Raw genomic sequence first — 1,153,433 nt, 5'->3', positions numbered from 1 at the left:
GGCCTTCTACCAGAGATTAGACAGTGGTTCTGTAGGCAAAGGCCTTCTCCATGGCTTCCTATGGTGGATACAGATGAAAAGAGACAGTCTGTGGTTCCAAATCATTTATTGCCATAGTGGAAAGTGGATATATAAAACCATATCCCCTTCTCAGGGTGGGTCTGAGGTTACATACCTTTTGCAGGGAGGAATGTCTGGGAAGGAAAGCTAAGCCCTCCAGACCTCTAGAATGGATATCTCGGTCTTGAGCCTACATGACTACAGGTCATGTCCTTTTCCTTTCCATGTTTGGGACATTGTCCTTACATGACTGATGACCACAAATCTATGGGGGGTGGGGGATGCCGCTAGTGACAGGGACTTGGTGCACAGGAATAGGCAAAGCTCCTACCATCCCTTTAAGGTTTCCAGGGCTTCTAGCCTTACCTTAACCGGGGTCCAGGCTACCTTTCAGGGTCCCACAACTATAGAGTCTTGTTTGATTGACAGCTCAGTTTATCAGGTGTCAGCATCAGGACCTCTGCTTCTCATCTCATGCATAATTTTGTTTTACCTTAAAGTTGATCAATTAGAAATTTGCTAATAAGCCAATCCCTGTGGCAAGATAGTAAGAGTTCATTAACATGAATGTGGAAGAAAACATATGATAGACATAAAAGAAGAAAATTATGCACATAGAAAACAAAAGTGAGAGGCAAAAAATAGAAAAATCAAACGTCAAAGGGTAAGATGTTTTCTTTACAAATATGCTTTTCTATAGCCCTAGTGCATTGTTTTGTTTATTTTGGGCTATGCATTGCTGGTTGCTTTGTTTATTTTTGCTGGTTGATGAGGTCTAACTATGAGGCCCATGTTGGCTTTAAAGTGGTGAACCTTTCCTACCAACCTCTTGAACAACGGAAGTACAGGTTTGAAGATTGCCTGGCTTTGGATGGCTTTGGTCAGTGGGTGACTTCCTTTTATGATCCCAGCTAGCCATGGATCCTGTACCATTGTTTCAAGCTATTACATGAAGTTACCAACAGTTAGTCTTGAAAACATGTACGTAAAAAGATATAAAATAACATGAAATACTAAGGATGATTTCCTATTTAAACTTTAATGTTAGTATGATTAAAAACATATATCAAGAGCTCAAAGGCAAACTTCATAATCATGGAGAAGCTTTGCTGTAATAATAAGCTTTTGTCATGTATGGCACAGATTTAATTCATTATTATTTTTTAAAGTAAAAAATGGTAGGAGAGGACTCATTTATTTTGGTGGCAAGTTGCATGTGGCACAGGGTTAATAGCCATATAAAAGTATACCATCATTTAAGAAGGCTTGGGGGAACATGAAGCCTTGACTTTTACATCATTTTCTAATAAGGTAGTTATCTGAAAGCTATTAAATTAGAATATTTGAATTTGCTGATATTAAAAAGAAATATTGGACTCATAGTTAATATTTTGTGTAGAAAAGTCCTATTACAGTATGCAGTTTTAAAAGCCAAATGAAACAGCCTATTTTTTGCTTTAGAAAATGTTGCTCTGCTCTATATGAAATAAAATAAATATAAAAATTGAACAAGGCTAATGCTTTAAGCTTATATTTTTAAACACCTTCAAGCTTTAGAAACATGCCTGCTTTAAACACTTGTTTGGGGGTGGGGAGGGTATGTTTATACTTTAGAAAACCACTCTTTCCTACTGTGGAGAGCCTACATTTGATTAATATTTTTTATACAAACATTTAATTCACAATTTTATTTTATTTTTTTTTAAGGTTTCTTTGGAGACATGGTTTCTATGTGTAGCCCTAGCTGTCCTGGAACTCACTTTGTAGACCAGGCTGGCCTTGAACTCAGAAATCCGCCTGCCTCTGCTTCCCAAGTGCTGGGATAAAAGGTGTGCACCACCACTGCCCCTCACAATTTTATTTTTTAGGTCATCAAAATATTTTATAATAATTAAATGCCTCTTAAATATACATGATATCTTCTGAAGCTAAAAGTAATATGCACTCAACCAGTTTTTAAAATCTATTTGGAGCATTAAACATGATAGAAGTAGAAAAAGATTTCCTATGAAGTCCTCTATGAAAGGAAATTGTGACAAGTTTGAAGAATAATTTATTACAACAAAAATAACATTTTTTTTCCTGTTGACTCTAGCAGGAGGATTTGTAGGTAGAGGTGGGATTCCTAGTGAATTACTCAGGAGTACATGGATGTTGAAAAAAAGAAAAGTAGTCGAGAGAAGTCCCTGGGCAGGAATCTTAGCACGTATTGTAAATCATTTAGATTACACTTATTTTAGCTAAGTCTGTACCCACATGTGAGTTCACATGTAGGTGTAGCTAGGGAAGGTCAGAGGACACCTTCGGGGAGTTGAGTTTTTCTTCCAGCATTTGTGTCCTGGGGATTAAACTCCTGTCATGTTGGACTGCAGCAAGTGCCTTTATTACTATGCCATCTGACCAGCCCTCAGTTACTTGTTATTACTGGAAATTCAAGGTCTGATCTTTTATGGTACTTTTTGTTGTTGTTGTTGTTTTGGTTTTTTTGAGACAGGGTTTCTCTGAATAGCCCTGGCTCTCCTGGAACTCACTTTGTAGACCAGGCTAGCCTCGAACTCAGAAATTTGCCTGCCTCTCTTTCCCAAGTGCTGGGATTAAAGGCGTGCACCACCATGCCCAGTTTATGGTACTTTCAAAGACATTTTTTTTTTAACTGTCTTCAGTCCTAGGAGTAGAAGCTCTCAGTGAGAATAGCCTATATCTCCTGCCAATCTGATCCTGACATTTTTTTTTTTTTGCCTTCTTTAAATCACTCAGCCTACAGTCTACAGTTTAGCATATTCTGTAGCCTCTTTCCCTTCTTGTTTTTCTTAGTACATCATTCCTTCAGCCATGACCTTCTTTAGAGAGATGGAAAACTTTGGAGATACTGATACCTCTTTTAGCTTACAACTACTAATGCACAGTAAAATTTGTCAAATCAGGAATCTACCACCCCCCCACCCCCACGCATCTTTGTGTCACTTTTGCAAAATCTAAGTTGAAAACACTCAAACTGTTATCCACAACAGAGTTGTGCTCTCTCTCTCTTCAGTTCTTCTTGGTCAGTGATCAAGCAACAGGTGCACACTGTGGTGGGTAGGGATCTCTTGCTTCATGGAAGAATGTTGTTTTTCATTCCCACTACTGGTTGGGACCCCATAACCACTCTGTTCTGAGAGCATCAGGAACCACTTCTGTTCCCATGTACTATGGACTGGAAGGATGAGGCTTGAGTTCATCATCTACTCCAAGAAGTTTCTGACAGACAATGGTTGGAAAGGAGGTATTCAGCTTCAACTTGACACAGCCAATGAGGCTCTGTGACAAAGAACTAGATTAACCTTTTAATACCCGATTTTCCTTTTATTTCCCTTTCTTTTCTTTCTTGACCTTCTGCTTCCTTATTTTTTTTTTTAAACTGAAGGTATTTTTATACAGAGTCAAGACATGGTTCCTCACTAAGGACAACATGAGGGTTTGGATGTCTATCTACTCAGTACTGCAAAATCATGACACTTATGTGTGCATGAAATGTTTATATTTATATACAATGCAAGACAAGGTTTTGTTCTTTTTTTAAAATTAGGAATTTATTTTATATACATTTCCAATGCTATACCAGAAGTCCCCAACCCGCTCCCCCACCCACTCCCCCATCCACCCACTCCCACTTCTTGGCCCTGGCCTTCCCCTGTACGGAGGCAGATAAAGTTTACACGACCAATAGGCCTCTTGCCACTGATGGCCCACTAAGCCAACTTCTGCTACATATGCAGCTAGAGACACGAGCTTTAGGGGGTACTGTTATCATATTGTTGTTCCACCTATAGGATTGTGGACCCATTTAACTCCTTGGGTACTTTCTCTAGCTCCTCCATTGGGGGCCCTGTGATCCATCCAATAGCTGACTGTGAGCATCCACTTCTGTGTTTTCTAGGCCCCGGCATAGTGTCACAAGAGAGCTATATCTGGGACCTTTCAGCAAACTCTTGCTAGTGTATGCAATGCTGTCAGCGTTTGGACGCTGATTATGGGATGGATCCCCCGGAAATGGCAGTCTCTAGATGGTCCATCCTTTCGTCTCAGCTCCAAACTGTGTCTCTATAACTCCTTCCATGGGTGTTTTGTTCCCAATTCTAAGAAAGGGCAAAGTGTCCACACTTTGGTCTTCATTCTTCTTGAGTTTCATGAGTTTCACAAATTGTATCTAATATCTTGGGAATTCTAAGTATCTGGGCTAATATCCACTTATCAGTGAGTACATATCATGTGAGTTCTTTTGTGATTGGGTTACATCACTCAGGATGATGCCCTCCAGGCCCATCCATTTGTCTAGGAATTTCATAAATTCATTCTTTTTAATAGCTGAGTAGTACTCCATTGTGTAAATGTACCACATTTTCTGTATCCATTCCTCTGTTGGGGGGCATCTGGGTACTTTCCAGCTTCTGGCTATTATAAATAAGGTTGCTATGAACATAGTGGAGCATGTGTCGTTCTTACCCATTGGAACATCTTCTGGATATATGCTCAGGAGAGGTATTGCTGGATCCTCCAGTAGTACTATGTCCGATTTTCTGAGGAACCACCAGACTGATTTCCAGAGTGTTTGAACAAGCTTGCAATCCCACCAACAATGGAGGAGTGTTCCTCTTTCTCCACATCGTTGCCAGCATCGGCTGTCACCTGAATTTTTGACCTTAGCCATTCTGACTGGTGTGAGGTGGAATCTCAGAGTTGTTTTGATTTGCATTTCCGTGATGATTAAGGATATTGAACATTTTTTCAGGTGCTTATGAGCCATTCGGTATTCTTCAGGTGAGAATTCTTTGTTTAGTTCTGAGCCCCAGTTTTAATGGGGTTACTTGATTTTCTGGAGTCCACCTTCTTGAGTTTTTTATATATATTGGATATTAGTCCCCTATCTGATTTAGGATAGGTAAAGATCCTTTCCCAATCGGTTGGTGGCCTTTTTGTCTTATTGACGGTGTCTTTTGCCTTGCAGAAGCTTTGCAATTTTATGAGGTTCCATTTGGCGATTCTCGATCTTACAGGACAAGCCATTCCTGTTCTATTCAGGAATTTTCCCCCTGTACCCATATCTTTGATGGTTTTCTCTACTTTCTCCTCTATAAGTTTCAGTGTCTCTGGTTTTATGTGGAGCTCCTTAATCCACTTAGATTTGACCTTAGTACAAGGAGATAGGAATGGATCAATTCAAATTCTTCTGCATGATAACCGCCAGTTGTGCCAGCACCATTTGTTGAAAATGCTGTCTTTTTTCCACTGGATGGTTTTAGCTCCCTTGTCAAAGATCAAGTGACCATAGGTGTGTGGGTTCATCTCTGGGTATTCAATTTTGTTCCATTGGTCTACTTGTCTGTCACTATACCAATACCATGCAGTTTTTATCACAATTGCTCTGTAGTACAGCTTTAGGTCAGGCATGGTGATTCCTCCAGAGGTTCTTTTATCCTTGAGAAGAGTTTTTGCTATCCTAGGTTTTTTGTTATTCCAGATGAATTGAGTTGGAATTTTGATGGGGATTGCATTGAATCTGCAGATTGCTTTTGGCAAGATAGCCATTTTTACTATATTGATCCTGCCAATCCATGAGCATGGGAGATCTTTCCATCTTCTGAGATCTTCTTTAATTTCTTTCTTCAGAGACTTGAAGTTCTGGTCATTCAGATCTTTCACTTCCTTAGTTAGAGTCACGCCAAGGTATTTTATATCATTTGTGAATATTGAGAAGGGTGTTGTTTCCCTAATTTCTTTCTCAGCCTGTTTATCCTTTGTGTACAGAAAGGCCATTGACTTGTTTGAGTTAATTTTATATCCACCTACTTCATTGAAGCTGTTTATCAGGCTTAGGAGTTCTCTGGTGGAATTTTTAGGGTTACTTATATATACTATCATATCATCAGCAAAAAGTGATATTTTGACTTCTTCCTTTCCAATTTGTATCCCCTTCATCTCCTTTTGTTGTCTAATTGCTCTAGCGAGGACTTCAAGTACAATGGTAAATAGATAGGGATATAGTGGACAGCCTTGTCTAGTCCCTGATTTTAGTGGGATTGCTTCCAGCTTCTCACCATTTACTTTGATGTTGGCTACTGGTTTGCTGTAGATTGCTTTTAAATTGTTTAGGTATTGGCCTCGAATTCCTGATTTTTCCAAGACTTTAATCATGTATGGCTGTTGGATTTTGTCAAATGCTTTCTCAGCATCTAATGAGATGATCACGTGGTTTTTGTCTTTGAGTTTGTTTATATACTGGATTACGTTGATGGATTTCCGTACATTAAACCATCCCTGCATCCCTGGGATGAAACCTACTTGGTCAGGATGGATGATTATTTTGATGTGTTCTTGGATTCTGATAGCGAGCAATTTATAGAGGATTTTTGCATTGATATTCATAAGGGAAATTGGTCTGAAGTTCTCTATCTTTGTTGGGTGTTTTGGTGGTTTAGTTGTCATAGTAACTGTGGCTTCATAGCATGAGTTGGGTAGAGTACCTTCTGCTTCTATTTTGTGGAATAGTTTGTGAAGAACTGGGATTAGATCTTCTTTGAAGGTCTGATAGAACTCTGCACTAAATCCATCTGGTCCTTGGATTTTTTTGGTTGGGAGACTATTAATGACTGCTTCTATTTCTTTAGGGGATATAGGACTGTTGAGATCATTAACCTGATCCTGATTTAACTTTGGTACCTGGTATCTGTCTAGAAACTTGTCCATTTCTTCCAGGTTCTCCAGTTTTGTTGAGTATAGCCTTTTGTAGAAGAATCTTATGGTGTTTTGGATTTCTTCAGGATCTGTTGTTATGTCTCCCTTTTCATTTCTAATTTTGTTAATCAGGATGCTTTCCCTGTGCCCTCTAGTGAGTCTGGCTAAGTGTTTTTCTATCTTGTTGATGTTCTCAAAGAACCAGCTCCTTGTTTGGTTGATTCTCTGAATAGTTCTTGTTTCTACTTGGTTGATTTTGCCCAAGTTTGATTATTTCCTGCCATCTACTCCTCTTGGGTGAATTTATTTCCTTTTGTTCTAGAGCTTTTAGGTGTGTTGTCAAGCTGCTAGTGTGTGCTCTCGCTAGTTTCTTTTTGGAGGCACTCAGAGCTATGAGTTTTCCTCTTAGAAATCCTTTCATTGTGTTCCATAAGTTTGGGTATGTTGTGGCTTCATTTTCATTAAACTCTAAAAAGTCTTTAATTTCTTTCTTTATTCCTTCCTTTACCAAGGTATCATTGAGAAGAGCGTTGTTCAGTTTCCACGTGAATGTTGGCTTTCTATTATTTATTTTGTTATTGAAGATCAGCCTTAATCCATGGTGACTTGATAGGTTGCATGGGACAATTTCAATATTTTTGTATTTGTTGAGGCTTGTTTTGTGTCCAATTATGTGGTCAATTTTGGAGAAGGTACCATGAGGTGCTGAGAAGAACTTATATCCTTTTGTTTTAGGATAAAATGTTCTGTAGATATCTGTTAGATCCATTTGTTTCATAACTTCTGTTAGTTTCACTGTGTCCCTGTTTTGTTTCTGTTTCCATGATTTATCCATTGGTGAAAGAGGTGTGTTGCAGTCTCCCACTATTATTGTCTGAGGTGCAATGTGTTCTTTGAGCTTTACTAATGTTGCTTTAATGAATGTGGCTTCCCTTGTATTTGGAGCATAGATATTCAGAATTGAGAGTTACTCTTGGAAGATTTTACCTTTGATGAGTATGAAGTGCCCCTCCTTGTCTTTCTTGATGACTTTGGGGTGGAAGTCGATTTTATTCGATATTAGAATGGCTACTCCAGCTTGTTTCTTCAGACCATTTGCTTGGAAAAATTTTTCCAGCCTTTCATTCTGAGGTAGTGTCTGTCTTTTTCCCTGAGATGGGTTTCCTGTAAGCAACAAAATGTTGGGTCTTGTTTGTGTAGCCAGTCTGTTAGTCTATGTCTTTTTATTGGGGAGTTGAGTCCATTGATATTAAGAGATATTAAGGAAAAGAAATTGTTGCTTCCTATTATTTTCGTTGTTAAACCTGGTATTCTGTTCTTGTGGCAGTCTTCTTTTAGGTTAATTGAAGGATTACTTTGTTGTTTTTTCCAGGATGTAGTTTCAGTCATTGTATTGTTTTTTTTCTGTTATTATCCTTTGAAGGGCTGGATTCGTGGAAAGATAATGTGTGAATTTGGTTTGGTTGTGGAATATTTTGTTTTCTCCATCTACAGTAATTGAAAGTTTTGCTGCATATAGTAGCTTGGTCTGCGTTTGTGTTCTCTTAGTGTCTGTACAACATCTGTCCAGCATCTTTTGGCTTTCATAGTCTCAGGTGAAAAATCTGGTGTAATTCTGATAGGCTTGCCTTTATATGTTACTTGACCTTTTTCCCTTACTGCTTTTAATATTCTATCTTTATTTAGTGCATGTGTTGTTCTGATTATTTTGTGTCGGGAGGAATTTCTTTTCTGGTCCAGTCTATTTGGGGTTCTGTAGGCTTCTTATATTTCATGGGCATCTCTTTCTTTAGGTTTGGGAAGTTTTCTTCTATAATTTTGTTGAAGATATTTGCTGGCCCTTTAAGTTGAAAATCTTCATTCTCATCTACTCCTATTATCCGTATGTTTGGTTTTCTTATTGTGCCCTGGATTTCCTGGATATTTTGAGTTAGGATCTTTTCCATTTTGTATTTTCTTTGATTGTTGTGCTGATGTTCTTTATGAAATCTTCTGCACCTGAGATTCTCTCTTCCATCTCTTGTATTTTGTTGCTGATGCTCGCATCTATGGTTCCAGATTTCTTTCCTAGGGTTTCTATCTCCAGCGTTGCCTCACTTTGGGTTTTCTTTATTGTGTGTACTTCCCTCTTTAGGTCTAGTATAGTTTTGTTCATTTCCATCATCTGCTTGGATGTGTTTCCTGTTTTTCTATAAGGACTTTCAACTCTTTAGCTGTGTTCTCCTGTATTTCTTTAAGTGAGTTATTAAAGACCTTCTTGATGTCTTCTACCATCATCATGAGATATGCCTTTAAATTCGGGTCTAAGTTTTAGGGTGTGTTGGGGTGCTCTGGACTGGCTGAGGTGGGAGTACTAGGTTCTGATGATGGTGAGTGGTCTTGGTGTTTGTTAGTAAGATTCTTACGTCTGCCTTTCACCATCTGGTAAGCTCTGGAGTCAGTTGTTATAGTTGTCTCTGGTTAGAGCTTGTTCCTCTCCTGATTTTGTTATTCTCTACCAGCAGACCGGGGAGACTAGCTCTCTCCTGAGTTTCAGTGGTCAGAGCACTCTCTGCAGTCAGGGTCTCCTCTTTCAGGGAAGGTGCACAGATATCCGGCGTTCAGACTTGCTTCCTGGCAGACGATGAAGGCTTGAAACAGGACCTGTCCCAGAAGCTGTTAGCTTCTGTAGTCCACGCTCTCACCTGTGCAGACTAGTCTAGGTGGAGTCTGGGAGACACGATATCTCCAGCAGATGCTCAGGCAATGTCCTCCTGGGCAGGGTGGACACCTATCCTCTGGCAGGGAAGGTGCCCTGATGTGTGGAGCCCGAAAAGGTGGCTGCCTCAGAAGCTCTGTGGCTCCCGCCTGTCCCAGAAGCTGTTAGCTTCTGTAGTCCACACACTCACCTGTGCAGAGTCAAGGTTTTGTTCTAAGAACACTGTAAATATAAATTAAAGTCTATTACTTTTTTCATTTTTCTAGCATGTGGTATAATTTGTCATTATTTGGTAAACAAATTGTTGTAAAAAACAAAGAACCCCCACTGTCACATTCTTGCCATAAACTTCACTGCTTAGATTGACTTGAGATAAATGAAATATATTTGCAAGTGTATCCCTCTTACATAGTATTCTCATGGATTTTAACTATACAACGAAACATGTACAAAGTATCAAACCAGTTGTTTTCCTGAGAAGTTAGGTGAAGATCAGCTCTCCTCTGACTAGGCATTATCATCTTAGGAATGGGGCTTAAAATTTCATTGATATAACTGTGAGATTTTAGAGGTAATTTCCCATTGTTAAAAAAAAACACATTAGAAAATGATACTTGGTGTAAGAGAGAGGTCCTACCCACATGGCTCTTCAACTGGTTTGTGCGTTTCATAATAAAGCGGAAACATAGAAATCACGAAAACACTTTCAGTGCATTTTTTCGGGCAAGGTAGAGAACAATCCTAGTGACCCAGTTTGGTGCTCTTATGTGGTTAAATCTCAGCATTGTCTGTGGCACCCCAAGGGAAGAACAGTTAATTTTTCAGCCCCACCTTGCCACAGCACCGTATTTGTCTTAAATGAGCCTCTCCCAGGGTCCTTCCTTCTGTTTTTGTCTTTTACCAGCTCCATAACAAGTCTCTAAAGAAGGAGCCCGCAGTGTCTGACTTCTTTCCTTGTATCTGCTTCACTGTCTGGTCTTTCTCTCTTCAAGCTCTATCCTTAATTCTCAAATAATCATCAGGTGTGTTTAAAAGAATTTATGATGCTTTTCCTGTTCCTCACATTGCTAAACCGTGATTTTTTTCAAGTAGAGAGAGTTTGCTCTGCTGTATAACTAACCTATCTCTCCATACCTGACATGCACCATCCTATTTCTTATCCAGAACAGATTTTTTTTTTTAAAACTAATAAGCACCGCTAATGTTCTTTTGTTTCTATTAGCCTCCTTTTAAGTGCATTTAATTTTTTCCCTATCAGGATTCATTTAAGAGTAAAACTGTTTTCAACTCTAAAATATACTTACCCATCCAAGACCCTTAATGTTTCTTTCTGCCTAAAATTGCTTTTCCCTTGACTTGACCTCTGGATCAATGGAACACTGTATTGTTTCTCAATACTAATATTTTTCCTCTTATATTTCCAAGATTCTAGCTGTTTTCTCTGGAATCTAACTTCTTGAGTCTTTCTGTATATAAAGGATATTAGCCCTCTATTGAATGTAGGATTGATAAAGATTTTTTTCCCTCAATCTGTTGGTTGTCATTTTGTCCTACTGACAGTGTCCTTTGCCTTACTGAAGCTTTGCAATTTTATGAGGACCCATTTGTCAATTCTTGATCTTAGAGCATAAGCCATTGGTGTTCTGTTCAGGAAATTTTCCCTTGTATCCATGTGTTTGAGACTTTTCTTTTTTTCTTCTTTATTTTTTTAATTAGGTATTTATTTCATTTACCCACTTTTTCCTATATTAGTTTCAGTGTATCTGGTTTTATGTAGAGGTCCTTGATCCTCTTGGACTTGAGCTTTGTACAGGGAGATAAGAATGGATCAATTTGTATTCTTCTATATGTTCAACCAGGACCATTTGTTGAAAATGCTGTCTTATTTCTAGTGGATGGTTTTAGCTTCTTTGTCAAAGATCAAGTGACCATAGATGTGTGGGTTCATTGTTGGGTCTTCAATTCTATTCCATTGATCTACCTGCCTGGCACTGTTCCAATACCATGCTTTTTTTTTTTTTTTTTTTTTATTACTATTGCTCTGTAGTACAACTTGAGGTCAGGGATGGTGATTCCCCCAGATAATCGTTTATCGTTGAGAATAGTTTTCGCTACCCTAGGTTTTTATTATTCCAGATGAATGTGCAAATTGCCCATTCTAACTCAGTGAAGAATTGAGTTGGAATTTTGAAGGGGATTGCTTTGATCTGTAGATTGCTTTCAGCAAGCACCAATTTTTACTATATTAATCCTGACAATCCATGAGCATGTGATATCTTTCTGTCTTCTGAGGTCTTCTCTGATTTTTTTCTTCAGAGACTTGAAGTTCTTGTTGTATCGATCTTTCATTTGTCTGGATAGAGTTATACCAAGATATTTTATATTGTTTGTGACTATTATGAAGGGCATCATTTCCCTAATTTCTTTCATAGCCTGTTTATCCTTTGAGTATAGGAAGGTTACTGATTTATTTAAGTTAATGTTATATCCAGCTACTTTGCTGAAGTTGTTTATCGGGTTTAGGAGTTCTCTGGTAGAATTTTTGGGGTCACTTAAATATACTATCATATCATCTGCAAATAGCAATATTTTGACTTTTTCCTTTCCAATTTGTATCCTTTGGACCTCGTTTTGTTGTCTAATTGCTCTAACTAGGACTTCGAGTACTATATTGAATAGATAGGGAGAGAGTGGGTAGCCTGGTGTAGACCATGCTTTTAGTGGGAATGCTTTAAGTTTCTTTCCATTTAGTTTGATGTTGGCTACTGGATTGTTGTTTATTGCTTTTACAATGTTTAGGTAAGTGCCTTAAATTCCTGATCATTCCATGAGTTTTATCTTGAAGAGATTTGCATTTTGTCAAATGCTTTCTCGGCATCTAATGAGATGATCATATGTTTTTCTTTTTCCTTTGAGTTTGTTTATGAAGTGGATTATGTTGATGGATTTCCATATATTCAACCATCCCTCCATCCTTGGGATGAATCCAACTTGATTGTGGTGAATGATTATTTTGATGTGTTCTTAGATTCAGTTTTCAAGAATTGTATTGAGTATTTTTGCATTAGTATTCATAAAGGAAATTGGTCTGAAGGTCTTGTTCTTTGTTGGATCTTTTGTGTGGTTTTGGTATCAGCGTAACTGTCGCTTCATAGAACAAATTGGGTAATGTTCCTTCTGTTTCTATTTTGTTGAATAGTTTGATGTGTATTGGTATTAGGTCTTTGTAGGTGTGATATAATTCTGCACTAAACCGATCTGATCCTGGACTGGTTTTGGTTGGGAGACTTTTAATGACTGCTTCTGTTTCTTTAGCATTTATGGGACTGTTTAGATGGTTTATATGATTCTCATTTAACTTGGTACTTGCTATGTACCTTTAAAATTGCACATTTCATCCAGATTTCCCTGTTTTTCTTTTCTCTTCTTTTCATTTCTCTTCTTTTCTTTTCTCTTCTTTTCATTTCTCTTCTTTTCTTTTCTTTCTCTCTTTTCTTTCTTTCGTTCTTTCTTTCTTTTTCTTTTAAGTAGGATCTGGTGATTTTTTTTAATTGCCTCTTGTTATATCTCCCTTTTCATTTCTGATTTTGTTAACTTGAAGAATGTCTCTGTGCCCTCTCGTTAGTCTGGCTAAAGGGTTATCTATCTTATTGATTTTTCTCAAAGAACCATCTTCTGGTTTTGTTTATTCTTTGTATAGTTCCTTTTGTTTCTACTTGGTTGATTTCAGCCTTGAGTTTGATTATTTCCTGCCCTGTACTCCTTTTGTGTGTCTTTGTTTCTTTTTGATCTAGAGCTTTCAGGTATCCTGTCAAGCTGCTAGCATATGCTCTCTCCAGTTTCTTTTTGGAGGCACTCAGAGCTATGATTTTTTTTTTTCTTAGCATTGCTTTCATTGTGTCCCATAAGATTTGGTATATTGTGCCTTCATTTTCATTAAATTCTCAAGTTTTTAATTTCTTTATTTTTATCTTGCCCAAGCTATCATTGAGTAGAGCATTATTCATCTTCCATGTGTATGTGAGCTTTCTGCTGTTTTTGTTGTTATTGAACACCAGCCTTAGTTCATGGTGCTCTTGTGGCCGGTCATATGTTCAATTTTGGAGAAGCTACCATGAGATGCTGTGAAGAAAATATATTCTTTTTTTTTTAACAGTAAGATTTTTATTTACCCCTATTTTGCTCCCAGGAATGCAAATTCCAGGGAGACGTACAGGTCTCAAAACAATAAAGTCTCATCCATTGATAAGTAAATGCTGGTCCAGCTTTATGAACTATGAAAATGTGCCTTATGTTGAGGACAAGAAACACATCTATGATAGAAATGATAAAAAGTGTACAGTGAAATAGGATTATGAGCTCAGATTCTTTTTTTTTTTTTTTTTTATTACATAATTTCCTCAATTACATTTCCAATACTATCCCAAAAGTCCCCCATAGCGCCCCCCACTTCCCTACCCACCCATTCCCATTCTTTTGGCCCTGGCATTCCCCTATATTGGGGCATATAAAGTTTGCAAGTCCAATGGGCCTCTCTTTCCATTGATGGCCGACTAGGCCATCTTTCGATACATATGCAGCTAGAGACAAGAGCTCCAGGGTTCCGGTTAGTACATCATGTTGTTCCAACAATAGGGTTGCAGATCCCTTTAGCTCCTTGGGTACTTTCTCTAGCTTCTCCATTGGGAGCCCTGTGATACATCCAATAGCTGACTGTGAACATCCACTCCTGTGTTTGCTAGGCCCCGGCATCGTCTCACAAGAGACAGCTATATTTGGGTCCTTTCAGCAAGATCTTGCTAGTGTATGCAATGGTGTCAGCGTTTAGAAGCTGATTATGGGACGGATCCCTGGATACAGCAGTCTCTAAATGGTCCATCCTTTCATCACAGCTACGAACTTTGTCTCTGTAGCTCCTTCCCTGGGTGTTTTGTTCCCAATTCTAAGAAGGTGCACAGTGTCCACACTTTGGTCTTCATTCTTCTTGAGTTTCATGCGTTTAGCAAATTGTATCTTATATCTTGGGTATCCTAAGTTTTGGGCTAATATCCACTTATCAATGAATACATATTGTGTGAGTTCTTTTGTGATTGTGTTACTTCACTCAAGATGATGCCCTCCAGGTCCATCCATTTGGCTAGGAATTTCATAAATTCATTCTTTTTAATAGCTGAGTAGTACTCCATTGTGTAAATGTACCATAATTTCTGTATCCATTCCTCTGTTGAGGGACATCTGGGTTCTTTCCAGCTTCTGGCTATTATAAATAGGGCTGCTATGAACATAGTGGAGCATGTGTCCTTTTTACCGGTTGGGACATCTTCTGGATATATGCCCAGGAGAGGTATTGCTGGATCCTCCGGTAGTACTATGTCCAATTTTCTGAGGAACCGCCAGACTGATTTCCAGAGTGGTTGTACAAGCTTGCAATCCCACCAACAATGGAGGAGTGTTCCTCTTTCTCCACATCCTCGCCAGCATCTGCTGTCACCTGAATTTTTGATCTTAGCCATTCTGACTGGTGTGAGGTGGAATCTCAGGGTTGTTTTGATTTGCATTTCCCTGATGATTAAGGATGTTGAACATTTTTTTCAGGTGCTTCTCTGCCATTCGGTATTCCTCAGGTGAGAATTCTTTGTTCAGTTCTGAGCCCCATTTTTTAATGGGGTTATTTGACTTTCTGGAGTCCACCTTCTTGAGTTCTTTATATATATTGGATATTAGTCCCTTATCTGATTTAGGATAGGTGAAGATCCTTTCCCAATCTGTTGGTGGTTTTTTTGTCTTATTGATGGTGTCTTTAGCCTTGCAGAAGCTTTGTAGTTTCATGAGGTCCCACTTGTCAATTCTCGATCTTACAGCACAAGCCATTACTGTTCTATTCAGGAATTTTTCCCCTGTGCCCATATCTTCAAGGCTTTTCCCCACTTTCTCCTCTATAAGTTTCAGTGTCTCTGGTTTTATGTGAAGTTCCTTGATCCACTTAGACTTGACCTTAGTACAAGGAGATAGGAATGGATCGATTCGCATTCTTCTACATGTTAACAACCAGTTGTGCCAGCACCATTTGTTGAAAATGCTGTCTTTCTTCCACTGGATGTTTTTAGCTCCCTTGTCGAAGATCAAGTGACCATAGGTGTGTGGGTTCATTTCTGGGTCTTCAATTCTATTCCATTGGTCTATTTGTCTGTCACTATACCAGTACCATGCAGTTTTTATCACAATTGCTCTGTAGTAGAGCTTTAGGTCCGGCATGGTGATTCCACCAGAGGTTCTTTTATCCTTGAGAAGAGTTTTTGCTATCCTAGGTTTTTTCTTATTCCAGATGAATTTGCAGATTGCACTTTCTAATTCGTTGAAGAATTGATTTGGAATTTTGATGGGGATTGCATTGAATCTGTAGATTGCTTTTGGCAAGATAGCCATTTTTACAATGTTGATCCTGCCAATCCATGAGCATGGGAGATCTTTCCATCTTCTGAGATCTTCTATAATTTCTTTCTTCAGAGATTTGAAGTTTTTATTATACAGATCTTTCACTTCCTTAGTTAGAGTCACGCCAAGATATTTTATATTATTTGTGACTATTGAGAAGGGTGTTGTTTCCCTAATTTCTTTCTCAGCCTGTTTATTCTTTGTGTAGAGAAAGGCCATTGATTTGTTTGAGTTAATTTTATATCCAGCTACTTCACCGAAGGTGTTTATCAGGCTTAGGAGTTCTCTGGTGGAATTTTTAGGGTCACTTATATATACTATCATATCATCTGCAAAAAGTGATATTTTGACTTCATCTTTTCCAATTTGTATCCCTTTGATCTCCTTTTGTTGTCGAATTGCTCTGGCTAGGACTTCAAGTACAATGTTGAATAGGTATGGAGAAAGTGGACAGCCTTGTCTAGTCCCTGATTTTAGAGGGATTGCTTCAAGCTTCTCACCATTTACTTTGATGTTGGCTACTGGTTTGCTGTAGATTGCTTTTATCATGTTTAGGTATGGGCCTTGAATTCCTGATCTTTCCAAGACTTTTATCATGAATGGGTGTTGGATCTTGTCAAATGCTTTTTCCGCATCTAAGGAGATGACCATGTGGTTTTTGTCTTTGAGTTTGTTTATATACTGGATTACGTTGATGGATTTCCGTATATTGAACCATCCCTGCATCCCTGGGATGAAACCTACTTGGTCAGGATGGATGATTGTTTTGATGTGTTCTTGGATTCGGTTAGCAAGAACTTTATTGAGGATTTTTGCATCAATATTCATAAGGGATATTGGTCTGAAGTTTTCTATCTTTGTTGGGTCTTTTTGTGGTTTAGGTATCAGAGTAATTGTGGCTTCATAGAATGAGTTGGGTAGAGTACCTTCTGTTTCTATTTTGTGGAATAGTTTGTGAAGAACTGGGATTAGATCTTCTTTGAAGGTCTGATAGAACTCTGCACTAAACCCATCTGGTCCTGGGCTTTTTTTAGTTGGGAGACTATTAATGACTGCTTCTATTTCTTTGGGGGATATAGGGCTGTTTAGATCATTAACCTGATCTTGATTCAACTTTGGTACCTGGTATCTGTCTAGGAACTTCTCCATTTCATCCAGGTTCTCCAGTTTTGTTGAGTATAGCCTTTGGTAGAAGGATCTGATGGTGTTTTGGATGTCTTCAGGATCTGTTGTTATGTCTCCTTTTTCATTTCTGATTTTGTTAATTAGGATGCTTTCCCTGTGCCCTCTAGTGAGTCTGGCTAAGGGTTTATCTATCTTGTTGATTTTCTCAAAGAACCAGCTCCTTGATTGGTTGATTCTTTGAATAGTTTTTCTTGTTTCCACTTGGTTGATTTCACCCCTGAGTTTGATTATTTCCTGCCGTCTACTCCTCTTGGGTGAATTTGCTTCCTTTTGTTCTAGTGCTTTTAGGTGTGTTGTCAAGCTGCTAATGTGTGCTCTCTCTAGTTTCCTTTTGGAGGCACTCAGAGCTATGAGTTTTCCTCTTAAAAATGCTTTCATTGCGTCCCATAAGTTTGGGTATGTTGTGGCTTCATTTTCATTGAACTCTAAAAAGTCCTTAATTTCTTTCTTTATTCCTTCCTTGACCAAGGTATCATTGAGAAGAGTGTTGTTCAGTTTCCACGTGAAGGTTGGCTTTCTATTATTTATTTTGTTATTGAAGATCAGCCTTAGTCCATGGTGATCTGATAGGATGCATGGGACAATTTCAATATTTTTATATCTGTTGAGGCCTGTTTTGTGACCAATTATGTGGTCAATTTTGGAGAAGGTACCATGAGGTGCTGAGAAGAAGGTATATCCTTTTGTTTTAGGATAGAATGTTCTGTAGATATCTGCCAGATCCATTTGATTCATAATTTCTCTTAGTTTCACTGTGTCCCTGTTTAGTTTCTGTTTCCATGATCTGTCCATTGGTGAAAGTGGTGTGTTGAAGTCTCCCACTATTATTGTATGAGGTGCAATGTGTGCTTTGAGATTTACTAAAGTTTCTTTAATGAATGTGGCTGCCTTTGTATTTGGAGCATAGATATTCAGGATTGATAGTTCCTCTTGGAGGATTTTACCTTTGATGAGTATGAAGTGTCCCTCCCTGTCTTTTTTAATGACTTTGGGTTGGAAGTCAATCTTATCAGATATTAGAATGGCTACTCCAGCTTGTTTCTTCATGCCATTTGCTTGGAGAATTGTTTTCCAGCCTTTCATTCTGAGGTAGTGTCTATCCTTTTCTCTGAGATGAGTTTCCTGTAAGCAGCAAAATGTTGGGTCTTGTTTGTGTAGCCAGTTTGTTAGTCTATGTCTTTTTATCGGGGAGTTGAGTCCATTGATATTAAGAGATATTAAGGAAAAGAAATTGGTGTTTCCTGTTATTTTTGATGTTAAAGTTGGCATTTTGTTCTTGTGGCTGTCTTCTTTTAGGTTTGTTGAGGGATTACCTTCTTGTTGTTTCTAGGGCGTGGTTCCTGTCCTTGTATTGGTTTTTTTCTGTTATTATCCTTTGAAGGGCTGGATTCGTGGAGAGATAATGTGTGAATTTGGTTTTGTCGTGGAATACTTTGGTTTCTCCATCTATGTTAATTGAGAGTTTGGCTGGGTATAGTAGCCTGGGCTGGAATTTGTGTTCTTTTAGTGTCTGTATAACATCTGTCCAGGATCTTCTGGCTTTCATAGTCTCTGGTGAAAAGTCTGGTGTAATTCTGATAGGCTTGCCTTTATATGTTACTTGGCCTTTTTCTCTTACTGCTTTTAGTATTCTATCTTTATTTAGAGCATTTGTTGCTCTGATTATTATGTGTCGGGAGGTATTTCTTTTCTGATCCAGTCTATTTGGAGTTCTGTAGGCTTCTTGTATGTTCATGGGCATCTCTTTCTTTAGATTTGGGAAGTTTTCTTCTATAATTTTGTTGAAGATGTTTGCTGGTCCTTTGAGTTGAAAATCTTCATTCTCATCCACTCCTATTATCCGTAGGTTTGGTCTTCTCATTATGTCCTGTATTTCTTGGATGTTTTGAGTTAGGATCTTTTTGCATTTTCCATTTTCCTTGATTGTTGTGCCGATGTTCTCTATGGAATCTTCTGCACCTGAGATTCTCTCTTCCATCTCTTGTATTCTGTTGCTGATGCTCGTATCTATGGTTCCAGATTTCTTTCCTAGGGTTTCTATCTCCAGTGTTGCCTCATTTTGGGTTTTCTTTATTGTGTCTACTTCCCTTTTTAGGTCTAGTATGGTTTTGTTCATTTCCATCATCTGTTTGGATGTGTTTTCCTGTTTTTCTGTAAGGACTTCTACCTGTTTGATTATGTTATCATGTTTTTCTTTAAGGATTTGTAACTCTTTAGCAGTGTTCTCCTGCAATTCTTTAAGGGATTTTTGTGCTTCCTCTTTATTGTCTTCTTCCTTTTTAGCAGTGTTCTCCTGCATTTCTTTAAGTGTGTTATTAACGTCCTTCTTGAAGTCCTCTATCATCATCAGGAGATATGCTTTTAAATCCGTGTCTAGCTTTTCCGGTGTGTTGGGGTGCCCTGGACTGGGTGAAGTGGGGGTGCTGGGTTCTGATGATGGTGAGTGGTCTTGGTTTCTGTTAGTAAGATTATTACGTTTACCTTTCGCCATCTGGTAATCTCTGGGGTTAGTTGTTATCGTTGTCACTATTTAAAGATTGGAGCAGAAGCTGTGTTCCACTCACCAGCAGTCTCTAAATCCTGCAGCGGGGGTCGTGGGTAGCTGACGGTACCCCGGTGCTGGTCCAGCCGGAAGAGGCCTGTGGTCCTACTCAGGCCGTTTTTCTGCTTCCCTAACTAATGCAGTCTCTGGTCCCGCGTGCAATTGGATTGGAGCAGAAGCTGTGTTCCACTCTCCAGTAGTCTTAAGATCCTGTGGTGGGTGTTGTGGGTAGCTGGTGAGTGTCAGCCGACCCTGCGCCCCAGCTGCCCCGGTGCTTTTCTGACCGGAAGAGGGTTGTGGCCCTATGTAGGCCGGATTTCTCTCTCCCCAACCAGAGCAGTCTCAGGTCCCGCGTGATTGGACTGGAGCAGAAGCTGTGTTCCACTCACCAGCAGTCCCAAAATCCTGCGGCGGGGGTCGTGGGTAGCTGGCGGGTGTCAGGCAACCCTGCGCTCCCGCTACCCTGGCGCTGATCCGGCCGGGTGAGGCCTGTGGCCCTACTCAGGCCAGTTTCTGCTTCCCTAACTAATGCAGTCTCAGGTCCCGCGCAATTGGATTGGAGCAGAAGCTGTGTTCCACTCACCAGCAGTCCCAAAATCCTGAGGCGGGGGTCGTGGGTAGCTGGCGGGTGTCAGGCAACCCTGCGCTCCCGCTACCCTGGCGCTGATCCGGCCGGGTGAGGCCTGTGGCCCTACTCAGGCCAGTTTCTGCTTCCCTAACTAATGCAGTCTCAGGTCCCGCGCAATTGGATTGGAGCAGAAGCTGTGTTCCGCTCACCAGAAGTCTTAAGATCCTGTGGCGGGTGTTGTGGGCAGTTGGCGAGTGTCAGCAGACCCTGCGCCCCAGCTGCTCAGGTGCTTTTCTGACCGGAAGAGGGTTGTGGCCCTATGTAGGCCGGATTTCTCTCTCCCCCACCAGAGCAGTCTCAGGTCCCGCGTGATTGGACTGGAGCAGAAGCTGTGTTCCACTCACCAGCAGTCCCAAAATCCTGCGGCGGGGGTCGTGGGTAGCTGGCGGGTGTCAGGCAACCCTGCGCTCCCGCTACCCTGGCGCTGATCCGGCCGGGTGAGGCCTGTGGCCCTACTCAGGCCAGTTTCTGCTTCCCTAACTAATGCAGTCTCAGGTCCCGCGCAATTGGATTGGAGCAGAAGCTGTGTTCCACTCACCAGCAGTCCCAAAATCCTGAGGCGGGGGTCGTGGGTAGCTGGCGGGTGTCAGGCAACCCTGCGCTCCCGCTACCCTGGCGCTGATCCGGCCGGGTGAGGCCTGTGGCCCTACTCAGGCCGGTTTCTGCTTCCCTAACTAATGCAGTCTCAGGTCCCGCGCAATTGGATTGGAGCAGAAGCTGTGTTCCGCTCACCAGAAGTCTTAAGATCCTGTGGCGGGTGTTGTGGGCAGTTGGCGAGTGTCCATGAGCTCAGATTCTAAAGCCAGAATCTTCAGATCTTCAGTAAAATGCAACAGTAGCAACGACTTCCTCAGGTGATCCAAGAGTACAGAATGCACAAAAGATGTCACCAAGTCTATCTACGGGCATGTGCTGGGTAGTGCTTTTATTACATTATATAAAATCTTGATTTGCCAGATCTGGATTTATCAAAAAAAGAGCAGAAAAACTAAACAAAATTAAGAATTCAATAAAAATTCCTCACTAAGTATTCCATAAAAATCATTCACCCTATCTGTTTTTTAATTAATTTTTTTAATTAGGTATTTTCCTCGTTTACATTTTCAATGCTATCCAAAAAGTCCCCCATACCCACTCCCCCCAATCCCCTACCCACCCACTCCCCCTTTTTGGCCCTGGGGTTCCCCTGTACTGGGGCATATAAAGTTTACAAGTCCAATGGGCCTCTCTTTGCAGTGATGGCCGACTAGGCCATCTTTTGATACATATGCAGCTAGAGTCATGAGCTCCGGGGTACTGGTTAGTTCATATTGTTGTTCCACCTATAGGGTTGCAGTTCCCTTTAGCTCCTAGGGTAATTTGTCTAGCTCCTCCATTGGGGGCCCTGCGATCCATCAAATAGCTGACTGTGAGCATCCACTTCTGTGTTTGCTAGGCCCCGGCATAGTCTCTCAAGAGACAGCTATATCTGGGTCCTTTCAGCAAAATCTTGCTAGTGTATGCAATGGTGTCAGCGTTGGAAGCTGATTATGGGATGGATCGCTGCATATGACAATCACTAGATGGCCCATCCTTTCGTCACAGCTCCAAATTTTGTCTCTGTAACTCTTCCATGGGTGTTTTGTTCCCATTTCTAATAAGGGACAAAGTGTCCACACTTTGGTCTTCTTTCTTCTTGAGTTTCATGCGTTTAGCAAATTGTATGTTATATCTTGGGTATCCTAAGTTTCTGGGTTAATATCCACTTATCAGTGAGTACATATTGTGCAAGTTCCTTTTTGATTGGGTTACCTCACTCAGGATGATGCCCTCCAGGTCCATCCATTTGCCTAGGAATTTTATAAATTCATTGTTTTTAATAGCTGAGTTGTACTCCATTGTGTAAATGTACCACATTTTCTGTATCCATTCCTCTGTTGAGGGGCATCTGGGTTCTTTCCAGCTTCTGACTACTATAAATAAGGTTGCTATGAACATAGTGGAGCATGTGTCCTTCTTACCAGTTGGGACATCTTCTGGGTATATGCCCAGGAGAGGTATTGCAGGGTCCTCTGGTAGTACTATGTCCAATTTTCTGAGGAACCACCAGACTGATTTCCAGAGTGGTTGTACAAGCTTGCAATCCCACCAACAAAGGAGGAGTGTTCTTCTTTCTCCACATCCTCGCCAGCATCTGCTGTCACCTGAATTTTTGATCTTAGCCATTCTGACTGGAGTGAAGTGGAATCTCAGTGTTGTTTTGATTTGCATTTCCCTGATGATTAAGGATGTTGAACAGTTTTCAGGCACTTCTCTGCCATTCGGTATTCCTCAGGTGAGAATTCTTTGTTCAGCTCTGAGCCCCATTTTTTAATGGGGTTATTTGATTTTCTGGAGTCCACCTTCTTGAGTTCTTTATATATATTGGATATTAGTCCCCTATCTGATTTGGCATAGGTAAAGATCCTTTCCCAATCTGTTGGTGGCCTTTTTGTCTTATTGACGGTGTCTTTTGCTTTGCAGAAGCTTTGCAATTTTATGAGGTCCCATTTATCGATTCTTTTTTTTTTTTTTTTTAAGTTTCTTTTTTTTTTTTTTAATTAGGTAATTTCCTCAATTACATTTCCAATGCTATCCAAAAAGTCCCCTATACACTCCACCCCCAGTCCCCCACCCACTCACCCCCACCCCTTGGCCCTGGCATTACCCTGTACTGGGGCATATAAAGTTGGCAAGTCCAATGGGCCTCTCTTTCCAGTGATGGCCGACTAGGCCATCTTTTGATACAAATGCAGCTAGAGACAAGAGCTCTGCAGTACTGGTTAGTTCATAATAATGATCCACCTATGGGGTTGCAGTTCCCTTTAGCTCCTTGGGTACTTTCTCTAGCTCCTCCATTGGGGGCCCTGTGATCCATCCAATAGCTGACTGTGAGCATCCACTCCTGTGTTTGCTAGGTCCCGGCATTGTCTCACAAGAGACAGCTATATCTGGGTCCTTTCAGCAAAATCTTGCTAGTGTATGCAATGGTGTCAGCATTTGGAAGCTGATTATGGGATGGATCCCTGGATATGGCAGTCTTTAGATGGTCCATCCTTTCTTCACAGCTCCAAACTTTATCTCTGTAACTCTTTCCATGGGTGTTTTGTTCCCAATTCCAAGAAGGGGCACAGTGTCCACACTTTGGTCTTCGTTCTTCTTGAGTTTCATGCGTTTAACAAATTGTATCTTATATCTTGGGTATCCTAAGTTTTTGGGCTAATATCCACTTATCAGTGAGTACATATTGTGTGAGTTCCTTTGTGAATATGTTACCTCACTCAGAATGATGCCCTCCAGATGCATCCATTTGCCTAGAAATTTCATAAATACATTCTTTTTAATAGCTGAGTAGTACTCCATTGTGTAAATGTACCACATTTTCTGTACCCATTCCTCTGTTGAGGGGCATCTGGGTTCTTTCCAGCTTCTGGCTATTATAAATAAGGCTGCTATGAACATAGTGGAGCATGTGTCCTTCTTACCGGTTGGAACATCTTCTGGATATATGCCCAGGAGAGGTATTGCTGGATCCTCTGGTAGTATTATGTCCAATTTTCTGAGGAACCGCCAAACTGATTTCCAGAGTGGTTGTACCAGCTTGAAATCCCACCAACAATGAAGGAGTGTTCCTCTTTCTCCACATCCTCTCCAGCATCTGCTGTCACCTGAATATTTGACCTTAGCCATTCTGACTGGTGTGAGGTGGAATCTTAGGGTTGTTTTGATTTGCATTTCCCTGATGATTAAGGATGTTGAACATTTTTTTCAGGTGCTTCTCTGCCATTCGGTATTCATCAGGTGAGAATTCTTTGTTCAGTTCTGAGCCCCATTTTTTAACGGGGTTATTTGATTTTCTGGAGTCCACCTTCTGGAGTTCCTTATATATATTGGATATTAGTCCCCTATCTGATTTAGGATAGGTAAAGATCCTTTCCCAATCTGTTGGTGGTCTTTTTGTCTTATTGACGGTGTCTTTTGCCTTGCAGAAGCTTTGCAACTTTATGAAGTCCCATTTATCGATTCTCGATCTTACAGGGCAAGCCTTTGCTGTTCTATTCAGGAATTTTTCCCCTGTACCCATATCTTCGAGGCTTTTCCCTACTTTCTCCTCTATAAGTTTCAGTGTCTCTGGTTTTATGTGGAGTTCCTTAATCCACTTAATTTTGACCTTGCTACAAGGAGATGGGACTGGATCAATTCACATTCTTCTACATGATAACTGCCAGTTGTGCCAGCACCATTTTTTGAAAATGCTGTCTTTTTTCCACTGGATGGTTTTTGCTCCCTTGTCAAAGATCAAGTGACCATAGGTATGTGGGTTGATCTCAGGGTCTTCAATTCTGTTCCATTGGTCTACTTGTCTGTCGTTATACCAGTACCATGCAGTTTTTACCACAATTGCTCTGTAGTACAGCTTTAGGTCAGGCATGGTGATTCCTCCAGAGATTCTTTTATCCTTGAGAAGAGTTTTTGCTATCCTAGGTTTTTTGTTGTTCCAGATAAATTTGCAGATTGCCCTTTCCAATTCGTTGACGAATTGAGTTGGAATTTTGATGGGGATTGCATTGAATCTGTAGATTGCTTTTGGCAAGATAGCCATTTTTTACAATGTTGATCCTGCCAATCCATGAGCATGGGAGGTTTTTCCATCTTCTGAGATCTTCTTTAATTTCTTTCTTCAGGGACTTGAAGTTCTTGTCATACAGATCTTTCACTTCCTTAGTTAGAGTCATGCCAACGTATTTTATATTGTTTGTGACTATTGAGAAGGCTGTTGTTTCCCTAATTTCCTTCTCTGCTCGTTTATCCTTTGTGTACAGAAAGGCCATTGACTTGCTTGAGTTAATTTTATATCCAGCTACTTCACCGAAGCTATTTATCAGGCTTAGGAGTTCGCTGGAGGAATTTTTAGGGTCACTTATGTATACTATCATATCACCTGCAAAAAGCGATATTTTGACTTCTTCCTTTCCGATTTGTATCCCCTAGATCTCCTTTTGTTGTCTAATTGCTCTGGCTAGGACTTCAAGTACAATGTTGAATAGGTAGGGAGAGAGTGGGCAGCCTTGTCTAGTCCCTGATTTTAGTGGGATTGCTTCCAGCTTCTCACCATTTACTTTGATGTTGACTACTGGTTTGCTGTATATTGCTTTTATCATGGTTAGGTATGGGCCTTGAATTCCTGATCTTTCCAAGACTTTTATCATGAATGGGTGTTGGATTTTGTCAAATGCTTTTCAGCATCTAACGAGATGATCATGTGGTTTTTGTCTTTGAGTTTGTTTATATAATTGATTACATTGATGGATTTTCGTATATTGAACTATCCTTGCATCCCTGGGATGAATCCTACTTGGTCAGGATGGATGATTGTTTTGATGTGTTCTTGAATTCGGTTAGCGAGAACTTTATTGAGGATTTTTGCATCAATATTCATAAGGGAAATTGGTCTGAAGTTCTCTATTTTTGTTGGGTATTTATGTGGTTTAGGTATCAGAGTAATTGTGGCTTCATAGAATGAGTTGGGTAGAGTACCTTCTGATTCTATTTTGTTGAATAGTTTGTGAAGAACTGGGATTAGTTCTTCTTTGAAGGTTTGATAGAACTCTGCACTAAACCCATCTGGTCCTGGGCTTTTTTTGGTTGGGAGACTATTAATGACTGCTTCTATTTCTTTAGGGGATATGGGACTGTTTAGATCATTAACCTGATCTTGATTTAACTTTGGTACCTTGTATCTGTCTAGAAACTTGTCCATTTCATTCAGGTCCTCCAGTTTTGTTGAGTATAGCCTTTTGTAGAAGGATCTGATGGTGTTTTGGATTTCTTCAGGATCTGTTGTTGTCTCCCTTTTCATTTCTGACTTTGTTAATTAGGGTACTTTCCCTATGTCCTCTAGTGAGTCTGGCTAAGGGTTTATCTATCTTGTTGATTTTCTCAAAGAACCAGCTCTTCGATTAGTTGATTCTTTGAGTAGTTCTTCTTGTTTCCACTTGGTTGATTTCACCCCTGAGTTTGATTATTTCCTGCTGTCTACTCCTCTTAGGTGAATTTGCTTCCTTTTGTTCTAGAGCTTTTAGGTGTGTTTTCAAGCTGCTAATGTGTGCTCTCACTAGTTTCTTTTTGGAGGCACTCAGAGCTATGAGTTTTCCTCTTAGAAATGCTTTCATTGTGTCCCATAAGTTTGGGTATGTTGTGGCTTCATTTTCATTAAACTCCAGAAAGTTCTTAATTTCTTTCTTTATTCCTTCCTTGACCAAGTTATCATTGAGAATAGTGTTTAGTTTCCACGTGTGTGTTGGCTTTCTATTATTTATTTTGATTTTGAAAATCAGCCTTAGTCCATGGTGATCTGACAGGATGCATGGGACAATTTCAATATTTTTTTATATGTTGAGGCTTGTTTTGTGACCAATTATGTGGTCAATTTTGGAGAGGGTAACATGAGGTCCTGAGAAGAAGGTATATCCTTTTGTTTTAGGATAAAATGTTCTGTAGATATCTGTCAGATCCATTTGTTTCATAATCTCTGCTAGTTTCACTGTGTCCCTGTTTAGTTTCTGCTTCCATGATCTGTCCATTGATGAAAGTGGTGTGTTGAAGTCTCCCACTATTATTGTGTGAGGTGCAATGTGTGCTTTGAGCTTTACTAAAGTATCTTTAATGAATGTGGCTGCCCTTGTATTTGGAGCATAGGTATTCAGAATTGATAGCTCCTCTTGGAGGATTTTACCTTTCATGTGTATGAAGTGCCCTTCCTTGCCTTTTTTGATGACTTTGGGTTGGAAGTTGATTTTATTAGATATTAGGATGGCTACTCCAGCTTGTTTCTTCCTACTGTTTGCTTGGAAAATTGTTTTCCAGCCTTTCATTCTGAGGTAGTGTCTATCTTTTTCTCTGAGATGAGTTTCCTGTAAGCAGCAAAATGTTGGGTCCTGTTTGTGTAGCCAGTCTGTTAGTCTATGTCTTTTTATTGGGGAGTTGAGTCCATTGATATTAAGAGATATTAGGGAGAAGTAATTGTTGCTTCCTTTTATTTTTGTTGTTAGAGTTGGCGTTCTGTTCTTGTGGCTGTCTTCCTTGTGGCTGTCTTCTTTTAGGTTTGTTGAGGGATTACCTTCTTGCTTTTTCTAGTATGTGGTTTCCATCTTTGTATTGTTTTTTTTTTTTTTTTTCTGTTATTATCCTTTGAAGGGCTGGATTCGTAGAAAGATAATGTGTGAATTTGGTTTTGTCATGGAATACTTTGGTTTCTCCATCTATGGTAATTGAGAGTTTGGCTGGGTATAGTAGCCTGGGCTGGAATTTGTGTTTTCTTAGTTTCTGTATAACATCTGTCCAGGCCCTTCTGGCTTTCATAGTCCAGGTGAAAAATCCGGTGTAATTCTGATAGGCTTGCCTTTATATGTTACTTGACCTTTTTCCCTTACTGCTTTTAGTATTCTATCTTTCTTTAGTGCATTTGTTGTTCTGATTATTAAGTGTCGGAAGAATTTCTTTTCTGGTCCAGTCTATTTGGAGTTCTGTAGGCTTCTAGTATGTTCATGGGCATCTCTTTCTTTAGATTTGGGAAGTTTTCCTCTATGATTTTGTTGAAGATATTTGCCGGTCCTTTGAGTTGAAAATCTTCATTCTCATCTACTCCCATTATCTGTAGGTTTGGTCTTCTCATTGTGTCCTGGATTTCCTGGATGTTTTGAGTTAGGATCTTTATGGATTTTGTATTTTCTTTGATTGTCGTGCTGATGTTCTCTATGGAGTCTTCTGCTCCTGAGATTCTCTCTTCCATCTCTTGTATTCTGTTGCTGATGCTCGTATCTATGGTTCCAGATTTCTTTCCTAGGGTTTCTATCTTCAGCGTTGCCTCCATTTGGGTTTTCTTTATTTTGTCTACTTCCCTCTTTAGGTCTTGGATGGCTTTATTCAATTCAATCACCTGTTTGGTCTGGTTTTCCTGCAATTCTTTAAGGTATTTTTGTGCTTTTAATGTCTTCTACCTGTTTAGCAGTGTTCTCCTGTATTTCTTTAAGTGTGTTATTAAAGTCCTTCTTGATGTCCTCTACCATCATCATGAGATATGCTTTTAGATCTGGGTCTAGCTTTTCTGGTGTGTTGGGGTGACCTGGACTGGGCGAAGTGGGAGTGCTGGGTTCTGATGATGGTGAGTGGTCTTGGTTTCTGTTAGTAAGATTATTATGTTTACCTTTTGCCATCTGGTAATCTCTGGAGTTAGTTGTTATAGTTGTCTCTGTTTAGAGATTGGAGCAGATGCTGTGATCCACTCACCAGAAGTCTTAAGATCCCGTGGTGGGTGTCGTGGGTGGCTGGCGGGTGTCAGCCGACTCTGAGCCCTAGCTACCCCGGTGCTGCTCTGACCGGAAGGGGCTTGTGCCCCTACTCAGGCCAATTTTCTGCTTCCTTAACTAATGCAGTCTCAGGTCTCGCACGATTGGATTGGAGCAGAAGCTATATTCCACTCACTAGAAGTCTTAAGATCCCGTGGTGGGTGTCCTGGGTAGCTGGCAGGTGTCAGTTGACTCTGCGCCCTTGCTACCTGGTGCTGGTCAGACCGTGTGATGGTTTGTATATCCTTGGACCAGGGAGTGGCACCATCTGAAGGTGTGGCCTTGTTGGAATAGGTGTGACCAAGTTGGAATGGGTGTGTCACTGTGGGTGTGGGTATAAGATCCTCACCCTAGTAGCCTGGAAGTCAGTCTTCCACTAGCAGCCTTTGGATGAAGACATAGAACTCTCAGCTTCTCCTGCGCCATGCCTGCCTGGATACTGCCATGCTCCCACCTTGATGATAATGGACTGAACCTCTGAACCTGTAAGCCAGCCCCAATTAAATGTTGTTTTTTTATAAGACTTGCCTTGCTCATAGTGTCTGTTCACAGCAGTAAAACCCTAACTAATACAGAAGTTGGTACCAGGAGTGGGGTATTGCTCTGATAGGCCTGACCATGCTTTTATTTGAAAGAATGTGGATTTTGGGACTTTGAATTTGGAAAGCAGTGGAATGCTTTAAATGGGGCTTAATGGGTCATCCTAGTAGGAATATGGAAGACTTTGTTGCTGGGAGTAATTTGAACTGTGTTGACCTGGCCCAAGAGATTTCAAAGGCGAAGAATTTCAGAATGTGGCATAAAGACTGGTTTTGTGGTATTTTGGTGAAGAATGTGGCTACTTTTTGCCCTTGTCTGGAAAGTCTGCCTGAGGCTAAGGTGAAGAGACTTGGATTAATTGCATTGACAAAAGAAGTTTCAAAAAAGCCCAGCAGAGACTTTGTTCTCTGGTTAAGTCTTATGAAGAAAAGTTTGAACAAGCATAGCAAGCTTAGAAAGAAAAAATATAAAATATATGGTTTGAGTATTAAAGGAGTACCAGGAAGTGAAATGGAGCAAAATCTTGTGTTCTAGGAGATAAAGATTAAGGGAGTGGGACCTTGGGGCAAGATCTACCCAGCTAAATTAGATCCAGGCATGGTGGTACACAGCTTTAATCCCATGAGACAAGTATGCTGATCTCTACATTCAAGGTCAATGTACAGAGCAAGAACCAGGATATCCAAGCTTAGGCAGTGAAGGATTTAGAAAACATAAAGCTAGTGATAATGTAATAATACAAGGGGATCATGTTCTAGTTCCTGTAAGCAGCAGAACTCGGCAGCTTCAGCCATGTACCACTGGCTCTAGAGTTAAGAATGGAAGGAACTACTGGGAAAATTGATGCTGGTTATCTGGAGCTAAGGAATTAGCGGTGATTAAGAAGAGACCAGCATCGTTGAGGTGAAATCTTCTGGAAACTGTTTTTCTGGGAGCACAAAAAGCTGTGTTCCAGAGATACCCAAGGTTGTACCTCATACTGCGGCTGGACTTGGTAATGTGTAAGAGTCACTCAGGTGGTACTGCTTGTGAAGGAATGAAGGGATCATGGAGAGAAGCTGAGGCTTAGCACTGTGAGAGGCCAGGGAAGCCCATTGGAGAAGGTGAAGCCTCAGCTGTAGTTGATGGCCCAGGATTGAAGGGGTCATGCAAAGGATTTGAGGCTTGGCACCCTGAAGAGAGTCTATGAGAGGCTATTGGTGAAGCCTAGTTGGAGTGGAACACCCCAGTGTATTGGAGATGTCAGTACCATGGGATGATCACCACGAACAGCAGCTGTAATGGAGTGGATCAACCTGAGCATAGAGTGCTACAGAGGACAGAGATGGAGAAGTGATGCCAGTCCTTAGGAGGAGTCCAAAAGATCAAGTGGAATCCCAGACACTGAAAGAAGAAGCTGTAACATTGAAATTGCCTTGGAGACTCAAAGATGTTAAAGATGCCAGAGCCATGGGATACATGCTGAGGAAAGCTGCTAACAGGGAGTGGAACCAGCCCAGGAGGAAGCAGTTTGTTGCAGTCAAAAAAGATGAAAAAGGAGTGGAGATCTGAAGACCACTTTGACATCAGCCATGGAGATGCAGAGTTTGGAGTTTGCCCAGCTGGTTTCCTGCCTTGCTTTGGGGATTACAGTTAATTAAGTTGAATGAATCTCAGAAGAGACCTTGAACTTTGGACTTTTAACATTGCTGCAACTGCTATAGACTATGAGGATTTTGAAAGTTGCACTAAATGCATTTTGCATTATGCTATGTTTAAGTATGGCCCCCATAGACTCATGTTTTTGAACAAGTCTATGGGGAACAGGGAGTGGAATGTGATGGTTTGTATATCCTTGGACCAGGGAGTGGCACCATCTGAAGGTGTGGCCTTGTTGGAATAGGTGTGACCTAGTTGGAATGGGTGTGTCACTGTGGGTGTGGGTATAAGATCCTCACCCTAGTAGCCTGGAAGTCAGTCTTCCACTAGCAGCCTTTGGATGAAGACATAGAACTCTCAGCTCCTCCTGCGCCATGCCTGCCTGGATACTGCCATGCTCCCACCTTGATGATAATGGACTGAACCTCTGAACCTGTAAGCCAGCCCCAATTAAATGTTGTTTTTTTATAAGACTTGCCTTGCTCATAGTGTCTGTTCACAGCAGTAAAACCCTAACTAATACAGACCGGAAGGGGCTCTTTTTTTTTTTTTTAACATGAAATATCCTATAGATATCTGTTAAATCCATTTGGTTCATAACCTCTGTTACTCTCACTGTGTCTCTAGTTTGTTTCCATGATCTGTCCATTGATAAAGTGGGGTGTTGAAGTCTCCCACTATTATTGTATGACGTGAAATGTGTACTTTGGGCTTCAGTGAAGTTTCTTTTATGAATGTGGGTGCCCTTGCATTTGAAGCATAGAAATTCACAATTGAGAGTTCATTTTGGTAGATTTTTCCTTTGATGAGTATGAAGTATTCTTTTTGATAACTTTCAGTTGAAAGTTGATTTTATTCGATATTAGATTGGCTACTCCAGCTTGTTTCTTGGGACCATTTGCTTGGAAAATGATTTCCAAGGAAAGAGGAAGGGAAAGCCCTTTACTCTGAGGCAGTGTCTGTATTTGTCACTGATGTTTGTTTCCTGTAGGAAGTAAGATGCTGGGTCCTGTTTACATATCCAGTCTGTTAGTCTATGTCTTTTTAATTAAGTCCCTTGATGCTAAGAGATATTAAGGAATAGTGATTGTTGCTTCCTGTTATTTTTGTTGTTAGAGTTGTAATTATGTTTGTGTAGCTATCTTCTTTTGGGTTTGTTGAAAGAAGATTACTTTCTTACTTTTTCTAGGGTGTAGTTTCCCTTCTTGTTTTTGGCATTTTCCATCCACTATCCTTTTTAGGGCTCGATTTGTGGAAAGATATTGTATAAATTTGCTTTTGTCATCTTGGGTTCTCCATCTATGGTAATTGAGAGTTTTGCTGGGTATAGTAACCTGGGCTGGCGTTTGTGTTCTCTTAGGGTCTGTATGACATCTGTCCAGGATCTTCTAGCTTTCATAGTCTCTGGTGAGAAGTCTGTTGTAATTCTGATTGGTCTGTCTTTATATGCTCCTTGACCTTTTTCCCTTACTGCTTTTAATATTCTTTCTTTCTTTTGTGCAAATTGTGTTTTGACTATTATGTGATGAGAGGAATTTCTTTTCTGGTCCAATCTATTTGGAGTTCTGTAGGCTTCTTGTATGTTTATGGGCATCTCTTTCTTTGAGTTAGGGAACTTTTCTTGTATAATTTTGTTGAAGATATAACTGGCCCTTTAAGTTGGGAATTTTCACTCTCTTCCATACTTATTATCCTTAGGTTTGGTCTTCTTATTTTTTCCTGGATTTTCTGGATGTTTTGGGCTAGGAGCTTTTTGCCTTTTGCATTTTCTTTGACTGTTGTGTCAATGTTTTCTATGGTATCTTTTGCACCAAAGATTCTCTCTTCTATCTCTTGTATTCTGTTGGTGATGCTTGCATCTATGACTCCTGATCTCTATGCTAGGTTTTCTATCTCTAGGTTTGTCTGCATTTGTGATTTCTTTATTGCTTTTGTTTCCATTTTTGGATTTTGGGAGGGTTTTGCTCAATTTCTTCACTTGTTTTGTTGTGTTTCTCTGTAACTCTTTAAGGGTGTTTCCTTTTAAGGGCATCTACTTGTTTACCTGTGTTCTGTATTTCTTTAATGGCGTTAATTATGTCCTTAAAGTCCTCTGTCATCATCATGAGATGTAATTTTAAATCAGAGTCATGCTTTTACAGAGTGCTTGGGTATCCAGGTCTTGCTGTTGTGGGAGAACTGGGTTTGGATGATGCAAATTAGCCTTGATTTCTGTTGCTTATGTTCTTGCACTTGGTTCTCACCTTCTGTTTATCTCTGGTATTAGCTCATCTTGCTGTCTCAGAATGTGGCTTGTCCATTCTGTAAGCCTGTTTTTCAGCAATTCTGGGAGATCTGTTCTCTCCACGAGATATTTGGGTATGGGGAGCTATGTCATATTGTCCGCTCCAAGATGCAGAAGGAAACTAGAATGATCCTGTCCCAATCTGTTCTTTGGTTTCTCTGTCCTGGTGGCTCTGCGTGGGCCCCTCTTGGGTCTGTAATTTGAGCAGAAGTGTTGGACTCTCCTGTGCCCTCAGGTGTGTCAGTACCTTTGGGACACCAGCTCTTTCCAAGTGGGATTTGGGTTTGGAGAGCTGTGGCACCGGGTCAGCTCCAGGCACAGATCGAAATTTTAAGGCTCCTGTTCTAAAGTGCTCCTCATTTCCTGTATTCTGAGGGGTCCGGGCATGTCCTTCTGAACAGAATGGTTGTCTTACCTGTGCTCACAGGTGTGTCAGCACTACTGGGAGACCAACTCTCTCCCAGCTGGATTTGGATATGGAGAACTGGCATAGAGTCAGCTCTGGAGCACAGACAGAAACTGGAAGATTTCATCATTCTCGGGAATATTCTTCTTTTGGTGGCAAATATTTGGTCACAGACTAAGTGTCAGGCCCTTTGGTCTGGTACAGCAGTACTCTGATATTTTTCCTGGGAAATATAGATTCAATAACTTGCTGCTAGTTGTATTTATAAAGCTTCCTATTTCTGTATTTGCAAATCATGTTCATACAGTGATGCTATACTTGTGGGATTTAAAAAGATGCCCAAGGGGGGAAAATACATATAGGTGGAACATAACAAATGATCAGAAAGTGCCTAACCTATAAAAGCAGAATTTTATAACTCCCGAAGAACATACAGGTTCTCATTAGCACAGACATTAAGACCAACAATTAGTAAATGGGACTTCATGAAACTAAAAACTGTCAAAAGCTGGCAAGGGGCACCATCATTAGCATAAAAAGGTAGCCTACATAATGGGAAAAGATTTTTAGTGATGACACACCCAATAGAAGGCTAACATCGAAAATGTAATAACTGAAAACTGAAAATATATAAATCAAGAAAACAAGTAACAGGATTAAATGATGTACAGATCTAAGCAAGAGAATTTTTAAAAGAGAAAACTGAAATAGCTGAGAAGTTCTTAAATAAATGTTCAATATCCTTATTCATTAGGGAAATGCAAATCAAAACTATTTTGAGAATTCATCTTACAGCTATCAGAATCACCAAGATCAATAAAACAAATGACAACTAAATCTGGCAAGAATATGGAATAAGGGGAACACTCAGCTAATATTAGTGAGGATAAACACTTATAAAGCCAGTATGGAAATCATTTCAGATGAAAATCAATCTATCTCAAGACCTATATATAACCAAAGGACACTTCATGCTTCATTCTCACCCTTCCCAATGCTGAGATCCTTTAATATAGTTCCTCATATTGTGGTGACCCCCAACCGTAAAGTTATTTTTGATCTACAAGTTGAGAACTACTATACTATAGAAACACTTTGTTGACCATGTTTATTGATAATAGCCAGAAATGGTAAACAGCCTAGAGTCCTTTAACAGATGAATAAATAAAGATAATGTGTTTCCTTTACACAATGGAATATTTGTTAGCTGTTAAAAAATAATGAAATTCAAAGGCAAACAGAACTAGAAAAAAATCATCCTGAGTGAAGTAAACCAGATCCAGAAAGACACCTATGGCATGCATTCATTCATATGTGGATGTTAGCTGTTAAATCAATGATAATCAACCTATAATCTGTAGAAACACAGAGATTAAGTGTAGAGCAAGGAACTACTCTTGAGGAGAGATAGATCTACCTAGGGATGCGTCATAGAGTAGATAGTTAGTTATACATGGACAAGGCAATGGTCTGAAACAGGAGGATCAACCAAGTGGAGAAAGGAAAGAAGGGAGTTAGGGAGGGATTATGGTTTTTAGCTAAAATTAAAGTACATTTGAGGGATAGTATAGAAATCTAATAATAGAGGTTTCCTAAAATATCTACACATGGGAAGGTGTTAGAAATGAAATCACCAAATAATAGGACACAGAGCCCCAACTGGATATCTCATGCCACCAAATGAAGCTCCTGGTACCTGAAATGGATCACATCTAAACAAATTATTGGCCAATGGGGTCTCATGGGAACTCCCAGAGAACCCAGATTTTGATCAAGGCTGTAGATTTGTCTTCTCAAATTTTGTAAGGATGGCTCATTCCACAATTTTATGGTTTTGGGGGACTAGCCTCCAATTTAGAAGTCTATACTTAGGGATCTGGGTTTAACATATAATCCTATTCTACTAACAAAGATTCATGAAGAACAGTTTAGGAAGCTCACCCAAGCTAGATTAATTATCTTTTTTTCGTGGAGTTTGAGTATTAAAATTGTTACGATACAGAGTGATTAGAAAAATACATAGAGCAACAGATTCTATCCATGGCGACATCACTGGGAAATCTGTTGCCTTAGTTACTTGTCTTGTTGCTGTGACAAAGTTCTTTAACAAAAAGGAAGTCAAGAAGGAAGGGTTTTCTTTGATTCAAAGTTTGAGGTTGCAGTGTGCCATGCTGGGAAAGGTAAGGTGGCAAGAGTAGGAAGCAACTGACCACACTGTCACAGTCAGGCAGCAGAGAGTCATAAATCCTTGCATTTAGCTCAGTTTCTCCTTTTTTATCAGTCTAGGACCCTGGCCTGGAAGATGGTGCTACCACATTTAGGGTGTGTCTTCCCACCCTAACTAACTTAATCTAGCAAATCCATTATAGGCTGATGTTCAGGCTCCACTTTCCTACCTGTAGCTCTGTGATCACCAGTGACCACAACTCTGGATCCTCAGTGGGGGAGCTGGGTGGGAATAGCTGGTGGTTGGGGAACCACACGTATCTGTAAGTTCTATGAGACCAGACTCTTAGGTAGCAGCTTCGGTGAGGCAGTTCATTTTAATAGGGGGAACAAAGGTATTTTGAACCTTTCTGAGGGCTGTAGGGAGTATCTGGGTGAGTGTGTATCATTGGCTGGAACTAGAGCACCTGATTAGAGATGTCTCATTTGCATAAGGAGGAATTCCAGGTGCTGCTAAATATTATAAGGGGAGAAGAAGTTTAACTTGGCAACATGACTTCCTTTGAGGGAATAAAGATGGAGGTACATGACTATGTACCCTGGGGACATGCATGTTGAGTGATCCTACTCCTGCCAATCTCACAATGATATTTCTGTGGTTTAGACACTCCTCAACTCCTCCCATGCTTCAGGCCTTCTCCCCATGGCTCAACAGCTCCATGGCTCCACAACAGACATGCTTCAAGGCTGATCTCCATTGATTCTACATTGTCAAGTTGACACTCACAATAGACTATCACATTGCAATTGGGGCTCAAAGATTGTATGAGGGAATCAATGTCCATAATCCTAAGCATCCATAAATACGATCTCCTAAAACTTTCTGTTTAAAAGGAATATAGTAAGGAATTATGTTTCTGGCATCTACATTTTCACATAAGCTTTGTCTCTTTTGCGAGTGAAGACTTGTAGCCTGAGAAAATGGCTGGCTCAATGTTTGAGCACTCATTCATTACTTTTACACTGAGTTCATTTCTCACCACCAACATCAGGTGGCCTGTAACTCCAGCATCAGGTGACTTTATACCTATGGCCTCTGTGCATGTGCACATAGTCTTTCCCATAATGAAAATTAAAATAAATGAAGACACAACTCTCCTCAAGTCTTCTTGAATATTACAATAGAATATTGTGCCACTAGGTAACCACCAAGGTACCAGACTAAATAAAGTTGGAAATATTGATGCTGACATGAAGGAACAAATGCCCAGTGACTAGACAGCAAATCCTCTTGCAGATCATGGGATTTACTGTTCATTGAATTAAATAAAACTTAGAGAATGTAATAGAATTTCTACTGATTAATCATTAAAAATAATATTTGAAGGAATACTGCTAAGTAATTTTTGTTATATACCTAATAATAAGTTCAAGGAATTGAGCAACATTGCTGAGTCTAAGCTCCCCCTGGGAACTAGTTATTAATTTATATGAGCAAGCATTCTCAGCACTTATATGTATGAAAATGAAAATAGGGATGAGATGGTTCATGAACACTATCTCAAGAATAATAACACCCATCAATGCTGATATGAACTAATAATAAAGCTTATTGAGAGATCAGAAAAACTTTATTACATTCCTATTTCATTAAGAAATGCATTGTCAATTAAAGTTTATATTTTCAGGGCTGGAAATGTATTTTATTTGTCTGTATGATACTTGGGCTTGAATCCAGGGCCGGGCACATACTAAATGAGTGGTGGAGGTACTTCTGTAGAACAAGTTGGTTAATTTTTTCATTAAATCTACAAAGTACAACTAAACAAATTATACTAATCATTTGATTCTGGGAAAAATAATTTAACACTAGAAACTTAGAATAAACTTACATAGTTTTCTAAAGAGAATTGCATTAAGAGAAAAATGGCAAAATATATTATAAAATATTTTACATTTTGTGTAAGGTTTTATGGGGGGGAAGTGATTGATGGATAAGAAAAATTTTTATTCCTAAAGGAAATTTTATTTTAAATGGAATATTGTTTCAAGTCTCTGTGGTATTCTCACTGATGTAGATATGTTTTCAAGTGACTTGACAGGTTTATTTTAAAAGTGCTATATTTATAATAAACAAAAAAGTAATCTTTTTGCAATGATTTAAATTTATAATGAAAATTTTAGTTCTCAAGAATTTTTATGGAGATACTTAAAACACCTTCAAGACGTCAGTTCTAGAGACAAGACAGAGGAATGGTAGCAGAAGTCTTCAGGGACCTTGTGGATGGGCTCATTCTCTTAAAGTGAGGTCAGTAACACATGAAACTCAAGAAGAATGAAGACCAAAGTGTGGACACTTTGCCCCTTCTTAGAATTGGGAACAAAACACCCATGGAAGGAGTTACAGAGACAAAGTTTGGAGCTGAGATGAAAGGATGGACCATCTAGAGACTGCCATATCCAGGGATCCATCCCATAATCAGCCTCCAAACGCTGACACCATTGCATACACTAGCAAGATTTAGCTGAAAGTACCCTGATATAGCTGTCTCTTGTGAGACTATGCCCGGGCCTAGCAAACACAGAAGTGGATGCTCACAGTCAGCTATTGGATGGATTACAGGGCCCCCAATGGAGGAGCTAGAGAAAGTACCCAAGGAGCTAAAGGGATCTGCAACCCTATAGGTGGAACAACAATATGAACTAACCAGTTAGCCCCCACCCCCACCCCCGAGCTCGTGTCTCTAGCTGCATATGTATCAGAAGATGGCCTAGTCGGCCATCAGTGGAAAGAGAGGCCCCTTGGTATTGCAAACTTTATATGCCTCAGTACAGGGGAACACCAGGGCCAAGAGGTGGGAGTGGGTGGGTAGGGGAGTAGGTGGGGGAGGGTATGGGGGACTTTTGGGAAAGCACTGAAAATGTAAATGAAGAAAATACCTAATTAAAAAAAATAAAAGAAGCATAAAGATGGCCTGACACCTGTAGCTCAGAGCCTAGGAAGAAAGGCTTTCAGTACAACAGTGAGGCTATTTGCTCTCAGTATAGTACTTGATTTAGGCTATGTTGATTTAAATCTCAATTTCTTCATCTGAACAATGGGAACATGGGGTACCTACTTTGAAAAGTTGTAGGAAGAATACATTAATGCAGTCTGTGACAGAAATGACAAAAACATTATATTAAAGTATAATAGAGTACACATTATAAATTTGAAGAGCAGGTAAAATACTAAGGAGCTGTAGTAATTCTTGAGTTGACTTGTATCAAGAGGAAAACCATAACAAAGCAACACTCAAAGAAGAAACTAGTGCCTAAGAAAGTTTTTGATTTTAGTTGACTTTATATCCAAGTGATACAGAAAAACATTAAGTATTTTTGAGTTTGATGGAGGATTTCTCCCTCACCTGAGGAGGGATTTAACTTAAGATTTAGGGGTGTCAGTCATTCCTGGAGAAACAAAACTTTCATTCAGTTAGTGGCCTCCAGGTTCTTGTCTTGCCAATTTGAACAATGAAACTCACAGAGGGAGAGTTTAGAAAAGAGGTTTAATATAGATTCATAGCTGAAAGCACAAGAGAAGGATTATAGAGTTCATGGACAGCAAGAATTGCCCCTGGAAGTGGGAGCTTTGAATTGTAGAACTGGGACTTTTATTATAGGACCCAAGGTAGAAACTTGGATGAGACACAGGAAGGTAAATAGAACAGTCTATCTGCCCATGCTGGTATTTCCCTCCCTCATCTTCTCCCAGATCCTCCCCACCTCCTCACTCATCACACTCCATACTTTCTTTCTCTTAAGAAAACACACAGGCAGGGCTGGAGAGATGGCTCAAAAATTAAGAGTACTGACTGCTCTTCCAGAGGTCCTGAGTTCAATTTCCAGCAACCACATGGTGGCCCACAACGATTTGTAATGGGGTCTGATGCCCTCTTCTGGCATGTCTGACATAGCTTTATGGTTAGGGATAAGAACTTATGTCTACTTCCCAATCTCACTGCTGGGAGTCTATCTGGTTTGGACCTGTGCATGCTTCCACAGTCTCCATGAGCTCACATGTTGCAGTGAAGTATTTATTAATGGGAATATTATAGAGGAAGAAAATTGACTATTTAATTTTATTTTGCTATAGACTCATATATACTTACTTTCATATAGACTTATCTCTAACTAAATATATGTATGAAGAAAAATGTCTCCAAAATGCACACACACCTAGAGCAGTGTTCAGTGGCAAATGTTCTATGCTAGATGCCTATGTGGTAACTCTCTGTATCAAAAAAGAAAACAAAATTAATAAACAAACAACCCACCTATGAATACCTCTCAGTTTGTAACAATACCTTGAAAATGTTTTTACTATTTATGATGCTAGTTTACTAAGAACACAAATTGCAAGTCAAGTCAGGAGAAATGAAATTGGCATTGGCTACTGAAATGTGCTTGCTAGCCTAGAGTTAGTCAGATGGGAGAGTGAGGAAAGGTCCAGCTCAAAGCACTTCCTTGCAGACTGCTCTGTCCTTCACATTCGAGGCAGGTCTGCCCTAGGCTGGGCCTACCATCACTTCAGCTAAGCCACCCCTGTCTCTTCTGTTGTGAGTGGCTTTAAACACTTATGTCCTTGCATGGGTCTCATTCTTTTTCTCTTGACTGACCCTAAATGGTTTAGGGACATTGATTACACAGACACTACAGTTTGTCACAAGTCTTATGGCACTTTCTGATTTATATATCTACATTTTCATTGTATAGATCAAAAATTAGCAAGATACAATCTGAGTTATATGAAATGTTTCCTTCTTTCAAGGATATGGATGAGAGGACTTTTCAAAACTTTTGATATCGGCCATTTATTCATGGATGTCTCTGTCTTTCCTGTTGCTCTGCCTTGCAGTGGGGTCACTTCTACTCTGAACCTGCCTAAAGCACTGCTTTCTGACATTTACCCAGTTTTCTTGCATATCTATCCATCATGCCAGACTTTGACATTCTCAGTATCTTTTTTTTCCTGGGTCTCCCATCATCTACCTAGTATACATGAATCTATCCACCCATCTTTTTACCTATCCACATTAATTTCTCATCTACATTTTCTGTAGCCTTTGACTTTCACATAGATATAATAAAGAAATATACCTGTGTACATGTGTTCCTATGTTTCAAAAACGCATGTGTGGGGATGTTGGAGGTCAAATGCTGGTGTGCTTCCTCATGTGCTGTCTACCTTGTTTTGTTGAGAAGGGCTCTATTACTGGATTAGAATTCCTGAATTTTCATGAAATCAATTTCTGTGATTGGACACTGGTCTTCAGAAGAGAGCTGTGAGCAAGACCATCCTTACAAGAGTTACTTATACACTGACTGCTCAGCAAGCCCTGAGTATCTCCATCTCCTAATGCTGAAATGACAGATGTGTATTTTTAACCTCACATTTCCAACAGTGAGGATTCTGGGCATCAAACCCACATCCTCGTGTGTGGGAAACATGCACTTTCATCTGAGCTCCCCCTTTTATCCTACACAAATACCATCAACACCTTTATGTGTAATTCCTCCTAAGAGAACCTAAATATAAAGAATTTGATCTTCAATGTTTTCATAAATTGATGCTAAAAATAAAATATTTATAAACACAAAAGGATTTCAGAAATTAGCTTAATTCACCTAGAATTCTTAATGTCTATCTTTAATATACAACATACTAAGTATCTTTGAATCACATAGAGCTCGAGGGGGAGTGCTTGGCCAGGCTAGGCTACTGAACAAGACCCTATCTCACAAAGAAAAAAAGGGAAAGAACAAAGAAGGACTGTCAAGTAGAAAATAAAACAAACCATTTTTATTTAGACAAATCTTTAATAAATTGATTTTCCAAGATGGATTCTTTTGCAACTATTACCTTACAAGTTTCCTTACAGCCTAGTTCTCCAATGCATAGCATTGCCTAGCTAACTCTCCTGTCTTTGTATTGAGAATGTGTGAGTGTATACTTGTATGGGGCATCATTTCATGTTATTTAGTGAGTAGGGATTGTCTACCCAGTGTTTTTTGGAGGCTTGCTATACTTACTAGCAAAAGTTGTTTCGGAAGAAAGCATAATAATGCATGCAAAAGTAACTCCTAGACTCTATGAACTTTGAAAGCTGAATTTCAAAGGGGCCATTTCAGTGTCTTATGAAATTAGTCACTGGAAGGAATTGATGCAGCTTTTAGAAGAAACAGCAGTTCCAGGAGGGTGCTAATGCTCTGCTAGAATGAGCATCAGTAGGCAGGTAAATCAGTCATACAAAATGAAATTATATATGCACCTATTAAGGATTATCTCCTTGCTAAATAAATGAAATTTTTTATGATGGACACATTGCTAGTAATTGAAAGTTCTTGATTGCATGGGGTGTAAATGACAGCAGGAACTCAAGGCAACCTGTTTGAATAAATTCGTAAAAATAGACTGAAAATGCATACTTGAAAAGGATTTTTTGCTTGCCTCTAAGTGTTGGAAGCCAGAGACATAAAAGATTTAAATAAAACTCTCAGTGCTAAATTATCTTATAGAGACAAGTCTTGTTTCTTGGTAATGTATATAATTCTTTGCTTGTACTGTTTTAAATAATTTAGCGTGTATGATCTAAATAATTTACACTTACTAGTGTGAGTAGAGACCTTAACTGGGTACTGCTTATGAGACATGAATGGGTCTACTTGACTTGATGAGGGGTTGGGTGCATTTCAGGAGGTTGGGGAGAAACTAAATGGGAAGTCTACTCTCTATCCACTAGAGGGGAATGAGTAAGTGTGGAAGGCTTGTACTGACCATTTGGATTGGTATGCTGGTACACTGTCCATGGAGAAAGCATAGGATGCCATCCGTGAAGGTGTAACCCAGGAAAAGTTTTGTTTTATGGAAACATCACAAGCAATCAAATGACGGTAGACCAGTGGTTCTCAACCCATGGGTCACAACATGTTGTGGGGGCAAAAGACCCTTTCATAGGAGTCACCTATTCAATATCCTGCATAGCACATAATTACATTATGATTTGTAACAGTAGCAAAATTAGTTATGAAGTAGTAACAAAAATAATGTAATGGTTGAAGGGCCACCACAACATGAGGAAGTACATCAAAGGGTCACAGAATTAGGAAGGTTGAGAACCTCTTCTGTAGATTAGAAACATGCAATGTGCTATGTCCTGCTGGGGGAGTCAGGATCAGTGATGGCAGAGGCTCCATTGTCTGCTGAGTTCTACCTACTACGGTGGTTGGCAATTTGGTTACCACATTTAGTTTCTGTCTCGGTCTTAATTGTCCCGTCCCATCATCCTGTACATTGATGTGTTATATTTCTTGAATAAAAGAAAATGGCAGAGCTCTTCCAATATCAAACTTGGTCTAAGCAACTCTTACAATATAACTCTGAAACCCAAAATGTAAAAGAAGAGGACTGAGTGTCAGATTTTTGTTTAGGTCTGTGCTAATACTGAGTTTCAGTCAAGAATATTAATAGGCAATGACAATAAAACATAATAGGAATGCCAGAAATTTCCTAAAATACTGCATTTTTTTCTCCTTAAAGAATTTCTCTTGAAGTATAAAAATTTCTCTGTCCCAATAGGCCCTGTTGCTTTCTTATTTTTCGCAGTTTCCTCTTGTTGAGAGATAATGGGTTCACATGGTACTGCAAGTCTCTTCTGACCCCTTGCTTTCATTTTATTTTGTCACAAGTGACAGGTGTCTAAGCAGAATGACTTTCATTTTTCTTTTTTTTCTTTTTTTTTTTTTTTTGGTTTTTCGAGACAGGGTTTCTCTGTGTAGTCGTGGCTGTCCTGGAACTCACTCTGTAGCCCAGGCTGGCCTCGAACTCAGAAATCCGCCTGCCTCTTCCTCCTGAGTCATTTTTCTTTAGGACTGACGACCTTGAGCTTGTGGAGGTGAAGACTACAACGGAAAAACCCATAAAGCAGCAAACTATTCCTTCAGGATTTTCTTGTTCTGCACAGGTAAGACTCCTGCCTTGTCTTAAGCATAACTGATCTTCAGCTGAAGGGGGAGGTCATAGCTAGGCTTAGCTTTTCCCTTAGCTTTCTCCTTGTCCATTCAAGCAAAACTTGAGCATTTCCCTCTTGCAGTATTTCTTTTTAATTTGTATCTTTGATGTCATTGAAAAGGCATTTCAGGGGTGAGGAACTGTTGCCATGTTCAAGAATCCCTTAAATTTTTTTTTATTATTTCTTAAATAATACTAACTTTTGTATCTAAAGACCATTAAGGTCAATAAAGCTAGTTTTTAGAACACTCACTGATGGAACTTCTGGAGCTGTGCATGAATTTAATTTCTGAAGAGCAACACTAGGGGTCGCCCTTCCTTATTTATTTCAGTCATTGTCCAAGTCTAATTGACATTCCATTAATCTCCAAAGAAAGTAAACACTTTTGTAAGAAAAAAAGCAAATGACTTTGGTTCTAAAAATTTTTGTATTTTTGTCCCTGTCTTACTGAGAAGACCAAATTTGTAACTGAACTTTATGAATATGAAACCACTATTGAGCATTTTGAACAAAACAGTTAGGGAATAAAAAAGAAATCTGTTTGAATCAGATCTCTTAAAACAGTAAACATTTTACTTTTTTTAAATTTGAATTTATATTATTATTATTAGGTATTTATCTCATTTACATTTCCAATGCTATCCCAAAAGTCCCCCACACCCACTCCCCCACCCACCCACTACCACCTCTTGGCCCTGGCGTTCCCCTGTACTGAGGCATATAAGGTCTGCACGACCAATGGGCCTCTCTTTGCACTGATGGCCAACCAGGTCATCTTCTGATTCATATGCAGCTAGAGACACGAGCTCTGGGGGGCAGGGGTACTGGTTAGTTCATATTGTTGTTCTACCTATAGGGTTGCAGATCCCCCCAGCTCCCTGGGTACTTTCTCTAGGTCCTCCAGTGGGGGCCCTGTGATCCATCCAATAGCTGACTGTGAGCATCCACTTCTGTGTTTGCTAGGCCCTGCCATAGTCTCACAAGAGACAGCTGTATCAGGGTCCTTTCAGCTAAATCTTGCTAGTGTATGCAATGGTGTCAGCGTTTGGAGGCTAATTATGGGATGGATCCCGGGTATGGCAGTCTCTAGATAGTCCATCCTTTCGTCTCAGCTCCAAACTCTGTCTCTGTAGCTCCTTCCATGTGTGCCTTGCTCCCAATTCCAAGAAGGGGCAAAGTATCCACACCTTGGTTTTCGTTCTTCCCAAGCTTCATGTCATTTTAGTGTTTATATAGACTTCAAATAACTAAATTTAAAACGGAGTTTTCCACATATTATTATTATTTTAGAAATGAATAAATACCTTAACAAAACAGTATTGACAAAATAATAGTTAAATAACTAATGATTACATATAACTAAGGATTTAAACATGTTGTCTAAGGATAATTTTTTTTAAAAAATTTTTAGATTTTTAGATTTTTCTTTATTTACATTTCTAATGTTATCCCCTTTCCTAGTTTCCCCTTTAAAATCCCCTATCCCCTTCCCCCTCCCCCTGCTCCCCAACCCACCCACTCCTGCTTCCTGGCCCAGGCATTCCCCTATACTGGGGCATAGAACCTTCAGAGAACCAAGGGCCTCTTCTCCCATTGATGACCAATTAGGCCATCCTCAGCTACATAGGCAGCTAGAACCATGAGTCCCACCATGTGTTTTCTTTGATTGATGGTTTAGTCTTAGGGAGCTCTGGGAATACTGGTTAGTTCATATAGTTGTTCCTCCTATGGGGCTGCAGACCCGTTCAGCTCTTTGGTTGTTTTCTCTAGCTCATTCATGGGGGATCCTGTGCTCCGTCCAATGGATGGCTGTGAGCATCCACTTCTGTCTTTGTCAGGCACTGGCAGAGCTTCTGAGGAGACAGCTATATCAGGCTCCTGTTATCAAGCTCTTTTTGGCATCCGCAGTAGTGTCTGGGCTTGGTGGTTGTTTATGGGATAGATCCCCAGGTGGGACAGTCTCTGAATGGTCATTCCTTCAGTCTCTGCTCCAAACTTTGTCTCTGTAACACCTTCCATGGGTATTTTGTTCCTTCTTGTAAGAAGGATTGGAGTATCCACACTTTGGTCTTCCTTCTTCTTGAGTTTCATGGGCTTTGCAAATTGTATCTTGGGTATTCTGAGCTTCTGAGTTAATATCCACTTATCAGTGAGTGCATATCATGTGTGTTCTTTTGTAATTCGGTTACCTCACTTAGGATGATATCCTCCAGATCCATCCATTTGTTTAAGAATTTCATAAATTCATTCTTTTTAATAGCTGAGTAGTACTCTATTGTGTAAATGTACCACATTTTCTGGATCCATTCCTCTGTTGAGGGACATTTGGGTTCTTTCCAAATAAGGCAGCTATGAACATAGTGGAACTTGTATCCGTATTAGAAATTGGATCATCTTCTGGGTATATGGCCAGGAGAGGTATTGCTGGGTCATCAGGTATTACTATGTCCAGTTTTCTGAGGAACTGCCAAACTGATTTCCAGAGTAGTTGTACCAGCTTGCAATCCCACCAGCGATGGTGGAATGTTATTCTTTCTCCACATCCTTGACAGCATCTGCTGTCACCTGAATTTTTGATCTTAGCCATTCTGACTGGTGTGAGGTGGAATCTCAGGGTTGTTTTGATTTGCATTTCCCTGATGATTAAGGATGTTGAATTTTGTTTTTTTTTTAGGTACTTCTCAGCCATTCAGTATTCCTCAGTTGAGAATTCTTTGTTTAGCTCTGTACCCCATTTTAAAAATAGGGTTATTTGGTTTTATGGAGTCTAACTTCTTGAGTTCTTTGTATATATTTGATATTAGCCCCCTAGCAGATTTAGGATTGGTAAAGATCTTTTCCCAAACTGTTGGTTGCCACGTTGTCTTATTGACAGTGTCCGTTGCCTTATAGAATCTTTGCAATTTTATGAGGTCCCATTTGTTGATTCTTGGTCTTATAGCACAAGCCATTAGTGTTCTGTTCAGGAATTTTTCCCCTGTTCCCATATCTTTGAGGCTCTTCCCCACTTTCTACTTTATAAGTTTCATTGTCCCTGGATTTATGTGGAGTTCCTTAATCCATTTAGACACCAGCTTTGTGCAAGGAGATGAGAATGGATCAATTCTCATTCTTCTACATGTCAGTTGAGCCAGCACCATGTGTTGAAAATGCTGTCTTTTTCCCACTTGATGGTTATAGCTTCTTTGTTAAAGATCAAGTGAATATAGGTGTGTAGGTTCATTTCTGGGTCTTCAGTTCTATTCCATTGATCTACCTGTCTGTCGCTGTACCAGTACCATGTAGTTTTTATTACAGTTGCTCTGTAGTACAGCTTCAGGTCAGGGATGGTGATTCCACCAGAGGTTCTTTTATTGTTGAGAATAGTTTTTTCTATCCTAGGTCTTTTGTTATTCTAGATGAATTTTCAAATTGCCCTTTCTAACCCTGTGAAGAATTGAGTTGGAATTTTGATGGGGATTGCATTGAATCTGTAGATTGCTTTTGGCAAAATAGCCATTTTTACTATATTAATTCTTCCAATTCATGAACATGGGAGATATTTCCATCTTCTGAGATTTTCTTCTATTTCTTTCTTCAGAGACTTGAAGTTCTTATTATATAGATCTTTTGCTTGCTCAAGTAGAGTTACACCAAGGTTTTTTTTTTTTTTATATTATTTGTGAGTATTGTGAAGGGTGTAGTTTCCCTAATTTCTTTCTCAGCCTGTTTATTCTTTGTGTAGAGAAAGGCCACTGATTTGTTTGAGGTAATTTTATATTCGGCTACTTCACTGAAGTTATCAGATTTAGGAGTTCTCTGGTGAAATTTTTGGAGTCACTTATGTATACTATCATATAATCTGAAAATAGTGATATTTGACTTCTTCCTTTCCAATTTAGATCCCATTGATCTTCTTTTGTTTCTAATTGCTTTGGCTAGGAGTTTAAGTTCTATGTTATATAGATAGGAAGAGAGTGGGCAGCCTTGTCTAGTCCCTGATTTTAGTGGGATTGCTTTAAGTTTCTTAAGTAGTTTAAGCTACTGATTTGCTATTACTTTTATTATCTTTATATATGGGCCTTGAATTCCTGATTTTTCCAAGTCTTTTATCATGAAAGGGTGTTGGATTTTGTCAAATGCTTTGTCAGCATCTAATGAGATTATCATGTGGTTTTTGTCTTTGAGTTTGTATATATAGTAGATTAATCAAAAGTTCAGGGTCATCTTCAGTGGTATATAGATTTCAAGGCCAGCTTGGACTACAGGAGCCCTTATCTTAAATAAGCAAACAAAACCAAAACCATATAATACTGTTCATAAGAAACCTTAAAGATTCCATTAGAAAGCTGCTAGAACTAACAACCACAATTAAGAAAGCAGTGGGATACAAAATCAACATTTGCAAACCAGAAGCTATCTTATATATAGCAAACACACTGAGAAATAAATAAAGAACAATTCCACTATCCATAGCTTAAAAACACAAAAATAAACATAGCCAAGGATGTGAGAAACCTCAAATGAATATAAAATGCTGAAAAAAATAGATTATAGATGACACTAAACATGCAAAGAGCTCTGAAATCAGACTGGCTGGATTAATACCATGAAATGGCTATATTGTCACAAGTTATCTTCAGGATCAATGCAAAGCCTTTCAAAGATCCGAGGATATTCTTTACAGGAGAAGAAAAAAAAATCCAAAAGTTAATATGTAGGGGAAAAAAGGCCCTGGATAGTCAAAGCAATCCTGAGAAAAAGAACAACATTGGAAGTATAGTTATCCTTACCCCCAAGTTATAGCACAAAGCCATAGTGACACAAACATCATGGCACAGTCATGCAAATAGCCACACAGATCAGTGGAGTAGAGTAGATGGCCCAGAAGTAAACCACACTGTCAGAGCACATGGTTTTGGGCAAAGATGCCAAAAATCTCACATTGGAGAAAAAAATCTTATCTTCAATAAGTGGCCCAGAAGAAGCTGGATATTCAAGTGTAGAAGATATTCAAGTGCCTACACTCATTCGAGTGTAGAAGATATTCAAGTGCTTACTCTCATCCTGTAGAAGAACCAATTCAACATGGAAGCGATACCTTAGTGTAAAAGATGGGACTCTAAAATGGTTAGAGGGAAAAACAAAGAAAGCAATTCAAGATATAGACATAGACCAGGGTCCTAAAAAGACTCCAGTTACCCAGAAAACAAAGCCACATGATGATAAGTGGGCTTGGATGATGCCAAATGCCTCTACACAGCAAGAGAAATAAGTGAAGAGGCAGCTATAGAATGGGGCATATATATATTAAGAAATTGAATTCCAAATGCTATACAAGCATGGGATTCAATAAGTATGTTAATTAAATGAACAGGGAGTCCTCAAAAGATATCAGAGATATACTTACATATCCATATGTGCAGGGATTTGAGATATCATTTCACTACATAGCCCTAGCAGTCCTGAAATTCACTGTGAAGATCAGGATGGTCTTGAAATTACAGTAATCTGCCAATTCTCCCTCTTGAGTGCTGGCCCTATAGAGGTATACTAAAATACCCGGTCATTCATATTTACTGTATTACTACTCACAGTAGTCAAGGCATTTGTCAGTAGCTAAATGGACAAAGAAAATGTGGTGTATACACACAATGGAGTTTTGTCCTGCCATGCAGAAGAAAGAGATTGTGCCATTTGATAATGAATGGGTACAAGTGGAGGTCAAGAGAGGAGAAAAAAGGAAACATGGAGAGTGAAATCAGGCAAAGTTTATGATATCACTGAATGAAAATATGGTGTTGAATCTCATCAGTATGTGATGAATATATGAAGATAAACGTCCTGCCCTGGCCTCTTCTGATTTTGATTTTTTTTGTTTGTTTCAAATATAATTTTGCTTAGTCTTTTGTTCACCCTAATGATAAAAGTAGAAAATTGGGTTGCTAATTCTTGTGTGTTAAGCACAGAGTATTTACAAAATTTTCATTTCATAAATGAATGAACTAAGATTGTTGTGTTTTCTTAGTGCCAGAGGCTGGATTTGAAACTATGCAAGTGAACTGAGAATCCTTGTTCCTAAGGTTTGGTCAAGTTGTTAGCCGGAAGATCACAAAAATTCATTATTAACCACATATCATACCTAGTAAGTCACCTTAAGGCAAATGTAGGCATGGGGATGGATCTTAATGTTATAAAACAATTTCTTCTGAACTGAAGCATTCTATCATAGAGGGAGGCTTCTTAAGACCCAGGAAGTAATACAGCATATAATACTCAAGAAGTCGAAATAACACTGGTGTCTGAAAGTCTCAAAAAGCATACAGGACTCACAAAGGCCTCCTGCAAGGTTAAAGAAGCAAGGTAACTTCAGGGATGCAGCTATTGTGAGTTGTCTAGGGTGTGCTTTTGTGAGTCATCCATATGCCTTCAACTATGTGCTCACTCATCCTTAAGGAACTTCCACAAGCTCACTCCTTCATTAACCTATTCTTAGGTCCACCATCAGTAGCATATCTGGTGTAAGTTAACACTTGCTTACATCTCCCTAGGAAAAGTCACACAACACTGTGGGTAGAGTGCTTGCCCAGCATGGGTTCTATTCTTAGCACTGTATAAACTTTTGTGTGCCTATAGTCCCATTTGGGAGGTGGAGGCAGAATGATCAGAAGTCCAGGTTTTTGTCAGCTATATAATGAGTTCAGTGCCAGCATTATAATTTCAAAGGAGTTGTTTACTGTTATTGTTGAGATTAGTTCTTATGTAGCCTAGCATGCTCTAAAACTTGGTGTGTAGTTGAGGATTATCTTAAATTTCTAAATACAGTGCTAGGGTTGCAGACTTGTCCATTCATTCTTAGTGTTGCATCAGCTGAGGATTGACCCAGAGCATTATGCATGTTATAAAGCACTTTGGGTCCTGAGCTATAGCCCTATCCCCAAAGAAGTATTGTTTTATGTACACACACACACACACACACACACACACACACACACACAGATATATCTCACATATTATATAATTATATTTATTAACTAGTATATATTTTATTATTTTATGCATGTATTATATAATACATTAGCTATAATCTATATCCACCATATGTCATAATATATAATATTATATTATCACGATAGTATATATATTATTTGGGGAAATATATATATAAAGTGGGATCACTAAGACAGCTACACAGCAATAGTATGGAGTCACAGAAGGTACTACATTATTTCCTGAAAGTCAACCACACTAACCTGTAGGGAAAAATCTAATTCACACAGAGCCTATTTAGAAAACTGACTGAAGAAGTTCAACAGTTCAGTAATAGTCATGTTTGTGTGTGCTTGAAAGGCAGCATGGAATCACTGGTGATTTGATGAGATTAAATTTATTTTTGAGACATTTTCTCTTCACTTATCTATTTTTCAAAATTAAGAACAATGAATTTCTCTTTTCTCTGTGATACTGTAGCAATATATACGTATATACACATACACACTCACACATATATGTATATATTCAACCCCTATTGATTATGTCCCCAGTTTCATACAAGCTCACTGAAGCTAAGACTATGAATCTTTCTCTGGCATTCCTAATAACTGTCATCATACTAAACACATAAGAAACAGAAGAGGTAGGCTATGAATGAATGTGCTCTCAGTTTTTAGGAACTCTGCCATTGAGATACTGCTCAATAGTCTTACAGGAGAAATTGGGGCCAGGTTCATGGAGATTCTGTTAGGCAAGTGTGGTCAGTTAGCGATGGAGGAGAGACAGCGATATCCCAAGGTGATTCTGCAGTGTGGAAGATGAAAAGGAAGGAAAGAGAAGGGATGGTTATAAAGAAAATAAAAGAGAAGGGAATGGAAGAGGCCAGTGAGAAGTGGAATGTTGGTTACTCATCTGACCAAGGTGGCTGCTTTTTGGTTTTGTTTTGTTATTTCTTTGGACAATTCCCAAGTGACAATGTAGACATTATTTCTGAAGAAGTCAAAATAATATTTCTCCAAACTGCATGTGTTCTGGAGAATTAAAGCTTCCTCCCTTTGTTTTCAGACTTGACAGAAACTCTGTTTGAGGGTGGAAGAACCAGCCCCCTGTATTCTAGATGTGTATTGAGGCATTTGTCTGTTGGTATCCACACATGCTGCTTTTGTTGATATTTTATTTGAATTGATAAAACAAAGCTTAAGAAATCTGCCAGTTTCTAGTGTTGGCCAATACTGTTTTTACACACTTAGTAGTTTGGGATTTCTGAAACTCTAAGAATTCAGAGGTCCTAAAAGAACGCCAGGGTCAAAAAGTGGGAATCGGTGGGTAGGGGAGTGGGGGGGGGGGAGGGTATGGGGGACTTTTGGGATAGCATTGGAAATGTAATTGAGGAAAATACGTAATAAAAATATTTAAAAAAACATAAAAATTTCCAAATGTAATATATACATTTTATTCCATTACAATTAGAATCTTCTGGAAAAAAAAAAGAGTCACACACTTACTTTTGTGTTGCCTTTATTCTGCTTTATTCACTCATTCCCTCTTTCCTCTCAAAGCATGCATATCTGGTGAGAGAATGGAGTAAAGGAGGAAGAAGTTCTTTCTGGACTAATGACTGACTGCATGGACCTTGCACTGGGATTGAATATTTCAAGTGTCTTTGTGCTCATAGATACTTCTGAAGGGTCCTTAGTAACCATCATTCCAGGCAACCCAGATGTTAACTGGTCTTTGTCTTGAGAGGGAAAACCTTTGCCCCACTTTGATATTTAGGGATATACTGTCTTGTAAATGACTTTTAAATAACATATTGTTTGGTCTCGAAAAGAAAACAGAAACAGCTTTCACCCACTTCCCTTATAATGGATGAAATGGAACATGCTTCAAACATTCTTCATTAAATTCCCTTAATTCTCTAACCTCCAGGTCAGTGAGTGCTTAGGACACTATATAACCAGGCATCACTTGCCATTCTCTGCATATCACCTTGAGAGTCTTGAACCTGATTTTGCAAGTATTCTCAACATGTCCTTCTTCCCACTCATCACCTTAGCCCAGGCATAACCTAAGCAGGCATCATCTGGGAACCCATAGGCTATCTGGCCAGAGAAACAGGAAGGCTCTAGGGTTTTCCTATTTTGCTTTCAATCAATAACCACTGAAAATAATAAATATAATATGTACTGTTTATTAAGACTAAACCAAGATATAGCTAACTGCAATTGTGTAACCACATCCTTCCTGAAAGTTTAGCATGGGCCCATCACATAAACAATTAAGGGAGGGGGCCTTGATCTGAGATAGTATGTATTAGTTTACTTATAGAGTATTCATCAATGTGTAAGTAAGAGATTAACCGTAAAGGCAAATTGGATAGGTTATATCCTATCTAAAATTGAAATATCATTTCAAATACTAATATGAAAAAGTAAAGTTTTAGAAACAAACTGAAAGCTTCCCATATGTCACAGCAGGTTAATCCTTCTCTCTGATATTTGATGGAATTTTTCTGTAATGTATGTGCATGTCTCTTTCTCTGTCTGTCTGTCTGTCTGTCTGTCTGTGTGCGTCTCTCTCTCTCTCTCTCTCTCTCTCTCTCTCTGTGTGTGTGTGTGTGATAAGAGAGCGTAACTTTCCTTAAAGCTGGCATTACAGGTGATAATCATCGTGTTTCATGGTAGCAGGGATCCAGACTCTGGTTGTCTTGACTGGGCATCAAGCTTTCCTGACTACCTAGGTATGAATCCAGTCTCATATGTCTTTTTGCCCACTTTAAAAAAAAAACTTGTTTCATGATCTTTGAACAGTTACCTTTTTTCCAAGGCTCTATGGCTAGTGTTTGGCCCAGTCTAGACCAGTTACTTCTTTACTTCCTTTGAATATAAAGAGCTGTCATTTGGTCCAAATAAGAGAAGATAATATGTAACTCTGCATGTTCATAGCAGAAACGAAGCTGCAGCTGAGTGTGAGTGGCAGAGTTATGACCATTGATTCTCTTTGCTTTAAACTGTTACTTTAGAACAGTGTAAGACAGAGGTAGCTACTTGATTGTTCTAAACATCTGATGGCCCCGTGGGAGAAACTCTGCACTAAGGGGACAAGACACTGTGTAGAAGTTTCCTGGTGTACATAAAGCTAGTGGATCCTCTCCCAGAGGGAAGGAAGAGGAAGGAAGAGAGAGGGAATTATGAGAGAATCTGAGATAATTGCCATTCTTAACTCTGGTGATGCTGTTTGAGAACTAAAATTTATTAATTATCAAAATAAATATCTTCAGCTACCCTAGAAGTTTTCTCTGTTATGAAACTGTCATTTTTATTCCTGTGAGAGGCAAAGACAAAATGATTAAAAGTTCACAGTGACTCTGAGCTATGAGCAAGTCAGTTTCTCAAAAATAAAGTGAAACAAAAGGAATACTACTCATGGTCATTTAAAAATTTCTATTAAAACTAAGAAAAACATATACAATTATAATAAAACAAAATGAGCAAACTTGTTAGGATCTAGGTAAAAATATTAGTGCCTGGGTAACAGTTATCAGGTTAGCCTCATACATTTCTGCTCTTACTAGGAAACTTCCTGATGCCAAGATTGATTGTATATTCTGTTATGTTCTGTGCCCTTGGAAACCAATCATAATAGAAGTCAGTAGAACTGTTTTATATAGTTACCAACAATAAGCTTGGATCTGAAGCAACCACCCAGCAATACTTTCTGCATGTGTTTACATGCTTTTATAGTATTTGCCTTTATAAGCTGACCCTGGGATAGACCCCAATATAAGAGAGACACCTGCACTAATATAAGAAACATTTGGAATAAGACTTCCATTTTGAGTAGTGCTCAAATAAAATTTAAGTTCTCAAGACGTCCTTGGGAACTGACATTCTACTTGGCAGACAGAGACATGTGTGTGGCTAACTGACATCCTGGTTGGCACGTTAAAAACATGAATATTAGACAAGACAAGTTCCTTCCTAACATTCAAGATAAGATATGAATATTAGACAAGGCAAGTCCCCTGCCACAGTTGAGTACCCCAACAATGGAAACAGGATAAGTGTACAACAAAGATATATTCCTAAGAAAATCTCCTATCCCTAAACCCTGTTTGATGAAGTAGCTTGGCAAACATATGTGGATTTGGGGTTTAAAAGCCCTGTAAGATCTTAACAGTTCAGTTCCTGAATTTGGACCATGGCCCTGCATATGCTCAATAAACTATGGCTGTCTAACTGAGGTCAGTTGTGTGGTTTGTGAAGCAGTTCCTGTACCCCAACATTATAAAACAGAACAAATAAAAATGGCCAGAAAACAACCTGAGAAGGAAATTTGTCCCCAAGACCAAAATATTAAGGCATATTAATGACGAATATAAGTAAAATGCTAAAAATAAAAAAAATGCATATTTAAAAATTTTTAAGTAGAAAAGGTCATTCTTTGAGAAAAAACAAACAAACAAACCTCAAAAAAAATCCCCCAAACCCTAATAACAATAAGGGAAAACTCCAGAAGTGATTATTTATGCAATTTTAAACAAAACGAGAGAAAATAAAATGAGATGCCTATTTGTGCAATTATATCTATATAATGAGGTTAAAATGAAGCAATTCGGTTTAACTGAGGGCTGGACAGTGGCAGGTAGTTAAGAGACACACTGCTTGCAGAGGGCTTGGGTTTGATTCTTGCCTTCCACATGGTAGAAGTGTCTGTATCCAGGGGATCTAACAACTCCCTCTGGCCCCCATGTACACTGCATGCATATGGTGTACAAACATGCATGCAGGCAAAATATCCATACACATAAAATATAAATAAGTGTAAATAAAAGAGTAACCTCTAAGAGTTTTTTAAAGTACATATACCAGAGGATCAAAGAATCCTACTTCTAGGTATGAACTCAAATCATCTCAACAAAGGTGGAATCCAACAGTCATATGGATTCTAAACACTGTTTAGAATAGCTAGGATAGAAGTCAGTCTTTATATCTGTCAACAGTAAAATAAATTAACTCTGTGTGTGTGTGTATGTGTGTGTGTGTGTATGTGTGAGTACATACGTATGTATGTGTATGTGATAGATATTATTTAATCTTTAAAAACAAATTTTTGTCACTTGTAAAAACTTGCATGGAATGAGAAGACATTATGTCAAGTAAGCTGAGCACATAATGACATGTCCTGACTGTTTTTACTCATATGATAAACTTTAAAGAACTGTTGGCTTGTATGTAAAGTAGTGATAGGAGAGATTGGAGATGCATAAGTGTGAATAAAGAGGGGCTGATTTTATCAATGTACTAATTAATTAATGTAACAATTCTAGTAAGAAGAAGAATAGAATAAATTTAAAAGCCTTAAAAGGTAATAAAATGAAAAATAATAAAAATAAAATTAAACTCCACTAGGTTAATTGTAATCTTTATAAGGGGATACAAAGAAAAATGAAGTACCATTTTTCAATGGCCATGATCAAATATATGATAATCTTGTCTGATATGTGTAAACAACACAGATTTTTCAATATATTGTTGGCAGAAAGGTAAACTGATATAAATCTTCTCAAGATTTGGGTGAGTTATTTCCATGTATTTACTCAAGAGTAGACACTGAGGGCTGAACCAGGCAATTCATGAACATAATAGACGTGGTAGACAGAAGTCTCTGACCTCATAGCCTTCCACTCTAGAAAACCTTAATATACAAACTCCCTAACACAATAATGTACCACTAGGAATTTATCATGTGTAAAAGTGTATTAAAGTATACTGAAGTGAACATAAATTTTTTTGTCATATCATAGTCATGGGAAAGTTTGAAACCAGAGAGAAGGTCACCAATAAATAACTGGTTGACTAAATTACATGCACTGTAAAACATTCTTGTGGCTCTGGAAAACAAGAAGTTGCAATATTTATAAATACATTTATACATCAAAACATTATATATATATATATATATATATATATATATATATATATATATATATATACACACACATATATATTTACATAGGAATATGGATACCATGCCCCAAAGAATTATTTTCTTTAAAGTTGAAATTATGACAGACTTTTATTTTTCTATGCATTTTGACATGATTTCAAGGTGTGTTCCAAAGGCATGTGTTGTTAATCCAAAGAAAAATATTGTTTAAGAAATATAAAATGTACATGATGTATTATCACTCAAAGAAATTTTAATTGAAATATCATTGTTGTCTCTCAAATTAATTTAAAAACCTACAAAGAAAAGAATAAAAAAAATAGATGAAACCAGACATCCCCACGATGCCCAACATACTCTACTCTCTCCTTCCAAGTATTGTAATTACACAGTGTAGACTAGGGTTTGGGGAGACAGCAGCTGACACAGGAGTGTTTGAATCTAGTTTCGCTACATGTCATCTTTTGGCAGGGTCAGCAGTGACTGTCAGGAAGCTGGAACTTTGGACAACAATGTTCCCTAAAGGTCTTCATTCTCTGTTACAGAACCCTTTAAATTTCCGTGGATTCAGAAATAAATGTATGGTAGCAGTCCAGTCCTAGGAGTGGACTCAACATGACTCAACGTTGTTTGGAAACCTCTCCATCCCAAGTCCAGACTCACTTACCTGACAGAGGATGGTGCTATCGATGGAGCAAACTGTGTCATCATAGGATCAATCTTCTGAGGATGAAGAAGGTCTTGAGAAAGGAAGACCTTTTTGGTTGAGGCAGGGGAGAGAAGTCAAGCTCTCAGAATTTCAGGAGTGGACAGAGGGAGGTTCTGTGTGGGAAGCTTAAGGGCTGTGGATGGAGAACTCTGCAGGATAGGCAGGCAGTACAGCAGAGACCACAGAGCTGCTATATCACCTTCTGCTCATGCAGTCCATGTCTCACAGGATAAATCTTTGAGAAAGAGACTTTAAATCCCTGCCATTAGAAGCTGGAAAGAACCCAGATGCCCCTCAACAGAGGAATGGATACAGAAAATGTGGTACATCTATACAATGGAGTACTACTCAGCTATTAAAAAGAATAAATTTATGAAATTCCTAGGCAAATGGATGGACCTGCAGGGCATCATCCTGAGTGAGGTAACACAATCACAAAGGAACTCATACAATATGTACTCACTGATAAGTGGATATGAGCCCAGAAACTTAGGATACCCAAGATATAAGATACAATTTGCTAAACGCATGAAACTCAAGAAGAACGAAGATCAAAGTGTGGACACTTTGCCCCTTCCTAGAATTGGGAACAAAACACCCATGGAAGGAGTTACAGAGACAATGTTTGGAGCTGTGATGAAAGGATGGACCATCTAGAGACTGCCATATTAGGGGATCCATCCCATAATCAGCTTCCAAACGCTGACACCATTGCACACACTAGCAAGATTTTGCTGAAAGGACCCAGATAGAGCTCTCTCTTGTGAGACTATGCCAGGGCCTAGCAAACACATAAGTGGATGCTCACAGTCAGCTATTGGATGGATCACAGGGCCCCCAATGGAGGAGCTAGAGAAAGTACCCAAGGAGCTAAAGGGATCTGCAACCCTATAGGTGGAACAACATTATGAACTAACCAGTATCCCTGAGCTCTTGACTCTAGCTGCATATGTATCAAAAGATGGCCTAGTCGGCCATCACTGGAAAGAGAGGCCCATTGGACTTACAAACTTTATATGCCCCAGTACAGGGGAATGCCAGGGCCAAAAAGTGGGAGTGGGTGGGTAGGGGAGTGGGGGGAGGGTATGGGGGACTTTTGGGATAGCATTGGAAATGTAAATGAGGAAAATGCCTAATAAAAATATTAAAAAAGAGAGACTTTAAATCAGTAATTATCTACAAGGTCATGTGATCAGCTTGTGGTTTCTTTTTTATTCAGCAGCAAAGGGAGCTAAAGACATTGTATCAGGAATCAAAAGCATATTTGTTCACTGTATAATTTTGTAAGAAGCTCATTTTAAGCAAAACACTGAATGGTCATAGATTTATGTCTGGCAATATAGCTCATTTGGTAGAGTACTTGCCCAGTATGTGTGGGTTTGTCTTCAGTATTCCATACACTGGCATGGAGGCACATACTTGCATTTATAGTTCATAGGAACAGGTTTACATACATGAGGCCAAGTCTGAAACAAATAGCAACAAAACCTGAAGATCTGTGAATTTTTGATGTCCAAAATATGCAAATATATGTCTTTAAGATTTTAAATTCCAATAAAATACCTCAAATATACAAAATAAGGTGAAAATGTGCCTTGTTGTAATTCAATCACAGAGAACATAGTAATACCATAAAACTATTTTTTTAAATAAAAGAAACTATTTCACTTTTTAAAAGGTTAAAAATAGAATGTGTTAGACTGAGACACACTCTTCTGTATAAAATAGAGCCAGCATCACTGGCTGCCTCATGGCCCCCTTTTAAAACTAAATGAAATTGATTCATGCAAAGAACCCCCAAAAGCTGCCCATGTCTGTATGTCTTGCCCATTGTCATTATTATCAAACCGGAGCTGCAGCAGGCCCATTATACCATCTTATGCTCTGTTCTCAGACCTCAGCACTGGCCATACATAGTCAGAGAGCTGTCTTCTCAGTGTAGCTCTATGACATGCACATACTAACCAGAAATATGACCACCATTCAAACAATTTCAATTCCCAGTTTTTCTTGGACAAATATCAGAGCTTATTAAACAGATATGTCAAATTTGTTGATGGCAAATAGCCATCTAGATACAATATAGTTAATTTCTTTTGGCCTTTTCATTTTTCTTCATGTTACTCAGCAATCTGTTGAGTTTTTATTATTTTATAAGCCGGCTTCTTGACATAATCTTTATTCAAATGCATTTACTAAGTACGTAATATTGTAAACAATCTGGAATTATTATACACTCTCCCCAGATTCACACTAAGGACAATATTGGTTATCAGGTAAATTATGATGAGCAAATACAAAACTGCAAATAACTGCTTCATGTTTACAGTACAGCTTCTTGCACAAACACCCATGAACAAACAGCTCACAGGAAACCTGGAATTCACCTGTTAATCATTTCACAGTAGTTTGTAATATTTCAATACTGAGGCTTTTCCAAGCCAACATCATGACAAGATACTATCCCTTCCCCTATGATGTTATACTACAAAGAAATGAATAGAAAATAAAATAGGGATCTGAGATGTGTCTTTTTGTGTTTCCCTCTGATGTCTGATGGGTAAATTAGTCTGAAGGTTGTTTTTCTTTCCCCTTTTTTGGTAGTTTTTTTCACATCAAAGATTTTCTTGGGGGCAAAGCAGATGCCATTATTGTATATAAATTATTTAAAATGCAAAGTTCCTTTCTTAAGGAATTATTAACCTATTACAACATAAGTAGAAAACATGTAATTTCAATGCAGTAAATTCCTGATTCTGAATAGTTTGTTCTGGGACCTAGAATGATGAACTTTTATAGTGTGCTATTTATCCACTGACAATATGGGCACTCATGAACATATAGTTTGTATTCAAGACATTAAAGGAGGGAAGAAGCTCAATTAATTCTAATTCTACTAAGAATTGAGATCTTCATATTTCATGATTTCCATTTAAAACGTTTTAAAATCAAAAAACGGCAGACAAATATACTCTTAGTGTGCTTGCCTCAACGTTACAGATCTGTCCTTCAATCAGACTTAGTCCTTCTCCAGAATCAATATATTCCAGCTTGCTTTCTTATTGGCTGGAGATTTAACCAATAAAGATTTCACTTGGTTAAATTTATTACAGGATTTTATTTATAAAATTAAATGCAAAATTCTATTGGGAATTAAAGAAGACTATTAAAAACTGATCTCAAGATACAATTTGCAAAACACAAGAAAATCAAGAAGAGAGAAGATCAATGGGTGGATACATCATTCCTCCTTAGAATAGGGAACAAAATACCCATGAAAGGAGTTACAGAGACAAAGTTTGGAGCTAAGATGAAAGGATGGACTATCCAGAGACTACCCCACCCAGGGATCCATCCCATAATCAGCCACCAAACTCAGACACTATTGCATATGCCAGAAAGATTTTGCTGAAGGGACCCTGTTATAGCCATCTCGTATGAGGCTATGCCAGTGCCTGGCAAACACAGAAGTGGATGCTCACAGTCATCTATAAGATGGAACACAGGGCCCCCAGTGGAGAAGGTAGAGAAAGCACCCAAGGAGCGGAAGGGTTCTGCAACCCTATAGGTGGAACCGCAATATGAACTAACCAGTACTCCTAGAGCTCCTGTCTCTAGCTGCATATGTAGCAGAAGATGGCCTAGTCGGCCATCACTGGGAAGAGAGGACCCTTGGTATTGCAAACTTTATATGCCCCAGTGCAGGGAAATGCCAGGGCCAAGAAGTGGGAGTCAGTGGGTAGGGGAGCAGGGCAGAGGGAGGGTATAGGGAACTTTCAGGATAGCATTTGAATTGTATATAAAGAAAATATCTAATAAAAAATAAATTAAAAAAACTGATGCCAACTATATTGTGTATATGTGTGACTTTTTCCAAATTGTGCCCTTGTGATTTTACTCTAGGCAATTTTGAAATCAATTCCTGCCTGAAAAAAATAAAACTTCAGATGTGTTCTCAAGACATACAAGGTTCCTGAAGTATTTCCCCCCATCTTAGAAACAAGAAATGAACAAAACAATCAGGTAAAAAAAAAAAAAAAAGCAGATTTCACTGTGGTACCCAACATACTCTACTCTCTCCATTCAAGCACTGGAATTACAGGAACGTGGCCACCACCAAGCTCAGCCTTAGCACTTTTGACTTTGTTAGGTAAGTATCTAAAGTTAGTGGGTTTAGCCTACTTGACAGATTACACACGGGCCGAATGCAATGTTCAGATAAGACAGAAGAAAATGGTAACAAAGAAAGCCAAACTCTAATCTCACAGGACAAAGGAAATTAGTGAAAGCAATAAAATAAATAAATAAACGCCACATTAAAAAAAAACCAAAACAAAAAGAACAAAAACAAACCCCCCAAAACAACAACAACAAAAAAAAAACAAGTCCCAAATAAACAAATGCCAATTTATTAAATAGATATAAATACACTGGTAATCGTAATCTGCACAACAAGTTAATCTTTCAAGTGTACAAATCCCAAAGCAAATGGGAGAATACCTGAGGAAAGAAGACTGGTCTAAAAAAATCTAATTAGGAAATTAGAAAAACAAAAAAGGAGAAAAAATATAAAGAAAAAATGGCATAAGAGAACACTGCAAATAAATCCAAATACGGCTGGAACCACCATTCATGTTTGAAGTCATCAAGTAATTTTCACAAAAGTTCCCATATTTGAAGAAAATGAAAACACCTTCTTTGGTATTACACTCTCTTACAGAGTTTTAAAGACATTAAAGTATAAGGGTATGGAAAACACTGGCCATAAAATATCAAATCAAAGACAGTTAAATTATTAACTCATAAGGTAAAGTGGAAAAACAGTAATATATAGAAAATGTTAGTAACTTTGCTACAAAAATGATTGACATCACTTAATGAATCGTCAGTTCATGTAAATTTAAAAGTGCATCGGTTCAGGAATTGATGGTTCAAAGGAATAAAAGAGTCACTATGTCTAGTATTGATACGTTTCATCAGAAAAATGGGGAAGGAAGGTAAAAGGGGTTCTCATGGGCCCTCCATGGTTAGACTCAATATTATGGTTTGCTGCTGATCCCTGTCATCTTTGTAGCCTGAAGTCCTGGATGCATATTATTTACCTATATCTGCACTCCACTAATATGAGCAAAGCTGCTGTAGGTTCCTAAAGCAAAGGTAGTGTGACTTCATTTGATTGTTCACAAAAAGATTTTTCTCTGCTAGTTCAACCATTGAAATGATTGTTTTTGTATATGAATTTTTAGAAACAAAATAAAATTTTATAAGGTATGATTTTGTCTGGAATTACTTCAAAAGTGCATTACATTGCACTTTTGTTGTAATTGAAATTTTATTTTCCATTGTGTTTAATTATGAAATATTACAGATGTATTAAAATATTACCCCTCCGTCTGCCATGAGAATGTTCACACTTTATTTATTTATTTATTTTATTTATTTATTTAATTTATTTTTGAGATATGGTTTTACCAAGTTGGCCAGGCTGACCTGAAACTCACAATCCTCCTGCCTCATGAATGCTAAGATTATAGGCATGTAAAAACTATGTCTGACTTTTACTATTTTATTACTTCTCATTCTATTCTCTATAAAGTTTTATAAAATACCATTTCAAGCTATCAGAATTTCATGCAGTTCTAGTTTCTTAGTTTTTATTTACTCATGAATGTTCTGGTTGAAAGACAGAGGGATCAGTTATAGAAAAAACTTCAGAGTACATGGCTACTTATATTTAGTCCTTAGTAGGTGAACCCAAATCTCTTTATCTCTTTTTTTTTGCATTTGTTCAATTATTTGATAGAAATTTTCTAAAAAAATTTCACCATATTAGTAGACTTCAAAATTTTCTCCTTAAAATTTAAGCAGATCGTGTATTTTGCATTTGAGTCCTGAGCTGTTAGGTGTGTAGATGTCCTTTTTTCTTTTTTCTATTTGTAAGATTGCTTCTTGGGAAATTACATGGAAACCTTATTCAATGATAATTTAAAGTAGGAATTTTTTTTCTAACAACCATGTCAACATTGCTTCAGCCTCTTCTGTTACAATTTCATGAACTATCCCTTAAACTCCTATGTTTTTAAACTTCTGCATGTTTTTGTCTGAGGTACAATGCTTACACTTGCTGACTATAATTGCCAAATTAATTTCCTTCCCAAGGGTTTTGATAGGTGAATATTCTCTTTGGTTTGCTTTACAGTTAGAAAAAATAGTAAGTAAATTTTTTTTTCATGCAAATTTGTACTTCTTAGTATTTATGTTATTAAGTAATAGTCAAGATTTTAGCATGACTCTCAATTGAGTAATCTGCGATACTCATCTTGTTATTTTAGTTGAAAAGTTGATATCTTCACTTTCATGACACACAAAGTTATTATTTGAAAAATGTATTTAATTTATTTTCTGAGGGTATTTTATCATATTCAATGGTCCCCCTTTCAATTTCTTGATCAATTTTATGGGTTAACCAGACTAGATAACACCAGATGGGTGCTGCAACATTCTTTCAGGGGATGTATGAGGATGTGGTTTCCCAGACCAGCTCTTGCATCAATGGAGTGAATAAGGAAGATCACCCATCAGTGTGGGTGGGCATCATGCAGTGTGTGGATGGTCCACTTGAGTAGGGAAAAATACAAAGAGAAATATTGACTCTCTGGAGCCTGGCCAGCATCCTCCTCAAGACACTGTAGGAACTCACATACTGGTCCCTCCTCCTCCTCTACTTTTGGTCTGGTGAAGGCTTTTGTTACCAAATCTGACAATGAGAGCTAGTTCAATCACCAGATTTCACATGATGAAAAGAACCAAAATCCCCCCCCCACACACACACACTTAAAATGTAATATAAAATGTTTTAAGGGAATGGGTTGTAGATAGATGATCTCAGATATTAGTCTGAAAGTACCTTTTTTTTGCATTTACTACTGAATAACACTTTAAGTATAAATTTTTGTTGATAGTTTTCTTGTCTTTCCCATCTGTGCTTAGACATAATTATTGAAATATGCTGTTGTAAATGAGAAGTCTAACTCCTGTCTGACTGTGAATTCTAAGTAGTTTGACTTTGTTGTTCCGACAGATTTCACGAGCGTCATTTCATCTCTGATACCAGTTCTCTGGATGCATATGTAGAAGAACTTAGCAATGAATCCTTCTGTCCTCTTGATCCATGGGTTTGACATATAGATTTAACATCTTCTTAGCTCTGCAATTGTCCTAGCCACCAGGCTACCCTATTGAAATTTCTTAATTGAGTTTTATTTTTTATGTTTTGAACTGTATTCTCAATGAGTTTGTTCTTTATCCATCTTTTTGGTCATTTTGTAGTTGTTTCCATTTTCATAACATTTTATTTAAGTGACATTCTTGTTTAGTTTGGAGAAACTTATCAGTCTTTTCTATTCTTAGATTATTAGGACAGACATTTTATCTTGAAAATTCATAACATATCTTATTTTAAAACTCTAGCTTTGTTTTTTTTCCATACAAACTGGAATTAATTACAAAGGACTCAAGTAGTAAAGTATTGATTTTCTTTGTTGTGGTTTAGAATTATATTTCTGTATATGGTTAAAATCTTCACTTCCTTCTCTTCTGCTGACTTCCACTTTTCTATACAACTTCTCCTTGTTACATTCTTTTGTGTGTGATAATGTATGTGTTGATGTGTGCACATGTATGTACATGTGATGGCCAGAGGTCAGTCAGCCACAGCATTGAGGTTTCATCCAGTCATAGACTCACAAGAGATTAGAATACACTCATGTAAAGCAAATGACCTCTGTATCCAATTATGTGGTTTTTCTATGTCATGTCCTCTGTCTATCTAAACATATAAGCCGCACATGTAGTAGAGTAAGGCATTTAGAATTGAATCACTTTTTAGTTTGAATGATGCCTGGGTTTAGATTGTTTTTCCCTCAAGTAAACTTGCTGAGTGTCATCACTTTCTGTTTTCTTTGCTTTCTGGGTATACTGAAAGATTTGAGTGCTCTTCAGAGAAGACCCATGGAGGCTGGCATGGTGGTGTGCACCTTTGATGCCAGAATTTGAAAGGTGAAAAATAGTTGTATTAGAGTTTGGTCAATTTCAGCTACATAGCAAGTTTGAGGCTAGCCTGACCTATAGAAAATTTTCTCAAAAACCAAACCAAACCAAACCAAAAATAAACAAAAAGAATAACTATTATTTTGGAAAGGCACAATTTATCTAGTAATGCCATTTAAGTTTTCCCGTGTCAATTCCCAGGTCAGTTTCTTTTGGTCTCTCTTGACTTTTTTTTTTTTTTTTTAAACAATGTAAGTTGCTGAAAGTAAAGTAGCCTGATTTCCAGTGTGATCTGTGTGAAGAGGTGATTGGGACAGATACAGGCAAAGCTTAAACTTTTCTCTTCCAAATGAATATTGCTTGTTGGCCTGGGGGATATAGAGGGAGACCCCTCTGCGTGGCTTTAGAGTTTCTAAAGAATGACAGATGATACATGGCAGGAAACTCAGTTTATGCGGATTGAATGCCATGTGCCTCCTGCTATCATTTGTCTCCCTCTTCCTTGTCTTTTTGCAAAGGGCTAAAAGAATTGAGACTGTAGACTAGTGAGTCACCTTAACTGTATTCCAGATATACAACTAAAATACAGTCCTGTAATTTATAAGTGCTCTTGTATTTCTCATTTGCTTCCATCTTCCAGACAATTTATTTATTATTATAGTGAGTGCCATAGAACCTGTGCGGGAGGTTTGCGAATTGACTGCATGGCCAGGTTCTCTCCTCCTCTCTCTCCACCCTTCCGTGGGCTCTGGAGATGGGACTCTCCGTGGAAAGCCTGGGGATAAGCACTTTCCCCCAGATGTTGCCTCACCAGCTTCCTGTTCTTATTATTCATTGTTTTTCATTTAGACTTGAGCTTTTTTTTTTACAACAAAAACTTGAGCTCTTCTGCTCAACAATTTAATTTCAACAATCAACTAGCTTAATAGATATCATTCAGAAGCAAAGACACCATGGTGCACATTTTAGAGTGTTTAAGCCCAACTCATTTTTAATCTTTCCCCTGCTGACAATAGGCAAATATTGATTCTGGGTGCTACAAGGCACATAAGGCGAAAGAGAATGATTTTCTTGGCTATTGAAACAGCTGCTGGAGTCACTTTGCAGGTTGTTGGTTCTCTTTATCTGTTTGAATTGCCTTATTGTTTCAGGCTTTGTCTCTGTTAGAGGCAATTTATCCAGAAAAAGGGGTTTTCATTTGCATAGTCGATTGCATTCAAAACATGTTTCCTTGGAAACTTCGGTTGTCTGAGATAGATAGTTACATAAACAATGTTTTCATCAAAGCTAATGCTTCCAAAGAAGGAGGATATTAATAGTTTTTCTTGAATAAACACTGAGCTAGTACTAAAATACTCTACCCTGACATCTGCTGAAACTAGCAAAATTATTTATCTTTATCAAGAATATGAAACCATTAAAAGATAATAACGCTAGGTTATATGTTCTACTATTATGAAATAATATCCCTTGTACCTGGGCCTGTCATAGTGGCCCACATTTTTAGTCCAAACAACAGGGAGGTAGAGGAAGGTAGATCTCTGTGAGTTTGAGTGGCCCATATTTTTAGTCCAAACAATAGGGAGGTAGAGGAAGGTAGATCTCTGTGAGTTTGAAGTCACAGTGAGTTCTAGGTCATCTCAACTCTCCTAGTTGAACACTTCTGTCTCAAAACACAAAATATAGTTTCCCCTATTAATTCACAACTTGAAGTGAGCTGTCAGGGCTGGGTACGTGGTTTAGTTTCATGGTTCTCAACCTTCCTAATGCTAAGAACCTTTTAATGCTGTCCCTTAGGTTGTGGTGACCCCCAACCATAAAATTATTTCTTTACTACTTCATAACTGTAATTTTGCTACTGTTATGAATCCTAATATAAATATCTGATATGCAGAATATCCAGGATACTCCAAAAGGGTCTTGACCCACAAGTTGAGATCCACTGATTCACTTGATAATATTTGCTTAGCATGCAAAGCTTTTCAGGTTCAATCCCTGGCACCACCTGAATTAGATGTGCTATATATTTGTAATCCCAGTGCTTGGAAAGTGGAGGCAGGAGGATCACTACTTCAGGACAATCCTTAGATTTTTGAGGCCAGCCTGAGATACTTGAAACCTGATCCAAACAAAATTATATAACTAAAATTTAAAAGTAAAACCAAGCTATGGGAAAGGAAGAAACAGACAAGGCATTTGCTAAAGATAGTGGGCCTAATATTACCCACAGAGGATCACTAAGAATAGAGTTCAGACAGGTCCTGCAGTTCAGGAAAGTTACTCAACTCAGATCTGGCTGTTACAAGGACACATCAAAATTTATTAAGAGGTGTTGAGGACCATGAACATTGTGACAAGAGAAAACACCTGTATCTTTGAATTCATCAGCACCTCTCCTTAGTCTTGGTTGGCGTTAGCAGATGCTCCAGTCACACAGAACTGTGCTCAGTCAGTGGCATCTGTACTCTTATGAGATCAAAGAGTGAAACTCAGGGACAATGGGGTGAGTTCAGAAGGTTTTTTTCTAGAGTCATTGAGTGGGGAGTAACCCTAAGAAGTAAAAATGGCTATCTTGCCAAAAGCAATCTACAGATTCAATGCAATCCCCATCAAAATTCCAAATCAATTCTTCAACGAATTAGAAAGTGCAATCTGCAAATTCATCTGGAATAACAAAAAACCTAGGATAGCAAAAACTCTTCTCAAGGATAAAAGAACCTCTGGTGGAATCACCATGCCAGACCTAAAGCTCTACTACAGAGCAATTGTGATAAAAACTGCATGGTACTGCTATAGTGACAGACAAATAGACCAATGGAATAGAATTGAAGACCCAGAAATGAACCCACACACCTATGGTCACTTGATCTTCGACAAGGGAGCTAAAAACATCCAGTGGAAGAAAGACAGCATTTTCAACAAATGGTGCTGGCACAACTGGTTGTTAACATGTAGAAGAATGCGAATCGATCCATTCCTATCTCCTTGTACTAAGGTCAAGTCTAAGTGGATCAAGGAACTTCACATAAAACCAGAGACACTGAAACTTATAGAGGAGAAAGTGGGGAAAAGCCTTGAAGATATGGGCACAGGGGAAAAATTCCTGAATAGAACAGTAATGGCTTGTGCTGTAAGATCGAGAATTGACAAGTGGGACCTCATGAAACTACAAAGCTTCTGCAAGGCTAAAGACACCATCAATAAGACAAAAAAACCACCAACAGATTGGGAAAGGATCTTCACCTATCCTAAATCAGATAAGGGACTAATATCCAATATATATAAAGAACTCAAGAAGGTGGACTCCAGAAAGTCAAATAACCCCATTAAAAAATGGGGCTCAGAACTGAACAAAGAATTCTCACCTGAGGAATACCGAATGGCAGAGAAGCACCTGAAAAAATGTTCAACATCCTTAATCATCAGGGAAATGCAAATCAAAACAACCCTGAGATTCCACCTCACACCAGTCAGAATGGCTAAGATCAAAAATTCAGGTGACAGCAGATGCTGGCGAGGATGTGGAGAAAGAGGAACACTCCTCCATTGTTGGTGGGATTGCAAGCTTGTACAACCACTCTGGAAATCAGTCTGGCGGTTCCTCAGAAAATTGGACATAGTACTACCGGAGGATCCAGCAATACCTCTCCTGGGCATATATCCAGAAGATGTCCCAACCGGTAAAAAGGACACATGCTCCACTATGTTCATAGCAGCCCTATTTATAATAGCCAGAAGCTGGAAAGAACCCAGATGTCCCTCAACAGAGGAATGGATACAGAAATTATGGTACATTTACACAATGGAGTACTACTCAGCTATTAAAAAGAATGAATTTATGAAATTCCTAGCCAAATGGATGGACCTGGAGGGCATCATCTTGAGTGAAGTAACACAATCACAAAAGAACTCACACAATATGTATTCATTGATAAGTGGATATTAGCCCAAAACTTAGGATACCCAAGATATAAGATACAATTTGATAAACGCATGAAACTCAAGAAGAATGAAGACCAAAGTGTGGACACTGTGCACCTTCTTAGAATTGGGAACAAAACACCCAGGGAAGGAGTTACAGAGACAAAGTTCGTAGCTGTGATGAAAGGATGGACCATTTAGAGACTGCTGTATCCAGGGATCCGTCCCATAATCAGCTTCTAAACGCTGACACCATTGCATACACTAGCAAGATTTTGCTGAAAGGACCCAAATATAGCTGTCTCTTGTGAGACGATGCCGGGGCCTAGCAAACACAGGAGTGGATGTTCACAGTCAGCTATTGGATGTATCACAGGGCTCCCAATGGAGAAGCTAGAGAAAGTACCCAAGGAGCTAAAGGGATCTGCAACCCTATTGTTGGAACAACATGATGTACTAACCAGAACCCTGGAGCTCTTGTCTCTAGCTGCATATGTATCGAAAGATGGCCTAGTCGGCCATCAATGGAAAGAGAGGCCCATTGGACTTGCAAACTTTATATGCCCCAATATAGGGGAATGCCAGGGCCAAAAGAATGGGAATGGGTGGGTAGGGAAGTGGGGGGCGCTATGGGGGACTTTTGGGATAGTATTGGAAATGTAATTGAGGAAAATATGTAATAAAAATATAAAAAAAAAATGGACCTATCTTGACTGCCCCCGAAAGACCCAACAAGCAGTTGAAAAAGTCAGATGTAGATATTTGCACCCAACCAATGGACAGAAGCAGCTGACCTCTATGTTGAATTATGGTAGGCAGAATAAAAAAAAAAAAAAAAAAAAAAAACAACCCTGAGATTCCACCTCACACCAGTCAGAATGGCTAAGATCAAAAATTCAGGTGACAGCAGATGCTGGCGAGGATGTGGAGAAAGAGGAACACTCCTCCATTGTTGGTGGGATTGCAAGCTTGTACAACCACTCTGGAAATCAGTCTGGCAGTTCCTCAGAAAATTGGACATAGTACTACCGGAGGATCCAGCAATACCTCTCCTGGGCATATATCCAGAAGATGTCCCAACCGGTAAAAAGGACACATGCTCCACTATGTTCATAGCAGCCCTATTTATAATAGCCAGAAGCTGGAAAGAACCCAGATGTCCCTCAACAGAGGAATGGATACAGAAATTATGGTACATTTACACAATGGAGTACTACTCAGCTATTAAAAAGAATGAATTTATGAAATTCCTAGCCAAATGGATGGACCTGGAGGGCATCATCTTGAGTGAAGTAACACAATCACAAAAGAACTCACACAATATGTATTCATTGATAAGTGGATATTAGCCCAAAACTTAGGATACCCAAGATATAAGATACAATTTGATAAACGCATGAAACTCAAGAAGAATGAAGACCAAAGTGTGGACACTGTGCACCTTCTTAGAATTGGGAACAAAACACCCAGGGAAGGAGTTACAGAGACAAAGTTCGTAGCTGTGATGAAAGGATGGACCATTTAGAGACTGCTGTATCCAGGGATCCGTCCCATAATCAGCTTCTAAACGCTGACACCATTGCATACACTAGCAAGATTTTGCTGAAAGGACCCAAATATAGCTGTCTCTTGTGAGACGATGCCGGGGCCTAGCAAACACAGGAGTGGATGTTCACAGTCAGCTATTGGATGTATCACAGGGCTCCCAATGGAGAAGCTAGAGAAAGTACCCAAGGAGCTAAAGGGATCTGCAACCCTATTGTTGGAACAACATGATGTACTCACCAGAACCCTGGAGCTCTTGTCTCTAGCTGCATATGTATCGAAAGATGGCCTAGTCGGCCATCAATGGAAAGAGAGGCCCATTGGACTTGCAAACTTTATATGCCCCAATATAGGGGAATGCCAGGGCCAAAAGAATGGGAATGGGTGGGTAGGGAAGTGGGGGGCGCTATGGGGGACTTTTGGGATAGTATTGGAAATGTAATTGAGGAAAATATGTAATAAAAATATAAAAAAAAAATGGACCTATCTTGACTGCCCCCGAAAGACCCAACAAGCAGTTGAAAAAGTCAGATGTAGATATTTGCACCCAACCAATGGACAGAAGCAGCTGACCTCTATGTTGAATTATGGTAGGCAGAATAAAAAAAAAAAAAAAAAAAAAAAAACAACCCTGAGATTCCACCTCACACCAGTCAGAATGGCTAAGATCAAAAATTCAGGTGACAGCAGATGCTGGCGAGGATGTGGAGAAAGAGGAACACTCCTCCATTGTTGGTGGGATTGCAAGCTTGTACAACCACTCTAGAAATCAGTCTGGCGGTTCCTCAGAAAATTGGACATAGTACTACCGGAGGATCCAGCAATACCTCTCCTGGGCATATATCCAGAAGATGTCCCAACCAGTAAAAAGGACACATGCTCCACTATGTTCATAGCAGCCCTATTTATAATAGCCAGAAGCTGGAAAGAACCCAGATGTCCCTCAACAGAGGAATGGATACAGAAATTATGGTACATTTACACAATGGAGTACTACTCAGCTATTAAAAAGAATGAATTTATGAAATTCCTAGCCAAATGGATGGACCTGGAGGGCATCATCTTGAGTGAAGTAACACAATCACAAAAGAACTCACACAATATGTATTCACTGATAAATGGATATTAGCCCAAAACTTAGGATACCCAAGATATAAGATACAATTTGCTAAACGCATGGAACTCAAGAAGAATGAAGACCAAAGTGTGGACACTGTGCACCTTCTTAGAATTGGGAACAAAACACCCAGGGAAGGAGTTACAGAGACAAAGTTCGTAGCTGTGATGAAAGGATGGACCATTTAGACTGCTGTATCCAGGGATCCATCCCATAATCAGCTTCTAAATGCTGACACCATTGCATACACTAGCATACACATTGCATACACCATTGCATACACTCTTGTGAGACGATGCCGGGGCCTAGTAAACACAGGAGTGGATGTTCACAGTCAGCTATTGGATGTATCACAGGGCTCCCAATGGAGAAGCTAGAGAAAGTACCCAAGGAGCTAAAGGGATCTGCAACCCTATTGTTGGAACAACATGATGTACTAACCAGAACCCCGGAGCTCTTGTCTCTAGCTGCATATGTATCGAAAGATGACCTAGTCGGCCATCAATGGAAAGAGAGGCCCATTGGACTTGCAAACTTTATATGCCCCAATATAGGGGAATGCCAGGGCCAAAAGAATGGGAATGGGTGGGTAGGGAAGTGGGGGGCGCTATGGGGGACTTTTTGGATAGCATTGGAAATGTAATTGAGGAAAATATGTAATAAAAATATTAAAAAAAAAAGAAAAAAAAAGAAGTTAGAACTTGGCTGGAAGATTGGGGTTCTAGGAAACTACACAAAGCTGCTAGTCTAGGGCGTTTTTCAAGATTATGAGGCAGAAACTGAGGTGGGGCATGGGGAGAGAGATGAACTGTCCAGTAAGCTGAGCCAGGGTGTACACATGGACCTCTTTACACCTAAGGTCAAAGTTTCAAGGATAGATTCCAGGAAAGGGATTCATTTAAGGGAAAAGAGAGATAAGGAAAAACCAGCTCTTGCCCCTTTTGGCATTCTGTGTTCTCTGTCAGATCAAGGACATTTAGCCTAAAATATCTCCAACATCTCTTGCCTTCAGTAAGAACAGAGCTCTCCATAGGACTAGAGATATTTCCAACTTAAGGCAAGGGAAATCTTTTTCTTATTGAAATTACTTACTCAAAATCTGCCTGACCACTTCCTGCTTCCTGTTCTCATCAATTTTATGGAAAATTCCTAAACATGGAGGGAGTGAAGGGTAATAACTTGGTGCATGGTTGCTAAGGGTCAGGGAGGTGAAGGAACTATGGGAGTCAGATGCCAGTGATAGGGACATTTGCTTAAGTAATTTAGTCAGTGGGATTCTTGTTCAAATCAAATTCTACAAGGAAAAGACTGGGTCAGTTAAGAGAAGTATTCAGGGGCAGCAATCCAAAGATTTGGCTCAAGGAAGTAATCTTTGTTAATACATGCATCAACATTTCACTTTAAGTTAAAAGCAATGAATTTGCACTCATTTGCCCAAGCTTAGATGGTGATCCAGGACCATTACTTTGATGTCTGATAAGAAAAACACTATGCTTTCTTCCTTATATAAACACAGCAACAATGAACTTTATGATTTCCAGTTTTAATTTCTTTAAATTTAGTATAGGAGTCTGTGAACATGAAAAAAAGAGATCAAGTCTAACTTCCTTCTAGATTTTACTTTCAAGACCCTTGTTTGTTTCCTTGCTTGTCACACACCAGCGAGTGTATGTTAGGCAGTCATGTTTATGGAAGTCTTCAAAGCATTTAACTTAGTTTACACAGCAAATCCACCATCAATCACTTTTCATCAATTTGCATACCATTTAATTTAATTACATAATTGTAGTAAGAAGTACAACTAGCATAAACAGTTTAGAAAATTCAGTATAATTTTGGTAGGCACACATCTCTGCTGCTAGCAACATATCTATGCACAAAAGCACCAGACCAATCTATTGAGCTCTTACATTTATCATTTAAAAATGCCTGAGACCAAGGGGACCCTGAGTACATGCTTCATTCTCATAGACCAGCTTTTTCAAAACTTAAAGTCTTTATAGATACTAGATGGAAAAAGGAAAGAATGTATCATGGAAGAAATCCCCCCAGACCACCAGCAGTGGGGTCCAAGGCAATCTATTAGGAACAAAGTAAACATTATTACGCTAAATCTTGAGAGGAATAAAAAATTGCTGCCCACAGTCATACCATCAACTTAACTACAACATCCATCCAGAGTTCCCATTCTGTAAGAGAAAATAATCTGGACTTATGGGATTCAAGAGTTGTCCTCTTTTGGTGCCAGGTAGAGTTCTTTTTGAAAGTTCACTCCTTGAATAAGTGGTGATGAGGGTTCCTTTGTGCACTTAGTTTGTAGGCGAATGTCACATCCTGCATAGATCTAGTGATACTTAAGTGGGGGCATCAAAATAATGAAGAACATACAGACACATGGATAAACTGAAAGCAGGGATTGGATGGCTAAGATAATTGATGAAGAAACTCAGTATGCTTGTTATGTAGAGTTGAACAGAGTTGTGGGATTAATGAATAGAGCTGAATAAGGAGGTAGAGTCATTACAAATATATAAACAAGGAGGTCTAACAGCAGAGAAAACCAGATAGCTAGAGGCAAGGACAAGAATATAAGCAACAAAAACCAAGGCACCTTGGCCTCATCAGAACCTGGTTCTCCCAACCACAGTAAAAACCTGGATACCCAAGCACACCAGAAAAGCAAGACTTTGACTTAAAATTACATCTCATGATGATGATAGAGGATTTTAAGAAGGACGTGACTAACTCCTTTAAAGAAATACAGAACACAGGTACACAGCTAGAAGTCCTCAAAGATGAAACACAAAAATCTCTTAAAGAATTACAGGGAAACACAACCAAATAGGTGAAGGAATTGAGCAAAACAATTCAGGATCTAAAAATTGAAATAGAAACAATAAAGAAATTACAAAGGGAGACAACCCTGGAGATAGAAAACCTAGGAAAGAGAGCAGGAGTCACAGATGCAAGGATCACCAACAGAATACAAGACATAGAAGAGAGAATCTCAGGTGCAGAAGATACCATAGAAAACATTGACACAACAGTCAAAGAAAATGCAAAATGCAAATAGCTCCTAACCCAAAACATCTAGGAAATCCAGGACACAATGAGAAGACCAAACCTAAGGAAAATAGGTACAGAAGAGAGTGAAGATTCCAAAATTAAAGGGCCAGTAAATATCTCCACCAAAATTATAGAAGAAAACTTTCCTAACTCAAAGAAAGGGATGCCCGTAAACATACAAGAAGCCTACAAAACTCCAAATGGATTGAACAAGAAAAGAAATTCCTCTTGTCATATAATAGTCAAAATGCCAAATGCACAAAAGAAAGAAAGAATATTAAAAGCAATAAGGGAAAAACGTCAAGTAACCTAAAAAGGCAGACCTATCAGAATCACACCTGACTTCTCACTAGAGACTATGAAAGCTAGAAAAATCCTGGGCAGATGTCATACAGACCCTAACTAAACATCAATGTCAGCCCAGGCTACTATACCCAGCAAAACTCTCAATTACCATAGATGGAGAAACCAAGACATTCCATGACAAAACCAAATTTACACAATATCTTTCCACAAATCTAGCCCTATGAAGGATAATAGATGGAAAATGCCAACACAAGGAGGGAAATTACTCCCAAGAAAAAGCAAGAAAGTGATCTTCTTTCAACAAACCCAAAAGAAGATAGCCACACAAACATAAAAATGACATAAAAAATAACAGGAGGCAACAATCACTATTCCTTACTTAATATCTCTTAACATCAATGGACTCAATTGCTCAATAAAAATATATAGACTAACAATCTGGATACATAAATTTGATCCAGCATTTTACTGTATGCAGGAAACACACCATGATGTCAAAGATACACACTACCTCAGAGTAAAAGGTTAGAAAACAATTTTCCAAGCAAATGATCCCAAGAAACAAGGTGGAGTGGGCCTGGGTACAAGAGTTTTTCCACGGATATCCCTGTCCAGGCCTGAAGCAAGGGTTCCAACGAAGGGAAGTGAGTGCAGGCAGGAAGATGAAGTCTCTGCCACACCTTCCAGGTTGCTGTGTAACTGGGAGCCTCTCTGAACTGAGTTGGATTGGGCTGGTCTGATGAGAAGCCGTCTATCCTGTGAGGAGTGTGGTGGGACCTCAGGTGACTCGTCAGGAGAGAGGATCTCTTCCCAAGTGTTACAGCTCTTGGAACAAAAGACTCAGAGGAAGAAGTAGTTCTTGTGCACCTTTAGTTCCCTGGATGGGATTTATATATAGTTTTGGGGGTGATTCAGGGCTCACCAGGAGGTACCTCTCATTGGCTTGGACTGAGAGTGTGCGGAAAACCTTATTTGCATGTGGGAAGTCTTGGTGCTTCTCCTAATGTGACTGATAGCCACAAACCACTCCTGTGGGGGCTGCAGGGGCAGTGACTTTGACAGGAGCCAGGGGTCCAGGAGACATGATCAAATGCCTTCTGTCCCATGTAGGTGGAAGTCATCACCCACCAGGTCCCACTAGGGTTCAAGACCTATGCTTTACTATAGACTAGGCTGTCTGTGCTCTATCCCATAGTAGAGTATCCATTCTAATATCAATATCGAATAAAAGCAAGTTTCAACCAAAAGTAATCAAAAAGGGTAAGGAAAACAACTTCCTATTCATTAATGGAAAAATCTACCAGGAAAAACTCTTATTCTGAACATTTATGCTCCAAATGCAAGGACACCGACATTTTAAAAGAAACTTTACTAAAGCTCAAAGACCACATTGCACCTCACACAATAATAGCAGGAGACTTCAACACCCCTTTCTCATCAATAGACAGATCATGGAAACAGAAACTAAATAGAGATACAGTGAAACTATCAGAAGTTATGGATAAAATCGGTTTAACAGATATCTATAGAACATTTCATCCTAAGACAAAAGAAAATACCTTCCTCTTAGCACCTCATGGTACCTTTTCCAAAACTGACCATATAATCAGTCACAAAACAGGCATCAACAGATACGGGAAGATGGACATAATCCCATGCATCCTATTAGATCACCATGGATTAAGGTTTGTCCTCAATAGCAACAAAAACAACAGAAAGTCCACATACACATGAAGCTGAACAGTTTTCTACTCAGTGATAACTTGGTCAAGGATGAAATAAAGAAAGAAATGAAAGACTTTAGAATTTAATGGAAATGAAGGCACTGTTCATACCCAAACTGGACACAATGAAAGTAGTGCTAAGAGGAAAACTCATAGCTCTGAGTAGCTCCAAAAAGAAACTGGAGAGAGCATGCACTAGCAGCTTGACAGCACACCTGAAAGCTCTAGAACCAAAAGAAGCAAATTCACCAAAGAGGAGTAGATGGCAGGAAATAATCAAACTAAGGGCTCAAATGAACCAGGTAGAAACAAAAAAGAACTATACAAAGAATCAACAAAACCAGGAGCTGGTTCTTTGATAAAACCAACCAGATAGATGACCCCTTAGCCAGACTAACCAGAGTGCACGGAGACAGTATCCAAATTAGCAAAATCAGAAATGAAAAGGGAGATATAACAACAGAAACTGAGGAAATTAAAAAAGTCATCAGATCCTACTACAAAAGCCTATACTCAACAAAACTGGAAAATGTGGATGAAATAGACAATTTTCTTGAGAGATAACAAATACCAAAGTTAAACCAGGATAAGATAAACCATCTAAATAGTCCCCAAACCCTTAAAGAAATAGAAGCAGTCATTAAAAGTCTCCCAATTCCCAAAAGCCCATGACCAGATGGGTTTAGTGCAGACTTCTATCAGTCCTTCAAAGAAGACAATATCACTACTTTTCAAATTATTCCATAAAAGAGGACCAGAAGGAACACTACCCAATTCAGACCAAGGACTTCTTTTAGTCCCTAGTAGTGAGCTTCAAGTTGAGCTCTCTCTTACAGTTGTCTCATAGAGCTTCAGACGTGGATTAAGCATACAGTTATAACTCCTTATAAATCAAGACTATGTCTGTCTTATTACTTTGGAGTAGTAACAGCACACCTATGGATTTTTAACTTAAAGGCCAACCCTTCTGAATTTTATATCTTCACAGTGCTGTTTTTCCAGTTTTAGATTTATTTATTTATTTATTTATTTATTTTATATGCACTAATGTTTTACATTTATCACATACCACATATATGATTGGTGCCAGCATATTGTAATTACATGTGGTTGTAAGTCACCATGTAAGTGCTGGGAACTGAATCTAGATTCTCAGAAAGAACAGAACATACTCTTAACTGTTGGTCTATATGTCCCTTATATTTTAAGATTTTTTTAAAAAAATTTATTTGTATGAGTGCTTTACCCCTTCATGGTTGAATAACATATGGCATATGGGTGAAGACTTGACCAGGCCTTTTGTAATAGGGATTATAGGAACTCTTAAAGTTTATTTCTTTACTTCTATCAGGCTTTACACAAGAATTTTTTCTGGCTGAAGAGTTTTTTCAATATGGCTCCCAGAGCAGGGATCTTGTGTACAGAATTCAGGATGCACTCGGCACCAGTTAGGATTTTTTTTTTAGTAGGAACAATGAGGGTAACTTACTCTGTAATGTTGTAAATCTTAGAGTGTCAGGGCCTTTCTTAGTCAATATGTGTTTCACATAGGATACAAGTATGGAACCAAAAAGTCACCAAAATCTAACCTGAGACAGTTGCTTCTATAACTCATTGTCTCAGCTTGACCTTTAAAAACATGGATGTATATACAAGTAAGCAAAGAAAAAGCAGATTAAACAAAAGAAAATTAAGGAAGAGTAAGAAATTAAAGAGTGAAGAATTCAGAAAAAAATGAGAGAAATTCCCAAGAGTGGAGCTGTCTCAAGAGAGGGGATAAACCAGCTTCCTGGCTTCTTGCTTAGGGACATTCTATAGAAATTACAGCAGAAACTAGACAAATACTGGGATCATTTCTATTGAGATTGTTCAATTTTCTCTGCAGGTTGTGGGCTGAGCCAATGGGAATAGGAAAGAGTAATACACTGCACAAATCCTCCTGGTTGAGTCACAGAGAGACCATCATATTTTGTTCATGCACACTGCTTCAAGTTAGGGAGGTGTCCTGTGTTGAAGCCCCACCTGCCACTGTCCAGTTTTCTTCCACTGACTGGTTGTTGCCAGTTATTAACATGGTGGGTATTGCTGAACTTTGAACATGAACTGTGTCTCGTTGGCTGCTCACTAAACTATGCTCTCTTTGTTTTCACATTTATGAGGTCACAACTGTAGTTTTATCATGGGCCCTTTTGCATTTACTGCCTATGGAATGCTCACTTGTGACATAGTATTTATTGGTCATTTGAGTCCATTCTTTCTAATTTATGCATGGCAATGTGATTTAGGATGAAATCTTTACAATTCAGAAAACTTAATCAGGGTTTTTCTTCCAGTTGGTCGAGTGCGACATTTCTTCTCCACATAATATAAATGCAGCTGTGTTTACTGTAAGTTGATATACTAGTAATTTATCATTTGTGTGTAAAACGTAACATTTTAATACAGTACATATTCATAGAATTTCTAATTAGTACTAAAACCCAACTTTCTAAAACTTAAATTTTCTTCCAACGACCAGCTTAATAAATCTAGTCATTGATTTTGAAGAATATTATGTCTTGACACTAGAAAAATAAGTAACAAAGAAATTCAAAGAAAGTGACTTCATTTGGCTTCTTTTACTTTATAAAGAAGATTGTGGCTCTATTCAAATAAACCCAAGAATAAACATGTCCAATACAGTAATACATTCATTACAACATCCCTTTATGCCATAATATAAAACACCATTTTATTTTCCAATTTTGCATTCTCCTATTTCTTTGCAAAAAAAGTTAATAGTGTTAGTTTTGATTGCTGTCTTTGTTACTATTGTGATCTCAAATGGAACAATTTTAGGTGGACTGGAAACATCTGTGTACATGCTAAATACATGATTGAGTGAGCTTGGATTCTAACAGAAGCACACAACGTACTTGGTGATGTCCTTTTAAAAACGAAGTTTAGTTGAAACTGCCCTTTGCTCCTTCTCTTCCTTTGGCTTTTGGACTCCTCCCTAACCCTTATGGCACAGAAGAACCCCCTTCCAGTTGCAGTAAGTTAGGGGCAAGAGGTCAAAGTCCACTGTGATCTTCCTGCCAGAGGAGCGCTTTTGGCTCATCTTCAAATTCCTTCAAAGCTGCAGTTTCTTTTCCCAAGTCTTCTCCCACAAAGAGAAGCAGCCAGAAGAGAAGCATGTCCCCCACCCACCTCACAGAAATGAAATGAAGGGATATAAGATCTCAGGTGGAAAATTGTGATACCATATTTGGGAAACTAAAGGAGAATGCCCAGTACAACACACTGATTGGTTATTTTGATGTATTTTAAGTAAGAGAATAAGGACGTGAGAGCTGATGAAATATACTGTTTCCTGTCTCTCTTCTCATCTCTTGTTTACTTCTGCTGCTTCTGCTAATCTAGCCTCTAATCTTCTATTTCCTCCTGCTTTGTCTCCCAGCACTCATCCCTGTCTTTGAAATGATCCCTCTTTCATGGAATATTCTAAATAAATCTTTTCTAAAGCTCATGTGAGTTGAACACAGAAAAGTCATACATTTATTTTAAAACAAAGCAATAATACTGATTCCTGAAGGATTTGACTTTACAAAGAGAAGGAAATAGTGTTTGGGGGATGAAGCCTCAAGCCAACTTGAAGATCATTCTATGTGAATTCCATTTCCCATAAAGTCCTTCTATATTTCTTGGACTCTTTATAGGTGGGGATATGGGATGAACTTAAAACTTAAGACTAAGCTAAAATAAATATTGTTTTTTCCAGAAAATTACTTTGTTCTTTTTTCATTGAAAGGCTAGTTTATCAGCATGTGTTATGTTATGAATCACAGTTAAAGAGGTGGCTTAGATTTTCTACTTGTATGCCATTTGCAGTAAAAGCCATACTATAGGTTAAAATTGGGTTCCACCCAGGGCTTGGGCCGCTGGGTGAGGTGGGGCGCTGGAAGTCTAAGTGTGTGTACCCCACACTGTGCTGGCTGGCCATTGGGCTGTGAGAAGCCACAGGACCCCACTTCGAAGCACAGTCTGAGGACCCCCACTGAACTACTGGATTTGGGCTTGGGGGTACCCGGGTCTTGCGCGCGTCCGACTCGACCAGCAACGCTGCAACAGGATCCTTCTGCACACGTTTATTGGGAGAGCTTGATTCTAGAGGCGAAAAGACCCTGAGCCCAGCCCTGGTGCTGCTTTATATAGGCCTAGGAGAGGCGTGTCTCACACCAGGATTGTGTTATGCTTGGTTGATGCTTACCACCTCATTTGCATTCCTACATCTGATTGGTTACTTTCTCTCTCATCTGATTGGGTAACTTCTCTCTCTTCTGATTGGTCAATTTCTCTCTCATCTGATTGGTCAATTTCTCTCTCTTCTGATTGGTCAATTTTGGTCAATTCTCAAAACCTCATCTTGGCAAAAAACTTTCCTGCCTATGTATGCGTGGTGGCCAGCAGAAGCCTGTGTCACTCTGCAACGGCACATGTAGCTTCCCACACCCGGGTCCTGCATGGAGGTCGGAGACTGCTGGTTCTCACTCTGCAGACATGGCTGGATGTCACAGAAAAGCTGAGAATGGAGTGTGGGCCAGTGGGGATGGCTCTGGTCCAGGGCAGAAGGGAAAAGGGCAGGGAGGAGAGCACTCCTGCTGGTTCTCATAGGGATGAAAATCCTTGACTTGCTCAGTCAATTGGCAGTGGCTTTGGTTGGTGGAAACTATGGCTAGGAACTCTGAGAAGTCTCCTGCAGGAGATTAGATGTGCGTAGCTCTTTAGAAGAAGACCTGCTCCATTGCTTCAGCATGGCAGATCCTGATGAGAAGAGACAGTCCATGGTTTCAAGGCATTTATTGTAGAAAGGCACAGAGATGAGAGATTAGAGTAGAGGCGGTATCAAATGGGGAAGGGACAGAGCCATTCTCCATCTTTTCTCAGCTGTCCTGATCTTAAACTAACCATCCTCAGAACTGACATGCCATTGTTATCTTTCTCTGTGTGGATAGCTTTTGCCTAGTGTTACGGATGTGAGACAGCAAAGGAGCCTGAGTGAGTGTGGAATGACAGGCTGAAAAGTAGAAGTGGAGGAGAGATGTGAGCCTAGCCGGTTAGGAGCCTCATCCAGGCTGCTATACCCAGGAGATAAAAACAATGTGTGGCTTAAGCGAGTAGAATGGGCCTAGGGTCTTACATAATAGGGTTTGGGAGAGACTTTGAAAGCAGACCCCTTACCATCTATATAACTGTATTTTTAACAAAATAATATTCTGCTTTTTGGCATAAGACAGAAATCACGTTTGAATCATATCTCTCTGGATGGATTCTCCGATTGCTTCATAACATCTCCAAATATTATTTATGAATCTTCCTCAACATTAAATTTTGTTTTGAAAAATTTTTTCTGAACTATACTCATATATATAAAAAAATCAGTTTTATGGTGAGATGATAAGAATTGATGTTTGGCTGATAATGTGTGGATTAGATTTTAGGGTGAACTTGGCTTTCTTGTGTTATGTATTTATCCAGTCTCTGGATCATAAACATGCCTTCTAATTCTATAAATTCTATAGTTTTTTTTTTTTTACCTAGTTTTACTTTTACTTTCAGACCATGTGTTTTACAGGTGATAAGTGCATGTGTACATTATTTCGAAATTAGGAATCCCCAGGCTGGTAATAGATTTATGCCTAGACTTTCATCAGAAAGTGCTTTTTGAACAGGGGACTGATATTCTGAAATAGATTTTGAAGTGTTTTACACAGTTCTTCCATTTCTTTAAGTGAAAATTCTGTCCCACAATTGGAAAACATATCAAGTACCACAACCCATTTAACACTGTTATCAAATTGCTCAGCTCCACATGTAACTGTCCTTTGGCTCTTCGCCTCTCAATGGTGACAAGTTATCTATTATTTTGTTTTTCATCCTTTCTCCCCTGTCTCTATTCGAGTAGCTTATTTTCTGTCTAAAGATGAGAAGTCAAGCCATCACTTTTTGTTTTTCCAATGACACGGAGTGATGTTTTAAAAAAGTAGCTTGTGAGAAATGATGTCATACTCAGAAGAGTCAGCCATGGGAGGGATACAAGTGAGAGTGGCAGGTCCATCTTAGGAAACCCTACTTATCACATAACACATGACATTAGAAGTTGAGGGAGAAAATATCTCTTAGTAAACATAGTAGGTTCTCTGTTTGATTCCAACTCTTGTGGTTTTTTTTTTTTTCTTCATACTTTGTGTAGATCTATTTTATTTCATCTCACACACTGATTTCATTTTACATCAGGATTGTCCCTTTGAACCTCAAACTTCAGTAGCTATGTAAGTTCATATTAGTGAATCTGAAACTGTGCTTCCAGGCTGCAGGGCTCTTGACACCTCACTCTTACCAAACGGTGTAGAGCATGTTGCAATAGTAAGCGATAGGGACAATTCTTCCGGATCCTCAGGCTCGCAGCTTGAGTTCAAGTCTTGCCCCATCTTTTCCTCTCCTATATACCATGTAGGCATTAGAAAATACTGTTTGATGTAATTGAAAGTGCAACTAGTGTCTGCTGTTTGAACCACCCGTTATAGAATTAATGCTTATTGGAGATACTGTCATGCTTCCCCTATCTGGGCTTCGCTTAAAAAACTGCTTCTGATATTAGCACAAAGGGTTTCATTAGAATAGTGTACATACATGCACATAATGAATGTTACTATATTTACCCACTATTATATTCTTTTCTCCTTCTCTCACTCCTTGGAATGTACTTTCTCTTGCAAACTCTGTGTCACACCATGACGTCAGGATTCCACACAGTTCCCTTACCCAGGCCCTTGAATTCTTTCCCTAAATTCTTCTAAAGTACTCTCTGATGAATTCTTTGGGAGGAATGGTATTGCTGTTTCCTTTGTGGTCCTTGTTACTCTTCACACTATACTCATACTTAAATATTCAAACAATTATTTGAAACATCACTCATTGTTATGTCACTTCTGTGCCCAAAACCCAGGGCTGTGGTCCAAATTTGACAAAAAAAAAAAATAAAATAAAGCTCTTAAATTGGTCTACAACTGCACATATGACCTAGCCCACTGTTATATCTTGCCTACAGGGGCATTGTTCAATATCCAGCTCTGGAGAGCTTTCTGGTAAATTCACCCTTAATGTCATGTGGCAACACTGAAGCCAGTCACCATAATCTATACTGTATTCAATTCAGTATCCCAACAGATCATGGCAGCTATAATTCTCAACTCTGCCAGCCATAGATATGGCAACAATCACAGTAAAAAGTCCATCTGGAGGAAGTCAGTATTAGAGTTAACACATTTTTTAAAATATACAATTTACTCTTTTATTACTAGGCATGTCAAGAGATGGTCAGAAAAAAAGAGGGATAATGGACAATGGAAACTGAGCTTTATGTGATCCAGTTGTTAACTGATGAAAACATTATCATAGTTAATTGAATTGAACATATGATAAAATATGAAAAGAAGAGAAGTTTAAAGAATGTTATCATAGAAGGGAACAACAGATGCATTTGTGGCTGAAATGGAGAGCTGGAAGCAGCAGAAGACAAAAATTCAACAGAAAATTTCCATTATGAATCATCAAAAGAGAAAGAATAAAATTGAAATTTGGAATATATGATTGTGATATGAAATTCCAGATTGAGGGAGAAAAATGTAACAGAGGCAACATTTGAGTCTCCTGCTTCTGTATCTTCAGCAGACCCTACTGGGCACCACCACAAACAATTGGAGATGATAGTTGAGTATAGGATCAGGAAGAATTTTATAAATGGATAGAAGATTCAACAGCACAAGTTAGACAAAGACTCTGTAGAAAATCTCTAGCAGCATAAATACAAAGAAATTATATCCAGGATTAGCCTAGAGAAAATGAAAATAAAAATCAGAAAGAAACTTTAAAACAAGAAAAACTGAAAGACTCTTCATCTTTGAAGCCTGAGAGCTAATTACTGAGCAGAAATGATGGGAGCCAGAAATCAATGGAAATACATCTTTAACATGACAGAAAAAAAAAGACCTACCTTGGTTCTATAACCAACTATATAACCATAGGAAAATACAGAAATATATTTCATGGCATTCTTAAACAAAAGGGAGAGGTCACCATGAGCAGATCTAACAGAAATTCTTAGGGAGTGGCTCTGACAGAAATAAAGTAGCCTGGAATAGAAACATGGAAACTGAGATGGCAAGGCTTATCATGCCGGTAGATCTAAACATGAATTGATCATACAAACAGCAATGATTACAGTGCCTAATAGTATTGAGGTTGAGGTATAAAATTCATGGCAACACAAAATCAGGGAGGATATAAAAGCCAACTTAAGCTGTGCACACTTTGACATTTTCTAGCTTCGTTCCTTAGCATTGCCTGGCTCTAATTTCAGTGTACAAATGGGGATTGTATCTGCTTGTAACTTTCATTGCCTGGACTTGATGACCAGCACATGGTGATGGCAGTTGACTAAGTATTTAACCATTGCATAATACAACCATCCATCTTTTCCATTTCTGCTCTCAGTTACCTCATTGTCTACTGCCTGGTTACTGAGCCAGCATGACATAGGCAAGATACTTCTTTTCTCTTTTCTTTTCCTTTCCTTTTTCTCTTTCTTTCTTCCCACCTTTATTTCATCTGTTGTAGAGTTTCTTGTAGCTTAGGATGGCCTTGAATTCATTATATAGTTGAAGATGACCTAGAACTTCAGAATCCTTTTACCTCCAGTTCCCAAACACTGAGATTACAGATGTGTACCACTACCTGGCTGAAAGACATTTCTTACATACAAAATTTTAATGTACATACTAATTTAAATTATCCTATATGATAAAATGACCAACTCAAACACAACATGAATATCTTTGACTTCTTACATATGAATGAATAATTTATACTAAAGTAATATAGTCTTGCGCAGGTTTGGTTGATATGTATCCATTCTTGTTACCAAGTCTCCAATCATGTGTTGTGTTTCCTACTAGTCTCTCTCTCTCTCTCTCTCTCTCTCTCTCTCTCTCTCTCTCTCTCTCTCTCTCTCTCTCTCTCTCTCTCTGTTGGTGTTAAATATCCTTCAGAAGAACATCTCTTAACTGCTGGGCCCCTTTCCATCCTTCAAGCTTCCATGTGCCTGGAATCAGGTGGCATATAAAGAAACAGTGTCACTAAAGTATAGATCTTGTGTCAGACTATGGTGCCATGTATCTTTTTGACCCAGATTATTTCAACATCTTTGATCAAGATAGTAGAGTGTGCATTTGTTCACTTTGATGAACAATTGGTTCTCAGCAGGAGCTGGTATATTATGGAGGGAAACCATGACTTTATGCTAGACAGTTAGCCAGTCTGGCACATGGGACACATGAATAAAAATAAAATCCCTTTGTCAAGTTTGTAATAAAAATGTACATTTACTGTCTTAGTCAGGGTTTCTATTCCTGCACAAACATCATGACCAAGAAGTAAGTTGGGGAGGAACAGGTTTATTCAGCTTACACTTCCACATTGCTGTTCATCACCAAAGGAAGTCAGGACTGGAACTCAAGCTGGTCAGGAAGCAGGAGCTGATGCAGAGGCCATGGAGGGATGTTCCCTACTGGCTTGCTTCCCCTGGCTTTCTCAACCTGCTCTCTTATAGAACCAACACTACCAGCCCAGAGATGGTCCCACCCACAAGGGGACCTCCCTCCTTGATCACTAATTGAGAAAATGCCTTACAGTTGGATTTCATGGAGGCATTTCCCCAACTGAAGCACCTTTCTCTGTGATAACTCCAGCCTATGTCAAGTTGACACAAAACTAGCCAGTAAATTTACCTTGGACTATTATGACTATTAAATAGATTTGTTGTAGTCTCCAGAGGATAGAAATGAAAATGTCATGTATTTTGGACTATATATAATAATTTTAGTTAATTTGTCAGGATTATAAGCACCACAAAATAAACATGAATTGAAAAGCATCATTTAATCACTCAATTATTTAGGATATAAGTTGAAAGGGATACTTTGCATTTTAACCTATAGCTAATGAGTTTAGCTTCATTATTTAAACACTGTAAAATAGAGTCATTTTACTTGAGTAGGGTTCATAAATGAAGATCGAAGAGAGCTTTTTCAATCAGTGCTGACTGCCACTCTCATCCTCCTGTGGATTAGTTATCTTTTCATGTGGTTGCACTGTCTACAAATGCTTTAGGTTTACTTCCAATAGCAATACAGTCCTGGAGTCACTGAGATTTTCAAGATTTACATGAGAGTTTCAAACCTCACTTCTCTTAAATGTGGAAGGTTATATATTATGTTTAATGTAGATACTTGGAGACTGTTGAAATCTTCAATTTCATAACCACTTTAGTCACTGGAAGAAACAAATGGTACTTATTGTAAAGACACACATGCACACATACATGCACATGCACATACATTTACAGCCCAGAATCTGTTTGAAAACTGCCCAGAGTTCTGTCCTGAGCTAATGCTTTCTATTTGTTTGCGGAACTTATTCAGAGTTAATGAAAACATCTCACCAGTTACCTAATTTCTGATACACTTTTTAAATTAGTCTAGAAAAGTTTTTCTTAAAGCACAGAATTCTTTGCCTTGACTTGAGCTGCTTGTTCAAGAGGCACCTTCCTGCAGAGCACAATAAGGATACTATTAAAAGTCTTAAAGATATTAAATTCTAATTAGGTCTGGTCAAACATATATTAAATTTTTATTGCAGTTCATTTTGTTCTTGATTTATTATAGAATACAGTAGTTACATTCTTCAATTTGTAGCAAATTAATTACTTTCAACTATGTAATTATTATTAAAACTGCTAAAAGACTGTTGATTTTCTTCTATTATTTTCCCCTTGATATTATGTGTGAACTATGGACCCTTCATAATAAGAGAAGTAGAGATTCAGAATATGACCTTGCAAAGCTGGTGGCAGAATAACATATTGACTGTGCACAGAGAACAGTATTTATTACCCTAACACAAGCCTGGGCCTAAGATAATTCAAGGTACTTTTATTTTGAAAATGAACTCTCCTATTTTATTTCATACTGGAGATTTTCAAACATGCAAAACAAATTGAAGCCTATGTCATATTTACTGTGATAAATTACCATGAGCAAAAGCAACTTGTGGAAGAAGGGGTATATTTTGGCTCATGGTTCCAGAGGCACGGCATCAGGAGCTAGAAGCTGTGTGGGATGGAAGAGGGGCAAGGGTCCAAACTCTTAGCAGAATCAAAGAAAATTTGAACATGTGATGATATTAAATTAGAAGGAAACAATTACATTGTAATTTACAAGAAGCTGTGTACTTAACAGTCCTTTGCTTTGTTTTTCTTGGTCCTAGGATCTAATCTAGGGCATTGCATGCATATGTGGAAGGCATTCTACCACTGCACCACACTCCTGTCAGCTAAACATATGAAAGCCTTCAAAAGTGCAAGAGGGAAGGGGGAGAGAGAGGGGGAGGTGAATGAAGGAGGGAGGAGGAGAAGGAGGTAGAGGAAGAGGAGGAAGAGGAGAAGGAAGAAAAGGAAGAGGAGGAAGAGGGTGGCTTAAAGTAGAAGCCTACACAAATTGGGAAGTGAGAAAGAGTATTCCATGCACTCTCAGGACTCCACTTATGAATATGAAGTTTTGGCTTCCTTAGTGTCTCAAATGTTTCCTGATTTTAGTTTTTTGGCATGGTATAATTTACCTTTAATTTCCCAATTATTTTGCAGTCTTCCACCCTACTATGAGTGGGATTTTAAAGAATTTCCTTTCGTTACTTTTTTTCTAATATAGACAAATAAAAGCGATTTTATATTGTCTCTGTGCACTATTTGATAGCTTGATAAGCGACTAATCAGTTTTAGTCACTTATATGATAAGTTTAACTTTTTCTGTACATGTACATGTGTACATAATTGAATAAGAGTAACAACTTCTGTGTCATTCTATGTTCTACTTTGTTTTACACATATAAATATATTTGGTTTTATCATACCTTAATTGTATTTATGAAATAATGTGATCTATAAATGAATACAGTCTAATTCTGTTTTCATATTAAAATATTTTCCATGTAGCACCTCCTATAGCATCCAATATAATTCTGGGTATAATATTGAGAGGGGGTTTCTTTCTCCATTTTATGAACTGAGTGGAAATATTTTATGTTTTTCTTCAGCAATTATCAGAGATGTTGTTTATCTGATTGAAGATTTTCAGTTTCTAATTGCAGAAAATTTCTCTTAGTAATAAATATCAAATTTTATTGGATTTTTTTCATATACTCTTGATCTTCCCACTTTCTATAATTGTCTTAATTAGGGTTTGATTGCTGTAAAGAGAACAAGGCAACTCTGATAAAGGACCACATTTAAATATAGGGCTGGGTTACAGTTTCAAAGGTTTAGCATGATATTATCATGGTAGGAAGCATGGCAGCATCCAGCCAGGCATGGTGCTGGAGGAGGAGATGGGTGTAGTGTGAGCTTCCCCCAACAAGGTCACACCTACTCCAATCCGATCACACCTCCTAATAGTGCTGCTCCCTCTGAGTCAAGCATTCAAGCACATGAGTGTATGGGGACCATTTCTATTCAAACCATCATAACAACTATGGCAAATAAGATTCTTTTGTTTGTACAGTATCCTCTATATAATGCTGTGGTAGCACTAATGGACTAAGGCAATTGCTTATTATTTCTTTTTTTATTGTACTTTTCACCAGGGTCCCATTTAATGTAAGCTGGCCTCAAATGCACTATTTAGACTAGAATAGCCTTGACCTTGTGATATCTCTTGTCATCACCCAAGATTGGTAAAAAGCATGTACCACTATGTCATATTTATTTCTATTTTAAATACTGAATGATTTCAACAATGAAGTGGTATGAGCAAGAAAATTTTCTTCTGTGGAGATATCAATAAAAATTCAATATATTTTTTATTAAATGTTTTCTTCATTTACATTTCAAATGTTATCCCCTTTCCTAATTTCCTCTCTGAAAATGCCCTATACACTTTCCCCTCCACCTGCTCCCCAATCCACCTACTTCCACTTGATGGCCCTGGCATTCCCCTATACTGGGGCCTAGACTCTTCACAAGACCAAGGGCCTCTCCCACTGATGGCCGACTAGGCCATCCTCTGCTACATATGCAGCTAGAGACATGAGCTCTGTGGGTACTGGTTAGTTCATATTGTTGTCCCTCCTATAGGGCTGCAAACCCCTTCAGCTCCTTGGGTGCTTTCTCTAGCTCCTTCATTGGGGGCCCTGTGTTTCATCCAATAGATGACTGTGAGCATCCACTTCTGCATTTGCCAGTCACTGGCATAGCCTCACAGGAGACAGCTATATCAGGGTTCTGTCAGCAAAATCTTGTTGGTATATGCAATAGCATCTGGGTTTGGTGGTGGTTTATGGAATGATCCCCAGGTAGGGCAGTCTCTGGATGGTCTTTCCTTCTGTCTCAGCTCCAAACTTTGTCTCTGTAACTCCTTCTATGGGTATTTTGTTCCCCCTTCTAAGAAGAAACAAAGTATCCACATTTTGGTCTTCCTTCTTGAGTTTCATGTGTTTTACAAATTGTATCTTAGGTATTCTAAATTTCTGGGCTAATATCCACTTATCAGTGAGTGCATATCATGTATGTTCTTTTGTGATTGGGTTACCTCACTTAGGATGATAGTCTACAGATCCATCCACTTGCCTAAGAATTTCATAAATTCATTGTTTTTAAAAGCTGAGTAGTACTCCATTGTGTAAATGTACCACATTCTCTGAATCCATTCCTCTGTTGAGGGACATCTGGGTTCTTTCCAGCTTCTGGCTATTATAAATAAGGCTGCTGTGAACATAGTGGTGCATGTGTCCTTATTACAAGTTGGAATATCTTCTGAGTTTATGCCCAGGAGAGATATTGCTGGATCTTCCAGTAATACTATGTCCAATTTTCTGAGGAACCGCCAAACTGATTTCCAGAGTGGTTGTACAAGCTTGCAATCCCACCAACAATGGAGGAGTGTTCCTCTTTCTCCACATCCTCACCAGTATCTGCTGTTACCTGAGTTTTTGATCTTAGCAATTCTGACTGGTGTGAGGTGGAATCTCAGGGTTGTTTTGATTTGCATTTCCCTGATGATTAAGGAAGTTGAATATTTTTTCAGGTGCTTCTCAGCCATTTGGTATTCCTCAGTTGAGAATTCTGTGTTTAGCTCTGTACCCCATCTTTCAATAGGGTTATTTGATATTCTGGAATCCAATTTCTTGAGTTCTTTATATAAAAAATTCAATATCTTAAATAAACATGAAGTAATTAAGACTTCTTTACTTAGGTCATTTTGGTAAAGGTAGTTTTAAAATTAATTTTGCTTTTCATTTAAGGTATTAAACTTAATGGCATTTGTTTTCAAATATCTGGCCAGTATCATAGTGAGTTCCAGGTTCAGTGAAAATCTGTTTCAAAGGAATAAATATGAATTGATAGAAGAAGGTATCTGATGGTCTCTGGTCTCTGCATGGGCATATGTACATGCTGGCACATATGTACACACATGTATGTATCCCACTGACATACACAAAAAAGACTAAAATTAAAAACAGAAGTTATTTTTCTGAACTCAGATTTGTTTTTCTCTATTGCATTTTAAAAGTAACCCTTTTCAAGTGTCTTCATTACTACTTCTATTCTAATTACTGTGTACTTCATTTTTTATCATTTTCGTAGCTTTTAAAAGTATATGCTAATATTGTTTTAAAAAGTTTATTCTTGGAAATGTAATTGAGGAAAATATGTAATAAAAATATTAAAAATTAAAAAAAGTTTATTCTTTTTTATTGTCTGCATTGAAAATTATATTTTCAGTTAATTAATACTTAGCTGTATCATGTAAATTTTGACATATTGGATTTTAATTACTATTTGGCTTGAAATAGTGTTTTTTTCTTCTGTAGTTTTATATCTACAAATTATTTATAAATTTTATTGTTATTGAGTATGAATTCAATCTAGGGTCAAATGAAAAATAGTTATTAAACGCCTTGCAATTTACTGATACTTGTTCCATGGACTAGCTCATGGTACATTACAATCAATCTTCCAGGTCCATTTGCTGAGGATATACATTTTACATTTATAGGGTGGAGGGTCCACAAATGTGAATATTTTCAAGCATGTTAATGTTGTTTAAGCATCTTTTGGTTTTGATGAAAGTTTTTTGTAATGATTGGTAACTGGGCAATATTAAAAATCTGTAGCGAGAGAGAGAAAGGAAGAGGGAGAGGGGCGGGAGAGAGATTATGCATGTCTGTAGGCTTAGATTTTTTTTAAAACCTAGTTTTAATATGGACTGAAAAAATGCTTCAATTCCTCATTCTGGCCCACTGTACAAAGGTAGGGGAGAAAAGATGTTAAATAGGAAAAGGAGATGTGGGTCTGTTTAGAAGAAGTTCCCATGGGGCTATAGTAATTTCCTTTTGCCAGGATACATGCAGTCCAGTTCAGCAGTGTCAGGATATCAAACATGAATCAGCAGCAGGGAATTGATCTTGCAGAAGCCATCAATTTCCAACCAAACTGGCTTGAGTCATCAGGAGCAACCAGGACTAGCCAAGAAGCCTGGAGAAGGTTTTGTTTTGTTTTTTTGTTTTTTTTGTTTTTTTTTTTTTGTTTTTTTGCTGTGCTTCTCTCTTTTTTTTTCTTTTTTTTTTTAATTAGGTATTTTCCTTAATTACATTTCCAATGCTATCCAAAAAGTCCCCAATACACTCCTCCCCCAGTCCCCCACCCACCCACCCCAACCCCTTGGCCCTGGCATTCCCCTGTACTGGGGCATATAAAGTTGGCAAGTTCAATGGGCCTCTCTTTCCAGTGATGGCCGACTAGGCCATCTTTTGATACAAATGCAGCTAGAGTCAAGAGCTCTGGGGTACTGGTTAGTTCATAATAATGTTCCACCTATGGGGTTGCAGTTCCCTTTAGCTCCTTGGGTACTTTCTCTAGCTCCTCCATTGGGGGCCCTGTGATCCATCCAATAGCTGACTGTGAGCATCCACTTCTGTGTTTGCTAGGCCCCAGCATTGTCTCACAAGAGACAGCTATATCTGGGTCCTTTCAGCAAAATCTTGCTAGTATATGCAATGGTGTCAGCGTTTGGAAGCTGATTATGGGATGGATCCCTGGATATGGCAGTCTTTAGATGGTCCATCCTTTCTTCACAGCTCCAAACTTCATCTCTGTAACTCTTTCCATGGGTGTTTTGTTCCCAATTCCAAGAAGGGGCACAGTGTCCACACTTTGGTCTTCGTTCTTCTTGAGTTTCATGTGTTTAAAAAATTGTATCTTATATCTTGAGTATCCTAAGTTTTTGGGCTAATATCTACTTATCAGTAAGTACATATTGTGTGAGTTCCTTTGTGAATATGTTACCTCACTCAGGATGATGCCCTCCAGATCCATCCATTTGCCTAAGAATTTCATAAATTCATTCCTTTTAATAGCTGAATAGTACTCCATTGTGTAAATGTACCACATTTTCTGTATCCATTCCTCTGTTGAGGGGCATCTGGGTTCTTTCCAGCTTCTGGCTATTATAAATGAGGCTGCTATGAACATAGTGGAGCATGTATCCTTCTTACCGGTTGGAACATTTTCTGGAGATATGCCCAGGAGAGGTATTGCTGGATCCTCTGGTAGTATTATGTCCAATTTTCTGAGGAACCGCCAAACTGATTTCCAGAGTGGTTGTACCAGCTTGAAATCCCACCAACAATGAAGGAGAGTTCCTCTTTCTCCACATCCTCTCCAGCATCTGCTATCACCTGAATTTTTTATCTTAGCCATTCTGACTGGTGTGAGGTGGAATCTCAGGGTTGTTTTGAGTTGCATTTCCCTGATGATTAAGGATGTTGAACATTTTTTCAGGTGCTTCTCTGCCATTCGGTATTCCTCAGGTGAGAATTCTTTGTTCAGTTCTGAGCCCCATTTTTTAACGGGGTTATTGGATTTTCTGGAGTCCACCTTCTTGAGTTCTTTATATATATTGGATATTAGTCCCCTATCTGATTTAGGATAGGTAAAGATCCTTTCCCAATCTGTTGGTGGTCTTTTTGTCTTATTGACGGTGTCTTTTGCCTTGCAGAAGCTTTGCAACTTTATGAGGTCCCATTTATCGATTCTCGATCTTACAGCACAAGCCTTTGTTGTTCTATTCAGGAATTTTTCCCTGTACCCATATCTTCGAGGCTTTTCCGTACTTTCTCCACTATAAGTTTCAGTGTCTCTGGTTTTATGTGGACTTCCTTAATCCACTTAGATTTGACATTAGTACAAGGAGATAGGAATGGATCAATTCGCATTCTTCTACATGATAACCGCCAGTTGTGCCAGCACCATTTGTTGAAAATGCTGTCTTTGTTTCCACTGGATGGTTTTTGATCCCTTGTCAAAGATCAAGTGACCATAGATATGTGGGTTGATCTCAGGGTCTTCAATTCTGTTCCATTGGTCTACTTGTCTGTCACTATACCAATACCATGCAGTTTTTAATCACAATTGCTCTGTAGTACAGCTTTAGGTCCGGCATGGTGATTCCACCAGAGGTTCTTTTATCCTTGAGAAGAGTTTTTGCTATCCTAGGTTTTTTGTTATTCCAGATGAATTTGCAGATTGCCCTTTCTAATTCGTTGAAGAATTGAGTTGGAATTTTGATGGGGATTGCATTGAATCTGTAGATTGCTTTTGGTAAGATAGCCATTTTTACAATGTTGATCCTGCCAATCCATGATCATGGGAGGTCTTTCCATCTTCTGAGATCTTCTTTAATTTCTTTCTTCAGGGACTTGAAGTTCTTGTCATACAGATCTTTCACTTCCTTAGTTAGAGTCACGCCAAGGTATTTTATATTGTTTGTGACTATTGAGAAGGGTGTTGTTTCCCTAATTTCCTTCTCTGCCTGTTTATCCTTTGTGTACAGAAAGGCCATTGACTTGCTTGAGTTAATTTTATATCCAGCTACTTCACCGAAGCTATTTATCAGGCTTAGGAGTTCTCTGGTGGAATTTTTAGGGTCACTTATGTATACTATCATATCATCTGTAAAAAGCGATATTTTGACTTCTTCTTTTCCGATTTGTATCCCCTTGATCTCCTTTTGTTGTCTAATTGCTCTGGCTAGGACTTCAAGTACAATGTTGAATAGGTAGGGAGAGAGTGGGCAGTCTTTTCTAGTCCCTGATTTTAGTGGGATTTCTTCCAGCTTCTCACCATTTACTTTGATGTTGGCTACTGGTTTGCTGTATATTGCTTTTATCATGGTTAGGTATGGGCCTTGAATTCCTGAACCTTCCAAGACTTTTATCATGAATGGGTGTTGGATTTTGTCAAATGCTTTTTCAGCATCTAACGAGATGATCATGTGGTTTTTGTCTTTGAGTTTGTTTATATAATGGATTACATTGATGGATTTTTGTATATTGAACCATCCTTGCATCCCTGGGATGAAACCTACTTGGTCAGGATGGATGATTGATTTGATGTCTTCTTGAATTCGGTTAGCGAGAACTCTATTGAGGATTTTTGCATCAATATTCATGAGGGAAATTGGTCTGAAATTCTCTATCTTTGTTGGGTCTTTATGTGGTTTAGGTATCAGAGTAATTGTGGCTTCATAGAATGAGTTGGGTAGAGTACCTTCTGATTCTATTTTGTGGAATAGTTTGTGAAGAACTGGGATTAGATCTTCTTTGAAAGTTTGATAGAACTCTGCACTAAACCCATCTGGTCCTGGGCTTTTTTTGGTTGGGAGACTATTATTGACTGCTTCTATTTCTTTAGGGGATATGGGACTGTTTAGATCATTAACCTGATCTTGATTTAACTTTGGTACCTGGTATCTGTCTACAAACTTGTCCATTTCATCCAGGTTCTCCAGTTTTGTTGAGTATAGCCTTTTGTAGAAGGATCTGATGGTGTTTTGGATTTCTTCAGGGTCTGTTGTTATGTCTCCCTTTTCATTTCTGATTTTGTTAATTAGAATACTTTCCCTATGCCCTCTAGTGAGTCTGGCTAAGGGTTTATCTATCTTGTTGATTTTCTCAAAGAACCAGCTCCTCGATTGGTTGATTCTTTGAATTGTTCTTCTTGTTTCCACTTGGTTGATTACACCCCTGAGTTTGATTATTTCTTGCTTTCTATTTTTCTTGGGTGAATTTGCTTCCTTTCGTTCTAGAACTTTTAGGTGTGTTGTCAAGCTGCTGATGTGTGCTCTCTCTAGTTTCTTTTTGGAGGCTCTCAGAGCTATGAGTTTTCCTCTTAGAAATGCTTTCAATGTGTCCCATAAGTTTGGGTATGTTGTGCCTTCATTTTCATTAAACTCCAGAAAGTCCTTAATTTCTTTCTTTATTCTTTCCTTGACCAAGGTATCATTGAGAAGAGTGTTGTTTAGTTTCCACGTGTGTGTTGGCTTTCTATTATTTATTTTGTTATTGAAGATCACTCTTAGTCCATGGTGATCTGATAGGATGCATGGGACAATTTCAATATTTTTTTATATGTTGAGGCTTGTTTTGTGATCAATTATGTGGTCAATTTTGGAGAAGGTACCGTGAGGTGCTGAGAAGAAGTTATATCCTTTTGTTTTAGGATAAAATGTTCTGTAGATATCTGTCAGATCCATTTGTTTCATAACCTCTGTTAGTTTCACTGTGTCCCTGTTTAGTTTCTGCTTTCATGATCTGTCTGTCCATTGGTGAAAGTGGTGTGTTGAAGTCTCCCACTATTATTGTAGGAGGTGCAATGTGTGCTTTGAGCTTTACTAAAGTATCTTTAATGAATGTGGCTGCCCTTGTATTTGGAGCATAGATATTTAGAATTGATAGTTCCTCTTGGAGGATTTTACCTTTGATGAGAATGAAGTGCCCTTCCTTGTCTTTTTTGATGACTTTGGGTTGGAAGTCAATCTTATCAGATATTAGAATGGCTACTCCAGCTTGTTTCTTCCTACCATTTGCTTGGAAAATTGTGTTCCAGCCTTTCATTCTGAGGTAGTGTCTATCTTTTTCTCTGAGATGAGTTTCCTGTAAGCAGCTAAATGTTGGTTCCTGTTTCTGTAGCCAGTCTGTTAGTCTATGTCTTTTTATTGGGGAGTTGAGTCCATTGATATTAAGAGATATTAGGGAGAAGTAATTGTTGCTTCCTTTTATTTTTGTTGTTAGCGTTGGTGTTCTGTTCTTGTGGCTGTCTTCTTTTAGGTTTGTTGAGGGATTACCTTCTTGCTTTTTCTAGGACGTGGCTTCTGTCCTTGTATTGGTTTTTTTTTTTTTTTTTTTCTGTTATTATCCTTTGAAGGGCTGGATTCGTGGAAAGATAATGTGTGAATTTGGTTTTGTCGTGGAATACTTTGGTTTCTCCATTCTATTGTGAAATTGAGAGTTTGGCTGGGTATAGTAGCCTGGGCTGGAAATTTGCTGTGCTTCTCTTAAAGTAAAGGTTAGGTAAGATCAGGACTGAACACAGGAGACCCCCAAAGCACTGCAAAACTGTGGAAGTTCTGCCCTGACCTGCATAGCAGGAGTTGCCACATCAGCTCTTTCTTCTATCACAGCAGTAGGTGGAATTTACCCTCCTGAATTGGGAGTTCCAGTTTTGGCCTGATAAGAGAGACCTGTTCTGAGAAATGGAAACCCATGCCATTGGCTACTGGCATGAGGTGATTTACGTCATCAGTTATGTATAGGAGTTGTGCTTATGATTTTTGCCTTTATAAGCCTACAGCTTTACAATAAAGTTGAGCCTTGATCAGAACTTTGCTTTGGCTCCATTCTTCACTCATCCTTGTCTTTTAATTCCCAGACTCCTAATCAAGGTACATATGTTGACTGGTGGTCACGTCTAACTACACAAAGTTAGATATGCAAACATGACATCACTGTCTATTGAGTCCTATTTTTTACTCACTACAAGTATCACATGTCCTCCCATGGGTCTTGCCTCAGCAGAACAACATGTGACTCTGTCTTAGCAAAACGCCATATGAGTCTGTATCAACTGAATATTCCAAAAACTTCCACTTCATTTGTCTATGCAAACTCCTATTTGTGGGCGAGGAACATACATGTTTGTTGCGGGGGGAGTTGCACGTGTGTATGTATATGTGCTTTTGGAAACCAGAATTTAGCTTCAGGTATCATTCCTCAGGATTGACCACTTTGTTTCTTTCAAAGGCTTGGAGAATTTACAAGGCTAGAATGGCTTGACAATGAGACCCAGGAATTGTGCTGCCTCAGCCTCTCTAGTCCTGGGTTATAACTATAGGCCACCATATCAATCCTCTTTTTTTTTTTTTTCTTCCCCTAGCTTAGTGTGGGGATTGAACTTATCCTAGCCATTTCTTCCTCAAATAATTTAACATATTAAACATTCTTAGTTCACTGCACTGCATACTAGTTTCAGAGTCTGGATTGGGGATGAGTTGAGCTTGTATTAGATTGTCCTTTTCTAAAAATACCTAACTCTGGATAGTGTTTGTGTCTCAGAGTGCTCTGGCTTCCTTCTTATCATGGAGGGCTTCTCTTTTCAACTCTAGAATGGAGGCTGCTGAGGTATTTGGGCCTGTTGTCTACCGGAGATGCTTTTCTATTGCTGTTATTAGACACCACAAGCAAAGCCACATACAAAAGAAAATGTGTTTAGAGTTTATGATTCCCGAGTGTTAGATCAGATCATCATTCTGGGGAGCTTGGTAGCAGGCAGGCAGGCAGGAAGGCAGGCAGGCAAGCAAGCAGGCAAGTAGGCAGGCATGGTGCTAGAGCAGTAGCTGAAGGCTTCCATCCTGACCCACAGGTTCAGGACTGAGAGAGGAAAGTAACTGGGAATGGCTTGGGCTTTTGGGAGCTCAAAGCCTACTCTCAGTGACACACTTCCAATAACAAGGCCATACCTCCTAATCTTTTCCAAACATTTCTACCAATTGGGGCTAAGTATTCAAATATATGAGCGTACAGGAGCCATTCTCATCCAATCCTCAACATGTTCCATTCTAGCATGGTTTTGGAGCCATTGTATCCCCTATAACATAGTGCTGCATCCTCATCCTTATAGCCCATGCTCATCCTTCACTGCCCTTCTTTGAGCAAACTTCAGAAAACCAGGGGAGAAAATGATCTGCCCAGTGTTTTCATTTTGTACTTGAGATGGTTCTAAGTTTTATTATTCTCTTTTGATCTTCATTTTTTAGAAAAAGCTGAGCTGTTTCACCTCATTCTTTCAATGTAGTGGACAATCCCCTTACTGTTCAGCCCACCCAGGCCCAGACAAAGCATATAGCCCTGGTGAACCTCTGCTTAGGAAGAGATGCATCTCTAGGTTGTCTGTGACTAGAAAACATGGAGTACGCCTTCTACCATGCAATTTCTGGGACTTAACCCAGTGCTTTGGCTTGGTGGTAGGTGCCCTTAACTGCTGAGTCAGGTATCTTTAAGTGCTGAATCAGGCACCCTTAACTGCTGTATCATTTTTCTGGCTAAGATCTTCATATCACGTTTATTCTTTAAGTTACACATATTGGGATACTTGCAAATATTGAGATAATGTCTTTCCCTGGAAACCATCAACACCTTGGTTTATTAAATGGCACTCTACATTCTCTGTTCTGTGCTCTATCCTTGATAGTCTGTTGGGATGTCCCAATTATACTATAAGTTCAAGGCTGGAGTTGTAGCTCAGTACTGGAATGTATTCTTAGTGTGTAAATAGCTCTAGTTCAATATCCAGTACTCTAAAGAGTGTAGCTTCTGTGAGGAACTGGTATTATTTTCTTATATTTTTAAATAAGTTAATTAATTAATTAATTAATCACTTTTATTTCTGCAGACAGTATCTTGCTCTGGAGCTCAGGATGTACTTAAACTGAACTCATGATTTCCCCTGTGTCAGCCTCTCAAGTGTGTGATTATAAGTGTGCATCATGAAACTCAGTTTCTAAATTTAATTTTTATTATCACATTAAAAATAGAAATAACTTAGCTCCCATTAGTCAAACTCTCACTGCTTCTCCCACTCCCCACCCTATTTGGTATCTTAATTTTTATGATACTAATTTTTTGACTTCATATATAAATGAGAACATGTAGTTTTTGTGCTTGGCTTATTTCACTTGACCCAATGAGTTCTAGTTACATTCATGTTTCTGTAAAGGACAAGATTTAGTACTTCTTGCAGACTGAAATGGTAAAAACTGGGTCCCTTGTCTTGTCTTGGATCTTAGAAAGAAAGCATTCAGCTTTTCCTTACTCAATATAATGCTGGCTGATCATAAAGGGCCTTTATTACATTGAAATATGTTCCATACATGCCTTATGTATGCAGAATTTTTACATGCAGAGATCTGAATCATAGCAAATGTTATTTCTCAAACAATTGAGGCTTTTTTTTTCATTCTGCTGACATGTAGCAATATTTACTTATTTACGTGTGCTGAATACTTATTGCATCTCTGACAGGGATCATATTTAAGTCTCTTAAGGTGTTGTTGAGTTTGGGCTCTCAGTAATGTTTTGAACATTTTGCAACTATGTTGATAAAAGATATTGGCTTGTAATTCTCTTTTGTTTGTTGTGTCTTTGATTTTCTTATATTCTTCATATTAACTTCCTAGTGTCTTCTGCAGTTCATTTCTCATACCATATACTTCACAGAGAAATTGATGTATGGAAAACATAATCACATCAATGAATTTCTAGAAAGAAAAGATAAAAATATTTCTGTGAATCCATTTAATACTGCTATGGATAAAATGACTTTCCAGATAAGCAGCCTATAATACTTCTCTCAAACAAGTTACATCAATGTTATGGTGCTTTCTTTATACATTTTTTTCATACTTGAATTAGCGATCATTCACAATCAGTGGTCTAATTTTAATTCAGAAAAATTACATCATTCTTTATGTTGTATGTCAGAAAGTGCGATTTAAAAGAAAAGATTTTTCCTGACATTCAAGTGTAACTAGATAGCCTGTATTTTAGCTGGAAACCCTATTTACCTTGTAACTATATCCCTGCTGCTGAACTTCTCAAGGTCACATTCTTTCAAGTCTGTCTCCTAACCCCAAATAGCTCTCTAAGTCTCATGTCTTGTCATGAGGAAAACTAGACGATTGTTGTTCTTGTTGCTTTTCAAGATGGCAGTTATTGCACAGGCAAAGAATCCACAAAGAAACCCACCCGATCAGGTTATGTTAATATTGTTGAGGATACTTTCCTGGTCAGTAGGAAATTTACTCTGTAGATTTTGTATTAGCATGCTCTCTGTCTCTGTCTTTATGTCTGTCTGTCTACTTCTCCCTCTCTGTCCCCTGCATACATACTTGTGTGTGTGTGTCCCCTGCATACATACTCGTGTGTGTGTGCGTGTGCGTGTGCGTGCGCGTGCGTGTGTGTGTGTGTGTGTGTGTGTGTGTGTGTGTGTGTGTTAACCCAGGCTTACTTTAGTAAATCCCTACCTCTGCTAATCATGAGGTGGGGCTGTGGGCATGACTGGTAATTTCATTTTTAATTCTAGAGATTAAACTTAGCACCATGTGTCTTCTAGGCAAGCACTCTACCCCCAAGCAAAATTCCTAGGAATATTTTTCCCCTTTTATTGCATTTTTTTAAATTTACGCTTCTAATGTTATCCCCTTTCCAGGACTCCCTATTCCCTCCTCCTTCCTCCTGGCTCTATGAGGGTGCTCACTTCTGCCTTCCTGTCCTGGCATTTCCCTACACTGGAACATCAAACATCCTCAGGCCCAAGAGTTGCTCCTCCCACTGATGTCCATCAAGGCCAAACTCTGCCACATATGTGGCTGGAGCCATGGGTCCCTCCATGAGTCCTCTTTGGTTGGTGGTCCAATCCCCAGGAGATCTGGGGGTCTGGCCAGTTGACACTGTTGCTCCCTCCATGAGATGGCAAAACCCCTCAGCTCCTTCAGTCCCTTCTCCAATTTCTCCATTGGAGTCCTCATACTGAGTCCATGCATCTGCCTTTGTATTTGTCAGGCTCTGGCAAAGCCTCTTAGGAAACAGCCATTTCAGGCTCCTGACAGCAAGCACTTCCCTGCATCTGCAATAGCGTCTGTGTTTGGCAACTCTATATGAGATGGATCCCTAGGTGGGGCAGTCTCTGGATGGTCTTTCCTCCTGTCTCTGCTCCACATTTTGTCTGCATAGTTCCTCCTGTGAGTAATTTGTTCCCCCTTCTAAGAAGCACTGAAGCATCCACACTTTGGTCGTCTTTCTTCTTGAGCTTCATATGGTCTGTGAATTGAATCTTGGGTATTCCAAACTTTAGGGCAAATATCCATTTAACAGTGAGTGCATTCCATGTATGTTCTTTTGTGATTGGGTTACCTCGCTCAGGATGCTATTTTCAGGTTTCATCCATTTGCCTGAGAATTTCATGAACCACATTTACTGTATCCATTCTCCGTTGAGAGACATCTGGGTACTTTCCAGCTTCTGGCTATTATAAATATGGCTGCTTTGAAAACAGTGGAGCATGTGTCCTTATTACATGTTGGAGCATCTTCTGAGTGTATGCCCAGAGCTAAACAGAGAATTCTCAACTGAGGAAACTAGAATGCCCGAGAAGCACCTAAAGAAATGTTCAACATCCTTAGTCATCAGGGAAATGCAAATCAAAATGACCCAGAGATTCTACCTCACACCAGTCAGAATGGCTAAGATCAAAAACTCAGGTTACAGCAGATGCAGGAGAGTATGTGGAGAAAGAGGAACTGTCCTCCATTGCTGGTGGGATTGAAAGATGATACAACCACTCTGGAAATCAATCTGGACAATTGGACAAAGTACTACCCAAGGACCCAGCTGTACCTAGGAATACTTTAAAAATTTGAATGACAATTGCAGCTTTGGGTTCTAAAGATTTGTAATATAATAGTATAATTGTAATATAATAATTGAAAACATGAGAACAGTCATAAACAGTCTTACAAATACAACATGATTATCACTAGCCATTTTCTTCAAAGATTCCTCACAGCACAGCACTACTCCTCCATCATTAAAGCAATCAGGAAATCAACTTGGAAGCAATTGGAAAGGCACAAGCAACTGCCACTGACAGCAACTGTTTAACCGCTGTTGGTTTTAATGAAAATCCACTTGTAAAATTTCACATTGAAGGTGGCTATAAAAAAGAACGTTCTTGTTTGAAAAGTCAGTAGGAAACAAACAAAATATCACTTTTTGCAGATGATATGATAGTATATATAAGTGACCCTAAAAATTCCACCAGAGAACTCCTAAGCCTGATAAACAGCTTCGGTGAAGTAGCTGGATATAAAATTAACTCAAACAAATCAATGGCCTTTCTCTACACAAAGAATAAACAGGCTGAGAAAGAAATTAGGGAAACAACACCCTTCTCAATAGTCACAAATAATATAAAATATCTTGGCATGACTCTAACTAAGGAAGTGAAAGATCTGTATAATAAAAACTTCAAGTCTCTGAAGAAAGAAATTATAGAAGATCTCAGAAGATGGAAAGCATGGGAGCATGCTCATGGATTGGCAGGATCAACATTGTAAAAATGGCTATCTTGCCAAAAGCAATCTACAGATTCAATGCAATCCCCATCAAAATTCCAAATCAATTCTTCAACGAATTAGAAAGTGCAATCTGCAAATTCATCTGGAATAAAAAAAAAACCTAGGATAGCAAAAACTCTTCTCAAGGATAAAAGAACCTCTGGTGGAATCACCATGCCGGACCTAAAGCTCTACTACAGAGCAATTGTGATAAAAACTGCATGATACTGGTATAGTGACAGACAAATAGACCAATGGAATAGAATTGAAGACCCAGAAATGAACCCACACACCTATGGTCACTTGATCTTCGACAAGGGAGCTAAAAACATCCAGTGGAAGAAAGACAGCATTTTCAACAAATGGTGCTGGCACAACTGGTTGTTAACATGTAGAAGAATGCGAATTGATCCATTCCTATCTCCTTGTACTAAGGTCAAGTCTAAGTGGATCAAGGAACTTCACATAAAACCAGAGACACTGAAACTTATAGAGGAGAAAGTGGGGAAAAGCCTTGAAGATATGGGCACAGGGGAAAAATTCCTGAATAGAACAGTAATGGCTTGTGCTGTAAGATCGAGAATTGACAAGTGGGACCTCATGAAATTACAAAGCTTCTGCAAGGCTAAAGACACCATCAATAACACAAAAAAACCACCAACAGATTGGGAAAGGATCTTCACCTATCCTAAATCAGATAAGGGACTAATATCCAATATATATAAAGAACTCAAGAAGGTGGACTCCAGAAAGTCAAATAACCCCATTAAAAAATGGGGCTCAGAACTGAACAAAGAATTCTCACCTGAGGAATACCGAATGGCAGAGAAGCACCTGAAAAAATGTTCAACATCCTTAATCATCAGGGAAATGCAAATCAAAACAACCCTGAGATTCCACCTCACACCAGTCAGAATGGCTAAGATCAAAAATTCAGGTGACAGCAGATGCTGGCGAGGATGTGGAGAAAGAAGAACACTCCTCCATTGTTGGTGGGATTGCAAGCTTGTACAACCACTCTGGAAATCAGTCTGGCGGTTCCTCAGAAAATTGGACATAGTACTACCGGAGGATCCAGCAATACCTCTCCTGGGCATATATCCAGAAGATGTCCCAACCGGTAAAAAGGACACATGCTCCACTATGTTCATAGCAGCCCTATTTATAATAGCCAGAAGCTGGAAAGAACCCAGATGTCCCTCAACAGAGGAATGGATACAGAAATTATGGTACATTTACACAATGGAGTACTACTCAGCTATTAAAAAGGATGAATTTATGAAATTCCTAGCCAAATGGATGGACCTGGAGGGCATCATCTTGAGTGAAGTAACACAATCACAAAAGAACTCACACAATATGTATTCACTGATAAGTGGATATTAGCCCAAAACTTAGGATACCCAAGATATAAGATACAATTTGCTAAACGCATGAAACTCAAGAAGAATGAAGACCAAAGTGTGGACACTGTGCACCTTCTTAGAATTGGGAACAAAACACCCAGGGAAGGAGTTACAGAGACAAAGTTCGTAGCTGTGATGAAAGGATGGACCATTTAGAGACTGCCGTATCCAGGGATCCATCCCATAAGCAGCTTCTAAACGCTGACACCATTGCATACACTAGCAAGATTTTGCTGAAAGGACCCAAATATAGCTGTCTCTTGTGAGACGATGCCGGGGCCTAGCAAACACAGGAGTGGATGTTCACAGTCAGCTATTGGATGTATCACAGGGCTCCCAATGGAGAAGCTAGAGAAAGTACCCAAGGAGCTAAAGGGATCTGCAACCCTATTGTTGGAACAACATGATGTACTAACCAGAACCCCGGAGCTCTTGTCTCTAGCTGCATATGTATCGAAAGATGGCCTAGTCGGCCATCAATGGAAAGAGAGGCCCATTGGACTTGCAAACTTTATATGCCCCAATATAGGGGAATGCCAGGGCCAAAAGAATGGGAATGGGTGGGTAGGGAAGTGGGGGGCGCTATGGGGGACTTTTGGGATAGCATTGAAAATGTAATTGAGGAAAATATGTAATAAAAATATTAAAAAAAAAGAAACCTTTCAACTAAGCTAAGAAGAATTTTATTAAACCAGAAATTGTGATTACATGGAGTTTAGGGCGACACTAGACTGTGCAACCCAAGAAGACAGTTAACAACTAGGGATAGTTCTTGACAACACTGATACATTAGTTTGAGATGGGGACTTCTTGGTGAATCTGCATGTCCCAAAGACCACTCTGTTTTTATTTCTGTGCAACAGATGAGATGTCAGAGTAGAAAGAAAGTTGTAGGTAGTAAGATATAGTCCTACAAATCATTATAATATCCTACTTTTATTTTAATGTTCACACCTAATAACTACTAGTCCTTCATATTACTTATTTTTTTGTGTGAGTATTCAACTGCATGTGTGCATGTTTGTGGGACATGGAGGGCACATGTATGTGCAGATGCATGAGTGTATATGTTTGTGGAGGTTAGTCATCATCTTTGATGCTGTTCTCAATTTTTGAGACAGACTGTGCCACTGGTCTGAAACACAAGTAAAGTAGACTGGCTGGCCACCAGCCTCAAGAATCTACTTGTCTTTGCCTCCACAACACTGGAATTACAAACTAGCACCATACTTAGAGTCTAACTTAGCTCTTTGCATTTGTGCAGCCAGCTATTAAACAAGCTTCTCATCCTCCAAGCTAATTTTTAAGTGAAGCATTTTTACGTCAATTTTGTCCAAAGTTCTCCGATATTTTGATGAAAAGAGAGAACCAAAGACTGTCTCTTATTTTAACAAACGCATCCCCAACAAATACTTGGTCCTTGACTCTGCCCCTCAAGTGCATCTCTTTCTAACACTTGGCCTTCGACTCTACCTCTCAAATGATCTTAGTGTCGGCGATGGCATATCTCTTATTTCACAAATATACAAGGCTTCTTTAACCTTGTTGTTTTTTTTTCCGTTGAAAAATTCCCTTTATTGTAAAACAGAGCATTTCTGGGAGAGAAACACTCTAATATGAGTTGGTTGACTTATTTCCAGCTTGATGCCTCCTGACAAACTCAGAGGAATCAATAGAGTTGTTCCAGACTTTACCAGATCTGCCTTCTTTATTTCTTTAGTATTTGGGATACATTGTAAGGGTGTTAATAAAGGATGAGACACACAAGAGCTCAGGCTTTAATGGCTGTTTCTGATGAATTCATTCGAGCAGTCTAGTGACATTCTGTACGGTGGTTTTGCTAACTTCCTGCATTCAGGTAGTCCTCTAACTAGGAGGATAATCTCACTGGACAGTCGAGAACAAAGTGTACAGCATTTCTGTTACCAGAGACAAGAGCAAAAAATAGCATTTCCATGCCTCTAGGATCTGTCAGTGCTGCAGGGACCCATTTAAATACCCATTATGTATTTTTAAAAAAGCATATCTATTAAGCATATGTGCCAAATGTGTCCTAGCTGTGACACAGAGCAGTGTTTGCTCTCTTGGAATTTATATTCTAGGTAAAAGAGAAATCACAGTCTTACAGCTTGGTTGGAAAATGATTTTCATATGCACTTGCACAATTTTTCATTCACACATACATGTCCACATTGAAAAAAAATAAGTTTATGTGTATGTTTGGTGATGTGTTCTATTTAAAAACCAAGTAAAAGGTGACATTTTACAGTGGGCTACTTCAGCTACCTTTTTGGTGCAGTGATATCAATGAGTAATAGAGGGTGGGGGAGGAAAGACGTGTTAACCTGTGACCCTGAAGAGAGAGCCTTTCAGGGAAAGCATTTGTGTGTTTGGAGGACAGAAAAGTGAAGAGGTTGCAGTATCAAAACAGAAAATAGAGGAGGGATAAGATCTGAGAACTTGTTAGGAACCAAATTGTAGGGATTCTGTGGGCCTACTAAGGGTAGGTATTTTATACTGCCACAATGGGCAAACACTGAATGAATATGCTAGACTGACAGGGATAATTTGGTTTCATTTTTTAAAGGTAACATGTATAGCATAAAGATCCAACTGTAGCAGAACTGACATGGTGAAGACACACTTTAGAAGCTGTCTGGAATGACATAAGAAAATACAATGGCTACATCTGGTCTTGTGTGCTACCTTTAGGGGAATGCCAGGGCCAAGAATCGGGAGTGGGTGGGTTGGGGAGCAGGACAGGGGGAGGGTATAGGGAGCTTTGGGGATAGATAGCATTTGAAATGTAAATGAGTAAAATATCTAATAAAAAAAAGAAGAGTCTGATTCTCAGTGAATTTCTTGTATAAGAAACAGGATTTGCAATGGTTTGGTATTGGGATGTAAGGAGGAGCTAATGTGACACTGTGAAGCTTGAGAAGGTAGAAGACTAGAAAGTGTGTGAAAGATAGCAGAGACCAGAAACCCCATCCCACTGGAGCTGAGGCAGGAGAATGACAGTTGGAATCCATCCTGTGCACTATAGTGAGGCACTGCCTCAAAAAGAAAAAAGGAAAGAAAAAGAGAGAGAAATGTTTCAGAGAGAAAAAGAGAGAGCGAGAAAGCAAGAGACAGAGAGACAGACATACACACACACACACACACACACACACACACACAGAGAGAAAGAGAGAGAGAGAATTATTACTGATATCCTACACCTTCTGCAATCATGTGACAGCTCTCCTTGAACATTACTAAAAACTTTTTTTTTTAAATATTGAGCTCATCCAGAATCCTTCTTGAACATTTTTCACACCTCTTAATAAATGCTCAAGTTGGCAGCAGCGAGAAAAATGATTGGTAGAGCTATTAGGGAAAGGAACCCTCACCATAGCTAACAGCCATATGGCTTGACAGGGAGAAACAATGACTCCTCAGGTGGCGTAAGAGATAGGTAGTGGTCACAAAGCACAGCTTAAATGAATGTCAGCCTGTGGACAGCCACAGCACGACCCTGACTTCACTAGATGTCTGCTATTAACAGGGTCTGGGAGGCTTCCTCCTTCCTCTCCTTTTGAAAATCAGTATTAAATGATCAAGTGCTAAAAATTAAACTGACATTTTCCCTTTTCAATTAGTAAAGTAGACAATTTATTTAGTACCTGGGATTAGAAAGGCAAATCTAATATCATGTAGTATATTGATAATTTTTGTACTTGAAGAAAAAAACAATTGTTAAACAAAGAGTATAGTAGGAAAAGATGCATATAAGAAATTTTAAAGTAGTCCTTCCAGTCGGTGCCAGCTCCGGGTCACCTTGGGTGTGAACTCAGTGGTCAGTCCCACAGTACCCAGAGGACTCTCCACGAAATGTTAGGATGACTGGTGAGTGGAACACAACATCTGTTCCAAACCAATTGTGACAGGCCTGTGACAGCAGGAGCAAGGACATGGGAGCCCTGCCTGACCAGCAGCTTGGGTTCCTTCTGATCAGTACTGGTACACCTTGGTTTCCAACACACCAGACAGCCCCATGGTCCTCAGAGGAGACACCACTTTCAGGTGCTGTAACACGCCCAGGATCTTAGGATTTCAGGATCCCAGGATAACAGGTGCTTGGTCACACCAGAATCTCAGGGTCTCAGAGGAAGCTTGACTGCCAAGAACTCTGACACACTCCAAATCTCAGGTTCACAGGAGCCCGGAATCACAGGATCACAGAGAAAGCTGGAATCTGAGGATTCCTGAATCAACCGGGATTATAGGAAGGACAGGCTTCAATCAGATATATTGAGGGCAGCAAGCACTTGAGATAATCAGATGGCAGGAGGCAAGCATAAGAACAGAAGCAACAGAACCCAAGGTTACTTGGCATCATCAGAACCAAACTCTCACACCATAGCAAGTCCTGGATACACCATCACACCAGAAAAGCAAGATTCCTAAAGGGCATAGGCATATGTTTCTAGGAAGATGGAATGGGAGGATAAGTTGATAGGAATTTCAACATGATGGAAAGAGAATAGCAAACCAGATCATCTACACTGAGTAAGAATACACAGCAGGTGACGGTGGAAACGAAGACCTGTCCATGTTCATGAATCTGGTGAGCACAGAGGAATGACAGTAGAAGGAAACTAGGCAGGCTGGCCATAGAAAAGACTGAGGCTAAAAATTGGAATGCGCAGCAAGTACTCCAGAGGTACAGATGTCCTAGGGAGTCAGGTGATGATAGACAAGATGAAGGAATCAGTCAGTTGATTGGAGACAAAGGTCCAGGAAACAGTAAACCGAATGCTTCGAATATCACCCGCAGTCGTTACAGAATGGAGACATAAATGAAATATGATTTCTTTATAAAACTCTCAATGAACCAAGACGCAAAACTGAGAATCCTGGCATAGGGTGGTATAGAGTGGTTGGAAGGGGTAGGGGTGGTGCAAGAGCAATGGTTTTTCAATGAAAGAAAAACAGTTCTCGTACCTGGTCATGTAGGACAGTGCAAACTTTGTCATCAAGAGACATCAGGGAAATGATGGGTTGAAAATTCTGTGAAAAATTATTTCAGCTATAAGTATAAAAATTGAAGCTGAGGTAAATATTCTTGTTTCTTTAATCCTGACGTGGGGGAATTGGTTTTGATGCTTATTGTCTTATAATAAAGTAGATTAGCTCTGTGATGATGGCCTTATTCTTTATAAAGTCATGCTAAACAAGACAGCACATAGGATGCAAAGATGTTACACAAAATGTTTTGTCATTCCTAGAAGAGTTTGGATTCTAGAACATTACTATACTTTTAAATTATTAGATAAGCATGCCCTTTAAAAAATTAGTTTTCCTTAACACAATTTTCCAGATAATGTAAATCCCACACAAAAAATATAATGTATCTAGTAGAAAGTAATCTATTGTATACATTTTAAGAATTATTTTTACCTGTTTTGCTGGCTATTTTTATGTCAACTGGACACAAGCTATAGTCATCTGAGAGGAAGGAACATCAACTGGGAAAATGTCTCCATACATCAGGCTATAGGCAAAACTCTAGGGCATTTTCTTAATTAGTGATTAGCAGGGAAGAATATAGCCCATTGTGGGTGATGCCATCTTGGGCTGTTGTTGGTCCTTGATTATATATGAAAACAGATTGAGTAAGCCTTGGAGAGCCAGGCAGTGAGCAGCACTCTTCCATGACCCCTGCATCAGCTCCAGCATCCAGGTTCCTGCCCTGCTTGAAGTCTTACCTTCACTGCTTTTGATGAAAGTTAGATGGAACTGTGAGTGATATAAACCCTTTCCTCCCCAGGATGCCTTTTGGTAATGGTATATCGTCACAGCAATAGTAACCCTAATTAAGAAACATGTTACTTTAATATTTCCTTTTTAAAAATGTTTTTACAATTGCATCTTTTTAATTATTAGATATTTTCTTTATTTACATTTCAACTGTTATCCCCTTTCTTAGTTTCTCCTCTGAAATCCCCTATCCCTTTCCCCCTCCCCCTGCTCCCCAACACACACATTTCCATTCCTGGTTCAGGCATTCCCCTATATTAGGGCGTAGAGCCTTCACAGGACCAAGAACCTCTCCTCCCATTGATGACCAACTAGGCCATCCTCTGCTACATATACAGGTAGAGCCACAAGTTCCACCATGTGTTTTCTTTGATTGGTGGCATAGTTCCAAGGAGCTCTGAGGGTACTGGTTAGTTCATATTGATGTTCCTTCTATGGGGCTTCAGTCCCCTTCAACTCCTTGGGTATTTCTCTGGCTCCTTCACTGGGGACCTTGTGCTCCATCCAATGGATGACTGTGAGCATCCACTTCTGCATATGCCAGACACTGGCAGAGCCTTACAGGAGACTGCAATATCAGTCTACTGTCAGCAGGCTCTTGTTGGCATCTGTCTAGTGTCTAGGTTTGGTGGTTGTTTATGGGATGGGGCAGTCTCTGGATGGTCATTTTTTCAGGCTCTGCTCCAAACTATGTCTCTGCAAGTCCTTCCAGGGGTATTTTGTTCCCCATTCTAAGAAGGAACGAAGTATCCACACTTTGGTCTTCATCCTTCTTGAGTTTCATGTGTTTTGCAAATTGTATCATGGGTATTCTAAATTTCTAAGCTAATATTCACTTATATGAGTGCATATCATGTGTGTTCTTTTGTGATTGTGTTACCTCACTCAGGATGATGCCTCCAGATCCATTCATTTGCCTAAGAATTTCATAAATTCATTCTTTTTAATAGCTGAGTAGTACTCCATTGTATAAATGTACCACATTTTCTATGTCCATTCCTCTGTTGAGGGGCATCTGGGTTCTTTCCAGCTTCTGGCTACTATAAATAAGGCTGCTATGAACATAGTGGAGCATGTGTCCTTATTACAAGTTGGAACATCTTCTGGATATATGCCCAGGAGTGGTATTGCTGGATCTTCTGGTAGTACTATGTCCAATTTTCTGAGGAACCACCAAACTGATTTCCAGAGTGGTTGTACCAGCTTGCAATCCCACCAGCAATGGAGGTGTGTTCCTCTTTCTCCACATCCTCACCAGCATCTGCTGTTACCTGAAATTTTGATCATGGCCATTCTGACTGGTGTGAGCTGGAATCTCAGGGTTGTTTTGATTTGCATTTCCCTGTTGATTAAGGATGTTGAACTTTTTTTCAGGTGCTTCTGAGCCATTCAATATTCTTCAATTGAGAATTCTTTGTTTAGCTCTGTACCCCACTTTTTAATGGAGTTATTTGATTTTCTGGAGTCCAATTTCTTGGGTTTTTCTATATACCAGATATTATTCCCCTAACAGATTTAGGATTGGCAAAAATTCTTTCCCAATCTTTTGGTGGTCTTTTTGTCGTATTGACAGTGTTCTTTGACTTACATTGCAATTTTATGAGGTCCCATTTGTCAATTCTTTCTTTTAATATTTTTATTAGGTATTTTCCTCAATTACATTTCCAATGCTATCCCAAAAGTCCCCCATACCCTCCCACCCACTCCCACTTTTTGGCCCTGGCATTCTCCTGTACTGGGGCATATAAAGTTTGCATGTCCAATGTGCCTCTGTTTCCAGTGATGGCCTATTAGGCCATCTTTTGGTACATATGCAGCTAGAGTAAAGAGCTCCAGGGTACTGGTTAGTTCATAATGTTGTTGCACCTATAGGTTTGCAGATCCCTTTACTACTTGGATACTATCTAGCTCCTCCATTGGGGGCCCTGTGATCCATCCAATAGCTGACTATGAGCATCCACTTATGTGTTTGCCAGGCCCTGGCATAGTCTCACAAGAGACAGCTATATCACTGTCCTTTTAGCAAACTCTTGCTAATGAATGAAATGGTGTCATCATTTGGAGGCTGATTATGGGATGGATCCCTGGATATCGCAGTCTCTAGATGGTCCATCCTTTTGTCTCAGCTCCAAACTTTGTCTCTGTAATGCCTTCCATGGGTGTTTTGTTCCCAATTCTAAGAAGGGGCAAAGTGTTCACACTTTGGTCTTCATTCTTCTTCGGTTTCATTTGTTTTGCAAAATGTATCTTATATCTCCTATACTAAGTTTCTGGGCTAATATCCACTTATCAGTGAGTGCATATCATTTGAGTTCTTTTGTGATTGTGTTACCTTACTAAGGATGATGCCCTCCAGGTACAACCATTTGCTTAGGAATTTAATAAACCCATTCTTTTTAATAGCTGAGTAGTACTCCATTGTGTAAATGTACCACATTTTTTGTATCCATTCCTCTGTTGAGGGGCATCTGGGTTCTTTCCAGCTTCTGGCTATTATAAATAAGGCTACTATGAACATAGTGGAGCATGTGTCCTTCTTACCAGTTGGAACATCTTCTGGATATATGCCCAGGAGAGGTATTGCTGGATCCTCCCGTAGTACAATGTCCAATTTTCTGAGGAACCACCAAACTGATTTCCAGAGTGGTTGTACCAGCTTGCAATCCCACCAGGAATGTAGGTGTGTTCCTCTTTCTCCACATCCTCACCAGCATCTGCTGTCACCTGAATTTTTGATCTTAGCCATTCTGACTGGTGTGAGATGGAATCTCAGGATAATTTTGATTTGCATTTCCTGTTGATTAAGGATGCTGAACATTTTTCAGATGCTTCTCAGCCATTCGGGATTCCTCAGATGAGAATTCTTTGTTTAGCTCTGAGCCCCATTTTTAATGGGGTTATTTGATTTTCTGGAGTCCACCTTCTTGAGTTCTTTATATATATTGGATATTAGTCTCCTATCTGCTTTAGGATATGTAAAGATACTTTCCCAATCTGTTGATGGCCTTTTTGTCTTATTGACTGTGTCTTTTGCTTTACAAAAGCTTTGCAATCTTATGAGGTCCCATTTGTCTATTCTTGATCTTACAGCACAAGTCATTGCTCTTCTATTTAGGAATTTTTTCCCTGTGCCCATATGTTTGAGGCTTTTCCCCACTTTCTACTCTATAAGTTTCACTGTCTCTGGTTCTATGTGGAGTTCCTTAATCCACTTAGATTTGACCTTAACAAGGAGGTAGGAATGGATCAATTCGCACTCTTCTACATGATAACTGTCAGTTTTGCCAGCACAATTTTTTGAAAATGCAGTTTTTTTTCCACTGGATGGTTTTTGCTCCCTTGTCAAAGACCAAGTGACCATAGGTGTGTGGGTTCATTTCTGGGTCTTCAATTCTATTCCATTGGTCTACTTGTCTGTTGCTATAACCTGTATCATGCAGTTTTTATCACTATTGCTCTGTAGAACAGCTTTAGGTCAGGCATGGTGATTCCACCAGAGGTTCTTTTATCCTGGAGAAGAGTTTTTGCTATCCTAGGTTTTTTGTTATTCCAGATGAATTTTCAGATTGCCCTTTCTAATTCACTGAAGAATTGAGTTGGAATTTCGATAGGGATTGCATTGAATCTGTAGATTGCTTTTGGCAAGATAGCCATTTTTACTATATTGATCCTGCCCATCCATGAGCATGGGAGATCTTTCCATCTTCTGAGATCTTCTTTAATTTCTTTCTTCAGAGACTTGAAGTTCTTATCATACAGATATTTCACTTCCTTAGTTAGAGTCATGCCAAGGTATTTTATATTATGTGTGACTATTGAAAAGGGTGTTGTTTTCCTAATTTTTCTCTCAGCCTGTTATCCTTTGTGTTGAGAAAGGCCATTGACTTGTTTGAGTTAATTTTATATTCATCTACTTCACTGAAGTTGTTTATCAGGTTTGGGAGTTCTCTGGTGGAATTTTTGGGTCACTTATATATACTATCATATCATCTGCAAAAAGTGATATTTTGACTTCTTCCTTTCCAATTTGTATCCTCTTGATCTCCTTTTGTTGTCGAATTGCTCTGGCTAGGACTTCAAGCACAATGTTGAATAGGTAGGGAGAAAGAGGACAGCTTTGTCTAGTCCTTGATTTTAGTGGGATTGCTTCAAGCTTCTCACCATTTACTTTGATGTTGGCTACTGGTTTGCTGTAGATTGCTTTTATCATGTTTAGGTATGGGCCTTGAATTCCTGATCTTTCCAAGACTTTTATCATGAATGAGTGTTGGATTTTGTCAAATGCTTTCTCCTCATCTAATGAGACAATCATGTGGTTTTTGTCTTTGAGTTTGTTTATATAGTGGATTACGTGATGGATTTCCATATAGTAAACCATCCCTGCATCCCTGGAATGAAACCTTCTTAGTCAGGATGGATGATTATTTTGATGTGTTCTTGAATTCGGTTAGTGAGAATTTTATTGAGTATTTTTTTATCAATATTTATAAGGGAAATTGCTCAGAAGTTCTTTAACTTTGTTTGGTCTTTCTGTAGTTTAGGTATCAGAGTAATTGTGGCTTCATAGAATGAACTGGGTAGGGTACCTTCTACTTCAATTTTGTGGAATAGTTTGTGAAGAACTGGGATTAGATCTTCTTTGAAGGTCTGATAGAACTCTGCACTAAACCCATCTGGTCCTGGGCTTTTTTTAGTTGGGAGACTATTAATGACTGCTTCTATTTCTTTAGGAGGTATAGGACTGTTTAGATCATTAACCTGATCCTAATTTAACTTTGTTACCTGGTATTTGTCTAGAAATTTGTCCATTTCATCCAGGTTTTCCAGTTTTGTTGAGTATAGCCTTTTGTAGAAGGATCTGATGGTGTTTTGGATTTCTTCAGGATCTGTTGTTATGTCTCCCTTTTCATTTCTGATTTTGTTAATTAGGATGCTGTCCCTGTGCCCTCTAGTGAGTCTGGCTAAGGGTTTATCTATCTTGTTGATTTTCTCAAAGAACCAGCTCCTTATTTGGTTGATTCTCTGAATAGTTCTCATTTCCACTTGGTTGATTTCGCCCCTGAGTTTGATTATTTCCTGCTGCCTACTCCTCTTGGGTGAATTTGCTTCCTTTTGTTCTAGAGCTTTTAGGTGTGTTGTCAAGCTGCTAGTGTGTGTTCTCTCTAGTTTCTTTTTGGAGGCACTCAGAGCTATGAGTTTCCCTCTTAGAAATGCTTTCATTATGTCCCATAAGTTTGGGTATGTTGTGGCTTCATTTTTATTAAACTCTAAAAAGTCTTTAATTTCTTTCTTTATTCCATCCTTGACCAAGGTATCATTGAGAAGAGTGTTGTTCATTTTCCACGTGAATGTTGGCTTTCCATTATTTATGTTGTTATTGAAAACTAGCCTTAGTCCATGTTGGATTGATAGGATGCATGGGACAATTTCAATAATTTTGTATCTGTTGAGGACTGTTTTGTGATGAATTATATGGTCAGTTTTGGAGAAGGTATCATGAGGTGCTGAGAAGAAGGTATATCCTTTTGTTTTAGGATAAAATATTGTGTAGATATCTGTTAACTCCATTTGTTTCATTACTTCTGTTAGTTTCATTGTGTCCCTGCTTATTTTCTGTTTCCATGATCTGTCCATTGATGAAGGGGTGTGTTGAAGTCTCCCACTATTATTGTGTGAGGTGCAATGCGTGCTTTGATCTTTACTAAAGTTTCTTTAATGAATGTGGCTGCCCTTGCATTTGGAGCATAGATATTCAGAATTGAGAGTTCCACTTGGAAGATTTTACCTTTGATGAGTATGAAGTGCCCTCCTTGTCTTTTTGATAACTTTGGGTTGGAAGTTGATTTTATTCGATATTAGAATGGCTACTCCAGCTTGTTTCTTCAGACCATTTGTTTGGAAAATTGTTTTCCAGCCTTTCACTCTGAGGTAGTGTCTTTGTTTTTCCCTCATATGGGTTCCCTGTAAGCAGCAAAATGTTGGGTCCTGTTTGTGTAGCCAGTCTGTTAGTCTATGGGTTTTTTTTTTTATTGGGGAATTGAGTCCATTGATATTAAGAGATATTAAGGAAAAGTAACTGTTGCTTCCTATTATTTTTGTTGTTAGAGTTGGCATTCTGTTCTTGTGGCTGTCTTCCTTTAGGTTTATTGAAAGATTACTTTCTTGCTTTTTTCTAGGATGTGGTATCTGTATTTGTATTGGTGGGTTTTTTTTGTTTGTTTGTTTTTGTTTTTTTCGTTATTATCCTTTGAATGGCTGGCTTCATGGAAAGATAATGTGTGAATTTGTTTTTGTCGTGGAATACTTTGGTTTCTCCATCTACATTAATTGAAAGTTTGGCTGGGTATAGTAGCCTGGACTGGCATTTGTGTTCTCTTAGTGTCTGTATAACATCTGTCCAGGATCTTCTGGCCTTCATAGTCTCTGGTGAAAAGTCTGGTGTAATTCTGATAAGCCTGCCTTTATGTGTTACTTGACATTTTTCCTTACTGCTTTTAATATTCTATCTTTATTTAGTGCATTTGTTGTTCTGATTATTATGTGTCAGGAGGAATTTCTTTTCTGGTCCAGTCTATTTGGAGTTCTGTAGGCTTCTTGTATGTTCATGGGCATCTCTTTCTTTAGGTTTGGGAAGTTTTCTCCTATAATTTTTTTGAAGATATTTGCTGGCCCTTTAAGTTGAAAATCTTCATTCTCATCAACTCCTATTATCCGTAGGTTTGGTCTTTTCATTGTGTTCTGGATTTATTGGATGTTTTGAGTTAGGCTCTTTTTGCATTTTGCATTTTCTTTGATTGTTGTGCCGATGTTCTCAATGGAATCTTCTGCACCTAGATTCCATCTTCCATCTCTTGTATTCTGTTGCTGATGCTCACATCTATAGTTCCAGATTTCTTTCCTAGGGTTTCTGTCTCCAGCATTTCCTCACTTTGGGTTTTCTTTATTGTGTCTACTTCCCTTTTTAGGTCTAGTATGATTTTGTTCATTTCCATCACCTGCTTGGTTGTGTTTTCCTGTTTTTCTTTAAGGACTTGTAACTCTTTAGCAGTGTTCTCCTTTATTTCTTTAAGTGTGTTACTAAAGTCCTTCTTGATGTCCTCTACCATCATCATGAGATATGCCTTTAAATCCGGGTCGGGTCTAGCTTTTCAGGAGTTTTGGGGTGCCCAGGTCTGGCTGAGTTGGGAGTGTTGGGTTCTAATAATGGTGAGTGGTCTTGGTTTCTGTTAGTCAAATTCTTAAGTTTGCCTTTTGCCATCTGGTAATCTCTGGAGTTAATTGTTATAGTTGTCTCTGGTTAGAGCTTGTTCCTCTCGTGATTCTGTTAGCCTCTATCAGCAGACCTGGAAGACTAGATCTCTCCTGAGTTTCAGTGGTTAGAGCACTCTCTGCAGGAAAGCTCTCCTCTTGCAGGGAAGGTGGACAGATATCTGGCATTCAGACAGCCTCCTGCAGAAGATGAAGGCCTGAAACAGGACTTGTCCCAGAATCTGTGTAGCTTCTGTAGTTAACACTCTCACCTGTGCAGACTAATTTTGGTGGAATCGGGGAACCAAGATGGCTCCCCCAGGTGCTGTGGCAAAGCCCTCCAGGGCATGGTGGACACCTCTCCTTTGGCAGGGAAGGTGCCCATATGTCTGGAGCCCGAAATGTGCTCTGCCCCAGAAACTCTGTGGCTTCTGCCTGTCCAGGAAGCTGTTAGCCTCTGTAGTCCACACTCTCACCTGTGCAGACCAGTCTTGGCATAATCCAGAACCCAAGATGGCTCCCCCAGATGCTGTGGTCTGTAGATTGCTTTTATTATGTTTAGATATGGGCCTTTAATTCCTGATCTTTCCAAGACTCTTATCATGAATGGGTGTTGGATTTTGTCAAATGCTTTCTCAGGATCTAAGGAGATTATCATGTGGTTTTTGCCGTATAGTTTGTTTATATAATGGATTCCATTGATGGATTTCAATATATTAAACCATCCCTCCATCTCTGGGATGAAGCCTACTTGATCATGATGGATGATCATTTTGATGTGTTCTTGGATTTGGTTTGTGAGAATTTTATTGAGTATTTTTTGCGTCAGTATTTATAAGGGAAAATGGGCTGAAGTTCTCTTTCCTTTTTGGGTCTCTATGGTTTAGGCCAGAGTAATTGTGGCTTCATAGAATGAATTGGGTAGAGTACCTACTGTTTCTGTTTTGTGAAATAGTTTGTGGAGAATTTGAATTAGGGCTTCTTTGAAGATGTGACAGAACTCTGCACTAAACCCATCTGGTCCTGGGCTTTTTTTTTTTTGGTTGGGAGACTATTAATAACTGTTTCTGTTTCTTTAGGGGATATGGGGCTGTTGAGATCATTAACCTGATCCTGATTTAACTTTGTTACCTGCTATCTGTTTAGAAAATTGTCCATTTTATCCAGGTTTCCAGTTTTGTTGAGTATAGTCTTTTGTAGTAGGATCTGATGATGCTTTGGATTTCCTCAGGTTCTCTTGTTATGTTTCCCTTTTCATTTCTGATTTTGTAAATTAGGATATGTCCCTGTCCCCTCTATGGAGTCTGGCTAAGGGTTTATGTATCTTGTTGATTTTCTCAAAAACAGAAAACAAAAAACAACAACAACAAAAAAACAAAAAAAAAAAACCCAGCTCCTTGTTTGGTTGATTCTTTGTATAGTTCTTTTTGTTTCTACTTGGTTGATTTCAGCCTTAGGTTTGATTATTTCCTGCCCTCTACTCCTCTAGGGTGAATTTGCTTCCTTCTGTTCTAGAGCTTCTAGGTGTGTTGTCACACTAGCTTCTAGTGTGTGCTCTCTAGTTTCTTTTTGGTGGCACTCAGAGCTACTAGTTTTCCTCTTAGGACTGCTTTCATTGTGTCCCATAAGTTTGGGTATGTTGTGGATTCATTTTCATTAAACTCTAAAAAGTCTTTAATTTCTTTCTTTCTTTCTTCCTTGACCAAGTTATCATTGAATAGAGTGTTGTTCAGCTTCCATGTGAATGTTGACTGTCTATTATTCATGTTATTATTAAAGATCAGGCTTAGGCCGTGGTGATCTGATAGGATGCATGGGATTATTTCAATTATTTTTGCATCTGTTGAGGCATGTTTTGTGACCAATTATATGGTCAGTTTTGGAGAAGGTACCATGAGGCTGAGAAGAAGGTATATCCTTTTGTTTTAGGGTAAAATGTTCTGTAGATATCTGTTAAATCCATTTGTTTCATTACTTCTCTTAGTTTCACTGTGTCTTTGTTTAGTTTCTGTTTCCAGGATCTGTCCTTTGATGAGCATGGAGTGTTAAAGTCTCCCACTATTACTGTGTGCAGTGCAATGTGTGCTTTGAGCTTTACTAAAGTTTCTTTAATGAATGTGGATGCGCTTGTATTTGGAGCATAAATGTTCAGAATTGAAAGTTCGTCTTGGTAGATTTTACCTTTGATGAGTATGAAGTGCCTCTCCTTGTCCTTTTTGATAACTTTGTGTTGGAAGTCGATTTTATTCGATATTAGAATGATTACTCCAGCTTGTTTCTTTTGACCATTTGCTTGGTAAATTGTTTTCCAGCCTTTTACTCTGAGGTAGTTTCTGTCTTTGTCCCTGAGGTGGGTTTAATGTATGCAGCAAAATATTGTTTCCTGTTTATGTAGCCAGTCTGTTAGTCTATGTCTTTTTATTGGGGAATTGAGTCCATTGATGTTAAGAGTTATTAACAAAAAGTAATGGTTACTTCCTGTTATTTTTGTTGTTAGAGCTGGGATTCTGTTCTTGTGGCTATCTTCTTTTAGGTTTATTGAAGGATTACTTTCTTGCTTTTTCTAGGGCGTCATTTTTCTCCTTGTGTTGGAGTTTTCCCTTTATTATCCTTTGTAGGGCTGGATTTGTGGAAAGATAGTGTATATTTGGTTTTGTCATATAATATCTTGATTTCACCATCTATGGTAATTGAGAGTTTTGCTAGGTATAGTAGCCTGGGCTGGCATTGATGTTCTCTTAAGGTATGTATGATATCTGTTTAGGGTCTTCTAGCTTTCATAGTCTCTGTTGAAGAGTCATGTGTAATTCTGAAATATATATATATATATATATATATATATATATATATTACTTGACCTTTTACCCCTATTGCTTTTAGTATTATTTCTTTGTTTTGTGCATTTTGGTGTTTTGACTAATCTTTGATGAGAGGAATTTCTTTTCTGGCCCAATCTATTTGGAGTTCTGTAGGCTTCTTGTATGTTTATGGGCATGTCTTTCTTTAGGTTAGGAAAGCTTTCTCCTATAATTTTGGTGAAGATATTTACTGGCTCTTTAAGTTGGGAATCTTCACTCTTTTCTGTACCTATTATCCTTAGGTTTGGTCTTCTCATTGTGTCCTGTATTTCTTGAATGTTTTAGGTTAGGAACCTTTTGCAATTTGTATTTTCTTTGACTGCTGTGTCAATGTTCTCTATGGTATCTTCTGCCCCTGAAATTCTTCTCTCTCTTGTATTCTGCTGGTGATGCTTGCATCTATGACTCCTGATCTCTTTCCCAAGTTTTTTTATTTCCAGAGCTGTCTCCCTTTGTGATTTATTTATTATTTCTTTTTCCATTTTTAGATCCTGTATGGTTTTTTTCACTTCCTTCACCTGATTAGTTGATTAGTTGTTTTTTTTCCTGTAATTCTTTAACATATATTTTGTTTCTTCTTTAAGGGATTTTATCTGTTTACCTGTGTTCTTCTGTATTTTTTGTTTTGTTTTGCTTTTTTTTTTTTTTTTTTTTTTTTTTGAGACAGGGTTTCTCTGTATAGCCCTGGCTGTCCTGGGACTTACTTTGTAGATCAGGCTGGCCTCAAACTCAGAAATCCACCTGCCACTGCCTCCCGAGTGCTGGGATTAAAGGCATGTGCTACCACGCCCAGCCTGTATTTTTTTAAGGGAGTTATTTATGTCCTTCTTAAAGTCCTCTATCATCATCATGAGATGGGATTTTAATTCAGACTTGTTCTTCTGGTGTTTTGGGGTATCCAGATCTGGCTGTGGTGGAAGAACTGGGTTCTAATGATGCCAAGTATCCTTGGTTTCTGTTGTTTATGTTCTTGCCCTTGCCTCTCACCATCTGGTTATCCCTGGTGTTAGCTGGTCTTGGTGTCTCTGACTGTGGCTTGCCTCTCCTGTAAGCTTGTGTGTCAGTACTCCTGGAAGACAAGTTTTTCTGGGATGAATTTCTGTATGAAGAGCTGTGACACAGGGTCAGCTTCGGGGTACAGAAGAAAACTGGAGGGATCCTGTCCCTGGTTGTTCCTTGTTTCCTGTGTCCTGATGGATCTAGGTAGATCCCTCTTGGGCCATGAATTTTAGCATAAATATTGGTCTTCCCTGTGCTCATAGGTTGTCTCAGCACTCCTGGTGTACTAGCTCTCTCCCAATGGTATTTGGGTATGGAGAGCTGTGTCACAGGATCAGCTCCAGGGGCAGATGGAAACCAGAGGGGTCCTTACACTTTTTAGTTTGTACTTGGAGACAGGATCTCATTAAGTTTCCTGTGCTGGCCTTGATCTTACTCTATAACCTAAGAAAGGCCTCAACTTGTCATCCCATTGCCTCAGACTTCCAAGAAGCTCTAATTACTGGTCTGTGCCTATGACCTGGCTTCTTTTCACGTTTGATGTGTCTTCAAGGAGCAGACATTGTAGATAAAAGATAGTGAATACACTCTGTCTGCCAATCTGTTTTTCTTCTGTATTGACTATTTTCAATTGAATGTACTTAGGAAAAAGCAAACTCTGTGTGTGTGTGTGTGTGTGTGTGTGTGTGTGTGTGTGTTACACACACACACACACACACACACACACACACACACACAGAGAGAGAGAGAGAGAGAGAGAGCCTTGCCTTGAGCCTTCTCAATTGTTAAAGTCAGATACCTTTTTAAAAGGAACCCAAGCATCAAAGATCCTTTCCTCAGAAGAAACTGCATTACATTTTTTATTACTTAAAATCGTTTTTAAATTTAAAGATATTTTGACTTTGATTCTACTTTTCTCCTCCAAGTCTTTCTAGTTCCTCCTCATCACTCTTCCTACCCAACTTTTAGTTCTTTCTGGAAAAAAAAAAAAAAAACAAAGAAAACATACACAAAAATTGCACAGTCCAGTATGTTGTTCATTAACATAAAGACTGTCCTGGAGTGGTTACCCAGTACATAAAAACTATCATATTTAAGTTTGCATATTCAGAAATTCCATAAAAACACTAAACTGAAGCAAAATATATATACACACAACTGTATATACCTTGCATTTGCTGCCACACTCTCTGTGAGTTCATGGGAGCTTTGCTCATTTTGATTTCAGAGGGTCTTGCTTTCTTAATGTCCTCCATTCTGTCTGGCTCTTGTACTTTTTCCACCTCCTCTTCCACAGGGTTCCTTGAGCTCTGATGGGAGGGATTTGTTGTAGACATCCCATTTAAGTCAGAATGTTTCAGCATCATGCTCTGCTTAACGTCTGACTGTCAGTCTCTATTTGTTCTTACCTACTACAGGAAGAAACTTCTCTGATGATAGCAAAGTATCAGAGTAGTAATTTTTTTTTATTATATCCCATTTCTTTCTTTTTTTTAAAATTTTTCTTTTTCTCTTTTTCCCCTGGAGATGAGGACTGATTCAGGGCCTTCTTCTTGCAAGGCAAGTGCTCTGTCACTGAGCTAAATCCCTAAGCTAACCCCCATCCTTTCTTAAAGACCAGTATTATTTGGTTCTATTCTAGGTCCATGGTCCATTTAGGCTCAGATTCTTGTTCACTCAAACAGTGTCTGGTATGGGTTCTACCTTGAGGAATGAGCTTAAGACAACTCAGTTATTGGTTGGTTACTTTTCAAGCTTTGTGCTAACATTGCCTTAGAATACTATGTAGGCAGGACACCATTGGAGATAAAGGGTTTGTGGCTGGCTTGGTGTTTACATTTCTCTTTTGATAATATGTGGAGTGCCAACAACACTGGAGTGTAGGAGTGAAGGCTTTATGGAGGCACAGGCTGGACACCTCCATATTCAATGAGCTGAGTTGTGTTGTCTTCAGCAATGGAATCTTGCTGTCAGTTTGTGGAGAGCAAACTATTGTCTTGACGACAGTCTGGGTAGTTTGGGGAGTACCCATAGGGCCTTTGTTCAACAATCCAGTAAGATGTAACTCAATTTTGGTTCTGGAAGGTTCATTTGATGACAAGACATGGCTAGATTTCATTATCTCACCTTCTTATATGTATATGGTTTAGGCACTTTCTATTGTATTAGGTTTCCACACTATACCTCAAATGCCCCCTAGTTTTATCTGTACCTCCTGTATTTTTTCTCACAACCTCCAGGACTTTTTACAACCAGGAAACTGGTTCTTCTCATAAACAAAGGCAAGTAAACTCTACATCTTCTATTCCAAGGATGATATCTCTCACTTGTTCCTTAGAGAACCTGTTCATCTAATTCTGTAATTCATTTTATGGCTCCCCCTCTAATCCTATTCAGACAATACTTGAGCTTTTTTATGACTTCCTATTTTAATATTAATTTTTGTTGGATGACATTTAAGTGTCTATTAAAATTAATAAATTCATGAGCTTCTTTTCCAATTAATATACCTATTATCAGTTTATTTCTTTATACCAGCTATCAAATCTAGTGGTGTAGAGACAAATCCAGCTTTGCAGGGTATTTCATTGGTGACATTTTTTCCTTCATCTCCTCCAGTATCACAATGATGCATTGTCAGTGTTTCTTAACAATTATAATATATTTTGAGGCTTATAAAAGTCTTGAAGAATATGGTTTATTTGTTGTGTGTGAGGGGAAAGTTTATATTTACCATATTGATATAATGATGTTCTAGTGACACTTATCAAAAAGATGAAATTTTCCTCTTAAATTATTTTAATATAATCCTATAAGTAAAGTCATCACAAATGGAGAGGCCTATGCAGTCCTTAATATCTATCCCTTATATCCATCTTTGGAGTAATTCTGTAGCTTCTAATAAGTCTGTCTTCTGTAGCTTCTAATAAGTCTGAAGATGAGGTTGTGTATGCACTTCAATTTTGTTCTTTATCAATTTTGTTCTTTATAAAGCACATTATTTTTATCCTAGATTCTTTGTGTTTTGGGTTTTTTTTTCATAATTTTAGAATCAGCCTAATTTTTAAAAAGTCTGCTTATACATTGCTTGGATTGTCCTGAAAAGATCCATCAATTGTAGGGAATTATTTTAGCAATATGTAATTTATGAATTCGCGATTAATGATTTATCTTTATTAGTTTTGGTCACTAATTAAAGTTTTGTCCAGTGTTTTTCAATCCTTATTATAAATACTTCCAATACATGAATTCTTAAAAATCTCATACTTTTATAAACTGATGCATTTAAATTTTTGTTTTTAAGTGTGGAGATACAGATACTAGTACATGGTGCCTGAGGTAGGAGGATTAATCAAAGTTTGAGGCTAACCTTGGCTACATAGTGAAATTGAGGCCTGCCTAGTTTACATGGAGAGACCCTGCCTTAAACACATACAACAACTAAAAGAACCAAAAAAAAAAAAAAAGAGAAAAAAACCATAAATAAATATTCAACAAAATACCCTTCTATTTTTGATTGCTGGTGTACAGAAGTATAATTGGCTGGAAGATGGTCTTGCATTTTTAGACATTTATATATCCTGGCCATGTCTCCTTACAATTCATCTTTAGTTATTTCCTATCTTCCCTTATATAGCAGACTTTTAAACTATAATTATTCCAGGCTTAACATTGTAAGTATGTCATGAAATAGGTAAATGAAACATATCTTTTAAGTATTATAACTTGGGAGTTGATCATGGATGATGAAATTAATATTAGAGACCTGGAATATTTGTAACATTAAACAAATTAAATGACCTAATACATATATTCAATGCTTACCTGCTCAAGCTCTTTATTACATTCTGCACAGTCAATCATATGTCTGCTTATTTCAACAACTTTAGTGTTGAGTATAGTGTATTTACTTTTTCTATGAGCTCATCACTCCCACTGGCCCTAGGACTTTCCATTTATGGCCAGATTTTACTCAATTCAAGGCCAACATATTCTCTTCACGCTGTTCCATGAAAGACCTTCTACCATTTTCACTAGCCAGCTGGCACCTCTCACAGCCTTCTCCAGGACTCATAGGCTGTCTTAGGTCCCAGATTCCATGTTTGTTTGTTTGTTTGTTTGTTTGTTTGTTTGTTTTTCATTTCACATCAGATTCTCTTGATGAGACAAAGACTATTTGTCTTGACTGGTGGCAGGCAGCCTTCCTAATCTTATTAGAAGACAGTGAGCAGAAAATGTTGAGGTGCTAAAACACGTTGGTTCTAAACAACTTTTAAAAATTAAATGCTAAAAGTAAATGGAAAATATTATTCCTATGTATCAAATAATATTTTAATATGAAACAATGGCATTTTTAGCTACTAACATAAAACTATGCTTTCAGATATGTTTTTAGTATATACATTAAAGCTGTACAACAATTTTTTTGTGTGTGACAGTGCTGAGGATTGATCTCAGGGAAAAGCACATGCAACCCCTAGAGAATAATGATACTTTTTTTTTAAAAAAGGGGATTGTATCTCATATGTCTAAATAATTCTTTTTTGGAAATAATATATTCCATGCTTTAATATATTAGAAACATTTTAATGATAGAGCGAGCTTAATATTTGAAGTAAATACCATTGATCATAAGATATTCATTAAGCACAACACTTGACTTTTTGATTGACACAACATTCAACAATAGATATGGGATGTCTGCTCCAGGTACCATGGTATGACCAGATCACAAGACAGCCAATTAATAATTCATAGCAAGCAGAACTTTTTTCTATGCAGCCTAGCCACACCATTCCCATAATTATATTTTATAATTTCAGAAACTGACATTAATTATGTTTGCCTTCCTTTTATTATTCTGTTGTTTGTAGCCATGGCACAGAATTTCTTTCTTTGTTTTGTCAGGTACTGTCATAGGAACCCCTGTGTACTTTATTTATTCACATATTTTTATGTGTAAGTAATACTGTAATAAATACAAGTTAACCTAACATCCAGTTTAGAAAATAGACATATAATTGCCTGGCTAGTCATCTTTATCTTCCACCCTTTTTCACTCTCATTCTGTCATCACTTTCTGAATCAGGAATAGGTATTGTATTGATTTTAAAAAATCAGGAATAGGTATTATATTGATTTAAAAAAGTAAGATATTGACCTCGCTGAGACCCCCCCCCCCAGAGCCCAGCAGACATAAGACCTTTCCACACTGTAGGGGGGCACATCATCTTTCCACATCCACCTGGAGGTAGATCAGGTTTTCAATCCCAGCACCCCACACAGAGACAGCTTGATTTCCAGGAGGCCCATCTTAACCAGAATCACAGGGACAGGATCCAGTCAGAAATAGCAAGGCCAGTTAACACCAGAGATAACCAGATGGCAAAAGGCAAGCACCAGAACATAAGCAACAGAAACCAATGACACTGGGGACCATCAGAACCCATTTCTCTACAATAGTAAGCCCTGGATAACCTAAGACACCTAAAAGGCAAGATTCTGATCTAAAATTCCATCTCATGAAGATGATAGAGGACCTTAAGGAGGACATAAATAACTCCCTTAAAGAAATACAGGAGAACACGGGTAGAAGAAACAGGTAGAAGTCCTTAAAGAGGAAACATAAATCCCTTAAAGAAATATAGGAAAATACAATCAAACCGGTGAACAAATTGAACAAAAACATCAAAGATCTAAATATACAATTAGAAATAATGAAGAAATCACAAAGGGAGGCAACTGTGGAGATAGAAACCCTAGGAAAGAGATCAGGAGTTACAGATGCAAACATAACCAACAGAGTACAAGAGACAGAAGAGAGAATCAAAGGTGTAGAAGATACAACAGAAGATATTGAGACAACAGTCAAAACAACAACAACAACAACAACAACAACAACAAAACAAAGTGCAAAAAGCTCCTAACCCAATATATTCAGGCAATTCAGGACTCAATGAAAAGAGCGAATCTAAGAATAACAGGAATGGAAGAGAGTAAAGATTTTTAAGGGCCAGAAAACATCTTCAACAAATTGATGGAAGAAAACTTACCTGACCTAAAGAAAGAGATGCTCATAAACATACAGGAACCAAGGAGCAGCCTGGAACAGAATCCTTTCAGTTATCTGCACCCAGAGCTGACCCTGTGCCACACCTCTCCATACCCAAATCCTGCCCAGAGAGAGCTGTTCTCCCAAGAGTGCTGACACACCTGAGAGCAAAGGAAAGACCATTACTTCTGCTCAAATACCTGGCCTAAGAGGGGCAGGCCTGGAACCCTTAGGACACAGAAACCAAGGAGCAGCCAGGGACTGGATCCTTCCAGTTTTAATCTGATCCCAGAGCAGACCCTGTGCCACAGCTCTACAAGCTCAAATCCCAACAGGAGAGAGCTGGACTCCCAGGAGGGCAGACAAACATGAGAGTACAGGTGAGACCAACAATTCTGCTCAAATTTCTGGCCCCCAAAGGACTTGCCCAGAGCCAACAGGAGACAGGATGCAAGGAACAGCCAGGGACAGGAACCTCCCTGTTTCTCCCTGCACCCCAGAACTGACCCTGTGCCATAGCTCTTCATTTCAAAATTCTTCCCAGAGAGAACTGGTCTTCCAGGAGTACTGACACAAAAGCTTACAGGAGGGACAAGCCACAGTCAGAGACACCAAGACCAGCTAACACCAGGTATAACCAGATGGTGAGAGGCAAGGGCAAGAACATAAGCAACAGAAACCAAGGATACTTGGCATCATCAGAACCCAGTTCTCCCACCACAGCCAGATCTGGATACCCCAAAACACCAGAAGAACAAGTCTGATTTAAAATCCCATCTCATGATGATGATGATAGAGGACTTTAAGAAGGACATAAATAACTCCCTTAAAGAAATACAGGAGAACACAGGTAAACAGATAGAAGCCCTTAAAAAGTACACCTATGGTCACTTAATCTTTGACAAAGAAGCCAAAACCACACAGTGAAAAAAAGAAAACATTTTCAACAAATAGTGTTGCTCTAACTAGCAGTTTGCATGAAGAAGAATACAAATTGATCCATTTTTATCTCCTTGTGCAAAGCTCAAGTCCAAGTGGATCAAGGGCCTCCACATAAAATTAGATACACTGAATCTAACAGAAGAGAAAGTGGGAAAAGGCTCCAAACTCATCAGCAGAGGGGAATATTTCCTGAATAAAACACCAAAGGCTCAGGCTCTAAAATCAACAAACTATGAATGGAACCCCATGAAATTGAAAAGTTTCTGTAAGGCTGAAGACACTGTCAATAGGACAAAATGGCAACCTACAGATTGGAAAAAGATCTTTACCAATTCCACGTCTGATAAAGAGCCAATATACAAAATATACAAAGAACTCAAGAAGTTAGAATCCAGAAAACCAAATAACCCAATTTTAAAATGGAGTATAGAGCTAAACAGAGAATTCTCAACAGAGGAATATTGAATGGCCAAGACACACCTAAAGAAATGTCAACATCCTTAGTTGTCGGTGAACTGCAAATCATCATGACCCTGATATTTCACCTTACTTCAATCAGAATGGCTAAGATTAAAAAAATAAACTCAGATGACCTCATATGCTGGTGAGGATGTGGAGAAAGAGGAACAATCCTTCATTGCTGGTGGGATTGCAAGCAGTTACAACCAGTTTGGAAATAAATCTGGTGGTTCCTCAGAAAATTAGGAATAGTTCTACCTGAAGAGCAAGCTATACCGCTACTGGGCATATACCCAAAAGATGCTTGAATGTATAACAAAGACACAGGCTCCACTATCATCATGGCAGCCTTTTTAATAAGAGCCTGAAGCTGGAAACAATGTTACGAGATGTCTCTCAATGGAAGAATGGATACAGAAAATGTGGTACATTTATAGAATGGAATACTACTCAGCTATTAAGACAAAGACTTCATGAGTTTTGTAGGCAAATGTATGGAACAAGAAAATATCATCCTGGGTGTGGGAACCTAGAACCAATATGTCATACATGGTATGTACTCAATGATGACTAGACGGTAGCCCAAAGCTTAGAATACCCACAATACAACTCACATATGAAACTTAACAAGAAGGAAGACCAAAGTGTACATGCTTCAGTCCCACTTAGAAGGGGGAACACAATGGTCTTGGGAGGTAAAATGAGAGAGGGACCTGGGCAGAAGATGGGAGGGCAAGGACAAAAGGGGTTGAGGGGGCAGTACCAGGTATGGGAAGAGACACGGGAGAAGTCCAAAGGGACAGGGGAATGAATAGAAATATGTAACAGTTGGGGAGGAGGAACCACTGGAAAGTTTCAGATGGCAGGGATGTGAGAGGCTCCCATGGCCCAATATGGATGACATTTGTCAAAATGCTGGGAGTGGGTGAATGGGTGGGGGAGCACCCTCTTAGAAGCAAAAGCAAGCAGGGATTGAGTGAGGGGTTTACAGACAGTGACCAGGAAGGGGGACAACATTTGAAATATAAATAAAATATTAATAAAAATAGGATTTTAGGATCCCAGGGAGATGAATCAGTTGGTAAGAGTATTTTCTGTGTAATCTAGAGGTCTAGAAAGGATATAAAAAGCCACTCATGGAGTTGAGGAGATTGCTTGGTGGTTAAGTGCTTGTTCTACAGGAGTTCCACATCCCCAGAATCCACATGAATGCTGGATAGGTATAGGAGTCCACCTATGAGTTCAGCCTTGGAAAATCAAGTCAGAGCAACCACAGAGCTTGCTTACTTATTGAGTCTAGCCATGTTAGTAAGTCTGGGTTTGATTGAGATACTCTTCCTCAATCAACAAGGCAGAAGAACAATGGAGGATGACTCTCAACATTAACTTTGGGCTTCCAGATACATATAAACTCACATAAATGTCCACTCACACACACACCTGTGCACACACACGTGCTCCCAAACATGTGAACATGCACACATAGGTGCATAGCACAAAAACACATGACAGTTAAAAAAAGAAAACTAGGCAAATAAAGCTGTAATGTAGCATTTAGAGGCTGAAACAGTTTGATTCCAAGTTCTATAACCAGAGTCCAAATAAAGTGGGGCATTTTAGGTTCATGATGAACCATTTCTCAAGGTAACAATTTGTAGGGCAATAGAGGAAGGCTCTCAACATTTAGTTAATTAATTAGAAGATTAATTAATGCACAAAGGTCTGCACATAAAACATAACACAGAGTGAAGAAAATATGACCTTGTTTAACTTGAAAAGTATATCATCTTAATCTTTGTGAGAACATTCCAGACAATGATTTAACTTTCCACTTAGGAAGAATTCTTGTTTCCCAAGCTGAGGAAGATTTTCCCAACATTTGAAAGGCTGTTTATACTGGATGTATAAATTAACAAAAGAAATCATCCAGTTTTACACAGTTTAAGTATTTCTTGTGTTTTGTTAAAACAAATAAATGGCCGGGCGTGGTGGCGTACGCCTTTAATCCCAGCACTCAGGAGGCAGAGGCAGGCGGATTTCTGAGTTCGAGGCCAGCCTGGTCTACAAAGTGAGCTCCAGGACAGCCAGAGCTATAAAGAGAAACCCTGTCTCGAAAAACCAAAAAAAAAAAAAAAAAAAAAAAAAAAAAAAAAAAAAACCAAATAAATGAACAAAGAAACAAGATTAGAGTTGAGAATAGGTTTGACAATTTGAAAGAAAGTTTTGCCCAAACGCCATTTTCTCTCATAATGAGTGGAAATTTGAATAAGCAATTTGGAAATTAATCAATTAGCTCTCACTCGATGTACCAGGCTGGCCTGAAACTTGCCAGGTAGCCCAGGATGTCCTGGAAATCACAGAAATTCACCTGCTTCTCGATCTACAGCACTGGGTTTAGAAAAGTGCGCTGATATGCCTGGCTTCATTGGTCTCTTAAAAACTTAATCCTTTTCTCTCAGGCCATGTTCCACATCTGTTTCATGCACACGGTAAAGTGGTGCTTGCAGTTGTTTTTTCTTTTTGTTGGTTTGTTTGGTTTTTGTTTTTGTTTGTTTGTTTGATTGGTTTTATCTTTCTGTGATCAGGCAACACTGATGTCCCTGAATGTAGTAGTATTGAAGGTAGTGAACTCTCCTTCTCTGACTTTATGCTCAGGATTCTTCCTTAAGGTTGCATTTGTAATTTATTACTTTGCCACAAGGGTGCACTAAAAAGCCCTCATAAACACAAGAATGAATTACTTAATTTTCTGGAACTCATTTACCTGGGGCAGAAATCTTTTATTGGATTCACTTGACTGTGTTCACACTTACAGAATTTTCCTAGATTGTTAGAGACAACAGACCTAAGAACGAAAATATATTTTCCTCTCAAGTCAGGTACAACTGATAGTCTCTTAAAAAAAAAAAAACTACATAGTTTATTTTAGGAATGAAAATGAATTTAGATGCAACATTTAGAAAACCCTTTTGGTAGTTAAATTTTTTTCTTTGGGAGAAATAAAGATATAATAGTCACAGATATTCTAATCATGAATTGTAAAACTTTATGTGGTAGCATTTATGACATTTTCTTTATTACTAGGATTACTAAGTTAAGTTATGTGTTGGGTTTTTAACAAGTATTATAGAATGGAGAGAAACCTCCCATACTACCTATAACAGTCCGCACTACTGAAAGTGAGTAAATTACTTTGCCCAAGACAAAACCCAATACTCACATTTAATTACCCTCATATGCTAGAAACACATCATCTCTTTAATCTTTTTGATGAAACATGACAGCCATTTTGCTTTTGGAAAGAGTTTTAGAATTTTTGGTGCAACTGCCACATCTTTTTCTTTTCCAGCGAGCGTATTTTGATCAGTTTGTCAGGTGCCACGATAGACCTGGCAAAATGAAGAGTTGCTAACAAAGAGTGGCTTTAAGCCTTCTCTCAGGATGACAGGGGAGATGGAGTTAAGGAGAAAGTTGCCTGAGGGGCAAAGTTTGCTTCAATGTTCATTAGAGACTTTCTATGTGTAGACTGACTCTATTGGTGGGAATACTACTGTGATTTCAAGTTTGTTTAAGGAGGAAACACTGGATAGGGAGGCCATCTTTTGTGTTCCGGTCTCAGCTCTATCAGCAAGGCCTCAAGGACCGCAGAAGTTCCCATTTTCTCGTTTGTCAAATAAGAGAAGAAATGTCCTTTGGGTTTGTCTTTATGCTTCATGATGTGGCTGCTACTTACATTTCTGTAGAGTGAAGAGAGTACTCCAGTGAAATGCAAAAGCAGTCGGCTACAAACCCAACATTTTTTAGCACCAGGACAAGAAATATATTGTGTGCTTTTCATTTGGAGCATAAAGGCATCATTCATGTTCACAGTTTAATTCAGCAGTGGCATCTCGCCAATATGATGGTCACAAAGTGACCCGTTCCACACAAGATCTCTGAATACCACAACATTCCACGCCACTGCTATTCATCAAAGGGAATTTCTCGGTAGAACAACTAGCTTAGAAATGGAAAACTAGGCAATAACAGTCCAAGAAATGACATTTACTATTGAAACCTAATAGTGTGAGTTTTCATTGAGCACTTCCATGTTTTCTACCATACCTCTCTTCACCTTAATTTTGTATTTAAATATCTTCTTAAAATTATGGTCAATAGCTGGTACTTAAAATACAATTGTGTAATAAATGCCCATGCATTTTTTATGTAGTGTCAACAATTATTTCTGCATAATGAATCAATACCACTAGATCCCATCTACTCGCAACATCTCAGTTGAATATGCACTCAGCTCCACCACAACCCTTGGCAATACCTCACACTTCTTCCTGCTCCCTCAGTGGCTTATGTCTGAACTCTCCCCTCCAGCAGGCTGAGGCTGTGGGGCCAGTAAAGCATGATTTGTGAGCTGGGATTCCAGAATGCCTGAGGATGTGCCTTATAAATCTGATTCATGCTTGTATAGGCTTAATCGCAAATAGACAATTTACAGTTTGTAATGGGTTGCTGTTTCCTGTGCCTGATTTTGTCACATATCAAATAAAATGGAACACAGCTTTGACATGCACCTCAGATGCATGGTTAAATATTTTCTGTTTACCAGGTCCCAGTGGCCCTACAGAAGATTATTTGCTGTTTTTGTTTTAAAATAGGCCCATAATTCATTGGTGCAGTGGTGTGATTTTGCTCTAGAATTCCAGTTACATACGTTGTAGGCTTCCTAGTAAGAATAAGAACACCATCATCCTCCATTTTTTAAATCACTGAGATTTTTATTTCATGCTATACTACATTGACTGGTGTATAAACCTAACAGCAGATAACCTATGGCCCAGTTTAAGATAGTTTTATGTCCCCTATCTATTATAACTCTTTTTTTTTAATTGGTCCTCACAGCTGGACAGTGGTGGCACATGCCTTTAATTCCAGCACTCTTTTTATTTAAAGTGTTTTAAAAGACTTATTTATTTCATTTATATGAGTAGCTGTCTTCAGACACACCAGTCTTCTGATCTGAGGGCATCAGATCCTATTACAGATGGTTGTGAGCCACCCTGTGGTTGCTGGGTATTGAACTCAGGACCTCTGGAAGAGCAAACAGCCAGTACTCTTAACTGCTGAGCCATTTCTCCAGCTGCTATGATAACTCTTATTCAAGAAAGTAGCCTTTCCTGGTACCCAATGTGAGGAGACAATATCTCAGTATTCTGACATAAGGAGCAAGATATAGTAATTTGTCTTTTAATTTGAAAGTGTGCTGCCTTGTTTTTCTCTACATATGTCCTAAAATTTTGCTGATAAAGAGGCCTTTGATTTTTATGAGTTCATATCTGTCATATTTTCTAGGAGTCTTCCCTGGACCTGGATTGTTCTGTCTTTCATTTTTCTGCTGAGCCACCTCCCAATAGATGTTCAGGCAGTTTCCTTGGAGTTCACATTTGTGTTTTTATTATGACATGGAGCAACGGTGTTGACTTACACCTGAGGCTGAACTATGATTGTGTGCTTTAAAATTTCCATGTGGGTGCAGACTCATTCTGACTGAGATTCAAACACAGATGTACAACCACATGCATGTTCATTCAATGTACTGCACAATGTTCTCTGAGCAAAAGCACCATGCTTGGCAGGTTAGCTACAGTTAGGTTTCTGCACCTTTAAGCTCATGTCAATCAAAGAGTCAGAATCTTTTTTTTTAAGATCTATCTATCGATCAATCAATTGATCTATCTATCTATCTATCTATCTATCTATCTATCTATCTATCTATCTATTATCTACCTATTCATCTGTAATCAGTCACACAGTTCATCTACGATGCGTCATGGCTTAGAAAGTCAATTAAATTGTCTATTTTCAGAGAAGGAAGAATGGATGGAGAGAGAAGAAGACAGGAGACAGAAAGAGAGAGAGAGAGAGGAGAGAGAGAGAGAGAGAGAGAGAGAGAGAGAGAGAGAGAGAGAGGAGAGAGAGAGAGAGAATCCATCTTACATATTAACTCTTCATTCAGAAACAAGGAGGTATGTCAGTATGGACTGGAAGGATGGTACAGTTGTCTTTATGTGGTCTTTATCTTTTTTCTTTTGTGAGTGATTTACTGCCTCTCCCCTATCAGTCCCTACTCCAAAATGAATCAATGATGATTTTGTGTCTTTGATGACCAAAGACAACTTAAATCCTTTTATTCATGCTCAAAATGCCTGCTTATTTCTAGAGAGCAGGAACTTGAGAGCAGAGGGTCTAGTCATAATCACCGTAATTCTTGAGAGACCAGGAGGCATTCTATTGTCTCTGGCTGCAGTGTCTTCTTGATGAATCCATTTCTGTGTATTCTCATAGATTTGGTATTGATTCCTGGAATCCAATCACTGGCTCAAATGACAAACATGTACATGATTGGCTAAATATTTTCTAACAATTTTCCAAATGTTATTACTTTCCTTTCCCACAGCAATATTTGAGAGCATTCTTTCCTATAACTTGCCAAAAGAATGTGGCTAAATATAGAATATAATAAGTGAAAATTTGGTAGGTTAAAATTTCTCAACATAATTTTAGTTTACATCTTATCAGCAGTGAGACAGGCTTGTGTCATGGTGAAGGACTATTTTCATTTATTTTTTTATTTGTTTGTTTATAATCATAGGAATTCTTTTGAGACACAGACCCATGTAATTCAGGAAATCGTTGGTGTTGCTATGCATTCAAGGATGACTTTCAACATGGAATCCTGCTGTCTTCACCTCTCCCTTATTTAGACTACTTTATAGGCACATACCACCACACCTGGCTTCCTAGCAAGTGTTTATAGACCTTTTTTATTGGCTTTCCTTCATAATTTTAGATGTACACTATGTATTTACAATGTGAACAATTTTCTGTGATAAAGATATGAGAATTTTTCCCACTTAATAATTTGTTTGCTTTTCTAATAATATTATGGGAATGTGTACTTTATATGACAAAATATATCAGTCACTGTCTTCACGGCTTCTGTAACTTGAGTCATAGCAGGGAAGAATCTTTCTCCTCAGGTAACACTGCACTTTAGCCATGGCTTAGTTTATAAACTTACTTATGTAATAATTATTTCATAAATTCATGTCTGTCAGGGCAGATGTGAGTGTTTATGTATGTGTGTATGCTCATTCAAGTGAATGTGCATGGACACGCTGGAGTAGCTTCTTCATTTATGTCTCTACCTTAGTTTTTTCACACAGCCTCTTGGTGACCTGGAAGACTTGTTTCATGCAGACTAGCTGGTGTCTGACTCCCTAAAGAGCTCCCCTGTGTCCATTCTCCAGTGCTGGGGTTCCGGCTGGGGCAAGTCTGGATTTCTGTCTTTTTTTTTTTTTACGTGGGTGCTGGAGATCTGACCTCAGGTCCTCATGCTTGCGCACTGTGTATTTTAATCATTTGTCTGTCCCCCAGCTCTTCCATCCATACATCGAGTAGATAGACCTTTAACTACGATCCACTTAGGACTGATCTGAAGAAGGCTTATGAAGAATGGACCCTGTACTGGCTGGCTTTGTATGTCAGCTTGACACATGCTACAGTCCTTAGAGAGAAAGGAGCCTCAGTTGAGGAAATGCCTCCATGAGATCCAGCTGTAAGGCATTTTCTTAGTTAATTATCCATAGTGAGGGTATAGCCACTATGAGTGGTATTGTCCCTGGGCTGGTGGTCCTGGCTTCTATAAGAAACCAGGCCGAGAAAGACATGGGAAGCAAGTCAGTAAGCAGCATCCCCTTCCCCAGAGACCTCTGCACCAGCTCCTGCTTCCAGGTTCCTACCCTGCTGGAGTTCCTGTACTAATTTTCCTTGATGAAATGTAAGCTGAATGAGCCTTTTCTTCCACAGCTTGCTTTTTGGTCATGGTGTTTCATTGGTTGAAGCAATAGCAACCCTAACTAAGACAGGGCCACTCCTATATTTCTCCTCTATAAGGTTATACTTATACCATCTTTAAAAGTTCTTGCTCTCTCCCTTCTGATAAGAACTGCTACTTACATTTCCTTGCATGTTTCTATAACAGTTACATATACACATGAATTTTAATTTCATGTCTCCGACCTATCTGCTTCTTTGAACATTATCATTTTAATTACAGAGGCTTTTTAATGTATTTTGGCAAATGGGAGTGCTAGTTCCCAGACATTAATTTTTTTGGTGCAGACCTTTATGTCTCTTTTTATTCACTTTGAAATTGTCTTTGTAGCTCAAGGAAAAATTCTGTAATGGCATTTCTATAGCATTTACCTTAAATGTATAATCAGCTAAATGAATGTTGATGTCTTTTTTGTTGTTGTTGTAATTTTTTTTTTGTTTGGGTTTTTTTTTTATTTGCTTGTTTGTTTTTGTTTTTTGACACAGGGTTTCTCTGTGTAGCCCTGGCTGTCCTGGAACTCACTCTGTAGACCAGGCTGGCCTCGAACTCAGAAATCCATCCACCTGCCTCTGTCTCCCAAGTGCTGGGATTAAAGGCATGTGCCACCACTGTCTGGCGAGTGTTGATGTCTTTCTGGCATAAAATCTTCCTCTTCAAACCTGCCCTAACATCAGAACTTCCTCTCCAAGTCTTCTCTATCCTTAAACCCCCTTCTTCAAGTCTGCCCTATCCTTAGACCCCTTCTTTAAGTCTGGCCAGTCCTCAGACCTTCCTCTGCAAGTCTGCCCTATCTTTAGACCCTTCCCCCCTCTTCAAGTCTATCCTATCCTCAGACATTCCTCTCCAAGTCTACTAAGGTATCATTAATTATTTTCATTTAGGTGTTTGTATGTTTCTTGTTACATTGACTTCTAGATATGTACATATGTGGGGAGTTAAGGAAGCCTTAAGTTAAGGTGTAAAATGGAGAAATTACACAGTGAGTGGATAATGTTTGACATGGGCATAGCCATTGTCTCAGACCATTGACAACGGCACACATATATCAGACTCAGAATTGGCAAAGCTTTCCTCTGTCCCAGTATGACTGTTGACAGTGTGTGCAAAGACTTGCTGTTGCAACTTTCTCCTCCATATGCCTACAGCCTGAAAATGCTGTCCTACATAGCCCTCTACTGAGACAATGCCATCTTCTTGGCTGTGTTGTACATAATAAACTCTCTGAGGTCCCCAGGTGTAACCATGGTTGGTGTGCTCCCTCTGAGCAAGCAAAGCCCCCAATTCTCCTCTTTTCCATACAAGTGTCTGTGTGCCTGTTCGTTTTTCATTTCCTTGCCTGACCTGGTTAGTATCCCAGGACCCAGCAGCCCTGGACATGACACACATATTTATTAACATAATCTCTTAACCTACATAAATAGGGTTTTAGGTAGTTTATGTTTGTACAAGGAAAGGCTATGTTGATCTTAACCTGCTACCCCATCAAATTATTTTATTGTCATAATTTACCTATTAATTATTTGAAATTTCCATATAAGTATGGTTATATCATTTGTAAACAGAAAATTTCTCCATTCTCTCTCAACATTTATCTTTAAATGCTTCCTTTTATCATTTGCAAATATCTCTAACAAGAAAGATATGTATAGTGGATATAAATGATATATTTTCATTTTGACAGCATCTAGTTTCTTATCCTTGGCTGCATCTCAGGCTGTACTTAACTTCGTAAAAGTCCTTCTGCCTAAGCCTTCTGAGAGCTGGACTTACAGGCACACACCATCACTATCCATCACTACCAATGCAGTTTTTGTATTATTAAGGAACTGAAATTAGCAGTGGTGCCTCTGATGCTCCGATGTTTTTCATTAGAAATGATGCTGGCTTTTTTTTTTTTTTTAATCAAGGAGGAACTGCTTTAGTAAGGAAGATTCAATCATATGTGTTTACTTATTTTCATAAGATATTGTATTACATTTGCAAAGTAACTTTTCTTCAACACTGAAAATGAGCTGGTGTTAGTATACAGTATGTAAGAATAACATGTACCTTTCTATAAAGTGGAACTTAAAGTGAGCTTCTCTCCCTCAGGTTGTATATTTACTATTGCTACTGCTGATGCTGTGTTTGAGATAGTGTCAAGCAGCCTAAGTTGTCTTCTGTCTTCAAACTTGAGATCTTTCTGCTTCTGACTTCCTACTGCTAGGGAGGTAGACCTCACCAACATGTTTGGCTCCTTCAGTTTTATTTTTTCCTGTGGGGAGCTATGTATTTGTATATCTTTCCTTAGTTTTCCTACTGTTATCTGCCTCAAATTAATAGGTATACTTTAACCTAGAATCAATTTAAAATTTTGTCTATGACTATCAAGTTTGTTACTATCAGAACCAAGGGAGAACAGTTTTATTTGGGCCTTTTTTTCTCAGAGGTTCTCCTGAGTCTACCCTGGTAGGAGTAGAGCTGAGATGCCAAAGCTTTTAAATTCAGACTCCATTTTTGAGAACCTGACCTAAGTTTGAACTCAGGTAAACTAACAGGCTGGGATCTAGCATTAGTTTCCAAGTTTCCCCCAACAAAACCTGAGTCTAACTCCAGTATCTAGGCTAATGCCCAACAAGAACAGTGTCTCCAGGTTACAACCTCAACAAGACCAGTGTGTCCAGGATATTCCCCCGCAAAACCTGCACCCAGGTTACAAGCCCACCCCTTGCACAATGACGACCAATGAAGAGGGGAACAGAAGTTATGTTTATGATATGACTTCCAGCACCAGCCAATTATGTTAAAGGCTACAGCAGCTTTCCAATTAGATGCTTGCACACATAGTTCCTGCTTGCTGCTTACTATTAAACCTTTCCCTGATAGACATTCTGAGCTCCCCCACCATCAAAACCATCCTGCGTGATAGAGGTGTATTGGCAGGGCCCGATCTAGCTCAAATAGAATAAAAGACCCTGCTGTGAGTTGCATCAGATTGGTTCCTGTCTGTTTTTTTTTTTTTGGGGGGGGGGTATCACTAACATTTCCTTGGCACAAAACAGTGAAGAGCAAAACAGTTCACTTTGTGCCAGTCTGAAAGTAGAAAATAGGCGGGAGCATATAAGAAGACTCTATGACCCAGCACTTAAAGGCATAACCCAGTGATGTACTTCCTCCAATTATGCCTGCTTCTTACAGGATAGAAACAACTACAAAAACAAACTGACCCCCCCCCACACACACACACACAATGTCTTTATGATCATCTACCATTCTGTACATCCTTTGTTTATTTTCTGCCTTTTGTTCTGGTATTGACCCTCAAAGGTGGGAAGGTGCCTGCCTGGTCACATGGGGTAACTACAGGTCTTCTTTACTCACTCCATAGATTTACATTTTATACTGTCCTGAAAACTCTTCCACACCTTTTCTTCTGATACTATGCCAGGGCCTAGCAAATACAGAAGTGGATGCTCACAGTCAGCTATTGGATGGATCACAGGGCCCCCAATGGAGGAGCTAGAGAAAGTACCCAAGGAGCTGGGGGAATCTGCAACCCTATAGGTGGAACAACAATATGAACTAACCAGTACCCCCTCCCTCCCCGAGCTGTGTCTCTAGCTGCATATGTATCAGAAGATAGCCTAGTAGGCCATCAGTGGAAAGAGAGGCCCATTGGTCGTGCAGACTTTATATGCCTCAGTACAGGGGAATGCCAGGGCCAAGAAGTGGGAGTGGGTGGGTGGAGGAGTGGGTGGGTGGAGGAGTGGGTGGGGGAGGGTGTGGGGACTTTGGGGCTAGCATTGGAAATGTAAATGAAATAAATACCTAATTAAAAAAAAAAACAAGTGATAATTCTAGGACCACTCTATACCCAAGCTAACCCAAAATTTACTATGTGATGCAGGCTGGCCTTCACCATCCTCTTATTTCAGCTTCCCACATGCTAGAGTCACAGTGAAGAGCCAGCGTCTCTCTGCCTTAGTAAAATATGCTTTACAGAGAAAATGTGTAGCTCAGTAGCAACTCCTTCATAGCAGTTTGTCTCTATCTTCCCCAGATCTGGATTCTGGCCTAAATACTTCATATATACATCAGATTTTGCATCTCTCTATAAATCCTCTCAAGCTATGATAGTGTGAGGCTGTTTATCTGTTGTCATTACAAAACAGGGAAGAGAAACAATCAATTCTAATTAAAACAAAAATATAAACAGGATAAGGTGTCTCTTGAATTTAGTGTTTAAAACTACATCTTGTATAATATATAATGTAAAAATGTGGTGGTTTGAATATGGTTGACCCAAGGAGTGGCACTATAAAGAGGTGTGGACTTATTGGAGCAAGTGTGTCACTGTGAGGGTGAGATTTGAGACCTTCCTCCTAAGCTGCTGGAAGCTAATCTTTTCCTGTCTGCCTTTGGATCAAATGTAGAACTCTCAGCTTCTCCAACAGAGTGCCTGGTTGGAGGTTGCCATGCTTCCTGTCATGATGATAATGGACTGAACCTCTGAATCTGTAAGCCAGCCCCAATTAAATGTTGTCCCATCCTGAGACTGCCCCACCTGGGGATCCATCCCATAGACAACCACCGAATCCAGACCCTTTTGCTGATACCAACAAGAGCTTGCTGGCAGGAGCCTGAGAGGATCTGCCAGTGACTGACAAAGACAGAAGTAGATGCTCTCAGCCATCCATTGGATGGAGCACAGAGTCCCCAGTGAAGGAGCTAGAGAAAGTACCCAAGGAACTGAAGGGGTTTGCAGCCCCATAGGAGGAACAACAATATGAACTAACCAGTACCTCCAGAGCGCCCTGGAACTAAGCCACCAACCAAAGAGTACACATGATGGGACCCATGGCTCTAGCTGCATATGTAGCAGATGATGGCCTAGTTGGTCATCAATGGGAGGAGAGGCCCTTGGTCCTGTGAAGGTTATGTGCCCCAGTATAGGGGACTGCCAGGGCCAGGAAGCAGGAGTGGGTGTGTTGGTGAGCAGGGGAAGAGTGAGGGCTAGGGGGGTTTTGGAGGGGAAACTAGGAAAGGGGATAACATTTGAAATGCAAATAAAGAAAATATCTAATAAGAAAAAGAAAAAGAAAAAGAAAAAAAAAAAGAATTGTTTTAGTCATGGTGTATCTTCACAGTAGTGGAAACCCTAAGATAGTATGCAATAAAATTATGTTAAATTTTATTATTTTAAGTTTTATGGTTTGAAAATAATAAAGTTATCATTAAAAACCAAGGAATAAAACTTAAAGAATAATTAAGCAGTACCCCAATAATGCTTTAAAGTGATTATAACTCATCAATTATCAAATTAACAACTTTTTAAAATTGAACCTTAACACTGACAAATAATCAGTAAATAGTAAATTAATAGTTAGGAATTGTGAACAAACTGCATTATGTAACTTTTTTTAAATTAATTTATTTATTATTATTATTATTATTTTAATTTTTAATATTTTTATTACATATTTTCCTCAATTACATTCCCAATGCTATCCCAAAAGTCCTCCATACCCCCCCCCCCGACTTCCCTACCCACCCATTCCCATTCTTTTGACCCTGGCATTCCCCTATATTGGGGCATATAAAGTTTGCAAGTCCAATGGGCCTCTCTTTCCAGTGATGGCCGACTAGGCCATCTTTCGATACATATGCAGCTAGAGACAAGAGCTCCGGGGTACTGGTTAGTTCATCATGTTGTTCCAACTATAGGGTTGCAGATCCCTTTAGCTCCTTGGGTACTTTCTCTAGCTTCTCCATTGGGAGCCCTGTGATACATCCAATAGCTGACTGTAAGCATCCACCTCTGTGTTTTCCAGGCCCCGGCATAGTCTCACAACAAACAGCTATATTTGGGTCAAAATCTTGCTAGTGTATGCAATGGTGTCAGCGTTTGGAAGCTGATTATGGGATGGATCCCTGGATATGGCAGTCTCTAGATGGTCCATCCTTTCATCACAGCTCGAAACTTTGTCTCTGTAACTACTTCCATGGGTGTTTTGTTCCCAATTCTAAGAAGGGGCATAGTGTCCACACTTAGGTCTTCATTCTTCTTGAGTTTCATGCGTTTAGCAAATTGTATCTTATATCTTGGGTATCCTAAGTTTTGGGCTAATATCCACTTATCAGTGAATACATATTGTGTGAGTTCCTTTGTGATTGTGTTACCTCACTCAAGATGATGCCCTCCAGGTCCATTTGGCTAGGAATTTCATAAATTCATTCTTTTTAATAGCTGAGTAGTACTCCATTGTGTAAATGTACCATAATTTCTGTATCCATTCCTCTGTTGAGGGGCATCTGGGTTCTTTCCAGCTTCTGGCTATTATAAATAAGGCTGCTATGAACATACTGGAGCATGTGTCCTTCTTACAGGTTGGGACATCTTCTGGATATATGCCCAGGAGAGGTATTGCTGGATCCTCCGGTAGTACTGTGTCCAATTTTCTGAGGAACCGCCAGACTGATTTCCAGAGTGGTTGTACAAGCTTGCAATCCCACCAGCAATGGAGGAGTGTTCTTCTTTCTCCACATCCTCACCAGCATCTGCTGTCACCTGAATTTTTGATCTTAGCCATTCTGACTGGTGTGAGGTGGAATCTCAGGGTTGTTTTGATTTGCATTTCCCTGATGATTAAGGATGTTGAACATTTTTTCAGGTGCTTCTCTGCCATTAGGTATTCCTCAGGAGAGAATTCTTTGTTCAGTTCTGAGCCCCATTTTTTCATGGGGTTATTTGATTTTTTGGAGTCCACCTTGTTGAGTTCTGTATATATATTGGATATTAGTCCCTTATCTGATTTAGGATAGGTAAAGATCCTTTCCCAATCTGTTGGTGGTTTTTTTGTCCTATTGATGGTGTATTTTGCCTTGCAGAAGCTTTGCAGTTTCATGAGGTCCCATTTGTCAATTCTTGATCTTACAGCACAAGCCATTGCTGTTCTATTCAAGAATTTTTCCCCTGTGCCCATATCTTCTAGGCTTTTCCCCACTTTCTCCTCTATAAGTTTCAGTGTCTCTTGTTTTATGTGAAGTTCCTTGATCCACTTAGACTTGACCTTAGTACAAGGAGATAGGAATGGATCAATTCGCATTCTTCTACATGTTAACAACCATTTGTGCCAGCACCATTTGTTGAAAATGCTGTCTTTCTTCCACTGGATGGTTTTAGCTCCCTTGTCGAAGATCAAGTGACTGTAGGAGTGTGGGTTCATTTCTGGGTCTTCAATTCTATTCCATTGGTCTACTTGTCTGTCCCTATACCAGTACCACACGGTTTTTATCACAATTGCTCTGTAGTAAAGCTTTAGGTCAGGCATGGTGATTCCACCAGAGGTTCTTTTATCCTTGAGAAGAGTTTTTGCTATCCTAGGTTTTTTGTTATTCCAGATGAATTTGCAGATTGCACTTTCTAATTAGTTGAAGAATTGAGTTGTAATTTTGATGGGGATTGCATTGAATCTGTAGATTGCTTTTGGCAAGATAGCCATTTTTACAATGTTGATCCTGCCAATCCATAAGCATGGGAGATCTTTCCATGTTCTGAGATCTTCTATAATTTCTTTCTTCAGAGACTTGAAGTTTTTATTATACAGATCTTTCACTTCCTTAGTTAGAGTCATGCCAAGATATTTTATATTATTTGTGACTATTGAGAAGGGTGTTGTTTCCCTAATTTCTTTCTCAGCCTGTTTATTCTTTGTGTAGAGAAAGGCCATTGATTTGTTTGAGTTAATTTTATATCCAGCTACTTCACCGAAGCTGTTTATCAGGCTTAGGAGTTCTCTGGTGGAATTTTTAGGGTCACTTATATATACTATCATATCATCTGCAAAGAGTGATATTTTGACTTCATCTTTTCCAATTTGTATCCCTTTGATCTCCTTTTGTTGTCGAATTGCTCTGGCTAGGACTTCAAGTACAATGTTGAATAGGTATGGAGAAAGTGGACATCCTTGTCTAGTCCCTGATTTTAGAGGGATTGCTTCAAGCTTCTCACCATTTACTTTGATGTTGGCTACTGGTTTGCTGTAGATTGCTTTTATCATGTTTAGGTATGGGCCTTGAATTCCTGATCTTTCCAAGACTTTTATCATGAATGGGTGTTGGATCTTGTCAAATGCTTTTTCCGCATCTAAGGAGATGACCATGTGGTTTTTGTCTTTGAGTTTGTTTATATACTGGATTACGTTGATGGATTTCCGTATATTGAACCATCCCTGCATCCCTGGGATGAAACCTACTTGGTCAGGATGGATGATTGTTTTGATGTGTTCTTGGATTCGGTTAGCAAGAACTTTATTGAGGATTTTTGCATCAATATTCATAAGGGATATTGGTCTGAAGTTTTGTATCTTTGTTGGGTCTTTTTGTGGTTTAGGTATCAGAGTAATTGTGGCTTCATAGAATGAGTTGGGTAGAGTACCTTCTGTTTCTATTTTGTGGAATAGTTTGTGAAGAACTGGGATTAGATCTTCTTTGAAGGTCTGATAGAACTCTGCACTAAACCCATCTGGTCCTGGGCTTTTTTTAGTTGGGAGACTATTAATGACTGCTTCTATTTCTTTGGGGGATATAGGGTTGTTTAGATCATTAACCTGATCTTGATTCAACTTTGGTACCTGGTATCTGTCTAGGAACTTCTCCATTTAATCCAGGTTCTCCAGTTTTGTTGAGTATAGCCTTTGGTAGAAGGATCTGATGGTGTTTTGGATGTCTTCAGGATCTGTTGTTATGTCTCCTTTTTAATTTCTGATTTTGTTAATTAGAATGTTTTCCCTGTGCCCTCTAGTGAGTCTGGCTAAGGGTTTATCTATCTTGTTGATTTTCTCAAAGAACCAGCTCCTTGATTGGTTGATTCTTTGAATAGTTCTTCTTGTTTCCACTTGGTTGATTTCACCCCTGAGTTTGATTATTTCCTGCTGTCTACTCCTCTTGTGTGAATTTGCTTCCTTTTGTTCTAGTGCTTTTAGGTGTGTTGTCAAGCTGCTAATGTGTGCTCTCTCTAGTTTCTTTTTGGTGGCACTCAGAGCTATGAGTTTTCCTCTTAGAAATGCTTTCATTGTGTCCCATAAATTTGGGTATGTTGTGGCTTCATTTTCATTGAACTCTAAAAAGTCCTTAATTTCTTTCTTTATTCCTTCCTTGACCAAGGTATCATTGAGAAGAGTGTTGTTCATTTTCCACGTGAATGTTGGCTTTCTATTATTTATTTTGTTATTGAAGATCAGCCTTAGTCCATGGTGATCTGATAGGATGCATGGGACAATTTCAATATTTTTGTATCTGTTGAGGCCTGTTTTGTGACCAATTATGTGGTCAATTTTGGAGAAGGTACCATGAAGTGCTGAGAAGAAGGTATATCCTTTTGTTTTAGGATAGAATGTTCTGTAGATATCTGCCAGATCCATTTGATTCATAACTTCTGTTAGTTTCAATGTGTCCCTGTTTAGTTTCTGTTTCCATGATCTGTCCATTGGTGAAAGTGGTGTGTTGAAGTCTCTCACTATTATTGTATGAGGTGCAATGTGTGCTTTGAGATTTACTAAAGTTTCTTTAACGAATGTGGCTGCCTTTGTATTTGGAGCATTGATATTCAGGATTGATAGTTCCTCTTGGAGGATTTTACCTTTGATGAGTATGAAGTGCCCCTCCCTGTCTTTTTTGATGACTTTGGGTTGGAAGTCAATCTTATCAGATATTAGAATGGCTGCTCCAACTTGTTTCTTCATACCATTTGCTTGGAAAATTGTTTTCCAGCCTTTCATTCTGAGGTAGTGTCTATCTTTTTCTCTGAGATGAGTTTCCTGTAAGCAGCAAAATGTTGGGTCTTGTTTGTGTAGCCAGTTTGTTAGTCTATGTCTTTTAATCGGGGAGTTAAGTCCATTGATATTAAGGAAAAGTAATTGTTGTTTCCTGTTATTTTTGTTGTTAAAGTTGGCATTCTGTTCTTGTGGCTGTCTTCTTTTAGGTTTGTTGAGAGATTACCTTCTTGTTGTTTCTAGGGCATGGTTCCCGTCCTTGTATTGTTTTTTTTCTGTTATTATCCTTTGAAGGGCTGGATTCGAGTTGAGATAATGTGTGAATTTCGTTTTGTCGTGGAATACTTTGGTTTCTCCATCTATGTTAATTGAGAGTTTGGCTGGGTACAGTAGCCTGGGCTGGAATTTGTGTTCTTTTAGTGTCTGTATAACATCTGTCCAGGATCTTCTGGCTTTCATAATCTCTGGTGAAAAATCTGGTGTAATTCTGATAGGCTTGCCTTTATATGTTACTTGGCCTTTTTCTCTTACTGCTTTTAGTATTCTATCTTTATTTAGTGCATTTGTTGTTCTGATTATTATGTGTCGGGAGGTATTTCTTTTCTGGTCCAGTCTATTTGGAGTTCTGTAGGCTTCTTGTATGTTCATGGGCATCTCTTTCTTTAGATTTGGGAAGTTTTCTTCTATAATTTTTTTGAAGATGTTTGCTGGTCCTTTGAGTTGAAAATCTTCATTCTCATCCACTCCTATTATCCGTAGGTTTGGTCTTCTCATTGTGTCCTGTATTTCTTGGATGTTTTGAGTTAGGATCTTTTTGCATTTTATATTTTCCTTGATTGTTGTGGTGATGTTCTCTATGGAATCTTCTGCACCTGAGATTCTCTCTTCCATCTCTTGTATTCTGTTGCTGATGCTTGCATCTATGGTTCCAGATTTCTTTCCTAGGTTTTCTATCTTCATTGTTGCCTCATTTTGCGTTTTCTTTATTGTGTCTACTTCCCTTTTTAGGTCTAGTATGGTTTTGTTCATTTCCATCATCTGTTTGGATGTGTTTTCCTGTTTTTCTTTAAGGACTTCTACCTGTTTGATTGTGTTATCCTGTTTTTCTTTAAGGACTTGTAATTCTTTAGCAATGTTCTCCTGTAATTCTTTAAGTGAGTTACTAAAGTCCTTCTTGATGTCCTCTACCATCGTCATGAGATATGCTTTTAAATCCAGGTGTAGCTTTTCATGTGTGTTGGGGTGCCCTGAACTGGGCGAAGTGGGAGTGCTGGGTTCTGATGATGGTGAGTTGTCTTGGTTTCTGTTAGTAAGATTCTTACGTTTACCTCTCGCCATCTGGCAATCTCTGGAGTTGTTATAATTGTCTCTGTTTAGAGATTGTTCTTCTGGTGATTCTGATTAAAGTCTATCAGCAGACCTGGGAAACAGGCTCTCTCCTCTGAGTTTCAGTGGTTAGAGCACTCTCTGCTGTCAAGCTCTCCATTACAGGGAAGGTGCACAGATATCTGGTGTTTGGACCTCCTCCTGGCCGAAGAAGAAGGCCCAAAACAGGACCTTTCCCAGATGCTGTGTTGCTTTGGCAGGTCACAGAAGCTGTCAGCTTCTGTGGTGCACACTCTCACCTATGCAGACTAAGTTCCTAGGTTTGGCGGAGTCCTGGATCCAAGATGGCGCTCCCTGCTCCTGAGGAGAGGGCTCCCGTGCAGGGCAGGCCACTCTCCTCCGGCTGGGAGGGTGCCAGATGTCTGCGGCCCCAAAAGGGTGCTGCCACAGCGGCTCTGTGGCTCCTGCCTGTCCCAGAAGCTGTCTGCCTCTGTGGTGCACACTCTCACCTGTGCAGACTAAGTTCCTAAGTTCGGTGGACTCCTGGATCCAAGATGGCGCTTCCGTGCAGGGCGGACCACTGTTCTCCGGCTGGGGCTTATGTAACTTTTTAAGGCATTAATTACAGAGGATTTTTATGCAGTCCTAGCTGGCCTCAAACTTTATGCAGCTGAAGTTAATCTTGAACTCACATCCCAGCTGCTAATTCTTGAATGTTGGGCTTGTCGTCACTCCATACCTCTTCTGATTTATGAACCAAGGGTTTCATGTACTCTGCCAACTGAGCAACAAGCTCACCCCCCCTGATTAGAATTCTGATTCTAGTAATAATGTGTAACATTTATCAAATCCATCCTCCCTTTGGCACCAGTCATGAGCTGGCTACACAAGTAGATAATAAAAAGCAATACAAAGCACCAGAAGCTACTATACAGGACACAACTGTTTAAAGAAACAGAAGGGAGGAATGATGCTTCCATGTATTTGTCTGTTCCCTGAGAGTACTTTCCCATTTCCTGACTCATATGGTAAACAGAGAAGAAATGAAATTTTCCAGTATTATTGGATTGGGAAGACAGAGATGAAAACACCAAGAGCATATATGTATAGCATAGGATATCTCAGCAAGAAGAGAACACGGGGAGGGACGTTCATCCCCCAATACTGCAGGCATATTTTTCAACAAGGATTTCTAGAGGAAAGCAGAAACTGAGCTATTAAGGACTTCAAGATTTGCCTCTTGTTGAACTAAATTTTCCTTCCATTGTTTCTTCCTCTTTCCTTTCCTTCTTTCTCCCATTCATCCATCCATCCATCCATCCAACCAACCATTTATCTCTCCCTTCCTTTCTTTTTAAAATGCATATGTATGCATGTATGAATGTATGTATGTGTTAGTGTATATTATTCCCATGGTGCACCTGTAAAGGTCAGAGGATAACTTTTGATGTTGGTCCTTGCCATCTAGTCTGCTTGAATCAGAGTCTGTTGTTCTTTGCTGCTGAATACACCAAGCTAGCTGGCCTATGAGATTCTGACTCTTCAGTCCCCCCATACCCTGGGAAAACTGAGATTACAGATATTCACTGCTATAGTCACCTTGTCTGTCATTTCTGGAAATGTGCATGCTGGTGGCAAGTGCTTTGTTTACTGAGCTCTTTCCCTCTCCAGCGTCTCCTCCAGATCATTATTTAGATAAGACTGTTTTTTATCTCTTCGTTGCTTAATTTGGCCTTAAATAAAAAAATTATTTTACTTCAGACTTCACAGAGCTGAATTTTAGGTATGAGTCATCATGCCCAGCTGTAATTTTTCATTTAAAAGATACTAAGTTATAGGTTCCAGAACTGTGAGACAATCAGTTTCTGTGCTTTACACTACCTAGTTTGTTTACTTTTAAAGACAGCCCTAACAAAAACTAATGCAGCCAAGAACACAGGCAGCCACACATAACGCTGATAGTAAATCATGACTAAGTGCTGTTTATCCTATGACTGCAAAAGCAAAATTGATTCAATGTTTGAAATCAGTCAATGTAATTTCAACATATTAATCAGAAAGAGTACAAAAATATGGTCACCTCAGCAGAAGAATTAGATAAAATTTAGTATCAATGTATGAATTTTCCAAAGACAATCCTTCAGCCAACTAAAACCACATGTGAGAAAGTATATTCAACCTAATTGAGGAAAACAGAGGAAAATGTTCAGTCACTCAAAGGATCCTCTCTCAAGTGGGTAGCAAGAAATCAATTGCTAAGCCGGGCGTGGTGGCACACGCCTTTAATCCCAGCACTTGGGAGGCAGAGGCAGGCGGATTTCTGAGTTCGAGGCCAGCCTGGTCTACAAAGTGAGTTCCAGGACAGCCAGAGCTACACAGAGAAACCCTGTCTCAAAAAACCAAAAAAAAAAAAAAAAAAAAAAAGAAGAAGAAATCAATTGCTACCAACACCACTACTCAATACCAAAGAGGGGAGGAGGAAGAGGAGAAGTAGGAGGAGAAGGAGGACAAAGAGGAGGAGAAGGAGGAGATGGAGGAGATGGAGGAGGAGGGGGAGGAGGAGACAAAGAGGAAGAAGAAGAAGAAGAAGAAGAAGAAGAAGAAGAAGAAGAAGAAGAAGAAGAAGAAGAACAACAACAACAACAACAACAACAACAACAACAACAACAACAACAAATCCAATATTTGTTGCCCATATACTCCCTGGAGCATGGTCAAACTCCCAAGTGGGCTATCCTTTTAAGAAAACTGAAACTTTCCTTCCCCATCTACTCTCCAGGCAGAAGCTATCGATTGTGGAGAACTATATTTCAGCATCCTTAACACATTTGCTAGAGTTCTTTACAATGGTTATCTGTCTAGGTATTGTTTTGGGAGTTGGTTGGGGTTGGGGAAGAGTGGATATCGGCGTTATCACAGTAGCCTTCTGTGTCCCTCTTCCTCAACTGTTAGTCTGGAGTTGTCAATACCACTGCAAAAGTAGCTTCCTTTTCCTTTGCCTTTAATCCCAGCACTTGCAAGTCAGAGGCAAGCAGAGCTCTGGCCAGCCTGTTGTACAGAGTTTCTTTAGAGAGCCCAGAATGTTGCTTTGTTCACTAACCATGTACTTTATTTGTTGTTGAATATATTGGGCTCAATATTAGCAGGCTTGGTTGGAGGTTCTTGACATAAACCAATAACTAAAAGTTTATGATTCTAATTGCTGTGGGCTCAGGAGGTTCTACTACTTGCTCCTCTTCCCAAACATCTGGAAATAGATATTGCAGGAAGAGATGATTTTTTTTTATTCCATTTGTACTTGGAGAAATGGAGTGAAGAGTGTCCATTTGAAGAAACACACTTCCTTTACCCTCCAGAAGGAAGGTCTTGGAGTAGGGTATAGAATGACTGGTGAGATTCATGGTTTTAGTAGAGTTCTTTGTCTCTGGGCTCCAGCAGATAACTCTTTGGAAACTAGCTACAGGCTGCTTCTCCTGTGCCCCTATGACAGACTCATTTACAACTGAAGAACAGTAAGGAAGGGAAGAAATAACATTCTAGCCTCTCCTTCTAAAAGTAGCTACTGATTAGACAGAAACGGGAAGCTGGAGGCTCATGAAGAAAGGGTCATTTCTTCCTAGTAAAACCAGTTTTCCCCATAAATTTATTTGTGTTAGCTCTGTTTTAAACTCCTCTTAATCGGCTATGCTCACAATCACTGGTCAGAAGAATGGGATCTGAATCTACTACTTCCAGAGAGATGACATTTTGAGCTGCTGTAAAGTTCAGAAAGATTACTGTCTAGCAACTGTTGACGTAGTCCTGCCTCTCTTGTAAGAGTTAATCCAGCCTCTGGTGGTGAATGCCTGTCATTTCAAGAAAGAATGAAAGACAGAAAAGAAAAATCAAGAAAAGATTCAAATGTACCTGTCAACCACTCTACAGGAAAGCAAGGTCAGGAAAACTGTCTAGTCCTGAGATAGTAAGCACAGTAGGAACCTTCCTAAACATATACACAGTGGTTTCTCTGACCATTCTCCACTCTCCCTTCTCTGCAATGGGGTCTGCCATTGCCTGACTGACCTTTGAGGATAGCTCAATTTACCTTAAACTCCACCTGTCCCCTCCACTATGCCGCTAAAAGGAGAACTACTGGAAGTTATATTCTGGCCCCTTCCTGTGTGCTGTGGCATGTGCTGCCAATAAATAAATGTAATTAAAATGGTTTAAAAAGTATGATCAGAATGTCTTCCATTTGTAGAGTATTTAATTCTAATGGACATTTAAAATTAAATTTCTTCAAACATTCATAGATAGAACTCTGTCTAACCCATAACTGCAACTAGATATCTTCTTCAGTCTTATTAAAGTGAAAATAAGAACCATACTTGTGGCTGACATGCTGATACAGGAGCTAGACACCTCAGGTTCCTTTCCCAGGTTAGCTGCTCATTAGCTTTGAAGGAAATGGGAACATGTTATTTGTACCTAAGCCTATATCTTTCTAGAGATGAGAGGCAACCAATTTCCAAGTAATTCCACAATGTTTGTTGAGATTGCCAGCCTTGCAACAATACTGAAGTGAAAACAAGATTAGGAGAGGCTTAGAGCTGCCTTCAAGGTGTGTTGGGGAAGAGTGAGCACAACATTTCCTGGCTGGCAGCAAAGGGTAGGGTTGATGAGAGCTAAGAGATGAGAGGAAAAGTTAAAAATTTGTCATGGAAAGAAACTCTATATAGGGCATGCAAGTGTGGATGAGAGCAGAGAAGACAGTGTGGGGGAGGCACATTAAGGGGAAATGGGAAGAAGATGGCAAGAATACATGTGACGTCAAAATTGAATGGGATATACTTGGAGGAGGGAGAAAACCAATAGGAGGGGAAAATGATAGGAAAAGGGAGAGCTGGAGGAGTCAACAAAGCATGTATGACAAAATGGATTTGCTAATTTAAAAATATTAAACAAAAGAAATACTATGTTGATATTCAAGATAAATACACAAAGTGCTTCAAGTGGAGAGGAACTTTGGAAGTAGGCTAGGTGTGGAGCCCATATCTGGAACACTCAAGAGAGTGAGGCAGAAAGATCACCATTTCCAGACGAGCCTGAGCTACACTGTAAGATCTTATCTCAAAAACTTCTTCAGTGATGCATTTTTTGTTAGAATTAATTACTATGTTATTGGAGTACCATTCAATATTTACAACTGAAATAGTTCTGCCAATGTTCTATCCGTGAGAGCTGAAGGTGGAATACTGTGTACATGTGTCTGTGTGTTATCACAGCTACCTGTGTGCAGGTACCTGTAGAGTCCAACAGAGGACATCAAAACATCCACAGCTGAACTTACTGGTGGTTATGAGCTACCTGGCATTGGTGTTGAGAACCAAACTCCATTCCACTAGCAGAGACACAAATGCACTTAACCATTTAATCATCTCTCCAGTGACTGACTGCAGATAGAATCTTGATGGCCAATTATTAATTCAAATTGTTAGTCTCCTGGTGTAATAGAATGTGAGCTATAGCAACTCCATGTTTACTGAAGAAGAGGTGAGATGGCCTTAATGCTACATGTTTTATGGTTTGAATTAAATGTATGAAGAGCAACCTTGGAAGCAAGGAAGTATAGAAAATCTAAACAATCCGGGGGATGGTATTTGGGATGCAGGATCATCAGCAAACAGGGCACAGTTCTTTCCTCCTCAGTGAATGCAATGAAGTTAACCTCCCACAGACATTTCCAGAGTCCTATCACCCAGGTGAGTCATCATTTTACCATGCTAATATTGAATACTAATCACCACACATTGTTAGGCATAACTGCTCTTAGGTAAATATTTCATCAGGGTTGGACTAAAAAGAAATTCTAAAGATACTTAGAAACATACAGATTTGTAGTTCACTAGAAACAACTGACATTAGTCATGTTGTCCCAGAAAACCATGCCCTAGAATTTCTGTTTTTTTGGCCCTGTGCATTTGGCTCCCACCTGTGCATGAAATAGGTGACAGGCAAAAGCTGCTATTATCGCTGTGGTACATTTTTTTGATTTAGCAGCTGAAAGCGACAGCTTAACTTTAAGAAAATTGGTAGAGGAACAATCAGGTAAGTAAAAGTCATTTTGTTTTTCTTTAGAAGTCACAGTTTAGATACTGGGAAAAAGAAGTTTGCAAAGCACAAACATTCAAGCTTCGCAGCAGCAGTACATAGGAACTTAGAAATTGACAACAGAGAGGAGAGTAAACAGAAAACATGAGCACCTTTGCTCTCTCAGGGTCATCTCCTGGTTTCAAAACAAAGGGGAGATGTACTGCAGGACAAGAGGCACAAACCTAGAAAGCATAGGTACCACAAGAAGACATCCCCTAAATGCACATTTGGACTCCTGCTGGTGATAGGACATGTGTCAGCTGTGGATCACATTTACAGAAGTGCTCTCACCTGATCATAATGGAGTAGAAATATTCTCATCCCCCCCATGACACTGTAGCCTGCAGAACATGGCAGCATGCTACTATTTATTTCAGTTTCTTCTGACATTGGGATAAATATCCACCCTGCCACCAGGGTTGCACAGAACATACAGTGCAGCACACAGAATATTTGATAAGGATAATAAACAGATATGTTCTAGGTTTATATATTTACTGGGTTTTGTTACTAAAATATTTACTAGATTATAGTCACATTGCCCCTCCTGCCCAAATCAAGACCAAATGTGATAACAGGAAATTCCAGCCAGGGACTTTTAGAGTTAATAAACTACTATGAGTTAAGGCTTCTGGCTGAGAGAACTAGATTTTCAGATTTGATATTTAAAAAAACACCCTTCTGTTCATTAAAAATTGTTTATTATAAACCTATACTCTGTTACACTGACTGAAGAATAATACTATCTCCTGACTTCCCTCTTGGACTTTATTCATAAACGCCCTAAGAACAATAGTTTATATCATATCCATATGCCATATAGTGTTGACAGACAATAGTGGCTATACTGTCTAAGTTAATATAGGCATACTCTGAGTTAAACTTACTACAAAAATTTGACTCATGATTGATTGATCAGAATCCTTTCAAGTGTTAAGTAATGTATGAATATACTTATGGAGAAATGTCCAGTCTTGAAGCCAGCTAACATGTGTTAATTAAGAAATATTTAATCAAAAGATTTAGATATATGGACTGGGGGGATGTTTCTGAGGCTAAAGTTTTTTTTTTTTCCTTCATGCTTAAGAGTAGCCCTGTTCTTATCTAGCAGAGAGTGGTCTCAAACTCACTAAGTATCTAGGGATGACTTTAAACTCCTAATCTTTTTTACTCCACTTACCAATTTCTAGGAATATGAATATGTATCACCATTCCTGATTTATAGGAATATAAATTTCACGATCAAACCCAGGGCTTCTTGGATGCTACGTAACCACTCTATAAGTACAACCCCAGCAAAAGGAAGGCTTCTTGCATGCTAAGTCAGCAGTCTGTCTATTATACCAAGAACCCAGATCAGTGCCTTTTTGAAATGTAAATGCATAGGTCACTGTGTTGTATCTATAATTACTGGGCCCAGATTTGCCCCCACATTGGATAACTATGCTTGTGTGTAACAAGATTGTCATTATCTGGAGTATCCTGGAATAATATGTAACCAAAATAATTTTTATGTAAAATAACCAGTAGGTAATCATGAAAGAAAATGGTATTCAAGATAACTTAAGCAATTAAATTATGATATGGACGTAAAATTTCTAATTTTTTTGACGACTGCTAATGCTTCTGTGATTTCTTGGCAATGTGTGTTTGTAACCCCAGCGCTGTAAGGCTCAGATAAAGAGATTCTGAGGACTCTTTGATAAGACAACCCAGTCTAGCAAGACAGAGGAGCTTTAAGTTAATGAGACACTCTGTAAAAACAACAATAACAACAACAACAAAAATAAAAACCAAAAACAACAACAAAGAAAAATAAACCAAAAACCAAAACCAAAAACCAAAAACCTCCCAAAAGATAGAAGACAATGGAGAAAGAAAACCAACAGTGATCTCCAGCCTCATGGACAAGCACACATGTACATGCATATATGCCAACACCACACATACATGCACATATGCATGTGTACACGATACAAACACACGAACATGGTGTATATAATAAGTATTTTCAACAAGAATATATCCTTAGGGGAGAAAAATATTATTTATTTCATTTTATTGGGCTTAGAGGATAGTTTTTCATTCAAATCTGGAAAATAGCAAGAAATGTTCTTTAAAGAGGTACTGTAATTATGTATATGTAAATTAATAAGAAAATTCATTCAGTATGAATAAAGTGATATTGTTTCTGCCTTGATTGTTGATGACAAGAATGATTGAAACAGTTAGCCAGGTATGGAACCTCCTGGTAAGAATTACCATGTCTGCTATTAAGTTGCTTATGGCATACAACCTACTACCCCTAATTGGAATGTGAAAGGCCAAGATGTTTCAGAATCTAAAGCTTTTGAGCATCAGCAGAGTGATACAGGTAGAAATAAAAATCCACATTTGAATTTTCCCATGATGTGTGGCTGTCAGGATACATGCACTAGATACATGCATTATGTAAATTATCATCAAATTACATGTATAATATAGCTATAAAACATATTTGAAACATTAATGAATGCCAAGTTTAGGCTTAGGTCCTATCCCTAAGATACTTTATTATCTGTATACAAATATTGCAAAATATATAAAAGTCTAGTGTTCCACTTGTGGTTTCAAGCATTTCGGCATTTCACATAAGGAATACTCAATTTCTAAGGAGGACACAGAAATGAGTCTTTCTAGAGAGGTTTCCTAACTACCCACATGAAATGCAGATGAAAGAGAATTTCTAGGTGAGACTCTCAGAATTTCCCATTTGCAGGGTGCAGTGCTTTGAATGAGAATGTCCCTCACAGATGTCAGATGTCTGGAGGAGATGGAGGACGTGTGTCACTGAGGGTGACTCTGAGGTTTCCAAACCTGCTCCATTCCCAGTGTGCATTCCTTTCTAAGTTTGTGGTTCTAGATGTGAGCCTTCAGCTTCCTGCTTCTTCTGCTCTATTTTTCCCTCTGCCATTCTGAATGCTAACCCTCCAGAAGCATATGGGGGAAAAATCCTCAGATATCACGATGGTTACCTTGGTCATTGTGATTTATCACAGCAATAAAAAAAAAAAAAGCCTCAGGGGTGTCAGTGATTGAAAATATACAGTTGTAGTTTGAATAAGACACTTAGTGCATTGCATGGACATATAAGACACACATAAACCTTTCTCTTCTTTGCCCTATATCATGAATACTTGAATCTTCCCAAGTATTGATTTGTTTCCCTTTGGTCTGAATCAGAAAGTATCGAATTTAGTGTCTGATCTGTTTTTTGTAGACAGCTGCAATTCCTTTTTGTCCTGTATTTAAAAGACTAACTCTGATTCTCTCCAGTGAAACATGTCAATCAACTCCATTGCTAACGGAGGGTTATTCGTATTGAGGTACCTAATATGAAGTGAATATTATATGCTCATTTTCTAGTCTTAAAATCACCTTTCCTTTTACCTTAAATCTCTTCCTACCCTCAGAGTTCCTCATAGCTCTTGCCTAGTCTGAAGATAAAGTTTCAGCCATGCTGAGTGGATTTAAATGACTATTGCCTTTAGATTAGTACCCCCTAATTAGGTGTTAATGATTTTATGTGTTAAAGCTAGTGTCATAGATAGATAGTAAATGTCTTGACTATTAGGCCTGTCTGAGGGTTATTTGTCTCCTTGACAGCACTGAATCCAAGGGTCAGCATGTGATAGATCCTCATTAAATGCTTGCAGACCTAAACAGAACCTACACATAAACAAAGGATTCTTAGGTCTGTGAGACAGTTCTAAATGCTCATACCAGGGCCTGTGGAGATGACTCAGTCACAAGGATAAGGATATAGTTGGGTCCCCAGCACCTATGTATAAAGCTGAGTGTTGTAGTGTATACTTCAAATCCAAGTTTAGGGGAGGTAAAGATAGGAGGATCCAATAGAGAGTCCCTGGACTAACAGTCTTGCTGAATTAGTGAGTTCTAGGGTTAGTGTCTCAAAAGATAAGTGGCTTATCATATGCACTCACATACCCATACACCCACACATCCATGTGCCCACATACAAATATATGTACCATGCATATGCCATACATACATATACCATACATTGCTTTACTCAGCTTTGGCAGCACTTCTTTACTAGGCTTCCCTGGAAGACCTCTTTACAACCTTCTTGGATTCATTTCTGTAGTGTAGTGGTTATCTTGTTCACCCCACACGGCCTTCTTCTTGACATTCTATTTTCCATCTGCCCTTAGTAATTTTCTCAGCCTGTGTCTACAGGTTCCTCCTGTCATAAAATGAGACCGAGAAGCTTTTGAAAGAATCTGCTGCAGATTGCTGATTAAGATATGTTACTCATCACCAGCTCATGCGACATGGCAACCCCACCCCACCCCCAGTCACAGGAATGTTCTAGGTCTATAACTGAACACAGCAAAAAATGGAGCAGTCACACCCTGTACTCATGACTTCACAGGCTTATTCTCAGAATTAGTGAAGTAGCGATCATAAATAACTGCTTAGGTTCTGCTGTGTTATATATAAATGTACCAACTAAGTATAGACTTTTCTCTAGCTTAGGCCTTACTTGACACTGTCTGATGGCTGATAGTTAGTTTGTATTATAAAATAACAAAATGGACTAGTGCTTGGTGGAACCTTTATGTACAATAAAGGTAGAAACAATAGGTGAATATACTGAACAAAGCATATGTTTCATAAAATTATGTACAGAATGTTAAACTATTTAGATAGATCCATCATTCTTAAAATTTTATTGAATGATTTTAAAGTTCTTTGAGATGTGTATGTGTGTGCTAGGTAATCCAAGCTAGGCTAAAGCTTGTTATGTGGCTCGTGATGGTCTGTAAAGCCTAACAATTGTCCTGACTCTACTTTCTGAGTACGGACATTAGAGGGTTGTTTCTACATGCCTATTTGCAGAAGGTTTTGCTATTCTGAGTAACAAAAAGAACCCTGTATCTGATGGATTGCAGTCTTACTGACTTTTTTCACATTTTCAGGTGGGTAGTTATAATGTCACAGAAGGTAACTTGGAACACTGTGTTTTGTACCCATCATGACAACTGTTTCTCCCTGGGTGGTGGCATGCAAGGTGAGACAGTCATTTTTTCTAGAAGAATGTCCGTGGTGGTTATTCCCATGAGACATCCCCTAAACGACCTCTCTAGTTATAAGGTTGTTCAAAGACAGAAAAACAATCTCTCAAAAGCTGTGGAGAGCTGCAAGCAAACTGAAGCGTTCCTCTTGGGCTTTCCCGTAGCTCCTCGGGTCTGAGGCTTCAGCTGTGCCCTCAACATCTTTCATCTGGTTGTCGTTTTGAAATGGCATGGGGCTAGAAATTCTTCGTGGAAGACACTAGAGATACTTGGTGAGATCAGTTTGACAACTAGTATGATCTCAAGTGCTATTTGAGGTTAATTAAATATACAGTAAGGCATACCCCTCCCCCTCCAAAACATTATGCTTATCTACAGAATCATGCATGGATATTGGTCTCGGTCATCTGGCAAAAAACAGACTCTGGGTTCCCAGTAGATTTCGATGCACTGTTGGCAGATCACTCTTCCTAGGCCCTTTTCCTAAGTGTGAGAGCTCCAGGGTGACCTAGTGCGTTCTGCCACACCCTAGTTCGTTCAGCTTTGATCTCTGGCAGGCATTCCCACCGAGTGAGGCTCGTACGATTTTACAGTCTGCTTCCCAGAGAACCCGCCTGTCAGAGCATTTTAACTGATTTGTCTGGTATGTAAAAACTGTTCTAGTTTGTAATTTAATTTCCCATTTATTCCATCAAACTCACTCTCGAAACAGAGCCAGTGCCTGGAGTTTGTGTCTAGACAGCTGATTTTGCTATGTCATCCCAAGGGACAGGAATAGGGAACTGGACAGAATGAAACATACCCCAAGGGTGGTTACTGAGCTGATCACTGTAAAATCCTAGATCAAGTTCCATTACAGACTGAGTGAGAAAGCTATTCCAACTTCCCCACCCCCATCCCTTAATGCTAACTGTCCCCTACTGCTGTTTGCTCCAGTATTTCAAAGTCTCAATGGATTGTTGCTGACAACTCAATAATGAAACAACTGAGAATCCCTTTTTAAGGAGAGAGGAGAGGAGAGGAGAGGAGAGGAGAGGAGAGGAGAGGAGAGGAGAGGAGAGGAGAGGAGAGGAGAGGAGAGGAGAGGAGAGGAGAGGAGAGGAGAGGAGAGGAGAGGAGAGGAGAGGAGAGAAGAGAAGAGAGCAATCAAGAGCAAACACACTGAAACCAGACACTGTTTTTATACCTCTGTACAGCTGGATTTAACAGTTGAAATAAAATTATGAGTCAAGAGACTGTGAAGTATGCCATTAAGAATTTACTAATTAAGTCAATTTTGAAATAAAAAAATCATAAAAAGATATAATCCAACTTGCTACAGTGAGCTAAAACAGCCATTAACATTCTATAATTCTCAGTGCTTCCTCACTCTGTTCCCTTGGAGTTTTTAAAGGAAATCTAATGAAACATTATTTTTTTACTCTTTAGAACCATGACTTGGACCAGAAAGTTGAGTAAAAGTGTTTGCCATGCAAGTCTAAAGACCAGCATTCGTTCCATGGATGCCAAAAAAGACAGGAGCTGTTGGGGGTTGAGGGTTGGGTCTGGGGTCGCTGCAGTTATCACAACTGGTAGGCAAAGGAACCAGGAAGATGGGAGAATGAAAGCTCAGTACATCAGGCCTTGCTCAGTCAGACTGAATTAAAACTCATGACTGCCAGGTGATGGGATTAGAATTATGAGCATCATGGTTTAGTGAGATAAACTATTGCAATGAAAGGAGCAGTGTCACTCATGGGCCAGTGTTACCCATGCTACACTGTATAGACAGGATCTACTGGGTTCTACACTGTTGGAAAGACTCCTTATGGAAAGGTGGCTTCCTAGGATCTATCAGAAGTAATGTCTTGACACTATTCCCAGGGTGACAGCATCCTTCTATCCCTGGAAAGAGCTCTTCTATTCCCACAAGTGCCAAGGTAGATTGCTGGTACTCAGTCAATATAATTGGATTGGATTGCAGGAAATTGTGACATCATGAACTATGTTTTGTGATGAAGTAACTGAGTCCTTGTAGGCTGGTAAGAAATTGTCAAATGGGGGGGGGGTGAAGAAATTGTCAAATAAATACTTATGTACAATGAACATAAAACTGTACAAGTAGCTTTGTAAATCACTTCTACCTCATTTATCAAAATAGTTTTAGAATAATAGAAATAACAAAAAGTTCACCTTCTTATTGACTTATTCCTAACTCCTCCTAGTTTCTCTGCTTTAAAAAAATGGTACATATTATGATTGGTCTTAAACGTTGATAAACCCTGTACTTCATTACTTCCGAAATATCATTTGATCAAGACACAAGTTAGTGTTGCTAATAATTAGATTGCTTAGTTGCAATATTTAATTCCAGTTCTTTGTCTTTTATAGCTTCAAATATTTGTATATAGTATTTTCTTTGTTTTTGTTTTGTTAAACTTTATATTTGAAAAGGAAAGAATTATGGAGTAATGAATCATGTGGACTTGAACCGGAAGCGTAGGTGTGGAGGTCTTAACCTTCTCCTGATTATTTACTTTGACCAAGGTAATAAGTTTCCACAAACTTTAATTTTTTTATTTCTAAAATGAGGAATAATAACTACTAGATTTTCATATTTATTATCAAGAATTGTGAAAAAATTGTTTTTGCTTGGCCAAAGATTTAAAAACATGAATGATAACTGTTGTTATTAGAACATATTGTGTATATATATAAATATATATACATACATATATCTATAACTAAATAATAATGGTGTTTGTAAAGATCAGACTTATCAATACTTATATATTTAAATATCATATCACATTAATAAAATGAGCACAATTCCATCCTTTAGTATATGAAATGATTGAACAAGTTATCCTTGAGAAAAATAACTGGACTGATCTGAGGCAACTCCAGTTAAAATGAGTTTGAGAACAATACTAATATGTTATTGGTTGTGGATAGGGTCCTTTAGAGATAGGATGAATGGTTAGATAGATACATAGATAGATGATAGATACATAGGTGACAGATACATAGATGATAGATATATAGGTAGGTAATAGACAGATGATAGATACATATATAATAGATATAAGATAGATGGATAGATAGATAGATAGATAGATAGAGGAATTGTCTTACATGACCATAGAGGCTATAAGTATCCTAGGTCAGCAACTGGAAAACTATAAAAAGGAGATGACCGATGCTTAATTCTAATTTAGTCTGAAGGCTCAAATACAAGATGAATAGATAGTATAATTCTAGCATCATGACTGGTAGACAGCCTGCATACCCAGTGACCCAGAAAAGGCAATGTTTTTGTTTGAGTAAAAAAATAAAAAGAAAACAGACAAATAAAAAAGAGTGTTCCTAGGGCGGAAGAGAGAACTCAGTGGTTAAGAATACTAGCTGCTCTTCCAGAGGACCTGAGTTTGATTTTCGGCACTCATAGTGCTGCTCACAGAAGTCTATGAGTACAGTCCCAAGAAATCCAGTGTCTTCTGGCATCTGTGGGTATTCCATGCGGGTGGTGCACATATATAAACATAGGGAACACACACACACACACACACACACACACACACACACACACACACGCTACACACACAATAAATAAATAAATAAATAAATAAATAAATAAATAAATAAAATAATTAAAATAAATAAACCAATGTCTTAGCTTGAAGGCATCAAAACAAGAAGAATTCTCTCTGCTTGGACACTTTCCCCATCTTTTTATGATAAGCCTACATTAGGATGTAAAATAGATGGTTTGAATAAGAATGGCCCCATAGACTCACTCAAGTGCTTGAATGTTTGGCCCAAAGGGAATTGCACTGAAAGAGTTAATGAAAGAGTGAAATTACTGGACACCTGAACTCTCCATGAACTCTTCAGCTCAGAGTTCTCTTACCCCTCCCATCCAGAGATAGTTCCCGGAGCACTCCTGAACTTTTTACCCCAAGGTACCCCCTCCCAATTGGAAACTGCTCCAGGAACATTTTTTAGATAAGGGGTCTCCTGGAAAAAACCTAGTCCTACCCCTCCCAACTGAAGACTATGCCAAGAACATTTTTGAGATAGGGGCCTCCTGGTACTGTCCCAGAATGTTCCAATAGATCGAGTACATTGCCAAAATATAGGACACGACCCCTTGGTTATGTAAAGCCCCTTGGCAGAACACCTTGGTGACGTAAAACTTGTACTTTTTACCTGGCTATTTCCTATAAAAGCTTGTGAAAAGTTTGGGCTAATTGCCGAATCTCCTCTGCACCTTGCTGGCATGAGGTTCGACCCCAGATATCTGGTATATGTGCTTTTTGTATGCTTTCTTGTCGTTGCTGTTGCTGTATTAAATCTTACTCTCTATACATCTTAAGTTCGGTCTCAGTGTCTTCTTGGGTGCGCGGCTGACCCGAGGCTTGAGTAAGTGCCTCCCTTTGGGAGTTTTGGAGTCTTTCATTTGGTGCATTGGCCGGGAATCAGCGCGTTTACCCAGAAGTCCTGGACCCGCTCAGAAGTAGGATTTACTGTTCTGCTTTGGTCTAGTGTCTGTGTTCTGTTTACTGTGGGCCTGGGAGAGGCCATCTGAATCTGTATCTGGTGCGATCGCTGTTTTGGGTTTGCGTGACGCTCTGTGCTCAGTACGAGCACCAGAGACCGTGCTCCGGGACTGTGGGCCTGGGAGAGGCCATCTGACTGGAGACCAAGCAGGTCTCAATAGAGAGCACGGGGTGGGTAGGACAGACGTGTCTGGTGCCCACCGTCCGATCGCCCTGGGGGACGCCCCAGGAAGACAAGGGGAGGGTCAAGGACGCTTGGCGGACCCCTCTGAAGGCTGAGAGACCATCACTTAGGTGGAAGGTCTAAGCCGGCCGGCCTTGGAAAGGCCATCTGAATCTGTGCCTGTGGGCGACGGGAAGTCGCCGCTGTTTTTGGTTTCTTTTTGTCTGAGTCTCGTGTCTGCTCTCGTGTCTGCTATTATTCTAGAAATGGGACAGTCTGCGGGGTGTGTAGGTGTGGAACTGCTGCATTTGTGTATTCTGAGATTGTGGGTTTATTCTGACAGTGGCTGTGAGAGGACGACTGTCTATGGCCTCACGGTCCGTACCCCAAAAGAGATGTTCCAAGGGAGACCCTGGAAGGAGTGCCCAGGGTACAGAACAGTCAAAAAGACCTGGCTGTTGCCTGGCAGAGTGAAAGAGAGAGAATGTTCTCTCTGCCAGAGCGAGAGTCAATGTGAAATCCGACCCCGTCAGAAAAAAGTGTTTGGCTGGTTGTGTAAGTCCAGGCGTGGACGAGTGTGCTTGTTTGTGGCCACATGACAAGACTGTGTGTGTGTGTGTGTGTTAACCCTTTGTCGACTGTAGACTTGGACTGACGTCAGGACAAAATTTGTCAGCAATGGTTTTAAAAAAGGAAAAAAAGAGAAAAAAGAACCATCAGGCCGGTCTTGCCCACCGCGCTCTCGGCGAGGCAGTGCCAGCGGCTCGCAGCGGGCAGGCAGCGCCGGCCAGCCTGGCTGCGGGGCCATCGTGGGGCAAGACCAGCTGCCACCGGCCGACAGGGGCAGCACACGGTCCGCACTCGGCTGGGGAGCCCCAGGCTGTTCAAAAGAGAACCTAGATGCAGAGCCGGCTTTGGCGGCGCAGTTATGCTGGTGGTGAGTGCGGCCGCCTGCCGGTCCCGGAGTGGCCGTGAAGCCTGCCACAGCTGGGGAGGGGCCGACTACAGCCGCTGTCCCTCCTTTGGCCCCCCCAGAGTCTACCCGCACTCCCTTGTGCCTGCCTGGCTGCGTGCTCCCTCCCCAAAGACAGTGCAGAGAGCACAGGGCGTCTATCAGGTAGTTAAATAGTTAAATTGCTGCCTCTGCCTGCCTGCCAGCGTTTGTTTGCCACTCCCAGGAGTTTACACCGCATTCCGGCGCGCAGCGGAGACTCCGCTCTGGGCTCTTCGCATCAAAGGGTTTGTTTTCAGCCTTTGCCTGCCTCTTGGGTGGGAGAAAGGCTCATTCTCCTGCCCCCTGTATCCTGTCTCTTGTAAACAGAAAAAATTGTGTTCATTTTGAAATATCAGTGGTCTGATGTGAAAACTGCACTCCCTTCTCTGCCCCATGTGTTTTCTCTTCTCAGGCACTGCCCTGAGCTGTGTGAGTTTGTTCTAAGCTCCGGTGAGGGAGACATACAAGGTAAGGAGCACCTGACTGCCAGGCTCTGTTGAGGGTCTCATGTCTGTGGGACTAGAAAATGTCCCATCAATCTGACCTAGGTTATGAAAAGTTACAAAAGTTAAGAGAAAGATAGAGGTCTGCAAAGAAGAATTGAGAGCAAAGCTTCAGCAGACTCAAAAGAAATAGGTTAACAGTAAAAAGAGGTAAACTATGAAAAAGTTAAGTGACAGAATATAGATGTAATAATTAGATCCATTGCAGTTAAGAAACAGGAGCAAAGAGAGATAAATGACAAAGATTAGAACTTAGCACAGTGATACTTGCTAATAATACTAGCACTTAGAGATGATCTGTAAGAAATAGGGAGCCAGAAAATTTTCAAAAAAGATAAGAGAAATGAACTGCTGGTCACAAAAGTCAGGGAGACTAGAAAACTTAGTACCTGGCAACAAAAGCAAGCCTTTGGCTAAAGATCAAAGTGTTTACTGTCCTAACAAAAAGAAGAAGAGCCCCCCCTCAAGACAAAACCCTTCATCTGTTCGTGGCTAAAAATAAAGAGATAGAAGAAGGGGTGCTAACACAGAAGCTGAGTCCTTAAAAGAGACCGGTGGTCTACCTGTTGATGCAACTAAAAAGAGACTGTGTTTTCATATTCCTCCACTAACCAATGCAAAGCAAGTTTAAAAGGTTCCTGGACACTACAGGTTCTTGCAAACTGTGGATCCCAGGTTCTGCTGAATTAAAAAGATGAACAGCCCTTCGTATAAGAAATAAAGAACAACCTTGGATGGCCTTGGATGCTATTGAGACTGCCCTAATGTTGTCCCCAACTTTGGGACTCCTAAATGTGACTGAGAACAAAAGTATTGCTAAAGAGGTTCTTACTCAGAAATTGGGACCCTAAAAGACCAGTGGCACTTGAAAAATTAGACCTGGTGACTGAGGGATGGCCTGCTTGTCTGCATATAGTGGCTTCTGGTCAGGGACACATGATTCAATTGTTTCCCTGGCTGATGGACACATTATTAGAGCTTTTTTTGACAGAACAAGTGACTTTTGCTTCCCCTGCTAACCTGCTGAGTCTTCACCTACTCATCGAAGGAACTTTGGCTCAGAAGGCTGAACTCCTGGCGCTAACCCAAGCCCTGCGGTTGGCTGAAGGCAGAGACATCAAAGACAAAGAAAAAATTCTGGCCCTCCTAGAAGCTCCTGAATGAACTGGGTGAGTTGGGATATCGGGTATCGGCTAAGAAAGCTCAGCTATGTCGTACCGAGGTGCCGACGACGGAAAGCGGTGGCTCACCGAAGCCAAGGAAAAGGCTGTGATGCTGATCCCAACCCCCACCACCCCGCGCCACGTGAGTTTCTGGGAACGGTGGGCTTTTGCAGATTCTGGACTAAAGAAAAAGTCCCATTCACCTGGACTGAGGAACACCAAAAAGCCTTTGACAGCATAAAGGCAGCCTTGCTTGCAGCCCCCGCTCTGGCTTTGCCAGATCTGACTAAGCCTTTTACCCTACACGGATGGCAGTAGCCTCATGGTTAAAGGTAAGCGGAAGGCGGGGACAGCAGTGCAGCAGTGGACAAAAAGCAGGTGATCTAGGCCAGCAGCCTCCCTAAAGAGACTTCAGCCCAAAAAGCTGAACTTGTGGTTTTGATACAAGCTTTATAAATGACACTGACAGCGGGTATGCTTTTGCCACTGTATGGAACAATATGCAGACAAAGAAAGCTGTTGACATCTGCAGAAAAAGACGTTCTCAATATGGATAAATGATACTGCTCACATAGTCATCAAGAAGACTATTAAAGAAAATTTTTTTCCAAGGTTCAGAGTGCCAAAAGCAATAGTTGCCCAGGTAAGTCAGGGTGTGGCCAAGCATTTAGAGGTCAAATAAAAATTACATTGTGTGTATAGACCTCAGAGCTCAGGATAGATAAAAATTAGTTTAAAACTCTAAGACGGACCTTGACAAAATTAATCGTGGAGACTGGCATGGACTTGGTGTTCCTTCCCTATGTCCTATCTCTTGATTCAGTTTTACTCTGTTTAAGATCCTTTATGAAACTCCTATGCCCATCATAGTCTCAAATGATGTGTTTAAACCTATGTTGTTAATAATGCTCTGTATGCTAAGTTAAAAGGGCTTGCAGGTGGTACAGAAAAAAAGTCTGGTCACAACTGGTTACAGTGAACGAGCTGGATATCCCAAGGACATCTCACCAGTTCCAGCCAGAGATCTGATCTACGTGCACCTGCGTCATGCCCAGACCCTAACTAAATTAGTTATTGAGACTGGCGGTAAAGACTGGGTGACCCTCCTTCCCTTTGTGCTTCTCAGAGTCCGAAACACACCTGGATGTTTTACTTCTTTGACTGAGTCTAGCAGGATATTGGATCCCTGTGTTGACTCTTTCTCACCCTCTGCTCTGTTTACCCATTTAAAGGCCTTGGAGGTTGTCAGAACACAGATCTGGGACCAGATCAAAGAAGCTCATGCACCTGAGACTACAGCAGTTCGGTCCTTGTCAGATGACATCGCACCGGCACTCTTGAGCCTCGGTGGAAAGGACCATATCTGATACTGTTAACAACTCCACGCCTCCCACGTCAAGAAGGCTCCTAGCCAGGGTAGAGGCAACCATGAAGACAACTAGACGGTGGCAACTACTGACAATCCTCTTAAACTTCGTTTGTGTCGTGGGGGCCACCCTAAGCCTAGGGAACGACAACCCTCTTGCCCCGATTCAACAGTCATGGGAAGTGCTTAATGGGGAGGGAAACATTGTATGGGCAATCACTGCAGCACATCCCCCTTGGACTTGGTGGCCTGATCTCACACCTGACATTTGTAAGTTAGTAGCAGGATCTCCCAATTGGGACCTCCCTGACCATACTGATCTTAGTAACCCACCCCCTGAACAGCGGTGTGTTTCAGGTGGAATAGGGAACATGTATGGGTGTTCAGGGCAGTTCTACCGGGCTAATCTTAGAGCTGCACAGTTTTATGTTTGCCCTGGTCAGGGTCAAAACAAAGAGCTTCAACAAAAATGTGGGGGGGCATCAGATTACTTCTGTGGCAAATGGACATGTGAAACGACAGGGGATGCCTACTGGAAGCCTTCCTCTGACTGGGATCTAATCACGGTAAAACGAGGTAGTGGTTATGATAAGCCATATCAAGGAGAAAGAGATCCCCATAAATATCCAAACTATGGTGACCTCCATCCAGATGAGGCCGCCATAGGAGCTTATGGGTGTGCTACTGAAAACAGCCCCCCAGGACCATGCAAAGGTAAATACTGCAACCCCCTACTTATAAAATTCACTGAAAAAGGAAAACAAAATCGTTTAAGTTGGCTTAAAGGAAATAAGTGGGGTTGGCGTGTATCCAGTCCACCGAGAGACCCTGGGTTCATTTTTACAATCAGGCTAACAGTGAGACCTTCCCTATCGACCTTAGTTTCCCCACCGCCCCTAGATACAAAAAGCCGTCTGGTCAGTCTAGTTCAAGGAGCTTTTTTAGTGTTGAATAGGACTAATCCTAATATGACTCAATCATGTTGGTTATGCTATGACTCTAGGCCCCCTTATTATGAAGGAATTGCTCAGATCAGGACTTATAATACTACTTCAGATCATTCTCAATGCCTTTGGGGAGAAAACAGAAAGCTGACTCTGGAAGCAGTTTCAGGAAGTGGACTCTGTTTAGGCCAGGCACCTCAGGATAAACGGCACCTTTGTAATCAGACCCAGAACATCCAGCCTAGCAAAAGTGGTCAGTATCTGGTGCCTCCCATAGACACAGTATGGGCTTGCAATACCGGTCTCACTCCTTGTGTATCTCTATCTGTTTTTAATAGTTCCAAAGACTTCTGCATTTTAGTTCAGCTTATTCCTAGACTCCTGTATCATGATGATAGCTCCTTTTTAGATAAGTTTGATCATCGGGTCCGTTGGAGAAGAGAGCCCATTACCTTAACCCTGGCAGTACTTTTGGGATTGGGAGTAGCAGCAGGAGTAGGTACAGGGACCGCTGCCTTAATTCAGACCCCCCAATACTATGAAGAATTACGTACAGCTATGGACATTGATATTAGAACTATAGAACAGTCTATAACTAAATTAGAAGAATCTTTAACTTCCCTGTCTGAAGTAGTGCTGCAAAACAGGAGGGGATTAGACTTATTGTTCCTTAAAGAAGGAGGACTTTGTGCTGCCCTAAAAGAAGAATGTTGTTTTTATGTTGATCATTCAGGAGTAATCAAAGACTCTATGGCCAGACTTAGAGAACGCCTAGATATGCGTAAAAGAGAGAGAGAAAGCCAACAAGGATGGTTCGAAAGCTGGTTTAATAAGTCCCCTTGGCTTACCACTCTCCTCTCCTCCATAGCAGGACCCTTAATTATACTTATGCTTTTGCTCACTCTCGGCCCCTGCATTCTTAATAAGTTAGTGGCTTTTGTCAGAGAAAGAATAAATACAGTGCAAGTTATGGTATTAAGGCAACAATATCGGGTCCTTCAGGAAGCCGGTACCCAGCTCTAAGATTAGAGCTTGTCCCTAAAAGAAGGGGGGAATGAAAGAGTTAATGAAAGAGTGAAATTACTGGACACCTGAACTCTCCATGAACTCTTCAGCTCAGAGTTCTCTTACCCCTCCCATCCAGAGATAGTTCCCGGAGCACTCCTGAACTTTTTACCCCAAGGTACCCCCTCCCAATTGGAAACTGCTCCAGGAACATTTTTTAGATAAGGGGTCTCCTGGAAAAAACCTAGTCCTACCCCTCCCAACTGAAGACTATGCCAAGAACATTTTTGAGATAGGGGCCTCCTGGTACTGTCCCAGAATGTTCCAATAGATCGAGTACATTGCCAAAATATAGGACACGACCCCTTGGTTATGTAAAGCCCCTTGGCAGAACACCTTGGTGACGTAAAACTTGTACTTTTTACCTGGCTATTTCCTATAAAAGCTTGTGAAAAGTTTGGGCTAATTGCCGAATCTCCTCTGCACCTTGCTGGCATGAGGTTCGACCCCAGATATCTGGTATATGTGCTTTTTGTATGCTTTCTTGTCGTTGCTGTTGCTGTATTAAATCTTACTCTCTATACATCTTAAGTTCGGTCTCAGTGTCTTCTTGGGTGCGCGGCTGACCCAAGGCTTGAGTAAGTGCCTCCCTTTGGGAGTTTTGGAGTCTTTCAGCACTATTCGGAGGTATGGCCTTGTTGGAGTAGGAGTGGCCTTATTGGAAGAAATGTGTCACCGTGAAGATGGTCTTTAAGGTCTTACATGATTATGTTAGGCCTAGTATGGTAGTCCCCTGCTGCCTCTAGATTAAGATCTAGAATTCTTAGCTCCTTCTCTAGTGCCATGCCTGCCTGGATGCTGTCATGCTTTCCACCATGATAATAAAGGACTAAACCTCTGAAACTGTAAGTTAACCACAATGAAATATTTTTCTTTATAAGAGTTGTTGTGGTCATGGTGTCTCCACACAGCAATAGAAACCCTAACTAAGACACTACCTATCCAAATGCTAATCTCTCTCAAAATCACCGTGATACAGAATATTTGACCTGAGTATCTCCTGGACTAAGTAAAGCTGAGATATCAAACTAGCCTCCACATTATACCAGATTAGAGTATTTCTCTTAGAAATTAATGGCTGACAGAGGCAATTCAGTTAGCAGCTGTAATGAAAAAGATAGAAAGATTTGATCCAAACCTTTTAACACTGAAGAGCTACTTTTGCCAGTTATTTATACATTTTTGTTTAAAGGTTTTAGTTACATTCATTTATTTATTTGGGGGCAGGAGGGAATATTGGTAGAGTGTGCCAGCGCATGCTTTTGAACATCAGAGGACAACTTGTGGGAGTCTGCTTTCTGCTTCCAGCATTTGGGTTCCAGGATCAAAGTTAGGTCCCCAGGCTTGGCAACAAGTACCTTTGTGTGCTGATCATATCACCCATCCTGTTTAAACAATTTTTAAACAGAAGCTGAATGTCTTGAAGATGTGGATATGTTCAAATTAAAACTCTCCAGAAAGATTGTTGTGCTAATATTCCTTACTGTAATCATCCTCATCATCATCATCAAAAAAAAAAAAAAAAAGTTCAAACAATTCAATAGCCACAGTTTGATATCTAGTATATAAAGTAGCTTACTTTTAAGTCAGGTCATGTATCAGCTGATTTATATGAAGGACGGAGGTCATGGTTGGGTGGTGTCTTAGTTAGGGTTTTACTACTGTGAACAGACACCATGACCAAGGAAAGTCTTATAAAAACAAACATTTAATTGGGGCTGGCTTACAGGTTCAGAGGTTCAGTCCATTATCATCAAGGTGGGAGCATGGCAGAATCCAGGCTGTCATGGCACAGGCAGAGTTGAGAGTTCTATGTCTTCATCCAAGGCTGCTAGTGGAAGATTGACTTCCAGGCAACTAGGGTGAGGATCTTATACCCACACCCACAGTGACACACCCATTCCAACCAGGTCACACCTATTCCAACAGGGCCACACCTTCAGATGGTGCCACTCCCTGGTCCAAGGATATACAAACCATCACAGGTGGGAAGATGAGAAAGGGCTTTAGTCTATGCACAGTTGGCCAGAAGGCTTTAATAGAGAATCTTTATAATTCTCTATGAGGGGCTGGAGAGATGGCTCAGCTTGTTAAAAGCACTTGCTACTCTTGCAGAAGATCCAGCACCAACATGGTGCTTCACAGCCATCTGTAACTCAGCTCCATGGGATACCTTCTGGCCTGATACCTTCTGGCCTCCATGGAGGTCTGGTGTTCAGGTGGTTAACATACTCACATGCAGGTAAAACACAAACATAAAATAAAAAAAAATAAGTACATCTTTAAACAAACATCTCCTAGATAAAGGAAGTTCCTACACTGCCATTTCAGAGTTCTGGTCTGAAATGAAACCAAGACAGAGAGAAGAGAATAGTGTTGTTCCTGTTTATTGTTATTTTTTTTTTCTAAACAAGACAGCATGGTACAGTCACAGTGAAGGCTGAAGGAAGTTCAGTGTTATTTTGCTCCCTAGTGAGTTTATGGCTTTGTAAGAAACAAGTGATTCTGCTGTTACTGAGGAAAAACTTTCTTCCTTTCTTTCTTTCTTTCTTTCTTTCTTTCTTTCTTTCTTTCTTTCTTTCTTTCTTTCTTTCTTTCTCTCTCTCTCTCTCTCTCTCTCTCTTTCTTTCTTTCTTTCTTTCTTTCCTTCTTACTATACTATTTTTTTACACTCCATATTCCATTACCTGCCCCATCCCCCAATCCACCCTCTGACTGTCCACATCCCACACCTCTTCCCCAACTCCCCTGCCTTCACATGGATGACCCCAACCCCACCCCACCTGACCTCTAAACTCCCTGGGGCCTCCAGTCTCTTGAGGGTTAGTGCATCATCTCTGAATAAACACAGACCCAGCAGTCCTCTACTCTATGTGTGATGGGGGTCTCATATCAGCTGGTGCATGCTGTCTGTTTGGCGGTTCAGTGTCTGAGAGATCTCAGGAGTCCAAATTAATTGATACTGCTGGCCCTCCTACAGGATTGTTCTCCTCAACTTCTTTCAGCCTTCCCTAATTCAACAACAGGGGTCAGCTGCTTCTGTCCACTGGTTGGGTGTAAATATCTGCATCTGACTCTTTCAGCTGCTTGTTGGGTCTTTCAGAGGGCAGTCATAATAGGTCCCTTTTTTGTGAATGCTCAGTCCCACTTGGGAGAGAAAAGAAAGCAATCACAAGTGGGGAGGGAGGGAGCTGGGAAGGAAAGTGGATGGGAGGGAGTTGGGGGGAGAGGGAAACTGATCTGGTATTGGGAGAGGGAAAAGGACTGAAGCCCTGAGAGCCAGCAGAAAGAATAGATACTCCAGAATGCACCAGAGACCTGGGAGGTAAGAGACTCTCAGGAATCAAAGGGAGGGACCTTAGATAAAATGCCCAATAGTAGGGAGAGGTAACTTATAGAGCCCACCTCCAGAAGGAAGACAGGGCATCAGGTGAGGAGGAATTGGGTTGCCATCCCACAGTCACATCTCTGACCCATAATTGTTCCTGTCTGAAAGAGTTATAGGGATGGAAATGGAGAGGAGCCTGCGGAAAAGAAGGTTCAGCAATAGGTCCAAAGTGGGATCCAGCTCAAGCGGTGGTCCCAATGCCCCACACTATTACTGAGGTTATGGAAAAACTATTTTCATGGTGGGCACAGAAGCATCAGCCCCAGGGGTTCTATCTTCAGAGGATCTTCATAGATTGGAAACTTCTGGAGGAGGTTGGATACAGAGCAGTGGACTGCTTCTATACTAATATGAGATAAGAGATGAGAAGCTGGGAGCAGGTTCTGAGTAATTTATTTATTTATTTTTGCTGGGTTTCAAACCCAGCGATATTTATTTGATTTATTACTACTAATAAGATTGCCTCATTGCTAAGGCATGTAGGTATCAGTCATTTTTCATGCTATGACCTTGATACTAAATCAACAATAGAAGAGGCAACTATGGATAATGCTATAGTAATGCTATGTCTTTCAAAGACAGAAAAAAATTACCTATTTCTCTATTGTCTGTTTCTGTGTCAGTGACTGTACTGGCTATTTTTGTGTCAACTTGACACAGCTGAGTTATCACAGAGAAAGGAGCTTCAGTTGAGGAAATGCCTCCATGAGATCCAACTGTAAGGCATTTTCTCAATTAGTGATCAAGGGGGAAAGGCCCCTTGTGGGTGGGACCATCCCTGGGCTGGTAGTCTTGGGTTCTATAAGAGAGTAGGCTGAGCAAGCCAGAGGAGGCAAGCCAGTAAAGAATATCCCTCCATGGCCTCTGCATCAGCTCCTGCTTTCTGACCTGCTTGAGTTCCAGTCCTGACTTCCTTTGGTGATGAACAGCAGTATGGAAGTGTAAGCCAAATAAACCCTTTCCTCCCCAACTTGCTTCTTGGTCATGATGTTTGTGCAGGAATAGAAACCCTGACTAAAACAGTGACTTTCTACTTTCAGTGGAGGAGTCATGGATGACCAAGGGTTAGTGTGTTTACCTGCAACATGCAGAATAAAATAAATCAAGTCAGACCCAGGAGTCCCTTTTCATAGCATAGGAAGCTGAAATTACTCATGAAAGCCTTGAAAGCAGCTCTCAACCTTCTTAGAGCTGTGACCCTTTACTACACTGGTGACCCCAAACTGTGAATTATTGTCATTGCTACTTCATGACGGTAGTTTTGCTACTGATAAGAACTATAACGTAAAGGTCTGATACACAGGATATCTGATACATACCTCCTGTGCGCGTCTTGACCCACAGATTGACAACCAATACTTTAGAGATGAGAAGCAGCTGAGTGTGATCATTAGATTTCAGAAAAGCTTACTGTCCTTGACCAGTCGCCACTGATGTCTTTTCTACATTGCCTCAACACTGGTGTTTTCCCCGGATCTTAAGTAGAACTTGTTTTTCAGTTAATTTACTTGTACGTATATTTTTTCAATATTTTTGGAATTTTGCCCGTATTATAAACTCTTCCACATACTAAACCAAGTACTCTGCTTGCATTTTCTACAGAGCTGCTGAGAGACACATCCAATAATCTGTTTATTTTCTATCTAGCATATGAATAGGGACTGGGGACGTGGCTATTGTAAGAACAGTGGCCTATCACAATCCATTATTGAAAAGCTTCCTCCAGGCTCTACCTCCACATCAGGGATCAAGCCTCAGTTTACCATTGGGTGGGAACAAACCGTATTTTTTGGGAGCTATTAAGACAACTCTATTGTCTTGATCTCCGAATTGGCCCTCTCCCCCCGAGAAGAAAAGGGGGTCAAAAGTGGGCCACCGACGCACCGTTCCGAGAACAACCACAGAATGTTCCAGTCCTAAGTCAGCGCCAGATGTCCTGACCACAAGATGTACCCTGATACCACAAAGTTCCTGCTTCCCCATGTAGTTGCCAAAAGAAAAATTTCCGCTGCCCCATTCCTCCTGCTGAGAAGTACTTCCCCTTTTACTTGTGCACTTAAGCCTTGCTGAATACAGAGAGACCTTGATGCTACTCAGACTGCTTCCATGTCGTTCTTGCACTTGGTTCTCGTCTCTCCCTCCCCCCCATTTGGTTCTTAGGAGAAGGTTCCCTCGAGACCCTCGAATAACTGGACCTGCTGGATGGGTCACGTATTCAAATCAGAGTAGGTGTAAACATTCTCTTCCTTTCCATTTCCCTATAATGGTTGACCTCATTCCTTCCACACTAGAGTCATGCATCAAATTCTCTTTTCTCCAAGTCTAGTCTCATTTGTGTATCTTAATGCCCATTCTACTCTTTAAGGATCATGTGCTTGGTCTTGTGATATTGCCCCAGTGGTGGTTGGGGTCTTTCTTTCTTTCTTTCTTTTTTTTTTTTTGTCAACTTGGGGTAAGCCAGAGTTATTTGGTGAAAGGGAACCTTAACTGAGAAAACATCTCCATGGTATTGGGCTGTAGTCAAGTCTGTAAGGGCATTTTTTAAATTAATGCTTTGTATGACAGCGCCCAGACACTGTGGAAGTGCATAGGGAACCAATCTGAGGGAGCCACAAAGAGTAAGCTGGTAAAGAGTATTCCTCCATGGTGACTACACGCACTGCTGCTCTGACTCCTCTCAGTGGTGAGTGTAAAATGCAAGACAATTAACCCCTTCCTTCCCAGTTGCTTTTGGTCCTTGTTTTATCACAGCAGCAGAGAGCCAGAGTAGGACAGCCTCTTTCTGGTTTCCCTTTCCTCAGTCTTCATGTGTACTTAGTCTTTCAAGGCACTCCAGGAACAGAGCTCATATGTGCAGAGTCATCAAGTCTGAACTCAGGTTCCAGATCTTAGGTCAAAACACAGTTCTATGTAACCAGCCTGACCTTGTATGTGTTGCTTAACTACTTAGACTTTCAAGTATTCTTTCTATATGTTGGAGGTAACAGTGCCTATGTTATGGGTTTTTGGTTCTGTTTTGTTTTGTTATTTGAGGCACAAGAGAGAAAACATTTATGAGCAGAAGGCACTCAATGATTGGTGAATATCATAAAGTATGGTTGTGATTAGGATATGTACAACATTCAAGTCCTGCCCCAGCAACCCACTGGGCATGTCTCTAGCCTTGTCTCTGTATGCCCTGTAAAGGATCTTTTATATTGTAAAGTATATACATTCTGAAGATGCAAGACTAAATGTTCAAACTATACATCCCCTCATTTTCTTGTCCTAGAAATGGTCTTGCTTATTGCTTGAAAAAAAAAACTATTAAAAGTTACAGCCAAGTTTGACTGGTATATATTTCTCATCACTGGAATGGGTATTGTTTCATGTAGTGGAGATTGTGGTTTTCCTCCAAACCTCCTGATTCTTTCTATTCTTTCCACATGTGGCAACTTTAACTACAATGGTACTTTTTGTTTCGTGTCAGCCCTTCAGTTTTCAATCCACATTATTACACTGCTATTGAATCCACATCACAAACTAAGAATGTTTTTAAGACCTGAAGTACAAAGGAGTCTAAAAATCATTATTAACCCAGGAGCATCCCTTAAGGACTATGGTGGTTTAAATAAAAATGTTCCCTATAGATCCATACAGCACTATTGGGAGATGTGGCTTTGTTGGAGTAGGTGTAGCTTTGTTGAAGGAAGTGGTACTAGGGGTTGGGCTTTGAGTTCTCAGAAGACCAAGTCCAGACTCAGTGGCTCATATTTCACTTCCTGCTGCCTTTGGATCAAAGTGTAGAACTCTCAGCTTCTTCTCCAGCACCTCATCTGCCTGCACACCACCATGTTTCCTGCCATGACAATAATGGAATCAACCTCTGAACTGTAAGCCAGCCGCAATGAAATGTTCTCCTTAATAAGGACTTGCTGTGGTCATGGTGTCTCTTCACAGCAATAAAAAACCCAACAAAGACAAATACTAAGAATATTGGTACACGATCAGCACTTAGAGTTCAGAAAATTATTCTTTCACCTGTCTTTCCATACTCCTTTACTCATATCCTTTCAGAGAATCATGTAGATTTTGTGTGCCTTCTGCTTCTGTGTTGTGGGATGCTCTAGCAGAGGGCCAAGCTTCATCCTTGTATTCCCATGAGCTTTGCTGGGTTATCTCAAGATAAGCCCAATAACTAGGTGGCTGAAAGAGACCAGGGTTATATGTTGTGAGATCAAACACTTCCTGGTTTTTCAGTCCCTCAAATCTTCTAACACTGTAAAGTGTTTGAGCTTGAGCTCCTAACTGTTTTTAACAGACTAGAATCTTCTCTTTGATATCCAAACTCATGGTTTTTACCTTCTAGCTGATGACTTTTTATTTCTTACTTTCCTTTTATGAAAACAAATAAAGGAGGAAATAAATTAAGAAAGGAATGAGAGGGAATATTTGAAAGGAGAAATGAAGAGGAAATTGCAAAAGAGAAGGTCCTTTTTCAATCACTAAGCAATTACAAGACAGCTCCCAGGTACCATGATCCAGAATAAGGACCATCAGAGGCATTATATTTGATAAGCATGCAAAATCCAATATACTCTGTCAATACTTTAATTTTAGTGTTTTAGTCGAGATTTCTGTCTTAGTTAGGATTTCTATTGCTATGAAAAACAAACAAACAAACAACAACAACAACCACCCACCCAAACAAACAAACAAAAAATCCACCATGACCAAAAGCAAATTGAGGAGGAAAGTGTGTATTTTGCTTACATTTCCACATTGCAGTCCATCATTCAAGGAAGCCAGGGCAGGAACTCAGGTAGAGGAGAAACCTGGAAGTAGAAGCTGATGTAGAGGCCACGGAGGGGTGCTGCTTACTGGCTTGTTCCTCATAACTTGCTAAGCCTACTTTCTTTCTACCAGCTCAGGGATGGTCCAGCCCATAATGACCTGGGCCCTTCCCCACTGATAAATAAATAAGAAAATGCCTTACAGCTGAATCTTATGAAGGCATTTTCTCAATTGAGGCTCCCTCTTCTCAGATGCCTCTGGCTTGTGCCAAGTTGACAGAAAACTAGCCAGCATATTATCTTAAAGACACATATAAATATATCTATTAACCTAAACTATGGACACACACATGGAGAAAGAGAACATTTCTTAAATCATTCAAACTGTGAAAGCAAGCATTCTTCTATAACATATAACTTCTGCCAATATCAGAAACTAGTGTTTTTCTGGTTTATTGTCCATTAAAGAGAAAAGCACCTCTGGCAATATCACTTCCTTTATTATCTTTGCAGGTGTTATCTGGAAAGCAGGATATTGAGTCATTGTCTCAGAGCAGGAAAAGAAAACCTATACCTGCAGAGGTCTGCTCAGAGGTTTACAATATATTCTAAAGGAAAGTATAATTTAATAACTAGAGCCTTTTGACCCAGTTTTGCAATTTTAGAAACTTTAGGCCTATGGCAAAGTCACAATTTATGATTTAATGATTTAGGTTTAAATTCAATAACAGTTTCACATTCTTCTCCATTCACAGGGTATATTTTCAGTTCTTCCCAAACTTTTCCCAAAGGATAAAAATGCTCTTTTATGTCAAAACTACATTGTACATTGGATCCAGTGAGCAATTAATTATGCAATTATAAACGAAGGTCATAGTGATGGGGGATGGTATGTGACAGGGCTTTGGTGAAATAATGATTCTCCTGTTTCTTATTAGTTGCGACCTCAGAGAAGTTAGTTAACCTCATTAAACATTAGCTTCTGTGCCAGAAATTGGGAAGATGGAGGGATGGAAGAGCCTAATGAGTTAACTAATTGAAAGTTCATAAAGCAGGGCTTGGCAGTGACAGGAACTTGATGAATGCTAATAATTTCTATTGAATAGTGTCCTCGTGATTGCTTATTCAGCCTGTGGGCCATTTTCTCATATGTCCAGAATTCTTGCAGTAGGGTGTCCTGGTTAGGGTTTCTCTTTCCATGATAAAAACTCCATGACTGAAAAGTAGGGTAGAGTAGGATTTATTTCATAAATCAGTGTAGGAGCTCAGGGCAAGATCTAGTGGTAGTAACTGATGAAAAGGTTGTGGAGAAACACCATTTCTTGGCTTGCTCCTCATAGCATCCCTATGATAACCTGCCCAGACTGGCACATCCCGTTCCCACACCATGGCGTGGACTTTTCTACATTGACCATTAATCAAGATAATGTCGAACAGTCCAATAGTAGAGAGACATCTTCTAAATTACGATTCTCTTCTCAGAAATGTCTAGCTAGTGCTAAGTTGGGGAAAAAAAAAAAAAAAACCAGTACAGAGAAGGCATCAGTCTACCTAGGTAGAAACTTATTGGCAGGTGATTAGGGTCCTCATCTGTCCAGATTACCTCGATGTAGACTTAAACACCTTACTTTAGAATGAGTGAGATCCTGCTGCAGCAAAGCTTACTCAAGTAAATATGCCTGGTAGAAAGCAAAAGCAACTATAACCATGGCCGTGAACTTAAAGGGTCAGCATTAGCAGGAGACCAGCAGTGCTATTCATGTTGTTAGACATCTTTCTATGGCTTTTAATCAGTTTCATCAGTGACTACAGTGGCCACTGAGTGTGCCAAGTTCATACTTACAGTATGATTTTGGCTTCTCTCATGGCTATAAGTATATAATTATAGAAAACTGATTCTCCAACCTCATTGGAATTTCCTTCCAAACATTTTTTTTTAATTTTTAAATCTTGAGCCACACAGTGATAGCATTTATTGCTTTCAGTGCAGAACTCAGATTGATATAGAATTGGAGTCAGAACATGTTTGTAAGTGATAAGCCTAAGGGAAACTAGAGGGAGAGGGTACATGAGGGCTGAGGAGCCTGGAGGCAAAGAGATTCTAGTGAATAGTAAAGACTTTTAGCAGTCAATGCATGTGGTACTTGAGCCACTAATTAAATTATTCCCTGTGGTCATCTACAGTGAAAACATCCATTCAGTGCAAGGCTGTTGACAGACCAGTGGCTGTTATACAGTAGCATGAAAGGTTTTCAATGGGTAGAACAGACTTTTTTTTTTTCAAATTTATGGGCATATTCAAAAGAGAGGACAGTGTGCTCAATTCTAAAATTCTTAGCTTAGGGCAGAGACTGAAAATAACAAAAATTTTATGGCCAGATTAAAGGGAGTAGAGGTGCAGAATCTTATCCTCTGTTGCTGCATAGAGACAGGATACTGAAAATAAGATAAACACAAAAAGGTTGTGTTCCTGAATCTTATCGAGTGAATTTGTTACCTTCCTGACTTTTAATTTGCTATTGAGTGATTGATTGATTGGTTGGTTGGTTGATTGATTTATGTTTGTGGGCAAAGTGCATGTTTGTACATTGGAGTGTGTGTGTGTGTGTGTGTGTGTGTGTGTGTGTGTGTGTGTGCTTATGTATTTGTATGCACACACCAGAAACCAACCTTGGATGTTGTTCTAGAAGCACTATCTACCCATTATTTGTTGGTTTGTTTGTTTAAAGGCTCTTTCCCTGGCATCTATGTCAGCCTGTAGGCTAGGTTGGCTGGCCAGTGGTCCTCATAGCTCCCTATGCCTCTGTTTTCTTCATGTTGTGACTACAAACCTGTACCACTATACCTGGCTTTTAAAGCCTGGGACCTGGAGAACAAACCCGGCTTTATGCTTCCATAGCAAGTACTTCACTGAATTATTCCTGCAGTTCTTCCTTTTCCTTTTAACCTTCAAATTTTTACTCAAAACATCATTAGTTTGCATTTTTTTATTAATACTTGGGTTGCAAGTGAAAATGTCATTCAGTTTTGAAGATAGTTTCTGATTTTCAATGCAAAGAGACATGTTGACTTAGCATACTTATTTAATCATCCAGACCAACTTACATGTGCCTATGAAGATGCTATCTCCTTGTCAGTGATACAAATCCAACGAATGTGGCAAGCAATCCATATGACATCTGAAAGTGATGAACATGTTCAACATATCTCCATTGTCTCCAGCGTCTTTGTCATTGCTTCATGTCAAAGTTGGCCACTGTAACTCTTCCCTCGATATTCATATTCAAGGTAGGGTCAAGGTTGTGGGAAAATGCTAACTCTAATCCCAGGAGGTGAATTCTTCCTCGGAAATGCCACATAATGTCTGTTAAGGTACTCTTGTTATTTAGTTGACCTGTGTGTGTTTACCCTATAATAGAAAGTGTAGGTGAGAGCTAGAAGGTGTGTCATGGTATGTTCTGCTGGCTGCTCATTGTAGCAAAGATGAGGTAGAGATAGGAGTATTTCTGTCAGCTAATAAGGTCTGCTCAATTGTGAGTCCTTACTTTTGGCATTTGTGCTGTGTGGGCTGGAGTTCGTACGTTTAGTAACTAGAACACTCATTTACCTGTCTGAGTCATGAGACAGAATTACTGTGGTAAGGAGAGGCAAATAGGTTCCATGGAGTTTTGCTCTCTTATCAAGATAATACACTGAAGCCAATATATGATCTTGGAGAAACTATTCATCTGTAAAGACTCAAAAGAAGGCAGCCCAGACCTCCTATCATGCATTTCACTTTCCTTTTTGTGTTAATAAGTGTGCAGCATAGTGGCTTACCCCATACTTTAGAAGAGTTATGTGAGGGATAAGGGAGATCCCCGCATTTCCTACATCTTCTCACTTTAATAGTTCATCTACTTGATCAGAACTTCCTTCCAATGTAGCTGCTCTCCAGTGCTTATCCATCTCCTTTTAGGATGGTGGCATTAATGTTTTAGGGAATGGCATGTTGCATATATATGCAAGTGCACATGTGCATTGATAATTTTATCACAGAAATAGATTTGTTGCTTATAATTCTTGTAGCTGGCTACTTGGGGGTTAAATTATTATCCCTTAAGTAAAATATGTCATTAATTATCTTGATCACTAGGCTAGACCTAACCCCATATGACTCTAAATTTGGTAGAGTGTGATTGTGCTAATGTAAATTTTAAGTTCTTTGGAAAAGATTACATGGAAGACAATGGGAGACAAAAGTGAAAGTGTGCTTCTGCCTTGACTGTAGGAAAAATGAATAAACAATGAAACAAATAGTAACAACTAAAGCTAACAACTGATGCCAAATCGCCATCTTCCATCCCACTTAGTGATTTTTCCCTGCACATTTACTTCTGAAGATTTGCTTGACACCGTGTTATTAAATTATATCCCTACCAAACTTGATTTCAATTGATCTCTAGTTCAATGCTACCCAGATTTCTTTGTTTTCAGTACTGCTGTTGCATGTAGATTTGAGAATGCTCTAAATTTAGGTTGATGGGCAATGCTGGTAGTGTTGTCCTTAGGACTATTTCCAAGCTTGGTTCGTTAAGGCTCTTCTGCTCCCTAAAGCTTCATCTTTCCTCCATTTGAAATGTGTAGAAGAGTTAAAGGCTTTAATGGTCTTCTTAAGGTTCCTTTTGTGGCACAGGCTGGCTGAGGATGATAAAAGTGCATTACATTGTGAGATTATCCAAGTTAGCTCTTACTGCACTGCACTGTCTTCTTATTAAGCAGATGTTGCTATTCGAGAACATCCAGTTCCAATCAAAGATGCACAGGGACTGTATGAGTGAATACTGAGGACCAGAAAGAGGAGAGGTGGGGCAGAAGAGAGGACTAAGAAATGGATGGGAGCCAACTCTGCTATCTTACACCCCTTCCCTCCTCCATCCCAACACAGCAGTTACCGGCTATGTGTAATCAAGTTTCCATCAAATTTTCTTTGAGGAGAAGGTCCTGCTGCTTAAATTGTTTGAGGATTCTTAGGTAAGAGCACATTTAATACTCATTTCAAATCTGAAACTAGTGGCCTGACAATTGCACTCTCACCATTTCTAAAAACAGTTCTAACTTTGAGAAAATATGAGATAGCTCAATCATGTTTAAAAAATCTTTGATGGATTTGTGACATTAAACAAAATGTATCTTTATGTTGGGTTATTTATTTAAAATTCCAAAGTTAATATTAGATAAATAAATCAAATACTAGGGTAAAATACAGAAAATCTCCCTTCTCCCTTGTGCCCAAGACATGGCATTTTCAAAGAGCAATGATGCCCTAGTCTAACATTTCCAAGCAACGTGAACTGGAAAATTGTCTTAAGCTCTTTATCCTTCAAATTCCTCATCTGTAAAATGAAGATGATAATAGGATCTATTCAGTGTAATGAAAAAATTGTAAGACATTTTCAAGGTTTAGGAACATGATGAGAACCCAGTAGGCATTCCATATAAATTAAAATTATGTTATTGCTTATTTTTATTGATTAAATTGGTATTACATGTGTGACCACTGAATAGCTGAATAACTAATTTTTGCCATTGCATAAAAAGAAATGGGACATCTAGAATAGCTTGAAGTAGAAAAACAAAAATGGGAAACAGATGGGTAATACCCAGAAAGAAAATTTTCTCAGTATTGCCCATCTGCTTCTCTGCCTGAAAGCTTTGCAGTAAAATAAATTTTCAAACAGCCAAGCAATAGAATCCTCAATCCAGTTTAATTTGTGTTTGCACTTCATTGGCCACTGGCGAGGAATGGCTAGATTTAGATTTGACAATTATGCCATGTAGTCTTCATACTTAGCCCATGAGAGGCAAAGCTGTATGAAAGATTGAAATTAGCGGGAGGCAATTACTCTTATTAATCAGTTCTGGACACATTTGGCAGCATTCTCTTGTGACAGAAGTACTATTCAAAGAAAGGTGTAGAGACTCTTTTCAAAAGTGGTATTTTAGTTGAAAGCATGAAGCTCTTGTGAGGAGGCCATACCCTTCTCTGCCTAAGAATATGTTAAGATTAGTGTTTTTCATTTGAAAATTACATGGTTTTCTAAAAGCACCACCGTTATTCATTTTCCTATTAATTTAAGTCTCTTACTCACAGAAAAATAAATAGAACCTTATTTGATTCTGGAATTACAGGCCGCTGCATTTTCCTGTTAATGGAAGGAAAGTTGGCATTATTTTGATTTCTTTTAATAAATGGCTGTGCCTGTAGATGCAGATCAGAGAGCAAATGATAGATGCTCTTTTTAAAAGACAAGACTAAAATGTAGCTTCTGAGTTCATTAAGCAGTTTCTATTTTCCTTCTCAGAAATAAAGGGGATTAGTTATCAAGTCTGTAGGTCACTCGAGTGGATGATCACTTTCCTGTTTTAGCAAATCAACTCGTGTAGGCATGAAGAAATCAAACCTAAAAGAGTATTTTTTTGTTGTTGCTTATTTTTAATCCAGAAAAGGAAATTGGGCTAAAGGCCTATTCTTTCCTTCTCCCTGGACAGTTCCTGTTTGGAAAGCGTCTCTGGGAGTCCAGAAGGGGCACCAATTGAAAGTTTTAGACTGGCTAATGCTTGTGTTTCAGTTACATGCAATATTGCTAAAAGTGGCAGAGGACTTAGGCCAGTGATATTGCCTTTTTGAGATTACTGAAGTCTCAAAACATAGTGAGAGTGACATACAAAAGTGATAGAGGTCACATTTCCCCATTTGATAAGGCCAGGCACATAGCAAGATGAGTTGGACATAGTGGGAACTCAGTATTTTCATTAGTGGGACTCGGGGGGATCTTCCAGGCCTCATCACAAACAGCTGAGTAAAAGTCTTATCCAAAGCCCTGAAGTGCTGATCATAGCTATGCCAGGTTGTTCATTCCTCTAGGGAAAATGGAAAATGATCAAAGAAAAAGTTTAAGCCTGGCTTGCTTGTGTACTCCTTTAATCTCAGCCCTCGGCAGGCTCTGACAGGAGTTGGAGGACAGCTAGGGGCTATAAAAGAAGACCCTGTGTCAAAACCAGAAAACAAAACAAGAATAAACAAAAGCCCCAGACCATAGACAATAGGCCCACCAACAAAATGACAGTAAACATAAGGTCAATTTGACCTTTTATTCTCTGGCCATTTCTAAATCTCTGTCATTAAGAGTGTTTGAGATGTTCTGACTGGGTTTTTGAACATTGTGAGGGTAATTTGTTCATTCACTTAAAATTAGGAGATACTATCAGGTTTTTTGTGAATAAATCATCTGATGTAAATGTACTTGCACTGCAGTGTTACAACAAGGCTATAAGGACTTTGATATTCTTTCTGTATTCTTTTGTTAGAACTCTTGCTTCCACACAGATCAAGGATATGTTTTAATATTATAATTGTATTATATTCTGTCCCACGACAGAAGAATGGATACAGAAAATGTGGTTCATTTACACAATGGAATACTACTAAGCTATTAAGAACGAGGATATCCTGAGTTTTGCAGGCAAATGGATGGAAATAGAAAATATCATCCTGCATGAGGTAACTCAGACTCAAAAGGACATGCATGGTATGTACTCACTAATAAGTGGATATTAGCCAAAAAACAAACAAAACAAAACAAAACACATAGAATACCCAAGATACCATAGAACTAAAAAAAACTCTACAAGCTGAAGTGCCCAAGTGAGGACACCTCAGTCTTACTTGGGAGAGAGAAGAAAGCAATCACAAGTGGGGAGAGAGAAAGGCACCTGGGAGGGAAAGTGAATGGGGTGGGGGAGGAGTAGGGGGTGAGTGGGGAAACTGATCAGGTATTGGGTAAGGGAAAAGGACTGAAGTCCGGAGGGCCAGCAGAAAGAATGTAAACAGGCAACCTCAGGAAACAGGAGGTTGCCCTCCCCCCCAGAATGGGAGGTGAGAGACTCCCAGGACTCAAAGGGAGGGACCTTATTTGAAAGGTGGGACAGTAGGGAGAGGGAACTTATAGAGTCCACCTCCAGCAGGAAGACAGGACATCAAGTAAGGGATGGGGTTGCCACATCTCTGACTCATAATTGTTCCTGTCTTAAAGAATTACAGGGATGGAAATGGAGAGGAGCCTGAGGAAAAGAAGGTCCAGCAACAGGTTCAAAATGGGATCCAGCTCAAGGGGAGGTCCCAAGGCCTAACTCTATTACTGAGGCTATGGAGCACTCACAAAAAGGGATCTATCATGACTGCCCTCTGAAAGACCCAATTTGCAGCTGAAAGAGTCAGATGCAGATATTTGTGCCCAACCAATGGACAGAAGCAGCTGACCCCTGCTGTTGAATTAGGGAAGGCTGAAAGAAACTCAAGAGAGGGGTAATCCTGTAGGAGGGCCATCAGTCTCAATTAATCTGGACCCCTGATATCTCTCAAACACTGAACTACCAAACAGAGAGCATACACCAGCTAATATGAGGCCCCCAACACACATACAGTAGAGGACTTCCAGGTCTATGATCATCTAGAGATGATGCACCTAACCCTCAAGAGACTGGAGGCCCCAGGGAGTTTAGAGGACAGGTAGGGTGGGGGCATTCACATGAAGATTGGGTGGGGTGGGGTGGGGTGGGATGGGGAGGAGGTGTGGGACATGGAGCAGTCAGAAAGTGTATGTGGGGGGGGGGGAAGGGAATAGAATATGGAGTGCAAAAAATAAATTAAAAATAAAATAAAAATTTAAAAAATACATCATTTCCCCCTCCTTTACCTTCTTAATAAATCTACCTTGATACTTCTTGCTCTCTTTTACTTTCATGCTCCTTGCCTCATTTATTGTTATTGTTATTACATGCATAAACACACACACACACACCACTCCTAAATACATTAATAAGACCCGTATAATAATATAATAAGTCTGTATAATGTTACTTGCATGTATGTTTTCTGGGATGATCATTTGCTATTGGATAACAAATTGGTGTGTTTTTCCCTAGGGAAGACTGTTTCTCTGAGTCTCAGCCTCCCTTAGTTGTTGGAGTTCTTTGTGTAGGGCTGAGATCTTATGAGCTTCTCTCATCCACATTAGCACTGTCATCCCTGTTCATATTATGTTTAGGAAGTCATGAGAATTTGTGTTGTATCTTCTAACCTTTCTAGGAGACACAAGCTCACAGAAAACTGTTCCTTACAGCATTTCTGTCCCCTGTTTTTGCAATGATTTCTGAGCTCTAGGTGCAGGAGTTTTGCTGTACGTTTATCAGTTGGAACTGGGCTCAAGAACTCTGTATTGATATGGTTTTTGTGAAACAGTCTCTATTGCAAAAATAAGTTTTTTAAATGAGTGTCAAGGACTACACTTATTTGTGGACATAAGGACAAATATTTAGAGTGTAGCTAGGGTTATTCTGGATCAATAAGATGTTGGTTGGTTGTAGATTCTTTAAGATCCATGCTTTCACTAGCATTGGGTATTCGGCTAGGTTTCCAGTACCAGACTTGATTTTTCCTCTTGTTAAATGGGTCTTAAATTCAATTAGAAAGCTGTTGGTTACCGCCCAGGTATGTGTGCTATTAGTGCACTCTCAGGGTTACCTTTCTCTGCTGGTCATTGTAATAAGAAGCAACTTAGCTGGTTGGGGATGTGGTTTTGGGGAGCCTATAGGGTGTCCTCCAGTACAATGAAAGCTAGTTATTATGGCTGGGGTATTCAGGTTATTGCCAGCTCAGGGACCTCTGGGTCTTATTTCCAAAATACATGGTGTCTTCAGCAATAGGGATTTTCCTTCTGCCTCTTGTGGTAAACCAAGAGCAATATCAATATCCTAAAATGTTTTGGGAATCTCTTGGATAACCCTGACCAAAAAGTCAAGAAAGCTTCTCATGTCATTTTTTTTTCATATAATTTTCAAGACTATGTTCATGTTTTCATTTTACTTATACATTTTGAATCCTACTAATGAAGACTATCTCTTTTTATATCTAGTTTTCTTTATTTTTAGTTTTGGGTATTTTCTGGGAAATTTTAGATTTTAATTTAGAAGATATTTTAAATTTTCTGACATAAATACATGAATGTTGTTTTAGAGGTCTTAAATTTCACAGAACTATGTTTCATTGACTAAATTTCATTGGTAACATTTCCATTCCCATACGTAAATATAATTAGGTTATAAATAATTAGGTATATCTAAATATAATTATGTAGTTCTCCTTTTAAATGTAAAACCACACATTGTTTAGTAAATTGTAAAGAAAATAGAATATTTTTATAAAATCCACATGTTTATAAATATCCTTTTTATGATGGCTTAGCATCCTATGGAAAGAAGAGATTATAATTTATTGAATCATTTCCTACTGACACATCCTATTCTCTTGGCTCTCTACTATTGTTTACACTCCTGCAATCATCATCCTTATACCCACAGAACATTTTTGCACATTTTTACAAATATAGGCTTTCTTCTTTATTGTTTACACCCCTGCAATCATCATCCTTATACCCACAGTACATTTTTGCACATTTTTACAAATATAGGTTTTCTTCTTTGAACTCTTAAAAAATAGGAATCATGTTCTTCAAAATAGTTTAATTACAATGAAAGAAAATAAAGTATAACAGCAAAACATTGCCAAACCTGAGAGCCTCAGAAATCAAAACCACAGAATCAGAAACTGGTACTCAAGATAATGTGTGCTATGCAGGCTAGAGAACTCAGTGCTGGAGGCCATCACAGCAGATGTTAAAAAATGGATGAAATCACTAAGGGGAAGTGCTGATAAGAGCAGAGCTGATGAAGGTGAAAACTGGGCTGCTGGATCAGAGCTGTGAGCTGGGAGAATGCCATGGTGGGTGCAGGAAACAGTAAGAATTGCCATAAGATGAGACCTAATAAGGCTGAGGGAGAGCAATCACAGAAGAAGTCGGGTGCAGGCACAGATTCTCTTCCTTTTGATTGACACATAATATCTGCATATATCTCAGTATTATATGAAGTTTTGATGCATGTATGCATTGAGAATGCACTGATTCATAATGGAATTCTACTTCTGTGTGAGCTAGGTTGTGAGCTTTTCTGCTCACTGCTCATCCTGTCTTTGCTGTTTTCCTGGAGTAGAGGGGTGCTGAACCCATGCAAGTATTTTGTGATGTTTTACATCCATGACCTATATATGAGTCAAATGTGGACAATTCACATCAGGTAAATATGAGCTGGGATGAAACAGACTATGTTGATGAAGCAAATGATTCTATAAGTAGAATAATTGTAGGCTCTATGTGCTTTAAATATTGCATGTATGAATCAGATTTACATGTAGAATCTTTACAAGTGTTCTCCCAAATGGAATTTATGTACAGATTTTGAGAATATCATTCTACATTTTTTACCTGTAGCAATGTGGTTAACTCTTAAATATTTGATCAATTTATTTTATTCATTATAGTGGAGATGAATACTTCATTACTATTTTCATTAATATTTCAGCAGAAGAAAAATATGTATCTTTGATCTTATGATCCACCTGTTAATCTTTGCTTTTTCTTTAGTTGTTATGATCTGACCCATTCGATTAGGTTTTTTTTTTTCTAACAAAGGCAAACTGATTTCCCCCTCCTTTGGCTGCCATTGAGTGTCTGTAATTCTTTATCTAGAGGGATGGTCTTATGAAATATTCTTCCATCCATGTCCACATGTCAGTTGACACAGCTTTTGCAGGTCTTGTGCAGGTAAACATTTGGTTCAGCATTTAGGAAAGCAACACCCTGACTGATCCAGAAGAAATAATCATATAATAGTTGTCTCAGTTCTCAGGCTCTTGCAACAATTGTACATTTCTTTTCCCTGCAATGTTCCTTGAGCCTTAGTTGTAGCGGTTGTATTGTAAATTTTCCATATGGGGCTATACATGGTGCAGTCATTTATTCTCTGCATTTTGAAGGGTTTTTGGTCTCTACTAGTCACTTCTGCCACAAAAAAAGGAGCAACTTTGATATGTGAGATCTGTGTTTATTGTTGGGTACAATTATAAATATTTGGAAGGCAACTAGAAACTACATTACATTAGTAATATGATAGTAGTATCTTTTCTCTGGGATCTATGTAGTTATGAGTTCTTGGCTAGGCTTACACTATCAGGCAAGAGTTCCCTCCAATAAGCTAGATTTAGGTGTAATTAGACAGCTATTGGTTGCCTGCAAGATATAAACACTGTGATTGTTCTATTAGGGATTTCTTGTCAATCCCATCATTGTTTCAGTTCACAGGACTTATAACTCTATAGGACTATTAATTACTTGTCTTCCTTGGCAGCTTGGATATCATTTCCTGGCACAATGAGAGCAAAGTTTCTAGAAGGAGGCTTCCAGCTTAGTACCAATATGATTTCTTTAAGTCCTATAGCAAAGTGTACAGTGTCTTCAGCAATAGGGACTTGATGTCAAGTTCTGGCAGGAAATTAAAAGTAATGGTAATATCTTATATTGTTTAGGGGGTTTTGTGGACTTCCCTTGACCAACAACTTTGGTATTTTGCCTGGCACTTGAAGTTTTGCCAGGTAGTCTATGGATCCTGGGATGAGTATTATTACACATGTAGGGTAACTGTATTTGAAATATATATAAAACACATGTTTCTTAAGTCATTTTATAGAATAGGTTTCTCTAGGGCTTTTTAAAACTTCCTTAGTGTTATTTATTTCACTTCCTCCTCTTTCCTGATACAATTATCCTTTTTCCCCTTCCCCTAAGTTACATTCCTCCATTTTTTTCCCTTTCCTCATTAATAGCACCTGCATCCTGCTTACTTCTGTAGGGCTCCTTCTCCCCTCTTTCAGTGGTCCCTTCTGCATTCCATAGTTAGTCCAGGTTGTACCTCAAACCTACAGATTTGGATCTGGAATCCACAAATGAGAGAGGTACGTGAGCTCATAGAGACTGAATCAGCAAACATGGGCCTGCATGGGTCTGCACCAGAGTCTCTGTGAATATCTGGCTCTTCTCTTGGTGTTAAGGTGGGACTCCTAACAATGGCAACACATGTGTCTCTGATTCTTTTGCTTTCTCTTTGGCCTCCTTTCTTCCTTTTCGGTTGCTCTGCCAGTCTCATTGTATCTTGTTTAGTCATGTTTGGTTGTTGTCTCTTGGAGTCCTGTTCTTTGGGAAACAGTAGAGAGTAGATATGGGGAAGAGACAAGGAGGAAAGATGAAAGAAGTGGAGGGAGGGAAAATTGTGGTTGGTATGTATTGTGTAAGAGATGTGTTTTTAGTAATAATAATTTAAAGCTGTAGGAAGGCAATGACTGTGATATGGTCACTTACAGTTTAAATAGGGTCTGTCCTTAGCTACTGTTATTTTTCCCTTTACCCTCTGTCTCTTATTACTGTATCCCCTCCTTTATCTATACTCTAGTCTTCAAATTCCAATCATCACCCATCCATGCTCATGCCTTGTTCTATTCCTATAATAGCCCTAGGACAGCTTGCTTCATTCCGTCAAGGCTAGAGGCAGGTTGAAGTTATGGCTATAACTTGCTCTCACTTGCTGCTTTGTTTATCTGGTGCCAGGGACAGAATCTAGGGCTTCCTACATTCTAGATAAGCATTGAATGACAGAGCTTGCTGCTTTGGCGACTTTTGATTGATGGGCCCACTCTGGGTCTGTTCCTAGTTCCTCTTTAAAGCATGATTGTAATCTCTATCTCACTCTATACTTTAACATTCCTGTGTTACCACTGAGTTTTAAATCATAGGCTTAATTTTGGGTTTTTCTAAGGACCTGGACCTGTGCAAACTGAAGAGTGGGACCTGTTTTCTAATTGATGATTTGAGACTACAGGTGAACTGGAGTCAGTTCATTTATTTTGTTCTTCTTGTTCCATGTAGAGGGAGAGTAGTTTGTGTCATTTTTCTGAAAACATGTTGGGTGGTCACACAATCAGTTTGGCATGAATCTATCTATCATTTCAATAATGTTTTCCTTTATTTCTTCTATCCCATGCCCTGTCTTACATCACCGTTCCAACATTCCAGATATTCTGTGATTTCACATCCTAATAAAATGTTACCGCATATGTGGTTTTTTACTCTAGGGATTATTTTCTATGGTACCAGAAGTACAAGTTTTTTTTTTTTCATATGTTACATTTTAATGATATCTTATTCTAGGTACCTACTTCCCAACCCCACCTCACAGTTACTACAGTGAATTTGTATGCATTTGCCTTAGTTCATCTATAACTTTTAAAATACATTATTCTTACATTTCATCATAGCATTATTTGGAATTATATATGTGAAATATTGAGTTGACATTTCCACAATTGCTCAGCCAGTTGCTTAAACCTTTACAGTTGGTATTTTTCCTTATTTATATTAATTCATGCTGCAAATGAGCATCTGTTAAATTATTTTGCTTCTAGGTGTGTTATGTTTTCTAATTATTCCCTCCATGCCTATTATTTTACTTTATAGAAAAATCTGTTCCCTTGCCTTGTGCTCTATTCATGAAACGACTATGAGATTCTTTCATCAGAACTAAAAATAACCATCCAGAGACCTCCAGCGTCAAGTACCTCAGCATATTGAGCTCACACCTGGCAGTCAGCCTGTGTTTGCTATCACAGATATTCTCACTGCCAGACAGCCAGTTGCTCCAGGCAGAAACTTTAGAAGGATCCTAAAATCCTCATGTCCGGTTGATTCACAAGACTTGTGAATTCACTGTCCTGATGATCTCCAAACTATTCTCTCCTCTTGACTGGCTCTGAATTCACAGGAATCCTGTCCCCTGTCAGATCTCAGCTTAAATGTCACCTCCTCAGAGAGCATTTCCTGACACACTATTCAGGAAGCATCCTTTTATATTTACCACTAAGCTTCTTCCTTTCCTTTATAGCCACTGAAACCATTTCCCACTTTTTACCAATGCACTGTCTGTTTTTCCACTTGCGTGTAAGTTCTGCAATAGCTGGGCTTTATCCAATGTGTCTGATAACTACTGTGCCAGTTCCTAACTCATTGCAGTCACTTGGTAGTAAAAATGAATGAATGACTGAATAAAAGTATCACGTGCTGCCCTGACTACTAGGTCCATTGGCTTCTGTTTCCCTTCCTTGTGGCCTAACAAACACTGGCGGCGCAGATACACCACTTATCAAGCAGAGAGATCTAACCATGGTACTTCCCAGATTACAAACCATTCCCTCCTCAATGCAAAACAGACATCAGTTTCTTTAGCACACAAAAAGCAGCAGAACTACTTTGAATCCACTTTAGGTTTGAGTAGAATCAAATATACCATACTTACTATGCAAAAAATCTTAGAATTGATATTGGGTCTTAAGTTCACAAAGAACATAGCAAAACCAAAATCCTCCCCGGATAATAGAGTTTCAGGGTAAAGAGGAAAGATTTATAAGTTCTTCATCTATAGCAATGGTTCTCAACCTGGTGGTTGTAACTCATTTTGGGGTCACATATCAGATATCCTGCATATCATGTCTTTACATTATGATTCATAACAGTAGCAAATTACAGTTATTAAGTACCAATAAAGTAAATGTATGGTTGGGGGGTCACCACAACATGAAGTACTCTTTTAAAGTGTCACAGGATTAAGATGGTTGAGAACCACTGATATAAAGTATATTTATTACCACAACTTTTTGTTAAGTATATAAAATTCTATCATTTACATTTTTCAAGGACATCTTTTACTTTTATACTTTGTTTGTATTAATATTTTTGTGAATTTTATAAGATTTCTAGTTAAATATTATCCTTTCCTGGGCACACAAATAGAAATTGTACAGAAGAGAAAGGTATTTTGTGAAGACAGCATAGGGTTTGATTTCATTCCTGCTGTGTTCTCTCCTACATATCATGAATCAGATGTGCATGTTGACCTTCCAATGACAAGGCCAGCGTCTCCATTCACACAGCATGTCATCTACATGTGCAGGTTGGACACTTCGACAGTGGCTGATGAAATGAAAAGCTGATTGATTACTTTTATTTATTTCAGTTTAAATAATCAGTTATAACTGTGGTTGCTGCATTGCAAAGTTAAAATGCCAATACCTGAATAACCCGGCAGAAAATGCAATAGTCAATTAACTATTGACTATAAGAGACAAAGGTGGACTATGGGAAGTCCGGAAACCAAATAGGAATGCCATAATCAGTGGACTTTAGCAACAAAGACATTTCCAGAGGTATTCTCAGGTTTCATTGTGATAGAGTATTATCTCATCCAAGGGTGACAGGACACTTTGTGCACATGTGCTTGTATGTATGTGTATATATAATAATTTTACATTTTGAAAGTTTGGAGGGTATAGAAATTACAATATAGTATCATATTGAACACAAAAATACCACACATTTGTATATCTAAATCAGAAACATAAAGGGACAAATTGTGATCACTTGGAGTTTATATACACAATATTGGATTTAATAGGAAAAATATGTCAATGTAACTCACAGTGTAGACCATTGGGAAAAGTTGTGTTAACATAGATTGTAGTGACAATTTTGGAATTGTGATTTCTTTAAAATTTGCAGAAATATACGAATGTGGTTTCATTTTAATCCCAGGTATGGAAACATGGTGCTGCTTTGAATTGTCAGAAACAGCTGAATATGATTTGCCTTGTGCTCTAGCAGAAGTGTGATTTTGACAGTTGTGGACAGTTTCTATGATTGTGTGACATTAGGAATTCTGGGAACTTTTTAGAGGTACATAAATGCTAGAGACACACGAGGTGTGCTCCGTGGTTGCTAGTCATTCGGGGGGGAGGGTGGTTGCAGTTTGTTAGTAGTCATGTTCAAAGAAGAAACAAAAGCAAAGAAAGTAGATTCAGAGATCTCCCACTGTCCCTTTCCCTGTGCCTCCCCCTCTCTCCCTCTTCCTCTGTTCTTCTTTCTCTCATATCTAGTGTTAGGGACTGAACCCAGGGCCATAAATGGTGGGAAAAAGAAGAACCCACAAAATAGCAAGACCGACTATAATAGATGCAGGGAAGATTTTTTTTTTTGGTATTGCTGGGCTTCATTTATTTCTATTTTAATGTCAAATTTTAATATTCTTGTCACAAAAGTCTCATCCAGGAAGAAAACATTACGTTACGGTGGGTTCCTGTTGAAAACTTAGAGCCATTATCATATGATGGGTGTTAATAGAATGGCTGGCTACTTCACATTCTGATCAGAAACAAGGTAGATGTGTCAGTTCCCAGCCCTTGAATTTAACTTGGGATCATTGTCAGACCCACAAGGCCAGAAAATATATAAAGGATACAGATCAAAGGAGCAGTAGTAAATTGCTTAACATTTTGTATAGCGCAATTCTGTAAATAAGGATTCAATGCATGTTGACCAAATTAGTTGCATTCGTATCAGTATAGATATTTGAAAACTGAATATTAGAATTCCATTAAACCATGAAACATTTAAATTTTTGAAAGTATATTCGAGACGTGTGTTGAAATCTTTAAAGCATGTCTTAGGATGTTTAAAAATGTAAATTTACGTGGGGGATGGAAGTTGCTGAATTGCTTAGATGTCAACTTTCCTCCATTTAATTTATAGACTCAATTGCTGTCAAAGTTTCTATTACCTCTCTTATATAAGTAGAAATTGATGAGTTAGTGCTGTTGGAGTTCATAAAATCGAACATACTCTTGTGATCTAATGCAAATACCTGTGCATAGGTATTTATAACAACTATTAGTACTTATTCAGGCTTGGATGTAGTAAGGAGGCTTTAAAAACTCAGTGATTGTCTAAGCTTGGTGGGTCAAAAGATGAAAAGGAAGATGAAGTGGCAAATTAGGGAGTAATTTTAGGGTAGTAAGATGATCCAGCATGACATACTTATTCAAATCCACATTCATCTGAGGCAACAGCTTAATATGTGCTGTGCAGACAGGGTGATGATTGTGACGGCAGAGTCCCCACTTGTAACAAGTGCACCTTGATGAGGGAGCTGGGAACAGAGGACACTCACACACACACACACACAGACACAGACACCACACACACATACACACAGACACACATGCACACATATACATACACATAAACCACACATACACAACACACACACACTCCTTTTAATTTATGCTCTATTGATCTCAATCTAAAACAGTTCTAAAACAATAACGTAAAAATGTTCACCTTTATTAATGGAATCATTTTCTCTAAACAGCAGTAAAATTCAAAAGCTCAAGAATAGTTAAGAATTTTGTTTTTTTAAACTAGTACAGGGTTCTAAGGCTGTAATAGACAAACTGTGACAGAGATAAATATATATGTATATATCCCACAGGATGAACACATTTTGGGAAGAACAAAAGAAGTGAAAGTCATAATATGAAGAAATGATACTATTTGTATCAAATGTTGCCTCTATATGAGAGAGAGAGAGACAGAGAGAGCACCAGAGCCCTTATCTAAGTCTGTTTTTCAGACAGCACACATAGATGTACAGAAGCCATAGATCTAAAGTAGAAGCTTACACATGCCTTTAGGAGGGTTCCTGATGACGAGTAGATGTTAGCTGTGGATTCTCATCAGCTCTTTAAGAGAGTTACTGTCTATTACTATGAAATGAAAATATTGTAGCTTCTATGTGGCATCTTAAAAATGGATACATCTTAACTATAAACTAAAAAGAAAACATAGCCATTCATATAACAACCATATGCACTGCAGTATGGAAATAGATGTATAAATGACTTAGTAGTCCAATGACGTACAGAATTTCACTCAGTGGTAAGGGTCTGAAATGTTATATACATTTTGGTGAACTGGAAACCCACAAAACATTATCTCAGTTGGCTTAATTGGTGCATCCTGTAAAATTAGTAAATACAATTTTTTATTTGCAAGCAAACTGTCAGATTTCAATTTTAAAGCTTTTTTTTTTTTCTTAAAAATATTTACATGAGTTTCCCAAGGCTTTAATCCCAGCACTTGACAGACAGGGGCAGGTGCATCTCTGAATCTGAGACCATAGTGAGATCCTATTTCAAACTGACTACACACACACACACACACACACACACACAGAGTCATACACACTCACACATGCGGTAGCCCATTCAGAAGTTCAAAATGGAATCCTTTATGGTGTAGGCTTGCTCTTTCCTTGAGTGCATCATGATGCCAGGCTACACTAATACAAAGGGTATCCTGGGTGCCACCTAAAACCTGTGAAGTTGTTATTCCATGCCCTACTCAGAACCAGTGGCCTTGTCAATAACAACCTGTTATGGAGTGGCCATGTGAAGCCCTGTGACAGAGGGTAGAACATTGTTTTGTTGAGTTAAAAGGAAGAAGCCACCATGACTGATAAGCAGAAATCCTTGCAGACATTCCATTCCCTTTTAATAATGTCCCTTGGTTATAGGGACAGCTTCCAACCAGTGGAGTGATTTCAGAAACATTTCAGTAGAATTGGGACAGCTTTAGTCTATCATCCCCTGCTGCCTGCACAGCTGCCTTCCGGGAAGTTCCTTCCTAATGTGCAAGCCAGCGTGAGGTTCCCCTTGGGCAACTTCAGTTCCCTATAGTAGTTAGCACCATGACCTTGGGACAGTCTGGGATCACCTGGACCGAGGGCAGCTGCATATAATTTTGCCAGGACCTTCTGAGGAGTCAAAGTTTCTAGCTGTATGGCTTTCTTGGCGATAATGTTTTCCATCTGGAGGGATTTCACAGACCCCAGACTGCCTTGGTATCAATTACTCCCTTAACGCTAAAGAAGTTTGGATAACTCCTGCTAGAGGCCCTATTCCCTTGACAGAGGAAACACAGAGCACAGGTTCTTCCAATCAAGGACCCTTTAAAGGCCCAGGCCTGGGAAGGGGTGGGGACTGCCCTTTCTCACCCACCCTTGGGCGGTGGCAGGGCAGAGCTGGGGAGAACTGTCTCCTCCTCTTTCCCCCGCAGCTGCTCATTTCAGCTGGGTGGACCCGAGGCTGCAACTCCGTGGGCTCCCGCAGGAGTGGATCTGCTCCGGCCAGGATGCCTGCGGCGGCCGCCGGGATCCTCTTGGTCCTGCTCTTGGGGACGCTTGAAGGCTCCCAGACTCAGCGGCGACAGTCCCAAGCGCATCAACAGAGAGGTACAGTCCAGGGCGCCCTTTCCCTGGAGCCCTGCTCCTAACTGGCTTCAGCTAGAGAGAAAGAATTGCTGGTTGGGGACCACTTTCTCGCTTTACTTTAGGGCGTGCTCTTCCAGGCGCAAGGGACTGAACTCTTGCAAATTAAGAGTAAGACCCCCTGAGAGAGCTGTGCAGGGCACAAGGAACATCAAACTGCTCACTAAATCCTGGAAACTGGTCTACGGAAAACTAGTTCTAAAGTTCCCAAGGCAGACTTTTTTGTCTTTTCTTTTTTCCAATTGAGAGAAAAACGTTTCATCAAATTAGATTCCGTTCCTGCAGAGGAAAGCTCCCATCCCCACCCCCACCCCTGGCTAGCAGCTGTAGTTGAGTTTAGTAACTTTGAGTTAAGTAATTGTTTTCTTTTAACTTTAAGGATCCTGTTTCCAATTATTTACATAAAATAGTTAAGTATGTGGCTAACACCTCCACTCTCACATTTGTGAAACCTCCTCTCACTCAAAATAGACTAGACTTCTGTGTATTCTCAGACTCCAGTGGTCACCAACGCATCTCAGGGGCTTTGAGGGACAACTGTATTCAATGTAGCTAAATTATTCTTATCAGAGCATTCTATTGTTTTTGTGCATACATTTCTGAAAAGCTTAGGAGTCTTTAAAGAGTTAGCAGAGATTTTTACAAGATGCATGCACAACACCAAGAAACATAATTTGTAACACGTTCTTCCAGCAAGCATTTTCCAAAGATGAAAAACCTGAATCAGAATAAAAACATTTCAGAAATATGTTAACTTTGTTTCAACGGATTTATCCTCAAAAGTGCAAAATCTAGAAGAAAAAGCTTTAGAAAGTTGGATGAGGGTGAATCTGGTAATTTTTCTTGTTTAAAATTAACTGAAACTATGTTAGTAGTTCTCATGTTTGTTCTTGATTTAGACCAGCCCTTCACACAGGACTGTTTAAGAGGATATAACAGATAGCATAATCCCCTCACCATAATCTTTGATTATACTTCCTAGAATAAAAATGACTCCCACTTTCTCCAGATAACCTTCTATTTTTGCAGAGGTGAAATCGGGTCAGTGTGGTGCAAATAATAGAATTACTGAGACTGTGCTTTGGGGAACTATCCTTGACCCGTTAGTTTGAAAACAGAAAGTGCCACATTTAATGTTTGTCCTTTCTTCTATTGTGATTAACCATAGGTGGTTCTTTAATTCTACTGGGTAGCTGGGAGAGATAGGCTAGGTCTTTCTTTGCACTGCTCTCCACTTTCAATATGGCCAAAGCTTGCATTCTAGAGTATAGTCCTATACTGAGTTACTGAGAATTCTCTTTCATGTGTGTGTTCTTCCCCTGTGCTCTCTTTTTACATTTATTTATTTATTTGTAGTGGGGGATATACAAATGATGTGGTGAATGTGTGTGGTCAGAGATCAGTTTGGAAAAGTCAGAACTCCTTTCGCCCTCTGAGTTCTAGATATAAAAACATGGCATTATGCTTGGGCAAACACCCTTAGTCAAGGAGCCATCTCCTCTCTCCCCTGGGCTCTGTGACTGTCTTTGTTATAGCCATTTGCAGTGTGTTTAGAGAGTAGGTCTAGGATAAGAGATTTAAATTTATTAATAATAAAAAGTATATTTAAAATACATTTATGATGGCTTAAATTAGTGTAGTACCTTATAATTTAATGTACTTATACAGAAGCCATATACCCTTGGACCAGAAGATCTATTTTCATCTCTGTTGTTATTATTCCCACAGGGCTAATTTAAAACCTAAGGCTTGGAGTACTAGCCATGGAAGTTCACATAAGTAATGAGAATATTATTTTCAGAAACTAAAAGTATACCAAGTATAGTTCATGTTCACATTCACTTTTCTTGGGGCTATGGTCTCTTTCTTTTCCTTTTAGAAGGTTGTTTCAACTTTGATATTGCTTATCAGTAATAGTCACTGAATGTGGTTTGACGAAAAAAAATGTTTTTTTTTTTTTTTTTTTTTGTTGGCTAACATCAACTTCTCTGGTTTTGATTGTGTATACCAGCAGTGCCCTTCACGTCCTGGCACTAACTGAAGAATTCCTGTCTTCCCTTATAGACCAGTGTCAATCAACTAAGGATGTTGACATGTCCTGTAACACAGTGGTTCTCAACCTGTATATTGTGACTCCTTTAGAGAGGCAAACAACCCTTTCACAGGAGTCACCTAAGACCAGTAAAAAACAGATCTTTACATTATCATTCATAACAGTAGCACAATTATAATTTTGAAGTAACATCAAAAATAATTTTATGGTTGAGGGTCACTATAACATGAGGATCTATATTAGAGGGTCACAGAATCAAGAAGGCTGAGAGCTATTGCTGTAAACAGAATTAGAAACAATAAATTTTATTTATTTGCCTCTCATTTTTTCTTAAAAATATTGTATAGTTTCTATAGAATACTGAGTTGTAGTGCAAATATAATCGATTCAATAAGTTTGAATTTATAAAGAATAAGTTTCACTCTCCTATTTATAGCATCTAAATAGAGTGATTGAGTCAAAGTGAATTTACCTTTTAGCACAGAAGAAAATAAAATGCTGTGTGATATTCATGTGATTAATACCTAGAAGGGAAAATATAATATTATATGATCTGCAATTGAGGGAAAACAGTTTCACAAGAATATTGTATAGTGAGTGAGGTCCATCTGGCAGTGGGATAGCTTTCTTCTGCTCTTCTGTCTTGATATGTTGTTTAAGTTAACAGAAAGCCAGTTAGTTTGAAGTTGGTGAATAACAGGTTCAGAAATTTCAGAGGTCTCCACTTTCTAGAATCTGTATGAAATTCCTTTATTATTCATATCCAGATGCTAAATGATAAATTCTCTTCTGGAAATGTACTATCCCCATTATCTCTACAGGAATGAGGATGAAAATACCAGTGTGAATCACAGAAGTTTCAGTGTAAATATATAGTCTGGAACTGTGGCAGACAAGTCAACTTAGGAGCAGACAAGGTTAGCTCAGTGGAGTCCCTGACAGACAAATCCACAGGCAGGGAAACAATAGTTAAGGATGTGAAAGATGTTCACAGTAGGAACAGCCTAAGGGAAGACTTTATTGAAGAAGAAGGAGAAGAAGAAGAGGAGGGGATGGGGAGAAAAGAGAAGGAAGGAGAAGAAGGGATGGAAGGGGAGTGGGAAAAAGGGGAAGGAGGAGGGAAGGGAAGGAAAAGGGGCATGGGGAAGAGGAAGAACAAGAAGAAAAAAAGAAAAAAAGAGGGAAAGGAGGAAGAGGGAAATGAAGAGGAGGAAAAGGAGAAGGAGAAAGGGAAGAGGATATAAAAAATGTCTTCAGACATTAAGAAATTGACACATGAAAAGGAATGACAGAGCGTTTCTGAATTGGGTCCACAGAAGAATATGAGAAGTTGATAGGCTACACTCTAAACTGGGAATTCTCTTCCATTTGCCATGTTGCCCTTACCAAACATACTAAATAGTTGAGCAACAGCTGGGTACACCTTGCTTCTGACAATGTCCACATGGTGTTAAGGTGCCCAGCATGCCAAGTGTGCCCTAGGGCATCATGCTATATGGAGAGGAAGTTACAGCATGTGTTTCCTAGGGTATCATGTTATGTGGAGAAGAAGTTACAGCCCTTGCTGTGCTGTCTCCAGTCCTGTTTCAGTTCCAATGTTCGGGAATTACCATCTATTGTTTTTGGAGTGAACACTCATATTCCAATATCTGGGTTCTTAAAAATGTCAACAAAATGTTAAGTGTGTTTAAAAGTGTATTTAGATGCTTTCTGGAATTTAAAATAAAAACATGTTTTGGACAAACCTTTCTCATTTTTGGCAAAAATCCTTAAACATTTATTAAGGAATTTCGACATCACTAACAATTGCCTGATTTTAAAACATCATGTGTTATAAAGTGCAAGAACAGTTTATAAATGACCTAAGAGATTGTCATGAGGCTTATTCTGGTCAAAAATGCAAAGTTTTTTTTTTAACCTTTGTTTTACTACATTTATGATTTGATAGCTTATTTACTGTACACTGACCTAATAGTTTTATAAACCTTCTTTATAACATATAAAATTGAGAATAAGAACATATTCAAAATCATCTATTTATATAGAAGAGCTAATAAGGTTGATACAAATACTTTAAATTACATATATTCATATATGGAGATTTCTGTGTGGAGTCTTAAGGTTTTTTATATCCAGGGATATCGTGTAAAGTACTTAATTGCGTCTATTTCAAGGATGTTGGTCATTAAGAAGTAAAGATTGGACATGCTTTTATAGTTCTGTTTCAGCTGACTTCCTTAAATATAATTCAGCTTTACCTATGGTTATTATAAAGCTTAATTAGGTAATGCAAACATTCTACCCATGAGCGGCTGCTTTGGGGAAAGTGATGTCATCATTTTTGGGAGGGATTAAGCAAAAGGAATTTCAGAACAGAAGACTGGGGAGATGCCTCTGGGAGGGGAGCATTACACGCACAGCGTGCGGATACAAGTTCAGATCACCACTACCCTCGAGAAAGCCAGGAGTTGTAGTCATTGTCTACAACCATGGTTCAAGGTGCTGGAGAAATGAAGTTGTTCTCCAGGTTTATGGGGAATGTTTTCTCAGAAGTAAGATGAAAACCAGTGAAGGAAGACACTGATATTGATCTCTGGTTACCACATGAGCACACATTAATTGTATCATACATATATTAAATACAGTGCTCCAACCCCCATATTTTTCCAGATAGTTTCTACTATCCTACAATAGATATAAATAAAGTTTGCTTGATGGTACATTTCCCAATTCAGGGACTTCAGTTTTATTCATCAGAGCAGAGCAGAGCATTGGTACTTAATAGATCATTCATACATCTAATAAACACCAAATCATCTTTGACAGTCAATGTGCTTCACTCCTCCAATTAAAACACTACTTCTTTGGGTTCAAATAGATGTAATAGTACCTACTGTACACAGGTAAACTGTATAACATATCTCATACCTTTCTTCATACTATATGTCAAGATCAGAGGATCACACATCTGTCCCCAATGAAAGTAGCATACTTAGAAAGGGCCAAAGAATGGCAGAAACCTTAATCTGGACCATACACTGCAATTTCAGTGAGGTAGCTAGCTGTTACAGAAGACAAAGGATGCACAACATTGTGCTTACAGTCTCCAGAGATCTACTTTGCTTTTGAGCCAGGCTAGAGAGATTTCCAAATAGAGAGGAGTTGTTGATGTTGTTATTGTCATCATCCCAAGTCACTTGCCAAGCTTGCAGGTCTTAGTTTAGAGGTTTAGAGGCTAACAATTTTGCTATTGCTCACAGATATTACTATCCTTTTAACCCAAGAGATGGAAGATTAGGATTTGAGTATACTTAAAATATTTAGATTTGGTAGAAAGGAGATGGCTTGGTCAGAAGCCCAGGTTTGGTGAATAAAAAAATACAGGATGAAAATTAGTGGAAAACCAAAAACTGGCTAGTGCAAGATTCTTGTCAAGGTTGTATATCAAAAAGACACAAGACACAAGTCCTCATGCCTGTAGTCCTTATATTAGTTGGGATAGACATGGGGTGACAGGAATATGGTGAATATATAATGAAGTAACAAAGTCACACATAAAAGCAGAATGATAATACAGTTGATGATAAACACCCTGACAAGCATACAAGAGAGATAAGGCCCTGGAAGAGCAGGGAGATTGACTGCTAGTGCAAATGGATTGGGAAGAGTTGACCTCATGAAGGAGGTCAACTTGAGCAAATGCTGGTAGGTAGAGTGGAATGTCACTGCAGAGATCGGGTAGAAGCAGACTCACCACGCAGTAAGCAGAGTTGACTGAGCCACATTAGAGAGTGTTCAGAGAAATACTAGATGACACAGTATCAGTAGATCATTGTAAGTATCCAGTTTTATAGTCTATAAGTACATGAACTAGATTACACAACATAGGCCATTGTAAATATCCAGCTTTATAGTCTAAGTGAGATAGAAACAGTACAGGTTTTCATCATATTTAATAAAGGAAGAAAATCATACATCTTTTCTCATGTAGACACAGATCACTGGGGCTAAACCCAATGTCTAAGAATGAGATTATTTTCCATTCATTCCTTGTCCTGCATGTTCTGTGTGTGGTAGATATTAAGTGATTCCATATTGTAGAACATTCTACCTCAAAATGCTTCTTGCTATGAAACTCAGACTCCTGATCTGACATTTTCTTCCTTTAGTCATCAATACTGTCCCAAAATTCGAAGTGTGTCAGTACCGGTCTTCATAAATGCTTTTATGCAAGTGATATCCACAGCTATCTTTACATTCTGCCACTGTTCTCAGAAATACACTGTAATCTCCTAAGGGTAATTTTCACTTGTATGCACTTTACAACAAAAGTAAGGTACTTTCAGTCCCACATCTAGTCATCTGTAGTCTGGAGTTCCCTTTGCTATTATTATCCATTCCAATATCAAAGCTAACCTTTCGATATCATTGTGAAAGTGACAGAAAGATACATTGGTCTGTTGACCTCTTTTATGAAATGGACTTTGAAACATTGCCTATCTTATGAGCAGAAGTTTATTCTCTGTTCGGTTTCGATTTTTATAACTACTTTAAGAATCACTGTAAATCTTACAGTGACCTTTGGGCCAAAGTGATGCGATTTGGGCATGATTTAATTCTGTCATTGGAGACAAAAGTTACATGAAGATCGTGTAGTTTTTACCTTGCGGCTTTCCCTCCCTCCCTCCCTCCCTCCCTACCTCCCTCCCTCCCCCCCTCTTTCTTTCTTTCTCTCTCTCTTTCTCTATTTCCCTCTTTCTCTCTTTCTTCTTTTTCATTCTCTTTTAGCATCCTGCTTGAGAATAAAATATGGTAGTTGAAAGAGATGAAGAAGACATAGGTGGAAAATTTCACTTACCCTTCTCCTATTAAAGAGCACTGATATTTACTTTCTAAGCTGCTTCTGAGACAATCTGGATTTACACAGTCAATTAAAACTAAAGGTTTGTCAAAGATACATAATAACATAGATTAATTTTTCCCTTTGAATCCTCTTTCTTACTGTTTTTTGTTCTTTTGATATGAGGCTTCATGAACCCCAAGTTGTCTTAAAAATTCTATATAACCAAAATTGGCCTTGCACTCCTTGTGCTCCGCCTCCACAGCCCAGGTGAAGGGCTTACACGCTGGTGCTACCGCACACCTCTTTGCATTATCTTGAATGAAATCCAAGGCTGTACCCATCAGGGCCTCATATGTGTTAACAAGGGCCTTGATGCTGAGTTATACTCCAGCCTTTGAATATAGACTTTAATATTTGGAGACATGCCATGTAGTAAAGGATCAGGAAGTTAATTCTATGTGTGGGTCATTCCTCAGCACACTGTAAGAAGCATAATCTATCTCCAAGAGCAGGCTAATCATGTGAAGTCTGAATCATGAACACTGTGGGAGTGTTGTGGTGCCTGGCACTTAGGAATGGAACCTTGTGCAATGCTGCTATGTTTCCCCATATTTGTCCCCTAGGCTGACTCTGAGCTGCATGTCTCCCCAAAGCTCTCCATTTAACTGCTCTTGGATGCCAGATGGCTTAAATTGCTATACTAGTATCTAGTAGATTTTGTGAATTAGCATATTACTTACACAGTGTGGGTGTTTAGTGAGTTAATACAATTATTTTCATCTTGTAAAAGGGAAGGGATCTTGTCCTCCAGTCTGTCAAGGACAAAGAGCAATCCTAGTGTAGTTTTAGAAGTTCAGTTTTGTTCTTCCGATTTTATGAATTCTAAGTCCTCATCCCTTTATAAGTTTTAGATTTTTGTGTTTTATAAGATACATTAAAATCATTTCTTCCTGTATGAATTACATTATTCTAATTAGAAAACAGAGTCATTAGACTATACTCTTTATTGGTTATCTTTGTGTAAACTACATATGAAAATACAAACATATACTAAATAAATCTATGTAACAATGTAATGATCTATTAAATTTGAATCCCTAAATCTCTCCGGCTTGGATCGTGCTACTATAAGAAAGTATTAATTGGTTCTTTATTGGCTTTTCTGGAATTACTTCTGCAGGTTTCAAGCAATAGTATTCACTATGAAATGAATTTAAACATTCCACTTGATTTGTAAATGCTAGTGAATGAAAGAACAAGAGTAAGAACATATCCACTTAAGAATCAGAGATGGTTAGGCTAAAGCTTTCCACTAAAGAGAAGGAAAAATTGCTAACTTCATAACAATATTCAGACTGCCCTTTCAAAATAACCTAGTGAAAACAATATGTCAGTTGGTTATATTTCTGCTGCATGGGCATGCATCCCTATCTAGAGCTGCGTGGGCATGTGCACATATATCGAGAGCAATGAGCATGCATACATATCTTGATCTACATGGGCATACACATATCATAAGTGTCACTATCTGGACTTTTCTGTGATAAAAGTCTTTCATTAGTACATTTAGTATATTTAATTATTATTGATTAATTTATTGTCTCTTAATGTATTATAGTTTTCTAATTTATTTTAAAAAACATTATGTCTTTATAGAGTGTGCATTTTTGTGTCTTTACCCCAATTCCTTATAAGTGTCACAACTCCCAGACTCGTTGCTTGGTGTTCCTTTTGCAGTGATTAAGTTAAGACATAACTTATGAAGGAAAACACAAATTAATACGTTTTATCATGATGGGGAGACCTTGTCTCAGTTACCTGTCAGGAGGTTTTGTGAAACACTAAGCATATATCAACTTCTAGTAGTTCCTCAGTAATATGAATTAGTCTAAAGGCTGATATGGTGCCAAGAAATTCTCTGGCTCAACAAAATGCTTTTTCTCAACACTGGCTGACCAAATTTACCAAAGACAATTTGTGAAAGAATTTCTGTACTTGAGGAAAAAAATGCATGAATTCAAATATAATTAGAATTTCTACTGTTGTAGTCTGAACGTTGTATCTCAGCTTGTAATAACTACTTAGTACTGTTTGTCTCCTGAAACTTTCAATTTTCACACTCATTCCTCTGTTCTAGAAATAACTCTGGGAGAAGCAGCATGGAATTAGAAGATGACAATAATTAAATTGATAGAAAAGTCACGACTTAACTAACACCAAAATTTTGATAGATGAAGTTTGTCCTATTAGTATTTTAATCACGCTAGAAAATGCATGTGAAAGTGATTGGTAGTGGATCAGTGATTATTCTTCCTTTTTCTATTCTGCTTAACAATAATGATTTTAGCACACATGAGTATAATTTAGCTTATGAATGCAAAACACTCTAATTTTTTTTTTTTGAGACAGAGTTTCTCTGTGGAGCTCTGGCTGTCCTGGAACTCACTCTGTAGACCAGGATGGTCTCAAACTCAGAAATCTGCCTGCCTCTGCCTCCCAAGTGCTGGGATTAAAGGTGTACGCCACCACTGCCCAGCTCTAAAATATTTCTTGTGTATGCTCAAAACTATCTCACTGTAGAGGTGTTGAAAAATTCTGTCAGGATTACCCTGGTCAGCATGTGAGATAACAGGAAACACAAGCATCTGTAATTAACTAATCTTTATGTTACTAATTCGGCCTGAGAAGTGATTTGAAAAGGACAACACCATGTAGATATTTTGAATACTTTTTTGACACTGTATTTTCTTCAGTTAATTGGTGACTGTTGGTTTTCAGTATTTCTTAGTTTTAGATACTTGTTAATTATTAATAAAGCCTTAAGTGCATTTAGAAAATGACATCACAAAGTATATATCCTTGCTTGACATGTTTTGGTGAGGTGTAGTAAATATATATCGTAGAAAATATCTCCCTGCAGTCTGTTTATATTTTTATCAAAGAGAAATACTTGTCTTGAAAGACAGTTTCAATGCTAACTTGGAGAGGGAGATTTAAAAATATTGATTATATTATATATTAAATATAAATATTATTTGTACAAAATAATAATTTTAATTATGATCTTTTTATAAATGTATATATTGTTTATTGATTATATTCATTCTTCTAATCATCTCCTATTTCTCTTCCACTTCCTCCTTCCTATCCTCAAATAGTTTCTTTCTCTTTTCACATCTTTTCAAAAAATCTATATTATTCCATTTTCTTGGGCCATATACTAATAACACAAAAGGTAAATTGATATGAGAGGAAAACTTTAAATGTAGCTATCCCATTTTATTACTTTTGTGAAACATTCTAGACACATTTTATGCATAGGTAATGATATGTTTTATAATCCTTTTCCCCCTTTCCGTCATGTAGCCTTTGTTATGTTGATATATAGTCTTTGCATTCTTAATTTTCTTCAGAACTTCGCTTTAAATTGAAAATAGTATTTTTCATACAATAGGTTCTGACTATTGTTTCCACTCCCTTCAACTCCTCCCAGATCATCCCCATATCCTCACCCGTCCAAATTCACACCTTTTCTTGCTTTTAATAATTAAAAAATAGAGATCTTAATAATAATCATAATCATAATCATAAATTAGATGAAATAATAATGGAGAAACCATAATAATATAGAACAAACAGGAGAAAAGAACCAAAGAAAATCACAAGAAATTAGTACAGATTCAGAGACACATATATTCACATACACAGAAAACCTATAAAAACAAAATTGAAAACCATAATTAATAAGCAAAAAAAACCTGTAAGGCATACAAAACCCAAAACCAACCAACCAAAAGACAAAAGCCATACATACTTTGAGACTAAAAAAGCAAAACAAAAATTAAAAAGGGTGTGTGTGTGTTTTGTGTGTGTGTGTGTCTGTGTGTGTGTGAGAGAGAGAGAGAGAGAGAGAGAGAGAGAGTGAGTTTGCTATACAATCCTTGACATGGGGTCTGCCATTAGCAATGTAGTTTGTAGATACAAGTGTGGTTTGTATATACAGTAAGACTCCATTAGAGAAACCAATTTTTCCTCATGAGCAGTTACCATCAAAAGACAGCTTTTGGTTTAGGGATTAAGGCTTGTGTTCATTTCTTCGCTCAGTACTGGGGTCTCATCTGACTTAGATCTGTGCAGGCCCTGTGTATACTGTCACAGTCTCTGTGAGTTCATAGATATATATGTCCTGTTGTCTCCATAAAGCTTTGTTTCTTTGCCTTCTCATCCTATCTGTCTGTTCCAATGTCTCTGCCTTCTCTTCCTGAGCTCTCTGAGCCCTGAGGGGGCAGATTTGATAGAAACATCCCATTTAGGAATGAATTTGCTCTATCCTGATGTACTGTATCCAGATGTAGGTCTCTGTATTTGTTCCCATCTGGACAGGAAGAGGTTTCTCTGAAGATGGTTGAGTAAGACACTGACCTATGAGAATAGTAGAATGTTGTTATGAGTCATTTTATTGCTGTGTTTCTTTAGCAAATAGTCGTTGGTTTTCCCTAGGTCCATAGCCTATCAAGTTCATGGCAGCCTGAGCAGGTCTAGCATGAGTTCTATCTCATGGATTGGTTGGTTACTACCACAATGTCTGTGCCACTATTGCATCAGCATATCTTGCAGTCAGGACATCATTGTAGATAGAAGGATCTGTAACTGACTTGGTGTTTACCTTTCTCTTCTGGTAGCATATAGACTACTTTCTAGTACCATGAATAGCAGTCAGTAGGCAAAGGCTCTATGTAGGCACTGGCTTGGCTTATCTGTCTTCAGTGAAGTAGGTAAGTATTGTCTTCAGCAATGGTAACTTAACACCAATTTGTGGAGACAAGCCAACAGTCTTCACCATAATTTGGATCACTATGGGGTTTTTTACAAGGACTCCTGGGCCATCAACTTGATTATATATAAGCCATTTCAGATATTGGAGATTTCATTTGGTGATAAGAGATATCTTGCTGGCGGTTTGTCTCCACTGTTATTTGGTGATTTCACTTAGATTTCTTTCATATATGTATGGATTTTAAGAAGATCTACTATATTAATTTTCCTTATGGCCACCTCAAATGGTTTCTAGTTTTGGATGTTCCTTGCTCTATTTCCTCCTACACCCATCCTTCCCCTCCCCTTCACTCTTTGATCTTCCAGTTCCAGAAACCCCCCTTTAACCCTAACTATTCTAATGTTCCTTCTTAGGGAGATCCTTCGATTCATCCTAGGCTATACAAATCTGTGGTTATAGGGGTTATAGCTTGCTTACTGAAGACAACAGCTAACATCCACTTAATAAACCAATACATACCACATTTGTCTTTTTGTAGCTGGATTACCTCAGTCAGGATGATTTTCTTATACTTCCATTTACTTGTCTACAAAGTTCTGAGTAATATTCCATTGTACCACAATGTACCACAAAGTACCACAATGTACCACAAAGTGTACCACAATTTCTCTATCTGTTGATCAAACATTCTTTTTCATTTCTTTTTATTTTCCTCCTTAACCTTATGGAGAATGTTTTCTGATCGACTTTGCATGATTGATTTTATACACTGTGGGTTTTTTTTTTATTAGATATAGTCTTCATTTACATTTCAAATGAAAATGAAACTATCCTAGTTTCCTCTCCAAAAATCCCCTATTCCCCCCATCCCCCTGCTCCCCAACACACCCACCTCCTGCTTCCTGGCCCTGGCATTCCCCTATACTGGGGCATATAATCTTCACAAGACCAAGGGCCTCTCCTCCCATTTATGGCCAACTAGGGCATCTTCTGCTACTTATGCAACTAGAAACACAAGCTCTGGGGCTAATGATTAGTTCATATTGTTGTTCCTCCTACAGGACTGCAGACCCCTTCAGCTCCTTGGGTACTTTCTCTAGCTCCTCCATTGGGGGCCCTGTGTTCCATCCAATAGATAATGGTGATAGCCAATTTTACTATATTAATCCTGCCAATTCATGAGCATGGGATATCTTTTCATCTTCTGAGGTCTTCTTTTATTTCTTTCTTAAGAGACTTGAAGTTTTTAACACACAGATCTTTTACTTCCTTAGTTAGAGTCACACCAATGTATTTTATATTATTTATGACTATTGTGAAGGGTGCTGTTTCCATAATTTCTTTCTCAGCCTGTTTATCCTTTGTGTACAGAAAAGCCACTGAATCGTTTGAGTTAATTTTATACCCAGCTAATTCACTGAAGTTGTTTTTCAAGTTTAGGAGTTCTCTGGTGGAATTTTTGGGGTCAGTTATATATACTATCATATCATCTGCAAAAAGTGATATTTTGACTTCTTTTCCAATTTGTTTCCCTTTGATCTCCTTTTGTTGTCTAATTGCTTTGGCTAAGACTTCAAGCACTATATTGAATAGATAGGGAGAAAGTGGGCAGCCTTGTCTAGTCCCTGATTTTAGTGGGATTGCTTCAGGTTTCTCTCCATTTAGTTTGATGTTTGCTACTGGTTTGCTGTATATTGCTTTTATTATGTTTAGGTATGGGCCTTGAATTCCTTATCTTTCCAAAACTTTTATCATGAGTGGATGTTGGATGTTGTCAAATGCTTTCTCAGCATCTAATGAGATTATCATGTGGTTTTTGTCTTTGAGTTTGTTTATATAGTGGATTACATTGATGGATTTCCTTATATTAAACCATCCCTGCATCCCTGGGATGAAGCCTACTTGATCATGGTAGATAATTATTTTGATGTGTTCTTGGATTCAGTTAGCGAGAATTTTATAGATTATTTTTGCATCAATATTCATAAGGGAAATTGAAATTCTCTTTGATGGGTCTTTGTGTGGTTTAGGTATCAGAGCAATCGTGGTTTCATAGAATGAATTGGGTAGAGTACCTTCTGATTCTATTTTATGGAATAGTTTGAGGAGAATTAGAATTAGGTCTTCTTTGAAGGTCTGATAGAACTCTGCACTAAACTCATCTGGTCCTGGGCTTTTTTTGGTTGGGAGACTATTAATGACTGCTTCTATTTCTTTAGGGGATATGGGACTGTTTATATTTTTAATTTGATCCTGATTTAACTTTGGTACCTGGTATCTGTCTAGGAAATTGTCCATTTCATTCAGGTTTTCCAATTTTGTTGAGTATATCCCTTTGTAGTAGAATCTGATGATGTTTTGGATTTCCTCAGATTCTGTTGTTATGTCTCCCTTTTCATTTCTGATTTTGTTAATTAAGATAGTGTTTCTGTGCCATCTAGTCTGGCTAAGGATTTATATATCTTGTTGATTTTTCTCAAAAAACAGCTCCGTTTGTTTCCACTTGTTTGATTTCAGCCCTGAGTTAGATTATTTCCTGCTGTCTACTCCTCTTGGGTGAATTTGCTTCTTTTTGTTCTAGAGCTTTAAGGTGTGCTATTAAGCTCCTAGTGTATGCTCTCTCTAGTTTCTTTTTGGCAGCACTCAGAGCTATGAGTTTTCCTCGTAGGACTGCTTTCATTGTGTCCCATAAGTTTGGGTATGTTGTGGCTTCATTTTCATTAAACTCTAAAGAGTCTTTAATTTCTTTCTTTATTTATCCTTGACCAAGGTATCATTGAGTAGAGTGTTGTTCAGCTTCCACGTGAATGTTGGCTTTCTATTATTTATGTTGTTGTTGAAGATCAGCCTTAGTCCATGGTGATCTGGTAGGATGCATGGGATTATTTCAATATTTTTCTATTTGTTGACGCCAGCTTTGTGACTGATTATAAGGTCAATTTTTGAGAGGGTAGCATGAGGTTCTGAGAAGAAGGTATAACCTTTTGTATTAGGATAAAATGTTCAGTAGATATCTGTAAAATCTATTTGTTTCATAACATCTGTTTGTATCACTGTGTCTCTGTTTAGGTTTTGTTTCCAGGATCTTTCTATTGCTGAAAGTGGAGTGTTGAAGTCTCCCACTATTATTGTGTGCTGTGCAATCAATGTGTGCTTTGAGCTTTACTAAAGTTTCTTTAATGAATGTTGATGCCCTTGCCTTTGTAGCATAGATGTTCAGAATTGAAAGTTCATCTTGGTAGATTTTACCTTTGATGAGTATGAAGTGCCCCTCCTTGTCTCTTTTCATAACATTGTGTTAGAATTCGATTTTATTCGATATTAGAATGGCTACTCCAGCCTGTTTCTTCAGACCTTTTGCTTGCAAAATTGTTTTCCAGCCTTTCATTTTGAGGTAGTGTCTGTCTTTATCCCTGAGATGGGTTTCCTGTATGCAGGAAAATGTTTACTTAGGGTCCTGTTTACTTAGCCAGTCTGTTAGTCTATGTCTTTAATTGGGCAATTGAGTCCATTGATATTAAAAGATATTAAGGAAAAGTAATTGTTGCTTCCTGTTATTTTTGTCGTTAAAGTTGGTATTCTGTTCTTGTAGCTATCTTTTTTTAGGTTTGTTGAAGGATTACTTTCTTGCTTTTCTAGGGTGTAGTTTCCCTCCTTGTGTTAGAGTTTTCCCTTTATTTTCCTTTGAAGGACTGGATTCATGGAAAGATATTGTGTGAATTTGGTTTTGTCATGGAATAATTTGGTTTCTCCATCTATGGTAATTGAGAGTTTTGCTGGGTATAGTAGCCTGGGCTGGCATTTGTATTCTCTTAGGGTCTGTATAACATCTGTCCAGGATCTTCTGCTTTTCATAGTCTCAGTTGCGAAGTCTAGTATAATTCAAATATGTCTGCTTTAATATGTTACTTGACCTTTTTCCCTTACTGCTTTTAATGCATTTGTTGTTCTGATTATTATGTGTCGGGATGCATTTCTTTTCTTGTCCAGTCTATTTGGAGTTCTGTAGGCTTCTTGTATGTTCCTGGGCATCTCTTTCTTTAGGTATGGGATGTTTTCTTCTATAATTTTGTTGAAGATATTTCTGGCCCTTTAAGTTAAAAATCTTCATTCTTATCTACTCCTATTATCCTTAGGTTTAGTCTTCTCATTGTGTTCTGGATTTTCTGGATGTTTTGAGTTAGGAGCTTTTTGCATTTTGCATTTTGATTGTTGTGTCCATGTTTTCTATGGAATCTTCGCACCCGAGATTCCATCTTCTATCTCTTGTATTTTGTTGCTGATGCTCACATCTATGGTTCCTGATTTCTTTCCTAGGGTTTCTATCTCCAGATTTGTCTCCCTTTGGGTTTTTGTTATTGTTTTTACTTCCATATTTAGATCTTGGATGGTTTTATTCAATTCCTTTACCTGTTTTTTTTTTTTTTTTTTTTTTTTTTGTGTGTGTGTGTGTGTGTGTTTTCCTGTAATTCTTTAAGGGATTTTTTTGTGTTTCTTTTTTTAAGGACTTCTACCTGTTTAGCAATTTTCTCATGCGTTTCTTTAAGTGAGTTATTAATGTCCTTCTTAAAATCCTCTACCAGCATCATGTGATACAATTTTAAATCTGAATTTTGCTTTTCTGGTGTGTCGGGGTATCCAGGACTCACTGTGGTTGGATTACTGGGTTCTGATAATGCTGAGTGGTCTTGGTTTCTGTTAGTAAGATTCTTAAGTTTCCCTTTTGCCATCTGGCAATCTCTGGTGTTAGATGTTCTAGCAGTCTCTGACTGGAGCTTGTTCCTCTTGTGAGTCTATTAGCTTTTGTCACCACTCCTGGGAGACTACCTCTCTCCTCAGTCCTGGGGGGTCAGAGCCCTCCCTGGAGGCAAAACCTCCTCTGGAGGGGAAGGTGCACAGAGGTCTGGGGATAAGCTCTGCCTCCTGACTTTGGAGGAAGGCTGGAAGAGACCCTGTCCAATAAGCTTGTTGCTTCTACAGCACGTGTGCTCTCCTGCAGGGACCATCTCCTACACTGAGTTTCTTACATTGTATTATCTGAGACATATTGACAACAGAATTCCAAAGCCACTTCAAGTTGGCAAAATGTTATATTCACGTATTAATTCCTTTGGAGACAACCTTTTTCTTTCCTCTTTTCTGAAGTGTCTGCTGTGATGTTAATGTTCACTTAATTGTGAGTTAATTTCTGCTCACCTTTCCTTAGGGTTCTAGGATTTATTATGCCTTAAGATATGCTTGCTAAGAAAAATTTAGGAACATAAAATCTTTTTTACCTTAGTGGATTATTAACAAAATAATAGGTTACAAAGTTGCATGGAGGTCGGGATGTGGGGTGGAACTAGGAAGATTTAAAGTGAGGAGCAAGGATGAATGCAATGAAAATACACTCAGCTGTATGAAATTCTAAAAGAATTAATAAAAATACATTTAAAAAGAGAAAACAACAGCCAGTTTTGAAGAGAGTAGAAAAATACTAGGTAATATATATAAAGCATTTAGAAGCAAGCTATAAAGCATGCTGTTTCCTTTGTTTTAGTTATTTTTAATCTAATTTTTAGGTAAAAACTATATTATTGTGCATGCATACAATAAAACTCACATCTCCCCTCCTTTCATTTTCTCCCTAAAAGCCTCTACCACTCTTCCTTCTCAACTTAATATGCAAAAATCTTACAAAATTCACTCAGTGTGCATGTGTTTAGGACAGTCAACTGGAGAATGAGCAGCCTCTCAGGACCAACATCCCTGAAGAAAATTGCCTCTTCTTCACCCAAGCCACCATGCCAAATCTCTTCAGTGAGTGGTGGAATTTCATGAATCCCTCCAAAGCCAATGGTGGAGTGTTGACTGGATTGAATTTACACAGGTCTTGTACATGAAGTCATAGCTGCTATGAATGCTGACATGGTTTTTAAAAGTGTTTATTGACAATGATTTTCTTCAGATTTACTTGTCCTGGAGTGTTATTCATAAATAATTTCACTATGTAAAATCTTTTCATAATGTTGACAAATATCTTGTTATAGAATGTGCTTTTCATAACACGTTGGGGAAAAGGGTATCATCCAATTGGCCCTTTTATGATACTGTTTGAGCTTAAATTCTAATAGTGAGGTTCCTAATGGATAGAATCTTTAGTTCAAGAACTATAATTTTGCATTGGAAATCCAGCTCATGTGAGTGTTAAACATGCACATCTTGAAATTAGATTTTTCTGGAAGCTAAGCTCTAGAATCATACCTTGTTCAGAGAATAATGTTGGGTGAATTATTCTGCTTCTTTCAAGCATTCTTTTGTCTCAGCTCCAAACTTTGTCTCTGTAACTCCTACCATGGGTGTTTTGTTCCCAATTCTAAGAAGGGGCAAAGTGTCCACACTTTGGTCTTCATTCTTCTTCAGTTTCATGTGTTTTGCAAATTGTATCTTATATCTTGGGTATTTTAAGTTTCTGGGCTAATATCCACTTATCAGTGAGTACATATCATTTGAGTTCTTTTGTGATTGGGTTACCTCACTCAGAATGATGCCCTTCAGGTCCAACCATTTGCCTAGGAATTTCATAAATTCATTCTTTTTAATAGCTGAGTAGTACTCCATTGTGTAAATGTACCACATTTTTTTGTATCCATTCCTCTGTTGAGGGGCATCTGGGTTCTTTCCAGCTTCTGGCTATTATAAATAAGGCTGCTACGAACATAGTGGAGCATGTGTCTTTCTTACTAGTTGGAACATCTGGATATATGCCCAGGAGAGGTATTGCTGGATCCTCCGATAGCACTATGTCCAAGACTTAGAATTGATATGATACATGTTACTTTTTTTCTGTTCAATTGTCAGTTAATATAACATACAGGTAGAGTTTGCTGTAGTTTGGATAGGTATCTCAAATATCCATTTATAAGCATAGGTCTCTAGTATGGCAGGATGGAGGGGCATTATGGCCCATTCAGAGGCTGGTGGGGCATTGTTGAATCATGGGTGGCATGACACCAAAGTGGACTATGGAATCTCTCCTTGTATACTCTCAGCCTCTTGACCTTAGATATATGTACTTCAGGGAAAGCATCTGGCCTAGTCATACTAGTCAAAAACCCAAGCCAATGGGACTGCTCAGCCTTGAATTTGCACACCCAACACTCTAAGATAAAATAAACTTTGCCTTGATTACTAACACAGATTCTACAAATTAAATGTCTAATCTCAAGTAACTATGAAACATATCATAGTTGAATAAATACCATAAAGCCATGACTGATTGATTATGTTTGTTATAGTTGCCTTTTCTATCATGTTGCTATCATATTCTCTACATCTGTGGAGCATATGGCATCATGAGTGTAGCATTTGCATCTTCAATCTATGATGGATATTACAGTATAAACAGTAGCTGGAGATGCAGGGGATCAATGTTAAGAGTGGATGGCAGACCAATCATGATAAGGGGACAAAACTCCATATATTTTACATCTTAAAATGGATTCAGATTCTTCATAAATTGTACATTTTTCACTCAGCACTGAAAGAAACATTTGAAGTCTGAGAAATTTAACATGAAAATTATATCATCATAACAATATTTATACATGATAGTATTTGGATTTATTTAGAATATACCTATAAAAAACTTAAAATACATGTTTTAAAGAATGTAGTAATATATATTGATTTCTCATGCTCTCAAATGAAACATATATCCATTTTACCATGTGATTAAGATAACTGTCCCTTATCCACATCTATGATTTATTTTTACAGTCCATTCATAAATAGTTAGAAATAACTTAGAATCCATACTTTCTTATTTCTTATTAACATATTTTGTCCTTTCATGATAGGTTTGTGTATGGTTTTCTACACTAGGATGTTGAATTTGTTATAATTCACTCTGTAAATTATGGGTGTTCAAATCTAACATGTGTTTGAACAATACCAGAATCTCACAGTGAAATTATTTCACTGAATTTTTTTTTTTTGTAAACCATTCATTGGAATTGTATTTTGTGCACCACATTCCTTTGACGTCATGAAGCCTTTCATTCTGTTTCATTATAAAAGGAATTTCAAATATTTTACTCAACAATAAGAGAATTCCAGAACCATTGACATTTATATAATTTTAGACCTTAAAGTCTTTGTTGAGCACTAGCATGCATTATGTGCACTTTCAATTCAGTTTTGAAGAAATGACCATTGATTTACATAGTCATTACATAGAAGAGTTCTGTTTAAATGTCATAGCGTGATTTCAGGGTGAATTGTGCTCCTTTCTGAAATAAATTGAAAATATTTTGTAATGTAGTTGCAGTTATAAGATAAAACAATTATTGGGTAAAATGAGATGAATTATGGATTATAAACTTTCTTAAAGCCTTTGTAGATCATAAGGTATAATTGTAGTTTTTCTCCACAATATCCCTTTATTCTATACTTTTTTTAAAAATCAAGATTTGTGCACAATTATTATAGGCTTGAGATGTAGCTCATTTGGCAGAATAATTGATTAGCATCCCCAGAGCCCTGTGTTTGACCCCTAGCAATATATAAAATGTATTGTGATATATGCCTGCTATTCCATTCTAGTAGTTCAAAACCAGCGGTTATATGACACCATGTTTTATAAAGCACAAAGTATTTTGCTTGCAACATCTATCATCTATCTTATATCATCTATCTTTCTAGCTACCTATCATCTATCAATATATCATCTATCTATATCATCTATCAATCTATCATCTATATCATCTCTCTATATCTCTATCGCCTATATATTCAATCTATCATCTGTGTTTCTATCTATCTATCTATCTATCTATCTATCATTAATATATCCATCCATCCATTCGCCTATTCATTTATCCATCTATCATCTATCAATTTCATTTCCCAAACTTAAGGGACAGATCTTACTGTGAATACCATCTTCCACTAGATGACAAATTTCAAGTCTGTGTTGGTTAAAATGTTGCAGTCTGGGCTAAGAGGGAGATATCTTCATTGAAGGAGGAAACAAAAGCAAAGATAAATGAAATGCCCTTGGGTTGAAATGTTGGTGCTAGCAACTCGTCTGTCCCCACAAGTCTCATACTTGCCAACAGTCCTTTTTATTTATTTAATTAATTTATTTGGCTTGAAAGAGCTTTACAGTGCTGAACCAGCAAGGAAATTCGTCTTGTAATCAGGTTAACACTATCAGTTCTGGAACCATTTCTTCATGGACCTGAGATCAGAGACCAAAGCCCAAGACACATCTACTGCAGTCACTGTGATGGGAGGAACTCTGTAAACTCCTCCAGGGTGATATCACTTGATATCACTCTCAGCACCCAATGTCAAAACAGTACTACAGCCCTCCTCCTCCTTGTCCTGGTCAGGAGAGGAAAGGGTCCCCAACTTAGTAGCACCCTCAAACAGTAGTTTTCTTTCTCATCAGTGTGCTAACCACAGTCTCAATTCCTCAGCTTGTTTTGAGGGAATCTTCATACAGCAACAGATCAGGCTCAGAAATGCCCTTGATGCAGGCTGTAATAAGCTCTTAATTTCCAACAACACAGTTTTTCTTTTCTCCTCTTTTCCTAGCTCGCAATATGTGGGAGTAGAGTTTCCTGCTGAGTTTTTTAGTGTTATTGTCAGGTCAGAAACCTAGCATAGTAACAGGAAGTATGCTATACTGCATCTAGAAGCCAGAGCATAATAAGCATTGTTAATTTAGTTAAAAGAGAGACAGCTGCTTACGATTACTCTTCTTGTGTATGTGTGGGAGTTAACAGAATAATGTCTCTTTTCCAAATTATGCATGGTTTTCATTTGCTTATATGTGAAATTTAATTGAAGGAATTAAGAAGCTGAATGAAATAATGAGCTGTTTGGAAGGGAATCAAGCTATTGCTGCTCACTTAACTGCATGTTTGTATAGAGTCTTAGAAACCAGATAATCCTCAAATCTTTCTTTACTGCATGTTATATCCTGGGTTATTGTTTCCAGTGAAATATGTAGAATGCCATTTTACTTTTGAAATCAACCTTTCTGGTAACTATTACTCAGAGCCCTGGTCTAACTAATGGCTTACAGTTGGACCACTCTTGTTTTCAGATATGTGATTTGAAGTGTTTAGATTTTATACATATATGCAGACATGTATAAAGAGCTTCTTTGCAAAATACACTTTGTATATTGAGTTTATACCTTCCATCTTCATTTGGCTTTTAAAACCCTTGAGTATTTTTTCTTCTTTCTAAGGGGTCATACCAATTACGTGCAAGACAACCTATTCATGTAGGCTCAACTATACTTGAGATTCACTGAGGATACAGAATATTGCAATTATGACTTTACAGCAGAGTAGGAAGCTGCTCTGAATTGTGGGATTGTCAGAAATATCACAAAGGCATGATTTATGCTTTAACTTAACTCTTTGAGGGATAGTTCATATCTAATACAGCATGGGTAAAAATGTAAAGATATATGTTTTTTTGTTTTTGTTTTTGTTTTTTTGACAGGGTACTCACTCATATAAGCACCACCCCAGTCAGGAAGTAGGACATTTCCCTTTTTCGGGGTGTCCTCCTAGGCCCTCCCGGGGAGGGCGCCATATCCCCCCACACGATTCAAAGTCTCGTCAGCTTAGTTGCTTTCCTTGTAGAATTTGTCCTGGAAATTTCCAAACCTAAGCAATCCAGTTCTCTTCTCCTTAGGTCACTCCTTCTGCCTAACTTGATCATTTTGTTTAAAAGGTCACGCTTTATGTCCATTGCTATTTGTCCTCCAAGCTGCCAGGATTTTCCATGTACAACTGCACCTTCATTTCAAACTTCTTGTTAATGACATATATACAGGCTGGCTGTATTTTTTAACTGCTGTGAATAAGACCGACATTCACAATTATTTTGTAAATTATGTTTTCATTTCTCATATTTAGAAGTGAAATATATGAATTTTGTGTTAAATATTGTTTAATCTTACTACAAAGGAGAAAATTGATTTTCAAAACCACAGCATGGTAAAAGGGGACTGTTGTGTTGCTATATATAGCAACATATATGGTTGGGAGCTAACAGTCTGGGTTGTGAATGAAACCATAATTAATATTTTCTTCTACAGTTTGGCCCCTTTCATATAATTTTAAAGTATAAAGGTAAAAAAGCTTGTTATAAGGAAAGATGTTTTTATCTTTATAAAAGACTGACAACGCTAATATTTCAGAATATTTCTGCTAAGGTACATGCCACAAAATAAATATATAGTAACTTTAGAAATATTTGTGTTTGTGCTTATGCAAATGTGTGTCCATGTGTGCGTGTATGCATGTGTGTATGTATGTGTGCATGTGTGTATGTTGCATGTGTGTGCATGCATGTATTTATTTGTATGCATCTCACAGTGTTCTTGTGGACGGCATAGGACAACATGCAAGTCTTGGTTCTCTTTTTCCATCATTTGGTTGTGAGAAGCAAAGCAACCTTATCTGCTGAGCCACCTCACTGGTCCAAATCAATACATGTTGTTTAATTTCTTCTCATCTGCTTTCCCTGCAGTATCCTTACAGATTAAGCAACGGGATGATGGTGTAAAGGATGAAAAAAAAGCTCTATTATAGGAATGCTTAGAACCAGGTGCTTCAAGTGAGAAAAAAAAAACTTGCAATGTAGACACAAATATGACAAAAGTATAATTTTCTCCCTCTAGAATTACATGAGTAGAAAAAATAATGTATCTATATAATGAGGTAAACATAGGCACAGTGTATATGGAGGGGTTTTAATAAGGTTATTAAAGTGTTCTTAGATTCTAAGGGAAAAGAATTTCCATTTCATAGGAATAGGGCCAGTATTACAAAGAAGATGTTATTTGTGCTGAGTCCACCAGACGAGAGAACTTTTGATGGGCAGATCGGAACAAAGCAACTCAGGGAGAGGGAATGGTAGGCTGCAGTGTGAATTCATTATTCACAGACAGACGCAGAAATTAGTTGAGGCTTACAACCAGGGAGACAGAATTATCAGTATTGAAAACCATTTGAATGTAAGCTTGTTACTATTCTAGCTTATAATAAAATCTATCATGAAAGAAGAAAAACTCTAAGTAATTTAAAAGTTTATTTTATATTTAATTATGTGTGTGTGTATGTGTAAGTATGTGTATGGTACAGACCCTAGAAAACTAGAAAACTATGTTGTATCCCCTACATGTATAAAGGTTGCATGAAATAGTGCGATGTATGACCTCAATGCTGGAAATTCATAATTCATTCTTCACTGCTGCACTGTCTTTCCAGCTCCCAACATCATTTAAAAACATTTGATTAGTGTATATTGACTGTATACATTAATGAGCTTCAGTGTGACTTTTCAATATATTCAAAAAGTGTGAGCCAATCAGATCCTGCCTCCTTTTATCTATCCCATCCCATGTGACCCCTCTTCCCAAGCCTGATTGTCACTCTTCCACATGTAGGTCAGCTTCCTGTTTTCTTCCACATTCGAAGGCAAACACGGAGAATTCCTTCTGAGTCTGCAGTACTTGAGTAGAAAGCTTGTGAAAGGTGACATGGGGTCTAGTTATATTAGTTATATTTTTTAACTTGACATTCAGACTTAGTTCCTGGATTTTTAAGAATGTCTGGGAACCATGAGAAGGATAATCACTGCACTAGTAATTGTAGCAGATGATGATTTCTTTCATTTTCTCTTTTACCGGATATTTTCCTTATTTACATTTCAAATGTTATCCCCTTTCCAGGTCTCCCCTCAGGAAACTCCTTATCTCATACCCCATCCCCCTGCCTCTATGAGGGGTCTCCCCTATGCCCCCTCCCCCTCCCACCTTCATGCCCTGGCATTCCCCTACACTGGGGCATCGAACCTTCTCAGTCTCAAGGGCCATTCCTCCCACTGATGTCTAACAAGGGCATCTTCTCCCACGTATGAGGCCAGAGCTATGGGTCCTTCCATGTGTATTCTTTGGTTGGGAGCTGGGAGTCCCAGGGAACTCGGGGGCGGGTGGGAGCGCATCTGGCCTGTTGACACTGTTGCACCCTCCGTGGGGCTGTAAATCCCCTCAGCTCCTTCAGTCTCTTCTTCAACTCCTCCATCAGGGACCCTGCACTCAGTCCAATGGTTGGATGTGAGCATCTGCCTCTGTATTTTTAAGGTTCTAGCAGGGCCTCTTAGGAGACAGTCATATCATGCTCCTGTCAGCAAGCACTTCCTCGCATCCACAATAGCATCTTGGTTTGGGGACTGTATTGTATGTTACTTTTGTCTTTTAAAGATTTATTTTATTTTTAATTGTGTATATGTGTATTTGTGCATGTGTGGGTGTTTGTTAGTCATCCAGTTTGTTTGCTGAGATGCTAACTCAGCTCCTTTCTAAGAACCATAAATGTTCATAATCTTAGCCATCTCTTTAGCTCATCAAGAACTTTTCAAAGTTGATAGATTTAGCCAAAGTGTTTAATTATTATAATGATTTCTTTTTACATATATCCATGAAAAATAAATAATTGTATTAGCTACATTTTTTTCTTCATACATCTTTCCTTCTAAAATAAGTGTCCACATGAATGTGAGCTGTACTTTTTCATGATCATAATTTGGGTTTAGTGACTATTAACTGGAGATTCTTTTAAAAACTCTGTACTTGTAACTTATCGCACTACAATGGGCAAGGCTCCTGTATTTTCACTTCTGGAATAGATTTATGACATCCTCTCCATGAGAAACCATCTGAAGTAGCCAAGCAATCAGTGTTAAGCTCTCAAAGCCAATTATATAGTGCATATTAACAATAAAATATAGTCATAATACACTCGGCACAAACATACCTTATGTTATGTAATTACCTCAGCTCATAGCTAATCTAAATTAAACAAGATTTTAATTGAGGTTTGTTTGCAAGGAAATAGAAAAGTCAAGTGTTATATAGAATATATATATATATATATATATATATATATGCACACATATATACATATATATATATGCAATTTAAATCTGTTGCACAGACCATATATATGTAATGTATTATCACAGCCAAAATCATTAGTATCTTTTGAGAATATGTGTGGGTCCTATAAACACAGCTGATGTCTTACACTGTGAGCATGGAAATAAATCTAGACAAAACATCAAAAACAGCAAACAAGGATTGTAGAGCTTTAGAAACTGGAAGAGCAAAGCTAATTCTCTCATCTATTTTCCTCCAAGATTATTAGCTGATATAATTTCTCAAGTAGCTGTGGACTGAGGAAGATTTTTTGCTTTTATTTTTTAGATATGTTTTATATGGCTGGAGGGATGCTTCTGTGTTACTATTAGAAATTGAAAAGAGAAAACACAAAAGCGAAAAACACCAAGGTTTGGAGATAGTCTTTTAGCAGTGATACTCAAATTATAGTATAGACTTGATAGACAAAAAAAAAAATAGACACTCTTTCAATAGTATTTAGGTGTATTTTATTTTCCACTTTGGAAAAAAATATGTGCATTTATTTGCAATGTGAAAGATGAAACCAGCAAGCCAAATGTAAACGTATAATGAGCAACAAAGAAACTACCCTGTGTAATTTAGGTATGTAATCCTCTGTAATGCATGCATGCAATACTTCCTTCAAGTTAGCACATTCCTGGGCTCAGTACTCCCCAGTGGCATCTCAAGCATATCTAAGTTAAAGTAATTATTTCATGAGGAGAGTTTGCCACAGTTGTGTTTTATTTTGTGGGCTGTAGTTTTAAATGATGGTTCAGAGGGAAAGAGCACCAGCTTTCAAGGATACCTGTGCTAGATCTGTGTGAGGTAAGTGGCCCAACTATATGTCATACAGATAATTCTTTTATTTGAGTCTAATGATGAAGGTTATGATATGCTAAAACACATGTATAATTGAACCAGGGTTAGTCATCCTTGAGATCACTAGGACAGGATCTATATCTACTTTAATTAATATTATCTAAATCCTGAGGTAAACTCACTATGCCACTCATTTATATTTTCACAAACTTTATTTTATAGAAAACAACAGAAATAAAACTACTTTATCAACATCTTTTTTGTTTGTTTGTTTTTTGGTGTTTGTTTGTTTGTTTGTTTGTTTTGAGACAGGGTTTCTCTGTGTAGCCATGGCTATCCTGGAACTCACTTTGTAGACCAGGCTGGCCTCCACCTTAGAAATCTGCCTGCCTCTGCCTCCCAAGTGCTGGGATTAAAGGCATACGCCAACACACCTGGCTTCCTTACCAACATCTTATCTGCTTGTCCTGTTTGGGTTGTTTATTTGTTTTTGTTTGTTTTGGTTTTCGTTGTTGGCTTGATTTTTAGCATGACATAAACTAGAATTATTTGGGAAGAAGAACCTCAATTGAAAAAAATGCTTACAGATTACCTATATGCAAATATGCAGTGCATTTTTCAAAAATTGTTTGTTGCTGTGTGTAGCTCCAGCCAAGGATGCAGGAAGGGACTAGCGATGTCCTGGGTACTAGTTATAATAGGAAGCAGCATAAACATGATGCCATGTGGATCAAGACAATAAACGGTGTTCCTCCATAGCCCCTGCATTACTTCCTACTTCAATGTTCATGTCTTAAGTTTCTATCCTGAGTTCCCTGGATGATGGATTACAAGCCATATGATGGCATGAACTCTTTCCTTCCCAAGTTATCTTTGGTCAAGACATGTTAGCACAGGACTAGAAACGCTAAGACATTATTACTATAGACATTTTTAAGCAGAATTCAGAATATTGGACACTATGAATAACAGGCCAAGAAAATTATTCATCAGGCAAAAGTGTTTATTGGGCAAGCTTCACTTCTTTGGTTCAAATCCCCAGAACTCAAGTAAAAATCAGATGTAGTAGCCCAGGTCTATAATCTCAGCACTCTTGGTGAAATGGGAGCTGCAGACAGACTGAACCATCTGCTCTGTAGAAGCTCATGAGATGGCTAGGCTGAAGTCTACAGAGCAGTGGCCTTCACACAAATACATAGCATACCACACACACACACAAATAACAATAACAAACTAATCCAAGAACAGCTCTGCCCTTAGACTTTATTATTTTTGTTTCTAGAATCTGTTTAATGAAAGAGGTAAGGGTAAGATAGGAAACTATTTGCTTCAGTTTCAGACACTGGTTTCATATGGACCCTGGCCTAAATGCTACTGCTATTATCTATATGTGGCCAAGTGTTGGAAATTAACTACTTTTGCCTCCGTGCAAACATATACAGCAATGAATATGTCAGACATCATACATCTTGTCTTTTTAAAAAGAAGAAAAGAGAACAGAGAAGAACATTATGTAAAAATTCTTCTTAGACATCAAACAAGACAGAAAAACTAATGAAAAAAAACCACAAAACAAAAAGAAAACCTCATTACCTTTCTTGAAATGTGCACACATACATAAACTATTTTTCTTCCTTTAACTGCTACTGTGCTTTGTGGATTTGTCCATTTTTTTTTTGTTTGTTTTTTGTTTTCCTAGCTTCAGGGAGTATAGGGAAAGATATGAGAAAGGAATTTTTCCCAGAGCACTTTTGATTCTCTTCATTCTCTTCAGAACAGCATGAAAACTGTCTTCCAATTGTGTAGGGTAAGTACAGTCCCTGAATGTGCTCAATAGCAGTTTACCACAAGCCAGTTATAATGTCAGAAATGCCGGAACCTTTTCTTCTCTTCTATATTTGAATAATGATAAATGCCATCATGCTGTGTGAGAACCATTGCAGTGTGTTTCCCTGCAGGTAAAGTTGATAGTGTCTTACATAACTCTACTCGAAGGAAGTATTACTTAAGCAGTGTGAAATACATTGTCTGACATGACTTGTATTACAATTTGGAATGATGTTTATGCAAGTAGATAGTCTACCAGCTATTTTATAGTTTAGAAATGGACATCTGAGGCCACAGAAGAAAAAATAATCCAACAAGTATCTATTTGGATGTTTGTAGTGAAAGCTGTAATTGTTCCTTGTGGGAGAACAATAAACTAAGGAATGAGACTGTGAATAAATTCAACAATTTGGCCCTACTCCATCATGTATGTTTGATGAGAGATAATATGCTTGCTCTACAATTCCAAAATAAGATGAATAATTTAGCTAAGACATTAGTGAAAAATTTCTAAATATGATTTTCAATGAAGTTGAGATATGTAAGATTGTGTGTGTCTGGTAGCTAGCTGCTCTCTACTCATTGTGATGTTGCTCTTCAGAGCTGTTGAATTTTCTCCACTTGCCTCTCTTGGTGACAGTTTTCTTAATTCATCTCAAGTATCAGTCCTGGGTTCCTGGTCCTAAGTGGGCAGCATATCAGCCCTGAGACTGAAACATCCCTCTGGGTAATGCTGAATGAGAATGGAGACCAGGCATGTTGGTCACCAGCCAATTTCCGTGTTTCTATTTATTGAATTCAGAGGCACTCAAAAAAAAAAAAACTGCTATCTGCAAATAGCAAGTTTTGCTTATTCAGCTTGCATGGAATGCTTGGGTTTCCTGTTCTTGGATACCTGACTTGAGACATGTTGGTAGTATCACTGTTATCAAGATGCTATTTGAAATCTGCCTTTATGAAATAACTTGGATTACAAGTCCTACTCTCAGAATTTGCCATTGTAGCCTAGAAGTTGGTTTCAGTGGTAGCTACTGGGTGCTTCAAATTCTGAAGTCCTTGTTAAAGGACAGTGCTTTTGAATAACATCAACCTGGGAAAAACTGGGCTTGACCAGAGCATTGAGAACCTTCTGGTGTCATGACAGTAGTAGATCTGAAGTCAGCCCATCACCAGAGAGATAGAGGTGAGCCAAAGCCTTGGCACTCAGTTTGCCTTTGGTTGGAACAGTCAAGGGTCTTTTCTCCTCCTTAATGTTTCAGGGTACATAGAAGACTGGGACCTATGAGGCAGCATGGAGGAAAGCATTAGCTTGGGGATTGGTAATTTTTAGAGTACTCTTTCACTTAGAAATGATTTCTCAGCTTAATCTAATGAAGTTTGGAATTTCTCTCACCTTCCATTTTGAAAGCATTGGAGTACTCATGGGCCTGGTTTACACAGAGTTGTCTCTCTGCTTACGTGTAGGAACCATAACTAATCAAGCATTCTCCTAGTATCCCAGAACAGCAATCTTCAGTGTTCCATGTTTTGAATTTTGATGTATACTTTATGTCAGTCAGTCTAATAATGATAATGCTCTCATTTCTTTTTATCATTTTAGTGTCATTGTTGTGCCCTCATGTAAGCAATTATATGTTTAACATTTGTGACCAGCCAAGACTATTTTCTTAAAATCCTTGAGGGGGGAGTCTTATAAAGTTGACATGCTCTAGGTCAAGAAATTTCAGCAATTTCATGTAAGTCAACCTAATAGTCCCTTATCCGTTTCCTTAGAGCTTACCCAACCTTTACAGCAGATCAGGCTACCATTATCTCAGTAGCCAGAAGTCATTGGAATGGTCTTTGAATGGATCTTCTTGCTTCCAATTTAGTCTTCTCCCATTTGTTTCCTGTACTTCAGCAAGAGGCAATTTTCTGGAAACAAAATAAAACCCAAATAAAATCTTCTCCATAAAATGCTGTGGTTTATCTGGTTGACATTAGTACAAAGTCCAAGCTCTGCTAACTTGAGACTTGCTAGCGCACTGACAGCAATGGTGTACAGCCTCTGTCCCAGCTTGATTAATAACAGTGCCCCCATTTAGTCTCAACAGTGACCTGGACTGAATGATCAATTATATGGCTACCTTATATTTACAAAGTTTGCTGTGATGTGCCCTTTGCATTTCCCCCAACCTTCAGCCACTGTGATTCCTTTGACTATATGGTTATGTCATGTGCTCTCATTTCTGTACTGCAGCCTACCAAGGACCTTCCTTAGGCCTGAAGCATCCTTCTTTTGATGAGAGGAAAGCATGACAGCTGCCATGCTTGCATTTATGTCACTCTTTCAAGAAACAGGTTCTCACCTTTTAAGGACTTTGAATTCTCAGCCTCTGTCTCTCACCTTACCTCCCTCCCCTACCTATCTCTGTCTTTATCTTAGAGCCCAAGGTTACCTTGAGCTTGCTGTATAGCTGAGATTTCTCTTAAGTTTTTTTTTCCTTCTATTGAATATTTTCTTTATTTTCATTTCAAATGTTATCCCCTTTCCAGGTTTCCCCTCTGGACATTCCCTATCCCATCTCCCCTCCCCCTGCCTCTATGAGGGTGCTCCCCCTACCCAACTTCCCACCCTGGCATTCCCCTACACTGGGGCATCAAACCACCTCAGGCCCAAGGGCCACTCCTTCCACTGATGTCCGACAAGGCCATCCTTTTTCACATATGTGGTTGGAGCCATGGGTCAGTCCATGTGCATTCTTTGGTTGGTGGTCCAGTCCCTGGGAGCTGTGGGGGAGTCTGGCCTGTTGACACTGTTGCTCCCTCCATGGGGCTGCAGACCCCTTCAGCTCCTTCATCCCTTCTCCAACTCCCCATCAGGGATTGTTGTGCTCAGTCCAGTGGTTGACTGCAAGCATCTGCCTCTGCATTTGTCAGGCTCTGGCAGAGCCTTTCATGAGACAGCAATATTAGGCTCCCATTTGCAAGCACTTCCTGGCATCTACAATAGCGACTGGGTTTGGTGACTGTAAATGGGATGGATCCCCAGGTGGGGCAGTGTCTGGATGGCCTTTCTTCCAGGCTCTGCTCCATACTTTGTCACCATAGTTTCTCCTATGAGTATTTTGTTCCCTCTTCTAAGAAGCAATGAAGCATCCATACTTAGGTCTTCCTTCTTCTTGAGCTTCATATGGTCTATGAATTGTCTCTGGCCTCTACTGAGTATGGGGATCACAGGCTTGAATTTCTCTATTTTCCAGTTTCCGCATACTACCCAATCAGATCTTTCCGCAGTTAACTATGACCACCTACTGACTTCTGTGTTACTGTTTGAAGTGTGAATTGTGGTAAAATAGTGCTTTCTCATTTTCCACAAGACTTTATAAATGTTCGTAATTTAGGTGCTAATAATGTGTGTCCATTTCTATGCTTATATGTCTACACCATAGTAACAAAGGCAAGAGAAGAAAGTACAGGGCTATGTCTAAATATCAAGAAAGGAAAACATGGGGAAAATACCTGAGATTTGAATTGATCATTTGGATGGACAACTGTATTCGATTTTTTCTCATTTGAATTGCTTACACTTATCAAAGGCATGTGAAGAAGCAAAGAAGAAGAGGAGAGGAGGAGACCCAGGAAGAGGAGGAGGAGGAGGAGGAGGAGACCCAGGAAGAGGAAGAGGAAGAGGAGGAGGAGGAGGAGGAGAAGGAGTAGAAGGAGGAGGAGGAGAAGGAACAAAAAGGAAATAAACCAGAACCTGAAGTCTACTATATTTTTCCTACAGTGTTCGGTCTTTTCAGAGCATCTTACATATAACATAATTTTAGCAAGTGCAGAGAAATTTTGTTTGAATTTGAGAAAGTATTGGACAAAGATGAACTCTCCTTTTAAAGTTGGTAATAGGTTAAGCCAAAGAAAAACACTTTTTGAAATGGTGACTAAAGTAAGGGTTGTTTAAATCTAATTTATAGCCTTTACTTCCAGAAGATGAAAGCAGGGAGCTGAAGTGGGCACTGTTTGTGAGCTGTTTGTGTGGATTGGACTGTGTCTCTCAAAGAGCAATTTTGAACTTCCATCTCTCAGTGTTTGTGACTGTGACCTTTTCCACAAACAGAAACTTTGTAAGTGTAATTCACTTAAGAGGAAGTCATATTGTGATAGGATGATTTTGAGCCATATGATGGAAGAAGATACAGGAAAAAGGAAAGCTGGCAGAGATTTGGGTAATGGTCCCACAAATCATACAACCCTAGGGATCTCTGTGTCTAATCAGAAAGGACAAAAGAACAGATTTTATTTCTCATGGAGTCTACAGGAACTAAGTCTGCAGACACTTTGATTAAGAGCTTCAACTATCCAGAAATGAGAAAAAGTAAATATCTGTCTTTACAAGCCACCTGGTATGGTATAATTTGTTACGGCATCCGGAGGCAGCCAGTTTAATTGTTTTAAAGGGGAAAAATAAACCAATGAATTCCAATGAAAAATATGGAAAGGAATGGCAGAACATGCACTGAGGAGTAACTTTAGGTATTATGAGGTCTGGGTTTTGTTGTTGTTTATCCTCTGCCATTGCCTTTTCCCATACCCCTGGATCATTTTTCTGGTCCCTTCCTTCTGGTTCTTTCCCCTTACATGTATTGATTTCTCTTTTTCATCTCTTCCCTGTCTCAAAATGGCTTTCCCCCTTTGTTTTTTTTTTTTATTTTTTTTGAAAGTGTGTGTACATATGCACACATGGATGCTGAAGCCCATGGAAGCTGGAGGTGTAAAATCTGGAGCATGAGTTATAGGCTGCTGTACGCTGACTGATCAGGGCTCTTTGAGTAAAACTTGGGTCTTCTGCAAAGCAGTACATCTATTAAACAGTTAACCTGTCTGACCCACCCCTTTATATGCCCTTTAATTGTATGGTCTATTTCATTTTATATGCCACATGCTCCCCAATATATGTTATTTTCTCCACATTACTGTTGATTCACTTGAATATTAGTATACTGTAGTCATATTATTGGGCTTAACCTTAGCTCAAAATTCTTAACATTTCCAATGATTATTTCTTCAATTGGAAAATAATGCATTTTTTCTTTACATCAGTGATGCAATGCTGTATGGTTCACTTGAGATACCTGGAGTTGTCAGATTTCAGGAGACAAAATAGACTGTTAGTTGCAGGAAGCTGAGGAGAGAGGGGAGTGTAAATTAGTGCATCAAAAGTACAGAGTTTAGATTTCAAAAGATGCAGAGTGTTTTGGAGATGGACAGTGTTGATGGGTGCAGAGAATTGTCACGGTCACTAATAGTGCCAGACTGAGACCTCGAGATGGTTAGGATGGCACACTTATTGCACGTACTTTCCTACAATTTAAGAAAACATCAAAAATTACTTTACCACAAGTGTTTATCCACAGAAAAACCTGTTGTTTTCTTCTTCACATTCTAACTTACTTATGTGCTGGTTAGCTTTGTTGTTTACACAGATGTATCACATGCACACAATTCTTCAAGTTCCATGATGTCCAGCTATGAAAGAATAGGCATAAGAACTTCATGGCCCAAATGGAGTTGGTGTTATGTCACTTTCCCGATATGTTCTGTGGTCTTTTCAGCATAATACTGATGTTCTCTCTTGGTTTGTTACAAATGAGCCATTCTGAGAGAACTTTTCTAGTGTTTTACATCTATCATTTATACCACTTTTCCCATTTCTGGCTTGATTTACCTAAAGTATAACTATTTTGCATGAATCCAGTGTGTGTGTGTGTCTGTGTGTGTGTGATGCATATGGTTGGGGGTTGAGTATTGTTCTCCAAAGTTAAATTTGCATGTATGCATAACTCCAAGTTTCCTTAATTTTGAGTCTCCCAAGTTGTGGTGGGAACAGAGTTTGGAAGGACAAATTTCAGCTGTTATTTACAACTGCTTCATTTAGACATAAGCCATGGACAGTTTCAAGGATGGAAACACATTACCAAAATTTATATTCCATAGAGCTTACTCATAAATTGTTATCCTTTACTAATCTCATTTTTTGCAATATTTAGGCTATACCCCAAATAAAGAATAAGGTTCTCAAAGAAGCTTTTCTAGGCTTTATTGACACCCCCCCCAAGACTTCTTTCTTTTTCCAACACAGAGAAACTTGGTGTTTCATCATTATCTAATATCAGTATGGTGTCATGTTTCTAAATAATATTAGGAGTCATATTTAGAAAATCGATGCCTGCCTTTAACATTGGTGAACCCTCAGCAGTGTTAAATTCTGGAAATCCAGGCCTCTTCCGGTGCCCTTCCCTCTCTTTGAAATAGATAAGACCTCTTGTCAATTAGAAAGATTTAGTGTGGTGCTGATGCTCTGAGCTGGAAGGTGTTTTTGTATTCATCAGTGACAACACTGTCGTATTATTGCTAAGACCGTGAAACAAATCCCAGTACACTCAATCTCAGTTAACAAAGACAACATGGAGAATTAAGTGGGTATATGATGGATATGATTAAAGGTGATAACCAGTTTGAATACTTTCATCCTCTATGGTGTAGTTTGGGGAATAAATCACTCATCAAGTACAGGACAGCGATGTTGAGAGCAGTTAAGTCAGTCAGTGCTGAGGTACTATAACACGGTACCTGACAAATGCTACTTATAAAGTAAAAGAGCCTTTTGTTCATTGTTTTGGAGGCTGGGAGTAAAGCACAAGCTCATGTGTATCTCTTTATGATCTATCTCTCTCTCTCTCTCTTTCTTCTTCTTCTTCTTCTTCTTCTTCTTCTTCTTCTTCTTCTTCTTCTTCTTCTTCTTCTTCTTCTTCTTCTTCTTCTTCTTCCCTCTCCCTCCTTCCCTCTCCCTTCTCCTCTCTTCTTCCCTCCCCCACTACATTCAATCATGGAGACATTAGTTCTAATGCCCTAATCTAGCCTTCTCTCAGAAATCCAGAGTCAGACAAATTATGTTTTTAAAATGCCATTAATTAATAAATGGGGAACTAAAATTCTATACAAATTTACAAAGACTATTTAAAACATGATGGGAACAAAGACTTGGGAATGATCTATGGATGCTGAGCTGAAATTGAGGATAGACTTGGATCTGTGGTATATATTCTAATGAAATTCCTACAGTGTTCATTGTTCAGTGGTTTAGTAGGTTTTCTGTTGCTTGACTTTTCTTGAATAGTAACCTTCAAATTAGTTTCTTAGTCACAAAACGTTTAAGTTTTGACCATTTATCTCCATAACACACACACACACACAACAATAAATAAATAAATAATAAACAAATAAATAATGACATTGCTTGTTTTGGGAAATATTAAAACTGACTGGTCATTGTGTTCTAGTTCAGTTCCTATTCTATTTTATTTGTCGATACTGGTTCTGAACCACTAAACTGATTTCAAAATCCACAAACATTGATGCCAATAGTTTGAAAAAAAAATCCTTGGACAGTTTCATTTCATGTTTGACTTTATTATGGGACTACATGAATGTTCTGAGTAGTGAGTGTTTTCAAATATACCTGCCCAGAGAGTGGGCATATTTCTCTGAGCTACCATCTCTGCTCAGGAAATTTTTAAAAAATTCTCATAAGGATTTCCCTTATCAGTTTTTTAAAATTTATTTAAAGTTCATGTCTGTACATACTAAGGCTAAGGGAAAGAAAGCTCTTCAAAAAAAAAATCACAAGACTATTATAGCACCCTTACAAGGATCATAGTTAAGCATGAACTTTTTAATTATCTCAAGGGATATCAGCTATCTTCCTTCTATTTACACTGCGACCTTCTAGGAGCGAGATGCAAAAGCTGCAAGACTGTTAATAAACAAAGGGCTCCTGAAGGACTCAAAATTCCACCACTGATTTCAACCCTTAAAATAGCAGTGCTCCAGAAAAATATTCCAGAGTCTTCTCTATATTATTATTGCCATTGTCACCCCAACCCCTGGAATATTTCTGTGGTATAAAGCCACAGAAATAAGATGAGTTTTCTCTTGTTTCAAGAATGTGATTAAGTCACTTGGCTGATGCTAAATTCACATAGTTTTAAGAATTACTTTTATGTCAGTGATTCCAGAATGTTTGTTTCCTCTTCTGTGAACTGTCTTAATTTTCATCTGTATTCTGGATCCCCTTATTCTTGGATTTCTCTAGGAGTTACAGCATCCTACTTTGGAACTCTCTTGTTCTGCCCACAGGTGCTCTTTATTTTTTATTACTTCTTTCTTCTCTGGTTTTGAAAAGCCTATAAGAGATACTACCAGTCTTACAGCAGTAAATCCCCCACACTAGATCCTTTTCTGTCCTCTCATATTATATTTATCAAGAAGGTCTCAATGTCATTTCTAGATTACTTCTCATTCTTACCAAGCTCTTTCTGTTTCTGCAGCCTTACTTACATCACTTATTGAAGCAGGTGCTGGTTCCTTCCCTTCCCTTCCCTTCCCTTCCCTTCCCTTCCCTTCCCTTCCCTTCCCTTCCCTTCCCTTCCCTTCCCTTCCCTTCCCTTCCCTTCCCTTCCCTTCCCTTCCCTTCCCTTCCCTTCCCTTCCCTTCCCTTCCCTTCCCTTCCCTTCCCTTCCCTTCCCTTCCCTTCCCTTCCCTTCCCTTCCCTTCCCTTCCCTTCCCTTCCCTTCCCTTTCTCTCTCTCTCTCTCTCTCTCTCTCTCTCTCTCTCTCTCTCTAGCTATCTCTAGTTTCTCTCCTTTCAGGCACATGGAGATCATATAAAGTTAGACATAGGTCAAGGTCATATGAGCAGGGACAACATTAAATACTCTTAGGCTGAACCATTTAACAACCAGAGCAGTGCTCACCACACTACAAATGACATTTCAGATGGCTACTTCAAAAAATGGGATTAACTCCACCCACCCATGGACACAAAATTCACATGAGGAAGAAGCAGAATATAAGCTATGTTATGTTGCTTGGTTCTGTTTCCTGAGATTTCAGTTCATAGTTACACAACATCCTAGAATCCTAGCAGCATCCCTCTTATGATTTCAATCTCTTCCTTCTCCAGTGGAAGGAATTTAGTGGATTGCTCTATCGTAATAATCTTATGAAGAATAAGTTTCCAATATCTCCTTATATTTCCAATATTTCCTTTTCCGATATTTCCTTATATTTCCAATATTTTCTTTTTGAAATGCCACTCTTTCACATTCTTATACATAGAGAAAAGTACCTTAAGTTAAGGAATAAATGAATTTTAATTTTCTTTTTTGTCATGTTTTTCTTTTGAAGCCTTGGGAGAGTTAACAGTAATGAGATAGGCATTGCCAGAAAAATTGTATCAAAAATGCAAATATCATGATGATCATTTCCTTTAAGAAATGTTTACTTTTTCATTTTACTTATTTATTTTTCATGAGATGGGGGCCTTGTCCTGTAGGAAAACCTGCCTTGAACCTACTGTGCCGCCCACACTGGCCTCAGACATATTGTAACCCCTTGTGTCTGCCACCCAGGTGCTCTGCTTTCAGCGCATGCCGCTCTGCCTAGCTCATGTGTTCTTACAAATTATTTTGTCCGACATACGTTTTGAGTTTTCCTTTAGTTTCCAACTTACTTGATTTTCAGGTACTTCTTTGTGACTTCTGTTTATATTTTAAACATTAAAGTTTTATTAGATAACTTGAACACTTTCACATGTCAGCTGCTATTGTAGAAAGATGTTCATCATCTTTTCCTTTTAAATCAGTTTTCCTAAAAATAGTTATTCATTATAGTTTTCCTCACTGCTATGAGTGCACTAACTATTCTTTCATGAATAATATAGGCAGTCAGGTAAATGAATATTCTACATCCTCTTAACTTTGATTATTAAAATGAAGGAAAAAAATTAAAACTGTCTCTCATTCATAGTCATGTTTAATGGGTTTCTACTTTTAAATTTATTCTTTTATAATTACACACAAACATATGTATATATATTTAACTGAAAATAGAATCTTTTCTCATACAATACATCCCAATCACAGTTTCTCTTCCCTCTATTCCTCCTAGCTCCTCCTCACCTCTTCTCTCTCTCTCAAACCATTCCTTCTTTGTTTCCTTTTCAGAACAAAAAAACAAATAAAACAAAAAAACAAAAACAAACAAAACTCAGGCCTCCAAAAGAAATATGGTCAGGCAAGATAAGACAAGGCAAAAATCCCTTATGTGCAGACTGGACAAGAATCCCAAGAGCAGGCAAAGGAGTCAGAGGCACACCCACTACCACTGTTAGGAACTCCACAAGACCACCATGATAGCAGCCATACACATATACAGAGAACCTGGTGCAGACACAGGTAATCCCTGCCCTTGCTGCTTCAGTCTCTGTGAGCCCATATGAGCTCTGCGTAGTTGATTCAGTGGGCTGTGTTCTATTGGTGTCCTCCAACCCCCTGACTCCTACAGTCTTAGTCTTTCTTCTTGTCTTCTATAAAGGCAGCCATCTCAGAAATAGCAACAAGAACAAGAGTAGATATGGCAGTATTCTCACAAGTGGTGCTCTCTGTCACAGCTTCACTTTTGCTAACTAGGTATCCTCAGGAGGAATGACTGTGTCTTCTGTAAATCTATCCAATTAAGTTTCTTTCATTAATGATGCATTGGGCCCTGTAACTCCATCAATACCACTGTAGCTTACTATACTCATGCCTTCAGCTCTTACCAAATACTAAAAAATGACATATAATCTCACACCAAGAGCTTATGTTCTTTTTCAAAAAAGATTTACTTTATTTTATTTATATGAGTACACTGTAGCTGTCTTCAGACACACCAGAAGAGGGTAGCAGATCCCATTACAGATGGTTGTGAGCCACCATGTGGTTGCTGGGAATTGAACTCAGGACCTCTGGAAGAGCAGTCAGTGCTCTTAACCGCTGAGCCATCTCTCCAGCCCAAGAGCTTATGCTTAAGACAAGACTTACATACATGATAGACAGAGACAAAGTTCGTAGCTGTGATGAAAGGATGGACCATTTAGAGACTGCCGTATCCAGGGATCCATCCCATAATCAGCTTCTAAACGCTGACACCATTGCATACACTAGCAAGATTTTGCTGAAAGGACCCAAATATAGCTGTCTCTTGTGAGACGATGCCGGGGCCTAGCAAACACAGGAGTGGATGTTCACAGTCAGCTATTGGATGTATCACAGGGCTCCCAATGGAGAAGCTAGAGAAAGTACCCAAGGAGCTAAAGGGATCTGCAACCCTATTGTTGGAACAACATGATGTACTAACCAGAACCCCGGAGCTCTTGTCTCTAGCTGCATATGTATGGAAAGATGGCCTAGTCGGCCATCAATGGAAAGAGAGGCCCATTGGACTTGCAAACTTTATATGCCCCAATATAGGGGAATGCCAGGGCCAAAAGAATGGGAATGGGTGGGTAGGGAAGTGGGGGGCGCTATGGGGGACTTTTGGGATAGCATTGGAAATGTAATTGAGGAAAATATGTAATAAAAATATTAAAAAAAGTATTAAATATAAATATTAACATACTACAATGCTACTTATAAGTCAAAGCTTCATATAAGTCTGATATTCTAAGGCAATGTAAATAAGTGACTGTAATTTCATAGTTAGGTTATCATTCTTCAGCTTCATCTCTTCCTCCGATAAAATCTCCTCCATTGTTTTGTACTATGTCATAAAGCTGAATGATTTATTTGTGGTTTTTTTTAATCTGTGTCTTGTTTCATAAAAAATGATGTTTAACCTAAAAATAAATTAAAAAAAAAGAAAAATGCATGTGAGGGAATGATTCATTTTGAAGTTTATAGCAAAATCTCTGAGTAGGAGAATTGAGAAGCGGAAGCAATCTACATAAGGACAACACTAAGGGTCAGACAGTGAGCTTTGAGTAATAATTTGTGGAATTAGACAAAAAAGGACTTGGTCCTAGAATTTTTAATCTCTAGGCTTTAAAAATATAATTTACAAAGAGAAGTAATACACACTGCATCACCATATTTAAATAGGTATATTAACATTGTAAAATGGTTACCATGGTTAAGTATATCATCTCACAGGGTTAATGTGTGTGCGTGCGCATGTGTGACTTTGACTTGTCCTGGGGAGATATGAACAAATGTTATTTATAAGAGATAGATCACTATTACAATTAGGAGATTTAACTATCAATTTGCCACAATTGAGTGTAGGCTTAAAAATTTCAAAACCTATTTTTATTTTCTTTCTTTATTATTTTTTAAAACCAATTTTTAATAAGGGTTCTTAAATGCTTTAATCTCCCTTCTAGCCCACCATCCACCAGAGATAGTAGGAAAGAAATGTTATTAGGATACAGGGGAAGTAGAGCAAATTCAATGTGTTGTCAGCAGTTCAGTTCACATGAATCAGCAGTGGCAGCTCAATCCACTCACAAACGCCATTAAATCAGCAATGGCAAGTTGATCCAGAAGGAGCTGCAGGTTCTGTTGTATACAGTTTAGAAGTAGTTCTTTCCTTCGGGCAATTTCAATCTCCAATTTTCAGGATACAAGCAGTCCAGTTCAGTAGTGTCAGGATAGAAAACCTGAATTGGCAGCAATGGCACAACCCAACAGAAACAACTAGGCCTCTGCTTGGTTGGCACAAGTCAGCAGGAGTGACTAGGACCAGCAGAGATGCCAGGAGAAGTCCTCTGCTATGTATCTCTCATGAAGTGAAATGAATTCTTTGGTTGGAGGTATTGCTCTGTGGATTATCCATCCATCTTCTCTCCCTCTCGATGTTATGTAACCTGTAAGATGAAATAAACCCTCCCCAGCCCAAGTTACTTTTGATCATGGTGTTCCCTCAGAATCAGAGTAGGCAACTAGAATATCATCCCCTTTCCATTCACAGGCCAGTCCATGGTGACAACCATCTATTTCCCACTTCTATGGATTCAGCTCTCAGTATTTCTCAAACAGGAGGGAATATGTTTTAAAATTTGTTTGATTACTGTTTTGTGCCTGATTTATTTCACTTAATAAAATATATACTGAGTTTCTCTGTGTGATTGTAGCTGACAAATGTCTTTATTTCATATGTGTGTGTGTGTGTGTTTGTATTTTACTATAGTGTGTGGTATACACGTGTGTGCATCTGGACACCAGAGCATAGCCTGAGGCATTACTGTGTACTCAGATAATGTACACATTGATGATGTAGGTGATTATGGTATAGAACCCACCAAGTAGACTAGTTGGACTGCTCAGTAAGCTTTGGGAGATGCCTTTCTTTGCCCCTCCAGCACTGAGAATTCAAGTAGCCATTATTGAGACTGGCTTTTTTTTAATAGGGTCCAGGTTTTCAAGACAAACATTTTACCGACTAAACTGTCAGTCTGCTCATCTTCCTTCTCAGCTAAATAATTTTCCAACACATACACATTTTGACTTTTTCCTTTCATTTACTGATAGACACAAGAACTGATTCTGTATTTTGAGTATAGTGAGTAATGTTGCAGTTGCAATGGGGATATAGATACCTCTCTGAAATCTTGTTTTTATTTCCTTTGACTGTACATCCAGAAATAGATTGTAGTGCCATGTGGTGTTACTGTCTTATTTTTCAAAACAGCCTTTGCTGTTTTCTATAGCAGCAATACCAGTTTACATTCTCACCAGCAGAGCACAGAAAGGGTCCCTTGCCCCACACCTTTCCAAATATCTGTTACGTCTTGTCTTTTTGTTAATAACCACCCTAACAAATATGAAGTTATACTGTTGTTATTATTAGCATTTCCCTGATGATTACAGATCTTTGTTCTTTTCATATGCCTGTGGGCCATTTATATGTTTTAGGGAAAGTATTTCTCTACACCGCTTTGGATGTTTGCGTATTTTTAATAATGAGTAGGTTGCTTTTGATGTGACTGACTTAAATGATCTGTTCGTGAATTCTTTTATTACTCCTCATCTGATATGTGGTTTGCAAATACTTTATATGATTTCAGAGTTGCCTGTTGCTTTTTGATGTCATTTCCTTTGTTGTGGAAACCTTTTTGGTTTTGATCTTGGTGTGTCTCGTTGTTTTTTTCTTTGGTTGCCTATGCTTATGCTTTCAGACCCAAAAAGTATTTGCCAAGAAAATACTAAGGAGCTTTCCTGTGTTTTGTTTTTGTCTTAATTATAAATTGACCCTATGAAAAGGAAAAAACATAGAGTGCATATCAAGATGCAGAAAACTTTTGAAAGATTGCTGTAGGTTATGAAGGAAGGTTTTGAGTGAATAGGTAAATGAGTAAGTAAATTAATCAAGTAAATAAAATTGTATTTTCAGAGACTGTTTATTAAATATCCTCAGTTAGATATGTTTCCTCAGTTGTGAAATTTGAGTTTTGTTTTACAAATTCATCGGATCCTTTATTTTAAAAACACTATTTCTATTAACTCTGAGAATTTCACATAACATACTTGAATCATAATACCCCCAGTTCCTCTCAAAATCACCTGCCCTCCCTATCCACTTGCCCTCCCTATCCACCAAACTTTGTGTTTGTTTTTCTTCCCCATGAAGTTCAGTTTGTGTTGCCAAAGTACTTTTAGATGTGGGGCCTGCCCTGGAGTGTGGTCAGCCAACTGGTGTTCACACCATATTAGAAAACTCTTGTGAGACTAGACCGGGGCCTAGCAAACACATAAGTGGATGCTCACAGTCAGCTATTGGATGGATCACAGGGCCCCCAATGGAGGAGCTAGAGAAAGTACCCAAGGAGCTAAAGAGATCTGCAACCCTGTAGGTGCAACAACATTATGAATTAACCAGTACCCCGGAGCTCTTGACTCTAGCTGCATATGTATGAAAAGATGGCCTAGTAGGCCATCACTGGAAAGAAAGGCCCATTGGACACGCAAACTTTATATGCCCCAGTACAGGGGAATGCCAGGGCCAAAAAGTGGGAATGGGTGGGTAGGGGAGTAGGGGGGAGGGTATGGGGGACGTTTGGGATAGCATTGGAAATGTAATTGAAGAAAATACGTAATAAAAAATATATTTTTTTTAAAAAAAAGAAAACTATCTTCTAGTCTTCTAGCCACCATTAAAGGCCAATAGATACCTAGATAGGTGTAGGATTTTGTGTCCACCTCTCCACCTTTGGCTGGGCTTTTAGCTGACTTGAGCTTGCCAATGCTCAAGTACATATAGTGATGATCACTAGAGTTCATATATGCAACTTCCCTGCTGTTCTTGGAAAACAGCATTCACTGGATGTCATCTACCACCTCTGGCTCTCATCATATCTTCTCTTCCAAGAAAATCCTTAACCTTGTGGTGACAGGTGTGATATAGACATCCATTTAGGGCTAAGTAATCCACTGGCACTTATTCTTGCATATCAACCAACTGGGGGTGTCTCTGTTAACTGCCATCTGTTGCAAGAAATTTCTGTGATAAGGGTTAAAGAATGTACTGATCAACAAGTTTAACAATAAAACATTAGGAGTTATTTTAATACAATGTCCATTCATCGGAAGTCAGAATGTAAGTTTTTCAAATAAAGTAAACAGTGTGCTATTAATAAAAAAGGGGGGCATATACTTAAACACTTTGAGAGATGGTAAAAGTACAAGTGAGAAGATGATAACGAGTTTCATTAACAGGACAGCATTCCCATGTGGTCGATGGCAGTTTTATTCTCTATGGCCAGTGTGACATTATCTCCTCCTGACAGTGATTTTTCAAGGGGCTATCAAGAACCCACCCAAGCCTCTGCTCGTGAGAAAGAAGTTGAGCAGCACATGACAAAGGGGAGTGGTGCTGGCCTTCACTAATCTTACTTTGATGTTTTTTTTTTTTTATTTTTTAAAATTAGGTATTTTTTTATTTACATTTGAAATGCTATCCCTGGTCCTGTTTTCCCTTCTAAAAAAAAAAAAAAACCTTATTTCCCCCACATCCCCTGCTCACCAACACACCCACTCCCACTTCCTGGCCCTGGCATTCTCCTACACTGGGACATAGAACCTTCACAGGACTAAGGGCCTCTCCTCCACTGATGATTGACTAGGCCATCCTCTGCTAAATATGCAGCTGGAGCCATGAGTCCCACCATGTGTACTCTTTGGTTGGTGATTTAGTCCCTGGGAGCTCTGGGGGTACTGGTTAGTTTATATTGTTGTTCCTCCTATGGGACTGCAAACCCCTTCACCTCCGTTCTCTAGCTCCTCCTTTGGGGACCCTGTGCTCCGTCCAATGGATGGATGTGAACATTCACTTCTGTATTTGTAGGGCACTGGCAGAGCCTTTCAGGAGACAGCTAAATCAGCCTCCCATCAGCAAGCACTTGTTGGCATCCACATTAGTGTCTGGGTTTGGTGATCGTCTATGTGATGGATCCCCAGGTGGGGCAGTCTCTAGATGGCCATTCCTTCAGTCTCTGCTCTGAACTTTGTCTCTGTAACTTCTTCCATGGGTATTTTGTTCCCCCTTTTGAGAAGGATCAAAGTATCAACACTTTGGTCTTCCTTCTTGAGTTTCATGTGGTTTGTGAATTATATCTTGGGTATTCCAAACTTCCGGGCTAATATCCACTTATCAGTGAGTGCATACCATGTATGTTCCTTTGTGATTGGGTTACCTCACTCAGGATGAAAGTTTGTAGCTCCACCCATTTGCCCAAGGATTTCATAAATTCATTGTTTTTAATAGCTAAGTAGTACACCATTGTGTAAATGTACCACATTTTCTGTTTCCATTCCTCTGTCGAGGACATCTGGGTTCTTTCTAGCTTCTGGCTATTATAAATAAGGCTTCTATGAACATAGTGGAGCATGTGTCCTTATTACACGTTACAGCATCTTCTTGGTATATGCCTAGGAATGGTACTAGTAGGTCCTTAGATAGTACTATGTTCAATTTTCTGAAAAACCACCAAACTAATTTCCATAGTGGTTGTACCAGCCTGCAATCCCACCAGCAATGAAGGAGTGTTCCTCTTTCTCCACAACCTCTCCGGCAACTGCTGTCACCTGAGTTTTTCATCTTAGCCATTCTGATTCATATAAGGTGGAATCTCAGTGTTGTTTCAATTTGTATTTCACTGATGATTAAGAATATTGAACATTTCTTTTGGTACTTATAAGGCATTTGGTATTCCTCAGTTGGGAATTCTTTGTTTAGGTCTGTACCCCATTTTAAAAATAGGGTTATTTGGTCTAACTTCTTGAGTTTTCTGTATATATTAGATATTAACTCTCTATCAGATTTAGGATTGATAAAGATCTTTTCCCAATCTGTTGGTTGCTATTCTGTAATTGACAGTGTCCTTAGCCTTACAGAAGCTTTGCAATATTATAAGGTCCCATTTGTTGATTCTTGATCTTAGAACATAAGCCATTGGTGCAGGAATTTTTCTCCTGTGCCCATGTGTTTGAGGCTTTTCCCACCTTTCTCTTCTATTAGTTTCACTGTATCTGGTTTTATGTGGAGATCCTTGATCCACTTGGACTTGAGCTTTGTACAAGAAGATAAGAATGGATTTATTTGCATTCTTCTATGTGCTAACTGCCCGTTGAGCCAGAACCATTTGTTGAAAATGCTGTTTTTTCCACTGGATGGTTTTAGCTCCTTTGTCAAAGGTCAAGTGACCATAGGTGATTCCATCAGAAGTTCTTTAATTATTGAGAAGAGTTTTCGCTATCCTAGGTTTTTTTGTTATTCCAGATGAATTTGCAAATTGCTCTTTCCAACTCTATGTAGATTAGATTTGGAATTTTGATGGGGATTTTATTGAATCTGTAGATTGCTTTCAGCAAGATGGCCATTTTTCTATATTAATCCAGTCAATCCATGAGCATGGAAGATCTTTCTGTCTTCTGTGATCTTCTTAGATTTCTTTCCTGAGAGACTTGAAGTTCTTATTATACAGACCTTTCACTTGTTTAGTTAGAGTCACCCCAAGGTATTTTATAGTGACTATTGTGAAGGGTGTTGTTTTCCTAATTTCTTTCTCACCCTGTTTATCCTTTGTGTAGAAGAAGGTCACTGATTTGTTTGAGTTAATTTTATATACAGCTACTTTGCTGAAGTTGTTTATCAGAGTTAGGAGTTATTTGGTGGAATTTGGGGGTCACTTAAGTATACTATCATCTCATCTGCAAATAGTGATATTTTGACTTCTTCTTTTCCAATTTTCATCCCTTTGATCTCCTTTTGTTGTTGAATTGCTTTGGCTAGGACTTCAAGTACTATATTGATCAAGTAGGGAGAGAGTGGGCAGCCTTGTCTAGTCCCTGATTTTAGTGTGCTTGCTTCAAGCTTCTCTCCATTTAGCTTGATGTTGGCTACTGGTTTGCAGTATATTGCCTTTACTATGTTTAGATATGGGCCTTGAATTCCTGATCTTTCCAAGACTTTTATTATGAAGGGGTGTTGAATTTTGTCAAATGCTTTCTCAGCATCTAATGAGATGATCACATGGTTTTTTTTTTCTTTGAGTTTGTTGGATTACATTGATGGATTTCTGTATATTGAACCATCCCTGCATCCCTGGGATAAAGCCTACTTGATCATGATGGATGATCGTTTTGATGTGTTCTTAGATTCAGTTTATTGATTATTTTTGTATTGATAGGCATAGGAAAATTGGTTTGATGTTCTCTGTCTCTGTACCTTCTGTTTCTATTACGTGGGATAGTTTGAAGAGTATTGGTATGATTGAACTCTGCACTAAACCCATCTGGTCCTGGGCTTTTTTTGGTTGGGAGACTATTAATGACTGTTTCTATTTCATTAGGGGATATGGGACTGTTTAGATTGTTTATCTTATCCTGATTTAACTTTGGTACCTGGTATTTGTCTAGAAAATTGTCCATTTCATCCAGAATTTCCAAATAGTTGAGTATAGGCTTTTGTAACAGGATCTGATGATTTTCTGGATTTCCTTGGTTTCTGTTATTATGTCTCCCTTTTCATTTCTGATTTTTTTTAAAATTTGGATACTGTCTCTGTGCCTCTACTTAGTCTGGCTAAGGGTTTATCTATTTTGTTGATTTTCTTAAAGAGCAAGCTCCTGGTTTGGTTGAGTCTTTGTATAGTTCTTTTTTCTTTCCACTTGGTTGATTTTAGCCCTGATTTTGATTATCTCCCGCTGTTTACTCCTCTTGGGAAAATTTGCCTCATTTTGTTTTAGAACTTTCAGATGTGCTGTCAAGCTGCTAGTGTATGCTCTCTCCAGGTTTTGTTTTTTTTTGTTTTTGTTTTTTTTTTTTTTTTTTTTTTGAGGCACTCAGAGATGTGAGTTTTCCTCTTAGGACTGCTTTCATTGTGTCCCATAACTTTGGGTATGTTGTGGCTTCATTTTTTTTTTTTTTTTTTTTGGTTTTTCGAGACAGGGTTTCTCTGTGTAGCCCTGGCTGTCCTGGAACTCACTTTGTAGACCAGGCTGGCCTCGAACTCAGAAATCCACCTGCCTCTGCCTCCCAAGTGGTGGGATTAAAGGCGTGCGCCACCACCGCCCGGCGTGGCTTCATTTTCATTAAACTCTAATACGTCTTTAATTTCTTTATATCTTCCTTGACCAAGTTACCATTGAGTAGAGTGTTGTTCAGCTTCCACATGTATGTGGGCTTAAGTTTATGTTGTTATTGAAGACCTGCCTTAGACTGTGGTGATCTGATAGGATGCATGGGAATATTTCAATGTTTTTGTATCTGTTGATGCCTGTTTTGTGACTGATTATATGGTCAATTTGGAGAAGGTACCATGAGGTGCTGAGAAGGTATAACCTTTTGTTTTAGGATAAAATGTTCTATAGATATCTGTTAAATCCATTTGCTTCATAACTTCTGTTAGTTTCACTGTCTCTCTATTTAGTTTCTGTTTCCATAATCTGTCCATTGCTGAGAGTGTGGTGATGAAGTCTCCCACTAATACTGCTTGTGGTACAATGTGTGCTTTGAGCTTTAGTAAAGTTTCTTTTATGAATGTGGGTGCCCTTGCATAGGAGCATAGATATTCAGAATAGACTTCTTGGTAGACTTTTCCTTTGATGAGTATGAAGTGTCCTTCCTTATCTTTTCTGATTACTTTAGGTTGAAAGTTGATTTTATTCTATATTAGATTGGCTACTCCAGCTTGTTTCTTGGGGCCATTTGCTCTGAGAATTGCTTGTCCTTAGGTGGGTTTCCTGTATGCAGCAAAATGTTGAGTCCTGCTTACATATCCAGTCTGTTAGTCTATGTCTTTTTTATTGGGGAACTGAGTCCATTGATATTAAGAGATATTATGAAAAAAAGATTTTTGCTTCCTGTTATTTTTGTTGTTAGAGGTAAAATTATTTTTTTGGTTTGTTAAAAGATTATTTTCTTGCTTTTTCCAGGGTGTAGTTTCCCTCCTCATGTTGGAGTTTTCCATTTATTATTACTTGAAAGGCTGGATTTATGGAGAGATATTTTGTAAATTTCTTTTTGTCATGGAATATCTTGTTTTCTCCATCTAGGGTTATTTAGAGTTTTGCTTGGTATAGTAGCCTGGGCTGGCATTTGTGTTCTCTTAGGGTCTGTATGATGTCTGCCCAGGATCTTCTGGCTTTTATTGTTTCTGGTGTAATTCTAATAGGTCTGCCTTTATATGTTACTTGACCTTTTTCCCTTACTGCTTTTAATATTCTATCTTTATTTAGTGCATTTGTTGTTCTGATTATTATGTGTCAGGAGGAATTTCTTTTATGATCCAATCTGTTTGGTGTTCTATAGTCTTCTTGTATGTTCATGGGCATCTCTTTAAGTTAGGGAAGTTTTCTTCTATAATTTTGTTGAAGATATTTACTGGCCCTTTAAATTAGTAATCTTACCTCTCTTTTATACCTATTATCCTTAGGTTTCGTCTTCTCATTGTGTCTTGAATTTCCTGGATGTTTTGAGTTAGGATCTTTCTGCATTTTGCATTTTTTTATTGTTATGTCAATGTTTTCTATAGTATCTTTTTTGCCTAAGATTCTCCCTTTTATTTCTTTAATTCTGTTGGTGATGCTTTCATCTATGGCTTCTGATCTCTTTTCTAGGTACCTTTGTGATTTCTTTATTGTTTCTACTTCCAGTTTTAGATCCTGGACAGTTTTGTTCAATTCCCTCACCTGTTTGCTTGGGTTTTCCTGTAATTCTTTAATGGCTTCTACCTGGTTACCTCTGTTCTCCTGTATTTCTTTAAGGGAGTTATTTATGTCCTTCTAAGAAATCCTCTGTCAGTATCATGAGATATTGTTTTAAATCCACATCTTTCATTTTTGCTGTGTTGGGGACTCCAGGACTTGCTGTGTTGGGAGAACTGAGTTCTGATGGTGCTAAGTAGTCTTGGTTTCTTTTGATAAGATTATTGCATTTGCCTTTTGCCATCTGGTTATCTCCGGTGTTAGCTGTTCTTGCTGTCTCTGGCTAGAGCTTGTTCCTCCTATGGGTCCGTTAGCCTGTGTCAGCACTCCTGGTAGAGCAGCTCTCTCCTGGCAGAACTTGTGTACAGAGGAGTCTGGAACAGCCCAAGTTCTGGGTGGATATGGTGTCTGGAAATACCCTGTTCTAACTGCTCCATCATTCTTATGCCCAGTGTGCTCCTTGCTGCCCAGATCCAGATAGTTATTGGAGAGAAAGTGGCTATCTCACCTCCAAACCCAGCAGTGAAAACACTCCTGGGAGAACAGACCTCTTGTGGCAGGACCCGTGCACAGTGGGCTGTGGAACAGCTTTAGCTTTTGGATCTAATCTTAGTTTGAAAAGAGCATCTCTGGAGGACGTTCGCTAAATTAGCAATGCCCAAAGTTATACACCACTTAAGAGCAGCAGAAAACTATTTCATTAAGACAAGCTCAGGAAACAATTCCAAGATACATGATTAAAAAAGAAAACCAAATACCTACAACTGAAGTACAGATGGTGGTAACCTCTCATGACATTTATTTTCTCACCTCTCTGCCTGTTCAAGTCCTGTTTAGGATATTAAGTTTTGTTCACAGCAATAACTTCTGTGGGTACTCACCTATACAATCTACTATTATTTTTCTGGTTTTGATCAAGTTCAATGTAGGTTGGTTTTTGTCAACTTGACACTAACTAGACTCACCTGCAAAGAGGACTAGTCCTCATTTGATTACCTTGTGAGCATATCTGTAGCTCATTTTCTTGAACTACAGATCAATTCATTCATGAGTGATATGGGAGGACATTATGCCTGAGGAACTAGTCCTAATTTAATAAGAAAGCAAGCTGAGCAAGTCATGGAAACTGAGCCAGTGAGCAACATTTCTCCATGGCCTCTGCATCAATTCCAACCTCTAGAATTCTGTCTTGATTTTCTGCACTGATATCCTTTAGTTCAAAGCCTGTAAGCTACAAAAGTCCTTCTCTTTCTCAGTTGTTTTTGCTCAATGTTTTGTCCTATGAATATAAATGTGAATAGAACAAATTCTTTTAGGAAAACCTTGAAAAAAATCTGTATAAGTCAAAAGTTTTCACCCAAACTCTTTTATAGCAAATCTAGAGTCGCTCTCTTTTTAAGTATCTGATCTTTTGTGCCATAAGTTACTGTACTGAAATCTCATTGAGAGCTAAAAAGAACTTTTTACCTTTCAGTTCAGATTGCACAAAAGGAATAACCAGACATGCTGAATAAATTAATACTTTTAATTTGATTTTTAAAACTGTATTGACTTATTTAAATGAGTTCTAAAAGATATAACTTTCTGTGAGTCTGAATACTGTTGTCATGGAGAATAAAACATTTTTCGTTTTAGTTTTTCATATTGAAGATGGCAGATTTCTTCAATTGATTGTTCTGTTTTTAAAAAGTGAGACATAGCTGTACATATTCATGGAATAATGACAATTATCAATCCAAATGGAGGCTTCTTTGGGCCTAGTTACGACAGAGTCCTACCAAAAGAACTGATTATCAGTAAGGTCCACAGGTCTGGGAGTTGAGGGCTTACTATTGAGGCCATGGACAGGACTTTCTTAAACTACGCTGCTTGAGAGCAGCAGAATCCCTGGAAGATTTCATTCCTATGTTCTAGAAGATTCTGTCACATGTGTTGTACAGAATTCACACTGTCATGCCCTCTCACGCATTAATGCCGTTTCTTATATCGTTTTATGTCATTATTGTTATTAATTCAAGGTTTTTTGTTTGTTTTTGCAATAGGTTCTAATGTAGCCTTATTATGTAGTTAAAGATGACCTTAAATTTCTGATGTTTCTACCTTTACCTTCTGAGTCTGGGATTACAGCTGTATACTGCCAGGCCTTGATTATGCAGCACTGAGGCTCAAGCCAAGGGAGGGTTTTACACATGCTAAGAAAACACTCTACCAATTTAGCTACATTGTTAGCCTCCTGTCTTTTTCTTTTTAAGATGAATTAATTTTTGAAGTATACAGATTTGTTCCTATGAAATTAAAACTGTACATGAAGTCTGGCTTGGTGGGGGTGGGGAATGGCTAGGGAGCATGCAGGTATGCCCACTTTCTCTCTTGGTTTTGGAACCCATCTGGCCAGTCCATATCCCGTGCATACTGCAGTCTCTGTGAGTTTATATGTGCACCAGTCCTGCTGTGTCTAGAAGGCCTTATTTCCTTGGTGTCATCCATCCTCACTGGCTCTTAAAATATTTCTGCCTTCTCTTCTGCGAACATTGCTGAGTCCTGAAAGAATGAATTTAATGGACTCCCATTTTGGACACAAACTCTGTACATTGTCCAGTGTGGACCTCTGTATTTGTTCCTACCTATTATAGGAAGAGGATTCTCTAATGGTAGTTGGACATGACAGTGTTCTATGAGTATAGCAAAATGTAATTAGGAAAAATTTTGTTGTTACATTCTTTTAGCCGAACAGTAGTATTTGTTTTTTTCTCAGGTTCGTGACTATGTGAGCAGGGTCAGGCATGAGCTCCATCTCCTGGAGTCGGCCTTAAATTCAATCAGATAATGGTTGGTCTCAATCACAACTTTTATGCCACTATTGCACCAGATTTTCATGTTGGTGTTTGACCTGTTTTCTCTTTGCTAACCAAAACACGGCAAGACAAATCTCAAGTTGCCACACTTCAGAAGGTTACAATGACAGTAAATGTTTACCATATCACCTTTGATGGAGCATATTGTATCTGATATAAAAGCAAGCTTAGAAAACACATTTTCTTTGCCTATAAATATTTGAGAGACTATCATTAGGAAGTATATTCCTTTGTGTGCCTTTTTTGTTAAGCAGTTATGATTGAACATTTCCATTGATAAATTAAAATATAACTTTTATTCAGTCACCACCTGTTAGAATTTTTAAAACTTCTATCTATGATAAAAAATGATGTATTTATTATCAGTTATGACACCTTTGTCCTACTGAGCTCAGATCTGGATTTTTTTTTAAAGCATCATAATTGCCATCAAACTGACCAACCAGCTTACAATGTCACAATGATACTGTAAGGAGCAAAGAACGAATCCAGGTCTCCTCTCCTTCTCATTCTGCCTGTCATGACATCCAGGGGCTAATAACTGGAGGCCAGCATTTTACTAAAATAGTACCAATAGCTTAATCTTAAACCAGAACCCATTTTCTATGAAATGAAGCTTAGATTAAATATTAATAAGAGGTCATAAATAAAATAGTGATAGGCCGGGCAGTGGTGGTGCACGCCTTTAATCCCACCACTTGGGAGGCAGAGGCAGGCAGATTTCTGAGTTCGAGGCTAGTCTTGTCTACAAAGTGAGTCCCAGAACAGCCAGGGCTATACAGAGAAACCCTGTCTTGAAAAAACAAACAAACAAACAATAAAATAATAATGAGTTTAATTCTGCTTGTTTTTAAAATAACTGTTCTTTACCAGTATTTCAACATTATAGTCTTAAAATACAATGTAGTACTATATGTACTCAGATGTTCTATGTCATCATAAACATAAACAACATTGTCATAAAACAGCTTTTCCAATCTCAAGCTTGTTATGTTAACCTACTGGTTTATCAGTCTTTGATCAGATATTTCCTCTTGTCCTCACAATATGCTCTGTTCCTCAGTTTTGAGAACATGGATAATCCAAAATTTATAATTCTACTCTTAGTTTCTGTAACTGAGTATTCTCAAACAAAAGGCAGTTGGGATTAGCTTAATTGAAAGTAATAAGTTTTATTTTGGGGATTATACATTTCTTAAACCGACATATATTTAATCATGCATTACTTTTGTGACCATAAACCAGACACACAGAAACATACACACACACACACACACACACACACACACACACACAAAGAGTGCTTTAGGCAAGTAAGACAGTAATTATTTGGTTTTGTTTGTTATTATTTTCTTTTTCATTGTCAGCATTGTTGGATCCTATCTTAGGTATAAGAGGAAATGAGAGGATGCAGATATAGAAATTATGGACAACAGAGGAGCTGTAAGACTGGAAAAAATTAAAATATGGGGAAATGGTTAGGTTTTGTCAATTTCATCCAAAGTAGGGTCACATGAGAAGAATGGCCCTCACTTGAGGAATTGCCTTCTTCAGACTGTGGGCATATGTGTGGTGATGTTTTTCTTGGTAATGACTATGAATTGGTATGAGAGGGCCCAGCCTATTATGAGTGGCACCAGAGCTGGGAAGGTAGTCTTGGTTGTAGAAGAAGGCAAGCTCCGGAATCCATGCAGTACAACACAATAAACAGCTGTCCTCTGTAGTCTGTCTTGGTTCCTGCCTCTTGGTTCTTGATTGAGTTTCTGCCCCAAATTTGCTCAGTGATGTACAGTAATGTGTAAGTACAAGCCAATCAAACCACTGTTATTTTCCTCTTTAGTTAGTTTTGGTCAATGTTTAGTCACAGCAGCATCGAAGGAATTGAGAACATATGAAGAGTGAAGATTAAATGTCATCACAATCTGGGCAAAGGCAAAAAGAAAACCTCAAAAAGACTTGCAGAAAAACAGAGATGATGTAGGTTTGAGATGTCAGTGACAAGGTTGGCCTGAAGATGGAGAATGGGAACCTTACATTGCAAGAAAAGAAGTGAGAGTTGAGGAGACTGTGTAAAACAAAGAGAAGAAATGTGCCATGTGCACAGCTGAAACTGAATTAAGCCAGCTCATTAGCTGAGATTAAGTTAAATAAGTGTGTGTGTGTGTGTGGGGGGGGTCCCGAGGAACTAAAGGCTGAAAACATACAAAATAAAGCAACAGAGAGACCTGAGTACATTCCAGACTAGTACGTAGATTGCCAGGTACATCTAACAGCCACCCCTGTGGTACCCTGACCTTAGAGCAGAAACTCTACAGGAACCAATTCTGTCTGTGCTAACATTGTGTTTGGCTTTTGTAAGTTTATATACTTGCAGATAACATCCTAAATCATAGAATTCTTCTGATACTAGACTGCCTGCTCTTATTCCAAGGTAGATCACTGCTGTCTCTAAACAACCTTTCAGCCTGCACACACACATGCTTGAGTTATTTAAAATTATAGAAGTTCTTTGGAAAATTAGTGTGAAAGTTAGACCTGGGGACATTAATTTTGTGTGTGTGTGTGTGCTCATGTTATGTTGTGGTGGTGGTGAAGGAGTCAGGACAATACAGATACCCCACTGGGAAGCATCTAACACAAAGGGCAAAGTTAGGAGATTTTTAACTTCTAGGAAAAGCATAAAAGAAAGAGAAGAAAAAAATAGAAAGGACAGCAGATGGGAGGGGAAGCAAATATGAACTTGCAAAGTGTGATTCTTCGTAACTGCCTGCAGGTGAGTTTTACGTATATTGACTCAAAATAAACTAAAGTCAAGAAAATAATCTAAACACTGAGTAATTCAGCAATGGAGATCAATTGATCATATCTAGTTTGTTGGGTTTTTTTCTCACACAACACATGTCTTAAATGTTTAATTTTCTCTAAAGTCATGTTTTCAACCCTGGGGTTTATATCTTATGTGACAACTAGACACTTACCCCCCCCCCACACACACACACCCAATGTTAAAGATAAACTCAATTTGAATTTAGCTAGAATATTAATGATTTCTTTTGATGTATTTAAGAAGTTTAGACTATAAAAATATAACAAAATATCATGTATATTTTATTATACTTAAAGGACGTTGAACTTAAAGAAACACACACTCATTACAGGTAATTTAGGGAGTTAAAATATGAAATAAAATATGGTCTACATAAATAACATAGGGCACCATTGTTAAATAAATGCCAGAAAACAGTCAAGTAGGTATAACATTGATGTTTATTTGACTGGTCTTCACTAATGTGTTCCATAGAGAGGATGCTCAAGACTATGGCTGGAGGTGGAGCCTTTTGTTTTGACCATCTAGGAAGCTTATGATACTTTGAGAAGAATGAGTACTCTGGATGGGTACATGGGGTGGGGGTGGTATATGTCAGCATTTCAGATGAAATTTGCCTAAAAGGAACCAGGAAAAGGAAAGCCTAAATGGTAGTAGAGAAGATGGGTAAGGAGCTTGTCTGCTTACTTAAATGCACTTTTTAACATGATACTTTTCTGACTGTTCTTTTCATGAAGCCAGTACATGGCATCTACTTTGGAATTATATGGATTCAAATTTGAATTGCACTCCTCTCAAATAGCTATTTGGCCTTGTACAGATACTTTCAATGTAGACTAATCCAGCTATTCTAAATCTGGGGGTCACGAATCCCTAAAAACCATCAGAAAACACAGACATTTATATTTTGCTGTGTAACAGTTGCAAACTTACAGTAATGAAGTAGCAACAAAGATAATTTTATGAGGAACTATATTAAAGGGTCATAGCATTAGGAAGGTTGAGGAGCACTGCTCTAAACAAAACCTATAATGTGAGGTCTTGTTACTTTGTAAGGTTTGTACAAAGGACTAAATGTGACAACTGGTAGCAGCAACTGGCAAACATTTGGCCCAAGGAAATCTTTACATATAGGAAGCTATTAGAAGAAAGATGGTATGCTTCTAGATAAAAATATAGGTTTCATACGGGGTGTTTTCCTGTTTTAAATGAGTGATGTTAAATAAAGGAGACACTATAAATCATATTATAAATGTACCAACACACTCACTGAGCTACATATACCTTGAAGTCTATTAGAGTGATGACTAGAGGCTCTATTCATCTCCGTCTGTGTTCTTCAGGCCAGCTCTCCTTTATCATAGAAAAAGCTTCTGGTTCATTCCCAAAGCTGGTGGTAACAAACTTGGTTCAGCAGACCTCACCCCTAAATGCAGCTTCTCTAGTTTTGCTCTCACATATATTTAAAATATAATAAATATTATTATATTTTCAACCTCTTTTTATTTATTTTACAAGTTTCTGTAGTTCACAACTTACACCAATTCGCAAAATTCAAAAGCACTTTGAGTTCTCATAGTTCCATTTTCTAAATGTGAAGAAAAAAATTCATCTTTACATATGTGGAAGAGCAACTGACTTTCTAATTATGCATTCTAAATTTAAGGTTACTGGGGATTTGTTTAAGTAGTTGAGCGCTTCTTACTAATCTGAACATTTCTTTTTTTTGGATTTTTTTAATTAGATATTTATTTCATTATTTCATTTACATTTCCAATACTATCCCAAAAGTCCCCCCACCCTCCCCCACCCACTCCCCCACCCATCCACTCCCACTTCTTGGCCCTGGTGTTCCCCTGTACTGGGGCATATAAAGTTTGCCGACCAATGGGCCTCTCTTTCCATTGATGGCCGACTAGGCCATCTTCTGATACATATGCAGCTAGAGACACGAGCTCTGGGGGGTACTGATTAGTTCATATTGTTGTTCCACCTATAGGGTTGCAGATCCCTTTAGCTAGTTGGTTATTTTCTCTAGCTCCTCCACTGGGGGCCCTGTGATCCATCCAATAGCTGACTGTGAGCATTGACTTCTGTGTTTTCTCGGCCCTGGCATAGTCTCATAAGAGACAGCTATATCTGGGTCCTTTCAGCAAAATCTTGCTGAGTGTATGCAATAGTGTCAGCGTTTGGAGGCTGATTATGGGATGGATCCCCGGATATGGCAGTCTCTAGATGGTCCATCCTTTTGTCTCAGCTCCAAACAGTGTCTCTGTAACTCCTTCCATGGGTGTTTTGTTCCCAATTCCAAGAAGGGGCAAAGTGTCCACACTTTGGTCTTTGTTCTTCTTGAGTTTCATATGTTTCGCAAATTGTATCTTATATCTTGGGTATTCTACGTTTCTGGGCTAATATCCACTTAACAGTGAGTACATATCATTTGAGTTCTTTTGTGATTGGGTTACCTCACTCAGGATGATGCCCTCCAGGTCCATCCATTTGCCTAGGAATTTCATAAATTCATTATTTTTAATAGCTGAGTAGTACTCCATTGTATAAATGTACCACATTTTCTGTATCCATTCCTCTGTTGAACATTTCTCAATAAAAGTAGGAATCAGTGCCATGTGACATCACTGACACATGATTTGTGAGAATTTACATTAAGCAAGGCATTGCCTTAATATTCTGGGATCTAGATACCATCTAGATACAATACAATGGAAACTCTTAAGGTTCAACTCTTAAGGTGCTCAGAAAAATGGATGTGATGTTGATCATTGTTGACTTTAACAAAATTAGAGTATTGCCTATATTGAGGAATTTGAATATGTTTGTAGGCATGGAATTTTACACTGTAAACTTGGACATGCCTTCTGGATAGGAAACAGAGCTGTGCTTTCATTAACACAGTAATGTCAAACATTGTTGAATACCTTTTATGTACTATCCTGGATACTTTATGCCTAGGTGGATATAAGATTGTCTTATGTTCGTCTTCAGTGGTAGGTGATAGAAACACCAATTCACAGGCAGGCATCAGCTTTAGTGACTGTCCTCACTCCAATTGTTGCAGGACCATATGTGGAGGGCCAAGTTCAGCCACTAAATGATCTTTCGTTGGTGGTTCAGCCTCTGAGAGCCCCCAATGGTGCAGTTTAGTTGACTCTGTTGGTCTTACTGCAGAGTTCCTATCCTCTTCATGGCCCTCAATTCTTCATACAATTCTTCCATAAGACACCCTTCAATGGTAGAGGATATATCTACCCCTGCAAAGACTTTAGGTGCCAGGGCCCAGGAATACCCAGGTAGTCTCTGCCCTCTCAGAGCAGAAGTAGTGGGATGGAAGGAGAGACTGTATGAGGGGAGAACCAGGAGAGGTGGCAGTGATCAGGATATAAAGTGAATAAATAAAATTAATTAATGGGAAAAAAGGAAAAAAATAAAGTGAAGAAGAAGAAGAAGAAGAAGAAGAAGAAGAAGAAGAAGAAGAAGAAGAAGAAGAAGAAGAAGAAGAAGAAGAAGAAGAAGAAGAAATACAAGTTCATCTGTGTAGGGAGGAGCCAGTCTTGATTCCACAGTCCATTTACCTGAGACACTTTTACCTTTTGCTCTATATTGCCTTACCATCTCCTTTTCTTCCTCCCTCTCTCCTTCTCATTTCTCTTGTCACCAAGACTGCCCTCAGTCTTGATCCTTCTGCTTCTGCCTCCCTCCTTTTTCTAGCATGCACCACAGCACTTAGCCTTGTTTGTCCCTACTTGCATTAGGGCTCTCTCCACAAGGAGCCACTAATAGTTATGAGGTCAGTCCCCTTAAACCACAATAGGACAAATAGTGCCTGTTCTAAAATCTGTACTCTCTGATGACTTTATATGTGCTATCTTCCAAACCATAGAGGATACATCTCCTCACGAGGGGCATGGTACCTTGATGAGTTTAGAGAAAACACCATTGAGTTTCACGGAGAGAAAACTGAGTGGTGTGATTGTTGCTTCCCCAAGGAAATTCGGTCTGTAATCAGAATCCATGCTCCTTCCATATCATCTCCCAGCATCCACTGCAAGTACTTTTCAGTCAAGACTGCCTCCTGTCTTGTTGTATTAATTGTATGCAAAAACTTGTAAATTGCAAGTAAAAATGAGATACAAGTTCCTTTCATATTTTCCTTCTCTGAAAAACCACATTTTTTAATATAAGAGATTTCCTTAATAACTCTAGTGTTTAAGAAAGGAAAGAACTTATAAAGCACTGGGATTCTGACAAACACAACATGGATTCTAACAGGTGACAAACTGTGACTCACTGCCACCATCTGCATATAGCCAGTGCTTACAGAACCTGCATTTAGTTTGTGTGTATATGTTCACAAAGAGGTACATGTATGAGTTTGCATGTATATCTATACATGTAGTATTTGAGTGAGAGGCAAGGAGAAGCCTGTGGTTTTAGGTAATCAATGTACTATTATGATTGACATTAAATGGTCCCATTTCTTTTCCAAAGAAATAAAAGGATACTTTTGTGTGTGCACTCTACACAGGGGGCAGACTTTTTCTTCTTCTAATGAGAACATTTTTCAAATAAGCCCAGTTATCAGCTGTTTCTAGTCAAAAGCCAACAATGCAAAGTACATTTGTATTATTTTATGTATTGACAGTGTGCTTTAAATGTTAAAGTTCAGTTGATGTCTCTTGACTAAAACTTCCAGGGAGCAAATTATTCAGAATTTTCTTGTTCTGTTAAATTTGATCACATCTCTTCTGCCTAAATTCTGCAGGGAAAGATGGGAGACTGCATCCCAAAGTTTGTCTGCTTCACCAGTGTGTTTATTTCCTTTTTGGAAAAGGAGTGTGTGTTTTGCGGAAGGTATTAGTAGCAGAGCATATCTTTTCAAGGAAAAAAGAAAAACTTGGCAACTCAACAGTACACCCTGATAGTACCTTTGAAGATGGCTATCATTTTAGCTTTTTTACAGCAGGGAGAAGCACCGTAGGACATTAAAATACAATATCTATACTCACATTGCAATGACATTAAATAAAGTGAAGGCATGAATATTTAAATTAGATTTTGTTTTTCATACTTTATTATGTCAGGAAGAAATTGCAAGCTCTGGAAATCCTTTGCGTCTCATTGAGAGAAAAGTCTTGTTTTTATGATCCCTCTAAAGAAACATCTGCATCAGCAGAAGGTTGCTAGCAGTCATCATATTTGATTTTATTTAACATTTCTTAAACACAGAGTTGTTTCTATGCGTATGTGGTGTGTTGGCATTTTTACATTATCAGCTCCTTGATTTAATTTTTATTCTTGGTGCTGACCTGTCATAGGGGATAAATCTATTCAACAGGAACACTCAGTTGTGCTTAAACGCACAGGCAAAGGCAAGTCGTTTGAGTGAAGTCATTCTAAGTCACAGAAAGAGGCCTATTTATGAATTTTTAAAACCATCCTTTCTTGTCAGTTAGAAAGGTACATTATCTTCAGACTCTAGTTTGTATAAGATGATCCTGTATGTTCCAACTCAAGTTACAATTATTATTACTGTTATTATTACTATTTTTATTTTCTATTATTATCATCATCAATATCATTGCTCTTGTGCTACCAAAATTGAAGTCATGGTCTTGCCCATGCTAAGGCAATGGCTTACCACTGAGCTATACTTCCAGTGCTTCATTTAATTTTATCTTTCTAAGAACTTTGTATATAAATCTAAATCCCCTCAGTACTAATGAATGTCCTTCAGTTTGTCAGGAACAGAAGACTGCAATTTAACAGCTTTGACAGGCCCGATGATAACACAGAAGAGCTCGCTGAGCAGTAAGAATAAGAATGCTGAGGCCATTCTTGCTGTGAAACCTCAGTTAAAGGAGCCTCCAGCTTTACAACAGGCCCAATGCAACAGTCATTGTAGTTGCTCTGTGAAATCTGACACCTCAGAGATCCACCTTGCTCCCTAAGATTCTTCAGATAAACAAAGTGACATCTTGTATGGTGATCATTCTGGGCTCACAGATGCTCAGAAGCTTGATGCATAGTTTTCTCGCTCGCTCTCAAAAACCCTGAGATGGGAACTACTGCTACACCCATTTCACAGACACAGAGCTTAGGAATTAAGTCATTTTCCAGAGGCCACATGGCAGGTTTGAGGAAAGTTCATATGTGGGCACATAGGAAAGGGCCCTAAAATCCATGCTTTAATCCCTAGTAGTATGGCTATAGTAGGTTATATAGACAGGACAAATTGAAGCTATGTTTTCTAAATTTGAAAAGGAAACATCATAATATGTGGAAACACCCCAAATTGTAAATATTCAGTGTGTTTATATGTGCATATGCATGTAAGCATGTGTGCATGTATGTGGAGTTCAGAAAATCACCTTCAAACTTGTAAGGTGAGTATTTTAGCAAGTAACCTATTTCCTCGGCTCTGTCAGTGTGTTTTAATAGAAAATTCACATCTAATAGTTTTACTCTTATTACTTTCATGATGGGAATTTAGATACAGTTTGAACTTCTAAGGCTGCTCCTTCTTAAATACTTTCTTGTTGCATTTATTTGGTTATTTAAACTCCATTAACTCATCATTGCAGACATGCTTTAAATGACCATATCTTTTAAATGAGAGCTATAAATGGCAGCAGATGTGCAAATAAATAGGGTATATGTAAATACACTACACTGTTCTGTAAAGATGTTCTTTTTGAGCAAAAGGCTAAAATAAAATCATTTCATCAAAACACGTGTGTTTTTATGACTTCTTATACTACCATAAACTTTACTAGCCCTTTTACAGAAAAAATAAACCCTCATAAGTCTCAGTTTGAGGAAAAATTATCATCGGAGACATAGAATGCCCCTGAGTGGTTTGAAGATGGAGGTTTGTATTAGGTCATCAATTTTGTTCAAAGGTAAATTTAAGTAACATTTTAATAGTTAAAAAAAAATTCTTGTAGAAGAATAACATATTTGCATTTTTAAAATATCCTGCCTAACTCTTAAAGCAATTTCACAGTCATGGCTCTTATGTTAGAAGTTGGAGCTATGCCACGAGCCCTCAGGGTATAGCTATTTATTCTTCTTTGCCTTAGGGAAATTAAAAAAAAAACATTCTAGACGTTCTGAGATACTGTAGCTTTCCATATTTTTTTTCTCTCTGTAGATTGGTAGTAAGTTTTGACACATGATATGACTCCAAAAATGAAGATGAAACAGAGATATTTTTAAAAGTCTCACTATGTATTGGTCTGTTAATCCAAAAGGACAGATAGATTGATAATAGTCTTCCCAAGGAGCAGAAGGGGTTTGCAGCCCCAGTATAGGGCAATGCCAGGGCCAGGAATGGCAGTGGGTCCATTGCTGTGCAGGGGGAGAAGGGAGGGGATAGGGGATTTTCTGAGGGGAAACTAGGAAAGGGAATAACATTTGAAATGTAAATAAAGAAAATATCTAATAGAAATATATAAAAAATAGTCTTGCTTATGAAAGAGAACGAAGACTATTAATATATAAGGAACAAAAAATAGAGTTAGTGGAATTTTTCAGAGAGTAGCAATACTGAGTGATATGTATCTAGTAATGCTCTCCCTTGACAATTACTACACTTTGTGGGTTTTTAGTGTTGTTCTCTGTAAAGACACACCGCTACCTCTACTGATCACAATCAATCACCTGCTTCCGTTTTATTTGTCATGTCATACAAATTCATGTTTCATTCTCTAGTAATGCAGTTCTCATAGGTCACAAAGAAGGCGAATGAAAAAAGAATCTAGCTCTAGAATTGAATGACAGCGTGAATGGATTTTATGTGTGAATGACTTGTGTGATGAGAAATTCAAAATAACGCTCCAAGACACAGTACATGGCAATCTCAAAGCAAGGCATTTCTTCCACAAATTAAGTTTATTCTCAGGTTAGCATTTGGTCCATGCAGAGCATTATGCTATTATAAGAACAACAGTTCCTTAGGTTACTTATCTGATTTTCACTTGACAACAAAGCATGGGGAAGGGGCTTCGTGATGTCAATATGATCAGGCCAGGGATAGTTTCCCAAGTTACACTGTCTTGTTAAGTGTTTTTATTTTTAAATGAGTATTCATTGTGAGCAATGTATCAGCTAATTTCTAGGTGAATATTAGGAAATTTGGACTCCAGTACTGGTCTTTAAGCTAACTGTAATTTTTACTTTAGATCAATTTATTTAAAAAAGAAAACACCGTCAGTATAATAACCAGTATGCTCCAGCTGCATGTTGTATACAAAACATTTACCTTGCCTACGGACATAAAGGGGTAGGAAAGAGGTATTGTGCTGGGAGCAACCCACAGAAAGCAAGAGTAGCCTTCGTTTTGTTTATTTTTCTACTTACTGAAAATAGGTTTTTTGTTGTTGTTGTTGTTATATAATGTATCCTGATTACAATTACACTTCCCTGTTCCATTTTGGCCCCACCTCTCCTCCCGTCAGGATCCACCCTACTTTGGTCTTTTGTTAGAAAGCAAGCTGGCTTCAACAGGGTAATAGTAAAATTAAATAGAATATGACAAAACAAACAGAAGGAAAAGGTCCCAAGAGGAGGCATAAGAAGCAGGGAGCCATTTATTTGCATACTTGAGTCTCTCATAAAAATACTAACTGGAAGCCACAGTATATGTCCAAAGGCTTCATAGGGTAAAAAGAGATGATACGTTATGAGATAAGGAACCTCTAAAGACACTGTAGACTTTGTTTTTTGTTGCTACTGCTGGGCATGCAGCCTATGTATGCTTAAGAGTACTTTGTTTTTTCAGGGAGATTCTCTTGGTGAAAACTACGTTCTCATTTGCAAGTGGTAATCAGTTGAAGATTATTTCTGGGCTAGGAATGAGGGCATATGTCCATTTCTCCATTTAGCTCCAGGATCCTGTCTGGTGCAGACCTGAGCAGGCTCTGTTCACACTGCCTCAGTGTCTATGAGTTCATATGACCATCATCTTGTTGTAACCCATAATTAGATCCTATAGGTTTGATATTTGTGCCTCCTTTTGTCTTCATTTCTTTACTCCTGTGTCTTATGGATATTAGAGTGAATCTTCTTGTTGCTCTGGGAAAACTGACAAAAAGCAATTCAAGGGAAGAAGGGCTTATTCTGGCTTATGATTCCAGCAAATCTTTTCATCATGGTGGCAAGGTATAGCATCCTGGGAGAAAAGAGGTCAGGCAGTCACATTGTATGCACACACTCAGGAGGAATAGAAAACACAGGAAGTGGAGACAGGCTATAAATTCTACAGGCTGGCCACAGTCATCCTCATTCTCTAGCAAGTCTCTGCCTCCTGAAGTTTTCAAAACAGCCCTATAACTCTGTATCAAATGTTCAAATACCCAAGCCCATTGGGAACATTGCACATTCAAAATAAAGAAAGAGAGCTATTGCCTTGGCTCTGCCAGAGTTTGATGTATTTTCAGTTTTCAAAGTTCATGTCTGTAGATTTCAAAGGCGTTTCTCTTTGGGTCTGTCTGACTTGACTTTTCTCTTCTTTTCTTTTCTTTTCTTTCCTTTTCTTTTCTTTTCTTTTCTTTTCTTTTTTCTTTTCTCTTTTCTTTTCTCGTCTTGTCTCTTCTCTTTTCTTCCTCTTCTCTTTTCTTCTCTTTTTTCTCCCCTCCCTCCTTCCTTTCCTCTTTCTTTCTTTCTTTCTTTCTTTCTTTCTTTCTTTCTTTCTTTCTTTCTCTTCATTTTCTTCATTTTCCCAGGCTGACATAGATTTGGCTCTCCTATCCACAGGTCCAGCACCTACTGACACAACCAACTACCAGTGGAAAAATTACTGGGCAAAATTGTATGTGTACTGAACATGCAGAGATTTCTTGTCATTACTTCATAAACAGCAAAGTATAACACAAACTCTCTCTCTCTCTCTCTCTTTCACACACACACACAAACATACACACACACACACATGAGTATTTACTTTGTATTAGATATTACAAGCAATGAAGAGGTTAGATAGGAAAATGTGTAAAGGTTATATGAAAATGCCACACCACCTTATATAGGAAGTTTGGTGACAAATTTTAGTATCTCCTATCTACGATGTGTATGGGTGTGGTGTGGTGTGGTGGACAGAACAAATTCTATAAGTACGGAAGAGTGACTATGCCTTTTAAGGTCTGTGTTATGAAAGCTTCATTCTTCTCTGTGCTCTATCAGACCTTGTAGGCATGTTTCCATAGGAGTGTATGTGTGTGTGAGTGGGTGGGGAAGTGTTCCACTATTTTAGAGCCCAGTGATGAGAAATAATTTTATTGATCCTGCTGGCTGTTTCACTGTCCAGGATCTGTTGTCTTTGAAGAGTACTTTACACCAAATGACAACAGGTTCTTGAGATCTCAGAGCTTGTCATCGACAAGTGTAACTTAAAGTGTTTTTGTCTGTGTAATACTTCAGGCCCATTTTCTGCTTCTTGCTTGAGAGCTGTCACTTAAATGTGGTTCTTTCTGTGAATCTCACACTCACAGATATATGTCATTTTCCAATTTGAGGTCTCCCTTGAAAATCCTGAGCTATCAAAGTAAAGAATGCACCTTGGTAAAGTTCCATATACTGATTCTGCTCTCCAATTCCAGTCTCTTGTCATGTATGCTGTTTCCTAGTCCTAGAATACTACATACTGATATTAAAATATGGAAATCTCATACAAGTAGAAATAACCACATCAGTCAAAAATAATGCTTGTTAACATTTAACATATGTTGTAGGATTTTGATTAGGAAATATACAGTTTTCCTGAACTTGGAATCATTAACATTTTACAAATGCATTTCTCTATTCTTAATATCTCCTGTCCCTTCTTGTATCATTTAAGATTAATTTTGTATCAAGACATTATCCTCTAACATTAATATTTTTCTCAGTTACCCTTTTTTGTTCTGTGGAATGTTTTTCTATGACTTCCAAATGATGCCATTAAAGTCTGAGTTTCTTTGAGAAGAAAATTTCAAAGTATCATTTATATATTTAATGCATTTTAAACTCTCAAAGTATCATTTATTTATTTAATGCATTTTATCTTTCTTACTTTATTTTAAAGTCAGAAAAATAAGACTCAATAATTATAGTTTTTATCATGTTATTAAGCAATAAAATTATATATACATATATATCTATATATATGCATATTTTGACTTACCTTGACAACCTACCCTTGTCCTTCATCAGGAACAATAACTTGTCATGTTATTTCATGTAAATATATACAGATGTAAATCATCACATATTATTTTAACCCATTGATATGGCCACTGCCTGGAATTATTTCTCCCAATAAGTCTTCATGTCTTTCTTCCTTATCTTATTGAAAACTAGTAACATGGACCATTCCCACTAAGCCTCCTTGTACCTCTTCATGTTTCAGATTGACCCTGACTTACCAATCTTGGTTTCTTGAGCTTTGCCTCAATTTATTTTCATTTCTTATCTTTAAATACACTATACAGCCAACTTTTGAATTAGGTGAACCTTATTGTGTATGACTGTACCACTCACAATACTTCATGCTCTGTGAGAAAAGTGAAAATATGATAAAGGGTAGATATTAAGTTTTTTAAAAATTTAAACTATATTTATTTAATTGTGTCTATGAGTTTGTAGGGAACACTATTTATCCAAGTGTGGAGATCATATAAAACTTGGGGAACTCGGTTCTCTTCTTCTATTATGTGTGCTCTGGATATAAAAGTCAGGTCCTTGGGCTTATCTTCAGGTACCTCTACCTACTGTGTCTTCTCAATGGCCTCTGACTTTTTTTTTCTTTTTTTAAAAATTGACATATCCAAATCTACCATACATATCACTACACATCTACAAAAGTGCCCAGAAGGCTTGGAAAATGCCTTGATGGGAAAAAGCTTGCTTGGAATGTGTAAGGACCTATGATCGATTGCCTGCCATGTTTAAGGTCTTGTGTTGGATTGAGTAAAGTATGTACAGGCTTGTGCTGAATTGCCAGTACTGGAACAAACAGGAAAAGAGATTAGAGGATAGAAAATACTCATTTAATTATTTTATAATTTCTCCTGTCACAGTTGAGAAGTCTCACAGTTGTCCTCACCCTACCCCCACACACACCTTAGGTACAGTCTCCTCAGCTTCACATCACTATATCTTTGGAGTCATGTCTTGATCTACAATATTCTGTAATTAATAATGAATACCTGATGCTATGAATTTCTCTTAACATTGAAGCACATGGATCTTATTTAAGTGTTGATTATTTAATGGATTGTCATATGACTATATATGATTTTAGCCCATTATTATGGGCTACTGCCTAGAATTTTCTATCTCTATAACTCTTAGTTATATGTTTTGCCATTTCTCGACTGCTTGATTTCATTTTTTTATATTCTCATTTTTCCCCTCTTGGAAGGCCCAATCTTGATAATTATTTTATACTTGGAATACCCATTAAAAGAGTATTTAAATTATTCTTATGTGATTCATTTTTCATGTACATCATAGGTTTTGTTTTTTCTCTGTGAGTTTTGAGTGTGGGAGGTTGCTGTAGCTTCCTTAAGTAGCTCATTTTTATTTTTTCTGTTCTACTTTCCACCTTCCTTGCTATATGTAAAAGTTACAAATACATTTGACTGTCTAATTTTGTTTAATTGGGGACATCAAAATTTGAAATGAATGGATGTCAGAAAAGTATATTAACTCAAGTATTATTACCTCTAAGTGCAAATTGTTTTTCTGTACAGATATTTTTCAGTCTTCTGTTAGTTACCATTTCTATTAGAGATAGTAAGGTAAGAGATTAGAATATTTAGCATTCTTCAGTATAAGGAATTTACTTTTTTGTTTTCTATATGGAATATTCCCTTAGTCTTCTTATCTACTTCATGAATACTAAAGATCACTCTTTAGTCAAAGTCTCTAGAGCAGCGGTTCTCAACCTGTGGGTCTCAACCCTTTGCCTCCAAAACTAATTGCAAATGATTCAACATTGTGTACATTAGAAGTGAAATTACAATTACAGATCAGCAACCAAAAATTCTATGGTTGGGCTCACCACAATAGAAGGAACTGTATTAAAGGATCACAGCGTTAGGAAGGTTGAGAACTATCACTTTAAAGAATACATCCTCCATGACACCTGTTAGAGTGAGTTTAGTAGCTAGGTTTTATGGGGCTGGAAGAGGGACATGAGTACTTCCTGTACCCTTATTCATTATTTGGTTCCTCACATTTCAGAAACATTCAGGGATGTAGCAACACCACTACTGTGGCTTGCTCCTCCATATTGAAAAGCCTTTCATATCACTCTGTGTTCGCTACCCTGAGCCACCTCTACTCCCTCCCTCTTGTTTTCTTTCTATCTTCTCTCGTATATTCCTCGTTTTTATTTGCTGTCTTCTTCTTGGTTATCTAATGCCTATGAATCCTTTTAATTCCTTCAGCCAGCCCTATTTCAGCAAGTTTTGTATTAAGATCATTTAATGTATGTGTATTTATGGCCCTGTTTATCCCACATTCTAAGAATGGCCACTTTATTGTGAAGCAAAGATATGATACCTTCTCAATCCTCCTGCCTTTGAGAGGTAAGCCCCATTTATATTATGATCACATCAAGAGTAACACCATGAAGCTCTGTGTGTGTGTTCCATCCATGCATATATGGGTATACATGAATGTGTCTGTGTGCATGTGAAGGCCCTGAGGTCAGCAGTGGGTGTCATGTCACTCTCCAGGAGCTGTTTCCTGTTTATCTTTTTTTTTTTTTTTTTTTGTCTATTTTCTTTCTTTTTACAAGATTTTTCACTGCCTTGCTTAGAGCTTGTTGTTAGGCGGTGTGGCTGACCAGTAAAGCCCAGGAATCAGTTTATCTCTACCTTCCCAGTTCTGGGATTACAAATAGAGACATAAAGCCTTATGTGGATTCTGGGGATCAAACTCAGTCTCTCATGCTTGTGTGTCAGGCACTTTACTAGCTGCCCCGCCCTGAATTTGGCTCTTTTATGTGTGTTATATTATTACACAGAAGAAGGTGGTGGCCTCACAGTTTTTCAGCTGCAAGGTTTTTGTGAAGAAACTTTTCCCTCTTAAGAAAAAAGACAATGAAACTTTAGTTTAACTACATTCAATGTTGTCAGATATCTGGCACTAGTTTTAAATTACAAAATATTAAAGTAACAACATTTCCTCTTTATTTATGATCTTATAAATACAATGAATCTTGAACGGTTTAACCCAAGGTCTTCCCATGAATGTGGCATGGACTGGGGCTAGTGAAGTGGTTGATAAATCCAGTTGTAGAGATGGAGAGATGGTTCAGTGTTTAAGAGTACACACTGCTGTTGCAGAGGACTGGAATTTGACTTTCAGCACTTACGTTGGGCAGAACTCTAGTACCTCCAGCTGCAGGGGCACCTACACACACAGACACACAGAAACACAGTCATAGACCCACAGTCATAGACACACACAGACTCACAAACACAGATATTTTAAAATATAAGCCTCTTCTCCCTCAATATGGATTGACTTCTGTGTGTAGAAACTCCTAGGATGGTATGGAGTATTTTGGTAAATCTGATTTGTTTCTTAGTACACAGTACTTCTGGCCTTAGAAATGCATTCAAGACTTGTCTCATGTGAAGTGATTCCATCTGGCTATCTGCAGGACTCATCTTCAGTAAAACCCACTGTGTGCTTTCTTTACATATCAGGAAATTTAAATCAACATGTTACATCAATGGAGACCTTGCTTCAAAAAGTCTCAGTAAAACCTTCAAGAAGCCGGATATTCCCATTGCACATTTACATTGTCAGCAAAGCCAGCCCTGTTCCAGTGTTTGAACTAACTGGGCTTATCATTTTGTCCCATTTGTATCTGTTTTTTTCCCCATAGTTAAAAATGTCTGCAGCTGTTGCTGACAAAGGTTACAAGCAAGCAGGCTTCTGCAATTTTAGCGGACGAAAACATTTGCTGAAATGGTGTCTGTGTGAGGTACAGAAATTCATCACTCAAATAGTCTAAATGATGGTACAAGAAGCATGTTACCTGTTCGCGATATGAACCTTTAGCGTCCTTCTAGATTAATTTACCCCAGCATGCTGGTTTTTTCTGTGCTTCTGAACTATCTCCAGATTTTGTATTTCTTTGGAGCTATGAATGTCTGACTGCCTTTAATAAACAGTGGCTTCTAGTGCACTTGGGGAAGAATATCATTTTCTTTGGAGGTAAGTGGAGGGGAAGAGGAATCGTTAAAGTCTGGAGTGTGGAATTGTTGCAATTCAAAGAATATCAAGTGTGTTGAATGTCCTGTATTTTAAAAGTAAGGGTGATCTTTAGTATTGCTTTTTAAAAGGCTGCCTTTCCATGATACCTGCCATGGGATGTGGATGCCTGATGAGTAAGCAATGATGTTGAACTTGCATTTTCCAGCTGACTTGCTCTTCTCCTGAAAGCAGCATTTTAGTGAAATTGTGTTTGTTTTTCTTTCTGATAGGTTCTAATTGAAGTTTGAAGGTTCATTACACAGTGCTTGGGAATATGTTGTCAAATACAATTCACCTCTCCCATCGTGAATGCTGGCATAATTTCACAGGGCAGGGTACTCCAGAGCTCTCAGTTGTCACAATATTTGGCTCCAATTTCATACAGCACAGACAAAATATTCACAATTATTTGAATTTCTACTTCCAGATGTCTGTTTAGGCAAGCAATAATAGACAATATGTTTGAATGTATGCAGATGAACTTTGGGGTCTGTAGCAATAGCTCAATCTATAAAGGACTAGCTGTGAAATCATAAGGACTAAACTTAATCCCCGGGACACACATTAAAAAGCAGAACAAGATGATCCACTTCTATAATCTCAGCATTAGGGTAACAAAGACAGGGAGGTCTTTGGGGCTAACCATCCTCGGCTAATCAGCAAATTCCAGGATATTAAGAAAATGCTTAAAAAAAAAAAAAAGATGGTAGGCTCCATTTGAGAAATGACACCCAAGGTTGACTTTAAGTGTAAAGCCACTCTGGCTTTTAAGCGTATCTGCATAGAAAGGCACATACACAAAAGAGATGGGCTTTGACATTCAAGCAGCATTTTCTAGGCAAACCACGGTCTCCTTCAATTACATTGCAATATTGCAAACTTGCATGTTTTAACAAATACATCTCTCAAAACAGAAACCACTTTATCAATCAAATCAGTAACCTGCATTTAAGGTTTACATATGAAAAGTGAAGGCTAAAATCCTAAAATTCTTGTCCTTATTATGTACATACTTCCTCAAATAGAAGGGCAACTCTGATTGTATCTGGAAAAATTGAATATATGTCCCACAGGTATGGCTGCTGAGTAAATGAGGAGTGTTTCTATTAACAGATTTTATAAACTGGCTTGGGTAGCTTCCAGTTCTGTGGCAAGAACAATCTATCACCATAAACCTGTAACATAAATGTACAGGCTGCATTCTTGTTTCTGGAGTCTGTAAGAGGAGTCCCCCTCATGAACAATTTATATGAGAGGCTTATAAAATGAAGCCCAGTGATATCCCAGCAACGCAGGGAGCAGTGTGCTGTTGAGACACTTTAAATCATGAGAAAAGACACTTCTAAGCACTTATTAATCTTGCCCCAAATATATATCATTGGCAAATAGCAATTGGAGGGAGGGATTTATACTTTTGAGGAGAACTAAGCTCATCACTATGTGGGAGAACTGAAATATGCCATAATACATGTTTCTGAGCAGAATATTTTGATGTTGCTGTTTGATGTCTGGGGCCACCAAGGCTGAGCAGTGGGATTTCATCTTTTTCTAGTTCAAGTTGAACAAGACTGTTTGGGTGTAAAGGCATCATGGCAAGCAGAAACTCTGTTAGGCTATATGAGTACAGAAACAGGTCCGAGGATAGCGAGCAGTTTTTTATAACATGCTCCAAAAAAAAACTATCCTATTTATCTATTTATTTCATTATTCTAAAACAGGCAACACAGCTGGCATTGTGAACTTTTAAAATTGATTCTCATTGGCTATCATTTACTGGAATCATACTTTTTATTCTTTGATTATGTTCAGTAGAGGGTGGAGGAGTAACCAGAATTTCAAAAGAAAATTGGAAAAAAATAAATAAAAACAAAAGGATTTTGAGTGTAAGTCTTTAGAAACAGCAAGCAATTTTAAATGATATTATTAGATTTGGCATATGAAACTTTATTTAAACAGCTAATGTATCGTTTTTGAGTTTCATTTGTTTTATAATTTTCATAAATTATTCTGCAAAATGCTGCCCATTATTATCCATCTTTCAGAGAGAAATATTTAAGTCATACTTTAAAAAAATTATACATTATTTATTATTTTGTGTGTATGTGCATATGTAAAACACACACATGCACACACACATGTAAGCATGTGTGCACATACGCACGTGCACGTTCTCTCTCTCTCTCTCTCCAGGGATAGCATGTAGAGGTGAGGGGACAGCCTGCAGGAATCGGGCCTCTCCTTCCCCATGTGTTTTGCAGACCCAACAGAGGTCAGTAGTTATGATGCATGTGCTTCTACCTACCATCCTTGAATCATTCTTAATTCAAATTCCATTCTAATTTCTTCTTTTGTGAGTCTAGAATCAAAGTATTAAAATGCACTGGAAAAAAACTCCCATTATCTACATGTGCACCACCCCCCCCCATTGATATACCATAACTCTTCTAAAGATTAGCATGGAAACTGTGTGTTTTTGTACGTTTAAACCAATTTGAGATATCTAGGATATTGTTAATTGCCAAAAGGGAATACTGATACCACAGAGAAATTTACAAGAAACATAAACTCCTTTTAAAGGATTCTGCCTACAATGCCAACACTGGGGAGATCAAGGCAGGACTGCCACAGCTTTGAGGCCAGCCTGGTCTACCTTCCCTTTCCAGCTTATAGTAAGAATAGGAAGAAATGATAATTTTGAATAATAGATCTTTAAATCTGTGGAATTTCACCTTGACTTTGGCCTGTCTCTGAAATGCAGAACTCCTGATTTTCTTTTCTTCTCTTTTCTTTTTCTTTTCTTCTTAGAAATTGATCATGAATTTTAAAATGTGCTGGTTTTTCAAATGTTTGCTATTTATGTTAATTTAGAAAATAAGCCCCTTTTCAAGTTCTTGACTTTTGGCACTAAATAACTTTCAGGAAATGCATGTATTTCTATAATTTATAATTTCTGTGAATAATTTATTGAAGTCTCTTCTGCCATTATTGGTTAGTACATAGACCCTTTAACTAAAAATAAAATAAAATGGTATATATGGACAAAGACAAGAGACAAAAAAAAAATAATAATTTCAACTCCCAAGATTTCCCTGAGCCTGGCGTTAGCATGCCGACTCTTCCTAGGAAAGGCATTGTGCCTGTAGCTGAATAGTTTGAAAAGTCCATATTGTTTTGATAAATGATTCTATTGTCTTCTCAATGCTAAATATTCATAAAAAGTATCTATTCATTCATGTAATCCTTTTTAAAGTGATGTACTCTTTAAATGAAAAAAGTAGGTCAGTGTGATTAGAAATGAGTTTTTTCTTTATCAAATGGTTAATTTTGTACTCTTTACAAGAGCAAAGATCAGCCCAGGAAATAAGGTACTTGTAATAATGAAAATCCTCCACACAGAAAAATGGTCTTTTTGTTTTTAATCTAAAAGTGATTAATTAAACTTCATTGTTCACACATTGCATAAAAACATTTCAAGAAGACAATTCTTCCTCGTTATGCAACCAGTGAAGGTCCAGATTTCATGGAGTGACTTACGCTGGATGAAAAAGTGTTCTCAAGTCCGGTGTAACTTGCCAGAGATTCTTGCTTCAGATACTTGTGAATATAGACTAGGAATATGTCTGCAAATGAACTGGTACCATGCATTCTCACTGCTGTGACGCCTTAGGCATAGGCTTCAGCAGAGATGAGAGGCACCCACAGCACACATCAACCATGCAGATAAATTATGTACACTCAGTACTCAGGGATCTAACAGAGTCAAGATTCCACTATTTCCAAAGACATGGAAAATTAGTCAGTCATTAAAAGAGAGAGGATACAATATATTTTAGAAAAGAAATAACACAATTATTTTGTAACCAGGCAGCAAAGAAAGAAAATTTCAATAATTTCATCAAATATTTATTTAATAAAATATTTGTGTGCCCAACACTGTAAGATTGTCTCTGTGTGCATTGTACCAGCAGCACACATAACATGGCGAGCTCAAAATATACTCCTGGCCACCTTAATGATAGATGTGATGTTCGCCTTATATTGTGCTCAGGATTTGACCAGAATGTGTGCCAAATAGTACTTGATGAGTAACTTTGCCAAACACTTAAAGACGATTCTTGAATGACTTTTCTTGGGAAATATGAACATATTTTCATCCTGGATCAGGGCACTAGTAACAATTCCACCCAAATCTAGCTTAGTGAGTCGGTGAATTTACTTAGGTTTCTTAGAGGAATGTGGCTGATGGCAACGCAGCTGCATCACCTAGAACTCATCCCAGCTTGGATGACAGCTAACAAAAGACATTTCTCTTTGAGTACCCTGAGTTTTGGGAAGCTTCTGTATCATTGAACAAGAATCTCAGGAATCTGTTGAGTTTCATGGATTTCCTGAGACTTGGGAGGGTTGTTGTATATCTTGAGTCTTGAGGACCCTTTCCTCCAGCAGGAACTGTTTCAACTATCAGGATATAACTAAGTAAATACTACCATCACTGAAAGTGTAAAGAAAGATCTGTAAATCAAGGGTCTAAGCCTTGGATGAGCTTCAGGAGGAAGGAAATGAGGGAGAGCAGTGTTTAGAACTAGTATCCCCAGGAAAGATTCCTTTTTCTCCCCAGTGAACCACAGGCTCTACTGTTCAGTGTATGAAGTGAATGTGAGATGTAACTTAATATTTTGGGTCATTCCCAATTTACTAGCTCTCTAAGGATCATGGAAGTCTTAGCACTATATATATATAGGAAGGCCTATATATATCTCAAGGAAAACAAGTACCGATTTGTTGAGCAAATAATTTTGAGCTCCTACTATTTCCTACACAATGGGAAAACCAGGAAGGGACACATTTATATTCTTAGGGTTTACTCATTTTAGAGGGTGTCATGACCAAGGAAAAAGAAAATCACATGACAGCTCATAACTCTCTGTTCCAGGATGTCCAATGCTCTCTTCTGGCCTCTGGGAGTGCACACATGGTGCACAAGCTTACATGCAGGCAGACCACTTACACATATCAAGATAAAACTAAAAAAAGAATGTGATTACTCAGCAGGAAAAAGCAGAGTTAAATATATTAATTTAAATTAGGAATTTATCTCTCAGGAGGAAAATTTAAGTTTACCTGTTTACGTGTAGCTTTAAGAAATAACTATAAATTTCTAACAGTCATATTTTAAAAGCAATCAATTTTAACCCTCATAAAAACTGAGATTCTTACAATATGTAATGTCATAATCATGGGTGTTATTATTAATTTAATCATCAATCTGTGAAGGAATGCAAACTTAAAATGATTTTAGGCAAGCGTCTGTGTCCAGGAGTCTCATGCTTTCCTGACTAAGCCAGCTGGGCACAAGAAACTATGGTTAGAAAGGTGTTTGAGCATCTTATGGGTACATGCCCAGGAGTGGTATTGTTGGATCTTTCCATAGAACTCTGTCCAATTTTCTGAGGAACTGCCAAACTGATATCCAGAGTGGTTGTACAAACTTGCAATCCCACCAACAATAGAGGAGTGTTCCTCTTTCTCCACATCCTCACCACCATCCGCTGTCACCTGAGTTTTTGATCTTAGCCATTTTGACTGGTGTGAGGTGGAATCTCAGAGTTGTCTTGATTTGCATTTACCTGCTGATTAAGGATGTTGAACATTTCTTTAGATGCTTCTCAACCATTTGAGATTCCTCAGTTGAGAATTCTTTGTTTAGCTCTGTACCCCATTTTTAATAGGGTCATTTGGTTTTCTGGAACTTCTTGAGTTCTTTATATATATTGGATATTAGCCCCCTATCAGATTTAGGATTGGTAAAGATCTTTTCCCAATCTGTTGATTTCCTTTTGGTCTTATTAGCAGTATCCTTTGCCTTACAGAAGCTTTGCAATTTTATGAGGTCCCATTTGTCGATTCTAGATCTTACAGCACAAGCCATTGCTGTTCTGTTCAGGAATCTTTCCCCTGTGCCCATATCTTCAAAGCTCTTCCCTACTTTCTTCTCTATAAGTTTCAATGTATCTGGTATTATGTGGAGTTCTTTGATCCACTTAGACTTGAGTTTTGTAAAAGGACATTAAGGATGGATCAATTTGCATTCTTCTACATGCTGACTGCCAGTTGAACCAACACCATTTGTGAAGATGCTGTCTTCTTTCCACTGGATGGTTTTAGCTCTTTTGTCAAAAATCAAGTGACCAGTTGGTGTGTGGGTAATAGGAACACATGCTCCACTATGTTCATAGCAGCCTTATTTATAATAACAAGACACTGGAAAGAAACCAGATATCCTTTAACATAGGAATGGATACAGAGAATGGGGTACATTTACACAGTGGAGTACTATGTAGCTATTAAAAACAATGAATTTATGAAATTCCTAGACAAATGGATGAATCTGGAGGATATCATCCTAAGTGAGGTAACCCAATCACAAAAGAACACGCATGATATGCATTCACTGAGAAGTGGATATTAGCCCAGAAACTCAGAATCCTTCTTTGAAGGGGGAACAAAATACCCATGGAAGGAGTTACAGAGACAAAGTTTGGATCAGAGACTGAAGGAATGATCATCTAGAGACTGCCCCACCTGGGGATCCATCCCATAAACAACCACCAAACCCAGACAGTATGGCAGATGCTAACAAGAGCTTGTGGACAGGAGCCTGATATAGCTGTCTCCTGAGGGGCTCTGCTAGTGCCTGGCAAATACAGAAGTGGATGCTCACAATCATCCATTGGACAGAGCACAAGGTCCCCAATGAAGAAGCTAGAGAACATACCCAAGGAGCAGAAGGGGTTTGAAACCCCATAGGAAGAATATCAATATGAACTAACCAGTACCCCCCCCCAGAGCTTCTTGGAACTAAACCACCAATAAAAAACAAACAAACAAACAATCAAAAAACAAAAACAAAAAAACCAAACCACATAGTGGAACTTGTGGCTCTAGCTGTATATGTAGCAGAGGATGGCCTAAGTCAGTCATCAATGGGAGGAGAGGCCCTTGGTTCTGGAGGGAAAACCAGGAAAGGGGATAACATTTGAAATGTAAATAAAGAAAATATCTAAAAAAAAAAAAAAAAGAAAAAGTGAATGAAAACTACTAGTTCAAATTCAAAGTACAGCAGAGCAGCATCAGTTAAAATATGAAGAGACTTTAATCAGTTTTTTTTATTTTATTTTAAATCATTTAATCATTTAATTATCTTTAATCATTTTCTCTGTAGAATGTTGCCAGCTAATGGTGTCTGAAAGTTTTCTCTAGGTCCTGTAAAGGTTCTATGCCCCAGTAGAGGGGAAGGCCAGGACTGGGAATGGGATTGGGTGGGTTGGGGAGCAGGGGAAGAGGGTGAGTAGATAGGGTTTTTTTCAGAGGGGAAACTAGGAAAGGGCATAACATTTGAAATGTAAATAAAAAAATATCTAATAAAAATTTTTTCCAATATCTCGTGAGTATAGGTAGTGAAAATGACTTATCTGGGTCTATATAACTTAAAGTGAGTAAATTCAGAAGTTTAATAGATTTAAGAATAGCTCCATTTAATATATACATAATATATATGTTAATATATATTCCTTAATCACCTTTTCTTTAAAACATATTCCTGAATAATCACAAATACATTTCTGTTACAAAAGGAAGACAGTCAATTGTTGGAAATACTGTCCCATCCTATTGTGACTTGCTTATTTTAAGTGTGTAGGTACCTTCTTCCTAAAGGCTTTTATGATTTGGCTTTTCATGACCATTGCTAAATCAATCACTGATGCCTTGGAATCTTTACATTAGGTTGTAATATGGGATGGGGATAACATACAACTATGAGAATTAAAAGCAATATGTATCACTGGTAAGAGGTAGTAGCTTTCATTTGCACATCTTATAGAACCAAGCTTATTTAGAATATAGCTGTTTTTATTAGTGGTCATGTGGGAAAAAGAGCCAAAGCCATTATTTTTTTGTAGCTATCACGTGAAACCCTTCTTTCTTTCTCTGTGACAGTCTGCCATTTGGATCAGAAGGATTTGTCCCCATAGTTTGATAGCCAAGAAGAATCAGCTGTCTTTATCTCCTCCTGTGTCCAATACCACAGAGACAGTGCAGACTGAAATTTTAAAAAAGGCATTAACAAATATACAAATAAAAAAATGACCCAAACTAATATTTGCACAGTGAACATATTTTAAAAACATTTTGTTAATCATATTCAAAAACATAATACTTATTTTGATCTTTTAAGATGAATCTGCACTGTTTGAAGCAAGCAATGATTAGTGGCCTTAACTCTTAGTGTCATCATAGATAGAAATGGAGTAAAAAATATTACTTTTAACAAAGTCCATTACGTAACTATGGGTAGAGATAAGAAATGAGCATTTTCATGGAAAAACACGTAAAATGCTGTCATGGAAGACATGGGCATGTAAGCAATGTGTGAATGTTGAGGAGTCTTTGAATAGCTGAGAACTGAGTAATCAAAGAGAGACATGGCAATGTAGGTGGGGCTTCTACTGTAATCATTTTGGGATTGAATAGGGCAGAGGTTAGCAAGAAGACAATGTAACAGGCAGAGGGTCTAAAAGCAGAGCCTGCAGCAAGCATTTAGGATAAGTGATTAGTAGAGACTGAGCAGAGGGAGGGGATGGGAGCACATGGGACTTTGGTGGGAGCCCAGCCCCATCTGCCGTATTCAGAGTGTGGATCTGGAGATCCTTGCCTCAGAAGAGCAGGACTGGGAATTTTATAGTTCATTAGTTAGTTACTGGGTGAGATGAAAGAATATCTGTGCAAGATTATTCAGTAGGTGATTCAAGGTAAGGATTCTGTCACTCACAAGCCAGGCTCTGCAATGACTCAGAGATAAACCATTGGCAACCAATTCTTGCTGGTTGGAAATAGAAACTCAGGCCTGGAGAAGAACTCTGGAGGAGGCATTAATCATGTCCACAGAGGAAACGTGGGATAGGTCCACTGAAGGCTGTACATGCTAGTAGTCCATCTCAATGGAAATACTAATTGCAGATTGGTTATGACCTCCAATTGGATTTATTTCTTCAACCAATGGGAAATTTTGCTCATTAACAACACTGGATTTTGAGTAAGAAAGACCTTCTCTTAACTATGACTTTGTGATTTGTTTCACAAGTAGGGTTGTCATGTTTGTTACTGGAACGTACTGATCCTCCAATACGGATGTGTCATAGGGAGATGAAAACAATCTACTCTGTTAGACTGTGAGTGTGAAATGCATAAAGTTGGAGAATTTAACACTGCTCATGATGAACAGTCCCTTTTCTTTGGATGTTGTATGTTAGTTTACTCTAAATAAGCAAAGCTTTTATGATCTCTGTGAGACATTCGGTGGCATTGGTGAGTTCTGGGGATCACTGACTTTGGATGTAAGGTCTAGGAGGGAGCCACCTTGGCATTTGCATGTGTACGTTTTTGGCATGAGTGCCTCCTCACAGTTTGTTTCTTTACAGCTCCATGCTTGCTTCATCATGGATAAGAAACTACTCAATTAGAAATAATGAACCATTAGAAAGGACAGATTATAAGAATCTTAGAGGCCCAGAAAATATATGACAAGGAAAAGTCATTTTATTGAAGTGATTTTGGTAACACCTTAAAGATAATTCCAAGTGGTCTTTGTATCTTATAAAATGCTTTCACATTCTTCTTTGAAAACATACCAACATCCTCTTAGCTCTGTGCTATGGTTTTTTATTTGTCTAAATATTCTTTCAATATTGAAATAGGAAATTTTAATAGAATACCAACTGAGTTTGTTGAAAATACACAAAAAAATTACAAGTTAATCATCATATCTCAAATGTAAAACTATTTACTAGCAAGTTATTATATTGGAATGAGAAAGAGAAAAGGCTTTCCAACATTGGTGACTCCACAGTGTTACCCTAGTAGCTGAAGCCATTGCTACAAGAAGTGGTGCTGAATCAAAGCCATGTAGCATACTCGACTTTTTACTAGTTTGGCACCAGTGCTAATGAGCTGAAAACAGAAGATCTCCCTGCAGAGTGGAACTCTGATTTCTTTATGGTGTGGTACTCCTGCCTCTGGGTTTGGCTCAAAGACACAGCTACGTGCAAAAGAGGATACTAATAATAACAGAATTTGACACGCCTTAATTTTTTTCTTCTTCCAGGATCACATTATAACACTCAAAAGGAATGAGGACAGGATGTTACTTAAAACAAAACATACTAGCAATAAACCAGAAACATTATTAAAACTGCACTTTCACTTTAGGCATTACTTTGCTCAAAATAGCTTTAGAAACTTTACTAGTATGATGCAAAGATAGTTCTCCAGTTAAAAAGACACAGTGCTCATGCTAAGGACCTATGTTCAGTATCCATAATTGCATGGCTCAAAACTGCCTATAACTCCAGCTTCAGGAGATCTAACGGGTATCTAGGTACACATGCAAGCACACACACACACACACACACACACACACACTCACACAAGTAAAATTTAAAAATGTCCATTGGCAGTTAAGCCGTTAGTAGTCTAACTCATCATGACACACTCTGAAATTACATATAATATATAATATATAACTATGTAATTACCTATCTATATGGCTTAAGATTTTCTTGTACTCAATCATTATTCATTATGATTGTTCTTGTTTTTCATGAGAATTTGAAAACAAAGGATGAGGAAGTATAGAGGCAGAAAAACGAAAAGGTTTTCAGTATCTCAGTGCGACAATGAAGTGCTAGGAGGGCTGAAAGTTAATGTCACAGAGACAAGGGCACAGAGGTAACTCCATTGTTTTCTTGTGCCAATGAATTGATAATTAAGGCTATTCACAATGATAGCTACCCACCTTGGGAATGGAAGGCGTGCCTGCTTTTCAGGGACAATGTCACCATGCATTGGGAATCCTGGCACAAATGCTGACCAGTGTTTCAAATTAATTCATCGTCTTCAAATGCTTTTTAAGCGTTTTACATTAAAAGAAACCTACTACACCATGTAAAAGTCCTATTATGTCGCTCACTAACTAATCTAATCAAAGTATGAAGCTAGATACCAGTATGCTCTACATAGGATGTTAATTGCCTTTTTTTTAAATCACCTTAGGTTACTTTTTTCCTGCTTTTCCTCTTTTCCAGGTTTGAGCAAAAGGACAAAATATATCTCTGAATCCTACCAAAAGAATGGATTGAAATTAGAGTACAATGCTAGTACTTTTCTAATGTTGACTTTCCACTAAAAGTAACGACTCTGTGACTTGTGAGCTCAGTCAAGAAGGCTGACCAAACTCTTAAGCTCAAAAACAAATGAATACTTGCTATCACTATGCCAAGAGATACAGAGTATCTGAGTTTGGTTGCTAGCACCCACGTTAGATGGTTCACAACTGACTGTAGTTCTAGCTATAGGGGACCTGACACCTTCTTGGAGCTTCTCTAGCAATCTGCATGCATGTGCTCATAAAATCATGCAGACACATAAAGGCATAAATAAAATTTACAAAATAAAAACAAAAATGTGGATGGGATATAGAATAAAAACCCTGTTTATGTTGCAATCCATCCAATCCTGTCAGATGATGGAATGGAGAGTGCCTGTATAGTTTCAGATACCCCTGGCAGTATATTTCCTGGAATAATAACTCACATTTTTCTAATAATGGGCCAGTAGTAGTAATGCTATTCAAAGTTTGAACAGTGTGTCCTAAACTTGTACTGGTTTTCTGAAAGATATATTTAGAGATATCTGAAAGATAAAGATATATATCTTTAGTCACTCTGGTGATGGACAATTTTGATCTAGTCACTGTGGAAAAAAAATCAAGCAGGCTTTGAGTCTTCTTTAGGACACAATTGAATGAGAAAATGTTTGAAAGCAAGGTAAATGACACATAATGAAATAAGTACAACAAATTCCTACTGACATGCTGTAGGACCAGAGGGCAGATGATGAGTTGAATCTTAGATGATTTCTTAGGGTATTACTGCTGTGAACATACACCATGACCAATGAAACTCTTATAAGGACAATGTTTAATTGGGGCTGGCTTATGGGTTCAGAAGTTGAGTTTATTATCATAAAGGTGAGAGCATAGCAGTATCCAGGCAGGCTTGGTGCAGTAAGAGCTGAGAGTTCTACATCTTCATCAGAAGGTTGCTAAGAGAAGACTGGCTCCCATCCAGCTAGGATGAGGGTCTTACAGCCCACACTCACAATGACACACTTCCTCCAATAAGGCCACACCTCCTAATAATGTCACACCCTGGGCCAAGCATATATAAACAGTCACAGAGGAGTTAAGGGAGTCTGAAAATGTTAAGACAAGCAAGAGAAGTTCAGAGAAACAGAGTCTATAGTTGGGAAAAGTGTAGGGAGTTTATGAAATTTTCAGGGAAATAATATAGGATATGTTATTGGGAGAACCCAAGCAAGCAGATAAAATGATCTATTTATTACCAGTCATTGAAAGAGGGTTAGAATATTTGACCTTCTACAGAGAGTTTAGAGAATAAGGGATCAGGAAGAGGAAGCAAAGGTCAAAGGGAAAGATTCTGAGGAGGTAATGTTAAGCAGATCATGGACCACACTATGAGCCTTGCTAGAGTGTCCAAGAGATTTCTTACTGCAGGTTGGAAATAAGCTGGAGGGACCACAGAATCTAAATCTATTAATAGTCTACTGAAACAGGACTGGACAGGTGACTCTGCAGTTAGGAACAAAGACTGCTTTTGCCTCTGCAAAAAGTTTGACTCTCAACATGTACCTTAGGAAGCTCACAATCACCAGTAATTCCAACTCCTGGGGCCTGTGTGGGAATCAGACACCTCTAGTCTCTACAGATACCTGAAGATATATGTACATATTCACTCACAGACACATACTTATAAAAATCACTTCTTTCATTATTTTCAGATTATAGTATAATTATAATGTTTTCCCTTTCGCTTTTCACCCTCCAAAGCTTTCCATATACACCTTGCTCTCTTTCAAATCAATGGCCTTGACATTGTATTTCTAAATACTAAACTACAACCTTCTCAGAATATATAATGTTACTTATATGTATACATTTTTACTGGTTGGCTAGTTGGTATTTGATAACCAACTAGTGTCCCTTCTCTAAGGAAGACTTCCTCTCTTAGCATTCTTTAGTTTCCTGTTTTTGTTTGTTCTGTCTTTGTGTGTGTGTGTGTGTGTGTTTGTAGGGTTGAGGCCTTGTGATCTTTCTCCCAACCTCTTTGGCATATCTCTTCTTGATGTCCTTGCTCTGCTTATGTTTAGCCAGTTCCATTGGAGAATATATGGGGGTAGCCTCTAACATTCCTTGGAGATCTCACAGCAAAGATGCTTGTTCATAATGTTCTTACATTCTTCCCACCATCTCTTCTATAATGATATATGCATTAAGTCTGGGATCATCTGATGTGTAGATGTATCAATTGGGACTAAACTTAAGCTTTACAATTCTGCATTTTGATGGTTGTGATATTCTGTAATGGATGCAAAAAGACCTTACTTTGGTGAGATGTGAGGACTATACTTACCAGTGAGTATAATCACAAATATTTAGAATATTTCTATAATCTAAATGCAATATAGATAAATGGTTAAGTAAGGTAGCAATGTGGGCTCTCCTCTAAGACTCATGGCTTTCATAGCCTTGCATAGTTGGGGAGGGTTCCAATACCAGGTATGATTTCTTCCTGTTGAGCGGGTTGTGAGTCCAATTAGAGAGCTATTAGTCACCACCACCAAAGTATATGTGCCACTCCAGTACCTGTCAAGGTTATCAAGGCATGTTGGTGGTCGTTGTGGTTCATGGACAACCTAGCTAGATAAGGGCTATTGCTTGCCCCTTTCCTTTGGAGGCTTTCATAACACTTTATGTTACCATGAAAGCTAGTCCTCAGTGAGGAAGGTTTCAGGTCAGGCTCAGTTCAGGTGCCTCTGGGCCCTGTGGCAGAAACATAAATTAAAATATAAAATTTGAAATAATAAAAAGAATCTGTTTAAGTAATTGAAGGAATTGTCAATGCTCGAAATAGCATGCTTAATGAGGGAATAGACTGGAAATAAACCAACCAATTGTTGTAGCATTTTGACTCTACAAGACTTAGTAATTGGTTACATATAGAATATATGATAGAAGAAGGGATAAGATGGAACACACAGATTTCTGATGTGGTTTAAGGAAAATCAAGTTTTTTTTTAATTTATTTTTTATTAGGTATTTTCCTCGTTTACATTTTCAATGCTATCCCAAAAGTACCCCATACCCATCCCCCCAATCCCCTAACCACCCATTCCCCCTTTTTGGCCCTGGGGTTCCCCTGTACTGGGGCATATAAATTTTGCAAGTCCAATGGGCCTCTCTTTGCAGTGATGGCTGACTAGGCCATCTTTTGATATATATGCAGCTAGAGACAAGAGCTTCGGGGTACTGGTTAGTTCATATTGTTGTTCCACCTATAGGGATGCAGTTCCCTTTAGCTCCTTGGGTAATTTCTCTAGCTCCTCCATTGGGGGCCGTGTGATCCATCTAATAGCTGACTGTGATCATCCATTTCTGTGTTTGCTAGGCCCCGGCATAGTCTCACAAGAGACAGCTATATCTGGGTCCTTTCAGCAAAATCTTGCTAGTGTATGCAATGGTGTCAGCGTTTGGAAGCTGATTATGGGATGGATCCCTGCATATGGCAATCACTAGATGGTCCATCCTTTCGTCACAGCTCCAAATTTTGTCTCTGTAACTCCTTCCATGGGTGTTTTGTTCCCATTTCTAAGAAGGGGCAAAGTGTCCACACTTTGGTCTTCGTTCTTCTTGAATTTCATGCGTTTAGCAAATTGAATCTTATATGTTGGGTATCCTAAGTTTCTGGGCTAATATCTACTTATCAGTGAGTACATATTGTGCGAGTTCCTTTGTGATTGGGTTACCTCACTCAGAATGATGCCCTCCAGATCCATCCATTTGGCTAGGAATTTCATAAATTCATTCTTTTTAATAGCTGAGTAGTACACCATTGTGTAAATGTACCACATTTTCTGTATCCATTCCTCTGTTGAGGGGTATCTGGGTTCTTTCCAGCTTCTGGCTATTATAAATAAGGCTGCTATGAACATAGTGGAGCATGTGTCCTTCTTACCGGTTGGGACATCTTCTGGATATATGCCCAGGAGAGGTATTGCGGGATCCTCCGGTAGTACTATGTCCAATTTTCTGAGGAACCGCTAGACTGGTTTCCAGAGTGGTTGTACCAGCTTGCAATCCCACCAACAATGGAGGAGTGTTTCTCTTTGTCCACATCCTTGCCAGCATCTGCTGTCACCTGAATTTTTGACCTTAGCCATTCTGACTGGAGTGAAGTGGAATCTCAGGGTTGTTTTGATTTGCATTTCCCTGATGATTAAGGATGTTGAACATTTTTTCAGGTGCTTCTCAGCCATTCGGTATTCCTCGGGTGAGAATTCTTTGTTCGGCTCTGAGCCCAATTTTTAACGGGGTTATTTGATTTTCTGGAGTCCACCTTCTTGAGTTCTTTATATATATTGGATATTAGTCCCCTATCTGATTTAGGATAGGTAAAGACCCTTTCCCAATCTGTTGGTGGCCTTTTTGTCTTATTGACGGTGTCTTTTGCTTTGCAGAAGCTTTGCAATTTTATGAGGTCCCATTTATCGATTCTCGATCTTACAGCACAAGCCATTGCTGTTCTATTCAAGAATTTTTCCTCTGTTCCCATATCTTCGAGGCTTTTCCCTACTTTCTCCTCTATAAGTTTCAGTGTCTCTGGTTTTATGTGGTGTTCCTTAATCCACTTAGATTTGACGTTAGTACAAGGAGATAGAAATGGATCAATTCGCATTTTTCTACATGGGAAAATCAAGTTTTGAAAGGAAATAAGAATACCTATTTTGATTTAGTTTCTAATTTCTGGTACTTTATAAACATCCAATTCCAGCTGAGGGTTGAGACTCAGACCTCAGTGTAGTTGGCCTTCATAGAACTAACTATAGCACTTCAGTGTGCAAGTTCCGCTGGTGTCCAGGGTATCCACAGTTACTGCTGGTTCAGGCTTTCAGAGTCTAAGGCATGTGCTTGGTACATGAGAAAAGCAAAGGCCTGGAGAAGAAGAGAAACTTGCCCCAGCATGTACTCTGTACTCACGTTTTTCTCTTACGAAGAGCATGAACAGAGAAACAAAAAAGAACCTCTTGTCTTTCAGACCATTTTTAAATCAGTGTCTCATTAACAAAGAGTGCAGCATGAAGGATGTTGGCTTGCACTGTGGACAGACTCTTGGGATCTTCAAATCTCTGTCATTTTAGTGCAAACAAATCCAAACAAATTGTGTGATGTTTAGGTTTCTGTTCCATGTACAAGAGACTTTCCAAATGTAGAAAATAATATCACCCAGGTATAGAAGCCCTGGGCAAGATCTGGAGTAAGGTTCCTTTCCCTTCCAAAGTGGGCTTCCTGCATCACAGAGCAGACCCATCATATGCTTCCAAATAGTTGTCAAAACAATATTTAACTTTGCTTTTTCTTTGATTTGGCTTATAAATGCAGCCTCTTTTCTCTTTCATCTTTACAGATGAAATGGTTGTTCTTATTAAGCGATAGTTGTCAGAGATCAAAAACATATTTATACAAGGCACATAGTAAATACTGCAGATGATTTAAGGTCTCTGTTATGATTCAGCCTTAGTGTTGGAAGGAGAAGATAGCCATATACAACACTTATAAAAATGAATGTTACTGTGTTTCAATAAAACTTTATTGGTGAAATAAGTGACAGCACTTTGCATATTCCCTGTTTAAGTAAAATTTAAAGCTATTGTCTTATTTCCAAATGCCTCTGCTGGTACTAATATAAGTATATTTAGAGGGCTGTGATTATACATACTCAGCAAGCATCAATGAAATTTATACATTGAAAATTAGGTTAAGAAAAAAATTGAAGTCCTTTGATTTCCCTTTGATGGATTGTCACAAAAAGAAAGCAGCAACTTGGATCATGTACCAAGAGGAATAACATGAAAGACAAATGAAATGCCAGAAACTGGATACTAGAGGGAATGGAAGCTAAGAAAATGTTTAAAAGGGTTCTTGAAAAATCAAAGATCACTTGGGAGGTGAACCTGCTCAAAGGAGGCATTTAAACTCCTCTTCCAAGAACAAAAGATCTTCTGAGACTCCACTCAATCTCCTCTGATTCATAGTACCCACTGTCTCTGTAGACAAAGGGTTCTGCGCATGCTCAGCATGGGGTTAGTACTCAAGCTGGAAAAAAATGAAGAGCTATCATCAAAGGATGAAGATGAACTCTGGGGAAACCCAGATTAAAGACTAATCACACCACTCAGTTCTCTTGATTTTAATTTAATAATCTATTTAATTAATGTGTTTTTAATCTGTGTGCATGGTGTGTGTTTGGGCACATGTATGAAGATCAGACAGCATGTTGTTGGAGTTGGTTCTTTCTTTTTACCATGTGGGTCCGAAAGATTGAATCCAGGTTATAAGGCTTAGTGGTTTGCACTTTTTCCCATGGAGCCATTTTGCTAGCTCATGGAACTCATTTATTTGAATAATTTCATAGAAATGTTTTATGCTTTTATGCTGTTTTTTTTTTTATCTTGACCTGATCACTGTAAAACTTTTGTCAAATGTCACTTGGTGACTTAAGAGAGTTTGGGGATTAAGACACTAAGCACAAAGGAAGAAAACATAGTCAGGACGACTATGCCACCTGTCATGATTTTAGGAGCCACCACTAACAAACACATTCACCCCTCACAGTACACACTAGGAGGTGTCAGCAGGCATCTGTTAGTGGCCACTGAGATTACTAGCTAGCTAGAGCAGTCATGTTTTTGCCAGTACTGGGAGTCATACTAGATGGAAAGCATCATGTGAGCTGTTAAATGCTTGTCTTCCAGTAACTTTTTTTTTATGATTTGAACCTGAAGGAGTTAGTTGTCCTCCTCACTCATATTAATCCAGGATATTCAAGGGCTGAGCGAGCCTAAATCTATGTGCCTAAATGTAAAAGTCCCAGGAGGTGACACAGAACATTAAGAAGTACAGCTCAGACTTGTGAATACTTGTATTTATTTTCCTGATGGATTAGAAATTCTTTCATCGTGGTGAAGAACCGCATGCAATAAGACTATTATGTTTCCCTCAGTGTATCCTTCAGGCTCATGTAAAACAGTGTCTCTCACAATGAGAACCACCATGTATGTGTTCAGGCTGAGATGATGATTCTCTCTGTGATGTAAGATCATGCGAGATAAAGTGTCATGTCTTGTTCCTGAGATCCTCTGGAGTAGAATTTCTCTCTGTAATTCCTGAAGCAGATGGACAACTATTAGAAGTTAGATGAAAATGAGCATTTACTTAGCTAAACATTTTTCACTTTAGCCCCAGAGACCACAGAGATGTGATACTGTTACCTCAGGCCTTTACCCTACTGGTTTATATTAGCCAAGATAGTCTTGATAAAATAAATAAACCCACACATCTTGGCTGCTTCAAACAACAGAGTTTGTCTAATTTCAGTTCACTCTATAACTCAGTTATCAGGGATGTGGAGAAAACATCACTGTTTTATAGGATAGAAATGACTATGTTGGCCAGGCAGTGGTGGCATATGCCTGTAATCCCAGCACTTGGGAGGCAGAGGCAAGCAGATTTCTGAGTTAGAGGCCAGCCTGGTCTACAAAGTGAGTTCCAGGACAGCCAGAGCTATACAGAGAAACCCTGTCTCGAAAAACCAAAAGCCAAAACCAAACAAACAAAACAAAATGACCATGCTGTGCTCTCTGGAAAACTGGTGATCAACTTTACTGAGGCAGACAGCATAAGGTCCAATTCTACTCTTCATGCCTTCACATGGGAAGTGATAAACACCAGCCAATGGTAGAACACATTACATGTTCTCACATTCACTAATCGAAATATCATGGATTAATACCAGCAGTATTTTCTAATATTAAATATAACAATGCAAAAGGAAAAGATATATTGTTCTATACCAAAATCACACACACACACACACACACACACACATGCGCATTAATAATGAATGTACATTTTAAAATATTTTGCTTTTTCTTATAAAAATTGCCTTTCTGCATGGAGCTTTTGAAATAATAGTAAACCCTGAGTATGGACAGTTTGAATAGAGAGCATTAGCTTTTGGTCTTCTATACTGACTGCAGTTGGCATACTAGGTAGACTACAGTTTTGTACTTTATACACATTAACATCTACTGAAAGCCAATGAGGAAATCAAGCATTTCTCTTAGGGATTTAATTTCTGTGTGTGAAACAACACTCTCAATCTTTTGTTTGTGAATGACTTCTCATGGAATATTGGGTCATAGTAGGTTAGGGTTAGGAAACTGATGTTTATTGAGATGTTTACATAACTAACAAAGGAAATCCACATCTATAAATAAATAAGCTTATTTTTCCATGGTGTCAGGGAGAGAATAGGACTTTTTATACAAAAATCTTTTTACCAGCTGACATATCGTGACCATTGGCTAATGCTTCCTCCACATTTGCTTAGTAACCACATGTATGCTTTGTTTTCTTCAAGTCACAGTGAATATTACATGGTTTTTTTTCTTGGTTCTTAACAGTTCCCTTCAATAATAAAGGCAGATTTTTCCATCCATGTATATATCTTGTGATGTGTTTCAAGCAATATTAATGCCATGAACAAAGACCTAGAATACCAATCCACAGACAAAGGGTTTGCTTTAGATTATACCTAACACAATGTGTCATTGTATTTAGTTTCACTATTTATTCTCCTGTCTTCAGCAGTAATTGTTCCCAGCTTAAAACCAGGTGTATTGAGACTAAAAAGATATTTCCTTTTTAAATTTTTGACATGGGGAAGAATAGTCTCCCTGAATAGTTAGCTTGCCATGATGTGAACTGTCCTGCTCCTCGTACTTCCCACCACAGTTGCCAAAGACCAATGAAACCATAAGACAAAAGACATCACTTTTCCCTTTATTTCCTCAAATATTTGGTTATGGAAAAAAATTCTTCAACCATTCCACCTTTCTCCACCCATAGCAGTCTGTGCTTTCAATTGAGTTGCTCACACAGAGTAGAGAGTTTCAGTTGTTTGAGGCCATTATTGTACTGTTCTTTGGTAGTACCAACCATGCCTTGATTGTTATACTGTCTTAGTCAGGGGTTCTATTCCTGCACAAACATCATGACCAAGAAGCAAGTTGGGGAGGAAAGGGTTTATTTAGCTTACACTTTCCACATTGCTGTTGATTACCAAAGGATGTCAGGACTGGAACTCAAGCAGGTCAGGAAGCAGTAGCTGATGCAGAGGCTATGGAGGGATGTTACTTACTGGCTTGCTTCCCATGGCTTGCTCAGCCTGCTCTCTTATAGAACCAAGACTACCAGCCCAGAGATGGTCCCACCCACTTGGTCACTAATTGAGAAAATACCTTATAGTTGGATCTCATGGAGGCATTTCCTCAACTGAAGCTCCTTTCTCTGTGATAACTCTAGCTGTGTCAAGTTGACACAAAACTAGCCAGTACATATACTAAAACTGAATTTGTCAGGAAATGATAAAATATAGCTTTACAATTCTGTTTCTTACAAATTTCAACCTTTGACATATTGTGATCTTTTCTTAGTAAATGATAAATATTGCATGACATGATTTGGCCTCAATTCTTCCTTCATTTTTTATTAGATATTTTCTTTATTTACTTTTCAAATTTCATCCCCTTTCCCCATTTCCACTCAGAACACCCCCTATTCCATTGCCCCTCCCCCTGATCACTAACTCACTCACTTCTGCTCCCCATTCCCAGCACTACACTGGGGCATCAAGCCTTAATATGACCAAGGGCCTCTTCTCTCATTGATGTTCCACAAGGCCATCCTCTGCTACACATGCAACTGTAGCCATGAGTCCCTACTTGTGTACTCTTTGGTTGGTGGTTTAGTCCCTGGGAGCTCTGGGGATACTGGTTGGTTCATATTGTTGTTCCTCCTATGGAGTTGCAAACCTCTTGAGCTCCTTGGGTCTTTTCTCTAGATCCTTCATTGGGGACCCTGTGCTCCATCCAATAGCTGACTGTGAGCATCCACTTCTGTATCTCTCAGGCTCTGGCAGAGCCTCTCAGGAGACAACTACATCAGACTCCTGTCAACAAGAACTTGTTGGCACCCACAATAACGCCTGGGTTTGGTAACTGTATATGGGATGGATCCCCAGGTGGGACAGTCACTGGATGGCATTCCTTCAGTTTCTGCCCCCAAATTTGTCTCTGTATCTCCTCCCATGGGTATTTTGATTCCCCTTCTAAGAAGGACCAAAGTATCCACACTTTGGCCTTTCTTCTTCTTGAATTTCCTGTGGTCTGTGAATTGTATCTTGGGTATTCCAAACTTCTGGGCTAATATCCACTTATCAGTGAGTGCATACCATGCATGTTATTTTGTGATTGGGTTAACTCACTCAGGATGCTATTCTCTAGTTCCGTCCATTTGCCTACAAACTTCATGAACTCATCATTTTTAATAGTTAAGTAGTATTCCATTGTGTAGATGTACAACATTTTCTGTATCTATTTCTCTGTTGAAGGTCATCTGAGTTCTTTCCAGCTTCTGGCTATTATAAATAAGGCTGCTATGAACATAGTAGAGGATGTGGCCTTATTACGTTTTGGAACATCTTCTGGGTATATCCCAGGACTGGTATAGCTGGGTCCTCAGGTAGTACTATGTCCAATTTTCTGAGGAAACGCCAAACTGATTTCCAGAGTTGCTGTACCAGCTTGCAACCTGCTAGCAATGGAGGAGTGTTCCTCTTTCTCCACATCCTTGCCAGCATCTGCTGTCACCTCAGTTTTTTATCTTAGCCATTCTGAACAGTGTGAAGGGGAATTTCTGGGTTGTTTTGATTTGCATTTCCCTGATGACTATGGATGTTGAACGTTTCTTTCAGTGCTTTTCAGCCAATCAATATTCCTAAACTGAGAATTCCTTTTTTTTTTTTTTTTTTAGCTCTATACCCCACTTTTTAATATGATTATTTGGTTCTCTGTAGTCTAACTTCATGAGTTCTTTGTATATATTGGACATTAGTCCTCTATCAGATACAGGGTTAGTAAAGATCTTTTCACAATCTGTTGGTTGCTGTTTTGTCCTCTTGACAGTGTCCTTCGCCTTAAAGAAGCTTTGCAATTTTATGAGGGCACATTTGATGATTCTTGAACTTAGAGCATAAGCAATTGGCGTTCTGTTCAGGAAGTTTTCCCTTATACCCATGTGCTCGAGGCTCTTCCCCATTTTCTCCTCTACAAGTTTCAGTGTCTCTAGTTTTATGTGAATTCCTTGATACACTTAGACTTGAGCTTTTTACAAGGAGATAAATATGGATCTATTTGCATTCTTCTACTTGCTAACTGCCAGTTGAACCAGCACCATTTGTTGAAAATGCTGTGGTTTTTCCACTGGACGGCTTTAGCTCCTTTGTCAAAGATCAAGTGACCATAGGTGTGTGGGTTCATTTCTGGGTCTTCAATTCTTTTCCATTGATCTACCTGTCTGTTGCTGTACCAGTACCATGCAGGTTTTTTTTTTTTTTTTTCCACAATTGCTCTGTAGTACAGCTTGAGGTCAGGCATGGTGATTCCACCAGAGGTACTTTTATTATTGAGAATAGTTTTTTTTTTTTTTCCCCTGGGTATTTTGTTATTCCAGATGAACTAAGAAATTGCTCTTTCTAACCCTATGAAGAATTGATTTGGAGTTTTGATGAGGATTGCATAGAATCTGTAGATTGCTTTTGGCAAGATGGCCATTTTTACTATATTAATCCAACAAATTCATAAGCATGAGAGATCTTTCCATCTTCTGAGATCTTTTCTTTCTTCAGAGACTTTAAGTTCTTCTCATATAGATCTTTGACTTCCTTAGTTAGACTCACACCAAGGTATTTTATATTATTTGTGACTATTGTGAAGGGTGCCATTTTTCTAATTTCTTTCTCAGCCTGTTTATCCTTTGTGTAGAAGAAGGCCACTGATTTTTTTTGAGTTAATTTTATATCCAGCTACTGCACTGGAGCTGTTTATCAGTTTTAGGAGTTCTCTGGTGGAATTTTTTGGGTCCCTTAGGTATACTATCATATCATCTGTAAATAGTGATATTTTGAATTTTTCCTTTCCAATTTGTATTCCCTTGACCTCCTTTTGTTGTCTAATTTCTCTAGCTAGGACTTCAAGTATTATATTGAACAGGTAGGGAGAGAGTGGGCAGCCTTGTCTAGTCCCTGATTTTCATGGGATTGCTTCAAGTTTCTCTCCATTTAGTTTGATGTTTGCTGTGCTTTTTACTCAGTTTAGGTATGAGCCTTGAATTCCTGAACTTTCCAAGACTTTGATCATGTAGGGGTATTGAATTTTGTCAAATGCCTTCTCAACATCTTATGAAATGATCATGTGTTTTTTTTTTCCTTTGAATTTGTTTATGTAGTGGATTACATTGATGGATTTTCATATATTAAACCATCCCTGCATCCCTGGGATGAAGCCTCCTTGATCATGATAGATGATCATTTTGATGTGCTTTTGGTTTCAGTTTGTGAGAATTTTATTGAATATTTTTGCATCTATGTTCATAAGAAAAATTGGTCTGAAGTTCTCTTTCTTTTTTGGGTCTTTGTGTGTATTAGACATCTTCATAAACTGAATTGGGTAGTGTTTTTTCTGTTTCTATTTTGTTGAATAATTTGAAGAGTAATCATATTAGACCTTCTTTGAAGATCTGATAGAACTCTGCACTAAACCCATCTGACCCTGGGTTTTAATGCCATCATAGGACTCTTGCTTTAATTTCCATTAAAAGCACTATGTTATATAAATATATATTTATCCATAGCTCAGGTGCTATGTATCTGTCGTATTTACTTTCTTGTTTTCTAATTTTAGAAATGGTGTAATACTTTTCATATTAAAATTCTTATATATTTACTTAAAAATTATGCTGCTGTGTATGACCATCAAAAATTTAATTTTAGATAAGTATGCAAAAAGATATGCTGCTATGTAAATTAATTTTTCTCAACTCTTTGAGGGAAATTGGTGTATCATCTGTGCTTTTACTAATAAGATTAAAGCCTTTTTCCCTTGGGCTTTGATATTCTAGAACTGAAGTGTTAATGATTTCATTTTTTTTCTAGAGAATGAGCCTTAATACGCAGAAGCTTGAGGAGATGGGAACATTCTAGATACATGAGCAGGTGGTGGTGAATAGGTTAGTATTTATAGAGTGAGATTGGTCAAGGAGGAGAGAAAGGAAGATGGGAAATAAAATGGGAGAAAGTTTAGGCTTTATCTTCTAGATGGAACTTCACTGATGGGGTCTAACAGGGTACCATCTCCATCAGTGACTCATTTTTAAGATAAGTGCGTGAAAGATGCTTTGGAGGTTAAGGGATTAGGGAGGGCACAATGTGGACATGAAAATCAATTTAGAAAACTATTGCTGTAGAGCAGACAAGAAATGCTAATGGCCTGAAGTGAGAAAAGAGAAGTGCAGCAATGGAAAATTCACTGTAATTACAATGCATCTGATGAATTGAATTTCAGTGATTTGAACTGAATTGCAAGAACAGTATAAATGTTAATGATATTTCTTTAACTTATACCACTAATACTATTATTTTCTTTACTAATCTTAATATGTAACCAATCAAACCCCATTAAGCATTGCCCAGTGTTTTCCACTGTATCAGCAGCATAGTAAATAAAAGTACACAACGAATAAACAGAACAGCTACCTAGCAACAGTACCTGCACTTGATAGTGTGGCAGTTTCTTAAAAATTCTACTCTTTTCATTCCAGTCTCAGTCACTCATACTTTCCCATGTTCTACATAGAATTCAGGCCCCATATTCTCATATTTATCTCCTGCTGTGATGCTGGTACAATTCAGAAGTGCTAGCAAATCCCTTATGTAACCCAATGTCATCTTTTGTTGCTTATGTCCTATTCTTGTCCTTGATGTGTGAGAGTTCCTATGTAAAGCTCATTTGATAACACCTCCTCACTATAGACAGTGTTTAAGGACTGACCCTTCTTTTGAGTGACTCCTTCATACCACTCAAAGAGGAAGGTCTGTAGTGCCAAGCATACAGCTTAGATGCCTTATTTACTTCTCTAGACTTACAGATCTGTCTATTTAAAACACCATGCCCTTTCAACTTCATCTAAAGAAAATTGATACCTTGTACCTTCCAAATTCTTGTAAGAGTGAATGATGAGGTTCTCATAGAGACCTTTTTTCTGTGAGCTTTCTCTGTGTAGGTGAGAATTTAAGTAAATTTGTTTTGCTTTTTCTTGAAACCTTTAAGGGAGTATCTCTTATCAATAGCATCATTTCCCCAATTCCCAGGATTGCTTATAGCCTGTTGCACAGTCCCAAATATAGCATAGTTAAATTTCTAATTTTCCTTAGGGTGAATGTGTATACCTCTGGGTAAAAAAATAAAGACTCATGAATATTTTGTAGATTGCTAAAAAATGATCATTGTCTTGGTATTTTATATAGAATTGAAAAATTAAAGGAGTTATTGGACCCAAGATATGTATTTTTCCTGCATTTTATATTAGTTTCAAGTCTTTCCACATAGGGGTCACAATATAGTACCTTCCAAGTATTATGTTTTATAATCTCCTTTCTTAGCTTTCCTCATTCCTGTTAGGTTTATACCCATGATATGTGTGGTCTTGAATATGGAATGGGTGTCTGTGAAGAAAAGTGGGTCATATGGCTGTCTGCGGAGATTGGGGGTAAAAAATCAATAGCTTCCTGGATCTTTTGAAGGATGCTGTTTTAAAATAAGGATTAGTCAAGGTTAACAGTTCTGTTACCAGACTGGATACTGCAAGATACCATGAAATTTGAAACTATTCAGTGCTCATGGCAAAATTCTGGTCTTTTGATGTTGGAACAGGAGCATACATTTCATTGGAAAGTGAGGGAAAAAAATAGAGATTAAAATGTTGGAAGATTGGGAGGGCAAGGAAGACTGACTTTACTTTAATAATTTTTTTTTTCACCTTCAAGATGTAGAAAAACCAATGAAGAGACAAAAGCATTGCCAAGCTGAACAGAATATCCGTGGAGCACCTACTTAAAAATCTGATAGCCTAAGGTTTCAAATATTTTGTTGTAGAAATTTTAACAAATGAAGAGTGGGGATAGCATGTGAGGAGGCTTCAGCCTGCTCCATGATGGCGGTGGTCAGCACACATCATCTTTGCCCTTTTTGACACTCCCTTATCCTGTCTGACTTCTTTTAAATCAATGATTCCATGTCATATAGTCTGCAATCTGCATATCTTCAGTCATGCGTCTTTAAAAATCAACAGTTCTATAAAGAGATGTTATTTACAAGGATTATTTTAGAGTATCTCTGAAATCATGGGTTTGTAATGCATTTGATGTGTCTCAATCTATTGTAGCTAATACTTCTCTCATGCTCAAATGGACCGATCTCTCTTTGGCTAGGGGAGGTTCTTTAGTGTGCCTTCTTAGACCATTCAAGCCAACTACCCTTCCACAAACTTTTTCCATAGCTATATTCATTTTGAATTTTTAATTTTTGTTCTTATTTGATATACATTTTTCAATAGGTTTAGAGTCAAATTTATGGATTGAGATACACAAACTGGACTTCACCTCTGTCCTTATCTTTTTCCTATTCCTCCTCTCTCTTCCCAATGAGTGCACATTCTCTTTAGTTTTCAATACAATCTTATATAACAATTATGTTTTCATAAAATCTACCTAAGACTTTTTCCTTTACCATTTGCTACTATAAATAATCTTGCAACAATCATTCTCTTCTTGTGTCTTTCTTTGAGGAGGGTGGTAATTATTGATCAGAGGACATAACTTTGTTTCCTGGAAGTACTACCATTTTCTACTACTAAGATTGGTGTGTGCCAGGTTAATCTTTCCAACACATTCTTCAGCTAATTATGTTGTTAACATTTATACTTCAGGGCTTTGGTAACAATAATCTTGAGTAGTAATTTGTTTTGGGAGGAAAGAGTAAAACAAAACTTGAAGCTAGGATTCTTGGACTTAAAATGTAAGGATTCAGGTTTAATTCAAAGACCTGGGTTTAATTCTTGACGAGCCCATGAGTACTGTTTTACTGTTGGGATTCTGACTAGCTAACTTCTTTCATCTGTTCCATAGCTCTATGGTAAAGATAGAATCAGGGGACATCTATGAATGAGATGACAGACACCTATCCACAGTAGTTACTAGGCACATAATTTTAAAATCCTAAGATGATAATTATTGGTAAATACTTTGAGATTCTTTTTGTCCTTTGATTAGAACAGGCAGTAGGATATTTCTGTCTGGTGATTTTAAGACTCCTGGTACCATGAGGAACTCTGGAGCATCTCATGAGGCCAAAGGCTACATGTGAAATAAGTCATAATGATAATGTTTAATGCATTTACCTTGACATGCTAAGTACTTAACTGCATTAATAATTATTCAATTATTTTCAGAAGATTTCATAATGAAGGGGCCACTTTTCTTTCTTGACAAATGAGTAAGTGAGATTAAGAAAGGGTTAATGATTGTTCAGGGTTAAGGTTATGTAGCCATGGATCTCAATATTTTTGATATACTGAGACAGTCATATATAATTATAACGTTACTGTCTGTGTATGCATTGTATAGGTGTGAACAGTTTCAGATATTTTATTTGTGTGTATGGGTGTGCATCAAGTCAAAGTACAGCCTAGGTGATAAAGAGGACTTCACTTGGATGAGAATATAGTCTCATTTGCTATTTGGTGTTTAAAAGACAAATCAAGGTCAGGGAAAATGAACTGTTGACTGAAGTTCCTGATTGATTTTATTTCTTTTATCATCTTATTTGTGGCAGCCCTCAAGCTATTTAGATCTCATTATCCTTAGACAGTAGTTATGGAAAAAGAAGTAAAAGAATTTTAGTAGTGGCTATGGTCAGGAAAAGTTCAACAATGGTAATAGTATCCAATAGGTATTGGTGTGAAAGACCTGAAAATGTAAAACTAAATATAGGCTCAGATTATACGACCCTGGATGAGTATATGAAATTTTCTCCTTATATAGGCAAAAATTAGAATCAACAAGATTAACAAGTTTAGTAAACTTTGTTTGCTAGGGCCACTTTAGGTATTGTATATCATACAAAACCTTCTATCCCAAGATCTGAAGAAGGAAACAAGAATAACATCATCAGCTGAGGAGAGCTCCAGACAACAGGCTGTGACACTGTGTAGGTATTGCTAAGTGTTGGCCAAGTGTTGGATTCTTCCAACTTCTTAGAATTTTGAGTAAGTTATTATTATTTTTAAATTTAAGTCTTTGATATCGTATGACTCAGAGGACTTTTGTTCACTTTTACTCTCTATGCAGGATAGAGATTAAACTCATCAGAGTTAAGCCAAATAAATTAAAATTGAAGCATTTAATTTAGAAAATGCAGAAATTTCTTCAGGCTGAAATTGCTAATTTAAACAAGTCTATTAGATTTTGTTGGAATTAATAGGATACTGAATAAAACTGAAATTATCCTTTGAGGGGCAATTAAATAAAAGAAAACAACCCTCATGATTTCACAGGTATAGATGTATATGAATACACACACACACACACACACAGTCCAGAAGAGTAAAGAATTCTCTACCAAAAGTGCAGAGTTTGGTAATGATGGTGATCTATGTATATGAGATGCTTCAAATAAAGAGAAGGTGTTATGGTTATATCGGAAGCTAGCTTCTCTTCTGTTGGATTCACACAGTAATTCTTTAATTACATTTTAAAAGTGGCTTAAAATGGTCTCTGTGTTCTTCTAAGTTCTCACAATGGCATCGGTGGTACCTAACATACACATAAATCACTCATTCTCAAAAGTTGGCAAGTCACATACGGAATGTGAAAGCCAATAAGTGATGCAGAGTCGGGGACTGCAAAGGGGATAAATCTGAAGGGGAGTGAGCTTTCATCTCCTTTGAGACATGGAAGTCATTGATGCTTCTCACAGGTGATCAGCTTTCAAAATCTCAATTTGGCATGCATGTGTAAGGGTTAAGTAACAGAAGGTTGGTAGTTCTAGGCCAAGGTGTGCTGCAAATATGTCATACAACAAATCTAAGATAAGAGTTTTATTGGGTGAGTGGGGAATGAAAGGCATTCTTAGAATGGGGGCATAAGAGAGAGTAGAGACAGAGAGAATGGAGGCCAGAGCATGGTGCCGAGATAAACCGTTTAAATGGTGTCCATCACATAGAAAAATATCTAAGAATTGTAAACCTTCAGATTAGTCTTGAAGTTCCCAGAGACATTTCTATTGGGCTACCAAGCCCCTTTCCTCAGGGCCTATTCTTCACAACTGTTCAGGGCATAAAATCTGTCTTCCACAAGTGTCGTAAAGATTAGAGACAATCCCAGAGGGTCTGTTGTGAAATAGGTACATATACATTTCATCGTGGTTTTCTACTTTGCGTCAGTGCTGGTTGATATTTTCAAGTCAATTTAGTACAGACGTTGATAAATAGAATTGTTATAGTGACTCTATCGTGAACTAGTGGGCTTACTAGGAACACAAATTTATTTCTTAAGGCTCTCAAGGTTGGGATAAAGAAAAAAATCTTCACAGGATCTTCACAGGATGTCTGGCAGGGTCTTATTAGAAGGTTTCTGAAGCTACACTGGTAAGAGAGAGTAAGACACTTCTTTCAGTAAGGGCACTGGATCCTATTCATAAGGGTTTCACCAGCCAGATCTCAGCATCTTTCAGAGAAAACATCCTTACTCTGAGGAGATTTCAACATGTTAGTTTTAATGGGGGAGTAGGGAAGCAGAACACTGCTTCAAAAAAAGTATTCAATTATATATATATATATATATTCAGTTATGTATATAATACTATTTTAAAGGACTTTCTGATTGTTGTCATCATTGTTCAAACAAAATCAGGCATGAAACTGTAATATCAGTCAGGATATTTTAAATAGGTTTGTTTAAAGTGAATATTTATTAGCTTCCTTACATATAATATGGTATTAAGGGTTTCTGTGTTTCAAGTGTGTGTTTCCTGTGCTATATAAGGAAAAAATATTATTCTCTTCTTAATTTCTTATTTGTTCTTGAAAGAAGCAATTATTTTAATTATTGATTATTTATGGTTTAAGGGAGATTGTTTTATTCTGGCCCACGGGAATAAAATAGCAATAAATGAAAAGCATGTGATGCAGCTTATAAATGCACATCTAGGTAGGAAAACATGTATCCTCGGGTAGGAATGAATGTGCATGTAGTGTGGCATCCTGCAAAGTACCCACCACAACACACTGTGTTGTTCTTCGGTTTGCCATTACAGTGGATCTTGTAGCTGGGTTTTCACTTAGAGTAGTTCGAACTCTACAGAGTCTTGAGACTGGAAAACAGTCATTTCTTTGTGGCTAGTCAATATAACATTTATCAGTTTGTCTCACGGCAACCACATGGTTAAAGAAGAGCTCCCACTTTTGTTTGGATTTCAAGTAGATTCCTTTGACTCTTCTTATCTGCCCTCATCATAGAGTTCATTGTTTGTTACAAAACGTTCATATGGAGTACTTTTACTGTGTGTATGTGTGCCACTTTAAAAAATGAGCAAACAGTGGTTTTAATTGAACTGTAAGCACATGACTTGAAAGAACATCAATCACATGGTATCCTTAATCTGTGTCCTTGTATTTATAAGAATCCCCTTGTAGTAGGTTTCCTCTCAAAAATACAGGCATTTAAATTTGTTTCTAATTAGAAGGAGAGCGATTTCATTGTTCTTCCTTAGAGTAGATGGCACACTGTGATCAAATAACTTAAATAACTGTAAACAGAGGGGTGATTGTGTAAACTGGATTGTGATGTGAGTGCAAATTTTTGGGACTTTGGGGCGCTATTCTTAAAGGTGGAAAAGATCTTTTTGGTGTGTTTGATTTTATTTCACTCACTCCCAGTACAGCCTCCTACTGCAAAGTATTTTATTCCCCTAGATTGATTCTTCCTTTCCTCTTCTGTGTGTGATGACTTCTTTACAAATAGAAATTTCTATCAACACACAGAGTTCTTCCTTCTACTGGCTTCTACTGGCAATCTCCAAACAGTTCTTCAGTCCTGAAACATGAAATGCTGCTGTTTATATTAACCAGTGAAGTAAAAACCATGGCTTTAAAGAACTGTTTGGTTAGGGAGAAAGGAGTTCCTGCTCTGCTAACTGCTTAAACTTAAACTGCTTAAACCTTGTAGAGCAAACTTATAAGTATCCTGCAAAATCTATTCTAGGACAAAATAAGAATACCATAATTATGTGACTAATTGATATGTTTAGACATTCAATTTTTAATTTCAGAAATAATTCCTATGTTTTTTCTTTTGGTTTTATGGTTCTTTAAAATAACTTATTTTTTCATAATCTTATACATGTGCTTAATGCCATTATCCATTCTGAGCATATACCTCCCTCAAATCTGGGACCTTATTCTAATTCCAGCCAACCCTTCCTCTCTTATTTTCCCATCTTTTTGGTTGCTTTTGTTGCTACATTTTACCCACAGAGTTTAAGCAGAGCTGCCTGGGTGGGCATGGAAATGGATGGAGAGGTAGTTACAGGATCATGGGACAGCTGTACCATTGAAGATAATTGTTCATGCTCACCCAGAAGCCATCCCATGCCCATACCTCCCCAGAAAAGGTATATCCTGATCCCATGGTTTAATGTTAACAGTTTCAGTTTCATGCAGGGACTGTGCAGGAAAATGTAGCAGCTGTGACTATGAATTCATATGTAGAAGGGTCATGTGATGTCCACAGGACAGCATCTTTCCTGCCATCTGCTCATGAATTCCTTTCAAGTTTTTATTATTATTATTATTATTATTATTATTGTTACTACTACTACTACTACTGTTGGATTGTATGTGTGAGATGGTGTGTGTGTGTGTGTGTGTAGGTACCTCTTGGGAATCTATTCTCTCCCTCCACTGTGGGTCCCAAAGATTGAACTCAGGTCAGAGATTGTCAGGACTGTGCTCTTTTCCTGCTGGGCCATCTTGTCCTCTCCTGCTCTTATAGACTTCATGTACATCTTATGTGATATCCCTGGAGCACTGGAAGGTGATACAGATGTCTTGTTTAGACTTGAGCATTCAACAGTCCTTCTATGTACTCTTGACATTTCTATATACATTTAATTGAAATGAAACATTCTGTAAGAAGTCTCATCTGAGAATGAATGGAAGCGATATAGTCACAGTCTAAAACATGCTTTTATGTCCATGTTAATTTAAACTGTAATAGATTTTTAACCAGTATTTATGGATAGAATTTATTTATACAAAAATTTCTTAATTGATTTTACCATATATAATGTATCAGGGCAATTGATATCACCCACTCTTATATTTTTTTTGTAATCCTGTGAGTAGTCCCTGGCATTTAAATATTTAAACTCTCATAGTTTGAGATAATTGTACAAAACCTTAAGCATTAATTTGGCCTCAAATTTGTAATTATAGATATCTGTGATTTAATTTCAGCCACAGGTGGCCAAGGAGCAAACCTAGCTAAAGGCCAGTACTAACAACATAGTTCAAACAAAATGTATGTAACCTGTGCTGTGACATTTTGGTTTTCCACATGGCTTTGCTCATTCTATCATCACTGTGTATGATGGTTTTGCTTCAGAGCCTTCTCTTGATCTTGCTGAACAGTGGTTCTCAACCTACCTAATACTGTAACCCTTTCATACAATTCCACATGTTGTGGTAATTCCCCAAAGCATAAAATTATTTTGTTGCTACCTCATGACTAATTTTGCTACTGCTATGAATTATAATGTAAATATCTGATATGCAGGACATCTGGTGGGACCCCAAAGAGGTCACAACCCATAGGTTGAGAACCTCTGTCAGGAGGAAGGGGGAGCTGTAGTCCAGGCCTATGCAAAGGAAGAATATGATGTGATAATGAATCTTTTAAGTAAGGGCTATCATATGACAAACCCAACATTGGTACTATTTAATTTCTCTCACTTCCAGTGAAAACCATTCCTGAGATATATTGAAAAACCTTCCTGTGGATGAAATCAGTTCACCACAGCAGTCCTGCCAATTATTTATCTTAAATAACCACAGCTCAAAGCCTAATATATCTATTCATATGTTATATATATAATACTCAAATTATTCTAACTAAAAAACACAAAAGAAAATAATAAGGTGCCCTTTCCATATAATGATACTGTTGACCAATGGGAACTGGGGAAAAATCCAGTAAGAATATGCATACAATATGCATAGATTCTAACAGAACAATGGGTGAACAGTTACTTCTTACAAATCTCAGCAATGCTGTCTTGACAGTGGCTCATGGTGCCTCTGTTGCTAGGCAACCTAAGAGGAGCTGGAGATTTAACTCAAATTTACTTATATATGTTAGATTTATACATATTTTATTAAGAGTGTATTGCATACAGCAAGACAATCTAGTTGTACATGTCTATTCTTGTCCTTGTGTGAGCTTTTCATTATCTTAATAGAAAAAACATATTGCCTGCATCCTTACTCTCTCCAGGTTTTTAATATTAATGTAGTTCTATAAGGTGGGCCTTACTATGACTCATTGTTGCAGCAACATGAGGGAAAATACGCAATCTTTACTGATGCAGAAAGAGTAGGCTTGATGAGGCTTACAAAATGTGGGGAGGGAGGGAGAGGGAGAGGGAGAGGGAGAGGGAGAGGGAGAGGGAGAGAAAGAGAGAGAGAGAGAGAGGATTCAGAGGGATTTCTGAAATAAGTTAGGGATTTCTAAAATAAGTTGTCTATGAAAGAAAGAAATAGACCCTCAGTTCCACCTGGCTGTTCTTATAAAATTGCTATAATTAACAGATACAGAAGTAAAGTCAATAGGGTTCTTAAATACACGGGGATATTACATGTAAAATATTGATATTTGAATTAAAGTCTAATCATATCAATAATATACTATGATATGCAAGAAACTGGTAGTATGTTAGTTTCAAGTTAGAATTTTAATATTTGATACTGAGGTAGTTTGTGAATCAAATTTGAAGAGTCAAAGACTATGTCAATGCCACAGTTTAAAGAATTAGTTATTAATAAAGAGGAAGTTGGTGAAACTAAATGTAATAGATTGCAAATGTTGAAGGTTCTCAAATTGATAATTTGAATCAAAGAAGATAGATAAGCAGCTTTGAAGGAGGCAGTGCTAAGGAAATAGGCCAGCAGTAAAGTGCTTGCCTTGTAAGCCTGAAGACAGAATTGTGCCCCAGAAGAACTGTGCATTTCCATCTAGAGTTCAGGTACTGGTCCACAGGCACTGGCCCAAAAATCAAGGATGCTGCAGTCTGCCTCCTATGCATTCCTACTAGCCAGGGATTGAATTAGAAGGCTCCCTTCTGTTCTTTGTTTTCTGCTCCAATCCTCACTGAGAGGAATCTCTCTCTGCACTTAGTTTTGTGAGGCTGCTGGGAAGGCGGTAGTAGGAATGGGTTGGTCACCAGGCTATCAGAGTTTCGAAAGATCTGGCCATAGACACCAGCCTGGAAATAGTGGCCATGAGCCTCCACCCAATTACCCAATCCTGTTTCACTGTGGTAGGTCTAGGACAAAGTCCCAAGTCTAAAGCCTGGACTTTATTTTTATTCCCTTTCCCCTTGTGGTAGGTAAGTATCTTTCTCCTGTCTTGCTGGGAGTTAGGAGGGGGGTACCATGTACATCTCTCTCCCAATCTCCCTTCCTTTTTAAATATATCTATCTTCTCTTGTTATGCTAAAACCACATCTTGGATTCCGTACCTTTTACAAAGAGTTTCACAGAAAAATGTCTTCTCAAATGCATGATTCTGTAGAAAAAAATTGAGTGGAGGTCCTAGACCTTCACTTTCTGGCTTCACCTCTAAAGCAAAGATATAGCAGTCTAATATAATCAAGTTTACATCAATGTCTTGGTCAGAGGTTTACAGCATGATGAGATACCATGATAAAGGCAATTCTCACACACAAAAAAGCATTTAATTGAAGGGTTGCCTATAGTTTCAGAGGTTTAGTCCATTATCATCATGGCAGGAAGCATGGCAGCACACAGGCATGAATGATGCTGGAGAATTAGCTGAGAGCTACATTCTAATCCCTTATCTGAGAGAGACTATGGACTTGGCATGGGCTTTTGAAACTTCAAAGCCCACCCACAGTGACACACTTCCTTCAATACAGCCACACCTCCTAATCTTTTAAATAGTACCACACCCTAGTAACCAAACATTCAAATCTATGAACCTATGGGGCCATTTTTATTTAAACCACCACAATCAGGCAAACAATAATAATAAACTTCTAAGATTCTGCAGTTTCTATCACTGTCACTAGTAGTTTATTCTAAGTGTTCAATAGCTTTTCAATAACTCTGTACTTGAATAAACAGTAAATTCAGGCACTAAAACAAGGAACAACTTGGTAGCATAAACCCCTATAAGTGTGCTTGAGAACAAGCCCCATTTTACTTGGCATCTGTAAACATCTACAGGAATTAATAATGGTTAAACATTTTAAGGTTTGGTCATTGAGTTTAATATCTTGTAACTTGTGTTAAAGTAACTGTTTCAGTAGAAAACATAAGACATGCAGGGGCTGAGAACTCTATCTCAGTTGGCAGAGTGCTTACTTAGCATGCACAAACCACTGGGTACTATTGACCTCATCAGTGCATAAAATGGGGCATACTGGAGCACACCTGTAGGCCCAGCACTGTGGAGGTAGAGGCAGAAAAGGCTGATCAGAAGTTTACCATCATGTTGAACTACACAGTGAACCTGGAACCAATCCTTTCCTTATGAGACCTCATCTCAGAAAATAAATTAAAGATGAAAAGGATGAGCAATATCCTTAACATTATTTTTACTGACTAATTGTGTCTGCCTCAATGTTAGCAGCTGTTGAATGGAAGGATTTGTTTCTCTCTGATTTTAGTTCACTTGTTCATCCATCCTTACTGCAAAGGCCTACACTGACTGCCATTGACTCAGGAACCAAGTTCTGTAGATACTGCCTCTTGAGGTCCTGTCTGAAATCCACCTCCTACTTTTCTGTCCTGCAGTCAGAATTTTATTCCTTCTGTTCTCAAATGCCTCTTGAGTTCTCATAGGTAGTCATCCCCTAGAATACCCACTTTCAATTCCATATCATTCCTGATGAATGTTCTCTTTGGAGTCCTATGATCTCTGTTTTATTTTCGATTCTATTATTGTGATAAAACCCTAGGACCGAAATTGACTGGGAGTGTTGGGGGGGAGGGGGTTATTTCAGCTTATAACTCTCAGGTCACACTCCATGCTGATCCAAAATCAGAGTAGGCAGGGTCCTAGAGGCAGAAGTTGATACAAAAGTCAAAGAGTAGCTCTCCTTACTGGTTTGATCATTCTGACTTGCTCAGCCTGCTTACTTATAGCACCTAGGACCATTGACACAGGGATGCCACCACACAAAGTGAGCTAGGCTCTCCCACATCATTGATCACTTATCTCTTTTCATCTATCAATAAATGAAACATTCTACAGACTTGCCTACAGGCCAGGCCAGCGGGACCACTTTCTCAGATGAATTTTTTCTCTTCCCAAATGGCTCACCTTATGTCAAGTTGACATAAAAATAGCCAGCAAGGTCTTCAAGATAAATTTAAGTAACAGCTTAAAATAAGGTACATATCTTCCATATAATCTGGTCCTTGCTCACCAGGTATAGCCAAACTTTTATAACTCTCTTACCTGTACAGTATACCTATCAGGCTACATTTTGTCTTTCCTGAAAAACTGTGTATGCATAGTGCCTCACAGGTGGATATTTGTAAAAGTAATACTCCATCACATTTAAAAATTTCTTGAAACTGTTTGTACATTCATACATCCATACTTTTTCTTTCAAAGGTCTTAATACTTATATCTTTTATCCAACAATATGACCCTTAACTGTCCCCATCCTGACAAGCTGGCAAAGACAAAATTAATGGAAGAAATCTGGAAACAGGTGTTTTTTTGTTTGTTTGTTTGTTTTGTCTCACAAAACAGTTTAACAAAGATGATGTTCAGTTTAACAAAGATGATGTTCAGTGAAGATGGGTGTAGGGAAACTTAAGAAGATTATTGGAGGGAGGGGAAATAAGAACTCCCAAGAATCCTTTGTCATATCTGCCGCTGGTTCCTTCAATGAGCACCTAGAATATAGGGACTATCCCTGCCATCTATCTATATGTCCCTATGGCATATCTATATGCCATCTACATATATATGTCTAGATATCTATTTGTCAAATAGATTATGTGAATTATACTTAGTAGGCCCTTAATAAACACAGTTGAGTCAAGAATTGCAGGTGCCATTATTAAACTCCTAGTAAGTCATTTTTGAAAGGCAATGTAAAATACACTTAATAGACTTTTTCTTTGAAATGCAGTATGAGTTGGTGAAGATGTGTGGGATCTAAAGATATTAAACTAAAACATCAGCATCTGTATATAAATATTGCATGACCATCTAGTCTAACTCCATCCACTGATGGTGACTATGAAATGGAACTTCTCTGTCAAGTGCCTTCTGATGCAGGAATAAGTCAGGAATACTAAAGCCTACTTGCCCTTATTTCAGGTTGCCATTATTCCCCTAAGAGTTGTTCTACATCAGCCGTACTCAACTTTGAAATAGGAAAACATAGTTTATTGGCAGTACAATTATTATTTATTGATTGTATTTGTCTTTGGAGTACATTTGAATCATCAGATTATGGCAGTGAGGTGGGGGAGGAGTCCAAAGCTGCTTCCTGATACCTTGTTACCTGCTAGAGTTAGTGTGTTGTGTATTCACTAATTGTTGTATTTTATGGAAAATTTCGTCCTAATGAGATACATCCTTGAGAAACTTCCATCTGGTAGCAATGTAGTTTGAGAAATAAAAGAGAATGAATTTAATGCACCTAGGGACAGCTTGGGGTTAAAATCATGGAAGACCGGACACAAGGCTTATTCAGATTTCACACCTGTTGTCAGGGAGGGCACAGTGGATTGGTGATGTCACCCCAGATCATGGTACTGATCTTTGCTCCAAAGCTTGCAGAAACCGTGGTATGCTCACTGGTTCAAACACTGCTGTCCATCTTCTGTATGTTATGGTGATACGAGGTTGCTGAATCTCCTTATAAAGGTTGAAAATGAGTGTAAGTAAGATAAGTTCACTTTTAGCATTGAAAGGTGAGAGGAAAAAGCACATGAAATTCATAAAAGTCTTACCACTATAAAGTAATTTACATACATCATCTAATTTATTTGCAACCCCAGAAGACTGGAAATGTTATTATCTTTATTACACCAGCAAGATACTAAATTGTATGGTGGTATTTGATCCTCGGATGATATAACCAGGATTTGTATTCTAATTAGCTATTGAAGATGATCAAAGCAGTCATTATTTTATTAAAATTTTTTTAAATTTTAAATTATGTTTATGTATGTGTAGGGTGGGCTGAGGTGGGGATTATATACCTGAATGAAGTTCTCAGGGAGTCCAAAGATCAAGGTTGCATCCCATGGAGCTGGAGATACAAAGAGCTGTGAGTCCATGTAAAAAATGCAGGTGCCAGGAACAAAACTCTTGTCCTCTGTAAGAGCAGTATGCACTTTTAATTTCTGAACCATATTTTGCTCCTTATTATACCTAGTTGTGAAAAATAATATTTCTCAAAGTAATGTAATGTTGATGGAAATTTATGTTTAATAATATCTATTTCACTTTTTAAAAACCCTTTAAACTTTCCTTGAGCTGACTGATCAATTCAGGATCTACATGCTGTCAGGAACTTTGGCAAGGAGGGAAGATTATGTTTTGGATAGGATCATTTGGAGGAATTTTTCAGAGGATTCATACAGAATTAACTGCATAACTTGATAAACAATTAGGGGATAACAAACACATTGTTCCCAGGATTCAACATGCTTACTGCAGTGTGGTCTGTGAGTTTTCCATCTATATGCATAATCCAGAGGCTTATATTGAGATCAATGGCTTTAGCAGTTCTAACTACAAAGCAAACAGTTTCTTTAAAATGTCTTCACGATGTTAATCATACTAGAATCTCTAATAAGCATAATTAATGAGCAGGTCCCCACTGAAGCCTCCTCTGGAGGTCATGGGGAAAATCCTTCCTCATGGGTCTTTGGAGAATATACTACAGATATTAACTTTTTAGTTAAATTAAGGCTCATTTGGAGAATAAAATGGTATATAGTACAACTGAAGTAAGTTAGCTTCATTTCAAGCCAGATCAAAATCAGTCATATGAGTACAAATGAATTCTTTTTTTCTTCTAAGCACTGAGAATTGTGGATCATATCCTGTAAAAATCAGATGTTATGACTAGTTTTATTTTTAAGCTAAAACATTGATGAAAACTCCACATTTTCTTGTAATTAGGAGAATCATTTTAAAAAGTCACAACATGCTTAATCCAAAAATTCAGGTTGAGAAATAGAAATTAAATGTAAAAGAAGTAGAAATTGAAATATAGTCTTTAAAAAATGAAAGAGATGGGCGTGGTGGCACACGCCTTTGATCCTAGCACTCGGGAGGCAGAGGCAGGAGGATTTCTGAGTTCGAGGCCAGCCTGGTCTACGAAGTGAGTTCCAGGACAGCCAGGGCTATACAGAGAAACCCTGTCTCAAAAAAACAACAACAACAAAACAAAACAAAACAAAAAAATTGAAAGAATCTTTTTTTTAATTTTTAATTTTTAATTTTAAACTCTAGATTTTATTCCCCTCCTAGTCCACCCTCCTACTGTTCCACATCCCATTCCTTCTCCTCACACCCCTGCCTTCATGAGGATGTCCCCATCTCCCACCCCACCAGACCTCTAAACTCCCTGGAGCCTCCAGTCTCTTGGGAATTAGATTCATCTTCTCTCACTAAACCTAGACCTAGCATCCTCTGCTGTATATGTGTTGAGGGCCTCACATTAGCTGGTGTAAGCTACCTGGTTTGGTGTTCCAGTATCTGAGAGATTTCTTGGGTCCAGGTTAATTGAGACTGCTGTTCCTCCTACAGAGTCGTCCTCCTCTTTAGCTTCTTCCAGTTTTCCCCTAATTCAACCACAGGGGTCAGCAGCTTTTGTCCATTGATTGGGTGCAAATGTCTGCATCTGACTCTTTCAGCTGCTTGTTGGGTCTTTCAGAGGGCAGTCATGATAGGTCCCTTTTTGTGTGCACTCCATAGCCTCAGTAATAATGTCAGGTCTTGGGGCCTCCCCTTAAGCTGAATCCCACTTTGGGCCTGTTGCTGGACCTTGTTTTCCTCAGGCACCTCTCCATTTCCACCCCTGCAGTTCTTTTAGTCAGAAACAATTATGTATCAGAGTCTTGACTGTGGGATGGCAACCCCATCCCTCATTTGATGCTCTGTCTTTCTGCTGGAGGTGGGCTCTACAAGTTCCCTCTCCCCAATATAGGGCATTTCATTTAAGGTCCCTCTCTTTGAGTTCTGAGATTCTCTCCCCTCCCAGGTCTCTGGTACATTCTGGAGGGTTCCTCCAACCTCCTATCTCTTGAGGTTGCATGTTTCCACTCTTTCTGCTTGGTTCAATATACAAAAATCCATTAACATAATCCACTATATAAGCAAACCAAAAGAAAAAAATTCACATGATCATCTCCTTAGATGGAGAAAAAGCATTTGACAAAATACAACATCCCTTCATGTTAAAAGTATTGGCGAGATCAGGAGTTCAAGGTCCATACCTAAACATAATAAAAGCAATATACAGCAAACCAATAGCCAATATCAAATTAAATGCAGAGATACTTGAAGCAATCCCACTAAAATGGGAACAAGACAAGGATGCCCACTCTCCCTATATCTGTTCAAAATAGTACTTGAAGTGCTAGCTAGAACAATAAGATAACAAAAAGAAATCAAGGGGATACAAATTGGCAAAGAAGAAATAAAGGTATCACTATTTGCAGATAATATGATGATGATATAATAGTATACGTAAGAAACCCCCAAAACTCTACCAGAGAACTTCTCTAGCTGGTAAACAACTTCAGCAAAGTGGCCGGATATAAAACTAACTCAAATAAGTCAGTAGCCTTCCTTTATACAAATGATAACAGGCTGGGGGAGAAATTAGGAAACAAGTCCCTTCACAATAGCCACAAATAATACAAAATGTCTTGGCATAACTCTAACTGAACAAGTGAAAGATCTGTATGACAGCAACTCCAAGTCTCTCAAGAAAAAAGTCAAAGAACACCTCAGAAAATGGAGAGATCTCCCATGCTCATAGAAAGAATCTTTTTATAAAATGAAAAAAGTTTGAAGTCAATAAAATATTTGACCATTTTTGTGGCTTTTCAAAGGACCACTTTCTAAAAGTGAGAAGCCATTACGAAGAAAGACTAAATGTAGACTCTGGGTCAGAAGACAAAAACTATTTTAAATTCCTCAATATAAATTCCAAGATGGCAAATGAATATTTGAAACCTGGAATACAACATCTCAGCCTCAGAGAATCATATAGTGATTCTCCCTGCCTACCGGCAGTGTTCAGATCCCAGAATATGACCTTCCTCATAAGTTTTATATCAAAGTCATAAAATGAGAGGCTCAGGAGAGCAATTATCATGACGGCAAGTGTATTTTCTTGATGATACAGTGGGGTCCTGTTTTCTACCTCTGTTTCTGAAAGATATTAAAGCAAAGATTAAAAATGCTCTAGCTGTAACAGGAAAGAAGACCAAATTGATTCTGGCTCATGGCTCAATGTGTCTGTGTTCTTGGCAGCACCTGTTAGTGGGCAGCTGCTGCTGATTATTGCAGGGTTATTTGTCAGGCGTAGTGTGGCAACAATAATAAATCAGACTTCAACTGGATGCTGAAGGGTTTGTTTGAAAGACTTAAAAGTCTCTTTGTATAAAGATGCTGGTTTTAATCGGCAAATTGGCATGATGCTACATATATGTTGTGACCAGCAAATTTTCCATACTTGGAAACTGATAATTCATATTCTGAGACCAGGATAGCCTTCTCTCAGGAATATCCCATACTGGAAGATTCTATATCAAACATCTTGGAAGGCAAAAGGGAAGCCAGTGGTAATTTTGTAGTTTTTCCAATCTGTGGTTTCAGTGCATTGGAGGATACTATTAATTAGAATTTTGCATGGAAGATGCTCATAGACATTGTAACTTGATGGAAGTAATTTTGACTGTTCTAGAAAATCCTCTCCTTAACAGAAAGGGATTTAAAAACCTTTTCATGATTATTTTTAATGCAACATATCTTCTTCCTACTTTGAATAAGGTAATGGGAACTCATAAGGTTAAAATTTAAAACTGTCTTTATCTTCCTAGTCTACATCATTGCGTATAGAGTACTCCACAGGGAAAGCATCTCAGGTGATGGGAAAGCATTTTTTTATTATTTATTATAGTAATAATAGTTTTTGCAACATGTTATTCTACCTGAAATGTTTACTTTCTATAAAAGAAACTCTCAATAAACTCAGAAGTAAATGATCCAAACTGAAACAAATGACCGAGGACTCACATTTCCTATCTACTGCTTTATATATTTAGACATGGATATCAACAACCAGACATATTCCAGGGTCCTTTTTTCATATTCAAATATCATTCATAAGAAAGGCAGATTTAGTCTTAATCCTGATTATCCCTGCATATTCCCTGTCTGCAATTTACTTTCTCAGGCTACTCTCTTAGAACTTCTCACCATACTTCTTCTTTTATTCTTTTACTAATAAAGCCTTCACCTAACAAAACCTTCAGCTACAGGAGTACTTTACCCACGTAGATCATTTTGGTAGCAAATGTTACATCCACCATGTATTTATAGTGCTAGGTCCTTGCTGTCTGTGAATCACTGGGCTAAAAATCCCTATACTGCACAAGCTCCCAGTGTGGAAAAGAGACCTATACTGACTGTTTTCTTATTTGGAAACCATAGGCCCAGTCCTGTGCCCTTGGCACATTTGTGAAATTGCTGCTATTTGTCCTCTATGTCTTTTCAAGCATTCATGTAATTAGGTTAGGCTCTGCCTAATGGAAGAGAATTGTTCTACTGTGCACAGGTGGCTGGTCCTTCGCAGGCTTTTCAAACATCCAAGGCAGCATTAATGCACTAGGCATCAAGGTTGAGCAAAGAAAAAACCTTCCTGGAGATGACTGTGACAGTCTCCCATTCTGAGCACACGTTTCTCTTAGTGCTGTTTCCCTTAGTACTTTGGGACTTTCAGGGTCAGTGGAAAAGCTTTGCAATGAATTTCACTTTTTCGAAGCCATTTTTGCTAGTTTTGTTATATATACCTGGTAATTCATCTTAAGTGGTAAAGAGATGGAGATAAAGGGTAGACAGAAATCTGAATGTTTTTAGGCTTTTAAAAATTGTTACAATTTCAAGGAAATTTCATCTGTAAATAAAACAGGTTTAACATTGTCAAATATGAAACACTGATTAAAGGAGAATGGCAAATATGGTCCTGGGATATTTTTTCACTCATATACTTTATCCTTTTTTGCTCATCTACTTCAGAATCAATTGAAGGAATTTGAGATTTATTATTATTATTATTATTAAGCAGAATTCCACACTATATTTTATTTTTCTGCGAAGTAAAAAAGAATTGGCAGTTCAAATCTCATTCATCTACAAACCACAGGAAATATATTCTTCAGCAGAAATATGTTTTGAATTTAGCTTTATTTTGCGTTCACATATGTTATTAAAATAATCAGTAGGTGATCAAGTTACACTATTTTTATAGCTTTATTTCTCATTTGAATATGGTCATGATGCTATGCCTTGTTGACTCATTTAGGTAACATTTAGTTAATGCATTTCTGCTACATACAAACACTAACTCTTGACCTGTTGTCAACCTTAGGTTTTGTCTTCAAACTTGGTACAATCTCAGAATCAACATGCACATTGCATCAAGGTTGAGCAAAGACAAGACCCTTTTGTAGTTATTTATGAAGGAAGGTAAAATATACCTTCATTCCATATGCATATTTTAGTTTTCTTTAGGATACTTATTCCCCGCTGAGCATTTGTTGCAAACTAGTAATTTTTACATGTCTTTCAGAGTTATTTTGGCCTCATTAATATAATTTTTTGAGACTAGTTGGTTGTTTTTGTTTCCATTCCAGAAGGAAAGGTGGTCTACCAATATTTATTCCCCAAAGGCCAAATATATGCCATGCTCTTTGTTTCTATTGCTTCATCAGAGTGATAATTCGTAGAGAATATATAAATATTCCATTGAGAATGCTAGTTATGTTCTTTAGTTTATTAAGAGAAAAGCATTTGGAACTTTCTGTGCTTGGCTTTCATTAATCATGCCTTTCCCTCTGTGACTTAGGTTTTTGAGAGTATAATTTAGACTTAGTAAAGTACTTTTGACTAAAACTATTATGAATTGTTCATTTTAAATAGGAAAAACCACCATGTTCTCACACACACATCCACATAATATTGCATACATCCTTAAATGGCTAATTAAATTTTGATTTGCATCCTGAAACATTATTACTTGTAGACATGGTATAAACACCACATTCGAAGACAAAGCAAATATGGCCAAATGTCACCAAATTATTGAGTGTGGGCAGATGGTATTTAGTTGTTATTTGAACTAGTCTTTCAACATTTCTACATGACTGACATTTTTATTAAAATGTTTTTTGAGTAAAGAGAATAGTACACTAGATATTGACCAGACAACTACTAGACTCAAGGGACTGTTAAACAATAAACATATCCACTGATAGGAGACAGAACATGATTGGTGTGGCTAAAGCATAGAAGATGTGTGTCAAGAATTTAAATATCTCTATAATATAGGCAAATACCAGAGATGGATGGAGACCAGAATGTGAAACACTTGAAACAAGGGATTTTTTAAATTTTATGTAGATTTTAAAGTATAATATGACTTGGGTTTTTTTTTCCTGATTTCTGAAAATGGTAGCCAGACTTCCATAAAGATAATATATTGTTGAGGCATAGAATACTATATATGGTGATAAGTTAGAGAGATGTAGGAAGCCAGGAGTAACAGTGGCTTAGATGGGATGGATTTCATGGAAACTGGCAAAACCAAGTGTGTATGGATACTTTGTCAGGTGGAAGCAATACTACATACTAACAGACGGATTGCTGTAAGGAAATAAGAAACTGAGGGAAAAATTTTAATCACCATGATTAGATAGGAAGCGTGAAATGTGCTTTTTTTTTTTTTAATCTTGAGCATTTGCATAGATGCTGACAAAATAGATCAGATAGGGTAACAAAGTTTTTCAGGAAGGGAAGGCCACGGAATAAAGCATTCTGCTTAAGCCATATTGGATTTGAGATACCTTTTAGACATCTGAATAGACATGCTTTCTTGGTATTTGAATAAAGTATGATTTTCTAAGAAAACTATTAACCAGCATATGCAATAGTGGAAATCTGTGGATTATAGATATTATTTAAAGCCATAGAACTGAGATTAAGAAAAGTCACAGAATAAGGTTGAATAGGTGGTTAAAGAATGGCTCCACTTCCCAAGCTTTGTGGCACTTCTGAAAAGGTTGCAAAACAGTAGACAAGATGGTGAGGTTATGGCTACTTTGACAGAAGAGAGACTGATGGATGCAATTCGGTTAGGCTATGAAGAGAAACATTATCCAATGTGACTTAACTCCACAACTCTGCATTTTGTATGGTGGTGGTTTTCTGTAGTTGTCTTGGGCTGTTGCAAAGATCATGTTGATGAAAGGTGAAGACTATTCCTAAGACTAATAAAGTATGTTTCCTAGATTGTTGTTAGGGGTTATTCTGAGTTAGTAAGTAAACAGTTAAAAGATTTTCCTCTAATTACCATGATCTCACGAGTGCTGATTGGTTAGCTAGTTTTTGGTTTTGTTTGTTTGGTTTTTTTTGTTTGTTTTTTTGGGTTTTTTTTTTTTGGTTTTTGTTTTGTTTTTTCATAACAAAACTTTCCCAAACCTAGGCTCAGGGACAATTGTTGAAGATGGGGAGGAAAGATTGTAAAAGCTAGAGGGTCAGGAATTTTGTTTCAAGACTGTGTCTCCTTGTGATATCAGAAGCTACACCATAATGTCTCACCATCATGTGTTCCTAAATGTGAGCTGACCAAGGAAGACACATGAACATGGCAAATTGGTTGGGGAGATCTCCATGAGTCCTCAACCCTACGCAAAGATCTAGAGGTGACCCAGTAAACCGGAGAGTGAGAGAGGTGATCCTCCCCAAAGAAGAACATACTTTGATCACCCAGGACCCAATGATCCCCCTAAAGCATGCATAAAAAAACATCATATGGACTCAACAGGTTGTATATATAAATACATATGTGTATGATATAACAATTGATGAAAAAAAGAGGCCATGGATTTGAAGGACAGTATGAAGGATAAATGAGAAGGTTTGGTGAGGGGAAAGGGAAGGGAGGAATTTTGTATTTAAAATACAATCTCTAAATAAAGAAATAAAAAAGGAAGAGAAATTATACAGGGACACACACTCAGTATTGTCAAATGTTATATGAGATTCAAGTCAACTAACAAATAGTAATTATCAAACAGCTGGAGATTACTTCATGGGAAGAACATTTTCTGTGATGTTGTGTGGTCTAGATGGGAGTGAGACTATGACTAGCTAGTTTCTTCAGTGCAATTTTCTCTGAGAGATAAGAGAGAAAAGGCAAGAAAGAAGGGAAGAGAGGAGCAGAGGAATACACCCACATGTCTATCTCCTTTGACGTTAAATATTGTGTATGATAGACTGATTTGAATGATCAGAAAGATTGATGGTTTAGGACTGGAAGGAAACTAATAATAGGAACAAGGCCTTTGACAAATGCTTACCACATCAGAGAGTGTAGATTTAAATGAGCAGAATTGCATTTCATTGGAGAGAAAGGAGAAAACCCAGAGCATGGCATCTTTGCAACAGTAATGCTAGAGAAAGGGCACTTTGCCTTTTGGTCAGTCAGAGGAAGGTGTAGATACTTCATCTGCACTTCCCCTTCTCTGGTTATTTTGTATTTGTTCTTTTATGCCAGATCTTCCAGTAGCTAATTGTTAGTCCATGATTGAATTGTTTAACCTATGATTTTTAAAACAAGAAACTGAAACTCCAATAGTGCTGATAATATTATTATAGCAAAGGAAGGTTATACAGGTTTGAAATATTAATAGTTCAATATTATCATTAGCAGCTAATAGAGCATGACTGTACCAAGTATTATATTCTGGCAGGAGAAATAGCTAGCCTTAGTGTTTTGAACTATAACTTAGAAGTTTATTCATAAGGTTTTAAATGCAGTTTTTTGTAAAGTAACCAATTAAGGCTTTTCTTTATTAATTAAGAATGCTTTGTCTGAAACTGAACTTAATACAGATTGTTTATCAGTTAAACACCTTAGTTAAAGGATACAAGCATCTGATTCCAGAAATGAGGTAATCTGTGTGGAGCCTAAACCAAAAATATGTGTAATAAAAGGTTCATAATCATATCTAGTCTCCAGGGTTCTCCACCCTAAATCACATATGGAACAAATTTGGGATCACCAGGATCATCTATGTCCTTGATCTGAGAGCATGAAAGCCATGAATCAAATCTAAGACATATTGATGAGTCAGAGAATGGTGATTGGACCAGAATAAGAAGCACTGCTCAGAGACTCAGGGATCTAGCTTCTCAACCAGCCTTTGCGGCCCTCTAGAGTTGATTTGGATTATGAATTACAGGAGTTCTTGAAATGTGAGAGTAATGCCATTCATGTATTTATCATTAAGACCACTAAACATTTTGATTATGGTAGATGAAATCTACACTTTTAAAAACTCAATTCTCCTCTTATTAGGACGTTTAATGTCCAAGATACTCTAGAGTTTTGAATTTGTGCTGTTTTATTTGGGAAATAAAGGCAGGTATTATTTAAAGAATTAGGGTGTTCCTTATCACTTCTCATTAAAGAATTCCTTTTGCTGTAGCCTGATTGTGCTATGCATGAAGCATGGGCTTGCTAAGCGGCTTGACTGCTTATGCAGCTTGCTTGCTTATCTTTGCAAATGTTTGCATTTACAATCGCCAGTGCTATCTCAAGTCCTTCTGTCTTTTGACAGCAGTGGAATCTTTACTTGAAGACAGTGGCAGCTGTGGAGTATAGTGTACTTACTTCCAGCTGAGAAAATCCACCACTCTTGTGTGCACTTCAGCCAGCAGGAGATCCTCTTTTGGTTTGTTTAGTACTAAGACCTGTCCTCCGCACACTGTATTTGACAGAGAAAATGTTTTCTCTTGCTTTTTGTGTCTTAAGTAGTGAATGCTACAGAATTTTCTGTCTAGCTGAAGAGCAGTTTAAGGTGTCAGGTACAACAGTGTTAAAAATAAAACTAAGCTGCATTTTATATCATTATGTGTAATAGGGCAAGGCCTATTATCTGAGGAACCAAACAGCCAAATAATTCTCTATGATTCAGATTACACATAAAATATTTTAAAAACAAGCATGTGGCATAAACCACTTTGGAAAGCTGTTTGACATTAACTGATATACTTAAGATATATGTGCTCTGTGACACTGCAAGCCAGCTGGTAATCACAGACAGGAGAGAAATGTGAATGTTGTGCACAAAAGCACGTACTGAAGAATGCATTCAGTGGTGTGGTTAGGAATGCATAGCTGAGCATAATGACATTATATTAACATGGATAAATATTTGATGGTGTATTGATAAAAAGGAGTACTACAAAGCAGCAAAAGTCATGTCTACCAGCACAGGTGAGCCCTTAAGAGTGATATTTAGAAGAAGATGGCAGATATAGAGAATAGATACAGCCTGATTTCATATATATAACTATCAAGTATAGATACAGCTTGGGTTTCACATTAGGTAGAAGATAGTACTCATCTTGGGGAGAGCAGAGCTTAGGTTAAAGTGGGAAACAGTGCACACACACACACCCACACACACATACACACATACACACATACACACACACACACAGTATTTATTATCCATTTTAAAATGTCTTAGGAATAGAAAGAAGAAAATTTAAGTAACTAAGAAAGTCTCTATTCCTCTACAAGGCATGCCACTCAGCCACAGCAGTGTCCTTTGTGGACTGTCTATGTTAGAATCTGCCAAGTAAGCCATTCTGCATCTGTATTCTGCATCTGCAGAACAGGTTTAAATTTATCTGATTTAGCCACTTCAAGAATTTAAATGAGGCCTTTTCTTGAAATAAACTTCAAGTGTATTGACCATAAACAGGTTTAATAGGAGTCAAGTGTTTTAAAGCCCAGCCTGTTGGCTGTATCTAATGTTTTATCTAGTTCAACAATTCATTTCAGTTTTCTTTATTAAATAAACTTATTTTGCTTTTGTTCTTTGGAAGGCATTGTCTAATTTTTATACATGTATCTCAGACACATAGACATTCTCATTCAAATTTGTTGATAAAGATACTATTGATTTCAGTAAGGTCCACACATACATACATACATACATACACCCTCTCACACACAAATGCAAACATTCACACTTATTAATTATGTACATGCAGCTCAAAAAGTATATCAAGTAAACTAAGGACTTTGGTCAATTTACCTGATATTGGCAACTGAATTTTGGCAACAGAAATTGTAGGAAATGTTTACTGTACAATTATTGTGTTAACTTCTGCAACTTCTGACTTGTTTTTTTAATCTATTGGGAAGTGTTTTCCAAAATAATACTAAAGGCAACACTAATAGCCATCTTTTACCAGACATATAATGTGTCAAACAACTTGTGTAAAATGTTAGCATCAAGGAGCTGGGAAGCTGGGGTAATGGATAAGGTGCATGATCTCATCTGCTTACAAGCCAGATGTGTATAGCAGTTTGCCTCTGTCATTGTTTGTATATGCTCAGCCCTGGGAGTGGCACTATTGGAAGGTATGGTCTGTTGGAGTAGGTGTGTCACTGTGGGTATGAGCTTTGAGACCCTCATACTAGCTTGTTGGAAGCCAGTATTCTGCTGGCAGCCTTCAGATGAAGACATAAAACTCTCAGCTCCATAAAACTCCTGCACTATGCCTGCCTGGATGCTGTCATGCTCCCACCTTGATGACACTAGACTGAATCTCTGAATCTCTGAACTGGTAAGCTGTCCCCAACTAAATGATGTTTTTATAAGAGTTGCCTTGGTCATGGGGTATATTCACATCAGTAAAACCCTAAGACAGAAGTTGGCACCAGGAGTGGGGTATTGCTGTGCTAGGCCTGCTCATGCTTTTGCTTGTAACAATGTGGATTTGGGGACTTTGGATTTGGAAAGCAGTGGAATGCTTTAAATGAGGCTTAATGGCTCATCCTAGGAGGAATAAGGAAGACTTGGTACTAAGAGTGATTGAATTGTGTGGACCTGGCCCAAGAAGTTTCAGTGGAGATGTTCAATGTATGACTTAGAGACTGATTTTGTATGCTTGTGGTGAAGAAAGTGGCTACTTTTTGCTCTTGTCTGAAGAGTCTGCCTGAGGCTAAGGTGCAGAGACTCAGATTAATTACATTGACAAAGGATGTCTCAGAAATGCCTATCATAGACTTTGTTCTCTTGTTAAGTCTCATGAAGAACATTTTGAATAAGCACAGCAAGCTTGGAAAGGAAAAATATAAAATATATAGTTTGAGTATTAAAGGGGTACCAGGAAGTGAAATGGAGCTGAATTCTGTGTTCAAGGATATTAAGTTGAATTAAGGGAGTGATGAGCTTGTGGCAAGATCCTATCCAGCTAAATTTAGATCCAGGCATGGTGCAGGGGGAGCTGAGAGGTTTACATATTCACCTGAAGGCTGCTAGCAGAATACTGGCTTCCAGGGAGCTAGGAGGAGGGTCTCAAAGCCTATACCCTTAGTGACACACCTACTTCAACAGGGCTATACCTCCAAATAGTGCCATCCCCTGGGTCGAGCGTATGAAAGTCATCATATTCCAATCCCTAGCCCTGATAGGCTACTCAAATATATGAGACTATGGGACCCATACCTAAACATAGCATAATGCAAAATACAATTAGTCCAACTTCCAAAGTCCCCATAGTCTATAGCAGTCTCGACAATGTCAAAAATCCAAAGTTCAAAGTCTCTTTTCATATTCATCCAATCACTTAGCTGTAATTCCCAAAGCAAGCCAGTAAGTAACATCCCTCTATGGTGTCTGCATCAGCTCCTGCTTCCTGCCCTGTGTCAATTCCTGTCCTGACTTCCTTTGGTGATGAACTGCAATGTGAAAGTATAAGCTAAATAAACCCTTTCTTCCCCGACTTGCTTTTTTTTGCTTGTTTGTGTAGGAATAGAAACCCTGACTAAGACAGTCTCTAATCCCAGTTCTTCGGGAGGTGGTAGTTGGTCTCTTGGGAGCAAGCTGACTAGCTAGTCTGGCCAAACCTGTATGCTCTAGGTTCAATTGAGAGGTACTATCTCAATTTAGATGGTGGGAAACAGGGAAGGAACAGCATTGGGTCAGCCATTGACCTTTACATACATGTACACATTCATAAATACACACATGAAAACATGCATGCACATGCAAATACACACATGAACACATGCATGCACATGTGTATGCAAAAAATAAAACTATATCATGGAGGATGGAGGCAAATACAGTTGTTTCGGGTTAGATCCTGTATGACTATGTAGTCACAGGGACACTGATATCCTGATTTCAGTAGCTTTATCTCTATTGTTGTCTTATTCCCATTGTGCTCTAATTTAGAGGGAATTTCCTGTCTACTTTCTATGAACAACATAAAAAGGAGATTAAAAGTAATTCTTTGACAAATTTTCTTTCTTTAAAATAAAAATCAAAGAGGTGTATTAGAAAACCTCACTTAATTTTTTTAATTCACATTTTTCTTTATTAAAAAAAATCAAGTCAATTTCTTATCCCCCTGTTTTATTTCTTCACTCACTCTTCCCACCATGGCCAACCCCAACTTGATATGTTCTTCCTCTCCGCACTCCCGAGCCCAGTAAACTCATTGATTACTTTCAGGAGACACAATATCTTAAGGGAGGTTGGAAAATGAATCTAAATCAGTCAACTCAGAATAAACCAGAAGTCTCAGCATTGACTGGTGGAGCGAGAGAGATGCTGGTCACTTAAGACAGCATACTATTCTTGTAGAGGCCCTGGGTTTTGTTTCCCAGCACTGTTACTGGGCCACTCCCAATTGCCTATATACTACTGTAGCTCCAAGAGGAGCTGATTAAGGTCTTTTGGAAAGGGGAGGAAGGATTTGTCAGGGGTGATAAGTGATACATAAATCAAAGGGAAATTTAGTGAGAGAAGACAGTTTTGTATATTTTCATTCTTCAGATTAAAAGAGATACCTCTCCCTTCCCCTACTTTTAACCTTCATCTTCTCAGTTCCATATCATTAACATTTCTTGGCTTTTGAAATAATTTCTTATACCTCATCTTCCGATCTTCTGTATTGATCCTTATGTTAGAATTAGTCTGCTCACAGCTTCAACCATATGAAAACTGTCCTCTCCTGCAATGGTCCCATAAACACACATCTCAGTTTGAGTGGTTTGGTCATCTCCTTTTTCCTGGAGTTCCTGTCTTCCTTGTCCTTACTTCTATATGTTTTACATCGTCACATACATCTCAAGGCACTACTTTCCTAACCTCCTGCTATTATTTGCTTCAAGCACATCGTCAGATTTGTCACTTCCATCTTCTGACATGTTAGCCCTTTCTTTTTCCAGTATTTGCAGAACCTTAGCAATCTTTTAAAGATACCATGGACTATCACGTCATAAGTGAGTCTACTCAGAACATTTCATGTTTCTCTTTGTCTAAACCAAAAGGCTAATTGACAGCACTTTATGATAGGACAGGACAGCTGGTTATCAGTTAGAAAGTCCCAGTTTACATTGGGCAACATCAGCAAGAATCTGTAGGGATTTTTCCTCTGGACTGTGTCTCTCTACAGAGCTGACCTCCACACTTACTCTTAGGAGATGGGCTCCTAAGTAACAAGTGCTCTGGGATCACAGCTTTTTTTGTGTACAAGTGTAAGAACTATTTTCCTGTACAAAGAGTTCTATTACTTTGTACATATTACATTTCTGTTTTTCTTTTTCACTAAGCACTGTTATTTTACAAGGTGCCATTACATAAGGATATCTTCATGTAAGTGTACATTATCCATTGAACAAATCATCCCATAGCTTTCTTATCCCCACCTCACCTTTCCTGCTCCTGTTAGCACCCCATTTCCCCTAGGCAGCTCCATGTACTCTTAGGGAATATAAATGTTTATGATGTCATGTATCTATATAAAATAGAAAGCACAAGAAGAAAAAAAAAACATCCTGTTTGTAGTATAATCAGATCGCTCAGCCTTATTCCACATAACAGAACAAAAGCAACTGAACAAACAAGACCTCTCAGCTTTAATTCTCCAGTAACTCATCCAAAGAGTTTACATTTTGGATTTCCATTTAAATATTTATTAATCTTAAATATTGGCGTTGAAGAAAATTGTAACTTTGATTCACAATCCAGTCAATTTTGTTCACAATTTCTGGGAAATAATTAATACAAAAACATTGGCCAACATGTTGGTGAGCTGCTTTGAATGTTATATAGCTTATCCAGTCTAAAATATTTCATTTAGAGACTACTACTCTTTCAAATAAGCTTTTCTTTATATAAAAGTTAAGATAATTTTGAAAAATAAAGCAAATTATTCTGAAGCTGAAATTAGATTTTCATTGATTTCAAGTAGACTGTAGGTGGAATTATATGTATGATGTGTATAATATAGCTCATTTCTTGAAATTACCTAGAGTGCACGTAATTCTGGAAATGAAAATGTTAAGCACTAAGAAGGTTTCTCCTGTTATTTGTCTTCCATTTGCTACAAGCGTCTTATGGTGTGGCTGCTTTTCTAACAACAAAAATTAGTGTCAGCTTTGGAGAGGAAGGGTAGAGGAAGCATGCCCAGAGCATCCCTTTGAATGGCTCAAGCAAGAACAGGTGCTATTATCCCGGGAGGAACCTGTAAGTGACTTCTGTGTAATTGGAAGTGTGTCCTACCCAGATAAGAACTTGTGAGCAAAGTAGCAAGAGACTAGAAAATAGCCAAAGAGAAAAAAGCCAGGACAGCATGCTGTGCACCTCCTCTTAAATCTATGTCATTTCTTCAGGGTCTGAAGGTTTCAAAAAGAGAAGAGGACTAATTTGGAAATGCTACTTGCCTCTGTTTCCAAAGGAAAGTCTCTACAACATGTCTTTAAGTAGGTCACCGGACAAAAATAGCCCATAAGGCATGCCAGGAAGCTGCTTGGAGAAGCTTCATCCATTTGAGTTTCCCAGCTCTTTCAACAGTTTTAGAAGGAAAGAGAAGGAAACCATACTATGGGATTTGTCTCCTGCAAGGAATGATTGGGTGGCAGAGCCTAAGAATATGGCCGTTCATGTTGTGATTGTTCAGTTGGCATGGTGGATCTGGATATTTGTTAATTTGTTAATTTCTTTGCTTATTGATTTTTAGCATGCACATAAAGTTCCTTGGGCAACATCATACATTTTTTTAAGGTTTCTAAGGGCAAGTTTCTATTTTGTTATACTTAAATGGAATGTTATGGGGCTACAGATTTTTGCTTATCCTCCATTGTTGTTTATTCATGAAGCATGGAAAAAATGCTATCCATTGACAAGCTCCCATTGTGTATTCATCGCAATGCCAAATCCCCATTTACTCTAAAATTTAGTGTTCAATGATATGCAGGTTATAAATTCCTTCTCAGTTGCAAAAAAATTTTGGTGCTTAAGAAATTGTACTTTAATTACATTTAGCCACAAAATTTAGCAAAAGAAAAATAGTCCCTTGACATGCAGTGTCAGCCTTTTGCTAGATTTTGATAAATGTGAACAAAAATCAATAGAGAGACGAATGTGAAGAGCCTGAATAAGATCATCGCACCTCAAATGTGTTTCCCAGTGTAGCTCAGAGGGTAAATTTTCCTTTCAGCAATAAGAACACTTAATATAACAAAAAATTGCCCTCTCAACTTCCTACTTGAAGAAGCCTTCTTTATAGACGATAGACTAACACTCAACAAACAGAGCAGAGCATCTAACTTGAATATATCATTGTACACAAAAATAATTTGTACTCAGAAATGATGGTTTCCAGTTTAGATATTTATTAACGAAGTCTGTATCTACATTCCAATGTAGATTATCTTTATCCACCTCATTGTCATGGTTTCACATTGTTATGTTGCTTTCATAGTTATATTTTATATGTTACTCTGTGGCTATACATAAACCATAATATAGCCAACAGCTTGATGAATGTCTGGTTTCTAGAAAATTTACCTTGCCTAATCCTTTCAATATTTCACTTGTATAGTTTCTTTTATTGTAAAGAGAAAACAAGCTAGAATATATGTTGTTACATCCGTGATCTTCCCTGTTGCCTTATATCCATTTATGTAACTGGTAATCAGCACAGAACAGAAACCTGGATAGTCCTTCAATCATGCTATGTTTTATCCTTACATTAATGGACCCACAATGTCACTGCTTGTACCTTGTAAATGTCTCTTGATTTGATTCTCCTTCTCTATGCCCAATGCCATCCAGCCATGTTTGAATCACACCCAAGATATTAATTTACTACACATGCTGATCGTCTGCTTTTGGTGTGGCAAACCCTGCTTAGACAGTTGTTCAGATCTCTCTCAAATTTGCACCTTGTATCAGTATGCACCACATCTGATTTTACTTAAGATGTATGAGTCAGATTTCATTAGCTTTATGAGAAATCAGGTAATATCATTACCTGATTTTTATCATTAATATGTTTGTCTTTTCCATTCATTCCATGCAATAGTATTTGTTGGGTGTGTCTGAAAATATTATGTAGAAGTGAACACATAGATGAAAAATACATACTCATTGACTCTAAACTAAATGATAATAACCACAAAAATGTGGAGTGAGGCTGACCTGCTGGTCATATTGAAAGACATTTTTAAAAGCTGCATAAACAAGAGCATTGTAGTTCTTTCTTACATTTGTTACAGTTGTGCAAGATAATTCATAATTTCAAATATGTCTAAAGAATTTAAAAAAATGTGTGCATTCAAGTGTACATGTGTGGGCTTTTGCACATTTCCCCACTACACTCAGAAGCTTGAAGAGAACATCAAATTCCCTGGAGCTGGAGTTATTATATATGGGTGGGAGTCTCAGACATGTTTGCTAGGTATTGAACAGGGTTCTCTGTAAGAGTATTACAAGCTCTACCCAACTGAACTATCTCTCTAGTACCCAGAATTTTTACATAGACCCTATGTTCACCCTTATTATTGAAATTATTTAAGCTCCATGGTACATACATATAAGATAATTATACCAAACCATGTGGGAAAATGTAGGAAGTATGACAAAATCACTTTCTAATTTCTAGAGGAAATATACATCAAATAAAAATATGTAGCCCATTTAGCAAGTACCCAAAGATATGTCTAAATAAGCTTACATGGTTTATAATGTAAATGTATCTTTCCATTTTTTGATAAAGCAACAGTGTAGTAAAATCAGAATAAAAACACAAGGTCTTAAGAATTTCATTTAAAAATTAGTCTATTGCTAAATAGTTTCAGTGTCCATAGTGTTTATAAATGAATTTTGCAAGAGTGAATGTTCTCTATTAAACATTATAGGTGTCTGTATTGAGAACTTAACCGAGTGTCTATGTACTGGCTGGTTTTGTGTCAACTTGCCACGGGCTGAAGTTATCACAGAGAAAGGAGCTTCAGTTGAGAAAATGCCTCCATGACATCCAGCTGCAAGGCATTTTCTCAATTAGTAATCAAGGAGGGAGGGCCCCTTGTGGGAGGTTCAATCCCTGGTCTGGGAGTCTTGGGTTCTATAAGAAAGCAATTTGAGCAAGCCAGAGGAAGCAGGTCAGTAAATAACATCTATCCATGGCCTCTGCATCAGCTCCTGCTGCCTAACCTGCTTGCGTCCCAGTTCTGACTTCCTTTGGTGATGAACAGTTTCCACTGAATAAACCCTCTCATTCCCAACTTGTTTCTTGGTCATGATGTTTGTGCAGGAATAGAAACCCTGACTAAAAAATTTAGTTCCAATCATTGAGGAAAGAGATCATTGAGATGTAGAAAATTATATGAAATATGTTCTATTTTTATATAAAGGAGACTTTTCACTTTCAATTACAAAAATGCAAATTTTTTTCTCAGTTTCCCCTTCCCCTACTCTAAGCTTGCATGAATTTCTAAAAAAGAACTGGTGTACATTTTAATAGAAGGGATGGTATTTGGGTACATGCTATTCTTTAAACAAACTCACAAGCTCAAATCACAAATGTTTCTGAAGGATATTTTAAAATCAGGGTTAGAGAATGATTACTTTATCCTCATGGATGAGGATCTTAGCTCTTTCTTCAGTGTGGCTGCCGTCACATTATTCATCAATGTCATTACAACTGAGTCCAGGAGGAATCCTACGTAAACTGAGGGGTTCTCAGAGAGAAGAGATTAACCATATCAGAAGTCAAAATAAATAAATAAATAAAGACCTAAGAATATTTAAATCATGGAAACCACTTTTGCTTCTTTCAGTAGTATGGGCAAATTCATACACTTTTAATAGGAAATTGACCAGCCACTGAACAACAGAGATGAGAGCTCCGTGGTCACAATCTACCTATGGATGCTACTGCTCATTTAAGTAAATGCCATTTGCATTGAGGAGCAACAGGAACATTCACAGTGATTTCTTTTTGGTGGGTCAAAGTATTTGCTCTTGCATCCCAACTTTCAGACTAGGTCCCCAATCTTTCTACACTTAAAATATTGAACACCTCTAAACACACTCATATATGCAATGTTATATGATATATTCCTTTACTGAATCAAACTCAGGTATCAACTGCAATTTGTGTTCTTCTCTGTATTCTAGTATACTTCCTCAATAATAAACATTTTTCTTTGAGGATTTTTCCTGTAATATCTGTTAGTAATTTCATGTTTAATATAATCTAGCATAAAAGAGTCTACCACATAAAATCATAATGGCAATTAACTTTTTGTTGTATAGAATAAAAAAATATGTTTTGACCCAACAGAAAAAAATGCCTATGGTAGTTATATTCACTATATAGCAACCCAATTTGTAGAATGTATATTTTCCTATTAAGTTATGTAACAATTTAATTAAAGCAGATTGTTGAATTTCCAGCAATATGGCAGTAAAATATTTTGCATAAATGTACACAAAGTTGAACCTAACTGCAGAGAGGAATGTAGTAGCTACACTCTTAGGAAACAATAAGAATAAAGCTATTTGTGAACAGTTAGTGTTTATGTGATCCCATAGGGGAAAGAGTTTATTCTAAGTGAAACACATTAACTCTTTCTGGTTTCCAACCATCTCCATTCATGTAAGTGACATGCCTTATTGTGGGAGTCATGTTTCCACATCCAGCTGTTTTTAATGTTGGAAAGTAAAATGTAGAAGCTTGGAATGGTTCTGGGGACAATTTTTTTTTCCTGTTAGGGATTCTAACAGATGCTGATATACTTTAATATCAGTGGAAGACAGGGCAAATATAGAATTGCATCAAATTGATTTTGCAGAGCTTCCAAGCCAGATGGCCATTGGCATTTACATGGAAGAAGTCTATACTGTGCACTAAGTTGCATATTTTTGTGTGCAAGTTCTCAGCCATGGTGTGCAGTCATTGGTGTTTTGACAGCCATCTGCTCAGACCTAACTTTCTCTATTCATGTGTAACTAAAACTGAACATTTTTAAAACTGGAAAATTCCAGCTAGTTTTGATTTTTAGACAGTAAAAAAATGTCAACTGTTGGGCATGAAAACTTAAAAGAAATGTCCCTGATTGAAAGAGAAGATCTTAGTGCTGTTAAAAGAAAAAGAAAATGAGTTGAAAAAAGAAAAAAAATAGAGGAATCTCTCCATGAATAAAAGGCCTTTAGCTTATTATCAACACATTCTATCTTTTCCATATACAAGGCTTTCTCAGCCAAATCATGAAGTTAGATAAATTAACAACCATGCAGTCTCATATATTTATAGCAAGCACTGTAAATGTTTGTTGAAAGAATAAATGACTCACACATAATAATTTGCCTATATATACATACTTTTAGCAAATTGATTGGCAGGTTTTTATATGTGGATATGAGTCCACATACATTTTTTACAGGAAATTTTATATTATTATGTTGTAAGTGAATGGAGTTGTACTTATTAGGAACTTTTGTGTGTTTATAATACACCTACAGATATGCTAGGCATTGTGGAAATTCAAGCTGGTAGAAACATGGCTTCTTATGCCACAAGTCCATCTGCATTAAAAAAAAAAATAAAAGGAGGATTTTAAAGTAAAATGTCATATCCTGTAAAGTCATTGCTGAAGGAGAAGAAGGAATGAAGATTTATTTTTAGCCCAAAGAGATGAATTTAAGCAGATTTTGAAGAAAACCCTTCTAGAATTTATGAGGGATAATTCATGTGCAGGCATGAGCAGCAGCTAGAGAAGGTAGGAAGTTGGGTGGTGCATTCAGACAGAAGATGGAACTCTTTTAACTACAAAATGGCACTTTAATTGAGAACTAAATAGGAAAAAATTAGAATACATTTTGATAGATATTGTAGATTGTGGTGATAATGTAAAGGAGCTCGATTACTTAGAGGAAATCATCATATTTCATCTCAGAGTTAACTGAAAATTATTTATGATTCTAGAGATCTGTGGTAATAAAGAAAGTAGACTTCTGTGAGCTTTAATTTACATCAATGCATAGGAAACTAGTTATGTTAATCTCTTTTAATATAAATGAAGACTACTATAGTCATGGAGAATAATCAGAATTTAAAAGGACAATAAAAATAACATCTGCAGATTATAAAGAAGGAAATGCTGCTTCAGTTGGATTCCAAATCCTGTGAGCATATATCTACAATCAGGCTTTGAATTATAAACCACTTGTAGCACTCTTTGCAATGCTCATGTCTATGAATGATGCTAGCATTTGCCTCATATTGTATTTGTGTTCTGGTTAATTTATTTGTCAAGTATTTGAGCATTTTATTGGATCTGGAATTATGTTGAGCAGATAAAATATTTGACAGTGTTTTCAATTTGGTTTAGTGAGAGATAATCAATAAATATTCTTTTCATTTATAATTTTGAGGCTCCAAACCTACCTATTTCTTTCAGAAACATGATTTCCAAATCTGACAAAGTAGGCAATATTTATGTTATTAAAAAATAATGTTTTCTGGGCATGTTTGTTGTTGTCAAGCAAATATCTAGCATTTTCAAAATGGTGCTTATATTCCTTGTTTCAACATGCTTGGGACAAGTTAATATTTACATTTTTGTGAGTGAAGAAAGTCATACACTGAAAACACATCATTTGATAAGTTAACCTTGAGATTTGAATGGATTTAGAGCCCAAACAAATGGGGTCTCTTGCTTAATCATATAGATATATTCTTGTTTAAGTACATAGCATATTTTCAACTTGTAATTATTATTATTATTTTGATTAAATGAACCATATTTTGGAATATTTTACTCTAAACTGTGAATTCTAAGTTCCAAAGTCCCTGCTGGTGGCAATAATGATATCCTATAATAATAAGGAAAAAATGCCCAGCCATTGGTTATAATACCGGATCCAAATCCCCAAATGTTTTCCCCTCTAAAGCAATTTCAGAATATAATCCCAGCTTATGAGTTCAGATGACACAATATAGTTCTAAATTAGCCAGTGGTCCAAGAGTAGACAGAACATTAATCAAGAATCAGGAAGAGAACAATAAACTCATGGATTTTGTAGACATAAATCAGATGTTTCACGCAGGAAACAAAAAAGCAATTTACTGGGAAAGCAAAAAAATCTTATGGCACTAAAACAGGGTGATGAAGAAATTACTTGATGTGCTAGCATGAGGGAAAATAGCTAGAGTGAACAGAGATTGCATTAGGCATCTGCAATGGAGGCTCTAATGATCATGCAACTACATACCAGAGAGTATAAATAAGAGTGTGCCATGTATGGCTGAACATAAAACCTCAAAAGCACATAGAATTTTATGCAGTCATATTGTTGGAGTCAGAGATGCAAACTGATAGGAATATTTAATTAGAGGACAGTTGCATGAACACTTCTGTATCAGATTTCAGATAAAATTTCCCATGTTGGGTATCTTTCTTGTAGGAAGAGACATTCCCAATTCTTACCTTCCTTGGACACATGAAAGAGAGGTTTCCCTTTGTCCTAAATAGGATAGCATTTTGAGGCAACAGAGGCCTCAAAATGAGTGCCAAGCTGATTGGGAAACAGTCAGCTTTAGTGTAAGAAGCCCTTTCTTTTTTCATATTATAGAAAATAATTCCCACTGTCCCTGCAACATTTCTCTGTTTAGAACTTGGGTCACGATCTACCCTACCACATTGGCTTTACATGGGTTTTGGGGAGCCAAGCACAATTCCTCATTAGAGTTCAAGTACTTCACCCACTGGGCCATCTTCCAGCCCCTTGGTGTCCACGTCCCTTCAAAGACCTTAGGGTGACCAGTTGTAAATATCTTTGTGAAGCCCCAGCTGTCCTGGCACTCACTTTGTAGACCAGGCTGGCCTCGAACTCAGAAATATGCCTGCCTCTGCCTCCCGAGTGCTGGGATTAAAGGCGTGAGCCACCACGCCCGGCTCAGTTGTAAATATCTTATGTGTAGTTACAAAGCTATAGTTGCTTGCATATTAAAGGGTCCTCTGAGTCTCGGCTGGAATGCAGTGCTGTTTCCTTGGGAAGCTGCTGGCTGAGAGACAGATAACTGGCTCCAGGTCTGAGTTCACTTTGTCTTCTCCAAATCTGTGTCCTGATCCCTGCCTAGGAATGTAAATACCAGATGGGGCTTGTTTCCCTGGAATTCTGTCTACTGTTATCATTGCTCACCTTCTGACTGACCTCAAGCCAGACTCCATTTCCTTAATTTTGAGCCTCTTTAACTGTCAACTCCACTCAGATCCTTTTTGTTCTTAATATGGCAGTACACTTTATGACATTTATTTGGAAACTATGTTACATAACTGTGTTGCACTGCTCTGTAGCTCTGTGGAGACAAAGGACTTGGTTTGTGCCCATCCCTTTGTGATGTTATGTCTCAGTTGAATAACTGCTGGAGAAATTCAATGAACATATGTCGGATACTTTCAGAAGAACCTTCATTGGCTAGAAAAGCGCGTCTCATATTTAGAAAGCCATCTTTCATTGCTCTTATTCCTTGATTTGCTTTTTACAATTGAGTTAACAGTGCTCACCCAGTATATGTAAGAGATTTATATGTTAGAGTGAAGAAGGGAGTGAAGGAGGGATAAAAGGAGAGGAGAAAGGAGGAGGGGAGAAATGGAGTGAGAGAGAGAGTGGGGGAACTCAATCCAGAGAAAAGTAAAAATACTTATGTAAATTTGAGGGTTCCATATGTATTATCTACAATGGCTCAAAGGTTCGTGGTTCATGCACCTGACTGACAGGTGCATGAATGATTTTTATTTTGTTTTTGGCTTTATTAGATCAGGTACAGTATAATGAATGTACTCCATGTAGAATTTCTTAAAGGTCATAATCTTAGGTGACTCACTCATTTTGAGGGATCTTTAATGAGTTTTTGTTGTTGTTGATGATTTTATGTGTGTGCTTAAAGACTAGTATCTGAGAATGAAAAGATTAAGACACCACAGCCCCAGCCTTCAAGGAACTGAAAGTCAACTGTTCACAGAAGGGTGTTAAAAGACAAAAATAAAATTCTGACAGAAAACTCATTATGTGTGAGAGTTTATGTATACTTGGTAAATGAAAAGCAAAAAGCATTATTAGCAAAACTGTGCCCAGTGACTGTAAAATGCTGAGTTTTAAGTAGTTACAAGAAGCAGCAGAATATTTGTGTTTTCCTGCATTTTTATGTGTGTGTTCAAACAGCTGCTAGAGAACAAAGTGTTTTCCTATAAACACTGTCAGATTTCACTTTAAAGGGAATTTGCTATAAAACAAGTATTTCCATAAATGGACCAAGAGTGCATAGAATTTGCCTTGATAGCACAAAACTGAATTAGATGCATATGTCAGCTATAAAGCCCCCACTCGCCTCCTGGCCCCACCCATCCCGTATTCTAACTCCTCAGCCTACCTCTTAGAGTGAGGCCTGGTGCAGTGTGAAATGCATTGGGAAAGTTCTAGAAGCCATACTGTAGTTAATGATACTGAGAAATGTATTCACTTGAGTCTTTTAATCTGTGTAAGGGACATAGACTGAGGTATGTGAACAAATTAAAAACAACTCATTAAAACCACACAAAATATGAAAAGCTTTGTTTATGTTCCAACACAGAAAATGTTAAATCTACCCAGAAGAAAATAATAGGGTTTTAAGAAAACAATTAACTAAGTAAATAGGAAACACTGGTTTTAAATATTTTCTATTCTGCCTGTCACTAGAACAATGAAAGTAATATCTCATTGTATCTTGTGTATCTTGTTTTTATAGCATTGGTTCTGTGCTTCCTTGATTTTAATTTTGTGAGTAGTGTATGTAAAGGTGTGCTGGGTCTTCAGAACCCTCCAAAACTTCATACTGAATTCTGAGACAGTTTCAAATGGGAGACTATTTCCCTGCATCTCATGTGTATAGCTCCCTGGGTTCTGAGAATTTGATAATCAGCACCAACAGAAAGCAAAACATGTATTATTTCTTCTATCACAGAATTCATATTTCACACATTTAAAAAAAATCACACATGGTATTTAGCTCTTTACAAAAAAAAGATAGACTCAGGCCTTATAACAGAAGATGCTATCTGGTGCTTTAGACCTATGACTATAGTTACTCGGTAGGCTGAGGGAGAAGGATGACAAGATCAAGGTGAACCTAGATAAGCAAATAACCATGTATTGAAATAAAAAAAAAAATCAAGTCAGGTGTGGTGGCACATGCCTTCAATCACAGCACTTGGGAGACAGAGGCAGGTGGATTGCCATGAGTTCCAGGCCATAAAGCAAGTTCTACAAGGTTTAAAAACTAAGTTCCAGGACATTAGCCAGGTTAGTCTACAGAGGAATCCTATCTTATGGGGTGGGGAAGAAATGAAAAAAAAATAATGTTTGGTATATAAGTCAGTGGTAGAATGGTATATAGTATGTACAAAGCCCTTAGTGTTCTCTCTCTCTCTCTCTCTCCTTCTCTTCCTCTGTTTCTCTCTCCCTCTCTCTCTCCCTCTGTTTCTGTCTCCCCTCTCCCCTCTCTCTTCTGTCTCTGTCTCTCAGTCTCTGTCTGTCTGTCTGCTCTCTCTCTCTCTCTCTCTCTCTCTCTCACACACACACACACACACACACACACACACCTCTTGAGAAAACAGCAAAGACAAAATCGAGGGCAGAAACCTGACCTATGCACAGTAAAGACTCTTCTAGAGTCACAAGGAAGAAAAACCAAAATATTGCCTTTTCCTAAAGTCCAACCTACTAAGGATGGGAGTCTAGAGAGTGTGATCAGAAGACCTTGTCGGTCACGGTAATATTATGTTTATATGCACATACAGTCTGTTGAAAAAAGTCTTTTAAAAAAGAGTGACTTAATCAGATTTGCATCTTACAGAGGATTCATTTTATGTTTAAAAAAAATGTTGAAAGAAAAGCAAAATGCCATCAGGAGTCTGCCAACAGGTGACTGCAGAAGTTCTGATGTTACAAAGGCTGGTGACTTGTCTCCCCAGGTTGGCAGAGGTGATGAAAACACAGGTGGACTTAAAATTGGTTTATATTTAGAGTAGTGTGTAGTGGTGAAATGATGTGAATATTTATTGATTGCCAGTTTTCATCATGATGCCCTTGGTTGTCTGAGTAGCATACTTTGAACTAGAGAAACGCAGGAGTCATGAATTCAGAGAGGGTGTTGGGTAAGGTTTAGAAGAAATCCCCATCTTCCCTTTGAGTAGAGTTTTGATGCATCTTGAATATATGAGAGGACTTGCCAGGCAAAATGAGGATAAGCAGGTCTAAAGCTCAGAAACATTTCTTTCCTGGAGCTACAGTGAAGAGTTATTGACTCCATAGATGACTTGGAAGTATATGAAATTATTGGGAGGGAAGAATGACATAAGAGTTTCCAATGAACTCCGCTACTCAGAAACAAAGTATGACATAAATGAAAGTGTCTTATTTTCACTCCTGTAGGTGTTTTAAGATTGGGGTAAACAGAAGGCATAGCCAGATTTTCATGTGGGTTTCATCAATAGGAATAAAGATAAAGGAGCAGACACCAAAGATCATATAATACCACCTCTCCTGAGGGAGTTGTGTTCATCAGAGCGTGAGTGAGTGAGTCCCATCTGATAGTTTTGCTTGAAGGCTATAACTGCAAGCATGTCCTGATATAGCATGTGGTATATAGAGGTTTTCCAGTTTTCATTTTGTCATTATTAACAGCAGAAATAGGCATAAAGTTTTTCCATTTATTTTTCTGTATTACAAAGACCTTTCCTGTGCTATTGCCAGCTTGAGTCTGTCAATTTCAGCCTTAGGGAGTTAAAGACCTGCCAGTGAGACATAGGATTTCAAGGGTTGATTTTGGAGTAGGCAGACAAGAGAAGGTACTGAGCAAGTAAGTGTTCTGCTGATACTGATGAAGTAGAGCTGAAAGGAGCCTGGATGAAGTTGATTCACCTGACTGCCACCTCTTCAATATATACCTGGGTACCCTTCTGCTAGAACATTCCAAATAGCAGTCTCAACAAAGATAATTATTTTTTTACATACTCATTTTGAACACAATCTGGATGCTTATTCTGGATTCTCCTACAGGAAGCACATAATCAAACCCAAACAAAACGGTGGATGAATTCCAGTTTTGCCAGGTGGCAGGTAGGATCCATGCCTTTTGTAGGGACTAGAAATGCAAGCAGAGCAATGTTTGCAAGACAACAGGATTTTTGGTAAGGGAAGGGAGCAGAGTATGGAAGGGACCTGTTTCTAGGGCAGTTCAGCTTGAGATGAAAATGTGTTTAATGTAGTCACAAAGATATCTTGCTAAATTTGATTTTTTTTAACTTTAAGAAGTATGTTATAGTAAGTGCTTTGCCAAGCATAGCATAGTTAAAATTAATTTCACAAAGTATGTTGAGAAACTAGGAGAGATTGATATACAAAAATCACCCTGTGGAAGCACTGTTTTTAAACTAATATGATTTTCTGGATTTGGATTGCAATGATTGTTATTTTCTTGGGTATGTCTAAATTATAGGCCACAGCAAATTGATAAAATAATTCTGCTTTGATTTAAAACACTGGTGTCCTTTGTACTAATGTCTTCTAAACTGAACCACGTAAGTGAGAAGCCAATTTTGTGTTTATAATACCTACCCAATTGTGGTATCTATTATTTAGAGTTAACACAGATAGGTCTCAGCTGATCAATGGCAGTTCACATGATCATGTTTGGTTTATTTCCCTTTTGATGATGAAAGGAGAAAAAGCCTACTTTTCATCTTTGTCTATTCAAAGTAAAAAAAAAAAAAAAACCCAACAGACTAAGACTTAGCATGACTTTTAAAATTAATTCTGGCCCGGCGTGGTGGCGCACGCCTTTAATCCCAGCACTCGGGAGGCAGAGGCAGTCGGATTTTTGAGTTCGAGGCCAGCCTGGTCTACAAAGTGAGTTCCAGGACAGCCAGAGCTACACAGAGAAACCCTGTCTCGAAAAAAACAACAACAACAAAAAAACAAAAACAAAAAAAATAAAATTAATTCTGCAGAGGAACATGAACTACTTTTTGTTTGTTTGTTTCTGGCGATTAAAAGAAAACAAAACAACACAACAACAACAAAACAAGAATGAAGACCAAAGTAAGGCAGAGACCTTTGGAAATGTTCTTTTATTTTGGAAGGCCAGAGTTAAGTCACAGATTTGCAAGCCATGGAAACAGAAGTGGAATACATTGTCTCCTGGCTTCTTTGCTTCTGGCCAACTAGATTTGACATTATTTTTCTCCTTGCTTGCAAGTGCTGTGTGTCTGGACGGCTATTAGTTCAAATTGAGCTGATTTTTTTCAGTTCTATAAAACTCTTCATCTGCATTGTGGATGGAGAGCATTAAGCTACTTCCTGTGGTGCACAGCTGGAAGCCATTCTCTGCAACATTTTGTTTTCTTCCAATTTTGTTTTATACTAGTGTATTCCTACACACCCACATAGCTAGGATTTCAACAGACAAGTGTCTCTTTTACTTCCTTGACACATCTTAGAACATTTGCAATTGGCATGTTCTCTTTTCGTCTTTTAAATAGCGAATCACTTGGAAACAGCCCTGTTTACACACATGAATATATTTAAAATGCTCTACAGACCCAGAAACTGAAATGAAAAATTAGAAACATTCAAACAGTCCCACTCTACACACTAGTTTTTTTTCTCTTGGAAGGTGATAGGTGCTTGGCAACAACTCAGAGAAGAAATACTGGATAACCAGACTACTATGACAAGAAGGGAGGAAATGACAGGAAAGAAGGAAGAGATCTGTCATGTGTTATTAATAATACACGACTGAACTTTGCAACTAAAATAAATCTATTGAAAACAGTTGTTTCAGTGACTCAAGGATTTTTCCCAGCAAGCTACCAAATATCACTTGTGTGTATTAATGTGAATATTTCAAGATGTATTATGAATACTAGCCAGACACATTCTTTGAAAAGTAAGTGCATATATATGCCTACAAATACATACATGTATATGTCCATATAGGTGCTTTTGGCTGTTAATTGAGAAGTACAATATTGTGCTAATCATAAGTAATGAAGACAGTACTCCAAAATATTTATTTAGTCCATTAACCTGGGAACAAAGACAAAATATCTCTGTAAGTATTAATACCACATAGTATTAAATTGTTTTGAATATATACACTAGATATAGTGGACATTTTATAAATGACATTTAAAAAGAAGTTTGTTCATATTTATACAAAGATAACACAGGTAAAAAATTCAATGGCTGAAAAGGAAAGAAATAAGTTTTTCACTTTAAAATCCAATTGTAAAATAACCTGTGACTATGGATGATCATTGTATTATTGTTGTATCTTTTTGAAAATAATTGTGATTGGTGGTTGGTCTCGGACTGCAAATGTTCAGGTTACCAAGAAATCAGGCTGTTATGCTATAGGCAACAGGAAACTTACAGTTTTGTTTTATTTTGTTTTTTTCCTATAAATATCTAAATGAAGCACCTATCCATTTTTTTCATTTGTAATAGAATAGAAAGAAAAAATAGAAAGAATAGAAACAAAGAAAATAGATATGGAACAGGCAGGGATGGAGGACAGCAAACTACAATAAAAGTTTTCTTTATTTTTCAATTAGTGAACGTCTCCTTCAGTTTTCTGCCATTTTGGCTAAATATCAAAACAATTCTATATTTTATCATAACAAGACTCCAGTAAACGTATGGGCTTTGTGGGTATGAGTCCTCTCCGGAACGTTTATTCAATGCATGTTTTTATTCTCATCCAATATATTTTCATTTCAGTGGTATTAATGTTAGATAGTGTTATTGATATACTCAGTCATGTTATAGACTAGACATCCATGGTACAGGATTAAAACATTATGAGGTTTGTAATAAAATGTGCTAAGCTATGCCAAGAAGGAAAGAAATTCAGTGTAGCAAAATCAGGAAACACATCCTCAGAGTGAGGGAGATTTGATCTAGGTCACAAGAGTTGAGTAGATGAGCATCTTACACAGACCTGTAGAAAGGACAAGATGCTGTCCCCCAAAGTGGTTTTTAAAGCACTTGGCTATATCTGTAAACAGGAGCATGTCAGCCAACTTGCATCCATGAAGGTATACAGTCTGGTATTAATACGTAACCAACCATAAAACTATGGCCACTATGCTGTATGTAGCAGTTAATCCACAAGTACCTTAAAGCAAGAAAGCAACAGGATTTTTTAGAAAGGTCACTTCAGTGACAATGGCAAAGTCACACAGAACAGCTAGTTAGTCTGAATGTTACATAAGGATACAATGTACATAAGCTAGCAGAGAAGTGGCCCATGACCCTGACTGCATGCGGTCAGGAAGTGGTAGCAGAATAGTCACGACTCCGCAGGGAAGGAGCAGAGAAGGACACCACTCACATAGATGAACAGGGATGAGATGGCAGGGCTTTGGAAGTAAAATGAAATTTCAGGGATAAGAGACCATTCAGTCAGTTCAAAACTTATTGATCAAATAAAAGGTCCTAAAGTTGGATCCCCACCATCTACATCCATGTCACATAGAGCATGTGTTGAAATCCAAGTGCTGGGAGGAGTTCTCTGGCCAACCAGTAGGGAGAAGTCAGTGAGCTGTAGATTTAGTTTGAGATCCTCTTCTTACAGGCAGCATATCAAGAGACTTGATGTTGACTTCTGACCTCCACATGCACACATGCATATGTCCACAAGCACATGCACATGCAGGCACCACATACACATGCATACATTGACTTTGAAACCTCCTCATTTTTTATATGTTTCATCTCAATTTGGAGTTTGAAGTAGCCCTTTCATAACTGAGAAGAAATTCAGTGTCATATTCATCATTAACAGGAGTTGAGGATTGCTATACTTCTTAAATAACCCACAACAAAGGCATAAGCCTTTCCTGAACATACTGGTTATTCACACCAGGTAACAGTAAGCTTTCACAGATACATATGCTTGTATAACACAAAGTATTGGCAGGCTTGTATAATACAAAACATTGAACATATTGCTATGGTCAGAGTTTTCCTTAAGCATCTTCCTAGTTAACCTGTGCCTCTAAAAGCAGCAATAATTTTCCCATTAGATTTTCCCCAGAGATTCAGTATGACTGTTTATATTAATGATCTGTTAATTTAATTTTTATATATTAATTTTTTACTTAAAGTTTCTACTTTTTTCTGTTATGCCACTTTTTATAAATTTTATATTTATTAATTAGTTAATTAATTCTATTAATATGTGATTGATTTAAACGTTTCAGCTAATTGAATTATGTGTTTTTTATTTCAACTTTGATAACAATAATCGTAAACTTCTTGCCATTGTAAGCATTATGCATTTGTGTGTCCATGAGACTATATCAATTAATATAGCTTAAATCAAGCTCTACATGCTCATTCCAGTATCTGTTTGATCTCAGCAGTGGTCCCTATGGAGATTTATTTGAGTTAAATTTTAGCATTTCTTTGTCTAGAATTTTTTTGTTTTGGTGCTCATTGGATTTTGTGAAAGATTCATGGTAGAAACTCAGGATTCTGTTATGTTCTTGTAAAGAATAAGCACCTATTTTCAGCGTTGGTAGTTGTTTAACTGCATTCACATATCTAAATCAAATCTGTACCCTCTGTGCAGTCCAACTAACCCCTGTTAGGGTGATATTCTTGGCATCTAACATTTGAGGAGTGTGTGACAGGTTTAGGGACATTTTCCTGCACTCCTCACTGTTCCAGGATTTTCCTGCATCACAAGCACTGTTATGGCTCCTCAGCTTTGCTCTTTGATCCTCCTAGGGAAGGACACTGTGGGTTTTGGGAAATGATCCCATGTCATTTTCTCCTTTTGTGCACACACACACAAAGTCCTCTGCCTTTAATATTCACAGTTCTTCAGATTTGACAGCAGCTCACATGTCAACACACTGTCAAGTATTTAGGGAATTTACAGCTTTTATCTGTGGAAGCGCTAGTACATAGTTCACACATATAAGGACGTGCCATGTTATAAACAAGCAAACAATGTAAATATACCCACAAAACCAGTGACCTCGTAGTGAATATTCTAAATATTTGCCATATGAAAGCAAAATTTTTATTTGTTCACTTACTTTTCCAAGTTGTCTACTTAATATATATATATATATATACATATATATTTATATATATATGAAAACCAAATAAATTACTTTGTAAGTAGTATGCACATTATAATATTTCATACAAATGATATATAAAAGGTAAATATTCATTTGGTTTACATAAGACTTGGGATTTTATGACAGTAAATCTAACTAAATTTATGTAGTTTAAAGTCTACTCAGAAAAATATCCATCATAGTTATATGAAATAATAACCACTGAGTTTTATGTTGTTAAAATTACAATATCTCAAATTGAATTTAACAACTCTATGTAAATACTCTTAGAATGTTCATCAGCTATTTGTAGTTCACTTATATTCCTAGTGGTTACACAATCTTAGCAAGTGACCCATATTCAATATGACAATAAATATCACCCTGATGCTTTTGAGTGAGAATGAATGGGAATAGCCTAATAGGTTTAGTATATAATGAAAACACATTTTAATCCATAATACGACATGCCAAGAATTCAATAAAAGCTCAAATATCGACCAATTATTTGAATTTGTCATTACCAACTAATTGAGGGCCTTCCAGGACCAATACCCTAACTGATTAAAAAAAGACAAAAACAAAAACAAAACAGAAAAATGTGATAAAATTTGATAAAGCAGCTGCTCCCTGACCTTGAAGCAAAGCAATTATATTGTAAAGAGGTTAATTTTGAGTATATAATCAATAACTATGGTAGAAATAAATCAATGGAAAAGAAGTGAAAGAGGCTAAATGTTAATTGTATTAATATCTTCAGTATAATGTCTAAATACCCTATGAAGCAATAGTGGAGTGATATCTAAGTTATATATTTTGTGAAGTATTTAAATTGTTAGGATTTTCAGAGGATCAGTGTCTGAGACTTCTTCAAGCAAAATGAGCTTTCAAGAGCTAGGTTCAAATTACATTATCTGTCTTAACTTTTTGTTACTCATCTTTAAACTGCACGTCTTTGTAAAAGTGCAATTACACAGTAGATGATTGGAAATTCACATTATAAGAAACAGATTATAGTTTCTGGATCAATGTCACTTAGGTGTCTATAATCCTCTATGGCTCCAACTTTCTCATTCATTTTATCCATATATCCCTGTGGGGGAAATCCCATGGAATTCAATTTTCTGTATTATAAACCTAGAATACACACTAGTTAATGTGATGCTTCCTCTCTATTTCTGGTCCTTCTTTTATGATAGTTTTGGCCTTTGATAGCACAGGCCTAGTCACAAATTGAGTCCTATAGCATTGTACCACTTGAGAGAAAATGTCTGTCAATATTAGCAAGACAAGACCGATGAGATATGAAGTTCAAAACTTATCTGAGGAGACATATAGTTAAGGAAGAGAAAGAAATGACAGAATCAAATTCACAATGTTCTGAGGAAGTTTTAGACATGTGGCAGCAGGCCAGAGGTTCTATAAACAAACAAAACAAAACAAGCAAATAAAAAAACAAACTGGCTTTCCAGGGAAATGTTAGCAGAACTTATCTACCTATCCTCATGTTATTACTCAGAAAGATCTAGCTCTCTCCCAAACAGAAAACCAAACATATGTTTTTTTTTTCCTCTTATACTATCATTTAATACTTTAAATCTTTGAAGAAGAGGGGAATAAGAAAAACAAGTTGTCAGCAATGACAGCCATGTAATGATCTGCCTTGAAGAACCACTGTGTGTATTTTATTTGTATCTGTGTATCAATGTCTATGTCACATACCTATCCAAAGACATTCTCTTATGTGCTAGGACAAAGACTGGTTCAAATACTCTGATGGTTTCCCAAAGACCAAAAGATTGGCAAGAGTCCAGCTCAGATACCATTTCCTCTGGCTGGCGCACTTGTTCTTTCCTGTAAGCTTCAGTTTCTCCCAAGAGTTCATTTACACTTCCTTGCCTCATAAATCTCATTCTAGTAGTTCTCAAGGATTTGGATATATGGCTTAGCGCATGCTCAAAATATCTCTGAAAGAGTAATAGGACAATACCAAAAAGTAGTTCAGAATGGCAGAGGAGAAAGACACCTAGATGAACCTTCATTATTTCATCATATATAATTTACTAAACGAGGGAGTAAAATGTCAAAGATGTAGAATTAGTACCCTGGAGACAAATTATTTAAAACTTGCAACTTCATAACTTCACAAAATGGTAAGACTTATTTCTAACTTGTTTCATTTATTTGGTATGAAGAAAAGACAAGATGAAAAATGTGTACCTGATGTATTGGCTATTTGCTTTTTATAAAACATTCTCTATTTTTTCATGAAGCAAATATAATATCCTTGTAACTGGCAAATATTTCTCTGAACAGTGGTCATAATAAACTGCCCATGTCACATGGATAGAATGGTTCATTGTGTGAGAACCAGAAGATGTTGAAATGAGCAACTTCAACAGAAAGAATGGTTGAGTTACTGAGTAGAAGTGCATAAAAGAAGTTAATTTTAAATACTAGAAAATGAGGGAAAGTTGTAAATGTCAGCTCACTGTTAGCTGAAAGGAAGATTAAGACAAGAATATTAAGGAGGGCAGTTTATTGGAGGATGGGAGACAGGGGCATTTAGAGACTGGAGAGTGTGGGAACAGAAAGGAGTTAGGATATTGCTTACATATAACAATTTGTGAGTGATATTTGAAAGCTGAAATATCACTTGGGTTGTACTAATTTACATTTTCATGTTTTGAGACTACTTTCAGTAAAGATTATAATACTTAAAACTGTTTTCTGTTTTACGTTATTCTGATCTAAAGGAAAATTCAATAATTAAATAAAAACCCTTATGAGTACAATGAAATGTTCTCAGTACTCTTTCTGATTTTTCTCTTTAAAAAATTCTCTCAGTGCAATTCTAAGGTGAACTAAGGCTATAAATGAACACAAAATGGCAAAGCCTACATTTTACATCGCACTGTGGGTAGTGTTAATAGGCTAGACTCTGGGGTCAGGCTCCTGGGATGGGAAGCCTGTCACTTGCTAGCTGTCACCCAGGCAAGTTGTTTAGCAGCTTAATAGAGAGAAGATAAATCAGCATGCAGATCACATCGCTGTTTTGCAGCACAAATTAGTCCACAAAGATGAAAAACACAAGAACAATGGTAGATGTGGACAGAGTTGTGTCTGGCATGTTGTGGCTATTAACGTAGTTCAGACTAATGTTTGAGCCAAGATATCATCTCTCCATCTTGCACAATCACTGAGTCTCAACTATGTCTTCACCATGTGTCAATGCCTGAAACTGAAGCAAAAAGCATTCATAAGCTAATGAATCCAAGGGTCTCGTTAAAACACCGTGCATAAAATACAAAGGACTTTTTGTCAACAGTCAAAATGATAGAGACTTAGCTGGTACATTTACAGAGCCAAGAAAGCTTGAGTGATTAGAATGTTCTGTGTACAACTCAAGTTTTTGACATCTCAAATATGTCTCTTCCATGATGAGGTTTCAGCTAAAGAAGGGATTTTTGATGATTGACTTTATTGCATTAATATTGAAAGAAGGATCATAGAGTGCGAATTGTAGAGAGCAGAAAAGGCATCACCTATGAGGAAGTGAAGAACCTCCACTAGGCTCTCAGTGCAAACAGGAGACCGCTCCACCTTGCATTGAGATGGGCTACATATATCAAATCTTTACATTAGATCCAAAGCAGCAATTTCTGGCCTATGACCACTAAGTACGACGATAAAGTTTGATCAAATAGAAACCAAGAACAAGTAGTTTTCTCCAGTCGACATATGAAGGTGTTGTAGCAGCAATCTATACTATGTGGTAAGTGTGACATATTTGGACCATGAAAAAGATAGGTACATAGTTGTCTAGAAGCTACACATGTCATAGGTTAATGCTAGGTATTTGGTGACATGGCATACAGAAGATTCTGATAGAATAATGCCATCATATTAGATATATAATGCCTGGTTTGAATAACTATTTAAATTACATACTAGAGGCTAAATGTTAAGAGGACATCTTAAAATCCAGGAAGTATATTTAAAAGGTTATTTGGTACTTTTGATGATACAGTGTACTGACTTACCTTGAGTATTTCGTGACTGATGATTTCCATTTGGATTGATTTAATTCCCAGAAAAATGTCAGTTACATTGTACTTTAAAATATAGCAAAAAATGGTCTGACCTACCTTTGTCACCTTTCTCAGGTTTATTTCCTGCTGTCCTGAATCTTGCTTCGAATGCACTCATCACAACCAATGCTACATGTGGGGAAAAAGGACCCGAGATGTACTGCAAGTTGGTGGAACATGTCCCCGGGCAGCCTGTGAGGAACCCTCAGTGCCGAATCTGCAATCAGAACAGCAGCAATCTATACCGTATGTATTATATATGCTTTTGTATGGCACTGGATGGAATCAATAACAAGAAAGGGGGAAAAGACATTGAGGCTAAATTGCATTAAGTTCAAAGGACTCATGAGCCTAAAAATTCCAGAATTTTTTTCCTGTAAGCATTTTATGAATCCTCTTGTCATTTTATAAACATTTAGCATTAGTGTCCCATATATATCCAAAGTTCAGTAATAGAAGAGAACTCACTTGTTGAAGTTCCAAGTCAGGTATTAGACACCCTGGCCACAGAATGCTGTCTGGGAATTTGGTGATTCATGTGAGACTTGACTGTTCATTGGTTAATTATTTTCTAGGTACCATTTTTCATACCCAATTAAAAAACTGTATGTTCCAGCCTTTAACTAGTAAGCCAAGGGTTAATCAACACAGGTCCTGAAATGAGAGAAGAGGGTCATAAATTCAGGGTCAATGTAAGAGATCTCTTGCTGATAAAACCATTATGAAGTAGAAACTTAGGTCAAGAATGAATTAAAGAGTTTAATAATTACAAAGAAGAGGAGAAGAGAGAGGTGAGAAGTAAAAAAATCAGAATAAGACAGAAAAGCTTCCTTGTTTGAAAGATGTATAAGGTGTTAAGAATGATAAGATTTGAAACTTTCAGAGGGCAGAGTCTTGACATGTGTGGAGTGAAGAAACTGGAAACAGTTCAGAAAGTATCTCCAAACCAATGGACGTGTAACTGAGAACAGGAACTCACCAAGCTGTTTGACCTCTGAGAATCAGATATCTATTTCACAGAATAAGAACATGTACTATGATCAATACCAAAGCATAAAGTAATATCATAAATATTCTTTGTCATAGAGAAATTGAGGAAATGAGGGAAAGACAAAAAGTAAGTCAAGCACTAAGAAAAGGCCAACAAGACCTCCATTCATGTGTAGACAGAGAGTCATGTGTAGACAGAGGCTGTGCTAGTTAGTAAGACTAATTTGATTATCAAAACAAGTGACATGCAAACCTAGAGGATATTATACAACATAGCAAAAAAATGGAATTGATCTAATAATTTTAGAGATGGAGTCTGACTTAGAGATATGGTTTAGAAAATATGTCTGCCTCTATATTGATTATCTAGAAAAGAGGTTAATAGAGTAAATACTGTGTTTGGGGTCTTTTGCATTTCAGGGTAAGATGCTTATGTTTTGTTGAGGGCATACCAAGTTTTTCACGTCAAAGCCAGAACTGATTCTTTCAGTGAAGCAAGGTGCATGGGAGGAGTGCTGCCGGCTTCTCTGCTTGCTCATCTGACATTTAAAGAGTTGTCACAGATTGGATTCACTTGGTGTTACTTTTCAGTGTGGGCAGCTTCCTTGCATTTCAAAATCAATTTTGATATAGTAAACTCAGAAAGAATAAGCTCTGACAGGAATAAAAAAAATTGGCAATAAAGTATGTGAATATGCTTGAGTAAAAGTTGTAGTAACAGATGATAAATTTCCACAAATTCAAGGACCTTCTAGAATGAATCTGCAATGCCCACATTGATCATATGAAGAAAGTGAAAGGTGAACTCTCTGGCTGCTAGTAGTGTGTGCTTCTTAATTAAAACACAAACAACTTGAGAATACTGCCTTATGACACCACAGACAATTTTCAGATGTAGTTGCCTCTTGCTTTGACTTGTACAGTTTATTCTGTTTGAGGCTAATGATGTTTCTATCTTTTTTAAATAAGGAAACTCTGCCAAGAATTAATCAGTACATGCAAATTATAATTATTAAAGTGAGAGCTATGGTTAATTGTTGATAAGTATTCCCATCTTTTTCCTGGCTATCATATCAGTTTGACCTGAGGTAGCAGATATCAGGAGTCCCATTTAAATGGCTTTGCTGCAAACATATGAATTCTGTGTGGAAATGTATTTGTATGTGTACTTTACTTCCACACATGAGAACAGCAATGACCAAAACCCAAAACCAAAACCAAAACTGAACCAAAACAAAAACTCAAAAAACAAAAACAGGCAGGAAAATGTTCTGGAAAATTATCTATCTATATCTATCTATCTATCTATCTATCTATCTATCTATCTATCTATCTATCTATCTATCTATCTGTCTATCTTCTATATATTTAGCTATCTGTAAGGACAAGTCCAATAAACTTCATGAATTGCTCCCAATGTGCTGATTTTTTTCATTCACTCACACTACCAGAGACATTTTTTGATATTCAGTTATGTTCCTGGTATTTGTCCTTCTTATAAAGGGATGTTATACCTGGCTTCACTAGAATCCAAATGAAACTGACTATTAAATCATTAATCAGATTTCTTTTTATTAATGAGATAGGATGCCTCATCACATTGGCTTGTTGATGTGATAAGACTTGGTACAAAATCAAGTTCATGGAACATGGTAGTTCTATTGAAAATTACCAGGGGCAATGTTATATTTCTATTTTGTCTTATATTAACATAGCCAGATTAAAACATTTGCATCAGACTTTGCCTAAGTTTATGTTTGTAGCTGAAGATTATAAAGAAATCTAAAAAAAAAAAAGCCAACATTAAAATTTTCACTAGTTAAAAATGGCAAGTTTAATCAACATTCTTTCATGTATGTGTTCATGTGTATCAGTGCACAGATGTGTGCTGTGTGTGTCCTGTTTCATGTGTAATGGACAGAGGATACCTGGAATCTGCTCACCTTTGATATTAAGGTACAGTCTATCAATTTTTTTTTCCTGGAGCCTGCCAAATAAGCTATGTTGGCGGCTGAGGAAACCCCAAAGATTCTATAGGAAAAAGTTCCAACAGTCCAAATCTAACAGGGTTCTGAGATGTGGAGATAAACCTTTCACAGCTCTGAGAACACACACACACACACACATACATACAAACACACACACACAATTCTGCTTTTTTGGGATTACCCTATTCACAAAATAAGCACTTCATTGACTAAACTATCTTTCTTTCTTTTTTTTTTTTTTTGGTTTTTGTTTTTGTTTTTGTTTTTGTTTTTCAAGACAGGGTTTCTCTGTGTAACCCTGGCTGTCCTGGAACTTTCTGTGTAGACCAGGCTGGCCTTGATCTCAGAAATCCGCCTGCCTCTGCCTCCCAAGTTCTGGGACTAAAGGCGTGCGCCACTACTGCCTGGCTATTTCTTTCTTTTAAAGATAAGTTTTATATTACTATCAAATTTTTATGTGTGAAGACGATAGTTTTCATTTTTATCTTCAATTTTATTAAGTAGAACATGTTTGTAAGATTCATAAGAATATGAATCTCAACAGGCTTATAATTTATTTTAGTATTATATAAACATGTTCCTCATGGGATAGCCTCTGAAGAAAGGAATTCCACTCAAACGCTTTAATTGATCAGTGGCTAATAAGGTCAATAAATGAGCATTCCATCATCTTCATAAAAGTACCAAGGATAATTTTGGCTAAATTTTTCTTAATTTGATATTACTTTTGAAGCTAATCATAGGATTCTTAATGTCAATTTATGAATGAATGATGAATTCATGGTTATATATATCAGATGAAGATTAATCAGACTCAAGATTACTGTTACATATAAAATTCTGAGGGTAGAATATTAATCTCATATAAATCTCATATGTGCATATTGGTTTTTCTATTTTAATTTTCTCCTGGAAGTCGAGGATCCGGAAAATGCAGCCGTGAGTGAAGCATTGCCATCTCCATTTTAGGGATAAAATGGAATTTAAGTGATTAGTCCATGGCCAGTTAAGTGCTAAATGGGTGGCCAAGAAACAGCTAGGTTCTGACATGCTTGCTCTTTGTACCCCAAGTCTTGTGGTCTTTCATTTCATATCATTAGACAAAATATATGTCCTGCCTCCGGTATTATATTGGCAAATTGAAGGGTAGGATAAGGATAAATTTCCTCATGGTGACAAAAATTATGTCAGGGTTCTCTATAACAGGTCTAGTAAAATGAATATATATTAAAGCAACATTTCTTGTATAATATGGTCTAGATAGGTCAACAATGGCTGTTTTCACAAGGGAGAAGGTGAGAACCCAGTAGCTGCTCAGTTAATCATCCCAGCCTGCTGCTGAAGTTCTGGCAAGTTCTTGAAGAGCCATTGATCTTGAGTGCATGTGGAAAGTCCAAAGAATCTGGATTCTGTTATCAGCAAACAAATGTAACACCAGTAGCATCAGAGGCATCAACAGAGTAGCAAAGCTTGCTAGTGAGATGCAAAAGCAACAAGGCAGAAAGCATAAACCTTTTTCCTTGGACCTCATTTCAGTTGGTCTGCCACTGGAAGGTATGTCCATATTTCTGCCTAGGTATGTCAGCAGCTTGCAAATTGATCCCAGATACAATTAGATTGAGAATCAAAATCAACCATCATACCATACCTCTGAATATTGTTTGAGACAATTAATTTGTACAAGTTCCCAAGGCTGGTACTGCTAAACACACTTCTATCCAAAGGAAGAGGGGGTTGACGTACTAGCAAAGACTCTCATGACACTTGAAGGACATTTCAGCAAGCAAATTTGCTAGCTTCCATGTGAAGTCTGAGGGACTTGAGGAATGCCAACAGCCACTGCTCTGGGCATTCTCAACCAGGTGTGGCCCATGTATACTTAGATGAGGAGAAAAGACCCAGAACCTGTGAAATAGGAGAAAAGGTTCTAACACTGCCCAAAATATAACAAGGCTTTGGGACATGAAGATAATTCAGCTCTATGATATGTGATCTGAATTTGAAGACAGGCAAATCTCGGAGCTCTGGGCTTGTAAGAAAGAAGAGAAATATACTAAAAGTCAGTCATGGATGAAGGAGTTTCTCAGCATCCTTCCTGAACCCAGGCTCCCTTTGAATCCCAAAATAGACTTTCTTCAAATCTGTCTGGATTTGGTTTGTGTGAGAAAGCTTGTGCTTGGTTGTTACATTGGAGTTTCATGTGCCAGTCTCCTGGCTAATAAATGTTGACTAGATTGGTGTTCGGGAATTAGTGATACTCAGCCAAGCAAATACTGCATAAGGGACTTGGGGAATTGCCCAATATAGTTTTATATCATGATAGAAAGGTAACCAGTTAAAGATTTGTTAGAAAAAACCTCATAGACAGAAAATGGTATCATTTTATAGTAAAATCACATATATACTGGAATGCCCAAGCCTCTGCAATGAAGAAAATATATGAATAAACCATATTCAAGCACCTTTCCAACAGGAGAGTTATTCCTTATCAGATGATCATTATGCTATTTGGATTTCTGTACTATTCCTTTGCACTTAGTTTCTGGAGGTATGTCTAAGGCTGGTGGTCAGTGTTTAGTACCTTTTTTGTAGCCCAGTCATGATGATGTCATTTCCTGCATGTTGTGTAGAACATGAAAACAGAGGTGGTTTGATGTCTAATACTTGTTATCCACAGGCTTGTGATACATCATTTTGTTTTGCCATTTCTTTGAAGAGACAGGTATAAACTCACCATCTGATCTTTTCTCCTCCTTCTCATGCTGCTGCCAATTCCATAGAGAGGCACCCGATCACAAATGCTATTGATGGCAAGAACACTTGGTGGCAGAGTCCCAGTATCAAGAATGGAGTGGAATACCATTATGTGACAATTACTCTGGATTTACAGCAGGTAAAGTATACCTCCTGTCACTTTCCACTTCTGAAATTCTACCTTACATCTGCTATTTGTCTAGTTAGCAATTTTTAGATGAAGGGTGAATCATAATGATTCTTATCACTATTATTTTCTTGATATTGTGACAAAAGGTCCTGTCTGTTTCACAGATAACCATTTATTGATGTTTGGCACTTATTTCTAAAGCCCAACTCAAATTGACCTATGTGGGTGGTTCAGAAATGAATTAGAAGCTAAGTGTGAGTTACAAAGTTGGGAGTGATGCTGAAAATATGGATCAACAAAATTTTATGGGAAGGGAACACAACAGCACAGTTTAAAACTTGTAAAACAAAACTTTGATACCATTCTGCTGATAGTGTGGCTCTTAAAAGCCACTTGGATAGCAAGGCTCTTGAGCAAATTGTTTCTTGTTCCTGAGTGTTGAGCAAGCTGTGACAGTTGATTTTCAAATTAAGCTTGGACCACTAAATATGTAAAATTTTTGTTAGAAGTCAAAGATTGTTTTGCATAAACTTGCATGCCTTCTCTTCTTAACTTTTTCATTTTTATTCACAATATTCACATCAGGCTAAGTTCAAAAACCAGGACTCATCCTCATTCCCAAATTATTTAGGGTTACATATGGATTTGTGATGTAATTTGGAAAGACATTTATATATTTTTCCTCAGAATATAAGATAGTGTCATGGACCAGAGGTAATGACAAGAAATATTGAACTTTGATAGTTTATTAATATGTCTATTTTACTTTCATACTTTTGTATCGTTAGAGAAAAAAATCATCCAGCTGCCCCTCCTATATGAGGGTGGAGATAAACTAATCAGAAAATAAGGGGACACTGAAGATGTTCTCTAACAGACTACACAATAAGGTCATAGTTATCATAGGATGCCACGGGGTGAGAAAATAACAGCTAACAGAATAGATAGAAACTAGACCCAAGAATTAAGCATCCCTTCTATAGGATCTTGATCCATCTTGGTAATGGCAGCAGCACACATTTCTAAGTTACAAATGGCTGCTCTCCGAATGAGGAAGTTGGTAGGTCTCAAAGAAGAGCCTCCTTTATCCCTCCATGGACTCCTTGGCACCTAAGCAACTGGGTAGCAGCAGGATGCAAATGCTACTGCTAAATGACCAGCTAACCTGGGTTTATTCCTATTAGCAGGGTGTCAGCCTTGAGTTTAATTCTTAATTCCTAGGAAGTCTCAGATCATTGTCTGGTCATGAAGTGGCAAATGCCATCCTTGTAGTATAATTATTCTTTAGATTAGATAATCTGTAAAAATGAGATTCCAGAGGATCTTACCTTCAAAATGGACTTTCTTTTCTTTTTTTCTTTCTTTTTTTTCCCCCCTGGGTAAAGACGGCTTGGCCCTTTATTGATTTCAGCAGCCATGTGACCATTAAAAATCAGCCTTTCCCATCAAGAGTGAGGCTGCAGTCCATTGACTCAGGTCATTGCTGGTGATAGGGAATCAATAGACAGTGAAGGTTTACTGATCTTATTTACTCTCCACTTATTCCTTTAGATTGCACATGGATCAAGGAAGTCAATTATTAATACCATTTGCAGATTACTTAAACTCTCCTTTGAACACAACAATATCATTTCTCCATTATCAAGTGAAACATCATTTCCCCTCCAATTTACAATCATATTATAAAATCACAGATTTTATCTTAATCCTGTATAGTTAACTAGTCTGTCATTAACTTAGCAAGTCATAGTTCAACTGAAAGCCATGTTTCTTCAGGGAAGGCAGGGATGTCTTCCTAATTATGTTTTGTGTGTTGATTTCCACATGACCACATGATGTCTTCTTCAGAAGTAGGTGGTATTTTCTGTGTTTGTGCCTCCTTCCATGGAATAACCTTAAGATGAGCCAACATTCTGAAGGGTATTCATAACAAGTGAAAAAGTTATGTTTATGATAAAGGTCAGCACAATTCCAAAGTCTGAATTCATCAAATATAATTGGTTCAGAAGGTATGGGGTCAAATAGTCTGGTAGTCTGATGCACTTCCACTTTGATGTTTATATTTACTTTCTTTTACTTTCTAAAAGCTAGCCTATTAAATCCATTTAAGTGAAGAAATATGCATATAACCTATATTATGAAGTAAGTGCCTATTTCTACTTGACCCTAAATTTTAGTTTAATCAATTACTAATGATATAAGATAATTAAATATGTTTTATAACCAGGGTTCTATAATAGAATTCCTTAGACCAAGAAGGAATTTCACATTTTCATGTATACTCAGACTGTGGAATAGTAAATTGGGAACATTTTCTGGTGCTTACTTAGCTGCAGGGCAGAGATGTTGGACGGTGTTTTTGAACGCAGTGGTAACCAAGGACATGTAGACACGTCTCTACTATCTCACCTACTTCATACAACAGCTCCTCCAGGCAGCTGGTGCTGCTACTCCTATTTAATAGTTTTTGGAGGCTTTAAACTCTAAGACATTACTTTTCCAAATCATTATCTTCTTAGAACTGTATCTTCTTAGAAAATTAACACTATTGAGAGATTTGGCCTTGTTTGAAGAACTTCAGTCATTTGGCCAGAATGCAAACGCTCCCATTTAATAGTTGAAAAGCACAAAGACTTAGAAGAGTGAGTTAGATGTTTTTACAAAGCTCCTCACAGGCAATGTTGTGGTTCACACCTGAAGAATTCAAATGCAAAATTAGAATGATCTCAGTCCATCTAATATGATTCTGCAGAACCAGTACCACAGAGCTCACTAGAGTTGTTGCTATTTTCCATATATTTCAGTACATAGCTTATGCTCAAGGAGTAATAACCTACTGTCCTCTTGGCTTTTATCAGGAGAATTTTACTAATGTCTGCTATGAAAGACAGCTAGTTAGAGCTCTCATTATTTGACCCATACCAGTATATATCTAGAATGGCATAACTTTTGTCTTTTTACACATACCCCAAAAGGATACCTAGTCATCGAGTGTCATACTAGCTATTGTCTACTGAGAGTCAAAGCAATGACGTCACAAGGAATAGGCAAACATCATCACTGACTTTCATTAACTCAGTCAAATGTTCATTATTATTTATTTATTTATTTATTTTTAGTTTTTTGAGACGGGGTTTCTCTGTGCAGTCCTGGCTGTCCTGGAACTCACTCTGTAGACTAGGCTGGACTTGAACTCCAAAATCCACCTGACTCTGCTTCAGAAGTGCTGGGATTAAAGGCATGCGCCACCACTGCCCAGCCTTATTTTTTATTCTTATGTATAAAATCTTGGCAAGTACTAGTGCTTTTTGTTTACATATTCTTAACTCTTCTGTGAGATGTTTTAATGAATTACTGTTTTAAATATAAGGAACAGTCATTGGAGTGGCTTGATCAAATCGTTACCAATTGCACTTAGAAGATTCTTTAATGTTTTAGCATTTGAGATAAGCACTGGAAAAATAAAGACAATTTATTTAGGAACAAGAAGCTCCTTATTTTATAAACAGATTGTTTTCAGATATTTATTACTAAGAGATGGTAACATTTCCCAGCTCTATTTACTCACAGCCTTTCTTGAGCAAATGATTTAATCACACTGTGCTTCACCACCGAGATTAGCAGAATAAATATTACATTGTGGCAAGAATATGGAATAGTGATTATAGCAGTATAACAACTAAATTCCATCTGGCAAGCAGAGCTATTATTAGGATGTCGAATCTGCATAAACTCAAGTGGAAACTGAACTGTTCCGTTAGAGTATGCAGAAAATCATACAGCAAGTTAGAAGAACACAATGAACACTCAAAACATTCTCTTTACTCCACTTCACGATGCCATGTGACTATGTCATGATGATTTTTTAAATCTCATTTTGTTATTTGTAATCTGGTCACTTCATTTTTTGTCACCCTTAGGGAAGAAGCTGATTAGTAACACACCGAGAAGCAAATTTGTAGAAGAAATTTTTGTTTATCTTAAAATTCTTTACTATATGGGGGCTAGATAAATGTCTTGGTGGATAAGAGTACTTAATGCTCTTGAAAAGGATTGAAGTTTTATCCCCAGCATCCATGTTGGGTGGCTTACAATTGTTCATAACTTTAGTTTAAGAGAATCTGGTACCCACTTCCAGCCTCAGTGAGGACTTGTACACATATGCACATACTTCTTCCACACCGACATATACCCAGGAATAAAAATTACAGTAAGTGTTTTTAGAATTAATTACTTTACATTGAATTATTTGTTAATACTATTTTGGATTCCCATGGCTCAAAGAAAAAAAAATTTTTTTTTTTTTTTGGTTTTTCGAGACAGGGTTTCTCTGTATAACCCTGGCTGTCCTGGAACTCACTCTGTAGACCAGGCTGGCCTCGAACTCAGAAATCCGCCTGCCTCTGCCTCCCGAGTGCTGGGATTAAAGGTGTGCGCCACCACGTCCGGCGAAAAATTTTTTAAATGTAAAAATATTCAAAAATTAAGCAAACCTCTTCCAAATAAGTAACAATTTGAAAGGATAGAAAAAAAACAAAACAAAAAAAATATTAAAACTTAAGGAACAAAGCAAAAGCAGTTTTAGGAGCAACGTGAATACATACTCTGAAATGAAACAGAATCTCTATCTGCCTACTGCTGTTCTGCAAGGAATAAATAAACAAAAACCAAATCAATCTCAATTTAACAGAATTTGGGAAATTAAAAAGATCAGAGCAGAAATAATGAAATTGAAGTGATCAATAAAACTAGAATTAAAAACAAATATGAACAATGTTGGCAGAACAAAACAAGAGTACTAGAAAAAAGAAAAGATTGAAATGAGATCAGACAAAAGACGACAGACTGCAAAAGATAGCATAGGTACTAGGGAGGTCCAAGCTTATTGTGGACAATTATCTATATACCAATAAATTTAAAAAATTTGGGAGATATTAATGGATTCTTAGACAGAGATAATCTCCCAAGGCTAAGTCATAAAGAAATAGAAAACCCAAATAGTCCAAAAGAATAAGGAAACTACCTACTAATAAAGATGCTCATGAAGGACCTAGATGGATTAGTGGACAAAGTTGTGTGCTATGAAGGTCAATTAATCCTTAGCACTCACAAAGGCAACAGAGGGAACTGAGCCTCACAAACTGTCCTCTGATCTTCACAGTTGCGCTTGGGTACACAAATGTGAATGTGTGCACACACACACACATATATGTACATGCACACACACACGCACATGCACACACCCATTTTTAAAGTCTTCCTTTGAAGAAAAGCCCAGTACCTGATGGGTTGCTGAACTCTACCACACATTTAAACAAATGATGGTAATCTTTCTCAAACCCTTTCCTAACATAAAAACCGTTTGTAGCACTCTGGAATGCTTTTGTATTAGCATAATATACAGGATTGTATTGATATTAAAACTAGACCAAGACACTGAGGAAAAATTATAAAAGTCAACATCATTGATGAATCTAAAATTTTAAAAAAGCTAGAAAGTTAGCTCAGTATCATTTTCAAAGAAAGAGTCATTCAGAATAACCACATGGAGTTAATACTTATTAAATAAGAACAGCTCACTCAAGTGCAAGTCCATCCTTGTGATATTACTTACTAACAGAAAAAGGATAGAAATTGTATGATTATCTCAATGGTATAGAAAATAAATTGACAAAATCCAACCATTTTATGCTAAAATACTCTTAAAAGTGGCTATCATAGACATGAATGTCAACACAGTAAATTCCATATAAGACATACCCATGATTAACATTAACATTAACATTAAAGAAAGCAGATGAAGGAATTTTATACAAAGCAAAAAAAAAAAAAAAAAAAAAGTGTTATCACTTCTCTTCAGTATGAATTCAAAAGCCAGAGCAATTAGGCAAGAAAATTAAATACATCCAAATTTTTTTAAAAATGTAAATTTTCTTAGTTTACAAATTACTACTTCTTATATTCAGAAAACTGAAAGAACCCGCCAAAATAGTTAGAACTAGGAAAAAAAATCAATAAAATCACAAGTTAGTCTGCAGTGTCAATAAACTCTCTAAAACAAAATTTTGAGAATACTACTTCATTGAATAAACAATGTAAAATGAAATATTTAGAGATACACATGAGGAAGGAAGTGAACTTCTACTGTAAAGTCTATAAAACATGGATACAAGAAATTGAAGAAGATGAAAACAAACACCATCAAACTCTGGTAGCTTTATGTGGCAGAAGAAACAGTTACATCCACTGGCATCTTTTCTATAAGGCTGCTAACAAGGGCTTCATCCTTATGATGTTCTTTGGCTTCAGCAGTTCCTGAAGAGTTTACCTTGCACATTAGAAGAACACAAATATTTAGTTCCCAGAAACCATAAAATAAATGGTCTTTTTCCAAACATATTCCAAATGTCTGTGATTCCAAATGTCCATGTGATTCTATCATATTACAGCATTGTTTGAGAAAGTCTCCAATGATTGTAACCCTCCTTCTGTAATGAAGTTGGGAAACACAGGCTATATTTACTAGTTTATTTGAATGTGTTTTGTTGTGGATTGACATTTTGTTTTTCCAAGTGGTAAAAACATCAGGAGAAATACAGAGCCAAGAAAGACTGACATAAAGCTGCTGCAATACCATTGAAACACGGGTAGACATATTAACTTGTTTATTTAATTAGCAACACAGATAGACTCAAGTCTAGCTCCATCATGTAAACACTACATATTTGTAGATGTATACCTTATTGCAGCAAAGCTAACTGCCAGCTGAGGAAAAGTCTCTTGGAGTCACTGTTTAAATTAGATTACTAAATAAAAAATAGGAACAAAAGAACTTAGAGAAACAAGTTGTTTTTTAAAGGCTGTGGGAAAGATCTGTTAACATTTTAAATCATACCAAAATTATGATGAGAAGCCTGAATAAGACATCCCAAAATAGATGAGAGCAGTTTTCACAGCTGTCTGATGGCTCACACACACAAAACATCTTTATTTCATCATTTTACTGGCATCTTGTGTGTTCCCTCATTTTATTCTTAGAATTTATCTATCTACTTGTTACATCTTACTATACTTATACACACATGTCCTGGACTTGAAAATTTATATCATTATACATATATTGATTATAATAGCAAAATATATTTATGGATAAGTATACTTTCATCAGTATAGCTACACGTTTTAGTTACAAGATGGAATATATGTTTTATTTTATAAATGGGACATGATTTAATGTTATCTTTCTTATAAATATATAAGGGAAAAAAAGCCAAGGAAGATCAAAAGAAGGCTAGAGAAACATTAGGAGCTCTATGCTCCTACTTATCTGTCACTTCTCCACTAGTTGCTTCATCTTCTTGGGATTCTCCCTTTTGTTTTCCTCTTGGGTGACCTGAGAAATGGGTCTAACAATGTCAGTACCTTATTGGTCTAAGGAATAGCTAATAATATATAGGCAGCTGTCTCATATCTTGATGCATGCCTACTTGATATTCAGTAAATAATACTTCTTGGTCTTCTATATTGAAAATTTGTTGAGCAAAGAACAATTGGGCTAGTTGTGATGGGTATAATATAGAGAAGCCATACAAGAACTAGAATAAGTTCAGAAACAGTTTAATCTCTGCTGTTTATGATATTTTGTTATATCCACCAGATTATTTGATTATAATCAAGAAGTAGCCTCATTAATTACTGCTTTGTCTTTATATAAACACTTTATATAACTGATCTTACTTTGCCTTATTCTGTTATCACTTACATGTTCATTTTCTATTCCTTTATTAATTTAAACATTTTGCCACTTTTTGTTTTATCTGATAACAGTATATAATTCAGTTTCTAGGTTTTATTTTCTCTGAATGTATGCTTTTTAATAAAAACGTGTATTTCAAATGTATACATATATATGAATAAAATGTATACATATATATATATATATATATATATATGAATAAAATAATACAATGTCTTTACCATAAAAACCCAGAAATGTTATAATGTAATAAAAAGGTGGTGAACATTTGCTAGATGTACAATTAGCCATGATGGATATTAAAATACTCTGCAACTTATATACCCTCCCTGCTCTACCTGCCTCTTTACATCGTTTATTAGATACTTACTTTTTTATTGCTATGATGAGATGCTGTGGCCAAGGCAATTTATAGAATATTTAACTAAGGTCTAGCAGTTCCAAGGAGTTAGAGTCCTTGATAGTAAATCAGAAATGGCAGGTAGCTAAAGCAGCATTTGAGAGCTCACATTTGGAACTGCAAACAAGAAGACAAGAAAGTCCACTGGAATTGAGTGTAGTTTTTTGGTACCGCAAAGCTCATCCCCAATGGCAAACTTTTTCCTGCAGTGTTACATCTACTAAGCGTTCCCAAAACATATCTACCAACTAAGAACTAAACATTCAAATTCTCAAGAATATGGCACCATTTCATTAGATAGAACCACCACATTTACTCCTAGCCACTCAAACTTTTATGGCCACATCATAATGCAAACTACCCTTAGTATAACTTCAGAAGTCTCAAGAGTCTTTCATATTTTCATTAAAAATACAGAGAGTATTTTTAAGACTCAAAGCAACAAAGTAAAGTAAAGTAAAGTAAAGTCAAATGTAAATTATGTATTTCCAACATTCAATAGAACAGAATATACATATCCATTAAATAAGGTAAGATTGGAGTATAGTGAGAAGCAGTGAACTAATGTAAGACAGACACTAAGCAGAGTAAACTTCAAATCTTGTAGTTCTGTCTCCAGTGTCATAAGCCTGAGTTCTTAGTGGAGAGGCAGTACAGTACAGTAGAGTTCATGGTAGTTCAGTTTGTGGAGTTTAGAGGCAGGTTGCAGAGAAAGCAAATTAGATACAGGTGAAGACAGAGTGAGGAGCCAGAAGATTATAACAGATTGCCAGAGTTAGTTTGAGGCTAAGCAGAGCAATTCGGTAAGAAGCTGAGAGAAGCCAGTTTGAATTAGTCAGCTCAGAGAGGAGTTTGAGCCAGAACAACTGAGTTGAACTAGCCAGAAAGATGTTCAGAAAGAGCTAGACAGGATGAGCTTATTCAGCACCAAGTTTTCAAAATGACAATTATATCAGGTGAATAAAAGTTACTTTTACTGTGATTACTAACATCACCAAGACAGAGTCAATATTAGGCTTTCTTGAAATCACCTCAGCCCAAGAAATTGGCTCATTACTTTAAAATTTAGCCTTAGACAGGTTCTTAGGAAAAGGGCTGGAAGCAACTCTAGTCAAAATATCACAAGAACAAATGGTCTCTACTCCAGTTGCTAACACTGTTCATCTCTGAAACTTCTTGAACCTGGCTTTCACAGCCCTCATAATTCCTAGATCCTCCCAGGATGTCTCCATAAGTTCCACTTATAGCCTTTGACAGCTTTTCTAAGATAAATTTATATTTCTAAACACACACACACACACACATGCTCATATCTGTTACAACAATTAAAGATGTGTATCCATTGAATTAAAAATATAGCCACAGAGAAAATACGTAATCAAACTGCTTCACTGATGAAGAGACATGAGCACATTAGTGGTTGTTTGGAAAAAAAAAAGAGTATGTTTGTTTAAATGAGATATTCCTCATATTCTAGGAAATTTGAGTACTTGGTCTCCAGTTAGGCCGCTTTGGGTGGCTTAGTATGTGTAGACCAGCTGGGAAAAGCATGTGGAAGATATGTGGAAGAAGGCCACTGGGGAAGGATAGAAAACCCAACTGCATTTTGAGTTGAGGCTTAGCATCCTGTTTATGATTCAAGATGTGAGCTCTCAGCCATTGCTTCAGCTACCAGCTTCCCACTTAATCACCAATGGACTCTGGATTTGTAAACTCAAACCAGATTTTTCCAGAAGTTGTCTTGGTCATATATTATCACAGAAATAAAAAATAACAAAAAGTTAGAACTATTTTTATATAAATTTAGCAACTCAGCCTTTTTGAAACATTTCCCCTTACAAATACAAATACATTGATATATAATTGTGTTTCATATACTACTTTTATTTTTCTGCATATAAAGGTTTTAAAATAATTTCCCTGCCCATTACAGTATTGTAACATGGGTAACTCTTTAATTGAGAACATTGCTAATATGGATTATCTCATCAGTCTTTTCAAATAACTGTTTGGTTGGTTGATTTTACTCTATTATCAAGTCATTATGTTATGTTGAATTTTTCTCTTAAATGAAATAGATAGGTTACTTATATTTCAGTCTCTCTTGTTTCCTGGCATATTTATATAAGGTGACATATTTGCCTGTACACAGCTTTAACTGTTCAATAATTCTGACATTGAATTTTTTACTATCATTAATTTGAAAACATTTTAAAGTTTATATTGTAATTTTTCTGTTTTGATGACTTTTTTTGAAGAGTTTTATTTTTTATACTTTTTATTGGTTATTTTATTTATTTGCATTTCAAATATTGTCCCCCTTCCTGATTTCCCCAATGCACTCCCATCCCATCTCCCCTCCCTTTGCCTCTTTGAGGGTGCTCTGTCACCCACCTGCCCACTTCTGCCTCACCTGGCTAGCATTCCCTTATGCTGAGGCATCAAACCTCCATAGGACCAAAGGCCTCCTCTTCCACTGATACCAAATAAGTCCATTCTCTGCTACATATGAAGCTGGAGCCATGGTTCGCTCTCTGCGTACTCTTTGGTTGGTGGTTCTGTCCCTGGAAGTTCTGAGTGGTCTGGTTAGTTTATATTGTTGTTCTTCCTATGGGGTTGAAAACCACTTCATCTCCTTTAGACCCTCCCTTAACTCTTCCATTGCAGTCCCGTGCTCAGTCTGATGATTGGCTGTGAGTATCTGCATCTGTATTGGTCAGGTGCCAGCAGAGCCTCTCAGAGGACAGCTATACCAGGATCATGTCAGGAAGCGCTTCTTGGCATCAGCAATAGTGTCTGAGTTTGGTGTCTGCAGATGGGATGGATCCCTAGGTGGGGCAGTCTCTGGCTACCCTTTACTTAAGTCTGCTCCATTTTTTTTGGTCTGTGCATTTGCTTTAGAAAGGAACAATTCTGGGTTAAAATTTTTGAGATGGGTGGGTGGCTTTATATCTAAATTACAGAATGTTTTCTTTTTTTTTTTTTTCTCACTTGCTTCCACTGTAGTCAGTATACTTTTGATTCTTTGAGGCCCAGCTCTTTTGAAATTTGTTTCTTTCAACTGTCATTGCCATTTGTACTATAGGGCTGCAGATTCAGCATCTGTTGGCAGCAATATTACATATACATCAGTGAACTGTGTATGTTCTTATTTCTATTTGAAAACAATAATAGCAAAGACATTCAGACTGAGACTGTAGCTTTATCAGCACATTCTAGCATCACTATTAGCAATACTTCCCTGACTTGTCTTTAACTGCAGTCACCAGCTTCTTTTCTGTAACTGTTTGTATTGTATAGATTCTCTTAGTCTCTCTGGTGTCTTTGTGTATTATAGATGTGTATTCTGTAAGCATTATATGTTTGACTTGATTCCGAATTATACAATTCTGAAAATCCTTCCCTTAAACCAGACATTTATTTCATTTATACTGAATGTTACAGCAGACATTCAGATTCATATTGCTATAGTCTCGTCTATATTCTGTTCATGTTATTTCATGCTAATGTTTCATTTAGGGCTTTCCTTCTTTGGGAAAATGTAAAAAATTTTCTTTGTTCAATCAAACAAAGTATCCTTTTGTATTCCCAGTATCATTGTTTCTCTGCTTCCCTTGCACTGGGGAAGAGGTTTGTACCATGACGTCACATGTGCTAGTTGTCTGAATTCAGGTTTCCATACTTGCATCACAGATCCATTATCTACTGGGCCATCCCTCCAGCTCCTCATTCTTTTCTTTTACTAAGGAAAGTATACTCGCAAGAAAATTCTGTGATTTCACTATTTTTCTGTCTTTGATGTGTTTATTTATGATGATGTCTTCCCATTAAATACAGAATTTTGGGTGGGAAGTTATTTTTTTCTAGCATCTTGAAAATGCCATAGTATTATTGCCTGACTTTCAGGATTTCTGTTCTGAATTCAGAAACAGATACTACGGTTGCTTCCTTTGAAATACTCTAGTTCCCTTGTTGTTTTATTGCTACTACATTATCTGCAGTATTCATAGGATTCTTTTTATGTACCTAGGAGTGATCTTTAAATTTGAGTTATTTCGTCTCTGATATACATTTGTGCATCATATGTGTTCAGATGTGCATTTGAGCAAATGAGCAAAGATCAGAGGATACCTTCGTGGAGTCCCCGCTTTTCTTCTAACTTTGTGTAGGCTCTGAGGGTTGAACTTAGATTGCCAGACTTACACTTTAAATGCCTCTAGTCACTGAATCAACATGTTCAATTGCCCAGGATGCTTTTGATTTTGTTGTATGATTTTGTTTTTTTTTTTAAATCCTGAAATTCAAAAAGTTCTGGAATGTTAGGTAATATTTTTCATTAATTTTGGAAAATTCCAAGAGATTACTTTCTCCAATATAATTTCTCTCTCTTCTCAGTGACATGCCAGTTATATATCCATTAGGGTGATGATGGAATTCGTTGTACATGATATTATATTATTTTCTTACAATTTTTTTTATTTTGGGCTATCCTCTTTCTGCACATTTTCTAGTGACCTGTGTTTCTAATAATATCTCTCTCATCCTCATTATTTTTTAGTCTTCTATAAAATATACTCAATTCATTACATTCATTTTGTTTTTCCTATTCTTAAGCATCCATTTGATACTTTAAAAAAAAACAAATTTTGGGCAATTTTGTCCTGTCACAATCTGTTGAATGTTATGTATTTCTCACTATATACTTAATGACTGAAACACTTGAAGTACCTGAACTCTATGTTAATCTTCTTTCCCCCATTTTCCCAGATTGCTCATTAGTGACATGTATGATGGATTTGAACTCCGTGTCTGAGAATTCATATGAAGTCTGGACAATGTTGTTTTCCCTTGAGAGGATTTATTTGCATCTTCACAAGAGCTAGAGAGGGATCAGGTGGCTTTAATTTGAGGCATAGTTTAGATCCTCCATAGTCTGTGCAGGCAGGAACTCTAGTGACTTGTTCTAGTTGTCACTGGTTCTAGAAGCAGAACTGAGAGCTTAGCTTTTAGCCAGTGCCTTTCCTCGTTGACTATCCAAGTTCAGATTCCTTTAGTTATCTAAGTTTCTAATAGCTTAGCTCTTTGCCAACCAGGGGTCACATTTTGCATATTCTTTGTCTCCTGGCCCTTTACCTCTTATCAAATTTCTCAAATTTAAAGCTGAAATGAGACCTTCACCCCATTTCTCTATGAATCACCATCTCTCAAGCCTTATCTGGTATTGTATCCCTGAAATACAGGGTAAAGCTTCATGCTTGTGTGCCTGTGGCTTATTCCAGGGAGGAGGTTTTCTGAACCCCCTGATCACCTTTGCATAAATCACTAAAGATGACAAGAGGAACTAGTTCTTTTGGGTCTGCTGCCCTTGGTTCAGGACTGGAATTTTCAGTAATTTCTTGACACCACCAAGCAGCTGCTCTTTGTACCTTATTCAGTAGATGTTTGTTGTCTTTGGGGAAGTAAAAAAAAAACAATAAAATATATGTATGCATTTATGACATAGCTTCAAAAACAAATATCAGAACACAGAATGTGATAAAATTTGTGCATATGAATCTAAGGAATATTTTAATATCTGTCACGATAATGAAGCATGCTAATTATTAGATTATTTTGAGAAAATAAGGGAGAGTATTTAAAATTATGATCACCCAGGAAATGTGGAAAAGATAAAATATTTTTATTGAGTGCTGTAAGTAGAAGCTGTGCTCGAGAGAAATGATATATCATGACCTGTTGGTGTCTTCTCCAAGTAGTGCTTAAAGAAAATAATTAAGCTGATCCCTGATCTATCTATAATCCTAGTACCTAGGAGGTTGAAGGAGGCTGATTATGCATTTGCAGTTAGGTTGGGTTATAAATGAGTATGAGGGCAGTATAGGTTACAAACTATCATCCTATCTCAAAAAAAAATTATCAATAACATTCCTGAAAGTTCTATACTGTGGAGTTAATGGTTGGTGTTAGTGGTCCACATGGAAGGTTTGGGCATGAAGGAGACAGGGCTTTTTGCTTTCCATAATTTTACAGTCACTGTTACAGGATGGAAAATTAATAAACATTTAGAACAGTGATAATGCCAAGTACAAAAGTAAATAAAGCATTAGGACCTTATAAGGTCTTACAGGGAATACCTTCATTTGTACACTCTATGTATGCAATCTGGATTTAGTAACAGGAAGTACTAACTCTCAAAAAGTCTGAGTACATTTGTCTCCAACAAAAAGAAATAGTAAGATGGCCAATGTTCTTGAAACACAGAGATCAAAAGAGAAGGTGATGTGAGGTGATGTTGAGGAAATAGCTCTTTCTGCTTAGCCACTGCAGGGAGCAATCAGTCACCAGAAGGACTTTAGATTTATCTCTGAGAATAATGAGCCACCTACCATTGATATTTGAACAGGAAATAACTCGGTTTCCTTTATTTTGTTAGCATCACTGTGGGAAAGGGAATGGCCAACTGAAAGGCAGTTAGACCATGCTGTTTCCTGGTGATGAGCTGACTTCAGGGAGAGGACAGTGGCAGAGCAGAAGAGTACTGGTCTGGAATTCATGATGGAAGTTGATGTGACTAGATTTAATGGTGGAAGAATCCAGGAGGGAGGCAAGAATGTTGACCCTGCAGGTTCTGGCCCAAGGTGTGCATCTTTCTATAATAATGTTACAGACAGGGAATTGAGATTTATTAGATATTTGTGGTAATTAAAATTCAAAGTTAACTTGTTATATTTGAAACATACGTCCATGACAGATATGGAAATGTGAGAGAACTGGATTGAGGAGCCTCAATACTGGACACAGTGAAGTGACATTGTAAGCTCGAAGATCATGGGTCTGGGAATGCTTCTCACACATTCTCTACTATCACCTAGAAGGGAAGTGGAGAGTTAAAAGGAAGGTCAGATTAAACTCTGGGCATCCCAGAATTATAGGTGACAGGTAACTAGGTTAAGAGGGAACTGAAGTGTTGAGAAAGATGAGCCAACTACTTGGGTACCAGAAATACCAGAGTGTGGGGGGTGGGGGGTGGGGGGAGTGTATAGCAACCCCATTCCAATAATAACATATCTAGGTTCTTTTTGTTGTGGATTTTATTTTAAGAATCTTTAATAAATGTCAACTGGCAACAAACAGTGAGATGTAATTTGGAACCTTTCACAACACAGTACAATCTACCAGTGACTAGTTTAATTATTGGAATACACAAATGTTTACACTGTGATTTTTCAATTAAGGAAATAGCCAATGAAGTCATTCAGAATAGAGGTGATAATATCTCTGTTTATTAGCCAGGTTGTATCTAAATAATCAAAATAATATAGTACTTTGTCAAAATATCTCACTTTTGTTTGTTTTTACAAATATTTTAATGCAGCTTTCCTGCCAAGTTGATTGCGGGAAGCTGATTTTAGATAAATTTCAAATTAATGGAAACGATGAACATGAATTAAGGAAATTTGGCACCAGTCAGGAAATGAGCACAAACCTTACAGAGTCTCAAGCTTCTTCATAGTGAGTCCTCATTATTCTGATACAAAAAGTCAGATTCAGGGACTAGAGAAGGCTTGGGAGGCGAGGTGCTTGGTTTGACTTATGAGTTTTCTCCTAAGCACATCCAGAAGGCTTCTGTCTGTAATCTATGCACAGGGAGGTGGAAACATGGAGATTCTGAAGATTTCAGCAAACAGAGGGTTCAGTGAGAGACCCTGTCTTAAAAACAAGATGAAGAGAGACTAGGAAAAATACCAGATGTGGATCCCTGGTCTCCACAAGCATGCACACAAATGCATATATGTCCTCACACACACTTTTACACATACAAACATACACATGTCAATAGTATACATACAGAGACATGCACACTTATATACAGCCACATACACGCAAATATACATACACAGACATGCACAGACACACACAGGCAGACATATACCACACACAGACAAACTCATTCACACAGACATATATATAGACACACAGATACACACACATACCACACATATCCATACACCGACATATTTATTCACAACACACAAAGACACTAATATATACATACACACACACACACATACCCACAGACATGCACACACACAGACATACATGCATATTCACAGAGACTCACAGACACATGCAGACACAAAGATTCATATGCATTCCACAAACACACACACACAAAGTCAGGTTCAACATAGAGGCCAGTAGGAATACTCCTCAACACACAGCTAAATTATTTGTGAAACTGTCTGTGTTCCTAGTATCTATTCATCCCAGGTTAAAACCTTTCAGTAATGAGTTCAAATGTAAGATTTTTTGAGTAAAATACTAAATTCAAATTTCAAACTTTACCTTATGGTCATCTTTAATGATACTCCTTTTAAGAAACTCAAATGACAAATATTTACACACATATATACATATATATATATATATATATATATGAAAATTAGTATATTAACATATTAACTTAGGGATTCTGGGAGAAGTACTTATAAAGCAAAGCACAGAAATTAAGATATGGAATATGAAAATGATTGTTACTTCCCCAATAAGTTTAGATTCTGCTTAAGAAAATTAAGATAGTGACAACATATTTCAGTCAGTTCTTAAAACAATAAGTTAGTTAATTTTAATATAGTTCACATAATTAGATTTTACATTTCAAAGTAGATTATATCTTGACATTATTATTAATGTAAAACTTCCAGGCCACTTTGCTACCATTTTGCATATGTGTCTATACACCTATACACAAATGAACATATGTTGAGATAGAACATGAGCTATGAAGCAATTGTCCTCTATTTGTCTTTATAGTAGAAAATACTGCATGACACATATTACCTTTTCTAATTTCCATCGTGTTGTTGTGATAAAATAGCTTGACAAAAAAGCAATTTAAGAAAGAAAAGGTGTGTGTGGTTTACACCCTAGATTGTAAAAATTCATAGCCAAAAGTATATATATATGAATGAATACATACAGGTCTGTTTGCTTGCTTTCTTTATTTTATAAAGTCAAGGACTTCAGACTAGCAAGCGGTGACACTCACTATGTGATGGGTCCTCTCTTATCTATTAATACTAATAATCACAACAGTCTGCCACAGCTATGCCCATAGATGAACCACATGTATACAGTTGCTCATTATGATTCTCTTCCTGATTCTAGGTCACATTGACAAGTAAAGCTCGCTAATCATATAAAACCATATAAAATTTTCTTATATAGGAGACTCATGGAACTTGGGAACACACCAATGACACAGCACCTATTTCTTACGTGCCTGTTGATATTTCACATTCAGGAGATTATTTCACCAAGATAAAAGCATTAATAACATGAAAATCATCTTTAAATTGTGTTTTAAAAAGAAATCAGTGTTTGAAGAATGTAAGGACAAATAGGCAAAGCACAAGGTTTCTAAATAGTGAACACTATCTATATTATATACGAATATGTCATTGCACAGAATGGACCGTGATAAAACCTATGAATGTAGGATGACTATGATGGTTACACTGTGTTACTCCTGAGGGATATTCATTATGTAGCAGGTCCTCTAATTACGAGGTCAAACATGTTTGAAAAAATATTCTTACTGTCTCTTCAGTTTTGATGTGAACTTAACAATTTGCCCTTGTTTATTTGGTCAATCAGCTCCTTCCAAATACAGGAAAATGGTCCATGTCTCTCAATAACAGTTTTGTTTGAGGTTACCATTTTCAATTTAGAAAGCATTTAACATTTTGAGTGATCTTTTCACTTACAATTGGCTTCTCAGAGTGAGGTGTTGTGTTTCTCTTGGTAGACCATTAGAGTCAACAACAAGGAGACGATAAAATATTTATACCATGAACTTGGTAATCATAACTACTGTATCTGTAAGTTCAATGACATTTAAGACATTGATGTTGCTGTTGGAGCCACAATACCATCTGTCAAGAGATCCCTCTGCATCTTGCAAAAACTTGAACATAGAACTCATTAAATGAAAATCCTCAATTTCACTCCAGACTCTATGAAGCAATATTTTCCATGCATTAGAATGGATGTGATTACAGTAGGTACCATGTACAGGTTGAATTATCCAGTAAATACTACTTACTGAATGTGTACATCTTCTACCCCCCACTTTGATGATGGATCATTGGGTTATGGTCATGATTTTTGATAATGTCATTTACAATGAATATCTGTTCAAGTTCCAGTTTTCTTCCCTTTCTTTCTACTTTATGCATATTAATGTACTTATTCATTTGCCTTGTGTTTGTGCACTTGCAGGTAGACTTCCTAGTACAAAAGATACCTTGAGTTTTAAAAAAGTTCTTTTTGTAAGGTACATACTATTTCCAAAGTGCTACACCATTTGACTTTTCTACCACCAGGATACTTGGGGCTGAAGGTCCTCACACACTTCCTGTTTTCTGTTCTCTTCCTACACTTTTCCAAATTGGTTTAAGAAGATAATGGTGCATATTTTCAACCAGAGTTCTGTAATATTTCTTGAGGTCTTTTTGACACATCCTGAGAGATACATAATGATTTTTAAACTACCTGCTGTTGAAAAGAATAGCAATGAGGAGTACCCTGTAAAATTTGAAAGTCCTGAATCATGATAGAAACAACCTTGCTCTAAAGGAAATTAAATCCTGCTCAATTTTGTTCAGCCTGCTGAAATATGTCATCAGTTAAATGCTCACAATGAGTCAAAAAGAGTCAGGTAGTAAATGAGCTATTTTATTATTTGCATAAATTATAGTTTTATCATACAAATATAACGTGTGCGTGTACTCATGTCTAGAATTACAAGAGGTCTTTATGTCATTAGGGAGTTGCTGCAAGCACTACTTGAAAATCTGTTTTGTCTTGGACAGTGGACAAAATGTTTTACATGAATCCATGAATCACCATTTGGGCTTTTTTCAACTTTTGAAGAAAGATAATATTATAAAGGAGAACATTTGCATTACAGAGATTAAGCATCTTGCTGAACATTTAACAATTGGAAGCAGTAGACCCTGAGTCCAGCATAATGTTATCCTCCATGCTGGTTTCATAGCTTGCCCTCCAGGTTCCAAACAAATATTTTTTTTTCAATTTCAAATGCAAACCTTAGAATTTAAGAGTTTCAAGATATTCTCTGTTGTTCACAGAACTGTACTGACCATTTTTTATAGCTCCACTAAAAACTTAATTAAAGTAAAATAATATTAAAATTATATGTCTAAGTGAAACTTTGGGTTTATCAAAAGCATTGTTATCCTATAACATACATTTATAGATAGAACATCACCTCCTTTACTGACTGCTTAAATGTCTGTCTGTGTCGGTGTCTCTCTGAGAATAATTTGGATGGTGTTACTGCAGTGGTGTGTTTGTGGATCCCTGTAATCACACATAAGAGCCATATAAATTTGGAAACCTGATAAGAAAGCTCAGAGAAACTAATTGTAGCAAAATGAACACTAAAAAGACAGAACTGAGCTATTATTATCAATCCCATTAGTCCAGATGATTTACAGAAAATTAAATCTCCCTTTCTTCACTTTCAGTGTGATTTGTGGATTATGCTGAGAAAAAACATTTAGCTTCTCTGTAATAATCGCACTGAAGACATGGATGTTTCCATGGCAACATAGCGTTTAATGTTCTTATTGTTTCAGTACATTATGTGCAATTCTAAACTCAATATTTTACAGTGGACTTTCCAAAAATATAGTAACCAAATTAAATGAAGCTTACACAATATCCTGGAAAAAACCCGATTTATCATAAACTTATAAAAACTATATACCCAAACAGCTGCGGTTTAAGAAATACATCAGTATCAAAATATCCCTAAGCCGGGCGTGGTGGCGCATGCCTTTAATCCCCAGCACTTGGGAGGCAGAGGCAGGTGGATTTCTGAGTTCAAGGCCAGCCTGGTCTACAGAGTGAGTTCCAGGACAGCCAGAGCTACACAGAGAAACCCTGTCTCGAAAAACCTAAAAAAAAAAAAAAAAAAAAAAAAATCCCTAAAAACCCAATAAGAACTTTAATGTAGCAATATTTTATATATGAAAGGAAACAGCTACTAGATGATTAGGCTAAGAGATAATAAAAATTATACCAATCCGTACATGTGAAAATATATAAGTACATTTGATAATACTTTTTCATGTCTCACTTATTTTTCCAGTATCTGTCGGATTTTGGAAACTGACATAACGTTGTTTAACCATTGTAGAACAGGTCTGGTTTGTTATTTATCTGAAATGAAAGGACCGTGTAACTGAAGTTGAATTAATTCAGCTTAAGGAAACTCTGCTCATCTATGGTGTCTACTCCTTTCATGGGGATCATCAACATGAACTTTCTAATAAGTATACCTGTCCATAAATAAACACATTTAACATTCATTCTACCATTGTACTTATAACATATTTTCTTTATTACCCATTTAGTACCATAGTTTTTTGAAAAGTCCAACAAAATTAACTGTAACTATAATGACTATTGGTGCATAAATTAAAATTACAGATGGAGCTCCAGATGTAGACAAAGTTCATCTCAAATTAATAAGTACTTACCACAATTCTAATTTCTTTCTCAGTTTTAAAAAAATATTTTCAATGTGGATCATTTCCAACTTGTTATAAAACTTCCCTTTAATGATTATGTAAAAATATAACTTTAATCCAATATATCAATTAGGAGATAAAGTACTCACTGATTGTAACAGCTAATTTCCAGCGAGGATTGCTATAGGTAAGCCTTCTTTAGGCACATCAAATGTGTCCCAGAGTCTATTCTTCAGAGCTACATAAAGGAATTATTGTTATTTCCATTGCTGAGATGGAGAAGAGATTCTCAATGAATTGAAAGTTTAAAAACTTTGCCTATGGGACAAAACCCATTTAATACATATTGCATCCATTTCCCAACAGGCAGCATCACATTAAATGTCTCATCTATACCCCAGTTTGTCCCAGGTTCATTCCTCAATACTTTCCATAAAGCCTCAGACTCTGGACATAACCACCAAGCATCCTGCTTCTCATACAGATCCTTCAAAAACTACTACTTATCACAACATGAATGCATCCAACACTATCTACACCACCCCTTCCTAATCTAAACCACATTCCCTTCTCACCGGAGCAGGTAGAAGAGCTTTAGGTCTAACTCATTTCCATATCCCAGTCTGCCTCCAGTTTGCCCTTCAGTAATCAGAATAGTCGATTAAAATATAATTGGATTCTGTTATCCTCTGTTGAATGCCCCCTTGTAGCATCTCAATCTGTGTAGACCCAGATTCCCATACTTATCTTTTGTGTGTCCCTGTGACCTGGTCCTGAGGCTCTTCAACAGCATTTCTGACTACAAACTCTTTTTGCCTATTTTATTCAGATCACACTGGATTTCCTGGGATAAAATACATTTATCCCTACATCAAGCCTTCCATTCCTGCTGCGACCTTGTCCTCAAAAGCTATTCTCTAAGATATAACATAGTTTTGTCCCTTGTGTCATTAAGGTCTTTACTTGAATGCCATCTTCTTAGAAAAATCTGTTGTGACTATTTTATAGAAAACTCTACCTAAAATTCCTTTACTTGCTCACTTGTCTTGTTTATCATTACAGTACCATATTGGCAAGTGCTTAGCAACTGGCTCTCCAGGAGATAGCAAAGCCCTGAGTTAAACTGTTAGCCATTTTCCATGAGGAAAGCATTCCTACAGTGGCTGATTGCACATTACCTCATGAAATGTCATTGGGAACAGTGTTGATGAGTGGTGCTCACCTTGGCTTCTGAAAATCATATGAATTGGTTCTACCATAGCTCTGGCAAGCTGCTTGTTTTTCTGGAACATAACTCCACTGAGAGAAGGATTTTGAATTCACCTCTGTATTTCAACACCTACATTATAGGCTGCCACAGTAAATGATGTGTTACTCAATAATTGCGAGACAAATGGATTAGTGAGCTAATTAAAACCCCATTCTGTGGGTCTTTAATATACATATGGACATTCTATAATTAGTACCTTGGAAAGCAAAAATGAGCCTAGTAATCTCCAAGTAGATTTTATCCCAGATACAACTATCTTTCCTACCCTCTTATTTTGGGAGTCACCCTAATCTTTATTTTAATGTCCTCTTATTTACCAAGAATAGGAGCATCCCCATGTACCCTGCTCATTTTTAAGTAATTACATTTATGTTCAGCAGGGAAAGCCTGATCTGAAGTTATCTCACTAGCTGTATATACCTTAGGTACATAATTCATTACTAAAATGCCCACATCAGTCACATCTGCCATTGAAATTATGACCCCTTCCCCCTCTTACCTTCAAACATCAGAGTTTCCTATCCAGATGTTAAGAGGATCACTTTGGAGAATTCTGGAGAATTTTGGTAGCCATGTGGCTTTCCTTCTTCCCGTGTGATACTGGCAATGCCGGATGCTTAATGGGGAAGGCTAGAGACATCTACTCCCTATAACATGCGTGTAAAATGAGTTCCAGCAACGATCCATGTTTGTAGCATAAACTCAATACCCATCCTACAGTTACTGATGGCATAGAGGCAGGTCTTCTGGATACTAATTCTCCACCATTCTTCCTTCTTACAGATCTTCACTGATAATTGTGGTCACTTCTTAGCTGTCTGCTATGTGGTCTCATTGTAGAATCTCGTTTCATATCATGAGACACACAACAAGACTTGCTGTGTTTTATTTCCACTAGTGGTTTTCTCTGCATATGTATTTATCTGCTCTACTGTTGCTTTGCTGGCCAGAGAGTGGTCTCACAACTTTGGCATCTGGTGTGAGCCAGATCACTTAGGAACCTCCTGGATTATGATTCCTGCCTGATTTTCCACATATGAAACAAAGCTTGATTCAAAACCAACAGAAATACTGCCCCAGAGGGTATAGGGGACTTTCGGGATAGGATTTGAAATAAAAATGAAGAAAATATCTAATAAAAAATTATTTAAAATTTTTAAAAAAAGATCTGCTTCTAAATGTTTGACTCAATTTTGGGGATGGGGTGGCTAGTAATTTCAGAACCAAAACTTAACTATAATAACTTGTACTATTTTAGAAGAAATTGAGAATAGAATTTTTCCAGAGATGCCTTTTCAAACAAACACTGTTAAGGAATGGGTTAAGGCTATCAGAAGAAGAACACTTGGAACTGCAATTTCCTAAGTGTTAAGATTGCAAGTATGAGCCACCATGCCTAGAAATTAAATCCCCCCCCCTTTTTTTTCTAAAGGGGAAGATTCAGAAAGTTGAAGGAGAGAGAAGCATAATGAAAATCTGTAGGTATTTCAAAGAAGATGAAGTTAGAGAAAAGTAATATAAAATTTCCAATAAGGTCACTGGTTCTGGAGTTGTTATATTCGCGCAGTGGTGTTGTGATTCGGAATCTGAAGACAGTTAAATATGCACAATGTTTACTTTTCAAAGTCCATTAAGAGAGACATGACAGTGGAGAAACAGACAAACATGAAAAAGGCTGGTGCTATTTCATTTGTAGTAGGTAAAATGGATATTTCTCTAGGGTAGATAATTTTTCTACCAGGTTTTAAAATGTCACAGTTTTGATTGTCTGTGATTCACACCAATATTGCACTCTCTGACAGCTGTGCTGTGAGGACTGGTATGCTCTGTGTAGGACTCAGCCCACCTGCTCTTTTTTTTTACCAGTAGCTGATGTGAAAGGCATGCAAGGCCAACGACTTCCTCACAGGAGGCAGGTCAACCTTTTGAAACCATAGATTGCCTCAAATGAGAAAGAAGCTTTGTGAAGAGAGGAGATGTCAAGGGCAGTGCTAAACACAAGAAAAAATGCTTGCCTGGGTTTCCCCTGCAGCTAACATTGTTAAAAACAATAGCAATTTAACAAAGCATGGATGACTAGATGTGTTAATAAGCAGAGGAAAGGCTGTGCTCATTCCAATTTGGAGTCTACTTCCTCTTGCTATAGTTTTAGTAAGTCTGGGCTAAAATAGTGAGACCTTATGGCCAACGGTACCATTGGCGTTGATAATTATTAAAACACATTTCTTGGTCTCTAAATGGAATATAGTCGCAGAAAGTGCCTAGCTATTTATCAAGGTAATTAAGAAAATGTATTAAACATTAGCACTGTAGGAACAAGCACTAAATTACTGCCAGTAGTAATACTGTTGTGTAAAAGAGAAATATTTGTTTATTAAAATGAGATATATTAATGAGCCTTTTATTCTAGTCGTGAAAAGAATTCAAATATACACAAAAGCTTAGAGAATACCATGAGTGTGGATGGACTCAATGCTCACCCATTTATAAGAATTAACTCCTGGCTTCCTTCATGTCGTGTCTATGTTTATTTTTATTTCTCTCTCTCTCTCTCTCTCTCTCTCTCTCTCTCTCTCTCTCTCTCTCTCTCTCTCTCTCTCTCTCTCTCTGTGTGTGTGTGTGTGTGTGTGTGTATGTTTTAGTGTGTGTATGTAGAGGACAGACAGAAGAGACCTGGTGGTTGTTTTCCTCCGCCTGCTTCCCATATTTCCTTGAGGTAGGGTTTTTTCAGGGAACTTATCGTGTCAGCTAGGTCGATTAGCCAGGGAATCACTTCCTCTTGAGAACATGCCAGGCTTTTATGAGGGTGCTAGGGATTTGAACTCATGCCCACAGACTTGCACAGCAAGCATATTGATATGGTAAGCCACCTTGTCAACACCCCAGTCCTTGTTGGTTCTAAACAAAACCACACCATACACTGACTGAGCCCTAAGGTTATTTGGAAGCAACGTCTGATACATCTCTTTCTAGGTGATTGCTTCCCTTGGTAAATAAAACCAAGATCTTGCCTACAGATTACTATTTGGTTAATATTAACACATATCTTCATATCTTTGTGATGAGTAAAACTCATTGTGCTTGCCTACTGGTTTTTTGTTTTGGTTTGTTTTTTTTAGTTTTGTTTTGAATGGCTGACTAGTTTCACCACAATGCATATGAGAACATATATTGCATTTATTTTGCTAAATCTTTGAACTCCCTCTTGATCTATAAACTATTTTTTTTAGCTTACTTAAAGTTCCTTTATCTATTTGAGGATTATAGTTATTTGTCTAATGGAGGTCCTAACATTTGCCAACTGTCTCCTGTAGTAATCTTTGCATACCACTGCAGGTCCTGACCAAAACCCTAGCTTAAACTTCCTCTAATTGAATTCCCTGTTTTGGCATGACAGTTTTATTGTTGGCAAGCGATGATTTTAACATATTGTAAGAATATCTGGGTGTCTCCATTTTGGGGATGTCATTGGCCATCAATGAGCACATGTAAACATAGAGCCCTTGATTAAAGTAGATTCTCCTTCACAATAAAAAGCAGCAAGCATGTACTGTGGTGACGCATTCCATGTAGCCAATTGTCATCTCAAGGTGTATCCCTCTACTGGGGTACTTCAATTTTGGTGTGTTCTTGGTTATTCTGGTTTTAATGTTTTAGAAGTTGACTTTATTTTAAGCTTGTCCTTCTCTAGAAGATATCTATCTAGTATTTCTAGTGAAATCAATAGAACTGCATATCATTCTATGCAATTGTATGTTGATTGTATATTAATGGAGAAAAAGGAAAAGTTACTTACGTCTTGAGCCAGAGGTAAAGACTTTCCTTCTTGTAGAATGTGACACAGAAAGTCCTTCCAGACTGTTGAAAAGTTAGCCATTGTTTTAAACCCTTGATTAAAAAAAAAATCCAATTTCAACAAATAATTGCAAATTTTCTCTTCACAGGATTATTATTAGTCATCCAGTCAGATTATTGTTTCTTAAGAAAACCTTAGGTGCTGGAAATACTCATTTTCAAACATATTAATTCCATGGGTGTAATGTGAACATTTCAGAAATCTGTTCTAATTGGGAGCAAAGTGTCTCTGTTCCTCTTGTAGCCTGGCAGAGCATCTTACCCAGGGGCAGACTGGCTCATCTGCTTCCCTGCAACTTCCACCAATCCATACTCAGCAATGCTAATGTATTTGCAGGAGGGGGTGGGCTAGGATAAAGTGGCCTAGCTCAGTATAACTGAATGACAGTTACAAATCATTTTAGTACGTGGAATTATTTGAAATGAATCTGCTTAAAGACTGAAAGTATGGGCCAGTATATATTTCTGAAACCCTCTGCTATTATTCTGGCTTTCCTGGCTGAAATAAATGGATAAATAGACATACAACTCACCTAGAATGTAATGACTGTGGATGTTTTAAGGTTAATTTTTTTAAGTTTAAAGCCTCATTTAAAACCTTTTGAACTTGATGTCTGACTTAAATTATAATTTAGCATTGCCATTATCAGCACATACATATTAATCTCTCTTTTTAGAGAAATGTGGTATAATTTTTCTTAAATAACGAAGACATGTATAAAATAAGAACCTTTTTATACGTGCTATAGGTGGGATAAAATTATTATGAACATCTTCCTTGAACAAAAACACGCAAGGAGTTGCATCCCTTCAGCTCACGCTATGCTCCACCTTCTGTCAGTGCTTTGTGTACAAGGCTCTGGACTGTCACTACAGCCACAGCCAGACTGAGTTCACTGAGCGGTAACCTCTGCTTTCCTTCAGCAATATTTATGAGTCTTCCAGAAAAAGACCAAGTTCTCCTCATTCACTTCTCTTTGCTGTTATTGGAATTTTGTTTTATTTCTTAGCTGTTCTTTAACGGTTGTGAAAGAAAACAACTAATAGTCACATGAACTGTGCCCCTCAACTCGAGCAAAGAAAATAGATATTGCTGTGAACATCTCAAATTCTTCCCTAAGCTTGAACATTCATACTTTGGATAATCCTTTCTGATTTGGATATTAGATCACTCTCATCACTTTCAAACAAGATGGACAAATGACACAATTTGCATCATGGGCCATTTCAAAGCAAAGAATACAAATGGACTTTCAAAATATAGTTTTTGTACTGGTGAGATTATGTCACAGCTGTGAAAAATGTTAAAATTCATAGCATGGACAAATGCAGATCTTAGAATACTGTGGGGATTACAGCTAACAACTACTGGCTACAGTTCTGAATAGCAGTGCAGGGAAGGAGGTAGTATACAAAATAGGACAGAAATTAGATGGCCAACTGCTAGCCTCATAAGCAACAAGGGAAGACAACTCTAAAGAGAGGGAGTTGGGTCAAGTCCTGCCTGAGGACACTGCTTCTTAGAGCCACTGGCCTTCAACAATTTGTGTGCCCCTTGAGAAGAGTTTAAAAAGAAGGCTTTGTTTCATTTGTAAGGAATAATATTCATCCTGTTTCTTTTTAGAAAAAAAAAAAACATAACATACTTATACAGTTGCTTCTGTGTGTGTTCATGTGTGCACATGTGTGCTCATGTGTGTGTGTTTGTGTGCATTCTTGTATGTGCATTTGTGTGTGTGGACAAGTACATGTGTGCATGAATGCACTGGGCATCTGTATGTGTGTGTTCATGCATGTTCCTATACATGTGTGTGCCTATGTGTGAATGTGTGTGTTTGTGTGTGTGTGTATGTGTATGTATGTTTGTCTGCACACATGTGTATGTGTGTGTATGAATATAAGTGTATGCATGTGTGTGTGTGTGTATGTGTTGCAGTGTGTGGGTTCATGTATATGGAAGCCAGAAGAGGGGGTCAAAGCTCTTCATACAGCATTTGCTTGATACCTGGGTTATTTTGTGAGACTAGAATGAGAATGCTGGCCCTGATTACACAATAGGCACTATTAACTGTCAAGACATCTTTACATTCCTTGCCCTTACCTTCTAATTGTATACCAGTGTCACTCAAAATCTCCAAAATATTCAAACACAATGCATTTTGGTACCATCCTTCTGAAGATCAAGGTACCTGGAGAATGGAAAACCTTAAACGTTCTAGAAACCGATGTTAGAACACTCAGCAACAATTGTATTAGAGTTGGTCCTAAATACCACCCAGACATTATAGTTTGTGAGAGCTCAGAAAACCCTCACTGCAGCAGGACCTGAAGTACTGTAAGCTCCCAGGTTGCTTACATGAGGCATTGTTATACAATATTGCATTATTTTAGCCATGGCGTGGAAAAATATCTTTCTTGGAAAGATCCTTTAGCAGAACCCCTTTCTTCAATTTCATGCTAAATGAATACTCCATTTTCAATATCTCAATTAGATCAATAATTGGAGATGAAACTTCTAATTCAACATTGCAACAGTTGAGGTAACTGCAGGATTGCTTATATGTGAAGGAGCAGTAAGCATAGTAAAAGCTAGAAAGCTCCCTTTGCTCAGGAAAATTCAAGTTATTTGTCATTTTAAAATTGATTTTAAATATTTTTACAGGCACTAAGTTTTTAAAAAATATCTTCCCACCAAAAGAGCAAGTGAAACAAAAACAAGAACAAGCAAAATAGCCAATCAACAAATAAAAATCATTTGCATATCATATTAGTATATGGTCATTGAAACCTGGTGGGATTAGTAGGTCTTGCAGTGAGATGTTTGCTCTCCTTACTGCAGCTTTATACTGTAACAGATTGTGCCTATATTTATTATGAATAAGGTCTTAATGCTCTTGATTTTAAGGAGTCCAAATATGTAAAACAGAAGAGACAGTTAATAAAAATAGCATAGACAACATTAAAGAATTATTGTGTTTGAGGCATTGAAAATGTGTAGTGCTTAGAAAAATCTCTTAAAAAATTTCACATCCATTCTCTGAAGCCTTCAAAGAATGCATCCATTCATTGTGGTTTTCAATAATGCTATTTACAACACTTTAAGAAGTTTATTCATAATAATACATGCCAACAAACTTAATTAATGCTGCATGGGCTATAGAAGGATCCATAGAAAACAAATGAAAGAAGGTTATTGTTTTGAAATGGCGCTCTTTTGATATTGTAAAATGCAGGGGCGGCTTTTTCATGGCACTTAATGCTGGCTGTTATATTGAATTGTAGACTGAAGCTCTGAGTTACTTTGTTAAAAAAGAGTTTTCATCTATTATTGCAGAGCCAACACAGATGCTCTGGAATCATAAATCTATATCACATTCCCAAGAGAAGTTGGCCTATCCCTCTATCTGCTTTCTGGGCTGCTTGCTAAACAAACTTCCTTATCTATAACCCCAGTGTGTCCTTATTTTTCTTATGGACTAACTGTGTTATCTAACATGTTTGGTTATCTTTTATTTTTGTATATCTTTAAAAAAAAAAAATCTCAGCACATTTTTTTCCTAGAAGGAAAGATACCAACTCAAATATACCTGCAGCACTCTATTCTAAAAAGTAGCCAGAAAGCTGGGGTCATTATCTCACGATCTCTTCCTTGGGTCATCTTTGGAAAAGAAATACTACGATGTGGAATGTTAAAGGGTTTACTTACTTCTCCTAGGCCAGCAAGGTTGAATAAGTTGAGCAGGAGAAAAATGGATGCCTTGCTTCCAACCAAGTCATGTATGCCCTTGCAAACAGAAATAGCCACAGATAAACTAAAAGAAGAACCATAGATGCTACAGTGATTTTGATCATTCATATAATAAATGCTGAATACACACTATCTCAAAATATTGTAGTAAAAAGTACACCATTTTTAAAGCTAGAACCCAGTCCTCTGGGTACTCACAGTGTAGGTGCTCTCTTTTCATATTGTTTTAAGGTCTACCAGGGTTGCCTTGGGAAGACAGACAGCTACAAGGAGACTACTTCATAACTGAGTGGTGCAGTCCAGTTTCCCTTTACCTTCCTCATGAGGGATCAGTTGATACATTCTTCAACAAATTTCCTCACAAGGAATCCATGTGACAGGTTATTCACTAGGATCTACTTAAATGGAGATAATTCCTTGAGAACAATGCCTAAAATTTCAGAAACAGCAAATACTATGGATAATGGGGTATGATCCACTGGATGAAGCCAGTGTAAGTATAGTCCCTACACTGAAGTTGAGGTAGAAAAATCACAAGTTCTAGGCAAGCCAGGCAAAGTTAGAACAAATGGAACTAAGGCTAGAGACTCAGCCACATGATAGTGTGTTCTCCTAGTGTGTGAGAGACTCTGCATCTAAGTTGTGCCATAAAATAGTAATAACAATAACTTTGTTGGTAAGAAAGATGCATGTGTTAATACTAGTAACATAACAGGATACAGGGATGAAGAAACAGTCCTAATGTTCTACCTCTCTTCCATTTCTCATGATCATGCATATCATGTCTCAAACATGTAAATATTTTCAAATATTTACATGTCCATACATAGATGTGTGTATCTCTGATGTTGCAGTTCAACCTGGGTGGGTATTGTAGTCTGTTTATAATTCCAGAATTTTGAAGGAGATACAGTACAAAGTGATTCCTCCAGATTAGCCATATTGGCAAGCTCTGGGTTCAGTGAAACCTTCTGTTTTAATGAATTGGGAAGAGAATAGTCAAGGAAGTTTCCAGAATCATTGTTGGGCATGCACACATTCATACACACATACACAGTCACACACACACACACACACACACACACACACATGGGAGGGGGCGGGAGAGAGAGAGAGAGAGACTCGTGAATACATTTATGTGTTCTCATTAGAACAGAATGACACAAGCCCTTTCTGAACAGAGGATATGTTTTAGCTATTTCTGATCTTTCTGGGTTTAGTCTGATGTCCTCAAAAAAAGAAAGCTTTAAATGGCTGAGCAACTGTGATTTACCAGCAGAATGAATTCAGCATTTTAGCAGGCAGCTTTCCCACAACTTTGCATAACCAGTAAATCCTAGATCTAATGTCAATCATTTAAGGGATTGTTTTCATCTCACAATAGATGATGTCTTCACTTTCAAGGAAACATCTTCCAGAAACAGCTGTGTCCCATATTGCCCCTTATATAAAGTATAAAATTTTTATATTTCAAAATTATCCATAAGTATTATGCATATACTGCACATTAATTCATTGAATTCTAATGGTGAAGACAGTTTCTCTAGAATATTCCTTTCAGGGTTCCTATGACACAGTAGGGCTTTTAATCACAGTGTTGGTAGAATCATCACTTGGATTATCTCCATTAGTGACTGTATCATCCAGACCTTTAAGCTGTCAAGATCCCTATATGGTACAGGATTTACCAATCTATACATTATCTTATAGCTTTATTGTTACTTTTCATGGCCTATAATTTCCATTCTAGGGGGATGCTACATTTTCTTAACCTAAGTTGTATCTATATTTCTGCCTAAAATACTACACAAAATGTCACTTTATAATATTTGGACATTATTATTTTAGACTTTCAGATTGCATTGCAAGCATATCTACATCATAACATATAATTAGATCTCTCTCTCTTTCTCTTTCTCTCCCTCTCTTCACTAAATTGCATGCAGATTTGAAGGTAGGTCACTGCTTTCACTGCCCTCTGTTTGCTGAGTTTACTCTCTCAAATTATAGCAATAATGTCACTTCCTTCCTTCCGTGACTTTATGGGTTTGCTTCTTATAAAGAGAAAGCACAGAAATGCCCATTTAATATGTTATAGTTTCAATCACTTGTCTACATAACATTGGAATTTAAACTTTGTATTTTCTATGTGGGGATGCAGAGGATCCCACATTTATTGGATATCTCTTGTCAAGTGCTTTTTTTTCCTGGTATTTTTTGTGTAATATTCCATTTAATACAGTAGTGTCAATAGTGTCATACTGTAGTGTCAGTAGTAACATGGTACTTATTCTTGATGTTAATTCTGGTAGGAAAAAATAATCTTCCTAGGTTTGCACTAATGCTGAACCCATGATTTGAGCACAGGAATGTGCCTCTGACGTATTATGCTCTTTTAGGTATTGTACATGTGTTCTCCATGTTTGAGGATGAAGTGTGTTTAAATAAGCGTGTTCTAGTTTTAGCACATTTTTTCTTAACTATGAGGTAGAAAAATTGGTATTCAGTGTTTTGCTTGCTGATGCCATAGAGACCTTTAATAACTGGGTGAAACAGTGCTACTGAGTTGTTGGAGGACTCAAGCCTACTCTTATCTCATTGCTTTCGGTCACAGTTCTCAAAATGAAACAGCTTGTCTCAGCAAAACGTGAATGTGCAATACTAAAATCATTTTTGCAGAACATAACTGAGTAATAAACTACTAAATGAAGTCTTAGACAGTAGCCATCTTTCTATTTGTAATGACTGAGAGAGTGCATGTTGGAACTCAGAGTGATGCTGCTGTCACCCATCATCAGGTGTTCCAGATTGCCTACGTAATTGTGAAGGCAGCCAATTCCCCTCGGCCTGGAAACTGGATTTTGGAACGTTCCCTGGATGACGTGGAGTACAAACCATGGCAGTATCATGCGGTGACAGACACGGAGTGCCTGACCCTCTACAATATCTATCCCCGCACTGGACCACCATCCTATGCCAAAGATGATGAGGTCATCTGCACTTCATTCTATTCCAAGATCCACCCTTTAGAAAATGGAGAGGTAAGATCAAAAAGGTGCATTGAGTACTGTAAAATAGCTCTGTCATAAAGACATGAATGTGTCAGCAACTAATGTCAGTGCAGTTTTAACAGAAGTCAATTTAAATGTGTTATTAGATAAAAAAGAAAACCTTAGGTGATTAGAATGTTAAACGTCTTCATGTGTCTCCTCTCTCCAAGATCAGAGATGAGGAAATGGGTTTAGCTTTGAAGCCATAGACTAATTTCACTGCCAAAGAGACTTTCCAATAATGACAGCTTCTAGAGGCCAGAGACCTAATGAAAGTTGTACAGTATGCACACACAATCTCAGGATACAGACAAAGAAAGGGTTTGTAAATAAAAAGGAAAACAACCAACTAAGCAACAACAACACTAAACCCCAAACAAAGCAAAAACATAAACCATATAAGAAATCATGTCAGGTTTTGTATGCATTTCTGCTTTCACCATGGAGGGCGACAGAATGCTATGATCTCTTTGCTGAAGGCTTCCTGGATGATCAGGTACAGGTGCATAAGTCCTTAATTTTATGCATGCATACATAATTCTTTAATTATATGCATGCATACATAATTCCTTAATTATATGCATGCATACATAATTCCTTAATTATATGCATGCATACATAATTCAGAAGTGTTTGGTTGCTCTTTAGTTTTTGTTTGTTTGTTTGTTTGTTTTTGTTTTGTTCTGCTTTGGTTTTGGTCCTGGAGATAATATTCTAATTTTTATTCCTTAGTTTTAGCCTGTGATCCAAGTTAAGACTTGATGCTAGTTGTGTGTCCTTAGTCCATGTACTTAAATTCTTTGGGCCTTAGTCCATAAATTAGGAACCCTAGAGATAGTTCATGTATTTGATTTTGACCAAATGAACATGTGAGCATGAGCAACCAATGTATTGCACTTCAAGGATCCATCAAAGATAAAAATTTTATTAAGTGTCGAATGAACTTAGTGGACCTACCTACCAGACATCATAGTTTTCTGTAACCTACCTTACATGTGCTCAGAATAATTCCACCAGTCTGGCTTGAGCAAATATATTTAATTCCATTTTAAAACATAATGTTGAGTAGCTCCTGCAATTTGATGAAGACTCCATCAAAACTAAAACAGTGTGGATGTGTGACAGCCGGAGACACAGGTGAGTGACTCAAACACATGAGATGTGGAAGTACAGTCTTCCACAACCAACCCACAGTGCACTTGCACATCCAACAATGCAGCCTGCTGCAGAGTGCTCATTGGTTCTCATTGGGACCTGAGCTGACAGAGCGCTGAAGCTAGGGCTACTGGCTTCACAGGGAGGAAGCATCCTACACAGCACTAGCCTGAGAAAAGATCCAAATTGAACATATCTTTCTATTGAATGCATATCATTTTTTTCAGAATCACAAGTTCAAAACAGAAATACTTCTTGGTGGAAGACAGTCTGTTCCCACTTTCCGATATTCTCTCCCCAGTCCAGTAACCAAGGATCATATCTTCTTGTATACACATGTCCTAGAATTTCTCATCATATTTCCTTTGTGGAATATGCTACTTTCTAGAAATAAAGAAAGATCTGTTACTAGAAAGAAGCCTGGTTCTGACACCTCTTAGTCTGAAACACAACCAAAGAACCAAATGTTCTTATTAGAGGCCAGATCTTTATAGGGCCTTGAATAAATCAATTCATCTTGAAGGCATTGAATTGTTTTGATTGATTTGTTTTATTCAAGATTTCCAAGCATATTTGTATTTAAATGCAACATAATTTTGATTTTCTAAATTAACATACAAAATAAGTTTCACTATGACATTTTCATAAACATATATCCATAGTCCCTACCTCCCACTACTGGCCCATGTTTCTTTTCCTCTCATGTATTATATAACATTTCAGGATATTCTAAAATTTTTAGACAATGCCCACCCTAATTCCATGTCTAGTGACTATGAGGAACCTTTGTCTTTTGTATTAGCTTTTAGTTATAAAATGGTTCACTTTTGTATAAACTGTAAAATGTAATTTTAGATGTTTGTGTTTAAAATACCAATAGAAGTGACAGTTCAGTAAGAGAGGAAATACATTAACTGGTAAATAAATACAATGATAAAAGGGCCACAAGGGAAATAGGCAGAGTGGGTGGTCCACTGCTACTCACAGAGGAGTTGGAAAAGTACTTTGAGAAGATAATTTTACATTTCAAGACAAACATATTAGTTCATCTACATGAGATTTCTGTGTTAAACAAATACCTGATAGAAATTATTATGGGATATGCTATTACAGAGAAGATCTTAAGAATGTAACCATTAGTCTTTTTATATTTTATTATTTTCTGAGTTCTGTTGTTTCTGTAGAGAACAGAGCTACCCAAAGTGTGTCCCTCAAGGTGTCTTTTCTTTGATTTCCTTGAAGGTATTTATATTCTCATTTGCATTACAGTAGTATGGTTATGATGCTCCGACTTCATGCTTCAAAAGGCAATAGCCATTTAAAGTTGTTTAAATCAATCTATGCTTTTTCAAGTTGTATTAGAATTTGGTTAGTCAGTTGCACTACTCACATCCTGAGTGTCCAGAAGGTATGGATGACAAGTCACTACCACATTGGTGTCCACCAACTAGGGCACCTTTGACCTTGCATAGCTCTTTTGGGCAGTGCTGCACTAGGTTATAGCAATTCCTTTTTGAGATTCCAATATCATTTTGTGTTACACTTCTACAAAATGATGTCTTTAGTCAGTTCAAGTAATAGGTCAGTAGTGCATAGTTCCACAAGTATTGTTTCTTTCAGTCTTTCTCCTGTAATCCCAATAAAAAATACATTAGAACGTTTGTCACTATGCATTTTCCACTTGTGTCTCTCATTTGTGTACTTTTGTCCATTTTTTCCTTTAGTATATTTGAATAATTTATTATAGCCTATTTTTAGTGCATGAAATTCTTCCCAGAGCTATGTAAAATCCATTGAAACTGTTTACAGAACAATAATTGTGTTTACAATTATTTATAATTTCCAGAATTTCTCTGGTTCATTTTCAAGTAGAAGTTTAGGATTCTAGTTTTCCATTGGAATTTTATATTTATTAAACATTCATTTTATGATGCTGGTGTGATGGGTCAGTGGCTAAGAGAACAGAATGTTCTTAAACAGGAGTTAAATTCAACTCCCAGCACCTGGGATAGCTCATAGCTTCCTGTAACTCCAGCATCAACAGAGCTGATGTCCTCTGTGTTCTATTAAGACTCATGTAGATATATGAAACTCAGATTTAAAAATAAATAAAATATTAATTTAATAATATAATTTGTGTGGAATATGTTGCCTTTCAGCATTGTGTTTTTATTTCAGTACAAAGTTATAATTTCTTGAAATTTTGTTTAAAAACTAATTGACCAACATTTATGGAAATATTTTGTTGACCAATTACTAGTTGATGCTATTTTATGCTGTATATCCGCATATTCCTGATTACTTTGAATACCAAATTTGTATTTGAACAGTGTGAAATAATTGAAGAACTGGGATATGATCATCTTGTGGGAATTTTCTGATGTTTCTGCAATGCCATAGCAATTTGGGTTTTTTAAAAACAATTTACAGATATGAATTCTTGGGACATTCAGAGTAAAGCTCCGAGGAACCTGATACAGTTGTGTTAATCCCAACTATACTCCTTAATTTCCTGTCTTTGGGGTTCAAACCAATATACATGGAATTTGCTAAACCCTAATCCCTTCAAATTTCAGAATCTAACCCTAATTTTGCCCTCTTAATACAGCATGGTTGTCTAAAGCATTTTTTTAGTTTTCCCAGTCATGTCTTTGGGACAGGAACACACCACAGGGTTAAATCTGTCACAGTGCACCAAGGCCTCTCTAGACATTAATTTCTGTCCTCTTATAGCTCTTAAATGGCTTTAAATGAATATTCTTCTGTATTCTGTCATTTGATTGGTATTTGTCATTGGAAGTGTTTGTTCTGGTCATTAAACTTTCTAGAAACAGAATCAAAGTCATATATGTAGTTTTACATTTTAAAATTGTGTTAAATTTACATAATTATAAGATGCAGAGACTCATGAGATATTTTCACACTGCTATTGCTACAGACAATGCCTTACACATTGTTACATGATTATGAACCAAAGTAGTGGCTTTATTCAGATATTGTTAAATTTTCCATTAGTGTCTGTATTTCTCTTCTTGAATCCAGTTTTGGAGAAAACATTAAATCTATAATTGTGTTTCTTTTATAATCTCTAATCTGTGAAAAATTTAAGAGTTATTTTAAGACCTATTGAAAAAATATTTTGTAGACAATTATTCCCTTTGGACTTGCCTAATGTCTAAAAATTAAATTGACCTGGTTTGGAGGAAGATTATTGTGGAAGAAACAGCTTTCTTTTGCTCCTCATATTTAATTCAATGTGTACTTTTATACACGTTTTATTTATTCATAAAATTATTCTTCTAGATAACTTTTTATTTAGGGCAGCAGTGTCTAAATATTCACCACAATCTGAAGTACACATTTTTGCCTAAGCATGGAATGTTCATCTTAGTCAGACCATCATAATATCCTTTAAGTATAAAATTAAGTTGTAACTAGGGAAAAATAGATTATTTTAAAGCACACCAATGAAAAGAAGACCGGATGAAATAAGAACATCTTAATCATAATGCACCAATATAACTGTTTTTAGGTTTAAAAGTAGAATATAAATAGAAAATCATCTTCTCATGACCAGTGGCCCAATTCAATGAGTGTAGGTTTATGTCCCTGTCCCTTTTTGTAGACATTTAAAGACACACCAAAACCATCAAGATATTCTAAAATGTTGTTTCAGGTACATAACCCACCATTACCAGTTTAAAAGATAACTAGGTCTATTCAGCATTGATCTTGTAAAGACTAGATCTTTAGTTTGGCCTCTATGCATACAGAATGTGTACTGGCTACTGCCTCTGTTGGAATCATGACTGCAGAATTCTTTTTCTGACATCTTTTCTGTTGGCTGCATCATTCCCACTGTTTTCTTGGACTTTGTTGCTTCAGCACCCGACTTGCTACCTTCTCTGAATTTTCTCAGCACACTCTACATGAGTTTCAAGAGATCAAAAATCCTTACCATGTGGCTTCACTGTGACGGAACTTCAGGGTTGTACTAAGTTCCCAAGATAACAAGGTTCAACTACTGCCAAGAAAGAGATTAGTTCTTCATGCTGGGTATGAATCCCAAGGGAGCAGAGTAGCTCACTGTGAGCTGTGATAACACTGGCACATCAAGTATTAGGGCTTGGCATGGAGGGAGAGGGATGACCATGGGGAGATAACCAGTGTGTTGTTATCCCGGCTGAAAACCATGGGAGGCTTTGAGGAAAAAGCCTTTGGAGTTTAATTTTAGAAAAAGGTAATTTTGTATCATCAGTGCTGAGAGGACTCAGCAGGAATTTGCTTTCCTTGAGTCAGAGAGAATGATCTGGAATTCAGTAATAGAAGTTGTAGGCTATAAGGCAGCAGGCCACAGGGAGCCTCCATTAAGTTGTGAGTCCAGCCACAGGAGAAAGCTCTAATGGGCACCCATATGCAGACATGCCTCCCCAGCAGGCTGCAGAGCAGTCACACTCCTACAATGAGTGTTGCATCTGCAGAAAATAGGTGCTGCTACAAGTTCCTGAGAACTCCTCACAGGGGCTGTCAATGGAAATATCACTGAGAAGTCAGATTCACTTGTAAACCTCATAAATCACTTCCTGAAGCATTTTTTGGGGAATGATAGCCTCTCACTTATTTTAATACATATGACAAGGACATGGGAAGCATGTTTTAAATATGTGTTCCAGGTGCCTCTGGTTGTGAACTCTCTCGTTCCTGGCTTTCTTTCCAGACAATCCCAGCTTCCTCAACCCCTGAGGAGGAACAGAGTAATGGGTCACTTAAGGAAAGAGTGTTGGGAATTTATAGCTGAAGAAAGATAATAAGCAGGAAACCTAGTAAGATTCAGGGAATGGAGTCTCTGGGTGGTTTAAAGCTGAATACCAACCTCGACCTTACTCAGTTATTGATGGTTGAAGAGGCACATGAGACAGGAATTACACTGACAGGGTTGAGAAGCATGCCTGTGTGGATGGTAATGCTTTAGCAATTCTAAAATCAAAATTGTAATCAATGTTTATTTGTTATATGAAATGTTCTTGCCCTGTGGCTAGGATTATTACTTTTAATGTATTTAGATAGATACTAGACCAAATAACTGAATATGCATGGTTTCCATGGTGATGTTGCATCAACTTCCTCATACAGAGACCTTAAGTTATTTACAAGTGATATTCTTTGCTTATTAATACAACCTTTCCCACCCCACAGGAGTACATCTCAATGGAATTTAGATTCCCTTTGAGTTTACTTTTGAAATGTGGCAATCTGATATAAAAAATCCCTACAGACACCATCATTAATTCTTGAAGATACTTCTTTTAGAAAGCCATATTTATAGCTTTGATATTATTTTGATTTTTCATATGACAGAATTTTATATAGTAAGACAGAATATTTTTCATTTTCTTTTCATCACCTGATACTATGATGATCCTTAGAACTGAAAATTACAAGGGAGAGAAGACACAAACACAGCATGTTAAAAAAGTCTCAGAGTTTCTTCTTTGATGTGGTGTTGTTACAGCATAGTGTGATTTCATATGAACTCCATTAAAATGAGCAAATGATAATGAGGAATTTTTCCCTTCTATGTGAACCTTGGAATTGCTCCCTCAGGGAAAAGCAGGAGGGCACTAAAAATTTCTGTTAGAAACAGTCATTGAAGTAAATAATTGCTTGGAGTTTCTATATATCTTTCCCCATACATAATCATTACAATAACCAGCATCAGGCAGGTCAACTGCATACAACATGGAACCTTGCCCTGAAGATTATCAAACCCTATGAGAAACACAGAGAGTACTTGAAATATTTTCTTTCTAAAGCGTTACACACATAGATATATTTCATTCATTTAAGATATTTTTATTTATTGTGCTACAAAATATACCTTTTTGATAAAAATAAAGTTAGGAAGACTGGGTTCTTTCCTTTGCTAGTCCATTGATTTTTAATGTATACACATTAGATATAGTATACATAGAAAATAGCAACAGGTGCTCTTAAATTCATGCAGTATCTTTGAAAATAAAAATGGAGAAACTGGCTGACAAGGGTCAAATCTTGTAGAGATAATAGTAATATCCAAGGAAGCAGTTATGGAGGTGAACTGTGAGCATCCACTGGTAACAAACAAACAAACAAACAAGCAAAAAAGAAAAAAAAAACGGTGATCCATGATATGTTACAGCCTGTACAGGGAGGAATGTGGTAGACCTAAGGCACAGTGGCACTGACTGCATGCTCTCACTTCAGCTGATGTGGCAGATGTAGTTCTGTCAGCAAGTAACAATGGAAAGTGCCGAGATAAGTAACAATAGATGTCCAGCTGTTCTCATGCTAGAGTAGAGGTCTAGTTTATTGCAATGCATGTTATCCATATACCCTGTATAACATGACAGAAGATTCTCTCAGTTCCTTTGTTACTATAGCCCACCCCTCATCTTAGAAAGACTGTCCTAGATGAAGATCAGGAAGCATTCCAGAAGCAGGACCACGTAGGACTGTTCTGCAGAGTAATTGTGACGGCAGTCACAGACTGTAAAACATTATGGAAGGAATAAGCGAAGCAAACAACTTTATTTCCATGAAGGATGAACTACCAAAAAGAAGAGAAGGGGATCTCCAGGGCTGATGTGAAGTTAGTGCAGGGCCAGAGAGATATTTATAGTGCTAGTAATTATAGCATATGACTTGTATCACAAACGTTATCTAGGGGATTTGTAAATACAAACTCATATGTAGCAGCCTCATGCAGTGTGCTTGTCTGCAAGAGGGCCAGGATCAGCTCAGTACTCCCACTGGATGTGGGAAACCATAAATAGTACTGAAACCATATGCACATTATGGTTTTCATTATAGGCACATGCCTATGATAAAGTGTATCAATAGGCAGTGTAAGATCAACACCATTAAACAATAAAATAGATCACTTCTAACAGAGTGTTGTACTAGAACCATCAACACCATGGCTCTTGTGTCCTGAGTCATTATTTATTTACATTAAGGACTTACTTACTATTTTTGAAAGAGATGTTTATTCAATGACCAGTGGGCAGGAACACAGTGAGACACCAGCATGAAGCAGCATAGTATTACATCTTATCACATCAGTAATAACTAATATCAATATACGATTTGAAACTTAGGGATTACTTTTGAGATTTTTTTATGTAAAATTTGGGGGTTATTGTCTCAATTACTTGTGGAAATCAAAAACATCCATAAAAAGAATCATCTTAATTTACCCCCGAGCAAAAAGCGACATAGAGAAGATGTCTAACTTTTCCAGGGTTCGTAGCGCTCATGTAACATTTGGATCTGATTTTAATGCTCATACTATGTTTTTGGAGAACTAGAAATCTCCCTGTGTATATGGCGTATATCTGGAATATCTGCTGGGAGTGCCCATTCCTTGCCAGCATACATTTCTCTGTCTATGACCACAAGTTTCAGGTCTGGCTTTCAACCGCTGAACATTTTTGCTTCTGAGTACTCACCCATCTTGTAACATTTAAAATCAATTTTCTTTTTTTTTAATTTATTTTTATTTTTTATTAGGTATTTTCTTTATTTACATTTCAAATGCTATCCCCAAAATCCCCCAGCCCACCCCCATTCCCCTACCCACCCACTCCCACTTCTTGGCCCTGGCGTTCCCCCCGTACAGAGGCATATAAAGTTTGCAAGACCAAGGGACCTCTCTTCCCAATGATGGCCGATTATGCCATCTTCTGATACATATGCAGCTAGAGACATGAGCTTTGGGGGTACTGGTTAGTTCCTATTGTTGTTCCACCTATAGGGTTAAAGACCCCTTTAGCTCCTTGGGTACTTTCTCTAGCGCCTCCATTGGGGGCCTTGTGTTCCATCCAATAGCTGACTGTGAGCATCCACTTCTGTGTTTGCCAGGCCCCTGCATAACCTCACAAGATAAAATCAATTTTCAATTGCTGAGCAAGCAAGCTACTGCTGGAATGACTGACAGGTTATACAGGCTTTGTTAAGTCGTTTCATCAACTCTATTCAACATTACCAAAAGGCTCCCAGTTAAAATATGACTCCTAAGAAACAAAGGAAGAAAGTTGGTAGATGGTTATTATCCTTGTCATCAGTAATGTGAATGTCCATTAATCAGTCTTACACAGGAAAGATAATCTTTATTGCCCAAGCATGCTTGAAAATGCAACAAAGGATCATGAAATGATTCAAATAAGCTCTGCTCCATTGGGAAACTTTCAACACTCAAGCTGTTATCAAAAGTCCCCCAGACAAGTAACCCAGGAGCAGAATGGCTATGATCACTCTTTATGAGCTAGCATAGGAAGATACCAGGAGCAACGTCACCAGGCACCCTGCTGAGAGTTGAGCAGTGTAGAAAAACCTGCTGCTGAAGACTCTGGCCTGAGGACGTGTATTTTTGCACCATAGCAGACTGACTGCAACCAAATATTTTCACTGGAAATACATAAATTTATAACTGCTAAATTTTGCTAACAGTGGAGTACATAAGACACAGAGTTTACCATCCACTCCCCTGATGGGATGTTTTGTGAGAAGGAGAATCCTGGCAAACCTGGCAAGACTGCAACTTTCAGGAAACCACATTTCCTTTAGTAATGTTGCTTTTAGCTTCATCCAGCAGGAATTGGGTATCTTTCCATTGAAATGTGCCTTTTAAACCCAGCCCCACTGTTCTGTGCAGCCATAGGAGATTGCCAATAGGAGACTGTTTTTAGTCTATAAAATGCAGTTTCATATGGTTTGCAGTAATGCATGCAAAAAGCCTGAATAGAAATATTTGTAGAAAGGTAAAGATCCTAGATATAGCTTTAGTGAGTTGTAGACAATGTTTCCACTTGCATCATTGTAAGGGAACCAACTGAACACTCTGCTGAAACAATCATGTGTAGTATGGTTTTATGAAGGTCTTTCTATGGCTGAAGTAGTGGCATAGTGATTACTAAGCTCACAACAGTTATATCAAGTCTGATTTTTTAATTCATGGGGTGCTGAGGAGATCAGAAATGGTACTTTCATAGGACTAACTAGGTTCCTTAAGATGCTGTGGGGAGCATGTGGATGTTGACAGAATATCAGTTACAGTTAATGAGTCTGGACCTGTGTTTTGCTTCATAGACTATAAAACATGAATTTGCATATCTGTACCTCCAGGGGCTCATTGCAGTTCCCCTACATGTGTAACACGATCACACATGTAGACATTCACTGTATCAGGATTGATAGCTGCCGTATTTAAATCAACATTTTACGTATTTTTAAACCTGATATCCCCTTAGAGTGACACTCCAGTACTTTTAAGATGTATTATCATATTGTAAAATTATTCGTAATAACTCTCAGAGATTATGTCAAGAAAAGGATCTTTGTATTTTAGAAAAGAGAATCAGAGCAGTGGTTTAATTTTTCCATCTTGCTTATCAGCATATTTTTCTGTGGATGAAAAGCGGGTGCTTTCCATTCTCACAATTTGTTATGTTGTGCTCAGTTATCTCATAACAAGATAAAGTTTCATGTTGAATTAACTGCAGGAGAGCAGCTTACATTTTTATCACTTCTAAGCAAATGTTTTACTCAAAAGATAGGGGCACCAAAATATGACTTGATACAGTGTCAGTACATCTGACAAATGGATTGCTATTGTTAAAAAACAATCATGAGAAGATATAGTGTGATACAGGTTTATCTTTTATTTTCCATTTAACAAATACTGAGAACCCTCTGTATAACAAGCATTGTCTTGGGTACAGAGATTAAAGTGTGTTATTTTTAGAGGCTTAGTATAAGTCAGGAAATGCAGCAGAGAAAACATCTCAGAGTTTTGGAGGTGATAACGAGTTCTCAGGTACTGAACAGACATGATGGAGGGAGGGATGGAGAGAGGGGGCAGAAAGAATGAATGAGTGAATATGTATGCTAGGGACCTGTTTGAGGAACTGCATGGTTGAGTGGGAGGCAGGTGGACTGTGTTGTTAGCAATTGCTTTCACTCAACATGATTTCTTTACTACATAAGTTGAATAAAGATGCTCTCTGTACTAACCTGTAAGGGAATTTGAGAATGATAGAATTCCATTTTTAAAGTTAAATTTTTGTGAAAGAAAAAAATAGGAGACAAAAGAAACTCATGTTGGTGAAACCTAGACAAATTTGGGGAGAATTCTTTCCTCATGCAATGGTCTCAGTGAAGATGTTGAAATAGAAGTGGGTGGTCTTTATGACTCCAAGGGACAAAGCGTTTGAAGTTTTACTCTGAGTCACAAGCTGACTCTTACTGTGCTTTTGTTTTCATGTGATGCTCACATAATGAGGGGCTTGTTCTTCATGGTGATGGACTCCATCACTAGATGTCCAATTCTTCAGAATTCTCCCTCTTCCTCAGTGGATTGATGGATAGCCACTGAATAATTCACTGAACAAGCCTAGTGTGGACTTGACTCCCACATTATAGACAAACCTGCTCTATCCAGAGCTATGAGATTTCCTATGAGATTTTCTCCTCAGAGATTCTATTCAACACACTGAACAAATCCCAGATCTTTATGTGAGACATTTAAATGCCATCATACCTATAGAGTGATGTTGCAGCCAATCACAGCATAAATCAATTGATCTAGAAAAATACTGTAGATCTGAAATGTTCCTAATGTCTAGTGGCTTTTTGGTTGCCATAACACCTTTGCATGGCACATTTCTCATGTTTCTGGTAATGTGGTATAAATAGACAGACTGTGCTGTCCATTGTACAAACACATAGTATGTTCAGTTGCACACATCACAATGCACTTAGTGGTAAGAGTAAGTGAAGACTTGTGTCTGAATGCTTTTCAAGCCCTTCTGCACTATTTTAATGTACAGTTTTTTCAAGTTATTAAAAAGCAGTTATCTGCACAAAAATGCCCCACATTTCATGGAATCTGTGCTTTCTGTTTCTCTCAACTATGTTTGATTGAGTCTGAAGAAATATGTCAAATATGTTGGTTCATTATTCATGGACTTAGAATCAGCAAGCTATCACATACACAAATGTGCATACACACACACACAGAGAGAGAGAGAGAGAGAGAGAGAGATAGAGAGAGAGAGAGAGAGACTTCTTATACACACAGCCTCATATACACAAATACCAGCTATACACATACAAATACTCCACATATCATCTGTATGAAGTGGATATTCCATGCAGATATGCAACAGTCAATGTCTATAATGGTCGTACGGCTATAACACCATTTACAAATGTGTTTCCTCTTGCATGCCTCTGTATTAAGTACAAATGCTTGCATAATCAAACAACAAGAATACAATCAAATAAGCAGGGGGAAACATTACCTGTACCAACATGGAGGTTTCTTGAATTTTTTTTCCTACAGAGCCTCCGCTATAAAGCTTGCCAGGGCTCTCTGGTGTCTCTGTGGGACCACCTAGGAGGAGCCAAGAAGGTCAGCTCTCCTTTGGCTGAAGGCACACATTCAGGCATGAGAAAGAGATGGTTTTGGACATTTTAAAAATAGAATGGGTAATTTTCAGACAGATGATATCTCTATCAGCAAAAGAAACAAAGGCTGAATGAGAAGAGGGATCTGGTGCTGCTGTGAACCAATGTTTGTTTTCACAGAAAGGAAGCGATGTCTCTGTGTCTTTTAAAAGTAAAAAAATTGAAAGTATATCAAATCTGGATAAGTAGGATATTTTTATTTTCTAAATTAAAGGACTTATTATATAATAGGATAGATGTAAGCTAGTGTTAGATAGATTTAAAGTATGACATATGCCAAACCAAACAGCATACAGATATTCTGGTCTGGAAGAGGAATGGTAAGTAATTTTGAAAATCAAGGTCTGTACAACTGTGTCCAAAACTCACAGCTGCAGAGAGGGAAGTAAACAAGTCCTGTGAGAAGGCTGCATGATTAAGGACAGCCAAAGACTCAAAACTATTGAAATTCCTGCTTCTATTGGTGTGTTTATAACTCATACAAGTCCCCTAGGAGAAAGTATGAAAGGACGTTTGCGGAAATAGGAACAAAAGTCATCTTTTCTTGTTTGTTCATTAGGTTATATCAGACAGTGAATCAACTTTTGTGTTTGCTTTATAAAGGTATCTCTAAAGTCTCTATATAGGCATTGTCTTTCCATGGAACATTAGGTATTTTACAGTCATCTCCGTGTAAGAATCACATTGACAGCTGCTAAGTTCCATGAACAGGGGAACCATGGTTCATGCATGCATTCACTTCTCCCTATTTATATTGTTACATAGTTGTGTGTAGGGACTCTCATGCAGACTACCATCTCTGTTATGTCACTCATAGAAAGAGAAGGTGGAGCCAGTTAGACAGTCATGAAGCAGCTAGCTTTTCAGTTTCTATTAAGACAGCAACAGGGAGAGAACCCTGGTCTTTTGCAGTATTTGTGTGTGCCATTCACTCACTCACTTGTTAATGTCCCACAAAAACCCAGCAGAGTCTGTGGTAAAGGGGTAAGCTTTCCTTCTGGACACGAATCTGGGCAGCATATAAGAATATTCATAGGCACAAATTATCTGCACAATATTTTTATATACATCTCAGGTACCTAAGAGGAGTTCTCTTAAAATAAACAAACAAAAAAAACACACTACAGTAAAATGTGCTTTGGTGGATCCTGATCATTGTCCTCGAAAGGTCATTATTTTTTTCCACATAGGAAACAACATAGGAATACTCTCAGGTCCTTTTAGAGATCTGTCTGTACACGTGCACTAAAACAGCCGAGTAATAATCACCCTTCTGCAACCGAGCAGCCCCTCGCCCCAATCACCAAATTGCTGTCTCTATTTTTATTTCTCTTTGGAAATTATTCCTCAGTTTGGTTTTCTTTTGTCACTGGCCTTCTGGATGATCATTTTGTAACATCTGGATACTTTCATATGAACATCTGGCGTGGAAATTTTTTTTAACTCTCTGATACATACAAACTACTTCTTGAAGAAATCTATTTTCCCAAATGTTATTAAGACATGGTTAAGCAAATGTAACAGCGTATAAAATTCCATAGGAAGCACAAACCATATTTAATCTGAAATCACATGAGTGATTTTCTTGCCCGTTATCTTTTGGCCTGGAATAAATAGTTAAAATATGTACATCAGGGACAATTGAGGTGTCACAGGTCGTGTCCTTAAGTTAGGAGCCTTTGAGATCAGGCTTCTTTGGATTCTGGGTCTGGCAGTCAATAACTCTATAACCTTGAGCAACTCTCTAAAGGTCAGCTAACTTACTTCAAGATTTGAAGTAAGAATAAGTCTTCCAGGCCAGTTGTATTAAATGAGATGATTTAAACAATGTGTCTGGCTCAAAGTGCAGATTTGATAAACAACAACTGGCATGAGTGTTTGTCACAATATGCTACAGAATACGATTTAAGAGTTCTTCTTTTCTTGACCTCCAGTGAATTCTATGCATATACTTAGTAGTTTGGTCTTTGCATAAAGTTTTCCAAGGAATGCATGTCTTGAGAGTTGCAATAGAATCTTGTCTGATTCTCTATTGCTCTTTAAGCGGGCGAGAAGGAAGGAATGTAGCAGCTGTCTTTATTTGTTATAGGGAAGTTAGGGAGTGCCTGTATCCCAAGCTCTTGGGGGACAGACTAAGACATGTATGTACAGTGAGGAGTGAAGCTGGATGTCGTCTCATTCTTAGCCAAATGATGAGTTATTGGAAATTGACATCTACTTGGAGAAAGAGAGGCAGTTTTCTGTAAGAGTGTAGCCCCTGTTAGGTCAATCAAGCTCCAATGTGAATCTGCACATTCACGGATAGATGCTATTACTATTTGGCTTCAAAGGAAGAAAAGTCATGGAGTTGTGTGGATAATGAGGGAACATATCTGGGAATTGGGAAAACAGAGGGTAAATGTGAGTAAAATCAACTGTACAAAATTCTCATACAACTAATTAAAACACTCTCAATAAAAAGTGAACATGCTTATTCTGTATTTTCAGACCAAAAAGTAATTCCCACCACCACGCCCAGATCCCGAGTTAACAGAGTTTAGGAAAATGATCTATATGCTTTCAATTTCATATGTGTATTATGAAACAGAATGTTATTCTCTAAAAATTTTGATTATTCTCCTTTAAGGAAAATCAGCATTTGAGCATTCTTAATTTTTCATTCTTTTTCTGATGACGAGAAGAATCTTCTCTCAAGTCAGGAGGACAAGATAATAAGGAGAGCGCAAAAATCAATCACAGTGTGAGAACAAAGCACTTGATATATATCAACATATGGGAAAAAATGGAGTGCCATAAAGCAAAGTATAGTTTCAGTACAATTAAACAATGAAAACATATCAAGATTATTTAAGATAGAGGTTGTTGCTCATCTCAGGTGAATTGGCTACTTCAGTGGAACATACAGAGTTTTCATACAAAAAAAAAAGAAAGGAAAATGTTGTTATATTATTTCCTTGCATGATAACATAAGAAATTGCCCAAACTTCCAAGATAAGTACTTTCCTGGGAATGCATTCTCAGAGCAAATTTCAATGAAGTCCTTCCATGAAATAGCCAAAGGTACAAGGCTGTCAGCACAATACAAAAGCAAAAAAAAAAAAACCAACCAAACAAACAAACAAACAAACAAAAACAAAAACAAAAAAAAAACCACCTAACTGTTTATTTCTCCCACACTAGAAACCTGGAAAGACAAAATCATGTTTTACATAGTTGTGGTTCCCATGACTTTGGAAAACCTGATAATGAGTCCATTTCATTTTCTGATATTCCATAATAACTTTACCTCCAGAGAGCCCTAGTGATGATGGGGACTGGGTGCATGTTGTTGCAACTCTCAAATGTAAAGTGTACAGGTAAATTCTCATGGTAGAACTATTCAACAGGACCTTAACATCAGCCTTCCTCATTAGGGTAGTCTTTAGCATGAGTACATACAGAATGAATTCATACTTACATGGATAACATGCTGGTTGCCACATGCAAATATATTTTAAGATTGCTTGTCATCAGAACATCATGATAGAAACAGACATTGATATCTTCCCACTGTTACCTTGAGCAAATGTAGCTAATATCTGTCATTTATTCATCACTTTCTGGGCTCTTCTGTAAGGTGTTTAGTAATGGTACCTAATGAAGTGAACACTGTTCCCTTTATGGATAAGGAAATTGATTAGAACTATGCACTTTCTGAAGATTATGCATCTTACTTGTAAGGAGCTAAGATATGAGCCCAGACTGAAGCAATATTAATGTTGTTGGTAGTCAGTCATGAGAATACCTTCAAGTAGTCTACAAATTTGCATATGCCCATAGACACCAAAAGAGATACTATTGAGTCACACATGTAAGAGGCAATGGAGAGAGGACATAAAATGAACATTAATAAAGGAAACACTAACTAAAGTTTATTGACTTAGGCAGGAAAGACCACTAATGTGATTCTTGCCCAAGTGTCTTAAAATGACCAGAATTGCATTAAAGTCACCAAGAAAATTGGAAACATAGTATAAAATAGCAGAACAAATAAATAAATAGGATACTTAGCACGAAGGTAAAATTAAATGTTTATCTTTTGAAAGTGATTATGGTCTAATTCAAGTGTACTGAGTTTTGAGAAGAAGAAAAAAAATAGTCACAGGATTTGGTCCCTTTGATCCCCAATTTGTTTTCCATTTATTTGGGGTATGGAATTGGAGAGCATGTCTATGCCATTAGGGTCCATATGGAAATTATAGGATCACTCATAGAAATTGTTTTCTTTCTTCTATCTGTGGGTTCGGTACCCAGGTCTGAAGAATTGGTGGCAAGCACCTTTCTCTAATTAACCATCTTACCTACCTTATTTGCAAATTTTAGTACTTAGTATCTGCAACTAATATTCAGCTTTTATGGGACCGCAGGTGAATTAATAGGCCTGGTATTTTATTTATATTTAAGATTCCTTCTCTTTCTACCTTGTTGTGATAGGAAATCATACCCCCCCACACACAAACACACACATATACACATGAACACATACATTTTAGAGGATTATCAGGGATTATCTATTCCTATTGCTCTGATTCTGCCTGTCAAGAAATGCAACTAGACTGTGACATAACACTAAGGGTATATAGATGTCTTATCTTGAAACACAAAAAAAGGTCTTTAGGATCCCTGTGAAAGCAAGAATGATGTGTGATTGTATTTTTAGATGTTGCTCTAAAGAGTGCAAGAAGTGCAACTCTCAAGAGGAGATGCGGGGAATTGTTGCTCCTCATGTCAAAATCATAACTAGAGTAAAATCCCTAAGGGAACAAGAAGAAATTGTGTAGTATATACTTAATCACTGGTAAAATTATTTAGCAATATAAGAGCAAACTAAGTTGTGTCATACAGAGCATACATATGTGGAGCAGACAGTTGGATCAGTGGTAGGAAAGGAAAGCCCACCACTTTTGCATGTTCAGTCCACTGTTCATAGCAGTGTTAAAACAAAAATTCATAGCTCGAAGTGTCTCCAAAAAGAAAATGGAGAGAGCATACACTAGCAGCTTGACAGCACACCTGAAAGTTCTAGAACAAAAAGAAGCAAATATACACAAGAGAGTAGATGGGAGAAGATAATCAAACTCAGGGCTGAAATCAACTGAGTAGAGACAAAAAGAACTATATAAAGAATCAACAAAACTAGGAACTAGCTCTTTGAGAAAAGCAACAAGATAGATAAACCAGTCAGGCTAATCAGAGGGTACAGAGACAGGATCCAAATTAATAAAATCAAAAATGAAAATGGAGACATAACAATTAAAACTGAGGAAAATAAAAAAAATCATCAGATCCTACTATGAAAGACTATACTCAACCAAATTGGGAAATCTGGATGAAATGGACAATTTTCTTGACAGATACCAGGAGCAAAAGTAAAATCAGGATCAGATAAATGATCTAAACATTCCCATAACCCCTAAAGAAATAGAAGCAGTCATTAAAATTCTCTCAACCAAAGAAAGCCCAGGACCAGATGGGTTTAGCGCAGAATTCTATCAAACCTTCAAAGAAGACATAATACCAATACTCTTCAAATTATTCTACAAAACAGCAACAGAAAGAAAATTACCCAATTTGTTCTATAAAGCCACCATTATGCTTATACCTAAACCACAGAAAAACCCAACAAAGAAAGAGAAATTCAGAACAGTTTCATTGACCCCAAAAATTCCACCACAAAACTCATACAGCTACTAAAAACTTCAGCATAGAGGCTGGATATAAAATTAACTCAAGCAAATCATTCCTATATCCAGAGGATAAACAGGTTGAGAAGGAAATTAGGGAATCAACACCCTTCACAATAGTCCCAAATAATATAAAATACCTTGGTGTGACTCTGACTAAGCAAATGAAAAATCTGTATGACAGGAACTTCAAGTCTCTAAAGAAAGAAATCAAAGAAGATCTCAGAAGATGGAATGATCTCTCATGCTCATGGATTGGCAAGAATAATATAGTAAAAATGGCCACATTTCCAAAAGCAATCTACAGATTTAATGCAATCCCAATCAAAATTCCACCTCAATTCTTCATAGAATTAGAAAGGGCAATTTGCAAATTCATTTGGAATAACAAAAAAACCCAAGATAGCAAAAGCTGTACTCAACAATAAAAGAACTTCTGGGGGAATCACTATCCTGACCTCAAGCTGTACTACAGAGCAATAGTGATAAAAAGTGTATTGTACTGGTACAGATATAGGCAGGAAGATTAATGGAGTAGAATTGAAGATCCAGAAATGAACCAACACACCTATGGTCACTTGATCTTTGACAAAGGAGCTAAAGCCATCCAATGGGAAAAAGACAGAATTTTCAACAAATGGTGCTGACTCAACTGGAGGTCAGCATTAAGAAGAATGGAAATGGGCACTTTCTTATATTTCTGTACAAACCTCAAGTCCAAGTGGTTCAAGAAACTCCACATAACACCAGAGACACTGAAACTTATAGAGAAGAAAGTGGGTAAGAGCCTCGAACATATGGGTACAGGGGGAATTTTCCAAAACAGAACACCAATGGCTTATGCTCTAAGATAAAGAATTGACAAATGGAACCACATAAAATTGCAAAGCTTCTGTAAGGCAAAGGACACTGTCAATAGGACAAAATGGCAACGATCAGATTGGAAAAAGACCTTTACCAATGCTATATCCAATAGAGGGCTAACAAACAATATATACAAAGAACTCAAGAAGTTAGACCCCAGAGAATCAAATAACCTTATTAAAAATGAGGTACAAAACTAAACAAAGAATTTTCAACTGAGGAATACTGAATGGCTGAGAAATACCTAAAGAAATGTTCAACACCCTTAGGCATCAAGGAAATGCAAACCGAAACAACCCTTAGAATCCATCTCACACTAGTCAGAATGGCTAAGTTCAAAAACTCAGGTGACAGCAGATGCTGGCGTGGATATGGAAAAAGAGAACTACTCCTCCATTGTTGGTGAGATTTCAAGCTAGTACAACCACTCTGGAAATTAGTGTGGCAGTTCCTCAGAAAATTGGGCATAGCATTACCTGAGGACCCAGATTAACCATTCCTGAGACTATACCCAAAAGATTCTCCAACATTTAACAAGTACACATGCTCCATTATGTTTATAGCAGCCTTATCTATAATAGCGAGAGCTGGAGAGAACACAGATATCCTTCAACAGAGGAATAGATAAAAAATGTGGTATATTTACACAGGAGTTAGTACTACTAGCTATTAAAATAATGAATTCATGAATTTCTTAGGCTAATCGATGGAACTAGAAAAGATCATCCTGAGTGAGGTAAGGTAACCCAATCACAAAAGAATACACATATAATGTACTCACTGATAAGTGGATATTAGCTCAAAAGCTCAGAAAACCCAAGATACAATTCACAGTCCACATGAAGCTCAAGAAGGATGTACAAAGTGTGGGTGCTTTGGCCCTTCTTAGAAAGTGGAAAAAACTAGTAATGGGACCAAATACGGTGACTAAGTGTGGAGCAGAGACCGAAGGAAAGGCCATCCAGAAACTGCCCACCCTGGGGATTCATCTCTTATATAGTTACCAAACTCAGACACTATTGTGGATGCCAAGAAGTGCTTGCTGACAGGAGCCTGAAATAGTCTCCTATTAGTATCCTGTCTTCTGAGAGGCTCTACCAGAGCCTGACAGATACAGAGATGGATGCTCGAAGCATCCATCGAAGCATTGGACTGAGCACAGGGTCCCCAATGGAGGAATTAAAGAAAGGACCGAAGGAGCTGAAGCGGTTTGCAACCCTATAGGAAGAACAACAATGTCAACCATCTAGACTCCCTATATGTCTTAGTCAGGGTTTTACTGCTGTGAACAGACACCATGACCAAGGCAAGTCTTATAAAAAAACAACATTTAATTGGGGCTGGCTTATAGGTTCAGAGGTTCAGTCCATTATCATCAAGGTGGGAGCATTTCAGTATCCAGGCAGGCATGGTGCAGAAGGAGCTGAGAGTTCTATGTCTTCATCCAAAGGTTGCTAGTGGAAAACTGACTTCCAGGCAACTAGGGTGTGGACCCATATCCACAGTGACACACCCATCCCAACCAGGTCACACCTATTCCAACAAGGCCACACCTTCAGATGGTGCCATTCCCTGGTCCAAGGATATACAAATCATCACACTATAGCTCTCAGGGACTGAACAACCAACAAAGGAGAATACTTGGAGGGACTCATGGCTCCAGCTGCATATGTAGCAGAGGATGGCATTGTTGGGCACCAATGTGAAGTGAGGCCCTTGGTCCTGTGAAGGCTTGGTCTTCCAGTGTAGGGGAATTCAAGGGCAGGGAGGCAGAAGGGGGTAGGTGGGTGGGGGAACACCCTTATAGAAGCAGGGGTAGAGGGGTGGGATAGGGGGGTTTGGGGGCGTGGTGCTGGGAAAGGGATAACATTTGAAATGTAAATAAAGAAAATATCCAGTAAAAAAGAGAAAGGAAAATATCCAGTAAAAAGTAATAAAAAAGAGCATATCTTAAAAATAAATAAGATAGGAAGAGCAGTACTTTTTTTTTTTTTTTTTTTTTGGTTTTTCGAGACAGGGTTTCTCTGTGTAGTCGTGGCTGTCCTGGAACTCACTCTGTAGCCCAGGCTGGCCTCGAACTCAGAAATCCGCCTGCCTCTGCCTCCCGAGTGCTGGGATTAAAGGCGTGTGCCACCACGCCCGGCAGATACAATTTGATAAACGCATGAAACTCAAGAAGAATGAAGACCAAAGTGTGGACACTGTGCACCTTCTTAGAATTGGGAACAAAACACCCAGGGAAGGAGTTACAGAGACAAAGTTCGTAGCTGTGATGAAAGGATGGACCATTTAGAGACTGCTGTATCCAGGGATCCGTCCCATAATCAGCTTCTAAACGCTGACACCATTGCATACACTAGCAAGATTTTGCTGAAAGGACCCAAATATAGCTGTCTCTTGTGAGACGATGCCGGGGCCTAGCAAACACAGGAGTGGATGTTCACAGTCAGCTATTGGATGTATCACAGGGCTCCCAATGGAGAAGCTAGAGAAAGTACCCAAGGAGCTAAAGGGATCTGCAACCCTATTGTTGGAACAACATGATGTACTAACCAGAACCCTGGAGCTCTTGTCTCTAGCTGCATATGTATCGAAAGATGGCCTAGTAGGCCATCAATGGAAAGAGAGGCCCATTGGACTTGCAAACTTTATATGCCCCAATATAGGGGAATGCCAGGGCCAAAAGAATGGGAATGGGTGGGTAGGGAAGTGGGGGGGTGCTATGGGGGACTTTTGGGATAGTATTGGAAATGTAATTGAGGAAAATATGTAATAAAAATATAAAAAAAAAGAAAAAGAAAATACAGAACATAAAATAAAACATCTGAGATTAAATGGGAAAAAAAATAAATAAATAAGATAAATAAATAAAATAAATTTTAAAACAAAGAAATTATATAGAATATTTTATTTTTTATGCACACTGGCACATGATATAGTCAGAACAATAGTTATATGTGCTTTGACACATATAAGTTTTCATAGATTAATTAGTAGAAGTCATTTATACAGGTCCTAGCTATATCTGTGTTGTCAAGTCAAAAGGCTTGAAGCATACTTTCTAATATCCATCCACCAGTGTCAGAAAGAAAAATTCTATTTATAGGCAGAAATTGTCAACATTATATAGGGAATACATCAAGAACATTTTGAAGTTGCTATTTCAACTTTACAAAATTTCAATACTTCAATATCAGTGCTATTTTAACATTTCAAGTTATTTCAACCTGAGACATTCAGATGGATATTTGAATGTTTGGGTTCATATTCCACTGCCCCACAAAAGGTCAACAATAAAAGTTGTCCAAGCATCTAAAATGCCATCTGGGTTAGAATCACCATTGTAATAAGCCTACATGGAAAATGGACATTTAAATGTTTAGGGATTTTTGAAAACAGTGAAAGATTTATAATGAAATATTTGTGTCATTTTAAAGTTTATCATCTATTAGAAAATGAAAGTCAAACATAATGAGATCAAACAAGAGTTTTGTTCTGCCAGTATCTGATTATTCTGCTGGATGTCAGGTCACTCATGAAAATTTTGGCTAGTCACATAAGTTGTCCCATTTGCTGGCTGTCAAACAAAACCTTGAATTTGGTCAGTCTTCTGAAGATCAGACTGAGTAGAAATGTATACTTATCTTATGAATTGAAAGAGAAATCAGATTTTAGGATTAAAAAAATAAAGTGGAACTGTCCCATGAACTATTTTAAAGGAGCATGTTTAGTGCGGTGGAAACATCTGGCCTCCAATGTGATCCCCTGGCCTGAGAGCCAGCCCCCTTCTCGTTCATGACTTGGCTATTGTTTCTGGTCCTGCTCTGTTCAAAGTCTCATTTACCCTCTTTCACGCAATCTCACTGTGAATCTTCAGTCTGTCTGTCTGTCTGTTCATGGTAGCTTGTAAAATCTTCCAACACACTGTCCCCGCAGATCTGGGCAGTCCTTTGCCTTTGAGGCAAAAGAAGGAAATGTTGGATGGTGTCTGTGAAATATCCAAAAGCATCTAATGCCTAGTCTTGAAACTCCTTTGGTGCCTTTAATAATAATAAAAAAAATCACTCATGAATGGAAAAAATATTTTTAACCCACATGAATCAGTGTGCTTTGTAAGGCAGCACTGTCAATCCTGGAAGGAAATAACAGTATCTGAAGTTAAATTGCCCAGAGCCCTGTGGTGTGGTCACAGTGGGTGGGAGTGTGTATTAGCCTAGAGGCCCCTGCTGAGAAGTCAGAGACCTCCCAATTGTCCCTCACTGATGGTGGGCTTGGGATGTACTTACAGAAATAATTATTTACAGAAACTTGTAAGAGCAAATGAATCACCCTCATTATTGTACTTGCCCTGCTTTGAGATGTTTGTCTACTTGGCTTTCTAAAATTGGAAGATTTCAAAGTTCAACGAGAAACACATTTTTAAAATTGTTTTTTGAGGATACCAGCGTCTTTAGTAAGTATACTTTCTGTTTTTACTGTGAGTCCTCTGGTGGGATTTACCACTGCGTTTTTGTTTGACCTGTATATTTTAATTTAGGATGAGTCATTCTTATGCATGTACAGTTTTCAATAGTAGCATCATTTCATCTCTGTGTTTTTAGTGAGGTTTCTGTTGTCACAAAGATCTCCCTAAACTTCACACATGGAACCTGGCAGAGCCCCACCTCCACCCCCAACACCTGGAGTGAGCAATTTCCAGAGAGATTAGCAGAACTAGATACTGTCCATTTTGGAAAAGTTCAATTGTTTTGTTACCAAGATTCTAGTTTGGACATTCTCAGCCCCACACAAGTGAGTTTTTGTTGTACGGTTTTCTTTTCTTTTTTTTTTTTTTTTTTTTTTTTGGTAGATTTTTTCTTTTCCAAGTTTTCTCTCAAGTATATAACCTATATTTAGCATTTTCACCTGCATCCTGTTCCCTTTTTCATTCCCCACTTTAGTCCTTTTGTTCTCCTAAACAACTGAAGTTCTGCTTTCTTGTCATATATACACACAGGTTTTTTTGAAGAGATTAATCATAATAACAGACTCTTTAACAGTCTGGAAAAAGCTGCAATACAACTCAATTAAAAAGCAGTGGCAAATTGGAAACAGCATGTTTTGAAATTTAAACTAGTCATAGTCATTTATAAGACACTGGGGTATTGAGGGTCTAAAAATGGCCTAACCCCTCAGCTACTTCCTAGGGTGGTCACTTCAGCTGAAGGATGCAGAAGGAATCCTGTTTGATGTGAACAGCTGTGTTGGTGACTGCTAGTCGTTATCAGGATATCTATTGCAGAGTTATATGGGGAGAGACCACTCCCTCCTTAAAATGTAGAATCAGACTCAGACATTACTCAATGTGGTCAGTTTCTATGTATGTAAATGTCCTGTGAAATAGTTCAGTTAATCTCTATGGAAAACATTCATACTGGGAGCTAGTAATATAGAAATGAACAAATATCAGAGGCAATAGATATTTTCTACATTTGTGACTCAGTTTTAAAAAAAATCTTAGTAATTAAAAAAAAAAATCTTATTCCTTACAGAACATGATTTCCAGGTGGGCGAGCACCTGCACAGGTTGCTTTCCTGTCTGTGCACCTGGGTATAAATGAAATTTACAAAGGTAATATTCATCATACTGTGATCAAAATAAATATCAGTGCAAGGTGACTGAGGAAGGGTTAGTGGTTTTCTGTATTTTCCAGCTATTTAAGTCTATGTGAGGCCCTCTGATCCTAGACAGCACAACAGAAATAAAGATGACACATAAAGTTTAGCACCTTAGCTATAATGCTTAAACAATGTTAAGACTTGTGCATTAGTGAAACCAAGCCATTCTCAGGTTGCTGGACTGGGACTTTGGAGGAGTTGGCCCGCCCACTGCATTCACCATGTTCCCTTTGTTCATCATGGCCTATACCAGCTCACCAGCTCTTAGAATTGAGTCTCATTTACCAATTTTTCAACTTTGTGTTCTTGGCTAAATTCTTTAATATCTTGTAACCTTTTCTGACCTGCAAAAATAGAGACCATAAGTAATACCATTATATCCACAAGAATTAACTAATGAGGATTGAAGTTATAGGCAGCACACAGGGTAGAACATTTAATAATAAAAGCACTATCTATTCTCCTTTTGAGGCATTCAAATTAGCATTTCATTGTGACAGCTAGACCCTAGCATTCTTCGTAGAATTCATCATAATAGCAAAGACATAGAAGCAAAGCAAAGGGTTGTGTGTGGACAAATAGGGAAATGTGGTGCGTACCTCTTCTAGTAGAATATTGTACAGTCTTTAAAGAAAGAAATACAATGAAACACAAAGTGTTTGAAACTAGAAGGCATGTAAATGAAATGAGCCAGACACAGCAGAAGTATTGTAGGTTTCCCCTATACATGGCACATAATAGTCAAAATCCATAGAAGTAGAGAGGAGATTTGTATTTACCAGGGACTGTGGAAGAAGGGTCATGTTAAAGATTGTTAAGGGGAAGAAAGGTTCAGTGAAGCAAGGAGGATACAGAGATCTGCTCAGCATAGGGTGCTTGTAGTTAACTATTTCCATGAATATCACAACATTCCTAGTGCAGTAGATCTCATGTCTCATGTTTGTATCATAAACTGTAACTTTGCAAGGTGAGAAGATGGTTTGGGTGCCTCGGCCATGTTTGTGATGCAAATGATTCTGGTGTAGCTTCAGTAAGTAACACTCTACTGGTGGAGTTGTATTCACTACAGCTTTTATGTTCATTAACAAACCACAAAGTGTTTTATAAAAATGGCTAATATGAATGCCTGCTTTTCAGAAATACCGCACGAAGCCATGTGAGTCACATCATGTGTCCCTCTGTGAAACAAAGTGTTTCAGCTAATAGTTAAAATCTGGGTGGGTAGGGGAGTGGGGGGGGGTGGGTATGGGGGACTTTTGGGATAGCATTGGAAATGTAAATGAGGAAAATACCTAATTAAAAAAAAACACAGACAGAATGAAGCTATGAGAGTTTTAGACACTTACAAAATTAAGTATGAGTTAATCAACATAGCTGTCAGTGCCAAAGTACTGGAAGAAATGTGTATTAAGGTTGCCTCTCCCAAGGCTAATCCACCTCAGATATTCAATGGGCAAGAATATTGTGGTGTAAGCATAACTGTTCTTCTTAATTGTATTTCATAACTTAAAGTCATATATGTGGGAAAAAAATCTGAAAGCTAAGGCTCAAACTCAGAAACCTTGGCAAACCAGTTGTGGGCTTTGAAAACAGATTGAATCATCTGTGGTCCAATCTTTTGGAAGTTGTTTACAGGACAGCAGTCTTTCAAGCATAAGTGGTTTCTCTTGGAGGCCAAGGGCAGATAAAATTTGGAAGAATGGGTGAGTTCTACATCCAGAGGAAGGGCTAAGCACCTGTCAGCACATACCAGATAAAAATGCTGCTCCTAGATTTGGGATTCATCATCCACTGCTCACAGCTCGCTCAGACATAACTGTCCCTGCCTTGCTCCAGTATGTGCAGCCATGGGAACTAGCACCATATGTACTCCTCTGCAACCTGCAATTGAGTATGAGTGATCTACCTTCATTTATGGCCTGCACATGTCCTTCCAGACTCGATAAAACAGTATCTTCTAACTTAAGTTTTGTAAATAGGATGAAATCTCAGAGCCCTAACAGTCTTTTAAATATTTTTTAAAAGGCTTCTGAGGATGTCCATTCCCAAACATCTCACCAGTTCTGACAGGAGCAGGCTAGCCACAGGTAGAATAAAAACAGCTTTGCAACCGGCACCACCATCCAAACTCGAGTCATGCCCAGCACTCCTCAAAGCAACTTTCAGTAAATAAACTGCTGTTCTCCACACCCTCTCTGCCCCACTTCTTGCTCCAGCTGTTCTGGGTTAAGGTTGGAGCCATGAAGGATTGCTGGAAGCAGCAAAGCAGGTAGGAGACTGGCAACAGTTCAGAGGATAGATCATAGTAGCTTAGAGAGCAGCAAAGGCAGTGAATTGTGTAAGGAATGGCTGAAAGAACAGACACCTTGCAATAGCAGCCAGTAGGATTTCCTGACTAACTGGGTATGCCAAGAGGATGTATTAATGACTTTTCCATGGGGTGTAAGGGGATGAGAGGTTCAAAAGATGAGTCCCTGGTCAAGGTTTCTATTCCTGCACAAATATCATGACCAAGAAGCAAGCTGGGGAGGAAAGGGTTTATTCAGCTTACACTTCTACATTGCTGTTCATCACCAAAGGAAGTCAGGACTGGAACTCAAGCAGGTCAGGAAGCAGGAGCTGCAACAGAGGTCATGGAGGGATGTTCTTTACTGACTTGCTTCCTCTGGCTTGCTCAGCTTGCTTTTTTATAAAACTCAGGACTACCAGCCCAGGGATAGCATCACCCACAGTGGGCCCTCTCACCTGTGATCACTCATTGAGAAAATGCTGAATCTCATGGAGGCATTTCCTAAAGGGAGACTCCTTACTCTGTGATAACTCCAGTTTGTATCAAGGTGACACACAAAACCAGTCAGTACACCTGGGTTGAAGCCACTGCATAGATGGTGTTGCTCTCAACTGAGTTGAGGATGAATCCGGGGAATTTTGATAGGGAAGTGCAGAAATCCATTCTGAGATTTATGAAACATAAAGGATCTATTCAGGATTGTGTGGAGAATGTATGTACACTGTACAGTAGTCTGGACTCTACATAAGAAATGGCACTTGGCAATAAAATTCAAGGAGATTATAAAACAGGACACTGATGTTGTCTAAGATGTCTGTAAAGATGGTGCTCCATGCCTGAGAAGTGGCTTCATCTTTCACAAGTCACAGAACAGCCTTTAAAATGCAAAGTCCAGTGTTCAAGGTAAATTTTCCCACAATAACATTGCATATGCTCTAGAGCCTCTTGGTTGACAAGAGAAGGGAGCTCTAGATCTAGCAGGAAAGCTGTGGTCAGCCTCTAAACTTTACTACCATATGCTACTTAACCTTCAGGATTCATAGTCTATGCTATCTGTCAGAACTTACTGCTGTGCACTGAAAAATATATCGCAGTAGCATGGAATATTTGAAGAATAAACTCATTTTAAGTGTGAAAAATGTTTGACTAATAGACCTGTTCACTAATGGACAGTCTTGTTTAACACTAGATATTAATATATAACTTTCAATTTTGGCTTTTTTTATACATGCAAACATTGAGAGATTGTTGTTTTCAAGTTAATTTGTTTATGGTATTTTGAAAGCCTTTCAAGTAGAATTGTATATACTGAGAAAATGAAGTATTTATTACTTTGAAATTTTTCTCTCTTGATGAGCCAGACTCAAGAAACACTTAATGTTTGTGTTCAACAAAACTAGTGTCATGTATGATGCCAAACACATGGCTGAAACTGGCTGATGTTACCAGTCATCCATGGGTAACCAGTGTCATGGAAAATGAAAAATACAATGAACGTTTCAACTTGTCAGATAAATGTTTTTCTGAAAACAAACATCAGCCCTTTTATGATCTTAGATTCTCAGAGTTAAAGGAAACACAATTTATGAACATAATCTAGTGAACCATGTATAAAATATGGCTTTTTACTTTATAGAAATGAGAACTTACATTAAAAGATTATATATAAAAATGTGAATGAACCTCTTAGGTTTTTATGATACTACTGGCTTAAAGGAGAAGTAGGCAGAATTATGAATTTAAAAAGAATGTATAACCTGAAACATAATTCTAACATAATATGTAGAGCTGGAGAGAGTACTCTGAGGTTTAGAGCATTTATTGCTCCTGCAAGGGGTGTGAATTCAGTTCCTGGCCCCCAACTCATAACCACTTCTAAGTTTATCTCCAGAGAATTTGGCACCTTCTTCTAACCTCTTCAGTAATCTGCACTCACCTTCTACACAGAATTTTTTAAAGATAATTTGCAATATAGGTTTAAATTTAAGGTAAATCACATTGCATATTTTAACCAATGTTTTTAAATTCTAAATTATCTTTTCTAACATGTGACATGAATGCATTGACCTGATTTTTGAGGTGAGTGATGTTCAGTCTTAAGTAGAATGTATGTATGTAAGAGATTAATGATAATAATTAACTCAGCAATAATAGCAATGTACTCTAATTATGGGTATGTGTTCTGTCTTGAGAGAAGCAATAGAAACATAGTATATGGAGACCATGGGTGACCACAAGTCGTTGAGACTAAGCAAGGTTAAAGAGAACGGTGGCCTTTTGGGGCCGCAGACATCCAGCACCCTCCCAGCCTGAGGACAGTGGTCCGCCCTGCAGGGAGCGCCATCTTGGCTCAGACTCCGCCGAACTTAGTCTGCACAGGTGAGAGTGAGGACCACAGAGGCAGACAGCTTCTGGGACAGGCAGGAGCCACAGAGCCGCTGAGAAAGCACCCTTTTGGGGCCGCAGACATCCGGCACCCTCCCAGCCGGAAGACAGTGGTCTGCCCTGCACAGGAGCCCTCTGCCTCAGGAGCAGGGAGCGCCATCTTGGATCCAGGACTCCACCGAACTTAGGAACTTAGTCTGCACAGGTGAGAGTGTGCACCACAGAAGCTGACAGCTTCTGTGACCTGCCAAAGCAACACAGCATCTGGGAAAGGTCCTGTTTTGGGCCTTCTTCTTCGGCCAGGAGGAGGTCCAAACACCAGATATCTGTACACCTTCCCTTTAAGAGGAAAGCTTGTCAGCAGAGAGTGCTCTAACCACTGAAACTCAGAGGAGAGAGCCTGTCTCCCAGGTCTGCTGATAGACGGTACTCAGAATCACCAGAAGAACAACCTCTAAACAGAGACAACTATAACAACTCCAGAGATTACCAGATGGCGAGAGGTAAATGTAATAATCTTACTAACAGAAACCAAGACCACTCACCATCATCAGAACCCAGCACTCCCACTTCTCCCAGTCCAGGGCACCCCAACACACCTGAAAAGCTAGACCTGGATTTAAAAGCATATCTCATGATGATGGTAGAGGACATCAAGAAGGACTTTAATAACTCACTTAAAGAACTACAGGAGAACATGGCTAAAGAGTTACAAGTCCTTAAAGAAAAACAGGATAACACAATCAAACAGGTAGAAGTCCTTAAAGAAAAACAGGAAAACACATCCAAACAAATGATAGAAATGAACAAAACTATACTAGACCTAAAAAGGGAAGTAGACACAATAAAGAAAACCCAAAATGAGGCAACACTGGAGATAGAAACCCAAGGAAAGAAATCTGGAACCATAGATGCGAGCATCAGCAACAGAATACAAGAGATGGAAGAGAGAATCTCAGGTGCAGAAGATTCCATAGAGAACATCGGCACAACAATCAAGGAAAATGGAAAATGCAAAAAGATCCTAACTCAAAACATCCAGGAAATACAGGACACAATGAGAAGACCAAACCTACGGATAATAGGAGTGGATGAGAATGAAGATTTTCAACTCAAAGGACCAGCAAACATCTTCAACAAAATTATAGAAGAAAACTTCCCAAATCTAAAGAAAGAGATGCCCATGAACATACAAGAAGCCTACAGAACTGCAAATAGACTGGACCAGAAAAGAAATACCTCCCGACACATAATAATCAGAACAACAAATACACTAAATAAAGATAGAATACTAAAAGCAGTAAGAGAAAAAGGCCAAGTAACATATAAAGGCAAGCCTATCAGAATTACACCAGATTTTTCACCAGAGACTATGAAAGCCAGAAGATCCTGGACAGATGTTATACAGACACTAAAAGAACACAAATTCCAGCCCAGGCTACTATACCCAGCCAAACTCTCAATTAACATAGATGGAGAAACCAAAGTATTCCACGACAAAACCAAATTCACACATTATCTCTCCACGAATCCAGCCTTTCAAAGGATAATAACAGAAAAAAACCAATACAAGGACGGGAACCATGCCCTAGAAACAACAAGAAGGTAATCCCTCAACAAACCTAAAAGAAGACAGCCACAAGAACAGAATGCCAACTTTAACAACAAAAATAACAGGAAACAACAAATACTTTTCCTTAATATCTGTTAATATCAATGGACTCAACTCCCCGATAAAAAGACATAAACTAACAAACTGGCTACACAAACAAGACCCAACATTTTGCTACTTACAGGAAACTCATCTCAGAGAAAAAGATAGACACTACCTCAGAATGAAAGGCTGGAAAACAATTTTCCAAGCAAATGGTATGAAGAAACAAGCTGGAGTAGCCATTCTAATATCTGATAAGATTGACTTCCAACCCAAAGTCATCAAAAAAGACAGGGAGGGGCACTTCATACTCATCAAAGGTAAAATCCTCCAAGAGGAACTATCAATCCTGAATATCTATGCTCCAAATACAAAGGCAGCCTCATTCATTAAAGAAACTTTAGTAAATCTCAAAGCACACATTGCACCTTATACAATAATAGTGGGAGACCTCAACACACCACTTTCACCAATGGACAGATCATGGAAACAGAAACTTAACAGGGACACAGTGAAACTAACAGAAGTTATGAATCAAATGGATCTGGCAGATATCTACAGAAGATTCTATCTTTAAACAAAAGGATATACCTTCTTCTCAGCACCTCATGGTACCTTCTCCAAAATTGACCACACAATTGGTCACAAAATAAGCCTTAACTGATAAAAAAAAATGTTGAAATTGTCCCATGCATCCTATCAGATCACCATGGACTAAGGCTGATCTTCCATAACAAAATAAATAATAGAAAGCCAACCTTCACGTGGAAACTGAACAACACTCTTCTCAATGATACCTTGGTCAAGGAAGGAATAAAGAAAGAAATTAAGAACTTTCTGGAGTTTAATGAAAATGAAGCCACAACATACCCAAACTTATGGGACGCAATGAAAGCATTTCTAAGAGGAAAACTCATAGCTTTGAGTGCCTCCAAAAAGAAACTAGAGAGAGCACACATTAGCAGCTTGACAACACACCTAAAAGCACTAGAACAAAAGGAAGCAAATTCACCCAAGAGGAGTAGACGGCAGGAAATAATCAAACTCAGGGGCGAAATCAACCAAGTGGAAACAAGAAAAACTATTCAAAGAATCAACCAATCAAAGAGCTGGTTCTTTGAGAAAATCAACAAGATAGATAAACCCTTAGCCAGACTCACTAGAGGGCACAGGGAAAGCATCCTAATTAACAAAATCAGAAATGAAAAAGGAGACATAACAACAGATCCTGAAGACATCCAAAACACCATCAGATCCTTCTACCAAAGGCTATACTCAACAAAACTGGAGAACCTGGATGAAATGGAGAAGTTCCTAGACAGATACCAGGTACCAAAGTTGAATCAAGATCAGGTTAATGATCTAAACAGCCCTATATCCCCCAAAGAAATAGAAGCAGTCATTAATAGTCTCCCAACTAAAAAAAGCCCAGGACCAGATGGGTTTAGTGCAGAGTTCTATCAGACCTTCAAAGAAGATCTAATCCCAGTTCTTCACAAACTATTCCACAAAATAGAAACAGAAGGTACTCTACCCAACTCATTCTATGAAGCCACAATTACTCTGATACCTAAACCACAAAAAGACCCAACAAAGATAGAAAACTTCAGACCAATATCCCTTATGAATATTGATGCAAAAATCCTCAATAAAGTTCTTGCTAACCGAATCCAAGAACACATCAAAACAATCATCCATCCTGACCAAGTAGGTTTCATCCCAGGGATGCAGGGATGGTTCAATATACGGAAATCCATCAACGTAATCCAGTATATAAACAAACTCTAAGACAAAAACCACATGGTCATCTCGGTAGATGCGGAGAAACATTTGACAAGATCCAACACCCATTCATGATAAAAGTCTTGGAAAGATCAGGAATTCAAGGCCCATACCTAAACATGTTAAAAGCAATCTACAGCAAACCAGTAGCCAACATCAAAGTAAATGGTGAGACGCTTGAAGCAATCCCTCTAAAATCAGGGACTAGACAAGGCTGTCCACTTTCTCCATACCTATTCAACATTGTACTTGAAGTCCTAGCCAGAGCAATTCGACAACAAAAGGAGATCAAAGGGATACAAATTGGAAAAGATGAAGTCAAAAATATCACTTTTTGCAGATGATATGATAGTATATATAAGTGACCCTAAAAATTCCACCAGAGAACTCCTAAACCTGATAAACAGCTTCGGTGAAGTAGCTGGATATAAAATTAACTCAAACAAATCAATGGCCTTTCTCTACACAAAGAATAAACAGGCTGAGAAAGAAATTAGGGAAACAACACCCTTCTCAATAGTCACAAATAATATAAAATATCTTGGTGTTACTCTAACTAAGGAAGTGAAAGATCTGTATAATAAAAACTTCAAGTCTCTGAAGAAAGAAATTATAGAAGATCTCAGAAGATGGAAAGATCTCCCATGCTCATGGATTGGCAGGATCAACATTGTAAAAATGGCTATCTTGCCAAAAGCAATCTACAGATTCAATGAAATCCCCATCAAAATTCCAACTCAATTCTTCAACGAATTGGAAAGTGCAATCTGCAAATTCATCTGGAATAATAAAAAACCTAGGATAGCAAAAACTCAAGGATAAAAGAACCTCTGGTGGAATCACCATGCTGGACCTAAAGCTTTACTACAGAGCAATTGTGATAAAAACTGCATGGTACTGGTATAGTGACAGATATGTAGACCAATGGAATAGTATTGAAGACCCAGAAATGAACCCACACACCTATGGTCACTTAATCTTCGACAAGGGAGCTAAAACCATCCAGTGGAAGAAAGACAGCATTTTCAACAAATGGTGCTGGCACAACTGGTTGTTTACATGTAGAAGAATGCAAATCGACCCATTCCTATCTCCTTGTACTAAGGTCAAGTCTAAGTGGATCAAGGAACTTCAAATAAAACCAGAGACACTGAAACTTATAGAGGAGAAAGTGGGGAAAAGCCTAGAAGATATGGGCACAGGGGAAAAATTCTTGAATAGAACAGCAATGGCTTGTGCTGTAAGATTGAGAATTGACAAGTGGGACCTCATGAAACTGCAAAGCTTCTGCAAGGCAAAAGACACCATCAATAAGACAAAAAAACACCAACAGATTGGGAAAGGATCTTTACCTATCCTAAATCAGATAAGGGACTAATATCCAATATATATAAAGAACTCAAGAAGGTGGACTCCAGAAAATCAAATAACCCCATGAAAAAATGGGGCTCAGAACTGAACAAAGAATTCTCACCTGAGGAATACCGCATGGCAGAGAAGCACCTGAAAAAATGTTCAACATCCTTAATCATCAGGGAAATGCAAATCAAAACAACCCTGAGATTCCACCTCACACCAGTCAGAATGGCTAAGATCAAAAATTCAGGTGACAGTAGATGCTGGCGAGGATGTGGAGAAAGAGGAACACTCCTCCATTGTTGGTGGGATTGCAAGCTTGTACAACCACTCTGGAAATCAGTCTGGCGGTTCCTCAGAAAATTGGACATAGTACTACTGGAGGATCCAGCAATACCTATCCTGGGCATATATCCAGAAGATATCCCAACTGGTAAAAAGGACACATGCTCCACTATGTTCATAGCAGCCTTATTTATAATAGCCAGAAGCTGGAAAGAACCCAGATGTCCCTCAACAGAGGAATGGATACAGAAATTATGGTACATTTACACAATGGAGTACTACTCAGCTATTAAAAAGAATGAATTTATGAAATTCCTAGCCAAATGGATGGACCTGGAGGGCATCATCTTGAGTGAGGTAACACAATCACAAAGGAACTCACACAATATGTATTCACTGATAAGTGGATATTAGCCCAAAACTTAGGATACCCAAGATATAAGATACAATTTGCTAAATGCATGAAACTCAAGAAGAATTAAGACCAAAGTGTGGACACTATGCCCCTTCTTAGAATTGGGAACAAAACACCCATGGAAGGAGTTACAGAGACAAAGCTTCAAGCTGTGATGGAAGGATGGACCATCTAGAGACTGCCATACTCAGGGATCCATCCCATAATCAGCTTCCAAACTCTGACACCATTGCATACACTAGCAAGATTTTGCTGAAAGGACCCAAATATAGCTGTCTCTTGTGAGACTATGCTGGGGCCTAGCAAACACAGAAGTGGATGCTCACAGTCAGCTATTGGATGCATCACAGGGCTCCCAATGGAGAAGCTAGAGAAAGTACCCAAGGAGCTAAAGGGATCTGCAACCCTATAGTTGGAACAACATGATGAACTAACCAGTACCCCAGAGCTCTTGTCTCTAGCTGCATATGTATCGAAAGATGGCCAGTCGGCCATCACTGGAAAGAGAGGCCCATTGGACTTGCAAACTTTATATGCCCCAATATAGGGGAATGCCAGGGCCAAAAGAATGGGAATGGGTGGGTAGGGAAGTGGGGGGGGGGGTATGGGGGACTTTTGGGATAGCATTGGAAATGTAATTGAGGAAAATATGTAATAAAAAATAATAAAAAAAAAAAGATGGAGAACGGTGGCTGCTAAAAGGCAACAGTGTATTGAGAGGTTTTTGGTTACCAAGCCTTCCCTTAAACCTTCAGTGTTTCCCATCAGCTGTCTGCTGTGATCTTGAAGGATTCTAAAACTCCTGGACTTGTGGGTAATTCTGAAGTTCAACTGGCCCCTGGAATTGTGGGTAACAAGGCCACTGCTGTAGTGCTGCTCCATAAAGCTTGAGATTAAATATGTCTACTTTACATTGAAATCAAACCCAATGTCAGCTTCTGTTTGAGTCTGACCTTTTATATTTATGTTCTATTTTATTTCCTCAAATATTACTTGTCCTGGAAGTATTCTCCCTTCTGTCACTAGAAGACTAAAAAATATATATATATTTGGATTAAACAATGTATTGATACAAATCAGTATTCTTTGAAATCACTTCAAATAATAATTTGAAATCAACAATGTTCCTTAGCAGCTCTAGAGTTCTTATTTTAGAATTGTTTTTTAATTTGTTGACACAAACAAAAAGTGTATGTGTGTGTGCTCGTGTGTGTGTGTGTGTGTGTGTGTTCTTACCACTGGGAAAAATGGGATTTGGGGTGGTTTGTCTGTAGTTCTCTACAAACCGTGTGCATCATTGATGGCATCTGCCACCTAAAAGTCACCCTTCCCTTAGCATTGATTTCAACGTGTCATTTCACATTTTTCAAAGAAAGGAATGCAGAAATATGGAGGAAGTTGCCTGAGTAAATTTCATAACATGGCTTCCCTTAGAAGTAAGAATAAGTTACATTTTATTTTTAAAGTTGGCTACTTTAGAGATAAAGTGAGGGGACCTGAAACATGCATAAAGACAGCATTTAGGTCAGAGGGCTACTTCAGCCAAACAAAGTATGTCAACAGAGAGTGGAGGATCATGTGATACTATAATCAAAGGGATTAATTATGGCTACAAATGCAAATGGAAATGACTTTTCATGAATGAAATCAAAGAAGTTACTGTTGATCAGATTATCAAAAATCTTGCATAGAAAATCCAGCCAATACTGCCACTACTGGAGGCCTGAGGTATTTAAAGCTACCTCCTGAGGGGTACATCCAGGTTCACTGTGGATAAAGACAGGAAGGATAGCATGACCCCTGTGATGTCTGGACCTATAGAATGTAGTGAAATGTTTACTTTAGAACAAAAGGAAACAAGACATTGGGTCTCCATGGGAGTACAGGCCACTGTCTGCTTTAAACAGGGTTTCAGAATTGCAGGCTTAGCCATCCAACAGTAATGGCTCCTCTTGACAAGGAATATGTGTCTGTCTTTGAGCCCTTGAGTGCACCTGAGTCTGTCCAAGAATCACTATGATGATGATTGTCAGGGGCATGACAACCCAGGCAGGCACTCCTGGGAGCTGGAGGTGATATCTAGGCATTGTAGTATTGCATTCAGGTAGTAAATGTGATCATTTTAGGAGCAAGTTCACAAGTGATCAAATGGCAAGAGCCACATCCTGTGTAACTCTGACATAGCCTTTTTAGCTTTTTAATGTGTTGTTATGATAACCTTCCTTGATGAAGAGTCATAAAACCTAAGTTTGAATCAACAACAACAACAACAACAACAACAACAACAACAAAGCAAGAAAAGAGTCCTATCCCTGCTTTCATTGCAGCCAGTTTAAAATAAAAACAAACATAACACCTTCCAAGACCAACAGCCACATCCATAGCAATTTCCTAACTTATCTGCCTTGCTTTGGGCTGAGGAGGAACAGTTGTGTTTTGGTCATTAATAGAAAAGGGAACAGTGCCTAAAAAACCTATTATGAATTCTTCTGGGAAAACATATTACAAATAATTGGAAACAAACCTGAGTTTATATACTTGGCAGCAAATGTATAAGAGAGAAGGCAATTCTGCCTTGGCCCCTGGATGATTGATTAAATCTTTTATTCTCCCTACCTTTCATTCACACTGTGTTTATCAAGAGGAAAGAGAAAAGAAATGTTGTGTAACAATGTCTTCTTTAGATGAATTACTTACCAAAAAAAAAAAAAAATGATCAATGACCTCCAATCAGCAGCTTATTCATTTTTTCTCAAATTTTAATGTCTCAGACATATTTGTAATTCTGCTCATGTCCTTGTAGAAAATAAGGTCCCAAGTTTCAGCCTATTCTGCCCCCTCACATCCCCCCCATAGCTAAGCAACAACATGCACTGTTTCTGAGCTGCTTTGAGGGCACGGCCCAGCAGCTTCCTGTGGTCAATTATTAGCTGGATGCTAGAAAAAGAACAAGAACACTGTGTACTTGGGAAATCTGCAGAAAACTTCGTCTTCTGCTTGTGTGGGAGGCAACGTCCCTATGAGCACTCTATTCCTTTGAAAGGACCCAAGATCTGCTAGAGCTCTACAGATGTTTGACTGTAGCCAGCCAAGAGTCTACAAACTTAGTAAATAAATTATCAGGATCTACACTGTACAGAGTAAGAGGAGGAACTACAATTTGGAATACCAGCAACAGCAACTGGCAATAGTTGTTGACATCCATTCTATGAAGCACACTAAATGATAATCCAACCTCTTTGTGAGACATTTCCTTTAAATTTCATTTATTTGGAATATGTAGCCCTCTGTGCACATCACAGTGATGAGCCACACATACAGCAGTGACCCCAGCCACCTTCCAAGGGTGAAGCCAGATCTGTGGGGGGTCCCTTGTTACATCACCACCTTTTTTTGTTTGATCTTTCTCCTCTTACAAGTTCCTGCCCAGATGTTAGTAATTCTGTAGCCTCTTCTTCCTGAAGCTTTTGCGTTGGTACTCGGTCATATCCTCTGATCTCAGTTCTTGAAACCATCATGTCAAAGGGATGAGAACACAGACCATCTCCAGGGCAACAGCTTCAACACAGACATAGATGTCTTGAACTTGGAACTTTTCTGTTATTTTCTCCCTTAATTGCTTTTGTAGAAGTCACATATGAATAAGAAAAGAAGACCCAAGAATATGATCTGGTGGGGTTCATGTACAGTCTTCCTTTTACACTCATGTACTTTAATACCTCATAGTGGTAGGGCAGAATCTCCATGGTGAGTGGAAACTTTCTTGCTATCCCTCCTGTCTCAGGCAGGACAGCTTGGCAATAGATAATTGGCATAAATGGGAAGCATAAATGATCATATAAATGAGATACATAGTAATTTCATGATTTTTTCTTACTCAATAATAACATAATAATTCCCCTTTGAGCAATACACTATTCTAATAACTTCACATGAATTTCTTTTAATTCACAAAATAGAAGATTAAGTTAATCTTATTGCTTGCTTTATACAAAAAAAAAACAGACATAGATGATTCAAATAATCATCAGATTAATAAGTAGCAAAAACATCATGGAACACATAAATTGGTGGGATTTTAAAAACAAAACTCATTGAACATGTGCATACAACTAGAAAGAGCCTTACTGCACAGAGAATCCCATGTTAGGGTCTGATTCACAAACCCACTAAAATAAAGTACTCAACCGTTCTGGGAATACAAATTTTGTTTTCAAAAAAAAAAAAGTTTTATGAAAAGTTTTCTTACGCAATGAAAAATATGAAACATAAGGAATAAAATTAGTATTTTCTTATTCAAAGATAGTTGGGTCCATGTACAGAGATATGGAATGTGTGACTACACTTAAAAGCATAGAAACTTAACAAATCATGGATAGTTTTTCTCTTATAATGAGAATGTAGGCAGGACAAGTGTTGTATTTCACTCTTCCTGGGGAGATGCAAATATGTATCTACTAACTCCACATAGGAAAGCAAAACCAAAACAATGCAAAGAAACTACCAAAGCACAGCTTGGTGAAACAATGAGTTTTATAGGGGTTACTTAGAGGAAAACAGGTGGAGGGCTACTCAAAGTAGAAATGGCTCAAACACATCTACAAAAGTCTATCTAAGAACAGGTGATACCTCATGCAAACTGGAAATCTCGAGGATACTGGGTAGCCTGAAGGTGCTCAACAGGGTGGAAGGGTGTTCTTTCCAAGCAACTCAGTTGGTTTGAGTCTCTTCAGGCACCTGAGCTACTCTCTGCTCCTTGCAGGTAATGTGGCTCATCTCTACTTATTATTCCATGCTACTCCACTGTTCTGAGCATCTCTGTACTTCAGATTGTCTGAGAGTGTCTTTCTGCAGATTGTATAACTATGCATGCTTCTAGGATTGAATCTGACCAGTTTCAGAGACTTCCTGAAGTTAACTGAATTGTTTACTTCCAGAGTTTAATGAGCTTCCCTGCAGGCTGGAATGTTTTACATCCTCTTAGAGCAGTGGTTCTCAACCTTCTGAATACTGGAACTTTTTGATACAGTTACTCGTGTTGTGGTGACGACAAACTATAAAATTATTTTGGTTGCTCTTTTTTAGCTGTAATTTTGTACTGTTATGAATCATACTGTAAGCATCTGATAAGTAGGTCATCTAATATGCAACCCCTGTGTATGGGTCAGCCAACCTCAAAGGGGGTTGTTACTCAGACTGACTTAGAGCATCCCTTTGTTTCACCTCTTTTAACATGCCTTCCTTCAAGATGAAGGGCTTATCTAGAGGAAATTGCTAAACAACAGTTAGATTAAATAATAAATAAGATACAGAAAGTACTACACAAAGTTTATAATGTGAAAATAGTATAAGAGGAGAAAAGTGGTCAAACCAGGGATGAGCAAAAACGTCAGGGTGCAATGGTGAATCCTAGTTTGCAGACACACAATACCAGAGTCATCAGTAGAGTGAGCCAAAGGAGCATGCTCTGATTTGTAGAGCCATATCCCAACTTGTCTCTAAATATCAGTATCTTTTTATATTATGATTTAGTCTCTTATGTCTTGCTATTTTAGAGGGATCTTTTTGTGTGTCTACAATGGCAGACTCTAAATTAGTTGAGTCTATCAGTGGTCATCACAAAATGCTACATCAAAACAACATATTAATATAAATTTTAATTTGCACGCTTTTGAGGTCCAAACATACTTTCTGAGGAGGCTTTGAGTCAGAGAACAAGGCTGAGGGAGACTGGTTTTCTCCTTTAGACACACATGCAGGCTTTATTCCAACAGAATGACACAGAATCTGGCTCACTATCTGCACCGCCTGCTCCAAGATTTTAATTTTAAACAACTGTGCCCACACAGGGACTGAAAACAAAACAGAAAAATGATGCATTGGACTTCCTTTGTGCTGTTATATGGCTTTTAAGGGTATGAATTGTTCTGTGCTAGCAATGTAGGTCACGGAACACTCCCTGTATTCAGGACTTCCTCTAATTTACATCTTCATATTTTAGAAAACCATATTAATTTCACAGCTGTTTGAGTATGAACATTTTTTAATCTCCCTATAGCTCAAAGTTTTAGTACTTTAACCCTGTAGAGCTTTCAAAAAGTGTCAATTGCTTTGCATACCACTGTTCTCACTTAATAAAATACTTACATAACAAAACTTTCCTCACAAATTTTGTTTATGCTAAAATTAATAAAAAATTGAAAAAACTTGAAATTAATACAAAAGGTAGAATTGGTATAATTACTGGATAATAATGATTCCTTCATCTACTCCAAGAAATAGTTATGGTTCCAATTTTCTCAAAATCTTGCTTCTATATACTACAAGAGTCTGTATTGTGTTAGATGGACTACCGAGTATGGAACTTTCCCATGACTTGGTGATCTTCCTTAGTCTATTCTGCCTTAAGCCTGTCCCCTTTCAGGAAATCTGTTCTCAGTCTTCTCCAGTGATGTCTGAGTAAGACAGGAGCATAATAATAATTTCATACATAAAACTGGAGGGGCAAGTCCTATTATGGGAATCAAGAACCATAGAAAGAATCTGAAGTATCATGGGTGAGGCACAAAAAGGGAATGGAAATAATACATTGTCTTAGTCACACTTGATGGAAGCACGTCTTATGACAAAACGGGGAACAGATGCATGCAAGAGACTCATCAGCAGTAGCTTTCTGCCACTATAAGTCTTCCCGTTGTATCTACATGACCAGATGTTATTTATTGAAGGGATGCTTATTGAACCAGTGATTTGTTTGATAGTGTAATAGGCTGATAAGTGAGTCAGAATAGAAATAGGAAGCGCCTCAGCTATAATTGGACATAATTGCCTAAAATCCAGTGTTTTTATTCCTTTTCACATTCGTATTGGTAATTTCATTTATTTACATTTAAAATGTTATCCAACTTACCAGTTTCCCCTCCACAACACCCCTACCCTTTTCCCCAGCCTGGGCCATTGAACCTCCACAGGACCAAGGGCCTCCCCTCCCATTTATGCCAGATAAAGCAATCTTCTGCTATATGTCTAGCTGGAGCCATTTGCTTCCCCATGTGTACTCTGTGGTTGGTCGTTTAGTCCCTGGGAATGTTGGGGGGTCTAGTTGGTTGATATTGTTCTTCCTATGAGGTTGCAAACCCCTTCAACTCCTACAGTCCTTGCCCTAACTCCTCCACTGGGGTCCCTGTGTTGTCTGATATGATGTTTGGCTGTGTGCATCAGCATCTATATTGATCAAGTTCTGGCAGAGCCTCTGGGGAGATAGCTATACCAGACTCCTGTCAGCAAGCTCTTCTTGGAATCAGCAATAGTGCTTCTATTCTTTAAGAAAGAGTAATATCGCTCAAGAAGCATTAGAAGAATTAAGGTGGCATCCATCAGTACACACTGATCACGCTGTCTGACATCTACTAACTGAGTAACAATAACCAATACCGTGCCCACATGTAAGTTCCTACTGAAATGCATAAGGGAGTGGAATAGATGCTTAGTGATTCTATTTTCTTAAGCTATCTCTAGTTGGGTCACACCCAAATCAAAATTTGGAGCAATGCAAATATCTGAGGAGAGTGAGAGAGCTTCCTGCTGGTATTTTCCCTTATGGATTGCTCTGGAGCTGCTCCCTTTGGATTCCTTCCTGGCTGTGAAGATCACGTGATGACTGCATCCCTGTATAGTATTGGCTTGACAGCACAAAGATTTAGCAATGACATTTGCATTTGATAAAATATAAATGAGAAGCTCTCCAAAGAGACTGAGAAAACCTATTTTGACAAGTCTTTTTTTATCCATGCAAATATTACAGAACTGTGTAAAGAAAAACACAATGGTCAATAAAATATTTTCTCCTTAGGTTATTGTTTTATTACTTTAAAAGTACTGAGAATACAGTATGTAAAAGAAACTTGTATATCTCAGACCTTTCAGAGTTAGAAATCAAAGGAAATGGTGTGGTGCACATTAACTAATTATTTTACTACTTTTGAACATTTCTGGCACTTAGTGGTCAGCATCCTTCTTATGCATCAAGACCAGTAGGAGTCATATGCTCTTTTATTTAATTATGATGGATTACAGGTTACCTATCAGGGCATGTTTAGATGAAAGTTAATAAAGCACACGTTTAACAGAGGACTTAGAAATAAAGCTTTACTGGATTGCTTTGAGTTGTTGAAACCAAGAAGACCACAAGACAGACTCTGAAAACCAGAAAAATCTCAGCCTCGAGACTTTCAAAAAACTAAAACCCCGAAGGCAGCTGAGACTTTAAGTCTGCCCATGGGCTATCTTAAAATTTAGGATTTCTGTGTGCTCTTTAGTTCTATGGAACATAGAAGTCACTGCCCCATGAAATATATTTTTGTATGGAGAGAAAATAACAGAGTCTCATTTTAGTCTATTTCAAAATGAGAGGCAAAGAATATTTCTTTAAGCAGCTGATGATAAATCATGTAAACCTTTAGACCCAGGATTTTGATTTTCACTAGGTGAATAGAGAAGTAAGAATAAGAGATGATTATGACAAATATCCCCTGCAGATATCTAGTTTTCTTATTATGTTTCAACTTATTAATGATAATCTATTCAACAGTGAAGAATTTGTTTAAATTCCTATGGCAGGCAAAGCTTTCATCCAGGAAAGACAAATGCTCCAATTGTCACTCAAAAGAACAAGAGAAAAACAATATCAGTTTTAGGGCAATTGAAACAAAGTATATGTTCAGAATAAAATACCTGGTATGGGACAGCAAAGAAGTGTTGTGAGGAAGCTGAAGCATGTAGTTGTCTATGGTGTAGTCATATGTGATAAACAGTTCACTAGGCTAACATCTTTCTGCAGTTTGGGAATAGGGTGTGTGTGAAGAAATCAGGTCCACACAGTCTTTGGCATGCCATCTTTAAAGTATCACTCTCTAATCAACTCTGAAATCATCAACCAGGCAGGAGTATTTATCCCTGTTGGGCTTCTGAATGAATGAAGTGGCATGGTTATCAAAAGTTCTCTAGATTAAGTGAGTATGCTATATGCTATAAAGGAAATATTTCTAATTCTGCTTAAAAGAAGTATTAAGACTCAAGGAGGAACATATGCAATTTTATAAGCAGATCTTAATATTTTTCTCAACAGAAAATTGCTCCTTTGTGATGACACATTTAATAATTTCTCAACTCACTAGAGGGCACAGGGAAAGCATCCTAATTAACAAAATCAGAAATGAAAAAGGAGACATAACAACAGATCCTGAAGACATCCAAAACACCATCAGATCCTTCTACCAAAGGCTATACTCAACAAAACTGGAGAACCTGGATGAAATGGAGAAGTTCCTAGACAGATACCAGGTACCAAAGTTGAATCAAGATCAGGTTAATGATCTAAACAGCCCTATATCCCCCAAAGAAATAGAAGCAGTCATTAATAGTCTCCCAACCAAAAAAAGCCCAGGACCAGATGGGTTTAGTGCAGAGTTCTATCAGACCTTCAAAGAAGATCTAATCCCAGTTCTTCACAAACTATTCCACAAAATAGAAACAGAAGGTACTCTACCCAACTCATTCTATGAAGCCACAATTACTCTGATACCTAAACCACAAAAAGACCCAACAAAGATAGAAAACTTCAGACCAATATCCCTTATGAATATTGATGCAAAAATCCTCAATAAAATTCTTGCTAACCGAATCCAAGAACACATCAAAACAATCATCCATCCTGACCAAGTAGGTTTCATCCCAGGGATGCAGGGATGGTTCAATATACGGAAATCCATCAACGTAATCCAGTATATAAACAAACTCAAAGACAAAAACCACATGGTCATCTCGTTAGATGCGGAAAAAGCATTTGACAAGATCCAACACCCATTCATGATAAAAGTCTTGGAGAGATCAGGAATTCAAGGCCCATACCTAAACATGATAAAAGCAATCTACAGCAAACCAGTAGCCAACATCAAAGTAAATGGTGAGAAGCTTGAAGCAATCCCTCTAAAATCAGGGACTAGACAAGGCTGTCCACTTTCTCCATACCTATTCAACATTGTACTTGAAGTCCTAGCCAGAGCAATTCGACAACAAAAGGAGATCAAAGGGATACAAATTGGAAAAGATGAAGTCAAAATATCACTCTTTGCAGATGATATGATAGTATATATAATTGACCCTAAAAATTCCACCAGAGAACTCCTAAGCCTGATAAACAGCTTCGGTGAAGTAGCTGGATATAAAATTAACTCAAACAAATCAATGGCCTTTCTCTACACAAAGAATAAACAGGCTGAGAAAGAAATTAGGGAAACAACACCCTTCTCAATAGTCACAAATAATATAAAATATCTTGGCGTGACTCTAACTAAGGAAGTGAAAGATCTGTATGATAAAAACTTCAAGTCTCTGAAGAAAGAAATTATAGAAGATCTCAGAAGATGGAAAGATCTCCCATGCTCATGGATTGGCAGGATCAACATTGTAAAAATGGCTATCTTGCCAAAAGCAATCTACAGATTCAATGCAATCCCCATCAAAATTCCAAATCAATTCTTCAACGAATTAGAAAGTGCAATCTGCAAATTCATCTGGAATAACAAAAAACCTAGGATAGCAAAAACTCTTCTCAAGGATAAAAGAACCTCTGGTGGAATCACCATGCCGGACCTAAAGCTCTACTACAGAGCAATTGTGATAAAAACTGCATGGTACTGGTATAGTGACAGACAAATAGACCAATGGAATAGAATTGAAGACCCAGAAATGAACCCACACACCTATGGTCACTTGATCTTCGACAAGGGAGCTAAAAACATCCAGTGGAAGAAAGACAGCATTTTCAACAAATGGTGCTGGCACAACTGGTTGTTAACATGTAGAAGAATGCGAATCGATCCATTCCTATCTCCTTGTACTAAGGTCAAGTCTAAGTGGATCAAGGAACTTCACATAAAACCAGAGACACTGAAACTTATAGAGGAGAAAGTGGGGAAAAGCCTTGAAGATATGGGCACAGGGGAAAAATTCCTGAATAGAACAGTAATGGCTTGTGCTGTAAGATCGAGAATTGACAAGTGGGACCTCATGAAACTACAAAGCTTCTGCAAGGCTAAAGACACCATCAATAAGACAAAAAAACCACCAACAGATTGGGAAAGGATCTTCACCTATCCTAAATCAGATAAGGGACTAATATCCAATATATATAAAGAACTCAAGAAGGTGGACTCCAGAAAGTCAAATAACCCCATTAAAAAATGGGGCTCAGAACTGAACAAAGAATTCTCACCTGAGGAATACCGAATGGCAGAGAAGCACCTGAAAAAATGTTCAACATCCTTAATCATCAGGGAAATGCAAATCAAAACAACCCTGAGATTCCACCTCACACCAGTCAGAATGGCTAAGATCAAAAATTCATGTGACAGCAGTTGCTGGCGAGGATGTGGAGAAAGAGGAACACTCCTCCATTGTTGGTGGGATTGCAAGCTTGTAGAACCACTCTGGAAATCAGTCTGGCGGTTCCTCAGAAAATTGGACATAGTACTACCGGAGGATCCAGCAATACCTCTCCTGGGCATATATCCAGAAGATGTCCCAACCGGTAAAAAGGACACATGTTCCACTATGTTCATAGCAGCCCTATTTATAATAGCCAGAAGCTGGAAAGAACCCAGATGTCCCTCAACAGAGGAATGGATACAGAAATTATGGTACATTTACACAATGGAGTACTACTCAGCTATTAAAAAGAATGAATTTATGAAATTCCTAGCCAAATGGATGGACCTGGAGGGCATCATCTTGAGTGAAGTAACACAATCACAAAAGAACTCACACAATATGTATTCACTGATAAGTGGATATTAGCCCAAAACTTAGGATACCCAAGATTTAAGATACAATTTGCTAAACGCATGAAACTCAAGAAGAATGAAGACCAAAGTGTGGACACTGTGCACTTTCTTAGAATTGGGAACAAAACACCCAGGGAAGGAGTTACAGAGACAAAGTTCGTAGCGGTGATGAAAGGATGGACCATTTAGAGACTGCCGTATCCAGGGATCCATCCCATAATCAACTTCTAAACGCTGACACCATTGCATACACTAGCAAGATTTTGCTGAAAGGACCCAAATATAACTGTCTCTTGTGAGACGATGCTGGGGCCTAGCAAACACAGGAGTGGATGTTCACAGTCAGCTATTGGATGTATCACAGGGCTCCCAATGGAGAAGCTAGAGAAAGTACCCAAGGAGCTAAAGGGATCTGCAACCCTATTGTTGGAACAACATGATGTACTAACCAGAACCCCGGAGCTCTTGTCTCTAGCTGCATATGTATCGAAAGATGGCCTAGTCAGCCATCAATGGAAAGAGAGGCCCATTGGACTCGCAAACTTTATATGCCCCAATATAGGGGAATGCCAGGGCCAAAAGAATGGGAATGGGTGGGTAGGGAAGTGGGGGGCGCTATGGGGGACTTTTGGGATAGCATTGGAAACGTAATTGAGGAAAATATGTAATAAAAATATTAAAAAAATAAATAAATAAAAAAAAGTTAAAAAAAATAATAATAATTTCTCAATGATTTATTAACAAAATGGGATTACCCATGGACAAGATCTTTTCAGGTTGAGTAAGTCAAGGTGAATAGTTCCTATATTCAAATACAATATCATGTTTTTCTAAAATCACATTTATGTGTTAGTCTCCAATGATAAAATGGTATATCAAAAAGAAACTAAAGTGTAATAAAATTTACTTATATTGAAGTCATGTTAACATGATTCACAAACTAAGATGAAAGGGAATAATAGGTAAGAATTAATATATAAGGTTTATTTAAATCAACTTAACATAAGATACTCAGAAATAAAAGGATATGAAAGGTTATTAAACTTAATTTGATTTTTGTGAAAACAGTATACTTTATATTAATTGAAAAATATCTCATCAACAAACCTAAAAAGTTTCTTTTTAGATAGAAAATTAGTTGAATTTACTAAGTATTTGGAACTCTCATTAACTTTATTCATCCAGAAATTATAAATCAACCCTTATTTTATTTTTTTCCAGCAACTAGGCACTATACTTTGTATTACATTACTTTAAAGATAAACTCCAGAGCTTTCTTATGACTTGGGATTAACACTGTAGAGGACATAGAACTCCGCAGTAATGCCTCAAGTTTAGAGGAGGACTGATAATGAGAATGTGGTCCATGATGGTTCCAATCAAGTGATGGATAGCAGTTGGCAATTGCATATATTTAAAATTAAGCCAATGATATTTCCAGATAAATTTGACCCAGGATGAAAGAAAAAGAGGAGGTCTCTAATGATTCTATATTGTCGGTGGGAAGTACCTGAAGGGGTGATTATTTAGTGAAACTGAGCTGGGCATGAAAAGCAGGTAGTCCAGTGAATCCTACAAGCCAGCGATGTAAACTAAGAAGACAGCTTTGCTGCCTTTCATAGAAGTCATGCTTGTCATCTGAGTCTATCAATAGTGTAATTATTTCATTTCCTAGTAGTAGGTCAGATGTGGTGCAGACTGAGAACCAGTCATTTTAGCTCACTAGGCAAAGGCTGTTAGTGACTTTTGGGAGAGCAGATACCATGGAATGGAAGGAGCTTTGGAGCACTAAGGGTACACGGGAAGCATAAATCAGAAAAGGGCCAATTACCATTGAGGGCCAAACCCTCGTTTTAGTAGCAGTGAAGCAAATACCCCACTCCCTCTTTTTCCTAAGCCTCATGTCCCTCCTGTCCATTCTACAAATTGTTTTTGTTCACACCCTAAAATGAAATATTTAGGCTAATTTTTCAAAGTAATTTTTTTAGAATATAACTCTCACAGATGTGATTATATTTATGTTTTGCCAACAGCTTATATTCTACCATGAATAAAGCCTTTGCAGTACTTCTGATTAGGTAATTTCACTCTATACTTATGCCCTTATTATTTGAAGCCCTAGGGTCTGTTTCATTGTGCTGTGCTGATTTCACTGACACACTCTTAGAGATTGCTGATACAAAGTGGATTTAAAAATATTGTAAGGGGACATACTACTTGAACTTCATTCCTCCTGCTACTCAATGCAGAGTTTCTGATATGTTATCAATAACCTCCAAACCTTCTTTTTATTGTCCACCCAATATCACAGCAATGTCACTAAGAGAATTAATAAAACTACAGGCATTTCCAACCATTTAAAGCAGATATACTCACATATTAAGGAACAATTCTCCTGAATAGAAACATGATTATTTGTTGGCTAAAATAATTTAAAATTGCATTTTAAAGTAAAATAAAATAAACATAGAGAATTCTTAGTCATATGCAAAGATAAACATGCCATACAGTATATTTTAATTAATGACAACTAGTCAACTGGTGAGCAGAAGTTACTATTGAGGCAGCCATTTGGCAATGAAAAGAAACATCCTGATAAACTTTCCCCATTTATTTATCTGTGAAAATGCATTTCTGAGAAAAATCATTTCAAAACCTGAAGGGCCAATTGATAGTCATAGTCAAATATTTTTTAGCAGGAATGATTTCCTGGGCCAGCACAGATGTCTATCAACCAGTATTATCTGTAATAGAAAACATTACAGAAGACACTAGACTTTCAGAGCTTCCCAGAGACTCACAGCAAGACCGAGGTGGTCTTGAAGCACTCTAGTTTCATCAAAGATAGACACCCTCTAGTTGTCAGTCCTTAGAAAGTCAGAAGTATGCTAAACAGTCCTGAAAACTTGAAGTGAGTACTGTGGCAGAGAAAATATTTTATTCCATGTTGTGATTTAATACACATGAAGGTAGTAAAGAAAGGAAGGAAGAGAGAGAGAGAGAGAGAGTCAGTCCAAGGAAGCAGCCCACACCACGAGCAAACAGCTGGCTGATTCTTTATCCCAGAAACCACTTGGAACTAACTATACTCACAAGATCTCTTGGCAGAGTGTCTTGCTGAACATACCAAAGCTGTGAGGACAAGTGTTCTCTTGCTGAATACTTCATGCATGGTACTATCCTGGGGCTGACTAACCTAAATGAGCCATGTACATCTTTAAAAAAAAATGTTTGTGGAAGTGTGAAATTCACTGACTCCACACATAGCCCAACGTGGTTCCCGGTACCGTCTACATTAAGGAACCATCAAGAACACTCAGAAACCAGAGTCCAACATATTCAGTAGGTTCCTCTTTCACTTTAAATTGTTTGCATATGGGCAATCAAGAGAAGACAGGAAAGAAATTCAAGCACACATTCAAGAACAGAGTAACCTTTAGAGGGTGCTAAATTTAACCCTTAAGAGGAGTTTTAACAGCTTTCTGGATCATTTACTCTTTCTTTAAACATTAATTGATCCCTCCTTACACAGAAGAAACAATGTAATTTAAAACACATTTTTTTTTTAGCTCATTGGCTAGATGCTGGAACCATGATATATTAGAGAATGCATGTAACTCTGAAAATCTCCAGCAGCAGAAGATACTCAATGTTGTGAAATTCAGCATTTTTGTAGTGCATTCAATCTCCCTCCAATGTGTCAATTCAATGAATCGATTCAACACTAAATATCAAGAGATCGATTCAATTCACTGGAGTGTTTCAAATTTTTACTCATGACCCATTTCAGCCTAGTCGCGCTCTCTCTCTCTCTCTCTCTCTCTCTCTCTCTCTCTCTCTCTCTCTCTCTCTCTCTCTCTCTCTGTATGTGTGTGTGTGTGTGTGTGTTATCAGAATCAGTTTCTCCTCTCAATGTTTACTGTATTTTTTCAGTGCCTGAAGTAGTTTATTGGCAGTCAGTTGGTAAAATGCTCTCTGGGGTTATCTAAAAGTAGAATTCTGGGATGAAAATGCATATCATCGACTTGCCTGTCAAAAAATGTAATTAACATAGATGATATACTGTCTTCCAAAGTAGATGAGGATTCTAGACTGACCTGAGTCAAGACTGCAGTGTTTTTACTGAGTTTTCCTCCACTGGGGCTCAAACACTCAACTCTCAATTATCCAGTCATGTTCACATATGCTTCTGTGTGCGTATGCGTGCATGCCTCCATTTTTATGTGGTGTGTTCAAAGAAAGCTACCCAATAAATATATTTTACAATTTTGATTTAATTGAACTATGTATAAATAATAGGACATCTATACAGGATGCAAAATGAACTATTACAAGTATTTTTAATTGTTCTCTATATTGTAGTTATACAGATATGTGATTCATGGAAACACGTGAACACTGACAAGTTGTTTCTTTTCTCTTACTATGTTTCAAAAAGGTCAAGAAGAATATATCCATGTACATTCAAGCTGGTAGATTTCCCGGTGCATGGCTTTTAAACTGGAGTACTAGATTTCTCCTATCTCCAGAAGCTTAAAGTCAGAGGTCAGCATGGTGCTCATTAATTACTATGAGACCTCTCGTTCTGGATTGCATACTCTGGTCTTGTGTTCTTTCTTGGTGCAAAAGGAGCTAACATTCTGGAATCTTCTCATTAAGACACTGATCCCCCCCCCCCCTCAGGATGACACCATCCTTATGGTCTAATTACCCTAAAGGGTCTCCCCACTTCTATGTATCAATACACCAAATAAAGTTCAGCACATGCATCTGGGACAATGGGAACTTTTAATCTATTGCATATATTCAGTTCATATATATTACAATATTTGTATTTTGTACAAAGAGAAATTGCAAACCAATAACCTGACATGTTCTCATTGTAAAATTCACTGCCCAATCCATGCTTGAGATGTTTGTGTCAGTTAGCTTTCTACTCATAAAAATAAGACATGTCACCATACAAAACTAGCCTTGTCTTCAAAGAGTGTTTTCTTTCTTTCTTTTTTTAATATTCTTTTTTTTATTAGATATTTTATTTAAATTTCAAATGTTATCCCCTTTCCTAGTTTCCCCTCTGAAAATCCCCTATCCTCTCGCACCTCCCCCTTTCCCTCAACCCATCCACTCCCTTTCACAGTCCTGGTGTTTCCCTATACTGGGGCATAGAGCCTTCACAGGACCAAGGACCTCTTTTCTATTGATGACTAACTAGGCCATTCTCTGATACATATACAGCTAGAGCCACAAGTTCCATCATGTGTTTTCTTTGATTGGTGGTTTTGTTCAAGGAGCTCTGGGGGGGTACTGGTTAGTTCATCTTGATGTTCCTCCTATGAGACTTTAGACCCCTTCAGATCCTTGGGTACATTCTCTAGCTCCTTCATTGGGGACACTGTGCTCTGTCCAATGGATGATTGTGAGCATCCACTTCTATATTTGCCAGGCACTGGCAGAGACCCTCAGGAAACAGCTTATCAGGCTTTTGTCAGCGGGCTCAGTTGGCATCTGCCATAGTGTCTGGGTTTGGTGGTTGTTTATGGGATTGATCCCTAAGTGGGGCAGTCACTGGATGGCCGTTCCTTCAGTGTCTGCCCCGAACATTGTCTCTGTAACTCCTTCCATGGGTATTTTGTTCACCCTTCTAAGAAGGAGTCTAAGATTCAGGGCTAATATCCACTTATCATTGAGTACATATAGTGTGTGTTCTTTTGTGATTGGGTTACCACACTCAGGATCATATCTTCCAGATCCGTCCATTTGTCTAAGAATTTCATAAAATCATTGTTTTTAATAGCTGAGTAGTACTCCATTATATAAATGTACCACATTTTCTGTATCTATGCCTCTGTTGAGGAACATCCGAGTTCTTTCTAGCTTCTGGCTATTATAAATAAGACTGCTATGAACATAGTAAAACATGTGTCTTTATTACATGTTGGAGCATATTCTGGGCATATGCTCAGGAGTGGTATTGCTGGATCTTCCTGTAGAACTATGTCCAAATTTCCGAGGAACTGTCAAACTGATTTCCAGAGTAATTGAACCAGTTTTCAGTCCTACCAGCAATGGAGGAGTGTTCTTCTTTCTCCATATTCTTGCCAGCATCTGCTGTCACCTGTGTTTTTGATGTTAGCCATTCTGACTGGTATGAGGTGGAATCTCATGGTTGTTTTGATTTGCATTTCCCTGATGACTAAAGATGTTGAACTTTTTTTAGGTGCTTCTCAGCCATTTGGTATTCCTTAGTTCAGAATTCTTTGTTTAGCTCTGTACCCCATGTTTTAATAAGGTGGTTTGGTTTCCTGGAGTCCAATTTCTTGAGTTCTTTATATATATTGCATATTAGCCTCCTATCAGATTTAGGATTGCTAAAGATCTTTTCCCAATCTGTTGGTTACCTTTTGGTCTTATTGACAGTGTCCTCTGCCTTATAATTTTATGAGGTGCCTTTGCAATTTTATGAGGTCCCATTTGTCGATTCTTGATATTACAGCACAAGCCATTGGTGTTCTGTTAAGGAATTTTTTCCCTGTGCCCATATCTTCAAGGCTCTTCCCCACTTTCTTCTCTATAAGTTTCAGTGTCTCTGGTTTTATGCGGAGTTCTTTGATCCACTTAGACTTGAGCTTTGTTCATGGGGATAAAAATGGATCAGTTCTCATTCTTCTACATGCTAAACACAGTTGAGCCAGCACCATTTGTTGAAGATGCTGTTTTCTTTTCACTGGATGATTTTACCTCCTTTGTCAAAGATCAAGTGACCATAGGTGTGTGGGTTCATTTCTGGGTCTTCAATTCTGTTTCATTGATCTACATGTCTGTCATTGTACCAGTACCATGCAGTTTTTATCACAATTGCTCTGTAGTACATCTTGAGGTCATCAAGAGGTACTTCTATTGTTGAGAATAGTTTTTGCTAGCCTAGGTATATTGTTACTCCAGATGAATTTGCAAATTGCCCTTTCTAACTCTGTGAAGAATTGAGTGGGAATCTTGATAGGGATTGCATTGAATCTGTAGATTGCTTTCAGTAAGATAGCCATTTTGACTATATTAATCTTGCCAATCCATGAACATGGGAGAGCTTTCCATCTTCTGAGATGTTTGATTTCTTTCTTCAGAGACATGAAGTTCTTATCATATATATTTTTCACTTCCTTAGTTAGAGTCACACCAAGGAATTTCGTATTATTTGTAACTATTGTGAAGGGTGTTGTTTCCCTAATTTCTGATTATCATTTGTGTAGAGAAAGGCCACTAATTTGTTTGAGTTAATATTATATCCAACTACTCCACTGAAGTTGTTTATTAGGTTTAGGAGTTCTCAGGTGGAATGTTTCCAGTCACTTATATATTCTATAATATCATCTGCAAATAGTGATATTTTGACTTCTTCCTTTTCAATTTGTATCCCCTTGATCTCCTTTTGTTGTCGAATTGCTCTGGCTAGGACTTCAAGTACTATATTGAATAGGTAGGGAGAGAGTGGGCAGCCTTATCTAGTCCCTGATTTTAGTGGGATTGCTTCCAGTTTCTCACCATTTAGTTTGATGTTGGCTACTGGTTTGCTGTATATTGCTTTTATTATTTTTAGGTATGGGCCTTGAATTCCTGATCTTCCCAAGACTTTTATCACGAAGGGGTGTTGTCCTTTGTTGAATGCTTTCTCAGCATCTAATGAGATGATTAGTAATTAATAATTAGACTTAGAGTTTGTTTAAATAGTGGATTATATTGAAAGATTTCCATATATTGAACCACCCTGCATCTCTGGGATGAAGCCTACTTGATCATAATGGATGATCATCTTGATGTGTTCTTGGATTCGGTTTGTGAGATTTTTTTGAGTATTTTTGCATCAATAATCATAAGGAAAATTGGTCAGAAGTTCTCTTTCTTTTTTGGGTCTTTGTGTGGTTTAGGTTTCAGAGTAATTGTGGCTTCATAGAATGAATTATGTAGAGTACCTTCTGTTTCTTTTTTGTGGAATAGTCTGAAGAATATTAGAATTAGGTCTTCTTTGAAGGTCTGATAGAACTCTGCACAAAACCCATCTGGTCCTGGGCTTTTTTGGTTGGGAGACTATTGATGACTGTTTCTATCTCTTTAGGGGATATGGGACTGTTTAGATCATTAGTCTGATCCTGATTTAACTTTGGTTCCTGGTATATGTCTAGAAATTTGTCCATTTCATCCAGGTTTTCCAGTTTTGTTGAGTATAGGCTTTTGTAGTAGGATCTGGAGATTTTTGTTGGATTTCTTCAGATTCTGTTGTTATGTCTCTATTTTCATTTCTGATTTTGTTAATTAGGATACTGTCCTTGTGCCCTCCAGTTAGTCTGGCTAGTGGTTATCTAGTTTGCTGATTTTCTCAAAGAACCAGCACTTGGTTTGGTTGATTATTTGTATAGTTCTTTTTGTATCTACTTGGTTGATTTCAGCCCTGAATTTGATTATTTCCTGCTGTCCTCCTCTTTTGTGAATTTGCTTACTTGTGTTCTAGAGCCTTTAGGTGTGCTGTCAAGCTGCTAGTGTATGCTCACTCCACCTTCTTTTTGGAGGCACTGAGAGCTATGAGTTTTCCTATTAGGACTGCTTTCATTGTGTGCAATAAGTTTGTGTATGTTGTGGCTTAATTTTCAATAAACCCTAAAAAGTCTTTAATTTGTATCTTTATTTCTTCCTTGACTGAGTTATCATTTAGTAGTGTGTTGTTCAGCTTCCATGTATATGTGGGTTTTCTATTATTTATGTTGTTATTGATGATCAGCCTTAGTCCTTGGTGATCTGATAGGATGCATGGGATTATTTCAGTATTTTTGTATCTGCTGATACCTGTTTGGTGACCAATTATATAGTCAATTTTGGAAAAGGTACCATGAGCTGTTGAGAAGAAGGTATATCCTTTTGTTTTAGGATGAAGTGTTCTGTAGATATCTGTTAAATCCATTGGTTTCATAACTTCTGTTAGATTCACTGTGTCTGTGTTTAGTTTCTGTTTCCAGGATCTGTCCATTGATGAGGGTGGGGTGTTGAAGTCTCCCACTATTATTGTGTGAGGTCTAATGTGTGCTTTGAGTTATAGTAAAGTTTCTTTAATAAATGTGGATGCCCTGGCATTTGGAGCAAAGATATTCAGAATTGAGAGTTCATCTTGGTAAATTTTATCTTTGATCATAAAGAAGTGTCCCTCCTTATCTTTTTTGAGAACTTTGGGTTGAAAGTCAATTTTATGTGATATTAGAACGCTTGTTTCCTGCTTGTTTCTTGGGAATATTTGCTTAGAAAATTGTTTTCCATCTTTTTACTCTAAGGTAGTGTCTATCTTTGTCCCTGAGGTTGGTTTCCTGTATGCTGAAAAAACTTGGGTCCTGTTTAATGTAACCAGTCTGTTAGTCTATGTCTTTTTATTGGGGAATTAAGTCCATTGATATTAAGAGATATTAAGGAAATGTCATTGTTGCTTCCTGTTACTTTTGTTGTTAGAGTTAGAATTCTGTTCATGTGGCTATCTTCTTTAGGTTTGTTGAAAGATTACTCTCTTGCTTTTTATTAAGCTTAGTTTCCCTCTTTCTGTTGAAATTTTCCCTTTATTATCCTTTGAAGGGCTGGATTTGTGGAAAGATATTATATAAATTTGGTTTTGTCATGGAATACCTTGGTTTCTCCATGTATGATAATTTAGAGTTTTGCTTGGTATAGTAGCCTGGGCTGGCATTTCTGTTCCCTAAGGGTCTGTGTGACATCTTCCCAGTATCTTCTGGCTTTCATAGTCTCTGGGGAGAAGTCAGGTGTAATTCTGATAGGTCTGCCTTTATATGTTACTTGACCTTTTTCCCTTACTGCTTTGAATATTCTTTCTTTCTTTTGTGCATTTGGTGTTTTGATTACTGTGTCACAGGAGGGATTTTTTTTTTTTCTGATCCAACCTATTTGGAGTTCTTAAGGCTTCTGTTATGTTCATGGACATCTCTTTCTTTAGGTTGCAGAAGTTTTCTTCTATAATTTTGTTGAAGATATTTACTGGCTCTTTAAGTTGGAAATCTTCCTTGTCATCTATACATATTATCCTTAGGTTTGGTCTTCTCATTGTGTCCTGGATTTCCTGGATATTTTGGGTTAGTATCTTTTTGCACTTCACATTTTCTTTGATTGTTGTATCAATGTTTTCTATGGTATCTTCTGCACCTGACATTCTCTCTTCTATCTCTTGTTTTCTGTTGTTTATGCTTACATCAATGGCTCCTGACTTCTTTCCTAGATTTTCTATTTTCAGAGTGGGCTCCCTTTGTGATTGCTTTATTGTTTCAACTTCCATTTTTAGATCCTAGATGGTTTTGTTCAATTCTTTCACCTGATTGAATGTGCTCTCCTGTATTCCTTTAAGGGAGTTATTTATTTCCTTCTTATAGTCCTCTATCATCATCATGAGAAGTGACTTTAGATCCATATTTTGCTTTTCTGGTGTGATGGTGTATCCAGGTCTTGATATGGTGAAAGAGTTTGGTTCTCATGATGCCAAGTAATCTTGGTTTGTGTTGCTTTTGTTCTTATGACTGCCTCCTGCCATCTGATTATCTCAAGTGCTTGCTGCACTCAATATGTCTGTTTGGACTCTGTCCTTCTGTATTCTCAGTTGATTCAGAACTCCTCAGAGTCCACCTTTCTTTTTGATCCTGTGATTCTGTGATCCTGTGAACCTGAGATTCTGAGTGTGTCAGAGTTCTTGGCAGTCAAGCTTCCTCTGAGACTCTGAGATTCTGGTGTGACCAAGCTCATGGGTTCCTGGTATCCTGGATTCCTAAGATTCTGGGAGTGTTATAGTGCCTGGAAGAGTACCTTCTCTGGGGACCATGGGCTTGTCCGCTGTGTTTGAAACAAAGGTAGACCAGCACCGATGAGAAGGAACCTGAGCCAATGGTCAGGCATGGCTCCTGTGTCCTTGCTCCTGCTGTCACAGGCCCCTTATGATTGTTTTGGAACAGATGTTGCATTCGACTCACCAGTGATCCTAAGATCCTGGGCATGCTAGGGTGCCTGGAGCATGGAAAGTCTTCTGGGGACCGTGGGACCATCCACTGTGTTGGCTCCCAAGGTGGACCGGGTCTGTGTTTTTTCAGTATTAGGGATTTGTCAGATTAAAAACTGTTAAAAAAGAGTTTATCAGTGCAATTTCAGTTAACATCATATTATAAATGATAGAAATTTTGATTTCTCATTCTATGTCAATTTGTGCTTTGTCTACATGCATGTCTGTGTGAAGGTGTCAGAAGCCCTGGAGCTGAAGCTAGAGTTGCAGATTGTGTGAGCTGGTATTTTGGTGCTGGGAACAGAATTTAGGTCTTCTGGGAGATCAGAGAGTGCTCTAAACTGCTGAACCATTTCTCTAGCCTCATAAATGATAGGGTGTTATCAGTTGTTGAAAAGGCAGTTATATTTGTGTATTTTGATAATGCTTTTATCGCTTTTTGTCCAGATTTACTGTAAATTGTTGAGCTTTCTTTCCCTTATTGATTTAAAAACATTCTTAAAGGTACCAAGGACCCTACTTCCTTTGTTTGTGGTTGTTCTTTTTATTTGAGCCAACAATTTATCTATCCTTCTCTGATAGGGTTGTCTTTTCTTTTATGGGTAATTGATAGGCTTCTGGAAGAGCAAGAGACATGTTCTTTGAGGGGTATAGTCTCTAGTGTATAGAGCATGCTTCATAGAAGGCCTGACATGCAAGAGTTAATGACCATCACACACTGTACTTGATAGACTTAAGCACACACACACACACACACACACACACACGGGTGGAAAAGAGTAGAGATCTGAAAAGAATGAGAAAAGGGAACCAATATGATTGAAATATATTGTATGAAATTCCCAGACAACTAATAAAAATAAGGAAATGAAAAGAATTATCTGCTCTTGAGGTAGTCCTGTGAAAGTACACCAGCTTCGTGTGCATTTTGGCAAAGTTCCATTTGTACCTGGAAAATGGGCTGATCAAATTGTATTTCTTCTGGTGTCAATTGTGTTACGTTATTTTTGTTTACAATGTATTACTATTATAACTAGGTTCAATACATTTTCAGACAATCTATTTTTCTTACAGCATGTAATAGCCTGTGTAAATTTTTGTCTTCTTGGTCTACCAATTACTAAAAAAATAAATAAATCATAACAGAAACAAATCTATTGAAATGTCTGGGAGCAAAGATTTATCTAGTTTCCATCAAAATTTGTCATTTTTTTCTCCATATATCATCTCTGAAATGTATTTCTCCATTTGCCATGGGAAGATTTCAAAATCGAATTATTTGTAATGCACTGTGGGGGCTCCTTGGTTTTTCAAATACAATCTAGTACTTTCTTACCATGTGGTTTTTTTAAAACTATATAACAGATTCGTAAATAATTGAGAACCCAATTTGTAGAGAACATTATACTTGATTTAATACTTAATTTCTGGAAATGCTCTGAGAGGCATGATGATAAAATGGTTTAGAAGACTCAATTACAAATAAGTGCAGCATGTAAGTATATGGAACATGTAAGGAATGAGCTAACTGTTACATGCGCATGTATTGAAAGGCTCAATTACTTTACCACACTCAGATGTGTGAGCACAAGCCTGCATCTCCAATGTGGCAAAATCAGGAGGAAAACTAAGTCGGTAAACCTTTTTCTGCTTCATGTAGATTCACATTTCTTTGATCAATGGGAGACCAAGTGCTGACGATCCCTCCCCTGAACTCCTGGAATTCACCTCTGCTCGCTACATTCGCCTGAGATTTCAGAGGATCCGCACCTTGAATGCAGACTTGATGATGTTTGCTCACAAAGACCCCAGAGAAATCGATCCCATTGTCACACGAAGAGTAAGTGCTGAGAATCACATCGGAGCCTGAGACTCACATCGGAGCCTGACTCACATATTGGGCCCAGCTTTTTAGCAGTCTGTCAAGGATAGAGAGAGAAATTGGTCTGCGATTTGGACCATTTATCGTTAGCACTTTTAGAACCCAGCAGGCCCTCCTTTGTACAAATCCAAGTTCTGAGATTAATTACATGGAATTTATCAAGCCCTCCAACATTTTTCAACTTTAGTTTCCTCTTTTGTAAAATGAGCGTTATAGTATCTCATTCATAATCATCTTAAGGAACTACATTAGTTTCTGTCACTTTAGGTGATCTGTATTTTTACAGCTGGCTCCAAGCAGCTACATGTTTAAATACAGGGCATTTGACATACTTTTGAACATAACCCACGTGATGAAATACATTTTATATATTTAATGTACACACAGCTGTTGTCCTTGTGGAAACTACATTCTAATTCAGTAGGTATAGAGCAGGATTGAGGTTGACTATTCTAGAAAGTTCCAGAGATGTCAATATTGGTGGTTCAAAGGCCAGGCTAACAAATGAAATATTAAGGAGCCCAATAATTATGAACCATACATGTGTGCACGTGCACACACACACACACACACACACACACACACACACACACACATGCAGACATGCACATATGCAAGCAAACATACACACATGTGCACACACACACCTTTGCCATGGGAAAACTGATAAAAATGATTGTGTGAGTTTTTTCATTAATACACTTAACAGAAGCAAATGAAAGTTTAAAGCACCCTTTCAACAGGTGTTTGACACAGAGCGACACAGAGAGAGAAAGAGAGAGACAGAGAGAGACACACAGAGAGAGAGACAGAGAGAGAGACAGAGAGAGAGACAGAGAGAGAGACAGAGATCTCTCTGTTCGATCTAAAGGCGTGCTTTATTTCAGTAACAAACCAACAGAAATGTGTGAACTTATTATGGGAAGGATGACGAGTCCAGCTTGCCATTCCTAATTTCGATTCTGCCCAATTTCTCTTTATTTACTCCACACTCTAAACAAGAGGTGTGTGGGATCTGGTCCCATATAAGCAAGCTATTACAGTTGCTCAAGTCAATCCTAAGGCACAGTTAAGCTAAGTAACTGGTGTACTCTACAACTGGAGACCGTAGACTGCAAATCATAGAGTAAGACAAATCACAGCTAGGTGAAAATAAACCTGTAGGTAAAGCTCTTAGATCTGGCTCATATGATAAAGCTCTTAGATCTGGCTCATAGGAAGAGCAGGATTTTGTGACCAGAGAACCTGCTGATGGTACAGCAAACCAAGTGTGAGTTTCCTGTCCTTTTCACCTGCTCTCTCTACTCACTGCTTAACATACCCATGCTTAAGCTCTCCATTATCATAGAATAACTACTACTAGAGCTTTAATTATCTCCACGCAACATATGGGAGATATTGTAGTACCTTTTATTTTCCAAACTTGAAGCAAATTTACTTTGTATTATATTTCACCAGAATGTCAACTGCCTTATGCAGAAGCAATCATTATTTCACAATTCTGTTTGGATTCTTCACAGATTGAGAGAAAAAAAAAAACTTTAATTTTATTTTTAGTGTGAAGAAATCTGAACAATATTGCTGTGAAATTTCTCCTTCTTTGACAAGTACATCAGGGAAAATTGATGAAAAAATTATTGTTCCTTTTTATCATCTTTTGCAGGGCTGAGTGGGGTTGTGTTGAACATTTATTATTTATAATAACATTGGACATGAGCAGTTGAGTCAACATATGTATATGTTTCCCAAAAGTCCACAAGTTCAATGAACACTACATGCAAATTAAAAAATGTGAAAATAGAATATTACATTTTATTTTGTTATACTCGAAAGTAATGTATGTTTACATTTAAAATACTTTTTTTCTAATTTTAAAAGCATTTGCAATAATACGCTTGAGAAAATTTGTGCCTACATTATAAAGTACATGAAATTAAGTAAAGAGAGGATTTTTTAAGTTACCCAAAATTCTCAGCATGCTCCATTAGTTCAAAACTTAGGCATAGCAAATAAACTAAGCTAGAAAAAAAACAATTTTACAAGATACTATATGCATATAACAAAACAAATGGGGGATTGGAAAATAAACATATAGAATACTAAATGATTTCAGTTAGGAAACTCAGATATGTGTTTATTCTTCTTACTAAAGCTGCCTTATCTTCCTGTATATTTTTGTACCAACAGAGCTTCCTTGAATCGAGAAGGTTATTTAGATACTAAGTGAGAAAGTAAAAAACTCTGGTGCTTATACAATGTTATATACATGAATTAAAATTTAAATGTAACCCAGCTCTATAATTATGAATTATATTTTAAAGTAGCTGATAGCTCAAAATAACTATGACTGTAGCTTTGTGTTAATTTCAGATAGAAAAGTGGTGGTAAGACATTTGAAGATAACAAAAAAAGCAAGTACGTTCCTAGTACATGAAATTTTCACATTACCCTTTTTTTTATTCTTCCAAATTTCTTGTGAATCTGGATAAGAATGACAGGGTGAGCACCACCATTTCCCTTAAAGGTATTGTTCCATTTCAAATGTATCAAGTGAAATAGGACATTCTGACTCATACTCATGATCACAACTAAAGAGGCTGATTTTTTTTTATGAAAAATTGTATAAAACAACTTTATGAAGAATTACCATCTACAGCCCTAAGGTGAAAGTTGTTGTAGCTGTCGGTACTCTAGCCTGGACATTCTAGTGCCCATTGAGGGAAATTATGAGGTGGGCATGTAGCATACATTGACAGTCTTCTTTCCTGGGGCTGTTATTGGATAGGTAGGAGTTGCTTAACCTCAGGAAACACAGAATGCTTTTTAAGGAAGTCTGAAGGCAAAATGTGACACTTTAACTGACTGTTCTGCTTCCTCTTCCTGTTAGCAATGCTAACAATATTTCTTTCTGGCTTTTTTTTCCCCTAGTATTACTATTCTGTCAAGGATATTTCGGTTGGCGGGATGTGCATCTGTTATGGTCATGCCCGGGCTTGTCCACTTGACCCTGCAACAAATGTATGTATATTTATAGGATGCTTAGGAAAATGAAATGCCACACTGTAAAATACTTCAAGAGAGGCTTTACTGAAAGAAAATGCTGTGAATGGGTGTCAGGTCGCCACTTAGATGCTTTATCAGGAAGCCTTACCAGGGTGAAATAGAACTGGCAGTTAAGATGATAGACTTTGAATCCAACCGTCACTACATCAGGAAACAGATTAGTTTTCTTTTCCCATAAAGGTTCCAAAGTGGTAGCTATTTTGAAGTCTTCTAGCAATGACAGCCTAATGCATGATTTAGCTTTTGGAGAATGGCTGCCATCAATCTACCTGTCCAGTCCTTTAAAATTTTTTAATCAAAAAAAAAATCATGCAAAGAAATGAAAATCGTGTGTGGAGGTAAGCATATAGGTGTCCCAGTGACAGCAGGCTGATGTGAGAAGGGACAATAAGAAACCAGGTGGAGAATATTTAAGCACTGAGCTGTCAAGCTAGAGCAAGCCTGAAAGCGTTCCCATAGAATTTTTCATTAATGACAATGAATGTATTGAGTGAACATAACTTCAAGGAGACGGATGAGCATTTGTTTTTCTCCTGTCATAAACAAACTGGTGAAATTCAAAATCATCAACTGTGTGGCATATGGAAGAGAGATTGAATTGGAAAATAAGTAGATGTCTATAAGGCCTTGCAGCCTTCTTCCCATCTATTAAACTATACTACAAGTAACATTATACTCAAAGCTAGTTTTCTGATTAATGGCGTGTATGCTGTTATCTCTTGGGAAGAGGGAAGACTCTGCCGATTTTCCTGCACTAGGTTGCAGTGTAGCTTGCTCCATGGAACCTTTGTTATCTATCAGCGTCACTGGTGAACAGTGTTTTTGAAGTATTGAGAGCACACGAAGCAGCTTTAGAAGGGCTGTGAATAGATGCTAGAACACACGGCACACACATTCCATAAGGACAGTGATCCTAAACTCTCACTTTTCCTAAATACCTAGATGAACAATGGAGAAGAAACTTGATGTTTTGTCACTTCTGAGACTGTCAATGGAACTTGAAGAAAGTCTTACAGTAGAGATGTGCTCCAGAGTATAAAGGGTCAGAGAATGAGAAGTCAGACTACACCTGGGCTCCCTGCTCCTTTTAAAACATAAACTCAGTGATTCCAGCTATGGCACTGACCAGCCCACCTGTTGCAGAACAAATGTAGTCATACAAGTACAGATGGCTCAGCGAGTAAGAGCACTGACTGCTCTTCCAGAAGTCCTGAGTTCAATTCCCAGCAACCACATGGTGGCTCACAACCATCCTCTGCTACCAGATGTGGGGCAGTGGGCATGGGGGAATAAAAGGAGTGGGAGAAAACCCGAGTCTGCCAGGGTTCCAGTGCTCTAGGCGGGTAGACACAGAGGACTGTTGCATGCTTTCCACATAGCCCTGGGTGGGTATTTGCCTTTGGAAAGCTATGGACCCAGCCCACAAGGGGTGGACAAGGGGCAGTCCAAGGTCTCTGGTCCTCACTGAGGCCAGAGATAACAGGTTCTCAGTCTCGGGTGTCCAAGACACTGCTGGACACTGTGGAAGACCTAAGAACAAAATAGGGGTCTGGGCAGCTCGGTCAGCCTCGGGCCAAAGGGAGGAGAGGGCAGGGACAGAGGGGCTACTGGGTGGTTCCCATACGGGTAAGACTGTTTGGTCTGGTCTGTGGCTATGGTGCAGGAAGGCCTTCTGTCAGAAGGTTAGATGTGGCTTTTTAGGACAAAGCCTATCCCGTCGTTCAAGCCTAGCCTTGATGAACAGAGACAGTCTATGGTTTTAGAGCTTTATTGTAGAAAGGCAGGAAGAAAGAGAAGGTAGAGAAGCCACATGGAGAGAGGAGGGAAGAAAGAGAGAGAGAGAGAGAGAGAGAGAGAGAGAGAGAGAGAGAGAGAGAGAGAGAGAGAGAGAGAGAGAGAGGAGAGAGAGAGGCTAGAAATGAGAGTAAGAAAGGTGGGAGCATAAAGAGAAAGAGGAGGGGCCAAGCAGCCCCTTTTATAGTGGGCTAGCTACCTTGCTGTTGCCAGGTAACAGTGGGGAGGAGCATACCTGGCTATAGTCAGGTAACTGTGGGGGTGGAGTCTAGCCAAAATGCAGAAGCTTGGGATGTTATCTGTGTGACTTATAGTCAGAGAATTTTATGGAGTAGGGGGCTCTGTAGTGTTAGGCACCTGTCTCTGGGAATGTGGCTCACTGTTCCATCCCTTTTACAGTTTTCTACTGGGTCACTGGAACAAGCCTCATTCAAGCAAAATAGGCTGCCTTTCATAGCCCCACAACTGTCTCCTGCACGTGCTGACCACAATTTCACATTTTAGTGTATAATCTAGACTTTTCGAATGCAACTGTCAAGTTCTACACCCACCTTTCAGGGACAGGGCCTCTTCTGTGGTTCTATACAACACTCAAAACCTATCTCTCTCCCTTTGTGACTAGAAATCACGCTGTGAGTGTGAACATAACACCTGTGGGGAAAGCTGTGACAGGTGCTGTCCAGGATTCCATCAGAAGCCTTGGAGAGCTGGAACCTTCCTCACCAAGTCTGAATGTGAAGGTATGTTCCTGACCTGAGAGGACAGCCCTATAGTTGTGCTTGGCTAGGGACACTAGGGCCATCACTGTGAGCTACTGTTGACTAGGCAATCTTCTATTTCATTTATATGTTTTAGCCAAGCCCAAAGCTAGTAAATTCATTACCTAAGTCTTAATTCTCTCAGTTTTCTTGGTTTTTTTTATCTTAATTTGTTAAATATATGTCCAATGCATATTAATTACCATAAATATAAGGGTTATTGGAAATACAAGAAAAAACTTATATGTTTTTTGTTATAAGAAAGCACCCAGTACCTATAAGACACTGGCATGAACATACAAACATATGTAGACACAAAAGCACATAATCACATCCAAAAAGGTACAATAACATACAATGAACACACATCAAAAACAAATATGCATACAAACATACACACAAACATGAAAATGTACAAAGTTATACAATCATATACATAAACATATAAAAACTCAACACATATAAGCACAGTAAACACACAGAAACACAAATACAAAGAAACACATAAACACAAAGACATACACATGAATATATACAACCACTCACAAGTACATATAGAATTACATACAAAGACACAAACACAAAAGCATGCAAACACACACATAGACAGGAATACAAAAAGAAGCAGACATGCAAACATACTCATAGAGACAAAAGAGACAACAGAAACACAAACATCCAACACCCATATAGGTACATAGAAATGGAAATGAGTAGTCTGTGAAACCTAGAGTCTGTATTTGCTTTCTAAGCACAGATACTTGTGAAATGGTCTTCAATCTGTATTAGCTTTCTAGGTCCAAATAATCACTTATAGCCAACAAAATAGCCTTTAAACACTCATCAGCTAATATGAGAGTACAGTCAAAGGTGAGGGATTATCTTCATGCTAGAGCCAGGCTATTAACCAAAAATGAAAAGATTCATTAATCACACTTAGAATGTGCAGTGCTGATGAACAGTGGCTGGGAAAGATAATGGGAGGTGACAAGGATGTCAAGACATGCAGCTTTGTGAACACGAGTATCCCTCTTTAAATTGGAATTTTAAATTATATGGATTTATGGCGTCCCATGTGTTAGCTATATATACATTTTTGCATAATGCTAAAACCTTAATTCACTATCATATCTTATTGGTAATACTATCTAAACCCTTTCCCCTGAGAATTAGGCAGCATAATAATTATCATTTTGTATAGTACATTATACCACTGTAAATGAGACAACAAAAGCTATTTTATTTAACTTACTAGATTAGTAAGCAGTAAACTAAACAAATTAGTAAACTGGCAACAACCTTTGCCTTTCTCCCCCCCTTTTCTCAGTGCTGTTAACCAACACTCTCAAAAATAATGAGCCGATGTTTATTAGACTAAATATGTAAGTGAGGCCATGTTGTATTTCTTGTCTTTTGGGGCCTGGTTTATTATACTTAACATGCTATAATCCAGTTCTTTTCATTTGATGGCAAATGGAATATTCCTTCTTTTGTCTTAATAATATTCCATTTTGCATTTACTCCACATTTGTTTTCTTCAATAAATAGACATTGTCAGCACACAGCTGGAAGTGGAGTCATGTGAAAATTCTGAGGCTTGTGAGAAAACTCTTAAGAACACAAGAAAAGAGCCTTGTAGCCTCAGTTTCTTCAAAACACAGAATTGCTCTTCAACTATGTTTTCATGCTTCTCCTGGGTGTAGTGGATAGGAGTGATTTTATTTCATCTGTTGTTATTCATGTGTCTCTATGGAAGAACAAGTTTTTGCCATCTGAGAGTTATCTTTTGTTACCATGTGACTGTTCTTTTTATCAGAGTATAAAATATCTGGTGTGCTGAGTAGGTTAGCTATTACATAAGACTTTAATTAGGCACCATTCTCCCAGTTTCCCACTTCCAGCTAGAGTGATTAATAGTCATTAGATTGATTCCATATAGTGTCTGCCCTGAAGTGTGCTTTGATAAATGTGGGAGGGGAAATATGTCTTTGGCAAACTGATTATCAATAGCTAAAAAGCCCTTAAATATGGATTCTTCATAACAACACCAATATAGAACTACTCACAATGAAGCGATACCTGTGGTAATTATTAACAAAATTTATGCTGTAACATTTGATGGACAATGGGCACTAAAAGATAAGACAGAAATGATAAATAGTGAATTACATGCCAACCAGAGTTCATACTTTAAATCATCACCTTGGAGATAAAATGATGTGTCTGTCTTCTTCTGAGGGAACTGACAAAAACTGGCATCACCTGTGTTCATGTCCTAGTTTGATTAAGTAGCCCACCTTGGCAACCGGAACTATAGAGAGTTCTGTATCTTTAGATTTTCTTAGGCCAAGAAAATACCCAAACATGGACCAGTTGAATTCAGTATTAATATTTCAGTGAGTTAGCCCAAACCATATATTTTAAGTTCAAGAAGTATGGCAGGCTTACTATCAAGTGAGAAACCTAAGCCCTACATGTCATGTACAAACACTGAATATAAACTAATTCAGCTTGTGGTTATCGTGGATCATATATTGGACATGATGAGATTTTGAGACAGTTGAATAGAATATTTTCCAACCGTCAATCACACCTCTTTTGAGATTTTGGATGCTACATGTGTTATCTGTATTTTTGAGTACTTTTCCTTTCTTCCCTTATACTGTTTGTTCTTTGATATACTTCTACCTGTTTCCACCTGTTTCTATCATTACTGGACACATGCATAGGATTAGCTGCTATTGAAAGCTCAAACACCACTGCAGGGCTACTCTTTGCTCTCAGTCACCCTCAATCTAGCAGGATCCATCTGTTCTTATATAATTTTGAAATATTAGAGATTTTAAGTCCTTTACTTGTAGGGTAGAGGGGGACAGAACATTTCCACAGTCTAAAGACTAAAGATTTTCAAAAGCCAGAAATTAATGGTAAATATCTTAACCATAAGACTAGCTAAACATCACACCATAGGCAATGTATCCATTTCTATTTTCTGTGGGGAGAAGGTTGCTGAAGACAGAGTAGAAAATGGCTCACTACAGGGTCTCCAATGGAGAAGCTAGAGAAAGAACTGAAGGAGATAAAGGAGTTTGCAGCCCCATAGGAGAAACTACAATATGAACCAACCAGTATCCCCTAGAGCCCAGGGACTAAACCATCAACCAAAGAATACAAATGGAGGGACCCATGGCTCCAGCTGCATATGTAGCAGAGGATGGCCTTGTCGGACATGAATGGAAGTAGAGTCCTGTGAAAGCTCAATGCCTTAGTGTAGGTGAATATCAGGGCCAGGAAGAGTGGGTGGGTTGGTGAGCAGGGGAAGGGGGAAGGGGATAGGGGGTTTCAGAGAGGAAACCAGGAAAGGGGATACATTTGAAATGTAAAAAAGAAAATATCAAAGAAAGAAAGAGAGAGAGAAAGGAAAGGAAAGGAAAGGGGAAAGGGGAAAGGAGAAAGAAGGGGAAAAAGGGGAAAAAGGGGAAAAAGGGGAAAAGGGGGGAAAAGGGGGGAAAAGGGGGGAAAAGGGGAAAAAGGGGGGAAAAGGGGAAAAAGGGGAAAAAGGGGAAAAAGGGGAAAAAGGGGGAAAAGGGGGAAAAGGGGGGAAAAGGGGGGAAAAGGGGGGAAAAGGGGGGAAAAGGGGGGAAAAGGGGGAAAAGGGGGAAAAGGGGGAAAAGGGGGAAAAGGGGAAAGGGAAGGAAGGGAAGGTAGGAAAAGAAGCTCACTGAGAGCCTACACCAGCCCTGTCCTCTGAAGCCATGGTGCCATTGGTGCTGATACAGACAGAGGGTCCTGGTTACAAGGTGAGGACGGCCACTCAAAGATTAAACATTATCTCCCAGGCTACAACTCAGCAACATTCATTCTAATTATTGGGTTGATAATAATTCAGTATTGTATTATACTTTCATCTACACTGGCAGCAGAAATGTTCACTTATAAAAATATGATAAAATAATAAAAATGTTCACTTTAAATGTTTCTTACAATATATATTTAAAAGATGATGCTTAAATATTTGGGTGAATTTTCCTAAACCTATTAAGTCATTTTAAGGCACACAGATTCATGTTTATATCTGTGAATGCCCTAAAATAAAGCATGAAACAGTACAAATATAATGAAATTATTATAGTCTAAATTGAAAGTCATCAGGCTGGAAAATTTTTTTCAACAACCATGACAAGGAGATATCATCCTTGTTATATTGGAAAATCTTCCATGGCTGTATGAAAAACAATAATGCTGTTATGAGCAAAGACCAAAACAGTTTTATATCTTTAAAAATTATAAATGGCATTCATATTTCAGACAAAAAGTGATGACCCATACATCAATTAAGATGATGGAAATAGTGTTTGATTTATCAGTGTATGTATTCATCCTCCTAACTAATATGTGTATGCTTACTGTGTCTAATAATGCTACTAAAAGCATGATAAAATACAGTGTTGGTGATGTCATAGGGCATGAATTTTACCCCATGACTATGGGTAGAGTTAATATCACATTTTAGGATGATCACTTTTCAGTCTATTAAAATTCAAGTTGACATAACTTTAGTCTAAAAAAAAATTACACTTTCACTTTCAATAATTTAACCCAATGTGGTATCATATAGGTGAACAGGCCACATTTTAATACACTTTGTATTACTTCTTATTGCTTTTACTAATATATTTCTTAAAGAATATCACTCCAGACTGCTTTTTAAATATTTTGCATTTACAAAACAAATGAAAGAAGTCATCAAATGACACCAGAATTTGAAATTACTCCTCAAAACCTCTCCTTAACACAGGAAAGAGTTTAGTTTCATAGACCAGATTCTAACTCTCAGCCTTACTCCTGACTCCAGTATGTATGCACTGTTGCTTAAGGACAAAGCTCATGACAACCTGTGGCTGTCCATTAGCAAGGTACACTGATACTTACCTCCTATGCACTCTAGAAGTACTCTTTGTAGACTTAGGTGAGACCCATGTGATTAGTAAGGTCAGTCAGTTCAGAAGAATATAAACACATAAACCAGCTGTGTACATACATGCACAGCATGTGTGTACGTGCACAAGTGCACACCTTCTCATACACAAATATAAATGAAAGAACAGAAAACCAAATGTTTTGGAGACTTTACAGTGTCTTTCCCTGATTCTTACCCTCATAAAAATTCCACATTATTTCAAAGCTTTCCACAGCCTTTTCTAGGAAAAGTTACCCACCTCTCCTGCCTCACACTATCTAAAATTCCTGTAATACAATAACAAAAAAAAAAAAAAAAAAAAAGACAAAGAGGGCGACGATCAGGACAAGTCAATCATAGCATTTAAAAGGCATTCTGGTGCTGGTGTTACAGGGATTGGTGGGGGTGTTACAATGGTGGTGTTATGATGGTGGTTTTACAGTGATGGTGTTATGGTGGTGGTGTAATGGTGGTGAGGGTGTAATAGTAATGGTGTATATGCATCACCTCATCTGATGCTTTTAGACACCCCCATCTGCTAATGACTACTGACTGCCTCATGCCTTATAAGGAAAAATCATACATGAGGACATTACTCATCACATGATTGCTAACCCAGGGCAAGTTCATCTGATCCACACTGCCTCAGAATCTCATTCTGTCCTGATTTCTTGACATTTACTGTAACAGAATTTTCTACCTGTGCCCAATTCCCATATAAAAATTCTGAGACTTATCTATTTATGAATAAATACCTAGGCTATAAGTGTTGGCTCCATCACTAACTAGCTCATAACTTATATAATCCATTTATTCTATTCTATGTATGCCATATGGATAGTTAACTCTCCTCAATCTAATGTGTTTGTCTCCGTCAGAGTCTGGGTGAATCTCCCACTCTTGATTCTTTCCTACCATTCTTATCTCTCTATTGAAGCTCCCACCTATGGCTTCCTCCCTTTTCCAAATTTGAAATCAGCTTTTTATTGACAGATGATAGTTCCATAGAGTGCACAACAGATTCTCTCTACAACCTACCATATATCTGTCTCATTGTCTGGGAAGGGTCTGAGAGAACTGTAGCAGTGTTTCAAATGCAGATTCCTAAATCTAATTCCAAAACAGTGTCCGATAGTGAGAAGGGTACCTTGTATGTGAAACCACCTGTCTGTGGCTTGGTTTAGTGATGTATGAAGAGAGTTGCATTGTAACTGAAATCAATAATAGCAAATATAGAATGACTATCAGAGAACCTGGCCTATTGAAGAGTTTTGCTTTTTATTAATGATGACAAAAAGGACATATTAACTCCTCCCTGTACATTTACCCACAGGATTAGTACACAGGGTCACCTATGGGTACTATCTATCATAGATTATGTGACTGTTAATCATTCAGTGGTTTGTTCAATAATTTATCTGTCATAATATATTGTAGTTTAAATTCTATGGAATTGTAATTATATTTGAAAGACCAGTGAACTATTGACATTTCACTACTCAGTAGAATTTATAGATTTTAATTATTTCAAATCCCATTATAAGAATGTATTTATTGATTATATATATACATATATATGTGTATATGTAATAAGTATAAATGCCTTTTTAATAGATTCACATTTCTATGATATATGGATAATAAAACAGTTTTAAATGTATTTAAAGCCTGAAATTAGTACTTACTGCTTTTTATTTTGACTGTAGCATGCAATTGTCATGGAAAAGCTGAGGAATGCTATTATGATGAAACTGTTGCTAGCAGAAATCTAAGTTTAAATATACATGGGAAGTACATCGGAGGGGGTGTGTGCATCAACTGCACACATAACACGGCTGGGATAAATTGTGAGACGTGTGTTGATGGATTCTTCAGACCAAAAGGGGTAAGGAACACCTTTTTTCATAAACTTTTATTTTTGATTTCCTTCCAAAAGCATGTATCCCAAACTAACAAGATCTGTAAAACACTGAACTTCGTGCTTTAAAAGGTGACTGAGAACTTTTCTTATCTCTAAGTGTCACAACTCCTTAAGGATGTGATATGTGAAATTTCACTTCTGAAATGTCTATTTTGTCTTTTTTCCAATTGGACTTGATTCCTGAAAAACTGTCTTCTGATCTGAGAGTATTAATTAGGTTTATCTTTCAGTAAACATAAAACAAAACAACAAACAAAAGCACTAGAATCATACAGTACTTGTTCATTTGTGTTTTCATTTCCCACATCATAACATTTCATGCTTTATTTATTCATGTTATATGCACCAATAATTGCTCATTAAAGAACTGATAATATTCTTTTGCATGAGTACATAAAGTCCCTCAATCCATTCTCTCCTCGATAGATATTCAGGTGATTTCTTGATTCTGATTGGCTTCTATAAGCAAGTCTATGTACGTCATGTTATAGTCATTTTCATTTAGCTTCAGGACGTACTTAAGAATAAAATAATTACTTCCTTATTTTTATTAGATATTTTCTTTATTTACATTTCAAATGTCATCCCCTTTCCTAGTTTCCCCTCCAAATATCCTCTCCTTCTCCCCCTGCTCCCCACCCCACCCACTCCTTCTTCCTGACCCTAACATTCCCCTATACTGGGGCATAGAACCTTCACAGGACCTAGGGCCTCTCCTCCCATTGATGACTGACTAGGCCATCCTCTGCTACATGTGTAGCTAGAGCCATGAGTCCCACCATTATTTTCTTTGATTGGTGGTTTAGTCCCAGGGAAGAGCATTTGACTGCAATTACTTCCTTATTTCATAGGACATATTTAAACTTATAAGAAATTACCACTTGTTATCAAATTGTTAATGACATTTACACATTGCCCCAAAATATTTGATGATAATGAGTTCTTTGATTCCACTGCTGTTTATGCTTGACATTGTTTTTGAATCTTAGTCTTTGTAATGGTTTGAAAGTCTCTCATATATTTGGCTTTTATCTCACATGCCTGCTGGTCATTTGTGTCTCATCTATCTTGAAGCATATGTTCAAGTAAAGATATTTTCCTTTTCTGATTTATAAAATTTAATTTTTAATTTTTAGTCAACATTTTGACAAAATTTTTGTATTTAGCATGAAATAATGATTTAGACTTCCTACCAGTTCGTTGAAAATACATGATGTGGCCATAGGGAACCAATTTGTACAGACACATTCCCTGAGCACTAATCTCAGTACAATTGGCATCGAGTAATGCAGGTTCACTTATTTCATATGACATTTGAAAACAAGACTCTCTTTTCAGTAGATTCTTTAAATTTACATTATTTTAAAATTATTTTGTTTACTTTTTGAGATTATAATTATTATATCATTTCTCTCATCCTGGTATTTCCTCTAAATTCTCCCATATACCCTCTACCCACCCTTTCAGATTTTTTTAAATTTGTGGCCTCTTTTTTCATTATTTGGTATTATATACATGGGGGGTCTCTGTATAATGTTACTTGTATGTTTTCAGACTTGCCAAGTGAACACCAGTTGGTTACTCTTAGAATTTTACAATCAAAATTTCAAATAAAGATAATATTGCTTGGTATTTGCTTACAATATACATAAATAGGGAAAGAAGGAATATCATATTTAATTTGAGTCATTTTATGAACACATTATTTCCTTTCAGAATTTATTTGTAACGGTAATTTTGGAATAGAGACCTTGCATATCCTTAGTTAAGTCTAAATGGGCCTTTTGTTTGTGTGTGTGTGCGCGCATGCGCGCGTGTGTGTGCCTAAAATAATGATTTATGGTTAGGTAAAACCTTTTCCCCCAATTCTTTCATGCTATTATTAAGAAAAAATTATACTGAATCTATCATCTGCATTGATTGAAAATGCATTTGATTGTTCTAGCAATCTTAAGGCATTCTTTAGAACCACACTTAGACTCTTGTCTACAAATAATGCCAGGCTCACTTTTTACTTTGCAATATTTATGTTGATGTTAAATAGAAATGGTGAGAGCTGACATTTTTATTTTGTTCTCCCTTTAAATATGAACATAATAATTCACTATTGAGCGTGATGTGAGTTATGGGATTTTTATGGATGCCGTTTATCAGATTCAGCAACTTCTCTGCTCTTCCAGGTAGCTGAGCACTTTTATAATAAAAAAAAATGCTGAAGCATTTTGTCAAATGCTTTTCTGCATCTATTAAAATAAATATAAGTATTTCACTTCCTCTGCTAGTTTGGTCATTTGTATTCATTTGCAAGATAGAAAAACAATTTTTCACTTCTGTATCAAGTATGATTATTTTATAAAATAATATAATTTTCATACTTGGGGTGATTTTATTTAGTTAAGGATTTTGTCCTGCTGTATTGAGGATGTGGAATTTTAATTTTCTGTTTTTATAATTTTCTGTCATTCGTTTGTAGTAGGTTTTTCTAGCCTCAAACACAAGAGCTGGGAAATGCTCCTTTTTCTTAAGATTTTAAAAACAAAACAAAACAAAACATTTGTGTAGTATGGAAATCAAACCTGCTCCAAACATTAAGTACATTTAGACTAGAATTCCCAAGTGAGGTACCTGAGCTGGGATTCCTCCCTTTTCATGACTACTTAGAATGAAAGTTGATATTAATTAATATTTAAATTTAGATAAATGGCTAAACCATTTGTCTAAGGTTTTATATTTTTGTTTCTTGTGTGTATGGCAAGGCCTCATAATGTGGGTGTTATCAAATTGAAATCTCCTAGCCAGGGGAGAAAGATTGAGGAACTAGGAGGGGTCAGGGACCTCACAGAAAGACTAATAGAGTCAACTAACCTGAACCCTTGGAGGCTTCAAGAGACCAAACCACCAACCAAAGTGCACCCACGGGCTGGGTGTAGCCCCCTGCACGTAAGTATGAAATTTGTACCTACTTAGCAAAATTGGATTTTAGAAGTCCACCAATCCAGGTCAAAGATAAATACTTAAAATTTTATCAAAATGATTTGCAATATATTTTTAAAATCAATTTTCCTGAATTGTTTGCTTACTGGAAAATATTGGCATTTTTATTATGCTTGATTCAAACCATATCAAATTATTTTTCAGGTGTCACCAAATTATCCAAGACCATGCCAGCCATGTCACTGTGATTCAACTGGCTCCCTTAGTGAAGTCTGTGTCAAAGATGAGAAATACGCCCAGCGAGGTGAGGCACAGGGGAGAACTGTCGCTCTGATGAAAAGATCACCAAATGACAAACATCCCTTTTCTTGCAGAGAATTTTTCAGTAATTCCATTCATATAGTCAGAATTTTAACATCCAATGGTGGGCCCTATAGGACTCCATTTTTTTTTACCATAATAACTTATTTTATGCTGAATTGTATTGTTTGAAAAGCAAACAAAAATATCGATCTGTCTTGATGTATGTGTTTAGCAATGTGTCATTTTATTATAGGATAAATTCTTAGAAATTTGTCATTAAGTGCATTAATTGTAGAAATGTCACAGTGAGCTTCATACAAACCATGATGTCACCAGGCAACACAATCTTATTGGCTCACTGTCATCTATGTGATATTTCCTTGTTAAAATCGATATTATATGACAATTGTGTGTGCTATGTGTGGTAGAGGAATATAAGAAGAGAAGATATTTATGTATAAAGCACACATATTACATATACAATGTTTTGGATGCTGTTACTTAGACTGCTGTAATGTTACAGGTTCCAGTGTAAGCTGACAGCATTGTGAGATGTGTGGGCAGTAATGCGAGTGAATGGAAATTGCACTGTGGGTTCTAGGTGACACCACATGTGGGGGAAGGATCACAGATGGCAGTTCTATGAAGTGAAAACAAATACTTTGAAGATTAAAATTCATGATAAACTCTCAACATCAAAGAATCAAGTTTGGCAACATAATAAAATTAATATTTGGGATCTGCTTTCAGGCTAGTTGCCCTGGATGAGTAGCTATTGAAATGAGCAAAAGGAAAAGACTGTGTGAACTTTTGCCCTAATAACCTTAAATTTAAAGCCTGTTTTCATAATTTTTTTTCTTTTTTAAAATGACAAATAAATGCTAATATTGTTATGAATGATATTAAGCTCCACACTAAAATAAAAGTACATTGTTTAAAAAAAATCTATAGAAATAGAAAATTAGGAAATTACATGCATAATAAAATGGTAGTTTAGAAGCAATAATAATAAAATTTTATAAAGAGAAACAATTTAATACTGTCCTTTTCTTATTTCACTTTTTTCCTTTATTGGGTCCATAAGGGGAACTGGGTGTACTGATAATTTTGAGTTGCCATGTGGGAGGTGGGACTTGAACCAGGGTTCTCTGGAAGAGCAGCAAGTACTCTTAGCCATCTTCAACAATATAAACTCATAGCTCCAATTAGTATTTATGCAGCTATTTTTACTTTTCCTCACACTTTCCGGACATATACTCATGCTCTCTGTGTTTATTTCCAGCTATTTTCAAGACTCCTGTGCACATTACGCAAGCATATTCTTCACAGTAGTTGAATGTGTATTTGACTTATTCATGTTTCCTGTTCCTTTTTTTCCATGTTTTCATACACTGTATTGTTGCATTTCCTTATGCTTTGTCTTTGCTTGATGGAGTTCACAGTTTTTTAATGGGCATGGATGTTCTCTCTGCATGTGTATATGTACACCATATGAGTGTCTGGCAACAGAGAGCTGGTTGAATCCCCTGGAACAGGAGTTTTCGATGATTGGGAGCATCATATTGGTGCTTGGAACCAAGCCTGCTCCTCTGTAAGATGTGCAGGTGCTGTTAACTGCATAACTATCTCTGTAGCCACTTATTTTTAATATGTTTTACAGACACATAGAACTGCTGTGTTTGCACAACCACTGACATTTTTATTAAGCTCCTAAAGACCCTTTAGTTACAGCTTTAATGGCATATACAAGAAAAGAAGGTCATTTAAACCAACATGAGAGAGGTTCATGTGAACTCACAGAGACTGAAACAGAATGCACAGGACCTGCACCAGGTCCTCTTTGTGTATATTATAACTTCCAATGTAGTGTTTTTATATAACTCCTGGGTAAACAAGCTAGTGAATCTCTAATTCTTGTTCCTTCTCTTGGGTCTCTTTTCCTTCTATTGGTTTATCTCTTCCATCTTTGATGTGATAGTTTTCATTTTATCTTTAAAACATGGCAATCCTCATGTTTAGAAGTAGCTGACTAACATATAGTGTACTCCATAGTTTTTGTGTATACTTTTATTTGGTTGTAGTTTGGTGTGTGTGTGTGTTCTTTTATTTATTTTGGTGTTGTATTCTGTTTTTCTAACCTTTGCTGTTGTGTTAGGTTTTTATTTTTGAGAAAGAATTTAAAGTTGAATTAGTAGGGATCAGGGAGAATATGGAAAGACTTAGGGGTGGGGAAGAAAATGAATAAAATATATTTAAATTTAGAATTGCTTTAGATTTATAAATAATAGAAAAAATTTTAAAAATGTAAATTTGTGATCAGAATCCAATTTAACAGTTACTGTAACTAAAACCTGAGGAATTAAATCTATTTTCCTTTGAATGTGTTGATATAAAATGCTTTTTCCCCTTAGGGTTGAAACCTGGATCCTGTCACTGCAAAACTGGCTTTGGAGGCATGAACTGTGATCGCTGTGTCAGGGGTTACCGTGGTTACCCAGACTGCCAACCCTGCAACTGTAGTGGCTTGGGGAGCACAAATGAGGACCCTTGCCTTGGGCCCTGTAGCTGTAAGGTACGTTGGCTAATTTGATTATGTTCCACTGTTGAGACATAGGGCAGCTTCTCTGTTATGTCTGCTGTTACTCGGCATTTGTAAAGCTTTTTCCTGTGCATATGACTATCTGTTGTATGACTACTACTTTATGTGTCATTAAATGCTGAGCAGGCTCACTGCCATATCTGCTATTAGTGATCTATGTCATTTTATTAAAAAAAATCATTTTTCTCCCATTGTACAAAAATGTATGTATGTATGTATGAATCACTTGAAAAGGTAGTTGTTTCAAATTATAACTATATACCTTTGTATTTGTTTCCTAGAAGAATCCTGTTGTGGATTTAATTTTGGATTATAAAAAATAATTCCATAAAATCTGAGTAGAGATAAGTCTTCAAAATTTTCACCATATTTAAATCTTCTGTCTCCTTATCAAAGTGAGAAAAGGCCTAGTGGAATTGGGTAAAGATTTGAGATGTTCTCCCATGAGTACTTTCAGGAAGGCAATTTTATTTCTTGTACAGCATCAGCTAATAGCTCATCATGTTGACACTAAGGGGCATATTACACCTGCAGCCTCCACGCACATAGGAAGCAGACGCATGCACAAGTCCAGAATGGTAGCACTGATTTGCTTCAGCTACAGAAGTCTGTTCATGGTGTTTTGATAGTAACTGTGTTTTCTGAGTGAATGAGCAATCTTTTTCAAATAGTCGCATGCACATTATTATGAACATGAAAGACAGTTGAATTAAAACTTTTCTTTGCTAATTTATTACACTTATTTAGGTACATATGGTAATAGTTGGCACACATATATTTTGGTGTATGCAAATATTGTAGCATAGTAAAATATTTTTAATATTAAGTATGTACTAGGAAAAACATTCCTAAAATGCTATATAGTATATTATTCGTATATTTTATGTATACTTACGTACATACTTATAATAATAACTATGTAAATCAATTGTTTATGTAGTATACATGTATTATATTAGAGACTATTTAAGCACCGATATTGGTCTTTTGAAATTGGATCACTTTTTGCCTATATAGTGACTAAAAAGCCATTATGAAAGCTCTCATGTGTTGAAATATAATAAACTTTCTAGATTTAGTGCATTGCATTCCAGTAGTATCTGAAATGAAAAATTGTTTTCTAAGAGCAGTACTGAACTCCTGTTACTGAGTGATGGCTTGGTTCAGGACCACACCCCTGCACTGAATCCTGCAGAGGACACCCTACAGCCTCCAGTTCTTCTCCTCTAATAAACACTGGGGAAAACATTGTGCATGCTTCCTTGCCTTCCCAGAATGCTGCAGCCATCTCTCATTTTGTCATTTTCTTCAGTGCAGGACAGGTAAGGCTAAGCTGAAAGTGGGAGAGGAACTTTGCAAGTTTGTAGAATATAGAACTCAAGCAGGGGAAAAGAGTCACTTTTAGATATACACCTTCTAAAAAAGTCTGGGCGTCTACTCTGTTTAAGGAATGAATAATAGAAGAGTTAGGCAAGCCTCATCTCATTCAGCTTCTTTTGGAGGCAGTGCCCCAAAGGCTAGAGCAGGAGAGCTATGGAGATTAGCTATGCTCACAGGGACAGCTCTGCAAACTTGTCAAGTCTTCTAAAGAGTGGTTCTAACCTTGAAGAGAAAAATGCCTCCATGAAGATACTTGAAACCCTAAACACACAATTAAAATACTCCAACAACCCATAATTAAGAAATTGTAAAAGTGACTTAAAATTAACTAAATGACATCATTAAAAGCAATGTCTTTGAACAGTGTGGTATTTTAAATATAAAAAAAAATCAGCTCTTAAGAAGTCATATGATGAAATTTTGCAAAAAGCTAGGTGAAGAAGATGTCAACAAACCCTTAATATACAAAAAATATACACACATAGTGATTGAGCTAGTTATATCACAAAACTATGTCACAACATAATTATGTCATGGTGTCTTATAATGAACTATGTCACAATGTACAGGCAACACCACTGTGATGAATTGCCCATCATTTCTTGTCTACAAGAATGATAAATTGCTAAGTATTTTAAACAGCCATGCATATAATTTACTGAAAAGAACACCTAGTAGTGCAGAAAGGAATAAAATATTTTCTTCTTTTTTCAAAGTATGATTTGAAACAATTGTGCATTGTTTACAAGTATGCATTGTAAAATACATAATAATAATTTACATACATATTTCTTATATTTTTCCATAAGAATTTTTCTTAACTGTCCTTTTAAAATGCTTTTTAATTTTCAAACTTTTAAATTACATCTATTGGTTTATTGTGTGTATGTATATATATATATATATATATATATATATATATACATACACACACACACACACACACACTTTCACAGCACTTCTGTAAACATCAAGAAGAACCTGTAGGAGATTGTTCTTTCAGTATTCCTTGTGAAGCATGAGAATTGAACTTTGGTTGTCAGTTCGGCAAGCAGCACCTTATGTGATGAGTTGTCTGGCTGGCCTGGCTCTCTTTTCGTGGTCTTCTTGAGTAAGAGCTATCCATTGGGTATGAAAACAATTTAAAGAACTTCGTTAGGGAAACTGGGGCCTATTTTTTTTCTTTTGTGAATTGTAAGTGACTAAGATTCTAAATGCTGTTCTGAACTTACTGAGATAGTAAAAACGTTTCCAGCTTCTATTATTTCAGACATATAAATTGGATGGATAAAGACAGCTAGTATACTTAAAAACATTTAGATTCAAGAAATATATGGGAGTTACTAGGTTTCAGACCAAAGCCAAAATTTGTTAGACCTAAGCTCAAGTCAATTTGAGTAACAAGATTTGTGAAGTATAGGTAGAAGGTGAATCTTGGTTTTAACATGAAGTTCATTATTTGGGAGGTTAATACTCTTGAACTGGCTCACATAGATAAACTGGCATTGAACTGCTGAACTGATTATTTCAGAGAATGGAAAATGTTTTCCAAATGTGGGGAGGAGAATAGAGCTCTCCTAAATTTGTAGATGCAGCTAAATAGCTTTCTGATCTCTCTGGAGTTTTAGAAGAAGAGACATTAATGGCTAATGAGCAATCAAATCCTGGAACCTGTGTGTTATGGGAGAGTAGGATTCTTCCATTATAACATGCAAAAATAAAACATTTCAAACACTAATATTCTAGTATGTACCTTCTGAAAGAGACAGACAGACAGACCGAAAGGAAGACAGACACAGAGAGACTGAAAGGCAGAAAGACAGAGACAGAAAGACACACGGAGAGATTGATTCTCTATCAATTGTTATTGGGCTAATTAGCATCACTAACATCCTGGAGATTGCTGTACCCTGTCCTCTAGATATTTCACATCTAAAGATTTATCCTAAATAAGTTAGCAATTCATGTAGGGAAGGAAACAGGGGTTAGGATCAAGAGTGTGGAGGGGCAGGGATGGGAAAGGGAGTAGAAGTCACTAGGGGGAGCAACTCTAGGGCAGGGGAGCCTCTCAGGAGTCTTTGACACTGGTTGGGATTCCTCAAAGTGGGGGATACAGTGCTTGAAGAGGCCACTTCCTAAAACCAGGTGAACTTCCTGTAGAGGGAGGGGGGGCTCTATCCACAAAACTTTCCATCCAAAATTTGTCCTCTCTATGAGAACTACAGGGATAAAGTTGGAGCAGAGACTGAGGGAATGGTAAAGCAATGACTGTACTAACTCTAGAGCTATCCCATAGGAAATATCCAACCCCTGACACTATTAGCCTAGCATTACTGTCTTCTGAGAGGCTCTTTTCAGCAGTTTATGGGCAGAGATACAAAGACACACCACCAAACAAAGATGATCTTGGGCAGTCTCGTGGAAGAGTAGGGAGAAGAAAGGAGGGAGTTGGAATTGGAAAGGACTCCTCAAATAGACCTACAGAATAAACTATCCTGTGCCCATGGGGGCTCACAGAGACAGAACCACCAACTAGAGAGTATGCACTGGTTGGACATAGGGCCCCTACTCATTTGTAGCTGAACCTTCACCAATGACCTTTCACAGTGCCAAGCCTCAGCTGCTCTTCATAATTCCCACTTCATACCTTCAAAACAAGTGCCACCTGGGTGATTCTTACACATTGCCAAGTCTGGCTACAGCATGAGGTACAATCTTGTCTATATCTGAAACACGGCTTCTTTGTGCTCTCAGAAAACACTTCCCAGATTTCTCTCCCATGATGCTTGTCTCGTCTCAATCATAGTTAGTTTCTTAGTTCCATAAGTCAGCATCAACTATCTCAGTAGTCCCTTCTATTTTTGACTCTAAAGCCAGAGCTATATGGCAAAGTTCTGCTGCTTTCTGGGGTTGGAACATGTCCTGCTCCTTATTCTATTTACTAGCTTTCTGTTTTCCAACTCCCTCACTGCCTAAGCTTGGCTGTCCTGGAACTTGCTCTGTAGATTGACCTTGAACTAAGAGATCTGCATGGCTCTGTCTCCTGAATGCTGGGATTAAAGGCCTGTACCACCACACCTGGACTTAAGCTTTTCTTCACCTAGAACTTGCTCTGTCCCAGGCTGGCTTTGAACTTTGTCTTCTGGAATTAAAAGTGTGTACCATACTGCCTGGGCCTCAGCTTTTCATGGCTACTCTTCCTCAAGATACAGATCAAAAGTCTGTGTCTTCCAGCCTCAAGAACTGCATCACAAGTATGCCCTCCATTTCTGGACTGTAATTCATTCCAGATTAAAACTATTCTTTGTTCAGCTACAAACACAAACAGTAAGCTAAGGTGGGTGTGATCTTGCCCTGGGATCACCACTTCCTTAATCTATCTTCTTGAAGACAGAATTCATTTCCACTTCCTGATGCTTCTTCATTACTTGAGACATACATATTATATTTTTTCCTTTCTAAGCTTGCTACGCTTGTTCAGAAAGCTCTCTGTGAGACTTAACCAGAGAACAAAGTCTCTGTTGGGCTCTTGTGAAACTTTCTTTGTCAATGCAATTAATATAAATCTCTCTACCTTACTTTTAGGTAGAATCTACAGACAAGGGCAAAATATCACAAAACAGTCTCTCAGCCACATATTAATTTTTTTCCTCTGAAACCTCTAGAATGAGGCTTCCACAGTTCAAATCACTCTAAGCGACAAAGTCTTCCATGTTCCTACTAGGATGTCCCAGTAATCCCCTCTTAAAGCATTCCACTGATTCCCAAATCCAAAGTCCTTAAATCTACTTTCTTCTAAACAAAACCAGATCAGATCTACTCCTAGTGCCAACTTCTATCTTATTTAGGGTTTTGTTGCTGTGAACAGACATTATGACCTAGGCAACTCTTATAAAGACATTTATTTGGAGCTGGCTTGTAGGATCCAATGTTCAGTACATTATAATCAAAGTGGGCAAATAGTGACATCTAGGCAGACATGGGGCTGGAGAAACTGAGAGTTCCACCTCTTGTCCTAAAAGCAGCTAGGGGAAGACTGGCCTCCAGCCAGCTAGAATGAGGATCTTAAAGATCACTCAACACAGTGACAGACTTCCTGTCACAAGGACACACCTACTCAAACAAAGCCATACCTCCAAACACTGCCACTCCCTGGGCCAAGCATATTCAAACCACCATAATGTTCATAAGGGAAATTGGTCTCAAATTCTTTTGTTGTTGTTGTTGTTGTTGTTGAGTCTTTGTGTAGTTTAGGTATCTGAGTGGCTGTCAAGTCTGACCTTAGTAGGGGTGGAATGACAGGGTTCGCATCCCTGGAACAAGGCCAACAGGGCATGAACCTTCAGAACTGTTGATGGCTGCTGTGGGCATAAGGCTTGTTTGTATAATTATGTACATATTTCCATGTTCTGCCTTTGAGGAATGTCCTTTCTGTTAAGGTTAATGACTCCAGGATAATTAGAAACAGCAGGAGTCCAGAAGTCAAGGGTGTGTGCATGTCTTTAGGAAAATGGTAAATGCTAGGAACTTTAGGATAGCCTGTGGTAAAGGCTGTGGTAAAGAACTCTAAAGACATGAGTTCAAAAATATAATTTTTCAACTATGCAAAAATATAAAGATACAATATGAGTTGTCTAAGGAGCTTCACAGATCTAGAGAAACAGTTGCAGCTACACTATGAGCCAGCTTGTCACAAAAATACAAAGACATGCAGATACAAATTCAGGAAGATTCCCGAGTTCCAGGTCAGCCTGAGACAAAGCAAATTTAGATGCAAGAATGATCAGCATGGTAATTCTACAGCACAGTCTCACCCAGCTATCTTCCTATCTGTGCTTATGCTGGCTGTCTCTTCCTAAGAGTCAAGGAGCTGAGGCAAGAGATGCTGATTCATAGAACAATCAGACTGGAGCTTGGAATAAATGACTCAATTGATCTGTAAAATAAAAGACTGGGCTTAATAATGGGCAAGGGATGAGCTATCCAGAGAATTTTTTAGAATAGCAAGAGGGAATTTCTTAGAGAACTGTCTGTAGCAAAGAATAGCAAGAAAAAGCTGTCTAGAGAGAAAACTATCTAGAGATCTCCAGAGAAAGCAGAATACAGAGAGAAAGCCACCTGGAAAACCATCTCAAGTAGAACATAGGGCACCAGCTCAGAACCATGATTTAACTTCCAGTTGTTTATTTTCACCATTGCCAGATACCCCTTCTCTTAGAATCCCTCTCTAAGTTGAGGCTGGTTCTTAGCAGGTGACTATGGCCTCATTGAATGAATGTGGCAGTGTTCCTTCTGTTTCTACTTTGTGGAATAGATTGAGGAATACTGGTATTAATATGGCAGAATTCTGAGCTAAAACCATCTGGCCCTGGTATGTCTATCTGTCTGTCTGTCTGTCTGTCGGTTGGTTGGTTGGAAGATTTTGATGACTGCATCTACTTCCTCAGGAGTCATAGGACTATTTATATTGTTACCTGATCTTGATTTAACTTTGGTAAGTGGATTCTATCAAGAAATCATCCATTTCATTTAGACAATTTTATGTAATATAGTCTTTTGAAGTAAGACTCAATGATTTTTTCAGTTTCCTCAGTGTCTGTTGTAAAATCCCCCTTTTTATTTCTGACTTTGTTAGTTTGGATACAGTATCTCTGCCTTTCAGTTAGTTTGGCTAAGGGTTTGTCTATTTTGTTGATTTTCTCAGAGTCAGCTTTTGGTTCTGTTTATTCTTTGTATTGTTCCCTTTGTTTCAAGTTTATTAATTTCTGCCTTGAGTTTGAACTCCTCTTGGGCACGTATGCTTCTTTTTATTCTAGAACTTTCAAGTGTGCTTTTAAATTGCTTGTAGAGATCTCTCCAATTCTTTTATGAAGGCACTTAGCACTATGAACGTTTCTCTTAGCACTGCTTTCATTGTGTCCCCATAATTTTGGGTGTGTTGTGCCTTTATTTTCATTGAATTTGAGGATTTATTTATTTATTTATTCCCTGACTCAGTGGTTCTTGAATGAAGAGGGGTTCAGTTTCCATGAGTTTGTAGGCTCTCTTATTTCTGTTGTTGTTGAAGTCCAGCTTTAATCCACGGCAGTCTGGTAAGATAAAAGGACTTATTTCGATTTTCTCATATCTGTTGAGGCGTGATTTGTGGTCATTGTTTTAGAAGGTCCTATGAGGTGTTAAGAAAGGGTATATTCTTTTGTGTTTGGGTGAAATGTTCTGTAGATCTCTGTTAGGTCCATTAGATGTATAACTTGGTTAATTTCATTATTTCTCTGTTTAGTTTCTGTTTTGATATCCAGTATGTTGTTGAAGTTGGAGTATTAAAGTCTCCCACGTTTAATGTGTGGGATTCTAGGTGTGCTTTAAACTTGAGTAATGTTCTTTTACTAATATGGTTACCCTTGCATTTGGGGCATATATGTTCAGAATTGAGACATCATCCCAGTGGATTCTTCCTTTGAGGAGAATAAAATGGCATTCCCATTTATTTTGATTAATTTTAGTTAAAATTCTATTTTATTACATATTAGAATTGCTACTCCAGCTTGCTTCTTGGGTCCATTTGTTTGGGAAATATTTTTGAGCCCTTTACTCTGAGGTAATGTGTATTTTTATTACTGAGGTGTGTTTCTTGTATGCAGCAGAATGATCAATCTTGTTTTCACATCCATTCTGTTAGCCTGAGTATTTTTATTGGGGACTTGAGTCCATTAATGTTTATAAATTTTTTTATTAGGTATTTTCTTCATTTATATTTCCAGTGCTATCCCAAAAGTCGCCCATACCCTCCTCCCCCATTCCCCTACCCACCCACTCCCACTTCTTGGCCCTGGCATTCCCCTAAATTTTAATGACTAATGATTGCTAATTCATGCTATTTTGTTATTGTTGTGTGTGTGTGTGTTGGTGTGTGTTTGTGTTTCCTTTCCTTTGGTTTTGCAGGTGTGGGGTTATTTGTTTCCTGTGTTTTCTTGTTTTCTTTGGGGTAGCTAAGTTCCTTTCCTTGGAGCTTTTTGTTTGTTTGGTTTTGGTTTTGTTTTGTTTTGTTCTGTTGTTTTGCTGTTTTTTGATTTTTTTTTCATGGAATATCTTGCTTTCTCCATTTATGGTGATTAAGAGTCTTGTTGGGTACAATACCTGGGCTGACATATGTGGTCTCTCAGAAACCATAAGACATCTTCCCAAGCCCTCTGTTGAGAAGTCTGGTATCATTCAGACAGTTCTGCTTTTATGTGTTACTTGGCCTTTCTCCCTTAAGGCTTTTAGTATTTTTTTCTTTGTTCTGTATATTCAGTGTTTTGATTATTATGTGGCAGGTGGAGTTTTCTTTTCTGATCCATTCTATTTAGTGTTCTCTAAGCTTCTTATATTTTTATAAGATTTTCTTCCTTTAGATTAGGGAAATTTTCTTTTATGATTTTATTGAAAATATGTTCTGGTCCTTTGAACTGGGAATCTTCTTCTATTCCTATTATTACTAGGTTTAGTCTTTTCATAGTATCCCAATTTTCCTGGATGTTTGCATTAGAAACTTTTTAGACTTATCATTTTCTTTAATCGATGGATCAATTTCTTCTATCATATATTCTCTGACTGAGATTCTCTCTTTCATCTCTCTAGTTCCTGTTCTCTTACCTACATTTTCCACTAAGGGTTTCCTTAGTTTGTGTTATCTTTATTGCTTATATTTTTCAAGTCCTGACCAGTTTTATTCGTTTCCTACAGCTGTTTGATTGTGTTTTTCTCTATTTCTTTAAGGGATTTATTCATTTCCTCTTTAAAGAACCTATAATCATCATAAGATGAAATTTAGAGTTATTTTCTTGTGCCTCAGCTCTGTTAGGATATCCAGTATTTGATATAGTAAGGTAGCCAGGTTCTGGTAGTGCCTGACTCTTGTAGATTGTGTTCTTATGCTGGCCTTTAGCTATCTGTTTGTTCTTGGTGTTGGAAGGCCTGGCAATCACTGCTGTCCACAGGCCTCTGGTAGTCACAGATGGCAGCAGGCCTCTGGGAATACAGAAAGAGCTATAGCCCAGGCAATGGAAGGCACAGAGAACCTTGGATGTTATTTGAATTGTTGCTGGGTAAAATCTGTTTGTTTGTTTGTTTGTTTGACTACTTTAGTATATAGGAAGTCTTATAAATAACATTAAATAAAATTTAGCTTGTGAGAAGTGAAAACACTCATTTCTTTTCATCTTTTCCTAGACCACAACTTATTATGTAACTTAAGATCTGTGTGTTTAAAGAGTATGCACTCAGAAAACACTACTAATTAAATATCCTCCCATGTGTTGATATATTGTAATACTAAGGCTCATTAAAACACATGGCTTCATGAAAAAAAAATCTATAATTGACTACATAGGCCTCAAAACCTAAACGTGCCTACAAAATTGTTGAAGCAATGATCATTTAAAAAAAAATAACTTAAATGTCACCATAGATGTTCTCAGCAACTTTGTCAATAGAACTCCCAGTTGACTAACAATTGCAGTTAAAAACAAAGTGCTGAAGTTGTACCTAATTTATAAGGAGGCAGCTTCGTGAGAATGAGACAGGAAAGCTATTGTGACTCCATTTCTCCAGAGAGAGGCTGTACTGAGGAAGCTATTGCAAAAAGAAAATTGATGTCAGCCCAGCGGCCTCTGATCTGAAGAAATCAGAAAACAAATAAAGAAGGGAAGCTACCTAATAAGGCTTTGCAAATTGTGGTGAAAATTTGTGGAAAAATAGCACTGAAGAAATAAACAGCAGCCACTAGAAGAGTTTTGTAGGCTAGACCACAGTGTTGTTTAATTAAGCATTTGACTATGTACAGTCAATCGAAATATTTGACCAAACAAATATTTCCAGGAGATAGGTTTTAGTTCTGGAAGGAGAAAACCATCAATTTTACATGTCAAATCAGTGTGTTTCTACAGTCTGTGTATATATACAGTCTATCTGAAGGTTTATAATTAGGATTATAAGGGTACTGTGACCAAGCAGGCCCTTGAGGGTCATGATAATGCAAAATAGTTTGTATATATTGAGAACATGAGCCTCAAGCAAAGTGACTTTTTAATATCACAATATGGAAGAATGTATTATTTAGATTATTTACAATGGGAAAATAATAGCCTATGATTGGTTAACATTTAAAGTATACAATTAGAATAACAGAAATGTACAGTAAAAATGTATTAGGAACTTCTATAACGAAAATATTAAATCTCTAAATTGTGCCATTTCATCATCTTCAGTGTGAGAACTGTCGTTACATATATAAATTGGGGAAATCAGTAATGGACTGTAAACACTTAAAATATTCAAGTGAACTGACAAGAGCTTTCCATTGGAAATGCTAAGGGTTTTAACACAATACACCCTGATGAAGATGAAATTAAGAGGCATTTAATATTTTTAAAACATCAAATTATGTTAGAAACTTTTAAAAAGGTAACAGCCCAAAGAAGCAATAGAACAAAAAGAAGGAGAAATATCACAGTAATTAAAATAGTAGTTGTCATAGTCCTCTGATGTGCAGTTTTCTATTCTCTAACTTGCTTGCACCAGAGAAGCTCAGCTGTGACTCAATGAATGAGTTATAGAAAGTAATGCTGTGCAGGACATTTATGAACAATTTAGTATTTGTAGCAAAAGAAATTAAGTTACACAAAGATCTCACCTGTAGAACAGAACCTGTAGAACAGGTTCATTTTCTTTCTAGGAGTCAAAACATGCAAGTTCCAGATCTCCAGTATCAGAGAAGATCTTTCTGTGTTAACTGGCAATATGATAAGGGGGATAATGAGACTCAGAGACAGAATGTTGACTCACAGGCTTAAAACAAAACCACAAGCTTAATGCCCTAAACCTGCAGAAAGAGTGAGACACAGGCCTCCAAGATCATATTTTAGTATGAAGGTACTAATTATATAGATGATTATATAGCATACACTGTAGAAATTGGAGATCATTTTGCATTGTTAAGGCACACATAAAGTTTCCAGAATCTACTTCTGTATTTGAATTACGTTATTCTCTATGTCATGGAACGCATATGTCATACCACAATGTTCTTTAGTAATCACTTCAAAACCAATATTTTTAAAGAAACATTTTTTGACACAATGTCATACATACTTCTTTCTGAGGGGATTTGGTAAAGGGAAGAGAGCCTACCTAATAAACCTAGAAAGTATAGAGTTGTAATAAACAAAACAGAATTTCTCTGATTCACCTTTTATTCCAAATTTAAAAGGCCCTGTAAGTAGGAGTATTAGATACTTTTCTGGCTACCATGACCAAATAAGCAATATGAAGCAACTGGAGGGAGTGATGGAGGGAGGGAGGGAGGGAGGGAGGGAGGGAGGGAGGGAGGGAGGGAGGGAGGGAGGGAGGGTGAGCTTACTGTGACTTAACAAGTCTACAAGTTCAAGGAGAGACAGTCCTTCATGGTGTGGGTATAACAGGAGGATAAGGTGACTATAATCAGGGAAAATAGGATGAACAGGAAGAGGACTACATAATCAGACCTCAGAGTCTGATCCTGGTGATTCATTAATTCTAGCAGGCTCTATCTCCCAATGGTTCTACAAGCTTCTAGAATAGTACTTTCCTATAAAAAAGCAAGAGTTAAGTGACTGAATCTATAGGTGCATTTCACATTCAAGGTAGCCAGAAGGATCAAACATGAGTAGGTCCTATGTTTTATATCCGATTTAGCCGTGTGGTAATGTGTCTCAGGTAGAACCTGATGGCAAGATGTGCTTCAGAACATTAACATGAAATCTACTTGTAAAGATGGCTTTATGAATCAGGTCAGGTTTAGATTAGAATTACTGAAGACAGAAGTGCACAGTACATGAAAAACAAAGTATAGGATATTACCTATCCTCTTTCAGCAGAAGCTTGCAAAATGCTAACTCTCCTACCATTTGGAGCAAGGAGGCAGGGTTGCCAACTAAGAGGGTCATTCAAGTCCTATGTTCAGGGACTTGTCAAAGAGATCGTTCCCATTTGGAAAACATTTACTTGGTCAGTAGTATTCGCAAAGTCTCACTGACACAGCATGGCTCTGAAGTCTCCAAATGAGCAAGGTAAGACATTCACTAGAGTGTTAATACAAAATAGGTAATGGGAATGTATGCCCCACATATACAAAGTCAGTCTATCCGGCTCTTTTACTGATCTTTTGGTTTATTCCCTGTAACACAGCAATTGTCACCCTGTGGGTTTCTACCCAGTTGGCAAACTCCTCTCCCCTAAAATATTTACATTTTGTTTCATGACACTAGCAAAATTATACGTATGAAATAGGTACAAAATAGTTTTATGGTAAAGGGGTCATGATATCACAAGGGACTGTATTAAAGAGTACAGCATTAGAAAGCTGAGAACCACTGGTCTAACATACATTCATTATTAGACGATGGGTGTGAGCATCCATAGCTGTTGAGTTAACCCATTTCTCTGCTATGTAGTGGTGAAAGATCTCTGTGTCCCACTCTCCCACTTCTTGTAGGCATTTACCTGCCTTTGTCAATTCAAGTGCCTCAATTGTAGTTCTGAGCTTTGTCTCCTGCTTGTCACTCATTGATTATCTTCCATTGCCTACGAGAAGAGGTCCTGTCTCTTAGGACAGCCTTAAATGTCCCTTATTTAAGAGTAGGGCCTTTGGTTTTTCATGTCAAATGAAATTCCTAGCACATAGGCGGTTTTTATTATGTTTATTTTGGAAGGGTAAGTGACAAATGAAGCTTGCCTCATATTAAATATTTTCCCTATCTTTGCTAACATGCATGTCTTTCTATCTTACTGATCAAGTAGAATTTTTTAAAACTATGCCTCAAGGTTTATTTGAAACCCCTTTCCATCCTAAAGACTCATAAAACCTGCACAGGAAGGACCTGTACCTCATTATGTGTGTTCTCATACATTAATTTGCTTCTGAGATACACTATTTTCCACCTTCAGTAAAGTTGATTTCAGGCATATCCTTTTATCTAGACAGACACTGGCTTTTAAGAACAGAGACCTTGACTCTATCCTCATCTTTACAGTACCCCTTATTCCCAGTTTAATGTGCTGCTTCAGGTTATAAGATTAAATTGAATATGCAGTAATTTGTTCATAATTTTTCTCAAGGTCACCTAGCAAGGTAAGCTGGAGCAAAGGAATATGTAGCTAATGTCTAAAATGGTCTAATTGTTTATCTCAGTCTGGATCTCAGGAAAGTGGCATTATTTGCTTTCAAATTAGAGTAAATGAAAAGTAGACTGGACTGAGCACAGAAGAACATGGTGTTCAGAACAGCTGTACTGTGTCCTCAATGGAAAATTCTAAATTATAATTATCAAAGTGTTTCATCTTTTCTGCCTGTGTACGCTTTTGAAGATGCTCTTCACTTCACTGCTTTGGAGATTTTTTTGTCCCAGTGGGTCTGAGAGTGGATTGATTACTCTGGCTGACATCTACTGTCTCAATGTATTTGGAATCAGCCTAGAAATGTTAAAACTGGTGAAACTTTTAGTAATCACACTTCATTACTATACATATCAAGATACTAAAAATTATAATATGAAGTAACACTGTAAGCATGCCACCTGGTTGAGGCTCCCAGATATGCACAATGAGTTGGAATTTTAAATGGGTCCCAGACATGAAGAAACAAAAATTGAAGTTTAAGTAAACTTTTTTCAAATCTAAGGAGAACATCTTTTTTGGTTCTTGCAAGTTTCTCCTTATTGGGAACCATTTTCTGTCTTCTGTTTTTCTCTATTTTACCAACCCATCTTTCAATCTTGGCTTGCTCAAGTACATTTGTGTATGTGTATGAATATTTGTCTGTGTGTACATTTGTGTGGAAGCTGGACAAGGCCATGCTGCATATGTTTCTCTACCACACTCCACCTTCATATTTTGAGACAGGCTCTTTCACTGAATTTGGAGCTTGCTAATTTAGCTTGGGTTGGATAGACAGGAAGCTCTGGGACTTCCTGACTATGGCTCCTCAGAGTTGGGATTACCATATTATGCACCCAGAATCCTACTGCTTTGCTTGTTCTTTTGTTATTGTTGTTTCTTTGTTTATTAACTTGGATGTTGGTGCTAAAACTCCTATATGTCTTCATGCTTAGGAATCAAGCATTTTGTCGCTGGATCATATCCTTACCCCTTCAAATGTTTTAAATAAGTCTCTACTGTGTGCATATAATACTTTGGTATGATAAAAACACTACCATGAAACATTTTTTTAATCTTAATAAAATCGTATAAAGCCAGTACTCAACATTGTCTAGGAACCTGCTATTTTTCTGGGAATATATGCACACAAGGGTTTCTACCTCTGACTAAATATTACATGTGTTAGGAGAGAATAATCTTTGTATGCCAGGATATAGTTTTGAGCTTATAATAAAGGAATGCTTTTAAAGCTATAGAAAGAGCTGGGGGAAAAGTTAGCTCCTGAAAGAACGGGAATGATGCACAATGAGGTAGAAGAAGAATGCAAGGAAGAGGATATGAGTAATCACACATGCCTAGGATGCTAGACATGTATTTTCTGTAGAAAGAAGCCTTAATCTGGAAGTCTTGGTCAGGATTAACCACTTCTTGGAGAGATTACACCCTGTCCAGACTTTGATTTATAGTCAGCTTTCATTCCTCTGAGCACACATTATAGCTTCACCTATCAGCAAATATGTTTTCCATGTACTGGGATGAGGTTTAATGAAACTAATCTGGAGAACAGGCACCAAACAAGAATATTTTTCCATAATATTACTATATTAATAACTTACTAGGCAAGTGTGCAAATGAAAGCATTGTAAAAAATATTAAGCTGGAAGAAAGTTTCCCTCTTTTCTATTTATTAAGACCAGGAAAATGCTGTACATATTTGCCCTGAATTCTCCACATCTCAATTTTGTATGCGTGGCCTCAAATCCATGTATTTTAACCTGTACTATTTTGTATAATATAAATGTTTTAAGCTTGTTACATGTTTGAAGATGAAGTTGCTTCCTAACACAGATTTCTTAGGCTAATACTGGCCCCACTTTCAATAGATGAACACTATTTTTGATTTATGATAATTTTTAATCTATGCTGTTAATACAGATCAAAATAATAAGTTTGAGTACTTTTTTAGCACTCAGTAAACCCCACAATACACATAGGCTGTGATGTTAGAACAATAGATCATAACAGGAAATCTTAGAGCTGCTATCTATAATTACACACAATGGATGGAAATGTAAAGTTATACTTTCTTTATGCAGGCACAGATATCACTCTTCCTTTGAAGGATGCCTCTGTTGCTAACACAGCTCTCTACATTTTCAGGAGAATGTTGAAGGTGAAGACTGTAGCCGTTGCAAATCTGGTTTCTTCAACTTGCAAGAAGATAATCAGAAAGGCTGTGAGGAGTGTTTCTGTTCAGGGGTATCAAACAGATGTCAGAGTTCCTACTGGACCTACGGGAATGTAAGGATTCTCATTGCCCCTACACCCTGCCCCATGTGCCTCCCTTTCTCTGTTACTCTTGTTCTGTTGTAGAAAATTGAAAAAACAAACAAACAAACAAACAAAACCAACAGAACAACTCTAGTTACAACTTAAACTTGAATAACATGAAAGTGCATGGAATTTCATTCAAATACTATTTCTGTATTTTTGGCTCAAAGCCTTTCATATTTTTTATATGTAGCCTAGAGAGATGACTTAGTGCTTACTGCTCTTGAAGAGGACTAGAATTTGCTTCCCTTTTCCCACAACAGATGGCTCACAGTTACATGTAACTCTGACTCCAGGGGATCTTACGCCCTCTTTTGGCTTCCCATACTTATATACATTTACCTTACCCACATGTGTGTGTGTGTGTGTGTGTGTGTGCCTGCAAGTGTACACACACACAGAACTAAAATAATCTTTATTAAAATACTGTTTGAAATGTATAGATGGATTCCTCTCTGAAGTTGATATAGCTGTTGTCAAGTCCCAAGAGTGAAATATAATAAAAATTGTGGTGCTTTCCTCCTAAGCACAAGAGGTATGAGAAGAAATGTAAGAGCACCATAGTAAATATTGCAATTCCATTCATCAACACATTCCATGTGTCACTTAAGAAAAACCTGACTTATTACTTCTTCAGCAATAACTTAGAGTATCTTTCTCCAAATAAACTTGTTTTATATCGTTACCCACATTGCCCACTGTGCTTCCCACTGCCTGTCTGTGGAGAGCCATTTCTTCCCCAGTAGAAAACATGAATAGTAAACAAGGTCTGGGAATTGCTACATTTACATTGGCTGGGCTTTGAGTGCAGAGCATAGAGGGTTCAGGCTGGAAAGAAACCTTCAGGGTGGGTGAAGAAGGAAACTTCAAGAAAAAGGCCTCTGAGATACTTGGTGTTCCACCTGGATAGCTATTAATAGATTGTGAACTGCAGAGTAGCATACAGTCATGTTCTACAGACTGCTACTCTGAAACACTACTTCCTAAACACTTCTTTCTCCCAGCTTTGATCTGCCAACAAATCCAAAACACAATCATCTAATATTGATCTGTTTATATTGCTTGTAAGTCAAGTTTGAAATAAGTAGTTTCTGAATGCACTCATATAGCTAAGTGTGCATAACTTTATACTTATCCAATGTATTGATTTCAAGGCAAACCTCAAGGAAATAATAACAAATGGACTCAAATTCTAATTTTACAGAATCATGCATAACATCTCTGATAATGCCACCAATAGATTTAAGTTTCATGGCTTCTCATGGACAGGGGTTAGGTAGAAAGTCTTCGTCTTCAGAACCTAGGTATACACTCCTACCCAGATGTCTCAGAACACCTAAAGACAGCTAAAGTCTAAAAGGGAACCAAAGGTCAGAATTTACTATTGGCTACCTAGCCAATGGCCTTTAACATTTTCTTTTGACTAAAGCAGTCTTCACTATCCAAAAACTTTTAAAATGATCAAAAACTAATCAGTCTCTACATAAAAGGAAAATTAAAATTATATGTGTTATATACATTGTTAGTCTTATTACTGTGATTGCTATTGCTTGTAACATAAATTATCTCTTAGGCAGTAAAATTCTGAAACTGGCTGACTCTGTGGTGAATAACCAAGGTTATCAGCTTGTAGTCTGAGGAGAGGGTTCCTCTCAATCTATGCAAAGACATCTGGGTCAGAAGGACTCTCATTTAATCAATGGTTTATTCTATTCATGGAAGAAAATTTTGAATAGACTATTGGGAGACGGTAGGAATACTGGATGTTGGGCCTGTTCAGAGGGAGTAAGGCATGGTGGGGCAAGTTTGGGGAGCAAACATGATGCCATGAATTCTTCATCTTTATGCCCTGCCCACTGGCTGTCGTGAGTTAAATGGTTCTTCTCTACTACTATCTGCCCACTGTGATAGACAAATCTGGAAAATGGGAAAAAAATAAAGTCTTTCCCTCTGAAGTTGTTGATGTTGGGTATTTGATCACAGAGATGATAAAACTAATGCAAGCCTGGAATCTCCTAGCCTTCCAGTTCAGCCAACAGTTTTGTCTATACAAGATGGTTTCAGTTGGAAGTGGGAGTGTATACTTGACCTTGACTGAGGTATAATAATGTAAAGCAAATCATTACTCATCTTTTATTCCTCCTTTAAAATGATTTCTTTCTGGGCCAAGCTATGAGTCCCCAGAGTACTTCTGATCTTATGGTTAAGAATATATGCAGTTTGGGGAGATGTTGTCATAGCAACATTACTGTGGATTCAAATGACCTGGAGCCTCAAAACAGAAAATTTATAAAATAGGAAGACAGGAAATATTGAATGAAAGGAACCTTTTAGGTCCTGCATGTATGATTTCCTTTGTCTTCTGCCTTATAAATGCATATACAACACTTGTGAAATATTAGGTTTAGTAAGACAGTAAGAAATACTACTGAAGTGAAAAATGTAAAATTCTAAGTCAAATTATTTGATATATTATATAACATTATAACACCTGATATAAATTAGAATGGATTTCTATTTTTGGTTCAGTTAGCAAAGGGGCCCGAGTTTAAACTGCTAGTGCTCACATAAATTGCTAGTGCAATGGGACATCAATAATCCCAGTGGCAGGAGACAGAGAGGGGGAGGATCCCTGTGCTTGAATGCAGTCTCATTACATCAGCACCAGGGTAAGCAAGAGATCATATCCAAACACTAAAAGGTTTGAGGAACACACACACACTCACACTCGCACTCACGCACACACAAATAGTACTTGGAATCACAGTTTAAGGAAACAGTAAACTGATCATGACATAGTTCTATCAGATTCTCAAAAACTTCAAGTCAAAAATAAACAATGGTTTCTATGTGAGTGTATATGGTAATATTGATGATATACATAATATATATATATATGTATATATGCAATATATATATATATATGTATATATATAATGTTTACAGTGTCTGTAGCTTTTCCCTACTTATACTCAAAAACCCCAGTCAATATGCCAGAGGGACATGCTGCTGCTGTTTCTTGTTTGTGTGTTTATTTGTGTTTTTTAACTGATGAATTTATATTTTCTTTAAGATTCAAGACATGCATGGTTGGTATCTCACAGACCTCCCTGGCCGCATTCGGATGGTTCCCCAGCTTGATAACCCTGACTCACCTCAGCAGATCAGCATCAGTAACTCTGAGGCCCGGAAATCCCTGCCAGATGGTTACTACTGGAGTGCACCACCTCCATATCTGGGAAACAGAGTAAGTCCATTTTTGACATTCTTCTTACAACTGTATTTTAGCTGACCTATCTAGAAAGTGAGTTGATTTAATAAATTTAAATGAAATCATACACACACTGTATTACATTTATAGAAGTAACTAAAGGAGATAAAATTGGGCATTCTGTATGTGGCATGCCTGATGTAATAGGAGATATCAAAGGCCTGTGGTACCCTTAGATTTTCATTTAAGTTCCAGGTAAATTTTTGAAAAACATATTTTAGACATTGGAGGAAGCTATGGTATGTTTATTTAAATATAACTGCTTTTTACAGTAGTCTGGGGTGGTTTTTTTCTTTTTTTACAAAGTTTTCTTTGTCTCAATTTTATCTTAAAACTGATAGGCAAAGTAGTTGCCTTTACCCTGCTATCTAATATTCATGTTAACTGGAAAAACTGATTTATTATGTATCTATTTTAATACTTGCTATGAGGCACATGAAAACTACATGTTTTATAGAAGTTGGAGATAGAAATATCTATCTATAAGAAGATAGAACTTGCCATATTAAAAGCACATGTTGTCTTCAAGCAGACATAAATAAAATACATAGAGAGATAAACAAGGAGACTGGCCTTGAAAATTCACGATGTGTGTGTGTGTGTATGTGTAAAGCTTTTTCTATTGTACATTAATTCTCTCTAGATGTATTTCTTGATGTTTAGAATTCTGTTTTCTTTTGCCAAACCATTTGTTAAAAACTAAATTTAAGAATTTTGTGAATATTTTTCTTGTAATGAAAATTAATATCTTGTCATGGATTAAGTTACCTCATTAATTACACCAGAAGATGGTGATGGGGTAACATTATCACCTGTCCTTTCTAATCATATATTGTCAATACCCCCCAAAAAAGCAAACCTTCATTGGTTAAGTAAACAAAAGTATATTTACAATTATTGACTGTATTGCCTAATATGTGAGCAATAGTAATAGAAATAATAGTAACTCATATATTAAGTGAATGGGAATTGGTAATTTAGTTGATTGAAACATTTCTTCTCATAGCCAGGTTCTTATTTTTAACAGGCTTCTAAATACTACTATGAAAAATGTGTAAATGAATAAAGTAGGTTTTCAATGAGTATGTATTTTAAAAGAGACAGCATATGTTGCATAAAATTCAATAGCTGTGATAAAATATAATTAAACTTTTATTTGCTAGGCCTTTTATGACTTGAAGTCATTTGATCCTATTTAGAAATCTCCTATATTCCTGACAAGAACAAAACAGCATGCAGCTTGAATTTCTCCTGCTTAGCATTGCCAAAAAGTAAAAATAAAAATAAACTTCTTTTTACTCCCAAAAGGAGCTTCAGGAAGAAATTTGGGTCAAAATCTGAGGAGTTTCAGATCTATCCTTCCTTCCTTCCTTCCTTCCTTCCTTCCTTCCTTCCTTCCTTCCTTCCTTCCTTCTTTCCTTCCTTTCTTCCTTCCTTCCTCTCTTCCTCCCCCCATTGTATATTAAAATTTATTTAATTAAAGGCAGCTACGAATAGAAATTACCATTATCATATTTTCCATTATTTCTTTTTTGGTCATATGCCTTTTCTTTCTGTTGGCTGAAAATCAAACCAACAGAAGAAAAGCAAGCAAATGGGATATTAAATAACAGCAGAGCAAAGAACGTGGACATCCTGTTCATAGTGGTTGGATCCCAAAGATAACTTCGCTCCTCTGGCTGAACTCTTTTTTCTAACCACCCACAATGAAACACTTCATATTCCACAGCAGATCTTTCTTACTCCACAAAGCCCTGCCTACTTCTGTCCCAAATTCCATTCAGTGAGCAAAACGATGGTAACGGAGTGTGCAAATTGGTTGACTATTGAAGGCATTTTCTAGTGTACCGTGAAAGCCCTCAGTGGATTGCTGTCAGCTTCCTCAGTATGAATGAAACAATTTGCCTTAATAACTGAACCATATAAATTTTTGATACTACAATAATACTGCCAGCTCTCAGAAATTACCACAGTACATCTTAACTGTCATGTCACATCATGTAAATTATAGTCATGATGACACACTTAGCTTGCTTGATTTAATATCTTGCTAAGGAAATGGAAAATTGTACCTCCTTGTTTGTAAATTCAATAAAGTCACTTTTCTAAATAGTTAAGGCTAAATTTTTTTCTTCCAGTAATTGCCATTTGAATAAGAGCTACTGCCAGAATCTGATAAGAATAGTGCATCGTGATTTTCTTTTACATCTGCTTAATCACTGAGTTTTATTGATAGGCATGGTTTGTAGGCTGTGAGTATACTCCCCTCTACTGTTTTTAGGGTTAATTCATAAGGTAAAAATTTATGAGATGTAATCACATTTTCTTAAATGTAGATGGAACAGATTCAGGAATGTTTTCTTATCTGTGTAGTTACACAGCTGCTTGCAATAGAAGAGAGGGAAACTGGGCAACTGCTCCCATAATAATGACAGCTCTTCTCTCGCCTCTTAGGATCATAACCACATAAAATACACGAGCCCCTTCCTGGGACACACTGTGATAGGACACAGGTCATCCCGCTTGTCATTAAACTCCAGAGCACAAGACAATTTAATGAAGAATACACTTTATCCTGTGAAACAATACTACTCTGTGGAAAGTAAGCCATACATAAGGGGCTGGAGGACTATGTAAGGTAGTGGATGAAGCTCAGAAGAGTACAACCCATTGATGTGTCCACCAATAAAATGTGACCATCTCAACTATGAACTAATTCCTCAATAGTAATTATAACATGATTTTTTTTCTCCTTAATGAGCAGATAGCAGGCGCCACTTGTGGGTTTTGTTTGTCTGTTTTGTTTTGTTTTAGTGTAATTTCCCCATCTAATTCTCCAGTGTTAAGTCAGCTACCCATGGGTTGCAGTGGATACTGTTTTTATTTTCATATCCTGGGCAAACGTCCCTGCTTGGTTTTAGGATATTTGTGGAAGAGGAGATGGAAACAGGCTGGGGAGGAAGGAGTCAGAAATCAGAGAACCGTTATAGCAGCTGCTGTTCAGAAATAGTTTGGGAATTTTAAAGTTGGCCTAATTTACTGCTTTGTTAAACTCAGCATGGCTGGACCACTGATGACATCATTTGCTTAGGGTTCCCCCTAAAAGACTGAAATAGTTGTTTGTAGCATCCAAAAGTGGTTCTCTTAGTCCATGGAATTCTCTGAGAACCAGCTTCAGTAACATGCCTAGTTTTATTCATACTCTGCTGTTAAGGTTTGAAGTTATGTCTCTGAACATTATTGAATTAAACTTATGTGATTTTGTTTTTACAAAAATAATTCTTCTTTTCCTATATCATCTATTTCTGTGGCTAGCATAGAGAAACATTTCAGTTCTTTCTGATGCTCATAATGCATGCAGTTAGGCAATAAGACCCTCTTGATGAAAGCCATTCCATGGAGGAACTTCTGTACATGGAAAAGTTCCTTTGTTGACTTTCTTTGGAGAGACCACATCATGTCTGTATCAGAAGAAAGTAGATGTTGAATCACTCAGAGAGCAATAATCTTATTACATAAAAAGGCCCTAGAAAACACCTGGATTTATGGTACATGCTTAAACAAGAATCAAAACAAAATTATTTTGATTAGTCTATTGACCTCCAAGTGAGAGTTTGTAAGGGAGTTGAAAGCCATTTTTAGGGTTATATATCTAAAAAAAGATAAAATGACAACATTCATAATTCTACATTTCTCAATAAGCAATGATTTAGAAATAAAGTGAGACCCAGGAACTATTTTCTGCCTGGAATAACATATAGAAACTCTTATGGATAAGTGAGAGAATTAATGTTCAAACCTAAAAAAGATAAAAAAAAAATTCATTGACTATTTTTCCTATGTAATCTGCTATGCAAAAGTACCTACGGCAAAGATCAGTTCAATGTCACAAGGAATAGTCTCACAGTAAAGATATGTCATTCCTGTAATAGTACTTTGATATTTACCTTAATTATCCTAGGAAATTAGTATAAAAAGAACATTTTATACTAATAATAGCTAATAATAAATGTTTATGTGCATTTTATTTTACTTAGTTTATAATTAAGTGAAACAGGCACAAAGATCTTTTTAATTAAATGAGTAAGTTAAGTTAGATAAGGGAATCTTTCTAAATATTTACCACCCTTCACAGTTAGGCATTGTTTAGAGATTTACTTACTTACTTACTATTTACTTCTTTGAGTCATTGGCTTTCAATCAAAGTACCAATGCAACCTATCCAACAGAAAGCAAATGAGTAGAAATAATAAAGGGATTGTGAAGCCTTAAACCTATACTCTATGTTCTTGGGAGACTGAGGCAGGAGGTTTGAGTTTAATTCAGCATGGGCTATAGGACTCTATCACAAGCAAAGATAAAACAGAGGTATTAATATATTTGAATATAAATAAAAAGAGTGGAATGCAAATGGCAACAGGTGAAATACAGACCCAAACTTGATAATAGAAGGAATAGATCAAGGGACATAGGAACCCCACTCAGGCCAAGGCAAGGGTTCCTTCTGGCTTGTAACTGTGCCATGAGCAAACCCAGCACTCTGGCACCCCATGCAGCCCTGCAAAACCCAAAGAAGGATTGACTCCCAGGAGCTCTGACACAACAGGATATCAGGAGCTTGGTCACACTAGGATTTCAGGATCCAAGAGGTATCTTAAATCCCAGGCGATCTGACACACTCAGGATCTCAGAATCATAGGATACCAGAATCACAGGATCACAGAAACAGCTGGACTCTGAGGAGTTCTGACATAATCAGGATCACAGGAAGGACAGATTCCAGTAAGAGATAGCAAGGGCAGGTAGCACTAGAGATAACCGGATGGTAAGAGGAAAGGACAAGAACATAAGCAACAGAAAGCAAGGCTACTTGTCATCATCAGAACCCAGTTCTCTCACTACTATGATACCTCAAACCACCAGAAAAGCAAGACTCTGATAAAAAAAAAAATCACATGCCATGATAATGAAAAAAAACTTTAAGAAGGACATAAATAACTTCCTTAAAGAAACACAGGAGAACATAGGTAAAGCAAACAGCTGAAGAAATTGAACAAAAGCATCCAGGATCTAAAAATTGAAATTGAAAAAGAAAAATGACCCTGTAGATAGAAAACCTAGTAAAGAGACCAAGAGTCATATATAAAAGAGATAAAAGAGAGAATCTCAGGGGCAAAAGATACCACAGATAACATTGAAACAGTAGTCAAAGAAAACTCAAAATGCAAAAAGATCCTAACTCAAAACATCCAGGAAATGCAGAACACAATGAGAACACCAAATCTAAGGATAATAGATATAGAAGAGAGTGAAGATTCCCAACTTAAAGAGCCAGTAAAATCTTCAACAAAATCTTTTATTATAGAATAAAACTTTGCTAACCTAAAGAAAGAGATGTCCATAAACATACAAGAAGCCTACAGAACTCCAAATGGACTGGACAGGAAAAGAAACTCCTTCCATCACATAAGAGTCAAAACACAAAATGCAGAAAACAAAGAGAGAATACTAAAAGCAGTAAGGAAAAAAGGTCAAGTAACATATAAAGACAGACCTATCAGAGTTACACCAGATTTTTCACCAGAGACTCTAAAAGCCAGAAGATCCTGGGCAGATGTCATACAGAACCTAAGAGAAAACAAATGCCTGCCTAGGCTATTATACCTAGCAAAACTCTCAATTACCATAGATGGAAAAAAACAAAATAATACAAGAAAAACAAAATTTACACAATCCTGTACAAAGGATAATAGATGGAAAACTCCAACTCAAGGAGTGAAACTACATCCTAGAAAAAGCAAGAAAGTGATCTTCTTTCAACAAACCCAAAAAAAGATGGCCACACAAACATAATTTCATCACTAAAACAAAAATAACACAGGAAGCAACAATCATTTTCCTTAATATCTCTTAATGTCAATGAACTCAATTCCCCAATAAAAAGACATAGACTCACAGACTAGATACATTAAACAGGAACTATCATTTTGTTCCATATAGGAAATTCACTTCAGTGACAAAGACAGATGCTACTTCAGAATAAAAGGTTGGAAAAAAATTCCAAGAAAATGGTCCCAAGAAAAAAGCTTGAGTAGCCATTCTAATATCGAATAAAGTTGACTTTCAACCAAAAGTTATCAAAAAAGATAAATAAGGATACTTCATGCTCATCAAAGGAAAAACTACCAAGATGAATTCTCAGTCCTGAAATTTTATGCTGAAAGATCAAGGGTACCCACATTCATAAAAGAAAATTTACTAAAGCTCAAAACAGACATCGTACTGCACATAGTAATAGTTGGAGACTTCAACACCCCACTCTAATCAATGGACAGATCAAGGAAACAGAAACTAAACAGACACAGAGTGAAACTAACAGAAGTTATGGACCAAATGGATTTAACAGATATCTATAGAACATTTCATACTAAAACAAAAGAATATACCTTCTTCTCGGCACCTCATGGTACCTTCTCCAAAACTGACCATATAATCGGTTACAAGAATGGCTCAACAGATACAAGAAGATTGAAATAATCCCATGCATCTTATCAGATCACCAAGGACTAAGGCTGGTCTTCAAAAACAACAAAAAGAACAGAAATCCCACATACACCTGAAAGCTGAACAAGATTCTACTCAATAAAAACTTTGTCAAAGAAGGAAGAAAGAATTTAAAGACTTTTTAGAATTTAATGAAAATTAAGACAAAACATAAGCAAACTTATAGGACACCATGAAAGCAGTGCTAAGAGGAAAACTCATAGCTCTGGGTGCCTCCAAAAAGAAACTGGAGAGAGCGTACACTAGCAGGTCAACAGCACACATAAAAGCTCTAGAACAAAAGGAAGCAAATACAGGCAAGAGGAGTAAATGGAAGGAAATAATCAACCTCAGGGCTGAAATCAACCAAGTAGAAACCAGAACTATACAAAGAATAAGCCAAACCAGGAACTGGTTCTTTGAGAAAATCAACAAGACAAATAAACACTTAGCCAGACTAACCAGAGGGCACAAAGACAGAATTCAAATTAACAAAATCAGAAATGAAAAGGGAAACATAACAACAGAAACCAAGGAATTTCAAAAAAATCACCAGATCCTACTACAAAAGTCTATACTCAACCAAATTGGAAAATCTTGATGAAATGGACAAATTTGTAGGCAGATACCAGGTACTAAGTTTAAATCAGGACCTGATAAACCATCTAAACATTCCCATAACACCTAAGATATAGAAGCAGTCATTAAAATTCTCACAACCTAAAACTGTCCAGGATCAGAGGAGTTTAGGGCAGAATTCTATCAGACCTTCAAAGACGACCTACTACCAATACTTTTCAAACTATTCCACAAAATAGAAACAGAAGGAACACTACCCAACTTGTTCTATGATGTTGCAATTATGTTCATATTGAAATTTCATAGAACCAACAAAGAAAGAGAACTTCAGACCAATTTTTCTTATGAATATTGATGCAAAAATACTCACTAAAATACTCATACACCAAATCCAAGAATACATCAAAATGATCATTTAATTAGATGCTGAAAAAGCAGTTGAGAAAATTCAACACCCCTTCATAGTAAAAGTCTTGGAAAGGTCAGGAATTCAAGGCTCATACCTAAATATAGTAAAAATAATATATAGCAAACCAGTAGCCAACATCAAACTAAATGGAGAAAAATTTAAAGAAATCCTACTAAAATCAGGAACTAGACAAGGCTGCCTACTCTCTCCCTGCCTATTCAATATAGTACTCGAACTCCTTGCCAGAGCAACTAGACAACAAAAGGAGGTCAAAGGGATACAAATCAGAAAGGAAGTCAAAATATCACTATTTGTAGATGACATGATAGTATACTTAAGTGATCCCAAAAATTTCCAGTTTAGAGAACTCCTAAAGCTGATAAACATCATCAGCAAAGTGACTGGCTAAAATATTAACTCAAACAAATCAGTAGATTTCCTCTAGTCAAAGAACAGGCTGAGAAATAAATTAAGAAAACAACACCCTTCACAATAGTCACAAACAATATACACTACCTTGGTGTGACTCCACCCAAACAAGTGAAAGATCAGTAAGACAAGAACCTCAAGTTTCTGAAGAAAGACATTGAAGATCTCAGAAGATGGAAAGTTCACACATGCTCATGGATTGGCAGAATTAATATAGTACAAATGACTATCTTGCCAATAACAGTCTACAGATTCAATGCAATCCCCATCAAAATTCCAACTCAATTCTTTATAGAGTTAGAAAGAGCAATTTTCAAATTCACTTGGAATAATAAAAAACCCAGGATAGTGAAAAAAATTCTGAACAATAAAGGAACTTCTTGGGGAATCAGCACCCATGACCTCAAGTTTTATTTCTCAGCAATAGTGATAAAAAAAATTAAAAACAAAACAAAACAAAACTGCATGATGTTGTTACAGAGACAAGCAAGTAGATCAATGGAATAGAATTGAAATCCCAGACATGGACCCACACACCTATGGTCAATTGATCTTTGACAAAGAAGCTAAATCCATTGTACAAAGCTTAAGTATAAGTCATCAATGACTTATACTGAAAACCAGATACACTGAAAATAATAGAAGAGAAAGTAAGTAAGATCCTCAAACACATAAGCAAAGGGCAATAGATTGCCATTTTGTCCTATTGATAGTGTCTTTTGACTTACAGAAGCTTTGCAATTTTATGAGGTCTCATTTGTAGATTGTTGATTTTAGAAAATAAGGCACTGGTGTCCTGTTCATGTAAATTTCCCTTGTCATCCTGAGTGAGTTAACCCAATCACAAAAGAACACACACAGTATGTACTCACTGATAAGTGGATGTTAGCCCAAAAAGCTCGGAATATGCAAGATTGTATCTTCAGACCACATGAAGCTGAAGAAGGAAAACCAAAGTGTGGATATGTCAGTTCTTCTTGGAAAGAGGAAAAATACTCATAGCAGCAAATAAGGAAAGAAAGTGTGGAGCAGAGACTGAAGGAAAAGCCATCCACAGACTGCCCCACCTGGGGATCCATCCCATATACAGTCACCAAACCCAGACACTATTGTGAATGCCAAAACATGCTTGCTGACAGGAATCTGATATACCTGTCTTCTGAGAGGCTCTGCCAGAGCCTTACATATACAGAGGTGGTTGCTAACAGCCAACCATTAGACTGAGCATGGTGTCTGCAATGGAGGAGCTGGAGTGAATACTGAAGGAGCTAAAGGGTTTTGCAGCCTCATCTGAATAACAACCATATCAATCAACCAGATCCCCCAGAGCTCTGAGTGACTAAACCACCAACAAAAAGTACACATAGAGTGTCCCATGGCTCCAGCTGCATAAGTAGCAGGGGATGGCCTTGTTGGGCATCAATGGGAGGAGTTTGTCCTACTAATGCTTCATGCCCCAATGCAGGAGAATGCCAGAGCAGGGAGGCAGAAGTAAGTGATGGGTGGGTGGGGTGCCCTCATAGATGTTAGGTGATGGTGGATAGGATAGGAGCTTTTGGAAGGGGAGACCAGAAAGAAAATAATATTTAAAATGCAAATACAGAAAATATCCAATAAAATATTTTTTAAAAAAGGAATAGAATGAAAAAAATTAAGCAAAAGAGGGACGTGACAATGGTAGAAATGTAAAGAAGGAAGTTTATGGTGATTGTATAATCAGTAAAGTGTGTGCTGCACAGGGTTCAAATCTCCAGCCTCCAAATAAAGGCCATGTGTAGCAGTTCTTGACACTAAACCCAGTAAGTAGGAGGCAAAGATAGGTCTCTGTACCTCACTCAACAGTTCATCTATCTAAGTTGGCATATTCCAAGTTCAATAAGGGACCTAGTCTCAAATATATAAAGGTAAAAGCCAACTGAAGAATACATCTGACATGAACTCAGGCCTCAACATGCACAAACACAAATGTGTACATGCAAATGCCTTCATGAGCACACATGCGCTCACACACACATACACACACAAGAAATAATTAAAATGACTTCAAAATCAAAGAGAAAAAAATTGAATTGAATAAAGTCGAAACATCGAAATTTACATATTAAGTTTGAATACCTTGAAAAATAGCTAAATGCAATACTGTGAAGTGACTTAGGTATAAAACCCCTTCAGTACTTTCAGTCTAATGAAAGTCATGCAATTTCTTTGTGGTTTGATATCTTTGATCTAAATAAAAGCTTGACCAAGAATATAAGAACATGAAACTCATCATCTAAAGTCATACATGGAAACAGGCAAGTGCCCTTTAGCAGTCATTGATGTAAAAGTTTTAAAAGATAATAAACTAAAAGATTAGTCCATAAATGCCCCCCACACACACACACACAAAAGTACTTGATTTTTAGCCAGATTTCAAATGAATGACAGTAGGATAGACTGTGGCTCTGGAGCCAAGATTTATCTACAGGGGAAAATGAAAGTCTTAACTTTCATCATTCATTAAAATGAACTTCAGTCAGAAACAAAGATTAAAACTTCATAATCATATTACATACGCTCTAGAAAAATAATGCATTGGGATTTCTGCTTTTGACCATGATTAACTAACAGAATCTAGATTTACTTCCTTAGTTTAAGTAACTTGACCAAAATTGAGCCTAAACACTTCATAGTACTGAGCATTGGTTGCTAAGGTAATGCAGTCATTGAGAAAGGCAGGTCAAAGAATTCAGGGTTTCCCCAGATTAGTGTCTGGGCCATAGTTTCTAGCGATCAAAGCAAAATCTCACTAGAGCATGAACATGACAAGCAGAAAGGCTGGAGGCCAACTTAGCAAGAGTCTGCTTAGCAGAGTCAAAGCAAGCTGCTGAAGGTAGAGTTGAGCTTGAGATCTGCATGTACGCAAGGAAGGTCCCAACCGCTAAGTGGCAAATGCATGAGGAAAACTAGCTAAACCTGCTGCAAGAGTCACCAAAAGTTAGTGGTTGGGGAATAATGCCAGGAACAAAGCTTTTTCCCTAGAGTTTACTTGTTGATCTAACCTAGAATGCCAACAAAGTGTCAAGGACATCAGGTAAAGAGTCAAAGAATGTTTTCTTAGTAGAGGAACAAAATTAACTTCAGACCACAGTTAATCTTCACTTATGCTAACAATTCCCAAAAGGCAAGTCTAGAGAGTATCACCTGAAAAGGGTTATTATTTTTCCAAAAAAAAAATTAACTGCATACCAAAACCAAGTCCAATTCTATTAAAATACAATAAAGTTGAAGACTAGGGAGTCTAAAATTCACTATGTCTGGTATCACACGAGATATTATGAAGAATGTGAAGAAATGGACCAGATGAATCAACCCCAGGAGTAAAATCAGGTCAGGAAAAAAAGAGATCCTTAAATAACAAGAAGACCATAATAAGTGATAGAATCAGATAATTTTTTTAAGTGTGTTAGGGTTTTATTGTTGTGAAGAGGCACCATACCCAAGGCAACTTTTACAAAGATAACACTTAATTTGGGTTTGCTTACAGTTTCAGAGTTTTAGTCCATTATCATCATTGTGGACAGCATGGCAGTGTGTAGACAGACATGGTACTAGAGTCTACATCTTAATTGACAGGCAGCAGAATGGGACTGTCTTCCACAGGCAGCCTGGATGAAGCTCTTATTCTATACTGGGTAGAGCTGGAGCATAGGAGACCTCAATTCCAATCTATAAAGTGAAGCACTTTCTCCAACTAAGCCACGTGTACTCCAATAAGGCCACACCTCCTAGACATTGAAATATATGAATCTATGGGGGACAAACTATTCAAAGCACCACAGGGGGAGATCAGATAAGAAGCAGAAGCTGGCATGTAAGGAGTAACAAAACATGCAGAGAAGAAAAAGACAAGAGACAGCACAGATTCATATCTGGGCTGGTCATTTGTCAAGTTGATAGAATAAAGGGTCATCTGGGAGGTGCCCATCTGGCAATGACTCTGGGGATTAGCTTGTTTGTGTCAATTATAGAAGTGAAGAGACCTTCCCACTTTCTGAGCAGCACCATTATCTAGCTAGGATCCCAGATTCACTGATGCAGAAAGAGAACCAAGCAACAACATCCATCTCTCTTTGATTCCTGATGATGGATGCTTCAAACTTGGGTAACCATGACTTCTCACACATGATAGACTGTAGCTTTGACCTGTGAACCAAATAAACTCTTTTCCCCTAAAGATATTTTTGTCAGAGTACTTCTTGACTCTAAGAGGAGAAGAAACTAAGAAATTGTCAGTTTGTAGGAAGATTGGGGTGTTGGTGCCAAACCTCATGTGAGAGTCCTAAGAGATTGGCCTTTAGGAAGTGAAAATAGATCATTTTTCCTACAATATGCTCTGGTTATGGTTTCCCTTCCCTCTCCTCCTCCCAGTTTCTCCCCACTATCTCACTCATCTGAATCTACTCCCTTTTTTCCCAGTTTCTCCCCACTATCTCACTCATCTGAATCTACTCCCTTTTTTCCCAGTTTCTCCCCACTATCTCACTCATCTGAATCTACTCCCTTTTTTCCCAGTTTCTCCCCACTATCTCACTCATCTGAATCTACTCCCTTTTTTCCCAGTTTCTCCCCACTATCTCACTCATCTGAATCTACTCCCTTTTTTCCCAGTTTCTCCCCACTATCTCACTCATCTGAATCTACTCCCTTTTTTCCCAGTTTCTCCCCACTATCTCACTCATCTGAATCTACTCCCTTTTTGTTTCTTGCTTTAAAATAACAGGTTTCTAATGGATAACAGTATAATATAATTAATATAGTACAATAATAAGGTAAGGTAGAACAAAAACACATCAGAATAGACAAAACAGATGGAAAAGAGCTCAAGAAAAGGCATAAGAAACAGATATAGACACAGAGACCTACTAATTTCCATACTCAGGAATCCAATAAAACACAAAACTAGAAGCCATAATACATAACAGAGAAGCCTTCATCAGACATTGAATCTACTGATGATTCGATGTTAGACTATTCTCCAAACTGTGAATAGTCAATTCCTGTTGTTTGTGAGCAACTCCATATATGGTATTTTCTTAGAGCAGTTATAGTCTAAGGTTTTGCAAACTAAAATATAATACAAAGATATTTTAAAGTTTTCTCTCTTATTTTGAGAAATGAAAGGCAACAGAAATAAGTAAGCAAGCAAGCAAGTATTCTCAGTATAATTTTTTTTTTACCAGACCAAAATATCTTTGAAAAATAAAGACAAAGATTTCTTTCAGAGAAATAAATCACAGAGAGAGCTGCATTAGAGGAGATGGAGAAAGTTCTTCAGGCAAGAGCACAGCCATATCAGATGGAATTTTAGCCCTGTACGACAGATTATACATATTAAAAAACAAACAAAATAGTCTCTTTTTTTTCTTCCCTCGCACTGCTAGTCGAAACAAGACCTCTGGCTAGCTACCTTTTAAGCCCTCAGGTCAAACACAGTGTTTATTGAATTAATGACCAAAGGCAGCAGCTTAAAGTAGAACTTCAGGTAGCTCTTGTGTAAAACTGCTCTCTGAACTTAGAAAGCAGGAGCTGCAGCATAGCAAATGTATTTCCAAAAAGTGCTGCATGCCCTTTACCACTCCTTATCTCAAAACTAAAAAGAACACACCAGCTTTCATTTCAAAAGCACACTTTCTATCTCTTCATGTAAAGGGCCCATCTTTCTTCTGTATTACAATCAACAACGTTTTACACTTATGTTCCTTGTGCAGACTAGTAGGGGACTAGAGGAGCCAATGGTAAGATGGTTCTGACAAACTAATCAGTTCTATATAGAATAAGCCTTCCAGAAGCCAAGCTGACACTGGGGAAATAGTTAACCTTAAGTACAGTTTGTTATGCTGTTTCTGATCCTGTCATGGAGAGGGTTTTCTTGACATTCTGTTTTACTTGTTGGTGCATTGTAGTCAACAACATAGATGCTGTGGTCTGTAGAAGGAAATGGTGTGAAGTCACAGAGAGGAAATGGCTATTAACAAGCCAAAGAGAGGAACCTGAAGACTTCCTTAGACTGCCCAGAAGATAATATCCTTGCCAACAGCTTGCTTGCAGGCCAATTTCCCTCTTTTTAATTAATTTATTTTTGCATTCCATGTTCCATTCCCTACCTCTCCATCTACCCTCCAACTGCTCCACATCCCACACCCCCCCCCCAATCTCCACGTGGATGCTGCCATTCCCACTCCACCTGACCTCTAAACTCCCTGGAGGGTTAGGTGCATCATCTATGAATTAACACAGACCTAAGATCTCTCAAACAGTGGACCACCAAAAAAGACAGCATACACCAGCTGATATGAGGCTCCCAACACACATACAGTGTGTGTTGCTTGCAGACCAATTTCTAATTCATTTTCATGAGAACTCCCTGAAAACTCCTAAGTATGTAAAAAAAAAAAAGACCTATTTCAGTAATATTTGTGGTGACACTGGTTAATGTTTTATTCTATGTATCTTACTCAGACATGAGTTAGACAATGGATGTTCAATAGTCCTACAATCTACTCAAGCTTGGCTTCCAGGATTTGCAAAATAAGAGTTAGAACACTGCTTCAGAATTACAGAAAGCTCTCTGAAAAATGTCCTAGGTACACAGAAGGTCTTCAGCAAAAGATAATTTGCTTTGCAATTTTTCTGTAGCTGTCTGCTCTGATCATTTACATCAGATGCAATCTTTATATCAGAAAAGGTTTTTGTTAAAGAGCACTTCTTTGCATGCCTGTTTGTTGCTGGCATGATATCTGATGGTAGTGCTAGTATTACAAATGAAGATGGACAGTCTGAACATTGATTTTTTCTCAGTAATATATTTATTCATTTTTACATCCCGATTGCTGTTCTATCTCCTGGTGGACCCCTCACACAAGCCCTTTTTCCTCTGAGGGAGTGTGGTCCCCAGATGTGCAGCTCAGTCTTCATGTGGGTTCCCCAACAACTGGAACAGAGGCTGTCCTTAAATCTGAACATTGATTTTAACAAGTCAAAAGATTATGTAACTTAAATAGCAGCTTTGTAACAAAGAGAAATGGTAGATCTTTGAAATACCTGCAGAACACTTTGCACTTTATCTTGAATGTCTCAGAAAAGAGCAAAGACATAAGAACAAATATTATGTGACGTCATAACCACACCACTGTTCTTTTCTTCTCTGAAGACTTGGCAGTAAAAGGATTTGAGTATCTTATGCTCATCATTCCTGGAACCAAGAAGTAAGCTTCAATACCTCATGATGATGATAATAATAAGACAAATGAAAATGAAACAATTAAGATGGACCCTAACACAATATTTCTGGGGTTCTTACATGAGAGGAAGTTTAGGGACAGGCACAGGAACAATAGCATCTGAACATGAAAATAGCTGTCTTCAGGCCAAGGAGAGCTATCTAGATCAGACTTGTCCTTCTCAGCAGCACCAGCCTCTCACATGTTTTTCTATTATTTTAACAGCCCAGTCTATGGCATTTGTGATGGCAGCCTTACAAACCAGCTAATAAAATATTAGTTCTTTTTAAAACCCAATAGCAGCCATTCTTGATATAATATTTGGCAAAACAATAGGCAACCTGTCAATTCTGTAAAGAAAACATAGAAATAGATAAGAGTGAGGCCTATAGTCAAATAGAAAAAAAAACAGTCAACAGATATGAATAAATGGTTCCTTGGAGAAGAAAGAAAATGGTTCTGAAATATGAGGAAGTATGTTCACTTGTTTTGTATTCTGATGATTATATTGAGCAGTCACTTGCCCTATGCCACATGAGAAAGGTAAGACAATAGATAGCATGGTCATTAGTGAGGCCTTGAAGAAATAGATCCTCATCAGTTGAGTGTTGGAGCATACATTGGTGCCATCCAAGAAACCAACTTTAGAAACTGTCACTGAAGTTTCAAATGCATACATTCCTACAAAATTCCCTTCTAGGCACTTAGCCTAGAAGTCCATATAACTGTATGAAGAGTCACCAAGGCACCTTAGCCACTAAAATGTCCATCAATCAATGACTGACACCATAAAGGTTGTTATAGCCATACAAACAAACAGCATACAGCAATAAATAAATTAGAATTTCATTGCATAATAGCTGTGAAATAATACGGAGTAATACTGAAATACACAGAGTATATCTTTAAATACACAGAGTATGTCCATAAGTATATATGCAAAGCATTCATCTTCAAGTGGAGTAAAAAGAATATATATCCTTATATGATGGCTTAGTTATCGAGAGTCACATCTAGCATTTGCATTGAGATGAACTTATGTCAAAGATTGTTCTATTGAACTTCTCAGGAAAAAAAATATTGTCAAACTTGTGAAATGATACACGTTAACTAAAACAACTCTGATTTATAGTTTGGTCTGCTACAAGCTGTTATTTCTCTTTCTACACTTTGCTGTAAAATATGTTCCTTAAATGTAATCTTTTAATATGTTATTAAGGGTTCAGTCCTATCTGCTAAAAAGTGGTTAGCACGCTTAATTTATCTCAGAGATTCAAACAGCAGTACTTGTATCTTTCCAGATCCTTCAGTAAATCCTGGCTTTTTCATCAGGGCCCGTTTCGGAAGCACACAATTTACAGTGTTATTTTTTGGGTCTTCCTGTCACTTCCAGTGACAGCAACTGCTTTAAGAACAGGTGCTCTCTTTTGCAACTCATTCTAAAGCTCTGCCTCTGTGACCTAGTCTGGGCTGCTGAGCGACCCATATCTAACATTTGTCACATCGAAGAGGAGAGCTGGACAATAGGACCCCAATCTGAAATGTGATGAATTGCTAAACAGGTAGTTTTGTGGGTGATTGAAAATTACCTGCAAAAGAGTGCTTATCTCCTTGAGGCACATCGAGAGCTAGCAGAATTGAGCCAATTAGACTATCTGTCTCTTCGATGAGTTGTGACCTATCGGTGGTAATGGCTTATTATGATGATGAATGAAGCCATCGGTCAAACTGAAGCCTCTGCACACAGTCCAGCAGTTCCCTTGAATCATGAGGCCATTACCTCTCAGCCTCAGATCGACAGCAATGACAGCCACAGAGGCAGAAAGCACACATGACTAGACACAGATGATTGTTTCATGACAGTGAATATATTTACAGTGATTCCCAAAGAAATGGGCTTTCTTGTGCGTTATGTATTGACACGTGAAAGATTTACAGTACTGGCTTCCTCAATTAGGAAACAGGCTTCCTCTGGAATAGTGTTCTGAGATTTTTAGACTGGAGATTTTCTTTTGTTAAGTTTTTGGTTGTTTACAGTGTTTGAATATTTCATATTTGTTGGTCTCTTGATTGTGTAAAAGTTCCAAAGAAAAATACTTTCATTCACTGAAGATACATGAATGTATAAATAATTCTCTGAAATGAAGAACTTCACCTATTAAATGTCATAGTTTATTTTTCATGGGGTAGGGGGAGCTTTTTGAGCCTTCTTTTTATTTATAGAGAAGTTTTATAGCAGACAGTAGCTTAAAAATCTCTCAAGTGTAAATGCTTTGATTTGGAACCCTAATGAAATGTCAAAAATTCTGTTGGAATTTATTGAAGTTGGATAGTTTTCATATGCTACTATAGCTGACATTTTGGCCTTAAGAGAACTTCAAATATAGTTTCAAAGTAAAGAATATAGTCTTTTGTTTCCTCTAAAGTATTAGAAAAAAATGGCTTCTAAATTCTGGAAATTATGAAAAATACCTGCTATTTTTTCAAAGCTTTGAGGAGAGACAACATATTGAGTGACTAGAAATAGCAGCTCAGGAGTGTGGGGGTGATGCTTATAGGCTTTAGGGAGGAACAAGTGTTTTGATGGACTTCTTGCATGACCTCTCTAAGACTGTGTAGAACACATTTTATAAAACCTTTGCATTTGTCAACAGGATGGGACAAAGATCTTGAATCACACATTGAAGAACCTGATTTAAATCCATAAATATGCTAGCTTAGATGGAATTTAGTTGAGGAATAAAATTATCTCGACACTTACTCAAATATTCATTTACATAGGGATTAGAACTTACTCAGTCCCAATATTGTTTAACAAGTAAACAAGGAATTCTGTTGGCCTTTTTTTTTTTTTTACAGAGAGCAGCTTTATGAATACTGTATAGTAAATTTGTTTCATTGTATCCAGTTTTCTTCAAGTGAAAAATAGATTAATATTAATATTTGATTCATATAGCGATTGGGAGGATTAAGTCAATTAAACATCCATCAACATTGAGAATAAGATAACTGAGAGCTCTTCCAGGAGCTATTATTGTTACCTCTGATTGTGATTTTATTCTGCTGAAGCTTTGTTACCTTCCCCAAGACAGGAAAAACAAAAACAAGGAAAAAAAAAAGAGGGGTCAAGGGAAAGAGAGAAATAAGGTAGGGAGAGGAGGGAGAGGGAGAAAGGAGGAGGCAGGAGGGAAGAAAAAGGAGATAGAAAAATGAAAAAATAGAGCACAAAAGAAAATGGTTAGGAAGAGCCCACTGATGTAAACTTAATTTTAGAGTACTTTGATTATCAAGTGACTATCAGAATATTTTTATCCTGTTTAAAAAGTGATGTTGATTTGTCTCTCTGATTTTCATCTGCAGCTGGATTTGAAGGGCTCATCATCTTTGTCTTTCTAAAAAACGTCCTCCTTAGAGAAATAGAGTGTAAACAACTGATAGGCAAAAAAGTTTCTGGGCTGTGGAGGGTCCTCTAGGTCCTTAACTGCCTTCTTTCTACTTGCCTCACAGCAGAAAAAGATGACTCATGTGTTGTTGTTGTTGTTGCTGTTGTGATATCCAATAATTAAAAATTTTGATGCAATAGTATTGTTTAAAGATTAAAGTACTCTATTTGGCTTTTTCTTCCAATCAAATAAGTATAGAGATAAAATTTCCATAGGATAACACCTAATCTTAATTACTTTCTTGATCAGAAATCTTGTAACTTTAAAGTATAGTAATTCAGTGTATCTCATGTCTGGCAGATATATGGAAGATGATGATTAGGATACTGGTTTGAAAGTAAATCATTGCTGTTGTGCCAAGCTCTTGATCTTCATGTCAGTAAAGATATATAGGCTGGGAAGCATGTTAACTATGCTGGGAATGAAGCCCACAACAGCTTGATTCCTTAAGCACAGCTGGTCAGGGTTTAACTCCATCTTCCTGACTCACACAGTGAATATTTTTACTAAAATGAGACAGACCAGAGTAGGGGGTTGAGAAAATACTTAAATCCAAATGTGTTTTTGAAAGTGAGTTCTATTGACAGCCCTGGCAACCTCTGAAGGGTCTCTCCATCCCTGGAGTATCAGTCATACCGAGTCTTCATTAAGCAACAACACTGCTAACCTGCATCCCAGAAGACTTGAACAAATAGAATCTATGCTTTTGTCAAAATTCTCTGTCTCTGTCTGCCTACCTGCATGCCTGTCTGTCTCTGTCTATCTGTCTATCCATCTGTCTACTTTTCTTTCTCCCTTTTAAAGAAAAGTGTGTGTGTGTGTGTGTGTGTGTGTGTGTGGATAATTTTGAATCTATAGGTCAGAAGATACCTTCTAGTGTTGGTCCTAGCCTTCTACCTTCTTTGAGACAGTCATTTTGTTTTTCACAGCTGTGTGTGTGCTAGGTTGTTTGGCCTGCCAGTTTCCAGGGAATTTCTTCTCTCTGCTTCCCATCTTGTTATAGGAATGCTGAACTGCTGCTGTGCCCCACTTTTATATACTCTATAAGACTAGATGACTCTGAAGTCAGGTCATCCATCACATGTGTGAAATCATCTCAGTCAATGAACCATTTCTATAGGTTAGCAATCTTCCCAACGGACTCTTCACTTTTTTTAGGATGACTTCTAAAACTACTTATGCATAGTTATCTGCTAGTGGTTCTACAAGTTTAGGCTTTCCAGGGCTTAAGACAATTTACTATGTAGAGGCTGGCTTTATTATCTAATAGTTTAGTATGTACAAAAAAAAAAAAACCTGTAAAATAATTCTCTTTTACCTACCACTAAAAATTATGCAAATCTAAATGTATTGTAGATTCATTATAAACAGAATAGGCACACACATTGATGTAGGGAGAAAAATTAATCTTAGCGAACAGCTGTTTTATTTCAGGATAGGAAGTCTAATACACACATCCATTAATTTTGGAATGAGGAAGAAATGGGACTTGGTGGGAACAGAATGTTTTGAGGAGGTTAGGAACAGTTTCAGATCCTACATGGGCTTCAACTTTCTCTCTGAAAGTCTGTTCAGGGTGCTGCCATCTGGATACCACTAGTTCCAGGACAAACATAGGTAAACCCTTTACCTTACTCGTACAGCTTCAATTCCTCACAAACTCATAGGTTACAATTTCTCATCAAAAGACCTAGTTTACAAACAAAACAATTATTACTTTGTGCATGTGTGTGCATGTGTGTGTGTCTGTGTGTGTGTGTGTGTGAGTGCAGCCATGCCATGGAGTGAATGCTTAGAGCAAACCCTCTGGAGTAGCTTCATGGAATCTGGAATTCAAGTTCAGGTCATTTGGCCTGTGTGTAGGTGCCTCTTAAACAAGCAGGCTCTTAAAAACAACAACAATAACAAAAACCCAAAAGCAAGCAAACAAAAGCAAAAAAAAAAAAAACCCTCTTAATTAGAACATTCAAAGTTTGATAAGTAGGAGACATGTATGAGGAGATAGTAGAGGGATGGGATAGCCTAGATTAGTTGGAGGTAGGGGTGGCTCTGTCCACAGAGGGAGGTAGATGTCACTCTGGATAGAGAAGATAAGAGTGGTTCTTGCTCTCAGAGGGAGACATCAGTGTTGCTCTAGTTTCACTGGAAAGAAGAAGGATACTGGTTAGAGGAGGGTGAGACTGGCATTTGTTTGAGTGGCAATCAATGCTGAGGAGAAGAACAGGGTACTGGTCACTGGTCAAGGCAGGGTTGGGGAGTGAAAATAATTCTGATTGCAGAGGATGGAGATAGTACTGCATACAGGGCTTCAGGACAGGACCTAATTATAACATCTTACCTGGTGGGTTTTAAGGTGGGAGACTGGGATAGTGACTGAGACAATAGCCAGTGGGGTTGGTGGTAGATATGGAGGTAATACAGGCAGACACTCTGCTTACATTTATACCTCTAGTTCTCATCTGATTTTCCCTTAGAAAATGCTAGTTTTGGAGCCACATGTTGTGAAAACAAATAGATGAAGTGACTTAGAAGTCATTCTGACTTAAAACCTTGAATCTAACATGATATAATCATTCACTCAGTTGACTATGAGTCAGGAAATAATAACTTGACAAACTATGGTAAAGGTACCATCAAACCACAGATGAAAAGAGAAAATTTTTACCTGCTGGACTATTGTCTACATTCAGATGTGCTGAAGAAACATAAGCCAAGCCATTGCAATGGGGAAATTGTCAAGCAAAGTCATTAATATGATTCAAGACCTGAAATAACCAGTGTTCAGGACACCTCACCTCTGCCTAGATTACAGAAAAAGCCATTGACATTTCTTTTCAACTTTACCTCTTAGGATCTAAAATGCTATTCACATAGCTGATGGAGAAAGGCTGAAGTAACCTTAAATTGATTAGCTATGTCTCCTTTAAGAAGTCAAACACTGGAAAAGTAAAATGAAAACCCATAGCACCTTCTATACTGTTAAGCCCTTGGAGCTTAAGAAGCCAGCCATCCACCTCTAAGTGTCTATAAATATCTCCTGTCTTCTCAGTTTCTCCGTGTCAGCATTTCATCCACAGTTTTCCTGCTTGATTAGCTTCTGTTCATCCTGACTGATGAAGATCTGGTTAGCTCAATAGGAATGACCTTGAACAGCTCTGAGTCTGGTCTTCTCCTGGGTCCCCCTAGACACAAATACATTTTCTTTTGACTCTCTACACATTTGTTAGTTTCCCAACTCTTACAACTGGGTTCTGTACTCCTAGAAGTACACAGATTGCTTCAGATGGCTCCACAATTTCTATGATAATAGTCATTATTTCTATTTCCCTAGAAGATAGGGAATGGAAAATATAGGTTGAATTATCTTAAATGAAAAAAATTGAAACTTCAGTAAAACTTCTTGGTTAGAATTTTCTAAGAAATATCTAAGTAGATCATACATATCTAACTAGATCAAATATATGTTATATATTTGTTATATTTAAATATAACAAAATATGTCTAGGGTCATTTAGGTTCATATCTGTTCAGAACCAACAGGAAGGCCTAAATAGTCTTCTAAAATCTTTTCTAACCTTCTAGTTTTATGAACCTGTAGAGCACTCTGTGGGTACTAGTCTTTTCCTCTTTGTTGTGGAGGAATTTAAGATACAGCAGTTTCAGGAGTAAAAAGACTGAGTTTTCCTCTTCTTACTGGATTCTAAACCCTGCTGCATTTTTGAGTTGTGATGTGGCTTCTCTGTGTTCTCTGATGTCATCCATTCCATGCCAGGAGAGAGTAGGGATCAACCAGGATTCTGTTTCCTCTTAAGTCAAGGTTCCTTTGGTTTAATGTTTGTTTTTGTTTTCTGTTACCTGTTCTACATTTGGACAACACCTGGAATGGAATGTGGAAGGTGCAAAGCCAAGAGAGTCAGTCAAATTTGAACAAATGACTTTCCTAGACCAAGCTCACACAAATTTATGACTTTTTGAGATCCTCTAAGACCTCTTTCTATTTTCCAATGCAAGATGTAAAAAACAAAACAAAAACTAAAGCAAAAATATAGTAGGTCCCTTTATCAGCAAGATAGGTAAAAATCAAGCAATATATTTTAAACATCAATTTCAAGTTTATGCCATCAGATTTAAGAATTTGACTAAAATCAATTTAATCTGTTTAGATTTAGGAAGCAGCTATACTTTCATATTTTTACCAACATGAAACTCTCTTTTGTTTTCAATCTTTACTGACACTCTATTATCATTATTTTGCACTTATGCTATTATAATAGGTGAGTAGTGATATCCCATTGTTTTGACTTATGATTTTATAATGACTTGGTACTGAGCACATTTTCACGTGGTTAATTCATGCATGTGTAATTTTTCACAAGCAGTCTTCAGTTTTGAATTACTATATTCATTTTCTTTTCTTTTCTCTCATCTTTTCTTCCTTTCGTTCTTTTTTCTTTCTTTTTCTGTCTTTCTTTCTTTCTTTCTTTCTTTCTTTCTTTTTTTGAGACATAATCTCAAATAACCCAAGCTGACTTCAAATTTGATGTAGTTGGGGAGCCTTCTAACTATATTGCTTCCATGCCAGGGTTATAAACATACACTACCATGTCTAATTTTATATGATGCTGGATCAAACAGCAGAGACTCACTCATATTAGTCAAAGAATCTGCCATTCTGAACTTCATTCCCAGCTTTTGCTTCTCTCTCTGGAAGTGGGAGGTCTGGTCACTCAGTCTGTATGACTGAAAATAAGTCAGAAATGGCCACACTAGAGAAACATTTTCTTTTTCTCTTTCAAGTTTTAAATCTTTATTTAACCAGCATTATTTCCCAGAGAGTGTATACCACTCCTGCAGCTAGTGCAATGCTAGGTTGATGCATGGAGTAGCCGGAGCATGCTCCTATTCCAATTCCTATTTCTGTCTGTTGATATTGAAGTGGTTATTAAATATTGTAAAAAGTTTTTAATCAGATACAGTCTTTTGTAAATATATCCTGTTGGTAGCTTATTTTCTCATTATTATAACAGCTTTTTGCTGAGTATATGATTTTTGCTTTTCATAAAGTAAAACTGTAACCTATACTTCTCGAGGTTATGGATAAAATGATGATTCAGTGTAAATATGAACAATAATGGTTGAAAAAAAAACCAAAAAGACAAACAGTTCATAATGTGATAAAACCTCCAATGAGATAGAAAATTTTATTTTTGAAATGATAGCCAACCCAAGGAACAAATGAAAAATATAAAATCTGGTTTACCATTCTGATAACCTGCAGCAACTTTCTGCAGAGTAAATACCAGTGTGGAGATAGCAGTTCCATCATTTATATTTTATGAAATAGTCTTCCTTGTTTTCTTGTCAGTTTGAGGGTATAAGAACATCCTTGAGGGCAAACCATGCCTTTCATTGCTTTCAGCTGCCAAAAGCATATTCTGGTATGTTATAGAAATAATAAGTAATCTCTGTAATTAAAATGATATTCTTCAGAACAAAGATGGGGACACATGGTTATCTGAATAGCCTTGAGCTACTGTTACAATAAGTAGATTTTACTTTTTTAGAATATGTAATGAATCATGCTGTGTTACCAGAAATAATTAATTAATGGTTTAAATACAAAGTACATTTTCTTGTGGGTATAAGATAATCTACTTTGTGACTAAAGTATTTATCATGAAGTTGCAAGCTACCATTGAGTTCTTAAGAACTGTATGATATCTATTTTCATTCTTAAATAAAACTGTTTTTTTTGTTACTAACATAGTAAATGTTAATAAATAATAAAATAAAACTAGTAAAGTAAAAATTTTAATATTTATGATACAGATTTTTTGATCCAGAACTTGAAAATATTTTGGTTATATAGAATATTATTAGGTAGTAAAGTTATCAAGAACTCATATTACTCATAAAGTTATGTTAAGATTTTTCATTGAAAATTAGATTTGGGGAAAGAAAGTAATCTATATAATTCTATTCTTAAAATACTAGGTAAATTAGAACTGCATTTAGAACACAAAACAGTTTTAGAATTATTAGCCTCTACTATACTTCTTTTTGTATGCAAGTCCAAACAACAGTTACCTACAGTTTGCCCATGTCTAAATTTTTACAATTATATTAAGTGTATAAATACACCAGTACAGACATGATTTGGACAGTCTTTCAATTACTGTTAGCAAGTAGAGTCCTAGCTGGCTTTCTCTTTAATTCAGAACAACAAGTATCAACCGACTACTGTCAGCAATGCTACCCAAGACAGTGCATTGCTCTATGCAGAGTTCTCTCCCATGCACATCCTCATGGTTCTTTGCAAGGACATGCTCTGTTATCAAATCGCAAGGAAATCCAAACCTTTAATTCTGTTCATATTACAAGAACTGCTCCTTCCTTTGAAATGATAATAGAGGATCTGGTTGTTGCTTCTTCAGCATTTTTATTGAAAATAAAAATAAAAAAGAAAGAAAGAAAGAAATTAAAGGTGCTCGGAAACCCCAGTGTGTAATGTGTTTCAGACTTATTCAGAGTGGACAGTTTCCTATTTATAGGCTAGGGTATAGTCGGCCACTGTGATTTGAAATAAGTCTAAAGCTCAGATACAAATGAGAAAGTTCCCCCAACATGCTTGTCATTGTCATTTGAGAACAATACATTTGGGGCAATGGCATACAGTTTATATCTAGCAGATCCCTAGGAACCAAGTAGAGTCAAAGAAGGGCCTTTCTCCCTTTGTCGCAAAGAGGTGAAAAAAGAGTGAAGTTGTGACCATGTGTGATCCTCTTAGATCTATTCAAAAGTCAAAAGTGTTTACTTCACAGCACTTGAATTTTCCAGAATTTTATTTTAAATTTAATTTATTTATTTGTTTTATATCCTAGTATCAGACCCCCTCTGCTCCGAGTACCCCTTCATAAAGATTATCCTTGCATTCCCTCCCTTTCTCCTCTAAGAATGAAGTATACCTCCTCCCACTCCCCCTCCCCACCACACACACTCATCAAGTCACTGCAGGACTAGGTACATCCTCTCCCACTGAGGCCAGACAAGGTGGCCCAACTAGTGGAATGGGGTCTGCAGGCAGGCAGGCAGGCAACAGATTTAGGGACTGACCCCACTCTATTTGCTGGGAACCTGCATGAAGACCAAGCCGCACATCTGTTACATATGTCCCAGGGCATAGATCCAACCTATGTTCACTCTCTGGTTGGAGGTTCAGACTCTGGGAGACCCCAATAGTTCAGGTTAGTTGACTCTGTTCGTCTTCCCGTGAAGTCTTTGTGATTTGCTGGAATTTATTGAATTCTTTTTCAAATACAGAAACATCAACCTTTCATCGTGAGTTCGGTCATTTTAATGCAAGAACAGAAAATGAGAGTAATGAATCAGAGCTTAAAGGCTTGAAATTTGAACTAGATTAATACACATAATGTGCCCAAATCCATTATTTCAGAAGACATTAAGAGCAGATTCACATTACTCCAGATGGTATCCCAATTAACTCCTAATATATCAAAAACAAGATTATTTGTAGTAATATAATGATATTTGAACTGAACTATCTTACTCTGTTGTGAAAAAGTTCAGTGCCTCTTCTCTGAACTCAACACAGCTTAACCTAAGGAACAATGTTTTGATGACCTTATCATGACCTTAAATACTCTCATGTCCTTACACACAATAGCTGCCTTACTGTATCTAGTAACATTGACTAAATCTTAATTTAAAAACCTTTGTATCCATTCAATGTAGTTGTGAAAACTATAAAGCCTCTTATGAAAAGCAGGAAAGATATTTGGTTGTGAAAACCTATATTTGCAATATAAAAATATCTTTGCAATATAAAACAGTAATAGGACCTAAATTGAAATAATGATTTTTTTTATATTTTTCAATAACATTCATTAAATGCCTAATACTATCCAGCACTTTCTGAAACTTGATATAATGAAGACACTGTGGTTATTATAACATTGCCATATATAGTCAGAGGTAAAATAAATAGGATTATGCTGATCTAGGTATAGAAAATATTATAATTGGAGACAAGATGAAATTGTGTTTTGTTTTGTTTTGTTTTGTTTTGTTTTGTTTTTTTACTTCAGAAACAATGGTAACTCATTCGCTGGGCACAACAACTAGACTCCTAATCTTGTAAGCCATATTAAATCTAAATCCTCTGGTGGCAAATCCTGGCAGATTCGCCATAGAAACAGGGAGACACTAGGAGCTACATCTTGCCCTCTTGCTAGCCCCTCCAATAGCTCCTATCATTTTCCTGCTTACTGTCTTCCCATGTCCAACCTGGAAGTCCTGCCTACTCGCCCAGTGATTGGTTCCTTTATTCATTAGGGAACGGTTCACAAGTACACCTGAGTATGTTACTCATTCCTCATTCCAGACACCCTCTCCTGGGATCCATCATAAACTGATCTGAGATGTTTAAGCCAGTGAGTTAAGGACCAAACAGGAAACTCACGCTTTGCTTCTGCGCCTTTCTCTCTGGAACCCAGTTGAGCTGCCTTGTGAAGGAAAACACCACACAAACTTAGTTCAGAAACAATGGTAACTCAATCGCTGGGCGCAGCAACTAGAATCCTAATCTTGTAAACCGTATTAAATCTAAATCCTCTAGTGGTAAATCCTGGCGGATTCGGCATCTAACCCAGGATATAGTAGCAGCTACATCTTGTCCTCTCGCTATCCCCATCCAAAAAGCCCCTATCTGGCTCCTGCTTCCTCTCTTCCTTCCTACAACCCAAAAGTCCCACATACTCGCAGTGATTGGTTCCTTTATTCTTTCAGAAAAGGTTCACAAGAAGCCACCTGAGTATGTGACTCATTCCTTGGTTCAGATAGCCCCTCCTAGGAAAGCAGAGTTAACATCAAAATATAGACAGTACCAGGGCCATCCACAACTTTCCCCTTTCTGTCCACTTAAAAGACACTCTTTTTATCTCAGATGCAAATTGAGCACAACTATTACCATTTTGTAATTTATAAAGTACAAGAGAGACCCGACACCCAGGCCATCATTTTTGTCAATAAAATAGAGCACTCTGTCATCTGTCCTAACTTAAAAGACATAATTCTACACCTGACCTACGTCCTGGCATTAGATTGCTTGCCATCTGGAACTGATCCTCTCAAATCTGTTCTCTCAATGTAAATAGCTATGAGACGATAAGTAGTCTTTCAACCCTGTCAGAAATCCAAGAGTGACCAACATTATCTGAAAATATGGGAAGCCTAACACTGCTTCCAGAACTGAGACAAATTGTACAGACAGCTGCTTACCTATACAGCCCCAGTAGGTCAAGAAATTGTAACATCAGTCTTCAGCCTAGGATATTCTGACAGACCTTGAAAAACAGAAATTATTAAGGTCTAGCTTATTCTGTCTCAGCAGAATTAAGCTATCCTAACCTGTGACGTGTGTTCACTCAAGGACAGTACAGGTCACAGGAGAGATGGGCCATTTCTGCCCAGTGGCCACTTAGCCATAAAGTGCTACCTTGCCTGGGGGAATAAATGCTCAGCTGCTTCTTTGAATCCATGGATGGGAAGCTGTTAGGAGCAGATTTGTCTCAACAACAAGTGAATAAAAAACATTAAGTGTCACATTCTGTAGATTTCTTATGGTTTTGAAAGCCAAGTATCTATGTAAAGTAATCTGGACTGTTGTCTGTTAGTTACCGTCAGCTATTTCTAATAAAATATCTTAAAACACCCTAACAGTAAACTCAGAGCCAGTCCTTAATTCACAGAATTAAACATCTCAGATCAGTTTATAATGGAATTTATAGAAGGACTGGTTCCAAGCCTTGTACTTTTAAATTTTTTATATCAATAGAAGGAATGTATACCAATGAAAACCTTGTTTTTGCATCAAAATAAATTCTGTACCAAAATAGGAAATTATGACTTCAACTTAGAAACAATTATAAAGAATTTTACCAAATGAGATTATGGCTATACAATCAATTTTAGCTATTTCCTCCCTGTTCCATTTATGACCATTTCTAAATTTCCCAGAAAGACAACCTTAGAATAACCACCTCCAGACCCCCAAATCCAAGGAACTGGGGCAACAACTCTTCATAATTTCTTCAAGCTGAACATGGGCATTGAGATATCTTGAAGTGGGAGGAGGGAGGGAAAATGGGTGAGTTGTTTGGCCTTTAGAAGGCCACACCAAAGTCTCTGAGGTCTGTGTTCTGACTGGATCTGCCTGAGAGTCCAAGACATTAGGAGTTCAAGCAGGTCAGTTCAGCACGTCTGATGATGAGATTCCCCAAGGCTGTATATTCTGTAATAGACAAATCTCAAAACAAAATTTTAGTATCATCAAGATAGTTTTTTTTGTTTGATTCTCTGGAATCTAGTTCTTCAGGGAGTCTCCTTCATCAGATCCATATTACCCTGGAAGGTGTATAGACACTAATCACCTTTTGTAAAACTGCAAAGGCAAATCAGCAGATCCTTGAGCCAGTAACCAGGAAAACCTTTATATTGACCTCTCTCTCTCTCAGAGGAATAATATAACCACAGAACTCAAAAGCACACCCTATTTGAAAATTGAAACAATCCAAAACAAATGAAGTAAACTGAAATACTATATGTGCCTATTCTTAGGCTTTTTCTATTTTTGCCATGTAGGATAATAACTCAAAATTCCCATGGAGCCCATGTTAGAGAATATGAATTAGCTATCCTGCAGACCTTTTTATACTATCTTTAAAACAATTGATTCACACTTCTGTTTATTCCTGCTTATAAGCAGGCAGCTGGACAAATCAGGATTTAAACCCAGAATTCCCTTGGAGCCCATGTTAGACAGAATTTGAGTATCCTGTAAGACCTATTAGAGAAATATATATCTATACCATCTTTAAAGCAATTAATTCAAACTTTCACTAATATCTGCCTATAGGAAGCAGGTAGTTTTTACTTGTTAAGTTCTCTGCCTAGAGCAGCCATCCTGTTATAGCAACTGTTGAGCTCTCTACTGGAGCTACAGACATTTGTTAATTAATATCTGCTCATAGCAGGTAATTATCACTGCCCTCTCTACTTGGAGTCAGTGACTAATTTTCCCGATCCTAGTTCTGGACCATGGGTAAAATTCCCCACATGATTTGGACAAAAATCTGTACATGAATCTATCCTAAAAGCCAATAATTCCAGTTTTATAAATTCACAGTTAAATCAGTATCTGCCCCAAGATTGTAGGCAACTTCCATTTATAACTCTCTGACTTAGGGCAGCTATTTTGTCTCTTTCCACATCAGGGGACCTTGGGGCCCCCTTTTGTTTCAAAGTTCCCATGTTTGAGTCCAAGTGACTCATCCCAGTGTCACCTCTTCTCACTTAGAAAATAAAACTCAGGCTAATAATCTTAAATTTCTAGTGGATCCTTGCCTAACATGTTGGTTTACCACCTGTTGCAGGAAATAATATAAAAGAATCCACGCTATTGTAGGCTTGGCACCGAACAGGCTGGCTGGCAATGGCCTGCCTGTTCTCATCTCTTGGAACCTCTCTGACTCAGGGCTCCAAAATCTTTTCACCCAGCTCACTAAGTTCCCTCTATCGGGTTGCTACCATGCTGGCCCCATGCTTCAAAACTCCAACCAAGGCCTTTTGTGGTGCACATCTGACATACCAACACTTTGCCACTGTACCTTTCTCTCTGAAACCCAGTTGAACTGCCACATTCAAACTTAGTTCAGAAATAATGGTAACCCAATGTTAGGTGCAACAACTAGAATCCGTATCTTGTAAGCCATATTAAATCTGAATCTTCAGGTGGCGAATCCGCTAGGATTCTCCACAGAAACCAGGAGACACTAGTAGCTCTATCTTGTCCTCTCATTATCCCAGTCCAAAGCTCCTATCTCTCTCCTGCCTACTCTCTTCCCCTCAATGAAATTATATTTTTAAGACAGGCAGTATTGCTTGTTTCCATATTATATATCTAATACAGATACAGATAATACATACAGATAATATTTTCATTTGTAAGAGCTTAGATTTAGATGTATGTTCATTTTGTTTATTAAATGTATTTCTGAATGATAAGTGAAATTTTTCAAATATCTGTACATAAGATGCTATGCTGCTCCAGCCTGACCATTCACCCCTCATTTAAGAGAATCTTTATGGCACCTTTGGCCTCTGTTATGATAGGTGTCTCTCTCCTCCTCCTCCTCCTCCTCCTCCTCCTCCTCCTCCTCCTCCTCCTCCTCCTCTTCAGGGGGCCATTGTGTAGTGACTGGGGGTCCCGTGATAACCGACTGCTCCCAGAATCGACCCAGAGAGAGGCGGAAGGTGTCTAGGTGTCCATTGGATAGGTCAAGGCCAGCAGGTGATGGTTGAGAGCAATGGATGAGGTGGTGGTTGAGGGCAGTGGGTAGTGAGGTGGCTCATCATCTTGTGGCACCCTTGGATGCACACCTCTAGGCAGTTCTAACCCTTGAGATGGCGCTGCAGGTGGTTCTCCTTGGCCCTCATAGGTCCCCAGTGTACAGGTGCGTGTGATTCTTGAGGTTGTAGCTGGGCAGGATGGGCACAAGGAGGGACATTCTTTTCTATGCTTCTGCATGTGAATCTTTAACTTGGAGCCTTTCCTCAGACCTTGCCTGGCACTCTTAGGACTGAGTCCATCCCCATTCTGTACATAGCCTCTTTTGATGGTCTTATTGAAATCCAATTTCATATTTTTAACTATTAACTTTCCTGGGGTAGGGAAGAATCTTCACCACACCCCTTCCTTGCTGGGTGCTGGATCCCCATTGTGGCCTGGGCTCTGCCTTGCACTATGTAGACCTTTGGCCTGGTAGCCCTTCCCCATCCTGGAAAAGAGTAGGTTCAGGTGCTCTTCTCTCCCAATGAACCTCCATGCTCATTTGCACAGCTGCTCAGGTAGCCCCAACTGTGGGGAGGGGTCTCACAGGGAGTGATGGCAGGACCAGTCCCTGTATCTATTTACAAATTGATGATGTAATTAATATATTAGGAGGGGGGAGTCAGGTGTCCTCCTAATCTGAAATCTTAAGAGCATTTCAGGTGAGAGGGGATCCCAGGGCTGGAGAAACCTGGGCTTAGTCCCAGAGACTGGGGACAGTGGCTCCCCCCCTCTCTCCTTGTGGCTCTCCCACTGAGTGCCTGAGTGGGGGAAAGCATTCCCCCTCCTATTCCCATTATCTACTCCTGCTCTCTGCCTTGGCTGTGATATGAAGAAATAATAATAATTTAAGATGCAAAAACAAAAGATCCTATGCTCATACAGTTAGGGTAATAAAACAGCAGCAGTAACAGAGGATAGGTAAAGTGTCTCTGATAATTTTTTAGGTACATCTCATGGTGTAGCCCAGGTTAGTTAGAAAGTAGAAATCCTCAGCTCTTCTTCAGAGGGTGGATAGTAAGTCTAGCACCACCACATCGAACTTAAATAAATGCTTTGCAAGTGACTAATGTGTGATCAACATTAGATTGTTCACGTGGTAGGTCTCATGTTCCAGCTGTTCTGATAGAAACGTTAACAATAGCAAATTGGAGTATGTTTGATATTTGTCTCACTTGTTGATTGATTTGAACATATGAAATATTGTACTTGATTGTTTTCAAATAAGCTGATTAATAAACTTTATCTCCTAGAATTTTAAGCCAATGAAGCCTCGCCAAAATATATGTAAGCTACTAAAAAACAAATTTATAATATAGGTAGTATTTTAAATTTTTTTTATTTAATCTTTTTCTACACTCCAGATTTTATCTCCCAACTGGTCCATCCTCTGACTGTTCCACATCCCATATCTCCTCCACTTTTCTGCATGAGGATGTCCCCACTTCCCCACCCCTCACCACATCAGTCTTCTCTGCTCCCTAGGGATTCTAATCTCTTTGGCGCTAGGAGCATCTTCTCTAAACTAAACCCAGGCCTTGTGTCCCTCTACTGTATATGTGTTGGGGACCTCATATCAGCTGGTGTACACTACCTGGTTGGTGCCCCATTGTCTGAGAGATCTCAGGAGTACAGGCTAGTTGAGAATGCCAGTCTTCCTACAGGGTCACCCTCCTCTTCAACTTCTTCCAGCTTTTCCCTAATTCAACCACAGGGGTCAGCAGCTTCTGTCCATTGGTTGGGTGCAAATATCTGCATCTGATTCTTTTAGCTGCTTGTTGGGTCTTTCAGAAGACAGTCATGATAGATCCCTCTTTTGTGAGCACTCCATAGCCCCAGTGATAGCGTCAGGCCCTGGGGGCCTCCCCTTGAGCTGGATCCCACTTTGGATCTGTCGCCGGACCTCCTTTTTCTCAGGCTCTTCTCCATTTTTGTCCCTGCAGTTCTTTCAGACAGGAACATTTTTGGGTCAGGGTTTTGACTACAGAATGGCAACCTCATATCTCACTTCATACCCTGTCTTTCTGCTGGAGGTGAGCTCTTAAAGTTCCCTCTCCCCACTGTAGGGCATTTCATCTAAGTTACTTCCCTTTGAATCCTGAGAGTCTCTCACCTCCCAGGTGTATGGTACATTCTGGAGGATCCCTACCACCACCTACCTCCTGAGCTTGCCTGTTTCCATTCTTTCTGCTGGCCCTCAGGGCTTCAGTCCTTTTCTCCCACCAAATACCTGATCATGTTCCCTTCTTCCCCCAGGTCACTCCCTCCCTTCCCCCTCCTATGATTGCTTTCTTCTCCCTCCCAAGTGGGATTGAGATTTCCTCACTTGGGCCCTCAATATATATATTGGCTAATACTCACTCATATATATATATATATATATATATATATATATATATATATATATATATTGGCTAATATCCACTTATTAGTGAGTACATACCATGCATGTACTTTTGAGTCTGAGTTACCTCACTCAGGAGGATATTTTCTAGTTCCATCCATTTGCCTGCAAAAGTCAGGATGTCTTCATTCTAAATAGCTGAGTATTATTCCAGTGTGTAAATATGCCACATTTTCTGTATCTATTCATACTTTATGCAGCCATCTGGATTATTCCCAGCTTCTGGCTATCACAAACAAGGCCTCTATGAACATAGTGGAACCTGAGCTCCTGTGGCCTGGTGGGGCACCCTTTGGGTATACTCCCAAGAGTGGTAAGGCTGGGTCTTCAGGTAGATCTAGTTCCAATTTTCTGAGGAACCTCCAGATTAATTTTCAGAGTGGTTGTGCCAGCTTGCAATCCCACCAGCAATGGAGGAGTGTTCCTCTTTCTCTACATCCTTACCCACATGTGCTGCCACCTGAGTTTTGATCTTAGCCATTCTGACAGGTAGGAAGGAGAATCTCAGGATCATTTTGATTTGCATTTCCCTGATGACTAAGGACTTTGAACATTTCTTTAAGTGCTTCTCAGCCATTCAAGATTCCTCTGTTGTGAATTCTCTGTTTAGTTCTATACCCCATTTTTGATTGGGTTGTTTGTGTTTTGGTGGTTAGCTTTTTGAGTTCTTTTTTTTAAACTTTAAACAAAATGTTATTGCACAAAGGTTGTCACATAATTGGATACTTCTCTACTTTGTACACAATCATCCCCACCCTTCACAGAAGGCTGCTTCTGAACTTTTCATGTGATGACACAGTGCTACAGTCCTGATGCTAACAGAACATCAGTAGAGATGCCTCAGTGATTGAAGTTGAAAGCAGGGCACTAGTATAATGGCTCTTGCCCCCAGCATCGGGAATGTACAAATGTCTTTATTCAAAAGTACAAAATAAATTATCTGTAGGTATGGGCAATGACATCAGTAAACCATTCTATTTTGTCAAAGGAAACCAGTAACTGATGGTTGCAGTCATCAGCTTTTGATCATTTTCTCCAGATGACTTCTCTGAAGTTACTGGTGAGGAACCTGCCTTGAGTTATTTATATATTTTGGATATTAGCCCTCTGTCAGATGTGGTGTTGGTAAAGATTTATTTTCCCAATTATCTGTAGGTTTCTGATTTCTCCTATTAACTATGTCCTTTGCCTTACAGAAGCTTTCCAGCTTCATGAGGCCCCATTTATCAATAATTGATTTTAGAGTATTGGATTCCACAATGGATTTCAGTGTGAACATGAGCAGAGAGTAAGAGGGCTAAGAAAGTACCGGTGACTACCTCTCTGCTTGTAACACACACACACACACACACACACACACACACACACACACACAAGTTACAAGGATAAACAATTACGTCTTCAGAAGTCAGGCAATGGGGAGTTAACAGCATTGACAGTATTTAGCATAAAGAGGCCAATTTAAAGGCTTAAAAGCTTCTAGTATTGGGGGTGGGAGAGATGATTTAGTGACTAAGTGCCTTGGCTTTTCTTCCAGAAAACCTAGGGCTAACTCCCAGAATCCAGAGAGCAACTAATGACCATTTCAGTTGCAGGGAATTCTGTACCATATTCTGACCTCTATGGGCACCAGGGATACAACTAGTGCACAAACACAGAGGTAAAACACCTACACATATAAATTATTTTTAAAATTTTGTATCATGTGAACTTATAGCTCAAATTGGCTTGTCAACCACAAATGTACCTTTTGCAGTTTGAACAAAATGTATGATGATATAGCTTATTTTGAAATGTTCTAAACAGAAAATCTCAGTAAGCTTTGATCCTTTCTTTAAATATTTTAAAATGATGCACTGCCATTGTATTTTTAAACTACTATAAATTAACAGTAAGGTACATATTAGTTGAATTTCTACTGGATCCTAAAATAATTAGGCATAAAAAGAAGGGGAACATACTTTAGTATGCTCAGTGTAGCTATAATTCTTATACTAGGGTATATAATTTTGTATCATTTATATACAAAATCATGAACCCTGACTATTGAAATGAATAAACAAAACAGATTTTCAAATGTCTGTATCCACAGACAATTTTTTAAAAGAAAAAATGTAAAAGCACGTTTTATTACTTTGCTCCTCCTATAAAGTAGTGTGTCATTCTTTTGAGTAAAAAAACCAATGAATTTTAACTCAGCAAATTACTACTTTAAACTAGTGCTTATCTTATTCCTTTTTTAAAATGTTTTCTATTTTTAATAAAAACACAGCTATATCATGGCATATATATTTATGTAGAATACACACAACCATACACCTATGAACTTATATTGGATACTCTTCTTAATTTGAAATGAAATAATAGCAGGAAGCAACTTAAGAAAGAAAAACAATTTATTTTGGCTCTCATTTCGCAGGAACCATAGTAGAATGCTATCCCAGGAGAGGTGTGAGGTAGCTGCTCACTCCGAGTGTACCAACAGAAAGTAGTGAGAGATTAGTGCGAGTGCCAAGCTGATGGCTGATTGTCCCCCTAACTTTCAGCCATCACATCACAACTCATATGATGTTGCAGCTCACATTCAGGGTGGGTCTTCCTTCTGCCACCAAAACTGTTCTTAAGCAAAGAAGAATATCAGCGCAAAGAGTATAATACGTCAATGTTCCTGCATGCTTAAAGAAGATGTGAGGAGAGTGACAGGAAACAAATGGGGACTCTTGCCGTTATATTTGTTGTTGTTGTTTTTTCCAAGAATTGGGGAACCAGAACTTTGCACACATTATTATATTCCTCTGACTTATTTTAACAGTCAAATATTTATCATGCTTGAGAGAATCTGAAATAGAACAGGAGCCACAAGAGGACTTGCAGCTCTCCTTAAGAATATCCATAATTTTCCAATCACTAGTTAAGCAGGTTTGGTCCAGAATGGGAGTAACAGACTTGACAGTACTAGATACATTTTGAAGATAAAGCTGAGTACGATGAGTAATTTCTTCTTGTTGCAACAATAAGGCTGCAACCTAAAAAAGAAAAGGTTTATTTTAGTTCACCATGCAAAGGTGCCATGCGGTTGGGGAAGGCTTGGTAGAGGAGTGCAAGGCAGCTAAGTACATAAGGTCTGTAGTTAGGAAGCAAAAGTAATAAGTTTGTTTTCTCAGCTTGTTTTCTCTCTTCCTTTTCATGTGGTGTAGGGGGCCATGGCATGGGATGGCGCCAACAATATTCAGGGTGGCTTTTCCTTGCTTTGTTAACGTCCTTGAAACCTTTTCATGGACAAAACCAGAGGTATTTGTTCACACAGAGATTCTAAATCCCATCAGGTTAATAGGAAGAATATCCATCACAAACATGTTTGACAGTTTGTCTGTGAGATATATAAAAGAATATTCTAGACCACTCTAAGAAATAACCAAATGGAAATATTAAAAATGATAATATACAGGTCTGGTGTTCAGTTGAAAAATCTGAATTGGAGATTAAAAGAATATTTGGGCCATCAAGACTGATGCATTTAAGTCAGCGGAGATGTTTATTCCCTGTCCATAAAAAAAAATACTATACTTGGGGGTGGGGAGGTGACTCAGTTGTTAAGAGGGCTAGCTACTATTGGAAAGGACCCAGGTTTGATGCCCAGAACCCACAAGGCAGATCACAGAAGTCTGCATTAAACTCCAATTCCAGGAGACCCAATGTCTTCTTCTCCCCTCTGCTGGCAGCAGGTATACAGAACATACACAGACATACATGCAGGTAAAACACCCATTGGCCTGGTGGTCTGTACCTTTAATTCAAGCATTCTGGAAACAAATATATGTGGTTCTCTGGGAGTTTGAAGCCAGCCTGGTCTAATAAAGAGAATTATGGGCCTCTGAGAGCTACATAGTATAGCACTGTCTCAAAAAAACTAAAATAAAACACACAAAAACAACATGCTGTCTTGAGCAATGGATGTTGGGTAAGTCTTGGTTTTCTGTCCATTCAAGGCAGTGTAGGGTATTCAGTGGCCTTTTCTTACTTCATTTCAACTTTGGTGAGTGATATGTAATCTTTGGCATGATTTTAAACATATTGTAATTCCTTCTCCATTGAAATGGAGATTTTATAGTTCTCCCTAAAGCCAAATGACTTAATATAACATGACAATGCTTTGCAGACTCAAAAAAATCATCACAACCACCTGCCTGTTCTATCAAAAAATAAAATATTGCAACAAGGCAAGGCCAGATCAACACTGAGAAATTGTACTAGTCTTCATGCAGAACCATTTTAACTAGTGTTTTACATAGTTACTTTATTTTTTTGTACAACAACAATAGCAACAACAATAACAACAACAATAATCTAAGTGTATTGAGCATGAACAGGTATGTGTGTGTGTGTGTCATATGTTAAGTGTTTTATGTAATTTGCACAGTGCTAATTCTTTAACATGCATTGTCTAATTTGGTCTTTGCATATTTCTCTGGTATGTTACTATTTCCTTCATTATACTGCTCATGGTATAAAGTGTGCTCATTCCTCATTAAAGAGGAGTGCTTCATGATGCTCCAGTGTGGGTATTCATCTTTCATCCACACAGGATGCTGCTTTGGATGTTTTCAATCTAGGATAGCAACACTAGAAAATACCCTTTCCTCACAAGGCCTGAACACATTTTATGTTTCTGTCCTTTAGGCCCTCAAATTGTTCACATACTTTCTTCTTCCTCTCTTTTCATACTGATGACTAAGATTGAGAGTTTAAGACTGTTTTTATTTCTTTGCTTGCTTATAATGTATTTGGGTTTGGTTTGTTGAAGAAAATACAAGCCAGTGATGTATGGGCTCTCTAAAGTTGTGCCTAGAACATTTCAAATATCAAATGATTTAACACCTTGAAGGAAAATGTCATTTTCTGAAACATCATACCATTAGACATTAGAGATATTTGCTATAAGTGCATAGTTGTATTTTGATTGTGTACAGTTAGTTTTTAAGTACCCACAGAACACCGTAGAGTTCCACAGAGAAATCCCCAAATGAGTGTAAATGTAAAAGTGGCCACCTATTTCACCTTGGTTAAAGCTGCATTTTGTCATGTTCTTTCTTTTCAGGCCATAATCTGAAACCATGCTTTTTGTTTGGCAGAATAATGTTATCACAAAGCAGTCATACAATATGGCCCTAATTTTTGTCAATGCATGCTGGGCTTAGCAAAGTCATTTTAAACTTTAAGGAATCTATTTTGGTGTTTAACTCTTACTCTTGACATAATTTATATTCTGAGTTGATCTGGGGGTCTTCCTGCTTGAAACTCAGCAGAATGACATTAGCTGGAAAGGTTCCTATTATAAGCAGTGTCTGCCTGGGCTGCAGACCTGTTGCGAGAAGCCTGTCAGAATTTTCAGTGATTCTTCCTTTTCTGGATATTGTGATTTCATCTGCTAAATTCGATTACTCCCTGAGAGTTGTGCAGCCATCTAATGTCTTATAACAAGGCCTCTCCCGGTCTTCATCCTGTGAAGGTTCTATGCCCCAGTATAGGGGAATGCCAGGGCCAGGAAGTAGGAGTGGGTGGGTTGGTGAGCAGGGAGAGGGGGAGGGGATAGGGGATTTTCATAGTGGAAACTAGGAAACAGTATGACATTTGAAATGTAATAAAGAAAATATCTAATTAAAAAGAAACCTACAAAAATATATCAAAAATAATTTATAGTAAAAAAAAGAAAAAAAATAATGGTAAGTGTGTTTGTATCTCGAGAGTTATGCTGTGGCTTACCTTACAAAGGCATCATCCCATGGCCCAAGTTCTTCTTCATGGCACAAGTTGCTGTTACACGGACCATAAAGCTTCGGGAGCTTTGAATTAGGGAAGTGTTTGCTGCTGTCATGTTCTTTGCCAATGCAAGCATGTGAAGTGCTGGACGTGTAATTGGAAATGTTTTATATTAGTTGTTAGCAGCCCTGGAAGCTTTCTCACTGATAACACCAGGCCCGTGCATTTTCACATTCCACGATCTAAATGGAGCTCAATGAGGGACATAAATGACAAGCCTGACATTTAATGAGACATAAAAGCTTTTGACTGTGACCTTGAGATGTGATTTGGTAGTTATGATGTGAAATGACTTCCTTTCTTCCAAGTGGAGAAACATCTGGTCTGTGTGGAAGGGGTTTTCAGTAAGAAACAAAAAACAAACAAACAAGCAAACAAAAACAGCAACCGTACATGAAATCAAGTATATGCTACAAAATCTAAAGCAGTAGGTGAAAGTTCATAGGACACCTGAAAGTGTCCCCTCCCTCCACTAAGTATGCATTTATTGTGCTGAGGTGAAAGAGCATGAAATGAGCAAGTCTCCCAAGCTGCACAAACATCTGCAGCCCCACGAGAGTGTGAGAAAGTGTGTTTCATGTAGTGATTGATAGCGAGGGTTTCCTGGCCCACTTTGAACTCCTAGCAGGGACCATGGGGTGCCCTGAGGGTCTGTCTGCTTTTGTGTGTCAGGAACTCTGTTTTGTTAGAAAATAGTAAAGAACTCTATTTGTATTCCCTTTGTTCTTGAAGGATATCTATAGTCTATGGGAATTAAGCAATGTAGGAATATGTCCCAAACTTATTTGTACATCTTAGAGCAAATGATCAGCTTCACTTAGAAACTGGGCATGACTCTTACTTTTCTTCATGTTCGTTCTCTTTTTTTCTACATTAGTTTTCATCTCTCCTATCCTTCTTGGGGTTAGGAATGACGTAGTCTGAACTACTTAATAATATGTACATGATTAAATATGGAGATCCTGAAGAGACTGGTTTTTGCTTGGTTGGTTGGTTCATGTTTTTGAGACCAGGTCTCAATAAGTAGCCATAGCTGACCTTGAACTCACAGAAATCTACCTGCCTCTTCCTTCCCAAGGCTGCTCCCCAAAAGCCTTTTATTCTAATAAGTTAGTTAGAGAAAATAAAAGGAAATTAAATGAAGACAAGTCTGAATGCGCTATGTAATGCACTCACTGGAAGGCAGTGAGTTCTGCATGATTAAGATTTTTTATCAGTTAAACAAGAAAGAGGTCTTGAGAACTCCACTTAAGTTGTATGATCTAAGGATCATGAGTATTGTATTTACAAAAACTTAAATTCCATGTCAGATAGGTAAAGTATAATTAATGGTGTCAAACAATGAAATTGTTAAAAGATCAGGCCAGCTGAAATCCCAGCATGGATGGGATAGTTATTAAGCCCTGCCCCTTCTAGAAGGGCTATTGGGAATTGGAGGTTTGGGGGTGATGGGTCAGTTTCTTCAGTGGTCACTGGCAGGCTTCTCATGCTCCAGATGACCCTACAGCCATCCACATACCATCAGCACTAAGGAGAATTAGTGAGTTCCAAAAGAAAACAGTGCATGAAAATGGGGAGGTAGTGGATAAGAGAAGTGATAGGGTAGACATGCTCAAAGTATGTTATATGCAAAGGTAAGATTTTTCAAATATTAAAAGTAGCTCTTCTTTAAAATAAGCACAGGTGTACTTCCTAAATATATTGAACAGATCTCAAAGCAAATGGGACAGATGTTGAAATTTACTCATCAAAGATGATGATTTTAAAGCTCACTGCAGTTTAACTAATGAATTAATGAATTAATTAATTAATATTGTTCCAAGTCATAACTCCAAGAAATATTCAGAGTAGGCATCATATCTGCTCTTTTTGTATCCATATTCCATATTATGGGTTGGTTTTTTCCCAGTGTGTATGTGTGTTTGTTCAGAAGTGATTTATCTTTCAAATGACACTGCTAACTGAGAACTGCTCCTCTGAGGCACGCCTTCCCGATGTTGTCTATGACAGCCAAAGGAAAACTCTTTCAGAATTCCTGAAGGTATTTTCAAGGTACTCTTCATAAAAGCCAAGTTCTGATTTGAAAACAATGCCATTCTGCAGGTAGTGAAGATTCATAATTATTTTATTTCATTCACATATTCTAGATAAGAATGCTCATTTTTTTCTTAACACTTTTAGAGAGAGTTATTTCATCTGATAAGAGGAATTAAAGCATAAATCATTTCAAAATAATCATATAAATTGGGGTTAGTTTCAGATTTATATTTTTGTACATAACTTCATTTACATACACACATTCATACATATTATTTATATGTATACATACATACATATACATACACAAATTTAAATATATATTCATTGCTTTAAAAATAAGCCTAAAACTTAAAGATAAGAATTCCTATCCTTTAGATACAAACTTTTTTTTTACTTCAGAATTAAACTACCTTTTCCCAAAGTCATGCAGTAAATACATAAAAAAATATTCCTTCACAATAATTATCAAATGCCATGCATGTTTTAGTATAATGTTGTAGTTTATTTTTATTTGATATGACATGAAAACTGCTTCATCAGTTGAATCAATAGCCTCACATTGACTTAGCACTCAGAATAAATGTTCATCATTGATTCTTGAGCTAGTTTTGGGAGTGCTAATCCTGGTTCCACCACCCACTGTGACATCATGTCCTTGAACATATGGTATCATCATTCCAAATTTCCCAAGGGTTAAAGTGAAACAATGTCCACAATAATATTCTTGTCTTCCAAGGACATGTATATCATATTTTCTTTTGACAATAGGTTAATTTTTGCAAAACCACAGCCCAGAGTGCCACCCAGCACTGTGTTACTGAAGCCTGGTGTACACTCAAATAATTTCTTTGTCAGTGACACATCCATATTGATAGACATGAGGGTACTTCCAAAGGTTTATTTTTTTATTATAAAGGTTACTCCCCAGTTGATCCTCTATATTGTATACATGCTTCACCCAATATACTTGTTCCCTCCAAACTCACTAATAGAGCATATTATTAGAATTTTAATCTTTATCAGTCTGATATGTGAATGATGCTACCTTAGCAGTCTCTTTACAATGGAAACTAAGTTGCAATGTTAAAAATAATAATTTTGTTTGTATACACTTTTAATTCACAAACTTACTTTAATTGAATTCTCAGTACAAACAAAAAAACAAGAGAGGTGTTTAAATAATTTCTAGGTCTTGTACAGAAGATAAAGAATATGTTTTATACACATGTTCCTGTCATAGATTCCTTGCTTTAAAAAGATCCTAGAACTTGTGTAAAAATATCCTTATGCTTTAGATTCAAACTTCTTTTTTTGTTGATTTTGCCTCCCCCCCCCCATTTTTTACTTCAGAGTTAACTTTTCCCAAAGTCAAAAAGTAAATATATGAGCTACATTTAGAGAGGTAGTAATTTTTTTACATTTTTGCATATTTAATTTATTCATTTGTATATATTGATTCTCTACCCTGGATATGGTTTAGCTCTAAAATATCAATGCAGATATGAATAAAGCTAATTCATATTCTACTGCCTCACATTAAACTTTACAAAGCATTTCTTCTAACATTTATCATCCTCATATCTTTATCAAGTTTTGGGGGGGGGGGTTGTTTGTTTTTGGTTTTTTTTAAACTAAGCAGGCATTTTGGACAGCACATTTCTGGCAATAGAACCTGGACAACATTTATCAAACACAGTGGGGAAAGTTCTCACTTAGCCTTATCAGAAAGACAGCTAAATATCAGCGGTTACAGAAATAAAGTAACAGAATATTTCAATTTTTTTCTATTTTTTAATTTCTTTTTCTTTTTTATTTATTTATTAGGTATTTTCTTCATTTACATTTCCAGTGCTATCCCAAAAGTCCCCCATACCCTCCCCACCACTCCCTTTCCCTCCAACTCCCACTTCTTGGTCCAGTTCCCCTGTACTGAGGCAGATAAAGTTTGCAAGACAAAGGGGACTCTCTTTCCAATGATAGCCAACTAGGCCATCTTCTGATACATATGCAGATAAAGTCAAGAGCTCCGGGTTATGGTTAGTTCATAATGTTGTTCTACCTATAGGGTTGCAGATCCCTTTAGCTCCTTGGGTACTCAAACTTTTTAAGCCAGGTTTTAAAGAGATTTCCTCCCTGCTACAGATTTGAATGGCCAACTGCTCAGCTATGCAGAAATAATTCTTCACAAAATTAATGAACTTGACTTCCACTTTGGGAAGAAAACTACCTTTTCACATATTTGCTTGCTTTTTTTTTTGCCTTATTGCCTTAAACAGAACTAGGTCCTTTGGATGTTTAAGGAGATTTTTCCTGGTTTTTTTTGTTTTTTTTTTTGTTTGTTTGTTTGTTTGTTTTTAAGGATTCCTTCCTGTCCCTTTGATCTTGGTGTTGATAGTTGTGAATCTTTTCCATTTTGTTTTGATTTTTGTGTTTTTGTTGGCTGGAGTATCTCATACAGATCTCTTCACTGGAACTTTTTCTTCAGTTTCCTCCTGCTCTTCCTCCTTTTCCTCATCTTCCACCTCTTCCTCCTCTTCCTCCTCTTATTCATCTTCATCATCCTCATATCTTTATCAAGTTTTACTTTTTCTGTAGAACCTTGTTATCTCCAGGAGTAGATCAATTTCCAGACATACTTAAGACTTTTACATCATCCTCATCCTCGTCTTCATCTACTGACTCTATGTCTTCCTCTACAGCTTCGAGGTGTTGTCCACTAATGTCCACAGACCCTGAACCACACTTCAACCTTAATACTACAGCTGGTATAACCACAAAGCCCCCATGGGAAGCTGTGGGTTGTACAGACTTTTTCAGCGTTGCTAGTTTTACTTTAATTGGACTGTCTTTATGGTTCATTGCTTCTGTCTCTATAATGTATAATTCCCCTTTTACCCCTGACCCTCAACTGACCATTCTTAATGATAGCTGGTGCTCATCTTCATCATTATCCACTTTAAAGTGATAATCTTTGTCAGCCTTTAGTTCACAACTGAAAAGGTAGTTCTGAAGCCTAAGAGGGTTTATACCATGTCCAGCAAGTCTCCACATGAGGTAGAGGTGTGCTCTTCAGTGTGAGGGAAGCCAGATGGAAAAACCTGCCTACTGCTCCTCCCTGCTCCTCTGAACAGATATGCAGGACAGAATCATGCCAAGTACTTGCTGCTTCTTTTTAATTCAAGGGTTCTATGGTTTGCCAACAGATAACAACGGACTGCAGACATATTTACAACTTAGAAAATATGTATTAGCTGCTGAGATTTATATTATTATCCTACCATATAGAAGTTAACAAACCAGAATAGCATAAAGTTGATTTATATGTGTGAATGTCTGGTTGACTTAAATATCGATTTTTTTTTCCTCTTTGCTGATCAAACTGTCTAAATGGTAAAATTTCCTTCCTTTAAAATTAATGCATTTATCGTTTGCCAGAAAGCAATAGAGTGGGCATAAGTGAACTCAAATCACTGAAATGTTAAGGTGGATGCATTTGCTTTGGTTTGTTTTTGACTAATAAAGATAACAACAGAGAAACCAAGAGGCACATGTTTTAAAGACAAATGTAGACTACCTCTGGGATAACCCAACTTTATCTTGCTTTTATGCTCTCTCCATATATAATACATAGAAATTATAGACGGTTCTGAGCACTGTTAAAATTCACCAAATATTTATGCAGGGTCTGTTCTCTGTGAAATGCTTTTGCCAAGTACCACAGGGAAACATTAAGACATCTGTAAGAGCTGAGTCTTTCATCACTATGATCTTCCCAAAATCTTAAAATAAAAAAAATCTTTTTTTTTTTTGGAATCATGGAATAAATATCCTTACCATTAGGGCTTAAGTGAGGGCTCTTTGAAGAATTTTAATTTGAAAAATGACACTTACTAAAATGGCATTACCCAAAACATTCATTTCCCAGGTAGATGGTGCCAAGTGAAGGACTCCATGTGTAATTTCTTATTTTATTACCAAAATGAACTTTTAAAGAAGGAACAATTCAGGTCATATTAATGAAAAGTAACTGCACCTCTGAAAGTATAAATAAATTCCCCAAGAGCTACCCACTACAAAAAGGCAATGTCTGAATCTCAAACTACTATGATAAAGCTCTAGGAATGAGCTTCATCTCTATGTGATTCATATAAGACCCTAATATTAATAGAAGCATCAGATCACAGACACAAGCTTGGCCATTTATTCTGGAAGAGGACACTTGAATGTCTTTTATTGGCCTGTTGATTCTTCTCTGGAGTCTGGCAGAGTATCCTCTGAACTTCTAGAATTCTTATCTTCTGAAATTCACAGCTAGCTCCTACTCTCCCTAATAAGAATCACCCGCAGAGAACAAGGGAGGAGAGGAAATGAAATAGTCGTGGAACAGTAACGTTTAGAATCAAATCAACATACTGCCGGCTTTGCAGAAAATATTAAATGCTCCTTCAACACACTCTTCATCTGAATAATATAAACTGAATTGAACCGAACAGGCAGCATGGTAGACTGTGCTCAGATTCTAAAGGTGCAAATACTGAGGACTCCCTGAAGGAGAAAACAAACAAACAAACAAACAAACACCCTCTGTTTTCTTCACTTTTGTTTCTTTTGGTAATAAAGCAAGGGAGAACTGGACAATAGCGACATACAAACAAAGGTGATAAATATCTTTAAGACATAAAACAATTCCCTAAACAGTGAAAGAGAGAGGTGATAATTCTCCTTTGAAAGGAGAATACCAATATTCTCTCCATTGTTCCCATAACATTTAAAAAGATTGTTGATCTTGATATTATACATCTGCCATTTATGTTATCACAATAAGACTATTTATTTTAACTTAAGGTAACTTGGATTAAAATATACTCTGTTGTTTTTAACTAGCATCAATATTGTGTCTCATAAGCATGAAGATGCAATTTTCTTGGCAGAGATCTTTAAAAAATTTAAGCCCTAGACAGAAAAAAAATAACATGCCTATATAATGCATATATATATATATATATAACTATATTTTATGGTTTATTTGATTAGATCCATGTTTAATTGTGTATCACATGTATTTTGTACAGGAGCTTTGCACATAAGTTAATCTAGCTCATAACAAGAGTGCCAGTGGAATGTTCCATCCAAACATAAGTAAGTGGAAAGTGAACGTCTGTTGCAAAGGTCTTGTTTTTACATTAGAGCCTGAGAACACAGACTAGTTTCTGCTAAGCTTGCATCTGTTGAGATTCTACTCTTTCAGCCCAATATCTTATCAGTGTGTCACAAAAGAGCAATAGCTCTCCGAGTCAGGCAACTTTCAGGGAACAGCAAGTGTTAATTTACTATACAGGATTTTTTTTTCTTATTCTTTTCTTATTGTTCATCTTCTATGAAGTGTTCAGGGAATATGTTTGCTGGTCATGGATGCTTTCTAGATTCCACAATTAAATCTATAAATGAGGTAAAGAAACATTAACCTGGCTGCTACACCCTAAAATGTGTCCACAGGTTTCTTCAGATAGAGAACCACCATAGTGTGGTGTTCAATTAGCCAAAAGTATTTTGACCTAGAAAAAGTTTTATAATCCTAGTGTAATTGACTATAGATGAGTATATGGACCATGTAATTTGGTCTTGATCTATAACATGCAACAGAAAATATATGCAGAATGTGTCCATAGGATCATAAATTCACCAGCATATGCATAAGACTCACACAGGCCTCTCAGTCCCTCTTTATGTAGCTCTGACAATTATTTTTTGTATTGCAAATTAAACATTACATTACTTTTTATCTTTTAATTGTCAACAAGAAACATTAAATAAAGTATAATTAGTGAAAGTCTGGTGAAATATGGTGAATTGCAAGCAGAATAAACTTAGTGAGGTGACCCTGTATGCTTCAGGGATCTGGTGATGGCACTAAGATCATCAAGCCAAGATCAGTTGTAAGTGTAGTCACATATAAAATTTTTACCACTACTTTGTATTTTCAAAATTTAGATTCCAGCACATATTGAGGAATCTAAAATGATCAGATTGTATTGATTGTAGTGATAATGTTGAAAGGGAAGGTCCAGAAGTTAGTTTTTGCCTCTGTCAGTTCTAATGAATGAAAAGAAAAGAGATTTTATGAAAGAAAAAAATTGTTAGAGTTCTGTATGAATTATGAAAAAGAAAAGAAATGAAGAAAGTTATAGATGACATGGGTCAAAGGAATAAAGAAAAGAAATATGTAGGAGAGAAAGCAGGCAGGTTGGAAACAGGAAAGAAGAAATCCTCTACTGCAGTCATGAAGAGTAATACTGTCTCCAACTTCCTCTTTCAAATAATACTTGATTCTTTTTTAAAAAGTATTCAATGTGTTTGGATTGTGTTCATACTCTAATACTTCAGAAGATACCCCCACTTCCCTAACCACAATCTTGTGCTGAGAGAGACAGAGGGAGAGAGAGGGGGGAGGAGAAAGAGAGAGGGAGGGAGGGAGGGAGGGAGGGAGGGAGGGAGAGAGAGAGAGAGAGAGAGAGAGAGAGAGAGAGAGAGAGAGAGAGAGAGAGAGAGAGAGAGAGAGAGAGAGAGCACTGAATCCAGTTTCTGTTTCTCAAACACTCCAGGTTTATTGGGACTGTCCTAGAATGTTGTCAAATGTTACTGATCTGTGGCACCCTTAAAGAAAACCAAACACACCTTTGCCTGCAGCTGTTAATTCCCCAAAGTTCCTTATCTGGACAAAGGACTTGGTCTCACCTCACCCCACCTCATATCATCTCCCCTCACCTCACGTCTTCATGCTGAGATTTTTACCTGGCTTGATTTTGCACAGGTGTCATGCATGCTCCAACATATGAATTCATATGTGCAACTGCCCTGTTCTTTCTAAAAACACTGTTACCTTGATGCCATCTACCACCTCTGGGGAATAAGATGTCTGTGCCTCCTTGGCCAAAACGATCCCCAGGTTTGGCCAGAGAGACCATAATATAAATATCCCAATTATGGCTCAACATTTCATCTTTTCAGTCTGTATGTTGACTAGTTGGGTACTCTGTGTTCCATCTACCTGGAGAAACAAAGCTAACATTCTAACTTATAGGTATAGAGATAAGTCATTGGAAATTTTTTTCAGGTTCTTTTTTTTTTAATTACAAATTTTTTCCATTATTTTTAAAATTTGGATATTTTGTGTATTTATATTTCAAATGTTATCCCCTGTTCATGTTTCCCATCTGGATGTCCCCTCTCGTATGACCCCTCCCCCTGCTTCTATAATGATGCTTTCCATCACACCCACCCACTACCACCTCATCACCCTGGCATTCCCCTATACTAGGGAATCTAGCCTTAACAGGACGAAGGGCTTCTCCTCCTATTGATACCAGAAAGTGTCATCCTTTGCTACGTAAGTGGCTGGACCCATGGTTCCCTCCATGTGTACTCTGGTTGGTGGCTTAGTCACTGGGAGCTCGGGGGGTGGGTACTGGTTGGTTGATATTGTTGTTTCTCCTATGGGGCTGAAAACCCCAACAACTCCTTCAGTCCTTTCTCTTAAGTCCTCCATTGAGGACCCAATGCTAAATCCAAAGGTTGGCTGAGAGCATCCGCCTCTGTATTTGAGAAGGTCTGGCAGAGCCTCTCAGGAAACAGCTATAACAGGCTCCTGTCAGCAAGAAATTCTTGGCATATGGGAGATTTTTCTATCTTCTGAGATCCACTTCGAGGTCTTTCTTCAGAGACTTGAAGTTCTTGTCATACAGATCTTTCACTTGCTTGGTTAGTGTCACACCAAGGTATATTATATTATTTCTCATTATTGTGAAGGATGTTGTTTTCCTAATTTCTTTCTCAGCCTATTTATCCTTTAAGTAGAGGACAGCTATTGATTTGAGTTAATTTTATATCCAGCCACTTTGCTGAAGTTGTTTATCAGCTTTAGGAGTTCTCTGGTGGAATTTTTGGGGTCACTTAAGTGTACTATGATATCACCTGCAAATAGTGATGTTTTGACTTCTTCCTTTCCAGTTTTTATCCCTTTGACCTCCTTTTGTTGTCTAATTGCTCTGGCAAGGACTTTGAGTACTGGATCGAATAGGTAGGGAGAGAGTAGACAGCCTTGTCTAGTCACTGATTTTAGTAGGATTGCTTCAAGTTTCTCTCCTTTTAGTTTGATGTTGGCTACTGGTTTGCTGTATATTGCTTTTACTATGTATAGGTATGGGCCTTGAATTCCTGATGTTTCCAAGACTTTTACCATGAAGGGGTAATGAATTTTGTCAAAAGCTTTCTCGGTATCTAATGAGATGATCATGTTTTTTTTTTCCTTTGAGTTTGTTATTATAGTAGATTACATTGATGGATTTCCATATACTGAACCATCCCAGTGTCCCTGGGATGAAGCCTACTTGATGGTGGTGAATGATCATTTTGCTGTGTTCTTGGATTTGGTTTGCAAGAATTGTATTGAGTATTTTGGCATTGATATTCATAAGGGAAATTGGTCTAAAGCTCTCTTTCTTCATAGGGTCTTTGTGTGGTTTATGTATCAGTGTAATTGTGGCTTCAAAGAAAGAATTGGGTAGTGTTCCTTCTGTTTTTATTTTGTGGAATAGTTTGAAGAGTATTGGTATTAGGTCTTCTTTGACAGTCTGATTAATTTCTTTACTAAACACATCTGGTCTTTGGCTTTTTTTTGGTTGGGAGACTTTTAACAAGTGCTTCTATTTTTTTAGGTGTTATGGGGTTGTTTATATTGTTTATTTGATCCTGATTTAACTTTGGTACCTGGTATCTGTCTGTAAAGTTGTCCAATTCATCTAGATTTTCCAGTTTTTTGTTTTGGTTTTGGTTTTGGGGTTTTTTGTTTTGGTTTTTTGTTTGTTTGTTTGTTTGTTTTTTGTAAGTACAAGCTTTTATAGTAGGATCTGATGATTTCTTAAAAATTTCCTCAGTTTCTGTTGTTATTTCTCTCTTCTCATTTATGATTTTGTTAATTTGGATACTGTCTCTGTGGGCTCTGGTTAGTCTGGCTAAGGCTTTATCTATCTTGTTGATTTTCTCAAAAACCCAGCTCTTGGTTTTGTTGAATCTTTGTATAGTTCTTTTTGTTTCTACTAGGTTGATTTCAGCACTGAATTTGAGTATTTCCTGCCATCTACTCCTCTTGGGTGTATTTGCTTCTTTTTGTTCAAGAGCTTTCAGTTGTGCTGTTAAGCTGCTAGTGTATGCTTTCTCCAAGAGAGCAATGTGTTTTTCTCTTACACTGCTTTCATTGTGTCTCATAAGTTTGGGTATATTGTGCCTTTATTTTCATTAAATTTTAAAATGTCTTTAATTCCTTTCTTTATTTCTTCCTTGACCAAGTTATCATTGAGTAGGGTATTGTTCAGCTTCCATGTGTATGTGGGCTTTCTGTCATTTTTGTTGTTATTGAAGACCAGTCTTAGTCTGTGGTGATTTCATAGGATTACTTCAATCTTCTTGTATTTGTTGAGACCTTTTTAGTGACCTATTAAATGTTTAATTTTGGAGACGGTACCATGAGGTGCTGAGAAGAACGTAGTATATCTGGTTTTAGGATGAAATGTTCTATAGATATCTGTTAAACCCATTTGGTCTATAACTTCTGTTAGTTTCACTGCTTCTCTGTTTAGTTTATGTTTCCATGATCTGTCCATTGATGAGAGTGAGGTGTTAAAGTCCCACACTGTTATTGTGTGGGGTGCAATGTTTGCTTTGAGCTTTAGTAAAGCTTCTTTTATAAATATGGGTGTCCTTGCATTTGAAACATAGATAGTCAGAATTGAGAGTTCATCTTGGTAGATTTTTTTTCCTTTGATGAGAAAGAAGTCTCCTTTCTTATATTTTTTGATAACTTTTGGTTGAAAGTCGATTTCATTTGATATTAGAATGGCTACTCCAGCTTGTTTCTTGGGACCATTTGCTTCAAAAATTGTTTCCCAGCCTTTTAACTCTGAGGTAGTGTCTGTTTTGTCACTGGGGTGCATTTCCTGTATGAAGCAAAATGCTGATCCTGTTTACATATCCACTCTGTTATTTTATGTCTTCTTATTGGGAAATTGAGTCCATTGATGTTGAGTTATTAAGGAATAGTCATTGTTGCTTCCTGTTATTTTTGTTGTTAGAGGTGGAATTTTGGGTTTGTTGAAAGAAAATTACTCTCTTCCTTTTTCTAGGGTGTAGTTTCCCTCCTTGTGTTGGAGATTTCCATCTATTATCTTTTGTAGGACTGGATTTGCAGGAAGATATTGTGTAAATTTGGCTTTGTCATGGAATATCTTGTTTTTTTCACACCTATTGTAATTGAGAGTTTTGCTGGATATAGTAGCTTGGGCTGGCATCTGGGTTCTCTTAGGGTCTCTATGACATCTGCCCAGGATCTTCTGTCTTTCATAGTCTCTGTTGAGAAGTCAGGTGTAATTCTGATAGGTCTGCTTTTATATGTTACTTGGTGTTTTTCCCTTACTGCTTTTAATATTCTTTCTTTGATTCTCTGCATTTGGTGGTTTGACTATTATATGATGGGAGGGATTTCTTTTCTGGTCCAATTTATTTGGAGTTCTGTAGGCTTCTTGTATGTTTATGGCCATCTTTCTTTTGGTTAGGAAAGTTTTCTTCTATAAGTTTATTGAAGATCTTTACTGGCCCTTTAAGTTGAGAATCTTCATTCTTTACCTATTATCCTTAGCTTTGGTCTTTTCATTGTGTCCTGGATTTCCTGGATGTTTTGTGTTAGGAGGGTTTTTCATTTTGCATTTTTTTTGACTGTTGTGTCAATGTTATCGATGGTATCTTCTGCACCTGAGATTCTCTCTTCTATCTCTTGTATTCTATTGGTGATACTTGTATCTATGACTCCTGATTTCTTTCCTAGGTTTTCTATCTCCAGGGTTGTCTCCCTTTGTGATGTCTTTATTGATTTTATTTCCATTTTTAGATCCTGAATGCTTTTGTTCAATTCCTTTACCTATTTGGTTGTATTTTGCTATAACTCTTTAAGGGAATTTTCTGTTTCCTCTTTAAGGGCTTCTACTTGTTTACCTGTGCTCTCCTGTATTTCTTCAAGGGAGTTATTTATGTCCTTCTTAAAGTCCTCTATCATTATCATGAAATGTGATTTTTAAATCCAAATCTTGCTTTTCTGGTGTTTTGGGGTATTCAATACTTGCTGTGGTATGAGAATTAGTTTCTGATGTTGCCAAGTAATGTTGGTTTCTGCTGCTTATATTCTTGAGCTTGCCTCCTGCCTTCTGGTTATCTCTGGTGTTAGTAGGTCTTGCTGTCTCTGACTGGAGCTTATTCCTCCCATGGGCCTGTGAGCCTGTGTTTTTAGGTGTGTCAGCACTCCTGGGGAGACCAGCTCTCTCTGGGTGGGATTTGGCTACAGAGGGTGTGGGATAGCCTTAGCTCCAGGGCACAGATAGAGACTGAAAGTAACCTGTCCCTGGCTTCTCTGCAATTCCTTTTCCCTGTGTTTTCCTGTCAGGTCCCTCTTTGGACAGTTACTGGAACAAATGTAGTGGTCTCACCTGTGGGCTTAGGAGTGAGAACACTCCTGGGAGACCATCTCTTGAGGCAGGATTTGGGTATGCAGGGCTGTGGGATAGCTTTAGCTCCATGTCGCATATGGAGACTGCAAGTGGACTTGTTTTAATACTATGCCCATTTAGTGAAACAATACTAGTAGGTTCTGCCATACAACCTATGCCCTACCTAGTCTTATTTTCTTAACCCAGGTAATCATGCCAGTAATGGGATCTGTCTCACTAAACAGGCCTTAAATACAACCAGAAAGTTATTCTCATAGCTATACACCTGGCACATGGTTACTATCTAGAACATACAGACAACTCAAAAGTCTACAGCTCCTGAAAGCAAGCATCTCAATTAAACACTGGGCCAAGGAACCAAAATACAAAGTTCTCAATAAACAAAATGCAAATATCTGGGAAAAATACTTAAGAATTTTTAGCATTTCTTTTTATGTAGGTGGGTGTTTTAAGAAACTGTAATACTGTCAAAGTTTTTAGCATCTATTATCCTATTGTTCCTCCTTACCTGTTCTTCCACCTCACACCCCATTTCATTTGTCCTTCCATTTAGGTTAATCCCCTTTTATAACACTCCATTCCATTTCCTCCCCTTGCAAGCCCACTGTTCACTCCATAGCCTCTTACTATTTTCATAATCTCTGTGGGTATTCTAAATGAGTAACACATATCTGATTCAAAGCTAATTTCCACATATGGAAGAAAACAGATGATATTTGTTTTTCTGTGAATGAGCTTCATCACTCAGAATGCTCGTTTTTAAATTTCATCCACTTACTTATGAGTTTTATGATTTTGTTTTTCATAAGAGCTGAAAATAATTCATTGTGTAAATACACATATTTATTATATGTATATTATATATTCACATATATAGACTATTTTCTGTTTTGTGGATATTGGAAATAGAGCAGCACTGAGCATGGATAAGCCCTTTACCTCTGCAGTATGAAGCAGAGTGTTCTGGGTATACGCCCAGGAGCAGTATAGCTACATCATGTGCGTTCTTAAAAACCTATAGACATGTCTTAAAATATGTACACACATACACATAAAAAAATTTAAATGGAGTTACCCTGTAATATGGTAACAGTGCTCCTATAAGACTCTATTCATTAGAAAATAAAATCTCCAGCACTGAGGTGTCTTTCTGAGTTGATGACCAGTGGGATTTGGCGGAGATACCACTAAGCACAGTAAGCTGTTGCCCTTTCTCTCAGTAATCCTTCTGAACCTGGAGCTAAGATTCTGTTGCTGAACTCACCACATACTTGAATCATAAACTAGAGAAATGAAGCTGGTACTGATTTGGATAATGTTCAGGGACTAGCATTTATAGTTTAGAAAGGTGTTATGTAGGCTATCAGAGAAAAGTAGCCTTACTTAGCTTCAATTGATGTGAATGGCATCAATGCCTGTAAATGGTCACTGATACAATAGCAGCATGAATTCTATGGAAATATCCAGCTTTCCTCCTATAGAAACTATACTGTGAAGTGTCTTGCCTCCTAAAGCAAAGTTTCTAGAGTATATCATCTCGTTTTTGCAACCTCCGCATCTATGTTGCTATATGCTAATTATCCATTTGCTGTAAATATAACAAAATCTTAAATCTCTTTTGTTGATTTTGCTTCTTCTATAACCTGATACCCTATGCCTTGTTTTATTCTAATAATCTCTGGGGAAAACAAAACTGTGTTTCTATTTCAGTGTGATGAATGTATAGACAACCAGAACAGGACTTTGAAATTCAGTGAGTAGATTAAACATTGAACCCATACATACTGTAAATACTTATATAGGAAGAAGGGATAATGTTCCAAAATTTTATTCTCTTAAGTCTTCAGAATCCAGAAAGATGAATCACTTGTCCTGTCTGTTATACTAAACAGAAACAGAGAACTATGTTTAATTTATCTGTCTCAGTATTACAGAGCCTTTTAGCCATTTCATTTCATTATATTCCTCTTGAAATATTTGCTCTGGTAAGAAGAAGCAAATATTGGGTTTTACAGTCCATTTACTGTGATAACAGTGATGATAATCTAACATCACAGAACTGAAGCCTATTCCCTGAGAAGAATTTCCTCTCCAGGTACAATGGCCTCAAGAGTGTGCCTCATCTCATACTCCATCAATTTATATTTCTTGAAACTTAGTGGAATAAACACAAATACAACCCCAGACCCAGTACTTTGGTAAAGCTACTTTTTATGAATTAGCTTAAGTCATTTATACTCACTACTGAAAAACTTTCTTGATTGATTCAATCTTTAATGCAAAGCGTGCCATGTATACCATGTTGCTATGCTACACAGGTGTCCCATTTTGCATGGAAACAACAATGTTATGGACAAACTATTTCTTTCCAATGAAGGGAGAATTAAAGCAGATACTCATAGGAAGGAGGTATCTGTAATGTTCTGTTCTTAATGGAGTACTGGAGAGTGTAGAATTTAGCCCTAAACTACATCCTAGAATAGAAGGTTGATTGTCTTTCCAGTGAGAAATTACTTCTTCGCTTTTTTTATTAGATGTTTTCTTTATTTGCATTTCAAATTTTATCCCCTTTCCTCATTTCCCCTATGAAAATCCCCCTATCCCATTCCCCCTCCCCCTGCTCACTATCCCACCCACTCCTGATTTTCTGTCCTGGCGTTCCCCTACAATGGGGCATTGAGCCTTCACAAGGTCAAGGGCCTCTCGTCTCACTGATGTCCCACAAGGCCATCCTCTGCTACATATGTGGCTGAAGCCTTGAGTCCCTCTTTGTGTACTCTTTGACTGGTGGTTTCGTCCCTGGGAGCTGGGAGGTAGTGGTTGGTTCATATTGTTGTTCTTCCTATGAAGCTTAAAAACCCTTCAGCTCCTTGGGTCCTTTCTCTGGCTCCTACATTGGGGACCCTGTCTGTGCTCAGTCCTATGGATAGCTGTGAGCTTCCACTTCTGTATTTGTCAGGCACTGGTAGAGCCTCTCAGAAGACAGCTATATCAGGCTCCTGTCAGCAAGTACTTGTTGGGATCCACAATAGTGTCTGGGTTTGTTAAATATATATGGGATGGATCCCCAGTGGGACAGTCACTTGATGTCCTTTCCTTCAGTTTCTGCTCCAAACTTTGTCTCTGTATCTCCTCCCATGGATATTTTGATCCCCCTTCTAAGAAGGACCAAAGTATCCACACTGTGGTCTTCCTTCTTGAGCTTCATGTGATCTGTGAATGGTATCTTGGTTATTCTGAACTTCTGGGCTAATATCTACTCATCAGTGAGTGTGTATTCTCAATAAATTTACTTTTCTTAGTATTTAAAAGGTTTACAGCATTAATATCTTATGGGGATAGTCTAATCAACCCAGTAAATACAATAACCACATGGAAGTGACCTGAACTGCCCTACTTCTATCTGTGCAAAGCCCCATTTCTCTAGCTCATGGAGAGATAGCAAGAAAGCTTTCCTACAGCATGGGAGTACATTAGCTGCTCTATTGATGTACTACAACATTTAATAAAATCATGAAAATGAACTAATTTGGAAGCCCCAATGATAGGATTTATAAACGGATTATAGAAAGCCCCAAAATAATGGCAAATTAACTACATGTAGTACACATTTTCCACAGACATCATGTTTTGATGTAATATTCAATGAATGCTATTGAGCATATCTGTATCCCTTCTAGAACCCTTCAGCTCGAATACTCATGATGTTTTATAATAATTCCTTACTATACTTCAGAAGGATTAAAAAATGTTTTTCCTTATAGTTTGGCTGTTAAGACATTAACCAGGCAAACAGAAAAGTATTTGAGCTTCTAAAAACCTACAGGGATTCTAGAAGAAATTCTCTAGCAAGAACATTCTAATTTGAAAATTATTTAATAATGTAAGAACAATTGGGTTGCATACAAAGTTACTAAATTAAAATGCACCATTTGCCTTGGTCCAGTAATGGAAGTTTAAAAAACGATCAACTTAACTCCTAGAAAGATTCAGGAAATGAAGGTAAAGGTGGGTATATTGAATAATTGAGATATTAGACAATCATTTAATATACAACTCTGAGTTCAGTTATGTCACCAAAAATTTATATGCCACAGTCCCCGTTACCTCAGACAAGATTAAGATTCCAAGTTGGAATCTTTAATGTCTACCTCCTGCTGCATCTGTTTATTAATTTAGAAAACACTAAATAATTCAGATTTCTTTGAGATATTAATAAAATCAGTGCAGACTTTTTAGCCTCTCACTGATATGTCTTTGGTTGGAACAAACTGGCTATGTGAAATGTTAGATGCTTATCTTAACAGAGCTAAAACCTTGGTATACAGATTCATCTCCCATCACTTATAATAATTCCAACTGCCATTGTCTAGGCAGACATTTATCATTTTATGTATGAAAAGACATTAGAGTAGCACATTTCTCCATGGAGTGGGGGAATCTTTTCTGAATTTCGGTCCCTCTAGAGTACGATATAATGAGCTCTTCTAAGCCAATGCTGAGCTGCAATGTAAAATCCTGTGTAATGAGCCATACCAAACACTGTGTGGCCCCTTATGAGACAACTCAAGAGATCAGAATTCCTCCTCCATCCACTGCCACTCCAGGCAGTGCCTTCTGGTCAGGGTCTGCCAGGAAAGGACAAGTAGAGCCCATGTCCACAAAGCTGCCACTCTGCGTATCAGCACAAAGCAAGCAGCAGAATACAAATCATCAGCTTTGCTCCAGGAATGTCTTTGTTTACAGTGCCAGGGAAGAATTCTTAAAAGCTTGCCACATTTGCATTGAGTCTATCACTCACAGATCTAACTTTGATTCCTACCCTGTAAAATGATCTTGTGTTCCATTGAAAAATATATTTGTACAAGGTTAATATCAGTGTCAGAAAATGCAGGCATCGAGCAGACCTTAGAAGGAATGAAGTTTGCTTAATGAAAGGGGGGGGGAGGGAATAGCATTCATTCAAAGTAGCTTATTTGATAACATAGGCAAGTGTAGAACTTCTCAGACAACTCTGATTGAATTTGCATGTAAATTTTGTAGCTAAACTTTAATTTTCTTTGACCAATAATGTTTTTCAACTTAGCTCATTTTCTATGTAAAGTGTCTTTCAAGTGGAAGAATGTCTTTGTTGAGTGCCTTCAGAGTCACAGAATGTAATGTAACCATAGGGATGCAAGGAAAACTGTCCACTGACCCTTCTCTGGTTGGGGATGCTGAGACTAGAACTTAAGAGTAAGAAGATAACAGAGGAGTCTGTGATTAGAACCTACCTTCTTTCATCAAGCCTTCATTACTGGGAAAATCGTACATGGATTTATATTTATGTCAAGCTTGCTGTTGATGAGCAAAGGGTCACATGAAGGTTATTCCTACAGAAATGTCTGTCGTCTTCACTTTGAACTCTGGTGATTGCTGCTTGTCCAAGTATTTCCCTCCACAATAATAAAATGATTTTAATGTAATATATAAAATATTATTAAAAAAAAACCTCCTTTGCTGAAATTATCATGCATCTCTTCTCTTCCAGCTTGCAGCTGTTGGAGGACACTTGTCATTTACCATCTCATATGGCCTCGAAGAAGAGGAAGATGATACAGAAAAAATCCTTCAGCTGATGATTATCTTTGAGGTAGGAAAATAAAAGTATCACGTTCCAAACATATGCTATCTCTATTTACCTTAGGTCATTCACACTGCTTGTAATACAAGTTAGCTGACATATATTTACACACTATGAAAGAAAATACACCTTAGCAGGTTCATGCCATGCACATGTTTTAATCTGAAACCTATCAAGAAATATAAATAAATGAGTTCTGATGAAAAAGGAGAATATTCAGAAATACTTTGAAACTGGAAGTTAAAACATGATCATATTTCCATGCTGATAAGTTGTATGATTCATGTGTTTAGGTCAGTACAGATTTATATAACACGTTATATTGTAGGTTCTATTGTTTGCTTTTTGCTTTGGTATTCAAAAGGAAAGAGGGAAGGTAACTTAGTTGTTAAGCTGTTGGTAACTCCTGACTTCAAAATCTTACTTTAAGAAGAAAAGATACAAGATAAGCTGCATTTGAGAACTAGAAGGACCTTCATGGTTCCAAATGCTATTATAGTCACCTGTTTAGAACTCTTACTTCCTCACATTGTGGTGATAAATTCTTCAGTCATGTATGTACCCATGGGCACACACATGCATGTGGGTTAGTGGTTCCAAATGAAAGGTGCTGACTAAGCTTCAGGCTCTGTTTTTGCCAAGAGATTTCATTGCTTTTGGGTCAGTGTCAAAAATTACAAATTACCCTCTTAGAGTGAATTTCTTTCTGAATAGAATGAAGTAATTTAGGATTCATATGAACATAGAACCACATGTGTAATAAAAGTTCTCTTATGCATAAAGATTAAGAGATGATGTATTGCCAGACAGTGGTGGCACATGCCTTTAATCCTAGCACTTGGAAGGTAGAGGCAGACAGATTTCTGAGTTTGAGGCCAGCCTGGTGTATAGAATGAGTTCTAGGACAGCCAGGGATACACAGAGAAACCCTGGGGGTGGGGGAAGAGAGAGAGAGAGAGAGAGAGAGAGAGAGAGAGAGCATGAGCATGAATGTATCTCTAAAATGTTACATGAAAATAGTTACTTGAATGCCCTCATTAAATGTAAATGATTCTTATCATGAGGCCACTGTCTTAATTTGAACATTGGAGTGCAGATCTTTCCTTTTGTAGAAATCTAAAATCTTTTTATATACATGTTAGTGAAAGTTCCCTCCCTAATTTCTCTAATTCTTATCTCTGCCATAAATATATGATACTTTCATGCTTCCACGAAGCAAAACTGTTTGTAATGACATATGCATATGAGATGTATATTACTTCAATTAATAGAGAATGCAAGCATATACAAAATTATAATGGTAGACTTTGTAATGGAGTAGATGAAGAGTGACCCTCATGTTGCTTAGTCTTTGCTTCATGTGCCCCAGAAATATGCTAAATGATGGAGAATAACTGACCTTAAGTTAGAGCCCTCATGAGGATAATCTTGAGTAGAGAAACAAAATTCAGAGGACCATTCTAGGTTTTGTACCTTTCTTGCAATTTTATCTACATATACTTTCTTTTTCCTCCTTTAGGGAAATAACTTAAGAATCAGCACAGCGTATAAGGAGGTGTACTTAGAGCCATCTGAAGAACACGTTGAGGAGGTGCCACTCAAAGAAGAGGCCTTTACCATACATGGAACAAATTTGCCAGTCACTAGAAAAGATTTCATGATTGTTCTCACAAATTTGGAGAGAGTCCTTATGCAAATCACATACAACTTAGGGATGGACGCCATCTTCAGGTAAGACCTAGAACTCCACCTCCCAGAGTTGTATGTGTATCTGAGGCACATTTTAAAAGGTCTAGGTTTGTGGCTTTAAGTAAAAAGAAAAAAATAATAAGCATAAGTTCTGGTTTCTATGAGGTAATTATATACAACCTTTAGATTTTAAATGTTGAGAACAATGTATTAGACTTCTAATACTGATAAATCCTCTACAATTTTAATGACCCACTATTGACAAACAAAAGGACAGTTTCTTTTATGGCATCTCAGATTGTGAAATACTGAAGATATATGATTGCAAGGTGCTCATATTCAGAAAGTGGGTTGTAAAATATTTTTTCTATTAAGCAATTAACTAGTTTCTAATAGTATATAGATTGTAATAAGAAATAGAGGCCTCTTCACTTACATAATTACACATTTCTTTATAAAACACTATGGTACTATGATAGGAAAGAGTAGGAGATTTTGAAAATTAAATAAATTCTATAGATCTTGGCAATTTATTGGTATTTGTGGAACCTCAATTTTAAGTTCAATAAAGCCCATAACAATACCTATCTTATCCCTTAGGGGTATGGTTAAATGATACTTAATTTGGACATTTTAAAAAGCTAGTTCCTTTTTAGTATCCATATATTTGACTATAAAGAAAGAACCATGACTTGAGCCAAACTGATTTCCAAAGTCTGACTAAAATCTCCTATGTTTCTAATCTGTCGGATAAAAATTTCGTTTCATACATATTGGAATATGATTTTCCTACTTTTTAAAAATCTAGTTAGTAAGGCAAAATATCATTGCACCTTCACTCTCAATCAGATTAAGTTGGAAGACTAAGTTAGATGCCACATGGACAACTGATATACCTTTATTCAGAGCCATAGTTCTTACTCTGGAATTTTCAGTAGCAGATTCTACCATAATTATTTGCTAGTGCTGCCGAGCTGTCTTCCACTTGTAATATTTTAGCAAATTCCAATCATCATTATCATTTCCCAAAGGAGGGAGCTGCAGATTCATAAACAAAATCATTGCCAAACAATGTACCTCTTTTGCATAGGCAATTCTGCTAGAAGCTGGGCTAACGTGCTATAAAGATGAGAGGCAGTACTTAGGAATTAATTATGTTTTTCCTGTTTAGTAAATAGAGATTGTCATGATGTTTAAACAGTATAAAGAAATGAGTCCTCAGCTTTCAAAGTGAATGACAATCAAATTGACCAAAAGTGGCTGGAGAGCTTATTTCTTGTTGTTGCATTGTTTCTCAGGCAATTTAATTCAAAGACACTTCCTCCTGATTTATGTCAGACAATTTCAAAGTCTACCCATGTTAAAAGCATTGGTTTCATTTAAATCCTTCTGGGGTTCTCTCTGAACTTATGAATGTGGTCATGGAGTGTGGCTATGTGGACAGACTTAGCAGCTTTTCAAGCAGGTGACTGCTTTTTGCCACCCTTATTTCTGAAGTGCTGCTGTCCAAGAAGTGGAGATAGGGTCAGATTGAAGCCCCAGCTCATTCTAGGAGAGCTGAAAGTCAGCATGAATCCTGAATCAGTAAGCTTGCCATATTTTATTTATCTCTGATCTACCAATAAATTGAGTCATATTTGTAAAACACTGCTTGAACTGATTTCAACTTGTGTTGCACAGTAGGCTTCTGAGTTGGTATGTTTTTATGTAAGCACAAGGAAATTGAAGCTATTGCAACAACAATTCATATTTAGCCCTACTGAAGGGTAGTTATCTCAGCAAAATGGGCTTAGGTTTGCCCAGTTACACGGTTAGGTGGAATTGGATAGGAAACTGAGCTGTGGGTCAAGGATTTTGACTCCTGTTTCCGACACAGCTACTTAATAGTTGTAAACATGAATATGGCTTTGACCTCTTTGTGCTCCACTCACTTCATTTCTGAAACAAGAAAGACAATTGCCTCACCAACTTCAGAAGGTCACTTTGGGAATGGAATTAGAGAATTGCTAAAATACTTTTCTAACAGAAAATCTGCTAACACATATGAAGTATTTATATCTGACCAATCTCATTATAGGCGAATATGCTTTCTATAAATATCATGTAGGCTTGAAGATATTCAGCATATGAAATATCCTGCCATATCCACAAATGATTGTTTACTGCCATGCTTATCCAGAATGCTGAAAGATTCACTCAGTATGGCTAATTGATGTCCTGTTTATGATCTAATTTAGTAAGGTGAATAGAAAACATAAATATACACTATTTTTTCAGAAGGTGAGGTGAAGGCATGTAACAGTGGCTTAGCACACAAGCCATCAGTACCATTTTGGATACCTAGCTTCCTCATAAATCTCCGATGAGGATGAAGACTTGCCTGGAATCTTATTACTTAAGAAGTAGAGACGGGATTGTTCCCTAAAGCAAGCTAGGCTAGAAAATTTGATAAACTTCAGGCTTAAGTGAAAGACATGTCTCAGAATGTGAAGTGGATATCTATCCAAAAAGACATCCAGTATGAACCTCTGGCTCTAAGTATATACTCATTCGTACATATATTCATGTATAAGCACACATACACAGACACATATAAAAATAAACAAATGTAAGATAAATCAAGTGCTTGCATGTATTTCTCCTTAAAGTTATCCAACTCTTGGCTTTAGTAATATCCTTGACAATTAACTTAAGCAAAATATTTCCCAAGTCCCTACAAGACACACAACTCTTCTCAAACTGTCTTCCTTCTGCCCCTACAATCGACATTATTGTAGTTCACTACAATTTACTCCTTTGGATATTATTGCATTTCCCTTAACTCCTGAGAGCAGAAGATATGATTTGCAATGCAATAGGCCAAAATAGGAACCCATGTGATTTGCACCTTCCCTGAACAGGACCATTGAACTGCCAGTGGTAAGACTTCCTAGGGTTTATTCACCAACCAGAAAATAAACAACCTTAAATTCCAACAGGACATGGAGGTCAGCACCCTGACTTTTTCGTCTTCTAATTACTGAAGAAAGGTTAACTTTTAGAAATCCTTCTACAGGCCTGGATCAGCTATCAGAATTTGAAGTAGCTACCATGATAGAATCAATTCCATTGAGACTTTCTCAAGAGAATATTTCAAATGCATTCACTGAATGCAAACAAATACAGAATATTTAAAAATACACATTTAAAATATTTATTATCCTATTTCTTTGCCCCTCTGTATCTTGACGTACCATAGGAACAGCTGGTGCTGTAGGATCCAGAAGAGGGCGTAGTTCACCTGGAGCTGGGGTTCTAGGCAGGTGTGAGCTGCTTTGTAGGTGCTAGGAATCAAGCCTGGGTTCTCTGGCACAGCGCCTCTTAACTGATGAGCCATGTTTCCAGTTCCACTTGAAAATGTTATTATTTGACATATAGCACTTATACATATTCATGAGTTTCATAAATAATTTTATTCAGATATATTGTGCCTTTTCAACTCACCCTCATACAGATCCTTTTAAAGCCAAGATATTTTTATGTGAATTTCGTAGTGAATTTAGGAGTTTTGTATTGAATAGAATCTGATAGAGTTTGTATTATAAATTATCTAGGAAAAGCCTTAAGAGCAAAATCATCTGATAATCAGAGACATGAAGTTGATGGGTACATACTTTGTCCACATTTGAAATGAACCATCCAGGTGTCCATATTTTAAAGAAATATGTTGAGAACGAGCACCAGGACTTTTAAAGAACATACTTCTCATCCTGCTGTTGATGAGAGGTAGAGCCAAGGCTTAAGCCCACAAGCATTTCATCCAGAGTCTTTAACGCGTGTCTGTAAATATTTGACTCATTCAGTCTGCAAACACATATTGAGCATCTGCCTAAACGTGTTCATCTGCCTAAATCTCAGTGCTCAGCCTTGTAAACTGGTGGAAGCAATATCTGAATTTCTGGACTAAAGATGAGGGGAGAGACCAATGCCTGTATAACATCTGATTTAGCAGCATACATTGGGATGCAATGTGGAGCAATGAACTCAAAGAAAGGGTTACCCAGAATAGACGCAAGATGCATATATTTATAATTATATAATGTACACCGCAATATGAGTAAACACTTTGTGTATTTGAATGGCTAAGGAAAAGGAGGTGAAATCTTACACTAGAATTTCATGTTTTTAGAAATGCTTGTAGTAGCATCAGAATCTATCATTTATTTCTTCTACTTGACATAGATCAAAATGTTTGGAGAAGAACTGAGGAGATGAAATTGCTTAGTAAATGCACTGCTTGGCTCACAAGCATGAGGACTAGAATTTAGAGCCCTAGCAGCAATTCTCAACTATAATCCCAACACCCTGGAGGTGGAGATAATTAGTACCTATGAGGCAGTGGACAGTCAATCTAGCACTACAGGTATAGAGAGTGAGAAATCACCTTTTTAAAAATGAGGTGAGGAAATATTGCTAAAGATATCCAACACTGACCTCGTGCATGCTCACATGCATGCTTTTGGCACACACAAGCAGATTATATACACAAACATTACATGCACCATACACAAACATGTATCTCCCCCACATATGCACAAACATACCGTACACACCCAAATACACAGATACTGTAGACATACAACACACACATAACTGCTATACATATAACACACACAGACCTCTTCCACATATATACACACAATGTACACACATGTCACGCATGCACACACCTGACACACACATAGCACACATCACAAACACAATTTTATCTTTATATGTATATATATTTTTTCAAATCATAATAACAAAAGTCAGTTAAAGCACTTGATAACACACACACACACACAGGACATACACATATCTCATACCACAAACATACCACATACACCTCCTATAACACATGCACACCCCCCCACACACACACATATACAATTGAGGTTGAGTAATTCTGTTCTCCCAGAAGCTCCTTTTGACCACTAAGTCATTCTGTTGCCTCTATAGAAGAAATGAGGTAGAAATGACCAGTCACCTCTAATGAGAGTGACTTTGTAAAAATCCCCAAAGAGTAGTAGCCAGACCTGCTTGTGGTATTAGTTAAACTCAGACTCACCCATGTTCATCCAGCCTTTCAATGCTGAGCTAAAACCCCAGCTCTCTTCTTGTTCTGTATTTGAAGCATAGTTTTGCTGAGATGTCTTGGATGACTCTGCAGCCCCAACTCTTTGTAGCACAAGCAAGCCTTGAACTGTCCTTGTTCTTACCTTAGTATTCCTCCTTGATTCCAAGTGCTGGTATCAAAAGCCTATATAGCAAGGCTCAGTTTTGAGGCTCATGCTGAATCACTGCTTTGGGTTTTGACAAATGTAAACAGAATAAAGTACTTTACTAGCAATAAAATCTTTCTATGTTGATTAGTCCCAAGTTAAATGTTTTAAGCTCAATAAAATGAAAGTCTCTGACTAAGTAAAATGTGTGTAGAAAAGTAAAGGCAAGTGATACCAGTGCTTCATCTTGTTTTGGTGGTTTTAGTTTTACCATGACTTAGTCAACTTTGTTGAGAAGTTTAATCAAACAAAAACTTATTAACAGGACAGTGTCTGATGTGACTCATGTATTTTCCACAATGACTTGTAGTCATGTCTTCTCTCTCCATCCATCATCTTGTCTGTATTTTCAAGTCATTGTAAGGAGAATCAGTTCAGGCACTTGACATCTTTGATAATGCTTTGAGAGTTCATGCATTTTCAATGTTCAATACTTTATTGCTGCCAACACTTTGTGTTTAAATGAATGCAGCCTGGTATCAAGAACAGCAAATGACCATATTGAGGAGGAAAGAAATAAGCTGCAGTCTCCTTCCTGGGTAACACTTAAAACTGTTAGATGCATTAAAACCCCATTTAACAAACAGCAGAACTTAATGAACATTGGGACTGCTCAGTGAATACTAATGTGGAATATTACAAGGAAAGATGGTTTAGTGTTGAAATTTCTCACAGCTCAAAATGGTTGCACAGATTAAGGAGACAAACATCTGCTGTTTAAAAGACAAAGGAGACTTGACAGTTCACTGAAAATATTTTTTGTTTTGTATCTTCATTTTAAAATTATTCCTTAAAGAACTCAAATGATCATTCTACATTTCCTTTCTTTTGGTTTTCCATGTCAATTTTATAATGAAATCCTGAAAAATATCTGCCTTTATAAATCAAACTGCTAGTTAGTAAGCTCTTTTATACAGTAATCAACTAATTTATCAACAGTGAAACCATTTGCTTCTTAATGATCAGAATTATAGGCTTAATATTTGAAAGTACATTAATTTTAGGCACCTACACACCATGATGTATTAAGGACATTTCTGGCTTCTGGTTATAAACCCAAACTTACCTTTTCCCATTTTTTTTTCTGTAGCAGATCAAATATATAATTTAACTTTTACTTATGGCTTTTTATTATTTTTTTTGAAACATGGATGGACCTGTTGACATTGGCTATTTTAGACATCACATGTAATGTGACTGTATTCTATTCACCTAACTTATGTGTATTTTAATTAATCCTCAATATGTCTACCATTTATCCAAGCATCCATTTATTTCTTAATACATTTAACTATCCATCCATGTATTTATCCAAAGTTCATAAGATTCACCTAAGACCACCTGCATTTCAGATATTTACGTTACTATTCATAAAAGTAGCAAAACTAGAGTCATGATGTAGCAACTAAAATAATTTTATGGTTGAGGTCACCAGAACATAAAGAACCAACTGTATTAAAGGGCTACAGAATTTAAAAGGTTGAAAAACACAAATCTAGATAGAAGTGGCTGCTATATGATATTGTGAATATCCTAAATGATATAATTGCACCCTTTAAAATGAAAGATGAGCTCGTGAAGTTCTACCCTTAACTGTGGAATTATTGACAATTCATAGAGGAATGAAAGGAAGAAGGAAAGGATGGAGAGATGGAAAGAGATAGAGCTTTTCTTCAGGAATAGAGCCCTATAGAACTCTATTCTATAGCCCTATACACATGTGCTGGTGGATACCCCTACACCTGAGCATGTAGAGGAAGCAGTAAGAGAACTCACACTCATTTTGTTTTTTTTGTTTTTTTTTTCAATTTGTTTGTTTTATAGAACGGAAAAGGGATTGGGGAAATAGAGGAGGAGCTGAAGAGGAAGGGATGGGGAATGTATTTGATCAAAATATATGTGGGTATGGAATTCTCAACTAATAAAAAACTTACTAATTTTATTTTGGGGATGTAATTTTATTTAAATACTTATTTATTTAAATATTTATTTATTTATTTAATTTTACACTCTAGACTCCATTCCACTCCCAGTCCACCCTCCAACCGTTCAACATCCCATACCTCCACCCCACCCCCCATCTCCACAAGGATATCCCCATTCCCCTAACCCCACCACACCAGACCTTCAAACTCCCCAAGGCCTCCAGTTTCCTGAGGGCCAGATGCACCCTCTCCAACTGAACCCAGACTAAAACAGTAAGAGATAAATAAGGAAATGTCCATGAAAGTATATCTTTCATGTATAGGGTTATCTTATGTGCAAAAACTCCACTTTGTGATTTATTTTTAAGTAAACCCTGTGTAGAAACACCATAAAGACTGCCTGTTAATAAGACCTTTCACCAAGATGTTCAATGAAAGCACTCAAAAATCGTGCTTACTGTGTGGATATACATTTAAAGATTTCAGATGTCACTAAGTTCCCAGAAGATGCCATCTACCTATTTAAAAGACTCAATTGAATTTCCCTTTCTGCTTCAAGGATTATATAGAAATTAATACATATTCCAATGGTCTATCCAGATATCAGGAAGGGAAAAAATGAACAGCAACAAAAGAAAAGAAATAAAAGAATGTAACTTTCAACAAATAAACACACCAATGATCTGAACACTTAGTTCTCCAAAGAAGAAATACAAATAGCCAATAGATAAAGCAGACATTAAAACTGCTTTAGATTCCAACTCATTCCACTGAGATGTTTAACATCAAGAAAACAAATGACGGCAAATATGAGTGACAAATTGAGAATGAGGAGTCTTTATAGTTAGTGGGAAGGTAAGCTGGTATAGCCACTGTAGAAATCAGTGTAGGGCTTTTAAAAACACTAGAAACAGCATGACCACATGATCCAGCTACCACTCCGTATGATCCATGACCGTACTACTCCTCAACCGCCACTTAACCAAAATATTCTTCATCTTGCCCCAGAGGTACTTGCATATCGATGTTTACAGCTGCTCTATTCATAACAGCAAGTAAAGGATTCACAGCATACCTCTAGCTTGTACCTTCTTTCTGCCCTCTCTTTCACAAAGTTCCCAAGCCTGGGAGAGAGTGGTGCCTATATAGGTAGACTCCACTGTTGCTAAATCTCATCAGTTTTAATGGTTTTGAGACTCTGCATTGACCAATGTCCACTGCAAAAAGAAACATCTTTGATGAAAGTTGAGAAAAAGACCAATCTGTGGGTATAAATATCAAAACTTAGAAGGCAAATTGGCACCATGACCATTTAGCAAGACAGTAGTAATAAGTTCAGCCCTAGGGTGTATGTTCTCCCAGTCATGACATTTTGGACATAATCCAATTAGAATGAGTTTAATTACTGGTTATCCCCGTAACAACATGTCACTATTTTCTCCAGCTAAGTTATTACTGTACCTCATGGGGTTCACAGATTACTAGGACCATTGGTGGCTTTTTCTTTCGAAGAACTTGAATAGCAGTGTTCAGTGCTCTTAAACAAGTCAGAAGGGAAATTTCAGCTCAGACCCAATCTTATTCCTCAATATCCTACAACCCAAGTGTTTGGTGTCCTTTTGTTTGTTTGTTTGTTTTGTTTTTTGTTTTTCTGAGACAGGGTTTCTCTGTGTAGCCCTGGCTCTCCTGGAACTCACTCTGTAGACCAGGCTGGCCTCGAACACAGAAATCTGCCTGCCTCTGCCTCCCAAGTGCTGGGATTAAAGGTGTGCACCACCAAGCAATATGGTTTTATGTTCTAATTCTGGTGGGCAATAGAAGACATTAACAGTAGCCTGTATTGTTTGACATACCCTGAGCTTCTTTGAACAAATAGCTTATAGAGAGTTATTCCATATGTGATACTGGGATTGTTATTTGATGATCTGATCATTTACCAATGTCTTATTTAAACAGAATTTTTTTTGAGACATGATTTTTCTGTGTAACTTATACCAACCTGGAGTTTCTTTCACTAGTTTCATGATTTCTTACATTTATGACTTTGATCAATTTTGCCTTTTTTCCCCTTTGGTCATTAATATTTTTTGGTTTTTGCTGTTTGTTTTTTGTTTAGTTATGTGTAGAGAGGGAGATAAAGTTCAGGTTTGGTCATCTGCATACAGATCTCTCTGCACTGTTGAAGGTGTTGTCATTTTTATATTTTTTATTTTAACTTTTTTTTATTCTTTGTGAGTTTTACTTCATGCACCCCACTCCCACTCATCTCTCACCTCTTCAAATCTGCCCTGTGTCCTTGCTACATTCCCTAACAAAAATCAAAAACAAAAACTGAAAACAATCCACAAAGCATCAAAATTATCTCATATTAGAAGCTATAGTGTGTCACGTTATGTTCCACAGCATACCCTTTTGTCCACACATCTTTGCAAATGTTCATTGCAATGAGTCACTGGTCTGGTTCAAGGCCTTGTGCCTTCTGTTACACCATCAATACTAGATTCTCACCAAGACTCCACTTGGTTATCCTGATGTTGCCTCCTGTTTTGGAGATCCTGAAGGTTTAGATCTGTAGGACAGGCCCTTTAACACATTCCAACAGTTCATAGATGGAGTAGATGTTGGCGTGGGTCAACTCAGATCTGGGCCTGGCTAGAAGCTGAGTTGGTTAGCCTGACAACTCTCCTATACCACACAACCAGGGCAGGCTCTCCAGCACTGTGCCTGCCAGCTCACCCAATGCTCCAGCCAGCAAGGGGAAGGGCCAGCTCTTCTGCTCTAACGTATGTTTTTGATACCTTTTAAAAAATGCATTGTGTATGTGTTTTTGTACTCTCTTTTCTTATTCCATTGGCCGTATAGTTATTTATTTATTTATTTATTTATTTATTTATTTATTTATTTATTTATTGTCAGTGTTCTGATCATCAGGTCACTATGGCTCCACAGAATATTTTGAAATCTGCTACTGTGTTTCATCCAGAGTTGCTGAAGTCTCTGTGTTACAGGGCGCTAATATTTCCTTTTAAATTATAGAATTGTTAATTCTCTTTTGGTTTTTAGCTCCATAAAGAATGATATTAATATTTTAATGAAGTTGCATTGAACATATATATGTATTAGACTTTGCAGTAATACTGGATAATAAAGTCATTGAACTCTAGATAGCGTTGTTGTTTCCTCTTCCATTTCTGTCACTGTTTTTCTAATTTTCATTCTAGAAGAACTTATTTCCTGCATTAATTTATTACATGATACTTTTAGAATTAAATTGATTTTCTAATTTCTTTCTCAGGATTGTTGTTGATAGTGTGCAAAAATACTCCTATATTTTAAATGCTGATTTTTTTATATTATTCTAGCCATTGTTTTTCTTGATAAATAACTATACAGTTATACATATACATGGTATATATAGAAGGTGACATGTAGACTTCAAGTAGAGTAATTTGACTTCTTTATTAACCATTTGAATAATTTCTGTTTCTTTGCCTTGGAAATTTTTTCTAAATACATATTTTGATTACACTGTGACAAGTTAAAGCGAGTTAAAAAGCTTCCTTATCACTGTGAAAGGATTCCTGACGGCAACAACTGAAGAGAGGAGAAGCATATTTTGGCTCATAATTGAGATTGATGGAAACAACAACTTAAGAACAAGTATATTATGTCTCCATAGACTAAGATGCAGAAAAAGTTTGGCTAGAAGCACAGATGAACTATAATCCTCAAAACATGCATGTATAGTTTTCTGCCAGTTACCCAATATCCACAGATTCTATACTCTTTAAAAACAATACCATCATCTAAAGGGTATGTTCAAACACATAAATGTTTTGAAGACATTTTCATATAGTATAGTTTGTTGAATCCCAGTGGGTTGGGAAGCAGAAATATCATAAGGCAGAAATAGAGTTGAACTATAATCTTCAAGAACAAAATCTGTGGCTCCACATCTGTTAACTCCTGCTATGTGGGAGACTGCACAGTCATCCCAAAACACCACCACTGGTGGGTGATCAACTATTCAAGACTCCATGTGAAGCTATATAGGATACTTTAAATGTAAATCATAGTCATAAATTATTGCTACATTATATATAATACCTAATATATAAGATTAGTGTTATATAAATAGATTTTTATGCATTATTTAGAAAATAATGATAAAGAGTATTTTAAAATATTAAAGATAATTTAAAAAGAAAAGAAAGCTTGCATAATTTGACAAAAAAAAAAAAGTCTGTAGATGCTCGTACAAATACAAGTGTTTTTCTCAGTATTTTCAGTCCACACTGGTTAAATTCATGGATGCAGAGTCCATTGGTAGTCAATATTGAGTCTATAATAAAAGATGGAACAATCAAGTTATAGAAGCATTATTTCAACATAATAACTCCTTCATATTTACATTGTTACAGCTATTTGCATATCACCATCCATCTGGCTTCAAAATACTTCATAGTTTCTATACTTACTATGTCATTCCTCTCTTCCCAGACTGAGTTCTGTCAATCTTGAATCTGCTGTCCCTTATCCTACTGATAGACGTATCGCAACTGATGTGGAAGTTTGCCAGTGTCCACCCGGGTACAGTGGCAGCTCTTGTGAAGTAAGTCTGTAAAAATCAATCCTTCAGACAGTGTGACTAATGAACTGCTCTAAAATGGATGCTTTGACAATGTCGGCCTGTGACTGCCTAGACAAGTTATATACTTATATAAAATTGTAATCCTTTGATAATTTCATAGATGATTTTGATGAAATGTGATGATATCTAGCCTTCCTTCCCTCCAACAGGTCACTGGGACCTCCCAATGAGTTCTTTTTTCTAATTTGTGTGTACTTTCTGATTGCTGATTGTAATTTTCTAATTCCAATGAGTGTCACACATATGTGTGTGGATGTGAACCATCTTATACAACATGAACAGCCTAGTCCAGAGTAGCCATAACCTCAGAAAAGAATGATTCTCCCTCTCCTAGCAGCTATCAATTGCCAATAGCTTCTCAGTTAGGTATAGGGCCTAGGGAACCCCTCCTTCATCCATGCTAAATTAATGGAGTAATTAGAATGTCTACCTAGAGGTCATGGCTTTTAAATAGATTATAACCATGTATTTTCAAAGCTAAAGAGCCCTTTGAAGTATTTTATCCTACTGTAACTGTGATTTCTGTGTTTCTTCCCTTTTTAGCCAGCAAGGTGTTAATGGTAGCAAAAAAATATTCCAAATATTTTTAGTTTATTTCTACTAAGACATGGACATATGTTTATTTCTACTGTCTCTCCCCCTTTTATACCCTATTATCCTTCCCTTCTCTTTTTTTCTGAAGAAAGTATTCAAGGCCCAGTCTTCTAAAGCACTCAATCCTTAAAGCTTCCAGAGTAGAGTGTGTGGGAGAAATAACAGCTCCTGAAAACTTTTTTCCACTCCTGGGGACCTGAAGCTTGAAAAAAAATTTAATAGTATGGAATAGAGTTTATTTAGGGCATTGGTAGGGGAGTTGAGGGAGTAGTAGAGACAGAGAAAGGGGGAGAGGGAGAGACAGAGACAAACAGAGACAGACAGAGAGAGTAGAGGAGTAGAGGGTAGAGGAATAGTGGCTGACCAGAAAAGTGCAGAGAGAGACAGGGAGGGTAATGGGGAGAGAAGTGATGGAGGGGGAAGAGGGTATGGAAGTAAAAGAGCATGAGAAAAAGAGTGAAGCTTAAGATCTTGTTGTATTATTGTTCTAGAATTCTAATTTTAAAAAGCAATGTTTCTTAATAACTTGGTATATCATTTTAGAATAATTTTAAAGAGATTAATTCTGTTTTAGGTAGTTTGAAACTTGATTTATTTGAAATCTCTCTCTCTCTCTCTCTCTCTCTCTGTGTGTGTGTGTGTGTGTGTGTGTGTGTGTGTGTGTGTGTGTGTGTGATTTTTCTAGGTGGAAGGAATGGCTTGTAGATAAATAAGAGTTTAAGTTTCATTAAGATGGTATCTTGAAGGAATCATTTGAGTGCTCTGAGATATTCCCCTCTACAATACTACTTATGCCATTTGTAGAAACACTCGAGGCATAACTTTGCTGGTTCTCATGTGCTTTAAAGTAATGCAAGCTTCCAGAGACTACACAGAGCTTAAAGCCATGTTCGTGACTAATGTGTTTTCTTTTAACCTGGGTACAGATTTGCCCAGCTAGAAATGAAACTAACTGGAATTCATTGAAGTACTTGCTTTTGCAAAATTTATAGAGATAAGAGAAAAATTGTCATGGATATGAATTAGTTTTGTCAACTCAAATTTGATTTTACATATAAAACACATGCTGTACTTGATAAGATATTCCTTTATTACAAGCCTTCCAGTTTTAATTTCAAACGAAGCAGCTCCCTTTGAAGCTTTAAACTCCTGTTTCAGTTGGAATAATAAATGTTCTTCTTCTCCTTTTGCTTTTAATATAGTCCCACTTTACTCTCATCTCTTCCTATAAACATTTTTGCTAAATGTCCATTGAGTATAAAATCATTTGAATATTTTAGACTCATTCAATTATAAGCTTTCTTTCCTTTTTCCTTTAGAAATATTTTTATAAGTTATATATTTAGTACATTTTATGAATTCATATACATACATATATATATATATATATATAACAACAATAAGTATACAGTGCAATCTCTGTCCTTAAAGATCTAGTGATCTGTGTATCTAGACAAAACAAATACCACTAGGAAATTGAATCACAGCACTCCTGTAATTAAAGGAGCAGTAAGTAAGAGGTGCATATCGTAATGGCAATAATTATTCAAAGCCTGAGCTGTTCAGTGTACGAAGATGTCTGGGAAAGTATCATGGACAACTTAAGAAGCAATAGAGTGGAAGAAAGAAGCATGCAAACATGGAAATAATGAAAAAATAGAGAAGGGAAAGCAAAAGCTTCAACTTCTTGTAGTATAATAATTGATAATTATTTGAAATGGCTAAAAGGACTTAGTTGGGTCAGGGCAATGAATGTTTAAACTCTGGACATCCTTGTCTTTATTTAACCACTGTAAACCCCTGAAGATTTTATCAAATTTTTCTTCTGCAGAGGAAGTATTCTCCATCTCTAACCTTGACTGGTTTTGTTTGCCTTGATCATTGAGCTGAGTTCTTAGGGCCAATCACTCTCATTTTGTTATCACTAATATTCTGGGATATGGTTGAGTAAACTACTAATTTGATAAGTCAACAGTTTATACAGTCAACATCCCATCATATGACCCTATTACTAAGTCAGTCTCTTTTATTTAAGGTGGGGGTCACAATGTGGATTCTGAATGATAGTTGATGGATTATTTTTTATTATCAAATTTTACTTCAAACTGCTATAGTAGCAAAGTATTAGTGGCAATTCTTTCTTTTTTTCTTTGAGACAGGGTTTCTCTGTGTAGCCCTGGATGTCCTGGAACTCACTTTGTAGACCAGGATAGCCTTGAACTCAGAAATCTGCCTGCCTCTGCCTCCCAAGTGTTGGGATTAAAGACGTGCGTCACCACTGCCCGGCTAGTGGCAATTCTTCATGAAGAATAGCAACCTTTTAAATAAACAAGATCATAAACTAGTATTACAACAGTACTTTGGGCTTTAGAGGATTTTATATGATTATTTTAGTAAGTCTTATAATAATATAGGTTGTATGCTATCCATACCTAATAACAAAAATATTCCTCTTGCTCTAATGACTCATGGCAGATACATTTCTACTCTATGTTGAACACTGACTTCTGAATGTTTTTCTATTATTTTTTGTCTTTCATTGTATTTTATACCATATGAATTTCTATGGCTAGTTTCTAACATTTCATACCTAACATTTTATAATTTGCTTTTCTGATAGATGTAGAAGTGAAAATGAAATAGGCTAGTAATAAAAGTTTTAGGCTGACTGCTTTCTTTTCTATAAAATTGAATTAATACTAACTACATTCCAGATGTATTTATATTTTCATTTAACTGACAATTTTTGATGAGGATATATATTTGAGACAATTAAGGTCTTAGACACAAATGTTTTAAGTATTACAGATGTTGAGTATAAAAATGTCACTGAAGGTGAAAAGACGGATCTGCAATTAAGAGTACTGGCTTTTCTTCCAGGTGATGCTGATTATGTTCTCAGCTCCCATATGGTGGCTCATAAACATCTGTAACTCAAGTCCCAGAGAATACAGTGCCCTCTCCTAGCTTGCTGAGGCACCAGACACACATATGAGTAACAGACATACAAGCAGAATATAAAATAAATAAATACAATTTAAGTAGCTGAAATAAAGGTGATGTGAATGAATGTATGAGTGTACATATACAAAAACTGGAGGAGCTAGTTATAAAAAGTCAGTATAGGCTTTCTGTGGTGATGTCAAACTGAATGGTGAAGAACCAAAGCACAGCTGTTATATAAAGAGACCGTGAAGTGGTGATATTAAGCTATGAGTGGGCAAATGTAGCCAAAGCTTAATACACAGGGGAAAGGGTAACCCATGGTATGATTTGAGAAGCCTGGAATTGCCTAATAAGAATTTGAGATTTAATTTATTTATTTATTTTTTTCCTGGTGCTGGTATTTTATTTCTTTGTGTACAATTAGGCCATGAATTCGTATGGAATGGGCTCCAACAGCTCAGGCTCTTTTCCGTTAGTCCTCACAAAGTGTGCTTCTCTGGGTGGTGCAGGCTGGCGCTTCAGCTGCACCCAGGTGCCCTTCTCTTTGGCTTCCTTTTTCTTCTGGTCGTTCTCCTTCACCCGCTTCAGGAAGCTGTCCCTGCTCTTTGAGTGCTTGATGTGCTCAATCCGCACATTGATCCTCTTGGCTAGAATTTTGCCCTTAACCTGCTTGTTGACAATGATGCCCACGGCATGCTGGGTGACATTGTAGACTCTTCCGGTTTTGCCGTGGTAGCACTTATGGGGCATTCCTTTTTGAACAGTGCCCATTCCCTTGATGTCTACAATATCACCCTTCTTGTAGATTCGCATGTATGTGGCCAAAGGAACAACGCCATGTTTCCTAAAAGGCCTAGAGAACATATACCGGGTGCCTCTCCTCTTTCCCTTTGTGTTCGTCATTTTGGCGAGTTACTGGAAGATGGCTGTGGCGGCCGTTGAGATTTAATTTAAATGTCATGAAAAAAAATGAGAGGCTGTGATTTGACAAGTGACAAAATGTGATGCCATCAGCTGAAATGGAGAAGATTTGGAAAGGGATATTTTGATTGGTGAAAGAGAAAAATTAAGAGTCACTTTGAGAAATAAGTCTCTTTGGACAGTCTCTGAGGCCCATGTCAGTGTCTAATTAGAATGAGCACATTTCTATGGATTGCTGAGTGTTTGGAGCCAAGTCACCAAATAAATTATTCAAGAAAGAACATGAAGATTAAGATAAAGCGTAATGTGCAGAGGTCTTATGATAACAATCCATTGAATCCTAGTAGGAAGAATGACAGAGAGAAAGGATAGAACTTTGTGAGAGTGTGATGGCTTAGAGTTGGAGAAAGAAGCAATTGAGGAAGAGAGGACTCACCTGGTTACATGACAACGATGATGGCTGAAATAGAATAGAGTTGTAGGATTTTAATTGGCTACCTTGAACTTTTAGGCAAGAGCAAAATCAATTTTGCTTGAGTAGATGTAAAAATGGAGTGAAGTGTGCAAGATCATTGAGGCGAAAAGGGTATTCAGTTTTACTAGAAACAAGTCAGTTGCACATTATGAGGGTGATTTTGCTATTTCTGTCTTATGTGATAATTTTACCTGGAGACAATAGACCATATTTTCACAAGGATAGTAATTATTCAATTAAAAAAAACTTGAGGAAAAGGCTGTTGTAAAAATATAAACTGGGTCTAGATTCTGAGTGAAATAATACTCTTTTAGAATACTTTGCTCTCCCAATTCCTATTATTTCAGAGGGGGCATAGGCAGAGAGGTGTGGCTATATATTTTGGTGTTAGTTGGTTTATAGGTAGAAAGATGAGTATAATGGCTTTAATTTTTCTGTGAGTAGTAATATAAATTCCATGGCTAAGGAAAGGGTACATCAGTTTCTTTTCTGTTGCTGTACAAAGATACAATGTACAAAAGAACGTACAGAAGAAAGCATCCCACTAACAGTTTCAGAGGGTTATAGGCTATGATAGAAACGCCAACATGTTGGTAGGAACAGCTCAGAGCTCACATCTTGATTTGCAAACAGGAAATAGAGGTCATGTTGTGAATTGATCATAGTCTTGTGATATGCCAAAGCCGACTCTCCTCAGTAGCTTACCTCCTCAAGGAAAGCCACACCTCTGAATCCTCCCTAAATAGGTCCACAAAACAGAAACAGCATACTCAAGTGTATGAGCATATATTCATTCAAGCCACTGGAAAGAATAAGTATCTGGAATGGTTTTAGAAAGAGGACTGATTCAAGTACATTTCAGTACTATGTTTTTAAAACGTGTTAAAGAACAGACCCTGAGGACCTGATTTGACAAAAATAAATCACATCTCTTTGTCAACATCTTTACCTCCATCTGAATAGTGTCGGCTTAAAGGTCTTGAAAAAATATGTTAGAGAAAGAATCATTTGTATTGAAACAGAGAAAAATGTACTGAAAAGAGAAAAGAAATTAGAACCATTGTGTCTGTACCGCTCAAATTAAGAGGAAAAAAGATTTATTTTCTTCTCAGATAAGAAATATCAGTCTATCTTTTTCATATGTTTGTTATTGTTGTTCAAATAGAAGAAGGCTCCTCACATCCTGAGGTAAAAGAATCATTTTCAACATGACACAGCATAGTTCTATATAGTTTATTACTTCAGTGGTTTTCTCTAGTTTCCATTTCCTTCCAACAACAGGATCTGTTTTGACATATAATGGTATACTCAACTGTCCAGAAACAGAAAATAACTTACAAGATGCAATTTCAAACTCAGGGTAGCATAAATATCCAGAGGGCAGCAATATTTGCACATTTTTTACATCTTCTCTCGTCAATGGAAGTCCACACTCTAAGGCAATATAAAGAACAAGGAGAGAAGCTATGGGGTGCTTATCCAAAAGTAAAACCTGCCATGCAAATATCCCACTGTAATTGGTTTTATGTTTCCAAATAATTTTGCTTCAAATTAAAAAGTACCAGTGGTGAATATAAGCATACTTACAGTCAAATAACATAAATGAAATAGCAAGGCAATGTATGCTAAATCAGTCATAGTCTATTTTATATAAATTTGAGAAAGCATAACATACAGGTGAAATCAAAGATGGAATATATGAATTCTGAACATGTACAAGTCACTGGGTATGTTTTCAAGTGAAACATGGGGAGACGGATATGTCTTCCAAATGATTCCAAAGATTTTATGTAAGTATCAGCATTAGGGGCAGTCAGTATGGGTTGGGGGGGGGGGGAGGTAGCCTGTGCCAAGAACCACTCTGTGTTGACATTGTGTACTTTGTTGGCCTAAGATTCTCTATGGCTCCTTTCATGCTGGCTGCTTTTCTCAGGACCCTTCCTTCTGTTTTCTTGTTTGTGCTTTTTTTCTTTGAGACTGTCATATTTCAATTCTTTAGATCTGTGCCTTATTTTACCATTTCAGAAGAGACACCAAGCTAATGCTTCCTCTAATCCCATACCCGCCAATAACAGTCAGGTCAGTACAATCCCCGGTGTCAGGGGTAATAGGAGGGTAGTAATGTTTCAATAATAGATCCACTTTGACAAGCACATTTGCTGAGTTCACTACCTGAGTTATTTTCTATTATCATGAAAAAGGAAACTACCTTTATTTTTAATACTGAAAGGTGACTGAAACCTTATCTTTTTTTTAGACATGTTGGCCTAGGTACCGAAGAGTTAACGGCACTATTTTTGGTGGCATTTGTGAACCATGTCAGTGCTTTGCTCATGCAGAAGCATGTGATGACATCACAGGAGAATGTCTGGTAAGTCTTTCTCTGTTGAAGATACTGAGTGACAAGGCTGAAATTCACTCAGCAAACCCTGGAATTTGATTGCTACCTTTGCAACATTGAGCATGTGGGTCAAGAAGTGATGTGTCAAAACATCTTTATCCAGAAGTGAGTTAGAAACTAAGAATTCTGTTTCATATGTGATCTCCCTAGCAACTATGAAAAAAGTGATTTTTTTCATATTGTCTAACAACTTAATTGGGATCAAATACATCATTATAAACTGTAACTAATTACTCAGATACACATCTACTCTTAATATATATGCATTCTACCTCTTCTATAAATCTTTTTAAAGTGGACTGTTCTAAAACATAAAATGATTTATATCCCTATAACATGAAAAACATAAAATGCAACCATTAAGATAAAACAATTTACATTGTTACACTTTAGAGGTTTCTTTCACATTAGAATTTGTGTATATTGAATATTTTTACTTGAACTCTTGAGCATTGAGATCAGCTTAGATGCTGTACATGGATTTTAAAATATTAAACACATATAATGCCTCTTCAGCAGATTGTTCCTTCTTGTACAGTTGGCTGGTTATTGTTAACCAGACAATAGACTGTACAAAGTGGTGAGTTCTGTCCTTGCTGCTAAGAAGTTTGAGGCCTGGAGAGTTTCTCAGAACAGACATCCAGGGTAACTCCAGGGCACGTTAGCTTAATATTGTCTGACACGGCAGGAAGCCTAAAACTATACCTCTCATGGTATTAGTCTCACAGACGCACAATTTGAAACGATGCCAATTTGGAAGGATATTATATTCTCTTCTCTCTGAAGAAGCTCAGACAGATTCTGTTGTCTATAATTCTTATGTGGTATTCCTTTTTTCCCATTTCTCTGCTTTTTCCTGTCCTTGAATGCTGCTGGGAAAAATCCAAAGTAAAAAATCAGGGCTTTTGTTCCACTGTAATTTGGCATTTCACTTTATTGATGCATTTTGTTTTCTCTGTATAAGATCATATTCAATTGCATAGCAGCATAAAGCATGATAGCCCTAATTTCTGGATCAGTCAATTTTTCAAATGATGATTTTACAAATAAAAATACTGAGCAATTTCCATTTTAATTATACTACAGTTTTTAAAAATGACTTGGGGGGAAATATTGAATTACCTTTAAGACACTTTATTGACGTGCAATAAAATATATCCAATTCCAAGCTAACATTAATTTGCCTTACTTACCCTGAAAGGACAAAAATAAATGTCACAATACAACCCTCATAATGTCCCCCTAACGTGTTTTATGAAGTTGGGTTCATTAAGATTAATCATACCCTGACATTGGTCCATTTGATGATATAATTTGCAGAAGAGAAAACATTTGTTTCAGAGCAAAATCACTCTTGTTCAGAGTGCTGAGAGTGGGAACAGGGAAGGGACTGGTCGCCAGAGCAAGCTAGGTAATCAACAGTGTGAGGGTCAGGAAGAGAGCAGTCTTCCTTTAAATGAAGGACGGGTCACGGGGAAGCCATGTGCATCCTGGTCACTGAGACTTGATCTCTTCTTCCTGGGTTTCCTGCGTGAGCGATCATGGAGGCCCCTCTGGAGATGTTAAAGTGCCACTTCTCTGTAATGGGACAAACTGTGATGAGTTCCCATTTTGAATGTATCAGTTTTGATACCATCTACACAGAGGAATATTAGAATATTTTATATGAAAGGAATTTTTACTGCTCAATCAAGTTTTCATTTTATCTTTTTATTTTTCAGGGAGAGATTTTTTTTTAGCTAGTCATGAACATAGCATCAAGGTAGTTATTGAGTGTGGCTTCCCTTTGATATGTGATTATAAATGAGCATGTTGGGCTTCAAAACGGGATCCAGACTTCTGCCCTAGAGTGGATCTGTATGGCAAGGTCATCTTGACTCTAGTGCATTGGAGAAAACCCAGGGAGCATTTCAAGCTAAGGAGGTGTCTGGGTCTCGGTGCTATCATGATATGAATTGCAAGCAATGCTTAAAAGTCACTTTGATAGAAAAGCTACCTATGAAAACAGGCAGCTCATCAGAGAAAACATCTCTCTTTCCCAGTTTTGATTTCCATTGTGTTGCTTTCCTGGTGCTGGCTCATTTTTGATTACAAACGTACTTGAGTTTTAAGATTACTCTTATTTCAGTCGAATGAAAGGTAAAAATAGACAGTATAAGGAACACACTGCATTTGTTTCTCTTTCGAATCTGTAGTTGAAGACATGCAAATTATCTGAGATTTTCAGCTGAATTTCAAAAATTCTCATTTTGGCCTGGTGACAGTGTAATCAGTTTAAGGATCCTGTTTTAAAAACCCAAAAGATTTTATAGATCTGATTTTCATCATGTCACCTTGAAAATATATAAAAGACATTTTTTTTTCAAAGAAGAAGCAACTTCTTAGGTTTTAAAAAAGAGGTGATTTAAAGTAAATTTGGAAAGTGAAATGAAGTATCAGGAAGAGCCAATTAAAGGGAAGCCATGGTCTGCAAATGGACGCCTAGGTATTGCATGATAACTGTTAACAGTGAGACTAATATCTGTCCTCTTTTAAAAATGCGTTTGCTAAACAATTTAAAAGGGAATTTTAAATAAAGAGATGCTAATTTTAAAATATACCACTTAATGTAAAAAATATCTATTTATTTGTAGTTAATAAACATCAGTTACTTTACCTCACAGAATTAAATGGGAGGTTCAAAGTTAATCTAATATATTATATTTTGGATTTCTTTCAATAAATAAGTCTGACCTTTCCAAGGAATTTTAATAAGTTATTCTCAAATTTGTATCTTTACTTATTTATTCTTATCTTCCTGTTGAGTTCATTTACTAAATGTAATTGAAATCACTCTTATTTTAAAACATCAAAATAAATAATATTCAGAATGTCATTAACTTAGTCTATTCCAGTGGTCATGAAGGTTAATAACTTTATACATTCAGTTTAAGGTTAATTTATATTTTAGCTATTTCTCTTACAAAATTTGTCTACTGATCATAAAATAAAGGCTGCATACTCCTGGAGTTTATGAATTCTTTTGCAGTGTGCAGGAAAATTATTAATTGTATATACCTATTAAACTGAAATATATTTCAGTAATAATGAGTGCATTTTGATAGGTAGTAAACACACATATTTGATCACTGGAGACTAATGATGTTGAGCTCTTGGAACCCTCAGAGACAATTCTATTACTTGGCAGCTGAATTATTCACCTGAATCTCAGGCTTGGTGACTTTTATAAATGTGTCTCAACTCAAGGAAGAAACCTAGTTAATAAGACGAGATAAAAAAAATATTATGTTTTTGAAAAAAAAACATACTTTCCAAAACAAATAGCAAGAAAATGTAGTCTCTGTTCTTTTTATTTCTAAAGGCAATAGTTACATATTTTATAGTATAACTATATATTGTAATTACATAATGGTACATATATGATTATGTGTAACACAATAAATATCTTTGTATGTATTTATATTTTACATGTTTAAATTATTTGTTTTTTAACATTTAATTGTGGACCAAGCAGTGCCCTCATAAATGTCATATGGGAATTCATTGTCTCATCCTTCAGAGTCCACTAAGTCCCAGATTATTGTCTGAGCTAAGAAAACAATTCAAAAGAGATTTATAAATTGTGCTGTCTTATAAAAATAGCATTTTAATGTCATTAGAGATTTATGACTACACACACACACAATATACATTGACTTATGGAAAAAAACAAAATGCAGTTTCCATCTTGAGAATTTTTCTTTATGAATTTGATCATTTTTTAAAAACTATGTTATACCAAAACTAGAGGGAAGATATAAGGCAAATATTAACTATGTGTTACTTAACCCCCAATGCTATTTTCCTGCTGTAAAATTTAACATTTAATGTGGGCAATTGCTCTCCCCAATGGAAACACACTAATAACTCTGCAGAACATTTTGTGGTCACATGCTTGTGTTTGAGATGAAAGCAAAGAATTGGTGTGCACTTCTTTCATAGAACTGTAAGGATCACACAGGTGGGCCATACTGCAATGAATGTCTCCCTGGTTACTATGGTGACCCTACTCGAGGAACCCCTGAAGACTGTCAGCCCTGTGCCTGTCCACTCAATATCCCATCAAATAAGTGAGTACTAGATTTCCTTTACTACAGAGCTTTCCTTCCACTGCTGTGGATGCTCTTCTAATTATCAGGACAAATCGTGTGGATTTCTCAAGAGGATAACGTAAGTTTTGAAAGGTGAAGTATTTAAAATTATTACCATTTCCAAAAACTTTGCTATTTCGGTTATAGATCTGATTTAGAATCTAAGAGATAAAGCTAAAATTAAATTTCTAAATTAATTCCAAAGAACAAACCCATTTTGTACCAAATATAAACTTTATTAATAATCATTTATTGTAATATATTTATGTTATATATGCCTTACTAAACTTGTTTCATGACATATATTGTATCATAAATGAGCATTGAACTCTGAGTGATGATTTTTATATTAACTTACATAATGTAGATTTTTGAAAAAGTATAATGTAAGCTTTATAATCAATCTCTTTAATTTGTGCATTTACAGAATTAGTCTACCAGAGCAGATATTTTAAAAAGAAAAAAACAAAATACCTTGACTGAGCCTAAACTTTATGAGATAGAGAATAATCTATTTTAGTTTTTAAGATGGCACGTTCCTAAAGCCCAGGTATATCTAAATAAATGGCCCTGTAACAAACAAACAAACAAACACTATTCTTAGGCACACTACATTGAACATAAATTAGTATTTGTTTAATAAATACTTACAAATATGTGCCATTTTATTTCTTATTGTTGTCGTTCATAATGCTGGAAACTAAACACAGAGCCTTAGCATGCTAACTGAGCACATATTCTACCACTGAGCTCAGTCACTAATTGCACTCAAAGAAGAGAAGCCCTCTTGGAAGAGGCCTATTGAAGGCAAAGTTGGTGCTTAGTAAACCGCTTGCTGTAATATATTCCTTCAGCTCTTTCCAGATGCTGTGATAATACTATAAAGCAGAAGTTTAAATGTTAAGGAAAATATGTCAGCTGTAGCCTTTTCACCTGAGAATTTGATCAAGTAAGGTAAACTCTAAGGTCATATCCAAGAAGGGCCTGTGCTATATGGTCATCTGTTAGATTCAGTGGATAAGATTCCAAGCAAAAGACTTGGGAAATAATTCTGCCATTCCTTAAGTCCTATTGAGAACTGAGGTTTCTGCTATTCAGAACCTCTGAAACCTTCACCTTCCCTCCAACTGCTCTCTTCTGAATTTAGTGTGACAAAGGGAAGAACACGTGTTTAGTGAGGGCAGACTGCCAGAGCCAGGCACAGGCTGGAACACTATGTTTGGATGTTTCAGCTCCAAAAATAACCCAGGAAGGTCGATACTATTTTTTTCCATTTTTGTAGATGAATAAATGAAGTTTCTGAGAAGAAGCTAGCATTTTGATGTCCTATCTAGAGCTAGAATTCCTTGGTTTCATGCTAACTCCACACTTCAAGATGCAAAACTTGAGCAGGTTACCAAAATGCCACTCCATTCACCAAGTTAACCCCATTTGGAGCTGTGTGAGAATTACACAATTCAAATGTATAAAGCAATTAAAATAGTGGATGGCACGGAGAGCTAAGAACAGATTTAAAAGAACTTGTTCAGAGACATGATCTCAAATGTCCCATTGATATGTGAAGTTATTTAATCTCATTATTTTCATTCCTCTGCAGTACATATTAATTTTTTTTGAAAAATAAAATGCATATTTTGAGTGAGAATACTAAAAATAATTCATGGATCTGCCTGGTAAGTGAGAGTTCCTAGAGAGAATGAGAGGCTGAAAAGAAAAGAGACCCTGGTTTAATATATTTTGATGATCATACATTTATTTCTAGCATCCAGGGAATGAGTCTAAACAGACTTAGGACCAAAGAACTTTAAATCAATAACGATGTCAGAGAGAAGAAAGAAGGAAATTGGACAGCAAAGATTGTAAGGGAACAAATGAAGGAAATTCCTCCCCAAATATTGTTTAGAGGCCTGTGCTGGACATGATATAATAAGATTGCAGATGGCTGCTCATTTGAAGAGTCCCTCCCGCGCCCTCCCCCCACCCCAGCCTGCCATAAGACAAGACCTCTGTGTTCACTGTGGCTGAATGGTATTGTCCAAACCATCTACCGATCCATAAAAATCACAGTTCTACACTAATCTATACAGAGAAAAACAGACAGGTGGTACCCGGGATTTTCCCACAGCACATCTTCCCAGCCAAAACACTGCTATTATTAGCACACTATTAGTTCAGTAATGCTGACCACTCACTGCATCCTGTGAATCCCACCCTTGTTTACTTAAAAGCATAGAAATGATTGAACATATACACATAATGGATTTCTTCTCAAATCTGACCAATGTTGTACATGAGAAAAGAGTCCTTTGGAAGAGAAGTTACTTGGATAATCAATGGTAATCATGAACCATATTTCCTCTAGGTTTGTTGTGTGTCTCATTGTGTAATAGTTCTAATTATTTCTTCCCAAGACAACACCCTCAGCAAACATTAAAACTCCATCAATCCTGCCAAAAGAATCGGAATCCCAATGTCTAATGATGGTATTTCCTAAAACAAGTGCATTCCAGCTTGTTTTAATTATGTTGATTATACATATATATATATATATATATATATATATATATATATATTTATGTATATGTATATATATATTAGCATTAGTAACAAAGGGCAGAATTAATTGAATTTTAAGATAATTTTATCAACAGTAAATATTTAAATGTGCCATAGTCTTTCTAATCTTTGATAGATTTGTGAGAGGAATGATTGCCTATTTTAAATTACAGATTTAATTGCAGTATTTTGTAAACAAAAAATAATAAAATGTATTCCACATAGTTTATAACTTATACATAGTTATAAGCTATATGTTTGTAAGTTTTGTGACTAGAGTTATCAAATCTATTAAATTGAAAACAATTTACAAAATTATTGTAATGTAGCTTTACAACAGCAATAGGTAAAGTTTATCTTTATCTAATAATCTAAATATTTTCAGTGAAATATTAAAAGCTACTCAATATATATAGCTACCTACTGGTAAAGGAAACCATCTTTATAATTGAAAAACTCCTTTAAAAATGTTTCTGTTATATAATCTTTCTAGGTACTCCGAGATATAGTTGAATATCCACAGTTAATTTATAAAATGAGATTTGAATTTTCACAGGTTATTCAAAAGTAATAAAAAAGAGCTAAAGGTTGCTGCAACCTCCATTTGAAGTGCAGGCTTAGTGATAACTTTATCTTAGTGATTTATCTCTTAATTCCTGGTCATAAATCTTAGAAATTGCAAGCATTTGGCTCCAAATTTCTTAGATAATATTGTTAAATGAATCAAATGTGAGGGAAATAAAGATAGATAGGTATGATTCCTAAGATATATGGATATAGATGAGCATATGATATATAAATTATAAATATATATCACTTTCATCAGGTACTTCCACTGTGTAGTTTGTCCTTTTCATCTTAGTGATGTATATATTTTAACTAGAGATAGTAACTGAAGTAATGAAATTTACTTCTGGAGGAGAAATAAGCAAAGTATAAACATTTCATTTTATATTCATTAAGTTTTAGTCACAAAGCTCATAGTTTAAAGACAAAAATCCATGAATATCATTGCTCAAACACTTAGTTTGTACAAAAATAGATACTATCATTGAAGTCTTCTGAAGTATCTTCAGTTATACAATGCCTTTAGAGGGATTGTTGTCACAATGTGGACATGAGGTGGGGTCTTGACAAGTCGTATGTACTACTGCCATACTAAGCATGGGCATCAACAATACTATGAGCTATAACTATAAAACAGCAAAGCATTTCGAGAGCTGATTCTAGGATTTACATATAAGATTACATTGGCTTGGGACGGTCGCTCAGTGGATAAAGTATTTGCCATACAGGTATGATGACTGATGTTTAAATTCACAGCATCTATGTATAAGCTAACCAGACATGGTGGAGACCTATGGTATCAGCAATCAGGAAAATAAAGACAAGAGATCTGGAGAGCAAGCAAGTTACCTAGCTGGACTAGGCAAATTTGGTAGGAAGAGAGAAAGAGAGAGAGAGAGAGAGAGAGAGAGAGAAACCAACCGACCCTGCCTTAATAATTAAAGTACATAATAATCAAGTAAGATAACCAGCATTCAGTTTCAGGCCTCTACAAGCCTGGGCAATCACATGCATGTGCAGCCTCATACACATGTGTATATATGCATATGTACATACACATGTAAACTATACATATGGACACATCTACACATGTAGTCATTTTGAATTATCAAATTTAGTACTTATAATTGGAAAGTATGTTTCAGGATAAGCTATAGCAATATGTTCCATGACAATTTAATATTGTTTTAAAACAAAGCTAATTATGCCTCTACATGTGAATTCATATTTACATACAGATTCACACACAGTCATGTACAACTGTAATTATAAGTATGTATATATATTATATATATACATAGTTATAAATAAGTCCTTGTATATATATTCCATGACAATTTAATGTTATTTTAAGACAAAGCTAGTTATAGCTGTACATGTGAATTCATATTTCATATGGACTCACACATAGTCATGTATGACTAATTATAAATATATATACATACATATAAATAAGTCCTTGCACATATAATATATGCTTCGCTATTGAGAAAGGCTCTACAGTTCATTCCAACAACAGCTTGCCTTTCTTCCCATCTTTGCCCTTAGCTCAGCTAATGTTTGTTGTCATGGGCTGGAAAATCTATGAAACAGAATCTTTTTGTCTGTTAGTGATACATGAGCCAACCAGCATTCACTGGCATAAGGTTAGAATCACTTGAACTCAGTGATGACCTTCCCATTCTCTTCTTGTGTCTCACAGCAATCAGCTCCACATGTGGGCCAGAGTCTGTGTGGAGGCTACCACTCTGCCTGTGAAGACTCCCAGGGCATCATTACTGTCCACATTTGTTTCTTGTTCTAATTTTCTTTATATCATTGCTTGTCATCTTCTCTTGTGACTGTGACTATAATTACTCTAGGAAAGAAACATTGCCCACTTAGCATTGTTTAAGGAGTGTGGCGTGCATAAGGGGGATATTTTAAGAAGAGATTTTATGTGAATACACCATGACAAGTAAGCATGGGAGCTTAAACTCATGGAATTCTCATCAGCAAGGTTGAATGACAGGTAGATATAGCTGAGGAGAGGATCAAATGAAGACCCTGAAGCTATGGATCTCCTGTAAATTCCCCTGGAAAGTAGTGTGCGACCTTGAGGAAGTAAAATTGTGAGTGTCTCAACCAGCACATAGGATTCTGATAAAATTCAGTACAATTATGATAAACAGTACTCTGGAAGGTAAGAGTCAGTCAAATAGAATATATTGTTACTGCTTAATATCTTTCCTGAAAAAGTATTGCTCTCTGTCAGGAAGCACATTTGACTTTACTGCTGTTAGCTTAACTGACAAGAGAGTATTTTTTTAAAAAGAATTTGACATTTATTTTAGAAATGGTTTTAAGGTGTCAGAAGTCTTGTCAGTCACCATTGCCATGTCTTGATGATAAACTGATTTAGAATTTTTAGGAAAATAATTCATTCATTTTCATGCACTGTGTGTAGTCCCACAAGGTTGAAACCCTCACCTTTCTCCATGGAGGTCCCTCTTTCCATAAACATGAGGCAGTTAGAAAGTGCCAAGTGTGGAAGAACACGTGTACATGCTAGGGAGTTGTCAGAATCCAGCTCCTTCTGTCAACTTTGCAAACAATAACAAGCCACAAGTAAGTAATGGGAGGAATCAGATTTCTGTTTGTTTGCTTTAATATATACAAGACACCACACATGTGAACCCTTTTGTCGTAAGCTCTTCTTTCACAAGAGATTCCTCCTTAGCCCATGAGCTGGGTTTCCACAGCACCCATCAGAACCTCTCTTGCTCGGATAAATTTTATAAATTCAAGGGTTTTTCTGGCCACTTTCTTTCTGACCCCACAGATTCATTTAGATTTTGAAATGAGCTGAAATAGCCACTATGATGTGTCTAATGGATCCTAATAACTTGGAACTATAGAGAAATGAGAATTATTGAAGCATTGCAGGTCTACTCAGAGTTAAGCCAGAGATGGGTTACTTTTAAGAGGTAGTCATGATTGGCAGTAAAGATAGAAAAATATTCCAGATTCTCACCAACTATCAGAAGCAGAACCAGACAAGGTCTAACATTTTTAATTTATTGTGATGTAATTATTTCATTTTAAGCAGTTGCTTTGAATTGTAAAATAGAAAATATCACAGGGAAGACATAATTGGAGTAAGATTAATTGAGGGCAATTGCCTTTAAAATGGTGGTGTAGAGTCTAGAAAAGTTGATTGTGTAGAGATCTTTCTTATGAGAAGAGGCTGAGAGAGCAATGGAAGCAGGGGGTGGGAAAGGCTGATCAAGCATATGAAGTTATAATTAACTGAGACCAAGAATTTCTCACATAGTGTTATACAATAATGGGTATGTAGGTTAAAAAAAAGCATATATAGTTCAGAAATATGCAGCACGTGATTTTGAAAATTATTATTATAAAGAAATAAAAGATGTTTTAAGAGATATACTTAACATGATTACTATATGGATAACATATACCATGAAAATTAATATATATGTGTATATATGTGTGTGTATGTGTGTATGTACATGTAATATGTATGTGCATATACACAAATATATTCATACTATTATATAAATTTTAAATTAGATTATATGTAATTTGTATATGAGATAAAAATAAAAAATTCAAAAGAACAATGTAACCCAAAACTCAGAGCCAATGATGGCTCATGGAAAAACCAGAAAACAGTTAACACTGGATAAGGTGTTGCATGGAAGATGTTTCTTACCAGGCAAAGTAGTGAAACTAACACTGAATAGGAAAACAGAGGCTGATGCTACCATATAGTGGTGCTGGGTTGGTCTTGATGTCACACTCTGTTACTTCTGAAATTGCGCTTAAAGACAGGTACATATGGGAACAGGCTGGGAGATATGAAGTGGCAAAGCTGGTTTTGTTTGATTTGTTTGATTATAAATGAAGTAGAATGTATGCATTAGGTCTTTGCTGAAAGCTTTTCTAGGGATTCCATTTGTGTGGCATCATGCCTGTGGGTCCACATCTGCCAGCACACAGGCCCCATGGCTCCTGGTCTGGATATAGACCTCATACATCTACCATGGCTCCACTGCTAGAGCTCTATTGTGTCTCAGATTTCTCCAAGCTGCTTCTAGTTCTGAGGTATATGCTTGTAAAGGGGGAATTTGAAAGTAAGTTTTTTCCAAACCTGGGGAGAATTTGCAAGGCTGCTATGTGTCCACTCTCTTTGCTGGTGATCTCAGAGCCAGAACAGTCAAAAGTCAATAACATGACATAGGGTTCCTGCTCTCAACTTGGAATAGATTCATGTCTGTTAAAATAGCAATGCCATTTCATCCTCCATTAGCCAGACTCTATTCTGTCTGGGAGATGAGAGTGGCCAGCCTGCCTGCTTTGGGCACAGCAGTGGTAGAGAAAGATATATGAGGATGTACTGCTAATGATCTCATGTATATGCTTCCTCTTTGTCTCCTGAACATTGTCACCACAGCTTTAGTCCAACATGCCATTTAGACCGGAGTCTGGGATTGATCTGTGATGAGTGTCCTATTGGGTACACAGGACCACGCTGTGAGAGGTAAGCATATGTCACATTGCCTTGCAAAATGATTTCTACCTTGAGAGTTATAAAACCACAGGCGCGATCTTCCCTTGCTCCAGTAAAGCTGCACCACTCGATGGGGTGAAATAAACTTTCTTATCACACTTGGCACACAGATGCACTCTATTTTTATAGTTTATTTATCCTCTGCAAATTGGTCTATAAATCTCCATTCACTCTAAGGATATCTGATTAATGTTTTAATCTTAAAGGTCAAGCATTAACCTACACTCTTTCTTTAAGAAGTGTTGCTCAAGTGGAAAGCTATCATTTTAAGATTTATCTTACTGTCTACCCTTAGCACTATTTATTTTTCATAATTAGCTTTTTGTCCTTAAAATGTGGCTTAAATTCATAGTTCATAGTTCAGCAAGTGGCCTATAAGTTACTGTAAATATACTTGGAACAAAGCAAAACATAATTTATTATCATAATTTATATCCCCTTCTAATCATTCTTAAACTGGTATCTTAATTCCTGTTAAGTTTCTGGGGAACAGAACGACAGATATTATTTCAGTTTCCATAATCATATTTTTTCTCCTTAAATATATTCGGAGAAACTTTTCTTGTGTGTATTCACTCCCAATTTGAAAAGGGATGCAAATTTCTTCCTTGTGGATATGGACAAATAGATATGTTTTTGACTTTGAAAAGAAGTATCCTCAGCGACTATTGGTGGGGATATGGGTAAGACGGAGGAAGAAAAGCCAGGCCACTGCCATGGCCTGCCTTCTCTTCTCCTCAAGGAGTGCTGATTCTACCCATCCTTTTTTTACCTTCTTGGCAGCCATCACTGTTAAACTTTCACCCAGGGAGAACTTGGCCAGCAGCTAGTAGTCTGTGCATAGCCTGTCAGTAGCAGTTCCCGGCAGTAATAAATCCTGTTTGTGACTGTGTCAGCCTCAGTAAATGAGATAGGGAAGAACAGACCTGAAATAAAGGGGGATTTATTTGCAGTTAAGAAACTGGAGATCTTTAATTGTGTATCTTCCAAATAAAGGCATGTGTATATGACATTCTAATAGGACTCCATAGCACTGCCAGGACAGATTTCTGTTGATGTCTCATAACAGCACCCCCCCTCCCCAGCTTACTACAGGGAACCTTTTTTTAGCAACTGGAAAATGACAGCTGCTCTGTCATACAAGGCTATTAAATCTGCTTATCTGGATGAGCCTGGTCTCTGATGTATTCATATTGTGTTGCTTCGTGCTCTGTCCTTTCTGCACATTACACAGTTTCTGAGCCATCTGCAATTTAACAGGCACATTTTATTTAACAAATATTTATTTACGAACTACCATATGTTAGGTACAAGGTAAGAAACTGAATGTAAGCAGATGCATTTTTTTCCACCTTTGTCTTCAAGCAACTCACTACCTTCTTGAATGTGGGTGGGAATAGTCACATGTGTTCTAGGGAGAATTCTAATTGAATAATACAAATCTGCAAAGAAAGAAGTGGCTGACAGAAAGCATGATGCCCTGTCTAAAATGTATATTAATCAGATTCAGAAGATGGCAAGATGCATAGACTATGTAGAAAATGGTACATCTTACTTGCAATTTAAGTTTTCCAGCCCAAAAGAATCTTCTAGTATTATTAGAGAGGTAATGACAAACTGTATTTCCTTAGCCAGAATTTAGGTTAAGATTTTCCTTATATACTTAAGATTTTCCATTTCAGATCATTTTTATGAGTCAAAAACCCCACCAGATGGATCAGAAATACTAATAGAAATATTTTTAAATGCATTTGTGGGCATTGATGGGGGAAAAAACCCCACAAAACAAAAAACAAAGTCAGCACCACCAAACCCAACATTCTGTAGCTAACAAGGTGTCATCCATGATGTTACCATTTCTGTAGTAAGGACTTCCATGATCAATTATGTTTAGGAGAGATCCACAGACAACTTAACATGTCTAACATTCCTTGTAGTGGATACTGAGATAACTCAGTCAACTTGGTTGGCTCATCATATATGAAAATTCAAATCTAGTGCTCTTATTTTATGATATGAGTGTGTCAAGAAGACATGATACAACTTTATATTCTCTATATCAACTAATTTCCTTTCTGAGATGCCAGTCTTCTAGGGGAGTAGTGATGCATGGACAGTATGAGTAGATTTTTTTTTTTTTTTTGCTTTCTCTTTTGTAAGCCATCATGAATTGAAGTTCTAAACAGTTGATGGAGTACAAGGTTTCTGTGTGCATGTGTGTGTGCAGTAGATAAGTGTTTGTGTTTATGAGTGTTTCAAAAAAATTTGACACACAGTGTGGCTGACCAGTCCTGAATGATTTATACAAGTATGTTTCAGCTGACCTCTTCCTTCCCCTGGTCCTCACCATTAGCTTTCCCTTTCCATATTTTAGCTAACTCCCTCCCCTTTCTATCACTCTTAGGGAAACAATTGTTCAAGAACCATTTAGGCCGGGCGTGGTGGCGCACGCCTTTAATCCCAGCACTCGGGAGGCAGAGGCAGGCGGATTTCTGAGTTCGAGGCCAGCCTGGTCTACAAAGTGAGTTCCAGGACAGCCAGGGCTATACAGAGAAACCCTGTCTCGAAAAACCCAAAAAAAAAAAAAAAAAAAAAAAAAAAAGAACCATTTAGCTTCTTTGAGACTAACACTGGGAACTAACAGATTCTATATCTTTATTTCTATGTCTCTTTCTGACTCCATCGTCAACTCATTTTTTGTTTTGTTTTGTTTTGTTTTTTTGAAATGGGAATTTCTCTGTGTAGCAGTGGCTGTCCTGGAACTCACTCTGTAGATCAGGCTGGCCTGGAACTCAGATTTGCCTGCCTCTGCCTCCCAAGTGCTGAGATGAAAGGCATACACCACCATGTATCAACTCATTTTTTTAAAACAATGCATTTGTTTATTCTCTGTAATTTTATGAAACATATTTTACTCATATTCATGTCTCTCCTTCAGCTCCTTCCAGATCCTCTTCTACCTCCATTCTAGCCCAATTTCTTCTTCCCCCTTTAAAACACATACACACATGTACACGGACATGCACACACACCAAACAAACAAACAAACAACCACACAAACAAAATCCTTCAAATGCATGGATCCACTTTGTTGTGTGACAGCTTCAGAGTGTGGTTGATAGACAAGGTGTCATTTCATTTCACTTAAGAAGGCTGGCTTTTCCTCTTCCAGTGGCATCCAAAAGCCAATAGATCTGTAAATAGGACAGGACATGAACTTCGTGCCCATCTCCTCTATACCCTGATGAAGAATCACCCTACTTTTGTTTTTCGGGCAAGACTTACAAGAGGGGAGAGACACAAGAAACCACAACCCAAAGTCCAGAAATTCCCTATATTCCACTTTTCCTGTCTTTCCTACCAGTATATAATATAAAACGGATTTGTTTCTTGAACTGAGGAATTGAAACATTTAAGCAACACAACCAACCAACAAAGGTAATATGTGACAACAAAGTATCAAATTATTGATGATATTCCTTAAGATTTCAAGTGTTAGCTATAGCTTGGAAAGTCGTGTAGCTTCTTCACTGAGTATAGTTTTACAAAGAAAATAAAGTTAGGATACTGAGAGGAAGGAAGACACATTTATCATGATTCTTTGTTAAAATTCTAGGCTTTTATTATTTAGAAAAGCAGAAAGAAATAGCATGAAGGGTTTCAGTGAGCATAAAATAAAGACCAGAAAGCTAATCAAGTGTCAATGACAATCAGGTATTAAGTGGCTTTCAGTATCTGTTGCTGAGACAAACAAAAATCTATGGCATAATAACTATAGGAAAATATAAAACAATGTGATGTTCACATTCCTTAAACCCCATCTTCTCCCCAAATGACAAATACTGAGAGCTCACTAGTTGAAGAGAGAGAAGCCCATAGAATACTTACAAATACCCCTGAAAATGTGGAAGGTAATCGACTCCAAAGGCTTAATATTTTAAAAGTTCACCTATAATTTTAACCAAAAGATTCATTTTAGATATAAATGGAGGTTATTTATTCATTTAAAATCAAAAACATCATTTATATATTCTCTAATTCAGAAAGATATTAATCTAGATGAATTCCACTCACCCTAAAGTACAATGCTGCAAACATTTCCTGTCCAAGACTTGATCATTAGTCCCTGGGTTTGGGCTGCAGAGAGACTCATTCCTCTTTCTTCACACTGTTACCAGAATTGTAACAGCTGGAGGCTGTTCACAAGTGATCATGCACTGTGAGGAGGAAGCAATTGGCTTTTGGATCTAGCATCATATTTTGTGCCCAAGAACTGTTTCTTGACAGTGCAACTTCTGGGCTGTGGTCAGGTGTCCAGTTCAGCCCACTGCCTCACCAGTACCTTCAGGTTTTAGCACAGGCACTTTGTGAGCAAGCCAGCATTTAGCTGAATGGGACCCAGTGAGACCATAGCACATATCTCAGGCAACCCGGTTAGACTTCAGGTTCCTCCTGTGCTGATGTAGTTCTCTCTAAAAGGCTGCCATCGTTCCAGTCTTGAACCAGGTACTATCACTTCTTCAGCTACCAGCGTTCAGCTCCACCAGAGTGAAAAGACTTTGATTCTAACTCTTGTCTGTCTCTAGTTGTTCTGTGGATAGATGTGTAAATATATAGTTCTTGGGCCTAGACCATAGAATAATACAATTCCTTGTTTCTAATAATGTCATATAAAATGGTTCTGTTGCTTTTTCTGTTCTTCTTTTTAAGTATTTAAGAAGAGGGGGCATGGGAATGTATGTCTCAGATGATAACAGAAAATTCATTAAGGAATGATGGAACAGAATGAGATAGGCAGAGGACCATCGATCCTATTCCATAGGAATGATGGGACAGAATGAGGCAGAGGTCTATTGGTCCTATTCCATTGATTTTTCCTATTCTCCTTGTTTTCTTCAACTAACATTCATTTTCCTTGGTTTTTTCCCTTCCTATAATAAATAATATTGTTCCTAAACAAGCAGCAGCAGCAACTCAGCTATGGAACTGTTGTGTGATCTGAATTCACGTTTACATTTAAAGGTTATTTTGTGAAAATGCCATGATTTGACTTGAAAAATTAATGAATAGGAAAAAGTATAGTCAGGATGTCCATATTTTTTATACTCATGTAAATTATTTTTTATTAGATATTTTCTTTGTTTTCATTTCAAATGTTATCCCCTTTCCTACTTTCCTCTCTGAAAATTCCCTATTCCCTCCCCTCTTCCCCTGCTCTCAACCCATCCACTCATGCTTCCTGGCCCTGGCATTCCCCTATACTGGGGCATAGAACCTTCACAAGACCAAGGGCTTCTCTTCCCATTGATCACTGACTAGGCCATCCTCTGCTATATATGCAGCTAGAGACACAAGTCCCACCATGTATATTCTTTTATTTGTGGCTTAGTCCCAGGGAGCTCTGGAGATACTGGTTAGTTCATATTGTTGTTCCTCCTATAGGGCTGCAAACCCCTTCAGCTCCTTGGGTTCTTTCTCCAGCTCATTCATTGGGGACCCTGTGCTCCATCCAATGGATGACTGTGAGCATCCACTTCTGTATTTCTTAGGCAATGGCAGAGCCTCTCAGGAGACAGCTATATCAAGGTTCTATCAGCAAGCTCTTGTTGGCATTTGCAATAATGTCTAAGTTTGGTGGTTGTTTATGGGATGGATCCCCAGGTGGGGCAGTCTCTGGTTGGTCATTCCTTCAGTCTCTGCTCTAAACTTTGTCTCTGTAACTCCTTCCATGGGTATTTTGTTCCCTGTTCTAAGAAGGATTGAAGTATCCACGCTATGGTCTTCCTTCTCCTTAAGTTACATGTGTTTTGCAAATTGTATCTTGGGAATTCTGAGTTTCTTAACTAATATCCACTTATCAATGAGTCCATATCATGTGTGTTCTTTTGTGACTAGGTTACCTCACTCAGGATGATATCCTACAGATCCATCCATTTGCCTAAGAATTTCATAAATTCATTGTTTTTAATAGCTGCATAGTACTCCATTGTTTAAATGTACCACATTTTCTGTATCCATTCTTCTGTTGAGGGGCATCTGGGTTCTTTCCAGCTTCTGGCTATTATGAATAAGGCTGCTATGAACAGAGTAGGGCATGTGTCCTTCTTACAAGTTGGAACATCTTCTGGGTATATGGCCAGGAGAGGTATTGCTGGATCTTGCAGTAGTACTATGTCCAATTTTCTGAGGAACCACCAGACTGATTTCCAGAGTGGTTATACCAGCTTGCAATCCCACCAGCAATGGAGGAGTGTTCCTCTTTCTCCACATCCTCGCCAGCATCTGCTGTCACCTGTGTTCTTGATCTTAGCCATTCTGACTGGTGTGAGGTGGAATCTCAGGGTTGTTTTGATTTGCATTTCCCTGATGATTAAGGATGCTGAACATTTTTTAGGTACTTCTCAGCCAGTCGGTATTCCTCAGTTGAGAATTCTTTGTATACCTCTGTACCCCATTTTTAATAGAGTTATTTGGTTTTCTGGAGTCCAACTTCTTGAGTTCTTTGTATATATTGGATATTAGCCCCCTATCAGATTTAGGTTGGTGAAGATCCTTTACCAATCTGTTGGTGGCCTTTTTGTCTTATTGAAAGTGTCTTTTTCTTATAGAAGCTTTCCAATTTTATGATGTCCTATTTATCAATTCTTGATCTTACATCACAAGCCATTGCTGTTCTATTCAGGAATTTTTCCCCTGTGCCCATATCTTTGAGGTTCTTTCCTACTTTCTCCTCTATAAGTTTCAGTGTCTCTGGTTTTATGTGGAGTTTCTTGATCCACTTAGACTTGAGCTTTGTACAAGGAGATAAGAATGGATCAATTTGCACTCTTCTACATGCTAACTACCAGTTTAGCCAGCACCATTTGTTGAAAATGCTGTCTTTTTTACCCTGGATGGTTTTAGCTCCTTTGTCAAAGAACAAGTGACCATAGGTGCGTGGGTTCATTTCTGGGTCTTCAATTTGATTCCATTGATCTACCTGTCTGTTGCTGTTCCAGTACCATGCAGGTTTTTTTTTTTTTTATCACAATTGCTTTGTAGTAAAGCTTGAGTTCAGGGATGGTGATTCTATTAGAGGTTAATTTATTGTTGAGAATAGTGTTTTCTATCCTAGAATTTTTGTTAATCCTGATGAATTCGCAAATTGCCCTTTCTAACTCTGTGAAGAATTGAGTTGGAATTTTGATGGGGATTGCATTGAATCTGTTTATTGATTTCAGCAGGATGGCCATTTTGACTATATTAATTCTTCCAATCCATGAGTATGGGAGATCTTTCCATCTTCTGAGATGTTCTTTGATTTCTTTCTTCAGAGACTTGAAGTTCTTATCATATAGTTCTTTCACTTCCTTAGTTAGAGTCACACCAAGGTATTTTATGTTCTCTGTTACTATTTGAAGGGTGGTGTTTCCCTAATTTCTTTCTCAGGCTATTTATCCTTTGTGTTGAGAAAAGCCACTGATTTGTTTGAGTTAATTTTTATACCCAGCTACTTCACTGAAGCTGTTTATCAGGTTTAGGAGTTCTCTGGTTGAATTTTTGGGGGTCACTTAAGTATACTATCATATCATCTGAAAATTTAACAAGAAATCCTACAAATTGTTTTTTACAGTCTTCACACTGCATTGCTGGTAAACATGAGAGGGTCAGAGATTCCATATTCGAATCAGTGTGCTGATAAGAAAATCTGAGAGTCTGGAAAGACCTATGGGACTATGATATTTAGTAATTTTAATTAGATGACACAAAAGTAATAACAATAATTCTTATGATTAATTGACATGCAGAATAACATTCTCTATGATTGGGATTACTTTTTAATCAGCAATGGAACCTTTCTACCTCTTACCTTTTATTATTAGTTATTTTATTTATTTATATTTCAAATGTTGTCCTCCTTCCCAGTCTCCCCTCCACAAATCCCCATCCCATGCCCCCTCCCTTTACCTCTATGAGGGTGCTCCCCTATCCACCCATTCAATTCTACCTTACCCCTCTAGCATCCCTCCTATGCTAGGGTATCAGGCCTCCACAGGATCAAGCGCCCCCCATTGATGCCAGATATGACAATCCTCTGGTACATATGTAGCTGGGGCTATGGACCCACTCATGTGTACTCTTTGATTGGTGGTTTAGTCCCTGGGAGCTCTGGAGAATCCAGTTAGTTGATATTGTTGTTCTTTATATGGGTTTGCAATCTCCTCAGCTCTTTCAGTCTTTCCCCTGACTCTCCCTTTGGAGTTCCCAGGCTCAGTCCGATGGCTGGCTGTATTAGTAGGAATATTAGTAGGAATATTCTTCTAATCTCTGAATATACAGCTTCCATAATTTTTCTGGTGGGAGGAGTATCTGCTTCTGTCTTAGTCAAATGCTGGCAAAGCCTCTCAGAGAACCAACATATGAAGCTCCTGTCTGGGAGCACTTCTTGGCATCAAAAATAGTGTCAGGGTTTGGTGTCTGAAGATGGGATGGATCCCAAGGTGGGTCAGTCTTTGCATGGCCTTTTCTTCAGTCTCTGCTCCATTTTTTGAACCTGTGTTTCCATTAAATAGGAACAATTTGGGGTTGAAAATTTTGAGATGGGTGGGTGGCCCCATCCCTCAATTTTTTACCTCTTTTTAAAATCTAGTCTGTACACACACACACTCACAATCGCATGTATACAGACATATATGCATGCACACACACCAGTAATAAAAACCAAATAATTAAATATTTAAGAAGTTGCTCACATGTTACTATGCACTTGGAGGAAGAAAATAGTTTTACTTTACTCAAGACAACTCATGACAACTCATGAGTTGTCATGGATGTTCACACATTTTCCATATATTTATATATACATATACACATATAATTTTAATTTCAGGATATATATATATATATATATATATATATATATATCCTGAAATTGAAATGGAAGATGCTTGTTTAGTTGTTCATTTTAATTTTCTGCATATATTTTCAATTCCAGGAGAATTTGGACTTATTATTGGTATCTTTGTTAAAAAATGTCTAATATTTTATTAAATAGTTCCATCTTTCTTGGAGTCAGTAAGACATTTTGCAGGAAGCAAGATTAAAGTAATAGGCTTCTGTTTTGTTTGGTGATATCTGGTGTAGAACCCATTCTAACTGGCCAAAGGCACTCTTAGGATAAGCAAATGAAATGTGAATATATGTAGATATTATCACTATATCTAAAGATCTAATAAGGTAAAAATCAGATTAATAGTCAAAAATATATCCTTAATAATTTATTTTTAAAATACTCCAGAAGTAATTGTGAGGAAATTTTATGCACTACAGTGTCATTTCATTGTCTATATTGTAAGTAATAATTGATGATAATAATTAGTAGGAATATTCTTCTAATCTCTGAATATACAGCTTCCATAATTTTTCTGGTGGGAGGAGGTTTTCGAAACAGGGTTTCTCTGTATAGCCCTGGCTGTCCTGGAACTCACTCTGGCCTCGAACTCAGAAATCCACCTGCCTCTGCCTCCCAAGTGCGCCACCACCACCTGGCAGCTTTCATAATTTTATAAACTATTTTGTGAATATAATTTAAAATTTTTAAAAGATGGTGATAAAACCTCAAATCTGTTTCACTATATTGCCACTTAAAAAGCTTCAATAAACTTAGAATGATAAATGTATCTGTATCAATTAACAACGTTGACCTAATAATATTATTAATGCTTTCCCTCCTACCCCATATTGGAGTTCAAACACTTGTGTTTCAAATGATAGCCTCTTTCTAGTATATTTCTGCATCTTAGCAGAACATAAGCATTATATACCATGAAGTTAATGATATTCTCGTACAGAGCTCCTGTTCCCTCTCACTCTCCATCCTTGCTGCAGAGTACTTTATTTTGTAAGATGCCACAGATAACAGAGGTAAACTGTCCATGGCCTTCTAACACTGTTTCACTTCCTCTTTGAGGAGTGTGGCTTTTTTTTCCCACTTTTTTTTAGATATTTTTTTCATTTACATTTCAAATATAGGGGACTATCCCAAAAATCCCCTATACCCTGTCCCTGCCCTGCTCCCCTACCCACCCACTCACTCACTCCTACTTCTTATCCCTGGTGTTCCTCTGTACTGGGGCATATAAACTTTGCTAGACCAAAAGGCCTCTCTTCCCAATGATGGCCGAGTAGGCCATCTTCTGCTACATATGCTGCTAGAGACACAAGCTCTGGGGGTAATGATTAGTTCATATTGTTGTTCCACCTATAGGGTTGCAGATCCCTTCAGCTCTTGGGTACTTTCTCTAGCTCCTATATTGGGGGCCCTGTGTTCCATCCTATAGATGACTGTGAGCATCCACTTCTGTATTTGCCAGGCACTGCCAAAGCCTCACAGGAGACAGCTATATCAGGGTCCTTTCAGCAAAATCTTTCTGGCATATGCAATAGTGTCTGGGTTTGGTGGCTGATTATGGGATGGACTCCCAGGTGGGGCAGTCTCTGGATGGTCCATCCTTTCGTCTTACTTCCAAACTTTGTCTCTGCAACTCCTTCCATGGATATTTTATTCCATATTCTAGGGAGGAATGAAGTATCCACATGTTTGTCTTCCTTCTTGATTTTCTTGTGTTTTGGAAGTTGTATCTTGGGTATTCTAGGTTTCTGGGCTAATATCCACTTGTCAGTGAGTGCATATCAAGTGACTTCTTTTGTGATTGGATTACCTCACTCAGGATGATATCCTCTAGATACATCCATTTGCCTAAGAATTTCATAAATTCATTGTTATTAATAGCTGAGTAGTACTCCATTGTGTAAATGTACCACATTTTCTGTATCCATTCCTCTGTTGAGGGACATCTGAGTTCTTTCCAGCTTCTGGCTATTATAAATAGGGCTGCTTTGTACATAATGGAGCATGTGTCCTTATTACCAGTTGGAACATCTTCTGGGTATATGCCCAGGAAAGGTATTGCTGGATCTAGCGGTAGTACTATGTCCAGTTTTCTGAGGAACTGCCAGACTGATTTCCAGAGTGGTTGTACCAGTTTGCAATCCCACCAACAATGGAGGAGTGTTCCTCTTTCTCCACATCCTCTCCAGCATCTGCTGTCACCTGAATTTTTGATCCTAGCCATTCTGACTGGTGTGGGGTGGAATCTCAGGGTTATTTTGATTTGCATTTCCCTGATGATTAAGGATGTTGAACATTTTTTTCAAGTTCTCAGCCCTTTGTTATTCCTCAGTTGAGAATTCTTTGTTTAGCTCTGTTCTTATCTAAGTACACTGTAGCTGCCTTCAGACCCACCAGTAGAGGATGTCAGATCTCATTAGGGATGGTTGTGAGCCACCATGTGGTTGCTGAAATTTGAACTCAGGACCTTTGAAAGAGCAGTCAGTGCTCTTAACTGCTGAGCCATCTCTCCAGCCACCAAGGCGTGTGGCTTAATACAAAGCATGAGACCATGTAACTGAGAGGACCAAGCTGAATAGAAATGAGATCTTGGTAAATGTGAATCTGAGCATCAGTACCATTGAGCAGCATTTTAAAACATGTACATCAGGGACAAATAGATAGGATAAGTCATAAATAGTTTCCCTGCCACAGTTTATAAATGATAAACCTATGTGGGATTTTTTTTCAAATAAATATAGTTGGCGTGATTTTTATTTTTATGAAGACCTAGAATTTTCTGGTGTGAATTTAGGTAACCTCTCAGCTTTGCCCTTTTGTTCATTATCATAACAGGCAGACATTCCAAAGTAGACTCCTCCTGAATAAGGACTCCATTGAAAACAACCATCTTAATCTATTTGCAAATGTATACAAACTTGTTATTAATTCAGAGATTCCCAGAGCTCCTAGCCAAGTGACATTATTTTCTGAGTCACAATTTCTATTTGATAAATGTTGAATTTGAGTTTGTTTCCTTAAAACAAGTTCTTGCTATAAGAACAACAGCAACAAGCATATGAACCTTATATATGTGGAAAGAGAACAACCAACTGGAGCTGGAAACATATGATGTGTTATATTATAAAGACTCTCTAGTGTGAACCTAGATTCCTTCAGAGTGTCAGCCACAAATGCATGCTATGCTTTGGTCCCGTCTTCAATGTCAGTGACAGGTGTGTGTGTGTGTGTGTGTGTGTGTGTGTGTGTGTGTGTGTGTGGCCGAAATCTAATTATAAGTGAAACGGGAAGCTTAAATCTTGTATCTATACTGCAGTTATAACAAAGGCAATTTTAAAGATCACTCTGCACCTGAGAAAGGGAGCGCTTAAGAGGAAAAGACATTATCCTGACAGAAGAATATGAAAGCAATGTAAACATTGCTCTGTGTGGCATTCTTGGGTTCCCCTCCCCTCCCCCACTCCCCTGTCCTTACCCACTAAAATCTCACTGTTGGAAAATTATCACCTTAGGTGTGCAGAAGGCTATTTTGGACAACCTTCCGTACCTGGAGGATCATGTCAGCCATGCCAATGCAATGACAACCTTGACTACTCCATCCCTGGCAGCTGTGACAGCCTGTCTGGCTCCTGTCTGATTTGTAAGCCGGGTACAACAGGCCGGTACTGTGAGCTCTGTGCTGATGGGTATTTTGGAGACGCGGTTAATGCAAAGAACTGTCAACGTAAGTCCTGAACTATTGATGTCCCTGACAGAATTGATGTATGATACCTCAAGGGAGATGATGAGCTCTCGCTCAAGTGGGGATTGGAGACTAGGAAATTATCTGTAATACGTGGAGGATGGATGCCCATGAAGATACAAAGTCTGCATGCTCCAAAATACTTCCTTATAGTAATGAATAAGCATAAATCCTTTAAAACTTGTCATATTGCTGAATATTGGTTTTCTTGGGATGCACATATTTACACTTATGTCTACAAAGAAATTTTGTTTTAATTGAACTGAAATCTGTAACAAAAATGTTTAGAAATGATAACAGCTTGTTTGGACTTTTTCATTAGTATCCACTTAATTGTTTGATTGAAATAAGTCATTTCTCTATTTATTGCATAATATCTATCAGCAGGTGTTAGCTGGTTTTGCTTTCATATGAAGACTTGGCACGTTTTTGTTTCTTTTTAGTTTATAAGGGTAAAAACATGGCAATACTTTTACAGAATGGCACCTGTTGTTTGAGTTGCTTAACTCACAGTCTTGAATTGTTTGTAGAATGCTTCTCAGAGGTTTGAGGCCTTTTGCAACAACATACTCCTCTTCTGATCTTTTCCTCCTTAGGTAGAGAATTCAGTGATACTCAGATATTGCAGTTGTTTTATAATAATACAATATGCAAAAGAAAACAAGTCCAAAAGTATGAATCCACATCAGGGTTCTGATGGTTTACTCAACAGTCATCTACAGTGATGATTGACCTCACTGTTATAATCCTTAGGAAGAGAGCTATGAGGCCAACAATAGTTTATTTCTGTGGAATTAATGCTGTAATAAGAGACTTGATGCTGAGGTGCGTCCAGGAGCTATGGAATTGCAGCAAGCAAAGGAAACTCAGCCTGTTTTCTCTGCTGTAAGCAGCACAGACCCATCATGAAAGGAGAGATGTTTCTCTCTGAAATTGAGATGCTGAGTGTTAGCTTTTTGCCCTTTCAGAACGATAATTTGTTAAGTCAAAACAAGTCATTCTCTGGAATAATTGGCATTTTTTTAAAATCACAAATTGACTTTTAAAATAAAATTTCCCACAAGGCTAGAGTGACTTTAAACACTGTGGAAACACAGCATTTCTGGGGAACAGCAGGGAACTCAAGAATGTCTTCTGTTCATGCTGCATACCAGGGAGTTTTAGTCTCTAGCTGTCTGACTCTAGGAATGGTCCCCCCATATGCAAAGGGCCTTGCGTTTTCTGTGGGAGTTAATGGATGTAACACCTACAGGGGATGTATAAGATATTGATCCTGGAGATTCCTTCCATTGTCAGTCTTTAGAAGTAGTCCCCATGTAGTCATAAATATTGGAGCCTCACTAATTCTAGGTCTAGTTAACCCATTTCATGACTTTTTTTTTATGCCTTCTAATAACTCCCTCCACAAAGCTAAGGACATTCCACTCATTTTATTACGATCCATGGCATGAAGTTCTGTGAGATCATGACAGAAAAATTGGAGAACAGCAACAACTAAACATAGGAATCATCAACAGCTTGCCATGAAATATAGGTCTGCTTGTGACTTTTAACGCTCTTCAGCATATAAATTGATTTAAAGCCTATAAAATATTTTACTGAATATTTTTATAATTTTCAGGGGTATAATATCTCCTCTATGCATAGAGAGTAAGCCTTCATTCATATTAACTTCACAACTCATGGTGCTAAATACTGTAATCACAACATTCAGGAAGCTGTAACAGAAAGATCACCAAGTCCTAGGCCAGCCTGGGCTACAAAATGGGACCATCTTAAAGCAGGTGCATGTGTGTATACACACACGTGCACGTGTGCATGCCCACACACACACACACACACACACACACACACACACACACACACTGACTAAAACAGAACTTTATTTTTGTCAAGATAAATATCATGGATTTCTCACTAGTATTCAGAACTATGTTATGTGCCCTATTTGTTATATTTTCATGGATACTTATAAACTCTAATATTGCTTTTGTTATTTTTAGATGACATTGATCAGTTACCACCATCTTTATGGTAAATTTACTTTTGTAGTTCCTACTTTTAAGGAGTAAAGTTAGTGATTCTAAATAACTTGAAATTTGCAAAGCTTATGTATAATATACATAAGAAATTCATCTAAAGTTATAATATGCAGAACAATTTTCATGTCCACAGGAAAGTGAATTTTCAATGAAGATTTATTTTCTCATCCTGCTCTTACACTCCACCTGTAGACTATCCAGGATCAATCTCCAGGGCTCTTGACTGAAAAAAAGGAATGGTGAATTAACTGGGCCAAATTCTCTGTTGCTTCAAATTGGCAGTCACTGAGAAGGCCAAGTGTTGATGGAAGAGGGATACATTAAAAAAAATGAAAACAAAAAAACAATTTAGAGTGATAGAACTTGGAACCAAATCAACAGAGTAATGTCAGAAGATGGCACTGTGTCTATTTACAATGAATTCATAAACTGTGATATTGTACACACTTATGTGCCATCTCCTCTGCCACTTTATTCTGTTATCAGTGCAAATTATGTATACCATTAAAAACAGAATAAGTCATTAATTACTACTTCTATCTGAGAACTAAATCAGATTTTAGATTTATATAGTATATGTTTTAGAATATCCTTATAAAACTTTTCTAAAGCAAAAAATGATAAAAGTAACTGAAGTTAAGTATGTTTCCTACCTTTGGAAACAGAATAAAAGTTGTAAAATAAAAGTGAATTTTTTTAGCAATTATATATGCATATATGTTTCATTTTTAATAGATTATGTTCTCTTAAATGCTTTTATAGTATACAAGGGATAAATATTCATTTAAATTTATTCTTATTGGAGATGAGAAAAAAACTGGCACTAATAATATCATATTGAAAATGTTTTATTAAAAATGACATCAATGCTGTGTCAAGAGGATTATCGATACTGATAATTTCTAAAAATTGCTTCAAGGGTATATTTTATATATAATGAGAATATGAGATTTAGATATCACCCCAATGTGTCTAAGAAAAGGTAAAAACATTGAACCTGGAAGGGATTATCGATACTGATAATTTCTAAAAATTGCTTCAAGGGTATATTTTATATATAATGAGAATATGAGAATTAGATATCACCCCAATGTGTCTAAGAAAAGGTAAAAACATTGAACCTGGAAATGGGGAACTTATAGCTCAAACAGATTCTGGGACCTGCTATAACAGTTACCACACATGTGATATTGGATATCATTGCTGCTTTGTGTTCCATTGTCTTTATTCTCAAGCTCATAATACTAATTGTATTTATATGTAAGTAGAATGATATGCTGAGCATGTCTACAATATGTAGAGATATTGCAGGGATTAAATAATTGAATGCCTGAAAGAGTACCCAGTGCATTAGAAGATATTCTAATACTGAACCCAGCTGTTGATATTTCCATGGCTACAGTTATCTTTAACAACTGTCATACGGATTTTCAGCACTTCAAATCTTGTATTATTACATTAGGAATGTTCAACCAGAGAAGCCTACACATATATTTCAAACTTAATATAAGTTTCAAATCTGAGCTGCTTCTAGTCACAGGCATTTCAGATGGGGGCTACCTGATCCATATTTGCCATCTGTAAGATTTTATTTTCACTGCCTGTGTATCTTGTTTTTGCAGCATGCCGTTGTAACATCAATGGCTCCTTCTCAGAGATTTGTCACACTAGAACTGGGCAATGTGAGTGCAGACCCAATGTGCAGGGGCGGCACTGTGACGAGTGTAAGGTAAGGTTCACCCGCACCTCCTTTCAATGATGGATTTTATACTCATATTGAACAAAGGGTCCAGAATTATTTACTTCTGAAGATGAAATATTTGTACTCACTGAAACCTTTTCTCAAACAGAAAACTCAACGTTGCAGTTGACCTATGTTCCTATCTTCGAATTTATATAGTGATTGCTATAATTTAAGTATTTCTTCAACAAATAACATAGGTTTAATTCTACTTTATGCAAGGTAAAATAATTGACCTTGGGGGAGTTTAAAATCTGCAACTCCTTTTGAAGTTAGTGAGTGAACACCACCCCTTCAAGTTCTGTCATTTAAAAAGTTAGTTTCAGTGAGTAAACATTCTATTTAGTGAAAATTTTCAAGATGATTTTAGATGTATCCGCTGGATAAAAATGAAGTATCCCATTAATTGGAATATTGTTCTCCGTATCTTCCTACAATGATGGCCCTACCCTGCCTAAGGCAGGTGCATTAGGCCTGTGGATTTTAGCTCCTGTTCCCTAGATACATTTTATTATTCACACCAACCAAGTAATTTTCAGGCTTTAGGCTGGGCTTTAGTAGAAAGTATCAAGATATACCTGCCTCTGTCTTTTGAATAATACCATATGGTCATTCTGCTTTGTTTCCTTGTTTTCCCTTCCGTTGGGTTTTCAAGCTCAGTACCTGGTGGGACCCAGCGAAGCGATTCTGTGAGTCTTGTGACTGCAGTCCCCTGGGCTCTGTGTCACCGCAGTGTGATGTGATGGGAAGATGTATCTGTAAATCAGGCTTTGTAGGAAAACAGTGCAGCCTCAGCAGGCAGGTGCACCATCAAGAGGCACAGAGAGCACAGCAGGTGCTGGGGTCTCCTCCTCGGAGGTGGGGTTTCAGCAGCTCCAGCGGGTGCCCTCGGGGAGCTTATCCAGCCCCTGTGCCGGTAGGCACTGCTTGACTGTATGAGCATGCTGTGTTCCTGGGCTGCAGATGAATTGTGTTGGAGATCTTTTATCAAATAATTGTGATCGCTAAGTGTGCAAACTGGTCACTAAGTGTGTAAACTGCTAATGTAAGAATTAGACAATGCCTGACTAAAGCCTTGACTTTTAAAAATGGGTGTTTTTAAGCTTTTAAAACTTCGAGTGTGTAACTTTTCAGTGAGTTGTGGTGACTGGGGAGAGGGCTCAGCAGTTAAGAGCATTGACTGCTCTTCCAGAGGACCCAGGTTTGATTCCTAGTACCTAACTCACAGTCTTCTGTAAATCTCATTCCTGATTCCTGAGAATCCAACACCACCAACATCTGGCCTCCGCAGTACCAGGCACCACTGTTGTGCACACACATACATGCAGGCAAAATACTTGTACACATAAAGTAAACTATTTTCAAAAGCATGTCTATGGACAAACCAAATATAAATTTAGTTGAAGGGAACTTAAGGTATCAAAAGTGATGTTTTCTAAGGAACTAAGAGCTAATGCAATTAGTTAATGAAGATGCTAACTTAATGTTAAGTAACATGAGCCTGACATTTCATTTTAACTAAAAATTTGCTCATTTCTACCTGATGAGTTTGCTCATGTGCACACCAAACACAAGAAACACATTCTCACTTTTACTGACACAAAAGTACAAAATCTTTCCACTTTCAAAAGTTTCCTCCCCATTGGGTGGCTCACAGCCAGCTATATTCCAGAGATTCCAGCATCCTCTTTTGTAATTTCCACCATCTGTACTCAAGTGCTCATGCATGCCAGTGTTTGTATATGTGTCTCTGGGTATGTGGGGAGATGTGAGTGCATGCATGTGTGTATCTGTGCATGCATCTTATTGTGTGTCTGTGTTTCATGTTTCTGGATGTATATGTCTGTATAACTGTGTGTTTGTGGTTGTGTGAGTGTGATTGCACATTATATAGTTGAAATTATAGTCTAGATATAAAGTATGCTGCTTTTTAGAATTTTTACTTGGCATTGGGTCACAAATATATTCTTATCATTAAAACTGCTTCAAAAGAGATTTTACTTAATTGCTTCTCATTTTGTAACATTAGTATATTAAAATATAATTTATGTAGTGTGTCTCTAACAGTGAAGATTTGAGTGTTGCCACAACTACATGCTATGGTAAAATGTATAATGAGCTTGCTTGTTATTTACTCATTGTTCTGATAGCTGATAATTTCTCTAAGGTTAAAGGTTTTACATTGAAATGATTTTTATGAATAAAAAGTTTTATGTTTTTATAGATAAATTTAATCTCAAAAATATTCATTATTGTTACTGCTATATAATTTCAGTTTAATATGATAAATTTGAATTATAACTAGAACTTAAAATAAAGCCAGCAGTAAAAATTAACATGATTATCACATTCAATCAACTCATTGTACATTTTAAACAATGCAACTATTCTTAGCTAGTCATATTAAGTCTAATTCTCAGTGTAATTTTAATTTTTTAAATTTCTAACACTGCTGACAATAATATTAAAAATCTAACAAAGCTTATCCATTTCTCTTTGGGTGATTCCCAATAAATTGCAAGATTAATTTTTACCAAGAAGTAATTATGAAGTTTAATTTTCCAAAATACAAATTATTTTGACAAAGAAGTAATTACTGAGAGTAATTTTCCAGATTAAAATGCCATAATAATGTGACATACTTTATATTTATAAAAAAATGTAGTGTGCTTTAAGTAGGAAATATGCTCTTCATTTTCCTAGTACTAGTGATGATCCCTGGATCCGCCAGTCTTTTCAGTCAGAGTTATCCTGGGCCTGATAACATATATTCCAAGAATGTCATATATTCTAAGAATGAATTCCCACCCATAGTGGGAAGGTGATGTGGTACCAGTAGATGTGAGATCTACAGCTTCAAACTTGGATATAAAAAATATGGCTTTGCCTTTCTAATATAATGAATTGATTTTTTTTCACAAACTGGTTTTGATGTCTAGAGTACTGAATATTAAAAAAAAAATTTAAATAAGTTCACAAAATTTAGAAGTAATTCAGTTTAGTATATAAACAGTAAAGTGAGTAAAAACTTTAATTTAAAACCAGAAATATGACCTGTAATCCATTTCATAATGTGTTGGAACCAAGGAAGACCATAATGGCTGCTAAGACTAAGATTAAAAACACACTGCCTGTTTTGATACAATTTTGATAACATTTCCAAGTAGCTATGCTTTTCACATTGTCAAAATAAAGGAATAGGAATCTATTGAGTAATAGATGGTTGTCAATGCCACACAAGCCTGGTGGACCAAGGGTTCTTCACGACTGCCCCGTCTAGATTTGGGCTATCAGCTAGCTTGCTGAGATTCAACTGCTTTCTTTTCTCTTCCATACCAGCCTGAAACCTTTGGCCTGCAACTGGGAAGGGGTTGTCTGCCCTGCAACTGCAATTCTTTTGGGTCGAAGTCGTTTGACTGTGAAGCGAGTGGGCAGTGCTGGTGCCAGCCTGGAGTAGCAGGGAAGAAATGTGACCGTTGTGCCCATGGCTACTTCAACTTCCAAGAAGGAGGCTGCATAGGTCTGTGAATGAAACTAATGTCCTGTATATCCATTCTTGGATTTTATAGTCCTAGTTCTCCTAATGATTTGATATGTTAAAGAAAATGCGTGTGGAAAACAAACATGCAATGCAGCATATTTAAAATAACCAATACATTAAATTTTAATACATAACAGAACACAGTGCAGTTGGCAACACTGCGTGTAACCAGGCTTGTAAGTACTGAACAGCCATCAGCAGATCCCGATCCAGATGTGCCCTATTGTCTGTGCCCTCTGTCCCCATGACTGGTGTAGCTTTAAATTCAAATGTTCAGGGTACTCTATGCCAGTGTCATCTTAGCTTACTCTCCTTTTTAAACCAAGACATCTCTTCTCCTACCACAAAATAGGACCAAGAAGTTTGTTCTTGGGTTGTTTGTTTCTTTGTTTGTTTGTTTGCTTTTCTAGTACAAAAATCATACTTGTATGAAAGTTGCCTCAGAAATCTTGACATTCTACAAGAGAAACAGGTTGTATCTTGGTATTTAATTCATGAGGAAATGCAGATAGGAGTTTCTAACATGATGGCCTGAAAGGGTGTTTGTCCTATGTTGAGCCAGATCTTTCATAAAAATCATGAACTAAACACACACACACACAAGCACACACACACACACACACATTAGCACACTAGGTGAGAAAGTAGATTGAAATAAGCTTTGATTTATATATCACTAATTTAGAACTGATGCTATTACAACAACCACAAAAAGGAGTTGCACCTCTGTTTGCTAAGTTCATTGACTGACAGCTGTTGCCTTTATACTTTCTTGACAGCCCCAGTGCTACATTTTAAGATGTTTCATTGACCATTATTGCAAATTTAGGTTAGAATCAAAATAACACTTTAAAGGATTTAAAGAACCACTATCTTTCAGATTATCTTCCAAATTTTAGGCATATGGCTTTTATCAGAAAGCCATTTTAAGTCATGTTTGACGTGTTAAAGATCTTCTAATAACTGTGTGTGATCTCTAGGCTAATATCTACAAGCCCTAAAAATTATCAAGAACAACTTAAAAATATTCTGCTCTTTAAGCACAATTCTCAGTAATATTTTAACATAATATGAATTAATACTGAGCTATCTAATTTAGGAATTCCATTGCTGTGTTACTACACCATGACCAAAAGCAACTTGTAGAACAAAGGGTTTATTTCAGCTTATAATCACTAGAAACTCCCTAGTAGACACTCCCAGAAAGGCATGGTGATTCCAGATCCATGGGAGTCCTTACAAAAGGAGAGTATTACTCATACCAAATATCCTGTGTAGAATATGTATCTGGTGGCCCACTTAGGAAAGAATTTTATGATCTTTGCAATGTAATTTGATTATGCTTTCCCACTGCAAAATTCAGCTTTTACGTATATTTATATTTTACTATATAAAAAGTATCTATATCAAGAGGATTCATAGGAATTCACTGAGTTAATGATGGATTTAGAATGATGAGAGATGATGGCTATAAGTATATTTCCTGTCATTATCTTTATTAATAGTTTTAATTGTAGTACACATTATGCTTTGGCAGAGAAAACTAATTCATTGCTCAGATCTTTCTATGATTACACCAAAATTCTACATAGCAAATTTCTATTTTCAAATAATGATTCAGATGTACCACCATGTTTCTTAGCACATAAATTTAAACATAATGCTATTTTTCTTTTTAATGAATGTCATGTATAAATAAATCTATCAGCTTATCATTAGCAAAACAGTATCAATAACCACTGGCATTTATTTGACATTATTCTATGTCAAGCACTGTGCTAAGCATTCACAGCTGGTATAAAACAATTTGAGTAATAATAAATATGACACTTTAGATTTTAAATTAATCAAATACCTCAATTGACTCAGTTAAAATAGGTTAGCCATCAACTAACCAGTAAAAAGCTATCCTATAACACTGATCTTCAGTTTGAATTTGAGTATTATTGTTTCTTGTCTTATAATATTTTGTTAAGTACTGTGCCTAACTGTATTCTTAGCAGTTGGATTGAGTTGACCCAGTAAATGGTGTGCATCATTTCTCATGGTAGGCTTTGAAGATCTTCTCAAATTTAATTCTTACCTTCTTTGAGAATATAAAAGAAGTAGGAAATTCATAATACTATAATTCGTTTATGGTAAGAAAAAACTTGGGAATTAAATAACTAAATAGGGTAGTAAGACAATTTAGAAATAATTTACTTTAAAAATTTTACAATGGAATTATTTTTAAATATATATAAAACTGAAATACACTATGTTATTTACAATTATATGCACAATGCACTAGACTTAAGTACCACATTTGTTTGCTTTAATGAAATCTGATGTTATATGGAAGAAAAGATTAATTTTTATAGCAAAAAAAAGTAGAAATAAACTTGGAATAAACACATAAAATCAACCACCCTTTCCTCCAATAGACCATGGGACAGACCCTAAAAACCTGACTCTGCCCTATCAGCAAGAAACAGCCTGAAGCCTCCCTTTCCCTTTTCATTCTCTTGGGGTACAGAATAAAGGGCTGACGACCCAAAAGCTTCATGTGAGCCAAGAAATGGAACAGAAAAGTTGATTTTTTTACTAACACCTTTATGTAGTTAGGGATCTCCTGACAATAAGGCCAACATATTCAGATCCTTCAGGATTTACAGCTGTGAGGCTCTAGGGAACCAGACCTTAGATGGAATCTTTCACCCAAGCTTCCCCATTCTGCCCCATAAAGCCCTAAGGTCCCTGGACCACAAGGTACAAGTATCCATTCCCTTAGAGAGACTGAAACCTCTCATTGTTTGTCAAGAGCCATCATAGGACAAGCTAATAACTAGCAGGTGATCTTCCTGAGATGGTCTGCTTCAGATTATGATCTGCGACAGATTTACTCTATAGACAAGGCCCAAGAGAATTCATTTTAGAAAAGATCCTGCTATTAATATGCTTTTCCTGTTATTATTAAATATATATAACAATCATTAGGTATTAGCCCACCCCTTTTGAGCAGATCTCTGCATATCTACAATGATGTACTGTCTTGTAGTGATGCTATATAAATAAATAGATGACTTCTTAATTCTCAATGATAATCCTATAAGAATTCCTAAAATTATATCAATGATTAAGCTCTTTTATAGTGGGACTGCTATTAGGTCCTTGTCTGATAGTCAAAACTGCAATGAGAAATCTGTTAATCTCTCATATGTCAGCAGTTATTTGCTCTTAGATAGTAACCAGGGCACATTTCAAGAGGTTGTTAAACAATGAACCAAAGTCATAAAAAGGGGTCTAATGATTTATTATAAGTGTTAGGACAGAAGATAAATATTGATTGAGTTTATACAAAATTTCACTAATAACTTAATTTTGGTTCTTAACTCCTAGTGAACCTGTGGAGCTGTGACAGGTGATGAATGTTTAGCCAGGTATATATGTCTAGTGGATATGCATATAAACATTCTCTGTTGTAAACTTCTATTTCAACTTATGATTTGATTTTTATGTGTGAACTTGTGATGAACTTTGACCACGTGATCATATATTCTGAAAAATGTTTAAGTGCTGAGGACAAAGAGAAGAGTGGGAGGAACTGAGCTAAAGAGAATACTTTTGGACAGAGCACTTCTTAGACAAAGAGGAGACAAAAAGGAATTTTTCCCTTGCCCCGCTTAGGATATTTCTACTTTCCCCTGTTTCTTAAATAGCTTTCCCAAAAAACTTTTTACAGCATTTAGTAATAAATGCTGTAATCTCTTTTCAGAGTGTCCCTTTTATTTCCTGCAACTTCCAGACTAGCAGGCTGAAAGAGCTGTACAGTTCTACTGAGATAGAACAAAGGCTACATTATTTAATCCCCCACTGTTAGGCTACAGGTGTCAATCGCCTAAGTGAGCTTTTTACCCTTAGAAAGAGCAAGAACAGTTTTTTTTTAGTACTTTTCAGAAGTCATCATCAGCACTTCAGTATAGTTAGAGAGCTAGAATGTCCTGAGACCCTGAGAATTTAAAGCCACACCAGAGTCCTACACTGTCCCCAAACCACTACCCTCTCCAGGCTGAGAGGCTCCCGGCAGTTGTTCTAATTAAAGAACTATCAGCTTCTACAAATCAATAAACCTGTGATAAAGAACATTATATTTCATAGTATCTACATAAAAGATGGATAAGAGGGAATTTGGTAACATCGCTTACTTTATAGAGAAATTGAAAGTGCTAAAAGTTTGAAATTACAAAACGAAATGGAACATTTATTGATGGGACACTTTTGTGAAACATACTATACCATGGTATGAATAACAATGTAGGCACCTCACATACCCATGGATCCTTAGACATGGTATTAAAAATAGGAAGAAGCAAATCAATGCAATAAGAATTTGGCATTTTATATCAAATTTTGCCTTTGATTCATCTTTGCTTTCCCTCTTTTTTCTTGTGAAGCTTGTGACTGTTCTCATCTGGGCAACAACTGTGACCCAAAAACTGGTCAATGCATTTGCCCACCCAATACCACTGGAGAAAAGTGTTCTGAGTGTCTTCCCAACACCTGGGGCCACAGCATTGTCACCGGCTGTAAGGTAAGTGGGTCATTATCTTCTGAACATTTTCTTATAGTTTTCATTCAGCTGAGGTCTGTAACTGTGTATTTCAAACCAATAACACCTCACAAAATAACAGAATTATCAAAGACTATTTTAAAGACACAGGTCATTATTTTTTTTATTTTACTATGACAGAGACATTTACTCATTGAATTTATGATACTTAGAAAAATAGAAGGAAAAGGACAAATAAATCTATAATAAAACCCCAAACAAACTTTCTCATTCTTTGACATAATAAAATATAACTGTAAAATAAAAGAGACTAAAACATTAATATCCAAAAACGCTATAAAAATTGTACCAAATTAACTTGGTTCTAATGTTCAAGAAGTGATTAAAAGGAATCTGAAGAGCCAAATAAGCTACCTTGAGCTTGCAAATATCCTCACTTTCCCCTATGGATAGACTATAGAAAGTGTTATAACTAGATCCTTGCTTAGTGTCAATAGGGAAGAATCAGCCATAAGACATCTATTGAAATATTCTAAGATGCCCTAGAAGGACCCTGTGGCTTCAATGAGGTTGTAGTGTGGGGTTCAGTATAGACATCTTAAGCTTACCTGAACCCTTTTCTTTAGAGGCAATAGGGAGAAGGCTTAAGGATGGCTTCTTGGCGCTAGTCTGGACAGGCTAGGAGAGGACACACATATCCCATAGGAGTCATGGGGAAAGGACAACTTCAGGAAGCTAATGCATTTAGGGCTTATTTGGTTATTTGCTGTTTACAACTCATTTGTGAAATGCTCATTAAATGAGATTAAACTCATCTAGTTACAGTGTGATGAGTCTTTACCAACAATTGCAATCCCTGCTGCCACTTGCTTGAAAATCAGCTGGCCTTCACACCTCCTGGTACCACTGCATTGTTTTAATAGTGTGGCTTGCAGATTTTCTCACCTCTATGAAAATGGAATAATATTCTATATTTTGCTTTGTCTTACCTTGAAGAGAATGTGATTTGTCTTCTCACTCTTATTGTTTTGCATTTGTAGTTTATCCATCCTATTGCATATACCCAAAGTTTGTTCAATTTAGTTGCTTAATAATAACAATACATTATATATTCTACTGGATCCTGTTAATTTGTTTATACTGATAGGCAGTTTGGAGCATCCATTAGTAACTTTGCTAGGAACATTAGTGTGGGAGTTAGCAGTATATTCATAAAACCTAAATTCTAATTTCTCTTAAGAATACCCCATATCTTTGCCAACACAGACAATTCTATTTTAATATTAATTATTTAGTTTGTTATGTATCTCTGCTTCTCTCTTTTGCAATTCTTTATGCGTAACAATGGTAGGCATTGGGTTGCTTATTTAATCAACTGTTTGACATTTATATGCATTCTGTTAAGGAGTTGTTACAAATCTGCTGCTCACTTTCCTTCTGAGAATGTGTTCCATGAAAATTAATTATAAAAGCTTTGTGTATTGTAAATATATGTTCTTTAACACACACATACACACACGACATACACACACACATAAGCCGAGAATATAGCTAGCTCTGTACTTAGTATCTTCATCTAATTTTTGGATTTCTGAACAAGTGTATCATTCTTTTCTAGATCCAGTTTCTTATACTTTTCTTTGGAACAATTTGTTTGCCTAAATGTATAGATTTCCCTTTTTTTGTTTGTTTTCTTTGCAAAGATTTATAATTTTATCTTACCTCTTAAATTTAGATCCAACATATTACATTTACTATCAATTTTTATCTAGTGTGAGGAAATTAAATTTGCTTTTTTAATGTCTAATTTTTCCAACAGTATTTATTGAAAGGACTCCCTTCCTATCGAATTAGCTTAATTCCTTTTTTAGAGTAGCTGGTCTCATGTTCATGGTTTTTGGACTTTTCTATTTCCTTATTTAATTTTCTGAATATTTCAGTGTCTTAATTACTATAGTTTTATAGCAAGGACTGGATCTTATTATAAACCCTCCAGCTGTATTTCTCATTCCCAGCATTTTCTGGGTATTTAGATATAGTTAATTGTAGGTTTTGTTGTATTGTTTTTAAAGAGTGTTGGGATTTACCCAGCATTGTTTATTCACTGACCATTTTGACCTTTATGAGTCTTGCTTATGTATTTTCTTGTGGATGGTGCTACAAAACCTTAAGCCTAGGATGAATCAGCCTCCCTCCAATGCTTCTGATAAGCCAAAAGCCTTGTTGAGTTTCAAGTTCTAGTCAGAGCGATTAAACAGTTTAAGGTTTCTGTGAGGTCTAAAAGTGTTTCCTCCTAGATGTCTTCAGTGATGCACTTTCCCAGCATGATTTGATTTCTTTCCTGTGCACATCCCCTATCAACACCAGCTTCACACATTCTTCTGCACAGCTCTAGAGTTCACAATGTAGAATTCCCATTCTCAGCACATTATGCTTGCTCCTGCAAATGTTAGCTTCTTTGGATGTTCAAAACCAGTGCCATTTGTACAGACAGGGTGTCTGCTGGGCCTTTGCTTGGTCAGCTTTCTCTCTAGTGGTACAGCCTAGAAGCTGCAGCTACTCCCAGCGTTGTTTCTTCTCTTTTCTCAGAAATAACAGTTCGTTGCTTTATTATTCAGTGCCTAAATGCATTTTTCTTGTGTTTGGCTGTTAGGGTTTAATGACTTAAACACAGAACTAGTTCTAAAAATAAGTAGGGAAGTTGATGTGTGTGTGTGTGTGTATGTATGTGTGTGTGTATGAAATATAACAGATTCAGGTAAGATCTAAACTGTATCTCCTGGGTTTGAAGCATCAAATAAAGACATTTTAAAGGGTGATAAGATTGTTCCAATCAGTCACACTGAGTTTAGGGATAAAGAAATGAGACAGACAACAAACTATGGTGACATTGTCTAGCACTGTGACATTGTCCTCTAGACCGGTAGACTATATTCTTGATGGAGTGGATATAAAGCATCTTTACATGATAAAAGGAAAGAGTTCCTGAACCCCCACCTCTACGGGAGGAGGTATAGGCACTCAGTGGCTTCTTGGTGAGGAAGGGTCAGCTTTATTAAGGTCCGACTGCTCATACGCTGTCCATGCTCTGGAGGCTGACCCACAACAAAAGCATATTATCACCACAAATTAGAGCTGATTGGTTATTTAAAAAATAAAAAACTAAAAAGAAAATGCACCATAAAGAGTAGGTGTGGGAAGAGTTAGCAGACAGGGGGTTGAGACTGAATATGATAAAAATACACTTTTTTTCAAAACTCTCAAAGAATTCGTAAAAATTTAACATTAACTAGCCTAGAATACCCTGACCTCAAAAAGAATTAAAGTACTGCTAAGTGTTTCAGCAAGTTAAGACATCTGGCTTCAATATGTGACTGGGAATCACAAACAGTAGACAGGACGCTCATTTCCTTACTTCTCGTGGTATTATTTTGTTTGAAATTCTATAGTGCTGCATTTTGAAAAGTGAAAGATTTTGTTGAGTGTGAACAGCAGTCTAAGTTTCTAAGTGACTTTTTTTAAGTCAAACCCAAGTATCTACTCTGTTACTTGGAATTAAAAAAAAAATAAAAACTCACGGGAATGCACATGAGTTTGCTCTCCACACTTATACTAAAATTCTTGAAATTAAAGCTTATTCTTCATAGGCAGTATATAAATCAAGCAGAGATATGCCTGCATGTCTATAAAAGTTATTTGGGGGTATCCTTTAGTGAATAAATACTGAATAAACATTATATTGATTGAAGGTGCATTTGAATCTTATTATGTTGAATTATTGCTTTAAAAAAATCTAAATTTCTGAGTAAGTGCACATTTTTCTATTAGGAGGATTTATAAAAATCCATGTAGCTATTAGAAATTATTTATGAGCATACATTCAACTTGGGTGACTATTATGTAAAAAAAAAAAAAACATTAATTTGGGAATTAGAGACTCTTGTTCTTTTTGCCATGGAGAACTGCTCTGTGAAGAGATATGAGCGGGCCGGGCGTGGTGGCGCACACCTTTAATCCCAGCACTCGAGAGGCAGAGGCAGGCGGATTTCTGAGTTCGAGGCCAGCCTGGGCTACAGAGTGAGTTCCAGGACAGCCACGACTACACAGAGAAACCCTGTCTCGAAAAGCCAAAAAAAAAAAAAAAAAAGAAGAGATATGAGCAACCATGTCATTTGAGCTGCCTATGTAGGAGATTATCAAGCCTGCAACCATTCACTCATAGAGGAAAAAAGAATCAATCCTCTTTTGCTAATTAAACATTGTATTTGATTTTAATTTAAGTTTGACATTGGGTATAGTGCTATCTAAACATACAGTTAATGGTCTCAGTTATTCCCACAGTAACTTCTCAAATAAACTCCTCGATTGGACCCATCCCAAGGTCTATTTGGACTGTAAGCAACATTTCAAGAACTTGTTACTTGATTGTATACAACAAATTGGTTAGAAGACATTTCATATATTTGTTATCTAAAAATAGGGATGTTCTATGGAACTTTTAAAAATCTACTATATGATTATAGTTTCCATACCATATCATTATTTTCTTTCTGGTTATTTTAAGCAAGTCTACACATACTAAGTGAAATTGGTTAAAAAAAAAAAAAAAGGATGTGTGTGTGTGAGTAACTAAATCATCCTAATTTTGAAAGCTCATTCTACATCTGATATTCTTTAACAGTTAGTTATGTGAAAGTCATTGTATTAATCAGGGTTCTCCAACAGGATAAAACTTGTAGGGTAAATATGAATACATATTTATATTAAAAGGGTATTTATTAGGTTGGCTTATAGGATTTGGTCCAGGTAATCCAAGCAATAGCTGCATCACAAGAAAAACAGAGAATCCTATAGTTGCTCTGTCCATGAGGCCGCTGACTCAACAGCTCACACTGGTCCTGGAGTCCTGGCCAGTTCCCGGAGAGCTGTTCAACTTCAGTCTACATTAGAATGCAAACAAATCTAGTTTTAATACCAGCAAGGAAACGAGTCAACAACAGGAGAGTTGAGCTTGCGAGAATGAGAGAGTTGCAAACAGGCAAAAAGCAAGGCTTCCTTCTTCCATGTCCTTTTAGGCAGGCTGCCACAATGCACAGCCCAAATTGAAGGTAGGTCTTCTCGTTTTAAATAATCTAATAGATCCCCTCACAGGAGAGCCCAGAGCTTGGGTTTTATTTGATTCAAGATGTAATGTAGTTGACAACCAAGATTAGTCACCACAGCAAGACAGTGGTTTATTCTGTGTGTTAGAAACTATGTTCCTTCTCGCCTCATCTCTCCCTCCAGGAACAATGCACTATGTTGAGTTGGAAGCCCACGCCTAGCTTTACTATTGGGCAGTCTTGAGTATCCCTACATCCCACTTCTAAATTAGGGAAAGATACATCTGGCTTCCTCTTTTAGTTTCTTACTATTCTGTACCCTCCTGAAGAACAGGCCTATCCAGATCTCTATCCTGCCACTTAGCTGCGATTGGGCAAGTGTGAGAATCTCTTACAACTTCTTTTTCATTACTTGTGAACTATAACAAAAATGACTTCCTTTGATAGTCAAGACATCCTCACAGCATTCCTATGAGTTGGCCACTGTATCATTTCTTCAGCATAGGAAGATCTGACGCATGAGGAGATGAGTTAACCTGTCTTAGGCTCTATGCCTAATAAGTGATTGGTATAAGTGAAGCCTAGGTCTCGACACATCATTTTGCTACTATAAAAGTGTTAGCTATCACATGACTAAATTTGCTTTTTTACTGAATTTGTGTGGAATTAAAATGAAATGTCTGTGAGTGGGTTTGAGGGTGTGAAAATGTTCATATAGTTCCAGGCACATAATCAATTCTCAAATTCTCGATAGCTTATTTATATTTCAATTTTAATTAAATTTAATTACTAAAGTTAATTCCGCCTATATTCAGAAGGAAGGAATACAATATAGAAAGGGGTTGTTTGTTTTTGGATTTGGTTGAACTTTTTTTTTTTTTTTTTTGATCCATGCAATACCTTTTGTTCTTGTTTTAATGTTGTACCTAGTGTAATTCAACAAAGGGAAAGACATCCTCCTCCACCCCACAAAGAGAGAGAGGGAGGGAGGGAGGGAGGGGGAGGGGAGGAGAGAGAAAGAGAGAGAGAGAGAGAGAGAGAGAGAGAGGAAGAAGAAGAAGAAGAAGAAGAAGAAGAAGAAGAAGAAGAAGAAGAAGAAGAAGAAGAAAGCATACATATTTGTAATATAATAATAACCACAGTGCATATTGCTAGTATAAAATAACTTTTTAAGGATTGTTTTTAAGTGTGTGTGTGTACACATGTGCACACACACAGGCACACATTTGTCACAGCATGAGCATGGCCTCAGCTCTCTCTTCACACCTTGTAGGATTAGGTCCTTAGGCCTGTATGCTAGCACTGCTCTCTGCCCACTGAGCCATCTCATTAGCCCTAAGAACTCTCCAGGGCAATTCCTGTTCCAGCCTCTTCACTTCATAGCAATGAAAGGACAGGAAAATAGTTTATGATCAGAGCTGAGGAGACGATTAGTAAGTATGGCGCTTGCCACACAAGCATGAGGCCCTGCCCTTGACCCCTAGAACCCACAGAGAGAGCTTGGCTGGTGACACCCAAGCTCCTGTAATAGACAGTGTCTCAGAAAATAAGATGGATAAAACGTAAAGAAGGACACTTGAGGGTGACCTCTGCCATATGCGCCTACAGGAACATGTACAAACTCTCAAGCACTCAGGCACACATACATATTCACACATTGGTGCACACCCTAAATAAGCAATGCAACTTAAAATAGAATAAAACAAGACAACAAATCAAAGCCTGCATTTTCTTTCTTATCACATGGCACTGTCATTTCTACATTTTTCTACATTATCATCCATTTTTCTACATGCAGTAAGCTTTTTAATGCTATGTTCACTAATGTGTCCCAAAGTCCTAAATTTCAACATTATAAAGGATACAATAGATATGTTCCTCATTATGTACATAGTGGAATAGAAATGTTAGGATTAAGGTTTTAAAATGTTTTCTATTCGGTTGCCTCAGCACTTACTTCTTTTCTCCTTTCCACAGGTTTGTAACTGCAGCACTGTGGGGTCCTTGGCTTCTCAGTGCAATGTAAACACGGGCCAGTGCAGCTGTCATCCAAAATTCTCTGGTATGAAATGCTCAGAGTGCAGCCGAGGTCACTGGAACTATCCTCTCTGCACTCTATGTGACTGCTTCCTTCCAGGGACAGATGCCACGACTTGTGATTCAGAGACTAGGAAATGCTCCTGTAGTGATCAAACTGGACAGTGCAGCTGTAAGGTATGGATGTCTGGGCTGCTCCACATAAAGTCCCCATCACCGGACACCCCATCACTCAGTTTTACTTTTATTCACTGTTTTCTATTCTTGCCTCATTAAGCAATGCAAGCAAACGTTCATGGCTAGACACAGGTTTTCTTGATGTACGCTCATTGTCATACAGATGCCACTTTTTAAGAACTACATTTAACTCAAACACAACCCTGTTTCTAGTCAGTACATAGGGTATAGGTTCCACTGTGACTGAAGTTGTTTTTCTTCTGTGTTCTTCTTGCTTAAAGAAGTGTCTGCACAGTGGGCAGTGGGGTGTTTCAGGCACAGTCAGAGAAAAGCCACAGCTGATAACCAAGCTTATCATAAACCCTTTCTCCTGCGGTTAATCAGCAGCCACAGCACACTAAAGCATATTTATTCCTATGTAAATTCAGTAAAATTTCATCACATGTGAACACTGACATTACAAACAGTGGATAACTATGTGAAAATTTCAGCCCTCATTAAAACTGTGAAATAGCGTAGAAAAGCAGCCAATTAAAATGGGTAAGAGGGATGTTTTTGTCCTCTATATATTCCTGGAAAAAAATCAATCCCAGGATAAATGTGGTTAAAACAGCATCACAGATAGCTTTTCAAGACAAAGTCTATGCCAAAAATGCCATAGAAACCTGGGCAGTAAACAAGCCCTAGTTAACATGACCTTGAATTTAAAAATAATAGCCTCAATGTAGAAGACCCTAATTAAGGAGATTATTATGCTCCATACATACACACTCTATTACGGCCATATGTTATATTTCCCTCATGTTGCATATGCATTAGAGCAATTGTGTACTAGTAGAGCAAATATATAAACATTGAATTTCAGGGGTTTTTTTGTACGTAGGAATCATAGGTTTCATTTGCTTTTGAAAATTGTATTGCTCACAACAAAGTTGTAGGAAATTCCACAACTTAACCCTCACAAACAGAATACAATACCCTCAGAAACAGATGCATTTAGGAATCAGGTACCTTCTAAACTCCCAGGAGATCCTGACAGGGCTGTGAACTCAAAATACCATTTGAGATATACATAAGTAGCACATTCTTCATTCATCTGTTCAGTTTTCATTAATGAAAAAGAAATGTGTTTCTGTTCCCTGTTCTTAAGTTGATTTCTCCTATAACAATTACAGTGAACCCTGAAGGGCACTCTTCTTTCTTCAGGTGAATGTGGAAGGCGTCCACTGTGACAGGTGCCGGCCTGGCAAATTTGGACTAGATGCCAAGAATCCACTTGGCTGCAGCAGCTGCTACTGCTTTGGAGTTACTAGTCAATGCTCTGAAGCAAAAGGACTGATTCGTACGTGGGTGAGTAAGAAGCCACCGAGCCATGTAATAGTGTGATGCTCCTTCCTTCAGGAATCATTTAGTCTGGCCCTGAGGGGTAGTAGCAAACGGCAAAACATTTAAGTAACCCTGTCTCCTGTGTGCACTCAGAAATGGTAAAGGTTCTATGTGTGCCATTAGGCAGTTGGCATAAATGCCTCTTGAAAATTCTTTCTAGAAAATTGTTCAGTTGCTTCTGATAAGAAAATTGCAAATGGCAGCTAGGAGGAAGCATTGTGGTAGCTGGAAGCTATTACATCCTGAGTGAAGAGGCACAGACAGGTGACTGCTGGCATCCACTGCAGCCCTGTAAACCAGAACCTGTTGCTCGTCTTCCAACCAGCCATAGGACTCGCTGTACATGGTTTGGATGGCATCCTGCTTATTTTGACTTTAATTTCCCTTTGTTTTCCCAGAATTTAATTTTAACTTTTGTTAGTGAAAAAGCATTGCGTTTTTCAGAGATTATGAGTTTCATTGTGCAACTCATTTTAAAGCATTTACTTCCTACTGATCTTGCCAACCATGTCTCAGTTCATTTTCTGGGACAACCTACCAAATTAGGGACAGAAAGTCAGATAGGCATGTACTCCATACCCACCTTTAAAAGAAGGAGCCAAAGACTTACATTCCACTCCTACTGAAATTTAACCTTGTGCAGGTGACTTTGAGTGATGAGCAGACCATTCTACCTCTGGTGGATGAGGCCCTGCAGCACACGACTACCAAAGGCATTGCTTTCCAGAAACCAGAGATTGTTGCAAAGATGGATGAAGTCAGGCAAGATCTCCATTTGGAACCTTTTTACTGGAAACTCCCACAACAATTTGAAGGGAAAAAGGTAAAAATAACCCTGAATTCACAAGTGAACCAAAGAAAACATGATTTAGGAGTCAGGTCCTTAGAAGTTTACCTCATCATCTCTATTCTATTTTTTTCTTTTCAGTTGATGGCTTATGGGGGCAAACTCAAGTATGCCATCTATTTTGAGGCTCGGGATGAGACAGGCTTTGCCACATATAAACCTCAAGTTATCATTCGAGGTGGAACTCCTACTCATGCTAGAATTATTACCAGATACATGGCTGCCCCTCTCATTGGCCAGTTGACACGGCATGAAATAGAAATGACAGAGGTAAAGTTGGTAGTTGTTTGGTGCAAAGATATACTAATGGTTTTTCATTCAGTTCTGTCACCATGGTGGTTTTGGTTCTCATTTACAGAAAGAATGGAAATATTATGGTGATGATCCGCGAATCAGTAGAACTGTGACCCGTGAAGACTTCTTGGATATACTATATGATATTCACTATATCCTTATCAAGGCTACTTATGGAAATGTTGTGAGACAAAGCCGGTAAAGTATAATGGAAAATACTCACATTGTTATTCTAGGGTCTATAGGGCTAGTCAAGAAGACACTAGAGAAGAAATCAACAACTGGTTGATTTGTGAGAGAAGACAAGTCAAAGAAGGCTTCCACTCACTTGATAGAAGATCATTGTTTACCCTCAAAATAAATGACATAAGAACAATATTCTTACTTAATTAGTCATGGTGAGTTAGATGCACCAGGAAAAGTTCAGGATAGCACATAACTATAGACTACAGATAGGTAACTGTAATGTAAGTCTGCTATAACATTGTTGAGAAAATGTCCTTGAAGCATGAAGGGGAATGGAGAAGGTCAAGTTAGTCCAGTCTCCTCCATCCTTGATCATGCTCATGGGTCCATGCCACTGAAACATGTATGTGTATTTACCCTGGAGATCATCATGCACATGGATTCAAAATCATAGTGAATAAAACCAAGCGCAGATGAGACAATGGAACATATGTGACATCAAAGGAAACTGGGAATATTAAAAAAAAGTAATTAGAGAGGTTAATTAATACATGGGTCATTGACAACGGCACATGGGGCCACACTGGTACCATTTTCAACATCAATATTCACCAAGGGCTTTAGTCAGAAATAGTCTCAAGTTTTTAAAGAATGAATGAGAAAAAAATGTAATATTGAAAATATGAAGACTGTTTCCCAAGACTCTGGCCACACAATGATGGGAAGACCCAGTGATAAAATCAAGGGATGTTTGTCTCCCTGGAATACGATGTGAGCATGTTTATAGATTATGGTAAAGGTGGTAATTAGAGAAAATAGAATAAAATACATAGAATAGAGAGAATAATGGAGGCTCCAGGAGATTCTTCCCAAGCAGAAGACATCATACAAAGAGATGAAAGGAGAACTGACACGGATCTAAGTAAGTTTCTTACTGCAGAGGCCAAATGTGTTCATTTACTCACTAATTCAATGTCTCTTTTACGTCTTATATCCTTTTGTGTTCAGGAAAAACATGGAGTCCATATATGTTTGTAAAATAGTCTTATGACAAATGAATAAACCAACCTAGATTAAAGATTAAGATTAATTAAAGATTAAGCCTCTCATAGTCAAATTAATGAATCTAAAAATTTCTTTACATCAGATATTCATACTGTGCTAAGCATACACACAATCTTACATAGAACTCATTGTTGTCTAATAGAAGATTCATGTTGCTCACTAGATAGATAAAGAGGGTTTCAGTGAAAGAGTTAATCATGAGCTAGAACTCACCTTCTCATTTATATATCTTTGGGTTCTTTATCATGTTTTTCAGTACAGAAAAACATGTACTAAAACAAAACAAAAAACAAGCAAACAAAAAACCACTGTCACCTATATTGCTAATTATTTTAGAAAAGCAAAATACATTTGTAATAGAAACCAAAGCTGGCCTACATATTAGGTATGCAAGTGGACTACTTTGCAAGTTCTTACAGACTACCCTAAGAATTTGATAGCTCACAGAACATGTCATTAGTGTCACTTCTGGGGCAACTCTTCACTATACATCAATTTTTCTAAGCCCTATCAAAACTCAAGTTTTATGTTCACCAGGAAAGCAAGTAAGGCAGATACATCACCAGCACTTGAATATTTAAGACAGGGAAAACATGACAAAAGTTAAAATAACCCCCAGTCAGACATAGCCCAACCTCTTTATTGTTACATAAACCACAGCAGTATCAGAAAGAGAGTTTAAGTTTGAGTTATGTATGTAGTAACTTCTAGTGTTTTGTATTCATTTAAATGGAGGCCATATCCAGAAACAAGCAAAGTCATCGCTTGCATTTCCATCCTTATGCCTCTCTACCCTTTCATCTACATGTGAGCCCCTCTCACCACCTGAGAAGCATTATTCACAGCAGAGGATCTATTGTTGCCACTGTTTAAGGGTCTCTTGAGGTTTTTAAACCCCACTCTCTCATATGATTGTATGTACAAGAGAAAGAAGGCAAAATGATGCTTGTATCTTCTCACAGTAGCTTTGGGTCCTTCCCGAGGTTTCAGTGGAGAGAAGACTGGGCAAATGAGCAGGAGTCTTCCCTCTTGCATCACAGTCCACAGAGAGCAGAAGAGTGGAGGTGTTCTTATCAGAGAGGAGCTGCTGCTTAAAGCTCTATGCGACCCTCACTACCACTCTGCTGCTCTAAGGAGAGGAAAGAAAAACCTGCGTTTTAGCCCCAGATTGGTTTTGTAAGGGCTCCCAAGCGTGCATCACAATGTTGTGAAATCAGCATGTGAATTCATAATTTAATAAAACGTACCTACACTTGTTATAAAGTTTATGATTCAACCTCCTTAAGCTATTGGAGGTGCCTTTTATGGAAGCAAAATTATTCAGTTTCTCACTTAAAAGTTTATTTGCAGAACATTCTCATGTGGCACTTAGTCAGTCATGAAATAGTCTGGGTTTATGGACTGCATATATTTTAATGCATAATTTCAAATTAATGAAAAAGGTATCAGACGGTTCACTGGGACTAGATTTTTTTTCTGACCATAAGGGCTTTCCCACCAATACGAAGTCACTTGAAGGATTTATTTAATAAAGCTAATAAAATATTAATTTGGAAGGCTCTTTATTCTTTTAAAGATCAGTGTAGATCATGCCTGGCATTGTTTTCTAGGAGGCTTTCCCAAGTTCTAGAAAGGACATTCAGAGGCTCCATAGAAAGACAGTAGGAAATTAAAAGAAATTTCACTTGTGAGGACAGGATACATTCTAAAAGAGAGTCACCTTGTGTTGCCTGTTTGAAGGAATATAAATGTCTAATTGATTGGCCATGTCTGCATGAAGCTACTTACCTTTTGAAAACTGGGAGGGGGTAAAAAATCTTTATAATAACTTCTCAACAGGACAGCAGACATCCAATTTAGTAAACTCCTTAGGATTTATGTGGATATTTTCCTAATAGATAACCTTAGTCTGAGAGGGGAAAAAAAAACGCAGTAATCACATGAGGCAACTGAGCACCTGGAATTTAAGCAGCTTCAAAACAGCATAGTTATTAGGGTGATGGCCCCCTTTCTACAATATGTAATTTCATGTTACCTAGATAAACAGATGTATTTTGGTTCATTGAAAACAAGCAAACAAAAGAATTTACCTCCGACTGGCAGAAATCTGAGGGGGTTTTCCTTAAGCCTTGAGTGGTTCTTGGAGGCTGTATCTGCTCGTGTGTTCATTAACTCTGCTTGTATTCTTTGTAGCATTTCTGAAATCTCCATGGAAGTAGCCGAACCAGGACATGTATTAGCAGCGAGCCCGCCAGCACACTTGATAGAAAGATGCGACTGCCCTCCTGGCTATTCTGGCTTGTCTTGTGAGGTAAACTAGCTGCTACGAAGTCACTTGTGCTCAGCTCCCTTCCAGAGCCACATGGAAGTCCTTCTCAAACTTCCTAGGCCCTTGATTTCCATGTGTACTCTCAGTCTATTTAATGTTCAGTCATGCATATTAGCCATATGTTATTGTCATTGTTAGTTTGTAAAGAACCTTAAATACTTAATTAAAAGATTTGTAAAGATATGTCATAGCCATGGGTGAGCATGTCTCAAATGGCTGGTCTGTAAACCCCATCTATCTTTTTGGCACCATTTCTGAGCAGTTAAGGCATTTAAACTGTAGCAATTATGACATATCATTTTGTCTGGTTTGAGCCTGATTTTTATATAGAAAAGACAAAATGTGTCCACTAAAAATAGCAGACTGTTTCATTCAACATAGTCTTCCCAAAAGGACACGAAATTGTTTCCACATTGCTACCATTATTCAGTCATCACAATTTTAAAATCATTTTTTCACTCCTAGGGTATTCCTCTGAATACCTTCTGGTAGTCTAATCAATGTCTACAAATACTAATTTGTAAAAGTAATAATGCAATATTGGGAAGTTGGGAGAGATAAGGAACTGGGTTGAATTTGAACCTCAACTTCATCAATTACTAGGGCTACTTGTTTTCAGTGCTAGGGCTAATACCCTGAATAGATTTCTAAACCTCTAGAAGTTAGACATGATAAACACTCAAGCCTGAGTAGCTAGTGGTATTCCATAACCTGCCATTCTACAAATTCCTAACTTTAAAGATTTTTCTGGGATCTACTGTATCCCAACTTCTGTCTCACTGGTCACTAATTGGTGCCCTTTGCATGAGGTTGGATGTTACTGATGTCTCCTCCTACTACAGGTTAAGACTCTTATAATGATTATATAAGCTGTGAACCTAACATACATGCCACTAGTTTGTAGTCTCTGTCACTTGTTAGATGATACTATTACTCATGCACTAATTATAGGTTCATGTGCTATTTTTAATATAGTTTAATCTGACAACTTTGTAATTGGGATTTTGGAAGTTTTCGCGAGAACGGCATGCATGGCTTCAGGCCAAAGCTAAAGCGTACCCTGAAAATTGAATTGGGGCTGGTGAAATGGCTCTGTGGGCAAAAGCCCTTGCTGCCAAGCCTTGCACCCTTGACTTGCTGAAATTTCCAAGACCCACATGGTGGAAGGAGAGAACAAACTCCCACAAGTTTCCCTCTGATCTCCACATACTTATTGTGGCATGCATATACCAAAGCATATACATATAAATTAAATAAATAAATAAAGTTGTGAGTCCTATCTCACTCAACCACTTCAGACACTTTTGCTGACTTATCGCTGAGCCCCAGGTTTTTAATCTATTGAATCACCTCAAGGATGAATATAAATGAGAATGCATGGAAGATAATTGTACTGCAAACGCACTGCTGCTAGCTCAGCGACCACTGTATGGCTCCACAATATTCAAAGGACAACTTCATGGGGTGACTGAAATGTCTTCAAACATCTCCATTGCCTGTTCAAAAGGAGATATTCATTGTAATATGCACACTTGAGCCTCATAAACAATCAAATAACCCATCTCTTTATTAAGTAATAGTTCCCTCGTGCAAGCATTTTTACACAATACAAACATTATGCTTATATATGCCTTTCAAACATCCTCAGTATGAGGCTGGAAATGAGGCAATGCACACATACAAATGGGCTAACATTTCACACGCATGAGAGCCAGAAGCAGAGAGGACAAACTCCTTTTAGAGAAAAGGAAATTTGTTTCATTGTCTGGTTACACTGTTGGAAAAACTGTTTGAACTTAGCCAAATCCTTCAACTGCCACGGGTCTCATTATTTTATAAATAGTTATTGTTATGTAGTTATCTGAACTATAAGAGGGATGTTCTGAAATTTCTGACTTCATAACGTAATTTTCCTATAGAAAATATTCAGAGTCGACATTAACCTTAATGTAGCTTGAGAAGAAAGATATTACATCTACATTTCTCTCCTCCTATTTAATAAAACTCTGTATTTCAACAAAATATTGGAAAATTATGAAATTATTTTAGTACAATCTGCATTTCTCCACAAATTTCATATTATGTGTTTGTTTTGTTATTTATAGGATTTTAAATAAGACTAAAACATTCTTTTTTTGATATATTTCTTTTTATTAATATTTTTATTACATATTTTCCTCAATTACATTTCCAATGCTATCCCAAAAGGCCCCCATACCTTCCCCCCCACTTCCATACCCACCCATTCCCATTTTTTAGCCCTGGAATTCCCCTGTACTGGGGGATATAAAGTTTGCATGTCCAATGGGCCTCTCTATCCAGTGATGGCCAACTATGCCATCATTTGATACATATGCAGCTAGAGTCAAGAGCTCCAGGGTACTGGTTAGTTCATAATGTTGTTGCACCTACAGGGTTGCAGATCTCTTTAGCTCCTTGGATACTTTCTCTAGCTCCTCATTGGGGGCCCTGTGATCCATCCAATAGCTGACTGGGAGCATCCACTTCTGTGTTTGCTAGGTCCCGGCCTAGTCTCACAAGAGACAGCGATATCAGGGTCCTTTAGCAAAATCTTGCTAGTGTACGCAATGGTGTCATCATTTGGAGGCTAATTATGGGATGGATCCCTGGATATGGTAGTCTCTAGATGGTCCATCCGTTTGTCTCAGCTCCAAACTTTGTCTCTGTAACTCCTTCCATGGGTGTTTGTTTCCAATTCTAAGAAGGGGCAAAGTGTCCACATTTTGGTCTTCGTTCTTCTTCAGTTTCATGTGTTTTGCAAATTGTATCTTACATCTCACTATACTAAGTTTCTGGGCTAATATCCACTTATCAGTGAGTAAATATCATTTGAGTTCTTTTGTGATTGTGATACCTCACTCAGGATGATGCCTTCCAGGTCCAACCATTTGCCTAGGAATTTCATAAATTCATTCTTTTTAATAGCTGAGTAGTACTCCATTGTGTAAATGTACCACAATTTTTGTATCCATTCCTCTGTTGAAGAGCATCTGGGTTCTTTCCAACTTCTGGCTATTATAAATAAGGCTGCTATGAACATAGTCAAGCATGTGTCCATCTTACCGGTTGGGACATCTTCTGGATATATGCCCAGGAGAGGTATTGCAGGATCATCCGGCAGTACTATGTCCAATTTTCTGAGGAACCGCCAGACTGATTTCCAGAGTGGTTGTACAAGCTTGCAATCCCACCAACAATGGAGGAGTATTCCTCTTTCTCCACATCCTTGCCAGCATCTGCTGTCACCTGAATATTTGATCTTACCCATTCTGACTGGTTTGAGATGGAATCTCAGGATTGTTTTGATTTACATTTCTCTGATGAATAAGGATGTTGAACATTTTTTCAGGTGCTTCTCAACCATTTGGTATTCCTCAGGTGAGAATTCTTTGTTTAGCTCTGAGCCCCATTTTTAATGGGGTTATTTGATTTTCTAGAGTCCACCCTCTTGAGTTCTTTATATATACTGGATATTAGTACCCTATCTGATTTAAGATAAGTAAAAATCCTTTCCCAATCTGTTGGTGACCTTTTTGTCTTATTGACAGTATCTTTTGCCTTGCAGAAGCTTTGCAGTTTCATGAGGTCCCATTTGTCAATCCTTGTTCTTACAGCACAAGCCATTGCTGTTCCATTCAGGAATTTTTCCCCTGTGCCCATATCTTCAAGGATTTCCCCCACTTTCTCCTCTATAAGTTTCAGTGTCTCTGGTTTTATTTGAAGTTCCTTGATCCGCTTAGATTTGACCTTAGTACAAGGAGATAGGAATGGATCAATTAGCATTCATCTACATGATAACAACCAGTTGTGCCAGCACCATTTGTTGAAAATGCTGTCTTTCTTCCACTGGATGGTTTTAGCTCCCTTGTCGAAGTTCAAGTTACCATAGGTGTGTGGGTTCATTTCTGGGTCTTCAATTCTATTCCATTGGTATACTTGTCTGTCACTATACCAGTACCATGCAGTTTTTATCACAATTGCTCTGTAGTAAAGCTTTAGGTCCGGCATGGTGATTCCAACAGAGGTACTTTTATCCTTGAGAAGAGATTTTGCTATCCTAGTTTTTTTGTTATTCCAGATGAATTTGCAGATTGCTCTTTCTAATTCTTTGAAGAATTGAGTTGGAATTTTGATGGGGATTGCATTGAATCTGTAGATTGCTTTTGGCAAGATAGCCATTTTTAAAATGTTGATCCTGCCAATCCATGAGCATGGGAGATCTTTCCATCTTCTGAGATCTTCTTTAATTTTTTTCTTCAGAGACTTGAAGTTTTTATCATAAAGATCTTTCACTTCATTACTTAGAGTCACACCATGATATTTTATATTATTTGTGACTATTGAGAAGGGTGTTGTTTCCCTAATTTCTTTCTCAGCATGTTTATTCTTTGTGTAGAGAAAGGCCATTCACTTGTTTGAGTTAATTTTATATCCAGCTACTTCACCGAAGCCGTTTATCAGGTTTAGGAGTTCTCTGGTGGAATTTTTAGGGTCACTTATATATACTATCATATCATCTGCAAAAAATGATATTTTCACTTCATCTTTTACAATTTGTATGCCCTTGATCTCCTTTTGTTGTCGAATTGCTGTGGCTAGGACTTCAAGTACAATGTTGAATAGGTATGGGGAGAGTGGACAGCCTTGTCTAGTCCCTGATTTTAGTGGGATTGCTTCAAGCTTCTCACCATTTATTTTTATGTTGGCTACTGGTTTGCTGTAGATTGCTTTTATCATGTTTAGGTATGGGCCTTGAATTCCAGACCTTTCCAAGACTTTTATCATGAATGGGTGTTGGATCTTGTCGAATGCTTTTTCTGCATCTAACGAGCAGATCATGTGTTTTATTTTCTTTGAGTTTGTTTATATAATGGATTACGTTGATGGATTTCTGTATATGAAACCATCCCTGCATCCCTGGAATAAAACCTACTTGGTCAGGATGGATGATTGCTTTAATGTGTTCTTGGATTCGGTTAGCGAGAACTTTATTGAGTATTTTTGCATCTATATTCATAAGGGAAATTGGTCTGAAGTTCTCTATCTTTGTTGGGTCTTTTTGTGGTTTAGGTATCAGAGTAATCGTGGCTTCATAGAATGAGTTGGGTAGAGTACCTTCTGTTTCTATTTTGTGGAATAGTTTGTGAAGAACTGGGATTAGATCTTCTTTGAAGGTCTGATAGAACTCTGCACTAAACCCATCTGGTCCTGGGCTTTTTTTGGTTGGGAGACTATTAATGACTGCTTCTATTTCTTTGGGGGATATAGGGCTGTTTAGATCCTTAACCTGATCTTGATTTAACTTTGGTACCTGGTATCTGTCTAGAAACTTGTCCATTTCATCCAGGTTCTCCAGTTTTGTTGAGTATAGCCTTTTGTAGAAGGATCTGATGGTGTTTTGGATTTCTTCAGGATCTGTTGTTATGTCTCCCTTTTCATTTCTGATTTTGTTAATTAGGATATTGTCCCTGTGCCCTTTAGTGAGTCTAGCTAAGGGTTTATCTATCTTGTTGATTTTCTCAAAGAACCAACTCCTCATTTGTTTAATTCTTTGAATTGTTCTTCTTGTTTCCACTTGATTGATTTCACCCCTGAATTTGATTATTTCCTGCCATCTACTCCTCTTGGGTGAATTTTCTTCCTTTTTTTCTAGAGCTTTTAGATGTGTTGTCAAGCTGCTAGTGTGTGCTCTCTCTAGTTTCTTTTTGGAGGCACTCAGAGCTATGATTTTCCCTCTTAGAAATGCTTTCATTGTATCCCATAGGTTTGGGTATGTTGTGGCTTCATTTTCATTAAACTTTAAAAAGTTTTTAATTTCTTTCTTTATTCCTTCCTTGACCAAGGTATCATTGAGAAGAGTGTTGTTCAGTTTCCATGTGAATGTTGGCTTTCTATTATTTATTTTGTTATTGAAGACCAGCCTTATTCCATGGTGATCTGATAGGATGCATGGGAAAATTTCAATATTTTTGTATCTGTTGGGGCCTGTTTTGTAACCAATTATATGGTCAATTTTGGAGAAGGTCCCGTGAGGTGCTGAGAAGAAGGTATATCCTTTTGTTTTAGGATAAAATGTTCTGTAGATATCTGTTAAGTCCATTTGTTTCATAACTTCTGTTAGTTTCACTGTGTCCCTGTTTAGTTTCTGTTTTCACCATCTGTCCATTGATGAAAGTGATGTGTTGAAGTCTCGCACTATTATTGTGTGAGGTGCAATGTGTGCTTTGAGCTTTACTAAAGTGTCTTTAATGAATGTGGCTGCCCTTACATTTGGAGCATAGATATTCAGAATTGAGAGTTCCTCTTGGAGAATTTTAACTTTGATGAGTATGAAGTGTCCCTCCTTGTCTTTTTTTTTTGATAACTTTGGGTTGGAAGTCAATTTTATTTGATATTAGAATGGCTACTCCACCTGGTTTCTTCAGACCATTTACTTGGAAAATTTTTTTCCAGCCTTTTACTCTGAAGTTGTGTCTGTCTTTTCCCCTGAGATGGGTTTCCTGTAAGCAGCAGAATGTTGGGTCCTGTTTGTGTAGCCAGTCTGTTAGTCTATGTCTTTTTATTGGGGAATTGAGTCCATTGATTTTAGAGATACTAAGGAAAAGTAATTGTTGCTTACTTTTATTTTTGTTGTTAGAGTTGGCATTCTGTTCTTGTGGCTGTCTTCTTTTTGGTTTGTTGAGGGATTACTTTTTGCTTTTTCTAGGGCGTGACTTCCGTCCTTGTATTGGTTTTTTTCTGTTATTATCCTTTGAAGGGCTGGATTGGTGGAAAGATAATGTGTGAATTTGGTTTTGTCGTGGAATACTTTGGTTCCTCCATCTATGGTAATTGAGAGTTTGGCCGGGTATAATAGCCTGGGCTGGCATTTGTGTTCTCTTAGTGTCTATATAATATCTGTCCAGGCTCTTCTGGCTTTCATATTCTCTGGTGAATAGTCTGGTGTAGTTCTGATAGGCCTGCCTTTATATGTTACTTGACCTTTCTCCCTTACTGCTTTTAATATTCTATCTTTATTTAGTGCAATTGTTGTTCTGATTATTATGTGTCGGGAGGAATTTCTTTTCTGGTCCAGTCTATTTGGAGTTCTGTAGGCTTCTTGAATGATCATGGGCATGTCTTTCTTTAGGTTTGGGAAGTTTTCTTCTATAATTTTGTTGAAGATATTTGCTGGCCCTTTAAGTTGATAATCTTCATTCTTATCAACTCCTATTATCCGTAAGTTTGGTCTTCTCATTGTGTCCTGGATTTCCTGGATGTTTTGAGTTAGAATCCTTTTGTGTTTTGTATTTTCTTTGATTTTTGTGCAGATGTTCTCTATGGAATCTTCTGCACCTGAGATTCTCTCTTCCATCTCGTGTATTCTGTTGCTGATGCTCGCATCTATGGTTCCACGTTTCTTTTCTAGGGTTTCTATCTCCAGCGTTGCCTCATTTTGGGTTTTCTTTATTGTGTCTTCTTCCCTTTTTAGGTCTAGTATGGTTTTGTTCATTTCCATCACCTATTTGGATGTGTTTTCCTGTTTTTCTTTAAGGACTTCTACCTGTTTAGTTGTGTTTTCCTGTTTTTCTTTAAGGACTTGTAACTCTTTAGCAGTGTTCTCCTGTATTTCTTTAAGTGAGTTATTAAAGTCCTTCTTGATGTCCTCTACCATCATCATGAGATATACTTTTAAATACAGGTCTAGCTTTTCGGTTGTGTGGGGTGCCCAGGACGAGGTGGGGTGGAAGTGTTGTGTTCTGATGATGGTGAGTGGTCTTGATTTCTGTTAATACTATTCTTACGTTTGCCTTTCACCATCTGGTAATCTCTGGAGCTAGTTCTTATAGTTGTCTCTGGTTAGAGCTTGTTCCTCAGGTGATTATGTTAGCCTCTATCAGCAGACATGGGAGACTAGCTCTCTCCTTAGTTTTAGTGATCAGATTACTCTCTGCAGGCAAGCTGTCCTCTTGCAGGGAAGGTGCCCAGATATCTGGTGTTTGAACATTACTCCTGGCAGAAGTTGTGTTCCACTCATCAGAGTTCTTAAGATCCCATGGAGGGTCCTGTGAGGACCTGGGGGGTGTCCAGAAACTCCTAGCACAAGGAACCCCGGTGCTGGAGTGGACTGGAAGGGACTTGTGCCCCTGATCATGCCGGGTTATATGTTTCCTTAATTAATGCAGTCTCAGGTCCTGCGAGATTGGATTGGAGCAGACCAGACTAAAACATTCTTTAGCATTGATTTTTATGACTTACCATTATCTGAAAATATGAGTTAGCACAAATTAAACAAATGTGAATGAAGGTTAATGGGAAATACCTAGAATGTGCCCCCGTAAGTGTGAGAATTAACAGCTTTGTCTCTGTCATGTGAGTTCTTCTCATGCTCCTGTTTACAGACACCTATCACAGCGAGGACTTAGTAGAGAGATTATGGAGATAGAAGCTGATCTCTCATAATAAGACACCTGACATGTTTTCCACACTCTGCTGCCTCTAATCCATTGTACATCTTATTTATAATTCATTTTGATTCTAAAGGGTAATTACCCAAGCATAAAATCTAAGCATCAAAGCAAGAGCTAAGGACAGTTTTGAAATAATCCACCCTGTTCCAGTAACATATGCTTTGGGTTATGAATACATAAAGGTTCCTTTACAGCATCTTTACCAAGTGTGCCGAATCCTACAGATATTTACATTTGGTAAGCTAATCACTTCATATTTCTAGACAAAATGAGATTTCAGGAAGACAGGAGTATTACCATTTAAAATGTAGCCTTTTACAAGGATACTACACTCTTGCCTAACACTCCTGTTAGAGGGGCACTATTGCTTGAAATGGCAAAGTTTCCTGTCCTTGAAATAACTAGTTACTATGATTTGTGATCACAATAATTTGAAATGGAAACTACATTTCTTTTAGAAGTCAAATGAAAGGCTCTCTCTGCATCATACTTGTTTACAGAAGCCCCCTACTTAGCCAGTTTTCCAGAGTAGCTTAGGATACAATTATTACCTAAACCTATAATCAGTTTCAGTTACACACAGACACGGTTATTTATGACTTTTCATCAGTGTGTATATTGCACCTGCAATGATATCACAAATGAGAAGTTTAATAATGATGCCTAGTTGATATTTTGAGAGTTCTAGTCTCTCAAAACCTCTTCCCAGGTTCTATTTGCTTGAATTGGAGTTGAACTGGAATCTATTGGGTCAATCAAAATCTCTCAGTGTGAGCAAAGTAAATTTTAAGTCCCCAATATTTACTTACTAGATAGTCAGAAGACTCAAAATTCTTAATGTGGGAAGAGTGGGCCCCTTCCACATTCGTACTTCCCTCCACAAATCCTTTATCACTTCGGTGGCATGACATGTGGGAGGCCCAAGGGTTGCCCTCATGCAGTATGTCCTCCTTAATGGTGGGAACATAACATGAGAGCTGTGCCACTAGGAAATTGCACCCTATGTAAACATTGTGGCATTGTTTTGTGACGTTATGGACAGATGGTGTGTGCTGTCATTTTCTTTCCTGAGAACGTTAGAAAAACCCTTGCTGCCTTTATTTTTAATTTATTCTCAGCAGCTACATCTAAATCTCATCTGGTACAGGGCATTTACTTTAATTTGTGGAAAGCATTAAATATGTGGATTAATTCTCACAACATTCCTATACAAGAACAAAATCTGTTGTATGTGTACTGTATCCTGTACAATCTCAAACACATCTTATAGCAGACTTATATTGTCAGACTTATACTACAGAATATTATTTATAATTTTCATGTTCCCACTGAGGAAAATGAGGTCCAGGCAGGTAAAAGAACTTGCCCACCATTACACAGCTATGCTATAGCAAAGCTGTGATTTAATCTGAGATGCATTTGTTTCTAAAGATGTTAACTTACATTCAAATACTATGATGCAAAAGATTCATGTGTTTCAGGTCAGGAAACCAAGACCTGCAGAACTCAAAACCTACGTGCAGTGGTGTGTAGTAAATATCAGAAGAAAAGCTAAAGTCATGTTGGCCTGGGTGCAGAGCCCATGCAGAAATCCCAGGCAGAGTGTGTTCACTGATACCCTCAGCTGTCAGCTTCCATTGCCTCTGAGGAGAGGATGATGTGGAGCACTTGAGAGATGCTGGCTCACAACTCTTCTTTAATTCTATTGCCTTTACTGCCCAGATCTTTTAAAGTTTTTAAGAGATGCCATATTGTGAAAGGAAAAATGAAAAGAGAACAGAAGAAAATTGAGTTGTGCCTAATTTCAGGACATGAGAATAGAATTTTGGAAAAGTTGGAACTACAGACAGGAGAAAAATCTAACAAAATAAAGTTTAAAGAAATTTTTGTTTTTCTTAAATTCTTCATTGGGTACCAAAATAATATTTTAGAGAACATTTAAAAGTAGCTCCTTTTCTTATGTTGTTGAATTTGCCCCCTCCACACACACTTTTTTTTTTCAATGAGGACAGAAAGATTTGATATTTTAACAAACACCTCCAATTGATTTTTAATAAAAATAATAAATAATAAATACATAGTGATTCAGGAAAGGAGAGGATTAAAAAGAGATAAATGTGGCATATCATTTTAAATATTCTGACAAGACTAATTCTTACATTGAAAAGCTGTCACTTTTTCTTTGTTTAGAAATACAGTCCACCAAAACACAATATTAAACTGTTAAGAAGAAAGTTTAGCTATCAGCTCAGCTAATGCACCTGCTGATTTGTAGAATAAGGAAGTCATGTCCTAAAGACAATAACTGGCCCACACAGTTCACGTAGACTAACTTTGAAACCACAGCTCCCATATCCATTAGGGTGAAGTCTCAAGGAAGTCCAAATGCCCCTTTCAAACACACCTTAAAAACATGGGATGATGAGTGTGCCTGTGGCCCTCAGGGGCCCTCAGCCATGAGCACTACTGACACCTTCTCAGGAGTCTAAACTCACATCTTGCCCTTCACTTTACCAAATCAATGTTAGTCTTTAGGGCTGAAGTCAAGCATCTGAATATTTCAAAATTCCCCAAATAACTGAAAAGCAAAAGGAAAGGCCTAGAACTCTCTTCACAGAACTCAGCATGGAACACCTGATCGAGTACAGTACAAATCTTGGAGTTCTCAGTACATTTTAGCCCAAGATACTGAACTTGCCTGCTAAATGAAATGTTTTCTTATTTACTTTGTTCTTCTCAGGTTTAGTTTGTTGGTTGGTTTCTTTGAGATACAAAAAAAAAACCAAAAACATCTTGGAAATTCCTCCCAATTTGTGTGGTTTTCACACATATACAAAACATGGAGACAGACACACCCTATAACAATATTTAGAAAAATAATTGTGTGAGATCCATGTAAGTAAAATGCAAATGCTCAAGTCAACATGGTAATAATTTGCAGCAGTCTACACAGTATATAGCTTTTGGGGTAGGAAGTAGAGGGGTGTGTGTATGTGTGTTTCAGTGTGCATATTCTCATATGTATGAGCACATAAGTGTTCAGAGGTTTGGAATTAATTGGATTTCCTGGACCACGCTCCATCTTATGAATTGAAGCAGGGTCTCCCGCTGACTCAAGACTCACAGCTTTGTCTGGACTTAAAGGGGTTGCCAGGCCCATTATGTTTCCATGAGTTCTACTGGTCCAAAGCCCTTCCTCTTAAGCTGTCAGTGATTTGCCCATGATGATAGCTTCACAGACCCTATGTGTGCCACCTCCACAGCCCCTGTGTACCACCTCCACAGCCTGTGTGTCACCTCCATAGCCACTGTGTGCCACCTCCACAGCCTGTGTGCCACCTCCACAGCCCCTATGTGCCACCTCCATAGTCACTGTATGTCACCTCCATAGCCACTGTGTACCACCTCCACAGCCTGTATGTCACCTCCATAGCCACTGTGTACCACCTCCACAGCCTATGTGTCACCTCCACAGCCCCTGTGTGTCACCTCCACAGCCCCTGTGTGTCACCTTCACAGCCTGTGTGTGCCACCTCCACAACCTCTGTGTCACCTCCACAGCCACTGTGTGCCACCTCTCTATTCTAAATGCACCTGGGATTGCTCTTTCAGTTATATTTAAAATAAATTCTTCAGCTGTAATTTCTACACTTTTTCTGTAACAATGAGGAAAATTAACCTCAATTATCAATAGCATGATTGATTGCATGTTATTGTATGTATATATACATGTACATGTACCCAAAGGTACAATATATATTTGAATGTACCATGAGATGCAAAGTTTCTGTTTGTTTGTTTTGTTGTTGTCGTTTTTTTTACTAATGGATTCAGCCTTTCTTTAGTTTGCTCAAATTCAGAAAGGAATTAAATCTCATTAGAATTTCTTATAGGCTGATAAAAGCCAAGAGACTCTTAATTAAGTGCTTAATTGAGGTACACATTAAACAAATCAAAATAAACTCAAGGAGAGCACTGAGCATTGATTTTTTTCTCTATCTCTCTCTCTTTCTGGGGGACTTCTGTATATTTTATTCTGAGCTGGTTAGGCAAGATCAAAAGCATGTACACGCATTAGGAAGCTCTTGGTAAAACATGTTTGGCTACTTAGCTAGCTGTCATTCTCTTGTCAACAGGGGAGAGTTTTAAAAGAAGAAAGAGGATCCTACTTAGCCAAGGTGTTTAAACAGCCTCTTTACAATCCTCAGAGCCATCCAGGAACTGCCTCTTATCTCTTAATCAGAAACCAAACACTGTCTGATGAGAGACAGCATTGAGCCTGGGATCCAAGTGAGCCCACCTCATGCTGAGGACCTCTTCACAGAAATCCAGTTCAATGCTTGATACAGACATATGAAAAAACTTTCATGAAGATAAAACTTTTGGTTTTGCATATGTCAGGTTTGCCAGCAATTTTCAGTTGGCTTTGATTTCATTGCAAACTGGAAAACTATAACTCAGAAAAGGATAAATTTTATGAATTCCTAGTAGTTTAAGAAACAGGGATTTCATTATTTTGCTTTTTTTCTTTTTAAGAAGCTTTAGATCATATTGATATAAATAATGCACCTATAGGGTTTTTTATTTTGCTTTACTGAGTTTTTTTTTTTTTTGGACATTTGCTAGTTATCCATCAAGCACAGAGAAGCATATTTTCAGCTGTCAAGGACATTGGACTAGCATCTTGTTAGTCCATATGACAATGTTAGTTAAAAATAAACCACTCAAGAAAAAGACACTCTCAGGCTTTCTCAAGCAAAAAGCAGTAGATGCAAATGAAAGCTTTCCTCCGTTAAAATCTGATTACATGAGGCTGGCAGTGCTGGGGAACAGAAGAAGGGCATAACATAAATATATCAAAATAGGCATTTATGCTTACAAGTCAGACTCCGTAAATTCACATACATACATAGAGGGCATAGACCAAGGTCATCTTTAAAACCACTGGAGAACTGAATTTGCTAACCTGTGTGCCCTAATTGCCTTTTTTCTTCTTCTAGACGTGTGCACCAGGATTTTATCGACTGCGTTCTGAACCAGGTGGCCGCACTCCTGGACCAACCTTAGGAACCTGTGTTCCCTGTCAATGTAATGAACACAGCAGCCAGTGTGATCCTGAGACCTCAGTATGCCAGGTAGGCACCTGCAGCTTCATGGACAAGACCTGTGCACTCATTTCTCTTCCCAGATATGCAGTCGTCCTTACAGAGGCAGATTCATCTTCAGGGAGCATAACTGTGTGCTTGAAATGAAAAATGCAAGGAGGAAGGACAGTTGCCATGTTCTTCATTTTAAGATTTAATGAAAAATTATGATGGGGGTTAAAAAAAACCCTCATTTCCTCTCGAAAAGTGAATAATAGCAGCTTAGAGCATAGGCAAACACACTGGTCAAAAATTATGTGATGTGCTATTTTCTAATTAGAAGCAAAGGTGGGTTTTTATGAAATCTGGAAATTATAACAAAATGTTTAAAGTGTGAGGGTGGTAGAGAGCTTGTAGCCTGTGGGAGGTCTCAATTTTGATTTCCAGCTTTTCAAATTAAAAAAGAAAATAAAGGAAATGGGGAATGGTGGAGAAAGGAAGATCAAAAGAAAGGGAAAAGTTGTTACAGAAAACTTTTCCCCAATACAACCTAGGACAACATATTAGTATTTTTAATATTCCCCACTGGTTTTGCCTATGTTCAGGGTGTGCAGAACTATTAGCGTGTCTTATTGTGCCTTTTATATGTGCCTATCATGAGCATCTTTAAATACATTGATTGTATATACTGATAGAGTTATGTGTTGCATCGCCCAGGTGACAAGCAGAACCCTGAACCACCATTTGCTTTTGAACCATCTAGGCTCTCTGCTCTCTCACCCTTGGTATTTCAAAATCCCCTGTCATTGCTGATCCCCTAAAGTTGAATCACTTTATGGTTCTGAGCATCCATTTCTCCCATCTTCTTCCTCTAGTCTTCTGAAATCCTTCCACTGAACCCTGAAGAAGTCACTGTAAAACATCAATAAAATCTCATGTGTGGAATTCTCCTCTTCCCCTAGCTTTCTCTTCATGGCATCCTGTCTCTCTTCTCACCGGCTACCAGCCCTGTGGCCCTCCTAAGTAGTAGTCATTGCTTTCTCCTGTTTTTCACATTCCTGACCCTGAAGAGAGGGTGGGTGTTCCTGTCCCTCACTGCCAGTCTCAGCCTTCCGCACTTTCTCCTCTGTAGCACCAGACAGCTTTAGATCATTCCCACCTCTGTCTCTGCTTGTTTAGTTAACCACTCACCCCCGAGCAGACCCCTGACTCCATAATGGTTTTCTATTGTGTCATTTCCATTATCTAACAAAAGTGCTGATGAAATCCTTCTTGATCTTAATATTCATAAAAGTCAATGCTCCATTCTTTGCCTTCTCAGTTTTTTTCTGCCTTTGCTTCTCCATTTTGAATATCTTCTGGTTTGAGCCTCTGTCTGTTTCTTTCCTGTTCAGCCCTTAGCATCTCAACATCTTAATCTTATCATCAAGACTTACACTATATTTCTCATGCCCTCATTTTGAAAAGCAGATGACTTCACGAGCTTTCATATCACTCTTCATCCTCCATCCCCCTTGGTTTTCTTTCTCTTTCTTCTTCTCTTTCTCTTTGTTTTTTGAGACAGTGCCATGGCATTTGCCAAGTCACTCATGGTGGCAGGCCAGAGAGTGCTGTCCCATGGTGCTAGGATTACAAAGACATAACACATTTCTAGCCTCTTGTATGAGTCCTGGAACTCAAACCCAGATCCTCATGGGTGTGTATGTCTTTCTGACTTAGACATCTCTTCAGCCCTCAGTGTCACTTTCTATGAAACCATTGTCAAGCAGAAGAAAGAAAACCATAGCTCACATGACCTCAGCAACCCTTGATCACTTTTTGTCTCTATTACCTCTTACTCTGACTCTTTCCCTTACATTGGAAGAATCATTCTGGAAAAGACAGACTGTTAGGCTAGAAATACGACTTATAGTGGAGCACTTATGTAGCATGTATAAGGGCCTGTGTTCAGAGTCTAGAGAATGGTTAATGAGAGATGAAGTTTGGGAGGGACAGACCAAGGCTTTACTGTGTATGTCTGATCTTCGCACTTTCTGCCATTTCAGGATACTATTCTCTTAATCTCCCATCCCATCTGCACCATTTAAAAGAGAACAGAAGTCTTTTGGCTCTACCTCCTTCTAACTACCTCTCCCTCCATCATCAAAGAGTTTTCAGTACTCCATTTACAGTTCCTCAGTCTATGTGGACTCCAGTTTAACTTCCAGGACTGTGATAGAGCCTGTGACTCACTCAGCCCCAGGATTTATCCTTCTTGACATATCAACAGAATTTGTCACCATGAGTCTCCACATTCTTTTTGGAAGTCTATGTTTGGTTGATTTTCCAGCCACACTACTGTGAACGTTTCAAATCTCTGCCCCCAGCTCCTCCCTTCATCCTCTTTTCTTTTCTCATTATCCTGATATCAGTACATTGCATTCCCAGAATTCAATGCCTTTTGCTTCTCTAAATACACGTTTCCATAGTGATCTTATACAGGCACATAACTATAAGCACCTAGACTGTGATCCCACAGTGCATATAACTATAAGCACCTAGACTGTGATTCCACAGTATTTACATGGTTCCTACCACTTAATTTTAATTCTTCTTTAGTAATTCTAAAAGTTTTTGTGGCATGTGAAAGTTATGTATTTTTCCTTCAAAGATATTATTGAGAAGACACAATTTATTGATTAATATCACTACTTTTTTATAACTAATGATTTCTAAATATGCATTATCTTTTTCCATATTAAAATCTGCTTAAGGGTCATATCGTCTGTTCTATTTGCCTTCTTGCTTTTACTATAATGCGTTTTTCCCTTCTTTTAGAATGTATTATATAGTAAATACAGATTTTATCACCCTTAATTCTTTAATTTCCTTAACTAGATTCCATATATTCATTCCAGTGACATTTTTGGTCACTATTTTCATCCATTTTCTAAGTTATATTTAACTGAGTTTTATATATAACTAGGATTTTGATTGTAATTGAAGTAAACTGTTCTTTAAGGAATTACTGCATTTATACAGGTCAGGTTTTTTTTTCTTTTACCTGGGAATGTTATTGTCTTCCTCTTCAAACACTTTGTATCTTATGGTTGAACTATTATAAAAGAGAGGTTATATATTTTGTACATTAAAATTAGATATATTATACATCTTAATTTCAGTAGTTAAGATTGAAGTATCTGTGTTAGCAAGTTACTAACTAGTCTTTATCATAAAATTTTTCATGTGTTTGATATCATACCATTTTTACTTACAACCTATCACTGTTCAGTTATTTATATTTTTATAGTTATAAATTATTGTTTTAAAATATATTTTTAACTTCTTGTCATATACCATATCTGTAATAATTATTTTATAAATTTTATTGATGAGGAGTAACATAAAATGTTAAGTAGATAAATAATCAACAACCTTTCTAATTCATGATTTTAATATTAGAGTCTCATCCTTCTTTAATAAAGCTTGGTAGCAGTAGTTCATTTAAAAAAATCATTCTTAGGCTGAGAGGTGGCTCAAAACTTAATGAGTTTAAGAGCTTTTGCAGAGGGCTCAGGTTCAATTCAACTTACAACTGTTTGTAACTCTAGCTCCAGGCGATCAGGCACTCTCATACAGACAGATCTACAGGGGAAATACCAATGCACATAAAACAAAATAAACTATATTCTTTATATTAATGTATTTATATTATAATAAAAGAAGATAGTTTTTAACAAAGAGAATAATTTTGTCATATTAAGAAATATCTTCTTATTCCTATATTCTCAGAAATTCTTTCAATAAGATGAAGCTGTTACAATACAGCCCATACTCAATTGTCGAGGATGAAGTCAGAGTAAAGTCAGATTCAAGACTTCTTTCCATAGTGTTTCCAATTAAAGATGAGTAGTGAGAGGAAATTAGTAAGTAATATAGATTTTCCTTGAATTCCCAAAATAATTAGTATTTGCTTTTGATGTCATAGTCTTATTTCCTGCTTGTCTGTAAATTTCAACAGATAATTTGGGGGAAGGACTCAACTCACAAGTTAAATGCACTATTCTTATGTAATTTTAAAGGATTAAATTTGCTTCAAATGATTGATCTAAACACACTCATAAATGAGAGTTTAATTTCACTTTTACTAGACAAAAGTTACTGTCCTTGCCCTGGTTTTTTTGCGGTTGCTGTTCACATGGAGAATAGTTTTCTGCCTTAAGAATCCTCAGTAAGAGTCTATTTTCTGATGGCCTAGTCGGCCATCAATGGAAAGAGAGGCCCATTGGACTTGCAAACTTTATATGCCCCAATATAGGGGAATGCCAGGGCCAAAAGAATGGGAATGGGTGGGTAGGGAAGTGGGGGGCGCTATGGGGGACTTTTGGGATAGTATTGGAAATGTAATTGAGGAAAATATGTAATAAAAATATATATATTAAAAAAAAAAAAAGAAAAAAAAAAAGAGTCTATTTTCTAAGAATCCTAAGATGAAGTAAGAAACAAATAAATACTTCCATCAAACACAGAGTTATATATAAATTGTTATGCCTTGAATTTTTATATTGTCCTTAGGGGAACTTTTGAAGTTAGACAACTTTATCTTAGAAGTGAGCTTCTGAGGCAAACAGGAAACAACTATTATTATAACCTCATGGTGCAATCAAGGAGGCAGAAGCATACTGATTTCTCTTCTGCTGGACTCCAGCTGTCTTAGTTAAGGTTTCTATTGCTGTTGAAGAAACACCATGACCAAGGCATGTCTTATAAAGGCAAACATTTAGTCAGGGTTGACTTACAATGTGAGAGATGCAGTCCATTATCATCTCAGCAGGAAGAATGCCAGTGTCCAGGCAGACATTGTGCCTGCTGCTGGAGAAGGAGCTAAGAGATCTGCATCTTGGATCTAACTGCAGCCAAGAAAGGGCTGTCTTCCAAGCACCTAGGAGAAGGATCTCAAAGCCCACCACCACAATGGCTTTGTGCTTCCTCCAACAAGGCCACTCCTGCTCCAACAAGGCCACACTTCCTAACAGTAACACTCCCTGGGCAAGCATGTTCAAACCACTACACCAACTTTAAGTTATATCTGTTACACTTTTCAATGTCCTTAGTTTTGGTGAAGTGACAAGCTTTGGCTCCACTATCTTGACTCAAATTTTGACTTCAACTCTCAGCTGACTGGATGAGCCTACTCAGTTTCTTTAACTTTTGTGGTGCCTGAGGTTGTACATTTATCAATTTATAGCAATAATAGTTATACCTCTCAGAGAGTTTTTATTCAGACTCAATAAAATTCAATGAACAGCTTAAAACATGATTTAGCTAGTAGTTGACTTCATAAAAGCAGTTAAATGGGGCTCAGTGGTTAAGAAAATTTGCTGCTTTTCCAGAGGATCCAAGTTCAGGCCACAGCACTCAAAAGGCAGCTAACAGCTACGTGTAATCCCAGTTCCAGAGGATCTAACACATTCTTAAGGACTCCAAGAGTCCACATACCCCTGATACTTCATGAGTATCACATGGATGCACATACATACATATATATATACATACATACATACAAGCAAAACGCTCACATAAAATAAGGCTAAATAAAATGTTTATAAATAAAATTCGGAACCATTTTAAGTAGCATTGATAATTACCATATTATCCTTCACTGTAGTCTTAAAACTAACCAACTATTAATTAATAAACAATCACAATCAAATGATCATTATTGTGTCTAGCACTATGCAAAATTTTCTATCTTAATTTATTGGAGCTACTACAAGAAAACACCATACAACAAGCTCATTGGCTTATAAACAACAAAAATTTACTTTTTATAGTTCTAAAATCTGGACTGTTCATCAAGATATCAGAAACTTTTGTGTCTGGTGTGGACATTTCCAGGTCACAAAGAACACTATTTTTCAGTGTTTTCACATGGTAGAAGGAACTCTAATGATAGCTCCCTGCAGTGAACTTTCGAAAGAGCACAATTTCTAACCAGGAGGGTTCAACCCTAACCATCTATCACATCTCAAAGGGCTACTTCCCAAGACCCTCACATTAGGAGTTAGGATTTCAACAAAGGACCACAATGGCATAGACATTCAACAAACAAATACCAGGCTAAACCCCTTGAGGAGATGAACACTCATTTATTCTTTTTACTATATTCACTTTTACTGTCCTTTATAAACAATAGAAAAAATGCATATAGTTATAGAGAAATATATGGTTAAATAATTCTCCCAACAAACACTACTGTGTGGCTACGTTCTTCATAATTCCACATGGCATTTTCAAGAGAGTAGCATCCTCATCCTCAGTTTGAATGAGTTCTAAACCTTCTGCACTATTTCTTACTTCAAATACCTCAGTGGGTGTCATTGACCTTGATAGAACTTGGTTGGCTATAAATGAAAGATTAAAACTTATAAGATGTTACACTCCAAGAAGGGGAGGTAGTGTGCTAACTACACATGGGTAGAGAGGCATATATAGGGAATCATATGGATAAATGGACAGGTAGGTAGAGGGATACACAGTAGACATTCTCACTTAATAATCACTATAACCTGTCTGTTTTATCTGTCCTATTTTCCACAATATTGAAGGTTTATCTAACTTATCTTTTAAAGATGTAGTTTGTAAACATATTTATTGTGTTAGAATTATAATTTTAAAAGAAAATGAAAAGTACAAATCCTCTTCACTATTGTCTGACACAACATCAATATCTGTAATTCAACTATAATTTTTTTCTTCAGGAACTAGACATTAATTGGAGTCCATGGTATTTTAAAAATATTGTGAACTTTCCTTAATATAGCTAGCAACCTTGCCAAAATAAGGATATTCATATTTTAAAATAACTTTGAATATTAATGCTTAAAATTTAGGTAGCTTTTAAAATCTTTGGCTTAAAAGTATGAAAATCGAGCTTTAATCTTACTATAAAATGCTGCTTAAAGACTGAGATGGAGGAAACACATGCTTACTTGATTAAATATTTGATTTTTGAAAGCTCTGATGAATTCTCTTCTAGAGACTAGGCAGTATCTACAAAGGTGATTAAGAGGCCCATATGAAAAATACTCAAGAAATTATGAAAATGTAAAATTTGTACCAGGGTAAAAAGCAGTTTTAAGTGCCCAAGTTTTATTTTTAAAGGGGGGTAGGAGGATCTCAGGAAAGAGATTATTTTTGATACCTCACTGTGGTTTGTTTAACCAGCTTTCATAAACTGGAGAAAAATAAAGATTGCTCTCTGGAGATGAAAAATGGTTCTTTGAGCATAGTGAATATCAAGCCAGTTGGTAGACTAAACTATGCATACAATTTGTGAGGCTTACTACACATACAGTATGTGAGGCTTCAGATTCTTGTTCTGTAGTACATTTCATAATCCTAGACAGGATGACGAGTTATATCTTAAATTCTTTTTAAAAAATGTTAGCTGATTGTGCACAACTATGTGTATACATCAGGACTAGAAATATACAGTAATATATTGGTAATATACTGGTAAAAATACAGGCCACTATACATAGATTTTTCCCATTTATTCTTATAATACATTTATGAGATAAACAGTATCATTTCTCCTTTTGTAATAGATTAAGTGACATGAGAGAATTAATAATTTGCTTAAGTCAAAAACATTGAGAATGAGATTTGTTGGTCAAGTACTGGATTATTTAAATAAGCAACTGATTCATGTTTTCTGATATCCCACAAAAAAAGCTATAAATAAATCTGCGTGGTCACAGCCAAGAGATTAATGGGACAGGTATTAATAATTTTAAGCATTAATATTCGAAGCTATTACAAAATAGGAATATCCATATTTTGGCAAGGTTGCTACCTATATTAAGGAAAGTTTACAATATTTTTAAATGGCTACAAAGGATGGACCACAGTAAACTCCAGAGACATCACTAAATATGCGATATACCCTCTGTAGTACAAGCTTAAAATGTTCCCCGGTGATATTACAGTACATAAAGCTGAAATGGTTCCTAAATTTGGATGATAGAAAACAAGCTAACAGGTGACCTATTGACTCTCAATTACTAATATGAAATTAACAGAAAAAATTAATTTAGCTCACCTGTCCATTTATTCTTGTGGCTTTCATTACAAGTATTTTCAATAAGTCTACCTTGTGCTAGGTGCTGGGATATGAAGATGAGGACAATAGCAGCATATCATATTATTCCATACGATGGAGATGAGATCATTTCGTTGCAGACTTACTAGGTACCCATGTAGGACACTGATGTGTCTACAAGCTCCAGAAATCAAGGATGAAAGGAGTCTTAATGTGTATGCAAATCTTGGCAGCACACAAGTAATCTCCCCATGCTTTAAAAGAAACTCCTCTGAGTAACTAGTGTTGTTAACTGCTCTGCTTGTAACAAGAGATCTGGGAAGCAACGTTAGATAGTTGAGCACCTCCCTGGGTAAAGAGAATTGGACTTCATCTGCCACACTTTAGAAGGCAGAACTCAGAATTCAGATTGTGGCCTTAAGATGAGAATGAAGCAAATGAAATGTTCACATGGCACAAGGAAGATTTTATTGGTTACAGTCGTGTAAGCTGGAGAGGCCTGCCTTACAAGAACTGTGTCTTTTGTGATGCCTGAACGAAATGTTAAAAAATGTCCCTGCAGTGTAAGATTAAGTTCAGTTACTCTGAAATGCTACAACATTAGGTTATATTCATTGGGTAGTATAGAAGACATACGAAATACCCATAATCCAGGGCACAAGGCAAGCAAGCAAATTTCACATATTCTAATGTACTAATGAAAAAAGACTAATGTGTAACTTCTGTGGATGTGTTTAAACTTATTAGACATCTACAGTATATAAATTTCCTTATGGGAAATTATCTATGTAAGCAAAAATACTAAGTATCCTGTTTCAAAGCATATTGGCTAGTCATATGAAACTTTGTGTGGCAAAGTTTCCAAAATAGCCTTACAATTTATATGCTTTGTTTATGGAATTTTTATTTCCATATTTTATAGAAATATGGATATCCATAATTTATGGACATTTTATTCACTTAACCAAGTATAGCATGTTAGTGTATCTGTGAAAATTCAATAATTCAGAAAAAGTTTAAATATGTTTGTTTTTTGGTAAGCAAATAATGAAAATTTCAGATTGAATAAAATTAAAAACACAGTTTAGGGGCCTTTGTATTTTTAGCACTGTTCATTATATGTAAGCAACTGATTTCAGTTGTTAGTGTTATATCTACATTATATATAAAAACATATTTTTTTGCAAAGGCCAAAATGCTGAAGACTGTTATTGAATAATTTGTCTTTGGGGCATTATTATTTCTGTAATTAGAAAATGTGATCTTCATGCCTTCCCTGGGAAATGCATTCCTTTAATAGCTTGTTAGACAATTTGAGACAAAAAAAAACCCATATGCAGTTATCTTATTTTGGAATCATTGTCTCAGAGTGCTACCATGAAGAGTGGAATGGCTTTGACTGCTAAGATATGTAGATTCCTCCAGATAGTCAAGAGAAGGAGAGTTGTTGTGTTTAACTCCATATCGTAATGCATCAAGTCATTTTGTCCTGCTAACCACTTTTCTGCATTTATGAGATATGGTCCCTGTCCTTTTTCATATTAAAAATCTTGACCCATTTCATCCATGTTGCCTAGAACATGAGCTTGTTGGTTCAGACATTTAGGATAATTGCATGCTGGTGGTGTTTCATTTACTGTATTGGGTTAGGTAGGAGTAGCTGTTAAGCCATGTTTTAGGACACCAGGGAATGTGGTAGAGAGAAAAGGACATTTGATATGGGCTCAAATGAGCTGTGCAAGAAAGACAATGAAATGAGATTGACTGAACACAGGATTTACAAATGAAAAGTCCCAAAATGAACACAGGATTTACAAATGAAAAGGGACATTCAGATGCTCTCTGGAGGTTAGCTCAAGGGACATAGGCAGCACTGGCTGGAGGTAAGCTGGAGAGGGAGCATACATTTACATCTATCTTGTCACTGCAGTGTTTCAGAATTTCTTTTAGCATATTAAGGAGTAAGTCATTGCTCTCACTTCTATAAATCCTGCCTTATAAAACCAACCTGAATTCTCACTCTAAATTCCCTGTATCCCTTTTGCCCCCTCTTACTCTCAATACTGTATCATAATTTTGCTAAACAATATTTGTGGTTGATTTTTGTTGTTGTGATTCCTAATTGTTTTCAAACTCTTAAAGTGGATAAAAACTCATCAAGGTCGGATATTATTTTATACTTCTCCTCACTTGAGTACCTCATGGGCACTTTCTTTTATATTCATACTGATTGCTTTTTGTGAAGTATGATTCTACTTGATGTGAATTTTTATACCGAAACTGTGTCTTACTCTACAATGTATCTCATTTCTTCATGAAAATGCCTCCAAACATATTAATGGGATACCTTTCATTAAACAAAAAGGAAATTTTGACAAAAGGATAAAACGTCTGATTGACTCCTCTATAATGGTGAAGAACCACTGACATCTCTCAAGAAACAGATAAATGACTTTCACGATGTAATAAGAAGGCTGGCTGACCATTTCTATGTGTGTCATCTCTCAATATATCTATACTTTCTGCTTTAGGTTTACTTTGGCATCCCCCAAAAGACATGCACCAGAGCCCTGGCTTTATAGCATTTCCCCAAGCTCCCCATAGAACTAAAGTTTGAGATATTCTTGAATTTCTATTTGCTAATTTTGAATAAAAGAACAAGGTTCACAGAAATTAATTTATATGAAACAGAAGCTCTTATTGATAATGTAGCTTCTACTCGTGCATCAGCTTCTTAAATAAAAATGCATCTCTAAGAAATATTTGCCTAAAGAATCAATCATTGTAATCTCTGTGTGTGTGTGTGTGTGTGTGTGTGTGTGTGTGTGTGTGTGTGTGTGTGTGTGTTGTGTGCAACAGACAGGAGTCTGTATGATACATTATAACTCCACTTACATTGACAGCATCTCTTTGTTTTCTTTTACAGAATTGTCAGCATCACACTGCTGGTGACTTCTGTGAGCGCTGTGCCCTTGGCTACTATGGAATTGTCAAGGGATTGCCAAATGACTGTCAACCATGCGCTTGTCCTCTGATTTCGCCCAGCAACAAGTAAGATTGATGTGCATAGTTGATGTGCATTTTTCCATGAGTAACCCCATCACCCTGGTGCATGGACTCTGTGATTTGCCAATAATTTTGAATAGACAAAAAAAAAAAAAACCCTCAAGCCTCAGATGTTTTTAAAATGAGATAAAAACACAAGTCAAGTCAGTGTGTATGTGTGTATATACTGTATGATTCATTTCTCTTCTAAAACTCTCTTTTAAGTAAATAATACTAATATAAATGTAACTACCAATATTGATGTTCCGTTTGTTGCTCAGACAAATGATGTACATGCAGGAACACATGGTTTTATGAGTGCACATGTCTTATGTGAGCTTTTCACTTTATCTGTGATTCAGTTGTGATGTCTGAGTGTATACCAAACCATGTTTGTGGCTGTTTCCTCTCATCTTATGTGTTGGATTCAATATTGGGAAATAATTATCAAATAAGCAATTGAAAAATAGCATGACAAAATCAGGGTAACTTGTTGTTAAGTGCTTTTTAAGAAGTTGATATTGGCTAAGAGCACAGACCCCTTCTCGTTTCAGATGGTTTGAGCATGATACCATGGAAACACTACCACAGGGAAAGAAATGGTGAAATATCTCATTTACATGCTGTCTGCACCTTCTGTCTTGGTTTATATCTATTATTGCAAACCCCTCAATATTTTCATTTACCTTCTTCCTAAGACTATCTGTACTTTCTGTTGGGTAATTTATCTACTTCCATCTCCACATGATAAAGTCATTTCCCTCTAAGAAATGCTTTTGAAAGGATGGTATGACAGATTATCTAGCATTAGAATTCTGGACACCCTAGGAATAAAAGAGCCACAAAACCAAGAGGATGGCATGAGCTTCCACCGCTGTACACTCATTCTGCATCCTCATCATTATCTTTGTATGCATTCTGAAAAAAGTTGCATCCAAATCACTTCCATTTCTTTTTCAAAAGTACAATTCTTTCCAGAGTGTCAAACATCGATTGTTAGGTACAGTGCCTATTGATGAAGATTAAAAAAAGTGATTTTATTGCTCAAGTACAAAATTATAGTTGTATGAAATAGAATATTATTTTTTCCATTTCCCTTTCCTAGCTCTCCCTGCGATGCTCATGCTTAAACAAAAGAATGCCATTCATTTCATTGTTTATTAAAATGTGAATCATTTAGATTTAAAACAAAATCAGTAATAATTTCCCATTGAGTATACTATAGTACCCACAGCTACAGAGTGCAAAATACTGCCACTTCTTAGAGATGCTTCTTATAAAAGTTTGACATTAAAAGAAATGGTCACAGAATTCAAAGTCATGAATACTGTTCTTTTTAAAAAATGTATCCATGTACTTATTTTATTAATATGAGTTTTCTAGTTGCATGTATACATGCATAGTGGTTGTGAGCCACCATTAGGTTACTGGGAATTGAACTCAGGACCTCTGGGATAGCATACAGTGCTCTTAACTGCTGAGCCCTCTCTCCAGCCCCCAAATATCATCCTTAATTGTAGAATAGTCAAGAACATATTGAAAGAAGTACTGTTATATATAATATATTACCAAGAGTAGATTAGGGATTTTTACAGATTTGGGTGGTAAGAAATTATATGCGCAAGCATGCTTAAAAGCTAGGTAGCAAAAGGGTTTGGAGTGTAGGGTATATACAGGACTCTGTAATTATTGAAGGTGATGGCTTGACAAGGAACATGGAGACTATATTGGAGGAATATTTAAGTACCAAATCCATGAAATTACTATTTAACTTTCTATGATAGTTTAAAACATGCAGGCTTACTTTCTTTTCAAAACAGTTAATATGGTCAGAAACACATTTTAGAAAGCCTGTCATGAGAGAGCTGGATAGAAAGAAATGAAACAAGCAAAGAAAAAAAGAAATGAGACCAATTAAAAGGCAAGAGATTTACATATCCAGTGCTATCCCAAAAGTCCCCTATACCCTCCCCCCTCCCCTACCCACCCACTCCCACATCTTGGCCCTGGCGTTCCCCTGTACTGAGGCTTATAAAGTTTGCATGACCAATGGGCCTCTCTTTCTACTGATGGCTGACTAGGCCATCTTCTGATACATATGCAACTAGATAAATAAAAAAATAAATAAAATAAAATAAAATAAAACAAAATTATTTTGTTATACTTATTGTCCTATAAGGTCATTTTTCCTAAGAACTCTTCTCAATATTATATTATTTTCTATACCTGACAGGATTTATTGAATGGATAGAGCACCATTTAATAAATAAATAAATAAATAAATGGCAAGAGATAATGAGAGCTCAAATCTAGGTAATAACCACAAGAGGGCAGCGCTGGGATGAGTGGGAGGGACTTTTTATGTGTCTCACTACACAACTGGTGACTAGGTGTGAGAATGAGATGGGCAGGAGTTGAAGGCTGATGAGTTTAGACAGCTCACCCCCCCCCACACACACACACACATACACACACACACACACACACAAATAGCAGCACTATGAACTCACACAGGGACTCAGGAAAGAGCTGCTGCTAAGGATAGGTAATTTATGGTTTAAATGGTTTCAAATTGATGTGAAAGGTCTGTCTGAATGGAAATATGCAAATAGCTGCATGGAATGGAAATCTGAAAATTGCAGGAGCAGACGAAGGAAGAAATATGTTAATAAATGAATTAAAGTCAGATTGGATTTCCCAGGCAGATGTTCCCCAAGGGGAGCACATAGAATGAAGGCAAAATGGAACTTTAGTTGAGAAGTTTCCATCCCTAAAAAATGAAGAGCAAATGCAGGAGAAGCCAGAGAGACCAAACCTCGGGCAGCGTTGCCACTGGTACCAAGAGAGGAGCAAGGGTTAGCAAGCATCCATCATTGCTCTTTCAGGGTAGGCTGTGCAAACACAGAAGCTTGTAACTCCAAGGGTTACTGCAGAAGGTTGGCAATAGTGGAAGTCAACTTTAAATAAAAAGAGTCTTAAGCGTAACTGCCCGTTTTAGGAAGTTGAAAATATGCCATTCCAGTTTGGTTGGTTAGCAGCATCAATAAAACACCTCATTCACATTTTTAATTTCATAATTTGATTTGTTTTATTTGAGTATAAATTTTATTCCAAGGAGTCTGAAAAACTTAAAACATCATAGTTATATCCTCAATGCGACTTGGACTTTTATCAACCACAACTACAACTAGTCCTTTTAAAATATCATAACCCAGTGTTCAAAAGCCAATATGTATACACACCCAAATATATGTGATTGTATCTTACCATTTATTCAATTTCCTTATCGTACATTTTAGAGAAATACTAGTCAAAAAGATTAAGCTGATTTCATGGCCCACTAATCTCACCAGCTGTAGCTTGGAACATATTAACCTAATTAACAAAAAAGATCCATGGATGGTGAGAAAGATTAAGAGGCAAAGTAGAAAAATAAGTCAGGGCAAAGAGAGGCACGTTCTTCCCGGTTTGTAAAAATAGATTCTGAGCTACAGACAGATGGGAGAGGTGGAATGTCTTATTTACATGATCCTTGAGAGAGAAAAGGCAAGGAAGACACTGTGATGAGTGGTTCAGGGCCGCAGCGTTAGCTTCCTTATCTCATATCAAATAGCACAAACCTCCAGCCGTGTGGCCCCGCAACACCATTTACACACCCTTGCCTTTCTGACTGTGTACACCCAAGGAAAGGACAGACGTCTTTATGGTAGCACCAGGAACCCATGCCAGTCTGCCTTTGAAAGCCATGGCTCACAGTACCTTTCTCAGTGAGGCTGAGTTTAGAGTTGCCAGCTCATTTCCAAACAAACTTAGACATCTTTCTTCTCACTGAGGTCTGAGAAAATTCATATAAAGTCCAGTCCAGTTGAGGTATGAATGAACCGGTAGAATAAGCCTATGGAACAACCGCAGGATTAGTCCGGCTGAGGGTAAACAGTGTACTGACTCTTCAGTAAAGCCTCTGCCAGGCCCACAGCTGGCAGAGACCAGGTTAATACAGCCGAAGTAGACTGATTTGGAAGAGGTAGCATTTTCATGGAGGTCACGGCACACAGTACAGGGTGATGAGATGAGCTACTGAGAGCGGCTCCCGTGACACTTAGACATCAAACAACAGTTTGATGGACTGTAAAAGAGGGAACAGCATTGCCTCTGTGCATCCAGCAAAGGACATAGAAGCATAACCGCTAACTACGCTGAGAAAAATCAAGTGCGTTTTCTCCAGAGGAGTGGAAAATCAGCTTTAGATGTTAGAGTCAGCACAGTATTTAAAGCCCCTAGGATGAAGGCAGTGACTTAGAGGAGAAATCGGAACCCGAGCTCAAAATCATGTTAACAGATGAAGAACACAACACAGATTTGGGAAAAAAAAAAAAAATGCAGCCTGAGAGCAGGGATCAAAACCGGAAGTGGTTTCCAGGCGACCAGTCAGCTCTGTGATCCATAGTGGGTCTCAGAGAGAACAGACCCTGTAAGTTTTACAAACTGCAGTGATGTGTTTGAAACTAGTCTTCACAAGAAAATAGAAACAGGTGGTCCCTAAGCAAGATGAACAAGGATTTCCAAGTGCTCCTGCAAATGAGATACGAGCTGGGGATGGAGAGGAGCTATGAAGTGGAACACTGAACACTACTATAGAGAAGATGCCATCCCTCTATGCTCCTTCGAAAGCCCCTTTAACGCTTGAAGGAAAAAAGTCAAACTCTGCAACAAAACATGTAATTCAGCAGTCTGTATTCAACTCATCTAGAATTGCTACATTCATTTATTGAGGAGTTTTATTATTTTATAGACATTGATTGTAGTTTTTTTTCTATAGGCCAGTGTAGGTTATACGTAAAATGTCGCGTCTGTTTCCCAGGGCTTATGTATGAATATTAATCAATGGGATGTGCGTGAACATGCAGCCAAACACATGTTTTCAGTATCAAATTTGAAGTTAAAGAACTGAACACTTGGTAGATTTGTCAGTTACAGGTTTGGGGGTCCAAGGTCCAGGGAGGACAAAAAAAAAAAAAAATGGTCAGATAAGGAGGCCATAATTAAGTAGTACATTTATTTGTTCAAACACTTTGCAAAAGTTAAAATTTGGCAGCCATTCACAAACCATGAATTTGATGCATGAGTGGCTGTAATAAGACACAAGCCGGGCTGGTGAGATGGTTCAGTGGGTAAGAGCACCCGACTGCTCTTCCGAAGGTCCAGAGTTCAAATCCCAGCAACCACATGGTGGCTCACAAACATCCCTAACGAGATCTGGCGCCCTCTTCTGGAGTGTCTGAAGACAGCTACAGTGTACTTACATATAATAAATAAATAAATCTTTAAAAAAAAAAAACACAACATGTGTGCGTACACATACAAATAAATGTAATGAATGAATGAATTAATTAACAAAATAAACTGAATAGATATTAAAAAAAAAAAAAAAGACACAAGCCTAATGATGCCCAAACCAAAGAGTATGGTGTTAACATGTGTTACTGTTTGGGTCTTGGCCTGAAAAACAATACTTCCTATTGCTTCTTTGTGTGGAATGATGTGAAGGACGTCAAACAATGAAGTCGGTTATCTGAAGAGTCACTGCTTTAAGTCAGGGTGGAAGTTTTCTCTTCCTGATTCTCAGTGCTCTTCTGTCTGCTGGGAAGGAAGCTCTGGTGTGAGCTCTGGTCTGCCTGTGGTACGCACATGTGATAGTGAAGTCGATTACAGAGCCATTAGTTAAAAGCACAGAAAATAGCGAGCACATTTTGTTCATTTTGGTTTAGAAAGCTATGTCTCCTTGCCACACACTAAATCAAATTACTTCGTGTACTTTATTCGAGTGTTGGAGTCTGGTAGGTTGGGAAAGGCCTTGTTGTATTCTGAGTGAAACATCCATTCACACTCCATATATTGAACTTCCACTTGCAAGTTGGACTAAGATTTCAAAAAACAAAAAAACAAAAAACCAAAATACATGATTTTCATATCCTCTTTTTGGTTTGGTTTTTTTCACCTGGAGGGTATTCAGTGATACCTGACCCACTATAGGGCCTGTACACACACATTCCCATCAAATTCTTTGAATTAATAAAAATTGTGATTAATTGTGTTGACATACAATATTTATATACATTTCAGAAAATTATTTAAACTTTGAAAACTGATATTTTTAGTGTGGTACCTTATTAATTCATCAAAAACTAACCAATTTTGTTATCTATTATCAGAAGTATTTAATTGTCTTGCCATAAATAAAAACTTTATCAATACTTATAAATATATTTATTATACACACCCAATAAAATATTCCAGTGACCTTGGTAATGGGTAGAAATACTGATTTTTATCAAATAAGCAAGTAACATTTTCTGTGTTGTTTTCTGGTTCAGTTTCAGCCCCTCTTGTGTATTGGAAGGTCTGGAAGATTACCGTTGCACAGCCTGCCCAAGGGGATATGAAGGACAGTACTGTGAAAGGTACTGACAGTCTCACGTGGTGATCATAAAGGGTCATGATACTATTAATTGCTTCTGTGATTTTATCATTTATATTTGAGTAATTGATGCTTCACAACTATTTTTATAGCTTTAAAAGTGCTCCTTTAAAAATTTGTTTGTTCTAATTTCATGCTGAGATCTTAGTGATCCCAAATAATTTCATAATTATTTAATTTATGTCTTAATACAAACAGTCGGGTGTAATTTTATAAGAACAAATGTCAGGGTTTTTCCAATGTTTTTAGGTAGCTATGGAAATTGAGATACTGCCCACATTGTTCTCAGTTAGTTCACTGACTAATAGTATCCAGCAATAACTTAAAACATGGTACTTTTCTTAGCATTTTGACTGTGTATGTGTGGGTCTTTGTGTATCCTAGAATTACATGGGGATGAGGGTAATTAGTCCTATCCAGAAAATAAAGAATTTGTTATTGAGCCCCCTTTTTGGTAGGCAATCAGTATTCTTCAAAGAAATCAGAAAACATAAAATCTGGGAAAGCACCATTAAGCTGAATTTAGGGTTCAGCTAAGGAACACAGCCCCAGACTGACTGTTTCTCAGGAAGTAAATTCACATCTTCCAGATACACATTTACATGACCAGGAAGCTAGACGCTCAAATGGTTACCAGCACTAGTGTTTAAGATACTGCTGGGTAACTAATTCTAACTATTATTATGATATACATGCTCTGTGATCTTAAGTATAATTGATAGCAATATAGTAGTTTCATAACAATTCACAGGCTTAGCTTAGTTCCAGCAACCTATCTAGGTCCCATTTTTCTTCCTACTTAACATAGTTTTCCTGGTCATCAGATGTGTAAGGGATGCTGTTGGTATCCTGCCCTGGTTCTCTCACACGAAAAGGTATAATTAGCCTGAGAACTTACCCCTGTCTCTCTCTGGTGGCTCATTGTCAGTGGTTAACACGAGAGAATGGATTTTAAAAATCTCTATCTTCTGCCTCAAAGCAGAACAAATTTTGAGACTTTGTTTAAATTCTAAAATTTTCTGTGTAAGAAAGCTAAGATTGCAAATTACCTGAAATCTCACTTACCTCACAGATTTCCTTCCCATAGCCTGTTTGTTCACCTCATTAGAGATTCCTAGGAGCTCCTGAAATTGTTAGCCATATTTTAAAACTAGTATTTGTTTATTTTAAAAGTATTTGTTATTATTCCCTTTCAACTATCTATGAGTCTTTTATACAACCAGCAATGGTGATATGGACAATGGCAATAGAAATGAATGGAGAAGCTAGATGTAGGTTTTATGAATTCCAATAAAATGTGTGTTTTATAAGATACATTTTCAAAGACCTGTATATGATAACTAAACATCATACCCAGCACTTTCATACGGGTACAGAATGCTGTGCTTGTACTGTCCCATAGCGCTGTGAATTAGCAGAAATTCAACAGTGTATAATATAAATACCCAAAACCACTTTCAGTTATGTGGAAGATGCATACATCATTTGGAGGTAGATTACAGATGATAAGGGTAGGTCTTCACTCTGCCTGTCATGTCCTTTGTGATTATGTTGAAGTGAATATTCATTTAATGCCCTTGTAAACACCAGTACCATCGTGACTGAAAGCAACCTGGGGTAACAATGAGATCATCTCTAGCAGTTTATAACACGAATATTATATGCCACAGATAACTTTATAAATTGACATTATCACTATCTACCAAAGCAGCTGTGTAGAAAAGACTAGAAGAATGTATAATAAGATCACAGTTGCTGTCTGAAAGCAGAGTGATCACAGAAATCCATCATTTTAATATGCATTAATGGAGAAGCAGTAGGAGTTGGCAGCTCATGCAGTTTATGGATGAACAGGGTCATATACTAGCAAACGTGAATGGTTTGAATTGTTTTTGCAATTCTCAAATGTTGTTATAGCTTTGAATTTATCATCTCTAACATATAAGCAATCAGGTTATAGTTCCCTAAAAAATTGCTCCCATTCAGTTAAATTAAACCAAAGGTCTTGGTTAAATTTTTATTGTAACCTTCCAGATTAAAATGTGTACGACTGATGAGAGCTCCTTAAACCTTTTAAATCACCTTATGACCTGCCCAGGTACAGTCAGGATCTAAAACTGCTTATGGTTCTTGATTGTCCTATAATGTAGAAGCCCCTCCTTATACTTTATCTTCATTGGTATAATATACTGAACCTTATAATGAACCCTTGGAAGATTTAATCAATTTGAACCTACTTAGAATACATTCATTTTGTGTGCACATGTTAAGAAACAATTCCAGTGGCTTTATTTCAGTAGTACTTTTATCAAACACTTGTTATCTTAGATTGGAATGACAGTGATGAAGCCAAGCCAATTCTCAGCTACTCAGGAGGCTGAGGCAGGAGGATGGCATGTTCAAACTACTACAAACTGAGTTTAAGACCAGTCTGACCAACTGGATGCAAAAGCAAATAAAAATGAACAGAGATCCAGAGTGTATGTTTTCACACGCAAGACCTGAGGCGCAATCCCTAGTAATACATGCGCACATACATTCGTATGCACACCTGCAGACTTAAAATTAAGACTTTCATTAATCTCTATTCTTTTGTCCTATTCCAACCTAGGTGTGCCCCAGGCTACAGTGGCAGCCCAAGCAGCCCCGGAGGCTCCTGCCAAGAATGTGAGTGTGACCCTTATGGCTCCCTACCGGTTCCCTGTGACCGGGTCACGGGACTCTGCACGTGCCGCCCTGGAGCCACAGGAAGGAAGTGTGATGGCTGCGAGCACTGGCATGCACGCGAGGGTGCAGAGTGTGTCTGTACGTATACTAACTTAGCTGCTAGTTCTATGGGCCTGGCTTCCATGTCTGTCTCAGTTCCTACAATCTCCGCATTTCCTTGTTTGCAGTAGCCGGTGCTACTCTGCATCCTTTCCGAAGCCTTCTTCCCACCTTCTGCTGCTGGCATGCTGTTTTTGTTTCCTTCCCGCTAAGCAAAGAGCTGTGGAAAAAATTCTCAGCATGCTTTAGTCAATTCATAGACCTACTACAAAGCTCCTCTAGGCAAGTCTTATTTTTGCCCATCTCAGGATTTGCCATTTTGACCAAAGTTGACCCTGCCTTTGTGACAGATTAAAGATCCCTACATATTAAATTTTTAGAATCCTCCTGAATTTGTAATTGGCTGGATAGGCATTTTAAGCCTTGGATTACAACTGGTTTCTTTCTCCAGCGTATACATAATGCTTCTCGGTTTCTTCTTGAACTACAAACATTGGATGTGGTTACAATACATTCAAGTTTTTAAGTATTTTTACTTACTGAGTAAACAGTGGAGGATGGATTGTAGTCGCCCCCCCCCCTTTCTCTCCCTTTCCCCTCAGCCCTCCCCCAATCTGTCTGTCTCTCATGTCTCCTGATTCTGGATGCAGTATTGAAAATATATTGGATTCAGTAGTTTAAATATGTAACACTGAATATTACTTACATCAATTCAAATCTAGAATAAGTTATTTATAAAGTTAAAGGAAGAATATTGGGCAATGCTAAACTTTTCTTAAAGAAATTTACTTCACCACATTTTACTGTGATATTTACATATTTCAATGGGTCTGTGAATGCTAGTGTTCCCTGTTTTAAGGTCTTACTGTGTCTAATTCTCAGTTGCATTTTAAGAACCTAGATTGTGCTTTATAAAAAAGTTGCCTCAAAAGCTAAAGGTAGGATTAAAACTCCATCAAAACATTAGGACTGGGCCATTTGGAAAGATACATTTTTTTAAAGGAAGGCTAGGAACTGAAGAGATGGCTCAGAGACTGAATATTGTTGCTCTCTCAGGGGATCCAAGTTCAATGCCAAGCACCCATGTCAGGAGGGTCAGAATTGCCTGTACTTCTAACTCCAGGGGAGCCAAAGGGCTCTTCTGACCTCCATCGGCACCTACACTCACGTGCACATTCCCACACAGAAACACACTACATAGCCAGAAGTAAAATTATTTTTAAACCCTAAAGCAGGGTTATCTTTAATGAAAATATGTAATGCTTGAAGTAAATAAGAAGGCCTATGAATATGATTCAGTGTTGGAGTACTTAGGCCACCTGCACAGAGCCTCCCTCGTGACCTTTCTACCATGATAGGGGATAATAGGTAAAACTAAAAGTGAGGATTGGCATGAGGAAAGGCTATAAGATACCAAAACGTTAGTTTATAGTACTGTTATTACACACACACACACACACAGAGACACACACACACGCACTCACACTTGTAATAATTTTAAAGGTAATTTTGAAAGTAGACCTAGGCCAACAGCAGAATTCCACAGGCTTTTTGCCACCAAGCCTCACAATATCAGGTCAGTCCCTGTGATCCACATGGAAGGAGGGGAGTAGCTTCCACAAGTTGTCTTCTGACCTACATGCATGTACTACAGCACACACACACACAAATAAATAAATAAATATGTGGTTTTTAGTGGTCTGCCAAATATCCTACAGCACTGCTTCATTATGGACATGGATATATAACTAGCTAAGAATCATATAAACAGATCTAAATAATCATTGAACTATGAATAACTGATTTAATAATTATACAGATGTCAACCTGGAAAAAGTAACATGTTTAATAAGGTATGTAAATGTTAAACAGTAGCACATTAAAGCAACAAAAGATGAAATAAAAGGACTACTTTTCTAAATATTTGTTTTAAAAAAGATATGTGATTTTCCCAGCCAGATTAGCTTCCTGTTCTTTTTCTGGTGATTATTTATTTACATATTGAGTAAATGTATCATAAGAAAACCTAACTCATCCCTGCCATGTATCTCTGTTTCCCACATGTTCCATCTCATATTCATTTAAAATGCACTGAGCACATGGTGACAGTCATTCAACCATTTTCTGTCTACTTGCATTATTCTTGTCAAGCCATGCATTTGCACCTGCTGAACACAGGGCTCGCTCCCAGTTCTGTGACCTGGAGAACTTCATTTCCTTCTAGAATATTATAGTGACTCTTATCTCATAATAAAGTGTTAAATTGTGGAACTTTCTTTGCCATCTATACCTCTATCCCGCATTATTTATAGCTATGTTGTATAAGTAGCCATTCCTTTTACAGTCTTCCTCCAGGCTGAATGGTTCCCTCTTGCTTCTGCACCTATCTCTCACCCTTCTTTATGTTGACCCTAAAAACCATTACATAGAACAACTCTGGACTTTTCTTCCTTTCTCATCTTTGACAGTTTCTGCAGTTTCATACAAACATGCTGTGGTTTCTTTGTTCCCCTCCCTGAGCCCACATCTCCCAATTTCTACTTCCTACCGCTGCTTTTAAAATATCTTAAGAAAACAAGAAATCAGTGAGGACATAGCTTTAGCTCATACCCAATTCTCTTTGTAAGAGACTTCTCTATCCCCAAGCTAAATTAGATCAAGGGACCAAAGAACAGACTGACCTCCTGTGTCTTATCTTTGGTTGGGGCCTGCTTCATCACGTGGGATCACAGTGGGCTTTTACACTGCCCCAGGGTGTAAGTTGGAAGAGGACCTCAGTGCGGAGACAGAATATGAGAAGGAGTAAAAAGACTAAAAGTCCATGCTGCTCTCAGTAAGTGGGTTGTTGACTTCGAGAACAGTATGTCTAGGCTTAATAGAAACCAGATATAGTTCTGATACTGGCTTCTCTGTATGAATTAAATTGGTTCTCTTTCGTTAATTCTTTAAGAAACACAATTGAAATCGACTCATATCATATATTTAAATGTTTTCTTTTTATCCTTAGTTTTCTTTTTTACATATCTAAAGTATTTTTCATTGAGTATAGTCATTGAACATGGTTCTGTGTTACACAGGACATTTGCATACAACAATAAGGCCTAAGATCCAGAGACCCACTATTTTCTTAATAAAAGATACAGATTTATGCTATATAGTTTGGACAACACAGAACAAATCCTGAGATGCCCTCTCACACCTAAATTTCTGTAAATGTCTGTTAGTTGTTTATGGGCATCATTGGCCAATAAGGCAAGCGAAGACTTTACTATATTTAATAGAGACTTTCTTCAGTCTGGTGTGGTGGTAAATGCTTGTAACCCAACACTTGGTGAATGAAAGTAAGAGACAAGACAATCAGCAGTTCAAGGTCATCCTTGGCCACTTCACAAGTTTGAGGACAGCCTGAGCTTCATGAGACCCTATCTGAAAAAGAAGTCAATTGGGAGGGGGTTGGAGAATTTTTCTGCCGGATGCAATCCTTGTATATACTATGTTTCAATGATAATAATAATTTATACAATAATCTTTTTATTAGGAACTATGGAGACCCCAGATTTTCTCAATAAGCTGATTTTAGCCCCATCACAGTGATAAATTCACTCCACCAAGGCAGGAAAAGGCATCTCCTAGCACCTTCAGATTCCAAGTTCAGGTGTCAGGCATTCCCTAAAGCACTCCTTTCACCACAAACAAATTCACCATCATAGCAATGCTTAGAGGCTCACCTTGCAGGGGCACTTCCCATTTTTTAGGTTCAGTGTTCAAACACTATACATTCCTAGTCTTTTTTGCAACATATCTGTACATATAACTGAGAGCTCGTCTTGGCTTTACCTCAGCTCCCTGGTGATCATAATCCAGAGGATTCACCTGAAACCTGTAGACAATAGTGTAGAAGACACATAAGATTTTGTAATATGAAACATGCCAGGACAAGAAGGAGCATAATCAGAGAGACCCACTATTTTAACCAGCATATTCAGTATTTAAATTTTTCTATTTATTTAGGTCATGTATTGGTGAGTATGTGTGTGAGTATGGATGTATGTGTGTGTACCTGTGTACATGTCTAGGTAAATAAAGATATGCATACAGAGGTCAGAGAACAACTTTCAGAAATTGTTTTCTGTCTTTTCACCTTGTGTTCAGATGACCAAACTCATGTGGTCAGGTTTGGGAGCAAGTCCCTTTGCCTGTTGAGATGTCTTATCAACTCAAGGTCATCTGTTTTCCTTTTAGAGGCCATTTTTAAGTTTTAAAGACCATATATCTAGTTAATGTCGATATATATTCATCAGACATTGTCTAAAGAGGCTACATTTCACTGTAATACAAAAGGTACATTAGCTTGGTGCTCAGTTTAATTTCATAACTTTTTCTTTTTTCTTATTTCTAAGCATCAAACTCAGAGGTGTTTTTGTTTGGCTGCTTTAGTTTTTTTGCTTGTTTGGTTGGTTTTTTGTTTGTTTGGTTAGATGTTTATTTGTCTGTTTTTACATGCTATCTGGGCAGTCTACTACCAAACTACATCCCAGTCCAAATTTCACAGGTTAAAACAAAAGGAATTACTTAGGATAGCTGGACAACGTTTACCCCTTAGATGTATTCGTGTTTCTGAATATTTTATTGTGATTCTTACAACAGGGTTTCTATTTCATAAGTTGAGTTACACAAATCTATCCTCTCGTATTCATAACTGACATGTCATTTCATAAAATGAGAATACCCAACTACCCTGAAATTTGAGAACAAATGAGAAAGCCATTGTGTATTCAATGCAGAAAAAAAAATCCTGAAACCCAAAAGTTGATTTGTTCATGTCCTATTTTCTTAAAATGTATAGTTAACAGACTAACTCATCCAATGTTTAAAATAGACCATGAGTGGCAGAGTCAAATATAGAACACTCCTGGGAAACAGCAATTAAAATTAGCAACTTTGACAAAATGTTACTCCATAGAATGAACCCAAAATACCATCTCATATCTTATAAATATAAAATTCGTGCTTATGGTTCTAGCCACTGCATAAGAGGTATTTGTGACGTATCTGTTTTGTTATTTATATCACAATTTACTTAAAATATAGGATATAAGAAGGTGTTTCTCTTGTCAGTATTGCAGTAGCAATAATAAATGTTCTTGCTTCTGCAGTTCTACAGAGACACAATGAGTATTCTTTGTATCTAGTTCCACATTTAATTCTTTATTGATGAGGGACCCATCTGGAGGACGGAGGACAACCTGAGGAAGTTTATTCTCTTCTTACACTGTGTAAGGTGAGGGAATCAAAATCAAATCACTGAGTTTGGCAGCAATCACCCTTTATCACCAAGCCCAACATTCTTGTTCTTAATGTCTAGCTACCAGTGAGCATCTCACTATCATAAGACATGTCCTTGCCATTGCTAGAATACTGGTGATCCATTCTCATCAAAGAAGATTAATAATGATACTTACTCTTTCCTATATATAGGAGTAGGAACACATAGTAGAATGTTGTCATTTTATAAATACACAATGCTTACTACTTCAAAAGATGATTTTAAAAGGTCTCCAGAAGTGGTCTATTAATCTATGACATTAAATGTGATCACTCTGTATTCTTATCCCTAAATGTCTATCACCACTTAGTTTTCAAGGGGGCTACTTTGCAAAGGCCAATATGTTTGCCATAGCTTTGTAGAACTTTAAGCCATGCTGTGATGTTTAGATTCAAGTGCAGAGAGGTGTACTAAGGCAGCTTATGAGTCTTCCTCTACTTATCTCTTCTATTAGTAGTTCACACTTATTTTTGTTGTTATCGGTCTACTCTCTCATTCTGTACTACTGTTGTGTAAAACAGCATTTGCAAAGCTGATTCTGGATGACTCTAAGTTCTCTTCATGCTACATTGACATTCCTGTGCCTTAGTAAATTAAGACCCTGTTGACTTATGGAGACTGCTGGTCACTGTTGCTTTATTTTAATCAGGCATTTATTTAAGAGTAAACTAAACTCTATTTCAATTTTTCACTCTGATGAGCTCAAAGGTTTATTGACCCCTTTGCCCCAAAGAAGGGTAGATTCACATATTGGTTAAAATGAAATAGTTTTTCTAGTCATTATTTCATAATCTCTTGAATAGAAATGCTACATACTGGAAGTACCTTTATAAAAATGACCTGTGCTTGTTAGTTTTCTTGTCAACTTGAAACAAGCTTGGGTCATTTGGGAAGAGGGATTTACAAGTAAGAAAATGTCTCCATCTCCAAATCTTTGGCCTACAGGAAAGACTTGGGAAAGATTGTTGGTTGTCGTTTTGGTTGATTTGTTTTGTTGTTTGCTTGTTTGTTTGTTTTTATTATTAAAGACTGGTATGGGAGGGCCTAGGCTACCATGTGTGGTGTAATTCTTGGCCAGGTGGGTCTGGCATGTATAAGAAAACAAACTGAGCAAGCTATGAAGAGCAAGACGGTCAGTAAATAGCATTCTTCCATGGCTTCTGCTTCCCTTTCTGCCTCCAGGTACCTGTCTTGACTTCCCATCATGGTGGATTATAAACTGTGAGATGACATTAACCCATTTCTCCCCAAGTTGCTTTTGATCATTATGCTTAGCTTCTCAAAAGAAAGCATGCCAGGACAGAACCTGATTGCTCCTTTTAATGCTTTGGTTATTTTTTAAAGCAAAGTACTTTGAACATCTCATCAGTTTTGGATAAAATATTTCCTTGGCTTAGTCTGAATCATACTTTTCATAATTATCTCTAATTAGCTATATTCCATGTCACTGGCAACCATTCTTAGGCTCTCTCTACATTCCTCTTTCCTTTATGTTTCTTCACTTGTTTTTTTCTACATTCCTAACCACTGGCCGTGACTCTAAATTGCTGTGTGCATCATATGAGATAGTGCTGACAAAGTACTTGTGCACTATGATGTAACTGTTACATAGACAAAAGCTATATTCCTCTTATATTCCTCTGGTGTTTATATGCTTTTATAATTCCATTTTGCTTTTGAAAAACTGTATCATCCTTGAACTGCAATAGGTTTGTCTTTTCTGTTTTATCTTTCTCCATTGAATTTTACACCGTGTGTGTGTGTGTGTGTGTGTGTGTGTGTGTGTGTGTGTGTGTGTGCTCTGTATTTTGCTGGTATGATTACAACTGTGTGTACATGTATGTGGAAGACAGAGAACAACTTCAGATGTTATTTTCCCCCAAGTTCTATGCACCTTGTTTTTGAGACACGCTCTCTCGATGATCCAAGACTCACTGACTATTCTGGATTGGTTGGTCACTAAACCCAGTGCATCTACCTGTCTCTGACTCCCCAACATACCTGGGTTATTAAATATGTCCTGAGGATCAAATCCAGGTCCTCATGTTTGTGTGGCTAGCACTGTATTGTCTGAGTTCTTTCCAAATCTTGCTTTTCCTACCTTACATAATTTGATTTTGTTTAAATGGTGCACACACTTGTATTTCACAAGTTCTATATGTACAAATTTCTGAATCTCTACCTAAATTCACATTACTAAAAATTTGGGAGATTGTTTTTGTTGTTATCTGAAGTTACCAGAGAAATCAGTGTCCCCTCTTAGAATTCTTAGGATAAGAACAAAGTTAAACAGAAGGCCTAGGATGGTTTTATAAGAAAGAAAGAAAGAAAGAAAGAAAGAAAGAAAGAAAGAAAGAAAGAAAGAAAGAAAGAAAGAAAGAAAGAGAGAGAGAGAGAGAGAAAGAAAGAAAAGGATGAGGAAGAAGAGAAGGAGAGGAGAAGAAAACTTTGAGGTTGGCAAGCTGTGAATTTCATCAGCATCCCAGAGGATGAGAATATAAAAGAGAAAAAAACAAAGCAGTGCTACTCAGCTCAAGACAGCATGGATGAGATGCTAGCCACAAGGTAAATAGGCAGCCACACAGCAGGGAGGTAGGCTTTGGAGAAAGAGTAAAACCTACAGTATGAGCAAAAGCAGAGTAAAGCTCTGCTGGGCTTTCGGAAAAAAAAGACAGATGAGAAAGACAAAGAACAGTTAGTGCTGTCTAAGTCAGGATTCAGAAAGGCCGTCACGGTGCCTCATAAGGACTGTCCAAGATGGCAGGAATTCTGGGAGAATAAAGTAGACCCTCTCCTTAGGAAGAGTTTTTCTGCTTCTTTAATTGGCTTACGGTGAACCTGCCTCCCTTAGCTAGGTCATTTAATCTGACCAAATGGATTAACTCTAAACAAGGAGACAATACCTGTGTCTCCCTGGAAGTGGAGATTAGGAGGTGTCATGGTCTCTCTTAAGGGGCCTTCCCATGCTATTCTAACAATTACTAAACACTTTTTCCTCCAAATGAAAGAAATAATAGGTAAATAAACCTTTTGAATATGTCTAAAATCCAATCTTATTACACACTCTGACTTATAATGATGAAATATTACACTGAATCTGTTTTTAATGAGCCAAAAAATTAGGTAATAAAAAGTTGTCTTGTTTCTTAAGACAGGGATTTCACCTTAGGTTGGCCTCTCATTCTCCTTGTATCCCAGGCTAGCTTTGAACTCTTGATTCTCCTGCCTTTTTCTCTAGAATACCATGGTTGCAAATGTGAACTATCTGTCCTGCTTGAAGGTTCCTTTTTCAAGCTACTAAGGGAAAAAATACAGACACACAAACACATGTACACACAAAACCAGATCAGTAGAAGATATATCAATGTTTTTCGGTTTTCCTAATTAATTTAACATATACATATTATGGCATAAATTTTATCTCTTATTAAAAATGTGAATTTATATTCATTTATCCCTAGTTGATCTCAGCAGACAATTTATGTATCTCTATCTAAAATTAGTTAAAGAGTTTGGCCTTTTCTAAGCAATCAGTGTGCTCATTTTTGCTTCAGCTTCTTTGTTTTAAATGTGGTTTGTGAATTTTTTGTGATAGTAAGCCAGTAATTACTATGCATGGGGGACTCTGGTAGAAATGCAATATTTTGAACTAATTGCTAACAGAAAGATATGTAATATCGGCTGCACGATTTGCCCCTTCAGTGTGCCCAGCTATAATGATCTGGATTTAGTACTGCATTTGTTAATATTAGACACAAATTTATCCTGACACTTTTATAGGCAAAGACTCGGAAACATTTAGTCATGTAAAATCTAATCATAGTCTTGAAATATTTGCTTTTACTCTCATGCATTCTCAGCAAGCTCTAGCTTTATAAGCTTATCTGTATTATTGAATTAGGAGAATGGTTTAGAGAGACTTGGAAGGTGTCCTGATTATGAGATGGGTATTAATTTACCCAGCAGTCTTGTTGGAGAGCTGCTCTTTATTGAGTGCGAATACCCATGCCACTATACATTCCGATCTTCCTATTGTAGTAAGTTCAATTTGTTTTTCATTTGCATACCTGTTGCCATATACTTCATATGCTTTAAGGTCAAATAAAAGTAGTTTGTGGGATAAGTAGAATGTTTTGTGTCAGAATAAAATGACAAGCCATTATGTAAACAGTAACCTCACCAATGTATACACCTTAAAACTCCATGATTGAGTTGGGTAGAAGCTTTGAAAAGTCCCATTCTGGCTGTTCCATTCATAAGTCTTTTTGAACCATCCAGACAGATGTGAGTATAATACCTTGCATTTACTATAAAACTTACCTTTCACTTATGGAAATTTGCTTTACTTTGTTCCTTAAAAAGCAGATACAGTGACCATAACATAGGAACGAATAGTAGACCCTCGGATCCAGAGACATAAAATGACATCGAAGAGCTCTTGGAAAAGCAATTGAGTGAGTTTCCTTCCAATAACTGGAGAGGAACCAAAACTGACTGGGAGATGGGTATAGAATAAACAGTGGAAGCCCAGTCTTCATTGTGCTTCTTGGCTCAGCAATGTGTCTGTGGTATGTCCCAGAACATCAGACCAATTTCTATATTCTAATCCTCAGGTTGTTCTTGTATGAAATAAGTGGGGGAAGGAAAAACTGTGGATCCTTTTCTGGAAAATTTCAGGAACACCCCAGTAAGGATCCTTTGGCAATATTATAAGAAACAATCTAGTCCAATTCACTCTTGGAAATAAATAAAGTATACCAAATAAAATAAGTTATAGAAAGGACAATCAAAAGATCCCTGATGAATAAACAACCCTAAAAAGCATAGTGAGACCCTGTGCTAAATACCTTCTGGTACAAAAAAAAAAAAAAAAGTCAAATTACTATGAGTTCTAAGAATTCGAAAATAAAGTGTTTGAATCCTTGAGACCTAGACCTAAAATACAGTCGATTGTCACATTCGGTGGATTAGAATATATTGCAAAGCCAGTCCAAAATTGAAAGATAGACTTGCCTCTCAATGGTAGTAAAAGCAATGAAATTGTTGCTCAGTTCAATCCACTGAGAAGCACACATCTTGGTCCACCACCTGTGTTCCTTCCTAGTCAGCCTTCCCTGCTGCTTTCCACAGACCTGTCTCCATGACAGAATCTTTTTCTGGGTCACCAGTAAATAACAATACATCCATATACTCACTGGGACAGCTACCGTTAAGAGTTCATTTTATTTTTTACGCTTCCTCCTTCCTCAGTGTCCCTTTGTGGATTTTAGACTTTTAGCTTTGTTTTGTTTTTAAGCCATTTAAGCAAACCAGGAATGCCTATGTGACCATTGAGTTGGGACTGTCCTTTGGGGCCTGGTCGGATCACCAGTGGATATACGCCTGAAAGTAATCATTCCCCCTTTTCTGAATGTATCGGTAGGAAATAATTCAGCAATGTAGGGCAGGGCCCTTTGAGTCCCTCCTTCATCATGCCTGGCTGTTGTGGAGTAGTTGCTGTTGATCCAGTACAGACAGCCACATGTTTTGAGAGTCTGTGTTTACAGTGGTTGAATGGCCATGTGTAGCCCTTCTTGTCTCCTGGCTCTTGCATTCCCTAAGCTCCTCTTCCCCGTGTTCTCTAACCAGTGGAGAGGAGGCCATATGTTGTCTTATTTAGATCTGAACATGCATTTCTTCTCAGCATCTTTTACAGCCAAGACTCTTATAACCATAGTTCTCTGGAATCAGAGGCTTCTCTAACTATGGTTAAGAATGGTGTCTATGGGTATGAACAAATACATTTTGAAGCTAGTTCAATGCTATGTCAGTTTAGTTAAACAACATGTTTTTGTTCCCCCCTTAGGGGCTATGACCTCTCCCACCCTGGGCTTTTGAGTAGGTTTTAACAACAGATATGGATTCTCTCCTGTGGATTGGACCTTCAAAATGGCATAACACTGCCAATGCCTTCTTTTCCCCACTGCCTGCCTTGTACCTTCCAGCACAGTGGATGCTACTCCAGCCAGGAGAGAGTACATAGCCATGTCTCTAGGACTAGACTATTATCATCTAGTTCTGGAGTGTGACCGAGAAGAATGACCAGAGTCTACGTTACTTTAGAGAACTCTATTCTTCTTCTTCTTCTTTTTTTTTTTTTTTTTTTTTTGTAGGACAGGGCCTTTATTTCACAAAGTTATGACAACAATTTATTACAAACTGACATGGAAGTGAGTGAATGAGTAATTTATGAGTAACTTTATGGGTAGTTAGCTACAAACAGTATTCAAGATAAAGAAAGAACTGATATAAGAGTCTACAATGTTATCATGGTTTGGATCTTCACAAAAACACAAACCTCCCCAAAGTCAATGTGCTTAAGCCGGGTTTATATCATTTCTGGGAGGCAGTAGAATATGACTGAAGAATGTCAGGTCTTCTTTCTTTATTCTTGGTTACCACAGGGGAACAGGTTTCCTCTACCATATACTTTGTTTTTAACAATATACTTTTTTTTTTTTAATTTTGCTGTAACTTGTTTTTTCCTTTTTTTTAATTAGGTATTTTCCTTAATTACATTTCCAATGCTATCCAAAAAGTCCCAATACACTCCCCCCCCCCACTCCCCTACCCACCCACTCCCACTTTTTGGCCCTGGTGTTCCGCTGTACTGGGGCATATAAAGTTTGCAAGTCCACTGGGCCTCTCTTTCCAGTGATGGCCAACTAACTGATACATATGCAGCTAGAGTCAAGAGCTCTGGGGTACTGGTTAGTTCATAATGTTGTTCCACCTATAGGGTTGCAGATCCCTTTAGCTCCTTGGGTACTTTCTCTAGCTCCTCCATTGGGGGACCTGTGATCCATCTAATAGCTGACTATGAGCATCCACTTCTGTGTTTGCTAGGCCCCTGCATTGTCTCACAAGAGACAGCTATATGTGGGTCCTTTCAGCAAAATCTTGCTAGTGTATGCAATGGTGTCAGTGTTTGGAAGCTGATTATGGGATGAATCCCTGGATATGGCAGTCTTTAGATGGTCCATCCTTTCATCACAGCTCCAAACTTTATCTCTGTAACTCTTTCCATGGGTGTTTGGTTCCCAATTCTAAGAAGGGGCACAGTGTCCACACTTTAGTCTTCATTCGTCTTGAGTTTCATGCATTTAACAAATTGTATCTTATATCTTGGGTATCCTAAATAAAGATCCTTTCCCAATCTGTTGGTGGTCTTTTTGCCTTATTGACGGTGTCTTTTGCCTTGCAGAAGCTTTGCAACTTTATGAGGTGCCATTTATCGATTCTGGATCTTACAGCACAAGCCATTGCTGTTCTATTCAGGAATTTTTCCCCTGTACCCATATCTTCGAGGCTTTTCCCTACTTTCTCCTCTATAAGTTTCAGTGTCTCTGATTTTATGTGGAGTTCCTTAATCCACTTAGATTTGACCTTAGTACAAGGAGATAGGAATGGATCAATTCGCATTCTTCTACATGATAACCACCAGTTGTGCCAGCACCATTTGTTGAAAATGCTGTCTTTTTTCCACTGGATGGTTTTTGCTCCTTTGTCAAATATCAAGTAACCATAGGTGTGTGGGTTCATCTCAGGGTCTTCAATTCTGTTACATTGGTCTACTTGTCTGTCGTTATACCAGTACCATGCAGTTTTTATCACAATTGCTCTGTAGTAAAGCTTTAGTTCAGGCATGGTGATACCACCAGAGGTTCTTTTATCCTTGAGAAGGGTTTTTGCTATCCTAGGTTTTTTGTTGTTCCAGATGAATTTGCAGATTGCCCTTTCTAATTCGTTGAAGAATTGAGTTGGAATTTTGATGGGGATTGCATTGAATCTGTAGATTGCTTTTGGCAAGATAGCCATTTTTATAATGTTGATCCTGCCAATCCATGAGCATGGGAGATATTTCCATCTTCTGAGATCTTCTTTAATTTCTTTCTTCAGAAACTTGAAGTTCTTATCATACAGATCTTTCACTTCCTTAGTTAGAGTCACACCAAGGTATTTTTATATTGTTTGTGACTATTGAGAAGGGTGTTGTTTCCCTAATTTCTTTCTCAGCCTGTTGTTTATCCTTTGTGTACAGAAAGGCCATTGACTTGCTTGAGTTAATTTTATATCCAGCTACTTCATTGAAGCTGTTAATCAGGCTTAGGAGTTCCCTGGTGGAATTTTTAGGGTCACTTATATATGCTATCATATCATCTGCAAAGAGTGATATTTTGACTTCTTTTCCAATTTGTATCCCCTTGATCTCCTTTTGTTGTCTAATTGCTCTGGCTAGGACTTCAAGTACAATGTTGAATAGGTAGGGAGAGAGTGGACAGCCTTGTCTAGTCCCTGATTTTAGTGGTATTTCTTCCAGCTTCTCACCATTTACTTTGATGTTGGCTACTTGATTGCTGTAGATTGCTTTTATCATGGTTACGTATGGGCCTTGACTTCCTGATCTTTCCAAGACTTTTATCATGAATGGGTGTTGGATTTTTGTCAAAGGCTTTCTCAGCATCTAACGAGATGATCATGTGGTTTTTGTTTTTGAGTTTGTTTATATACTGGATTACATTAAGAGATTTCCATATATTGAACCATCCATGCATCCCTGGGATGAAACCTACTTGGTCAGGATGGATGATTGTTTTGATGTGTTCTTGGATTCAGGTAGAGAGAACTTTATTGAGGATTTTTGCATCTATATTCATAAGGGAAATTGGTCTGAAGTTCTCTATCTTTGTTGGGTCTTTTTGTGGTTTAGGTATCAGAGTAATTGTGGCTTCATAGAATGAGTTGGGTAGAGTACCTTCTGTTTCTATTTTGTGGAATAGTTTGTGAAGAACTGGGATTAGATCTTCTGTGAAGTTCTGATAGAACTCTGCACTAAACCCATCTGGTCCTGGGTTTTTTTGGTTGGGAGACTATTAATGACTGCTTCTATTTCTTTAGGGGATATGGGACTGTTTAGATCATTAACCTGATCTTGATTTAACTTAGGTACCTGGTATCTGTCTAGAAATTTGTCCATTTCATCCAGGTTCTCCAGTTTGTTTGTTTTTTATAAACTTCTCAACATCTGCCTTTTTTCTTTTAAAGATTTATTTATTTATTATATGTAAGTACACTGTAGCTGTCTTCAGACACACCAGAAGAGAGTGTCAGACCTCATTTCAGGTGGTTGTGAGCTACCATGTGGTTGCTGGGATTTGAACTCTGGACCTTCGGAAGAGCAGTCGGGTACTCTTACCCACTGAGCCATCTCACCAGCCCCCAGGTTCTCCAGTTTTGTTGAGTATAGCCTTTTGTAGAAGGATCTGATGGTGTTTTGGATTTCTTCAGGATCTGTTGTTATGTCTCCCTTTTCATTTCTGATTTTGCTAATTAGAATACTTTCCCTGTGCCCTCTAATGAGTCTGGCTAAGGGTTTATCTATCCTGTTGATTTTTCTCAAAGAACCACCTCCTCGATTGGTTGATTCTTTGAATAGTTCTTCTTGTTTCCACTTGGTTGATTTCACCCCTGAGTTTGATTATTTCCTGCAGTCTACTCCTCTTGGGTGAATTTGCTTCCTTTCATTCTAGAGCTTTTAGGTGTGTTGTCAAGTTGCTAATGTGTGCTCTCTCTAGTTTCTTTTTGGAGGCACTCAGAGCTATGAGTTTTTCTCTTAGAAATGCTTTCATTGTGTCCCATAAGTTTGGGTGTGTTGTGGCTTCATTTTCATTAAACTCCAAAAAGTCCTTAATTTCTTTCTTTATTCCTTCCTTGACCAAAGTATCATTGAGAAGAGTGTTGTTTAGTTTCCATGTGTGTGTTGGCTTTCTATTATTTATTTGTTATTGAAGATCAGCCTTAGTCCATGGTGATCTGATAGGATTCATGGGACAATTTCAATATTTTTGTATATGTTGAGGCTTGTTTTGTGACCAATTATGTGGTCAATTTTGGAGAAGGTACCGTGAGGTGCTGAGAAGAAGGTATATCCTTTTGTTTTAGGATAAAATGTTCTGTAGATATCTGTCAGATCCATTTGTTTCATAACCTCTGTTAGTTTCACTGTGTCCCTGTTTAGTTTCTGTTTCCACGATCTGTCCATTGATAATAGTGGTGTGTTGAATTCTCCTACTATTATTGTGTGAGGTGCAATGTGTACTTTGTACTTTACTAAAGTATCTTTAATGAATGTGGCTGCCCTTGTATTTGGAGCATAGATATTCAGAATTGATAGTTCCTCTTAGAGGATTTTACCTTTGATGAGTATAAAGTGCTCTTCCTTGCCTTTTTTGATGACTTTGGGTTGGAAGTCGATTTTATTAGATATTAGGATGGCTACTCCAGCTTGTTTCTTCCTGCCATTTGTTGGAAAATTGTTTTCCAGCCTTTCATTCTGAGGTAGTGTCTATCTTTTTCTCTGATATGAGTTTCCTGTAAGCAGCAAAATGTTGGGTCCTGTTTGTGTAGCCAGTCTGTTAGTCTATGTCTTTTTATTGGGGAGTTGAGTCCATTGATATTAAGAGATATTAAGGAAAAGTAATTGTTGCTTCCTTTTATTTTTGTTGTTAGAGGTGGCATTCTGTTCTTGTGGCTGTCTTCTTTTAGGTTTGTTGAGGGATTACTTTCTTGCTTTTTCTATGACGTGGTTTCCGTCCTTGTATTGGTTTTTTTCTGTTATTATCCTTTGAAGGGCTGGAATCATGGAAAGATAATGTGTGAATTTGGTTTTGTCATGGAATAATTTGGTTTCTCCATCTATGGTAATTGAGAGTTTGGCCGGGTATAGTAGCCTGGGCTGGAATTTGTGTTCTCTTAGTTTCTGTATAACATCTGTCCAGGCACTTCTGGCTTTCATAGTCTCTGGTGAAAAATCTGGTGTAATTCTGATAGGCTTGCCTTTATATGTTACTTGACCTTTTTCCCTTACTGCTTTTAGTATTCTATCTTTATTTAGTGCATTTGTTGTTCTAATTATTATGTGTCGGGAGGAATTTCTTTTCTCGTCCAGTCTATTTGGAGTTCTGTAGGCTTCTTGTATGTTCATGGGCATCTCTTTCTTTAGGTTTGGGAAGTTTTCTTCTATAATTTTGTTGAAGATATTTTCCGGTCCTTTGAGTTGAAAATCTTCATTCTCATCTACTCCTATTATCTGTAGGTTTGGTCTTTTCATTGTGTCCTGGATTTCCTGGATGTTTTGAGTTAGGATCTTTTTGCATTTTGTATTTTCTTTGATTGTTGTGCCGATGTTCTCTATGGAGTCTTCTGCACTTCTGGAGGGCCCTGAGATTCTCTCTTCCATCTCTTGTATTCTGTTGCTGATGCTCGCATCTATGGTTCCAGATTTCTTTCCTAGGGTTTCTATCTCCAGTGTTGCCTCAATTTGGGTTTTCTTTATTGTGTCTACTTCCCTTTTTAGATCTTGGATGGTTTTATTCAATTCCATCACCTGTTTGGTCTAGTTTTCCTGCAATTCTTTAAGGGATTTTTGTGCTTCCACTTTAATGTCTTATACCTGTTTAGCAGTGTTCTCCTGTATTTCCGTAAGTGTGTTATTAAAGTCCTTCTTGATGTCCTCTACCATCATCATGAGATATGCTTTTAGATCTGGGTCTAGCTTTTCCGGTGTGTTTGGGTGCCCTGGAGTGGGCGAATTGGGAGTGCTGGGTTCTGATGATGGTGAGTGGTCTTGGTTTCTGTTAGTAAGATTATTACGTTTATCTTTCGCCATCTGGTAATCTCTGGAGTTAGTTGTTATAGTTGTCTCTGTTTAGAGATTGTTCTTCTGGTGATTCTGTTAGCCTCTATCAGCAGACCTGGGAGACAGGCTCTCTCCTCTGAGTTTCAGTGGTCAGAGCACTCTCTGCAGGCAAGCTCTCCTCTTACAGGGAAGGTGCACAGATATCTGGTGTTTGGACCTCCTCCTGGCCGAAGATGAAGGCCCAAAACAGGACCTTTCCCAGAAGCTGTGTTGCTTTGGCAGGTCACCGAAGCTGTCAGCTTGTGTGGTACACACTCTCACCTGTGCAGACTATGTTCGGTGGAGTCCCGGAACCAAGATGGCTACCACCAATCTAGAGGCAAAGCCTCCTGGGCCGGCTGGACACCTGTCCTCTGGCCTGGAGGGTGGCCGAATGTCTAGGGCCCAAAAAGGGCACTGCCTCAAAGGCTCTGTGGCTCCTGCCTGTCCCACAAGCTGTCAGCTTCTGTGGTGTACACTCTCACCTGTGCAGACTAAGTTCCTAAGTTTGGTGGAGTCCCGGAACCAAGATGGCTCCCACAGATCCTGAGGCAAAGGGCTCCCAGGCCGGGTGGACACCTGTCCTCTAGCCTGGAGGGTGGCCGGATGTCTGGGGCCCAAAACAGGTGCTGCCTCAGAGGCTCTGTGGCTCCCGCCTGTCTCAGAAGCTGTCAGCTTCTGTGGTGCACACTCTCACCTGTGCAGACTAGGTTCAGCGGAGTCCCAGAACCAAGATGACTCCCGCTGATCCTGAGGCAAAGGGCTCCCTGGCCAGGCGGAGACCTGTCCTCTGGCCGGAAGGGTGGCCAGATCACCTGAAGTCTTAAAATCCTGTGGCTGGTGTTGTGAGTAGCTGGCAGGTGTCAGCCGACTCTGCGCCCTATTTACTCCGGTGCTGGTCATACCGGATGGGGCTTGTGCCCCTACTCAGGCCGGGTTTTCTGCTTCCCTAACTCGAGAACTCTATTCTTTGAAGTTCTCTAGAATCTAAAGTCTCCTTAACCAAATACTCATAAGGAAATATCCCACATCTGGCATTGCGATTTTGTGTAACAACCCATAGCTTCTACTTTCCCAGTGTGAAGGAATCTCCTTTCTAACAGTTTTAAAATGAGCTGTGTTGGTTTAGTTTGATTACAGGATAGAAGACTTTCATCAACTTTTTTATATTTCTTTTTGGTTAACCCTCCCTTTACCCCCTTGTCATATTCTCTCACGCCATCCCTGTTTAACCTTTCTATTCCCAGAATTCCCTTCACTACTTCATGTTACCTATACTATATTATCTCCCCTCCCTCAAGATTTATGGTCTATACAGGAAGTAGAAATTAGAGATTTGCAGCTGGGATCCACAGATGACAGTGAAACAAGGTGTTTGTTTTTCCTTGTGTACGCCACCTCATTTATTATAATGTTTTTCTACTTCCACCCACTTACCTTCAAATTCCATAATGTCATTTTAATGTGTACCTGAATGCAATTCTGTTGTGTGGTTTTGCACATTTTCATTATTCACTCACCAATTGATTGACAGCTAAGCTGATTCCATCTCTTAGCTATTCTGAGTGGAGAAGCAATAAACACAGATAAGCAAATCTTTCAGTGGTGGGGTATAAGTCTCTAGGTATGTTGCCAGGAGTATATATAATAATAACAACCATCCATCTTGATTTTACATAGCCTCTGTAGTCACCAGGCTACCATATTTTCCTCCAACTGTTGTTCTTATCTTATTTGTATTCGTTATACGTCTATGTTGCTCTTTGCCATCAAACATATCATTCTCACATTCAAACATTTCCTATGTAACCAACACCTTTCCCCCTCTGATCCCAAACTCCCACCTCTCTGTTTTTCATTCCTTTTCATGAATGTGCATAATTATGCTATATAGACACCTGTTACTGTTGTCTAAAATGTTTTCTTATTTTTCTTTAACAAAGATAATAATGTGCAAACATTCATTGAATTTTTACTGTGTACAATGTCCAAGACACTGTGGCAAAGATTGTTAAGGTAAATGTTTAATTTCATATCTGCTTTATCTATCTTGCCTCTAATCATTCAGTTTCCGGACAAAAGACACAAAACTTTTATTATTATAATAAGTCTTAATTAGCACTAGAGCTAGGCAGATATCTACCTTCTAAGCTACTAGAATTTATTTTTCTGTATGGGAGAAATGTCTCAGCAGTTAAGAGCACTGACTACTCTTCCAGAGGAATTGAGTTCAATTCCCAGAAACCACATGGTGACTCATAACCATCTGTAATAGGATCCAAAGCCTTCTTCTGGTGTGCCTGAAGACAGTGACAGTGTACTCACATATATACAACCAATATATTTTCCTATCAATAATCCTAAATTATTGCTTACTAGGTTTTATCTGGACCACACTTTACTCCAGTTGGCCAACCCTCACAGACATGCTCCTATAACCCATGGTGTCTTTCTTCTCTCCATCTTTATTCTCCCTTGTGGTCTCCTCAGACCCCAAGAAATCCAAAAACCCTGCCTAACTCTCTTCTGCCCTGTTATTGGCTGTAGACATCTTTATTTACCAATCAGGGATAACTTGGGGGAACAAGGTTATAGAGAGTCATTTGGGTACACACAAACTCTCATTCCTGGGGGCATCCGGGCCTTGGGTTGCCAGTATTTAGCATTACAATACAAGCAAAAGACCAAACCTCAGCAAAAGATGCTTAAAGTCTGTTCTGAAGTCAAGGAGAAACAAGTTATAAATATGTAAACAATAAAATACAATAGCTAGTACACGCACAAGGGTTAAATTGTTAAAAGAGAAGAATACAAAAGTGAGTTATGACTTAGTTCACTTAACAATAACTTTACTAGTCAGGTCTCCTTTCTCAGAAAATTACACATTTGATCTGAAGGCTTATGAACTAGGTCGTTGAAGATGAAATTCCCAGACAGAGGAGACAGCCAGCAAAATAATGTCCTCCCTTGGGAATTGTGCATCCCCTCATTTCCTATGGCACACTCTTTCAAAAACCCTTGCTTCCAGAATCAACTGGAAATCTTTTAGGAATACTGATGGCTTCCAGAATCAACTGGAAATCTTTTAGGAATACTGATGGCTGAAATATTAAACCCAAATCTTAGGAAATGGAAAGGGGAAGGCCCAGGTCAGAGCACACTGTGAATCCCTGCTATTCTGCTGTGCATCCCAAGTTGAGAACCACTGGTCTCCAGCAGACTGTCCAGTCTTTCCTATGTGGGTTACATGGAATTTTTCTTCCTCAAATGCAGCCTGTGACTTGTAGGATCTGGCATAGATCAAGGCTCTGCTTGTCTATTAAGCTCCCAGGTGATGCCAAGACTCCTGGTCTACCTGTTACCTCAGTGCTGCTCCCAAACCAGCAGTATAAATGTCTCTTTTGAGCATGTCAAGCAAGTACATTCTCAACATAAGTATCAGAGAGCATGGCATCCTATCACCTCCAGAATCAGAAACCCAAAATGTTGCCATGTCCCTGAAGTTCTAAAAGCCCTTCCAGTGGTTCAGACGCCACATGAAGTCTGAGAACCACACTGGGAATCTTTACATCTTTATACTGGCCAGCATTTCATCATACCTTGAGATATGTTTTCTACAATAGCCAAATGCTGACATTTGGTCTCCTAAAGCTCACACTGCCCAAGGATGTGTAGAAGTCACTGCTCTTTCTTCCTTTTACTTTGTTTCTCTGATGCAAAACTTCTCTTTCCTTCTAGCAGGGACAGTAAGAAGCATGGTTCTAGCTCTAGACTTCTGCCCCTGCCTCCTGAGACTTGTTCACTCACTTGTAAAATGTCAGGAATTTGCAGAGTAACTCAGATGACAAGCTACACTCGTACTGGCCACCCGCAGGAGCTGATTTATTAAAAGCCGTGCTGGGACTGTTAGATCCCTGTGAAGGGATATGGCAGCTTACCATTAACTGCTTGTCCTATCAAAAAAAAAAAAAATCCCTCTCTGCACTTCTTTCCCTTTGTTTACAAGCGTCTCTTAATGGTTTCCCCTCCATTAAGTGCTCAGGGGAGTGCTGTTTAGAGAACTAATTGAATTCTTGCCAGTCTGGGGCACGAACCAATCCTGCTCCAGAACTCAGTGTTTGCTATGTTACATATATATTTTCTCTCTTCTAACATGGATGTGGTTTTGATCCATCAACAGACTGGAAGACAGAGTTTGTATCTGTATATGTAGATTAATGTATACAGCATGATTATGGCTTCTTGGTGTAAAGATACATGCCTTACTCTGCCATGTCAAACTTAACAGTGAAAAGTTTGGGGATAGAGATGTAGCTTAGTGGCCAGAGTATTTGCATAGCACTCACAGAACCCTGGGTTCCTGTACTATATAAACAAGGCATAGCAGCTCATGCCTGTAATTTCAATACTCAGAAGGTAGAATCCAGATCAGAATTTTAAGGTCATCCTCAACTGCATAGCACATTCACTGCTAACTAAAATCCATTTCTTTTTTATTTATTTATTTATTTATTTTTTTATTTGCCAACTCTACCACCACCCTCTCCACCTCTGTGAAGTTCAAATAGTTTCTCTTTCTGATCATTAAAGATAATATGAATGATACTAGCAAAGTCAATTATGTAAACATTAGACCTTGCTCTACCTTTGGAAGCTGCTTGTTTGCAAGACTGGATAAAGTTAATCATTTGGGCAGAGATTCCTGGAACTGCAGCTCATTGACAGAGAGAAAATGCTTAGGGAAGGAGGAGATGCTGTCCAAAATGCTAAACATCAAAACAAGGGGGAAAAAAGTAGTCACAAAAAGGTTCTTTCTTTTGGATTTAAAAATTCTGTCAGAGGATGAGGAGAGGTCTCAGTTAGGAAAGTGTTTTCCATATAAACAGAAGGGCCTAAGTTCATGTTCCTAGCATCCTTGTAAAAAGTTGGGTGTGACTGCATGCTCCTGTAATCCCATCTTTGGGGAGGTAGATAAATGAGCATCTCTAACGTTTGCTGACCATTGATCCTAGCCCAAATCATAAACCCTAGACCAGTGAGAGTACCTAACATTGACCTCTGTCCTCCACAAGCACACAGAATACCCACATGTGCACCTGTACCTGTATATACATTCACCCACATTCAAACACATGCAAAATCTTTTTATTGTATATCTAGATAGTACTTACATACCTGTTTTTCATAGTACATGAAGCCTTTGCAGGATAAATTGCTACAGATGCCATGCAGTGCATGGCATATTTGGGTACATAGAACATTCCAATGCAATGTTCTCATAGATTTACTTTCTGTGTCTTTTCTTTCCTTTACTGGTTCTGCAATATGCTTCCCCCTCCCCTATACAAACTCCATTTGCTCTTCTTTGGTCCCTCTGTCTTTTAGGTTCTAGGAAACAGATATAACTTACTCCTTTGTTGTTACATTCTTCTTCAGCTGTGGACAGTGTGATAACATTAATTATCTGAGATGCTGCATCTCATCATCATTCATAGAATTATGCTCAGACCATAAATTGTTATATAGCTGGAATCTTTGAACATCTGGCTGGAGTGTTCAGCATGAGCAAATTTTCTTTGTTCTTCCCCTTTCACAGTTTGTGGAGACGAGTGTACAGGACTTCTTCTTGGTGACCTGGCTCGTCTAGAGCAGATGACCTTGAACATCAACCTCACGGGCCCACTGCCTGCTCCATATAAAATTCTGTATGGTCTTGAAAATACAACTCAGGAACTCAAGGTAGGTGCAAGCACTACCAGCAGCAGGCAGGGGCTGAGATGAACGAGGCAGCCCAAATGAACTGCCATTACTAGTCCATGTTTCCTTTACTTCCCCAAACCAGAAAAGCAAATGCAGGAAAGTAATAACTAAACTGGTGTTTCAAACCGGAGAACTGTACTACGCAAAGTGCCATTGAAGTCAATACTGTTCTATCCCCCTCCATTTGGCATTAATCAGTTTTATTATGTGACTTAAATATGTGCAAACATAAAATCAGGTATGTACCCCTTATACTTAGAGCTCCATAAAGTCAAAACAAATTAATCCTTACAAGAGTCTGCAAAGCAAATAAAATTCCAATTAAAAGCATTAATCTAAATTAATATGAATTTGGCTGAAAGTAAATTGCTTCTAGCAAGGAGATTATGCTATTGACTACATCCCTACTGCTTCTTACCTCTGCAGGTGGCAGGGAGGTTACTCAGTTCCACATTTCTGCAGTGGTACTGAAGAGTCCCTTTCAAGGGGTCATGAAATGACAAGCATACATGACTTATGCACTCCAATTGACCTTTGACCCATGCAAAGGCAGGTCCTAAAATTAAGGGCTGGCACCTATCTCCTAGTTCCATACCTTGGGGTTCAGGAAAGCTCTTACTAGTCTTCAATATTCCTGAAAAAAAAAAAAACTAGTTAAAATGTTGTACAACTTTGAAAGTCATTCTGAAGGTACCAATTCAAGGCATTCTAAATTATCCTAAAGCTTTCAATCTATAAAAGGCTACTGAGTAACATTTAGAAATTAGCATGGTTTACATGGGCTAAGAAGTTGTTACTCAGATGTTTTCAGCCAGTTTTCAAGTACTTAAGAAGGCATAGGATACCCACAGGGTCATACCTCCCAATCAGTTCCCCATGCAAGTCTTAGATGGTCGGATTTTCCCATACATTCAGGAAGCTTACATGGATTCTTTGCTGTTCTAAAAAAACAAACAAGCCGGGCGTTGGTGGCGCACGCCTTTAATCCCAGCACTTGGGAGGCAGAGGCAGGCGGATTTCTGAGTTCGAGGCCAGCCTGGTCTACAGAGTGAGTTCCAGGACAGCCAGGGCTACACAGAGAAACCCTGTCTTGAAAAACCAAAAAAAACAACAACAACAACAACAACAACAACAACAACAACAAAAAACAAAAACAAAAACAAAAAAACACAAACAAACAACAACAAAAAAATTGTTAAACAGCTTGGGGTGGAGTGGATGAATTTTGGTGTACACCTTTAGTCCCAGTATTTGGGAGGCAGTGTCAGGCAAATCTCTGAGTTCAAGGTCAGCCTGGTTCACAGAACAAGTTCCATGATTGTCAAGGCCACACAGAGAGTCCCTGTCTAAAAAGAAAAAACAAGAGAGGAGGGGGAAGGAGAGAGAGAAATAGAGAGAGAGGAGAAGGAGGAGGAGGAAGAGGAGAAAAATAGGGAAAAAGAAAAAAAAGAAAAGAACTAAACAAATAAAAAATAAAATAAAAATAGTTGAATAATAATTAAGCCATTAACAAAAATACATGGTTACCGTGTACCTTCTAAAATTTTGATATATATATATATATATATATATATATATATATATATATATAAAGGAAAACCTAGTGAGCGCACAGGTTTGCTAGGACAAATGACAGAGGCAGTTTTAATAGGATGAGAAGTGGGAAGTGCTGGTGAGGAAAGGGGAATCATTGTTACTTCATTCACTGGCTGGTGATCTTGCTTTTCTAGGGAATATATTCTTTAATATTTTTTAATCATCACCATTGCCAATGGCAGTAAAAATAACATTGGTTGAAAGGTATGTAATTAAGATTGTTTCATGAAAAATGTACATAATGCAAAAAGAAAAATATTAAATATCTTTGTATAGTATGAATAATATGAATAGTATAAATAAGGTAATATTGCTATTTGATTCATATTTTCTAGATATAATCATGTTACACAAATATCTATAAATTCTTTCTATGAAACAGAATGCCTGTTTTTCCTTTTGTTTTATAATCTGAAGACTGCATGATGAAGCGCTTCTACATTAAAGTACCTTTGACCAATGTCCTCTGGGGAAAAAATAATTGTAAATGTATTATGATATATAACAACAAAACCCAAGAAGCAGAAATGGACTTTTGATGAACTATGTATGCCCCCTAAGCTTCTATATTGAAACTGTATCTCCGTCTATTTGATTCCCTTAACAAAATGCCATAATTTGCTAGCTTATAAACAGTATGAGTGCTAGTTTTAACAGTTCTGTTGACAGGAAAGCCCAGGTTGACGGCAGACTCGTTTATGGTAAGGGCTTATTCCTTGTATATGTATCACTGCTTTTTGTGGCCTATCCACTAGAAAGGAATAGTGAGCTCTATGGGTATATTTCAAAAGGTACAATCCCAAGCAGAATAGGGCTCCCTCATCACCTAATCACTTTCAAAAGCTCACTTGCTAAAACCTTATAGGCTAGCATCTCAACACATCAGTTTATGAACTCTTTCCTATCACGATGGTATTTTGAAATGGAATCTTTGGGAGGCGATCACTGTTAAATTGTAGACGGAGGATGAAGCCCTCATGATTCACTATGATCCTTGTAAGAATGGGAAGAGGAGCTTTCTTTTCACCAGCCATTTCAGAACATAGGGAGATGATAACCATGTCCAGGTCCTCACCAGCAACCCAGTTAGTTGGCACCATAGGCTGTTCAGCTTTGAGAATTGTCCATTTTGTTCAGTCCACCTAGTCTATGGAGATTTTGATTGCAATTGTCTGGAAAAGCTAAAATAAAAGAACTGTATTAAATACTTTTAAGTAGGGAAACTGAGGCATAGTGAAGTTTTGATTGAAGTACAACTACATGGCTAATAAATATTGAGGTGAGATTTGAATACAGGCAGCAGGACTTTAGGGCTTTGAGACTGAACATCGTTTCCAACCTTAAAGAGTCAAAAATAACTCATGTGAGAAAATCTAGTTGGTCGTACTGAGGCCTCCCTGGCCCCAGGCCAGGCTCTTCTCACTGGTTCTTGCCTAGGAGAGTCACCTGCATGAGGCACAGATATGCACTGGACCTGTCAGCAGACATTAGAAGTCAGGCCTGCTTGGGAGAGATAAGGCTGAGACTCTAGAGGACAGGGCAATATAAAGAACAACCTTGACAGCTAGGCTACAGACCTACTTACCTCATGTCTTACATTCAGACATAAATACTTCATGGAAAGGAGGCTAACCAGTGACTTTCCACACACATAGAAAGAATACAGGCTAGGAAATGAATTAGAAAATCAAATATTTCAGTTGGACATAAACATTCTTTTAAAATAACATATAGTCAGCGGACAATGAGTTTCCTGGCAGCACTCCCTGAGAGGATCTACCCGTGAGCATCATTAGTAGCAAAGGCTTCTGTCATTCTCTTCCTTATGTCCTAGAGTTTATGAAAATGACAGTGATAGTTCTGAAATTCCAGTCTTTTCTTCATTTTTATCTATATTCTTTTTTCATAATTTATCTAGTATTTGAAAGCTTAAGATCCTATCTTGATAATTTACAGTGTTTGAAAAACTATATCTTATAGTGTTATGATTCTCAAGTTCTTGCCAAATGCTACCAAGACAATACACATGATGATCAAAGCTTGACCTATTAACTCATCATTGTCATTAAGCCACATGGGGGAATGGAGAAATATCTCCATGAGTGGGCATAAAGAATGACAGACGATCTTTAGACTTGTACTTGGTCTCCATGATGGACTGAGTTCCTGGATGTAGGATATGGTAGTCAATTGAGCCATTAGAAAGTGGGAGTAAAGCCCTAACTGTAAATTCTAGTGAATCTTACCTAAAAAAATAAAAGCAGGGTACTAAAGTTATGATCAATGAGGAACAGTGGCACTCGTATTTTGTCATGAAATGGGTGGGGTATTTTTTGATATGTACAAGGATGTGGAGCTTGCAGAGTGCCTAATTTTCATTATATTTATTACTATAACAGCGACCCTGCCTAAAAATAGTATCCCATAGATTGTGGTGGAATCTGGCCCAGCTGTGTGTATAAATCCAGCTCCTACCAACCTTAACAATGGGACCAGCCTAGCAAGAAAGGTCCTTATAGCAGCGGCTGCTCTCTTTCTTGTTTGTTAACTACAGCTACGATGAGTGAAATGGGAGCCTCAATAAATGCAAAGATCCTTTTAAACTCAACTCAGTGCCAGCTTACGAGCTTTTGTTAAAAACTCTCTGCGTCAACATTTGCTCATTCAGAGTTTTTATAAGACATTGATGGGGGGAAAGGATAAACAAATCAAAACTTTAGTGCATACTAATTTCTCAATAAAGTACAGCAAATCTTAATATTTACCTACATATCTGGCTTGGTAGTCAGTGAGTTAACGGCCCACTTATAGTAGTTTCTGTGGTATTGAGGATAGAACTGCTAAGTATGTGGTATATACAAGAACAAAAATGTGCTCTGTCTGACCCTAGGATGACTGCTAAACCATTTACTAAGATGTACATGGTCTGAAATCTTTTACAGCACCTGCTATCACCGCAACAGGCACCAGAGAGGCTCATTCAGTTGGCAGAGGGCAATGTGAACACACTTGTGATGGAAACGAATGAGCTTCTAAACAGAGTGAGTTGGAAAATCTGTGACTGTCCCTAAAGCACACACATTAGGGAACTGGTTGCCTTCAAGTTAAAGCAAACAACACTCATGTTCTGAAATCTTCTTTCTGATTCACAACTTTTTTCATGAATTCCAGGAATAACTGTTGGCTAATTCTTCTCCAAAGGAATTTTTTATTTTCCTGTGGTCTTCTCCAAATGCACAAACAATAAATCAAGAAACAGGGTTGACATACTTGACACTGGTCAGGAGAAAAGGTTAAGGTTAGCTATATACTTTGAGGACCCTATCTAGTAGACTCCACTGTGAAAGATGTTTTTTTTTTCTTTTAATCAGTTCTAAGTATCAAAAACTCTGTCCTTGATTGTGTAAAGGAAAAGAAAAACAGAAAAATCCTTGTCCTGTCTTTAATCCTCATGGAGTTTCTACATTTTTACAGAAATACAGTCACAAGCAGTACTCCTACTTAGAAAATGAAATCTTTACTGTCAAAATCTGGAGCATTTAAGACACCATTTAGAGTCAGGATGTAAAAATCCACGCTGCTTCTAGCAGACTTTTCCTAGCAATTGGTTGGGCTAAATTGTCAAAACTGCAAGAAGGTCCTTTTACCACTGGAGGCAGAGGAAAACAGCATAAAGTCTGCCATCTTGTGGATAGAAAATGCATGAACATGGAGACTGGCCTGCAAACTAGGATCCAGGGGACTTAAATGACAAAGAACATTGGCGGGTAGAACAGCCTTGGAGAGTACCTAATCTATTTAAAGAAAGGCTTAACAGGGAATAAATTAACAATGGCTTTACAACTTGCTAAAAGTCTGGGAGTCCTGAGCAGCACCCAGCCCCAGATTGGCTCTAGTCCTGTACTTTCCACAAAATCTGCTACTGGATCAGGAAACTTCCACAGGAAAATTAAATGGCTTCTCAGCACATATTGATGAACAACAGTCCTAAGGTTTTAAACCACACTGGAAATCCCTTTTCAGAGACTCAGCTTACCCATGTAAAACATGAAGATAGAGCAAAGTCTCTTCCTGATGTTAGTAAACTTACACTGGTTTAACTAGTAATTTTTGACTTGTTGCATGGATGAGAGAGTTTAGTGAAGTTTTGCTAAAGTCAATTCAGCTCAACTTATTTCCTTCTGATTGTCCACTCCATCCAAAGCCTAGGTTAAGGGCTGGCAGATCAAAAATATTATCGCGGCTCCAGCCACCCTCCCAGAGCTTTCAGTCATGTGTGTGTGTGTGTGTGTGTGTGTGTGTGTGTGTGTGTGTGTGTGTGTGTGTAGGGGGCACGAGTGTGTGTATATATGTTTAGGTGTATGCAGAATGGTGTAACTGCATGCAAATACATAATAAGCATGAAATAAATGAACAAAAGCATACATGAGAAATGCCCAAAACTACAACAGTTTAATGTGGTCTAGAACAATTAAAAGAAAAGTTCATGAAACACAGCATGTCACTTACCCAACAGTTGACTACTGGGTGTCACCCTTGCAAGTTCTATGGCAGACCCACAGATAAACCTGCAAGTGAAGCTGCCAAGGTTCCGGTTCCTGCCCTCCCTGAACCTGTGTAGCCTAATGATCTCAGTCTAGAAACACAGGACTATTTTACTACAAATGTCAGATCTCTTTTGTGTCTCAGCCCACATCCCTTTTTTTTTTTTCTTCTGTAGACTAAATTTGTATATTTCAGAAGCCTTTTAAGAACAGTTAAAGTCTCAGAGCAAACTTGAACGGAAAGTGCAGAGAGTCTATACACACCTTCGACCCTGCCCTCCTCCCCCCTCCCACCACTCATAACTACTCCACCGTTTACTTGCCCAGCTAGAATGAGATATTTGCCATTGTCAGTGAACCTACAGTGCTTCGTAATGATTCTTGAAGGTCTGTCACCTGTTTTTCTGTTCACTCTTGCCATTGCACACAACCAAAAAACCCTCAATATCCAGCATGATCATGTACTAAAGAATCGTTTCTCTACCTAGCTTCTCTCTGTCATGTTGTCTTAGCCAGGATGTCATGGAAACACAAAATGCAGCATTTTCAGACGGACTTTTTCCCCTGAATTATTCACACCTCCATCCTTCCATGGCTTAATAGGTCATTACTTTTTGGTTTTGAGTACTCCCTTCACACACCATAGTTGATTTATCCATGTTTAATGAAGGATGCCTTGGTTGCTCCCAAGTTTTAGCATTGTAAATAAACTCATTATAAATATCTCTGTATGGAATTTTGTGTAGAGATGATCCTCATTTGAGTAAGCATCAATCAACCAAGTTGCTGGAGTGTTTTTTCTACAAGTATGTTTAGTATCATAAGAAAGTTCTCATGTCTTCTGAAGTAGGTATAACATTTTGAATTCCCAGCACTGAGTGGTAGTTTCTGTCATTCTATCTCCCTAGTGGATTTTGGCATTGTTAGATTTGGAGATTTGGGACATTACAGAGGCAGAATGTTATGCTCAGCTTTTGAGCTGTGTGCTGAGGATCCAAACTCAGCTCTTCATGACTGTGAAGCAGGCTCCTCACCCACTTAGCCATCTCTCCAACCTGTCTCTGTTAAATTTTAAAATTTCTTGTAATTGTTTTCTATTGGATAATTGTTTTGTGTTCTATGGTTTATTTTCTCATTTTTGTAAAGATACAGGAGTTCCTCATTCTAATGTAGTCTAGTGTATCAGTTTGACTTTGTTCCCCATGAGTCTATATTTGGCATTTTAGCCCATAACTCATTGCCATCACCCAAGGATGTCTGGGTTTCTTGTTGTTGCTGCTGCTGCTTTCTTCTTGTCTTACCTTTTGGTAACTTTATAGTTTTTCATTTTACACTTAAGTCTATGGTTCACTTGTACTTAACTCCAATGTTAATTTTTAAAATCGATCTTATATTTTATATACGTTTTTAAAAGATTTTTCAGAAGTTAGAAAAGTAGTACAGAGAATTTCTCCAATGGGCTGTTTGAATGAAATGTAACTTTATTCCATATTCTTTAGTTCCTATTTAGTGTTTTACCCTTCCAGGACCACTTCTGCAGCACCCTGCTTCATGTGGGAATCACACGTCCTTAGTTATTGTTGCTAACAACAGTCTGCAGGTGCTGGAAAGTAGAAACATGAAGCCATAAGCGGAGGGGTAGAGGACTCGAGTATTTAATAGTAAGCTATACAGAGAGTGGATAAGCAAGAATTCCTGTGATTTGACCAGAGCCAGACTCATGCAATAGCCACAACTTCCTGTTCTCCAATACATACTGTCTTGGACTAGAGGTTCATTGTAGACTTTACCTGGGTCAGAGCCCAGGCCCTCAGGAATCATGATGCTAGGATTTTCTTGAATGTGTCAGATGATTCTGATATCAGGTAATGTTGATATTGACTGGTCTCCCAAAGTTGTCTCACAGCTAAAGCTTTCATTCCTCTGATAGTCATATATTGTTTAAGATGCATGTGCATTCACTCTGCATAGCTGTTGTAACCTGCCTTTTCACCTTGAAGACTTACATATTTGGCGCTCATTTTAAAAAGAGAAATCTATTTCCATACTATTCTGGCTAAAAAAGATTAGCATCAGAATAGGTACAAGAAATGTAGACAAACCCAAAATCAGCACTGACTTTGAATTTCTTTAAAACTGTATTAAAATTAGGCAGCACTTATAACAAGTTAGATAGGTTCTTTGAAAGTTGCTTCCTTCATGCTTTATAGTCTATGAAAAGACAGTGCTATAAACAGCCTGAATATCACAATTTAGCTTCATTACATTGTCTACTGTCTATTGGAACTCAAGCTTAATGAAGATGAAGCACTTGCAAAGTAACAAAAACTAGTTTTTCAATTTTTAAGTACCAGTAATATCATGTTTGTGACACTTTATTTCCAGTTTTGGAAAGTTAACGTTCAAGTTGCTGGCATTGGTTGCCCTTTATTTTTCCTCCTGTATTTTAAAAACGGTGTGGGATATGTCGCACATCATGTTGCGTTGGTTTGCACCTTTGAAAATTGACTGGACATATTTAGAAAGGCATTCCTTTAGAAATGTTTCCCTGTCATTCCACAGGGCCAGGTACCAGCTTCCCATCTCTTTCCCTGCGTGTTGTTGGTCCAACAGCTTGCCTGGGGAGTCAGCCACTATCACTTAGATACACCGCACAGGTAGTGTCTAAAAGATGACCCTTAGAAATATCATGTAAATGATTACATCTGAAATTTAATTATAGCAAGAACCCATATGAGTCTGCAGATTCAAAAGCGGGAGGCATTTAGGCAATGCTGTCTATTCAATAGTTAGATTAGCTCTATTAGGTTCTTATTTTAACATAGAGGAGCCTGCAATGTAAGACGCTAGTAATATCCAACCAAGAAAATGATGTGCAGATTTTAAGAGACATGGTGAGCCCTGCTTGAGCTACCACAGGGAAGTAAAAGCTACACTATTCAGAAGCAAATTAATGCCAGCATGGTGGTCAGGCATGCTGTTTGTATCTAAATACTCTGAAATAAATTGACAAAAACTAAAAACCAGGGGAAAAATAATCCAGTCCAGTGAGCATAATATTTTCAAAAGATAATCAAAGGTAAAGAAGTGTTTTGTGCATAAAGCATTTCTATATAGGGACACTGGAAAGATACAAGCAGGGGATATAGAAGTAAGAGAATCAAAGATGGTAAAAGATGTCTGGATAAGTTAAAGATATTGACCATAGTGAAGAGGGAGGGTGGTTCAGAGATAGGAATGGCAATTTTCTAAAACAAAAGAACACCCAGACTTTTAGGCAGCTCCTATCAGCTGATATTTAGATCTCGTCAGTAGTATTACCAACAACCTCTCCTGGGTGAATGTGTTCTTTGTGTACACCCTGCCATTTGTCAGGAATGATGACATCTAGTAGGAAGGATGGTGCCTGGTAATCTTAGGAATAAAGATGGACCCTAAGTGGATCCTCTACCAATGCCCACTGTCCTAAGCAACAGAGCATTTGTAGGAGACCTCCTTCATGAGTTTCTTTTTTTTTTTTCCCCATGGGACCCTTTTGATCAGATGATGACCTAGCTACAATATAATGAAATAAGATGATTTGAAATATCTATACCCAAGGGATGTTTTGGTATGGACTGTGAAGTGTGCTCATTTATCAAATGATTTTAAGTATACTTCATGTCAACCATGACCTTGTCCCACTTCAGATTTTCTGTCTCGCTGTATATCTTCCTCATATGCCTGGATATTGGCTAGATATGCAATATCACTTGGAGTAAAAAATATGCATGGACTAAGATAAAAGCCAATAAATCTGTGGGTTCCCCAGCTCTGTATCTATGATTCTAAGTAGAGCATTTAAGCTTTCCATACTTTCACTTGCATCCTGTAGGAATTGGGTCCAGGTTCTGCGATATCTCTCAAGGAAAAAAGGTTGCTGGGATGAAAAGTGTTATAAGCCCTTGAAAATCTGTAATGAAGGCAGAGTCCAGCCGAGTGTGACTATATAATCTGTCCTTTAACATGTTAATACTCCCAAGCCAGTGTCAAGAAGCCAGAGAGAGGAAGTTATTATGTGTGCCAGAGACACTCACCCTGAGTAAGCCTTGAACAGGATTTGAGGAGGATACCACCTCTGCGGAACCTCTACCCCTCCTTCCCCATCCTGGAGTCTCATGTATCATCAGAACTTGAAGTTACCAAGAGGTTATGAGACAGAATGTGGTGCCTCTGCAAATGGAGGGCCTCTTGCCTGGCTCTCCTCCCAAGTCCTCAGCTGCAGAGCACAAGTAGCAGCTTCATGTGAGCATTGAGAAATGCCCAGAAACCTGTTCCTCTGTCCACATTCCCTGGCAAGCATCACAGCAGGCATATGGTCAGTCTGAATGGCACTGGATCCTTCCAGCAGGCTTTAGCACTTCAGAAGAGTGGCTGGTTTGATTATTTTTATACCGGCCGCCATCCAACATTTTAGCCACCCTGGAGTTTGCCACAGACTATGACTGATTTGCTCAAGAATAAAGAATAGTGAAACAGAATCCCTAGCACCTGACAGTGGATACTACACAGACACAGCAAATTATCTAACAACTCTGATGATTTTTGTGAGGAAAATTGTTTAGAGGCCCATTTAACTGGATGCAGGGACTATTTTAAGATAGGCACCATACCAAGAGAGAAATACAGAAAGATGAATACAGCAGGCCACAACCTGCCCTAAGCTGTTTATGTTTTAGAGGTGAGGGGAAGTCATGAAGTAGGTAAGTTGGCTATGTATTCACTATACTAATGTGGTTCTAAAATATGCTGTGCTATGGAGGAGGCACTTGTCTGCAGTGAATGTGGAGACCTGGTTAAGAGCCCTGATAATGGCCATGCTTAAAAAAGAAAACTGGAGGGCTGGTGAGATGGCTCAGTGGGTAAGAGCACCCGACTGCTCTTCCGAAGGTCCAGAGTTCAAATCCCAGCAACCACATAGTGGCTCACAACCATCCGTAACGAGATCTGGCGCCCTCTTCTGGAGTGTCTGAAGACAGCTACAGTGTACTTACATAAAATAAATAAATAAATCTTTAAAAAAAAAAAAAGAAAACTGGAAAGGGGTCAGATGAATGAAGCAAAGTCTCTGAAAATTATTGGAGAAACTCATTCTGGGTAGAGACAATAAGAAACAAGAGAGTACAAAGAAGGGGAATGCTTAGCTTATGTGACATGCCTAAGGGGAGTCGGGGAGTTTCGCTAGCTGTTACCTTTTTAAACATGCTTCTTACCAAGATGACACTGGAGTGCTGGCATGATGTGAACCTAAAGTGGTTGCTAATGAAGTTGCTTACACAATACTCCATAAATGCAATAACTCAAGAGAGAAACACATGGATATGTTCTTGGCCATCTAAATATAAGAGAGGGCACACTGATAAACACTTTAAAGAATTAAAGGTATTAAATTCTTAAGGATTAGTGAACCTGATAAAGAAACTATACTGGTAATATGGAAAAGATATTGTTAAGGCAAAAGTTAAACTTTAGTCAAAAAGTATATATTTTTGTGTAGTAAGATATAGTGGTGCTGGTGGATACATTTATTCATAAGATGTTTGAAGATGACCATATGGTAAACCAATTCCATTATGGTGATCAGTGACATATTAACATAGGAGGGGTCATGGAAGGAAGAATCAGCACACAGTTTACACTACAGAAACCTCTAAGATATTTCAGGTTGTCAATCTGAAATTGTATTCAGATTGTAAAATATTCTTGAATATTTTAGCTTAGTTAGAATAAAAAGTAACATTGAAGAAGTGTGTGTGTGTATGTGGGTATATGTATGTGTAAAATTATTTGACCCATCTAAGCCTCATATGAGTATGAATAGCTAGAGAATACTGATCTGAAAGAAATTACTGGGACTCCTTGTAACAATTACCATGAAAGCAGGTAATTGAGATACTTAGAAATTATGTGCATAGTTTATTTCTAAAAAGAATTGTCAAAAATCTGAAGGAAAAATCATCCTATTATTAGTATTTCAGAAGAATAAGTCAGAGCATCAAGTGCTTGATTAGTATCCTCTAAGTCATTGCTGCCTGCTGCAAACAAGAGTTTTAAATGGTTCCAATGGATTCTTACCATTTCATCATTGCAATGTTAATACTTGAAAGTTTAAAAACTGAGTAACAATAGTTGGAATTCAGGTTCTACCATGAATTCATCCTATTACTGTCCCCTCCTGCAATGGGGCTGGAGTGAATAGGGTAGAAAAAAAAAAAAAAGCAGATCAATTCAATTCCTGTGTTATCACCAGTCATGTTTTGTGCTGGCCAGATGAACATTTGTTATTTAAAGCCCACTTGTATATTTATTAAAAAAAAAAAAACATTAATTCTCTCATCATTCCTAGAATGAAAACATTCTGACACAAGACTGTGTAATGGTTCTCAACTTTCCCGATGTTGTGACCCTTTAATACAGTTCCTCTTGTTGTGGTGACCCCCAAGCATAAAATTACTTTTGTTGCTACTTTATAACTGTAATTTTACTACTATTATGAATCCTAATATAAATGTGTGACATGCAGGATGATCTTAGGTGACCCTTGTGAAAAAAAATCATTTGACCCCCCAAAAGGATTGTTTGGCCCACCCCCCAAAGACAGGTTGAGAACCACTGCTGTAGTTTCATGAGGTCCCATTTGTCAATTCTTGATCTTACAGCACAAGCCATTGCTGTTCTATTCAGGAATCTTTCCCCTGTGCCCATATCTTCAAGGTTTTTCCCCACTTTCTCCTCTATAAGTTTCAGTGTCTCTGGTTTTATGTGAAGTTCCTTGATCCACTTAGATTTGACCTTAGTACAAGGAGATAGGAATGGATTGATTCACATTCTTCTACATGATGACAACCAGTTGTGCCAGCACAATTTGTTGAAAATGCTGTCTTTTTTCCACTGGATGGTTTTAGCTCCCTTGTCGAAGATCAAGTGACCATAGGTGTGTGGGTTCATCTCTGGGTCTTCAATTTTGTTCCAATGGTCTACTTGTCTGTCACTATACCAGTACCATGCAGTTTTTATCACAATTGCTCTGTAGTAAAGCTTTAAGTCAGGCATGGTGATTCCAACAAAGGTACTTTTATCCTTGAGAAGAGATTTTGCTATCCTAGGTTTTTTGTTGTTCCAGATGAATTTGCAGATTGCTCTTTATAATTCGTTGAAGAACTGAGTTGTAATTTTGATGGGGATTGCATTGAATCTGTAGATTGCTTTTGGCAAGATAGCCATTTTTACAATGTTGATCCTGCCAATCCATGAGCATGGGAGATCTTTCCATTTTCTGAGATCTTCTTTAATTTCTTTCTTCAGAGACTTGAAGTTCTTATCATAGAGATCTTTCACTTCCTTAGTTAGAGTCACGCCAAGATATTTTATATTATTTGTGACTATTGAGAAGGGTGTTGTTTCCCTAATTTCTTTCTCAGCCTGTTTATTCTTTGTGTAGAGAAAGGCCATTGACTTGTTTGAGTTAATTTTATATCCAAAAAAAAAGAAAAGAAACACTGCTGTAGAGTGTTGCAACTATGCAAACCCAAACATCATGGAACATCATGCCAAGGCGCCTTTTTTATTCTTTGATTCAGTAACAAGATTCGCAGCATCTTTTGAACAAAAGAAAAGTCATATTGCATAGAGAAACAAAGCTTAAGTCCATGCTTTTGTCATTGAAACCTTGTGGTTTTTTTTTTTAAAGAAATACTTAACATCATCCATTCTGTTTGTATTTGACTATGTTATACCTGCATTGAACATAAATCCATCCCATTGCATCCAGGGAGTAACCAATGTGAGCACAAATGAGTACGTCTTAGGCTATGCATTGGAAGGGAGAGCTGTCTGAGGGCTTCTGTTTCCTTTTGTTGACCATGATGTATGATTCTGTGATAACTTCTTGTGATGTCATATGGGAAAGCAAGTATTAATTCTGCCTGAATATTTTACTGGCATCGTTGGAGTGTTATAAAGTAGCATTTACTACTGAGATGCTAAGTACTCCCTGCCCCCTGTGCTTTTTAATTAACATATTGCTCTAAACCGAATCCATAGAATCAAGCTTATTGAGACAGATGTCCAGTTCCTCCCTCAAGAGGTCAGTGCTGCATACCACATAGTTTCAGAAAATAAAAGCCAGACAAAACTGCCATGTGTGGAGGCTGAGGATTCCATTAAAGACACTGGCATTGGAACCTTGAAGATATACTTCTAAATAGCTATGTATTAACACTTCTGTGCTACCACCTATAAAAGGAACTTTAACAGGACCAAATACAGCTTTCTGATTTTCATTTAATGGAAACAGTCATAAAGTTTAATTGTATACTTGAGCACAGGGTGTCATTGCCAGTACATCTGATCAATAATTCATCGATTGCATTTGGCTCAAAGTAAAATTTGAAAGAAAATGTAGCCAGAGGGAGCTTATCTTGCTCTAACTTTATCATCTCTATTAATTATGCGTTTCCTAAATATGGATCATTAGGCAACCAAAGTGACAGCAGATGGTGAGCAAACAGGACAAGATGCTGAGAGGACCAACTCCAGAGCAGAATCCTTGGAAGAATTCATTAAAGGGCTTGTCCAGGATGCTGAAGGTATCAAAAAAATCATATTTTAACTTTTTTCTCTTACATAAAAATTAAAAGAAGGGATTAAAGGGGATTTGAATAGGCCCTACAAGGAGGTGTCATTTATAAATTCAAGTTGTAGGTGTAAAATGCATTTTGTTTGACATATTCAGGGTCATGATTAGCAGAAATCTATAGCCTATTGCATTAAGTGAGCAATGACAGTTGATGAAATAATGATTATGGGTGTAGAATAGGAATGAATTCTAGGATGTTTAAATAAGTCATTGAAAACATATGGCTTTGCTATTTTTCTGACCAGAGCTATTGAAAATTTATTCATCTTTTCTTTTTAAAAGTACCATTCTATTTGGTACACAAACACTGCTCTTTCATTTCTTAAAATGGTTCTTTAAGTACTTAGTATGAGTTGCAAGAGAACATCTGGTGCTTGGATTTGGCTACCCGAGTTCACCAGAGGCTCCCTGGCATTTTGTCCGTAGTTCGCTAGGAATTATTTCTTGGCATCTCCCAATGTGGCTGAGAACTGAAATGTAAGTCACTTCTTTGGGCAAAAGCCCAGACTAAGAAGCCCTCAGCTCTCCCGTCTCTTGAAATAAATGTTAAATATGCATACATGTTCAGAAGTTTCAAAAAGTGGCTTTTCTGTGTCTCTAAACATCTTTTAAAATGTGTGAAGTTAAACATCTTTATTATTCTACTTTATTGTTCTAGATGTTTGCTATTTCTTTTGGTAATATGGAAAAATAGACGGGCTATGAACTAGACTTCACAGTAGAGTCTAACTGATGGTCTATCATTGGTAATGACTGACTCCCCACTGTATGGAGTAGTAGTGTTTTCAGATAAGGTTGTTCTTTTTTAACATACCAAGTTAGTTCATCTAGAAAAGCATCTCAGTTAATCTGACAATGATGCATAACTCTGATCCATGAAACCGCTGTGTGTTCCCTGGCATTATTTTCCACTGATGCTATTTGAAAATGCCCCCAGGCAACAAATGTATGACAGAGAGTTGTTTCCCTGCTAGTAGATCTCTGGAAGTAACTTTTCTCATCTTCTTTCTGAAGTCTCAACACTCAACACCCTCCTGGAGATTAACTTTAAAATCAGTTCAGCTTTGATCTGAAGGCCAGTGATTAAAAGTACTTGCTCTTCTTGAAGAAGACTCAGATTTGATTCCCAGCACTGACATCACACAGCTGAAAGGCCTCCTATAAAGGCCTCTGCATGCATGAGGTATACACATAAACACTCAAGGTACATGCACACACAAATAAATAAAATTATACACACACACACATACATATACATAATCAACTTGTTCATAAACATAACTGCTAGTGGACATCAGCTTCCTTTTTTCATTGCAATAAGTCGTTCACCCTCTTCCCACAGAGAGACAGAGACATAGCTGGTGGTTTGATCAACATGGGCTTTTTTTGTTTGTTTTTCTGGGTATCATCTTACAGTTTGTAAACTGGCAGTAAGTCACCATTAGGGGCTATGTAAGATGATACTCAACCAGAGATGTGGGTCTATAAACCTGATGAAGAAGCATTGCCAATCAGCAGAGAGATCACTCATTTTCTACATTATGCTTTGGTCAGATGATCTGAATGCATCTATGGTGCTATTGCATCATCTTCTCACGCAGGTACAGTGTCACGTGGGATATTTGTATATGAGGAATGAGGAACATGGTTCATTTCTGCCAGGAGACACTATTTGGTAGAATTAATAGAGTTTTTACAATTAAAGTTCAAATTTCCATACACTGTATCAGAAATATGGTAAATTCTAGCTGAGATGTTCTACAAGATAAGCTACAAATGGCTTAACGGTTTGGGGAAGAGGAGCGAGGAGAAAAGGTGATGAGGAGGAAGGCAGTAAAGAGGAAGGAAGTCAAGAAGGAACAGGAATTGCCTAAATATTAACTACATTATACCATCCTTCTTGTTCCTTCACCTATACCTCATTGATGGGGGTAATCAGGAGCACTTTTCTATTTTGTTAGTGGCACTAAGCTGCTGTGGAAAGTGAGTGATTCTCCCTGGCATTTAAATAGATGGCATGTTCACCTCACATAGTGTCTTCCATCATGAGTGATGGCTTCTATGGATAATCAACTTCTATTCAACTGCCATGTACTTTTATGTCAACTGTAATTTTATATCTAGTATGCCCTGACTCTTGATCAGATCATGAGTGAATTATATTTTATCTTCTGGGTTAGAATTAGTGAGGAACAGAGATCAACCCCATTATGATTTAGATCTGACTTATTGCAGGACTTAATTAATACTAGTCATCTTCCTTGGCTGTTTCTCAGGACAGACTAACAAATTCTATTCCTGATAGACTTAACTCATCAGAGGGTTTTTCAGATTTAATATGAAGAGTATATTTGTTTCCTCCAAGGAACCTCGTTGTTTTACGGGTGATGCCCACTTCTCTAAAGAAGGCCACATCTATTCTCTGATGCACATCTGCAGCTGCCATGATTTCAAGCTGATTTATGTTATTTCAGGAAAAAAAAACAGTATGGCATGCCTTTCTATCTAGAAATATTTTCTTCATTTTCATTTCTCCTTTCCTCTTATTTACCTTTATGTTGATTTTTTATCTTGTCTTTAAAAAGGTTTAATTAGCATAAAACCCTCTTCTGAAATAAGATTGGAATAAGTAAAATCAATTCATGTGATATATTTTACAATTATTTTTCAACTCTATAGGAAAGATATTGAAAGGGACACTATATACTTTGAAATAGGATTTAATACCACATTAATCTTTGATTTATAATCTCATCCCACCTATAGAAGCAGTAGAGGGATCAAACCTTGTCTGTTCAACTTTCTGTTCAGTGCTGGGGGTTAAGTGTATGCTGAGCAACATTCTACCACTGACCTCTGACCCTTGGGCTTCTTATATAAAAATGATGTTCTCTTTCTTAATGCAGCATCATTTTCTTAAACACACTATGATTTTTCTGTAACCCATTAATTTCCTTAGTTCTTCACATGTCACCTCAGTTGAAGAGAAGTGACATATGCATTCCAGCGTATGCACCTGAGGGCTGGGGTCCTTATCCTTCCTCTGTTCATTCTTTTCCTACCAAACTCTTCTCTGCAGAGATTTATCTTTAAGAACGGATATAAAAGACACCCTAAGGTGTTCTTTATACTCAGTAAGCATCAAAGAGAACTTGGCCAAACACCAGAATGTAGGTCCCTGACGCCCAGAAGTTTTGTTTCAGATGACCTGTGGTGGGACCCAGGAATCTGCATTTCTTAAAAAAAAAAAAATGCTCCAAGATGCTCCCGCTGTCTTTGGATGGTGTGCGGCATTTCAGAGCCACCTACTCAAAGCCCACCCCGGTGCTGGGTAAACCTGACTTATGAGCTCTGCCCAGTGCAAATCTGAAAAATTTCTCCAATAAGGAAAGCTCAAGATTTATTACATTTTAAAGAGGTCCTCAGATCTACCTTTAAATGTTTGAAGATCACTCTTAGGCCAGACTCTTCACTCTGAGGATTTTCATGGGTAATATTGTAGAAATATATATTCAACAGACAAAGAGCCTGGGAAAATATGTCCCTTCAACTCACCAAATTAATGTCCCATAGAACATTCTACTGAGAGCATGAGGCTAAAATGAATGATAGTGCTATGCAACCGTTTCAATTCACCAAGTTTTTAAACTTTTATTTGACAGAGAATTCTTTTTCCAGATGAAATCTCACACAGAACACCAACCTATCATGCAGTTTCTTGGCAGAGCAGACATAATTTGTAGAGTACTCAATACACCTGCAGAATCCTAATATTCCAAAGAGCACAGCTAGAAACCCTGTTTACTGCATTGTACACACAGACTCCTGTGATGGCCTTTATTGCTGAAGGCATCTTTCTAGCCTAATTTCCCTAGACCGATGAACGTTTCCTCCTTTAAAACCTGGACATGGCAAGGCTGTAGCAGGTCCATTTTCAGTGAGCTCACAGCCTAGAGTATTTCCGTTCTCAGATTCTAAAGCTGATAGATATGACTGGTCAGCAAGGCAAAGGAACTTACATGTTCAGCGACATGATGTTGAATCATGTATCTCCTACTTTTTCCTCTTACCTGAAGAGAGATTGAGTCTGTTCATTGTTTATGTGCTCTCCATTATACACAATACCTTAATTACTATGTTCTCAAAAGGAGTTTAGCCTGGAGAACAATGACAATTTTTCCTCTTCATTGCTGACTGCCCTGGCACCTGCCTCTGGTTCTCAGAAGGAGCAACCTGGGCAAGATGAGAAGATCAAGTTTTGAATACCAGTTTTGCGTGTGACATTCTTGTTACTTAATTGACAAAATTTCCCTTATCTCCTCCCCATAGCCATAAATGAAAAAGCTGTAAAACTAAATGAAACCTTAGGAAATCAAGATAAGACAGCAGAGAGAAACTTGCAAGAGCTTCAGAAGGAGATCGACCGGATGCTGAAGGAACTGAGAAGTAAAGATCTTCAAACACAGAAGGAAGTTGCTGAGGATGAGCTCGTGTGAGTAGACATTCTGGGGGCTTTTCACTTGACAAGTGAACAGCATTATCATGTCTCCTAAGTTCTGTCCCACAGGTGAGCGGAGCACAGTTTTTCATGTCTTCAATTACCCCTACATACTTTGCTTTAAAATCAACTGAAATCATGTTTGCCTATATATAAAATATAAGTAACTGAACATTGGAGTGTTATTTTTTATAACTAGGCTGATGGGCTTGCTTTGCCTGTTATTGGTGTTCGAAATGTTTGAACCATCAATAAGCTCAGAAGACTGGAGATATGACTTGCTTCTTAGTGGTGGCTTGCTTTATATGCAGAATATCTGATTTTGATCCCCAACACTATGTAAAGTGGACAGGATGACACACCTACAAACCCTACACTTTTAAGATAAAGGCAGGAAAATCCAAAGTTCAGGATCATCCTTGGCCACAGAACAAGTCCAAGGACAACTTAATATATATTAAACATTGTCTCATTGGAGAAGGAGGGGGAGGAGGAGGAGGAGGAGGAGGAGGAGGAGGAGGAGGAGGAGGAGGAGGAGGAGGAGGAGAAGGAGAAGGAGAAGAAGAAGAAGAAGAAGAAGAAGAAGAAGAAGAAGAAGAAGAAGAAGAAGAAGAAGAAGAAGAAGAAGAAGAAGAAGAAGAAAAGAAGAGGAGGGGAGGAGGAGGAGGGGAGGAGGAGGAGGAGGAGAAGGAAGTAACAGAAGAAGAAAAGAGGAAAAGAGACAGGAAATAGGAGGGAGAGGAGGAGGATGAAGGAGGGAAAGAGGAGGAGGACATGACCACCTACTTTAATAAATGACAAATAAAATTCACATTCAATGCCATCATTATTTACCATTGTAGAAAATAAGTTAAGTCAAGGACTTTTCAGACTGCTGAATTGCAAGAAAAAGTAGAGAAGATCAAAATTATGGCATTAGGCTAGGATGACAAAAACATGATAGTTCTATCTTAGAGTTACTAAGCAATCATGTCAACAGTCCCATATTGGCTAAGGAAGTATATCATTGTGATGGGACAGCCAGTGTCTTGATCTCTTTACTTTTGCATATACAGCGAGACGTAAATTTTTCCTTTATTAGTCATAGTGTGACCATGGCAAAAGCCCCCCAAACAATTTTAAAAAATGTAAGTTTACTAATAAACTGAACAAGTATCTTTCAATTTTAATAAAAATTCCTGCCACAATTAGATATCAATTCACCTTGACAAGCATTGTAAATCTGTTGGCATGTATTCCTATATTTTTAACTTTTTAATGTTAGCATCTCCTTGTAACTTAGCTTAATATTTTAAAAAAAGTCTTAAGATGAGCAGTGACATTATTTTGTACTCTTGGGATGGGGGTATTTGCAGGGCAGCAGAAGGCCTTCTGAAGAGAGTAAACAAGCTGTTTGGAGAGCCTAGAGCCCAGAATGAAGAAATGGAAAAGGATCTCCAGCAGAAACTGGCAGAGTACAAGAACAAACTTGATGATGCTTGGGATCTATTGAGAGAAGCCACTGATAAAACTCGTGATGCTAATCGCTTGTCTGCTGGCAATCAAAAAAACATGACCATATTGGAGGTGAGAGCTAGGGTTCTTCTCATCACTGTCTTGGATTGGGGAGCAGGTTGAACATGTCTGGAACAGTGAAGTTGATATATGTTTCAAAGGACAAAACTATGATCAGGTTGAACATGTCTGGAACAATGAAGTTGATATATGTTTCAAAGGACAAAACTATGACTCTGTAAGGTCTTCTAAGAAACAAAACTGTATCTCTCTCTCTCTCTCTCTCTCTCTCTCTCTCTCTCTCTCTCTCTCTCTCTCTCTCTCTCTCTGTGTGTGTGTGTGTGTGTGTGTGTGTGTGTGTGTGTGTGTGTGTATGTGTCTGTGTGTCTGCCTGCCTGCCTGCCTATCTGTCTGTCTTTCCATGTGTCTATGTGTCCTTAATGGCCATCTCCTACTGAGTCAATTACACGTAGATCACTCAGAGTATGGAAAGTTTCTTTTAACAACTGGCATGGAAAAAGCTCATCTCTGAGAGATGGGGAATCTCATGTCAGTGCCACCTAGAAACCCAGATGGGGTCAATCCATTCCCCAGTCTACAGTGAGTCATTATAACGGAACTTGCACAAAGGATGACTCAATCCCAGTGCCATACAGTTTTGTGATTTACTTTCCGATTCCACAAGCTGAGTACAGAGACCTGGTTGCCAGGAACCAGTGCAGTTCCCTTTGCATATAAGGAAGATGACGTTATGAGAACCCAGAGAGACCGGACCTAGGGGACCTTCCTTACCTTCTTCTCTGGAAGGAGTTTATGGATGAGACATTTTCAAAAGGACAAATGTGGCCAAGTCTGGTTTATTTCCTCTTCTTTTCTTCACAGAGAGCAGTCACAATTTCTCAGAGTGCTGCTGAGCTTAAAATAAAAATAGGTTATTCTCACCACCTCTCCCTCCCTCTCTCCCTCCTTTCCTTCCTCCATCTCTTCCTCCCTCCTTTCCCCCTCCATTTCTTTCTCCTCTCTCTTATTGTTTTCAGTCTGTTCCATGATCATAACATAGTTAATGCTTAGGTTCTCTGAAACTGTATTTAGTGTACACAATTGTATTTGGCATTTAAACACCTTCCTCTCCATCTACAGCCCACCTCTTTCTGTTGACTTCTGTGGAAACTCACAGATCTACTAATGTAGAATTTCACAATAATTCAATAGCCCAGAATTGCACAAGTTCTCTAAATGTTTTTTGAATGTCACTTACAGAGAACTAAATAACCACACATTTTAGTTTTTGCTCTTTTATTTGATCTGTTTTCATTTAGGTCTAAGGACAATCAATTAAGAGGAAATTGGAGAAGACATTCTCTGATCTGGGATTTAGCCTTATCACAGTGGTAGAAAGCTGAGGTAGAGGGCTTTCTCTCTAAGTCATAACCAATCTTAACCAATCTGGGACCACTGACACACTAGCTATAGTCAAGAGAAAACACTGTCTGGAGAGGCAGGAAGTGCGAAGGCTGTGCTACCACAGGCTGTGTCATGACACTCTCAGACCTGTGATACCCCAGTGCAGTAACATATACAGAATTAGCTCTCCACTTTATGGCAACAGTTTAAGAAATTATAATTCCCTGTGTGGAAAGCAGACTAGGTAATTGGGAATTATTTTGAGAGGAGTTATAGTGGCCCGCTGAGTGGGAATGTCAGCTGCTCCTCATATCAGCGATGAGTAAAATCCAGAACTGTACTTCTCAGACACTATGGGAGAGGCTTGGACCCTATGTAGTCAGCCCTGGAGTTCCAAGTCCTCATTTTAGTATTTTTATCTCAGATGCTGTGCTTAACTAAAGGCTTATTTAAATACTTGCTGGATAAAAGAAGTAAATCATGTAAATTATCACAAATAAATTATGTGTAATTTAGGCTGGCAGGGCTACTAAGATTGATGCTAGACTAGCCTTTAAAAATTGTTACCTTGGGCCATTTGAGATTGGTCAGTGGGAAAGAGCCCTTATACCCAAGCCTGATAAACTGAGTTTAATTTCTAGAGCTCTTGTGGTAGAAGTAGAGGACTGACTCTATGCCCTTTGACCTTTCCATGCATATTTACATACGTATGCATACATACATACAAAAAGACACACACATAAACACAAACTCATACACACACAGACACACACACACACGCACACACTGTATAACAAAAGTGTTCACTATACAGAGTATATACATAGTCTTTGGACTCCACTGTAGAATATGCACAGGCTTTTCTAGGATGTTACCAGGTAGCCATAGCCTAAGATTCCTTGGATTCATTTACTAGCCACACAGATTTGAAAACAGTGGCTTTGTATATTATACATAGTGGGTTTAATAACGATGTGGCTTTAAACATCCATTAAAGTGATATTAAGATCCAGATCAAATGGATAGTTATTTATTTTTTTAAGGTGGTCAGCTAGTAGCCTTGTTTTTAAAAATATCCTCTAAATCTGGGAGTGGAGGCACACACCGGTGATTTCTGAACCTGAGTGGCAGAAGCAGAGGATAAGTTCCAAACTATACTGGATAATGCATATTAAGACCCTATCAAGACAGACAGACAAAACAAAACAAATTCTTCAGTCATTCAGATACAACCTTAAGTCTAAGAAATACTGATATAAAACTGGTGGTTTTAATAACCTGAGTCTACTTGGAGGTAAACACAGGCAAACAAACAAACCACTCTGTACACGTAAGTAATTATCACAGAAGTAATAAAAGTGGCTAGGGGAAGCTTCTGCACCTTCATAGAGAGTCTGACATTTGTTATATGATTGCCACTCAATAGAAGCAGGGGTGGGGAACACTTTGGAAGCATGGCATGAAAAGAAATAAAGGAGATAACATCTGATAGAGAATTCATGGTTGGTACAATTGGAATAGAGTACATATGGATGGCTGGTGACTTAGCCAGCTGGAATAAGCAGACCCCAAACTTTGCATTACAAGAATGTTGGCTTATGTGACTAAAGAGTTTTGTTTGTAGCTTAAACACTATAGGAAGCAACCAAAATGCAGAGTCATATATTAAAATTACATGTTGCAGTGTTTGTTAAGAGCACATGTGTAAACTGAAAATTCAGCTGTGTATTATTAAATAATGTGATTTTAGGCCAAGAAAGTTCATGGATATAACATTTAAATGTTTATCTACCTGTTGTTGGTAACCCACTCAGTTTGGGTTGACTGTGAATAATTACTGGCTGCATCAAACTTATAATATGAAAAAATCTAGATAGTTTATTGTTTCCTATTCTTAATATTGTAATTTATATTGGTTAGGAGGGTCAAAAATTTGTAAGAATAATCTCACATTTAGTTACATCAAACATTGTGAAAAATTTAAGGAAACGAAAGAACAATATGCACTCAAATATGATACTGTGAAGGTATAAGGTGATTGTGAGAAATGTCAGGTAGTGCGGGCCAGCTCACTCATAACCTTCATAAATGTCTCCTGGAATGAGATGATAGAAGATTTTGCACACCAAGTACTGGTCGTAGTTGAGTTAGAAAGACATTTGAAGGAGTGGACAGGAATGAGGGTAGAGAATGGGTACTGATGAGCAGAAAGACATCGTATAAGCAATTCAGGAAGCACAGGATGCACTTTGAGTACTTTGCCTACATGACTGAAGAAGAGAAGGCCTGAACAAAAACATAAAGGCACATAAGGACATGGTGTTTGCCGATCTGTAAGCTATGGTAAAGAGCAGCAGGAGGGAACGGCAGCATTTATCTAGCAAGTCTCTGAATGGATTAATCTAATCAATTAGAAGGCAAAGATGGAAGTATAATCAACCTTGATATCTGAAAAAATGAATTAACTATTATGCTCATGGCATACTTTTTATTGTTTTATTGTTTCAAGTATGCCTGTAATATGTTTGGTCAAATTCATCATCCAGTTCTCTCCCATTCATGCCTACTTTTCCATCCCAACTTCGTGTGTCTGTTTTTTTGTTTTGTTTTAACTGACTGTGTCCATTTAGAGCTACAAATATATATAGGCCTATATTTTCCACAGCCCACTTTAATAAGGTTCAACCTCCTCTCTAGCCCACTGCCCACCAGAGGTAGTAGAAAAGAAAAGTTAATAAAATATGGGGGGAGTGGATCTGTTTAGAAATAGTTCTTTGTGGCAATTCCAATCTTGGTTTTTCTTAGTCCAGTCTATTAGCAAACACCAAACATGAATTAGCAGCTGCAGTTCAGTCCACTTGGCAGACACCACAAATCAATAAGGGCAGTTCAATCCAATTGAAACCGTGAGGCTAGACAACTGGCTTGAGTCTGCGGAAGCTGCAAGAAGTTACAGGAACCTTTGGCAACTTTCTGTTTATGAAGTCACCACAAGCAAATCTCAGCAATGCAATGTAAGGTGAACTACTTCATTCATGTCTTCAGTGAAGACTAGCGAGCTGGAGCAAGGCAAATCAGTGTTTGAGCTCTCACTGTCTGTGGAGTCATATTTATATTTCTTCTAAATATCATGCATCCTTTCACTCATTTGATATAGCAAAACATCCTTTCACCTGGGTCTACTTCAGTAAAATGTTCTTTCACCTGTCTGTCCCAACAAAACATAATTTATAATCTACCCAAGTCTCCAAAGAAACCAGAAATTTCCACTTTAAATATATCCATTGTTCTGGGGTCATCACCTGGAGCTATGGTAACCTACCAGGGGCTTCATTCCTAAAGAAAACTGATTTTTTCCCTCTCACAGCAGCCAGTGGTTGCCAGTAACTCCTTAGGAGTATGACTTCATGAGTTCTTTTGCATTGCTGGCTTAATTTTAAAGCATTCTATCTCTATTTATCTCTATATATGAGCCTTCCTCTTTGGTCTCTTAGACATTCTGAATTCTCTGTTTTGGGTATTCTGTAACTTCCATCAATCTTTATCCATTCCATTTTATTTATCTTTATAACACTAATCTCATGATGACCTAAGATGACACACTTATTTACTACTGTGCATTCTCCCTCCTGTATTAGGTATCTCTCAATTGCTGCAACAGAACAAATACAAAATAAAAAATTGATGAGGAAAAGTTTATTTAGTTTCCTACTGACAGTGGTCTTGGTCCATGGCCACTTGCTTCACTATATGTAGTCTATGGCAGGGCAGAGCAACATGGCAGGGAAATCACACTAGAGAAAAGATGGTAATCATATGATGGCCAGGAAGGAAGGAAGAAGAAAGAGGGAAGAGAGAAGGGGGAACTCATCTGCTAAATGTTTCACTTTTGTGCATTAGTCGTACATGTGGCCTTTGCTGCACATTTAAGATCCATACCATAATAATGTTCCAGAGGAGTCATGAGAAGTTTACATTTATTCTAATTTTATCCCCAGTATCCCAAATGGTGTTCAGCACTAACACAACAACATATTTTCATAAATCAATAAGAAGAAAGGCATAAAGCAAAGAGAGATCAACATTTTCCCTGATTTCTCCTTAAGTCCAAATCTCCATACCTCCTTGTTTCAAAGATAGACTATATCATCTAGTCTGAAAAATTAGGTCCCTTTAAAAGTTCTTTACTGTCTAGATCATCATTTGCTTTAGTGTGATAAAGAACACAGTGACCTAATATTGAAGTTGGCTTTCTAAATCGACCCAGTTAAAACTATAAACACATAGTCTCCAGTTTATTGAAAAATAAGCTTAGCTCTTTGCTTAACACATTCATGGAAATAGCTCTTACTCCATCTGGTGTATTATTTTAAATGGCTTTAGTGCATTAATACAAAGAAGCCACAATCAAAACAGCACTTTTGAGCTTCTGTGTACAATATACCATTATATAAATTTATACATGAGTGAAGGTCTGAATGGCTATTATGTAAAGAATTTCAGACTCTTGGAAGCAAAGATGTGGTCAGAAATCAGGGACACTGAAACTTCTTCTGCATTTGTTGTCAAAGAAGAGTCATGGACACACCAAATACTCCACTGGAACTTTCAGAGTATCTCATCAGCTGCATGAAAACACAACTTCCTTTTCATTACTCATTCAAAACCATTCATTGAGGAAGTTCTCAGAGGTACTAGAGAGACAGCAATAGAGAAGACTGTCTCTGTAGAATCCACACTGTCCTTAAGAATGTATTCATGATACCAATTAGAATTTTGAGTTTGTTGAAAGAATGTACTCATGCACCCAGAGCTGATCCTATGCCACAGTGCTCCATACACAAATACTGCCAGGAAAAAGCTGGACTTGCAGGAGTGCAGGCACACTTGTGAGCATAGATAACACCACCACTTCTGCTCTGAGGGACCAATCTTGAGACCTCTGGACACAGGAACCAAGGAGCAGCCTGGGACAGGATCCTTCCGGTTTCCATCTGCTCCTGGAGTTGAAGCTGTGCCACAGCTCTCCAAATACCACCAGGAGAGAGCTGGTCTTCCAGGAGTACTAAACACAGGCTCCAGCTAACAGCAGAGATATCAAGATGGCAAGAGGGAAGGGCAATAATATAAGCAACAGAAACCAAGGCTACTTGGCATCTGTAGAACCCAGTTCTCCCAACAAAGCAAGCCCTGGATACCCAAGCACACCAGACGCAAGCAAGACTCTGATTTAAAGTCACATCTCATGAGGATGATAGAGGACTTTATGAAGGACATAAATAACTCCCTTAAAGAAATACAGAAGAGCACAGGTAAACAGATAGAAGCCCTTAAAGTGGAAACACAAAAATTCCCTAAAGAATTACAGGAAATCACAACCAAACAGATAAAGGAACAAAACCATCCAGGAACTAAAAATGGAAATAGAATCAATAAAGATATCACAAAAGGAGACAACCCTAGAGATAGAAAACTTAGGAAAGAGATCAGGAGTCATAGATGCAAGCATCACCAACAGAATGCAAGAGATAGAAGAGAGAATCTCAGGTGCAGAAGATACCATAGAAAACATTGACACAACAGTCAAAGAAAACACAAAATGCAAAAAACTCCTGACCCAAACCACCCAGGAAATTCATGACACAATGAGAAGACCAAACCTAAGGATAATAGGTATATAAGAGAGCTAAGATTCCCAACTTAAAGGGCCAGTAAGTATCTTCAACAAAATTTTAGAAGAAAATTTGCCTAACCTAAAGAAGAGATGTCCATAAATATGGAAGAATCCTAGAGAACTACAAATAGACTAGACCAGAAAAGAAATTCCTCCCATCACATATTAGTAAAACCACCAAATGCACAAAACAAAGAATATTAAAAGCAGTAAGGAAAAATGGTCAAGTAACATATAAAGGCAGACCTATCAGACTTCTCAACCAGAGGCTATGAAAGCTAGAAGATCCTAGGAAGATGTCATACAGACCCTAAGAGGACACAAATGCCACCCCAGGCTATCCCCAGCAAAACTCTCAACTACCATAGATGGAGAAACCAAGATATTTCATGACAAAAGCAAATTAACACTATATCTTTCCACAAATCCAACACTACAAAGAATAATAGATGGAAAATCCTAACACAAGGAGGGAAACTACACCCTAGAAAAAACAAGAAAGTAATCTTTCAACAAACCCAAAAGAAGATAGCCATACAAACATAATTCCACCTCTAACAACAAAAATAATGGGAAGTAACAATCACTTTTCCTTAATATCTCAATACCAATGGACTCAACCTGCCCCCCCCCAAAAGACATAGACTAACAGACTGGATATGTAACCAGGACCCAGTGTTTTTCTGCATACAGGAAATGCATCTCAGTGTCAAAGACAGACACTACCTCAGAGTAAAGGACTGGAAAACAATTTTCCAAGCAAATGGTCCCAAGAAACAAGCTGGCATAGCCATTCTAATATCGAAGAAAATCAAGTGTCAACCAAAAATTATCAAAAACGTAAGGACACTTCATACTCATCAAAGGGAAAAACTACCAAGATGAACTCTCAATTCTGAACATCTATGCTCCATATGCAAGGGCAACCACATTCATAAAAAAACTACTAAAGCTCAAAGCACACATTGCACCACACACAATAACAGTGGGAGACTTCAACACCCCACTCTCAGCAATGGACAGATCATGGAAACAAACTAAACAGAGACACAGTGAAACTAACAGAAGTTATGGACCAAATGGATTTAACAGATATCTATAGTACATTTCATCCTAAAACAAAAGAATATACCTTCTTCATAGTACCTCATGATACCTTCTCCAAAATTGACCATATAATTGGTCACAAAACAAACCCCAACAGATACAGGAAGATTAAAATAATCCTATGCATTCTATCAAATAACCATGGACTAAGGCTGGTCTTAAATAACAAAGAAAGCCCACACACACATGGAAGTTGAATAACACCCTACTCAATGATAACTTCATCAAGGAAGAAATATAGAAAGAAATTAAACACTTTAGAATTTAATGAAAACGAAGGCACAACATACCTAAACGTATGGGACACAATGAAAGCAGTGCTAAGAGAAAAACTCATAGTTCTGAGTGCCTCAAGAAAGAACCTGGAGAGCGCATACACTAGCAGTTTAACAGCACACCTGGAAGCTGTAGAGCAAAAAGAAGCAAATACACCCAAGAGGAATAGATGGTAGGAAATATTCAAACTTGAGGTGGAAATCAACCAAGTAGAAACAAAAAGAACTATACAAAAAAATCAACAAAACAAGGAGCGTGTTCTTTGAGAAAATCTTTTTTTTTTCTTTCCTTTCTTTCTTTTGTTTTTTGTTCTTTCTTTCTTTCTTCCTTTTGTTCTTTCTTTCTTTCTTTCTTTTGTTCTTTCTCTTTTTCTTTTGTTCTTTTTTTGGTTTTTATCAAATATAGTCTAACAGGAGTCAAACTGAAAAATGAAACTTCAGTTAAGAAAATGTTTCCATCAGATTGTGTAGTAGGCAAAAGATCATTGAGTGTTTTCTTGACTGATGATTTACTATTGCAAGTGCCGTCCCTGAACAGCTGGAATAAGAAATCAGGCTGCACAAGATATTAATTCTATTCCTCATAACCTCTTTTTCACTGCCTGCCTTCAAGTTAGTGTTTTATTTCCTGTCCTGACTACCATTCATAATGTACATATAAAATGAAATAAACTATTTCCTCTCCAAGAAAAAGAATACTCCTTCTTTCCTTTTCTTTATTTCTTTCATTATTTTGTTCTTTCCTCCCTGTTTTTCTTTTCTACTTACTTCTTCCTGGAATAGATCAAATACATGGACTGTTTTGTGAGGAGAGATTATCTACCCTCTAACTAATGCTAGAGAGGAGTAGGCAGGACTCTCTTGCCACCAAAGAGTAGCAAAGAACAAAAATGAACAACTCTTGCTCTGCCTTAGGGTGTCTGTTATCTGGTGTTAGTTTTTGTCATGAAAGCCATATGTATATGTAATTCCATATAATACATTTCAAAAGATGGAAAAAAAAGAAAGTTTGAAAGCTTACTGATATACAAAGTTTCAAAGAAAGAAAGGAAAGAAAGAAAGAAAGAAAGAAAGAAAGAAAGAAAGAAAGAAAGGAAGGAGGGAAGGAAGGAAGAAAGGAAGGAAGAAAGGATATGAAATGCTTGGAAGCCTGGATATGTGAGATAATGTATACTTTCATAGTTTATGGTATATGCATAAGCTGCAATCTCTATTAAGATTTTTCATGATATGTTCTATGTGTTATCCATTACTATGTACACAGTCCATTAACTAACCTGTATTTTTTAGAACAATCCCCCCCATTAAAACTATAAAGATATACCAATCTATATAAAAAAGTAGCAGCCATTTGCATTTTTATGTTTGGTGAAATATACCCAATATTCTATTGGGTAATAGAATAAAATTCAAAATCACTTAGAATGGGACTTAGAATTGACAAAGTGCCTCCAACATAAGCCCAAGGAGCTGAGTTTAGATCTTTTATATAGCAGCCTGTGCCTATAGCTCCAGAGACTGGGTGCAGAGACAGGCAGATCCCTGCATCACCTCAGGTAGTCAGCAAGATGCATCCTTGAGTTCTCTGTGCTAGAGCTTACAGTGACGGACCCTGTGTCAAACATAAAATGGAGAGAGTCTCAGGAGGACATTTGTTGCCAACACATGCACAAGTACATGTGTATATACACATCTACTTGCAGATATGCCCTTACCCACATAGATATGTACATAGATACAACACACATAAGAGCAAACACTCACACTGTTTCATTGCAATCTCTATTAAGATGTTTCATTGACACACTCACACTCTCATACTCACACATACACACATACACACACATTCACACACACTCACATACATATTCACAACACTCATATATACTCATACACACACAATCACACATACACTCATACTTTCACACACTTACACACATACACTCATACACTCACACATATACACACATATTCACACCACACACTCACACATTTACACTCTTACACCTACATACATATTTACAAAACTCAGACCCACTCACATACATCTTCACTCCACTTACCCTCAGACACAATCATAATACACTCACATTTTTACACACCTATACACAACTACATACATATTCATACTGTTCCCACACATACATATTCACACCACTCACATACACTCACACACATACTCACAGTCACATGTTTACTCACATACTCATACACAGATACATATATAATCACAACACTCTCATACACTTAACACACATTGACACACACACACACACACACACACACAATAATTCAGATAAGAGAAAACTAAGAACAAAATCATCAACATAGTGGTTAACAATCACACAGGATTTCCATGTGCCCGGGGGCAGTTAAAAGCCAAGTCTTTTCTATCTGATTTCACAGAAGCCCAAGTTCTTGTTACAATGTTGATTCTTAGTACCTCTGGTGGCCCACGCCTCTAATCCCAGCAGAGGCGGGTGGATTCCTGAGTTCGAGGCCAGCCTGGTCTACAAAGTGAGTTCCAGGACAGCCAGGGCTATACAGAGAAACCCTGTCTCGAAAAACAAAAACAAAACAAAACAAAACAAAACAAAAAACAAAAAAAAAACCAAACAAACAAAAAAAAGAGATGATGCATTCCAAACAAACTTCTTGTTGAGGCCAAGGCTGCTGCTCATGACCCTCCCTTTGAGTAGTGAGAAACTGCAATTTGGAAAAGGCCAGATTGCTTGCCCAGAAGTCTGTAGCTGGGATTTATTTCACGTACGCTGTTGCTGGTGTTCAGCTGTATTACCTAATATGTGCATCATGGTTGGGATGAACATAGGTGTTGTTTCAGGTAGATAGGCAGGAAACTGGCCGTGAGCATATAGAGGAACAGAGCCAACGAGCTGAGGAACATGTGGCAGAGGGAACTGAAAAGGCAGGTATAGTGGGAGCATGGTAAAGGGGTAGGCGGTAAGATTAGGAAAATAAGATATGAACTTAGCACTCACCCCGGGCAATTAAGAACCATGGTTTCTGTAATCAACGACACAGTCCTGTCACAGCCCAACCTGTTAGGTATATCAGAGTTACACTTTAAAATTTGTGTTTATTTTATATGTGTGTATGTATGTATTTGCATATATGTATGTGTACCACATACATTCCTGAGCCCAGGGAGGTCATAAGAGGTATTAGATATCATGGAATTGTAGTTTCGGATGGTTTCAAGCCACCATGCTGTTGCTGGAAATGGAAATGGAGTCATCTGCAAGACCAATAAATGCTCTTAATTGCTGAGGAATCCCTTCAGTCCAACTTTCAACTACACTATGCTGTCTATGGTTCCTTGAGTAGGCAAGTTAATGTCTTACTCCAGTCTGGCTGCTATCAGAAAAATCACCAGGGCTCTCTAGCTTAAAATTGAAATAAATGTATAGCATACAGTCTAGGGGGACAGAGAGTAGACAATCCAATATCAAGGTGCTAGAGAATTGATGACTGGTAAAGGCATGTTTGCTGGCTCACAAACTTATCTCTTTGCCTTGTCTCTTTCATAGGGGCACTGGCCACATTTATGAGGTTTTTATTGCAGGCTCTCATCACCTCCCAAAGGACTTACCTCCAAATATTAACACATTGAAGTATTTTTATCCACTTTCTTTCAAATTTTTATTAGATATTTTCTTCATTTACGTTTCAAATGCTTTCCCAAAAGTCCCCTATACTCTCCTCCCCCACCCCTGCTTCCCTACCCACCCACTCCCACTTCTTGGCCCTGGCATTCCCCTGTACTGGAGCATATAAAGTTTGCAAGACCAAGGGGCCTCTCTTTCCAATGATGGCCAACTAGGCCATCTTGGGCTACATATGCAGCTAGAGACACAAGCTCTGGGGCTACTGGTTAGTTCATATTGTTGTTCCACCTATATAGGCTTGCACACCCCTTCAGCTCCTTGGATACTTTCTCTAGCTCCTCCATTAGGGGACCTGTGTTCCATCCAATAGATGACTGTGAGCATCCACTTCTGTATTTGCCAGGCACTGGCATAGCCTCACACATTGAAGTATTGAACCTGGACTTGTGAGCACTTGGAAACACAAGTGCTAAGACCACAGCACTGTGCTGACTCTGACTCCTGCGCATTTCATTGATGAACATGAAACCCATGGAATCAAAGGGCAAAGACTTACAGTCTGCTCTGCACATCTTGGAAAACCTCGTGAATATAAACTATTATTAGTATTCATTCGAAGAACAGATAAAGGCCAGAAACCAACACTGTAATTGTTTCCATCAACATGTAGGGATAAGGAGGATTGGAAGGATATGAATGATTTTGAAGTAAAAACAAAATAATAGGCAAAGGTAAACTCCATACGAAGGCGCTGGCAGTGACGATTTTCCTCATCTAGGCTAGAAATGAGTTTCACATAGCTTTGAGACAAGCTGTAAGTTCCACAGAGAAGTTATTCTGTTCCCACCTTATGAAATAGTCCACTAGGTTCCTTCTTTCAGGTGATAATTTATTATCTTCCTTCACTACCTCCTCCTCCTCCTTGAAAAGTGTTTTCTCTAAATTCCCCTAAAAATCCTACCTTTTGAAGCCTACATTTCTGCCTCCCTAAAGAATGTTTATGCTCACAACATAGCTATTTCTATATACTCCAAATATACTTCTAGTTTATTCTGGCACATTAGATGACAATAGCACACATCCTACACAAGCATTGTCCTGAAGATGGATATCCCACTTTGCTTTAGCAGTTCTTTTAATTCTGTAGCAACTATCACGTTGCTTTTCTTTGCCTGGATGACTCTCTCAAATGGGAAGGAAAATGACCTACATGTGCTCTATATTGAAGAATTTTTAAGAGTTGACCAGGTAAATTAGATTGTTGTCTAGCTGAACTGTCAGTATCATATACTGTGTTTGTGAGCCATTTGTTCAGACAGCTCAGAAGAAATAAGAATACACAGTAGAGAAGGATTTTACCCAGACACTGTTGTAATCTTTTTCTTCACATTCCACAGACAAAGAAGGAGGCTCTTGAAGGTAGCAAACGGCAAATAGAGAACACTTTAAAGGAGGGCAATGACATCCTTGATGAAGCCAATCGACTCTTAGGCGAAATCAACTCAGTCATAGATGTAAGTATTCAATCGGGTCGGAATTAAGAGAAAGAAGATAATGACAGAGTTCCCTCATATGCTGGCAACAAACTCAACAACAGAAACAAGAGCCTTGATTTGTTTTTGTGTGAGCATATATTATTGAAGTTAATGTTGTGGACATACCTATCTATTGGCAACAGTTCTCTTACTAGAACTGGCCTTTGGGATACTTGGGGTTTTTTTTTGTTTGGTTGGTTGGTTTTTTTGTTTTTGTTTTGTTTTTTGTTTTTTGTTTTTTGTTTTTTTACTGTGGTGACCAGGTCATTCTTTGTTCCTAGCTTAATTCTCACCATCTGTCATTACCTCCTTTAACAGTAGTTAAAAGAGAAATAAAAATCTGTAAATAAACCTTTGATGTTGTGTCTCATGCATGGTGATGTGCAAGAATAGGGACACAAATAATCTAAAAGGTCCTAATGATCATCACTTCTTCATTCATTGCTATTTGAAGTAACCTTACAAAAAATAATAGACATTTCAGTGTAATTTAGCTCCATGCAATTCTGTTTTTCTAGTAAATAACAGCTTTTATTCTCTATTGTCTTTGCTGGTAGATTAAAAGTTTTCTAAAGACCCGGGCGTGGTGGCACACGCCTTTAATCCCAGCACTTGGGAGGCAGAGGCAGGTGGATTTCTGAGTTTGAGGCCAGTCTGGTCTACAAAGTGAGTTCCAGGTCAGCCAGGGCTATACAGAGAAACCCTGTCTCGAAAAACCAAAAAAAAAAAAAAAAAAAAAAAAAAAAAAGAAAGTTTTCTAAAGGCAAAACTCTAGCCATATGTGAATGTATTTCCTAGAGAAATTAACAAGTTTAAGGACCCTGGATTGCTCTTGATGCTCTCTCTTCTCTCTCCATATCAGTATGTCGATGACATTAAAACTAAGTTGCCACCAATGTCTGAGGAGCTGAGTGACAAAATAGATGACCTCGCCCAGGAAATAAAGGACAGAAGGCTTGCTGAGAAGGTGTTCCAGGCTGAGAGCCACGCTGCTCAGCTGAATGACTCGTCTGCTGTGCTTGATGGGTATGGCATTTGTTGTTGGAAATGTCTGCCTAGCTTGACACTCATCCAAAAGCTTAGACAAGCAGAAAGGGTGGAAAATCACTTTCAAGTCTTGATTTCTGTAATTATGAACAAAAGAGCCGCATGGCTTTTCTGTGGAAGATCCTAATTAGGAGAATATAGGCAAAGAACTCTGAAAAATCATCACAAGTCCTAGTTAAAAGTGAACTCAACTATGCCTGCTAGGAAATGAACACAGCCTCAGGCTACCCATAGAACACTGTGTTCTTTTCTCTATTAGAAAGCACAGGGGTTGTCCTATTATCATTTTAAATAATACACCAACTCATTCTGCTGCAAATTTTAATTTTATATTTCTAACAGAACCTAATCGTTTCATTGTTTAAAAGTGCCTCTGACTGTATAGCCTTATGCATACCCTTTCAGTCTCATTGCTCCAGTAAGAAACTACATACACTTATCTGAAATGACTATTTAGAGCTGACGGTGCACACCTGTGCACTTGGAAAATGATCACAGGGAGACACAAGTTCAAGATCAGCCTCAACTACAGAGTACTTACAGCCACAGCCAACCTGGGCTATAAGAAACCCCATCAAAAAAAAAAAAAAAAAGAAATGAAGTAAATAACAGTTCACTATAGTTGGGATTACCCCCTTGGGTCAGAGAAAGGAAGCTGGAGAACAGGGTTGTTCATTAAACAATGTTCTAGCTATGATTCACTTCCCCCAGTTTAGGGGGTTCTCAACCTTCCCAATGCTGTGACCCATATTGTGGTGACCACTGACCATAAAATTACTTCATTGCTACTTCATAACTATAATTTTGCTACTCTTACAAACCATAGTATAAATATCTGGAATGCAGGATTTATCTTCTTCCATGTGACTCCTGAGAAAGGACTATTTGACACCCCTGCCCAAAAGGGTCATGACCCATAGACTGAGAACCACTGTTTTATGCTTTTGTGACTGGCACAAAAAACAAAACAAACAAAAACAACAACAACAACAAAAACAGCAACAACAGCAAGACAAACACAACAAAAGCAAAAACAAAACCACAAAAACTATTCATCCTAGGAATAATTTTCCAAAATAAATCTATTTAATATGCATTACATGCAAGTCTGTGTTCTCATCTTTGATAATCATTGATGTAGAAAGAAAGAATTACTGTTTGAAAACTTGGCAACCCAGGCACAATTAGGTTTTCTTTTCTACAAACATTTCCCAATCTAGAGCAAAGAGTAATAGATGAACCAGTGGTCAGTAATCAGCAGACCCAGGTTCCAAATATTCCATGAGGGATGTGTTAGTCATGATTTGATTTTTTTCTGTGATCTCTTTATGCTTTCTGGGAAGTCTGCCTACTCTGAGAAGACATTGTAAAATTCATATGATTAATGGGATACAAGTGCTCACAAGTAACAGGAAGTACTGTTGTCCTGCACACACTTGCTTGGTCACATGATTACATGGGCTTTTACAGGCTATCAAGATATTTAAGATATATTGGTGGGGGCTACGAAGGTGGCTTGGTGCCGGAAGATGCTTGCCACCGAGCCTGAATTCAATCTCTAATAATATGAGTTCAGTCCATAAAACCCACAAGGTAGGAGATAACTGACTCTATCAAGCTGTGCACATGTGCATGTCTGTGTTTGTATACACACACACACACATGCATGAAGAGAGAAGGAGGAGGATGAGAAGAAGAAAGAGAAACTAAATAGATGTAAAAAAAAATTTAAAGACATGTTGGCTATACTTCACAGCATGCCTTGAGGAATATAAGTTTCAATGGAAAACATACAGTTCAATACAATCAGTAGACACCTCACTAGGGTTCGGAATTATTCTCGTTATATTGGCCATAAGCCCTTTGAAGCTGGATTTATGACTTGACTGTTCTTTATTTGAGTGTTAATTCCTCTAACGTTCTTTTCTCGATTTAATCTGACAGAATCCTGGATGAAGCTAAGAACATCTCTTTCAATGCCACGGCAGCCTTCAGAGCTTACAGTAATATTAAAGACTATATTGATGAAGCTGAGAAAGTGGCCAGAGAAGCCAAAGAGCTTGCCCAAGGGGCTACAAAACTGGTAAGAAACATGGAAGCATGTACTAACAGTGAAAGCTGAATCATTTTTTTTCACTGTACACTGAACATGTCACCCATTCCCATCCCTCCTACTTCACATCCCTCCCCTCTCCCATTGTCTTCTTTGTTCCCAGATAATCGCAATTCAACTTTAACTTCATATGTATATATAGGATTTATATATCACTATAAAAAACCTAGATGCTGAGAATCATGGAAACATACATTTGTCTTTCTTGCACTGGCTTGATTCACTTACTGTCTTTCTATTTTCTCACTGACATCTTAGCTTCATTCTTCTTTGTGTCTGAAAATTTTCTCTGTGTACAAGCCCACATTTCTTTATCAGTTCTTCTGGTGAGCTCTTTGGTTGGCTCTAAGTTGATAGCTTTTTAAATTGCAATTTTCAAACTTAAATGAGATATGAAAAACATAGTAAACTAGAATAATTGTCTTGAATCATTATTGAAAATTTCATAAAGTTTCAGCCAAGTTATTCTCTCTCTATAGCCACGGCAGTCATGTACTACTTAATATTGTCCAACTTCAGACATCACTGCTCACTCTCAAGTAGATTTTTGTTGCAGCTCACAAAATTAGAGTAAGCAAATAGAAGGCTCAAGTCCACACGGAATTGACTCTGAAATGTATCCTGAAAAGAACACTTCTTTCAGTCACCATTGTTTTGATTTATATGAAGTTCAATTGTCAAGTGCACCTTTTTTTTTTCTTTTAGAGTTTTCTTTTATTTTTTTTCTTTTATTAGATATTCTCATTATTTACATTTAAAATGTTATCCCCTTTCCAGGTAACCCCTCCATAAGCCCCTATCCCATTGACCCTCCTCCTGTCTCTATGAGTGTACTACATCACTCACCCACCCAGTCCTGCCTTCCTGCCCTGGCATTCCCCTACACTGGGGCATCAAATACCCTCAGGCCCAAGGACCACTCCTTCCACTGATGTCCAACAGGGCCATCCTCTGCCACATATGCAACCAGAGCCATGGGTCCCTCCATGTGTACTCTTTGGTTGGTGATCCAGTCGAGGGGAGCTCCGGGGTTCTGGCCAGTTGACACTGTTGCTCTCCCCCATTGGGCTACAAACCCCCTGAGCTCCTTCAGTCCCTTCTCCAACTCCTCCATTGAGGACCCCATATTCAGTACAATGGTTGGCTGCAAGCATCTACCTCTGTATTTTTTTAATATCTGGCAGAGCCTCTCAGGAAACAGCCATTTCAGACTCATGTCAGCAAGCACTTCCCAGCATCTGCAATAATATCTGGGTTTGACAACTGTATATGGGATGGATCCCCAGGTGGGGCAGTCTCTGGCTGGCCTTTCCTTCTGTTTCTGCTCTTTACTTTGTCTCCATATTTCCTCCTTCTAAGTAATTTGTTCCCCCTTCTAAGAAGCACTGAAGTGTTCACACTTTGGTCTTCCTTCTTCTCGAGATTCATATGGTCTGTAAATGTTATCTTGGATATGTCAAACTTTTGGGCTAATATCCACTTGTCAGTGAGTGCATATCATGAGTATTCTTTTGTGACTGTTTTGCCTCACTCAGGATGATATTTTCTAGATCCATCCATTTGCCTGCAAATTTCATGAAGCCATTGTTTTTAATAGCTGAGTAGTACTCCATTGTGTAAATGTACCACATTTTCTGTATCCATTCCTCTGTTGAGGGACATCTGGTTGTTTCTAGCTTCTGACTATTATAAATAAGGCTGCCATGAACATAGTGGACCATGTATCCATAGTACATGTTGGAGCAACTTTTATATTAATCCTGCCAATCCACAAGCATGGGAGATCTTTCCATCTTCTGAGGTCTTCTTTGATTTCTTTCTTCAAAGACTTGAAGTCTTGTAGTACAGATCTTTCACTTGTTTGCTTAGGGTCACACCAAGGTATTTTATATTATTTGTGACTATTGTGAAGGGTGTTGTTTCCCTAATTTCTTTCTCAGTCTGTTTATCCTTTGAATAGAGGAAGGCCATTGATTTGTTTGAGTTAAGTTTATTATCCAGCTATTTTGTTGAAGTTTGTATCAGGTTTAGGAGTTCTCTGGTATAATTTTGGTAGTCACTTAAGTATACTATCATATCATCTGCAAATAGTGATATTTTGACTTTTTCCGTTTGAATATATAACCCTTTGACTTCCTTTTTATCTAATTGCTCTAGCTAGAACTTCAAGTGCTATATTGAATAGATAGGGAGAGGGTGGGCAGCCTTGTCTAGTCCCTGATTTAAGAGGAATTGTTTCAAGTTTTTCTCCATTTAGTTTGATGTTGGCTACTTGTTTGCTATATATTGCTTTTGCTGTATTTAACTATAGACCTTGAATTCCTCATCTTTCCAAGACTTTAACGTGAAAGAATATTGAATTTTTTCAAATGCTTTCTCAGCATCTAATGAAATGATCATGAGGTTTTTTTTTTCCTTTGAGTTTGTTTATGTAGTTGATTACATTGATGGATTTCCCTATATTGAACTATCTCTGCATCCCTGGGATAATCATTTTGATATATTCTTGGATTCGGTTTGTGAGAATTTTATTGAGTATTTTTGCGTCGATATTCAAATGGGAAATTGGTCTGAAATTCTCTTTCTTTGTTGGTTCTTTGTGTGGTTTTGGTATTCACAAAATTGTGGCTTCATACAATGAATTGGGTATTGTTTCTTCTGTTTCTATATTGTAGAATAATTTGAAGACTATTGGTATTAAGTCTTCATTGACAGTCTAATAAAATTCTGCACTAAACTCATCTGGTCCTGTACTTTTTTGGTTGGGAGACATTTAATGACTATTTCTATTTCTTTAGGGGTTATAGGACTGTTTAGATGGTTTATCTGAAGCTGATTTAATTTGGTACCTGGTATCTGTCTAGTAAGTTGTCCATATCATACTGATTTTCCAGGGTTTTTTTTTTTCTATAGGCTTTTTTTGTTTGTTTGGTTGGTTGGTTGTTTTTTGAGACAGGGTTTCTCTGTGTAGCTCTGACTGTCCTGGAACTCACTTTGTAGACCAGGCTGGCCTGGAACTCAGAAATCCGCCTGCCTCTGCCTCCCAAGTGCTGGGATTAAAGGCATGTGATTAAAGGTGTGTGCCACCACCGCCCGGTGACTACAGGCTTTTGTGCTAGGATCTGATGATTTTTTTTAATTTACTCAGTTTCTGTTGTTATACCTCCATTTTTATTTCTAATTTTGTTAATTTGGATACCATCTATGTGTCCTCTGGTTAGTCTGGCTAAGGGTTTATCTATCTTGTTGATTTTGTCAAAGAACCAGCTCCTGGTTTTATTGATTTTGGGTTTTTGTTTTTTTTTTTTTTTTTTTTTTTTGTATACTTCTTTTTGTTTCTAGTTGGTTTCTAGAACAGCCATGAGTTTTTTTTTTTTTTTTTTTTTTTTCCTACCATCTACTCCTCTTAGGTGTATTTGCTTCTTTTTGTTCTAGAGCATTCAGGTATGCTGTTAAACTACTAGTATATGCTCTCTTCAGTTTCTTTTTGGAGGCACTCAGAGCTATGAGTTTTCCTCCCAGCACTGCTTTCATTTGTGTCCCGTAAGTTTGAGTATGTTGTACCTTAATTTTCATTAAATTCTAAAAAGTGTTTAATTTCTTTCTTAATTTCTTCCTTGACCAAATTATCGTTGAGTGGGGCATTGTTTGGCTTCCATGTGTATGTGGGCTTTCTGTTTTTGTTGTTATTGAAGACCAGCCTTAGTCCATGGTGATCTGATAGAATGCATGGGATAATTTCAATCTTCTTGTCTCTGTTGAAGATTGTTTTGTAAATGATTATATGGTCAGTTTTAGAGAAAGTTCTGAGAAGAAGGTATATTGTATTGCTTTAGGATGAAATGTTTTATAAATATCTGTTAAGTCCATTTGGCTCATAACTTCTGTTAGTTCCAGTGTGTCTCTATTTAGTTTCTGTTTCCATGATCTGTTCATTGATGAGAGTGGGGTATTGAAATCTCCCACTATTATTGTGTGGGATGCAATGTGTGCTTTGCACTTTAATAAAGTTTCTTTTATGAATGAGGTTGTCCTTGCATTTGGAGCATAGATGTTCAGAATTGAGTGTTCATCTTGGAAGATTTTTCCTTTGATGAGCATGAAGTGTTCTTCCTACTTTTTTTGCGATAACTTCAGTTGAAAGTTGATTCTTTTTTTAATATTAGAATGGCTACTCCAGTTTCTTTCTTGGGACCATATGCTTGGAAATTTTTTTCCAACCTTTTACTCTGAGGTAGTGTCAGTCTTTGTCACTGAGGTGTGTTTCCTGAATGCAGCAAAATTCTGGGTACTATTTAAATATCCAGTCTGTTAGTCTATGTCTTTAGGGGAGGAGGGTTGAGTCCATTGATGTTAAAAGATATTAAGGAAAAGTGATTGTTACTTCCCATTATTTTTGTTGTTAGAGGTGGAACTATGTTTGTGTGGCTATCTTCTTTTGGGGTTGTTGAAAGATTACTTTCTTACTTTTTCTAGAGTATAGTTTCCCTCCTTGTGGTAGTGTTTTCCATCTAAATCCTTTGTAGGACTGAAGTTATGGAGAGATATTGTGTAACTTTGGTTTTGTCATGGAATGTCTTGGTTTCTCTATCTATGGTAATTGAGAGTTTTGCTGAGTATAGTAGCCTGGGCTCTCATTTGGTGTTTTGATTATTATATGACAGGAGGAATTTCTTTTCTGGTCCAGTCTATTTGTAGTTCTGTAGGCTTTTTGTATGTTCATGGGCATCTCTTTCTTTAGGTTAGGGAAGTTTTCTTCCATAATTTTGTTGAAGATGTTTTCTGGCCCTTTAAGTTGGGAATCTTCGACCTTTTCTATACCTGTTATCCTTCAGTTTTGTCTTCTCATTATGTCCTGGATTTCCCAGATATTTAGGGTTAGGACCTTTTTGCATTTTGCATTTTCTTTGACTTTATGTCAATGTTTTCTATGGTATCTTCTGCACCTGAGATTCTCTCTTCTAGTTCTTGTATTCTGTTGATGATGCTTGTATATATGACTCCTGATGTCTTTCCTATGTTTTCTAACTCCAGAGTTGTCTCCCTGTGTGATTTCTTTATTGTTTCTATTTCCATTTTTAGATCTTAGTTGGTTTTGTTCAATTCCTTCACTGGTTTGATTGTGTTTTCCTGTAATTTTTTAAAGGGTTTTTTTATTTCCTCTTTAAGGGCTTCTAGTAGTTTACCTATGTTCTCCTATATTTCTTTAATGTAGTTATTTATGTCGTTCTTAAAGTCCTCTATTATCATTATGAGAAGTGATTTTAGATTTGAATCTTACTTTTCCAATGTGATGGTGTATCCAGGACTTGTTATGGTGGGAGAATTGGGTTCTGATGATGGGTTACTACCTTAGTTTCTGTTGCTTGTGTTATTTCCCTTGCCTCCCGCCATCTGATTATCTCCAGTGCTACCTGCCCTCGATATATCTAACTGGAACATGTCCTTCCTATGATCCTGGTTGTGTCAGAACTTCTCAGAGTTCAGCTGACTCTGGGATTCTGGGATTCTGGGATCATGTGATCCTGAAATCCTGGGTGTGTCAGAGCTGCTGGGAGTCAAGCTGCCTCTGAGACACTGAGATCCTGGTTTGATCATGCTCCTGGGATCCTGGAATCTTGGGATCCTGTGGTACTGGACATGATAGAGTGCCTGGGAATGGAGCTTCTACTGGATGCTGTGGGACTGGCTGTGGAGTTAGTGCCCAAGGTCTTCTCAGGGTGCCTCTGATCCTGTTGTCCTGGGCATGTTAGAGTACCTGGGAGTGGAGCCTCCTCTGGGTGTTATGGGACTGGCTGTGGAGTTCACTCCCAAAGTCTCCTTACGGCACTGGTACAGATTGAAAGGGATTTCCAACATTTTTTCAGACATAGTATTTTGATTTTGTAATTGGCAATGCTATCTATGAACATTATTTCACATAAGCATGCTCTCAATATGACAAAAATATGTATAGTAACCTGTAAGATTTATTGAAAATTCTGCCCTAGTCCTAAACAAAATTTTGTATAATGATGTTTTATGCAAATAAAGTTAACAATTCAAGCAGCATATTTTAAAGCTAAGCTCTCTAACATAATAAAAGCATAATAATGTGATACAATCATGCTGAAGACAGTAGGAAAATATTTCTTTTCTCTAATTAAACTATTTTGTTTCTATAAGAGCAGAAAACACATACATAATCAAATCATTGCAATTTGTAACATACAACAGTCTTACATCTGAGTGGTGATGTTCAACTGGTGTTGTGTCTTTTATCAGAATCTACAATGCAAAGTGCAGATTTCGTGTGTCAAGGCTGCAGCAATGATGTGCAGAGTGCAAGTGATGCCAGGCACACCTGGGATTCACATTTACACAGTCAGTGCACCTTCAGAAACATTTTAATGCTCTCCCATTTCTAGTGGCCCTCACATTCTATAAATCACAGTTTGTGAAGCAGAAAGAAAGTATAGTTTTGAATAAGAACCTGGGACCATAGCCTAGCCATATTGACAACCAGAATAGCCATCACAATGTGATCAGATGGAAAATCTTCAATCTATGCCACAAAAGGCAAGACAGACAGGAATGGAAACCATTACATTCATGTGAACATATGTCTATATGTGCATATGTCTATATGTGATGAAAATATGATAGAATTTAGTTAGTTCGAGTACATAAGTCAGAACAGCTTTCACTTGTTGTCATCAATAATTCTAGAAATTTCAAAGCCTGGATTCATGTTAGTTCTGTGTCTTACATCCACTGTGCCAGGGTCAGTCTTTGTCTTCCTTACAGCTAACACCATACTTCACAGAATGAAGAGCTGTCCTGTCAGAGAGGGAGAATAACATTCCAGCTCTCCTCTCACCATAGGATGAATGACCTGAGCACATGTGGAGTAGAGAAAGCACTGACCAGAATTGGATAGCACTCCAATCTAGCCATAAGGAAGACTGGGAATAAAGAACGCACAAAAAAACTGTCAAGAACAAACAGGCTATAACACAAGTTGTCCTTATAATTAAGTGCAAAGTGAATAAAATGTTCAGCCAGGTTAGAATGATTTTCATATTGGATTAAAAATGTAAGAACTTACACAAAATACCACTGACCTGTGAGGATATGGAAACATTGGAAATGAAAGATCAGATAAATCTGGGAAACTGATTTTTAAAAATGTAGGAACAGACTGTTCATAGCAACAATCACAGTTAGCATAGAGTCTTCTGGATTCTGCCTGTGCCCTGGAGCTGACCTTACAAAGCTCTCCATACCCAAATCCCACTGGGAGAGAGCTAGTTTCCCAGGAGTTCTGACACATCTTTTGAGCACAGGTAAGACCACTTCTGCTCAAATTCCTAGCCCAAGAGGGACCAGCCCAAAGTCATCAGCACACAGGAACCAAGAAACAGCCAATGACAGGATCCTTCTGGAGTCCATCTGCTTCCAGAGCTGACCCTGTGCCATAGCTCTCCATACCCAAATTCTGCCAGAACAGAGCTGATCTCCCAGGAGTGCTGACACATGGGCTTACAGGACAGACAAGCCACAGTCAAAGACAGCAAGACCAGCTAACACCACAGATAACTGAATGGAGAGGCAAGTACAAGAACATAAGCAACAGAAACCAAGGCTACTTGGCATCATCAAAACTCAGTTCTCCCACCACTCCATGGATACCCCCAACGCACTGGAAAAGCAAGACTCTGATTTAAAGTCCTATCTCCTGAAGATGATAAAGGACTCTAAGAAAAACAGGAGAACACTGGTAAACAGGTAGAAGCCCTTAAAGAGGAAACAGAAAAATTCCTTGAAGAATTGCAGGAAAACACAACCAAACAGGAAAAGGAGTTGAACAAGACCATCCACAAAAATGGAAATAGAAGCAATAAAGAAATCACACAGAGAGACAACCCTGGAGTTAGAAAACCAAGGAAAGACATCAGAAGTCATAGAATCAGTCCTCTCCAACAGAATACAAGAGCTAGAAGAGAAAATCTCGGTGCAGAAAATACCATTAGAAAACATTGACATAACAGTCAAAGAAAATGCAAAATGCAAAAATCTCCTAACCCAAAACATCCAGGAAATTCAGGACACAATGAGAAGACCAAACCCAAAGATAATAGGTATAGAAGAGAGTGAAGATTCCCAACTTAAAGAGCCAGTAAATATCTTCAACAAAATGATAGAAGAAAACTTCCCTAACCTAAAGAAAGAGATGTCCAAGAAACCTACATGGGAAAAAGAGGGAAAGAATCAGGTATGGGAGCAGATGGAAGAGATGTACAGAGGGTCAGAAAATTGAACAGAGATTATAACAATGAGGCATGGGGAACTGGGTTAGCAACCAGAAAGTCCCTGATGCCAGGAAAGCAAGAACCACCCAGAACCCCACGGTGATGACCTTAGCTGAAATATCCCACAAAAGGAAGGGAGAACCTGTTGAGACCATATCCAGAGGTTAGACATGGCGCCCCGGTTAAGGAATGGGGCCAACCACCCACCTCCAAAACTTCAACCCAGAATTGCTCCTGTATAAAGGAAATGCAGGGACAAAGAGTGGAACAGAGACTGAAGGAAAGGCCATCCAGAGACTGCCCCACCTGGGGATCCATCCCACATGCAGACACCAAACCCAGACACTATTGCTGATGCCAAGAAATGCTTGCTGATAGGAACTTGATACAGCTCTCTCCTGAAAGGCTCTGCCTGATCCTGACCATTACAGATGTGGATGCTCACAGCCAACCATCAGACTGAGCACATGGACCCCAATGGAGGAGTTAGGGACTGAAGGACCTGATGCCATTATCTGGCATCAATGAGAGGGTAGGGCCTTGGTTCAGTGAAGGCTTGATCCCCAGAGTAGAGGAATGCTAGGGCAATGGGGCAGGAGTTGGTAGGTGGGTAGGGTGTACCCTGATAGAAGCAGGGTAAGGGATAGGGGGTTTGCAGAGGGGAACTGGGAAAGGGGATAACATTTGAAATGTAAACAAATAAAATATACTTTTTTTAAAAGAAGTACCTTAGATAGGATGAATAAATGCCCTCTTGGAACCTTGTAACAATCAGAGAATGAATTGATGCCTTATTAATTAAAATCCTCACAGAACCTAACCACAACAACAAAAGGACCATGAAGCAGAGCATGAAGAATGTACCAGAAGAACATGATGACCTGAAGACATCTAGGCTGTAGAATATCATCATGGACTATAAAAATAGGAACAGACAAAAATGTCATATAACTGTCCACGGACAAGCTCAACAGGAGATGGTTCAGAACACTGGCTGCCCCTGCACCCACATGGTAGATCACAACTGCCTAGAACTCCAGGCCCAGATGATCTTAGGGCTACTTCTGGCCTCCATAGGTACAAGGCACACACAGGATGTCCACATGAACATTTACGCATATAAGAGACAAGTGAATATAAGTTCAAAATTTAAAACACACTTAAAAATATTTTAAGAGTCAAAGGATATAGAATAATTGAAAACCACCAAATACTTAGCCCAGAAAGAGTAACTTAATTATGGAGTGAAAATAAACTGGTAATTACTGAAAGATGTGAAAAGATCGAAATGAAAACTAATTAAATCTAAGGTTCCTTTCATTCAAGGCACTTAAAAAGCAAAAGAAGAAATAAAAACAAAAACTGAAATTAATGGCATAGAAAAAAACATTAGAATTAACAAAATAGAAAGCTGATTCTCAGACAAATGGGCAGCACATCAACAGAGAAGGCAGAGCGTGTTAGGCAAACACAGGAGCAGGATTGGGAATAAAAAGCCCATAGCTACTAGAGACCGTGCACATTCACAACAGAATGTGAATACACTAGCATCCCATGGCAGCTATAGTCTTTAAATCCTCAAATGAAGTGGAAAGTAAGTCTAGAGCAAAATTATCTCTAAAGTAAAATCGTCAACTTCCAAAGAATTTCATCAAGTGAAGTAATTCAGTGGTTCACAATTTATCTCCAGCCAAATGTTAAAGTCTACCATTAATTCAAGGACCCCACAAATAAAACTTCCCAAAGCACAGGAAAAGAAGGCAAGGGTCCCCAGCTTATTCTATAAAACTGAAAAAAAAAAAAAAGTCTTGAGTGCAAAACTCAAGGGCTAACAATAATGTCTATTGTTGTTTTTAAGGTTTATTTTCAAGTTTCTGTTGTGCACGTGCATGCATCCCTGTGAAGAGTGCTGTATATGTGCAGGTGCCTACAGAAGCCATAAAGGGGTGTTCTGGAGCTGCAGTTGCAAGGAGCTTGCCAGCTGCCTAGCTATGGGTGCTGGGAACCAAACACCAGGCCTCTGCAAGAGCAGAGTGTATTGACATTTCAGCCACTTTTCCAACTTTTCTAAGAGTGCCTGCCTGCCTGCCTCCCTGCCTGCCTGCCTCCCTGCCCCCTGTCTCCTCCCATCCCTTTTTTGCATATAGGACAATCCTTTTGATAGACATGAGGAAGTTTATATAAAACATTATCAAATGGTTTGAACCAGTGAGGACTTAGGACTCTGGAAGTTCCTGTTTCTGATATGAAGACCCAAAGTGCAGATGCCTACATTTCTCTTCTCTTCTGTATGCTTGAAAAATCATCTAGTTAAATGTTTTAATTAAAATGAAAATGAGGAGGAAAATATTAAGACATGCCTATAAGATTGGTTTTTCATTTTTTTGTTTGTTTTTGTTTTGTTTTGTTCTTTTCTCTTATTTTGGATTTGGAAAGTAAGACTAAAATGGGTCTGAAAGCAGTTTCTCCACTTCCTGTAGGCTCATGATACATGCATGTTTGGATGTCTGTGCCTTTTAAACGGGGGACTGATGATTTCATGTTACAATCCCCAGAATTCAGACTCCTCACTCTGAGATCACACCCTGAAGAACAATGACTTCTAGATCTTGTAAAAATGTTTCTTCATTTATCCTGCAGATGTAGGTTTCATTCATGCTTGCATGGGTGTCATAGGTTTAATTCCTACTGTGATGAGTGAGTTATGCTTCACTTACTGTACATGGTTCCCCAGGTTTTTATTACCCAAGGTTGGAGCATACACTGTCTGTATCCTTTGCCATATGATGTTTCAGTGATGCAGTCATCCTAACAGCTTGTTCACTTCGAGGAACATGGCAGTGGATCCTACTTGTGTAGGGTGATGTGAGATGGTATAGATCTCTACCCACAATTGTTCTAAGTAGGAAGGAATATTTTCTTACCATCCCGTTTGCTTTCCTTAAAGGACATCCTCTGTTCTTCCTCCAGAGGGTAGGGGGGGCACTCTGCAGGAAGTGATGATAGACAGCAGAGAGGTATCTTTCTGTAATCATGGCAGACTCTGAACCTTGACCTCCCTGCTTATTCCTAGGTGCCTTTGTGTTCCAGATTCTGTGGATTTATACCCTGCTTCATTCTCCTCTGTATGTGAAGTATAAGAAATAACTGTAGAAAATGAAGGAAAAAATACCCATAGAGCCATATTAGTAAAGGTAGAGAAAGGTGTCCATCATGTAGGTGAAAATTTTCTCTACTGAGATGGTGGCCTCTCTGATCTTCTCCACAGATCTCCATCCTACTTCTAATTCCCCAGTGACTTGGCCTCCAGTCTCAGTACTATCTTATAAAGAATGACTAGTCCTTTGGTGAATATTCAAATTTTGCTTGAGTAACATATATATAAAATATATACTTCTTACTCTATATTTTACTTTAGCCATTGGAAAAATATTTGGTGGCCTCCAACAGTTTATTAGTTATGGTCTGAAGTAGGAAAAACACCCTGCTTAACTATATACACGTGACTTTTTTCTTGGCCTAGGATGGAAGCTTCCAGTGCTATCCCAGCATCTACATTTCCCAGGTAGATCTGGAGAGGTCTAAGATTCTCTCTTCTCCTTGTTGTAAAGCACCTACTTGGTGGCTTCTCCCTCTGCATTTTATGCCTGATAAAGACAAATGTTTAATTTCTACTTTTCTTTCCCCAGAACACAATGTCTCCAGATTTAAAATTAAAGCTGTCATCAAGCTCCCTTAGTGAACAGAAACTTGAATAACCAAAAATTACCCTGAGTCTTTTCTTTATTCTACGCAGTATTCTCCGATGTTCATATAAGTGGTACCTTGTATATAGTTAATGACTATTAAAGACCAGTTGTCCCTCCTATGCCTTGTATACAATTAGTGCCTACTAAACACTGGATACCCTTTCCATGTCCAGACAAAGACAAGAGAACTAGAAACCTACAGTAATTATGATACAGACATTAAGAATTAATAAAACATTATATTGACACAGATATAGGGAAGTTGAACAGAGAAGACAACTAACTCTCTAACTCTCTCTCTCTCTCTCTCTCTCTCTCTCTCTCTCTCTCTCTCTCTCTCTCTCTCTCTCTCTCTCTCTCCCCTGTAGGTTAAGGTCCCATTTAAATATCTGTGTGAACATAAATGTTTTGTAGGATGTTTATTAATTAGGTTCAAATGGTATGCTTGAAACTTACATTAGAAGAAAACATTATTGGGTAAGATTTTACGAATTAGATTTCTGTCTTTTGTTATCCAGGCAGTAATCTGTCACTAGGATTTTCTTTCCCAGAACATGGTTCAGTTTGGGTTGTCCTTTGCCTGTCAAAGTTTTTATAGCACATGCAGTTATTAGAACATATGACTTAGCTTGTAAGTTTCTTTATTTTTAATTGGCACACTCAAACTTGTTAACATAACAAACATTTTTCGTACAATTCTAGTAAATGTGAAGTAATAGTTTGTGGCCTTGTTTTGCATTTCTATGGTGGTTAATGATATTGTGAATGCTTTATATTAAAATCCATTATCCTTCCTCCTCTTCAGAGTCACTCCTCACTTCTTTGTTTGTTTTTATTTGTATTTTCTCATTATTTGGATTTCTGAGCTCCTTTATTCAGGAGTTAGTGTATGGCTTATAAATATTTCTTCCCATTCAATAAGCAATTCTGTTAATTTCTTCCTTTTCTACACAGAAGATTTGTAGTTTCATGTACTCTCCATTGTCTATCTTATTTTTTTTTGACAATTGTGTTTTTTCTGACATATCTTAAAAAGAGAAACACATGACCATGTGTGTGGCATTCTTCCTTTGTTTCCTGTAGTTGTTTTATAACTCATTCATCTCTGTTTAAATTTATAATCTCCAATTAGTTCATTCTCTGTTAGTGAAATGAAGTAGCCAAGGCTAAGGAATATATAAAGAAATGAGTTTTATTTGGTTCACAACTTTGGAGGCCGAAATTCGAGCATTAGATGGTAACATTAGTACAATGTTCTAAAGCGCAGTGAACGGATGGCATCTCAGGGAGAGCAAGCGTAAGAGAATGAAACCATGTGATAAAGACAAAGGAAAGTGAGGACTGAGGAGGTTTATTCTCTTACATCAATCAGCCTCTAGTGAGAACTTGCTGAATCCCACAATTAAATGCCAGCTCTTTCTGAAGCAGCATTTTGATAACTGTTCAATTCTTTCTTTTTATATTTTACTGTTAATTTGTTAACAATTTCAAACATGCATATTATGCATGGGGTCCTCATCTCCTACTTGTCTGACTTAATCTTAATACTGCTATATAGAACAGCCTTCCCAGGCCTGAGTCCCTGCCAGGCACACCATATAAGATCCTTTGTGAATCTACTCTGCATTGACTTTTCTGCATGAGGTGAGGTAGGGCCTACTCTCACTGTTTGCATATGGATATCTAGTTATCGCAAGTTTATTCTTGCAGATATTTGTATGGGCTCATTTCTGAGACTACAATACTCTATTGATGTATGTTTAAATTTTCACTCTGGGATCTTGCTACTTTGACTACTATTGCTTTGAATATATTTTGAAGTCAAGGAATGTGATGACTTCAAGTTTATTTTTTGTTCAGGATTTTTTTAAGTTATTTAAGGGGATCAATCATATCCATGAAAAACTCTGGTATTATTTTCTATACCTGTGAAAAATGTCATTGGAAATATAGAATGATATTCAAAGTGTATATCAGCCTTGGCAATATGGTTTTTCATTCTCCTAGCCTAAGACAGCAGGATATCTCCTGCTAACTTTATATTTTTAATTTTGTTTTATCAATATTTTATGGCTTTTAGTATATAGATCTTTCACTTTTGTATTAGTCAGGTTTCTCTAGAGTTACAGAACTTATAGAATGTCTCTCTATATTGAGGGAATTTATCGTGATGACTTACAGTCTGTAGTTCAACTAACCCAACAATGAGCATCTGCAGATGGGAAGTCCAAAAATCTAGTTGTTGCTCAGTCCCACAAGGCTAGTTGTTTCAGCTGGTCTTCTGCAGAAGTGGGTTCTAACAGATGTGCTGGCAAGTAAGGGCAGTCAAAGAAGAGTCGTTATGTAGGCCTCCAGTAGAAGGTGTGGCCCAGATTAAAGGTGTGTACCACCATGCCTGGATCTGGGACTCAGAGGGCTCAGAGATCTCCTTACCTTAGTCTCCTAGGATTAAAGGCGTGTACTACTTTACCTGTTTTTAAGATTTTCATGGTCACTGTGCCTCAAGATATCCATGCCAAGATCCAGGCAAAAACTTGTGTCTTCCAGCCTCAAGATCTGGATCATAGGTGAACCCTCCAATTCTGGATTGTAGTTCATTTCAGATAGAGTCAAGTTGACAACCAGGAATAGCCATTACAACTTGGCTAAATTTATTCCTAAGGATTTATTTCATTTTCCTCCTATTTTATTTCTTTATGTCTTAGTAAGTAGAATTGGTTTGGGATTTTGATTTCTTCATTTGTTCATTTTGTTTTCTTTTTATTGCCTTTTCAGATAGGTTATTATGACAGATAGGTTATTATCGAGAAGTGCCCTGATTTTGAAAAATGTTTTAATTCACCTACATTTTATCATATGAAGCATGATGTTTGGAAGTTCGTATGCATTGTTGAATGACAAAATCTAGGTAAAAATAAAAGCTTTACCTCACAGTGTTACTGCCTTGTGGTAAAAGCAGCTAATGTCAATTCTTTGCACAGTATCTCAAGAGGGTAAAGCAGGCTACCTTCAACTACAGTTCCCTGTGGACAGTGGAGGTCTCATCCCTGCTGTGGGATGTAATTGTATCCTTTAACCTACATCTTCTCACTGGTCTTTAACCACAGCTCTAATAATAACCAATCTACCTCTGTGAGGCCAACACTAGATGTCACACAGTGGTGAGATCATGTGGATTTTGTCTTTTTGCACCTGGCTGATCTCTCTAAGGCAGTAACCAATATGTTCACTCATTCTGTCATTCCTTAGTTTTTAATGGGTGTGTAGCATTCCATTGGACACAAAACATACCGGTTTCCTTGGGTAGATTTAGTGCCTTTCACTTTAGATCTTAATTTTTAGTAGACTTAATGTTTACTCTGTAATTATAGATGATCATTCATTCCCAGTATCAAGGAAGTTATGGTATGTATAATAGATTCATTTATAAAGTACTTGTTTATTTGACATATTAATCATGTTTATATTTTCATTGTTTTAGTAATATTAAATTTATTTTTGTTGAGAATCTACTAAAATTAATGAATAAATAGTACTATTAAACATATAGGATATATAAAGTGAATGAAATTCTTCTCTGTGATCAAATCAGGAATAAACATTTTTTATTACTTGTCTTGCTAATAAAAAAATAATGGTTTCCTGAATATTCCCTATAGAATCTCATTTCCTTTATTTTATTCTGTTCCTCCTGGTGTTATTTTCTCATGTGTTATTTTCTTTCATGTTACTCCTATCCCTAATAATTTATCTTCTACTTTATACATCTCTGGGATCCAGGGTGGCAGGAATCTTTTGATTCACTATAAGACATTGAATCAATGTGAGTCATGCAGTTATGTGATTAAACATTAAAGCCTGGCTAATGAGTATTTGTTTAGAAATATGGGCACATTATGTTCAATATTTAAATTTTCTTTTTATAACTGGGTAAAATTACACAACTCAAAAACATCAGGAAGGTGACTCTAGAGTATTTTCTACAGAAATAATATTGTAAGTCCAAATACTGTATGACTTCGGCCATGATGTGTATACTATTCATTAGGCACTTCTTCTTGTTTTTATTTTCCATCTTTATTCCCTAAAAAGTAACATAACAGTCCCTCAAATAGTAATTGGGTATTTATAAATTTACGAATTAATATTTATGACCATGTAATGTTGGTGAGAAAATCATGGGAACCTACACTTGATGTTACAGTTCAATATGACATCGAAACTGGTGACCAGCACGTTGTTCCTCTTCATTGCTGAGTTCACATCATAACTGAGAACTCAACATTTCCCATATCAGCAACTACAAAAAAATGTTAGAGAGGATCTAAGATGCACAGTTATACTGAGTCTGCATGTGAAAACCATCTTCATTATACCACCAGGATCTCACTCATTTTCTTCATACACAATATACACACTTAAGTCAATGACTAAATAATTATCTATTGGAAGCAGAAAAGCCAGTGATTTTTCATGACCCGACACTGGGTGTATTTAAAAAGTGATAGCATCAAATGCTGCCAAGGTCCAGCCAGCCTAGTGCCTGTCCTGTGACAGTAAACCTCTGCCACTCAGAGGCCCTAAATTGATCATGGCTATCACAGTGGGATCAAAGAAAAACAATTCTTATGTATTTTCATGTTTTTATATTTTTGGACATTTGACAAAATATTTATCAGATTCTTTCATATTTTAAGTGCCCTCTGGTTGTCTTTGTGTTCTCAGCAAGCTAAAAAGTCAACCATGAACTTAGATTCCCAGAAGCAAGCCTTGGGACTTTCTGCTGACTCTGCATGCTTTCAGTCTTCCACAAGGACTCACTCAGTCCCTGTATCATTCTAGAATGTACGATTGGTGCCTTAATCAGCTACTGATCAACTTGATCTACTTGATCTACTTCCTTTTTAGATACTAGTAATTTAGAAATCTATAATTGGGGCCAGTGAGATGGTTCAGAAGGCAAAAGTGCTTGCTATGGCTGGTTGAGAACCTGAATTCACTTCCTGGGCCCTACAGTGGAAGGAGACTACTGAATCAATGTATCCTCTAACATCCACTTGTGTGCAAAGACATGTTTGCACCTGCAGCCACACATGTGTCAAATGCACACATATGCTAATTATGCTAAAGTTTAAAAAAACACAAGGTTAGTTTTTTAAAAAACTATATTTAAATTTATAAATAGTGATTTCCTTATTTTCAAATGCATGTGATCTTTATGACATTAATATAAAAACAACTTATGTCTGTTATTTAAAATACAAAATATGGGCCAGGAAGAGGGAAGAGAATAAAATTGTGCAGCATCCATCTAACTACAAATGTTTGTTTATAATATTATGGTCTATCTGTCCCATATTTCTTCTTATGCTAATAATTTTTCCACAACTGTGTCTTTTCAATGTAACTGATTTGTAACTTCATATGGCAACTGACTTCAAAAACACATTTTTTAACATTACTCTCCAAAGTTGTGTCTTTTAAAGTCTATATAGCAATAGATTCCCTCATTTCTCTGATAATTCGTTATAATCAGTACTTCATTCTTCATCTCCACAGTAGTCTAACACCACAACACGTATAATTTCATCTTTACAAATTTTATGTAAACATAATGTACTGAATTACCAACATTACATATGACTTTTACATTTTAAATAGTTTTCTTTGTTGAAAAGATTTTAAATTTAAAATCACGTAAGCTGGCATATTATCTCGGCACATTCCCCCTTCTGGAAGTGTGTAATTTGTCTTCTGAAACGAGTTATTTCATAAACAGAATGGCACTGCCAGTTACTACTTCAAAAAAAAAATACAAATGAATATTCCACATGTATTCAAATAGTCAACTCAACAAACTCAGGAAATTGATCTGTGATACATTTATTTGAGGGACATTATAAAGTCTAATAGAGAAAGAAAGATGAACAGCTTTTAAGGTTTTAAAAAATAAGTCACAAAGGCGTAGTTTATCTAGTTGATGAAACATAGCTGACCTTCCGGCTTCCCCTCACACTCTGTCCCTCTCACTCCTTCTCTGGTAACCCAACTCCTGGTGTCATACTTCTGATCCCTAGTGGAAAGACTATTTGTTCCTCAACAGTGATTTATTTTTACATATTTTAAATTTTTATTTGGAAAAATTTAAAGCATACTGCCAAATAGAGATCTTCATATACAAGTTAATTTTACATGTAACATTTTAAATTTTTATTTATTTATTTATTTACACAGTCCAGATTTTATCTGCCCGTCCACCCTCTGACTCTTACATATCCCATACCTCATCCCCACCCCCAGTCTCCAAGAGGATATTCCTGCCTCCCACCACCACCACCTGACCTCTAAACTCCCTGCGATCTCCAGTCTCTTGAGGGTTAGGTGCATCTTCTCTGACTAAAACCAGACCTGTCAGGCCTCTGCTGTTTGTGTTGGGGGCCTGATATCAGCTGGTGTATGCTGCCTGTTTAATGATCCAGTGTTTGACAGATCTCGGGGGTCCAGTTTAGTTGAGACTGCTGATCCTCCTACAGGGTCGTCCTTCTCCTCAGCTTCTTTCTGCCTTTCCCTAATTCAACCACAGGGGTCAGCAGCTTCTGTCCATTGGCTGGGTGCAAATATCTGCTTCTGACTCTTTCAGCTGCTTGTTGGGTCTTCCGGAGTGCTGTCATGATAGGTCCCTTTTTGTGAGCACTCCATAGCCTTAGTAATAGTGTCAGGACCTCCCCTTGAGCTGGATCCCATTTTGGCCCTATCACTGGACCTTTGTTTCCTCAGGCTCCTCTCCATTTCCATCCCTGTAATTCTTTCAGACAGAAACAATTATGGGTCAGACTTTTGACTGTGGGATGGTAACCCCTTCCCTCATTTGATATCCTATCTTCCTGCTGGAGGTGGCGCTATAAATTCCTTCTCCCTACTGTCTGGCATTTCTTCTAATGTCCCTTGCTTTGAGTCCTGAGAGTCTCTCACCTTCCAGGTCTCTGGTGTATTCTGGAGGGAATCCCCCAACCTCTTACCTTCCAAAGTTGCCTATTTGAGTTCCTTTTGCTGGCCCTCAGGGCTTTAGACCTTTTCCTTCACCCAATACCAGATCAGGTCACCCTATCCTGCCCCACCCCTACCCACTTTCCCTTCCCATTCCCTCCCTTGCTCCTGACTTGAGATTGCTTTCTTCTTCCTACAAAGTGGGACTGTGGAGTCCTCACTTAGGACCTTCAGAGTGTTGACCTTTTTGAGTTTGGTGGACTGTATCTTGGATATTCTATACTTTTTTTTTTTTGCTATTATGCACTTAGTGAATATATACCATGCATGTCCTTTTGGATCTGAGTTACCTCACTCAGGATGATATTTTCTAGTTCCATCCATTTGCCTGCAAAACTCTTAATAGCTGAGCAGTATTACATTGTGTAAATGAACCACATTTTCTGTATCTATTCTTCTATCGTGGACATCTAACTTGTTTCCAGCTCCTGGCTATCATAAATAAGGCCGCTATGAACATAGTGGAACTCGTGCCCCTGTGGCATGGTTGGGAATCTTTTGGGTATTTTCCCAAGAGTGGTATTGCTGGATCCTCAGGTAGATCTATTTCCAATTTTCTGAGGAACCTCTAGATTGATTTCTAGAGTGTTTGTACCAGTTTGCAATCCCACCAGCAATGGAGGAGTGTTCCTCTTTCTCCACATCCTTTCCAACATGTGCTGTCACCTGAGGTTTTGATCTTACCCATTCTGACTGGTGTAAGGTGGAATCTCAGGGTTGTTTTGATTTTCATTTCTCTGATCAATAAGGACTTTGAACATCTCTTTAGGTACTTCTCAGCCATTCAAAATTCCTCTGTTGTGAATTCTCGGTTTAGTTCTATACCGAATTTTTTTTCTTTTTTTTTTCCAATTTTTAATTAGGTATTTTCTTCATTTACATTTCAAATGCTATCCCAAAAGTCCCCCATACCCTCCCTCTGCCCTGCTCTCCTACCCACCCACTCCCACTTCTTGGCCCTAGTGTTCCCCTGTACTGGGACATATAAAGTTTGCAAGACCAAGGGACCTCTCTTCCCAATGATGGCCAACTAGGCTATCTTCTGCTACATATGCAGCTAGAGACTGGAGCTCTGGGGGTACTGGTTAGTTCATATTGGTGTTCCACTTACAGGGTTGGAGACCCCTTTAGCTCCTTGGGTACTTTCTCTAGCTCCTCCATAGGGAGCCCTGTGTTCCATCCATTACCTGACTGTGAGCATCCACTTCTGTGTTTGCCAGGCACCTGCATAGCCTCACAAGAGACAGCTATATCAGGGTCCTTTCAGCAAAATCTTGCTGGTATATCACATTTTATGATTGGGTTGTTTGGTTTTCTGGTCGTTAGGTTCTTGAGTTCTTTATATATTTTGGATATTAGCCCTTTATCAGATGTGTGATTAATGAAGATTTTTTTCCTAATCTGTAGGTTGCTGATTTGTCTTATTGACTATATCCTTTGCCTTACAGAATCTTTCCAATTTCATGAGGTCCCACTTATCAATTCTTTTTTTTTCTAATTTATTCCTCCTCTGTTATCTTTTCTATCTTAGATATTTTCTTCATTTACATTTCAAATGCTATCCCAATAGTTCCCTATACCCTCCCCCCACCCTGCTTCCCTACCCACCCTCTCCCACTTCTTGGCCCTGGCATTCCCCTGTATTGGGGCATATAAAGTTTGCTAGACCAAGGGGCCTCTCTTTCCAATTATGGCTGACTAGGCCATCTTCTGCTATATATGCAGCTAGAGACTGGAGCTCTGGGGGTACTGGTTAGTTCATATTGTTGTTCCACTTATAGGGTTGCAGACCCCTTTAGCTCCTTGGGTACTTTATTAGCTCCTTCATTGGGGGCCCTGTGTTTCATCCTATAGATGACTATGAGCATCCACTTTTGTATTTGCTAGGCACTGGTATAGCCTCACAAGAGACAGCTATATCAGGGTCCTTTCAGCAAAATCTTTCTGTCATATGCAATAGTGTCTGGGTTTGGTGGCTGATTATGGAATGGACCCCTGGGTGGGGCAGTCTCTGGATGGTCCATCCTTTTGTCTTAGCTCCAAACTTTGTCTCTGCAACTCCTTCAATGGGTATTTTATTCCCTATTCTAGGGAGGAATGAAGTATCCACACATTGGTCTTCCTTCTTGATTTTCTTGTGGTTTGGAAATTATATCTTGGGTATTCTAGGTTTCTAGGCTAATATCCACTTATCAGTGAGTGCAAATCAAGTGATTTCTTTTGTGATTGGGTTACCTCACTAAGGATGTTATCCTCCAAATACATTCACTATGTTCATAGCAGTCCTAATATCCTCCAAATACATTCACTATGTTCATAGCAGTCCTATTTATAATAGCCAGAAGCTGGAAAGAACCCAGATTTCCCTCAACAGAGGAATGGATACAGAAAATGTGGTACATTTACACAATTGAGTACTTCTCAGCTATTAAGAGCAATGAATTTATGAAAATTTTGGGCACTTATCAATTCTTGATCTTAGAGTATGAGCCATTGGAGTTCTGTTTAGGAAATTTTCCCCTGTGCCAATAAGTTCAAGGATCTTTCCCACTTTCTCTTCTATTAGATTCCGTGTATCTGGTATTATGTTGAGGTCCTTGATCCACTCAGACTGAACTTTGTGCAAGGTGACAAATATGGCTCTATTTTCATTTGTCTACATACAGACAGCCTGTTAGACCAGCACCATTTATTAAAGATGCTTTCTTTTTTCCTTTGTATATTTTTGGCATCTTTGTCAAAATTCAAGTGTCTGTAATTGTGTGGCTTTATTTCTGGGTCTTCAATTCTTTTTTTTTTTTTTTTTTTTTTTTTGGTTTTTCGAGACAGGGTTTCTCTGTGTAGCCCTGGCACTCACTTTGTAGACCAGGCTGGTCTCGAACTCAGAAATCCGCCTGCCTCTGCCTCCCGAGTGCTGGGATTAAAGGCGTGCGCCACCACGCCCGGCTGGGTCTTCAATTCTACTCCATTGATCAATATTTCTATCTCTGTACCAATACCATGCAGTTTTTATCACTATTGCTCTGTAGTAAAGCTTGAGGACAGGGATGGTGATTCCCCAAGATGTTCTTTTATTGTTAAGAATTATTTTTGCTATTCTGGGATTTTTGCCTTTCCAGATAAATTTGAGAATTGCTTTCTCTATATCCTTGAATAATTGTGTTGGGATTCTGATGGGTATTGGGTTGAGTCTGTAGGTTGCCTTTGATAGGGTGAACATTTTTGTTTGATAGTGATCTTTGAACTTCCTCAGTAAGAACTGCTGTCTTCCCATTTGGAAATCCAGGACTGACCATTGTGCTCAAAACCAAATACATTTGTCAGACAAATTAATAAATTCATTTTGTATTATTAACATTTTGTTTTAATATGAGCTACTTTGGGTTTTAACAAAGAATAAAATTAACATGAAAATGCAGTAAAATGTTAATCCCTTGGTTAAATCTTTGTGAAGTGTATAATTGTGTGTGTGTGTTTGTGTGTGTGTGTAAATATATATATATATAAACGTATATATTTTTACTATTTTATCTTAACCTCTTTCATATCATATTAACTATGAATGAATAATTCATACAGAAACTTATATAAAATAAATTATATTTTAAATAACAGTAAATTTGTATAATTATATATCCACTTATACATACACATACAACACATATAAAAGCATATGCTCAGAACAGAAGAGATATTTATAAAAATACAATCTTTAACAACAAAAAACTTAATATCCTGTGGCTCTGAGACTCTCATTTGTATTTCACATATGTTGTAGACACAGCTCAGAAACTCAGATGTGATGCTTATGAATATGAATGAGGTGTAATTAGCTTAGAGAATGTTGCTTTATCACCTGTCTTGATTCTGCTGCCGTGCTTCAGTAACTTACTGAGAAATGTTGGAAGGGTCTCTCCAAATTGCAATGAGTGGAAACAGTTCTGTTTATCCATAAGATGTTAGTGCTCGCTATTCCCTTATCATCAGAGAGCCTGCCTTCCAAACCTGGGTATTGCCAGATTGCTTATAACTGACAGTTGCATGCCATCAGCTGTTTAATATTTTGAAGATTGTCTGAAAACATTAAGGCGTTTTTAAACAATATTGATTTAGTTATTTTATGTACGAGAGTACACTCTAGCTGTCTCCAGACACACCTGAATATCAGGGCATCAGAGCCCATTACAATCCCATGGTTGTGAGTACCATATGGTGATATGGTTGCTGGGAATTGAACTCAGGACCTCTGGAAGAACAGTCAGCACTCTTAACTGCTGAACCATCTCTCTAGCCCTGACTTATTTTTAAATTCATTTACATTTTGTACATTCAAACCTTTCGATTCCACAGGCCAATTGCAAGGGCCAGCTGAGGGCCCCTTTCTTCCTATAACTGCTTACTCCAGTGTCTCTCGTTAATGGCTCCAATTGCTCATGTCTCAATACCCCTAATCTGATTTCAAATGTTGTGGAAAGGTCACATCTAACAGTTTTATTTCAACGTAAGTCTGGAGACTCTGCAAGCCTACAGTACAGAAGTACTTGGATGCTTGTCCTTGCATCAAAATCGCCTGCCCCCTGCCTTTCCCAACACTGTTTTCATTCTCTCCCTCTCTGCCTTCATACATCACTTATCTCCTTATAAGACAGAGAGTAATAGAAACCTATAGCTCTACAGAAATTCACAGCTTTCTAAAGTTTATGGAAAATAAGATTATTGGATGAAAAGGTATACTATATTTTAAAAAGCAAATGTGAAGGAAGAAACAAAATGTGATCGGGGGCAGTAATAAAAACAGCCAGGAAGAATGCAGGCTTGTGATAGAGAAAGAATGGATGATTGGAAGGTAATAACTAGCCAGCCAGATTGATAATCTCCACAGCTAGCAATAAAAGATGTGATGTCACTCTACCTTATGCAGAAAGGAAAAGAAATTCAGAATACATTTAAGTAATGTTGTGCCAATACAGCAATCTTATTGAAATAGATACCCTCCCCCCTTTTTTTTTTACAAATATCAAACTGTTAAAATTTACCAACACATAAATGAATAATTCAAATAGCTTTGATAGAACTTGAGAGGTGTCTCAGAGCTTAAGAGCACTGACTGTTCTAGAGAATCCAAGTTCAATTCCCAGCACCCACATGGCAGCTCACAGCTGTCTATAACTCTAGTTCCAGGGGATCTGATACCTTTACACAGATATGTGCAGGCAAAACACCATTGCTTATGAAATGAAAATAAAGTTAAAAAACTCAAACATTTCTAAAAATATAAATAAAAAATATATAATTTTGTGTTCATGAGAGAATCATTTTTAAGTGAAAACTACACACACTCACCCACACATATATGTATGTGCATACATACATGCACACACATGTATACATACATGCACACACACACACACACACACATATACACACTCCATTTCATCAGCCCACTATTGCTCTTAAACAAATACCTGGCAAAGTCAGTGATTAACAACAAAGGTACACACTAATTTTCTTCATGAAATCATATGTAAAAATTGACAAAATTATAACACATCAAATCTAACTATTCATTAAAAAGATTATATAGTATTTCTAAGTAAGGTTAATTAAAGGAATGAAGTAGATATAATACTTGAAAATCAATGTTTTATAATATTAAAGAAATCATATCAGTTATGTCTGTGGCTGTAGGCAATGTAGCAGAACCTAAGATCATTTCTTAAAAATATCCTAAGCATACTGTGACTAAGAGAACTTCTCGCATATTAGCTATGAGGCCTGTTACATAGAGGAACCATCATACTTCAGAGCAAAATGCTTCAAAGTTTTCTTCTTAATTCAGAAAAAAATGAAAGGATGTCTACACTTATCACTATTTTGTTTGTTTAAAAATTGGGTATTTTCTTTATTTACATTTCAAATGTTAGCCCCTTTCCCGGTTTCCCCTCTGCAAACTACCTATCCCATTCCCCCTTACCCTGCTTCTATGAGGGTGCTCCCCCACCCACCTACTCACTCCTGCCTCACCTCCCTAGCATTCCTCTACACTGAGGCATCAAACCTTCACAGAACCAAAGGCCTCCCCTCCAATTGATGTCAGATAAGGGCCCTTAAGCTCTTTCAGTCCTTCCCCTAACTCCTCCATTGGGGTCCCTCTGCTCAGTCCAATGGTTGGCTGTGAGCATCTGCATCTGTATTGTTCAGAATCAGGCAGAACCTCTCAGGAGACAGCTGTATCAGGCTCCTGTCAGCAAGCACTTCTTGGCATCAGCAATAATGTCTGTGTTTGGTGTCTGCATGTGGGATTGATCCTCAGGTGGGGAAATCTCTGGATCATCTTTCCTTCAATCTCTGTTCCACTGTTTGTCCCTGTATTTCCTTTAGACAGGAGCAATTCTGGGTTAAAATTTTGAAGATGGGTGGGTGGCCCGATCCCTCAACCAGGGGGTGAGTGTCATTCCTAACTTCTGGATATGGTCTTGACAGGTTTGCTTATCACTTTTATTCAGTGTTCTTCCTTAGAAGGTGGCCAGGCTTGTAGGGAGGTGAATGGAAACAGAAGTAACCCACACTAAACAAATGTACTCACTATTCATTCTGAAGCACCATGCTGTCTAAGAGGGGTTGCCATTGTCATGTATTAAAATAATGTTACTAAAACTGATAAACAGATTGATCATAGTTAAGGAGCATGACAGAAATACACAAAATTAATCATTTGTAGATTCTATTAGAAAAGAATTAGAAGTTGAGGTTTCAAATGGGCAATAGCATCATTAATCAAGATAGAAACAAATTTTGTAAGAGCTCATAATACTCAGAAACTGAACACTCCTGAAATAAATAAAGTCAAGTAATCCAAATACAGACTATGTCTATGGGTCAAAAACTCCAATATTCTTATGCAGACAATGTTAAACACATTGGAATATACACTGAAAGAAATCCTGGTAAAAGATGGCTAGCACTTATTCCTTATAAAATGACACCAATGTTGAATTCATTGGGAATAAACACAATAACACAGTTGCTCTATTGGACTTCAATGCTTTCTATAAGTTTAAAATGTGTAGACAATGTAGCATTGGTCAATATTAACAAGTAGCTCCTTAAATCAGAAAAGTCCAGAGGGATATTAAGACTATATGGTCCAAAGACCCTGATGCTTATAAAACCAATTCATATCAAGTGAATAAATACATAAATAGGAATTGGATATTTTGTACAAAAATATCTTAGTCCATATTCCAAAAGTACTCATAAAATATTACAGACCTATGGATAAAGTGCAAAAATATGGAACACTTAAAATATGAAAGAAATATATTTGATCTTAGGTAAAGATTTTTAGTGTACAACACTGTAAGCCTGATACTTTACATGACAGAAAATTATAAACAGATTTCATCAAAATCTGGAGATGATGCCTTTAACAAATTAATTTTAATAAAATAAAATGTAAATCCCAATATAGTAAAATCAATTACAAAATTATGTATCTGATCAATGACTCATACCAAGAACATGTTAATATCCTTCAAAACTTAATAAGAACAAATAACTTAATAAAAAATGAAACAAAGGACTTAAACTTCAAGCATATCTTGTGATCCCAGGACTTGAAGAAAACAAAAAAGGAAGATATGGAGTTAACCTCAGCTGTATAGTGACTTCTAGGACATCCTAGGCTACATGGGACCTTGCCTCCAAAGCAAACAACAAAAGCTTTAAACAGGTTCTCCACTTGTTGTCATCTCCACCAAGGAAGATGGTAGGTAAATACACTAAAAGATGCTTAGCGTGGTGAGTCAGTAGGAAAACTAAAACTGAAAGCAAAATGCTAACGTTAGAACATTAACCTTTTCAAAATAGTGAGGTCATGTTGGAAAGAATGTGCAGAAATAAAACACTCTATTGTTGAGAGTTTAAAACAGTTTAAATACTTTATCCACCTGCTGGTGATTTCTTAAAATCTCAAACTTATACCTATATGTGATCCAGTCTTTCTATTACAGGGAATTTATTTCTGGGGAAATAAAAACATATTAATAGAAACATTGCACAGGAATGGTCAAGGACGCTCTATTTAGGATTCCCAGGGATGAAAACAAAACATGCAGCCATTGGGTGATGAATGAATAAATGAATAAAGGGTTTTAGGCATATCTGTGTAGTGAAACTGTGTACCGGTTGCAACCAAGTATTGATACACAACTCAGACTAATATCCGAATGTGTTCAAATGTTAGAAGCTGGATAAAAGAAGGCTATGCGGAATTATTAAATTTCTAGAAGACTGTATAAAATGCAAACATGATATTGGAAATCAGATGAAATGGAAAGAAGAAATGGGTCGAGGGAGAAGGAAAAGAATACAAAGAAACTTTAGTTTCTTTGCTTTTGTTGTCATGGTATCAAGGTTGTGTTATGTCACAATGTTAGGCTTACCTTGGTCCAAATGGAAGGACCTAAGGTCGATCCCTAGGGTGCAAATTAAAAAACATAATGAAGCATAGTTGCTTGTATTTCCAAGGCTGAGGAATCAGAGACAGACAGATTCTCAACCCTACCAGGGAGTTCTTGGTCAGTGGGAGACTGTATGTCAAAGGAAAATGGTAGCAGCACTTAGGAATGACACCTATAACACAGGAAGTTGTACTTCAGCCTCCAATATGAGCTCTCTCTCTCTCTCTCTCTCTCTCTCTCTCTCTCTCTCAGACACACACACACACACACACACACACACACACACCTCTTAGGGATAAAGATAAAAGTTCTTATTTTTCTCTGTGATGCTTTTTCAGTTCTATTATCTTTCCGTCCCTCTGTTCATGTCTAAGCCTGACATAAAATGTCTTTGTGAGAGATCCTTGTGGTTCTAAGAATTTCATTTAGAAGTCCATGCATTGCAGTGGAACCTGGGGATACGTTTGGGAAGAGATTGGTGTTTATCTCCATTTCCACACTGAGAATGTAGGAAGGGCTTTCTGGTCACCCTGTAACAACAAAAGATGTTGAGGGGGAAAGTCAGTCAGTGGGTTTAGGTATTAATTTGTTTTACTTCTGTAGCCCTTAATACTGACAGATGATATCCAATAACTCTTGAAGCTTTCATTCATGGGGTCAAAATTCTACTTTGTGTCATTAATTTTATAGTAACACATTATCCTAGTTTCTTCTTTTCTTTTTTTTTTATTTCATTTTATATTTTATTAATCAGTTGTTTTAGAAATTTGTAGTTTCTTCTTTTCATCTCTAGTATGCCAAGGAACTCCCCAGCCCCACTTTTTCTACTTGCCTTAAACAGGAATGTCCAAAGGATTCTGCTCCAAACCATCTCAAGCCATAAGAAACAGTTTCCAGTCATCAAATATATATTGAAAACCTGCAATGCTAAATCCATAGTTCTTAAAGTAAACTCTGTTTATGCATTGCCTTCTATGGTTCACTACCCATAAGTTTAGTATGTGTCACCTTTCTTCTGTCTACAGGCAACAAGTCCTCAGGGCTTATTAAAAGAAGATGCCAAAGGCTCCCTTCAGAAAAGCTTCAGGATCCTCAATGAAGCCAAGAAGCTAGCAAATGATGTGAAAGGTTAGTATGGCTGATGTTTCTATAATGATAAGGTTAATAGCATTATGTTGGGATAATTGCCACACCATTAAAAGAAATGAAATTGTGAGCCATGACATATATATAATACAAGTGACTTTTCTCACAAGCCTCATAACATTTAATCTTCAAGTTTCACCAGACAACATTTTATAAGTTTAATTTTTTTCTACAGCATTGTTCCATCTATTTAAAACAGAAATTTTTAGTGTAATAAATCGTTACGCTGTCAAACTCCATTTGATATGGTTTTAGAAATAAATTTCAGATTTAAAAAAAAATGAGGTAGGAAGATGTGGCAGAAAAGTGTTCCTGAAATCTTCAGTTTTACAAATAGGTTCTAAAGTCTATAAATATTTACATAATAGTCTTGTATTATCTTCTTAATTTAAAACATAAAAGTGCATAAAGTAATTTCTACTCTGATATATTATTGATGTTTGTAAACATGGTGGCTGTCAATATAAACTATTGCCATTTAATTCAAGTGTCACCTGTTTCTTATTACTTTGTCCAGTTTCTCTTGTCTCATGCCTTAGTGTTGTCTGGCTTGGATCTTCCTCCCAATTGTTGCTACACATGGACCCACACACATGCTGTCATTCCAAGGTGCCATATGTTCATAGTTGGATTCTTGTCTCCTTAAATTTGCTCATTCTCCTAAACTTTCTTCATCTACACATCTTCTCACAGAGCATCCCATTATAGGTTAACAGCATTGTGGATGCTGGAGGTAGAATGGGCAAGAGAAGAGCAAGTTCAAGATCAGACCAGCCCTTGTGCTGGGACAAGAATCTCTGGTAGAGGACTCACCTACTGCACACAGGATCCTAGGCTCCATCCTAGAGCTTCACTCGCTCACTCACTCACTCACTCACTCACTCAATAGTTAAATGACTGTGAGGCAATCTTTGCTGAGATATCTTCTCTAACAAACAACAGAATATTTGATTCACACTCCACCTGTCTGTGCAATCTTTTCCATAGTCCTGTCAAATTACATCTGTTATGGGCTTTATACTCTTCAGGAAAGACATACGGTCTTTTTGCCATTGAATTCATAATGTATAACATACTGCCTAGTTCAAATTATAAAATAATTACTGATTTCAAATAAATAATAAATTACATGTGAGTGACAACAGATTTTTAAATTGTTTTACTTGACTTACAAAACACAAAGTTTGAAACAGTTTAGATTTGGCATGCTTTAAAGTTAAACAGCTTGGAGTCCCTTAGCAACTGATATGGAATTACAAGAGCCACCTCTAATATAACTATTGCTATGATGCCCAAATGGTTTGGACTGTGCCTTACACAAGTTCCTAGTTACATAATTCTGTGGATCTTATATGTCCACTGTGGCCAGAAGGACAATAAAGAGCCATGGTCTGTTTTCTATATTTTTTGAATAGATATTTTCTTTATTTACATTTCAAATTTTATCCCCTTTCCTGGTTTCCCCCCTCCCCAAGACCCCCTATCCTATCTTCCCTCCCCCTGCTTCTTTGAGGGTGTTCCTCCACCCACCCATCTACTTCCACCTCCCTGCCCTCAGTTCCCCTACACTGGGGCATCTATCAAGCCTTTATAGGACCAAGGACCTCTCCTCCCATTGAGATGGGACAAGGCCATCTTCTGCAACATAGACAACTGGAGCCCTGTGTACTCCTTTGTTGATGGCTTAATCCCTGGGAGCTCTTGGAGGACTAGTTGATTGATACTGTTGTTCTTCCTGTGGGGTTGCAATCCCCTTCAACTCCTTCGATCCTTTCTCTAACTCCTCATTGGGGTCCCCACATTCAGTCCAATGGTTGGCTGTGAGCATCCATCTCTGCATATGTAAGGCTCTGGCAGGGCCTCTCAGGAGACAGCTGTATCAGGCTCCTGTCAGCAAGTACTTGTTGGCATCCACAATAGTGTCTGGGTTTGGGAACTGTATATAGGATGGATCCCCAGATGGGACAGTCTCTGTATGACCTTCTCTTCAGTCTCTGCTGTACAGTTTATCTCCATATTTGTTCCTGTGAGTATTTTGTTCTCCTCTAACAGGGACTTAAGCACTCACACTTTGGTCTTCCTTCTTCTTGAGCTTCATGTGTTCTGTGAATTGTATCTTGGTTATTTGGAGCTTTGGGACAGTAAAGAGCCATGGTCTGTTTTCTAATTTTTTTTTTAATTGAACAAGTAGAGTTGCTCCAAATCCTTGGTAGCTCTTTCCTATGTAGAAAGACCATGCTGGAGCCTGCAGTTTACTCAGGGGCCTTAACTTAGTAGAGTTAAGGGTACTGTGCCCATACAGAGTCAGACTGTTATTATTCAAACATTTGTCATATTATTCTTCATGAATCTTCTCTGCATTAATTCTGAGGTTAAAAGTGGAGGTGACTAGGGATGTAGCTAAGTGGGTGGAGTGCTTGCCTAGTGTGCATGAATCTCTGGTTCAGTTCCTAGAACTTCATACACTTGAGTGTGGCTGTGTGTACTTGCCATCTCAGCACTGGAGAGGTAGGGGCAGGAGGATCAGAAGTTCAACATCATCTTTCATTACATAGTAAGCTTGAGGCCAGTCTGGGCTCACTTAATGTGAGACCCTGTCTCAAAAAAAAATAACAATCTATGAAAATGCTTGTGTTTTGAGTATTGAGTTTGGGGGTGTTCATTCAGATCTCATTCTTGGAGTGGCATTTTGCCTTGAATACCTGACCAAAAAAAAGCCCAACCCTGTTCTTGACTTTGTTTCCCCCAAAATCCTAATGTTCTATATTAATAGATGTAATTCCACTTTGTTTCTTTTGAAAATCTGTGAAGACTGGGTGGTAGAAAGGGTTAGGAGACAGAAGTGTTCATTAGTTTAAATGTCTTTTTTTGTACTTCAGGTAGTACATTATTTAAAGTAATGAAAACCTACAAACTACTCAAGTAATAATTCCCCCAGAAAACCAAGCCAAGGCCATGATGGAGATGGGAATGTTTTCTTGCTACGTTATGACATTCTCCTGATTTGTGGCCAATTACACAGGTTATAAAACGGCTGTTAATCAGGGAAATGCCATATATTACCATGAGGAACTGCTGAAATAGGCCCTGCAGAGCAAAACTCCTGACAGCAGCTATTAAAATAGAGATTTAGTCATTTCTCTCTCTGTGGCGCCTGGAGTTAGAGAGAATAAAAATGGTGGGCAAGCATGCCCTCCATATTTCTAATTTGTTGCTCATTCAAGTCAGCACAGCTCAGTTTGTTCCTGTACTCTAGTCACAAATGACTTACTGCTGCTCTCTGCCATTTTTATGCTGTCCTTGCCTTGAGGGAGTCTGAACTTGCCAGAAGCGATTTGTTTTCCATTTTCATTTTTGAATATACATCTGTTAAAAGTAAATTTGCCCTTGCACATGTTTGAGCTTTGAAGGTAGTCTCTCCAATGCACAGTTGAAAGTCAGAGGAGATAAAAATCATTTTGGAGATGGATTTGAGATGAGGGACAATGCTGAGGACTGAAAGGGTCAGAAGATGAGTTACGGCCACCAGGTGAATACCACCTCACAGAGGAACGACAAGTTCTGTCAACAAAGTTGTCTGTTGGGGATCTCACAGAATATGGATGCACAGGGCCAAGAGCAAAGTAGTTCACAGTGTGGAAACTGGATGAATTCTACGTGCTTCATCTTATTGGAGTCACTTTCAATTTTATTCACTTCCTGGTTTAACTGTTTAATTGTTAGCTTTGCCTAAGGAAAGTGAAATTAGTTAATTACTTAGGAAAATAAGTCACCTTTCTATAAACTGCGGATTGCTGACACGAAATAGAAAGATTGTTATAAGCTTAAGAATAATTGATATACTAATCATCAACTTGAGGATTACTAGATGTACAGTACCATGCAAATACATAATTGGAAAAAGCAATGTTTCCATAATTTTATATTTATTGCACCAGTCAATACCTCTGTTCTGTACTATGGTGCACCATGTACTCAGGGTCCATACAACTGTGTCAGAAAAATGTTGAGGCAATAAAGATGGTGCATTTGCAATGCTTATGGTTAAGGTTCCATTCTTATATTAGGAAAAGACTTTATTTTATTATATATGTTATACCCATGTTAATAAATAGGAATACTAAGGCACTGTTAAATATGACATAGAAGAAATAGCAAAATAGGAGCAACATCAAGGCATTAGCACTAGGAACAATGTTCACTGAGAGGGAGACTTGCCTGTTCAGCATCTGCCTCTTTTTGTCAGAAAACCTTCAGGAAATTCACTAGTGCTATCTTAGCCAGAGACAGTGTTCTACACAATACAAACAGGTACCCCACCTGCAAGTTACCTAGGTTTTGTTCTGCGTTCAGAACCAGAATCTAGGGCTTTAGGAGGTGGAAGGGTATTTCCCAGTCAGTTTAGACATGGTGGAGATAAATACAAATATCTTCAACTTCCTTATAACTCAAAGGATGGTGGTGCTTGAATGAAAGCAGAGAGACCTATCCTATTTAGCTGGTTTCGAGTTCAAGTACCTTGTTGGTTAAGACAAAAGAAGTCTACAGGCTCTCAGGAAGGAATAGGATGTAGAAGTCAAGTATTGTCATTCAGTTTTTTTAATTGAGGTGTGGAAAGAACTACCTTTCTACACATCTTAAACATTTAGAGACCCTGGCTCAAGACATGTGCCCCGCACCCCTGTCAGAAGGGGTCTGCTATGATTGCCTAGTGGGAGAAAGACCACAGCAGTTGTAGCATCTATTAGGGCCCTGTCATTCACTCACTGTACCCATTCCTAGAAGACCTAATTTGAATACTTTCTGCTTCATCAATGAGTTCTTTGTAAATGATATAAAATGCACAAGTATTGATGTGTGTGTGTGTGTATGTATGTATGTGTATGCACTTCCAAATCTATAGGAGATCAAAATAGCATAAGAAACTGCAATGAAAGCCTTATATTTAAAAGACATATTTTCATCTTGGGGAAAAAATGAGTAACCCACAAATTAAACTAAGGTTGTAATATGATTCATTTGATGTTCTATGCTTGGATCGGGAAGAATTATGGTCCAGGGATATTCTACCATGCAGACAATATGATTTCAGCTTTGTCTCTGATTTATCATGACAATTGATTGACAGCACAAATATACATCTTAAAGGTCCCATATATCTGAGGAATTATAAAACTATAAAACTGTAGACACTCATATATTCATTTGATATATATATATGTTTTATATTTAATGCATAAATCATAAGTTAATATATAATTTAGTGCATTTTATGTATATAAATGAACCTGGTTGGTATCAACTCCGGAAAAATAGAATTTCTTCTGCTAAGACCAATGTGGCTAATATACCCTTCTCTTTTAAAAATTATTTTCTATATAGGTAAAGAAAGAAGATTTTGAAATGTTGGAGAAAAGAATTCATTAATAGAATTAAAATAAGCTAAATCTTTGTAGGTAGTGTCAAATCTTTAAAGGAAGAACAGACTATTAAGGGTTTGTGATAGGTTCTCCAGTTGACATTTCAATTTTGAAGTTTACATTATTAATAGCCATGTTATATAATATATATAATAGCCTTCCTGCCTGTGTGACAAGGTGTTGCTTAGTGTGCATGAGACTTTCAACACAGCAAAATAAACAATACAAATAATAAACAAATAAAGTCAATGATCCAGAATAATGTAAAATGTTTTATTGATTTAACAAAGAATTGGATGTTCTAAAAGAAGGAATATGTGTACATATTTAAGCAAGGAAGACCTTACAAAACAATGAAAACAAGCAAAAATTATCTATACATTGGAAATCAAAATAAATAATTATATAGTTACATTTGGTTATAAAAAGAAAAATACATACCAGCAGGAACAGCCACAAAGGCTTTGAAGAAAATGACTTCAGGAGAAAGCGAAGCCATCAGGTTTCTACACTTACTCAAAGTCTTTTGATGTTATTCAGTTTTGAAGCCTAATTCACTGTTTTGCAAAACAACACTGAAGATTTGAAATAAATAAGAAGAAAGCAACCTGATCTGACGATCCTATCACTTCTCTTGTTTTAGTCACTGTGTCTAGATAATTAAGCAATGAACACAAATCTGTTTTTACATGGAAGTGGTTCCCTAACTCTTGGCCCAAACAAGTTGAGCTCTCTCCTAAATAATTCCTATGTCAGATACTTCCCCATACTCTCTATGCACCTTACCTCAGAGAATAGCAAAATGAAATTCTGGGAACCTGAAACTATCTTTAGCCCTAGCGTGGGTGTAGAGGACTCATGGCACTGTCCCAGGAACATGCAAAACCTGAGAAAGCACTGATAACTCTAGATGTGGTTTCCAACCCTGTCCAGGGAGCTGCTTTGGCTAGGACTTTCTGGTGTGGTTATGAATCACTGCAACAAGGGCAGATTTGCTGGCAGGCACATTCTCACTCTCCGCTCTGGAGTGCTTCAGCATTCCTCACTTTATGAGCTCCGTCTTTATCCTGCTCATGCCTGAAACATGATCTTCTATGAAAAAGTGGAGAAAGAAGGAGGGGAGGGAAGAGAGGGGGAGAGGGAAGGGGAAAGGGAGGGAGGAAGGGAGGTAGGGAGAGGCAGAGAGGGAGAGAGAGAGAGCTAGACAGACAGAGGGGAGAGAGAGAGAGAGAGAGAGAGAGAGAGAGAGAGAGAGAGAGAGAGAGAGAGAGAGAGAGAGAGAGAGAGAGAGACGAGCCCTAGAGAGCCAGAGCCAGAGAGAGGAGAGGGACCTTGAGGTTTGGTAGATGCAACTCTCAGAAAGAAGACAGAGAGAATGATGTGGCTACTGTTACTGGATGTTGCTTTTCTGCAGAAAGGAAAAGGCACAGATTTACACTCAGGTTGTGGAGAACAAGAGTTCTCCGAAAGGTAGAAGACTTAGATACGGTGATTACCATAGATAACTGTTTCCTCAGCTGTGTTATAATTCAGGCTGGACCGCATGCATTCTTTGTCACATCGTGGCTGTGGTTCCATTAGGCCTCACGGAGCTGTAGAACTCACCTTTCTTCTTTCTGCAGTTCTTGCGTCTGCTTCCACCTCAGAATCTGTGCTTCACCATGTCCACAGTTGCTTACCTGCCCTGTTTACAATGCCATAGGATGTTACCCTTGCTTCACGATGTTCCAGAAACTTCTGAGTAAACATTGTCAGGATGGATAATTAAGGAGAAGCCAGAGTCAAAGAGCTAAAACACAAAAATCTGAATCCTCAGAATATGTGCGTTAATTTTGAATTTTATATACATTTTTTATTTTCTAGTACAGAAAACAAAGGGTTAATAAACAATAATAATATTGAAATACAATTTGAAGGGTATCAGCCAAAATATTCCTCATTTATTTTTAAATATTTTTTATCCTCAATATTTTTCCACTGAGAATGCAGAAAATCGTATAAGCCCAGTGATATCCTCATAATTAATGGCTTTTTTAAAAAAGCCTGAATCTCTTGCTTGCTATAGAATTTGAATATTTTATTGATTATTGAAAAACTTAAACTCAGTAAAGAAGGTAAGAGATGAAATATATTGTTTTATTTCTTTTACCAAGGATGACCTCCAGGTTCTCAGTGACACTGTAATGCCTTAATCCTGGGAATCTACAGAGATGCTGTCCCTGCCGTTAGACCAGCTCCATTCCCCAAAGAAGGCTTTGGTAACCCACTCGATCACTTTATTTTAGAATCAGCAGTGAAGGCAGAAGTTAAAGGAAAGATGAGCTGTGATTGGCAAAAGATTCAGTGACTATATTTGGAAACTATATTTGAAAGGCTAGAGTCAAAAATAGTAATATATTAGTGATATAAATGGGCAGAGTGATATTTTAGAGATATGCTTTGCTGGCCTAATTTATGTTTTGTTTTCTGTACAGTTGGATCTTTGGCGTGCGTCAGCCAAAGTCAAGGACTTTAAACAAGATAATGTCATTGTATTAGTATAATATATACTATAGGCATGGCTGCGTGTGGATTATGACAGAGGTTTAATTGGACTGCCTATAAATGTCTTTATGAGTAGATCATTAGACAACAAGATGATGATTCTTCAGCTGCTTGCTGTTGATGCAGGTCCTACAACAGCCCTATGCTTAGCAATGAGATGGGCAGGCACAGTTAGGTTAAAGAAATATGGCTCTTTTCTGAGGAGCATATTCTCCCCTGGCCTGCTCCCTCTGGGTACCTGTACCAGTAAAAATAACAATCCTAGTGTTGGCAAGTAATACCAAGATGCAACTCATTCTAGGATTTAAATATACTTTTTTTAAAACTTAAGGAACAGCAGTTGTATGCACAGAGAAAAAATTAACTTGTATAACCAGATATAAAATAAGAACTTTTAGTTTCCTGGTTTTTGAAGTTGCCAATTACTTCCCCATTAACTTCTAGTTTCTGTCATAAGTGTAGCAACATTTTCTAGTACATTCTTTCCTACCTAGTTCCCAACCTCTGCCCTGTCAAATTATTGAATGTATATCATCATATGCATGGTATATAACTTTGTTAGTTTTCTGTTGATGTGATAAGACACGAAGGCAATGTATAGAAGAAATAGTTTGGCACTTAGAGTCTCAGAGGGTTAGAGTCCCTGATCTAAATGGGGAGCACATTAGCCAACAGCCGCAATGCCGGAGCAGTAGCAGAGAGCTCACAACATGAGACACAGCTACTAAGCAGAGAGTGGGAGACACTAGGGATGGCTTTTAAGACCTCAAAGCTCACCCCCCAGTGATGCACATCTTTCTCAAACAGTTCCACCAAATGAGGAATAAGCACTCAAATGTATGATGCTATCGGGACCATTCTCATCCAAACCACTACATTGCTTCTTACTTATTCATGAAAATGCTTTAAGGATCATTATATACCCACATAGTTTCTTATAATTCCTTTTAAAGGCTGCATCGTTCATACCATTGTATGAACATGCTATATTGATGTAAAAATATGCTTAAGTTAATTACCTAACAGTTTCTCTTTTTTTCTATGTTGAAGATCTAATGTGTATCCTGGATGATATATATTAGCAAACTCTTAAAATTTTTGTTGTAGATCTTACACCAGCTTACCTATAATTGTTCTCCCTCTACCTCATAAGTGCTGAGGTTTCAGGCTTGTGCCACATGTGTAATAATGGGGTATGTTTTATAGTAGCCCTGGGCCTGGGGACAAAGGTCAGTGGCAAAGCATTTGTTTAGAATGTGTGCATCCTGAATTTAATCCCAAGTACTGAAAAAAATTGCCAAACCAAATTCATGTCCATTTAAAATTCTAATACATTTAAGTGCTCTTAGAAAAGCAGAGTTGTCATTTTTGACTTCCAACACTCCTGTGAGCACTTGATATTACCAGACTTTCCTCCTCATTTTTATTATTTTCTTGAGAATTTCATACATGTTTTTATCATATCTACCCTCTCCCTAAACTCCACTCTAATCCATACCCTACTTCTTTACCCACTCAATTTCATGTCCTCTTATTTTTAAAACCTATCAAATTTAGTTTGCCCTGGACATTTTCTCTTGGGTATGTGGGCATCCAGTGGAGCATGAATGCCCTGCCAGGTTCCTTAACAAAAATTGTCTTTCCATCTTCTAAAGTTATCAGCCACTCCTCAACTATGGGTGAGACTTTGTGCATATCTCCTTTCCATGCTGGAACTTTATCTAGCTGAAGCTTATGCAGTTCTGGTGCATGCTGCCACAACCACTGTGAGCTCAACTTTCTTCTTGTGTGTAGGAAACTCTGTTTCCTGTTGGTCATACCCTCACCACCTTTAGCTCGTCATCTTTTGTACTCCTTCCTCAGTGAACCTTGAGCTTTGGGAAGAGGGATATGATATAGATGCCCCTGCTTTCTGCAGATTCTTAGTCTCTGTACCTTGACCAATTATGTGTCTCTGCCTTAATTACTATCCATTGCGAAAAGAAACTAGAGGAACTTCTAATGAGGGTTGAAAGATACACTAATCTATGGATATAGCAATTATGTCATGAGTACCCTGTTTAATACTATTTCAATTTAGTAGAATAATAATAGTAACTTCTCTCCTAGAGCCTATGATGTATCTAGCCAAAGCTTCTTGGCTACAATAATGGCAACCAGGTATGGATTTCATATTGTAGAGTAAAGTGGGTATTAAATCCAAGCAGATAGTACTTGGTTACTACCATGACCTTTGTGCCACTATTGCACTGTGCGCTGTCTTGGCAGGCAAGCTGTCATTATAGCTCATGGTGTTCACTTGAGGTTAGAACTGTTGATTAGATATGTGTGTTTTATTTCAAATATCATAGAAGTCAGGAAATTAGTAAGAAGTCATGAGGGTGCTTTTAAATGGAAGAAAGATGTAATTTAGTGGTTTAAGTGGGTAAACAAGACTAATAAGACAGGAAGAGTTATGTGGAATGGGGAGGGTGGGATAGAGGAGGAAATACATGGAGAAATAACTAAAGACCTTTTGCAGAAGTCATGTGAAAACTTACTACTGTAGAGGCTTCATAACACACATGTATATGTAAACACCTATATATGTATACACACACATATATAGATATACATATATATATAAATATATATTTGGTTCTTCTACTTTATATTTTTTATGATAGTGTTGACTATTTTATTTTAATTTTATAACTGGTTCTTTTTGTTTTAATTTATTGTAATCAACCTTTCTGGATTTTTTCCATTATCTTCAGTGCCTAAGACAGGGCATATTAGCCTATCCTTCTTGCGCATAGAGTGCACTCATGAGACTCTCCTCTCCTTTCTGAAACTGTAACAACAAAGGAGAAATGAGCTGGAGTTACTTAGATGGAGAAGTGTGCAGAAAGGTTGGGTATTTGAGTGGAGGTGGGAAGACCATTACCGCCTGAGGCCCTCATTTGTTGATGCTGCTCCTGAAATCATACTGTGAGGAAAGAGGGAAGGGGGTTGCTAGAGCTGTCAGACATTGCATGTGGTATGAATCACACACTCACTGGCAGCCAGATACCCATCACTACTACTAAATGCTGTCCAATGCGTCCCAAAAGACAAAAGAACCCTCTCTTGTCTGTCCTTTTTCAATGTACCTCCTTACCTGGAGAGTTTGCCTTTTTATTTCTCCATTTTGTATTCCATTAGGCTATCTTTTAAAAAATATCAGTGTTCATATTCCAAAGGAAATTAATGTTATGGTATAATAATCTATCAAAAACATATTCAAGGGGCTGAAGTAGTGGCTCAGTGGATGAAGAATAAGCATAAAAATCTGAGTTGGGATCCCTAGCATCTGGTGGGGAGGTTGAGATAAGAGGATTTGCCAAGTGTACTGGACAGCTAATCAAACCAAAATGGCAAGCTCTGTGTTCACTGAGAGATTCTGTCTCAAGAATTAAGATATTGAGAGAAAAAAAGAGACACAATATTGACATCTAGCTTCTACAGAGATATGTACATGCACACACAGGTGTGTATGATACACTTGCACTGCACAGGTACATCATATACACACATATACATACACATACACACATACACACACACACACACCCTTTTTTTTCTCAGAAATCGCCCACTTTATTCAGTCAGAAGTAGCAAATGCTATTCAGTGAAGCTAATTTTATGTAATTTGCTCTTTCAAGTTCAACTGCTCATTTGCACATGATGAAAGAAAAGAGGACTCATGACGAACTCCTTCACTATTCAGATTTTGTATTAGTGGCTTTTGTTGCTAGGATTTACTATGACTCTCTGACCTAAAGCCACTAATGGAAGAGAAAGTTTATTTGGCTTACAATTGGGAGGGGTGTCCATAATACTGGAAAGGCATGGATGTAGCCAAGCAGATGGAGCAGGAAACCAAGAGATCTCCTTCTCATCCACACCCAGGAAGTAGAGAGTGAACTTGAAATTTGGCAAAGTTAAAAGCCCTCAAAGTCTTCCAGTGACGAGCGTCTTTCAGCAAGGTCTGGCTGCTTCTCAAATGCTTTCGTAACTTCACTAAACATTACCAGCTACTGGGACCAAATGTTCAAATACCTCACACTACTGTAGAGGGGGAGTCACAGGGAGCAATTCTTACTCAAACCACCATATAGTCCTTAAATTAATCTTTGTTTTACCCCAAGAGATTTCAAAGTTCTTGACATTGCTAAAATATAAACCATATAGTTCTTATTACTATAAAAACTAACCTAAAGTTTAAATTTTAATACAAATACTACGATAAGATAAAGAAGCTAATATGGACGCATTTAATATTAAATCATCACTTGAAAGTACTGGTTTTGAGTACAAGATAACATAAAGCAAGACAAAAAAAAGCTTTATTGAAGTCTTTTGGGGGGATTTTGTAAAAAAATGTTGCTTTCTCTGTGAAAAATGGCAGGTTTATTTGGGTTGTATTGCTTTTCCTTTGCTTTAGTTTTTATTTCTGTTCCAAATAATGCTGTGCTGCTTACCGAAATAGGATATTATTATCTATGATTATATATGAGATTTTGAACACCTAATACAATGTTCCCTTTTGATAATAAAATTTGAATATGTAAAAATCAATTGGAGCGAGATCAAGAGAGTAACAAAAATGTGAGTAAACTAATCTTTTAGAGACTTCTAACCCATAGGAAATCATCAAATTAAGTCATGGAGAACAGAAAAGAAGAGAAAAATGGCATGACTAAACATTCTCTAATGCCAAATGGTCATAGATCCATGTATTTAATGCAGAGATGTGTGAATGGATAGAAGATAATAAGTAAATTATATCCTTCTTCTTGGCTTTTTGTTAATTGAATTTGCACATCCAAGAATACTATAAACTGTTTCATCTCTTTTTGGCTTATGTTCACAGGAAATCACAATGACCTAAATGACCTGAAAACCAGGTTAGAAACTGCTGACCTTAGAAACAGTGGACTCCTAGGAGCTCTAAATGACACCATGGACAAGTTATCAGCCATTACAAATGGTAAGCCTCGGGGTCCCTGCATTCTACAACAGCTTATCTGAAACATGGAAGAGTCTTGGTAGCTTTTACCATTTTCCTTAACATTACATTTCCATTAGAGGCAGGCTTTCTTAATTCTACATTATTCTTTTGAGAATCAGAACCTCATTTAACAATGTGACTATGTTTTTTCTTTGTTGCCCTTAGCTGACATGCATATGAATATGTTATGTAAAGGAAAATATAGATGTCATATTATTATGTTGTCATCCATATTTTGTCCTAAGAAGTCTAGAAGCAGTGGGAAAGAAAAAAAATCATACTGTACTGTTCTCTACTAAAATGAAGACAAATTATTAGAGTATATACAGCGACAGACAAGAGCCTATAGCAATTCTAAGTCCTGCTTGGCTAAATTGAACTCCTCAAACAATCCAGATTTCCAAAATATTACTGGTCATCCCATTTCTGTAATATCGTCCAACCTATTAAAACTATTTATAATTATTATTTAATATTAGTTTCTGACAGTGAAAATTCTTTTAGGAATCTTACTTTTATACTTTACCAGCAGACTACAGTGAATTATAACTACTTATTAATCAATATGCTTTAGTAAGCATATGTAATCTCTCATGCTAATTCTACGAGGTGGATACAATTGTGATTCTTATGGGATACTAAAGGCCATTGTTTACAGTGATGTGTATAACATTTGAGCTTTGCAAGTTACCTTTAAAGCCTGTGTTCTTAGCCACCTATACATCCACACAAGCATGGATATGTTTGTACAATTGTTTTAGTGATTTTATATATATGAAATATATTTTAAAAAACAACCCACAAATATAAACAGGTTAAAGAAACAGATTGAATTTAGCTCATGGTTTCATTGTATGGCCCACTGATTCCCCAGCAGGCTTTGTAGTGAGACAGATCATTGTGGTGCAAACATGTCATGAAGGAGAAGCCACTTACCTCACAGTGGCCAAAAAACAGAGAGGTCCAGAGGAAGAAGGCTGGGAATTAAACCCTTCAAAAACATACCTCAGTCTCTTACTTCCTCTGGTCAGGCCCCACAATCTTTCACAGTTCCTACCACCCTAATAATGCAATGAAAGTATGATGTGATCAGTGAATTAATCCGTAGATGAAAGAGATGCTCATCGTTCAAACAGTTCCTAAACTCCTAACTCTGGCAACAAGTCCTTTAACACAGGAACCCACAAAAGTCATTTTATATCCAGACCACAAGAACTATGCTTTATATATATAAGTTATGATCCAGAAATAAGGCCTTACATACAACAAAGGAAATACTAAAAAATTAGATTCTACTCTATTGAGTAACTCTTTATGGAAACTCTTGACCATTTGGAACCTGGCAAAGTACCCATGCAGAAAACAAATAGAAATACCTAATCACAGGCTCTAGCATTCCCAAAAAGTCTACCTTGAAATGAAAGCATAATCTTATTCCTCCCGTGGACATACAGGTTAAATCTTAACTCTAGTTTTGATGTAGTTAAATGAACCATATGTATGTATTCCACCCTTTAAGATGTGCAACAGGAAATCTCAATATATATCCTCTAAACTGCAAATTTAGAAAATAATCACTTTGCTGTCCTAAAAACTAATTGGACACTTATAATAAAGCTCCCTGAGAAAACTTAATTTAGCTAAAAAAAAAAAATCCAAAAAACAATTGCTTTATTTGCTACAGCTGATTGAAACACAGTTCTGCCTTTGCCCATTGTGAATGCATCTCTAAGGTCAGCCAGTCGCAAGCATGGATCAACCTTTTTTCTTTGTTTTCTTTCTCATGCCCACTTGTGCCAATAGACACGGCTGCTAAACTGCAGGCTGTCAAAGAGAAAGCCAGAGAAGCCAATGACACAGCAAAAGCTGTCCTGGCCCAGGTTAAGGACTTGCATCAGAACCTAGATGGCCTGAAGCAAAACTACAATAAACTAGCAGACAGCGTGGCCAAAACGAACACTGTGGTGAAAGATCCTTCCAAAAACAGTAAGAGCTCCTTTCTCACTGTGACAATATCATCTATTTCTTCATGCTGTGAAGGTAGCCTAGACTCACAGGCAGTAGAGCTTGAAACCCTTGAATTTGTGTGCTATCACATGGGTGTGAGAATTGCAGATCCCACTCTGCCAGCACTGACATCTCCCAGCAATGCCTGGGAGCCTTCTTCATTTAATTTTATCCAATAAAGGGGAGGATGGGAATACTCAAAGTTTATAGGCTATTTGGTATGCTGATGTCAAAACTTTTTAATCCATTAGTGTAATTGAAAATACGTTTATAGGCAGGTGATTGTAATGCTTAAGATTGGAGCTGCATGGAGCACAGAGTTTAAGGGATGCACTTACTAGCAGTCGTATTAGAGCAAGATACCTCTTTAAAATGAATTAATGTTAGAAGATTTTGTTAGAGTATTTGTTATTTAGAGTCCAATTAATATCTCTAGGAAATAAAGCATTTATCTACTTTGTAACTACCACTCTCATTGACTTAATTAGAACTTATTGAGAAATCTGAAAGAATTTCGTGGAATGATTTATATTTGTATATAAATGTAGTTCACAAACATTGGTATTTCTTACAATACTTTCCTTCATTGTTACGTGATAAGATAGTGTCTTGGCATATGATTTCCATAAAGGGAATGCCTAAGTTCTTTTTACTTTTTGCTTCTAAGAAACTAGACTATCTACTAGAATTTTTATAAAGTATAAGAACATTTATAGACTGGGACAGCGGGAGACTTAGTTATGGTGGTCATTCACGAAGATGCTCATGTCAGCTTCCTGGGCAAGGAAAAATTATGTACTTCCAATCTGGGAGGAAGAAAGAAAGACCTACTTCTTACCTCCTTAACATTCTTCAAAGAAGAAAGGGGATAAAGATAAATGTTATTATTTTTTACCTAGACCCAGAAATAATTCCAGATTTTTAGTCAGCCCACTGGAGTTATTCCTTCTGACATGCCACAACATGTCTGCAAGTCAGGAGAAAACATATTTAAAAGTAAATTTGCCATTTTATTTCTCTCTCTCTCTTATATGTAAGCTATCATTTTGTTCTGGTTCAGGATAAATCTCAGCTGATGATTCCATTGTCATTACTATTGTTTATTGTATAACTGTACCCTCCAAAAAAGAAACATCTACTGCAAAATATTAATCCAATATTATCTTTTTATCTTAGCAACATTTCCTTCAGTGTAAACACTCTGCTAAAGGGCTTTTTTTTTTCTTTTTTCTTTTTTTTTTTTTTTTTTTTTTTTTAAAGATTTATTTATTTATTATATGTAAGTACACTGTAGCTGTCTTCAGACATTCCAGAAGAGGGCGCCAGATCTCGTTGCGGATGGCTGTGAGCCACCATGTGGTTGCTGGGATTTGAACTCTGGACCTTTGGAAGAGCAGTCGGGTGCTCTTACCCACTGAGCCATCTCACCAGCCTTTTTCTTTTTTCTTAATTAAAATGTTTTTCATGCAATGTTAGTTGATCATATTTTGTGTGCTTTTATCTGAAATACTTATGTGAATTAAAATGAAGTGTATTTGTAAAGAGTATCTATTCAAAAGTATCACTTTTATGATACTTTATAATACCTGTAGAAAATATTTTCCTCATGAATTTTCTAATTTCTTTTTGTTTTACTTCCATATGAAATTACCTGCAGAAATCAGTATGTATACCTTCATCTGTATGCTTTTCAGTAACTTCTGTTATCTTCTGCTTATTGCAAAAACAGCTTCAGTTTTGCATGTGACCATATATTGGGACTGCTTTAAGTACTGCATAGCTACTCTTTACATGATCACCAATTAATATATGTAAAAAGAATCTTTTGCCAATATGACTATTCTGTGGGTGTATTCAGTATAAAATGTTTTAATAGTGCTAGGGAAACCTAGTATAATATTTAATCTTATGCACATAAAAGTGTAAAACTGACTTTTTCACCAGATTGAGATAAATTATCATGTCCATGATAGGAGAAATTCAGCCAAGGGGCATGAATGACTTCCCCGCACATGAGTTAAAGTAGCTTAAATAGATCATGTCATCATCACCCCAAAAGTTTACTCTTCCTCCCTCAAAGTAATCATTCTCGTAATTAAACCGGTTCTAAACAACTCTCCTTGAAATAAAATCCGTCCTAAATAAATGAGTAACTTATCTAACTATAAAAATATTGTCTCTTAAACATTTCATACTTTGACGTGAACTTCACAGTACTACAAACAAGTAGGAAGAATGATAATAAAAAAAAAAAAAGAAAATCAAACACATCAAACTCTAATGAACATGGTTGAGGCTGGCCTTGGTGGAAAATATTACAGAATAATTACATGACTATAGACGCACTGAAGAACACAGCCTTAAGACACTGGAGAGTGCAAGAAAAATAAAACTGACATGAACAAGCTGAGCAACTAACAAGTTAGAATTCAGGAAAACAGATACTTGGAGGGTTAATCAAGAAAACGAAAGCACAACAGGGTGGTTCCTAAAGGTGATAGAACTATATAAAGGAGAAAATATAACAGAGAAGAGAGTCCTTAGGAAAAGTGTATGCTAGTACATTCTAAAGCTTACAACATACAGGTGATAATATTCCAGAAGAAACCTCCATTTATCAAACTCTAGCTGGAGAAGCTATTTTAAAGTCTACTCAGTCATACAATTAGGGAGCAAAAATGAGAACACTTTCAAATACTACTCTATGAGAAGCCTCAAACCCAGGATCACAGATGACTCAGGTCTCAGAGTCACAGAAAGATGATTTCCACAGGGTTTAAATGGCTATGGACAGTAGGGGCGAAGGACAGAGGGCAAACCTTCATTTATTTCCATTTTGAAGCAATTGAAAAGGCTTCCAGGAGATTTAGGAGAAGTGGGTCTAATATTTACCATAGCCTTAGTAATCTTGGTTTAACTCCTCATTTTCTTTGTATGAATCTATCTATAGAACTCCATTAATTCTAGAATAACTTGTAGAATAATAACACCAGAGGGTTAGAAGAAAGAGAACACTGGACAAGTACAGAAAACAAGAGGTACCAATGACATGCTCCCTATACAGCTAGAGCCTTGATCTAGTAACTCTGCAACTATTAGCAGTAGTTGTACATTCTTTTTAAATTCCACCAAAAATACAATCCACATTAATGAGCATAGATCCAAGCTACCTATCTCACAGTATAGTTTAAAGATGCTGGTGTTTAAGACCCATGACTGAGCTCAGTAGTCAAGCTCTTCTCTGTCAAGCACTGGGTCCTGGGTTCTGCCCTAGCTCAGATAAAACCAAAATGAAACAGAAGAATAGTTCATGTCCAGGTGAACATATTGAATTCAGTCCTAAAGATTATTTCTCAGCATCCCAACATCAGCCAAGCAGGAGATTAATCATTGTCTAACTGAGCAAGTAGCTTTGGACCTTATAGAATTTTTTTAGAGTCACAATTATAGAAAGCTGAACAATACAAACAGTTAGATAACCAATGTCATGGTTTGGATAGGATGGCCAGCATCCTAGAAATCCAATAATTGGCTTCCCACCCCTTATACACCCCTCCACAGTGTCTCCCACAGATATGTGACCACATGCTAGAGGTCCTTGGATCAGATAATCTTTAACTATTTTTAGATTAAAGCTTTTAAAATTACCAATTTTCAACCTTTTTGTAACCAACAAAAAGAGCAGTTTAATATGAACACAACCAATACACCAATACAGTATTGAATTGAAATTTGAAAGATTTAATTAAAGTATAACAAAGGACTTCAGATTCTGTGTTGTTCAACATGATAATGTTCTTCAAGCCATGTCTCCATAGCTTCCCTCGCAAACATGTGCAAAGAAAGACAAAAAAAAAAAGAAAAGAAAACGATTTTGCATGCATGAGAACCTTAATTTTAATGTGGATTGTGTGTGGACAGACTAGGTGATATTTTAAAGACACCCCATTTTCATTTTTTCTGTGACTAAAGCTCTATCCTGTAAAGGTCAGCTTTGGAATGAAAAAGTCAGCTCTAATTAAGCTTTTCATATCTTCTGCCTTTAATGCCAAATTTCATCTTAATCACAAAGCCAAAGACTTTCTCTAACATCCCTGGCCTGCTCTAATCTTAACAAAACTATTCACAGTTGGCCTCATGGTATCATCTTTTAGCCATCAATCACGCTCTGGCTTTTGTCACACTGGTAAAATGGAATTAATTAATTAAGTTTCCTGCTGGTCTGTCTCCTATGTCTGTGGTGGTGGTAGCTGGTTGAGGTGGGAGTTGGTGCATGCACGCCCAGTCACACGGAGGCTAATTTTGTTCTGTGCAGTTGCAGATGCAGGTACTTCTGTGAGAAATCTAGAACAGGAAGCTGACCGGCTAATCGACAAACTCAAGCCCATCAAGGAACTTGAGGACAACCTAAAGAAAAACATTTCTGAAATAAAGGAACTGATCAACCAAGCTCGGAAACAAGCTAATTCTGTAAGATCTTAATTTCAGAATTAAGAAATACTAATAAGTGTTCCTGTAGTTCCCAGAGAGAGTTTGCCTCAATGGGACCTGATCAATGAGTAATCTATTACCTTATAAATTTAAGGCTATGTTGGGTAGGTAGGAAGAAGTAGCACTTTTCCCCCCTGTAGATTTCAAAACCGTCTCATGAAGATAATAAACCATACCTACTGCTTGAGAATTAGGAAGTCTAGTATATTTTGATTCTTTAATATACTAAATCAAACAACAAAAGGGCACTTATTTTTTTGCATGCTGGAAGGCATATAGGTATCTTACTCATGAAAGACGTAAAAAGTCCAATGAGTGAGGTTACAACCTGAGTTCACAAGCAAGCATAGGAGAAATAGAATCACTATTTTAGTTGTTATATAGCTTTTGCTTATTTTTATAAACACACACACACAAACAACTTACTTTTTGCAGATTTGTTTTTTATATTTGTGGAGTAAAAATAGGAAATATCTCACTTGGAATTTTGCTATGTATTTATTCAGTTAGAAGAGTATTCAGATGAACAGAACTCTGTAACATGCTAAGGTTGTCTACATTTTTATGGTATTTACTTCTTTTGTCTGTGCCACAGTGTGTGTGTATAGGTCACATGACAGTGTGTTGGAGTCTGTTATCTGCTTCCACCCTTTAGGTCCTAGAGATTGAGCTCTGTCAGGATGGAAGCAAGGATTCTCACTCACCATCCCTGAACTGGGATACTTAAATGCCATTGTAAAGCTTTAGATATGCAAACTTAAACCATGATAACTTTAGAAATGATAGATTTTTATTAAGATAGTTCTCAGTATTGTTGATTTTAACTTCAAATTTCATAAATAAAACTCAGTAGCTAGGATGATCAGAAAGAAGTTATCATTAATTCATCGTTTATTTTTAGTAGTGGCCAAGAATATGCCTGAATGATACCACATATTTGTTCTTTCTTATGTGTATCTAAGACATCTAAACAAGGCCATGGCAAGTTCCAGAAGAACATTGAAAAGAACCTTATATTTATTAAAAAAAAAAAAAACCTCAGTGAGAAAACATATTAGAGAAAATGGATAATACAAGGCAAAATGAAGCAATAATGATATCAGTGAAGATGCCTATTCAATTATAATATGAAAATGTGTGGTATGATTGACAGGTAATCATCATTGTGTGCTTTCTGTACAAAGTAAAATAAAGCCCAGTGTTACAAGCTTACTCAGAGACATACACGATGAAAAACTCTATCTCTTATACTCCACGCATTTTCCTGTGAAGTATACAAAGATGAATTAGTCAGGCGTTGTACTCAGAGGGTTGATAACGGAGTAGATGGAAATCGGCATTAATATTAGCTTTCTGTCTTCTCACTGCAAAAGAGCAGCTCAAGGAAGGGTGGGTTTACTTGGCTCATGCTTCCCAGGGATCTTCATGGCAGAGAAGATGGGGCAACAGGAGCAGGAAGCAGTTGGTCACATTAGGTCTGTAGTCAAAAACCAGTGTGATCAATGCTTGTGCTCAACTTGCCTTCTCCTTTTGGTTCAGTTCAGAATCCCAGCTCATGGAAAGGTACTGTCCACACTTAGGATGGGTCTTTTTCATTTAATCTAATCTAAATGACAAGCTGGACACTTTCTCTTCAGTGAGTATGGATCGTTTCAAGTTGAAAATCAGTGTCAGTCAGTACAACTCTGCTCTCTGAGAACTTGACACCCACATACATCACTTGTCTGACCACTTCGCCTGTTAAGCTCTGTCTTCTCAGTGCAAAGTGTATTCAGTCCAAACTCAAATATCCCCATATTCTCTGGCAGTTTCAGTTCAATTAGACTTTTTCTGGAACACAAGACTATTTCTGAACTGGGAGCCCCAATCAAAAAAAGAAATAATAATGCATATTTCTAATAAATATTGACACAGAATAAGCCTTTCCATTCTGAGGGGAAAGAAGGAAAGGTTAGTTGGACAGAAACACAACAGGGGAAAATAAACCCTGGAGCTCCATGTCCAGCATCCAGCGTTCATGACAGAATGTTCTAGGATATAAAAGGTGTGGATAATCTCCCTCCTCCCTCAGTTCTGCCCCCACCATATAGTGCTCACAGCTTTTCCCTTTAGCTCTTCTCCATTCCAGTAGTTTCCCTTGTTGGACATCTCATGAGTCTGGCTTGTAAAAATTACCTAAGGTCTCCACTGCAACTTAGGGTTTACCTTTACCAATTCAGGCAGTAGCCCCTTATAACATCCTTGCCAAATTCCAGTCCTACCATACTTTTCCAAGTCTCAGCAGCTTTCCGGAGATGTGGTCCAAGACTTGTCCTGTCAATCAAAATTGGGTTATGAGGTGTGGCAACAAACACCTTTACCTACTGATCTATTTTGCTAGCCCAGTTAAGACATTTCCTAATCAAAGAATTAAATGCATTTCTTTAAAAGTGGTTATTTCAGCTTGCCAATTGTATAATTGTATAACTTATACTGTCTTTAAATGAATGGCCTAATTGCCAGCTGAAAAAATGCAGTATGCAGGACATTGGGATACCCAGCAAAATTTAATTGTGTTTATGGTGTTTAGCAGGTGAATAATACTGTGCCAGAACCACCTTAGCAACATCAACATCTTTGCAGTAACTTTATAAGCCTCACCATGAAGTTGCATTACAATGTAGTGATCAGTAGAAATGAACATCCCAACAGGATATTTGTGTTTCAGAAATTTCACACCTCTTGCAAGAGGGGTATATCTGAGAGGTTTCTCTTCAAGAATTGTGTAAATGCTCTGTTGTGATTTAGCTATTTTAAGTTGTTCATATGCAGTCAAACGCTCTACCACTGCCTATACACCCACTGGAAGTCAGAACATATGGCACTTACAAGAATAAATGTGTAGTTATGATCGAGTTGTAAACAGTTGGACTGCCTGAATATTCCAGGTATTCAGGGTATATTAGAAAAACAAAACACAGCAAGTCCAAAGGGTTTTATATGAATGGGTAAGGACAAAGCAGCAGGTGGCTCTGCAGAATTGTCCTGGCATATCGGGTTAATACTGTCCTTTTCCTCAGAGAATCAGACCTTATGGATATGAAAAGTGTATGACAGAGTATCGTAGTTGCAAATCTTAGTAAAATGAAGTATGCCTGGTGTTTAAATGGTCACATACATGGACTGGGCTCCCAAGCTGAGCTTTATCATTTCACTTGCATGCTGTCTTCCCATTTAACACCCCTTTTCTGGTGCAACAATTGGGTGATCTATTACTTCTACCTCAGTTTGGAGACAAGGTCTGAACCTTATCCTATGACCCTGCATTTCCTATACTCCTTCCTTCCCTATACCAGAATTATTTAATTGGGCTTTTTAAAGAAACATGGCTTGTTTATGATTCAACCAGTGATACTGTGGCATTAGAGCTAAGCCTATAAACCATTTATGAATAAAGATAAAACAAACTACACACAGTTACTTTTCTTCGTGAATCAAGACCTTTTGTGATTCTGAAAATGGCCCTGTCAGGGATGGCTGCATCTACTATTGAATTGTATTCATAAATTGCAGTCAAATCTTTTATTTCATATTCTCTTCGATCCTCTTATGATATCCATGGCACATATAACCTGCCTCAGATACTAAATTTGCTCAGTGACATGTTTTTTTGTTTTGTTTTTGTTTTTGTTTTTTTCAGGAAGCTTTTTGTTCACACACTGTAAACTCCTAAAAGTACATCGAATAGCTTACCTTTGTTTGAACATTAAAAATTATCTGACAGCTGCATTTTTGTCTAACTACTCACTATTACAGGGTCTTTCTGTTGCTTTATCCTTTTAATCTCTGACTCTCAGATAACTCTTTGTACAGTGCTATTCTGCTGCCTGACTCTTACCCACACAGCCTCTTCATTGTCCCAACACCCAGGAAAATCTATACTTTCCTGTGATCCATTCTGCTTTGACTACTCTCTGCACTCCATAGAGCAAGGCAAGTCTATCCTAGGGAGATAACCATGGGCAGCTTATAGGAAGAACACAAAGCAAACATGAGGTCGACGGTGACCCCTAGGATTCAACCATCCATTGGCTAGTTAGATCACACCTTTACAAAGGACAAAGACACACACCAAAATCTAAGTTGACTCTCTAGATCTACAAGTACAGACCACCATACACAGCCTGGTTCTTTGCAGAACATTTCTCTGTATACAGACATTGGCTTAGTGACCACATATAGAAACCGTTGTCAAGAACAGGCCACTGTAGGGTCAACAGCTGAATCAGCAGACTTGTTCTTTTTTCCAGAATCTTTCTGTCTTTCAGAGCCAAACAGCTCTCCTTGATTTTCATTTCTGAACATAAAACATTTTACATCTAGAACCTCCCTCAGCTTGTTTTCCTCTTCCATAGACAAGATCCACAATGCCCCTTACCCTAACCAAAGTGAGACAAGTCCTGCAGATACCTGCTGTATATGCCATGTTACAGAAAGTTGTCTGGTAACCTACTCAATCTTAGAGTCTGCACAAGTTTTTCATTGGAATAACAATAATATTAGTTGTTTTTTCTCAAATGTGAAAGCTATATGAGTAGCAAAAAGTAAAAGAAGTCATGAAAAAAATGGGAAATTGCAACCAGGTTAAGTCTAGTGGGTATCCAAGACTAGACATTTGAACAAGTTGCAAATCGGTTTCACATCTTCTCTTCTCCTTGCCATCACTATCAGCCAGCAGAGCAGCAATCACGGATGGTGATTTTGCACCTGACCCAAAAGAAATTAAATCCAGTAATCAAATAGTGCTATTTGTGACTGAACGAAGCCTCCTTTCAAAGAAGTAAAATTTGGCATGAGCAGTGCCCTTCTATTCACATAAGAATTCCATTCTTAGCAATTTATAGTAATTTTTGAAGTACTTTTCAAAAGAAAAGGGAGCTGTTACATGTATTAGTAGTGATAGACATTTGGAAATTATTTCCATCTCATTTCCTGGTAACCTAATAAGAAGTGTAATTTATTCTGAAATATATATTCAGAGAGGAATGATTAATAATCGTATTGTTAGAAGATCTAGAACAAACTCTGCCTGGCCTCCTCTAATTGTAAGTGCATGGCCGGGCTGGCAATACCCTCTTGAAAACTAAGCAAAAACTGGATTCCTCTGAAAATGATACCCAAATCACTGGAAATTGAATTAAAACTTTTTTTTTAACAAATAATCTCAGTGAAGACCATTTCCATTTGTTTTTGTGTAAAATCCCATTTAGAAAGTTTGTCTTCAAAGGATAATGTGAAGGTGTGTTAGCTATATGGTTTATAAACAATGGCAGGCTAATAAGCCAGAGGAAGAATTACAAGAACATCAAGTGTAAAATGCTAGTAGAAAACTAGTCTTCTGTGCACTCCCCAGTCAACACAATATTGTCTGCTTATGGATATCTAATGATACTACTTGGTGACTGAAAAAATTACTTCAAATAAAAGAGTGAGGATGACTGTCTGCTAGTTCGGAATATACTTCAAACCTACATACAGATTTAGTCATAGAGACTCATAGGGTTTTGTATCTTGTTTTCTTTGAAGATCAAAGTATCTGTTTCTTCGGGAGGTGACTGTGTTCGAACATACAGGCCAGAAATCAAGAAAGGAAGCTACAATAACATCGTTGTCCATGTCAAGACCGCTGTTGCCGACAACCTCCTTTTTTACCTTGGAAGTGCCAAATTTGTAAGTCTAATATACAACTTTTTAAAAGCTACTGGGTATGTGTAGCGGTCAAAGGTTAATCAGTTAGAAAACTATATAGACTATAGTAACAGCTCCAAAAAAAAATATCTGAAGTAGCTTTTCATGGATGAAATCTCATAATCTTAGCTGTGGAATGTTTGCAGTTCTAGTTAAGTTATAAGTATAAACAGGTAACAATTCTTTCCTGTATCCAGGCATATCTCTTTTTGTCAGTGTGCTGATATTTGTTTTGCATTATGCTTGGTCAGATCTAGCTGTTTAAAAAGAAAATCAAATAAGAATTATTTTTTTTGTTCTCAAATTCAATAGTAATAGCCTTCCATGTTAATGAAGTGAAAATAACAAATTGTGTATGAGTTCTAACCAAGGCAAACTCTTGCAGTTTGTTAAATTTATGACTCAAACAGAAATTACACAAGTTCTATCTGCAAACTCTAGCACAGTAGAATTAATGTGACTTGTTGTATATGGGTGATTCTTAAGGTGAATAAGGTGTTAAACAGACTGGCTCTGACAAAAGTCAGCATTTGCTATTCATTTGAGGAAGCCTGTCTCACTTGTGTTAAAAATTACCACAGATTCCTCTGATATAAGATGTGTATCTTGGTTATAACTATGAAGAATTGTCAATCCAATTAAGTTACATGTCATTGAAAAATACTCTCCAAAGCTCCACTTTCAGAGTGCTTTGTCCTGAAGCATGGTATTTTTTTTTTCCTGTTTCTTCAAACCAGATTGACTTTCTTGCTATAGAAATGCGTAAAGGCAAAGTCAGCTTCCTCTGGGATGTTGGCTCTGGAGTTGGCCGAGTAGAGTATCCAGACTTGACCATCGATGACTCCTATTGGTACCGTATTGAAGCATCAAGGTAACTTCTCAGCAAAGAGTAAGATAACTGGGTGGCATGAGAAAAAAAATCCATTGCCATTTCAACAATGTAGCTGCATATGCATGTCCATGTGTGCAGAGATAATATGCTTTGTATATAAATGTATGAAAGTGCATTTGTTTTGCCTGTTAGAAAAGGACATGCATTCAAGGTATAAAGCCAGAGAAGCTATTCCAATCCTAACTTCTTAATCTTATGTTTTTGGTTATGAACCAAGGCGTTAATGGCTGTGCCATTTCTCCAGCCCCTGCCTTCTTAATCTGTTTTCTGATAAGAGTTAGAGTCAGAGAAAAGCTGATTCTTTCACATCTTCATCTATAGATACAAGAGAAAAAAAAATGCTGTTACCTGTTATTAAACAGACATGAGGACATAAGAATTGTCATTATTATCTTCATTCACTTCTAGTCTATATAGCACCTATAATCCCAGACCTATTCTATCTGAAAATACTGGGTCCCATATCTAACACATAAGATCTACCCATAGTATTTTAAATGGAAAGTATGGAGCTGAATCAACCCTGTTCTCTCCAAAACTCTAATTTGGTTTTCGACATCTAAGAACATGTAGGCTAAACATGGGACCATATTAATCCTACTACTTCTCCTTAGCATATCTTCTTTTTCCAGTTCATAATTCACCATTGAACCCAGATGAGCCAGTAGTTAGGAAGAGCTGTTGAAGATGCCAGGCTGGTGTTAAAGCTCATCAGAGAAAGATAAAGGCTAGGGGAACGATTTTTTGTTGGCTCTACGTGAGGGATCCAAACAGTTTAATTCAGTTCAAATGGGATTAACTTTTCTACAATAAAACATTTGAAAGGAGGGCTGGGGAGATGGCTCAGTAGATAAAGTGCTTGTGCTGCAAGCATAAGGTCAGAGTTCAGACCTCCAAGACCCATGTAAATGCCAGACAGGTGTGGTGACTCTCCAGTAATTCTAACACCCAGAGAGCAGTGAGGAGAATCACTAGAGTGAATTGCCTAATTTTCCTAGTCATATTAGTGAACTCTGATCTCAACCGCCAGATTGTCCCTCAAAGAATAAGATGAAAAAAAAATGATTGAGGAAGACTCTCTTCAGCTGTGGACATTCCCATGCATGTGCAGACAATGCACATGCAGTCTCACACACTTGTCCACCCATACACTTGAATTATTCATATACAAGCATACCAGTGCACACATGCACACAAATGTTTCCATGTTAACATGATCAAAAGCAATAACTTTAGTTCCTTTTAAGATATGTACATGAGAGAGAGGAGAAAGAGTCAGAGAGGTGGGAAGGGGAAAAGGATAAAGTTCAGATCACCCCCTTGTTGGTATCAGAAGGACTGAGTACTTTACTCTGTTTCTGGACGTTTGTGCTCACATAGTACAGTTATATCTGAAGAGATTCACCCTATTCAAGAGGCCTTGTTGATAAATTCATTCTCTTGTTTCACAGATTTCACTTAGCACTGCCTCCACAAAAATAGAGTTTACTGAAATGAAACAGCAGAGAGAAGGCTATGATTAGGAAGGTTTGTTATGACTGCTTGTCTCTGAAGAGACCAGATTTTCATATTTAACAACTTATGGAAATCAATCATTTAAAAAAAGAAAATGAAATGAAATGATAACAGCTTTCAGGGTTTTTTTTTTCCTATAACTGAATTTAAAAGAGTACTTCTACAAATCTGTATACAGAACTCTACAGATGAACAACTATGTTCTATACGTTAAGATGACAAGACAAACAATGAGGCCTGCAATTCTAGGGAGACTGCTCCAGCAAATTAAGATCCATTAGAGAGAATTTTAGGCAAAATTGTGCAGCTTATGCTGCAGAAGCATGGCTCATTTGGACTCTACTTGCCAACTTAAATTTGACAAAATAATAAATGAAGTCATAAAATTTGTTTATGTTTCATGTCATATAAAGCAGTAAATTATTACGTAAAGCAAGAGGAAAACTCTTTCCTTTTGATCTATAATTGTTCCATCAGCTAACTTCGGCTGTCCTTTCATATCAACATTCATACACAGAATCAGCTTTGTTGTTCTTTCCCTATTTGTATGTTATGATAAATACTTAGCAAATGTCAGATCTTTGTGTTGGCTTGAAAAGCACTGACTTAGTGCTTAGCCCTAAACACAGTTCACTGAAGTTACCTGAGATGAGTATCTCTACTTTATGGCTGTGAGACCTGAGGTTGATCAAATGCGATGCAAATTTCATTTTTTGTATTTTCTTCCCTTCCTCACTTCCACACACATGTATGCCTGAAGAACGGGAAGAAATGGATCTATTTCTGTGAGAGCTTTAGATGGACCCAAAGCCAGTATGTTACCCAGCACCTACCATTCAGTGTCTCCTCCCGGGTATACTATCCTAGATGTGGACGCAAATGCAATGCTGTTTGTTGGTGGCCTGACCGGAAAAATAAAGGTAAGGAGTTGTTTCCATCCCTTTTTCCTCTTATAGACAACGAAGAGAAGGTGTGGAGAGTGCTATAAACACCTGTCCGTGTTTTCTTAACTGGTGTTTGTGAATCCATCAATTTAAGGAATGTTCTTCTTTGGTGGTTTGTTTCTCTTTGCTCTAAGTTATTTTTTGAGACGTGGTCTTACTGTGTCTAGCTAGGCCTGCTTGGAACATGTAATCACCCTGTCTCAGCCTCTCAACTGTTATAATGACAGGCATGTGTCATGACGCCCAACAGAACCTCCATCTTTGAGTTGTGAACAACCCAATCTGGAGGCACCATATTTCTAAGATTTCGATAGTACTTTATTTCTTAACTGTGACATGTTTTTTTATTTTTTTCTTGGCATTTTTTTTCAGTCACTTCAAAAGCAAAGTGTTTCTTAGCTATGCATCATTTTTGCAATTACTTTATGATTTATAAAAGTGAAGTGCTATGAAGTTCAAACATCTAATTAAAAGATTTACAAATCTTCAAGAAATATCATAGGGGCCATACACTTCCAAATCATGATCTGCTTTAAAAAGTTTTTGAGTTGCTCTTCTCTTCTTGTTTATGGAGCAATATACTTAATATTCATAATAGCTTTGTGGCAGGTCCTTGTGCATTTCAATTGCAGAGTGCTTGCATTTGAGAGAAGCTTATGCCGATTAGATGGAATTAGGTGTTGAAAAAACGACCCATGGGTGAGATGTAAGAACACATCTGAATATAATGGGTAATCCTGGACTTGTCACAATCACCCTGAGATGAGATTAGTCAGAGAATGTGACAAGCCAGGATGACCCCACATTCGTGAGAACTGACTTTCTCAGAGTGTGAAGCTGATTTCTTTGCTCTGTGCAAAAAATGCGACTCTGAAATATGAGAGCTGATTCCACAGCTGCACAGTAAAACCATCCTCTTCCATAAAACTGCATATAAATATATACAGTGCATAGTAATATACAGTCATATTGACAACTTTCTCTGCTCTCCTAATGAAAATTAGGGCAACACAGAGTAATACAAGGTCATGAATTTTGAATTCATACCCAGGTTAGATTTGTATCTTCCTATTACTTAAAAAAATGTGGCCTCAAATAAGATATTTAACCCCTGGTGCTCAGTGTTCTGTAGTACAAGAAAGCAGTACGAACACATCCCTTGCTTTTGGGTTAAAAGAAACAATGATAAATGTCTATAATATTTTATAATCCTCATTATGTGTTAAATTGCATTCTAAGCAATTTACATAATTCAATCAATATTCAGCACGAAACAAAGTGTCTTAATGTATTTTGGCTACTCAATTTGTAAGCACTAAACAAAATTTCATTGTTCTAGAACTGAGTGGTCCAGGATCAAGGTACCAACAGGCTGGTTTGTAATGAGAGCCCTTTCTACATGGAAGGCTCTATCTTGCTATGTGCTCCCATATGAGAAAGGGTGTGTGAATTTCTTTGGGCCTTTTGTGTACTAATCCCATTCATGAAGGCTTGACTCTCCTAAACTCCCACATAACCTGAAACTTACTGTGTAAACTAGGCTGGCTGGAACTCCCAGAGATCCACCTGTCTGCTTCCCAAGCACTGGGATAACAGGTATGTTCCACCACGCAGAGGTTTTGAGGGAAAGATTTTCAATGTAAGAATTTATGGAGGTTGTGGATATTCAGACCATAGCAGGATAGATTTTGCAATCTCCCTTGTTTCCTAATTAAGGAACTGAAGAAGGGGGAATTTGAATGTTCTGACCATGTTACGTAGTCGTTAGTGGAAGGGCTTGGACTTGAGCTTAGGGTAGGAGGTCGTTGCTTTTAATATCCTTGCCTCAGTCCCACCTCTAGTCCCACCTTTAAAAAGCATATGTTTAAAATATGTGAGAAATTCCTAGAGTGTGGTTTTTATACCATAAATAATTTTTAAAATTTTTGTGTTTGTATATTTGTGTGTTTTTGTGTTTACATGTGCATGGAAGTAAGCATGCATATGTTCATATATGTATATCAACCAAACGTGATGGTTGGGTATCTTCCAGTATGGCTTTCATCTACCTCTTTCCCAACTCTCATGAGGGGATTTGCTGTCCACTCCAGTGTCTGAGCTATAGTATGCTTCCAAGCCTGGATTTTGTATATATGCTGTAGATCCAACCTCAGGTCCTCATGCTTATGCAGCTGGAACATAACTCAAATATGTATCATCATCATCATCATGATCATCATCATCATGCAGGTGTCACTAGTGCAAAGCAATTCTAAAATTGTCTAAGGATAACGAGAGTACAGAAACAAAGGAAATCTGTAGAAACCCTTAAGATACTGCTTGGACCAAGAGTTCCCAGGCTCCTGATACACAAACAATAAACCAAAACCTACCAGCATGCACTTAATCAACTTACTGCTTGAAATGTAAATGAGCAGGAAGATTTCTCAAGCGTGGCATCTCAGGATGCAGGAAGATTGGAAAAGTAAGTAAAAGCCACAACAGGACGGTCCGTCTCAAGTCAAGAGACACCAGCTGTTGACAGCATTCCAGAGTCCTGTCTCAAATAACAACAGTGACTCTTGACCCCAGCTCCTCTGCATGTCCACAGGACTGGGAAGAGGTGCATATTGTTATGTTAGAACTAAAGCTATAACCCGAATATTTTACCTTCTCATGACCATCTCATTTATTTTCTAAAACATCTCAATCTATTCTTTTTATCTCCAAATAATTCAGGTAGACTTGCAGGCCCATTACTCTTCTGGTTGCTGTGACATGACAAGAGAAAATTAAGAAAGGAAGGGTTTGTTATGGCTCCTAGTCCATCACTGAGGGGACAGAAAGGCATGGGAGGAGGAATGGAAGGTAGTTTCTCACACTGAATTCATAGTCAGCAAACAGAGAGAGGGGGATATTGGGGGGTCTTGATTTGTATTTGTCATTATGTTTAATCTTGGACCACGCTTACTTAGTTTGCTTCCTGATGCTGCGTCAAAGATCATAACCAAAAGTAACTTGGGGGAAGGAGGTATTTGGCTTACATATACTGATCACAGTCTATCACTGAGGGAAGCAACAGTTTTAGATAGTGTTTCTATTGTTGAAAAAAAAAAACAACAACAACAACAAAAACAAAACCATGACCATAAAGCAAGTTGTGGAAGAAAGGGTTTATTTGGCTTATATTTCCACACTGTCGTCAATCATTTAAGGAAGTCAGAACAGGTCAAACAAAGCTGGGTCCTGAAAGCAGGAGCTGATGCAGAAACCATGGTGGGGTGCTGCTTACTGGCTTGCTTCCCCCTTCACTTACTCAGCCTGCTTTCTTATAAAACCCAGAACCACTAGCCAAGAGATGAAAACACCCACCATGAGCTGAGCCCTCCCCCATCAATCACTAATTGAAAAAAATGCTTTACAGCTGGATCTCATGGAGACATTTCCTCACCTGAGACTCCTCCTCCTCTGATGGCTTTAGCTTGTGTCAAGTTGACACAAAACCAGCCAGTACAGCAACCATCACAGCTGGGTTTGGTGTGGTTTCTGATATAGGTAGCAGAATATGCCACTTATTTATAGTAAGTTTGGGCTGAAACAGGAGCTGTTTAAACAGGTTCTCCTGCCTGGACTTTTTCTTTTCCCTCTGTTGTGACTGTAGTGTTCACGGAGCTGATGACCTGTCTTTATGGTAGTAACATCAGAATTGACATTCAAAGGATAATTAAATGGAGCCTTCCTTAGATCCTGGACCATGTGCTAGGGATAGCAGCAAACAAACCTGAGCATGGATGTATATGATCCTCTCTTACAAAATTGCTGTTTTCCCTCATTCTCTTGAGCTGGTGGCCTAACTGTCTGGGAATGGAAACTTGAGATCAGTAGTTCTCATCCTGTGGGTCATGACCCCTTTGGCAGGGTCATGCTTCCCTTTCACAGGAGTCACCCAAGACCATTGGACAACACAAACATTTACAATTCAATGCATAGCAAAATTACAATTCATACAATTCATAGCAAAATTTGTAGCAAAATTACAGTTATAAAATATCAATAAAAATAATTTTATGGTTAAATGTAACTGCAATATAAGGATTTAATATGCTGTATTAAAGGGCCACAGCATTAGGGAAGTTGAGAACCCCTATCTGAGATGAACACTGTTACAGCTTAATTTATTCCTGTGTTCTCCCCTTTATCACTGAGACTCCAATGTGAATTCATTCATGACCTCAAGGGAAAGACATCTTACTGTGTTGTGAGTCAGATTTACACAAAATAAACAGGATCTCAATATATACTTGTCTATAGTAGGCATTGGATTTAGGACCAGAAAATCTCTCTCATAATAATCCCATGTCACAGCCATCTAGAGAAGTTCAATAACTAGCCTAAGGTTGGAAGTCAGAAATAATTTATTTCTGCCACAAGTATACATGGGCTTTCTATCCTCAGACTCAACAAATGAAGAATGGAAAGTATTTGAAATACAAAATTGCACCTATATCAAAAACGTACAGATGTTCTCTTACTGTTTTTTTAAATAATATAGTATGACAGCTACTCACATAGAATTTATATTATATTGCTTTAGGTCTCTTGTGTAATTCAGAGATCATTTGAAGTATATGGGAGGATGGATGGAGGGATGTTATATACAAATACTATACAGTTTTATGAAAGAGGCTTTAGAATCTGAGAACTGTATACTTTGGAGGTGTTTGAACAAATCACTGGAGGTTATGAAGGAAGAATTGCTTCTACTGATGAAGATAATACGTGTAAATGGAGGTCGATTTTAGGTAGTATATAAAGTAGGAGCCACTGATGACATATTTGAGCTTTTCCTTTTTTGACCTTCTTGTTGTTGCTGTGAGGACATAATACAGCCAGAAGACGATGCTAAGATTGTCCTATGCAACAGATAAGAACTATCTGCCTTCTGTTGCTAATAATTCATAAACACTGCAATTCATGAAATCCTCAAATCCCACAAATCCCATGTCTCTCTGCAGAAGGCTGATGCTGTACGGGTGACTACCTTCACCGGCTGTATGGGAGAAACATACTTTGACAACAAACCTATAGGTTTATGGAATTTCCGGGAGAGAGAAGGCGACTGTAAAGGATGTACTGTCAGGTGAGTTGAGATGAAAAGGCCTGTTCTGTGCAACACACAGTTTGGATTTTACTGGATCTCCATCTATCATGACGTAGAATAGGTTTGATTGTACTTCTGGTGGATTTATCAAGTAGGTGAAACTTCAGCTCCCTTCCCAACTGTGAAGATATTTTCCAAGGATCTTGAAAAGTGCCCTTCAATACATTTACATCGCTATGTGTTTTTATAAAATCTTCACAGATGAGAGATTTGAAGCACAGTCAATTAACACTAGTCTCTTCCTCTGTGAGTGCCTCTTCATTGCCACGTGAGTTTGGTTATCTATTAATGACTTCTGGTCATAATTATTATTTTATAAGGAGAGTTACCCCCACAAGCTGATTAAGTATACATATAGAAACCTAGCTTATATCACTTTTCCTGTAGGACTTTTCAAATTGACATGTGAATTCCTGCAAATGCTTACAGGGATAACTGCAGAGAACTTTGAGATGCTGCTTAAGATGGGAGAGATAACAGGTACCCAGTCAATCCTGGAAGAAGTATCATAATATATAGCATCAAATGTAAGAATGAGTTGAGAACAAACACGATTTTAAAGTATATACAACATACAATGCAAATGCAGGAAATAGTTTTATATAAACCTGAATAGATAGTATACAAATAATAAACTAAGAGTAGGGGATTTCTCAACATAAAAATACAGAGCCTCCCCCCACCCAGGCATTTGAGCCTAAAAATAATATGATTATAGTAAAACACTGCAGTATATATTAAATACCTAGAGGATTAAAGTGCTATATACAAGAATTCAGAATTACTAAGGCATTTGGTTTTTTTTTAATTCTAATTTAATGAGTGCATGAGCATTTCAAAATCCCAATCCCCATCAACACAACAGAGAAGATTTTACAATTTCTTCTAAACATCTCTACCTTACCATAAAGGAAGAATCTCCAAGACATCTGTGAAAGTTTTGATGTCCAAGTCCTTTTGGTATCACAACTTATCAACATGGCAGAAGAGGCTGACATATTTAAGATCGTTTTATCCAGAACATATTGACACAGGATATGGAAAGCTGTCTATCAGGTAGTTTCAATTCAACCAAAACCATGAATTACAATGTCAAGGCTATCTTGGTATACATGTAGGCCAGGGAACACAGGCTCAATGTGCCTGATGATTCAAAAACTTCAAACGGTCATTCTGTCATGCACAGATTCTAAGACTATCACATCATTAACATTTAACCTTCTGATACTAAGAAGGATTCAATTCATTCTCACTCATCAAAAGATGTATGACCAGGAAAGGAGGGAAGATGGGCAAAATAGTTAAAAATATAAAGCACGATAAAAATCCCTTTGAAGGGGTATACAGTGCCCCTTTGGAAATATGCTTTGTGGACAAGGTAACATCTGAGGTGATCCTCAAGGATATGTGAAAGTCCAGTAAATGTTTACCAAGTTGAATGTGGAGAGTCCAGAAAGTCAGTGTCCACTGCACATTTCTCTGCCACAATACATTAATGCCATGACTAAAAGCAAGCTGGGGAGGAGAGGGTTTGTCTCAGCTTATGTGATCACAGTCCCAGTCATGGCAACCCCTCAAGCAGAGTAGGAACCTAGAGGTAGGCACTGGAGCAGAAGCCACTGAAGAATGCTTACTGGGTTGCTCCCTACGGCTTCCTCAGCCTTCTTTCTTCTGCGACCCAGAATCAGCAGCCCAGTGGAGAAAAAGTTCACAATGGACTCTGTCCTCCACATCAACGATTAACCAAGAAAATATCCTACAGGCTTGCACATAGAAAATCTTGCTCATAGATTCTCGATAATGTACCTTCTTCCGAAATGACTCTAGCTTATGTCAAGGACAAAAATTACTCAGGAGTCCTTCGTTATGTTTCTTGCTTCAAAATCACACTTATCTTTGATTGTGATTGAGGAAGTTTCATTGTAGACATGAATGATAGAACAGCCCGAGGCATCTGGAAGAGTTCAGAGTGAACCAGGCCAGCAGACTGAACTGGATCACAAGAATAGAGAGATGTGGAACAAGAGAGGAAGGGAAGAAAGGGAAAGGAAGAAGAGCATTATGGGAACCAAGAAAGAAGTGCCAGGAATAGCTTTCTTTTTTTAAAGTAAAGTTCTATGTTTATATAAAAAATTTTATATTGGAAGATTTTTAAAAGTATCTTTTTGCTTTATAGAATTATTTTATAGGGTTGCTATTGTTCTTTTATATGACTTGATTCTATAGTTGCATAGGTTTTGATGGTCATCTCCAGCGCTGTTGACCCATGTGGCCTTGCATTTGTGACAGTTGTGTCTATAGAACTCTATGTACTGTTGCTTTTGGTTTCTTTCCGTGAAGCTTTGTCACATTTTTACATAAATAACAATCATTCGATTTAAAGGAGAAAGTTGATTTTGTGAGAAAGATAAAATACAAACCTATGGGAGGTAAGCTGGGAATATTTTGGGGAGGCCTCAGAATGTTAGCTTTGGAAAGCTGCATTTTAGGTAAATAAATAAATAAATAAAGGGTGTAGTTATTCTGATACTAAGAATATTAGATAAGGAATAACTTACTTTTCTAAAATATGAAAAGTCACATTAAGATTCAATTACAAAAAATGTGCCAGAAATAAAATGCTGTTAGCTGAACCTGAAAATTACACTGAGATTTTAAGTGCTTAGACACACTGTACATCCTTGCTGTACTGGCAAGCAGGCACAGAACGCGGCTGCTCCAGAATAGCAAAGTTGTTCTCTGTGCTTGCTCAAGCAGACTTTAGCACAGAAATAAAATAATAGAAAATACAGGACTATAAGTTTGTAATGTATAAAATTGTTGTTACATTTCCTTTAAAACTATGATCAAAATGTACATGAAAATCTAATATAATGTTGCATGTTGGAATACTATAGTATATAAATGAGCTAACTTTTCTTAACTCAAAGTTACTCATTCAAAGTGGGAGTTTGCTTTTCCTTTTTTACTAAGCTCTGCAGTGAATTGAGTGAAGGCAGCTGTTCTACCCCAGTGTGCTTGCTCACTGCCCACCCAAAACTCTTTCCCATAAATTGTCTTTTGCTTTTGGTGAGATAATGTCAAATGTTGGAGTTGGGAGAGACTTTAGAAATCTAAAAGTGATTGAAACTTTCATGTCACGCTTGGGAAATTCCAACATGAATCGCTAAATGACTTTTGTGAGATTCTCCAGCAGTCCCAGGAGTACCTGATATCTAATCCACATTGAGAAGTAGATAGATTTGGGACACAAGGATGTCAGGGTTTAACTTCCCTATGTTTATATCAGAGAATATACTGACATGTCTCCTTTGAGTCTATAGTTGTGTAGTGATTTTTTTTTTTTTTTTTTGGTGTTTGGGTAATTTAAGTAGCAATGTCTAAGAACAAAGCACATAGAAAGCAAATAGGGAGGATGCTTCCAACCCTTATCTGGGATTTTCTTAGTACCAGGGTGGTTTGATATGCCAGGCTCTGACAAGTGAGAACTACAAGAAATATGTAAAAGTCTCTTGTACCATCTTCCCCCTCCTAGTGCACTGCTTCAGAGGTTAGTGTATTATGATGAAAGGCTAAATAATAGCCAAGTGGCTCACTAGAAAGTATGGGATTAATAAGCTAATTTAGTTCTCCAGGTTAAGATATTATATGAATACACACACAGCATCTTTTATATTACATTTAGTGTTCGAATCCTCTCTAACAAGGAACCAAGAGTAAGTCAACTTGGACAAGTGTGAAGCTGCTTTTCAAACATAGCATATTCAATTTTGTACTCTATAATTTGTATCTCACTGGCCATGATTTTATTGAAATATCATTTTATGGTTCTTGTTTTATATCATACTTCTCTTTAGCCCCTCTACCCTTAAAACAGTACAATGCTCCAGTTTCAAAGCTTACATGAATAGTAATATGCAGCTATTAAACGTTTGAAGACTCTCCCCACAGTGAGACTTGTTCTGAAAGAACAAGTTCTGAATAAACAACCAGTACATAATGATGTGGGGGGAGGGTAGATAGATAGCTGGGTGAATGGATGCATGGTTAGATACTTTAATGCCCAGATACATAGATGGATGAGATAAACTCACACTTGAATAACAAATACTTTTCAAATATTTTATTTATAAGATTTTTCTCAATCACTAATTATTAAATGAATATTGGAAATATATTCTCTGTGAATCCTTTTGCTACATGAAAATCTCCTTTACCCCATAAATGTTTAGTGTAATCTATTAGATGGGCTAGCCTAGACCCTGAGTTTATACCTGCTATAGGTAGGGACCCATAATATCCAAACAGTTTCTTAGAGTCATTTACAAATTAAAATAAACACAAGTTAAAAAGACAGAGTGAAAACACAGATCTCTTTCATTGTCTGAATTTAATTTACCCAAGGAGGACTTGTTGGACAGGGATTATCTTGAGTTTGAGGGCTCATGTTCTTCCATGCTTTGTAGATGGGAAGTGTCTTAGTAGATTCAGCACATCCCAAATTTTAACAGTAAACATAAATATCACTAAGAAGGACTTAAATATTATGTACTTTTCTACTAAGTACTTGCCTTAAAATAACTATGAAAGTGGATATTAGCCCAGAAACTTAGAATACCCAAGATATAAGATACAATTTGCGAAACACAGGAAGCTCGGGAAGAACGAAGACCAAGATGTGGATACTTTGCCCCTTCTTGGAACTGGGAGCAAGGCACCCATGGAAGGAGCTACAGAGACAGAGTTTGGAGCTGAGACGAAAGGATGGAACATCTAGAGGCTGCCATATCCAGGGATCCATCCCATAATCAGCCTACAAACGCTGACACATTGCATACACTAGCAAGATTTTGCTGAAAGGACCCTGATATAGCTATCTCTTGTGAGACTATGCCGGGGCCTAGCAAACACAGAAGTGGATGCTCACAGCCAGCTATTGGATGGACCACAGGGCCCCCAATGGAGGAGCTGGAGGAAGTACCCAGGGAGCTGGGGGAATCTGCAACCCTATAGGTGGAACAACAATATGAACTAACCAGTACCCCACCAGAGCTCGTGTCTCTAGCTACATATGTATCAGAAGATGGCCTGGTTGGCCATCATTGGAAAGAGAGGCCCATTGGTAGTGCAGACTTTATATGCCTCAATACAGGGGAACTCCAGAGCCAAGATGTGGGAGTGGGTGGGTAGGGGAGTGGGTGTGGGAGGGTGTGGGGGACTTTTGGGATAGCATTGGAAATGTAAATGAAATAAATACCCAATAATAAAAAAAAAAGAAAGTCCAGGAAAGAGATTATGGTTTGAGGGCTAAGGCTGTGGCCAGTGGAGGTAGGGGTAAGAGGAATCCGTGTCATGTTTGAGATAGTTTGTATCCCACAACAGCTTGCCATTCAGTCCTGGCAAACTGTTATCCTTCATGGAAGGATAACAAACCAAAGAGGTCTAACTGGTATGAAATGTCTCTTTTCAGCCCACAAGTGGAAGACAGTGAGGGGACTATTCAGTTTGATGGTGAAGGCTACGCATTAGTGAGCCGCCCCATCCGCTGGTACCCCAACATCTCCACAGTCATGTTCAAGTTCCGGACATTTTCATCAAGTGCTCTCCTGATGTATCTTGCCACACGAGACCTGGTAACATGGAGAATGGGAAATGTGTTTGCTTCTTCTTTTTTGTAGAATACCAATATAATGATTAGTTATTGATAAAATTATCAGTTAAACATAAAGGAGGTTTATAATAGCTGTGGGGTAGCCAAGAATGATACAGCAAATGCTTACATATTTTCAGTGATAATTTAATCACAATAGAATGTAGTGGTTTTGTTTTGTTTTTTCAGTATCACATCCCAGATAACTCTTTATGGGAACCACACAGTGATCATTTGCCCAGGATGGAATTATGTGGGACAAATATAGTTCTCTCTTCCTATTTGAGAGACTTCAGCTGAAAGATATTTTGAAATACTTCTTGGCCTCAGTTTTTCTCAGATCCGTGTTTCTTTAGTAAATTCTTTTGGGGATCTTATAGCTTGAGTTGCCTAATGGGTTTTCAAAGGAATCCACTTTGCACTACTGTCATAAGAGAACATGTCCCAGTGAATTGACTGTGACCATCTGTACTATAACATCACACTCACAATCCAAGAAACATTACAAAGTGTAACACTGGTTCTGTTTCAGAAATGTACTCCTATCACAGGTGACATGCACAGCAATCTAGTCATGAGGCCCCTTTATAAACCCCATAAAAAGTGAATACCCATATATTTCTCTGTGTATCTAATCACTTGTGTGTTTTTACTCTATTACTAGAAAGATTTCATGAGTGTAGAGCTCAGTGATGGACATGTGAAAGTCAGCTATGACCTGGGCTCAGGAATGACTTCCGTTGTCAGCAATCAAAACCATAATGATGGGAAATGGAAAGCATTCACGCTGTCGCGGATTCAGAAACAAGGTGAGTTGTAAAAGTCAGAATGCAGCATGTACCTAAGCCATGCCACCCAAAGTACCCGTGAACATCATCAGGAGAAGGGCCTTGCCTGTAATTTCAGTTACTTGCAAGTTCTGTGAAAAAATGATACAGTCATTTCTTTGGCTTACATTATAGGTGGTTTAGACAAGACTGATTGAAGAGCCAAATGGTTCTCTGTCATTTTCTTTTTTGAAACTGAGAGCTTAATTTGGACGCATGAAAGTGTCTTAAAGCCTGTGAAATTATATCCTATAACAGGTTTGGAAATGGTTATGTGCTTTTCTGTTTTGTCGAGAAGTTCCTTTACTTTAAAACCTATAGGGTGGTATGGTACAACTATAGGTTCTGTTCTCTTCCAAAATGCCAACAAAACTGTAAATATGTTCCTGTAATTAACTGAGAAATTGGCATGACATTTGTTATGGTTCTGAGACTTATTAAAAGTAATCATTATTTCATTTGATTATATCGAGAGGTATTTTGATCTGTTGTTAGAGAATGGAAAATGTACCTGTAAACTTAAGTATGCTGGCGAACATATGTGGGTGTATACATGCACGTTATTCATATACATCATAAATTCATATGCTGTGTGTATATATATTGTGTATATGTACATACATGTGTGTGTGTGAGAGAGAAAGAGAGAGAGAGAGAGAGAGCGCTAATCTTGGCTGATAGCTCAAGTCAGATGTGACCTCACATCCAGAACTGCCTCTATCAGATGTATCTGTTGCTGCACAAGGAATAATTGGGAAGCATTTTTTTTCATTTCCAATTAAAGTAGAGTGGCCCAGCCGTGTCCATCCAAAGGCAGGTGGACATGGGCTGTATAAAAAGGGTAGCTAAATGTAAAGCTCGAGGGAAGCCAGTGAATAGCACACTGACAGCTTCTGCTTCAAATTGGTCTTAAGTTCCCACCTTGGCTTTTCTTGATAACGAACTGTAACCTCTAAGTTGAATAAACCCTTTGCTCCTCAGAATTGTTTTTGGTCAGAATGTTTGATCACAGCAACAGAAAGTGAATTAAAGCAAGGTGTTTAATCATAACCAAGATGGAAGGCCATATCTCTTAGTAGTTAGAATGGTATAATGATCCAAATGTTATTTGGATAGAATCTTATTATTCTCTTTACTATGGCATTACCAATATCTGAAATCCAAACTTTGATACTTGTACAAATAGATATAGACTTAATTAATATTTAGGAGGCCAATGTGATATTTTAAGAAAGTTTAGATTTAATGGTGTGCCACCTTACCTCACAGCCTCTATTTAATAATGTTTTGTGAATCATCTACTAAGCACTGTGCAAGAACTAAAGGAAATCTGAAGCAAATTTTGCCTTCAAGAAACTTATGGTCAGATGATTGTTACTAGATGGGAGAGTTGTGTATAGTAAGCTAGGTGTCTTCCACTGTAAGAGTTTCTATTGCCGTGATCAAACACCATGACCAAAAGCAATTGGGGAAGGAAAGGATTTATTTACCTTACTCTTCCATATCATTGCTAAAGGCACTCAGGACAGGAATTCAGGAAAGCCAGGAACTGATACAGAGGACATGGAAGAGTGACGCTTACAGGCTTGCTTTTTGTTGTGTGTTCACCTAACTTTCTTATAGCTCTCATAATCACCAGCCCCAGGGTGGCACTACCCACAATAAGCTGGGCCTTCCTATATCAATCACTAAATAAGAAAATTACCTACAGGTTTGCCAACAGAAAAATCTAACAGAGGCATTCTTCTCAATTGGGGTATCTTCCTCTCAGATTAAGCTAGCTTGTGTCAAGTTGATATAAAACTAGCTGGTACCTAGTCTTAGAAGGAAGCTATTTGAGTGGTAAGGAGAAATCAGAACCAGGAAGTACCCCTGAGACATGAACAAGGGCAGGAGAGTGGCACCTGCAGAGTTCTCAAAGGAAAGTTGCACAAAATCTGAGGCCACCTGAGAACATGACAACCACCTTAAAGCTGCATCTCCTCAGAGAAACTCCGTAGAGAACAAAAAAGCTGATGTTACCATTGTGTAAACTGGTGTGCTGCGTCCTTTGTCCTCATGTAAAAGAGACACAGAGCTCCCAGGTGATAAGAATTCTGTGCAGTTCAGGAAGGACACTTAATTAGATGTTTCTCAAAGTCCTTTAATCACATAAACCCTTCTACTACTGCAACAGCAATGTTCTGCCAGACACGTGTTAGCAACCACACTGATCACTATCAGTAAATGTGTAACCTAAGTAGATGGATGATGTTAAAAAAAATCACTGGATGATGCTTGGATAGCAGGGTGAGTTTGTGCAGATCCTTGTGAGCTAATAAAATGATGTTAGCCATAGGGGATCTTAACTCTACCAAGATTGTGGTACTATTAGATTTGGGCTTCAGTGAAATTTCTTTCAGAGTAGCTTGGTCAGTATCATTGTTACCTCCTGAAATCTTGAGAGAACCAGTAAATAGGAAAAAAAAAAAAAACCTAAAATCAGTAATGAGAATGGAGAGAGAAGGAGGGTTGAGTGATCTCAAATATTATATACTCAATAAGCTTCAAGGAGCAAGATCTGGAAGAATCCTTTTTTCTTAGATAACAAGATTATGGCAGTACTATTGAAGGAGTTGCTAACTAAACTGAGAGAAAATATAAGGAGTTTTGTTTTGTTTTGAAAAAGTCAGTTCTATGTGGGACATGTTGTATTCAGGGTAGCTTTATTATTATTAGTGGCCTAAGTGAGACTGTGTGCTAAGCAGGCAATTAGATGGAGTGAGGATAATGGAAATCTAGAGAGGAGGTGGAGGAGTTGGAACCATCCTCATGCTTGCAATGGTCAGAGATAAGCTTAGGGTGAGAACAGCGAGTAGAATATCAGATCAAGCAGGCCCACAGCCTGAAAGCCCACAAATATTGAAAGAGTAATTAAATGAAGACCCTATAAGGGGGCAATAAGAAAATAATCATAGAAAGCTAAAGCGAGTCTTTGTGAAAGCCTGACATTAAAGTAGGAAAAGAACACATTTCTTCAAAGAATAAGGAACTGGACACGGTGACACATGCCTTGAATCCCAGCTCTGGGGAAGTAGAGGCAAAAGGATTAAGAATTAAAGGTCATCCTTTAATTAAATTATATGAACAACACAAACTCATCTATAGTCACATAAAGCATATGAGCGCTATGGATGTCAAGACGGCAGAAGTGTAGGGTATGGAGGTAGAACTGCAAAGACTCACAAGGAAACTTTTGGAGGGATAGACACACTCATTTTCTTGAAAGAAGTAATGAGTTCCATTGATGTATGGATACTACAAATTTTGTTAGCATGTGCCTATTAAACACTGGTGAAGTTTAATATACCAGCTAATCCAATAATGCATCACTAAAGCTATTTTAAATATCATAATTAGTATACATACATAGAATAACTGTACGTGAGGACATTGATTTTATTGGATATGAAATGTCAGAGGGATGCCTTTAAGTTTAAAAGACTGATTGGGAGTAACCAATAAAATAATTCATCTATGCTTGAGAGTACAGAGTTCCCCACTTTGGTTCAGAATATGTTTCTCATTAAGAGAAAATGCCAGTAATGGTGTCTTCCTTGCCAGCTGTGAATTTTCAGATAAGTTCATGCTCAGACGTGAATATTTGGGGGAGCTGTTATCATATCATACATAAAATGAACTTGAGTTTACTATATTGACTAAAACTAAGAGGTGAGCAAGAAAAAGAACATTAGGACAGATCAATATATCCTAAGTATTTAAAGATATACGGGAAGGGATAGTGAGATGACACAGCAGCTAAAGGTGCCTGCTACCAATGCTGACCTCCTCAGTTTGACCTGTGGAACCAGCATGGTCAAACAAGAGAACTATCTCCTGAAAGTTACCCTTGCCCTCCACACATATGTGTGCATGTGTACACACACATAGGCACATACACATGTTTAATAAATGTAATTAAAACCTTTCTTAGGGGTAAATGGGAAGAGACTGAAAATTAAAAGTTAGAAAAACTAAAAAGGTTGATACATTGGAAGGCAAAAGAAAAAAAAATCCTACAATTAAAGAAATACTAACAACATCAAATATCTCATTAAAACTATGATAAGGACTTAAGGTGCTCAGGATTTGAAGGCTTTAAGATAGGAGTGCACCAAGCACTGAGTTGAGATAGAGTAAGACTGCAGCAATGTAGGTGATTGCATTTGATCAATGACCATATTCGTTGCTTTGTACAGAGTATTGTTTGTAAAACCACTGCTATCTTGAAATTCAGAATCATTCCATGAGGGTGTTTGCACCTTCCTTCACTCTGGAGTGAAACCACAGCAACTAATATATTAGACAGCATAATCCCCAGAGTGCACAGAATGGGTCCAAAGCTGAAAATAACTAGGTTTTTGTTTAATTTAGAGAAGAAAAGGATTACCAAGGTAGAAATGGTGTATAACAACCTGAGATGATTACAAAATTATATAAAAAGTCCCCATGCTCTGCTTACTAAGGAATAACACCAATTTTCCCCCATGGTTACTCATAAAATGGATCGCTAAACCCACCAAATCTAAATGTGTATAGGGGTAGCTTCTCTGATAGTCTACAAATAAAACAAATAATGAGGACTAAGACTTCCTATTCAAAGCTTCCTCATCCCTGGCACTCTCAAAGGCTGCAGGGAAGCCTTCATTAGAGTTAGCTGTGGGGCTGAGTCATCAGAATCAGCTGTGGGGCTGAGTTCCATTTGAGTTCTGCCAATGCTCTTTGGTCCTGAAATGGCTTCCAGAACTACAGATATCCTCTCATGGATACAGAGGGAAAGTATATCCAATCACTAGCTTGCTGGTGACAGAAGCAGAATCCCATTCATACACAGTACTGAACTATTCCCCAAGTCTTCAGAGAGACAAGTTTCATGTTCCCATGAACGGAGCCATATAAAGCTTCTCTGTGATAGGGATTTAAAAAATAGACTATGTATAAAAGTCTTAAAAAACAGCTCCGTAAATCTAATTTTCCTTCATTTTCAATCTGATCTAAGAGGTATGTGTATAGAAAGCTAATTATATGTGTAATGGTAATTAAATATATGTATAAAACTAATTAAAATTTTTAACATTGTTTTGTTAAATACATCTTAATGGGACAACTATTCCTTTATGGTAATCTTCACACTATCTAGTTTGGTTTTTTTACTTTTTACAAAACTGGACTTTTGCCAGGTTTAGTGGGGCATTTAGAATACCTTTAATTCTGACACTCAGGAGGCAGAGGCAAATGGATCCTTGAAGTAGAAGTCCACTCTGGTCTTCTGTTCAAACAAATTTGAGTATTGCCTCATCTGCGCCCCTCTGTTGGAACACCACAGAGTACACTGGCATGCTGAAAGGTCTGGGCAGCCAAGCATTACTATATATGTTCAACATTGATCCAGCATATACCATATGCATTTGAACCAGGGACATGGAAGAAACTAACGCTGCAAACAGTGACTATTTAGAGATTCCCTTATGGCTCCAATGCCCATGTCCAAATCCACCCTAATTCTCATCTTCTACCAGGCCAAGATCCAGAAGCAAAACCTGTAAGATTAATAAGCTGATGCCTCAATATCCATCAAGGGCCTAAAACAAGTAATGTGCTTGAAGGTTAGGTCTAGTAGGTAACATGCTGAGGAGGCATGTAATTCAGAAGGAGCCAAGCCTGACCTTTAGAAATGAGTGAGAAAATGGATGATATAAAGAATTCCCATTTGCTTTCTAAACAAAGCAGTCTCAGGAGAGATATAACTCCTCCTTCTCCCTTCCCTATGTCTATATTCTGATCCCCTCCACATGAGAAAACCCTTTAAGATCTAAGAAAAGCAGTAAGTCATGAGGACAGTACATCACTCACAACACAGCCTCCCGGTCTACCGTATGTTTTACAGTAGATATGGATCTCGGCACCTCATGGGACCAATTATCCACATCTCTCTACTTGTATGTGCTATGATTTTATTCAAGTAAAACTTTGCAAATGAACAGAAACCTCAGTCATTCTGAGTATGCTGAAATTCACAAATTTGTAGAAGCAACGGGTTGAAACAGTTCTAATTATCCAATTTCTAGTTAGGCAGTTGTGGTAACAGAATACTCTTTTTCTTTAGTGTAAGAAATGATATCAAGTGGTTCTCTGATAGCCATATAAACTTCCCTCCTTTGTCTGCTGATGTGCCTTCATTGTGTGGAAGCCATTATTTTCCTGCTCTGGTGTGAATCTATCCATAATGTACTGAATTAATGCTATTGTTGCACATTAAATGGTTACATATGTAATACACATGCTGAGAGAACACCAGTGTCTATTTGAAATGTCGACAATGTATCTCCAGTTGTCAGCAGGAACATAGCTGTGGTGAGCCTTGTGCTAATTAAATAGAATATTCCTTTCTCCATTACAGCCAACATATCCATTGTAGACATCGATTCTAACCAGGAGGAGAATGTAGCTACTTCATCTTCTGGAAACAACTTTGGTCTTGACTTGAAAGCAGATGACAAAATATATTTTGGTGGCCTGCCAACTCTGAGAAACTTGAGGTAATCTAGTGAATACTTAAAGTGAAAGTTTTAATTAAATGGTCACTAGCATTGTGAAGTTTAATTACAATAGCAATGTCATATAACCTTTAGCTACAGAAAGGACTAATCAAATAATAATAATAATAATAATGTCGCATGTAAGAACAACACTAGGATGTAGAAACTGGGGATTAATTTGACATCTTTGTTGAAGAGATAAATTTGAATTGCTATTTCTCTTATATACACTTGCTGAAAAGAATTATGAAAGTAATTAAAGATGGAAGCTGAAGTTGACTGTGGGTTTTGTAATTGCTGTTCTCTGCACACAGTCACCAGAGAGAATGGCATTTGACATTGTGCAGGCTTCTGAAAATTAGTCAGTGTTCAGGATGCTGTGAGTGTAATCTATGTTATTGTGAGTCATTAGCATCATAATAGCATAGGGGAGCTTTCTGAAATACCTAATACTAAATGACATTTGTTATTCACATGCCTGTTCTAGCATAGCTTGGAAATTTCCCATATACTCTGTAGTTTGCAGGATAGGGAGACATCTTTAGCTCACATTTCAGATGGAATGAAAGATCTCAGAGAAGTACCAAGTTTTGAAGTTTTCATTTTTGGTTTTTGGCTTTTTATTGGTGGTTTATCTAGGGTGATAAAATTCTATGCTACATCTGGAGAATTTTTAAAATACTATAGTTGGAAATCATGGAGGAGACTTACTCCCTATATATCACTTTCATATCAACTGAGGGTGTTTTCCTCAGAGTTTATTTATACACCAGGCAATTAATTGTCGAATTGACAATCTTTCATAGGTGTCTATTGATAAGCTTCATGCTACAGGTCATATATGCATATTCATACACATATTATATATATATATATATACATATATTACCATATTTGTTAGTCATATAATTCTGAAGTATCAAGTTATAAAAAAATCACTGCACATCAAAGTGACTTGAAGAGTGACGTGGTTATCAATTAATAGTTTCTTTGCTAAACATACATTCAACACATGATTTCTAAATATCTACTGTGTACCAGGTAGCATACCAAATGCCGGAAATCCAGTATTCATTTAAATCCAAGATTTATCTTACAAAATCATTAACTATATTCAGAATGAATTACATGTAGTAAAATAAGACTACCTATAAATATTTCATTTAATCTAGTCATGGTTTTTATTTTCAGAAAGTAAGTTTGTAAAACACAAATACATCATGAATTAATTGAGAATGGTTTGTATCTTGGGTGTATTTTTAGAAATTATGTTTCCAAACATAATTTATTACTGAAATTACATAATTTATTTACTTTCTCCATTCGGCAATTTAAATTATAATCCTGCTGTAGTATGGCCGTCTATTACAAAATCATCTTAACATGCATATTTGTGGTTGGCAAAGCAGTCATGCGTTTATCTATTGTTTTTCACAGTCAAAATCTCTACATTATGTGCTAAACACAAATTATTTTCATATGTATTGTTAAACTTGATTGTTTTGAGAGGCAATATTTACAAGCTATTCATAAATACCATGTTGGTGCACTTTCCCATATATCATGCCAATAAAAATAAGAGCTCTAAATTTATATTCCAAAATAAAAATGTGTAAGAGGTATAGTTTGGGGAATCTTTGATTTCTGGTTTTATTTCTATGGAGGACATTTATCTATTCAGTGTCCTGTCCTTTTTAAAATATTTCCTTCTATAAGATGAGCTTATAACAAAATTTGTTATTAAAGTTTGTTGTTTTGTTAAATGGAAATGCAATTGAAAGTAAATTGTTTTTTTTTTTTCTTTTCCTTTGGGCTTAGTATGAAAGCAAGGTAAAATTTAAATTTGTGCATGCCTTCTCCAAGTGCATGGCTGGGCAGATGCAGCTTTGTGGGGGCAGCAGCAGTGCAGAGTCACAGCAACACAGATGTAGTTGCTTCTACTGTAGATTTCAGGAGCAAATGATGCATACTGCAGGAGTCCTCACGCTTTCCAGCACTTCAGAAGAGCCTGTGCTTGCCCACCATCAATTGGGTTACAATGTCTGTTGTTTCGCCAGCTCTAAGGGAATTTCACAGCTTACTTGTGCAAACACCTGCCACAGGACCTCCCAGTGGCCAGCAGGATATGCCCAAAGGGCAGCTGCTCAGTCAAGCTTAAGGATATACTCTAATTCTGCGGAGCTATAGTAAGATGGCTTCCAGAGCAGAACCTTAAACTCTGGCCTCCTTAATACTGTGCTTTTTGCGCAGCAAGCCACCCGTGCTACAAAATGCCTAGCACTGCCTTCTCGCTTATTGCAGACCTGCAAATGTGCATTTACATGGCCATTGTACCTCTTGTCAACGCTGCTTGTTTATTGTCATATGGAAAATTATCTATGGAGATATATGAAAAGATCCTCTGCACATACCACATTTCAAGTAATTATTTGAGTTAAGAGTGGAGAGATTTAAAGACAGTCTCTCCATACCCATTCAGAAACCTTGACATTCTTCCCTGCTGGCAGGTATTAGTAAGAATTACCAGCCTTGGAAGTGGCTGATCAAATCCTGGAGATGGCTGGCTGACCCTGGCCAAAGCCAAAAGTGTTTTGGCATTTCAAGAGCCTAATTTTGCCATATTTCTGAACAAAAGATAATGAAGCCAAAATGATCCAGGAAATGTTTGAAGCAGAGACCACATTTTAATATTGAAACTAGAAAACACTAGAAAATGTAGGGAAAATAATAAGTCATTTTTTTCATTACATCATTCTGACACTAATCATGCCCTGTTTGCAGAGACGGGTAAAACGCAAAGAGTGGACATTCAGTGGATATACATACCGATAAATAAAACTTCAGGTTACCACTGGGTAGCCTTGTAGTGTTTGTGAATGAGTGGTGAACCTCAATAAAGAGACCGTAGGAAGCAAACGGCTGGACCATGTCTCCTGGGGCTTTCCCAGTGTTCACTTTGCCAAACCATTACATTTCAAAAAGGATCTTAGTATTTCCATGGAACAATAAATTTGGTGCAATTTATTTTATTGACGATATTTCCTTCCCCCCTGAAATTGCCATAGATCTTCTCTCCTTTAATAGACAATTCAGAGGCAAGTGAGCACAGGAAATGAAGTCCACCATCCTTTTTGTTTTTCCATGATGATAAGCAAGTACCCTTCCCACCAGCTGCCCATGTTCTTCATAATTACTGACTGAAGGGATGGAAGGAGAAGACCTTGGGAACCAGCGATGGTGATCAAAGGAAATAAAGAAGCTCCAGGAAAACTGGGGTGGACGTGGAGAACAGAACAAATACTTGACAAGAAATAAATCACCTGGTATAGGTGCCAGGCTCTAATTTGCTCTCCCACCTGTTTTCCCTTATGACATGTGCTTTTTATAAAGATGAAAACAAGAAAATTGGCATCAAGGGATACAGAGAGGAGAATTAATCATTATCCTATCAAGTACAATATTGGTGTCGATTGGACACTTTCCAGATGCTCATTAACAATACATAATGAAAAATTACAATTTTTACCCTTATATTTCGACAACAGTTCAATGTAGTAGCTACTAACTACTGAGGGCATTTAACTTTAAAATACACACTATCAACAATACTCGGCTTCTCCTTTGCACGGAATACATTGCAAGTCCCAATAGCCACATATGTCTGGGAACTAGTAAACTGTGAACTGGACAGTATAGAGCAGAACATGTCTATCACCACAGAGTTCTGCTGTCATAGACTTGAGCAATGTCATAGCCATTCACATCCTGTCTGTAAGTGTCAACTGCACATCTAGATGTCCTGTGCTCAGCAGTGTATCCAGACTTTGCTCACAGACACTACTGTCATTATGTCTACTTATACATACAAAGATGGAGTCCTAGATAAATCAGATCACTTGGTCAATATCAAATAATCTGAGCAACATTTTAGAGTTTAAGGCAAGGAATTAATTTCTAACTGACATAATTTTTGGCATGCTTGCTGTGTCTTTGAATGTAGTGAGCAGAAAGCAAGCATTCAAGTGTAGTTTGAGTGGAGAAGATATTAACCATATTAAAAAGAACTATTATGTATTAGGTTGCCTTATATTGTAATGGCACACATATATATATACACACATTTACATACACATACTTTCTCACACACTCACACATATGCACATGTACATACATATGTACACTCTCACATACTCACATATGCAAACAGATCCCCATGTGCACGTGTATGTGTGTGTGTGTGCACACGTGCGCACACACACATAAACACAAAACACCCTCTAGAGCTTCAGGAAGATTTCAAACAAACATTTCCAAATATTCTTCCTAAATTTCAAACAAGACTTTTAAGAGCTTTTTGTAAATAATTGAATTATTTCACCCACGCAATCATCTGCTCTTTGGTGGAAACGAGAAGCAAGAAGCACTTATTTCATTATGCTTGTGAAGCATTAATAAGTGAGTTGATTTCTGGGCTGCATACTGAAATTCCATGAGGGAAGTTTCTCTTAGAGAGAAGAACAGTACCAGAATTCTTGGTGAAGAGTGATGTCAACTTGCTCTCAATCACATATCAGCAACCAGGGCTTGCTGAGTGCACGTGTATGCGTGTGCACCTTGATAGACATGCTTTTGCCTGTGTGTGTATGTGTTTGCTCTACATGGCTCCTTCTAGGGCTCAGAGTCTACACAGCCATCCATCTAATGGAATTGCTTTTGTTCTCCATTTGACCACTCAATAGGCCAGAAGTCAATGTGAAGAAATACTCAGGCTGCCTCAAAGATATTGAAATTTCAAGAACACCTTACAATATACTCAGCAGCCCTGATTACGTTGGTGTGACCAAAGGCTGTTCACTGGAGGTTGGTCTGTTTCTAAAGGTTCTGTAACATATTTATATCATACTTCATTTACTTAACATGACATGTGCTTTTGCTAGAACTGTTCCCTTGTTAATGTGTTTAGACTTATACTGTTCCTTTCTTAGCCATGCAGATACGAGAGAGTAAAACAGAAGCATTCTACCAATGTATTATGAAGAGCCAAAATTATGTGCCACTTTCCAAATCATATACTACTTAAATGTAAAGCAAGTAACTTTAGTACAACTAGCACTTCCGTTTGGGTCTCTCTCCCTTTCCAATAATACTATTTCTCAGTTTCGTCATCTTTCTTAAATCCATTTCCTCTTTCCATGTGATACAGCTCTTGATTATCTGTTTTCCGAGGATGTATTAGTAGTTCACACAAACAGTGGGTATCATCACCCACTCTCCCACCAGTGTGTGGCATCTTTCCCACAGCTTGGAAGTTGCATCTCATTCAACTCTGCAAAGACCCGTGGGATAGGTGCAAAATTTCCTGAATCTCAGAAACTTCTTTGTTGCTAACACAGCCTAGTGATGGCTATTCAGTAGTGACTCTTCAATTCTGGCCAATCGGTATGAGAAAACACACAGAGCATCACTTTTATCTCTAAAAATATCTATGGTAAAACTAAAGGTGACCAGAAAATACTAGCAAGAACTTTATGGAAAGTTTATATTGATGAGATTTTAAAATAAGAAAATGTTGACCCTACTAAAAATATATATATATATTTTTTTTTGGTTCACCTACTATGATAAAACTGCTCCTTTTGGTATATTCCTCCAGTGTAGGTCATTATGAGTCACTCCAGAAGAAAGGACAGTAACCAGAAAAAGTAGATTTGCCTTCTAGCTGGGTGGTGGTGGCGCGCACCTTTAATTCCAGCACTTGGGAGGCAGAGGCTGGTGGATTTCTAAGTTCAAGTCCAGCCTGGTCTACAATGTGAGTTCCAGAACAGCCAGGGCTACACAGAGAAACCCTGTCTCAAAACAAACAAACAAACAAAACAAAATAAAACAAAAAAGAAAAGAAAATGAAAAAAAAACCAGTAGATTTGATCACTGAGCAGTGGGATTTTAAGATTGGAACAGACCTGTCTGGGTCTTCATAGCAGCTACAGACTTTGTGTGAAATGGCCACAGACTTCCAGGCCAAACTTCATGAGAAAGGAGGAAATACAGAAGGATCTAAAACTCAAATGGTCCATACTGTCATCTTGAGGAAAAAAATTCTGAGACTTTATGTCTTCTATGTCTACCTCTTATCTGCAGTCAAAAGATATATCACTACAGTAGAAGTCTGTCCAGAGCAATGAACTTGACAGGCTGTGTGCACAACACCCATGTCTATATAAAGGCATTCCAGAATTGAGAACTTATGGCTAAAATAGGAGACAGAAATTTAATATATATTGCAAAGTCTATGCAGTGGTCTTGTCTGAACCATCTAAAACTGAGAAATTAGAAAATCAGAATAGAAAGTAGATTTTATCAACTCCTTTTTACCTACTTCTGTGCCATTTAGCTGAGCTTGGAACCCTATCAGTGGAAGGGAGCTGGGATAGCCCACGCGAAAGGATTTTATGCTTTTACTACAAACAAAAACAAAAACCTGAGACTTATAAAAATGAGTATTTTAGGTCACTGAAATGTCCAATGACATGGTCTTTCTGAAATAAACACCAACACTTTTAGAATGTAGAACTCCTCCAGATATTACAAGTGATGATAAAAAAATCTTTACTGGCAGAAAAATTCTCTAATTAAAATGAGATGTTGCAGGACCAGGGAGATAGATCAGGAGTTAAAGGTCTGTTCTACTCTTGAAGAGGAATTACCTGTGGTTACCACAGAAGATAACTCACAACTTCCTGTAACTCCACTGCAAGGTACATCTAGAGTCCTCTTCTGACCTATATGGTCATTGCATTCACATGCACAACCCACCCACACACACACACACAACTTAGATTTAAATACAACCTATGTAAAAGAGATGACTCAGTCTAAATATAAAAGGATAGAAGGGAGGAAGAGGAGGGCAAGGTTGTGAAAGGTAACATTTATGAACAGATGAGATCTGTGTAAGGCTACATGCTTCTTCATGGCTTTGGGAAGTAGGTAACTTTCTCCTCTGTGTACAACAAAAACATGGTATTATTTTTATTTTGAAAAAAAGCAGACATGAAATATTTGGCTTATTTATTTTTAATAATTAGGTTGTATCTCTAGAAATTATTGTAAAGAATATTTTTGTACTCCTGATATGAATGAACATTTTTCCATGGGTTCTTCATAATGAAGAATGTAGATATAAGCCATGATCTATCTATCTCTCTCTCTCTCCCTCCCTCCCTTCCTTCCTTCCTCCCTCCCTCCCTCTCCTTCTCTCTCTCCCTCCCTCTCTCTCTCTCTCTCTCTCTCTCTCTCTCTCTCTCTCTCTCACACACACACACACACACACATACACACACATAAGCATCTTTTAAACATAAAAAAAACATTGTTACTACATAGTCAAGAGATTTAAGAAAGACAGCAAGATAGATTTAAACCAAAAGAAAATTTCACCTACCAATAATCTTCCACAGTTGATGTAAATAGCTCTATAATTAAAACAGAGGCCATAATTTTTTAAATTTTAAACTGAACTGTTCCAAAGATTCACTGTTTGAAACAATATTTCTTTAACTTCAGCTGTTCTTAAGCTTTCAAAGAGACTATAGATTTTCATGCTCCCTAAAATTATATTACTTTTGTAATCTTGTTGAATTTTCTGAGGAAGGGGGTGGTATGGAGAATTTAGCCCCTCATTTCTAACAATCCCTTCTCTTTTTTTTTTTCCCAACAGAATGTTTATACAGTTAGTTTCCCCAAGCCTGGTTTTGTGGAGCTTGCCGCTGTGTCTCTTGATGTTGGAACAGAAATCAATCTGTCCTTTAGTACCAGGAACGAGTCTGGGATCATTCTCTTAGGAAGTGGAGGAACACTCACACCACCCAGGAGAAAACGGAGACAAACCACACAGGTACCTTCACAGCCCAGTCCTAAGACATTTCCCCCTCACTTTTAAACAGCACCTTTAGACGGTAGGGAGAGTCTCAGTTGGTGAAATGTGTACCTCAAATAGCACCATTTAATTGGTTTTATAGTTTAGCCTTGAATCATTTATTTTGGCTATCATCTTGGTTGACTGGGGACTGATTATTCTCAGCGAGAAGCTGTTACCAAGTAAGGTATGGTCAGATGAATAAACAAATGGCTTTACAAATACAACTTTGAATATGGAAACACCTTTACAAATGAGATGGTGTCATTTTTTATTAGATGTCAGTATATGTATATGTGTTTGTAGAGAATGATATGTGTATGTTTGTGAACAGGTGTATGTCATTTGCATAATTTTGTCTAAGTGTGAAGGTCAAAGTGCAGCAGTTGTCAATCTTTATTTTTGAAACACAGTCTCATGCTGGTCTAGATCTCACCAACTAGGCTAAGCTGTCTGGCCAGCATGCCCTATAAATCTGCTTATATCCATTGCCTCAGTGCTAGAATTACAGACATGTCCCAGTACACCTGGATTTTTTTTTTTTTTGAAAACATGGATTCTGGAATTGAACTGAAGTTCTCCTGATGCTTGCAAAGCAAGTACATTACCAGCTGAGTTATCTCCCAGGTCTTGATTGGAGACCTTTTAAGTTGTAAGATTTTAATATTGGATATCCATTAGTAGTTAATAAAGTTTTCATTTCTTTCTCTAAAACACAATTGTCCCTACAATAAAGATTAATCAAGAGGAACAAACACTGTATAACCATGCGAATCTCAAGAATGCAGTTCTAGAGGCGATTGAGCTAGTCTGGTAGGGTAAGGTCTTTGCAGGCTGATGTATTGACTGAGTTTGATCCCTAGGACCTACATGGTGAAAGTAGAATGGGCTCCCACAAGTATTCCTCTCACACTAACATTTCTACCTTGTACCATGCATGGCCCCAAGTGCCCCATGCACATTCACACATACATTCACAAAATGTGTATGTATATATATATATTTAATGAAATTATAATCTAATATTTTAAAATTAAAAATCATACAACCATCAAGAGATTGAAGAAAAACATTAGGTGAGATTTAACAATATTCATGATTAAAAAAAAAAACCAAACACATAGTAAGCTAAGAGGAAGAATCATTCTATCTATGAAAAGCTGATGGCCACTGGTCCTGATAGAAGAGCTTCATAGAAGTGTGACATGCTATAAAATAAGACCTAAGAAAGGATGGTGATTTCATATGCATCAATTTCTCTGCGGCTGCTGCAGCAACAACACCAAAAACACGTAGCTAGATAGCAAAAGAAACTGTATGTTGTAAAACTAAACACAACAAGTTGGATATTGATAGAAAAACTGTAAAGTGTTATTAAAAGCCATTAAAGTCCTCCTCAATGAATGCACATATTCATCTTTTTTAACTATTCTTTTTAAGATTTTTATTTATTTATTATATGTAAATACATTGTAGCTGTCTTCAGACACTCCAAAAGAGGGCATCAGATCTAGTTGTGAACCACTATGTGGTTGCTGGAATTTGAACTCAGGACCTTCAGAAGAGCAGTCAGTGCTCGTAACCGCTGAGCCATCTCTCTCTTCAGCCCCCATATTCATCTTTTTAACAAAGAAAAACTCATTATTAAAAATATGTCAATTCTTCCTAATATGATGTACAGATTTAATTTCAGTAAGTGTATCATCTTGTCTTTCTTGCCAAGTATAGCATGTTAGATTGTTTTAAATTTATATTCAAAATTAAAATCCACCAAAATTCTTGAAATAGAAGAATATGATGGTATGGCTGCTGTATCAGATGTTAGCTCCTTTTAAACTAGAGATTTAAACTGTGGTAATATGCTCATTCCTGAGAAATTCTGTCCTAGTGATACAGAATAGGGCCAAAAGGTGGTGACCAAGCCAGCTTAGTCAGTCAACAGGGTCTCAAGGGAGGGAGTGAAGACTGAAAAGAAAAGACAATTAGACAACACTATGACATAACTCCAGCCAGTACTGAGGCTAAAGCAGATGTACTTTTCCCCAGCCAGCTTTTATACCATTCTTGATACTTTCTGAGAATAGGATCAGTTCTTACATCAAAGACAAAGTAATCAAACAAGGTAATCAATAGAGATCAAACAAGGCAATAAACCAAGCCCCCTGGTCACTGTTCCTAGGGGCTTGCCAGGATGACCAAGATAAAAGGAATGCCACACATTCCTAGACTGAGATTTCCTTGAGCTTTGTATCAGCCCAAATGTGAATATTCTTATCTGACCCAACTTCCTTGAGCCCAGTGACAAGTCCTTGCCTAATTTTTAGAAGCAGCCCCTAAAGCTGTCCACAAGGTGGCAGCCCAGATCATTAAGAAAACAATAATTACAGAGCCATTGGTTTCTATACAGGAAATAATGGAGCAATTTCTACTTTGTATCAAAAATAAGTTTTCAGAAAATTAAAAATATGGAAGTAAGTGTAAGTTTAAAATTTTAGAAGAAAATAGTCCAGCATGGTGGCACACTCCTTTGATTCTTGTATTCAGGAGGCAGAAGCAGGCATATCTGTCTGAGTTTAGAGTTAACCTGGTCTACAGAATGACTGTCAGTACATCCAGTGCTCTATAGAAAGAAAAAATGTGAAAGGAAAATTAAAAAAAAAAATCATCATATCCTACTTAAAAAGACCATAGTCAATGCAAAAATAATTCAACACAATTCTTGCCAAGTGAATACAAGAACACATCAAAATGATCATTCACCACAATCAAGTAAGCTTCATCCCTGAGATGCAGGGATGGTTCAGTATACAGAAATCCATCAATGTATCTACTACATAAACTCAAAGAAAAAAACACAGGATTATTTCATTAGATGCTGAAAAAGTATTTGACAAAATTCATCATCCCTTCATGTTAAAAGTCTTGGAAAGGTCAGGAATTCAAGGCCCATACCAAAAGCGATATACAGCAAACCAGCAGCCAACATTAAACTAAATGGAGAGAAACTTGAAGCAATCCTACTAAAATCAGGGACTAGACAAGGCTGACCTCTCTCCCCCTATCTATTCAATATAGTACTTGATGTTGTAGCTAGAGTAATTAGACAACAAAAGGAAGTCAAAGGGATACAAATTGGAAAGGAAGAAGTCAAAATATCACTATTTTCAGATGATATGATAATATAGTTAAGTGACCCCAAAAACTCCACCAGAGAACTCCTACACTTGATAAACAACTTCAGCAAAGTGGACAGATATAAAATTAACTCAAACAAATCAGTAGCCTTTCTATACTCTAAGGATAAAAGCTCTGAGAAAGAAATTAGAGAAATGAGACCTTTCACAATAGTCACAAACAATATAAAGTACCTTGGCTGGATGGTTTTAGCTCCTTTGTCAAAAATCAAGTGGCCATAGGTGTGTGGGTTCATTTCTGGGTCTTCAATTCTATTCCATTGGTCCACCTGCCTGTTCCTGTACCAATATCATGCAGTTTTTATCATTATTGCTCTGTTGTACAGCTTGATGTCTAGGATGCTGATTCCCCCAGAAGTTCTTTTATTGTTGAGAATAGTTTTCACTATCCTAAGTTTTTTGTTACTCTACATGAATTTGAGAATTGCTCTTTCTAACTCTATGAAGAATTGAGTGGTAATTTTGATGGAGGTTGCATTGAATCTCTAGACTGCTTTTGGCAAAATGGCTATTTTTACTATATTAATCCTGCCAATCCACAAGCATGGGAGATCTTTCCATCTTCTGAGGTCTTCTTCGATTTTTTTCTTCAGAGACTTGAAGTTTTTGTCATACAGATCTTTCACTTGTTTGGTTAGAGTCACGCCAAGGTACTTTATATTGTTTGTGACAGCATTTTCAACGAATGGTGCTGGTTCAACTGGCAGTTAGCATGCAGAAGAATGCAAATCGGTCCATTCTTATCTCCCTGTACAAAGCTCAAGTCCAAGTGCATCAAGGACCTCCACATAAAACCAGATACACTGAAACTAACAGAAGAGAAAGTGGGGAAGAGCCTCGAGCACATGGGAACAGGGGAAATTTTCCTGAACAGAACATGAATAGCTTATGCTCTAAGATCAAGAATGATCAAATGGGACCTCATAAAATTACAAAACTTCTGTAAAGCAAAGGACACTGTCAATAGGACAAAATGGCAACTAACAAACTGGGGAAAGATCTTTACCAACCCTACATCCAATAGAGGGCTAATATTCAATATATACAAAGAACTGAAGAAGTTAGACTCCAGAGAACCAAATAACCCTACTAAAAATGAAGTACAGAGCTAAACAAAGAATTCTCAACTGAGAAATACCAAATGGCTGAGAAGCACCTAAAGAAATGTTCAACACCCTTAATCATCAGAGAAATGCAGAAATGGAAATCAGTTTGGCAATTCCTCAAATATTGGACATAGTACTACCAGAGGGCCTAGCTCTACCACTCCTGGGCATATACCCAGAAGATTCTCCAAGACATGTAATGAGGACGCATGATCCACTACATTCATAGCAGTTTTATTTATAATAGCCAGATGCTGGAAAGAACACAGATGCCCCTCAACAGGAATGGATACAGAAAATGTGGTACATTTACACAATGGAGTAAGACTCAGCTATTAAAAACAATGACTTCATGAAATTCTTAGGCAACTGGGTGTATCTAGAAAATATCATCCTGAGTGAGATAACCCAGTCACAAAAGAATACTCATGGTATGTACTCACTGACAAGTAGATATTAGCCCAGAAGCTTGGAATACCCAAAATACAATTTACAGACCAAATGAAGTTCAAGAAGAAGGAAGACCAAAGTACAGATACTTTGGTCCTTCTTAGAAGTGGGAACCAAATAAACATGGGAGGAGATACATAGACAAAGTGTGGAGTAGAGGCTGAAGGAAAGACCATCCAGAGACTGCCCTACGGGGGATCCATCCCATATAGAGTTACCAAACCCAGACACTATTGTGGATGCCAACAATTACTTGCTTACAGGAGCCTGATGTAGCTATCTCCTAAGAGGCTCTGCCAGTACCTGACAAATATAGAGGTGGATGCTCTAAGCCAAACATTTGACTGAGCACAGGATCCCCAATGAAAGAGCTAGAGAAAGGACTGAAGGAGCTGAAGGGTTTTGCAGCCCCAAAGGAGGAACAACAATATGAACCAACCAGTACCCCCAGAGCACCCAGGGACTAAACCACCAACCAAAGAGTACACATGGAGGGATCCATGTTTTCAGCTGCATAAGTAGCAGAGGATGGCCTTGTTGGTCATCATTGGGAGGAGAGGTCCTTGTTCCTGAGAAGGCTCGATTCCCCAGTTTAGGGGAATGCCTGGACTGGGAAGTGACTGTGAGTGGGTTGGTGAGCGGGGGAGAGGGGGAGGGGTAGGTTTTTGAGGGGAAACCAGAAAAAGAGATAACATTTGAAATGTAAATAAAGAAGATATCTTATTTAAAAAAAATGCTGTCTTTCCCCTCTATTATATTATAAATGATAGATAGATAGATAAACAGATAGATAGACAGATAGACAGATAGTTTTGATCTCTTGGAAGAGATTTAGTAAACAAAACAAGAGTGTAAGTATAGCCACATAATATTGAACCTCTGTATTCATCAAAAAGCACAAAATATAAGCATCTGCTTGAAAAGACATTGTTTATATAACCTTCAAAACACCTAGTAACCACAATGTGAAAAAGCCTCGTAGAAACCAAGATGCAACTGAAACACATGCAGTAATAAACAGATCTGATCAGACATTTCACAAAATAGCATGATGAATGCAAAATTATTGTTAAAACATTCAATGTTGAAATAACAGAGGAATGCATTTTCAATCCACACAAGATTCTATATCCACTGGAATGATAGAATAATATGAAATACAATAATGCCAAGTGCTGGCAAGGCTTTGTTAAAGGTGGACATAGGAAAGTGATACAGTTGCTCTGGTGACTGGATTGGTTCCCTTCTATAAGATGACATGTGTACTCTACAAGGCAGCAATGGTGTACAGATCCAAACACTGGCATGGGAACGCAATGAGACAGGTACAAACATGCCCCCACAGAACAGTTCTTATTTATAGCAGGTAAGTTAAAAAGTGCCCAAATGTTCATCAGCTGGAGAAAAGAGCAGTAAACTAGTATTTTGGTTTAATGGTGTAGAAAGTAGTAGTAGCAAGGGATGAATTACAATGTAACAAACAAGACAACAGGGATGAATTGGATGAATGAGGACAAAGTAGCAACAGAGACACAATTAAGTCACTTGTCTAGGTGTATGTCAGAAGAACCACTTGCGTATATTATTTACAGATACATATGTGAATCCTCAAAAATAACTTTTAAAATCCTGGCATAATACATCCTATATTAGTGACACCTCTGAGGTGGGGGAGTAGAAAAGGGGTATCAAGAAGAAGCTCATGGAATATATAATGCTAAGTTCTTAAATTGCATGGCAGATTACCACAGACTTGACTAGCACACAAATATGTCTTCAGCATTTACATAAATGCATCATATCGACCAGGTCAGTCAGGATGAAACATTCTCAAAGGGCTGGAGAGATGGCTTGAGTTCTTGCAGAGGAGCCCAGTGATGGTTCCCAACCATTTGTAACTCCTACTTCAGAGGTTCTGATGACATCAGACAGGCACCTGAACTCATATATACATACTCATACACAAGTGCACACATGTGAGTGCACACACGTGCAGGAACACACACACACATATATACATATATGTATATATAAAATTTTTAAGTCTTTTAACTTTTTCTTGATATATGGAGGAAGAAAAGTAATATTGAACTTACCATTGAATAGATATAAAAAGGAGTGCTACCAAATCCTCCATCTTCTAATCCTGTAAACTAAAAATCTTTTCTCACTTTTGCAATTGATACTTGGATTATATTGAGATTGAAGACAAAACCAAACATTCTTAACTTTCAGCATAGGACATTTGTCACCTTGGTCATTACCAATAATTAAATTCCTATCAGCTACAAATGTCTTAGCACTAAAGAAATGGGTTGTCGCCAATTTTCAGGTAAATTCTTAAAAGAGAATGTGTTTCTGTTAAGACAATTAACAAAAATATAAGTAATTCTGAAATACAAATCCATTAAAGATAAAAACGTAATGTCCCAAATGTTTAATAATAATAAATGTCTAGCTTTTAAAAATCATGTAATAGCTTTATCTTCAAAAGAAAACAGTGTTTAAATTGTTCAAGTTTGTTGTGACTCAGTGTTGCGTAAATGAATATATTTTATTTGTGAAAGCTAACAGTTGGCATTCACAAAATGTTATTTGTGACTGTGTTGCCTTACATATGTTTGTGATATCAAACAATTAACTAAAATAATTTTTGAAGTAGGTAGCTAGTGGGATGGTGAGGGGTAATCCTGAGCATAATGTGTCCTGGGCACATAGCTACATAGATAATCTTGTGAATTAGTGAAGGGATATATTACTGATGGAAAAGATCTTATTCACTCATAGAGAACAGAATAGTCAAGATGTCCCAGGACTACATAGGAATGAGAGAGTATATAACAGCAGCACTGGATACAAGGATTGCACCCAAGCTCCCAGGAGTTCATAATCCGGTATAAAAACTGTACTGGTTGCTATGGTAACAGTGACAAGAAGAAAGCAGGGATGCTTGTAGATGGAAAATTGCCTTCCTTTTTTCAAACTGTGGGAGACAAGTTATATGTCTGTGGCAGTGAGCTATTCCACCAGCTTGGAGACAAATTAATGTCTGAGCACTTAAATGCCATGAGATTGAGTCAAACCAAATTTCTAGAAACTTGTCGCCCACTCATGAGTGTAAAGGAGAATGAGTTTATTGACACCCTTTGTTTCCTGTAAGTTAGAGGACAGGGATAAGCAGAGTTATTATGTTGAACATTAGAAACTTGTCAAAGAACTGATATTAGTATATCCACCTACCCCTTTATATGGTAATGGGAAAATGGTAATGGATTTAAAAACCACATTCCTGCCTTCTCATTAACTCTATTTAAGTAGATATTGAGAGGCTCGGGGGTAGGTTAATGGGTAAGGACCCCTGCAGAAGACCTGAGTTCAAATCCCTAGGATGTACGTGAATTTCCAGATGTGGCAGTATGAGAACCTATAACCCAGAACTATGGGAGCCAGAAGCAGGATTGTTGCTGGGGGCTTAACGGATGCCAGCTCAGTTAAAGGTTCAGTAAGAGGACCTGTGCAAAGTAAGACCGAATGTTAGAGCAGATATCAGAATAGCATCATCACAGCTAAGCCACATAAACAATGACATATACAATGCCTGTTTGGTCTTCAATACCTTTTCTGTTTTGCTGCAGGCTTATTATGCCATATTCCTCAACAAGGGCCGCCTGGAAGTGCATCTCTCCTCGGGGACACGGACAATGAGGAAAATTGTCATCAAACCGGAGCCAAATTTGTTTCATGATGGGAGAGAACATTCTGTCCATGTAGAAAGAACCAGAGGGTAATTTGAAACAAAGCAATTGCTGCTACTCTAACTAATGTGAACCCCCTTTGCCAGCACAGCTCTCTGACCAAACCATACTGTATGGACAGACCACATACGCCAAGTTGTGACCATTCCCTGGTGTTCTTTTCCTTATATTTTGTGTTTGGGAACCTCAGGAGTTTGAGGAGTTCTATTATTCATGTTGCACTTCTGCATGGTTTCTTCTCACCACCTTGCATCTCACTCACCACTGCATCTTCTCAAGCTAGAAAGAAAAACCCCTCCTCCTGTACTTCACCAACACTCTCTTCCCTAATAAGATAACCAGAACAGCTCAGATCCAGCCAGCAACCTCTGACTGCTGCCCCCTAGTTCATTCAGGTTCCAAGACAGTGATAGCAGTTGTTTAGAAACTTGCCACCAATATGGTGGAGCAAGACAGTAGTATAAGACCTACTGAGCCTCTTAGGGGGCATGCTTCATCCCTGTGTGTTCCCTAAGGTGTTCAAGGTCCTGTAGTGGCTTTCTGGGAGAAATGGGACAAAGCAGAAAAAGAAGAATGGTGGCCATCTGTAATCATTTATAGTGGCCACTTCTCTACAAATCTGCAGGGATACATGTCCTGATTCTTGAACAAGGGAATCTTCCTTGGGCATATAAACTGGACCCTCATTTCTGCAGAATACTTTGTGCTTACTCTATTGGGCATGTCATCTGTGTTCCTCATCAAAGTACTGTGGAACAATGCAGAGAGGTAATTAATTCAGAAGGACAGTGAGAGAAAAAACAGAAGCCTAGGAACTTGAAGCCTCAGACCTCCAGACCAGAACCCACTTATTAAACCAGAGGCAGAGAAAGGACCGGAAACCTAATCTGATGAAAGTTCAAAGCACAGAGAACACCTGGGAGAGCAGCTGGGTGTGGATACAGAGTGATAGTCCAAAACACATGCTAGCATGCATCTAAGGTCTAGATTGTTTAAGTATCCTCTTGTATAGGTATGAGTTTAGATAAGTAATAAGGACATCTTGTTTTCTACGTAAATAATAAAGCCTTCTTTAGTTTGCTTTGTTGTTATAATACGGGAGATTTACTTGTGGGTTGAATGAATACTAAGCATTTGTGCTGTGTCTAGACTGACAGGTTTTAAAACTATGATTAAGCAATGAATGACCAATATTCAGACAACTGAGAACTTTTACTGATTTAATTGCAAGGTATCACAGCCAGGGTGTCTGGTGGGGATGGGAGCAACCAGCTTTTCTCACTTAACTCTTACTGAGAACTTTAGAATTCCAAGTTTGCTTGTCTTCTCGTCTAGATTTTAGGCTCCTTGCCAAACATTAACTCTTCTCTCTGTGGGAAGGACATTTTGAGTCTTTAAATCTGAAATCATTTCAACAAACAAATGCAGATTTTAGAAACATAGGTGACCAACATTCACCAAGAGTGGGTAATTTTCAAGAGAAACAATTTAGAAATTCCAAAACGCATCACCATGGCGTGTTAAGTTGTCCTTTTAACAGGTGTTACTTCAAGAAGGACATTTTATTATGCCAAACTCACAGCTGTTTGCCATCAATCCAACCTTCATTTGATTAAACTCTGTATGTAATACGTCTCTGAAAACTGGTCACTCGGTTAATTAGCCATATAAACAAACAGGTTTGCCATTCATTGTTAATTGCAAAATGATGTGTTAGACATATGACTGTGTAGTTAATCTCATTTCTGTGCCAAAAGAGAAACCTGCTTGCTACTGTGGCCTCCTTGACACCCCAAGGTCAAAATACAGTCATTGTCTACTCTAAAAGCAAACACATGAAGTTGGTTAAGCAAACATCACTAACAACACTGCAAACAGTAACTACAAACTACCCTCAGAAACAGTGTACTGCTTCCTACAGCAATTCTAAGGAATCCACTGTGCTACATTATTCTAGGTCGGGATTGTCATTTAACCATTCTAAATTGTGTGTGAGAAGTGTATTAATGTCCTTTCATCCCAAATGAGAAAACATTATATAATTTGCCTCGAGTTGCGTAGTAGAAACAAGAGCCAGGTTTAAAACAAATTATAACCGGCCTAAGTGCTTCATCTGGGCTTGGCCTGCTATTTGTTCTTACCCATTGGGGACTTTAAAGATTTATGTTCCTAGGCATTGAGTATGATATGCTATTACTAATTTGAAAATGCTTGCTTCCTCCCAATGCTTTTCATAAGCTAAAGGTCAATCATTTCTTTTCCTAGATTTCAGAATAGTGTAGTAACTGTAGAAGCGTTCTTAAAATGTTTGGATTTTTACCAAATCATGAGACAAAGTGCTCAAGGCTGACCTTCTCTCCTCTGTTGCTCCTTTTTAACCCCTACCACATCAGCTCCTCTCTACCGCTTCCTTTGGGGGAAAGAGGCTCAGTCATTGTCTTCTCCAATTTCCTGATACCCAGCAATCCGTGCCTTTTGTGACTGCCTTGGTTTTGATCTTTCCCCTGGCTTCTACCCCAGTGGACATCAGTTCTAATTGGATAAAAACTTTGAAACCCTAAAGGGTTGAAGTAGCCACTTGGGTGACAAGAATAAAGGACTGGGTTGAGTCTGTCCTTTCTCTGTAAAAGCATTCAGTACACACTTGCAGAATACAGCTAAAGAACAAGAGGGTAGATTTTCAAATGTGAGGACTTCCGGAGGTCATGATTCAGATGCAACAATGCAAACATTGTCTCCCTTAGCATTCAGTATATGTCGATTAAAAAATCATTTTATTTTCCATGTAAATTACAGATACTCCTTTTAATATCTTCCTTCACATACACAGTTGCCTAAGATTTGAGAATTATTGGATCCATTTTGCAATACGTAAGGAAAAAAGTATAAGAAGTATAAGAAACAAAATACCTATGAAACTGTGTGAATCAACCACTGAACTTATAAAATAGTTAGCTATGTATTCACAATACTAAGAGGTAGAAGAGTGTTTAGGATAGGATTTTACATAAAGTAGCCTATCAGTTCAAAGTTAGAAATGAGGGGCTGCAGAGATAGCTCAGTGGTTAAGAGCACATACTATTCTTGGGGAGGGCCAAAGTTTGGTTCCCAACACCCATATCCCATGACTTACAACCACCTGGAATGCCAGCGCCAGGGCATCCAGTGCCATGTTTCCCAGTGCAGAGGCCTCACACACTCACATATGCCTACACAGAGACAAACATATATAACATAATTAAAGATACAATGACTCTCTAAAAATAGCATAACTAAAACAGATTATCACACCAGAATGGATGCATTGTTAACATCCTTATCTAAAAAAGAACTGAATCAGTTATTTATATTTAATGTTTCTTGAATGTGAAATGTGAGGAAAACTCAACTATTGCCTTCTAGCAATGCCCCTATTATCTATCACAGCCTTGGGGCAAACTCTTAATTAATGTATTCCACTGTTTGAAGTAAGCATTTTTAATCTCCATTTTATAAATGAATAAAATGAAACTAAGCATAATTAAATAACTTGCCCAAGGTCACGCTGCTAGGAAGACTCCACATTAATATTGAATTCCAATCCGGCTTCCTAGAGGCTCAGGTTGCTTCTGCATTACAGCTTGGTAAGGCCTGTTGTCGCACTGACTGGATTGAACAGGACTGTTGGTGAATCTACTTTATAAAGAGACTGGGCCTTATTCCTTAACACTCTAATCAAGATGAGAAGCTCTCAGGAGGGTAATTAGCATTCCTTAGCAGTGGGTCCAATCTGCAGTTAAATCCTCAGGAGCTCCGTTCTGTGTGTTAGGAAAACACTGCTTCAGCAGGAGAAGAAGCTGGGGAAATAAACTTCATAGCAAGTCCCTCCTGCCTGGAAGCGATGGCCCGCTCAGTCCCACCAACCACCAACATCCCAGGCATGGAAGTTGCATCTCCAGTTTTTGCCAGCATATTCCTCCAGTCCTTTCTTTAAAAACAAACAAACAAACAAAAAGTTCTCCCTAGTTTTGAAACAAAGTCTTTACTGTGCCTCTATACTCCCTTAATTGTGCCATTTCAAGTCATGACTAAGTTTATTTTATTCTATATTCTTATGTTGGAATTAAACCAAGTCCTAACATGTCTTCATTTATCTCCAGCTTGATCACCTTGATATCCTTCTCCTCCTCTCTCCTTCCCACTCCCTCCCCCCCCCATTGTTAACAAAAATCAATTAATTTGGCATTCACTTAGGTGTCATCTTAAGATTAAGACTAAATTCTTGGCAATCCATTTATAATCTGTCCACAATGGCAATCAGATTTGTAGTCACTGTTGGGAGCAAGCTCAAAACCTGCCAGTACAAAGAAAAAAAAAGAAAATGCCTTTGGTCATTTTCATCATTAGAACTCCATTTCTTGGTTCTTTGCCTTTGGATCCAAGGATTGTTGTGAATAAGTAGTATGCAGTTCTCAATTAGTAGTGTGTGCGTAATCACTCATAAGCAAATTAGGGAAATTAATGAAACAGTCACTGAGGAAAATCACTGCAAGGAACAATTAGCTTAGTATTCTGGCCTGCCTCTTCTATTCAAAAGCCAGCAGCTACATTCTTTATAAAATGTACTGTAAGTGTTTGCTGTTGAATTCCTGCAATCTAAGTTCTCAGGAGGATAGTTTGTCCCCTAGCAAGAAGATAATAGCTAGCACAAACCAAGACATAAAGAGCCAAACTAAAAGCAACCCATACTGTGCCAAACTCACAGATCCTTATCCGATTAGCCATTGCTATATAGCCCTGCAGCCTCTCCTCTTGCAGAATGTGTGTAGAGCTGCACACCTGTTTTGCCACCTGCATCTGAGACACATGACACAGCTGTGCAATTGCTGAGTTTCAATAAACTTTCCATCCAAGTTAATGAGCAAAGCTTTGTGTCAAGGTCCTAAGCATGCAATCTGGGCCATCTCAGAAGCTATGGGAGGTCAGAGTGCCATAGGACAGACATGGCATTAAAATTCTGGCTGTTGATGAGCTTAGAAATCATGAGTTCAAAGCCAGGTTAAGTTATGTATCTAGACCTGTTCTCAACAATAGTAATAATGATGCCATAATAGAAAAATAAATTCCTGGGAACAGAGAGTGTGGGTTGTAGGAAAGATGTTTCTAATGGTATTGGGTATCTGTTGTCTTTAAATGTTTTATCAGCATCTTCACTGTTCAAATTGATGAAGACAGAAGACATATGCAAAACCTGACAGAGGAACAGCCCATCGAAGTGAAAAAGCTCTTTGTCGGGGGTGCTCCTCCTGAATTTCAGCCCTCCCAACTCAGGAATATTCCGGCCTTTCAAGGCTGTGTGTGGAACCTTGTTATTAACTCCATGTAAGTGACTCGTATTTCTGCTGCCCTTTTGCTTTATAATTTAGTAGGAAGGTCCCTGTGGCATCCACATTATCTAAAACTATGATAGGAAAAAAAGCTACGAATACCTTTAACTTTGACCTGGAATTCTACCCTGGCCATTTCAAGGCAGGGTTGGGGACTAATTTAAATGTGAAGGAAAAAAAGCAATGAATAAAATAAGATAAACTTTCATTTTGATTGTATTTTATTAGCCCCATGGACTTTGCGCAGCCTATAGCCTTCAAAAATGCCGACATTGGCCGCTGTGCCTATCAAAAGCCCCGGGAAGATGAGAGTGAAGCGGTTCCAGCTGAAGTTATTGTCGAGCCTCAGCCCGTGCCTACCCCTGCCTTCCCTTTCCCGGCCCCCACCGTGGTGCATGTAAGTGTACACTTAGACTCTGCTTTGGAACCTTCTAGTTTGAGCCATTTGCAGAAGGAAAGTTGTTCAAGATATCTAGTAGATTCTGCCGTTATCACTGGAGGACCAGACACCTATCTATAAAAACCCAACCTCCTCGTGTCTTCTTTGGTTGCTTTTATTTTCATATCTATCTTTTTAATTTTGATGTTCATAAACTAGAACTGATTCCCATTGAAAAGCTGAAGAGGACAGAGATTTTCAGAATCTAGATTCAAAGCCATTTATACCACCAATTCCCAGGGATAGTTATGTCAATGTTTGGTCCCTTTGAATTTTATAGATACACCTCATATAATCTGGGCCCTTAAGTTTTAAAAATGGTCATTGGTAATCACAACTGTCTATATCACTTAAATGTATGTCTGTGTCTAACATAATTTTCTATTACTCATACACACAGAGGGGGTCACACAAAATACACCACAGTACAAGAGGTAGAATATCCTTGCTGAAAACGTCAGATCTAGTCACCCAGCACATGTCCTAATCCCAGCTCTCCTACCTACTACCTAATGAATGTGAGAAAGAAAGCTACTTAGCCAAGCAAGGCCCCAGGTACCTAACTTATAAAGTAAGGATATGAACAGGCCAGTTGTCAAACTTCATCAGAATTTTAGAAGATAGTTTCTAAATGCCTGAAGTAAACTAAGGGTATACTAATGGTTGGTATTCGCTGTTTTCAAGACTTACCTACCATGTTCCTACCTCTAACTAAAGCTCTACCCAATGTGATGTGTAGCTCTCATAACAGCTCTGTGAAATATGAATTGGCATCTCACTTTCAGAAGGTTGGGTGAGAATTTGCCATCTGAAGATAATCCACAAGTTCACTCAAACACTTGTCATAATGGTGGTTTTAATCCAGTAGGTCAGAGTTTAAAAGCTAGCCTTTATAAGTCTTTGTTCTTGGACAGCCCTTTGAGGGCTACTGCGTAGATTTCTAGCTTTCACTATTAGAAGCTGTAAGGAACCAGGTTCATCTGAGAACTAAAGTCCTTCATCACAGCTCATTATTTTATTAGATTTCCAGAAGGAAATCATGAAGCCAAGAGACAGGTGAGATAAGGGTCTCAGCTGTGTCCGAATTGTTTTTTCCAGATGTTACTGCAGCTTACAGGTTCACCATAACATCAGATATGGTCTATCTCACTGCATCAGAGATGGTCTATCTCACTGCATTTAAGAGCATATGTATCAATTGCAGTTCTGATCCATGGCTAATAATGGTTGAAGCATGCATAGTCTTAAGATTTTTGAAAACACTTGGATACAGCATCCTTTGGCTTATTCACTCAAGATACTTATTACACGACGAGCCAAATAGATATTCAGAAAAACTGATTATTTAATGAATCAGCATTTAAGCCTCTGAAAAATGAGTCTTCCGGCACTAGAATTTTTATCATGAAATTTTAATAATGACTATATTGTAATCAATGTTCTTATGATAATCTAAATTTCAACGAGTGTGGCATTGAAACTTTGAAAAGTGGTACTTTATTTTTATGATATTTATCTTCACTTATGTATATTATTAGGAACATTTTTATCCCTGTCTTTACAAAAAGAAGTGCATAGAGTCACCAATTAACAACTGGAAGGCTGTGGTCAAGTTGGGTGATTTCCCCCTGGGGTACTGCTGAGATCTGCCACATAGGCACTTCCAACAAATAGTTAACTCCTAATTAGTAATCATGTTTGGTCAAGCAAAACCTCTTGGACCTTCTCATCAGTAGTTCTCAATCTTTGTGTGTTTGTTTGCTTGAGATGGGATAGAGAAAGCCATTAGTGGCCTTTATTGAACACTTCATTTTTCCCTGTGAAATGAATAACTCAATTTACGCCTACTACATTGTTAGCCATCCAAAGTTAGACAGCGCTTCCCACATGTTATCTTATCTGACAGTGCCAGAACCTAGCTAGCATCCCCCTTGTGCTTCTCTCTTATGATACAACTCATTTGTGTCTAGGATATGCCTGTATCTTCTAAACAATTTTCTCTAAGGGGCCCCTCAAGCATATCACTGAAGCTTCTGAAGAGCATATTTTCTCAAAAATATGGAGACTTTTACAAATGAGTTTTCTTGGAACCTCGTATTCTAATTCTGGTTTTCATTTTCTCTTAGCAAGATGATTTGTTTTCAAAAACACAACATTCCACTTAGTAGATAAGCCAAGGGCTTGAGGAGAAGCTTAACCTGTTGATCAGGAAGAACCACATCGCTGGCAGAAGAGATCTTGGACATCCTAGCTCCTCTTTGCTTATGGTTTAATGTCTATGAATATTTGCTTGCATGTATGTATGTATGTGTACCACATGACACATGCAACATTCAAAAAAAGGTACTAGATCCGTTAGAACTGGAGGTAAGGACAGTTGTAAGTCATCGTATGGATGCTGGAAATTGAACACAGGGTCCTCTGCAAGAAGGATAATGTTGTTCTAATCCATCTCTCCAGCACATAAGTGACCGCATAAGAGAAATTACAAAACGGTCTTGGATAATACACACAAATAATAGAGCACCAAGCCACACCTGAAATTTCTTCCCCTGCACACTGAATTAATTGAAGACTGTAGGGTCAGAATCATAGTTTTAGAACTTTCAACTTCATGAAATTGTTTAAGACAGAGTCTTACTGTGTAGACCACGCTGGTCTGAGACTCATAGGAGATTCACTAGCCTCTGCCTCTCAAGTGTTGAAGTTAAAGGCCTGTGCTACCATACCAAGCAGAATTTTAAAGATTCAGCTCCTATTTCATAATGATACATATTATCCATTTTAATTTGATTTACGTTTTCTCTTTGGGGGAAAAAAAGGAGCCTTCTTTCTAAATGTGAATAAAAGTTAAGACAAAAAGTTAACTTAGTATTTTATTTTATAAAATATAATCACTGAGTGTGGAATATATGTAAGATTGATATCTTCATGGCAAACTAGGAAGGAACAGAGAGGGTAGAAGAGACCACCTGCCATTGATAGATGAGCTATGTAGGTGATATCCTGCTCCTGAAGTGATCCAACTAGCTTTGATGATCTTTAGGTGAGAAATTACATACTGTCCATAAAACAGCTAGAAGCGTGTCTAGCCTGTGGTGACACCCATCATGTTATCTCCTTTTGTGAGAACCAGGTGATGGAGACTTTCACACTTTCAGGGTAAACATAAGGTACTGGGGAGCAGGGTGGGGGGGCAGGTACTGGAATGTGTTCTCTTTGTAAGCAATTTCAAACTCGGGCATGAAATGCTTCTTAGATCTTGTTTTCAACATTTCAAATTGGAAATTTTAAAATCATCACAGGTTCATCATGGTGCTGGTAACTTCTACCTACAAGCCCCATATTTCCTGACTGACAGGAATTGTCCTTCTTGCCTACTTGTTCCTTCCTCACACTCTTCACCCCTAGCTTTGCCAGCAGCTTATAATGTAAAGAAAGCATTCACTATGCTTCAGGCTAATTGAAAAGTATCCTGGGAAAAGGCCTGCCCTGTGAAATGGATATGTCAATTCTGTGGTTATATGTGGTCTACCATCCTAGATTAGACTGTATTTCCTCCATGTTATCTTATCTCACAGAACTGGAGTCTAGCAGTCCCTTGTACTATCTCCCTGATTATTTAGCCGATTACTATCTGGGGACAAAGACATCCCTGCATATTATGTTTGTGGATATTACTCATCTACAATGATGGGGATGGAGTTGATAAGCATCTGGGCTTATCGATGCAGAAATGTATCAATATGTTCAAATGGGACGAGTGGCTGCAGCATTGACTCCAAGCCTTTTTTTGACAAGCACAGTCCACAGGGATTGGCATACGACAAGTTGGTTGCATTTCTTTTATGTGAATCTTGCTGGAAAGTTGAATGTGGCCCTTTCAGATTCTGGTAGAAATGAAGAGTTCAGATAAGGTTCTTAGGAAATTGAAGAGATGTGAGCTGAGAAGGAAAAAAAGCAAAGCAAGAGAGAATGGTTCCTGCAGCAACGGGAGTGCCAGTATGCTAAAAGCTATAGATAGTCGAAGCCATAGGATAAGTCAGCCTTGGGCACTGGCATGTGTTTAAAGGGAAAACATATTCTCCACACCCCAAGTGGGGTCGTCTTATGGCAAATCCCTGTGAATGACCAGTTCCACCAAAGAGCTCACATCCAAGGAGTTCACATGATTCATTGTCTCAGCAAACACAGCAGCAGGCATTGTATGCATCAGGACATCAAAGTCAGTGCTGAAAAAGTACCTACTTAGTATTCACCCACAAAGATCACCGAAGGCAAGCATCAGATGGGACTTTAGCCCACACTTATTAGCGGGATCATTGACTCATGAAGGAAGGAAATTGCACAATTTTTAGCATGACTCATCACTTGCTGCTCGTTTTGATAAATGCCGTTGGAATCTCTGCTTTACAGCTATCTAAACTCAAAGTCCACTTACCAAGAAATCATACATTGCCTTGAATTTGGTAATGTATTTACAAGTGTCAGCACTGTACCAGAATTAGAAATGACCACTGACCTGAACTTTTAACAGAGTGGGAAGGTTTACTAGGACAACTGACCCCTCTCCTTGTGACTGTGACTCCAGGGAGCATGGCTTCCTTTCAAGCTACTTCAGTGACAAATACACTACTCCAGTAGGCTCCCCATATCCCTGTGTGCCTCAGAATTGTCACCTGCAAAGCAGAAACAAACCATCCTGTCCTTTATCCCCTTTCCCCTGTGTGCTACATGTATTATGAAGCATCACCACCAGATGGCAGAAGTGTAACATGTTGAGATTGATTGAGGCTGGGTTTTTTTTTTTTTTAATTACTATTATTGCTGCTGATACTATTATTGCTGTTTTAGCATTTTTCAGAGATTATTGTTTCCAGAACATAGGAAAAGCGTGTCCTTGGGCCCAGAAGTGTCGCGTATCCCTTACACCATGTTCCTCTTCCGTATATACGATTATGCTATATATTGACATTGGAGTCGAAGGACCTATGCTAAATCCTCTCTCTTCCAACTGAATGTGTTTATGAAATGACTGTCTAGAAAATCTGATAATATGTTCCAGGTGCGGGGGAATGCTGCTCAGCTGTGGCTCTGTTCAATACCTCTCCAGCTTACCAATAGTCATGGTGTTCAGCTCTCACATGACATTCCACAATACAGCGCCAATTAAATGCCCGTTATTCACAACTGCCATCTGTCCATTCTAGTATCCATATTAAAATACGGCTTATATTAGCATATTATCTTAGCATATTATTTGGTGAATGACGAAGTGGCTGTGGCAGCACTAACAGCAGCATTACCCACAGGTAGATTTCTTCAGCCTGCACATTATTGTTCCCTAAGTCCATGGCATTCATTGATGTTTTTAGTGTCTGTTTTCAGAGGTAAACATTTAGAGATGTTTTGGTGAAATTCTGTCCACAAGAACTCACAACATATAGAATCCTCTTGGAGAATTCTAAGGAAGACTGCATACTACAGTATTTGCTAAGAATGATTCTTGTTCTATTAATAGCCTCTGCGGGCCAGGACATTAAGTCACCATTTGGGCTTCTTTTGTTGGCCATGTAATAGCAAAGACATTACTGTGTGTTGTGAATAGATTATCCTGCCCTGCCCACTGGGCTTTTACATAGATGTATGAATTTCAGCCAGTCTTCTTTTTATAACTGACCATCTCCTAGGAGGCAAAAAAGGAACTACCTCCATAAAGACCAATTTTATAGCTTTCCTGAAACACTTTTAAGCCCTTTTGCCTGCTGTGGCATAATATAGGTCGCTTTTGACCAAGCTCAAGAGAAAAGAGAATGAGGCTTTTTCTCACATAAAGATGTCCTGAGTGCTGATAAGTCATGTCTGGGGCAGTCTGTTGGAGAACACGCCTCACAAAAGCTTGCCCTAGGCTGTTTGAGAGAACCTACCTAGTCAGCACTGGCTGGGTCTGCCTCCCTCTCGAAGCCATTAAACTCAGATCTGAAAAGCAGATGAGTTCGTGCAAGGGTGCATGTTATTGTTATGAATTCTCACACACTCCAGGCCCTAAACAACTTCATCAGCCACCTGTACATCAAGCTAGCCTGTGAAAACAGAGAGTGTGGAGAAGGCTTGCGGCTTTGTCATTTGAAGAACCTTATTTCCTGAGCCATGCATTATAATCCAAGTCGCCAGGATTGGTTATGTGATTGGTGAGGCCACGTGCAAAGGGAAAATGCAGGGCCACTTCATCAAACATTATTATGAATTTCCAGGTGGTGACAACATAGCATTAGAGCGAGTGACTGCACATCTGTGTACCTAGCTGTCTCGCTCAAGCACCCTAGGAAGCTGATCTTTGAACAGAAGCAGGGGAAATGGTGTATGGTGGGTTGTATTAAAAAAAAAAAAAAACCCACACGTGCTGGTTGCCTAGCAACTAGCTAAGGCCCTGAGTGGGCTGACTTGCAGGTTTCAAGATACGCCATCTTGAAATTCTGAATTTACAGCAACCTTCTAGTGGACTGATAATTTCCAAGGGAAAATACTATAGTGGGAAATGGAAATGGGGAGATGAGGGGGAACACATTTTTCTATTCTTATAATCCAAGTAGCTAGCCCATAGTTCTCCCTGGTCCATCTTCTAAGAAGAAAACTCCTTATCACTGAAATAAATGTGGAAAAGGAATTGCAGCTTCCCCAGAAATATAAGCAATGTTTTCCCTAGAGAGTAAGGAAAATATAAATGTATCCATACATTTTTTAACACATTCCTTTAGCAATCCCAAGGCATTACTAAGGAAACCTAGTTTGAATTCACTGAGCATTTCATAAGCACCTGTCCTGAATATTACAGAAATAAATAAGAGGTGGGTTTTAGTGTAGGGAATTCTGCATTGTTCAAGGTCAGGAAGGGAATACATTAAATACACTCCAACAGCAACATTGTCCGTGTATCTGGCCGTGATCTCATCTCCTGTCCTTGGTATTTCTCAGGGCCCTTGTGTTGCAGAATCAGAACCAGCTCTTCTGACAGGGAGCAAGCAGTTTGGGCTTTCCAGAAACAGCCATATTGCTATTGCTTTTGATGACACCAAAGTTAAAAACCGGTATGTATTATTCTGCAACACGGCACAAGAGCTGCTGAATATTCACATTTAATCAAGTCTCATCAATTATGTGTAAAATTCCTAGTATTAGAGATTTGTGTTTTAATTCTCTGAGTAAAGTAAAAAAAAAAAAATAGAATTCTGCCTGCCTTGAACTCAAGTATAGAAGATTCATAACTCTAGACATCCCTCTGGTTCAGATTGTCTATCCTCCTTATGTATCCTTGTAGAAACCACTTTGTTTTAGCCTAACGAGACTCTTGGTCTTCTGTTTTCTTTCCACATTTGTATTTTGCAGCCTCACCATTGAGCTGGAGGTACGAACTGAAGCTGAATCAGGCTTGCTCTTCTACATGGCTCGGATCAATCATGCTGATTTTGCTACTGTTCAGCTGAGGAATGGCTTCCCCTACTTCAGTTATGATTTGGGGAGTGGGGACACAAACACCATGATCCCCACAAAAATCAACGATGGTCAGTGGCACAAGGTAACAGTCCCAGAATGCAGGTAGTCTTCTAAGAAGAGTCCTGGGGACGGCCATAGACTGTCCTCTGCCAGAACTGTTGCGCTAATGCAGATCCTAACTCTAGAGTCACAGAACTATGGCAGAGACCAGACAAATGGCCAGAGGTGTGTACATAGGCCACAGCTTGAGAACATGTCTTGATGTGAGTAGCTTTCTGATTCATCACTTATGGGCTTATTGTCACTTATACTTATACTATACTATACTTTATCACTTATACTACAGAGTCCTGCCCTTGGTAATGGAACTGTGTTTCCAAGCAACTGTCAGAAAACCAGGCTCAGGCCATAGCAGATGGTTACATCGGTTTAATCAGGAATGAGAAGACAACAGAGTGCTTTCATCATGAGGCTTCTGTATATACTCAGATTAGAGAAACAGTGTTTTTTCCAAGACTATACATTCCTCTCTACTAAGAAAACAATACATGACCAAAGTATAAGCTGGAAACATTAAGATGGGCTCTAAGACTTAGTCCTCACCCAAGCACACACTGATCTGAAAATCAAAAGACTGAACATCTCCCCAAGACCAAGCATAGTGGCCTCAAGGCACCATTTCCATCCAAAGCCATTGGCAACAACTTTAAACGTTGGCCTTACATCCAGACCTGGTGCTATTGTGGGCACAGAAGGCTCATTTGCCAACTTACTCCTCTTTGGCATGACTGCAGGTAGATAAATATGTGCCCTGATTAAAATAAACTCTTGAAATTTGCCTCTGCACCTGTGATAGCCTATTAAGTAAAGTTTCCCTAGGTAGACCAATAAAAAGTTTAATTTTCAGAGTACAATATTAGTAGATGTTGGATTTGATATATTAACCTGCTTTGGCTTGTCATGTTAGAGAGAGAGCCAACAAATGGAAGGAAACAGAATTACAATATAAACCTCAAGCCAATCAATTTGTTACCCTGGAAATAAGAAGTGAGACCTTTTTGACTTGGGAAAAACTGTTGCAAATGAGGCTCCTGGTCAGAGAGATTTTGTCAGTTTCTTCTGTTCTTCGACTAACAGAAGAGTAAATACAACACTTGAGGGGAAAAAACAGACATATTGATGGACTGCCAAGTTGAGATGAGGAAAAATTTATGTAGGATAATTAGCCTTAATAGTAAGGCAGATTTCATTTGTAAAAGTAAAAAAAAGTAAACAAACAAAAAACAAAACCATAAAAAAACAAAACAAAACAAAAAAACCTACTTCCTAAATCAAAATAGATAGGTTTAAAATGTCGTGCTATATTATTCTAATCCTGCTATAACTTGTTTTTCCAGCACTCGTATGCCCCAGCACTTAAAGGTCTACATCATCCGGTGACCATCAAGCCTCACATTTCTTCCCTCTCTCATACAGTTCTGTCATGAGTTCACAGGTCTTAGGTTTATATCTTCCACCCTGACTTCAGACCAGTCATCTGCCCCAGGAGTAGCCTTTCTCCTCCCCTGCCCTGATCTTCCTACCTGTAATGTTGCACAAAAAGGAATACTATGTATAAGTGAAGATATATTAGGAGCCCAGTTTTTACTCATCCAAATTAATACAGTACTAATGGTAAAGCTGGAAACCTAGCTCTGTGATGTATAGTTATACTAGTGCTGAAGACACTGCGGTGATAGGGTCTTGAGTTCAGAGCCAACCTAGACTATATAATAAACCTTGTTTCAATAACCATGATTATGCTTGAGAGATGGCTCAGCAGTTAAGAGCAATGACTGCTCTTCCAGAGATCCTGAGTTCAATTCCCAGCAACCATATGGTGACCCATAACCATCTGTAATGGGATCCGATGCCCTCTTCTGGTGTGTCTGAAGTCAGCTACAGTGTACTCATATAAATAAAAGTGATAATCATTTTTTCTTGGAACTACCAGGAAAATTCTTTGCCTTCTGGCTTTGTTCAAGATTAGCATTGATGATGCCTCCTCCTTTTTGTAGATTAAGATTGTGAGAGTGAAGCAGGAGGGAATTCTTTATGTGGATGATGCCTCCAGCCAAACCATCAGTCCCAAGAAAGCCGACATCCTGGATGTGGTGGGGATTCTGTATGTCGGTGGATTGCCGATCAACTATACCACACGCAGAATTGGTCCAGTGAGTGTCTGATTCCTTGTTGGTTATTTGATAGAGTTAGTGACTTGTGCATAAGTGTGTGTGTGTGTGTGTGTGTGTGTGTGTGTGTGTGTACAGCCTTTATATTGTGATAGTGTTTAAACAGTGGGCCACTTCTATTAACCTCCATGCCAGTTAATCCACCTCCTGCCAATAAATAAAATAGTAGTAATTATTTAGTAAATTCTATATTCTACTTTGGCTGCCCTGGACCCTGTTGGGCAGCCCTCAGGGCGGTCCTCTCCTAGATCCCCACATAGTAGCTATGTCTCTCAGCCATCCACTCTTCTCAGGCATGGTGTCTCTCCTTTCCTCTACCTCTCCCAGCATGGTGGGTCTTCTTCTTCTTCAATCCCTGTCCCAAGCCCCAGAAATTCTCAAAACCCACCTCTGTCTGTCCTCCCATTTATTGGCTGTTGGCATTTTTATTTATCAATTAGAAACAACTGGAGGCAGGTTCCAAGAAGCTATGTGCAGACACTTTTGTAAGCAGTTTTGGAGGAAAATGTAATTAGCATCCATAATACAAGCAGCTACACTTCTCTACTTGCTTAGCAAATGTCATTGGAGAGCTCTCTCTCTCTCTCTCTCTCTCCCCCTCGTGTGTGTATGAATAATACAAATCACCCTCTGCATAACTATGGGATATGTTGCCTATCTATCAAAAGAGTCTGGGTTGATAGTAGCAAAAATGATCAACTTGAATTTCTAAAGCCAATGGACTATAGTGGATCAGAGAGCATAGGGTTAAGTTGGTTCTAAATTCCATCATCCCTAAAATATCTTATACAAAATTTACATGTATTTTCTTAGGGAAAGGACCATTAGGTTTTCGTTCCAAAGACAGTAGAACTGATTCAAATTTAATTGTCTTATTTTAGTGGAAATTGAAACAGATCACATCTGAATTCATTGATAGTTAACAAATTATTCATAGAAATATGAAGTCAGGGAATATAAGAGGAGATGAGTCCAAAGTTACCATCCTTAGATAGAAGCTCACAGCTCTGGCACGTCAATAAGCACATGCTGTAACCAGGTCCTCAGAATATCAGGTCATAGTGGTCACAGTTAGATGCATCCCGGTAGACAAACTTGATGTTGGATTTCTGTCCCCTGTGCTGTGAAGTCTGGTCTACAGAGGTCCAGGGCCAGGCAGATTTTAGGTATGTTCTAGAACAACTAGCTAATGACTGTGTACAGTGTACCCCACAGGTGGTTATACTATACATAGAAGCACAACATTGCTAATCTTGGCATCTGTCCCTTCTGACCTGAATGCTCAGGTGACATACAGCCTGGATGGCTGTATTAGGAATCTTCAGATGGAACAAGCCCCTGTTAATCTGGACCAGCCTACCTCCAGTTTTCACATTGGGACATGCTTTGCAAATGCAGAGAGCGGGACTTACTTTGATGGAACCGGTTTTGCTAAAGCAGGTAAGCTACTTCTGCTTCCTTTCTGCTAAATATTCATGACATATAAATGCTGAATTCTTGCCTGGGTCAAAAAAATGATAGTTCCACAGGGTCCTGAGCTAGTATTCTTCATTTAATACAAATATTAGTTTCTATGACTAACAAAAACGACCTCTAAAACATTCACATATGGTTAATGGGGCAGGGGCTATAGTTCAATGGTAAAGCACATGGCTAGTGTGATTGAGGTCTTAAGTTCCGTCTTTAAGAGCCAAAGCAAGCCAACACCTACAACAAAGAATTCACGTGAGTGATTCTGATAAAAGCTTTAAGAAAAGACATTAAGTACTAGAAAGAAAGGTTATTTGGAGAGTCTGTGTTATTTCCTTCCCTGGAGAACAACGGCAGCAAATGAACCCAACTACACAAGAAGGAAGTGGAATGTTTTCCTTTCCAGTGCTCTCTGTCTAACTTTCGGGAGATGAGATACCATCTTTCATTCTTCCTTTAAAAGTCCTCTCCGGGGTTCCATTTCATCATACACACACACACACACACACACACACACACACAGGCGCATGCACCCATGCAAACCTACATGCACACAGGCACAGTGGTACCCATTTGTTGTTGATAGTGACAAAAGATACCATTATGCTTGGCATTAAGTATCACTTTCCAATATACGTCTGCAGCATTGAAATTGAACATCACATTGGAAAGAAAAATAAGAAGTAATCTCTGTTCACATAAAATCCTTTGCATTAGCCACTACAAGAGAATATTCAGGACCATGAGTCCCACATGTTTGTTCATGAGGAAAAAAAAAATAAGGAACAGATAGTGTTACTGCTAGTTATAGGAAATGGGAAAATAAGATGTAATTTCTGCCTTTAGAAGTATATTATCAATAATAAAAATTAAATTTTAGGAGAAATCACAAAAAAAGAAAAGTAATTTTTAAATACTGCAAAATATGCACTATATTCTACAGATTTAAAGGAAGATGAATTTTGTTTGGAAGTCAGAAAAGGGTTTATGGAGAAGCAGATATTTGAGCAAAGCTTTGTTAGATAAGTTTAATACTTCTATGCAGAGTTGTGGAGTATACATTAGAATCCTCTAACACAGGCTAGGGTAGAACCCCACCTCTGCAGAGGCAGAATTTTGCAAAACAGGGATGTGTCTAATGTGGAAACACTGGAGGCTATGATGTCACCCAAAAGTCATGTCATGTGTTGTGAAAGTCAAAAAGTTCTCCGAGATTTCTGCAAATCCACAAAGTGGCTATGATGCTGTTCTCTAAACCAGGCTTAATGCCAGGCTTCAGCTTCTGTGGCTGATAGGTCCACTTGTTCCTTGCCTACTCTTGGTATTAGACCAACAACAGGAACAACAATGACAACAATCATGTCTCCAATTTCCAAGAGCAATTCCCATCCCTTCAACTCACAGTGAAATACAATTTACATAAGACTTATGGGTGGTCAGAGCTGCAGCTTACTTTGGTGGAAACTGTACATGTTCAGTGTAAGAGGGTCAATATCTCTGTTCTTAAAAGCCATCCAGCCACCCAATTGCAGGATATCATCTCACCTCATCACTGTTTCTTCAGCTGAAACACCTTATGCCATTCCTTTCTCCTCTTTACCTCTCGCTTGCCATTTTATTTTCCAGAACAGTTCATTCCTTCTACCCTTTAAATTTTTGCTTTAAATCTATCCAACCTTTTCCATGCAAACTCATCAAGATTCATGGGAGAACAAAAAGTCTAGCACATCATAAGTACCACCCTTCTCAGGACAGTAGTGGTCATATGTGGCATTTATGGCCTACCTGGTAAGCATGGATAGAATTTTCTTGAGTGCTTTCCAATATTCTGTGGAGTTCATGTGATCTTGGCTATTCTTAGGAAATCATTTTATTACTAAATGAAATATATTAACATCTTATGTAAGGCCTAAATCTATGAGTCAAATATTAAAATGTCTAACGAAAAAATTATCTGAATTAAATAGAAAAGATTATGTCCTAGAATCTTTCCATAAAAAAATTACATTTGCAACCTTTCATTTAATAAAATATTTAGGATTGTCTGAACTCACTCCAATCACTGTAGTGCCATTTAGAGTGTCTGAATAAAATTTTACTGTATATTCATTGAAATGCTCTCCTTAGTCCAGCAGACTTTGGAAATTCTCATACCTGGCTTCGAGAGCCCTTGATTCAGTCCTAGTGTGTGCTCATTCATTTGGTTATCTAATGATTAAAGCTCCACTGTGTGCCAGACTCCTAGGTAGTACCAAGAGTAAAACTATGAGCAGTCTGAAGTCCTAGTCTCTTGCATTAGCAACCAAGAATGTAAAGTACACAGCTGGGGAAGCCACAGATTGAAATTAATTTGCCCCAAACTCTAATCAATATTTGTTTCCCCAGTTGGTGGGTTCAAAGTTGGATTGGACCTTCTTGTGGAATTTGAATTCCGTACCACAAGACCCACTGGAGTCCTCCTGGGAGTCAGCAGTCAGAAGATGGATGGAATGGGTATTGAAATGATCGACGAGAAGGTGAGTAAATGTCTGAGTGTTCTCTTCTGACATTGGCGTCCCCACTCAAAGCTCTGGTTTGAGGTTTCTTCACTGCAAGAGAGCTGGGTTCCATTTTCTCATCCTTTTGGGCCATCACAATCTGTGTTCGCTTCTATCACACCCATCCTGGGCACCGACTGGCCATACTTTAAATGTGTCAATCCTACTGCACCACAGCTGTGTTGATCAACTGTGGACCAAGTAGTTTTGGATGCCCAGCTCTCAGTGCGATGTTCCAAGGACATGTCCATCTATGCATCTAGTGCACAAAATTACTGGTGCAGTGGGAAAGGAGGTGGTTCAGATAATCTGAAACAAGTCTACCTCTTACATCAACTCTACATCACTGAGACCAGCAACATACCAGTTTCTGATTTTCACTTACAAGCACTCAGAGACTTTCCCCCCAAAAAAGCAAAGATAGGCAAATGTATAACCAATAACCTAGTCATAAATACCTCCTTATCCATGAACAGAAAACTGCAGGGAGATGAGCTGGTTGTGTTCTGCAATGTAGAAAGCAGTTTAAAAGAGGAGAATAAGCAAGAAATGTCACAGATTTTCTAACTGGCTTGCTCATGAAGATTGTGCTTCCAATATGTTTATATTTCCCACCTTGGGGTGTTGGTGCTGCTCAGGAAACATGATTTAAAACATACCTCCCTTAACATTCTTGCCTTGTTGCTCAAACCATCCCATAAACAACAGAAAAAAAAAAACATCCAGGTGTTTATAGGTAAAAAAGGATGAAAAAATGAACAGATAGATAAAATTGCCTAGTTTTGTTCCAATTTCAAAGCCAACATTCCTTGCATCTCTTTCAAGTTTCCTTGCTTACATGTAATGTTTTACCATTTACATGTTACTCTGTCATGTGATTTCCCATCAGGCTCTTTGTAGAATGAAATGTCATTTTTACAAACTCCACTCTGTGTTCCAAACACTAATATTTACAATACTATATATTTTGCAAATGCCTCCTAGACCTATTAATCTTTTTTAAACAAAACATTTATTTTGTCCACCTTGTCAAGTACCCTGCCTGGCTGACTAATGTTTTTAATATTTCAACATGTTCCTTTTCTTCATCAGCTTCAAAAGGGTTCTGATGTCTCAAATTTCAGGGATCTTGCCATGTTACTAAAACCAGATTTTTCTCATTTAAACAAGAACTTTTAATCATTTTTTTTGGCTTGTTGGGAATTTAACTGGCCTTCTGGCTCGAGTCTTTGGCACCTGTGACATGAAACCTACCCCAAAAAGTAATTTATGTGACTCTCAACCTTGTTTATAAAATGAAAACCATTCAGGAGAAAGAAAAACATAATTAAAGCATCAAAAGCTTACATTTAAAACAATACTTTAAAATACATTTGAAAGTTCTTTAATGAGTTGCTTGAAGCAGCATGTCCTAAGAAGGTTTTGTGAGGTTCTCACCAAGAACCCTCATACTCCAAAAAGATGGATAGCTGGAAAGCTTTGTGTGGATTAGTTCTGTTTTGGTGCAGGACTAGAGTGTTTTTTCTGAAACACCACCACACACCCTGACAACTAACACAGACAGTGATAAGTTTGTGTGTATGTGTGTGTACCTATATGCACATGTGCACCTGCACACAGGTATACACACACATATTGAAGGCCAGAAGAGAGTGTGTAGTACTGTTCTTGAAGAGCTAGCCACCTTACAGCTTGAGATACTATCTGTTGCTGGTTTGAAGTACAGTAAGTCATGTACGCAGGATGGCCAGGGAACCCCAGTTTACTTCCCTGATGCTGAGATTCTGAATCCATGATTGCCACATCCAGGTTTTTCACCTTGGATCTGGGGACCAAATGTACTTCAACTGTGCCCATAATTTCCATCCTGTGAGGCTGACATTTCCCACAAAGTAATGATAATCTAAAGTGTACCTTCCATGCCTCCCTCTACTTCCCTTATTCCTCAAACGTTCCCATAAACAATAGAGTAAAACATCCAAGAACTCAGAGGCAAGGATGAACACAGGAATAGATAAGCAGAATTGAATACTTAAATAAAGTAGCTGGTTTAAAGTGTGTAGTGGCTTGTGTTCTCTGCATGTCAGGCAAATTACTAGTTGAGCTCTTTCTGAGAGCAAACTTTTTCCAATGTTCGAGAAGGTTAAGTAAGGCCCCAGTTGTGTTCATTTCAGCCTCTGATTTTCATTGTGTGGGCTGTGGAGATTTCCTCAACTGAAGTCACCTATGACAGCTCATTTTCCTACTTTCCAGCTTTTGTTCCATGTGGATAACGGCGCTGGCCGATTCACTGCAGTCTATGATGCTGGGATCCCAGGCCACATGTGCAATGGACAGTGGCATAAAGTCACCGCCAAGAAGATCAAAAACCGTCTTGAGCTGGTGGTAGATGGGAACCAGGTGAATGCCCAGAGCCCAAACTCAGCATCAACATCAGCTGATACGAACGACCCTGTTTTTGTTGGCGGTTTCCCAGGTGAGTGCTGGTTACTCCAGCAAACATGTCATTGTTCCTTATGTTCGTGGTTTTAAGCATTTATATTTGTATAAGCATGTCTAAGATTGTGTTCTTAAGGCCACTTGCTTCTAAGTTTTAGAATCTCCTTCCATAAATAATACTTGGCCTAAAGTTTCCAGTGTGTAAAATGAGAAGACCATTTATTTAAACCACATGGGACTGAAATTTTCATAATCACCCCCCCAAAGTTTTATCCAAGGGGAGGCTCAAGCTAAAGGAAATGAATTTGCCTTATAAAAGATATAAAGCAGTTGAAGCCAAGATTGTGATGGTTTTTTTCCTGGTTTTAAAATGAATGTATTGGAGGAATCATAAAATGCCGTCCAACTTATTTCCTCTGGTTCTGGAATTTTCCAGGTTAAATGTAGCTAATTTCCCACATACATTATATCCATATTATAAGGGAACCTAAGCAATAAATCTGCATTAAAAAAACAACCCTTTGGTACATTAAATTCAACATATGAACTCCAGAGTTACCTAAGAAGCCAGGAGCAGGAGCTGCTGAGCAATGAGGCTACTTTCATCATGAACACGGGAGTGACAGACTCCTGGAATAAGATTTCAGCATTTTGGAAGAAAAGCTTATTATTGCTTCCTAGGCAGAAGGACTCTGTGTAGGAAAAGAGAGTATGCAGTAGTCAGCATAGGGTTGGCAGGACAAAAGATATTAGAGGAGATGGATGGTCTCCTTCCAGAGTTACTTTTGGCTTTTCCATTTTAAAAGTTGGATTATGTGCACGGGTGTTTTGTCTGTGCCCAGTGTGCTTGGCTGCTTCCTGGGAAAGGTAGAAAAGGGCATTGGGTTTCTTGGGACTGGAATTAGAGAGGGAAGCATCATTGTGGGTGCTGGGAATTGAACACTGGTCCTCTGGAAAAGCAGCTAGTGCTCTTAATCACAGAGCCATCCCTCCAGATCCTGCTTTTGGTTTTGTTTTTTAAACATTAATAAAATTTTGAGCTATATAAATAAATACTTCTATTGGGAATAAACTCATAATATTTTGAGGGAGACAGTGTACCTTTCTGCCAACAGGCTATGAAGCAAGATCCTCCCAAGGACCTAGCAAGCATGAGGAGAGAAATTTCTGTTTACTGCTCTAGTTGGGGACATTAACATGGGAAAGCAGGGCTGAAAAATGAGGCAGAGTAAACAATAATGCAATAGTCAGTTTTATTCAAAGAATCAAGCAATTTATACTCTGACAGTCAAGAAACATCACATGAGTAAGGTATTCAACCACAGGGATCCATATGAAGGCCAGCTTACCCTTTAACTGCATAACAAACAGCAGCAGGTAACAAAGAGTAGTCTGAAATCAACTCACCCCTACCTATCCTCTACACCTGGGAGGAGCTCAGACACACTCCAAGAACAATTCCGTGTTTTGAAAAAACCAAGGACACAAGACTCTTCTTGTTTTCATAGAGAGTTCTTCCTAGCACTCAGAATTCTCTTCACACAGTTTCATCCCTGAATTGTGTTGCAACAAGTAAGCCTTGTTAATTAAAAAAGAATTCCATAAGCTTCCAACCAACAGAACATTTTGGGGTTTTATTACTTCGGTGTTAGAACATCCCATGCCCTAATTTAATATTAGAAGTATTTTATTAATTTCTTTGCATCATTAAACACAACTGTATAAAATTTATTAGGAGGGTTCTTGTTGTTTATTTGTATCTTAGTTAGGGTCTCATTGCTATGAGGAGACTCCATGACCAAGGCATCTCTTCTAATGGAAAACACTTAATTGTGGGTGGCTTACCAGTTCAGAGATTCAGTCCATTATCATCATAGTGGGAAGCATGATAACATCCAGGCAGAAACGATGCTATAAGGAAGAGCTCTACATTTTGATCAGAAGGCAGCCAGGAGGAAGGAGACTGTCTTCTGCAGCCAGCCAGGAGGAAATTCCTTCCTCATTGGGCAGAGCTTGAGTCCTAGTAAACCTCAAAGCCCACCTACAAAATGACACACTTATTTAAACAAGGTCACAAATCCTAATAGTGCCACTTCCCATGAGCCAAGAATATTCAAACCACCACAACTTATTTCCTTATTTATTATTTTTCTGAAGCAGGCTTTTACTGTATAGCCCAGGCTACCCTAGACCTTGGGTTTTCCTTTTCAACCTGTGTGCTGGTGCTATAGGAATGCACCATCAGGGTTGGCTATAATTGTGTATAACTTTAAATCTGTTTCTACCAAATCAAATTGTTTGAAGTTTCTATACTTTATAATGTAACTCTTAAGAAGTTAAGAATTCTCTACAGGTAAGTTAGCAAGTCTACAAGCAAAATCACCCAGTGTATAATAGACAGTGTTCCAAGTTAATCTCAAGCTAGAGATTTGACTTGGAAATGTGATTGTAAGCATTTGATATAGTCATGTTTCAAAAGTAGGGCTGAGGAAACAATGGTCGACCTGGTGGTAGAGTTCTTGTGCAGCATTCACAAGGCTTCTGGGCTGGATCTCCAGCATTTGTAAGGATAAGAAACAAAAGTAAATCTTCTTATGTCTTTTCAGGTGGCCTCAATCAGTTTGGCCTGACCACCAACATTAGGTTCCGAGGCTGCATCCGATCTCTGAAGCTCACCAAAGGCACTGGCAAACCGCTGGAGGTTAATTTTGCCAAGGCCCTGGAACTGAGGGGTGTTCAACCTGTATCATGCCCGACTACCTAATAAAGATAGTTCAACCCTGAGAAGAATTCATCAAAACAAGTATATCAAGTTAAACAATATACACTCCTACCATATTAATAAAACTAATGTGCATTACATAAAATTCTTTCTGCACTGTGTCAGATGGTGATTTTTCATACCACACACTGAATTTTAATTCAAGTTCTTTTTCAAGATTACGATTATTAAACCAATTATTTCATTCTAAATAAGTGCATGTTTTGTATGATTTTAAAGATGAAAGGTAACTGAGCATGAAATGAATTTGAAACATGACTTGAAGTCATCATTTGAAAACAAATTTTTTTAAAAGCTCATATAATTTATGGATGCAACTTTAAAAAGTGACACCTATGAATACCTCTGCCATCCTCTTCCAAGTATGTTCCCTGTCACCTTTGGCCTTGTGTTCCAGCTGCTGAGATGGAGTGGGTTTTGTGATTGAGAGGCAAACAGGACCTCCGGTCTCTGTATGTGCAAAAGCATTTGCCTAATCCAAGTTCATTATTAGAGCATTTCACTAGTGTACGAGTCAGATATCTTTTCACGCTGGAAGTTAATCCTATATATCAGACTCAGGCCAGCAAGCTTGATTACTTGATTTTCTTGTTTGATAATGATTTATAGGCTTTGAGAGGAAGCCAGAGCCAGGCTGCAAAATGACAATGAGGCTTACAGCTCCTGCTACTGTATTGAGATCAATCGTGAACTCTAGGTTCATAAGAGGGTGTCACAACCCACACTCAGATGGAGAGAAAGCATGCTGAAGGGCATTTATATTTATCAGTAGACAACCCACCAAAAACTTCAAAGACATTCTCCTTGAATCTTTCTGAGATGTAGTCTGACCTCATAAATTCATCTCCTACCAAAAATATTTGGGGTGTGTATGTGTGTGTGTGTGTGTGTGCAAGAGAGTTCAGTCATCTTCAAATGGGGGTGGGAACCAAGACTAGCCAGGATTTCATTCATCAAGTTTAAAAGGAAATATTTCAATTACCACTGTCCTAATGCTGTAACCCCTTAATACAGTTCTCATATTATGGTGACTCCCCCACCATGAAATTATTTTCATTGCTATTTCATAATTGCAACATTGCTACTGTTATGAATCATAATATGAATATTTGATGTGCAGAATATCTGCTATGCCACCTCTTTGAATTGGTTCTTTGATCCCCAGAGGGGTTACGACCCACAGATTGATATAAAGGACCAGGAAACTTGACTCATTGTAGAACTTTGAGCTCCAGGAGCATAAACTCCTCTATTGGTGTTATCCACCAGGGCAATGAAGGCGCTATTTTCTTAACTGTAGTGGTAAGTACATACCACACATTTCCAGTTGTTCTGTAAGATTTGTCCACATGTCTTCATTCCATTGAAAATGATTCTCAACCTAAGCCCAGGTTTAAAAGCTATTTCCTTGGAGAGTTAAAAGAAAAAAGAAGAAGAAGAAAAAAAAAAACTTGTCAGATACTTTATTTGGTATCAAACAAGAGGGTTTTAAGATTCCTTCCCAGGAAGAAAATCATTACTATTAAGGAAAAAAATCATGAACTATGCCGAGTTTTATACTCATTTGAAAGTCCTACTTGGTTATTTTCAAACTCATAAAAAATTATATTGTCTAGTGGCTTCTTAATCAGCCTTTAAGCCATTAAACTATTTGAAATTCAATATGTCTTGAAAAGGCAACCCATTACTTTTTCAGTGAATCTTGGCATAAATTATTGGGTTTATTCTGGATAATTAGTTAGATAAAAACAAAGATGCCTTCCTTAAAAAACAAAACAAAAAACAAACAAACAAACAAACAAACAAAAAACCGATAGATCAGAGGTGAGGAGGACACACATTTGCCCCAACACCTGAAGTTACTGGCACCAGAGGGACCAAGCACCCAGCAACTTCACACAATTGGTGGCATGGGTTCCTTCCTGTCTGGGTGTATACTCTGAACAGAACTTGGGCACTAACTCCACAATCAGTCCCACAACACCCAGAAGAAGCTCCACCCCCATGAGCTCTAATATGTCCCAGGAACACAGGATCCCAGGATCCTAGGATCCCAAGAACTTGGTCACACCAGGATCACAGGGTCCCAGAGGCAGTTTGACTCCCAGGAGCTATGACACACCCAGGATCTCAGGATACCAGGATCCCGGAATCAAAGGATCACAGAGACAGCTGAACTCTGAGGAGTTCTGACACAACCAGATTCACAGGAAGGGCAGGTTTCAGTCAGATATAGTGAAGGCAGGTAGCACTAGAGATAATCAGATGGGGGTGGGGGGGGGTAAGTGTAAGAACATAAGCAACAGAAAACAAAATTACTTGGCATCACCAGAACCCAATTCTCCCACCATAGGAAGTCCTGGATACACCATCACACTGGAAAAGCAAGATCCAGATCTAAAATCACTTCCTGTAAGGATAATAGAGGATGTTAAGAAGGACATAATCAGCTTTCTTAAAGAAATACAGGAGAACGTAGGTAAACAGAAGCCCTTAAAGAGAAAACACAAAAATCCCTTAAAAAATTGCAGGAAAACACAATCAAACAGGCAAAAGAAATGAACAAAACCATCCAAGATCTAAAAATGGAAATAGAAACAATAAAGAAATCACAAAGAGAGACAACCCTGAAGTTAGAAAACCTAAGAAAGAGATCAGGAGTCATAGATGCAAGCATCACCAGCAGAATACAAGAGATAAAGAATCTCAGATGCAGAAGATACCATAGAAAACATTGACACAACAGTCAAAGAAAACATAAAAAGCAAAAAGCTCCTAACCCAAAACATCCAGGAAATCCAGGATACAATGAGAAGACCAAACCTAAGGATAATAGGGATAGACGAGGGTGAAGATTCCCAACTTAAAGGGCCAGTAAATATCTTCAACAAAATTATAGAAGAAAACTTCCCTAACCTAAAAAAAGAGATGCCCATGTCCATACAACAAGCCTATAGAACTCCAAATACACTGGAACAGAAAAGAAATTCCTCCTGTCACATAATAATCAGAACACCAAATGTACTAAACAAAGGATATTAAAAGCTGTAAGGGGAAAAGGTCAAGTAACATATACAGTCAGACCTATCAGAATTACATCAGATTTCTCAACAGAGAGCATGAAAGATAGAATACCTTGGGTAGATATCATACAGACCCTAAGAGAACACAAATGCCAGCCCATCATATATATCCAGAAGATGTTCCAACTTGTAATAAGGACACATGCTCCACTATGTTCATAGCAGCCTTATTCATAATAGCCAGAAGCTGGAAAAAAACCCAGATGTTTCTCAACAGAGGAATGGATACAGAAAATGTGGTACATTTGCACAATGGAGTACTACTCAGCTATTAAAGACAATGAATTTATAAAATTCTTAGGCAAATGGATGGATCTGGAGGATATCATCCTGAGTGAGGTAACCCAATCCCAATAGAACACACATGATATGCACTCACTGATAAGTAGATATTAGCCCAGAAACTTAGAATACCCAAGATACAATTTGCAAAACACATGAGACTCAAGAAGAAGGAAGACCAAATGTGGATATTTAGTTCCTTCTTAGAATGGAAGGAATTACAGAGACAAAGTTCGGATCTGAGACAGAAGGAAGGACAATCCAGAGACTGCCCCACCTGGGCATCCATCACATAGACATCCACCAAACCCAGACACTATTGCATATGCCAACAGGACCCTGATATCTCTTCTGAGGCTATGCCAGTGCCTGACAAATACAGAATACAGGGGCCCCAATGAAGGAGCTAGAGAAAGTACCCAAGAAGCTGAAGGGGTCTGAAATCCTATACGAGGAACAACAATAGGAACTATCCAGTACCCACAGAGCTTGTGTCTCTAGCTGCATATGTAGCAGAGGATGGCCTTGTCTGCCATCAATAAGAGGAGAGGCCCTTGGTCTTATGAAGATTATATGCCCCAGTATAGGGAAATGTCAGGGACAGGAAGTGGGAGTGGGTGAGTTGGGGAGCAGGGTGGGGGGAAGGTATAGGGGACTTTTGGAGAAGAAACTAGGAAAGGGGATAGGATTTGAAATGTAAATGAAGAAAATATCTAATAAATAAAAAAGAAAACAAATGCCAGCCCAGATTACTATACCTAAAAAATTTCTCAATTACCATAGACAAAGAAACCAAGATATTTCATGACAAAACCAAATTTATCCAATATCTTTCCATAAATCAAGCCCTATAAAGGATAATAGATGGAAAACACCAACACATCTACACCTTAGAAAAAGCAAGAAAGTAATCTTTCAACAAACCTAAAAGAAGATAGACACACAAGCACAATTCCACCTCTAACAACAAACATAACAGGAAGTAACAATAACATTTCCTTAATATCAATGGACTCAATTCCCCAATAAAAAGACCTAGACTAACAGGCTGGATATGTAACAGGACCCAGCATTTTGCTGCATACAAGAGTGCACCTCAGTAACAAAGACAGACACTACCTCAGAGTAAAATGTTGGAAAACAGTTTTCCAAGAAAATGGTCCCAAGAAACAAGCTGGAGTAGCCATTCTAATATCAAATAAAATCAACTTTCAACCAAAAGTTACCAAAAAGGATAAGGAAGGACACTTCATACTGGTCAAAGGAAAAATCTACCAAGATGAACTCTCAATTCTGAACATCTCTGCTCCAAATGCAAGGGCACCCACATTCATAAAAGAAACTTTACTAAAGCTCGAAGCACACATTGCACACCACACATTAATAGTGGGGAGACTTCACCACCCCACTCTCAGCAATGGACAGATCATGGAAATGGAAACTAATCAGAGACAGAGACACAGTGAAACTAACAGAAGTTATGAACCAAATCGTTCTAACAGATATCTATAGAACATTTCATCCTAATAACCCACTTTGAACATTGAACTTTAAGATTTTAAAACAAAACTTCTAAGATTGAATGATTTATTTAGGTGAGTGAGTCAGGTTTGACCTGGTAACCTTTAAAATTTCATGGAAATGTTTATTATTACAGTCATGCTACTGAGGCATGCGCTGATCTCTTCTATTTGACATGTTTGCTTAAGTCCTTGTAGACTTTTTACTTTGATTGCTCCCAGGGCAAGCACACCTGTGTGCACAGTCTTTTATATTTGGGAGCACCTAGTTTCAGAACATGTTTCCTCTGTAAAGAAATTGGTTTATCTTATTTTTTAGTTATGGTATCTTGAGACTCACTTTAGAAAAAAAGCAATTTTATTATTATTTTGTTCCAAATTTGAAGCAAGCTTTATTAAATAAAAATTCTGATCAAGAAAAAAAAAAAAGACATCATAAGACCACCATGATAACTTTTGCTCATGCCTAAAAAGCTACCACGTGGCAAAGATGTGCAATTTTCTTTCTTCTTTGCAATAAACCAGAACTCAGACTAACTGCTGAAGTTTACAAGACTTTGAATCAGTCAGGAATAAACTTGAAAAGAAACTTGTCTGAAATGGAGCTCACTGGCAGCTATCTTCTACCTTCATATCTGTCTTCTCACTCAGAAACCATAAGCTGATCTCTCAGTATAGGTCAAAACACATTTTTACATTAACCAAATAGTAGGCTATAATGATTTGAAGTATTCTACCCAATCCTAGTGTTTGTTTTTCAAACAATATAAAATCATCTTTAAAATTTTCACCACTATTCTTTACTTTCCATCAAATACAAGACATTTTGACACTTGCAAAAAAGCCCCTTTCCCTCAAGTTCTGCTCAGAATGATAAATAAATTTGAAAGCCAAGGAGCAGGATTGACACTTCTATCATAGGTAAGTACAAATGACTGAAGTCAATTCTAGATGAGTGCCCAGGAAGGGAAGGTTCTAGATAACCTCAGAGATTAATGTAGTGCTCCCCAATTCCAGCCAGACATCAAACAAACATTATATGTAGATTTTTGCCTGCACTGATTAAGCAATTATCCTTAGGCCTCTCCCACCTATGCACCCAAGTCTACGGCTGAGTCTAATGGCTGAGACTGAACGCTCAAGTCTCTTGCTGCCTCCATATTTCACTGGGTGAGACGCAAGGGTAGCCTGAAGTGTGACAATAAGGTACAAGTTCCATGTTAGTACAATTTTCCAAGGTGGTCCCAGAAAAGTAGCTGTGAGGGCAGAATTCGGTCTATCAGTCTTTGGCTAGATTTCTATCATCAGAAGATTATACTGAAGGGTTAGACCCATGACTTTGCCTGAATAGAGCTTATCAAGATTTTAAGATCAAAATAAATCTTATAAACAGCAGAAGTTTCTCCAATATACATAGTTGCCAACCTCAAACATTAACTTTTATCCCATAATAAGTTACATTTTTTTTTTTTTTTGTCAGCCCTTCTCCGTGATTTCCCCGCCTCCTGTCACTGCAGCAGTCGTAGACAAAGCTTTTCATTTCATTTCCAAATACTCATTCCTACTGGGTTGTTAGCCTTCCTTTTTAACTTTTTAAAAATATTGTGAGAGTGTTTTATGGAAGTTACCATGGTAATTGTCACCAAGAATGGAAAATAAAGAAGAGAGCAGACAGATCTCAGCCCAAGTCACCAGAACAGTGAGAAACCCTTCAATTAACAGTTGTGAAAATCCTAAGTATGCTCTCCTTCCATTTAGCTTATTGTCTCTGGCTACAAAACTCTTCTAGATTTCCTACTTCACAAAAGACAATTTTAACAAATTGAAATCTTCTGATTTTATGGCAAATGTACTGGATTTGTGTATAAAATTGATAAATATTATTAACACAAATTCGAAACTGTGATGGGCCCTGCTAATATCACACTCCTAGTAAAACTTTCTTATCTTTGTCTGATTATTTTTTTCTGTTTAGTCAGTAGAGATATTCACATGTACCAAAATAAAGTTTTGCCTCAGTGAAATTAGGGCAGATATCAGGCCCCAAAGGTACCTGGAGAGAATGGCTGCTTGGCCTGAATGCTGAACGCGTGTCATTTTTTACTCTGGATAATAGTACACTTCTCATTATTTGAACCATTTACTTAAGTGGGTGTGATCTCTGTGCCCATCACTGATAGGAGAATCTTAGCAGTGGGCGTGTCCTCATAAAATCCATTTGCAGTCCTAACCTCCAGCTCTGAATATTTGAGATGGAACCTTCAACAAGGTAATTAAAACAATGTTAGGACATAAAAATAATCCAATTACCAATGAGACATTAAGAGACCAGAGAGAAGACAGTCACTTACAAAGTAAAGAAGACTTGAGTAGAAACCCCACCCCCACCCCGTGCTCTGACACCTTGAACTTGGACATTCAGTATATAGAAATGTGAGAAAATAATTTTATGTTGATTATAGTATGCAGTCTGTTATGTTTTGTTGCACTGTTGTAAGCAATCTGTCTTAGGGTTTTATTGCTGTGAAGAGACACTATGACCACAGCAATTCATAAGGAAAACATTTATTTGGGACTTGCTTGCAGGTTCAGAGGTTTAGTCCATTATCACCATGGTGGGACATATGGCAACATGAATCGTGCTGGAGAAGGAGCTGAGAGGTTCTCCATCTTGATCTACAAGCAACAGAAGGGAACTGTGAACCACACGAAGCATGGCTTGAATATAGGAGAACTTAAAGTCTGCCTCCACAGTGGCATACTTCCTCCGCAAGGCCACACCTACTCCAACGAGGCCACACCTCCTAATGTACCACTCCCTGTTGGCCAAGTATTCACACACAGGAATCTACTGGGGTCATTCCTATTCAAACCACCACACAAACTAACACAAAGAATTCCTTAATTGATGTATAAATAATATGTCTTTAACTTAAGACTCAAGCATCAATGCATTTCAGTTTCCTGAATGACAGGTGCGTTAAAGAAATCATTTTGAATTTTACGATTGCCCTTTGTGTTATAATTAGAAAAAGTTTAATAATTTTTAAAAGTAAAAGTGTTGGTTCTTTACCTAAACAATTAAAATAGATCCATATGTGTGGTGAAAATAGATCACCCTGCACAAAACTTAAGTCAAACTGGATCAAAAACCTTAAAGCTTAGAAACACTAAAACAGATATGAGAAAATAAATCTGCATATAGGCATAGGCAAGAAAACTCTGAATAGACCTTTAGAACAAATAAATAGCTACAAGAATTGACAAATTGCATTACATGGAATTGAAAAACTTCTACACAGAAAAAAATAAAATAAAAACAAATAGCAGAGTTAACAGATTCACTACAAAATGTAAGGAAACCTTTTCCATCTATGCTTCAGATAAAAGGTTCATATTTAGACTATATAAAGAACTATGAAAATTAAACACTAAAACAATACAAAATGTCCAATTAATAAGTAACCCAATTAACTGAACAGAAAGTTTTCAAAAGAAGAAAAGGCCAGAAAATATTTTGAAAAATATTCAATATCTTTAGCTATCAGAGAAATGTAAATTAAAACTACTTTGAAATTTCATCTCACCCCAGTTAGAATGACTATCATCAAGAAAATGAATGAGCCTTTCTCCTACCATTTCAACGCCTTAGTCCTATCCTATCTGCAGTCCTGTAACAGTGTGCTTGCTGTGGCCTCCCCTTTCTCTCTGAAGCAATTCCCAGCAGATCACTCAGATCTTCTCCTATACTCTTCCTCTACCACTCCATTCCCTCATCTCAGTGCCAACTGGAACCCCACTGGCCATGTTGGCCAGGGAATCAGGTAGGAGGTCTTCACTCTCCCTCCTGTCCTCCAACTCCAATTCCCCAGTCTTTTCCCAGCTCTGTAGCAGGCCACCTGGTGTAGTCTCTGATTCCTCTCTGCTGACATTCCCAGGGGACTACACAGATCTTGGTGACATAACCTGTTTTCCTCCCTCCTGTGCACCCTCTGAGATACCATCTTCTAACTCATACCCATTGGGGTCAACTCCCAATACCTAAAAACATGTTCTACCTGGGACCTTCAATGGCCACAACTGGAAGGATGTCAGAAGCATTCCGTACCAGGCAACACACTCTCCTAGGAACCAGAGAGGGCAATAGAAACCAGGAATGGAACACCCATAAAAGAAATGAAGACCAGATACCACCACCTAGAATTAAAATCAACCAAACAGAAAATCCATAGATGCTAACATAACTACACAATAACAGACAGGACAATATGTCTCCACTAGAGGCAAGCTACTATAGTAGGCCCTAAGAAATATGATATAGCTGAAGCACAAGAGAAAGACTTCAAAATAGGTATTGTGAATATGCTCAAGGACCTTAAAGAAAATATGAATAACTCCATTAATGAAAACACAGTGAAATGAAATGAAGGGAACAATTTAAAGCATGAAAATAGAAGCATAACTACTAAAGATAACACAAACTGAAGGAAAATCAAAATGAAAATCATAGCAATTCAAATAAACTCAAAGACAAACCTAAGCTGTAGAATATGAAAATGGAAGAAAGAATCGTAATGTTAGAGACAAAATAGAAAGAAGAAATAGACAAAAAACCAAACAAACAAACAAAAAACTACAAACCATCTAGGAAATCTGGGACAATATGAAAAGAACAAATCTAATAAAATTGAAACTACTAGAAAAAGAAACCTAGGTCAGAAGAAAAAAGAAACAGACAAAAATACAAGCATACAGAATAAGAAATAGACTAGACCAGAAAATAAATTTCCCACAGAACATAATAGTCAAAACATTAAATACACACTGTTAAAATAAATGATATTAAGCCGGGCGTGGTGGTGCACACCTTTAATCCCAGCACTTGGGAGGCAGAGGCAGGCGGATTTCTGAGTTCGAGGCCAGCCTGGTCTACAGAGTGAGTTCCAGGACAGCCAGGGCAACACAGAGAAACCCTGTCTTGAAAATACCAAAACAAAACAAAAAACAAAATAACAAAAAACAAACAAACAAACAAAAACCAAACCAAAAAAAAAAAGATATTAACAGCTGCAAGAGAAAAAGACAAAATAACATAAAAAGGTAGATTTGGATAACATGATAACATGTGATTTCTCAGTGTAGACTGTAAAAGCCAGCAAGGCCTGAATGATTGTTCTACAAATTAAGACACCACAGAGGTCAGCCCAGACTACTATATCCAGCAATCCTTTTAATCACAGCAGATTTAAAAAATAAGATAATCCATTATAAAAACCAAGTTAAAGCAGTATCTTTTTATAAGTCTAGCCCCAAAGAAGGAACTAGAGGGAAAACATCAACTTGGAGCGGTTAACGATGAAGACACAAGAAATAAATATTCTCAGAAGAACAAATCAAGGGGGGGGGGGAAACAACCCACACCCCAACAATAAAATAACAAATCAGCAAACACTGCTCATTTGGAATGCTCAACACCAATGATCTCAATTCCACCATGAAGACACAGACTAACAGAATGCATGCATAACAGAATCCATCCTTCTACTGACTCAAAGAAACACATTTTAACATTAAGGATAAACATTGTTTCAAGGTAAAAGGATGGAAAAAGATATTCCAATCAAATGAACCTAAGAAACAAGCTCTTGTAGCCTTTGTAGTAGCTACAAAAATACACTTCTAACCAAAATTAATCAGAAGAGATGGAGGAGGACACTACATACTCATCAATTGAAAAATCTCCCAAGAGGGCATTACAATTCTTAACAACTATGCACCAAACATAAGAGCACCCAAGTTTGTAAAAGAAACACTGCTATAGCTTACATCACATACTGACCCTCACACGGTGATGGTGGGAGACTTCAATAGCAAATATACCATTCTCACCAACAAATAGGTCATCAAGACAAAGACCAAACATAGAAGTGTTAGAGCTAAATGATGTCACAAATCAAATGAGCCAAACAGATACTTACAGAACATTTTACCCAAATACAAAAGAATATACCTTCTTAGCGACTCATGGAATGTTCCACATAATTAATTATATACTTTGACACAAAGCAAGTCTCAACAGACACAAGAAAATTGATGTTAAAATGATTACATCCTACCTAAACATCATTGGATTAAAACCAGTTATCAACAACAACAGAAACAACAAAAAGTTTACAAACTCAGGGAATTTCAACAACTCACTACTGAATAAAAATGGGTCAAGAAAAAAAATTGAAGAAATTAAAAGACTTTCTAGAATTGAATGAAAATGAATACATGGTATAGTTAAACTTATGAGACACAATGAAGATAGTTCTAAGAGGGAAGTTAATAGTTCTAAGTGTCTACATTAAAAAAAGTAAAGAGATCTAGCATTAGTAATTCAATTTCACACCTGAAATCTCTAAAAAAAAAAAAAAGTACTAATTACACACAAAAGGAGTAAACTGAACAAATAATAAACTATACAAAAAATAAACAATAAAAGTATCAAAGAAACAAAGAGTTGGTTCTTTGAGAAAATCAGTAAGATTGACAAAACTTTAGCCAAATAACAAGAAGGGTGGAAGGAAGACAATAGATGGAGAGAGTGAGAGAGAGAGAGAGAGAGAGAGAGAGACAGAGAGAGAGAGACAGAGACAGAGACAGAGAGACAGAGAGAGAGAAAATGAAAATGAATCTGAATTCACAAATAAAGACAAAATTGGGGGAATAATAACAATCAGATAATCATAAGGACGTAATTTAAAATCCTATACTGCACCTAATTGAAAAATCTAAAGGAAATTCATAATTTTCTCAATATATATCATATACCAAAGTAAAAAACAAGATCAGATGTGCAATTTAAATAGACCAATAACCCCTAGTAAATAGTAAAACTAATTAAAAGTCTACCAACCAAAACCAAGACCAAAACAAACAAACAAAAGCAAACACCCAGGGCCAGATAGTTTTAGTGCAAAATTCTACCACATATTAATGCCAATACTCCTCAAATTATTCCACAACATAGAAACAGAAACATTGCTCAATAGTTTTGAGGCCTAAACCACATAAAGAACCTACATACACAAAACAATAAAACACTTGCAAAACAAATCCAAGAACACAACAAAAAGACCATTCACCATCATATAGGGGCTTCACCCTAGAAATGCAGGGATGTCCAACCTAGGTAAATTAGTGAATGGAATCTATCATGAAAGCAGACTGAAAGCCAAAAAGCACATGATCCTGTCATTAGATGAAGAAAAGGTATTTGGCAAAATCTAACACCCCTTAATATGAAAGTCCTGGAGAGACTAGGGATTCAAGGAATATACCTCACAGTAATAGTGATTTACTATCTTTATATAAAATATCTGTCATGCTCATGGATCAGGAGGATTAATGTAGTGACAATGTCCATCTTACCAAAAGCAATCTATAAATTCAATATGATTCGCATCAAAATCCAAATATAATTCTTCTTCACAGAACTGGAAAGGAAAATTTTCAGCTTCATATTGAAACACACACACACATACACACAAAGACATGGACACACAAATGAATCATCTAAAACGTATCAGTTTTTATCACCCTTGAACTAAAATTGTACTTTAGAGTTAGAGTAAGAAGAATAATATAGTATTGGCATGAAAACAGACATATTGGTCAATGAAAAAGAACTGAAACCTATAAATAAGTCCTCACCCCCGTGGACAAGTGATTTTTCTTTTATAAAGAAAAACCCACGGGGTGGGAGGACAACTAAAGACCTTTTGACAAACGATATTGTTCAAACTAGATCACTGGATGTAGAAGAATTAAAATAGACACATACTTGTTCACACTGCACAAAACTCAACTTCTAATGAATCAAAGACCTCAACATAGGCCAGATATAATGAATCCAACAGAGAAGAAAGTGTGGTGAATAGCCTAAACTCATTGACACAAGAAAAGATTTTCTTTTTTTTAAATTATTACTATTAAATATTTCATTTACATATCAATTTTTCCCTTTCCTCATTTCCCCCTCTGAAAACTGTTGGGAGCTATTAAGACAAACTCTTGATCTCTAAATTGGGCCCCTTCCCCCGAGAAGAAAAAGGGGTCAAAAGCAGGCCACCCATACATGGATTCCGAGAACAACCATGGGATGTTCCAGCCCTAAGTCATGTCCTGACCACACCCTGATACCACCAAGTTCCTGCTTCCCCATGTAGCTGCCAAAAGAAAGAATTTCTATTGCCCCCCCTCCCATAAGTACTTCTCCTTTTGCTTGTATTGCCCTACCCCTCCCACTGATAAGTATCTGTACTTCCCCTTTTGCTTGTGCATTTAAACCTCAAGCCTGACTAATACATTTGGGGCTTTGATGCATTCCAGAACGGTTTCCGTGTCATTATTCGCACAAAGCCCTCGTCTCTCTCTACCCCCCATTTGGGTCTTAGGAGGAGGTCCCCTCGAGATCCTCGAATAACTGGACCTGCTGGACGGGTCAGAAAACCCCCTATTCCAACCTCCATCTTCCTGCTCACTAACCCACCCACACCCGCTTCCCTGTCCTGGCATTCTCCTACACTGGGGCATTGAGCCTTCACGAGTCCAAGGGCCTCTCCTCTCATTGATGTCTCACAAGGCCATCCTCTGCTACATATGTGGCTGGAGCCTTGAGTCCCTCCATGTGTACTCCATTGTGGATGCCAATAAGTGCTTGCTGACAGGAGCCTGATACAGCTGTCTCTTGAGAGACTCTGCCAGTGTCTGACAAATACAGAAGTGGAGGCACACAGCCAACCATTGGACTGAGCACAGGGTCCCCAATGGATGAACTAGAGAAAGGACCCAAGGAGCTCAAGGGATTTGCAGTCCCATAGGAGGAACAACAATATAAACCAACCAGACCCCCCAGAGCTCCCAGGGACTAAACCACCAACCAAAGAAAAACACTTTCTTAACAGAGCACCATTAACATAGGCACTAGAAACAACAGTTAGTAAATAGAACCTCAGGAAATTTAAAAGCTTCAGTATGGCAAAGACATCATCATTAAAGTGACAGGTTACAGACTGGGAAAATGGACTTTAACAACTACACATCCAATAGAATATCCATTTATAAACAATGCAAAAAAAAAAAAAACTGGATGTTAAGAAAATACATAACCCAGTTTAAAATGGAGTTAAACAGATCTAAGCAGAATATTAAGGAATTGAAATCTCAAAAAGCTGAGAAAAACTAAATGTTCAGCACTCTTAGTCATCAGGAAAATGTAATCAAAATTACTTTGAGATATCATCTTACACCTGTCAGAATAGCCAAGCTCAGTAAAACAAATGACAGCTCATATTGGGGAAGACAAGGAGTGAGGAGAACACTCATTCGTTGCTGATGGGATTGAAGACTTGTACAGCCACTTTGGAAACCATTGTGACAGTTCCAAAAGAATATGGGAATAAATTTACCTCAAGATCCAGCTATATTACTCCTGGATATGTAGTCAAAAGTTGTTTCATCATTACAATCTTTCCCAAATAGTTCCACTAGCTGGGGACCAAACATTCAAACATATAAGCCTAAAGAGTCCAGTCTCATGCAAACAACTATACTACTCCCTGGCCCCTGCAGGCTTGTACCCATACCATAATGCAAAATCCATTCAGTCCAACTTCAAAAGTTCCCATACTCTTTCGCAGTCTCAACAGTGTTTAAAGGTCCAAAGTCTCTTCTGAGCCTCAAGGTAGTTTCTTAATTGAAATCCCTTGTGCAAGCTTGCAATCCCACCAACAGTGGAGGAGTGTTCCTCTTTCTCCATATCCTCGCCAGCATCTGCTGTCACCTGAATTTTTAATCTTAGCCATTCTGACTGGTGTGAGGTGGAATCTCAGGCGGTTCCTCAGAAAATTGGACATAGTACTACCGGAGGATCCAGCAATACCTCTCCTGGGCATATAGCCAGAAGATGTCCCAACTGGTAAGAAGGACACATGCTCCACTATGTTCATAGCAGCCTTATTTATAATAGCCAGAAGCTGGAAAGAACCCAGATGCCCCTCAACAGAGGAATGGATACAGAAATTATGGTACATTTACACAATGGAGTACTATTCAGCTATTAAAAAGAATGAATTTAAGAAATTCCTAGCCAAATGGATGGACCTGGAGGGCATCATCTTGAGTGAGGTAACACAATCACAAAGGAACTCACACAATATGTATTCACTGATAACTGGATATTAGCCCAAAACTTAGGATACCCAAGATATAAGATACAATTTGCTAAATGCATGAAACTCAAGAAGAATGAAGACTGAAGTGTGGACACTATGCCCCTCCTTAGAATTGGGAACAAAACACCCATGGAAGGAGTTACAGAGACAAAGTTTCGAGCTGTGATGAAAGGATGGACCATCTAGAGACTGCCATATCCAGGGATCCATCCCATAATCAGCTTCCAAACGCTGACACCATTGCATACACTAGCAAGATTTTGCTGAAAGGACCCAAATATAGCTGTCTCTTGTGAGACTATGCCGGGGCCTAGCAAACACAGAAGTGGATGCTCATAGTCAGCTATTGGATGTATCACAGGGCTCCCAATGGAGAAGCTAGAGAAAGTACCCAAGGAGCTAAAGGGATCTGCAACTCTATAGTTGGAACAACATGATGAACTAACCAGTACCCCGGAGCTCTTGTCTCTAGCTGCATATGTATCGAAAGATGGCCTAGTCGGCCATCACTGGAAAGAGAGGCCCATTGGACTTGCAAACTTTATATGCCCCAATATAGGGGAATGCCAGGGCCAAAAGAATGGGAATGGGTGGGTAGGGAAGTGGGGGGGGGTATGGGGGACTTTTGGGATAGCATTGGAAATGTAATTGAGGAAAATATGTAATAAAAAAAAGAATATGAAATCTCCAGGTGAAATTTCCTTTCAACCTATATTCCTCAACAATTTGCATTCTAAAACTGTAACACAAATTAAAATGTTATTAAATAAATAAGCCTAAAATGAAAAAAAAAAAAAAAAGAAATCCCTTGTGAAATGAAACCCAAGAATCAGATCGCATATGTCTGACATACAAGGCACAGAATATACACTACCATTGAAAAAAGAAGGAAGCGAAGAACAGTGAGGTAATATTGGGAAAAACAAGGTGGTAACTTAGCAGGAAAAATTGCAAAGTCTACAACTCTATATCGAATGTCCAAGGTCTTAAATATTATCTATATCTCCCACTCCCTCTAGCTTTGTTGACTGTAGTACGCTTCTCCTGGCTTTGTTCAGCACCCTCTATAGCTCTCCTTGATAAGTATCACATAGCTTTGTCATTCCCAATACCTGGAGTTCTCCAAAGTTTTCCAAGCTTCACATTCACAACTTCACACAATGGCTTCTTTAGACCTCCATGCAGGGATTCCCTTGTCATATACTTGGCCTTGGCCAATTTCTTTAACCTCAGAAGAATATATGACAACCCCTTTCTTGTGTTCTCCTTGACGCTAAATCCAGAACCACTAAGCTAACAACTTGTGTTTCCTGGATCTGGAACCTGGTCCCTCCTTAAATTACATCTTTTGGTTGTTGATGGTTCCTAGGCTGCCTAAATTTCCCTTTAATTGATTTATTTTCACAAGTTGGAAGCTTAGCTGGGTGGGGGTCTTGAAAAAACTATACCATGCCCTTTATTCCATTTAGCATCAGATCTTTCTTTAAACTTACCTCCTTGAGCACAAGACTTGGCTCCAAAATTACATATCCTAGTGTTCTTTTATCTTTCTCGTCTCACTTGCACCTTTTTTCCTTTCCTTTCCTTTCCTTTCCTTTCCTTTCCTTTCCTTTCCTTTCCTTTCCTTTCCTTTCCTTTCCTTTCCTTTCCTTTCCTTTCCTTTCCTTTCCTTTCCTTTCCTTTCCTTTCTCCTTTTCTTTCTCTTTCTTTCTTTCTTTCTTTCTTTCTTTCTTTCTTTCTTTCTTTCTTTCTTTCTTTCTTTCTTTTTCCTTCTTTTTAAAAATTATTTTGAGAAACAGAAAACCTCATAGGAAGGAGGAAAGAAGCAAAAACCACAACTCATCCAGGCAACATTTTACCTCATGTGCTCGTCACCCCCTCACTTGTTCACTCGGCCCATGATGAGAAAGGCCTCAACCACCCACCATAATGTTATTAATAGGCATATGGATCCGTTTCACAAAGAAGCCAATGAATCCCATGATAGCAAATCCTATCGCTCTGGCCATGGCAATCTTCTGGAATTCTTTTCTGTCAGGTTTGGTGCATCTTTTAACCAGACAAATTGAGTCTTTTACAAACTGCCAACTTCGCTCTACAAACTGCATTACCTGGTCCATGTTTGTAGGATGGCGGTTTGAGAGTGTAGAGACATGTAGCTTAGGAGCTCACTTGCACCCTTTTGTTGTAAGTCTGCATAAGAGTGATCTCTAATAACCACATGAGTATATCTCCAGATATACTAGGCTGCCTTGGACAAATGACTTGCAACATTTGCCTAGCAGATGCAAGTAGGTAAACCAGATAACCAGAAGGTCACAACAGCCTGTATTTTACTGAATAACTTTGTTCTCACATTTCATCACAAAATTAAATGCATGTACATGGACATCTTACCAAGCTCTGAGACCTTTAAAAATTACTGTTTTCTTCATTAGTTAATGAGTTAAAAAAATCACTGGTCATTTTTATGTTCTATTTTTCTGACAGTCATAAAAGTTCATCTTTGCAAACCACACTTTAACAGAGAAGGGAAAGAAAATGACAGACTGAATTTGCTCAGGTTAATTCAAAATAAACAACAGTTCACACAATTTACTTATGTATGATTGAATTTTCTGGACCCCTCTATAACCTTTTGTTTCCATTGCTGAATTCCTTGTGAAGTAAATATTATTTTTAGAAGTTGCTTTAATGTATTTTTTTAAGCTCAGAGAAAGACTTATAGCTCATTATATTCTCTCTCACATTTTTGCCTTTAACTTTTACAGAAAGAGAATGGGAGAGAGGGAGAGAGAATTAAGATCTAGCCTTAATCTCTTATCTCTTAATATAATTGGAGACAGAAAACAATTACTGTAGCAAAATCGGGTTTTTTTCTTTTTCTGTTTTCTTCCTTTCTTCCTTTTTTCCTTTCTTCCTTTCTTCCTTTCTCCCTTTTTCTTTCTCCCTTTCTCCCTTCTTTCTCCCTTTCTCCCTTCTTTCTCCCTTTCTCCCTTTCTCCCTTTCTCCCTTTTCCTCTTTCTTTCTTTTTTCCTTCCTTTCTTTCTTTCTTTCTTTCTTTTTTCCTTCCTTTCTTTCTTTCTTTCTTTCTTTCTTTCTTTTCTTTTCTTTTCTTTCTTCCTTTTCTTTCTTTCTCTCTCTCTTTCCAGATAGGATTTCCTGTAGTTCAGGCTCCATTCTGGCTTGTGACATAGTCAAGGATGACCTGGAAATTCTGATCCCTTATGTTCTATGTAAAGAGAGCTAGGACCAGAGACATGAGCTCCACTCAGTTTTTGTAGTGTGGGGCAGTGAACCCAGGACTTTGTGCATACCAGGCAAGCAAGCTATCTAAGAATTCATCTGCCCCTCCTTACCCAACATTTATGTTTCTTTACAAAAGTTAGACCTTAAGGTATTCAAACTCTTGGATAATACACAATCCCCCAAACATAGAATTGTCTAAAGGCATTTTGTAGCTTTGCATTATAGAGAACAATGATTTTTAAGTATAAGAATTAGATAATTACAAAACAGGTTGTTGCCAAATTTGAAAGGACAGTTTTAAATTTACCAAGTTAAAACCCAGCAATCCAGTAGGAGTTAGAAGGGTCAAGGATACCACAAGAAAACCCAGAGAATTACCAAACCTGAACCCATAGGGGCTCACTCAGTCTGCCTATCAGGGAACCTACATAGGTCTAACCTAGGCCCTCTGCACATATATTATAGTTGCATAGTGTAGTGTTTTAGTGGGGCTCTTGACAAGAGAGAGCAGAGGCTGTTTCTGAAGCTTTTGTCTGCTTTTGGGAATCCAGTAGGAGAAAGACAGTCCACACATACCAAGACATGGTGAACAGGACAAAGGGGGCACTATCAATAAATTCCACCCTCCAAATGAGGCTGGGGAACCTCCAGGGATCATTTAAATAAATAAATAAATAAATAAATAAATAAATAAATAAATAGCAGCTCATATGTATTTCAGAAGATGTAGCACATGAAATAGAGAAACAGGGAAAGAAGGAGGAAGGAAAGGAGGAAGGGGGAAGGAAAGAGGGAAAGGAGGAAGGAAGGCAGGGGAGGAGGGAGGGACAAAGGAAGAAAAGGAGGGAGGGAGGGATAAAGGGAGCAAATGAAGGACAAAAGGAAGAAGGCAGAGGGAGGGGAGATGGGAGGGAAGGAGGGAGGAGAAAATGATGAAAAGGAGGAAAAAAGGGATGATGGGAGGGATGAGGGAAAGGAAAATATAGACTTAATTATAAGGTCAATGTTCACTTTAAAATGTAAATAAGACCCAGTTTACTGAACAATGCTTATGGTTTCATCTTAATATGGTAAATCAGCATTAATCTTTAATAATTCAAGGCCATTGTGCTGAATAAAAGTGGGCCAAAGAAACTTTATGATCTAATGTTTACCATTCTTAAATTTTTATACTTTAAAATATCAATTGATTCATTTTGATACTTTTGGGGGCTTCTTTATGACAAATAAAAGGGTAAGTTTTGTATCACTACACGTAAGACCATCTCAAAAGGAGCATCTTGTTGTGAATAGTTTGGTTCCAGCTAGTGGAAACTTAATTCTTGTTTCTTTCTCCTTGCCACAGTTTTTTAATGTATTACATGGTCCAATTCAGAATCTAAATTATGGCTCTCAGGAGCCAAATGTGGGATTTTTCATGATATTTACAGCAAGGTTTCCAGCATCATATGTGCATAATACTATGTGACTATGTCGTGTTGCTCTTAATCTGTTTCACATTAGTTGTTTTACATAAATCAGTGTTCTCTAGAGGGAAATACTGAGAGAATGAGTATATTTTAAAAAGGGGGCTACTAGATTGGCTAACACGATAGGAACCGAGTAGTCTAACACAGGCCACTGGTAACCATGAGGGGCTTGAGCATCCTATAGCTGCTAAGTCCCTGAGGCTAGAGCTCTCATCAGTCTAGCACTGAAGACCTGGAGGACAATTGCAGAGCCATTGGTCTGCCATCCATGCTGAAAGGCTGAAAAGACTGGACTCCAGTGGCAATGAAGGCTAGTGGTGGGAGTGGTGGCAGCAGAGGAGACGTGTTCACCAGTACAAAGTGAAAGCAGGCAGGCACAAAGCAAAAGTCTTTCCTCAAGCCTTCTTATACCTGGGTCATGTTGAAGGCCCTGTCCATTCTGAAGGAGAATCTTTCAGTCTCAGTTAATCCTTCCAGTAGTTGCCTTATAGATTCACCTAGATCCATGTCTTTGGTTATTCCAGGTCTAATCAGCTTGACAAGATTAACACCATAACAAGTATTCATACTTGGTGTGCCCCACTGTTTTCTCAATTGTGTATGGCTAGGAGAACAATTTCATATTACTCTAAATTACTTAATACTTTTAAAAAGAGAAACACAATTATTTTCCACCTTTGTATTTCAAAAACAAGAACTCCCTTTAGCACACATAACTATTCATGAGAATGTGTTGCGTTAGTGAGATTATTCAAATTGTATTGCTGAGACACACCGGTGGGTCATCACATGAAATTACAGGATATTAAATGAGTGATTTATATAAGAATGTTGAATGAAAGACGAAAACAAGAGTAAGCCAAAGTTCATCATACAGAGTGACGATGACATACAGAGTGACAATGACATGAACTTGGTTTGATAAACAAGAATTATTTATGAGTATGCATTTTAAATACAAACATCAATATATTTAAAATACATGCTAATGACTTTACCTCTGTGTATTATAATTTTAAAAGGATGAAGGAAATATTACCAAAATATTATGATAGCAAAAAGAAAGGAAGCAGTAGAAATGCCCCCCATTGGTGTATTTAACACTTGAACCCCAGTAGGTGGTGCTGCAACCTTTAGGAGGTAGAGATATCCTGTAGGAAGTATGTCACTATTTGCTTATAGCCTTGACAGACTTCCTGTTCAATCTCTCTGCTTCTTGTGTGTGGATAAAAATGTGTTCAGACAGCCTCCTGTTCCCACAGCTCTGCTTCCTGACTGCTGCCAAACCTTCTCCACCATGATGAACTCTGTCAAAATGGACCTTCTTCCCCAAGTTGCTTTTGACTTTGGTATTTTATTATATGAATAAAGGTAACTAATACACATGACTTTTTATTTTATAAAAATTAAGAATATCAATGATAAAATAATTTTTATTATTATACTAAGAAGTATAATAATAAAAGTACAATTTATCTACTAACCCAAATAATATGTTTGCCTAGACATTGTATGCCATTAAACTAATTTCCTAGAATTATTTCATTTAAAAGTATGACTTAGCTAGGCTTAGTGGTTCAGGCTTATTTTCTCAGACTGAACAATAGGGGGCTGAAGATTTGTCATAAGTTCCATGGCAGCCTGGACATTTAGACCCAATATCTAAACCCAAAAACATGTAAATTATAATCAATAGCTTCTGTGATAGTAATTGCTTTGATTCCAGCTAATACCAAGTGTTCTGTCATAACCTGAAGCTCATCTCTAAAAGGATGAAGAATCCTGAGAACAGACTCTGTGGCCATGGAACTGAAGACAGAGTTAGCCCAATAGTGTTCATAATTCTGCCTTTGAATCAAAACATTGCGGAACCATCTCTTTGCTTTTGCAGACTCTAAAGGGAAGATCTCCAAAAGAGGGACGAGGAGTCACATAAAATACAAAGATCAGCTTCAGCAAATCAAATTTCAATGATGAATCATGTACTTCTCAGGACCTATTTCTAATAAAACCACTGCATCAAGATATACCTAATAAAGCTTATGCATAGCTAATGTATAGTAACATTTTACAGAAAATAATAATCTCCATTTTGTATGGAAAGTTATAAAATCTTTGTCCTAGGCAATGGAATAGTATACTCTTTGCAATTAGGGAATGAGAGGAGACCTCTCCCACTCATCCTTTCCCCCTGGAGATCTGTCCAGCCCATAAATTGTTTTCCGGAAATGTGAAAACTCAACAAGTGATCTTTATTCCATCCTCCCACCCTTGGGATAACAAAGCCATGGCACTTCCAGTGAAGCCTCTTGGAAGCTACACCCTCATCCCTAAGAGATTGGGGAAGTAAGATGTGATGGTTGGAAGGGTAGCCCCCATGTGAGGAGACCCGGGGATACAGGACCAAGGGATGAATGGAAACAGAGTGAAAGCAAAACACTACATTCTGGAATCTTCTGTCATTCTGGCCTTTTCTGCTTTGCAAACATCATGGTTCTTGTGCTACGAGTGGGATTACCTCATGCTTGCCACATGGAATCTGAATCGTTGGCCATACGAAGGTCATGGAAATCTTTGTCCAGGGCAACGTGGCCTGTGGGCCAGATTTCCTAGCTGATTTTCACAACAGTCCTTGATAGTGGTACTATCATCTCATCTGCCTTTTAGATATGAAACAAGATAGGTTTAAACTGTTTATGTGGTCATCCCAATGTCACCAAGCTGGGAGGTTCCCAAACCAGAAATTTAGCACATTCTTACCTCATCAGATTTAATACTCTCTGAAAGTAAAACTGGCTTTTCCCCTTACTTTACACTTCAAACAATTTAAAAGTGAAACTTGGAAGAGTAAATAAAGCAGAAGGGAGTTGAAAGTTCTGACCATTCTTCCCTCCTATTATTTCGGTCCTAACATATTCAGTCACTGTGGCGATAATACACGTATAATCTTAGTTATGTTTCCTTAGTTTGTAAGTAAAAATGTTAAACCAGCCAAAGGACAAGAAGAATATTTACTAGCAGAGATCAGGAATTGTGTTAGAACTTAAAGACAGAACAGCTCACGAGGGCCACAGTTAAGGGCTTCTGCCTCCTGTAACCGCTCTGTGCATCCATTATGGCTTCCCACTGTATGTATGCTTCTCTTTTTCTTTTTTTTTTTTTCTCCTTCTGGATAGTTTCACAACATTAACTGATGGGAATACGCAACCTCCACTCATATCAGTGCTTTTTAAAGGGGCCCATGGAGAAGCTCTAGCTGCACCCAACCGCAATTATAAATCCCCTAACACCACAGCAAGTTTGGGTGAGCACGAATCAATTTTTGCTACCAGCAGTGCAATCAGCATGGTCACTGGAGGGTCAAGTGATGCAGACCTAGGTGTATAAAACAAGCCCTTGTACCCGAGAGGTGACTGGACATCCTAAAGGGTCAGAATATTGGCTACAATACAATACACAGTAAAGTTGAGTTCGTGGTGTATGCAAGTTCAGAGGAAGTTTTGAGTCCTGATGACTCAAGAAGATACAGAAAGGGAAAGCCTCACTTCAGACCCCACAGAAAGCTGACTAATGGATGTATCAGGATTGTTTTTAATATGCAATAGTAGAAACAGATACTTTAAAATGATGAACTGATGTTTTGAAAGCAGAGTTTTTGATAGCCCAAAAGAGGCTGTAAGATGGGGTCACTTCAAATTCTTCCAAAGACAAGATGATAAGTGAATTTCTCAGCTATGTGTTTTCTCAAATGAAAGCCATAGTGGCACACCACAACTAAGAAATATTCAACTGTTAATTAAATTATATTGACTTCTTAAAGTCTGTATTCTTCCTCCTGGTTTTTCTAAGCAACCCATCTACCTGATAAATCAATCTAAATTGCTCCATAATTTAAAGGCCTGGTTGTCTATCAAAATATTTTGTTTGCATGTTTATTGTACTCCACATAGTACAAATATGCAAACAAAAAACCTAATTTTGTTAATGGAAGATCGGTAATTGACTTATTCTAATGGATTTATGCATGATTAATATGGCAACTTGTCTTTGTGGTTGTAAGACAGACATTCAAATAAAAACCCTTAACCCAACAGCAAGTGCAATGTTCTTTCTCTCACCAGCAAACACTTTGTGAAGACATTCGGAGCAGCATGGCTATTGGATTCATGGTCTTCTCTTCCAAAGTGAATAGGTTGTTTCTCACTTTAATGGTATCAAATGTGTAAAGCTAAACTAATAAATGACCTATAGAACTTTCTAAATCAAGCACTATGGCTTTTAGAAGTGACTTTTCCCATCAATGCTAATTGGAGGAGCTGATCTTTGTATTTTGAAAAATTATAAAACATCTCTTCTGTTCTTTGCCTGTTGCCATCTCCTCTTTTGTAAGGTGCCATTTTAATATTAAGAAGTAAAAATATCCTTATGTGTATTCATGTCAAGTTGAGACACATCCTAGTACTAACCAAAGTTAAGAGAGCCTTTGGGGATGGAGGACACCAAGAAAACAGTACCTTCTAAACACAGCAATGCACACGTGACCTCACAGAAACGGAGGCAGCATGCACTGGTCTTACACAGGTCCAAGCCAAATGGAGTCTCAGTGCTCAGGCAGGAAGTAAGCACAAGCCACCATCCCTAAGCCAGAAGCTGTCTCCCTCTGACACCTGCTCACAAAGGAAAACAGTAATTTTGGAGTTGTTTATGTTTTTGTTTATCTTATTTTGTGCTTTTTCAGTTTTTTGTTCGTTTTTGTTTCGTTTTTGTTTTTGTTTTTTCTCTCACAATGCTTTGGCCATTTTATTTTACAGACGTATTTTACTTATGTATCATAGTTTCCAGTTTTGCTTTGGTGGGTTTTCTGTGTATCTGTGTATGTTTCAGTATCTGTGGTTTTTTCCGGGGGAGGTACTTTTTCTTTGGCTCCTTTTGTTTTCTCTTTGTTTTGTCTTATTCTGTTTGTTTTTTATTTCATACAACTGTTTATTTATTTAATCTTATTTTATTTTAGATGCCTGTTTGTATACTAATGAGTGAAAGGGTATGGTTTGGGGTGGAGGGAGCAGTGGGGAGAAGCTGAAGAAGGCAAAATCATAATCAGAATATGTTGTATGAAAAAAATTCTGTTTTCAATTTTAAAAAAATAAGAAAAAGAAAATTCACTTGACACCTGTGAGTTCTTTCTGTGGTGATGAACTGGCGGGGTGCTAGAGACAACAAAAATGAATGAAATCCCATCTACCTTTCCTTTCCCCTTAAATAAAAATGAAACAAAACCTTGTAATAATTGCCAGGAAAGAAACAAAATAAGGAGACACAAGACTGGGTGTAGGTCTCGGTGGTAGAAGTCATGGCTAATACAGACAAGGCTCTGCCCAGCACTGCAGAAACAAACAAACAAACAAACAAAACAGAGGAGACCACTTTGGGGACTTAGTCTTCAATGGTTTTCTGAACAGGTGATCCTTAAGCTTATAGTCCAATTATGTTATAAATGTGTTCAAGTGTGGATGTGGCAGAGGGGTGCTTAGGACAGACATCAATCAAAAGGCAAGAATATGCAGACTGAGGCAGGGTACAACAGACCTTTCTAAGAAGAAGAGGTCACCTGTGTGGCTAGAGGCTAGCAAACCAGAGAAGGTTGTTATGGACTCAATCTGACAGAACAGTAAGGCCATTTTTAAATGGTTTGCTAGCCTCTTTGCTAATGGGAGAAACCCTCTCTTCATGCTCTTACTATTGCTTGGCTCTGCTCTTACCCATTGATCCACCAGAGCCTGGGTGGGACTGGCTGTAGTGACTGGCTACGCTCACTCCTTTGATTGAAGTCCTTCATTGGATAATTAGGATTCAGCAGACTTGGGTTAAAATGGTTATTCAGCAAAGATGTCTGTCCATGTATAACAGAATATATCCCAAATTCATTCTCTATACTGGATTGCTGATATAATCAATGATCACTTATACCAACGACGTTGGAAGCAAGGATATAGTTAGATTGACAGTTCAGCCTTAAAAAATTACTGAAGAATGACTTCTGACCCTTTGTCTCATCAAGGTTCATAGTCCTTGAGGTTGTAGGAAACCACATAAGCAAGGAGTTACATATGAGGTAACCAAGAAAACCTGAAACTATACCTTAGCTGTGTCTTGTAAGCAAAGAATCAGATAAAAAGGAATCTCGGCATCTGTGTCTGTGTCTTGGTAGCCTCGTCTCTTGATGGCTAGTTTGGTGGTTTGAATGAGAATGGGCCCCATCAGCTCATGTGTTTGAATGAGTTGTCCCTTGCTGGTGGACTTTAGGGGGAAAGATTAGGAGGCGTGGCCTTGTTGGAGGAAGTATGTCAAAAGATTTTAAACACACATGTCATCTCCAGTTAGTTCTCTCTCTGCCCCATGCTTGTGGATCAGATGTGAGCTCTCAGCTCCTGCTCCTGCTCCTGCTCCAGCCCCGTGCATGCCTACCTTCTGCTATGCTCCCTGCCATGTTTGGAACTCACTCTCCCTCCCTCTCCCTCCCTCTCCCTCCCTCTCCCTCCCTCTCCCTCCCTCTCTCTCCCTCTCTCTCCCTCTCTCTCCCTCTCCCTCCCTCTCCCTCCCTCTCCCTCCCTCTCCCTCTCCCTCTCCCTCTCCCTCTCCCTCTCCCTCTCTCTCTCCCTCTCTCTCTCTCTCTCTCTCTCTCTCTCTCTCTCTCTCTCTCTCTCTCTCTCTCTCTCCCTCTCCCTCTCTCTCTCTCCCTCTCTCTCCCTTTCCCTCTCTCGGTGTTTCTGTCTATCTCTCTGTCACTCTGTCTCAGTCTCTGTGTTTCTGGCTCTGACTCTCTCTGTGTTTCTGTCTCTGTCTCTCTCTGTCTCTCTCTTGCTGTCTGAAACTGTAAGCCCCCAAACTGAAGGACTTCTTTTATAAGTTGATTTGATCATGGTGTCCCTTCACAGCAACAGAAAAGTAACTTAAGACAGAATGAATATTCCTTTATGAATAAGCACCCTTGAAGCTGTTGTTCCATATTGTAAACTCAGGCACCATTGCAACTTCTTAATTACCACACAGGAACAATGATGAAGGATCTGCATACTCAAAATACCAGGGCTTCATAATATCATTAACCATGAGGTTGTGTCTGCTCTATTGTAGGCTTTTCAGGAGGGTTATGGGGAAAGATCTGGATTATCACAACTTGACAGAGAAAAGATGAATTATTTTGTCTCTATGTATATACCATCCACCTTATATATTTATTAAAAATTCACTACCCAGGACACCAGGGGCTGCTAACCTCCTATTGCAACCTCTACTTGTTGAGTACTATCTGCTCTGTACTGCATATATACTTTCACTAAGTTCACTGTGTTTCTTGGCTGATTTCCTTCCAAAGCAAGAACCCAGAAGAAATTTTCATCTGCTAATATACAAAGCATTAGGAGCCATGTGGGTGGATGCAACTATTGATTTTTCAGAGCACTAAAAAGCTACTGTTTCGGGGTTTTAATTGCAAAGCTTCTGTAAGGCAAAGGGCACTGTCAATAGGACAAAACAGCAACTTACAGATTGAGAAAAGATCTTCACTAACCCTACATCTGACAGAGGGATAATATCCAAGATATATAAAGAACTCAAGAAGTAGACTCCAGAGAAACAACCTTATTTTTAAAAATAGGGTACAGGGCTAAACAGAGAAAAATTCTAAACTGAAGTATCTCCAATGGCGGAGAAGCACTTAAAGAAATGTTCAACATCCTTAGTCTACAGGGAAATGCAAATTGAAAGGACCTGAGATTCCACCTAACACCAATCAGAATGGCTAAGTTCAAAAACTCAGGTGACAGCAGATGCTGGCAAGGATGTGGAGAAAGAGGAGAAATCCCTTGCTGGTAGAATTGCAAGCTGGTAAAACTACTTTCGAAATCAATCTGGTAGTTCCTCAGAAAATTGAAAATAATTCTACCTGAAGACCCAGCTATACCACTTTTGGGCATATACCGAAAAGATACCAGACCATACCACAAGAACACATACATGCTCTTCTATGTTCATAGCAGCCTTATTTGTAATAGCCAGATGCTGGAAAACAAGCCAGATGTCCTTCAACCAAAGAATGGATACAGAATATGTGGTTCATTTACACAATGGAATACTACCTAGCTACTAAAATGAGGACATCATGAATTTTGCAGGCAAATATCATCCTGAGTGAGGTAACCCAGACCCAAAATGACATGCATGGAAATGCAGAACAAAACTGGAGCAGAGATTAAAGGGAAGGCCATCCAGTGACGAGCCCAACTTTGTAGCCATCCCAGGCGCAGGCACCAAACCCTGGCACTATTACTGACACATGTTGTGCTTGCAGACAGGAGCCTAGCATGGCTGTCTTCTGTGAGCGTCTACCAGCAGCTGACTGAGACAGATGCAGATACTTACAGCTAACCATTGGACTCAAGTGTGGGGAGGGGTGGGAGAGGCTATGGAAGAGTTAGGGGGGAGAACTGAAGGAGTTGAAGGGCATTGCAACCCTATAGGGAAAACAACAGTGTCAACTTGCCCAGTATCAAACTAACAGTATCAGCGAACTCAGAGCTCCTAGATACTAAGCCACCAACCAAAGAGCATACATGGGCTGATCCGTGGCCTCCAGTTCATATATAGCAGAGGACTGCCTTGCCTGGCCTCAGTGACAGAGGATAAGTTTAATCCTGTAGAAACTTGATGCTCCAGGGAAGGAGGATGCTGGTGGCAGGGGTAAGGGGGAGGCGGGGGGATGGGTAAAGAGTGGGAGAGCACCCTCTCCGAAGCAAAGGGAGAGTATGGGGTGAAGAATTCAGGCAGGGAAGACCCAAAAGGGGAGCAACATTTAGGAAGTAAATAAATAAAATAAAAAATAAAAGTAAACAAAAAATAATTATCTACCAACATTCATGCATCAATTTTAACAACGGATCATGCCAACAAAACATGTAGTTAATGAAGAAAGCTGCATATATTATTTGTCATTACTAAACTTAAGGGTTTTTTCTCTACCAACAAGTAGGATAAATTGAGCTGTGTTGTTGGCTAATAGTGTTCATGATAGGTGAGCAAATGAAGTGTCATTTCTTCTCTAAAGCTTCATGTGACCATATCCAACAGGCAGACAGGCCCCTGAGTTTGACTCAAAGGAAAAAAAAAATAGGTAAAGAGATTCCACTTTTACAGGCAGAGATTCAAGAGTCTGTGGAAACTGTTACATTCTCCTCGGGAAACATAAAGAACCTCCATATGTAAATGTTGCGTTTTAAAAAGATGGGAATAAAGAAAAATGAGAAAGAAAAGGTGGAAATATTTCAAAATAGTGTTCCAAGATGAGTAGTGGGACTTTACCTCTTAGTGATACATTGGTGAATCACATTCATTCCCCTAACAGGAATTTTCTATAGTGCACAAATATCCCACTATACCCCAGAGCCACACCCAGTTAGTGCTTGTTAAATAACATGTATGAAACCTAGAAGTAATGGATTTAAGCCCTCTTAAATAATGAAAACTCTATTGTAAAAAAACTTGCAAGCAAAAAGTCACAAGGTAATTTTGGTCAGACCCAGAGTGTAAACATTTCAAACTTCTGCACAGTTAGAATAGCCATGCTGAAGCCGTGGGGCTTCATGCTACATTTTACAATCTAGCGGTTATGCTTTATGCACTATCAATTATATTTTTATGTACTCACTGACCATAGGGGAAAAGAAAAGAATCCACAAGAGAGTTAAAAGTAGAGAAACAACTAGCTTCCTATGCGCTTGCATGATTTATGTCTCTATTACCAGCATTAAATCCTTACTCCCAACCTAATCCTCTTTCTTGTTCATACTTCTACATATTACATTATAACCACATGTACATATGTCATCATACATATATAACATGCTAGGATTCACATATGAGAGAATATATAATTTTTCTTTCTGAAATTACAAGATCTTGGTTAACATTATGTGTTCTAAGACCATAATTTTTCTATACGTTTTATGATTTCAGTTTTCTTTAGAGCTTGGATGGAATTATTTTATATATGTGTATGGTTTATGTTATCATTCATTAGTTGATTGACAGGTAGGTTGATCAACTCCTTGATATGGTGAATAAAGCAGCAATCACAAGGGGGAACACATATCTGTGATAAGCTATGGAGTTCTCTGGGTGTATGCTTGGGAGTGAAATGCCTGGATCATGTGGTAGTTCTATTTTTCGGTTGTAATTTTTTTTTCTTTTGAGGAGTCCACTTCCCACAATGCCTGCATTTATTTTTACCTTCCCCAGCAGTAAAGTCAGGTTCCTCTTTCTTCACATCTCTCCAATATTCACTGTCATATTTCTTCATAAACATTCCAATTCGGTGGAATAAAGTGATGTCTCAAAGTATATTTAATCTACATTGCCATTGTGGGCAGAGACATTTAACACACGTTAAAGTAGTTATTAGCTATTTCTGTTTGATTTTGTTATTCAAGTTTTTATTCATTCCGTTAGCCCATTTGCTGACTAGCACTTTAATTTTTTCGATATTTAATTTCTACAATTCTTCCTGAATTCAGGACACTACTCCCTTGTCTTCAGTACACATGATAAAGATTTTCTCCCTTCTGCAACTCTGATGATACTTTCCTTTGCTGTGCAGAGACACCTTTTCTTCTATACAGTCCCATCTGTTAGGCCAGTTTCTATGTTGTTACAGTTCTTTTCAGAAAGATCTGGCTGCCTTGATGTCTAGAAGCATGTTTCCAGTGGTTCGTTGGTTGGTTTTCAGTAGCTTCAGCATTTTTGAGTCTTACATTAAGGTCCTTGATCCACTTTGAATTGGTTTTGGACAATGTGAAAAATATTGATCTAATTTCACTCTGCAAGTGGATTTTCATTGTGCAAGGTTTGCCAGCATAATTTGTTGCACGAACCTTTTTTCCTTTTTTTTCTTCTCTGAGAAAAATTAAGTGGGTATAGCTTTGTGGGATTTTCCCCTCCTGGGTCCGCTTTTCTGTTCCACCAGTCTAGTTGTGTGCCATTTTAAGCATATTTAAAAAGAAAGATAAGTAAGAGTAATGTTGGATTCAGCGAGTGTGCAGCATAAAGCAGAAGGCTCTTTCTGGATAGAACTTAACCTTGACAAGAGCAGTTCTGTAAAGACTTGAGCCCTGAATGGTAAACAGGAATAAAAGAGGGCACTTGTAGATGAGGAAATTTTTTTTTGTAAAGGGATTATTTTGTTGTCAGCCCATGCCTTACATATAAATCTCTGTTTCTCACCAATGAATAAAATTCAATGGGAACATTGAATTACTTGAACATGTGTGTATCCACATGACTCTGATAAAAGATGCTGGCCCATTGGACAAGCTAATCCAGTTTTACAGAGAACCCTGCCTCTCAGCAGGATGTAGCTCCTGTAACTGACAAATCATCAACTAGGCAGTTACATCTGCCTGCTCACCCAAACCCTCCTAGACAGGTATTTTTATTTAGAGTTGAAGAAAGGTAGGGTCTTTCTAGATTTCTATGCCTTAAATAATTTACTTAAATAAATCACTCAGTTCATCAATAACTAATAAAGCCTTATCTGCCTGACAGAGTAGACTAAAACAAGAGAAAATGTCAAAAGAGAAATGCCATCTACTAGACAGCAGTAACAAAAAGATGGCAGCCCTATATAACAAGGCTTAGAGGTGCTAGGCACAAGCACCTCCACCCTCTTGCTGTTACCCAGGCAAACACACACACACACACAAACACACACACACACACACACACACACACACGCAGCTCAGGAGGTGTTAGCTGCTGAGTCTGAGGCACACTGTAGACTCTGTTCTGATCCATCTTCAAAAGACACCAGATAATTAGTTCTAGAACTAGGCTCCATTCTTAATATACACGACCAAGAAATCCAACAAAATTTCTGTGGATTAACCTTAAAAATTAGCACAATAAATTTGAGTGTAGCTTGGCATTACTATAAGTTTGTTGTTTTACTTCAAAGTCAAAGTATTGTAATAAAGTTAGGCTGTGAGAATAGTTATGTCAATCAATTTGGCGCAGTTAACATGCAGAATTTGAGAAACTGTCAACAATAATTAATGAAACTATGATTAGATGATTGTACAGGTAAAATATTTGCATGGTAACATCAGCAGTGGGGGCTAGTGTAGATGCATTCAAATAAAAACAGATCTAAGACAATACAGAGGTGGAATTCCTCTTAAGAGTGAGTGGGGAATTGTGGTTCAATAACAGAAAATAATCTACTTCTAAGACCAAAGCTCAGAGATTATTTATACCACCTAGGTAATTGACTATAGCTAAAATGCTTATAGTCAGATAGCTAAATAGTAATATTTGAACCCCATATGTAGGCCAAAATACCTCCTTCTCTGCCTGAACGGGAACAAGGGATATGAGAATGACTTCCCCCAGGGAGATGAAAACAGCATTTACCCAGTGCTGATTATCCAATGACCCGTCCAGCAGGTCCAGTTATTCGAGGGTCACGAGGGGACCTCCTCCTAAAAACCAAATGGGGGGTAGAGGGGGACAAGGGCCTTGTACGAATAATGACACGGAAACCATTCTGGAATGTATTAAGGCCCCGAATCTATTGAAAAAGGACCAAGGCTTAAATGCACAAGCAAAAGGGGAAGTACAGATACTTATCAGTGGGAGGGGTAGGGCAAAACAAGCAAAAGGAGAAGTACTTATGGGAGGGGGGCAATAGAAATTCTTTCTTTTGGCAGCTACACAGGGAAGCAGGAACTTGGTGGTATCAGGGTGTGGTCAGGACATGGCTTAGGGCTGGAACATTCTCGGAATCGGTGTGTTGGTGGCCCGCTTTTGACCCCCTTTTCTTCTCGGGGGGAGAGGCCCAATTCAGAGATCAAGAGTTGTCTTAATAGCTCCCAACAATCCAACACAAATCAAAGGATGATTCCATCAAAGTTTACCCTGGGGAACCAATGATTTCATTGGGTCTACATACAGAGTGTGTATGTGTGTGTGGGGGGGGGCGGGGGGTATTTATAGGAGCATGAGAGATCGTAACTGGAAAGGTTTCTTTCAACATTGATGGTGGATTCCCTGTGCCTGAGTAGATGGAGCCCTGCCGCAATTAACCTTCCTTAGCCTATGTCTTGGTCAGTGTTCTATGCTGTGAAGAGACTCAATGACCACAGCAACTCTTAAAAGAAAACATTTAATTGGGTCTGGCTTACAGTTTCAGATTTTCAGTCTATTATCATGACAGAATCAAGGTGGCCTGGAGGAAGAAGCAGTTGCCAGTTCTACATCTGAATACTTAAGCAGCAGGAAGAAAAGAATCCTCTTGAGAGCCCACCAACAGTGACACACTTCCTTCAACAAGGCCAGACCTCCTATTCCTTCTCAAGTATTGCCACTCCCTGATGACTAAGCATTCAAATGTGTATGTGTATGCCTATAGGGGCCATTCTTATTCAAACCACGATAGTCTCTGCACTCCAGCACCTACAGAGGCTCTAGGCCATGCAATTAGTGCAGAATTGCACTGAAATGTCTGGGAGGGGTTCATGGATACGCCCATGGTATCAGTAAAGCTTCATTAACCTCCCAACTCATCTTTCAATGAAGGAATGACAATAGTTCACACGCCACTTAGTAATGAACTCTTGGAAATAGGCACAGCTAGTCTCTTGAACAAGGCAGCCATTTTCCCTCCAGGGATGACATTCTACAACAGAATCCAGTTTTATGCTTTTCTTTTCAAATTTGAATAATATAACTCTTCCTCCCTTAAAAATAAAAATATCTACTGATTTTGGAGTTTGTCTCTTCACTTTTTTTTTTTAATTTTAATTTATGGGTAATCCTTAAAGTCTAATTTTGATTTGGTTAAAAAAACTGGAATAGCTTCGTGTGTGTGTGTGTGTGTGTGTGTGTGTGTGTGTGTTCTACTGTATTGGTGGAATTAAATTTTCCATACTTGGTTACTACTGATTTTTTGTCTGCTTTTAGATAATATGTGTTGGGATTTAACAACATTATGGTTTGTTATCACACTTCCTCAATTTTCCCCCTTTCCTCTGGATTCTTTTTCTCTATTGCTAAAAACTATAAAAGTAGCTCCTTTTGTGGCACTAAGCCTCTTGATGTTAAATCTCTGGAAAAGTGTTTGTCTAGCTTTTAATCTTAATAGGTTGAGGGACTGAATTCTCAAAAAATATCTTTGGTCAGTGCTCTGAAGACTGGAGTCCACTGTCTTCGGTGTTATTATTAAAGATGTCTAACAAATCCTGTTTTCACTTTCTTCTCCATATTTAAAGGTTTTTCTTAGTCTGTAGTCACTGGCTTTTTGACTATAATGCATCAGGTAAAGGTTTGCTTGGATTTGTGCTATTCAGATTTCAATGTACATTTTTCAACTTAAGACTTGAATATCCTTCAAGGGTCTTCTTGAGCAGGTCTGTTTACACATTGTCTCTTCCAAATTTCCTTTTCTCTTCATTTGACTCTTAATTAAAGTGTAGCTTTTCATTTTGGTCTTCTGTGTACCAATCTGTCTTTCATACTTCCAGGGACAGATCCAGGATTTTTGGAGTCTGCACTTTACACAATCTGGGACTCATTTAGGGGGTGATATCAAGAGGTGAATATAAAATGAAATACAAAAGCAGAATGTCTTTAGAACATGAGGGGAAAAAAATCACTCGTGTTATAAATTATAAACAAAGCAAATACACAGGAGCTGGAGAATGCTCAGTGGTTACAAGTTATACTGCTCTAGGCCTGGCTTCTAAGACCCCACATTGAGGCAGCTCACAGCTTACTGTCAATCCAACTCTGAGTGTCTTTGGGGGTCGTTCTAGTGCCTTCTTCTGGCCGCTGCAAGTAGTGCACGCACTAGTACAAATCCACACACAAACCTATACATATAATTTAAAAATAAAAGCTTAAAAAGTAATGTACCAATACAATTCCTATAAGTGCTGTAATATGTATATTCTCTTCTATACTGACTCCATAATTTCTTTTCCTCCTTTATATTTGGGTCCTACATGTTTCTGTGATAATGGTATGAAGTCTTTTTTAGTTGAGAAATGTATTTCAGTGTCTCTTCTAATGGGCTTCTATCAGAGCCTCTTTTAAAACTTCCTTTAATCTCACAGCACCTCATTTGTATATATAAATGTTGTCTTTTGTTTGGTTTTTAATTATTGTACATTATGAAGAAAAAAAACCTCATTTTTGTTTATATAAATCTTAGTTTCTCTTCCTCCTGCTATGGCTACATAGTCTGGCAAAAACAATTCTAGGGTTTAAAGGTTGACTTTTAGCTCAGTCCAATGGAACAGTCTACCATACCAGGGAACTTAAGGCATCTAGAAGCAGCTGGCCACACCCCACCCACTGTCAGGAAACTAAGAGGATAGGATCGTGCTTGGCTTGCTTCTCCATGTTATACAGTCCAGGATCCCTACACTGATGAACCTAATCAAGATAATCCCTCACATGTGTGCCCAGAGCCCCACCCCCCACCCCAGGGTGGTTCTAGATTGTGTCAAATTCACAATTAACACTTTATCATTCCAAAATGTAAATAAGATGACTTTCTGACTCCATACATCTCAAACCTAGCTCATTCTTTATTCTCCTTACTGTCTCAATGCCAGGTACCATGAAGTATTTTCCTATTATAAAGTGTTCTTAGACCTTCAAGCCTAAATGTCTGTCATTTAAAGCATTGTGGCCAAGTAACTATTCCTAGAACCCTTTCCTAGGTAAGGATGCCCACAGTAACAAATATACAAAGAAATTAATAGAACTACAAATTCACCTATTCAAACACAAGCTGAATAGCCTCAAGTCTACATAAAATGTACAAACGTGTGAACGAAGCTGTATAAAAGTTTTAATAGTTGTAATCAATTGCAGTTCAAAACCTCACTTTTGCACACTGTAGAATCATAAAATATGAACACATTGCCGAAGAGATTCTATAGCTGGGTGGGACCCATTTAGCAACTAAAGCTTAAAGCTTGTTTCATTAAGCAGATTTTAGATCTGCCTCTGGATATGTCACACGGGTTTCTGTTGTGTTGAGATGTCTTCACTTCTATTTCTCTGTTAGCTCTTCACCATAGTCTACCAGTTAGCCTATCTGTTGACTATTTCACTGTAATGATTATAATTTGTGATTTTATTATTTCATACATAACTATATGCCTTGCTTAGAATGCCTCCTTGCTTTCTTGTAAAGTTTCTTATGAAGATTCTTATGAATCATCATTGGTCATAATATACCAGTAAATGTTTTAAATTCTTATATCCCTATTTATCTAAGTTGCTTTCTAACCTATTATTCTTTTAGCGGTAATGCTTGCTATTATTTTGCCTGATACCTGTATCAGAATAAGAGTGTCTTGTGCATTTTTAAATTTAGGAGAGTATGTTTATCACGAGAGTCTTCTATGCACCCCGCTTAAGGATTACCTCCTACATGGCATTTTATTTTTACTTTCATGAACAGACTGCAGATTTTGTGTTCAGTTACCTGAGGGTTTTGGTGCTGATGCCACTGATGTTAAAATTCTAATCGATGCTGCAGACAGATGTCAGGTAATTTGGCCATTTATCAAGCAGCAGACTGAGAAGTAAATATTATGGTAACACTCAGAAGCACAAACACTTAGATACCGCACATAGTTAGCCTCAGCAGCAGATGGTACATGAAAAAGAAATAACCCGATAGGGCCACAAGCCTCTTCCGGTCAGAAAAGCACCGGGGCAGCTAGGGCGCAGGGTCGGCTGACACTCGCCAGCTACCCACAATACCCGCCACAGGATCTTAAGACTTCTGGTGAGTGGAACACAGCTTCTGCTCCAATCCAATTGCACGCGGGACCAGAGACTGCATTAGTTAGGGAAGCAGAAAACCGGCCTGAGTAGGACCACACGCCTCTTCCGGCTGGACCAGCACCGGGGTACCGCCAGCTACCCACGACCCCCGCCACAGGATCTTGAGACTGCTGGTGAGTGGAACACAGCTTCTGCTCCAATCTTTAAACAGTGACAACGATAACAACTAACCCCAGAGATTACCAGATGGCAAAAGGTAAACATAATAATCTTACTAACAGAAACCAAGACCACTCACCATCATCAGAACCCAGCACCCCCACTTTGCCCAGTCCAGGGCACCCCAACACACCGGAAAAGATAGACACGGATCTAAAAGCATATCTCATGATGATGGTAGAGGACATCAAGAAGGACTTTAATAACTCACTTAAAGAATTACAGGAGAACATGGCTAAAGAGTTACAAGTCCTTAAAGAAAAACAGGATAACACAATCAAACAGGTAGAAGTCCTTAAAGAAAAACAGGATAACACAATCAAACAGGTAGAAGTCCTTAAAGAAAAACAGGAAAACACATCCAAACAGATGATGGAAATGAACAAAACCATACTAGACCTAAAAAGGGAAGTAGACACAATAAAGAAAACCCAAAATGAGGCAACACTGGAGATAGAAACCCTAGGAAAGAAATCTGGAACCATAGATACCAGCATAAGCAACAGAATACAAGAGATGGAAGAGAGAATCTCAGGTGCAGAAGATTCCATAGAGAACATCGGCACAACAATCAAGGAAAATGTAAAATGCAAAAAGATCCTAACTCAAAACATCCAAGAAATACAGGACACAATGAGAAGACCAAACCTACGGATAATAGGAGTGGATGAGAATGAAGATTTTCAACTCAAAGGACCAGCAAACATCTTCAACAAAATTATAGAAGAAAACTTCCCAAATCTAAAGAAAGAGATGCCCATGAACATACAGAGAAGCCTACAGAACTCCAAATAGACTGGACCAGAAAAGAAATACCTCCCGACACATAATAATCAGAACAACAAATGCACTAAATAAAGATAGAATACTAAAAGCAGTAAGAGAAAAAGGCCAAGTAACATATAAAGGCAAGCCTATCAGAATTACACCAGATTTTTCACCAGAGACTATGAAAGCCAGAAGATCCTGGACAGATGTTATACAGACACTAAAAGAACACAAATTCCAGCCCAGGCTACTATACCCAGCCAAACTCTCAATTAACATAGATGGAGAAACCAAAGTATTCCACGACAAAACCAAATTCACACATTATCTCTCCACGAATCCAGCCCTTCAAAGGATAATAACAGAAAAAAAACAATACAAGGACAGGAACCACGCCCTAGAAACAACAAGAAGGTAATCCCTCAACAAACCTAAAAGAAGACAGCCACAAGAACAGAATGCCAACTTTAACAACAAAAATAACAGGAAACAACAATTACTTTTCCTTAATATCTCTTAATATCAATGGACTCAACTACCCGATAAAAAGACATAGACTAACAAACTGGCTACACAAACAAGACCCAACATTTTGCTGCTTACAGGAAACTCATCTCAGAGAAAAAGATAGACACTACCTCAGAATGAAAGGCTGGAAAACAATTTTCCAAGCAAATGGTATGAAGAAACAAGCTGGAGTACCCATTTTAATATCTGATAAGATTGACTTCCAACCCAAAGTCATTAAAAAAGACAGGGAGGGACACTTCATACTCATCAAAGGTAAAATCCTCCAAGAGGAACTATCAATCCTGAATATCTATGCTCCAAATACAAAGGCAGCCACATTCATTAAAGAAACTTTAGTAAATTTCAAAGCACACATTGTACCTCATACAATAATAGTGGGAGACTTCAACACACCACTTTCACCAATGGACAGATCATGGAAACAGAAACTAAACAGGGACACAGAGAAACTAAGAGAAATTATGAATCAAATGGATCTGGCAGATATCTACAGAATATTCTATCCTAAAACAAAAGGATATACCTTCTTCTCAGCAACTCATGGCACCTTCTCCAAAATTGACCACATAATTGGTCACAAAACAGGCCTCAACAGATACAAAAATATTGAAATTGTCCCATGCATCCTATCAGATCACCACGGACTAAAGCTGATCTTCAATAACAAAATAAATAATAGAAAGCCAACCTTCACGTGGAAACTGAACAACACTCTTCTCAATGATACCTTGGTCAAGGAAGGAATAAAGAAAGAAATTAAGGACTTTTTAGAGTTCAATGAAAATGAAGCCACAACATACCCAAACTTATGGGACGCAATGAAAGCATTTCTAAGAGGAAAACTCATAGCTCTGAGTGCCTCCAAAAGGAAACTAGAGAGAGCACACATTAGCAGCTTGACAACACACCTAAAAGCACTAGAACAAAAGGAAGCAAATTCACCCAAGAGAAGTAGACAGCAGGAAATAATCAAACTCAGGGGTGAAATCAACCAAGTGGAAACAAGAAAAACTATTCAAAGAATCAACCAATCAAGGAGCTGGTTCTTTGAGAAAATCAACAAGATAGATAAACCCTTAGCCAGACTCACTAGAGGGCACAGGGAAAGCATCCTAATTAACAAAATCAGAAATGAAAAAGGAGACATAACAACAGATCTTGAAGACATCCAAAACACCATCAGATCCTTCTACCAAAGGCTATACTCAACAAAACTGGAGAACCTGGATGAAATGGAGAAGTTCCTAGACAGATACCAGGTACCAAAGTTGAATCAAGATCAGGTTAATGATCTAAACAGCCCTATATCCCCCAAAGAAATAGAAGCAGTCATTAATAGTCTCCCAACTAAAAAAAGCCCAGGACCAGATGGGTTTAGTGCAGAGTTCTATCAGACCTTCAAAGAAGATCTAATCCCAGTTCTTCACAAACTATTCCACAAAATAGAAACAGAAGGTACTCTACCCATCTCATTCTATGAAGCCACAATTACTCTGATACCTAAACCACAAAAAGACCCAACAAAGATAGAAAACTTCAGACCAATATCCCTTATGAATATTGATGCAAAAATCCTCAATAAAGTTCTTGCTAACCGAATCCAAGAACACATCAAAACAATCATCCATCCTGACCAAGTAGGTTTCATCCCAGGGATGCAGGGATGGTTCAATATACGGAAATCCATCAACGTAATCCAGTATATAAACAAACTCAAAGACAAAAACCACATGGTCATCTCGTTAGATGCGGAAAAAGCATTTGACAAGATCCAACACCCATTCATGATAAAAGTCTTGGAAAGATCAGGAATTCAAGGCCCATACCTAAACATGATAAAAGCAATCTACAGCAAACCAGTAGCCAACATCAAAGTAAATGGTGAGAAGCTTGAAGCAATCCCTCTAAAATCAGGGACTAGACAAGGCTGTCCACTTTCTCCATACCTATTCAACATTGTACTTGAAGTCCTAGCCAGAGCAATTCGACAACAAAAGGAGATCAAAGGGATACAAATTGGAAAAGATGAAGTCAAAATATCACTTTTTGCAGATGATATGATAGTATACATAAGTGACCCTAAAAATTCCACCAGAGAACTCCTAAGCCTGATAAACAGCTTCGGTGAAGTAGCTGGATATAAAATTAACTCAAACAAATCAATGGCCTTTCTCTACACAAAGAATAAACAGGCTGAGAAAGAAATTAGGGAAACAACACCCTTCTCAATAGTCACAAATAATATAAAATATCTTGGCGTGACTCTAACTAAGGAAGTGAAAGATCTGTATGATAAAAACTTCAAGTCTCTGAAGAAAGAAATTATAGAAGATCTCAGAAGATGGAAAGATCTCCCATGCTCATGGATTGGCAGGATCAACATTGTAAAAATGGCTATCTTGCCAAAAGCAATCTACAGATTCAATGCAATCCCCATCAAAATTCCAAATCAATTCTTCAACGAATTAGAAAGTGCAATCTGCAAATTCATCTGGAATAACAAAAAACCTAGGATAGCAAAAACTCTTCTCAAGGATAAAAGAACCTCTGGTGGAATCACCATGCCGAACCTAAAGCTCTACTACAGAGCAATTGTGATAAAAACTGCATGGTACTGGTATAGTGACAGACAAATAGACCAATGGAATAGAATTGAAGACCCAGAAATGAACCCACACACCTACGGTCACTTGATCTTCAACAGGGGAGCTAAAAACATCCAGTGGAAGAAAGACAGCATTTTCAACAAATGGTGCTGGCACAACTGGTTGTTAACATGTAGAAGAATGCGAATCGATCCATTCCTATCTCCTTTGTACTAAGGTCAAGTCTAAGTGGATCAAGGAACTTCACATAAAACCAGAGACACTGAAACTTATAGAGGAGAAAGTGGGGAAAAGCCTTGAAGATATGGGCACAGGGGAAAAATTCCTGAATAGAACAGTAATGGCTTGTGCTGTAAGATCGAGAATTGACAAGTGGGACCTCATGAAACTACAAAGCTTCTGCAAGGCTAAAGACACCATCAATAAGACAAAAAAACCACCAACAGATTGGGAAAGGATCTTCACCTATCCTAAATCAGATAAGGGACTAATATCCAATATATATAAAGAACTCAAGAAGGTGGACTCCAGAAAGTCAAATAACCCCATTAAAAAATGGGGCTCAGAACTGAACAAAGAATTCTCACCTGAGGAATACCGAATGGCAGAGAAGCACCGGAAAAAATGTTCAACATCCTTAATCATCAGGGAAATGCAAATCAAAACAACCCTGAGATTCCACCTCACACCAGTCAGAATGGCTAAGATCAAAAATTCAGGTGACAGCAGATGCTGGCGAGGATGTGGAGAAAGAGGAACACTCCTCCATTGTTGGTGGGATTGCAAGCTAGTACAACCACTCTGGAAATCAGTCTGGCGGTTCCTCAGAAAATTGGACATAGTACTACCGGAGGATCCAGCAATACCTCTCCTGGGCATATATCCAGAAGATGTCCCAACCGGTAAAAAGGACACATGCTCCACTATGTTCATAGCAGCCCTATTTATAATAGCCAGAAGCTGGAAAGAACCCAGATGTCCCTCAACAGAGGAATGGATACAGAAATTATGGTACATTTACACAATGGAGTACTACTCAGCTATTAAAAAGAATGAATTTATGAAATTCCTAGCCAAATGGATGGACCTGGAGGGCATCATCTTGAGTGAAGTAACACAATCACAAAAGAACTCACACAATATGTATTCACTGATAAGTGGATATTAGCCCAAAACTTAGGATACCCAAGATATAAGATACAATTTGCTAAACGCATGAAACTCAAGAAGAATGAAGACCAAAGTGTGGACACTGTGCACCTTCTTAGAATTGGGAACAAAACACCCAGGGAAGGAGTTACAGAGACAAAGTTCGTAGCTGTGATGAAAGGATGGACCATTTAGAGACTGCCGTATCCAGGGATCCATCCCATAATCAGCTTCTAAACACTGACACCATTGCATACACTAGCAAGATTTTGCTGAAAGGACCCAAATATAGCTGTCTCTTGTGAGACGAAGCCGGGGCCTAGCAAACACAGGAGTGGATGTTCACAGTCAGCTATTGGATGTATCACAGGGCTCCCAATGGAGAAGCTAGAGAAAGTACCCAAGGAGCTAAAGGGATCTGCAACCCTATTGTTGGAACAACATGATGTACTAACCAGAACCCTGGAGCTCTTGTCTCTAGCTGCATATGTATCGAAAGATGGCCTAGTCGGCCATCAATGGAAAGAGAGGCCCATTGGACTTGCAAACTTTATATGCCCCAATATAGGGGAATGCCAGGGCCAAAAGAATGGGAATGGGTGGGTAGGGAAGTGGGGGGCGCTATGGGGGACTTTTGGGATAGCATTGGAAATGTAATTGAGGAAAATATGTAATAAAAATATTAAAAATCAAAAAAAAAAAAAAAGACTGGAAGTGAGCAGGTTGGTAGGTTAGGAAAGTGAATCAAACCTCTACCACTTCCAAGAATCAATTCTCTACCACTTCCAAGAGCTTTTGACTATTCTGAGCTTACCTAGGGCTACTAAAATCCAGGTCAGTGGGATTATGATATATCTGGCTTTCTGCCAGGTAGGACAGTTCAATGTGGGTCATATGTGATTCTGCTTCATTCATTTACAAGTCAAAGACTACCCTTCTCCTGTTTCCCTGAGGCACTCAAGGTAGAGTATGGAATTCTATATTCCTGGAGGAGCTGACTGTAGCAGTAAAAATCAAGGCTCAGCTATACACAGTGTGGGCTCTGAGTGATCTCAGCCCTCCTACTTAGGCCTCTTCACTCTTAGCCCTGCCATTCCATTTCCAAACTAGAGACCTTAATTCAGGTTTTTCTTAGAGTTTGGGTTTTGGCTATACAGAGAGATACACAACGTATTTGTATGTTTTCACATTAACTTTTAATTTTAGAGTAAATTTTAGATTTAGAAAAGTTGTTAAAACTTTTGCAGAGTTCCTGTGTAGCTATTATCTAATTTTCTGTCTAGGAATATTTGGCACTGCTATAGTATGTTTGCCTAAAAAAAAAAAAAGAAAATATCTAATTAAAAAAATAATTCCATGAATTAAAAGCCCAAGGACAGAAGGCCGTCCTCCTTCTATAGTTCCAAACTATAGGTAGCCTGGGTGAGAATAGACAGTACTGTCACTCTCTGGCTCTCTAGCACAACTATAGTTACAGAGCTTTCCTGCAGTTCTTAGAGTTTTACACTTTATACTTTCATAGTATTTCAAAGCAAGCATTTATCTTAAATAGGACTTATTTCACCAGAAACAAAAAAGTTTCCACCATCATTCCATCTATCACGACCCCCTCTAGTGAATGTTTTCATTGTTGCTCTTATTCCCCATATAACTGAAAAGATGGGTCAGTCACCAGCAGACTCCAGAATTAGACTCCAGCAGCCCTTTCACTAGAGTGGGGAATAGAATGAATATCTACCCTCCATTTTCAATGTGAACACTGGTATTTTGAGACAAAGTGACATAATGTGAGTTAGATATCATCAGGGAAAACGTGTCCATTATGCTGTTAAAATAGATTTCTGATTGTTAAAGACAAAACACTTTTGTCAGAGATGTATGTTTTAATCACCTGCTATATTTACAAACACATACAAATTCTCAGCATGGAGATTCTGCATTCTGTAATTGCTGGGTTCCTTTTTACGCTAGATTTGGGGGAGGGGGGTATAGGTATGTGATGCTCAGTCAACCTTACATAATATCTAAAATTTTATTTATGGTATTGATATCTAGGTGAATGGCTGAATGAGGAGGTAGGTGGATGGATGGATGGATAGATGGATGGACAAACACTAACATTTCTAGGTCATGTTTTAGAGTCAGCTGTGCTTTCCCCAAACTGTTTCAAGTTCTGCATCTGGCGTCTATTATCTCCAAAGCATTTCTCCATTCCCCAGTCTTTTGGATACTACAAGCAGTCAGTCACTACTAGCAACCAAGAAAATTGCAATGGAAGAGAGAATCTTATCATGAAGAAATAGTAATTTGCAAAGTAGTACCCCTGTGGCCTGCATTATTAGAGTCTCCCAGTGAGCATAAGTCCCCTTGGGGGAGCAATTTGTATGACAGGAGAAGCTGATTCAACACATTTCTGAATCCATGTCCTCTCCTGATACTGGCTGTGCTATAACCAACTCTGCTAAGTGAACAAGTTTCATGGCACATGTAATCATAACACAGCAGGACTTCAGTAACCAACAGAAATTAGAGGTAGCAAGGGAGAACAAACAATTATGGAAGAGAAAAGTTAAGGATTGGAGAGAGGCGGCTCCAAAGGCAGAAAACTCCCCCTCGCTCAGCCTTGAGTGCAGGGGAACATAAATCCAATAGTGGATTGCACAATTATCCAACAGTAATGGGCTTGGGTCACTACCAGCCTGGGAATGGTCAGCCAGGCAATCTTCAAAACATGCTGGTCAGTTATGAGCCCCCAAAGCCCTGTTGCCATTCTACTCTAAACAACAGTGGTAGTAACAATGATAATTCTAAAAGTCTTACAGATAATGAGTCTTTAAGGCTCAGCTTGCTGTAATTTTGAACAGATAAAGATTGACATGGCACGTGACCACACATTCCCCAAAAGCTTTGGGGGCAAAGTGTTATCGGGTATCTGTTTGTAACTGGAGGTTTTACTAAATGAGATCACCCCAGGGACAGGTTTAATGGTACAAAAGAGGTGACCTATTCAATATTTTTTTTTCTTTTGTGAATTTTAAGATCCCTTGTGTGTGTATTTAAAACTTGGAATTGGTTTTATTTCCTTTTCTAAAATTGCTCTAAAGATTTCTGAGTTCAAGGCCAGCCTGGTCTACAAAGTGAGTTCCAGGACAGCCAGGGCTATACAGAGAAACCCTGTCTCGAAAAAAAAAAAAAAGAAAAAAGAAAAGAAAAGTACACCTAAAAACTCAGTGACACTTCTCTATCTCCCATTGCTACTCTTGTTGATATCCTGGTGCAACCCCAGAGCCTCCCTTATTTCAAACTTCCCTTCCAGTCAATCTTTACATTATTCTTATTCACACAAGGAAAAGATTTTTGTTTTCTTTTAGGAATTTACTTATAGTTTTAATAAGTAAGCATTTGAAATGAGAAAAGATAGTACTACAGAATTTAAAATGCTAACTCCACCACAATGTCTGTCTTAGTCAGGGTGTCTATTCCTGCACAAACATCATGACCAAGAAGCAAGTTGGGGAGGAAAGGGATTATTCAGCTTACACTTCCATACTGCTGTTCATCACCAAAGGAAGTCAGGACTGGAACTCAAGCAGGTCAGGAATCAGGAGCTGATGCAGAGGCCATGGAGGGTTGTTCATTACTGGCTTGCTTCCCCTGGCTTGCTCAGCCTGCTCTCTTATAGAACCCAAGATTACCAGTCCAGAGATGGTCCCACCCACAAGGGGCCTCTCTCCCTTGATCACTAATTGAGAAAATGCCTTACAGTTGGATCTCATGGAGGCATTTCCTCAACTGAAGCTCCTTTCTCTGTGATAACTCCAGCTGTGTCAAGTTGACACAAAACTAGCCAGTACAATGTCCAAATAGAATAACATCACTATGATCTCCATAAGGTAAAATATACACAGCAAATAGCTTACCTTGTTCTGTGTGCCAGAGACTCCTGCTTACAGTTTACTATGTGCTGATTATTTTGAAAAGCTCCCTCTTGGGTTCATATTGGAAGATGCTAGCCCAAATCCTTACTAGCTAAAGAAGAAAATCTGCTTCCATCTTGACCTGGATTATTGGCTCCATCTGCTTTGAGAAAAAAAAAAAAAAGAGGCAGGAAGCAATCAGTCTCTGAAGTACCAGAGCCAACACATGCATACCTTCCCACCTCAAGCTCATGCACAGGCTTCTCCAGGTGTTTTCTGGGGCTTAACTGAGCCAAATGCTCCCCTCCCCATCCTCCAACCCCCCTACCTCACCCCCACCATTCATCCCCCTAGCCCCCGACCCATGCTGAGCCAACATCAGCACATGGACTCTCCCATCAGAATTGCTACTCTCAGTATGTGGCTATGCTAAACCAGGACAGAGATAGGGCGAAACCTTTCTTTAGAAAATGACATAGTGGCTTATCTACCAAAGACATAAGCTCTTCCCGGAGTGCCTAGGAAAATGCAGATTCTGCTGTAATTCCAAGTGGCTGCTCTCTGAACAGCACGCTTTCAGTTTTGTATGTTCAGACCCAGTGTTTGCTCTTATGTCGCTTGCAAAGGAATAGTTGCAGAAAATAAATACATAGGAAAACTCCACTGACCTAAATAACTATTTGCCTTGTCTGCCCCAGACTTAACTCAAAAGAGCTGATAAGAAAGTAGGGGTTCCTTAGAGGCCTCAGGATAATTGCGAAAGAAACAATCCAGAAAACTGTAGTGGTGGATATATTTAAGGTAATTCCCAGCGACCAGACTCCGGCCATGACCATCTGTTTCATTATTGCTTCCCTGAGTTGCTTTCTCGCGTTTCTCTACCAGAGCCTCAGATCGATCTGTAAATACTGTTGTGAGGGCTTGCAGAGCTGTAATCGTTTTTTTTGTGGAGGGGCATGTTCCACTCTGCACTAAGTCCCTTTCTTCATTAAGAGACTGAATCTCATAATGGGTTTTAAGTAACCAGAAGAGGGCACCTGACAGTAAATACTTCCATTTAAATCAAATTTCTCCAGGGAGCTAGGAACAACGTGTCACCAGCATTCAGGAAAAGGGAGATGAGGAGCCCACATCAAAACTGCAGAGGGAGCTTTCCACATAGAGCTCTTCTTTTCCAGAGAGTGTAAATGAACTCCATCCTTGCCAGCTGACCCCCTCTAGCTGTGGAGAGAGGAAACAAGCCAGCTCCTCCTCCATGGTGATCACCTCGTTGGCTTTCCACAGTGTGGACGGATAATCTCTTCAACATGCCTGGGAGCCAGCCACAAGTGGCCGGTTCTGAGGCAGCTTTCCCAGGACCATCCTATCGAGGGACCTCACACTGTTCGCGGTGGTAGAGTGCCCTGCTGTAAAGCAGCTTCCCAGTAAACTATCCCCACTCAGTTTCCGGGGGAAGGGTTACTCGGAGCAGCTTTCCACCCTGGCCCCAAGAGTCTTCCTCACTGAGGGTGAGACTGGTTCCTTCCCTGCTTCCCCAGCTTCTCACAGTTGTGTAAGTAAGGTATAGCAACTGAAGTCAGTCTTCTCCAAGGATGCCAGAAGATAGACTCCCCATGACCACAACGAACTTGGCATACCAGCGCACATGACAGTGCTCTCTGAGGTTAGCACAGCCTTTGCTTGGTTGCTTCGTCTCAAGCTCAGTAATGATGTGTCTGTTCTGTATACCTGCAATGTCAATATGTGTTAGCACCCTCTAGTCTTATGCTAGATAGCCAAGGCCTCACTATGAACATCAGCTGATAGCAACGTTGTTTTAAGTGTGATCTCATTCTGTAGCCCAGACTTCTTACATCAAAGCAATTCTGACCCAGCTTCCCAAGTGCTAGGATAATAGATGAAAGCCAATATTCTTGGCTAATTCCTTATAATTAACTTTCTTTATACAATTTCTTTTGTGGTACTGGGTTTCAGATCTTGCTCATGCTGCACAAAAATTGTTCTGCCGATGAGTCATTTCTCCTTTATTTTCTGTCTTCTGCTGGACCATAAGTGATAATCGCTCAGAAAAGAGGAGGGATTTACTCTCAAGGCTGCATATACGGAAGCACGCCCTGGCATTTAATAACTTCTGACCTATTCACCATCCTTAAAAGACCATTGCACGCTAACTGCACACGGTCAGCATGAACTTGCCCCACTGGACCCCTGCTCCACAAAGGCGCCTATCTTCATCATGCCAAGATTGTCCCTAAACCTTTGCCCATATTAGACACCGCTTTAGGGATGAGGCAAATAACAAGAGGCTGCCAGATTTCTACACAAAATAATCTGGGGTACACTTACACCTTGACCTTTACAAAAACAAAACAAAAAAACAAAAAAACAAAAAACAACAACAACAAAAAAAAAACCAACTCAATGTCCTATTTTGTAAAAGTGAGTTGGCCAGAACTCAGAATTGATCACAATCCTGAATTGCAAAGTTACTGAATGTCCCTAAAATCATGCTGAGAAACAGTCTACATATGTCTCAATGTGAAGGTCAGCCGGGATTTCTGAATTGCACTGGACAGTATCAGAGTCAGGCAGCCTGGTTTTGACAGTTGAAAAAACCCCTGTAGATAACCAACATTCATTATGTAACCTAGTGCATAACCACTGGAGGGTCAAACTGACTTCTGTGGTGATTAGAAAGAAAAGAAAAGCTCGAGGAGACTCACTTCTTGCCATTTTGGATAAAAGCCCATAGTTAAAGTTGAAATTTTTTTAATTTTTCATCTGATTCTTCTACTGGTTTTTATCTTCTCAGTCCAGGCAGAAATATATTTAGTCCCAGTTAGATATGAGAATTTTAATCTCAGCTTGAAAAATACATGACTTCCGAAAGAATTAAAATCTAAGCATAAAATACAATGTAACCAATGGACTTTTATTCAGTGTCAGAAACACACAGCAGGTTGTTCTGTTTCTCAAGCAAGCTCTGAAATGTCCAGCACTGTTGGTTTAATGTTTGAAATTAAGTCACAAAGGTTTGTGTCATAACCACCAGAAAGGTGTCTGCACAAACATACCAGTCTAGATCATGCTTGGAAATACAAGCTTCATTTTTACATTCGATATCTGCTTGGTTTTTTTTGTTTGTTTCTTTGTTTTTTTGTTTGTTTTTTGAGACCGAGTCTTACTATGTAGCCCTGAAGGCTTGGAACACAGTGTGTAGGTTATCCCAGCTGGCATCCACCTAACTGAGATCTGCCTCTCTGTGTCTGAGCATCTCTGCCCCTCTGCCTCTCTGCCCTTTTACCCCCTTTGCCCCTCTTTGCCCCTCTCTGCCCCTCTCTACCCCTCTCTGCCCCTCTCTGCTCTCTGGCTCTGCCAGGATTAAAGGCATGTACTTCTACCTAGCTTTTGATTGCATTCTTCTTGACTCCTTTCAATAGCTTTGTAGGCTGAAGACTTAGGGGAATTTTGCATTGGGAACACTGAAAGACTTTGGGAAGTGAAAGAATGAGAAAGAAATGAAGTTGAAGCCAGATAAGGGAATGCTACAGAGCCCTGTAGGGATCAGAGTACTGGAGATAAAGATGACCTTAAACTGGAGCCGCTCTCGTAGTGTGTACTAGGCCGATCCAATCATTCTGTTTCGTTATTTTGAGACAGAGTCTCCCTATGAAGCTCTAGCTGGCCTGGAACTTGCTAGGTAGACCAGGTTGGCCTCAAATTCAGAAAGAGCTGCCTGCCTCTGCCTTCCAAGTACTGGAATTAAAAGCATGGACCATCATACCTAGCTGATAGAGAGCATTTTAAAGAATAGTCAGTGTGCCATGTTGGTTACAGTCATCTACACCCCACCAACATTGTGTAAGACCTCTTTTTCCTACTGACTCTCATTAGCTTTTGTAATTAGAGCATGGAACTTTATTTGTATCTCCATGATGACTAATGATATGGAACACGTCCTTTCGTTATTGATATTCTTTTAAAAAATATATTATTTAGATCATTTGCCTATTTTAAGTAAGTTGTTTATTTTGGGATTTTGGGTTTTGGTTTTGGGTTTTTTTGGGTTTTTTTGTTTTTTGTTTTTCTGTTTTTTTAGTTCTTTTTATATTGTGGAGTTAAGCTTATCCAATAAGTACTTGATAACTATTTTCTCCATTCTGTAAGTCATCTCTTTATCCCACTGATAGTTGTGTTGTTTTCCAGAGCCATTTCAGTTAATATCATCCCACTTACCAATTTTTTATTTTGTTTTCTATGCTTTTAGATTAGCAGAACATTGATAGAACCACTGTATCATATATTTTCCCTGTATTTCTCCTATAGTTTTAGAGTTTCTGATCTTACAAACTTGTATTTACTTGCTCTGCTCTTTCTTTCCTGATGAACCTTGATGAAAGTCTATCAATTTTGTTTATAATCTCAAAAGAACCAGCTCATTGTTTGAACACATTTTCATATTCTTTACTCTCTGCTTATTTCTGTTATGATATTTGTTATTTCTTTTCTTCTACAAATTTGGGTTTTCTTTGCCTTCTATATATTTGACATGAATATTTAGAACCGCTGCATTTGTCTCAACATAGTTTCTAAGGTTTTTCTGTGTTGACTTCCACTGTTATTCTTTTGTGATCAGAAGAGGTACAGGGTATAGTTTCCATTTTCAGAATGAGGTAAGATTGGTTTGTGTTGTGAGCTGGCCCAGTGACTAAAGAGTTCACTGTGCAGGCTGGTGATACAGGATGGCCCACCTGAACACCCATTAATTAGAAGGCAGACACAACAGATCCCTGTACAAGTGGGTGGACAAACAGGCTAGCTGAATTGCAAGCTCTAGCCTCAAATAATAAGACACAGAATGACTAAGGAAGATATTAACATCAATCTTGAGCCTCTACATGAACATACACACACATGTATTAAACACACATGCAAGCAACAATATCCACACAAATACAACACAAACACAGAGTCACATGCAAAAATAAAAGGCTTGGTTTATGGTCCCATGTATGTTTGTTGTGGAGAAAGTTCCAGAGGTTTCTGAGAAGAATGTGTACTCAGTAGATGTTAGATATGATATTCTTTAAATGTCTATTAAGTCTATTTGATATCTACATAGCTATGGTGGTCCTGGAACTCTCATATCAATAAAGATGATCTCATAGAGATCGGCCTGCTTTAAAATTATGCATCATCATGCCCAGTACACACACACACACACACACACACACACACACACACACACACGCCAATAACACCAAGTCCAATTTGTGCTGCACATATGGTCATGAGACCAACCACTGGAGCACTGACAATACCTTTAAAGAGCAGGGGACACACATAAGAGCTATCAACTGTCAATAGGTCCTCAGCTAGGAGAAGGGGCTAGTCAGCCTCTCCTCCTCCCTACAAGCTAGAATATTGACTGGCTTGATCCTTTATAGGTCTTGTGCAGGCCACCAAAGGTGGTGTAACACTGTGAGAACAGCCACTATACTGTGTGCAGAAGACACTGCTTCATTCCAGTCTCACTCTTCTCTGATTCTTACCATCTTCTCATCATCTCTTTATGGCTGGTCTCAGAGCCCAGGAAAGAAGTGTAGTGTTATATAGGTGTCACATTTGTGCTGAGCACTTCACCAATTCTTACTCTCTACACTTGGATCAGTTATGAGTTTCTGGGTTAACCCATCCACTGTACAAAGAGACACTTATGATGAGTATGGAGGAGTTTACTAATCTATGAATGCAGAAATATGGACTTATGGTAAAGTTTGATACAATGCCATTTTAGTATAATAATATTGTGTCTACCCTCGGATGTTTCTTCACTGGTGAGGTAAGTATATTTTGCTGGTTCTCTCTCACAATTTGAGAATTTCATATGTGAATACTGTACTTATATAATTTCTACTCCACACTTCCCCCCTGCAGCTCCTACTATGTCCTCTCCTACTCCCTTTCAACTTTACGACATCTCTACTGTTACATGCATAAATACACATACACACATTTTTTTGGTTTAAATAAACATAAAACAATAGTAGCCTCTTCTCATGAGCGTCTCCTCCCTCCATGCTAGAGTATCAACTGGCTTGATACTTTATAAATCATGTGCAGGCCATAATCAGTTTACTTATATATTTTCAATCATCCTTTATCTTTTTTTCTTCATTCTTTATCTTTGCTTGCTCTCTTTGGTTAGTACTGCCCTCCATAGACTGACCCAACATAAAGGCACCCATTGATTACACTGGGTTGTTAATTAGTTCAGTCAGTCTGCATCTTCTCTGTCAACATGTATGTGTATATGTCTATAAATATGTATGCATATGTGGCCATATATATGTGCATATGTGTGAAGACCCCAGCCTGAAGTCAGGTGTTTTTCTCTATTGCTCTCTATTTTATTTTGACATAGAATCTCTCACCGACTTGGAGCTCACATATTCTGCTAGGCTAGCTAGCCAAAAATTTCCAAAAACCTTTGTGTCCCTGCCTCCCCCACAGATAAAACCATCCAGTGGAAGAAAGATACCATTTTCAACAAATGGTGCTGGCTCAACTGGCGGTCAGCATGTAGAAGAATACAAATTGACTCATTCTTTTTTTTTTTTAGGTATTTTCTTCATTTACATTTCCAATGCTATCACAAAAGTCCCCCATACCCTCCCAGCCACTCCCCTACCCATCCACTCCCACTTCTTGGCCCTGGTATCTCCCTGTACAAAGCTCAAGTCCAAGTGGATCAAGGACCTCCACATAAAACAAGATACACTGAAACTAATAGAAGAGAAAGTGGGGAAGAGCCTTGAGCACATGGGCACAGGGGAAATTTTCCTTAACAGAAAACCAAAAGCTTAAGCTCTAAGCTCTAAGATCAAGAATTGACAAATGGTACTAGAGGATCCTTCAATACCTCTACTGGGCATATATCCAGATGTTCCAACTGGTAAGAAGGACATGTGCTCCACTATGTTCATAGCAGCCTTATTTATAATAGCCAGAAGCTGGAAAGAACCCAGATGTTCCTCAACAGAGGAATGGATACAGAAAATGTGGTACATTGACACAATGGAGTACTACTCAGCTATTAAAAAATAAATAAATTTATGAAATTCCTAGGCAAATGGATGGACCTGGAGGGCATCATCCTGAGTGAGGTAACCCAATCACAAAAGAACTCACATGATATGTACTCACTGATAAGTGGATATTAGCCCAGAAACTTAGAATACCCAAGATACAAGATACAATTTGCAAAACACATGAAACTCAAGAAGAAGGAAGACCAAAGTGTGGACACTTTGCCCCTTCTTAGAATTGGGAACAAAACACCCATGGAAGGAGTTACAGAGACAAAGTTTGGAGCTGAGACAAAAGGATGAACCATCTAGAGACTGCCATACCTGGGGATTCATCCCATAATCAGCCTCCAAATGCTGACACCATTGCATACACTAGCAAGATTTTGCTGAAAGGACCCAGATATAGCTGTCTCTTGTGAGGCTATGCGGGGCCTAGCAAACACAGAAGTGGATGTTCACAGTCAGCTATTGGATGGATCACAGGGTCCCCAATGGAGGAGCTAGAGAAAGTACCCAAGGAGCTAAAGGGGTCTGCAACCCTATAGGTGCAACAACAATATGAACTAACCAGGACCCCCCAGAGCTCATGTCTCTAGCTGCATACATATCAGAAGAGGGCCTAGTCAGCCATCAGTGGAAAGAGAGGCCCATTGGTCGTGCAAACTTTATATGCCTCAGTACAGGGGAACTCCAGGGCCAAAAAGTGGGAGTGGCTGGGTGGGGAGTTGGGGGTAGGGTATGGGGGACTTTTGGGATAGCATTGGAAATGTAAATGAAGAAAATACCTAATTTAAAAAAAAAGAATGACAAATGGGACTTCATAAAATTACAAAGCTTCTGTAAGGCAAAGGACACTGTCAATAGGACAAAACAATAACCAACACATTGGGAAAAGATCTTTACCAATCCTACATCTGATAGAGGCCTAATATCCATTATATACAAAGGACTCAAAAAGTTATAGATTCCAGAGAACCAAATAACCCTATTAAAAATCGGGTACAGAGCTAAACAAAGAATTCTCAACTGAGGAATATCAAATGGCTGAGAAGGACCTAAAGAAATGTTCAACATTCTTAGAAATCAGGGAAATATGAATCAAAACAACCCTGAGGTTACACCTCATACCAGTCAGAATAGCTAAAATGAAAAATCCAGGTGACAGCAAATGTGGAGAAAAGAGGAGCACGCCTCCGTTGTTGGTGGGATTTCAACCACTCTGGAAATCAGTCCCGAGGTTTCTCAGAAAATTGGATATAGTATTACCTATAGACCCAGCTATACCACCCCTGGGCATATACCCAAAAGGTGCTCCAATATATAATATGGATACATGCTCTGCTATGTTCATAGTAGCCTTATTTATAATAGCCAGAAGCTGGAAAGAACCTAGATGTCCTTCAACAGAGAAATGGATACAGAAAATATGGTACATTTACACAATGGAGTACTAGTCACCTATTAAAAACAATAACTTCATGACATTGGTAGGCAAGTGGATGGAACTAGTAAATATCATCCTGAGTGAGCTAACCCAATCACAAAAGAACACACATGGTATACACTCAAGGATAAGTGGATATTAGCCCAAAAGCTCAGAATACCCAAGATACAATTCACAGACCCTATGAAGCTCAAGATGAAGGAAAACCAAACTGTGGATGCTTCAGTCCTTCTTAGAAGGGGGATTTAAATACTCATGGGAAGTAGAGGGTGGGAGAGACTTGGGAAGAAGAGAGGAGAGGGGGGATAAGGTGGGTCAGCATCAGGTTGGGAGGAGATAGAGATGATATACAGAGGGTCAGGAAATTGATCAGAGGTGTTTAGCAATGGGAGATGGGGGACTGGACGTAGCCACCAGCAAGTCCCAGATGCCCAGAAAGCAAGAGGCTCCCAGGACTCATTGAGTATGAGATTAGCTTAAATACCCAACAAAGAGGAGAGAGAGTCTGTAGAGACCATATTCAAATGGTAGGCGAGGCCCCCAGTTGGCCCCCTACTCATCTCCAAATTTTTAACTCAGAATAACTCCTGTCTAAAGGGAATACAAGGACAAGGAGTGGAGCAGAAATTGAAGGAAAGGCCATCCAGAGACTATCCCACCTGGGGATCCATCCTATATATAGTCACCAAATCAGACACTATTGCTGATGCCAAGAAGTGCTTGCTGACTGGAGCCCATTATAGCTGTCTCCTGAGAGGTTCTGCCAGAGCCTGATAAATACAGAGCAGGATGCTCTCGGCCATCCCTTGGACTGAGCTTGGGGACCCCAATGGAGGAGTTAAAGAAATGACTGCAGGAGCTAAAAGGGTTTGCAGCCCCATAGGAAGAACAACAATATCAACCAACCAGACCCCCCAAAGCTTTCAGGGACTAAACCACCAACCAAAGAGTACACATGGAGGGAACCATGGCTCCAGCCGCATATGTAGCAGAGGATGTCATTATCTGGAATCCGTGGGAGAAGAGGCCTCCTGTGAAGGCTTAATTTCCTAGTGTAAGGGAATGCTAGAGCAGTGAGGTAGGAGTGGATGGGAAGGGGACACCCTCATAAAAGGAGCAGGAAGGAGGGGATCGATCGGATAGGGGGTTCCCATATGGGAAACCAGAAAAGAGGATAACTTTTGAAATGTAAATACATAAAATATCCAACAAAAATAATGATACTACTACTACTAAGAAAAATAGAGAACCAAGAGAAAATAATCCTGAGATATTAATAGTACACATTAGTCAAGACAACTGGTATGTTAAATACCAGCTGTATCTCAAAATATGTGTTCCTGTGACTCCTTGACCCCACTTCCTGTGTAGCTTCTTCTTAGATCATTGTACTTACTAATGCTGTCCCTTCCTTGGGTCAGATGCAAGTATAGTAGGCTGTGGAGTCACAGCCCACAAATAGTCCCAGAAAGGGTAACTGCAGGGCCATGGAGAAACACGGGGCTCCTCTTCTGTGCAATTCAGCTTAGGTGAGATAAAAAAGAGTAACAGGGAATTCTAAAAGGCACTGATCTTCTCCTTGATCTGGAAGTAAAACTAAATGCACACACTTGCTTCTTTATTCATCTCAAAGGCAGTAGAAGGTATAGGGGTTGAAGGTTCCTATTACCAGAAATGTAACCAAAAAGGTATGAATGAGTGTAATGCCCAGGTTCACTGATGCAGTTCAGAGTTGTAAAGTATCCATGAGCTGAAAGCTCTACTGACCGAACAGTAGTCAGGGTATGGGGACACTAAAATGTGCAGTTTTTAGGTAGGATTAATCCATTTGTTGTGCTGCCTCCTTCCTCCCAGTATTTTGTCCCCGAAGTCTCTTCCTCATAAAGAATGCACTTGAACCTGTGAACTGTGTGACAGTGATGTAAATGCCTTTGTTACAGACTGCATCCAGCAAACTGCCTGCCTGATTCTCTGTCACATGTCCTCAGGGAAAAAAATGTTCAGCTATCATAAAGGACCAAGTCTTTAGGTTTTCCCCGATGTGATCCAGGACATGACATTTAAGTGAATTTAGTGATTTAGACTATCAATAGATCCTTCCACTGTGCTCAAAGCCTTATGATAGTCTCAAAAGTTCAAAGCAGTAAACACTTCTCCAAACTCACTTCCATTGTGCCTACCAGTGTGTTGTCTGCCATCTAAGCCCCATTCCCTTTTATTCCCATTGCTTCTCTTCACAGGTTTCATCAATCATTGCCAATTCCCTTTCTAGCCTGGTTATCCTGAGTATTCTTGATTTTGACTATAAGTAAACCCTAGTGATCCTGCCATGTCAAAGTCCTACACCAGGAATGTTCATTCAGATTACCCCCTATACGTTTTCCCCAACACCAAGCAAACTCTTTAAGGCTCTACCTGCTCTCGTATCCTGAGTTGAACTCTGTGACACTGTGAATATTGGCAACTATCCTGTTTCCAATTTTCCATCTGTTAGATATAGGCAGCACCACTGACCTTGTGCGGTCACTGTAGTACTAAATGAGATAACTCTTAAGAACAGTGGTGGAAGCAGGGCCAGTTCTTCTCATTAATAAAAACAATACAAACAAACAAACAAACAAACAAACAAATTCCTTTGTCCAATCACACCACTCCAAAACTTCCCCTTCATCAAGCAACATAAAATACACATACCGTTGAGTGGTCCATTTACTTTTATTAAAATAAACCACTTTGGGTATTTATGAGTTCCATATATATATATATATATATATATATATATATATATATAGAGAGAGAGAGAGAGAGAGAGAGAGAGAGAGAATAAAACCACTAGTTCATTGTTAATGACTTCTGTGTGTGGTTTGCATTCCCCCTTCATAGTTATTTTACAGTAGATCACAGAGTGTTGCTGATAGTATTTATCTCACTGTGCTATAGAAAAAAGGATCCTTCCATCTCCTCAGTTTTATTTCTATAACTTCTAATTCTGTGATTGGTTGTTATAGTCTCTAGTGACCAGCCACATTTTCAATCATTCTATACGACTGACTTCTTAGAACATGTGACATTTTTCCTTCTGTGCCTGGCTTATTACACTTAACATAGTGACCTGGTCCATCTCTTTCCATGTTGCCGTAAAGGCAGAATTTATTCTGTTTTTCAGGCTGAGTAATATTCCGCTGTGAATCTATACCATATGCTCTTTATACGCTCATCCATCATTGGAAACTTTAGGTGATTCTCTAGAATAGGAACTATGTATATCTATAGTGAACACTGTCGTATGGCATATCATTTTTCTTTAATTGTAATTATGAGTTTAATGGCACATATATCTCTATACATTTTCTCACAGGAGCTACACCAAAGAAGCAAGAGTTCTCCTTTCTCTTCCTTCTTAATAGCATTTTGTTTCTTTACTAACAGACATTCCAACTAGGCAGGGTAAGATGATGTCTCATTGTTTTTATTTTATTTACTCGGATGATGCTCCTACTAATGATACTGATCCTTTCCCCTTTTAGAGTTACTGGTCTCATCACTGTGGCAAAGTACCTGACAGAAAACAACTTAAAGAAATGAAGGGTTTATATTTGCTTGCAGTTTGAGAATACAGGGCATCACTGCACTCAGAGCTTGAGGTGGCTCCCATACTGTATCCACAGTCACAAATCAGATGGGAATGAACAATTGTGCTCAGCCCACTTTCTATCTATCAGGTCAGGACTCTAGCCTGAGGAATGGTGCTACCCACTGTGGACCATCCCATCTATGTCACTTGACTCTTAACTGGTATTTTTGGTATTTTCCAACAACACCCTCCCCACCTCCATGAATTGTGGTTTCTTCCTTTAAATACCCCCTTACTCAGCTACTCAGGGCGCCATGGTCCTCTACCCCTGCGTGGTGTATGACCATGGGCCCGAGAACGCTCTCGAATAAAAATCCTCTTGCAAGCTGCAGCAAGACCGTTTCTTGTGGGTGATTTTGGGGTGTCACCTCTCCTGAGTCAGAACGTGAGGGAGTCCTCACGTTGTGGGTCTTTCACACTCAATCTAAGCTCTACAAACAAGCCCACAGGCGTGTCTCCTAGGTGATTCTAGGTCCTGTCAGGTTGACAGCATTAGCCACCAAACATTCTATACTTACTGGTCATTTGTGTGCCTCATTTTGAGAGTCTACTTAGATCCTAAGCCCATCTTTAATAATGAAGTATTTTCTCCTGTTCTTTAGGCTGGCTTTTCACTCTGCTGATTATTTGCCTTGCCATATTTAACTCATTTCCATGTAGTACCATTTTTCTGCTTTTGTGTCCAGTGTTTCGAGGATCCTACACAACAGCAACAACCATTCACTTAAATCAATTCCTTTAAGTATTTTCTTCTGTGTTTTCCAGAAGTCACTTTAGTTTATGGTATATATATAGATCTCTGATCCATTTTTAGCTACTTGATCTGTTTTTCTCCTTTGTGCATGTACATCTAGTGGCCCAGTACCATTTGAAGATACTGTCATTTCTGCCATGTATATTCTTAACACTTTTGTCAAAACTCACTTGGCTGTGTGCTCATGGATTAATACCTACATTCCCTACTCTGTCCTTGTAAACTGTCAATTTGTCTTCCAATTTGATGTTTTTTTGATTGCTGGAGATTTGAAGTCTGCCTTGAAATAGGAAGTTATTTCAATGTCTCCTACTTTTCTTTTTTTTTTTTAAGGTCCCTTTTTAATAATCTGAGTCTTATAAGATTCTATATTAATTTCATTTCTGTAAAGAATATTGTTTGTATTCAATGGACACTGAATTGAATCAAAAAAAACCACATTGGAGTGTATGGTCATTTTAACATACTGATGAATCTAATATATGAACGCAGGCTCTCCCTCCTCCTCCTCTTCCTCTCCCTCCTCCCCCTCCTCCCTCTCCTTCCCCTCCTCCCCTTCCTTCTATTCCTTCTCCTCTCTCTCTCTGTCACCTTCTTGCTCATTGCTTCTACGTGTCCTTTCCAAGGTTTTTCACCAGTATTTTATAATATTATCTCTTCTTTCATTAAATTGGTTTCTAATTTTTACAAGCCATTGCAAATGGAATTATTTCTTGGTTTTGGGGAAGTTTGCTATTGATATATAAAACTGCAACTACTTTTTTTTTATGTTGATTATGTGTAGTGAAACTTTAACAATTTTCTGGGTTTTAACAGTTCTTTGATGAAGTTAAATTTTTATGTATAAAATCATGCTATCAGCAAACACCTAATTTATCATCTTTTCCAATTCTGATGCCTTTTATTTCTTTGTCTTGTCTAATTACTCTTATTAAGACTTGTAAAATGAGATTTAAGAAAAGTGGTCAAATTGGGCATTCTTGTCTTGTTCTGGATGCTGAGAAACTTCCAGTGTGCTGTTGTTTGTGGGCTCTGGGCTAGTCATATAAAGACTTTACTATTTGGAGTTATGCTCCATCTACATCTAATTTATTCAGCTCTATCAGTTATGATATTGATTATTATCAAATGCTTTTGTGCTTACTCAGATGATCATACAGTTTTTGTCTTTATTATATTGATGCTACCTTTTGCATTTATTTATTGGTAAGTGTTTAATCACCCTTAAGTCTCTAGGGGAGAATTCCCATTTATCATTTTTTATGTAATTTTGAATATGGTTTGCTTGTATCCTGGTGCGAACTTTCACATCAATTATCAGGGATATGGGTCTTTAGTTTTATGTGTTTGGTTTGATATTGGCATAATGCTGGACCATAAAATTAATTTAGTGGTGGTCATTCATTTTTCAGTTTTGGTATAATTTGAGAATAATTAGAATAAATGCTTAAATTATCTTATAAAAATAAGGTGTAAACCTCTTGGTTATTGGAGTTTTGTTTGATGTTAAATAGTGAAATAGTCACTATTTCAATTTTGTTACTGTCCATCTCTTTATAATTTGTATGCCTTACTGATGCTCTCTTGGTAGATTGTAGATGGCCATGAATTTGTCCATTCGCTGAAGGTTTTTCTGTTAATAAGGGATTGTTCACACTAGTTTATGATCCATTGTGTTTCATAGTATCTCTTATAAATTCTCCCTTTTTAATGTTTGATATTTAGGGTCTCTTTTTTTTTTTTTTAATTTGGTTAGTTGATCTAAAAGCTTTTAAAGTCTTTTTCAAAGAACCAATTCTGTTTACTTGCTTTTGTTTGTTTTGATTACAATTTCATTTACTTTCCATCTTAGTGTTTCATTGCTATGAATATATGTCATGACCTTGGCAACTCTTATAAAGGCAAGCATTTAACTGGGGCTGGCTTACATCAGGGTTTAGTCCATTATCATCATGGCAGGAAGCATGGAGGCATGCAGGCAGACATGATGCTGGAGGAGTTCTAAAGCAGCAGCAACATGGAGCCAGGAGCAACCAATTTAGATCTGCAGGGAGCAGGAAGAGGGAGTGAGCCAGTGGACCTCACCCCCGTGACACAATACCTCCAACAAGGCCACACCCACTCCAACTAGGCCACACCAACTCCAACAGGGCTGGACTTACTAATAGTGCCACTCCCTATGGGTCTGCGGGGCAGGGCAATTTCATGGAAACCATCACATTTCCACCACAAAATTTTTTTTTTTCTAAGTCTGTAAAACACATCATCAATTATTTACAACATTTCTCTTTTATATATGCATGTATTACTATAATCTTTTCTTATCATACTGCTTTTGGTATATCTGCATATAACACAGTTTATGTTATATTTATTTCAATTCAGGAAATGCTGGCTACTTAGAAGCAAGATGCTCATTTTTCATTTATTTATGTATTTTCTAATTTATTTCTAGTCCTAATTTATTGTGGTAGGAGAAGACATAACATCTGATGTGGGATTCTAGAGAGTTGCAGGCAACAACAGCACAGGACATAGGACAGTCAGGAAATGTGGGGAAGGTGTTGTGGGTTACGGAAACATACCTGGTAAATGTGTGTAAAGTAAGTATGGGGATAGTGTTGACAGACTTCCGAGGAAGTGCCATGGGAAGTTCTCCCTCCATCAGAAGACCTGGGACTGTGTGGGTGGTGAGGTGGGCCTGGGAATTCACCAGGGAAAGCTGGTAGTTGAGTTGTACCTCCAGAATCCAGGCCTGTAGGTTTTTTTTTTTTTTTTTCCTATTGATTCACTAATATCTATCTTTGAAATCATGATGATTATATTTCTGTGAATAAAAATTACCTTTCTTTATTCATTGCATAGGTAACTCCCTAACCATATAATTAATAGTTCCATAAAAACTATATTTGTAGTTAGATTTTGTTCTAAACATTTTAGAAATCATTTTTAACATCTGGAACACACACTACTCCTCTCTTTGAATGTCTGCATTTTTAAACCTGAGATGATAAGACACCAACTCTGCAGTGAAATAACAGAATAACTCTAGGCAGTCTGTCCACACACTTCAGTGATCAAAATTTCAGTATCACTTTTATGTACACAAGCATATTTGAACATTTTTAAATAGACCAGTTTAAATATCATTTGACTTACTTGGGGAAAGGTGATTTAGGCCATGCTCAGGTTGAAAGGAAATTGAAAAATATCTCATGTTGCTACCAATTACTACTATCTAGTAAGAATACCCTGAAGTGGGAGAGATGCCTCAGTGTTTATCAGTCTTTAAAAGTACTTACTGTATTACAGAGGACTCAGGCTCAATTTCCAACTGGTAGTCAACAGCCATCTTTAACTCAAGTTCCATCAGATTTCATGCCCTCTTCCTGTCTCCCCAGTCTCCTGAATGCACATGGTGGACATAAATTTTATGCAGTCACACACAAATACACACATACATTTTAACCCTCCTTTTAGAAAGTTACAGACGTGGTTTTCAAGATCAGACATCATACTTTCTAAGGAAGCTTTCTGATGTTTCTATGCAGCACCACCATAATTATGGACTGAGTGGCTTAAATAACAAAATTATGGGAAATAGGAAGCCCATGACCAAAAGGTGTTAGATAATTCAGTCCTGGATCAAACTCTCTTCTGACCAAAGGAAACCACTCTCTCCTACTCTGTAGATAATCTTTCCTTGGTGCATTCACATGGAGAGACTATTCCTTTGTCACGTGACAAGCACACAAATCCCACAGTGTTCCTAAGCATATCTAACCATCTTTACCACTCAAAGAAGTTCCCATTTCCAAAAACCATAATTCTGGATATTTGTTCTTTAAAAAATACATTTGGGGAGATCATATTCATTTCTTAAGATTTTCATTAAATAAGTAATTTTCACTTAAAAAATGCCTCCAGCATTTTTCAAAATAAAATTTTAGAGAAAAAGAAAATGAACTTTTTAAAGTCCAATCAGAGGAAATATTATGCACTAGTAATTGTGATGGTGTTGACAATGGAAATTCATTGAGTCATGTGATTGCTAGGTCTATATTCTGTCACACTTATATTCACTAAATGTACAGACAGGATAAATGTAAATGTCCTAAATATAATTTTTGTGCTTCTCCATTAGTAACATATAATGGATATAAAGATAATATTTTAAAAGATATATATATATATATATATATATATATATATATATGCTCTATTTACATGTACACATGCTTGCCAGAAGAAGGCATCAGATCACATTATAGATGGTTGTGAGCCACCATGTAGTTGCTGATAATTGAAAACAGGACCTCTGGAAGAGCTGTCAGTGCTCTCAATTGCTAAGCTATCTGTCTAGCTAATATCTTTTATGAATATACTATAATAAACATCTGAGATGTGATTAGCTTAAGTATATATAAAATGTAACTTAAAACAGCAAAATATCATTTCTTTAACCATGAAATTAATGCATATAAAAAAATGGAGAAATTTAGATCTCACTAAACCACTCTTTTTTTTTTAAAGATTTATTTATTTATTTATTATATGTGTGTACACTGTAGCTGTCTTCAGACACTCCAGAAGAGGGCATCAGATTTTTGTTACGGATGGTTGTGAGCCACCATGTGGTTGCTGGGATTTGAACTCAGGACCTTTGGAAGAGCAGTTGGTGCTCTTAACTGCTGAGCCATCTCACCAGCCCCCTCACTCAACCACTCTTAATGGAAATATTAATTAATATTTTGACAATATATGCAACAAGACCTTGAAATATTTTCCTCTTCCTGCAGTCATCACTGTATAGTATACACCTTAGAAACTGGAAAAAATGTGAAGTCTGCCTGTCGAGGTCAAAAGGCCTGGAGGCAGTCATGAGGCAAAGAGTTTCAAGGAAACTCAGCCTCCTGGAACCTTGGCATTCTCATAACCTGTATACTCATACCCTATCCCCAAGTTAGTGTGGTGTATGCTCTCTTTCAGTATTGTTTTATTATAAGTGCCTTTAAAGATTGAATTTTAACATAGGTGAGCCCCCACCAGTGTTTCAACATCCTAGAAAATCTTTGAAACCGATGAGCTTGGAATTCAGTAGGAATTCAGTGAGAAGGTTACCTATTCAGTAACATTTAAATTTACTTCTAGCAGAGGCTGTGAAACTAATTAGGCATTACAAAGAACGGAGCTAGAATAGCTCAGGGCTAGTCTACAGAGTGATTACTTAGGACAGTAGCCAGTCTCACCCAAACAAGGGAATTGGCCTAGCGAATAGGTGGGTTTACCATGAAAGAGTTAGGGAATCCCCCTGAGACAGGTTTCTTCACTAGGCCCAAAGGAACTGCATAATCAGTTTACTAAGAACCCCTGGTGGTGGGCTTAACAATAGACAAGCATTACACCTGGCTCCCTTCTAAGTGGAAACAAGGCCTGGTCCCTGCCATCTTTTGATGTATGCATTCCTTTTGATTTGAGTCACTGTAACTTAGCAGATGTGTTCACCTGGTTTCTTGTTATTCTTCTGTATAAGAAGTTTAATGCTTGATTTGACAAATTACACTTAGATTCAACATGCTTTCTTGTGTAGTCTTTGTCCTTCGCCAACTCCTGCAACCAGAGACCCGTTCAGCACAGATAGGAGACCCAAAAAAGGGGATAGTCTGTGGCACATGATCATAACATCCAAATAGCAAAGCATTCCAAAATTCAGATTGTTTAAAACTATACAATCTCAAAAACTAGTAGATCATTATAAATAACTGTCATCAAATCACCATGACCTCTGTCACATAATGAATATTTAAAGGATTGAAAAAAAATACATGCTGCTACTGTAACTATAGTATTTTATTCCAATTTATATTCATACATAAAATGCCTTCTGTGTGTTTATATATATGTTGATATATATATATATATGTGAATAAAATAATATTGGATTTATTAAAACTAAATGATGTCTACCCAGTGGCAATTAGAGGAAAATATACCTAAACTATTCAGTAAGAACCTGTTTGTGATAAAATTTAAATTTTGAATATTAAAATTTGACATATTTTTGCTTCATTGATATCAACAAGTATTTTGAATAGAGAGAAGCATAACTTTTTCATACAGTGGAATGCATTACTTTTGGATGACCTTCTAAGGAGGTGGAAGTGTGAAACCCCAAGTGAAAGAATTATGCAAGCATTCTTATTAATTAGATTTCAACCATTTAAAACCATTTTATCAAATCACTGTGGTGGATTTATTCTCCTTGAAATATATTAAAGTCTTAGTTTTAGAAGGGCATCCTAAGAATGAAATGTTTGGTGATCTTTGAAAAGTTTGTAAGGTGACTGTGATGAGTATGTCTAGGCTTTCAACTGAACTACCCCTGAAATGAACTAAAACCCAAAAATGTCTAGGCACACCTGTGAGGGATTTTTGCTTAATAATTTGATGTGGAAAGATCCACTTCTAATCTGCATCTTTGAGGTGAAAAGACACATGTTTAATCCAGATCTTTTGAGCTGAGAAGACACATCTCTAGCGTGGGCTCCTTTTTCTGCTGGAAGCCTACATAAAGGAGATGGAAGACATAAGCTCTTCTTCTTGGCCCCCTCACTAGCTCTACATTCCTTTACTGGCATTAAAACCTACTTCTTCAGGATTCAGGCTTAAAGTGAGGGGTGTGCAAGAGACAACTAAGTACTATCTTGGAACCATAATAATATGAGAGGAGTAAATTCAGAGATGCCAAGGATAATAGTTTAAACAAAGGAATCGACAGGTAATTAGGAAAACAGTAAGACAAGAATTAAACTGGAAGTATGAATTCAGGGTGAACCTTCTACAGTAGGCCTAGGGTACTTGGGACTGATGGGAAAGGCTCCATCAAGATCAACTGAGACATCCAATCTTGTAGCAAGAAAAACTATTAGATTTCTTGGACCTTCCATTCAGAGGTAGCCACTGTTGGATTAGTTGAACCATAGCCTGTAAGTCATTCTAATAAACCAGATCTATCTATATCATCTATATCTATATCTATCTATATCTATATCTGCATCTGTATCTATAGCTAAATACATATAGAGATAAATTAGATAGATAGATAGATAGATAGATAGATAGATAGATAGATAGATAGATAGACAGATGAGATAGATTCATTCTATAAGTTCTGTTACTTTAGAAAACCCTGATTAATACAGTGACATTGCTTAGGTGGAGGTTAAGTGGAAACATTTGAAGAGCAGAATTATGGAGCATCCAGTAAATTGTTTACATTTCAACAATTAAACATGGGAACCAAAGCTTTGTAGAGCACTTGTTTTCATACTTGTTTGGAGTGGCATCAGAATTTACCTAGTGTGTGTTCCCTAGGCTTTACTAAATAAACTAACATGTACCAAGAAACAACCCTTAGTACAATATAGGGACACTGAAGACATTGAGAATAGAACCTCCAATGAGGGGTTTTTTTTAATTTAATTTTTTTTTGTTATTTTTAATTTGCTTACAGAGTATGATGTTTCCCTGTGGATTTTCATACATATTTCATTTGGGATAATCTCTTTCCTTTGCCTTCTCATCCCTCTGGCCTCTTCTCCATTTTGCTATTTGCCTCCAGAATAAAGAGTTACTAACATGAAATATGGCTTTAGTGCATCTGCGTGATCCACCCTTACTAAAGACCAACTTCCAAATAAGCACATTTTTAGAACCATTTAATTTAAACTTGGAAAGCCACTTAAACATAAAATGTCATGAAACTAAAATGTAAATGAGTGATCTCTTAAGATTTGGTAAAATCTTGGAGAAAATTCTCATATTTGTCACAGTCAATTTTCTTCAAAAGTTAATTATTTGGTTGTATGGAGTAGTTTAGTTGGGAGAGTGCTTATGTAGCATGAGCAAAGCCTTGCTTCACCAGCACCACATGAACCTGGCATGGTGGTCCACACTTAGACTCACAGGCCTTAGGAGGTAGAGATAAGAGGTTTTGAGATTCAAGGTCATCCTCTGCTATATAGTTAGTACTATAAGAGACATCATCTTTTTTAAAAAATTACTTTAAGTACTACTTTGGAGAGGAGGCCTTCATTAGAAAAATTGAATTAACTAAATGCAGAGATACAGCCCATTCAAATGTTAAAAAGTCTACATAAAAACTATTTTCATATGATATGCAAAATATCAAAGGATTCTCCCCAAAAAGAGCCTTGTTTCCACTATGCTGCATCCAGCAATCACACCTAAGTTCCTACCTTCCAGTCCTGCTTGCATCTTGCTCTATAGTAAGACATGAGTTCCCATCAGTCCCAAGTACCCTAGGCCCACTGTAGAAGGTTCACCCTGAATTCTAGCTTTCATACTTTCAGTTTAATTCTTGTCTTACTGTTTTCCTAATTATCTGGCACAGCCAGTCGATTCCTTTGTTGAAACTATTATCCTTGGCATCTCTGAATTTACTCCTCTCATATTATTACGGTTCCAAGATAGTACTTAGCTGTCTCTTGCACACCCCTCACTTTTATTACTGTACCCAACAAGTATTATCTATGTCTTTCAAAAAATACTTCTTAAAAGATATCACCTATTTCAGCCTTTGCCCACCCCTTACATCAAGCTTCACACGTTATTTTCTCTCTCTGCATCTTTTATCTCTATTTTCTCCTTTCTTCCTCCCTCCCACCTTCCCTCCATCTTTTAACCCTTTCATCTCCAATCTGTGTCTCACTCTAGGCTGAGATTGGTTGAAAAGCAACATCCTTCATTCTCAGGGTCATGTGAATTTTTTTTTTTTTTTTGCTTATTATTTTGTAATGTTATACCCTCCCTGTCTCTCTTGAAGTCTGTGGAATCCTCCAGACTCTTTATTCTAACCATATAGATCATCCTTCCTAATTCTATCTACTGCACCAGGTCTAATTCCGAGCCTCATTCTTTTGGACCTAATCTAATCTTTCACATTATAAATGGTTTGGCAGCTTATACACTCCTGTCCCTGCTATCTGCCTTCATCAAAGCAGAGTCTATTTGTAAAGAATGCATTCACCATGGCTCCAATCCACAAGTGTAAATGTAATATTCCTGTGGAAATGCATCATGCAATTGCTTTTTACATTACCACAATATGACCACAGTATAATATATAGTAAACATCAATGTATGGAGGAAGAAAAGAATGGCAGAAGGGAAAACATGACAGCCATATTTTTTTCTTAACCAGTAACAATGTTTGTAATACCATCTAAAGAACTCAGTACCTTAAGGCATTATCTAGTTTACCTAATAATTCCTTAATTCTTTAAGCTTCAGAATCCAACATGTTGCTTTTGAGAGGTTGAGACAGAAAAATCCTGAGTTCAAAACAGCATGGGATTCATAATATAACCTTCATCTCAAATAAATAAATAAGATCATAAAACATGCTAGGCATGTTTCTTAGCAGTATAGTGTAACATGCAAAATGCCCTGAGTTCAATTCTAGGGACCAAAGTAAATAAGCAAATGAAATAAAGCATGATAGTTTCCTCCCTCTCATCATAAAGACAAGTAAAAAATGAAGCGTGACCTACATACAACATGTTTCAAGACTCTTGTACCAATGGAAATGTACTGTGTCTGACTCATGTTCTTGGACTTCTTTGCCAAACTACATGATACAAGCAGGCAAAGGTAAGATACCCAAGATTCCCCCATGTACCCCACACCTTTTTGTACCTCTAGCATGGCTATAGGAAGGTGAGAGCAAAGTAAATATTAACTGCAGAACTTCTAAGAATTATGCCAGGCTCATTCTCCTTATGAACCTCTCTATAAGGGAGGTGCCTTATTCTCAGTGGCTGCTGGTTGGAGGGGAAGATGACCTAAGCAGAGAAGACATGAAAGCTCTCATTTTATAAGGGTTATAGGAGATGCAAGAAGACACAGAGCTGAATAGCTAAGTGGTGGTGGGGGCTAGACATCAAAAGCAGGATAAACAGGGGTAGAGGCTCTCCCTGAAGTATGTCTGAGCTGCTTTAGTTGAGAAATAGAGACTTAAAAGCTCAAGATGAAAGCCTTGCTAAACAAAGCCAGTGTCTTGGCTTCAGGTTCAAGCACCTCAAGGGTCTTTCCTGGCAGTCATTTGCTTTACTCATACTAGGTGCAGATGTATTTGAAAATAACCCAAGTCTCTTCGAAGAAACCTTGAAGAGTTAAGGAAATGGTCACAACGGGAAAAGGGTTCTCTCATTTCCTCTGATACCCCCTTCTGATCAGAGGTAGGCTTTTTCACACAATTCACTTGTGGTCACAGTGAAAAGAGAAAGTGATGCTAAGTCCAGATTACAGGTTGAGGGGCCAGAAGAAGTGGAAGGGAAATGATGTCTACTGTGTACTAAGTATGGAATTTGAGAGGCCATTGGCCCACGAAAGCCAGGAGAATAAATTCGGATCTTGGTCAATGGGAGAGCTGACACAAGATGCCCAGTGTCCTCCTCAGCATAGAAAGTACAAAATAAATAAATAAATAAATAAATAAATAAATAAATAAATAAAACAAAATAAATAAGATATAGGTTTGCTTTATCCCTGTGCTTTCAAGTCTGACATGACGAAAGAGAACTCTGCCCCTCTGGCAATCTTCATTATAAATGGAACAAACCACCTTCAGTGTTCGGCTGAGCTCATGTGAAGTGGAGAAAAGATGATGTACTATTCTGCTGACAATGGCACCAATCTTCAAAGGAAGATGTGGTACCTACAGCCAGTGAAATTGTTTGGCCTTTGGCCTTGAGCAAGATGAAGGGGAGGAGCGTAGCTCTTAAATATCTAGGTAAGACGTGATTCCTAATATGGAGAACGCAATATTTGTAAGAGATACTGTGAGAATTACCTAACAGGAGTACCATACTCTTCTCAATATAGTTGCTACCCCAATCCCTGATTTCCTTGTTTATTCTAATCTGGTGTTAATAAGTCTATTATACATGTGCTCTATGTCAAGGGGAAACAAAGATCACTAGCATGATATTGTGAGAATTCTCACAATACAGTTCTGATAGCTATCATAATAACCACTAATAAAAATACTGCCATTTATTGACTGTATGTTTTTATCGGGTAAGTATGCTACCAAGTTCTTGGCACAGACATATTCTAATAAGCTACCAAAAATTGAATAATCCCATTAACTACACAAAACAAAAAATGAAGCTCAGGTAAGAAATGCGCCCAAAGTCACACTAAAATAGTTCATATTGTCTCCCGCACCTATGATAGCTTTCCTCAACAGTAAATAAACTTCAAAACTTCAACTAGATCAGAATGCTTCCCCCTGAAGTTAGTCCCACTCATAGGTTTCTGTATGCTACAGTAGAACACCGTAGGGGAACTTAGCCCTGCTATAATCACTCCTAATATTTTCAAATACTCGTCCACATCAACAGAAGCAAATCTCATACTCTATCAATCCTAACTCATTTGAGCTACAAGGCAGATCTGATATGACTTTGGTGCCTTTCTGTGACTTCTCATACACTATAATCTCTTACTTGAGAGGGCTTTTCTTTCTGGTACATTTTTGCTTCATTTATTTCTAAGACTTCAACACCAGGAAGTTCTAGGGCCCCATTTCCTGTTTTCTCTGTAAAAATCCACATTCCCTCCCTTGACCTTAGCTAAGAGCACATTTAATCCAGACTCCACCCTACAAAGAGCCAAGCAAAAATCTTGAGATTGGACATTCTTTTCTCCTGCTAGAGAGCCCGAAGGCTCTGCCTTCACTGTACAGAGTGAACACGAGGCATCATTTCTTCACAGCTATAGCTTTTGCCAATAGTGTGTTCTTACTGACTGTTCTAACACAAGCAATGAATTACCACCCTCCTAATCCAAGACTCATGATCTCAGACCTGCCTTTGCATTTTCCTCTCTGACCTTTGCTTTCCTTCTCTGGCCCTGAGTACGCTCCAGCAACACTGTTGACAAAGCACATTCCTATGGTGGACCTTGGTCCTAAATGTTCCCTTTGTTTAAAGTGTCATTCTAAATATTCACCAGAAAAATCTCCTCTCTGTCCAAGTCTTTGTTCTGTTGTAACTATTCAAGGAGACTATTCATTTTATGTCTTCATATGCAGCGTTGTCCTACTGGCCCCTTCGCCTCTTTATATCCGTCATGTCCTCAGCACCTTTCCTTATACTCTGTAGCTCTGTTCACTTACTTTGTTTAATTCATTACTTGTCTTCATTATTAAAATGTGCCTCCAATAGGATCAATGCCTGTGATTATTTTGTCTACTGAGGAACTCAAGTACACAGCCTACTTCATATATATATATATATATATATATATATATATATATATATATATGAGAGTGAGAGAGAGAGAATGAATCTCTAATAATCATTTGTTGAATGAAGAAACATGATGTATATACTAAGATACATGGAAACAAAACTGTCCTATTTCTGAACTTCTTACCCATATCCTTCTGGTTTACCTCATAACATTTTTGCTTAAACAAGACATTACTGAAAGTTTAATTCTGGGTCTGATTATATCTGTCACATATTCATTCAATAGATTAAGGACTAAAAGCAGACAAATTCATTAAACACAGACACACACATACACCTCTGATGTTAATTATTTTCTCAATTTCGGAATGAGTAACTCAAACAGAACCCCACAGTGTTATCTAACTGCTCTAGGTGCCTGGCACCGAGTCGTAGTAACATATGTATGAACGCCTGTTCATGTCTAAAACGTCTTTCTTTGGACTCAAAGGAATCTCTGCCCAATACTGCCACCTACTGACAAGCAGGTGGGAAGTCAGGACAACCACAAAGTGTACACCAGCTCTACAAACTTGAGAAAACAATGGACTTTTCCCAGAAATGGTCAACAAGGAATTTATATCAACTCCCATAACTACACTAAGTCAAAGTTGTACAAGTGAAAGAAAATGACAAGGACTAGAATTACCTTGAAGGGTTATGCCAGTGAGTGAGGTGGCCAAGCAGGAAAGCAAGAAAAGGGCAGTGGGAACAGGAAGTTCAACTGATAGGTGGCAGGGTAAACACTGACTTTCAGAGTTTTTCATCAGCAACAAGAGCTCAAAGATTTGAGACTCAAAGCAAATGTGTCTGTTTTCACAGTACTGTTCCTTCCTTAACCAAACAGATATTCACTGAAAATTAAAACTTAATACATATATATATATATATATATATATATATATATATATATGTATATATATCACAAAACTCACAGTAAAATCATTTGCATTAATGGTAGGACATGTACCAAGTAGAAGCAAATGTATGCATGTATGTATATATATATATATATATATATATATATGAAGTAGATGTGTATGTATATATATATACATATATATGTATATATATAGTATATGTGATATGTATATATATATGTATGTTGTTTATATATGCTGTTCAGTACGAGTGAATTTAGACCATGAGGCCTAGGAATGGCTGAAAATAAAACAGCCTTTCTATTTTTCCCAACAAAGCCTGGGAACTCCTCTTCCAGTCCACCCGGGCTGGCAGGCAGTGTGCTAACAATCATTTGACACATGTTCTAGAAACAGTTCTTTATATCACTATCCTGACTCTTGGTCTTTTGTTGCCTCTGAAAAGCCCTAACTGTTTCAAGCACATATTTTTTCTTCAGAATTGTTTATTGTTTGCATTAAATCATCAATAAAAATTTTGTTAAACAGGAAATAAATATATTCTTATAATTTAAAAATGTGTTTTGAAAGTCCTAAAAAATAGATATTTGTGTAAGGGGGTGCGGGAGAAGAAACCTAAAAAAAAAAAAAAAAAATTAAGGTTTTCTCAAATGCCTTCTGAATTTAAAATCTATACAGGAACATAATAGAACCAATAAAGAGTAGTAGTAAATAGAACTTAATTACATTGAAAATAGACTGTTAATTAAAATAATTTAAAAAGACAAACATAGACTCGTGAACATACCCCTGTAATGTAATAATTCCAAGAGATGATTGTTTAGAAAAATTCATTTAATTATAACATTTCTTTAAATACAAAAAGCAATGGCACGAATGAATTCCCATGGCATAACCACAGCACCCATTCCTAGTGCTACCAAAGCACCCATCCACAGGCTGCTCTCGTCATTGTATGCTCAACACTTCCCTGTTCTCATGAACAGCACTTTCTTTCCTGGAGTGGCATCAAGAGCTTCTGAGGATGTGTGTTTGGCTTCCCCTAAAGAACTATGAACAGTGTCATCATATGTCGGTGGCTCATCCACACATGCCACCTTTCGTCAGTGACACTCTACCCTTATGAAATAGTGAACAGTGCTCTTATTTCATTTCTCTTATTTACAGCAGAGGTCCGTGTTCTATCACAGTGTGGTCTGTGCACAAAAAGCCCTGGGGATAATACTTTGCACAGCATCTTAACAAACTGACTCAGATTCTTTAAAATACACACACCGACAAAAGCTTGTTCACATAAATGATTGTCATACCCTGAAGACTCACTCTGAAAGGAGGGAAAGTGGCATTTTACAATGTATTCTCCAATTGTTCCAGGTTGTACTATTATGGTGTGTATAATGTTGCCAAGTAACTTGATATGGGACTTTTCAGATTCTATCTGAAAGAGTGTTGTACACACAAAGTGATCTGGCTTTTCCCATTGTGGTCATAGATGACTCAGTCTGTGTGGCTCCATATTATTTCTCCTGAGTGTTTAAACATTTAATGCTTTGGTGATAATTAAAAGGTCCTGGCAGTCTGGGTCTTGACAATGGGTACAGCTTTGTGCACATTAGTCCAATAAACTCAAGAAGCAACTGCCTACGTTGTTTAGACAGATGATTCAAAGCCATGAGTACTAACATTTTGTGGTAACAAGAATACTGCTGAGTTATCTTTGCCTTCATGGCTTTTTATACCTGCTATTAACTATCTCTTTCTAGTTAAAAAGCAAATTTTATTAAGGGAAGATAAATAGGGAGGGGTAAGGAAGGGGAGACAATATTCTTAAAGTGTAACTAGCACAAAACTCTGTTAGTAAGTCTATTATTAGTAAAGAGTATTTAATCTGCTGGGGATATCACTAGGTGCCTTAAAACATTTGCCCACTATGAGCAAAGTTCTTCTTCAATACCTAGTACCAAAGGGGGGGGGGGGGAAAGCGGTAAAGAAGTTATCTCATACAAGAGATAGCTGTCACATATGAACACATTTTAAATTGTGTATATATAAACAGCCCACAAGCTAATTAAGCCCCTTTTTTCTTACTCCAACAATATTTATTTTCTAACAATAATAACAACAATTGTGCAAGCCACAAAAAAAAAAATCTATAATTTTAAGGCTCGAGGGTATCAATTTGTAATAATTGGGTACAGCTGAACAGTTAAGAAACCTGCTACTTTTATTTATACTCTTGACCCAGCAAGAATGATGACACGTCCTCGGGGTTGTCCTCTACACTGGCTTGGATTTTATGACCCACTCGGCATTCGGGTTCAGTTGGTACAAGTCCTTCATGTGTGTATTGTCATCGAGGCAACGTTCCCCTGTGAACGAGATGTGGTGTCAGTCAACACGGCAAGCTAAATCATAAAACTATACTATGGCTTAAGAGCTTAGATTTCAAAGTCTTTATTGCTCACTCGTCCTGGTTTCTCATGACCACATTCAAAGGACTAGCCTGGGCGTTGAAACAGTCAATCTGGTAGTCTAGTCATTCTCTAAATGTCAGAATCTAATTAAGATGTGGAAAATGCTTTGTGTGATGGACTTTAAATGCTTCATTAAAACCTCCCCGCCTTTATTAAACATCAAATCATTTTTAATCCAGTCAAGAAACCGCACTAATTTCCAAGACTTAACAGTGAAAGGAACGGTCAACTGTGCAAAGGTAAATTTAAACGACTATGTAAACAGAAAGAGCTCAAAAAGAGTCCCCAGGAAGAACAGTCAGCCTGCTCAACAAATCCATACCAACCAGCAACCATCTACGGCTTGCTATGATTGCTTTCGAATACAGCAATGTTTTTATTCCACAGGTATAAATATCAACCATTGGCAACCTCACCACATAGAATGAAACTGTGCTTACCAATATTTCCTCCAATCTCATACAGGAAAACTTCTCCTTTCTTGAGTGTCTGGGCAACCCCACTATCAGGGACAAAACAAACTGATTAGTTGCATCCTTAAACATCTTGCAGATAAATCCACTTAACAGGCTGGGGAATTCTAGCCAGCATAGGAATTCATAACTCAGATCTACTAAACTTATACACTTTTGTATTTTTCTCCTTTGTTAAATGTTCCCAACAGATAATAAAAGTGTCACACGTGGAAATGAAATAAATAGAATCAGATATCTAAAGGCAAAGGAATAAATCACTATCAAAATTTGAAAACACCAAAAACCCAAGTTAATTCAACATTGGTATTGCATGATTATTAATATGATTATCTGTTCCTATATAGGCCAAGGATCTGACTCAGTTTTCTTACTGTGCTTAGTATTCATCATGAGACTGTATAAGAGGACAGTCATGGTGTACAAGATGACCACAATAAATTAAGAACTGCCCCATAGGCTGGCTGTTCAAATGGGGAAGGTGAGCTCACCCATACAGTGCAGAAATAAGCACTCTGGACTTGACTCCACTCAGTGTGCTATTTATACATTTATATTCTTCAAAGAATAGATTTTCTCAGGCCGGGCGTGGTGGCGCACGCCTTTAATCCCAGCACTCGGGAGGCAGAGGCAGGCGGATTTCTGAGTTTGAGGCCAGCCTGGTCTACAAAGTGAGTTCCAGGACAGCCAGGGCTGTACAGAGAAACCCTGTCTCGAAAAACAAAACAAAACAAAACAAAAAAAAAACCAAAACAACAACAAAAAAAGAATAGATTTTCTCAACCTGCCATAAAAAGCTGATGTAGCTTAAGCCCATAGATACACTCCGCCATGTTTTGACTTTACATAGTATGTCCATTAATGGGAACCTCTCGCTGTTCCATAACTGTATATGGTTTTGATTTTACATAACAGTTACAAAAGTAAACATTTCTAAAATATCAAATGCACACATATACAAAAATCTTCCAACTCAGCAATTTTTCTAAGTAATTCTATAAAAGAATAACTTCACAAACCTGATAAGACTTTAGAGTCAAGGTTCATATTTCTAGGAGGAAGCTCTCTTATATAATATTCCTTTGATTTTTTTAAGAACTTAGTCCAATATTGCTCTCAGAGCAAGTCTCAAGTGTCTACACAGTTCTTTCATTTTCCAGAAAGCTTAAACAAATTTTCTGGCACCTGATAGCTTGTATATAAGATTAACAAATTCATAACAAATGAGAGGTATCAATATTTTACCAAAGACTGATGGGTAAATGGCCAATTTTTTATAGTTTTTGGTCTGATGTATACTCATTGGCTTGGGCTAAGATAGACAGACAAGGAATGCTGAGGGAAAGTGAGCCAGCTTCCCTAGTGTTCCAATCAGGTGGGATATAAGTGAGGAAAAGTACAGAGTAGAGGAAAAAGACAGTACAGACGCTTACTGAGGGCTGCTTAAGTCATGACTAATGCATAACATGGTGTCTTAGTTAGGGTTTTACTCCTGTGAACAGACACCATGACCAAGACAAGTCTTACAAAGAACAACATTTAATTAGGGCTGGCTTAAAGTTTCAAAGATTCAGTCCATTATCATCAAGGCAGGAACATGGCAGCATCTAGGCAGGCATGGGGAAGGAAGAACTGAGAGTTCTACATCTTCATCTGAAGGCTGCTAGGAGAACACTGGCTTACAGGCAGCTAGGATGAGGATCTAATAGCTCACACCCACAGTGACACACCTATTCCAACAGTGCCACTCCCTGGGCCAAGCATATGTAAACCATGACAGCATGCATTTGAATATATGAACTAATGTTTCTGGTTGTACCAAAAGTATTAAAGTTGAACACATTGTACAACTTCATAAGGAGTTACAATTGGAACATTAGGGAAGATGAGCAGAAGTCCTTGGAGCTTGTAGGAGGCTCCTGTCACAAGTCATCAAGATCTCCACTCTGGGAGGGAAGGGAACAAGCCCATGGAGGAAAGAAAGGTCAAAGGTGGCATCTACGGGTCAAAGGTGGAGACAAGAGAGGGAGCTAGCTGTCTTTATTGTAGCAGAGACACTCAAGGGAGAAAAGTTCAATCTGAGAAATTCCAAATGTATCCAGCCCCTAATTCTGAGGTATTCAACTCAAGACGTTAATGCCAGAGTGACTCCCAGAGACTGGTGTGGGATGAGTTTAGGGGCTGCCTCTGTGGACAAAATATAGGTTCATGTGTGATCTGGGGCAAATACATTCCCTGGCTGAGCTCCCATCAGTGAAACAGAAGGAATGATGGTATTTGCTGCAGGCTTCCACTTCCATTCTCGGAAGTTATACAATGGGGAATGGACTTAAGCTTTCTTCCTCTCCTTTTAACACCTAGCAGAGTCAAAGAGGACAAATATGAACATAAAGTTGATCCTACAGAGGCATCAGCACACAACCTGACTGAAACTCTCCATTGATAGAATGACATAAACCTCAAAGAAAGACTATGTGTATTAGTACATATACTGAGATGCTAACACTCTGGATTTAACTGTGGCCACTGTGCTCCTTCTTAGAATTGGGAACAAAGCACCCATGGAAGGAGTTACAGAGACAAAGTTTGGAGCTGAGACGAAAGGATGGACCATCTAGAGACTGCCATATCCAGGGATCCATCCCATAATAAGCCTCCAAACCATGACACCATTGCATTCACTAGCAAGAGTTTGCTGAAAGGACCCTGATATAGCTGTCGCTTGTGAGACTATGTCAGGGCCTAACAAACACGGAAGTGGATGCTCACAGTCAGCTATTGGATGGATCACAGGGTCCCCAATGGAGGAGCTAGAGAAAGTACCCAAGGAGCTAAAGGGGTCTTCAACCCTATAGGTGGAACAACAATATGAACTAACCAGTACCCCAGAACTCTTGACTCTAGCTGCATATGTAGCAGAATATGGCCTAGTCGGCCATCATTGGAAAGAGAGGCCCCCTGGTTTTGCAAACTTTTTATGCCTCAGTACAGGGGAACTCCAGGGCCAAGAAGTGGGAGTGGGTGGGTAGAGGAGTGGAGGGGGGGGGTATGGAGATAGCATTGGAAATGTAAATGAAGAAAATACCTAATTAAAAAAAAATTCTTGGTTGGTAAGATGGCTCGGTGGGTAAAGGAGTTTCTTGCACAAGCCTTGTGACCTGAGTTTAGCCCTTAGGATCCATATCAGTGTAGAAAGAGAGAAAGGGCTTCACAAATTTGTACACACATATACACACAGGCACACACGCATGCACACATGCACACACACATACTTTTTTAAAATAGAATTTTAATTTCATAGCATAAATAGGAATGTCACTAAAGGTGACTTACACCCAAAATAAGATATTTAGATATTTAAATGGGAAAGGCTATAGGACCCCTCAAATTTGACACAGGTTGAATGGAAACCACACAGTCTATAATGCATACAATGATGGTAAGGAGCTTTCTAAGGACTGTAAGGTATCTGCCCCAGTGCAAAGAAGGACATGATCCTCCCTAGTGAGAACAGCTTGTTCTCTTCTCCTTACTTAGACCTCAGGGGACTGACTGTCCTTTGCAATCACCCAAGCTTTCAGTTTTCAGATTGGAACATTTCTTTCTTATTCATTAAATTTCATAGAGAAAGTTACATCTTCATTTTAATCCTGCTGCATCCTAATTAGCAATCTTTGTAACAGCCTACAAACAGTAATTAACCTCCAACCAAGTGCTCTGGAATTACCGTTGTGTAGTTTCACTTGCCAAGCTCATTGTAGGCAAATGGTGAAGGGCTGCTCACATAGGCTGCATAAAACAACTTCAACTTGCACACAGTCTACCTCTGACTATTCTTTCCAAGGGTCTAATTGTCAACTCTGCTCTGCTGTTCATATGGTAAGACACACACACACACACACACACACTGAGCTGGAAGGAGAAGGAGAGGAGGGGGAGGGAGGAGAGGAGGGGGAGGGAGGGAAAGAGAGAAACAGAAAGAGATACAGAGAGGAGGGGAGAGGGGAGAAGAGAGGGGGAGAGGGGGGATGAGAGAGAGAATATAAATATAAAAATGAGTTATCCCACAGAATAATTAAAACAGACCTCTACCTTTCTTGGCTGAGAAACCTGGCAAGCACATCGCTGGCTTTTAGTTCTTCAGTTAGCTGTATTGCCATGGAAACTTTTGAAAGATGGGGAGCTTGCACTCGAATCACTCCCTGAGGAACATCAGCCTGCAAAGCAATAATGACACTGGAACAGAGCTGACAGCAGCTGGAACATGGAACTCCGTACAATGCACTGTATGGCAAGAGTGCTTAACTACCACTCAGTTAACTCCACTGCATAAAACCTTAACTACTGTATAATGTAATTTGCTAAATTACATCAAACCTCAAATATCCTCTTAATGGTGATAGGGGAACTTTATAATGCCTGTGCAGTAATGCTTAATTATTTTTAAAGATGTAAAGAATGACAGCAATAACCATTACTGCCATATTAAGTGCTGATTTCTGAGGGTTGTCTACCGGAGAGCGCTTCCTCATGCAGCAATTTATGAAATTGAATCAGAAAGAAGCCACTCGGTGCTATGCCTATGTGTGCTTTAACAAAACCTTCCCGCCCAGTAGCAACATCTCCTCTACTTTTCTACATCCCTGGGTGGGAAAAAGAAATAGACTTTCCTGATGCATTTGTACCACATTTGCTTCCCACTTGGTTAATAAGCTTATTGTACTTTACTTAAGAGAACCAATTCTAAGCCCTCTGTCTTTGGATGTACTGGACATTTTATGGATTTAGAGATACCAGTGAAACATTTTGAGGTTTGTAATATTAGAACATCAGCTACAGCATTCAAAATAATAGGCTTAATTAATTCCTAAATGGTTTTTGCTAAAATAAATACTAATTTATTATTTATAACCATATGTCTTAAACAGATTTGAGAACAGCATGCTCAAATTATGTTTAGATATGATTCCTTAAATATTACACATATCCTACTTAATTCAGGCAAAGTTTACAAGCATCTCCTGAGTACTATGCTAGGTCTACTTACCTGCCAGATAGGAAAGATACACATCCTTTAGCACACATTACTTCTGTGTCCCTATTAAATGGATATGGTCTTGCGTTCCTTTTAGTTTTAATCATAAAGCATGAACAAATTGCAGATGCTGTGAATGTCTTTGGAAACTAAATGGAAGTATTCTTTTAGAACTAGTCAGGGAAAAAAAAGCATATGCCCCCAAACCATTTAAAAATGATTCTCACTAACGGGAGAGATTTCATATTGGAATGGCAGAACAAAGCAAAGTGCTGCAGAAGAAGCTTGGGCACCAAGCACCAGGTCCAACCACACGGAGTCTCAATGCCCTTCCATCTGGCAAGTGTTGATCTTGATCTCTCCTACCTGGTATGTAATCTGTCCCAAATGGTGTACTCTGACCTTGCCATGACCCTGACCCTTCCTGAAAGCCCACTTTACAATGTAACAAGGAGGCAGACTTCTTTCATCTGTAACATACTAGAAAATGACCTACTTTCAATAGTAGATGGAACATTTCCTGTGGTGTGGTGTGGGGTGGGGTGAGGTGGGGCAGAGGTATATGTTACTTTCTGAGCAGGTATTAATGATGAAGCACAACTCAGACTGCAGGACTTTCTCCCCTAAGATTAATTACTCTCTAGCTTCTTCCCTAATCTGAACATTACCCATGATGGCTGAGTCACAGTTATCTGTTTCCATCATGGGAAACAGAAGACAATAAGCTGATACCAACAACTGGAATGCTGGTGTGAAAACTGTAATTGAGACACTTGAAATACTGAGGCTATATTCATAACCTCTGTTCATCTTGTCCACACAGTGATGGAAACAAACAGTGTTACTTTGAATTAACATACTCTATCCTCACTATTACTTTGCACATGGCCCTAGCTGGAAAACCAGGGTTTGAATATAACTATGTACTTATGATGTTAAAATTAGGAAATCCTGCTTAATTTACAGTACCAACTATATTTGAATTTGCTTAATAAAACTAACAACAAAGTTCTTTCCATAGTCACCTTTTACCCCACCCTAGGGAATGAAAATGTATTGTGCATGGCGAAATTAAAATGCAAACACAGTAATGGCTTGTACTGTAAGATCGAGAATTGACAAGTGGGACCTCATGAAACTGCAAAGCTTCTGCAACGCTAAAGACACCATCAATAAGACAAAAAAACCACCAACAGATTGGGAAAGGATCTTCACCTATCCTAAATCAGATAAGGGACTAATATCCAATATATATAAAGAACTCAAGAAGGTGGACTCCAGAAAGTCAAATAACCCCATTAAAAAATGGGGCTCAGAACTGAACAAAGAATTCTCACCTGAGGAATACCGAATGGCAGAGAAGCACCGGAAAAAATGTTCAACATCCTTAATCATCAGGGAAATGCAAATCAAAACAACCCTGAGATTCCACCTCACACCAGTCAGAATGGCTAAGATCAAAAATTCAGGTGACAGCAGATGCTGGCGAGGATGTGGAGAAAGAGGAACACTCCTCCATTGTTGGTGGGATTGCAAGCTTGTACAACCACTCTGGAAATCAGTCTGGCGGTTCCTCAGGAAATTGGACATAGTACTACCGGAGGATCCAGCAATACCTCTCCTGGGCATATATCCAGAAGATGTCCCAACCGGTAAAAAGGACACATGCTCCACTATGTTCATAGCAGCCCTATTTATAATAGCCAGAAGCTGGAAAGAACCCAGATGTCCCTCAACAGAGGAATGGATACAGAAATTATGGTACATTTACACAATGGAGTACTACTCAGCTATTAAAAAGAATGAATTTATGAAATTCCTAGCCAAATGGATGGACCTGGAGGGCATCATCTTGAGTGAAGTAACACAATCACAAAAGAACTCACACAATATGTATTCACTGATAAGTGGATATTAACCCAAAACTTAGGATACCCAAGATATAAGATACAATTTGCTAAACGCATGAAACTCAAGAAGAATGAAGACCAAAGTGTGGACACTGTGCCCCTTCTTAGAATTGGGAACAAAACACCCAGGGAAGGAGTTACAGAGACAAAGTTCGTAGCTGTGATGAAAGGATGGACCATTTAGAGACTGCCGTGTCCAGGGATCCGTCCCATAAGCAGCTTCTAAACGCTGACACCATTGCATACACTAGCAAGATTTTGCTGAAAGGACCCAAATATAGCTGTCTCTTGTGAGACGATGCTGGGGCCTAGCAAACACAGGAGTGGATGTTCACAGTCAGCTATTGGATGTATCACAGGGCTTCCAATGGAGAAGCTAGAGAAAGTACCCAAGGAGCTAAAGGGATCTGCAACCCTATTGTTGGAACAACATGATGTACTAACCAGAACCCTAGAGCTCTTGTCTCTAGCTGCATATGTATCGAAAGATGGCCTAGTCGGCCATCAATGGAAAGAGAGGCCCATTGGACTTGCAAACTTTATATGCCCCAATATAGGGGAATGCCAGGGCCAAAAGAATGGGAAAGGGTGGGTAGGGAAGTGGGGGGTGCTATGGGGGACTTTTGGGATAGCATTGGAAATGTAATTGAGGAAAATATGTAATAAAAATATTAAAAATTTAAAAAAAACTGAAAAAAATAAATAAATAAAATGCAAACACTTGAGATGATAAGATACACTTCCATATTCAGAAGAACTAATGAACCCTTTTCAGATGAAAATGAACTAGAAAAATAATATATTGTCACAAAGAGCTCAACAGTCCAGGCCCTCAGCAACTACTCTCCTTTCTCCTGTTATCCTGGTGGTTTATTTTCCTGTTGGCGAAAAAATAAAAAATCTAGCCTGTATGGTAGGTCCTAAGCCCTGCGGGTATATATCAACCAAATCTGTCCCAAGGCTCATTTAAAACACTTCAGACTCCATAGAAACTACCTACTCCACCATGATTCACAGACTCAAAGGAAAAAAAAAAACTTAACAATATTTTCATCAAACACAATAGAATAATGACAGTAACATTTTCTATACTAAGATATATATGAGTATGCATTTTCTTTTTTTCATTTTTATTGGTTATTTTATTTATTTACATTTCAAAAGCTCTCCCCCTTCCTAGTTTCCCTTCCACAAACCCCCTATCCCATCCCCCTCCCACCTGCTTCTATGAAGGTGCTCCCACCCACCCACCCACCCACATCCGCCTCACTGCCCTAGCATTCCCCCATGCTGGGGTATTGAGACTGCACAAGACCAAGGCCATCCTCTGCTACATATGCAGCTGGAGCCATGGAACCCTCCACATGTACTCTTTGGTTGGGGGTTTAGTCCCTGGGAGCTTTGCGGGGATTCTGGTTTGTTGATATTGTTCTTCCTCTGAGGTTACAAACCCCTTCAGCTCCTTCAGTCTTTATCCTAACTTCTTCATTGGGGTCCCCATGCTCAGTCCAATGTTTAGTTAAGTGCACTGTATTGGTCAGGCTCTGGCAGAGCCTCTCACCGGACAATTTTAACAGGCTCCTGTCAGCACGAGCCTCTTGGCATTAGCAATAGTGTCTGGGTTTGGTGTTTACAGATGGGATGGATCCCTAGGTGGGGCAGTCTCTGGATGGCCTTTCCTTCAGTCTCTGCTCCACTCCTTGTCCCTGAATTTCCTTTTGACAGGAGGAATTCTGATTTATTATTTTTTGAGGTGGGTGGGTGGTCCCATCGCTCAACTGGGGGCCATGCCTATCCACTGGATATGGTCTCTACAGGCTCTAGCTTCCTTTGTTGGGTAGTTTGGCTAATGTCATCCCTGTTGGGTCCTGGGAACCTCTTGGGTCCCTGGCATCTGGGACTTTCTAGTGGCTACTCTCAGTTCCCCTTCCCCCACTGCTACACACCTACTTTCAAATTCCTGACCATCTATACTTCCACCCCTCATCTTCTAGATATCTGTTAAGTCCATTTGGTTCATAATTGTCACTGTGTCTCTGTTTAGTTTCTGTTTCAATAATCTATCAATTGGTGAGAGAGTATGTAGTATTCTTCCCCATCTTTTTTGATAACTTTTGGTTGAAAGTCTTTATTGGATAGTAGAATTGCTATTCCAGCTTGGTTTTTTTCCCCAGCTTTTTACTCTGAGGTAGTATCTATCTTTGACACTGAAATGTATTTCCTGTATGCAGCAAACTGCTGGGTCCTGTTTACATATTCAGTCTGTTAGTCTATATCTTTTTATTGGGGAATTAAGTCCATTGATGTTGAGAAATATTAAGGGCCAGTGATTGTTGCTTCCTGTTATTTTTGTTGTTAGAGGTGGAATTATGCTTGTGTGGTTCTCTTCTTTTGAGTTTGTGAAATTAGCTTCATGCTTTTTCTTGGGTGTAGTTTCCCTCCTTGTGTTGAAGTTTTCCATCTATTATCTTCTGTAGGGCTGGATTGCTGGAAAGGTACTGATTAAATTTGGTTTGTCATGGAATATCTTGGTTTCTCTCTCTATGGTAATTGAGAGTTATGCTGGGGGTAGTAGCCTGGGATGGCATTTTTGTTCTCTTAGGGTCTGTATGACATCTGCCCAAGATCTTCTGGCTTTTAGAGTCTCCTGAGAAGTTTGGTGTAATTCTGATGGGTCTCCCTTTATATGTTACTTTACCTTTTTCCCTTACCGCTTTCAAATTCTTTCTTTGTTCTGTGCATTTATTGTTTTGACGAATTACGGGATGGGAGGAATTTCTTTTCTGGTCCAGTCTATTTGGAGTTCTGTAGGCTTGTTGGATATTCATGGACATCTTTTTCTTTAGGTTAGGGAAGCTTTCCTCTATAATTTTGTTGAAGATATTTGCTAGCCTTTTGAGTTGGGAATCTTCATTGTCCTCCATACATATAATTTCCTAGGTTCAGGGTTTTCATTGTGTCCTGGATTTCTTAAATGTTTTGAGTTAGGAGCTTTTTGGCTTTTGTATTTTCTTTAACTGTTGTGTCAATGTTTTCTATGGTATCTTCTACACTTGAGATTCTCTCTTCTATCTCTTATAATCTGTTGGTGATGCTTGCATTTGTGACTCTGGATCTCTTTCATAGGTTTTCCATCTCCAGGGTTGTCTCCATTTGTGCTTTAATGTTTCTATTTCCATCTTTAGATCCTGGATGGTTTTGTTCATTTCCTTTACCTGTTTGTGTTTTCCTGTAAGAGATTCATGTGTCTCCTCATTTATTTGTTTCTAGGGCTTCTATGTGTTTACCTGTGTTCTCCCGTATTTCCTTAAGGGAGTTATTTATGTCCTTTTTAAAGTCCTTTATCATATTCATTAGAAGAGATTTTAGATCTGAATTTTGCTTTTCAGGTGTGTTTGAGTATCCAGGGCTTGGTGTAGTGGGAAAACTGTGTTCTGATGTTGTAAAGTAGCATTGGTTTCTGTTGCTTATGGTCTTCATTGTGTCACTGTCCTTGCTGTCTCTGGCTGGAGCCTGTCCCTCTTATGAGCCTGGTTTTATCAGAATTCCTGGGAGTCCAGTTGTCTCTGGGTGTTGTAGGAGTGGGTGAGGAGACAGTGCCCTGAGTCCACTTGGGCAGGAGTGCAAACTGGGAGGAATCCCTGCCTCAGCTGGGCTGGGGGTGGGGGGCAGATTTCATGAGTCCCTAGATCTCAAGGGTCACAGTTATGCCGGATGTTGGGGCAGATGTTGTGTGATCCTGGGTGTCTCTATGAATTTGTTTTTAATGCTTAAAAAATAATGTAAGCACTTTGTCGAAGATTAATACACCCAATTGCCCCCTGTTGCTTTGTACTTCTCCCTACACTCTGCAAAGACAAGAAGAGACAAAATTGCTGAAATGAAAATAAAGAATGCTATAAGAGGTAAATTCAGTCACTTCTGCAGGAAGTCCAAGATGCTCACTCGGCAGCAGCCTGTGTTTGCTTGATGAATAGCCGCTCTTTTCCTAAGATATTCCTACAAAAACTGAATATCTATACTAATAATGTGGCCCATATCCTACACTCTCAAAATGCGCTCAGGCCTTGGAGAAAGCAATGGAATTTCTCAAGAAATAGTGAGTTTCAGTGAGGTATCAGAACTTCTAAGAGTGCACCACCTCTCACACAGTTTCAAAACCCTGCTTCTGAGGGTATGCCATAATTTTCAAGTATACGTGTAATGTAAGCAAATTGTCATATTACAGATATATGGTACCAGAGTTGGCTTTTACTAAATTGGGGTGGGTCACATGGACATTCTATCACAGGCTCCTTATGATTGTGGAAATTACCATCTCCTATATTTCTCACTCTCTACAAAAGGAGTAAGTTAGGCACTTTAGTGATAACCCTTCCTAAACTATGCACTGTAGAAAGGTTTTCTTATCACAATTAGTGAATTCTTCAATGCCCAAGCCACTAGGGGCAAATGGCACTTTCTCTGGTTATCTTTTGACATTTCTGGCAACTAGGGAACTTGCCACGAAACAGGATGTGTTCTATCTAAGACAGAAGCAAGCCTCTACTTATTTAAGGCATTGCAACTAACTGTTCCACTTCCCCTCACAATACAGCAACTGAGAGTGACTCAGTGTGAGGCTGCTCTTGCAGAAATGTAAAGATGGAAATCACTAAGATGTTTTCAAAAAGGTTTTGCTGAGTATATTATCAAGGGATGGCAAGTGATATTTATATATAGATGATAAGCAATAAATGATACCAATGATCTCGTTTAAATGGTATATGGCAGACTCAATTAAACTCCAGACTCACACTGTATCCAATGCAAATGATATTAGTATACTAATTACATTGAGCTGCCAAGCTTGGAAAAGACACTGTACCTGATCTGCAAGCCAAACAATATAATAGTAGCTCACATATGAAATAATAGTGGATGAAGCTATACACAGAATAATCTTTGTGACCTTCATATTTCATGGCTGTAATGGATATTCTTGGTTGACAACTCAACTATATCTGGAATTAACTAAAATCCAAGTAGTTGGGTATAGCTCTGAGGGATTTTTTTTTTATCGTAACTAAATTGTTTGAAGTGGGAAGACTCATCTTTTAATCTTCATCTTTTGAGGGAGAAGGATTCATGTTTTATCTGGTTCACACCTTCTACTGGCAGCCTACATTAAAAAATATGGATAAAAGTGGCATGTTCTATTTGTCTGCTCATCCTTGTTCCTATTGTAAAGTCCATTCCTTCACTGGTAATTAAAGCCTACTTCTTCAGGATTCTGGCATATACTGAAGACCAGCTAAGAAAGCCAAACTGGTGAACTGAACAACTACTGTATTCTTAGGCCTTCTGTTGGTAGACAGCCATTGTTGGACTAGCTAACCATATCCTGAAAAGCATTCAAATAAATCCCCTTTATACACAGACAGACAGACAGATATAAATTCTGTTCCTCTAGAGAACCCTTGTTAATACAGATTTTGGAGCCAGAAGTGATTCTAGAGCAACAAAAGTATAAGGATGATTGTTTATGTGTCTGGAATAGACTTTCCAATTTGCTAACACCTATGGCTACTGAAAGCCTCTCCTAGAAGCTTAGATAATTCTAAGAGCCCACGGTGTGAACTATTTTTCAAACTTAAGACAAATGTCATGTGATTATCCTGATTCACCAACTGTTAGAGGCAATAGATTTGGTGACCATATACAATACTTTTGACAGTTTCTAGGGAAACAAGGAAACATGAGATGATAGATTGTTGCTTCTAGCATCATTGGATGAACTGACAAAGACTGAGCTCTGTGATAAAATTAGCCCACTTCTAGAATCTCAGAATATGGTGAAGGACAATAAATTCGGCAACAAAACTGATCATCTCTCTAGATGCATATAAATGGTGTAAAGGTTTCTAATGTGCCCTAGAAGAGAATCTTTTCTCCAGCAACCACAGAGCTAATTTTAGCAGAAAAATCATACTGAAGCTCTCCTTATAATGTTGGCTGAATTACAGTGAAAATTCAAGTCCCAGGCTCAGAGTGTGCCAGCAGTTAAAGTGAGAACATTAATTGCCAAAGAATGGGATTCTGTGACTAGGGATGAAGATGTGTAGGAAGACCCTATTGAAGCTGAGAACTTTGAATCCTCAGATTCTCAATGGATTATCTCACTGGTGGAAATAGTCTCTCTACCCTCAGCAGATACATTCTTACCTCAACCCATTGAAATATTGCCTTTTCCACTTTTGACAGAGGAAATTCACCCTTAATTTTTTGCTAAATCAGCAGTGACTTTCTCAGAAGGAGATGTGGGGCAAGACAATACTGACGTCCCTTGGGGCCCATCAATAGTTGCTTTAGGACCTATAACTAGACTTAAGGCTGAACAGGTTCCTAGAGGGGAGATAAAAAGTGTAGTCTGTGAGGAAATGCACTATCCTTCTAAAGAGCTCAATCGAGCAGAAATCTGAGAAATAATGTACAGGAATGGATTTTATGGGCGTGGGATAACAGTAGGAGGTAACGGATAAGGCTGAGTTTGTTGATACAGGTACACAGACTAGAGATTCTATATTCAATACAGAAGCTTACACACTTAAAAATGGGTCAAAAGTTTGAGTGGTTGGCTGAAACATTTGTCAAAAGATGGTCTACTAAAAAGGATGAAGGGATTTGAAGGCTCAGAGTAGATGTAACACCTAATCCTCCACAATGGAAAGGCCCAGAAGACATGTTCTTTGCTAATCCTATAAGAAGCAAAATGGTGAAAGGGTCATTAACACAGTTGAAGAAGTATTTTGTGCCCCTTCTCTATGTGCCAGACCTTAGGGTTGGAGAAATGGCTGCTCAGATGGATGAATTAAATGCAATGGCCTTAATTGGGCTCTGAAGTAGCAGGAACCAGATGGCAGCACTGAATTACCAAAGCCAAGGTGATAGTGGTCATTGTCATGGGCAGTATAGATAAAGCAATGTCCATGGTGGCCTCACCCATAATGGTCAGCATAAGCAAGGTGAGTTTTTCGGTATCATAACTCATATGGACCTTTGGTACCTGCTAATCACTCATGGTGCTTCTAGGCATGCCATAGATAAGTAATCTATTGCATCTTCACTTGATTTGTATAAGCAGAAAAATTCTCAAACAAATGAAAGTATGTCTCCTTTGTATCACAACAAAAAGGAACCTTGGCCCATAAACCAATTTTCAGACTTGAGCTGGTTTGAAAATTCTAATGGAGGTGTGGTTAGCTTCCCCTGCGGAAGGATATTGATAATATACCTAAAAGTTTTAGTGTTAGCCTTCCATCCCTTCCCCAGGGAGACTTATAGCCTTTTACAAGGGTAATTGTACACTAGGGAAAAGGAAAGAATCAGACTTTCTGGGGTCTCTTGGATACTGGTCCTGAATTAATACTAATGCCAGGAGACTCTGAGAAACATCGAGGCCTTCTGTTTAAAGTAGCAGCTTAGGGAATTCAGGTGATTAATGAGGTTTTGGCTGAAATCCAACTCACAGTAGGTCCAGTGGGTCACCAAACTAATCCTGTAATTATTTCCCTGGTCCTACCATGTATAATTGGGATAGAAGTTGGCAAATTTCTCACACTGGTTCCCTGACCTGTGGACTGAGAGCTGTTGTGGTTGTTATCTCTGCCAGGGAAAATAGTGAATCAAAACCAGTATCACATCCCTAGAGGAATTGCAGAAATTAATGTCATCAGCAAAGACTTGAAAACTGCAGAAGTCGTGGTTTCCACCACATCTCTCACCACCCCTTTAACTCACCTATCTGACCACTGCAAGGACAGATGGATCATGGAGAATGACAGCTGACTATTGAAAACTAAATCAAGTAGTGACTCCAATCACAACTGCTGTACCAGATGGGGTGCCCTTACATGAGCATATAAACACATCTCCTGGTACATAGTATGCACCTATTAACCTAGGAAATGACCTTTTCTTGGTTCTTGTCCATAGGACCACCAGAACCAATTTGCTTTCAGTTAACAAAGCCAGGAGTACACCTTACAGTTTTACCTCAAGGATATATTAAGTTTCAAGCCCATAGTCATAACTTAGAAGGGATCTTGATCATCTGTCTCTTCCACAAAACATCATATTGGTGCATTGTATTGATGACATTATACTAATTAAGCCACTTGAGCAGGAGGTAGCAACATCTTTGAACTCATACCAGAGAATGAGAAATCCAACAATAAGTTCAATGGTCTTCTACCATAGTGAAATTTGTAGGAGTCCAATGGTGTGGAATATGGAGAGACATTCCTTCTAAGGTAAATAATAAGTTATTATACCTGACATCTCCCCCCCCACCAAGAAAGAAGCACATTTAGTGATCTATTTGGAGTCTGGAGACAGCACATTCTTCACTTGGGTGTGTTACTCCTGCCCATATACCAAGTAACTAAAAAAGCTGCTAGCTTTGTGTGGGACCTGGAACAGGAGAAGGCTCTTCAATGGGTCCATGCTACTATGCAATCTGCTCTACCTTTTGGACCATATGACCCAGAAGTCCCAATGGTACTTGAGGTGTCAGTAGCAGATAGAGATGCTGTTTGGTGGCTTTGGCAGTCCGCTATAGATGAATCATAGAAGAAACCTTTGGGATTTTGAATCAAGGCCATCATCTATAGACAACTATTTTCCCTTTGAAAAATAGCCCTTGGGGCTTAGAGGAAACTACACATTTGACAATGGGCCATAAAGTTACAATGCAACCTGAGCTAACCAACATGATCTGGGAGTAATTTCTGACTCATCAAGTCATAAAGTAGGAAATGCACAGCAGCTCTCTCTCTCTCTCTCTCTCTCTCTCTATATATATATATATATATATATATATATATACACACACACACACATATATATATATATACACATACATATATACATATATATGTGTGTGCATGTGTATAATATATTATAGATATATATGCAATATATTAGCAAAATACATATTTTAGCAATTATATATATATCATAGATATATATCTTCCATTTGATACATAGATAGATATAGAGAGACAGACAGACAGACAGACAGAACCAAACACATACACACACACATACACACACAGTGATTGGACCTGAGCTGATCCTGAAAAATTACAGGCAAGTTACAGGAAGAAGTCGCACAAGTGCCTATGATCTCTACTTCCATTACACTGCTAACTGTGGCTAGGCATGTACCTATAGCCTCATAAGGTGTACCGTATGATTGGTTGACTGAGGAAGGGAAGACTATGGCCTGGTTTACTGATGATTCTACACATTATGCAGGCACCATCCAAAAGCAGACAGCTGCAGCATTACAACCAATTTCTGGGACAACCAGGAAAGACACCATCAAGAGAAAAACTTCACTATAACGATAACTTTTGGCAGTACACATGGTCATACATTTTGCTTGGAAGCAGAAACTGCCAGATGTGATTCTTTAGTGAGTCATAGGTTGTAGCTAATGAACTTGCTACATGGTCAGGGACTTGGAAAGCACATGATAGAAAAATTAGTGAGAAAGACATATGGGGAAGAAGAATGTGGATAGATCTCTCCAAATGGGCAAAGGATGTGAAGGTACATATAAAAGTGAACGAAAAACAAAAGATGACCTCAGCAGAAGAGGAGTTCAGTAATCTAGTAGATAGACTGACCCCTTTTCTGGATAGTCAGCCTCTTTTCCCAGCCACCCCTGCTGCCATTGATCAATGGACCCATGAACAAAATGCCTATGGTGGCAGAGATGTAAACTATTCATGGACTCAACAACATGGACTTTCCTCATCAAGGCTGACTGGGCTACAGTTACTGTTAAGTGCCAGACCTGTCAACAACAGAGACCAACACTGAGCCACAGATATAACTCAGGCACCATTTTGGCACCTAAAGGTAACAAGTATGACATTTCTGCCCAGGGTGAACAGCCAGTGACCTTGTGGAATGTTGCCTATGTTGGACCATTTTACTCCATGGAAAGGGCAACACGTGTCCTCACTGGGCTTATTCTTTTCATGGATTTGCCTTTCCTGCATTTAATGTTTCTGCAAAAACCACCATCACTGGATTTACAGAATGCCTTAATCACCATCAAGATATTCCACACAGTATTGCTTCTGACCAGAAACTCACATCACAGCCAGAGAAATGAGAGTGGGCCCACAATCATGGAATTTACTAGTCTTGCCCTGTTCCCCACCATCCTGAAGCATCTGGCCTGATAGGATGATGGAATAGCCTTCTGAAAACACAGTTACAGCACCAATTAGGTTGCAGCAGCAATGGAGGGGTGGGGCAGGGTTCTTCAGAAGGCAGTACATGTTTTGAATCAGTCTCTAATATATGGTGTGGTTTCTCCCATAGCCAAGATCCATAGGTCCAAGAATCAAGGGGGTGGAAACTGGAATAGTTCCACTCACTGTTATCCCTAGTGATGTTGTAGGGAAAGCATGACTTTCTGTTGCCATAACCTTAAGTTCTGCTGGCCTAGAAATTTTTGTTCCAGAACAAGAAGTGCTTCTGCCAGGAGATATAATATTTCATTGTCTTGAAAACTAACTTTCCTTTGGCCACTTTGGGCTTCTGATATCCTTAAGCCAATAAGCTAACAGTGTTAGGAGGATTGAACTAGATTACCATGGGGATATTGGATTGTTTCTCCACAATGGAGATAAGAAGGATTATGTCTGGAGTGCAGGAGATCCTTAGGGCATCTTTTGGTGCTACCATGGCCTATGATTAAAATCTAAGCAGTGTGTCAAAGGGCTCAGTCCCTTCAGGAATGAATGTATGGGTCACTCCTCCTAGAAAGTGTCAGGGCTATACAGAGAAACCCTGTCTCGAAAAAAAATAATAATAATAAATGATTGTACGAGGGATAGTTGTATTACATTAGGTGTAATTATGATCTGATTAAATATATAATGTGTTAAAAATTTTACATAGAATAGTTAAAGAATTTAGGACATAATTATAACCTGGTTATTATTTTCATTTAGAAATTAAGCATGACATAAGGAGATACGATTGTGCGCTAAGTTAACAGGGGATGGATGTGTGATGGCTAGTTTTGATTGTAAACTTGACTATATCTGAAATTAACTAAAAACCCAAATGGCTGGGCACACTTGTGAGGGATTTTGTTTTTCTTACTTAAATCATTTGAAGTGGGAAGACCCATTTTTAATAGTGATCTTTTGACGTGGGAAGATCCACTTTTAAGCTGAGCCACACCTGCAGGTAGCTACCTATATAAAGGATATGGAAGAAGGAAGCTCCCCCTTTGCCTGCTTGGTCTCTCTGACCAGTCTATTCCTTCACATTAGAGTCTACTTCTTCGGTATTCTGACAAACACTGAAGAACAGCTGAGACATCCAGCCCTGTGGGCTACTGCACAAGTCCTGGATTCTTCTGTTGGCAGACAGTCATTGTTGGACTAGCTGGACCACAGCCTGTAAGCTACTCTAGTAAACCCACTTTATACATATTCATTCTATAAGTTCTGCTCCCCTAGAGAACCCTGATTGATATGCTGACTAGCAACAGTAACATCATCCATGACTTTGGGGAGCAGTCTGCCTGGGAACGGAAGCTCTCTGACATACAGCGGGTCTGCCGTAGATGAAGACTAATGTGCCCTTCTAGCTCAGTTCTCAGTGAGTTTACAATGGAAAGAATGTTAATTTCCTCTGTACACCAAGACTACTGTTAACAGGGAAAAAAATGCTCTCAAATGGTCCTCACACATGTTATATATTGAGCTAAGGTGTGCTTAGAGAAATCTGATTGTAGTTCTGATCTGGTTAAATAAACCATGATCTTTCCTGCCTTTTCTATCAGGTGTAAACATTACATTCCTTATAGTTTTGCCCTCCAAAAATGTACTGTACAGTCATAAGACATTCTTCTTTTTCCTTAAAACCCATTTGAATGGAAAGCTGACACTTTTAGTGCTACAGAAAACCCTTTATCATCAAAAGAGAAAATTAGAAATAAGGATTTCTTAAAAAGGTCAGATGTAATGTATACTTTAGAAAATTAAGTGAGGACATGTTAGCAAAGTATCTTAAGCAAAATGACATGTAGATCACCCTAGAGTGAACTTCCAATACCAGGAAGGTGGTGGTGGTGATTGATATAAAGAGATCTTCTGCCTTAAACAGTGTGCCAAATGTGGTCTTTGTTATCAGAATGCCTTTAACTTTAACCTGATTCAGATTCAGAAAACATCTAGGGCCCTAATAGTTTACGGAAGTTGATCAGCATTTAATTCACAGTGAAATAAGTCCTATTTTTTTATTTTTTTACATGATATTTGTATTTTCTATTTCAGATGGATTGTGTCATAAAAATAAGAGTGTGACGTTTGATTTGATTTTCCACATGAGTCTCCAAGTTAAGTCAGACACTGTTGTCCTGATCTAAAAAGTAGGTGCTAGAACTGGTGATCACTACCTGTCACAATGATCAATACCCTTGACGACCTTCTCAATGAAACCCCAGGTGAATGCCTAGGAGAGCTGTGGCTAATGGGTAAGCCACCAGAGCCTGCATGCTATTCAGCTGACTCCAGCGTCCTCCAGCCCAAGTCCCTAAACCTGAAACTCTTACAAGATGATCTGGGGCTTTTGGAAAGTTCATAAACATTTCAAAACTGGAGCTCTGCTTTAGTGTCTGACACCAGGTCATCCAGAGTGAACGTCGAAGTTAAGGACACCATGAGAAGTTTGGTTTCCTGAGCCCATGAGACCAGAAGTGGGAGATAACATCGGATATATCGGACTCCTATAGCCCAAGCTTGTAAAAGTCTAGCTTCTCTCCAGGAGGTGAGCTGGGGCAGCCATGGAAGGATCATGTAAATCAAAGACTAGGCTGGAAATGAAGCCTGGGAGCTTCAGCAATTTGTCACTAAGTGATCATCAAAGCTGCCCGTGCATGCTTATTAGACAGAGGCCATCTGAGGAATTACAGGTGCAAGGAAGGGATGTCTGTGATTAGCATAAGAAGACTAAAGTGGGAAAAAGTGTGCCGAACAGGTAGGAGGAAGAACAACATTCACAAAGGGACTTCATGCTGGGGCTCAGATGCTATTGTTTCTACTTTTTCAGTATCAGAGAAGATACATGTTTTAGAGTACAGTTCAGTGGGACTCTGTGTGCCTAAATAGAGGGTTCCATCCTTCGTTCCCTCCCCACCAAAATACAACTAAATATATAGGTTTACATATACCAAAACTGGGTATATAGAGAGAACAAGATCCCAGTAAGTTAATTGCTAACAGAAAATAACTATTTCTAATGGTCTATAATTTTGTGATTGTATCTTCCTATCATAATGGACAAAACTTAATTGTATTTGAGAACACTCATGTTCGTATCAATTAATACATTGTAGTCATGAAAATATTTGTCTTATTAGGTAAATTAAGTATTAAACTTGGCTCAAAGTACTCATTTATCTAGTCAAGCTTATCTTAATAGCATGAATGTCCAGTTGTATATACTTAGCTTTAATAGCACACATAGTATCTTTAAAATCACCATCCCAATCCCTAACTACCTGGCTTTGTTATCCAGGTCTGACAATACTCCAGAGTGACTCACTATGTAAATACGAGCATGCCTTGGGTCTGTCTTGCTGTTTTCTCACCCTTGAATCATCCTGGAGTTACACAGCATTCTGTGCCCTCGAGTATAATTTCTAGGTTAACTTCAAAGATGTATCTGAAGCTCTGAGTGACCCAGGAACTGCAACCCACCCCTAAGTAGGCAAGTCTCACAAACAGAATTCAGTCTCACATACTCCTAATATACGACCAGTAGCCACATTTCCCTACTCTTGCTAGCTCTTGCTCTAAATTTCTTTTTCAACTGGCCCTTTCCCCCTACTCAGGTTTATTTTAAAAGCTACCTGCATGTCATTTCATACCAGCAGCAGCACATAATCAGAACCAACACAATGAACTCAAAGATTTGGAATAGATTCTTCCTAGAGGCTACAATTTGATGCTATTTGAGAAAATCAGTAAGAACTGGTAGGTTTTAAAGATAGTTGGTCTTGAATGCCAACTCTTTTCTCTCTACAGAAGATTAAAATTGTTGTTTAAAATATTCTTTCCTTATCTGAAATAAGCCAATATACCCTAACTAGGGAAACAGGATTTAAAAATAAGATAATGTTTACAAAATTGTTAGCAATGTGTCTTACACCAGGTAAATGTTTACAAAGTTTGGGAGTTGGAGAACTTAGCTCAGGGATACAGTAGTCAGTGCTGGGTTCTTTCCCTGAAAATAGAAAAAAAAAAAAAAAAGCCCTAATTCTCACCCGTCACAAGTCTTGTTTTCTACTCTTCACTGGTGTCGCTTTTATTTTTATTTTATTTACTTTTCTGTGTACTTCATGATATAAAAATTTTATATCATGTATATTTTTATGTGGTGTGATATAAATATACCATGCTGTATCTAATTAGACACCTCTTTATGATTAGACTATTTTCAAACGTGGCAAGAGAAAATGTCAATGAAAGTGAAAAAATAGAGGAGCGTGATGAGGAGCACTTAGTGCTCCTCTGGCGTCCTGGAGCTCAGGTCCCAGCACCTACATAGATAGGGAGGTTTACCACCACCTGCAGCTGCAGCTCCAGCTCCAGGAGACCTAACCCCCTCTTCTGACCTACACAGACACTTACACACACATGCTCTCACACACAAACATACACAGACATGCACAAACACATGCTCTCACACATAAACATACACAGACACTTACACACACATGCTCTCACACACAAACATGCACACACATGCTCTCACACACAAACATACACAGACATGCACAAACACATGCTCTCACACATAAACATACACAGACACTTACACACACATGCTCTCACACACAAACATACACAGACATGCACACACATGCTCTCACACACAAACATACACAGACATGCACCCACACATGCTCTCACACATAAACATACACAGACACTTACACACACACATGTTCTCACACACAAACATACACAGACATGCACACACATGCTCTCACACACAAACATACACAGACATGCACCCACACATGCTCTCACACACAAACATACACAGACATGCACACACATGCTCTCACACACAAACATACACAGACATGCACCCACACATGCTCTCACACATAAACATACACAGACACTTACACACACATGCTCTCACACACAAACATACACAGACATGCACACACACATGCTCTCACACACAAACATACACAGACATGCACACACACATGCTCTCACACACAAACATACACAGACATGCACACACATGCTCTCACACACAAACATACACACAATTAAAAACTTGTTTGTTTCAAAAATCCAATAAGCAGCATAACTTTCAGATGGTTGCCACGTCTCAGCAAATGTTCTTTAAATAGCATGTTCCAATACTTTCATCACTTGTGTCTTACCCTGTGTCTCTTACCAAACCTCATTGTACTCCCTAGACTGTCCCTCACAAGGACTGCCTTAATAAAAATACAAATTGAGTACACTAGAGCCTCAAGCTTGTAGTAAAATTCCCATTGAAATAAGGAATCAAAGCATGGCTCTGCCTGGACCCAGTTTCTGCTTTCCCACTGGCAGTGGCAAGTCGTAGACCTCTCTGGCTGCCCTGGGTCTTGATTGGTCTTCCAAGTCACTTAAACGTCTATCATTAGCTTTAGACGTCTATCTGACTTCTCATACGCAACAGATCCCATATTGAAATTAAGATCTTTCCAGTCATCCTAATTCCTCATATCACAAATTTCGAATTTTGGGTCAGCGATTTTCTTTTAGACAGTTGATCTGCGTAGTCCTGGCTGTCCAGGAACTCACTCAATTCTTAGTTCCCTACTCCTATTTACTTTTGTAGCATTAGAAAATCGAAATGGTTATTTTTGATAAATGATAATCAGTATAAATGGATTTCCTAGGTACCATGGATTGGAGAGAATTTAGAGGTAAGATGAAATTATGATAAACTCAATGATATAAACACTTTGTTTGCTATATTCACAATATTTTGTACTAACACCAAAGGGAGTTGCTGGTGATCCAGCTCAGTGGATAGTGTGCTTAGCATGAACAAATTCACTGGGCACTGCATAGAAGCTAGACATGGTAGTATTTATCTGCAATATAGCTCTCTGGGATTGAGACAGGATGGTCAGAAGTTCTGATTCTCTTTTGCTATTTGTGAGTTTCAGTCCATCCTGGACCACAGTTGGGTCTCCTACATGATCACATATTCTCTCTCTTCCTACCATGATCACATATCCTCTCTCTTCCTACCTCCTCCATTCCGTCCTCCCTGCCCGGCATCCCTCCCATATACACACACACACTCACACACATACACTCACACACACACACATACATACACTCACACACACACACTCACACACACATACACTCTCACACACACACACACACACACACACACACTCACACACACACAAACACACTCACACACACACTCACACACACACACACAAAGCATGGCCTACAACACAGTAAAATACTATACGATCTGTTTATACTTATATTTACTTATTTTATATTTACTTTGCTTAAAAATGTTTATTTCCATGGTTAATAGAGATGGTCTATTTTGTCCAGTAATGTCTGTCTGTCTGTCTTTCTTTCTTTCTTTCTTTCTTTCTTTCTTTCTTTCTTTCTTTCTTTCTTTCTTTCTTTCTTTCTTTCTTTCTTTTCTGTTTGTTTATTTATTTGTTTGTTTGTTTGTTTTTGAGATAGGGTTTCTCTGTATAGCCCTGGCTGTCCTGGAACTTACTTTGTGGACCAGGCTGGCCTCGAACTCAGAAATCCATCTGCCTCTGCCTCCCGAGTGCTTTGATTAAAGGCATGCGTCACCACCGTCCGGCTTTTTTCTTTTTTCTTTTTTTTTCAGTAATGTCTTTCAAATACCCAAATACAGTGTAAGTGATAACATGAATAATTGCTTGACAAATGAAGACTGCATTTCAGGCAGTATCCAGCCATACCATGTAGGGCCTGGGCTGAACATTAAGACGATTTAGCTGAAGAATCAAGGAAGAAAAGTGATAAAATACAAGGCAGTGGGGGTGAGGTGGCTTTCACTGCACTCAAAGAGATCGGCTGCAGGGCCAGCCATTTGCTGGACAGTAGCAACCTCCTACTGGTCACAAAACCTAGCCTAAAACTTCCAGTTTTGATTTTTCAGTTCTAGCACTAGAGGATGCATGGATGGATGGATGGATGCTTTCACAAAAAAAAAAAAAATCAACCATACACAAGTAAATTTCATTTTGTGCATTTGTTTGCTTATTTATAATTTTTTCCTATGTATATGATTCTAAGATACCAACTTGATTCTTTGATGCCAATTGAAAGGTAAATTTCTGGAATTGAATTTAAAAATTTCATTCTAAAAGATAGTCCAAACCGGCCCCAAGTGTGGGGCTGGGACCCTAGGAATACCCTCTGCAGTCCACACTTCTTTCTTCTAGCAGAGATGACTTGTTTTCACAAATAAGCTTGAGCCCCTCTGAAGCCTCCTGATGCCTGCTTCCTAGTATGCAGTACCTGGTGCAGGCTTCCTACACATACACACACACACACACACACACACACACACACAAGTTAGTCTGAGCTGCCTACTTCTGTATAGGGTGGGAAAGCAAGGATCCAGCTTTGGGCCTCTTTGAATAAGCTAATGGGTGATTAAGTCTTGGTATCTTGGATCAACAGAATTTTGCTAAATATCTGAAATTTTTTTAGAAAAGGAAAGGGCACTTAATTGGGCTTCAATTTGAACAGCCAGGACTACAATGCCAGTCCCCTCTTTATACTGTATCTGAGGTATCGGAGCATTCCAAAGTGAGAGAAAAATTACCTGTAACAAATCCTTTCTAACCCTATTTTAAAATTAAGTTCTAAAACAACTATAAACAACATTGAAAATTTCCCTTACTTCTATTTTGTATCTTTTAGAGATATTTACAATTGACTTTTAAAACATTTTTACATCTCTAAGAAATTATTTTTAAGAGAGAGCTACAAATGGGTTCGGGATATATATATATATACACACACACACATATAAATTATATATATATAAATATATATACATATATATACATATAAATATATATATACATAATATATATACATATATATAATATATATACACTATATATATGTATATATATAATTTATATGTATATATATAATTTAGAGATCTCCTTAACCCCCCAACCATAGCAGACCATAGGAGAAAAATTGGTCAAAGGCTGACAACTGCACTTTCATAGTTTTCCACAAGATGGCAGCATGCAACTGAGCAACTCCCGTTGGGGTGAGGGGTGTTTTCCCTTAAGCAGAACAATAGAAGGCCTCTCCCTCATTCTGAGAGCTGCCACCGGAGCTTGGTTAACTCAATTCATAAATATATTTTCATACATATTTCATTCTCGTAAACATGGTTCTTAATATATCCATCCCTACACTAGTTTGTAAATCTAGATCTTTTGTCTTAATTTTCTTCTCTATGATGTAAGTTAAAATTCTTCCGATCAAATTACAAAGCTTAAATACTTTTCATGGATCTAGAATTGACCTTCTGCCTCAAGATACCGCCAATCCAGTCAAGTCTCTGTATGAATTCTTATGGATGAAGCTTAGTGGAGTGCAGAGGAATTTCACTCAGTAGTGGGCATCTGAACTATACAAAAGGAGTGTGTGTGTGTGTGTGTGTGTGTGTATGTGTGTGTTTCCCTGAAGGGGAAAATTGAGGGTAGTCTTCTCTTGACATTATTTCTTTGTTCACCATTACTAAACTCCACACTGAGTGCTAACACCTGACCGACTTTCAATATTGGTCATTAGAAGAAGAGAAACTGGTCTCCTTCATTTATATTCCTAGTGAGGCACAGTAAACAGGAGAACATTGCAATGGAAGGACTTAAATCACAATAATTATGAACCCTCAGGATTTGCTTACACCATTTGCAGTTTTATCTTGCTTTTCATGTTTTTCTCGGTCATAAGCCATTTTCTTCAGCAATTTCTTCATGGCTTTCCTTTCCTTCTTTTGATTCTCAATATTCTGCTTCCTCACTTGGTTTACAATAAATTTAGGGATCTGTAAAAAAAGAAAAAAAGAAAAAAGAAAAAAAGAAACTTCAACTGGAGGAAGAAAAATACACACAACCATTTTAAACTAAATACTTTAATCTTTTTTTTTTCTTGCTTTTAATTTCAAGAGGATTAAAAGTTCTGTTGCTCCTGGCTAAGCCATTTAAATGTACCGTTCATTAACTCTATGAAAAGAAATGAACCATGAACTCTCTTAGACCAGGAACAGGGCATCCACTTGGGGTAATTTACCACCCACTGTGGAAGGTTCCGAAAGAGACTTTGTGAAGTTCAAGGACATACTGGCCTCCCCAGGCCATGGATGTCAACACTGGAGGAGATTCCCTGAGGAGACCTTTTGGAGGCCAGCACCTCCCCAGTCGTTCCTTAGCAACTACCTCTCTCCAGCTCCCATAAGCTAACCTACAAGTCCCTTCCAACAAACCAGATGGCCTCTGCTGTTGGAGAATAAAGAAGTTTACCGATCAACAAAAGCCAAAAATTTGTTAGTGGTACTCCTAAAGACACACTATCCTTCTAAAGATAAGGAAAAACTTATTCTTAGAAATTCTATTAATAACCAAATGTTTTGGGTCATTAAAATGTAGCTGTAAAATAATGTTGTTCTTAAAAGAGGAAGACATGTTAACTGAGCATTACTTTAAATATCTTTAAATACCTGTATCATTTGCCTTTTGATAGAATATAAGAAGCCTTGAGAATCTAGGGAGCATCATTTTATATTTTTTAAAAATATTGAGATTAGTAGAAGCTCACATTAAAGATTAAAATTGTTAATATAATTTGGCTTGGGATTTTTTTTACTTCATTTTTCTAAATGTTTATAAGAAGGACTCTCTTTCTCTGCAAAAAAAAATATACATATATACATAAATTTAACTGAAAAAGGAGACTGTAATCAACCAAATCTCTCATCAATACACATGTTGATTATCTGTCAAAGCTTAAGATCAACCTAAGAGTAAGGCAGGAAACCGAGTTCAAGACCTCAGCAATCAGGGTGCAGAATGAATGTGTATGGCCCCTTAAATAACTGTTCTCTGGATAATAGGGTAATGAGGAGAAGCAAAGACAGTGTGAATACTTTCAAACATGACAGCCTGAATTCCAGGCCAAGGGGAAGTGGTTGGCAGAATTATGGAAGAAAGGCTGTGTGCGAGGCACTCTTTCTTGACCTAATTTTATGATTTTAAACTAGAAATTCACAAGGCCTTCCTTACCTCTGTACTCACAATTGTACGTGTGGTGTATTTTTAAGCCATTAAGACAAAAGAGCATATTGCTTTTTAATGTCACCTTCACAAAGTTATTTTCATGATTACTATGAACAATTATACTAGGAAATTACATGACCATTATTGTAATTTTAAAACAAATACCACATATTTTTCTTATAGGAAGCACCTAGATCTAAAGTGTTGTGTATATACAATTGTGTGTGTGTATGTATGTGTGTATATGTGTGTGTCTGTGTGTGTGTATGTGTGGTGTGTGTGTGTGTGTGTATGTGTGTCTGTGTGTCTTAGGAAAGGAATGTTGGAAGAAGAGGAAGAGATCCTAAAACTGATGAGAAAGAGGGTTATGGAAAACATATAATAAAAAGACATAAAGAGAGTATCACCTGGAGGGGAGGAAGAGAACTTGCCAGAAGGAATGCAGGCAGTAAGGGAAAAAAAGTCTAATAACACATATGCATTAAGCTGTCACTATGACACCCAATACTTTGTACACTGATGTAAAAAATTAAGTTAAAAACATTACTTACTGTCCATAGTATTTTCTGGTACCTAATCAATAAGTGCATGACATTTGCTGTCCCAACTGCCATTTCAAATTCTCTCTGATCACTGGACTTCAAGCCCAGTGTGTGGCACATGAAGAGATTTGGGGCCATAACCATTGCTACATTCCCAGCTGTCATCTTGTTCTTCTCTTTGTTATCTATGACTCTTTGGAGAAATTCAAGCAAGGCCTAAAACAAAGATGACCAAGATTTCTGTCATACATGGAGCTCAGAGATTAAGATGCTGTATCATAAAGGATTTTTAAGTCACTTGAAATTGAGCATATTTAACTCTAAAAGGCCTTCTGAAAAAGTCATATGGAAACCACCTATTATATAAGCTTCTTAAAATATATTCCTGACATACAGAGTTTAAATGGAATTACCTGGAAGGGGACAGCGCCCCTACTAACACCACAGGCTACCAAACGAGAAGCCCAGGGCCAGGAATGAGCTACCTCTTTGGCCAATGGTTATTTCCTTTGTTCTTGATCTTCGGGATTTTACAGTATGAAGGCTCTGCTGAAGACACCACATACTTGAGAAATCACACATGGTGTCACTTGAGACACCACACATGGAGACATCAAGATAGTAGTGACCTCAAAGCTTCATCCCCACCTGCTAGATTTCATGGTGCTGTAAGGTGCTATATGTGCAACTAGAAAAGAAAGGTATGAACTTTATCAATCTTATTCAGCTATAAACTCTGTGAACTACAATGATGACTAGCCTGGCCAGATGTGCCCACTGGAGTCGTTAGTGGCACAAAGGCCATGGCAGTAACTAACCGCTTTCTGATTAGATTAAGGCCTAGTCACAAGAAGGAAGCTATACTTGTCACCATTATCTGGGCCAACACCCTGTGTCTACACAGATCATAGACCCCAGTGAAGAACCTTCTACTATTATTGTGCTAAATAAAAAGCATATTAATCCAAATCTTTATGATTTACTGCTATTTCCGTAGACTAGCACCATTCTTAAGCCTCATCAGAAAAGCTTATTCTTGAGATTGGCAATTAAAAGAGAGACCTGTAACTGGCTAAGTTGTGCAGCATAGGAGATTACAGAATGCTGAGCCCTAAACTGTGTATCTATATCACAGGCTTTCCCCTCAAGGGTGAGGGACAGAGAGACTGTAAAAGCCAGGTGACAGATGACTACAATAACATAGTGTCTACCAGCCCCAGCAATAGAGCTGCACATATGAACTCACAGTCCTTGCGACGCAGTGAGACCTCAACAAGCACAAGCCAGTCAAGCCTCCCTCGTGGAGGGAGAAGAGGAGGATAATGTCACATGCCTAACAAAGCAGCAACTGGCATTTGATAGCTCCTGAGAGGAGATCCAAAACTGGCCCCGTGCCAGGAGTACTTGGGCTACACAAACCAGATTCAGGGGTCTTAAAGTTGGGAAAAAGGACATGACATCAGGTGGGTAGGGAGGTGAAGGTGGATCTGGGAAAGCTGAGGAATTGAAATTTAAAAAAATACATAGAAAATGTATGGAATTATAAAAGTATTAATAAAATAGTTAATTATCTTAATTATCAAAGAATCAAAGAGAATCAAGAGAATAATCAAGGGGTTGTTTAAAATAAAAATAGTAAGGAGAGAACAATTGTACAGGGCATCTGACTTGTGTTATACCTTATAAGGTAAGAAGACTTGCCTTCAAGCCTGTCGACCTGGCAGCCATCAGAACCCACATGGAGAAGGAGACAACCAACTCATAGAAGCTGTTGTGTAAACTTCACATATTGCCAACACAAAGCACCCACGCATATGAATACATAAATAAATGCAAAAATTGAAAAATAAGCTGGAAGGGCTAAGGAGGGCTTAGATGGTAACATGACAGCTATGCAAGCATGCAGACCCGAGTGAGGTTCCAGAACCCATGAGAAAAGTTGGGTTAGTCAGTGTGTTTGAGGGGGGGCAGAAAGAGGCTTACTCACCAACCTGCCTAGCTTAATCCAGTGTTCTTTAGACGTCAGTGAGGGGCCATCTCTCAAAAAACAAGGTAGTCAGCTCCTTAGAATGACACACAAGATTGACCTCTGGCCTACACAAGCACCCACACACACACACACACAGAGTCTGGGGCTCATGCATGCACACAAGTGCTTGCCCTGTGCACACGAGTTATGCCTAACTACAATCCTCTATCTATATCCAACAGACTGCCCGCAAAGCTCCTCAGACAAAGCCCAACATAGTGTATCCTGCTCAAGAAACCACGGCATTGGGCAGTAAGGCATAGAGTGTGTCTGACATGGCAAACAGGCCCTCTGAGCCTATAGAAGATGCAGAGCACTGAAAAATAGTTTCAAATATCATCTAAACATCCCCATGTTTCAGAAAGGGGTAATTAGTTCAACTCAAGGAAAGAGGGGGGAGGAAGGGAGAAAGGAAGGGGGGAGGGAGGAACGGGGGAGGGAAAGAGAGAGAAGGTAAAAGGAGAGGAGAAGGGGTAGGGAGAGAGGGAGGAGAGCAAAGAAAGGGAAGGAAATGAAAATAAAGGAAAAAGAAAGAAGAGAGCATTTCCAAGCAAGTGTCCTCTGGCTCAGTTTCATTCGCAGTAGGGGACTCCAGTGCCTGCTGGCACAATACCTAAAGAAAATGAGCTTTGTGATTGGGAAGAAAAAGCACAGAGGTTTTTACAAACTGAGGGGCTGGATGAAATGGAATTCTGTGGACTAGTTAGACCTCACTCAGCATCGAGTTCTTACTCCCATGTCCTCCATACTCTCCGAGCTATCTGCCTCCACAGCCACCAGCCGCTGAGTCACCCTTCTCTGCCAAGGCTGGAGGCTCTCTTTGCCTTTTCTTTTGAATTGATTCTCTGGAGAGTAACATTAGCTGCACATGCATTGCGGCTCTCAGTGACTGCAGCAGCCTACTAGGTATGTGTTAGAGATCATCATTTTGATCCTTACAAGTCAGGGGCACTATGGCCAGCCCAGGGTGCACATGAGAAAATTCTCTGTTTAAAAAAAAGTATTACTAAAGGGTACATGAACAGGAAAAGCTGCAGGAGGAACTTAATTACAGGCCAGTGTGGCTTTTGTTTCTGAACTCTTAACTATGCACATAACCACTCGTTGATAGCTAGCCTAAATAGGCCATACCAACATGGAAGGGGTGAAGCCGGATGATACTGCCCTTTTTACAAGATTTCAGGACAGACACAAAAATAACAAACAATAAAACAAACAAAACAAAACAAAAAGGGAAAAAAATCAAAGACTAGATTTTAGTGCTAAGAGGGTGACCTGCATGCGTCAGGTTTAGCTGCAGTATAGACCTCAGACATTTGAATAAGCTAAAGGCAAAAGCTTAAGATCTAACAGCAAAATTTATGTGTCTAATATCTGCTATAGTGCTTGGAAAGCTAAACTGTGATCCAAGCACCGTGTTGTATTGAAGCAACATGTTCACAAATGAGGACAAAAGATTAATTGAAGTTTAGGAAAAAAAAAAAATTTAATTCTGTACCACAGAGACTAGAATGGTTTCTCAGGGACCAAGTGTATCTCTTTCTTTATGAGCATAAATTACAAAGATTAGATAATTATTTTAATTGTGGTGTGCATATGCAATAAGAGTGTTCAAAATCTTACTAGAGGAATGCTGGAGAGAGGGAGGGGAGGAAAGAGAAGGTTGGTTAGTTAGTAAGATGGTGGCTCAGCCGTTCAAATAGTGAGTGTGGTTGCATCTATACTGAGCAGTGCAGTGTTTTCAGCAGTTATAAACAACACTGAGATCTGGGTGCGAGGTCTGACTCCCTGTAAACCTACGCTTGAGGCCCAAGACCAAGGACAGTAGCTACTCCTTAGCTGTCAGTGCTTACTGGTTTTTGTTTTCAATACCTCCTTAGCAGTTTGGTCCTGTGTAAAATAGGAACACTGTTTTTCTAGTCTTCAAGGAGTGTGGCAACATAGATAATCAAGTCTTAAAATGAAATAAAATCCATTTCAGAAGGAGGAGGCAGAGAGATGGCTAGGCAGCTAAGAAATGTGTTCTTACAGAGGGGCCAGAGTTAAGAGTCCCCACACCCGGGTGGAATTGCTCACAGCAACTTGTAACTCGAGCCCTCTTCTGGACTCTGCAGATACTCATACTATGCCCCCTCATAAATAAATAAAATTAAAACTTTTGACAGGGGGCTGGGGAGGCTGGGCAGTTGGCTCTGTGTTTCAGAGCAGTACCTCTTCTTGCAAACCTAAGTTCAGTTCCTAGTACCACTGTTGAAAGCTCATAGCTGCCTGGAACTCTGTTCTGCACTCCAAAAGTACAACATATGTGCACCTATGCATACACATGTGTGTGAACACACACACACTTTAAAAATAAAAATTAATTTAAAAAACCCTTAAAACTATGCAATGTATAACTATGGGTAACTAGATTAATATAGACCCTTTCTTGATACACAGAAATAAGTCTTCCCTATTTTTCTAAGTCAAAGATAGGTACAGCTTATTGAACCAATGGGTGGTAACCCAAGAGAAAAGCAATGTTGGAGTAGTTTTCCCAACGGCTTCTATTACTGTCCATCTGCACTAGCCTGACCTAACCCCTCAGCTTTACCCTGGGCTTGTTTTCACACATAGCTCCTGGGGTTCTTCCTCTTCCAGATGACAACCTAAGGACTGGGGCAAGGAGCTGATAAGGAGAAGGAGCTTACATTCAGCTTCCCCAAGTTACACCTCAATGGAGTTTCTCTTCTCCTTTTTTGGATATAATTCATGGTTTGTAAATGTACTACAGTTTGGCTTGTACTTTAATCATGCTTCTATTAATAGACTTGTTTGAAAGTCTCATCAAAGCCAATTAAATAAGTAAAATTACTTGACTATATCTCAGAATTTCACCAAATAGCATGTTCACTTTTAATCATAAACTTACCCTTTCACCCAAATTACACAAAAATATTTAGCTATCCATATATGTACATCCATATAGAAGCAGAAAAATAAAAGAATATGCCTGGACTTGGAAGTCCAATCCGAAGAAAGGCTCTAGAGCCACCTTGCTCACTAGCGACCACAATGGAATGTCCTTCCTCTAATTGGTCTTAAGAGGTATAGGTCTACTTGAACCAATGGATCTTTCAGGTTCCCTTACAGAGCTCATTCTCATGGGCTTGTCACAGAAGCATGCACTTCACATGTGAGAAAACGATGTTCCTCCCCTTTCTGTGTTGGAGACTCTATGTGTCAAAAACGTGGTCAGCCCAACTTTATCCTAGACCACACTTAGCCACAGTCTGTATACTCCTACACAGCGGTTTCATTCCTACCAGATTTGAAATAAATTGCTCCAGGGTTGGCCTAATTCAAAACCAAATCCAAAGCTGCCTCCTGAAATTTTACTGACAATCTGAAATAGGAATTTGCCTCTGAGTGAAGGAGCAAGCCTTTGGAAGTTCTCCTGTGGTGGACATTCTATGTTTTCAGTTGTGCTCACAAAGAGCCTCATCAAGGCAAGTTGAAGAAGAAGGAATTCATCTTGTAACTGTCAATAACTGTCACTCAAGCCAAAGTGCCAGGTTTGTTGTTTTTCTCTTTGGAGACAGGAGATCATGTTTTCTGGGCTAACCTCAAACTTGCTATGTAGCTAAGGTTGACCTTACAGCTTGGGACCCTCCTGATATTGAGTACAGAGATTATAGATATGTGCGCTTGGTGTATGAAGGACCCTGTATACACTTGCCATATAAGGCTATATGCTAAGTAAGCACTCTATTGACCATGCCACATCCCCAACCATTGAGGAATTTTAACAAGTTGCAGTGAAAAAAGTTCCAAGACTTAACTTCTGGGTTGTTTCCTTAAAATAAAATTTGTTCATGTGAGAGTTCATTTTAAGCAGAAAGAAATGTGGAAGATAAAAAGGCAAAGTTAACACACACACACACACAAAATACCACATCCCACCATGCAAACACAGTCAATGTAGTTACAAAACCAGTTCAACATTGCTTCTGAACTTTTTACTTTTTTTTTTTAGTTTATAATTAACCCCTTATCACTACATGATAAACTTTTGCTTTAATTCTGCGATCAGGGCCTTACTATGTATATGTGCCAAGGCTGTCCTCAAACTTGCCACCTTCGTTTCTTAGCTTCCTGTGTGCTGGGATTAAAAAAAAATTACAAATGCTGAAAAACAAAGTAACCTGTGTGCTGGAGAGGTGGCTAAGTGGCAAAAAAGAAAAAAAAAAAACAAAAAAAAAAACAAAACAAAAAAAACACTTCTTGTTGCAGGGGATCAACATTCCATCCCAGTGTCCACATGGGAAGTCTCAAGAGCACATATCCCTCCCAGTCCAAGAGATCTTATGCCTTCTTCTGGATACATGGGCACCTACACATACACAGAAGCAGACAGACAGACAAACAGACAGACACACGCACACATGAGCGTGCATGCATGCACACACACAAATAAACCCTCTTAAAACGCTCAGAAACATGGATAGAATTAGCAACCTAGCAAACTAACTCAGAGTGAAAGGCTACCTCTCAGGGTCTGCCCTTAAAAACACGCTTTTCCATTTCAGGTGAACATTGTTGTTTCCAAAATAAGCACTGTATTGGTTTTCAACAAATAAATGAAAAATTGCTATGCATAGTTCAAAGGGATATTTAGTGTAAATTAAGCAGCTGACCTTCAGCGTGTCTCTGTTTGCGTCAGGTAGAAGAATGACAAGGAGGTTCAAAGCCTGCAACTGTTCCTTTCTGGTTGGAAGATCTGCAGATAGATCAAAGAAATATAGAAACTTTAGGGAGCACTTTCCTTTCTTTTTTCCATTTTTAAAGGAAAAAAAAAAGTTATTTGGTGTAAACATTCCAGTGAAATGCCAGACATGAAGACTGAGCAGCCAGCCTCACCAGGAGTGTTTGCTGGAGATCAGAGCAAGCAGCTGCTCAGAGCACCCTCAGTCCTAGGATGCTAGCTTCCAACTGTGATTCCATGACGAGCAGCCGTATGTTTGCAGACACACAGCAGTGATTTGGAAATAATTCTAACTTCCATGTGGTAATTACTCTCTGATGGAAACAGAGAGAAGATCAGACTGCCCATGAGTTGCTACCCACGGGGCTTCCTGAGCACTGGGGGTCGTTTCTTCTAAACATCAAGGGAACAAAACACAAGAGGAGAGTCTATCCGTTCTGATACACATAGGCAAAACAGGGCATGGGACATAGTAGGTGCCCAATAAAAGCTTATGGGATGAATGAGAAACCAAACAGCAAGTGAAGCATCCAGGAAGTATATGCCATTATCTTCTGTACCTAATATCCAGAGATTTTAAAATCTCATCAGGATCACTTTGTCAGCAAGCAACAATTCGGTCTATATCCAGGAAATACATTCAAAATTAATGGAGTTTAATCATTAAAAAAGGGTTTTTTTTTTTTGTTTTATTTTTGTTTTTTGTTTTATTTTTGTTTTGGTGTTAAAAAGAAATTAAATACTTTAAATAGCAGTGTTCTTATCTTCTTTAGACATTTTGAGGGGAAAAGTTATGATATAAGATAATTTAGATACTCACCCCAAAATTGCACACCTAAAAAAATAGTATGTGATGGTGCTAGTGGGCACTATATCTCTCTGCCATTATTAATAACAACCTCATCCACTCACAAAGTGTTCTGGTTTGGAAGTTAAAGATAAGATTACTTGAACATCATTAGAGTACCATTTCCTGTCCTGGTGGCCCCCAGGAGTAAATGAGAAAACCATAGCACTATATAAACCTTGAAAGATCTTCATACTTCCTCCCTGGAAAGGTACCAAGACAGATTACTTATTTTAATTTGGAGTTTTCCAGGACCAGAAATTGGACGAACACCAGAATTTTGCAGCCCTCTACCAATGAAGCAACAAAGCACTAGGGTCCCATCCTCCTACACAGTTCCAGACTTGTGCTTTCAGGAAATGGCCATAGATACTATATCTCTTTGTGTTTTTATAGTAAGTGCTAATCCACACTTTCTCCATTCTGTGTTCCTTTCAACACTTGGCAAGAAAACCACAACAGAGATCTATGTGACTCGTGCTATTAAGAGAGAAACTCAAAGTTTCCAGGTCTTAACACTAGATGTATTGTGTTTTTAAAAGGCCATGCAACTTATCTGCACCTGAAGAGAATATTCTGTTATGGTTACTTAGACATTATATGAATGAAAGGGAAGTGGTATGCAGCATCTGATAACTCTTGATATCCGTGAATCAACCTATCTAAGGAAACACGTCTGGTAACGTGGTGCCTTATGATGACAGTTGTCACTGAGACAGTTAACATGGGTGGAACTCACTCCCAGGCTACTTCCAGGTAGAAAACACTTACTCTGGACAGCTTGGAAGGCTTTGAGATACTCCATGCTCAGCAGTGGCTGGGGCAATTCTCTCAGAAAGAGCTTCAGCAGGCTGGCCGCATCGTGCTGTTTGACACTTTCCCAATTGAAAGTCCCCTCGTAAAACTTCGCTTCTAGTTCTTGGCAAAGATTCTAAATGGCACAAGAGGAGACAGAAATTAGCAGTGAGCACGTTTGTTCCCTATTGAGAGTGTGATCTGTTTTTCATCTTATAAGATTTCTAATCTATAAAGAAATATCTGAATAGCAAAAGTCAATGTGTTTCTGTTACACAGAAAAATGTCGTTCCCAACTTTGATTGTCCTTTAAGTGAAGAAATTATACCCAAGGTTAAGAAAAAAGTTTAAACATTTTCACACACTTTAATTAGCAAAGATTTAATTAAAAGATCAGTTAAAATCACTTTCTACTTGGCATGTAACCCAAACACTACCATTAGTTATTTAACAAACAAACAAAAAATTACAATTCAAGACAATGTTTTTAAAGCTATTTAGAGGCATATTACATAACAAAATGAACAAATCCAAATCTTACACAGATGTTACTTCAATTTTGTTACCTTTGAGAAGTGTAAAGGTAGATAAGGAGTCATAAAAATATGGAAAGAGGGCTGGTGAGATGGCTCAACGGGTAAGAGCACCCGACTGCTCTTCTGAAGGTCCTGAGTTCAAGTCCCAGCAACCACATGGTGGCTCACAACCATCCGTAAGATCTGACTCACTCTTCTGGTGTGTCTGAAGACAGCTACAGTGTACTTACATATAATAAATAAATAAATCTTTAAAAAAAAATGGAAAGATACTTGCCTTCACTGTCCCACCATTCTGATGTCAGCCCAAGTTAATTTAGTGAGTCCGTGCAGAATGAGGAAGCTGCCTTCACTTCAAGCACTCTCTGAGACGTGCCAAGCCATCTACTACTGCTACTAAATCAACTTAGTTTGTGAGGACTATTTTTCAAGATTCATTTTTAATGTGGCATAAGACCTATTGTGTCAAAAATCTTTCCAAGTTTCTATTACTGGAGCCACTTTCTCAAAGGACAGGTTGTAGGTTTTGTTGGTTTTGTTTCACTGGGGAGGGACCCCTATACCTCTGTGTGCTAGGAAAGGGTTCCAGTATTGAGCTGCAGCCTCTGTTATAGAGTAACATACTGAGGTTCATCCTCTCCCGATAGAGTAACCTTACCACATTTTCTCCAAACCAAATCCTAGCCAATTTTTTTGCCTAATTGTTTTTGTAATTGGTGAGAAGCATGGCCGATACCTCAAAAACTGGGGGTGGTGTCAAAGAGCAGTGAGGGAGGAAAGAGAGGAGCAGGGAGGAGAAAAGAAGGAGAGAGAAGAAACGAAGAGGGAAATTAACACTAAATGGGGGAAAGAGGCAAGAAGGAGTACAGAAGGTTCACTGGAGTAGGGAGACCAACCATTAGCTCATCATCTGTAAATAAATCCTTTACAAGGGGCTGGCTATGCCATGATCTGGCCTATGACAACAGGCTGGGTGGACCAGTTAACACAGTTGAATCCACTTAACTGCCCTTCTTAGAAATTACCCAAAGCTGTTCCTTCTGTCAAAGCCACCAACTGTACGGCTCCTGTCAAGAGCCTTCATCTGCTCCCACCTCGAGTGTTATGTTCCCTCTCCTTTTAAAATCAAAACTCCATTGCCATTACTCATCCTGACTCTTGTTTCTCACCCAGCTCCCTACTACCTTCTGAGTCATGATGTTCTCATTCTCAAGGGATTATAATAGGTGACGTGGGGATCTGGAAAAATACAACCTTATAGCAAACCAGAAGGAGTGTGTAGAGAAAATGATAAAGTGGAAGTTCAGACATTTATTGTTTTATTTTATCGCCTCTGCTAACAAGAATAAGGATGGGGAGGCTAAGTTGGCCTTCAAAATTCACAAGCAAAATTAAGCAACAAAATTGCTCATTAACAGAACTGAAGCATTTTAGTCACCTTGATTCTCATGGCTGCTCCTGGAATCCGTAGGAGGCCCTCGGTTTCCAGACTGCCTTCTTCAATTCGAGAAATCAGCTGCAGATAAGCCAAGAAACATTTTGATCTTAGTCTTTGCTAACAGGTACAGCTCAACATCGGTCCCCCAGTGCAATAAGTGAAAGCTGATTCTGATGGCATGCAAATCGGACTTGATGAGATTCTGAGTGCTGTGGGACCGGCATCTTCAAAACTATACATACAAAAACCTGAGTGGAAATTTGAAAAGGTTTGTCTTTTTCTCCTTTGTAAAAGGAATGTATAATTTCACACAACAGCTGGGACTCTCCACAGGATCAGAGAAAAGATGTTCACTGTGTAAAAGCAACGCAGAGCACTATTTTGCTTCTCCAGCAACGTGCATTGTGCAATCAAATAAATGTTATGCAATTCCAGTATTTGCACATTTATATACTGTATTTAATTTGTTTCAGGAAACAATATTTTTATAGGAAAAAAAACTGTTGCTAATATTCGTTTTAAGGTTCTGGTGGCAAACTTAAAAAAATGCTTTCAAACAGCGCTTCTAAGTAATACTAACACTCAAGGAATGGGCACAAATCTAGCTCAAGGATGCCACTAAAATAAATTAAAATGAAAATGTAGTAGCCATGGGGCTGGAGAAATGGCTCGGAGGTTATGTACTGCTCTTTCAGAGGACTCAAGTTCAGATCGTGGCTACTGTTTAGGTGGCTCACAATTGCCTGTAACTCCAGGTGGGCGGGGGTGGGGGGGAATCAGCAGGATCTCTTTGTCCTTTGTGGACACCTGCATTCACATGCAAGTGCCCACATGCAAAGGCACATAATTTTAAAACTGAGTAAATATTAAAAACTATATAAAATCAGTCAAATGGGGAATATTACAGAGGTAAATTGTTAAAAAGCTGTGAAGAAACTCAGAGTGGTATGTCCCCATCAGGAAGCTTCCAGCTGCAAAACCTGGGTCTCACATCCCTTGGGCAGTACAGGGTGGAGCTTACCGAGGACAGAGCATCCTCTATGATGGATGCATAGGAAAATCAGGTTCCACCGCCTCCTCATAAGTACAAGGTAGCTCCGAACACTACGTGCTTCTGTCCTGTAGCCCATCCCCCTTCTTAAAAATCTTCTGCTTTACAAAACCCAGACATGGCTTCCCTGCATCTCCAAACTTAGTTAAAAGTTCTCTGTGCAACCTGGGGCATGAAATCCCCCAGGGTGCAAAAGAATATTTGAAAGTGAATGTTTTCTCCAGGGAACCCTCTGTTAATGGTTTATCACACTCCATAGACCATATAGAGCGCACTGTTGCCCATTTCACATAAAAGTGTCTGTTAGGGACAAGGCCTTGGTAGGATTATGGATCTCTGCCCTATAGATTCCAAATTCAGCAGTGGATCCTCAAGTGTTGGTGACTTTTCCCTAATCACCTATTTTTCCCTATCCAGGGAATTGGTTTTAACCAGGAAACCCTCTGATATAAAGAGATTCAAAAATCTCAAATTCTCCTAAGAATACATTATTATTAGGTGAGGCATCACTGACCAAAGAAGTACATCAATTTTTAAAATTCAAATTTTCCTAGACCACATTTTTTAAGTACCACTGCAGAGGAACTCAAAGTAAAAATAATTATGAATTATTTGAAATTAGAAGGACATCATTCAATAAAGTATTTCACACCAGCTATTAAAATGTTTCATGTACGGCCAATTTTCATTTTATTTCACCTTATAAAATATTTGCATGCTTTATTAAAACATCCAGTTGAAAGCAGGTTGCTCAAGTCAATTAGTTTTTAGCCATCTACACCTTTTACTTTTATTAAATACAGAAGAAAATTATGGCTTCGAAACAGCTAATTGAGATTCATTTCTGAATTTTGTGTTTGAATCTTTTCCTAGCGGTCTCTAGTGCTGGATCACAGCATCGAGTTATAGAAGTATACTGTCGGGGCTGGTGAGATGGCTCAGTGGGTAAGAGCACCTGACTGCTCTTCCAAAGGTCCAGAGTTCAAATCCCAGCAACCACATGGTGGCTCACAACCATCTGTAAGGATATCTGACTCCCTCTTCTGGAGTGTCTGAGGACAGCTATAGTGTACTTACATATAATAAAAATAAATAAATAAAAAAAAAAAAAAAAAGAAGTATACTGTCTGAAACAATACCATGTGTTATCTCCTATGTCTCACTTTGAAAATCACATATTTTAGTTACATTATTAATTAGTTATATTATTAGCTTTTATATTAACAGGAAATATATTCCAGCTTTCTTTTAATTTTTAAGACCTAAAATAGTCAAAAAAAAAAAAAACTATACATAATTGTGCTATTTGGTGAAACTTCAGTGTTTGATATTTTAATGGTGCTCCTACACACACACACACACACACACATATACATATATATATATATATACACACACACACATATATATATATACTTATATGTGTATGTGTGTGTGTGAACACTGAATTATAAAGTAGAAATAAAATCAGTCTCTTTTGGCACAACACTGACTTGGGGGATCATTGGGACAACAGCAACATTGGATTTGAAAATTTGATCAGAAAATGCACTTTCTAAATAAAGTGAACATTTTTCTTCTGAAAACTATACCATTACAATGAACCACTATTCACAGTGAACACAAACCACTGCTTGCCTTTAAGGGGTTAGGAGAAAAGGCAAGGCAAAGCAAGGGCAGTAAAAGCTGAAGTTAACTAGTATGAGATAAGCTTTGCTTAGTGTCGCCCGTTGAAAATTGGTCTTTCAAAGTTCAAGATGAACACTCTGGAGTCTGGGAGTGAATGTGTCTGAAAAGCAGGTGTTTCCTCCTCTCCACCCCATTTTACCAAGTTCAAGGGCAGAAGACTCAAATGATGCTTCTCCTCACACATCTCTCTGGCTTCGTTATTAAGACACAAGGCAAATGCAAACTGAGGAAAGCTAACTACAAGTCAACCCTTTAGTCATCTCTTTATGAGATATGCCTGCCTGGTTAGCACTGTAGTGCACAGAGGTTCAGGCAAACACTAGTCTAGAGGCTTTAGTGACAGCATCTTTTTAGAAGTGACCAATATATGAACTGCAGAGTTTAAGGCATGCAGGTCACCCTCTGTGGGATGATGCGCCTCCTCCCATCAGGTGAAGGTGCAAAAGCAAAGTCAGAGATTTGCAAAGAAACTTTCTTCCTCGGGACTGCAGCATCAACTCTTGTTCAAGTAGCTCTCCTGGTGTCTTGTTCCACATATAGCAGATTTGATGGATCCCATTAACTGCATGAACAAAATCATTAAAAGAAACCTTTCCACATAGATTTAGGTATAAGCATAGACAGGGACATGGGTATAGGTGTAAATAGAGCTAGAGAGAGAGATATAGGTTCTATTGATTCTAGAGGACTTGACCTAAGGAAGATGCTACTGAGATATAGCTTTAGAGTCTATCTTAGTATTGTAACTCCATTTTTCAATATATATAAAAGAACAATGGAATGTATAGTCTCTATTCTTTATCTTATCTGAATAACTATGATGAACTATTAATACAGATGCAGGTTCAACCGGCCATGATAGAACAACTCTAGAACATACTCATCAAAAGATATGCTAGATACAAGTTTAGATGCAGTGACATCTTATAGGCATAGATAGATAGAGACATAGACATAGACTCTACTGATTCTGCAGGATTTGACCTAAGGCAGCTACTGTAGAGATACTGCTTTAGAGTCTATCTTTGTGCAGTAACTCCATCCGTTCAGCATAAGAAAAACAATGGATAATGGGCAAGAGAAGTGGGATAGCAAGTGGCTAGCATGGGTAACTGAACAGTGTGCACCAAATAGACCAAGCCTTATGATTGGCTGAGTCACCCAACTCAAAACCCATCTCTACTGTCCCTAGAAATTACAAAAACCTATACACTGAGGCTAGTGCAAAGAATCTAGATCTTGGGTGGTCCATGGCTGTTTGGCTTTCCTTCCTTCCTGTGTTTTCTTAGATGTTATCAAATGCAATCTGTTCTGCACAATGATGGCTCAGAGGTTGAGCTGAAATTCTTTTTATTGCTACAGAAAATCCTTTTATGAATAACTGAGTGGTGACTCCAGGAATGGCTTGATAGTTTAGCAATCATTTTCTAATTCTACTTTATGCTTTCTTTGCCTACTCTGCACGTAGGCGCTGGTAAATTAAGTTGGACATCCCTACTGCACATCGGAAAGCTTGAGAAATGCATACACGCATGAAATATTCATGAGGATTCAATTCCTGAAGAATTTATACACAGTTTCTTGCTCCTATGTATTATAGATCTGAAATCTCAATTACACAAAGGCAGCTAATATAGGACAGGAAAATGATGCCAGGTAATCATTGTTACAGTGATATAACAGAAAGCATCACCATGAGATAAAAGTTATGAGTCCTTGAAACAAATTTGCTTCCTGAATAGAAATCAAAGTACAAAATAAACCAGCATACCAATTGGAAAACTGTATTATAGAAGCCTGAGTGTAAAAATGCCACTGTTAGCCGAAGAACGTTCATGTAGCCCTGGCCAGTTCAGGCCTACTTACTTTTTGAAAGATCAAGGGTATTCTTGTTCCAGGCACTTTTCTTTGATCTTGTTCTAACAATATTGTTAAAGGAATACCAAAAAGACCAGAGTCTGCAACAAGAAAACAAAAGCTCTTCATTTCCATCAACCAGTATTAAAGACTGAAAATGTGAGATTTCTTTTTTTTTAAGATTTATTTATTATTATACATAGATACACTGTAGCTGGCTTCAGAAACACCAGAAGAGGGTATTAGATCTCATTACCGTTGGTTATGAGCCACCATGTGGTTGCTGGGATTTGAACTCAGGACCTTCAGAAGAGCAGCCAGTGTTCTTACCCACTGAACCATCTCCCCACACTGCCCCCCTTTCTGAGATTTCTTACATTGTCATTTAGTGATCATATTATTATACTAAGGGGTGATACCATGAAGCCACTGGGTAGACACAGGCCAAAACAATCAAATCATGGCTCTGTTCTCTAAAACAATTCAAAAGGGATAGGTATCTGAACAAATGATTGCAAATCTTCACTGAAATAATTAGAACAAACTGATGCATAAGACAAATATACTACTGTCAGGACATGTAAACTATTTGAACAGTTGACAAGGTGCAGTCAAATGAAAACTTCTGTCTTAGACTCAAACACCAGTCATCAACACACCTCCCCCCCCTTTTAATGAATGGACAGTCAACACTCCCCAATAAAGTTACATATAATTATTTGTTTTTTTGAGAATTCAGCTAATTTTACAACCCTGTTCTATAAATGTGACTTCCAAAAAATGTAGTAGGTATCTAGCATTGTTAACATTTAAATTCTTTGAGCACACACTAAGTGTCTGTCTATCTCTTCTCTCTCTCTCTCTCTCTCTCTCTCTGTGTGTGTGTGTGTGTGTGTATGTGTGTGTGAAGATGGATAATATTTAAATGAACATAACTCCTACCTACAACCTTCTTCTGGGCCGAGGGTTACCACAGATGTAAGAGCTCTGTCCTTTAGAAATATAGTATTCAATCAAGAAGTAATATTCATCTATGGACAAGAAGAAGGGGAGTAGGGGCTTACCTGTGGTGTGAGGGCAGACACTAGACATGGAGAAGCCATTTGAAAAATAATAGATTGCCTTTTGGTCTGATCATCAAGCAAAGAACTATTTTCAAGGAATCAAAGCACCCAGAGTATAAGTATCTTAGATAAGTATTATATGTATTTTTAAAAACTACATGTTTCCTGGGTTTTCATTTAAAGGGTGTCAATTTTTTAAGAACATTTTAATATTCCTCTCTCCAACATAGAAGAAAACACAAATGTATAAAAAAATTAAATAAACAAATAAACAAACAGGCAAAACCCTCCGTAAGCCCCTTTAAGATCTTGGGCATGCGGTCATAGCTATTCAAACTGTATTCCTACTTTATAATTGGAGAGAGTGTCATAATGAGTTTTGACAGAAGCATTTAAAGTCTTCATTCTTCACTCGGACTTGGGGAAAACCAGAAATGCCACTGAACTTAGAAATTCACCACTGCAAGCCTTAAGCTAAAATACTCTGGAGAACTGAGCAGAGAACAGACCCTTTATGGTCTACCTTGACAAAGACACACAGGAAAGACAGGAAAGGTATACTTCTTCCCTTCAGAGAAACTGTCTCTACAACTTAAAGCAGGTATGTACTTGTCTTGGCTCGTGTTACCATAGCAACTCAATAATCCTCATTCCCAGTGCCTCTTTAGGAGACACCTCTAAGGTTAAACAAGAGAGCAGAGATTCTTAAACAGGAAAAGCTTTGTCAGTAGAAAATTACCTGGATTCCCAGACCAAGAGAAACAAAGAAAAAGGGGTGTATTCTTTATCATGTTATCAGAATTAGTCTGTGGCTATATTAGATTAAGAAAGCTGCTTGCAATATTGAGATGGCACATGGAGAATGAAACAATGTACTGCACTGCATCTTACACAGTGTTGCTTTCTCTAGAGAAAAGAAAAGGTCAAATACCTTAAACAACAGAGAGTAGGGTCAATGCTCACCAGGTCAAAGGGCTTGCTGTGTAATCCAGGAACCCAGAGTTCAATCCCTGGGACCCATAGTGGAAGGAGAGCAGACTCACAAGAATTATTCTGACCTCCAGATGCACAGTGTAGGGTATGCATGCCCACGTGCACATTATAAGCACAGAAAAACAAGAAGCTAAACTTATTAAAAAATATAATGTGAGTGAAGACAGGGGCAGATTGTTAACTATCTCATATTTTATCATGGAATAACAAAAGTAACCATTCAACAGCAAACCCTTGAACGCCACTTTCTAAGATCTGGTTTTGAAAACTGACAGGTTTACCAAAGGCTTCTCTTCAAACATACAGTTTTCTAAAGAGGAAACCATGAGCATGATAATTTCTTGAATTTCAATTCACTTTTCTGGGAAGTAAATATTTCGGTTCTATGTTTTCTGGCTATTGGTTTGTAAAAAAGTAGTTGAGAATTTGGACTCCAGATATACTCAAGTCTCAAATTTATTTGGTTTGTGTTCCATTGGACCACAAAGAATAGCACCCAAGACTCAAATCCATTTTGGCTACATGGGAAGCAACTCTAACTTTACCTCTGGTTTTGATTTTCACAGCTTTCTGTTGTTTGAATTCCAAGCCCAACACATCATACAGGGCAGTGAGCTCAATCAGGGACAGAGAGCAAACTTTCTTCATGTCTTGGGGTGCCAAGTCTCCAATCCTTGTCGTACCTGTTTTATCTTTTGGCAGTCTGAAACTCTTAATAAAAAAAAAAAAGGAATTAATTAATTAATTAATTAAAAAAATAAAGGGTGTCAGTATCTATCTCTTCTTGTCCCTTTTGTAACGAAAGGAGAAAGCATTCTAACTATGGCAAGAAATGATACTCGGGTGTCAGGCAGGGAACAAAGAGAGGATGCACAAAGAGGAAGAGAGGTGAGATCACCTGCCAAAAATAAATAGGAGGAAGAGAAAGAGGAGTTGTGTCCGTGAGGGTGGACTTAGGATGTTCCAGGTACCCTCCACATTCAGGATGTGCTCTAAATTGTCATTAAGAACCAGTAAGCTCGACAAAGAAAAGCTAGCCACCATTAGAGTGAGAGAAGCTAGACTTTAGAGCCAGAGGGTTATCAGTTATCCAGCTACTGACTAGCTATGGAATTGGGCAACTGAGGAACCATTCTTTCTGTCAATTGGGATGAGAAAGAGAAAGAGGGAAGGGAGAAAGAGGAAAGGGAGAACAAGAAGGTCCCCACACTCAGGGCACTGTGAGGTTTTAACTGTCAATACAACTAAATTACTATTGTGTCTGCTGCTATCACAGCTGTGCTGTTGGACATGCACAGGCCCAGATGCTACCCAGGATGACAGGTCTATAAGTGGTGAATTTACTGTTTGGTGGACCTTCCTCAAAGCTTATCTCCTCATGACGCAGCCTCCTTTATCATTAAACAATTAAATATAAGAAAACAAAACACAAAATAAGCAATATTTAATACAAATTACAGACCCACCATGTTTACTGAATAAAACAATGATCATTTTCCAGTTGTTTAATTAAAAAATCATGACATCAAGAGTGTTTTTTGATTACCCTGAATTCCTTCATTGAGTCGCTAAGGACAGTCAATACATTCCACTTGAAACATCCGTTCTCTAAGTGTGGATGAAGGAATCATGTGGGTACCTTAGTCCAAGCGGCCAAGCTTATGAGCCCCAAATTAATCTTAATAATATAGTAAGACATATTTTCTTTCTTTGCCACACCAATTCTCTCCTGGGTGTACAGAGTTTTCCAGAAATAACTGACATGTATACTCTAACATACAAAATGCAAAAACAGCTGTTTCTGTTTTTAAAAAGGTATTCATGTCAATAATAGTTAACAATAATGTATTACTGGGATATAGTTTCACAGTCAAATTTTAATTTCTGATATAATAAATATCTAAAGAGTGCCAGACATGGTAGCACACATTTTTAATCCTAGGATTCAGAATGCTGAGGCCAGAGGATTTCTGTGAGTTTCGAGCCAACATGGGTTACATAATGATTTCAGGGCTGCCTATATCCATAGGTTAATTAATGCATACAAAAGTTTTTGATGTCTTAAATAATCTGGAGACCAAAATGGAATTATGAGATGATAAATATCTGAGCAAACATTTTCTAGTCGAACATAAAGCAATTGTTAACATCAGCAACTTTTGGAGATTGGGTAGCTGTTCTAGTACACTTAACTCCAGAGGGTTGAGTGTCTACCAAAAAAGAAATTGTGTCTTTCTGACCTCCTCTCAGTACATTCTTTTCCTCTGAGAATATTAAACAGAACAGTAAGGGCCATTAGAGAAGATAGAGTCTAAGGACATTTTAAGCATTCATACATATGACCTCAGTACACAGTGGGGACTGTCTCTTCCCTACTGGCTGGGTTAGGGTTTCATCTCTGTGGCAAATTGTTTGCAAAATCTTACTTAAGGGAGAACATATACTTTGTTATGGGCTTATGGTTTCAGTCCACAGCAGTAGAGAGGAAAAGCATGGTGGACAAACTCATCTCCTAGTGCCCAGGAAATAGACAGAGGGGAGAAAGGAGGGAAAGGAGGGACAGACAGATGGAAGGGAAGTGGATATACTGGGGGTAGATGAGGGGGAGAGAGAAAGAGAGAGAGAGAAAACACATATAAATATAATGCCATTGTCTATTCCTTATTCCTTCATTTGTAAAATGTAGAAATACCACAGATCCTTCCACCAAGCCTCACAGGTTCAGTGATGCATGTAAGCATTCAGAAAGTATTAAGTGCACATGTATGCACACACACACACACACACAGAGAGAGAGAGAGAGAGAGAGAGAGAGAGAGAGAGAGAGACATACATACATACACATACACCCCATATATTTACACCAAATATATGGGATTTTTGAGACATGGTCTCTTGTATAGCCAAAGCTTGTCTTCAAATCTCCCGTAGAGCCAAGACTGCCTTTAACTTCTGATTCCCATGGCCTTCTCCATCAAAGTGTTGAGATGCAGACCTGTGCCCCCATGCCTAATCTATTACTCTGGTTGTTTTTTTCTTTTTTTCAGTGAATTTTAAAAATAATTTTAAAATGGTTTTTGTTTGTTTTTCCATGCATGGTATGGCCCAGGAAGAAAAAAATTAGAGAAATATTTATATTTGTTAGATGGTATCTCACTATATTCTGCAAAAAGTTCTACTGGAGTAAGAATGGGGCATATTCTAAGTGGGGAAACAGGCTTTTAGGAAGTTTTGAGCATGGCCATGTGGATGACATCATCATCTGACTGCCCTATTAGGCAGCATTGCTGTTCTGTTCCACTTCCTCACCCACCAGGCAGGTAGAGATGGTCTAAGATGATGGAGTGAGCCACTCGGAGCAGGGCAACATCCTGATCACCTCTCCAGTCCCAATGTCTTTGCCTTAGCATGCTTAAGGTGCTTTGCTGTAGTCTAGTGAAGGAATGCCGCCACACCTGACACAGTCAGGATGACTTCACCAGTAGTGTCCTTCTGTTGGTTTGGGTTTGGGTTTGTTTTGTTTTTGTGTGTATCCCTGACAGGATACACATTCAAAATCCTCCTGCCTCCACTAAGGCATTCCTTTTAGCCGTGTGCCCCTCTACCCTGCATTCTCAACTCTCATGTTCTACATTCCCTGATGATCTGTCACATTTCCTAAGCTTTCCTTTGTTAAAAGCAACGTTGGGCCTTGCACATGCTGGGCAAGCACCTGTCCCTAAGCCACATCAGCACCCACAAAAAACACACCTCATTTTTCTCACAAAGTTCTGTGCTTCTATTAATGGCTTTGATTTCAGACCAGCTGAACCAACTCTATCTACCCATTTACACATTTAAAAAACAACAGTTCAAGTGTTTCATTAAATTCACTTGCTTTGGGTCTAATAAGCCATGTAATATAATTACATAAAAGTATTATCCAAGGTAAATGTTTAAAGAAACCTGAAATGTTATTAGTACAAACATTTCATTTACCTAGCAATATATGTCACGGGCTTGCTTATTTATTTATTTAAACATTGTGCTTAATAAAGGAGTTGGCTCTTTATCCCAATGTTTAATTCATAGTGGCTGTTTTAAATATTTATGAAGTTTTCTGTCATTTTATTTGTGTGTGTGTGTGTGTTTAGTAGACTGAAAGATTCAGAGTTCCTTTGTTACGAGGAAACAGTGAAGTTTCAGTAAGAGTAAAGTGCCTTACCTCTGGAATAATGTATTTTTTAATAATGTCTTTTTTAAAAACGAAATAGAAGAAAACATTTCCAGAATGCATACATTTGTCAGGGCTTCTGGACAACATCAATTGATGAGGGAGTTCTCCCCAACTGGACCCTTCTCTTGCAGGCTGTGCAGCATGGCAGGTGATAGCAATGCCTTACTTAGACTTTAACAGTAACATTGAACTTGATTCTTTTTTGAATCAACCACTCCCACTCCAGCTTCAAGTTGGAAAAGCAGTGCTTGCTCACAAAGCCAGGCTCCAGCATGCCTCATCATCTAACTTACTTGCGCATTTAAAAACTAGTATCTACCTCACAAGGGTCACTCTAGGAATGAGCGACAGGTATCATTGCTGGACACGTAGCTGAGTTTGCAAATGGCTGCACCCTGACATTAAACATGATCTCCAAGTGTAAGAGAAGAAACGTGAGTCCACTGTGAGCCTATAAAGAATTTACAAAGGCTGCCTAGTGTTACCCGAAAAGGGAAGAGGGTGAGAAATGAGGTCACCAGAGAGCAGCTCATTTTGTATAGCATGTTTACTTACAGGGGAAGAGAAGTGTAGTGACAAATTGGAACTTAAGGTTCTATCTGTTTAGACTCATGCTTAGTGTGGCACCAGCTAATAGTCACTTCACCAACCATGATAAGGACTTGCGGGACCTATACTGCATGCCCACACATAGAAGGCATTTCTGAACCATGCTTACAGAGAACAGGTGCATGCAGGTGAAAACCAAATGCAGAGATGGTTGACGGTCACCACAAGTATGGTACTGATCAACGAAAAGGCACTTTCAAGTATCTGATGGACCGAGTTCAGAGTCCAGCAAAACTGAGATGAAAGCTGAGCTCTCTTGAGACAGATGAGGGTTCCCCAGGTAAGCATGAAACAACACCAGGTGGATAAGGAAGAGGTGTTTCATAGCTTGGCACAACAGGCACACATCAAGAAGGGAGTCAAACACAAATTAAGTGGGTAGAAAAAAATAAATGGGAGATGGGGCTTTATTTCTAAAACCCTCACACGAAGATTAATCATAGTTTATTTCATTGTTCAGGGTGGCAACGGAAAAACCGTTAACACCTTTATTTTGTTTAGTTAGATTCTCCCCTCTGGTAGCTCAGGGCTTTCCCTCCTCTATGATAAGGACTCTGCCACACTGACCGTTCTGCTCTTTTTAGGGAGCATCAGGGGTGGGGATCATTACTTTATGCAAACATTTTAAAAACTCCTCTACTTTCCCCACTAAGCCCTGAAAACTGATCCCTTTAAATTTATGAGAAAGTTTGTAAATAACCAGATGCCTGTCACTAAGAACTGCTTCAAGAAACCATGATTCAGCCTCACAGTAGAGAAGAGAACATGCAGAAAAAGAAATGGAAAGGATGCCTTTGCATTATCATGTTAGGAGCCCTGACAATGTTAAGATAATAAAATAAAATAAAATAAAAATAAAATGAAATAGAACCAAGACAGAGAAAAGCATGAGCAGTGAGCAAATGTTTGTAGGAAACCAGATAAAACAGAACAGTAAAATAAAAAGAGCTCTGGGGCGAGGGAAATGGCTCTGGTTAAGAGGACTTGGTATCTCTGCAATGGATGCAGATTTGGTTTTCAGCATCCACATGGTGGCTCATACTCATCTGTAACTCCAGCTCCAGGGGATCTGACACCCTCTTCTGACCTGTGTGGGCACCAGACATACACATGGTGCGCACATACATGCATGCAAACAAAACACTCATCACATAAAAGTATAAATAATTATTTTAAAATAAATAAATCCAAAGAGTTCTATATAAAAAAAAAAAAAGAGGGCCTAAACAGGGTGGTCAGTCAAAGATTGAAGCTACAATTAATTTCCTTTGATTTATATTTGCCTTTTGGGTCATACAACTATTTCATACTCTTAGAAAATAATGTTTGGAAAAAAAAAAAGCAAACTTTAAATATTGAGAATAAACCAAAGCAAATTAACCCAATCGTGCAGAGAATAATCTCCCTTAAAAAGCTACAGTTCAGAGCTTTACTGAATCAAGTCCCCTTTGGGACATATACAAGGCCACATATGGCTGGAGGAATGGAAGTTTAAAGCATTCTGAAGCACTCACACAGAGTACGGCCAGCTCTGGCATTCTCATAATGTCTCATATTAATGCATAATAAACAAGCAAGGGTGTTTGTGACAGTACACACACTGTCAGCTGCCATTTTCTAAGAGCTATGCTTCTCAGCATTGAAGAAAAGAAGATAGAAACCTACATCTCCATGGAATGGGTTTCCCAAGTGAAAACCAGCCCAGAGACCTGAACACTCACAGTATCGTGGCCAAGGCAGAGGTGTCAACTTCTACTTCACAGGACTAGGGATGCTTGCTAATGGAGATACTTTTAAGTCTTGAGCAAAAACTACATTAGATAAGTCCAGAGATATTTTCCCATGGTATCATTAAACATGTATGAATTTATGGGTTAAGAGACTGTTTTTATAAACACACACAGACATGAATTGGTCACTGGTAACAGAAGCCAAAGAAGCAAAAATAAAAATTGAAAACGTACATAAATAGAAAAACAAACCATCTTGATAATTGAGTTCTTAAAGGAAACATCCAGATAATAAATGAAAAAGAAGAAAATATTAGAACATCATCTTTTTGGATCATTAATAAATTAATGGAGTCAGGGATGGCTCTGAACCAAAGCTTTAATTACACAAAAAAGATAAACAGATACTTGCTGATAGAGAGCATGTGACCACATATATAACGTATCTAGATCAAATCAAACCCAGGAACCCAAATCTAGTATAACTCATATCAACTAGTTTATAAACACATAGAAGATATGAAACTATACTGTGGGGACAAAAGGAGTCAGAGGGTGAAACTCACCTGAATTTAACAAGGTTCCTTCAATAAACACTGACTGACAGGGCTGGGACATGGCACAGGAGGGAAAGCGCTTTCTAAACAAGAAAGGGGACCAGAAAATCTAGGGAGCAGGTATGAGGCCTTTCTTAAAATCCAAGCCCCTGAAGACTGAGACAGGTGATCTTTCCAGCAAGATGGGTAACCAGATTAGCTGCTTCAGCTGGGGCTTGTCTTAAACATCCTTTACAAGCAAAAACTAAGGTCAAAGAGAGATTTAAAGACTTCTAATGGGCAGTGGTAGCTCATGCATTTAATCCCAGAACTGTGTAGGGCAGGGGCAGATGAATCTCTGATTTTGAAGTCCGCCTGGTCTACACAATGAGTTCCAGGATAGGCAGGGCTACACAGAGAAACCTTGTCTAGAAAAAACAAAAACAACAACAAAACAACAACGCTCTTCCGGTCAGAAAAGCACCGGGGCAGCTGGGACGCAGGGTCTGCTGACACTCGCCAGCTACCCACAACACCCGCCACAGGATCTTAAGACTTCTGGTGAGTGGAGCACAGCTTCTGCTCCAATCCAATTGCGCGGGACCTGAGACTGCATTAGTTAGGGAAGCAGAAACCGGCCTGAGTAGGACCACAGGCCTCATCCGGCTGGATCAGCGCCGGGGTAGCGGGAGCGCAGGGTTGCCTGACACCCACCAGCTACCCACGACCCCCGCCGCAGGATTTTGGGACTGCTGGTGAGTGGAACACAGCTTCTGCTCCAATCCAATTGCGCGGGACCTGAGACTGCATTAGTTAGGGAAGCAGAAACCGGCCTGAGTAGGGCCACAGGCCTCACCCGGCCGGATCAGCGCCAGGGTAGCGGGAGCACAGGGTTGCCTGACACCCGCCAGCTACCCACGACCCCCGCCTCAGGATTTTGGGACTGCTGGTGAGTGGAACACAGCTTCTGCTCCAATCCAATTGCGCGGGACCTGAGACTGCTCTGGTTGGGGAGAGAGAAATCCGGCCTACATAGGGCCACAACCCTCTTCCGGTCAGAAAAGCACCGGGGCAGCTGGGACGCAGGGTCTGCTGACACTCGCCAGCTACCCACGACCCCCGCCGCAGGATTTTGGGACTGCTGGTGAATGGAACACAGCTTCTGCTCCAATCCAATTGCGCGGGACCTGAGACTGCATTAGTTAGGGAAGCAGAAACCGGCCTGAGTAGGGCCACAGGCCTCACCTGGCCGGATCAGCGCCAGGGTAGCGGGAGCGCAGGGTTGCCTGACACCCGCCAGCTACCCACGACCCCCGCCGCAGGATTTTGGGACTGCTGGTGAGTGGAACACAGCTTCTGCTCCAATCCAATTGCGCGGGACCTGAGACTGCATTAGTTAGGGAAGCAGAAACCGGCCTGAGTAGGGCCACAGGCCTCACCCGGCCGGATCAGCGCCAGGGTAGCGGGAGCGCAGGGTTGCCTGACACCCGCCAGCTACCCACGACCCCCGCCGCAGGATTTTGGGACTGCTGGTGAGTGGAACACAGCTTCTGCTCCAGTCCAATCACGCGGGACCTGAGACTGCTCTGGTTGGGGAGAGAGAAATCCGGCCTACATAGGGCCACAACCCTCTTCCGGTCAGAAAAGCACCGGGGCAGCTGGGACGCAGGGTCTGCTGACACTCGCCAGCTACCCACAACACCCGCCACAGGATCTTAAGACTTCTGGTGAGTGGAGCACAGCTTCTGCTCCAAACCAATTGCGCGGGACCTGAGACTGCATTAGTTAGGGAAGCAGAAACCGGCCTGAGTAGGACCACAGGCCTCATCCGGCTGGATCAGCGCCGGGGTAGCGGGAGCGCAGGGTTGCCTGACACCCACCAGCTACCCACGACCCCCGCCGTAGGATTTTGGGACTGCTGGTGAGTGGAACACAGCTTCTGCTCCAATCCAATTGCGCGGGACCTGAGACTGCATTAGTTAGGGAAGCAGAAACCGGCCTGAGTAGGGCCACAGGCCTCACCCGGCCGGATCAGCGCCAGGGTAGCGGGAGCGCAGGGTTGCCTGACACCCGCCAGCTACCCAAGACCCCCGCCGCAGGATTTTGGGACTGCTGGTGAGTGGAACACAGCTTCTGCTCCAGTCCAATCACGCGGGACCTGAGACTGCTTTGGTTGGGGAGAGAGAAATCCGGCCTACATAGGGCCACAACCCTCTTCCGGTCAGAAAAGCACCTGGGCAGCTGGGGCGCAGGGTCAGCTGACACTCACCAGCTACCCACAACACCCACCACAGGATCTTAAGACTTCTGGAGAGTGGAACACAGCTTCTGCTCCAATCTTTAAATAGTGACAACGATAACAACTAACCCCAGAGATTACCAGATGGCGAAAGGTAAACGTAATAATCTTACTAACAGGAACCAAGACCACTCACCATCATCAGAACCCAGCACCCCCACTTCGCCCAGTCCAGGGCACCCCAACACACCGGAAAAGCTAGACACGGATTTAAAAGCATATCTCCTGATGATGATAGAGGACTTCAAGAAGGACTTTAATAACACACTTAAAGAAATGCAGGAGAACACTGATAAAAAGGCAGAAGACAATAAAGAGGAAGCACAAAAATCCCTTAAAGAATTGCAGGAGAACACTGCTAAAGAGTTACAAATCCTTAAAGAAAAACATGATAACATAATCAAACAGGTAGAAGTCCTTACAGAAAAACAGGAAAACACATCCAAACAGATGATGGAAATGAACAAAACCATACTAGACCTAAAAAGGGAAGTAGACACAATAAAGAAAACCCAAAATGAGGCAACACTGGAGATAGAAACCCTAGGAAAGAAATCTGGAACCATAGATACCAGCATCAGCAACAGAATACAAGAGATGGAAGAGAGAATCTCAGGTGCAGAAGATTCCATAGAGAACATTGGCACAACAATCAAGGAAAATGTAAAATGCAAAAAGATCCTAACTCAAAACATCCAAGAAATACAGGACATAATGAGAAGACCAAACCTACGGATAATAGGAGTGGATGAGAATGAAGATTTTCAACTCAAAGGACCAGCAAACATCTTCAACAAAATTATAGAAGAAAACTTCCCAAACCTAAAGAAAGAGATGCCCATGAACATACAAGAAGCCTACAGAACTCCAAATAGACTGGACCAGAAAAGAAATACCTCCCGACACATAATAATCAGAGCAACAAATGCTCTAAATAAAGATAGAATACTAAAAGCAGTAAGAGAAAAAGGCCAAGTAACATATAAAGGCAAGCCTATCAGAATTACACCAGACTTTTCACCAGAGACTATGAAAGCCAGAAGATCCTGGACAGATGTTATACAGACACTAAAAGAACACAAATTCCAGCCCAGGCTACTATACCCAGCCAAACTCTCAATTAACATAGATGGAGAAACCAAAGTATTCCACGACAAAACCAAATTCACACATTATCTCTCCACGAATCCAGCCCTTCAAAGGATAATAACAGAAAAAAACCAATACAAGGACAGGAACCACGCCCTAGAAACAACAAGAAGGTAATCCCTCAACAAACCTAAAAGAAGACAGCCACAAGAACAAAATGCCAACTTTAACATCAAAAATAACAGGAAACAACAATTACTTTTCCTTAATATCTCTTAATATCAATGGACTCAACTCCCCGATAAAAAGACATAGACTAACAAACTGGCTACACAAACAAGACCCAACATTTTGCTGCTTACAGGAAACTCATCTCAGAGAAAAGGATAGACACTACCTCAGAATGAAAGGCTGGAAAACAATTTTCCAAGCAAATGGCATGAAGAAACAAGCTGGAGTAGCCATTCTAATATCTGATAAGATTGACTTCCAACCCAAAGTCATTAAAAAAGACAGGGAGGGACACTTCATACTCATCAAAGGTAAAATCCTCCAAGAGGAACTATCAATCCTGAATATCTATGCTCCAAATACAAAGGCAGCCACATTCATTAAAGAAACTTTAGTAAAGCTCAAAGCACACATTGCACCTCATACAATAATAGTGGGAGACTTCAACACACCACTTTCACCAATGGACAGATCATGGAAACAGAAACTAAACAGGGACACAGTGAAACTAACAGAAATTATGAATCAAATGGATCTGGCAGATATCTACAGAACATTCTATCCTAAAACAAAAGGATATACCTTCTTCTCAGCACCTCATGGTACCTTCTCCAAAATTGACCACATAATTGGTCACAAAACAGGCCTCAACAGATATAAAAATATTGAAATTGTCCCATGCATCCTATCAGATCACCATGGACTAAGGCTGATCTTCAATAACAAAATAAATAATAGAAAGCCAACCTTCACGTGGAAACTGAACAACACTCTTCTCAATGATACCTTGGTCAAGGAAGGAATAAAGAAAGAAATTAAGGACTTTTTAGAGTTCAATGAAAATGAAGCCACAACATACCCAAACTTATGGGACGCAATGAAAGCATTTCTAAGAGGAAAACTCATAGCTCTGAGTGCCTCCAAAAGGAAACTAGAGAGAGCACACATTAGCAGCTTGACAACACACCTAAAAGCACTAGAACAAAAGGAAGCAAATTCACCCAAGAGGAGTAGACGGCAGGAAATAATCAAACTCAGGGGTGAAATCAACCAAGTGGAAACAAGAAAAACTATTCAAAGAATCAACCAATCAAGGAGCTGGTTCTTTGAGAAAATCAACAAGATAGATAAACCCTTAGCCAGACTCACTAGAGGGCACAGGGAAAGCATCCTAATTCACAAAATCAGAAATGAAAAAGGAGACATAACAACAGATCCTGAAGACATCCAAAACACCATCAGATCCTTCTACCAAAGGCTATACTCAACAAAACTGGAGAACCTGGATGAAATGGACAAGTTCCTAGACAGATACCAGGTACCAAAGCTGAATCAAGATCAGGTTAATGATCTAAACAGCCCTATATCCCCCAAAGAAATAGAAGCAGTCATTAATAGTCTCCCAACTAAAAAAAGCCCAGGACCAGATGGGTTTAGTGCAGAGTTCTATCAGACCTTCAAAGAAGATCTAATCCCAGTTCTTCACAAACTATTCCACAAAATAGAAACAGAAGGTACTCTACCCAACTCATTCTATGAAGCCACAATTACTCTGATACCTAAACCACAAAAAGACCCAACAAAGATAGAAAACTTCAGACCAATATCCCTTATGAATATTGATGCAAAAATCCTCAATAAAGTTCTTGCTAACCGAATCCAAGAACACATCAAAACAATCATCCATCCTGACCAAGTAGGTTTCATCCCAGGGATGCAGGGATGGTTCAATATACGGAAATCCATCAACGTAATCCAGTATATAAACAAACTCAAAGACAAAAACCACATGGTCATCTCCTTAGATGCGGAAAAAGCATTTGACAAGATCCAACACCCATTCATGATAAAAGTCTTGGAAAGATCAGGAATTCAAGGCCCATACCTAAACATGATAAAAGCAATCTACAGCAAACCAGTAGCCAACATCAAAGTAAATGGTGAGAAGCTTGAAGCAATCCCTCTAAAATCAGGGACTAGACAAGGCTGTCCACTTTCTCCATACCTATTCAACATTGTACTTGAAGTCCTAGCCAGAGCAATTCGACAACAAAAGGAGATCAAAGGGATACAAATTGGAAAAGATGAAGTCAAAATATCACTTTTTGCAGATGATATGATAGTATATATAAGTGACCCTAAAAATTCCACCAGAGAACTCCTAAGCCTGATAAACAGCTTCGGTGAAGTAGCTGGATATAAAATTAACTCAAACAAATCAATGGCCTTTCTCTACACAAAGAATAAACAGGCTGAGAAAGAAATTAGGGAAACAACACCCTTCTCAATAGTCACAAATAATATAAAATATCTTGGCGTGACTCTAACTAAGGAAGTGAAAGATCTGTATAATAAAAACTTCAAGTCTCTGAAGAAAGAAATTATAGAAGATCTCAGAAGATGGAAAGATCTCCCATGCTCATGGATTGGCAGGATCAACATTGTAAAAATGGCTATCTTGCCAAAAGCAATCTACAGATTCAATGCAATCCCCATCAAAATTCCAAATCAATTCTTCAACGAATTAGAAAGTGCAATCTGCAAATTCATCTGGAATAACAAAAAACCTAGGATAGCAAAAACTCTCCTCAAGGATAAAAGAACCTCTGGTGGAATCACCATGCCGGACCTAAAGCTCTACTACAGAGCAATTGTGATAAAAACTGCATGGTACTGGTATAGTGACAGACAAATAGACCAATGGAATAGAATTGAAGACCCAGAAATGAATCCACACACCTATGGTCACTTGATCTTCGACAAGGGAGCTAAAAACATCCAGTGGAAGAAAGACAGCATTTTCAACAAATGGTGCTGGCACAACTGGTTGTTAACATGTAGAAGAATGCGAATCGATCCATTCCTATCTCCTTGTACTAAGGTCAAGTCTAAGTGGATCAAGGAACTTCACATAAAACCAGAGACACTGAAACTTATAGAGGAGAAAGTGGGGAAAAGCCTTGAAGATATGGGCACAGGGGAAAAATTCCTGAATAGAACAGTAATGGCTTGTGCTGTAAGATCGAGAATTGACAAGTGGGACCTCATGAAACTACAAAGCTTCTGCAAGGCTAAAGACACCATCAATAAGACAAAAAAACCACCAACAGATTGGGAAAGGATCTTCACCTATCCTAAATCAGATAAGGGACTAATATCCAATATATATAAAGAACTCAAGAAGGTGGACTCCAGAAAGTCAAATAACCCCATTAAAAAATGGGGCTCAGAACTGAACAAAGAATTCTCACCTGAGGAATACCGAATGGCAGAGAAGCACCTGAAAAAATGTTCAACATCCTTAATCATCAGGGAAATGCAAATCAAAACAACCCTGAGATTCCACCTCACACCAGTCAGAATGGCTAAGATCAAAAATTCAGGTGACAGCAGATGCTGGCGAGGATGTGGAGAAAGTGGAACACTCCTCCATTGTTTGTGGGGTTGCAAGCTTGTACAACCACTCTGGAAATCAGTCTGGCGGTTCCTCAGAAAATTGGACATAGTACTACCGGAGGATCCAGCAATACCTCTCCTGGGCATATATCCAGAAGATGTCCCAACCGGTAAAAAGGACACATGCTCCACTATGTTCATAGCAGCCCTATTTATAATAGCCAGAAGCTGGAAAGAACCCAGATGTCCCTCAACAGAGGAATGGATACAGAAATTATGGTACATTTACACAATGGAGTACTACTCAGCTATTAAAAAGAATGAATTTATGAAATTCCTAGCCAAATGGATGGACCTGGAGGGCATCATCTTGAGTGAAGTAACACAATCACAAAAGAACTCACACAATATGTATTCATTGATAAGTGGATATTAGCCCAAAACTTAGGATACCCAAGATATATGATACAATTTGATAAACGCATGAAACTCAAGAAGAATGAAGACCAAAGTGTGGACATTGTGCACCTTCTTAGAATTGGGAACAAAACACCCAGGGAAGGAGTTACAGAGACAAAGTTCGTAGCTGTGATGAAAGGATGGACCATTTAGAGACTGCTGTATCCAGGGATCTGTCCCATAATCAGCTTCTGAACGCTGGCACCATTGCATACACTAGTAAGATCTTGCTGAAAGGACCCAAATATAGCTGTCTCTTGTGAGACGATGCCGGGGCCTAGCAAACACAGGAGTGGATGTTCACAGTCAGCTATTGGATGTATCACAGGGCTCCCAATGGAGAAGCTAGAGAAAGTACCCAAGGAGCTAAAGGGATCTGCAACCCTATTGTTGGAACAACATGATGTACTGACCAGAACCCTGGAGCTCTTGTCTCTAGCTGCATATGTATCGAAAGATGGCCTAGTCGGCCATCAATGGAAAGAGAGGCCCATTGGACTTGCAAACTTTATATGCCCCAATATAGGGGAATGCCAGGGCCAAAAGAATGGGAATGGGTGGGTAGGGAAGTGGGGGGCGCTATGGGGGACTTTTGGGATAGTATTGGAAATGTAATTGAGGAAAATATGTAATAAAAATATTAAAAAAAAAAAAAAAAACAAAACAACAACAACAAATATATTCAGGCCTCTACACACGCACATGCACACACCTGTACACATATGCATATACCTACACACACATGGGCATGCACAGACATGTGCAATATGCATTTGCATGTGACAAGAAAAAACAGAAAGTTTAAAGAAGTGAGGGAGCCTAGAACAACAAAAGACAGGCAAGAAGAAAATGAATAAGTAGTAAAATGAGAGAGACAGAGACAGGCATAGACACAGACACAGAGAGGAAAGAGAGACAGAATGGGAAAGCAGAAGAGGACATAGAGGAACAGAAGGATAGGGGAACATGAAGAAAGTCAGACACTCTAAATGGCATATCAACCAAACCCAGTAGGTTTCTTTTGGAGCCTGGCTCTCAAACTGCAGAAACTCACGATAACTGAGATAAAATTTGAAATTTGAAAGCTTGGGTATCTGAGATTAAAACTTGAGATTAACATTTTAGAGGTATAGCAATGACAACACAGTGTGCAGTTTTTTAAAACCTCTGATTCTCTTTTGTTGTTTTGATTTGTTTTGAGCAATACAAACCTTTACAGGTGATAAACAAAATTCAGACACGTGTTTCAAAATAACACAGAAAAGGGAAGTGGACAGAGTTACAGAGGTGGCCATGTTAGTGACGATGAGGCTGTTTGGTAAGTATTTAGAACTTTCTTATATTACTCTGTTTTGTTTTGTTTTTTGCCTTTGCTTTAAAGTATAGGAACAAAATTTGCATAGAGAACACTCTGCCCAGAAGGTGCAGGTCCTAAATACCATTCCCTAAAAGGAATCCGTTTCTTTGAAATCCAGCTGCTTTCACATCTAAGAGGTAGAAAGTGACAAACTGATCCTGGAGCATGCTACACCAGGAAATTAAGAAGGGATGGAATGAGGAGCACACCATGAAACAGCAGAGGAACCAGCAGCAGGGCCCCACTGCGCAAGGTGGCCATCAAAGACAAATTCTAGCACCTATACAATGCTTAATGGAGAAAGTCAGCAGGTAGAGGTATGGAAAGCTGAAAGGAGAAGGAGGGCTGCCAATTAACTTCGGAGGGACAACAGGATTAGCCTGTATCTCAAAGCTCAGCTTAATTATTGTTCCAGAAAAGGGTAATGTGGACATCAAACTATTGCATAGTGAGTTATAAGATAGGATGGCCCCATTTCAAGGACTAATCTAGCATATATTGTAGAGAAGGAAGGTGTCTTCACAACATGAGAAGAGGGGGGGCATCTTGGTTAGCCAATGTATTGACAAAGCCTCGAAACCAAAGAGAGGCCTGTATCCCTCCAGACACATAGCAGTTTTGGCTTAATGTTTAGCCTGTACCTAATCATGATGAAATGACCAGACAATTTTCCTAGTGTTAGGAACTCTTTTAAAAAATGTTAAAAAAAGGAAAATCTCAATTTAAGGAACCAAGAAATATAAGAAAACTAATGCAATGTATACTCCCTGTTCATATCTTAATGGGGTGTGCAGAAATAAGAAGCTCATATCCAAATTGCCAGTTTTCCTGTCTGTTAAATATTAACTACAACTTTAGTATCTAACTTCTTCCATCTCAACACTTTAACCTTTACTCATTTATTTAATATTTATTTTTTATGTGTCTAAGGGTGTTTTGGCTGCATGTATGTCTGTGCATCTCTCTATGTGTATGCCTGGTGCCACAGAAGACAAAAGAGGGCATTTAATTCCTTGAAACTAGCCCTGACTGTGAGCCTCCATGTGAGTACTGGGAATCAAATGAAGATCCTCAAAGAACCACCACTGTTCTTAATCACTGAGCCATCTCTCCATCTCCAACTCTATTTCAAATTGCCTTGAAAAAATCTCAAAATACAAATGAATGTATATCTATTAAATAGTGTGTAAACAGATAGATGTAGAAGGAAAGGTTAGAAAAACATTAATAACTGTTCAATCAGCTGTTGATGGCAATGTTATGACAGCAACTTTTCTGTGGGTTGTAAATTTTAAAACTACAAAGTTTGCTGAAAAGAAATTCTTGCCGGGTGTGGTGGCGCATGCCTTGAATCCCAGCACTCGGGAGGCAGAGGCAGGCGGATTTCTGAGTTCGACGCCAGCCTGGTCTACAAAGTGAGTTCCAGGACAGCCAGGGCTATACAGAGAAAAAACAAAAAAGAAATTCTTTTAGAGCCATCTGAATGTGCACTACATACGGGCAAAGAGTCATTGCCGCTGATCTTCTGCGTCCTCTCCTTACTGAACTCTTTCTGATTGACAGCTTGCTCCGCAAATGACACCTCCAGATTGATGTCTGTTTCAGAGGCAGGTGTGTCCTCAGGCACCCGTGAGATCTGCTCCTTGCTATCGACAGCCCCACTAGATGGCTGATCTAGGAGAAAAAAAGACAATTCAACTGCATGCCTTTTATTTTTAAAACTTTCAATATATTAAACAGAACTTTGGGAAGAATATTCATTTCTCTAGGCAACAATTTACTGTCATTTTGATAACAAAATGTTTACTCAAGGGATTTTAACACTGGCTCATGGAGTAAAAGCTGAGAGAAGTGATTGATAAACCAGGGTCCAACTGGGAATTCTTTGTGGTCACAGTTTTTAGACTGGGTATAAATTCAAAAGACTACCAGAAGACATCAAACTCAATGGGAAGTCTCATAAAGTTTAGTAGATGCAGTCACTGCTTTATTCTGAACTGAGGAGCTAAAAGCAAGAGAGAGAGAGAGGCACTACATTGTATCTCTGCCTTGTGCCTTTCCTAAACCTTCTTCAGAGTGGAATACATCTCAGAGCAGGCCTCCTCCATGCCCTGGAATGTTCTGGAATGTTACCTATGAAGCATGGTAAAAATTCCAAAACAACAGCTGATGCCAACAACTCATCACTCCGAAAGTGGGATCTGGAGGTGCCTGGTACAAGAACCAACAGGTTTTGTACCTGATTTTATTAAAGAGCATAGAAGCCTCTTCCAGAGTGAGTCAAAGAAGCTGTGGGTATTTGCCATCAGCAGTTTCAAAATTTTATTTGGTCTTTTTTATTTTGTTTGCTGCTGATCCTCTAGGAAGTAATTAATGTTGAAATTTTTTCTTTGATAAAAACAACAGCTACTGGGAAGGAAAAACACACTTCCAAATTGCCTTGGTAAATTTTTCTCTTTTCTTACAACTCACTTTAGAAAACTGCTAACATGAACACTGGTATTACTTTCCACTACCAAACACTGATTTATAATAATTTATAATAAGATGCCATGGACTGAAAAGAGAGAGCCTGTCATGGTGGCCTATCCCTGTGACTCCAGCACTGAGGAGGGAAGCTAAGAAATCAAGAGTTCAAGGTCATCTTCAACTACATGGTGACTCTGAGGCCACAGGGGCTAGGACAATCTGTCTCCAAAAACAAAAGTAGGGCTAGCCAGGTGGCTTAGAGAGCAAAGGCGTTGCCATGCAAGCCTCATAAGCAAAGTTCCTTCCCTGGATCATACAGGAGAGAACTATGTCAGGAAAGTTGTTCTCTGACCTCCACATGTGGACGATAGCATTTGCATGTCTACACAGACATACACAAACACACACACACACACACACACACACACACACATCATACATGTTCACAAGAGTAAATAACTCAAGAAAGTTGTTTTCTGACCTCCACATGTGCACGACAGCATGTACATTTACACACACACACACATGCACCATACATATACACAATAATAGTAAGCATACTGATACACAGTACGTAATTCACAATCGTGAACAAACTTAAAATTAATAAACCCCAAATAAATAAGTAAACTCACACCTGAGAATGATTTGTTCTTGCTTCTAATCCAAACAGTGATTTACTTTGCTGGCTGAGCAAAACGAAAACCTTGTCTCAAACAAACCAAACCAAAACAAAACCAAAACCAAATCCAAAACCAAAACCAAACCCAGTGCTTTGTTTGTTTGCCTACTAATATTGCACACTGTAAGACAAAGAGATACAAGACGCAATTAGTTTTAAAAATGTAATAAATACATATCAGAAATCCAGGGGTATATCATTTAAAGGCCACTGCTCAGAACAATTTTTGTCAATGCTAAATAAAACATTAAAAAAAGATCCTTTTGTTTCAATCAAAATAGAATTAAGAATTAGATATGAATCCCATTTTGTTCATCCCGACTATGGAGTAGAGCCAGCTTCATGACTGTGCTGCAGCACAGCCACATGGGGCTCAGTAAGGGCTTGCCTTTGTTTAAATGCCTCTCTATAGCAAAGGTGAAACCTACAGAAAGCCTAGATTTTCAGTGTGAGCCAGCTTAGCTGGCTTTCAGGCAAGCTTTTAGTTAGGCGAGCAAGCAAACATGTGCCCACGTCAAATAGAAAACTCAGTGATGGTGTTATCTGCTCCCATCTATTTTTTTTTCAATAGTCTGTGACAATTTTAAGTAGAATACTTAATAACTTTTATGATTAATTTTTAAAGTATCGTAAATGTCAAAACAAATACTAATTTTATTTTCCCATTAGTTTATATGGTTATATGTTTTGCTGTGAATACATTATTGGTTTCCTAGGAAACCATTCAATGAAAAAAAAATGATTAGCCATTTTTGTAAATTAGAAGCTACTTTCAGCTGCTGGATGTCAGTGGACAAGAATTTAGAAATGATTCTCTTCAATGCTTCGATGTCAGTTACAATAATCATATCCTCCTTGTGCAAACCAAAATAAACATGCTGTGCTGAATCCAAACTGGAGTCATGCAGAACACACTTAAAACAAATTGATTTCCTCCAGAAAACAGGGCAACAAGAACAAAAAGCACAAACTGTGCAAACCGCAGTTCAAATGCGAAACCAAGTTCAGGGAGGGGACAGAGAAAATAACTGGGTGACAGTGGTCGCTGCTAGAGATAGACAGCGATGTGGCTAAGACAAATGATGGATCCATCATGCCCATACGGAGAAGTTAAAGGATGAATTCCTTGCCTGTTAAGCCCACAAGTGTAGATAATATAATTTCTTTACTCTAGTATCCTCGTGTGTGTGTGTGTGTGTGTGTGTATGCTCGAATACAGGGGTTAGCATGAGTAGACTCACAGATGTGTGCACATGTACGTGGAGGTTAGAGGAAAACCTGAATGTCATTCATTCACCCCTGTCTGCTTTACTCTTGAGACAAGTGTTCTGGGGCCATTGACCTAGAGTTTAACAAATAGCCGGTAGCAAACCTAGGGACCCACACGTCTAGACCTTCCCAGTGCATATAATTTCTATAATCCAATTTCCTCTTTTCTATGTTTATGTGTGTCCATTCATTTGTGCACATGGACTCACACATGTGTACACATGTATGTGGAGCATTATGTATATCTGGCTTTTCTATATAGGCTGTGGGAACCTTACACAAGTACTCATTTGCTTGTAAGACTAGCATTTTACTTGCAAGTTCTTTAGTGATTGAAACCACCCCCCCCCCCAGTCCTTTCTGATTTTGAGGAAGGCGACAAGTCTAAGTTATATAATTCCTTTTAAAAAAATTTGTCCAGTTATCCAAAATAATAGAAATATCTATTTTTAAAAAAAATACTTTACTTCTCTCATAGAAATACAAATTAAAAGTATATAGATCACTGTGAAAAAATGGTAAGTATTAATTTATTAATATATATAAATAAGTACAAGTAATGGGCCTTGCATAGAGGTATGTAATTTTATGAAAAGTGAAGAATGTAGATTAATGTGAAATGTGACAGTACTTGCAGCATTCAAAGTCTACTAGTTTTTAATTTGAAATTCTTTTTAAAGGTCTATTTTAATTTTATTTGTATTGGTGTTTTGTGTATGTTTGCCTGTGCACCACATGTATGCAGTGCACTGAAGAGACCAGACGATTCCATGGAACTGTTGTTACAGATGGTTGTGGGTCCAGTCAATGGAACCAAGGTGCTCTTAACTGCTGAGCCACCTCTCCAGCCCCCAGACAGGTACTTCTGGATGAATAAAAAGTCAAGCGTAGATAAAACATTTAGATTAGACACTGGTGTTTTCAGATTTAACCAGAACCAGCCTTACTTTACAATCTCCGGATAATGTTTCCTTGCCTATAGGTGATGGCTAACCTTAATTGTCAACTTGGGAAGAGGAAACCTGAATTGAGGAATTGCCTCTATCAGGTTGGCCTGTGGAGCATTTCCTTGACTGCTAATGGATGTGGGGGATCCAGCCTACTGTTGACAGTACAATCCCTTGGTGGGTGTCCCCAACTTGAATAAGAAACATAGCTTCTTCTGAACCTGGGAGGAAGACAAAAAACACACCATCCCCCTCTGGTCTCTGCTTGTGTTCCTGCCTTGGCTTCCCTGGATGATGGACTGTCACATGCAAGCCAAATAAACGCTTCCTTCCCTTGAGCTGCTTTTGAATAGTTTTATCACAACAACAAAGACTGACATAAATCTAGGACAATTTCTTTCTGAACTTTCCACAGTGTTTGAAACACCATTAGTTCATGGTAAGCAAAGGAGTGGGCCCTGTCCCAAACTGATGTAGCAATAGCTACCTGGTGACTTGGCTGGCAGCTTGCTTCCTACTGTTTACCCTTCCAGCAGAAACAGATATAAATCGGGCTACAAGTTGTCACATCTCTCTTGCCCACTGCAATCTCAGCCTGAAAGCGCTCATATAACAGACTTGTCTCTCAGAACCTTTGTTGCTATAGCCTACATTATGATGTCTGGCAAGAGATGAAAACATGAAGAAAGGACAATGTTCTCCTCAATATCTGTTAAGCAACTGGCAGTCACTCTTCTCCAAAGCATATTGACACTGGCACAAAAGATCTGTCTGTGTCTCTGAGGACCCAGCTCTCCAGCAGGCTAAGTCTGGCGCTGCCAGCCTGCGTGCCACTTCAGTGTCTGCTGGCACACAGACAGGGGGAAATACTCAATGGTTCATTCTGATACAGCACATGTTGCTACAGAGGGCTCCACAGAAGAGACAGAAAAGAGTGTTTTCATAGGGGTGAGTGTGGTGTGTGTGTGTGTGTACTCAGAAATGTGATGCTCATATATGTATGTGTGCTCACACTCATGATGTGTATATTGTATACCCTTATTTTTTATGTGGTGATACAGGAGAGAAGTACTGAGAAAATTCTAAATAAACAAAGATGTTATACATGTTCTCAGATTTCTAAACCTCCTCATACAACTCTGTCCTAAAGAGGGATTTCTAGAGAAAGGTTCGGGATGCTCTTAGGGCCTCTAGTTTATCTGACAGCCATTCCTTCACCCTGCTACTTCAAAGCCCAAGGCCATACAGTGATGTACAAATACCTCAGATACTAAGTTGAGAACGTAAATACACAGTTCATCTGTGTCAGTGTTTAAGTAGCTAGTAGACTCATGTTTTAAGCCTGAATGCTTTCCCTTCTTATAAACACTAGAACTGTAAACTTTTTCGCCATGGTACTTAATAGAATCTTTGTATTCACTTTAATTTATAATTCATCTCTGAAATAAATGTTTAATGTGAAATGCATGAAAAGGAGAATTGTAATTCATTTTTTAAAAGATAATCTCTTTTTCTTATATGTTTCTCTAAAATTTCTGAAAACAAAACCATTTATGAACTTAGAGCTTATTCATGAACAGGGCACTAACTCCACAGTCCAGAGGCATGGTGTGGGAAGCATGGCTTTCCAAGTCAGGTCTTTCATCTGTAAAATGTACCAAGAGCAGTGATTAGCCAGGAATAATTCTTGAGTATGCTGAATGAAGCAAAAAGCTCTGCAGCCACTGTGGATATGATAAGCATTCATGAAGATGTATATGTACATTGAGATCAGATGGGAAAAATGATAAAGGGCCAACTCTATTCAAAATCATGCATTACATTAGTACTTTCATAGAAGTTTCTCAGTAGAATTGAAGGGAATATGTTAGAGTTATAAGTATTTATTACAGTAATTAAAAAGACAACCAGGAGTACAAGTCCAACATACCATCTTTTCCTTGGCCTTTGTCTTCGTTTGTTCTGACTGACCGCAAGTCTGAGTCATCTGGAGACTGAACAGAGAAAAGGAGCCACTTAGTCATTGAGAGAACTCACAAATAGAGAAAACAGTATTGTAAATAATCCCATTATAACCTTCAGAGAACAAGAAATGAACTCAAACTTATACAAGTCACAGGCAGCGAACAGAGTGACACAGTGACCAATAGCCAATCGTCCAACAAGTGTATGATTACTCATGGCTGTGGGACACACACCAAACACAACTGGGAACCGGACAGAGGTCAAGAGTGTCCCTGTTATCTGAAACACCACTATTTAGATGAAATATTAGCAACATCCAGCTGTGAGTAGATATATGTGGTTTACTCAAACCATGACATAGTATTTAGCAACAATAACAAAAATAAAGTTCAAAAAACATGCTTCACCAAAAGCCATGCATATTATGATTTCATTTATCTGAAAAGTCCAGAACAGGTAAATCACACAGACCCAAAGATCCACGTTTGCCTGAGTATTCAGGACAGTATAGGAAGTAGTTGCTGATTGGTATGTGCATTCCTTGCAGGACATGTAATAAAAATGTGTCCTAGTTGACTGTGATGATGGCAGAAATCACTGGATTATACACCTCTTTTTTATTAGTTTTAAAATATTTACTTTTAATAAATTTACACATGCATATATTCTAATCATATTCAACAATCCTTAATACTTTCTCCTAATGTCCCTTGCTCTCATGGAACACTTTTTTGTTCCCTCTTCATGTCTACTTTTGGGGAGAGGAATGGCCTACAAGTTTAATTGGGGTCCTTTGCATAAGAATGGGTGGGGAGTTATTATGGAACCTGGGTGGCTAAACAGTTACTGCACTCATGAAGAAAATGACATCAATTTTTTTGTTGTTCTTGTTGTTGATACAGTTTTTTACCCTGTCATCTAGCCCACATCTTGCAGGCAATCATTCCCATATTGAGTTCTATGCTTTATTGGGTGATCATATGATATGTGGATTTTAGCTTACCAATTCTATTATCAAACAAAAGTACTAGATAATACATTAGAATTTAAATGAAAATCTTTAAAAAAAAAAAGAGTGACCAACCAAATATGGTGGTTCCTGTCTGCATTCCCAGAATTCTGGAGACTGAGGCCGTAGGATTCTCATGAGTTTAAAACCAGTCTTGGTGATATAATGGGTTCAAAGCTAGAATGGGTTACATGGAGAAACTGTGTTTCTAATAAACAAACAAATAACTGGCAATCTTAAATATGAGATAGGTCAAAGAGTAAAGTGCTTGCTATACAAACACAAACATGAACATTCAAAGCTGAAACCCAGCATGCATGTAGACACCTGAGCTACATATGAGGACCCAAGTTCAAACCTGGCATGCAGGGTAAACACCTGGCCTATAGAACCACAAACATGAAGACCCATCTTCAAACCCAGCAGACATGAAAACACCTGGGCAGGGAAGTATGCATCTGGTAGACACAGGTAGATTCTTCAAGCTTTCGGCCATCCATTCTAGCCAAATTGGATAGCTTTGGCTTCAGTGAAAAAGATTCTATCTCCAAAAATAAGATGGAGAGTGATTGTGAAAGACACTCAGTGTTGGCATCTGGCCTCCAAATGTGTGTACACACCCATATATACAAGTATGCACACACAAAATAGGTTGTTTAAAGAAGAAATGTGAGATAAGTTAAAAGCAATTGGCAATAAGCAGTGATATATTGAAAGTAATCCTTTTCTTTCTCTAAAGGAATTGTTGCCATGAGCCATGACACCTTAGACATGGCCCTTCAAGGGTTATAAACATGGTGAGTTAGAACTGGCTCCAGATGGGGCTCTATAAGAGTTTATGAGGGGTCAGAAAAGTAGCCTGGGCCAATCATACAACAAGGTCTATTTGAATGGATTACTTTTAATAACAACTCTACTGGATTCCATCTATACATTCAAAAACTAGCCCGTCTAGTGTCCTCACAAAGCAACCTCAGATATATAACTATATGTATACCCTATATGTATATATGTATGTGTGTGTGTGTGCATGTGTCAGTGTGTTATCCACAAAGGACTCTCCTCTCTCACTTACAGTTTTACAAAAAGCACCAGGACTGGCATTAATATGTCATTAACATATGAGTTAGAGACTTATAGTACTCAAGACAATATCAAGTCACTGAAGTGACACATTGTATGGTCAAAGGTGCACCTCAGTTGGTTACAATAGGACATTCTCCTTCCCTCCGCCTATAAGTCTGTAGAAGGTTGGCTTTCCATGCACAGTGAACACAACCAAGAATTCTAATCTTATACATAGATATATATTTGGCGTATGTGGTCAGACTGTTTTTGTTAGTAACTGAAGATAGGTATCCATATGGATACATTTAGGAATTAAATTTCCTGGTGTCAGCACAGGCTTTGTGCTTAAGTTTGGACACTGGAAAAGCTGAATGCACATTTATCCCAGAACAGAATAACCACAAGCAAGATGGATGTTTAAGTGGTGGGGCATGGAAAGTCATCTTCTAAAGAACAGTGGTATTCCAACTAAAGGTATCCAGCAAAAGACAACATTGTCTTAATCTGCTTGTGTTACTTCTCTCTTAATGACACCAACTGATCATAAAAGCCACCAATGATCTTAGATTCTAAACTATGTGGGTTAGACTTTTCTAGGAATTTGCTGGGAAAGTAAAATTTTTCTTCTAGCACCAAGTAGCAACATTGTCCTCAAGACTAGCAGGGATCCCACACCATAGATTTTGCTAAGTCTGCCATTCTTGCTGTCACTTCCTCTGAGCTTTCTTAGTGGCCAGGGCTGGTCAGGAGGCAATGTTCTTTAATTTGGAAGGGATGTCTTATTGTTTATCCTTACTATTGCTTTTTCTATCATTGCAAACCTACTTCCATCCTTCAGCACTGGTAGATGTCCCAAACAACCACTGGATAGCAAACAAGGATGTAACTTATACAAGTGCCTGGAGCAATCTAGTGACCCAGGAATTTCCCGTAAGTGGGTTGAATTTGATCTGCAGTTGGCCATGCAAGCAAAGTAACAGCCTGCAACTGAAAGGATTTTTGCAGAAAAGCAAAGTAATCACAAAAAGTAAAGGCTCTCTACATAACATTATCAACAACAACAAAGTGACTTCTATATAAGCACCTCCATTCTGCTTTTTATGAAAAACCATAAAATTTTTACTGCCCTTTGCTTATACTGTAAATTGATTCTCAAGTTCAAACTGCTTACTATCAGAGTCATGTTTGAAAGTGGAAATGCTGCAGAAGAGAAAATGCTTTAGAGTCAGACAAAATTGGGTTTAGCATCTACAGGACATCGAGCAAGTTACTTAAAGTCTATGAACCTCAACCTTAGGATGGACATGATAGCACCTCACTCAGAAGATAGCTGTGGGTATTCAATTAACTCAAACAGGTAGAGCAGTTAGCTCAGTAGCCATGGTAGCAATTGCTTCTGTTAATGTTGTCATTATTGAACCATTATTAAAGAATCCTTTCCAATGCTTCTACTGAATTTTCTAAACCAGAGCTGAGGGGGGCAGTAAGCAAAATCATCTGTGCTCTTAAAAATATCATTTAGTTCAGTGGATTTGTTCTTGTTGGTAGCAAAACCTGTTCGACAAAAGTTCCATATGATTATTTCAATCCAATGCAAGCTCCTTATTTCCTTATAGATAAGCTCTGGGTGCTCTATCAACGGACTATGTGCACAGCACTGTTCAGGGCCTCACAGTTCTAGTACTTCTACTATCTCCTAAAGTCTCTTCATTTAACACTCTTCGATTTCCATCAGAATCAGCATCTTCCATGAAAACACTAACCATTTGGCTTGATCTTAATTCAGATCTATATGCCAAATTCAGATCTATATGCCATGTAAGTTTCAGGGGGCTAGACACAAAGAGGATAATCCTTCACATCTCAAGGGCCCAGCTCCTGGGTTGCTATCACTTCCCTGATACTCCACTTCTACCCAGCTTTCAGTGAATTGGAAATTCAATGATTTCCTCAAGCAATAACTGATAAGGACTAACTGCCCTGGATCCTGCTTTTCTATCAGAAACAACTGGCACCAAGCTGTGTAGAAGGTCTTCTTCACTATTCTCTCCCACTCACTAGTGTGACAGGTACATCTACTCCAAAGACCCCATGCTTCCTAGTACAGAATTATTGCTAGGAATTTGAACTTGCTTAGGTGTTTGTCTCTCTGGGGTAACTTTTAAAAGGGTGAAACTCAAAAACACTGGTTCACTGCCAACACAGTAACACTGGGTAGAGAACAGGTGCTCATAAAGTTTGTAATGAATTGAATTAAACTGGACTGGTCCAAGTGACTCTAAGCATTTCATCATTTGCTTTCATATCAGAAAAGAATCTTACTTTTTCTTGTGCCTCTCTCTGTTGAGCAAATATGTCTCTGACGTCACGAATGTGGTGCTGTTTGTTTTTCTTCCTCAAGGTCTGGGAGACCGTTTCCACCCGTTTCTGAACAGCTGCTGCCTGAGTCCGGGTCAGTGTAGATAAAAACAGAATGCTTTCCTGCGGGTCATCAATAGACTCTCCAAAAAGATTGGATAGACCTGCCTCTTTGAGCCATTCTTCTTCCAGTTCTCCCTCTAAAATAGTTTTAAAAAAAATAAGAAAGAAATGGTTTTGAAATCACAAAGAATAAAAACGTTCATATTTTTAGACTATCAGAAATCCTGACTGAATTGCTTCTGTTATAACTAAGCCACGGACAGAACTGAGAATTATTATTTGAAACTTGGACAACTGCCATTCTCTCTGGCCATAGTGATAGCAAATTTTGGGTCAATTTCATATATACTTAATTAAAAATTTTAAAATTGTTTCACATGTAATTAACCTCTACAAGTTCCTGCATATTAACTAGGGAAGGCTGCCCCGTCGTCCTCCTAGAGGTGAGCAAACATGGAGAAATAACGCATCCCAGCGGGGGACGCAGAGGTTGGTGTTGCAAGCCTGCGTGGAGGCATGGTTTCTTGGCTTGAGTTCAAGGCTATCTTGGAGCCCAACACCTATTTCCAGAAGGGTTTGTTTTCTCAGTTCCATGTAGCTAATGAGGCCTATGGCAAGGTAGTGAAAAAAAAAAGTAACAGGGAATTTCAAATTAAAGTTTCTATTTTTTTCTCAAATGAGTGCATCAGATAATATAGATATTCAAGAAGTTTTAAAGCACATTATTTTCAATGAAAAAAAAAAGAGAGAGATTGCCTGAAAGCTAAATAAATAACGGAATCAAGTGAAAACAAAAAAAGTAGGAATTCAATTATAAATTATAGTTGCCTTCCATGTCTGAGGTCTCCACATATGAAGATTCAACTAACCTAGATTTGATGTGCTGCTAAAAGTAGTGCCTGATCTGAACATAGGTATCAACTATTTGTCCAATCCTTCCTTCTTCCTCTTTCTTTCTTTCTTTCTTTCTTTCTTTCTTTCTTTCTTTCTTTCTTTCTTTCTTTCTTTCTTTTTCTTTCTTTCTTTCTTTCTTTCTTCCTTCCTTCCTTCCTTCCTTCCTTCCTTCCTTTCTCTTTCTTTCTCTTTTACTCTTCCTTCCTTCCTTCCTTTCTTTCTTTCTTTCTTTTTTTTTTGTTTGTTTGTTTGTTTGTTTTGTTTTGTTTTTTGGTTTTTTCGAGACAGGGTTTCTCTGTATAGCCCGGCTGTCCTGGAACTCACTTTGTAGACCAGGCTGGCCTCGAACTCAGAAATCCGCCTGCCTCTGCCTCCCGAGTGCTGGGATTAAAGGCGTGCGCCACCACGCCCGGCTTCTTTCTTTCCTTCTTTCTTTCTTTCTATTTAGACAGAGTCTCGCTATGTAGCTCAGGAAGAACTCTACATTTTGGAGCACCCTGTAACAGACTCCTTCATGACCTACCTAAACACAACATCATAACTATCTATATAGTACTTTGTGCATTGCACCACACATTCTAAAGGATAATGTGATGGTTTCAAAATATAGGAGTACATAAATAGGTTGATGCAAATTCATACAACACATTTTAGTATCTATCTGTTGATTTGGATTCTCTAGGCTCTAGAGGTCCTGGAACCAATCATTTCCTGTATATCAAGGGATTCTACATTATCTAAGATCTAATGAAGCTTATAGAAAAACAGATGGAAAACTAGAATAGAGTCACCTCAAGTACCATGTTTAGAAAGAAATAAAAAAGGACAGGTAACAAAGGACACAAAAATGTCTATACCCCATTTCAGAACTGTCACCAAATATAATTCTGCCTTTTCTTGTATAAACTAAATGAGAGCTATCAGAGCTACTTCCTGACCAAATATCATGATATTTTGCAAATGTTCTCATCTGTGTCACTCATGACTGCTCTCTGTCCTTCTGCACTTGAGTAACTCCTTGAATGTAGAAATCAAGCATCAATAGCCTGGGCCTCAAAGAAAACAGCTGGGCATTGTGATTATTGATGAATAGACAGGTTAAACAATACTCCAGATGTGCCAACTCAGAGTGATGGAGAGGAAGGAGTTTGACATTGTCAGCACAAGGAAAACAAGATTGTTATGCCCACTTAGTATGTTAAAAACAGAAGGAAAACTCAAACTATTTAAAATTTAGGAAGAGGTGGGCACTGTGGCTCCTGCCTTTAATCCCAGCACAGGAGGTAAGGGCCCATATATCTCTATAAGTGGGAGGCCAGTCTAAGCTATATAGTGAGTTCCAGGAGATCATCTCAAAGAAGGAGGGGGAAGGAGGGGGAGAAGGAGGAAGAGGAGGAGGAAGGGAAGGAAAAGAAGAAGAAGAAGAAGAAGAAGAAGAAGAAGAAGAAGAAGAAGAAGAAGAAGAAGAAGAAGAAGAAGAAGAAGAAAGATGAAGAAGATGAAGAAGCAGCAGCAGCAGGAGGAGGAGAAGGAGCAGAAAGAGGAGGAGGAGGAGCAAAAATATGAGTATACAGAGTTATGTCCATTGGTATTTATCATCTGTTAATTCAACTTAAGTTTGGAGAATTATCAAACAGCCAAAGCTTAAGTGTGGTTTTCCCTAACATATTGTTTCCTACTGACCAAGTGGCAAGTTACTTCTGTCTTGAAACACAGACTGAAAGATGATAGTAATTATAACAAATAAGATAAGTTTTACTTATAATGTATTTAGAAAAGTAAAGGAGAAAATAGATGAGACATCAAATTAGCAGAATATGGTTTTCTTTTATCAGTCTGAGAAATATTGAATTGAGAAAAATATTCAAGCCTGGTATGGTGACAAACACCTAAAATCCCAGCTCTTTGAAGAATGAAGCAGGAGGATTAAAAAAATTAAAATAATTGTATTCTACATAGTGAGACTCTGTTGAACAAGAGCACAGAAGCCAGGCTCCAGATCAATATTGGCAGATTTTTAAAGCAATATCATAGAAAAGAAGAAAATACTATTTATAGTGATACTTAACTCAGACACTGAGGTCAGAGTTAAGGGTATCTATTCTAATGGATCACAGAACTGATAATGATTTTATTTCATTTCCTTTTGGCATTTATGTAACTTACTGGGACACGAAAATGTACATAAATATTTATGAATAGCCCAGAAAGAAAGCCACAATTTTAAGGACAAATCAGGCTTCATGAATATGGTGTCGTCATGAATTTAAAAGATTAAAGAAATAGTACAAAACTTAAGAAAAATATTAAAAAGTGAAGTACTGCATGTTAACTTTAGAATACCAAATATAATAATAAAGTGTATATAGAAGACTGTTAGGAGGAAAAGTAAGAAAAACGATGCACTAACCACCAGAAGCAGCAGCTAAGGGAGCACTGGAACTAAGGGAACTGAAAATGCTTATGTCTTTTATCATCCAAAGCTGTACCTCTCCATTGGCAAAGCAGACTGTCTGGATACTGTGCTGAACAAGAGAGGACCAGATCTAGCAGAGGTCAAGAAAACCACACACACAGGTTGCTCATACCCATCTAGAAATGTATTGGCTAGAAACAAGAGGAGCACCCTCGAATGTTGAAAAGGCTACCATATATGGAAAAGTAGAATAAACTTATTTGCTCTTCCTTAAAGGAGAAAGATTACAGCAACACACTCGGAGATAGAAGAAAACAGACTTCAAAAACAACATAGTTATAACAAATCAAGCTACTTGACAAGTGGAAAAACTGAATCACTGCGAAGTTGGAAGCTTACCATCACCCATTCACACTTCCTGGAGATGAGATAGCCTTGAGGCTAATATATTATGGAAGCAGTTAAGTCAGTGTAGATGATTTGTAAGCTGCAAGTCTAACTCACTGAATCTCTAATAAAATGGATATGCTTGTACCAGGTACAACACTTGTACCTGGTATTTGGACTCTTTTATCTGCTATTATCCAGTAACCTTTAAGTTCAAAGGCAACCAGCAGTGTTACTTGGGGTCTGTTCCCTTCCTTTCTGGACATCCATTTCTACTGATAGACATCTCTTATTCACGTAGACATTACCATCAGGTTCTTTGACAACTATGGCCTCTTGACCTTCTTGGCGATTTTCATTCGACCTCTTGATGTTTTCTAGTTCTGTCCAATAGGCTTCCATTGATACTTCATCCAAAGAGTCCTGAGAACTCGATCGATCAAATGGAGGTCTCTCGGAAACTTTGCTGGAGCTTTCTTGGTTTAGGGTGTGTTGGCCATATCTGCGACTAGAAACACAAAACAAAATGTGGTTCATTTCAGATGAAAAACTGGCACCATTGCCAAAACATCATAGCACAGAGCTGCAGAGTCTAGAAACTCCTTCAGTTCACACTTGTTTTGTTAATTGCGAGATATCATGGTCACTAACACTCAAAGGAAACAGCTTAATGATTCACTTAGGTTGCATGCTTTGCTGAAAAGAACGACAAGAAAGAAAGAATGACAACTAACATGCCCTTTCTCTTAGACACACTTAAATATGACATGTAAATAAAATTCTAATATTGTGTTTGGAAAGCAGTAGAGTGAGATGTGATTATTTGCTATTCACAAAGAAATGGGGAGTAAATTTTATAGAGTGCATAATTTTTTTTAATCAAAATATTTTTTGCAGTTTTTGTTTTAGATAATTTTTTTTAATTAGGTATTTTCCTCATTTACATTTCCAATGCTATCCCAAAAGTCCCCCATAGAGTGCATAACTTTTATCAATTATATTTATATACCAAACTCAACCAATTTATAGGCAATTGCTGCCACCAGTGAATCTTATTTTCCAAAGTGAAATATACAGAAGCTAATTTATGAAATTTCCTTTACAGTCTACTGAAGGAAGGACTTTAAAAACTTATAAATGCACTCATAACTTGTACATATAAATAGTTTCTAACATGTCTAAATACACATTTGCTGGAAATTCTTGATAACTTGAAATTGCCTCAGACATTTCCTGTTATTTATGAAAAAAATAAATTGAATGAGATTTACTTTCACTTCGAGTATTTATTGTGGGTAGGAGAGGGTGCACAAATCATGGAGTATGTGTGGAAGTCAAGGCACAACTCAGTAGACTCAGTTCTCTCATGCTATTTTGTAGGTCCCCGGCACTCAACTATAGTCACCAGACTTGGCAGCAAGTAATGCCTTGGCAGAGAACCTGCTGTCTGTCTCAGCAGCTCTTGAATGAGATCTTTATGACACCAACTAAACTACTTTTCCTTAGACTTAATACAACCTACTTCTAACATTGAATTATGAGAATCTACAATAAAAACCAATACAGAATAGAAAATAATTTTTATTTCTTATTATTTACAGATAGAAAGAAAACGTCACGTAAGCACTTCAAAGAAACTGCACTTTCATCTCTGGTGTTTTTTTCTTGACATAAAATGTTTTTTTTTTTATTTAAAAATTATTGTTTGAGTGGTATAATAGTTGGTGGAAAGTGTTTTATTATTCTAATTTCAAAGTGTATTTTATCTCCCAAGAAGGGTAGCTAAGAAGCAATAATTGCTAGACTGGTTTTATTTCCTGTACATATTGACAAAAAAGAGAAACACAATAAGATAAAATTTATTATTCATCCATGAATGATATCCTCACATCTAAACTGCTCCTTCCAACAATTATTTAAAGAGTAGGCTCTAAATGCTGTGTGAGAGCGCAAGTCCTTAGACTCAGACAAATCTATCCAGTTGAATGTCAAATAGTTTGTTAAAAAGAAAAACATGTCAAGAAAAACTTCCAAAGAAATGGGCCATAACTGGAGACGGAGCTGCGATGCGCTGGTAGGCAAGGTTTACTTGCTAAGGCTGGCTCTGTGGATCTTAAGTATTTCATTATTGCTGCTCATGAGAATGAAAGGAAGGATCTCTGCAGTCTCACCTGGAGTAGGGTGTGGAACCCACCCTAGCAACCTCAACACTCAGCCAACTAAGCCAGCACCATTTCAAATGTCAGGTCACCCTGGGCTATGGAGTGAGACACCCACCCCCATAAATATTACCTCTTTCCCTAACAGCAACCTTGAAGTGGATTTCAGGGAACAGGGTTAATGGAGAAATGGAGGGAAGTCTGGGAATCTCTTTCATCCAGTCTCCATTGTCCACTGTGGGCCCCCTCCATCTTTAACTCAAAGGCGATATCTATCCTCCCTCCTAGCCCACTCATCCAGGTTATGTCACAGGAATGTTGCTCCCGAGCTGGGCGACTAATGACACTTAACACTGTGGACTGTCAGTATAGAGTATTCAGTCTTGGTTGAAAATCACTCATAAAAAGTCACCCTGTCTCATACAATGTTGACACTTCCAGAATCCGCAGCCCCGTTCACGTGTGTGTGGTTCACGTCCTCAATCAGGACACCTGTCAGAATACATAAAGCCGATTCACAGATGTGCCCATTCATTTTTGCTGTTGTTTTATTTCATGTTAACTGTGCGATCATCATGTCTTTGCTTTTGTTTTCTCTCTCACTGAAGTATAAAATTGACTGCCATCTTCTTATTCCATACTTCTAGCTCTTCTGGTTCCTGTTAGAGACTAAGATGAGTCCTGTGAACTGGGAGAAGTATAAGAATTAATACCAAATAATTTGGTTTATCTGCTCACAGGAAAGAGGTGCGGCTGAATAGAAGAAAATCAAGTCTTTCATTCCTGAAGGAAATGTGTTTATTCTGGCAAGAAATTTCTGGTAAATTTCCATTAAGATAGCATGTGTAGAAAAATTCCAGGGCACTGAATTACAGCTTTGTTACCTAGCTTCACTGTCAAGCCCTGCTTTGAAAACATTCACAGAGCACCAATCTTATACCTCAGTGCTGAAGAAATGACTCAATACTGGGACTTGGTTAGATTTAGGTGCTTAATTGAAAAAAAAAAAATCACGAAATCATGGACCCTTTTTGTTTTTATTTTTTAATTTCCTTTTGTACTACTGGTAAATATTCTTGGACTACATTTTTCCATTTTAAGAATTAGGATAATAAATAATGGGATTCAGCAAGTGTTCAATAATTTCCCATCCTTTGCTAGGTTCTGTCAATCTAATTTTTAATTTTTTCTCTTAATACAAACTTGCTTCCAGGTGTGGCCAGTTCACATATTGTATCCCTTTTTTCTTTTGAAAACATACTAAACTTTTATCCTATGGACAGACAAGAGCTAAAAGTTAGGAACCTTCTTAAAACTATCCTAGTAAATGGTCAATTACCGTATTTTCTCTTTTTTGTTTTAAGGACTAGGTCTTTTATATTAATGCTCATTCCAAAATGAGTTGAAAACCATAAAGCACCATCTGCTAGGTGTAATAAAAGGTGAACAGGAGGAGATTTTATTTTCACATGATCTCAGCCAGCACATGGTGCTAAAAGCATTTCCTTGTGTATTTTTTATCTACTATTATTACAGCATTAGATATTGAAGCTGAAAAAATTAAGCACTATTCATTTGCTAAGAACGTAATGTTTGGGTCAGGCGTGGTGGCGCACGCCTTTAATTCCAGCACTCGGGAGGCAGAGGCAGGCGGATTTCTGAGTTTGAGGCCAGCCTGATCTACAGAGTGAGTTCCAGGACAGCCAGGGCTACGCAGAGAAACCCTGTCTCAGAAAACCAAAAAAAAAAAAAAAAAGATTGTAATGTTTTTGGAAGAACAAGAACACAAAGAAAAGGAAGGAGACAATGACAACGAAGACAAGAAAAAAATGACAAAGGAAGAAAAAACAGCAAGCAAGAATAAGGAAGAAGGAAGGAGGAGGAAGAAGAAGAAGGAAAAAGGAGGAAGGAGGAGGGAGAAGGAGGAGGAAAGAGAAGGGAGAAGGAGGAGGAAGAAGGAGGGAAAGGGAGAAAGGAGGAAGAAAGGAGAAAAAAGGAGGAGGAAGGAGAAGAAGAAAGGAGGAAGACAGGAGGAAGGAGAAAGGAGGAAGACAGGAGGGAAGAGGAGGAAGAGGAAGGAAGAATAGGAAGGAAAAGGAAGAAGGAGGAGGAAAAGGAGGGAGGAAGACAGGAGGAAGGAGGAGAAAGAGGAAGTGGCAGGAAGAGGAAGAAGGAGGAGAAGAAAGAGAAAGAAGGAGGAGAAAAAGGAGGAGGAGTAGGAGGAGGAGGAAGAGAAAGAGGCAGTAAAAAAAAAAAAAACAAACAAATGAACGAGAAGGGAGATAGAGGAGCAGCCCTGTTGTTTGTGGAACTACCTTTAAAATCCAGCTTCACAGAGGCCATCTGGATGCTCATAGCTGCTCCTACACTCAGTCTCTGGCTATCTCCCACATGCCCTGAGGTATGTCACTATGTTCTCACAACAGAATGAGAACCAAAAAAAAAAAAAAAAAGCAAATGGCACAGTGACCCTGTGAAGACAGCTTAGATTTTGAGTCCACTGAAAGGAGTTTTACACTCCCCCCAGCCCCCACCACATTTTGAAAACCACTAATCTTCCACTTCTCAAAAGCACCAATGGTCTGAAAAGGAACAACTTAGCTGTATGGGGGAAGCTCTAGACAACCCCACCGAGAAAAGCGGGGATGCCTTCCTAGTGCCTCTTGACCTACTTCTTTGTTTTCATTTAGTTTTGCAGACTTCCACTTTAAATAAAAAAATGGGATTTATTCCAATAGTATCTTCATATTTAGAGCATGATGACAAAGAATTAAAATGTCATTTCAAAAGCCCCACCTTGTCAATGTCCTTCATCATTCACTGACATCTATTCCTAAAAATTAAGAGAGCAACTTCCCATTTGACAGGGTATTTGATGGTACATATTTCTTCTGTGCCTTTGGGTCATCCATGGTCTCTTTCCTATAGTCACCAAAAGGCAGATTTATTTGTAACTAGAGGATATGAACTGGAATCCATATTTAGCAATCTGGTCCAATTTTTATTTTCTGTACCCTAACTCCTTAAGGCTTAAAAAAACAATATTTCATAGTATGGTTTTGGCGTGCTTTCGAATTAAAAAGAAAGTGGAAGGCCTTAGGACTATTCTCTGAAACAAGGACTATCTAATTTTCTCTTCCTTCTTCTTCCCCAAAGCATGTAAGGACTCTCTCACATCTTCTTATCTGAAGAAGTAAACTTCTCAAGGAAATACAACCTTCTTAAGTACCCTCCCCTAGGAACCTTGCCAAGTAACCAGGATACCTCAACCACTGGAGAGAAAGGCATAAACAACCCTCATATACTCAAATGGACGCCGTATTTCTAGAGAAACTCAGTCTGCAGAAGATAAGATTTGCATTGATATCCTGTTTCCTTAACTTGTGGCTCCCATGTCCAGAGATGAGAGCAACCTGGTTAAAGTCTGTGGTCTGCTCCTTGGGGTTCATTCCTTTCTACTAAAAATCATTTACTATAGCCCAGAAGGTGTCAACGGCTCCCTGGCTCTCCCTGGCTCGATATCTCATCCCCCTATAGAGAGTATTTGTACTTCATTCATCTGACCCTCTTTGAGTTGCATATCTTGAGGGCCTCTGATGCACACAGCATGTAAAACACATGCATAAGCCTTTTCTCCTGGCAATTTGTCCACTGTCAGTGTATGTCAGAGGACCTGTGGTATTCTAACCCCTTGGTAGCCTGGGATGTTCCCCTCCTTGGCCCCACACTAGCCATTGGAGCTTTGCTTCTCTTGGCACCCTGTCTCATTCAGTTTCTAAAGTAGCAGATGAGTAGCATTGCAAAATATCACTACCAATCAGGTCTTGCTTCAGTATCAAACTGTTCCCGACATAACAGTTATTCTGTTGACACCTCTCCCTTATAAAAAGAAAAAGGGACAAGTGGGCTATGCACAGACAGCCTGGTCTGCAGTTGACCAGTTGACCTTTGGGTCTGGAACCCCGGGGACCCGATGGGTGAAGATTTCCACCTACATGGGACGGAAGGTGTTCGATCATGTCTCCTGGACCCCTGGCTCCTGTCAAAGTAATCGCCCCCTCAGCCCCCGCAGAAGAGGTGTGTGGCTATCAGTCACAGAGGAGCTGCACCAAGCCTTCCCACATGCAAATAAGGTTTACCCTAAGCTCTCAGTCCAAGCCAATGAGAGGTACCTGCTGTTGAACCCTGTGTCACCCCCAAAACTGTATATAAATCCTACCCTGGTATTGCCCGCGCTTTTGTTCCCCCTGGTAAGAACACGCTCAGGGCAACCGGAATCTTCTGCAGCACAAGCTTTATTGCTTACCCCTTCAGGAGCCAGTGGCGAAGAGAGCGCCAGAGAGAGATAGAGAGAATCCCTGAATGGCGAAAACCCGTCCCTTTTATGGAGGACTGTCCTCCGCCTCGGACGTGTCGCTCCCTGATTGACTGCAGCCCATCAGCCGGAGTTGTCGTCACGGGGAAGGCAGAGCACATGGGGTGGGAAACTACCCCAGCGCATGTGCAGATGGTTTGTTTACACAGGTGCCAGTGCCATCAGCGCCATCTTGTAATGGCCAATGTGAGGGCGGCTCCTTACACCCAGGGAATTAAAGGTGTGTGAGAACTACTCTGTCATCTGAGTCTTTTGTTCTGAGAGCTGAAACACTTGGGAAGAGACCTGCTCTCCCAAAGCGCTGCCTGAGCTTCTGCCGCACTCCTCACTGGATAGTCGGCTTCATAGGTCCAGCCCAGCCCAACTCAGTGCAGAGCCTCTTGGAGTGACCAGAGTGACCGGGAAGGCACGACAGAGACTTCACGCCTCCCTGCCCACACTCGCTTCCTTTCACCAGAATCCTTGCACCAGGCCTGGCCAGAGATCTCCATAGAAAAACCTCTGGTACTCAGGCCCACAATTTGTCTCAAATCTAGTTCAAACTAATGGTAACTAGACATGGTATCTACCTACCTTGTAAGTGACCTTTGACCTAACCTAGCAAGACATCTTTATCATTATAATAGTTTGCTGTACTCTTAAAGTAGAATCTGAATTTGGCCTTTAGCATATACATAAGCACTTAATTTAGACACAGCCTGGCCCAACTCCACTGGAGTTAGTAGCTGACACACAATCATGCTGCAAGCAGGTAGTGGTAGAAAAGATGATAGGGGAACAATCTGTCAAGAACTGCCTCTTAGTAGGAATAAAAAAGGGCTATAATCAAACCTGTTAGCTCATAACTGTAAGAGACAACACAAGGACTTTCAGAACAGCCTTCTGATAAAGGACCAATCTGATTAGACACTCCCTTATGTCTATTCATGTCTTTAACTGCTGACAGTCAAGCTACAAGGCCTACTTCAGGCCCTTCAGGCCCTGTGCTCTTGTAGTTCTCCTTTTCCCTTTCTGGCAAGGGTAGGTAAAACACATGCTTTAACACACACTTTTGGAAACTAATGAAGAACCAAGAATCTTTTTCTCACCTTTTGAAATGTTACCATATGGTTTTACAAGCTTAGTTCGTTACTCTCCCTCCCTTGTTATCCTAAAAGACCCAGCTCTGAGGAAAAGCTTCTAGACCCATTCTGAAGCCATTGCTCAACCAGCATCATTACTCAGGTCAAGTCATGCCTTGCAGTAGCATCAATAGAGTGCCCGGCTTTCACCCCTTACTGCAGCACTGCTGGGGAGCCCGGCTTTTCACCCCTTACTGCAGCACTGCTGGGGTGCCCGGCTTTCACCCCTTACTGCAGCACTGCTGGGGAGCCCGGCTTTCACCCCTTACTGCAGCACTGCTGGGGTGCCTGGCTTTCACCCCTTACCACAGCATCTCTGGCCTGCTATGCTAAGCCTAGGATTTCTTCTCATTGTTGAAATCAGTGTTCACATATGTTTCACCTGTCTTCCTGAAATCACCTTGAGGTATCCCTTTTATCCAACATGGCTTTTGTTGTTATCTTCCTAATTCCAACTCCGGAACCATGCAGACACTTGTCCCATTACCCTTTCCAAAGCCTCAACAAACAGGATGAGTCAGTCTTCACAGAGAAATGCAGATTTGGCCTGCCCTAACACCCAGTTAAATTGACAGCATCTATCCCCAGGCACTCCATTTATGGGTTGTTATCTTATCTCCAATCATTAGCAATAGACCCTTCCTGGCTTCTCCAACATGCTGTTCCAGCCTTTCATTTCCTGCTCTTCTAAGGCCCTTCGCCAGGTCACACCACCAGCCAGCCCCCCCACCCCCCATACAACTGCTCAGTTCCCACATAACTCCAAAAGAAAAATATTCATGCTTTGTTAGTGATTTCACACTGCTAATCTGTCAGGGAATGAAATATAAGAGGCCTAAAACAAAGCTAAATTCCCACACACTAAGAGCTAGGCCACTACTCCTTGGGAATAGATTCCAATGACTGACTTCAAGTGTCACATACAGACATCTGCAGCCTGTGTTCTAAAGATCCTGTGGCACCTGAAACTGTCTCAAGAAAAGTAATCTGCAGTAAAATATATTATCTCAACAAGATAGTGAGTTGTTCTAAAACATAACTGCCATCATCATCTTCAAGTATGACTTCAAATATAACACATTAAAAACAAACCAAACTTTGTTCTACAAATGTTTTTTAAAGATTTCAAGGTTTGCTCTTCTTCATTCACATCATCTCCCTGATGCATATAAGAAGTGTGCTTCTAGCCAGTGGTTTCCTCTCATTACAGCAGAGAGAGTAAGGAAGCCATCCATACCACAGGGAATGAGAAAGCTGTTAATACCCTGTAATGGCCCATCAGAAGCTGCTCAGTTAGCATGACTGGGAAGAGCTGTAGCCTATGAATGACCCAAGTCATTTGCTTTCCTTTGGAAGTGAATGCTGGCAATGATCTAGCTGAAAGATGTAATTATTAGGAGTGGCTCTGACACCCAGGAACAAAGAATCTTAACTGAGAGAAACTGATTAGCAAACTACACTACAGTGCCCCTCCTACCACCCAAAGGTCAACATTCCAGGGAAATATCTCTCCCTCTCCTCCTCCCTCTCCTCCTCCCTCTCCTCCTCCCTCTCCTCCTCCCTCTCCTCCTCCCTCTCCTCCTCCCTCTCCTCCTCCCTCTCCTCCCCCTTTTCCTCCTCCTCCTCCTCCTCCTCCTCTTCTTCTTCTTCTTCTTCTTCTTCTTCTTCTTCTTCTTCTTCTTCTTCTTCTTCTTCTTCTTCTTCTTCTTCTTCTTCTTCTTCTTCTTCTTCTTCTTCTTCTTCTCCTCCTCCTCCTCCTCCTCCTCCTCCTCCTCCTCCTCCTTCTTCTTCTCTCTCTCTCTCTCTCTCTCTCTCTCTCTCTCTCTCTCTCTCTCTCTCTCCCCCTCTCTCCCTCTCTCCCTCTCTCTCTCCCTCTCTCCTTCTCTCCCTCTCTCCCTCTCCAGCTTAATTGCTATCCTTTTAAGGACTAAGTTATTTTTCTCTTTTTATGTAAGCTGCCATCTTCCATAATTTTTGTAAAGGACAAAGAATAAAATTAATTTCTTTCAGAGTTTCCTTTAAAGGATAAGTCCCTGAACATCCTATGGGGCATGCAGCAAAGCAACAGGAAATGAAAGTGTTCTGGGGGTGAATGAAGAGAGTCTCCAGGCTATCCTAGAATGCAGAACCATTCTACCCCAGCCCACTGGGGACTACAGGTGAACTTTACCGCACCTGACTTTACACAGAAAAGCAGTGAGTGAGTGAATAAATTGTCATCTAAAGAAAAGTATACTGGCAAAGTTCAGATGCAGTTCTGAATACTAGGCTCCATCACTTCCACTAAATATATATAAAATAAACTCATGCATCTTTGGGATTTTTAATTGTTGTTCCTTTTCTTTTGCCTTAAAAGCTTTTTATCCTGTGTCAAAATTACTACAAGAGTAAGTAGACAGCAGATACTACCATGAGGTTTATTAAGAAGTTAAGAGAAGGCACAAAGAGGACTTGGAGAGATGGCAACAGACTGTAGTCATCCAATCCACTCTTAGGAACAGAGGTAGGATCCATGAAACAGTGGTCACAGACACAGCTCCTGTTTAGAGCATTGGTTCCTGGTAGACTTGATTCCTGCTTATTCCTCAGTTCCCCAAAGTCTCCCTAAAGCTAGTAGTTCCTCCTAACTTACAGACATAACTCAACAACTAGCCAAATGGAAACAAGGAGTTCTTAATTTTCAAAGTTATCTTCCAAGATTGAAGATATGTATAATGGGACCTGAAAATCCCAAGATCATTGAGACACTGGTTCAAAGTCTATCAAGTGGATTTGAGTATCTGCTCCCTCCTTGTGTCACCAGGACTCCAATCTACTGACACCAGGACTTACAAATAGTTCCTTCTCCAGGATTTCTCCCTTCCTCTTTTGGTCCTGGCAGCTGTTCAGCCACCTGGACAATAAACAGCAGCATCTACTTTGAATTCTGTGCAAAACTCTGTAGTGTACTGTGGTCTCCAGCTGTCATGACTCAACTTCATTTCTTGGTCTATTTTTTTCCCAGTGGAAGCTGGTATCATCTTGCCCATACAGCCTCAGACAACCCTTAACCAGAGCCTGCACTCTAATGGCCTACTCATTCTTGTGTCTTCACATCTTGACCATGTGTCTTGGTACAAGTCTCCATTGTTGCTTTTCATCATAGTCTCCCTAGGTTCAAACACTATTTGCCATCACAGATACTTGTGGGCTTTTGGTTATTAATGATGAAATTGAGCCTGCTTCTGAAATTTCAGCCCCCGTTTAATTTCTGAAGTATTTTTATTTACTTGTATCCAGCTGAGAAATGTGAAAAACCCTAACACTGACTAAAGCATTGCTTGATGCCTCTGTGACTCTTGCCTCAAATGTTCAATTAGAGGTACACTTCCCAAAGGGGGCAGAAACAGTCAAGGAGGAACTGATGTGATGCTTTTTGAGCTAACATTATGGTGCAGGGGAAAGAAAATTGGGCTGTAGTTTGCAAAATATGCATGCCACTGTTCTGTTCTGATACCTTAGTCTCTTATAATAAGAAACTCTTCATTGACTATATTCCTCTGAGCTGAGCACCTTATCAGAGATGTCCATTGAATAAAACCCAGTTCTCTTCCTTTGAGATACATGATGAAAGAAACCCACACCAACACGTATGTAGAATATTCCAGCTCTTCCTGAATAACAATGGTCTGACAACTGTCTAGTGTAAGCGTCCCAGTTACTGAGCATCATCATCCCCTGGATACTGAAGTCCTAACACAGACTCAAGCTCTGTGGTGGCTAGCTGCCTCACCTTCCACAGCGGGAATTTTTCCCTTCCTCTCTCTCATGTTACTGTCACTGTTAAAAACTCATTCTCAATGGATGCCATGCTCGGACATTCCCCCAGATTTGCACCAATTATCTGAGGTTGCCTACATAGCTCCTGGTCTGAATAGATGTTTAACCCCCAAATTCATCCATCAACTTCCTAATGGAAGCTGGGGCCTCAGAAAAATGAAGCAATATCCTTGTAAGGGAGCTCAAGGCAGCTGCATTGCCTCCTCCTCCTCCTCTTCTCGATGAGGAAACAACGAGAAGGCATTCTTTCCCCCTTCCCCCATATTATGACATTGTCTTACCATATAGTCTAGTCTGGCCTGGAACCCAGGACTTTTCTGCCTTACCTTGGATCACAGGTATGTATGTATATGCCACCATGCTTGGCCCTGACAGTATCTTGACCTTGGAGTTTTCAATATTCAGAACTGTAAGAAAATTCTGTTTTGTTTTGGTTTTTTTTTTGGGGGGGGGGTTGTTTCTTTTTATAAGCCACCCAAGTTAAGGAATTTTGTTTTAACAATACCAGTTGATTAAAAACACCTTCCTGGAACCCCTCCCTCCCTAGGTCTCATTCTCCCAGTCTCCCTGGGTTTGCCTGAAACTTTCCTTTTCTGAGCTGGAACCTGGCTTCCTCACAATAATCAAGTGTATAGTTCTCTTCTTTATACCTGTCCCACGGCTTTAAAGATGGCGGTCAATATTCGAAGCTTTAATCAACCTTTCCTCCATTTATTTTCACTACACTTGGAAAACACAAGTTTCTCCGCTTTAGTTTTCAAAGGTCTGCTGCTGCTTTCCTCCCAAGGAGACCATCAGTTATCAAAACATTTTCAGAGGCAACTGAAAGAGGAGACTCACTAGCAAAGACCAAAGGCCATTCCATCTCCTGACATTCCCAGAGTCAACATCTAACATCCCCTCTCATGGCTTCTATTAGTTCTCAAAACACCCTTTAAACAGGGATTAGCTCAAACAGGTCCATGAACACTGGTGTGAAAAGTTCCCTCAAGACATTGCAATAGGGGACAGAAGATGCAGTTCTGTTGGCAGAATGCTCACCTGCCATGAACGCACAAAGTCTTGGGTTTGGTCCTCAATATCAACTAAAACCAGGTGTGATTGATGGTGAATGCCTGTAACCTCAATGCACAGTAAGTAAAGAAAGGAGGAGCCGATGCTGTTCATGATCACCCTGTGCTATATTCAGTGAGGCCAGTATGCAGCATATTGAGATTTTGTATTTAAAACCTACAAGATCTGAGATCTAGAAAATATACATGGGTTGTTGGCCAGGAATTTCTGTGTGCTGAGGAACAGCAGATCTACACATTCTTTCAAGGTTCTCATTCATACCCTCATATTTATTCTCACTCATTTTCTTTTTCTCCTCTCCCTTCCCCTCAACTCGTCTCTCTCTCTTTTTCCCCTCTCTCACCTCTCTCTTTGTGTTTCCCCCTTTCAAGATGTCTCTTGCTAGATCTCTTGCCCCTTCCCCCTCCCTTTCTACCAAGGATCAAACTCTAGCCTTTTGCATGCCATCCTAGACCAGCCCTCCATCACTGACTACCTAGAATCCCAGCCCTAAGTTACAATATTCTGATATCTCAGAAGTTTATAAAGAAGGTTGCTACTGACTTTCAACATCTTAAATGCTAACAAAATACTTGTAAGAAAAAACAAAATTTCAAACAATATCTTTAAATTTAATATTAAAATGGTACTAAAGGCAATAATACTAAATTATGGGCAATGTCTCACCCTTCATTGGCATCAACTTTCATATGCACTTCTAAAACATGAATATATAAAAGGCAAAATCTTCTGATAATAATTAAAGTTAAGCACACAGGCATGTTTTTAGTTCACCCGTCTTAGTTCTTGCTAATTCCAATAAATTAGAAAAGTCATCCTGACCCTTGGGACCCTTGTAGGGCTACATCACCAAGCTTCTAATAGCTAGACAAACACAGGGAGGAAACATAAAAAGTGAAAGGGTATCCGTGTTTGTGTTGGAATATAAGAAAAAAAAAAGACTGTGTATAGAGTAAAGTTGTCCCATGGTAAACTGGATAATTCACAAAGTCAGCAATGCTGTGGCCAATGACACATTACAAAGAAAGCAGTCTGCATCCAGTAGGCTGCAAACCATAAGGACCTTCAAACATCATAAAATGCCAAAGGTCGGGAAGTCAAGTGCTAAAGTTAGCTCTACTTGGAAATAGAGAGGATTGCGAAATAACTTCCAGCTTAAAAAAAAAAAAAAAAACAAGGGCTGGAGAGATAGCTCAGCAGTTAAGAACACTGACTGCTCTACCAGAGGTCCTAAGTTCAATTCCCAGCAACCACACGGTGGCTCACAACCATCTGTAGTGGGATCTGATGCCCTTTTCTGGTGTGTCTGAAGACAGCAACAGTGTACTCACATATATAAAATAAATAAATCTTTTAAAAATCAAAAACAAAAACAAAACAGATAACCTTAAATACAATCCACCTGTATTTCCTTCAAAGTTTTTTCAGCGCTCAGTCACAAGGTATGTGTTGTGCTACTTCAAGGAGATGTTTTTCTTTTAATTGAGATAGATAAGAAAAAAAGTTTAGATGCCTTGAATTTAATCACAAAACTAAAGGGTAGAAAGGAGCTTAGGGAAGATATCAGAACAACTGTAGCTGAGAGACAGATTCTTACACATTTATAAATCCAGATTAAGACTCTTATGCCAGTCCATCGAGAACCACCACGTACCGCCCCCTTCTGGCTGCAACTTCTGACAATCTGGAAGCAATGGGTACATCTGCTTATGAACTGCCTGCCTGCCTTAAGGCTTCTCCACTTCCTTATCCAGCCCCTCAAACCTCTACCTAATGTCGCTTCAATAAAATCAACTTATACTCTCCGTCTCCAATTTTGCTGTATACAAATACTCCTAGTTTTAGGTTCAGGGAACATCTCTTTCCACTTGCTACTACATAACCTTGTTAGTTGAAGGTAAACTATCCCACCTGAGGACTTGGTCCTTTCTCAGGCTAGGATCTATAACTGTTTAATAGACCTTTGTATTGAAAGGGTCTCTCAATCTTGAAACTTTAGTTTAATAAAATTATATATGACCATTTTTTATTTTCTAAACATGTTTTAGATCCTGAGCTGGTCCAAACATGGGAAGACAGGCAGCCCATAGCATAGGGAATGAAGACAATTTCCAATTGAAAAATACAGTATGAAAACAGGTTGGGGGGTGGGGTGGGACAGGACTTACTTTAACATTTAAAGAATAATAACAATTAAATGATCACAAAAAGAAAAAGGCAGTAAGCTTTGTTTAGAAGGTAACTAGGGACTTCATGAAATTCTTAGGCATGTGGATAGAACTAGAAATTATCATCCTGAGTGAGATAACCCAATCACAAAAGAACACACATGCTATGCACTCACTGATGAGTGGATATTCCCCAAAAGCTCGGAATACCCAGAATACAATTCACAGATTACATGAAGCTCAAGAGAATAAGGAAGACCAAAGTGTGGATGCTTCGGTCCTTCTTAGAAGGGGGAACAAAATCCTCACGAGAGCAAATACGAAGACAAAGTGTGGAGCAGAGACTGAAGCAAATGTCATCCAGAGATTGCCCCACCTGGAGATCCATACCACATACAGTCACCAAACCCAGTCACTATTGTGGATGCCAAGAAGAACAAGTTGAAAGGAGCCTGATATAGCTGTCTCCTGAGAGGCTCTGCCAGAACCTGACAAATACAGAGGCAGATGCTCACAGCCAACCATTGGACTGAAGGCAGGGTCCCCAATGGAGTAGTTAGAGAAAGGACTGAAGGATTTGAAGGGGTTTGCAACCCCATAGGAAGAACAACAATATCAACCAACCAGAACTCCCAGAGCTCCCAGGGACTAAACCACCAACCAAGAGCAACTCATGGCTCCAGAATCATGTGTAGCAGAGGATGGCCTTGTCTGGCATCAATGGGAGGAGAGGCCCTTGGTCCTGTGAAGGCTCTATGCCCCAGTGTAGGGGAATGCCAGGGCTGGGAGGCAGGAGGCAGGAGGTGGGAGTGGGTGAGTGGGGGAACACCCTCATAGAAGCAGGGGAAAGGGGAATGGGATAGGTGTTTTCCAGAGGGGAAACTGGGAAAGGGAATAACATTTGAAATGTAACTAAAAACAATATCCAATAATTAAAAAAAATTAAGAAAAAGGTAACCAGGGTTGTCTGTCTCTAGCAGTGAGAGGGGTACCACTAGCAGGGAGGCCTAAATGCCTGAATCAGGAGAAGAAGAAATATAGCTGAAGGTAGCTGAAACAAGTCTCTAGCACAATTGATGTTACTCCTGGACAGCATGCTCACAGCTTCTGAGACTGTAGGTCACGTGAGATCTGATCTCCTGTAATTGGCTCTTGTGAGCCCCCCCCCCTCTCTGTGTGTGTGTGTGTGTGTGTGTGTGTGTGTGTGTGTGTGTAGGGGGAGGGGGGTCAATGCCTTTGGTACAATAAAGGCTTACATAATGAAGAACTGTAGTGTTTTCACTGTACAAAAAACATGATAGTTTAATAAGTAAACATGGGAAATGAGGATCTATAATATTTTTCTTCCACCATTTCTCAGCATGCAAATATCCAATTAGTATATCTTGGGAATGGATTGTGTTGGAATGCTTTGAATTTTCAAGTTGCTGTTTGAGTAACTGGCTTGAACTTCATTTTAAAAATCCATTATATGGACTGTGGCTTAGGACTAAGTATTGGGACAGAATTCCCCACTGAAGGACTTCCATCTCCAATCTTCTGTATTTTCCCCTAAGATCTGTAATTGCTCCAGGCAGATTCCCTTGTAGCTAAGTCTCTGTAAAGAAACAATCCAGAATAACTGATATTTATTTCCTCACAAGGTGACAACTTCCAGGCCAAGCTTCCTAAGGCCCCAATTTGACACTGGCCAAGGTTTCTAAGACCCATAACTCATCTATGCTCCAAGTTCACCAAGAAAGACATAGAAGAGAAATCTGTGCCTCAGAAAACCATCAGTTTACAAGACATTAGTCAGTATGCTACTGAAGAGAGAGCAGAGACTCCTACAAACTAGAATATACTGAATAGGTTTCAAAAGAGGATGGAGTGCCCACTAGAACACAGTACATTCATGTAGAAGGAACGTAGATGTCAATGGAGATGATGACATCGAAGAAAGAACTGCCTTTGCTCTTCCAATGGATATGTCTATAGCAAGGTGAGTTGCCTGATAGGCTAAGTCAGTGGTTCTCACCCTTCCTTATGCTGCAAGTCTTTAATACAGTTCCTCATGGTGTGGTATCATTAGGACTTCATAATCAGTTTTGCTATTGGTATGTATCATAGTGTAAATATTTGATATGCAACCACTGTGAAAGGGTCATTGGACCCCAAAGGGGTCATGACCCACTGGTTGAGAACCACTGTGCTAAGGTGTAGATTCAATACTTTAAATGCCTGCCTGCCTCTCTCTCTCTCTCTCTCTCTCTCTCTCTCTCTCTAGTCACGTGCTTGAGTATAGGCTGCTAAGGGTTCCCACCTCATCAATAAATCTAACTATTTCCCAAAGCAGGTTCTGTAGCATAAAAGGCCTGGCCTTTATATGAAAAATGTTTGTGAGCCTTGTCAGGTCTCAGACCCAGGACAAATAGTTGAAGTTTCTATAACCCTGCCCTCTACCTCAAACTCTCCAGCCCAGAAGCTGGGTTGGTCATCTTTCAGCTGCTCATCCCTATGTAATCGAGCCATGTTGGCTATCCCTGCCCCCTTTTTGCCTTTTGGTCTTCATGTCTCTTGGTCTCCACTCTCCTGTCTAGAGCATGGTCCAGCTGAGGACTGTGACTATTCTGGACCCTGGCAAATGCCTCTGGCTATACTCTCCCCCACATCCTTAACAAAACCTCTCCTGCACTATACCTAGAAGCAGTCATGTACTCCTTTTTTTTTTTTTCCACTCAAGCCCCTAAACATACTTGCACATGCAAACTCATCTTACACAGGAAAAGTTGGTGTACCTGGTTGTAAGTGTGTGGGGTTCAGGAAGAGTATTCACATGGGTACATGCATGTACTAGAAGATGCAAGTATGTGTGGAAAACAGAGGTTAACACTGGCTGTCTCTCATTGACCTGCAACTCACCAAATAGGCTAGGTTAGGCTTGCTGTGCAGCTATCTGCCTAGCTCTACCTTCTCTGCTCTGGGATTCCATGAGTGCACAACTAAACCCAGCTTATTTACTTGGACTTAAGGGTTGAACTTAGGTGCTAATGCTTGTGTGAAAAAATACTTTATTCACTGAGCTATCTGCCTAGACCAGGATAGATCATTTTCAGCCTAATTACTTCATCAATACAATTTCACTAAACAATGACTACATTTATTCATTATCCCACCTTTATTAATTTGAATGCTACATTTAAGCAATATTTTAAAATAATTATTATTTAAGGTGAAGTTAATATTTATTTATAGTGTGTGTGTGTGTGTGTGTGTTTGCTGGCGATCAATTCCATAGCAGTGATTCTTAGCCTGTAGGTCTCAACCCCTTTGAAATTATATATTAGATTATATTAAATTATATAATATATTATATATTATTATATTAATATATATATACTGCATATCAGATATTGATATAATTTCATAACAGTAGCAAAATTACACTTATGAAGTAGCAACAAAAATAATTTTATGGTTGGGGGGCTCACCACAACATGAGGACCTGTACTAATAGGTTGCAATATTAGAAAAGTTGAGAACTACAGATCTTATGTATGCTAAGTACATGCTCTACCACTAAGGTACATTTCTATTCCATATTTTTCCACTTTATGTAATGAATATTACAAAGAACGCTGCCATTTGAATGGTGGCAACACGTGGACGTTTCAGTAGTAATGTCACAGAGCCCTGGCTCGTGCTTGTTAATAATGAATAGATGTGTCAACTGTGACTCACCGGACATTCATTCAACAAATCCTGACTGCAAGTTAGACGCAGAGTACTCTACAGGATGTTGTCCAAAGTCTAAAGAGGCTTTGGATTTCACCTCTGACCAGAGTCTGCATTGTTTACAGAGGTCAGGAAAAGAACAATGCAGGGCAGGGGAGGGGAAGGGCTGTAGTGTATGTTCTATAATTATAGATACACTAGGTGTTGCAGCTGGGCAAGGGCAAGATGCCAGAAAGTAGAAAAACAAAACAAAACAAAAGCTGCAGTCTATGGAGGAGGTAAGAAGGAAATTCCAGATTCTTCCTATACCTTGTTCTAATTTTAAAAATCCCTTTGCGACCAACAGTGTCTTCCTGTTGTTTAATTCAACCTCACTTCCCTTAACTTCAAGCCCATTTCCTCTAAGCAAATAAAGAATTACTCATTGTCTTCTTCATAGAAACCCCTTTGCTGGGCCTCAGTCCTATGCCACGTGGAGCTGCCACTAAGTATCACTTCTTTATTGTTTTTTCCCCCTTTAAGAAGTGGTGACTTCAAAACGCAACCTATATGACAGGCTATTGCCATTGCTACTGCTGTTTTGAGACCAGGCCTTGTGATGAAGCCCAGGGGCCTTGAAAGCAGCATCCATCTGAAGCAACCTCCCATACACAGAGATGTGCCACACATTATCATGGTCCCCTACAGAACTGCTTACAGGTAACAGCAATCCATCTTTGTCCTGAGATGCTTCTATTGAATTGTCTGCTGCTCTATGAGGGGAAGAGCTAAACCGATGTTGATTTCGATCTGGGTACCTCTTTAGGCCCAAGCAGAAGGTCTATATATGATAATGCAGTTAAAGATCTAATCATAAATGTTTTTTTTTCCTTCCTCGCTGAGGAAATAAGCTGTTATTAATTGCTTTCCTTGACTCCTCTCTTTTCTCAAAAGAGAGAGAGAGAGAAACCCTTACTGATCATTTGCATTAATATTATGCTAATAAAAGTAAGGGCATGCTAACTAATTCCATCTCTTCAAGTAGTAACTAAGAATCAGGGAGAGAGGTAATTTGCATGTTTTCTTGATTGGAGTGAATTGGCATTTAAATGTTCATTGTCACCACTTTTGAAAATAATAATAATGCATGTTGAGCCAGGCGGGCAGATTCTAGTGGAACCATCTTAAAAGCAGGTATTTCCATTTTGCTTCTATAAATCTCACATGATAAGGATGCACATTCAAACCCAGACCAGTCATCTGCATCACAAATAGCTCTCAGTTCCTCCCTGCAGAAGGAATTCATGTGCTGTGGAAGGCCATTCACTTCTACTTCTGAGTGCTTATTCCTCAAAACGCTTCCCTCTTCTTCCCAGTACAGTGGGAATGAGGATTAAAGGAGGGTCTTTCCATCTGGGCTGCATTAGGCTGCAAGACAGCCCCTTCTGCAGATGCAGTTTTTGCATAATTCATTGGGCCATTTTAAACCCTAATCAGTGCATTGCAGTAAGCGATGGAGTGCACTGGAGAGAAGAGAAATTATCAGCGACCTCCGGAGCATCCAGCTAATTCTCCCTTGGGGCTGCTGCGCCATGAATCACAGAGCTGCACCCACATCTTATCTCCAGTGCCTTCTCACACCTGAAGGGCCCTCATCCTTCTCAGTCCACACTAATAGCCCGAGACAGTCTATTTTTTAAGTTATTATCACAGGGTAGTTTGGTAAAGAAGATTCTACTCGAAGAAGAGAAAACTTGGCCTGCTTTTAGCTTTTCTATTATTTGTATGGGCAAGACGGGCATATTTGTCCTATAAAAGCAAGAACAGTGCCTCAGGTCACATCCCATTCTATGTGTGGTATCACTTTCCTTTGTCAATACTGCCTTTAAAATAGACACACCTTAATGCAGCCTACCATGTCCCCTCCAGCTGTGTGTGTGTGTGTTTTTTAAGACCAGGTGGCAGGGAAGGGCATCTATGGGTCCCAACCAATCCCCAACTATCTCTCAATCTTAGCATTATGTTTTAATCAATTTGCTATTAGAGACCTATTTTAGGATGCACTGCAAAAGGACTACATGACTATAGAAATTTTAAAAAAAATGCTACCCTAAAAATTGTAAATTTGAAAAAGCCAGAGGGAGAAATCTAAAGTGCTAAAATCCTTAAGTTTTAAACCCTGAAGACTTGATGAAGCAGAACGTATCCATAATAATATCCTAAGCCTTCTGAATTTTGAGCAGCCAAGAGACTGTGCAGACAATATGGCTGGGGTATGAACTGGTAACCTGACACTAAAATTTCGTAAGCTGAAGAAATGTCTCAGTGGTTAAAACCACTTTCTCTGTAATCATGAGTCCCTGAATTAAAAATTCCTGAGTTAAAAACTCCATGTAAATGAGCCAGGCATGGTCTCATCTGTCTGTTAACCCAGCATTGGAGGACAGTTTAGGATCTTGCTGGCCAGCCAGGCTAGTTCAAATATATAGCTACAATTCAATGATATCCCATCTCAAAGCAATCAGGTTAAATGTAATAAAGTCCTTTTCTGATCTCCCAAAACCCAAGTGTAGGCACTTATACTCCTGCCTATTATACACATAAACACACATCGCATACACATAAAATGCACTTTTAAATTTAAATGACATTTCTCATTTTGTCTGACTTATTTATTCCTAGACAGCATTTCACTATGCAGCCTAGACTGGCTTTGAATTCCTTATACCCTTGCCTCAACCCCCCCCCTAGGTGCTAGGAATATATGTCCACTGCTACATCGAACTGCATTTTCTTATTCATATCATTCTCTAGATCATGGTAAAAAGCCATGTTTATAACTAACATCAACTTCTCATATACAGTAATGACAAAGGTCATCTTAAAGATCCAACTGGAAGAGCTTGGCTCCATGTGGTATCTTCGCATATATTTAAGTCAATAACTCTCCAAGACTGCAAACATCTAAGAAGCAAATGCCCCAAATCTAAGAAGCACAGCCGGGGGTGGTAGAAAAACTGGACACATTATGAGTGAATGGAACAGGGAAAATTCACATTTAATGTCAAAATATAGTTTAACCCAATACAACCTGTTATCACCACAACATATAATTAATAGGCAAATATGCAAACTGCTTAAGCCTTTCATGTAATTCTAAGACCTTAAAATTTCTTCTGTAATTTTAACTTTTAGCAGTCAGTTTGGAATAACACCTTTTACACGCTCAGTCACCAAAGATGGCTGGTAACTTCCATACTGAGGGACGCAGAGGAAAGCGGCTCCACAGTGAGTGAGTAAGGCTGCAAGTAGGTTCTCCTTCAGCAGCTCAACACATGCAATTGTGACATTTCCTTTTGCTTGTAACATATGAACTGTTTATCCAGAGAATGTTTGGTTTCCCATTGAGTTGAGATTTACTGAAAACCTCCTTAACATTACCTGAAATAATGATAAGGAGATGCATTTTCCGTAAAGTAGGCCGAATATTCAGTAAGCAAGACATGCACAACTCCAACATAAGATGCTAAGCAGCGGCTGCCATGGAAACAGACCACAGGAGTCACCCATTCTAGCAAGGATGCCTGTTAAAGATTTCGCCGGGGGCTGGGGAAATGGCTCAGTGAGTTAAAAGCACTTGCCATACAGAAACAAGGACATGAGGTGGAGTTTTCAGAAACCGTGGAAAAAATATGCAGACCTGACCACTCCTACCTATAACCAAAGCAAGCATTGGGAAGTAGAGAGGTTGATCCTGGGGGCCTGTTGGCCACACAGGACCCATAGTTGAGCCACACGGTGAGCGACTCTGACAGATCTTGCTCAAGAGAATAAAGCTGAGTGACTAGAGAAGAAAACCATCTCCTTTTGGTCAAAAGACTAAAATCTCTAGCTGGTGTAGAAACTAGTTGAGCGTGTTCAGGCTCACCCTGAGTCATGCGACAGAGAGGGGTAAAATAGTTACTCCTTTAATGAGATAGCATAATTTTTCCTTCCCAGAATCCCTGTTGCTGGCGAAGTAGTTACTGGACAATATACGCAGTGCTGTGTATTTGCCTGCTTTTCTGAAACGTACTCTTTTCTTCTTTCCGTCTCTTTATACTTTGGGTTTCCCTGACACTTTGGGCCCCCTAACCTTTGCTCTAAAGTGTTCTTTCCTTGCAACATGGCTGCTTAGCTGTCAAGCCGGCGGGATTCTTTTCCTTCCCTCTTCTACTTCCCTCCTCTGGGCAGCCACTGAAGTTTACAGCTTTGCCTGCCCTGAGATTTTTTTTTTTCTATTAGCCTCTAAAAATTGTCCTTGACCTTGGTGAGGGAGTTGCAAGTGGTCTGCTACCTCGAATCCTAAAATTAGGCTCATCCTAAAATTCTTTACTGTGGCTCCATACAAGATACTGACTTCTCCCTGTAATCCATGACCTGTGCACATGAGGTCGTGTTTTGTTTTTTTTTAATACTTCTTTTGTAGTTTAGTTTTTTCTAATATCTCTTGGTTTTTGTTTGTTTGTTGTTGTTGTTGTTTATGTAACTAAATAGTCTCCAACTCAAAACAAGTTTCCTGCTTCAGGCTCCTGAGTTCTGAGACTTCAGATGTACACCACCATGCTAGGTGCTTTGGGGCTTTTAAATCTCATTAGGCTGTTGCTACTTAGGTTCCTATGGTGCCCTGTGTACATAAATAGATCCTTAGACCTTTCCTTTGGTTAATCCGTCCATTGTTGAGCATTTCAGCTGAATTAATGAACCTTCAAAGAGGAAGAAAGGGAAGTGTGCTTCTTTGTCTCTACAGTCCAGCTACACCAGGATCTCAGCCTACTTCTCCCACTTGCTCAATCTCCATCCCCCATGTCACATCCTCAGGTAACTCCAGAGTCCAAGCAACCAACAACAGTTGCTCCAGACATCTGGAGAGGGACCTCAGGGGTTCAGGAAAGAGTTACTGGCTAGAGGATAATTTTAGAATCATTAGCATATACGTAAGAGTTAAAACTATAGGCCTGACTCTATGCCCCAGTGTAGGGGAATGGAAGGGCCAGGAAGCAGGAGTGGGTGGGTTGGTGAGCAGAGAGATGGGAGAAGGGGAAAGGGTTTTCAGAGGAGAAACCAGGCCAGGGGATAACATTCGAAATGTAGATAGAGAAAATATCCAATTTTTAAAAAGTTACTGAAAACAAAACAAACAAACAAAAACTATAGGCCTGGAAGGAAAAAAAAAAAAAGCTTAGACACAGAAAACAAATTTATACAGGATAAAAGAATATGGTATGGAAGAGGCTGCATGTGTAGAATGGAAATAAAGCATCATCAAGTTAAACATCAGCTCACTTGTTACATGCACTAAATAAACACAAACAAGAAGAAAGCAAGGAAAGGGGGGTGACTCCATATTAAAGCTTTAATGAACATCTACGAGTCAAACATGGTGGCAAAGACCTCTGATGCCTGCTACTCAGAAGACTGAGGCAGGAGGATTGCATGTCTGAGTTCAGCTTGCACTAGAGAATAAATTTGGGCAACTGAGCAACTTTTGGGTTCAGAAGTGGGAGCAGGGTGGTGGCAGCACACCATTTGAGACTCACCATCTTGAGACTCAGCAAGCAGAGGCATGCAAATCTCTGAGCTCAGGGCCAGCCTGGTCTACAGAGTGAGTTCTAGAACAGTCAGGGCTACACAGAGAAATCCTATCTTGAAAAACAAAACAAAGCCAAAACCAACAACAAAGAAGTAGAGGCAAGGGCATTTGGATAGCTGGGATTGTAGCTCAATACTGGAGCCTAGCATGTAGGAGGACATGGGTCCAATCTCCCATCCTACAAAATAACCTAGCACCCTTACTTATGACTAAATCAAACTCACTCAACATTTACGGTACTAGACATCAAAAACAAATTCAAGATGAGGAATTAATAATGATGAGCTTTTCCATTTATGCAGGACATTGTTTATTCTGTACTTTGTCTAGCACTCCCAATAATCTCCCAATTTTATTGACATATAGCACTGTTTTCCTTTAAATGAAACCATTTTACAAGGCCATTGCAAAAGTAAGTAGACAGTCAAGAGTCTGTGGTCTGGATTTCGAGCTAGCTTCCCCAGTACTGCCTGTCCTTAGGCCCTCACCGCTCTACACACCAGGGTCCCCTCATCTGGATAATGAGAACCTTGGAAACAAAATGTTCTCTTCTGCAAAGGTTCCCAGCTGTGACTATCTGTGCTCCAAGTTGGCAACAAAATGGGATGCAATTCTATTCCAAAGACTCCTTTGAGGATAACCTGGAGAATATATGCAGCGACTGTCCACTCTCCACTCTCAGAACACCCCAAACTCCTCAGTCCATCAGCTCACCAGGGTGAAAAATGTTCCCGGAGACCTCTTCAGAAAGCAGTAGTTGTGTAGAGCAGGTTTCGAGTCCACCAAGCAATTGTCTATGTTCTGTTTCCCAGGTGACATTGTCATAGTTGCCTGCTGTTGCCAGCACCAACACACACACACACACACACACACACACACACACACACACGGTCTCTCTTTCTCTCTCTCTCTCTCTCTCTCTCTCTCTCTCTCTCTCTCTCTCTCTCTCTCCTCTCTTTGCAATGAATGCCCTTGAAACACAGTCCCTAGCAAGGCCCCTGCAAGGCCCCTTCAAGCTGCTGCTCCCTGAAGCGTTAAGAGCCTCTGAATGCTTCTTGCTGTAGGCCAAATGATTAAAAACCACCATGCATACATTACTAACTATTCCATGTAAAAGCCTTAAAATATATATTTTTTTAAAGGTTTTACTACAGGTCACAGAAGCAAAGACAGTAATAGCAAGCTGTGCTCTTTATGTGAGGACTGGCGCACATGAATACAGATATGGCAGAAGATGGGGATGAGCAGACAAGGACAGGCTGCTCTTTTGGCAGCAATGGCAGCCCCGTGTGAAAGGCACGTTTCCTACTTATGAGCCCTTTGGAACAAATACCCAGGGTGTTCCCACTCTCTCCTTCTGAAATGGATGCAGTTTGTCCATTCAGCCCCTTGCCTTAATGTCCAGCGTGGCTCTGGAGAGAGATTTTCTCTCTTCCCATGCAGACATCCTTCCACCTAGCCCATGAAAACTATAAGAGTGTCTTCCCACACACTAAACACTTCCTCATAGCAAAGTTGCTATCAGATAGTCTCCTTTATGTGACATCAAATCTCCACATGAATGTCCACTCTTTGAATCACTGCATGAGACTTCTTGCCCATGTTTGATTAACCTATTCCTCAGCATCAGGAAGGAAAATTCATGCGGCCCTTGACTTAGTGAATTGGAGCTGTTCAGTTACAGAGCCAGTCATGACTGCTGTCATTCCAACACTACTTCGGATGGTGACTTTGAAACCAATCTGTGCTATGCATAGTCAGACCCCACCTCAAAAGAAAAACAAATAAATAACACACAGAGGTGCTCTAGGTTAAACGAGGTGTGTAAGCAACCACATGATTACGACTATCAGCTTTTAATTCAAACACATCTCTGTTATTAATAAGAAATTTATTGGCAGAAAATCTTCTGGGAAAGAGGGAGGCTTCTGCCATTCAGCATCTGAAATGTAAATGTTAATTCAGTTTTTAGTATTTCTGCCACTCAGTGGCTCTGTTATCAGAAAGGGAGCAGTTGGTGGTTTGCCAAAAACAATGGGCACATATTATTGTATTATCTAAGAGGCACTTCCCATTTTTGAACCTGAATTTTAAAGATGAGAAACTGAGATTTGGAGAAATAAACCCTGCTAGACTAGAACAGGCAGACTATGACCCACACCAAGTGGCCTGGGACCCATACTTTTTACCTCTGTAGAACACTGGACTCTGCACACCTAGTCCTACTGTGACTTGATCTGCCTAGGAGAGGGTTGGGGAGGAGGTGATAGCGTATGAGGGGATGAGGAGAGAGGAATGAAGGGAGAATCTGCATGAGGGGACACTGGGAGGAAGGGGTAATACTGGGATGTAAAGTGAACAAAGAATTTATTGAAGGAAAAAAAAAGGATACTAGTCCTCAGAAAGAGATTTAAGTTAAAATAACCTGAAAGACCACTAACCTGCTCATATGTACATCACAGCTAGCTATAGAGATGGTACAGCAAACATGGTCTGATTATCAGTGTGTCCAAGGTACGTAAATAGTAAATACAACTGGTCTCACTTCTGACGACAGAGATGAAGGTAACAAAACCGATGAAAATATTGCATCAAATCTGCTGAATCCTTTCTTGCCTTGGCCTCAGAGTCAAGCCCTGAACCCTATTGCACTGTTCATCTGACAGAGCAGAAATCCTGACTAAAGCTCCTAGGAGCACCCAGGTGTTTGATATCCATGATGTGGCCAAGTACCCTCCATTAGGAGACATGGCATTAGGGCAGAGAAAACACATCACTCTTCACCCTTATCAACAGGGTCATAAAGATGGGCAATAAACACTCTCCTACTGATCATTATTTTCCTTTGTGAACTTTGACAACCTGGCCCCCTGATGCTTGGGCTAGTCCAAAGAACAATTAACCAGTGAAACTACAGTACTCTGAAACCAAGTCCCACATACCTAGGCCCTTCATGTTTGAAAAACAGAAAAGAACTGAGAATGCACAGGAAAATCCCAAACCTAGGAACCTGCAATGGAGATCTGGCAGCCAGAGCAGTTTTCTTAGCTAGAGTGGACATTAGGTCTTTTTTAGTAGCATATCATCTTTTTCTCTTGTAGCATGATTCTTGGATCAAGAGTGGATATTAAGTGGACTAGTCTGTCTGTCTTTATACAAGAAAGGAACTTCTAGCTTCTGCCTATTATAAATAAGGCTGCTATGAACATAGTGGAGCATGTGTTCTTATTACATGTTGGAGCATCTTCTGGGTATATGCCCAGGAGTGTTATTGCTGGGTCTTCAGGTAGTACTATGTCCAATTTTCTGAGGAACCGCCAAACTGATTTCCAGAGTGGTTGTATCAGCTTGCAATCCCACCAGCAATGGAGGAGTGCTCCTTTTTCTCCATAACCTCACCAGCATCTGCTGTCACCTAAGTTTTTGATCTTACCATTCTGACTGGTGTGAGGTGGAATCTCAGGGTCGTTTTTACTTGCACTTCCCTGACGACTAAGGATGTTGAACATTTCTTTAGGTGCTTCTCAGCCATTCTGTATTCCTCAGTTGAGAATTCTTTGTTTAGCTCTGTACCCCATTTTAAAATAGGATTATTTGGTTCTCTGGAGTCTTAACTTCTTCAGTTCTTTGTATATATTGGATACTATCCCTCTATCAGATGTAGGATTGGTAAAGATCTTTTCTCAATCTGTTGGTTGTCGTTTTCTCCTATTGACAGTGTCCTTTGCCTTACAGAAAGCTTTGCAATGTTATCAGTTCCCATTTGCCAATTTTTGATTTGAGAGCATAAGCTATTGGTATTCTCTGTTTGGGAAAATTTCCCCTGTGCCCTTGTGCTCGAGGCTCTTCCCTACTTTCTCTTCTATTAGTTTCAGTGTATCTGGTTTTATGTGGAGGTCCTTGATCCACTTGGACTTGAGCTTTGCACAAGGAGATAAGAATAGATCGATTTGCATTCTTCTACATGCTGACCACCAGTTGAGCCAGCACCATTTCTTGAAAATGCTGTCTTTTTCCCACTGGATGGTTTTAGCTCCTTTGTCAAAGATCAAGTGACCATAGGTGTGTGGATTCATTTCTGGGTCTTCAACTCTATTCCACTGATCTACTTGCCTGTCACTGTACCAATACCATGCAGTTTTTTTTTTTTATCACAATTGCTCTTTAGCCAGAAGCTAGAAAGAACCCAGATGTCCCTCAACAGAGGAATGGATATACAGAAAATGTGGTACATTTACACAATTGAGTACTACTCAGCTATTAAAAGCAATGAAGTTATGAAATTCTTAGGCAAATGGATGGACCTGGAGGATATCATCCTGAGTGAGGCAACCCTAATCACAAAAGAACACACATGATATGCACTCACTGATAAATGCATATTACCCCCGAAGCTCAAAGTACCCAAGATACAATTCATAAACCACATGAAACTCAGAAAGAAGGAAGACTAAAGAGTGGATACTTCAATCCTTCTTAGAAGGGGGAACAAAATACCCATGGAAGGAGTTACAGAGACAAAGTGTGGAGCAGAGACTAAAGTAATGACCATCCAGAGATTGCCATACATGGGGATCCATCCCATATACAATCACCAAACCCAATCACTGTTGTGGATGCCAACAAGTGCTTGCTGACAGGAGACTGATATAGCTGTCTTCTGAGAGTCTCTGTCAGTGCCTGACAAATACAGAAGTGGACACTCACAGCCATCCATTGGACTGAGCACAGGGTCCCCAATAAAGGAGCTAGAGAAAGGACCAAGGAGCTGAAGGAGTTTGCAACCCCATAGGAGGAACAAGAATATGAACTAACCAGTAACCCCAGAGCTCCCAGAGACTAAACCACCAGGCAAAGAGCACATATGGTGGCACTCATGGCTCCAGCTGCATATGCAGCAGAGGATGGCCAAGTTGGTCATCAGTGGGAGGAGAGGCCCTTGGTCCTGTGAAGACTCTATGATCCAGTGTAGGAGAATGCCAGGGCCAGGAAGCAGGAGTGTTGGTGCACGGGGGGAGCAGGGAAAGGATAGGGGATTTTCAGAGGGGAAACCATAATTGAAGGGCAGCCTCTGTTGAAGTAGATTCATGTTATGGCATTAAAATACAAATCCTCTATTCCAAACCCAACACCAGTGAGCTAAGATACCTCTGCAGCAAAGTAGGGCTTGCTGTGACAAGAAGAAAGGGAAGACAGCAAAGCAGATGGCTCAAGACTCAACTCTGGCCCTTCCTCCTTCATAATGCTGGTGTTGCTTTGATTGGGTTATATGCACTAGATGGATCATGATGAAATTCTCACATACAAAAGGGAAAACTTGGACTGGTTTTTATGAATTTTCCCTGTATTTCCAAATCTAGATATACATCTTATAAGAATTATGGAAAGCAGACTTTTCACAGAGGGACATTCACATAGGAGAAAATTGCTGGAGACAGGATGTAATCATAAGAACTCTCATATAAAAAAGAATCTAAAACATGATTGCATCATTTTTCCTGAGGACACAGGAAAATTATCCAAAACTCGTCTCAGTTTCTTCAATTCCACCATCTACTCAGAAAGATCAACTGGACATTTCCCGAGGAACAAGTCTATCCAAAACACTTGGATTTGGCAGTGAATCAAAGTCTCTGCACTGTGAGTGTCAAGGAGATAGAAAACAAAGGGATTTATGGCTTGACAGGTGGAGAGAGTGCTCTAAAAACAAATGATGTAGGCTAAGGAAACAGGGTGAAGTGACTGCAGAGCAGAAGTCCTCTTGAACAGGCAAGATGACATAAGAACACATTTAGTAAGGAAGGAGGGGGAAGGTTATCTACACAGAAATCTACAGTGCAGCCTTTTTCATTGAGTGCATGGGATCATAACTGCCATTTCCGTCAATGCTCAGTTCCATGCTAGAGCAGCCATGCTGAAGAAATCCTTCCAAGCCAACTCCAGGGCCTCCTTCTCCACTTCCCTAGCTAATTCTCTTACATGGCACCCTATTACAACTGACTGATACCCTAACTATACATAGACACCAACTCATTTGTGAATACACACTGGAAATAGAAAACAAAGAATTCAGTTCTAAGTAACACCGGCGTGCTCACTAATTCCACATGTGTTGACCTCATCCTCCATATGAGGTCATAAGTCTTGCTGACAGGGGATGCAATTCTTTGCCCCTGTACTACTCAACAGCCTATTTCCTGCTCTCTGCCCGTGTTTAACTCTCCTCCTCTTATCTCCAGAATGAAGGTATATTGGACAAAGTCATGCAACAAAACTGTTTTATTAAAAACTTCAAACTCTTTGTATAGAATAGAGAAACCAGTCAGCATATAAATTTCCCAATATGAAGATATACAAATTATTTTTGAAATTTTTAATTTATTTTTGTGGGAGAGGATGCAAATGATATGCCCACATATGGGAGTCAGAGGACAATTCATCAGGTTGTCAGACTTGGCACCGAGCACCTACCGACTGAGCCAACTCACAATCCATCCATTTATTTGTTTTTCCCTCCTTATTTTCTAAAAAAGAAAAAGAAAAGAAAAGAAAAAGTCCTCTTATGACTTGGGAAAGTTGGTAAGTCTACCCTTTCTACCTTCTCTTGAAATAAAAGGAGTACCCATTCAGTAGACCAACAGCTCCAGCTGACAAGCAGCATCATTTCAAACAGTGACATGGCTTTACCGTTTTCACAAACTGACAGAACTGAATCAGACGCAGTGTTTGTCCCAGAAGTCAGAAGTCTCCTGGGGTGGTTGTCTGCCCTCTGGAGATGCGGTTTCCTATGTATCCCTGATTGGACTGGTCTTCACTATACAGCACGGTCCAACCTCCAACCTTAACCACCACCACCACCACCCCCAAGTACTGCCATTATAGATGTGTATGACCATCCACTACTTAATCTTTAACCAATGTCTTTTGTACAAAATGCTTTTCAAAAAATAAATGAAGACATAATAAGGCATTTTTTTTCTTTCCAGGTACTCAACGGGAAGATTCTTTAAGAAAGGGTTCTCTTCCTCACACATAGTAAGCTCCTTAAGGAAACGTTCATCAAAACCCTAGCTGTCTTGTGGGGTCCTGGCTATTCTCAGACCAAGATCCACCAGGCAATGGCAATCGGTGCATGGGGGACAAAAGAAATTGACGGGAACCTCAGGGGTTCCCAGCAGAGTACCAGTCTAGTAATATCTACCATGCTTTTAGCCAAAAAAATGGAAGGTGAATGGGCAGTCAAACACCTGCCTGGATAAAAGAACTGTAAAAGGGGTAGGAGGAAGATGGCAATGAGAGAGAGAACACTGGAAAAGCCGGAGGAAGTGTCAGCAGTGGCGCCCCGTCTACCGCTTACCAAAGAGAATGAAATTGGCTGCAATCCCAGCATGTGGGAGGCTAAAGGAGGAACACGGTGAGTTTTAAACTAAGTGAGGCCAGCTTGGATTATATACAGCAACCCTGCCCCAGCTAGATGGTAAATAATATAGATAGATACATACATATGATACACACATTAAAAATGGAGAGTAAGGCTAGGCCCTTAGTTACCTCCTCCTCTGTACCGCAAACACCCTTGATAATTTAAGTCACTGTACATTTAACGTTCTCTGGTCATCTCGTGCACTTCTTGGAACTAACGTATCACAGGCCAATTTACAGTCCCTGGCCCCATTCTAAAGACACAGAAAGGCTTATTATACAAACCAACCCTTGTTGCAAGCCATCTCCTTTAGCAGTAATCTATCTTAGGGTAATCTTTTTCCTGAACAACATGTAGTGCAAAAATGGGGTGCCTTCAACTATCAGTTCCCAAATATCAGCTTACCCGCATATTCAGCAGAGAGCACCTAGAACATGGACTCATTCACTGTTTTCGCAGTCTCTTTTAAGATCCTACGCCATAGGTGCACTAAGTGCGGAGCAGCGAGGTTCCTCAGGTTCCCAGGCTCTTCGGTCTGGCACTCTAGACCCCCGTGAGCTCTGGCCCCATTTCTCTTATCCACTGGCTCAGGTTCATCTCCTCCTTTTTTTTTCTTAAGCACCCCACTCTGGTGCAAGAGAACTGTGTGACTCTGCAGACAGAACTAATGTCACCCAGGATCACAACTTCTCTCTTTCCCTAATCCCCTCACCACAAAAACGTCCATCATTCTGCCCTGCAAACTTCTACCATTGTCCAAGCTCACTCACAGAACAACCCTAAGAGGGCCTGAGCTTCCTGTAATGAATGGATAGAAAGTTGCGCTGTGAATCACTGGGGCCCAATAACTCCGCAGTTTACTAAATGCAAAACTCAGAGAATTCTTTGAATATCTACCATTCCCTTGTTTGTGAAATGAACCAGCAGTGCCTATCTTGCAAGTTGTTAAGAGAACTAGAAAATAATTTACACCATAGGCCAAATACAGGTTGAGCACAGCTAAATCAAATATCCAAAAATCTGAAACACATGTGTTACCAACGTCTCACTTTGGGGAGCACTCTATACTTGATTAGTGATGACCAACCTGAAAGATCTATGCAACCCTTCCCAAACTTAAAATTTTTCTACTCCCAGCCTCAAATCTGGAATACATCTAGTCCAAAAGAAACCTCAGATAAAGGAAAGCAACCTGGATTATCTCATAATAGTCAATAAAGTAAGCCAGGCATAGCAGCACGCGTCTTTAATCCCAGCACATGGAAGCAGATGCAGGTGGCTATCTGTGAATTGGGAATCCAGCCTGGCTTACAGAGGGAGTTCCAGGATAATCAGAGCTACCTAGTAAGACCCTGTCTCAGAATATAAAATAAGTTAAAATATGAAAACAAATAAAGTAAAACAAAGGTCATGATTCAAACATGAACACCAAACCAAACCAAACCCAGCAATGTAATTGCTTGGAGGCCAGGGAGGAGAAGGAGCCTCACACTGTGGGTCAAGAGCATGTATTTCCTCATTGTCCTCTGGGTATGCGTTACCTGAGCCTCTCTCTGTGCCAACCGTGAACAACTGCTTTACAGAGCAAACAGAAAAAAATATTTAAAATTATTTGCATCAAGATGTTCACAAAACCAGCTTTAAAGTCAATGGCTTTGTAAGCAGCTGTAACTTTAATGCCTTGGTTCTCCACAGCGCACAGGGTTATTAAAGTTAGGCAAGATGCGTTTCAATAACTCTGGGTCCCTGTTACACATAAATGAAACAACATGGTTTTTTGTTGTTTGCTTCCTGTTTCTTTATGCCACGCATTTCCTTAGTAAATTGTTTTGATTTTCTCCTCAGATTTTTTTCTCTCCACTTTTCCTAGGCTGAAGTGAAGGACCATTTGACTTGGGATTTACCTTAAACCTAAGTCAAGAACAATTTTACCTGGGACCCTCAAGAGCTTTAATCAGAACATCGAGTTTCAAGGGCTTCTCCCCCTTCATCTAAAATCACCCTTGTACAGATGAAATAAATGTTAAAAAGTCTACGTTATAGCTTTTTTTGGATGTTTCATTATTTTGGTATTTCTATTTCCTCTAGACAGGTGTTGGCAGGTGCTCATGATCGTAGTATATATTAGAGAATTTTGAAGCTACCATGGGAGCTTACAGATGAGAAACAAGTCCTCTAGCTCAAGGCTAACCGGACACCTATTCAAATAAGGGGGCAGTCCCATCTTGGGGGACAAGTGCTTTCCTTCATTTCATGGCCCAGCATTTTATAGTTAAAAGAGAGGCGAGCTATCTGGAGAGGGTGCGGCTTGCCCTCTGCTCTCTGGCTAAAATCAGCCACAGAGGGGATTTATAGATGCCTTAGTTATTTGAAAAATATTTTATGCTACATACTTCACATTTTGTTTGATAATTTTTTTTTCCAGAGCTGAGGACCGAACCCAGGGCCTTGCGCTTGCTAGGCACGTGCTCTACCACTGAGCTAAATTCCCAGCCCCCATACTTCACATTTTAAAAAGATGATCCAAATTCAGGTAAAGAAATGTGGGCTTTCCCCTGGCAATCCCGTTTTACCAGAGATAGTTTATCTAAACCTATATATACATGTATACCTGGGTATGAAAATCAATATTTAATGATAACAAATTGTTTATTTTAACAGTCCTTTGCATTTATTAAATAAAATACAGTTCGCATGCCAGTTAGATAATATGCCTGTTCATTTTTAGAGAAAGAATTACATAGAGGCTAAATATTTGATACTGGGGGATACAGAGCATGAGAGCTCTTGGTCATTTCTATTTTATATTCATTATTGAAATAGTTACTTCATACACATGGGAAATAACACAAGCATGCTTAGGACTATTTCAGAAACTATTGAAAATTATATCCTAATCCCCAGATAAAATGCATTTAATAATTTTATGAAACTCAAATTAACTAACAATGCAAACAGTCATTTTAATTTTTAAAATTTTTTACATTATAGCTTAATAACATCAGGCTCTTCCCTTTCCTCCCCATTCAATTCCAGGCCTATTTTTTCACTAATTGTTAATGTGCACACGCATGTATGTGTGAGTGTGTGTGAGTGCGTGTGCATACATGTTTCTAACTGTAATCTGCTTAGTATGTACAGTGTTACATGTTTGTTTGAATTCAGGACTTTCCTTGTGGAAAACCAACCAGTAAGCTCTTCCCTGGGAACGGCACCCCTCCCAATCTCAGCTTCCCTCCACTGCTTGCTGTCCCTTGTGTGAGATTGAGGACTTGTGGGCTCATGATCCAGTTTGGCATTTTTGTTGCTGTTGTACCTTTCTTGTTTTATTTTTGTTTGTTTTGTTTTGAGTCACAACTAACTCTGGCTGTCTTGGAACTCATTCTGCAAACCAGGCTGACCTTGAACTCAAGAGTCTCTGCCACCTGGCTATTGTTTTGTTTCTTTTTTTAAGTAAACACTTTAACACAACATGACCCAAAGATATATTAATTTGATACAAACATGCTAAAAAAATGATGGCAAGAAAATATATAAGTATTTTCCCCACAATCAAACCATGAAGTTTTTATAAGTATAGAAATCTTTATGCTATCTCAAAGCCAGGGTGAAGTGTCCAGGCAGTATTGGTTGCCGTTCCATAGCATGATGATATATACATAAAGCAAAATGTGTGTTTTGCATACACAAAGTCAAAGCTGCAGCAAAGCCACACAGACAATCACTGTCAGAAACCACTAGGGCTCAGTGCATGTTTAATTCTGAATTCTTGGCCATTCTGCAGTCAAAACCCCTTACTGTTGCCAAATCTTTCCCAACCCTGCCATAGGTTAATAAGCTAGGAGCTAGACAACCCCTCCCTCTCTATCACCATAGCTACCCACCCATCATAACCCCTCTCCAACAGACAGGTCTTACCGGTAATTGCTGGTTCCCACCCGTTTCCTGAGCTCATATGGTCAGGATTTTCAACCCTCAGGATATAAAATCCACCTCTTAGCATCATAACATTCACAGAACTGTGTTGTTTTGAGATGTCTGGTGTTGAATGGAAGCTTGGAATCATTGAAAAAAGGACTCTGAGCTTTAACACACAAACCCATAGCAAAACACTCACCTCCCTTCACCTTTACCATTCTAGAGGGAAACTCAGACGATTTATCTACATATACTTGTGTGAGTATATAGACATTACCTTTCTCATTTTATATAGAAGAGAAATGATATAAACTATATATTTCAGTGAGTGCTTGCATTTCAAACAACTTAAAACAGACTGGTGAACTTTTCATATCTGATGATAATTAGCTTAGGTTGGCAGAAAATGTATCTCTTCTTTGAGTTTATCTGCCAGTGAGGTCCCTGACTACACAATCAGGGGCTGGTGAGGTAGCTCAGAGTTTGATCACAGGAACACATACATACAGAGAAAGGAAAAAGACAAGTCTCAAAGCTGTCTGCTGACCTCCATATGCACTCTGTGCATATGCCTGCCCACACACACATGCTCGAGCACACACACACACACACACACACACACACGTAATTCACTCTTTCCCTTCTTGAACAATGACTGCCCTTCCTCCCTTGACAGCATCAAGTTTCCAAAGAGTCTGGCTTGTCAGTTCATCCTCACATCAACTCTCTAGGAAAGCAGGGTGAAGAAATGAACATGGTGTGCATCCTGAATCTTGGCTAGTGCCCCCACTGTTACCTTTCCCTTCGTCCTTGCTTGGTCTGGGCTGCTTCCTAAACTTAGCTACAATATAGATCTCCCCAGTGTAGTTGTAGCTGTCTGAAAGCTCCTTTAATGACTATTCTTATTCTGCTGAGCCAATCCCCTATTCAGTCTCCAATAATAAACAATTTTGCTTTCATAATAATGAACCAATGGGACACTAAAGAGTGAAATGCCCCCTTTAGATCTGACTTGTCCATGCCCTATGTCTTCCATTCACAGGAGAATGTGCTGTTCCTAAAATATCAAATTTTGTACTTCACTTAAAATCTGGCTCCTATTAACGTCCTCAATGAAACTTTCAGGCTCTTGCCCAAACTGGTCCCCGATTTCTCGGATTATTACCAACAATGACTTGCAGATATGAGAGGGGCCTTTAGATCATACAGGTCAGGTCATTTTATGTTACAGACCAAGGATGGTCCTAGGCCTGTGAGGGGTGAGTGAGCAGCATCTGGTCACATGACCGGATGCCATCGCTTCCCTCCCTGGCCAGGTCACATGACTGCCTATTTGCACAAAGGCTGCAATGTGGATCTCTATCCTCCCTGGCCAGTGACACTAGTGAGTCGTTTTTTCATAATATTTACATACCCTGAAAAATATCCAAATACTTTTCTTTAAAAACTAAGCTTTTGTATAAATTTTGGAAAGCTCAAATTACTATGCTTCAGGATTACCATCCATGAGTACTTTACCATGGAAATGGTTCCCTTTGTTACATTATTTTTATCCTGCATGGAAATTTAATGCAAATGTATGGTTCCTATTTTCCTTGTTAAATCTGCTCCCCTTCCCCCAACTCAAAACCATCTCCAGGTTGTGACTGTTCAAAATAGTATGATCTCTCAAAAGAAATCTTTAATATTTTCAACTTCTTATTTTACAACTTCTTGGATGAAGTCTTACTACATTGTCAAAGCCCATCTTAAATGCAAGAAATCAAGTGACTCTACTGTTTTTGCCTGCCAAGTGGGGACTTCAGGCATGTGCCACCAAAGTCATCTCACAAAAAGAGGAAGGAAGGAAGGAAGGAAGGAAGGAAGGAAGGAAGGAAGGAAGGAAGGAGAAAGAGATTCTTGTTTAAGATTTAGTTATTTCTGTGCAACTGCTTACAGAAGTCAAAAGAGGGCACCACATCCCCTAGAGCTAGAATTAGCATGTGGTTGTGAAAACAACTGACTTGGGTCATCTGGAAAAGCAGTCTTTGCTCTTCACTGCTGAGGCATCTCTGCAGACCCTCTTCACAAGTCTTAAATGAGGTACCAAATTAACATCTTCAATGAAGGTGTTTAAATATGTGGTCCTTTTAAAAAATTTTATTTATATATGTATAGTGTGTTATTCCATATGCTATTTAAAATTCAACCAAATGCAGAAATGGGGAGTGTGTATAGGATATAAGACTTTATTTGAGGAAAATACAAGAAAAAGCTTCAAAGATACTGGCTTAAATTTCATTTTGAGAATTGTTAGAAGCACAAAAATCAACCAATCTCTCTCCCTCCCTTGTTCTATCCTCCCCCCACTTCTGCTCTTACCCACTTCCCCCTCCCTCCCTCTCTCCCTCCCTCTCTCCCTCCCTCCCTCCCTCTGTCCCCTCCTCACACTCTTCACTTTGCAATGATGGCAATGACCACTCTGTTTTGAGCTTCACTGCAGCTCTGCTAGCGTTTAATCTCTCCATCATTAAGGAACTATATTTTATAGCAATAGTTTACAACCTGTCTAAAACTTTCGATGTTTTATCCACATGAACACTACTTGCTGGAATCCTCATTATTACAATCTATTAGAATTGAAGCAAACTACTGTATGAGGATGGCCAGACAGATTTACACAAAGATTTATAAGACATGTCTATGAGGTAAAGGAAGAGGGCCTGGGCTGCCTGCCTGGCTGCCATTTACTGCTTCATTTGGGACATGTCACTAAACCTCTCTGGCCTACTTCCTTCCTCGCCAATCAAGTGTAGAGAATGTAAGCATCGCTATCTAAGTGCACGTCAGCACTCTGTGGTCCTGGGAAATTATAATACATGTACTGAACTATTTTTCCATAAAATGACTTGTTCCTTGACAAACAAATGTCTTGAATTAGCTACAAATCCCTAGTGCTCTTACATAAACTCATTAAATATGTGTGGCCAATTCTATCAGTAATTCACATGTTTTATTTTTATAATCACTCAGGAAATTTTTGTTTTGTATTTTTTTGTGTGCAGGGTGGGAACGAGCCACAGTGTGCATGGGGAAGTTAGGGGATAGCTTGAAAAAGTTGCTTTTCTCCTTCTGCCATGGGAGTTTCAGGGACCAAACTCAGGTCCCGAAAGGTCCTTAGTAGAAAACTATTTCTTTGCTCCTATTTAAAATAAAAATTGACATTCGAGGCTATTGCTGTTGTTCGTTGCTACTCTCTAGAATTTCATGGTAACAGCTTATTGCTAAAGGTACCACCCAGTGTAGTCACAGAACATGGAGAAATCAAGCTGTTGCTTTATCACTATGAGTTTGCTCTTACAGTGCTGGAAGCTTCTATATACCACTTTCAATATATACTTTCTCCGTGGGAGAAGGGTCACCAGTGGTATTACCCAGTTGTGAATCATTTAAGCTACAGCAATAGCTGGCATTGAAAGATATACCCATGGGTACAATTCTGGCATAGATGTTATAGAAGTAACCAGTCACTCTTTGCTCGAAATTAAAGCCTACTCCAAAGGACAAAACTCATTCTTGGAGGTGTTAACTGAGCCAAAACTGCCTAGCTGGCTAGGTCATTATCCTAAGGTGGCCATTATCAATCAACACATGGGTCAAGACCCCTTGGAGGGTCAGATGACACTTTAAGGATCCCAGGACACATATCCTGCATATTTATATTATGATTCATAACAGTAGCAAAATTACAGTTATGAAGTAGCAATGAAAATATTTTATGGTTGGGGTCACCACAACATGAAGAACTATATTAAAAGGTCACAGCACTAGGAAGTTTGTACCACTCAGTGTACTATCCTAGGCGGAAAATCTAGTATCAGTCTTCTGATAAGTGGACATAGTAATAAACTCTAAGTCATAAAATAAAATTTAAATTGATGTACAGAAGAAACAGAAGACCTGAATTTCTTTGCCATTTATTCCTTGGGAACCTATGTTTTTAAAAGTCTACCTCCTCTGCCTATCAAATAACTCCAAATCACCTCCTACTGAGTTTAGCAAAGAGCCTTCTCCATCCACCACTCCTCCAAAGTCTGCTCCACAACTGAAGGAACAACTCAACCATATGCCAGAAATGACCCATAAGTAGCCAGGCGACTGTATGGCAAGGCTGGAGGAGGAGCCTACATTAAGACAACTCCCCCCCCCCCCCATACAGCCTTGGCTGGCCTCAAACTCTCTGTAGAGAACAGGCTGGTCCCTAATGTGTAGTCCTCTCCCCTCTTCTCTATGGGAGGCATCACTTATCAGTTACTTGATTTAGTATAGTTGCTGTCAGACTCTAATTTTTTTGCCCCGATATTCCAGAAAAGATTGTTGGAAGGGAAGCAAAGTGGGAACTCCTCTTACATACATGGCCAAGGCTCCTGTGGGCAGTGTCTATAAGCACTGAAATAGGAAGCACTTCTTCCCCTGTCCCCATGAACAGTAGCAGGGAAACAGGGCAGACTTCAAGCAGACCCACAACATAAAGTGATCCACTAACAGTGCTTCAGGTGCTAAGCCATTAAATGTTCAGAAGCATTTTCAATAAAGGATCAAACTATCCCAACTAAAACAGACTCCCCAAGACAGCCATGCCCACCCTGTGTCCTGCATGTCTTGACACTGTGGCTGGTTTGTAAGCCATAGGGCCTTTGGCATATCCCAATGCTTGTTCAAAAAGCATTCCCTTTTGATTCTTCACCTTGGAGGCGAATACAAAAGCCCAGTTGTTTGTTTTTTTTTTTTTTAATATTTTTATTAGGTATTTTCCTCATTTACATATCCAATGCTATCCCAAAAGTCCCCCATACCCTCCTACCCACTCACCTACCCACCCACTCCAACTTTTTGGCCCTGGCATTCTCCTGTACTGGGGCATATAAAGTTTGCAAGTCCAATGGGCCTCTCTTTCCAGTGATGGCTGATTAGGCCATCTTCTGATACATATGCAGCTAGAATCAAGAGCTCCAGGGTACTGGTTAGTTCATAATGTTGTTCCACCTATAGGGCTGCAGATCCCTTTAGCTCCTTGGGTACTTTCTCTAGCTCCTCCATTGGGGGCCTTGATATCCATCCAATAGCTGACTGTGAGCATCCACTTTTGTGTTTGCTAGGCCCCGGCCTAGTCTCACAAGAGAGAGCTATATCTGGGTCCTTTCAGCAAAATCTTGCTAGTGTGTGCAATGGTGTCAGTGTTTGGAAGCTGATTATGGGATGGATCCCCGGATATGGCAGTCTCTAGATGGTATATCCTTTTGTCACAGCTCCAAACTTTGTCTCTGTAACTCCTTCCATGGGTGTTTTGTTCCCAATTCTAAGAAGGGACCAAAGTGTCCATACTTTGGTCTTCGTTCTTCTTGAGTTTCATGCGTTTAGCAAATTGTATCTTATATCTTGGGTATCCTAAGTTTCTGGGCTAATATCCACTTATCAGTGAGTACATATTGTATGAGTTCCTTTGTGATTGGTTTACCTCACTCAGGATGATGCCCTCCAGGTCCATCCATTTGCCTAGGAATTTCATAAATTCATTCTTTTTAATAGCTGAGTAGTACTCCATTGTGGAAAAGCCCAGTTTTAAACGTTGTTTCAACCATACTCTTTAGAACTTTGGGAAGACAAACTGCATTTTTAAAAGGAAGAAAAATAGAAAACAATATTCAAAATGTAGAGGAAAATCTCTTGTGTAGTATACAGATGCAACAGCTGCCAATTAAAGATGATTGGCCTATAGGCAGGAAAAAGAAAAGGGAACATCTGATAGGCAGCAGGGATTCTGGGATAGAGTGAGACCAGAGAGGATTTGGTGCTGGGAAACAGGAAGGAGGACAGGGATGGAACCTGCTACGTGTCAGAATTTACATCAGAATAAATGGGATATTAACTTATGAGATGGTCGGGGAACAGACAAGATTATGGCCTAAGTATTAATAAATATAATTTGATTCTCAGGGTCACTATTCAGGAAGCCTAGGGCTAGGAAGAAAAAACTCAGATTTTTACACAGCAACACTAAATTTTGCATTGCTAAACTAAGATTAAAATAAACCATAAGGCCAGATTTAAAGTAAGAATCCTATACTAAAGATGATGTCTAAAGAATAAGTTGCCTTCACTGACTCTTCTCATCTCCATGGAAATCATACATTTTTATGGTGATGGGTACCTAGTTAACTAATGTGGTGAGTGCTTGCTTTTGCTAGGCACACCAACTTAACAATTCCACTTCTAAAAGATTCCTCTAAAATGCAAAGGACTCCATCTCTTGTTCAGAATTAGGTGTGCTACTAGAAAATCACCAAAGCTCTTCTAAAATTGAATGTTGATGTTTACAGAGTACTCAACCATAGAAACATTAACAATGAACGAATTTTTTTCTCAAAATTCTGTTATCAATAAGAAAGACTCCAGCTCTTTTCCCAGACACACCCCTCCAGTCCTGTTGTTTGGCACCCTTCCCAAAGTCACCTCTTTCTATCATCATTAATCCATAGATTTGCAGATATATTTGCTCCCCAAATTCAGTAATCCCATCACCAAATGGCATTTGAATTTCTATAAGAACATAATACTGCTCTCGATTCTTCAAGTTTAATGTGCAAAGTGCAAAGAATACAAAAGATAACAACAACTAAAAGGTAACAAATATCCAGAATGGCGGTTCATTCCTGTAATTCCAGCACTTAAGGAACCGAGGCAGGAGGACCACAAGGAGTTAAGCCAGTGAGTTATAATATAGCCTGGGCTATACTATACTATACTGAGCAACGGACACCTATCTCAAAAAATATTAAAATGAGCTATGAAATATAAAATGGATGAGTATCGTTCATGTTAAAAAGAAAACTATGCCTTCTATTTCTGCCAAGGTACAATGCAACCTGATGTTACAAGACGAAAGACGTCTCTGTGGCAGAACTATTAGATCTCTCAAAAGAAGCCACAACATTCTAGCTGGATTTTTTTCAAGCTGAACCCAGCTGATCCCTAGGGTTCCATGTACTTGAACACTTGAGCCTCCTCAAGTCTTCGAGCAATATTTATACAAAACATGAAATAAAACTCACCTTACATCAGTGCATATATATTTGAGCCCAAATGCATTATTAATCACAGAGCCCAAATGCGTTATTCTCCATTGATCTCTCTCTCTCTCTTTTTTTTTTAATCCAGAAGTGATCCAACTACTTGCTCAAGAAAACTGTGTGGCTGTTCTTTATGTATTCTACAGTAGCTCAAGAGACGATTGCTTAACAGATGTATGGCAAGGCGCCAACACCACTGAGGAAATTCACACAATCACAGTTATCCATCACTCTTTGTCAGTCTCCTGAGTAAACACTGGAGATACAACAGTGTATACAAAATACAAAAATCTGGAAAGGCAGCAACAAAATATTGTAGTTTCTAACAAAAATTAGCTGTAAAGGCCATCTGGGAGTCCAGGTTGAGGACATAGACCAGTTAGTAGAGGGCTTGCTAGCCATTCAAGAAGCCCAGGGTTTGAACCTCAGCATCATACCTATTATTCCAGGAATCAGGAGGTAGAGGTAGGAAGATCAAGTGTTCAAGGCCATTCTCTGTTACACATCAAGTTTGAGTTCAAGCCCTAATACATGAAACCCTGTCTCCAAAAAGGGGGGAGGGGGGAACCATGATATAGATTGGATAATAGAACAAAACCATGGTTCTTAAGTTTGTCTGCATTCCCACCATGCCACTCTGGGTGTCACCGAAACAAAGGAGTAAAAACCTGACACCCAGGGACTGAGATTCATTCTCTTGAATGTTGTTTGAGCTTTGAAATTTCTAATTTTCCTCAATTGAAAACTTTGAATTTGGATGTTAAATGAATCTGTATTCACTACCTGCTGTGAAAACATTTCCAAGTGCTTGAATTTTGCACAAAAAGGGTCGAGGAAACATACTCTTGCACTAATTATCCTAGACAAGATAATGGCTCTAGCCTAAAGATCAGCACCTTACGGTCAGGTGGTAAGAACTGCTAAGAAGTCACCAAATAGCTTCCTATACTAAAACAATTTTACTTTTAATATTTTCTAGTATGTTTTAAAAACCCTGTCATGCAGTGTCTGACAGTGTGACTATCACAATCATGGAGAAACCTACAGGTATTGAATGCATTTGAGTTTGATCTGTACTGACCCTAAAAATACACTTCAAAGTACATTCCTTACTAAATCCTCAAAGCACACTGATTTGTCCTAATTTGCCTCTTGTTCTCTAAGAGAAGTAACAAAAAATGTTTCAATTAATATTTATTATCCAATCAGTCTATTCTGGTGCCATCTGTCATCTGGACAGTTATTATTCAAAGGAGAAATTGTAGTTGTTATTCATTATTTAAGTCTTACCAACTTGGTTCCCTCCTGGCAAGAATATGAAAAAAAAAAAAAAATGTGAGGGAAAATAGTTGGAATGGCAGATTGAAGCCAATTAGGAAAGTACTCAGACTTTGAAATGTGCTCATTTGGAAAATATTTACTGAGAACCTACTGTGTGCCAGAAAATGTGGATATAATTATAAGCAGGCCCAATAGAATGTCAGATTTACAGTCAAATTGGAGCTTTGTGCAATTACTCATGACCCAGTTAGAGGGTTGTTTTGGGGCAGTTGACCTGATCATCAGAGTCACCCCGAACTAGGCTCCTCTATCCTTCAGAATACACAATGACACGGTGACTAAAAGAGGATTCTTCTATCAAAGGTTGGGGCCAGAGGCACCCTGATCAAATGCCTTCCCACTTCAACTTCACTTTCCTCCCCCACCTTAGTGCATGCGGTATCACAAGCGACCACAAACGTGGTGGCTGAAGTCAACAGGAACTTGTCATCTCAGGTTGGAGATGTGAAATCCAAAACAAGATCCCTGGGCCTGAGATAAAAATGTGAGTAGAGTTGAGCTCCCTCCATGGTACCAAGAGTGTCATCTGGTCTCTCACAGTATCTGAGCAGGCTGGTATTCCTTTATGTAAATGATTCCTCTGACTTCTGCCTCCAGTGTCAGTCTCCTCCTCCATGGGAGCCAAAACTCCCTCTGCCTCACAGAAGGATTTGTGTAATTTACTCAGAGAACAAATGGATAACCACAATAATTCCTTCCCAAGAGAGCCTTAGTCACATCTACAAAGATCCCACTTTTCTAAATGAACTATTATTCATGGATTCTAGTACTGAGACTTGTTAACTGCCATTATCTAATTCACCACCACACCTGCAAAGTAACAAAACAAAACAAAACCTGGGCATGAAAAGGATAATGGGTGGAAAATCCAAGCTGACTAACCCCCTGTTTATAGTTCTCCTCAAAATATATTTGAAGAGTTCATCAACATTTGAAAGACCCCAAATGTTTACTCCTAGGTTCTTTCATTCATAAAGTATGTGGAGAACTAATTACAGAGACCCGAGAAGCATCACCCAATTCAAACTAATGTTAAACACAATTAAAAACCTTCTTGTTCCCCTCTTTCTCCTCAAGCATAGCTTCACATATCCTTGCAAATAGTGGCCATGGCTCTCACTCTTCCACTCCTTTCACTACCCTACTGCCTTGACTGACAAGCACTGGGAGAAAAAGCCCTACAGCCATGGCAAGGAGCCCACAAGTGCCACCTCTCAGGTGTGCTATAACACAAGAGAACATGGACACACACAAAGCCTGGCATGGTAAAATCCTATAGCTAGGTCCCTTCCAGTCTCCAGAACTGGAAGAAGGGTATGGTATTCATTATAATCACAATAGCTTCCCACTGACCAAAAAAAAGGAAATCTTGGCTATGAAGTCCAAGACCATTCTCATATGTGTAATAGAATAGAATGAAGAAACTGAGATTCCAGTCAAAATTTGACATGTGTGAGCATGCCAGTTAGCCTGTGATCCCAGAACATGGAGGGGTGGTGGTGGGTGCAGGAAGTCATTCGTAGCTACATAGCAAGTCTGAGACCTGGACAGATCTATATCCTCCCTGCCTCTCTCTCTTCAGAAATTATGATACTGTAAGCTTGGTCAGGCTTTCCTGGCCAAAAAATTCAATAGAAACAATGTTAGCCTGACTCACCTTCTGCCCAGGTGAATGTTTGTTGAAACTGTTGTACAGGTGGTTGCTACCTCATCTTCAAATATTAAGCCCACATTGGGCTGCATGTGGGCCATGAGCCATTAGAATGATTTTTATTCAGAACTATTTCTTAATAGTGTTAACTACCTAAAGGTTTTCTCCAAAACGAGAAATATCCTAACATAGAAATTAGATTAAGAAAGGGTGACTCAGCAGGAGCTTGTATCCATAAATATCTGCTTTCTTCCCAACACTTGCCATTCTAGATCTGTGCTACTACCATTCACTGGTCACTTTAGTCCTTAGCTTCTCCAGTGAAAATACAACTGTCACCTCAGACAGCAAGACTGCAGTGGAAAAGCATTTCTACTTGTCAGGGCCATTTATGTCCTTTTAGTTAAAAATAAATAAATAAAAAGCATAAATATTCATATTCCACTTGACATTAGTTAAGTATCCCTGCTGTAGGGCAAACACTTTTGAGGCAGTTCAAAGTCATTAAACATCGAAATCTACCTAGTTCTCAAAGATGAGGAGCAAGCTTATGTATTAGGAAGACCACCATCTCCTCTTCCTTCCTCGGAGCCTTACCTTAGGGAACAGAAGTGCTCGGCAGCCGTAGGAAAAGCCCATCATCTCCTTTCCACTGTATCTCACCACATAAGGTCCTTCCAGCCCAGTAAAAAAGCTACTACATGTGTCTGACTAAGTTCATTTTAACTTATCAGATTGAAATCTCACACTGTTGGGGATGAAGGAATTGCTCAGGAGGTGATGGAAGGGTGAGGAAAGATGAGCTCAGATTCCTGGAATCCACATAAATAGATGCCAGGTGAGTGGACAGGCTCACATATAATCCCAGTGCTTAGAGATGGGACAGAGGATCCGGGAAGAGCGCTGTGCTGGCAAGTCAGACAAGCCAAGTCAAGTAAGTTCTGGGTTCAAGTAAGCAATTCTGCTTCAATACATAATGTGGAGAGCAATAGAAGACATCCAATATCAACCTCTGTGGTCTACATATGCATGCATACATACCCACATACATACATATGTCCACACATGTTTACATGTATATAAATACCACACACATGAAAATAAAACAAAAACAGACCACACTGAAATTACAGAATCACAGAACTTTTTTAAAAGGAATTGTTGATAATCTAGTACATCCAAAACAACAACAACAAAATAAATAAAATCATTTTCAGACTTTTCCATAGTTTTCTGAACAAAAGACTTTTCCCCATCTCTTCCAATCCTTGAGATTCCACCCAACCAAAGAAATACTAATACAGGTAGCTGTCACTGTGAAGGCATCCAACAGGGCACAAAAGAGATAACCATAGCTTTGGAATTTAAAACAACCTATACTGTCCATTCCTAGCTAAGCTAGGGTCCTAACTTGACCATACAACCATGCTTGCCTCCTTCCATGTGGCTTTCCGCTAGCATCCTGATTTAACAGAACCCAGAAAAACAAAAAGCCAAAAAAGGGAGAGAGAAAGACAGACAGACTGAACCAAACCAAGGAACACACAGTCTGAACCTAGGCCTCCAGCACATATGTAGCAAATGTACAGCTTGGTCTTCACACATGTGTTCCTAACAACTAGAGTGGGGGCTGTCCCAAAAGCTATTGCCTGTATGGGGATATGGGATATGTTCTTCAACCTGGGCTGCCTTGTTTGGCTATAGTAGGAAAGGATGGGCCTAGACTCACAAACACTTGAAGTGCTGAAGGGGACTAGATACCAGGAGGGGATATACCTGCTCAGAGAAGGGGATGTGGGAGCGGGAAAAGACTGTGGGAGGGTGTGACTGGGAGGGGGCAGTGAGTGGGATAAAATGGATAAAAATAAAAAAATAAGAAAAGAATGACATTAAAAAAAAAAAAAAAGAATGTCAGAGCGACAGAGGAAACAAAAGACCCTCCTGATGGATTCCTGGTGTGGTCAAGTGTATAGAGTGATGGAAACATGGATTTCTGACACCTGGGATATAGGATAAAATTCTTAAGGCCTGTTACTAAAATCAACCCAAACTCAGCATAGTGTGGTATTCCAATGACAACCTGACCACGTTTTGGGGAGAACTGTGGAAGGACTTTGGAACTTTGGGCTAGAAGATCCATTCAGTGCTTAGAGCTCTGTGGGATGTGGTGTAGAAGCTTGGGAGATGAGTACAAGGAAAACTATTCCAAAGGATGAGGAAAATTATCCCAGAGCATCGCCTCACACACGGATGTCTGCACATACATGTGTGCTTGCGTGTGCACACACACACACACACACACACAGAGAGAAAACAACCTGCTCAAAGATTCTATGAGTTTATATTCTAGAACAGATATAATACTGCTCACATGTAGCTGAAAAGAAGTAAGGAGACTAAATGGGACACACACACAAACCAACTCTGACTATCAAAGAACATTCCCAAAGAAGTACATTGTCTTCAAAGGACGTTCTTAGATAATACAATCTCACAGAGAGCTCTATTTCTCTCCTTCTGCCCGTCTTTCATTTTTATGCTATACTTTTCTCAGACTTACATACTTCAAGAAAATTATATTACTATAGTGCTTGAGATTAAACCGCAGACTTTATACATCAAAACATAAACCACACCTCAGTTGTAGATCCACCCAGAAAAGTGTTCTTCCTCTGGACTGTGGACTAAAGGTAACAAACACAGCATTGCAAACTATTTAACTGACCAAATAAAGCCCCTCTGGAAGAAATTAAGGAAAACAAACCTGCTCTTTTCATTAATCCCATTTCCTTAAAATTTCTGGTCTGAAATAATTTGTGCCGGGTGCTATCACGTAAGTGTGTAATCACGGTACTCCAGAGGCAGACAGAGTACAAATCTGAGATTAACCTGGGCTACAAAGTGAGACCCGTCTAAAGGAGGAAGAGGAGAGAGAAGAAACTATTAATTAACAAATTACCTCAAGCATAAACCAGTATGATGTCTTTCATATTTTTATTAGTGTGAATTATAGAGCAATATGATAGGTAGGAAGAGAGAAAGCCCTAATGGGTCATAAAGTCATAAAGGATAGAGGCTGGAAATGTCAGAGGCTCTCCTACGTCACAGTACTCCATTTACCTCTATCAACCCAGTAAGGAAGAAGCGCACGGTGAACATGGTAAACGAGAACACCACGAGGGAATCACAACGGAAGGAAAGAAAGCTGGCCAAGAGTGCAGGGCCGCTCTCACTGGAGACTGTCACACCAACAAACACTGAGAAACCAGCAATGATGACAACTTTCTGTCCTTGGGGTGCTGAAGACGGAAGCCAGGCCTCTGCGCATGCGCAGCAAGCAGGCCTCCACAGCGTGAGATTGAGTGCACGAAGGTCAAGCTGTGGTGCAGTGCTTGAAAACAAAGGAAGGCTGGGCAGGAAAAAAAAAATCAAAAAAACAAAGCCAAGAAGAAAAAAACTACCTAGCTCAGTAACAGCCCCCTGGAGCAGGCCTGAGACACAAGTCCGGGATGACTCAGATGCCATGAGTGACAAGCCAGCAATGGGACTGCTGGGGTCAAGGGGAAGTAGGAAAGGAAATGATGTTGTGGTGGCTTAGCAACATACACATCCTGACATATCTGTGGTTTCCCTAGCAGAAAATGCCTGCTGAGACATTCTGCATTCTGCAGCTGGGTTAAAATTTAACTGCAAGTGTAACAACAGTAGATAAGCTATAGAAACGTCAATGTTAAGATAGCATGTCTAAGAACGTGTGTGTCGAATAAAAACTAAAAATCAAGACAGAAAAGTACAAACCCCAAAGGAAAAATACCAAGGTTAGCTCTGAAGTTGTGCTGTAAATGACCTGTGCTTCCTCTTCGGGCTGTTTTCAAATTTTTGATAATGAGAAGATCACCCAATACCACTGCTGAGGATGAGTGCCATGGGGTATCTTACTAGTTTCACAGAGGCGAACGAACACAAAGACACACACACACACACACTCACTTACTAGCTTCACAGAGGCACACACTCAGACACACACTCACTGGCTTCATGCTCACACTGGAGTGAGTTCGCTGAGTCTTCACAGCATTTGACACTCTTGGGGCCGTCAAAGTCATGGTACTTTGCCACTTGATGAGTCGCAATATTACTCACAGGTCAGACAGATTGACCGTACTATAGCCAAGCCACAAAGGTCATAAAGCTCTCGCTCAAAACACAAGTTATAACCTGAAGCTTGACCCCACCCTTTCCTAGTGAAATTTTCCCTATCATCTGTGACAAGTCCTCTTAAATTACAGAAGCTATCAGTACTGAAATGTCTACCGTACTAAATATAGCTCTTCATGGTCATAAACGTGCACTGTAGACAAAGTAAGCTGGGAGCTGCTTGTCTCTGCACAGGTTTATGACCCTTCCACCTGGAGGCTGAAACAGGGTGATCTCAAGTTTAAGCCTAACCTTGTACCAAGTCAAAAAGAGTTAATAAACTCTTGTATCCAAAACAAAACAACGTACCCTGGGTGTGTTGCTTACTTTTTTTTCTCTTTCTAATCACTGTAACAAAATATCTGAAGGAAAAGCCATAAAGGGGGAGGGGTTGATGTGGGCCTGTGCTTTCAGAGAGAATTCAGTCTGTCTTGGTGGGGAAGGTCTGGTGGCTGGAAGACCTTTCTCCACAGGCAAAAGTAAGCAGTAGCAGTTTTATACAAGGTGACAGAAGGATAATCAGGTCCCTATTCAAGAGGTGGTTTAGTGGTTAAGAGCACTGGCTGCTGCTCATTTAGAGGTCCTGGGTTGGAGTCCTAACACGTACACACACACACACACACACACACACACACACACACACCACACACACACCACACACACACACACACAACCATATATAACTCTAGTTCCAAGGGATCCAATACTCACTCTGACCTGTGCTAAAAAGATACCAATAAAATTAAAAAGCAGGTTCTTGATGTAACAGTCGAACCGTGGCTATGTCCAACATCCTCTAGTATGGCCTCACCTCCTAACTTAGTGTGACCTCACCTTTATAACTTCCTAAAACCGTGCCCCAAGTTAGCAACCAAGTCTTTACACACGTGAGCCTCTGTGGGCCATTTCAGGTTTAAATCATGGCCTAATGGGCAAGGTCACTGATATACAGAACAGGACCAGCTGTTCCTCAAGCTCAGGCTATAGACAGAGGACATAGAACGGTTAAGTGAAACTAGGGTTTGAAATTCAGCTTTACTACCCTGACCTGTCACCTTGAGTTGAGTTCCTTAAGTCTTGTGCCTTGGTTTCACAAGCCGTAAAATAAAAGCTGTGATTATGGTATTATATGGTTACAAACCTGAAGGTTCTGGAAGCTGTCAGCCCATAATTCCTCTAAAAACTACAGGCAGGTGACAGAACCATGAGGAAATTAGCATTGTCTAAAAGTGAAGGGGATTCTGGGAAAACCTCTAACAGGTGCCAGTGTAATTTAGTAGGGAACTTCCAGCCTGGCATTTTCCTGGCGCTGTGATGTTGCTATCGTTATGGTGTACGAAGCACATATCAAGCAGCGTGCACATACAGACCACTGCAGAGCACACAAGACAGTGGCAGGCAAACAGAAGTTGCTGGGTGAAGATCGGTAATTAGATACTTTCCAAAGACCAAATAAGCACCGTCTTCTAAAATGCCCACTCAAATGTGACCAGGAACTGTACGAACTGTTAGAGATCACTTGAGAGCCTCTTCCAAACTCAGCATAGACAAGATCACTTGTTGCTTTCCAACTTCCTCTATTCCTTCACCCTTGACGAATGAAGATTAGTGCAGATAATTCTAGTTTCTCAACATTACACCGTCCCAGGAGTAAGAGGTCTAGCTAGGTTTCTACTTTTTGTTCCTCCATTTTGTCCCTGTGTCACATTCTTCTCACCACTAGAAAAGGAAGAACATTTCTGTATTCATAATCCTCGTGAGCTACAAACCATCTTAAAGTCCCTAATATAAGAAGAAATGTCTGCTCTGGGTGCATGTGTCTCCATTGGTATTTTATGAAGCTCATGATAACTAGATTTCTTTCAAGGCCACCTGACTGTGTCCTCAAGTCACCTCTCTGGATAACAGGGCTATTCACTATGCAATAAGTACTAACAGTGCTGTACTGCAGATGGCCTACCATTCCATCTCCCTTGGACATATGCTCATATCTAACTGAGCTTTCATCTTAGCCTTTCCACAAAGCTCCTGTGCACACACATGTAATCATAAGAGGGGCCTGGAGATGCAACCCCCAACCTCAACTCTGCCAAATAAGAGTAGCTTCCAGCCGGGCATGGTGGCGCACGCCTTTAATCCCAGCACTCGGGAGGCAGAGGCAGGCGGATTTCTGAGTTCGAGGCCAGCCTGGTCTACAGAGTGAGTTCCAGGACAGCCAGGGCTATACAGAGAAACCCTGTCTCAAAAAAACAAAAAACAAAAAACAAAAAAAAGAGTAGTTTCCAGGCAACCAAGCCACCAGGAAAAGGCCAGGCTTACAGTTCCCTACATAATTAAACTGACACCGGCTAGAGGCTTTCCCAGAATCCCCTTGTCTCCCAAGAGGATGCTAATTTCTTCAAGGTTCTGTGACTTGCCCGTACGTTTGGGAGAATTATGGGCTGAGCGTTCCAGAATCTTCAGGTTTGTAACCACAGAAGCATTGGTGCAGAGTTCTGGACTTTTTCCAGATTTTTCTTTCAGTAGTTAATGAAGCCACCTCAGCATCCTTCATTAAAAAGCTGTTCTTCATTTGTACAGCCTCACCACTTGGGCACAACAATTAGCTGCAGATGGTGAGCAGGCGTTCTGGTTACAGGCCAAAATGCAGCTTCTCCTCCACACCACACCCTCAGGACCTTTCACTCTGGTTCATAGGTCATGGGGCAGTTGGGAATCATCCACAGCTGCCCTTCCACATCAAAATGAACAGTAGAAGCTGCATCTCTGAACTCGGAAAATGCAGAAGGTCTGAGGGCTCGTTGACAACCTGTTGCTGACATATGACTATCAGCATTTCAAAGTGTTTCCTGTCTGGCTGGGCCCGGTACAGAAAGTCATAGAAGCCTCCCTTGAATTGAGTACCAAACAGGACCTGTCCAGATACCTTAATTCAGGCTCACAGCTACCACAGAAGGCCTGACATCGAGATGCACAGTCTCTTACAAAGAAAGCAAGCCCATTGACCCACTTGCTCTGGCAAGATGCAGCTCATAACAAAACAAAAGTAAGTTGTCCTAATGGACCCTCCTCTTCACCTTTTTTGGCCCTTCTCTCTTTCCTTACGGCACTCTCTGAAGTCACCTCCTGACAGGATGGTAGAGGAAAATTTCAGGTGGCAGAAGTTCATTAAGGACCAAGAGTATTTCTTTTTTACTTGTTTGTAGTGTGCTCTCATGAACCCCATTTCTTACTTCACTTAGCCTTTACAGCGTCTCTAAGGTACAGAGAGGTTTAGAGGCTTGACCAAGGTCAGGTTACCAGTGATTGACGGACTAAAGTCACAGCACAATGTCACCTCATAATCCAGGAGATAATCCATTCTCCCCTTTCATTACAATGCAGTTCAGTACAGAAATCCCAGTTCAATAGATTCCAGGATCTATGATACAGCACTTTAGTATTTCTTAAAATGGGGGCGGATCACCGTGTGGAGAAACCCCACTGTTCTTTCAAGCTGGCATAAATTGACCTCAACTTCCAAATCTTGCCTTCCTCCTATCCCAAGGGGATATCTAAGTTAACACCCTCATCATATTCCCCCAACTCAGAACTCCTCTCCTTAGAATGCAGCTAGCCCTCCCCCTAAAGGTTTAGCACGCCCAGGCAAACTGACAGGTCACACATATAAGCTTTCCTGACCCTTAGGTGATGGATGATGTCTTACATCTGTAAATACCCACAGCATGTTTGAGCTGATCCTCTGCTATGTAAAAGTAACCTCCTGCTCTGGAACACAGAGAGATGACAGAGTTCGTCATCCTTGGTAGAAATTGCAAAACTACTTCCAGAACCTTATTCCTGGGAAGTGTAATGTGCCTGGCCTGGAACAGTGAATGATATACCTACCCAACAAACCCCAAGGACTTAGAAGAAAAAGTCTCATCACTGACAGCTGCTATCCTAAGTAGTGAAAACTAAACTAAGCTGCTACCAGTGAAGACAAATACATCTTTTGGGACTTAGACCTATCACCTATAGTATTACTGCCTAATAGACAAAAAGGTGTTTTTGTTTTGTTTTGTTTTTGTTGTGTAGCCCTGGCTGTCCTGAAACTCACTTTGTAAACCAGGCTGGCCTCGAACTCAGAAATCCACCTGCTTCTGCCTCCCAAGTGCTGGGATTAAAGATGTGCACCACCACTGCCCAGCAGGTGTTTTTCTCTCTGGTTTTTTCAGCATCTAAGTGTACACATGACCTTGAAGGCATGTGCACGTGTGACCACTGAGCAATCTCCTTGGCCCTCTAAATCATTTGTTAATATATAAGTCTCCATCTTCTATAAGATACAATTTGCTAAACGCATGAAACTCAAGAAGAATGAAGACCAAAATGTGGACACTGTGCCCCTTCTTAGAATTGGGAACAAAACACCCAGGGAAGGAGTTACAGAGACAAAGTTCGGAGCTGTGATGAAAGGATGGACCATCTAGAGACTGCCGTATCCAGGGATCCATCCCATAATCAGCTTCTAAACGCTGACACCATTGCATACACTAGCAAGATTTTGCTGAAAGGACCCAAAGATAGCTGTCTCTTGTGAGACTATGCAGGGGCCTAGCAAACACAGGAGTGGATGCTCACAGTCAGCTATTGGATGGATCACAGGGCTCCCAATGGAGAAGCTAGAGAAAGTACCCAAGGAGCTAAAGGGATCTGCAACCCTATAGTTGGAACAACATGATGAACTAACCAGTACCCCGGAGCTCTTGTCTCTAGCTGCATATGTATCGAAAGATGGCCTAGTCGGCCATCACTGGAAAGAGAGGCCCATTGGACTTGCAAACTTTATATGCCCCAATATAGGGGAATGCCAGGGCCAAAAGAATGGGAATGGGAGGGTAGGGAAGTGGGGGGCGGTATGGGGGACTTTTGGGATAGCATTGGAAATGTAATTGAGGAAAATATGTAATAAAAAAAAACAGTGAAAAAAAAAAATAAGTCTCCATCTTCTTCATGTTCTTCTTCCTCTTTGGACTTTATTGAGTGAGCTGAACCAACAGGATAATCTTCAGTTAAGAAACAAAAGGCTGCTAACAAGAAGAATCATGCCTGAGTATTCTTCTGCAGCCTGTGCAAAAGCAGTTCTCTTAGAGAAACCGGATTATCCTTCAAGATGGAGATGTGCGCATGTGCTGTGGTTGCCTTTGCAGACATCAGCATGGTACTTCCCTTGGGATACAGGCATGAAGATCTACTCACAAGCTACAGCTTCTCACTAAACATTCTCCTGGTTAAAATTCAGAAGTGCAAGGTTTGTATAGACGGTCACCTGATACAATAGAAACACCTCCATTTTCTCCCTTCACAGAAATCACACATGTGTTTTTCATAAGGACCCAGAAAAAAAAAAAAAAAAACTCTTTCTATATTACCCCAGCTCAGGTTTGCTGAATCTTACAACTATAAAGAAGATAGCATATGCAGCTTTTAAAAGAGGCAGGTTTGTTCCTGTTTTAACTAGTCACATGAATTTAAATTGAGTCTAATGTCAATAATGAAAAGAAATGCAAGTGCTTACACTACAATACTGTGTCCATTACAAAGTCAACAGAAGTATTCTCTGGTCAAGTAAACACACACATATGGTTGGCATGGAATTTATAAAAATGCTCCTGTTGTTTATTCAGAACACTATCATCTTCATATATATCCTGGGCCTAAAGAGGGCCAGCCCATGAAAATCAACACCTCAGCCGCTAAACTAGCTATACGCTTATCACATATATGCCTACGAATGTTATACCTTAAGGAACACTTCAGCGAGTGATAAGGTTGAAACAGTGTGGGACATATTACCCTGATCTCAAACCATTAAGCACTATGTGCTACATGTGACTCTTCAAAAGGCAAAATGATTGGCACGCCCAGCCCAACAGAACAAGCTGACCCACGCACGTAGTAAAGACGCAGCCTACTGTGTAACTCACAGGCACAGCATTAGCATCGATAGATCAGGCTTACTTTCAAACAAATAATTTTTTCCTGATTTACATTTTCCCAAAATATAATACAAATATCCAGAGGTATAAATATTCACTTTGAAAATATTCATACACTGAGGATACATATCAAAAACACACCATTGTAAAGATTTGTGGCATTTCATATTTCTTTCAAAAGGAAGATGAATGTGTGATATGTGTGATACTACAATTTCATGAGCCTAACAACATATGTCACAATCTAAAAGATTCATGGAGAAGGAAATAAATTACATATGCTTGCATAGTATTTGGAAGTTTTCTTTAAATTACTGAAATTGTAAATTCAATGCTACTGACTTTTACTCAACAAAAATGACTTCTGAGTTTTGTTTTTTGTTCTTTTTTACAAGTCTGGTTATGTGCAAAATCACCATGAAACAAAGGCTCTCACTCATTTACACATGGGGTTCATTTAAGGCAGCCATTTGATATTCTAGCTAATAATAATGTATGCTATGCTACTGTACAGAGACATTACATTCTAACTGCTTACTCAATCGTGTACATTTTTTTTTTCTGGTAATGAGGAGGGTTTGTAGGAGGGAAGGACACGACTGATTCACAGTCTGTCACCTCTACTATAAACACAGAACATACTTTCTGTAGTCTTGGTCCTCGATAAAAGGCTGTGCAGACTTTGGTCCCAACTCTTTTTTTTTTTTTTTTTTTTTTTTAAGATTTATTTATTTTTTACATGTAATACACTGTAGCTGTCTTCAGATGCACCAGAAGAGGGCATCAAATCTCATTACGGGTGGTTGTGAACCACCATGTGGTTGCTGGGATTTGAACTTCGGACCTTCAGAAGAGCAGTCGGGTGCTCTTACCCACTGAGCCATCTCACCAGCCCTGGTCCCAACTCTTATCAGGATGGGGCCCTCAGAAGATGAAGAACTCCCACTTAATGATCAAGGAAATAGGAAAGAGTGGAAGAAGAAGCCGGGCGTGGTGGCGCACGCCTTTGATCCCAGCACTCGGGAGGCAGAGGCAGGTGGATTTCTGAGTTCGAGGCCAGCCTGGTCTACAGGGTAAGTTCCAGGACAGCCAGGGCCACGCAGAGAAACCCTGTCTCGAAAAACCAAAAAAAAAAAAAAAAAAAAAAAAAAAAAAAGAGTGGAAGACGATTATTCAAGCAGCCTGGTATCGTTGCTCTTCCCATGGAAAGACCTATCTTGACCTTAGAGGAATTCTGTTACTCTTGACAGTTTTCAAAGCTGAATTTTCTTTCTTTCTTTCTTTCTTTCTTTCTTTCTTTCTTTCTTTCTTTCTTTCTTTCTTTCGGTTTTTCGAAACAGGGTTTCTCTGTATAGCCCTGGCTGTCCTAGAACTCACTTTGTAGAGCAGGCTGGCCTCGAACTCAGAAATCCACCTGCCTCTGCCTCCCGAGTGCTGGGATCAAAGGCGTGCGCCACCACTCCTGGCTGAATTTTCTTAATAAGAAAATTGATAGTGCACTATTTTGATCACATTTCATTGTGCATCAGTTATAACAATTTCAGGTGAAAACCTGAAAAGCAATGATCTTCAAGCATTAAAACGTAATGGTCAAAGGGTCACAAGAAAAAGTTTTAGACAAGCCATATTGAAGGCCAGTAATAGTAAGTAAAGCTATAATATAATTAACATAATAAAAAGTGTAACAAAGCACATTCAAAGTGATGCTTCCCAGGCAATAGATCTAGGAAACACAGGGGGCCTTGAATGTGAACTACCCACATGCAATATTTGGTAGGTGTCTGGCTGATACTTCTCCATGTAAAATTACATTATCCTCCCAGTTACAGTCAGCTTGAAGTTCTCAGAAGGTTGCTGAGGGGCAACATATACCCAATGCTGTAGTCCACAGTCGTCCTCTTCTACCCCACAGACTAGTGTTTCATTCTTGACCCTAAAGCCCAGAAATCCTATCCTCCCTTAAACTGAGGTCTCTGGGCAAGGCTTAGGACTTGGCAGTCTCGGCATTTCTGTTGGCCTTATTTTTACATTGTGAAACGTTTACAAAATGCATGCTTCCTTCCTTTCTTCTCCCAAGGAAGACAGGCTCTCTCAGGGGACACTGAGGTCTCACTCAGCAGACCCATTTTCAAAATGAGTACACTAAAATTGAGTTCCGTAAAACATACAGGTCATTTTCTTCTCTGACCCTCCTGTCCTGACCACACTGGGTCTACAGACTTCCCTTTTGAACAGTCTTTCAAAACAAACTATTTTCCTACGTATGAAGGAATGATGTAAAGCCAAGGACCCTAAGCAGTGCTAAATTTTAGCCTAATTTGAAAAATTGCTGACATCTCTCAGAGAACTTTCCCCAGCAATGGTAGTCTATAATGGAACAGTCTGGACTGACAAAAAAAAAAAAAAAAAAAAAAAACTCTATTATGGCTAGAATTTGCAGTTTGTGGCAGCAGGAACTTTTTAGAAGCATGTCACACAGGGACACCTTGGCCTGGAAATCAACTATTTATACACAGGTCTAGCTTTGGGACCAAGAATAAGCCAGTTCACTTACCTTCAGTTTGCTTGCTGACAAATTTCAAATTACTTAGCCTAAAAATGGAGATGCCTCTGAAAGAGATGCAGTGTGCCCATTAACCTGGTTAACATTTGTAAAGCTGGAGTCTAAATACTGAGAGACCAGAGGCTGAGTGAGGCTGAGTGACTAGTAGCTGTCCATGTGCCCCAGCTAGCCCTCACTTGCCACTGTCTTAAACACCTTCAGTGATTTATTCCAAAGAACCCACCAAGTAGATGATTTTATTTTGAGATCTCTGGGTCTGGGGTAGGGTATGACTTTCATGCCCTTACAGCCTCATCCCACCCCCACCCCAAGAACTTAAAGGACTTAATCAGTTTACAAGGAGCCTCTGGGAGAACTCCAGGTTCACAGATAAAGAGTGCCCATTCAACCATCAGTATAGAACTCTTACTCAGTGTCAGGGCACTGAAGCAACCTGGGTTGTTGGGGATGATAGGGAGATACTGGGGAATCACTGTAGTCTTACACTCTTTCTCCTAAGGCTTAAGGAAAATCTGCTTATTTGTCTTTAAAGCAAAGTACAACTATTAATAATGGCAATGGCGGTGATGTAAAGGCATTTCATTACAGTGTCCTTGTCAACCTTGGAAGAATTTCCATTTCACAAAGGCTACAGATGGAGAGGGCCCCGGTAGGGTTGTCTCCTTTGCTCCATCTAGAGAAGACGGGATTTCCTCCTGTGTTTCGGCAACCCCCACCACAGATCTTTATCTCAAGACTGCTGCTGGACAACCCACATCACATCTGCCACAGTCAATGTCTTCCTCAAAAGCTGAGGCCCTGGTGCCATTTGGACGCAACACATGACAGTGTCACTTATTCTATGTCCAGTCTACATGACCAGACTTCAAACCAGAGCTTATTTACAACCACCAGTTGTTCACTTGTTTGGTAAGAGTGCTAATTATAGGGATTAAAGAAAGTCCATTTTAACATTTGCAGGAACACAGAACATGCTCAACAAATACCTGCTTTGCCTATCCTTTACAATACAATTCACTCCAGTTACATGAACAACCAGCCACAAAATACCAGGGAACACCTTAAGGCTGCATAAATTACTTATTAAATGGCAGACTTGGGAAAAAAAAAATCACTACTCGTTGGGTTAAATAACATCTTGGTGTCTGAGAGTTTCTGAAATAATTTCCCCAAGTGTGTACTTTGCCATCAGCAAGTCCCAGATCCAGATTAGCAATCCTTCCTCTAAATACTAAAAGCAACAATGCAGAGCTTTTATTGTAAGGAGGAACATAAATCAGCCAGAATTCAAACATTTCACTGGTCTTAAACTCGTGCTGTGTATGCTTCCAACATCGCACTTGCAGTTTACGAAGGTTGGAAGTAAAAGTATTGTTCTGAATAGCAGTGGTGAAGAACCTGACAGTTTCCCAGGACCTACTGGGACAATACAACCTCAGGCAGGTGGGAGGCTTGACTTAGGTGAACTGCTGTGTCTTCATCATATTCAACGAGGGAAGGCAGCTGCGATCTTTATGAAGATCGGTGGTCTAGAGGGCAGGGCAGTGACTATGACTGTCAAATTCTTCCAAGGAAGAAAACACAAGCATGCATATCCAAGAGACAAATGAGTTTTCCTAAAGCAAAACATGCAACCAATGTCCAATGCAGTGGACAAACCACCATGCTTGAATGGAGAACTGTTAACAACTCTACTAAGTGAAAACCAATCAGTAAGGCCAGATGCTATATTTGTGTATGGCCAGGCCGGAGCTCCTCCTCACAGCAACACTACAACTGACCTTGGGTACTTCTCCCCATAGATGTGTAAAAGTATTTTATATCTTCAGCTTGGGACTGCCATGGTGGGGCTTAGTGCATATATTTAATCACTTATCTATAGAAATAATAGTGTACTTTGTCAGATCATATAATTTAGAGAAATAATTTCCTAAACAGCTTTCTTACTTCTCATATTAGGTTTGGGGATATACATGCACATTTTGCCTATAAAAATACTAGGTAGGTCATTTTGTTTTATTTGCTGAAAGATATATACTAAGGGAACTTGTTCCTTTGGGGGAGGCTGGATGGGGGGTGTCTTGTCCTAGCTATCAGACTATGTCAAGTGAACCCTCAAACCCCACTGCTTCCACTGCTCAGATGTCAGAGGTCAAGGGTGCAGTAACAGACAGAACTGAGATGAAAACATCTTTAACATGAAGGCACACCAGGGAAACAGAATCAGGCTACAGAGTGAGTTTCCAGCCCAGCCATGGCTGCATAAGAAGACACAGTCTCCAAGTTGGGGTTGGGGGGTGGGACGGGGGGGGGGGGGGGGGAAGACTCTCTTATGCTGGGAACAAGCTTGCCAAGAACCAGTTCTGTGGGCATGAATGCATAGTGGACATCAGAAGAAGGAAAACTGAACACTTCTGTTTAGTGAACTATAAGCGTACCCATAGGAGCTCTGATTCCAAGGATACGATATTTAACACTTTCCTGCACATAAGCTGAAAACAGTATTTTTCGTTCTTACAGCTTACGCTCCCCAGAATGTTAGCATCAAGTGCTTCACAGAACAGGGGCTCCTTTGTCACATTCAGGATGTGCTACTTGGTCCAATTTTTCTTCTATCTTTTTGAGGCTTAAAATATGACCTGGACAATATTTGCTACAAGAAGGCAACAGACAAGTGTTGCTTACACCCAGAAATCAGATCACAAAATCCTAATAGAAGGTTTATGAACAGTGTTCCATATGCAATTTGAGAAATAAGCACCTAACACTAATTCATGCAAGAAATGAAACAGTGTTTTTCTCCCCTGAAAAGTACTTAGCAATTGAGTTGATCTTTTGTTAGAGGCTGCATGCTTGGGCTTCGTCCTTACACTTTAGTCTTCAAACTAATCTTAAACATGGGGTACTGGCCTGGTGGGATGCTTCAGCAGGCAGATCACTTATAGGGCATGCCTGATGAGCTGTGGACAGTCCTCAGAACTCATGGGACAAGAGTGGAAGTGAAGAAAGAACTCCACAATGCTATTCTCTAACCCCAACACGGGCACACATGGGCACTGTGAGCCACAGGGGCCGGCAAACACAATGATAATAACAACAGCAATAAAAACGTTTGAAATCATTAAAAGAATTAGCCTCTTCCCATTCCTACAACATGGAGGTCCCAGGAATTCCTAATCCATAGAGTAAGAAATAAAAGAAACTGTTTAAAAATTGTAGGATCTAACAAAATACACTGTCGCTTCTATAGACAAGTGATTTAAATGTATGCACTAAGTCCCACCCTAAACAATGGCAATCCTAAACTGAAGATAAAAAGTAATTTTAAAGAAATATAAATATCTTTTATCTTTTCTTAACGTACTTGGGTTTTTTTGTTTTAATTCTTAGTAGGGAGGTGGTAGTATACACCTTTAATCCCAGCACTTAGGAGGCAGACAGGCAGATCTCAGAGTTCCAAGACAGCCAGAACTACTCAGAAAAACCCTGCCTTGAAAAACAAACAAACAAACAAACAAAGACACAAAGGAAACAAAACAAAAAATTTTCCTTATTTAGATAAAAACTCTCAACCCAGGTTGAAAGTGTCTTTTTCATTGGATGTTATTTTTCTTCCCTTCACACAAAGTATGGCTTCCAAGGATAGACATAGTATGGAATTGTAAGCTAAGCAGATAAAAGAGAAATTCGAACATGAGTGTTAAGTGAGGAGGGGAGGGAAGAATAGAGCATGGCACATAGGGACAACCAGCATTGAAAGCCTTTTGAAAAGCCATATTGAAACCTCATATTGTAGATGCTTCCTAAGATATATACATATATACAAGGAAATTAAATGGACTTACCATACAGTGAAGGAGACTATACCTCAACTGGACATTTTTATTTTACCAAATAAAACTCCCAGGTCAAGAATGGATTACATTTAAGTCTTTAGACAAGGTATCTTTTTAGACATACATACCAAAGTTACTGACAATTGCCAGTGCTACTACACAACTCAGTAGTAAGATTCTGTTGCTAAAGATGATATGATATGCTTATTTATGACAAAAAGCATGAAGCAGTCTAGCTGACACTCAACCTGAAGCATCAACCCTACTGGCTAGTGCTGAAAATGAGCTACATGCCACTAGATGAGCGAAGACAATCATCCATCTTATGTGGTTATGAACTTGATTGTCAGGTTAGGCCCCGCCCAGTACTACCTCCCAGCCCCAGGTTCTGTGAAATAAGACCCAAAATAGGTTTACAAATACCTTGGCCATAGAGCTAGGCTCTACTCTAACTAGATCAGAACTGAAAGATAACCCGTTTATTTTAGTCTGCATGTTGCCATGTGGCTGGTTACCGATGCTCAGGTACCATTTGTCTATCCCTCATATCTTTTCCAGCTCCTCCCTCTGCCTCCTCCTCTCCCAGAATTCCTTCTTCTTCCAATGTCCCACCTCTATTTCCTGCCTAAGTCATAGGCTTTTAAGTTGACAGGTGAGGCTTCCATACAATAAATACACACGATGATCTCTCTATACTTTATGAGCTACAGTAAATCTACCTACAAGACACGCCCACTGGTGCAATAATGGTGTAATAATAATGAACATTGGGGGAGTAACCAGAAAGTTTTAAAAACTGGACTTAAGGCCCACACTCCACAAGATTGAACCAATACCTGACAATGTCAAATGGGTCAAGAAATTGAGACTATATAGGTAATGATGCCAACGATTAACAACCTACTAAATAAACACAGCAATAAAACAACTCCTAATGACATACTGCTATTCCCCCTAGGCCAGTGCACTTCTCAAGCCATATCAAAGAGGCCTCTTCCAGTATACAGGAATTAACACATAGACTGACAATTGAATAGCATGCCGTTATCACCACCCATCTTCAAGGATCTACATAAAAGGTGGGTAAAGAAAGATTGGAAGAGCAGTAATGGGTGAATTCAAGGATGTGGTAGTTTCTCGACATGATAGGGCAGATGCATCTAGGAACTCAGAGACTGTGAAAGCGTGCACAAGGTCAGCACAAGTTTAAGCCAGACAAGATCACAGCATGGAGGAGGGGACATGGGCACAGTGCTCCAGCCCTAAAGGAGAAGCTCTTCCAAATCGAAAGCTGCTGGGAGAGGGAAAGTCAGTCTTCCTCAATGAAGTGACACATATGGAATCTATGGACACATATATGGAATGGGTATACCAAGCATATGCCAGGGCAGGCCCCGTGCTCAGGAGTAGACTGCCAATACAAATCAGACACCACGGGGTGTTTGTTTGTTTATTCTGCCTTGGTTTTGGTTTTCTTTCTTTCAAAAAAATAATTTAAGACAGAAAGACTATGAAGTTTTTCGGGGTGGGGAATCTGGAGTAGTTGGGGGACGGGAAGAATAGAATTATATATGATCAAAATCTATTGTATGAAATTTTCAAAGAGTTAAGTAAAAATTGAACAATAAGTAAAGGAAATATGGTGGAAAGAAGCATAACTTAATAATAGACACATAAAGGAAAAAATCTTATAGATCTGGTGTTTACGTATGTATTGGTTAAGTGGTCACAGTCTCTGTTGATGCCTAGAGATACTCATGAACCCAAAGCACTGGGAGTTCCTGGGGCACACGTAACTCAAACACTATAAGTTTGTTCTCTATAATCTCTTGGATGTTTTCATATGTACTATATGATCTCAAAACTACCTCGTACTACCAAATGCTACTCTTTGTCCCACAACCCCTCAGAATGAATTTTACTGGATATAAACTGTGGGGAGTGGGTGTGGCAGCAGTCCCAAGATGGTGCCCGGGACTGCAGCTAAGTCTTATGACTTGCACCTGACTTCCTCATACACCTGAAAATAAGCCACGACCATCGTGAGAGCTGCACAGGTGCACCATGATGCTGGCAGTGTAAACAAGTCCATATTTGGTGGAGACATGCCCCTGCCACCCTGATTGGCTGAAGCTGCGTGCCTGGTGAGGTGACGTGGCCTGCTGTGAGTGGATGGGGGCTGAGAGTATATAAGCAGACCTCCCTGGGTTCCCTGGGTGCCCGGGGGTCCCCGTAGCAGCATTGAGGCGTTCCTGCAATAAAGGCTGTTGAGAAGAATCCGACTGTGTTGTGTCTTCCTTGCCGGCCGAGGTGGGCACAACAATAAACAAACAAGGTTCTTAGCTGCCAGCAAATGGAAGCAGGAACTAATTACAACACTCAGGGTAATAGTTAGCTAACATTTTATGAGAACTTCCTGTAGAGTAGCCTCTCTTCCCACCGTTCCTCCATGCCCTTGAATCTGAGCTGCCCTATGATTTATCTGGCACATAGCATACAGCTAAGCTCACTTCTGACTGACTCCTAAAGTCCAGGTAGGGCCTTCTATTCTCCATTTCTTAGGACATTCATTGCGAAGAGAGCTAGTAACAGTGTAAGAGTGACAACCTGTTACATGGTCATGTTCTAAGGAAGCCCCGCCTAATCAAGCAGAGAAGCTACAGGAGGCAAAAGCACTGACTCCCAGCCAGCGAGCCAAATGTGCATATATGAAGTCACTGATGATGGCCTAGGTCAGCCATTTCAGTGCCATGCCTCCATATTGGTGACCTTTTTGCCCATAGCTGTGACAAAGCATCTAATAGAGGAACAAGAGTAAGGTTTATTGTGGGTCATGTCCTAGAAAGTGTGGCAGAGATGCCATGATGGGAGCCTGCATCAATGGTTGTTCATGTCTCAATTGATGCAGGAAGTAGGCTAGGACTGGAGCCAACCTAGCTTACAACCTTCTAGCTTTCCTGCTGTAGACCACATCAGAAGGGTTCATAACAGCCAAAAACATTGCCACTAGCCTGAAACTGAAAGAGTTAATTACTGGACACCTGAACTCTCCATGAACTCTTCAGCTCAGAGTTCTCTTACCCCTCCCATCCAGAGATAGTTCCCGGAGCACTCCTGAACTTTTTACCCCAAGGTACCCCCTCCCAATTGGAAACTGCTCCAGGAACATTTTTTAGATAAGGGGTCTCCTGGAAAAAACCTAGTCCTACCCCTCCCAACTGAAGACTATGCCAAGAACATTTTTGAGATAGGGGCCTCCTGGTACTGTCCCAGAATGTTCCAATAGATCGAGTACATTGCCAAAATATAGGACACGACCCCTTGGTTATGTAAAGCCCCTTGGCAGAACACCTTGGTGACGTAAAACTTGTACTTTTTACCTGGCTATTTCCTATAAAAGCTTGTGAAAAGTTTGGGCTAATTGCCGAATCTCCTCTGCGAGTTTCGACCCCAGATATCTGGTATATGTGCTTTTTATGTTCTTTCTTGTCATTGCTGTAGTATTAAATCTTGCTCTCTATACATCTTAAGTTCGGTCTCAGTGTCTTCTTGGGTGCGCGGCTGACCCGAGGCTTGAGTAAGTGCCTCCCTTTGGGAGTTTTGGAGTCTTTCATTTGGTGCGTTGGCCGGGAATCAGCGCGTTTACCCAGAAGTCCTGGACCCGCTCAGAAGTAAGATTTACTGTTCTGCTTTGGTCTAGTGTCTGTGTTCTGTTTACTGTGGGCCTGGGAGAGGCCATCTGAATCTGTATCTGGTGCGATCGCTGTTTTGGGTTTGCGTGACGCTCTGTGCTCAGTACGAGCACCAGAGACCGTGCTCCGGGACTGTGGGCCTGGGAGAGGCCATCTGACTGGAGACCAAGCAGGTCTCAATAGAGAGCACGGGGTGAGTAGAGACAGACGTGTCTGGTGCTCACCGTCCGATCGCCCTGGGGGACGCCCCAGGAAGACAAGGGGAGGGTCAAGGACGCTTGGCGGACCCCTCTGAAGGCCGAGAGACCATCACTTAGGTGGAAGGTCTAAGCCGGCCGGCCTTGGAAAGGCCATCTGAATCTGTGCCTGTGGGCGACGGGAAGTCGCCGCTGTTTTTGGTTTCTTTTTGTCTGAGTCTCGTGTCTGCTCTCGTGTCTGCTATTAATCTAGAAATGGGACAATCTGCTGGGTGTGTAGGTGTGGAACTGCTGCATTTGTGTATTCTGAGATTGTGGGTTTATTCTGGCAGCTGCCACTGTGGACCGTGAGGACCCCAGTGGCTGTGAGAGGACGACTGTCTATGGCCTCACGGTCCGCACCCCAAAAGAGATGTTCCAAGGGAGACCCTGGAAGGAGTGCCCAGGGTACAGAACAGTCAAAAAGACCTGGCTGTTGCCTGGCAGAGTGAAGGAGAGAGAGAGTGTACTCTCTGCCAGAGCGGGAGTGGATGTGGAATCCCACCCCTATCAGGAAAAAGAGTCAATGTGGAATCCGACCCCGTCAGAAAGTGGCGTTTGGCTGGTTGTGTTTTGGTCACATGACAAGACTGTGTGTGTGTGTGTGTGTGTGTGTGTGTGTGTGTGTGTGTTAACCCTTTGTCGACTGTAGACTTGGACTGACGTCAGGACAGAATTTGTCAGCAATGGTTTTAAAAAGAAAAAAAAAAGAGAGAAAAAAGAACCATCAGGCCGGTCTTGCCCACCGCGCTCTCGGCGAGGCAGTGCCAGCGGCTCACAGCGGGCAGGCAGCGCCGGCCAGCCTGGCTGCGGGGCCATCGTGGGGCAAGACCAGCTGCCACCGGCCGACAGGGGCAGCACACGGTCCGCACTCGGCTGGGGAGCCCCAGGCTGTTCAAAAGAGAACCTAGATGCAGAGCCGGCTTTGGCGGCGCAGTTATGCTGGTGGTGAGTGCGGCCGCCTGCCGGTCCCGGAGTGGCCGTGAAGCCTGCCACAACTGGGGAGGGGCCGACTACAGCCGCCGTCCCTCCTTTGGCCCCCCCAGAGTCTGCCCGCACTCCCTTGTGCCTGCCTGGCTGCGTGCTCCCTCCCCAAAGACAGTGCAGAGAGCACAGGGCGTTTATCAGGTAGTTAAATAGTTAAATTGCCCCTCATTGGCTCCTCCCGGAGTCTGCGCACAGGTGCCCGCCCACACTCCCTCCCTTGTGTCCGCCGCCCGAGCCGCCGCCGCTGCTGCCCCCACCGCAGCCGCTGCCGCCCCGACCGGCGGCGGGGCCGTTTCGCAGGAGGAGGCTGCTGTCTGTGCTCCGCCAGGCCCGCCGCCGCCTCCAGGCCATACGGGAGTGCAGTGCAGAAATAGTTAAATTGCTGCCTCTGCCTGCCAGTGTTTGTTTGCCACTCCCACATTTCCGCCGCGGCGCGCGGCGGAGACGACTCGGCGCTTGGCTCTTCCCTGTCCATTCGCCGTTACTGAGAAAATCCTGGTTAGTTTCTTTCCCTCCGCTGACTAGTATGCTCGAGTTCAGCGGGTTGCCGCGTCTGATCTGAGGACGCCACAAGGTTCCCTGGTTGCTTCTCATTTCCCTGTCCCCTGTATCCTGTCTCTTGTTAACTGTTAACAGAAAAAATTGTGTTCATTTTGAAATATCAGTGGTCTGATGTGAAAACTGCACTCCCTTCTCTGCCCCATGTGTTTTCTCTTCTCAGGCACTGCCCTGAGTTGCTGGCAGTGAATCTGTTTTAAGCTCCGGTGAGGGAGACATACAAGGTAAGGAGCACCTGACTGCCAGGCTCTGTTGAGGGTCTCGTCTCTGTGGGACTAGTGCCCCGACAATCTGACCTAACAGTAAAAAGAGGTAAACTATGAAAAAGTTAAGTGACAGAATATAGATGTAATAATTAGATCCATTGCAGTTAAGAAACAGGAGCAAAGAGAGATAAATGACAAAGACTAGAACCTAGCAAAGTGACACTTGCTAATAATACTAGCACTTAGAGATGATCTGTAAGAAATAGGGAGCCAGAAAATTTTCAAAAAAGATAAGAGAAATGAATTGCTGGTCACAAAAGTCAGGGAGACTAGAAAACTTAGTACCTGGCAACAAAAGCAAGCCTTTGGCTAAAGATCAAAGTGTTTACTGTCCTAACAAAAAGAAGAAGAGCCCCCCCTCAAGACAAAACCCTTTACCTGTTCGTGGCTAAAAATAAAGAGATAGCAGAAGGGGTGCTAACACAGAAGCTGAGTCCTTAAAAAAGAGACTGTGTTTTCATATTCCTCCACTAACCAATGCAAAGCAAGTTTAAAAGGTTCCTGGACACTACAGGTCCTTGCAGACTGTGGATTCCAGGTTTTGCTGAATTAAAAAGATGAACAGCCCTTCGTATAAGAAATAAAGAACAACCTTGGATGGCCTTGGATGCTATTGAGACTGCCCTAATGTTGTCCCCAACTTTGGGACTCCTAAATGTGACTGAGAACAAAAGTATTGCCAAAGAGGTTCTTACTCAGAAATTGGGACCCTAAAAGACCAGTGGCACTTGAAAAATTAGACCTGGTGACTGAGGGATGGCCTGCTTGTCTACATATAGTGGCTTCTGGTCAGGGACACATGATTCAATTGTTTCCCTGGCTGATGGACACATTATTAGAGCTTTTTTTGACAGAACAAGTGACTTTTGCTTCCCCTGCTAACCTGCTGAGTCTTCACCTACTCATCGAAGGAACTTTGGCTCAGAAGGCTGAACTCCTGGCGCTAACCCAAGCCCTGCGGTTGGCTGAAGGCAGAGACATCAAAGACAAGGAAAAAATTCTGGCCCTCCTAGAAGCTCCTGAATGAACTGGGTGAGTTGGGATATCGGGTATCGGCTAGAGAAAGCTCACGTCGTACCGAGGTGCCGACGACGGAAAGCGGTGGCTCACCGAAGCCAAGGAAAAGGCTGTGATGCTGATCCCAACCCCCACCACCCCGCGCCACGTGAGTTTCTGGGAACGGTGGGCTTTTGCAGATTCTGGACTAAAGAAAAAGTCCCATTCACCTGGACTGAGGAACACCAAAAAGCCTTTGACAGCATAAAGGCAGCCTTGCTTGCAGCCCCCGCTCTGGCTTTGCCAGATCTGACTAAGCCTTTTACCCTACACGGATGGCAGTAGCCTCATGGTTAAAGGTAAGCGGAAGGCGGGGACAGCAGTGCAGCAGTGGACAAAAAGCAGGTGATCTAGGCCAGCAGCTTCCCTAAAGAGACTTCAGCCCAAAAAGCTGAACTTGTGGTTTTAATACAAGCTTTATAAATGACACTGACAGCGGGTATGCTTTTGCCACTGTATGGAACAATATGCAGACAAAGAAAGCTGTTGACATCTGCAGAAAAAGACGTTCTCAATATGGATAAATGATACTGCTCACATAGTCATCAAGAAGACTATTAAAGAAAATTTTTTTCCAAGGTTCAGAGTGCCAAAAGCAATAGTTGCCCAGGTAAGTCAGGGTGTGGCCAAGCATTTAGAGGTCAAATAAAAATTACATTGTGTGTATAGACCTCAGAGCTCAGGATAGATAAAAATTAGTTTAAAACTCTAAGACAGACCTTGACAAAATTAATCGTGGAGACTGGCATGGACTTGGTGTTCCTTCCCTATGTCCTATCTCTTGATTCAGTTTTACTCTGTTTAAGATCCTTTATGAAACTCCTATGCCCATCATAGTCTCAAATGATGTGTTTAAACCTATGTTGTTAATAATGCTCTGTATGCTAAGTTAAAAGGGCTTGCAGGTGATACAGAAAAAGTCTGGTCACAACTGGTTACAGTGAACGAGCTGGATATCCCAAGGACATCTCACCAGTTCCAGCCAGAGATCTGATCTACGTGCACCTGCGTCATGCCCAGACCCTAACTAAATTAGTTATTGAGACTGGCGGTAAAGACTGGGTGACCCTCCTTCCCTTTGTGCTTCTCAGAGTCCGAAACACACCTGGACGTTTTACTTCTTTGACTGAGTCTAGCAGGATATTGGATCCCTGTGTTGACTCTTTCTCACCCTCTGCTCTGTTTACCCATTTAAAGGCCTTGGAGGTTGTCAGAACACAGATCTGGGACCAGATCAAAGAAGCTCATGCACCTGAGACTACAGCAGTTCGGTCCTTGTCAGATGACATCGCACCGGCACTCTTGAGCCTCGGTGGAAAGGACCATATCTGATACTGTTAACAACTCCACGCCTCCCACGTCAAGAAGGCTCCTAGCCAGGGTAGAGGCAACCATGAAGACAACTGGACGGTGGCAACTACTGACAATCCTCTTAAACTTCGTTTGTGTCGTGGGGGCCACCCTAAGCCTAGGGAACGACAACCCTCTTGCCCCGATTCAACAGTCATGGGAAGTGCTTAATGGGGAGGGAAACATTGTATGGGCAATCACTGCAGCACATCCCCCTTGGACTTGGTGGCCTGATCTCACACCTGACATTTGTAAGTTAGTAGCAGGATCTCCCAATTGGGACCTCCCTGACCATACTGATCTTAGTAACCCACCCCCTGAACAGCGGTGTGTTTCAGGTGGAATAGGGAACATGTATGGGTGTTCAGGGCAGTTCTACCGAGCTAATCTTAGAGCTGCACAGTTTTATGTTTGCCCTGGTCAGGGTCAAAACAAAGAGCTTCAACAAAAATGTGGGGGGGCATCAGATTACTTCTGTGGCAAATGGACATGTGAAACGACAGGGGATGCCTACTGGAAGCCTTCCTCTGACTGGGATCTAATCACGGTAAAACGAGGTAGTGGTTATGATAAGCCATATCAAGGAGAAAGAGATCCCCATAAATACCCAAACTATGGCAACCTCCATCCAAATGAGGCCGCCATAGGAGCTTATGGGTGTGCTACTGAAAACAGCCCCCCAGGACCATGCAAAGGTAAATACTGCAACCCCCTACTTATAAAATTCACTGAAAAAGGAAAACAAAATCGTTTAAGTTGGCTTAAAGGAAATAAGTGGGGTTGGCGTGTATCCAGTCCACCGAGAGACCCTGGGTTCATTTTTACAATCAGGCTAACAGTGAGACCTTCCCTATCGACCTTAGTTTCCCCACCGCCCCTAGATACAAAAAGCCGTCTGGTCAGTCTAGTTCAAGGAGCTTTTTTAGTGTTGAATAGGACTAATCCTAATATGACTCAATCATGTTGGTTATGCTATGACTCTAGGCCCCCTTATTATGAAGGAATTGCTCAGATCAGGACTTATAATACTACTTCAGATCATTCTCAATGCCTTTGGGGAGAAAACAGAAAGCTGACTCTGGAAGCAGTTTCAGGAAGTGGACTCTGTTTAGGCCAGGCACCTCAGGATAAACGGCACCTTTGTAATCAGACCCAGAACATCCAGCCTAGCAAAAGTGGTCAGTATCTGGTGCCTCCCATAGACACAGTATGGGCTTGCAATACCGGTCTCACTCCTTGTGTATCTATATCTGTTTTTAATAGTTCCAAAGACTTCTGCATTTTAGTTCAGCTTATTCCTAGACTCCTGTATCATGATGATAGCTCCTTTTTAAATAAGTTTGATCATCGGGTCCGTTGGAGAAGAGAGCCCATTACCTTAACCCTGGCAGTACTTTTGGGATTGGGAGTAGCAGCAGGAGTAGGTACAGGGACCGCTGCCTTAATTCAGACCCCCCAATACTATGAAGAATTACGTACAGCTATGGACATTGATATTAGAACTATAGAACAGTCTATAACTAAATTAGAAGAATCTTTAACTTCCCTGTCTGAAGTAGTGCTGCAAAATAGGAGGGGATTAGACTTATTGTTCCTTAAAGAAGGAGGACTTTGTGCTGCCCTAAAAGAAGAATGTTGTTTTTATGTTGATCATTCAGGAGTAATCAAAGACTCTATGGCCAGACTTAGAGAACGCCTAGATATGCGTAAAAGAGAGAGAGAAAGCCAACAAGGATGGTTCGAAAGCTGGTTTAATAAGTCCCCTTGGCTTACCACTCTCCTCTCCTCCATAGCAGGACCCTTAATTATACTTATGCTTTTGCTCACTCTCGGCCCCTGCATTATTAATAAGTTAGTGGCTTTTGTCAGAGAAAGAATAAATGCAGTGCAGGTTATGATATTAAGGCAACAATATCGGGTCTTTCAGGAAGCCGGTACCCAGCTCTAAGATTAGAGCTTGTCCCTAAAAGAAGGGGGGAATGAAAGAGTTAATTACTGGACACCTGAACTCTCCATGAACTCTTCAGCTCAGAGTTCTCTTACCCCTCCCATCCAGAGATAGTTCCCGGAGCACTCCTGAACTTTTTACCCCAAGGTACCCCCTCCCAATTGGAAACTGCTCCAGGAACATTTTTTAGATAAGGGGTCTCCTGGAAAAAACCTAGTCCTACCCCTCCCAACTGAAGACTATGCCAAGAACATTTTTGAGATAGGGGCCTCCTGGTACTGTCCCAGAATGTTCCAATAGATCGAGTACATTGCCAAAATATAGGACACGACCCCTTGGTTATGTAAAGCCCCTTGGCAGAACACCTTGGTGACGTAAAACTTGTACTTTTTACCTGGCTATTTCCTATAAAAGCTTGTGAAAAGTTTGGGCTAATTGCCGAATCTCCTCTGCGAGTTTCGACCCCAGATATCTGGTATATGTGCTTTTTATGTTCTTTCTTGTCATTGCTGTAGTATTAAATCTTGCTCTCTATACATCTTAAGTTCGGTCTCAGTGTCTTCTTGGGTGCGCGGCTGACCCGAGGCTTGAGTAAGTGCCTCCCTTTGGGAGTTTTGGAGTCTTTCAAAACAAGGTGTTCAAGTGCCAATGGGAGGGCATTTCACTTGCAAGTCATATATACAGTGTCCCCACATTTTCACTTTAGAGATTTTACTGAAACCCAAAATTGACATCAACATTCTTTTTATAGTGTATTGTGTCATTCACAGGCTGTTATCTGCCAGACTTCTATTGATTCTTTTGAGACAGGGTTTCTCTGTGTAACACAGGGTGGCCTGTAATTTGCTATGGAATGGAGGCTTCCCTCAAACCACATCTAAATATACAACTATCCACCTCCACTACAATACAGAGTAATTCAGAATGCTATAATTCAAACCAATTTAGAAATGTGAGTGTGCCTGTGTTGTTCAAGGCTAAAATTAACAATGAAAATGAGTCTAAAAAAATAAAATACTATATCCACTTACGTCTACCTTCACTCAAATCGTATTTACTGGCTGACACATGACACCTTTTGACTATATTATTTGAACAGAGAGAAATCAACAGGCACACACAAGTAACCCTAGTGAAGCATTAATTATAAAACATGTTAATCAAGTTACATGTTTCTAGACCACCTATAAATAGCCTGTTCTTTTCAACTTCCTGCAGCCAATTTGGTTTTTCTTAGCCAAGTTTAATTTCACTTACTCAGCCAAAGTTCTTTGAAAATTCAATACTTTAAAAGAGCTACTCTAAAAAAAGTGGGTCTAGAATATTTCTGAATTTCATTCCAATCTTGTTTAAAGCAGGAATTCTTATATTTATTTTCCTATAGTTCTCAACCTGTAGATTACCACTTGGGGTTGTACATCAGATACCCTGCATATCAGATATTTCCATAGCATGCATAACAATAGCAAAATAAACCGGGCATAATGGCACACGCCTTTAATCCCAGCAGAGGCAGGCGGATTTCTGAGTTCAAGGCCAGCCTGGTCTACAAGGTGAGTTCCAGGACAGCCAGAGCTATACAGAGAAACCCTGTCTCAAAAAACCAAAAAAAAAAGCAAAATAACAGTTATGAAACAGCAACAAAATGATTTTATGATTGGAGTCACCACAACATAAGAAACTATATTAAAGGAGCATAGCATTAAGAATATTGAGAATCAATATTATAGACTCATCATTTTTAGACACTAAAGATTTCTATAGACGTTTAATTACTTTTTAAATTTTAAATAAGATTTAAGATATTCTTTTTTGAAGATGTATTTATTTTATTTATATGAATACACTGTGGATGTCTTCATGCACAACAGAAGAGGGCATCAGATCCCATTACAGATGGTTGTAAGCCATCATGTGGTTGCTGTAACTCAGGACCTCTGAAAGAGCACTCTGCTCTTAACTGCTAAGCCATCTTTCCAGCCTGACTTAAGATAGTCTATACTTATATGTCTTTAAGGAATTTTGGGGGATTGCAAGCTTGTACAACCACTCTGGAAATCAGTCTGGGGGTTCCTCAGAAAATTTGACATAGTACTACCGGAGGATCCCTCAATACCTCTCCTGGGCATATATCCAGAAGATGTTCCAACTAGTAAGAAAGACACATGCTCCACTATGTTCATAGCAGCCTTATTTATAATAGCCAGAAACTGGAAAGAACCCAGATGCCCCTCAACAGAGGAATGGATACCAAAAATGTGGTACATTTACACAATGGAGTACTACTCAGCTATTAAAAAGAATGAATTTATGAAATTCACAGCCAAATGGATGGACCTGGAGGACATCATCCTTAGTGAGGTAACACAATCACAAAGGAACTCACACATATGTACTCACTGATAAGTGGATATTAGCCCAAAACTTAGGATACTGAAGATATAAGATACAGTTTGCTAAACACATGAAACTCAAGAAGAATGAAGACTGAAGTGTGGACACTATGCCCCTCCTTAGAATTGGGAACAGAACACCCATGGAAGGAGTTACAGAGACAAAGTTTGGGGCTGTTACGAAAAAATGGACCATCTAGAGACTGCCATATCCAGAGATCCCTCCCATGATCAGCATCCAAACGCTGACACCATTGCATACGCTAGCAAGATTTTGCTGCAAGGACCCTGATATAGCTGTCTCTTGTGAGACTAGGCTGGGGCCTAGCAAACACAGAAATGGATGCTCACAGTCAGCTATTGGATGGATCACAGGGCCCACAATGGAGGAGCTAGAGAAAGTACCCAAGGAGCTAAAGGGATCTGCAACCCTATAGGTGGAACAACAATATGAACTAACCAGTACCCTGGAGCTCTTGACTCTAGCTGCATATGTATCAAAAGATGGCCTAGTCAGCCATCACTGGAAAGAGAGGCCCATTGGTCATGCAAACTTTATATGCCCCAGTACAGGGGAACGCCAGGGCCAAAAAGTGGGAGTGAGTGGGTAGGGGAGTTGAGGGGAGGGTATGGGGGACTTTTTGGATAGCATTGGAAGTGTAAATGAGGAAAATACCTAATAAAAAAATTAAAAAAAAAAAAAGAATTTGGGGGCTGGGCAATGGTGGCACACCCCTTTGATCCCCGCACTTAGGAGGCAGAGGCAGGTAGATTTCTGAGTTCAAGGCCAGCCTGGTCTACAGAGTGAGCTCCAGGACAGTCAGTGCTACACAGAGAAACCCTGTCTTGGAAAAAAGAAGGGCTGGCGAGATGGTTCAGCTGGTAAGACCATTGATTACATTTCCAAAGGTCCCGAGTTCAAATCCCCAGCAACCACATAGTGGCTCAAAACCACCTGTAATGAGATCTGACACCCTCTTCTAATGTGTCTGAAGTCAGCTACAGTATACTTATGTATAATAAGAAATAAATCTTTAGGATGGAGGGGTGGGGAAGGGGCCAACAGGTATGAACAGGGCCTACCGGAGCAAGCAGGGTTGACTGGAGCGAGCAGAGGTCCTAAAAATTCAATTCCCAACAACCACATGAAGGCTCATAACCATCTGTACAGCTACAGTGTACTCATGTACATAAAATAAATAAATAAATCTAGAAAAAAATTAAAAATATATATAAAATGCTTCTGCCATGAGAGTCGTATGCCTAAAGAAATAAAATCTACTTTAAACAAACAAACAAACAGACAAACAAAAGAATTTCTGAGTTGTTGAAACCTTATCCCAGATAAACCCAAATTTTATCCTGTTCACCAATATATAATACCTACTTTCCTCAAATATGTGCGTGGTGTATGATGTCATTGGCTTTCAGAGAAGATATATTACCTCTACAATGCTAAACTTGGCAAATTTCAAAATTCTTATTAATATAAGTCCAAAGATTATCTTAGAGTTGCAGATTAGTATAGGTATGGGAGTGACTTTGTTTATCTTCACGTGTGAGTGTGGGTCCATGTATGCCCAGTACACATGTAGGTCTTGAACGGTCCCCTGGTGTGTATAGTGCACTAGCTGCCTGTAACCTGGGTTTGCCTCATTTCCATCTCCCATCTCATTGGGATGCTCTATCCCAGGCTTTATGTGAGCTCTGTGAATACAAACTCAGGCCCATGCTTACACAGCAAGTCTTTACCCACTGAGCTGACTCCACAGCCCTACCCTTCTAGTTGTTTAGCAGCTTGTACGTAAAGTACTCAATAATTATGCCATATTGGTTCAAAACTGATTCAACTAAGATCACAAGAACATATCTTAATCTCCACCTTTCTGACTCTTCCAAAATAAATGACAAGAGTCAGCAAGACGACTCAACTTGCTACCACGGCTGACATGGTAAGTCTCATTCCAAGTACCAGCTGGGTAGAAAAACAATGAATTTACTCAGAAAACTCATCCTCTGCCCTCCACGAGCAAAGAATGGCGCACATGCACATTCACACACAGATATTCAGATGATGGATGAATGGATGGATGGATGGACAGACAGACGAATGGACAGACAGAGACAGAGAGAAAGAAAGAGAAAAGAGAAAGAGAAAGAGAAAGAGAAAGAGAAAGAGAAAGAGAAAGAGAAAGAGAAAGAGAAAGAGAAAGAAAGAGAGAAAGAGAAAGGGAAAGGGAAAGCGAAAGCCGGAGAGAATTGAAGTTTTAAAAGGTAGGCCAGGCATATAACCACACGCATTTAATTCCAGTACTAGGGACGCAGAAAGCAGGGAAGAGTTCAAGACTAATCTGGCCTACATAGTGAGTTACAGGCCACAAGGCTACATAGTGAGAACCTGTCTTTAAAAAAAAAAAAAACAAAAAAACAAATGTTTTTTTATGAAAGTGGCAAACATAAAGAAGAAAATGACCCCTAAAGGAAAACAGGTACATGCATAGGGGACCTGGGAAGACACAGTTATTGGAGTTATGCTAAGGTCCCTTATGCTTTGAAAAGGATATTATATTTAGAAAAACTAAACATACACATACAAAGATAAGGAAAAAAAAATTTACTTCTCACTATACAAAAGGCCAGAAAGCCGAGAATAGCTAAGTAAATATACCCTGAACAGTAACCACCAAGTAGAGTTGATGATTTTATTTGGGTTCAGAAAGTTGATTTCCAAATTCGATAGGAAATTAGTCCTGTTCCACCTAGTAGCAGTGCTATAGCTAAGTGTCATTTTTTTAAATAGGAACCTATTAGCCATGGGGCAGAACTGGGTGACTTCAGGATCCACAGAACATCAATAAGGCATGTGCTTTCTTTTTCCCTATGGAAAATGGCCTTTGCATTTTTAAGTGGCTCATGGCTCTGACCTCCATCTGTGTGAGTTCACTTCTTCCTGCCAGTTACGAGCACTATTCCCACTGTGATGGAAGCAAAGCCTGCTCTCGTGGACATTCTATAAGCAGGAGCTTGCACATCGCATAAAGTTCAGGCACGGAGACACATGAGAGCAGGCTAGGAAGACACTTTCCAAATCTACAGCCTAGTGTTGAAGAAAATACACGCGGAGAAATGGAAACCCTTTTACAGACTCCACACTGGAAGGTCAGAGGACGTGAGTCAGTTTTCTCCTTCCATCATGTGGGCAGGGTCCCAGGAATTTAGGGTCCCAGGAATTTCACTCAGTTCATCAGCTAGACAGCAGTTAGATTGATAGTGAATGCCTTTATCCCCTGGGCCATCTCTCCAAACCATGTTTTCAAACATTTTTGCTAAAAGGGCATATCTGTGGATATCTGATCCAGGAAGCATTAATTACTTCCTGTTTCTGAGTTTAACAGCTGTTCATTAAATATATACTTATATTTTAAGGGCAAAAACGGAAGTACAAAAATTATCCGTTTCTTAAGTACAGTAACTCCATAGTGCTGTACCCATAAGGGCTCGGGTAGCCCACAGTCACTCTTTCCCTGGAGCTCATGAACAACAGCTTTCCTAGCTGACCGAGATAACTTCCTAGTTTACTTCAGGTGACTCATGATTTATGAGTTTGCATGCTCCAACAGTAAACAGAAGCAAAATCAGCTCAAAGCACCTAACTCAGATTAACTTCTGATACTGTGAAGCCCCCCTTGAGACACTTTTTGTGCACTCTTTATAGTTCTTAAAACAGGTTATCTGACTTATTCCAAAATGCTTTTTAAGATAAAAATGTTATCCTGTAAATGGGTGAAAGCAAACATTCATTTCTGAAACTATTAACACATTAATCTCTCAAAAGTGCTTTTCAATAATTTTGCAAGTGTGTTCACTGACAGGCATCAGGCTCCCACATCTTAGAAAAGATGCCAGATCGTTCCTCTGGGAACCTGGTCTATTCACAGGCCTTCTCTCTAAAAAGACCCAGAATGACCAAGTAGTCCACTGCCTGGGGATTGGCTCTGGCCTATTAGTAGGATTAAATGGGTACAAGAGCTTGCTGTAAGACCTGAGTTTGAATTCCAGCACTATGAACAAACTGCTATAACTCACACGGCTATAACTCTCACCCACATGCCTTTAATTCCAGACCTGGGCTTGATAAAGACAGAAAGGTCACCCAGGTCTAAGTTAAATGAGAGACTCTGTCCCAAAGGAATATGGGCAGAGAGGATAATGCAGGACACACCTAACGTCCCCTTCTGGCTTCCCTACTCACATCTCCCTGTACACACACATTGTACATTCAACTCTCTGTGTCTGTCTCTTTGTGTCTCTCTGTGTCTCTGTCTCTCTGTGTCTCTGTCTCTTTCTCTCTCTCACACACACACACATACACACACACACTCCACATATATGTATAAAAATTGGATGAGTTGGGCAAATATAAACCTAACTTAAATGTTTAGTAAAAAGATGGTTCAGTTAGCTCTAAAACACAAAGATGGTAGAAAGACACCCCTGAAGAGCCACTGGGATCATGGGGAATGGTCTTAAAGAGAAAACAAGCCTGTCACAAGTGATACCACATGACCAGTCACTGAACAAAAAAAAGAGATTGAATCGTTGCCCTGTGACCAAGATCCCTGGTGTATGATAACCCCACTTCCCTTATAGAAATATATTCTTCTCAATCCAAAAGCAACTCTAAAATACAATTGCAAGACATGAGATTTTCCATTCTTTCTACACATATAGTTCAGTGGAGTTGGTATTGAAAGGACTCCCCAGATGTTGGGAGTACCTGGCTAGCTCAAAGTGACAGATGCAATATCATTGAAGCAAATAAATCTACAGAAGGAGCTAGACATGAGTTCTGCTCCTCTTGCCTGAACTCACTCCAGACATTGCGATGCGTTCTTTTTCTCTTCTCATAATGACCTTCTAATGCTCCATCTCCTCTTACTGGAAGAAAAGGCTCAGGACCCATCAAACGAAACAAAACAGCACACCTCCAAGCGCATGTTTGCAACAGAAGATTTGGACCAGGAGAATAAACATCTGATGAAGAAATTCAAGGGAGGCTTGTCACCACACCATCTAAGTTCTCCTAACTCCTCTCAAATAAGCAGGGCAAGTCCCATGAGCTTGCATTTCCAGAGCTCTAAGAATACATAGTGACACCCCAAAGATAGCAGAGAAAGCTTCCTCTGGACCCTAAGTAGAGCTGAATCAGTAAGTGGAGAGATGGCCACAGATGTAAGGAACTCTCATTCACTCAGGAATAGGAAACACAGAAAGAACTCCCAGCAGGGTAGCCTTGGCCTCGAGGGTGCGAGGGGTTTGTCCTAACATGTGAGACTAATGTTTGCAGCTTGCAAGTGAGAACTAAGAGACAGATCATTTGCTCTGGTCGCATTGATTATTAAAAGTGACATAAATCCAGATTTCATGCAGCTGATCCTTAAGCCTATGTAACAATTGCCTAAAGAACCAACTGCTGAGTCCATTTTGAAAATAACTTTAAATTATTCCCCATACCCCCTCAATTAAATGCGCATGCACGCACTCACACACATGCACACCTCGATCATCATTTAAAGATGTAGACAATGAAAAGGCAATGAATGCTTCACTGTGTAAATGAAGGTATAATCTGCCCGATCAAGAGTATATATGCATCTTAACAATTCAAGAGGGGATGAAGGGTAGGAATTCTGCACTACTGACCAAAGGCATTTGGTGGTTAAAAAAAAAAGTCCTTGTGTCATTGAAAACAATCAGCCACATTGATGGGCACAAAAATTGCATTTCCTAACTAGATCCTACAAATGTGGGATCAGAAAACATCCTTTAACTTGCTGCAATTTAAAAAAAAAAAAAAAAAAGGAAGAAAGAAAAGAAAAAAACTTATTAACAAATATCCTTCTCACAAAATAATAAAAAGCTTCAGAAAATATGCAAATTTGCAAGGAATTAGTAGTGGCATAGTACATAGGATTTTAAAATACCATGGGGAGTCACATAAAAATGCTGGCCCTGAACTGGATACATAGCTCAGTGGTAGAGCTCTTGTCTGGCAAGCACAGGTCCAGAGTTTAATCCCCAGCACTAAGAGAGCCGGTCAAAAATGCTGACCTCCTCAAGGAAAGCAAATCATGTCTTTTTCTTAATACTTCGGGCGTCACCGGGCGTGGTGGCGCACGCCTTTAATCACAGTACTTGGGAGGCAGAGGCAGACGAATTTCTGAGTTCAAGGCCAGCCTGGTCTTCAGAGTGAGTTCCAGGACAGCCAGGACTATACAGAGAAACCCTGTCTTGAAAAAAAAAAAAAAAAAACCAACAACAAACAAAAAAAAAAAGAGACTTATATTCAAAAGACCAACTTCCATATCCCCCCAACACATCCTCCTTACACACTACAGGAAGTTTCCCTATCTACATCAGTAACAAGGTAACAAGAATCTCCTTATAAGAACATAGCTCGAAATTCCTGCAACCTTTATCTGAGTTTGCTCAAGCATCAGGCATCAGGAAATCCGGCAGACTCTATCTCCAAGAGTTCGTGACCCATTCCCTCCTTTGCTGCAATGACTAAGACCTTGGCCCAGGCACTGTCAGCTCCCCTCCAATGTGTGGCTATTTCTCCATTTATATAATCAACCCCTATGACTTCTCCTTGCTTTCTCAAAATCTTCTTCCCTCCATGTAATCCTATCTCTTTTAAAAATCTAATATAAAAGTCCAACCAACTCACACAACCCTTGGTTGTCCCCTAGCTTCCTTCTCCCCACCCCTCTGGCTATGCAGAGCTCTCTGCTTCTCTTACCAGAGCTCCAGGGCTTCCTCTAGGCCACTGGCTCTTCTGCGTTTTAACCTCTCTGCCTTTACAACCCTTGTTCTCATATACCTGCTAGTCTTGACCAGCTGCAGCTCCCGGGTTATTTTCAACTCCACGACACCTCTCCCTACACCAACACATACTTTTCGATAAGTTTTAAATATGAAATGTTTTCCGTGAGCTCATGTGTTGAATCCCTGGTCCCAGCTGGTGGCTATACTGGAATGGGGATAATAAAGTACTTCTGAAAGTAAGGGCAGGTAGGAAGAAATAAACCTCATGAGGTGTGTCTTTGACAGCCTGGCCCCTATCAACCCAGACCCATAGTCTCTCTGCTTGTTGGCTGACTCCTCCACAGCATACTCCTCTTGCCATGTTGCCTAGCCTTGACTCAAGCCTAAAACAATTTGGGCCCATAGGCTGAGGGCTCTAACTGGAGTCAAGGTAGGTGCTTGCTCTCTTGCTTTTCTCCAGTACTTGTCACAGTGAAGAAAAGCGACAGGCACAATCTCCATTAAACACCAGCACAGGGACAATTGCCTGATTCTCAGTGACAACTCAGAGTCAGTATTTGGAGTAACTGAGTGACTTACAGACCTTACAGAACAAAGCAATGCGTGAGACTTGAACATATTTAGAGCTGAACTATGGTTATGAAAGTGACAGCACTTCCCACTTGGCCTTGCTGCTGGGCAAAGTTCCTTAAGGTGGAGGAGGGAAGTACAAAGAAGACAGGAGGGAGTCTAGCTGCCAAAAAATGACCCACCCACATTCCATTGAGGTTCACGGACTTCAAGGCACAACTTGCATGTACAGCTGTCCCCAGTCCAACTGAAGAACTGCTGCGGAAGAAAAGGCATTTCCAAGGTCTTTCAGATTTCAAAAGACTAAAATTTTATACTCGTCTTCATTTTCCAGTGTCTTGTTTCTTCCTTTCTTTCTTTCTTTCTTTCTTTCTTTCTTTCTTTCTTTCTTTCTTTCTTTCTTTCTTCCTTCCTTCCTTCCTTCTTTCCTTCTTTCTTTCTTTCCTTCCTTTCTTTCTTTCTTTCCTTCTTTCTTTCCTTCTTTCTTATTTTTTTGGTTTTTTGAGACAGAGTTTTTCTGTATAGCCCTGGCTGTCCTGGAACTCACTCTGTAGACCAGGCTGGCCTTGAACTCAGAAATCCGCCTGCCTCTGCCTCCCAAATGCTGGGATTAAAGGCATGCACCACCACGCCCGGCAAGTGTCTTGTTTCTTTACCTGGGGTGGGGAGTGAATGAGAATTGGAGGGTCTTAGAGATAAGATTCAAATTCACTACGTATCTGAAGATAACTTTGAAATCCTCATCTTCCTCATTCCTCCTGTATGCTGAAATTATAGGTATACACCAGCACACCCAATTTCCCATAAGCCTTTTTATTGATTTATTATTCATTTATTCATTCCGTTGTTGTGCTGGAAGATACTTTTTGTTTGAAGCATGGTCTCAGATAGTTCAGGTTGACCTTCAACTTTCTGTAGATAGGCAACGCTAGGCTTAAATTCTAGATCCTCCTTCACTCCCAAATCAAGATTGTATATAATCCAAGTGGGATTAGAGATGGTATGCACCGCCACATCTCGCTTCCAAAATCATTCTTAACTAAGTATGGTGACCTTCTATATCTTAACCCTTGACAAAATGAGATTCCCAAACAACACAAACTGAAGACTACCCAATGTGGCTTAAAGTATTAGGGGAACCTGCCTGGAGACAGACTCTACTCCACAAGCTTTGCCTGGAAGACCTCCCAGCAAGGGGAAGACTACATTCAAGTCCAACTTACAGCAGAAAATTAATGTCTATGGTACACACTGCGAATGACTAGGAGAGCAAGAATGGAGCCATGTTGGACTTCCAACCTTGGGTTTCAGGGTTCCAATAACCCTTATACAATGAAAACCATGTTTGTTCAAGCAAGGCACCAAAGATCTCATTGTCCAATCTATTTTAAACTATTAAAAATTTTAAAAAAGAGTTAAGAGTTTTCAGTAAAACAGAAAATATCACTAGAAATTAATATTAAAATAAAACATACAGTTTTCCCCTTAAGATGATGCTAAAGTCAAAATAACAGTGATATAGTTATTTTTTGAAAAATTGTTTTTCCTAAAGCAAATACTGAGATGCCTGCCTAAATACACAAGTAAGTAAATAAAGTCTTATAAATATAGCTGTCCATAAAAAGTGGTTTCCTTTGGAATCATTTGTATACAGTCAGCCAGAAAACTAATGTTAACATCTTCTTTCAAGTCCCTGTAGTTTAAGGAAAAACACTGCAAAAAGAAAACATAAATCAGGATTCTCCAACTGGGAGGCCCCAACCAGGAGTGAGAGGAATTCTTCAATCTGGGATGGGGGAGTGAATTCTAATTGAGGTAATGTAATATAAGAAGTTCTATATCAGGCTGCTCACCAAAATATTAACTTCTCACCATCCTGAAAGGATGATTTGGCAAGAGAAAGTTAAAAATCAAAACATTTTCTATAACCATCTGAAATCATAAATATAACCCTTTATATTTTGCTGTTATATATAAAATATGTGTATATGCATATAACATGTATATGTATATACATGCTATATATTATATACACATATGATTTAGAATAAATGAAATTCTTTGATAAACAAGGTCAGAATTTTGAGCTACCTCCAGCTACTTTTAAATACATATGAGGACATGCAGGATCTAATTAGCCTCTTTATATGAGTTTCACTTCAGTTTTGTTTACAAAATAGGCATCAACAATCACTGAAATCTTGGAGCAACTTCGTAAAGCTTAAACTACCAGCCAGCCAATCCACCCATAGCCCCATCCATTCTGACCATCCTTAGGAGGTCACTACTAGCCCTATCTGTTCCACTGCTCAAATCCACCCTCACTCCAGGAAGCCTTACTCCATGCCAACTCCAGTATCTTAACCCCTTCCAGGCTAAACAAGGAACCTCCCAAAGTAACATTGTGCTTAGCTGATATGTTACTAAGCTTCAGGGTAAAAATTAATGAAGACTGCTTCCCCCTCCCCTCCTGCCTCAAACCAGTCTTTGATCTTCTCCCCACACCCCAGCATCACTACCTATCCCTCATGAAAAGGCAGTCCCAGAAAAGGGTTGGTGAGCATTATGGCGGCTAGCTGAAAGGCCTTTTACAGCCCATCTAGAGATGTGGCCCGACACATAACAACAAGGCCTACTGGTCACCCTGTTTTCTCTGCCCACCTTGGCTCTGCTTCTGCAATAGCTGGAAACAACACAATACATACATTTGTTCCACCTGCTTAAGTCTAAACCTCCCACAACAAACTACAAACTTGCAAAGATGGGATGGGAAAGAATGGCTACAGTTTCATGCAAAAGCTTCCCCTAAGAGACTTTGCTACAACTGAGGGGGATTTCTGGAGTTTGAGTCTGAACAGTGGGATGAAGGTTGGGACCCAAAGTCCCAGCGCTTTAATTCACCCTCACAACGGAGACCCAAGACTCAGCTCAGTCCTCAAGCCCACCCAGTCTGAAGCCAGTGACAAATGAAGAACTTGTGAGCTCACAGTTTGGGCTATTTTAACTGTCAGAAGGAAGACAAGCTAGGCCTGCTTACTGTTGGTTTGCTGTTGCTGGCTGCTTGCTGCTAAAGGATGAATATTTTACTGTCCTGCAGAAGCGTGCATGGAAACGCTTGATAAATCTCAAAGGAAACAAAATGGTTACACGTGTAGCCCCAAAGCAACCACTCCCTTTGAACTTTGGTAATGAGTTTATCCAATGGCCTCCATACAACCGGCAACAAGTGAGAAGCAAAGTTCCCCAGGCAAGGTCTAACCTTTCCTTTGATTTTTCACACGCCCCACGCGGTTAAGGATTTGGAAAACCAATGAAAGAAGGCATTCTTTTCTTTGGAAGGCACAGGCGTGAAGTACCCAGGAACAATAAAGTGTTCATTATCACCTTTAATATCAAGATGGAATTGGACTTACTGATAACTTTTTTTTTTCAATCTTCCAGGCCAATGTTTGCAATTTCTATCTAAGACTGGAGATTACTAGTTTCAGCTAGGGAGAAGGTCATTAAGGCGAGAAAGGAAGAGGCAGGGGAAAAACCAACCTTGAAAAACAGAACAAAGTACACAGAGAGGCAGAGAGGACTCTGCGACTCAATGGTCTATAGAACGTTTGCCCTATCTGCCTATAAAGTGATTTAACATTAACCATGCTCCTTCTACCAACAGAGTACTTACTGCCTGCTGACAAAAACTCCCCTTTGAAATCCCAAGAGTGCAGGGAGGGGTGTGTTTGGCTGTGCGAGTAATCTACACACACTGAAGAATGCGAACAGCACAGCCACAGGCCACTGACTTGGGCATTTTGCCCAAGCGGTCTGCTTTCAGAGAGAGGAGGAGGGTGCCACTCTCAAAACAGCAAGAGGAGTGACCAGCCTCCCTGCTATTTGGCAGACTTTCCCAGCTAACAGTTCCAGAGGAGTTTTGAGCCCATTCAAGAATTCCATCTCCCAGAGAGTGTTTCCGATACAGTCATTTGATCAGTCAGTATTTGCACATGCACCTGCTAAGCAACTGGTCGGAGCGCCACAGAGTCACCTCCCACACACCCCCGCCCCCGACTCCCCCCATCCTCCACTGGTAACCAGAAGTGCTCTTGCACTCCAGTAAATGAGATGCAAAGAACTAGCCAACCGCCTATGTTGCGGCGTCAGGTCAGGATTCAAGTACATAGGTGATTCTCTTCCCTCTTGACAACTTCCCTGTCACTTTGTTCCATGGGCAGGTAGGGGGTTTTTGTTTTTCCTCCTTACCTGGAGGTGGCTTCGTCGCCTCCCTTTGCATGGCTGTCCCCAGCGACCTGGTCCTTGCCGCTGGGGTGGTAAGCAGTTAGCACAACTCCCGAAGAACTCGATAGCCAGTTCATGGTGAGAGAAGGGGCATAATTTCTGGGATTCTGACACAGAGGGGAATGAAGTTCCTGTCTCGCCTGGCCAACTTGCTCATTAGCAAGGGCCAGCCCCTCCCCTGTCCCGGCCAGCGATTCACAGGGAGAGAGGCGTGGCCTCTCCCGCAGAGCTTCCTGGCCCTGCAGTTACAGGCTGTGTGTGACTCACAGCTTTGTTTAAACCCGGCAATCCCAGGCTGCAGCAGCCACCACTGCAGCAGCAGCAGTAGCAGCAGTTGTTAAGGGGGCCTGGGTGTATGGCGTTGTCCCTGCTGCCAGCTCACGAATGTAACTCCAAGCCTATTGAGCTAGGAAACCGTGGTTAGGACAGAGTCTTTCCCCTTCCCCATATGTTCCTATCTGATTATTTCTGCTGCTTCGCATCACTCAAGGAAGGCATTCCCTAACCCCTTCAGGCATTCAACATTCACCACAGCCAAACCAAGAAACCCAACCAAAGGTCACAATGCCATCTGGCCCACCAGAAAGGCTTGGCTTTCCGCTATAAAATGTACTGTGTTATTGTGTGCCCTGCAATACCAAGCACACCTTTTCTTTTCTTTCTTTCTTTCTTTCTTTCTTTCTTTCTTTCTTTCTTTCTTTCTTTTTTTTTTTTTTTTTTTTTTTTTCAGGTTAAATGCTTATTTTTGAAAATTTACTTTCATGGCAGACATTTTCATAGTTCATGAACAGGTAATTTACATCAGACATGTGAACAGATTTTTCAAAATGAAGGGAAAATGCACCACTTATCATAAGAACAGCATCTCACTAAACAGTATTTTAGAACCTTGAGCACTTTCAATGGAACTGAAGTTCACATCATTTTAATGAATTCCAAACAATCATTGCTTCAATGATTTCTGAATTTGCCTAAATGACATGTATTACTACTTAATAGTTAATACAAAACATGTCAGTGATTTTTCCTGCTTTTTGTGATTTAACCCTGAACCTCACAACAACTAGGCAAATGCCCTCTGCTAAAAGAATTCAAAATAAATATTAAAAACTAGATTTTTGTTCCTTCCTGTTTTATTTCTGCATATTTAAAGCACTCTTTTTAATTTTCAAAGATTTTAGCATACTGCCTTAGTCAGGGTTTCTATTCCTGCACAAACATCATGACCAAGAAACAAGTTGGGGAGGAAAGGGTTTATTCGGCTTACAATTCCATACTGCTGTTCATCACCAAGGAAGTCAGGACTGGAACTCAAGCAGGTCAGGGAGCAGGAGCTGATGCAGAGGCCATGGAGGGATGTTCTTTACTGGCTTGCTTCCCCGGGCTTGCTCAGCCTGCTCTCTTATAGAACCAAGACTACCAGCCCAGAGATGGCCCCACCCACAAGGGGCCTTTCCCCCTTGATCACTAATTGAGAAAATGCCCCACAGCTGGATCTCATGGAGGCATTTCCTCAACTGAAGCTCCTTTCTCTGTGATAACTCCAGCTGTGTCAAGTTGACATAAAACTAGCCAGTACACATACCAACTATGTCTTTGTAATTAAGTTGACAACAGGGTGATAATGTTTCTGGAGGAAACTGTGCCAAGATGAGCTGAATATTGTCTCATACATCTAGAATAATTTAGACAAACTTTGCTCAGGATTTAATATCCATTTCTTCAAGTCCATGAACTTATTTTTACGTTTCAGCATAAATAATGACAGTGGGGGGTGGGGTGGGGGTGGGCAAAGAGCTATAGTGAGAATTATGGTTTCCTTAAGAACCCAGTTGTGTTACGTAGTTGTGTTATTGTTTTAATCCTAGGTGTGGGATATGGGGCTGCTTCAGATTTTCCATACCTGCTAATTATGACTTGTCTAGGAGGAGTGTGATTTTTTGCCAGCTACAGATAGTTTATGTTTGGAATTCTGGGAACTCTTAAGAGGGTATAAATGTGAGAGCCCTGAGGGGTCTGTGGCCATTTCTGCTCCTGCTGGTCATCCCTTCTACTTCTAGATCCTCCTGCTGGTCATCCCTTCTACTTCTAGATCCTCTGTTGCATTTGCTGCTTTTGCTTTTGCTGGATTGCTGGATTGCTGCATTGCTGTGTTGCTATTTGCTTGTTGTTATTGCTTGGAGATATCCTTCCAATGAAGATTGGATATGCCCCTAGGAACTAGATACCCCAAATCAGCAAGAAATAGACTAAAGAGACCTAAACTCTCTCTCCTTTCTAACCTTCTTTCTCAGCTTCAGAGAGGAATATCACAGAAGAGGTGAACAGATAGATGGAAGGAAGAAGAAACATAAAATTATTTTGTTGAAAAAACTCATAATGGTACCTTAAAAAAACATAAAATTTTAAAAGAAATGTTTTAACAGTAGATGTATTTGTAAAATATTTTTGCTTAAGTACCTTTATAAATTAATGTAGAAAATTTGTCATTTTAATCTTCTTTTGTATTCCTTGAGTTCTATATTATGCAAGAGTGAAAATTAAAATGAATTAATTCTCTTTGTGGCAAATTCCTTTTTGAATATTGTAAACTCAAATATAATAGAAATCATTTGTCATGTATGTGTTTCAATTGTATCTAGTAGGAAGTAATTTTCCAATTTTAACTTGTCTTACTATATAGACTTTACAGGTTGACTAAATGATGTTAATGTGAATAAAGTAGAGATAAACACCTAGACAATTAAGCTCTACTATTTAAATATTAATGTTAACATTAAGCATTCTGTTTATTTTGTAAGTAAAATTCCTTCTTTTTTTTTTTTTTTTTTTTTTACTTCTTTAAAAATTTTTTTTTTTAAATATTTTTATTACATAATTTCCTCAATTACATTTCCAATACTATCCCAAAAGTCCCCCATAGCGCCCCCCACTTCCCTACCCACCCATTCCCATTCTTTTGGCCCTGGCATTCCCCTATATTGGGGCATATAAAGTTTGCAAGTCCAATGGGCCTCTCTTTCCATTGATGGCCGACTAGGCCATCTTTCGATACATATGCAGCTAGAGACAAGAGCTCCAGGGTTCCAGTTAGTACATCATGTTGTTCCAACAATAGGGTTGCAGATCCCTTTAGCTCCTTGGGTACTTTCTCTAGCTTCTCCATTGGGAGCCCTGTGATACATCCAATAGCTGACTGTGAACATCCACTCCTGTGTTTGCTAGGCCCCGGCATCGTCTCACAAGAGACAGCTATATTTGGGTCCTTTCAGCAAGATCTTGCTAGTGTATGCAATGGTGTCAGCGTTTAGAAGCTGATTATGGGACGGATCCCTGGATACAGCAGTCTCTAAATGGTCCATCCTTTCATCACAGCTACGAACTTTGTCTCTGTAGCTCCTTCCCTGGGTGTTTTGTTCCCAATTCTAAGAAGGTGCACAGTGTCCACACTTTGGTCTTCATTCTTCTTGAGTTTCATGCGTTTAGCAAATTGTATCTTATATCTTGGGTATCCTAAGTTTTGGGCTAATATCCACTTATCAATGAATACATATTGTGTGAGTTCTTTTGTGATTGTGTTACTTCACTCAAGATGATGCCCTCCAGGTCCATCCATTTGGCTAGGAATTTCATAAATTCATTCTTTTTAATAGCTGAGTAGTACTCCATTGTGTAAATGTACCATAATTTCTGTATCCATTCCTCTGTTGAGGGACATCTGGGTTCTTTCCAGCTTCTGGCTATTATAAATAGGGCTGCTATGAACATAGTGGAGCATGTGTCCTTTTTACCGGTTGGGACATCTTCTGGATATATGCCCAGGAGAGGTATTGCTGGATCCTCCGGTAGTACTATGTCCAATTTTCTGAGGAACCGCCAGATTGATTTCCAGAGTGGTTGTACAAGCTTGCAATCCCACCAACAATGGAGGAGTGTTCCTCTTTCTCCACATCCTCGCCAGCATCTGCTGTCACCTGAATTTTTGATCTTAGCCATTCTGACTGGTGTGAGGTGGAATCTCAGGGTTGTTTTGATTTGCATTTCCCTGATGATTAAGGATGTTGAACATTTTTTCAGGTGCTTCTCTGCCATTCGGTATTCCTCAGGTGAGAATTCTTTGTTCAGTTCTGAGCCCCATTTTTTAATGGGGTTATTTGACTTTCTGGAGTCCACCTTCTTGAGTTCTTTATATATATTGGATATTAGTCCCTTATCTGATTTAGGATAGGTGAAGATCCTTTCCCAATCTGTTGGTGGTTTTTTTGTCTTATTGATGGTGTCTTTAGCCTTGCAGAAGCTTTGTAGTTTCATGAGGTCCCACTTGTCAATTCTCGATCTTACAGCACAAGCCATTACTGTTCTATTCAGGAATTTTTCCCCTGTGCCCATATCTTCAAGGCTTTTCCCCACTTTCTCCTCTATAAGTTTCAGTGTCTCTGGTTTTATGTGAAGTTCCTTGATCCACTTAGACTTGACCTTAGTACAAGGAGATAGGAATGGATCGATTCGCATTCTTCTACATGTTAACAACCAGTTGTGCCAGCACCATTTGTTGAAAATGCTGTCTTTCTTCCACTGGATGTTTTTAGCTCCCTTGTCGAAGATCAAGTGACCATAGGTGTGTGGGTTCATTTCTGGGTCTTCAATTCTATTCCATTGGTCTATTTGTCTGTCCCTATACCAGTACCATGCAGTTTTTATCACAATTGCTCTGTAGTAGAGCTTTAGGTCCGGCATGGTGATTCCACCAGAGGTTCTTTTATCCTTGAGAAGAGTTTTTGCTATCCTAGGTTTTTTGTTATTCCAGATGAATTTGCAGATTGCACTTTCTAATTTGTTGAAGAATTGATTTGGAATTTTGATGGGGATTGCATTGAATCTGTAGATTGCTTTTGGCAAGATAGCCATTTTTACAATGTTGATCCTGCCAATCCATGAGCATGGGAGATCTTTCCATCTTCTGAGATCTTCTATAATTTCTTTCTTCAGAGATTTGAAGTTTTTATTATACAGATCTTTCACTTCCTTAGTTAGAGTCACGCCAAGATATTTTATATTATTTGTGACTATTGAGAAGGGTGTTGTTTCCCTAATTTCTTTCTCAGCCTGTTTATTCTTTGTGTAGAGAAAGGCCATTGATTTGTTTGAGTTAATTTTATATCCAGCTACTTCACCGAAGCTGTTTATCAGGCTTAGGAGTTCTCTGGTGGAATTTTTAGGGTCACTTATATATACTATCATATCATCTGCAAAAAGTGATATTTTGACTTCCTCTTTTCCAATTTGTATCCCTTTGATCTCCTTTTGTTGTCGAATTGCTCTGGCTAGGACTTCAAGTACAATGTTGAATAGGTATGGAGAAAGTGGACAGCCTTGTCTAGTCCCTGATTTTAGAGGGATTGCTTCAAGCTTCTCACCATTTACTTTGATGTTGGCTACTGGTTTGCTGTAGATTGCTTTTATCATGTTTAGGTATGGGCCTTGAATTCCTGATCTTTCCAAGACTTTTATCATGAATGGGTGTTGGATCTTGTCAAATGCTTTTTCCGCATCTAAGGAGATGACCATGTGGTTTTTATCTTTGAGTTTGTTTATATACTGGATTACGTTGATGGATTTCCGTATATTGAACCATCCCTGCATCCCTGGGATGAAACCTACTTGGTCAGGATGGATGATTGTTTTGATGTGTTCTTGGATTCGGTTAGCAAGAACTTTATTGAGGATTTTTGCATCAATATTCATAAGGGATATTGGTCTGAAGTTTTCTATCTTTGTTGGGTCTTTTTGTGGTTTAGGTATCAGAGTAATTGTGGCTTCATAGAATGAGTTGGGTAGAGTACCTTCTGTTTCTATTTTGTGGAATAGTTTGTGAAGAACTGGGATTAGATCTTCTTTGAAGGTCTGATAGAACTCTGCACTAAACCCATCTGGTCCTGGGCTTTTTTTAGTTGGGAGACTATTAATGACTGCTTCTATTTCTTTGGGGGATATAGGGCTGTTTAGATCATTAACCTGATCTTGATTCAACTTTGGTACCTGGTATCTGTCTAGGAACTTGTCCATTTCATCCAGGTTCTCCAGTTTTGTTGAGTATAGCCTTTGGTAGAAGGATCTGATGGTGTTTTGGATGTCTTCAGGATCTGTTGTTATGTCTCCTTTTTCATTTCTGATTTTGTTAATTAGGATGCTTTCCCTGTGCCCTCTAGTGAGTCTGGCTAAGGGTTTATCTATCTTGTTGATTTTCTCAAAGAACCAGCTCCTTGATTGGTTGATTCTTTGAATAGTTTTTCTTGTTTCCACTTGGTTGATTTCACCCCTGAGTTTGATTATTTCCTGCCGTCTACTCCTCTTGGGTGAATTTGCTTCCTTTTGTTCTAGTGCTTTTAGGTGTGTTGTCAAGCTGCTAATGTGTGCTCTCTCTAGTTTCCTTTTGGAGGCACTCAGAGCTATGAGTTTTCCTCTTAGAAATGCTTTCATTGCGTCCCATAAGTTTGGGTATGTTGTGGCTTCATTTTCATTGAACTCTAAAAAGTCCTTAATTTCTTTCTTTATTCCTTCCTTGACCAAGGTATCATTGAGAAGAGTGTTGTTCAGTTTCCACGTGAAGGTTGGCTTTCTATTATTTATTTTGTTATTGAAGATCAGCCTTAGTCCATGGTGATCTGATAGGATGCATGGGACAATTTCAATATTTTTATATCTGTTGAGGCCTGTTTTGTGACCAATTATGTGGTCAATTTTGGAGAAGGTACCATGAGGTGCTGAGAAGAAGGTATATCCTTTTGTTTTAGGATAGAATGTTCTGTAGATATCTGCCAGATCCATTTGATTCATAATTTCTCTTAGTTTCACTGTGTCCCTGTTTAGTTTCTGTTTCCATGATCTGTCCATTGGTGAAAGTGGTGTGTTGAAGTCTCCCACTATTATTGTATGAGGTGCAATGTGTGCTTTGAGATTTACTAAAGTTTCTTTAATGAATGTGGCTGCCTTTGTATTTGGAGCATAGATATTCAGGATTGATAGTTCCTCTTGGAGGATTTTACCTTTGATGAGTATGAAGTGTCCCTCCCTGTCTTTTTTAATGACTTTGGGTTGGAAGTCAATCTTATCAGATATTAGAATGGCTACTCCAGCTTGTTTCTTCATGCCATTTGCTTGGAGAATTGTTTTCCAGCCTTTCATTCTGAGGTAGTGTCTATCCTTTTCTCTGAGATGAGTTTCCTGTAAGCAGCAAAATGTTGGGTCTTGTTTGTGTAGCCAGTTTGTTAGTCTATGTCTTTTTATCGGGGAGTTGAGTCCATTGATATTAAGAGATATTAAGGAAAAGAAATTGGTGTTTCCTGTTATTTTTGATGTTAAAGTTGGCATTTTGTTCTTGTGGCTGTCTTCTTTTAGGTTTGTTGAGGGATTACCTTCTTGTTGATTCTAGGGCGTGGTTCCTGTCCTTGTATTGGTTTTTTTCTGTTATTATCCTTTGAAGGGCTGGATTCGTGGAGAGATAATGTGTGAATTTGGTTTTGTCGTGGAATACTTTGGTTTCTCCATCTATGTTAATTGAGAGTTTGGCTGGGTATAGTAGCCTGGGCTGGAATTTGTGTTCTTTTAGTGTCTGTATAACATCTGTCCAGGATCTTCTGGCTTTCATAGTCTCTGGTGAAAAATCTGGTGTAATTCTGATAGGCTTGCCTTTATATGTTACTTGGCCTTTTTCTCTTACTGCTTTTAGTATTCTATCTTTATTTAGAGCATTTGTTGCTCTGATTATTATGTGTCGGGAGGTATTTCTTTTCTGATCCAGTCTATTTGGAGTTCTGTAGGCTTCTTGTATGTTCATGGGCATCTCTTTCTTTAGATTTGGGAAGTTTTCTTCTATAATTTTGTTGAAGATGTTTGCTGGTCCTTTGAGTTGAAAATCTTCATTCTCATCCACTCCTATTATCCGTAGGTTTGGTCTTCTCATTATGTCCTGTATTTCTTGGATGTTTTGAGTTAGGATCTTTTTGCATTTTCCATTTTCCTTGATTGTTGTGCCGATGTTCTCTATGGAATCTTCTGCACCTGAGATTCTCTCTTCCATCTCTTGTATTCTGTTGCTGATGCTTGCATCTATGGTTCCAGATTTCTTTCCTAGGGTTTCTATCTCCAGTGTTGCCTCATTTTGGGTTTTCTTTATTGTGTCTACTTCCCTTTTTAGGTCTAGTATGGTTTTGTTCATTTCCATCATCTGTTTGGATGTGTTTTCCTGTTTTTCTGTAAGGACTTCTACCTGTTTGATTATGTTATCATGTTTTTCTTTAAGGATTTGTAACTCTTTAGCAGTGTTCTCCTGCAATTCTTTAAGGGATTTTTGTGCTTCCTCTTTATTGTCTTCTTCCTTTTTAGCAGTGTTCTCCTGCATTTCTTTAAGTGTGTTATTAACGTCCTTCTTGAAGTCCTCTATCATCATCAGGAGATATGCTTTTAAATCCGTGTCTAGCTTTTCCGGTGTGTTGGGGTGCCCTGGACTGGGTGAAGTGGGGGTGCTGGGTTCTGATGATGGTGACTGGTCTTGGTTTCTGTTAGTAAGATTATTACGTTTACCTTTCGCCATCTGGTAAACTCTGGGGTTATTGTTATCGTTGTCACTATTTAAAGATTGGAGCAGAAGCTGTGTTCCACTCACCAGCAGTCCCAAAATCCTGCGGCGGGGGTCGTGGGTAGCTGGCGGGTGTCAGGCAACCCTGCGCTCCCGCTACCCTGGCGCTGATCCGGCCGGGTGAGGCCTGTGGCCCTACTCAGGCTGGTTTCTGCTTCCCTAACTAATGCAGTCTCAGGTCCCGCGCAATTGGATTGGAGCAGAAGCTGTGCTCCCCTCACCAGAAGTCTTAAGATCCTGTGGCGGGTGTTGTGGGCAGTTGGCGAGTGTCAGCAGACCCTGCGCCCCAGCTGCTCAGGTGCTTTTCTGACCGGAAGAGGCTTGTGGCCCTGTGTGGGCCGGATTTCTCTCTCCCCAACCAGAGCAGTCTCAGGTCCCGCGTGATTGGACTGGAGCAGAAGCTGTGTTCCACTCACCAGCAGTCCCAAAATCCTGCGGCGGGGGTCGTGGGTAGCTGGCGGGTGTCAGGCAACCCTGCGCTCCCGCTACCCTGGCGCTGATCCGGCCGGGTGAGGCCTGTGGCCCTACTCAGGCCGGTTTCTGCTTCCCTAACTAATGCAGTCTCAGGTCCCGCGCAATTGGATTGGAGCAGAAGCTGTGTTCCACTCACCAGCAGTCCCAAAATCCTGCGGCGGGGGTCGTGGGTAGCTGGCGGGTGTCAGGCAACCCTGCGCTCCCGCTACCCCTGCGCTGATCCAGCAGGATGAGGCCTGTGGTCCTACTCAGGCCGGTTTCTGCTTCCCTAACTAATGCAGTCTCAGGTCCCGCGCAATTGGATTGGAGCAGAAGCTGTGCTCCCCTCACCAGAAGTCTTAAGATCCTGTGGCGGGTGTTGTGGGCAGTTGGCGAGTGTCAGCAGACCCTGCGCCCCAGCTGCTCAGGTGCTTTTCTGACAGGAAGAGGCTTGTCTTCTTTCTTTTTTTAATCAAACATTATTTAGGAAAAATAAACTTTAAAATGTCTACCTAATGTCTGTTAAAAGTTAATAGTCAGCCGAGCATGGTAGCGCCTGCCTTTAATCCCAGCAGAGGCAGGCGGATTTCTGAGTTCAAGGCCAGCCTGGTCTACAAAGAGAGTTCCAGGACAGCCAGGGCTATACAGAGAAACCCTGTCTCGAAAAACCAAAAAAAAAAAAAAAAAGTTAATAGTCAAAATAAGAAGTTCCAACATTTGCTGAGAACCTATTAGTTTCCAGTGGTGGGGTTGGGGGTATGCCCAGGAACACTCCAGCTTGTGCCAGACACAGATACACACACACTCACACACACACACAGAGAAAGAGAGAGAGAGAATATTATTAGAAAGAGTATAGCCAGTGTACAGGTGAAATATCTTGACCAAAATAAGTTAGTAAGTGCCAGGAGATGCCCACCTAGATACCGCCTTGTTTAGTCAACTGAAAAAAGCAAGTTCAAACATCAGTTTTTAAAAAATCATTTTCTGGGTTTTCTAGTCCTAAAAGTTAAAAACAAAAATTCCTGCTCTCTGATATATGTGACAATCTCAATTGAAACATTTTGCTTGATATATATTTTTATTATTTTACACACACACACACACACACACACACACACACACACCACATTTAGATGAGATAGCCCTGGCTGGCCTAGAATTTTCTGTGTAGACCAGGCTGGCCTCAAACCATAGATTCTCCTATTTCTGTCCCCAAGTGCTATTATTGGAACCGTACCTTGCTGCTGCTGCTGCTGCTGCTGCTGCTGCTGCTGCTGCTGCTGCTGCTGCTGCTGTTGATGTTGTTGGGATTGTTACTGTTTGTATGTCCCTCCAAGTGTTTGCTACAAATATTCTGGTGTCCCAGAGGCTAGGGGAGACTGTCTGATTCCTCAGAGATGGAGTTATAAAGAAGTTGAAAGCTGCCCAACATAGTGCTAGGAACCAAATTCAGGTCATCTGGAAAAATAGCACATGCTTTTAACTACTGAGCCATCTTTCTAGCCCTGATTTTAGCCTTGAACTTGCTACCCAGTTGAGAACATTAAATTTGGGGATTCTCTGGACAAGTATATGCCAGTAGTCCTGCCAATTGCAACTGTGACTGCCAGTCTATATGGGAGTGGGTGGGGAGACTGAACCCAGGCAAGGAAGCAACCAAAGGATCTGAATCCCCAGTCACTAACTGAAATTCTTGCTTACCTTTGTGGTCACTCTTGGTTAACCGAGATAAAACTCCTCGTTGCTTTTGATTTTGCCATTCTACATATATCTGGTTTGTATTTTTTCATTATTTAAAACTGAGAGATAACGTCATTCATATTTAAAATACCCATTGTCAGCTGGGTATGGTGATACACACCTTTAGTCCCAGCACTGGGAGGCAAAGGCAGGTGCATCCAAGTTCAAGACCAGTCTGGGCCACCCAGAGACCCTGTTCTAAACAAACAAAAATAGACAACAACTACATAATATATCCACTGTCTTACCTGTGAAACATCAAGACCAAAAGCAACAAGGGGAGAAAAGGGTTCATTTGGATTACATATTCACATCAGGGAAACCGAGGAGGGAACTTAAACTGGGCAAGAACCTTGAGACAGGAGCTAATGCAGAGGCTGGGGGGAGTTACTACTTCCTGGCTCGCTCCACCTGATCTCTTATGGAAACCAAGGCCACAGCTTAGGGATGGCACTGCCCACAATGGGCTGGGTCCTCCCCCATCAACTGCTGATTAAGAAAACGCCCTGCAGGGTTGCCTGCATTCATATCAAATTGTCTGGAGGCATTTTGTAAGCTGCTTCAGCTGACTATAGCTTGCATCAAATGGACATAAACTAGCCAGCTCGTCCACATTAAATGTTTTTAATATTTATTCTATACACATGGGTGTTTTGTTCACTTGTATGTTTGCTCACCATGTGTGTTCCCAGTACCTGTGGAGGCCAGAAGAGGCATAATACTGCCTGGAGCAGGAGTCACTCACAGCTGCCACCGTGTTGGTGCTAGAAGTCAAACTAATGTCCTCTGGAAGAGCCATCGGTGCTCAGGACTGCTGAGCTATCTCATCCTGGCCCTTTCAAATATGTACTTTTTTTTTCAAAAATGTCTTTTCTGTTATGTCACTGTGAACTCACACACAATGCTCCTTTTAAAAGTCACTGCCCAGGCTGGAGAGATGGCTTAGCGGTTAAGAGCACTGACTGCTCTTCCAGGGGTCCTGAGTTCAATTCCCAGCAAGCACATGTTGGCCCACAACCATCTGTAATGGGATCTGATGCCCTCTTCTGGTGTGTCTGAAGAGATCGACAGTATACTCACATATATAAAAGACCCTGCTCTATATTTCTCTCCCCACAATTAGTTGCCTACTACTTCCATGTCCTCTGACTAAGGGCTCTCTGCTGTCCTCTCCTCCAGACCCTTGCTTCCTCAAGCTGGGACTTCCAGGCAGGTGTTAGCTCCATTCTGTTTTATTTTCCAAGACAGGGTTTGGTTTCTCTGAATAGTCCTGGCTGTCCTGAAATTCCCTCTGTAGATCTTGCTGGCTTCAGACTCAGAGACCTGCCTGGCTCTTCCTCCTAACATGCTGGGAGTGAAGATGCGCCCACTCTTGTCACTTTCTCTGAACTCTCTGTCACACTGTAACTGAATATACCAGCACTACTTCAATGATGTCACCACTTCACAAACCTTCAGTGACGACTCTCAAATGCCCAGGATCCACTGCTATTCTTGCTTTCTGCTCTGAGTGGGGCTTCTGCCTCACCTACACATCCCTCTCCTCTTGGACACTGTCTTCCTTTGTCTTCCCCTCAGCATCTGACCTCTCATTTTCCCACATCCCAGGCCTCTGAGGAAATACTAAATGGAGGAAGAATTAAGTGACTCTGAAGGTTCCTTCCATTTCAACCCAAACCAGTAGACAAATGGCTCAAATGCACACACAAGCACCACTGAAGTGTGTAGCAGTTCAGATAAAATGAAAAAGAAAAAAAAATTACAGAAAGAGACAACCAGAGGGAAAGTAGACTAGAGCTTCTGCTTTTAAATGACCTTGTATGGGAAAATGGTGAAGGGTCCCCTCCACCCTCCTGCCATCTTTGCTTAAAGGTAACTGCTCTTCAATGCCTTATGTTTTAGAACTTCTTATAGTTCTTGTGTCTTCTCTGTTTCACCCTTCCTTACGTTCCCCTCCCTGGGCCTCCTTTTATATCTGATTCATTTCTTTTCTATTCTCTCTCCTTCCTGTACTGAATCTTCAGTCTCTGGGTACTATGCAGGGGACATGTGCTCATGAGTCAATTGATAATGACAGATGTTGTTCACTAGAAACCAAAACAATAATTAGGTCATATCTCTACCTAATTATAGTATCTTCACTTATTTAATGAATTAATCATAATGTGCAGGTTAAAATATAGATGTTTTACAAGTTCAAATAACATTTGGGTTCAGGCAGAAGATTAACTGTGATACAAGCTGAATCCCGGAACATTATATATAAACTTTGAAAACTACTCATTACATGGAAATTCTTCAGGCTCCTCCTCATTCCCCTTCCCTGTAGGTTCTGTTGCTACTGGTTTAAAGATATGCCTGTCACAGGCAGATAGACAGCTAGTAGGACTGGTGTACACAGCTTTAGACTTAAGCTCAAGTGGGTTAAAAATAGTTTCAGACTTGTACTATGTCATCATGAAAGGAAGCCTATCTACCATGGAGCAATGAAAGGGCATTTCATAACCTACATCCCACCAATAGTCGTAGCACGTTGTTTCATTCTCTACCAGAATTCTTCCATGAATCTGCTTTATAAAAAATAAAATGCAATAAAACAAATGCAATGTCCCCTCACCCATTTCAGATATTTCATGTCCTTGAAAAATGTTAATATTCCAAGCTATTGAGTCCATGCCAAATACTTCCTGTTATGAGTCATCTTAGAAAGTAATTAAAAACATCAAGAACAGTTGAAACATTCACTGAATTCATCCTCCTCAAATGTGGGGTGCTGGATGTCACAGGAAGGGGGGAGCGAGCTGTAATTTATGCACTCAAATTGTTAAAAATAGGTTGGCAATAGAACTGCAGTGTTTGACAATTTGACAACCATGTTAAAAAACCATCTGAAAAAGTTCAGTGCTACTAGTATGGAAGAGTTTACTAACTATTCATACTTTGACATAGGCTCCGATTTAGTAATACAAGATTGCACTAGGGAGAAAGCAAAGTTGCAGTGGAATCAACACATTTGTTAATAATTTCCCTCCCCATCAGTCAACATCAGTAAGTGAGGGAGAATTATCCACATCTATAAGGTGATGTAAAACCTAGACAAAGTTATATGGAAATGATCTTTCAAATGGCAACATTAAGCCCAATTTAGACCAGGCTGGCCTTGGACTCAGAAATCCGCCTGCCTCTGCCTCTGTGCTGGGATTAAAGGTGTGCGCCGCCACGCCCGGCTACGACCTTCTTTCTTATCTAAGTAATACAACTGAGATTTGGAGTAGACCTGACTAGTGAGAAGGAAATGCTTCATGTGGCTGTTCTGGGTTTCCTTAGGCCATTTCTCATGAGTAAGGCTTGAAATCTTCCATTCTCATCAGCTCTGTGCAGAGGAGCTGCAGCTAAACACGTTCTGTCTATAGACACGGAAGTGGACCTCCTTGGAAATGGCACTTGTTACTAAGCCTATCTATCTCGAGCAAAAAGGGATGAGCCTTTGCCTTTATCTGGACAGCTTCAAACATTTCTACATCATTATCTAAGTTATTTTAACTGTCCCTCCAGGGGAAAATATGTATGAGTCATAGCCAGAATAATATGCAACTGTTATGGCTGGAGGCTAATTTAGGGCTTCCTGCAAACATTTAAGGGAGAGAAAAAAAAGCTTTTTAACAGTTAAGGAGTTTGTGGCTAATAAGTAATATTTGCTAATATTTGTGTCCTTATTCTTTCTTAGACCTGGACAATAGGGATTCTCATTTATTCATAGAAGAACCCTAGAGGATATATTAGAATTATGCCTACTCTAGACTGGAGGAAGGAGGCACCTCCTAGCTTATAGATATGCAGGGCACATGAGCATGTGTGTGTGTCTATGTGTGTCTGTGTGTGTGTGTCTCTGTGTGTGTATATGTATGTGTGTATGAGCTCACCTGTGTGTGTGTATGTGTGTGTATGTATGAGTGTATGTGTGTATGTGTGTGTGTGTGTATGAGCCCGTGTGTGTGTGAGATATTGTTGAGTCTGAGCACTTAGATATTGTTAAAGCTGAAGCTATCTTGGTACTGACACTGTTGTGCTTATGAAAAGGGCCCAGCAGATAAAAATCAAGGACAAGAGCATAAAGCCCTATCATGTTCAACCAAACAGAATAAACACAGTGCTTTGCAGATGTGCATTCTGGCCAGCACACACATGTATTTTCTGGTACTTTGAAACAGTTTCCTTTGTCAAAACACTGGGACTGTATAGTGTTCTAAGAGACAATCCTTCCTAAGAGTATTCTGCCCAAATAAATTAGACAACAGACACTGGCCATTATAAACAGCCTTTTATTCTTCTGTTGAGCAATGATAGAGTAAGTTTGTAGCCCCAGAGACATATAAGGTTTGTTAAGCAGTGGACCTTGGAGAGGGCTTTTGAAGAACAGAAGTGTGGCCTGTCAAGGTCATAGGGCTTCATGGGGGAATCCACTTGTCATATTGAAACTAGATGCTGTCTGACAAAGTCAAGTGCATGGCATGACTGACTTTTCCATTGCTTTTCTTACTCTCTCATGAGAGCTATGTGCTAAACCCAACTGACTAAGGTCTGAACGAGGAACACTCTGGGGCTACCCGTAATAGAAAAGTTGAGTTTTGTTTGTGCATAGAGACACAGTTTGGAAAATCCAGAGTTCTATCTGCAGATATGTTCAAATGCAGAAGCCGTAGCGAGGAGTAGATGACAATGGCTCCAGGGTTGCTTCAACCTCACAGAAAGAAACTACTCTAGGGTCTAGGTTGAATCCTTCACAAAGACAAGGGGCAGGGGGAAGACAGATCAAGAGTTCTGAGAGAAACTTCCAGAAGTCTCCAATATCAGAAAAGGGAGAGAGGCAGTAAGAGGACTCAAAAGGTAAAGGCAGGGACCTCACATGGTAAAAGGAAAGAACCCGCTCCTGCAAGCTGTCCTCTGACCTAGCCACTGAGTGCAACAACCCCCTTCTCACTCTCAAATATGTCAAAATAAACTAAAGAGAAAAAGGAGTGGATTGATTGGTGCCTTGGAAGAAAATATAAATAAAAACTATTTCCTACTAAAAAATGAAAACAAACACAAATAGGTAGGTATTATCCCTTTCCAAATGATGTTCGTTCCAACATTCCACAGTGACATCTAGAATTACCACACTGGATTCTTGACTAGAATACTCAGTACAATTGCACAAACTGGCACCATTAAAAGGAATTTGTGTTGTGAGTCTTTTTTTAATTAATTAAGTTATTTTATGTATGAGTACACTATAGCTGTCTTCAAACACAGCAAAAAAGGGTGTCAGATCCCATTACATATGGTTGTAAGCCACCATGTGGTTGCTGGGAATTGAATTCAGGACCTCTGGAAGAGCAGTCAGTATTCTTAACTGCTGAGCCATCTCTCCAGCCTATTTTGTGAGTCTTTTTTTTTTCCATTTTTTTATTAGGTATTTTCCTCATTTACATTTCCAATGCTATCCCAAAAGTCCCCCATACCCACACCACTCCCCTACCCACCCACTCCCCCTTTTTGGCCCTGGCGTTCCCCTGTACTGGGACATATAAAGTTTGCAAGTCCAATGGGCCTCTCTTTCAAGTGATGGCCTATTAGGCCATCTTTTGATACATATGCAGCTAGAGACAAGAGCTCCGGGGTACTGGTTAGTTCATATTGTTGTTCCACCTATAGACCACCAACAGATTGGGAAAGGATCTTTACCTATCCCAAATCGGATAGGGGACTAATATCCAATATATTTTGTGAGTCTTATTGGAAGCACAGAATAAGAAAGGTCTTCAGAAATAGAGATGTAATATATTAGAATTTAAAACATCCTATAGAGTGTGCTAGAGGGATGGCTCAGCAGTTAAGAGAATCAAAAGGACCGTTCGGTTCCCAGCACCCACATCAGGCAGGTCACAACTGCCTAGAACTCTGGCTTCTGATGGCATCTACACACAAATGTACATACTCATATAGAGACACACGCACATACTATAATGGAAAAACTCTTTTTAAAAATGCAAAAGATACAGATCATGCAGCATTGTTTTACAAAATCAGGGGCCTTACCAGCCAACCGAGGATGGCTCCTAAAACACTAATGGATTTGTCCTGAAGCCCACAGTTCATAGGAGATAATCTTGTGCTGATATACATGACAGCACTCTCTCCATGTCTCTTCAAACAAATATCTGAAAACACTTCTTCAGGCTTGTTCAGCTCAGGAGAAATTAATTCTTGGCTTCCCAATATGACTTCCACTCTGGTTCTTATTTTTTTTTTTCACATACGACCTTTATTTGTACAAGTGCTGTGTGATAGAGTACAAATTCATACTTCACGAATAGTTATTACAGCGCTTCTCTCCCTAGCAGGGAGAACACCTTGGACAAACTTCATAATTAAGAAGGATATAATATTTACTTTTTTTTAAATTACATCTTTTCCTCAATTACATTTCCAATGCTATCCCAAAAGTCCCCCATACCCTCCCCGCCCACTTCCCTACCCACCCATTCCCATTTTTTTGGCCCTGGCGTTCCCCTGTACTGGGGCATATAAAGTTTGCATGTCCACCAGAGGTTCTTTTATCCTTGAGAAGAGTTTTTGCTATCCTAGGTTTTTTGTTATTCCAGATGAATTTGGAGATTGTCTTTTAAGCAGGGGTACAAAACAAATCATAGCTTTCTCTGTAAGTCTAGTATTTTCTTGTTTAAATACGATTAAAAAGAAGAGAAAACCCACCACACTTACGATTTCTAGCAGACTTTATCCAAAGGAGTAAAAAAATATAATGCAGGTTAATTGCTCAAATCTGTGAGAGTTTCACAGCCATGATTTAAACCAGGATTTCCTGGATGTTTTCACTTAGCATCTTTTTGCATTTTGCATTTTCTTTGATTGTTGTGCCCATGTTCTCTATGGAATCTTCTGCACCTGAGATTCTCTAATGCATCTCTTGTATTCTGTTGCTGATGCTCACATCTATGTTCCTGAATTCTTTTTTTTTAATTATTATTTTTTTATTACGTATTTTCCTCAATTACATTTCCAATGCTATCCCAAAAGTCCCCCATACCCTCCCCCCCAATTCCCTACCCACTCATTCCCATTTTTCCGCCCTGGCGTTCCCCTGTACTGGGGCATATAAAGTCTGCATGTCCAATGGGCCTCTCTTTCCAGTGATGGCCGACTAGGCCATCTTTCGATACATATGCAGCTAGAGTCAAGAGCTCCGGGGTACTGTTTAGTTCATAATGTTGCACCTACAGTGTTGAAGATCTCTTTAGCTCCTTGGATACTTTCTCTAGCTCCTCCATTGGGGGCCCTGTGATCCATCCAATAGCTGACTGTGAGCATCCACTTATGTGTTTGCTAGGCCCCAGCCTAGTCTCACAAGAGACAGCTATATCAGGGTCCTTGCAGCAAACCCTTGATAGTATATGCAATGGTGTCATCGTTTGGAGGCTAATTATGGGATGGATCCCAGGATATGGCAGTCTCTAGATGGTCCATCCTTTTGTCTCAGCTCCAAACTTGGTCTCTGTAACTCCTTCCATGGGTGATTGTTTCCAATTCTAAGAAGGGGCAAAGTGTCCACACTTTGGTCTTCGTTCTTCTTCAGTTTCATGTGTTTTACAAATTGTGTTATATCTCGGTTATACTAAGTTTCTGGACTAATATCCACTTATCAGTGAGTACATATCATTTGTGTTCTTTTGTGATTGTGTTACCTCACTCAGGATGATGACCTCCAGGTCCAACCATTTGCCTAGGAATTTCATAAATTCATTCCCTTTAATAGCTGAGTAGTACTTCATTGTGTAAATGTACCACATTTTTTGTATCCATTCCTCTGTTGAGGGGCATCTGGGTTCTTTCCAGCTTCTGGCTATTATAAATAAGGCTGCTATGAACATAGTGGAGCATGTGTCCTTCTTACTGGTTGGGACATCCTCTGGATATATGCCCATGAGAGGTATTGAGGGATCTTCCGGTAGTACTATGTCCAGTTTTCTAAGGAACTGCCAGATTGATTTCCAGAGTGGTTGTATAAGCTTGCAATCCCACCAACAATGGAGGAGTGTTTCTCTTTCCCCACAACCTCACCAGCATCTGCTGTCACCTGAATTTTTGATCTTAGCCATTCTGACTGGTGTGAGATGGAATCTCAGGGTTGTTTTGATTTTCATTTCTCTGATGATTAAGGATGCTGAGCATTTTTTCAGGTGATTCTCTGCCATTCGGTATTCCTCAGGTGAGAATTCTTTGCTTAGCTCTGAGCCGCATTTTTTAATGGGGTTATTTGATTTTCTGGAGTCCACCTTCTTGAGTTCTTTACATATATTGGATATAAGCCCCCTATCTGATTTACGATAGGTAAAGATCCTTTCCCAATCTGTTGGTGGCCTTTTTGTCTTATTGTCGGTATCTTTTGCCTTGCAGAAGCTTTGCAGTTTCATGAGGTCCCATTTGTCAATTCTTGATCTTACAGCACAAGCCATTGCTGTTCTATTCAGGAATTTTCCCCCTGTGCCCATATCTTCAAGGCTTTTCCCCACTTTCTCCTCTATAAGTTTCAGTGTCTCTGGTTTTATGTGGAGTTCCTTGATCCACTTAGATTTGACGTTAGTACAAGGAGATAGGAATGGATCAATTCGCATTCTTCTACATGATAACCACCAGTTGTGCCAGTACCATTTGTTGAAAATGCAGTCTTTCTTCCACTGGAAGGTTTTAGCTCCTTTGTCGAACATCAAGTGACCATAGGTGTGTGGGTTCATTTCTGGATCTTCAATTCTATTCCATTGGTCTACTTGTCTGTCACTATACCAGTACCATGAAGTTTTAATCACAATTGCTCTGTAGTACAGCTTTAGGTCAGGCATGGTGATTCCACCAGAGGTTATTTTATCCTTGAGAAGAGTTTTTGCTATCCTAGGTTTTTTTGTTATTCCAGATGAATTTGCAGATTGCGCTTTCTAATTTGTTGAATAATTGAGTTGGAATTTTGATGGGGATTGCATTGAATCTGTAGATTGCTTTTGGCAAGATAGCCATTTTTACAATGTTGATCCTGCCAATCCATGAGCATGGGAGATCTTTCCATCTTCTGAGATCTTCTTTAATTTCTTTCTTCAGAGACTTGAGGTTCTTATCATACAGATCTTTCACTTCCTTAGAGTCACACCAAGATATTTTACATTATTTGTGACTATTGAGAAGGGTGTTGTTTCCCTAATTTCTTTCTCAGCCTGTTTATTCTTTGTATAGAGAAAGGCCATTGACTTGTTTGAGTTAATTTTATATCCAGCTACTTCACTGAAGCTGTTTATCAGGTTTAGGAGTTCTCTGGTGGAATTTTTAGGGTCACTTATATATACTATCATATCATCTGCAAAAAGTGATATTTTGACTTCATCTTTTCCAATTTGTATCCCCTTGATCTCCTTTTGTTGTTGAATTGGTCTGGCTAGGACTTCAAGTACAATGTTGAATAGGTATGGGGAGAGTAGACAGCCTTGTCTGGTCCCTGATTTTAGTGGGATTGCTTCAAGCTTCTCACCATTTATTTTGATGTTGGCTACTGGTTTGCTGTAGATTGCTTTTATCATGTTTAGGTAAGGGCCTTGAATTCCTGACTTTTCCAAGACTTTTATCATGAATGGGTGTTGGATCTTGTCGAATGTTTTTCTGCGTCTAAGGAGATGATCATGTGGTTTTTGTCTTTGAGTTTGTTTATATAATGGATTACGTTGATGGATTTCCGTAAATTAAACCATCCCTGCATTCCTGGAATAAAACCTACTTGGTCAGGATGGATGATTGCTTTAATGTGTTCTTGGATTCGGTTAGCGAGAATTTTATTGAGTATTTTTGCATCAATATTCATAAGGGAAATTGATCTGAAGTTCTCTATCTTTGTTGGATCTTTCTGTGGTTTAGGTATCAGAGTAATTGTGGCTTTATAGAATGAGTTAGGTAGAGTACCTTCTACTTCTATTTTGTGGAATAGTTTGTGCAGAACTGGAATTAGATCTGCTTTGAAGGTCTGGTAGAACTCTGCACTAAACCCATCTGGTCCTGGGCTTTTTTTGGCTGGGAGACTATTAATGACTACTTCTATTTCTTTAGGGGATATGGGACTGTTTAGCTCGTTAACTTGATCCTGATTTAATTTTGGTACCTGTCCAGAAATTTGTCCATTTTGTCCAGGTTTTGAAGTTTTGTTGAGTATAGCCTTTTGTAGAAGGATCTGATGGTGTTTTGGATTTCTTCAGGATCTGTTGTTATGTCTCCCTTTTCATTTCTGATTTTGTTAATTAGGATTTTGTCCCTGTGGCCTCTAGTGAGTCTAGCTAAGGCTTTATCTATCTTGTTGTTTTTCTCATAGAACCAACTCCTCGTTTGGTTAATTCTTCGAATAGTTCTTCTTGTTTCCACTTGGTTGATTTCACCCCTGAGTTTGATTATTTCCTGAAGTCTACTCCTCTTGGGTGAATTTTCTTCCTTTTTTTCTAGAGCTTTTAGATGTGTTGTCAAGCTGCTAGTGTGTGCTCTCTCTAGTTTCTTTTTGGAGGCACTCAGAGCTATGAGTTTCCCTCTTAGAAATGCTTTCATTGTGTCCTATAGGTTTGGGTATGTTGTGGCTTCATTTTCATTAAACTGTAAAAAGTCTTTAATTTCTTTCTTTATTCCATCCTTGACCAAGGTATCATTGAGAATAGTGTTATTCAGTTTCCACGTGAATGTTGGCTTTCCATTATGTATGTTGTTATTGAAGATCAGCCTTAGTCCATGGTGGTCTGATAGGATGCATGGGACAATTTTAATATTTTTGTATCTGTTGAGGCCTGTTTTGTGACCAATTATATGGTCAGTTTTGGAGAAGGTCCCGTGAGGTGCTGAAAAGAAGGTATATCCTTTTGTTTTAGGTTAAAATGTTCTGTAGATATCTGTTAAGTCCATTTGTTTCATAACTTCTGTTAGTTTCACTGTGTCCCTGTTTAGTTTCTGTTTCCACGATCTGTCCATCGATGAAAGTGGTGTATTGAAGTCTCCCACTATTATTGTGTGAGGTACAATGTGTGCTTTGAGCTTTACTAACGTGTCTTTAATGAATGTGGCTGCCCTTTCATTTGGGGCATAGATATTCAGAATTGAGAGTTCCTCTTGGAGGATTTTACCTTTGATGAGTATGAAGTGTCCCTCCTTGTCTTTTTTGATAACTTTAGGTTGGAAGTCGATTTTATTCGATATCAGAATGGCTACTCCAGCTTGTTTCTTCAGACCATTTGTTTGGAAAATTGTTTTCCAGCCTTACACTCTGAGGTAGTGTGTCTGTCTTTTTCCCTGAGATGGGTTTCCTGTAAGCAGCAGAATGTTGGTTCCTGTTTGTGTAGCCAGTCTGTTAGTCTATGTCTTTTTATTGGAGAATTGAGTCCATTGATATTAAGAGATATTAAGGAAAAGTAATTGTTGCTTCCTTTTATTTTTGTTGTTAGAGTTGGCATTCTGTTCTTGTGGCAGTCTTCTTTTAGGTTCGTTGAGGGATTACTTTCTTGCTTTTTCTAGGGCGTGATTTACATCCTTGTATTGTTTTTTTTTTTTTTTCTGTTATTATCCGTTGAAGGGCTGGATTCGTGGAAAGATAATGTGTGAATTTGGTTTTGTTGTGGTATACTTTGGTTTCTCCATCTATGGTAATTGAGAGTTTGGCTGGGTATAGTAACCTGGGCTGGCATTTGTGTTCTCTTTGTGTCTGTATAACATCTGTCCAGGCTCTTCTGGCTTTCATAGTCTCTGGTGAAAAGTCTGGTGTAATTCTGATAGACCTGCCTTTATATGTCACTTGACCTTTCTCCCTTACTGCTTTTAATATTCTATCTTTATTTAGTGCATTTGTTGTTCTGATTATTATGTGTCGGGAGGAATTTCTTTTCTGGTTTTGTCTATTTGGAGTTCTGTGGGCTTCTTGTATGATCATGGGCATCTCTTTCTTTAGGATTGAGAAGTTTTCTTATATTATTTTGGGGCTGGTGAGATGGCTCAGTGGGTAAGAGCACCTGACTGCTCTTCCGAAGGTCAGGAGTTCAAATCCCAGCAACCACATGGTGGCTCACAACCATCCGTAACAAGATCTGACTCCCTCTTCTGGAGTGTCTGAAGACAGCTACAGTGTACTTACATATAATAAATAAATAAATCTTAAAAAAAAAAAGTAGTGGTTATATTATTTTGTTGAAGATATTTGCTGGCCCTTTAAGTTGAAAATCTTCATTCTCATCAACTCCTATTATCCGTAGGTTTGGTCTTCTCGTTGTGTCCTGTATTTCCTGGATGTTTTGAGTTAGGATCCTTTTGCATTTTGTATTTCCTTTGATTGTTGTGCCGATGTTCTCTATGGAATATTCTGCACCTGAGATTCTCTCTTCCATCTCTTGTATTCTGTTGCTGATGCTTGCATCTATGGTTCCAGATTTCTTTCCTAGGGTTTCTATCTCCAGCGTTGCCTCACTTTGGTTTTTCTTTATTGTGTCTACTTCCCTTTTAAGTCTAGTATGGTTTTGTTCATTTCCATCACCTGTTTGGATGTGTTTTCCTGTTTTTCTTTAAGGACTTCTACCAGTTTGGTTGTGTTTTCCTGTTTTTCTTTAAGGACCTGTAACTCTTTAGCAGTGCTCTCCTGTATTTCTTTAAGTGAGTTATTAAAGTCCTTCTTGATGTCCTCTACCATCATCATGAGATATGCTTTTAATTCTGGGTCTAGATTTTCGGTTGTGATGGGGTGCCCAGGACTAGGTGGGGTGGGAGTGCTGCGTTCTGATGATGGTGAGTTGTCTTGATTTCTGTTAGTAGGATTCTTACGTTTGCCTTTCGCCATTTGGTAATCTCTGAAGCTACCTGTTATAGTTGTCTCTGGTTAGAGCTTGTTCCTCAGGTGACTCTGTTAGCCTCTATCAGCAGACCTGGGAGGCTGGCTCTCTCCTTAGTTTCAGTGGTCAGAGTATTCTCTGCAGGCAAGCTCTATTCTTGCAGGGAAGGTGCCCAGATATCTGGTGTTGGAACCTGCCTCCTGGCAGAAGTTGTGTTCCACTCACCAGAAGTCTTAGGATCCCGTGGGGAATCCTGTGTGGGTCCTTGCGGGTGTCTGGAGACTTCACTGGCAAGGCACCCCAGTGCTCGAGTGGACCAGAAGGGACTTGTGCCCCAGCTCAGGCTGGGTTGCCTGCTTCCCTAGTTAATGCAGTCTTAGGTCCGCACAATTAGATTGGAGCAGAAGCTGTGTTCCACTCACCAGAGGTCTTAGGATCCCATGGGGAGTCCTTTGTGGGTCCTTGCAGGTGTCCGGAGACTCCTCTGGAAAGGCACCCCGGTGCTCGAGTGGACCGGAAGGGACTTGTGCCCCAGCTCAGGCCGGGTTGCCTGCTTCCTTAGTTAATGCAGTCTCAGGTTCCGCATGATTGGATTGGAGCAGACGCTGTTTTCCACTCACCAGAGGTCTTAGGATCCTGTGGGGAGTCCTGTGCAGGTCCTTGCAGGTGTCCGGAGACTCCTCTTGCAAGGCACCCCGATACTCGAGTGGCTCCACTCTGGTTCTTGAAGGATTCTAGATAGACCTGCCTTCACGTAGGCCTATCTGAGTCCAGCAAGGCTAGTCATAGCACTCTGAATTTCCTCTGCTTACACAGAGCTCTGAAAAACAGGGTTTGCAGAACTAATTGCTATCAAAATAAAAGTAAAAATGATTCATAAATAAAAATCAAGTTTTAGTGTGTGTGTGTGCTAAGTATTTCCTTGAAAATAACTGTTAATTGCTTTTTAAATATGGTACATACATTTAAGTCCTTGAGAAAATTTGGTATTGTAGCAAAGACTTTCAGTTACCAAGAACCTAATAATGTTGACTCATCCATCAATAACAACGTAGAATCACAGAAAATAAACTTCTATTTCTGCAAAATTTTGGTATAATTAGTTTTCCATTGAATTTATGTCTTTGTATTATTGGCTATATATCCTTTGTGAAAATAATTTTTAAGAAAACTAGTGAATTATTTAAAACATTCAGAATACAATTCATTTAAGAGTTCAACATTTCACATGGAAACAGAAGTTTTCATCTACAAAGTGCATGCTTAAGAACTTTTCAATTCACTTACAAAAAAAAATCACACATGCACCCATATAGTTTTAAGTCACCTTAAAATTTTGTGTTGGGCTTCATTTATGGCTATCCTAGGGCCGTTGGCCTGAGTCCTGGTTGAACACATAGGCCATTGGGCTGGATTTGAAGTATGACTGCGAAATTTCCACATATTCTCACAGTCCTTCCAGAAGTACTATTTAGACTTGGTACTACCAAGAGTTTCCTCTAAATGTCCTGCTCTCAGTCTGGGGAAAATGTAGCTCCTTAAATGTCCTCATACCCAGTCAGCTTATGCTCCTGAATTGAATACCTAGGAAGGTATTTTCCACGATTTGTTTAAATAATTTGCTGACATCTCTCCCTTTAAAGTCTCTGAGAACACAGCTAGAATCAAGAGGACATAAGCCTTATGAAAATGTAAAGAGAGACTCAAAACTGTAGGGCTGAGGCCTACAGTTCTCTCCATCCAGTCTATGTTACTCTTTTTGTAGAAGCAGCTACTAAGGCAGGTGAAGGGGAGGAAGCAGGTCCAATGGTTATGGAGCCAAGGCTGAGAGACCAGGAAATCTCTGTCTCCTAGAACCAATGCACTTTCCAGAGACATGTTCATGTTCGGGAGCTGCCACAACGTAGTCAAGCGAATCTACTGTAGGAATTTATGGCAGCCTTAATGAATCAATTTTCAAACAATTCCTTATCTCTTGTCTGTTGAGGGGGAAGGCATACATCACAAGATGTATGTATAGTCAGAGGACATCTCCTGCCAGATAGGTTCCAGGGATCTAACAGGTCACTAGGCTTGGTAGCAAGCCTCATTTGCTAAGCCATCTTGCTAGCCTAACTAATCACTTTTAAATAACTTTGTTTTTTTAAGTGCCTGTGCTACACCATAACTACAAAATCCATTTCCCACTACCCTGTTTCCCCATATTTCATCTCTGTGCTTTCCTTTAAAAGTGTCATTTGTGTGTATGTGTGTGTTTATTTCTTTCCCAATAAAAATTTACTCTATAATATTAAATATTTTCCATTCCTACGGGCAAGAATTAAGCAGTAGTAAACATTCTAAAATCCCATGTGGCCATCACCTTCCAAGCATGTATGCCTTTCATACATTCCTAAAACAGTCTAGAACATAGTGGACATTCAGAAAACTCAGCTCCCATCACAACTGCTATGGGATCAGGAAAGCAGGAAGCCGTGTGATGAAGGGAGGTGTTCTCTGGGAGTCTGTGCACACACATCTTACAGCATGCTGCCCTTTCTGCTTAAGCAGAAGCAGTTTAAAAAATCCTTTCCAGAAGGAGAATACTACCTTTCAAAGCCTTTGAATTTAAACTTCACTCTGTGATGTTCTGAGAAACATATCTCTCCCTAAGTTATCAAGAGCTTCAATCAACACAGTACAATCACATGTTTGGTCAGAAAGATGAGTCACATTCCAGAACTTCCCCTGCTGAAAGTCTGTCGAGCTCAAAAGCAGTATTTGTCTTAACCTTGCAAGGATTATCAAAACAAAGCTGTGGTGAGCAAAATTAATACATCACCCAGAAAAGATATCTCTCTCTCTCTCTCTCTCTCTCTCTCACACACACACACACACACACACACACACACACACGCACACACCCAGTGAAGCAGCCAAAAGAGGGTAGTTTGATTTCTGTCGAGGGAACCTGCCTCTCTACCTTATCCCACACAGCTGAATGGGAAAGCACGTGCACGCCAGGACTATCAAAAGTGAAGTCAGTGGAGTCACCATCAAACACCATCAAACATTTCCTTTAAAAGGCTTTTGCAAAGATTTCAGGCCAGAGCAAAAATTGTAGCCTTTCAAATGTGAATGAAAGGCATGGAATGAAGCTCACTGAGACTTCCTCGCTATCCTAGAGCAAGACCTGCCCACCAACAATGGCCACTGTGGGAAACTTTGAGGAAATGAGCAATCCTTCATCAAAAAAAAAAAAAAAATTCCTGTCAGCACATGTCTCCATTAAAGCCACATGCCGGCTCATCTTACATAGACTCTAGGTGGCTTCTTACAAATACTTCTGATAGGCTTGGTGAGTCCGGTACCACCCATCTCTCTGATGTTTATTTTGAGGGAAGGTGGGCAAAGATATAATATTGAACATTGATTCAATCTTACAAAAAAGTATATTTCAAACTGAGAGAGGGAATGCATTTTTAAAAGGCAAATGGCTTTGCAATGCAAAGAACTAGAAGAGAATTCAAAGTTTCTCAGCATAAAAAGATGATACACTAAGGGACAGACACATTAATTCCACTGACTGGATCATGGCACATTGTATTCATGTATAAATCATATTATACCCCATAAACATGCATGGTTACCATATGTCAGCTTCTAAAACGTACTGGGAAGAGTGAGCGGGGGGGGGGGGCTAAAATAAAAACAAATACATATGTAGCAGGTCATTAGGGACTTCTCGTGTCTTAAACGATTTATATTATATTCTGGAAGCAGTGGGAAGTCATCCCGAAAGGGTGGTCAGGGTAGACACATAACCAGATCTATGCAAAGAAAGGACATTGCCTGGCTATGAATCACATGGACGGAAGACAGAGGACATAGATCAGCAACAAGGTCCCTGGAGTTAACATGGGTCATCAGGACATGGTTTCAGCAGTGACACACCTGTCTGGACCCTGTCACTTCCTCCCAGCCTGGGCCACCCATGGCAGGGATGATACAAAGGAATCCTCAAGACCTTGAAGAATGTGCACAATTATCAACGTTTATACCCTGGATGATTGCAGACATCCAGCACACTGCAAGAGGAACAGCCTCGATGTGACCTCAGAGTGGAAAGGCCTCAGAAAACCTGTGGTTATAGACTACCTTTGTGATAAGCAAAGGAAATGCATTGAAATTTTCATGATTAAAGCTTCAGATCTCTAGACATTCCTCCCCAAGAAAGTTTTTTTTTTGAATTCTTGAGACAGGGTTTCTCTGTGTAGCCCTGGCTGTCCTGGAACTCACTCTGTAGACCAGGCTGGCCTCGAACTCAGAAATCTGCCTGCCTCTGCCTCCCAAGTGCTGGGATAAAAGGGGTGTGCCACCACACCTGGCCCCCAAAATGTAATTTGCCCAAAGGAGTAAGAGTTATATGTGGAGAGAGAGAGAGAGAGAGAGAGAGAGAGAGAGAGAGAGAGAGAGCGTATGTTCTGTGTCTGCCTTATCAAATGCTGCATTTGCTCATCATCAAGGATGCTCAATGTCTACTAAGGAGGTCCCCTCAGTGTGTTAAACTTCAGACTCTTCTGTTTGCTTGTTTTGTGATCTGAGGCTAAAGATTTGTGGACTTACTGGGCATCTGTGAAGTTCTAGGCACTAAAAAGCCCTTGACTATTCTCCCTTCTGTGTTGTCACTTCCTTGATGTCCAGGCTGACATTACACAGCCAAGCCTTGGTAGTCAGGGCAGAGACTAGATCACACAGAAACCTAACCTAAACTTCTAACAGAAGGCACCAGTATCTTCTTCATTTTGGTTTGACATTTCATTGCTGAAGTAAATCTACTTCCTGTTATTTGATACTTCGCAGCATACTTGAAAAATACTAAGGCCAAAAATAAAAATCTCATAGTTGAAAATGCTAGGCATTCTGGCATTCTGGCACATGGCTGTAATCTCAGCAGCTGAGAATTCTACTAGGCAAGCCTGGGCTACATAGTGAGTACTGGGGTCAGCCAAGCTACAGTTGCCTAGTAAAACCCTGCCTTAAAAAAAAAAAATCAGGCTAGACTCAGACGTATCTACACTCCCCCCATGATTTCATCTTGGTTTAAGCTCTACAGTTCTTCCACCTGAGAGCTAGTGTTTTACAGCAAGCTTTGAGTTCTTAGTACTTATCCTTAATTTCCAATCCACCCTCAAGGCTTTGTCTTCTCCAAGTTAAAGAAAAGTATGAACTGATTTATAGAGGACAGTGTTTTTGAGGATTCTCTCTGAACAATGAAACAAGAAAAACATCTGCTCCCTAAGCTCCGGGCTAGTTGATATAATATCCTCTTCCCTCTTCCTTTTCCTCGAATTTAAATAGAGGCCATTCCTTGTTTACAGGATGAGGGCAAGAGGTAAATTTCTTCCCAAAAGGGATGCAGGGCATGTTCTGACCATGAAGTTATTGTGTGAAGTTACTCTGCCCAAGGAGACTAAAAGTCAGGAGTCAATAAGCACTTGTGTATGACAGCCTGGGAGAAGCCTGTGGGAATTGGGGGTGGGGAGATGGGGGGTGGGAGTGGGGAGTCGGGAATCAAAGGTTTCAGGAAGGCTGTCTTTGCTGTTGATACCATCAGGTTTCTGCTTCTGAGCCTGTGGGAATGGCAGGTGCCTAAGAAGGGGAGCAGGGCTATCCTAAAGTACAAGTAAGGCAGGGAGCAGCTGGGGAGAAAGGGCAGCTGATCCCTGGCTTCTCTTCCTTCAGTGGCAGCTGTTTTACATTCCCAGCACGTAGATAAGAATGCTGTAGCTCCAGGAGTGGTGGTTCAGGTTTAATGAGAAAAAGCAGGAAGAAAGGAGGCAGAGGTAGAACTCAGAATAAATATTCTTTGATCTAAGCATCTAGATTTCTCATTATTATAGCCTACTTACAAAACATCATGGGCAATTTTAAAGTGAGTTCAATAGTGATCTGATAACTTCCCCAATCTAAAGGAGCTCTGCTGTTAGGTGTAGCTACTTGATATTTTGCATGTCACAGGTAAATAAATAACATGGCGATAATATTATGGAAACCAACAATGGTAGCCTGTACTCTAATGAGAGAAGTACCAAGGTAAAATAAAAGAACCCTCTCAGGATCCCTAACATATGACCAATGTTGGGAGCACGGGTGTTGGTGGTGTTGAGCCAAGCTCAGTCTATAGCTCATACTAGCTAGAAACTCCTTTGGCAGCTCAGCCTGACTTCAATCTTAGGGTGCCCCCCAACTTGCATGACCTTCCACCTCAGCTTTGTGGATGCTGTGATTATAGAGGGAAGCCACCATGCTTGATCATTTCATCAAAATTGATTCTTTTACTAGGTATTTTGCATTTTTTATAAATACAAATATAGATAAATACTGCCAATATTTTTACAGTATCTGGTCAATAATTTATATATCTTTTTAAATTCTGTGCACTGTTCTGACCCTCAAGGCAAGTGCCGTGTTACCTATAAATAGTAATTAAATGTTCTGATTATGAAGTCAGATGACAGAAAAGACAAGAGGAACTCATATCGTGGCGCTCACTCTGGGAGTGGAACAAGCTGTCAACCTTTTAGTGATAAACACAAAGAGAAGGTTAGTGATAAGGAGTTACCTTCTTTTTTGTACATTCATAATAACTGGCTTTAGTGCAAAGGATTCATTTCAAAATGACAGCTACAGTACACATGTGGGTGCACATGTGCATGTGTGTATATATGTGTGGGTGTGTATGTGTATATATGTGTGGGTGTGTATATGTGTGTATATATGTGTGGGTGTGCATATGTGTGCATGTGCATGTATGTGCACGTGTGTGCACCTGTGTGTGCATGTGCATGTGTATGTGTGCATATGTATGTGTATACACACATGTTCACATGCCTATTTATTGAGGACAAAGGACACCCTTGGGTGTTATTCTTCAGGAGCCATCCTCCTTTTTCTTTTGTTTTTTCGTTTTTGTTTTTTGGTTTTTGGTTTTTTGGTTTTTTTCGTTTTTTGGGTTTTTTTGGAGTCAGGCTTTCTCTGTATAGCCCTGGCTGTCCTAGAACTCACTCTGTAGACCAGGCTGGCCTCAAACTCAGAAATCTGCCTGCCTCTGTCTCCCAAGTGCTGGGATTAAAGGCGTGTGCCACCACAGCCCAGCTTTTTCCTTCCTTTTCAAAATTAGAACATGTTCTCTTATTGACCTGGAACTTATCAAGTAGGTTATGTTACAGGTTGCCTGGTTGACTAAAGAGACCTGGGAATCTACATATCTTTACATCTGTCTTCACCTCATCCTTGCTGGGCCTACCAAGCACCTATTAGCATGTCTGGTTTTCTTTTACATAGGTTCTGGGCATTGAATCTTGGTTGTCATACTTACAACGGGAGGACTTTACAGACAGCTGTCTTCCCAGCTCAGCAACCACAGCTCTAGGTTTATTTACATATTCTTCATTTAAAACACTTGTTGCCTCACAGAATGGCCCAGAAGTCTCTACAACAGGGAAAGATTTAACCATATTTTTGTGTAAGTAATGAAACCTCAAAGTACAAAAGCAACCAGAGCAGCTACAACATTCCAAACCCTCTGAAGACTTTTTGGAGAAATAAGAAGCCAAGCTGTCCACATGCATATTATACCTGTCAAATGAAACATCATGGATTCAAAACTTAGCCATACAAGGGCTACATATATTCTCTCTGGAAAAGAAACGAGGGGCCTTGCAGGTGTTCACAGCAAGCAGGAACGTGAACCACAAGGAGGAGTGAATGAAAAATTGGTTCAGATTGACTTTGTCAGCCTGGATCAAGACTTCAGGGAGTCTGATGACAGAAAATGTATTCCTAAAGAAGTTCAACACAGTAAAATACAGAAAAAAAAAATCTTGGTGTAATGTGTTCCTGCTGCACAAGGAAGTGTGATTACATCAAAACTTGACTCAGGATACATGTGATTTCTTCCAAGAAGATGAGTTCTAGAGATAGGCTATCTGTACTGACTTAAGGGCCTAAGGAAGGGTCTGGCCTGGTCTTTTGCATGCAAATAGCATAGAGGTCCTTTGGGCTATTAACCACTTCTGGTCCTGGTCATAGGAGCATGGGGGAACCTCTGACTATACAGATAATGAGTCACTTAGACTACTAGGTATTTCTGTTCCTGATTGTGGGGACTTTATATGGCCTGACCCAACAGATAACACAGATCAGTAGGCTGTAACCATTTCCAGTTCATAGCTTTCGGGATAGAAGAACAGTTTGTACATCTTTCCATTTGAAAGACAACCCTGTGTGCTTAATATTCCTGGTCTCCCTTGAGATCTGTGAGCATAGGAACATTTGTGATGTGTTAAGCATAAGTATTTTTCAGACTTTACACACTTTAAAGGTATGATAACAACATTGGAACCTTTTGTATTTGTTGGGAGCAGGGTAGCCCAGTAGGTAGCCCACGTTGCCCTAGAACTTCTTACATAGACCAACATAGCCTCAGACTCAGAACAATCTACCTGCCTCTAACTCCCTGAGTACTGGGCTTATATTTTCCCTCTGTGTCCAGCAGTAAAATCTTTTTATAATGATTTTCCCAAAGTGACCCACTATTATGCCAAGAAAATGCCGGGTTCAATAATCCAATCACATTGGGTCAAAGCCAACATTGCATCGAAGTACATACCCATTTCTTGCTTGCTGTCTTGTCCCATGTCACAGTTGTTTGAGACTGTTGTTTTAGGTGCTTTAAATAAGTATGACTAAAACCATCAGGCCCTAGTAGTTCCTAAGGTAAAGGCTTTTATCCTCTTGCATAGATGATCTAGTATTAACTTAGGGCTCTGTCAGCATTCTTCTAAAAAGTATAACCACTGTCGCCTGAACATTTCATTGCATAATCATTTCATCACTGCTATATCCCTCTTCAGTAAATCTAGCTTTCTATTCCACCAGCACCGTGCCATGTGGAAGTTATATCTTATTGTCAAGGCTTCATAGAACTCTACATCTCTTCAGGGCATAAAACATTTATTGTAGCCCTCTCTTCAAAACACCACCCGAGATATGGTCACTTGCTGATATTGCTGCTAATCCAAATGCCACTGGCATAGCCAAGGACATAGGACTTCAGATGTCCTGTTTCCCTAGAAAGCAGGCAGACAAGTTGGCTCAGCTATGAGAACATGATGGAGGGATGGCATATATTAGATTCCTGATAGGACCATTCTTTCCTAGTAAGATAAATGTTGGAAGGCTGGAATTTATTCTTAATAAACTATTACAGAATTGGTCATGGTTGATAAACATTATGTCAGCTGAGAAGGAAACCCACTGCCCACTTACACAGTCTGAAATCAGGGATCTATATTTCTTTCCTACAGGTTTATTTTATGAGCATTAACACTGTGCCTTCATAAAATCTATGTGTACCATGTGTATGCCTTTACACACAGAGGTCAGAGGTCACAAAAGGGCATCAGATTCCCTGGAACTGCAGTTGTGGATGATGTGAAACACCACGTGGGTGCTGGGAACTGAACCCAGGTCCTCTGCAAGAGCAGATAGTGCTCATACCTGCCGAGTAGTCCCCCCAGCCTTTCCCTCTGTGCTTTTATCTCCCACTTTTAAAGAACCCAAAAATCACTACCACTTAGAACCAACTAATTTGTCAGTAGTCACCACCTGTCTTTGTCTTATTGAGCTTTGGAATCCTTGTTTTTTAAAAAAATGTACAAGAAAAGCACACAAAGTCCATAATCCTCCAGAGCACAGCATTAAATTACCACTTTCAACTAATCAACAACTATAATTAAGTCTAATTATAAATTACAAGTATCTAATTTTAGAAGACCTTTGCTTTATAAGTCCAAGATGTTAGAGACATTACTAACTTCGCTACTTGAAATGACTCGAAGGCTGGAAGCCTCCTTTACGCATTCTTGCCTTGTGTGTATGGCCTGGAAGTAGACATGTAATTAGGATCTTCTCTCTCCGGGACTAGAGGCAGCAAACACCTGAATGAACTGGCATCTCTGAGAGGGTACCTGCATGATGTCCACCCAAATCTCACCTTTGCTTGTGCTTAAATTATCCCTGTGAATTTCAGATTTTGCTTCATTCAATCTCCTGGTATACATCATGAGGATGTGATAAATACAAGCCCTATAAATTTAATAGAAGCCTGTCTCAGAGAGACTCCTGACACAGGAAAGAAAGATTCAAGGAGATACATAGTTGTACTAGACTATGTGCAAGTACACAGCTGAGGAGGAAAACCTCTTGTTTTTAGCTTCCCTAAACCATCGATTATGTTCTACTGGATTTGGAGCATTTAACTAGAACTGAAATGACTAAAAATTATATCTTTCCTGCCCTTAGGAATAGCATAAAATAATATTCTGCTTACCTGAGACCTGATGGTTCAATGGTATCTCACTGAGATTTTTCATATATAAAAGGAAGGTTGTGGGTTAGGAAATCGTCTCACTGGGTAAGGCATGAGGATCTGAGTTCAAATCCCCAGAGTCCACCACGTATTGTCAGGTACAGCAACCAACATCTCTAGTCCCAACTTCCACTATGGCAGGGTGGCCAACAGAAGCAGGAGAATCTCAAGAATTGATGGGCCAGCCAGCCAGCCTAGCACACACAGTGGCAACCAACAAAAGACAGACCCTGTCTCTAACAAGACATAAGGTAAAGACTAACATTCTGATGTTCTATAACCTCTGTGCATGCATCTGCACTTACCCAGGAACGTGTATGCAACCACAGGAACCCAGAAACATGTATGCAACCACAGGAGTTATATATACACACATACATATACACACACAGGGGGGTGGGGCAGGTAGGCAGAGAGAGTTAAACATAAGATTAAAAAGTGGGCCACTTTCCACTGGGGACCCCTCCAAACTTCTTTTATCTCCAATATGATGAATCCATGATCGGTTGACAGACATGGACCACCATCTGCGTGGTAACCAATAGACCTCACACTGGCAGCTACATGCATAAGGTGGTAACAGTCATCAGCTAAGCAAAGAGAGAATGACCAGCCCTCCCTTCCCTCTATGGATACCATAAAACCAAGAGTGGTAAGCAGCAAGTTAAACAAAGGAAACGTTTGCCTTTCTGGCTACTCCTTTAGAGGACTTGGCAAATCCCTAGCAAACCTTCAGATCAGCTAGTAAGCAAGTGTATGGTTCTTTTCCCTGGAATACAGCAATAGACATATCTACTGGCCAATCAGATAATCACATGGCACTGGCCACGTAAGCAGGTACAATAGTCAGTGGGGATAGCCTTCTAATGGAGAGAAACGTAGCCAGGGCTGACTTGCATTGAGTATGAGGGGTTATCTTTTCCGTTCAGGATCGACTTTATCTCAAGGGACATTAGCTAGCAGCACGTACCATGTGATGGTGACTCGGGACACTTCTGAATACAGCCATTATGGTGGTACCACACTGCCCATCCTGGCCAGTCTTTAAAAACAGGGCAGTTAGCCCTCAATGGCAAGCCAGGCTCAGTACCATCAAACACCAGTGAGAAATAATGAGGAACCCTGAGGTGTTGGGGGAAAAATAAAACTACTGGCTTTGGGAATTGTGCTTTCCACAATTTGTAATCAATAATAATAATAGTTATTATTATTAATAATAATCTCTGTAACTTTATAGAAATTAACCCTTCTAGGTCTCCACATCCTCCTCCAATGAGGAAAGGGTTAGTCAGACTACATGTGATCCCATGGTCCACTGGACATGTGTCTATAAACATAAGCCTTCTAATCTGTGCAGCTCAATCATGTATTCGCTGTGTGCCATGAACTATGCTGAGTGGGTTTTCATGGTGGCAATACTCAGGATAGCAGTGACATTTTCGCCATTTGATAAATTAAAACCTCAAAATATGCAAACCCACAAACAGCATTGATCTGTACAGGCAGCCTGTCATGTCAACTTAGGCCTCACTCCCCATGCGTGTCAGTACAGTGTTGTAAGAAGCAGGATCCTTCAGGATCTCGGCATTGACGGATATACAGAAATCGAAATCAAAGGGAGGCCCAGGAAAGCCAGCCTCGGCACCCATGGTCTAGCGTGGAGAGCACTCCCTTGGTGTCACTCCTTCAGTTCCAAATGCTCTCTGTCCAATCTGCCATTTCGTCATGCAAAAGCCAATGTTTTTACCCATGTTGAAATAAGATGAGCTTTTAGCTTTAATTTGGTTGCCACCTGCTGGCTGAAAGACAAAAAAAAAAAAATCCCTCTGCAGCAAAGAACATGCTTAAACAAAGGAAAGCCTTACCCTTAGCAGAGCCAGTGGGGATGAGTTTGGGTTACCCTGTAAACTGGACTGGAGCAGATACTAAACATGTGTATTGTGGGACAGACACTACAGTGGATTCTCCAGACGCCCTGCTGCTCGTACTCACCAATAAGCTTTGTGACAGCCCACCATTTTGAAGAAGAGAAGCTCAGCTCCCGGCATCAGAGGATACCACCAAAGAGTGGTAAGGGATTCCGAAGTAGGCCAAACAGCATTTCTCCATCCCTAACATATCCTCTTTTCCTTATCACATGAGTTTCCACCACCCTGGAAGACCCGGGTAACCTTACAGCGTGTAGAAAATGCTCTCTGCAGGCCTCCTACTGCAGAGCTGCAGTATGCTGCCAAATCACAAAGCTTTCAGAGGATTTCCCAGCCAAGCCTAGGCAGGCCAAGAAAATACTTCATCAATCCTGCAGGGGGCGCCAGTAATAACCAGTCAAAATACAATAAACACTCTGAGATCAGGAATTTGGTTCTTTAATAGAAATTCATATTAAACATTCGATCCTTCAGCTGAAATAGTTATAAAAGGAGAGAGGGTGGGTGTTCTATGTTTCACTTGGGAAACACTCAATGTTCACCTGTGTCCCCGTGGACGCCCTGTACTGACTGGATTCTGCCGCCTGAAATACACAAAGCCCAGTGCTGAGTTCAGACAGCTCACGGCCGGACTGGACAGGAGCATAAATACTGGGCTCCTTTTGTCTCAGAGAGGCATTACTGGCCGGCTAATGGCTGAGGGATTAACCTCCGCAGGCACTGTTCTCAGCACTTCATATATTAACTAAATCTTCACACAATGGGTAAGAAAGCAGCACTGGTGCTCCAATAAAGGAGAAGGAGACTTACTCATTCTTTAATGGCTGTAAAAGAAAACATGCAATTCCACCTACATCTCTCACATAATAGTAGCAGTGTGTAAGCCCAAGCACTGTGCACCGTTTACGTTTAACCTCTAAGACAGTGGTTCTCAACTTTTTGTTTTTAAGATTTATTTTTTATTTTATGTACATGCACAGATGTGTAGCTGTATTCAGACACCCCAGAAGGTGGCATCAGATCCCATTACAGATGGTTGTGAGCCACCATGTGGTTGCTAGGATTTGAACTCAGGACCTTCGGAAGAGTGGTCAGTGCTCTTAACCACGGAGCCATCTCTCTAACCCCTGTTCTCAACCTTCTTAAAGTTACGATCTTTTAATACCATTCTTTGTGTTGTGGTGACCCTAACCATAAAATTATTTTTGTTGCTACTTCATAACTATAATTTTGCTACTGATGTGAATGCCACATAAATATCTGAGATGCAGGATTATCTGATATGTGACCTATGTCAAAGGGTCACTTATTTCCCCCGAAGGGTCTTGACCCACAAGCTGAGAATCACTGTTCTCAGAGAAGTGCTATACCTGAACAGAGGAATAGAGATGATAGAAAGATCAGTGACCAGTTATTAGTTGGCCATTCCTTCAGTCTCTGCTACATCCGATGGGCAAGCGCCAAACCCTGGCACTATTAATGATACTCTGTTATGCTTGCAGACAGGAGTCTAGCATGGCTGTCCTCTGAGAGGCTCCATTGAGGCAGCTGACTCAAGACAGATACAGACAACCACAGTCAAACAGTGGATGGAGCTTGGGGACTCTCATATAAGAGCAGGAGGAAGGATTGCAGACCCAAAAGGGATAGGAACTCCACAGAAAAATAACAGTCAACTAACCTGGACTCTTTGGGTCTCTCAGAGACTGAACCACTAACCAATAAGCATACTCAGGAAGTACCTAGGCCTCCACAGATGTGCAGTTTAGTCTTCATGTGGATCCTGAACAACTGTAATCGGTAGCTATCCCAAAAGCTGTTGCCTGTATGTGGGATGTGTTCTACTAACTGGACTGCCTCATCTGGCCTCAGTAGGAGAGGAAACACCTAGACCTGCAGAGACTTAATGTGCCAGGGTACAGGGATACCCAAGGGACTCTGCCTACTCAGAGAAGGGGAAAAAGGATAAGGGGAAGGATTGTAGGAGGGGATGACTGGGAGGGAGACAGTGAGTGGGATGTAAGTGAATATGTTAATTAGAAAGATCAGTGACTGTTCAGCTGCGTGGGTATGCAGAGGACAAAAAAAGAAGTAGAGCTAGCTCTACAGGTCAGAGTGGGGACCACGGGGGCAGACGGCTTCTGGGACAGGCAGGAGCCACAGAGCCGCTGAGGCAGCACCCCATTGGGGCCGCAGACTTCCGGCACCCTCCCAGCCGGAGGACAGAGACCTGCCCTGCAGAGAGTGCCATCTTGGCTCCAGGACTCCGCCGAACTTAGTCTACAGGTTAGAGTGAGGACCACAGAGGCAGACAGCTTCTGGGACAGGCGGGAGCCACAGAGCCCCTGAGGCAGCACCCTTTTGGGGCCGCAGACATCCGGCACCCTCCCAGTCGGAGGACAGTGACCTGCCCTGCAGGGAGCGCCATCTTGGCTCCGGGACTCCACCGAGCTTAGTCTCTACAGGTCAGAGTGGGGACCACGGGGGCAGACGGCTTCTGGGACAGGCGGGAGCCACAGAGCTGCTGAGGCAGCACCCTTTAGGGGCCGCAGACATCCGGCACCCTCCCAGTCGGAGGACAGTGACCTGCCCTGCAGGGAGCGCCATCTTGGCTCCGGGACTCCACCGAACTTAGTCTACAGGTTAGAGTGAGGACCACAGAGGCAGACAGCTTCTGGGACAGGCGGGAGCCACAGAGCCGCTGAGGCAGCACCCTTTTGGGGCCGCAGACATCCGGCACCCTCCCAGTCGGAGGACAGTGACCTGCCCTGCAGGGAGTGCCATCATGGCTCCGGGACTCCGCCGAACTTAGTCTGTACAGGTCTGCTGACAGAGGATACTCAGAATCCCCAGAAGAACAACCTCTGAACAGAGACAACTATAACAACTCCAGAGATTACCAGATGGCGAGAGGTAAAGGTAAGAATCTTACTAACAGAAACCAAGACCACTCACCATCATCAGGACCCAGCACTCCCACTTCGCCCAGTCCAGGGCACCCCAACACACCTGAAAAACTAGACCTGGATTTAAAAGCATATCTCATGATGATGGTAGAGGACATCAAGAAGGACTTTAAAGAACTACAGGAGAACATGGCTAAAGAGTTACAAGTCCTTAAAGAAAAACAGGAAAACACAACCAAACTGGTAGAAGTCCTTAAAGAGAAACAGGAAAACACATCCAATCAGATGATGGAAATGAACAAAACCATACTAGACCTAAAAAGGGAAGTAGACACAATAAAGAAAACCCAAAATGAGGCAACACTGGAGATAGAAACCCTAGGAAAGAAATCTGGAACCATAGATGCAAGCATCAGCAACAGAATACAAGAGATGGAAGAGAGAATCTCAGGTGCAGAAGATTCCATAGAGAACATCGGCACAACAATCAAGGAAAATGGAAAATGCAAAAAGATCCTAACTCAAAACATCCAGGAAATACAGGACACAATGAGAAGACCAAACCTACGGATAATAGGAGTGGATGAGAATGAAGATTTTCAACTCAAAGGACCAGCAAACATCTTCAACAAAATTATAGAAGAAAACTTCCCAAATCTAAAGAAAGAGATGCCCATGAACATACAAGAAGCCTTCAGAACTCCAAATAGGCTGGACCAGAAAAGAAATACCTCCCGACACATAATAATCAGAACAACAAATGCACTAAATAAAGATAGAATACTAAAAGCAGTAAGAGAAAAAGGCCAAGTAACATATAAAGGCAAGCCTATCAGAATTACACCAGATTTTTCACCAGAGACTATGAAAGCTAGAAGATCCTGGACAGATGTTATACAGACACTAAAAGAACACAAATTCCAGCCCAAGCTACTATACCCAGCCAAACTCTCAATTAACATAGATGGAGAAACCAAAGTATTCCACGACAAAGCCAAATTCACACATTATCTCTCCACGAATCCAGCCCTTCAAAGGATAATAACAGAAAAAAACCAATACAAGGACAGGAACCACGCCCTAGAAACAACAAGAAGGTAATCCCTCAACAAACCTAAAAGAAGACAGCCACAAGAACAGAATGCCAACTTTAACAACAAAAATAACAGGAAACAACAATTACTTTTCCTTAATATCTCTTAATATCAATGGACTCAACTCCCCGATAAAAAGACATAGACTAACAAACTGGCTACACAAACAAGACCCAACATTTTGCTGCTTACAAGAAACTCATCTCAGAGAAAAAGATAGACACTACCTCAGAATGAAAGGCTGGAAAACAATTTTCCAAGCAAATGGTCTGAAGAAACAAGCTGGAGTAGCCATTCTAATATCAGATAAGATTGACTTCCAACCCAAAGTCATCAAAAAAGACAGGGAGGGGCACTTCATACTCATCAAAGGTAAAATTCTCCAAGAGGAACTATCAATCCTGAATATCTATGCTCCAAATACAAAGGCAGCCTCATTCATTAAAGAAACTTTAGTAAATCTCAAAGCACACATTGCACCTCATACAATAATAGTGGGAGACTTCAACACACCACTTTCACCAATGGACAGATCATGGAAACAGAAACTAAACAGGGACACAGTGAAACTAACAGAAGTTATGGATCAAATGGATCTGGCAGATATCTACAGAACATTTTACCCTAAAACAAAAGGATACACCTTCTTCTCAGCACCTCATGGTACCTTCTCCAAAATTGACCACGTAATTGGGCACAAAACAGGACTCAACAGATACAAAAACATTGAAATTGTCCCATGCATCCTATCAGATCACCATGGACTAAGGCTGATCTTCAATAACAAAATAAATAATAGAAAGCCAACCTTCACGTGGAAACTGAACAACACTCTTCTCAATGATACCTTGGTCAAGGAAGGAATAAAGAAAGAAATTAAGGACTTTTTAGAGTTCAATGAAAATGAAGCCACAACATACCCAAACTTATGGGACGCAATGAAAGCATTTCTAAGAGGAAAACTCATAGCTCTGAGTGCCTCCAAAAGGAAACTAGAAAGAGCACACATTAGCAGCTTGACAACACACCTAAAAGCACTAGAACAAAAGAAAGCAAATTCACCCAAGAGGAGTAGACGGCAGGAAATAATCAAACTCAGGGGTGAAATCAACCAAGTGGAAACAAGAAAAACTATTCAAAGAATCAACCAATCAAGGAGCTGGTTCTTTGAGAAAATCAACAAGATAGATAAACCCTTAGCCAGACTCACTAGAGGGCACAGGGAAAGCATCCTAATTAACAAAATCAGAAATGAAAAAGGAGACATAACAACAGATCCTGAAGACATCCAAAACACCATCAGATCCTTCTACCAAAGGCTATACTCAACAAAACTGGAGAACCTGGATGAAATGGAGAAGTTCCTAGACAGATACCAGGTACCAAAGTTGAATCAAGATCAGGTTAATGATCTAAACAGCCCTATATCCCCCAAAGAAATAGAAGCAGTCATTAATAGTCTCCCAACCAAAAAAAGCCCAGGACCAGATGGGTTTAGTGCAGAGTTCTATCAGACCTTCAAAGAAGATCTAATCCCAGTTCTTCACAAACTATTCCACAAAATAGAAACAGAAGGTACTCTACCCAACTCATTCTATGAAGCCACAATTACTCTGATACCTAAACCACAAAAAGACCCAACAAAGATAGAAAACTTCAGACCAATATCCCTTATGAATATTGATGCAAAAATCCTCAATAAAGTTCTTGCTAACCGAATCCAAGAACACATCAAAACAATCATCCATCCTGACCAAGTAGGTTTCATCCCAGGGATGCAGGGATGGTTCAATATACGGAAATCCATCAACGTAATCCAGTATATAAACAAACTCAAAGACAAAAACCACATGGTCATCTCGTTAGATGCGGAAAAAGCATTTGACAAGATCCAACACCCATTCATGATAAAAGTCTTGGAAAGATCAGGAATTCAAGGCCCATACCTAAACATGATAAAAGCAATCTACAGCAAACCAGTAGCCAACATCAAAGTAAATGGTGAGAAGCTTGAAGCAATCCCTCTAAAATCAGGGACTAGACAAGGCTGTCCACTTTCTCCATACCTATTCAACATTGTACTTGAAGTCCTAGCCAGAGCAATTCGACAACAAAAGGAGATCAAAGGGATACAAATTGGAAAAGATGAAGTCAAAATATCACTTTTTGCAGATGATATGATAGTATATATAAGTGACCCTAAAAATTCCACCAGAGAACTCCTAAGCCTGATAAACAGCTTCGGTGAAGTAGCTGGATATAAAATTAACTCAAACAAATCAATGGCCTTTCTCTACACAAAGAATAAACAGGCTGAGAAAGAAATTAGGGAAACAACACCCTTCTCAATAGTCACAAATAATATAAAATATCTTGGCGTGACTCTAACTAAGGAAGTGAAAGATCTGTATAATAAAAACTTCAAGTCTCTGAAGAAAGAAATTATAGAAGATCTCAGAAGATGGAAAGATCTCCCATGCTCATGGATTGGCAGGATCAACATTGTAAAAATGGCTATCTTGCCAAAAGCAATCTACAGATTCAATGCAATCCCCATCAAAATTCCAAATGAATTCTTCAACGAATTAGAAAGTGCAATCTGCAAATTCATCTGGAATAACAAAAAACTTAGGATAGCAAAAACTCTCCTCAAGGATAAAAGAACCTCTGGTGGAATCACCATGCCGGACCTAAAGCTCTACTACAGAGCAATTGTGATAAAAACTGCATGGTACTGGTATAGTGACAGACAAATAGACCAATGGAATAGAATTGAAGACCCAGAAATGAACCCACACACCTACGGTCACTTGATCTTCGACAAGGGAGCTAAAAACATCCAGTGGAAGAAAGACAGCATTTTCAACAAATGGTGCTGGCACAACTGGTTGTTAACATGTAGAAGAATGCGAATCGATCCATTCCTATCTCCTTGTACTAAGGTCAAGTCTAAGTGGATCAAGGAACTTCACATAAAACCAGAGACACTGAAACTTATAGAGGAGAAAGTGGGGAAAAGCCTTGAAGATATGGGCACAGGGGAAAAATTCCTGAATAGAACAGTAATGGCTTGTGCTGTAAGATCGAGAATTGACAAGTGGGACCTCATGAAACTACAAAGCTTCTGCAAGGCTAAAGACACCATCAATAAGACAAAAAAACCACCAACAGATTGGGAAAGGATCTTCACCTATCCTAAATCAGATAAGGGACTAATATCCAATATATATAAAGAACTCAAGAAGGTGGACTCCAGAAAGTCAAATAACCCCATTAAAAAATGGGGCTCAGAACTGAACAAAGAATTCTCGCCTGAGGAATACCGAATGGCAGAGAAACACCTGAAAAAATGTTCAACATCCTTAATCATCAGGGAAATGCAAATCAAAACAACCCTGAGATTCCACCTCACACCAGTCAGAATGGCTAAGATCAAAAATTCAGGTGACAGCAGTTGCTGGCGAGGATGTGGAGAAAGAGGAACACTCCTCCATTGTTGGTGGGATTGCAAGCTTGTACAACCACTCTGGAAATCAGTCTGGCGGTTCCTCAGAAAATTGGACATAGTACTACCGGAGGATCCAGCAATACCTCTCCTGGGCATATATCCAGAAGATGTCCCAACCGGTAAAAAGGACACATGTTCCACTATGTTCATAGCAGCCCTATTTATAATAGCCAGAAGCTGGAAAGAACCCAGATGTCCCTCAACAGAGGAATGGATACAGAAATTATGGTACATTTACACAATGGAGTACTACTCAGCTATTAAAAAGAATGAATTTATGAAATTCCTAGCCAAATGGATGGACCTGGAGGGCATCATCTTGAGTGAAGTAACACAATCACAAAAGAACTCACACAATATGTATTCACTGATAAGTGGATATTAGCCCAAAACTTAGGATACCCAAGATTTAAGATACAATTTGCTAAACGCATGAAACTCAAGAAGAATGAAGACCAAAGTGTGGACACTGTGCACCTTCTCAGAATTGGGAACAAAACACCCAGGGAAGGAGTTACAGAGACAAAGTTCGTAGCGGTGATGAAAGGATGGACCATTTAGAGACTGCTGTATCCAGGGATCCATCCCATAATCAACTTCTAAACGCTGACACCATTGCATACACTAGCAAGATTTTGCTGAAAGGACCCAAATATAGCTGTCTCTTGTGAGACGATGCCGGGACCTAGCAAACACAGGAGTGGATGTTCACAGTCAGCTATTGGATGTATCACAGGGCTCCCAATGGAGAAGCTAGAGTAAGTACCCAAGGAGCTAAAGGGATCTGCAACCCTATTGTTGGAACAACATGATGTACAAACTAGAACCCCGGAGCTCTTGTCTCTAGCTGCATATGTATCGAAAGATGGCCTAGTCAGCCATCAATGGAAAGAGAGGCCCATTGGACTTGCAAACTTTATATGCCCCAATATAGGGGAATGCCAGGGCCAAAAGAATGGGAATGGGTGGGTAGGGAAGTGGGGGGCGCTATGGGGGACTTTTGGGATAGTATTGGAAATGTAATTGAGGAAAATATGTAATAAAAATATAAAAAAAAGTATATTGAAATATATTATAAAATATATATGATAATTATTCAAGGAAATCAAGAATACCCAAATTTATTAAAAGAGAACATTCAATAGCCCTAATTGTTATTCATGCAAATTATATATTTTATTTCAGATAGAAATTATTATTTTCTGATGCTAACATTTCTAGTGTATGACAAAAGCTATATATATTCATTGCCCTAATATGGCTGAGTGTATGATGAAGAGATAGCATAAACAGGTACAATATATGGTTCCTGGGACTTTTTGTTTAATGGTGTGGCTAAAACACAAATAAATATTGATCTACTTGACTTAGTGTAAACTCTTTGCTGGAAAATAATAAAACTAATTTCTAGGTAATGTACAAAGAATACACTCAATTATTTTCTTCTGAATACATTAAAGCGGAAAGGAAAGTAAAATATATATTTCTAGTTAAATAGTTGCAAATTTTATTTCTTATATAAAGTTCAAATTTTATGTAGGTTAGCTTATATTTGGTATTGTGGGAGATAGAAATTTAATAAGCAGACTTAATTTAAATATCTTCTTTTTAGAAAAATTTCTACCTGTTTCCTTTCCTGCAGTGTTTTATCAAGCAAAGTGATATATATATAAACTTTATAGGAAAGCCTCATCTTTTACATCTTTTATTTTCAGGAAATATGGCTGATTGGAAAAAGACCAACATTCTAGCATTGATTTTAAGGACCATTAATGAAATTGTGAAAAAGTTTCAAGATACAATTTTATATCTAAAAACAGAGGTGATTTATTCAATGTCTTCCATAGCAACAAAATATATAAACAGTCTTTTTATAAATGACTTCTAAGCTTGTGGAGACTGGGTACATTCAAAATATTCAACGTTTGCTAGGGGGCTGAAGATACCAGAGAGTATACTGGTCTAGTGCATTTGCTGCCAGAATTCAATTTTGTACATGAGGACTGCTTTCTTCACTTATGAGTGCAAATTAATTTATTGAAGCTTATTCAATGATAGGTGATCAGCTTTCAGTAAATTCTTTTAAATTTGATATTAACATAACTGGACTGTCTTGACTGTTGACTGTCTGGTGAAATATCGAAGTATTTTTGGGATAGCCAACATGAAACTTAAGTGTGCTCAAATTAACTATTACATATATGGTTCCATAAAGAAATCAAACTAGATGCTAAATAAAAAATTAATATCTTAGATCATTGTTTATCATTTTCAACTTGTATAAATAATAAAGGTTTTGAAAGTAAAAAAAAAAAAAAAAAAAAAAAAAAAAAAAAAAAAAAGAAGTAGAGCTAGCCCTGAAATTATCAGTCAAGCCGGTTCCCTAAAATTACCATCATTTTGACTATATAAACAAGAAGCGTGGATCAGAGGGTCAGTGAGCTGGCTTAGCAGGTAAAGGCACTTGGCCTAACAAGCCTCAAAACTCGAGTTGGATCCCTCAAACTGACTAATAGTTGTTTCCTGACTTGCACCTATGTCATGGCATATGCATCTCCCCCCACATTAATAATAAATTTAATAATGATACCATCACAATTATGAAGAATATTCCTATACATTGTGTAAGGAAACTCAAGGCCAGGTTGCTAAGAGAAATACCTTGTCTTAGTTAAGGTTTTACTGCTGTGATGAGACACCATGACCAAGGCAACTCATAAGGACATTTCATGGAGCTGGCTTACAGGTTCAGAGGTTCAGTCCATTATCATCAACGTGGGACTATGGTAGCATCCAGGCAGGCATGGTGCAGGAGGAGCTGAGAGTTCTATATATTCATCTGAAGGCCACTAGGAGAAGGCTGGTTTCCAGTTAGCTAGGATGAGAGTTTTAAAGCCCAAGACCACAGTGGCACACCTACTCCAACAAGGCCATACATCCTAATAGTGCCACTCCCTGGGCCAAGCACACTCAAACTACCACAAACCTGTAGAGACACTGAGGAAAGGGAGGCTTGCTCCAAGCCATAAACCCTCTAAATTTGGAAGTGAGCCCCCTCCACGGAAAGCAGGGCATGCAGAAACACTTTTTTTTTTTTTTTTTTTTTTTTTTTTTTTTTTTTTTTTGTTTTTTGAGACAGGGTTTCTCTGTATAGCCCTGGCTGTCCTGGAACTCACTTTGTAGACCAGGCTGGCCTCCAACTCAGAAATCCACCTGCCTCTGCCTGCTGAGTGCTGGGATTAAAGGCGTGCACCACCACGCCCAGCTGCAGAAACACTTCTATAGGCAAGATGCAATGACTGTTATTGTAGAGAGCTTGTCCTGTGAAGAAGCGCATGAGTCCTCATCGACATGGCTTAATCAAATCAGAAAAGCTGTCAACTTGCAGGCCAAGTTCAAATGTCAGCTAAATATCCCAGAGTCAACGGGAAAGATGTGAGAATTACAACCCCTTTCCGGCACCCTTCCAAAAGTCAAGCCACACTAAATCATTGTCCCCAGATGAGATTCCACTTGGAAGTTTTAGAAGGGGTAACAATCATTTCAGAATCGTTTCTTATGCTCATCAGTGACGGCTATAGTTGAAAGCGGTAGTTATGACTCACAGGGTTATCACGACTCAAACAAAACAATGATACTGAAAGCAGTGAATAACGAGGAAGACAAATCAGAAAAAATTAACCTGTCCAGAATTAAATCGACAGAAAATCGCAGCTAATGGTCCAGCAAGTTGACAGATATTTCTACTTTGTTTCTTTTTAACCTCTCAGAGAATTGGTGAATAGGAGACACCTTTTTGTTTTTCCATCAGAGAATAATAGGTTCCTTCCTTCTCCTTAAGGGAGAAGTATGATAGGATTATGTGTGTATACAGAAGACTCTAAGGAAATTTTTTTTTTTAAGATTTATTTATTATAAGTACACTGTAGCTGTCTTCAGACACTCCAGAAGAGGGCGCCAGATCTCGTTACAGATAGTTGTGAGCCACCATGTGGTTGCTGGGATTTGAACTCTGGACCTTCGGAAGAGCAGTCGGGTGCTCTTACCCACTGAGCCGTCTCACCAGCCCGTCTAAAGAAAATTTTATAGCCATATTGCAACCTCCATTCTTCTAAAATACTTCAGAATTGCCAGCTGTAGAAGTGATGCCTGGTTCTTCCTCCCAGCCTCATGTTCCAAGAAATAAGACTCAGACTCAAAATATATTAATACCTTGACCACATTGCTAAACTTCTAAGACTTATGTATGCGAGTATACTGTTACTCTCTTCAGGCACACCAGAAGAGGGCATCAGATTCTATTACACATGGTTGTGAGCCACCATGTGGTTTCTGGGAATTGAACTCTGGACCTCTGGAAGAACAGTCAGTGCTCTTAACCTCCAAGCCATCTCTCTAGCCCCTAAGCTTTTATTAGATACTAACCTAAATTATCCCATTTATTCTAATCTACATTCTGCCAAATGGCTGCTTTCCTGTCCTCAGGTACCATGTGTCCATCTTGTCACATCTTCCTGGGCAAATCTCCCATACCTGGGAAATTTTCCAGAATGGAAAATTCTTTCCCAGAATGCTTGCTGTCTCCTGGGTATCCCACCTTCTATTCTACTCTTTACTGTAGGTCATAGGGTTTAGTTGACAGGTGATGGATCCATACAATAGACAAGATATTCTCTCTATACCCAACCTCCTGAAGATGTGTGCATGATACTCTATCCTAAAGCTAAATTATATTTGATGCAACAGTTCAAGAAAAATGCTTATTGAGAGAGGATAATCAGGATGGTATGAAATTCCCAGAACATATTCTATAAGAAAAAGTGAAAGGAAAATTGAGACATTGATCTTCAAGAAAGAAAGCCAAGGCCACTGAGAAGCCTCAATAACCCCTAGGTCATGAGTTCATTCCCAGAAATCCACATAAGATGGAACAAGAGAACCGGCTACTGAAAGCAGTTATCTGGTCTCCACACGTGCCTATCATGTTTGCACACAACTGTTTTTAATCGTTATTTAAACCAATACATAACAGCAAATGTTTACCGAGTGTCTAATGCTCAGATGTATCAGATTGCATGAATGGTTTACATATGTTGTTTAGTCATTGCTACAGCATGAACTATGATTCTATTTTACAGATGAAGAAACTGAGGACTGGGATACTCAATACTCCATAGTTATCCGAGATTGTAGGCTGACAAGAGGTGATGGTGTCACATCTCAGTTTTTCAAGTTACTCTAGGAATTGTGTCCTCAATAGACAAATGCCCAAGTCGCCTGCAAAGATTGTGTTGATTAGCAGGTCTTAGAACTGTTGCCTCAAGCCTCAGAATATGGATTTAAGTTAATTGTACTTTCCATGCACAAACACAGACTTACATGACTATGGGTATTTGAAGAGATATCAAACTCAAATAAGTTGGCGTTTTTTTTTTTTTTTTTTTTTTTTTTTTTTTTTTTTGCTTATTTTTTTGCTTATTTTTATTGTTTTGTTTTTGTTGTAGATGGTGCACTCAAGAGGAATGAAAGAGTGTGTGTGTGATCCATGGATTTTTCCAGTACCCCTTTATGTAAAATGGAACAGCCCTTGTGTCAAATAGAACAGAAAAATGTACAGAATGAGAATAAATGAATAGACTGTAGGTCTTAATCTCAGTAAGTGTTGAATATATTTGACACTTTAGCAGTATATTTGATGTGGTTTCTAATAACATTGAACTGAAAGCAAAATTTTCTGAGTTCAAGTTTTCTAATAAAACTCTAAATTTAATTCTAATTGTTATTATTTTCCTATCTTTCACGCAATGTCTTTCAAGCAAATCAAATTTGGAATCCCTTAGCAGCTAAAATTACAGTAGTAATTTGAAACAGTTGAAATAGAATTTGGCAATACAGATGAACAATGTTTTAAAACATCTATAATCAGCAAAAAACCTTTCATGTTGACAGCCTATATTGAACAATGGCTTTTCAAGTTTAAACTTTTTGAAGATAATGCTCACTATTTTTCTATCAAAACCAGGTTGTGGTTAAAAGTAGATATTGATGGGGAACCTATTATGCACTAAAAATTAAAACTGTCATTTCTATTCTTAATTTCTCTCCATCTTATTATGATTTTTTTTCAATGTGTCTGACAGTTCCATATCTGTCTGTGATACTCTCTGGTTCTTTGTCCCTTTGTCCCTTTCCCATCTCCATTCCTCTCTTCTCAATTCCCACTCTTCCCTCCAACTCCCTTTTCTCACATTCACAACTTCTGTTTTGTGATCCAAAGGCAGAGCTTTTCTAAGCAGGCTGTCTGCATCACTGTCCTGTGGAGTCTGATGTGATCACTTAACCCATGGCTACTTAACTAAAGACAAAGACCACCTCTTCCTGAGGATCCATCAAAAGAACCTAAAAGGTAGAAGGTATGGAGAAGGGCTTTGAAATGCTGCCTTCTGGCAAGTCTCCACTTCAGTCATGATCCCACAGAAGCTGACTATGCCTATACTGGGCCAGCATAAGACTGGAGCTGTTATTACTCAATCATGGACTAGTGGGGGATCACAGGACCTGTTACCTTCTCTTGCTGAATTTCCCCACTTTAATGCCAGTTTGTATACTTTAGACTACTTGGTAGATATGGCCTATGCCAATAGCTTTGGCATCTCAACTCTTTCCTCATCCTGGGTGTGAAAAATTACAACCAGATGTTTCAAGAAGCATTTAAAATGTGCTAGCCATGACTCAAAAGTTGCCCTGAAGGACAGAGTAGCCGTTAAGACCCAAGAATGATAGTCAGTGGGACTAGTCTAAGATACATTGAGTTGATGTATCTGAGGAAAGATGCAGATCCTAGGAGTTCACAAAAGAGAGGCAAACACAAGACAGGAATTCAGGAAAATGTCCAGAGGCCAAGAGTCATGCCAGCTGGATGTGAGGTAGCTAGATTTTGTCACTCAGAAGATCATCCTAAGGCTAGCAGGCATAGGAACCCTTGGTTCTGTTGACAATTATTTTTAATAACATGGCTTCAAGAGCTGGTCCTCCTAGAAGTAGAAACTGTGCACCTGTGCCACTAACTCCTAATAATGTACAAATAGAATGGCTTCTAATATACTTGGTAGCATAGGCATGGCTCTGCAGTTAAGAGTACTCGCTGTCCTTTGATAAGTATTAGCCCATGCAACCAGATCCAGACTGGGTGCATCTTTGAGCATGTGTGCAGTTGTTGCTTGGAAATGGATTCTCAGTGTTGAAATTTTGGTACAAAGGTATCACTTATGTCTTTGTTTTGAAGATTTATCAAGCTCTGGAATCAGAGATGACTATCCAAGATGGTGGACTCATCTGGCCATGGCTTGCTGAAGCAAAGACTGAGTGATGAGGAGTTCTGTAGTTTTGAAGGGCTTCTCAGGAAAGAGCCAGAGAGATTTAAATTCACACCAATATCCTGGATGAAACTGAGAATGCTTCTGAAGAAGATCTGGTAATGCTGCTATTGAGCACACATTGTGGCATGTATCCCATGGGGTTGAGCCTGTCTCTACAAGTCAATCGGGAAGAACTCTCAACCATGGCTCTGAAAAAGAGGAGACATAAACAAACTAAATACACAAAAATTATGAAGACTACATTTCAAAGTATATGGACATTGGAGACCAACACTCATTCATATACCTGATAGAAACTACCAGATAATTATAGAACACCAGTACAGAGCATTGCAGGACATATTTGATTCCGAGTCAGACCCAGTCACTGCAGTTATAGCAGGTCAAACAGGGACTGGAAAAACCATTTTCTTAAGAAAAGCAATGTCGGAGCCAGGCGTGGTGGCACATGCCTTTGATCCCAGCACTTGGGAGGCTGGGATTAGATTTCTGAGTTTGAGGCCAGCCTGGTCTACAGAATGAGTTCCAAGACAGCCAGGGTTACACAGAGAAACCCTGTCTCAGAAAACCTAACAAACAAACAAACCAACCAACCAAGAAAGAAAGAGAGAAAGAGAGAAAGAGAGAAAGAAAGAGAGAGAGAGAGGGGGGGGGAGGAAGGAAGGAAGGAGAAAAGCAATGTTAGGCTGACGCCACAAGATGGAGGCGGACAGTGAGCCCTAGTCCGAAGTCTGAGATCACAGACTTTACCACAGCCTCGGAGTGGGAAAGGTTTATTTCAAAAGTTGGATTACGTGTGAATGACTGAAAACTGATTGGTTACTCTCTGGGGAAAACAAGCAGAATTGACCTTGTGACAAAGGCTTATTCACTGTTATGTTTCTCCTATATATCCTGTCCCAAGCTGTACACCATGGTACTGGTGCCATTTCCAGAGCTGTTCTTCCACAGTATCCCACCCTCACCTAACTTTACATTTCCTCTCACTACTTTGCCATATTTATATTACAAAAAAAAAACACATTCAATAAACACTAAGCTTGCTTAAAAACAAAACAAACACAAAACAAAACAAACAAACAAAGAGGACTCGCTGTGAAGTCATGAGAACTCAAGTTCAGATCCCAGTACCCATGTAACAAGAGGGCATCCCACATACATTTGTAATGACAAGGAGGGCAGAGACAGGAAGATAACTGGAATTCGCTGGCCTCTAGTCCCATGTTCAGGGAGAGCCATGCTTCACAGGAATGGGTGCAAGGTGATAGAGGACACCTGATGCTCTCTTCTAGCTAGCTGGTGTCACATATGGACACACATGTAAACACACTCTCACTGAAAAATAAAGAAGAACATGACTTCACTACAACTTCCTAAATACTTTTACCCTTGTAATAAGCCAATACCACCCAGAACTGTGTAGTGGCATAGTTTATCACAACACAAATATTTAAGTTACTACTCTACCATAGTTTAAAATAAAAAAAAAAGATGGGGGATTGACAGTGCCATAAACCTTCATCTTGTCCTTATCAATAGCCAGTCTCTACTATCAGGACTTATGAGCTAAGAACACATTCCTAGTTTGGTGGTTGAGATTTACTTGTCTTCCAAAATTGCTACAAATATAAAGCTTCAGTATATATTCTTTAACATTTCTTTTCCTCTTAGAATTATGCTTATAACATCTGCATAACATTTAAATGAGTTTTATTCTTTTGATTGCTTCAGAGCAATTAAGGGTATAATACTATTGACTTTATCACACTTCGAAATTAGAGCTATTTCCAGTTTTTAATTCTTATAATTGCTATGATGAATATTCTTTGGTGTGTACTAACCCACCTACATACACACATCTTAGTTGAATATCTATCTTGCTGGGTGATTGGCACACATATCATCAACTTTAGCAGAAACTACTCAAGTATTTCCAAAGAGTTGGACCTCAGAACATTGCCATCATTTGATGTTCTCAGCCTTTCAAATTTTAGCCAATTTTTTATGTGAGAATACTTTTATTTAGGCAGGACAGTGCTATGTAGGCCAAGGTAGTCTTCAGCTCATGGTCCTACCTTGGCTTCCTTAATGCTGAGTTTACATGTATGCTAGTTTGGGTGGAGGCAATTTGAAAATAAGTTGTGTTTTATCAAGCATTGCATATATCCAATTAGACATTTATTTATCTTTTGCTAATGTGATAATTCATGTGGGTTCTTTTGGTGTTAAATCAACATTAGGTTTCTGGAGTAAGCTTGCCTAATGGCTATATTATAGCCTTTCTTTACTTCATCCGAATTGGTGTGCAGCTAGGCTTGTAAACAAAGTCAGAGTAGACACAATTATTCCCTTCTCCCTACAATCCTGATCCCTGGAACCAGTGACTGTCATACTATACAGCAATGAGAAACTGAAGTTGACAATCAGCTGACCATAAAACATACGTATATGTTTATATATCCATAAAACACATTCATATGTTTCTATATTCATATCCATATAAATCAGAAACAAGGTAAAAATCCTTAGAAATGAGAGGAGGCAGAGGAAGAGATCTAAATGATGTTACACAGTAATGACTAGAACGATACTCAAAAGCTACTTGGTTTTTCTGATAAAGGTGACTGGGCAGATAAGAAAAAAGGGTCAGAGCTCTTCACTCCAGCCTGCAGCAGGCGCACAGCCTACACAGGTTTAAGCTCCATTTGTAGTGCACATAACTGTAACATAATAAATCCAGAATGCTTTAAATGCTGCATACGTTGTTAATTATTTACAGCTTCAATAGAAAAGGACTGCACGTGCTCAGGTAGCTGTTCTACAAAGACACTCAAGGGATGATCACATTAACTCCTGGGGGTAGTCGTCTGAGTGTGTGATATCATGGTTATTCTGCAATATCATGACTATTAATTACTTTTCTCAGTATGTGATGTCATTTTTTGTCCTGTGATGTCATGTTTTTGTCCTGTGATGTCATGGTTATTCTGATCTCATGAAAAACCTTCAGTGTTCCATCCCCTTTTTGTTGTCTCATGTCTGAAAAATACTCACTTAAAAATATGCACATAAAACATTGTAAACATCAACATGTTTTAGGTTGGCCTACAAACCAATAAGCTTCATCATGGCATCTTCGGATTCATTAGGATTCATTATGTTTAGTTCTCATTTGTCCCCCTCCCCCAGGATCTTCCCCAGGCCCCCTTCCCCTGTGTCCAGCAGGCGAATGCCTTTCATTTTCCAGCTAGCTTGGCCTTCCATCTTATTACATGCTTTCCATTCCTTTTGCCATTTCTCTTCTGTAAGATCTCTTCCTCCTTACGATCCCCTTCCTAGTTATATATATATATATGTGTGTGTGTGTGTGTGTGTAATAATACACACACACACACACACACACACACACACACATATGTTTGTTTCGTGTATGAGAGAAAAAGTATAACATTTGTCTTTCTGAACCTGGCTTCTTTAAAAAAAAAAACAAAAACAAAACAAAACAAAAAAAAACAAAAACTTGAGTGTTCTGTGTCTCCGTGAAGCCATCTGGGCTGAGGTACTCCTGCGAATGAAGCTGTAATTAAAAATTCAACTTATGTGATAATTCCTGAGTTTCCTTTTTCTCTTTTAAGATTATACTTACTCAGACTATATATTTGAAATATCTTCAACTGTATTAGTACAAATTTACTGATGGAAGCTCCCCCTTCCTAAGCACAGGGATATCATGTGGGTTTCCCCCCTCATTACCAGTGCTATTGCTTCATTTCTTACTCTAAGAAAAGTCTTTCCATTGTATTGAACCTCTCAAAGAATCTCCTTTAGAGTATACAGTTTTCTTGAATTTTATTTTTGTCTTGTCATTAATATTTGGCTTTAAAAATACATATTTATTTTTGAGCCTACTTATTAATTTAGTGTGTGTGTGGCTATGTATTTATGTATGAAGTTGCACCTACGATGGCATATACTTGGAGGCCCGAGAAGACCTTATGGAAGTCAATTCTCTCCTCCTGTGGTGTAGGACTCAAGACTGAACTGAATCTTTTCCCAGCCAACTGTCTCACAGGTCCTCATCTTTAATTTATATTTTAAGGATAAATGTCATTGTACTTTTTCCAGTGTCTGTCACTGATTGATATTTAGATTTTCCCCTTACAAGGATACATAATTCCTTACTAATGATGCCTTCATTTAACAATATACATTGTCATAATGTATGCAGAAAACATTAAGCTATGGTCTTATTCTAGATTAAATATTAAGAATTACTCGAGATCAAGTAATTATTTCTTCTATTTTGTGTTTTTAATGTACTCCTTGACAATTTCATACATGTATAGAATGTATTCTGGTCACACTCTCCCCCCTCCTCCACTACAATCAAATGAGTTTTCTGGTTTGTTTTTGTCATTCATTTCTAGTTTGCTGGAATGGTGAGCCTACATTTCAGTCCTTTGAAATTTATTGAAAAGAAGTCTCATGCCTCAAGTGTCAGATTCCATATACCTTCACCAAATCAGGCTTGCTAATTATGCTATTCAAAATGTCTCCATCTTTACTATTTTCCATTCCATACTTCTTATAGTGTTATTTGGAGTACTATATTAAAGTATCTCACTATATAAAAAAACACTCCTCTCCCAGTTATAGCTATACACTTGTTCATTTTGACCTAGACTTCTATAAATTTTATGTGGTCATTACTTCTAATTGCAAATTGAACAGCTGGGCTTCTGCTCTTCACTCCAGCCTCTCATGAGCTGTAAAGTGTGACTTGGACTCTCAAGACTCACAAATATCTCAGGGTCAGGGGCTCTCAAACTCAGTGTTCTGAATACCTTTTACCATCTGGTGAAATCTGAAAAGAATACGTGTGTGTGTGTGTGTGTCAGAGTTTCTCTGTGTAGTTCTGGCTGTCCTGGAACTCACTTTGTAGACCAGGCTGACCTCAAACTCAGAAATCCGTCTGCCTCTGCCTCCCGAGTTCTGGGATTAAAGGCATGCACCACCACGCCCAGCTAAAAGACTACATTCTTTTTTTTTTTTTTTTTTTTTTTTTTTTAATTTATTATATGTAAGTACACTGTAGCTGTCTTCAGACACCCCAGAAGAGGGCGCCAGATCTCATTACGGATGGTTGTTAGCCACCATGTGGTTGCTGGGATTTGAACTCTGGACCTTTGGAAGAGCAGTCGGGTGCTCTTACCCACTGAGCCATCTCACCAGCCCCAAAAGACTACATTCTTAACTGAAGTGAACATGATAAAAAATGAACTCAACTCCTTTAAAATACAGTTATCAAAATATTTAAAAGATAACTGACATTATAACCTAAAGCTTTCTTTCTGTTGAACCCAAAACCAGGATACTAATGGGAGTTCTGGCCAACCTCCACAGTCTCAGTAAAGGACAATTTCTTAGGACACTTGCAACAATGGCTATGTGATATGAAAATATTTAATCTCTCTTAGTGAACAGTATGGTCTCTTTTAATACCACTGTGGTTTACTATCAACATTCTTCTAGAAGTGGCTGATTCAGTGACATATTAGTGAAAGGAAACAGGCTCCATGAATTCTATTCAGTAAGGGACATATGATCCTAGGATCATAGACTATATACTGAGAACTGTCCCTTCAAATTTTCCAATCAGAAGTCATCATTTAGAAAATACTGATGATGTTTTCACCTTGTTATTAATTCTGGTTATTCAACTCCACATCCTTCGGTTTTAAAGTCTCACCATCATAACTGACTAAACATGACAGCAAAAATAGACATGTCAAAAAAAATTGAGGGAGAGAACATGGGACGTCAACTGTACACAAAGCTCTGTAGGCAACTAATGAATGTTGAGAATGAAAGCACCAGTCTCTCCAGGAAAGAACACATACAAAAAAATTGAAAGAGAGCAAGGTAGGGGTGCACGTGAGAAGGTTTGGAGAGAGAAAGGGGAAAATTATTTATTCATAATTGTAAAACATAACAGAAGTATAAAAAAAACTTTTAAAGATAGAACCTAGTATCTTTTAAAAGAAGAAGCAATGTAGGAGTATTTTTTTAAAAATCATGTAGGAAAAATACCTACAAAAATGCTAAACACAAATTTATCTATTTTATTTTAAATAAAGTCCAGCAAGATAACAATAATCAATAGTGACAGAGAAAACAGAATGATGGGTTTGGAGCTAGATTTGACTGAGATGCACACAGGAGAGAACGGTAGTGTGCTGAGTGGCCTCTTTGTCCTGACCTCAGATGTTGAGTGCATATCATATAGGCTCCCATATGCTCATCAAGATGAGCACTTAGCACACCTGCTCTTTGTACCCCAAATCCTGCCTAACATCCAACACTGAAGGAAAAAAAGTATGGGAACAGTTAGAAGAAATCCTTTCTACAATCAGGAACTACCCTAAACACTGAATATCAAGCCATAAGCAAAGCGTGTATTAAGAAAGAAGAAAACTTAATGATACACAGCGATTATAGACTTCTGAGCAGAATAAAATACATGGCTAAAAACATTAATTGTGATGTTCTAGACATTGACATTCTCTTTTATTATGTCCTATTATATTAAATTTTAATGTCTTTATTAATATACTTCCTGAATAAACAAGCAGTTAAGTATTTATAGTAAAAAAAATTACAGAAAATTCAAATAAGCATGAAAAAATTTATAGTCCCACCACAGAGGATATTTTCTTTTTATGTTGGCAAAATAAATTATTTGCTCTGTAACTGGAATAAACCCAAGTTAATAAGGACATTTTAACCATAAATTTAACAATCCCTTCCAACATAAAAAATTCCAATTCTAATTGATTCCCTTTCTCATTAAGGAAAAAAATAAAAAAACCCAGAGGACAAGAAACAGCTAGGATATGTTTTGCTTAAAGTTTTCTACAATAAATAAAGGGAACAGGGTCTTTGTGACATTTACAGTCAGATCCAATCACATTTTAAAGCCTACTGAGTCTGCAGAGACCTGTTTGGGTTTGTGCCAGCTCAGTTTTAGTGAATAGGATTACAGATTTTGCAGGTTTTGAACATGTAAGAGCTCCACAATCTATTGAGTCTTGAAAGTCAAGCGCATGAGTAGGAGTCAGGGCCCTGGGCAGCAACTTTCCCAGGATAAGGAGGAGAGTGCTCGGTGTACATAGGAGAAGATGTAGGCCTTTTTCACTCAAGGGAAGCCAGAATCCCTGTACTACAGTGGTTCCTTAAAGATCCCACAACAGAGAACAATGCTTCTATAGAATACACACCAACTGATATCTAACTTCTAAACCCCAAGTGAGGACATCTAAACTTCTCCACCCCAAGTGAGGACATCTCAAAGCAAGGCTGTGGCTGTGGAAATATCAAGAAGTGATAGGAGCATACTTGTTCTCATCTCAAAGCTACAATCTCCCAAAGACCCAGTGAGCAAGCACAGCAAGTTCATTGACATTCCTGTTGGACATCATGGTGGCCTCACTGCCACACCATTTCTTCTGTAAGTTCCAGGAAGGCTCTTCTCTTTCCCCCAATCCAATCCTTCAGTCTCATCTCCAGCTCTACATCAGAACATCAGTGGTAGACTTCTTTGCCCCCTGTTCCCAATCTCCTGTGGATCCCACAAAAGTCCTCTCCTAACTTGTTTCTTTACTTCAGCTCCCAACTCCAGCAGGCATCCCTGACCAACCCACAGACTGCTCCAGCCAGAGGAATAAGGAATCTGCCCATGGATATTCTCTGTCTGTTCCTTTAGATCCAAACCCCACGATTCATGCCCAGTGCTATAACAGACCCTCTGGGGTGACCCGTCTTCACTCCACCCGCTCCCAAATTCCAAGGAGACAAAGTGAACAGATCCTTGTTGGACACTTCATTCGCTTCCCTTCAGACCCCTTGCCTGACCTCATCCTTAAGTGTCAGCTCACAATAACCAGACACACATTTACCTGGAACTTTCAGTGGCCTCCACTGTGAGAGAAAATGTCCTACCATGTAAGACCCAGGCATCATACTCTGCCCAGAGATGAAACAGAATCCAAAGAACAAAATACCCACCAACAAAGAAAAATCCAGAAATCAAGACTCAGTCCTATAACCATCCCAATCCCAGATGCCTAGATGCCAGCATAAAAACACAATAATAATAATAATAATAAGACAGGGCAATATATCCTCACTAGAGCCCACATACACTATCAGAGCAGCCCCTGAATGTTCCAACAAGGATGAAGCACAAGAAAAAGACTTGAAACTACCTGTATAAAGATGATAGAAGTTCTTAAAGAGGAAACTTTAAAAATCCTTTTTAAAAAAAATCCAGAAAAACAAACAGGGTGAGGAAAAATGAATAAATGCTTTAAATAAATGCAGAAAAAAACTAAAACAAACATTATAAGAAAAATGGATAGGTAGTCCACAGAAAGACCAACAGAGTCAACTAACCTGGACCCTTGTAGCTTTCAGAGACTGAACAAGCAATCAAAGAGCATACAAAGGCTGGACCTAGGCCTCCCTGCAGAAATGTAGCACATGGGCAGCTTGGTCTTCATGTGGGTCCTGAACAATTGGAATGGGGGCTATGGCAAAAGTTATTGCCTGTATGTGGAATATATTCTTTAGCTGGGCTACCTGTCTGGCCTCAGTGGGAAGAGGATACACCTAGCCTTGCAGAGACTTGATGTGCCAAGGTGGGGTTTACCCAGGGGGGCCTCACCTGCTTAGAGGAAAAGGGAAAGGGGAGTTAGGGGGAAGGAGTATGGGACAGGTGACTAGGATGGGGACAGTTACAGTGATGTAAAGTGAATAAATAAAAAAAATAAATAAGAAAATGAATAAAACTGTTCAAGACCTGAAAATAGAGAACAAATTAACCCCAAAAACACAAACTGAAGAAATTCTAGAAATGAAAATTTTGGGAATTTGAACAGAAATGATATAGGCAAGCTTCACCAACAAAACACAAGAGATAGAAGAAAGAATCTCAGGCATTGAATTTATGATACAAAAACTGGATATAATGGTCATAGAAAATGTTAAAAATAGAAAACCTGCTCTTTCCGAGCTGCTAGCGCCCCTGCGAACATGGTGAACATGCCTAAGACCCGCTGGACATTCTGCAAGAAATGTGGGAAGCACCAACCCCACAAGGTGACGCAGTACAGGAAGGGCAAGGATTCTTTGTATGCCCAGGGAAAGCGGTGTTATGACAGGAAACAGAGTGGCTATGGTGGGCAGACTAAGCCTATTTTCTGCAAAAAGGCTAAAACTACAAAGAAGATTGTGCTGAGACTGGAGTGCGTTGAGCCCAACTGCAGATCTAAGAGGATGCTGGCTATTAAGAGATGTAAGCATTTTGAATTGGGAGGCAACAAGAAGAGAAAGGGCCAAGTGATCCAGTTCTAAAAAGATTTTGTTATGAAGACAATAAAATCTTGACCTTTCAACCCCTTTGATTGCAGTTGTTCTTTTGGGAGGGAATAAATTAAAAGCTTTCAGAAATTAAAAAAAAAAAAAAGAAAACTTCTAATACAAAATATGCAGGAAATCTGGGGAATCATGAAAAGATCAAGCCTAGAAATAATAGGAATAGGATAAGTAGCATGCCCTTAAGAAGAATCATATAAGAATAGTAGCCAAAGGCCCAGAAAATATTTTCAACAAAATTATAATAGACTTTCCTTACCTAAAGAAGAACATTGTCTACAAACATACAGGAAGCTACAAAACACCAAGTAGATTGGACCAGAAAAGAAATCCCCTTTATTACATAATAATCAGAACACTAAAATATTTAGAACAAAGACACAATATTAAAAACTGCAAGGGAAAAAAACAAAGTAACACATAAAGGAAGACATATTAGAATCACACCCACTTCTAATGAAGATTCTAGAAGCCAGAAGGATCTGGAAAGATATGCTGCAGACTCTAAGAGACCACAGATATCAGCCCAGACTACTATAAATAGCAAAGCTTTCAATCACCAAAGATGGAGAAAAGAATTCCATGATAAAGCCAAATTTAAACAGTCTCTATATAAACTCAGTGCTATAAAAGCTGCTAGAAAGAAAACTGATGTTAACTACACTCATGAAAACACAGATAATTATTTCAGAGCAGAAAAATAAAAAAGTTCACACACACACACACACACACACACACCCCACCACCACCACCACCACCACCACCTACTCTACTCCTACTATGTAGGACAATCCATCTTTCTGCTGCATCAAAAAACACACCTCAATATCAAGAATAGACTCAGAGTAAAGGGTTAAAAAAAAAGATTTTTTTCCCCCCCAAGGAACTGAACCTAAGAAGTAAGCTGATATAGCCATCTTAATATCTAACAAAATAGACTTCAAACTAAAACTAATCAAAAGAAACAGTACATACACAAAGTAAAAGTCCATAAAGATGACATTTCAACTTTTTGATGTGTTTACTTTTATTTTTATTTATTAGATTTTTTATTTACATTTCAAATGTTATCCCCTTTCCTGGTTTCTGTTCTGAAAACCCCTATCCCCTCTGCCCTCCCCCTGCTCACCAACCCACCCACTCCTAATTTCTGGCCCTGGCATTCCCCTACACTGGGGCATAGATTCTTCACAGGACTAAGGGCCTCTCCTCCCATTGATGATCACAAGGCTATCCTCTGCTATATGTGCAGCTGGAGCCATGGGTCCAAATGGAGATTTGTACCCTTTGGTTGGTGATTTAGTCACTGGGAGCTCTGGGGATACAGGTTGGTTCATATTGTTCCTCCTATGGAGCTACAAACCCCTTCAACTCCTTAGGTCCTATCTCTAGTTCCTCCATTGGTGACCCAGTGCTCAGGGCAATGGTTGGCTGAGTATCCACCTCTGTATTTGTCAGGCACTGATAAAGCTATATCAGGCTCCTGTCAGCAAGCACTAGTTGACATTCACAATAATGTCTGGTTTTGGTGACTGTATAGGTGATGGATCCCCAGGTGGGGCAGTCTCTGGATGGCCTTTCCTTCAGTCTCTGCTCCATACTTCGTCTCTGTAATTCCTTCCCATAGGTATTTTGTTCCCACTTCTAAGAAGGACCAAAGCATCCACACTTTGGTCTTCCTTCTTCTTTAGCTTCATGTGGTCTGTGAACTATATGTTAGGTATTCTGAGCTTCTGGGCTAATATCCACTTATCAGTGAGTGCATACCATGTGTGTTCTTTTGTAATTGAGTTACCTCACTCAGGATGCTATTTTCTAGTTCCATCCATTTGCCTAAGAATTTCATAAATTCATTGTTTTTAATAGCTGAGTAGTACTTCATTGTGTAAATGTACCACATTTTCTGTATCCATGCATCTGTAGGGACATCTGGCTTCTTTCTAGCTTCCGGCTATTATAAATAAGGCTGCTATGAGCATAGAGGAGCATATTTCCTTATTACATGTTGGAGCATCTTCTGGGTATATGCCCAGGAGTGGTATTGTTGGGTCCTCAGGTAGTACTATGTCCAATTTTCTGAGGAACTGCCAAACTGATTTCCAGAGTGGTTGTACCAGCTTGCAATCCCACCAGCAATGGAGGAATGCTCCTCTTTCTCCACATTCTCGCCAGACATTTCAACTCTTAACATCTATGCGCCAAATACAAGGACACCCATGTTTATAGGTTATATCACATAGTGCCCCTCACATTTAATACCATACTCTCACCAATGGACATGTCATCCACACAAAAACTAAACAAGAGATATGCTGGAGCTAACATATTTACAGAACATTTCACCCAAACACAAAAAGATATACCTTCTTCTAAACTGCATGAAACTTTCTCCTAAATTGTCCACACTTTCAAACACAAAGTCTTAATAGTTAAAAAAATTGAAATAACTCTCTGCATCTTATCAGAGCATCGTAGTTTGAAGCTGGGTATCAACAAATAAACAACAGAAAGTCTACAAACTCATGGAAAGTGAACAATGCTTTGCAGAATGAAAAATGGATCAAGACAGAAATAAAGAAAATAAGACTTTCTAGAATTGGTCAAAACGAATACACAACATATCTCAACTTATGGGACACAATGGAAGCAGTTCTAAGGGGCAAGTTCATAGCATTCAGTGCCTACATTAAAAACAAAAGAAAACAAAAACAACCACCATCACCAAAATTCTAAAGAGCTCTCAAACAACAAACTTAACTTGCATACCTGAAAGCTCTAGAACAAAAATAACCATGCCCAAGAGTAATAAATGGCAAGAAATAAACTCAAAGCTGAAATCAATAGACCAGAAAAAAAGAGAAAAGAATATAAAGAATCAATGAAACAGAGATAATTCTTTGATAAAATAAAAAACAAACAAACAAACAAACCTGTATCCAATGTAACCAAAAGGCAGAAACTAACAAAACTAGAAACAAACAGGGAGACATAACAGATAATGAGGAAATCCAGAGAATCATAAGTACATACTTTAAAAGCATGTACTCCCACAAATTGGAAAATTTAAAACAAAGGGATAATATTCTCAATAGTCACCACATACCAAAGTTAAATAAAAATAAGATGAACAATTTGATATATAACCCATGGTGAAATAGAAGCAGCCATTAAAACCCTCCAAACAATGACAATAATACAATCTGTCCTGCCTGCAACATATGCTAGGGCAATGGAGGCACAGACCTTGTGGGAGTAGCCAATCAATGTCTGATTTAACACCCATGTCCTGAAATGGAAGCCACACTCAACACTGCTTAAGTGACCAAGAACCAAAGACTAGATAGCCCAGAAACTAGGGTCAAAAACCAAGCCAAATCAAACCAAAACATAAACAAACAAAAATGTAAACAAAACTTTTTTGCTATACTCATAGATCAGGGCTTTATTTAGCCACCACTGGAGAAACTTCCTCCTGTAACAGATGGCAACAGATGCAGAGCCAGACACTACCAAAAGAGCATGTCGTTGGAACACACAGCTCTAAGTGGGATGTCTCCATCAAATCCTTCCCTCCAGAACTCAAAGAACCACAAGGAAGAGGAAGTGAAATGAGTCAAAGAGCCAGAGAAGACAGAGGACACCCTAGGTGAACATGGGCCTCTGAATCAGTGGAGGGAGGCTCATGTGAACTCAGACTAAGCTGCAAACACAAAGTCTACATGGTTCTGTACCAAGTCTTCTGCATGTATGTTGTAGCTTTCAGTTCAATATCTTTATGGGAGCTGGGCAGTGGTGACGCACACCTTTAATCCCAGCACTTGGGAGCAGCAGAGGCAGGCAGATTTCTGAGTTCGAGGCGAGCCTCGCCTACAGAGTGAGTTCTAGGACAGTCAGGGCTACATAGAGAAACTCTGTCTTGGAAAAAAATAAACAAATCTTTATTGGAGTCCTGAATATGAATATGAATATGAACGAGTGGGTCTCTGAATCTTGTGCCTGCTCTTGTGGCTCTTTTCCTTCTGTTGGGTAGCCTTGTCCAGCCTTGATGATATTTACTTTATCTTATTATGTTTGGTTGTTATCTCTTGGAAGCCAGATCTTTTCTAAAGAGAGAAAGAGGAAGGGGATCTAAATGGGAGGGGAGGGGAAGGGAGGGGAGGCTAGGAAGAACTGGGGTGAGTAAAGAGAGGCGAAATACATAAACAAGATATATTGGATGAGAAAAGAGTCTATTTTCCTTTAATTTTTAAATTACTTATTTATGAGTACATGTGTAGATCTTTGAATATGCTCATGTGCCTGAGGTTAAGAGCTGGAGTTACAAGCAGTTGTGATTTGCCTGGTATGGATGCTGGGAATTGCATGTTCTTAACCACTGAGCCAAGAATCTATTTTCCTTTTTAAAGAAAGTATTTAATGTGGGGCTCACCCTTTCAGAGAGTTAGACTCCATGACTAGCATGGGGAGCATGGCAGTCGGCATGCTGTTATAGACACAGGGCTAAAGCAGTAGCTGAGAGCTTACATCTTGATCTGTAAATGTAACTTTTATTCTGTTGTAATTGTCTTCTCCAAGGCTGACTGACATTCTCTGCTAACCGAGGCCTAGTACAGGAAGCTTCTAACCTGCATCCAATTATGTCTAGGCCTAGAATGTTCTCAGCCTATTAGACTTACTGTCGACTAAGCTTGCCCTTTCTTGTTCTTTCTGAACTCTGGCTGGCTGGTTCAATTCAGCTATTTTGGTTCAAATTCCACTCCAAGCAGACTGATCCCATCTGACTTCTCTTTCTGCTCTGGCTGAATTTCTCTGCTTGGCTTCAAACTAACTCAGTCCATCTGTTTTAATCTTCTGGATCCTTCTCATTTTCTGGTTTATTCTGTTTTTACCTGTGTATAACTTGTTCTTTCTTCAACCTGTCTTTGTACAACTGTCCCAGTAAAACTGCCTCCCCCTACTCCTGCACTGTTCTCTCTTAAGTAGCCTCTCTTTCCTCTCTTTTCTTATGAGAGTTAGGCATAATCTCATCTGTCAAATCTTTCTCTGATATGCCACTTTGTCTGCCACTCAATTGGACATCAATTTTCAACATGGGTGCTTCTTTCTACAAACTAAATTTACCTTCATTGTTTGGGCTTAAAGACATGAACTAAGGACATGTCTGTATTCCATCCAGCCAGAGGGATTAAAAGTGCTAAGGGCTGAACCACACCACAACTAGAAACAGGTGTTTTTCAGTAATAACACAATCTCAGGGTTCACAGTGTGATCAGATATCCTGCAAGAAACTTAGAATACTTTATAAAGAATTCTCAACGAATTAATCAAAGAATTTTAAAGTTAGAGAAGAATTGAGTAAAGTTTCACAGTCAGAGATGTTTTCATGGTATCCTATAAAAGCTGGAAAGTGAGGAGGTTCCACATCTAGGATTGCAAATCTTCAAAACAACAGAAGATGAGAATAGGAGATGGAGTTACAAGCAGTTGTGAGCTGCCTGAGTGCTGAGAACTGAACTTGGGTCCTCTGCAAAAGCAATACATGTTCTTAATGACTAAGCTATCTCTCCAGCCATAAGAATCTATTTTCAATTTTAAAAAGTGGGGGCAGGGGTTCCACACGACTTTAATTCCAGCACTAAGGAGGCAGAGGCAGGCAGATTTCTGAGTCCAAGGGCAGCCTAGTCTACAAAGTGAGTTCCAGGCCAGCCAGGGCTGTACACAGAGAAACTCTGTCTCAGGGGGTCTGGGAAAAGTTTCAGCAAATCCCACAATGCTGTACCCAGGAGGCTTAGGAGATCCTTTCTTTATTCTTACACTGGATATTTCAATTTTCTTCATTATAGACATTTCTATAATTAACTATCTTCTAATATAATTCCCTATCCAAGTCAAAATCTAAGATCTCTGAACAGTAAGACTTTTGCTGTGGCAAATGGATGGACCTTGAAAATATCATCCTGAGGCAACTCAGTCACAAAAGAACACACATGGTATGTACTCACTGATAAGTGGATATTAGCCCCCAAAATTTGGAATACCCAAGATTCAATTCACAGACCATATGAAGTCTAAGAAGGAAGACCAAAGTATGGATGCTTCAGTGCTTCTTAGAAGGGTGAACAAAATACTCACAGGAGGAAATATGGAGATAAAGTGTGGAGCAGAGACAGAAGGAAAGGTCATCCAAAGATGACCACGTGGGGGATCCATTCCAAATACAGCCACCATACCCGGATGCTATTGTGGATGCCAGAAGTGCTTGCTGATGGAAACCTGATATGGCTGTCTCCTGAGAGGCTCTGCCAGTGCCTGACAGATAGAGTTGGATACTCGAAGGCAAACATTGGACTGGAGGGGGGTGGTCCTTGATGGAGGAGTTGTAGAAGGAACTGAAGGAGCTGAGGGGGTTGCAGGCCCATGGAGGGAGTAACAGTGTCAACAGGCCAGACCGCCTGGAGTTCCCAGGAAATGGACCATGAATCAAAGAATACACATGGAGGGACACATGGCACTTGTGTCCCATGTCACATATATGACAGAGGATGGCTTTGTTGGACATCAGTGGGAGAAGCCCTTGGGCCTGAGGGTATTCGATGCCCCAATGTATGGGAATGCCAGAGCGGGAGGCTGGGAGTGGGCGGGTGGGTCAGGGAGCACCCTCATAGAGGCAGGGGGTAGGGGGATGGAAAAGGGGGTTTCTGAAGGGGAGATCTGGAAAGGGGAAAACATTTGAAATGTAAGTAAAGAAAATATCAAAAAAAAAGACTTTTGCTGTTTTATCTCTTTCTAAAGTATATTGATGGGTGACTCTTAAGTGTGGGTTAAATGAATGAATAACTGGTAAATTACATCTAGTGTAAGTTCTATTTAGAGAAGAGAATCAAAATGAAAACAACAGAGACTGAGTCTATATAGCCTAGTGATTGAGCCTGTTTAGCATGGGGTAGGACATAGGTTCAAATCTCCAGCGTTGAGGCAGGAGCAGAACAAATTCAGGGTTCACTTTCTTATTTCATCAACCAGTGGACAATGTTTGAAGACTTTCATTGACAGGAGGTAGCAGCTGGGAAGGGGAGGGAAGGGGAGGTCAAGGAGGTCCTATCTCAAGCTCCTTGGTGTTAGGATTACAGGTGTGCACCATAATTGCCAGCAATGGGGAGTTATTATTAGGAGAATATTTCTCAGCGACTCTAGATCTCCCCAACTGTATTCAATAGGGGGAGTAGAGGAGGGGGTGGTGAAAGTGTATGATCAATAGACATTGTATAAATGTATGAAACTCGAAAACAATGAAACTCGCAAACAACAAAGATATTAATAACAAAACAGGTGCTAGAAAAGTAGCTTACATGCCACTGAATCTAGGTCGAAAAACAGTTAAAATGATCAATTTTGTGGTTAATAGTTCATCACAATAAACAGCCAACACGTATATATCTGAGTATTACAAGAAAGAGAAACCGAATAACATTAATACCGGAAATTATCTGAAATACACTGAGTACGTCAACAATTTTGTTTTTGAGATAGGATCCTATAGAACCTGGATAGACCTTATACTAGGCTGTTGAGAACAACCTTGAATGTTTGTTCCTCTTACTTGTATGTCCCAACTGGCAGGTTTAGAGGTGTCACTACCCACAGTCAGACCAACAGTTTATAATTGTGTTGATGAAATTGAAACAGAGTCAAGGACAAAAGCAAAGCCATTGAAAAGAGCAATAGAAGCAAAGATACACAATTTTGTTATGAAATTAAAACAGGCCCTTAATTAGAGAAAGTAAGAGCAGAGTTTTTGTAAATGACATTCCCATTAGTGCCACTTTTATTGCAAGAGATGGGTTTATAGCTCACAGTTGGTCATCCAGTTAGTTAACTTGTCTCACAGTAGAATATATTCAAATGTCATAAAAATGTTTATGAAAGACGTCACTTAAATGTGGCTCAAAGGCTCTTCCAGAAGATATCTCGCAGTGTGACAGCTGAGACACAGTTGTACAGGAGTTGAGTGTTCTAGAAGAAATGAACTGTTTGCCAACAACCCCGTAGCTCTAGCATTTGTGAAGTAGGTCAAAACAGAGTGCTACACCTACACTTGACCTGTCATCCACACAGTGAACAGGGACACAGACCCAACACACTTTGGTTTACATCATGGTTTGTCATTGTGTTCTTTAAAATATTTTTCAAAAATGGGTCAGCTACAACTTCCCAGAATTTCTTTCTGAGCTAGGCAACATGTAACTAAGAGACCATGATCAGTGGGGAAAAGTATAGTTAGAGATGGTAACAGGCACACTCCTGTCTTTCTGGCAAATGTGTCTATATATTTTAGGCCAGCCTGAGCTACATAGTGAGAACTGGCTGACAATGCCCTCCCCTCTGCAAACAAAACAAACAAAAACAAAAACCCAACAGTAACAACAACTCCAAGAAGAAAACAACTAGTCATAGAAGAAGGGTCACCTCGCAATAGGAAAGGTGCTTTCTGGGAGACACAGATGTCTCCCAGACTAAGAACTTTTTAAGAAAAGCAATGATTCTGGAATTTATTGTTTAACTTTATAGCTGTTACCTTTTCTTAATCAAATGCAAATAAAGGAAGGAAGACAAGAAAGAAAAGAAAGATGGAAAGAAGGAAGGAAGGAAAAAATAATAGTTTCATGGTTTGGTAGGAGATTAGTTTAATAACTGTCATCTTGTTATGGAAATTAAGCCTTTTTATATTTTTTAAAATATGCTATTACTAGAGCATCCTCCCCACAAAGTTAATACTGGAAAGCTAATCACCAAATTCTTATATCAATGATATTTGTAAGTCAGTCTTATGAGAGATAATTGGGATTGGATAAGGTCATAAAGGTAGAGCCCCTCGACACCATTGGTCACTTCAGATGAGGAAGGACAGAAGAGGTGTCATTGCTCAAGCCAACTGAGCACCCTACTCTGCCATGATGGGAAGCACTATGATACCCAGTGGGAGACAGATGTCAGCAGATGGCTGCTCCCATGCTCTTTGGACCATCCATCCTTTAGAACCATGAGCTAAATAAACTTCTGCTTTTTTTACAAAATAAATCATCCACCCTCAGGTATTTGGCAATAGCAACAGAAAATACACACACTGCAATCTGTTCATGGCTACACTAAAGTAATGAATTTATTTCTCTACTACGTGGTTAAGTCAGATAACCCAGAGCAAAAACAGTAGCACAATAGTTTGCATATAATTATTATGACCAATCCAATGTCAGCTTCTCCCTGTCTGCTCCCCACTGGGCAGACGATGAACCACTGCACTCCACAGACACTAACTGGACTCCCACTACTTCTCACTTGTTCGTTTCCAATTTCTTTTAAAGTCTTGGCCACATAGGTATATTTGTAGAAATATAACCAGCTAGCCCTGACACATAGATGTGGGTGTCTTAGGGTTTCAAGGCTGTGAAGAGACATCACAACCAAGGCACCTCTTACAAAGGACAACATTTAATTGGGGCTGGCTTACAGTTTCAGAGGTTTAGTCCATTATCATCATGGCAGGAAGCATGACAGCATTCAGCAGACATTGTGCTGGAAAAGGAGCTGTGAGTTCTACATCTTGATCTGAAGGCAGCCAGGAGGTGCCTGTGTTCCACAGGCAGCCAGGTGAAGGCTCTGTAATTCCACACTGGGTGGAGCAGAAGCATAGGAGACCTCAAATTCCACCCCCATAGTGCCACACCTACTCCATCAAGGCCACACCTTCTAACAGCACCATTCTCTGTGAGCCAATTCACACATATGAGTCTATGGGGGCCAAACCTATTGAAACCACTACAGTTAGTAAGAAACCTCTTTGCCCCTGGGAAGCTATGCCTGAATTTCTGACTCATCTTTTGATTAAGGTGGAATTGACACTATTTGACAGCATTGTGGTCTGACCCTACTCTTCACAATATTGACAACAGTCCTTACCCCTGACTTTGGATACTCCAGATTCATATCAACCTGGCCAAAGTCCAGATGCTGACATGCTACATCCATGACAATTCCTAGTCTAAACAATCCACATAAACTAGAGTATAAAGTTAAGATGCAATGGCAATTGATTTCAAGAGGTAGGAAGAGACACTTCTGGAGAGCTGAGGTCACGTATGAGGGCCGTGATTCAAGAGAAGAACTACACAAAATGCATCCTATTAGCCACCCATGAAATAGGGGAGAGAGTCTTCAGAAGGACATCACATCAGATAAGGCTTACCATAAGCACGAGGAAGGAGAAACTAGGAGTGGATCCCAAACATCTTAGGAGGGATAGTGTGTTTAGAGCTAGGAGAGGAAGCTTCATTGCTCTCAACAAATCCTTTGGTTTTCTTTAAATAACTCCAAGTTTGAAGAATCTATAGACAATACCAAGCTACTAATGGTGAGAGGTACAGAATACCATGTATCACCTTTACCATTTGAGGAAAAGGCAAAGGACAGTACGTATACAAGTGCAGAGACCTCTGACATGGGTGGCGTGTGAGAACTGGGCTGCTGGATGTCTCCTCTCATCCTTCCATTTGCATCTTTACCAAGAGTGAGCCAGCTATTCAGACTCCTTAAGCTTATTATTCTAAATGGGGAGATTATACAATATTATATAATCACACTGATAGAATTCGAGTTTTAAAAAACTGTTTCTGAGAAAGCTGAGAGCCACGAGGGCCCTTCAGAAAGGCAGGGTGCCAAAAAAATCTCCGTAGCATGTGTGGTGGTTTGAATGAAAATGGCCCCTACAGACCCTTAGGGAGTGGCACTGTTAGAAGGTGTGGCCTTATTGGCGTAGGTGTGGCCTATGTTGGAGGAAGTGTGTTCCAGGGAGGCTGGCTTTGAGAAGATGTAGAAGGTGTAGAACTCTCAGCATCTCTTCAGCACCATGTCTGCCTATCCGCCATGCTTTCTGCAACTCCAATAATAGACCTGTCCTCCAAACTGTAAGCCAGCCCCAATTAAATGTTTTTCTTTACAAGAGTTGCCACTGTCACAATATCTCTTCACAACATTAAAACCCTAGATAAGACAACAAGATAAAAGTTTGACACACAGTGAGCAGGAAATGATAAAAATCAAGAATTCAACAATATGCCAGAAGGTTTTAAGCTCTAGCACATTTTTCTTTCCAGAACAATACACGTCAAGCTTGTTTAGGTGCACGATTTTGTGTACTGTATGAATCTATAGAAAGATTTTTTGGGAGACATATACTGTAGGGCAGTAGGCTGTGCACAGACAGCCTGGTCCCCCGTCAGTTGAACAAAGGTCTGGAACCCCATTGACCCGATGGGTGGTGACTTCCACCTGCATGGGACAGCAGGTGTTGGGCCTTGCCTCCTGGGTCCCTAGCTCCTGACATAGATACAACCACCCACAGGGCCCCTGTAGAGAGGTATGTTGCCACCAGTCACATAGGAGGAGTACCAAGCCCTCCCACATACAAATAAGGTTTCACCAAAGCTCTCAGACCAAACCAATGAGAAGTACCTGTTGTCAAACCCTTACCCACCCCCCAAACTGTATATAAGAATCCTATCCGGAAGGATTAAAAGTGTTCGAGAACTACTCTTTCACTTGAACCTTCTGTCCAAATTGCTGTTAACACTTGGAAAGAGGTCTGCTCTCCCAATACGTCACCTGAAGCTCCACCGCACTCCTCACTGGCTAGTGGGTCTTTAGTTGGCCCAGCCCGACTGGACTCAGTTCAGGACTGCGAGGAGTAGCAGAGTAACCTGGAGGGCATGGCAGAGATGGAGCCAACTGCAGCAGCAGAAGCACGGAAGTGACCTCCCCTTCCGGCCCACACTCACTTCCCTCCGCTGGAACTCTTGAACCAGGCAGGGCCAGAGATCTCCGTGGAAAGCCTCTGGTATACAGGCCCACAGTACAAGGCAACCCAGAATCCCAGACCAACGCGACACCATACATAGCACAGAGAATCAAGAAAGGATGAGCATTGAGACATTGCCAAGCTGGGGACTGGAGCAATGGTTCAGTGAGACAGGAAATGCTTACTCTGCAAGCATAAAGACCTGAATTCTAATCTCCAGCAACTAAATTAAAAAGCAAGTCATGATTGCTATACCTGGGACCGTAGCATTATGGGGCAGAGATGGGTAGATGTTGAGAGTTTCCTTATCATCCAGCCCAGCTCAAAATGGTTAAGCTTCTAGCTTGGTGAGAGACCCTTTCTCAAGGCAATAAGATAAATAATAGAAGAAGGCGCCAGATATCTTGCTCTAGCCTCTGCATATATACACAAGGATGTGTGCAATTGTATGCACCAGTGTGTGTGCAGACCACTCCACTCACCTACATGCAACACACACACACAGAACAATTTTCATTATTTTTGATGAACATTTTACTCAGCCACACATTTTCACTAACCACATAAAGAAGAAAAAAAGAAAAAAATGGCCAAGAGGTTCATTTAGAGAGGGGGAAAAACAAAACAAAACAAAAAAACAATCAATGCCTAATCCAGAAAGACTGAGGCAGGAGGATCACAGTGAGTTTCAGTCTACTCTGGCCACTCTCTGTTGTCTCACAAATTCCTGGCTACCCTGGGCTATGTATTGAGACCTTGCCACAAAACAGAAAGCAAAGTCAATTTCTACACATTTCAGGAAAATTACTTTTGATCCTCATTGACAGAGCACTCCACAAAGCCTAATGACTTTTGAGACCTACCCCTGCCACTCAACTTCCAGAATCTAGGCCAAAAATATCAGTCGTTGGTAGTCTTGAGGCTTCTGCCCCTGCCAGCACAGCTCTTAATGTTTTGCTTCTAGTCAAACTTTACCTGAAGTATTTTACATGTTTATTGTTTATCCATGTGTGCATTTGTGTGTCCATACTGCATCATGCATGTGGAGCGCTGAGGACAACTTGCAGCAGTCAGTTCTTTCCTTCCACCATGTGGGATCTGGGGCTTAAGGTAAAACCATTGGACATGCTGTTGGAGTCTTTACCCAATGAGCTACCTTGACAGCCCTACCCACAGTATTTTAATAGAAAGTTCGGTTTGTTTCCTGATATCAATGATCCATAGATCCATTTATCATTCCCACATAGCTGGCCTTCCAGTCAATTTTTTAATATTTGACCCCAGGCTGGTTCTTCAGCCAGGTTGCTGGTTATCATCTAATAGAGCCAGAACCATCTCTTGGCTTCCCAACACCAGAATGGAGACTATTTACTGTCTGTTGGCTGTAATGGATGAGTGGACTTACTAAGCACAAGAATGTATTTAAGGGGAAGTATCCTAAGGGTTTCTTACTGTTGTACTTTTAAAAGTTTACCTAAAAAGAAAAAAGATGCAATGGAAAAGAAGTATGGGGGAAAAATTCTAGCTTTAGTACAATGTAAATGACTAGCTTAGCAAGACCTGGGTGCAGAGTTGAGAATTGATCTTTTCAGTATATCATAGCAATCCTTCTGAGAGCTTAATACTTCCCCCTTTCCAGTAAGCCTTATACATCAGTAGAGCTTAAACAAACAAAACAAACAAGCCCCAGTCTATTCTTCCCTATTAGTTGAATTATTTATGAGAGAAGCTAGAATAGCACTACTTCCATACTTGGCATTTACTATGCATTAGGCACTACTGTACCTAAAATTTAGCTTGCAAAAAAAGGAAGGTATAAACTCACTGGAGTTGTGTATGTTCATACGGGAAATAGTAAAACTTGTAGACACTTGTAGAGGTTTATAGATTCCAGACAAGAACAGACGTAACGTGCCGAAGGACACAACACAGGACAGGGTGTGTGGCCTCAGGGCTCTGCATCTGCTATTAGCTCTAGTAGTCAAAGTCTTAGAAAGAGATTTAATTTACTAAAAGAAGATAAAAGCCAGGGGTGGTGGCACTGGGAAGGCAGAGGCGGGAGGATCTCTAGGAAGAAAGAGGCCAGCTTGGTTCGGTGTGTTTCAGATCAGGCAAGGGTACATAGTAAGACTGTGACTCAAACTTCTCAGAGAGATGGGGAGGGCAGGAGGATGGAAAGGAGGGAGGGAAGGAGGGTGGGTGGCTTGGTTGGATGAATTAATGACCCTTACTGATCTGCAGCCACCTCGTTTAAGACACCAGTGCAGAAGAAGCCAGTCTATACAGAAATAATTTCAATTGAAGAAGATTAAGTTTACATTTTAGGAGTCCTTGAATATGACCCAGAATTGGTTTGCTCTATATTTCTGAGAAAAGGAGTAAAGACAGGAAATTCTAGAGCCACTACAAACTGGCAGCAATTTTCCTGGTCTACTGCAAAACCGTGCACATACAGTCTGAGTTAACAGAGCCACCACGGGGCAGAAGACATTCCCAGTGAGACACTGGCATTCACTAGACTGAACAGTCAGTTTACTGAAGGGCTCCTGGCAGCAGAGATGGCCGAGCACTGCAGTGACATGGTTTTAGACTTAGGCAAGAGTTTTCACAGATACTGATCTAACCTGTTGCTCTCACTGGCCCTTCTTAGCTGTCTTAATACACTGGCTTTATTTTCAGCTCCCCAACAAACGCACACTACATTCAACTGGATCACTAATTTGTATAACCATCATTCCTGTCTTTAGCATTAAATGTGAAAGTATATATAATCAGATCATCCCAAAATGCATTTTTTTTTATTTTAGGGAAAAATACAGTTAATTCTATACATCTTTTCTCTTGAAAGTAATAGATCAGTCAGATGTTGTAAATTCTACAGTGTATAAAACTGATTTTATAACTCAGGTCAGAAGTAGAAGGTAAAAAAGAAAATAAATGAGGGACAATATCAGCTCATTTGATTGGCAGGATGTAATTATCTGCCTTCTGTTTTTCTCTTCTGCCAATCAGTGACTATAAAAAGAAAGTGATACAGTGTGGCAGGATTCTTAACAGTGGCATCAAGTCTGACCACCTGGATTGCAAACCTGGGATCCATGTGCTGGGGGAAAAGAAAAAAAGAGGGTTGATTCTCAAAACTTGTCCTTTGACCTTCCACATGGAGCATAGACATGCATGTAACCACACACACATACAAAAAAAATTTACTCAAAAGAACTGATTTAAGACAAAAAGAAAACTGTCTACTGAATCATATCAGAACTCTCAGCTGTTGATTGCTTGCTTGCTCTTTCTGTCTTTCCTTCTTTCATCCCCCTCTCTCTCTTCCTTTTCTTTCTTCCCTCACCCCCCCTTCCTTCTTTCGTGTGCAGAGAGCCCTGATTCTGTGCTCCTGAGGGGGAGGGGCAGCAGACAAAAGAGCATTAGTCACCTGCAATTAATTACTCATGCAGTTTTCTAAGCCACGATCCTCTTTCGTTTTGAGCTTTTTATCTGAGTATCTCTAAGAACTTTTGAGTTATTAATTATAGAATGATCTTCATATAATTTTTAGCTTTGATTAAAAATCTTTGTTCTCCCCTTTTGGTTACTGTGCTCAGGTGTGGGGCCTCCCTTAAGTTACTGTAATGGTATCTGAAGAACTTCCTCAGACAACATCGACAGGGAGCTAGGAATGTCTGTTACCGTGCGATGTTCTAGCTGGAGACTTGAAGAAGGCATTTCCCTCCTTGGATTTGTTTTGTGTAATATTTGTTCCCCACTGGGAATCAGAATAATGAACAAAGGATCATATTACAATCAATGGTGTACAGTTTTGGAGATGGGAAATAAACTGCTTGACCTTAAACACCTGAAAAACCTACTTTAGGGGCTGGAGAGATGGGGCAACAGTTAAGAACTCTGGTTTCTCTTCCAGAGGATCCAGGTCTAATCCCCAACACCTACATGGTAGCTTAGAGCCATCTGAAACTCCAGTTACAAGGAATCTGAAGCCCTCTTTTGGTCTCCATGGGTACCACACACACATGTGATAGACCAACATACGTGCAAACAAAATATCCATAAAGTAAGAGATAAAGAAAATTTAATTTTTTGAAAAGTCTTCTTGACAAACATTAGTACTTGGGTTCTAACTATTTCTTATCTGTAGAAGAAAAGGTCAAACTGCTTCTTTTATTTTTCATTTACATTGATTTTTTAAAATTCTTTGATAATTTCACACACTATAAGATGTACTTAGATCATATCTACCCTCCACTCTCTCCCTTCCAATTCCTCGAAGAATCTTTGCCATCACTCTCCCAACTTGATGCTGTCTTCTCCCCTCCCTCTCTCTTCATCTGGGTCTAGTCCGTGCTGCTCATGGATGGGGAATGGCATACACTGGAGAACAGACAACCTACCATGGACCACAGTGCTGAAGAAAACTGGCCCTCCCTCCACAGGGGTCATCAACTGTCAATTGAAGCTTTAGGTTACAAAAACCAAAACAAAACAAAAAAAATAAAAACAAAACCTTTGTCTCATAGTTGGTCAGGGGGCCCCAGAGATGCTTCAACATTTTTGAAGTGATCTCTTTTTCTAGGGTCACTGGGGTATGGAGGGAGAGACAAAGGAACAGAGAGGTGAGACAACAGCTGAAGAATATGTTAATTCGAATGTGTGATTATCACTCGTCTCTACAAGATGGCATGGATGTACTCCCATGTCTCAGGCCTTAAATTAGAGCTGGCACCATCACTTGACAACCACCTGAACCTGGGCTGACTGCAGGATGTCCTTAGGCCATCAGTAGATAGATGATAGATAGATAGATAGATAGATAGATAGATAGATAGATAGATAGATAGATGAATGGATGGATGATAGATTAGATATTCAAGCCCCCTTCATCATAGAACTGAGAGGAGTTAAGTGAGAGAAGCCAAACAGCATCAAATAGTAGTCAGTTAGCATGTGATAGGTAAAGTCTCAAATCTTGCTTTGAAACTATTGGCTCACCCTTACTTTGAGTTTTATGGCTTCCCTGTGCAGCTGTGATTCTGAAAGACAACTCTTCCCATAGTTCCTTCCTGACGCCATCGTTCTTCTACACTAGAAAGCTCTTAAAGCTACACTAGAAACTGCAGATCTGGCTTATTAAAGGACAGAGCTCAGACTGATCCTTCTAACCTTAACGGCCATTCTTTCTATGGTATACCATATGAGACATATGGTATATGAAGCAAAATTATATGGGTCTGGTCAAATTAAGGCATCAAACAGAAACACTCAGTCCTTAACTCAGCTACACAATAGTCTTCCTTAGCCTTTAGCTTTTTGTTTTCTACTTTTTATCTTTTCACTCCACTTGCTTCCCTAGAGTCTAAGTCTCAAAAGAGGCAAGGACGATAGAGTAAAGAAATTAAAATTATATGACAACAAGGTGGTTCAGAGAGGAGAGGGGTTTGCCACCAAGCCTGAAGGCCTGAGTTTGATTCCCAGCTTCTATGTGTTGGATAAAGAGAACCAACTTCGAGTTGTCCTCTGAGGTTTTACACTTGTGCCCTGACACTTGCATGCCTCCGATCCCACACACAAATGATTACATAATAACTATAAGAGAATGTTTAAAATTAAAATTATATGTAATAGTTGATATAAAAATAAATCGCCACAATCGGCCAGTTTCACAGCCTAGAAACAAAGCCTCCTATTTTTTTTTTTGTTTGTTTCATCTCTGCACATGGAGTTTGGGAGAATTTTGACTCTACTTTTTGTGTAATGTCAGAAGTCTATATTACTGATAATAAATATATTGTCATCCAAAATAGCATAGAAATTCATTTTGTAGAGCTCACAGGACTCTTATTTTTTTCATACATTCAATTTACTATAATTTTGCTACAGCTATGGCCAGAGTTATTGAATAGGCATGATGCCAGGAGCTCTCTTTTTTTTGGCTAATCTTCAGAAAAAAGAAAAAAAGAAAAAAAAAGAGAAAGAAAGAATTGGCTATTTTCTCAAATTTATCAAAGTTCCATTCCAAATTGGAAATAAAACACAGTTTCATATTGGAGAAATAGAAGGTCAGATGTTTCTGACATTGGTTATTAGTCTGAATTCAACGAGACACATAGAAAATAAATTCTACAGCTGTTTGAAAGGAGGGTTGCATGTGGTTTATAAATTTCACTGTCTCTTTTGTTCTCACCGCCATCTCGTGGCCATTGGGGGAATATTTCACTAAATTTTTCCTGTGGAATCCTGGCTAGGAAAATGGAAGCCTGATTTCACAAAGAACAAACCTAATTCAATGCTCTGCCTTTGTTCTTTCCCATGAAGTGAAGTCCCTGCTTTCTGGCAGTGATACTCAGATAATTACTAATAGATCAGGTACTTGACTTTGTTCTGGGACATGGCGGGACAGTCTTGTTTTTTCTATTGATGTCTACTGCTCCTCATTACCAATGAAGGATTTCAGCAGAACAAAACCGAGGAACATGAAATATTCACTTAAAAAATTAAGTAATGGGGGCCCAGAGAATTGGCTCAGTGGATAAAGAAACTTGCTGTGCAAGAATAAAGACCTGAACTGAGGTCCCAGCACCTGTGAGAAAGCCAGGCATGGTGGCGCATGCCTGGAATTCAATCGATATGGATGCCAGAGACAGGAGGCTGGCTAGGGCTTCTGGTCTGCTGGCCTAGCAGTGTGGGACACTGTCTCAGGGGTAATACAGAGCAGGAGATGTAAGACTAAATCTAAAGTAGCATAGCATCTGATATCTTTCTGTGGCTTCTGTATATGTACCCAGATATACACATATACATAACTCCACCTCCACAGACACACGCGTGCACATGCACTCACACAGGCGCACACACACACACACACACACACACACACGTAGTAATATAGTTTTGGTTAGTTAGACCAATAACTGAGAATTTTGGGAATGTATATACTTCATTCAACTGCAGTTCATCGTCTATAAAGTAGGTATAATATCAGTCAGCTATACATCATGGCTACCTCTGAGAGCTGTCATGGGAAACGCTTTTGAGAGAATACTAAGTCCTTAACGGAGCTCATGATCTATGATGGCGTTATTGAGCAACAGCCACCTCTAACACAGAAGTATTATGACCCTCCTGGACAACTTAAACATGGGCTGTTAACTAACGCTTGCAGCATTGCTCGCTTATAGCTCTTCCCCTGGGTTAATGCAGTAGTATAGTGTCATGGGCAAGAGCATTGGGCATTTAAGCAAGTGTGGACTCAGTCCATCATTCTTCACACTTACTGGCTAAGTGTCTTCAGGCTTTATATGTAAAATTCTATGAAGACATTTCAACATCCCTCCAATAGGTTTATTAACCAGCATTGCTTTATCTTATGAGTGTATTGACGCATATACCTCACCTACCATGCACAGTATCTCAGCTACCATATATAGAACATCCTAAGTATTAGCGATAAGCTTAAGTCAAACAATAAAATGTCATTTACTTGGTACATGTACTAATACTGTTCCTGAACCAATATTTAACAAAATCTAAATTCCATAAAAGTCTGCTACAGTAGAAAGGTTGAGTTGCGTATTCACAAATAGCTAGAAAAATGTGTTAGCGTGTTCTACCATATTATTCTAAGAACTTTGATTCTTTTTTTTTTTTTTTGAGACAGGATCTCATCCTGCAACCTAGATTCACCTAAGATTTGAGATCCTCCTGCCTTGCCTTCCTGAGTAGTTGAAATACAGGAACACATTGCCATACCAGATCAACTATTGCCTGTTTGAAAAATCTTCAAGTCTTTGGATTTAAAAATAATCATTTCCTTTATCCTTGCCGTCTACTCCCTACCATGCTTGCACTTACTCTTATTCCCATCACAGTCTGGAAGGCAGGAGAGCATGACCTCCTCCTCCTGCATCTTATTGGCCACCTGAATGCACAATGCAATATAGATATCTACATATGATACAATGTAGCCACCTACACGTAACAGAGCTGTCTAAGCGTGACACAATGTAGCTGTCTACGCACAATACAATGTAGCTGTCAACACACAACACAATGTAGCCCCAGTCTGGACATAGTACAATGTAGCTGTCTATATATGATACAAAGTAGAATTTCTACATATTATTGAAGTCTTAGAGGATTAAGTTCACAGAGCTAGTGTTCCTGGGCAAGGCAAGGAACAGGTTTTAGTTCCAGCAATGCAGCTTTGTAGAACTCTGGTCTAGCATGCACACAAAAACTGCCCCCATGTAGACAAAACTTCAGGAATGATACAACAATGAGGAGAAGCTGCAGCTCTTCTTACAAGCCATTAAAATGGGATCCCACGTGGAAGGGAAGCAATCCATCTTCTAGAGCAAACTGTTTAACTGTACTCATTTGTGTTTCTTAGATGCAAATCGCAGTGACTGTATCAGATAGTCTAAGATGTAAGCCTACTGTTCTTACTCTATAATGTGAATGGGAAATAGAGACATTTGCTAAGCATTTGCTTTAATTTGTTTGAACTGCCTATTATAATTATAAACTAGGTGGATTAGAAATAAAACTCATTGTTTAACAAGATCAGGGATATGGGACCATGAAAGGCAGCGTGTTGAGCCTTGTAGTTTCTACTGGTTCTGTGGAGCAAGCTTCGCGTAACCAAGACAGGCTGCCTTTCACAGTCCCACACAGGGAGACTGGCTAGATGCCTTGTGAAGGTCCACTGTCTAGTTCAAAAATATACTCTTGTTCTATGTCTTCATACAGGAAAATCTAGGTAATTCTTTGTGATGGATTATGAGGCCATTTGCTGTAAGGTTGTTTTGAGGTTGTTTATTTTTTAAAATGGGTTCCCATGACAAAACACCTCCTAGAGGTGACTTAAGTGAGAACATATTTACTTTGGCTTACAGTTTTAGTCTATCACAGCAGGGAACATTGTAGAGTGGCTTTTTCTGTAGAGGAAGGAGAATGAGGTAGTGGCTGTTTACATAGCAACAGGCAGGAAGACACAGTACCTTTACCAGCCACCCCCAATGACCCACCTAGTCCTTATTCTCTAAAGATCCCACAGCCCCAGCCTCTGCTGTAGCTTAAATATATGGGCTCATACATTTGAACCCTTGATCCCCAGCTAGTGGCCACAGTGGGAAAGTTAGTGGATATTTCAGAGATGGAGCTTGGTTGCAAGAAGTGGGCCACTACAGGCAGGTCTTGGGGTTTTGCGGCCTAGCCTCATTTCCTGTTTATACTCTGCTTCCTACATGCAGGTGGACTAGGAGCAGCCAGCCTTCCACTCCTGTCAACATGCCTCCCTTCCATAATAGACTGTCCTGTCCTATGTGAGCCAAATAACCCTTTTGTCTTTAAGCTGCTTCTAGTCAGTTACTAGCCTCTCCCCACCCAATAAGCACCAATTCAAGTACTCAAAGTGTGGAAAGTTTCATACTTAAACCAAGAGAGGCCTGGGATCTAACCTCTGTATTCACAACCCTGTAAGTGTGTGCATGTGTGTGCACATATGTGTGTGACATACATGTTATGTGTGGTCATATATATGTGAGCACTCACGTTCTTGAGCATAACTGTATGTATGTATATAGCATAGCATCAGGGTTAGAGGGCAATCACCTTAGGGATTGGTCTTCAATTTCCACCTTGTTTGACACAGTCTCTCTTTTGTTCACCACTGCATAAATCAGACCAGCTGCCCCAAGAGCTCCTGGGTATCCTCCTGTTTCCATCTCCTATCTCTCCAACAAAGCACTGGGACTCCAGATGCATATCACCATGCCCAGCTCTACACAGGCTCCGAGGATTCGCCTCAGGTCCCTGTGCTTGTACAAGTACTTTTCCATAGACTCATCTCCTTGGCCACATTCTCCATTTTTAATTTTTTTATTTTTGTTTACATTTTACTTTCATATGATGGATGTGAGTTGGCTATGCCATAGCATGAACATGGAGATCAGACGTCAACACACAGGAGTCACTTCTCTCCTTCTACCATGTGGACCCCAGGGATTAACAGATTGCCAGGCTTGGCACACAGTGTTTTTACCCACTTAACCATTTAGCCAGCCCCTATCTTCTGATTTTTAATTGACAAAGTACGATACACTTATCATTTATACCTTGTTTCAAACTATATGTACATTACAGAATATCTGATTAAGTTCATCAATATATGCATTAGTTTTAACTTACCTTGTGGTGAGAATATTTAAAATTATTGTTAGTTTTAATACATTATACTTAACTATAGTCGTCATCATGTACAATGACCTCTTTAACTTATCCTTAAAGTAAATTCTATATTTCTCAGCTGCCATATCACTAACCCATGCTCTTTCCCAAATTTTGCCGACTCACAAGTACCATGAATCCTCTCTGCTTCTCTGGATTTGGCTTTTTTTCAATCCCATTAAAGATCGCATGACATTTTGTGTTTCTATGCTTGGCTTATCTTAGCATCCTTTTAGGTTCCTCTATTCTGTTGCTAGTAGTAGAATTTTCTTATTTGAGGCCACATAGTATTGTGCAGAACATGTAGTATTATTCTTTGTCCCACTGGTAAGCATGTTGCCTGACTCCATTTCTTGGCTATCATGAATAATTCTACCATGAACATGGAAATATAGATTTTTTTTTTTTTTTTACATCCTGGCTGCACAATCTTCTGATATATTCCCAGTGATGGAACTGCCAGACCATACGGGTTTTGGTTTTCTGTTTTGTTTTTTTGTTTTTTTGTTTTTTTGTTTTTTTGTTTTTTTGGTTTTTTTGGTTTTTTTGGTTTTTTTGTTTTTTGGTTTTTTGGTTTTTTGGTTTTTTGGTTTTTTGGTTTTTTGGTTTTTTGGTTTTTTGGTTTTTTGGTTTTCTGGTTTTTTGGTTTTTTGGTTTTTTGGTTTTTTGGTTTTTGGTTTTTGGTTTTTGGTGGTGGGGGTGGAGACAGGGTTTCTCTGTTTAGCCCTGGCTGTCTTAGAACTCACTTTGTAGACCAGGCTGGCCTCAAACTCAGAAATCTGCCTGACTTTGCCTCCGGTAGTTTAAGCCAAGGAACCTCTATGTGTTTTCCATAATAGCTGTACTAAATTACACTTCTCTCATGATATGTTTATTTATTATGTTATCTTTCTCTTTATCTATCAAAACTCAGATTCTGTGAAGTCAGGAATTGCTTTTGTCTTTTAATTTCTGTTATTACTGGTATTTAGACTGTTTAGCTACCCAATATGTATATACTAGGGTCTAGGAACATAGCCATCGCTTTGTGGGTAACATTTGACTGTTCCTCTCTTTGCAGCTAGGCATTGACCTTTCTGTCTATCCACTGTGGCCAATCTTCTTGTCCCTCATTTTGAAGTCTTCACAATAGTAGACAATGATTTTGGTATTATCCGTTAGCTCCTTTCTTCTGAGCTCTGCAGACACATGCCCTCTGAGCATGTGACCTTCCCTCTAGGCAAGACTCATTTCAGGACAGCTCTGCATCTTTTGAAATTTCTTTCTCATGTGTCTACTCATTGATGAGATGTTCTCATTTAGAATGTCAGCTTTTTGAATTTCCATCATTCCCAGAGTCACACGTTTCATTCTGTACTGTCACTTCCATCTCTTAAGCAAGCTAGTATCACGAGATGCATATGATCTACACTTCTGTAATAATCCTTGCTTTCTGAAGGATGACATCACCATCATTACATACTATGAGAGATCAAACCACAACTTCAATTTACTTCAGACACCCCCTCTCCAAACACACACCTTTTGTTTTGGTCATATTCATGCCAAGGTTGTACCAAAAAGGCAGCAGGCTGACCATCTGGGGCTTCATATAATTTATATTCTCTAGTTAGTTCAGCTGGGAAACATGAAGGGAACAGTAGCTGGCAATAGGTCAGTACTTTATACCATGACCTGGTTTGTAAGACCAAGCATCAACAAGTCTGTCTATAAGACAAGATACACATAGCTATTGTTGGACAGTGTCAGCCTTGCCTACATCTTCACACAGACCCACCTCACACATGAATGGATTGTACTTGTTGGTAGTGTGACTGTTCCTATTTTATCCTATGTTTCACTTGGTGTCATTATAAGCCCATCCCCCACCACCCTGCAACAACCTAGGCAAATCTCTTGTCAAATCAAAACTCATGCATAGCTGGGCACAGAGCTTCAGACTTTACAGCAGATCTTTACAAAGGAAGATGAAAAACTCATACACAGTCATACCCCCAACTAAAGAGTCTCTTAATACAGAGTTTTGGGCTCTAGTTTCAAGAAATTCTGACTTAGAGGTAGGGTAAAGTACTCTCTCTCTCTCTCTCTCTCTCTCTGTCTGTGTGTGTGTATGTGTGTGTGGCGGGGGGGAATGACAGAGATTGAGATTTTTCTATCCATCTAATATCTAGGAAATGTACTTATATTTCTTAAAATTTATTTGGTCTCAGTACTTCAAAACATTCAATCATTCCTTCATTATGTCGGGACTCATCAGAATTCATCTTAGAATGCAGTGACCTAAACCATCTACCTATAACAAATGCAAAAACAATGGTAGATATTTCATTTTGCTCTCAGTAAAAGAAAGGTTAATTCATTCGTCCAAAAGGCACTATGCTGAAATTCTACAGAGAACTAAAGATAAATACAATACAGTCTGTGTGGGGAAAAAACAACCCTATGAGTTATGGACATTAGTAAAAATAAATATGCAGAGTTCCTTGTAAAGAGGGTAGTAAGAATTCTGAAAGCAAGAGCGAAACACAAAAACAAATGCTGACTACATCTATACAGAGGGGAAACTTGTTCCTATCCAATGGCCTAAAAATACCTCCTACAAGCAGAGTAAAAACCAAAAGTCACTTAATTTTGTCCTTGAAATAAAGAGGGTCCCCAGAGCCACATCTTTATTACTGGCCTAGCCCATAAAAGGAATCTAGAAATTCTTGACTGAGGAAATCAACTCTTCTAACAGGTAAATAGTGATAATTTAATCACAGGATACTAATGATCCTAGGAAACACTTTAATTAGTTCTTCCAGTTGAGTAATTCACTGAATCTTGTACTTCTAGATGGGTGTGCTTAAGAGTTCACCAACATGGCCAGGCAGGGGACATGTATCTTTAATCTCAGCACTTGGGAGGCAATGGCAGATAGATCTCTATAAGTCCAGCCTGACCTATATAATTAGATCTAGGCCAGCCAAGGCTACCTAGTAATACTAGGTCTCAAAACAAAACCAAAAAAAAAAAAAAAAATCACATTAACAACAAAAACAACAACAAAAACTTATAACCAGACTCAGAGAGTAACAATAGTGAGTTGACATTCTCTTGCTCTGAGAGTGACTATGGCTTTCCCAAAGAAGCAAATGCAGTAGTGTCCAAGTCCCAGCTAGATGGGAAGGCTGAGGCAGGTAGATTTCCACAATGCATGAGACTATGACTAATCCAGGCAGCATAGAGATGTCACAGCCCCTTCCCCCAGAGAAATCCCTTAGGAGGAAAAGCCCTGCTTGTACAGCAAAACAAGGCAAGCACAAGCTGCAATCATGGACTGGAAAGGAACAAATTTTCCCTCAAATGCGTCTGAACACCCTTTCTAATCCTAATGAAACGTCTAAGAAAACATGGAAATTCTTACTGAAACCAGCCAGGTCAAAACCTGAATTAATCCAAATGCCTTTAATACACAAACCCATCCAATCTCTAGATCACTGTTTTTGTTCAGGCATCTGTCAAGCTTATGTCCCTACACATCAGTAACTCTGAGTCATAATATAGAATTGTATACCTTAGGGAGTTGGTGCTTGTTTTAATTTTTTGTTGCTACTTATAATGCTTTGAAGTAGACTATTATGCCAGAAAACAAATAAGGAAAAACAATAATGAAAAAAAGAAATGTAGATGTACCAGCTCATTGGTTCATTGGTAGCCATCTTAGTGACCCAAATGAAAGCCACTTACAAAACTCCCAAGTTTTATTTATAAGGAACAATAATTTCTGTCATGCTTGGGCTTACATATACACATACACACAGAAACATTTAAAGGTCTTTTTTTTTTTTTTTTTTTTCTTAAAGGGGAGTGATAGAGTGTGCCGACTCTGTGGTAGGGGCAGGAAAGTAATCTCCAAGCAAAAATGCACCCAGAGCTCAGGGCCTCTAACTATCTAGCGAATGGGCGTGTCCTTCTCTCAGCAGTGTAGGAAGAACCAGGAAAGAGTCCCTATGTGCTGTTTCTACTTCCAGCAGCCCATTGGTGTCGTGAGCCCCACGGAAGAGTGGCAATTGGGAGCCAGCCAATGCTCCCTTCAAAAGAAAGGCTTACTTCCTTTCCAGGAAAGGGGAAAATAAAATTTCACGCATGGAATGACAACCATTGATGTATCCCTATAAAATCCACTATGAATGGCAAGACTTCTTGTGGAACTGGACACGGTATACCTTTCAACCCAGCAGCCACACTAAAAACACCAGCCCAGTTTTAAGTTGTTCCTAAAACTACGAATGTAATAAAAATCGCTACCAGACTGTCACTTTGAACCTAGAGTAAAAACATCTCAAATGTACCTTAGTCAAAGCCCACATAAAAAGACAGTCCAAAAAGAAAGACAGCCAAAATTTAACAGTGGTTCTCAACCCGTGGGTCAGGACCCCTTTGGCAATCCTGTATTTCCAAAGGTATTTATATTATGTTAACAGTAACAAAATTATAGCTATGAAGTATCAACAAAATAATTTTGGTTGGAGGTGAGCACAACATGAGGAACTGTATTATACAGTTACAGCACTAGGAAGGTTGTGGACCAATGCTCCAGGATCCTTCTCTTTAAAATGCAGAACCCCCAATGGAACTTCGGATTTGGAAAGTTCCAGGTGAGGCCTAAGATTATGCTTAGAAAACGTTTTAAACTCCACAGGTGATTCTGAAACACAGCATAGATCTCAGAGCCACTGTTCTAAACTAATGCTTCTGAGAATAACACCCCAAGGCAAGCAAGCGCCAGGTGAGAACAGGCTCAAAATGCAAAGTAGAGCCATCTCTCAGATCTAGTAAGTTAAGGATTCTTGGGACCCTAGAGGACAAAGGGTGAGCTCCAGGTGAAGGAGCTAGCTACATAATTGCTAAAGCAAAGCTCTCAAGAGTTTCCATGGCTTTCTGTATTCACAGTAGCATTGACCTCAGCATTATCACTCCATAAAAGGGCCTGGCAGCTGCCTGTTGCTGCTATCCCAATCTCAGCTTGCAGCTCCTTCTCGGGTCACAGCAAAGGACAACAAACTTTAGCTACCAGGTCAGCACGTTCTTCTTTGCAGGTCATATGGCCTCTGTCACAAACACTCACGTATCCTATACGATGCAGAATGTGAACAAAAACAGCTTGCTCTGATAACACTTTATTTACAAAAACAGGTTATCAGACCAGATTTCGCCCAGAGCTATAATTTAGCCAACTCTTAAATTTAAAAAAAAAAAAAGGATGCAGCAAAGCTCAAGACAGACAAAAACAGAATAAACCACACAGGTCACACTGAGAAATGTGCACCTTCTGGTAAGCACAAACCTCCCCAGTCTGGAAGCTGCTCAAAGACAGACTCTAAAGAAAAAAAAGTGCTCAATGTCCTTTGTCCACCTGCCACTTTTTCAGCAATTAATATCGGTTAGGTCCATCCATATGCACAGAGTCAAACATCAAAGGAGAAGCCATACTGATGGCAGTCTGATAAAAGACAATACTTTAAGCATCCAGAAACAATGCTTTAATATGGATCACATTATCCTACAAGCGAGGACATGGTGAGGCTAAGCATTATAGTCACAAAAGGATGACATCTGTCCAAGAAATGAATCAATCACTGGGTAGAATAATGCTGCATGCAGCTAAAAGTTAAATATATACATTTATTTATATAGAAAACATTATTTAATGTAAATATAAAATGTTATATTAAATATATAAATATTTTAGTAGATATTTAATAATTTAATTATATATTTACTATAATATAATTTGCTATATATTATATGCTCATATAAATATACATATTTATATATAAATTCACAATATAAATCTACATATTTTATATAGAAAATATAATATAAACCTATATGATATATATATAATATATATTTAACTTTTATCTATTTATATATTCTAGCTGGAATGAATATACAGACACACACACACACACATTCTGGAGGGAATAGCAGGTACAGTAGCTTAAAGCTCAATATTGAGAACATCAAGAAAGAACTCACAAAATAGTACGAGGGGAAAGGAGACAGAAAATGAGGATAAGCCAAGAATGACCATGTATTTTTGAGTAGTTTTGAGTAGTCTAGATATGTGGTATTGAACAGGCTAACACTACCAAGACCAATCTTAAAGAGCACAACAATTTGGGTATTGTATTCCTTTTGTCACGGTGACCAATAGCCTGAAAAGAAGCAACTTAACAGTGGAAGGGTTAATTTTGGCTCATGGTTCTGAGGGTACAGTCTATCATGGTGTGGTTGATGGCCATAAGATCATGGTGGCTTGGACTCCTTAGATCTTGCAGAATAGGAAACAAAGACCTGGGCCAGATGTGGAGGAGTTCAAACCCTCTTCTAGCTACATTCCAAACTCAGATGTTACACAACCTCCCCAAACAGTGCTGCCAGCTGGGGAACAATTATTCTCACACCTAAGCCTGTGGAAGCTTTCATATGCAAATGTCAGCAGGAACTACTACAGGACAGTGCTTAACAGAGCCAGGACTCAAGAGTTCATTGAACCAAAGCCACAGCTTATAGAAGGATAGGGAGAAGCATTTGTGTGTGGCTTTTCTTTATTTGCACAGATACTCTTTCTTTGAGGAAGTGCTAAAGAACTTTCTTCCTTTTCATTTGAAAGGCTTATAAAAAATAAGACTCCTGACTGAGTGGAAGGCTTAGCTCAAAGAACCACGAGTTCAAGGCCACACTCCAAAAAAATAAATGAAAGGGGGCTGGGGAGGTTAAAACTCCCAAGTCAGGGAATACAATATGAAGAACAGCTTAAATTTACATCCTGTCATGGATGAGGTTTGGATTTTAGATGTTTGGAAACAAAACACTGCAGCCTCATTCCATAAAATAAGAAAAGCCATTCTAGCTTGAAAATACAAACTGCTGTTATTTTTAAGTGCCAGTCAAGGCATGATGCGCACATACCCATGGCACATAGGTTTTGATCACACAGCTTCCTATCCCTCCTACTCTGCCCTTACTCATTCCGTGTGGCAGCCACAGCACTTTCAAATGCCAGATCCTCCAATAAATTCCACTTTGCTTTAACAATCCAGTCTCCTCCCCCTTCCCTGAGGCTCCTTGCTACTTTCTTGGCTTCTGCAGTTGCTTCAGGTTATATATTCAAGTCTAGAGACCAGGAGCCAAGTTTCTCAAGTCTAGAGACCAGGAACCGAGTTCCTCAAGTCTAGAGACCAGGAACCGAGTTCCTCAAGTCTAGAGACCAGGAACCGAGTTCCTCAAGTCTAGAGACCAGGAACCGAATTCCTCAAGACAGAACAAGCTGCATTTGTCTTCTGGGTCTGAGTTACCACACTCAAGAGTATTTTCTAATTCTACGCATTTACCTGTGAGTTTCATTTATTCGCATACGAAAGGAAGCTACGCCCATGGAATCTTAACTGTATGGTTGCCTAAATAAGACCTGAAGAATGTGGTCACCAAGTGACATGCCACTACACCTGGGGGAAACTTCACAAGGTTCCTCTCCTAGATAATGAACTACAGGCAGTCAATGGCTGCCAAATGAGGGAGATTCCATTTTTTTCCGTCAGGGACAAGCTCCCTTGATAGGATATCAAATCTCAAGTACAAACACACACAAGCAATACTAGATGGGTGCCATAGGTGGTATGTATGTATATGTATACATAAAAAGAGGGAGTGGGGGGATATAAAGAGGAGTTTCGGTGGAGAGGAGGATAAAAACTATGTAAACACAGTAATCAGATACTAAACTCTCAAAAGAATTTTAAAATTTAAATTAAAATAGAAATTTAGTTTCTACAGAAAGCCCATGACTAACCTGGTCTCCTACATCTTCAGCCCATGCACATGAAGGTCCCTACCTCCTTAGCCCTGCTTACTGACACTCCTTATTTTTGACACACACATTATGACCACACGTTATTCTCCAATGAACTCCACTGTGTGTGTGTAACAAAGCATTTCTGTAACAAAGGCAAAGAAAGCAAACCAACAAAAACCACAGGAATATGTTCCCTGATTTTAACCCTGCTCCCAGATCAACCCCAGCTCCCGCCATGCATAGGGGTAGGTGTGGGGTCCTGCAAACCTGCCTAAAGTTCTTTACTTTAGGCTCTAAGAAAGTTCAAATATTCAGATTCTGAGTGAACTGGATGTTTGAAGGATGCTAGGCATGACCTATGCCTATCCTCCTTTGTTGGCCTACTTGACCAAAACCATGCACACAGAAGCAGGACCAGGCTTTCTCAAAGCTCAGCCTGTGCCTTTATTCTCAGACTATCTCCAGCAGGGGCAACCTGAACATCCTGGCTAAAGCTAACACCACTTTTGAGGATAAAGTACACTCCCTGGCAAACTTAGACACGAGTATATCAATACTAGAATTAATTTAATTGGATACTTAGGATTTTTGCCTAGATCCCAGTTAATATTTTTCTCAACCTGGACAGGGACCATTGTCCTTTGATACATTGCTAAAATGAAAGCGATGGGTAAACTAAGCAAAAATCAAAAAATGAAGCAGCTGAGAACCGGGACTAAAATCTTGCATGTTACACAAATATAATTGATTAGCTCTTTGAAACTGACTGAAACCGTCTGCTGGGGGGGGGGGGGGTGGTGAAGGATGGATACCTCATTAGTGAAATAAAACCACTCTTATCCCTGAAGACTTCCAATGAACTTCTTGGCTATTTCCTAGTACAGGATTTGAGAATGAGCAGGCCACAGCTAATCTTGGCCCTCATGCTAAACACTAGCTGAGTTCGTCTCAAAAAATGGTAGACTCTTGTTCTTTTACTAAACTAAGTTCTTCTAAAAAGTAGTAGAGGCAGGAATGCATCCCCATACAATGAGGAACAAGAAAGCTATGTGTTTAGCTGTGTTAGAACTCGATACCTAAGCCGGGCGTGGTGGCGCATGCCTTTAATCCCAGCACTCGGGAGGCAGAGGCAGGCGGATTTCTGAGTTCGAGGCCAGCCTGGTCTACAAAGTGAGTTCCAGGACAGCCAGAGCTATACAGAGAAACCCTGTCTCGAAAAACCAAAAAAAAAAAAAAAAAAAAAAAAAAAAAAAAAAAAAAGAACTCGATACCTATCTAATCCCATTGAATTACTAAGAGAAAATGAAATTTTCTAGCATTTCTAGCATGTGATCCACAGCTTAGCTCACCATACAAAACCTCATTACCTCCTTCCTGTATGGTTTTAGAGACACACTATTGGTGCCTAGTGAAGATGGACCTCAATGAAAGAGGAGGACCCCCCCACACACACACACACACACACATTCACCCTTGACTGGTCTCACAGTCCTTAAAATAGAAGCACAGAGACAGCACTGAATAGCTTGCCTCTTCCTCCGGAGTCAAAAGATGGTGAAGGAGAGGAGAGCCAGAAGCACTGTCTGTCCTGACCATTCAAATATGCAAATGACTTTGTTCTCTTCTTCCTTTTGAGGAAGCTATCCAGTTGATTGCATATGAGATTTTTAACAAGAGAGCACTTAAAAAGTCCAACTATACTCAAGACAGTTAATGTTCAGTTAGGACTTATACACATACTTTCCAAAAGCCATTGTCCCATAGAGAGCAAGAACCAGCCAAGAAAAAGGTCTGGGAGATGGTTTTTATTTTATGATTGTTCTTTTTTCAAGATCTCAAGTTATTGGGAGCTTCTGACAAGGGTACAGCTTGTATTAACTACACAGAGACTTGTAAATGAAGGAGACCTTGGAGATCTTCAGCGAGAGTCGATCTAAGACCTGTCCTTTACAGGGAACCCCTGGTAGTTTTTGTAGGCTCATGGGTAAGCAGAGAGCTCAGAGTAGGGTTGCTGCTAATGATATTACCTGTGTATTTATACCACCACCACCACCACAATTATAACAGCAACAATGATAATGATTAGCCACAACAACAAAAGGAAAGCATAGGTCTCCTCCAGGGAAATCAAGCTGTAAAAAGGAGTCTTTCTTTTGCACAAAAAAAATCTTTTAATTCACTGCAGTTAGAATCTTCTACTTCAGAACAAACTAGAAACAGGGAATTTCAACTCTCTCAATTGAAGCAAGGTGCTCAAGTTTGTGCCTCTCACTCCATTTCATCTAGAGGTTACAATGTGTTTCGCAGCTTCCATCATTATCTTTAATTGGCCCCTTTCAAGGCTGGGACACACAGTTCTGGCCTTTCCCACCTGCCTTAATTTCGTGTGTCAGGTCCATGTTCACAACTTGTATAGATCTGCTGTGGCGGACGGCAGGTTGTTACGCGGGAACATCAATTCCAAAATAAGGCAGTGTTAAAGCGATAGCTGATTAATCAGCCAAGACTGGTAGTGTCACCTGTTTATTGTTAAATGTACCCACAGAGGAACGTATCACAAGCAGTAGCTGACATTTTAATAAAGACTTTAAAAGTCTTGTCCACAAAGTTCATCTTTCCAACAATTAACAGCTGGGCATCATGCACCCCCCACGCCGTTTTCTTCCTCATCTTTTCATGTTTTCTCTGTGTTTGCACTGTTTTAGCTTTGATACAGGGGGAAATCAATCCTTCAATATCTAAGGGAAATAAATTACTATTTTGTGTAAGCTATTAATGTGTATTATTTTAGTAAGGATAAAAGATATCTAATACCAAAATAGGACAAAGGCATCTTCCTGCCCCACTGACTAAGTCAACGATGGTCAGGTAAGGCTCAGAAGCTATAGCCATTTCATTTGCTTGCAGTGCTTCCTTCTTTAAAATATCCAGGCAATGTGATAGCAACGGAAGTTGTCGCTGCAATTAAATGGCCATTTGGGTGCCTTTTCTTTTGAAATGTGTGTTTAATTTGATTCAACTGCTTCTGGTTTAAGTTCTAAAAGCTCACCACACTCCTGCTTGCTTTACATGAAGAACCATCTGGAAGTCTGATTCCAGAGTTTCCAATACACACACACACACACACACACACACACACACACACACACACGCACCCTTACCTACCTAACTGCATTTGGAAAACGGCTCTTTTCAGCTGATGTCTCTGAAGATATCCGGTCTTGCCCAACATTCTGTACAAAGTTATGTGCTTATTTCTCAAAAATAAATACTGGACACCTCTCGACAGCAATACAAACACCAGGTGAACACGGTGTGCACACAGCCAGCTGCATAAGTTGATGCTACATAAGTTAATGTTTAGGTATTAGCGTCAGCTGTACTCTTTTTGGCTGACAGGGTAATTTTTTTTGAAGTTTTAGGGTTTTTATGTTTTATTTTTAATCAGTTTACTTATAGTCCAAGTTCTTTTACTTAATGGGGAAAAAAGCAGGGAGCTTCATTTCTAAATATAATAAATTACCTTTAACCTGATCTTGCCAATGGAAAGTTAAATGGCAGGGTTAAGGCAAAATTATACCAAGGTGGCCAGTTTTGGAGTCCAAAGAGATAGAAGTCAGAGGGAATAAGAATGCTGTGTTTAATCTGTCAGATTTTTTTTTTTAATCAATCCCCCAAGAGATCCCTTCCCCAGTCTCCTTTAAGAAGAAACTATTAACGCTGCGGTGAAGATCTCAATAGATAAAAGCTCTTTAACCATCCCTCTGAGATCTGACAACCCTCTAAGTTAACGAAACCGGCAGAGACGCTCCCCTTACCTGCCGTAAAAGCAATGCACAAACCAAGTCATTGCTGCAACTACTTCCTCAGGTCCAGAGCGGGGGTACCTCAGAGTCCCAAGAAATGGGGAAACGTGATCACGAGAAAACATGGTCATGAGAGGTCCGTGACAGTCGCTTTCCTCCAGGCGCTATAACCCCTTCTCTGTGCCTCTCACCGGCCCCCTCAGGTGAGCCGAGATCCCGAGCCTGTTATTTCTGCTCCATCAGCAGGGCAGCTGTTTTAAGGACTGTGCGGGCCTGTGGGCACCAGAGGAGGAAGACCCGTTAGCAGGCAGCCTCCGCAAGTTTCAGCTGGTGCATGCCCGCGACCCCTGGCTGCTCAGCTGCTGCTGCAGAGGAGGATCCAAAGCTGATCCTGATGCAGTGATCAGCTTTCCGGCAAGGAGCAGCAGCTGCGCACAAGCCCGCTGCCTTCAGGTCTAGTGCTAGCTGCTGTGCCAAACGAAGCTCTCAGCGTGCACAAAAAGAGGCCGTCTACTGAGCATGCTCAGACCCTAGCTGTCTCTCCAGGGCCTGTCAACTCTTGACATCTCTAAATATGAAAAAGGGATATTGAGGAAGCTGTGTAAGATGAGATTCGGAGGAGGCAATTTTAAGTTTGGGCATGACCTCCTTCCTCACCCCTACGCTGTAAAAAGAAAAAAAAAAAAGCACTGTTGTGGATTTGACAATTCTTTTGACAGGTTGACAGGACCATTTTGGAAGCTATCAATAGCTTTTAATCTCAACTGTCCCTGTGCAATTAAACAGTCCCTGGGGTCAAGCACCCCTGGCTTAGGCAGTGAAACCCATTACTATCATTGATGGCTTAGGTATAGAATTGCCTATATTAGAAAGATTAAGCAATGAGCCACAAAATTATTGATCTCTGTGTATAATATGCTGCCTAGACTAATTTCTCAATGCAATGTTCTATAAAGTGATTTGCAATGTTAGAGGGAAATGTTAATCCATATATTATGTTAATATATAGATTAATCTGCATATTATAATAGCATACATTTTGAAACTTCAGTCTTACCCTCAGTGTCAGCAGAGAACATCTAATAATTCCGAATTATGAACACAAATATTTCCTCAAGACTTGATAAATGGCAAGAAATCTCCTAGTGTCCCTGTGAGGCTCAACTCTTGGCTTGGTAGGTTAATCTGAACATTACATTACCTGGGAAGCCAGTGTTTTTTAATTTCCTGTAAACAAAGATCCCGATTCTTGTCCTTCTGTGGGGCTAGTCAAGTATTTAAAAAATAATAATACACTGTAGGTTTCCATCATAAGAAAATTGACTTGTCAATACTGTCTGCATTTTGATGTTTTGTGTGTTCCTTCTCCTTCTCTCCCCCTTCCCTCTTCCTCTTCTATCCTCTCAACCCTGCTGATCCTTTCTCTACATCCTTCTACCTCCCCCTAGGAATTCCAAGTGTCTTCTAAGATCAGAGAGCCCTGTCTGGCTACCCACCCTGTGAGGCCCCAGGGTTCACTTTATCACTCCAGCTTTAGAATCATCTCTAGTCGATTCTGTCTGACTACCAACTGTGAAGT

The 1,153,433-nt window shown here is 38.6% G+C and overlaps 3 protein-coding genes, 2 long non-coding RNA genes and 2 pseudogenes across 12 annotated transcripts; 3 read left to right on the top strand and 4 right to left on the bottom strand.

The window, feature by feature from the left end:
- Positions 1-198,430: 198,430 nt before the first annotated feature.
- On the top strand, positions 198,431-820,331 carry Lama2 (laminin subunit alpha 2). Of its 4 annotated transcripts, XM_085842707.1 has the most exons (65): positions 198,431-198,612; positions 344,323-344,493; positions 350,006-350,118; positions 382,497-382,739; positions 442,356-442,535; positions 445,506-445,595; positions 448,057-448,174; positions 454,859-455,037; positions 458,212-458,311; positions 460,722-460,882; positions 476,624-476,764; positions 479,868-480,041; positions 538,483-538,584; positions 540,095-540,306; positions 551,993-552,104; positions 559,337-559,450; positions 563,462-563,589; positions 571,190-571,276; positions 583,709-583,920; positions 587,603-587,709; positions 588,377-588,637; positions 591,061-591,241; positions 595,696-595,832; positions 602,891-603,127; positions 604,334-604,477; positions 605,157-605,336; positions 605,442-605,630; positions 605,719-605,852; positions 609,099-609,216; positions 622,706-622,840; positions 633,799-633,923; positions 640,292-640,378; positions 643,007-643,200; positions 665,800-665,942; positions 670,502-670,600; positions 680,619-680,730; positions 685,110-685,272; positions 686,634-686,844; positions 700,256-700,372; positions 701,256-701,419; positions 703,385-703,523; positions 732,128-732,230; positions 745,107-745,223; positions 747,048-747,230; positions 751,567-751,721; positions 757,308-757,451; positions 758,207-758,340; positions 760,637-760,796; positions 765,815-765,939; positions 771,431-771,593; positions 772,275-772,419; positions 778,877-779,015; positions 780,834-780,845; positions 783,755-783,875; positions 786,733-786,909; positions 795,316-795,464; positions 800,620-800,796; positions 801,030-801,198; positions 808,216-808,328; positions 808,627-808,816; positions 810,792-810,947; positions 812,252-812,405; positions 814,821-814,951; positions 817,226-817,448; positions 820,018-820,331. In XM_085842707.1, the coding sequence occupies exons 1-65, from the start codon at positions 198,513-198,515 to the stop codon at positions 820,173-820,175; spliced, it is 9,612 nt and encodes a 3,203-aa protein (XP_085698833.1). In that variant the 5' UTR covers positions 198,431-198,512; the 3' UTR covers positions 820,176-820,331. The 4 variants fall into 4 exon arrangements, with proteins under 4 accessions (XP_085698833.1, XP_085698832.1, XP_085698830.1 ...); XM_085842706.1 differs by lacking the exon at positions 588,377-588,637 and having other exon boundaries at positions 198,435-198,612; positions 643,007-643,062; XM_085842704.1 differs by lacking the exon at positions 588,377-588,637 and having other exon boundaries at positions 198,435-198,612.
- LOC110303376 (uncharacterized) lies at positions 516,452-524,557 on the bottom strand (annotated as a pseudogene).
- Positions 820,332-837,211: 16,880 nt separating the features above from the next.
- On the bottom strand, positions 837,212-837,478 carry LOC110304033 (protein transport protein Sec61 subunit gamma pseudogene; annotated as a pseudogene).
- A 28,584-nt stretch (positions 837,479-866,062) lies between these two features.
- On the bottom strand, positions 866,063-882,843 carry LOC147002597 (uncharacterized). The gene is made up of 3 exons (XR_015048526.1): positions 882,280-882,843; positions 880,906-881,021; positions 866,063-866,214 (listed from the first exon to the last, which is right to left on the bottom strand). It is a non-coding gene; the product is annotated as an uncharacterized LOC147002597 (long non-coding RNA).
- A 10,921-nt stretch (positions 882,844-893,764) lies between these two features.
- On the bottom strand, positions 893,765-1,152,286 carry Arhgap18 (Rho GTPase activating protein 18). 5 transcript variants are annotated; one of them, XM_029482496.2, is made up of 15 exons: positions 1,151,867-1,152,282; positions 971,814-972,013; positions 967,710-967,945; positions 963,276-963,339; positions 957,477-957,652; positions 940,602-940,767; positions 938,009-938,100; positions 933,403-933,480; positions 931,405-931,564; positions 929,719-929,801; positions 923,023-923,229; positions 921,103-921,243; positions 899,215-899,339; positions 895,090-895,151; positions 893,765-894,544 (listed from the first exon to the last, which is right to left on the bottom strand). In XM_029482496.2, exons 1-15 carry the CDS (start codon positions 1,151,983-1,151,985, stop codon positions 894,453-894,455), a joined length of 2,001 nt encoding a protein of 666 aa, XP_029338356.1. In that variant the 5' UTR covers positions 1,151,986-1,152,282; the 3' UTR covers positions 893,765-894,452. The 5 variants fall into 5 exon arrangements, with proteins under 5 accessions (XP_029338356.1, XP_021030771.1, XP_029338359.1 ...); XM_021175112.3 differs by lacking the exon at positions 1,151,867-1,152,282 and adding an exon at positions 1,057,698-1,057,906; XM_029482499.2 differs by lacking the exon at positions 1,151,867-1,152,282 and adding an exon at positions 1,003,098-1,003,212.
- On the top strand, positions 1,038,287-1,044,202 carry LOC147002596 (uncharacterized). The gene is made up of 2 exons (XR_015048378.1): positions 1,038,287-1,038,978; positions 1,041,558-1,044,202. It is a non-coding gene; the product is annotated as an uncharacterized LOC147002596 (long non-coding RNA).
- On the top strand, positions 1,117,774-1,118,094 carry LOC110303937 (large ribosomal subunit protein eL42-like). Its single transcript, XM_021175182.1, has one exon. It carries the CDS (start codon positions 1,117,774-1,117,776, stop codon positions 1,118,092-1,118,094), a length of 321 nt encoding a protein of 106 aa, XP_021030841.1.
- Positions 1,152,287-1,153,433: the final 1,147 nt, after the last annotated feature.

Source organism: Mus caroli, unplaced genomic scaffold (assembly GCF_978045245.1).
Source record: "Mus caroli unplaced genomic scaffold, Mus_caroli_1 scaffold_9, whole genome shotgun sequence".
Classification (NCBI taxonomy): Eukaryota; Metazoa; Chordata; class Mammalia; order Rodentia; family Muridae; genus Mus; species Mus caroli.
This window is presented reverse-complemented; position numbering and strand designations above follow the sequence as displayed.

Coding starts and splice junctions, on each gene's coding strand:
- Lama2 (XM_085842707.1), top strand. CDS start 198,513: ATGCCTGCGGCGGCCGCCGGGATCCTCTTGGTCCTGCTCTTGGGGACG. Junction 605,337..605,441: donor AACAATTTGAAGGGAAAAAG/GTAAAAATAACC, acceptor TTTTCTTTTCAG/TTGATGGCTTATGGGGGCAA. Junction 605,631..605,718: donor ATGAAATAGAAATGACAGAG/GTAAAGTTGGTA, acceptor TCTCATTTACAG/AAAGAATGGAAATATTATGG.
- LOC110303937 (XM_021175182.1), top strand. CDS start 1,117,774: ATGGTGAACATGCCTAAGACCCGCTGGACATTCTGCAAGAAATGTGGG.
- Arhgap18 (XM_029482496.2), bottom strand. CDS start 1,151,985: ATGACCATGTTTTCTCGTGATCACGTTTCCCCATTTCTTGGGACTCTG. Junction 940,768..957,476: donor GCGGCAATGACTCTTTGCCC/GTATGTAGTGCA, acceptor TTTTTTATTAAG/AGTTTCAGACTGCCAAAAGA. Junction 931,565..933,402: donor GAGCAGCCATGAGAATCAAG/GTGACTAAAATG, acceptor TGTGCCATTTAG/AATCTTTGCCAAGAACTAGA.